The sequence below is a fragment of the Copidosoma floridanum genome, unplaced genomic scaffold (genome assembly GCF_036245765.1).
Source record: "Copidosoma floridanum isolate Cflo_tuat_1 unplaced genomic scaffold, Cflo_Japanese_pri ptg000016l, whole genome shotgun sequence".
Taxonomy (NCBI): Eukaryota; Metazoa; Arthropoda; class Insecta; order Hymenoptera; family Encyrtidae; genus Copidosoma; species Copidosoma floridanum.
The window spans coordinates 14,125,166-15,278,598 of record NW_028321893.1 but is presented as its reverse complement, the minus strand read 5'-3'; the positions used below and the strand labels follow the sequence as shown (position 1 = coordinate 15,278,598).

General features: G+C 33.0%; 3 protein-coding genes and 1 pseudogene across 14 annotated transcripts; 2 read left to right on the top strand and 2 right to left on the bottom strand.

Moving 5' to 3' along the window:
- The first annotated feature begins 148,976 nt into the window (after window positions 1-148,976).
- Window positions 148,977-149,158, top strand: LOC111643787 (U2 spliceosomal RNA; annotated as a pseudogene).
- Window positions 149,159-349,945: 200,787 nt separating this feature from the next.
- Window positions 349,946-710,301, bottom strand: Smox (Smad on X). Of its 5 annotated transcripts, none has more exons than XM_089592307.1 (4): window positions 709,678-710,301; window positions 509,186-509,409; window positions 417,598-417,911; window positions 349,946-350,972 (listed from the first exon to the last, which is right to left on the bottom strand). In XM_089592307.1, exons 2-4 carry the CDS (start codon window positions 509,404-509,406, stop codon window positions 350,704-350,706), a joined length of 804 nt encoding a protein of 267 aa, XP_089448433.1. In that variant the 5' UTR covers window positions 509,407-509,409; window positions 709,678-710,301; the 3' UTR covers window positions 349,946-350,703. The 5 variants fall into 5 exon arrangements, with proteins under 5 accessions (XP_089448433.1, XP_089448437.1, XP_089448436.1 ...); XM_089592311.1 differs by lacking the exon at window positions 709,678-710,301 and adding an exon at window positions 668,263-668,291; XM_089592310.1 differs by lacking the exon at window positions 709,678-710,301 and adding an exon at window positions 658,380-658,410.
- Window positions 710,302-720,253: 9,952 nt separating this feature from the next.
- Window positions 720,254-724,132, bottom strand: LOC106639268 (condensin complex subunit 2). Of its 8 annotated transcripts, none has more exons than XM_089592366.1 (3): window positions 724,112-724,132; window positions 723,373-723,518; window positions 720,254-722,975 (listed from the first exon to the last, which is right to left on the bottom strand). In XM_089592366.1, the coding sequence occupies exon 3, from the start codon at window positions 722,957-722,959 to the stop codon at window positions 720,932-720,934; it is 2,028 nt and encodes a 675-aa protein (XP_089448492.1). In that variant the 5' UTR covers window positions 722,960-722,975; window positions 723,373-723,518; window positions 724,112-724,132; the 3' UTR covers window positions 720,254-720,931. The 8 variants fall into 8 exon arrangements, with proteins under 8 accessions (XP_089448492.1, XP_089448491.1, XP_089448487.1 ...); XM_089592365.1 differs by lacking the exon at window positions 724,112-724,132 and adding an exon at window positions 724,049-724,107; XM_089592361.1 differs by lacking the exon at window positions 724,112-724,132 and adding an exon at window positions 723,763-724,042.
- Window positions 724,133-734,304: 10,172 nt separating this feature from the next.
- On the top strand, window positions 734,305-1,082,385 carry Suv3 (Suv3 RNA helicase). Its single transcript, XM_089592298.1, has 14 exons — window positions 734,305-734,903; window positions 803,708-803,934; window positions 804,006-804,228; window positions 804,368-804,536; window positions 851,598-851,709; window positions 851,783-851,913; window positions 904,586-904,899; window positions 904,956-905,097; window positions 965,776-965,934; window positions 965,999-966,327; window positions 1,021,585-1,021,706; window positions 1,021,780-1,021,857; window positions 1,021,961-1,022,067; window positions 1,081,974-1,082,385. The coding sequence occupies exons 1-14, from the start codon at window positions 734,830-734,832 to the stop codon at window positions 1,082,034-1,082,036; spliced, it is 2,250 nt and encodes a 749-aa protein (XP_089448424.1). The 5' UTR covers window positions 734,305-734,829; the 3' UTR covers window positions 1,082,037-1,082,385.
- Window positions 1,082,386-1,153,433: the final 71,048 nt, after the last annotated feature.

The window sequence follows — 1,153,433 nt, the reverse complement described above, 5'->3', positions numbered from 1 at the left end:
ACTTTGGGAGTGCCATTGACGTTGATCTTGTAATCAAGGTCTACAATTCGTTCAATGACTTTAAATGGGCCACTGTAAGGTCTTTCCAGAGTTTTGGCTGCTGGAGAGCGACGAAAAACGTAAAAATAAGAGCGGAGATTCTTGAAGAAGAACGGTCCAGGTTTATGACGATGTTCCACAGGAACCGGCTTAAGCTGTCTAATATGCCCTCTATAGTCTTCAATAAATATTTGAGTTTTCTCTGACAACCGATGAACGAGAAATATGCGTTAAAGAGAGAGAACTCAAATAGGGAGCCTTGTGCTGTCGTGATGGATCTCGGAGCACCATAACGAGCGACCCAGTTCTCTTCAAACGCACGAAATACAGTGGAGGCTTGAATATCCCTAAGAGGAACAGCCTCAGCCCATTAGGAGAAACGATCAAGAATTGTTAACAAATAAGAGAAACCTTCACAGTTTTTAAGAGGGCCAATTATATCCATGTGGATGTGGCGGAATCTATTATCAGGCGCAACAAAATGGCTGGGCTCATTTTTGACGTGACAAGATATTTTAGATTGCTGACAGTCTAGGCAACCCTGGCATCAAGACTAATGTCACGGTGCATATTAGGCCACACGTATTTTTTACGTATCAACTGGTCAGTAACTTTGGGTCCAGGATGCGACAAGGAGGGAGCTAAGTCAAAGATGCGCTTGCGCAATGATTTTGAAATGAATGGTCTTAGAATTTTACTAGTAAGATTGCAGAAGAGGCTCATCTTGTGTGATCAATCATGACACTCTTGAGATTAAGTGAGCAGTTAGACGATTTGAGAGTCGATTCAAGCTCTGCGTAAGTTTGCTGATCTTGAGCAAGCTCCGACATTTCAAGCTCAGTAGGAAGTCGAATCATATCGATGCGAGAAAGAGAGTCTGCCACTACATTGAGAGTGCCGGAGAGATGTTCGATGGAAGTCGTGAACTGAGAGATAAAGCAGAGTTGTCGTCGCTGACGAGGAGAAGCCTTGTCTGCTTTTTAGTTGAAAGCGAAGATCAAGGACTTGTGATCAGTAACGATTTTGAAAGTTCTGTCTTCCAAAAAATAATTGAAGTGTTTGATTGCCTCATAGATTGCTGTGAGCTCCTTGCCGTAAACAACATAGTTCAACTGAGCCTTGGAAAATTTTTAGAGGAAAAAGGCTTTCAGCTGCCAGGAGTTGTCGAGGAATTGTTCGAGCGCAGCGTCCATAGCGAATTTAGAAGCGTCAGTGATGAGACGACTTGGAGCATCTATAGCTAGATGAATTAAGAGTGCGGCATTGCTGATATTGGTTTTGGTCTTTTCAAAGGCTTGCTCTGCTTGAGGAGACCAAGAGATCGGAGTCTGGTCGTTTTTCTTGGTGCCAAAAGTGTAGGCATAGAGAGTCATTAAGAATTTTACAGAAATTAGATTCCGATTCAAAGAGGCTGATGGCAGGAGAGGTGACGCATCTAAGGGAGCCAATAGTAAATGTGTTCGAATGAGGGTCTATAATTCTGCGACGTGAGACGTCGACTATGAGCCCGAAGAAGTGAAGGAAGTCCACACCCAAGATGGGGCTTGGGACTTCCGCACGAAAAAACGTCCAAGGGAATCGACGTTTAAGGCGAAGATTTAAATTCAGACGTTCTTCACCAAATGTCCTGATGACCAAGTTGTTGGTCACAAAGAGTTTGAAGGTGGTCGGCTTGGCAACAGAGTTTGTGTTGAGGAGTGAAGAAATTTTAGCTCCGATGTCTACTAGAAAGGTCAGGCCAGACTGTGAGTCACGAATATGGAAGCATTTAGACTTGCTCCCCGTACTTGAAGCTTCCACTTGAGGGGAAGAATTTAGTTTTGTTGAGAATTCTGTGAAGAGGCCGTCCATGAGCAGTTGGCCCTGCAGCGGTGTGCTTTGTCACCATACTTTGCATGCAGGTAACAACGTTAATTGTTATTGTTTTAGGAGCTTTTACTTTTGCTACGGTTACGATTGGAATTGTTACGACTGCGTAAACGAGGACGAGAGCGGTTAATAAGGGGTGTATTATTACCCATTAATTCGTCTAGAGACTTCTTCAAATCGTCCACGTTAAAAGAAAGCCGTTCAAGCGTCCCGAAGGCTCTGTCATCCATGAACGAGATCTGAGCTTTGACTGAAAAGATCTTAGTCTGAATAGCCGAGACACGGGAGTCAACAGAAGATGTATTCGAGTTAACAGAAAAGACGTGATAAGTTTTGGCCGGTAAGCAATCATAGAAGCGGTCCGCAGCATCGGCCAACCGAGAGAGAACTTCAATTCTGTGAATAAAGAGAGCCACGTGACATGTGGGGGATAATTGTTCTAAAAAAATAACCTGAAGGATCTCATGGCCACAACCAGTCTGCAGAGCACGCATCTGATTTAAAATTAAAGAAGGTTTACCTTCTAGCGAGACCTGATTACGCAAGAGTTGTTGGAGGTGCTCCTCTGACGAACCACCAAACACATCCAAAATTCGCTTTTTTACTAACTCGTAGAGGTTAGCTGGTCTGGGTGTTTGGTTAAGCAGTTCAAGGACGAATAAGATTTCATCACCCTCTAGTTTTTCAGCAATGTAGTCTGCTTGTGTTATCGGGTTAGTGATTATCGCATTACGCAGCGCGACTTCAGCGTGAGCAACCCAACCATGTGGGGCTTACTTGATTGAACACAGAGATTTTTGAAGCATAGTAAGCTGCTACTTGAGGCCCAGGATTCGCGAAGGCATTTGAGGTTGCTGCCTAAGACGAGGCTTTAAGAGCACTAATTTTTGCCGTCACGGCCAGTAGCGCCGCTTCAAGGTTAGTAATTTTGTCGTCAGTGGAAGACATGCATAAGTGTTAATATTAACCGTTGCAAAGAATGCACTTTTAAGAGCACTGCAAAAAAACTAACACTGTAATAAAAAATCCGCAACAAGGTTTTAGTTTGTACAAGCTTGTCTAGAAAAGAAATAGAACGCAAGTTACTAAAAATAAATGTAAACAGAAATTAAAAACTCAAGATAAAAATTAAAGATAATTTTCAAAACGTTTGAACTGCGACCAGGTTGATGTCTGGGTCGAAAAGCACGCGGCCATGGAACTATAAATGGGCGCACGTGCCGTTAGTGACGGGGCCGATAAGGTGAGAGCCCGCACGTGCAGAAAAAAAAAACGCCAAGAGTGCAATGGACCAGGCCAAGAAAAAAAGAGCACGAGGTGTACTTGCCTGTTACAGTGCTCTTGATAGTGGTTGCCTGGCGATTGCTGCTTTACTCGTGTGGCACGAGAAGTCCCTTTTTGTCACCGATGTGCCGAGAAAATCTAAGAAGTAATTGTGGGGGTCACCAATGTGGGAAGTTTGAGATGTCGAAGGCTTGTCCTTGAAGCTGGTTGCTGGGCAGCCCCACTGCTACCGTGTTCATGTAAAGGTCAAGGATTTAAAAGGACGAAATCTTGCTTCAGAATAATAATAAGTTTTTATTCTAGGTTAAAGCAAATTAAAAGGTGCCTTGCAGGGCACAACGTCTAGCAGCATCGGTAGACGAAAAGGAACTGCGCGACTGTGCGAGCTAACGTGTGTGTGGCGCAACGGTCAAGAAGAGGAAGAAAGAGAAAAGACGCAGTATAGGAAAGAGAAATCCCCACAATAGTAACACAAAAAGGTTGAATGCACTGTACACTGTATACGAATCAATGAATTAAAATAACTTAATGATTATAATATAACAGTATTTAATATGTGATTCATCGATATTATTACTTTAATAAATATTAATTTTGGATTTTGTCAATATTTATTAAATCCATTTGTTTGCCTCTTTGGTAGCGTAGAAAAATAAGTAAAAATAATTATCTCGCAAATAAAATATAAATAAATATACATTAAAAATTGGAATGATTGATACTTCGTATGTGAGGCAACAGAAAAATAGTTTGGGAAAAGCTGTAGGGGGTTTAAGGAAAAAATTAGAAACGTTAAAGGAATAGTAAGAACGGTAAAATTATAGCTCACATGTAAGCGGGCTGTAAAGGTTATGGGGGTATGGTGGTTTATGTGTAATGCCTTACACAAACTACTATACAACATAGTGGTATGTATATAAATATTTACGTATACATGTAGATATATGTACGTACATTATAATGTATAATTACATAATATTTACAGTACATAATAATAGTAAAATTTTGTTAAAAAATAGATATAATGTACACACATTAGGACACATACCCATGATTATATATTTATACTTATACACATGTTTGAAGTACATTTATATATCTTCCTATATTATATAGTTAACTCAGTGGGGCATTCCACACAAACTCCTCACCGCCCCCATTTGCCTCCCACCACGCCCGCACTAACCACCCACAAAATAAGGTAAAAATCCGTTATTTTCTTGCTAATTTTGACATCTCGTAGTTTTTCTCAAAACCCCCCACAGCCCACCACCAGCCCCCCACAACCCCCCCACCGACCCAATGAACAATTTTTCATGACCCCCCACAGCCCCCCCCACCGATCCCCCACAAAATATTATATGAATAGTATAGAAGTATGGTATAAGTCTTTATTCAAGCCAGGGGGCTCAACCACGTATGGCTTAATGGAATAATAACAGTGTATGTTTGAATATTTAATAAAATAGTTACAGATTACTGCACAATACTATAATCAGCTAAACTAAAATACAATCAATTGTATTTCGATTTACTGGATCCCTTGGTTTCTTTGTGAGCATAAAGTTTTTGGTGAGCTGACTTTTTTTGGTAGCATTTTGTAACGTTGCATTTTACCAGCCCTGTCAATGTGTTCAAGTCTATTACCACATTCCTACCAAATCACATGGAAATATTGTATAGTATTTTTTCTCAAAACATCCCACATTCCCCTACCTACCCCTATGGCCCTCCCAGTGACCCCCACAAATTTTTCCATGGCCCCTACCGCCTCCCCACACCACTTTTTTGGAAGAAATTTGAAGTCATAAAGTGATTCATAGGAAGTTGTTGCGCAAAATATCATTATTCATACAACTTAGTACGTTTGAAAACAAATTTATATGGAGTTAACAATATTTTGAAACAAATCATATATACACATACATTTGTGCGCATAGTTACTATATCAACATCACTTATTCAGTCCTTTGTTACACAATTCTTTTTTTTACGTACATGAACTCAAGTTAAATTTAGACTATCATTAATATAAACAATAAAAGTTTCGCATCACTTTATGAGTCATCTTATGAAGCCTGATGAAACCACGAAGACTTACGTCCATTTCTATTTTGTTTTAAATTAATGCTAAAGTTGGTACAATAGATGAACACGATATACATTCATGATATGTATTATTGATGAATAAATTTTACGTATACATAAAAAAATAATAATTAAATCATGTTATGAATATAAGATACATTATTATATTCAAAAATTTCTTTCCAAACTATATTTTCAATCTCTAAACTGTTTTCTCTATCGAAATGAACGAAAATTCTATTTTTATTTTTGCATCTTGATAAAGCCACGTATAATTGACCATGAGAAAATAAAGGTTTTTTTAAGTATAATCCCATATTATCAAAACTTTGACCTTAAGACTTATTTATAGTCATAGCAAATGCTACAACTAATGGGAATTGTTTTCTATATAAAATAAAAGGTAATGATAAAGAATTTCCAGTATTTAATGCTATTCTTGAAATAAAAATTTTATTACTAATTTTTTCCCCCTAACTATTTTGCCTTCTACGTTATATTTCAACAAATTAGTAATTTGCAATCGTGTAACGTTACATAATCCGTCTGATATACTCAAATTTCGAATTAACATTACTGTTGTACCTATTTTTAATTCAAGTTCATGAGGTGGCAAGCCTTTACGAATATTGTTTAACATTTCTATGAAAAAATTGATATAAATATTATCATCTAATTTATCAACACCTTTATATTTTGCAGTATCGATGCTGTAATAAGTTTTAGTTTCCCCATGTAATTTACTTAAAATCTTATTGTTCAAAAAAAAAGTTTATTTATCATGTGAAGTTAGTATCACGTTATTGTCAAAACAGTCGCTGTAATTACCAAATATTTTGGTACAGACATCATCTGTTATCCAGGTTTTAAGAGTGTTGAATGTTTCTATGTCCCCTTCTCCAATTCTTAACAATAATTTCAAAAATTCGTTATTACTACAACGGATATCATTTCGTAATCTTAAAATTTTAAAGATGTTCCATAAAAATGATGATTTAATAGTTTCTTCTATTATTATAGTTCTATAAGCGTTTTTTATAACTAGAGGGATTTGTCGAAAATCTCCTCCTAATACCACTAATTTATTATGAAAGCAAAGTTTTGTATTACACAAGTCTCTCAACGTTCTATCAACGATTTCTAGAGCTTTTTTTGAAATCACAGAAGCCTCGTCCCATATTGTTAAATCAACTTCCCTTAATTTTTCTTTCCAGTTTTAAATTCTAAAAATACACTATCAATATTATCTTAGTCTGGAGGTGAACGAAAAGTTTTATGACTGGTCATATCTTTTGGTAGTAATACAAATGCAATTTCTGTCCAAGCCATTGACAAAATATTTTTACCTCTAGAAATAAAGTAATAAATGAGTGTCTTATATAAGTAGGTTCCTCCGGATCCACCAGGACCATCTATGAGATATACTCTTTCATCTTGTTCACAAATAGTTTTAAAAATTTTTCTTTGATCTTTATTTAAATTTGTGTACATTACATCGAAACATTTTTTTACTGAAAGATATTTCCTCAATATTGCAATTATTTATGTAGTTACTAATGGTTGGTGTCGGTAAACTAAAGGACTCACATGATTAACCTTCCGATACCAAAATTTGATTAATATGTAGAAGAGCACAATTATTATTATCATTATCGAAGTCTTCCGTAAAATATTTTTTATATTTATTCCTTATTTTATCTCCTTAAATGTTTTCTGAAATCAAAAACCAAGCAAAAAATTGTCTTAACTGGTATGGAAACATAATTGTAATGGCTTCTTTAAAACTATTGCCGATTTTAGAATCATGTTCTATTAAACCCATTGCAATTGCAGTATCCCTGAAAGTTTTATATATTATTCCATTATGTTTTTTAACGTCTTTTAACGATGTAGCCCTATGTAATTTATTTAAAATAAGTTTCAAAAAAAAAGCCTTCATGATATTTTGAAGATACTATGTTTAATCTACCTATAGCAATATTTTTCAGTGTAACTTTCCTTTTTTTCCAAATTTTAAGTTTATTGTCAAAAATGTAATGTTCTGGAATGATAACATTTTTTAGTGATTTTGCAAAATCATCTACTTTATTCAATTCAAACTAAGCTGTAAGGGTTGTTTGATAATTTTTTATTACATTTCTGATATCATTTTCTTCAAATATGGGTTCTTGTTTATTTTTAAGATGAACAGCTAGATTTACAACTGTATGACTTCTACCACAAATTAGATATTCTTGAAGTCTCCAAGCTGCTTCCATTGGACTTACATATCTAGCATCAACATAACTACTAATTTCATCTACTATTTCTTCATTTAATTCGTTTGATTTTTCTATTTTAATGTATGTTTTATATCATTTATTACCGTGAATAGAATATTGGATTTTATTAAAAATTTACGTGTTTTTTTATTCCAGATAATAACTTGAATGTTTCAAGATAACTTGATGTATCAGGAATCACAAATTCCTACTAAAAATTTGACGTGGTGACTTCAAATTTATCGTATTCCAACATATATCATTTTCCAACAATTACTTTACTGTGTAACTGAAAAAGTTAAGAATAAATAAGAATAAATACACACAAATTGTAAAAATGTATTTTTTATAAAATATTCGGAGGTTGGGGGGTTGGCGCGCAGTGCGCGCAGGGGGGCGTAAGCCCCACTAATATATTCATATATATATCTTTCTATAGTAAACAGTTGTTTTACTATACCCTACGATTAGCTCTCCCCTTTCGCTTCATTATTTTATACATTACAGGCATATCTGAAATAACAAAATTTTAGTAACACGTTAAACATTTCTTTTTATTTTAAGACAATATTTTAAGCCAGTGGACAATAGATGCTTAGGTACCTAAGTAAAAAGTTACACTTTTACAAAATTACAGGGCAGATAATATAATTATACATATCAGTATACCATGTATGAAACAACATTGTAAACAAAAGTGGTGCAAATATCGTTGAAATGTGTATATCTACTATAGCTAGGTGTGGGCTTAACAAATACTTTAACAACTAATAACTTGACAATTATAATCAACATGTATAGTGGCATAATACAATATAAACAATATGAAGGCTGGCCAGTATGAGGCAATGCAGTTTCATGATTTTCCGATGATTTAAGAACAACTTTCTACAGCCTATGCTGATCACATCTCTAACGTCACGCTTAAATCTGCCACTTACACCCACACTCTCATTTCTACATAATATTGAATACCTTAAATATAATTGTATCTCTAAAATTAAGACAAATCATCATGTAGTAGCACTTCCTTCAGTAGCATAGTAGTACAAGTCAGTGTATATCCCTTCAGGACATTTATCAGACATATGTTTTTTTGACAAATATTATTCAAGCATTAAAAGTATACTGAAAATAGCATAAAAAATACCTAAAGACATGGCAGATCGTTCAACTGTTCTTTTTTTCACATGCTCAATTTTTAAAAATTGCAAGTTATGATGCAACCTTATGGGAAAATCACTTAAAATTGCATTTATAAAATCTGTGTGGACCATCAAATTTTTGTTTGTATGAAATATTACTTTTAAATAAACCTGTTTTAGTTGCAAATAGATCAATATTTTTTTTTTTTTTTTTTTTTTTTAATAACACAACTTTTCCTCCACTAACTATATGATAAAAGTCTTTAAGTCAAAAAATCACCTCAATCACAAATGAAAAATTGTGAAAGGAAGAAAGGCAATTAAAATCAATTTTTGTATTTATGCAGTACATAGGATTTTTTTTTAATTATAACAATTTTTGAAAAAATGTAAAAACTGTATACACAATTATTTATATATTTTAAAAGTAACAAATTAATGATAAGTGAATAAATGTTTATTAATGCAAATAATAACTGCTGTGCTAAGATGTACTAATTTCTTAGTTTTCAAAATAAACGTGTAACTAAAAAAATTAGTTCATTTAAGAAATCACTTATTGATCACTGTCATTTATAGTCAAGCGAAAATACTTACTAAACATTAAATTTAAATTTATATTAGAAATAGGGGATGAACCACACCATAAGAAGAAATGATCAAAGTTTTTATATGAGGACCCCTTACAGCAGAGTGGGTAAGGGTCTCGGCTGGTATGCACGAGGTCGTAGGTTAAATTCCACTAAAGAACTATTTTTCTTTTTTTTTAGAAATCAGTTGAAAAAAATAAGCGACATTCATGACACTAAGGACAAGTGGTATGGTGAAGTGGTCTTGTGTGGTGTGGAGTGGACCAAAAGTACGTCGAGAGGGTTTTTTTTTTTTTCGTGGAGGGAGGGAAAATGCATTAAAGCACACCGCAGGGACAGCGGTAGTGTGGGACTTGGTGGATTTTCTTATTAAACTACCCATTCCCACTAAACCCCCCCCATGCCGCGTGGCTTTTAATCCACGCCAAAACCACGTGAGCATTACTTCAGGGTGGAGCCACCAAGGAGACCATCGCGTCTCACAGCATTAACAAGCTTACTCGCCACCATTTGCTAGAGGTGCTGATCCTCTTGAGTCCTGAATATGACTCGGGGTCCCTAAGGACCAGCACCCTGTTTAGCGCTTTATAGTAGGCCGCTGACCTAGCTGACTAATTGGGCCTTCCTTCTGGCCTCTTCTAGGGCTCTTCAAAATAAAGGGCAGTTTCCACTGCCTGCTTGGTGCTTGTTGTCCGCTGTTGAGCAGAGAAAGCACCGTGCTGGGCCTGGACAGTCTTTTTCCGGTGGTTTGAGCTTTCACACCAGAAGCAAAGCTTGGATCTGTTTTCTTTCTTACAGTTGCCTGAGACGTGTCCATACCCCAGGGATTTGTAGCATCTTGTAACTTCAATTTTTCTTCGAATTCGGCAGCTTATGAAGCCAACTCGTAACCTGCCTTCCTCTTCTGCTTGTCTGGCAGTTTGGCAGTTGTTTCGACCACCTTTATCAACACCAGCCTCTGTCCTCTGGCATTTGGTTTTAAGATTCTGGCTCCTGGCTCCTATGTCCAAAAGTCCTAGCGAAAGCCTCTTTCACCTTATCTTCCTCTACAATAGCATCCAGGTCTCGGACATCTGATGTCACTTTTTTGTTGCTCATTTTGACAATACCCTACCGACTTCTCAATTTGCTGTGAAAATGCAATAGCATTCTTTTGCTAGCGTTCCTCGAGGCTGTCGAAAGGGCTCCTGTTTTTTTTACTTCGTTCTATTTCCTTTAGAGCAGTGTTCAGGATTTTTTTCTGTACATGCCGTCAGAAGTTATATCACCTTTGATCCCTCCACTTCAGGGATTCAAATGACACCTTCCAAGAGGTTGCGAACACTTCTTCTTCAGAGAGGAAGCCTTTTCTTATAACATCTGCCTCTTCAGGTGTTTAAGCACGACTTTGAGCCCATTCTTAACAGCGTTCGCTGTGTTACCATACATATGATTGATTGCTTGTAGCATCTCTGTAATATTTTTCGTTGCTGATTGGACTTTATCAGCCACTTGCTGTCGCTTCACTCTGAGCTTAGCACCATTTTCTCCTAAAGAGGCAATCTCCTCCTTGGTCTGGTGGTTAAATACTGACACGTTGCCGTCCTCGGTGTCGTTCGTGCCTATGCTCGGCAGGCTTCCTCTTCGTCCTTTTGTGAGAAAGGGCCATGGAACATTTAGTAATCGCTGTTGGCCATGAGACACGTTTTTGTGCTCCTTCCTTACCCTCAGAATCTGTGGGGCCTGCGACAGTCACCCGAGCTTTCACCGGATCGGAACTGCTGGCGGATTCCCTCAGAGAGGTTACCGCCTGGGGTACTTGTTTTACATCAACTTTTTTCATTTTAGCATCTTTTTAGTGTCGTACTGACCAGCGAAGGCCAGCACTACCCTTTTTTTCTAGAAATAAGTATTTGGAAAGGGTTAAAACCAAGGCGGCAGCCCTCTCTGTTACCAGAGAGAACCGCTACTTGCTCGAGCCGGCCGGGAGTCGTCACTCTCCCTCAGTCCCACCCACGGAGACTGCCCTGGCGTTGAGTAACAAGTGTAAGAATGGTGTTCGTGTGTAATGTATGTATTTATTGGTACACAACGGTCATCCCAGCGAGACGAACGGCAGGTTTACAGTCCCACAACCACGCAGACAACCCGACAAAACGAGCTGGCGTGAGGCACTAAGGTGCTGCCATACAGCCTTCTCAGTGGTAGTAAGCCTAGATTAGTCAGACCACCACGTCTTTTTTGCTTATGAGGCATACAGCAATATCAGATGTGGTTACCCAGACTTACTTGAGCCATATCGTCCAGCCTCACCCACTGCCAGGCCTTCAACGCAAGCTCGGGAAAGGACCCACCACAAGCAGCCTAGAACAATCTGTAAGTATCCCTGTGTTTGTTTAGTGAGAGAGTGATGCATGTATCTAAGAAGAATGTTATAACCGCCGCTTACTTCCATACACTATGGGTGCTAATTTTTGTTGGCCCGCATCAAGCAGTGAAGCGCCACCCGCGGCGGCAGCAGGAAGCGAAGAAGAAGAAGCACAAGCAGAGCCAGCCCATACATCCACGCCAATGAAAACAGAGGGCACGAGTCTCTCGTTCATACTGCTATAGACCCCACCTGGGATGTTAAGAGGGGTGGGGCAAAGGAGGGTGAATCAAGCAAAATCCACTTCCGTTACACTTTTTTTTAAGGCCACTTATCTGAAATCGTTTATTTACTCTATAGTGCAGAATACACCTATAAAAGTATAACTTTGAGACATAATATTCTACATTCTTCTGAACAATGTTATCAAAAAAAAGAACAGTGTATAATCCAATAAGTTCTTAAATAATACGGGTGTATTTATGTTTCAAAAGATTTTATTGTGGTAATTTAAAGTTATTCATTAAATTGTCAAAGTGTATTGCTTAAAAATTACTTATTAAATTTTTTTGTAAAGCATTTTTTCTTGAAAATCTTCTCCCACATTGAAGCAAATATTTTTGTTACTGACTTTTTCGTGCATTCGACATGTATGGATTCTTTTAAAATTTGTGTTCCTTCAAGTTTTTCGTTAAATTTTCTTTGTGTTTAATCATTTTTTTGCAAAAGTGAAATGTATAACTTTTTTTTGTATAAATTTTTACATGTTTAATTACTTAAGGGTAAACTTTGAATCTTAAAATGCAATGATTACATTTAAAATCTTAGTTTCTTAAAATCAAATAGCTTAAAATATTTTAACGCTATAATACATATTATAATGCTATTAAACGTTATATAAGAGATATTTTTATGTCAAAAGCACTTTTCAAAATTTATTCATCTTTGATATGAAGATATGATGACGACGACGGAATTGATCACGAATATTGTGACATTTCGAAAATCTCCTGCCAGACAATAGTTTTTACTTTTTATGTATTTTCAAAATTATTTTAGACACGGCCAAAATCAATGGAAACAGCTTCTTAGGTTAAATAAACGGTAAACGAAAATTATCCTTGGTATTTAAAGTGATTCTAATTATAAATACTATTTGTGGTTTTTTTACCTGTAACGATTTCAGCTTCAATACTATACTTAAATAATCTTGGTATACATAAATGAGTACCTTAACGTAACTTGTCAATTATACTTAGATTTCTTATCAACATTACTACTAAATTTATTTTTAATCCTAGGTCATAAGGTGATAAGCCTTCATTAATCACATTTAAAATTCCAACTTAAAAAATTGACTGTATATTTTCATTAGTTTCATCTGTTCCTTGTGCTGTTTCATAATCAATATTGTAGTAGAATGTAGAAAATTCGTCCGTACTGTGTAGTATTTTATTATTTTATAAATAAGTGTATTTAATATGTGATGTTAAAATAACTTCGTTTATGGAAAAATTATTTGAATATCAAAAATTTTACTGTAAAAGTCTTTCATTTTCCATGAATATGGTATTGTAAACAAATTAATTTTACCTTCTCCTAGAAAAAATGAAAATAAAGAATATTTCTTATTCTGTGATCTTTGATTTTTTTAAATTGAAAACATATTTAGGTGTTTTCATAAATAAAAGTACCTTATTGTTTGTCCTTTTATAGATAATTAAAAGTTCTTTCCCAAAATCGATAAAATTTTTCTAAAGTCTTTGCCCAATATTATAAGTTTTCCAAGCAGTTCATGTACTGGACCAAAATAATTTGTCAAGAAGTACTTAATTATGAGTCTTAAATTTTAACTTTGATAAGAAAAGATTTTGTTTCACATTCAATCTTGATAAGACGTTAAAAAAACTTGAAGATAGAATTATTAAGTAAAATTTGCTTATTAAATACAACTCAATCAACTACAAAAAAAACTTGTTCTAAACTATATTTTCTATTTCTAATTAATCACCACATCAATTCGAATGGATAATCTATTTTTACTTTTGCATCTTAATAAAGCAACGTACAATTGGCCATGCAGGAGTTATTTTTTAATTTAATTTTTTAATTTTATTAATGGTCATTGAAGATGCTGACCCTAAAGAAAATTGCATTTGATACAAAACGAGGGGTAATGACAATGTGTTTTCGGTATTTACAGTTATCTTTGGAATAAAAACTTTCAATCCTATTCTTTTACAAGGTATAATTTTAGCTGCAATGCTAAATTTAAATAATTACGTAATTTGTAATTTTGTGCCATTACATAAAACATCAGAAATTATTTAATTTCTGATCTGCATAATGATCGCTTCAATTTTCAAATTTAGCTCATGAGGTGGCAAACCTTCACAAATATTATTCTAAACTTCAACTACAAAATTTATGTAAATATTTTCGTCAGACTTATCAACCCCTTTATAAGTTCCATAATACATGCTATACAGTTAGTGTTCATTTCTCCTGGTGAATAAGTTAGAATTTTGTTGTTTAAAAATTGAGTGCATTAATGATGGAGAGTAAGAACAACATTATGAATTGAACAATTCTATATTTTTTCGAAAAAATTTCTAGCATGCATAATATGTTTTCTATGTTTTACAAAATTTAAATGATTTCATTTGTACTTCTCTGATTTCTAGCAATAATTATAAAAATTCTAAGTTGTTATAGCAGATATTTTTACCTTTCTCAATTAATTTTATCAAAATATGACCAACAATACGATAATTTAATACATTTAAATATAACCATAACTTTACTGATCTTTTTTAAAACTGTAAGAAGTCGACGAAAACCTCTACCTTAAATTATTAATTTATTTCCAAAATGTATATCTATAGAACAAAAATCACGCAAAGTTCTGTAAACTGTTTCTAATGCTTTTTTTAAGATCGTTGGAGCCTTATACTTAATTATTAAATCTACTTGCTAAAATTTTTTCCTTTCTAATTTCAATTCGAGAAATAAATATATTATAGAAATAGTATATTACGTACTTAGGCCAGAAAGTGGGGCTATTACTGACCGCGCTATATTATCGGCCGAGCCGAAGGCGAGGCCGGTAATGCGCGGTCAGATGTAGCCCCACTTTTTGGCCGTGGTACGTATACTTTTTTTCCTTACACCTCCGCCGAAAGTTCGTCACCACGGTTTTAGTTTTGTTAAAAATGATGGTTTAAAGATCCAGTCAAAGATTTAGTGCATTATGCATTATTGTTGATCGATCGGTCGCTCGAACAATACCACTTAAATGCACGTAGATGAGTGTACATGTGTATAGGTATATCTATATATATACGCTCGCCGAGACTGTAGTATATTATATAGAATCAAATTGGGCCGAGGATTTGTGCAGGTTGGTCGTGCTGGCAAAACGAGAGGAAGAGAAATCCGTTTAAATTCGAATCATGGATCCTATAAAGATCATTTTAAAAATCCTAATGTTTATATCCGTAAGTGCAAAATAAATCAGGTTATTATCAATAACTATTATAATTGTGATAAGCATAATTCGATTAAATAAAAGATTTCATAGTTTATTTTTGTAATATGACATGTATATACTACATTTATATACTAAATAAATTATTAAAGTGAAAGTAACTGATCAAAAAACATTAATTTGGTAGTTTTAATTTTGTGTTGTGTACTCTGTTCATATGAAATTAATAAATTTATATATACATGTAAATTGTGCAAAAAAAAAAATATATATATATATATCTAATAATTTATGTGAATAAATATCCAATAATTTTCTGTGTTGTATAAACTATAAAGGTAATAACTGCGTTAGCCGTATATATATGTGTAGTGTATAACTACTGCTGCTTCTCGGTGCTGAATATATAACTATATATATCTGCGCACTTCGTTCTGCGCACATATGGCAGGACTGATATGAGGCTTTTTCTAGCTCAAAATCGGGTCAGATGGAACGAACTTTCGGCGGAGGTGTAAGGAAAAATTATAATGACATTGTAGGTGCCAGGTGTAGAGATAACAGGAAAATTATGAATTTTCTGAAACACATGAGGCTTATCAATTAGAAAGAGATGCATGAAGTACTGTATAAGGAAAAAGCTCGTAAAATAATAATGAAAATAAAGTATCCTTACACAAACACAATATACATTAGTAACGTGATAAACAAGAAATAAACAATGCAGCTTTACTCTGACATATAAGATGATTTGAAAAATTCCGTTAGTCCATGACTGCGCACACATTGCTTCGTACATCGTATGGTACTAAAAAATTATAGAACAGTGTAAAAATGTGATAAATCCAGGTAGCAGCAAGAGTAGTTTTTTATGCGAGACGTTTCCATAAAATTTATCAAAAGTTGAAGCTCAAAGATTTAAATCTGTTTGTGGTGGAGTTTCGGGGATTCAAAAATTCATTACGTTATTAGAAAAGTTTCTAGACATGATTTTCTCGTTAAGACATACAAGAAAAAAGTTTTTTGCAGTGATTCATGAAGCTTGTGTTAATTTATTTAAGCAATTGTTGTTGAATAAATTAAAAAAAAACACTGATGTTTTGTTAAATGGTTCAGTTATCGGTTCACTTCTAAAATTGCGCTCTATAAAATCACTACGCAACCCTTAATTATTCTTGGGTACATTTTTCCGTATCAGTTACAATAAGACTCGTGGTCGTCCCTTGTCACAACCATTCCACTTTCTCCACTACTTAGACTAGAGTGTTAACTGAAGGAATTATATAGAAAACTGTAAAGTAAACAAAATTTATAAAAACTGGGAAGTAATCATAATATGACGCAAATTTTTTTATGTATGATCCTTAACATACAAGACATATGACAAAATCAAGCTGGGTAAAATCATTTTTATGAGTAATAATATAGGTTATAAAGAGTAGTTATACAAATACTAAAAATTTCTTTAAAATGTGTGAATATCTAAAAAATATATTTTAGCAACTTCTATTCTTTAATATACCTTCATTTTGCCCCGCTCTACAAGCTAACAAACTTCAACTTATAACATTTGGCAAACCTCAACCTTCAACAAACTAAACTTTTAACGACAACCAAAAATCACAAGAAAACTGATAACGAAAACCTCGAAAAAATTATCCTTTATCGACATGATAATATAAAATAGAGAATAAACGACTACCTTGAGTTACAACTGTGATCAGATTTAATACTCAACCTTCTTTGATAATTTGAAACCAGATCATTATTATTAGACTGACTTATCATTCATCAGAAAAATACTGATTTATCATCAAATTTTATAGTTAAAGCTAACATCTTTTTGTCTGATTTTAAAAGTGAGTCTTACAATTATATTACATTTTCAAAAAATTTTATTAATTCATAACTATTGTTCCGCATTCAGTATGCCTAAGAAAATACAACAAACCCCACAAGATGAAGTAAACTATAACATTCAGAGACGGTTGAGACATGCAGAAACAGCACGACTTTGTCAAGAAGCAATTTGTAATCGGATTTTTGATGATAGTAGAGATGGCGTAATCCAACCTGATTATTTAGGTAACATGGATGTATGATGCATGCATTGCAATGCCAAACATTTTGCTTTAAAAAAAGTCGCTAATAAAGTATTGTCTTTTAATGATTGCTGCAGTCACGGTACTGTTGCTTTAGACCCTACACCTTTATTTCCTAAAGACCTTGAATCAATGTTCAATGGAACTCATAGCCAATCAAGTAATTTTTTTTTTAAGTATTCGTTACTATAACAGCTCGCTTTCATTTGCATCTTTTAATGCAAACTTAACTATGCAATGGAAGAACAGGATCATGCAATAGAAGAAGCAACACCATGGATAGTGCCTCGAAGACTTCGGCAATTATTTGTTTGTATTTTAATACATTGCCAACCTGTGAAATCAGAAGAGTTATGGGATGAATATAAAAATGCACTGTTTGAAGATTTTTTTGATCGAACAATATTGATGTGTCATCAACTTGTATATGCTCATATTAGTGACATTTTAATTGATGAAGGCCAAGAGTTACCTGATTTTCCTTAAATGAAACAAACAATAGAATTCATTACAACTAATGAAATACGAAATCAGTCATTAATAGATGGCAAATGTTGGAGAACAGCAGTATTCAAAATTAAACAATCAACAAAAAGAAGCTGTTGGTACTGTTATGAAACCTATTAAAACCAACTTCATTGGAAATATTTGCATGTACACAAATGGCCCTAGAGGATCTGGAAAAACTTTCTTTTATACTACAATTTACAACTTATTGGAATCTAAAAATGTTTGTGTACGTAAAATGGCATTTACTGGGATTGCAGTCACTTTACTTCCAAGGGGTAAACAGTACACAAAACGATTGGCTTACCAGTTTCAATGTTTTATGATTTAACATCAAATATTAAAGCACAATCTAAAAAAGGTCTCTACCTCGAAGATACCAAAGTATTTATTTGTGATAAGGCTCCAATGGCTCCTAAATATGCTTTAGAAAACATGAACAGAACATTACAATATATAATGCATAATGATTTACCATTTGGCGGCAAAATTGTTGTTTTAGGTGGTGACTTTTGATAACTTTTTCATGTTAAAATAAAAGGAACTAGATCTGAAACCTGAAGTCTGTCTATTAAATACAGTGAAGTATGGAAACATTTTACTCAATATAATCTATCTACTAACATGCAAGTTTGGAGACGTGAAACTAATTTCGCCAAATTTTCACTGTCAGTTGATGATGGTACAATTAATGATTTCCAATATAACTTATATCTTCCTGAATATTGTACTCTTTAAAGAAATATTAATGAAGTTGACATATTTAGTTTGCTGATAGATGAAAGAAACCTTAAAGATATGAGTAAATGTGCGATTATGTCAGCAAAAAATGCGTACGTTGATGATATTAACAATTGATGATAAATTACAACAAGTTCTGTTACCAGAATATTTAAATTCTTTAAATCCGTTGAGTTTGCCTCCATACAAATTACGTTTAAAAAAAAACTGTACGGTAATGTTAATAGAAAATATCAGTATCAAAGAAGACTTATGCAATGGTACACGGTTAAGAGTAATAGATTTTTCTAGTCATTTGTTTAAATTTTTACTTTTGACAGGTGATAAAGCAAATGAAATCGTATTTTTTAATCGCGTTTCGTTATATTGTGAAAACGAGTACCCTTTTATTTTTAAAAGAAGGCAATTTCCTATTGAGTTATCTTTTGTAATGACAGTTAACAAATCTTAAGGTCAAACGTTTTATAAAATTGTCATTGGTTTACGGAAAAATGTTTTAAATCATGCTCAACTATATGTTGCTACGTCTAGAGTTCGGTCGTGGGATTCACCCAAAATTTTATGAAAAATCATCCACGAGAACATTACAAAATTAAAAATTATGTTTATAAAGAACTGTCGTCTAAACAATGACATAAAGAATAGATTTGAAAAGTCATAAAATTAGAATTTTATGTATTTGCCCTAAATGAGCAATATTCTGGAGTTATATTTTTAAATTCAATTCAAAAGTACCGTTTTTATAAGAATGTATATTTAATGTCTGCCATGCTCCTAGACTACGGAATATAAGTATGTATAAACATACGTGTATTAATAAATTCTATCATTATTATGGTAGGGCAGCTAATAAGCTCCCCCAAAGCCACTCTGATACCGCTAATGACATTTACAGCCACCTTCAAGCACTTTCCACAAAATAAGAACGAGTTTTTTATTTTACCTATTTTATTTATAGCCATAAAAATGTGGTTTAACCTCCTACAGCCACCCAACTATCTCGCTATTTTTGATTTGTTGTTTTTTCACTCTTAAATGAATTGCTGTTAAATAAAAACGTAATTACTTTTTTTCACTTAGAAAATAAGACCAATAAAGTTACTAAAGTAACAACAAAAATTTTTTAGCATTCATTCCACATGTCACTATACAGTAGCTTGAAAAAATAAAAATTTTTCTATATTTTTCTTAAACTCAAAATTAAAAAAAAAATTTTTTCTGTATTTTTCTTAAATATAAAGCTGTAAGTCCTACATTATCGTTAAGCATAATTTTACGCATATTAGAACAATTGACAATAAAGAACTTAATGCTGACCAGGATTTAGGAATTTCTGAGACAGCATGGTAAACAGAGTAACAGAATCACTAACCTTAACAGAAGTCAAAGAATTTTTCTGATGATAAGTAAAAATTTATGAGGTAAGCAGACTGAACAAAAGAGGTTCAATATTTACATTGAAAAATAGTAAGTGGATCTTTAACAAATCATTGCCAGGCACCTTTATCGGACAACATTTACTTCAAGAAGTTATCATCATGCACGTTAAAAGCAAAGTAAATCCATGCATACCAAAACCGATACAATGCTTCCCTTGCTTTTATTTTGGTCATATTATTGAAACATAGGATGTTAAATAAGAAAAGTGCATTATGTATGGTCAACTCGTGCATAAAGGAGAATGCAATGAAAATGTGCCAAATTGTGTTGATTGTAGACAAAATCACAAAAGTATTGAAATCAGTTACTGAATATTTCCAATAGACAAACAAGTCAACAAAATCATGGCTCCTGTTAACATACCCTACATCGATGCAAAAAAAAAACCGGTTTTGATAGGAAAATTATCTCCAAAAAACGAAGAAAAGTTATCTTACTCTTAATACCCGGACAGAAGTTAAGAAAATCCAATGAAAATCATCAAATTTTTTACTTGAACAAGAAAATATTGCTCTAAAGCAGCACAGAACACACTGTACAAAAATAAGGAGTCTTTAATTAAAAACAAAAAATGTATTTAAAAAATCTAAGGGAATTGATAACTATAATAAAACACACAATAAATTTTATGCAAAAACACCAGCTACTAGAACTGTCTGAAACAAACCCTAACTAATTAATAACTGTGAGCTGAGGAAAACATAATACTATCACAAAAATGAGAAACTTTGCAAGGGAGGCCTTTTTTCTACAGAACTTGTACAACGAGAACTCATCGGATTAAGAACATAATCAAGTTATAACTCACCCACAGCAAGAACTTGGTGACAGTATTCAAACTAAAATATCAATTGATGATTCAACTTGCTTTTGAAATTCTTAAGACAAAATGTCCAACATAAATCAAGGCTTGTACGGCCAGCATAGTGTGGTGTATCATGAAAAGGCAACTTTAAACATTACATCTATCCCAATTTTCTTCGTTTTTGTCAAATAAATTTTATGGTATTTAAATGTAACTAGCTAATAACTTAAGAATTTGATAGTTGAATGCCAGGCAAGTAAGGAATAAAAATAAAATACATGAACTTTCTAAGGATTCTGAAATTATTATCATCATAGAATCTTGGCTTAAGCCAAAAAATTATTTTCATACCAAAAACTTGAATTGCGTTAGATTTGCTAAGAAAAAAATTAAAGAGGGTAGGATCACTTTTTTTTATTTAACAAAGCAATCTCTTCAATAAAACAGATATAGGTATTGACCTGAGAAGTTCGAAAGTTATTATTATTAACACCACAGTTGGCCATATTATCTTAATTTGTTTTCATAAAATCCTTAAACATAAACACCATTTCACTACACAGCAATAATCCAACTTGAATACTTGTATTACTAACTGTAAAAATCTTATGTACAAAAGACATTTTGTACCCATAAACATCTATGATAATACTAATCAGTTTAAATTTATCAAAGGTCTTCCACAGGGTGTTACGTTTAGCCCAATTTTACATGCACTCTACACTGCAATATCAGACATTAGCTAAGTGGATTAGTAAACAGGCTTCAATTCGATAATAATAAGGTGCTCTGTATCTCCCTGGATAATATTCAATAATCCATTAACATCTTAGTATAGAATATATAATTGCATTCAAAATTAAAAAAAAAAAAAATCAAAATATTAAATTTTGATAATGTTAATTTATTATACTTAAATATAACATTGGCAGTCTTACACTCTTCTTCCTTATAATATGTGAAAATAAAATTTTACCCACGAAAAATATAATATTTTTAGAAACGCACTTACAATTAGATAATCACCTTAAATGGAACAAACATATGAAATACACAATACAAATTTACAACTAAAGTGATCAGTTATCTCAGAAAAACATGGTAAGGTGCAGATCCATCCTTACTCATGAGTTTATATAAATCGCTCAAATATGGTAGAATTCTCCTTTTGCCATGAGCAGAATTGTATCTCAAAGAACTATAATTTATCGAAAATAATTACATTAAAATCGCTTTAGGAGAACAAAAGGGTACCCCAACCAATAATTTAGCAGTTAAACCCAAAATTTTGTGATTAATCCTAATCTTTAACAATAAAATTCTTACTAAAAAAAATTCTGATACTCAAAGTCCTTTAATAGAAGTCCAAAAGAATGTTGATTTACTTGAATAAAAATATATTTAACCACAACTTCCAAGAATCCCTATGAGTTAATTGTTATTAACAGGTCAAATTGTTATCAACACTTTCAAATTGACATCATCCAAACCAACTCTTATTTAAAGTTTGATAACCCATTTTTAGATAGACATTAGACCTCCAAAAAAAAAAATATTTGAATTTTTTAACATTACCCTGAGATTAAAACATTAATTTCTAAATATAAAAATTAAAATGTTAACCGATGGATCCATCCACAATAACACGAATGGTACATTATATAGCTTTGCAGTCTGGTCTGCTAACTCTTTTTTCAGAGTTTTATATAAGATTTCTCAGTATGCTTCGATTTTTACAGCTTAATCATGAACATTTTCTTATGTCGACAAATTTTTACTAATTAGTAATAAGATAGGCTTCACACTGTAATTAAAAATGTTGAAGGAGTGAGCCTAGATTCACATCTAACATCTCAATCAAGAAGCAAGCCTTATTTAGTAGTTAACAAAGGTAAAAATATTAAAATAGCCTGGACTTCTTCACAACACGGAGTTACTGGAAATAAAAAGGCAGACACATCAGTCAAAGAATCTGTCAAAACGATACTCTACTGGAAAAGCTGATCCCTTTGTCTGATTAAAGTTTAAAAAAATACATGCTTGCATAAAAATGAAAAAAATTTCTAAGAATAAGCTGGTACTAAAAGAACGCACTAGTAAAACTTTATCATAATCAATACAAAAACCTTGCTACTAATAGCTAGATATTCCTAGAAGAACTATCGACTCTGTAAATAGAATCAGAAGTATTCGTATGTCCTTAAACACTAGTCTCATGAAATACAAAATTATTGATATTGATTAGTGCAATTGCGATAGTAGCTACTTAGAACAGTTAATCACATATTTTTGCTATATCAACTTTTTAGTCAAGATAGAAAAACCATGATTATAAATTCACTTCAACTACTAATCTAGCTTTGAATTTATTTTCATTTTATTTATAAAAAAAACCTGTTTGATATCCAAAACTTTTTTATTTTTTGGCTTTTTTGCCATTATCGAAGTAGTATTCAAAAAAATTAATTTTGTTTCATCGCATTTTTCCAACTAATAGACTCAAAACATTCTTTTGCTTTATTAAAACTTTGAGGGTTGTTTGCACTACAATAACTTGCATGAATAGTATTATACACATAATAATTATCAAATTAATCTAGACGATTTACGTTTTTCTTTGGTCTAATACTAACACTGTTCTCTTTTGGATATTCAAATTGATTTTTTATTTTGGTAATATCATTGGCGGCTTAATGCTTAGCATTTTTTAATTTTTTATAGTAAACAATAACCTTACTATAATTCAAAATTCGGTATCCTGCACTTTTATAACCTAAAAAAATTCCTTAATCTGCTTTCCTATCCTATTTTGACCTTCGTCTCTGTTTAAGCACATGTAAAAATACTCTCTTTTATACATTTTTTAGTGATTTATACTACGTTTGATATCAAAGAAAATATCTAAAGATGACTTTGATTTGGCAGTATTTTCAAGTATCCTGTTCTTTAAGTGAGCTACCACTTATATGACTTCCAGTTAAAACCTTTTATCTATTCTAGTTCCACTTAGCAACCAATTCACGATTTTCATTAGACTTTTATCGTACAACTCAGCAGTACCGTTTAACTCACTGTCGTAAGGTAAACATGTGCCCATAATTGTTTTTTTTCCTCTTACTCAATTCAGAATTATTTTATTCATTCACTCTTTGACTTTGTCACACCTTAAGTTAAAAATTTTTTTACTAATTAAATTTTCAAATTTTTCGATGCAAGAGACAAAACAATCACAAATTTTATTTTTTAATTTAATCAGATATATCCTAGCAATTTTACTGTACTTATTAACTAGCATTAGAAAATATATTTTTCCATGCAATCCAATTGTATTATGAGTGCCATTTAAATCAGTCTAAACAGTTTTGAAAATGTCTTTTGCCCTTTGTATATTATTTTTAAATAGTAATTAAGCATTTTATTTTCCATGCAAATAGTACATTCCATGAAATTGTTTTTAGTTTATCACGGTTAACCTTCAGCTGGCTTATTTTTATATAATACATTCAAATATTTTAAATTTTCATGCCTCAAAATATAGTGCTTGTTTTCCATTAAAATAATTGTATTATTATTCGCAGTACTTATAGTATCAACAATAATTATAGATTTAAATCTGTACTTTATCTCGCAATTAACTTTGCATTTAATAGAATTTCTCTATTTTATACGCTGTTGCTAAATGTGTCCCATCACTGTTATACATGTTAGCTGCATTATTTTGAGTAACTATTTTATTGACACTCATTACCTTAGAAAGATATCTAGCTCGTAGTCATATCTTTCAAATAGAATACATTCGACGAATCAATTAAATTATATTTATCAAATACTTAAAAATAACTTGAAATATTCCCTTAATATTCAAATTAATACATACAACAAAAATATCATTACTATTTACTACATGATCCATACATCAGCTATCTAAAAGCCAGTCTACAAAATTACCTTTTGTTTCACTATACATTGCAGTATATTCGACGACCGTCGCTAAGAACATTATAAGTGAGTGGTTGCCTTGTTTCCATGTATCTTGTTGCAATGCGTAGCCTCTGCCTCGTCACTCGCTCGAGTCTTTGCCTCTGCTTATACCTCTTAAAGTTTCGCGATGCGCACTATTTTTACAAAGCCATTGGTTTTGATCACTGTGTGTTCGACAGCAGTAGTAATCTTTTTCTCGTTTCTCTTGACATTCTAATTTCAACGCAAAAGCATTCAATTTTACGCTTTCACTAGCACTTTTTATTGTTTTTAAATATTTTTAGTTTAGTGACCATATAACTTACAGTCTGATCCTTTTGTTTTAATCTGTAAATTAAGTCACCAATATAACTACATAAATTTGTCAATGTCCTCAATAAATAATTGACCTTTTTTTGCAACACAGTGGAGCCTGCAGCTTTTAACTTGGTTACTGCTTTTTCAAATTCACTTACTAACGCTGATCACCCCTTATAATCTTTTAATAAGTTTCTTTTTGATTCGGTTCAAAATATTATCTGCAGCCCTGTCGATACCATTACGTACATTCCGTAGAACTTTTTCATAATCTTTAATGTGGTGTCCAAATCACTGTCAAGTCTCAGCGACTTATTTGGAATAGCACTGTGTATATAATTCATGGCTTTCAAATCATTCTCGAGCCACTCGTCTTCCTTGATTATCGATACTTTCTCTCTTACTAGCACTGTTGCACATTTCTCCAATTTAAAAAATATCATCTATTAATTCCAGTATATCTGTGATCATGTTTTTGAAAATTTTCTCAAACTTAAACGTGTTAGATTGACATACTTATTATCCGTAATCATTTGCATATAGTTCCTTGAGTTTTATAATTTTGAACAGCACACTTGAAAAATCATAGCATACTTTCACAAGAACTTTTACTCAATTTTCCAGTATTGGGATAGCACTTTTATCTTACGTTGTCATGGAGCAACTACCACACAAACGTACAACGAAATTGTTTCTCTCTATATATTAATAAAGAGCCAAGCCAGCTACTCTTGCCTAAGAATGGCACCACTTGTCTATCTCTCGCTTACATACGTATAAACTGCAACTATCTATGTATAAGCTGTAATAAATCAAAAAAATACTGGATAATTACAATCAATTTATTTGACTTTGATATTGGATCAGTTTTTCTTTAGGACCAAAGCAAGTTGAATGTACCTTTGTACAACATTTATTTAGTATTAGTTGTGTTGCTAAGGTGATAAATAATGTACTCGTAATGAGGAAATGAACATTTATCTCAGATGTACCTTGCAAAGACGTAAATTCTTTCTTAAGGGTCAAATCCACTATGGCCAAGTGGGTAACGCTTTTGACAAGGAATCTTCCAGATTAGGTTCCAATCCCCTTACTGGTAGTAAGGATGGCTTTTTTTGCACTTTTACTATTTATTCAAGCTATTTCAATAGCTTTTCAATGAAAAAAACTTTACAGTTCAAGGGATACTTGGTGTACGTTTTTTTTTTTTCAATTGCCGAAAATCTTACTTTATATAATGTAGGATATCATGTAGGCTATGATACAAAAATTTTAAACCATACACTATAAAATTTATTGAAGATAAAAATAACATAACGCACGAAATTTTTATTACAGATTTCCGTTTTCTAGTTCATTCTTTGATATTAGACCTGAAAAGTAAATTCTAAATACTATTATTCTTAGTGATCACATCTTTCATTTCAGGATATGAGAGATACATTCTTTCTTGTTGGAACTGTTAAATTTATACATACTTTCAAACGTTAATAACTGTCTACTGTTTGCTGCTGTGTTAAACATTCCTAAATTATTTAAATATGAGTGTTGCAGAAAGTTATCATAACTCTGTATAATCAAAATAAAATGTTCATAATATTACTTCACAAAAATCAGGCACTCATAAGCTGGGAGATGTGAGTTTAACATATTCGTTCAGTTGGATCAGTATAAATATACAGTAACTTTATTAAACTGATAGCTACGTACAAGTAGAATTAGAACAAAAATAAATAAAATTATATGACAGATATTTGTTATCACTAAGTATAAAGCGTTAAAATTATGTTGTTGTTAGAAATTCCGTAGGGCTTTCTTAAGTACCACGTAGTATTGAAAATACATGTGGTTCTGTAAGTCATGTGATTCTTAAAAAGCTAGGTAGAAGCTTATGTTTTACCACATTTAGTAAAAGTTATAGCGTACTTATAAGAGGAGTAGTCGTTAAGATAGCAGTAGTAGTAACATTAGTAGTAAAAGTAGTAGTATTTTTTGTGTGGATAAAAGGGAAATGCACTTATGCATACCACAAGGACAGCAGTAGTGTGACCCTTGTACTTTGACCCTCAACTTTGACCCTTGTACCAACCGCCTACACTTAGACCACATTACAACTGCTGATAGATTATCTCAATATTTTACAACCTGAGGTACTTGTCTTACATTAACATTTCTCATTTTTGAGTTTTTTTGTGACAAACATGCTACTAAATGTCAGCAATTCAAATCTTTTTCATTTGTTTATTCGCTACTTAAATTTATTTTACCTATCTAGTTCACAGTAATTTAAACTCAGCCTCTTTATGGATCATGGAGTTAACTTTCTTTTACATCTGGTTACTAAATACACTCATGTACCTCTTTTCACCAACGTTGCTTCTTGCACTTGGAAAGTCTTATATTCATCAAAAAGCCATGGAATATCAAAAATTTTCTGTCGACTATTGTTGACTATGAGCTGCATCTTTGTGATCCCCATCCGCAGAATTTATGAGGCCTGTGATAATTACTTAGTCTTTCACCAGATTGACACTGCTGGTAGATTTTTTCAGAGACGTTACCGTGCACTTACCTGCACTTACCAAATGCAGTAACCTCGCGTTATCCAGGACTCATCGTCTGGCATCACTTACCACCAGATCTCGCACACCAACCAGAAGAAGAAACCACAGCCTGATGTCTGACTGGTGGCTAGATCTTATCAGCCCAGATATTTAAATAGCCTGGTGCCTTTTAACTCTAAGGCAAAATGATGTATCCGATACTCGGAAGGCACTGAATATAGAAAAATTAGCAATCTAATTTTTCTGGAAATAGTCAAAGTAATAGTACTAGTAATAGTGGTAGTAGTAGTTTTTTTTGTGAAGTTACGTAGAATACCTTGATATACACTGCTAGGACTTAGTCGATTTTTTTTATAAGATCACTAATACTTACTAACCTCCCATGCCGTGTGGCTTAAGTTCCGCTTTGAAATCACATGAGTATAACTTCAAGATGGAGCCACTAAGGAAATCATCGTATCTCACAGCATTTGCAAGAAAACAAACTCACCACCAGTTTCTAGAGGTGAAAATTATCTCAGTCCTGAAAAGGAATCCTTTAAGAAGATTGGCCTCTTTACTTTTGCACCACTTGGGCCTTCACATTTCATGTCCCTTGTCTTGCAAAGCAAACACCGTGCTGCACTACTACAGTATTTTTTGCGGTGATTGCAGCTTCCGCATCTAAAGCATAGCTTCGATAGTCTTCTTCTTTGCAGTCATAGGATACATGTCAAGTATATCCATATCCTACATATTTGGAACATCTTACTAGAACGAGCCTTCTCTTTGCATGACAGGAGAAGAATTTAATCTTGACCTGGTCTGTGTGTTCAACTTCCTTGGTGACTGTTTCGTCAAGGGTTACTAACGCCATTATTTGTCCTCTATCATTTGCCTTAAGGATTTAAGAACTTGACTTCGATTTCCTATGATCTTTTCAAGGGATTTTTTAATTTCTTATTCTTTGACGATTCTCTCAAAATCTGCGATCTCAAGCATTACTTTTCGTGCAGTAATTACCACCATTCCTTGTCCAGCTGCTAACTCTTTCACATGTAGAGTGAATCTTGCGATGTTTTCAACTCCTTTGGCCTTTAACAGCAAATCTCCTTTCTGGGTAGCAACAACACTCTCGACCACAGCTTCCGTTTTTTCAAGGTTGAAGCCAGCCTCCATCGACTTGAGTACTCTGGCAAAGGTTTATCCTTCTCCAACCTTTACCAGGAGTTTTGTGTAAGGGCTCTTATTTTGGGCACTTCTACTACTAGGAGATACCTCTTTCCTCTTGCCACCACTTGTTCTCGTTTTCTTAGAGGTCACAACTCTTTGCAATTTTTCTGATGATCTCCTGTTTTATTTTATTCATGCTATTTCCTGAAGGGCAGAGATTTATCTGCACAAGCTGTCAAAACTTTTCTCTCTTACTTTCCCTGATATACAGAAATCCGAAACACTCCTTTCAACATCTGGTTAAGTTTTTTTCTTTGGAGAAGACAATCGCCTTAGCTGATCTTAGGTGTTAAATGCCACTTTTAACGACATTAGCAGTATTTCCATACTTCTAAATAATAAATCCAAGCATCCTATCAAGCTCACTTGTAGCAGACTGTACTTGCTCTGTCTGTTGATTTCACTTTGGTCTTAGCTGTGCATTATTACTTTCCATAGAGGCAAGCTTCTCTTGCGTCTGGTTGCTGAAGACAGGAACGTTGCTGTCCTCACTGACGTTACTGCCAATACTCGAGAGACTCGTTTGTCGTCCCTTATGTAAAAAAAATCATGGGACATTCAAAAGTCCCTGTTGGCAATGAGATACGTCTTTGTCCGTCCTCCCGTCCCCCCCAGAATCTGTGGGGCCTGCGGCAGCCACTTAGGCTAGCACTGGATCAGAACTACTGGTGGATTTCCTCTGAGAGGTTACCACCTGGAATACTTGTTTTTCATTGATATTCTTGATTTAAGATTTTTTTTCATACCCTGTTGACTATTAGAAGTTATCTCTATCCTTTTTTCTAGATAGAAGTTTTTGGAAACGATTAAAGCCAGCGCAACAGCCAGAGATAGGCGCTACTTGCTCAAGCCAGTGGGGAGTCACCACTTTTCTTCAGTCCTACCTGTGGAGGCTGCCCTGGCGTTGTGGCGTTGTGTATAACGTGTAAAAATTATGATTGCGTGTAGTTAGTGCTTATGTCGGCAAACCGCAAGTGCCCTAGGGAGATGAGAAACAGGCAAGCAAACTCATGATTAGAAGAGGGAACACGCCGAAACGGACTGGCGTTAACAATGAACTAAAAAGTGATACTATGTAGCCCTCTAAGTAGAAGCTAGCCATACCAGATTTAATTACCTGGTAAGTGTACTTAGCAAATCATGTATCCACATTAGCTGAAACTCCTTTAATAAGTTTAGCCACTTTACTTTCGCACCTATTGGGTCTTTCTCCTTGCTTTTTCTAACAATTTTCTAAAGCTTAGGCAGTTCCCTTATCAGCTTTGTGTTTCATGTACTCTTTCTTACAAAGGAACACCGTTTCGTACTATTCCAATCTTTTTTTCAGTGATAAGAGCTCCCTCATTAAAAAAATAGCTTTAATTGATTCTCATATTTGCAGTCGTGGGATACAAATCTATACTCCAGGCATTGAAAGCATCAACTTACTAATAGTCTCCTTCAAACATGGTATGAGGCGAGTCCAACTTTAATCCTGTCTATGTGGTCTTTTATTTTGGCTGCTATTTCGTTTAGTTCTACCAACACCATTACTTTCCCTTGAGCGTTTTCTCGAAGAACTTGTACCTTTTGTCTTTACTAAGTTTTTCAATAACCTTTTCATAGGATTCTTTAATTTTTCCTCCTTCAACAATGTGTAAGTCATAGACCTCGAGCATCGTTCTTTGTACTATTTAAATAAGTTTTTCTTGATCAGCTACTGTCTTTTCAACATGCTTGAAAAATTTTGTTTCATTTTTTACTCCTCTCTTTCTTAATAGCCAATCCCTATTTCAGTGGTGATAGTGCTCTCTACAACAGCTCCAGTCTCTTCAGGGTTAAAAACTGCCTTTCTTGACTTGAGTACCACTGAAATATTTTTTCTATTTTAATCAAAGCTACAAGTTTTGTCATCGTGTTGGAACTTTTCTTTTGGCCACTGATTACTGGAAAAGATCTTTTTTGGTTTGTTATCCCATGTTCTCTTCTTTTTGGAGATCAGCGATTTTTAACTCTTCTACGGGCAATTTGAAGAACTCCTGTAGTAGATAAGCTATAGTGGTTCTAGAACTTGATGGTTATCTCTACGGTGTACCCCTCGTTGCAAATAAATTAGGTTACCTTTGCGGCCTGTGGGTGAGCGGATTCTTCTTTTTTTTGCGTGCACTGCTTGAGTTTGCTTGCACCACCTACAGCTGCTTACGCTGTTCCAGCTAAGTTTGTTAGCACCTTCTGCAGCACTACCTCAGTTTGCATGTGCATAAATCATCTGCAGCGCTGGTTCACACACACTGCTTGAATGTGCAAAATATTGTGTAGCTTAATCACGTGATGGTCAAATGCATTCATAGTTTTTGATGTGAAACATCTATTGGCGCGCTTGGGGGTTCGACGCAATAAAGCGATCCATGCAATAGCACGATCTCCAGCTTAACTCAGCTTGGCTTGGCTTGGCTCAGCTCTCTGTCTCTTTCTTCACACGCTTACTGCCGCCCCTCTCTCATCTGTCACATTTAGTACCCGTATATATAGCTATGCACAAAAGAATATATCAAGTAAATATCATATATGTATTGTACATATAGCACAGACATAAAAAAAATTTTTAATTTTAGGGACTCCAGGAATCGAACCCAAATCGAGTTGATTGGTAGTCAAGGACGTTATTGATTGTGCTACGCAGCATACCGATCTAATCTCTGTTCTTATTACTTATAGATACCAACCGAAAAACTTCTGAATTAGAAAATTGATCTATGATAGAGCGTTTTTTATATCATATATATATTTATAAATATATATGTACTAGTGGGACTGAAGGCCCCCTGCACGCTCTGCGCGCCAACCCCTCACTAACAGATTGAGTAGAGAAAATAACAACATTACTTGTGTAATTATCAATGCAGGCTGAGAATGAGTTTACAGCAGAATACGTGACTCACAAAAGAGTTGATAAAACAGATGATAACATAAATATTAATTTCCCAATAAAATTTTTAAATAGTATCAGAGAAGGTCTTCCACCACACGAATTAAAGTTAAACATAAATGCTATAGTAATGCATTAAGTATATCAGACGGTCTTTGTAATGGCACAAGATTACAAATAATAAAATTATTCGAGTATAATATAGAAGCAGAAATAATAAGGGGAAAAAAAGGAGGTGAAGTTTGTATTTCTAGAATAACATTGAATACTGGCACCTCATCATCATGACCTTTTGTCTTATATAGAAAACAGTCTTCCTTTGTATAAGTATTTTGTATGACTATCAATAAATCACAATGATAGAGTTTTGATTTCTTAATATTGTATATTAAAAAACCCTTATTCTCTCACGGACAATTATACGTTGCTTTATTAAGATGTAAGAATCCAAAAAGAATTTTTATTAAAATTGAATCCGAGAATACATCAGAAATTAAAAATATTGTTTGGAAAGAAGTTTTTAGTAATTCAAAAAATATGTAACTTCAAAGATCGTCACATTTAAACAGAAATATGTTAGTTCATAAAAACCATGAAAAAAAAATATGTGAAAAGTGTGGAAAGGGTCTTAAAACAACAGATGGGTTAAAACGACATATGAAATGTCACAACATTAAATTAACAGAATGAATCATTATTTTAAAACTTAATTGTGTTTGTCTATTTAATTATACCTGCTCCTGAGTTCTGTCTTTTTGTAAATAAAGTCCTCAGTTAAACAAGAACTTCATAATTGGGTTAAGTACGCATGGACCAGAAAGAGATTCCAAACGTAAAAGTTCAATCAAGTTAAACAAATAATAGTCATTGAGAGACATATAGTGAGTAAGGGGGAGAGAATAGACAGAGGGAGACCTATGATCAGTGACTTGGAAAACCCTAAAAACGAAGTATGACTTGGGTACTAAATTACATATATTGTTTAACATTTCAGATAATAAAATGTTATACACATAAGTATTTTTTAGAGGAAGCGTAAAGGAGGAGGTAGAGGGGGAGCAAGGGGGAGCTAAGGAAGAGCAGAGAGGGGGCTGAGACCTACTTCTGTGAATACAACTATATAATATAGGGATTTTACAGCTATATACATGCCTGCTGATTTTAAAAGAAATAGTAATGATTATTTTTGAGAGGTCGAATAATATTAAAATTATAAAAAAATGTGTTTTAAAGTTCGTTTTACATATATCTTTTAACGGTTCCATATACAGAAAGAACAAGAACACCAGCGTGTAGGGCAAAAAATTTTCCATCAATAATCTTTTTAATTTTGTTTCGACAAGCGCAAAATGTTTAGAAAAAAATGAAAAAGGCATTTTGACAGTACGTATAAAAGTATATACTATAACTTATAGGTAAGATAGAGAAAGCCATTGATCGCCTGCTGTCACGCTTGCTCTTTCTCTCTCTCTCTCTCTCTATCTATCTATCTATCTATATCTATTGTACTCATACAGGTAGGTATTTTTATGGCTTTTTCTAATGTTTTGCGCATAAAGAAAATAATGAATTAATATTAGAATTAGTATAATTTTTTTACAATTCATAAAAAATTTCTTCTCTGTAAATAGGATTGTTTTAAAATATCAATATTTAACCATAATAAAAAGTTTTTCTGGAGACTTTTAATTGTGTTTATTCAAACTCCATTTTAATCTATTTTTAATAAAGAGCCAACGAAATTTGCGAACGGGCCCACCTACGCACAGTAAACAGGTATCTAAAAAGAGAAAAAGAGACAGAGAAAGCAATGCACTTACTCGTTTGTTAAACTAATGTATGTACCTATGTGAAGGTAGGTAGTATAGATATACTCTTTGCCGTGTATTATTATTTTTTCTTGTTCTCAATGTTTATATGTTAATGAACAAAAAAATGTACAAACATAATTTGCTTTTTCCTAATCTATAATATTTAAAGATAAAAATATCGCTTGTCATTAAGAAGACCACACACTGATTAGTAGGCTCCGTTATGATGAGCAAAAATAGTAACCAATTTTGAAATTTGGAACGAAACGATATAAAGTTTGTCATATCAGTGACTTTATAGCCAAATCTTTCAAACTACTTTTATTAATTGTAGATAATTTGATAAATAAATTTTATGAAAAGCTGGAATTATAACATAGAGCATGGGCTAGTTAAGCTTGAATTTTTAAAAAACCTAAGATCATATTTAGTAGTAGCATGATTTTAGAATATCCGTTTTTTGTCAGTAAGACTATCATCTTCTTCTTCAAGCTGATTTTATCACCAATTTTTATCAGGACGAAGAGATAGCCCATTTTTCATAAGGATCGTCAAAACAACATTACTGCTCTTGTCTAGCTCTATAGCATTTATTTCATATCTTATTTCTTAAAATAAGGAGTTGACATGTAATGTTGTTTATCAATGCAGTATTTTCATTTGCTTTGACTAATCCATAAATATGGAAAGAACTTCTAGATAGTAAGAAATACAGTTCTTAATGTTAAATCAAAATACAAATTTTATTGCTGTTGACACATGTTCGTCATACTTACGACTAAAATACATTAATCTCATAGTGCGCAATAGATTCGTCAGATAAGACTGGAGACTGAATATCACGAACTTTATCTATTTTGTATAAAGTAACAAGGGGTTCAAATTAGTTTCCACCAGGGCTTTTTATTTTTAGACTAAGAATTTTTACAAGCTGTATGTTTTGATAAGTTCTTTCGATGGGTCGGCTGTTGTCTTAATTGCCTCGACGCTTTAATAAACTTCTTTTCTCTGATGTCTTAACGCTTCGAATTGAGCTGCCTATATAATTTGTTTGATTACAAATGATACCCATTATGGAAAGGATTTTATGTACTTTTATAGTTATGACTACTCAACAAAAAATGACTAAATCACCATCCTGATCTACAATGCGTAGTGGTATCTGAACAATGATACGTCTAACCATCAGTAAATAAAATATTTGTAAGGAAACTTCAGTAGTTTAATATCCAAGTGGTACAGCTGATATTATCTTGTGGATCGTGTAAACTTCGTTGGTGTTTATGCTAGCTCCACTCGTGATATTATGCTTAACACTTAATACGTCCATCTGTAGAATAGCTATATATAGATAGCCTGTAAAAGTTTCAGATCTAAAATAAATCGTATGACTGCACTTGGTAACACTTTTAATCGTAATACTACATGGATTAACGTAAAGATTTATGTTGCAAGGTTGTGATACTTTGATTAATAGTAACCTAATATCTTTGATCTCATAACTATTTGTTAGTAATACAGTAACTGGATGGCCAACATAAAATTTATTACAACCTTAATTTATATTTGGAATTGAGTTAAATAATGAAAGTTTTACTAAGCCAAGAATAAAGCTGTATTTTATTGATAAATTAATTGGTGGAAAATGCTGTGCCCCTGAAATAAAAGAAATACATAAGAGGCAAGGTGTAAATGATTCTTCTATTGTTGTCAACGTGTAACTAAGTGGTTTATTCCTATAAAAAAAAGTTGTGTTTGTTTTAAAAGGAACTTTCAGCTCAAATGACCCCAGTTGTATAAGCTAAATTTTTGATATCGTCCATGATTATATTTCACCTAAATAACTCTTGGATACAACATTAAGCTAGGAGGTAGCTGCGGTTCTTAAAAAATCTTAGAGTACACAACATTATCACCGCGTTTACCATAAGTTACCCAGTGAGTTCTGGGATTATTCTGACTATAAAGACTTACTATAGCTGTTTCACAAAACCATGAACCGTCAGCAGGTAAATTATTCAACATAAACACCCCACTAAAAAAAAAATTTCTAAAATTTTAGAAAGTCTTATGACATCTACTATGTTTAAAGCTCGATCAAATAGTTTTATTTCACTAAACTTTTTGAAGCAAGACTTCTTAAGAAGCACCATATTTATGTAATCAACCCGTGAAAGGCGCGAGCGAACGCTGCCATGCACATAAGTGTCTATGTATATAATCTGTACGGATGCCAGCCAGCACTGACTGCAGTACAGGCAAGGGCAGGGGATCTGTTTATGCCTCTCTTCCTCTCTCTCCCTCCCTCTCACATGCGCACAATAGTACGCCATAGTTACTCCATCTATATATATATATATATATAAAAGTGGGGATAACGCCCCCCTACGTGCTCCACGCGCCAACCCCCTACTAACAGATTAAATAGACAAAATAACAACATGTAATTATAAATGCAGACTGAGAATAAGTTCACAATAGCATAATACGCGACTCATGAAGCAGTTGATGAAACAGATAAAAACATAAATATTAATTTTCCAATAGAATTTTTAAATAATATTAGAGAAGGTCTTCCACCACACGAATTAAAATTAAACATGAATGCTATAGTAATGTTAAAAAAAAATTTAAGTGTATAAGATGGTCTTTGTAATGGCACAAGATCAAAATTAACAAAATGATTAAAGTATAATATAAAAGCAAAAATAATAACGGAAGCAAAAAAAGGAAGCAAAGCTTATATTTCTAGAATAACATTGAATACTGGCACCTCATCATCATGACTTTTTGTCTTCTATAGAAAACAGTTTCCCTTTGTATTAGCATTTTCTATGTTTATCAACAAATTACAAGGAAAGAGCTTGATTTCTTAGGATTGTATATTAAAAAACCTTTATTCTCTCACGGACAATTATGCGTTGCTTTACTAAGATGTATTAATCTAAAAAGAATTCTGTCATTTTGGAAGTAAAGTCCTTAGTTAATCAAGAATTTCATATTTGGGTAAAGTACACATGGACCAGAAAGAGATTCTAAATGTAAAAGTTTAATTAAGTTGAATAAATAATGGTCCTTTAGAGACATATAGTAAGTAAGGGAGAGAGAATAGTCAGAGGGGGACCTATGATCAGTGACTTGGAAAACTCTAAAAACGAGATATAACTTGGGTACTAAAAAACATATATTTTTTAACATTTTAGATGGTTAAATACTTTATTAATAAGTATTTTTGGGGGGGGAAGGTAGAGGGGAAGCTGAGGGGGAGCTGAGGAGGAGCGGGAGAAGTGGGGAAGATTACTTAAGTATAACTTGAAAAAAAAAATGACGTAAAAACAATCAAATAACTATGTAAATCGAGGGGGAGCTGTCAGGAAGCTGGAGAGGAGCGGGGGGAGTGGGGGGGCTGAGACTCACTTTTGTCAATTTAACTATGTTATATAGAGGGATATATAAAAAAACGTGCATTAAGTATTAAATATGTATAATACAACAACGTAACCCTTAACGACAAAAAAAACCTGTGTTTTGAAAGGTAAGTTTAATTGGCTAAAAATAATAACTTTTACATGTTTTCCTACGGGAAACTATATGACAGACAAACAGAGAGGGGTTGGACTATTGACACAAATAACCTCAATTTCTACGTTTTTCGACTGTATCTTGAAGCGAACAAGTATAAAAACTTTTGTATTAAGTCTGGCATGTTTGAAAAAGTAATACAGACGTTGAAGAAATCTTTGAAAAGTTTTTGCTACAACACAACCTCTCAAAATTTAAAAACAGTGGTACCTCGAAAAGGTAGCCAGATAGGCTAAAAATAATGCCACGTATAGAAAATAAGTATTGAGGTACAACAGTGCTTGTTACACTGATTGATACAAACAATCGTAATAATTCTAAAAACAACAAAAGTCATATCTCAAAGGCAAAGCTACATCCTTCATATCCTACCTATAAATTATCTTTCAGTTCTCTATAACGTACTGTATACTATAAAAAAATTGTTACAAGACCAAAAGCTATATTCATATTATTAGTTATAAGATCAGCAGAAATTAGTTAAGCTCAGGTTAATTTGACTATTAAATTATACGTAATTATAGAAATTAAATTGAATAAAAAATTACATTTTTACAATGGAAAATACCTATATGTCTATTGTATTTCTTAATTTCAATAAGATATAGTGGATTATTTTACTTTTATGGGAGCCAAAATAAAAAAAATTTTCATTAGTCGGATACAAATATTCTAACAAGAAGTTATTGTACATATATGACGTCATATTAAATTCATGAATAGTAGTTTTCAAATAAAAGGAATTTTCGTCCCACGTAATAGAACAAAAGTACCTTCTTTTGGCCCGGTATAGTGGAAATTTTTTTTTCATTCTGCATCACATGACCAACAATTCGTACATACATTACATATATCATTGCAAACACGGAAGTACTTAAAATGTGCGATCCACGCGTAACATAAGCAGTATATTGGAGTATATTTATTCTATGCACGTGCGTGCTCAAATATGTAATAATATTAAATTTTTTACTATTTCAATATCGGATTCAAAATTATCTATCAAAATTAGGTACAGTCTAATATTTTTAGTTTCTATTATACGGAGTTTAATAACATTAGAGTTGGAAGTCTTACTTCTGCCAGGGGTCCCGATATCCACACCTGGTCTTTCATCTTCTCTTTAATAGCTTAGAAATTCAAACCGTGCATAAACTTTTTTGTTTTATTTTTTTTTCAACCTTTTTCAGCTTGTGACTCTTAATCCAGGTTATAGGATTTAAAGTAAACATTTTTTCCAAAAGCAATAGCTTCCATGGTTCGATTAAGTCTCTGACGGCCTGTTAGGAGCTTTAAAGCTGACTAAGCAGCATTAATGCTCTTCATAATTCCAATGATTTCTCAGCTATAGCACGGGTTGTACTCAAACTCGTAAAAAAGGCAATCAATAGTAAAGTTTTACCAATTGGACTTGGAACATATGATATACGCCAAACCGTTACATCTTTTTCACTTCCAGACTTCTCAACTGCACTAAAAGTATCTTTCAAAGTGCTACTAATGACTGCTTGCTCACTTTTGATTTTAGTATTCATGTCTTGCATGATATTTTTAATAGCTGCACTTAAATCACTTGTAACTTGAACAACATTTTTTGGTAAAGGACAAGGACAGACTTTGCTCATCTTAACCCGTTACCCCTTACCAACCACTTCATGTGCATGGTGAAGAGTTATATTAGAGTTGACCATTGAAGGGGGACGGGTAATAAGTGACGAGAATCAAGACAGTGTTAAGACAATAGGACCACTGACAGATCGAAGGACTACCCACGACATCACCTTCCTGTTGCCAGAGCAACTAACAAGTATGTCTATGGTGAAATTGATTGAGCGCTCGTTTGAGATCCTCAACAGAGTTGAATCTCATGAAGCGCCTGTATTTCACTCGATACCTGAAAGAAGCCAGGAAAATCCACAGATGTTTGTATTGGAGCAAACCTCTCAGGAGCAGGGAAGATTTATCGACCCCCCTCACCAGCCAGTAATACCCCGATTACAGGAAATCTGGGACAGCAAACTACAAGCCACTGGTGATCGGAACATGATCCAAGGTTGTGACAAGAGGACAATATCGTTTGATAGGGTAAGGCTATCACTAAAGCTGACAGCAACTGCTAATAGTAGCCATCCCAGGACTGGTTCAATACCGAGAACAGACCAGACGATAATTTCTCTGCTACCCCTGAGAGAGGAATCAGGTCATACGCCTACCAATAGTGACACGAGTTTGGATCCAGACTTGTTAGATTCATACTGGATTGGTGGCCTAAAGAAGGACCACAGCAGCTCGGGAGGGCCAATCAAGCAGAAGAAGGCTCATCGAGGTAAGCGCAAATGCAAGAAAAAAAGAGCCGAGGGTAAGCAGGACAAATAAGGACATCTAACTGCCACTGTCTGGAAGGATGACTGTGGATCTGGACATCTGACGAATTTGCGACACCCTTGGATGCACTCTCGAAACGTGCAAGAACTGCAAGAGATTAAGAAAGAAGATGGACAAGCTCGAGACGGAGATAGCACTTAATAATGCTGGACTACAAGAAAACCACCAGGAACTCAAAACAAACGAAAGGACAAGATGAGCAGCTGGAGACTACGACCAGGACCATTCTGGGGATTGGATGCTGATCAAGGACCAGATGAATGACACTAAGAAGACGTCACCGGATAACCACAGGACTACCATTCTGGAAAGGACAACGTAAGTACACCTCCTCCTATTTATTACTTTCTGAAGTACTGCGTCAGCAAAAGCATGCTGGCTTTCGAGCTGCCAGAGGTGCTTGAACCTAGGGAGGGAGGATTTCTAACGAGGCAAAATCGCCTCTATATTCCAAAATGCTCTCGCTGATGCAACGTGTATACAAAAAGCAGAAAGCCGAAGCTTCTCCCAATTTGTTTATTTTTCAGGAGCTGTATACATGCTGAGAGGAGGGAATGAGGACGCCAATGGACAAACAGTTGAGTTGCAGAGACGCAGCAGCACCAGCGAGAAAGGCCAAGAAAACATAAACACGACTACCAAGATACATAGCAGCTGCTATGTCAAGAGTGACTGCGAGAGGAGATACGTAGCAGCAGCGGCGGTGGCGGCTATTGCTCGAGCGAGAGATCAGTATGTGAGTCAGTCTGGAGTAGAGCCTCAAGCTGCACGCTCGAGCGCGAACAGTAAGAGCTTTGGTGATTTTGCGGGGCTTCGTAGCGAGAGTTAAGAGAAAGAGAGATGAGCGAGTTATCGAGAAGGTGCGTAGAGTGTTGAGAGAAGAGAGAGGAGTGTGCGTGCGAGTCTAGAAGCTGCTGTGTTCTCCCAGGACGACGAGGTCTCCAGGTCGAGGACTATGGCCACTGAGAGAAGAAAAAGAGGGTAAGAGAGAGAGAGAGAGAAGAGAAAGGGTGAGGCCGCAGGACGAACGATGCGCTCAAGGACACCAGACGACATCGCGCCGGGTTGGACTCACGGACATTTGACCAGGAGGTGAGACTAGAGAGAGAGAGTGCAGTGTAGACAGTACGAGAGAGAGAGAGAGAGAGAGAGAAATAGAGTTTGGGTTGACGAGACGAGGTGTACGAGAGACAGTGAGATGTATGCTTGGAAGCGCCACCATTGTTCGCGCATTTTGTCGTGTGTAAGGGTAGATAGCAGAGTTGAGAGAGAGAGGCATCATCGAGCAGAGAGGAAGAGAGAGAGAGTATAGTAGTGTGTGAGATTGGGGACGGAGTGTGAGTGTGTGCTTAGTAGTGTGGGTCTAGGGCGAGCAGGAGCCCATCCTAGTCCAGGACCAGCAGGACGTGGTGGACGAGCGCTCGTGGCTCATGGCAAGGCGAAGTCGCTGCAGCGCAGTCCAGAGGACGAGGTGAAGCATTGTGTAGTGTTGTGTACTGAGATACTAAGTATTAGTGTAAGTGATTAAATAAAGAAATAGTTGAAGTTATTTGTTGTGTGTTTAATTAATAGTTTTCCTCGTAGAATGGGAGAACTCTCGCGCCACTCCCCCTTTTTCAGGAGAAGAAGTCCAAGTGGTGAGAGAGACAAAGGTGACGAACGTGATCGGGATTTTCTTATGTTACGTCGGCACCTCTTTTCGTTTCAGGTTAAGAAGCAGTGTTACACACTACATTGATTTTTTTACAAAATACCCTTTCTTCTTTTTGTTAATACTCCGTTTCTGCTGTTGCTTCAATCCTACACCAAATTTACCATTAACCTTTAAACTACCGGTAGCCATGGTAACTGCTACTTTTTCACTAATACTTGAATCTTTTAGGATTTTAAATCTTGTCATCTTTTAGAGTACACTATATGATGCTCTACAAGTTTTGCTCAGCAGACTAAGTCAATAATCTTTTTTAGCTAGCCAGTTAGCAAGCTAAGTACCTGGACCACAATACTAATAGCTAGGTGAATAAGACTCTACTGGTAAAAAATAAATGACTGTATTAAAAAGACTGTATCTTCTTACGATGAACAATAATGATTAGTCTTCAGACGTTAGATCATAAAAGTGTTTCAAAAATAGTAATGTACATTAAAGAAATTTGTTGCAATAAGGAGCTCAAACTGTTCATAATTTAAATTATTTGATCCAAAAATTAGTTAAAACTTATTTTTCATACCGTAAGAACATATAGTTCAAAAAACTTACCATTAAATTACAAATTTCCAATTTAGCGATATTGTAGAACAAAAAAAGCGTTCTAATAAACACATAAAACTACTACTTAACATTATTAATGCTGTATTTTGCAGTCAATCTAATTAGAGTAGATTCAACAGCATCAAAGCTTGAGTCATGCAGCCCCATAAAGGTAAGCTTAAGAACTTGTACGTACATTTTAAATCGCTCTTCCAACGAAAGTTAGAGTTTTTAAAGAAACTTTTTTAGCACGCAGAGAAAAAAACTTAATTTTCTAAAAAAACAGAGCCGAGTCTTGCTCAATCATGCTGTACCAAACATGATGATATCGAAGCATTTTCTGCATATGTGAAACAAAAACGTTGACAGCTAGTACCATAGCATCTTGCAAGGAGTAGAGTGAGATATTTTGTTTTGTTTTGCCTAACGATAATAACAGTAATAATGATGACATAATTATTATAATGATAAAAATAATAATGTTTAAAACGATAGTAGAGATAATAATAAATTAATGGTAATGATAATAATGATGAAGATGATAATTAAAGTGATGATGATGACAATAATGATGAGAATGATGAGGATGATAAGATGATGACAATAATGCAGACGATGATAGTGATGATGATTATGATGATAACAGTAATCAAAATTATGATAATATAATTATAGTTATTATGATGATAATGATGATGATAATGGTGATTATAATAATTATGATGATTATTATAATCATGATGATTCTAATGATAATGATAATAAAAATTATGATAATGATCGTAATGATGATAATAATAGTGATTATTATGGTGAAGATAATGATAATGATAATGATAATGATTATGAAGAGAATCGAGATAATGATAATGATGCTGATAATGATGAAGATAATGATAATAATAACTGTAATAATGATAATGTTTGTACTACTAATAATAAATATGTCAATTATTTTTAGAGTAAGATTAATAATAATAATAATAATAAGTAGGTTGGTTAATCAATTAAATTAATAAAATAACACAAATGCAAGTCATTACACCACCCGGAGTGCTTATTAGTCACTTTGTTAATTAATAAAATCAATTAACTAACACAAGCATTTATCACAACATAACCTGGGGTGCATACTAGCCACTTTGTTTATTAATACTCCTAATAAAAAAACATAAGGACCAATCACCACACAACTCGGAGCAGTTACTAGTTACTTTGTTAATTAATAAAATAACAGAAACACCAATCTTCCTACAATCAAGGGTACTCACTAGTCGCTTTGTTAATTAATGAAATAAATAAAATAACACAAGCATCAATCACCACACAGCCCAGGGTACTTACTTTGGTAATAAATAAAATAATCCAAGCTTCATTCACCACACAACCTAGGGGGCTTATAATAATTATGATGGAGATAATGATGATGATGATAAAGATAATTAAAGCTTTTTTTTGGGGTTAACTGCAATTCAGTTATTATTAGTCACAAAGGTGAGAAAGAAATCAAAGCGCACGCTGATTGAAGTTGGTATAGCGTATGTTAAGGGCCTTAAGGAATGGACTATGGTTGTAAGGTATTTTATCTTGCAACGATGTTTTTCGATAGTGCCACCAAATAAAAAATATCTTATGCATTATAAAATTTTTACTTAAGTGTAATAAATAACTTACAAGAAAATTTATGTTATTGTACACGAGTTCTTTCTGACATTAGATGTCAATGAGAATGAAGTCCTGCTACTCTAAATATGATATAAGACAACGTTTTGAACATTGCCGCTTTTATTTTAATTTAGTATGTGATTTAAAGAGTAGTGACTAGGAAGTAATGAATGCACGGTCCTAAAAATTGTGATTTTTTAAAGGTTACATACGAAATTGTTAATTTTTAGAAATAAAAAAGTTAAAAATTCTATTATCGTTATAAAAATCAATTTTAATATTAATAGTTACAAAACGTTTTTATGGTTAAAAAATATTTACAGAGTTGATGTATTGCACTTAAACAAAAAATATTTAAAGTTTTATTTTAGGGTAAAGGAGAGGAAATAAAATTTGAAATTAGAAAAAAAACTGAATATTAGACTTAGTGAAACAGGGTAACAAAAAATAGAGATTGTAAATTTTAATTCATCTACTTCTAATAGTATTTTTGCCTGTTGACTGAAAAAGTAGAATTGTCTACTCTATTTTTACATCTTAAGTAAAATATGGAAAAGTAGGTAATTTGAAATCATTTTTGTATCCATAGTAAAATGAAGAAAAGTAAAACTCCTAACATTATTTCTACGTCTTAAGAGGAGTACAAAAAAATAGTTCTTAAAAAAATTTTTTTTTTTAATTTTAAGTATACCTTGAGTCTAATTGTTGATTTATGCATTTTACAACCTCGTTGTTAAAATCCTTTACTCTTAGAATAATTAGAATAGTATGGCTGTGGTACTTACGGACAGTGAAGCACATTTTCCACTGTACATTATTTAGAAGGGGAACATGAACGAATAGAAGAGAAAGGTTTATATGCTTACTAAGAGGGAAGAAATTTGCTTACTCATAGGCATACACACGTAGTTAATGAAGGTTAATTTATGAATTTTTTAAATATTTTCCTTGGCTTATGGTGGCTGATGCAGGTCAGGAGTGATTTTTAAGCAATTATAGACTTATCTTGATGTGTGCACATAAGGGACAGCGTTGTAAAAATTATGAGTATGTCTTTTTCCATTAGTTTGATATAAATATTTAGGTCCAAATAAGGTAGGAGAATGAGTTATAGCTCTTAAAGTAGAATTTTTAAAGTTTATGATAAGAGGGCTAGGTACTAAAATATTAAGTTTCGTGTAGTTATGGAAATGGCTTGTATACTTCAACCACATACATTCTACAGTAAACAAAAACTTATAGAAATGGAGAGATTCTAAATTATTTTGAACAGTTTTCTACGGAAAGAGGCCTCGAAGCACTGCGATTTTGGTTGCAGTTGGCCTGAAACTAGCCTCAAGTGCAGTTTGCGAGATCAATTCATGTGGGGATTGAAAAGTCCGGTCTTAAAGAAGAGACTTTAAGGAGAAAGAGATTTTTTGTTACAGCGAGCGGTAGAACTGGCTCTTCCTCTGGAGGCAGTCATCAGAAACACCGCGACGATGGAAACGCAACCAGAAGGGACCGTTAATTTTGTTAGGAACAAAAAGGGTTAAGGGAGCAAGAAAGATCAGACCAAGAGCAATAAAAATCCCTATTTTTGCTGTGGGCAGCCAAGCCACATATCTGTAGACTGCCATTTCAGATCGTACAAGTGCAACGCTTGTGGATGAACAGGTCATCTTTGAAACGCATACAGAGGAGATTCATCGGCATCTTCTCGAAATCAAGCGGCGGGGGGCAACAACAGCCCCAATCGGCAGCACTTCATTGAAGAAGAGGAATTGGGTGAGGCTTTCGAGAAACTATTCTCACTGAGTGGTACCGAATATGTAAACAACGTAAGCACTGCCCCTTTAGTTGTACAAGCGTCGATTGAAAACGAGTCGTGGGAATTTGAAATAGATACCGGGTCTTCAATCACGGCGATTTCAGAATACGTGTACCAAAAGAGGTTAAGACACCTTTAGCTACGTGAAACGCCACGCGGCTTCAAAACATTCATTTAGAAGATTCTTCAGTGGGAAGTTCTAGAAATCGAGGTTAGTCTTAAGGGAAAAAACAAATTGCTGGACTTGTGATGCCAGGCTGCAATAAAACAGCAATAATGGGGAGGAAGTGGTTGAACGCATTTGATATGATAACAACGAGTGATGAAATAGTGCTTTCGATTAATAACGTCACTGACTCTAACCTATCGATAAACGCTCTACTGGCGAAGTTTAATCATGTTTTTGAGGAGTAATTGGAGATGTATAAGGGGTCGAAATTCTCACTAAAATTAAAAAGAGGAGCAAAGCTCGTTTTTTGTAAAACACGCACGGTCGTCAAGTCATGTTTTAATTTGTTTGGAGAACGGAAATAACCCATCGAGATCTGTCTTACATACGTGGCAACGGGCACAAGAACCTAACCAGAGGCTTTGTATTGATTTTCGTGGCCCGATAAACAGTTTTATGTATTTAGTAATTCGTGACGCCTACTCTAAATGGGCGGACATACGGGAAATGACAAGCATAACTTTTGAAAATACCATAAAGATCTTAAAAGGATATTTTAGCCAGTGGGGTTTGCCAGAGTCTATCGTATCCGATAACGGTCTGTCAATCTTGTCAGAAAAATTTAATCAATTTTTGTCACAACTTAACGTCAAGCATATTTAATCGGCCTTATACCATCCAGCATCAAACGAAGCCTCTGAAAATGCTTTCAAGACCATTAAACTAAAGTTCAAATTGCTTACAAAATCAGTGTCGCGACACGATGCTCTACATTGTTACTAATTTTTTTTATCGCTCAACACCACACTGTACCACTGGCTGCACTCCAGGTGAGCTTCAATTAGGGCGCCGCATGTGAACAAGGCTAAGCACAATTGGTTCATCTGCACGCAAATTTGTTAACAAGAGCTAATTAAATCAAAAATACTATTTTAATGGTAATCGCAAAGTACAGTTTTAAAACAAGGCTCCGATAGTTGCAAAAGACTTAGCAACAAATCAGTGGCACAAAGCACAAATCATAGAAAAGCTCATCCCAGTAACGTACGAGGTTCTGACCATCAAAAAGAAGTTAAGGAAATGCCACATTGACCAATTACGCCCACGCGAAAAAGGAAAATACAACGATCTAGCCTTGTATAACAATCCAGCTATCGTAACAAACCCTGTTGCTCAAGAAGTTAGTGCAAAAATACCTATCTCAAACAAGCAAGATGCGTTTTCACTCGATTATAATTTTACTAACGGTACCCTTGACAATGACTCTGTAAGTGATGCAAATCCAGTCTTAAAAACAGTCACGACCAAAAAAATTCACTCACATCCACATGAACTCAGACGTTCCTCGCGTGCTCGCAAATGTCTTCAAAGGCTCGATTTGTAAAGTCAATTTAAGAGAGAGGAGTATCATGTAAGCAGCTCGTCTGTCTCGAGCAGTACAAGTACACTTATATATTAAGTGAGAGCGCCACTGCGTCAGCGCGATAGATATATGTACTATACCTCAGCACACAACGATATGGCGTAGCTAGCTATAGCGTCAGCGAGTTAGGTCATCTACAGCGTCACTACGACACAGTACAAGCTCAGCACTCTCCGCTCTGTATCAGCGTAACTTACCATTCAATAAACATCCAGTACTGTGTATCATTTACCGTTTCTGTTTCTTACCCTCGATCACCATTCCAAACATTACAGTACCAATCGTTGATCTAATGACATCATTATTAGTTAATAATAAGACATATAATTGATGTAACAACATTCCCATTAAATAATCATGAGACAGTAATTGATATATGATCAACATTAGCTTATGATATCCCATTACTCGAAATCGTACGTAAAGTAACATATATAAATAAAAGGGAACAAAAAAAACGACGGATGGTAAGAAAAACATGTCATTTTCTTAAATTTAGTTGAAGTTTTTTAAATTATAATTGTTTTTCAACAATAATGTGTTAACTATTTACCAACAAAATATATTGAAATAATGGTTTTCATAGTATGTAAGGTACGTTGTAAGAAATAAAATCTGTATTTATACAATAAATCAGCATTTTATATCTGTTACTATTTTTTTGTTATAATCAACAATATTATTTAATGAAGTGATAATTACTTAAAGGTAAGCAAGCTTAGTACGGATATAACAATCATATTAAGGCTCATGGGTTCAATTTCCGGAGAGCTGCTTCCATCGGAAAAAGTTCTTATAAAAGCTCAGAAGTTTCAGAGCGAATTTTTTCGTAAAATTCACTGTTAAAGTAATTCCAGGGATTTTTCTTGCCCCACGAGTCTTTAAGTGTTGTTAAATGCGAAACAGTATTAGGGCCATAGTAGGGTTTAGTGGATCTGATGCCCGGTGCCAGGCAGAGATCACTGGCTTTACCAGCAAGGACTGGGCTCTGAAACATGGGACTTCTCTGGGGATGCTAATTAACCTGGATCCAATGCTTCAGCAGAGAGCGCCAGCCTAACCAATGAGAAGTGAACGGTATAGTGACAGTAATAGTAATGAAAAAATATAGAGTCTTTTCCACAGAAAAGGCTCTACAGTGGAAAAAGGACCTGATGCACCGGTGGTGCAGAGAGTGTCAGCTTAATTTGGCAAGGCGTTTTACCAGATATATTCCCGCTGTGCTGACGGTATGATAAGTACGATATTAGTTGGATGATTGATACATGGGTGCGACAATATACCCTTCCATATAGGTAGTAAGTAGGTGGTCTGGGTGAATAGACCAATAATCTGTTACGGTAACGTGGTAAGAAAATTACCAAGCATAAAGGATCTTGGAAGCCCTGACAGAGGAAAGTTGCTTCATATACGTTGCAACAAAGCATTATCTAACATTAAGTTTACTAATAATGTGTGCATACACACAAACGCATGTACATGCCGAAGCACACACTCACCCACACACACATACATTCACACACACACATACATTCACACACACACATATATATATACGTGAATGGTTGTGGATGTGGAAGGTAATAGTATAAAATCTAGCTGTTTTGTACACAGTAAGACTGCAAGAACGCAGTTTTATTTTAAAAATTGAAGAATGGGTAATTGAACGTGGTGATTTTTAATTGTCTATAATAAATATGTATTTATTTTTATCACCCTAAATAATCTTTATACCATATTTTAAAATAAAAAAGATAATTTTTTTCGAATACATATTCTAATTAGTCAGTATAAGAGCTTAGAAATAAGCAAATATCAATTTATGTTTATGCTTTTTTATCATCAACATATCAAAGTTGTATCATAAATTGCAGTTACAGAAATAATAAAAATATTATTTGGAATTGATTGACCTTTTATCTGCATTAATACATTGCAGTTATATAAAAACAACAATACAGTGTTTTTTCATTTATTCGTTTTCATCACATTTAACGATTAAATCTGTAGTATCTTCTAATTTTTTTTAATCACCGTAAAAAACGACTTATTATGAAAAAGTATAAAATATACACAAGCAATTAAACTTTGACTAAAAATCTAGCAAATACTGCATTGATAGAAGAACCATATTTAGTCGTTGATTGTTTGGGATCTTTGATCATTATTAAATAAATTGTTTTCTCCAAATACAAAAAATATTTCTATATTTTAAAATAACCCTGTTTACAAAAAAATTTTTTGAAATAAAAAAGAATGCTAGCTCTTATACCAATTCATCATTTTCTACAAGAGCAAGATATGAAAAAAAGAAATGCAACTGGCCAACAGAACTACGACAGAGAGAGAAGTACGACAGCAGACTATCAATGGCTCTCTCTATTTCACATACTCTTACATGTACTGCCAAAATGCTTTCTTCGTTCTTTTTCTCAATATTTTGCGATCGTTGAAACAAAAATAAAAGTGTAAATAGATAATTTTGTAATTTACACACTGGTATTCTTATTTTCTCCGTATCTAGAACCATCAACTAGGTATAAGCAAAACGAAATTTAAAACACAATTTTAATATTATTTAATTGCTAGAAAATAATTATAACTGTTAGTACTTTAAATCAGCAGGCTTAATTACGTATTATTTAAAAAATGCCCAATTATTAATCAATTTTCTAGTGCAGTACTTTGTTAGTTGGTATCCACATAAGTATCAAAAACAGAGACCAGATCAGCGTACTGCGTAGCACAATCGATAAAGTCCCTGACTATGACATATTTGGTATATATAATGCACATTTATTTATGTTATATATATGCTATATACGCAAATGTAAGTTATATGCAAAAACAGATTTGTGTATATGTATTACACGTTAGTTATGAAAATAAAAATGTATATTGAATTACACTTTAACTGTATACGCATATATATATATATATATATATATATATATATATATATATATATATATATATATATATATTTATATATACATATATATATATATATATATATATATATATATATATATATATATATATATATATATCTTCCTATTTTATATAGTTATGAGAGTTAGAGCGAGGTTTTGCTCTCCCCCGCTCCCCACACCTTCCCCCCGCTCCCCCTCAGCTCCCACCAAATGAGGTAATTATTCTTTCATTTTCTTGCATTTTTCGAGTAATCCTACTTTTTTGCTAGCTCTCCCCCACTCCCCCCCAGCTCCCTACCCAACTCCCCCCAGCTCCCCCTCAGCTTCCCCATATATAATGTAAATATATTCGTAAAGCCTTATATATTAACTATTGCAAGTGATCTAATTTTCACATATAATTTTATTTGACCATAACAAAAAATTTTGTTACAATTATCTTACTTACGATATTTATTTTGATAACATACTCTGAAATGTCTTTTTAGGTGCTCTGCTCTTACATAACCATTTCCACAATTTTGACAAATAATTTTTTGAACGTTTTATTCATGAATTTTCAAATGTCTCTGTAAGTGATAATTTCTTTTTAAAATTTTTTTCGCATTAAATACACTTAAAATTTTTTTCAATATTTTGTGATTCCTTTGTGTGACACAAATAGTTTTTCTTGTCTAATATTATAATGCTACACAGATGACATACAAAAAATTTTTTTTTTGGAAATTTTTTCGTGCGATGATAGACACTCTTGATTTAAAAATTTTGAGTTACATTTGTCACACTGATAAAATTTTGCATCCATGATGGTGTATCTGAAAACATACTACAAAAAATGGATTGTTTATGATGACATAAATCTGGGTACTAGACGGTACTGAAATTTGCTTTTTTGATGGAAGATAAAATTTGCAAGAAAGTATAAAAATAGTGATGAACTATAGAATAGTTTTTTTGTTACTCTAAAATCTCATTCCAAACAATATTTTTAATTTCAAATTTGTTTTCTGATTCAATTGGAATAAAAATTTTTTTTGGTTTTAACATCTAGACAGTGCAACATATAATTGCCCATTAGAAAATAATGGTTTTCTAAAGTACAACCCTGAGGCATCGAAACTTTGACCTTAAGATTTATTGATAGCCATAGGAACAGTTAAGATAAATGGAAATCGTTTTCTGTACAATATAAATGGTAGTAAAAAAGAATTGTTTGTATTGAGTGTTATTCTTAGACTAAAGAATTTATTTCCTTTTTTTTTACTTGAGATTATTCCAGCTTCGATGTTGTATTTCAAATAATTTTGTAATTCGTAATCTTGTACCATTAAAAAGTCCTTTAGATATGTTTAAGTTTCGTATTAACATAACAATAGCGTTGATTTTTAAATCTGATTCGTGTAAAAAAAGACCTTCTTTACTACTATTTAAATATTCTGTAGAAAAATAAGTATAAATATTATCGTCTAATTTATCTACTTCTTTGTGAGTTGCTTTATCAATACTATAGTACGTTACTAATGTTCCTACCATATTATTTTAAATTTTTTTGTTTAAAAAGTGGTTGTATTCATTGTGAGATGTTAATATAGCTTTACTTATAAAAAAATCATCATCATTATTAAAAATTTAAGAACATATATCATTTGTTTTCCATGTCTGAGGAATTATAAAAGTTTTAATTTTGCCTTCTCCTATATGCAGTAGCAATGAAGAAAATTTTCTATCAGTTGAACGTATATTATTTTTTAGACAAAAAATATTAAATAAAGGCAATAAAGGCCAAAAGTTTAAAAATTTTATGGTTTTTTGAACAGTAGCAATTTTGCTTCCATTTTTTACTGCAGGGAGAATTTGACGAAAATCTCCACCTAAAATTATTATTTTATTTCCAAAAGGTTTATTATTACTAGATAAATTTGTTAAAGTCTTATTAACGATTTCTAATGCTTTTTTTTGGTATCATAGAAGCTTCATCCCAAATGATTACTTTTACATTACGTAATTTTTGTTTATCTGGCTCAGACTGGAAGAATGCACTTTCTATAGTGCTTAAGTCTAAAGGAAGTCTGAAAGTTCTGTAAGTGGTCATTCCCTTTGGAAGCAGAATAATAGCAATACCTGTCCAAGCCATTGTAAGAATTTTTTTTCAATTGATATGAAATAATAAATTAATCTTTTGTACAGAAAAGTTTTTCCAGATCCACCAGGACCATCGATAAAAATAATTTTTATTTTTTTATTTTATTATTTCTTGAAAAATTCGACGTTGATCATTACTGAGTTGTGAAAACATTTCATGGAATGTATGTTTACAAAATATTCTTTCATCATTGTCAGTATCAATATTTTTTTTTATCGTTTCTGTTGGTTCTGGTCAACTGAAATCTTTACAAGACATATTTTCAGAATTAAAAATTTCGTTTGGATGTAAAAGAGCTTTATTTTAATAATCTTTACAAACTTCAATGAAAAATTTTTTGTATTTATTCCAAATAATATTACCAAAAGATTTTCAGACATAATAAACCACGCGAAAAATTTTCGTAGTTAAAAAGGCAGCATAACGTTACATGTTTCTTCAAAAATTATATCGTTTTGAAAATCGTGTTCTACTAATCCCATAGAAATAGATGTTATTAGTCAGGGAAAATAAAAAGTGATTGTTAAAAATTCATGTTATTAGTTATGATCAATAAACATTTGTTACATATATAAATTTTAAGTAACAATGAATATAATTCGAGTTTTTTTCTATACTTTGTAAATCTAATTTGCAACTACGGGGGTCGTTGCGCAGAGCGCGCAGGGGGCATATATAGTTATAAAATCTTAGAAATGTCTATTGACACATACAGGATAGACAGCTTATTTAAGAAAGGGAGCCACTAGAAGAAATAATAAAGCTCACCAACAAAAAGTCAAGGGCACATCTCTCTGTCTATATAAATTTTACCACTTCTATTCAAATAAGCAGCTTGTTCTTCATATTTCCTTAAAAGCAGACCAGTAATTATTCCCCAGCGTAGAAAATTTATTCCCGAGTATTTACGAAAAATGCCACAGTCTTCCGAATTCTGTAAAATATACTTTAACATATTATTTCCACACTAACAATTAATTTTATCATTTTTTGAGGCTTTAAAAAATATTAATACAAACTTTATTTTGAAAAAATTACACTTATAACTCAACAAAAGGGGGGGCTGGCATACGGAGCGCGCAGGGGGGCATAGCCACGTGTATTAAGTTGTAGCAGCAGCAGCAGTAGCAGCTATGGGTACGTATGTAAACATTCCGTTACTGCCGTGACTAAGTGGAGTGGGTAAAGCATGTTGGTCGTTTTGAATCTGTCGTATTGTGCCAGCTCACTCTTGACTCTGAAACGGTGCATAAAAAGCTTCACTTAAAAAAATTTTTCAAAACATATATGTGGAGTTAAGCATATACAATAGTTAAAGAAACTTCTATTCTCAAAAATAATTTGATTTAATGTATCATTTATTAAAAATAATGCCAATTTTTTTAAATAAGCACCTCCAGCGTAAGGTTATTCTAAAATTTTTCTAACAAATGTGTACTTCTGTGAATAGAAAATAATCTTTTCATGTTGAGAAGCAAAATCCTGTTCAGCATTGTTGATCTGCAAATTAATCAGTCAACATATATGGGGGCTTTGAACTATAGATATAGAACCATAATTATTTGCCACAAAGTATGCAATTGGTATATTAATCATGCGTAGAAAAGAAAACTGTGCTGCAAACATTCAGCCATTCAAATTTATCCTAGAGAGAAAAATATGGAGTGACTGCTAAGCTTACTGAAATATAACTGTACACCAACGTCTTGGAGTACCTGATTCTCTTTTTTTAAAAGAACAGATTTCGTAAATAGAAGTGCATTAAAATGTAAAGTGGTGCTTTTTATCTATCAAACTTTTCAGGTATAGTCGTAGCTATTTGAATATAGTCAAAGTTCCTCGTGAGCTCGTGTATGCTCACAGTGGCTCAGGTGCTTGAACAGACAGAAAGCTGTATATCATACTCGTTCAAGGAAAAGAGGACTGTAGAGTTAAGGAGAAAGGAAGTTTCATCTCATACTCACTTACAAAGAGGGGGTAGTAAAAAATTTAAGTCTACTCAAGCAGCGCTGCAGGTGGGTAGATGTCACTAGCTCTGATAAAGACATACTATAAATGTTGGTTATCTAATATTAATTTTCCAGTCTTACTAAAGCGATACAAGTAGTAAAAGAAACGGTGAATAAAAGAAGCTCGTAAAATATGAAAGATGTTACGAACAAAAATTTAACCGTAAAATTTACAATTTGTAGATGCTTATTAAACGCATCATTATGTATTTCATCATTATTATTACCCATGGCTTTTCTAACAATGATAGATACTTTATACTGAAAGAAATCTCAATCAAGTCATTGTTAAGAAGTGTTAATAAGAGGACTCCAATAACAGTGAAAATGATACGAAGAGTTAATAAACTCCAAGGGCTTACTGTTCAGTCTTTTATTCAGTTAACAACGTTTCAACTGAACTAAAGGCAGTCCTTTTTAAGTCTCTGAGTTAAAATAATTATAATGAAAATAAATATTACAACAGCTACCATAAACTACAAGTGTAAGCAATTGAATAGAATAAATAAACTTACAAATTATGTAGAGCAACGTCCACTTAATATTAAATAATATATATATCTGCTCTAATATAACCGACTGGCTTTTAAGCTGTCTGAATATAATCTAAAGTAGGACTAGGTACATGTAAGTAACGACACACATGAATATCGAAAGATTGTATACATGTATAAAACGGCGTGAATTTAAACACACGATAAAACTCTAATTGTATTTTTAATTATTTTAAACAATGTTTGATATAATATTTAAGTACTGCATGTACTTTAATTATTTGTGTCAGTAATCTTATTTACAGTATTTAACTTAGTGATATATACCATTTCTCATATTAAACGTCTGTAATTATTGCATTACACCACTAGCATTACATGTGCATTACATCACTAGCGAGAAAATTGATTTCTAGATTGGGCATTTTACAATTTGAGCACTATGAAAAATACTTTTTTCATAAAATTAAACATTTTGTTACAACTTTTGAGTATGTGATAAAGAATAGATTTGATATATTATTTTACAGAAAATACAGAGTACATTACTTTACATCTAGAGATGATATTGATAGTGTAAAATTTTTTTCATACAATGCTAGAAAAGAAAAAATGAGATTATTGGTATTAAATCTAGTTGGATCCATAATCTCACAAATTTAGAGATCCCACCAGAAGTTGTTTTCATTTTCAACCTTGGCCGTAAATTTAATTTTTCTCCTAATTACAATAGTTTCAATAATAACAAAATATTTTTGGAGTTTTTTAGGAGTCTAAATAAACAATTTATGAAAGAGCTAGAAGATAATAATAAATTAAAAGTAGATATTTTGAATTTTGTAAAAAATAAGCTAAATGGTAGAGTTGTGGATCCAATGGATATTTATATAATAAACATGTTAAAAAAGTGCACCAATTTTTTGAAAAATAATGATAGTTTGATTATTACTAGAGCTGACAAGGGAGGTGCCTTTGTTCTACTACATAAGAATGATTATATCACAAAAAATGAAGATAGCCTAAGCAATAAAAATGTTCATGAAACTGTACGATCTAATCCTTTGAAAAGTCTTGCTTGTTGGTTAGATAATTTACATAATAGATTAAATTCATTTGATTTACTTCGAAATAGAAGAAAGGTGTTTCCTACTACTAAGGATGAGTGCAATCTAGCCAGATGTTATAGATTAGTTAAAATACATAAAGAAAATAAGCCGATTAGACTAATTGTATCTGCGATTAATTCACCAACTTATTTCATTTCAAAATGGTTAATAAATTTTTTAAAGACAAATTTATCACAATCAAAATTTAACATAAAAAATAGTTTTGTATTCATAAAAGAAATTTCTCAGTTTTAAGTTCGAAACGATTTTTGCCTAGTTAGCTTTGATGTAGTAGCCCTTTTTAACAATATACATTTTGAATCGCAGTTAAACAAGCAATAGAAAGACGTTGGCATATTTTAACTCTTAAAACTAATTTATCATTGATTGTATTCTTGGAGATCATTGAATTGATACTTAATAATAATTTTTTTGTCTTTAACAATAAATATTACAGACAGATTTTTGGTTCTGCCATGGGATCGCCTTGCAGTCCTATATTGGCAGAACTAGTCATGCACGATTTAATCAATGATTTACTTTTTACAAGCCCCATTCCAATTGCATATTTTAAAATTTACGTCGATGGTATTATAGCTTGTGTTCTCAAAAACAATACCAAGGATAATTTACAACTTCTAAACTCATTTGATGGTCACATTAATTTTACAATAGAAAAACCCAAGAATAATTCTATTAACTTTCTGGATACAACTTTACATTGGGATAGCTCAGGTAACATTAAAACGAATTGGTTTTAAAAAGATACACACGCAAACTCATATTTGAATTATTTTTCACATTCACCTGTATCTCAAAGAATAGGTGATGTCTTTTCCTTGGTTGACCGTGCCATTGAATTATCTGACGAATCTTTTCACAAACAAAATTTAATAAAAGTTTCTATTATTTTACAAGCTTACAACTATCTGATAGAATTTATTACTAAATACACAAAAGTTCGTTTGAAAAAAATTAAATTCCAATCTACGGGCGAGACCATATGTGATAATGTGAATTTCTTACCTAAAGATTTTGTAGTGTTACCATACATAAAAGACTGTGATAAAATTTTTAGAAAAGGTTTTAATAAGCTCAATACAAAAGCAATTTTCAGATCTGTTTGTAAATTTAATTTTTTAAATAATTTAGGAAAAGATAGCATTGACACCACCGACAAAGTGTGTTCCGTTTATGGTTTCAAGTGTAAAAGTTGTAATAAACATTATGTGGGACAAACTAGTAGAACTGTTGATACTCGAACGAAAAAACATGAACGCGATTCTATAAACAAGAAAGATTCGTCTGTAGTGTATACACATATGAGAGATTATGGCCACACTTTTGACTTCGATTCAGTACAAGTACTTAACCAAGAAATTTGTTATTACAGACGTTTAATATCAGAAATGGTATATATCACTAAGTTAAATACTGTAAATAAGATTACTGACACGAATAATTTAAGTACAGTACTTAAATATTATATCAAACATTGTTTAAAATAATTAAAAATACAATTAGAGTTTTATCGTGTGTTTGAATTCACGCCGTTTTATACATGTATACAATCTTTCGATATTCATGTGTGTCGTTACTTACATGTACCTAGTCCTACTTTAGATTATATTCAGACAGCTTAAAAGCCAGTCGGTTATATTAGAGCAGATATAGATATTATTTAATATTAAGTGGACGTTGCTCTACATAATTTGTAAGTTTATTTATTCTATTTAATTGTTGACACTTGTAGTTTATGGTAGCTGTTGTAGTATTCATTTTTATTATAATTATTTTAACTCAGAGACTTGAAAAGGACTGCCTTAAGTGCAGTCGAAACGTTGTCAACTGAATAAAAGACTGAACAGTAAGCCCTTGGAGTTTATTAATTCTTCGTTAAGAAATGTTATTGGACATTGTATAATTAGACTATCTTGCAATTTCAATGAATATGAGAAAGCATAATGATTACTAAACGCTGAAAGTCCACAGAGTCTAGTAGTTTGAGAATAATATCACATTAAATGACTTAAAGTATCATCTCATAACAATTGCAAAAAACCTTAAGAGACTTTATACGTATAAAACTTATGTGGCCCAGTTCATTCGTGCAATTTTCATACAAGAAGTTCGAGATTTGGTGAAAATATGTCACCCTTCCAAAAAAATCTCAAAGAAAAAGTCTCCTTTCCCGTATGCCTCACACACGCGCAAAACCATTTCGAAAATAGAAACTCATTTTGTGCCCTACATAAAGCATACTTATTAAAATAGTAGTTTATTGCTAGCAGATCAGTCAAGTCATGCAAGCTACACAGTGATTTATACTACGCAGCATATAAACCCAATAAACGACAAAAACAGCTACCTACGTAAACGAGTAGTGATGACATGGTTAGTTATGCAACATATAATAAAAAATATAGTCATGAAACAGCGTGCACAAATCAGCAGTGCAAATGACTTATGCATATTGCAGCGTATAAGCACTCGAACAATACTGCAGAAGGCTCATTCTCCTCACTTGCGTGACCACCTAAGCTTAGTAGACTAGATGTTTGTTCAAAATCCAGAGATGGCCATCGAAAAATTAACAGTCTAACTTGACAATGTAGAGCGTTTTCATGACCTTCCCTCACAATTAACACTTAAATAAAAATTCTGTATCCAAGAAAGATGCTCTAATCATCGCTCACTTCTATACATGACTGGTACTTATTTTTCTCAGCCCCAATCACGACAGAAGCAAAAACTCGAGAACTCACAAGGCACCAGCGGCGTTGGCCCCCACATAGACATCATTAAAAACAGAAAGAACAAGGCTTATGCCCTCTCAGACACAGACACACAAGATGATGCTGCTAACGCCATCCACTTTCCGCGTCCTACCTTTACTGCAAATAGTCCCCTGAACTGCTCTTTGTTCCTTCGATTTTGTAGTTTTTGGTGTAAAACATCTATTGGCGCGTTTGGGTGTTCAACCAACGCGATGAAGCGACCCGTGCGATCGCACGATTTCCGGTTAAACTCGGCTTGACTCAGCTCGGCTCTCCGTCTCTTCACGCACTTACTACCACCTCTCTCTCTCTCGTTTTTAAAGTGTACTACCCGTATATATAGCTATACAGAACAGTGTGTAATAATTATATATGTTATATATTGTATGTAATATATGTGTAAATAAAATTTTCACATTTTACTGACTCTAAGAATCGAGCGATATCCTTTGGATTGGTAGTCGGGGACCTTATTGATTGTACTACGAAGGTACGCAGCATACCAATTCAATCTTTGTTCTTATTATTTATGGATACCAACCAAGAAACTTCTGAATTAGAAAATTAATCGATAATTGGGCGTTTTTTTTATAATATATAATTGAGCCCACCGATTAAAAAAAATACTTTTTAAGTGGTCTAATAATGTTTAAATTATGTAAAATTGTGTTTGAAAGTTTATTTTGCATATATTTTTGAACGGTTTGATTTACAGAAAAAAATAAAAACACCAGGGTATAGGGCGAAGAATTTTCTATCAATAAGAACTTTTAATTTTGTTTCGAATGGCGCAAAACATTGAGAAAAAAACAAAAAAGGCATTTTGGCAGTACCTGTAAATGTAAGTGAGATAGAAAGAGAAATTGATCGTCTACTGTCGCGATCGCTCTCTCCCTCTCTCTGTTGTACTCACACAGGTAGGCCTTTTTCATGGCTTTTGTGAATATTTTGCGCTATCAGAAAATGGTGAATTAAAATCAGAATTAGCATCATTTCTTCATCATTTATTTGGAACTTTTTCTTTGTAAACAGGATTACTCTAAAATATAAATGTTTGACCATAATGCAAATATCTTTCGGGATCTGCCAATTGTATTTACTCAAACTCCATCTTAACCTGTCTTTAGTAAAGAGCCAACGTAATTTGCGCACGTGCGCAACTATGCACAGTAAACAGGTATCTGAAAAAAGACAAAAGACAAAGAAAGTGATACACACGAGCGTATTGTTAAACTAATTTATGTAGTTATGTGTAAATAGGTAGTATGGATACTCTTCAACGTGTGTTCTTGTTCTTTCTCGTTCTCTTTGTTCATATGTTAATGAACAAAAAAATAACTTGCTTAATATACACATAATTTGCTTTTTCCTAATCTATAATATGCATTGATAAAAATACATGTTCATAAACAAACTGTCTCTTAATATAAAAATAGGAAATAAAGATTATTAAGAGTCAAAAAACCAAATACTGTTTCTATCCCACGCATTTTTGAGAGACAGGTGTGCGCTCAGTAAAAAAAATAGGACTTGCCACATACACGACATTGCTCCACGGCTGCCTTACGTCCCTGGGGCCCTGTTTTGCAGGTCCCTCAGGCTGCACAATAGCCCTGGAGACAATGCCACTAATCTGATGAAAACTACTATTTTCATCATAGACAATCAAATAAAACCGAGTTCATTAACCTATTCCTTTATGTTTAACATCTGTCAGGAGTCCTGAGACCCACACCTGGTTCTTTTTTTTTTTTTGGTTTTTTTTTCGTGGATGGAGCGAAACTGCATTGAGGCATACCGCCGGGGCAGCGGTAGTGTAAGTCTTAGTGCATTTTTTTTATAAGATCACTAATACCCTCTCAACTCCCTATGCCACGTGGCTTTGCTTCCACCCTGGAACCACGTTAGCAGTACTTAAGGGTACAGCCACCAGGGAGATCATCATATCTCACAACATTAGCAAGCGAGCTCGCCACCAGTTGCTATCTCGCTGTAACGTGCAGTACTGTGCATCAGCAAATCCCGTCAGCTTGACTCCCGGAAAAATTTCAAGGTGCAGAAGTTTATCATAGACGAAGTTCCAGAGGTTGGATCCAAGGACAGATCCCTGCGTGACCTCAGACGTCAGACGCCTCTCTCTCGGTTCATCTTTTGCATTGTATCAGAGTACGTGGTCCTGGAGACCACTTCTTTTTTTTGGAGCAGTTATGTGCTACGTGGCCCCTTTCACCTCACTTGTAGCACACCCCAGTCCTGTCAGGTCCGCCACACTGCTTGGCAATGTGGCCGAAGCCCAGGTGTTTGAAACAACACTCAGCCTGGAATTTGGGCTGCATTCTCCAGTTTACCCAGCCCAGTCTTAAATGATCCGTCATATTTAGGATCGTAGCCACCGTCGCAGATGCCTTAACGTAGTCAACCTGATTTCTCTTGAGTGCTGGTCGATAGCCGTACGGCCATGTCAGTGTCCTTCTGTTACTCAAAGTAGTCCGTAAGTGCGGCCTGCACGTCCTGTTTGGTCATCGTAGGATTAACATCTCTGATCTCCTAGCTCGGGGCGAGGGTCCTTACGCCGCCAGTGCCTACCACAGCGTTTTTAAGCGCATTAGTGAACACATTGTAGCAGCTAGACATGGTGTTCTCAGCTCGATGAAAACACTACCTATTCTGGTCTTCCTGATTGACCCCACGCCCGCCCCGACCTCGGCCATATTGATCTTCTTCATCAATGCTAGGACCTTGCCATACTTTTTATCTTTTACTGGTTTAAAAATTATCACCTTGGGCTTGTCACTCCAACGTCTCTCCTCGGTGACTTTTGTAAGCTGAACTTTTAGCCCTTGGGGTTCATCTTCCTTAGCCTTTCTTGTCTTTTGTTTTTTTTTTCTTTTTTTTTTGGACCTCTATCTAATTTTTTTCACTAACCATGACGCCAGCCATATCTTCCTCCAGATGCAGCTGAAGGCTGCATGCCCTCTTGGTTTCTTTGGAGCCTTTTCTGGCATTAATTTTGGGCTAGGGATTTCTTCCCCTTTCGCCCTGACTTCGTTTTTGCTTTCTCTTTCTCGTTTAATAATTGGCCACTCATTCATGCCCCTTTCACTTCAAAAAAGAAGAAAGTAGTAGTTGTAGTCGCAGTAGTAGAAATAACTATGGTCAGAGTGGCACAAGCAGTAGTTGTAGCATTTGTCTGTCAAATTACAAATTTTTGTTGTCTGCTTACAAAATATTAAGCAGATTGTGTTTAAACAACTAAACATTACGCAAAAAAGTCGCAAGAATAACCAACCTTCATGGACTACAGAAAAATGAATGTCTGTCAAAGGGGTTATTGTGAAATTAAGTTTTCCATAGAATTTTTATTAAAATTTGGTACATATTTACTGTAATAACAGAAATAACATACTTAAATCTTAAGAAACTTACCATCATAGCTTATGAGAAAAAAAATTAAAATGTTTTTCACTTACTCACAGGCTCTTCTGTAAAGGTTCCCAGAAGTTTGTAGTTACCACCACATTTTTTATTTTTTGCTTTGTAAATTTTCTACAGATTTTGTTGAAAAAAGATTATGTTAAGGTTTATCATAGTAAGAACCATCATGCTAAACTTGAAATGTCAGTTTTAAAAATATGTTGACTCAAAGTCATGCTCTAACGTTATTTGTTAATCCATATGATGGTACATTTTTATAAGAAGTTCGAAACTGCTTCGTAATTTTAATTTTTTTTTTTTTTTTTCATTTTTTTGCTAATTACAACAAGTGTTAGGTAGAACATAGATTCACTTACTTTTTTTGCCAACAATAATCTTAATAAGTCTGATAGAAACCAAGAATTCACTTTTTAGGTTGACTGTATCATCAAAACCCCTCTTAAGTTCTGTCATATTACTATACAAGTCTGAAAAAAAATTCATGGGCTTGTGCAAAAAATATTTTCAAGTTGTAGTAGCTGTAGCAGAAAAAGCTGTCGTAGTAATCGTGAAGTTGTTGGTGATTGTTTTGTTACCGATTGACATGTGTACAATTTTACTGATAGTGGCTGTTACGCATTTAGAATGCGGTATTCTTCATTAGTTTCATTTGTTTTTTCGGTTTTTTTTTTTTTTTTTTTTTTTTTTTTTTTTTTTTAATCATGATGTCATGAAAAAATTGCCCAATTCAATAAAATTTCAAGCTAAGTAAGCTTTAAATGCTTGCAGCTCTAATTTGTTTATTATTGTCTTTCTATTTCCATAATGATATTTGTACTATCTTCTTCTGATACGGTTCTTTGCCTTCCGAATATTAAAAAAAAAAAAGTAATTGTAGTACGTCGATTAGGTCATGTGCTTTAGGGATTGCTAACATCGACTTGGGTGGTCTGTTGAGTCTGAGACCGCACGCCGTGGCTTGGTATACTAGAAAAATGTAAATCGACTACTATTTTTACCCTTGTCTGCTGTTTCACTGCTTATTCTTTTCGTATTTGCTACTGGTCCTCAAAATGAGTCACTTTTTTTTTAAAACGATATTTTTTGTAATAGTTGTACAATTCTTATTGCAAACATTTAGATCCATTGCTGTTTAATGTACTGCTTACCGTTATTGTTACAAAAAAGATAAATATTATGAATTTTTGTTTCACAAATAATTAGTTTTTATTTTAATGTTAATTCAGTTTTTTGAAACTTTTCAGATAAAATAAACCTTGTATTACTAAAATAAAAAAACCTGAATACAGCTAAGTTATTAATAAAATATCCGCAAAAATATACTATTTATGTGTATAAGTTGCAGTACAAAGAGCTTGTATTACATTACTACTGTACAACAGTAAAGAATACATTCTGAACTATGTGAGGCCATTTTATTTTTAAATAGAACTTTTAATGTAATTGATCTCTTATTTATCATAAAATTTTAATAAAGATAAAAAAATTTAACTTGTTATAACCTATAAGTCACACGGATTGATGGCTTACGTAAACCAATTTTTTCAGTTTCTTATCTATTTTTAAAGCTTTAAAGAGGTTCTTGTTGTGACATTCTCAGCTTGTATGACTAATTTTATCTAAATCTAAAACTCTTCTTTTGATAAATGAAGGTATTTATAGTTAGTCAATACCGTATATGTAGGTACTTTAAATAAAACTAGTTTGAGTTCAACGAATCAGAATTTTTACTAAATAATAGTTGTTTATTATTACTTTTTATTTTTGTACTATCTGCATAAATAAGACAACATATAACCAAAAAGCATTATAGGACAAGTTATTATAGACATGTGAGTAGCTCTTTTTTCTTACATTACTTACGTTATAAGTACATGCAGTACAATATTAGAATGAACTGTAATAAATCCACTAAGAGCTGGCTATCCAAATAAATACTATTCTGTTATACAAAATAATGTTTCTAAACATGACCACTTACTCTAAAAGAGCTGTTATTAGGAGGAAACCAAGCTGATATCCAAAATACAGATTTAGATTATAGTGTAAGTTATACCTTCGATTTTCATAAAGAAGATAAAGTAACTACAGTATTTAAGTAAAATAAAATTTTTTACTTATATATAACGAAATTTTGATTAAAGTATGCCAAGTCAACGTTTTACTAAAGCTTAAACAGTATAGTTTTCTTAATTTCTTGCAAGACAAGAATTTAGTCTTATCGGTAGAGAATGAAAAATTATCCTCTTATACAAAGAAATTACTGATTTTATACTTCTTATAGTCAGTAAGAAAAATTTTGAAGCTACCTAAAAAATAATCTTCGAGTGATCTTTTAAAGTTAGCTTTGTTAAATTTACGGTGGATTTTAATTGTTACATAGTTGTTCAAGATTCATTCTGTTTTGATGAGTTTTTAAAGTTATACTTATTAAGGCTCTGATGTTTACTACCAAGCTTCTCAACAGTATTGTATGCAACGATAGGAACTTTAAATAATTGATGTAAAATTAATTTATTGGTCATTTCATATAAGATACTACTATTCTTTAAATATTTATGGTGAAAAATTATACAGCGTGATAAACGTTGGTCAATTGAGTATTTTTAAAACGTTGATCGTAAAACTTATGCCTCATGAAAACGTATTTTTAAAATAAATTTACTTTTCAATTAAAGCAAAAATAATTTTAAAGATCGCTGATATTAATTCAAAAAAAAAATCAATAGAAAACATAGATAAGCCGATAAATATGTACAACCTTATGTTAGTGCTTGCGCTAGAAGATTTAGTAGTGCACAGCTGTGTGAGTACTAGGTTCATGTGATTAAATTAAAGATCATTAATTTCTTTCCTTAACACGACAATAATGTTTTTTTTTGAAGCAAGAACGTTTGAAATTAAAACATTTTTTATTCTTGAATAAATACGGTGGGTACGCTATCAATTACAGTTTTTGTAATACTACAAGTGAGTATAGAGACATTATCGGAAAACGATACATAAACTTTACAATAACTAATGTTTGAGATATTTAAACAAGTAAAATAATTGTTTATTTATCTCTATTTTGTTTGATTATCAGTCTTTAAGAATTTTATTTGTAAAGAAAATGACGTATATTTAATCTAAGAAGATATTTTTATGTACACTAAAAATTTAGTACCCTAAATTTAAATAATTCAATGAAAAACAAACACGAGCAACTAATTTGTAACACTTACTCAATCTGGTCGTAGCTTCCAAATACACTAACTATTTTTTATTTATAATTTCTTCTCATTTATTCTTTAATTATATATTTTTCAGTTTGTACGCACTATTATTCAAATATATGATCTTGTCATTGTAAAAAATGAAATAGTATGAAGAAAATAAGCAGATCAAACGTAATAGATTTAAAAGTATTAGTTACAGAAAAAATTCTGGATTAAATAGTAAATAATAACTTTCTTATGGTATATATATAAGGATAACGAGGCTATAAGTAGAAACCATCTTTGCCATAATCTAAAAAGCGTTGCAAGCCTGGGCATCACATAAAATCCTATTTTGTGACTACCTAATAGTTGAGGCATAAAAGTTATTTTGGATACAAGAAAATATATTTTAATTGTTTTGTAATATCATTTCATGACAATGGGAAAGACGGTTTTGTACTACTAACACATGTTTTTAAATTTTGAATACACGAATATAAGGAAACAGTTGAGTTTTTTTTACTTTCGATGAAAAAACTTTTTCTAGCAGTTGAATTAGAAAAACAGCGGAATATAACTTTTTTGCATCGTCAAGTTTAACATAATTTACTACTTTTGCATGCCTTGCACACCGAATCATAAGGTCCTAATTTTCCGAAAAAATGCTCTTACTCTGTTTTACCTTCTTCAAGACTTTGAAAATTCGTTGTTTAGAAGATAAGAGGTACAGGAGTAAAATCTGTGAAATAATTGTTAAGATACATTAATTAGGAAGCAATTGTATTTGTTGAGATTCAATTCATATGCATTAAAAATTACAAAAATTTTATTGATACTGTTCTATTACTAACGATGTAAGTTCTGTTTTTTATTTTTCTTCAATAGAGCTGTATGTTGATCATCATTAATCATGTAAATACAAGAACTAAAACACTTGCATCTCGACTAAAACACTTGCATCGTACTCAATAGCTTGATTTACTGTAAAAATATAACGATGGCTAATGTACATTAACTAAATTTAGTAAATTTTTATAAAACAAGTCCGTTTTCACAAAGATAATACTATTAGAGAAATTCTATAAAGTATATAAATACGTTAATAAAAATTTTAAAAACTTGGAAATTTTTTTTTCATTTTCTTATGTGGGCTTAAGTGAATGACAATATCTTCATAGAAAATGTTTATTGCATTTAGATTAAAAAAAGTCAAAGGTAAGTTTATATAAAATATATAAGTATAAAAAACTACCACAGTCAATAAGAGTAAATAGTTTTCATACTTTTCGTTGAAAAGTGGCTAAGCGTACACATAGAATCTTTGGAGCCAAAGTTTAATTTGAAAAATAATGATGTTTCCGGAAATAGAAAACTTATTTCAACATTGTAGGGACCTGCTCACGTTCTGAAATTATTTAACTTCTAACATTTTGAAGTTAAATAAATTACTTAAATATATTATTTTATAAAAAAAGTATCATCAATCAACTTCCATAATTCTCAAATTAAAACAGCTTCTTTTAAGCTTCATTAAGACTTGGAAAAGGATATGTAGGGGTAAACTTACTAATTACCGTACAGTTTTGCACCGACTTTTTTTGTATATATTACTGCATCATTGTTTACTGTCAAATATTGATTCAAAACGTTTTAAATCGTTATTTTGGGCTCCATGCACGTAAGAAAAATTTTTTTTTTTTACCGTACTATACCGTACAAAAATAATTTTATAACTCATCAATGATTTCAAAATCGTGCTCCTAATTATTGTACAGCTGATCCTATTACCGCACCCCATCTACCGGACGTGTTCCTATTACCGTACACCAATTACCGCTTAATGACTAATACGAGTATAACCTAAATTCTAGTTTTTTTTTACGTGTATATTTGATCTTATTTATTCTTATATTACAGATTTATTTATTATTACTAAAGTAAAAAGCTATTACACTAAACTTTTGTTTTTCTATTATAATAAAAAATATTTAACACTGATACGTTATCGTAGGCCTTTAATGAAACCTATTAAAGAACAAAACTTGGAAATAACTAACATGAAATAGTTATTTTACGCAATATGCGAAGAAGATTTAAACTTCAAACAATACAAAAAATAATGTGAACAACAAAATTTCGTAATACCTTGAAATATCACTCGACAAAAATAATTAATACAAAAAATTTAGAATCACAATTATACAACAGTCTTAGATATTTTTTATCATAATAGAGAAACAAAATTTTAGTGGAATAGCTTTTTAAACTTTAGTAATAATAAATAAATCTGTAATATAAGAATAAATAAGATCAAATATACACGTAAAAAAAAAAATAGAATTAAGGTTTTACTCGTATTAGTCATCAAGCGGTAATTGGTGTACGGTAATAGAAACATGTACGGTAGATGGGGTGCGGTAATAGGATCAGCTGTACGGTAATGAGGAGGACGATTTTAAAATCATTAATTAGTCATAAAATCATTTTCGTACGGTAGTATGGGGAAAAACAAATTTTCTTACGTGCAAGGAACCCAAAACAACGATTTAAAACGTTTTGAATCAATATTTGACTGTAAACAATGTTGTAGTAAAATATTCAAAATAAAGTCGGTGCAAAATGTACGGCAACGGGTACGTGTATCCCTAGGTCATAAAAGAAACTTTGTTGATACTTCTACAAAAATTTGTAAGCAATAAAAAAATTCTTGCAACTACTCGAAAAAAATGCTTTTGTTACTGTGCAAGCCATCTAGCATGTCAACTATTCTCTCTTTGACCTACGGAATTTAAAAATTTTACCTATGGCTACAATTTTAACTAAGGATTATTTGAATGGTTTTTTATTTAGGATTTTTTTTAAATTTCTTGTAAGAAAGAAGTGTAATAAATACTCTGAGTTTATTTGCATGTGTAATATTCTCTTACTTATCCACTTAACCCTCATTTTTCTCTTTTAAGAATCTATGATTGACGTCATAATACTTCTGAAATTAAATTTTTATATCATTTAAGTCCTTGTACACTCATTCCGCAATATCCTTATTTTAGATATTTGGTTAATGACATAATCTTAGTACTCTGATGCACCAACTCCATTTACATAATGTATTAATAAAAGTAATGCTGCTTATCTCTTAGTAACAACTTTATATAACGTGTATTTAATAATATTCCATATTCTGGTTGAGTCTCAAATTCCACCTATTTCATCGAATTATTTTTACTGTTAGCGTATTGCTTAAGAACCCCCAGTTGCAATATTTATTGAATGAGTTAGTCGTTACTTGTAGTGACTTGTTTCCTGTAGGTAAGAAGCTGTTATTTTTACATTTCTGATTTTAAAGCGTTTTGCAAAGCTTTAATATGTTTCAAAGCTGTATAAATATTTGTCAACAATTCAAATCAACTTCAATAAACTTACAGTTAACAGATTTAAGTCCGTTTATCTATAATCAAATTCAAATTCATTAAACAGTATGTTAGAAAGTTAAGTATGTTGACACATTCATCTACATAATGTCACCTGAACTTTGTCAAGTGCCTTAGTTTACCACCCCTGACTGTTTTCGTTGATGCTATGGCAGCTCTATTTTCATGTTTTCGATTCGGAGGAGTATATCGTTTATTAAATATTGAACAAAACATATTATTAAGGGCTGTAAGTTCCTGACAACTTTCTGACATACCAATGTTTTCAGTCTGATACGTAGATAAAGATACGTAGCTTTTTTTACGAGTCTTACACGCAATGCGATCTCCGAATGATTTAATTAGATAGTCGCATGTTGTTAGCGGATGTTTTCAGCCAGCAAAACGTGCATCTTAACAGGATTTTAAATGGTCAGTATGAGCTCTATAGTGCAAACCTTAGTTAATACTACCTCTAAGGTTCGTAAAAACTCTTTTAACCGTTTCCCAAACGTCTGTTGTAGGTTTTATTTGACGACGGGTCAAGACGTTAACAGAGCATGTAATGTCTGGGTGTGTGGTATTGTTTCAATATAAAACCCTATCAACAGCTTCTTGATAGGGAACTTTCAATTTCGATTTGGTGTTCCTCACGGTCATTTTATAGAATGTATTTTTACGATCACGTCAGAAGGTTGGTATATATTTCACTAAGTTTTAATTTTTTAAGGATCTTCAAAAGGAGTATCAGTAATTTTTCATTTTCTCTCCAGGTAAATGAGTATGGCTCTGAGAGATACCCAGACGGCACGGATAGTCCAAAAAAGTTTACATAAAATACTTGAAAGTATTCGTTTAGATTTTCGAAAACTGTTCCCAAAGTATACTTAAATCATCCTTTACGAATGAGGGCTATGTCACCTTTTTCAAGCTCCTAATAGTTCGTCAAGAGTACATTGTTCAGATTGTAACTTCAAAAGTATTCTAAAAGTATTATTTACGAATACAAATAATAGACATAATTGAAAAAAAAAGAATATAAGTAACCTCAATTTTTTTCGAAAAAACTGAGTAAGTTGGTCTCGAACCCCCGGTAGCCAAATGCTTACGTGTGCCACAAACATGCTAATCTACTCGGCTACAATGGACTCGGTTGAAGTGGATATGACTGGCTTACATAAGTATAAGTATCACGTTATCATTTTTTTTTCTGTCTTTCCCATCGTACATTTACATGAAAACAAATAAAATTGTTACTATAAAAATCTGATTAATTATTCAAATAAATAAAAGACTATTCCAGTTTGATAAGTCAGTCCTAATAAATATTTCAATGGAATATTAAGTAAGTACGTGCATAATTGTAAAATTAGAGTACCATTAAATATTAAAAAATTGTCGTAAATACATAAAAAATGTAAATCGTACTCTTAATAAAAGAGGTGGAAGAAATTAGTTAACAGGAACTGGTAAATATCTCAATCAACATATGGGATGTATTATTAACTATTAGAATAAGCTGTCATGGCATTGTGGTACAATTTTTTCTAATAAAATCATTAAATAAAATGTGTTTTGTAAGGATAAATATTTTTATCATTAGAAGTCAAATTAAAAAAAATAATTCTTACATACATATTTATCATTAAAATATCGTCTGATCCGGTAGTGTACAAATGGTATATGGGAAATAAATAGAAAACAAAATGTATGTCCTTATGTGTATAAATAATATTACTATTTTTAAAAAATAACATGATGCTAGCTAACATAGATCTATTATTTAATACAAACCTTAAAGGATATCCATAAACATATGCGACATGTAACTCATAGCTGCCAGCAGCTCTTATGGCATGATGGTAAAGCTTTTGTCTCCTAACCCAAGGATCGTGAGATCAAAACTCCATGACGAAATTTCTTTTTTTTTCTAATTTCCATCACAACATATTTTTCTTTTAATGATGTGTTCAGATAATGATAAAACAAATTTATACTTAAGTAAAGATATATTTTAAATCTTGTTAGACCCAGTAGTATATAAATGCCGTTCGAGTTCGAAAGGAATTAGGAAATAATTCGTTTGGGCTTTTTAAATAATCAAGTTCTGTCTAGTTTATTATAGTATTAACTAATAAAGAAATAATAATTACATAAAAATAATTATGATGATAATTATAATAATAATGCAGTAGCAAAGAACGAATGTTAGATAAGATACATCTATTATTTAATATAAACTGTTAAGGAAATCCATAAACATATGCAACATATAACTTACTGTAATAAGCACCTCTCGTAGCACGGTGGTAAAGCTTTTGCCTCCGAACCCAAAGGTCATGGGGTCGAACCTCTATGGCAAAGTTTTTTTTTTCTTTTTTTTATCATTTATGTTTATTTCGATAACACTCTAGAGAGCACATAATAATTTTAAATGCTTAACAAACACTTGCTATTAACTTAATGAGTAAGATGATAACCGATTTGTGTACAAATTGATAAAACAAAATGAATAATATACTATTTAATTCCTGCTCGTAAGTTTACATTTTTTTTTATCTGAACACGTTATAGTAAAAATAATATCTTGTGATGGAAACTAGAAAAAAAAATTTATCATAGAGATTCGACCCCACGACCTTTGGGTTCAGAGGCAAAAGCTTTACCACCGTGCTACGAGAGGTGCTTATTACACTAAGTTATATGTTGCATATGTTTATGGATTTCCTTAACAGTTTATATTAAATAATAGATGTATCTTATCTAACATTCGTTCTTTGCTACTGCATTATTATTATAATTATCATCATAATTATTTTTATGTAATTATTATTTCTTTATTAGTTAATACTATAATAAACTAGACATAACTTGATAATTTAAAAAGCCCAAACGAATTATTTCCTAATTCCTTTCGAACTCGAACGGCATTTATATACTACTGGGTCTAACAAGATTTAAAATATATCTTTACTTAAGTATAAATTTGTTTTATCATTATCTGAACACATCATTAAAAGAAAAACATGTTGTGATGGAAATTAGAAAAAAAAGAAATTTCATCATGGAGTTTTGATCTCACGATCCTTGGGTTAGGAGACAAAAGCTTTACCATCATGCCATAAGAGCTGCTGGCAGCTATGAGTTACATGTCGCATATGTTTATGGATATCCTTTAAGGTTTGTATTTAATAATAGATCTATGTTAGCTAGCATCATGTTATTTGTTAAAAATAGTAATATTATTTATACACATAAGGACATACATTTTGTTTTCTATTTATTTCCCATATACCATTTGTACACTACCGGATCAGACGAAATTTTAATAATAAATATATATGTAAGAATTATTTTTTTTAATTCGACTTCTAATGATAAAAATATTCATCCTTACAAAACACATTTTATTTAATGATTTTATTAGAAAAAATTGTACCACAATGCTATGACAGCTTATTCTAATAGTTAATAATACATCCCATTTGTTGATTGAGATACTTACCAGTTCCTGTTAACTAATTTCTTTCACCTCTTTTATTAAGAGTACGATTTACATTTTTTATGTATTTACGACAATTTTTTAATATTTAATAGTACTCTAATTTTACAATTATGCACGTACTTACTCAATATTCCATTAAAATATTTATTAGGACTGACTTATCAAACTTGAATAGTCTTTTATTTATTTGAATAATTAATCAGATTTATATAGTAACAACTTTATTTGTTTTCATGTAAATGTACGATGGGAAAGACAGAAAAAAAAATGATAACGTGATACTTATACTTATGTAAGCCAGTCATATCCACTTCAACCGAGTCCATTGTAGCCGAGTAGATTAGCATGTTTGTGGCACACGTAAGCATTTGGCTACCGGGGGTTCGAGACCAACTTACTCAGTTTTTTCGAAAAAAATTGAGGTTACTTATATTCTTTTTTTTTCAATTATGTCTATTATTTGTATTCGTAAATAATACTTTTAGAATACTTTTGAAGTTACAATCTGAACAATGTACTCTTAACGAACTATTTGGAGCTTGAAAAAGGTGACATAGCCCTCATTCGTAAAGGATGATTTAAGTATACTTTGGGAACAGTTTTCGAACATCTAAACGAATACTTTCAAGTATTTGATGTTAACTCTTTTGGACTATCCGTGCCGTCTGGCATGAGAAGTCAAACCAATTTTAATAGCATTTTCAGTAAAGCGCTCATTCTATCTTTTGGGACTCATCTTTAGCCCATACAAAGTATTTTGTAACTTTCACATCAATGTTTTCGAATTTTCGTGGAACAGTCTATCCCACCAGGAATTTCAGGATAAATTTTTTCCTTCAAGGTCCTTTTCAGAAAAGCAGTTTTAACATCAAGTTGTGATGTGTTCAAGTCGAATTCATTAATGATGGCTATTACTGCTTGAACCAATGTCAAGCAAGAAACTAGTGCATGTGTTTGTAAAAGATTATAAACATTTTTGTCCTAAAAACTATGAACAACTTATTGAGCTCAATATTTTTTGTTTTTATCTGTTTTAAATTGTTTCTTAACTACACATCTTAAGTCAATAATATTTGGAAACCTATAGGAGGCCTATTTACAAACTTTTAAGCTTCCTTTTTATACATAGACTTAAATCATTTTACAATAAATTCCTGCCATAATCAGCAGTCATTCAAAGCCATATATTCTGCATATAAAAAGGGATTCTCACTTTTTTTGTTCAACAAGGCATAATATGCCTCGTCAGGTTTAGAAAGAAATAAGTTTCCACGAACTAGATTTGTCATTCATGAACAGGATTCTACGAATCAAATTTAGTTAGATGCAAGCTGACATTTTTATTTTTTGTTATTATTCAGAAAGTAAACATGTGGTATTGAAAGTTTTATATGAGAAAGAGTTATTTGCAATTCTTAATTTATTTTGAGCCTCAAGTAATCAATGGTTAGTTCATTTGTTCTAAAATTTCCACCAAAATACAGATTTGTTTAAGTTTGTTTTAAATATACAAAGTTTTACAAACTTATGTAATATTCTATTTGAATTAGCTTGTTAAATATACAAGAAATTAAAAAATTTGTATTTGATTAAGCGTGACATTAGCTTTTTTTCGTTTGGATAGTCAGTATTGTGAGGTAAAAATTGGCTTGTATAAAGTGTACAAATATATAGAGTAAATGTATTATATTCATATGTATCTGCACATGCATGCAGTATACACTGAAAATAAAAAACGGCCAGAGTAGCTTGACTGTCCGGCTGTTCCAGCCTGTGTGACCCAAGTAACGATATATAGGCTAGACTTGCTTGGGAGCCAAGCAGAAACTGCTTGGGTGAGCCAGGCAAATGTGACCTGTCACTAACCAAGCAAATCTTGCTCCCTAAGCCAAGTCAAGATTGTCTATTTGGTCTCCTGCAGGCAGCGTGACGTGCGTGTGCGTTTTAATTAAAAGTGTTTAATTATATGCATACATAGTACGCTATTATCATAAATAAACTAATCGGACAAGTGGAGAGTCAGCCATTGACTTACTGTAATGGATGAGTTCGTCCAATCCTTGTTACGTCAGTGGAATTTAGACAAATTTATTGCCAGATTTGAAGGTAAGGTTATAAATTAACTTGTACGTAAGCTGTAGTAAATGTACGATTGTAAACAAAGAGTGCAGTTTCACATGTTTAAAATAAATAAGCTATTGTATTTAGTTATGATAAATAGTAAGTAGCGTAGAAAAATAAAAAAATTTTTTAGTAACAATGAATTAATATACATGAACATGTTATTATTTGAAACTGTTGCTTTTGATCAAAATCTTTATGCATATTTTGTAAAGCAAACAGTCATATGATTTGTTAAATATTTCAGATTTACCCAAAATTCACCCATGCACTTTTTTGGAAAACGGTGGAAATCAATTAATTATACCTAAGTATATTTTGTAATAAAATTTTTAAATAACTGTGTAGCGAAAAATTTTATAAGAAATATAATAAATAATAACTACTTGTAACCTCACATTGATTTTAAATATTTATCCCACCTTAATAAATTGTATTTGCTATAAAAAAATCATATGCTCATGAGGAAAACTGAAAAGACCGAGCGTACTCTTACATTATTTCAGATAGATGACTTGGTTTAGGGAGCAAGATTTGCTTGGTTAGTGACACGTCACATTTGCCTGGCTCACCCAAGCAGTTTCTGCTTGGCTTCCAAGCAAGTGTAGCCTATATATCGTTACTTGGGTCGCACAGGCTGGAACAGCCGGACAGTCAAGCTACTCTGGCCGGTTTTTATTTTCAGTGTATACGGGCAATGACAAAGAGAAAGAAAGAGCCTTTGTGTTCGAACGGTATGCTTATAGCTACACACACACACACACACACACACATACATATTGACGTAGAGGCTGAACGAATGTATATAGCTATTTTAATGTATGTACCAAATGCTGTAGCTTCACCGTGGATCATAAACACGCACGCAGGTAGTCGAGTCACAGCACGTGCACAACTTTCGTAATTCCTGCACGTGCTATGGTGAGTCGTCACTTGTTTGTTTTGTCAGTTGTCATTCATAGAGCTAGCGTGCCAATATAGACAACGAAAACAAAGCAAAGCCTATGTAGGTTAACTACATTTTATCTAATAATTCGAAATAAATACGTCCTATGGATATGTTGTCATGCAACAAATTCTACAAATTGAAAAAAAAACTTTTAATTGTAAATATAGTGATTGACATGCATGCAACCTGAATATTTAAACTAAATTAACCGTTTCGATAAATTTTGAATAAAATACAAATCACGCACCTTCATTTCAATTCACGCAATTTTTTTTCTATTTTTCATTGTAATATATAGACATCACTTACTTGAAGTGATCGTGGAGGAGTTAGCAAAATTGTCTGTCATCAACTCGTCACCCTTTTCACCATCTTTAAAAGCAGAATGCTCGTGCTTAGAACCACGTGCCTTGTGATCCGCAGTCATTTCAAGAACGTCTTAGAATTCACGAGACTAATCTCCCTTTACAATCACACCACTGGTATCCTGACGCATCTAACTGTTTTCACTATTCTGAAATTCATTCATTCTTCTAAATACACACGAATTTTGTTTTCCCGAAAAAGAGAGAAAAAGAAAAAGAAATAGACAGTTAAAAACGTTTTTCTGTCCCATTATCTCATGAGGTTTTTTTAATGGAACAAATAAAATATGGAGTAACTTGCTAGTCATATATAAACAAAAGTGTTTATTAAATTATAATAAATCGGAATAGAGAATAAAATTCCACAAAATGCTTTAATATACATATACTAGTAGGGCTCCAGCTTCCTACGCGCTACGCGTGCCACTCCTTACTACTTTAATTTAAACGAAAAGTCTTTCCATTAATTATATGAAATAGATACTGTGATGAGGTGCGTAAAAGATGCAAAATTAGGAGGTAGAATGGCTCGACCTCGACTGGGCTGGTGTTACCTGGGTACCCTCAGCAACACATCTTATAAAATGATGCACAAGTCTCATCTCTTGAAACGCTGCGCCACTGGGACCAGATATCGCAGCAACAGGCTTCATTGCTTCTTGTTACAATCTCCTTATGCTACATAAGGAATAAAACAGACACACTTTAGATAAACACTTGCGAGTATTATGTAAAGATCAAGTAATGTGTTGAAAAAAACCATAAAATAATATAATTGACTAATCGTGGGTGTGTGTGTATATGTGCATGTGCGTATATGCACATCGTGGGCAGATGCTCAGCGTGATAGCGTAGCAAAATTGCGACATCGACCCATGCACGTAGATCAAAGAGGGCCACTACTGCTTACAAAAGCTACCTACTGGCAAATCCTTACGGATGCTGTGAGACGCTATCTTTAGAAAGCTTTTTCTCCCGGTGGTTGAAGCGTTGTGAGAAAATACTAGCTCGAGTCAGCAGGCATTCCTGCTGACCACGACGCAGACTCTCACACGCTGCTCGTGACCCTGTCAAATGTACGTACGGTGTCACCTACCCTTCCAGCTGGACCAGGGAAAAAACAACAGCACTAAGTACTGCAATAGGACGTTGCACTGAGAAAAATGCCAGAGCCAGAAATACTCTTAGTTGCAACAAACAACAACAGAATCTCTTTTTCCTTGTTCTAGTGCGGTTCATAACTTATCGTTAACTTTGATATTCATTTTCTGTTTATGAATTAATTAGTTAATTATGCAATATATCAATGAATAACTTATTTAATGCATAAAAAATTTATTTTTATATAATAACATATTACTGTCTGAGACTTAAAAATAAACGTTTTTTATGTAATCTGATCCTTCCACGTGTTATAAATCAATTATGTATGAGCAATTGACGGTAAAACCGAATTCAGTTTCTAAGTTTTGATTGCAATACTATAAATCTTTAAACAATAGAATACCATAATAGGATTGGTATACTAAACTTTTTCATTGATAATTTTTTTTCAGCATAAATTGCTTATACCACTGAATTTCAGGAACGTGGTCTACCTAATGCATACATTTCAATATCACTACATTCTGTTGAAAAAATATTACACCCGCACAAATTCATACATTTATTTCTGCCGACATTTCTTCGGGTAATGTGGAACTAACAATATCAATAATTAAACACATGCTTTATGATCCTCTTACAAAACACAGTCCTGGTATGGTTCATTCTTATCAAAAGTATACAAGTAATATCTTAAAACCTTTTACAAATGTCCTACATTCTCAAATACATTCAAAACAAATGGATACCCACAATGTAGAGAAGCAAATAACATATCTGATATACATAGTTACGAAACTTGGACAAAAGCTAAAATTCTAGTAGATAATTGATTGGTTGTACCTTATAATTAATTTCTATTCATAAAATGTTAATGTTATATTAACGTTAGATAAATTGCATCAATTAAAAGCATAAAAAATGTTTATGATTACCTTTATAGAGGTACTAAAAGACCATACGTCTTACTAATTTATAAAGCAAAGTCGCTAAAACCGTTGTAATCGCTAACCACGAATACTACTGAACCGATTTTGCTTAGAGACTCCCAGGGTAAGAATCAAGCTACCCGTAGCCAGCTCTTCATCATCAGGAATAATAATAAAGAATAGCATGGAAGTTTCACCACTGGCGCTTTTTAGGGCCGTTATAAGTATTTACGTTCCCTACTTAACCATCAATTTCATCGGTTCTTTTTAGAGGCCACCTAAGTGTTAACTACCTTGCCAACAAATACATTTTTACTACAATTTCCGGAAGCGATTCGTCAACTAAAAGACTGTATTAACTAAAGACAGGCACTATTAAACCAAATCAGCCATTCACTGGCAGACGTCACCTGCGGAGTTGTTCTTCGCAAGGCTGGAAAATCCGGTGACCGACGACCCTATATTACCCTCTTGACTCTAAACATTCAACCAGGAATCACTGATCTTCTCCAAGGTTTGCGCTAGGCAAACCTATAACAGCTATGAAGGAAAAAAAACTTAAACCAACGGGACAGCCTGCACTGGACAAGTATTACTAATCCAATAACCAATAACCCCCAAAATTGCCCAGATTTTTGTAAGAACAACAACTAACATTTGCAACTTGATAACGCTCCTGCTAACACATCGTTGCCTGTACGCAAATTCTAAGTCTAATACAAAACAATAAATGACTACAACGTCCAATGGTGGTACTATCACATTTTGTATTTATTTTAAAAACAAAACAATGTTTCGGCCGTTTGGACAACATCCTGGCCCTCATCAGGTACAAAAATCTGTAAGTAATAAAAATTCTTTACAACACGAATTTTAAATAAATTACAATAAATGCAATTTAGTTCAGAGTATAACAGACCTCCGACTTTTACGAAAAAGACATGAAATCGTAATGTATTCAGAGTTTTAAGTTTAGCAACTTTTAAACTCTGCACATAAATAAATGACATAATACACGCACGCAATACAATTAAATGAGAGTTGCAAGCAGTTTCTTGTGAGAATCACATAAACAGCACATGTGTTCCTAATACTATAAATGAAAGAGGCTTCGCAAATCATGTACATCAAGTTAATCTTCTTTTCTGGTGGACTTAACTAGATACTTATAACAATTTCTCAATTTCTTTGTATATTGTTGTACATTCATATTATTCTTGACATACTTAACATTTCGGAAAAAAATGTTGTCTGCAATTGAATACGGTATTTTTTATGAAGTGAATCAGTTTGATAAAGCATTTATAAAAAAGGCTTATCTCAGTGTTTTGAACTTATAAAAATACATAAAAAAGACTTTTCTATCTGTCTCATTGTCGTGACATCAAGCTTAGCTACTCACAGTTTTTCTAAATTTCTTATTGAGTTTTTGATCAATAATATTCCGCTGGCAAAGTCACACATAAGAAATAGTAATGAGTTAAAAAATATATTAAAAAATGTCATTTTTTCACCTGGTTACACACTTATTAGTCTAGATGTAGTAAGCTTATTTACTAATACTAGTGAAACCCTTATTAAGTATAAACACAGTAAAACATTTTTGGAAATTCTTAAACCGTGAAATCGATGTATCTTTACATGAATTTTTTACAGGTGCTTCTTCAATTTCAAATTCAACTTTTTTTCAGTTCAAAAAAAAATATAATAAACAAGTTTTTGGCTGACCGATTGAAAGTCCGTGTAGTCCTGTACTGTGGAATTTCATGCTTAAAGAAGTTATGTTTTAATATTTCTATTGACTACACTTAAAACATTTTTAATAACTATTGTCCTAAATTCCAATTTACTGTTGACACATATAATACCAACGGCATTAGATTCCTAGATTTTAAAATTATTATTCACAAAAATAATACAGTACTGCCCAATTGGTACCACAAACCCACACACTCCAGCTAACACGTAAATTTATCCTTCCACCATCCAATTCAACACAAAATAATTATCATTCACACACTAGTAGAATTTTTCATTAAATAAGCAGACACTCAGTTTTATAACGATAACTGAAAATTGATTAGTAAATTTTTACTAGCCAACAATTTTTCTCAAAAACTAATTAATTTGTTTGTAAATAAGAAAATAATAAGCTTAAAAAACATGAATATGATTGACAATCGCAACGCAAATGACAATAATTATAAAGGAACTTTATTATTACCATATATTCCCTACGTGCACAGTCATATTAAGTATTATTGTAAAAAGCATCACATTCATCTCGTATACAGTTTAAATAGTAAATTAAATTCGATTTTTTCTATTAGAAAGGATGTAACTGAGCCACTCGATAAAAAAAAAGTTGTTTACCACATACCATGTAAAAATTGAAACTGCTGCTACGTTGGTCCGACATCGAGAGCTCTAAAATTAAAAATGGCTGAACGCAACAGAGACATGAGGAAAAAGAAAAAGACTGTACTATCACAACACATTATTGAATTCACAGGTAATTTCAATTTTGATGAAATAAAAGTTTTAGACATAGAGTAAAATTGCAGGAAACGCCTTTTTTCGAAACATTGAATATACATTACTTTAATTATAATATGAATAAAGAACAAGATACAGAGAAATTAAGAAATTGTTATAAGTATCTCGTAAAGTCAACTAGAAAAGAGGATTAACTTGAGGTACATGATTTGCAAAGCCTTTTTCATTTATAGTATTAGGAACACATGTACTGTTTATGTGCTTCTCACAAGAAACTGTTTGCGATTCTTTGATTGTATTGCGTGTGTGTATTATGTCATTTATATGTGTGCAGAGTTTGAAAGTTGCTAAACTTAAAACTCTGAATACATTACGATTTTATGTCTTTTTCGTTAGAGTCGGAGGTATTTTATACTCTGAACTAAATTGCATTTATTGTAATTTATTTAAAATTCATGTTGTAAAGAATTTTTATTGCTTATAGATTTTTGTACCTAATGAGGGCCAGTATGTTGTCCAAACGGCCGAAACATTGTTTTGTTTTTTAAATAAATACAAAATATGATTCTACCACCATTTAACATTGTTTTCAATCATTTACCAACTGTCATTGAACGTATCATTTAAATAATACAATAATGCTGCCTTATTCACAGTATTCTGCAGATTCAACCTGAAAAAGCATTTGCATAAGCGTATTACATTAGAAGAAAACAGTTTTTATGGAGAGAATAGATACGTATGAATAAATAAATAAGTACATATAAAGAAAATACAAAATTTACAACCATGTTCATATGATGATGTTCAACTTTTTTTTAACTACTAAGATGGTGAATAGGGAAACTTTACAAATACAAACTTGCTTATTGTATGTGACGCTTGATGAAATAGTCATAAATTGATTTATTCGTTTAATTTTAATTTGCTTATTAGTATATATCGACGCCCCGGGCGAAGACTATTCCCTAATTGGCCCTGGACGAAAACTATGCCCTTTCGACGTCCCGGGCGAAGACTATGCACTTTTCTCAAACCCGGACGAAAACTATGCCCTTTTTTTGGTCCCGGACGAAGACTATACCCTTTTTTTCGAGCCCGGGCGAAGACTATGCACTTTTCTCAAACCCGGACGAAAACTATGCCCTTTTTTTGGCCCCGGACGAAAACTATGCCCTTTTTTTGGTCCCGGACGAAGACTATACCCTTTTTTTCGAGTTCAGACGGAAACTAAGTTAAAAAACACCCCAATGTTAATTACTAACCCCTCTTGTGTTCTACTTTTCCTGAACAAAAAAAAACCCTCCAGATTTGCTGATTTATGCTTTTGGTGGGTGGGTAACAGCTACTAGTACGCTGGAAGAAGCTCACGAATACGAAGCTTTTGAAAACGATTAAACATTTTAAGATTTCGCGATACTTGTGTCAAAACGTTTGTTATAAGTATTATTTTCACATCGAGATTCACATGCACGTGAATCTACAGACGTCTTTGTAAAAAAACAACACGTAATGTAAATGTAAACAACAACCACTATATAAGTATATTTGACTATATATCTAATTACAAAAACAAATGTACGGTGAGTTTAAATGAATTGTACTTCATCCCGGCTCCAGAAAAAGTCAATATCTTCGTCCAGACTCGGAAAAAATGTAATAGTCTTTACACGGACTAGAAAAAACGGGTATAGTTTTCATCCGGACTCGAAAAAAGGGCATAGTTTTCGTCCGAGTGCGAGAAAAGGGCATAGTCTTCGTCCGAACTCCTGAAAAGGGCATAGTCTTCGTCCGGGACTACAAAAGGGCATAGTTTTCGTCCGAGCGCGAGAAAAGGGCATAGTCTTCGTCCGGGACTACAAAAGGGCATAGTCTTCGTCCGGGATCCTAAAAGGGCATAGTTTTCGTCTGGAACAGACAAAAGAGCATAGTTTTCGTCCAGACTTCAGAAAAGGGCATAGTCTTCGTCCAGGCTTCGAAGCAGGGAATAGTCTTCGCCTGGGGCGTCGATATTCTCTGGTGCACTACGGTGTATATCATTGATACGATTATAAAACCATGTATAAGACATGGAGACTAAAAGTTATACATAGACGCGAGGAATAAGTTAAGTGAAACTTCGATAGTAAGAAATCTTATCTCAGCAAAGAATAACTTCTAGCAGTATTTGTAATTTTTCAACTATTGATGTTATAATCATTCTGTTTTTGATGTAAGTCACGGTGGTAAGTGTTCTTCTATTAAGAATAGAAGAAAGGTGTACGCTCCGTGTGTTCTTTCTTCTAGTGGTACTCTTGGTTTCCGATGAGTAATAAAACGACATATCTAAGGAAAAAAACTACGTATTAAGTGATTTTATTGTACAGAATGAAAGATATTTTATGAGTGTTGTAGGTCACGTTATCAAACACTTCTTGCGTATAAAAAAAAGTTTATAACAGGCATACAAAAATTGTGTCTCATTATAATAACATAGTGTTACCAAAAAAGATACTTAATTATTCTATACAATCTACTGCTACTTTCTTTTGGGTATGTAAATGTAAAAAAAAGTAAAGGAAATTACAGAGATTTTTGAACTGATACATATGTTTCTGGTCAATGCAGAGCAAGTCGCCAGTTACATTCTGAAATGTAAATGTGATCCAGCTAACAAAATAAATGAAAAAAGTCACAGTTTAACTTGAGTGACGGTCACTCACAAAAGAACATTGATTGTTTATGATAATATTAGGAAATCATTAACCTCTAGTAAAGAAAGCTTAGACAATTTCCGTGTTAATTTGGGAGCATTACATAAATAAATGAGAAATATAACAAACGTTTTTAAGGTGGCATGCGGAAAAAAAACTCAATCCCAAAGAATTTTAAATCAGCATGTGTCACAAACAAGAAAAGCATAAAAAAATATGTATAACGTCGGTTTGCATGAATTTGACTGCAAAAAAACATCAAATAAAGAGCGATTGGGTTTAAAGTTTTTAGTTTTTAAAGTAACAGAATCAAAAAAGCATTGTCTCAATAGGGATACTAAGTTCTTAAGAGTTGGGGCTTGTATACTTGATCCCTACATTTTTTTACTGGGCACTTTTCGACTGTACTCAGCGTTGATTGAGAATTTGCCGTCATATCTTTTTTCAACTCTCGTAGAAGAGACTCTATGGAGATAAAAGTACCACATCCCACGAAACCCTACTCACCCAACTGTCCCCCCCCTCCCAAAGTACTCTTATGTCAGCTCTTACACTGCCTCCACACGATCTGTAACAAATAGATAGTTTTATAAAACGATGTTAAAAATTTGTATGAGTGAGTATAAAATTCTTAGAGCGTTTATTTTTTTTGTTAGTATTATTACATAACCATGTACCTTAATTTTTCACAGTTGTTATCTTATAGATACGATGAAAACTTAATCTTATCAAAATAACTTACTTTTTAAATAGTTTTATAGAAGCTTCCTGTGGTTTAGTTACACTAAATTATATTTGTAACTTAATTAATCAAGGTCGTTTAATAACTTCATTTTAGTATATTTTTTTTTTTTTTTTGTATCACCCGTTAATGCCAGTTCAATTTACAATTTTGCCTAAATTTGTTTAACTACATTATACAAAATCGAGTTTTTTAAAATAATCATCAAATAATTCGTACCAAACTTTTGGGATATCTTTCAAACTATAAGACACCATTTATAGTTTCTATACTTTATTTTCACTAGTTTTATAGTCTTGTGGTTCATAATTGTAAGCATTAGATTATGTTTTAAGACTGAAAAATGCTGATTCGACATTAATTTGTCCAAAAAACTAATAATTTGAGCAGCAATAACTTAATAAGATTTCGAATATGCGCATTGTACTGATTAGAGATTTTGCACATACTTCTTTTGTTAAAAACCTGATACAAATTTTACACAGCTATGTATAAATTATCTTAAAAATTTTATAAACCATTTTACATTAATTATTTTCCTTATATTGGACTTAAAACTGTCTAAGAGATTTTTTTAAAGACATTTAAATAACGCTTCTCTTTCTATAGCCTTTTGCCTTATTTTAATTTACTAGAATACAATACTTATTTATATACATACATTTGATACATTCACTTATGATTTATGTAAATGTTATCTGTTACTGGATTACCATATCTATTCACAGGGCTTTTTTTGAGTTCCTTTGTACTTTTAAATGTCTTGTTTCGTTGGTTATATTAACATTTAACTATTTTATTTTTAAATATTTTCACCTCGTTTACTTACGTTTGCATTCAACATGTTTAAAACTGTCAATTTCATCAGAACTTTGATTCTCTTTTAATAAAACTAATTTATTATTATCTTTGACTGCTTGTCCATGTCAAACATTTCTAACTTTGTTTTTTTACAAAATTTTATAGCTGTTCTCATACTAACCTATGAATATTTCAAATTTTGCTTTATTGACCACTTTCCATTTTTTTACGTCTGGTGTTCTTACAAAGACTTGACTTCCATGAATTTTTCAGTGTTTAATGTTCAGTTCAATTGCCTTTCATATTACTAAGAAAGTTATGTTTTCACTTGTATTAGCAACAGTTCTTTTTCTTAATATGCTACAGTTTTCATTATTAGAGGTCTACATTTTTTTTACATTCGCTTCTTTTATTAGGTATATGCCCATATCATAAATGTATTCATAAATATATCTAATTTAGTCCATCTTTTGTTAAACACTTCGATTTATATGCATCTAAAGAAAACTCTTTTAACGTTTTTTGCATAACAGATGAGTTTTTTTCTTGCTTTAAAAATAATCTTTAGATTATATAAGCGCATTTGAAAAAATCATTATCTTAAAAGACTTAAGATGGTCATATAACTTTACTCGAAGGCATAAAAATCTTATCTCACTAATATACACAGCAAAGTAACTAAAACCATTGTAATAGCTAACCGTGAAAGCTGTTGAATCGATCTGGCTAAAATTCTGGCTTACAACAGTAGTTGTCCCAACAGTATACCCATAGAGAAGGTATTCTCCAGACCCACGTTCCTGACTAATGATGAGCGGTTGGTTATCCGGGGAATGATCCGAAGACGAGATATTCTTTGGTGAGCGGCGTACCTCCCTCTGGCATAGTCTCCACACACAGAGACTCCGAGAGTAAGAGTCAAGCTACTCAAAGCCAGCTCTTTATCATTAAGAATAATAATAATAAAGAATTGCTGGAAGTTCCACCACTGGCCCTTTTCATGGCCACTATGAGTATTTACGTTCCCTACTCAACCATCAAAATCATCGGTTCTTTTAAGGGCCACCTAAGTTCATATAACCTCGCCAACAAGTACATGTTTACTACCATTTTCAGCAACGATTGATCGACTAAAATACCAAAGAAAGCCGGCCACTCTTAAACCAAGTCAGCTATTCACTAGCAGATGTTACGAGCAGAGTCGTTTGCCGCAAATTTGAGAACCCTGGAGACTGATAATCCTATATTACCCTCTGCAATCTATGCATTCAACCAAGAATCATCGTCTCCAAGGTCTGCACCGGAAGAACCTAACAGCTATGAAGGAAAAATAAGGAAAAAAGTGTTAACCATGCCAAAAGTCGTAAGAGGGCAAATTGGAAGGAAAACTTCAAATGCAGTTAACGAATGTGAGTTAAGAAACTGACGCACAAAATTTATCGAGATTAAAACAGCAGAGTTTAAATCGACACATAAAGAATCCATTGCGTGAAAGATCAGCTTTTCATTGTACCCTCATAGTAATTTCTTAAATTTTCCAAATTTTTAAATAGGTAGAATATGTATTTGTATTTTTGTGGCAATGAAAAATGTAGAGATTAAGCTTTAGGACTTTGTTGCTCTAATAATAAAGTTGTGAGATAAGAGAAACAATATTTTTCAATTATATATTTTTTGGTAATTCTCAATCTTTTAAATTTCAAGAAACAGCTCTTTTTGTAGATTATACGGGAGAAACTGCAAACCAACGGCCCTTAAGAGCCAACGATTATTTTATGACATAAGGAACGCATGGTACTTTTAAGCATGATTATATTTTTTCCATTTTTGACCAAATGAACTGTATCGATTCCAGACACATATGTTTTTAATAAAAAGATTTTTGTTTTAAGAAGTGTCAGGAACAGATGTAAGCTTTTTTTCTAACTGAAAATATTTCACAACACACGTCGACACACTACGATGTTCCATTTAGTGAGTCTTGTGCAAAGCCGACAGGGGGGGGGGGAACTAGTCTTTTATAAAACAAATAAATAGTTTTTAGATAAAAAACTTTTTAGCTAAATGTATATTTTCAGCATAATTCTGTACAATATAAAATAAAAAATAATGGAAAAAAAGTTATAACTTACAATATTGTGTTTTTTTTCTCCAAAGAGCTTATGATGAAGTTGTAGTATCAAAAAGTGGTCCTTATAAGGTTTTTGTACATTTAAGATTTGTAAAATGAATGACGACTAGTGGCTCTCTGTCTCAACTTTATTAGAATTTCACTGAGTGAAGCACCGTAGTGCGTAGACAAGTAATTCTAAAAAAAAAATTTTGCTGTCAATACAATACTTTATCATCAGAGCAACAAAGTCTTAAAGCTTCATCTCTCGCCACAGTAAATGAAAATACATTATTATTTCATTCATTTTAAAATTTGAAGAATTCAAGTGAATGAGGCCTGATATTCTTTAAATTTTTTCTCTTGTTTTTATAGACATTTTTAAATCTTTTGTAAGCCCTAAGAGCTGTTTTTAATCAACTATATTAAGTTGTAATACATTTGTTGGCAAGGTAATTCGATATTTGATCATCCTAAAAAAGACCAGTGACATAAACTGTTTTTTAACAAAAGATTCTAGAAAACTTGGCAGCCTGAATATATGTCTGGGTAGTCTTCTTTGGCCTGCTGTTTTAGCACCAGAGTGATAGTGAGAAAAATCACAACACTCTAAACAGTTGGAGCTAGTTGTAGTGCTCTTTTCCAACGTCTTTTGGTGTTACACCAGAGATATAAGGGTCTAAAGTACCGTCTTTTTTGCAGAGCCAGAATCGTTTGGGTGATCCAAGGTGAAAAAATTGGTTCATGACGCTTGCTTGTTAGAGACTGTCCCGTTTGATCAAGTTCATTTCTCGTGTATAGCTTCACGGTTAGGTTCGCGTAGCGTAAACCTTGGAGATGATCGATGATCTCTAGTTAAATGCTTAGAGTCAAGGGAGTAATACAGGGTCATCGATGATCAGAATTTTCAGCCTTACGACGAACAGCTCCGATTATGACGTCTGCCAGTAAATGACTGACTTGATTTAATAGTGGCTTGCTTTACATAGTCTTTTGGTGAACAAACCATTGTAGAAAACAGTTAAAATATATTTTTTGGCAAGATAGTTTAACGTTATATAGCCCTAAAAACAACCGATAAAATTGATGGTTAATTAGGGAACGTCAATACTTACAATACCCCTGAAAATAGTAGATTTAGGGTAATTCTTCTATTCATTTTCCATCACTATCTTTAATGACGAAAAGCCGTCTACTGGTAGCTTTGTTATCATGGGCTTGTTTAGAGTATGCTATTAGCCGTTTAATTTTAGTATTTTTCGTAGGTCTCCTAGAATTCATGTCGTCAGCTTTATTTGTTTTTTTTTTTTTTTATTGCAGTCTTTATTTAAATAATGTAAATGTAATTAGTTACCATATTTTTGTGTTCAAACAATTTAAAATAAATTATTCTTTCAAACAAAGTTTATTCAGGGCACTCTAACAACGTTAAGTATTAATTATTTCACTAATAACTAACTTACATCCATCATGATGGTTGTTACTGCTGCTTCAGAGTTCCCTAGTGATTCGTGCAATATTTTTTAGTGGTCCCTTCAACTACATGAATAAGTTTATGGCCGGAAAAAAGATGTTATGAATTCTGCTGTCTCTGCTATTTGCCAAAACTATTTTTGACGGGCCTCTTTCAGTGAACCGAGCTCCTTAGCGTTGTCTAAGACTATTGATGTCCTTGGAATACAACCAAGTTGCCACATCCGACAAGTAATTCCTTACGTATACAACGTACTCGCGGAACGTGGGAGTCAAAAATTGACAAAAACCTTAGAGGACACGTGGCAAACAGAAAAAGAGCGATTCTTCCTCTGGATGAAGTATTTGACAAAGTCACCCACTGAGCGGTATTCTCGCAAAACTGAGTTGACAGCCAAACATTACGCTTAGACTATAATCGTTTATGTTATGATTTTACGTAATAGGAAATAACAATCCAACAATCCCGATTTCATCTTTCTGAGAGATGTGATTAAGATCTTGGAATAGTGATGATGCAAATTTCCAACAGAAATAAAAGAAATGCCAAGTATACATTGTATCGCAGATATCGAGATCTTCCGTTTTTTCGACGAGATCTAGAAAGTTCAATTATTATTAGTACTAATTTCTACGTTGTCGCCTACATTTTCCATAAAGGGTGATTTCTCTTTGTCAATGACTAACAAATATGCACTTCATCAATAAAATGGTAAAAAAAAGGATGAAAACAATTATGTAATCAACAAATATTTTTTATTTAATTTTAGAACATTGTAGTAATTCGCGCTCAAATATGCATTTTTCGGCAATTAACAACATTGATAGCTAAGCATATCAAACCTTTACTCGTATAATAACTGTGCGGTTGATTTATTCTTCTTATATGCCAAGAGAAATCGTGTAAAAAGGGATAAAACAAAAATGCCACGTAAGACACTTGCAGAGGATACTTCGGTAGTAGCATCATTAACAAGTAGATGATTCAATAAAAAAACTTACAACTTAACTAAGGTCGGCAACTTAATTCCTAGCTATAATTAATGTCAGAAGATCGGTTGTACGTGGAATACTGCCTTAGTACTTTTCAGTGCAGGTAAATACGTGTGCCGCTTTAGATCACGTGCGAAAAGAAAAGAGTCGAGTTCGACGATCGGTTGACTGACGTGGTAATCTCACCTGTACAAGAAAGGAAGTTTAGCTTTCTCATCGCTCTTGATTAAGATGACTCGAGCTCATGAAGTCGAGGGTTTGGGTTCCACTTAGGGTAGTTGTTGGTTCTCATGACTATGAGTTTGGCAATAGTTTGTCGAAGCTCGTGGTGCTAGTGCACAAAATTAACAATAGTACAAAAAACACGCCTCCTTTGCAAAGTATTAACCGATATTGTTTTCGGGTTGTTGCACCGACTTAATCTTGTCACTCTTTGAGACATTACAAAGAAAAATGAATGGGAACGCCCAATACATCTACTCACAGCCCTTTTGCACATACCTTGTATCTGATGCTGATACACTTGGCGCTAACTCAATGGATTTGCCCTTTCTTTTTTAAGCGAACTGATACAAAAATGACGGCAAGATTACATTCATCAGGGATCTCCTAGTTATAGGCAACACAGGCTCAGCGTTTTTTCACGTTCTTCCCATACATCCAGTCTCGCAAAAACGGCTACAGGATCCCAAAACAAGATGGTGGTTGCTTGAGAGTCTACTCGTTATGCCTCTGACTTCTACCTTCAGTCTACTTGACTTCGTCCCACTAACTGCGCACACGCCCGTTCATCCTTTCCATTCACCCGCTCCCACACATACATATATCACCACCACCGCTCTCTGCGCAGCCTGCGTCACTTCCATCTCGCTGTCGAAACACACCACGTTTCTCTCTTACAATCCCTTTTTTTTCGTTTTTTTTCGACGAAACATACATTACATATATAAATATATATTAGCGGAGCTTCTTCTCCCTGAGCGTTGCGCTCACCTACCCCTGGCATAAAAAGTTAAATCTTTATTTAGGTAAATCTTTAACTACTTAAAATTTATGTAGATTACTTTAATTGCATTCATTTGGAGTCTTCAAAAACCGCAAATGTAAAAATTAATTTATTTTAGTACTCCTTACCAAGTATTAAAATGAATATTTAAAATTTTTTATGTACATACTATATTTTTATTGACATACTTAATAAGAAATTATAAAATCTGCTCATGGTATTATTTTTCTTCCAAATACACTTTACTCAATATTCTGAAGTAAATTATATTAACGTAATGTCGAAAAATGTAACTTACGGAACATGTTTGGATTTGATATTATGGAACAAGTTTTGAAATCAAAAGCTTCTCAGATTCATTTAATGTTCACGATATAGTTGTTTCCTTGGATAACGATATTCAAACATTTGAAAATTCGAATAGTAATCTCAAACAACATTGATTTGTTAATAAAAACATTGATTGTAGTCATTATAAAGTAGGGGATTTTGAAAATCTAACAAAAAATTTAATTGATGATAGTTTACAAAAATCATTCGGAAATTAAAAAAAAATCTGTACTAATAATAATAAAGGTATTGATAAAAAAAAAACTTTAACCAATTGCTCAACAATACAACATCTCCAAGACACGAGTTTAATAAAAAAAACTTCTAATAAATCATGTAATTTATTAAACGATTATTCAGAAAAAAATCTTTTTAAAAACGAAGAAATTTAAATCCTTAAAAAATAGAAATAAAACTCGAACAAAAAATGATAATTTAATAACTAATACATTAAACATAGAACAACAAAAAAAGATCTGATGATAACCTTATAGTTCTCTCAAACCTAAACAATTCAAAAACCCATTAGATAACAGTTTACATCAAAGATATGGGAATGGATTATTCAAAATTTTTCTTTTTTTTCGTATGATAAAGACTATTTTTATTCTAGAATAAGATGAATAATTGCAAAAAATATCGTAAAAAAATGAAACTTCTAAGTCAATTTGATTGTTGGAAGTAAATTTTTTTAAAATGTCAAAATTCTGAAAATTAGTATGAAATAAAGATTAATTCAGAAACTTATGGTACGTCAATTAAAATACAAAGTTTTGTAGATATAAAAAATCTTCTCATTACTATTGTTGCTCAAAATTCTATGAACGTGTTATATTTTAGTGATTGTTCAAATAATTGCACAACTCCACAAAAAAAAAAAATTGAGCTTCTGACGAGACCATTTAAGTCTTATATTTTTTATGTCGCGGAATTTGAATCCGAGGTCTATTTCATTCCCACACCCTAGGATTTTTCATAACTTAAAAAAAATCAGCCGAAAAATTCGGTAATTTCTTCTAAATTCAATCAATTTATTTTTTAATACAAAAACCATGTGTACTTAATCCCTAATCTCCTTGATCAAAGAAAACTCTTACCATTAACACTTGAACCCAAGAACTTTATAACCATGCAACCCTATAATCCCATAACTACTTAACACCATGACCCCACCCCCCAAAAAATGAACAAAATATTTTTTTGACCATGCCATGGTATTCTTATGTTTTTCGGGTCACTGAATTCAAATCTGAGATCTGTTCTACTCCATCATCTTAGGGTTTTTATATTTAATATTCAACCTACTCTTAGCCACACTCAGGAAAAACGATGTGGATGTAGTAGGCTTATGTTCCCTTTGGGGTGCTTGATTAGCATGAGTCCCCTTGCCTCTCACGTCTCGAGGTGCTTGATTAGCGTGAGTCTCCTTGCATCTTACATTGGTAGAATCACATCAACTTTTTTCTTCATTCTGTCTCTTACTATACCTTTGTCTATTGTCTTTAAGGCTTCTGCGTAATGGTTTCCTCTTGCACTTGTTTTCGGGAACCTCTACTTCTTGCTTTAAATTCCAGCAGAAATCTGCCAAAATATTTTCATCCCATCTTCCTTGATAGCGGCGTTCAATTTTTTTCAAATCCTGGTGGGAGCATTCACCTTGTTCCTCAGTATAGTCACCTAAATTTTCCGGGAACTCACTAAGGTGTAAATGTAAAAAATGCAGCTTAAAATTCATATTACAACCTAAATTACCAAAATTTTGACCATTTTATTCACTATTCTCTTGTAATCATCACTTTTATGGTTCCCTAAGAAATTTGTAGCAACATTTTTGAAACTAACCCACCCTAATTTTTCTGTGGCACTCATCTTACTTATGAATTCACTGTCGCAAAACATTTTGCGGATTAGGGGCCCATTAAAGATTCCTTTATTTAATTTGATAATCTGATACATTTGGAAATTTACTTTGAAAATGCACAAAACAATCTCCATTCTTATCCAAAGCCTTGACCAACTGTTTTATAAGGCCCAGCTTTATATGTAGTGGAGGAAGAAGAATCTTAGATGAATCAACTAAAGGTGCGTTGATGAAATTTGCAGATCCAGGATTAAAAGCTGTTCTTCTCGGCTATTTTTTTTTTTAAATGATTTTTTCTATTTCTACTGTCCCACAAACACAAGTAGCAGGGATATTTAGTAAGTCCACTTTAATGGCCAAGAATCATGGATAAAATCTTCAGATCATCACATACTTGCCACTTGTGTTTGGAGTGTTGTAATTTTTCTAAGACAATGCTAATGTAAGGGTATTCCTATTTTATGACAGTTGAATGGGCTACTGGGACTGCGGCAAATTTCTTCGTGTTATGAAGTAAAACTGCTTTTAGACTTTTCTTGGAAGAATTAATAAATAGTCTCCATTCTTGATTCCTGTATACGTTTTTTTTAATTCATTTATTAATCCATTTACATCACTACAGTAGAATAATGATGAACCAGCATTATGGGAAAAATATTTTCTAAAATTTTGTTCCCTGTTTCGATATGTTGTCACTTTCGTGTCAACTGTAAGATTTCTTCTTTTTAAATCAGAAGCTAAAAACTCCACAACTTCCTTTGACAAACCTAAATTTCTGACAAGATCGTTTAGTTCAGCTTCTGTATCTTTCTGTGTAACTATATTGTCTTTCTTTTTCTCTTTTATAAAGTCATTAGAATCACCATCTTCTACTTCTCTTTCTTCTTCTTCGTCCTCTTCGTCGATTTCTCCCAGCAATTATACATCGTGTAACAAGCTGAACAAATAAAGCTTGGTGTCGATTCTGTAATAATATCGGATATTTGAGTCTTAAAACATTTCACGTACATGCTCTTCACTTTGTCGTTTATTTTCCTACAATTTTTTTTAACTAAAAAATCAGCACAAACATAATAAAAAATAGTTGGGTCATTTTTACATTGAACACCATGCAAGTTTTTTGTAGTTTTAAACTCAATGCTAGCCAAGTTACCTACTATCGTTCAGCTACGGTTGCATGATGACGACGCCTGCGGGCCCGCTTTCCCACCCTGACCAGCCGCCGATACTAGGGTTCTGACTCCCTGCATTGTAATGCACTTTCTATGTGTGCCTGCCATGACGGCGTGAAATCTGCAATCCAGGGACTCTGCCAGATCACAGATTTACTCCGTTGCCCATCGTAACCACGTGGAGTCACCCTGGGCGCAGACACATGAAGAAAGTGAACAACTAATAAAACAATTGACTTTGCATTCAAAAACGAATGCGAACAATGATGCTACAACAATAACATCAGAAGAACATTAAAATATTTCTGATTCTCTTGAAATTTATTTTTAAAGGTTAGGCAGTTTTATTTAGACATCGAGCTGTAGGTGTCATCGAGTCAAGGGGTTTGAGAATTGGATATTTTATTGTTTTTTTGTATTGAAGAATCAGATTTCAGTTAGAAAAAGTTATTGGATGTTTAAGTTCATTTTTAAAGTTACAAAATACGCTAAAGCTATAGAGTTGAAAAGACCTTGGATTTAAATTCAGAGACCCAAAAAACATAAGAATACCATGGCATGGTCAAAAACATATTTTGTTCATTTTTCGGGGGGTGGGATCATAGGGTTAAGTAGTTATGGGGTTATAGGGTTACATAGCTATGAAGTTTTTGGGTTCAAGTGTTAAATGGTAAGAGTTTTCTTTGATCAAGGGGATTAGGGATTAAGTACACATGGTTTTTTGTATTAAAAAATGAGTAGATTGAATTTAGAAAAAATAACCGGATTTTTAGGCTAATTTTTTTAAGGTTATAAGAAATCTTAGGATGTAGGAGTAAAAAAGACCTTGGATTCGAGCTCCAAAAAATATAAGACTTACAAGGTCTGGTCAGAAGTTTAATTTTTTTTTTTTTTGTGGAGCTGTGTTTTTAACAAAATAGATTTAGTTCTCAGGAATGGTGGACTCAGGTATTTATAAATTATTGTGTAATCAAAATAGTAGTTAAATTGGAAGAGAACTACAAGATCTGTTATGTATTCAATCAAAAAAAAGAAAATCTGAATTTAAAAAAATGAATAATACATTAAATAACAAAAATTTAAACAAAATTTTGAATGGTACTCTGAATGAAAATAATAATTTATTAGTAAATCCTGCATTTAATGGTGAAATAAGTCATCAGTGTATGTATTGTTTAGCAGTAGTTTGGCCAGAACAAAGAAAAAAGTCAACGTGTTAAAGAAAAAATTCGTCTTAGTCCATTGAGTAAATATAAATTAGAATTAAAAGAACTTGTTCCTTATGATGAAAATTTTAGAATAATTATCAGGTACTACATTTTTAATAAGTAAAGAAAGAGAGCAAAAAGAAAAAGTTACGTAAAATATTAAAATCAAAGGACAAATTTTTCACGCTGTGCAAAACACATTGAGTTCTAATCCTAATGAAAAACTAAAAAATAGTCAAGTATATATATAGAATAATAATGAAATTGCTATTGATCTGAGGTCAAAATCTATAAATAATGGTAAGAATCTTGAAAAACATACCGAAACTTCGACAAAAATTATGAAGGAAATTCCAATAGCACAAAAGTACCAACATTTACATAAAATCGGAAACGTAAAAAAACTACCAAATTGTAAAATGATTTCTTGAAGAAAAACCAGCTAGCAAAATCATACATACAAAAAACCGTTGACTGCAGAATGTGGTGCTATTATAGTTTCAAACTCTGAATTTCAAGAAAGCTACGTTCTTCGTATGTACCCAAAAGAATCATCCAATAATTATCCTAAAGAAACGTTTTTGGATAAACTATCTCATTTTCTCAATACCACAATGTTTCTATTATTTTTTTCCCTTAGGAGATTCAGAATGGTTTTAAAAATCACTTAAATAAAAGAGAAATCTTACTATTACATCATTTCTACAGACTGTCTTACAGACCAAACTAAATACATTTCAATCCATTATTGTATGGGGGACAGCTGACACAACAATTTTTTTTTCATTCTTACATCGTGATTGAATATAACCGTCTTAATTATTTGAGATATAATTTAAAAACATTCAAGAATTAAATTTTATCGAGGTTTATCAGACGCAATTGTTAATAGAAGATCCAACATTTCTAAAAATTTCGAGAAAAAGTAAAACATTAGAAATCTTTTTACACTTCTATCTTCGTACATTGGAAGTCCAAGATATACGTAGAAGCATTATCAAGATGCAATGTCTATTATAAGAAAATGTGATAGACCAGATTTACTTGTATCACTTATATATAATCCTAAATGGAAAAAAAAGTAAATTTTATGAAAATTTCTAAGAATACGACACCAAATGATATTCCAAACACAACTTTAAGGCAATTTCACTTTAAATGAGTGTGAGATTTCGATGACATCATTAAAACAACATATTCGGTAAAGTATGAGCATACGTCTGTACGATCAAATTCTAAAAACGTGGTCTGCCTCATGCACACATTTTAATAACTTTGCATCCTGATAAAAAAATTATTTCACCTGAACAAATTGATGCAGTTATTTCAACTGATATTTCTTCTAATAATACAAAACTTACAAAATTAGCGATTAAACACATGCTTTATGCCCTTATACACAAAAAAATCATTGTATAATTGATAAAAAATTAACAAAAAATTTGTCAAAATCTTTTACAAACGTAACTTTATTTCAAACGAATGATTATCCTGAATATAAAAAAGAAAAAATAATACTTCCAAACAACATATTTATAAACTTTGGAGAAAAGATGAAATTTTAGTGAATGATATAATAGTTGTACCGTATAATAAATTTTTGTTGATGAAATATGTATGTCATATAAACGTCAAGCTCTGTGCATCTATTCAAAGCATAAAATATATTTATGACTACATACATAAAGGTAGTGACAGAGCATACATCAAAATTCAAAAATTAAAAGGCCGAGACCAAGAAATATTTTATGAAATTAATAGCTACGTTAATGCCAGATATTTAGGTCCAATAAAAGCAGCTTGGAGATTGCAAGAATTTCCAATTTGTGGTAGAAGTCATGCAAATGTTAATTTAGGTGTTCACCTTGAAAACAAACAAAAACTTGTAATTGAAGAAAATAATCTTAAAACTGTTATAGAAAACTACAAAACACAGTTAATAGATTGGCTTAAATTAAATGAACATGATGACTTTGCAAAATCCATAAAGTGTGTGAACATTTCAGAGTACTCCATTTTTAATAATAAATTAAAAATTTGGCAAAGAAGAAAGAATTTAATAAAAAATACTTCAATAGGTTGATTAAATACTATATTTCCAAAAGATCATGAAAGATTTTTTTCTTAACTTGTAATAATTAAAGTAACTGGTTCAACATCGTTCAAAGATATTAGAACATTATGTTAAGAAATAACATATAAGACTTTCAAAGATACTGCAGTGGCAATGGGTTTACTAGACAATGATAAAAAATAGATGACATTCTTAAATAAGGCATTGCTGTTATGTTTCCATATTAATTAAAACAATTTTTTTTTGGTTTAAAATTTCAGAAAACGTTTAAGGTAATAAAATACGAAGTGAATACAAATAATTTTTTAGGGAGTATTTGCCTGATAATAAAGATAATTTAGCTCTTTTACATATTCAACAAATTTTAATATCAGAAGATAAGTTATATTAATGCTTTAATTAAGCTACACTAAAAAAAATTGGAAAATGAAAAAGAAGACATAGATGAAGAAATACGTTTCAGTAACAAAATATTCAACTCGATGTATGAGAGTTTGAATAATAATCAGAAAAAAATATTTCATATTGTTTGCGGACAAAAAAATAATATTTTTTTTATAGATTGTCTGGAAGGCTTGAGGGAGCCTTGTTAATATAAAATGTTAACTTATTTTTTTGTGTCTCAAAATAAAAAAATTATGTTTATGGCATGGACTGGCATACGATCAATTTTGCTTCTAAAGGAAATGACAAGTGATAGAACTTTTAGACTTTCCTTAAACCTCAATAATATACAGAGTACCTTTTTAGAAATCGAATCAGATTTAAAAAAAATTAAGAAAAGCTGATTTAGTTATTTGGGATGAGGCTTCAATGATTTCAAAAAAAGCATTGGAAATAGTTGACAGAACGTTAATAGATTTATGCAATACTGAAAAATATTTTGAAAATAAATTAATTATTTCAGGAAAAGATTTTCGTCAGATTCTCCAAGTATTAAGAATCGGTAATAGAAAAATTGTAATTGAATAAACTCTTTATTATTATGAAACCCATTCCAAATTTTATAACTAGAAATCAATATTCGTTCTAATAATAAAGGATCTTTTTAATTATTATTGGAAATTGTGGAAGGAAAAATAAAAACTTTCGACATTCCTAAAAATTGGATGTGAAATAATGTAAGTTTTCAAATACTATCTAATATCTATACTTGTTCGACGAATAGTGTTATACTAACATCACATAACAAGTACACCCGTTATTAAAATAATAAAATTCTTAGAAAATAAACTGGAGAAATTGAAGCTCACTATAGTATGGATAATGCAATTTATAAAGAAATTGATTAATCGGGTGATAATATTTATTTAAATTTTCCGTTAAAAATGTTGAACAATATTCGTGAAGGATTACCATCCCATCAACTAAATCTAAGAATTGGTAGAATAGTGATGTTACTCAAAAATTTAAGTATATTAGATGGACTGTATCATGCAACAGGTTTACGAATTACGAAATTATTACAGTATAAAATAGAAAAATGAATAATAACTGAAAAAAAATTAGAAATAAAGTCTCTATTTCAAGAATAACTCTAGACACGGGAAGAACCTCAACGTTTACCTTTCATTCTGTATCGTAAGCAATGTCCAATTGTTGTGGCATTTGCTATGACAATAGACAAATCTTAAGTTCAAAGTTTCGATAGTGTAGGTTTGTGTTTAAAAACCCTTACTTCTTCATGGTCAATCAAATGTGGCTTTATCAAGAAGCAAAAATAAAAATAACTTATTTTTTTAAGTAGTAAGAGAAAAAAATGCAGAAATAGAAGACATTGTTTGGAAAGGGATGGTTACAAAAACAATTGACTTTACTTGATTATTTTTATAGATAAATCGGCAAAATTTATGGCAATAAATTTAAAGTTATTATATTTAAAAATATTTTATCATTCAGCCAGTAAACATGACATAATGTAATCTTTTCTTATAATAAAAGTTTTTTGTTAAAAAAATTTAATTTTAAATTTTTCATAGTAAAAATCTTTGATTTTTCTAATAAAATTTATTATAATATAAAAGCTTAGTATACATGTTATAAGAAAATTACTATACCTGTTTTTCAAAAACTGCGTAACTTTATCATTATTTACACTGTAAGCTGCAGTTATTAAACTAAATCTTTATTTATTGATGTGCAAAATTACAGTAGAACAATAATTCTTTAAGTTTATTATGTGTACATCAAGGAAATAGGTCAGAGATATACGGGTTCCTTATGCTGATATAAGAAATATACACATAATTTATTAATATATTCAAAAAATGTGTAAATCAATAGTGTACATAAAATAAGAATAAATATATATACATAAATATATCTTCCTATATAATATTGTCGTAGGAGTTAGAGCGAGGTTTTGCTCCCCCCGCTCCCCCCACCTCCCTCTCAGCTCCTCCCCCCCCCCAAATAAGGTAGTTATTCTAGTTAGTCGCTGGCAGTCGTCACGAGCGTAGTTGTTTTTTGCAAGGCTGGGAAACCCGGTGACCAACGATCCTATATTACCCTCTTGACTCTAAGCATACAACTAGGAATCACCGATCCTCTCCAAGGTCTGTGCTGGGCAAACCTATAACAGCTATGAAGAAAGAAAAACTTGAACCAACGGGACAGTCTCCACTGGACAAGTATCACTAACCAATCTCCCCATCTAAAATCACCAAAACAACTGAATCTGCAAATAAAAAAGGTACTTTAGACACCAACGTCCTCGACATTATACCGGAAGACGTTGGGAAAGAGCACAACAACTAGCCTCAAAGCTTCGGACTTCGTGATTTTTCTCCCGATCAGTCTGGGGCTTCAACAGCAGACTAGAGAAGATCATCCTGAGGTATCCAGACAGTCACAATTGCTGTTAACTTCAGTCAAGAAAGAGTATACTTAAAAAGCTCACCAGTCTTTTTTAGGGCGATTGGATGTCGAACTACCTTGCCAACAAATATATTAGAACTTAACAAAGTTGACAGAAAACAGCCTTTAGGGGTTACAAAAATTTTAAGCATGCCAAAAGGCGCAAGAGGGTGAATTGGAAGAAAAACTTCAAATGTATCTAATAAAAGCTATTTTTTTAAGCTGTTAAGATTTTAAACTCCTAAGAAATATATATTAAATAAAATGTTTTTTCTCTTATCTCACAACTTTATTACCAGAGCAAAAGAGTCCTGGACTTTAAACCCTACATTTTTTATTGCCACAAAAACACAAGTACATTTCCTACTTATTAAAAAATCTGAATTAGAATCTTTAAAAATTGCAAAAATTGCTGTGAGGGTACAATGTAAAGCTGATCTCTTGAGTAATGGATTCTTTAATTGTCCATTTTGACGCTGCTGTTCCAATCTCGATAGATTTTCTATGTCAGTTTTTTGACGCCTAAAAATGTATTTTCCGCCCTTGGGTGATTTTGGGAGGCTGGTACTTCCTCAGGCAAAAAAGCCATTTTCCGGAACTCGTTCGAAAAGTCTCCTTTACGAACCTTGTTACGGACCTCGCCTTCGGCTCGGGCCGCAAACTTCTCGGCTCGCAAACAGAGACTTTTCAAACTCGTAGGAAAACTACTATTTCCCCCTTTCGGGCGCAAAGTGAGTGCCCAAAGTACTTTCCGTAGCTGTGTCATGGGCTCAAAGAAGAACTTTTCCACTCCCAGTGCGCAAAGTACTTTGGGCGCGCGCGGGTGCAAAGTTCTTTGGGCACGCACGGGTGCAAAGTAATTGAAATATCAGTAAATTCCTCATATATCATTAACGTCAATTTATATGCGGGGCAGTGAGAGGGGCGAAGCCCTTAGATTTGGATGTTTTATTGATCGATCCGATCGTTGTTTGGCGGGGGGAAGAGCTGGTGAGGAGTAAGAGAGACTTCAGTCCTTGAATCCCACGTATCGTTCTCAGTATACTCTGTTCTTCATACCAGCACTTCACATTTTTCTTTAGCTGCTACGTATACATGAAGGCAGCTTAAGGGTTAGTTAATAGAAACATAGTATTTGGAGAAACGCAAAAATTTTTTTAAATGATCGACAGTCTCCGATGCTTGGCAGAGCGCAAAGTACTTTGCGCACTAGTGCCCAAAGTAGTCAGCGGGTGCAAAGTACGCCCACGGGTGCAAAATGCCACTTCGCACTCTAGTGGCGTAATGTACTATTTTCGTGAATTATACGGGAGGAACTGCAAATCAACGGCTCCTTATGGCCAACGATTATCTTATGGCATAAAGAACGCACGATACTTTTCAGCATAATTATATTTTTTTTTAATTTATACAGCTTATTATTCAACTAAATAAGCTATATATATTCCGAAAAAACATGTTTTTAATAAGAAGATTTTTGTTCTGAGATGTGTCAGGAATATGTGTAAAATTTCTAACTGAAAACGTTTCACATTACATGTCAACACACTACGGTGTTTTATTAAGTAAGTCTCGGGTGAAGCCGAGATGGGGGGCAGCTAGTATAACATATTTGACATAAATATATGGTACTATGTTAAACCTTTTGCGTTTATACGTTTATTTCATTTCATAGTCCATATATCAAAGTCTTAGTATTTTTCAGAATAGGGCATTATTGTTATATGGTTTTCTGAAAATTCATCAGTTTCTTAAGGGGGCTGATCAAAATCTTAAAAATTTTTTAGATTTGAAAGGTAGTGAGATAGGGCTTAGGTCAACGTAGAGAACTTATAATGTTTCGAGGGATGACATGACAAAATTAGCTTTAAATTTATATATTACTCATAGTTTCTGCTTTCTATACTAACTCGTAACTCATCAAAGATGCAAAACTAAAATAATTACAATAATATGTAATTAGGATTCTTAAATTTTTATTATAAAATAAAAGTCTTTCTCAGTTTTTGTCACATCCACTGTGAGGAGCTTAGACGAGTTTTTCCATAATGACAAGTCAAATTTTTCGTTCTCTTTAAAACACTGCTGAACAGTTATGATGTTGATAACTCATTTTACTATAGTGTGAAGGTTCTAAGACTAATTTTTTCTCTCTTTGAGTTAAAAATTAAAAGTAAAAAAAAATAACGAAAACAGAGAACAAAGCAATGTAATTTTTCTTTATCTTAGAAAGATGCAGAAGGGTAGTATAAAAGGCCCTGCCTTTACAACTACAAAATATAAAATTTTGTAATTTTTGTGCTTTTTTGTAAAATGAAATATTGATATACATACCATTTGAATACAGCACAAGCATATTTTATAAATTTTATACTTTCCAAAGATTAATTATGTATGATAACTCTCAAGAGTCTAACAATCTAATTTTTTTTTGCAGGACGAAGTAAGTACCAGGATAACTACATTAAAACATGACTGTAACTTGTGGAAACACACTTCAATTATCGTGAGCTTATTGATTAAATATTATTGGTTTAACTGTGACATAAAGTATTACACTATTTATTGATAAGAAGAGTACACTACAATGTTATACTAATCGCCATAATGCATAAAAAAAAAGTAACATAAAGTTGTCAAATTGAACACACTGTTTTTAATTAGAATAAGAAATTCCCTAGAGATCTGGGACATTTAGGAATTTAGTTCTGTTAAATAACTGTACCTGTCAAACAATATACACTATTTAATTTGCTAATATAGGTGTATATTCCTTTCAATACATATTTCAGTGCTTTCTAATAAGAACAATGATTTTTGAAATATAACATGAAATAACTGTACCTATCAAACAATATACTATATTTAATTTGCTAAAATATGTGTACACTTCTTTCAATACATATTTCAGTGCTTTCTAATAAGAACAATGATTCTTGAAAAATAACATGACTAACTGTACTCGTCAAACAATATACTATATTTAATTAGCTAAAATATGTGTACATTTCTTTTAATACATATTTTAGTGCTTTCTAATAAGAACAATGGTTTTTGAAAAATAACACTATATACTTTGTTCTTTTTTAAAAGTATATGTGATGTTTAAGTAAGTAATAACAAAGTGCTTTGCATAAAACTAGTTAGAAGTCTTAACGAACAGAAATCTTTCTCATCTCACAGATTACATGAAATTTAACATCTTAATAATTGATGATCCTTAATTTTTTTACATAATCTCATATTTTTTTCAGACTTAAAATTTTTATCCTACGAATAGCATTGTATGAGATATATAGATAGTTGTAGACACACATAACGCTATGATACTTAAACTATTGTAAGAACCGGACGGGATACGCACGCAACGTGAAAAGTACTTTGGTAATGCCTAAGCTGTTTGAAATAGCCCAACGACTGCATTTTTTCAATTAGCAATAGTAATATTATATGTATATTACACCTCATCAAGAGCTGGAGAAAATAACTAAATTAAACTCACTTAAGCTGAAGATATCAATACAAATAGTCAAAACTCAATTAGCTGAGGCGCACGTCTAAAATTAATTGAAACGTTGGTGCACTTGCAAAGTGTGGTTTGAATTTCAATCAGGTCTGCTCAGAAATTGAAAATTTCTTGAAATTTTTTTTAGCTTAAAGTAGTTCTCAAGCCTCACATTTGGTTCTGCTCTACAGATAGGGTCATGCCAGGTTACTGTGGGTACTTTGGGTATGGACAAAACTGTTTAAGGGTGGTGCAATAGTCTGGGATTTAAGTAAAAAGAAATGTTATGAAAGTATAAAATTGAAAATATGTGAAACTCATTTTTAATCAAATCACATTTATAATTGTGGTGCTCTACATGTTTCTTATATGTAAAACAAATTCCCAAGAAACGTTGTTATCACAAACCGTGGAAATCACTGAATAGATTTTACTAAAATTTTGAGCGCTGATTCCTGACAATTTCTAGATAATTTTTGCAAAATTTTTTTTTAAAAAAAAGTTAACTTCAAAAAAAATTAATAAGCTCACAGTTTTATAAAAGAATGTAGTGTCTTTCTACTGCAAATAAAGTCAGTGAGTCTGATGATAATATTTCCTGAGCAAAATGTCTACCACCATAGTCGTTTGCTGGCAGGTATCATAAATAAAGCTGCTCGTCACGAAGCTAAGTACTCCAGCTTCATCCTCACTGAAAGTTTTTAATAGGCAAGTGACTTATATTGATTTTCACCCTAGACCACTAAGATGACCAAGTGGTACGAAAAAAAGCATTCTGAATGCCAACGTCTGTGGTACAACACCAGGAGATGTTGAGTAAGAGCACAATCAGCTCCAATGATTCACATAGTTGCAGCCATGCTTTCGAAAAATCTGATACAACTGGAGCACCTCTTGATAACAAAATCGGCCAGAAAAAATTGCCCTGAGAAGTTCAGGCAGCCACGTCTACTGGAAACATCATCAGCCTTCTCCTTGATAGTTTGTTCCAACAGCAACTCCCCATGGAAGAAGTATTCTTCAGACCTGCGAACGGTTGGTCATGCAAAAAATCATCAAACGTTGCTTTCTTTAAATAGCAACGTACTTTTCTTTAGCACGCTTTTCGTACGCAGAGACTCCAAAAAAAAGTCAAGTTGCCGTGGGTCCAAAACTCAAAGCTCCATAATTTCCGTTGACTGAGCCATGTCAAGCAACAGATCTGCGTCGTTGATAAACTATAGCTCCGGTTAATTACGTCACCAGCCCACAGCCAGATCTTCGTTGTCGAACATAATAAGAACTAATTAAAAGTATTACTATTGGCCCTTTTCATGGTCATCATAAATCTTAACGTTTACTAAACTGCTTTCAATCACATAGGTACTTTGTACGGCCATCTCAAAAAGAATGAATATAAGTATATTGATAATAAATATATTGTTTGCAACTTTTTCCGGCAAATACTATGGCACATATTATAAAGTAAATTTCAACAACAATTTGTTTACAGACAGACTATTTAAAACCAGCAGCTTTTCAGTTAAGTCAGTTAGTCACTGGCAGACATTACGAGTAAAGCTATTTGTTGTAAGGCTAAGATCTCAGACACTATGGACCCTCCCACTCAACCAGAAATGACTAACCTTTTTTGAAGTCTGTGCTCAACAAACCTAATAATAAATCTTTAAAGGAGAATCGAGTGTAAGTATGCTACATGAAAATAAAGTGTTTTGAATACCATTGTCTCTGGTGTACCATCAAGAGACGTTGGGAAAGAGCACTATATCCTGCTCAAACGCTTCACAGCATCGTAGTTTTTTTCTGAATCAGTCTGGTGCTGCAACATTAGGCCAGAAAAGAGCACCCTAAAGAATCCAGGCAGTGAAGTTTGGTGAAAACTCTAGTTAAGAAAGTGCTTAGCGGACGGGTCCTTCTTACAACCAACAACTATTTTATAGCATAAAGAAGGGATGGTACTTTTCAGTATCATTACAGTTTGTTATTTGACCACAACTGCGTGGACTCCAGATGAAAACTGCTTTAATTAGAACTTGTTGTATTCACAAAAGTGTTTAGAATGGATGCAAAATTTTGACGATGGATAAACTGAAAACATTTTACGTCTCGTGATAACACACTAAGGTTTTCTACTGAGTAATTGTTGCGGAAAGTCTCTAGTTATTCATAATTAAAGTATTACGTTAATCATAAATATATTCCAATGAATTTTACATTCAGGTTAATCATTTCGGCTAGCTATTTTATTTTAAAGTGAAAATAAAGTAAATACAGAATAGTTATTTATTTATATGTTATAAACATCAAGTGTATTATAAGCATAAACTAACGTAATAATACAGCCCATGAAAAATACAGATGAGCCACAAAAATAATGTAATAGTGTAAGGGCAAGCAAAAATATTTGTGTTGTAGGTGATGAGACAGTGAGCCAACTATTGCGCCCCCACTCAACCTGTAGTTTAAATGTACTTTTTAGTACGGTTAAGAAATGAATCTTAGGTAAACACAATGTGATGATACATGAAATATTTAACTTTGTAATTTAATTTGGTAACACTAGAATGTTGAAAATAAACTGCATTGAAAACTACGTAGAATCCGTAAACTAGGACAATCCGTAGGATTAGGACAAGTTAGCTGTATTAAAGATACAAAAATGTAAAACCATGTAAAATGTGAAATAGATAAGACTTTGATTTAAATAGATTTTCGTAGAAAAAATAACTGTCATTGCTCAAGTGAAAACTTATTTTTAATGTCAAGCAGAATAATATCGACAAACAAACAGCAATTGACTCGATAAAACATTTTTAACACGGTTTACGCAATTCAGACATCAGTGACCATACTAAAAATTAAATAAGTTCAACAACAACTAATGCAATAACTAAAAATATACGTTCAAATAGTTAAATTTTATATGAAGACGAATTCTTGCAATAAAGATAAAAACAGCTTTAGTTTTTGTTAAAAATAGTCCTAACATTATTTCAACAAACTCTGATAAAAGTAGTAAGACTTTAATTATGCACAACAAAATACAATTAGAAAAATGCCAAAACTTTTTGAGGACCAAAATAAATGCAAACTAATGGAACAAATCCTATTATTAAATATGGATCGACTATTAAGCCCATTCTAAGAAAATTAGTACGTAATCATTTTTATCAGAAAGTTAAAAAGCCATTATCACAGTTCAAAAATCACTGTTATTATAATGAGGAACTTATTTCGTGGATCAGGAAATGAGCATACATTGATTGATAGAAAATATGTATTTAACAAGAACAAAAAATTGTACAAAGAGTGCAAAGCCGGCCCCTCTTACATGAACACAACCACATGCTTTTATGGACAGAAGAGATCTCTGTTGCACCTGCGTTCGAGAGCCAAACGTCTGCATATATCGTACAATTGTAATTTGCCAGAGTTGACACCCCTAATTTATCACTCATACATATACTTATACATGCGTTGGGATAAATATACAATATACTCAACACGTCTTGTTGCATTTATACCCATACAACTTATCCATTAAACCAAATTTAACATACTTCTAAACTCTTCAAATTTCAACCTTCCAAGAGATTTTGTAAAAATATCTGCAAAATCACTTTCTGATTTTACTTTTACTACATCAATAATTTTTTTTAAATTAATTTTATAAATACAATGATAATGCACCTCGATATATTTCTGATTTTTATGAAATTTCTCAATTTTGCAACGATTAAGGACGTCTACTAAATCTTTTATCAACTTTAATTCACTTACAGCCTTTGACAAAGCGACATACTCAGCTAAAGTTAAAGACTTTGTTACACTATTTTGTTTTCAAGTTTTCCAATCAACCACATTACCTTAGAATCTTATTACATAGCCCGATATGAATTTTCTATCAAGACTGTCACCTGCCCAGCTTGAATCAACAAAACAATCTACTTTATCTGCATAGTCATTTTGTTTGTACAATAGGTTCAAATCTCTTGTTAGATACTCGTGTTTCAAAATCCTCATCACATACGTAAAATGTGTTTCATCATAACAATTTTGAAATCGACTTAAATAATTAACGCTATAACTGATATTAGGTCTCGTTTCTGAACTATAATACAAAAGTTCACCAATCAGATTTTAATACTTCAAATTATTTCTAACTTTTTTTGGTTGTTCTAGCTTTAAATTAGTTTCCATTGATAAATCATACAATTAAGCATTTTCTAGTTTGTACTTATTTGCTAAAGATTTAATATAACCTTTCCAACTGTAAAACTTTACATCTTTTTTTTACATTATAATTAAAATTTATTCCCAAATAGTTATTTACTTTTCCAAAGTTCTTTAAGCAAAATCTTTTTGACAATTATTCCTTAGTCACATCAATAGTCTTTTGACTTTTACAAAAAATTAACAGGTTTTTGACAAATGAATTCATGTATGCTTTATCTTTTACATTACTGAAAGAATATAAACAATTGTCTACTTTACTATTTTCAAATTCTAAGTTTTTTATAAATTCATCAAAACGTTCCAACCAAGCTCTAGGGCTTACTCTTAAACCGTACGATGGTTTTTGAAATTTACATACTTTATTAGAATTATTGTCAAAACGTTGCGGTTGTTTAATATATACCTCTGATTTAACTTTCTCATTTAAAAACGCAGTTTCAACATTCATCTGATCAATAATCAATTTTTCATCGCAACAATGCGATAACAGAATTTTTTAAGTTTGCATCTTAGCTACAGGGAAATAAATATCTTCAATGATTTCCTTTTGTGGAGATCCTTTAACCAATAACCTAGCTTTAAATTTGTTTTCATCATTCTTTTAATAAACCTATTTTTACATCTAAAACTTCCTCATTCTTTGGAGTATCTACCATTATCCAAGTCTTATTTTTATCTGAACAATCAATCTCATTTTTCCAATTATCAGATTCAAAACTTTTTATCACTTCATCGAATCTTCTAGGATTTTCTGCACTACAATAATGAACATAAATAGTATTGTACACATAATTATCATCATATCTTTCTGGATGCTTAACATTTCTTTCTGGTATACTGTTAACATCGTCCTCCTATTGATTTTAACATTCATTTTCTCTCTTGGTAATATTATTGTTTTTTCAAACTTACCATCTTCAAACACGTGGCTTGACTCCGATTTGTCATCTACAATTTCATCTTCATTTTTCAATCCGTCATTGTCATTATTCTTTAATCCAATTAAATATTCTTTTTTTTTAATAACATTAACATGTCTAGGTACAATATTCCTGTTGTTTATAAATACTCTATACTCTACGTTCTCAGAACGTACAAGGATTCCTAAATCTCCTTGTCTATTCCATTTTGACCTCCTTCTTTGTTCACGTACATGTACAAATACCCTGCTTCCATACATTTTTAAATGTTTAACATCAGGTTTTACACTAAGGAACAACTTAAAAGAAGATGTTAAATCAGCACTATTTGCAAGTGTTCTGTTCTTTAAATATTTTGCCGCGCATCGGTCTATCTATTCTAGCTTCAAATAATAAACATCTAGCGATTTCTATAATGCTTCTATTTTATCTTTCAACAGTACTATTTAATTCATGTACATACGGTGGACATGCATCTAGACTTGTTCCTTTTTCTTGAACTAAATCAAGAACTCTTTTATTTACATATTTCATTTCATTATTACACCTTAATTTTTTAATTCCTTTTTTAGTAATGTTTTTCAGGGGACGCAGAATGAAATCCTGCTTTTGGCGATGCGTCGTGATTGAAGGCATGGTGGCCTGCGTTGCGTTATCTGCAGGAGGTGAATAGAGCGAAAAAGTAACCTTCTTTGGTATCGTCAGAAGGTTAAGTTCTGCAGACACTCGTAGCTTTAAAAACTGTAGTGATCAGTCTGTTACCACCATCTTAGCGTTTGCCAGAGATTCTTGAGATAGCGTCGCAGAAGATGGTTCCAGCTGGGTTGGAGTCGTCTGAATGTTGTTGGAGTCCCAGTATACCAGTTTTATGGCATTGATTAAAATCGTTTGCCAAGTGCCATTAAGGTTGATGACATATATCCTGTCATCAATATGGCAGATAATACGATACGGGCCTGAGTATAATAGTTAGAGAGGTTTTCCAATGAAATTAACTCTCTTGCAAACATGTGTGCATGTCCGCAAATCCTTGAAGAAGAGAGGTGTTTTGTCCAGACTGTGCCTGGATATTGGGACAGCCTTAATGCTTCATACGTAAGAGCGAAGCTCCTCAGTGAAAAAAGACAGGCAAACTTCTTCGTGACTCATAGTCATAAAAAAAAAAAAAAAAAAAAAAAAAAAAAAAAAAAAAAAAAAAAAAAAAAAAAAAAAAAAAAAAAAAAAAAAAAAAAAAAAAAAAAAAAAACATTTCCCAATAAGAGATTTGAACCCTCGACCTTCTGCATGTGAGTCCTGTACCTTACCCACTCTGCTACGAGCGCTGCCGGCTATGGTAATTCGATTTCTTGTACTCATCGTGTGGTTCGTAACTGTAACATTCCATTTTTAAATGTATTCACTGATAATACATTCAATTATGAATTTGTTTTATAAATTGTGTATTTGTTTTCTAAATAATTCATCTATATAAAAAAAAAAAAAAATTTAATTAGCATTAATATGGTTATGTAGATTAAATATAATAAGGCGCGTTATTACGCATTAAATATTTGTATTTTATGCATTTGATGCATAAAATACCGACCGATTGTCATTAAACCTTAGGTTTTTTTGGCATTACAGTAATGCTAATAATTACTGTTATAAATGAAAAAAAGTAATGAAATTAAGTATGAAAAAAAAAGAAACGAAATATAAAAAAATGAAATATGAAAAAAAATAATAATAAAATTAAATGAAATTTGAACAAATAAAATAATATATTAAAAAATAATGAAATGAAATATAAAAAAAGAAATGAAATAAAGGAAATACAAAAGAATGAATATAAATAGAAAAATATAAAAAAAAGAAATAAAGGAAATACAAAAGAATAAAAAAAAAGTAATGAAATTAAATATGAAGAAAAATAATGATATATGAAAAAAAAGGGAATGAAAAAAAAAAGATTAAGTATGATAATAAGAGAGAAATTAAATAAAGGAAATACATAAAAATGAAAAAAATGTAATAAAATGAAATATGAAAAAAAATAAAACAAGAAATGAAAAAGAAATAAATAAAACAAGAAATAAAGAAAAAAAATGAAAAAAAAAAAACAAGAAAAAAAAAAAAAATAAAACAAGGGATAAAGAAAAAAAAAAAAAAAAAACAACAAACCAGGGGGGATAAATGGGTCATGGGACCCACGGTAAGAACGAAGTTCTTTAAACATGAGATGAGTATAGACACATTTTCCCAGGTAACAAGGGGGTCGCCAGACCCACGGGAAGAACGAAGCTCTGTAAACGTTAGTACTGCATTCATGTTGTTTACTAAAACAAACACTTGAAAAACGAATAAAAAAAAAAAAAAAAAAAATAGTTTACGACTTACGATTGTTGAACTTCGTAAGAACGTCGTGCACAAATACAGTACTCACGAAGTTCAACCATCGTAAGTCGTAAACTATTTTTTTTTTTTTTTTTTTTATTCGTTTTTCAAGTGTTTGTTTTAGTAAACAACATGAATGCAGTACTAACGTTTACAGAGCTTCGTTCTTCCCGTGGGTCTGGCGACCCCCTTGTTACCTGGGAAAATGTGTCTATACTCATCTCATGTTTAAAGAACTTCGTTCTTACCGTGGGTCCCATGACCCATTTATCCCCCCTGGTTTGTTGTTTTTTTTTTTTTTTTTCTTTATTCCTTGTTTTATTTTTTTTTTTTTTCTTGTTTTTTTTTTTTTTTTTTTTTCTTTATTTCTTGTTTTATCTATTTTTTTTTCATTTCTTGTTTTATTTTCTTTCATATTTCATTTTATTACATTTTTTTCATTTTTTTGTATTTCCTTTATTTAATTTCTCTCTTATTATCATACTTAATCTTTTTTTTTTCATTCCCTTTTTTTTTCATATATCATAATTTTTTTTCATATTTAATTTCGTTACTTTTTTTTTCATTCTTTTGTATTTCCTTTATTTCTTTTTTTTATATTTTTCTATTTATATTCATTCTTTTGTATTTTCTTTATTTCATTTCTTTTTTTATATTTCATTTCATTATTTTTTAATATATTATTTTATTTGTTCAAATTTCATTTAATTTTATTATTATTTTTTTTCATATTTCATTTTTTTATATTTCGTTTCTTTTTTTTTCATACTTAATTTCATTACTTTTTTTCATTTATAACAGTAATTATTAGCATTACTGTAATGCCAAAAAAACCTAAGGTTTAATGACAATCGGTCGGTATTTTATGCATTAAATGCATAAAATACAAATATTTAATGCGTAATAACGCGCCTTATTATATTTAATCTACATAACCATATTAATGCTAATTAAATTTTTTTTTTTTTTTATATAGATGAATTATTTAGAAATCAAATACACAATTTATAAAACAAATTCATAATTGAATGTATTATCAGTGAATACGTTTAAAAATGGAATGTTATAGTTACGAACCACACGATGAGTACAAGAAATCGAATTACCATAGCCGGCAGCGCTCGTAGCAGAGTGGGTACGGTACAGGACTCACATGCAGAAGGTCGAGGGTTCAAATCTCTTATTGGGAAATGTTTTTTTTTTTTTTTTTTTTTTTTTTTTTTTTTTTTTTTTTTTTTTTAGAATTGTAAAAGAAAAAAAAATTTAAAGTGAAAGAAAAATTACTGTGGGAAAATGAAATTAAAATTTGTTAAAAAATTAATTGCTTGAGAGTGTGAGGGAGAGAATAGTGGGTAAAGATGTGCAGAAGAGTAACACGGCACGGTTGATAGATATACATATATAGTGACGAGAGGGGAAGTGTGTAGAGAACAGTTGGTGAGGGGGACGAGGTAAGGGGGAAAACTGGAGAGGAAAAGTAAACCACTTTCGTTTCAAAAAAAAAAAATCTGTCGGTTTTAAAATTCCAGCCCCCCGAGTAACGCGACATAAAGAACTTCGTTCTAAAAAATTGCCAGGAACCCCTTACAAAATATGTGTGCAAGCCAAGTAAGACTAGGGGAAGTTGGTCTAGCCAAAGACTCTTCAAGTCACACATAAGGGCCGCTTTGAGAGTGCAAAGAGTACGCTTCACCATACCGTTAGACTGGGAATTGTAGGGTGCAGTCCGCATCTTTGAGGTGCCAAGAAGCTTTGAGATTTCTAACAACAGTATGGACTCGAACTGCGCTCTTTGGTCCAAGGTGGTGGTCAAAGAAATAAATACCGTAGTGGCTGATCTAACAATCGATGAGAGCCTTAGCGATAGTCATTGCTTGCTGGTCTAGTAAAGGAATGGCTTCCACCTACCTGGTGAATCTATTAACGATAGTAAGGCAGTACTAAAGCTCTTTACACAGAGGCAGCCGAATTAGCTGTATTATGTCAACGTAAGTGTGCTCAAACCACCCCTCTGGTACGTCAAAATCTGATCGATTATGACGATACACCTTGGATCACTGGCAAGGTTTGCAGGCTCGAGTCCAGCAGCTAACTTGCTTATGCATGTCAGGGCAAAAAAACTTAGAGGCGATTAGCTGCACACTTGTGTTTACGCTAGGGTGAGCTAGATTATGGAGGATATGGAAGGCAGTTGGTCGTTTATTCGCTAGTAGGGCCTGAACGTGCTTAGAGAAGTATCCACAAAGACAGTGAAGCCGTTTATAGAAAGAGACTGCGGAATAAAGCTGGCTCCATCCGAAATGTTCTGCAGTTTCTCGTCCTGAATCTGAGCTGCAGCGATTACATGTGGGATGAAGACAGAGGTCATTGAGATGGTGATGACACGAGAAATAGCATCAGCCATCACGTTATTTTCTCCCTTGACATGGACGCTCCTTGTATTGAATTATAGAATGTAATTCAGATGACGAACCTACCTTGGAAAAGCCTTGTCCGAACGTTGAGTGGCCGAAAAAATGAGAGGCTTGTGGTCAGTGTAGGTGGTATAGCTTCTTTCCTCAAAGATACGCTAGAAAACGTAGACGGCGGCGTAAATGGCAAAGAGCTCTTCATCGTAGGCCACGTAATTTTTTTTCTATGACGGTCAGTTTTTTCTACAAAAAGGCTAGGGGTCTCCAAATGCTACTGTCATCTTACTGTTCAAGCACTGCACCAAGGCAGAGTCTGAACCATCAGCCTTCAGGACTAGTGGAGCGTGAACCTTTGAAAAAGGTAGTCATGGTGGCTTTGAAGACGGTGATTTGGCTGCGTGAAAAAGCTGCCTCTGCCTCTGAATTCCAAGTGATTCCAACGTTTTTTTTTCTTTGATGTAAGACTTTGATGAAGGTTATTGAGGGGTGCTACAATGTGAGCAGCCTTAGGAGTGCACTTTCGGTAGCAATAGAGTGGACCTTAGTAGCGACGAAGCTCTGTCAAGATCCACGGTTGTGAGAATTTAGAGATAGCCTGGATCTTAGAAGGTGAAAGCCGAAAACTGTTTGCCAAGATAGAGTACCCCAGATAGGTGACTTCTTCCTGTCACAAGAAGCACTTGTCGGGGTTGACGTGAAACTTGGCCTTATGAAAGATCTCAAATAGCCGTTTATACAGACTGAATGCAGCACCACGAGATGCAGCGGGCTCACCCGTTGACTTAAGGAAGGGTGGATGTGCTCTGGTTCAAAAGACCCTTGAACTTTTTCTTGGCTGCGGCCAAACGGGGACCAGAAAGACTTTGAGGACGCTCAGAATCAGAATGGCCTGTGGTGTGAATCTGGTGGTGAACAGAGATCAGGAAGCTTGGCTGCAGAACCGTCCGTGAGGGTTATGTCACTGAACTCCTGAAATAGACTGAGGTAACGTTGGCCTATGTCTCCAGGAGCGATGTTAATTGCGTTAACAATGGCGATGCTGCAAATGGGAGCCAAGGATACGTGGCCCTTAGACGTGAGCCCAGTCGAGCCATCGATGAGTTGCTTTTCTTGTAAGTCGATGAGGAGGTGTTAAAAAGAAAGAAAGTCGGCTCCCAAGATGGCTGTCCGGACGTCAGCAACTGTAAAAATCCATTAAAATACCCTGCGCAAGCATAAGTTAAGTTCTACATACTGGGTACCAAACGTTGTTATGGGGGATGAGTTGATCTGGCCAATTAATGCGAAGGATGTCGTCAGTAATGACTGTTCCAGCAGCGGATCTCATGTGACGCAACAGCTGAGAGGGCTTCCCATCTAGTTCAACCTCGTTAAGAAGCCTGTATATCTACTGGGTTTAGGGAGTCGGTGAAATGTAAGAGAATCGGTGGGTTATAGGAAATATCGGAAACCTCGGCGATAACGTCAGTGTCCAAGATGTTAATTACCAGGTGGTACTAACTGTTGTCAGGACAGACACGGTTTATAATAAAGGCTGCTTTGACCATTGCAAACGACAGATTGAAATCGTGCTTCCAAAAACTTAGTAGGCAATACGTTGTTATTTCGTTGATATGTTCATTATCATTAGCATTGTTGCTGACACCATCATTAGCCTAGTGGATGGCCACGTTCTGAAGATTCTCTGGAGGAGCCATGGTAGACGGATTAGGCATGTGCAGAGGAAAAAGGAAAGAACATGGCACGAAATTTTACTCTTTGTCACATGTTTATGTTTTCTCTGCGTCACTTCTCGCAAACTGGCGCTTGGCATGGGAGATAGTGAGAGAGGAAAATTGTAATATCTAATACTAAAAAAAAAAAATGGTGGCTACCAGGTGACAGCATGTCTGTGAATGCTAACTTTTTGTTTTGTTTTTGTTGGAAGCATTAAGTGAAAATCGAGGCAAGCATTGCCTAATTTCTACGCACTGGCACAGTACTGAAAACTATACATACCGAAAACAGGCGTAGATGCGCTCACTCACGTCGTTGTCAACAAGAAAATAAATAGCTTTTCGAGGTCATCACTTTAGTAAACAACGGCAAACTTTCCAAGCCCAAGGAAACTGAGAGGTGAGGGCAGGAAAGTACACAATGAAGAGGACCAAGGGGTGTAGTGTATAAAACAGAAAAACTTTATTTAACTACAAGATACTAAAATGTGCGAGAATTTTCGTTAAAATAAAGCGTTTATCACAGGATGTAGCGCGCGCTGTTGATGTGAGAGCCAGTGGTGTACTGTCGTATGCCACACTAGGTGGTGGCTTCCATCGGTCAAGTGAGTGATTCCAGTGGTGTCCAGGAGGAGGCAGCACTAGACGATCTTGCTGTAGCGAAAGCGGATTGAAATCCTGCTTTTTGCGATGTGTCGTGTTTGAAGGCGCGGTAGCCTGCGGTGCTATATATATATATTTATATATATATATATATATATATATATATATATATATATATATATATTGTAACGGTCCACTTTTGTTGAACGTGGTTCGAGGCTAAATAATGGCGGACAGAGGAGTTTAGGGTAAAGGCAACTGAATAATGTGAAAACTCAATGGGAATTTTAATTAACTTCGCAATATTTATTCAAACATAAACGAAAAACAAAATACACATCGTATTCTCAGCTTTAATGCTCGATTATTTATTTTAATAATCAAAACTCATTCCTGATGGTTTGTAGAACAATAATTAATGCAATACAAAATAAACTTCGTGTGTTTCAAGAATTAAAAAAAAAATTATACAAAAAAAATAAAATTCGTGTGTTTCAAGAATTAAAGAAAAAGTTACAGGAATAAAAATGAACTTTGTGGATTCACCAAATAAATTTATGAAATGTCATCGCAAGATCTAATCAAGGAATCAAAATTCACACTTAAAAAATTGTAACAAAGAATCGCACCACCTTGGATTACAAGGAAAATCTATAATCGATTTATGAACACTTTCGTGGAATCTTCCCTATATATCGCCGTTTGCCACTACGTAACCCTTCTCGGTCAAACTTGTTTTTCTCAAAGTTGGGCTTACAAACTATTCACTCACGAGAACTCAAAACACAATTCTATTATTAAAAAAACAAAAAATAATAAAGGGTAAGGTAATTATACGTTTAAAATTATTATTGATTAAAAAAACATCATCAAAATGCGCCGTGGCTCGTACTCTACAGTTTTGATATATGGAAACTGTATAATCAAAACAAAAGAAAAGTCCAGAAGCAGCGTACGCATACAACCCGTGCCACTGTGCAGACCACAACACGAGAGCGTCGTTTACCCAATCAAAAACTCATCAAGAAAAAAATAAAATTGATTCACAACAAACGAAAGTTCCCCAAGAATGATAAAAAAGCAGTCGGAAGGTCACCTCTTGGTTGACTAAACAGCCGGGGATTTCAACTGACCAACTAAATGGTCTCAATAAGTGAGATCAACGCTTATCATTCATTATTTAAAAAATAGAAAAGATACTCTGATCCTACCAACGACTCGAATAATAATTCCCAAAGAAGCGCAACGTCCGATAAAGAAAAACACAAGGAAACGCCGGGGATCTTCCTCAAAGCCAAACCACTGCGCACCGAGAACTTAACACACACAGAAAATAGCCCTCCTTTGTTACCAGTCGTTGACTCAGGACCATCACTTGGTTGAATTAATCAAGCAACCAGGCAGTTTTTCCGTCCCGAGTCTGAACTCATCAACAAAAGTTGATGAGAAGACGATCCCAGCAGACAAAGGGCACACTCACTATTTTTCGACCGTGCAGCAGTGTGTAGTGATGTTGTTAGCTTCTTTTTGGAGAGTTCCCGCGGCAAACGAGAAGTGCTGGCTGTCCCACACCGTGCCCTGGTTGATGGCTGTGTCATCTCCCCGACTTACCGACTCCAACTGCCTACCCGAGCTCTCTTTAGCGAGCTCCTCTCCAGCGAGGCTCCATTCCCGGACCGCTACCCAACGCCACCGTCATGATGCGCGTTCCTTACTAACTCAATTCTCGCGCAGTCCCCATGCTAAATTGTCCCCCAACGCTCTCGTGCACACACACATACACATAAGACGCATGTGTTCTCTCGATATATATATATGTGTGTGTGTGTGTGTGTGTGTGTTTCTGTGTGCGTGTTCGTGTGTGTGAGGTGACTTATGCAGACTTTATGTGCTTTTAGAATACATGCCAATAACATTTAAAAGTTATGAGGACCATCCACATAAGTATGATTTTGTCCCCTTACCTTTTCACATAAATATGTCCGCATAAGTCCCAAATTATGAAGTTATGTATATTTATATACGAAATTGTAGTTAAATAAACAAATGAGGCATCTATGAGCATTTACGTGACTCACGTACAGAGTTATTATTAAATTATATAAAACTCTCGTTGGTTATTTGATTCTAATAAAATAAATTGTGTAAGATATAAAATCCATCGTAAAATTGTATTTGATCGGTATTTATTGATCAAATTCCTACATCTGACTTAGATTCCCCTTTTACTTATTTGCACCACATTTCTTTTATTGACTGTATCTTAATCTGTTTGTTATGGTCTTGCTTGAGATTAAGAACAGTTACAAAATGGTGCCCACGTAGGGCCATGAATTTTTTATTTTGTACCTGCGAATTTCAGTAAAATGTATAGATGGGTCAATTATCAAGATACGTTTTGGAAGAATAAGTGGAAAAAACAATTTTGAAGAACGCAAAATAAAACTTCTTATACTAAACAAGGCTAAAAAGAAGAATACACTACATAAAACAAATTTAACCGCTGATAAAAGAAAACCAAGCAAAAATTTGAACAAAACAAAAGTGGCTGATAAATTAAATAATGTAATAAGATAGCAGGAAGAGAGAATGCAATGCCAGATAACTAAATCAAATTAGTTAAAGGCAGATTCGGCATAACAACAAAATGAAATTTAACAGGGTCACAAAATAACTGAAATACATAACATGGTGGACATGCAAATCAGAGAGACGTGCGATAGAATGAATGCGATGCATCGTGAGTTTGAAAGAGAGAGAAATGGCTCAGAGTAATGGCTTTTTAGCAGAACTTTGTACCACTATGGGACATATTTTAGCGAAAAATTTTCAGATGAGAGTCCCGGAGTTTGAAGATAAGGACAAGGTGAACCCGTTAGAATTTTTGGATAAGGTTGATTGATACTGCCGGATAAAAAGTATTGACAATAGAGGAAAGCTTAGCAAACTTTATGTTTTTTTGGTTGGAAGGGCTCGCGACTATCTTGGGCTTTAACATACTTTTAACAATTGTGATTATTTCTGTGACACGTTAACTAGAAAATTTTACTTAATTCTGGTCCAAGCAAAGCTAAAAATAAATGGAGCACGCGTAGATTTCTAGAACAACATTCCACATTACTAGCGTATTTTTTATAGCCAGTTAGAAGAAGCGTTCTATTAACGTTCAATATTGTCAAATTTTGAGAAAAATTATATGATTGTACACCATTTTCCCTAGAAAACAAGAAAGCCCTTGGCCATAATACATTTCGAAAATAAAGATGCTATAGCTTAGACTTTCATGAACTTAGACGCGATTTATAGCTAAAGGAAAAGGTTTTTTAAGGGTAAAAAGAACAGCCGAAAATTTCAGACAACAACAACAACAAGTGGGCGTGGATTATCAAAATAATGAACAATGTACATCCTTTTTTTCGAGTACAGTACAATGGGCTGTGGCAATACACGTATGTGTCAAGATAACAGCAAAGTAATAGAAAACTTAGATGAGATATTTTATGCAACAATGAGGACCATGGGAAAGATCACTTGGGTGGAATACCACTCTGGCCACATGTTTTGTGCCAAACCTTTAGCTGTAAAATTTAGTTGATGTGAGATAGTGGTAGCCAAATTACTGCTATATCGGAAAGTTTCATTTACAAATTGAGAAAAAATGGAATCTGTGTGAACTGTCAGTATCCAATATTGGTGACCGCGGCGATAGGGAAAAGCACGACGTTTATGAAGAAGTGAGTGTTAATGAAAGTAAAAATTGTGGAAGTTCATTTATCTGGCGTTTTTTTAGTCGTCCCGTTGTTTACAAGTAATATAATCTTGGGTAACAATTTACTAGTGACACATGAATTTGTTATTGATTACTGGTGCACAAAAATACTAATAAAGAATAGAGCTCTTCTTGACCTTTTGATATTATTTGAGAGCAGTAGCAAGGAAGAACTTGAATGAATTAATCACTATAAAAGCAACGTTAAAATTGACAAAAATGATAAGTATGATAAAAAAAAATAATCAAAATCAAACCATTGATAAAATTGAGTTACAGGCTTTAAAAGGTAATGAGAAGCATTGTTGTAAAATTAGCGAGAAAAATCATGAATTGATAGGGTATGGAACATTGACCAGTCATAAAGACGAATGTAATGTAGACAAGTCCTTTAAGCGCCTTCGAGTGATAGCCAGTAAGTCTTCAACACTGAGGGAATCAAGAAAAAGAGTTCTTTTGAATTTACCACATAAGTTTAGACCTTTGATTTCGGATAAGCCTGGTTGTACTTGCAAATGCGTGCATCATATACATCAGATTAAACAGAACCCAAAGAAAAATTAATCTGTTCGTTATTATCTTGCTTGAGATCAAGACCAATTACACCATCCTGTATCATTGAAGAGAAGCATTGTGATCAACTTAGTCGATAAAGCTATTCTCTTGTTCTATTTTAAGTATCATGACTAAAATTTGAACCTTGTAAAAAATTTACTTCTAAAAGTTTGTATACTCTTTAATTCTTTGAGAAATTAAAAAAAAAAAAATGTATGAGGGTCAATACTAATGACGCTTATATCAACAATATTATTAAAAAATAGTTGTCAAAGTCAAAAACGAACTTATGACTATGAGATCAAGAAATAATTTTAATTAATTTTAATACGGGGCTGTTTCTTTAAATGCATTTTCCAACAAACCACTGACTTGGAAAAAGTTGAAAAAAGAAATACTTAATTATTTGCAAAAAGACAAACCCATATTTATGAGTTTCTGGAATTGGAAGCTCCATGGACGTTCACTCTAACTCACAACATTGAAGCATACCTGGACCGTCAAAACATCTAATTAACTAGAAAAATCACGTTATGTTTTATTGGCTTTTTGAACACACTAAAAGAATCAGAGAACTGCTTACACTTACAACTTTGATCACTGTGACATGAGAAATATGATACTGTTTTTAAATTCACAATATTATCTTTAATGTAACGTACTCTTGATATTACGAACAATCAGTATGCACTGTTGTATAAGATGTATACTTATAGTCAGAGTTTGTGTAATATTGAAGATCCCATGTCTTTGTTAAACAGATATAATTTTCTTGAAGTTGCGTCTTTGATATATATGAATAAGAAGCTGACATTAGGCCATGGTGGGCATAAATGGTGGTGGGGGCAGTAGAGCTATAAAGGAGGGTAACATAGCAAGATACGTATCATAGTATATACTATGGAAAAAATTTTTTCAAAACGTATGCTTAATTCTAGAAAAGTGCATGTATTTGGCTTATCTAGGAAACTTATCAAGAAAAAAATGTCATCAAACTACCTTCTGCATGTGTGACTGGACTAAGTTGTAATGCAATATTTAAGTTATTTCAAAGTCATAATCTAGCTGAACTCATGTCACCATTGACTTATCTTTCAGTTATCTTGAAAGATAATTTAGATTATTCTTAAGCCATCTTTAAGATGTTTTTTATTCTTATTAGGTTTCAAGATTAAAATCAGCACATTTGTGTACACACTAACTGTGTATACTGTTCAGAGGCCATGCGTAACGATGTAGTAGTGTGCATAAAAACATCACTGTCAATAAAACAGTGCGCTACAATGCTACCGTCATTAAGCTTAAAAGAAAGAAGATTCTATTTAAAACTTACCCTAAGAAAAGTTCTCATTCAGATTTACCTTAAGAAAGGTTTGATTACAGCTGACCTGTAAAAAATGTCCCATTTCCAGGAATAGCCTATTTAGATCAAACGGTTATGATATATTTTATTATGTCACTGATTCATGCCAGATTATGAATAAGCTTTGCTTCAGCAAGTAGTGCATCTTTCTTAAAAAAATGACAAAAAATATATATATATCTTCCTATATTATATAATTAACTCAGTTAAGCATTCCAAACAACCCACCCCACCGCCCCCCATTTTCACCCCACAGCCCTCCCAACAACCCCCCACAAAATAAGGTAAAAATCCGTTATTTTCTTGCTTATTTTGACATATCGTAGTTTTTCTCAAACCCCCCCCCACCAACCCCCCACGCATTTTTTATGGCCCCCCACCGCCCCCCCCACCAACCCCCCACAAAATATTATATGTACAATATAGAAGTATAGTCTAAGTCTTTATTCAAGTCAGGGGGTTCAACAACGTATAGCTTCATGGGATAATAACAATGTATGTTTTAATATTTAATCAAATAGTTACAGATTAGTGCACAATACTATAATCAGCTAAACTTAAAGACAATTAATTGTATTTCAATTTATTGGATCCTTTGGTTTCTTTGTAAGCATAAAGTTTTTGATGGGCTGATTTTTTTTGTTAGCATTTTGTAACGTTGCATTTTGCCAGCCCTGTCAATGTGTTAAAGTCTATTACCACATTCCTACCAAATCACATGGAAATATTGTATAGTTTTTTTTCTCAAAACATCCCACATCCCCCTATCTACCCCCCACGGCCCTCCCACTGACCCCCACGAATTCTTTCATGGCATAATTATTATATCATCATCACGTATATAGTCCTTTAATACACAATTCTTCTTTTTACGTACATAAACTTAAGTTTAATTTAGAGTATCATTAATATAAAAAATAAAAGTTTCGCATCCTTTTATGAGTTATCTTATAAAGCCTGATTAAACCACGAAGACTAACGTCCATTTTTATTATGTTTTTAATTAATGCTAAAAATTGTTACAATAGATGAACACGATATACAATCATGTTATGTATTATTAATTATTGAATTTTATCTATACATAAAAAAAAAATAATTAAATCATGTTACGAATATTAAATACATTATTATATTCAAAAATTTTTTCTCAAACTTTATTTTCAATCTCTAAGCTGTTTTTCCTATCGACTTCAACAAAAATTTCATTTTCATTTTTGTATCTTGATAAAGCCACGTATAATTAACCATGAGAAAATAAAGGTTTTTTTAAGTATAATCCCACATTATCAAAACTTTGACCTTGAGACTTATTTATAGTCATAGCAAAGGCTACAACTGATGGGAATTGTTTTCTATATAAAATAAAAGGTAATGATGAAGTATTTCCAGTCTTTAATGTAATTCTTGGAATGAAAACTTTATTACCAATTTTTTCTCCCGTTACTATTTCGCCTTCTACGTTATACTTCAGTAATTTAGTAATTCGCAATCGTGTACCGTTACATAATTCGTCTGATATACTTAAATTTCGAATTAACATTACTATTGTACCTATTTTTAATTTAAGTTCATGAGGTGGCAAGCCTTCACGAATGTTGTTTAATATTTCTACGGGAAAATTTATGTAAATGTTATCATCTGATTTATCAACATCTCTATATGTTGCAGTATCGATGCTGTAATAAGTTTTAGTTTCCGCATATAATTTACTTAAAATCTAATTGTTAAAAAAAAAGTATATTTATTATTTAAAGTTAGTATCACGTTATTGTCAAAACCGTTGCTGTAATTACCAAATATTTTGGTACAGACATCATCTATTATACAGGATTTAGAAATGTTAAATGTTTCTATGTCCCCTTCTCCAATTCCTAACAATAATTTTGAAAATTTGTTATTACTAGAATGAATATTATTTTGTTATCTTAAAATTTTGAAGAAGTTTTATGAAATGATGATTTAATACTTTCTTCTATTATTATAGTTCTATAACCGTTTTTTACAACTGGAAGGATTTGTCGAAAATCTCCTACTAATACTAGTAATTTATCACCAAAGCAAAGTTTTGTATTACACAAGTCTTTCGACGTTCTATCAACGATTTCTACAGCTTTTTTTTGAAATTATAGAAGCATCGTCCCATATTATTAAATCAACTTTCCTGAACTTTTTTTTTCAGTTTAGAATTCTAAAAATACACTTTTAATATTATCTGAGTCTAGAGGTAAAAGAAAAGTTCTATGACTGGTCATACCTTCTGGTAGCAATACAGATGCAATTCCTGTCCAAGCCATTGACAAATTATTTTTACCTCTAGAAATAAAGTAATAAATGCGTGTCTTATATAAGTAGGTTTTTCCAGATCCACCGGGACCATCTATGAAGTATACTTTTTCATCTTGTTCACAAATAGTTTTAATAATTTTTCTTTGATCTTCATTCAAATTTGTACACATTATATCGAACATTTTTTTACTGAAAGATATTTTCTTAATATTGCAATTATTTATATAGTTGCTATTGGTTGGTGTCGGTAAACTAAAAGACTCACATGATTTACCTTCCGATACCAAAATTTGATTAATATGTAGAAGAGCACAATTATTATTATCATTATCGAAGTCTTTTGTAAAGTATTTTTTATATTCATTCCATATTTTATCTTCTTGAATGTTTTTTGAAATCAAAAACCAAGCAAAAAATTGTCTTAACTGGTATGGAAACACAATTGTTATGGCTTCTTCAAAAATATTGTCGATTTTAGAATCATGTTCCATTAAATTCATTGCAATTACAGTATCCCTGAAATTCTTATATGTTATTCCATTATGTTTTTTAACATCTCCAAACGATGTAGCCCCATGTAATTTATTTAAAATAAGTTTTTTAAATTTGAAAAATAAAAAAGTTAAGAATAACTAAAAATAAATACACAAAAATTGTAAAAATGTATTTCTCATAAAATGTTCAAAAGTTGGGGGGTTGGCGTGCAGTGCGCACAGGGGGGCGTGAGCCCTACTAGTATGTATATATAAATAATAACCATATCTTTTATTAAATGCATTTGTCCATTCAATACGCTGCGTACTCCATCACTTAGTTTACATTTAGTTTTTTTTTTGCTGAACGTCTTACTACATGACAAAAAAAGGTTTTTTTTTAATTAGGCATAAATCAGCGACACAGTGAATTATAAACGTCGGGGTAAAATTGGAGCTTTCCTGGAAAATGGCAAGAATATACTATTTATAAGGCTTTTTCTTTGGTCTTCATAAATTTGGCAGTCTCATAATATATGGTCTACATCCTGTAATTGGTGATCAAAATTGCATTCTTGCAAGCTAATGTAATTTTTGCTATATTAATTGGCAGCAAGGTTAAAGTGGTTTGACCAGAGTCTCTTCATTGTAGAAATGTAAAATCTTTGGAGATTTCTTTGTGAGAGTCAGATTTTTGAATTGGAATTTGGAAAGCTATTAAAGAAATGGTAACATTTCTAATGACTTCGGTCAATGATAAGTTTGTTGAAGGATTATTTTGTTTGTTAATTGATTGGTTCATGAAAATTGGTAAAATACAGGAAGAAAAACCATGTTGCTTCCTGTATCAATCGCATCTTTGGCTAAGAGGTCAACTATGCCGTTTTGGCCCAAACACTAATTTATGTCGTAAAATTAAGTTGGGTTACTTTTATTTGCCATGTTTATGAAACAGTTTACGATTATCAACTGCTAGTACTCTTGATACTAGTTTCAAGTATTTGGTATTAATATTCAATATAGTATAACATTCAATGTTAAATACAAAATATTTATTACTTTTGAACACATATTTCCGTTCTAGAATTACAAAAAGCGAATGCTCAGCCATCTTTAAACATCGAGCGAATATCTGCTTCTCCGATCGCATGACATATATCATACTTCTTTTGAAACAAGCTACTGCCGCAAAACTCAAATTATACGTACGACCTCCAAACAATTTTATAAAGTGCTTATCTTACAATATCGCACTACTACATACAAGAATTTAAACAATCAAAAACTTAAACATTCTTTACTCTAAATATGAACAAAAAATACCGTATACAATTTAGATAGCATCTTATAACGAATGTAAAATCCGAGAGATCAGCAGAGTCTTAAACATCCATCAGTGTATGATTATTGTGCTACAACTGTGCTCATGTCAATTAAGAGTAGTTTGGTACACCTCTGATTGGTCGTTTGGATCTTCAACCTGACGTGTCTTCATTAAATGCAAGAATATAAAAACTTCTTGTAGATACTAGTATTAACGTTTTCTCTACTATCAAGTGCGTTGAAGTAAATATGAGGGTTAAAGAGTGAGTTCAGTTGCGTCTTTTAAGAGAACGTAGGACTTAATTTGCTCGAAAAGCTCGAGCAAACCAGGCCACCATAGACTTGCCTAAAAAGTAAATCAAAGAGAAATAAAGAAATGACCGTTGACTTACGTTCCAACGTTAAAAGCAGCAGCCTAATAATCGTGTTCTCCACCAGTACTCTCATGTAGGATTAGAATCATCATTGCGGTCAAGCTTGGAAGATTTAGCAATTGCGCGTGGAAGCAGCAGCTCACCAACGTTTGTAGAAGTAAGTTAGGTTGAGAAAAACACATTTATAACGAAATTAGCTTTATACACTCATTCATCAGTCAAGGAGAATATAAAAAAACAAAAATATTTATAACAGCTAACTCTGCTTTCTGCAATTTTACGCTGCGCACTTTTCCAACAAGTTCTTGGTAGTAAAAAATGGCACATGACCACTAAGAAATCTAAGACAGTACGTATTTGGAGTGTCACAACTGTGTAAACTGTGACACTGTTAATGTGAACTTGAAAATTTATAACTCATATTATTCGTAAGAATCGATGATTTCCGGCTTCACCAAATTTTTTAAATTATCAGATAAGATATCACTTGATTGTTGATTAAATTTATTTTCTTAGCTCAAATATTTCAAAATTTTAAATTCCAATTGTTAGAAGTAAAATTTAAGCTCTAATGATAAAGTCTAATATTATGCAAAAATAAACATGTAATGAATGACGAAGACCTTTACAAGGACGTGAGATAAAGAGACAAATAGAATACGTTACTGCTGAATTGTAAATTCAAACAGTAGGTCAACGCCAGATTGTCCTACGACACATTAATACTGCTCCATACATACCATTCAGTAAATCCTAACACCACAATGCCTAGACAATGATTTAAATAAAAAGTATCCTACAATTTACAGCAAATAAGGCCCTTGGGCTGACATAACAGCTGGTTCTTGACAAACAACAATGAAATTTGTTTATTTGTAGAACGAATCTACGAGTTTCGCTTTTCACTAAGAAGTTCGGACGTAACAATAGTATATTAGTAAGAGGTCAACTATGCCGTTTTGTTGCATGTGTTTTTATGGCTTTAATAGTATTTAAAAAATCAGTACGTGTTGTTGTAGTGTTAATTTTTTGTATTTTAATCTGATTGATAGTTAAAAATATGCCCAGAGCTTTCGATAAGAAAATTGAAGCAAGGCTAGTTATTTTGTTGTGGAGATTTTTTTATATAAGAAGGTATTAGTTTCTGTTCTATAAAATGGTTTGTCTATCATTTTCGAGGCATTAACGAGTAATGTATATTCTTTTTTGACAGTGCACTTGTAAAGAAGTTGGAGTATCAGTGCTGGATTGTTATCATTTTTTATTTGGTTTCCCAAGTCAGTACGTATTAGAGTAGTGTACTATAGAATATGAAGGCTTGGATTAAATATTAAATGGTATCTTCAATGTAGTAGGAAGACTTGTATAAAGTTTAGAATTCGTTTTTATGACTTTAATAAAAGAAATTTTTTATAATGTTGTATGTGTTAAAACTATATAAATTAGCAAAGAGCTTCTCAATTCTTTAGTAAAGCACTGAGTTGTGCCAGGTTAGCATTTTGAGATCAAATATTTCAAATGAATGTTCAGGTTTTAGATGGAATTTTAAATAAAAAATTTTGCTCTCTGCTTGCAGAACATTTATTTAAGTAGAGCTACAGTATCCCACGGCTAGTCTTATTATTTGGTTCTCAGTGATTTTCAGTTTATTACGAAGGTTAAAGTCCAAAGTATCGAACAGGTTTTAATTCTATCCGATAGAGCTTGTTATAATTGTGATATAAATTTTGAGTAAAAAGTATGGCTGTCCATCCTACCATGTGCCTCCGATCATTTTAATGATGTTTAGGAGCTTACGAACTCTGTCAGTAATAATTTTGGTATGCTTGGAACCGAATAATTAGTAGTCTAGGATGAGGCCTAGATATTTTATAAAGTTGGTTGAAGGTAGATTGGTACTTTCAGAAATAAAGACGTAATTTTTAATTAAATTAAAGGCAGACTCAGAGAAAACAATAGATTATATTTTAATAGATAAAATAAAGAGATTTAGTTGTGCAAAAATGTATACATAGGTTAATATATAATGGTGGCATTTTCCAAAAACAGCGTGTCGAGCGATTTTTCCTGAATCGAACCTCGTTAGAATTAATTTTTTAGGGCAAATAGGTGATAAAAAAAAATCTCCAAATTACCCCTAAATGGAATTGGAAGGATATAACGCACCTGCATGAACACATGGCATCGCCACATCATCATTGAACTTCCTCAGTTAGCAGGATAACTACATACATGGGTAATATCCATGCGAACGCCAGACAATATGCTTATTGCTGGTAATTTCGAGGTTATAATACTTGTTTACACATCAAGTGAAGACTAGTATAAGATATGTATGTACACTCTTGCTGTACATAACTTTGATATGCATAATAACGACAAATACCACATTTCACCACAAGAGGCTGGTGAGCATTTTCTCGTCGTTCAAAGTAATTATAACTAATGTATCAATAACAGTCATACTGTTACATACATGTCACACCTCTGAATAGTATAATTAAAAGGATGGCTCAGAAAAGGATAGTGGAAGAGGAGTTATGATCTGGTTGTACACTTAAATTAGCGAAAGAAAATTATAAGCATACCTTTTGTTTGGCTTGTAAACTTTATGTGTCAAAGATTGTTTAACAACGTAATAAGAAGTTGATTGTGATTTTCTTGCAGAGTCTGCTGTTACTAATGAAATAGTGACAAAAGTAAATTGAATATTAAAAATGACAAGCAGTACAACAATAAAGGAGTTTTTAAATTATAAAGACTATAAGGCTAATAGAAAAAATTACCACTACCATAGATAATTATTTTACCATATTTTACATTGTGTTATTGATAATTAGGAAAAAGTAAATTATTGAAAACTTTTTGCAAATATCAATTGCAATAGTTAAAGAATATTACAGTTAATATTATTCATATGCCATGATATTATTTATTTATTATACAAACATACATGTTTTGAAATAATACGTTTAAAACTGCTCTTCATACTATCTAGTACTCCAAGTGCCTGAATAGTTCTTGGAAAGTACTTGCCAAGTGCCCTGGAAGTACCTGCCAAGTGCCTGAGAAGTACTCCCTAAGTGCCTGCCAAGCGCCAGAAAAGTATCTACTACATACCAAGAAAGTACCTTCCAAGTACTTGGGAAGTGAATGTTAAGTGCCGGTTAAGTGCCTAAAAAGTACCCGCCAAGTGCCTGGGAGATATCCACCAAGCGCCTGCTAAGAACACCGGAAGTACCCCTAAGTACCCGCTAAGCACCTGGAATGTACCCGCAGGATGCTTGAAAAGTACACACCAAGTACCAAGAACTTGAGAAGTATCTGACAAGTGTCTACCAAGTACCTGTCGAGAATTCGTAAAATGCACACCACCGACCCGAGAAGTTTCTGTTTATCAACTAGCTACGCTAAGAAAGTACACGACACCAAATGTTTACTACGAACCATTTAAGATAATAAAAAATAACTGTTAACCACTTGCCAAGATTCCAGAAAGAGCTTGTCAAGTTTCTGCTAAATTTCTAAGAAATTTCCGCCTAGTTGCAAGGAAATGCCCATGAAGTTCTTATCACAAGCTAGCCATATGCCCATCACTATATGTTTACCTTGTACATATTAAGTTCCTGCGAAGTATTTACCTGAAGCCCAGAAGAAGCCTGCCTAGTATTTACCAAACGCCTGAGGAGTTCAAGCAACGTAATCAGATAGTATTATTCAAGTTGCTGCTACGTTCTCACCAAGCACCTAGGTTTGATGTTTCAAATGTTATTTAGATGCTTTTTTTTGTGTTGTATTTATTTTTATTACTTCCTTAATTTAATTTCATTTATTTTTTGTCTTGTGTTACAGGATTTTATTCTCTCTGCGTCAATTTATACTAATGGTTATTGAGTAAATGCAGAAGTACAATAATTAACATTTTGTTACCGTGTTATTTCAAGTTATTATTTGATAGAGCGACAAGTATACGAATATTTTAAAGAGATAATTAATTATTTTTTTATAAAACAGTTAGATAATATCTAGAGCAGTTTTATATGCATTATTTTAAAGTGCATAAGTTTGTACGATAAATTAATGATTTCATGTGATATCAGCAATGTCAACTGTAATATTCTTTGCAAAAAGTTTTCAATAATTTACTTTATTTAAATCAACAATAACAAAACATAAAATTGGGTAAACTGGTCATTTACGGATGTGGTAGTTTTTTGTTCTAGCTTCACAGTCTTTATAATTTTTATACTCCTTTGTTGTTGCATTGCTTATTATTTTAAATAAAAAATGTATATTACTGTCACTATCTTATGAGCAACATCAGATCCTGCAGCTAAATTACGATCAACTTTTTATTACATTCTTAAACAATCTTTGTCTCATGAAGTTTACAAACTAAACAAAAGGTGTGCTCATTATTTCCTTTTAAATTTACTACTCCAAGTGTATAACCACCTCATACCTTCTCTTTCACTGTCCTCTCGTGAGCCATCCTTTTAATTAAACTGTTCAGAGGTGTGATACATAGGTAAACGTATGAATGTTATTCATTCACTGGTTATAATTACTTTGAACGACGAGCAAATGCACACTAGAATCTTGTAGTGAAATGCGGTATATTATCACTTTATTATGCATATTATACTTACGTACAGCAAGAGCGTACAACCATTATTTTTGCTGGTCATCGCTTGATGTGTAAGCAAGTATTATAATCTCAACATTACAAGCAGTAAGTAGACGCTCTTGCGTGCGCATAAATATATCCATGTATACAGTTCTCACTGCTTACTGACTAAGCTCAATAATAATATGACAACGATGTCTGCTCATGCAGGTGCGCCAAAACCGTATTTAGAGGTAGCTTGTAACATATTTTCAAGCACTTACCATTTAAAAGCTATTTGCCACAGAAATTTGATTTTAACAGGTAGTCAGGCAGAAATAAATAAAATTAATAACTAAAAATTTAGATTAAAGGTAGGTTTGTAGCCCTTAACATCCATGCCAAATTTCAGCTTCATTTGATTTAATATTCTTGCATACTGCAGCGATAACCAAAAAAAGGTCCTTAAAAAAACTGCTATGAAAAAGGTTGTAGCAAACTTATAAACACTTATGAAAATCACTTTTACTTGTCTAAAAGTAACTCTACCGCACGAAAAAATTTTCTGAAATTCAAATACGTGCAACTACCAAAACTGTTAATTACAAAAATATTAAGTTTCTGACGGCGGCGTGGCCTTGTGGCACCGCCTATTCGGCTGCTATAGGCCCAATTACTTAATTTTACTAACGTCAGCTCAAGAATTTTTTGAACTCTTTGTCGCCACCGTATTGAACGTAGGCCACGTTGGCTGCTCTCTTAAAAATCACGGAGTTTTGGAATTTTTGCATAACTTAATGAACAGATTGCGATTTCAAAAAAGTTATTTTTTTCATCTTTTTGTTATGATTTTTTGGTAAGAAACATTTTTTGCCGTCAGATACGTAGTTCTCTGGTTAAACGCAAGAAATCAGTTTTGACGGATTTTGGTATCATTTTTTACAGCCACGCTGCAACTCAAAAAATGTACAAAATTAATGTTTATACTACCACAAGGATCTATAAAAAAAGATTTTTTTATACATAACTATCAATGAACAAAGATTTTTTTAATTATTGGTATCAATTTTTCGGACGCAAAAGCTAAATCTGCTCAAACAGGGGCCCGCTACAGAAAAAATCGCTCTACACGCTGTTCACGGAAAATGCCACGGTTACATACCAGCCTGTATTAGGATTAAGGACGTTGATAGTATGTGTATTGACAAGTTAATATTGATATGTAAGTGGTAGATAACAGTATTATTTGCATACTGCACGATGCTGATTTCCGGAAAAAAAATCAAATTATTTCCCTAAACACGTATGTGTTAAAAAAAGGGATTAAAACACATTTCTGTGAGACAACTCTGTTTTTTTGAAACAGACCTGTTGAGTAATTACCAGTTTTGAAGATGAGATTTCGGTTAGATATTTAGTTAAAGACAAGAGATCTTGTTTTAATTGGAATTTCCATTTTTATAAAAATATTGTTAAGAGTAAGTGAGCAAACACAGTCAAGAACTAATTTAATGTCAAAAAATAACGAGCAGGTATAGTGTTCCGTGTTTAAAGATGGTAAACATCTAAAATCAATTGGGCTAGCATGTTGACATCATTTCCTTTTTCTGAATCCACATTGTGATTCGGGTAAGATATTTCGTTGTTCTATGTAGAGTTTAAGTCTGGAGTTAATGATGCAATCTATTGTTTTTGGAATTCAGAAAGCAAAAGCAGAAAGTTTCTGTAATGGGCAGGTAGTTTTAATTTGGTAAAAGTTATTTATACATTAAAGTGCATTAAAAGTGAAGAAAGCTTTTTGAAGCATTAGGACTGTTATTTGATCAACCTCTGAAAATGGTAGAAGTTTGCTAGCGTTAACAGCAAAAGTATGTTTGTTTATGAAAAACTGTGCAATTAAATACAAAATTTCAGGATCAGAGATAAAGTCTTATGCGGAAGACAAAGTATCTGAATTTGTATTGTGGTGATTCTGATTGAAAAAAATCTTAAATAAATTCTTACGAATTTTGTACTATTTATTTATCATAATTGAGTTAGGTTGCTTTTATTTAAAATGATTATAAAACAGTTAATGGTAATTCACAGTTTATAATTTTGGTATTAGGATCGATCTTGAGGCTTTCTTCAACGTATTTTTAGAATTACCCTTTCTTAATACCTCTAAATCTGTTTTTATTATATACTTTATTTTGGTTAAGGATGTACAGTGTAACATCAGTGTATCCACATTAATTTTTTTTCTTTGCTTTAAAACTTTCCGTGCCAATTTTAAAATACAAAATGCAGGGGCCAATTTGCATCTGCAAAGAGGTGAATCACCTACAAGATTGCTCGTAGCTAAGGTACTACGACCATACATGACTCACATACATGCACGCTGGCCCACGCTGACCGGAAAATGCAAAATAAAATATTTTTCTACAACCGTAGATACAAAAGTTTAACTGGGAACAGTTTAACTAAAATATTAAATGCAGATATAATGTTAGATAAACATAAGGTTAAACATTAGGATAGCTTAGAATTAACACATAGAAATAAGCGAAAATATTATTACAAGCCAGAATCGTCACAAACAACCAATACGTACTACACCACTAGCAAACAACTACATTACATATTAACTATAACAAATTTGGTACACAACATTAGTAACCTTCAAAGAACTACCCGATTTTTACCATTCAAGTTAGCAAACTCATAATTTACAGAGTAACCATTTTTTCATTGAATTAATAAATTCATAAACATACTGCAATAATCTAATTTGTAATCTAGTTGATTGCTAACACTTTTTCCCGAATGTAAAGGAAAAACGGAAAATAACCCTTTCCTTTTTCTTGACTCAGAGAGAGAGTCCATATGCCTGCCTTCAATAGGGAAAACAGAGTTCTGATTCCCCAGGGTACCACGAGACGACTCCCTCTCCAACGACTAGCAGCAGAAAAACATGTTTACTAAAATTATATCAAAATTCCGCATTATTTTCGTAACATTATAAACATTTAAACTACCGGTAAAACAAATTATGTTAACTCACAACAGGCAAAGCACTAGTATTTTAACAACTGCTATTCTTATTATCATTATTATGATTATTATTATTGCTATTAAACTTACTATTATTATTATTGTTATTATTATTATTATTTTTATTACTATTATTATAAATACCACCGCTAATTATAAGTTAGTACGGCCGCAGCTACCGTTTTGGCGCTTAAGTAGTAGTATAATACTAACTAATATGTATTAACTAACAACTCACCGATCGTTTGTTTACCCTAGCATCAACCGAATTGTTAAGCGATTTTCACCGCTCTTTTTGCAATGAGCTTAGCTAAACGAACAACCGATGTGTAGCATTAGTAAATATTAACAATACCTGGTCGTAATGTTAAGATTAAAATGTATTGAAATTCTGTCAATTTTTGATGTAAAAGAGAAAGGAAGGGCATGAGTAAGTGAATCACCTTTCCTTCTCTTGACGCACAGAGGAGAACAAGCCGGATGTGGGATGTACCAATTTCTGAGCGGCTAAACTAGAGCAGTTCTAGCCAATTAGATTTTCGGCTATTGTCTTTTCTTTAAAATTTTCCCCCAGCAAGTTTTCCTGTGTTTTTTGAGCCAGCGCGTGACCGAGGTCCGCTTCTCGCAACAAAAAGGCCTGTAGGCTCAGAGAAAAATCAGTTCGCAGTTCGCAGTTCGTAGTTCGGAGTTCGACTCAACTCGACTCGGCTCGACGATAGCCCTTCAAAGTGGATTGAGTAGTAAGAGTCCGCCTCTGCTACAATCCAGTCTACTGCGAAGCGAGGTACATTCAATTCAGTTCGGCACGCGAAATTCGACGATACCCTTTAAAGTAGACTGAGTAGTGAGAGCCCGACTCTGCTACAACCCAGTCTACTACGAAGCGAGGACACAGTCAACTTTCGTTATCACCCTCGAACGATTAACTGGTTACCAGAGTCCGCCTCTAATGCCACTTGATCTTCTTCGAGCGCGGTTTCTGTCTATGCTGGTTCAACGCCTGTAGCAACTTTCACTTTTGAATAAAAGTAAGTGACCAAGTATCATATTTCTAAGGATTCTTTCTTCTTATCAAGTGTTGCCTTTTGCGCGAATGCCATTACTCGCCAAAGTATTGGTACCCGTGGATCACCAGGAAGTATAAAGTGCTTTTGTTTGCGCGAACGCCATATTAGTACCCGCGGATCACCGGGAAGTATAAAGTGTTTTGTTTGCGCGAACGCCATTACTTGCTATAAGATTATTACCCGCGGATCACCGGGAAACATAAAGTGTTATTTTTTGCGCGAATGCCATTACTCGCCATAGTATTGGTACCTATAGATCACCGGGAAATATAGAGTGTTTTTCGCGAACGCCATTACTTGCCACAGTATTGGCACCCATCGGTCATCGGGAATAGCAAATTAACCACGCACATACCATTGCTCTCCGCGGTAATAATAAGGACCGATCGGATTAAGGCAAATACTCACCACGATATTAGTGTGTCAAAGTCAAATTACGTACGATACCCTTACTCGTGACAGTGTTAACAGTTTTTAGATCGTGAACGAGGTATACACCGCTCCTGGTAAAAGAAAGCCGCGAGCAAGTGCATCGGAATATTGCACAGCAGTCAGTCTTAGTCGCGTGAAAGCAGTCGTAGCCCTTTTTCGAGTACCGCGTCGTTAAGTTGAATTACCCCTTTAACCCCACGTCCCACCTACGCGCCCAGTGTGAGTCCCGAGCTATTGAGCGAAAGCTTAGGCTCGAATAATACGTTGCGCCAACGTAACAATAGCTTTTGATGTGACAGATTTTGTAGTAGATTTTTAGCAGCTGTGTTTCTATCCCAACATAATTTGGAAATTTCGTCGTCAAACCGTAGAGCTTTAGCGGGGTAAGATTTTAAATTTTGTGATGTTTTAGTATGAAATATTACAAATTTTAGTACCCCAATATCAATCAAGGGGGAGGGTCTTAGGATAGAGATGCTTTTAGTATTCATTTTGCTAACATCGTTGAAAGTGGGAGAAGTGTTGTGATAATTGTCAGGTGTGAGGATATTCTGGTATGTTGTTTAAATAAGTAACAGTTAAATAGAGTAGATAAACAAAAAGTACAGATTATCTTCACTAGTTAGATTTGAGATGTAGTTAGCATTTTTTTGAATAGAATTATCTCCAACTACATGTAATATTTAGCAATTTCTACATGTATGATTTAATCTGTGGGTACTGTTGAAAAGGATTCTTGCAATGATAAATTGAATGCAGTACTTGATAAATCAGTGATTGCTAAAAATGTTATTATCTAGTAGTGACCAGGAACAGTTGTAAGTTAAATTAATTTATAGGAGAGTTTACTTGATAGCCGATGTTTTATTTTGTGTCAAGTTTTTGTTATTGTTGTTACAAATTTGGGTTTGAGCAGATTAAATAATATGTATGGATGCCGTTGTTAAGTATAGCTAAATTATTATCAGAAAGCGAGCCGGTTAGTACATCAGTTGTAGGAAAAATGGGATTTTAGCCTCATTGGAAGAGATAGCAATCAAAGTATCTTCCTACTGGTGTACATTGAAATAAAGTAGTGGATTGAGTAGAGAGCTTCAGTTATTGTTCGAAGTCATACTTAAAAGGACTATATATAAGAAAACAATTAAAATTTGAGATGTATCATTGTTGTCACGAGTTAAGAGTTTACTTTCAACTAAAGTTTCTAGCATAAGCTGTTCTTAATATACATTGTTTACTGTTTAAAACGGAATGATTTTCTTAACTTTAATGGCAAAGCTAACGTGTTCTTTTAGGTTTCTGTCTTTTCTGATCAAATTACAACTTAAAAATTTTATTACATCAGTTTTGTATAGCCAAGTTTCAGACAAGAGTATGATTTCTATATGAACGATTTTTTATAAGAAAGTAATGTTTTCAGAAACTTTGACTGAAGAACTTTCAGACTCTTTCTATTTAGTTATTTTTTATTTTTTTTTTTTTTATTGTTGATAAAGCTTTTGATATTAATATTAGATTAAAATTATTTAATAACTAAAGGTTATCTTGGCTCATCTTAACGATGTTTAAGAATGTTCAGGAATATTTTACAATACTATTAGTATCTGTTGAAATATCGTTTACTTTAATATCATTAGATGCTGTCACAGAGACATTATCATAAGAAGGATAAACTTCATACATAGGTTTATTGTTAAGCCTAGAGATTGCACTATTAAAATTTTTTAGTGGTGAATCTGTTTAGATACAAGTAACTATTTTAAGGAATCAGAAAATTTTTATGTTTTTGAAAAAAAAACTGGATGTAGAATGTCATTGAGGGTTAGTTTTGCAGTTGCAATTTTCGTTAGCAAGACTAATGAGCATTTTAAAGAAACTTCAATCACGTTAGAGTAAAATTAGCCCTTTTTTATAACACTGGGAACGATAAAATCGTACTCATTAACTAGTTTATTGTGACCTAGTTTTAAAAAGCCACCAAATCTCATTTTTCTCTTGTCCTTTAAAATACTGTTATACTTTTGTCAAGCTCTTGGTGCAGTTATAAATGATTCAATAAAGTTATTGAGGATATTTTGTTCCAGTTTTTTGGCGCAACAATTTCTGTCAGTCAAAAGGTGTTCTTTTTTTTTCAGTAATTGTAAACGATTCTTTGATTACCTATAGAACAAATGTTCTTAGTACTTACAAGATTATTACATTTACATGTCGCATACAATTTGGTCAGAGTAATACTTAAGTAAAGTATTGATCTACTGTTAGTTAAGTTTCGTTAATAATTGCTTCTTTAAAAATCTTTTGGCCTTGTCAGTAGCCTGGTTAATCCAGTCAGTTTGTGTATAAGTTTACCATAAGCCTCAATAATCTTTTTGTTAAATCTCATTGGCTGATTTTAGTTTATAGTAAGAAATGAGTGAAATAATTGCTAAATATTCAGTGATAACTTTTATGTTGATCTCAAAATCAATGCTTTTCATTACACATTCATGATATACTATGAAAGTTAAAACATAAGCTTCAAGATTCTTGGATGGTGAAGCAATGTGAAGGTACTTTGGTTTGAATCACTACTATATAGTTTCTATCCAATAATCTTACTTTTTTTATTAATTTATCTCGTAGAAAAATAGTAATGCGTTTGAAAATCAATCAGAGTAAGATACCAAAAACAGCGAATGTTATAAAAAAATATACTAAATTTGAGAGAAATACTGTTTTATTAATTTCTTTTCCTTCACGATGTGTCAAACGTACGTTGATAGTCTTTTGGAGTCACTAATTTCATAAAAATAATCAAATTCTTATGCAACATCTGTCATATAAAATAACACTCTTAATTTATAAAAATAGAATTTATATCTTTCAAGCATACTATGGTACATTAAGTAAAGTGAACATAATATTGGTCAACATGTTTTCTTGCACGTAGTAATAAATTAAGTATGGGTATGACTAAGATCTAAGAAACAAAGAGAGATATTATATACTCAACAATTATGAAATGACAATTCTTGATCTTACGCTCGTACCAAATTAATGTCAAAGGTGTGATGGTCATTCTTAGTGAGAATATATACAGCTTAATCATAATTTATGTTTTTTCAATCTCTCACATATTCTTTGATTTAAGTGAAAAGTGTTGTTTTGGTTTGACCCACCTAGTATTAATCCTAGTTATTGCACTTAAAAGAAGATACTGAAAATACTCTTTCAAGATGATCAATTTTATTTTTCCCTGAGGTGTTTAATACTCTAAGGTAATGAAAAGATCAAAAAGTAACCTTAGAATAAATTCTATTACACCAATTTTTTAGTACTACATCACAAGCTTTTGCAGAAGGTAATACATAGGTCTTCAATGTTCAATGAACCTTGTCCAGTCTTTCTAAGCTAGTAGACTGGTACCTGATATTTTTTTAACTTATTCTGTATGTTTATTACTTCATTGTATTAGACATTTTTTGTAATTTTTTTTTGTATGTGCAGGCTTTGCAATGTGTGGTCTGGCGTTCTTATGCAACAATTTTACTAGATGTCATCCATGGCTAGTAAATGTACGTTTTTCGTTCAAAATTTAACTCCAATGCTTTTTTATTGTCAGTTACATTCCGCTGTTATGGTTTTCTTTGGTTGTAGCAGCTCATTATACAGAACTTCCTTTGTATTCCTACAAAGTCCTATATCTGTAGCAATTTCGCTTTTTAGGATTGACGTGAAGTGTTGTCTAGGAGAATTATTTCACTTTTTCGCTTCAGATTATTAAAATAAAATAAATTTTTATCTGCTATAATTTTCCACAAAAACAATTTTTTAAGATGTTTAGCAATGACAGAATGGAAAGTATGAATTAGTTCGTTTTATTTTTAACTTAACTGATGTGGAACCTATTTTTCTGCTTTGGCAATTTCTTTTATCGCTTTTAAAAGTCTGGCAATTTTTTTTCGATGAGCTTCAAGCACTTCAGCCAATTCTTATCAAGTCCAACATGGATTTAACAAGAGTTGGTTAAAGTGCATGACCACATCATCGTTTATGGTCATTCAAACTCAAATCATCATTTTTTAACCGTTTGTACTATTTGGTAACTGTTGGAAATATTACTGAATATTTACCAAGAACTTTAGTTAATGATTTAAAGTCATTTTTCGCCTTTCTCCCTTGTTGATATTTATAAAGAGCACAATGGTAAGGATGTTCCTCACTTAGTGACATTTTTATCCTCGTTTTTGTATACGTTCTAAAAATTCATGTAAAAATTCTGACAGCGTATTTTTAAAGTTGAAGTAGAACTGTATCACACCATACGAGGGCGGCATCTCTTTTCAGCATCTCAAAAAAAAGACACATTATTTTGGCACACTGCGAATAAAGTAACTAAAACTGTCTTTTAAACAATTTAGTATTAATTATTGAACAAACTCTATTATTTATAATATCTACAGTAATTACACTTCCTACCTGTAAAACAAGGAAACAAGATTTAATGTTATTTATTAACCGTTCTCTCTTGTACAGTTATATGGTTCCACAGTACATTAATTAATCTTACACTGAGTTTAATTGAAATACCTCAGATAATCGTACACCAAGTTTTCACAACATGACAACCAATCCAATTCAAGTTACTTTTATAATATAAGGCTAATAGTCCGTAGTTAAACGTAAAGACGTTAATTTTTGATAGGAATTCATTATTTGTATTCTTTACTTTAGGAAGACCCTTCGAAACGATTCACGTTGTCATCCTTATAAATAAGAGCGATCATTTGCACAATTTCTCATTAAAAAATAACTCACTATTTTGCCTTTTGACTAGGCTTTTAATAACGCTTCAAATTAAGTTTTAAATTCTTGTGTATTTAAAGAATTATTTTAAAAGTTAATTTGAAGCGTTATTGAAAGAGTAGTTGAACGGCGAGACAGTATATTATTTCTTGTTTTTAATTATTTTTTGGGTCTGTAAGTATTCAGTTTATAGAATGGATAAAAAATTTTATAAATAGTATGGTTTCTTTTTGTTTGTTGCCCCACTTAAATATTATCAACAGTGTACTTCAGTTTGTTTATATTGTTTGTTACCTGATGCGGAACCTTGGGTTCTACTCAACTCAATTCCGATCGAATTCAGTAATATTTATAATTTATTTGTATAAGTTTTTTGAACTATTTAATAAAACACGTGAATAAAGGTTTAATCGTTTTGTATCATTTATTACAATTCTTGACTCGTTTCCTTATTATACATGAAATTAACTCGTTAATTATAAACTAAGTTTTTTGAGTCCTCCATAAAAACAGGTAATTTTATATAAATTTTTGTAAGTTAATAATAATAATTACGTGTATTAACATTGAGTCACATCATACCCAACTGTGACCTACAGAAAAGACCCTTCAATACATAGCCTTAATTTTTATTTCCTGTTTTTTTATACACTGGAGATCCTTAAGAGGCAAAAGTACTATAAGATTCTTTAATAAATAATCAGTAGTTTTAGAAATTCCGTTATTTGTGATTCTAATTTTTTTTTGTCTTTTTTGATAGATTAAACAGGCCTTTTAGGACAATATTTATCTATTACTAAATTTATTCTTGCTTTATAATTTTGTATCGTTTCTGTATCTTACTTATCCTTTGCAAGTACTGTTTTATCGGTTTTAAGTAACTAACTATTTGTTTTGTTAAATGTTCGTTTAAGTAATTATTTAATAGATCAAATTAATCTGTATTTTTATTTTCATGAAATTAATTTTAAAATTTGTTTTTTCAATTTCGTTTTTTATTATTTGCATCTCTTGATTTATAAGTCCCTTTCTTCCAAATTTTTTTTGAATTTAGCTCAGTTAAAATGCCTTGGTCTGCCTTTAATCGCTCCAATTTTATATTATACAAAGAGAAATCTATGTTGTACACACTTGTATTAGCAGAGAGGGGAAATATGAATCATACTGAGGTAGAATATTTCCTTACACATATATGTTGGCACTCGGCCTGCCAACCCCCCAAATTTTAAATATCAGTGAATGCCAATGCTCTATCTCGAAATGAGAGTTGTATGATTCAATATAACTACTTAAGGACGTTTGGTACACATAGAACCCTGTGATGAATCTTTTTGAAATCTTAACTAGACGTTCTTATTGTTGTTACAATGAAGCTGTTAAAATTTCAAGAGGTTCGTTTATTTCGTTTCCAAGATATCGAATTTCAAAGTTCAATCATTTTAACACGGTCACTTAAGGGGAAACTTATGAAAACGCAGTTTTAAAAAAAATTGCGTAATGAATGTCTCTAATTTTTTTATGTGTCACAGATAATGTTATTAACTATATTTACACAAAGTTCCACGACGATCGTCTGATTAGTCTATGAATAAAAAAATTGAATAATAGTTTGACAAAAACGCAACGGCAACGTTGCTAGAAGCGGGAAATTCAAAATGTTCCAGGACGTAAATCAGTAAATGTTTGAATATTATGGTAGATATTTATGTATTTCTGTATAAAACATAAGCTTATATATGTGTAAGAGTGTACGTACATAGGTTCCACCCGTACCCATAACAAAACAATGTAGTATAATAACACACATTCTTTTTTTTAAATAAAATTTTTAATTTCTGATTATCATACCATACAATTTTTTTACACGAGATAACAAAATCAAGTGCTTGTAGTAATCGCAGAGACTAGAGTCTGTCCTAATTATTTAACATATCACTTTCAATGAGACTTTTCAAGTCACATAAAAATTCAAGAATTTTATTCACATTAGCTTCTCTTTTGATAAAAAGATTTTGTTCATTTAATAAAAACGATCTTAAACTAGCGTCACCTTCCATAAATTTATCAACAATTACTTCCGAGCGGAGAGTCGAAGCGAGCGGACACTGTACCTGCGCTGAGCACAACGGCTTTCTCCTCGGAGTCAACGGTTTGCTTTTCTTCGTCTCGACCACCAACGAGACGCCGTCGTGGGCTTCTTCCGTCAAACAACATTGTTACGGTTTAGCTGCAAAGGGGGCTATTCCTCAACACCTTTCGTCAACACTTCTCGCTCTTTCGCACGACGCCTCATTTGGTAAGCCGTTGTTATAATTTTCTTCACGAATCAAATTCAATTTAATTATCGCAAGTTATACATTGTCATCGCTCCGCACATTTCTTCGCAAGTGAAAACCTTGAACTATTCTTGTAAATATTTAGTTTTGGTTGACTCTTTAAATAAATCTTTATTGTTCAATACAAATTTAAGTGTTGCATTGTTGTTTATTTAACCAAGGTTGACGGGCTCTGGAAACTAGCACTGTGAAAATTTATGATTTACGGCTCAATATAATTGCTGCACGAGTAACTCCATTTACGCTCAGTAACGAGATCAACGTGAGCTGGTGACCTCGTTGCAGCCCTTACAATTTTACAGCTTCCACTGCGCACAAAGGCTACCATGCCCTAGCATCAACAAGGCTTCGAGGCATCATAATTTGGTACCAAAACCTCCGCTCGGAAGTTAAAATCTACTCTACGAATGAGAGCTATGAATATAATTGTATGTACATATATCTGTCACAAGTCTTTTTAATTATTTACTCATTTTCATTACATTGTTGTAACGAATAAAAATCAAATACTTACATCTTTAGCACAAATACATTACAAATATATTCATGCGCTGCTGTAACCGACGCAACAGACAGTGCAGACACTACAGAGTGCCTACCACCTGATGTGTGTTTATATGTGTGTGTACATAAACACTCACACATTGGAGGCCCGTGTAGCGATACCAAGTCTTCACTTATTGCTACTTCCCCCTGGCCCCGCAAGTGGTTCCCCCCCCCCCGCTATTTCTACCAAGCGTCCATAAATTTTGATTTTTAATCGTGAGTCATGTGATTGAATACTTTTAGAGGTAATGTATATTTTAGATAGATATTTTCATAAAAAATAATAAAATTTTTGGAACAGAAATTCGATTTAAAAAATTTAATAAAATTTCTTATACTGTTGTACCAATTAAATGCGAGAACTAAAACTTTTCTAGACTATTAAAAATAATTTGAGTTGTTTTAATTTAATACTTTTTTTCTTAGAATAACAGCAAACATTGTAACTTATTACGACATAATAATGACGGAATCAAGAAAAAATTAAAGTAAATTATAAACATCAAATACTGCAATTTAAAAAATAATTGCAAGATTCTATAATTATTTCAGTTTCTAATAAAAAGTTAAAATCTTGCAGTAACGCGAATGGGAAAAAAAAATAAAAAAATAATAGTTCAGGAAAACAATGTGCCAAAAAATTGTTCAAATACAAGTAAAAATCTTAGACACAACAAAAAAAATATTTAAAAACAAGCTATTTCAGTAAATGTTTTTCTTCAAAGGCAAATGCATCATATACATACATAATTGACTGTAAAAAAATTATCAGAATTGTTTATACTAAATTTAAGAGTCATGTGACAAACTTGACCTTTAATTTTTTAATGATTAACAGCTTTTTTTTCATTCATGACATTAGCACTAAATGATGCAAGAGTAAAAAAAAAATATTGTGATATCAAGTACAATATCCAAAATCATCACCATTTAGCAATAGTTACTTTGATTTGTTTTCATGCATACTTACGCAGGAAAAATATTTTTTCACGCTTACAACAACTATATTTTCATATTTCACTTCACAAAAATTATACAGAACAAAACTTGCTATGTTAACGTAACAGAATACTACTGTTTAAATTCAGTAACAAGGCCTTGGGTAAAACGGAAAAGAGTTCAAAATAATTCAACAATAGGTCAACTTAACATAGTGTCCCTTAAATATTCGAGGTGTTTTTTTTTTTTAACTGTTTTTGGATTGCATTAATGGAGCAGAACTTTTAAAAATTTTAAAAATAGTTAATGGAATAACTTATAGTACATTGCTTTAGGTTTAGTGGCACATGATTCTTAGATTGATGATATTTTTAAAGAATCACGTAACGTTACGCTGCCATGTAAATTAATGAAACTTTTTTGCATAACTTTCAATGTCTGAAAATGTGTGTGGCTAAAATGTATAGGAAAAACTTCACTAATTTTTTATTGAAAATTTAAAAAAAAGTAACCAAAAGAATGCTTTATTACAGCTAAATTTAATTTCCAAATTTAAAGAGAACTCTAAAGAGTTAAAAAGAAAGCCTTAAAAATATTTGAAAGATTATTACGTAATTTATGTAACACACATATCTATTTTAGTACTAAATAAATTTTTTTAGGAGCAGATCTTAGACAGATCCTTCCAGATTTAAAAAATAATAATAGATGCATAATTATGTCAGAATTTATCAAATCATCATATCTTTGGTCATTGTATCGTATTTTGAAACTTAGCATCAATATTTGTTTAATTGACGTAACATTTTTAAATCTGTTATTAAATATTAAAACGAAAAAAATTTAGTCATTGCAAGTGCCAAAAAAGTGGTAAGCAATTCATACGTGTTCCGATATTTGAAAGATAGATTTATACTTTTTAATTAATAATGTTATATTTACTTCTCATAACAAATATACTTACTTTTCAAACAGTAAAGTTCTAAATCATGTAAGAAAAGAAATGTAAACATACAGTGTAGATCATGCCACTTATGAGGGTGTTGATTAATTTAGTAGTAATATTTACATTAATTTTCCAATTGAATTTCTAAAACAATATTTATAAAGGCTCAATTCGTGTCAGCTTGATTTAGAAATTGTAGCATTTTTTATGTTGATACGAAATTTAGGTATAGTTAATGGCTTATGTAGCGGTATAACATTACAATGACAAAATTACTTATATACAATGTTAAAGCAAAAATTATAACCGAAGAAAAAATTTGAAAGAGTTTCCATATAAAAAATATCGTTGAATACTGAAAATATAGTCTTATTTTCGTTTCTTTTGATCAAAAAACAATTTCCCTTAGCCTTAACGTTTTCCATGAGCTTAAAAAAATCTCAAGGTCAAAGATTTGATAATATTAGATTATAATTCAAAAAACAACTGTTTTCACATAGTCAATCATACGTAGTACGTTATGCGAAGTAGATAAAAAAAAATTCATTCCTGTACATTAGCAAAAGCAAGAAATTTTACGTAACCTTATTGCAGAGTTTACTGAAATTATGAACAACTGTATAAGTTCAGCAAAACTATATACAACATCATATTCACTTCTTTTAGATTGTCGCTCGAAAGAAGCTGACAATTTTGAGAGAAATTGGAAACACAATTAGACTTATGTACATATGCCACCAAAGGCCGTTTTTATGTTAAGTTGGGGTAGAAAATTGAGTTTCTATATGAACATGAATAATTTAAATAATAATAAAATCTTTTTTGAAGTTTTCATTAGTTTTAACAGACAAATTGTTACTAACGTATATATGTTTATCCAGAGGGTACTTATGCGGACAATCATGTGTATGTAAGGGGAATTATAAGGATAAAAGTGAAATTATAAGAACGTCCGCATAATTCTACCATGTTACTATATATTTCAGAAGCACGTAAAGTCCACATAAGTCACTTTCTATCAACACATGTATGTATAAATATGGGTGATTCAGTCGTAATTTGCTCAGATTGTATTCGGTACTTGCACTCGCATGCCATAATGAAATCTAAGGAGTTTAGCTAAACATGTTAGAAAGAGATACAATTATTCAAAAATCGATGAAAACTGACTTTTATAAAATTTCGTATAACTTTTGACTAATTAATCTTGTAGCTGCATCCCTTCAGATATTTGCTACTGATGTTGTGTACAGTAAAAGTATGAAAAAAATTTTTTTCAACCATCTTCTTTATAAAAAATTTTTTAAGTCGATCTGAGCAAGTGACGACAGAATTACTCATATACATAACCCCGAAATACAAAAGATCTTGGAAAAATGTTTCTAGTTTGAAAAAAAAAAAAAAAAATAAAAAAATACAGTGGTAAAAATAAACAGACAAAAAAAGCATGTGTAATGTAACATAAGCCTGTTCATTTTGAAAAAACTATAAACAGGATGAACGAACAAAAATGTTTATGAAAAAGTCGTGAACAATCCCTTAACTAAGGTAGTACGTTAATTTATAAACAAAACTTTGGATCTACAATGGCTCTCAAGTAGCCTAATCTTAATCTTAACCTCCAGTTGAATCGATTATCAAGATACAAATTTTTAATAGAAGAGTACAAATAACACTACTACTAAATGTTATTAAAATGACACACATTTAAATCTTTACGTAAATTTTCTTTTTCATTCCCGTAAATTACAAAAAATTTGTGTAATTTTTTATTTAGGGACCGAGCTGTAAAATTGCTTATTTTTCTCATTATAAAGAGATTTAGTAAAGATGTCGGTGATTTTACAGGCAAATAATTATTTAGCACAATTAAATAACAAACATGAAGAATACGTTTAAAAAATATCGGGTATCAATTACTAATTAAGAAAGGTTGGACAAGGTTAATTTAACATCTTAGCCCTCCATACTATTACCCCATACAAAAGGCAGTAATGTTAATTTTTAAAATGGTTTGACATAATTTATAGTAAAATTACTCTTTAATCTCTTGATAAAAACAACTTAGGGAAAAAAGCAATGGATAACCTTAAAAAATAAATTTTGGTATATTCTTTTGAGTGTAATAACTGTGATAAATGCTATGTGGGCCAAACCAAAAGAAAACTTTTCATTTAAATCAAAGAACGTGTAAGAGTGTGCAAAAACATGTTATTATTAAGTATATATTCTCATTAAAAATAGCCGTCACACCTTTTAAATTGATTTGGTACGAGTGTTAGGTAAACAATCATTGTATCATAAATATTTTAAAAATTTTTTTCAAATTTATAAGATTATTAAATACTTCCCGGCACCTGTTGTAATTTTTTTAATATACATTCCTGCGTACTGATGTATCACTCTGTGTTTCTTTGATTCTAGTCATACCTATACCTAATTGATTACTACGTACAAGAAAATATGTTGACCAATATTATTTTGACTTTACTTCATGTACCATAGTATGCTTGTAAAATAAAAGTTCAATTTTAATAAATTGTTAGTGTTATTTTATATCACAGGTGTTGCATAAGAATCTAATTATTTTCATTAAGTATCGTGACTTGAAAGGACTATCGTTGTACAGTTGAAATATTGTCAATAAGAAAATAAATACAGACATGTTACTTTTAAAACCAGTATATTTATTTAGTAATAAGTTAAGAGATGGCCACTTGCTTGATTTTCACTGATTGGGTTTGATTTATATCAGTTCTTTGATGAGTTGTGAGTTGGATGAATAATTAATAGGATTCACGGACATCTTTAGGTCGTTACGTTAATTTAAGGAAAGGTTGAGAGTATAGGGCTGAGAGTTGGCTGTAGCATAATCGTCTATCGTCAGATTAGTGTTTGATTTATCAGATTTGGAATAAGGCTGAGTTTGGTCTTAAATGTTATTTTTATTGTTAGCCATACTTCAGGAATTACGATTCTCCATATCTACCTCTGATATTTTGTCAGCACCCTGAATTTACAGAATGTAATTTGGAGGGTAGCTTGAAGCTGTTTCCAAAATATGAACGTTATCCAATCATAAACGTATAAGGGATCTAATTGGTTGTGGCAAAAGAATTTATTCGGAGAACGAAGTTTTTCACCCCCACAAACCTTTTACGGAGTGTGAGCACTGGCATAAAATAAATACAGAAATGTGCCCTACTCATTTTATACATTATTACTTTTTATTTTGAACTTAATACGGAAATAGTTGCTTAAAAACGTTGTAGACCTTGAAAAGTTACACCGTTTTTGTATAAAACATTTTTTTTTTAAGATTTAGGGTAAACGATAGAAGTACGAGGACACTTAGAAATAAGTTTTTATAAGTAAAACATAGTTACCAAATTTTTGCTTAACGTTTAACTATAAATGTTAAATTCTCAAAATTCAAAAACACTTTTTTGTATGTAACATTTTTTCTAGCATGTTATGAGGGGCTGAGTACGTTATATTTTGTGGGCTCTAACGTAACGATGGTCATAGGTCATAGATGAAAGGTTCCTCTTTTATCATATAATTTGTAGGTTAGTTTATTTGTTCATACTTGTTTTAATATACAATAATACCTACTCTAAAATGTTTACTTCACGCAATTCAAATCATTTACTTCCAAATAATATATGTATTTGTTAAGATATGAAATATTTTAAAGCTATTTTACTTATTTTTGTTCATTTTCGTATTTTTTATGCTTTTATAGTTTACCTTACATACTAGAAAAATATGTTTGTTTCACCTCAGGTACGCCACATGTCGTTTTCTACTCATAACTCTCAAGAGTTTTATATTCATTGATGTACAGCAAAAAAAATCAAAATAGCAGTAGTTACAACAGTTTACTCTCGTTGTTTAATCAAAATAGACAATTCGCATGTCGCTTGTCTGCATGATTTCGTACCTTGTCATCGGGTGTACTGGTTAAGTAATTTGTGTTAACAATTAAGTATGTTTGTTAGTCATGCAACCTAATAGTTTGTTTGTTTACTTTACTCATGAACCACTTGAGACTTACAACTGTTATTTTCTTTAAGTACAAACATGCTTTGCATATTTAATATTGTGTATAGCACGTGCTAACTCTGGACTTGTTGATATAGGCTTTATAAAGAGGAACTTTCTTCATTTTTTACGTATTAAAAAATTAAGTGCCATTTTATTTTTAAAAAAAACACAACATTTTATTAGTTACGACTCAAGTATATTATCAATTTAAAAAATCAATATATTTAACCTGTCACTGTTTCAAGCATTTTATCTTACGCAACCTCGTTCTCCTCTACTTGTATCTGGGCTTACTTTATCTGATCGAAAGAGAAAAAAATACAGTTTATTCTCCTTTACAATTTTATAAAAAAATATTGTATTTTTTTATAAGCTCTGTAAAATTTTAATTTACGATTTTCTTGTAAATACTAAAAAAAATTATAATAGGTAGAACAGAGTTTTTTTCGTTAAAATACAAGCTTGAAGCCATCCTAGGCCAGCCATGCAAATTAGTAACCAAATATGCGTACAGTTGTTAAAAGTCTGCTTATGCTAAGCAAAGTAATAAGTAGCACCTAAAACTTTTATCGAAAATTGAGAAAACTGATAACTTCGATCATTATTTTTCAGTTTTCAACCACTTTATGCCGCCTGTTTCCTAACCTGTTTTGGCTTTTTTTGTTGAAAAGATATTCAAATTGCATTAATTAGTGTATACAACAAAGTTATGTGTCAGAGCTGACTTTTGAATTCAGTTATGCTCAAAAAAAGACTCAACCTCAAATGTTAGATTCTCACTGCTCAGTATTTAAATAGCTCATAAGAATTATAAAGTTGCTTCAGATCAAAATAAGCCAACAGTTACTTATAAACCTCCAACAAGTAATTTTTAATAATCAGTCAGTTGTCAATATTTCTAAATTTAAAAAATCGAAAATTAATATGCTTTACCAAATTATGAAGAGTATTTCAATCTATAAAAAAAAAGTGTAGTTAAAGGTTTTTAGGATCGATGATAAAGATATCGCCATTAATTTTGCAAAATTCTAAGTGGTGGAAATGAAAATGCTGGATTAAAAAGTTAAAAGTGTATGATGATCGCTTCTCGGCCTTTTGGCTAAGATCAAAGGATCTTGCCTGGGGGTCGGGGCGAAAGTCTGACGGTGAGCCGCCCGCTGCACCCCACCCATCCCCCCCGTTTTACACAAGCACGGTGCTTCGCACACAAGCTTCATATTATATCGCTATTGGTTAGGTTAGGTTAGCAATGGAGTGGGGGTGGTGGGCGGCTTATCGTTGAGCAAAAACATAATAAGATCTGTTCTTATCAGCTTGATATCTGATGCATCCCCCATTGGGGGACCAGAATATCGAACTGATTTTTGAAAGCAGGTGGGACGTCTGGGGCTTGCTCCGGTCCTGCCACGAATGAATCTGTAAAAAAAATCAAATTAGAGATTTCTTGAATTAGCAACTAAAAATTTACAATTGGATTCCACAAATTTATCATCGTCAATTGAATAGAACATACCAAATTTCCAACTGCACGAATCATTGTTAAAAAATATTACCATATGCTGCCAATGACTCCAAATGTAAAATTATTATTATTTCCGTACGATTTAAGTATATTAAATTTTATTGATATAAAAATAATTAACTATGTGACTTTAAACTATAATTGCAGCAAAAAAATGTTTTCATATGATAGATACTTTATATATTATTCTTAAAAGACTTAATAAATCAGCGATAGAATGTCTAAATATACTTTTAAAACTTTCATGAATCTCTGTATCGTATTACTTTATCTTAATGAAGAGTTGCCTGGCAACAATGTCAACCTTATGTTTTATGTATTTATTTTTATTTTGAATACGTAAGATACATGACTAAATCGATAACTTATAAAATAAGTCTGCGTTCATGTTTTTTCTGGCAAGTTTTCTAGTATTTAATTTTACGTAAAATTTACATCTTTATTACGTCCATTTTAAGCCTCTTCAATAAGAAGGCCAACCAGGGTAAGAATATGATGTTTTATCACTTGAAAACAAAGTATTTTATGTACTCAAGCAGGCAAATAATACCAGTAATAATTTTTTAAATATAATTAAATAGAAAAAGAGTATTCTTTAGTTATGTGACTCTAATGCTTGTCGATTAATTAGAAATTCATACGACCAATGGTATACAAGCGAATATCAATACACGTAAATCATTGTATTAAGAGGTGCACATGCATAGATGGCGGCACTTTCAATACAAGCAATATATCCTCAAAACGTGTCTTTTTTTTGAAGTATCCAATATACTTAAGACTCATAATGTCAAACCACATTAATTCTTCTTCAAGAAAATTTTCTTAAGAAATAAATAAGAATGAGAAAAGTATCCTCCCCGGGTGCGGATCGAATACCTCCTGTTTACTAGACAGTTGCTGTACCACTTGAGCTACTGAGGAGCTGTACATTCACTCGCACAGTAAGTTTAGATAAGTTTCTCATATGCACCTCTTGATATAATGATTTAGATGTATCAAAATTCGCTTGTATACCATTGGTCGTATGAATTTCTAATTTACCGACAAGCATTAGAGTCACATAACTACTTTATCAGGCTTTGGTGAAAGACAACTCTGAAAATTAAGAATGAGAAACTTATCCAAACTTATGGTGCAAGAGAATGTACAGCTCCTTGGTAGCTCAAGTGGTAGAGCAACTGTCTAGTAAACAGGAGGTTGTGTGTTCGATCCGCACCTGGGAAGGATATTTTTCTCATTCTTATTTATTTCTTAAAAAAATTTTCTTGAAGAAGAAACTCTGTGGTTTGGTATTATGCGTGTTAAGTATATTGAACATAGAAAAAAGGGTTTGTACGGAGGATACAGAGTGCTTGTATTGAAAGTGCTGACATCTATACATAGGCACCTCTTGATACAATGATTTAGATGTATTGACATTCGCTTGTATACCATTGGTCGTATGAATTTCTAAGAGTATTATTTTCATTTCCTTCAAACTCGTCAGTATTTGCTACGAAACCACATGAAATCACCCAAAATTAATGAACTGAACAAAAAATAAAGTAAGTAGCAATAAACACATTAGTATAAACGTAATAAATATATGTTACTACAAAATAAATAAGCTGAAGGAAAATTCTAAAGTAATCAATTAATTCAAGTCTACGCTTTTAATTTCAGTTTTGAACTAAAGGTACTGAAAAATTCTATGGGCTGTGTTGCTATCACCTAAATTATCGTAAATTTCATTCTTGGAATCTTCAAATAGATGTGTTGATTCAGATTTAGTAGCAAATATTTTATTTCCATATCTTAATTCATGTTTATCCGTCAAACCAATATAATATTCATCTTTTTCTGTAACAATAACGTATCTAGCTGCAATAACTTAATTATTTATCAAAATTCTGTATTCAACATTTTCATAATATACAAAAATTCCTAAATCAGCTTTCGTATTCCATTTTGACCTTTTTCATGTTTAGGTACACATACATAAGTTTTAAACTAATTCATGTTTGGTTTAAAACCGAAGAAAATTTCAGGAGCCTTTATTTTAGTAGTGTTTGTAAGTATCCTGTTTTTTAAGTAGGCTGCTGCTCATGTGACTCCTGGCCAAAACGGTCCATCTCCCTCGCTTAACTTAACAAACATCTACCATTTTATATTGTACTCTTATTATATATCTGAGTAGTACCATTTAATTAATGTACATAAGTTGAAAATGCACTTGAACTGATTCTTTTTTTTATTACTAAGTAAAAAATGATTTTATTTGAACACTTTGCCATTATTCTACCATAGTTTTTTAATTCTTTTTTTCTGATAAATCTTCGAGTTCATAAATATAAAAAACGATACAATTATGAGCTTCATTTCTTGCTTTTATTGAAAACACTCCAGTAATTTTAATTTAATTATCAATATACGTTAAAAATATTAAGCCCCATTGAAATCAATAGTATTCAAACCAGCACGAATTATTCTAAAATCTCTGTTGCCCGTTATCTGCTCTTTTTAAATAGTAAACCATGCATTTGATTTTTAATACCATCAGCACATTTTATATAATCACTTTTAATGTTCTTGAACGATGCTTTAGATAGTTTATTTTTACGTGAAATATTTGAAAAATTTTAACGTCCATGTCCTAAAATACGGTGCGGTTTTTTTAAAAAGTTATTTTCTTATCATTTCTTCCAAATCTCATACAATTCACGGTAATCTTAACATTATATTTAGTTTTACTTTGCGTTTAATACATTTTTGTATTCTGTATGATATTGCTGAATGTACCCCATCACCAGTACTTATCATTGCTGTATTATTCTCTGCAACTATTTTCACTTAATCTATTACCTTAAGAAACCTTAATAAATTCGCAGGCATATATTTAATAAAATATATTTTTAGCATGTTAATTTAAACTAATTCATTAGAAACTTTAAAATAACTTTGAACTTGTCTAAGTTTTGTCACTTTTAAACTTCTACCATGTTCAATAAATACATTTACGAAAATTTTTAGTTTAATGTTTTCTTGAAAATATCATCGCGATTTACGACATAATCAGTATAATCACTATCTTAAAGCCAGTGTATACGTTTACCTTGTGTTTGACTATGTATTACAGTGGACACGACAACCTTGTTGTCAAGGAATCATACGAGCCGCTAGCACTGCCTTACTACCACGTTTTTTGTTGAGACAAGTGGCATCTACCTTGTTGTCCACTCAAGCCTGTTTCTTGATGCACGCTGTTTTCATGGAACTGTTGGCATCTGCCTCTCTGGGATTGACCTGCATAGCCAGCTTTTCTTACATTTGGGCACTATTTCTAAGAATGTCTGATTTCACCACAGTTGTACCAGGCTTTTTTTTATTGTTTTTCGCTATCTTTTAATTTCAATACAAAGGCATCAGATTTAACATTTACACTTGCACTTTCACTGAATGTATTCTTTATTTCCAGAATTTTAATCATAGCAATCACATGATAAATAGTCTGACATGATGTCACTACATGGATCTAGAAATTTTCTCAACAAATAATTTAAATTTTTTTTCCCCATTACTGTGGCATCACCCCATACTTCTTTGAACTCGTTTACTGATTTTTCAAAGTTACTTATAAAAAATAATGATTCTTGATTATCTTTCAACCTGATAATTTCCAATTTTTTTTGCAAACGATCTGCAAGTCTGTAGATTCTTTTATTTTTTTTTTTGTAGATTTTTTAAATCTTAAGATTGCCATGATTTTTTTTGCAGTGTGCGTAATCTTGGCTATTAAACACAGGTATCAAAATTTCCACCATTTTAGAACTGCTCATTTGTACTTTTCAATCTTCTAGACTTTTTAGTTTTTTTTTCATCGTAAATATACTCTTTCAATACTAATAAATCTTTAGTTGCCTTTACAAAAACTTGTCAGAGTTAGATTGACTTTTTAATTGTCCGTGATCACTTGCATATAATCTCTTGGATTTTAAAATTGTGAATGGCACATGAAAAGAATAACGATTTACTTCCACTACAATGTTTCCTCAGTTTTCAAGTGTTACAATAATACTTTTATTACTTGTAACCACCAATCTGCTAAGATGTTAATATAATGAAAAATTATTTAGTGAATCGTGGGGGATACATGCAAACACAGACTTAAAACTGTAAATAAAATTGAATCAAAACTTAAGACTTTATATACAGAAAAAAAAAGTCTGTACTCTTACGTGTACACGACCGCATGCTGCAACGGACAGATGAGATCTAGATTGCGCCCATTGTTCGAGCACCAAGCATCTGCTTGGAGTTTCCTACAGATGAAAACGCTAGTTCATCTCTCGCTTACACATATATAACGCGACCACAGTAGCACTGTGATAAGGCTGCAGCTCTTGTAGCTTAGGAGCTTGGTAACACATGCTCACGAGTTAAAAACTCGGCCTTTTCTTACTTAGCTCACATTCCTGGGAAACTATTTTCTTAAGTTCACATTTTCAACTGTGGTCCAATGGTTTGGGAGCCATTTCAAATAAAGATGCCTCCGTTAGTGGGTTGCTGATTAATATTACAATGAAATCTGAGGCGATTTTTAATATGCCCATGACGATAGCATGCATACGCTAATTTACATAGAGATGTAGAGCTGTTGTGTACACAGTTCGTTAGAATACTATAATATATACATAGAAAGAAGAGTTTACGTTTTGTAAAAGAAAAATTTACATATATGTATCATCGTATTAATTGAAGAATTAATTGATTAATATTATTATCAAGACATAGCAGCGAAAAAGTTCGATATAAGTAATATTCAAGCAACGTAAGATTTTCTGCTCTTGTTAAAAATTTTGTGTATCGTATGTACTCCTTCCTACATCTGCGACTGGAAATAATAAAGGAAATACTCTGAGATTTACATGCTGTATTCGGCATACAGCATCAACAATGCAATCTTTAAAGGTGATGATAAATAAAATGATAATATTTATACAAATTTTCCTGTAGGAATGTTAAACAATATCATGAAGGCTTGCCACCTCATCAACTTAAATTTAAAATAGGTACAATAGTATCGCTAATTCAAAATTTTTGTACATCAGACGGCTTATGTAACGGTACACAATTGTGAATTACTAAATTGTTAAAGTATAAGGTAGAAGACAAAATTGTTATGGAAAAAATAAATTGGTGATAAAGTTTTTATTCCAAAAATTACATTAAATACCAAAAATACTTCATCATTACCTTTCATTTTATACAGAAAACAATCCCCATTAGTTGTAGCATTTTCTATGACTATAAACAAGTCTCAAGGTAAAAGTTTTGATAATGTAGGCTTATTCTTGAAAAAACCATTATTTTCTCATGGTGAATTGTACATGGCTTTATTGAGATGCAAGAATAAAAATAAAATTTTTGTTTGAATCGATAGAGAAAACGTTTTAAGTATTGAAAATATAATTTAAAATAAAATTTGTTATTATAAGTTATCTAATAACAACAACATGATTTGAATATTCCTATATGTATGGACAAAATTTATTACCTAATAATACATCCCATCAATGTATATTGTGTTCATCAAATATACTAATTTCAACATTGATTTTAAACAGAATAGGAAGTGACCTAAGTCTTTGTGATTTAATAGAGCTTCATCAGTTGACTCTTGAAATAAATCATCTTAATGCGAAACTTTCACGGTTTATTTTAATGATAAAATAAATGTAATTTAAATTTGTGTATAAACTGGTTTTTTATCGTAATCTTAGTTGTATAAATGAAATGGTTGATAATTATTCGTATGTATAAAGTCCATCTATTTGCCTTCTGAGCAATGTGAAAAAATAGATAAAAAAAAATTCATTGAAAAAAGAACTTTGTTCTTATTAGTTAACATTCTTTAGAAATGATAATTTTTACAGTACCAAAATATATATATGACATATGATTTTTATGATGTATTAAATTATCTTTTTGTTGAAAGACTCTAAGTGAGACACGAATGAATAAATAATCATTTAACTACCAATATAAATGGTTTTATGTGGTAAAACGTTGCTTGGAACACTAATGATACATTATTGTTATTGTAGTGAAAATAAAAAAGGGAAGGGAAATAAAGGGACACGTAACATAATGTAATAACTTTTTCAAAAGTATGGTTTTTTCTGAAAATTTTTTCAAGAGTTTCATCATATTCTACCAGCAAATTGCTAATACTTACAAATTGTTCCCTTTTTTATGTTACAATATTGCTTCATGGAGTACTTTCGATTTATATGTCATATTATTATAAATGTCATTTTTTACATAGGGCACATTTCCATAATTCTGTAAAAAAACTGATTGACAATGATCTTTACTGTTGTTATTGTTTTACCATAATATAAAATTTAACAGTAACACTCACGCAAATCATATCGTACAACCATTTACATATTAACAACAACAGTACGTAAATCATATTGTACAACCATTTACATAATAACAACAACAAAAAAATCAACGCAACTGTCTATTTGGCTCATGGGCGGTGTGAAAAAAATAGATAAAAAATACTAAATTAGATTAATGTTTCGATGAACCATTGACCAAGATTGTATTTAATAAATATCACATGCAAATAAAGCATATTTTGACTCCTTATGAGAGGGGGCTAAGGGGAAGGTTAAAAAGGCGTGAGAAGAGAATGAGGGGGGGGGGTGAGCCGGCGTTAAAACAAATTGAGTGGCAGTGAGGGGGGATTAGTGGGAGGTAATAAAAAATTTTATTGGATTAATTTCACATGAAAGTAAAAACTGCAAAAAAAATAATTGGCTTTTAGGGAGGGGAGCGAGGAGAGCTTAAGGGGGGCTAGAAAAGCGTAAAAAAGAATGAGGGGGAAACAATCACAAGAACAAATTGAGGGGCGGCGAGGGGGGCTAAGGGGGGAAATCACAAATTGCATTGGATTGATTTTACATTGAAATGACAACAATTTAGCCTTGTACTGAGGAGTGCTGAGGGGTGGCTGAGGAGGGGAAACACAAAATGCCCGAAGAGGGTTAAATCATGACATCGAGGGGCGATATTGGGTTAACTTTCCATTGAAATAAATACAATTTTCCCTTATTTTGAGAGGAGGCTGAGGGTGGAAAAAATATTAGTGAGGGGGCCAAGGAGGAGGGGTGTGGATAGCCCCTCATAAATAACTATATAATAAAGGGAGATGTATAAATATTACAGCTATTTTAAAAATACATATATAAAGCCAGCTGTGGGTCTTAGGATCTTTGGCAGAAGTGAAACTTTCGACTCGTACGTTATTACACTCGGTATAATAGAAACTGAGAAAATGAGAGTACACATATTTTCAATGGGTTTTAAGAAATCACGTACTATAATAGTAAAGATATTAATTTTATTACGTGTTCGAATATGTATGCTTTAATATACTGTACACGTCACACGTGATTCGCGTACTATATGTATGCTTCCATGTTTACTACTATACATAAATAAGTACAAGTACAAATTGCTGGTCATGTAATGACCAGAGTAATGATGCAGAGCGAAACGAAAAATTTCACCATACTGCCCCGAAAGAAGATACTTTTGTCCCACTATGCACGATAAAAGCTCCTTGTCTCGGTGCAGCATTGATGAAAAATCGTATCCACCCTACGAAATTGAGTACAGAAGCCTTAGATCTCACATTAGTTGTCACTCTTAGCTTTGCCTTGGGCGATTAAATTCGTGAGATCTGAGACTTACTATACTTTTGCTTCCTATACGTGTGTAATGTACTATTAGAACATTTGATATGACATCAAATATATACATACATTCCTAATCTCAAAATTGATAATATGAATGTAGGTTTCAGTGACAAGACAATTAATCTTATAATACATGACAGAAAAGAGAAGTAAATAAATTAATTTGTGTGTAGGATGTAGCCTTTCCTTTGAGATATAATTCTTATGATACTGAGAATTATTACGATCAACTGTATAAATCCATGTTAAACATATTTTGCATCTTAACACTTATTTTTTATACGTGGAACTATTTTCGGCCTATTTGGCTTCCCTTCTGAGATACGACGGTTTGTCTACTTTTAAGATATTATGTCGTAATAAAAATTTTTGAAGATTTTGTAATCGTCCGTATCAATTTTTCTAATATGCCGTACTAATTAAAAATTTTTTTTTTGACCAATTGTTTGCAAGATATAGTCGAAAACATAAAAATCAAGGTTATATTTGTGCAAAATCCAAACCCTCTATATTTGTGTGCCTTGATCATGTAGTTCCTCCTTAGGGAACCCGTCAAAACTGTTATTTTTAGCCAATTTTGATTCATCTTTGAGATACCGTGTTTTTTTAGTTTGCAAGGGTTAGGTTGTCATATTATACTTCTGTAATACCTTATGTAAGTTTTTTTACGTACATATTTAAATATAAAAGCATAGACAGAAAAAGGAAACAATTTTTACAAAGTTTTTTAAAGACTTTAAAGAGATAAAGCATAATACAGCCACTTTACGATTTCTACTATGCAGCAGTGCCCTCAGAGAAAAAAGCAGTAATCATTACAATCATTATTTGGTAACAGCTACTTCAGGACTTGTGAGGTGGTTGACTAACGGTGTGTAGCAGATTCAACTACACGCTGTAGTAAAAAGCGCGTAATACCGTGCGCGCGTAAAGCACAGTTGTATATATATATATATACATGTATGTATGTAGACGAGCCAAGGAAACGTTACTACATTAGCTCTGTCAATAAACACATGAAAAAATTCACAATTGGATCATTGTTGAATAATAACTGTATTAAATTTTTTCGATCGCAGCTCTATAGATTTTTTTTAATTCGTATAATACATCATAAGTGTTGGGCACAAAAAACAGGTACTTTTGAGTTTATAGGTTGTTTCAGCATTTTTTTTCATCTCCCGATGAAAAACGCAAAGAAATTTTGTTCATATTTTGATCCAAACGAAAGAGTAAATTTATATCTTTCATTTCATGTATATCAATGATACTATTAATTTGCTTTCAACGAAAAGTCAGCTATCCTATACTATGTAGTAGAAACTACTACACAGAGTTAGCTAACGTAACTCCAATCTTCTTACTATAATTATGTCACAGCAGCAACCGAAAATTTACGTAAACTGTCTAACATTTTTCTCTTAGTATAGGTGTAGAAAGAAGCTATAATATGTATGGATATAGTTACTGTGGCGTAATATTGTGAGCATGCAAGAGAGAAAGAGAGATGGAAAAACGTATCCTCTGTACTGCATTCAGTGCTGACTGATACGGAGATACTATCCATAGATATAAACACTCCAGCGTTGGCTCACATACTGGGTTCTTGTTCTACCGGTTAACTCCCCAAATGAGGCGCAGTTAAAATGGTGTCCCTTAAAAAAAAAATTACATACATCAGACTATAACTATATTTGCACTGGTATAAGTGTTTAATTTACTTCATAAGGAGTATTATTTTTCTAAATTCTAATTTAATGTAGGATTTTCTTAAAACTTTTTTCCGTTCAAAAACTGATTTTGCACTTTACTTCTCTTCAGCTAAGTGATACACTATTTTAAACCAAAAAGTATTTTATGTTAGCTGAGCAACTCAAAATACTCAAATTGTTTATTACTCTTGGTTATTTTACTACAAATACAAACATCTATACACAGCCTCTGATACCTTAAAGAAAAACTTAAGATGCTCATTCATAAGACTTTCATGAGACCATCACAAGGCTATTATACAAGTTGAATAAACTCAAGTTTAAAAATAATTTTTTTTTATTCAAAAGTTACATTCTCGGTTAAGCATTATTAATGTACAGGCTTAGGACATCTGAAAAAAAATAACACCTAAAATGCAGCAAGTATGTTACTCAAGATATAGCTCAAAATTCCTACACCAAGTTCTGGAAAAATTGTATTCATAACCTGCAGGTTATAAAATCTCTTTGCCTTCAATTATCACATTAGTCGTCATAAAGTTATCATACTGTAAGGACATCAAGTTTAAAAAGCCAACTGTAAACTTGCAAGTTTCAAACTATGACGCTGTCGTTGAACATAAAAATATTCTAATAAAGTCGGTTTATTATTATCGGTTATTACATTCGTCGGCTTATTATAAGTTGGCCTATCAATAACGTAGAATTCTTCGAATTTAGTGAGCATAAAACAGTAGTATTTCCAGTAGTATTAACTATTGAAGTTTGGAAAAGCCATATTGAAAAAAGTGCTCAATAAGGCCTTTGCACTTATAACTTATGCTCTTGAGGAAAAAATTACTTAAATAAGAACTAAAAAAACATTCTGTAATTAATAATGAAGCAAAGCCGCTACCTTTTGAATAAAAGGAAAATATATCGATGATAATACGATGTTTAAGTCTGCTATAAATAAAAAAAAATGGTGACGATGAAATAAATGTTAACATTTAAAATAAGCCTTATGACCCTAATAAAGTGCACTTACACATAGTTGATGAAAATCGAAGAGACTTATGAAATTTGATAAATGGGTTAAGAAAAGGAGATAGAATATACAAGCTTTGTTATTTGGCAATAAATTTGAAAACTTATTAAATTTAGATGGGTAAATTATACTTTTCAATAAATAATAAGAAAATAAATCTAGTTGTTAGAAAACATCCTGATACATCTTACATGACTAAAAATGACTTTAAAAAATATTATATGCTTTGGAATACTTCAGTTACGCACAGAAAATACAACAATTAAAATGGACCTGGTAAGACGCACAAAAGTTCTTCATTTATTTAAAGTAGTGTTAAAACGTTAGGTCGTAGTGCAAGCAAAAAAAGTTCACTATTTTGATATTACTTTTAAATAGCTAAAATATTGCAGCAACAGTGTGTATAATGTACTCTAGAACAATGCAAATAAGCTGGTCAATTACCTTCATCTACACATAGCAGAAAAATCTGTACAAAATTCTAGCCAATATCATAAGATATATCGAGATTAAAGAGGTGCGTGTAGTGGCGTATACATATCAAAACGTGCGAACATTAACGTTAGTGGAAAATTAAGCATCAACGGGTTGAGACGAAAATGTGAAGTTGATAGTCTAGGTCTTCCTAGTTCCTCAGATTTTAACTATTAAGGACTTTAAATGTACAATGTGATATTACTTATAAAACACTGAGAAATAATGCAGGAGCTATTAAACGAAATAATGCAGTGAATATTAACACTTCTGAAAGAAAAATAAACATTATAATTAAGACAAGTATTGCAGTATCAAGCAGGTCAGTAGTAATTTAAAACAAAAAATGTATCTACTTGCAAATTTATTCTCCATAATTATTTATTCATTGTAAAGCTATTCAGAACGGCAATAATCCTATATTTACTTTAGTATTAATGTTAATTAATATGCTGATAAGGATGACTGACAGTACCATTTTCTAAACTAGTATGCAAATTATGGCAGCATTCAGAGTATATGGATTGATACAAGTATAGACCGTGTTAATCTGTTGCTAAAGTGCTAGCATTACACACTAAGAAGATGCAGCAAATAATAAATGACAAAAAATTTGCTTTATTATTTTAACTGTTTTTTAGTTCAAAAGTACTTTAGCCTTTCTAATACTATCACTAGCTATAGTTGTAACAGAAAATGAAACTACCTTTAAAAAAAAAAAGTGTCAGCATGTGTTAGTATAATTTGACTACACACATATATACACAAAAATAAGTTACGAGCTTAGAGGTATCCGAAACATTCAATGTTTATATCAAAACACAAACCTAAAACCCGTAGTAAGAAATAAATATAAACGTGCAAAGTGAAAAACTAAGGAATTAAAAGAATGTGTGTTCCACGAAAATCGAAAATTTAGGCTAGATCCAGAAATAAACAAAATAATATCATGACAAATCTGTAATATTACGCATAAGAACAGTAAATTAAATATAAAAACCCCATAATCTACAGATTGAAATCTTGTTTAGGTGATAACCATCACTCAAAACTAATACTAAAAAAAAAAATGTTACTGTAACAGCTCCAAAAACGAGCAGTAGACAACTATCCAAAACATAAGTATGGTATCCAGAAATAAAAAAAAAACAAAGCAGAACTAACTTGCAGTCATAACACTATATAATTATAAGAACATAAGCCATATATGACTGGGAAAACAAAAATGCCAATTATAATACATCTGTTCCAAAAGTATGCAGTAGCAGACCTTCTAAAAAAACTGATTAAAAGTTATATTAATAATCAAATCAATGATACAAGAAAATAGAATTTAAAAAAATAAAAAACGATCGTACATGCAATAAATATACTAAAAATACAAAATAATAAGAAAGAAATCATAATGATAATGACTGTCATACTAGTCAGTAGTAATATTAACAATGAGAACTAAAATAATGCTGATAATAAGAATGATAATAATGACAAAAGTAAAGATTATGGTAAAAATAATAGTAATGATAAAAATAACCAGTAAGTACTGACGGTGATACTAAAGTTTCTGATCATAATAATATAAATACTAATAATGCTAATAATAATGATAATGATAGTAAGACCAATGATAATAGTACTAAACGAGAATAGCGAAAGTAAATATGCCAAAAAAAAATGATAAAAATAAAAATAATCACAACACAAACAATAGTGAAAATAGAAATAATACTGATAACAATAATAATAATAGAACGATGATAAAGATGAGAGTGCACATGACGATAAGAATGATGATGACGATGACGATAACGATGACAATGACGATGACAATGATGATGACAATGATGATGACAATGATGATGACAATACCGATGACGATGACAATGACGATCACAATGACGGTGACAATGACGATGACGATGACGATGACGATCACAATGACGATGACGATGACAATGACGATGACGATGACGATGATAATAACAATAACGATGATAATAATAATGGTCATGAATATAAGAATATTAATGATGATGATAATAATAATAATAAAAATGATAATAATGATGATCATAATGTTAATAATAATAATAATAATAATAATAATAATAATAATAATGATAAAGTTGAAGATAATGATTATGATTATGATGATGATGATGATAATATAAATGATAATGATGAGTTTAATGACAATTATAATGATGCTAATAATAATTATAATGATGATGATAATAATAATCATGATAATAATAATTATAATGATAATGATGATAGTAAAAGAGGTTATAATGACAAAAGTAACGATGATGATGACAATAATAGTAATAATAGAAATAACATGTAGGTACTGACGATAATACTAAAGTTTCTTAAAATAATAATCTGAATACTAATAATGCTAATGATAATGATGATAATGATAAGAAAAATAATAATAGTACTAAACGATAATGGTAAAAGTAAGAATGCGAAAGAAAAGTAATGAAAATAAAAATAATGTCGATACTGATAATAGTAATAATAAAAAAATAATGATATTAATAATAAGGGTACGATAATAAAGATGACAGTAAAGATGACGATAGCGATAATAATGACGATGACGATGACGATGACAATGACGATGACAATGACGATGACGATGATAATGACAATAACTACGACCATCACGATGACGATGACAATGGCGATGACGATGACAATGACGATGACGACGACGATGACAATAATAACAACAAAGATGATAATAATAGTCATCATGATGGTAATATTGATATTGATAATAATAATAATGGTGGCGATAATAATAGGTGTGACTATAATGGAAATAATAATAATAATAATGATAATAATAAATATTATGATTAAAATAATGATGATAAAGATGAAAATAATGATGCTAATGATAATAATAATGACTTACATGATAATAATCATAGTAATGATGATGATAATATTGATGAAGGTTAGAATAATAAGAATAATAATAGTAATAAAAATGAAAATCACAATGATAATAATTAATTAAAGGATAATGTTGGCGATGGTTATAATAACGATAGTGATTGAAAAGTTGATGAAAATAATGATTATGGTGATGATAAAGTTTATGAAAATGATAATAATAATAATTATAATGATAACGATAAGAATAATAATCATGGAAATAATGATAAGAATAATAATAATGATTATAATAATGACAATAATAATAATGATAATTATAATAATAATTTACGATAATAATAATCGAGACAGTAATGATGATACTAATATTAAAAATATTAAAAATAATAATTATGATAATGATCATAAGGATTTTAATAATAATGTTATTCACAATAAAACTAATAATGACAATAATGATCATAAAAATGAAAGATATAATTATAATAATAAAAATGATGGTAATGATGCTACTAATAAAATAACAATGATGATGATGATTATAATATAAATAATGATAATGATAATAATAATAAAAATTATAATAATCATTTTAATGACGATATCAAAACTAATGATAATAATAATAATATGACGATGATGCTAATCATAATGATAATAATAATGATTATGTCGATGGTAATAATAATGAAAATATTTATAATAATAATGATAATAATAAAAATAATAACGATAATGATAATAATAATAATAATTATATCAGTAATAATAATAATACAAATTAACATAATAATAGTGATAACGATGATGGCGATAATAATAGAAATATTGGAATTGAGAGTATTGATAATAATATGAATAGTGATTTTGTATATGACTATAATTATAAGACCATAATAATGACGATGATTATAATAATGATAATGATAATAATGACAATAATGATAACGATGATGGTAACAATGATGATGATAATGATGCAAAAACGATCATAATAATGATAAAAATGATAATAATTATCATGATGATGACAACTATGTTTATAAAGATAACGATAATAATAATGATAACCACGATAATTATAATGACAATGATGATGATAATAATAATCATGATGATAATAATGATAAGCATAATTGGGATAATGATGATGATAAGCGTAATAATGATGATGATACTAAGATAATAATAATAACGATAATGATGATGATAAAGATGACGATTATAATAATGATAATGATATTAATGATGATAAAGCTAGTAATAATGATAATGATAATAATAACGATGATAATAATAATGATAACGATAATAATGAAGATAATGAAAACGATGATAATAACGATGATGATTATAATGACAATGATAATAATGATAATAATCATGATGATAATAATGATAAGAATGATAAATATAATGATGATGATAATCATGATAATGGTGATAACAATGATAATGAGAAAAATGATGATAATAATAATTATCATTATGATGAAGACGCTGATAATAATGTAGATAATGATGATAATAAATATGATGATAATAATAATGAAGATGATGAAGATGATAACAATGAAAATCATAATGATAATGATAATGGAAATGTAGATATTAATAATGACAATGATAATGATGATAATAATGATGATAATAATAATAATCATAATGATAATGACGCTAATTATGATGTGGATCACACTGATGATAATCATAAAGATAACGATAATTTCGATAATAATGATGATGACGATGATAATGATAATAATATCGATAATAAAAATGAAGATGTTGATGAAGATGAAGATAATGATAATGATGATAATAGTTATAATAATAATGATGATCATAATAATGATAATGATGATAGTAATAATGATAATTATGATGACCATGATGATAATGATTATAATGATGATAATTATAATGATGATAATGATGATCATAATGATGATGACAATCATGATAATTATAATAATAATGTTAATGATGATAATAACGATAAGAATTATCATGAAGATGATGATTATGATGATAATAATAATAAGGATGATGATAATGATAATGATATTGATGATAATAATAATTATAATGATAATAATAATGATAATTTAAATAATAATGATAAGAATCATGATAATGATGATGATGATGATAATTATTATAATAATAATAGTTATGGAAATGATAATGATAATAATAATAATAATATTGATAACACTTATGCTAATGATGATGATAATGATAATTATAATTATTAAAATAATAAAGACGATAATAATGATTATGATAATGCTGATAATGATGACGATGATAATTATAATGATAAAAGTGATAATATTAATAATAATGATAATAATAATGATGATAATAATGATCATAATAAAGTTAATAATGTCGATGAGGTTAATGATTCTCATAATAATAATAAGAATGACGATAATGATAATGATAATAATAATGATAATAATTATAATCATGATGATAATAATAATGTTGATAATAATTATTGAAATAATAATGATGATGGTAATAATAACAATTATAATAATGATGATAATAATAAAAATCATATGAAAAATGTAACTAATAATGATAATGATATTAATGATGATAATGATAATGATGATGATGATGATGATGATGATGATAATGATGATGATGATGATAATGATGATGATGATTATGATGAAAGATAGAATTGTTATGAAAATCATGATAATAGTTAAGATAATAATAATAATGATAATGATAATGAAAATGTTATGATGATAATAATGATGATGATGGTAACAATCATAAAAATGACAATAATAATTATAAAAATGATAATAATAATGTTAGTAATAATAATGATAATAATAATGATGATAATGATAATCATAATGATAATGATGATGATGATGATAATGATGATGATATAAATGATAATGATGAGGATAATGATAAGGATGATTATGATGATGATGACGATAGTAAAGATAATGATGGCAATAATGATAATGATGATGTTATTAATAATGATGAGAATAATAACAATTATGATAATAATAATGATTATAATCATGATAATGATATTAATATTAAAAATGAAGATAATAAATATGGTGATAATGATAATGATGATGATAATGATGATGATAATGATGACGTTAATAGTAATAATTATAATTTTGATGATAATATTGATGATGACGATGATAGTGATATTGATAACGATGATGATAATCAAGATAATGATAATAATCATGCTCATAATAATATAAATGATGATGATGATGATGATAATGATGATAATGATGATGATGATAATGATGATATTAATTGTGACAATAATGATGATGATGATAATGACGACGATTATGATAATGATGATTATAATGTCTATGCTAATGTTAATGATGAGAATGATAATAATAATGATTATAATTATGATCATGATAATGATGATTATGTTAATATTGATAATGATGATGATAATAATAATAAAAATAATGATGATGATACTTACAATCATGATAATAATAATAATGTTAATGATAATAAAGATGAAGATGATGATGATAATGATGAAGATAATGATAATGATAATGATGACGGTGACAATAATAATAATAATGATGATGATGATTATGATGATTATGATAATGATGATGATGACAGTGTTGATATTGATGATAATGATTACGATGATGATGATGATGATGATAATGATGATGACAGTGTTGATAATAATGATAATGATAATGCTGAATATGATGATTATTATGATAATGATGATGATTATGATGTTAATCATAATGATAATTATAATTATAATCATGATGATTAAATTGATATTAATAATAATTTAATAATGATAATGAAGTTGTTGATGATAATTATGATGATAACAATGTGGATGTTGTTGATGTTTATTTGACAATTATGATGATAAGATAATAACGATGATAATGATAATCATTATGTTAAAGATGATAATAATAATTATGATGATAATAATAATAATTATAATATAAATTATAATAAAAGTTATGATAAAAATAATAATGATGATGATAATAATGCTATGAGGATAATAATGATGATGATGGTGATGATGATAATGATAATAATGATAATGATGATGATGATGATAAAAATGATAATAATAATAATAATGGTGACTTTAATAATGATGATGATGATGATGATGTTAATGATGATGATGATGATGATAATGATAATGATAATGTTATGATGATAAAAATGATGATGATAGTAACAATCATAAAAATAAAAATAATAATAATGAAAATTATAATAATGATGTTAGTAATAATGATGATAATAATGGTGATGATAAAAATAATAATAATAAAGATGATACTGATTATAATAATGATAATAATGCTGATGATAATAATGATAATAGAGATAATACTAATAATGATAACAATGCTAGTAATAACAATCATGGTTATTATGATGATAATGATGATAATAATGATAATAATAATGATAATAATATTCATGAAGATGATAATGATAATAATGACGATGATGATGATGATGACGATAACGACGATAATGTTGATGACAATGATGTAAATAATGATATAATTATAATTATAAAAATAATAATCATTATGATAACGATGACAATACTTATAATTATAATGATAATGATAATGTTAATGATGATGTCGATAATCATGATGATAACAATAATAATGAATGTAAAGAGGACGATGATGATGATAATGATGGTGTTAATAATGGTGATAATGATAATGATGATGATGATAATAATGATAATGATTATGATGATAATAAAAATGATGATGATGATTATTATGATAAGGATGATGATTATTATGATAATGATGATGATAATAATAATGATAATCATGACGGAGTTAATAATGATAATAAGCATGATAATGATAGTGATGATAATTATGTTTATGATAAAGATAATGATGGGAATGAAATTAATACTGATAATAATAATAAAAATAATTATGATGATAAAACTTATGATCATGATAACAATGATGATGTTAATGATAATTAAGATGAAGATGAAAATAACGATTAAGATGATGATAATGATAATGATGACAACAAAAATAATGATAATAATGATGATAATAATGATGATAATGATAATCATAATGATAATGATGATGATGATGATGATGATGATGATATAAATGATAATGATAAGGATAATGATAACAATAATTATGATCATGATGACGATAATAAAGATAATGATGATGATATTGATAATGATGACGTTGATAATAATAATGAGGATAATAACAATTAAGATGATGAAAATGATGATAATCATGATAATGAAATTAATAATCGAGATGGAGATAATAAATATGGTGATGATAATGATGATGATGATAATGATGATGATAATGATGATGATAATGATAATAATGATAATAATGACAATGATAGTGATGATGATGATTTAAATAACGATGATAGAGAGGATAATGATGATAATTACGATGATGATAATGATGATGATAATGATGATGATAATCATAATGATGATAATAAAGATAATGACGATAATAATTATGATTATAATAATGATAATGATAATGATGACGTTAATAGTAACAATAATAATTTTGATGATAATATTGATGATGACGATGAGAGTGATATTGAAAAGGATGATGATAATCAAGATGATGATGATTATCATGCTTATAATAATATAAATAATGATGATGATGATGATGATGATGATGATGATGATGATGATATTAATTGTGACAATTATGATGATGATGATAATAATGATGATAATGACGACGATATTAATAATAATTATTATGTTTATGCTGATGATAATGATGAGGATGTTAATGATAATGATTATAATTATGATTATGATAATGATGATAATGTTAATATTGATAATGAAGATAATAATAATGATAATAATAATGATGATGATACTTATAATCATGATAATAATAATGATGTTGATGATAATCAAGATAAAGATGATGATAATGATAAAGATAATGATAATGATAATGATGACGGTGAAGATAATAATAATAATGATGATGATGATGATGATGATTATGATAATGCTGATGATGACAGTATTGATATTGATGATTATGATTACGATGATGATGATGATGATAATAATGATGATGACAGTGTTGATAATGATGATAATGATAAGGATGAATATGATGATTATTATGATAATGATGATGATTATGATGTTAATAATAAATGATAATTATAATCATTATAATGATGATAATCATGATAATTAAATTAATATAAATAATAATTTAATGATGATAATAAAGTTGTTGATGATAATTATGATGATAACAATGTGGATGTGGTTGATGTTTATTTCGACAATTATGATGATAAGATGATAACGATGATAATGATAATCATAATGTTAAAGATAGAAATGATGATTATGATGATAATTACAATGATTAAAATATAAATTATGATAGAAGTTATGATAAAAATAATAATAATGATGATAATAATGCTATAAGGATAATAATGATGATGATGGTAATGATGATAATGATAATAATGATTATGATGATGATGATGATAAAAATAATGATAATTATAATAGTGATAACGTTAATGATGATGATGATGATGATGATGTTAATAATGATGATGATGATGATGATGATGATTATGATAATAATAATGGTGATCATAATGATGATAATGATCATAATAATAATGATAATATTAATGATGATAATAATGATAATGATAATGATGATAATATATCTAATAATAATGAAGATGATGACGATAATAATGATTATGCTTATAAGATATCAATGATAATAAGCGTAATGATAATGATATTGATTATGATCATAATGATGATGATGATAATGATGATAATAATGACGACGATAATAATGATGATGATGATTATGCTGATCATGATGATGATTATAATGATAATAATTACGATAATGATGATAATTATATCAATGATAATGATGATAAATATAATGATTATATTGATAACAAAAATAATGTCAATAAAGAAAATTAAGTTGTTAATTATGATCATGATGATATTAATGTAAATGTCGATGATATTTATTTTGACAATTATAATGATAAGCTGATGGTGATGATGATAATCATGATGATAATAAAGATAATGATGGTGATGATCATAAAGAAAATAATAATAATGATAAAAATTATAATAATGAAGTTGATAATAATAATGATAATGATAATAATGTTGATGATGATAATTATACAGTTGATACTAATAATAATAATGAAAAAAATGATGATTATAATTTTTATAAAGATGATAATGAGAATAATGACGATGATGATAATAATAATAATAATAACGACGATAATGTTGATGACAATAATGATAATAATGATAATAATTATAATAATTATAGTGATAATCTATGAGATTACGATAATGATACTTGTGATCATAATAATAATGATGATGTTAATGATAATAAAGAAAAGATGATGATAATTATAAAGTGAATGATGAAAATTATAATGACGGTGACGATAATAATGATGATAATGATGATGATGATAATGATAACAGTGTTGATAATGTAGATAATGATAATAATGATGATGGTAATGATAATAAAGATAAAGATGATAAAAATGATGAAGATGATGATACTAATAATAATGACGGTGACAATAATGATGATAATGATGATAATGATAATGATAATCATAATAATGATGATGATGATGATGACGGTGTTGGTAATGATGATAATGATGATGATGAGGATGATAATAATAGTTATAATGACAATGACGGTGTTGATAATAATGATAATGATGATGAGGATAATGATAATAATGATGATAATGATGATGATAATGATGATGATAATAATGACGGGATTGATAATGATAATAATAATAATGATAATGATGATAATGTTGATAATAATAAATATAACGTTGATAATCACTATAATGACGCTGATGATAATATCGATAATAATAATTACGATGATGATTATAATTATAATCATGATGATAATAAAGATGAAGATGACGATGTTATTAATGATAATAATGATATTAAAGATGGTAATAATGATACTGATTATGATGACGATGCTAAAAATAATAATAATAATAATAATAAAGATAATGTTGATAATGATAATGACGGTTACAATAATTTTGATAATGATAATACTGATTATGAGAAGGATAATGATAATATAGATGATGATGATGAGAACGTAAATAATAATAATGATGATGTTGATAATAATAATGATGATAATGATAATTATAATAATAATCATAATGGTAATAATGTTTATGATCATGATTATAATGATAATATTAATGATGATGATAATAATGATGACGGTGACGATAATAATGATAATGATGATGATGATAATGATGATAATAATGATGACGATTATGATGATAATGATGATGATGATTATGCCGATGCTGCTGCTGATGATGATGATGATGATAATGATGCTGATAATAATTATGATGATGATGATTATGATATTTATCGTGATGATAATGATAATAGTAATTATAATGATGATTATGAGAATGACGATAATGTTGATGTTAATGATTAATGATAATTTTGATTATGATAATGATAATGATGATGATGATGATGACGGTTACAATAATATTGATAATGATAATACTGATAATGAGAAAGATGATTATAATATAGATGATGATGATAATGTAAATAATAATGATAAAAATAATTATAATCATAATAATAATGATGATGTTGATGATAATAATGATGATAATAATGATTATCATACTAATAATAATGGTGATAATGTTTATGATCATAATAATAATGATGATGTAAATGATGATGATGATAATGATGACGGTGACGATAATGATGAGAATAATGATGAAAATAATGATGACGATTATGATGATGATGATGATAATGATTATTATATGCATCGTGCTGATAATTATAATAGTAATTATAATGATGATTATGAGAATGACGATAATGATGATGTTAATGACGGATGATAATTTCGATTATGATAATGATGATGATGATGATGATTATTTCATCAATAATTATGATCATGATTATGATAATGATGATGATTATCACATTAATAATTATGATCATGATCATGATGATCATATTGATAACATTGATAATGTTGATGATGATAATAAAGTTGTTAATGATGATTATGATGATAACATTGTGGATGTCAATGATGTTTATTTTGATAACTATAGTGATTATGATGATGATGATGATGATGATGATGATGATGATAAAAATGATTATAATAATGCTGATAATAATGATGATGATGATGATAACGATGATTATCATGATGATAATGATACTGATGATTATGATGATTATAATGATAATGATGATGATTATGATGTTTATAATGAATAATAATCATGATTATGATAATCATGATCATGATGATGATAATGAAGTAGTTGATAATGATTATGATGATAACAATATGGATGTCGATGATGTTTATTTTGATAAGTATGATAATTTTGATGATGGTGATGATGATGATGATAATGATGATGATAATTAAGATGATGATTATGATAATGATGATGATGATAATGATAGTTATGATCATGATATTGTCGATGATGATGATGACGATGATGATGATGATTATTAAGATCAATAAGATAATGACGATGATGATAATAATGATGATGATGATGATGATGATATAAATGATAATGATGAGGATAATAATAACGATAATTATAATTATGATGACGATAATAAAGATAATGATAATGATATTGATAATGATGACGTTATTAATAATAATGAGGATAATAACAATTATGATAATGATAATGATGAAAATAATGATAATGAAATCAATAATCAAAATAAAGATAATGAATATGGTTATGATAATGATAATGATGATAATAATGATGATAATGATGATGATAATGATAATAATGATAATAATGACAATAATAGTGATAATGATGATTTAAATAACGATGATAAAGAGGATAATAATGATAATTACGATGATGATAATAAAGATGATGATGATGATGATAATCATAATGATGATGAAAAAAGATAATGATGATGATAATTATGATAATAATAATGATAATGATAATGATGACGTTAATAGTAATAATAATAATTTTGATGATAATATTGATGATGACGGTGAGAGTGATATTGAAAAGGATGATGATAATCAAGATGATGATGATAATCATGCTTATAATAATATAAATAATGATGATGATGATGATGATGTTGATGATATTAATTGTGACAATGATGATGATGATAATAATAATAATGATAATGACGACGATTATAATAATAATAATTATGATGTCTATGCTGATGATAATGATGAGGATTTTAATGATAATGATTATAATTATGATCATGATAATAATGATAATGTTAATATTGATAATGGAGATAATAATAATGATAATAATAATGATGATGATGATACTCATAATCATAATAATAATAATAATGTTGATGATAATCAAGATGAAGATGATGATAATGATGAAGATAATGATAATAATAATGATGACGGTGACGTTAATAATAATAATGATGATGATGATAATGATGATTATGATAATGACGATGATGACAGTGTTGATATTGATGATTATAATTACGATGATGATGATAATGATGATAATAATGATGACAGTGTTAATAATGATGATAATAATAATGATGAATATGATGATTATTATGATAATGATGATGATTATAATGTAAATAATAAATGATAATTATAATTATTATAATGATGATAATCATAATGATTAAATTAATATCAATAATAATTTAATGATGATACTAAAGTTGTTGATGATAATTATGCTGATAACAATGTGGATGTTGTTGATGTTTATTTTAACAATTATGATGAGAAGATGATAACGATGATAATGATAATCATAATGTTAAAGATGATAATGGTAATTATGATGATAATTACAATAATTTTAATATAAATTATGATAAAAGTTATGATAAAAATAATAATAATAATGATAATAATGCTATGAGGATAAAAATGATGATGATGGTAATTATGATAATGATAATAATCATAATGATGATGATGATGATAAAAATGATGATAATAATAATAATGATAACGTTAATGATAATGATGATTGTGATGATGTTAATAATGATGATGATGATGATGATGATAATAATAATGGTGATTATAATGATAATAATGATCATAATAATAATGATAATATTAATGATGATAATAATGATAATGATAATGATGATAATATATATATATTAATGATGAAGATGATGACGATAATAATGATTATGCTTATAAGATATCAATGATAATAATGGTAATGATAATGATATTGATTATAATTATAATGATGATGATGATAATGATGATAATAATGACGACGATAATAATGATGATGATGATTATGCTGATCATGATGATGATGATTATAATGATAATAATTACGATGATGATGATAATTTTATCAATGATAATGACAATAAATATAATGATTATATTGATAACAATAATTATGTCAATAAAGAAAATTAAGTTGTTAATAATGATCATGATGATATTAATGTAAATGTCGATGATATTTATTTTGACAATTATAATGATAAGCTGATGGTGATGATGATCATTTTAATAATCATAAGGATGATAATGGTAATAATCATAAAGAGAATAATAATAATGATAAAAATTATAATAATGAAGTTGATAATAATGATACTAATGATAATAATGTTAATGATTATAATGATAAAGTTGATACTGATAATAATAATGAAAATAATGATGATTATAATTTTTATAAAGATGATAATGAGAATAATGACGATGATAATAATAATAATAACGACAATAATGTTGATGAAAATAATAATAAAAATAATAATAATTATGATAATTATAGTGATAATCTATAAGATTACGATAATGATACTTGTAATCATAATAATAATGATGATGTTAATGATAATAAAGCTGAAGATGATGATAATGATAAAGTTAATGATAATAATTATAATGACGTTGACGATAATAATAATGATAATGATGATGATGATGATGATAACAGTGTTGATAATGTAGATTATGATAATGATGATGATGATAATGATGATGATGATGCTGGTGACAATGTTTATAATGATGATAATGACAAAATTGATGATGATAATAATTTTAATGATGATGACGGTATTGATAATAATGATAATAATAATAATAATAATATTTATGATATTTATAATAATAATTATGAAGTTAAAGATGATGAAAATGGTGAAGATGATAATGATAAAAATGATGACGGTTACGATACTAATAATAATGAGAATACTGATTATGAGAAGGATGATAATAATAAAGATGATCATGATAATGACAATGTGAATAATAATGATGATGATAAATATAATCATAAGAATGATAATGATGTTAATGATTAAAATGATGATAATGATTATTATAATGATAATGATAATGTTGATGATGTTTATGATCATGATAGAAATGATGATGTTAATAATGTTGATGATGATAATCATGATAATAATATTCATGATAAAGATGGAAATAATAAATATGGTGATGATGATGATGATGATAATAATGATCATGATGATGATTATGCTTATAATGATATTAATGATGATGATGCTTATAATGATATTAATGATGATGATGATGATGATTATAATAATTATAATGATAATGATGATGATGATAATGATGATAATAATGACGACGATTATGATTATGATGACAATGATAATGTCTATGCTGATAATGATGATGATTATATATATATATCCATAATGATGATAATGATGTTAATGATGATTATAATGATAATGCTAATGTTGAAGATAATTATGATCATGATAATGATAATAATGTTAATAATGATAATAATAATAATGATAATAATAATATTTATGATTATACTAATTATCATAATAATAATGATGATGTTTATGATAATGAAGATGGAGATAATGAAAATGATAAAGATGATGATAATGATAATGATGACGGTGACGATAATGATGATAATAATAATGATGATCATGATTATGATTATGATGATGATGACGGTGTTGATAATAATGATAAAGATAATGATGATGATGGTAACAATGATGATGACGGTGTTAATTATAGTGATAATAATGATGATGATGTCAATAATGATGATAATAATGATGACAACGATGATGATTATGATAAAAATGATGATGGTGATGATAATGATAATGATAACGATGATAATGATGGTGATAATGATTATAATGTTGATAATGATAAAGATAAAATTGATAATCATAATAATGACAATGACGATGATATTGATAATGATAATTACGATGATGATTATGATAATAATTAAAATGATAATATATATGAAGATGACGATGTTATTAATAATAACAATAATATAGAAGATGGTAATAATTGTACTGATAATGATAATGATAGTAAAAATAATAATAATGATAATTATAATAATAATAATGATTTTGATGATAATAATGACGATAATAATGATGTTGTTGATTGTGACGATAATAATAATAACAATAATTATAGTTATGATAAAGGTATAAATAATAAGAATTATAATGAGAATTAAATTTATGATAATGATAATAATTATAATAATGATAATAAGTATGACGATAATGATAAAGATAACGACGTTTTAAATGATAATAAAGTGATAGGAGTTTGTAATAATAATAATGGTAATGATAATAATGGAAAGACTGATAATGTGGAGGATAATGATAATAAAGATGATAATGATAATGTGAACAATTATAATAATAGTAATTATAATTATAATAATGATAATGATGTTCATGATGATAATGATGATAATTTAAATGATAATAATGATGTTGATGTTTATGATCTTGATAATAATGACGATGTTCATGATGATAATGATGATTATTATTATAATGATAATTATAATGAAGTTGGACATGATAAATATGGTGAAGATAAAGGTGATGATAATAATAATGATGGTACCGATAAAAATAATAATGATAATACTAATAATAAAAAGGATGATGATAATATGAATGATAATGATCATAACGTAAATAATAATGATAGTAATAATTACATTCATGATAATAATGATGATTTTAATAATGATATTGAAGATAATGATAATTATAATAATAATAATAATAACAATTATGGTAATGATCATTATAATAATGATGATGTTAATAATGATTATAAAAATCATGATAATGATATTAATGATGGAGATAGGGATAACGAATATGGTGATGATGATGATAATGATGAAAATGATGACGGTGACGATAATGATGATAATGATGATGATAATGATAATGATAAAAATGATAAGGATAATGATAATGATGATGATTATGCTTATAATTATATCAATAATGATGATGATAATGATGATAATATTACTTACGATGGTAATGATAATGATGATAATGATGATAAGAATGACGACGATTATGATGATGATGATTATGAAAATGTCTATGCTGATGATGATAATGAGGATGATAAAGATGATAATTATCATTATGATAATGTTGATAATGTTATTGATAATAATGATTAAAATGATAATAATAATGATATTGATACTTATGATTATGATAATAATAATGATGGTAATGATGATAAAGATAGAGATGATGAAAATGATGAAGATGATGATACTGATAATAATGACGGTGACAATAATGATGATAATGATGATAATGATAATGATAGTTATAATAATGATGATGATGATGATGACGGTGTTGGTAATGATGATAATGATGATGATGAGGATGATAATAATAGTGATAATGATAATGACGGTGTTGATAATAATGATAATGATGATGAGGATAATGATAATAATGATGATAATGATGATGATAATGATGATGATGATAATGACGGGATTGATAATGATAATAATAATAATGATAATGATGATAATGTTGATGATAATGAATATAACGTTGATAATCACTATAATGACGCTAATGATAATATCGATAATAATAATGACGATGATGATTATAATTATAATCATGATGATAATAAAGATGAAGATGACGATGTTATTAATAATAATAATGATATTAAAGATGGTAATAATAATACTGATTATGATGACGATGATAAAAATGATAATAATAATAATAAAGATAATGTTGATAATGATGATGACGGTCACGATAATATTGATTATGATAATACTGATTATGAGTAGAATAATGATAATATAGATGATGATGATGAGAACGTAAATAATAATAATGAAAATAATTATAATCATGATAATAATGATGATGTTGATAATAATAATGATGATAATAATAATTATAATAATAATCATAATGGTAATAATGTTTATAATCATGATAATAATGATAATATTAATGATGATGATGATAATGATGACGGTGACGATAATGATGATAATGATGATGATGATAATTATGAGAATAATGATGACGATTATAATGATAATGATGATGATGATTATGCCGATGCTCCTGATGATGATGATGATGATGATAATAATGCTGATAATAATTATGATAATGATGATTATGATATTTATCGTGATGATATTATAATAGTAATAATAATGATGATTATGAGAATGACGATAATGTTGATGTTAATGATTAATGATAATTTTGATTATGATAATGATAATGATGATGATGATGATGATGACGGTTACAATAATATTGATAATGATAATACTGATAATGAGAAAGATGATGATAATATAGATGATGATGATAATGTAAATAATAATGATAAAAATAATTATAATCATAATAATAATGATGATGTTGATGATAATAATGATGATAATAATGATTATCATACTAATAATAATGGTGATAATGTTTATGATCATAATAATAATAATGATGTAAATGATGATGATGATAATGATGACGGTGACGATAATGATGAGAATAATGATGAAAATAATGATGACGATTATGATGGTGATGATGATGATGATTATTATATGCATCGTGCTGATAATTATAATAGTTATTATAATAATGATTATGAGAATGACGATAATGATGATGTTAATGACGGATGATAATTTCGATTATGATAATGATGATGATGATGATGATTATTTCATTAATAATTATGATCATGATCATGATAATGAAAATAATTATTACATTAATAATCATGATCATGATCATGATGATCATATTTATAACATTGATAATGTTGATGATGATAATAAAGTTGTTAATGATGATTATGATGATAACATTGTGGATGTCAATGATGTTCATTTTGATAATTATAGTGATTATGATAATGATGATGATGATGATGATGATGATGATGATGATGATGATGATAATGATTATAATAATGCTGATAATAATGATGATGATAATGATAACGATGATTATCATGATGATAATGATACTGATGATTATGATGATTATAATGATAATGATGATGATTATAATGTTTATAATGAATAATAATCATGATTATGATAATTATGATCATGATGATGATAATGAAGTAGTTGATGATGATTATGATGATAACAATATGGATGTCGATGATGTTTATTTTAATAAGTATGATAATTTTGATGATGGTGATGATGATGATGATAATGATGATGATAATTATGATGATGATTATGATAATGATGATGATGATAATGATAAATATGATTATGATATTGTCGATGATGATGATGACGATGATGATGATGATTATTAAGATTAATAAGATAATGACGATGATGATAATGATGATGATGATGATGATGATAATATAAATGATAATGATGAGGATAATGATAACGATAATTATAATTATGATGACGATAACAAAGATAATGATAATAATATTGATAATGATGACGTTATTAATAATAATGATAATAATAATAATGAAATTAATAATCAAAATGGAGATAATGAATATGGTTATTATAATGATGATGATGATAATAATGATGATAATAATGATGATAATGATAATAATGATATTAATGACAATAATAGTGATAATGATGATTTAAATAACGATGATAAAGAGGATAATAATGATAATTACGATGATGATAATGATGATGATGATGATGATGACGGTGTTGGTAATGATGATAATAATGATGATGAGGATAATAATAATAGTGATAATGATAATGACGGTGTTGATAATAATGATAATGATGATGAGGATAATGATAATAATGATGATAATGATGATGATAATGATGATGATAATAATGACGGGATTGATTATGATAATAATAATAATGATGATGATGATAATGTTGATGATAATAAAGATAACGTTGATAATCACTATAATGACGCTGATGATAATATCGATAATAAAAATGACGATGATGATTATAATTATAATCATGATGATAATAAAGATGAAGATGACGATGTTATTAATGATAATAATGATATTAAAGATGGTAATAATGATACTGATTATGATGACGATGATAAAAATAATAATAATAATAATAAAGATAATGTTGATAATGATGATGACGGTTACGATAATATTGATAATGATAATACTGATTAAGAGAAGAATAATGATAATATAGATGATGATGATGAGAACGTAAATAATAATAATGAAAATAATTATAATCATGATAATAATGATGATGTTGATAATAATAATGATGATAATAATAATTATAATAATAATCATAATGGTAATAATGTTTATAATCATGATAATAATGATAATATTAATGATGATGATGATAATGATGACGGTGACGATAATGATGATAATGATAATGATGATAATGATGATAATAATGATGACGATTATGATGATAATGATGATGATGATTATGACGATGCTGCTGATGATGATGATGATGATGATAATGATGCTGATAATAATTATGATGATGATAATTATGATATTTATCGTGATGATAATGATAATAGTAATTATAATGATAATTATGAGAATGACGATAATGTTGATGTTAATGATTAATGATAATTTCGATTATGATAATGATGATGATGATGATGATGATGATGACGGTTACAATAATATTGATAATGATAATACTGATAATGAGGAAGATGATGATAATGTAGATGATGATAATAATGTAAATAATAATGATAAAAATAATTATAATCATAATAATAATAATGATGTTGATGATAATAATGATGATTATAATGATTATCATTCTAATAATAATGGTGATAATGTTTATGATCATAATAATAATGATGATGTAAATGATGATGATGATGATGATGACGGTGACGATAATGATGAGAATAATGATGAAAATAATGATGACAATTATGATGATGATGATGATGATGATTATTATATCTATCGTGCTGATAATTATAATAGTAATTATAATGATAATTATGAGAATGACGATAATGATGATGTTAATGACGGATGATAATTTCGATTATGATAATGATGATGATGGTGATGATTATTTCATTAATAATTATGATCATGATCATGATAATGATAATGATTATTACATTAATAATTATGATCATGATCATGATGATCATATTGATAACATTGATAATGTTGATGATGATAATAAAGTTGTTAATGATGATTATTATGATAACATTGTGGATGTCAATGATGTTCATTTTGATAATTATAGTGATTATGATGATGATGATGATGATGATGATGATGATGATGATAATGATAATGATTATAATAATGCTGATAATAATGATGATGATAATGATAACGATGATTATCATGATGATAATGATACTGATGATTATGATGATTATAATGATAATGATGATGATTATGATGTTTATAATGAATAATAATCATGATTATGATAATTATGATCATGATGATGATAATGAAGTAGTTGATGATGATTATGATGATAACAATATGGATGTCGATGATGTTTATTTTAATAAGTATGATAATTTTGATGATGGTGATGATGATGATGATAATGATGATGATAATTATGATGATGATTATGATAATGATGATGATGATAATGATAGTTATGATCATGATACTGTCGATGATGATGATGATGATGATGATTATTAAGATTTATAAGATAATGACGATGATAATAATGATGATGATGATGATGATGATATAAATGATAATGATGAGGATAATGATAACGATAATTATAATTATGATGACGATAATAAAGATAATGATAATGATATTGATAATGATGACGTTATTAATAATAATGAGGATAATAACAATTATGATAATGATAATGATGATAATAATGATAATGAAATTAATAATCAAAATGGAGATAATGAATATGGTTATGATAATGATGATGATGATAATAATGATGATAATGATGATGATAATGATAATAATGATAATAATGACAATAATAGTGATAATGATGATATAATAACGATGATAAAGAGGATAATAATGATAATTACGATGATGATAATGTTGATGATGATGATGATGATAATCATAATGATGATGAAAAAAGATAATGACGATGATAATTATGATAATAATAATAATAATGATAATGATGACGTTAATAGTAATAATAATAATTTTGATAATAATATTGATAATGACGATGAGAGTGATATTGAAAAGGATGATGATAATCAAGATGATAATGATGATCATGCTTATAATAATATAAATAATGATGATGATGATGATGATGTTGATGATATTAATTGTGACAATTATGATGATGATAATAATAATGATGATAATGACGACGATTATAATAATAATAATTATTATGTCTATGCTGATGATAATGATGAGGATTTTAATGATAATGATTATAATAATGATCATGATAATAATGATAATTTTAATATTAATAATGAAGATAATAATAATGATAATAAAAATGATGATGATACTTATAATCATAATAATAATAATGATGTTGATGATAATCAAGATGAAGATGATGATAATGATGAAGATAATGATAATAATAATGATGACGGTGACGTTAATAATAATAATGATGATGATGATGATGATAATTATAATAATTACGATGATGACAGTGTTGATATTGATGATTATAATTACGATGATGATGATAATGATGATAATGATGATGACAGTGTTGATAATGATGATAATAATAATGATGAATATGATGATTATTATGATAATGATGATGATTATGATGTTAATAATAAATGATAATTATAATCATTATAATGATGATAATCATGATGATTAAATTAATATCAATAATAATTTAATGATGATACTAAAGTTGTTGATGATAATTATGCTGATAACAATGTGGATGTTGTTGATGTTCATTTTGACAATTATTATGAGAAGATGATAACGATGATAATAATAATCATAATGTTAAAGATGATAATGATAATTATGATGATAATTACAATAATTTTAATATAAATTATGATAAAAGTTATGATAAAAATAATAATAATAATGATAATAATGCTATGAGGATAATAATGATGATGATGGTAATGATGATAATGATAATAATTATAATGATGATGATGATAATGATGATAATAATGAAGACGATAATAATGATGATGATGATTATGCTGATCATGATGATGATGATTATAATGATAATAATTACGATGATGATAATAATTTTATCAATGATAATGATGATAAATATAATGATTATATTGATAACAATAATAATGTCAATAAAGAAAATTAAGTTGTTAATAATGATCATGATGATATTAATGTAAATGTCGATGATATTTATTTTGACAATTATAATGATAAGCTGATGGTGATGATGATCATTATAATAATCATAAGAATGATAATGGTAATAATCATAAAGAAAATAATAATAATGATAAAAATTATAATAATGAAGTTGATAATAATGATACTAATGATAATAATGTTAATGATGATAATGATAAAGTTGATACTAATAATAATAATAAAAATAATGATGATTATAACTTTTATAAAGATGATAATGAGAATAATGACGATAATAATAATGAAAATAACGACGATAATGTTGATGACAATAATAATAAAAATAATAATAATTATGATAATTATAGTGATAATCTATAAGATTACGATAATGATACTTGTGATCATAATAATAATGATGATGTAAATGATAATAAAGCTGAAGATGATGATAATGATAAAGTTAATGATAATAATTATAATGACGGTGACGATAATAATAATGATAATGATGATGATAATGATGATAACAGTGTTGATAATGTAGATAATGATAATGATGATGATGATAATGATGATGATGATGCTGGTGACAATGTTTATAATGATGATAATGACAAAATTGATGATGATGATAATTTTAATGATGATGACGGTGTTGATAATAATGATAATAATAATAATAATAATAATTATGATATTTATAATAATTATGAAGTTAAAGATGATGAAAATGGTGAAGATGATGATGATGATAATGATGACGGTTACGATACTAATAATAATGAGAATACTGATTATGAGAAGGATGATAATAATAATGATGATCATGATGATGACAATGTAAATAATGATAATGATGATAAATATAATCATAATAATGATAATGATGTTAGTGATAAAAATGATGATAATGATTATTATAATGATAATGATAATGTTGATGATGTTTATGATTATGATAGTAAAGATGATGTTAATAATGTTGATGATGATAATCATGATAATAATATTCATGATGAAGATGGAAATAATAAATATGGTGATGATGATGATGATGATAATAATGATGATGATGATGATTATGCTTATAATGATAATAATGATGATGATGATGATGATGATTATATTGATTATAATGATAATGATGATGATGATAATGATAATAATAATGACGACGATTATAATTATGATGACGATGATAATGTCTATGCTGATAATGATGATGATATATATAATCATAATGATGATAATGATGTTAATGATGATTATAATGATAATGCTAATGTTGAAGATAATTATGATCATGATAATGATGATAATGTTAATAATGAGAATAATAATAATAATAATAAAAATAATGATGATTATACTAATTACCATAATAATAATGATGATGTTTATGATGATGAAGATGGAGATAATAAAAATGATAAAGATGATGATAATGATAATGATGACGGTGACGATAATGATAATAATGATAATGATGATCATGATTATGATTATGACGATGATGACGGTGTTGATAATAATAATAAAGATAATAATGATGATGATGATAACAATGATGATGACGGTGTAAATTATAATGATAATAATGATGATAATGTCAATAATGATGATAATAATGATGACAACGATGATGATGATAAAAATGATGATGGTGATGATAGTGATAATAATAACGATGATAATGATGATGATAATGATTATAATGTTGATAAAGATAAAGTTGATAATTATAATAATGAAATGACGATGATATCGATAATGATAATGACGATGATGATTATGATGATAATTAAAATGATAATATATATGAAGATGACGATGTTATTAATAATAACAATAATATAGAAGATGGTAATAATTGTACTGATAATGATAATGATAATAAAAATAATAATAATAATAATTATAATAATAATGATTTTGATAATAATGATGACGATAATAATGATGTTGTTGATGATAACGATAGTAATAATAACAATAATTATGATTATGATGAAGGTATGAATGATGAGAATTATAATGAGAGTTAAATTCATGATAATGATAATAATTATAATAATGATAATAAGTATGACGATAATGATAAAGATAACGACGTTTTAAATGATAATAAAGTGATAGAAGTTTGTAATAATAATAATGGTAATGATTATAATGGTAAGACTGATAATGTGGAGGATAATGATAATAAAGATGATGATAATAATGTGAACAATTATAATAATAAAAATTATAATCATGATAATGATAATGATGTTCATGATGATAATGATGATAATTCAAATGATAATAATGATGTTGATGTTTATGATCTTGATAATAATGACGATGTTCATGATGATAATGATGATTATTATTATAATGATAATTATAATGAAGTTGGACATGATAAATATGGTAAAGATGAAGGTGATGATAATAATAATGACGGTACCGATAAAAATAATAATGATAATACTAATAATAAAAAGGATGATGATAATATGAATGATAATGATCATAACGTAAATAATAATGATAATAATAATTACAATTATGATAATAATGATGATGTTAATGATGATAATGATGATAATAATTATTATAATAATAATAATAATAATAATTATGGTAATGATCATTATAATAATGATGATGTTAATGATGATGATAATAATCATGATAATGATATTAATGATGGAGATAGAGATAACGAATATGGTGATGATGATGATAATGATAAAAATGATGACGGTGACGATAATGATGATAATGATGATGATAATGATAATGATGAAGATGATAACGATGATGATGATGATGATGATTATGCTTATAATGATATCAATGATGATGATGATGATAATAATATTACTTACGATGGTTATGATAATGATGATAATGATGATAAAAATGACGACGATTGTAATGATGATGATCATAAAAATGTCTATGCTGATGATGATAATGAGGACGATAAAGATGATAATTATCATTATGATAATGTTGATAATGTTATTGATAATAATAATTATAATGATAATAATAATGATATTGATACTTATGATTATGATAATAATAATGATGGTAATGATGATAAAGATAGAGATGATAAAAATGATGAAGATGATGATAATGATGATAATGACGGTGACAATAATGATGATTATGATAATAATGATTATGATGATGATGATGATGACAGTGTTGGTAATGATAATAATGATGATGATGGAGATGATGATGATAGTGATAATGATAATGACGGTGTTGATAATAATGATAATGATGATGAGGATGATGATAATAGTGATGATAATGATGATGATAATAATGACGTGATTGATAATGATAATAATAATATTGATGATGATGATAATGTTGATAATAATAAAGATAACGTTGATAATCACTATAATGACGCTGATGATAATATCGATAGTAATAATGTTGATAATAATTATGATTATAATCATGATGATAATAAAGATGAAGATGACGATGTTATTAATGATAATAATGATATTAAAGATGGTAATAATGATACTGATTATGATGACGATGATAAAAATAATAATAATAATAATAAAGATAATGTTGATAATGATGATGACGGTTACGATAATATTGATAATGATAATACTGATTATGAGAAGGATGATGATAATATAGATGAGGATGATGAGAACGTAAATAATAATAATGAAAATAATTATAATCATGATAATAATGTTGATGTTGATAATAATAATGATGATAATAATAATTATTATAATAATCATAATGGTAATAATGTTTATGATCATGATAATAATGATAATATAAATGATGATGATAATAATGATGACGGTGACGATAATGATGATAATGATGATGATGATAATGATGATAATAATGATGACGATTATGATGATGATGATGATGATGATTATGTCGATGCTGCTGATGATGATGATGATGATGATAATGATGCTGATTATAATTATGATGATGATGATTATAATATTTATCGTGATGATAATGATAATAGTAATTATAATGATGATTATGAGAATGACGATAATGATAATGTTTATGATTAATGATAATTCTGATTAAGATAATGATGATGATGATGATGATGATGACGGTTACAATAATATTGATAATGATAATATTGATAATGAGAGGGATGATAATAATATAGATGATGATGATAATGTAAATAATAATGATTAAAATAATTATAATCATGATAATAATGATGATGTTGATGATAATAATGATGATAATAATGATTAAAATAATAATAATAATGGTGATAATGTTCATGATCATGATAATAATGATAATGTTAATGATAATGATGATAATGATGACGGGACGATAATGATGATAATAATGATGAAAATAATGATGACGATTATGATGACGATGATGATGATGATTATGTCTATGCTGCTGATGATGATGATAATCATGATAATGTTGCTGATAATTATTATGATGATGATGATTATGATATGCATCGTGCTGATAATTATAATAGTAATTATGATGATTATGAGAATGACGATAATGATGATGTTAATGACGAATGATAATTTTGATTATGATAATGATGATGATGATGATGATGACGATGATGATGATGATTATTTCATTAATAATTATGATCATGATTATATGATTATATTGATAACATTGATAATGTTGATGATGATAATAAAGTTGTTAATGATGATCATGATGATAACATTGTGGATGTCAATGATGTTTATTTTGATAATTATAGTGATTATGATGATGATGATGATGATGATGATGATGATGATGATGATTTTAATAATGCTGATAATAATGATGATGATGATGATAACGATGATTATCATGATGATAATGATACTGATGATTATGATGATAATGATGATAATGATGATGATAATGATGTTTATAATGAATAATAATCATGATTATGATAATGATGATCATGATGATGATAATGAAGTTGTTGATGATGATTATGATGATAACAATATGGATGTCGATGATGTTTATTTTGATAAGTATGATAATTTTGATGATGGTGATGATGATGATGATGATGATGATGATAATTATGATGATGATTATGATAATGATGAAGATGATAATGATAATTATGTTTATGATATTGTTGATGATGATGATGACGATGACGATGATGATTATTAAGATTAATAAGATAATGACGATGATGATGATGATGATGATGATGATGATGATGATGATCATGATGAGAATGATGATGATCATGATGATCATATTGATAACAGCGATAATGTTGAGGATAATGTTGAAGTTGTTGATGATTATCATGATGATAACAATGGGGATGTTCATGATGTTGATTTTGATAATGATTATGATAGTGGTGATGGTGATGATAATGATAAAGACGATTATGATGGTGATAACAATAATGATGGTGATGATGATGATGATAATGATAATGATGATGTTGATAGTGCTAATTTTAAAAACGATGATTACGGTGATACCGCTTATATTAAGAAAGAACTTGGAAAAGTTTGCACAGTTTTAACAACTTATTTCTTTAGTTTTCAGTATGATAAATTTAATTTACGTTTAAAGTCTATTTGTTTTTTACCTTACATTGTTCTTTCATTAGTTCTGCATCAATCTTGGGTGCTTTTATGTACAGACAAAGCAATGGGGCTACTGTGGTCATGAAAAATTAGTTATTAAAACCCTTAGCTGAACAAATATTATAATGAGGGTTAGTAACGCTTATAGATTTGATCGTGAAAAATTTATTTGATTTCTGCGTATAACGGAGGCTGTTATTTTTCTTACGACTGTGCTACTACAACTAGTAAAACGGCTTTCACGAAAAGTTCTGGGAGCAGTTTACTTAGTACCTGTACTTGAGGAAAATGGTACATTGGGATTTGTATAACTTTTTTGTGGGTTATACTGAAATTGCACAAATCGGGCTTTTTTTTAAGTTGTGGTCTTGGGTTTGGGAAGTGGTAAGGTTTATCTTTCTCATGTCTTATGGTACGTGAATTCGGTACTTTATTTAAGCTTTTTCCTGTGGTTAGCTTTTTTTATTTCTTCTGTGATTTTGATGACTTCGTCCTACGAAAAGCAGCAGCTTAGTAAGTGGGTTTTAGACTGTGTAAAGCATACGTACTGACCACCTTTAAATTTATTGTTATATTTGATTTAAAAAAGTAGATAACCTTATTTTTTTTGATTGGTGGAGTCTTTAGTACAATCAGCTAGTCCTTTGAAGAAAACGATGTATATGTCGAAGTTGCAGTTAGTCCGAGGAAGGACGTTTCAGTAGGTACTACTCTTATTTTTATCTATATATTGACCTTAGATAGATGTTGTCCTTTAGTCCTTCCCAGTAATATTCCTGCCGTATATGTCCGAATGTCTTGGACACACCTTGGTGGCCTTCGATAGAAGACTTGAGGGCTTCGTAAAATATTCTGTCTCTATCATTGTTGTCAGCATATGCTGTGGTATTTTTACAAATTATAACCTTAACACCGCTATCTGAGAACTTGTCCTTCATCGCTATATGAAGGATCGCTCAAGTCAGGCTACGAAAAAGGTGGGACCTTTTTGGGGCGCCCTCGTTTTTTCTTTACCTTACCGTGCTCTATTGTTTGTTGGCCTGAGGCCTTTATTTGATCGGTAGTAGGTTTCTCATTGATTGTAGTTTTCTTAGGGCCCCCTCGCTTTTTAGGGATTCGCCTGCAGACTTCTTCCTTATCAGGTGGTATTATCGATTGATTAGGGTTATCGATGATCAAGGGCCTGTTATTATCGTCTTGTTGAGCCGCTTGTTATCTAGTTACAACATTAACTTGAGCGAGAAGTACGGGGTTCCTTAATAACGCGTCTGCGGGTGCGTTTTACTGAACAGGGTGATGAATTATTTCATAGTCATACTCAGAGAGTTTAAACCTCCTTTTTTGCACTCTTGTATTAAGATCCACGGTTTAGAACCATACTAAGGGTTGATAATCTGTTACTATCATAAATTTGCAGCAATTCAAATAGGGATGAAAAGTCTGCACCGAATGTGATACTGCAAGAGCTTCTTTTTCATAGGTGTCGTACCGGAGTTCCGGACCTTGTAAGACACGCGAAGTGTAGGCGATTGGTCGATCACTCCCAAGTTTTCCTTGGGAAAGTATACCACCTATGTCGTAACTAGACGCATCGCATGTTATTATAAATGGCTGATTTAAGTCCGGCGTCTTTGAGTTTCTGGAAAGCGTCTTCTTCTTCCTCATTCCAATGGAAGCTTTCATTGCTTTAAAGAAGCTTGCCTAATGGTTTGGCTTTCCTCGCAAAATCTTGAATTAAGCGTCTGTAAAATCCAGCAAATCCTAAAAAATTGTCTTACGTTCTTAAGATTTTTCGGGGTAGGGTGTAATTTTACTGCTTCTATTTTCTTGGGGTCAGGGTTTAATCCTTTTTTGCTCAATATGTGGCCTAAGTTTACTACTTTTTTTTGCATTAGTTTGCATTTGCTAGGTTTCAATTTCCAATTGACTTTGCTTAGTCTTACCATAACAAGGTCAAAGAGACGTTCGTGGTCTTCAAGGGTTTTTGCATAAATGACTATGTTGCCTATGTATATAACTACACCCTTGCCGATTAATCCATTAAGAGTTCTTGTCATAGTGGCCTCGTACTCTACTGCTGCATTACGTAAGCCAAAGGGCATCTGGACGAACGGGGTCGAGAACGTGGAAAATTTGGTGAAAGCCTGACTTACAATCAATAACTGTATAATATTTAGAGTCCCCAACTTGATCAAATATATCTGTTATGTTGGGGAGTGGGAAATTCATTGGTATGTTTTTTTTATTAAGCGGTCTAAAATCGAGTACTCCTCCCCATTTAGGGCCACCGTCCGCGCTCTTTTTGGGTACGATCCATAGAGCTGTATTGTAACCCAATCGAGATCGTCTTACTATGCCATTTTCAAGTAATTCCTGCATTTGGCACTCCATTTCTGCCTTTAATGCATGAGATAGCCTGTATTGCTTCGTAACTACCGGTACGTCGTCAATCGTGGGTATACGGTGGGTCACTATGTGAGTTACCGTCAGTTCGTCTCTTTCAAGGTGGAAATTTCTGTGGTATCGCTTAATCAGCCCCTAAGCTTGAACCATTTTACTGGCTTCAAGCGATGTTAGATTTATTAGATTTTTCAGCTGCCCAACCTTAGACTGGTAGTTGTTAGTATTACTGTTGGTGGTTTTTTAAAAAACGTAGATACCAGCTTCGCTGCCGCCCATTTTAGAGTTATCTCATTCGTCATACAGCTTATCGGTTGACTTGAGAAATGTCTTCCTTTCCCCGAAGCTGCAAAATTTGTCATCTAGACTTTCACAACCAAGGGAGTCATCAATCTCCGCATCATCGGGCATAGCATCGTCTAACATTATTTCATCGTCAGTAGGGGGTTGTATCTTTTCGTATCTTATACTAAGGGGAACTCTATTACCTTGTAAGGTCAACAATTTATTGCAAAAATTAATCCTAACTTTATTGCGAGTAAAGAACTCCGCGCCTAAGACTCCTTCAAAGGGTAGTTTAAGGTCATTTTGAACAACTTGAAATACGGTCTCTAGAGCTCCTAGGCTGAAGACTGTGTTTCTGATCATTTCCATTTGTTTTGCTCCAAAGCCACTTATTACTCTCTTATCGTTCGCGTTCACGTGGTAACCTTTCAGGGCTTGGCTATTTTTAATTATACTAATTTCTGAGCCGGTATTTATCAGAAGCTGTCTGGTTGGCTTGTATATATTAAAGTACAGAAAGTTTTCTAACGACTCATTTATGTTGGAGCAATCAGTTTCACATGGACCTCTATTTAGATTCTGTTTAAATTTCGTGACTCGACCAGGGAACTTTAATAATTGGTGCTCGAAGCTCATTTTGCACTTCGTGTCTAAGAGAAAACGTATTCCTGGTATACCTTCGTAGGGGATTTTAAATAGTTCTTCTACAACACGAAAAGTAACCACGAAGTTGAGAACCTTTAGTATTATTGTCCTGGTGGATGAGATCGTGTTGCCACCAATGCCATGAAATTTTATTATTTCATTTCTGCTGATACATACATTAGCTGGGACGCTCTCTCGTTTTATCAAAATTTTCTTGAGAGCCCGAATCAATCATTAAACCCATAGACTTGGTGCCTGACAGAAAATCTAGATAGGGCACATACTTCGGCTTAGGGCTTAACTCGAGAGAATTAATTCCTGCAGAATTTGATTCCTATTTACCGAGTGCGTTAATGCTTCGGGGGCGCTCAGATTCGCACTCATTACCCAAGCACCCGAGAGATTTTCCTGTTTCATGCGCTTATTATAATGTCATTTTCTGCATTCCAATATAGTGTGGCCACGGCAGGAGCAGTAGGCGCAGGTTTTACAGTCTGCTGCAAGGTGTCCTTTGTTCTGGCGGTGCGTACAACGTGGTTGGGTGTTGCATGGCGGCTGGTGCTATTTGCAGTTAATAGCTGTGTGCCCGACTAGGTTACATAATTGGCAAACTGCATTACTTATCGGGCAGTTACTCGTCATATGGCCCTGTCCTTTGAAAATAGAGCAAGTTATTTGATTTCCGCTCGTTTTTGCGCATCTTAAGGCGGTATGGCCTACGGTGTTGTAAAGCTGGCATGTTACTGGCTGCGCACCAACTTCTCCAGTATTTCTTTGCCCTAAGTATTTGAAGCACTTGGTTGCTATGTCACCTCGTTTTCCACATACTTGACAAATAACAGGGGTTTCTTTTGGCCACTGTTCAGAAAGGTTGGGGGTATTGTTACTGCTGAGTGTTGTAGAGGGTGGTTTGCACTTATCAGCGGTGTGACCTTCCTGCTTACATAATTGGCAAATGGTTCAAGATTCGCAGTCAGCGTCAATATGATCATTAGATTGACAGAATTGATAGTGTAGGGCTAGCACCGTTTTTCTGATTGCAAATTTACCCTTACCTGGCCTCTTAATGCTTGCCTCGTTTTTAGTGCCTTTTCTATCTTAATGGCTCTTTTTATTAGGTTGTTCAGGGTTTCATTGTCTAGTGTGTTTAATTTGACTTTAATTTCTGGGTTGAATCCGTTCTTGAAACACTCTATCGTCCCAGACTGTAAGGACTTGACGTACGTGGCTGGAACTATTCCATCGTCTTTTAGCCTTTTTACTTCCAGTATTTGCTGTTGTAAATCGCATATTCTGTTGGCGTAGTTAAACACTGGTTTCTCGGGTTTTTGGAACTCATTACCCATCTCACCAAGTAGTTGATGTATTGTTTTAGTGAGAGCATAAACGGCCTCGATATGGTTTTTTAATTCTTCGATGTTTTCGAAGATTACTCTTCTTATGGCAATTCGTGCTTCTCCTATTAACTAACATTCAATCAGTTTCGTAAGATTGGCTTCATCGGCCGCGTTTACCATGTTCTTTGCTTCATTGCAGCTTTCTAAAAATATACATCACGGTATGTTGTTGCTGCTAAACTCTGGGACTATCTTTTAAGAGCGTATTTTAAAGCGATTGCTTACGTCGTTATTGTTACTGACTCGTTCGTAGACAGGTTGCGCCGAAGAAAATCTGCTGTACAGTCTTGATTCAGATCGTCGGCACTGGGGGTAGAGGGCCTGGGTTGATGTGGTTTGATTAGATCTCCCTACCGATTTGTGCTGTCTTGAGCGGTATTTATTGTATTATCAATACCTGCTGTAGCCGTATCCTCGGGTTAGGCGAGATTGTTCAAGGGTGGCTCGTCGTCAGATGAGTGATCCGCCAGATTCGCTGGTTCGTTCTCAGCACCGTCTCGTTGGTTTTCATCGGTTTTTATTGGTGTCCTTGGAAGATTCCGTCGAGATAAGAAAGGGTTGGGTAATTTTAATTGTGTGTGGGGCGTGCTTGGGCCTTGTAAGGCTGCATGCCTGTTGACTTCCTCTCTTAACTCGCTGTTACACTGAGCCTGTTGGCGAGTAATGCGCCTATCGCTCATGGGGTGGGTAGAATGTAATACCTAATCACGCAAACTCAGGTTTGCAAATAGTGAAGTTAAATCATCTCTGATGACATTATTTTTAATGCAGAAACGCTCTACGACTGTGTGTAAAGTAGCGATGTAAGTTCAAAGGTTATGGACTTAGTTGCACAGTGATACGACTGTTGCCCAGCGATCTTCGTCGAACAGCTCTAAAGCATTAAGTCTATCGTAAACTCTAGAGAATATTAGTGTGTTGACATAGTGTAGCTAAATTACGTCGCGTTTTGGCTTCGACGTGCTCTGTGTGTATTTCGACCTCATAGATGTCATCTACTTCGAGTATGGTTACAACTGGAATATTCAAGAGCGTTACTGCTTGGTTGGCCAACACAGTTTCGGGGCCTCAACACGTTCTCTAACTACTTTAAAAGAATACTGTTCTTCGACACCAATGACATAGCATTCGTCTAGTTGTTTTTCGTATTCTTGCCGAGTCCACGAAAAGGGTTTTAGCAGTATTACTTCTGGTACGTCGGGTATGTACCGGTCAATTTGTTCGAAGTTAAGGTAGTAACCATGAGATTTTACTCAGGTAAATAGGCTGGGAAAAAACCACATAATCTCTAAGCTATATGGTGCCACTCTCAACCCTTTTCCAAAAACCTTGGGAATGGCGTCGAAAGTTACCAGAGTAATGCAGCCGCAATCTAGTTCAAAGTATCGTATCTTTTGGCCACAGCAATCAAATTATTTCTCTATTTTATTGGACTCCTTATGCCAAAAGTACATCTTAAAACTGTCACCTCGTATCTTCAGTGCTCTTGAGATGCGATCAGCTGATGCAAAGTGTAAATTTAATACTGCCTTTTCGAACTCATTAAATTTTGGGGGGCCACGTTTTGGCATGGCGTGTACTTGAGTTTTCGAAAATAGTGTTCAATGTTTTATTTAAAGGTAAAACAATTTTTTATTTAAAATTTACTATTGTTTATTTATTTTTTATCGATACAAATATATCTGGTACTATTTATTTGTTACATTTCACCCCTGTCTGATCTATAGGGGTCGCCATGATCACCGAGATCCCATAAGGCGTCTATTAGCTTTTGTTCTCGCTGTAACAATGTCTTGATCTGTCCCCTCAAGATTTTTAGACGGTCACGTATACCCACCCTTGCTGCTTTAATTCGCTAAACTGAGGCTGCTGTTCCTGCTGACAGTAACAGGGAAATTCCGAAATTCTGAGGGACTGCTGCTTCTGGTGGCGCAGAGCCCAGTTCCGCTGCCACGGGCGCGGCAGAAACTTTCGGTGCCTTCTTTTGGCTCCCCTCCCACCTTTGCTTTTGTTTTACCCACCGGAGTTCTTGTTGACCTCTTTCCTTTGAGATCACGGGCTTAATGCTTCGCTTTTTCACTTAAAAAAAATATTGCGTGCTTGGGTAATTTACTTTTAAATTACTTATAAACTAATTACTTATTTATTTGTTATTATTTTGTATACATGTGTGTGTACTTTTTTTATTATTATTATTTATTTATTTATTATTATTATTTATTTATTTATTATTATTATTATTTTTTTTTTAAATTAGACCGAGTTGCAATAGGTGATAAAAATACATGTTTGAGGTGGGGGAGAAAAAAATTAATTAATATTATTATTATTTTGTTTGGTGTGTATTTTAGGTTTGAAGTATGGGTACTGAATCGAACAGGGCTTTGACATGCCCTAACTTCTGAGCTCAAGGTGCCTCAAGCAGTTGCCGGCCCGTATATCATTTCCCTGGTGTGATCGGTAAGTCAGGTGCAGTCCGGGATAACTCACGAGGCGTTGGTGGCGGCAGCAGTAGAGGTGTGTTTTGCTGGTTTCACCACTACCCGGGTGGGTAGTAAAATATCACCAATGACGCTTGGTTTTATTGGCAATTTCCTGGCAGCCGTTGACACTGGTTTGGCTCTGCAGTAAGATGGAGGTACTTGTTCCGGTGCTGTACTCCAGTTAAAGTTTTTTCCCTACGGAGGCAAGTGATCCTCTATTAACTTGCGGAGGTAATTCTTGTAGTCTAGTTTTGCCCTGCGCTCCATATTAACCACGTTGCGCCAAGCTTTCCGGTAGTATTTCTCCAACTTCCTTCTACTGGTTTTGGATGTGGCTTCAGAGATCCACTTGTGCGCAACCTCTCTCAGACTCCCAAAATCTACTGAAAGGAGGGAGGGATTAAAACAAAGGTTTGAGACTTTAATTTCAAGGTAACAGGCACAGAAGATAGTAAAATCGTTGGCTACTTGTTCAGTTTATTAGAATGGAGGCCACAAGTTCCCTGAGGGCTGGGTCAAGGCGCTCTACCAGGGCTCTTTGGCAACTGGTGAGCTCATTGACAAGGGTCTCAGCTTCATCCAGAATAATTACCACGGGGGGGGGGCTTGGGTCACCTGTAAGATCTATTATTGGAGGCCTGTTGGTGACTACCACTGGTCTTTTGGCGGGTCGGACCACCTGGATAGGTCGTTCGAGGATGCTTGGATGGTACAACCTACTCCAAATAGCCCCTGACTTCGTGCGCTTTTGCACCCTCCCAGCTCGATGCCCTACCACAGGAAGGAAAAATTTGTATAATACGATTCCGTGTACCCAGAATGGTAAAATAGTGAATTGCTTGTAAAGAGCCGCTAGACTCGGTAGCAGCCTGTTCAGTCAACTCTCAACAAAATAATGCGATTCAGGGGCACTGTAAGGCGCTCTGACGCACGTATTTTATTAGAATGTCCTGGGTACGGTTCCGTGTACCGAGAATGGTAAAATAATGAATTATATTGTAAAGAACCGTTAGACTCGGTAGCTGACCGCTCAGTCGACTCTCAACAAATCAATGCGATTCAGGGGCACTGTAAGGCGCTTCGACGCACGTATTATGCTAGAGTGGCCTGGGTATGGTTCTGTGTACCGAGGATGGAAAAATAAAAAAGATAGAAACGTGAAAGGAAAAGATACTATCCCGATACCCGTGTAACACAACAAGACCAGTGATATCCCTCCGGAGCCTCCAAAATTTTTATGTTACGTCGGCATGACGTACTGTTCGAGTTTAAGCTTTCGCTTGATGACTCGTGACACACGCTGGGCACGATAATAGCACACGGAGCTTAAGGGGTAGTTCTAATTAACGATACGATATTTACAAAGAGGCTACGACTATTTCAACACAACTTGAAGCGACTATTATGCAAGGAATATCCCGATGCACTGAACTTGTTAGCGGAGCGCCTAAAGTTAGTCATTTTGTCCAGAGCAGCGTACCGATGGGTATCTCGTCCACGATCTAGAAGATACCGACACCATAAAGTTTTGTTTCTAGAGGTTACGTAGAGGTAAACGGTAATTTGCCTAGTGACCAGACTCAGATGCACTACTACCGTCGCGAATATTGATTTTCGCTTTAATTCTATTGGTTCTTGCTCCGATGGTACCATTACCGTGGCGGATAGTGGCGGGCACGAAAAACAACTTAACAATTTTCAAGGGTCTACGGATACCAATACCGTGGCGGATATTGGCGCTCGTGTAAACAACTTAGTTATGGACCCGGCCGAAAAAGATTAAAAATGGAAAAGAAGGAACACTACAAAATTATAAATTTCACACTTACTTTCATCTAAATATAACTGAAGTACACGGCAAACCAATACGAGCTGAGGTGAGTGAAGTATTTTTTGCTACGCGCTAGTGGAATACTGAGTGATAGTAGAGGCGGACTCTAACTATTCAGTCAACCGTTCGAGGGTGAAAAACAAAAATTATTTGGCTTTTCCGGGGCCTCCAGGCCTTTTTATAAGGAGTAGTGGACCCTGATCACGCACTGGTTCGATAACAACGTAGGAGAGGTTGCCGGGGGAAAATCTTGCAAAAATGACAATAGCCGAAAATCCCATTGGCTAGAACTGCTCTAGTTTAGCCACTCAGAAATTGGCACTTCCCACATCCGGTTCACTCTCCTCTTTGCGCTAAGAGAAGGGAAGGAGATTCACTTGCTCATGCCCTTCTTTTCTCTTTTATGTATCAAGTCAACAGGATTTCAATATAATTAAACCGTAACATTATGACAAAATATTATTAATATTTACTAATGTTAAACACCGATCGTTTGTTTAACTAAACTCGTTGCAAAAAAGCGGTGAAATCGCTTAACCATTCGATTGATGCTCAAGTGAACAAATTGGTGATTTATTAATTAATACTACTACTTAAACGCCAAAACAGTGGCTACTGCCGTAATAACTTATAATTATAATATTAGTGCTGGTAGTAAAAATAATAATAAAATAATAGTAATAATAGTAATAATAATAATTGTAATAATTATAACAATAATAGCAGTTGTTAGAGTAATGTGTGATTGAGCGGCGTTGTATGGCATTGTGTGGTGCGTAGGGTACCGGTTTGGGATACCTTGGCAGGGGAGTGTGGCAAAGATGGAAAAATTATGCACAATCTACTTTGGTAACACTTTTTCTCAAGGTCACTTATCCGAAGTTTTTGATTTATTTTTGCATACAACGTGCCTATAAAAAGATAACTTTAATAATCTTAATCTTAGAACTGTTAGTCTGGTGCAAATATCAGCATGCTATTCGTATCCTAATTGTTAATGATAACTTTTTCTCTTTCGTCTTTCTTTGAGCCTGTATAAAACAACGGCTTTTTTTGTGCTTGATATACTATGCACTTAGAAAGGCATACAGTAGTTGAGAGGCTATTCATAGTTTATTTTTATTTACTTAATTTACCCTAAACATGCAATCTAAAGCTTTTTTTGTGTCATGAAAGAAATTTTGAGTCATTTGATTATTTAATAAAACACAGTGAAGAGGGACAGGTTTTGTTTCAAACAATAATGCTATATGCTTAAAACACCCACTAAACAAGACCATAATTTATCATCCTTTTGTCAGGTTGTTTATACATGAATAATAAATCAGCATAGTTCTTGTTAGTGTAGAATTAATCAAATAACAAACACTAACCAGATACCTTATTTTGCACGTTTATATTGCAGAACAGATACATTAAGCTTAACCTCTAAGCCAGAGATAGCTTGTAAAAGGTTAAGAGGGCATACGAGAGCCATGGACCTGCAATTTTAATCAGTTAGAATACATGCCATGTCTTTTTTCTTGAATACCACCTACTTATGTTTACTTGAAGTTTGTAAAAAGGATTTGTCACTGAATTTAATGCCAGTCATCACATTAGTGTTCGTTGTTGTTTGAAACAAATACCAAAATACTGATTTTCATCCAAATAACCATATCAAAATAACTACCTGTGGGACGGCCTGTTCGTTACGCAGTTTTCAATGAATTGATTTTAGTCACTGTTAAAATTAATCAAGTATTTTCTTTAAAATAAAAAAAAAATTTTTGTTTGTAGATTAATGTCAAAATCCATGCATTCAATATATTATTTGTTTAGGATTGATTTTTTTTTAATTTTTTTTTAAAATTTTTTTTTTTTAATAAAACATATTAATAGAAACATACGATTGAATTTTAATGCCTCAGCAACTCCAGTTATCAATCGTTGACTAGAACAGAATAATTTATAATGGTATTGCTTCCTCTAGGGATCAATTTTATTACTTTATGTAAATTAAATACAAATAACACACAACGTACTCAAATACATATGTCAAGATTGATTAAAAAATCAACATTATATCTGTACAAGGAAAGTATTGTTGATTTGTACTATACATAGAAAATGATTAATTTTTGCTTACACTTTTAAATTACTAAATGACGAGATTTTAAATTTGAATTCCCGTGTGTAGTTAAAAAAATTAAAATACGTGTAATCAGCCAATAATACAACACAAGGTCAGTGTCACTCAGATCAAGTCAAATTAGTTTAGACAAATTGAGTTTGTCCTGACTATGTGTTATTTATTTGGGTCACAATGAAATCGTAAGCATTGCTTACAATCACTTTCTCAGGTTCCTTATGAGCTGCATAAGCGTATTCAAATATTTGAGAGGAACTCGTTTACTGGAGTGTACCTGGAAGTATTTCTCTCCCAGTAGACACCACAACAAAAATATTTACGTCAATACTAGTTTGACTCTATAATCATGACGACCTTAGTCTAGTATGGTTCACACTATGACTCAGTAGCAAACTGCTCGGTTGCTTGAACTCTGTGCTCAGCTTGCTAGCGTTCCATGTTCAGAGATCGTGGGCTCTCTTAACTTGGTGACACCAAATATTGGGTCCAAGATAAGAGGAAGACTGCTGCTTCAAGACCATTTAGGGCTCTTTATACCCTTGTCCTTTATTTTGGTGAAAGGTTGTCCCCTTTTTGGGTAAACACACTCACTTTCACCTAGCGTTCTTTATACGGATTACTCGCCAGAAGCATTCGACTTCAAATTTAAGATTATGAATAGTATAGTAACGTTTATTTAATGTAATAAAAATATAATATTAAAAAAAAAAAAGTTTATTTAAAAACATCCAGCCTTCTTCTGATCAAGTGATATTTTTACTAATGGAGCTTATCTTCTAACTCACATTCTTAACAAACTATATGAGAAACTTGAATAAAGTTTTTAAGAATAACATGTCTGTCAACACTTCCACATACACAGTAGTGGGTAAGTATATATATTCCTTTGACAGAGCCACGTCATGCTTACACTCTTACTCAAACCTATTTCTTTGCTTACGACGACACGATAATGTATGAAACTTCTTTTAATACTTTGTTTTTGCGACATTTACAGTGATTGAATAGAATTTATAATAGTTAATAGAACAAAATTGTATTTTTACTCATGCCAAATAGAATTGTTTTGATTCTACAAGGTCTTACTTTTTTTTTTTCTCATTTCGATAATCAGTGTATTTTAATAATGATTTTGAAGTAATTACGTGTCCTAGCTTTTCATGTTAACATTCATTACTGTTTCCTGTAATTTTAGAATTTTCATTTAAATTACAACCGAAACAGCCCTTAATGAGTACCAGTTATCAAGCCCCATATCACTGTTACCTTTTATCGTTCTGTCCAAAAGCCAACCTTATGAAAAAAGTAAGAAACTCTTTTTAGTATGCAAAGGAAAATTAAAAAAACGGAAAAGTAAAAAATAGGTACATTAAAGTCTGTAAACAGAAGACTTTACTTACTTTTAAAAGATATTTACAATCTACTGATACATGTCTAAGTCCTTATTTTTCATTTACATATGTTGTAGTCTGAATTCGTATCCCAAATGTTCATTAAAAAATGAGATGGTCTAATACTACAGCATGTTGAAGAATTTTCACTGTCATTTTGCAATTCTTATCATACTTATTCAATAAATCGTTAGCAAAACTTCCTGAGCAAAGTATTTTTCCCCCTTCACACCTTTTTTTCTGCTTGGTTTCCCACGAGAACTATGAACTGCTGTTTTATAGGTAACCGTGGCAACAAAATAGGAACAAAAAAAACTAGAAGATTTTTGGAAGATCCCAGACTACTTTATTTTGTTGTAGACTCTACACAAGTTGAAAAAACATCCTTTGTTCAAAGCCTTTGTAGAATTCTACTAGGCGTTTTAGCTTGTACTAGCATTAACGCACAGGTCTACCTATCTTTTTGTCTGCAACTACCTTCAATCCTACACGCACGTGTTTTGAAGGGTCGATAACATGCAGAAGTTGATGTAAGCCCCTAAAATTAATCTATTTTGTATGGTTTGATGCACCAAATAATGAACGTTTATCAATACAAAAAATTGATCTTGCTACTGACATAAACGATGATCGGTTAAGATTTTCTTATTTAAAAAAATAATAAAAATTTAGATAGTACTAATTTTCAGTAGAAAACGTCAATATTTTAACATCTTCTAATGCCTAAAAAGCATACTCAATAACTTTGACTTTACAAATCTCAACTCTAATGTTTCTTTCAAAATTACCTTTAACTGATTTCTGTTTGAAATGATGAAAAAAAAATTAAAGAAATGTTTATTAAGTGACAAAATTAACCTTCCCAAGTTTTCAAACTAGTGCACTACAGGAAAATGCAAAAAAAAAGGTTTGTTGAAAACTAAAGCTGCTACATGAATATACATAGTGAAGTATAACCACTACATCGTATGTTGTAAAATTTTTTTTATATAAAATATCTATTAATGAGTTGTTATTTGGGGCAAAAAAAAGTTTGTATATAAGTGAATTTAGCAGCTTGTTCTCCCAGAATTACAATCGACCGACGAGTTAAGGACAATGGAAGCGATAAAGATTAAAGCAAGATAGAAAATGGGTAGAGAAAACAATGAGGAAAACGCTTAACTTTGTTCAATTAAATAAGTTCTTGATAATGGTGACAGAAACTCTAATCCCCAGACACACAAGGGGGGAGCACTGGGTTAGATTTTATTAGTGGTCGGCTAAGAGATGAGCCTAACATTAGAAAATAGTATATCATTCATGCCTATACACAAAAAAAATTGCATTTAGTAATACAGCTATAGCTAAATAGTTCATTCTATAGTGGTAGTATAAAAACGTTTTAAATGATTTATTTATCAAAAGTAATAAATAGCATGTGCATGTTAGCAAGTTATAAAAAGCATATTATAATGAATGAGTAAAATAAGTAAGTCTTTACAAGTAATATTACGACAAACGCTTTTGGTAACACAGCTTACACTAGAATATCGGAATCAATCAGTCTGCCAGTCAGTAAGGAAGCGTATAATATATATCCATGCAATAATATTTAATAAGGCATAAAAAAGTACGATAGTGGTACACAATAAGATTATAAAAAACACGTAAGCGTAACAGCAGTACATGGGAAGTCACGTAAAAAAAATAGTAGTATATAATAAATTAATAAGTAAAAAATTTGATAATCAAAGTTCTTCATGACTAAAATAAGAATATAAAAAAAAATAGTTAAAAAAAGTAGATAAACTAAAAATTCAGTGGTACAGTACATAAATTACGAGACTGATGCTTACCGAAAACACCCTCATACATAAGTGCACATGCACTCTCGTTTTCGCATCAATAAACACATACATAAACAAGTGCTGCTCTAAAACATGTATCTCCATATATTATATAGTTCCATAAAAAAAAGTGGATCTTGACCCTCCTGCTTCCCCTCACCACCCCACTACTTCCCCTAAATTCACATAGTTCTTTGCTTATTTTAACGTAATTTCTGATCGAATAATATTTGAGCAAACTTCTGCCTCACTCCCTCACTTCCTTCCAGCTCTTCTATAGCTTCCACTCCACCACCCCCTCATTTAAGTAATTTCTTCCGAGTTGATCTCAACCGCTTCCAAAGATAAAATTTTTGATTTGCTGAGAACTCAGCAGAATTTTTAAATTCATATTATTTTATTGACCAAAACAATGAAGCTTTTAAAGCAAGAATTAGATGTACATCTACCTATATTATTTAGTAAAGGTAGTAATCAAGGGGGTTATTTAAAACATAACTATTGTTCGTTTCTTTCTCTTAGTAAAGGAAATTTTTTTTCGGTCCTTAAATAACTAATTTAGAATTCTAGCTTATTTCTAAAATTATAGCTTAAATTCATTGAAGTAAAAGATAAAACTATTGAATATTCATTTACTTTGGTATTAAGTACTGCAAATCATTATTTGTCAAACGTGACTCATGATGACGCCAGCTCCATCCCAATATTTATTAGAAAAATCAACCAAAAGATCAAGTATAGGAGAATGAAAAGTTTTTAAATATATTTAACATAAAGAAAAAGTATTTAAATATTTTATTGGGTTAGTATTTGTACAATATATAAACAATGTGCAGTTGTACTGGTTTTTTTAACAATGATCTATTTCTTTTAGCATATATTAGCATTGTTTTAATAGAACGATAGTTAATAATCTGACAATTTTTTTTGGATTTGTTGACTTTTTAATATTCAACCGTTTTATGATTTATGATGAAAAATATTCTTTCGAGTTTAAAAAAAACAATATCATAAATATATTCCATACAATAAGTGTCCAAGAATGATAAAAATCATTAAAAAAAAAAAAAACAAAAAACATTTATATGGAGCAATAAAATATTTTTCAAGTGTAATTAAGAAGCACAACACACTTTAATCGATATCTGGTATCCCATAAAAATAATCGTAACTTTACTTGTAAATATTCAGAGATTATCATCGTTATTACAGTTGTCATTATTATCATCACGATAATTATTGCTAGTATGTAAAAGTACTATACCTTTTTTAAATTATTAAACATTATTTATGCTAAGACAACCTTACACGTTTAATCATCAAAGTATTCCTTGTTATTGTCTGACATTTTCTGCCACCGAATCAATGGTTCATGGATCCCCTCATAAAAAAAACCTTAGCTTCAACGCTGAAAAATTATCAACTTACTTGTGCACTTCTTCAAATGTTTGTAAGTGTACACCTTGAAGGATGTTATTTATCTATCTAAAAAGGTGACAATTAGTATTAGTTTTAGAAAGTATTTTAGATGTCACAATACTTTTCAGGCAAGAAACATTAAAATTTTATGGACAGCTTTTACCATGTGTGGTCTGACATGATCATGCAGCATGTGCTGGATAACAAGGAGATTAATACGGAATAATATTTAAATTATAATAATTTCTTGTATCGCCCTCCATGATATCAAATACAACAAGATGAACATTAAAATTAATTAAAGTTATAATGATAGTTATAATTCACGCATAAAAATTTGTTGTCCAGCAGTTGAAATATTTACAGCTAATTTTAACTGACTCAGTGTTGGTAAGGATTAACTAGGTTATTTCAACCAAGGCCATTTTGTCAGTGTTTTACTGCAGAAGTTTTTTAATGTTGTGTTACGGAACAAGCTTCGAGGATTCTCGTGTAGATAGGGAGTGAATCATTTTGATTTATTAAATAAATGGATTAAATAGTCTGAAATATTGTAGTGAAATGCTCCACCAAAAAGGCGAAGCAGGGGTTTGAATCTGTCAACTAAAGACTCACGAAACTTTACGCTGACCACTCAGCCACGACCGCCACCGAGCGCAACTGTATTAATTGTGTTCTTACATGCACTCTATTGTGTCGTCAGTTGTACGCCAGTATGACAACACACACGTGCTGGCTTGACTGAACCAAGCCATGTCCGTGACACCTCCCTAGTTTATGGATCATCGTCTCCGATGACACCTCATGCTACGTCTCTTTCTGGGTATTGTTTCGCTAAATTCAACAACTGTTTATTAGTCCTTTTTCACATATGTTTTGGTGTCCCTCAATCGGCTACATCATATTTTTGTAGCATCGTCGTTCTGTCTTCTCACTTCAATATCGTTTCGTAACAAAGTAGCTTCATTCTTAGTCTACTGACCGACCAGGAGACGTAGTTTTTATTGGCCACCAGAGATAATGAAGATTTCTTCCGAGTTGGTGATGGATGGATCCGGCGCACTTTCAAGTTAATTTTTGCATAAATTACCAACTCGATCGCCTTAGGTGATATTCCAATTCTACATTCCACCGCTGTTACCAAATTACGCTTGTTGCGGAACAAGCTTCGGGGATTCTCGTGTAAACGAGAAGTAGGTATAAAATAAATGAATTAAAGAAACGAAAACATTGTAGTGAAATGCTTCGCCACAAAGGCGAAGCAGGGGCTCGGACCCGTTGACCAAGAACTCGCGAAACTTTATGCTGACCACTCAGCCACGACCGTCACCAGGCGCATCTGAATTAATTGCGCTCTTAGATGCACTCTATTGTATCGTCAGTTGTACGGCGGTGTGACAACACACGGGCGCTGGCTTGACTGAACCAAGCGACGTCCGTGACAGTTGTTACACGGCATTTTTGGTGGGACAATAATTTTTACAAAGGTTGCGGGTGCACAAATAGTAGTTGTCGTACCTGGTGGCACGTGATACCAAGGCAAGCACCAGGCCCGAGGGACTCCTTGTGCTTGCTTTGGTTAAAAACGCACTTAGTGCGAACCCTATTTTTCCTACCAAAGGTACATGACCCTTAAAAACACTCGAGGTAGAAAGTAGTATATTTCTTAACTAGGGAAAAAAGTACAACTTGCACTACAACAAGTGAATCAAGAAGAGTAACATTAACATTTGATGAGATTATAACAATAACTCACGTATCGAAATATTTTGAATTGCAGTGGAAGCATCTACAACTCATTTTAACTAACATGAGTATCTTATTTATTCACTCAGAAGGTTTTCAAAGGTTGTAAGTTGTCGTTTTCAAAGGTTATAATTTTTCTGAAAGTTGCAAGTTTGCAGTATTAACATAAAATATTTTTTTGATTACAGGTGGTAAATTTTTTAAATCAATTTGTTTCTATTTTTCTGGAGGATTCTTATATAAAAATAATAAAGACGAAACATAATTTTAAAAAAAGTAATTATAGTGATATTAACTGTTATTTCAGATTAATTATTATGAAATAATACAAAATTTTAGTTTAAACGAATCATAATCATATTGATTTTTCTAGCCCAGTTTAATACGCAAGAAAAAAATCATATTTATTTAAATTTCTATATTTATAAGCGCATAAGTGTGATTATTTTGCAAATAACAGTACACCAATATATACGTCCCAGAGTATTAATAAATATTCAAATCTCTATTTTTATTGATGGTTGCTATTTTAAGCGACCTAAGTTATGTTAGTAGTGTTAATATTGAAAATAGTTTTAATATAATAAAAATGATAATAATAAAACTACCATCATCTGAGGTATAGAACTTAAATAAGAAAAATTTTATTATTTGTTACAGTTATCTTCAATGCAATTTTGAATTATTAAGTACAATAAAAATGTGAAACAGTTTTTATTATAAGTTACAGTCATACTTCTTTTTTAAGCCTAATAGAATGCAAAAAACGTAATCAGATACTTTACTAAAATATCTCTGTGTAAAGAATAGATATGTATTGCTTTGCAGTAAAGATAGCAGTTGAATTACGTTAAAATTAAATAATGTAAGCCTCAGTATTTTCTGTATTCTATGTAATTAAATACGTGATGCCTCGCAAGTAAAAAAAGATGGAGAACTCTTTAATTTAATTACATAACAACAATAATTTACTCGTGGAAATGTTTTGCTTCACAGTTATTGTTGGATGTTGGTGCCCGAGTCACATATAATGTTTTTCTTACCGAGGGCGCAAAGTGAAATTTTGTGCCTGGTAAATCACTTTGGGCCCGGAGGGTGCAATAACCTTTTTTGCCCGTGGGCCCAAAGTGATTCCAAGGGCGCAAAGTGTGACTCGAGGGGGCAAAGCGGCAGTTGCACTTTGGGCCCATGGTAAGAAAATTTACTTTGGCGATGACTACTGTAATTTTATATCAGTTATGAAGCGGTAAAAAATGATTATTTTGATAATGCCAAAAAATGGCTTAATATTAAAAAATAGTAGTTTTCCTACGAGTTTGAAAAGTCTTTGTTTGCGAACCGAGAGGTTTGTGGCCCGAGCCAAAGGCGAGGTCCGTAACGAGGTTCGTAAAGGAGACTTTTCGAACGAGTATCGGAAAACTGCTTTTTTTCCCGAGGAAGTACCAGCCTCCCAAAACCACCCGAGGGCGGAAAAAATTTTTTTTATTACATAACGTGTAAGAACTTTTTCTACTTTTAAAATAATCCTCAATTGATAAAATTTCTACTTTTTTGCATACAATTTTGATATTTTACTCTAAAAATATTTTGTGTTGCTGTTTAAGTATTAATAACTTATGTTCTAAGAAACTCAAGGAAAATGAACTGAATACCTTCACTAAAATTTTTAATTCAAAACGTCTGTTAGTCTAAGTTATGCCATGATTCGATTAACTAAGTAACATAATTTAAGAGATTTTTGAAGATGGTGTTTTCAGTTATATTACACTTTTTGTTAGGGTCCCGAATTTGTGGTATAAACAATAATACTTTTTTTTGTTATTGGTCCAAAATTTTTTAGGTTATCTTCAAATAGTTCATTTTTGTCATAATAAAAGATTTCTATTAACGTTGGATGAAGAGTAAAAGGAAGTGTACAAGAAAGCAATGAATCTGTCAAAGTAGTACTTAAAATGCTAAAACTGTATTTAGGAAATATGTATTATTGGATAATGTTAAAAAGTTTTTTTTATAAGGCTTGAACAATTACCTATCAAAGTTCAATATAATGCGATCAACGTTGCCCTGTATTTTTCTCCAACTTCTTTAACTAATAACTTATTAAATTTTGTTTTGCAGTTACACTAATAGTAACTTGAACGTGAAAAAATATTGGAATATTTTGTTTATCAAAGAAAGTTTTAATTACTTTATAAATAGTTTATCTTAAAGTCAAATGAATTTTTCTCAAAGAGTAACAATCAATCACATATTCGAAAGCTCTGGTTTGAGTGTAAGTATAGCTATTATTTTGACTACTAGGAAAAATTTAATACATCACGTTTATGAGTTATGCTGACTTTAGTTATATTTTTTTCTTATAATTAACTTTTAGGGTACCGCCTTTTTCTAATGAACGAGGTTTACAGAAGCATTAATACTGTAAAAAAAATCCAATATGTCTTCGAAAATTGTATAAAAAACGAGATAAGGTTTTGTTGCTTGTCTCAGCGGTTTCTTATACTATTTTAAATTATATATTTTAAAGATGATTCAAGAATAGTTTTATACTTTATTTTATAATTACGTTTCTTTTGAAACCCTTACCAAATTTTAAAGCCTAGTCTAATACTTTTCTAAAACTTCTACTTTGAATAACGTTGAATTCTACTTATTTTGACATTTAAAACAACAGTAATCATACGTAAAAAATGAAATGTAAGTTTTAAGATTTTTTCTTAATTGAATGCATTTGCAATTGCATGTGCTCACAAGTAATAAGAGACAAAAAATTTTTAATCAATTTTACAAAATAACTACCATTAATTACGTAAAAGAATGATTTCCCATAAAGTTTAAGTAAAATCGTATTTTGAAGTTAACAAATTAAAAAAGTATTTAAATTGTATAAACAAAAAATACATGTATGGTAATTAAGGTTATACCAAAAATGAAAAAAAAAATGTGTTATTTGTGCCAGCAATGTTTATTGCAATTTCAGATTATTTTTTATTAAAATGAAATAAATAAGTTGGTTTTACAAGTTATTCTAGCACTAGTTTTCAAAGCTTGACAGAATTCGAAAAATAATGTCTTGTACATCTGTGTTATATATTTCTTAAATAAATGCTTCTAATCACCTATTAAAATGTTTATACACTGTTGTTGAAATAATAATAACTTATTTGTAAGAATTTCAAAAAAAAAAAATTTCAATCTTTCTTTTTGTATATTCAGATATGCAGTTTTTATTATAATGGCCATTAAGAAAATGTAGATAGAGGAGTATCAAAATTTTTACAGAATAAAAAATTATCACGTAAAAAAATGGTTGGTCATGCAGTTTTATTAATGCCAGCTTATGTGTCAAGGAAATAAGAAAAACATTTGAAGCAAACAAAAATAATTTAAAATTAAACGTCTATAAGTCTACCTCTCACTATGTAGTAATAGATTTATTGATTGAATTCATGAAAGTTCCAAGGAAGCGTTTGTAGTCAAATTATAATTTACGCTTAGGTCACAACTTGGCAATACAAAACTTAATGATATCTTTCTGTTATTTGGCTGACAATAGTTATTGTATTCTTTATAATTATATTTTATTCTTAATTGTTCTTATTAACATACATTGAAAGAGCATCTTTAAAAAAAATAGAACTTACGTATGGTCATAACAATAACAAAAGAAATAAAAAAATTTTTTGTCCTCTTTTTTAGTGATTTTCGTATCTTTTTGGATTATCCATCATAAAAATAATATAAAAGAGTTATTCTCTGAAGTGATCACCACAATACTGGCTTACATGTAATGTCAATCAAAAAGATTTAAATTTTTCAAAAATTCCATCCATTATTCACGTATAATAATGTAATGTTCTACGATTTTAATATTTCTGGGTTTTCTAATGACGAACACAAGGGAACTTGAAGATTGAACACAAAAATTTAAAATTAATAATGTATCAGTTTAACTGATGCCATTTTTTGACTAATTAACTGAGAAAATTCTCAAAGCTTGCAAGATGGCGTATTTAGTTGTTTTATGTGTAACGTCAGCAGCTGAATATTGGAAATTTTTAAAATTTCCTGACACACCCACTCTTTTGCACCGTCCTCGCTCTCTGCTACTCCTATCCATTCTCGTAAACAGCACCAAAAAGGAAAGGCATTTGTCGTTTCTTATCACCTCCGAGAAGGAGCTGTTTCAAAGAAGTCACATACTCATGTAGCACTTTTATTGCTCTACATAAGAATATCTGTGAGAACCCGGACGCTGCAAATACGCCAACTTATGGCAAAATTCCAAGATGAAACAAACACAAAATATTGTTTTTAGTCAAATAAAAACGAAGTCACACACCTCATCGGCCATTGGTGCCCTCCTTACTCCTGCACTGAAATAATAAACCCTATGCCACTATCACTGTGTATAACTAAGCAGCCTCTTCTTCCCCTTTCTTTTCCACTCTTAATAATATTAACAGGACGTTAAAAAGAACATAATTGTTCAGAAACACAAATAAACAACATAAGAATAACTACTGATAACATTTATACTTAGATTAATAAACACAGCTCACAAAATTACTATCATCAATACTTACATTGTTGCTATTACTATTACGTTTACTATTATTATTATTGTTATTATTATTACTAATACTAATATAATTGTTATTATCATTGTCACTTGTACGATTACTACTACAACTATTTTTATTATAACTACTTCCTCAACTAAAGCTGTTGTTATTATTACTACGATTATCATATTCGCTATTATTTTGTTATTATAAGTACTACCACAACTAAAACTATTCTTACTATTACTACGATTTTCATATTCGCAATCATTTCGTTATTACAACTACTACCACTACTGGAACTATAGTTATTATATTTGTTGTTATTTTTTTTATTGTTATTATAATCACTATTTGTATTACTTCAATTACTACTGTTATTATCATCATTACCAGTAAATTCACTTCTATTTATTTTCTTTAGTAATTCAGTGTGCTCGCTCTTTTATTAATAAACAGCACTACTTTAGCAATAATATTAGTTATAAGAAATGCCAGCTGTATAGAGAGATTCTCTTCGCATTCCCGGTTCGCACTCAGGACCTCTTCCCAATACCCCAACTTTGCGTGCACACAAGAACGGTATCCCCGAATTGACTCATGTGAAACCGTTTATAAGTCCTGAAGCCTCCTACACTAGCTAGTCTCAATCAATCGATCCTACCATCCTCAACTCTTTTTTGGTCGAGGTCCTCTGCTTGACTCGTCCTAATTAAGTTTCCTATACTGCTGCTCTCAATTGGCAGCACTCTTCTAAATCATCCTCGACTCCTTCAGTCAAAATATCGGTCAATTCGGGTTGCCTTTAGTATTGGCAGACAATAAAACAGTAAGTCAAAAAGATCTGCTCACGGGTACCTTTGCTCCGTCTCACGAGAGTAGCTGGCGTGGGGTTGTACCCTCCCTCACATACCTTACCACCTTGCATCGCGGCCTATCTTCGTCTATCTGACTGCCTGGACACACAAGCAAAAAGAATTCTGAGCAACAAACGAAAGCCTAGCACAAAACCCTATACGTTACGCCGACGTAACATATGGTTAACGCAAGTCACACGAGTTTGTAGTCTAAGCAACATCCACAATTTTTTTATTGGCCTGACAATACTAATTAACTCTCCTATAATTGGGACTTCTTTGTCAAAAGATATTTTAATGAATGTATGTTGAAGTAATATAAATCAAGTGCAAAAAAACTAACATGATTATAAAAACTGTACTAATCATAAGAAATAAACATTTTGTGATATTTTTTGGCAATTTTTTATGCAATTCTATATCATTTAATAGAATTAGTTGAAAAGGTTTATTGATGTTTTGTCCAGTACTAACGTTTTTAATGCAAATGCATTTTTAGTAATCCAAAAAGCAGTTGTTTTTAGGTACACTAAAACCTTTTTTTTTCACAGAGTCTCATAAAAAAATTGAACTTACCACCTTACTAACTATCCCTCTCCGGAAGTGGAGTAATCTTCTGACTTATTTGTAGATTATTAGTTGTTTGAAAATAGGTATGATTAAAATTAACTATGTAAAGTTGTTCTTTTAATTATATCGTTTTACACACAGATGAAGTTAGAGTTTAAAAATCGGTAACGGTCCAACACGAATTTTTATAAAAATCAATAAAAGTTTGTACGTTATGATGGGTATTTTTGTTAAGTAGATACTAGATAAACAAACACAAGCTATCGTAATGATTGTGTTATTGTATAACTGTTTATCCTTTGTTTATAATCACTGTAGCTGATCAATTTCTAATTTTTCCAAAGGTCAATCCTCTGTTTAAGTACTAATGCGTTGTTCTAAAAATCGTTTGAAGGGTCTACTCGAAAGCAAACACTGAGAGAACGTTAGTGACACCATAGTACCGACCAGAATGGCTAACATACCTTGCTTTGATTCCGCAGCGTCCTCACAGCTTTGAAGAGCTGCTTTCCCGTTTGGGACCGCAGTGCGTAGGGCAGCAACACTAACAGTACGTTAGGTTAGATACTTTACTAAATACAGACCAGCTGACGCACTTTTTGACGCATAAAAAACAACAACTGTCCACTTAAAGTTGGCGGATTTCCCATAGCAGAAATTTCATAGCTCATACGTCAGAGTGCATCAACACAGTAAATAAATAAATATATGTTAAATTTTCATTGATATGTAAATATAACATGTATTTTAATCGTACTGAAGTATTATAAGTTTATGATTTGATTGTTTTGTTTTTATAAAAAATACTTGTTTATTATCAATTAAAAATGTGTTAGGAGAATTCTAAGATGTCTCTCATAAAATATTTATATAAATAATTCTGACAAATTATGTGTACATAACATTTACGTTAAATTGTTTGTTGAACACGGATTTTAATATTATAGTAAATTTAATTTTTAAGTCAATAGTATAGTACGAAAAAGGAGTAAATTGTAAGATAGAAAAAATTTACTGTATACAATTAATTTTTTTCATTTGTATACAGTTTTAAATTTTACTATCGCACATAAAAAAGACAGGAATTTAAAAAAATTTTTTTTGAATTGTAATTTTTAAAAGCTTGTAGTATTTGACAAATTTCATATAATGTCACTAAGAAAGATTTTCAAAAATATTTAACGCGTAATGACCTAGATGCAGTTGTTTGTTACACCTTATGTTGAATTTTTTAAAGAGTAGAACAAGCTTTAAAAAAATTTAAATTAGACAAAGAACCAAAAAGAGTCCATTGACCAATTGAGAATTTCACTTAAATTTCATATAGTAAATTTCATGCAACCAATTTTTTTCTATCTTTACAAGTACCCGTATTTTATTTCAGATCTTAAAAATTTAGTTTACAAAAAAAATTGATTTTTAAAGAAGATGAAAAAAATCTATAAAAAAACTGTTTTTGCCCTGGTAGTGATAAGTATCTATAAAAAATACATTTTTGTAAAAAAACTGTTGAAGTTAAAATAAAAAAATTATATGAAAATAAAAATTTAGTACCATCAGTGCCAAGGATTTTATCAAAAAAAGCTGGGGTACATCGAAATCGGTCGTGTGAATCCTGAGACATGACTTATGACATATTTATACATACAGATGAACATTTTTGCCATATTTAATATATTACGTATACTTTGATTATGGATAAATTACACAAAGGACGTAATTTCACATGTTATTCAGGTATTACAAGGCTTTCTTTATGCAAAAGCAAAAAGTTATCAGGTAATTTAATTCATTTTAGCTGTATTACTTTCTTTTTAATTAATTATATAAGATTAAAGTCTGCTACATCTGAGACGTAGTGCGAATATTTTATCTAAATGTGGATGCATCATTGTTTCAAGAATTGGAAGCACTAGCACTAAGAAAGAAATATGAGTCCGTTATCTTATTCGGTGTAAGAACTGTGCGAACAAAAAGGTACAGGTCTTGATCGGCGTGTTGGTGCACATGCACTACCGTTTGGGAGCAGAGCGCTTCTAAAATTGGAGAAGCGTGCGTACCACGACGTTAGTATGTTAGTGGTACTAAAGTTGGCTCTTGAGTTTCACCAACATTCTCTCAGCATAAGTAATAAACATAAAAAAGTAATCACAAGTATTAGGGATAACCTTAAAACTCAGATAAAGTTATGTAAAACTATTATCTGATAGATCTATGGAGGCTCTACCATTATAACACAAGATAAGAATGATTTTATCTATTGGTACAGAAGATAAAAATAGGATAAAAAAGGAAATACCAACAGAATAGTTGACAAAAATAATTGTTGAGCCTATAAAATACAAGGAGATAGAGAAATAATCGCTTCTGGTAAAACATCAAACGAGAAATGGAGTTTTAAGTAATAAACTAATAAACTAATGATCACAATAGTAAGGTACCAATAGTAAGGTATTGTAAATGATTGATCAAGTTTTTCACGTTCACAAAAAAATTTTATTTTTTCATGACTGTGTGACATAGTACTAATACACACATAAATACGAAATTGTTTGAATTTATCTCCTATTTTTCTGACTGTTTCAGATCCTGAGATTCTTTCCTGATGGTATAAGGAGAATCCTCCAGCCCCATTATCCTCCACATTTAATGACATACTCGGAATTACGATTTTTCCCCCCTCGACAAAATTTCGATGGGGATGAGTGAGCTGTATTTAAATAAACCTGCTGCTTTAAACGTTATAGACATATTTACAAATTTTTAACTTCCAAAAAAAGACTTTTTAAACTTTTCAATACTCTCCATGAAATACAAATGATAATAAGACTTTCTTACGAACATGGATAAATGTAGCAGTACAATAAATATTATCAAATTACTTGACTGGTTCAGTAAGTTGACTAATAATAGTGGGCCTCCTTAATAGGGCAGTACTTTTGTAGTTTGTATAATAGTACAATTAAGTGTTATTTAACTTAATTTGAGTTGCAAGGTATTTTTTTTAATAATGCAGACACCTGTTGCTTGTAGGCAAAGTTGGCTTAGTACCACAGAGGATCTCGAAAATGGGGTTCAGTTTATTATAAAATCCAAGAGTTAAGTTTTAAGTTTTTAACAAAATAAAAAAAAAAATAAATCAACGAAATAATCAAAATATCAAAAATTCATGTGGTGTTGTCATGTGACAATTACTTCATTTAAAAATTGCAGTGAATATAACATAATTTTTATCCTAAGGTTATCTTATCGATTTCTTGTCTAATTAATTTATACCGACAGTTAAGCATAAGAATGTAAGTCGGCATAATGCACTGTAATTAAATTTAAATGTTCTTGTTTTTTAATTGTGGATTTATAAAATTTTGACTTCGTAGATTTCTACTACTTTTGCACTGTTATTAGAACAAAAAAAATCATTGTGGTCATCAGTCACGGCAATGACTTATTCAAACTAAATTATAAAAAAAAGTATGCATATTCGTAAGTACGTGTGTTAATTCACTTTTGCGAGCTATAGCCCAAGAGTTTTATACATTATTTTATTTTTGTGTTAGCCATACTACACAGTACATGTAACCTATACCTGACTCGGGGGGTACTATTAAAAACGATAAAGGTGTATAGATATTATGATATTCCTGAGAAATGCATGCTCATATACTATCATGACAAATAAAATTTATATTTAAAATGGTTAGAATCGGCATATGCATAAGCTTACTGTACACTTTTCCAAGGCCTTTTTAATCAACAATTTGTAATTCACGACGAACTAGCTTTTAACAAGTAATTCTAAATCTTCCCGATCCATCGGACTGATTTTTTTCTAACCATCCACAACTGTACCTAACACAAAATAAAATTTTAATGGAAATTTTGCAAAAAAACAACTGCTTCATTGTTTATACATACAGCAAACTTTTTTTATGACATTGATTTCTCTGCCACATTATCGATTCTTGTATATGGCGGAGTTGGTGACCAACCAATAATTTATTTATATTAATATAGAAAGATTAATATTGATCAGTGACAAATAATTCTAAGTGAGGGCCTAATATGTGTGAAATGAAGCATGCATGAGATCCTCAGAAAGGGTTAATAATAAGATTATAACGAGTTCTTAACTGTATTATAAGGGCATGTTAAGGATTAGTAACAAATTTTGAACACATTTAATATGAGTACTTAAACAGGCATTATAGAGGTCACTATGAATGACTCACTAACATACGGTTACACATAGGGGGCTTGGTACGTGTAGAAATAAGAAATCAAAGCTTCCCCACTTATAATTTAAAGTTATATAGGTAAAGCTTTGGGTACAATCCCCCTCTGCCTTGCAACAACGCAAAAACCCCTACATGATGACCTTACAGCCCCTCTCACAAAATAATTAAGGTAGAACTCGCTTTTTTTCTCCCTTATTTAGATAGGTTTAGCTTTTGAAGTGTAACTTTTTATATTGGACCATGAACAGCCGTGTGAGGGGAAATGCGTTATGAAAAAACGTAGCTACCCACCCTGCGGCCCAAGCTCTCTCCTCAATACACTCTCTTACACACTCCCTCCCGCTGCGTCTCTTTCTCTCGCATGTACGCTGTGCACTCCCTTCCCCTCACGCTGCTACTATACCTAGATACATACACATATTGTAGGTATGTGGTATGTATGTTTCTATGCTACTACTAAACAGATGCGCTTGCTGAAGCTGACGTATTTGTATGGAGAAAAAATAAAGGAAGAGAAGAACATACCTATGCAAGAAGCAAAGTATACGTATGTACATTGTATGCATGTATACGTGTTGCATGTCCTGATCATTTTAGACATGTTTATATGTATACATAATGTATGTAAGAAAACGTGCATTAAGTATTAAATATGTATAATACGACAAATTAACCAGTGAAAACGAGAAAAGAACGCTGTATCTTGAAAGGGAAGCAATATTGGCTATAAATAACAATTTTTACGGGCTTCCTAAGGTCGAGCTACACGATCAAGGTGTAAAAATATAGAGGGGTTGGACTATGCACAAACATAACTTTAACTACTTCTGTTTTCGACTGTATCTTAAAAAGAACAAGTAAAAAAAAATTTTTTTATTCAGTATGTTATGTTTGGAACGTTAGTACGGATGTTGACAAAATCTTTGAAAAATTTTGGTTACAACATAACCTCTCAAAATTAGAAAAACAGTCGTATCTCAAAAGAGAAGCTTAGAAAATAATTATTAAGGTGCAAAAATGTATGTTACATGGATTTATACAAACAATCGTAATAATTCTGAAAATAATAAGTCATCTGTCAAAGGCAAAGGTCTACATCTTACATATTTAATCAAAAAATTTATTTATTTTTTATTTCCTATAATAGGTTATAAAACTAACTGTCACGTGACCATAACGTACATTCTTATCATTAATTTAGAGATTAGTAGAAATTAGCTATTATAATGGGTGACCTTTAATATTCATTTATAAATAATGATAGAAAACAAATTGAATGACAAATTTCAACTTTACAATGGAAAATAGCTATGTGTACTTAGTTTTCCTTCATCTCAATCAGATGGAGTTAATTATTTTACTTTTATGGAATCCAAAATTTAAAAAAGTTTTAATTTATTGGATACAATGATTCCAACAAGATTGTACATGTGTAATGTCATATTAAACGTACAAATAGTAATTTTAAATAAAAACCAGTGGACAGTGGGTGCTTAGGTACCCACGTAAAAAGTTTTACTTCTATAAAATTATATGGCAGATAGTATAATTATAAATATAAATATATCTTCTATCGAACGATACTGTGTACAAAGGTGGTGCAATTATCGTTGAAACGAGTATACCTACGTTAGTGGGGTGTGGGTTTAGTAATTGTTTTCATATTTAATAACTTAACAATTATGAACAATATACTATAGCACAATACAATATAAACAATATGGAGGCCTGCCGGTACAAGACTGTGCACATTCATAGAATCTTCCGATGGTTTCAAAACAACTTTCTACTGTCTACTTTTATTAAACCTGCAACGTCACACGCACATTCATCACATTTTTATAACATTTTTTAGCACGTTCATGACACAATAGGTTTTTTTGATGGATATTATTTAAGCATCAAAAGCATACTAAAAATACCATAAGAAATTTAAAAAAAAATTGCAGATCACTCAACTGTAGCCTCTTTCACATGTTTAATTTTAAAAATTTGCAATTTAACATGTAACCTTATGGAAAAATCACGAAATTTCATTCGTAAGATCTGTATAAATCCCCCCAAGTTTTTTTTTGTATGAAAGATTACTTTTACATTAATCTGTTTAATTTTCAAACAGATCTATAGTTTTTTATTTTTTTTTTTTTTTATAACACTGAAATAAGGGGTCAAATATGCCTTGAAGCCTGTATGTAAGGTTATCCATTAGAGAAAAACAAGTTCAAGCGTTGATGCATATATTTGCACTTCTCCCAGCTTTCTTAATTTTGGGAAAGAAAAAAACGCAATAAAAATTAATTATGGTATTTGAACAGTAACAAACATTTTTTTTTTAGTTATGGAAATTACAAAAAAATGTAGAAAATTGTGTAACCAATTATTTATTTATTTTAAAAGTAACAAATTAATGATAAGTAAATAAATGTTTATTAATATGTATGAAAGCTGCTATGCTAAAATATACTCATTTTCAAATTTTTTAAAAAACGTGTACCAAAAAAAAATGTTTTATCAAATAAATTATTTATTTTGCGTTAATTAAATCAAAAGTTAACAAAAATGTATATTAAAAATATATAGCAAACTGTAAGATAACATGTAGTAATTATAATTCTTGTACTGGGCCTGTTCATAGCAGAGTGGGTAAGGGTCTCAGCCAGGTTGAGGAGTTAAAATCTCTTTGAAAACTGTTTTTTTTTTTTTTTTTTAGAAATTGGTTAAAAGAAAAAAAAAAGTAAAATTTATGATGTGTGCTGTACTTAGTGTGTTGTAGTGGCGTTGCATGGTGTAAGGGGACCAGAATTACGTCAAAAGGGGTGGGACGAAGGGGACTACTCAAGCAAAATCCACTTCCATTACACTTTTTCTCAAGGTCACCAAACTTAAATCGTTGACTTACTCTATAGGGCAGAACGCGCCTATAGAAGTATAACTTCAAAAATTTTTGTACCACGTAACTGAACAAAAGTACATTTTTTCAGGTAGTGTAGTAAAAATTTTTGTTTTGTTCTGCATCACATGGCCAACAATTGGTACATGTATTAGTACATACGTCATAGTAAACATGGAAGTACTTTAAATGCGCGAATCACCTGTAACATAAGTTGTAAGTATAAGTATATGTATGTTATGCACAAGAGTGCATGAATTCGTAATAATAATAAAATTTTTACTATTTTAATATCGGATTCTTAAAGATCTATTAAAACTAGATGTAATCTAATTTATTAATTACGGAGATTGTTTTAAAAATAAGTTCTAATGCCACTTTGAATCATATGGTTTTTAGTGCACTGACTAATTCTAGATTAATATTGTTGTATAAATGTGTTTAATTTGTATGTAGGTATCTAGTACCTCCTGTTATAATTATATTTAATGTGGAAATATTAATATTTTTAAGGAATTGTCACGTACGATATCATAGCTACACTTACGTGCGTCCCCTTTTTTTGGGGCCTTACTACAGATGATTTAAGTAAAGGAGAGCGGAGGCTTAAGCAGATAGGATGCTGAAGGGAGCTGGGCCTCTCTGGCTAGAACCAGCAAGGACGAAGGTCGTACACACGCGACGCGCTCTTCTCTCGTTTTTGCATAAAAAAAGACGTTGATACTAGTTTCTCGACTATTTAATTCATGTGCACCCAAGACCATAGAATCCTACGCAACAGTTTTGGTGTCAGAAGTGGGATGGCCGTCGCGATTAAATAAAAATAAAATTTTTTTTCGGTTTTTGTCGATGGTACAGTATCAACTCTCGCAATTTTTAGATAACACCCATAGTGCCGTGCCACAAAGTAAACAAGAAACTGCTACGAGAGGAATTGGTGAAACAAGAAGTTGCATGAAGGACGGAAACAAGCAGCTTCAAATCAAGGACCAAGGCGGAGGATACCTGGGACTACGATAGAAATCGAACAAACAAGGATGTTAAGGATCTTGGTTGCCATTGTTCTAGCCAGGAGCATATGGTAAGTACTTGAGATTTATAAATGAACAAATATACCTAACTATTCCAGGGGTTCTGTTATAAATGTTAGTGCGTTATAAATTCATTTTTGTTGTTACATTCATTTTGCGTTCGTTGTCCTCCTCATAATATCGGTAGTGCGGCACTAGAGTAATTTATCGTGTGTCAGAAAGATTTTGGACCGTAAAAAAAAGTTGATCAGGTTGAAAGCGAGAAAATAATACATAAATAAATAATAAATTAAACACCCGATGAATGTTAAAGTGAAGTGGGTTTGTCATAGTGAAATAGGAACGCAAGGAATCGTACAGAAATTTACTTGTAAGTGTTTAAGCGCTCCCATACAGGCAGGAAATAAAGAAAAACAAAAAGAGAATAATTAATAATCTACGATAAAAAACTTCGATGAAGCGCAAAGTGACGTAATGAGTGTTGGGGAGGACAAAATTCCCTCGTATCCGGAAAACGAGTCGGAGTCCGAAATACTGACCTTATTTTTAGAGCACAGCCCCAAAACTCAAATGGAATGGGGAAAAATGGGCAAGAAACAGCATGTGCTAATGTTAAAATTCTTTAAAAAAATAAAACCAGGAGTTATTAGGGAGAAAGTCTCGCAAACAACGTTATGCAGAATGGGGGTGGGTACAGAATATTCAAACACCGTACGAAACGATACGGCGAATATGTCACGCTTTAAAAATGCAGATTATACAGCCAAAAATGGGATGAGCAAAATTTCGAGGGACGTAAACTTGCACTCGAAAGATAGGTTTAACAGTAAGGATACACAGGATACGCTTCAACATGCGTTCAGACAACGAGAAAAACGAGCAGCACAGCAAACAGCACAGCACATTTTTCGGAGGAAATACTAACACACAATTGTAGGGAATTAGCACTTGGCCATAAAAACAATTGGGGCTTAACTTCAAGGACGTTGAAAGAGGTAAGAATGCATGGGGGGCAGCAAACGGGAATCCCAAGTTTTTCAGGCGCGAGAATGCATGATGCTGAAATCAGCTACGAACCTGCAGGCCCAAAAAATGAAAGGGTGAGAGGCCAACCGACAGCACCGTCATCTGACTGGCCGTTTTGGGATGATTACATGAACGGGATATACATTTTGTGAGAGCAGCAACATCAAGCGCAGCTAAATTCAACTTATATGAACTCCATCATGAGTTAACAACAAGCGGAAAACACATACCCTGTTAGCATGCACTATAGTGCGCTGTCCCATTTAAATAGCGTGGTGAGTGGCATCTCTATATTCAATGGAGACCCAATAAACTTTCCAGTCTTTGAACAGATGGTGAGAACAGCAAATCTAGCAGTCCCGCTGCAATACGAAAAATACTTCATAGGTATACTAGGCGATAAACTTCGGGGGATGGTGGCAGATCAATTTTGCATCCAGTTATTGCTGTTTAATACCGTAGACGCATTTTTACTCGCTCTATCACGGTGATTCAGGAGCATGGGAGGCATCGTTACACAGTTAGCCCATATAATAGGGATAACAATAGGCCAATCAAAGAGAATTTCAGTGATCAAAACAAGGAAAATAGTTATGCACAAGGAAATAATGATTATAACAATCATAATCGACGACAGAAAAATAATTATAATAATTATGGGCCCAATAACAACAATTATAATCAGCGACGGGAAAAAAGTTACAATAATAACGGGTTCAGGGGCAATAGTTATAACCTGTACAATCAGCGAGGAAACCAAAATACTCGATATAATCATGGAAAAAATACGAGAACAGACGGGTCCCGCGCAAAGGATTTGAACTCCCAGGATGCTCGATGCGCTTCCCAAGCGTCAGGCATCCCCCAGTAGATAAGAAAGTAATAAAGACACTCGGCAGCAGAGAAACGGCAAGCGTACAGGTAAGAGAGTAACTAGCAGCGAGTGTGAGCGTTGATATGATGACAAGGAGAGATAATTTGCCTCAAAGCAGCCCTCAAATGGAAAAAGGACGAAACGATAACGAAAACGAGCCTCATCGTGAAGCAAAAATGAATATATTTCTAGCAGGTAGGACACCCGCTTCCTAACTTATAACAAGCAATTAACTGAGAGGTGGGGAAGCAAAATTTTACGCGGATACAGGAGCTGAAATTTCCATTATAAAGGAAGACAGTATTCTTCCAAATGCATTCTTCGACGTGAGAAACCGAGTAAGAACTGTGGGTGTTACGCATGGAGAGCGTAGCACTTGAGGTGTAGTAGAAATACCACTTAATGGCCTTATGTTTAGGTTGCAAGTGGTCCTACACGACTTCCTGATAGATGGGGAAGGGATAATTGGATGGGACATTTTTAAATTATATCAAGGTCGTATAAGTGCTTCAGAAAAAATTTTTGAATTAGGAGGAATTAAAATAATTTAATAGAGCCAGAGATGCTCGAGATTCTTGCCAGGTCAAGGCAAGTTATATATGCCCGCATCAGGATAAATAGCGAAAAAATAAAAATAGAGTGGGTTCCTTTGTAAAGAATGAGAGAAGGAGTTTTATACAAAAATTTTATAGCCAAAAATAATGGTGGAAAAGCTTATAATGAGTGTGTAAACACACTAAATGAAACAATAAGCATACCTATACCGGAAATTGAGTTATTAGAATGCAAAGTGATGCGAGAGGCCGATCCATTTAGCGTCAAAGGGGACGACGCTCAGGGCATTAATGAGGAAATAATGGGACTTTTGGAGGCAAATGGCCAAGAAAGAAGAAAAATGAACAAAATTGAATATAGCGTTTCAAATAATCGTACAAGCTGCGGAAACAATGGTGATTTCAAGAGCACTGACAATTTAGATAGTTTGCCGGATGAAGAAAAAGTAGCGAGAATTGAAAAAATAATGTAGCTTATTGATGTTTCAAGCTGCAACAAAGAAGAAAAATCGTGCGTCTGGAAGCTCATAGAGTATAATCCATTTGTATTTAGCCTAGATGGAGAACTACTGAAAGCAACTCATATATTAAAAACACCGCACCATAACTACGATGGAAAAGCACGTGATGGCGAAGCGCTATAGGTACATACCAGCACTAAGAAAACAGATGAGAAAAGAGATAGAGAAATTGCTCGAGCAAAGAATCGTCGAGCCTTCGAAATCGCCGTACAATTCTAACATGTAGATTGTACCCAAGCATGCGGGGCTGGACGGGGAGAAGCGATGGCGCGTGGTAACTGATTTTAGGCAGCTCAACGAAATTACTGTAGGAAGCTGCCATCCCTTACCATTCTTAAGCGATATACTCGAGCATTTAGTGTCGGCTCGATATATAACAGTAGTCAATTTGAAACAGGGATTTTTCCAAATAGAAATTCACAAGGATGAGGAACACAAAACAGCGTTTACTGAGCCGGGCGGTCATTATCAATACAAGAGAATGCCAATGGGATGTACGGACTCGCTCAATAAATGTTTAAGAGTGATGTCACTCACTTTGGCGGGTCTACAAGGGCATGAAATCGAAGTGTATTTGGATGAATTTGCTCCAAACCTCGAAGAGCAAGGGAGGCATTTTGTTAGACTTTTAAAGCGGCTTTCGGAAGCAAACTTAACAGTTGAGCTGAAAAAATGCCAATTTTTTAAATGCGAGGCAAAAGTACTGGGACACGTAGTAGGTAACGGACAAATAAAAACAGATCCAAAAAAAAACCGAAGCAGCGAAGAAATACCAGAGACCTACGAATGCAAAAAAAATTAAACAATTATAGACAATGTATTCAGAATTATGCAAAATTTCTCAGTCGCTCTCCAAACTCTTGAGAAAAGGAACAGAGTTCAAACGGGAAGAGCAGCAGGAGCAAGCTTTTAAAACACTAGTTGACGCATTAAGTAGTGAGCCAGTACTTATTGCACCTGATTTAGACAAGCCTTTTATAGTTACAACGGACGCGTCAGGTTACGCAATAGGGGCAGTATTAAGCCAAGGCGAACTGGGGAAAGATAGGCCGTGTAAATATGCTTTACGATGCCTCCGATGGAGCGGATTACGCTACCCGATGTATGATAAGGAACTGCTGGCGATCGTGTTCGCAAAAGAACAGTTTTGGCCGTACTTTTTTGAGCGCAAATTTACAGTGGTCACAGATCATGAGCCACTAAAACATAATCATACGTCAAAGAAGCCTGACATAAGATTTATTAGACTGAAAGCGGAGCTACGAGGCTACGAGTTAGACGAAGTATATCGGCCAGGCATTTCAAACAAAGCACCTGACGCACTCTCTCGAAATCCAGCAATAGGAGAAGGAGAAATAAACACTGAGCGGCCACGCCAAGAACTGTATCAGCTGACGGACGAACAGGCAAATACAAAAGAAGGAAAAATTATTTACTCTGATTCAGAGGATTCAGATAAGAAAGTACAGAAAAAACAAAATTTTTATGGACGAAAAGGAAATAAATGTGACACAAAAATAGATAGTCAAGCTGAGGGTGAGGGAGATTCCAAGTCCGAGAAAAAAGAAAGAATAAACAAAAAGTTAAGCAAAAAAATAAGGAAAATATTGAGAAAATGAGGTCGCCCAAGGAAGGATATTATAGTTAGCAATTTAAAAATGAGAACGAACATGGAACGCAACGAGAATCCGTCAAAGGATATTATTGTTGCAAATTACGGAACACCAATAATTATGAATAGCGAATCAGGAAATCACAGTACGGGACTCAATGATTGAGGCTGGCAGCTGATACAAGCAAGCTTGGCAGCCGACGAGGTGAGGAAAGTGAAAGGCACCCGAGAGTTAACGGAAGCAAACGAGGTAGCAGAAGGTACCAAGATCTATGAAAAAGGTGTTTTCGAAGGCAGAGGTGTCTAAGCATTGGAGAGAGCCGATCAAACCCGAGATAGATCGAAGGAAGAGGAGAGTGAAGGAGAGCCACCACAGTACAAACATACAGTGAATGAGCCGCTTACTGACAGTACACTGTAAAAAATGCTGTAGTAAAATCACTATGCTCAGCACAAGTAAAGTTAAGACCTATGCTCAGCATAGGGATCTTACTATCGGTTCGTAAAATGTTTTTCCCGGATAGTAAAATTAAATGTCAAGATAGTAATTTTCAGTGAAGCCGAAATCTTTAGAAATTTTTTGCAATTGCGTAGTAATTTTACTATCTCAAGCATAAAAGTCATATCTTGGATATGAGAAGCACTATTGTACTGTTCAGAGTTCCATTTTCACCATTATATCTTTACACTACATATATATATGTATGTATATGTACACACGTAATACTTTTACATTTATATAAATATTTTTATGACTGTGTCTGAATAATATTTATAGTTCTGCCTAGGTTCATAGATATACTGATTTTTATTTTAAAATTTCAATAGAAACTTTATTTTAAATATTCAAGTAGCTTTTTACAAACGATATTTTTCTTAGCAAAAATTGTTTTATTAATACAACACTGAGCTACATAAATTTAAATGTTTGATACATAACCTGAAAAGTGTTTACTTTCCAAAATGCTTTCGATGTATGTAAAATATACCTAATACTTACTAATTACGAATTTGTTAGAGCACTGATGACAAATTTACTATTAATCCTTATCACAATTATTGATTATAGTGCAAGAGCGCGAAGCACAAACTGTAAATTAGGTAGAAATATACATGTACATTGATGTAGTCAATGCGAGATTCCCTTACCCCTATCAAGAGTGATAGCTGCATGTAACTTTAATACTAGATATTACTTTTACTGTCTTGGGTTATTTTGATCACTGTACTTTTACCATAGGAGCGCAATATTACTATCATCTCGTATTTTTCTGAGGGATGTTAAACGTATTTTCACTATCGGAACGTAGAATCTCCATTGTCTTGTAATTTTAATAGCCGATTGTATCTATCATGCAGCTAGTAAAATTGAAATGCTGAGCATAGGTCTCACTGTTACCTATGCTGAGCATATTAATTTTAATAGCGGATAGTAATATAAATACATTGCTAGTGAAATCACGATGCTAAAGACATAGTTTTCACTATCAGATATCATAACCACTGTGCTCAGGATAGTAAAAAAAGTTACTCTCTGCTAGTGATTTTACTACAGCATTTTTTACAGTATACTTATGAATGTCATAAAAGGGTGCAAGAGCAAATGTCAAATAGTACACTGGCACAAAATGCGGAAAAAAAATAACGTGTCAGCGAAGCCCTCAGGAAGCACAAAAACATACTTCACTCTAACAACAGAGGCAGACAAGAAACCGGATATATACAATTTGTTGGAGAGAAGATCAGACGAACTGCGGGCGCAAGTTATGATCGACGTAAGAAGGCAAGATGCAGAAGGAAGGCCCGGGAATGAGGATGAGTTTCCAAAATTAAAATGCTTCAGTGCTATTACTTAAGTTTAAGTTAATTTTCGTTAAAATGTATAAACTAAATGATAATCATGATCTATCTACAGATTCATGAATTAGACTTTCGTGAAGAAGATAACGTTTATCTTGTTATTAACAAAATCTTATACAAAATAACTTTCATACATTTTTTTTTGTAATTCATCGCCGTAAATGTTTCCTAAGATTGAGAGTCACGCAAAAAATTGTCGTAATTAAAAAAAAAACGTAATTGTGCTAGTCTTATTAAAAATTTCATGAATGCAAGTACTGTGATAAAAAAAATTTGCAGCATCTGCAGAACCTTACAGCATGTAACTTTAACTATTGTTATATATTTTTTAATTTTTAAATGATGTCCTTGTTTGCTTTTTGTTTTATAATAACTTAAAAAAAAAAATGGTGAATCTGCTATTGCAGAGCTTCTTATGCTTTCTTTCCAAATCTTAAAGTCATGATTAAATATACAGTTTTTTCAATTATGCACAAACAATATAATTTTTCAAAATCATCGATATCAAGACAACTGTTACAATAAAAAGGCACTAAAGAGGCAATAAACATACGTACATAAATATCACACGAAACATACATAAGCTAAGAACACGATAACAATAGCTTATTTCTCCAAACTTATGAGCAAGAAACGTCAAAAATTCTCTAAAAACAAACATAACAAAAGTTAAATTTCGTTAACTTAAAATTTACGTTCTAGTTCTACTTACAATAACAACGTGTACTAAGATATCATCACATGTATAAAGTAATGACAAAATTGTAAGGCACATTTTTTGTAGTGGAGAAGTGCCAAAATGGCACATGATTTGAACAGTGAAAAATATTTTTTAATACAGAAATATTACATAATATCTAAATATTCAAGTTATATAAACAGAAAAAAGTTATAGTTAAATTATGAAACTATCAAGGAAGTTATTTGGAAATTGAATTATTTATTCTTTTTAATTTTTGAATAAACGTATTTATTTATAAAATGCAAAGGAAAATTGTAAGCCATCAACACAGAGCCAATGTAGCACAAACTGGAATTCTAAAACCGTTTATCAGAAAGCTTAATATTTTTACGAACTAAAACATAAAAAATATTAATTTTCTGACAACAATTAAATATATACCTTGCAATGATAAAACAGTATTACTCTATGTCAAATTAATAGAATTAGGAATTAAAAAAGATTGCTAAAAAGCATGAAGTAAATGAAGTTTACAGGTTAACCAATGAGTGTAAGAACTTTGGCAACTTGTATACAGATAAAATAAATATGACTGAAAAATGTAATATTTTTTATGAGATACAATATGTAGGTGTTCCTTTTAGCTATTTGAGTCAAAGTAGTAGAACTTTAAAAACTAGAATGAACGAGCTTAAGAAAATGTATTAAAAAAGTAAAAAGTGCAATGCTAATAATTATTCTAAATTGTGCAAAAAAGAAAAAAGTGAAAAGTCAGCTTTATTGACCCATACTCTTCATGCAGAATTTTTTTTAAATTTTGATCGTAATTCAATGAAAATGTTAAATTAAGAAAATTTCTATCATAAACATTTAGTCTCAAATAGGATTTACATTAAAAAATGACAAAGTAACATTAACTGAACCAGAGGTTCATAAAATAATGTTCAATTTTCAAAAAATGCATTAATAGTTCGATAATTAAATTACCATTTCTTTCTGTTTTCATAACTTTAATATTAATATATTATGTAATATTTGTGTATTGATTTGTATGTATGTTGTGTATTGATATCGTGCTGGACTTACTCGCAATGCACCTAAAGGTTGTCAATACTACCAGGAGCGGTGTATAGAAGGTGTCCTATTTCGCGATCTAGAAGCTATCAATACCATCACGAGCAGATATTATTGTTATAGAGTTTAGAGCTCTAGCTTAGCCACTAAAAAATTGGCACTTGCCACACCCGGCTTACTCTTCTACATGCGTCAAGAAAAGGGGAGGTAATTTACTTACTCATACTCTTTCTTTCTCCTTTACATAAAAATGTTATAGATCTTCCTTGTGTCTAATAATATTTATATTAAGATAGAAAACTATAAATATTTGTTAATGCGACACGCTGTTCATTTATTTGATCAATTTTGTTGCAAAAAGAGTGGTGAAAATCGCTCAATATTTCGTTCAAGTTTTGATTAAACAAACGTTCGGTGCGTTAAGGTATCGACAATAATCTTAGTAGATGTAACTCTTAGACAGTAATAACTATAATACTTGCTAGGCTTGCCGTAGGTAACGACTGCATACGTATCCATTAATTATACAAATTAGTAACAATGAAAGATTGATTAGCAACAGTGGTATCTGTTGTTAAAACACTTATATCTATTTTGAAATAAATGAAGAACGAGTTTATAAGTCAATCTTTACAATTTATCAATAAATACGGGTGTTATAATTGCTTCGGTACATTTTACTTTCCTCAGACACAGAGGTTTCTAAGCTGAACTACATTTGGCTTTACAAATAATACCTATACATATCAGCATACCGTCAACTTATTCATACTGTACACGATCATACTCTTATTTCAAATTTAATAGAGATGAATCATCAACGTCCGCTGTCCCTGAAACTATTTATCTCAGCTGCTTCCAAAGACTTTAACAATTTGCCCTTATTAGCTGTATGTAAAACCTTAAATTCATGATTAAAATCGTGATTACATATAAACAGATAAGATGCATTATTTGACTTTTCTGTACCATTAACGAAGTCTTTAACATGTTCTTTTAAACGTTTAGCAAAAGTTCAACCAGTTTGTCCCATGTACTCTTTGTCACATGACCCACATTGCAAGCTATGTATGCCCTAGTTTTCAGACAGTACTGCTTTACTTTTATTATTTTTTATTAATACTTGTAGACTTTTCTGCGTTTTGAATAAAATATTTAGTCCATTTGACCTCAACTTCTTTTTCAAAAAATCAGATATCTTACCGAAAAATGTTCGAACATAAAATCAATTTTTATCTTTGTTTATTATAAGGTAAACATTTTGAATTGCGCTTTTATATTATACTTTATTAATAATTCCATCTATTAAATTTTGATCATATCCATTATTTTTAGCAAATTGCTTAATACTATTTCATTCTTTCGTATAATTATTCTGTGCTCGTGGTGCTTTGGGGAGTTGAAAGTATCGTTGCTCGTGTTGGTGGCAGCAGTACAGACTCTCTCTCAACATCTCTGAGTCAGAAAAAGGTGAAAGAGCTATAACTTTCCCGCTTTTCTTTACATTTGAAAAAGTAGAAAAATTTAACCAGATTATAAATTAGGCTATTGCAGTTAGTTTATAAAATCATAAGGATCTATAAAAAGAGGTTACTCAGTAAATCATGCGTCTGCGCACATAAACGGTAAACTCCGATAATCGGATAACCCCGTAAAAGTTATTAAGTTGCTCTGCTAGATTTACAGTAGTTAACACTTTTATATGTTGTCTATGACTGTTGCTTGCTAGTGTAGCATGTATGAGTTGTTTTGTGTTTTAACTAGATGTAATGATTCTAGCATTTAATATTGTTTTCGTTAGCTGTAAGTTATTCTAGCATTATATCTGAGTGCAGCTGTTTCCAGTTAAACTTTTGTGTCTATTGATTTTTGAAATGTTATTAGTTATTTGTATATAAATAAATACTTGTTTCTCATTTTCGGTCAGCATAAGCCAGCGTGTGTGTGCATGAATCATAGTTGGTCTCTATGCTGCAGTTACGAGCAAACTTGCAGATGATTCCATTTTGTTCAGATGCACTTTAGTCCTTGCTCAATATGCTTTCGAATCAACATATACGACACTATATAATTGAGTTATTATATTTAAATGCATCTTTACTTTCGTTGAAATTTAAGCTTAAAAAAAAAAAATAAATAAAAAAAAAATTAAATTACGCTGTTAAGAGTATCTGTTATTTTTGAAAGTAACGAAATTTTGTACGACAAAGTGAAGTAAAAATCGGAAAAACTCTTTTTCTATACCACTAGGGGATATATGTACTGTAGAAAATTATACGGCTGAATTGCAGTCAGCTTATTTGGCTAGGTTGACAATTATGGCGAATTAAAGAGTTTTTCTTTACGGTAAAAGCCATTTTGTCTTTTACTTTCATGGATACATTAAAAGTAGACAAAAAACAATTTTTGTGAGAGAAAAATATATGGAGCGATATTATTCATGCGAGTAAACCATATTAACAGCTCGATTTGAGGTCAATCAGGACGATAATTTTACGAAAAAAAATTGAAGTATACTTAAGAATATAATAAATTTAACAAATAAATAAAAAAATGTATAAAAAAAAGTTGCAAGTGGTAGATAAAGTGTCACTAAACGAAAAAGATTCCATTCAAAACTTGTGCCATACACAGTTAGAGGAAAAATATCTTTTGAAGAAATAAATACATTTAAAGCAAAATATGATCTAGAACCTGCCATACATATAGGCATAATTTATCGTGGCTTAGAACTTAATAAAACTTTTTAAGAAGCATTAACGGTAATGTTACCTTTTTTATTGAGAAAATTTTTCACCTAGTTTTAAATATAAGAAAACTTTCAAGATGTGATTCGTCATGAATTTAATCTATTTTATTAAAGTTTTTTCTTCTAAAACTGATGATTAAGCTTTATCATAGTCAAATAAAATTTATTGTCAAGATAGCTTATCACGTAAGATTTTAAGATAGCAAGAACCTTAAACTTTTTCAATCCAAATTTCTATATTCTAATAATACATACAATCGTTTCGTAATAAAATGTCTCAATTTTATTTGCGAGGACTTTTCGCTTCAAAAACTTCATTCCACAATGAATGCTATTGTAATGATGATTTGCAATTCATTTATTTCAGAAGAATTATCTAACAAAACAAGACTAAGGATAACAAAACTGTATAAATACAGTATTATGATCAAACTACGTGAAACTTTTACTCATCATTCTTTTTATTTGTATCAGTTTAAAAAAAGTTAATCTTTATGCAAATTAAAATCAATTTATTCTTGAAAGAAAATAATTTAGAGGCAAGGTAAAACTTCATGTTCGTACTTGTGATTTCCCCATTTTGTTACATAATAATGCAATAAATCAGTCAAGTATAGGATAGACAAGCCGAAAACGTAATTTTTCTATTTTTTTTTTTTTTTTTCTAAGATTTTTAATCAGTTTTTTTTCGCAATTTTTTTAATTCTCATCCTCCGCATTATGTTCTACTGATACCTATTCTTAAAACATTCGTATAGTTGGCTTAAATCATCAAGTAGCAGATGATGGCACATTTTTAACAGACATTTAACATAGACTTTTGCAGCTACTTACTTCCAACACAAGTGTCTGAAATTTTTTTACAATAACCTACGTTTACTAGAGAAAATCTAAATTATAAAAAAATTTTCTTTGAAATATATATATGTAAATTGGAAGAACATACTGTTACAATTGGATTACAGCCAATATTTAACGTCTCGAAGCATGGCTCTGTTAGTGAAGTGTTACTTTGAGTAAACTTTTGCATCGAAAGTCATAAAATTTTTTGTGATAATGGACACAAATATGGATGCCATTAAATTCATTGTACTTTTTTTTTAAACTACTTTTACTTCTGGAAAACTCGTGATCGAGCCTCCTTTTTGTTGAACTTTAGGGATACTTACTTTTAATTTCCTTGCCAACAAAATACTAAGCAGAATTAGAAAAAAGCCAAAAAATTATTAAAAAACAGATTAAATTATACTCAAAAAAATGACTAGATGAAAAGCCTTAAATAAGTTTTAAACCTGAACATTAAAGTTTTATTAGAATTTTAGGCTAACTTGGTCATATATTAGAATTAAAAAAAAAAAAAAAAAACAGTGATGCTAATTTGAATCATCAAAATCAACGATGGCTCACGTAATGAAACATGTTTAAAAATCTTCAAATATTTTCAGCTGAAAATTGGAGTTAAAATTTTTGCTGCTCATAAAAAATTACTAAAGCTCCACTTCTAAAGTAATACTAAATATATAAAAATTACCGCTATCATCTATCACCTTATGTTACAAACGAATCTCAATTGTTTTAGCGTCTACCGTTATCACTATCAAGCTCAGTTTTTATTAATTTTGTGTAGCTTATTTCTTTATTTGTCTTTCTAAAACATGACAGCAGAAGTGTGGCAGCACCTCATTAAAAAGAAATGCTTTTCTTGTCAATAAATAAAGCAACACATACTGGGAAGAAATGAAACAGGTGATGATTATTCTACTTTTAGCAAACAGTTTCCCACGTCCTGAAGAAATGTAGTGTTAATCTATTTTTTAGGTCGACGAACACAAATTTTCCATCGGAATTTCATATCAATTTCATAAGCAGCTAAAAAGAAATTTGTCAAAACCTACAAAAACTAATGTATAGAGTCAAATACGAATTTGGTAATAGAACTACTTACTTTATAATGATGAATCTTATATGGTGACTAAAAAATAAAGAAAATTATTAAATATCTACAAAAATTAGTATAAATTTATAAAAATTTTTTTTTATATAAAAGAACCTTATGTCAGTAAAATGTAATTTGGTCGTAAAATTATCGAATTAAAAATATTTTATCTAATAAGCAGGTGAAAATATATTTAAAAATCATTAAAAATTAGGAACTTTTGTATCACTGAACATTATTTAGATATCAGAATCACAAAAATAATTATAGTTGTAGAAACACGTTTCTTTTTTTTTTAGTTCGTATATTTTTTGATGTGTTTCGTCATTATGTGATGTAAAAAAAAAACTTACTACAACTCCTATTATCAAAAGTTATTCGATGTTGATACTTATCTAATTAGGACTACATAAATTAATAACCAAATATATATTTTGTTTGGTATTTAAAAGTATTTTGACTTCGTTATAAACACAACTCATTTACGGTATACGTTCTAATGGCTCAATGAATACTGCTATTTACATTGGGATTACACATGAGTCTTAGGTCGAAAAAACTATACTTTAGCCAGAAATACTACACCACTGACATTATTTTGATATTAAAATGTTTTTTTCTAAGAATAACACGATATAAAAACTTTGAACTTACATTTTCTATACGTACAATTAATAGTGTAGTACACAGCGATGAATACAACAGGGGATCTTAAATTATTTATTAGCTTAAACAGCTACAATTAGACAAGTTTTTTCAAATTTACCAAATTATTCCATTGTTCAAATGAATATTGCCTAATCAGCTGACAAAACTAAATTCAAAATTTATTACATTGTTCGAAGTTTATATAAGTAAGGTAAAGGCACTAGTTACTGGCCGCGACCAGTACCTGGCCACTTTAAAAAATAATTTTGAAAAAGTAGTGGCCTAGTACTAGAACACTTGTACATAAAATGTGTACATAACCTCACTTCTGCGAGCACTAGTAGCTGACCACCTCGATTTATGTACATTTAGCATGGGGTGGCCAGTTACTGGCTTTTAAATTTGGGCCACTAAAGCAACCTTTTTTTCAGTGCCCATGTACTAAAGCAGCTGACATCCTCAGATTATTATAAATTATTATTGTCTACGGTCGGATATACGACTTCTATTTATCGTATAGTTTAAAATACATTCATAGCTTTCAAATGATACCTAACAGAAGTTAAAATTTTAAAAGCTGTTTAAAATATATGATTTACTTTTGATAACAGCTACTGAGTGGCCAGTAACTAGTACTTTTACCTTACTTTAGTTTAAACGTTTTGAATTAGAAGTTCATCACATGTATTATTCTAAATAAGACTTATATTTGCAATAAATATCTTCCTACCGTTGTTCGTAACTTTAATACCTCCTTTTCTATGCTCTGTATCAGATTGACCATTGATATGATCGTTTTGCGCATATACATGACTGTGTTGAACGTGTCCTGCAATCTATATTTCCTACTTACTAGCTAATCATACATAATTTTTTTTTCTTCGATGATATTAATTCCACGACTCCTGAGTATTCTTAAAATAAACTGCATGTAGTTAATATCTTGGCATTTTTAAAATATCCCACTGATTTAACAAAAATAATAATAAACGAACAGTATTGTTGTATAGGTCGATTTGACTTTGATCGCATATAATCTTACGTTTTCTTTAACAATCGGCTATAATAATTTATTATGAACGGAATCATATACAACTTACATGAAGTTTGGTCAGCAAGTAAAAAGTAAACTGATAATTCCTAACGTTGCTAAAGAATATATATAAAAATTACTTTATATTGAGTTATGATCATCAAATCATTAGTAGAAGACATAAATCGTAACACTGCATTAATCTGACAATGAACTATTTCATTTAATTTATATAATATTTTACAGGTTTACAGTATTTTATATTAATAATTTTTATCAATATTGTTGATATTTATTGATAATTTCAGATATTGTGCAAATTAAGTGATGGCATTATTGAGTCTTAATCCTAATTTCTCGGTGGTGTAAACTACGAAGAGGCTTTGAATAATGCCTAAATAAACAAAGAAACTCCTTTAAGTGGCGTCTCAAGTTTTGATGAGATTTGGATATGTTTTGGAGGATCGAAATTATAGACATGCATTGTCCTTACAATTTCGTATTAGAACGGTGAAAATTATTTCCAAAGCTTGCACCCAAAACACTTTTATCCTTTAACATCGTGGTTTTAACTTGCATTATTTATGAGACACAATTAAGATTATCTTTTGTATAAAAGATATAATGTTACTACAAAAAAAATTTTACCACCCTCTTTTCTAGGGGTTAAAATCTCCTTCTTCATCATGCAATAAATAATCATAAAACCGTAAGACAATATTATTTTAACACATACAGTTTCGTATTTAAATTACTTTTATCTTAAACAACAACAAATCCATGCTTTAACTTGTCTCATTGCATACAAAATTTATGTACAGGGATCATTAAGAAGGTCGGTTATAAATCTATTGATAAATAGATGATCCATATAAATATACAAACACATATGCATACATTTGTACAGTACTGTTGTAACGAACCACACAAGACAGCCTGCATGGTGAGAGAGAAAAAAAAATTTACAGGCTGGGATCCAAAAAAAAATGGAACGCCAAAATATAGATGTTCACATTTTACACCTAAGCACGTTTACGCAGAAGCAACCCCCCAGCCCTCGCGGCACATTTTTTCAGTAGAACGCACTCTATTAAACTCTATTAAACTCACTCACAATCGATGGAAAATAGCTAGAAAAAAAAATTTAATGACATGAATCAATAGATTTTGACCTGCTCTTACTTATGGTAAAATTTGATTTTTCTGATAAAATTTTTTTAGTAGCGAAAATGAAGTTTCAAGTTTAGGTTAGTTTTTCTCAGAGTACGTAGTTTTTTTTATTACTATTTTTTTATACAGACCAATCAAAAGAGAAACTCATAAACTGCATCTCTTTAATTTTTTAGAGTTGGAAAGCTAAAAATGTAAAAATAGTATGTAAATAAAAACTACGGTGAGTAGCATCGCGGGCTGCCACACACACAGAGCGGATTAGCTGCTGCGGCTGCTGGGTGATACACTTTCTTGTGTTCGCTTATAACCAAAGGAAGAAAGCTAAAAAATGTTTAAAACATATAACCCTATAGATTTTGAGCTGTTATGTTCAATAGTTTGTTTGTTTTTTGCATTTAACTTTTTTTTTGAGAAGAAAATTAAATTGCAGTGGAAGGGTTATACTTTCTTCAATACCTTTTTTTAACTTTACCTATAATTAAAGAATAAAAACAAAAATTATGAAAGAATGATACTAAGTCACAAGTGAAATGAAAACTCAAAACTCTTTTATTTCTTTTGTTTTTACTTTTTTTACTGTTCTTACAACGAACAGATTTTTTTTTAACTTTAGATTTATTATTAAACGTATAATTTTTGTTCCTGATTTATCTTTAGCTGACCTCCTCACTTTTTTTTTAATGTTGGAAGCAAGAGTGATAATATTGAAACTGAAAATTCTTTTATTTCAAGCTCAATTCTTTCCTCCACTGGTATTGCTCTGTAAAATGACAGGGTACCTGGAATCGCAATCGCTGATTCAAATCTCTTTCTTAATTTTTCTTAAGTAATTACATATCTACTTTTAGACAAAAAAAACCCAGAAGTATTTAAAAATATTTGTCAGCCCAAGACAAGAGATCAAGAGGTATTAAAACACAGAAATCATACTCAAGCTGGCTAATCTTGCATTACTTTTAATAGTAGCGCCGATACCATCACATGAATTCTTACCGTAATCTGCCACATGAAAGTGCTATTCTGCTTTAACCAAAAAATCTTCATAATGTGAGCTCAAATTTATAAAATTATATGTATTTTTACTGTGCTAAGCAGCACTGTCGGTAAAGTAAATGACTTTTTTAACAACACTTGTAGCGGCTGACTATCTATAAGTATTTGAAAACGATAAGATTTGACGAACAATCTAGGGTGAACGCAATTATTTATGTAATAAAAGCTTGATGATACTTAGCAAAAGATGCTTGTGAAAATCTACTTGTACGTCTCAATTTGATGCACCTTTTTTGATCCGCTAATAATCGTATAGCAGATGAAAAAACAAACGTGTATTTGAGGACAAACTTTTTAAATTCGACAATAAACTAACAACCTTTGTTTCTACTAAAAAAAAAAGAAAGTAACAAAAACTAATCAAAATATCGAATATATCAACTAAAAATCTATAAGTTTAAATGTTTTCAACATTTTTTAGCTTGCTTTCTTCGATTATAAACGAGTATGAGAAAGTGTATCACCCAGCAGCTGCAGCAGCTAGTCCGCTCTGCATGCGCGGCAGCCGAGGCTACTTACCGTAGTTTTCATTTACATACTATTCTTACATTTTTAGCTTTCCAACTCTAAAAAATTAAAGAGATGCAGTTTATGAGTTGCTCTTTTGATTGGTCTATATAAAAAAAAAAACAATAAAAAAAAAATACGTACTTTGAGAAAAACTCACCTAAACTTGGAACTTGATTTTCACCACCAAAAAATTTTTTCAGAAAAATAAAATATTACCATAAGTAACAGTAGGTCAAAATTTATTGATTCGTGTCATTACACTTTTTTTCTAGCTATTTTCCATCGCTTGTGAGCAAGTTTAAAAGAGCACGTTCTACTAAAAAAACGTGTTGCGAGCGCCTGGTGGCTGGTTTCGCGTGGACGTACTCACATGTATTCTTGAGCTACCAGAGAGGTAAAGAAAAAGGTTAAAATGGTTATACCTACATGCACATGAAAGGAGTTAGAGATCGGTCTTTGGTATACTCTTTGGTAAGAGCGTTGCCTCCCCTCTCTTTTTCTTCTTTACTATGACACTCTGGTCTTTTTTCCCCAGAGAAGAGAGTTAGACCAGCCTCAACTTTGAACTTCTCTCAAACAAAAGCCAAGCATTCGTGTATAATCTATGTATATGCACTTTTAAAGCAAACGTTCGTAATACATTTATTTATTTAATTATCTATGTGTTGCAGAAGATCGCATCATGCTTCTCTCGTCACGCATGCCAAATATTTATTGTTATTTTTTATAAACACATGTTGATATGAGATCTCCCCCCCTCAAAAAAATTGTAGTGCATGTAAATAATTTGTGCATCAAGTAAAATAATGGTGGCTAAAGCCCTGTATTTCTTTCCAATAAATAAAATTTTTTCTCTTCCTTCATTGTTGAAGATTTATTACTGTTATGTACCCATTTCCTGATCGCAGAGTAGCGTAAGAACGTTAAATAATGATATTAGAGAACAATTAGAAACGAAATATATTTTGCGGATAGTCAATTTTCGATTAAACATTCGATGTCATGGCAAGTATATTCGACGACCAGCATTGTCTTCATAGCGCCCTGACGTCCTCATAACATCAGTCACTCGTCGCATTTCCTCCATTGTGATCTGCATGAAAAGCTAAGTATTTAAATTCGACCATTTTTACTTTGCACATACACATCATCTGTTAAAAATTTTGTTGATTTTCTTACCATTGATAAACGTACAATAGACAGTAAAAAAACGAAAGCAACTGCGTCATTCTCTGCCAATAGTATTCCATGTGTCTAATCGTTATTTTTTGTTATTATAGCACCACTCTTCGTTGTGCGTTTGGATCAATAAGTATCATAAAGACATCGATTTCTTTGATCAAGCATGCGCGCGTACAGGGGTTAGGCATGTTGTAGGTGATTATCTAGAAGTGGACAGGTGTGTGCAGCGTATTATAAAATAATAGTGGGCTTACACGCGCTCTTACAGTCTCCCATTTAGTTTTTGGTGAAATATATAGACATTAACTACAATATCATTAGCACATCATATTCTTGTATAAGTGTACCTATTTTTAGAGGCATATATATATATATATAGTGCAAGGGGGCACTTCTATCACCTAGAATTTATAATACACGCTTTACATTTATATTTATATTCTTCTATTTGTTATATTTTCTTGTAATAAAAAATCCGTCTAATAGATAATTCAACAGAACACAAATTTTTTTTATACGTATATTTCATTTCTATTTGAAACACGAAAATTGAAATTTAAACGCCGCGCGCGGGGAATGTGCATCTAGAACGTTAAGAAAACGCTAGAGCGCGTTCACCCAAAGAAGGGAAAACCTGCTACTCAAAAGGAAATAACGTTAGCATAAAAGGCCCCAGTGCGCAATGCAAAAGAGAGTTCCTCTTCCAGCGAGCCTGGGACGCGGTATATTCGTTGCTCACCCAGACCTGGAACTTTCCCGTGCACCGGTACAATACCGCGACGAGCACGAAGGGAGAGAAAGAGACGAAGTACAAAGGCCGATAGCTGAAAAGTAAGTGTGTACACCACCAACAAGGTAACACTTTCACTAACCGGTACCTACTTGGACTTTCGGTGCTCGACAGCTTTAAGCGTGGAGACGACGCATCCCCAAGTAGTCGAGGCACTAGGGTTAGCGATCACGTTCTTAGGCGAAGTTCCTGGGTTGACGACTTGAGCACTGCTCAAGACACCTAAGGGCCCTGAGAACGACCTAACCTTACGTGACTTGGTCGGATAGGTAGTTACCTAACACTAACTTTCCGCGGTTGTAATAAAAATTCGCATTAGTCTAACCTAACGTGTTTAAGCAGAGAAATTAAGGAGGGAAAATTCAAATTGTCATTTATGTAAAATTCTCTAAAAAGGGCGGATAAATTTTAAGTAAATTATCGAGTATATTATATATTTTTTTATTATTAACGTAAATAATTGCGATTACTCAAATACAATTAATACATGTAAAAATTGAAGATATAATTTCCTTAGAATCATATGATTGAATAAATATAAGATAATTAAAAATAAGTTGATTGTACTTATTTAAGCAAATCTTCCCCTCCACGTAAGATTGCGAGTTCCTTTTTATAGTTTAAGATAAAAACTAGAAAAATAGCTGTTAAGATTTAAAATCGTTTATATAAACTGAGAATATTATCTGGACCCCAAAAAGGGACGGAAATAAAATTAAAAAAAAATTTTAGATTAGAAAAATATTGAATAAGTTGAAAAAGATATTAAATTATTAAATTAATCAAATGAAGGGAATATTCAGGAGAATTCAATAAAGTAGTAATCAATAAACAATTGCTGTATATGGTGCAGGAATTAATTGATTATTCAACAGGTAAATTTTGAAACTTAATAATAATTATTTTTTAAGTATTGTATATAATCAGCAATCTGAGCAATTTCGCTCTTTTACACAGGGCAACGAACCCGCCCTCCGACATATAAACACAATCATTGTTTGAGTGTTGGTTCCTAATCTTAGAGTTTCCTCGGTACAGATAATATTCTTAGCCGATTGTTACCACCACCAATTAACCGGGGTTATACTCAAAGAAAGGGAAGTCGTAATAGGTTTCTATGTAGCTGCCTTTAGTATCTTGCCCATCCACGCGCGCGTATAGCGTATTACAGGCATAACAGACATTTTTTTAATTTGTTTTGTCCTGTAATTTCCATGGATACTTATGGTATGACGGTAGAGGTCATTTCAGTATTTAAGAGTATAATGTAATTCTTGCTTGTATGCATTCGTCGTTTTGTTTTCTTTTTTCGATATTCTCCTTTACATTCACTTTGATCATTTGATATTTAACGTGATAAGCGCATCGTAGTCTTATTAACGATGTCAGCAGAGAAAATTTTGGTCATTAATCAGAAGCATAGAATGCTTAGAGAACATTTAGAATACGTTGAGAGTCTGACTCGTAAAAAGAGCACACACGAGCCCCCCGTAAACAAACTAGTTGTCCGCATGAGAATCGTATGAAAAATATGAGCATCTCAACGACAGGCTTTTTATATTAATTACTGACATGTGCCGTATTGTTTCTAGATCTTGAGCTTAGGTACTCGTGTGTTCGCTATAAATATAAACAATACATGTTTTTACTGTGAAGAGGGTGAACATCCTTTATTTCAATGTAGTAAATTTCAGACCTTGAATTTCAAACAATGTTGAGAAAATGGTATCAGTGTGCAAAAATTGTCTCCATGCTCACCCTGACTGTAAATTTTCCAAATATAAATTTCGGAAATACAGTAAATACGGAAAGCCGCACAATTATCTTCTACTTGACAACAATTTAAAGTATATTCTCAAATCAGCCGATATCAAGAAAAATTAAACAGCCGCATGACTAGGCAGAGATAAACTAAAGCAGTCCGTCGTGATTCCATTAAATGATTTGATATTAACTGCCCAAATTCGTACGAAAAATAAAAAGGGAAAGTTTATCTCATATCAAAATCTTTTAGATACTTGTACGACCGTAAATTTTATTACTGAAAACTTGATCAAAAGGTTTAGATTAACTACTCGCTCTAGTATTGTTACTGTCAAATGGAATGGTTGAACGTGAGCTTAACGTCACAGGAAAAGATTTTAGTAAAAAATTAAGCTTTTCAATTATGCAAAAGGTAACTGATGCAGTTCCTAGTAACCCTTCTTGACGGAAAGATATCATGCTAAGTAATTAAGTTTTAGCTGACTAAAAAAAATCGTGATTTTTATGTGCTGAAAATTCTACATACGTTAATTGGTTTCAGAATAACTTTATCACTCTTATCAGTAGGATAAATTGACTTATTGGAACAAGGAAAGATATGATTTTGCAAAAAACGCGTCTAGGATCATCTGTAGCAGAAAGTTGGCAAGGGGGGATTATGAATCGAAAAAGTTTGTTTCGCTACCAATTTAAAAAATACGATTAAGAGATTTTGGAAAATAAACAATGAAGATTTAAGAAACACACACGAGCTTCAGCAGAATGATTGTAAAGACTACTCTAAAGAGACTACTACAAGAGACAAGTTAGGATGGTATATTGTAAGATTACCCTCCAAAGCTGATATTTTAAGTTTAAGAAACTCTTGTAAGTCCGCACGTAGACAGTTTTTGAATTTGGAGCGAAAATTTAATTATGATCCAAATTTAGAACGAGAGTATGAAAAAAACCAGGTGTGGGTGTCGGGACCCACGACAGATGTGAAACATTAAAAAATATGTTATTGAACTCAGTAGCATTTGATCGTCTATGATAAAAGTAGTAGTTTTCGTCAGATAAGTGCCGTTGTCTTCAGGGCTATTTTGCGGTCCAAGGGACCTGCGAAACAGGGCCCGAGAGACATAAGACAGCCACGGAGCAATGTCGCGTATGTGGCGCATCCTATTTTTTTTACCGAGCGCACACCTGCCTCTCAAAAACGTGCGAGATACGAAAAGCTTTTTTTTTACTCTAAATAATCTTCATTTCATATTTTTATATTAAAAAGACAGTTTATTGATAAGTATGTATTTTTATCAGTAAATATTATAGATTAGAGAAACGCTAATTCTGTTTATATTTTTTTTTTGTTCATTAACATATAAACAACGAGAATGATAAAGAACAATAATACACGGCAAAGAGTATATCTATACTACCTACCTACACATAGGTACACACATTAGTTTAACAAACGATCGGGTGCATTGCTTTCTGTCTTTTTTTCTCTTTTTGGATACTTGTTGACTGTGCGTAGTTGCGCACGTGCGTAAATTTCGTTGGCTCTTCATTAAAGACCGGTTAAAATGCTATATGTACAACACATGTATGATATTTACTTATTATATACTAGCTCTTCTACATAGCTGTATATACGGGTAGTACACACGTTACAAACGAGAGAGGGGATACAGTAAGCGTGTGGAGAAAGAGACAGAGAGCGAAGTCAAGCCGAGCCGAGCTGAGTTAAGCCGGAGATCGTGCCATAGCATGGGTCGCTTCATCGCGTCGGTCGAACCTCCAAGCGCTAATAGATGTGTCACATCAAAAATCATGGAGGATTAATTGAACAATGGTCAAATGATAAAAGTCTTGGATGCGTCTTATACAGGTTATTACTTTCTACATCGGGACCCTTTGAGAACCTTGAGCGCTACTACGAAAACGGTTGTTTTTGATGCGTCCACGCAGACAAACTCCGGTGCTTCTTTGACATCTTGATGGTAGCACCTGTAATTCAATGCAAACTATTTACACACTTGGTACAATTTCGCGCCCAAAAAGATGTAATTACGGCCGATATCGCTCAGATGTACCGAGAAATATGGGAGCATCCTAATGACTGAAGATTTCAATCGTATTCTGGGAGAAAGATGGTCGAAAAAAACCTATGCACTCAATACTGTCACATTTTGTACAGCCCTTACCTCTTTTTTGGCAATACAAACCATTTAACAATTGGCTAGAAATGAAAGTGAGAGCTTTCTTATCGGTGCTAGAGCAATTCAAAATGATTTTTATGTTAATAATTTCTTATCCAGCGCTGAGTTGGTGCAAAAATTTTTAGCAATCCCCGATGACACTATAAATATATTAAACCTTGGAGGATTGGAACTTCAAAAACGGGTATCCAACTGTCAATCTGCGTTATAGCATCTCAATAAAAGGCTAGGAAGCTTAGATTTCGTGATTGACGAGAGCACGGTCCATAAAACACTTGGTATAGCTTGGAATTTTATGAAAGATGAATTTCTTGTCTCAGCCGGTCCCATCTCTATGGGAAAGAAAATAACTGAATGTTACATTTTATCGGAAATTTCAAGAATTTTGAATCTCCTTGGTTGAATAGAACCTGTTAAAACGATATGGTCATGCAAAAATGTAGGAAAGACAAATTAAATTCGGATGAATCTATGCTTAAAAAACTCTATAATCTTTGGCTGTCCTTTGCAAATCAACTTCCAGAACTTGAATGATTAAAAATCAATCACCAGGTTACTATCGATGATTCAATAAACATAAAAGTCCACGGTTTTGCTAACACGAATAAGAAAGGGTATAGGGGTTATCTCTACGTCCGTTCCGAAGATAAGAAAAGAAATCTAATCGTTCACCTGTTATGCTCATAGGGTCAGGTGGTCCCCTTACAAGAAGAAACTATACTTAGGTTGGAGCTATGCGGAGCTTTTACTCTTGAAAAAGTGTAGGGCGAAATATTACTGACGTTAGCGTATTTGACGGACTCTAGCATCATAATGCAGTGGCTCAAGAAGCATTCTAGCACTCTAAAAGTATTTAAGTCCAATCATGTAGCAAACATTCAATCTGTATTGAAAAACGTTGAATGGAGGCACGTATGCTTTGAAGTTAACCTAGCTGACTCACTTTCACGCAGTTAATCACCTCGAGAATTTCCAAAAAATGATTCATGGTTTAAGAGCCCAGTCTTTTTGAAAGAGTCAAGGGTAAAATAGCCAATTTTTAATTTCAATTCAAGTAGCGATTTACCTGGTATAAAAAGTTTTTTCGTCTGACAGCGCAAGTTTACAAAGAGAATTTACTGAACTGCTTATTAGCCGTAACTTTGAACTATCGCCATTTGCACTTTGTCACAGCTAATTGTAAGCTACATATCGGCCGTCAACATCTTCAGGTTTTGAATCGAAAAAATGAAGTAGATGAATTGCACATTGACAATAACTCTGAACCAATATTAAAACAGCAGGATTGTATCTTGGTCAAGCAAATCAAGGCTACTGAACTGGCCGTGGTGCGAATTGTGCAGGAACTTATGTATCAGGGTGAATTGAATCGCCTTAAAGGCCTTAAAGTTGGTAAGGATGCCAACAATTAAAAAACAGGAGCATTAAATTCTTTTAATGACAAAAACGGAGTTTCACACGTAAGAGGTAAGATCCAGATATTGGGAAGTAGTTTTAATCAAAGGCATCAAATGATCTTGCCTTCTCATTACACTCAACGAATATGATTAAACGCTACTATCACAAAGTTCTTTATAATTCCAGTACGCAATTTTTCTGTTTCATACATGACATCACTACATGATAAAAATTTTGAATATCAGATGCAAAGGAGCCGATACGAAAAATCGGTAGAGGATGTGTGAGCTGCATACGCTTCCAACCGTTTCCTTTGGGATATAAAAAGATCTACCTAAAGCTTGCGTAACCGTTGCTCTTCCTTTTTTTAACATAGGAGTTCACTATTTTGGCCCATCACTCCTCTAAGAAAAGAAGCATTGGAATTAAAATATGATTAAGAAAAACGCTTGTATTTTCAAATGCATGGCAACTAAGGTGATGCACATCGAGATTGTGAGTTATCTTACAACTGAAACTTTCATCACTGCTTTAGTTCCTTTTGTACGTCAACGAGGGTTACCCAATAATATATATTCTGACAACAGAAGCAATTTAGTCGGTGCTCATAATAAATTGCGTGCATTACGAGCCTTTCTCATGGCTCAAGAGCGTAGTAAGAAGATATCCGAAAAAACATACATACGTTGGTATTTCAATCCATCATTGTCACCGCACCACGGAAAACTGTGGAAATCAGCTGTATAGTCATGAAAGTATGCCATGAAATGAGTCTCAGGAAATAAGTAATGTACCTTTGAAAAGATGAATACATTAACTATCAAAACTAAAGGGATTGTGAATTCCTGGCCATTATGACCTTTATCTAATGACCCAAGCAAACTGATGGCGATAAAGCCTAGACATTTTTTGATTTGTCGATCAATCAAATCTCTGCCCCAGTCTAATCTTCTTTCTGTTACGATAACCACCTATCAAGATGGGATTGCGTGAAAAAGATGAAGTAAAGGTTTTGAAAAAGGTGGAAAAACGAATACTTAACTGAATTTAAAAGAAGCAAAAACGGTCCAAAAATCTTAATAATTTAAAAAATGAATAAATCATAATATTGATGGTGTAGAATTTTTCTTGTAATACATAGAATTTGGGACGAGTAACTAAGTTGCATCCTAGAGACGATGGAGTAGTTTGAGTAGCGTCTGTAAAAATTACTCAAAGAACTTACAAAAGAAGCGCAAAAAATCTTTCTTTGCCTTTTATTAGATAAAAAATAAGACTTAAGTCTTATACTATGTTTTAATTGGTAAATATCCCGTATTCTAATTCAACTTGCTCCCCACTTGGGAGAAATATATATGTACATGTAAACATGTGGATAGTATTGTTGTAGTGAATCACATATGATATCCCACATGATAAGAGAGAAGGGAAAATTACAGTCTGGTCTCAAAAGAGAAAAAAGAAACGCTAACATTAAGGCTCTCAAATTTTATATCTATACTCTTGAGTTCCAAGAAAGGTATAAAAAAAAAGAAAATGGATAGATATACGTATACACATGTGCAAGGAGTTGGGAATCGTCGTTGTCGCCTTTAGCGAGAGCATCATCTTCCCTCTCCTTTCCGTCTTCGCTATGGCACTTAAGTCTCCTCTTCCTTAGAGAGGTGAGTTACACCAGCCAAATTTTAATGAAAAATAGTATAACAGGACTTTCTGAGATCACTGATTACAAATCCAATGTAACATTTGTTCAAAACACAATGGTGGACCAAATGTGGAAAAAAGAATGAACAATTCAATTTCAATGAAAATTTTTGTACAGAGATCTTTACGTCATGTATTACAAATGCCTGATTATTTTTTTAATAGTTTGATAAGTTAAATGATACATAAAATTTTATAAATAGAATACAATTGAAGGTACACTAAAAAGACATATGTTACCTATTATGTATATGTTTGTGTACGCATAAAATTTGTTTGAATTTTGAAACTATCGAGAGTAGTTCGTTCTTTAGGGGCTGCCGGCCATATGTTATTTTAAAGATATTATGTACTTTTGAGCATTTTCCCATATAATTCTAAAGTTCAGTTAAACTTTTTTGACATATCAACAAATAATGGTAATATTTGAGGTAAATGTGCCTGTAAGCGCTGAACGTATTTGCATTATAAGATACAACTTTTTAAGGGTAAAATGCACTTTTTACTTAAAGTTGACGTGGTTTTATCATATTAATCAGTTTGAACCATTTTTAAAATAGAAAATGGCTTTTAAAACTTATCTTAGTTTTTTTTTTAATTTGACACTTGAAAATACGAACCTATGTCAAACAAAGGAAATACAATGGTGTCAAGCACTAAGCAACCCTTTATTTGCAGATTTTTTTACACGATACAAATACATACTTTAAGGTGTACAATGGATACAGAATGTTTATAATCAACTCAATTTTTGTCACAAGCCCAAATAACTCTTCAACAAGCAAATACCTTTGATTTAAAATTTTAATATGTTAATGGAACATGTAGGTGAATAAACGAAGTAATCAGGAAGAGTAAGCTTTAACAAAGCTGTCAACCATTCTAATGGATGGAGGCTTACAAAAAAGAAGCACACTATTGCAGAGGCAAATAGAAAGTACATGTTTATTGTAATACCTAAGCAAGAAAAAAGTAATGTTGATAGACTCAAATCTGAAACTCAAAAAACAACAATGTTTAGTGCACTATGTGTTAATATACAGAATATTCTGTATCATGATGCTGAGACATTACAAAATATTAAAAATTCTTGTGAAAAGTCAAGTAGAAACTTGGTTCTCCTTGAGTCAATAAAAATAATAAAAACATATAAAATGTTAGATGAGGAACCCAAAAAGGATCTCACTAGACTTAATGAAAGTAGAATATGCAATAGCTCTAGAGGTGAGGTTGCTACCATAAAGACAAATGAAACTGAAAAAAACAGAAAATCCAAAAATAAAACTTGGCACAAACAAACGTTAAAAGTCCTTGAGTCAAAGGATTGTCATATCAAGTAAATATCACATTTAAAGTAAAGAATTTAATTTCTATCATTAAAAATCCAACAATTCTATAGAATGGAAAACTAAAAACTAAAGTAGAGAAAAGTACCCACAGAAAAATAAAAAAGTTTATATCTACCAAGATCAAAAAAGTTGGAAGCATACGAATTTTGAGTTCCAAATTCAATTCGAATAATGAAAAAATTGAAAACAAAAAATTTCGAATAATATTCCAAAAAAAAAAGAAAGAGTGCCAATCACCAGAAATAAGCTGTTCTATTGTACCATACAATTTAGACGTAGATATAAGTATAATAATAGATTAAACCAATATAAGGTACGCAATTTGTAAATAACTGTATATACACATAAGTAAAGGAACAAAAAATTATTACCTAGTTGCTGTCGTGGTCAGGGTTGAAAGCTTGTACATCATTACATGATGGGTATATATATAAACTAATACACAAATACTAAGCTCCTTGTCACCATCAGAGATTAGCGTGGCTAATTACATTAAAATGTTAAAGGAGTTGTTACTTAACAATCATGTAGTTATGATCCGAATAAGTCTTTGATGACAAGATACGAGATACCACCAACGGTCTATATTATTCAAAAATACGAAGAGGTACTCCGAATTTCAAACAACATGAATGTCATCACCAAGTATGCCCAGCAGGACATTTTTCAAGACATGGCTGAAGAAAAAGCATGGATGCAAGACAGTGAAGTGATAAAAAATAAATAAGTGATTTTTCTTTTTCTTTAAAAAAAAAAAGAGAGAGAGAGTAATTTTCATTGTAATGACCAAAATTATTTTTTAAGTGTTAACTCTTATATGTGTTTTTCTTTTGGTGCCTTCATATTTTGCGATTATGTTTTTCTTTGTAAATAATTTTCAAATACAATTTCTGCCTGTTTCTAAATTATTTATTTTAATAATTTTGATCTGAACGTCAAAAAGTTTCTTGATTATTATTATACATAAAGTGGTTTGGTGACGTAATAAATCATACTTATGTAAGGGTTAGTATGAAGACACCTTAATTAGAAAAACAGAATCAAGCAAGGAACACATAGGTACAAAGCTGGGTTCGTAATGCCCCCAACATGTAGCGTGAGGTACCTTACTGAGAGCATGTATGTGCACAGTTAGATTTGTATTGCCCCTCACAGGTAGTACATGACATTTTGGATTGGACATAGAATTTTTGGCTTTTAATAAAAAATAAAAGATTTAACTCTCTTCAAACACAATCGGGCATGATAGTTCCTCGATGTCTCGGGATAGTGTCAGTTCGTATTGCCTCGAAGATCCGCTGATTTACCGATTCCCTATCTAGATGATTCACCCTGGTTCTCAATGCCCTGGGGGTTGGCTCCTTACCCAATGATCCAAGAAAGTGAGCAATTGTGAGGGAAAGCTAAGAGACTGCACTAGCCTCATTACCGTCTCACGTATAGCTATGCTTTATTAAAACCAAGAGTGAAATAAAAAACAATACAAAGTTATAAGGAAATATATGTATACATAAATTTAATTGAATATTAAATATGTATACAACGCTTTGAAGAGCCACGCTCATATAAAGGATCGGACCCGCTGCGTAAGGCAGAAGCAGAGTGATCAGTTCATATCCCTACTTTTTTACCTAAGCGGAATATCGTGTATGTTAAGCTTACGAGTCGCAATATCACTCCAAAGCTCAAAATGTCAGTTCCGTTAGTTGTAAAAGTGTCTCTTTTACTATTTCATTCTTTCGTGCATCAGAGTTTTGTGAAACTTTTTTTCCAGTATTTTTGCGATAAAACATGAGATGCGTGTCTTGGCATTTGGTTTAACTGCTTAAACAAAGCTGTATCGGTTTACAAAAAATTTGTTGAATTTGATGCTACCAATTTAAAGTCATCGGGATTAATTAAAAAATTACGAATTTACGACAAAAATCCACGAAATCTGATTTTCAGCGATTTTCATAGCTCCTCCTTAAACCAGTGATGCCAGAGACTCAAGACTTTTTTTGGGTGCTCCCAGGTAGCCACGCAAGCTCAGAACAACTCTACTCTCTCCAAGCAGGTAGGCAAGGGTAGGGAAGACCCTCTCCCCGTCCTTTAACTCAAGCCTCACCCACTTCCCGCAATTTAAATACATTCTTCAATTCCCCTACAACATAGCTAACGATTGTCAAGTGGACTATGTCTTTTGGTCGCACTTCGAATCTGTTTAAAGACAATTCAATTCTGAGCCAATGTAATTATTGTTTTTTTTTTTCAATTGTAAAATTAATTGATATACTATTTCCACACCACCTAGCGGTAAGTATCTCGGCGCTTTTTTTTTTTTTTAGGAAAAATTAAGGAATACTAAAATTTGTATACTTATTAAAAATACGCCAGAATAAAATTACTTTAAAGTTTTGAAAGAGAAGAAGAAATTTGCGAAAATAAAGAATTAGAAAAGTATATAAATTATTCCTGCAATTTTCCCCTCTAGCGGTATCCCTAGTAGGCCTATTCCACTAATAAAATGTTGGAATCAATTTTTAAAAAAGTAAGCAAAGTAAACAGAAGTATTGTTATTATAGTACATCTGAAGGAGAATTTTTTTAATTCATGTGTTTTAATTGACAAAGGATGAATTATTGATTCAAACATTTCATCCCATGCAGTTTTAGTGTAATTTTCAAAATTAAACATTTATATTTTAAATGATCAAAAAGATAAACATTACTTAAATTTGTAAATTAGAGTCAAACTATGTTATGGAAAATTTATTTGTTTTATTAGATACTTCAACAAAAACTATTCAAAGTAACATATAATAATACAGTAACAAAACATACAAATAAATAACGAAATGTATTTTTTTTAAATACTTTATATAGTAGAAATATGATATTTACATTGCAATTTTTATCAAAGCAAACATTAATTATTAATTTAAATATTAAGTACACGTACTTAAATAAGTCTAATTTGTACGTTCAAGTAAGTATTATTAATTAAAGCTTTTTTTCTAATACACTTTATTATCAACTAACTAAATACAAATTTAAGCAGTCTTTTTGAAATCAAAAATTTTATTTTGACTTTAATTGAATAAAAAAAAATATTTATATTATAGTTTTACTTAAATAATAAAAATTCGAAACAACTGCGATTTTGAATAGTTTGCCTTAAATTTTATTTGGTTAATTTCCCATTGAAACAAACAATTTTTCCTTGTTTTGGAAGGGGGGGTGAAAGAGGTTAAATATAAAGGAGAGAAGCCGAGGAAGGGGGTATTAGCAGCCCCACCAAAAGCACTACTGTATCAATGCTCCTGTATAACTGACACTCGTTTGGTAGCGTTAGAAGTAATAAAGAAATTCCCATGGGTACCAACACTAAAGTTACTGAAAGCAGGTTACATACATATGTATACATCAATACAAATATATTGCATTAGCCCTAGCTACGTGACTTCGTATCTGAACATTAATTAATTCATTTTGCATTAAGTAACTATTTCTTTACCTCGGGACTTGTAGGGAATGCTGATACAACCTATTTTATTAACTTTAAGCCATTATCAATTAAAAACCGTGTGGCTAGATAGTAAACCTGAGCCAGTTGCTTCAAGCACGTATTGCACGGATTCTTTTATGTGCTGATGAAATTTAAAAATGAGTTAGATGTAAGTAATTTAAAAAAAATATTTATTAGTATCTTTCATAACTGGCCTTTACAATAAATTTCTTAAAATTTAGTTGTAAATGTTTATTCGAGTCATTCTGTTCAGTAATAAAATATAAGAAATCAGAACAATATTTATCATGGTTGCCTTTGTATGAATCCTGCTCGCATTCTTATGATGTCCCAATCTTACTTTTGACTGTAACGCTATCTCTGTAGGTGAATTGTCTACTATATCATCTATAAACTTTTTTCTAAATACATAAAATCTACAACATTTTCGTATACACAAAAATTAAGAATGAAAATATGTGTCAATTGAAGAGTATAAGATTTTTTACAGCTTTGGCTTATGTGTTTGTCTTGTTATGGTGTGAGATCAGAAAAGTGACCACCATATGGTATTAGGAAACACAACAGTGTAGTTTTTAAAGTGGTCTCCACTAGCACCGACATATCAGTTCTCATCATGGGACATTAGTATTTAATAAAAACTCTTGCTTGTGGATAAAAAAATAATCATACATAAAGAGGGACTCAATTAAACACCAATGTATCTTAACTGATAAAAACTTGTACTTAGGATTAGGTATGCTAATAGATACCTTAAATCATAACGTTGCATCGATTTAATCTAGATTCAAGGACCAGTGGGGTAAGAAAAATATCCACTATTAACATTAAGGGATAACTTCAAAAATCCACCCCGAAACAGCCTTAATTCATGGAAACTTTTTCCAAAAAACAGTTTTTTTTATTAAATTTGTACTTACCAAGAATGGATTCAATGACCTCTAGAAAAATATTGTGTTACTATCAAGCAAGCTCACCACTGAGTCAACATCGCTACTAAAACACTTTCCACGAGGCTTAAACTCACGCCCTCGTGCATACGAGCCAGGTACCGTATTTACTTAGCAACAAGCGATCTCTGACTCAAATATGCATTAAACAATGATTTTGGGGGTCATTTTACCCATGCTACCGCCCCCCTCTGCTCCAGGCCTCTCCAAAACTCTTGAGCTTCCTGCTTCCCCAACTCAAAACAAGGTAAAATTCATCATGCTCCTTCGTTGTTCGAGTTCGTTCAATATGTAATAGCTCCTCAGCATCCCTTTACCCCTCCCTAGATACCCTCATTATTTTACAAGGTAAAGTAAGTTCAGTCTGTCCACTCTGTAATGAGTTAAAATTTTTTTGAAACGGCCCTTGGCTACCCCCTCCCTTAACCATCACTTATTTTAACGATACCCTTGCTTCCCACTTACCTTACTTCTGTTTCATAATGATATAGCCTTCCTTACTTTTGCAATACCTATTCTTCCTTCTCAGCCCTCCTCAGCTTTACAATATACCCTTAGACCCCTTCAGCCCACTAAAACTTAGTTTAAACTGATTTAGTTGGGTCCTGATTTGTTCGAGTAAAATTTTCAAGGATACCCTTCAAGTCCCTATTTAGTCACCTTAACTATAAGATGAAACAACAACAACTGGTTCGTTCTCCGATCTTCTTAAGTCATCTATTTGATTCTCTTAGCCCCACAACTCCTTTTTTACTTCTTCTTTAATAAAGATAAGAAATAATTAGTTTTTTGTTTTTCCTCTATTGAACGGGTTGATTTTTCTATTTAGTATTAAGCTTAGGATTTTATAACAGTCTTAAAAAATGCTAAGACTTAAAAAAACTATTTTCTGTATCAACTCAAAGTTAATGAAGATGCAGATTTTTTGTATTTAAAGTCATTTCTAGTAAATGAACTTTCGTTATAAAACATTTATCGCTTATAGTTTTTGCGAGATTCAAGAAAAATTCGAAAATATTTATGTAAAATACGCGTAATAATATTCTTTTTAAAGGCGGTATATTCGTTCACTACCTTTTATACTACTATCAAAAATTTTTTCCTTCATTCGGAATTTTTTCACACTGATCTGTAAAACATTGTTTACATGGATTTACGTGCATCTAAAAGACGGTGAATCACCTGCAAGTTTACTTGTAGCTACTTTACTACGACCGAGCATGATTTACGTAAATGCACGCTGGCCCATGCTGACTGGAGATTAAAAGCAATAAAAATGCTTTTTAATATAAAGAAGTGAAATAACTTTAAGAAATTTATTGATGCAAAAGTTTATCACTGGAAACAGCTTTACTGATAAATAGAATTTAAGTTTTAAATAATTTAGAAATAAGATATGTACACCAACATAAAATTAACAGGTAGTTAAGTTAAAAAGTAATGCAAACACATACCGGCTAAAATGATGAGACCTATTGTAAGCAACAGCTATGCATAAAGGTACGTTAAATCGAGTAAAATAATATTTTTAATTTTTTCAGGAATCATCTAATTTTAATCATTCATTTCCGTAGATGCATGGTTGACTGAGTTATCTTCTGTGATTACACTACTGATTCTTAAACAGTGCACTATAGCCTAATTTTGTAATCTTAATAAATTTTACTACTTTCGTAACAGGTAAAGTAAAAAAAGTCAAGCCAGTTACAGCGCTTTCTCCTCTTTTTAACTGAGAGGTGTCCAAATAGAGTTTGTACTGTTGCCTCCAACACAGGTAATGAAATTTTTAAGTCCCTAGGGCACGATCAGCTAACTTCCTCTCTGACGACTGGCAGTGAAAAGTAAGTTTACCAAAGTGCAAATAACATTCCAAATTATTTTTGCAATAATATGATCAATCAAAATTACATGAAATTTTAACTATGTAAGCAATTTCGAAATGCCAAGGGTTTGAAATAGGAGCCACACTACTATTATTTATTTTATCATTATTAATAATGATATGATGATTATTATCATTTTTATTTTATGATTATAATTATTCTTGTTATTGTTAATTTTACAATTATTATTATTATCATTATTATTATAATCATTATTGTTATTTTTAATAATAATATTATTGTTACCGTTATTAAAACTATAAATATAGTAGTCACAGCCGCTTCTGTTGCTGTTTGGTTAACCCAATTAATTATTTTTAATTACTGTATTGTAACGCACTGACCATCTATTCAAATGAGCACTTAATCGTCATGTTAATATATCTTTATCTTTTAACAATAGCAACTCTGACCCAGTGGGAAAGAACCAGTAGCTGTATATGTCTGATTTATGCAATATACTCATACATTTTGGATATAAATTAATAATTTTAGGAGGAAATTTTCGTCAAGCACTTCCTGTAATAAAAAATAGTACAAATATGATTTTACCGGAAACTATTAAGTTATCATTCCGTGTAGAGTTTTTTTATATTTTAAAATAAAATACGAAAATGTATTCAGTTGATAAAAATTTTTCTAAATTACTTTTAAGGGTTAAAAAGGGAAAAATAAAATCAGTGAACATTTCTGAGAAATAAAAAGTCAATAATGTATGTTTAAAAATATTTTGTAAAAATAACAAATCTTTATTAAATGGTATAATTCTAACTTCTCTTAATCTACCAACAATTTTTTTAAATAACAAAATTTTGCATCTTATAAAGGAAAATTCGACAGCTTATTTTTAGCGTAGATCATGCTACTGTTACGTACGATATGCTGGGCATATCATACTGACTCACCCTAGTAACTACAGGTCTACGCTAGTAATGGACAACAATAGGGGAAACGAGCTTATATAAGGCCCTGCGAGACACGAATCGTGGCACTCGAGCGTCTTTTAGGCAAGAGACCGAACGATAAGTTGAAAACACCGCGCGAAACACACACGCCTCTGATTCTAAGAAGCTAATAAATAATTGACCAACGAGTTGAGTTCTTTTCGAGACGCACCTCCTTACCAGTTTCTTTATCCTACGTAACAGTTTTGGTGCTAAGTGTGGGGTACGGTAAGAGTCGGAATTTATTTTTCTCGCTTATTTTACTCGTTTCAAAAAAAATTCCGCCGAGAAGCACACATAGTGCAGTGCCACGAAAATCGAACTTGAGTACCGGAACGGACCCAAACAGGACAGAGGTAAACGAGTAGCTGTTCATACGAGCGATTCTCGACATTAACGATCGGGAAGTCTACAAACAGAAGGTCAAAGCAACTTCAGAAAAGACCAGCAAGAAGGTAGCAGTTTATTGCAGTCACATCCGTATTTCTGACGCTCAACGCCAAAAAGGGGAGTAGTAACCAGGGAAGGATGATATTCAGCACAATCATTCTGGCAATGGGAGTACTGTTGACTTGGTAAGTAAGTTGTTTAAATTTTTTTATCGTTTTTTACTTTTCCTGACTCCGGGACAAAATATATAAAATTTTGCGTAACAAACATAAAACAAAGGGGTCTTATTAGTGGGCTTGCACAGATATAGGAGATATTCGAAAATAATTACATAATAATAATAATCCGCTCCTATATAGATCACTATTTTCAATACTATAATTTTTATTAACAAAAACAGTCTACAGATATTCCCAGAAGAATATTTCGTCCTATTTATCACTAAATAAAGAGAGAGTACAAAATTAAAAGAAACGGTGTAAAAGACACACGCCGCTCCTTTGCTTTCTTGTCTCGCATCTTACTATTCTTTTCGCGCGATTATTATTAAGCCACTCTATACGTAATTAAACGTCTCCCCGTAATAAGCAAAATATACAAGCTTTGCAATAATCAAAAAAAAAAATACGGTTCGCGACACGTACATACAAAAGGAGGGAAAAAGTAGGAAAAAAAGATTCATCTTGGCGGCATTACCTATGAGTCAGGAATCGAGAACGAAGGCCTAGATAACACGATAATCGACACGTGCAGGCAAGACCCTAGTAATAAAAAGCAAAAGAAAAATATGGCGGAACAGATGTTAGAATTAGAACTCGAACCAGAAGGGTGCAAGAAACTAGACGCCCTCGATGAAGGAACGAAGGCAATAGTAATGGGCCTGTTTTCGAAAATTAGTGCAAAGCTTAAGAAGACAGAGGAAGTGGGCGTGCCATTCACAGCGACCGCAGGGCCCATCCGAAATTTGTCACCGAAAAATAGGGACTTCGACTACATACAGCGCGACGTAGGAGTAAGCATAGGACCTGCAAATAAAGAAGTGAGTCTTATCTCCGGCGAACGGTCCATTGGCGGCAATACAAGAAGGGCCGAAGAAACACGCAGAGCTTGAACGGATAGAGTAGATACCCTACCGATACAATGGGGCATGCTGGGGAAACCAAAATGGCCGATTTCCGGTGCATCACAGTACGAAAGCAATGAGTCAAGAAAAATCGGGGCAAGTGACTTACACAACCAACAGCTATGGGATAGAATAAAGGATACGAGCGAAGAACTCAAAAAAATGATGAAAGCCGCGTGTATGGCAACGACACCACCACCAACTAATTATGATACAGCTCGAATCGATTTTAACGCGAAAAAGGATAGACGACGGGGTGACATAATACCGACCATGACCCCATACATAGAAAAGGAGCAAGAGACACGCAATTACGATCACCTACGCAGACCGCAGTGTGCGCACCACAACATTCTGTCCATGCTCAGCAATATGACAAACAACATCTCGTTTTTCGATGGTGACCCGATCAACTTACCGCTGTTCGAAAGAATGGTACGTATGGTTGCACGTACAATAGGCCCGGAAAACGAACTATTTTTTTTTGGGCACCCTCGCAAATAGGCTAAAAAGGAAAGCAGCGGAACATTTTGCCCCGAGACTGACGCAGTTTAGTACAGTCGAAGAGTTCATCAAAGAGCTCTCAAACAGATACTGCAGTATTAATAATGCAGACTCGCTCATGGCAAAATTGAAAATAATAACGCAGCAAGATAGTGAAGCAATAGATGACTACGGGGGACGAGTACAACAATTATACAATATATTAACAATGTTGTACGATTCAAACCCATACTTTCCCCCAATTCAAAAACAGGCAATGAAGGTAAACCTAGAATTCGAGGCGGTAAAACAGTTTATTTACGGATTACTTCTAACTTTTAGTTGGAGGATGGCAAGGTTTAACCCAGAAACTCTAGGGGAAGCAATAATACAGGGGTTGAAAATTGAAAGTGACCTTAGTTTACGGCACGCAATACCGGTAAGCGCACTGCCAACATGCAATTGGACAACAACAGAGTGGGGACCACTCGTAAATCCAGCAAGAAAAGAAGAAAAAACAGCAGAAAACACTAAGGGAGTACAAGGAACAGCAGCAGTACAAGAAAAACACTGTATATACTGCGACGGCCGAACCGGGCATTCAGTTGAGGAATGCCGAAAGCTACTAGCGGTGATAAGTGATAGAAAAACTTCGAAAGAAAACGGAAGGGAACTGAGGGGCAATTGTAATTATTGTCAAAAACCAGGACACTATGCGAGAGACTGCTGCTCGTGCAAGCAAGACAGGGAGAAAGAAGAGAGACAGCGTAATGAGAGGCGTAACCAACCCGCAGATAATACTCCTACTGACAGTAATGCCTATAACTACAGGGGTAGGAATGATAACTATAACCACAATAATTATTATAATAATTACGATAGGGGTTATAACAATGGCCCAACGGAGCCATACAATGGTAACAACAATCACAGTTACAGGTATAATAATTATAACTCCAGAGGTTATAATTATTACGACAACCGTGGCAACGGTGACACGTACAATAATTATAGCAGGGGCACATTCAACCGCTATGGTAACGGCTACAGAAATCAGGACAGCAGGGATGGCTATAATAGGGATCTAGTTAGGCACGGGCCGCCACAGGAGAGGGGCCCACAGCAGCGAGAAAGCGGCGCATACACTCCGGATAACAGGAGAGACCCTCCCGTAGCTTTAAACTTGCAAGATGTTCGACGTGGTCCCCAAACGTCGAGCATCAACTAGAGAAAGAGATAGAGAAAAGTGTGTCCGGTGAGGAAGAATGTGAGAGAGAGAGGCCGCCAAAGACGGAGAAACAGATAGTAGAGAAAAAGACGCCCAAAAACAGTCCGAGTACTTACACAGTGCAAGAGAAAATAGAAAGTAATACGGCAGAGCAAGATGACACTCTGATACAACGGAGCGGAAAACGCACAAGAAAAGGCAGGAGAGCCCGCAAGAAGAGTAACAAAGGCGCTGGGCACACATGTAGATAATGATGAACCCAAGCTTTCAGAGCGCGACGAACAAATAGAGCAGCTTCCCACGATAACTATAAAACTCGCGAGGACAGGGCATATGCCACCATCGGTCCAGTTACAGGGACCACAGTTAAAGAATGGAAAGGCGACTTTTTATGCGGATACAGGCGCAGAGATTTCAATTGTAAAGGTTAATTTTCTGAGCACAGACATGCTAATAGACAGTAGGTATCGAGTAGCTATTGTCGGCGTGACTCACGGAGCACGCAAAACGTTGGGCACAGTACAGGCCCAGTTGCACGGATTAAAGTGCACATTACATGTAGTCCCCCATGACTTCCCAATTGAAGCGGAAGGAATCAAAGGGGGGGATATTTTTAAGCGATACCGGGACCAGATAAGCGCCGCCGAGAATAGGATTAAATTGGATAGCGTAGAGATACCACTGGTAAGACCGGAATGTTTTAAAATATCTGCGAGATCGAGGCAAATAATTTATGCGCGAATAAGAAAAAGCAAAAATAATTCAGAAAATGGCTGGATACCCCTCCAAGAATTGGAGGAAGAAATACTGTTCAGGAACTTTATAGCCAGGAGTGTTAATGGAAAAATAGTCGCAGAGTGCATTAATACAAGTAACGAAATAAAATATGTGCCTGTTCCGGAAGTAGAGCTGCTAGAATATGAGGAAATTTACCGGAAGAACGCAGAAAACGTCGAAGGGGACGACGTCGAAAGCTTGGGGGAAGCAATGATAAGATTATTTAATAAAGAAAAAAGAGATGACAAGAAAGAAATTAAAATTTTTACAAAAAACGAAAGGGAGCTAGAGAAACAAAAACGGGTGGACAAAATAATGCAACTCGTAGACACAGCTGGTTGCAAGAAGGAAGAAACAGAACATGTAAGGAATCTAATCGAGTCAAATAAACAAGGAGAGCCGAACATACATGATTTATTAGAGGGAAGGCCCGATGAATTACGGGCTCTAGTAATAATTGGCATGAAAATGCAAGATGTAGAGGGAAGGCCGGGGATGAGGATTGACTTGTGGGAGCCCAACGAAAAGCGCATAAGGCCCCCACCTGAACCACTACCCCTGCCAGATCCTTAAAGTAACGGTAAGCTATTGACTGAAGAGAATACAACGACGATAGTTATAACAATATTAATAATATTAATAATAATGATAGTAATATTAATAATAATAATGATGACAGAAGAAATACAGGATATAAGAAAAATAAAGCTAGTATACCGACATAGTATATTGTATAGGAAGACAGGATAAACAGAAACATACGTGTATAATACATATAAATAGCGACAAGCGTTAGTTTTCATGAATTCACGGCCCTCGGACGAGCCGCGAGTAAGCAACAAATCATACGGAAAGAAAATATGAAAGTAGTGATTACTGCGCAACCAACAGATATTCTGACAATTAACCCACCCCCTTGTGGAGATAGACTATTGTAAAAATACGTACAAAAATTTAGATTTCTAAAATTTTCGCGGCCCCCGGATGCAGAGCAAAAGTATGACAAAAAGAGTGGGATTAATTAGGTTTACGATAAAACTTTTTTCGCGGCCCCGGATGCGCCGCAAACTAGATATTCATATACGTTAGACTTAGATTTGCAAAAAAAAAAAAAAACAACAACTATAATGGAGAGGTACGCATGAACAAAGCATTAATAATATTAATCAATTGTAATTTGATGTAACGTGATTGAAAAAAAGCAAAGCGAATGAGGGGCGCGTGTGGCACTATCTAGTGAGTAGACGTACTTAATACGAGCAGAATTAACTCACAGGCCAAATGTAAAAATTATGGATGGTAAAGACAAATAAAAAGGAAAAAATAGACGTATAAGCTGACTTATACTTGTAAATTAAGATAATTTTATTCTTGATTACCCGATTGACTTCATTATTGCATAAAAAAAAAAATAAATAAAAATTTTAGTAATCATTGTTAGGTAGAGAGGAACATGGAGGAATGATAAAAAATAAATAAAACAATTTCAGGAAAAATAAAACTACTTTTGAAAAAGGCCCACGAGCTTACGTCGAGTATGAGAGATTAAACCTCCTCTTCTTCCTTCCTTCTATCGTTCTCCACTAGAAACAATCCCACTCCTACAATCATGATATACTGATAACCACAACACCTGAAACGTCACACAAAATTGTAACGGGATATAGAATTGACTGCCATGTCTAAATTAACGAATAGCTTGTTCGTCAAACCGTCCACCTCAAAGTTAGCATAATTTTGCAAAAACTACATGGACCAGTACTTAATCGTTCATGTAAGGGAGACTAAAAATAATGCACCCAGATCACTGCTCGACGATTGAAAGGAATAATCAACCACACCCAGTGTGCGGCAGTGTTTCTGAGAACTTGGCCATCGGGATGCATCCATAAGGATCACACACGGAGATTCTACTGGCACAAAAAGAAAAAAATCACGCTGTGACGCAAGTAGAGTTGAAGCTCAGCTTTGAGAACTCAGTCGCCACGCAAACATCTTAAAAATTACACTTTCTCTAGACATTAGAGAGGAATAATGAAAGCTTTGCTGTTGTAAAAAAAAAAAAAAAAAAAAAAAAACATCAAAAAAGCAGCGAACTAAGTCAGCAAATACGTCGACGGCATCGAGAGTGGTAGTTGACAAAAAAAAAATTACCTTATAAATCCTTTCCTAAATCTGACCACATAAGAAAAGAGATTGGAGGAGTATGAGGGAAACATTATATAAAAAAAATGTATGGATGAAAAATATTAGAAATATGTACGATACGGGTCAAAACTTCACTACCAGAAAATGATTTTTTTTATTTATACCTCCAAGCTTGTCTCGACCAAAAAAAATACTAGTAAAATGTAAGACAACCAATCGTCAAACTATCTGAATCTATAGTGTTCTTGAATATGTTATATGACCCCTCAGGCAAAATGAAGCGCATAATATTGTATCCGACTATTCACAAACTCAATAAGCGACTTAAATGCGCACGTAGAGCTGATACGAAATGAAAGATAACGTAATGAAACATATTTACGATGGAGAATTTTTTTAACTAAGAAAAAAATATCCACATTGAGTAAGACACTAAGATAAATTATAATAATTATACAAAAAAAGTACAGAAAGAGGATTAAAAGATATACGTTTATTATTATATACTTTATATGCGAGGAGAGAGCCACACTCGCAGCTCAACGCTAACCGAATAAAGGGGAAACATAAGAGAAAGGGTAAGGTACATAAGGTAATACATTTAAATAAATACCTATCGACGAAGTATAAATAGTGTTAGGACAAGTATTTACCACAGAAACCAGGGTTGGCAACTAATAGCTTACAGCTTTATATATTACAGGGTTAATACATTCTGCGTGGGGCTTCTTTTTCTTATGTATAAGTGCCTTCTCCATCGGGGGGGGGCCCTAGTACTGATATGTTATAGAATGTTCACAGGAAAACAAAAAGTTCAAGAAGGAGCTCGAGAATTGGCTTTAATTTAAACCACACCGACAGTAGAACTCAGAGGAGAAAGGCGACTGCAATCCTCTAGACGAATACTAGAATTGCCGGTGACCGTCATACAAAATGAGAATTCGTGAGCCTCGGGGATGAGCGCCGGGAGTCGCTCGACTATATCGGAGGGGGCAGTCCGAAGGATGAAACTATGAAACTATGAAAGAATTTTTTTTAAATATGTAGTGCCGAAAAAATCACTGTTAATCTAAAAAAAAAAAAAAAAAAAAAAAAAAAAAAAAAAAAAAAAAAAAAAAAAAAAAAAAAAAAAAAAAAAGAAAAAAAAAAAAAAACTGGTAGTTGTAGCGATAGTAATAATAATAATAATTATAATAATAATAATAATAATAATAACAATAATAATGATGATAGTAATATTATAAGAATAATAACCACAAATACCATTTTAATTTGAAAGAGAATGAGCGTCGGGAGTCGCTCGACTATATAGGAGGGCGCAGTCCGTAGGACGAGACAAAGAAAGAATTTTCTTTTCTCTAAAATATGTAATAACAAGAAAGATGTATTAAGTTTAATTATGTATGAAAAAAAAGAAAAAAAAAAATTTGTCGTTGATCATAATCTACAGTAATTGTCGTAATAATAATTATGATAATCATGATAAGAATAACAATAACAATCATGATAATAAGAGAACGAGAATGAGCGCCGGGAGCCGCTCGGCTAAATCGGAGGGCGCAGTCCGTAGGACAAGGATAAAGAATTTTTTTTTACAAAATGACAAGTAGTTTGGAAAATAGGTAAAGAAAAAAAAGAAAAATCTCCAATGATAGATACTTAGCGAACACGAACATGTAAAGTATAAATATATTGATTAAGTACGAAAAACATCATTAAATGTAAACTAGTAGTAATCAGATGACCAATTCACTAATTTTTTTTTTAAACAAAAATGTTACAAAAGGCAGAGCGCATACATAAACAGAATTGTCATACACAATTATACTCGAGTACAGAATGGAAAGGACGACTGAATGTAAAAATGTACAGAGAACGGCGGTTTTCTAAAAGAATGAGAGGATGAGTGAACCACCGTATGTGAGAAAAACAACACAAACAACATAACTCACGCATCACACACACAATCTTGGGTACAACGGCCACCAAACACAATTCAGCGTCGTCGAGGACGAACGACGTCGCGGCCTCGGACGTGTTACGTACGATATGCTGGGCATATCATACTGACTCACCTTAGTAACTACAGGTCTACGCTAGTAAAGGACACCAATAGGGGAAACGAGCTTATATAAGGCCCTGCGAGACACGAATCGTGGCACTCAAGCGTCTTTAAGGCAAGAGACCGAACGATAAGTTGAAAACACCGCGCGAAACACACACGCCTCTGCCTCTAAGAAGCTAATAAATCATTGACCAACGAGTTGAGTTCTTTTCGTGACGCACCTCCTTACCAGTTTCTTTATCCTACGTAACACTACATACAAATATGTCGACAAATTGGATAACATTTATATAAATTTTCGAATTAAATTAAAATACTCTACAATATTCGTGAAGGTTTACTACCCCATGAACTAAATTTGAGGGGTTTCTGTAACAGTTCACGAATAACTATTAAAAAATTATTTAAGTATAATATTTAAGCTGAAATAATAGCCGAAGAAAAACTTAGAAATAAAGTTTTCATACCAAAAATCACTTTAAATACAGGCAATACCTCGTCGTTACTTTTCATACTTTACAATAAGTAATTTTCCTTAATCTTAGCATTTGGTATAATACTTAACAAATCTTAAGGGTAAGGTTTTGATAGTGTAGATTTATACTTACAAAAGTCTTCGTTTTCTCATGGACAACTATACGTATCGTTATCAAGATACCAAAACTAAAGAAGGGATATTTCTGTAAATTAAACGTGAAAATAATTAAAAATTAGAATGTGTAATTATATCATGTCATGAGATTACACGTAATCATTAAAAACTCACTATATAGAAAGAAATAATGCTAACATGAAAAAGGTCAATGCACCTCAGATTTTAGACTTATTAAAATTTATATGGAGTAATAACTGTATTCAATGTTTTTTTGACTCGTTGTTAATAAGTATCAAATCAATTTATTTGCCTTCTGACTGATGTGGAAAACCCAGAAAATTATATACAGCTGATAGATCGTGTACTGTGAGTAGTAGAAGCTGCCGCTTGCGACTGCTGGCTACAGCTAGTTGTAGCTTATCACAGGAGACAGTAGCTATCCACAGCCTCATGTATAGTTTATGTATACAATAGCCTATAGATGTGTTATATACTGAGCTGTTGCTAGCTGCGGCAAATAACGGTAACAGTGTTTCGAATGTTATGAAGGGGCTGCGGGAGGGTGCGGGCGCGAAGGGGGTCACAAAAAAATAACAGAAATGGTTAAAGGGTAAATATAAAGGTCAAGTCAACGAAATGTTTCCTCACATTTCGGAGGGTGCGGAGGGCTGCGGGAATGTTATGGGAGCTTTAAAAAATATAAAGGGGGCTGCGGGGGCCAGTGAGATCCAGATACTATTTTATTGGGTCAAAATAACAATAATGGTAACCTAATTTTCTCCTATTTTGCGGGGAGCGTTGGTGGGGTAAAGAGTGTGACAGGAAGTACGGGGGATAGTGTAGAAAACCCTGGCATTATAACTATGTAATATGGAAAGATACATATGTTAAATTATTAATTTGTAAGACCAAATTTATCGTGACCCCCCCCTCGTGTTCCTCGTTGATAAACAAAAGTTAAAATTTTTTTTCTCAATCTTTCCTCAAAATAAGGAAAGAATCTCAATATTCTTCCTTATATTAACAATATAAGAAATATCGTGTTTTTTCAGATTCCTCTTCATCCCCTCCCTCAACCATCTACAGTACCCTTCATAAATTCGTGGTCCCCCGCTGATCCCTTTGCCAGTCACCTACTAAAATTTAATAGTATTAATTACATGTAACAAATCTCATTATATTTATTTAGTTTGAGTTATTTAGTTTTACACATATTTAACTAACATATTTAATGAGTGACATCAGATGTTATAATTATATATATAGAATAAAAAATAGTAATGAAAAAATTTTAGTTGGTAATTCAATGGTAGTATCATGCAATACATCAGTCATTCATCCTGCTGGATACTATTTACAGGGCACAGCAATTACCTGTAGCGCATCCTAGCTGTTATCAAGTTTTATGGAAGGATTTGTTCCAATAAACCATCGAACTCTCTGTACTGATTTTTGATAACCGACAGTAATTTTACCCCATGAGGGGGCCAGATGTTAGCTTTCCTGCAACAACGAAGCTCTTAGAGCTCCAGATATTGCCAGAAAATTTGAATATTTCTTTTTAAAATCGGATAAAAGATAAGTGATTTTTTGACATCCTAAGTGCTTATCCCATCAGAAAAGGCCGATAAAGAAACTCAATAATTTTTGATGGATTTCGAATTCACGACCCCTTGAGTATCTCCAGCTAGAAGACTACCACGCTTACCACTAAGCCATCGAAGCTTAGAAAAAATTCATGTAAAATTATAAATTACCAGAATCAAGTAAAATAATAACGTTGTAAGATATAAAGAAAAATAAAACTTTCATTCATTTAGAAACAAATTTCAAGGATCTTTCGTTAAACTGAATGGTAATGAAAAGAAAATTATAAATGAAATGGTTAATAGTGATACAAAATTATATGTTTTTGATTATCCAGTAGGTTCTAAAGAACTATTTCCATACAAAACATTAATTTCTCATTTTTTGTTAAAAAGAAAAAAGTTATCATTATAGCTTGGATGGGAATTGCATCAATTTTATAAACTAAAGAGATTAAAAGTTATAGAAAATTTGGATTTCTACTACATTTGAATATTATTAAAAGTTCTATTTTCGAATACGAAACGTATAAAAAAAAAAAAAAAAAGAGTAAATGTAAGTATTAAGGACGAAGCCCAAATGATCCCGAAAAAGGTTTGGAAATAGTGGATGAGAGTTTAATAGATTTATTTAATAATGACTTTCTATTCTATTGTACATTATTCCTTTTACAGGGCGATTTTATGGTGATACTTCCAATAATAAGGCATGTGTGTAAAAATTCTATCATTAACAAAACTTAAAGGAGCTCATTTTAATAAAAATACTCTAAAACTTTAAAATTAAAAAATAATATGTGGTGTACGGACTAACAATTTTTATCGTTATTAACGGACATTGAAGGCAGAACCATGTACTCTTTTGAAATTCTTCAAGGATGAAAAACTTATAACATTTGTAACCAAATTGTTTGGGGATAACATAAATAGCTGTCTCAACAAAGTCATTCTAACAACTCATAACAAACTTTTGTATATTTTAAATCATAAAATTTTAAATATTGTTAAAGAAAAAAAACGTTTTTTTATAACAAAAGAATCCTTTATAGAAAAATGTCAATCTCTGAATACTATAATTTTATGTATATGTTGTATAGAGCATGTAATAAAATAATGGTGAATGAAACTATATACTGTAAGTATATTTTAATTTTATGAAGATATTCGAAACATTATTGAAAAAAATAAAACAAACTGAATAACACTTGCTTGTTACACTCGATTACATAACGAACGAGCCCATTATTTTGTAGATATTAAGTGACTTAATTGTGAAATTTGGTCGATTAAATTGATTCTTTGGGAGTCGGTGCGCGGAGTGCGCTGGCAAAAAAACCTCACCAGTAAATACATACATAACGGGAGACTTATGCAAAAAAAGAATTATATCAATTCTTAATACATCGAACATACTGAAATACTGTTGACATTCCGTTATATTTTATTCCCACAGATAGTTTTATGGATATGTTAAAGCCACTACTAATTATTTCCTTAATTGTGCCTTCATTGCACTAATGTTGATGCACTCGTGGGCTGTATCAATAATCCTACAAATATTGCTTTTTCTTTTATTTGTTTTTTCATATCAGTAAATCTCACATACAATTTGTAAAAGAAGTCATCACTACTCTTAACAAAACTCACTGCTGGATCTGAACTACAAGTAAAACTTGCAAAAAAAAAAAAAAAAAAAAAAAAAAAAGAACAAAAACTTTATAAATCCATTTTCATTTAAAAACATTAAGTATGCTTAATTCAATGTAAAAATAAGTCATAATAAGTAAACAGATACACTTTACTAACTATTATGTTCAAGTACAACATAGTATGAGCATAACATTTGTGTTAATTTATTGTTATACAACTTGAACCCCTCACAGATTATCTCTTCTGAAAGTATTCAGAAAAATACTTAAGTCTTCTAAATCTGGTTGGATTCACTATACTATATTCTTTTGTCTACTTAACAATCAGAGTATTCTTCAAAGCTTAGTAAATAAAATAAGATTATATTAGGTTAGAGTTATACCGTACCTGTTAATGGGGGATTGGCACACAAGGTGCAGGGGGTAGAGACCTACTGGTATTTAAAGTATTAGTTTATTTATTCTGATATTATGTGGTTATTTATGTAAGCAGCATTAACGTGAATATATTATAACATAATTTAATTCCCTCACAGAATATTATGACCCCATAACTCTCTTTTTGTTTTGAATAGCAAGTTAATCTTTTCATCTTTATGGGATCTTTATACAGTGGACCTTACCAGTATCCTCATCCACCACGTGAAGACAAAAATCTCTTTTTTTTTATATTAAAATACGAGGGTTACTTTAATTGAGTTCAACCATTTGCCTTAAACTTTGGATAGTTGTCATGGAAAACGCTAAGACTAAAGCAAATAGTTTTTTGAATGAAATAAATGGTAATAGAGATGCATTTCTAGTATTTATAGCCATTTATAGTAAGAAAATGTTAGTTTCAATTTTTTTCTTTGTGTATAATTTTTAATACATTGGAAAAAATTGTATAAACAAAAGTTTAGAAATTATTTAAATTTAAAAAAGAGTTGAGGTTACCATAAATCTTAAAGTAAAATAAACATAATGACATTTTATTTTGGTAGAGGTTCGTTTATTTTTGTAATTTAATACCTAACTCAGTAGTTGAAGCTTATTTTAAAGGCGAAGGTTTATTTACTTTTTATAATTTAGAACAATCATTTACATATAAGCTTGTTTTTAAAGTATGTTGTAATGTAAGTAAATTGGTAAAGTCTGTTCAAAGCACACACACACACACACACGCGTAAATGACAACTACTAATTATACGCGCAGCACCAAACGATGCAAGCAGTTAAACCCTAGCTTTTATAGTAAGTAGTACCTCGTTAGTCATTAAGGTGTTGGTGCGATAAGTTCAAGACAATAAGTTCATCTTATAATACATACTATTATACCTTCACCACTACCTTTTATTATTCTTAAAAACGAAAAAACAAAAATTTAATTTCAAAATACAGGTATACAGCCAATGAAATAGTTTTCAAAAAGTTTTTTTATGACTATGCTTCTATACTTTTTTCAAATGTAAAGTATTTAACAAGAATCTTTCTCTTCAACTATTAAGTTGTTTCTTAAAAAAATTTTGATAAAATAGATGACGTAAAGTCTTGTCTTATATTTTTAAAGCTTTTATGTAAAATCAGACAAACTTCATCCATCTTTTTACCTCAGTTTTTCTATTCCAATCCTTTTGAAACAGTTAAACTATACGTAAAATCTGAAACTCAAAAGGAAGTTCTATTCTGGTGACACTTTTTAGAAGTTGCAAGGATGCAATGCTACTCCAAGCCATGGATACATATAATGGATACATATAATTCGTTGAAGAATATAGTAATGATTTTATGTTTTTATAAAAATATTTTTCCTGATTATCTCGGATCATCCATGATTAAAGTTTTTTCGTTATATAAAACAGAAATTTTGCTTCATTCATAAATTTTCATAGTCAAAGTTAAGTTAATTTTGATATTATTCACGAAAATATGGGAATTGTGTGATGTACTGAGAATATTGTAATTTAAATACAATTTCAATTGATACAACTAACTTTTATTTAACAGTTATTTATTACACTTAATTTTTATTTAGTAGTGGGAGTTGGCACGTAAAGCGTTCAGGGTGATAAGTACTTACACGTATACATATATTTGTCAGTAGTGGTTAGCGCACAGTACACAGAGATACGGAGATACAGTATTTACATAAGAATGAGTCGAATAATTAGTTAACTGCTAAAAAATAAGTGTGACAATATAGAAATTACATATAAAAATCTATTACTTGAAAGTTCATAAGATAACTGGGCACTTACGTTTAAAGCCCTAATGTGGGAAAAATTCCAATTGTAAAATATCTAACTTTAGAATTTGTTAATAAGTTTAAAAACTATTTCTTATAATAAAAGATTTTTCAAGACTTTTTTGTGTACCCTTTTGTTTCAAGAAGCTGTTAATGTGATGAATACAATAAGCACTTAAAGACGTTTTCTACTCTAATGTGTTATCTACATATCACAAAAGTACCAAATAAAAATAACAAACAGTGATGTTGTTAAAATTCATTAAATTTAATAAAAAAATTATGTTAGTTGAGAAAAATTGGCTTGTATTTAAGGTAAAGCTTAGGTCTTTTCAACTATCTGAAGATTAAATAATTTATGTCCATCCAGTTTATATATTAATCTATTATGATATTCTATAAGATATAAAAATAAGTAGTTTTAATTTATCATACTCACAAATCCATTCCTTTAATTCTTTATACATTTTGCTGAGGCGTTTAAAAAATAACTTGACTAGTTTCAAAATTTGTTTTAGGTCCTAGAACAAAACGACTAAAGCGATCAAGTGCGCAAGCATTTAATTTAATCACTGAAGAAAAGCGACCTCGTACATCATTCAGTGCAGACCAATTAACGAAATTAAGGCATGAGTTTGCAGTGAATAAATACTTAACAGAACAGCGCCGGCAAATGCTTTCAAAACAGTTAGGTCTCAATGAAGTACAAGTAAAGATATGGTTCCAAAATAAAAGAGCCAAAGTTAAAAAAGCAAGTGGACAAAAGAATCCCTTAGCTCTACAACTAATGGCTGAAGGTCTTTACAATCATTCGACAGTGCCCTTGTCAAAAGAGGAAATGGAACAAGCAGATGAACTTCAGGCAAAGTAAAAATTTTGGTGGTGAATGACATTGTAGCTGTTGTCTGAAAAACCAAAAAATAGAAATTCTACGTTATCTTCTTTATCATAATAAATTGTACTTTTTCTATTCTAGTGTCATATATAGAATAGTTTTTATATATATAAATCCAGAGTCAGCTATAAAAATTTTGGTAGTTGATCTGAACAACAGATTAAATACATTGAAAAATATAAAAAGATGAATATCAAAATTATCTCCCATTTACTTCTTTAAAACTTTAGTTAATTATATTCATAAGAGCAAGGATTTTTACTCGATGGCATCAATCAAATTTTTCTATTGATTTTACATTTGAAAGAATATAAATAAATATTACATTTGAGTTAAAAATTATTTAGTTAAAAAACAGTTTAAATCATTCTACATGGATTATGATAGCATCATAGTGAAGGTTGCTCAAAAGTTTCAAAATACTATTATTGTCTAACTGCTGACTATTGTGATAATATTAAAATGAGGGAAATTTTTATCATTTATTTTAAACACACGTAAAAAAAACCAGCAAATGAAAACTTTACACGTCTTTTAGTACAATTAAATAATGACTTTAAAAATGACATACAGCTAGTCAGCTAACACGCTCTTTTTTCATTTACTTTAAAAGACAACTGATTTTATCTCTTTTACAAATAATGTGAATATAAAAGTTTCACTATTAACGCATGAGCTGTCAATCATGAAAAAGTATAATTAAGACATAAAAACAAAAAAATAAAAAAACAACCAGGCACCAATCATAGTAAAAACGTAATTCTAATGTTCAACAGTATACTGAAGTACTAAAAAGTTCACTCAACGTTTTCAATATTATTTTGCCGTGTCTTATATTTCTAACATAATGTTCTTTATCAGATAAATAAAAAACCATCGTCTTTATTTGAGAACTATTTTTTATTTTCCTTTCTCTTAGACCGTGTACCAATTATCATGCTGCTGTTTCTTTCATTTCTGATAATTGAAAATGCCTATCTTATAAACTACTATCTCAAATATAAGTCTTAAGTATTTCAGCAAACCTATTTCCTTACTTTATTGCCCTTTCTACTATTAGAAATTATTTCATCGTGCTACACTACCATGGATCAGCAGGTAGAAAAGTGGCTGTAGAAAAAATAAGTCTCTTATGCGTACAAAAAACATAAAATATTGTAGACAATTTTGAGGCTTTTATACATACTTATAGACATTAACTCTTCCACATCTCATATAATCTTAGTTTTAAGTAAATGCACATAAATTTAGTCTGCTGTAAATTTCTGAAGTGAGAATAAGATACGTACTTTTGTTGTTGGATTTGATTTTAGATGCTTTACACGTACTTTACGGTAAAGATAAGTAGAAGTGTAAAAAACCTAGGAGTTTGTATTATATTGCAGGGAAATAAAAGAATTATAGTACGATAAAAAAAAAGAAACCACTCGCTTGCGCCCTGATTTGCAAATGAACTTTAAGAAATCCGTCTGAATGAAGGTTGCGATCACACAGGCTCACCGTCCAATTTAATTTTTATTTTATTTTAAAATTGTTATCAATTGTTTTTGTTTTGTTTCAATTATAATTATCACAACTAGTATTATCATAAAAATTCATCCATACCATCCTCTCCTGCTGATCGACAATATACTTTTCCTGAAAAGTAGACTCAAAAAATATCTGGATTAAGTAAATTTCTTCAAAAATCCAAAGAAAACAGTAGAAGAGGAACAAATTTCACTTTAAACGTAAACACACAAGCTCCAACGAGATACTTACTCTGTGAACGCAACTTCAGATAAAGAAGATACCTTGAACTGAAGTTTAACTTCAAAAGAGGTATAGCCTATCAAAAGCTTTAGTTCAAATAATAAAAAAGTTTCAATTAATATATACAGAATCTTTTGTTATTACTCCTAGACTAGAGGATGTAAAAATAATAAATAAGCAACTATTTCAATTGCTGATCGCTTATAACTTGGATTTTACAACCTTAAAATCTCAGTATTTGAATGATTTTATTAAAGCTTAGGATCAGCATATTCACTTCCAAAAATTAACAATCTGTGCACTAATGTATAAGATGGTTTGTTAAAAGAAAAAGATTAAATTAAATTTGCAAAAATAGTTGTAGTATTTTGTTAATTAGTGAGCAACAAGATAATAAAAGCATTTAAGTGCATAAGCATGCTTAAAGATCAAACAAGTTAAATTCTTGACGTTGATTCTTACTAATTTTTCAGCAATGAGAATAATTTGAAAACAACTAAATTTTGAAAGTAAAGGACAAATTTAAAATTAGTTTATAAACTGTAGTATCTAGTACATAAATTTTCTTAGAAGCGATTAATTCGAACATTTTAAGATCATAACTCATCTTGTCCTTGTTACTTTCGTCACAATCATCTTTTTAATTGAGTCTCCATTTCTTATGTTACTCTGAAACATTGATGATGTGCATTTTCTAGAACTATTTCTATCTTTTCGTATAAATGATTTACAATTCAATAAGTGTGAGTTGTATTCAATTTCCGAGCTTCTTTTTTTCATTCAATAATCGACAAATTCACTAACATTGTATTCATACCACTCAGAAATATCTCAATCAAGCTTCGATAAATCGATTAAAGTCTCAGCGGTAACTTTATTCTCATTATTTTGAAGCACTTCAAAGCTATCTGGTGTACCTTTCGATGGTTGCTGACGACTGTTGGCTTCCCTCTTGTTTCCCTTAAGTTTATTGTTCTCACTATCAAAGAGAACTTAGCTCTCTTGTTCCTTTCCTTTTCGATCGTTTCATTCACTCCTAGTTGGATCTTAAATTGTGTTTATTAAGTAAATAATTGTTTTAGGAAAACGATTGATGTAGAAAAGTTTGAAAAACCAAGCGTCACATTTTTTAAATAAATTAAACCACGAAATTGGCTCCATTTACGTTAATCCTTAGAAAAAACTCCATAAGAATGTTATAAAGGGCCTGTTTTAATTTAAAAACCAGTATATCACAATTAATTATAAACAGAATAAGCAACTCAGTAGAAATAATTAACCAGTTTTACCGTATTTATAATAAATTAGAAAAATCGTTGTTGACGGCAAAACGATATAACCGTAAGGTTGTTTAAAACTATTTTGAGGTAAATCCGTATTAATTCATGAAGTTAATTGATTTTTCAAAAAATTAAGACACCTTGTAACAAGTCCCTTGATTAATTATTTCATTCTCTTCTATTCACTTCGTCACGAGTTTAGCACTTCTTTCTTGAGTGGAAAAACTTGTCACTTCGGATGTTTGTAATATAATATCTTATTTTTATATTTTTTCAGTTTTTCTTCAACTTTTCGTGACCAGATTTGTATAAAAGTTGTGATTTATAACGATTAATCGATCGATGATTCTGATCTGATCATGATCAAACTCATGATTCTGTTGTTTTGTTTTGGCCGAATTTTAATTTGGAGCACTTAATAAGTATCATGATAAGTCCGGTCAAACCAAAAAAACTTTCACTAGTCAACTTAAGTCTTCACAAATAGAAGTATAACGTACTTGTTAATTAATTTATCATTGGAAATTCTAATTTCGACGATATTTTGGTTTAAACAACAAATTACTTTATTGTTAGACTTTTATGTGTAAAACCACATACTTTTTTCAGTTTCTCTAGTAATAAAACTTGTAACTTGTATACACAAAAATGAAACTTCTAACTTCTACAGCAATAAAATTTGTAGGGAGAACAAAAAAGACAGTAAATGTAAAAACTTCTGCAGATATCACTTTCTGATGCTATACTATAACATAAACAGCTTATCCTATGGATATGTTACCTGGGGTTAGTAAGGCAGTGATGAATTTTATTTAAAAAAGAATCGAATCATTCAATCGTTAATGTTTTATGGCACTGTTTTACATGAATTATTTAACAAAAAAATTTTATGACACATCACTTGTGTTTATTGACTTTGTAATAATATTTTTGATAAACATGAACAAAACTAATTAAATATAGTACATGCAGAACATAATTTTGAACAAAATACTCGCTTGTACTTTAAGATTCTTTAGGTTACTGCTAAGGTTCGTTTGCTCGCCTGTGGTTCAACTCTTAGTGATTGTTGAGGTTGGGTCGTTCGCTTGTGGTTATTTATAATGCTCTGGGTTACGTAGAGTTGAGTTTTATTATTATTTTTTTCTTATTTTTGTCCCACGCTTTTTTTATTATGTTTTAAGAAAAATCTTTTCTTTCGTCGTTGGTGGGGGCCTTTTATTGGTAGCGGCCAGTACTTGGCCTGTAGTATAATCCAGCACTACATCCCTACCTACTTACAGTAAGTTAATAGAAAAGGTTTGATGCAAAGACAACAAAAAATGGTAAATAAATGTCTTATTCATTAAAAATAAATGAAAATTTCGTGCAATACATATACAAACATATAATTTAATTGTGTTTTTGTGTCCTCTGCTCCTCTCTTTAAGTGCTCTCTTTGTTTCGCCTGTGCATTTTGTGGGAACAATTACAAAACTGAATCTATGGTAAAGGTGCATCAAATTTCCAACAATACTACTTTTAAATGGGATGATATTAAAATACTGGACAATGAGCCAAATTACAAGAAACGATTGATTCCTGAAACGCTCCATATAGTATCAGATGACAATAATATAATTAAGAAAAGGACATATGAACTTTGAGTCACACTTATAAAAGTTTTTTCAAAAATGTACGTTGCTGACCATGTGTAATGGTCTGATACATTGGCTCATGATGTATTTGTATAAATATGTGTGCTCTACTATAGATAGACAACTTTGCGAAATGTGGTTGCTTTTGCCCATTTGACTTGCGTGTGAACGAATATCGTTACGTCAAATCTTTTCCTTCAGTGTTTGTAACAAAGGTAATCGTACACTTGTATGTTATATCTATTATTTGTTGGTTTTGTACTAATTTGCTATTAAATTTGTTAATAAAGCCTGAGAGGTCAACACTCTAGTCAGCAAAACGTTGTTGTGGATAAAAAACGCGTTGTGTGTGTTTTTTATTTCAAAGTTTGCCCCATAAGATCAACTAAAAATGATTAAACTACATTAATATGGAAGGCGAGAAACATCATCAGTATATACAAAAATATTTGTTCTTTAAATTAAAGTATATACAAGAAAATATATTTCCATTAAATGTTTAACATCAAATTAGTATCACAAAATCTTAACTACATAGAATTTAAATATATTCGCACGCTAGCAATTAACTTTAGTATTTTGTAACCAATAGCGTGCGTACGATGGTCCTGTGTGACCACCAATCATAGCGCTCCACGTTTAAGTTACTTTGGCTGCTCACGACTGCTCGCCTGTGAGCATTTACTCAGTCCGCACCGATCGCTCGTCCAGTGAACCACAGTGCGGTCACTGTGTACACCTACCAAGTAGACATTTTCTCAAGTAAATCATTTTAAATAGAAAGAGAATATGTCTTGTGTAATTTACTCGCGTGACTCAAACAACATCATTTTTAGTTTATTTATATTAGTAAAATAACTGTTCTTCAACTTCGTTCAACATCCTTAAACTAGCGCACATAAAACGTAATTTTGTTATTTACCACAGTTTTTCAATTTTTTCTCATCAACTGTTGTAATTTCTGCTGTTAATATAGTTTGTGACGTGGCAAAGTTTGCTTCGCAATTTTGTTTGCCACGCCACAGTTGACGCCGCTCCTCTGAAGCTAGATAACCATGCTGATGTATACAGCCTTTTCCGTGTGCTCTGTTGTAGCGAATTTTCCATAAGGAGAAGAAAGGACAAGGCGCGAAGGGCCAATGGGTCAAGGTAGTATGAAGAGTGCGTGTGGAGATTTTTGTGAGTGCCGCGGCGGCAACACGAATGAGAGAGATCGGTGGATAAGGTAGGGACTGGGTAGGTAGGTCAAAAGATAGTTAGTTGACATACCGAGCGACGAGTTGGGGACGGACGCGACTGATGAGTTCAGTGGGTGTGAGACCACCGAGCGCGAAGGTAGGAGAGAGTACGTGGAGCAAGAGAGCCGAGTGTACAGCGAGTATTAAGTGCGAGAGAGAGAGAGCGAGTGAGAGAGTGAGCGGGAAGAAGGACCCGGAAAAATAAGGTAGGGTCCAGATAAACCGTTTGCGCACAAGTAGGTGATCGGACGAGGGACGAGGGGATACCGACCCAAGGGTCAGGGAGCAGAGCGCGAGACGAAAAGGGCGGAGGGAAAGGCAGTAGAGTTTCGAACATCGAGAGAGAGAGAGAGCTGTCGAGCGCGAAGAGAGTGTCTGCGCCATTTTCTTTGCTGTTTTGTCTTCGTGGCCGGGACTCGAGACAAGCATCTTGTTGGCGAATAATTTTTCCTGGGCGTACGCGGAGATCGGGAAAGGGGTCGAGCGGTACGACGGGAAAACGCGACGAGTGTGTGCAGGAGAGAAAGTGACGGCACCTGAGGTACAGTGAGAGCGAGCGAGAAGAGAGGAGAAATAGGGCTGATCCAAGCCTGCTTGGCCCTGAGCGCTGGTCGCCCCGCTGACAAGACGTCCTCCTCTGACAACCCTAGCCAAGCCGAGAAGTAGGGAGCTTTACGCAGCCGGGGAGCACAATCAAGGGACTCCGGAGCGTCAACTTCCCGGACTACCATCCACGACGACCCAGCCGGCTCGTTCACCTGCGAGAGACGAGTAGCACAAGTCAAGGTACTGTGAATAAGCTAGCGGGGACACAACAGGGGAGGAAAAAAAATCGAGAGTCCATAGCGAGGGCGAGAGCCACGAGCCGGGGATAGGGAGCGTGTCGAGTGCGCCCCGATCGGGCCTTCACCGAGACGCAGAGACGGGCACATCGTGCCAGCGGGTGTGAGCGAGAGAGAGAGAGAGAGAGGAAGAGAAGGGCGCATGAGACCGAGAGCGAGTGAGTAGTCGCATAGCCGTAGTGTAAGGGCGGGACCGTTCAAGAGCCGGCGTCGGGACGCCGTGAGTGGTAAGGCGTGTTAGTGATCGTCTCCGGTCGTGACGGCAATCCACGCCCGGGACCTATAGGGTACGCAGAGTGTAAGTGTGGGGGTGTAAAGGTACGGACAGGCTACCACGCCGAGGAGACCTGCTTCCATACCGAGAATAGTGTGAGAGGGGAAGGGGGTGTGAAGGCGCGTAAGTGTGTGTGCGTGTGAGCGGACTAGCGTGGCTCTCCGAGCGCTCCTCTGGCGTGTGGTGGCGATCGAGGGCCTGCGCTATAGCATCGGGACCGAGAAGAGGTACGTGAAGTGATTGTAGATAGCGGTTGTGGTTATTTTAAATAAATCTGTAAAAATAAAGTCAACATTGCCTTGTGTTCATTTGCCCAGACGCAAATCCCCTTTTGAGACAGGTCCAGTGAAGGGGCGAAGAAGGAGAGTGTTTCCGAGCAGAGACGTACGAGAGAGAATAATAACGGTATTTTCTCTCCCACGGTAAGTCACCTTGGGGAAGGTAAAAATCTACGTTATAAATGGCATCACTTGTGGGGAGAGCGCGTCTGGCAAGTGAAAACTAGTGTAGCGTAAATAGAGTACGAGTATAGGCAAATTGCGTTATTGTTGTCAGCCGTTTTGAGGTTAATAGAAATTTGTGAAAAGCTACAACTATTGGAACCTGTGAATAAGAATAGCGGGATAGCAAGATCTTCGTTATTCAGTGTCCAAGGGGCCCCAGTAGTTTTAATCAAACAAACTAAGGTCAACGGCGGGTTATAGCTTGACACGACGTGGCGCTGTATATATATACTAGCAGCCCCGTGTCTAGTAGCTGGTAAACAAGACGTACGTCGACACATTAGAAATTATTTTCTGACGAACTAAAGTACCTTTTTTTTTTTAAGCTTTGTAGTATTTTGGGACGTTTACTAGCTTCACTATAATTTTACTTGAAAGATGAACTTACTTACTACAAAGTATTTTGGGACTTTCTACAACTTATTTTTTTTTGGGGGGGGGGGGGCTAAATTATCTTCGTCAGATACTGTGGGACGAATTCCCGTAAGTGAGGACATCGGCTGTATAGTGTGAGTCTAGTGGGTTAGAACATCGTGAAGACGAGTGCAATACACCGTGTCAGTGCCTAAGTGGTGGGAACAGACGAGTGGGGACAATTTGGGACAACAGCTTGGAACATGAGGCCGCAAGTGAGTGAGGAGGCCATGCGCTTAGGGAAATTGGAACGAGAGTACCGAGCCGTAAAGAGGTCGGTAAATAAATTATCGGCAAGAGAAGTGGAAGAAGAACTTCAGGCGAGAAGTCTGAGTACTAGGGGGAGGAAGAAGTGATTCGGGATCGGTTGTTGCGTTTCTGCTTGATAGTGTGACGCCACTCAGCTTCAAGTATCAGCTTATGCATATTACACTATATATTGACATCGAAAGAAGGCCACTTTGAGGGTAGAGTATTAAGCTAGTGCAATACATTCAGATAATCTGTCCATAAGAAGATGGGATGTCAGTTCAACAAAACAACAGTCTAAGAAGTACTTAACAATTTTAGCAAGAAGCTGAGCTACAAAACTACAACCTTGGTATGCTTTATGATTTTATAGGGCTTACTCTAACCTTAGCCAGCTGTAAAGACAATTTGACTTTTCCATTTTGTACAATACATATTAACGACAGTGGCATAAGCTAACTTGAATGCAACAGCAAACCCATGAATTTCCAGTGACTTAAAATTGGGGAAAAAATTTTCATCAAATATAGTAGTTTTATTGAGCTGGGATACCTCATCTTACTACTTGACTATTGAGAGGCTACTAACGATGGAAAAGGATAATCTCATGATATTATAAGCAGCCACAGTAACTAAAAAAGAGTTCCACCAGGAATCAGAACAGATAAGAATCAACCAAACAAGTCAGAGATCTTGGGTAATTGGGTCATAAGTAACCGTGGTAAGTAAAAATGTTTTTACTGGCTCTGACGGTCCTAAGTGCCAAAGTGTAACCTGACAACCCTGATAATAACAATGAACGAGTATCTACCGAAATGTTTTTTTCAAATCAGTGGTGAATGCGAATTTAAAAAATTGCTATTTTAGGATAATTTCATAGAAATTATACAGAAAGTTTAGGCCTGAATGAAAACAGAGTTTAAACAAATCCTGTCTCAATTTTTGAACAAGCTATTTAATACAACCTGCAGCTTTGAAGTTTTACCATTGGTTTTCTAAACTTCATGATGTGGCTAAAAATATATGTCAATATCAGGCTCAGAACTTTTTCTCATGCACCCCAAAGCTAGGTTCTAAGGCATACATCTATTAAAAGCACTTAAAAATTCAGAGTCTCTTTTAAATCGTTACTCTAGTTATATGAGCATAGTCAATGCTGTCTGATACTAGACCATTCAAGCAGCCCTAAGGTCATCTACAGCAGTTTGAAAAGGCAAACGGATCAAAAAGCTACCATCAGATTGCCTGAAGTGAGTAATATCGAAATGATCAGGACTAAGCATGAGCTTTGATATGGGCTGCTCGATCAATCAAAACCTTTGTACAACTTCGAACAGACTGTAGTCTTCAGTAATATGAAAATTCACTAAGCATTTGAAGATGACAAAGCTGTAACTGAACCAGGAGAAAGCCAACAAAGTTCTCGATACTAGTTCTTGAAAAACAGACAGTTTATAGGAAGTGAGCCAAGTCACTACCTTCAACCCCAAAAATTTGACTCAAAGTGAGGTTTAATCACAAGTTAAACCTGTCATTTTGCGTTTATGATTTTATTGCCAGTACAATAAAACGGCATGTTAGTGCTATAATTGTTTGAATTTAATAGGTTACAAAAAGAGACTTAAAAATAGCAGGAGATTGTGAGTTTTAATCAATGGTTTGTCTTAACCTGAGACTTAAACCACTAAAACCAACTAGAAGGACTACAGCAGTTACAAAAAAAACTCGAGGTACTTTAAGGAAATTTAAATAGTGAGCAACACCAACATTAAGACACAAACTGTCCTGAGCATCCGAGGTCTCGTGGTTCTTATCGGCTTCCTTAGTTGTGTTCTCATCAGAATCAGATTTAAGACTGTGTATCAATATATTATGATATTTACAGCAAGTATATTTTGAAAAACAATTATTTAAGAGATATTACTCTTAGACCAATCATTTCATTGACTAATAGTCCAACTTACTTAATTTCAAAGATATTATATAACGACTTGAAAGTATGTATGCCAAAATCAAAGTTCCATATCCACAATAGTCAAGATCTTATACACAAAATTAAATCTTTTAAGATACCAGACGATTATGTGTTGGTATCCCTAGACGTTACTTCATTATTCACTAACGTATCGTTTGATTTGGTTTTGAAAAGCCTTGAGAGACGTGTAGATTATATTCGTCGTGCGTCAAAAATCCCTTTTATTGATATTACATATTTAACGAAGTTTCTATTTAAAAATACATATTTTACCTTTAATAAAAAGTTCGACGGATATTTGGTACCCCGATGGGGTCACCAATTTCTCCTTTTTTTGCGGACTTAGTACTTGAAGACTGTGAAAATGAATGTTGGAATATTTTAAAAAATAAACATAGTGTTGAGCCGCTCTTCTATTTTTCATACGTTGACGATTCAATCACTTGTATAAAAGAAAATCATATTGACCTTGTTACTAAAATCTTTAATAGTTATAACAAAAATTTAAAATTTACATATGAGATTGAAAAAGAGAACCAAATTAATTTCTTAGATGTGACTTTAATAAAGCGATGCAACAAAATTATCACAAATTGGTACCAAAAAAAATCATCTACCAATAGACTCTTACATTTTGAATCTCATTATACTGGGCAACAAAAGAAGAATATAATTTATAATTTAATAGACAGAGCCATAAGACTCTCTGACAGTTCATTCCATAATGAAAACGTTAAAATTGTAAGACAGATGCTGCTTGAGAATGGCTATCCTAAGCATTTTATTAATAAACATATGAAGAAAAGACTGTAAGATCAATAATGATGTTACAGAGAAAATTCCAGAGCAGTTACCTTTAAATATAATCATTATAAGATTACCATTTTTTCCAAATCATTTTGATAAGATACAACGTTTTTTAAAAAAATTCAATGTACAAGTAATTCCGAGAATAAACAAAAAATTGAATCATATTGTACAGTTGGAAAAAGATACTACTGATACTTTAGATAATACTAATATGGTGTATGAAATCTCATGCAGTGACTGTTCAGCAAAATATACAGATGAAACGAAGAGAGCTTTAAAAGAGAGAAAACGAGAACACCAAAACAACTTCAAACCGGAATCGATAGTTACTTTACACCAAATTTCTAATTACCAAAATTTTGAGTGGGACAATATAAAAATATTAGACAAAGAGCTGAATTATGGTAAACCTTTGATCTCTGAAATGTTACACATTACCTCCAACATTCATAATATAAATAAGAAAGAAGATGTTTACAATTTAAGTCGCACTTATCGAAGTTTTTTTAATTCTGTACGTTTTTAAAGACTATAAACGTTCTTAGAATTGTGTACTAATAATGTTAAATGTGAACTGAGGGCTCAGGTCATCACACTGCGAAACTTGTATATGTTCGTGTGTGTGTGTTTGTTATAAAAGCGGGATACGTTACGGTGTTGGGGCCTTTGCCAGTTTGACTTGCGTGTGAGCCATTTGCTTGATACGTTAAATAACTTGTCTTTCACGGTTTAAATTGAGGTAATTTATATGTCAGTTCTACATTATATGTATCTGTTGTTTATATTAGTCATTGTAATAATTCATTATTGTTAATAAAGCCTGAAGAGGTCCACACACCAGTCGACGAAACGTCGCTCAAACTAAGTGTTTTCATTTGCCCCAGAAGATCAACGAAATAAACTTATATTAATGACATATTAAGTTTGATCGCCGCTCCTCAAGGGGCAAGATGGTTAAAAAAAAAGATAAGAATCGTCAAAATTACATGTTTGCGATTTACGGAAAACTATGCATTCAAAAAATATTCTGTAATGGAATAAAAAGTGTGTAATAACCATACGAATCTGATAAGTTTTTTTAACTCTAATCGGTACAGTAGCTTCTTAGTAAATTCCAAAAACCCACTTTTTTGTGCCATTTTATCAAAATTCTACAACTTTTATCCTGCTGCATATGAAGACTTGAAACTTTGACAGAATACGTGTTTTATAGGCACTAATATCTATACAAAATTTTAGTAAGATGAATGTTTTATTGAGAAACTTTGGAAAAACTGAAAAACTGAAAAAAAGTCCTTTTGAAAAATGGCCATAAAAAAGGTTTGGGCCAACGTAGACCAATTTTTCAAACTTTTTTTTATTAATCGAGAGGTGCTCTACAGCACGCTGCAATGACGTACTATTATACCTTGCCAATTGATTATTATCTATTAAAATTAATTTCAAAAAAAGGAGTTTTCACAGTCCAGTGGTAGGAGGCCGCCGAGCTCGAAATGCAGCTATATAGAAAATTCCGCAAAATTTTGACTAAAATTTTATTTGATTTCCTTACGTTTTAAAACGAAAAAGGCCAATATAATAACGATATAATAGTACATTTACTTACAAATGAGCATATACCTCACATGCATACAAACTACAACAACAATAAGACTTTATTTTTGAACTTCAGCATCGTAGGAACTTCCAAATAAGTCAAAAACAAAGAATTATTCGCAATTTTGTTTTTATTACTAACACCTTTAGTTGAAGTGTGTAATTTAATATAAACGTATGTAAGGGTTACTTTTTTACAGAGTTGATCGGTCACGATTTTTTAATTATGAAAAAAATAATTTTCCAAAACCAGCATTAGGTGGGTTTAGTTTCAATGTGTAAATAGTTGTAAACCGTCTCAGGATTTCATATACTAACATCCATTTAGTTTACACAGCGATGTTATATACACACATCATCGCTCCGAATATAAGTACGTTGTACAGTGTACATTTATTCGTGGTAGTAGTGAAACGGTGGAAGGGATTTAGTTATGTTAGTCATTCTTGAGAGCATCTGCTCCCTTGATACTGTTGTGTGGAAATTTATAATAGTGGATATTGTTCAGACTCCAATGTTGTTGAATACAAAGCAGCATACTTTTACATAGGCGAGCTGCAGCTGTTGATGTGGAAATATAAGTACTGTATTATAGTTACTAATGAAATGTAACCTAATAACGGTATCGTGGCTGATACGTAATCGTTGTGTATTGATCACAATAATTTTTAAATAAAAAAAAGCAATACAATCTTTAGCAAGTTTATTATCGATTTCTTACAAAATATATTTTGTTGAAGTTATTCTTAGAGACTATCTCGACTTTTTAAATAAAATGTACAGCATGGCGCGTAGCTCGATATTATAAGGGTACGTATCTCGGTATATGATATACAGATGACTCGGTGGGAAAATATTATCTCCAACTACTTAACTGTGATATTAACGTGCCTTTATGATACAGTTATCAAGAGCGTACTTAAGTTGCCTTTACACTTTGAACTTCTTTATCATGTAGTAAATTATACATCGTAAATTCTTATTTCATACTTATAGCTTTCTGTTCTATAACTCACTCATTGCTTGTACAGATTTTTATCCCCCGATGGATGAAACGGTCGACTTTTGCTTAATCTGCGACAACTAAAACACAGATGCAGGTTGATTCGTCACAATATATGATAGAGCAAAACAGACTCTGGTGGAAGCTAGCTAAAAAAAGAGCAACAAGAAGTACTTGCAGTTTCGAGTACCAGATCCCTTTAAAGTACACAATGCTTGCAAAACCAAGTATTTTCACAAATCAAACATTAAATCGGCAAGAAAATGATCCAAATTGCTGAAGGAGAAAAGCACTAAGTTGTTTAACCACACTTACTTATGTGTTATCGGTACAAAAGGTGTATCAGCATCAGTAGGACATTTTGAAACATGTAAAAAGTAACATGTTACACGTTCTGCAGATAACTAACGAACAATTTGCGTTAAACATTAATAATATATTTGTTGAATGTCAAGAAACGAGTGACAGGACAAATTCATTGTTGAATAGAATTTTTGGTGTTGATTTAGTTGATGTAGGGGTTCGATATCATAAGAATTGCTCGCGAGAACAAATTTATACTTCAAGATATTAAATCGCAGTATTATGATACAACTACGTATCTGGCACCCACCAATTTTTTGAATGACTACATTGCAATTATTTTTGAACACATTTATTGTAGCTCCCAAAGAAGAAATTGTCACTGTGATCGAAATGTGGAAAAAAATATGTGTAACCCTTTTGCATTGTATTATATCGGCAGTGCGAGCACGTTTCTACATTTCATCGAATTTGTTGAAATTGTCAGCTTTTATGTATGAAAAATATGCTTCCAAAAATCTTATAGATATTCTGTCACATTTTGGACTTTATTCATCTTATAGTGATACTGTACGATTTTAAGTGTCAATATTATACGATCCGCAACAGTACAACTTCGACAACTCCCACATGAACTTCATTTTTGACAACACTGACCACAACGTGCGCACATTAGACGAAAAAAGCACCTTTCATACTATGGATAGTGTCATGTGTGTTACTCCAGCTGTATCTGTTCACTCCAGTCTACGGTGTGAGATTAGACAGGTGGTACGGTGTAAGATTAGCACTAAGTGCAATTTTTGTCTCTTTTGTACTATAATGCTGATGATGACGCGATCAAATATTTTTTGCTCTCGTTTAATAATAGTGTTTTCATGCAAACATGTTATATAATCATCAAAAGTTATTGTTGCCTTTACAATGAAACTTTGAACACCTTTTGCTTTCTTTACGGGGTTTTGATCTTGAATTTTCATACTATACATTTTGCTCCTTAGCCCCACGAATTCCAACATGAGTTTCTTATTGCATTCATCCTTCAATGAACCAACAATTTTTTTACTAACGAGTGGTATATTAAATCCATTATCCAAATGATAGTCAGAAGTATTGAATTCTTGAATATTTTTCCTCATTATATTATATATATTTTGGTTTGTTATTTCATACACAAGACTATCAGTATCTGTGTACAAAGGCTTGCAAAGGTCTTCCATTTTAGTTTTCATAAAGTTGTAATGGAATTGATACACAAAGGTCTTTGACAGGTCCAAGATACTTAATTTAACATCGATTGGTTTTTTTATATAAACATCCGTACGAAGTAATTGTATAGCCACAAGTTGCTTATAAAAAATATCACAGCTATGGAAATTCGGTCGTGCAATATATGTCTCTGCGCCATATCTCCCTTCCCACTTATTAATGAGTTTAATATCAACTCGTTTACGTTTATTTTCCATAGTCTTTCCATAAGCGGCATTACTAAATAATTTATATAACATCTTCTCGAAGTCATTCTTAGCATTTTGACGTTTTTCACTTTTCAAGTTAATGTATTTTTTTAGCCGAGACTGTTTAAACTGTAGAGTTCTATGAATTTTTTTTATACGGAGACCATGACTGAGAGCTTGCTTGAGTGCACGTTAGTGTATTACATATCGTTCTTTGTCATACAAGGTGATCGTTGGTTTTTTTTTTTTTTTAGATCCAGGAGGTGCCATATGCTCAGCACAGAATGTTAAATCTTTATACGCGTCGTGAAGGGTTTTAGGATACTCAAGATCTGTTTCAAGTATATAACCGATTTCAGCATCATCAGGCACGTTTAAAATACCCATTGAATTTGTATTTTTAATCTATTTAAAACCTGCATATGGTAACAGTTGGGTCATGGCCCATCCGTATAAGTTATTGACATCATAGTACATGAGGTATTTTTCATCTTTATCTTCTTGATAGTCTTCTTTCATGTAAGGATTATTAGCTTTTGCATATCAATTGCAACGTTGACTGATTCCACCTCGTATGCCGCGCTCGATAAACATGACAAAGTCAAGTCCGTTAACAATTCTGATTTCACCTATTATAAAACCAAGAACTTTAATCATAACTATGGTTGTACGCGTTCATGTGAAAAAAAAAATTTTACCTTCGTATACTTCAACATAGCATCCCAGGTTAAGCCAGGAGTTGTAAAATCATGATCTGGATCCAATTCATATGCCTCATGACAGCTATTCCGAAAATTTTCCAAAATTTCAGCGAGTAGAAGTACGTCAGTCTTTAAATATAAATCAGAATACACTCGAAGAGTTCCAATGTTAAAATTATTCCAAACATTTTCAGCGTGCTCATACTCTTTATCGGTTATGTAAGATTTGTAAAGACTGCTGTAGAAATCTTTTTTCGATGGCAGCTTATTTTTTTTAGTTTTTCAAATAAAGAAATGTAATCATATGGGAAAATACTTTTTTTTTATAAATTCATCTGATCGCAAGTATATTTTTCATCACTTGAGAGAATTGTTTCTAGAATTTTTAGTTCTTCTAAATATGAGGATAATTTGTCAAGAGATTAAGCAATAAATTTAAATGAATCGATAAATCGGAGATTGATTTCTGTTTCTTCAACGTATTTTGTAAACGAGATATATTTTTCTTTTGTTTGCGACAAAAGCTGAATTCTTCCTGGAAAACATGTAGCAAGTTCTTTGATAAGCAAGTGTCAATCGTAACCACTCAAGTTATGAAAAATTATGGGTATCATTCTCAAGTCTTGATAGTTAATGTTACACTTGTTGTGTGCAGGTCCGCGATATCTGTAAGAAAATCATGTATAGGTATTAATTGATTATTATTACTACTATTATTGTTATTATTACTGCTACTACTATTATTACTATTATGGAAAAAGTATACTTACTTTCCAGTAAGGTGACAGTGATCTCTAACTTTTTTATCAATTGAAGTAAATGGTTGGTTGCATATATGGCACAATGAAGCCTTGTTAAATTGAATTTGCTCGTTATTCGTCAGGTAAATCATTTTCAAAGGATTTTTATACAATTCTTCTAGTTTCAGGGCTAGAAAATATAGATCTTAAACAAACCACTGAGCAGGTGTTTTTTCATCATTGTCATACTGTCTATAACTTTTATACTCTGATTTACTCTCATCATACGAGCACTTGATAAAATAACCAATACTAAATGCTTTGTGACGTTGATATGCACGGTCACTTTCGACTGGTTCCAGTAAACATTCGAAGTCTGCATGTACAACGATAAGTACTCTTTTCTTATATGTAAAATTTTTGAATTCGAGTATATGCTCATTCTTTTTTTCTATCAGGTAGAGGAATTTTACACTTATTTAGATTTTTGCAACTAACTTCATGCATTTCTAACTTTTGTTTTGACCATAAATAGTTAAAGCAACGATTACATATAATTGCAGCAAGCTCATGTTCCGATAACTGTTTGCGTACCAAGCGAGATAAACTTTTAATCCAAACATAACAATATTTATGCTCTGACCTATTATTATTCTCTTTTTCTTCTTGTTCATCTATGTAAAAGCTCTCAACAAGTAAAAGATTTACATGGGTCTGTTTTTTATTTGCTGTCAAGTAACTTGGAAGAACAATGTAAGTACTACTCTTTTTTTTTTAAACATAAATTAATTGAAACATTGTTTTGTTTTTCAAATTTGTAAATTTTTTTAGGATTTACGGGGGTTTATGACATTTATACAGGCTTTTTTTCATGTAATCTGGCAAGTCTATGAAATTACTACCTCGCATAAAATGAAGCTTAATAATATTTACAAATAAATTTAAATTGAGTGCAGTGTCCAGCCAGATTCTTTATTTTGAAAATCATACATATTTTTCTCTATCGGCTGTCTTGTAGTTAGTTATCTGGTAAATAGTATGCGATTTCGTATTAAAATATTTAAATCCATATCCCTGACATTATCTTTTACTATCACATATTTAGCTGTCAACATCGTATTAACTTTGAGTGCTTTATAAACCTCTAAGGATTGTTAAATTCGTTGAATAAATTGCTGTTCAGCATCTTTAAGAACCTTTTTTGTATCTAAATGTTTAAATTCACAATTAAAACAGTTGTGATACGATTTTCAAATGCGCTATTCACATCATTCAAACTTACGGATGCATCATTTTCATCGTAAGGAGCTTGTATTGCAATACCCTCATTATTATTATTACATGTAGTGGTTTTAGTTTTACATGTCTCAACTGATGTTACAATATTTTTATTACTTTCTCGTACAAAAACTTCAGGCTCATTTTCAAATACCTCGACTATTGTTGCCACTTCTTGCTCACTGTCTGTCACCAAAACTTCCGGTCCATTCATAAATATTTGATTCGCTTCTACTACTTCTAAATGATCATATAGTAGTTGTATAACAGTTTTTATTAAAGCCTCAGCAAATTGGAATTTTTGTTTTTCTGATGTAATTAAATTACTTCATTGACTGAAAATATGAAAATCCTTTGCAATTGTAAGGCTGGTGTCTATCAGTCTTTGAATTTGAGATAATTTAGTATCACTATTGATCACTTGTTGATATGACTGCCATATACAATGTGTCACATCTTTAAAATATTGAACAGTAGCCATGGCTAACTTGAAACCAGAAGTTAAGTAAACGAACGATTTTGTAGAAGTAAGCGGTATTGGCGCTAGCAACTCTTTTAATATCCCAAGTTCGGCATATACGAGAGGAATGGAGAGGGGATGTAAACGCATGCATGTATGGGTGTTAAACTAAAATGTATATATTATAAACTACATTTAGCAGTAGAATTCATTCATTTGGTTACACTCGGTTAAGTAACATCAATCACATTTTTTTTACATAATGAAGTACATTGTAGATTTCGAAGGCTTTAAAAGCTTTGGTAACAACTTTATTTTCAAGGAAATTTCCTTTATTGACCTTGACATAGATACTATCCCGGTCGTCATTTTACTCAAACCATTGGAGGACTTATCAATAAAGTACCAAAAACAAAATAAATGGTTGAAAGCTAATTTTCATGGTATAAACTGGAATTCTGGTAATATTTTTTACAAAAGGGGAATAGAAAAATTTAAACGCATGCTGTTTGACGTTGGAACAGCTTACGTCATAGGTCATGAGAAGAAAAAATGGTTGCAAAACATACTATCATGCAAGTATGTATCATTAACTAAATAAAAATAACTTGAACATAATAATAATATACATTTTGTTGTAAATAATAAATATATATTTTTCAAAATTATTAATATTGAAAAGTATGGGTGCTCTGCTCTTGCAAATCTCATACAAGACTACGAGTCGTGCAAACATCATAGCTTTAATACTAATTCAATGTGTGCTGAGAATAATGTGCTAGCAATAAAAGATTGGATGGCAAGTCGTAAGAACAGTAAAATTCGAAAGATGACATAGTAAGCTATTAATTATTTAAATGAGAGTAAAATGAAATTTTTTTTTAATTAATGTTAAAATAAATAATATTTGTTGTAAATAAATGTAATCTTAATTTTTTTTAAATCATTTATAGTATTGTTGTTGCACGTAAGAAAAAATATTTCAAGTTCAATTTCTGTGTAATTAAGACAAAATAGACAGGATTTTTATTAAAAAGTAAAAAAATTTGTTACATCATAAAGTTATTTTTCTTTGACAAAAAAATTTAACATTCGTATTATATATTTTTTTACATACATACACTAAAAATTTAAACATATCAGTTAATAATTTTTGAGGTAAAGCATTCTTATGAAAATTTTTTTTTTGCATCTTTCTGTCTGAAATAAATCAGCTATCCACTTCTTCTCTATTGCCTTTTATTTTTGTTATTTTTTTAAGCCTCTTTTCTTTATAATTTTTTAATTATTTTTTCTTTCTCCTTTATCATTTTTTTCCAAACTATTGTTTTTATTTCTTCTTTTTTTAAAGACATGTGTACTCGTACCATAAGCGCACATTTATCTTCTTCAGACCACGTCTCAAAATTTTCAGACAGTGGACAGTTTATTGCGAGTGATTGTGGTGGAGATGACGTTGACGGAAGGGATATATTTTCTTCTTCGGTCGTAGTCAGAACAAATACAGACTTTGAAACTTCAATTTTGTCGTTACATACTGCTGTAGCATTAATTTCATTTCTTTTAATAATTTTGAAACAATGATCTAAAATTAAAAATAATCCTAACTTTCTTAAGTAAGCAAATCAGTATAACGTTGCTTTAATAATTTTTCTATCAACTATGTACTGCTTTGTATAGAAAATGCTCCAAACCTGTCAGGAAAAGAAGTTTCATTGGAAATTATTGATCTTCGGATTAGTCAGCATACGTAGGGGCTCTGAACTATACATGTAGAGCCATAATTATATGAGAGAAGGTATGCATTTGACATATAAATCATGTGAGGAAAAGAAAACTACACAAACATTAAGCTGTTTTAATTTATCACAGAGGAAAAAATTTCGAGCGACTCCTAAGCTTACTGGGATATAACTATACTTCATGTCTTAGGATTATCTACTTCTCTCTTTTGAAAGAACAACTCTTCTAAGCAAAAAGCATGAAAAAGTGAAGTGATGCTTTTAACTATACGACTGTTTAAGTATAGTCGCAGCTTTTTTTAGTACACTCACAGCTTCTTGCGAGCTCTGATATACTCGCAGCGGCTGAGACGCACGAAAAAAAGAGAAGCTGCATCTCATACTCACTGACAGAGAGGGGGTTGCAGAGATTTTACGCAAACTCAAGCAACGCTGCGGATGGGAAGATGTCGCTAGCTCTGGTAAAGAGAAGTTATAAATAAGGGTTGTATCGTATTATTTTCTCAGCTTCACTTATGCGACACAAGTAGTAACAGCAACAGCAAAAAGAGAAGCCAGTCAAATAGAGAAAACATTGAGAAAATAATTTTCAACTTCAAAATTCTTAATATATAGATACTCACAAAACGCATCATTATGGATTTTATCATCAGTATCAATGGCTTTCATAATGCTAATAGATACTTCATACCACAAAAATTTTCCATAGTTTCATTGCAAGGATGCGTTGTTAGACACTGGATAGTCACATCACTCTGAAATTTTAATGATTTACCGCTTGATATGAAAAAGTATAATATTTACCAGACACTGGAAGTCGATGGAATCGAATAGTTTCAAGGTAATAATTCATTAAATGACTTGAAGTATCGTCTCACTAATATTACTAAAAATCTTAAAAGAATTTATACATATGAAAGTGATGAAGCCCAATACATTAGATCAATTCTAACGCTGCAAGTTCACAATTTATCGCAAAGATTGCGCTCACAGTGAAGAAATTTACTGGCAGCCAAGAATACTGGTTCACTTAAACACAAAATAACCCTAGCACCATCTAGCATGATTTCGTGTTTCAAGAAAGTACCAAAGACTCTAGATTAGCTGAGCAAATCCAAAATCAGTGATTATTTGCAGCTTCAAATATCCTTAACTAGCATCGGATCCTATCGTGAAATCCGTTGCATCGGTATACCTTAGCTTTGCCCGGCAAACCGCTGTTGAGTAGACAAAGCACGTTGTTAAACTTTCTAGACAATTTAGGATTTTTACTAGCTCATCATGGAATACAGCACATACGATATCGATCACCCCCTGGACTACACACATACAACCAAGCAGGGCATGCCAACGTAGCTTGTGTAAGCCCCGAATATGGCACGCATATAACATGAAAGTCTTGGGCGATGCCTTACTTTACTTGTGACCGCACTTGTAAGCGACCCAATTCCTAGTAAGCAAAGTATAATCTGACAAAATTAAACGTATGACGACGCCACCGTTCCTTCCTTGAATTTTAATCTTATAATTATGCATATTGAATTGAATAGTTTTTTACTGGCTTTGATCGTTACATCAGGTGTGTTTTGGTGCCATCTAACGTGCTCCTGTGTATTATAGGCTATGCGTACCAAGACTACCTATCACGTTTTATCGTCTTGATCTATGACCAGTGATTTCAGCCCCACCTAGCTATATTTGATATTTATGTAGTTATCAGACATTCTCAAGTGGCATCCAATATGCCCCATGTGTGGTCCCGCGTATGAGACGTACCTTGGCACAACCGACAATATTCTTCAGCTATTCCACACGTGTGCAACGTTCGAGGGAGTACCAACTGATCAATTTTTTTTTACATGCAACCGTCTTCACGTTATACAAGCCCTAGTTCTACCTGACACGTTCGTGCGTCTTTGGCATATTACAGCATCACCTAAAGTTGTCCCCACACGTCCGTGAGTCTTTACTGTGCTTGAGTGCAACCTTGTTTGTCCCTCGCAGAAGGATGCGAGTGTTAGGCAGAACCTAGTGACCGTGTCTTCCACCGTAAGACCTTACATGCTCTGGCACCAGCTAGACAACTATTGGGTGTCTCTTACACTCTCGCGAATGCTTCCGATGAATACTAGTGTACACAAACGGTTATGAGGGTATGTCAGCGTAGGCAAACACGTCCGAGGAATACTAGTGTACACAAGCGAGTCCAAGGAATACTAGCGTTTGCAAGAATACGTGAACACAGCTGAAAAATACCAGCAAATGCAAGTGCATGCGAACACATACAAGGAATACTAGCTCATACGAGAGCATCCGAGGAATACTATATTTTATACGAGTACGTCTCAGAAATACGAACTTATACGAGTGCATCCAAGGAATACTAGCTTATACGAGTATTTCCCAGAAATACTAGCGTACACAAGCACATCTGAGGAACACTTGAATATGCGAGCGTACTCTAACGCATCCAAGAAATACTAGCGTACACAAGCCTGCCCGAATGCACTCTAGCGTATCTGAGCACACGCTAGCACAACCGAGCGAGCACTGGCGCATCCGAGGATTCCAAAGGCGTGCTAGCACAATCAATCGAGCGCTGGCGCATCCGAGGGCGCGTTAGCACAATTGAGCTAGCGCTGGTGCACACTACATATTTTAAATATTATGAATTTGATTTCCTTTGGTGTAACTTAATCATTAACAAAAAAAAAAAGTATCCAAACGGATTTGAACCCCTGTTCTTCTGCACTTTAGTTAAAGAACTTATTCACTGTGCTATGTGCTATCATATTTTGCGATCCATGCATTAGGAATTCGATTAGTACATCTTAAGGATTAAAACTAATATTTTATGTTTATTTTTACTTACTGAAAATCAATTTATTTTATTTGATAATAAATAAATGAATAAATAATTTATTCAATAAAATAATTTTTTTAGTTGAATGTTTTTTTTGGAAACTCAGAAAATTGTGTACTTTAGCATAACTAAGCTTCTATGTATCAATACATATTTATTTATTTATGATTTATTTGTTACCACTACAATAAATCTATAATTTTTTATAAAATATTTTCATATTTTGTCAATGTTGATACAATTTTAACTTCGGTACTCAATATGGACTACAGGAATAAGTAAGTGAGAGTATGTGACGAATATGAGTGTGACGTTAGAAATGTTTGTACAGTAAAAAACTTATTTATAATGTATAAAAATTTTTAAAATAATCAAATAATTGTATAAAGAATTATATATTTATGTTGATGGTAACAAATAAATCATTAATAAAGAGAAATGTATCAAAACATAGAAAAGCAGTTCTGCTAAAGTACACTAATTTCTAAGTTTTCAAAAAAAACATTCAACTAAGAAAATTATTTTATTAAATTAATTATTTATTTATTTAATTTATTATTAAATCAAATAAATTGACTCACAGTAAGTAAATATAAACATAAAAAATAAGTTTTAATGCTTAAAATAAGATGTACTAATCGAATTCCTAATGCATGGATCGCACATAGCACAGTGGATAAGTTCTTTGACTAGTGTACAGGTGGACGGGGGTTACAATCCGTTTAGATACATTTTTGTTTTATTTTTTAATAATTAATTGAAACAAAAGGAAATAAAATTCATAATATTTAAATTATGTGGTGTGCGCCATAACTTCCTCGATTGTGCTAGCGCACCCTCGGATGCACCAGCGCCCACTCCATTGTGCTAGCGCGCCCTTGGAATCCTCAAATAGGCCAGCGTTCACTCAAATATGCCAGTGGTGCTAGCGCTCTTTCAGTTGTACTAGCGCGCCCTCAGATACGCGAGAGTACATACGGTCAGGCTTGTGTACGCTAGTAATTCTCGGATGCGTTAGAGTACGCTCCCATATCCTAGTGTTCCTCAGATGTGCTTGTGTACGCTAGTATTTCTGGGAACTACTCGTGTAAGCTAGTATTCCTCAGAGTAAGGTCTTGCGGTGGAAGACACTGTCACTAGGTTCTGCCTAACACTTGCATCCTGCTGCGAGGGACAAACAAGGTTGCACTCAAGCACAGTAAAGGCTCACGAAAGTGTGGGGACAACTTTAGGTGATGCTATGATATGCCAAAAACGCGCGGACGTGTCAGGTAGCACTAGGACTTGTCTAACGTGAAGACGGTCGCATGTAAAAAAAAATTGATTAGTTGGTACTCCCTCGAACATTGCACACGTGCGGAATAGCTAGAGAATATTGTCGGTTGTGCTGAGGTGCGTCCGATATGCGGGGCCACGCATAGGGCATGTTAAATGCCACTGGAGAATGTCTGATAAGTGCATAAATACCAAATATAGCTAGGTGGGGCTGAAATCACTGCTTATAGATCAATACGATAAGACGTGATAGGTAGTCTCAGTACGCATAGCCTTCAATACACAGGGGCACGTTGGATGTCACCAAAACACACCTGATGTAACGTTCACAGCCAATAAAAAACTATTCAATTTAATATGCATAATTATAAGATTAAAATTCAAGGAAGCAACGGTAGCATCGTTATACGTTTAATTTCATTAGATTATACTTTGCTTACTAGGAATTGGGTCGCTTACAAGTGCATACGCAAGTAAAGTAAGGCATTGCCCAAGACTTCAATGTTTTATGCGTGCCATATTCGGGGTTTACACAAGCTTCGTTGGCATGCCCTGCTTGGTTGTATATGTGTAGTCCAGGGGGTGATCGATATCGTATGTGCTGCATTTCATGATGAGCTAGTAAAAATCTTAAATTGTCTAGAAAGTTTAACAATGTGCTTTATCTACTCAACAGTGGTTCGCCGGCCAAAGGTAAGGTATACCGATGCAACGGCTTTCACGATAGGATCCGATGCTAGTCAACGATAGTCGAGGCTGCAAATAATCACTGATTTTGGAAATGCTCAGCTAACCTAGAGTCATAGGAACTTTCTTGAAACACGAAATCATGCTAGATGGCGCTAGGGTCATTCGGCGTTCAAGGGTACCAGTATTCTCGGCTGCCAGAAAATCTTCTCAATGTGAAGGCAGCCAAAAATCTTGACTCTTCAAACACCTTAAAGATAAAAGTTCTTCTCCTGTACGCCTTACGCACGGGCAAAATCAGTTTAAAAAGAGAAAACTATTTTGTACGCTACATAAAGCGCACTTATTAAAACAATGGTTTATTACTAGCACATCAGTCAAGTCATCAAAGCAAGACAGAGATGCATACTTTGCAGCATGTGAACGTCTTAAAATGAAAAAACTGACGCCTACGTGGATGAGTGTTCACGACATGGTTGATTAAGTATAGCATATGGTGGAAGAAATAGTAATAAAATTTTTACTGTATATACTTTGCATTCCAAGAATAAGGTATTTAACAAATCATTTTGCAATTCTAGTTTTGTACATGTAAATTTTTTTATTTTTAAATAAACTGATAGATCAAAAATAAACAAAAATTTTAATAAGCCCAAAATACATTAATGGTAGATGCAGGAATACTATAAAAATGGCACGAGAATTACGACAATTCTTTATATGTGTCGGAATTTATGTATTTGTAACAGCTTTATTTGATTTGAATAAAGTCAATGACTCTTCAAAAAACATTCAGTACGTAAAATTTCTGGGGTATAAGTTTTCAATAACAAAGCAAAAAAAATGAAAAAAAAAAAACAAAAATTAAAAAAAATATGCCCAAGTGTCAATTGAGGTTTTTCGCATAACCAAAGGAATAAGAAACAGTATACGATCTTCACACGAGCAAAGCTTGAAAATGAGGAAATTGGTTTCGACTCCAAAATCAACGAGATGCTCTCAAACAATTATCTTGGTAAAAATACTTATCAATGTTGTATAGATTTTTAAAAAAATATGAAACCCCAACCGTATAGGAATATTTAAGTGTTGTATTAGAGTGTGACGCAAATTCGTTGTTTTTGTCTCTTTAGCACTCCTATATCAAGTATCTGTCAACCAAAGCTTGATGTATGATTACGTCTGGGTTAGTGAGGATGCCTATTTAGGGCCTGCCGCTTACCCCGTCTTTTTGTCTTAGTAGGCCCGCGTTATGTAAGTAGGTAACCTACTGAGGGCCTACCAGTTGCCATCCTACAACTTTCTGTTCAAGATGATGTATTTTTTAATTATGAAAAAAGGGGCTTTTGGTTTGAAAGATTTTAAAACACTTAGAAAGATTAACATAAAAGTTTCAAGAAAACTGCTAGTAGCATAAGTTTAATAGAGCCATTTTCAAACGATTTCAGTATTTACAGAAGCAGTAACTATTATTAGACTATTAATGACTACATTTTTCGAGTCAATTTTTTTTTTGAATATTCCAAGTAATAAAATTAGTGATTAATATGAACACTACTTTTCACAAAATTTTTCAATTCATTAGGAAATTGATGCACTTATTTAAATATGGTCATCAACTTAAAAAACAAAACATAAAATTTCACTTCATTCATACTTTTAAATAATGATGAACAAAGAAAAAATAACACAAGTAATGTTACTTACAATCAAAGAATAAAATAATTTACATATAAAATGAAATAATTATATGAATGTAGTTTGTCTACGACTGAAATAAATATCACGCCATACGGACGAGTTTTGTGGGTGGTCGACAATAAAACAAGCTTAGTTCCTTTCTCTTAACCCTTTTTTTCAGTTTTTTTTAATATACCCCGTAAGATCAATAATATTCTAACAACTTATGTATAGTACTATTGGATGTATAACATGACAAGATGTCATATTAAACACTAACTGCTTTCTGATTCTTATGCATATACATATTAATATTATGGGACTCCCCTATAGTACCCCTGTTTGATACGGCACCTACGTAATAAGTCCTCTGAAGAAAGAAGCATATTTTTATAAGCCTTTTTTACTATAATTTGTTGTAACTTTTTTTATACAGAAATATGTTAAAAATGCATCCCATTACGTTTATAACAAGACCTTCAATCTCTTTAACAAAATAAATATGCAAATAAACCTTCTAATAAAATGATTCGACTGTTATTGTTTGCTAAAAAAAAATTTTTCCAAATGCATGTATATAATTTTAAAACGATTTCAATATTAGTTTCACCTACAAAACTTTGAGTTTAAAAATCAAAATTAGATTAAAACTTGTTTCTCATACGAAAAAAAAAATTTTATCGAGTTCATGTATGACACGTATAAGCCAAAGACTTGAATGAGTAAAAGGCTGCCTTTCAGAATTAGATACATATAATAATATATGTATATGTTATTTTATTTTTAAATTTGTTATACACATAAATTGTTGTAAATTAAATTCAAAGACGGAATAAGGGTGCTCTTTCTCTCCACAGTTCATGCTCCGTAAGATGATATAATAAAATTAGCCACCTGATAGGACTATTCATTTATGGTTCTTACTACACCATACGTGACAACTCAAAAGTATGATAATAAGCTTTATCAAGTATTTTTTGGCTTTCATTTATAGTTGAAAAATGACAAAAACAATTATTCATTGCTCAATCACGGTAAGTGCTTTTTCATACTAGACGCTATCGATTAACTCTATAAGACTCTATAAGACAATAATATCGACCACCGCAACTATAGATCCCCCAGTAAATATTAAGCTTTATTACTAGCAGTTGAGAAATTCCAGGGGAAATTTTCCATTATAGAATAATGCTGTGATGCGATTTATGATAGTTAAAAATGGTAGGTGCACTAGACATAACCCTTTACTATGATCAGTCTGTAAATTGAATGCACTGTGTACATCTATTGACTGAACTGCATCGCCGGTCAAACCATCTACCACCAAAATCGGTGACTTAATTAATTATTCTCTCAAAAACTATCTATTTTCCAGACTTGCGCCTGTGGAAACTTTTATTCAGAAAGTCATGATCTATAACATATCAAAATTACTTATTAATAAAAATGTTTGTAACATGCTTTTATTCACGCTTATTGTAAGCATTGGGTTTACTGTTGAAAACAAAGCAAAGTAAGATCTTTCCACAAAGCATTTATGTGTAGAGCATCTAAAAAGACTTTAAAGACTCATGTTTCAAGTTAAAATAGTAGGGGGTTATCACGATGAGCATACAGGGGTCTCAGCCGTACTTTTAAATAATCATACGGAAGCAGTTTAGGAAGGAGAATATTCAGCTCGAACTGACATGATAATAAGGACACGATAACAGTTATATTGAGGGTCTTACGGCTTGATAATAAAACCAAAAAAAATTCCTATTTACTCTGTTATGACTGGACTTGTTTAGAGTATGGTCCTAACTGTTTTATTTTAGTGTCATTCAGGGGTCTCTCAGGGTTCAACTCATGAGCTTTTTTTGTTCTTTTGAGTTTGGTAAAAATCTTTACTTAACTGATATGAATAATTTTTATCATTGTTTTTCTTTATTAAAACAACACTTATTATTTTACTGCTGCTTCAGAGTTCTCTAATGCTTGTGCAGTAATTTTTAGTGGTTCGTTAGACACGTTCTTTTGTTCATGGCCAGTAAGATGTTGCGGTTTCTACTTTCTCTGCTGGTGCCGGAACCACCTTTAGCGGGCCTCCTTCGTTGTACCTCGCTGCATAACGTAGTCCGATACTATTGATGTTCTCCAAATACATCCACGTTACCTCAGCCAATATGTTATACCTTACGTGTGTAAGGTACTCGCAAGTCGCGGGAGTCAAGAGTAAACTAAGACTTTAGAGGACAGTTGACAGACATAAAAAGAGCAATTTTTTCTCTTGACGGTGTGTTTTTGTAGCGTCAAAGTGGGCAAAAGAGGCCTTTGGTTGAATGAGATCAACCAATGAGTGATGTTCTTGCAGACTGAAAAACAGTAGGCTTGTATAATGATGTTTCATGTTATGATTTCATCTGTTAGGAAATAACAATACGACAGTACCAATTGCATTTTTCTGAAGAGTGCAATTGAGATTTTTTGATCAGTTATGATAAAAGTTCACATCAGCAATAATACAAACACCAAACATAAGTTAAAGTGTGACGAATAAGCTTAAAAGTTTTGGACTTATTCTTTTTTGGGAATTTTACAATCAACTTAAATATAATGAAATAGGTTGTTGATAATAATTTTCAAATTGGAATACTCTATTGGGAATGAAAAATCAATGCACGAGTAAACTATTCGTTCATACATACAAAACGTGTATGCATTCATACATGTAACGTACTATTTCAATACATACATGCATTCTTAAAACGAGGTTGGTCGTATTATATGTCAGCGTATTATAAAATATTCATCTTACAGCTAATACACACATACGCATATGAGTGACGTATCAAAGCTCCACTGGTCATATGAGCTTGTGTATATACACAATTCGTCTTGTTTGAATTTTACGGGTGAATTGCGTTTTTACTTATATGATTCGTCTGTATTAACTCGGAATGTAACAACTCCATAGAAAATACTTATCATAATTTTTTTAATTGGAAAAATGAACTCTTACAGTAAATAAGGTAAATTATTGATATCGATTCAAATCACAATGAAATAATTGAGTATCATTTCGAATGTTACATAAATTTCCTGAAAGTTTTCTTAGACCGTCAATATTAGGGCCCGTCCGTGCAAAAATAAATAATTATTTGCATGTACTCCCCATTTTCATGACTTTCCCAGATCCAAGTATTCTTTTCGTGCTAGTATAAAAAGGATTTGACGATCTCATTCTCTTCCTACATTTCATGATAGATTCCATATAAAAATTTTTCTTCCTTTTAATACAATTCCAATGGGGATTAGTCAACTTCTTGAAATAAATCTCAGCCAGCATCCACAATTCTAAAAGAGTTCTTTATGAATTCAGTGACGAACTTGTTTTGGTATTCCCACAGTGTTTCTGAAGTATTCTTAAATAATTCTTATACTATCCCACTTATGTCTCCTTTTTTCAATTTTTTGAGAGTTCGCCAAAAGCTCTTTTTTCAACAATTTCAGTTCATAAAGAGTTCTAAAAGGATTCATTTTGATCTCACGGACCTGGAAAACAAAATTCAAATGAGAAACTACTTTGCTGAGACGTAGGTTTTTCCTTCTGTAATCAAACTAACTTTGACTTCCGATATACATTTATATCAGAAAAAAAGTCTGCAGTTAAGTGAAATCGTACCCAAGCTAGCTAGAACCCGCGTATGATGCACACTTCTCCACTCGACTATCGAAGATTCGGAAGTTCATAAAGATTTAACGCCTACATTAACTGTATACGAACACTATGATCTTTGTTCTTTATTTAGCTCATATGATAAAAAAATTATGTATCGAACCTCTCTGCTCTTCTCGCTCCTCAATAACGTTATTTTATAACTCTTTGTTACACGCTCACTCATTTGTACATATGATAGTAACGTCGTACTATCTGGATGATGCAGAATTGTGAATACATGATTAAACTACGCAAATTATAAAACAAAGTCTTGAAACATGTCATAAAAATTATTATAAATACAAATAAATACCAAATTAGGATTTCTAAATATGTAATAATTACAAAAAATGTAATAATTATAGCAAGCCTTGATATTTAGGACAAGCTTCGAAGCTTCACCATAAACATGATTAAATTTTGACAATAACATACACAGAGCTTTCGTAGTAAAAATTAGTACTTACAAATTTTTAGTAAGTGAGAACATAACTTAAAAGAAAGTAAACAAAAATACAGTGTTACTTAACATATATTAAATTAAAAATTCGTATAAATAAAAACTGAATAAAATAGAATTATAATGTAATGATATAATGTAGTAACAGGGTTAAATGTAAAGAGCAGAAGGGTAAGACAATAAAGATGTTTAGTTTGAAGTGCTCTGTTGGACGGAAATAAGAGTACGAAGATTTGATTTGAAGTGCAATATATTATTAGTTTTAGGTAAATGTTGAAATGTGGAATTAAAAGGTTTTCTTAGGCGGGGTATAGGTGAGCAGAATAAGTAATTATTCGTATATGTTTGTTCAGCAATAGTGCGGGCGATTCTTAGGTTGTGGTGGAGGTTTCTATATAAGAAGAGAATGGATAATTCAGAGTAATGTATATAATTATGTGTAAGTTTAAATGAAACTAAGCAGTCGTGGTATTTATGTAGAAGTTCTATGCATTGGAAGGAAAATTTGGTTAGAAGTGGCACGTAGTTATGGTCGAAATATGGTGTTGGACTATTTATTTCATAAGAGGCCAGGCGAAGAGCTCGGTGAAAGACTTTATTAAGTATAGAAAAACTGGTAAGATCGCGGGTAGATCGTTGGATAAATCCTTAAGTTTTTAGTGATTTGGCAACTATTTTGTTAATATGACTGTTAAAGTCTTGTGTAGATTCGAGAGTAACTCCTAGGTCAGATAATTATTCAACCCTATTGTTAGGTGCACCAGAAATTGTGCAGTTACAAGATATTATAGTTTTTGATTTGGTAACTGGTAGTATTTTGCATTTATTCTCATGGAACGAAAAACCATTATTTGTGCTTCAAATGGTAGCTCTAGAAAGATCTAACTAAAGGTTGACAGAATCTCTGACGTTACTGATTTTTCTAATAAGTTTGAATGAAAAGGGATTTAATTTCTGTTTTATTTCGGAACGAAACGAAGAAAATACGTTGTGGAAAAAATAATCATGTATTTACAGATATTTACATATATCTTTTCATAATCATTCACAATTCTAAATATAATACAATTCCTAATCTTCATCGCTATTTTCGTCGATTATTGGATGGGTGTCGTCGAAATCAAATAATTTTGTCAAAGCTTCAAAAGGCTTAAATGTTTTCGATAAATATCTACCGTGTGATAAATAATATATTATTGCAGCTACATGAGAGCAACATCCTATTGTCCGGTTACCATTAGCACAGTTACAACAATGACCTCTTATTCCATCAAGTCCAATTGAATCCGCTCTGTAACATGCGTAACATTTATAAATTTTACTGTTGATATGTCTTGATCTAACTTCAAACTTTAACACATCAGATTTTTCTTTAACATATCTCAATCTCATGGTACAATCATTTTGAATCATCTCCACTAAATAAGATACCGCCTGTTTCAACTGATAAGAACCCGTGAAAAAAATTTCCAACTCTTTGATAGTCATTTCTGGGAAATCTAGCAAATCATTCGATATTATTTCACAAAACGGTAAACTTTTTCTATTCCAATTTTTCTCTTCAACTTCAATTGCCAAATGATTTTGATCTGACTTTTTTCCCTCAATTCTTTGGAAAATTTCATCAACTTTTTCATTACCTGAATTCAATCTTTTGCCAAAAGTATTATATAAAAAACATGCAATTTGACAATATAAGGCTGCATTAGGTAACATGGTATTGTGTAGTTAATGATGCAATAATTAAAATTTTTGACCAATAATTCTATGCACAGCTTCAACCACCCATCGGATTTTCGTCACTAACCGAGACTCATTAGATTCTCTGGTTGATAGCTGAGTCCGTTTTCTGAATAACTGTGCGGTTTCCTGAATTTCTCAAAGAAGGCATCATATTTGAAGGGCATGAATATTTTCCCATGTAAAGCCTGTTGAAGATGTCAAATGTTCTTAAAAATAATTCGAAATTTCCAATTTGGTTAAAAACACGTGAATTCACTTGACTGAAGGTAACGAAGAATTTATCAATTTCAGTTAATTCAATGGAGCATTCATTCGAGAAAACTTTTATTTTATCCATTTTTTCTTTATAAAATCTAGATTTAATTAAATAGTCACAGCAAAATCTATTTCTATTCGGTATGAAAATTCGTCGTTCAGTAAAAACTTGTATCCTAGCATTGAAAGGGACATTTTGAAGATAATCTTTTGAATTGCAAATGAAACAATACATACGGGTGATAACTGATCTCTGAAAAGGCATATTGACTTTTTCTACTGTTTTTTCCACAGGTGGTATATAAATTGATGAGTTCGTTGACTGAGTGTTGGATGAAGTGAGAGATAATTGACTGAATCGTTCACTATTTAATTCGATTTCACTGTATTCTGATTCAATATCTGCAGGATCTTTCATTACTTGATGTTCGATGGCATCATTCAATAACGGTATTGCAGAGTTCTTTTCTGCTTCTAGTTTTTTCATATCACTTGCACTTCTTATAGAGTTACGTCTGCATTTATTACAAATTACATCACCAATTTGAACATAGCATTTATAAACTTCAGATATATGCGCAGCCTTATCTCGAGAGTCAATAAACATGGAATCACCGGTGGTTTTGCGAATATTTACATTGCAAGCGACGCACTTATCATCATTCGTTTTTCTCTTCTTAATATCATCATCTGATTCCATCATCTCACCTGTGAAATATTGATTTGTCATGAGCAGATTTAAAATTATTGAAAATATAATTTTAAGATCAGATTGCAAGTAGAATAAGATGCAAGCATAAGTAACAGAAAAAAAAAATTCAAATTCTTCATTTTTTTCAATCAAAATATTAAAAGGAGGGCGTTCCACAACTGGTATAAGTTAACACCTCTTATTGAACACAAAGAGCTCTAACTCAGCTAAAAAAGTTGAGGAGTCACATGAAAATGCAGAGATTAACTTCAAATTCAAAATAAAAGTAGATTGTAAAAAAGCATTGAATTATCGTCAATTGAATATAGTACCAACTCAAACCAGCTTTGGAAATACTATTTTCTTACATTTTGACATGAAAAAATGAAAAACATCACAAATTAGTTAATCCAGGAATTTTTACATTGCGACAAAAACTTCAGTTTTTCATTGTTATGTTGAATTTTCTTAAAAAATAGTTTTTTCAAATACTCTTATATGGTTTTCATCCTTTACAATTCTATTTGTTCTTGATGCTTGTGCAGTATTTTTTCAGTACATGAATGAAAATAAACTTTCATCAATCGCACGTACCTTGAATATTGTCATCAATTTCTGACTGTAATTCTTCATGCTGTAAAGGATTATTTTGAGCTTGAGATGTAGAAGGCTGTTGATACTCTTCGTTACTCAATTTTCCATCAAAACTTTGCTCAGAATTTATCGGTAACTTTTCATCTTTTACCTACTAAAAAAGTAAAAATATTTCAATAAAAAAATTTGCTAGATGTTGAATATGTACAAATATTAATCAAACGAAATATTGTATTGAAATAGTAAAAAAAATTTTATGAAGCTGTTAAGATAATAATTATCAAAAATACATTTATACTTTTTCAATTCTTATTATGATTATAGATTTACATTCCTTATTCCAATAGATTCAAACATAAACATCGAATATTAATGATCAAGGGGCCCGGTAGGGCTCTCTTGGCAAGTTCATGATACATTTTTTTTTTTCTATTCAAAAAACTAGTAGTTACTGAAAATTATAATTTAATACCTTGGTTATCTTGATCTTTGTTCTCATCCTTTGGATTTTTTTTTCCTGATTTTTTCTTATTTTGTGTCATTGTCTTATTCTGTAGCATTTGGAGCAAATCACATCATGAATATGAACATCAAGTTCAGAAAGCAAGGTCAATTGTGCTGCAGTTTCCAAATTATCAACTGTAAAAGATTTACCACCAGCTTTCCGGATTAATGCATGACACATAGAACACTTATCTAGTCCAGTCTTTTTCTTCGGCGGTTCTGCACTAGTTTTTATTATTCAACTTGATAAAAAGAGAATTATTTTAATACCAGTCATTACTCATGATAAAATATGTGAATCAAATAAATATTGTTAATGATTTTGAGAAATGAATTTTAAAATTATAAATTTTTATTTATCATAGTTTTTTAAACTAACTATTGCTTTGGTACTTAGCATGTAAATGAGATCAATACTGAGTCAAGGTGGAATTCATATTGAAAATTATAATTATGATAATAATAATTCAACTTAATAAAAAAATTGTGATAAAATTTTGAAAATGCTTAGGTAGCATCAAAGAAGTAGAAATAGACATGTAAATAAATGTAAATCATATTCAATATTCACTTTAAAAACAAAAATTGAGATTATAACTTTTATCGACCATTGATTTCATCATTTTTCTATTTTATTAACATATAGCTCATGAATTTACGTAATATAAACTCACAGCAATCTTTAAAATGATTATTAGGAAGAAATTGATAAAAATCTTGATAAATAAACATTATACTCGCAACTTTTTGTCTCCTCAAATGAGAACTTTTTAATATCAACATGCATAATATCAACGTACAGCTAAATTGAAATGATTAACATGTAACATACCACGTTCAGTATTATTTTTGAGAATCTGTAGTATGGATGTGAAAATTTATTTCAATAGAGTATTAGTTTTTCAATCTCTACATCGGTAACTTAAAACAAAAACTTCACCAACTTTTTTTTTTTCAAAAAGCGAAAAAAAAGGAATGCTGCTTCCTTTCTTGTGTTTTCTCAACGAACAAATTCAATGATGAATTAAATACGAAAAGTTTATACTTTCAAAAACCGAGATTCACACCCGAATAATCCAAATCAACAGATGCGTAACACTTGAAGGTCTTCGAACATAAAATAAGTTAAGAACTCCCAGTCAGTTTCTGACACAGAAAATCAATATCCACTCATTCGTGTTCCTTCTTCCCGTAAGTCTTGTCAAGCTCAGAGTAGAGTTGGTATAATACGTATCATACGTTCTGTGTTTATGTTTTCGTCAAATTGAATATACTGTAGTGATTTTAAACTTTGAATCCTACTGAAAAATCTCAGGTGAGATCGCAGCTGATTTCTCAGGTGAAATCTCAGCTTATTTCTCAGGTGAGAACTTGACTGAAATCTCTTGCCAAAATCTCAGCTGAGATTCCCAAAAAATAATTATTAAGGTAATTGATCTTATGCGCTAAGTATATTAAAATACTCCTAGTGGAATCAAAGTCTATTTTACTGTTTGACCTAAAGAGTAACGGATAAACCTTGAATATTCCTAACGATGTTAGCACTTGAAAAAAGTTTCACAAAATGAAGTAACGTACGAGCTAGCATATGGGGCAGCACGCTACTCACGCTGTCTGTTATCGCCTGCCTCGAGGGTGGTAGAAGTAAGTATGTTTCAACAATAATATCAGAATTATACTGAATTCCTCTTTTCATTCATTATTAAACTACTTGTGACGGCGTAGCAATAGCACTAATATCACGAATTATTCTAACATCTCGAATTCCAATCTAACTTGACTTGAAAAAAAATTGACGGTGTTAGCACTTTGAAAATTTTTTGCGAAAAAATAAAATGTGAACTAGCGCGTGGAGCAGCCAGCACGCAGTGGGCACTAGTTTGCACACGCTCGCTATATCTATATTTCTCTCTCTTATAATAGGATCGACATGAATATTCAAGGATAACCTATCACCCGGTTGGTCAAACAGTATAATAGACTTTGATTTAATTTTTTTCAATATACTTGAGGCAGATTTTTGATATACTTGAGTCATAATATCAAATCTCATGATAATTCCATTCTCAGACATTGCACGATACGCTGAAAAATCGAATAAAATTCGAGGGAATGTTTTTTCAGGTGATAAGATATTTTTGCAAGGATTTGAAATGCACCTTGTGAGGAAAAAAAAAGATAAAATCGAAAAAAAGCAATCTTGAAGGTTAGAATCGGTTTTCGGACATGGCGCACTACTTGGAAGAATCTGACAAAATTCATGGGTATGTATTTCGAGCCAAAAAAGCGTCTTCCGTTAAAATTAGAAGTGCACGTTGTACAGAAAAAAAGGTAAATGCGAAAAACAGCTATTTTGGAGGTTAGGATCGGTTTTCGGACATGGCGCACCACTTGGAAAAATCTGCCAAAATTAATGGGTATGTATTTTGAGCCAAAAAATCGTTTTCCGCGAGAACTAGAAGTGCACCTTATACAAAAAAAAAGATAAATGCGAAAAACAACTATTTTGGAGGTTAGGATCGGTTTTCAGACATGGCGCACCACTTGGAAAAATCTGCCAAAATTAATGGGTATGTATTTTGAGCTAAAAAAGCGTTTTTTGCAAAATCTAGACCCGCCATCTCTGAGGAAAAAAAGATAGAGCTAATTTAAAGTTTAAATTATTTTTTTAGGTTAGAAATATACATTTTTGAGGTTAGAAAGTATTTTTGATCTATTCAGCGGGTCGAAAATAACACGGCATGATATTTTTCAGTATGATTTTTAAGGTTAGGAAAGTTGAAAAAAAATAAAAACCAAAAATAGACGTCTTAGACAATGTAATATACATGGGGGTCGATATTGGATCTAAAAATATGACGAACCTTAGTTTTTGAGGGTTAGTAACCTATAAAAAAAAAAAAAAAAGTTTATTTTTGAAAAGTGGCATTTCGCCATTCTTAACCGGGGGGACCTTTAAGCTAAATGAAGTGGAACGAGCAGATGGGAAACTATTCATAACCAAGGAGAAGAGAAGTAGACCGATGTTAGAGCCTTGAAGGACACCAGAAAAGGCGGAAAATTCATCAGATGTTGACCCAGATAATGCTACCCCAAGATGAGGAATGATACGGTAATTATCGCTCATTTTACCGGAAAAAACGCTCTGTACTTTCGACGATACTACAAATAGCCAAACAAAAATTTATGGCAGCAAAAAAACTAACAGTGTTTTTGTACACTCCAAAATACAAAACAGTTAATTCTAAGTGTCTTAAAAGTAATTACTTGGCCAAATTAAATAATTTGTGGTGCACAATTTAAAAGTCTTAAAAGTAGGCTTCATAAATGAAATGTCCCGTACTCAAAAACAAACATTTTTTTTTCTTTCTTAACTATCAGACTAGATGCTTAAGACCTCAAATTTTTAGATACTACATTGTATAATAATTAAAAAATTAACGTCTAGTCACCAGAAGCCTTGAAAAATGAATTTTAAAATGCTTCGCGTTCCGGTAATGACATTTTGGCCTGTTTTTTTAACCGAACGGCCACGTAAAAAATTTATTTGCCACAATCTCAGAAAGGCACTGAGGAAAAATTGGTTTACGCTGTTTAAAAAAGTTCCAACTCAAAATAATTCGATCCGTCGAATTTAGTCCCTTTAACATAGGCTTCATGGGATGCCGCATTTTTTATGAAATGGCTCACGTATACATATATATATATTTTTTTTTATATATTATAGTGCTCTACGTCCGGCTCCTTTTAATAAGGGCACTACTATGGGCACTTAGCACTTTGGAGAAGGAAGGGAAGAGGGATGGGAGGCCTCCCATTACTGGGAGGGGGGTAGGGGGAAATTAGGCAATTATGCTGCGAGGAGGTCGCCTAAACCCTCCTCGAGGAGCATTGCGTAGTGAAAAAGCACATGTAAAAGACACGGAGGTACTTGCCCGAAAAGTCGCACTGGCCGGGAATCGAACCACGGTCTCCCGCGTGCTAATCCACGACCTAGCCGACCGAGCCACCGCGCGCTCTATATATATGTATGATGACTTCATTTCCGTAGAGAAACGTTAACAAGTATAGCTTATTGATGTAAGATTTGTTTTTTGCATGTAACATTTGTATTTATATCCGTTTTATTTTTTGACAAACTTTTTTTTCTAACTATTAATTTTTCAACCGTAAATTGTAATGTTTTTAATAACTTGCAACTTTTTTTTTCAATTCTAACAATTCTTTATTCATAATTTACTCTATTTTTCTCTTAATTCTGACATTACTATATTGTATGAAGTCATGATGACCACTGTCATTGTTGTTGTAATGTAAGTAAATTAGTACAGTCTAGTCCGAACACACATACACATGTAAATGACAACCACAAAGTGTACATGCATCGCCAAGTATTACAGTTAGTCAAGCCCTAGCTCTTTAGTCGTTAAGGTAACAATGTATATTAGGCAATAAGTTTATTTATCAACATATTACTATACTTAAACCACTGCCTTTCATTATTCCCAACATACTAGCCGAGTCCGTGGTTAGGACTACTTTTATTTTTTGATTTTTCACGTACTGCTTCGGCGATCCGTGAAAATCAACCAAGGACAAGGTCCAGGTAAAAGTGTAAGTCCAATACAAGAACATTGAAGCAATATATGCAAGTGATCACAGATAATAAAAGTGTCAATCCAGTGGTAAGGACAAAGTATGTAATAAAGTAACCAGTTATCCAGTGCTGAAATAAGTAAATGGCAAGTGAACAAGAAAAACTAAATGTGGTCAGAGACATACAATATTTGAGAAAAAGTTTTGTGAAAAAAAAAGAAAAGTTCTTATAATCAAGAAATTTTTAGAAGAGTCCAGCAAATACGTAGAAAACAAAATGGCCGACAGAGCGAAAATCGATGATGTAATAATTCCCGTATTCGACGGAGAAGAATTCAGCAGTTGGAAATTTAAATTGTTGATGTTACTAGAATATAAAGAATGTAAACAACAAGCTACCAGAGAGAAAACAAACGCAGACATAGAAGTCACATGGAATAAAAGTGACCTTAAAGCAATAGCGATTATCACAAGTACAGTGTCAAATAGGTAACTTAAATACATAAGAGAAAGCATGACAGCGTATGAAATGATAAAAGAATTTGAAAAATATATATGAGTAAATCCACAGCACTACAGATGATTAATTAAGAAAAAATAGAGCAAGTCAAGTTAAAAAACTTTGAAAAAGTAGAAGAATTTTTCGCTGAGTTTAAGTAAACAGTGCATGAATTCAAGGCTGCTGGAGGAGAAATAACCGAAGCCGAAAAAATGAGATGTATGTTAAAGGCATTGCCAGCAAGCTACAACTACATGGGAGACTACATAGATCTAATACCCGAAGAACAAAAAACTGTAGAATTCGTGAAATCGAAAATCAAAGAAAAAAATCGAACAAAGAGAAATGTATAAAGTAAAAGTAAAATTAAATCCAGTACATTCCTTACAAAAAAAAAGGACAGTGTTATAAATGTGAAAATTTTGGATATACGGCAAGAGAATGTAATTAAGGCCAATCCAACTATCAACAAGGTGCTCAAGCCAGAGACACGCAGTGAGGGAGAGGGAGACATAGAGGCAACAGCCGAGGCAGAGGTACATACAGAGGAAATAGCAGAGGCAAAGGAGATAGCAACATAACGAACGATGAATGTCAACAACAACAGAACTCGTCAGGAGCGTGGAATGTGCAAATCGAGTACGAAAAGAAAGAAATAAATAACAGTTGAACAGGTAACGAAATAAATTGGTTATTAGATAGTGGTAGTACCAACCATATTGTAAACACGGATAAATTCTTAAGTGAATATATAAATTTAAACAAACCGCTAGACGTCAGGTTGCCAGACGCAGACGGAGAAAAATTAAAGGTTACGAAAATAGGGAATATGAAAGTTTATTTTGATAACCATTCGTATGAGTCATGTATTGATTTAAATAATCAAAGATCGCGAAATTCAGCAAATTGTAGTGACTGATAATACAGCAAACATATATATAAAACCAAATAATGAGCTTACAGCGATTGCACAACTTAAAATGTCTTATACCATATAGAAAGTCATTTAAATGATTTTTATAAGAAATACGTTAATTGTACTGATAGAAACAACGATACTAAAAGAAACGATGATATATTAATTAACAAAGAAAAGTGGCACAGGGTATTAGGCCACATAAATTTTCAATATTTTAATAAATTGATTAAATACAAAATGATTGGTGGTGCGCCAGACAAATTAGAAAATATTGAAATGAAATGCACGAATTGTATTGAAAGTAAGATGACAAACAAAACATTTAAAAATTGTAAGAAAAAAGATACAGAAACCTTAGAAGTTATTCATACTAATTTTAATGGGCCGCATAATACGATTGGTAATAATGGAGAAAAATATTTTCTTACATTTATAGATAAATACAGCAAATGCGCAAAAATCTTTTGTTTAAAAAATAAGTCAGAAACAGCGGGATGCTTTATTGATTATGTAAATTTAGTAGAAAATTAATTTTACAGAAGTGTTAAAGGGGTAAAATGCGACAGTGAAAAAAAGTACTTAAACAAAGAAATTTTTAACTTTATTTAATTCAAAGGCGTCGAACTATTGCCATGCCCACCTTATGTACATGACTTAATGGTGTTGTTAAAAGATACAACAGATCAGCAATGGATGTGGGTGGGTGTAAAGTATATATAAATTTGAAATTTTAGCCCGAAGTAATGAAAACAGTAGCTTATTTGAAAAATGGAAAAATAGCGAACACAATTGAAAATAAAACACCGTACTTAATATTTTTTGGTATTAAGCCTAACATAAAACATTTAAAAATTTATGGAAGTAGGGTGTTTGTTCGTAAACCAGATGTTAAAGGAACAAATAAAAGCCTAGTTAGGGATATTAGTTGGGTATGCTGATTATGGTTATAGAGTACAAGTTAACAATGAAGTAATAGTAGCTAGACACGTTGAAGTAATCGAAGATAAAATTAAAGTAATTTGCTTAAGAGATAAAAAAAAGAGACAGAGTTTGATTAATCAAGCGAAATTAAATTATATTATGAAGAAAACAAAAGTACTGAAAATGAAAATTATGAAACTGTTGATGAAAATAATGAGGTGATAAATGAAAATAAAAAAGAAATTATGATTGAAAATGAATCGCAAAAATTAATTACTAGAAAATTGGAAAGGGAAAAGAATCCTCTTGAAAGATATGGTAATGCAGTTACACATGTAATATACGTTAATTACATTATTGCAAATGTACTAAATACATTTAAGGAAAGGCTAAGTTCGAAAGAAAGCAAAAAGTATCAAGAAGCCATGAATTTTAGAATAAAAAATCTTACCAAAAATGAAACGTGGAATATAGTTGAAAAGCCAAAAAATAAAAAAATTTTAGATGTGAAATAGATATTTAAAAGGAAAGATCGAAATACATTTAAAGCGAGATTACTAGTAAAAAATTTCAACAAACTGAGCACATAGAAAATATATTCATATGCCAGTACATTCACCTGCCAGTAAAATGCAAACATTAAAAATACTTTTATCTTATTGTTGTCAAAATAATTCATACATCGAACAAATAGATGTAGAAACAACGTTTTTAAATGGCCAAATAAAATCAGAAACATACATTAATCAGCCCAAGGCCTATGAAAGTGGTAAAAATAAAGTTTAGGTTTCTTTTAAGAGATCAAAATTTTTTTAGAAGTAATTACGATAATTGTTTAAATATAAAAAATAATAAATCAATTCCAGTGTATATATTAATTTTTGTTGATGATTTGTTAATATGCAGTAAAGATTTAAATTAAATAAAAGCAATAAAAGCGAAACTCATAAAAAAATCCATACTGAAAGATTTAGGTGAAGTTAAAAATTATATTGGAATTGAAATTGATTACAACATAGAAAAAAACACAATGAAGTTAAGTCAACAAAAGTATATAGAGTCACTAGCGATATAATGTAATGTAGAAAATGTAAGATTACTTGACACTTCTATGGAAACGAATTTAAAAATTAAGAAATCTGATAGTTGCGAGGAACAAATAAAATATAGAAATTCAATTGGAGAACTGTTATATGCAAGCGTAGGTACAAGACTAAATATAACATACGGTGTAAATTATCTTAGTAGATTTCATAATTGTTATAATGCAACTCACTCTAAGTATGCAATGAGAGTGTTACAATATTCAATAAAAACAAAAGATATAAAATTAATTTATAAGTATGATGGAAAGAATGAAGAACCAAACTGTATGGTAGATTCGGACTGGGTTGGTGATGATATTGACAGAAAATCAACAACAGCATATGTAATAAAAATGTACAATAATGTAATTTTTTGGAAAACTCGTAAACAAAAATGTAAGAAACTGTTCAAAATTTGCTGAGTATACAGCGTTGTCAAAGGCTGTTACTGAAATGTTGTTTACTAGAATACCCGAGACTTACTAAATGGAACACCGTAGTGTGTTAACATGTAATGTGAAACGTTTTCGGTTAGAAATTTTACATATAATCCTGACACTTCTCACAACAAAAATCTTCTTATCAAAAACATATGTGTTCGGAATCCATACAGTTTATTTGGTTAAATAAGTAGCTGTAAAAATGGAAAAAATTATAATTATGCTGAAAAGTACCGTGCATTCCTCATGCCAAAAAATAATCGTCAGCCCTGAAAGGCTGATGATTTGCCGTTTCTTCCGTATAATTAACGAAAAGGACTATTTTTTGAAACTGTAAGGATTTAAAGCTCACAAAAAATATATAATTAAAAAAAATTTTTTTCTCTCATCTCACAACTTTATTACCACAGCAACAAAGTCCTGGAGCTTAAACTTTACATTTTTTATTACCACAAAAACACAAATACATTTTCTACTTATTTAAAAATCTGAATTTAGATCTTCAAAGATTCGAGAGATTACTGTGAGGGTACAATGAAAAGCTAATCTCTCACGTAATGGATTTTTTATTTATCGATTTTGACACTGCTGTTCCAATCTCGATTAATTTTCTGCGTCAGTTTCTTGACGCCTGAAATTGTATTTATTAGATACATTTAAAGTTTTTCTCCCGATTCACCCTCTTGCGACTTTTGCCACAGTTAAGACTTTTGTGACCCCTGAAGACTGTTTTCTGTCAACTTTGTTAAGTTCTAATATATTTGTTGGCAAGGTAGTTCGACGTCCAATCGTCCTAAAAAAGACCGGTGAGCTTTTTAAGTATACTCTTTCTTGACTAAAGTTAACTGCAATTGTGACTGTCTAGATACCTCAGGGTGATCTTCCCTGGCCGGCTGTTAAAGCTCCAAACTGATCGGGAGAAAAATTACAAAGCCCGAAGCTTCAGAGCTAGTTTCCAACGTCTCCTGGTATAACGTCAAAGATGTTGGTGTCTAAAGCACCTTCTTTTTTTTGCAGACTCAGGACTCAGTTATTTTGGTGATCTAAGATGGGGAGATTGGTTCGTGATGCTTGCCCGTTGAAGACTGTCCTGTTGGCTTAAGTTTTTTTCCCTTTACAGCTGTTAGGTTCGCCCAGCGCAGACCTTGGGGAAGGTCGGTGATGTGATATCCCATGATGAATACACAGCTCCGTTAAAAACTTGTAAAAAGCGAATGCTCAGCGATTGTTAAACATTGAGCTGTATAGCTGTTTCTGTAATCTAGTGACATATAACTTACTTCCTTTGAAAAGAGCTGCCATCGCCAAACTCTTACTACGGGTGCAATTTCCAAATAATTTTATGTAGCGCTCATCTTACAAAAATCAATTTGCACTAAATGTCCAGAACAATGAAAACAATCAGCAGTTTCAACATTTATTACTGAGAATAATCCACAGCAAACGTCGTGAATAGTTTCAACATCAACTGTACCAAATGCAAAAACCGAGAGATCAGCGATTTTTACCATTGTTCGCGGTATAGTTGTTGCACCACGTTTATGCTTATGTAAATTGAGAGTAATGAGATTAAGCTCTGATTGGTCGTTCGGATCCCCAACTTGACGTGTCCTCTTTAAATGCAAGAGTATAAAAACTCCTTGCACATACCAATAATTGCCTTTTCTCTTTCATCAAGTGCTCTAAAGTAACTATAAAGGTTAGAGAGTAAGTTCTGTTGCGTCTTTTAAGCGGATGTAAGACTTAGTTCAGTGATTAAGCTACGTGTTAAAAGAGTGTATTTTAAGCGGATGTAAGACTTAGTTTGGTTATTAGGCTACATGTTAAAAGCGTGCAATTCAAGCAAATGTAAGACTTAGTTCGGTGACTAAGCTGTGTTAGAAAAGCTCGAGCAAACCAGGCCACTGTAAACTCGCCTAAAAAGTGAATCAAGGAGGAACAAGAAAGAAAGGACCGTCGACTAGGGTTCCGACGTTAAAAGCAGCAGCCTAATTATTTCCATCGCCACGAGTACTCTCGTGTAGGATTAAGATCATCGTTGCGGTTAACTTTGTAAGATCTTGCGACTGCGTGCGCGCAAGCAGTGGTTAACCAACGATCATAGAAGTAAATGAAGTTAAGAAAAATAAAAACTTGTTAAAATATTGTAAACGCTAATCTGAACCTTCATAATTTATATAATTTGTAAAAATAATTATTCTCAGCATCACTAAATTATAAAATCATCAGATAAGACATAACTTGGTTGTTGATTATATTTGTTTTCTTAATTAAAATACTCCAATTACTAAATTATATTAAGTATTCTAAGAATAAAAATTTTAATTGATAGAAATATAAAATTTACTTTGAGAAATAAATTATATACCAAGGAAAAATTAAATACATAACGGATGACAAAGACCTTACAAGGACTTAAGATAAAGAGACGAATAAAATACGCTACGACCGTATTACATCAGATAAATTTAAACAATAGGTCAACGCCAGCTCGGCGTACGATACACCAACACCTCTTTACACATACCATTCGTTGAAACCTAACACCACAACGCCGAGTCAACGATTTAAAAGAAAAGCGCACTGTAAGTAAGAGCAAATAAGGCCTTTGGGCCGACACGACGGCTGGTTTCTGACGAATAAAAATTAAATTAATTTGTTTGTAGGACGAATCTCCGAGTTCCGCCTTTCACTTTGAAGTTCAGACGTAACAGTGATTCCTGGTTGAATACTTAGAGTCGAGAGGGTAATATAGGGTTGTTGGTCACTTGGGTTCCAGCCTTGAAAAAAATAACTCCGCTCGTGACGACTGCCAGTGAATGACTGACTTGGTTTAGTAGTAGCCGTCTCTAGTCAACACAGTCTTTTAGTCGACGAATTGCTTCCGGAAATGGTAGTAAAAATGTATTTGTTGGCAAGGCAGTTTAAACTTAGGTGGCCCTTAAAAGAACCGACGAGATTGATGGTTAAGTAGGGAACGTTATCACTTATAATGGCCCTAAAAAGGGCCAATGGTGAAACTTCCATATATTCCTCACTATTATTCCTGATGATGAAGAGCTGGCTGCGGGTAGCTTGACTCTTACCCTCGAAGTCTCTATGTAGGGAGACTGTGATGGAGGGAGGTACGCCGCTGACCAAAGAATATTTCGTCCTTGGGTCGTTCCCTGGGTAACCAACCGCTCATCGTTAGTCGGAAAAATGACGGTATGCCGTTGGGGACAAAACCACTGAGAAGGCAGTCGTTGTGGCTGCCAGTGCTCCTCAGGAATATCTTCCCTGCTTTCATTTGTAGCCAAAAATTCTCTGACGACACCAGGTGAGATGGTGGAACGGCCACACAACTCTATAGTATTGAAGCAGGTTGTGCTCTGACTAGATACGTCTCCTAATATTCCGCCGAAGACGTTACGGGTTGGAATGTTTTTTATTGGTGGCACTCATCAGTCCTGGAGATTTTGGGTGGATGTAGAGCTAGGTCACTTGCCCCTTAAGAAAATGGGTCGTCGGTAACCGGGATACCCAGCTACACGACTGTCATCTACATTCACGATAAAGCTCGATGAACTGCCAGTAGACGACTGCAGTAATTTTTCGAGACGCTCCTGCCTATTATAACGACACTTATTTGATTCTGTTGCAGCTAGCCTCAATTTTCTATCAACACCACCTAGTGGATCCTACTGAACTAATGTAGAAAGCTGGTATACTTTTGCAAAACTTTGAGCTTATTTATTGCTATTGCAATTAAATTTTTCAAGATAAAAATTATACTAAAACCATCTAGGAAGTGTCAAGAGTCAGTGTGCAAAATTTCAGCAAAATCATTTTAGAAGTTTTTGTGGTTAGCGATAACAACGGTTTTAGCGACTTTGCTTTATATATTTGTAAGATAAAGTATGTGTTGAATGGAATTTTTAAAGTAAAAATTGAAAAACCAATCGATATCTATAAAGATAATTCAGGGGCAGTTGCGATTGCGAAGTATGAAAACTTAACGAAAAATTAAAAATACATAAGAGTATTACCATGTAAATGAAATCTATCAAAATGGAAATATAAATGTAGTAAAAATTAATTCAAAGAATAATATGGCTGATATGTCGACTAAGAGTTTAAATGAAGAAAAATTAAATTCAAATGAAAGAATGTTAAATTTAAAAGAATATTAAAAAAAGTTAATGGCAAAATTAAGTAAATCAACAAAAGGACAAGACTGTTTATTTAAGAAGATATGTTGAGATGTAAGTAATTTAGTACAGTCTAGTCCTAACGCACATACACATGTAAATAACGACGACAAAATGAACGCGCAGCGCCAAGTAATACAGTTAGCCAAGCTCTAGCTCTTGTCGTAAGCGGTCACTTTTTAGTCGTTAAGGTGACAATGTATGTTAGGCAATGAGTTCATTTCTTAATATATTACCATACTTAAACCACTGCCTTTTATTATGTCTAACAATTTTTACCAGAAAAAAATTTTTAAACTGTGACGAATTCATTTCTCTCTTTCCCGGCCGTGAGCACCAAAATGTGTTTAAAAGGGAAATATCATAAATGATTATCGTAGGACTCATTGCGACTCGGGTCTGGTCTGATATTTGTTTCATGTGTGAGAAATCGAAGAGAACATATAGCGCCGAAGAAAAACCAAAGAACGTATATAATAAGAGATGCGGAGCGTGTGTATACATATCCTGCATTGAAAAGATGCAAGAACTGTAAAACTGCGATTCTGTTCCTTGCGTGTAAAGATACACCTATACAATTATTGTATTAGTAAAAAAATTGTAATTACTATGCCTATTAGACTACTTTGAGTGTTGCTTTATCGATACCAAAGTTATATAAATATATTTGTATCAGCAGTTGGTACTATCAGTTGCGTTTAAGTGTGTGTGAGTGATGTCTTTTAATAAATTTAAAAGTGCAACTATGTGTATAGTGCGTCAACGCGCCAGGCTGCACTAATAGGTGGGCCTGACGCGTCACTTTTGAGGTAGCACAAACGAAAAATTAAGCTCCTCTCCCCCTTAAGTATTCCACGTACTAAGCCATTAAAAGAGAAAGTAAAAAAGAAATAGAGAGAAGAAAACCACCTCAACGAACTTTGTCACGAACGATCTCCACCTTTTTACCCACTTGTCGCATTCCAGGCCACTACCCATCGTCAGCCAAGTGCCAGGGCTTGAACATGACTGCTATCGAGCCAAGAGCAAAAACCAGCACCAAACTCACCGCCACTAAAATCTTTGCAGGGAAAGCTTGCACCAAGAATGGTAAGCCCAGAGGTTGGATAGTGCCAGGTAGAATCACCGTAAAATTAGTGCACATGCGTTGATGTAGGATAAGCTGTGCAAGACAGCCCACAATAGTCTAAAAAGCCCGAAAAATTCTAAAAATTCGTGCTTCCAATACCTTCCTAAAATCAATCATAGAAAAATTCATGTGGTTGACGGTAACTGATTCTCAAGGTGATTTTATTATAACATATGTATGTATATACATATTTATATATATGTATATGTATGTGTATATATAATATTAAAGCTCAACCCTCCTGTACGCTCCGGGCGCCAAGCCCCTAATTCTCTGTCTTAAAATAAGAGTTGTGTAATTTAATATAACTACTTTATTATGAATCCTTATTTATGTTATGTGATTTCATAGTTCAAAGAGTAACGTTAATTGCATATAAATATTATCATGGAAAAAATGGAGTTTTCGTAACAAAAGTTAAAATAGAGTTATGTTAAAATTTATGATATATTTTTAACAATCAAATATGTAAATTTAAATTTCACTCACAGTATTAAAATTAGTTTAAGTTAGCTTAATTTCATAACGTTGCGTTTTCTCGCCCTAAGACACTTAAGGTATCACGGTGAGGGCAGTCCCAAAGCGTAGCACAAAGACACTTATTTCGAACTCGACGATGACAACACTGTACCTGAAACGCAAAATTAATTCCTCACGCCCACGATTCTCGCTGCTCAGCTCCTGGAGGCTCACCCAGAGAAGGTCCCGCCGTACTGGTGGTAGCCCATCGGGAAACAAGCTACTTTCCTAGGGAGAAACAATTTATGCAACCTGTAAATGACGACGTTGAAAAGGTGGCATGCATAGAAAAAAAAACCAAGGGGGTGAAAATTATATACAATCAAAGAAAATCACTTTGTTTTCCATACAAAGGAACCCATACGTGGGCGTCTATGCCCGGAAATCTTGGCACGACTTGACACTGCGCACGTAGCACGATATGCAACGACCACAGTTTCTCTCGTTTCCTCGATTCCAGAGGTTGCACAGTGGTTCAGAAAGCCTGACAAATTCTTAAAATTCGTGCTTCCAATAAATTTTTACTTAAATTAAACGTTATTTGGCTCATGTTGTTCCTCAGAACTTAAGCTACAAGGATCTGAGTCCCTCGGACGTTTCACTATTTTTGATATATATGTATTTCAGGTACATATACAGCAATTTTCGACAGTCAAAATACTCTGGATACATAATGCATTGTTAAAGTTTACTGATTTGTACAAAAATTAGTGTAAGGGGGTTTTTGGGGTCGCTGATTACGAATCAAAGGTCAGACTTTTAAATTTCAAGATGTCGGATCCAAGATGGCAGACAAAAGTTTTAAAAATCAATCGATCTGTACAAAATTCAGTATACAATGGTTTTTGGGGTCACTGATTACGAGTCGAAGGTCAGAATTTAAAATTATAAGGTGGTGGATCCAAGATGGTGGACACATTTTTATAAATTATTCGTCTTTTGCTAACTTTAAGATGTAAATGTTTTGGGGTTTTCTGATTACGAATCTGAGGTCACATTTAATGATGTAAATACTACGTCGATCAGTTTTAAAGTTTGTTACAGTTAGTTGGTTACATCTTTTTTTTTGTTACCTGTTCAGTTAAATACGTGTTGCATTGCTGTATTTAACAATATCCATTGAAAATTATTACTTCGAAAGATTTAATTCTTTTATAAGAAAACAAGTGACATAATTATCGATTATATTTGTAGTTTTATAAGAGACAGTTACTATTTTTGAGCAATGACTACATGAGAAGATGTCAAGAAAAGTATGGTCATTTTGTTTCTGACATTGTTAAAGGTATTATATAGTTTTTTATAAATCGCAGTATAAAATCTTTGGTTGAGATATGAATCTCGGTCCTGGTAGTGGCCAATAACATTCTCCGATTTGCGAAGTCGATCAAACCTTATAATTTTACTGTGTATTTTAAACCGTGAACAGCCTTCTTCTGGTTTTGTTTGTGCTCATTTAGTGTTTGCTTGTATTGTGCGCATAGTATCCTCCTTATAATAACATCTCGGAGAGAGTGACAGTAATAGTTTTTTAACTGTACAAGAAAAAAATTCACATGTACATTTTTTTTATTAATGTTTACGCACAGTTCGTAGTTCATAACGTGTACTTTGAGTTTTAAAATAAAGCACATCTTGTTGCTATTAAGCAGTAAGAAAGGCTTATTGAGGGAAGAACAAAAAACTTGTGTTTTACAATACTTAATTACCCAGTGGAAAATTAAGGCAAGTAATGTCTTAAGAAAAAAGATTCAGAATTAATTACGGTATAAATTTTATAGCAATATAACAAAACAATTAAAAACAATGCCAAGAAATAAGAGAAGTTACATACATCTCATGGAGAATACTAAATTGTGAGCAGAAGGAGCGTGTAATATTCGTATTTAACAAAACACGGAGGACCTGAAAATTTTGTGTTCAAGTATGTACTACATTAAATGTGTTTTATAATGAGTTTTAATTTTTTACTTTGCAATAGGTATTTAAAAACTTTCAAAATCACAGATAGCTGACTTGTATTTGTTTAACCTTAAAAATGCTATCATACGATCTCCACAGTTTATGTCTACATACGTACGTATGTTATTAATTTACGATCGTTGTGAAATTTGTAAATATTCATAAGATACTGCAACTTCCAGACTATAGTATTACTCAAGGTGCTCCTTAACAAAATTAAATAAAATAAATAGGTAACAAAATTTTTTTTTTTTATTATTTCTATTTCATTTCAGGGTAATATTGTGATCGAAATGGAAAGAAAGCACTATGCCATTCTTGTTAACAGCGAAATTGAAAAAAAAATTTAAAAATCGGTAATTTTTTTATTTTTGACAACCATGCACTTTAACGGACACCATACTAGTAGACAATATCATTCCTGTTAATTCACGAAAAGCGATAGTCAAAATACTCTGGATACATAATGCATTGTTAAAGTTGACCGATTTGTTCAAAAATTGCTGTAAGGGGGTTTTTGGGGTTACTGTTTACGAATCAAAGGTCAGACTTTTTAATTTTAAGATGGCGAATCCAAGATGGCAGACAAAAGTTTTAAAAATCAACCGATTTGTACAAAATTTTGTACACAGGGGTTTTTGGAGTCACTAATTACGAATCGAAGCTCAGAATTTAAAATTTCAAGATGGCGGATCCAAGATGGTGGATACATTTTTAAAAATCATCCGTCTTCTTCTAACTTTGAGATGTAAATGTTTTGGGGTTTTCTGATTACAAATCTGAGGTCACATTTTCTGATACAAAGATGGCGGACTTAACTTAAGAAATATTGCTAGAAAATGCCTCACAATCCCTGCCTCTACTGAATTTTAACTGGATTGAGGTTTTTTTGGCTTACGTTACTTCTTAAATTGAAACCTACAATGATTCTATTTCCTTGGAGAAGTGATGTTAAATATATGCGTGTATACAGGGAAAATCTCAGTAATTTGTGAAATTGTGACGTTTGGATCAATTTTTAAACAAATTTCAGATATCCTTATGAACTTGTAAATGTTTATTATCGAAAGACAATAAATGTAAGGTTACTAAATAATATTTAGGATACAACATGGCAGCCGATACAAAATGGCGGATTCTCTTTTGTCTTACAACGCATGAGACATAGGGTTTACAGGGAAGGGTAACCCGAGTATAACATATGAATATAACGTAATTCGTTTATAATGTAATAATGCTATAAATAAATACTAATTAACCAACACAGTTAACCAACAAGTTATTCACATTTCTCTACAGAGTATTTATTTTTGCGATTAAGCAGAGATATCATTTCGTCTGTCAGATACATACTTTGTTTTTTAGGGGTCTCATGACGTAACAAAAAAATGGATCAGAGTCAATCATCAATCTCTGGAAAATATCTGTATTAGATATCACTTTAAAAAAAATTTTAAGTTCGGGTAACAACACATTTAAGATAGTACTAGTTATGCTTAGCATTGTTGGAGTTTTAAAAAATTGGTTGTTTTTTGAAATAATAAAGGTTGAAAAAATGATATTTCATAGTGAATGTTTTCTCGAAAACTTTCCACGAAAATATTTAACAATTTTGTGATTGCATTTCTTAGCTTCCTCGGAAAGCATACCAATTGGTACAAATAATTCCATTATCTTGTGGCCATGAATAAGAATCACACGTAGTGAGGGTGCCATCTTGTACTAAGAACAGTTGTCTACGTAAATTTCTGCTGTTCTTAAAGAATACACTCTGAATTCCTCGAAGTCGATTTATTCACCAGATGATACAGCAGCCAGAATAACCTTGAAACGTCTTAAAACTTCCGCATTAAACCCTGAAATTTAGTTGATTTGTCTATATTATACTACCGTGGAATATGAATTTAAAAAAAATTATTGGCAAGAAATAGCTTTAAACCCGTTACTTTAGATGCAGCATCGACATTTTTAAAAAATTTCCGAGCTGTATTGCCATTATTAGTATCACCCGCGCCTTGAGTTGGCGCATTGACTAATATTCCTAGTTCCTTCATGAGACCATATTGAATTAATTTTTTGCTTTTTTGCACAATTTCTTGACCTCCTTGATCCTCCTCTCCTTCTTAACTTCGATCATAAAAATTAATTGTACAACCTCGTGCTTTACTATAATAGGTGAGGAGGAGTAATTTTTGTAAAGTGATTGTCTTAAAGTCAATAAAGCCTATGTTTCTTCACATTAATTAAGAAGGTAAACAATCTTGTAATATTTAAGCACGTCTGATTGTGATGATAATTATGACATCTCTTGTACAATATATGCACTGTAAATTTTCGATTTTTAATAAATATTTATAAAACTAGCATTTCTCTCGACTTAGCTGTTATCAAAAGAATATAACTGTAAGTCTATAGAATTAGGAAATATGGAAATTAACTATTATACTAAAATATTCATGAATTATTGGTGAGTTTGCCCAAAATGAGCTAAAGAAATTAAAAACGGAAATTAATCTGCGTCACATATAATAGAGATAGAATAAAATAACATAAATTAGTAATGAAAAAACAGTTTTATTTATTTACATTATCGCACGTGCATATTGACTTTACTTTATTTACTTCAAATACACATGTTTCAACTTACAGCCCATACTTTTACGTCCAGACTGTACGAGATGTGCAGTACTAATTTATTTATGCAGATATGAGCGTGCAACGGAGAATCCATATTTCAGAGCGTTTTCATCGATCGTGACTTCAGACACTTTTTTAATGTTATTCAATTTCGATATCGTTTTCTTACATACAAAGCATCTCCGACTTGATGAATCGTTTAACGCATTACAGACCTATTTTCAGAAATTTTGAAGCTTTACTGAATCTGAGGTTTGATGCATAGTATTTTAATTATAACTAGTGCAATGTAATTATTATTATTTGCATATGTTTTTTTTATATTTTTTATATTTTTGTCTTACTAAAAAAGAAGATATGAATTCACAACTATACAGAAACGAAATTTTTCACAGTATACGATTACCTACATTGTATTTTCTTTTTCTGTTGGAACAACAAATTCAGGATATAGAACTACAAACCTAATTTGTAAAGACAAATAATTAGAAGACAGAGTCCTTAGTCATGTATTGCACAAGAGGGTACAACCGTGCAATATAATTATATTACAGAATATCATTCTATTGCTCACAAAGAAATTGAAATTAAGTTACAGAAGAATTAACGTAATCATACACAATGATTAAAACATTTGAAAATATATGAAAATGGGTATCGTAATAATAAATATACTAACCTTGCCATCAATTATGGTAAGAACCATCTTAACATTAACGGAAAATCCATTGACAGAAACTGTTTGCACAGTTCATCAGTTTCTTTTTCATATGTAATTATTATTGGACGGCAAAATCTAGTAGAAGATGGCTTAGGATTTTCTCAGTGTACAAAACTGTCCTTTTTATTGAAAAACTTTAAAGGAACAAGAGAAACGCAGAAGACGTGACACATATTTTGGATATCCAAATCTGTTTCTGCAGACTTTTGTCTGTAGCCGTTAACGTTGCTTCCATCAAGTCCGTATTTAAGCAGCAATGTAGCTTCCTCATTGTTCTCCGAGCTAAATTGTAGAAACTTAAACAATCTCTTAATGGTATGATCCAATAAGTTTTTCAAAGGAACCTTACAGTTCTGTTCTGTTACAGTAATATTCTCAGGGTATGATTCCTTCTTCGCTTCTACAATCTTGAAAAATCAATTAACGCTTATTGCATCATAGCACTTACATGCACAATATTTTTCATAGTACAAATTTGGTAGTAATATGTGACATACATAAATAAAATCAGCGATCTTACGAAAGTTTGGTGAAAGACATTAAAAACATAAACTATTTCGTAAACGTAATGAATTAAGAAGTATAAAAAATACACGTAATTAAATGTTTTTTAGAATTAAATGAAGATTAAAAAAAATTTCTTAAGCGGTTTTCTAGAAGCCATTAAGTTTAGATATAAAAAATTTTTTACATATGGCTTTAATGTTCCTGGAACAATTTTTATACAGAAAACCCTAATTTGTTATTTTATATCAACTTAAACAAGAATTGTATTACAAGATTTAATAGATACTATTTTATATTAGTCCCCCAAGGAATGATAGGACACGCCACTATGAAATCACCTTAGGATATGAATATTGTATTAAGTATATTTTTGAATTTGAATCAAATTTAGAAAACCTGTTCAATTTACGTTATGGTTAGGTAATAGGCGTCCATGATATTCAAAAAATCATTAAAAATTGTTGAGATAACTTTAGATACTTGTATAATATAATTAAGACTTTTGTGATAAAGTTAAGGACTGTACAATTTTAGTTTAGTCACATTTTGTTTTTGTTCGGAATGCAATAAAACCTTGTAATATGTAAAGAACTATTTAGTATTGTAATTATCTAAATAAATTTAACGTCTTAGTTTCACAGAAAATATTAGTTTGATTTATAATAACTATGATTCCTTACGCGCTAATACAATTAAAATACATATTAAAAAGAATTTTAAATACCGCATCAAACCCATTACATGCATTAACTATTTTATAATTGATATTAATGAAACATTTAATTCTTGTGTATAATAAATTACAGAAAAAATTAGCGATATTAAAAGACTTTGCTAGAGATCAGTTATGGTAATATACTTTTTGTTTGTCTACATACTGTCGATATACAGACACAATCAATGTAGGTCTCCATGATTATAATCATACTACAATATAAAAATTAATTTGTTTTAACCATTTATACTTGCATGCTACAATGTAATTGAATATGACCGGTTATTTGTTACAAACTTTGTATATAAAAATTTTATATGAAGGTTCTTTATAAAATAAGATTAATTTTCATTAAGGAAAAACTTATGATATCTAGAATTACGTATATTTTGTAGAAAAATCGTATTAACAGCAGGAAAATAGGTCAATATCCTCTAAATACCGTGTTATACTCGGGGTATATATCATGACCAACTTATATAATATATAAGTTATAAGGGTACATAATAATAAGGGTACATAACATGACTAAGAACATTTATTTTGCGAATTCGTCAAATTGAAAAACCATAGTTTACTTTTCAACAAAAACAAAATTTAAAAGGCCCCTTTACTTTTTTTACTGGCTAATGCAATATCACGTTAATAGTTGACAGATACAACCATGTACAAGCATGATGTTCTCATATCCAAATTGATACTGTCATGTATTATCACATTGCATTTTCTACATTTTGTTACATAATTTTTTATGCATACCATATGCTTTGCTTATGTGGCTGGATCCATAATGTTTTTAAACAATTAGCTCAAGTCCAGATGTTTTCTGTCTCGCTAATATTGGCAGACTATCCACTAAGTTATATTTTCTGTCTATCCAACGTAACCTTAAAACTGTATGCATTACGTGTATGTACGTTTCTATATAAATATATTGAACTCGTACTAATATTAAAATACTAATATTATACTATACTATAATAAATTATCATTATACTATAATAATAAATACTAATAGTACACGGTGCTTCTTAAATAAATTAAATATCCAAATTTAATCCAATATTAAATAAAATAAATAGGTAGTTGAAATTTTTTGGGATCGTTTCAATCTCATTTCAGGGTAATTTTTTGACGAAAATAAAAAAAAAAAACTAGGCGGTTTTTTTCTAACATCTAAATGAAAAAAAATTACAAAATCAATTTAATCTTGTAGGAAAGGGCCATTAAAACGTATAGTTTTTTTAACTGTTTCATTTTTTTAAGAAAAAGCTAAATTGAACAACGATGATTGTAGAGAAAATAATTCAAATTGGAAATTTTTTTAATAATATCGTTCCTTTATTTTGAAAGTAAAAATTTAAAAATTTCAACAATATTCTGGTCTACAAAGTTCGTAAGACTGGCGAGTTACATAATATAACAAGCATTGGAAATAAAAATTAGCTTCTTAATAATTATAATTATTTTTGCTCTCCACATATTGTTAACTGGCAAACTCTTAAGGTCCAAACAAAAAAAATTATCACTTCCGGAATATTTAAAGGAAGAGATAGTATTGACTGCACGCTTTTCGTGAATTAACAGGAATGATATTGTCTACTAGTATGGTGTCCGTTAAAGTGCATGGTTGTCAAAAATAAAAAAATTACCGATTTTTAAATTTTTTTTTCAATTTCGCTGTTAACAAGAATGGCATAGTGCTTTCTTTCCATTTCGATCACAATATTACCCTGAAATGAAATAGAAATAATAAAAAAAAAAAATTTTGTTACCTATTTATTTTATTTAATTTTGTTAAGGAGCACCTTGAGTAATACTATAGTCTGGAAGTTGCAGTATCTTATGAATATTTACAAATTTCACAACGATCGTAAATTAATAACATACGTACGTATGTAGACATAAACTGTGGAGATCGTATGATAGCATTTTTAAGGTTAAACAAATACAAGTCAGCTATCTGTGATTTTGAAAGTTTTTAAATACCTATTGCAAAGTAAAAAATTAAAACTCATTATAAAACACATTTAATGTAGTACATACTTGAACACAAAATTTTCAGGTCCTCCGTGTTTTGTTAAATACGAATATTACACGCTCCTTCTGCTCACAATTTAGTATTCTCCATGAGATGTATGTAACTTCTCTTATTTCTTGGCATTGTTTTTAATTGTTTTGTTATATTGCTATAAAATTTATACCGTAATTAATTCTGAATCTTTTTTCTTAAGACATTACTTGCCTTAATTTTCCACTGGGTAATTAAGTATTGTAAAACACAAGTTTTTTGTTCTTCCCTCAATAAGCCTTTCTTACTGCTTAATAGCAACAAGATGTGCTTTATTTTAAAACTCAAAGTACACGTTATGAACTACGAACTGTGCGTAAACATTAATAAAAAAAATGTACATGTGAATTTTTTTCTTGTACAGTTAAAAAACTATTACTGTCACTCTCTCCGAGATGTTATTATAAGGAGGATACTATGCGCACAATACAAGCAAACACTAAATGAGCACAAACAAAACCAGAAGAAGGCTGTTCACGGTTTAAAATACACAGTAAAATTATAAGGTTTGATCGACTTCGCAAATCGGAGAATGTTATTGGCCACTACCAGGACCGAGATTCATATCTCAACCAAAGATTTTATACTGCGATTTATAAAAAACTATATAATACCTTTAACAATGTCAGAAACAAAATGACCATACTTTTCTTGACATCTTCTCATGTAGTCATTGCTCAAAAATAGTAACTGTCTCTTATAAAACTACAAATATAATCGATAATTATGTCACTTGTTTTCTTATAAAAGAATTAAATCTTTCGAAGTAATAATTTTCAATGGATATTGTTAAATACAGCAATGCAACACGTATTTAACTGAACAGGTAACAAAAAAAAAGATGTAACCAACTAACTGTAACAAACTTTAAAACTGATCGACGTAGTATTTACATCATTAAATGTGACCTCAGATTCGTAATCAGAAAACCCCAAAACATTTACATCTTAAAGTTAGCAAAAGACGAATAATTTATAAAAATGTGTCCACCATCTTGGATCCACCACCTTATAATTTTAAATTCTGACCTTCGACTCGTAATCAGTGACCCCAAAAACCATTGTATACTGAATTTTGTACAGATCGATTGATTTTTAAAACTTTTGTCTGCCATCTTGGATCCGACATCTTGAAATTTAAAAGTCTGACCTTTGATTCGTAATCAGCGACCCCAAAAACCCCCTTACACTAATTTTTGTACAAATCAGTAAACTTTAACAATGCATTATGTATCCAGAGTATTTTGACTGTCGAAAATTGCTGTATATGTACCTGAAATACATATATATCAAAAATAGTGAAACGTCCGAGGGACTCAGATCCTTGTAGCTTAAGTTCTGAGGAACAACATGAGCCAAATAACGTTTAATTTAAGTAAAAATTTATTGGAAGCACGAATTTTAAGAATTTGTCAGGCTTTCTGAACCACTGTGCAACCTCTGGAATCGAGGAAACGAGAGAAACTGTGGTCGTTGCATATCGTGCTACGTGCGCAGTGTCAAGTCGTGCCAAGATTTCCGGGCATAGACGCCCACGTATGGGTTCCTTTGTATGGAAAACAAAGTGATTTTCTTTGATTGTATATAATTTTCACCCCCTTGGTTTTTTTTTCTATGCATGCCACCTTTTCAACGTCGTCATTTACAGGTTGCATAAATTGTTTCTCCCTAGGAAAGTAGCTTGTTTCCCGATGGGCTACCACCAGTACGGCGGGACCTTCTCTGGGTGAGCCTCCAGGAGCTGAGCAGCGAGAATCGTGGGCGTGAGGAATTAATTTTGCGTTTCAGGTACAGTGTTGTCATCGTCGAGTTCGAAATAAGTGTCTTTGTGCTACGCTTTGGGACTGCCCTCACCGTGATACCTTAAGTGTCTTAGGGCGAGAAAACGCAACGTTATGAAATTAAGCTAACTTAAACTAATTTTAATACTGTGAGTGAAATTTAAATTTACATATTTGATTGTTAAAAATATATCATAAATTTTAACATAACTCTATTTTAACTTTTGTTACGAAAACTCCATTTTTTCCATGATAATATTTATATGCAATTAACGTTACTCTTTGAACTATGAAATCACATAACATAAATAAGGATTCATAATAAAGTAGTTATATTAAATTACACAACTCTTATTTTAAGACAGAGAATTAGGGGCTTGGCGCCCGGAGCGTACAGGAGGGTGGAGCCCCAATATTATATATATATATATGTATGTATATAAATCACCTTGAGAATCAGCTACTGTTAACCAGATGAATTTTTCTATAATTGATTTCAGGAAGGTATGTACTAGCCAGTGGGGTATGGAAAATCTTAGAAATACGTGTAACTAAAATGCTGTAGTTTACTGTTTTAAAACTGTTCTATAGTTTAATATTTTACGTGAGATGTATGAGAAGAAATCAGATATTTTAAGTTCATAGGTATTTGTTTACAGTATATCTAATCAGAAATAGTCAACAACAAAAAATACAGCTCCTAAAAAATTGTACATAACATATGTGCGCAAAAATGTGCTTTTTTGTTGTTACAGTTCACGGAAATGATTTTTAATTTATAACATGAAAGCTGTAACTGGTGTTGTTAATATACACGTAAAAATTTCAGTGCAATTGTCTGCTACTCCACAATTGTAACTTAAAATAAAGTTCTTATAATTTAATAGGTAAAATAGTAACTTAAATAATATTTCAATTTTTGCATTGCTGCATGCTATGTTGATCAATATTAACACATGTTAATGTTTCAAATTTAATTTAGTTTTTAACAGTAAATACTACGTTTACAATAAGTATAAATCAAAATATGATCATCACACTGGCAATTTTCAAGTGTTTGCGGTCCTACACAGATACCTCAAAAGAAACACTGAGAGATAAACTATTATATCAACAAATCATAGTTACTTATTTAGGTATGTGTGATTTGTTATATTGGCTTTTCTTTTGATGAATCACAAACGTTAGATTTTTTAGTCCTCTGAGATATTAATACAATTATTGTGCTGCATTTACTTGCCATTAGTTTTTCGTTTATCTTCTTTTTTAGTCATATAGAAAATACATTTACTATTTTAATAATGAACATTTTTTTGTAATTAATAATGATTGTTAACAGTTTTTCGCTTTAAAATATTCTTTTTGGTTTTATTTAAAAAATTTAACATGATTTTAAAAATTTTTTTCTGTTTAAAAACATATCTTTTATTTAATTGCTGTTATACCATTATGAATGTGTAACTAACTTCTTGATCTGAATCTCTTGAGTAAAATTATTAATACGACTATCTTGAAATTGTTGTTTTAAACCATTAAATGCTTTTTTGCAACACATTCGTATTAAATAATAAAAAACCAAAGAATTTATTATGTAACTTAATAAATTGTCAAAGTTTTTTATCATAAAATAACGGCTGCTGAATGCATTTTTTGTATTAACCTAAAGGTAGTAATGTTATTTTACCTTTGTAACAGCAGTTATTTTTAAAATTTTTCTTGCTTATAATACTCTACTGAGCAATAAGAATATTAATACATTGTAGAATAAAACAAAAACATTTTTAATGTAGATTACTGAAATAACTCAGCTCCACCTTAATTCATCCACTTATTCGCTTATTTTCACGTCATTTTTGATAAAATTAGAATTGAGCAAGCTCTCCCCTACTTTCTTCGCTTTTCCTCAGCCTGTTCTTCACCTTCATTAAAGTAAATTAGGTAGTACTTCTTTATATACTTTGTACAAACAACACAGTAGAACAACAAAAATTATACTATCCAAGAATATCATTTTTATGGTTTTTCTGGTGGCTGATCACAAATACAAAATCCGGTTACCATTATTTCAACCTCCACTTTTTTTTCATTACTCTAACAGGTAAAATACTCTACAGCCTGATATGTAACGGTGGCATTTCCCGAGAACAGCGTGTAGAGCGATTTTTTTTGAAGCGAACCACGTTGGAATTAATTTTTTAGGGCAAATAACTTATTGTATAGTATAGGTACAACATGGCGATACCACAAAAATGTGGACTCGTGGGATACTTGTAGTTATTTCTCTTACAGACAAAGCTGTTTACTACTATCTTTTCTCTTTATACTCATTGATATTGTTCCAGCTTTGATATATCAAATCTAACTTTATAAGCTCTTCTTCGATATCTCCGTCTTTTACTGTAATTATTCATCATTCATATTATCTACTTACCCCAGGTAAAAAATAGAGTAAATCTCAGAAGCACAAAAAAGAGTGAGGACGAAGTAAATACTGGTGATGGCTTGATTTTTTTATTTTTAAACAGCGATAAACTGTCAAGTCTTCAGAAGTACGTGAGGGTACTTAGAGACATAATCTTAATTATACTTTAAGAACATTGGTTATTACATACGAGAAAGTAGTTCTGTGATTGTCACTAAAAAATTACAATTGCTTTATCTTTAAAATCATTTTGTCTCCTATCACATGTCTGACATTTGGCAATGGATAAACTGTAGTAAGTTTTCTTTAAATTTTTTATTTGTACCTCTATCTCCACTAACACAACATAATAACAGTTAGAATTTTGTAAAGAATTTTGTGTACTACAAATTACATCATTGGAACAAATAATACACTGGTTCTGATCAATTTGAAGATCGTCTGATTGCTGCTAGCTACCGCAGGTTTTTATGACACTACCTTTCGCAACTGCTGGAAAATTAACCACAGAATATGCGAGAGCACATGTGGTATTAACATGACGAGGCTCCTGCGCACTCAGCTCGACTTGTTATTGATACCCTTGACAAGATTTTTCCTGGACGTTGAATTGGCAGAGGAGGTTATTTATTGACTTATTTATCAAATATTATCAATATTTTCTTAAACTTCCCAAAAATATGCTTAACTATTCTAATATAAACTTTGCTTTTATTTGCCTAATTCGGAGTATTACAGTTTTTTTTCTTTTTTTTTTGTTTCTTCTTTACCAGGTTATCACGACAGCCTACTTGCCCAGTTACTGGAGCCAACCACTCACTACGTATGCGTGGGGGTGTATTACCACACCGATTTACCAATGACCTAGCTGCTATCATACCTATTATGCCTGGGCACAGTGGGAGTATCTTCGGTGAAAGCCTATTTAGTTACACCTTGAAAAAGAGATAGCATGGCTATTAGCTGCCTATAGATAGCTCTACTAGGTAAAGCATGTTTTTTCTCTAACAGTGACTTATATTTTGTCTTTCCAGTCCTGACGTCAGTAAACTTATTAAAATACTCAGTTTATTAGTATATGGTATGAACAATACAGGGCATATTAAGACAACGACATAGAATTAATAAGCTTCAAATTATTGTCTTATTGTTTTCACAACTAACAGTATAACTTACGAGTTAAATTTTTTTTGTGCCATGGAATTGACACTCTCGTGCCATCGCCATTAGTATTTTTTGATACGAATTCATCAGAACTAATAAGAATTTTCCAAAAATTCGTCAAATATAAAAAGCAAAATTCAAACATACGATGGACTATGTATCGTTTTGTATTAAGAGAGAGATAATATTCCTGTACACATCAAAAACAATAACGTAAATAGATTCCTGACCATTTTCGTCATGATCAGCGTCATCAATTTACCCTTCCTAAATATTAAAACCAGGTTTAATTTTTAGTTATTTTTCATTCTTTTTTTGTTTTGTTCTAATCTTATGCAAGAAATAGGTATTGCATCCTTTCTAAACCACTAATCCTATAATTACATTTATAACCATACATTTTCAGGTCTCATTACCTGGCCTCCCCACTCTTCTGACCTCAATCCTCTGGATTACTTCCTCTGGGGTATGATAAAAGATTCAGTCTACGGACATCTAGTCAACGATGCAGAAGATCTGGAAGACCGCCTAAGAGCTGTGTTCGCAAGCGTTACACCAGAAATGGTGGACAGAGCATTGGACAATTTTCTATGCAGACTGTAATGCTGCCTTGACCATAATGGTAAATATTTCGAGAAATAGTTATAGTTTTATAAGTTTACTTTTGTAGTACTTTATTTTTAATTTTTTAATTTTTATTTCATCCGTTTCGTTATATTTCCGTTATTTATAATCCAAGTTCACTTATATCTCTATATGAGAAAATAAATATAGTCTCCAAAGTAACTGATCGTCATAATTGATAACCTCATACCTTGCTATCCAAGGATTAAGCGTTTATTTGTAATGAGAATCAATGGTACTATGCTAACTGAGGATGTGTATTCCATTGTTACTTTTATGAAGCAAAAATAATCCTAGTTGATACCACCGATGTTTTGGTTTTTTCAATAAGAGTACGTGTTGGAATAATAAATAATACTAGACATTCTCTCCAATGAAATTATCATAGCGAATCAATTATGGCTTTCAGTATGTATACTGTTTATATTATTAAACTTAATGATTTTTGTTCATAGAACTACTGATCCTTCAGAACATAGCATAATAAGTTGAAAATGGTGATCGGAGAGCATCTCAGCTTATAATGCCTCAATATGCGCTACATGCAGTAGCACTGTTGTACAAAGTTTAGCGATTGTTGACTAATACAAGTACTTGATCAGCCAGGCTCCCTTCTAAGGCTAATTTATATATTTTTTATTTTTCACCTTGAACTTTTACTACATCCTAAATTTTACCCATGCGTGTATATAATCTATTAAATTTTAACATAAAATGAAACCATTTGATGCTACGTAGGAGTTCTAAAATTTACTCTCTATTTTTCTTGGGATTAGTAGACAGAATAAATGATGAATAATTACAGTAAAAAACAGAGATATCAAGGAAGAGCTAACGACATAAATAACGGCTTTGTCTGTAAGAGAAATAACTGCAAGTATCTCACGAGTCCACATTTTTGTGGGATCGCCATGTTGTACCTGTACTATACAATAAGCTATTTGCCCTAAGAAATTAGTTCCAGAAGGGGTTCACTTATGAAAAAATCGCTCTACATACTGTTCTTGAAAAATTTTACCGTTACATATCAGGCTGTATATGTGATTAAGTAGCCATGTCACACCTCATTTCTATGGTTTTTCAAGTTGCTGATTACAGCTTCTCTTTGTCTGCCACTGCAGCTCCCCACTACCATCTTACTATATTACCCTTAAATCATATGATTTATTTAAAGTTATTTAACTTGGTTACATTTAGATAATTTTTCTCCGATCCATGTCTCCTTCCCTAAAGATAAAAAAAAAAACTCTCAACACGATGCAGAAGTACCTCCGAAGCGGTATGAAAATTTACTGATAAAAGCATAACTATGTACTAATGCTTAACGATGCACATTAAAAAAGAGTTTTGTGTACTATGATTTTTTTTATTTTTACAGCAATATATTGAGTTAGTTTAAAAAATCTTATTTTCCAATCTTCAATCATATTTTAAAGAAATGGAGTAGCATTAAACAATTGAAGTCATAGGAGTGTCAATTTGGTGGAGCGGTTGCGGAGCAATTATCCGCGCTCCAATCCAGCCCCAACTAACAAATTATGCAATGAGTGTTATATTTTCTAAATAAGTTTTGTATACATTAAAAAAGTTCAAGTTTTTCGTACGTACAAAATTGTCCAAAATGTATAAAAGTAGTTCTAAACTTTTAACAATAAATATTTTAGCTAATTCAAGCGGCAATTTTATAAAAGGAGTTTGAGAATTTTAAATTTTATTGAGTCATTTTTCTAATCAGTAGTATCTAAATATGCAGTGTGCTAAATTTAAAACAATGGTTTTTTTTATTCTTTAGATATTAACTGCTAATTCGCCATTCAATTATACCTTTGCTGAAATATTAGATCTAAGTCTGATTGCTATTACATAAAGGTAAGAGTAGCAAGGGGTTGAAGAGCAGAGTGCGCAGAGGCCGGAGCCCCACTTATATATGTGCGATGAAAGTGACTTATGCATACGTTACGTCTATTTAACTGATATGGGTAATTCTGCCGTAAGGGGCTCAAAATGGTTTAAAGAATTCTGTAATAAAAAGTTAATTGAGAAATTTTTTATAGTAGTTGTATCTTTAATACTATCCACAAGAAATATCTAAAGCCATTCCACGATGAAGTTTTTGGGTCCTAAGATATACATTGTTTTCTTTAAGGCAATTTTAGTCAATTTTCGAACAACATACGTCTGCTTCTGATATGTGTACCTAAGCTGTTTGCTGGAGCTCTTCATTTTATATAATAAAATAAATATTGAATCGTTCAAATATTATACATAAAAAAAAAAAAAAAAAAAAAAAAAAAAAAAAAAAAAAAAAAAAAAAAAAAAAAAAAAAAACTGAGGGATTTGTATACCGACAATTTAAAAATATTGGTACGGCCTGTGCGTGTGTGGAAAGGGAAGAGGTGGTCGTCTATTTTCTGACGTCAACTACTTTCTTGTCCGTCTTCCTCCGACACTCACGTGTTTTTTTACTTTCTAATATCACTGCCAAAGGAAACAGACAGATAAAAAAAACCTCACTTACGTGTGTGTACATTTAGTTCGTGGGATCATAGCCAGCAGCTACTTACGTCCTAATATTTTGTTATTTTTTGTGTAAGTGTGAGCTATATTATGTCTCTGCATCACTTGTTATTTAAAAAGTCAAGTTCACTCTCTGGGACTTCTGTTACCAGGGCCCCGTACGGGTTTTAATAAGTACATTTTTATACCATTACGTGATCATTCGTACTGTGTGCGTTTCACGCGGCAAACTGACCTGCATTGCGTTTTTTTGCCTAAATCGTATATTGTATTGTATTTTATCTTGTATTCTTTCTGAGTTAGTAACTATTAATTTTAAGTTCCCTGTTAATAAATTGTTAACTTCAGGCTAAGAGCCCTTTTTATGTAAAAATATTTGAGTTTTGTTTATTGAAAGATTTTAAGAGAAACAAGCCTTAGTATAAAAACTATCAAAAAAATCTTAAAACACAGGAATTCTTGACCAAACACTGTTTGTATAGTTAAAGTGTACTCACCCAAATGTAATAAAAGCTAGAATTAAACTCTATCGATTGAAAAAAGATTTTGTCACATTAAGTGCCTGCGTTTAAACGTTAGCTGTTTAGAAAAGAACCATAAAATAGCTTTTAAAAAAGGTTTCGTAGATTTTTGCCCGAGAATTCATAATTATTAAAAAAATCCCTAGAACTTTTGATTGATTGTAAAAAATTCAACAATTTTTTCTTTACTAACTAGAGCTTTGATTCAGCAGTGATTTAAGCCTATTTTAAGTCACCTTAAATAGTATACTCCTCCGCTACTAATGATGGAAGTGAAACCGATATTCATCGATAAATCTCACAAAAAATGCTCAATGAGATCAAACGTCGAGATACCTGTCTTATGTTTTAGCCCAACAATGCGGGAGAAAAAGTTTGGTAAAGTTACAATGCACGAAAGTTAAGGAAAAAGACATTTTTACTATAGGAGTACGAAAGTATCAGGTACAGAAGTGACATATCTTTGGACTACTATTGCGGCTCGCAGACGTATCATAAATAGTGTTTCACTTACAAAACATCTGTCATCAATGAATTATATAAGAAAAAAAATTTTCTCACCTGTATGAGTAATAGAGTAGTAGGTCTAGGGGAGACGGCGTGGTGACCAGAATTTTTGTACACACAAAAATTAAAAATTAAAATATATATCAATCAAATAGATAAAATTTTTTGACATTTTTGGATTGTGCATTTGTCTTGTCATGAAGAGAGCTTCTCAAACTGACCATTTGAAAGTGTTACGAAATATAACAGTGTAGTTTTCAAAGTGATTCACACTATTACCGACATTTGAGGTCAAATCTTGGGATATTTAGTATTTTATGAAAACTCTTGCTTATAGATTAAAAATTAATGTAATTATTGCATGAATGTAACATAAGACGTTTATAGTTGATAATGTGTGTGTAAGAATATGGCAGATTAGCTTATTTTTTTCCTAGTACGAGCTTTGTGGTACGAAATTGCGATTGTGACAGGGTATGGATATGACATTTTGGCTATTTTTCTTGATCACGTTATTGAGGAGCTAAGATATCAGCTTGAAAGTTTTTTTTAAAGAAAGTTTAGCACTTTTAATATAACTTCATGTGATTAGAATATTCAGTTTAAGGTTCATGTAGTAGTATAAGCCCTAGACACGAAATGAGCCTCTTATGACAGAAGCACTCAGGATTTCAACAACAATTTTTTAAATAAAATAGTATAAGTGATAATGTTTTAACAGAAATTCTATAGACACAAAAAATGAATCATTAGTTAAAGAAAGAAGAATTTGTTTTGTAGTCCTTGGAGCGATATTATCATCCGTTAAAAATCCGTTTTTTCAACGGATGTTAGTGGTATAAAACCATGTATAGCTGTTCAATTTTGATATTATAATACCCAAGTACAATAATTTTGCGTTGGCTTCCAGAAGTTTATACATTATTTTTTAAATAGCCAATGCACCATGGTATTACCTTACAAGTAAAATGCATTCAGGAAATATATTTGTAATAAAGTATTATTATACTATTTTTGATCATATTTTACGATAAGGTGATGAGAAAATCTAGGAGTTTGATGGTTTTCAAAAATAATCAATTTTATTTAACTACGAGTAAGATACTAAGGTGTCTCGTAATAGAAGTTAGTAAGATAATCAGGAAGTAGAATGCATACTTTTTAAAAAACAAAGTAATAGTCTACATTTGAATGATCTGAAGCGGAGAAATGGGTTGGCACACAACTTACATATATATTTAAGTGTATGTTGAATATGTTTTTTTAAATATTATAGTGCTTTACGTCCGGCTCCTATAAAGGGCACTACTCAGGGCACTTAGCACTTGGGAGAAGAAAGGAAAGAGGGATGGGAAGCCTCCTTTTATTAGGAAGGGGTAGGAAGAAGTTAGGAAATTTTGCTGCAAGGAGGTCACCTATATCCCTCCTCGAGGACCATTGCGTGGCGAAAAAAAGCACATGCGAAAATTTACAAAGGTACTTGCCTGAAAAAGTTGCACTGACCGGAAATCAAACCGCGGTCTCCCACGTCCTGACCCACGACCTAACCGACTGAGCCCCCACGCGCACTGTATATATATATGAGTAAGAAAGACTGGAATTTTTAGAATGTGTACCAGGAATAAATAAATAGCGCCAAAACGCTAAAAAATATGTAGAAAGTGATTGGTGAGCATTGCTAGTTTAATACCCCATAAAATCCAATGAGTAGAGATAAGGTAGTTAACGTACGGGAGTTTTATGACAAGGTATCAGAATAGCTATTGTCTAACCAAATCGTCCTCATCACACAGTGGTATATCTATTATTTCCTTATTAACGGTTTCCATTATTCTAAGTGAACAAAATACTTAGCTGGTATCAGACGTTTGTGAAGTAGAGAAAAAGACAAAACTGTAGATAGTTGTAATTTTTTTTTTTGCGTTGTAAATCCACTTATGTATCTTTTGAGATAAGGAATCATATTTGTCTGTAACAATTTCGACATTGAGCCTTCTCGGTTCTTACACTGTAATTTCAAACATCTGGAACAGTTTCCACAAATTTTTTTTTGTCAATAACTTTTTTAGCACCAGCTACTTTAAAAAAGGCTTCATTTACAGCTAGCACAATTTTATGCAGATTCACTAGCAGTATGCATTATGAGTAAATCTGAAAAATTGATCTTTACGTTAACTTGAAAATTATGGTAAAGTATCAACTTTTTATGTGTATTATCAAAAGAATAAAATTAAGTTTTTCTTTCAAATATTGTAGCAATTTAAAATAAATTAAACGATCACTTTTTCAAAATCGATTCAAAAATGTTTTTTAATATTGGCTTGAAAATTTTAAAACATTTTTTTGCATGATATTTTTTTTTTTTATGGTTATGTTAGCGATAATAAAATATTAATGAAAATAGGTAAGTGATACATGTATATATGTAAGTGTGAGACTACTCAGTCGTCTCTGAGCGAGCTGATAGCAAGCATGCTGATATGCAGTAAACGTACTCACAGCTTTAGCTAATTATTAAAATTAATTGTAGCACAATGAATTATGTATATATTGTAAATTAAGTGTATAAATCAATTATAATTACTGAAAGCGTACTTGTAGTTGATTCAGGTAAGCTTGGTTTTTTGTATCCACGCATTACTCCATAATTATCTGCATTACCTTGTACATAGTATAAATATAATTACACTTATTACTAGCATCAACTTACAGTACTTATTTGTGTATTCCGATACCCAAAGTCATAAGACAAAAACCTTTGTCTCATATATATATCTTATATAAATGCACTAATTCTTGACAGCTTACCGTAAAAGATAATCCCCACTTACAGTTCTCTCAAACGTGGAGCCATTGGCTGACACCTGTGAAAAAACTTGACTATTAGAAAGCATGTTCGTGTTTATATAAGTTTGACTCATTCTGCAAAATTTTTTTTTCCATGGTAATAAGTGCTTTTTTACGGTGCTGTTTGTTGCCTACTGTGTCCTATACAGCTTGTACCTACTTTAAGTACACCCGTCAATTACCTTACATGCACATATACTTTCCGTAAAAATAAATTCATAAAGACCAACAATACGGTAAAAAAAGTACTTGTTTAAATATACAAAAAGTGAGGTACAAATAATAGCACAGAACTGCAAGGTTTTTTTTACTCTGTAGAGCCATGGTATTTTTATTTGATAAATCACGTCGACTAACAGCTCATGTATTAAGGCTTGCCAACTCTTTTGTACTGATCAGGCCCCGTCCAAACTCTGGCATTTGTGCAGATAATGTAATTCATCAAACAAAAGAAAATATGATTTTATTAATGATTAATAAATCTAAAAATATTAAAAGTATTTTTCTGAATAAGTTGTATACTAAGCTACAAAGGTCGTATGTACTTATGAAAATTGATGACGTCACATATACTTAACACATCTATCAAAAGAAAAATGATTCTATATTGAACTATTTATAATCGATAACACAATAAACTGTAAAGTATAATATTATTAAAAATGAGATATTCAATTTTGCAACATCCAAACTGTAATACAGGTAGAGATGCAACATGTCAATCAAGATTTTAAGTGCCTTTATTCTTTACCCATAGAATCTAAGTACATGTACAAGCTGCGTGTGCATTCCACATTATTTTTTAGACTAAAGATCACATCCTCGTGTCTGAAAAAACCTATAATAGTTTGTAAGTAAGCAGTAATTAGAACAAAAAATCATTTTAGAACACTAAGTTATGAATTCAATATATTCTTTAAAAAATCATTAGGATTAGAAAAAAATCAACGCTCATGAAATACGTAACACATGTTCCTTTCAGCTTTGCTGTCATTTTAATTTTTTTCACGAAATTATAACTTTTAACCATTTTTGAAGGTATGTTCACGGGCATGAAATTCTGAAATAGTTATAGTAAATTTTTACATTATATTTGCAAGCTATTGCTAAAAAAAATGGAAACACGAAACTTAACCTAAAAAGTACAATTTTAAGGTTAGCAGGCTGAACATCCAGAAGAATCGGTTTTTTACTCTCGAAAAAAAAGCATTAGTTTAATAGTAATACGTTTAGAGGTATTTTTCAGCATCTAAACTAGCTATATCTAATCTTCTGAACTTTTCGTTAGTTTGACAATGAAAGTGCATGATTGCACAGACAGATATTTGGGGAAAAATTCAGCTAGTGCATTAAATCTTGTTCATATTTTAGTGTGCGATATGCACCAAGCACATACTCTACTTTCTACGTGCATGTACACACACTTACTTTCCGGCTATTTTTATTTCTATGTCTTGCCAAAAATCGGGTAGACACTACTTCGTTCCATCGGTGTTACTCACCAGTGGAGCCTTCACAATGAGAGTATGCACCTACAGATGTTAACCTGCAAAAGTCTTGATAGGAATTAAATTTATTTCGATAGATACTTGTGAGGTAATGTAAAAATAAGATTTGGTTACAAAAGTTTACATTATAAACTTTAATACGAAGAAAACATTAATAAGTTACTTAAATAAACAAACTCTCACGACATTCTCTAAGAATAAGACTTATCTTTTTTGTTGTGTTTGGAAGTCCATTTTTTTTCATGTCTCTGTTACCCTTTCACATACCTGCAAAAAAAACTTTAAAATACACTGAAAATAAAAATGCTACACACACACAGTTACAAAACTAATCGTTCTTAGTAGTTTTTGTTTTAATGCACTTATTTTGTTCCACTGTTTTTTCTTATTTTCTAAAACTATTTCTAGACAACATAAATAGTTAACTTTTCCAAAATACTATACTATAATTTTATGTGTTTATAAGTGTAATACTTTCAAACTTCTTGTACTGCACAATCTTATACCACGTATTTAGTAAGTATGAGTATTTTTATTTGTTATGTTGCAAATACAAAGCATCCTAATGATAAAAGTTTTATTAAAATTTCTGTACCATTAATTATAGGTTTTGGTATAGAACGTATTTTTGGTACTTGTATTTTTAGTATAGAACGTTTGAAGTGTACATAAGGTACTTAAAGCTGCCTCTGGAATAAGAGTGAAGATATAGTAGTTTGGTTAGACGAGTAAAGTTACATCAGTGTGGCTGTATCAACGATCTTAGCCACAGACATAAATGTTGCAGAAATAAATTTTCGCGTATAATATGCATTCGCATACCATTGGCGTACGCAGGATGTTCAACAACATATTTACTTGTCACAAGTCTCTATCTAATCCAAGGCTTGAAGTGTACAAATTCTTTTTTTTAATAAAAACACCCTCTTTTGTATGTAAATAATGTTGGAACCGATAAAAAAGTGATTCATCTGGGTTGAGACAGAAAATCACATACAAAGGTATTGACTTTTATAAAGCTGTTTAATAGATACGTTCAAATTTTATGTCTGTAGCCAAAATCATTGACACAGCCACACTGATGAGCCCTGCTAACGATCTAAGACAGAACGCATTTAAATATCCTTTTTTTCTACTTTTTCTCTTAACCTTGCTGTATATACTATGTCAACGCAAATGTTCGAAGTATGCATGAAAGAATTGTTTTTCATAGAAAGTGTTAAGTATTTATTTTCTACTTTACCCTCTACTGATGACTGATTCACAATTTCTACAGAAATAATAGTAAAGGATATTTTGGATAAAAAAATTTTTAATTGAAACAAAAAACTTGTAAAACTGTCAATTGTAGTGACATGTTATTGAATATTTTAATTTACTTATTTAAAAAATTACTAATTTAGCAAAAAAAAAATTATCTTTGCACAGTATAACATTGACAAAATAATGTCACAAAATTATTAAAAATAGAAAAATTAGTTAAATTTTTACTGTACAAAGTAGAATTGTTTATAAACTCAAAATTTACTTTTTTTTCTTAAACTAGAAAAAGAAATATATATTTTTATTGAAAATTATTATGGCGTCTTTTCTTAAGTATAAAAATATATAAATCAATACTTTCAGCCTGCATTATTATGTTAATAGGTACCCAATATGTATATAATTTCTAAAGAAAATACTGTAAATTGTTACATAATATAGTAACAAAAGAGCATAGTAATATAATAATGAATACAAAAGAAATCTCAATTATCATCGGATTCAAGTGATAGCTGATGATAAATGTTGAAAATAATGACTCGAGTGGTAATGCTATCAAGTATTTGTTGAAATAAATAACATTTGACGTCTCGGCTCGTACAGTCATAAGGATAAAAAAGCCCATGAGGTACATATTTTAATCGTCACACAGGTGAATATGTGTAGTATGCAGGATGGTGAGGTGGCGAAAAGGTGAATAGGCGGCTGCTTACTTGATAGCATTACTACTCAAGTCATTATTTTCAACAAAAGAAATCTGCTTTTATGCTCTGCAAGAAAGAACTATTTAAGAAATTTAAAAAAATGGCTCCATCCAACAAAAGTCTAACACTGTTTATTTGCCACTAGAAATGATTAGTATCACAACAAATTTTCGAGCTGCTATTAGGATGACACCATAAAAACTTTCAGCTACGGATCATTGAAATTGGTCGACAATTTGCTGAGCTATGACTGATTACCCACACACACACACACACACACATGCAGACATGTATATACGCATAGAGAGAGTTGAGTTAAGTTGAGTTGAGTTTTTATTTGGCACTAAGGACTCAGGGATCCTGTATAGTGCTTGACAAGACAAACTATAATAAAACATTGTGGTACAAGTGACGAAAGTGTATGAGACAGCTCTCGTTGGTAAGGCTTCAAGAAAATATTATATAAAATAAAAATAAATAAAAATATTCATGATAACAATGCTAGTATAATAAGATCAAAATATAAGCCACAAAAAGTTAAGTAATTGTAATAAGTAAAATAAAATAAATAGAAATAAAGTAAACAAATTGACAAGCGAAATAAACAGACAACTGAATAGTTGAAAGTTAAAAATCATAGCTTTGAAAGGCACATTGTATATAAGACACTTGAATTGAAAGACACTTGTAAGGGTTTGTAAAGAGAGAGAGAATGAGAGAGGTAGACATACATGTTTCAAAAACGTTAAAGTTTTTACAAATTGATATCCACGAGGACTATATTATTAAATTGAATTTTAACAAAGTAACTTTCTTCTAATGATACTTTTCCATGTATATGATGGATTAAGATTTGCATTGATATTCTTATAGGTCTTACACATTGTCTAAAGTATCCAACGTTTTGTACTATGAAACCCCATTATGTACGTACATTATCTTCTATGGAGTTCATTTGTCTGTTTTTTTGTGTATTTTTACTCTGTAAAAAAAACGCAAGATTTCATGTTTTTATTGAACTATCTACGCGAACCTTTGTATACACGTAGTAATTGTATTAAGAAACTTAACTTTTTTATGTAAGTTATAGTGTTGTCTTAATATAATTCCATGGTGTAAGCTATATGCAAATATCATAGGTAAGCAGTATTTGATACAAATAGAATAAGGTCACTATACCTATGATTATTTAATTGTTTAAAATTGACTGAGAAGTCATTTTTTTAATCAATGTTGTTCAATTAATTCATTAGAATACTTTAAATTTTCATAAATATTAGGAATATAGTAACGATTTACACATGTATGTACGAATTCTGCATAAACATTAAAAAGTAATGTCTTTAAAAAAAATTAATCGCAGTGATAGTTAGTAAAACCCATATTGAGACCAAGTATCACATGTGGTGCCCCAGCTCGCGGCCAAAGTTGAAAACCTGGAAGGAAGCCCGTGACATCTTATTCACGTAATTCATGTCTTTGATATCTTAAAGGTCAAGCATTCTAATGGGTAAAGTTATAAGACAATTTATTACTAGTAACTGATTTTTTATTTTATGTAAGTCAAAACAGACGTTTTTATATTACAGTCATTGAAGAATGAAGAGCCTACTAAAGTATGATGTATAAAATTTATAGCGTACTCGAATAGCGCATCTGCTTGATGTTTCGCTCTCAGTGTTGCTCTGTGTGTATATGTGTGTGTGAGTGAGTGTGTATGTTATTAAGTAGACGCGATAAACAGTTAACAGTAAGCTTAAATTTTTGAAACCTTTGACAGCTACTATGCCAGACTGCCAGTCCCAATTCATATGAGATAGAAAAGAACTTACTACTAATTAAATTATAGCATGTTTAACTCTTTATGTACTATAATAGAGTGCTGACTTAAAAGATATTTATAAATCGCGTTAATTTCATATCACTGGCTTTCCCTAAGTTTCACATCATAGGCGCTGGTGTTTAGCGTTTGATTTCATTCAGACTATGCTCCGAACTAATACTCTACAGCTTATTAACAGTAGCAGTTTTAATCATTTTTAAGATTTTAAAATTTGTTATCAAGGGAAATTCGCAAACTTAAAAATGAATAGATTACAAGCTGAGATCCAATAACGGTTAATGTTACTATTGTTTTCATACATCAAGCTAAACAAAGAAAGTTTGTCATACAGTATACCATCAAAACATTGAACTTTGATAGCGATAAAGATGGTACATCCAGAGTTGATGCAGACGAACCGTACTATGAAAGCAAGCAAGATGTATTCGTCACATTCAAACAAGACGTTACTGTATACGTATAAAAGCTCACATAGAAAGTGGAGCTTTTGCGAGCACATTCACTCATACAACAAGTGACATGTACACTTGATTATTGTACATATAGGTATTACAGCGTCTTAACTATAAGTAAAAAGTTACGTTATATTACGCTGACATGCAATGCAGCTAGCATCATTGTTAGAATGCACGATGTACGTTCTATGTAAGTATGTATCCATAAATTTTTTTGGATGTATAAATCAGTAGGTTTGGTTGCGCGTTTATTGTAAAATAAAAATTATAAATACCACTTTGAACATTGCAACTAATTCAATATATGAGAAATTAGTGTGTAAATTTTCAGAACAAATAAATGAAATAATTTGTAAAATACTCTTTGATACTGTAAAAACGCTTTATTAAGAGTAAAAATCGCTTTTTTTACGCCTGTTACCTATCCTTTTTAGTTTAAGCCATTTCTTGATTCTCACAACCCACAAGTACATTGTACACATTAGATTTAACGTGTTAACTGAGGAAACTTGGGTGTAATTTATTGATGAAAAAAAATACACATGTTTGGCGACTATTCTATCAACTTCTACAGCTTTGAGGCCTCAGCAATGTACCCCTGTTGGTGCATACGGTACTTATAATGTTTTTATGGGTAAAATACAAGGAAACATTGGACTTAAACAGAGAGGACACAAAGAAGAATTAGCTCGCAAAGTTTAATTTTCAAACTTCTTATCGAGATTTTTTAAGAGTTATGAATTGTTCGGATTCAACTGCAGATTGTTGCTTACTTAAATGCTAAAAGTGATTGAAAGGAATTTTGCCAAAATATTATGTTAAAAATATTTGTATTCACCAATGGCTTACGACTAACAGGTAACGTTATTTTATCTACAAAATTTCTCAACGTCTTAATAATTTTTTCTGAAATTATTATTTTTGCAGATGTTAGTTACTTTATAAAATCAAAAATAATAATAAATTAATAAAAAAAAAAACTTTAGGATTGCCAGATGTATTAATACATTATTTTATTGCTGAAGCATAATCAAAATACTCAAATAATTCACAAGAATCACTAGGTCATAGAGAATTTTTAGTTACGCTTGATTTATCTTAAAAGTATTCTTCTATGTACAGAACACCATTCAGTCTTAACACTGGAGTAACGACCAAGCATCGTTGCACGTATACATAATTTGTTACAAAGCAAACAAAGCCGTAAACCATGTGAATTTCGTAGTTTTTTCGGAGTAATAAAATCATGATGCCACTAGAGCTTCCAAAATATTGGAAAGCAACCTGTCTCATCTGTTAGTACTCTAAAATTTTAGGTAACTACTTCAGATTAATAACTCACCCGAGATCTCAGTTGAGATTTCTCAAAAAGTATTCTTATTGAAAAAAAAAACAAAAAAAAAACGGGTTACGTCTCATGTGACGCACCGCAGAAGTGAGAACTTCAAAGACATGTAAATAGTTTTGTTTGATCCATTTATCTGCCTGTCCGCGATTTTGCGTTTTTAAAATTATTTTTAAGGTTATTGTTGGACAAAAAAACATATATCACTCTTATTTGTAATAATTTTGCAAATTTGCTATAATTTTTCCTAAAATTTTCCACCTTGATTTTATAGAGAAATATTAAAAATACTTGAATTTGAGCTTATGTCTTCATACAACTCAATACCTCTCTTTTTGTGTGCCACGATGTTTTTTTCCCCTTTAGGAAATCTGTAAAACTTGTTATTTTTGCTATTTCTTGCTTCCTTTTAAAGATAAAGGGTATCTTGTAATATTTAGAGGTTACATACCATATTATAAAAATTCGTTTAATCAATACTGGCTATCTGCATCGATCTGCCATACATGCAAAAATTATTTGTTAATGTACTTTATTAAAATAGTAATATTAACTAGAGTATAAAGTATTAATATTAAATACTATATTCTATACACATGCACGCAGGCAAACATGTACACAGTTACACAATTGCACAGTAAAAGTATAAAGTACACACACACACTCATCATACATGAACACTTTCATGGTTGCATCCATAATTCTGTTTCTGTAAACAAGTTACACACACATACATACGTGCATGTATACACTATACATTGTATACGCGGACATTGCACACAGTAATACACTACGGCACGGTATCACGGCAATAGGAATATGCATAACACCACATGCTGACTATATATATATATGTATGTATCGGGATCCAAAGGTGAACGATAAGATTCGAGCGCCACTGAGCTGCAGTATATTTATATATGTATGTACGTACGTTTCTAACGTGTTGGTCCACAACCGAAGCGCACCTAAAAAAGTTCTCACTTCAATAATAAAAAGTAATTCTACAGTATTTAAGGTTGCCTTATTGGTGTTACCGTTGGGATAGTACATTGAAAAACTAATCTTTAAGAACTTTTATTTTTTAAGAATAAATGAACGTTTTAAATTCACAGGTAAGATCTCATCTAATATCTCATCGGAGAAAGCACTTAAGATCTCATCTAAAAATCAAATAAATCAAGTTGTAGGAAAATGAAGTAGCAGTGAGTAGCGCTGTAAGAAGAGAAGTACTTCGCCAACTATAATATCTAGCTGTCAATACTGCAGACTATGTTGAGTCATAGTTATAGGCATTTCAAAAATTCGTTTTGTTATATTGCTAACAGGCATTCAATGACATTTGTTTTCACAAAACTATTTACCAGTTTGAAAGAAATAAAGAATCTGGAATTCAGGTAAAGAAATAATTTAAAATAAGTATTCTAAGTAAAAATGTTTTTTAGACTTATTTGCAAAACATATTTGGCATTACGATGTAGTCTTTAGATAATGATACATTCATAATGAATTTTTGCGCAAATCAGATTACATTTTTTGACACTTAACACATACATTTTCTTTTCTCTGGTTTTCTTCCTCACTCTGTTTAAGGTAAATTTATATTTAGTGTGTTTTCGATACTGTTTCAAACTTATATTTGCAACTTTATAAGGTATCATACTCATTAAAATAATCAACATACTAAAAAGTTTTAATGTAGTTAATTAGAATTTACACTTTTAACATAAATTATTTTCTGATACGGTCACGTTTGGAATAAAAAAATCATACTACTGTGTTGTCGTACTTATACCACTATAAGGATAAACATTTTAACGATTCTAAAGGACGTACGTTAATGCAACCTTATGCGTAAAACACTACAAGAGTGATACTATTTTACCTATAAAAAAATGATGTAAGACACATGCATGTGTCCAGTAGAATGAATAAAAATAGTAAAATCAAAGAAAAGTTAATTAATCGTAATGGATTACAATTTTTATAAATTATGAAATCAAATAACCCCCTAGTTTTACGAGAAAGATAGTATAAAAACATGTCTTCCAGTTGTGCACACCTAGTGCTTACATATCCTTATACTTGAGACAAAAAAACTGTTAGTGAGACAAAAAAGATTTTTTTTTAAACGTAAAAATTTTTTTTTCTCATGACATAGATGAACAAGGTAATCGAGGTGAACCCATTTGTGTGAGTACTCTATCTAACCATTGAAGGGGTCCATTTAGATGCAGCTCAATCCAACAGGGTGTAGAAGTTACGGTTTGTCTTCGATATTCAGCGCCCCATCCTTTGACAAAGCTCATTCGGATAGTGCACATTCGTGTTAATTGATATACAGCTTCAAAACCTTGTGATACTGATTGCGAAAGTAATGCTGCAAATTCTTGGTTGTTGAATATTTTTAAATTGCATCCTGAAAAAAAACTGTTTTAATATGAATTCAATATTTTAAATGATAGTAAATTTACGTTAAATGACAGATAGTGGTAAATTAATATGTACATTAAAGCTTTAACATCAAAATTTATTAAAGACTTAGACATCTAGTAAGAACTACAAATCGAAGTTCTGATGAGCATATTATGATTCTAAGATTTACCTAGAGTGTTGGTTTTAGAGGATAAATAAATAGCTTTGAAAAATAACAATTTTCCTTCTAATAATATTTTTCTTCGAGACAGTACGGACAGAAAAAAATTAAGGACTTAGAATTATAACCAAGAAGAAATAGTATACTACGCTACGTGAGAGAGAGGTAAGCTTTATCTCCCGTGTATGGATTGCCAACCAAGGCAAGCCGAGGGTGGCATATACGTAGAAGAGGAAGATTACTTCCCTCCCGAATTGCGTATACGATTTTCTTTCATATCTAGAGGAAAAGACGCACAACATACTTTTGAATAATATTTTTTAATTGAGAAAGTTCTTAAAACAAAAAAATGCTGTTACTCTTTCGCTCCGTCTTCTGCTAAGAGTGCACATGCGCGTCTATCGCATAGGTATTGGTAATACGTATAAAGACTGTATTATATATATATATATATATATATATAAACATATGATAAATTTCGTGCGCATGTCAATCAATTACTTTGTAACAAACGAACTCAGCCAGATACGAAAGGTTCGTTCATCACAAAAAGCTCGTTCAATACTGAAGGCCAAGACAATTCGTTATTCTGCACAAAACGAAGTTAACTAGATACCAAATAGGTCTCTTTTTTCCTAAAAAAAATAGGGAGAAAAGGCGTATGTTACTCTAGGGTATGAGAGAAAAGCAATTGCATCAAGTTGTAACAAAATAGGTACATAAACTTGTCTGCAGCCTAATTTTTTCTAGAAAAGAGGACTCAATACAAAACCTAAGAAACTGATTAGTTCAATTATAATATCAGGCTTAACAAAGTCTGAAAAATAGTTAATTGACCAAATTTCTATTTACAATAATTTTAGAACAATTATGCATAACAAAGCGGGTCACCTCGCGTGCGCTGGGCTATTTTCGTCCGAACATACTGTGTTCAACTCGCTCGTAATGGCTGGAAGATAGCTAAAAAAACAATTAAAAAATACAGATTTATTAATTTCGATCTGCTGTTTCCGATGGTATCATTTGTTGTTTTTTTCACAATCTTGTGCAGTTATTGCATGCGCCGCACCACCATGCAGCGTCACGCTGTTAATAACGAGTTTTATGTACATCGTCAGCTCGCCGCCATGCAACTTTCTTATGCCAACCTCTTAATTTAGTAATAATTTACGCATTTTTTTTAACCAAGGCGAGTTTCAGTAGAAACGTTTTGAAATTCTATCTCATTTTTCTCCATAAAAAAAAATTTTGAGAAAAAAAAAGTACCGTCAGAAATTCAGATACGAATCTGACGATTAGTATTTTTTAGCTATTTTTTATCTATCTCCCAGCTGTTACGAGCAAGTTAAGCACAACATGTTCAAGTAAAAAAAGTTGTAGTTTGTGTAGTAAAGTATTTGTATAGTTTTTATGCCTTACATCGTGAACTGTTTGTTTATTATCAAGACAAGTAGACAGTATGAAATAATTTAAAGGGAAGAGGAAACGAAAAAATTACTTAAACTTAATGACTAACTGAATAAAATTAAATCTATCAACAACTATAATGAAAAGTCTAAGCCAATGAGTCTTAATTGAGTATACAGTAGCTTGCTCGTACGCTGCCCAATCACGGAGTTACCAAGAGAGATACGCTTTCAAGGCAAGCCATATGTAGACTGATTGTATCATATGAACAGAGCAGCGAAAAATTTACAAAAGTTTATTTATAAAAATTTAGACCAACAGTGTATTAGGAATGTACAGTATTTTAACGTGTAAATTTAAGCTGCTACGCAAAGCAGTGATGAGTATTGTTTACTGATTTACAGAATAACAGAAAAGTAGAAAGCGAGTTTTAAGCAGAATAATATGAAAATACGTAACATGAAAACTTAGGTTTAGTAAAGATATCTTTAGTTTATGTTTTCATACTAGGATCTAGATGCAAGTTTAATCCCGAACACTATTGAAATTGGACTTTTAAAATTTTACCTGTAATTTTTACTACTAGTACTGAATCAATACTTATTTCTATTTGTTTTATTTTTAAATTAATTTAAATATTTAATAAGTTGAACTGATTCTCATCAGTAGGCATATGACTCAAATGCTTGTAGGTAAACTAGAAATTTGATACGACCAATAGGTATACAAGCACATGTTGATACATCTTAACCATTGTATCATGAGGTGCATATGTATAGATGCCGGCTTTTTTTAAACAAGCACTCTATATGCTTCATATATGCCCTTTTCTCGATATACTAAAGATTCATAATACTAAACTAAATAATTTCCTTTTTCAAAACATTTTTTTCAAGTAATAAGTAAGAATGAGAAAAATATCCTCCCTCGGTTCGGATCGAACACACAACCTCCTGTTTACCAGACAGTTGATCTACCATTTGAGCTACCGAGGAGCTGTACATTCACTCGCATTGTAAGTTTAGATAAGTTCTCATCCTTAAGTTTAAAGCTGCTCTACCAGAAACTGTCTAGTAAACAGGAGGTTGTGTGTTTGATCCACACCCAGGGATGATATTTTTTTAATTCTTATTTATTACTTAAGGAAAATTTCTTGAAAAAAGAAATTATGTGGTTAAGTAGTTTGAACTTTTAGTATATTGGAAATTGAGAGAAGGACATGTATGGAGAATATAGAGTACTTGTTTAAAAAGTGTCGCCATCTATATATATGCACCTTATGATACAATGGTTAAGATGAATTAACATTCGCTTGTATACCTATTGGTTGTATCGAATTTCTGATTCATTATTAGTTTATTTATGATAAGGAATATAGTTCTCATAAACTCTGTTCTACTAAACTTGTGTTGTACCAAACTACATCAAGAACACCAGCTGTAATGACTACTTATAGTATTTGTGAGGTTTCAATCCTGATGACTGTGCAGCCAAATATATAGAAGAAGGATTGATTGTTAACAAAAAATTAATGCATAAATTGACATAGTTTGGGCAACGCATCAAAACTAAATTGTCAACAACTCATTTTTCCAGAGCATGTGAGGGTATTTTATAGCACAGTTATAGTACAATACTATAATTTTTTGTATTATTATTATTTCTTGGTATTATTGTACAACAAATTTTTATTATTCTTTAGTTGCTATAAATGGAAATCCTAACTTTGAAAAGCCAACAAAGGATACTTTTTATCATGCGATGATAATGGTCCTTAGAAGTTTAAAACAGTGTTTTCTGTACCAACTTAACATTTTTCAGCAGCCACAAAATTAATCTTTTTCAAGGAAACAGACAAAGACGAATGTTTTGGATGTTAACAATAATGATAATAATTATCAATTACATGGTAATTTTTGCTTATTTCTCAGGTTTTGTTTCGACAAGTATTTGTAATACACAATAATATAAATTATAAGTTTTGAAACAGTTTGTTAGTCAAATATTAATGAGGCATTTTCAACCAGCAGAAGACCGTTACTTTTTAACTTTAGAAATTTAATATATATGTTTTTAATATGAATACTAACAGACAATATTAAACAAGATACCGCCAACGAAGAAGACGAAGATTTAAATGCGGAAGAGACTGTAGAACTAGAAAGTGATCCTGATATGAATTCTTAAACGAGCTTTTAAGACATTATAATTCATAAATAGAAGAACCAGATTAGTTTCACGTAACAACTTGAGAGTATAACTTAAGCATGCGTTAATCACTTACCATGCTTAATAATTTAAATAAATATTTTATTTCTTATACTTTAAAAATATTTTACATTTATTAATGAGAATGTAATACAAATTTGCATGTACATATATATATATATATGCTAGTGGGGCTAACGCCCCCCTGCGCGCACTGCGCGCCAACCCCCCGACTTCCGAAAAATTTATAAGAAATACATTTTTACAATTTTTGTATATTTATTCTTATTTATTTTTAACTTTTTCAGTTACACAGTAAAGTAATTGTTGGAAAATAATATATGTTGCAATACGATAAAAATGAAGTCACCACGTCAAATTTTTAGTGGAAATTTGTGATTCCTGATACATCAAGTTATCTTAAAACATTTAAGTGATTATCTGAAATGAAAAAACCCGTAAATTTTTAATAAAATCCAATATTCTATTCATGTTAATTAATGATATTAAACATACAATTAAACAGGGAAATAAAACGAATTAAATGAAGAAATAGTAGATGAAATTAGTAGTTATGTAGATGCTAAATATGTAAGACTAATAGAAGCAGCTTGAAGACTTCAAGAATATCTAATTTGTGGTAGAATTCATAAAGTTGCAAATCTAGCTGTTCATCTTTAAAATAAACAGAAACTTATATTTGAAGAAAGTAATATCAAAAATTTAATAAAAAATTATCAAACACCACTTACAGCTTAGTTTAAATTAAATAAAGTAGATAATTTTGCAAAATCACTAAAATATGTTAACATTCCAGAACATTACATTTTTGACTATAAACTTAAAATTTGAAAAAAAAAAAAACTTACACTAAAAAATATTGCTATAGGTAGATTAAACATAGTATCTCCAAAAGATCATGAATGCTTTTTTTTCAAACTTATTTTAAATAAATTATATGGGGCTACATTGTTTGAAGACATTAAAAAAATAATGGAATAACATATAAAAATTTCAGGGATACTGCGATTGCAATAGGTTTAATAGAACATAATTCTGAAATCGATAATATTTTTAAAAAAGCCATAACAATTATGTTTCCATACCAGTTAAGAAAATTTTTTGCTTGGTTTTTGATGTCAAAAACATTCAAGGAGATCATATATGAAATAAATATAAAAAGTATTTTACGGAAGACTTCGATAATGATAATAATAATTGTGCTCTTCTACATATTAATCAAATTTTGGTATCGAAAAGTAAATCATGAAAGTCTTTTAGTTTACCGACACCAATTATTAAAAACTATATAAATAATTGCAAAATTAAGGAAATATCTTTCAGTAAAAAAATGTTCGATGTAATGTACACAAAATCAAATGAAGATTAAAGAAAAATTTTTGAAACTATTTGTGAACAAGATGAAAAAGTATACTTCATAGATGGTCCTGGTGGATCCGGAAAAACCTACTTATATAAGACACGCATTTATTACCTTATTTCTAGAGGTGAAAATAATTTGTCAATGGCTTGGACAGGAATTGCATCTGTATTGCTACCAGAAGGTATGACCAGTCATAGAACTTTTCGTTTACCTCTAGACTCAGATAATATTAAAAGTGTATTTTTAGAATTCTAAATTAAAAAAAAAAAGTTAAGGCAAGTTGATTTAATAATATAAGACTAGGCTTCTATAATTTCAAAAAAAGCTTTAGAAATCGTTGATAGAACGTTGAGAGACTTGTGTAATACAAAACTTTGCTTTGGTGATAAATTAATAGTTTAAGAAGGAGATTTTCGACAAATCCTTCCAGTTATAAAGAACGGTAATAGAACTATAATAATAGAAAAAACTATTAAATCATCATTTTTATGGAACTTCTTTGAAATTTTAAGAATACAAAATAATATCCGTTCTAGTTATAACGAATTTTCAAAATTATTGTTAAGATTTGAAGAAGGGGACATATAAACATTTAATATTCCTAAATCCTGGATAACAGATAATGTCGGTACCAACATTTCTTGTAATTACAGCAACTGTTTTGACAATAACGTCATACTAACTTCACATAATATATATACTTTTTTTTTTAACAATAAGATTTTAAGTAAATAACATGGGGAAACTAAAACTTATTACAGCTTCGATACTGCAACATATAAAATTGTCGATAAATCAGATGATAATATGTATATAAATTTTCCCGTAGAAATGTTAAACAACATTCGTGAAGGCTTGCCACCTCATGAACTTAAATTAAAAATAGGTACAATAGTAATGTTAATTCGAAATTTGAGTTTATCAGACGGATTATGTAACGGTACACGATTGCGAATTACTAAATTACTGAAGTATAAAGTAGAAGGCAAAATAGTAACGGGAGAAAAAATTAGTAATAAGGTTTTCATTCCAAGAATTGCATTAAATACTGAAAATACTTGATCATTACGTTTTATTTTATATAGAAAACAATTCCCACTAATTGTAGCGTTTGCTATAACTATAAATAAGTCTCAAAGTCAAAGTTCTGATAATGTGGGATTATACTTGAAAAAACCTTTATTTTCTCATGGTCAATTATACGTGGCTTTATTAAGATGCAAAAATAAAAATGAAATTTTTGTTCAAGTCGATAGAGAAAACAGTTTAGAGATTGAAAATATAGTTTGGAAGAAAATTTTTGAATATAATAATGTATCTAATATTCATAACATGATTTAATTATTATTTCTCTATGTATAGGTAAAATTTATTAATTAATAATACATGTCATAAATGTATATCGTGTTTATCTATTGTACCAATTTTAGCATTAATTTTGAAACAAAATAGAAATGGACGTAAGTCTTCGTGGTTTCATCAGGCTTTATAAGATGACTCATGAAGTGATGCGAAACTAAGTTTATGTACGTAAAAAGAAGAATTGTGTTATAAAGGACTATATAAGTGATGATGATATAATAATTATGCACACCAATATATGTGTATATATTATTTAGTTTCAAAATATTGTTAACTCCATATAAATTGGTTTGTAAACGTACTTAGTTGTATAAATAATGATGTTTTGCGCAAAAACCCCCTATTAATCAGTTTATGACTTTAAATTTCTTCTTGACGATGAAATAAATCATGGCAATAAGACAGTTTTGTCTAAAGATAGGTAAAGACGGTATGATCACGGTCAGGTTCTAAAAAAGTGGTGGAGGGGGGCCGTGGGGGCTATGAAAAAATTCGTGGGGGTCAGTGGGAGGGCCATAGGGGGTAGGTGAGGAAATGTGGGATGTTTTGAGAAAAAATACTATACAATATTTCCATGTGATTTGGTAGGAATGTGGTAATAGACTTTAACACATTGACAGGGCTGGCAAAATACAACGTTACAAAATGCTAACGAAAAAAGTCAGCCCACCAAAAACTTTATGCTTACAAAGAAACTAAGGGATCCAGTAAATCGAAATACAATTAATTGTATTCAAGTTTCGCTGATTATAGTATTGTGCAGTAATCTGTAACTATTTGATTAAATATTAAAACATACATTGTTATTATCCCATGAAGCCATACGTGGTTGAACCCCCTGGCCTGAATAAAGACTCATACCGTACTTCTATACTGTTCATATAATATTTTGTGGGGGGTCGGTGGGGGCCATGAAAAATTGTGCGGGGGGTCGGTGGGGGGCTGTGGGGGGTTTTGATAAAAACTACGATATGTCAAAATAAGCGAGAAAATAACGGATTTTTACCTTACTTTGTTGGGGGTTGGTTAGGGGGCGGTGGGGGGCAAATGGGGGGCGGTGGGGGGTTTGTGTGGAATGCCACACTGAGTTTACTATATAATATAGGAAGATATAGGGTAAAAGCACCTATGTATTTCGCATGGTGCCACAATGGCCACAAAAGAAAGAGCACAATGCATGCATTTTGCCACCACACCTTGCCGTCACGCTTTGACAGCATAATAACTACCGTATGCGGACCCACTGTAACGTCTAAGAGATAACATGTTAATACGCACATGGCCATATTGTGTCAACATTGTGCCATCACAGTGTTTGTTGAAAAATAGCGGTCGGTATAGAAAAGACTTTGACAATTTCACTATTAACATAACACGTATGTAGCAGACTGTGTATACTCTACAATAAGACGTTACAACGTTAACATGTATAAGCAAGTAGAATACGTTCTTAGTCAGCTAGTGAAAGCAAGAGAAGCAGTAAAACAGTATAGATTATAAAAAATTTCAAAAAGATAAGATAAAAAAGGTCTTTAATGAAACTTTTAAGCTAATCACAAATGCTCTTGAAGAAATTGTTATTAAAACGAAAAAAAAAAAACCATTCTGAGATTTTAGATCATTTCAAGAAACTATATAAAAATAATAAGCTACCAGTAAAAAGAATGATTAAGTCTGCTGTGAGTCAAAGTGATGATGATAATAAAACAAATAATACCATCTAAAATCAGATAGATGATGGTGAACTCAATGAGACTGCATCTAACAACACATGTTTACAGATAGTTGATCAAAATCAAAACAACTTGTTAGATTTATTTTATAAGCTTCGAAAAGAAGATAAAATGTGCATGCTCAGTGATTTACCAGTATATTTTGAGAATAACCAAATCGAAACGGATGAGTTAAAATTTCCAACATTCATAGGATTGATAGTGATGATTGTAAAAAAACATCTAGCAATACTATAGATGATTTGGAGAAATGTTTTATTTTTTAATACTTCAAATGCACACCGAAAGATATGCAGTAAAAATGGAGCTATCAGACATCATAATACAACAGTATATATCATCATAATCAATTCAATAAATCATCAATCCAATGTTTATTATTATTGGAAGTAAAACAAATAGAGAGGATCATCGTTACATCACTATAAAATTGGTCCAACAATGAATAACATGCTGTAGCAAGTAGATTATATGCACTGGGATGATCTGAATATTTAAGTTAGTATTAACATTAGAATTAACGTTTTTGGACGTTAGCTGAGTCAGACTGAATGCAGCAATTAAGGTCCTCTTGGTATCAGATTTAAAATCACTGCAGACGGACCGTATGGTTTAGAAAACGAAAGGTTGTGCAATATTACAGCAGCTACTGAGTCTAATGATGCTATGTATAATAATTATTGTATAGAAAAGATTTTCAAAGAAAAGAAAGTGGTTATGGATGAGCTAGATAAAATGAATCTCATGTTTGATCATTCTCAATTACTGCAAAAATAGTCAACTTGGAAAAAGAAATAAATATTATGAAAGAGGTATTGTCTTAGACCTTAGATATTATTTCAGAAGACTAAATCGAGAAAAAGATGTTATCAAATATCTCTAAGAATATTTATTCGCCAATTAGACGTTAATAAAGATGGATCATAAAAACAAATTGTAGTAGAAGAGCTCCATAAACCAGCTCCATGTAATCACCCACGTCGAAAGTATGATCTACGAGGGCTGGAAAAACATGGCAGGCTAATCTCATTGAAATTATAGTTTATAATCAAGAAAGTAAACGTTAAAGAAACATGCTCACTGTATTTGATACGTTTTCAAATTATGCATGGACTGTACCAATCAATCATTAAACGGGTAATGCTGTCATTGCTGCGATAAAATCTATACTTCTTCAACATCGTGAAGTGAATCTAAGAATTTGCATACTGATAGAAGTAAAGAATTTTATGATGAACCTTTTACAAATTTTCTTGAGAAGTATAAAAGAAATCCTTATTCTACTAAATTTAAGGCATCTATACATGAAATGTTTAATCGTACTCTAAAGAAAAAAATGTGGGTTGTGTTTAGCCCAAGCAGTTATGTATCATAAGTGGTTTGACATATGACATAGTTTAATTAAAGAGTATACTAATAGAAAACATCGAAGAAGTAGTATGAAACCAAAAAACATTACATTAGCTAACGAAGAACACTTATAAAAAAATTTCGCTCACGTTGTAGTTAATCTACAAAAAAGCTAAAATTTTAAGAAAATGATAAAGTACGCATAAGTAAAGTAAAAAAAGTATTTGAAGAAAGGTATACACCAAATAGGTCTATTGAGATATTCACAATCAACAAAATATCTTACACAACACCTTTTACTTACTATTCGAAAGATTACAAAAATCAATCTGTTGCTTGTGGATTTTGCGAACAAGAGCTCTTGAAAGTTTAATATTCAGATGTGTATCTTACAGAAAAAGTTATGAAAAAATGTAGAAACAAAGTTTATGTTAAGTGGTTAAGATTTAGATTCACATAATAGTTAAACAAAAAAAGTCAGAGATTTAATTAATAACAATTAAAGAGAAGTATTAAAAGCTTCAAACACCGCACACCGCTCTTATCTGTGTGGTTCAACCACCATATTAACACTCCGTACGTCTCTTTATTAATTCATTAAATATTCATTTACACTTTTACGAACAAATTTATTTATAAATACTTTTGTAACATTTACAAGTACATTTGTAAACCTCACTATGAGAACTCAAATTTACCAGCACCTAAATATTCAATTAATGAACTTAGTTTATTAACCATCTTGCATAGTACATTAAATAACTTACTATCATTTACGAGAGCTTTTGCGACTTTATTAAGTAGGAAGATTAGAAGCTCTTAGTTGATGGTTATGGTTACCTTGTGATCATACATTGTAATTACACGCTCAACATCAGTCACTGTGTACATCCTTTTAACCTCTAGCTCTGACAGCTTCTTCGTTGGTAGATAGGTATTGCCTGCAATACGGTTAAGTGATGTAAAAAACATTTTTCCTAGATGGTAATTATACATTAGTTTATACATATAACATGAGGTAGTAAGCATAATACTTACAACGAGAAGAGCGATTTTTAAAGTTTTGTGTGATTGCAGAGAGACTGTCCCTAAGCTTACTGGACAATTGAATGATCTTTGAAACTTAGCTGAGCTGCTTATATACTCATTTGAATCTTTTCTCCACTTCTTTATTTTCTTTTTACTTTTCTTACCATTTTACCCTCTCTATGATCTACCCTTTCCTCATTGCCTTTTGTCACTTTTTCCTCTTCCTCATTGCCTTTTATTACTTTATCCCCTTTCCCATTGAATTTTCCCACTTTTTTCTTTTTTATTGAAATATAAAGCATAGCTACGTCATCATCCATAAAATTATTCCTTTATGGTAGGGTATCTGCAGTACTCGGAAGTAGATGATGCTTGTCAAGCAATAAAATAAACTCGGCTGGAAGATGTAGCTTTTCTTTCTCTTTTTTCTCTTCTCTCTTATCAGTTTTTTCTATTTTTATCCCACCACGTTTCCCTTTATTTTATTTCCAACCTCACTATCTAGAGAGATATAGCCGCACAATAGCGTATCCATATTATCTATAAGTAACTGTTATCTGTCACATTTGTTTTCATGGGAACTAAAAGCTGTTTTCCGCTGTTGCTCTGTACGGACGATGTGCAACTTGAAGCGAATATTATTTTGCTGACACATACGTGTAGACTTACTCAAGTGATGTTTTCAGTAATTTTTAAAGCCTTTTGCGGTATTCACAACAACTGTTTTGACACTCTTTATCTTTTTTATCAGCTTCTCATTTTCCACACGGATGCAATACATCGTACCTCGTAATCCGATGAATTCCGTCATGATGTTGCCGCAGCATTCATCCATCATCAGTCCAATGACTTTTTTTTCGCACGTTATACCGGGTGTGGTGTAGTAATGCGTAGGATCTAACTCGTATGCTGCCATGCAAGTTGAGCAGAAGTTTGCAAAGATATTTGTCAAGAGCAAAACATCAGTCTTCAACTACAGATCAGAGTACTTTTCTAGCGTTTAAAAACCAAATGGTTTCCAAACGTTTTACACATGCTCATAGTCTGCATCGGAAATTTTTCTATCATTCAACTTGCTGTGAAACTCCCCTTTAGACGGCAGCACTCATGCTCTTATCTCTTCCAAAGAACTAATATAGTCGTAAGGAAATACGACCTTTCTGAACAAAAGGCTTGTCTTCTCCTCACTTTGTAAACGCAAAAATTTACTGCTAGTAATCTTACAATCAACCAAATACGATGTCGATTTTTCCAAGGACAAGAGCATAAATAGGAACTTATCAAAAAATCGGAAATTTATTTTACTATCCTTTATGTCCTTCGTGAATGAAGTTAATTTCTCCTTGTCCTTGTTCTGAGCAATAAGGTTGACTCTTCCCTCGAAACCTTTACTTTGGGCCAACTCTTTAATTATAAGGTGTAAGTCGTAGCCTATTAGGTTGAAAAAAATATAACTGGTATGAATCTTGATTCTTGGTAGCTGATATTGCAACTTTCATGTGTATTACCTATGAATTTTCCGGATGGATGACAATGATCTCCTACTTTTTTTTTAATTTTCTTTAAATAAATCACCACAAATGTCTGAAATTATTCTTTTCTGTTTGAGTCAAGTTTATTGGCTTTGAAATCTCATATAGCTGTAGCATATATTCAGCAATAACCCTGATTTCTTAAGTAAATCACTCTGCTGGGATCTCCGTATCATCATCCATATCTTCTTGTCGATGACTCTTATAAACTGATTGGCTCTTGTCGAAGCTGCATTTCATGTAACAGTCCATACTATAGGCTTGATACTTCTGAATTGCGATTTCGTAATTCTTCACAGGATAAAGTAAACACTCAAAGTTAGCATAGATGACTTGAGGAACTTGTGAAATAGAATTTAAATTTTTCAACTTGAGAACGTTGTAACTTTTATTTGATAATTTAATCTGACAATTGTTAACGTTCACACAATCGCATTCGTGAGTCTCCAGCTTACTTTCACTAAATAATGTAAGCATCTATCTAATACCCAACACTTTTCTTTGTGTTTTATTGAATGATTCGCTATTAATCTTAACAGATTCTTAATCCAAACATAGTGGTGTTTTAGTTCTAGAACAGTCTGATTTTTTTTCTCTTCCTGGACTCCGTCATTGTAGAAATTTTGCTCAAAAAAAATTGACATGACTATCTTTCTCCATAGAAGTAATGTTACAGAGTGAAACTGAGTGCTTATTATCATACTTTTTCTGCATGTACATGAACAGAGAGAGAATTTTATTTCTTAGATTTTCTGGTTTGTTTTAGGGAAATTAGAAGCTCTATTGCATTAAAATGAATATTTAAAAGACATAAGTCAATAAACTCTTTGATGCATGAGAAATTCTTTGCCACTTCCTTTAGTGAAGCTGATCACAAAAATTTGTAGCTGTACTTGACAAGTTGACAATGTGAGGTATGAGTGAAAAGGCTTATTTAAACAGCTTCTCTGTGAAATATGATTTAGTACACATACACGCATATGCATATGTACGCACACGAAATTCATAACAGTAAAGATGCTACTAATGTGCAGTAGCAACACATGCTTTTAGTATGCAAGAAAACTTCTAAATGATGTAATTATTCATATTGTATGGCATACGGCAATAATACTTTTGTAACATTGTATGTTTGCTAGCACCATGAGCACCAGTATGTTGGCCTTTTGCGTTACTAGTTTTAGTTTGTACTACGAAAGCAATAAAGCAACACGCCTTTATACCCGTTAACGTGTGCCTCCTTATTTTTACGTGCTATTTCTGATTTTATCATAACATCAGGTTTTGGGCCAAGGAAAAGCAAGCGAGCTGATAAGAAATTCTCTGGTAAAAGTGAGCCTCGAGAGCAATTTTTTGAGTGCATACTGAACAGTTTTTTTTTCGTCTAATCAAGCTAGGCTTGGTTAGAGATAACCATTAATGGCGGGCAAAAGCACGTATCAGTCGATCGAGCGACTGAGTGGTAGAGAAAATTACCACACGTGGGCGATTGCCATGAAGGCGTATCTTCGTCTCAATGATCTCTGGGATACAGTTGAAGCCCCAGTAAACGGCCAGTTAAGTTCGGACGATAAGAAAATCGTCAAAGCACACTCAAGGTTAATTCTAGCTGTTGAGCCACACCTATACACACATGTACAGAACGCCGAAACAGCCCATGATGTTTGGAAGAAACTCAAGGACACGTTTGCCGATGACGGTGTTATGAGGCACGTAGGTCTATTCAAAGAATTTAGTTCTACTAAGTTAGAAAATTTTACATCTGTAGAAAAGTATGTAGACAAACTCATGACTTGTGCTAATAAACTTCAAAATGCCGAAACGGTTATTCCGGATGAATGGCTCACAATTATTATGCTAGCTGATTTACCAGAATAATATAAGCCCATGGTTATGGCTCTTAAGAGTTGCGGCAAGAAATTAACCTCTGATTTAGTTAAGTCTAAAACACTTCAAGAACTTAAGACTGACAGTGTGTCAAACCAAGGTGACTCACACACTTTTGTCAGTATGCATCAAGACCAAAGAAGAACCCTTGTTAACAAAAAGAAGAATTTTAATTTTTCACAAAATAAAAAGGCTCCAGTTAAATGCTTTAACTATAATAAAATTGGTCACGTTGCAAAAGATTGCAAGATGCCAAACAAGCGTACAGGACAAGCATGCAACGCAAAAGAAGCATCAGATTTTGATACTGATGAAGAAGGAATAAGCATGAATGCGTATCAAATAAGTGTGTGCCAAGAATTCAAAAACGGATGGCTCATTGATTCTAGAGCATCAAAGTACATGTGTAATGATAAATCAATATTTAAAAATCTCCAACAAATCTCTACAAGAAAAATAGGTGTAGCAAACATGACAAAAATGATTGCTTGTGGCATTGGTTCGGTTCAGCTGACCTTAGAGACCAACCGTAAACACAAGATGTTGAATCTCAATGATGTTTTGTATGTGCCCCAAGCTGCTTCATATTTTATCTCAGTTGGAATTTGAACTAACAAAGGCTTTGATGTAAAGTTCTTCAAAGACAAGTGCTGTGTTTACTCAAGGGAGGGTGAATTGATCATTATTGGTGTGAAGTTAAGAAATAATATAAAAATTTTACAAACTTGCAAAAGTGATATTCAATGAAATCAAACTTGTGATTCTTGTTGATGGCGAATTCTTACAAGTTAAGTATTGTTTTGTGGCACCACAGACTAAAACATTTAAATTTGAGCTATTTGAAAATTTTGAAGAATAAAGCAGCCACAGGGATAAATTTTCAAAATAAAGTCACAGTGGAAAACTGTATGGGCTACATCGAAGGAAAATCAGTAAGAAAATCCTTCTCACTAAATTCAATAACTGCAAAAGAAAAACTTGCATTAGTGCACAGTGATCTGTGTCAAGTTCACAAACGTCCATTGGTGGAAGCAAATATTTTTTTATCTTTTTAAACAATTTTTCTTGTCATGTATTTGTTTATTTATTGAAAGCAAAGACTGACGTACAAAATCAAACAGGTATCACGATTAAGGTCTTGAGGACGGATAACGGTACAGAGTATACCAACGACAAGGTCACCTCTTTCTTGTCATCCAAGGATATTGTGTATCAAACAAGTATCCCTCACAATCAGCAACAGAATGGTCGTTCAGAACGAATGAACAGGATATTGCTCAAAAAGGCAAGAGCCATGCTTTCTCACTCAGGCCTAAGTGAAGGTTTTTGGTCTGAAGCAGTATCGACTGTGAGTTATATCCATAATAGGACGCCAAAAAGGTCCCTACAAGGTATTACTCCTTATGAAAAACGGAATGGAGTTAAGCCAGATCTGTTTCATCTAAGAGTGTTCGGATGTACTGTATATGCTCTCTTACCTGAGCAACAACGCAGTAAGATCCAGGAAAAAACAACTAAATATATCTTCGTAGGTTACGCACACAACCAAATAGGCTTACAGATTATGGAATCAGGCCTCGAAAAAAAAAAATTTAGCTTGAGATGTGAAATTCATTGAGGAGCCAGTAGGTAAGCCTAAACCCAAACAAATTTTTCTATCCCCGAATTCTCATATGCAATCTCAACAGCAATCGTCGGTTCAAAATGAGAGAATGGATGGTGATAATCAAAAAGTTCAGCAAGACATAGCTGATGAGTTTTAAGAAGATCTTCAACCATCTAGTAAACCTCGTACATCAAGAGTACCCAAACGTCCAAAATATCTGGATGACTATGTATGCTATTCAAGTGCTCTTGATATAATTGAGCCTTCAATTTACATGGAGGCGACGTCTAGCCCCGAAAAACATCAGTGGCATACGGCTATGCTCAATGGATTCCTGTCCATTCAAAAAAATAAGACTTGGACTCTCGTTGACCCACCAACAGGTCGAAAACCCATTGGAGTAAAGTGGATATACAAAAAAAAGGTCGACTCAGAGAATAAGATTATCTACAAGGCCAAGTTAGTTGCCCAAGGTTTTAGTCAAATCAAAGGACAGGATTATGAGCATACCAATGCACCTGTAGTACGTTTTTCTACAATACGTCTTTTAATAGCAGCAGCATGAAGAAGTCCGAATATATTGATTCACCATTTGGATGTTGAAATGGCATTTTTCTACGGAGGATTAACCGAAGAGCTCTACCTACATCAGCCAAAAGATTTTCAAGATCAAAATCAGCCTAATCAGGTTTGTAAACTGCATAAAGCCTTATACGGTTTGAAACAAGGGAGCAGAGTATAGAATTCTAAATTACATACTATGTTTTAAACATTAAGCCTAATTCAATCAAAAAATGATACCTGTATTTATTATTATTTGTTTAAACATTTTGTTTTATTGTAACTGCTATCTTTGTGAACGATATGTTGATTTTTACAAACAATCAGAATTATCTAGTCAAATTTGAAACATTCTTGAAGTGACTTTTTACAGTTAAGGATCTAGGCCAAGTCAAAAAGTTTTTGGGCGTAATCATCACAATTTGTCATGCAAAAAATTCCACAAGTTTAGATCAAGCAAATTATATACTCTCCATTCTCAAGAAAATCAACATAGACCAAGCAAATCCATCACATACCCCTTTACCCACTGCCCATATTTTAAATAAATCAAGTGCACGTAATTTAGATATATCTCAAGAAAAATTGCAGATTTTAAAACAGATTCCATATCAAAATGCAATAGGTTGTTTACTGGACCTTAGTCAATGTACAAGACCAGATATCTCATTTACAGTCGGACTTTTAATCAAATTTAATTCTTCCTATTCTCAAAATCACTAGAATGCAGTAAAGCATATTTTTAGATACCTAATCTGTACAACTAATTTCACATTAATATACAGAGAAAAATCAAATAGAAGTATCCAGGCTTACTGCGATGCAAGTTGGGCAACTGACTCAGGTGATCCTTGTTCAACTACGGGTTACATATTTTTGCTTCAGGGAGCAGCAATAACCTGGAACAGCAGGAAGCAAAACACGATAGCCCTATCGAGCACAAAAGCAGAGTATCTCTCCTTGTTGACTGCAGCGCAGAAGGCCTTATAGTTTTTAAAACTAGTTCTTGAATTAAAAATTCAATCAAATACATCAATAGATATTTATTGAAACAACAAGGAAGCAATAAATCTTGGCCAAAATGCAAACTTTAATACAAGAACTAAACCCATATCCGTCAGGCACCACTTTCTCAAGGAAAAGATCAACAATAAGGAAACAAACATCATCTTCAGTTCTTCAAATCAAATGCTGGCTGATTCCCTTACAAAAATAGTTAACGGAAATTTGATTAAATGTTTTTGCAATAATATTGGTTTAAAGTAAAATGTACATATTTTGTATCGTCAAATGTTTATTATGTTTATTAATAATTTGGTTTTTTTAAATTTAACTATTAAAAACTCCAAAAATTTTATTGAGATAGCATGATGTAATTATTCATATTCTATGGCATATGGGGATAATACTTTTGTACCGTTGTCCGTCTGCTAGCGCCGTAAGCACCAGCGTGTTGGCATCTTGCGCTACTAGTTAAAGTTCGTGCTACGAAAGCATTAAAACAACACGCCATTATACACGTTAACCTGTGCCTCCTTATTTCTCCGTGCTGTTCCTGCCATTATCATAACATCACTAAACGTAATACATGCTTTTCCCATACTTTTTGTTTCGATTTAAAATATTATTTAAAAGAAAAAAGTATTGGTAATTTGTAATATTATCCGTGCAATACTTAAAAGATAAAATTCAATAGACTACTTCATAGCATCAGAAATTTAATCTTATTGCTGTTATCCCATACTTCCTTGAGTATAGCTGATAACAAACACTTGTTGATGTACTTGACAAGATGATAACGTAAAGTATAACTGTGCGCACTTCTGTAAACATTTTCCTTGTGGTGTATCGTTCCTTATATACACATACATATGTATGTGTATATATATATATATTTATATATACTAGTGAGGCTTACCCCCCCCTGCGCGCACTGCGCGCCAACCCCACAACTTCGAAATATTTTATAAGAAATACCTTTTTACAATTTGTGTGTATTTATTCTTATTTATTCTTAACTTTTTCAGTTACACAGTAAAGTAATTGTTGAAAAATGATATATGTTGGAATACGATAAATATGAAGTCACCACGTCAAATTTTTAGTGGAAATTTGTGATTCCTGATACATCAAGTTATCTTAAAACATCTAAGCGACTATCTGAAATAAAAAAACCCATAAAATTTTAATAAAATTCAATATTCTATTCATGTTAATTAATGATATTAAACATACATTTAAATAGGGAAATCAAACGAATTAAATGAAAAAATAGTAGATGAAATTAGTAGTTATGTAGATGCTAAATATGTAAGTCTAATGAAAGCAGCTTGGAGACTTCAAGAATATCTAATTTGTGGTAGAAGTCATACAGTTGTAAATCTAGCTGTTCATCTTGAAAATAAACAAAAACTCATATTTGAAGAAAGTAATATCAAAAATGTAATAAAAAATTATCAAACACCTCTTACAGCTTAGATTAAATTAAATAAAGTAGATGATTTTTCAAAACCACTAAAACATGTTAACATTCCGAAACAATACATTTGTGACAATCAACTTAAAATTTGGAAAAAAAGAAAAGTTACACTAAAAAATGTTGCTATAGGTAGATTAAACATAGTATCTCCAAAAGATCATAAAGGCTTTTTTTTAAAACTTATTTTAAATAAATAACATCGTTTAAAGAAGTTAAAAAACATAATGAAATAACATATAAAACTTTTACAGATACTGCAATTGCAATGGGTTTAAAAGAACATAATTCTGAAATCAACAATAGTTTTAAAGAAGCCATTACAATTGTGTTTCCATACCAGTTCAGACAATTTTTTGCTTGGTTTTTGATGTCAAAAACATTCAAGGAGATCATATATGAAATAAATATAAAAAGTATTTTACGGAAGACTTCGATAATGATAATAATAATTGTGCTCTTCTACATATTAATCAAATTTTGGTATCGAAAAGTAAATCATGAAAGTCTTTTAGTTTACCGACACCAATTATTAAAAACTATATAAATAATTGCAATACTGAGGAAATATCTTTCAGTAAAAAAATGTTCGATGTAATGTACACAAAATCACTTGAAGATTAAAGAAAAATTTTTAAAACTATTTGTGAACAAGATGAAAAAGTATACTTCATAGATGGTCCTGGTGGATCCGGAAAAACCTACTTATATAAGACACGCATTTATTACTTTATTTCTAGAGGTAAAAATAATTTGTCAATGGCTTGGACAGGAATTGCATCTGTATTGCTACCAGAAGGTATGACCAGTCATAGAACTTTTCGTTTACCTCTAGACTCAGATAATATTAAAAGTGTATTTTTAGAATTCTAAACTGAAAAAAAAAAGTTAAGGAAACTTGATTTAATAATATGGGACGAGGCTTCTATAATTTCGAAAAAAGCTTTAGAAATCGTTAATAGAACGTTGAGAGACTTGTGTAATACGAAACTTTGCTTTGGTAATGAATTAATAGTTTTAGAAATAGATTTTCGACAAATCCTTCAAGTTATAAAGAACGGTAATAGAACTATAATATTAGAAGAAACTATTAAAAGATCATTTTTATGGAACTTCTTTAAAATTTTTAGAATACAAAATAATATCCGTCCTAGTTATAACGAATTTTAAAAATAATTGTTAAAATTTGGAGAAGGGGACATAGAAACATTTAATATTCCTAAATCCTGGATAACAGATGATGTCTGTACCAACATTTCTTGTAATTACGGCAACTGTTTTGACAATAACGTTATACTAACTTCTCATAATAAATATACTTTTTTTTTAAACAATAAGATTTTAAGTAAATAACATGGGGAAACTAAAACTTGTTACAGCTTCGATACTGCAACATATAAAATTGTCGATGAATCAGATGATAATATATATACAAATTTTCCCGTAGAAATGTTAAACAACATTCGTGAAGGCTTGCCACCTCATGAACTTAAATTAAAAATAGGTACAATAGTAATGTTCATTCAAAATTTGAGTATATCAGACGGATTATGTAACGGTACACGATTGCGAATTACTAAATTACTGAAGTATGAAGTAGAAGGCGAAATAGTAACGGGAGAAAAAATTGGTAATAAGGTTTTCATTCCAAGAATTGCATTAAATACTGAAAATACTTGATCATTACCTTTTATTTTATATAGAAAACAATTCCCACTAGATGCAGCATTCGCTATGACTATAAATAAGTCTCAAGATCAAAGTTTTGATAATGTGGGATTATACTTAAAAAAACCTCTATTTTCTCATGGTCAATTATACGTGGCTTTATCAAGATGCAAAAATAAAAATGTAACTTTTGTTTAAGTCGATAGAGAAAACAGTTCAGAAATTAAAAATGTAGTTTGGAAAGAAATTTTTGAATATAATTATGTATCTTATATTCATAGCATGATTCAATTATTATTTTTTTATGCATAGGTAAAATTTATTAATTAATAATACATATCATGAATGTATATCGTGTTCATCTATTGTACCAATTTCAACATTAATTTAAAACAAAATAGAAATGGACGTAAGTCTTCGTGGTTTTATTAGGCTTTATAAGATAACTCATAAAGTGAAGCGAAACTTTCATTGTTTATAATAATGATAGTCTAAATTTAACTTAAGTTTATGTACGTTAAAAAAAAGAATTGTGTAATAAAGGACCAAATAAGTGATGATGATATAATCATTATGCGCACCAATATATGTGTATATATGATTTGGTTTCAAAACATTGTTAACTCTATACAAATTGGTTTTCAAACGTACTTAGTTGTATAAATAATGATGTTTTGCGCAACAACCTCCTATGAATCAATTCATGACTTTAAATTTCTTCTAGACAATAAAATAAATCATGGCAATAAAACAGTTTTGTCTAAAGATAGGTAAAGACGGTGGGATCACGGTCATGTTCTAAAAAAGTGCTGTGGGAAGGCGGTAGGGGCCATAAAAAAATTTGTGGGGGTCAGTGGGAGGGCCATAGGGGGTAGGTGGGGGAATGTGGTATGTTTTGAGAGAAAATACTATACAATATTTCCATGTGATTTGGTAGGAATGTGGTAATAGTCGACTTTAACACATTGACAGGGCTGGCAAAATGCAACGTTACAAAATGCTGACAAAAAAAGTCAGCCCATCAAAAACTTCATGCTTACAAAGAAACCAAGGGATCTAGTAAATCGAAATACAATTGATTGTATTTTAGTTTAGCTGATTATAGTATTTTGCAGTAATCTGTAACTATTTGATTAAATTTTCAAACATACATTGTTATTATCCTATCAAGCCATACGTGGTTGAGCCCCCTGGCTTGAATAAAGACTTATACCACACTTTTATACTATTCATATAATGTTTTGTGGGGGGGGCTGTGGGGGGCCATGAAAAATTGTGCGGGGGGTCGGTGGAGGGCTGTGGGGGGGTTTCGAGAAAAACTACGATATGTCAAAATAAGCAAGAAAATAACGGATTTTTACCTTATTTTGTGGGGGGTCCTTGGGGGGCGGTGGGGGGCAAACGGGAGACGGTATGGGGTTTGTGTGGAATTCCCCACTGAGTTAACTATATAATATAGGAAGATATATACATATATATTTGTGTCTTTCTACATTATACACTGATTTTGATTTTAGCAACCCACAGCCAGCCCTCTAAAATAAATCAAATATGTATTATTCCCTACACACACACGCACACTTACCTACTCATCCCTACACACACACGCGCGCACGCGCCTCACGATCACCCTCTATATGAGGTAGAATTTTGTTTTTACCTTATTTTAAGTAGAATAAATTTTCTTCAGTCCCCCACCAACCCTCAGCCCCTCCACTCAATTTTTAAGGGTCCCCTCAACCTCGTCAATCGTACCTCAGTCTTCTACTTAATAAGGTAAAATTTTATTGGGTATTACCTTATTTTAATTAAGGTAAATTTTTGTTTTGCCCTTCTTCGTTCCACTCACTGTTTAAACTTAATAACGAGGTAACTCAGTAAGCTTCCTTTAGTATTTAAAAAAAATTCCTGCAGTTTCTCTTTAGCTGCATCTCTAAATGAGGTAAAATTACGTAAGTTATAATGTATTTTTTGGTAAAACTACTTTTTGCACCCCACTCCCCTTTACCATCAGATTTCCTGACACTGTTAAAGAAACCTACCTTAGCCTACTCGCAATGTTTAAGCACATTGTCTGAGCGACGATTCAATATTTATTCTAGCCCTTTTTAAACATTTTCCACCACTCTTTTAATCATTATTTTATCCATATAATTTGTTAACACATTTTTACACCACCCTTAAGGTGCCCCTATGGCGCACTGGTTTATTTTATCTTTAAATTTCGAAAAGTTCATTAACTACATTATTTTGTATCAACATAACAATTGTTCTAATTTTTAAAGGAAGTTCATGCGAAGTTAAGCCTTCACAAATATTGTTTAGAAGTTTAATTTAAAATTTATATAAATATTAGTATCACATCAATCATCCCCTTTGTAAGTAGCATGATCGATGCTGTAATATAATCTCATTTCTCCTTTCACATAATTTATATTTTTATAATTTTAAAAGTATGTATACTTCTTATGAGTAGTAGGTAAAACGTTATTCATTAACAAATTAAAATCTTTTCTAAAAATATCAGAACAGACATCAGTTATTTTCCATTAATTTGGGACTTGCAATAATTCAATTTTTTTTCTCCAATATCCATCAATAACATTAAAAATGTTTTGTCAATCAAATGTATCTTTGAGAATTTTTAAAACGTTTTCATCAAATGTGAAAATTAAATTTAGCTGTAAAAAAGCATTATGTTTTTTTCCTTTTTCAAAATTTTTATTAAAAATTGTTTTAATTTTTTTCATAAATTTTTGCCTCAAATATCTTTAGACATTACAAACCACGCAAAAAAATTTCTCAATTATCATGGAAGTATGCTTCTTTAAAAGTATTGTGCATTTGGAAATCATATTAAACTTAACCTAAAGCAATAGCAGTATCTTTAAATTTACTAGAAAGAATTTTATCAACTGTTTTTTAATATTTTAAAAGATTTCGCTTCATTAATGGGATTTAAAATTAGTTTAAATACAAAACACTCCAAGTTTTTAGGCAAAACTATGTTAAGTTGACCTATTGTTAAATTAGTTTGAACTCTTTTCCAATTTACCTAACTTTTTCCAACTGAAATAAAACAGTTGTATTCTTAAATCTTGACATAGAAAAGTTTGTTGTGCAAAACTCTGACAAAGATATCTGAGTGACAAAAATTCCATTGTTGTAAACGGGGAAGAATATTTTTACCTGCTTTAAGTCTGTATGATAATAATTTAAAACAATTATCAAAACAATGACAACTTTTAGATATTTTATTCGATATTACAATGAAACTTTTTCTTTTGCATTATTAAGTGCCAATGTCATAAGTAAAGAAAGAAAGATATTTTTTATTCGAAAATTCAAGTTCAAGATTGCCACACGACACCTTAGTCCCTCATTAAAAATTCTGATTCTTCTAATCCTTTTTACAGTAAGTTATATGTATGTATTATGACTGCATTTTTGTAAAAAATGTTTGCCATTAAAGCTTGTTTTCATAACCTTTTGTTTTGTATCTATAACATTTTTTTATGAATCTCTTTCATTTGTTGACGTGATTTTTTTCCAACACATTACTCTTGGATTTTATATTACTATAAGTGACGCTACAATTTGTTGTTTTTTTATTAGAAATTCAAATTTTATGTTATCTTGCGACTGTCTTTTTTCAAATTATAAAAACTTTTATCCATCATTTCCTTTAGTTTTCCTTAATTCTGACATTATCATGTTGCAAAAAATTATAACACCCACTATCATTACTACTAGAAAAAAGTATTGAATTTGAATTACTAGAACTAGCCAATTTAAATTGAGTTATACTATGAGTGAAATGGAGATTTTTATGTTTGATTGTAACAAAAATGTCATGAGTATCGATAAAACCTTTCAATTGACCTTCTATTCCAAAAACTTTATTTAATTTCATAAAAATATTTATAATCAATCTAAGTTACTTTTTAAATTATGAAATGACGTGGCTCATCATTTAGGACTAAAAATAAAGTAGTTCTATTAAATCACACAATTCTTAATTGAAAAAGAGTATAAAATTTTGAGTAAAACCTTTTGCTTCTAACTTCATAGGCTGTGTGAAAGATTATAATTCATTAAAAGCATAGTCTGAGCAACGCTTCAATATTTGTTCTAGCCTCTTTAGACATTCTTCACCATACCTTTGATAATTATTTTATCTATGTAATTACTTATCACATTTTCACACCACCTTTGGAGTAGTGCTATACCTCGCTGGTTTTTTGTTCTTTTAAATTTTTAATATGTTTAATTATTGTATTTTTGACTATGTATGAAATCATGACATGATTTTTATTTTACTTAATCAAAGATCAACGAATAATTTTAAATAATATTGAAACTGTGGACCTCACTGGTAGCTCTATTTACAGCAAAAATGTTAAAATGTTCTATACTTTTTCATAAAAATATGTTTAAATTTTTTGATAAAGTTTTAAATTTTATCTTCAACCAAAATGATGTGCAAACATTCAAAACATAAAAAGTAATGTGCAATAATAACTTAATTTATTGTTTTTATGTTACAAATTTAATTTTTGAAACTACATCAGTCATTTATGTATGTATATAGTAGTTCGGCTTTGCTCGCCTGCGCACTTCGGGCGCTAAACCCTTAATTTTTAAATATCAGTTAAATGCTTTATTTTTTCATTTTGCGTTTTAAAGTTGAATAGGTACATAATCGAGTACTTTTATATCCAAATACAATTTTTAAATTAAAAGATAATCGTGTAAAAATTTAAATTTACTTACACCAGTATAACCAGTATAGCAAAAATTTGGGTAAAAAAACAGAACAAAAAAAAAAGTTTTTGTACTAAAAGGTTTAATTCAATGTATAATGAATTGAACAAAGATAAAACCACGATTTTTTAAGTAACGTGGAGTTGAAAAGATAATTTTTTTTTTGATGGCCTAGGAGGGTCAGGAAAAAAATTTCTATACAGGACGTTAATTTATTATTTTATTTTTCGTAAGAACAAAAACTTTTCTCTGAAAAAAAATAGTACAGCATCAATATTTATTTCAAAAAAATCAACACTTATGGATTATTTCGTTTACTAATAGACCTTAACATTATAGAAAGTTAGTTTTTGGAATTTAAAATTAAAAAAGAAATAGAGAGAAGTAGATTTATTTTATACGGGAAGGGGCTTTTATGATCCCAAAAAAGCATTAGAAATTGTTCAATCGCCATAATGTGATTTATGTAATAGAAATATCTATTTTTGAAATGAATTAATTGTTTTACGAGGAGATTTTAGATAAATTTTTTCAGTTTAAAAAAAAAAGTAATAAAAGCATGATTTTACAAGAAAGTATTAAAGTAATATGCTTTTAAACATTGTTTTGTATTCTGGAACGTTATATTAATATTAGTTTCATTGACAAAAAATTTTCTGAATACTCATCGTTACCTTTTATTTCATGCAGAAAACAACTTTTTTAGTCTTAGCGTTCTCCACGAATATAAATAAATCTTAAGGTCAAAGATTCATTAATATTGGATTATAATCGAGAAAATCACTGTTTTCGCATGGTCAATTATACGTCGCATTATCAAGATCAAGGTGCAAAAATTAAAATGGAATTAGTATGCAAATAATACAAAATAATAATTTTGAAATAAAAAATATTGTTCAGACTAAAATTTTTGACGTTAACCAATTTTAAGTAAATACAAAAATTAAATGTTTATATTTGCAAAAGTTTAAAATTTTACGTTGTATTATTTTACAGCTCATTTAACCAATAGATACATGTATAAAATTAATAAAATTATTATTCAAGTATTGTTTTATGACATAATGAGGTAAAATTAAATAATTATTATATACTATTTAAATTTGTAAAAAAAAAAAAATAATTATTCTGTATCTTAATACGTGAATATTTAGTTGTGTTTAAATAAGGTTCTTAATGCACATAAATTATTATTTTTCTTTGAAACGTTGCTTATCAGCTAGGTTTGAAACAAAACAGTAAACTTTATTAAAATATTTAACATATTTTTATTATGAGAAACATAAGATTTTTTCCTTTTTGTGGTGAACAGGGCTACAAGGGAGGTCAAATATTCTATGAGATCATTTGTTGTTTTTTTAATTTAGTGTAAAAATATCATTCCATGCTTTTATACATATTTAATAATGTAATTCTAAACGTATTAAAAATCGAAGACAGTAAAAACTAGCGCAGTATGGCGCTACCTCAAAGGTGGTGTGAAAATGCGTTAATAAATTATGTAGATAAAATAATTATTAAGGGAGCGATGGAAAATGTCTCAAGAGGGCTAAAACAAATATTACAGCGTTGCTTAGGCTATGGTTTAACAAATAAAAATTCTTTACATAGACTATGAAATTGGAGGCAAAAGGTTTTACTCAAAAACCAATACTTTATCTGAAAATAAGAGTTGTTTGATTTAGTGTAAGTACTTTATTTTAAGTCTTAAATTATGAGTCACGTAATTTCATACTGTAAAAATGAACGTATTAGCATATAAATATTTTTATGAAAAGAAATAGAACTTTTCGAACAGAAATTCTATTAAAAAGATTATTTAAAATTCATGATATTTTTGTAATAGTTATATATATAGATCTAAATTTTAGTCATGGATAATTAGATAGATATAAAATAAACGCAATAAAAATAAGGCAAAAACCAATGGAACTTTAATTCAAAAAAAGGGTACTGGGGGTTGGCAATGGGGCTGAGTGGGGGTTCAATTTAAGTGGGGCGGCTGAGGGAGTAGAGCGGCTGAATAAAAATTTTACCCAATGGAACAAAAATAAAAATCAATGGAATGTTACTTTGTTTGAAGGTGCGCTGAGGAGGGCTAAGGGGGTGGCGGGGGGTTGTGTAGAATAATCTTTCAAAATTACTATACAATGTAGGAAGATATTGCAGAAGTGCAGCTGCTGCTAATGTACAATAGCAGCACCCACGCATGGTTAGTATAATGCACTAAGCGGGGTATTGTCTAGACGTTTGAATAAAGAGGCTAATAGGCCACGATCTAATTCTTTGCTAGAAGCAAAATGAGTCGTAAAAAATGTTTCATTAGATGTCCGTTTAGAATTTTAATCTCATAGAAATTTTCCAAACAATACATTAGCCTGTTGCTTAGTTCTACAAGAACGAATTATCCAGTACTGTTCGGTGTGTGGGCATGTCAAAACAAATTGATGTAGAAAGTAGTGATAAACGTACCCATTATTATACCGTCTTACATCGACTTTTTCTGTATATTTTAATCCATCATGGTTCACTTTTAAATTGCTGTTTTGGATTCCTTGCACGTAAAAAAATTTTTTTTTATCTTAGTAATGTACCAAAATAATCTTATACCAAATTAATTATTTAGAAGTCGTGTTTCTTATTACCGTGCAGCTGAGCGTATGACTATATCCTATCTACCGTACGTGTTCCCAATATAGCATACCAATTACCACCTGATGACGACTACAAGTTTAACCTTAATTTTAGCTTATAACTGCATTTATACTTGATCGTTTCTGTTTTTGTTTTTATTACGATAAAAGAATCAATAAAAAGAGAAAACAGAAAATCTAAGGCTAAAAAAAACCGAAAACGCAAGTGTGTGATTCTCAAGTGACAAAGAAAAAACCATAATGAATTGCTCTAAAAAAATGTCTCAGAAGCTTTAAATGAGATTAAGCGAGGAGTAGAGACTATTGCGAAATATAGAATTCCATTAACGACTCTTGGGACAAAATGGAGACAAGGTATTTAGACAATATGCCTGAAGTCACTGCTATCTTTACTTATAAACAAGAAAATGATTTGAAAGACTGGATTCTTGATGCAGTCACGAAAAAATTTCCTGCTAATAAGTTAGGTTGATTGAAACTGTCAGAAAAGTTTGTGTAAATCTCCGTAAAGAAAATATATTCCTTAATAACACACCTGGCAAGAAATGATACAAATTATTTATAAAAAGATATCCGAGAACTGTCACACGGGTGTCTGAAACAGTAACTCTCAATAAAGCTTACGTGACTGAAGAAAGTTTATAGAATTGGTTTTCTCTGATAAGGCGGTATTTAAGCAAAGAAAATCTGTTGCATGTTAGAGGAGACCATATTTTTAATACTGATGAAGCAGTTAAAAGTATGACAAGCAAACATGAGTAAAATCATTCGATGGGAGGTGTCTTTCTTCATAACAAATTTAATATGTAGCTGTATCTTTAATTTTTAGGAGTATAACTAAACCCACATCTACTTTCTGTGCTAGCACCAAAGGGTTGAAAAACCTGTACAAAGTAGTCGACAACGATGAGAAAGAAAATATCAAAGTACTGATTACAGCAAGTGCTGCTAGTAAAATAGCTTCACCATTCATAATTTTTAAAGGTAAATCATTACCAGAAAGTGCCTTACAATTTAAACCAGATAATCAAACTTTTGGATACAGTGATACTGGGTACATGACAGCTCAACATTTTTTTGAATCGATGGCAAACATTTTAAGCCATGGTTGACTAAGATAGAAAAAAAAGACTACTTATTATGTTTGTTGATGGTAAAAAGTCTCAAATGACCTTTGAACTCAGTTCATTTTGTTCGTCACATCAAATTTTTCTAATTACTCTACATCCAAACACAACTACTATCACCCAACCATAAGATGTTGCTTTTTTTCGACCATTCAAGGTCTTGTGGAAAAAAGTGCATAACAAATTCTTCTTGGATTTTTCAAGTGTTGGGATTTGCAAAAATCAATTTTCCTCTGTTCTACAGGCAACACTTGATCAAATTGACACACAGTCCATTTTACCTAATCATTTCCGGAAATGTGGACTAAAACTTTAATGTTGAAGCAGTATATAGTATAAAGATCCTGGTACTGAAGAACCCAGTACTGAAAAATCTTAAAGAAATGTTAATTCTTAAGTATTTTCACTGGGTCTTCAAAAAATAACTCCAAAAGATGTTTTAGATACATTAAGACTGAATGGTAGCTCTGACTGGAAAGGTGTCAAAAGTCACAGGGGTTTTTACAACGTCTGGTTCAAATTATTTTACCCAAACGGACTTTTAAGCAATGAAAAACAGGCAGAGGTAAAATACTACGTAAAGTTATACGTAAAAGATACGAGTAAGACTATATAATTTTCAATCGTCATTAGATACAAAATATAAATTTTCTTAAATGGAAATTTGAAAAAAAGTTAACTGTTGAAAATAAGTCATGACGTTATAGTTTTTTAAGAAACAAATTTTTTTAAGATCATCGCAATCATTCAAGATCATTGAAATTTTTTTAGCCTTCAAACAAATTGTCATCGATGGTTTGTTGTACCTGACCATGCATAAGTTTGATTTTTTCTTTCTCATGAGGAATACTAATTCGAATTGAAAATTGATGATAGTGTAAATAAAAATTTTATTAATTCTTTGAATGAAAAAAAATAACTCTTAAGAAATTCAATACATCTCTATCTTATTAAAAAAGTATAATTGTCAATCTAGGTAGTTTACTGATAACTGGAACTACTGTCAAGGTAATCAATGAAATAAAAGATTAATGTCAGAGTGCCATTGGAAATGAGTCAGCAACAGTCGAAGATTCAATTAATTTAAAAAAAATCTTAACTACTCAAAATTTTAGCTATACACCAAATGAAAATCGGATACTGATTACAAAAAACCATACGAATTTTCAAAATACACACAGTAGCACTGTCTGTACTCCATAACCTGGACAGAAAAAATGTAACACTATAGTGCCTTATCCTTTGTTCTATCTGATTTCTGAAATCGAATGTGCATTTGACGAACCTCATTTAAATTTAGAATTGAATTTCAATGCTAAAACCTCTTGGATGCTCAGCAATTCTGGTAAAAAAACTTATCAGTCGCCTTCGGAGCAATTAAATAAACATCACCAACCAACCCATACTTTGAAGGATATTACAGCTTGTTTATGTAATACCCAAGTAAATTCTATCAAAAAACTTATTCAATATCCAAGCATGGATTTAACAAAGAAGAGCAGTAACAAGAAAACAAAAGAAGATGTTACAAATTATCAACAGGCAAGGAATGGTTAGAGCAAGAAAAAAATAGAGTAAAAAAAATATTATTCAATAATTAGAAAAAAAATTAAATTAGACAAGCAAGAAGGAACAAAAGTAAAGGAATAAACAGATGTAATAATTAAAAAACCTGTGGATAGTGGGTGCTTAGACATCCAATGGTTAAGTTATACTCATATGGAATTATGGAGACTAATATAATTATGAGTATAAAAATACCTTTTATGAAACAATTTTGTTTACAAAGGGGGTGCAATTATAGTACATCGTACGTGGTTAGGTCCAAAAGTTTATAGGCTGAACTATAAAATAATGGAAAAATTTCGAACGACTTATATTATTTTTTAACATAATCACCCTTTATTTCATTACATTTTTCACGGCCCTTAATTAACATTTTTATACCTTTGAAAAAATCGTTTGAATTTTTCACATGAAAATGTGACAAAACCTCTGACTTCACTTCTTTATCAGTGTTAAATTTTTTTCCTCGTGAGTCCGATTTCAATTTTGAAAATAAATAATAGTCACTTAGAGCCAAGTCAGGACTATACGGTGGATGATCAAGCTCAGCGAAACCACATTTTTTAATGGCAGCCTTTGAAACATCTGATATGTGAACCGGCACGTTGTCATGAAGCAACAAAATCCCTCGTAACAGTTTTCCTCAACGTTTTTTTTAAATAGCACCTCGCAACTGATGCAACAATAATGCATAGTATTCATCCATCACAACTATGTTGCATTCTTCAAAATCTACCAATAAAATTCCTTCGCAATCCTAAAATATTATAGTCATTATTTTTTTTTCGATTGAGTCATCTTTTCCCTTCGATCGATTCCCTTTTTGACAGAGAATGATAAAGAACCATGGTTTAATATCCTGTAACAACAGGATTCAAAATTCAGGCCGACAGAATTCAAAACTTCTTTGTGTCAGCCTTCACAAAGGAATAAAAACTGAGCACAGCACTTTACACGTTCTCATTTTTGAACAGCAGGAAGAAGTTTTGGGACCCACCTTGCACTGACCTAATTCATACCCAAATGTTCGTGTAGGATTCTAAGCACAGTTGTTTTTGAAAGTCCCGCCATAGCTGCCAATTCTTTAGTCTTAAGCCGTCTGTCTTCCAGTACTTTCTGCTCTACGAATTCCATGTTTTCATCATTAATGGCCTCAGATGGGCGTCCTGAACAAGGTTTATCTTCAATTGATTGTCTTCCCAAAAGGAATTGTTTTACCTATTCTTTGACGATGGAATACAAAGGAAAAGATTTCCCGTATGCAGCATGCAAACGATGTTTGATTTCGGCAGGCGCGTTGCCTTCTTTTGCTAAGAATTTGATCACAGCTTGATACTCTATCTTATCCTCTTAAAATTTTTAATCTATAATCTGACTTTAAAATGCTTTATTTTTCTAATGAAAAAAAATTACTTAATATATTTTATTGTGGGTGGGTAACTAAAAAACTAGTAATTTAATGATAAGTTAGTTTTAGACCTTACTACGTATGAATGAGTATACCTACGTTGATTGGGTATGGATTCAATTAATGTTTTGATATTTCGTAACTGAACAATTATAAACAATACATTATGGCACAATACAATATAAACAATATGTAGGCTGACTAGTACTAGACTGTGTGCTTTCATCCTATGTACGCTTTCATCCTATATATATGCGCTTTAAACATATATTCGAAATAGTATAATAAAGACCCCCAAAAATACAGATCTTTTAACTGTGCTCTTTTTTAAATGTTTGATTTTAAAAAATCGCAATTTAAAATGTAACCTTATCGAAAAATCATTTAAAATAACAATTGTATGATCTGCAAAAATTTCCCAATTTTTCTGGTATAAAAGATTACTTTTAAACAAATGTAATAAATTTTTGAATAGATCTGCAAGTTCATTTTTAAATATATTTTGTAAAAGGGGATCAAGTATGCATCAAAGTATGTGAGTATATCCACATAAGAAAAACAATTGCCATTTTTGCTACACATACTAATTTGCGTTACTTTTACTACTCTAAACTTTTCCCCCAGTGACTATGTGAAGAATGTCCTTAAGTCAAAAAATAACTTTAATCACAAATGGTAGTATGGTAAACGAATCGAATACAATAAGAATCAATTACTATATTTGTAGAGTACAAAATTTTTTTATAATTTTTGGAAATTTTTTTATAAATATGAAAAAATTGTATAGTTAATCATTTATTTATTGTTAAAATAACAAACCAATGGTAAGTAAATAAATATTTATTAATATATAAAAAAGCTGCTCTACTAAAATATACTAATTTTTAGTTTTAGAAAAAAACATGCAGTGATCGAATTTCTTATGTCAGAAGCACTCGTAACAGAGTGAGTAAGGACCTTGGCTAGTGTGCAGAAGGTAGGGAGAGAGGGTCAAAATCTATTTGAAAACGGTTTTTTTTTAAAATTAGGTAATAGGAAAAGAAAAAAAATTAACAAAATTCAAAATTTACGCTGTGTTTTGATGTGGAGACGTTGTGTGGTGTAGTGTGGAGAAGATCAGAAGTAAGGCAAGGGGGTGGGGCGAATAGTCAATTTATAGTGGGGATGTATCAATGATTACTTAAAAAATCCCCCAGTATGTCTTCAATGGCACGTATAAAATGGGGTTAGAGTAGACCGGCTCACAGTTCGTTTTCTCCCAAAAACGGGAATTGCACTTCGTTTGACTGTGTAGGAGTATCCCAGCTTGGGCTACTACATGACAGCGGTGCTAAGCCAAAGCGTCGGCCGATACGTAGTGTAAGATGTAAAACACAGAACGGCTTCGTCACCGTATGTGCGTTCACTGTACAGACGCTACTATAACAGCAAGTTATTCGTAACTGCAGTGGAGTGAACGTGTTGTATACGTTCTCTTACTCTAATTAGTAGTAGCAGTAGCAGCCGAAGTAATAGCAGTGGTGGCAACGGTAGCGACAAAAACAAAAAGAGTTTACCGTAGCGATGCAGCTTATCAAAAAAAAAAAAATGCACAAACTTTGTGCATCTTTCTCTCTCTCTCTCTCTTTCTCTCTTTCACGACCAAGTCATACCTTGACGCTTCAGCAACATCGTGAAACGTCTTTACAACTGCTTCCGATCGTTTATGGTCTGCGCAGTTGCGCACAACTACTTGCGAGCACTAGTGTCACGTAGTGTATGCTCTCATATGTGTACGACTGCTCGCAAGCGCTTGCATCTCGCAGCTTGCACAGCGCGACTACTTGCAAGCACTCGCGTCGTTAGCATATGCTCGCAAGCGCTCGCATCTTGCAGCCTGCAGCGCCCAAATAACATATGAGCGCCAGCGTATGCTGTCCCATACTCAGAATGTCCCCACTCTGCCTGCACAGTATACATTTTGTGCATAGCTTTTTATGACTTGTAAGACATCCAACGTGCCCCCACGTTCTCCTTGCACGCGCTTTCTCACGCTTCGGCACGAAACATTCGAGAAAGGAGCTGCGCCACAGATGGCAGCCCTTTCATTAGATTTGTTTGATTAAAAGGTTCTAAGCACTCGGAGTGTTCCTAACACCTCTAGCTTGAGCCCACGTTTTTGCTCCAAGCGTTCCAAACGCACCAACTGCGAGCTCATAACCAGGTAACCCAAAAACGCCGTAAGAGAGCCAGCTATGAATTATCTTATAATATGATAATATAAATTATCTACCCTTTTACCTTTAGATAATTTAGGTCTGTGGAGCGCTCTAAGTACTCGTGGTTTAGGTTATCCAAAAAAATCCGTAGAAGTGCCTGATTAACTTTTCATCTAGTATTAGTAAATTATCTACAGATAAGAGGGTGGATAATTTATATTATCATATTACAAGATAATTTATATTTGGCCTTCTTACGGCTTTTTTGGATTACCTGGTTACGAGCTTGCAGTTGGTGCGTTTGGAGCGCTTGGAGCAAAAACGCGGGCTCAGGCTAAAGGTGTTAGGAACACTCCGAGCACTCAGAATCTTTAAATCGAACAAATCTAATAAAAGGTCTGCCATCTGTGGTGCAGCTCCTTTCTCGAACGTTTCGTGCCGAAGCACGAGAAAGCGCGTGCAAGGAGAACGCGGGGGCACGCTAGGCATCTCACAAGTCAGAAGAAGCTATACACAAAATGTATACTGTGCAGGTGGGGACATTTTAAGTATGGGGCAGCATATTCTGGCACTCACATGTTAGTTGGGTACTGCAGGCTGCAAGATGCGAGCGCTTGCAAGCAGTCGTACACATATGAGAGCATACACTACGCGACACTAGCGCTCGCAAGTAGTTGTGCGCAACTGCGCAGACCATGAACGATCGCAAGCAGTTGTAAAGACATTTCACGATGTTACTGAAAGCGTCAAGGTATGATTTGGTCGTGAAAGAGAGTAAAAGAGAGAGAGAGAGAGAGAGAGAAAGATGCGCAAAGTTTGTGCATTTTTTTTTTGATAAGCTGCATCGCTACGGTAAACACTTTTTGTTTTTGTCGCTACCGTTGCCACCACTGCTATTACTTTGGCTGCTACTGCTACTACTAATTAGAGTATGAAAACGTATACAACACGTTCACTCCACTGCAGTTACGAATAACTCGCTGTTATAGTAGCGTCTGTACAGTGAACGCACATACGGTGACGAAGCCGTTCTGTGTTATACATCTAACACTACGTATCGGCCGACGCTTTGGCTTGGCACCGCTGTCATGTAGTAGCCCAAGCTGAGATACTCCTACACAGTCAAACGAAGTACCCATTGATACATCCCCACTATAAATTGACTAGAAGGGACAGGAACGTGCAAAATCCACTTGCGTCTTACTTTTTTTCAAGGTCACTATTTTTAAATCGTTAATTTACTCTTACGCATAACGCACCCATAGAAATATTACTTTTAAAAAAACGTTTGCAAATATAACAGCAACGATTAATTTAATACAGAAAAAAGAACGAATGAATTTACAGAACAGATTGAAGAACTTTAGAGGAAATAAAGAGAATTAAAGCAAATTATAATTACAAAGTAAAAATTCTTCTGGGAAAATTGAGTTTAAAATTGATTGTATTAACCATTTTTGGCAAGCAATATTTAAAACTATTACAAAATTTTATTGTTTACATTATTTTTTAAATAGTTTCCAGTTACAAGCTTTGCATACTGCGTTGAATAACTTTTTCACGTAAGTTATTGGTTAAGTTTTCGTCTTTTATAAATTTAATGGAAGGTCTCTGATAGTGTATCAGTGTTAAAATTTTTTTATTATTACTAGAGGAATAAAAATTCAGTGGAATCGCTTTTTACTCAAGTAGTAATAATAATTAAATCTGTAATACAAAAATAATTGAGATCAAATAATCACGAAAAAAAAAAGAGGTTATACTCCTATTTGTCAGCAGGCGGTAATTGATGTGCGGTACTGCGAACACGTACGGTAGATGAGGTGTGGTAATAGGGTATGCTTTACGTAATTAGGAGTACGATTTGTAAATCATTCATTTGTTATAAAATCATTTTGATACGGTAGCATGGTATAAAAAAAATGTTCTTACTTGCAAGGAATCCAGAACAATGATTTTAAATGTTTTGAATCAGTATTTGGCAGTAAACGATTAGATAGTAAAATTCACAGAAAAAAGTGGGTGCAGAACTGTACGGTAATGGGTACACTTAGCTCTAGTGGAGGAAAAAATCTGTAAGTAATGTAATCTAAATAATCTAAAATCAACTCTAGATTCAACCCAGCTCTTAAAAATTATAGGTTGAAAAACTCCTACATTAGAAAAGCGAGAACAAACATGGTTTTAAATAAAATAATAGATATAATACTTTCGGTAGCCTTTTTGAGTTTAAATCATCTAAATAGTTCGACAAAAGACTGTAGGTAATGAAGCGTATGTTCCAAAACCATATTAAGGTTATGTTACCAATCACAAACAATTTTTTTCAATTTTTGTGGTATAGTTATTAACACAGCTCGTCGCGCAATGAACGAAAAACAGGAAAATTCTTCAAAACAAGTATACGGCTAAGTAAAAAAACGGAACCGTGAAAATGTTGAGGCTAGACACTCTCTTTCCCCAGTTCTGGACAATTATTATTATATAATGCAGAGATTGAGACCTAAACAATCAATTTAGGTGTATATTTTATTGTAGACGTGTTACTTATAATTAATCAAGAAGTAATAGATTAACAAAAAGGTATATCGGAAAGTTTGTAGGTTATGTAAAATTTCGTTTTCGTGTAATGAGATTATGTTGACATAAGTTTTTATAGATTTAACTAGTGTTGTTGTCACTGAAAGACTGTCACGCATTTAACGCATTGCAAATTGATTTTTCCCGATATTAACCGTATAGTTCAAAAATGAAACTTAATCATGGTGATTTTGCAGGTTAGAAACTTGTTTTTCTGTTTCTTGAGTATGTTCGCCATTTATATAACAAATGTTGACTATTATAGTTCAATAAAATAAAAAACGTGTTATTAGATTCCATTTTACGATGTAGTAACATAAAATTTGGTTATGTAAGAGAATATTCTGAGGTTATGTCGATAATTCTTGTCGAAGAAGACTTTTGCCTCTTAAAACTACCGAATATAAATGAAAACTCAGATAATGACAGTCTAAATTGTTAAATGTTGTTATTATGTGATATTGTATTACATCGTCGCTCGATTTATAAAAAATTTGAGTTTTTACGAGTTTTTCTGAGAAGAAAAATTTTTTTAACACAATTTTTATATTTTTCACTATTTTCTGTTCAACTATCTACAAGTAAAAAGAAAAATAGAGTTATCTTGTTTCCTTCAAAAGTTGTTGATTTTGAAACGAAAAATGACGAAATCCAACACTGTGCGGCGCTCCGAAGCATCGGATCAAGGCTAATTAGCATCCCTGGAGAAGCCCCATATTTTCAGAGACCACTTCTTACCGGTAAGATTAGCGATCCCTGCCTGAAATGGGGTCCGCTAGTCCCTACCTATAGCCTTAACACTGTTTCGCATTTACCCAGTCCCGAAGACTTGTAAGGCAAGCAAACAATTTTTGAGCTATTCTGAAGGAAAATTCCACGGAAAACCCCGCCCTAAAACAGCCGGGGTTACATAGGAACTTTTTCCGTCGACAAAAGTTTTTAAAAAAATCTGCACTCACCGGGAATCAAACCTACGACCCCTAGAACGACGTTGTTTTAGTAACAAGCACGCTTACCATAGAGCCAACACTGCTCCTATGTATGTACGTATATGTATATATCTTTCTCCATTATATAGTTATCTTAGTGGGGCATTCCACACAACCCCCCACATACTCCCGTTTACCCTACACCCCCCCTTCACAAAGCAAGGTAAAAACCCATCGTTTTTCCCCTGATTCTAACTTATTGCAGTTTTTTTCAAAACCTCCGGCAGCCCCCACACATTTTTTTGTGATCTCCTACCCCCCACACTACTTTTGGGAAACCTGACAGGGATCATACCGTTTTTCTTGGACCTTAATATGTATACAGACGTGTACCTGTCGTGTATGGATTAATCTATTGATTTTTATCTGCTTCATTCATAAATTAATTTAAGACAAAACTGTCTTATCGCCATGATTTATCTCATTGTCAATAAGAAATATAAAGTCATAATTGATTTATAGGAGGTCCTTGCGCTAAGTGGCATTATTATTATTATTATATATTACATTATAATGTTAACTGTTATATTATATGGTTAACTAGGTGGGGCATTCCAAGCAACGTTCTTCTATTTAAAACCATTGATATTGGTAGTTAAAAGATTATTTATTCATTTATGTTTTACTGAACGTATTTCAATAAAAACATAATTTTATATATTATATAAAAAATATGTCTTATATATTTTTGTACTGTTAAAATGTTCATTTGTCAAAAATTTTAAGTAATAAAAACATGTTTTTCTTACAATACATGTTTTCAAATCTATTTTTCCACACCGCCCAGGAGGCAAATATACGGACTTTATAAATAAAAATAATTAATAACCATTTCAATTATTCAACTAAGTAGGACTTGAAACAAATTTCTATCAATTTTACTTTCACTTTTATGTAAGTATAAAGTTCTTGAAGTGCTAAGCTTTTTTTGTTAGCATTTATGATAAACTATGTGTGAAATTTTTATGTGTATGAATTATATAATTTTGTACACGAGTTAATAATACCAATACTTACATCAATTCAAATAACATTCAATTTATAATTACTGCAAACCGTGGAAGATTTGCATTAGGATGGCTCATTTTATGAGTCAACTTATAAAGTCCTATCAAAGCACGAAGATTTACGTATATTCCTGTTCTGTTCTGAATTAATGTTAAAATCGGTACAACAAATAAACACAATATACATTCATAGGATGTATAATTAAGTTATGAATTTTGACCATTTATATATATATATATATATATATCAAAATATTCAGATTATGTTGTTATTATCAGATACATTATAACTTACAATCGAAAATTTTTTTCCAAACGACGTTTTTAATATCTCAAATATTTTTTCTATCGATTTGAACAAAAATTACATTAAAATTGATGAGAAAATAATGTTTTTCCAAATATAATCCCACATTATCAAAATTTTGACCTGAAGACTTGTTTATAGTCATAGCAAATGCTACATCTAATCTAAATTGTTTTCTATATTATATAAAAGGTAATAATGATGTACTTCGAGTATTTTGCGTCATTCTTGGAATGAAAAATTTATTACCAAATTATTCTTCCGTAATTATTTTGTTTTCTACGTTAAACTTCAACAATTTAGTATTTCACAATCATTTACCATTACATAATCTGTCTAATATACTCAAATTTTGAATTAACATTACTATTGTACCTATATTTGAATAAAGTTTATTTCAAAAAAGTATATTTTATAGGTCCTGGAGGATCCAAGATGGTCCTGGAGGATCCGAAAAAATCTACTCACATAAGACACTTATTCATTACTTTCTTTCTACAGGTAAAAATATTTTGCCAATGGCGTGGACTGGAATTGCATCTGTATTACTACAAAAAGGTATGACCAGTCATAGAACTTTCTGTTTACTTCTAGACTTAGATGATATTGAGAGTGTATTTTAAGAATTTGAAACTAAAAAAAAACAATTTAAGAAAGTTAATGTAATTATATGATACGAGGCTTCTATGATTTCGAAAAAAGCTCTAGAAATCGTTGATAGAACGTTGAGAGACTTGTGTAATACAAAACTTTCCTTTCGTGTTGAATTAATAGTATTAGGAGGAGATTTCCAACAAATCCTTCCAGTTATAAAAAAAGGTAATAGAACTACAATAATAGAAGAAACTATTAAATCATCAATTTTATGGAACTTCTTCAAAATTTTAAGATTACAAAATAATATCCGTTCTAGTAATAACGAATTTTCAAAATTATTGTTAAGAATTGGAGAAGGGGACATAAAAACATTCAACATTCCTACATTCTGGATAACAGATAATGTCTCTACCAAAATATTTGGTAATTACAGCAACTGTTTTGGTTATAACGTATTACTAACTCAACATAATGAATATACTTTTTTTTATAACTATAAGATTAAAAGAAAATAAATGGAGAAACCAAACCTTATTGCAACATCGATACTGCAACCTATAAAGGTGTTAAGAAATCAGATGATAATATTTCCCATCCTATCATAAGATGATAATAAAGTTTTCCATAGAAATGTCAAATATATTTACATTATAATAATGTTTATAAGAGTACCCTGTAAACTGAAAATTTTAGGCTACGGTTACGTACAACGGTAGTATCCAGAGTCTCGGCAGGAAACAAAAGTCCCCACACCTCCATTTCAATAAAAATACATGTTCATGCTTTGACTTCCGTTACCGGGTGGGAAAGAAGTGTTAAGTAGTGTTTAGGTGTAACGTACAATGGGGGAGAGTCAAAAAACTAATCACCAGAGGGTAACAAGTGTTTGTGAAGTATTATATCTTATTGCTGGCATATTTATATTCCATACGACGCCATGAAACGACTTGAAATTAAATTAAATTATAGCACACTGGATGAAAGATAACACACCTGTTGGTTGTTTAAGTTATTGATGTCACAATTAAATCTGACAAGGTTTTCCAATATGCTAATGACAATAGCATATACTTGCATAGTAACACAGAAATTCAGAGCCTTTATACGTACTGTTTGTCAGAATGGTTGGAAAATGTAAAAAAAATTATCTTATTTTCCACTTTACTTCTAGTAAGTAGATTAGTTTTAACATTTCAATTTAGCCTTCCTCAGCCACTGTCTGCTACTCCTAAGCTGCACCGTATGATTCACTAATAGTGAAGTATTTGATCGATTCACAAAAGTTTAAGGTTGGCACGTGGAGCGCGCAAAAGGTGGAGCCTTACTAGTGTTATATATATACATATCCCTATATTATTTAGTTGTATTAACGAAAGTGCGTCTAAGCCCCCCACTCCTCCTCGCTCCACCTCAGGTCCCCCACAGCTCCCCCTCGATTCACTCAGTTATTTGCTTGTTTTTACTTAATTTTTGATCAAATTTATTTAAGTTACATCTACTTCACTCCCCACGCTCCTCCTCAGCTCCCCTTTCACCTCCTCCTCCACCTCCTCGCAAAAAAATAATTATTTATAGCATATTTTACCATCTAAAGTATTAAAAAATCTATGTAATTAAGTACCCAAGTCATACCTCGTTTTTAGGGTTTTTGAAGTCACTAACCATAGATCCCCCTCTGTCTATTCTCTCGCCCTTACTCACTATATGTCTCTGAATGGCCATTACTTGTTCAACTTAATTGAACTTTAACAAAATATCAACTATGCTTCCTTTTTTTACTTCCATTATTATTTCTGCTTCTACATTATACTTACATAATTCTGTTATTTTTAATCTTGTGCCATTACACATACCGTCAGATGCACTTAAATTTCTTATTAACTTTACTATAGCTTTTATTTTTAATTTTGATTCGCGAGGTAAAAGACCTTTTCTAATATTATTTAAAAATTCTGTTGGAAAATTTATATTCATGTTATCATCCGTTTTATCGAGTCTTTTGTGAGTCACGAATTCTGCTAATGTGAACTCATTCATAGCCTGCATTGATAATGACACGAGTAATGTCGTTATTTTGTCTACTCAATTCGTTGGTGGGGGGTTAGCGCGCGCAGCGAGCAAGAGGGTGTCGGCCCTACTAGTATATATATATATATATATATATATATATATATATATATATATATACTAGTGGGGATTACGCCCCCCTGCGCGCACTGCGCGCAAACCCCCCAACTTCCGAATATTTTATAAGAAATACATATTTTACAATTTGTGAGTATTTATTCTTATTTATTTTTAACTTTTTCAGTTACACAGTAAAGTAATTGTTGGAAAATGGTATATGTTGAAAAACGATAAATTTGAAGTCACCACGTCAAATTTTTAGTGGGAATTTATGATTCCTGATACATCAAGTTATCTGGAAACATTTAAGTGATTATCTGAAATAAAAAAACACGTGAATCTTAAATAAAATTCAATATTCTATTTATGTAAATTAATGACATGAAACATACTTATAAATAGAAGAATCAAACGAATTAAATGAAAAAATAGTAGATGAAATTAACAGTTATGTAGATGCTAGATATGTAAGTCCAATAGAAGCAGCTTGGAGACTTTAAGAATATCTAATTTGTGGTAGAAGTCATACAGTTGTAATTCTAGCTGTTCATCTTAAAAATAAACAAAAACTCTTATTTGAAGAAAATAATATCAAAAATGTAATGAAACATTATCAAACACCTCTTACAGCTTAGTTTAAATTAATTAAAGTAAATGATTTTGCAGAATCACTAAAATATGTTACATTCCAGAACATTACATTTTTGACAATAAACTTAAAATTTGAAAAAAAGTTACACTAAAAAATGTTGCTATAGGTAAATTAAACATAGTATCTCCAAAAAATCATGAAGGCTTTTTTTTAAAACTTATTTTAAATGAATTACATGGGGCTACATCGTTTAAAGACATTAAAAAACATAATGGATTAATGTATAAACATTTTAGGGATACTGCAATTGCGATGGGTTTGATAGAACATAATTCTTAAATCGACCATATTTTTTAAAGAAGCCATTACAATTATGTTTCTATACCAGTTAAGACAATTTTTTGCTTGATTTTTGATTTCAGAAAACATTCAAGGATATAAAATAAGGAATAAATATAAAAAATATTTTACGAAAGACTTCGATAATGATAATAATTATTGTGCTCTTCTACATATTAATCAAATTTAAGTATCGGAACGTAAATCATGTGAGTCTTTTAGTTTACCGACACCAATCAATAGCAACTATATAAATAATTGCAAAATTGAGAAAATATCTTTTAGTAAAAAAATGTTCGAAGTAATGTACACAAATTTAAATAAATATCAAAGAAAAGTATTTAAAACTATTTGTAAACAAGATAAAAGAGTATATTTTATAGATGGTTCTGGTGGATCCGGAGGAAGCTATTTATATAAGACACTCATTGATTACTTCATTTCTAGAGGTAAAAATGTTTTGTCAATGGCTTGGACAAAAATTGCATCTGTTTTACTACCAAAAGATATGACCAGTCATAAAACTTTTTGTTTACCTCTAGACTTAGATAATATTGAAAGTGTATTTTTAGAGTTAGAAACTGAAAAAAAAAACTTTAAGAAAAGTTGATTTAATAATATGGGACGAGGCTTCTGTGATTTAAAAAAAGCTCTAGAAATCGTTGATAGAACGTCGAGAGACTTGTGTAATACAAAGCTTTTCTTCTGTGTTAAATTAATAGTATTAGGAGGAGATTTCCGACAAATCCTTCTAGTTATGAAAAACGGTTATAGAACTACAATGATAAAAGAAACTATTAAATCATCATTTTTATGGAACTTCTTCGAAATTTTAAGATTACAAAATAATATTCGTTCTAGTAATAACGAAATTTTTAAATTTTTGTTAAGAATTGGAGAAGAGGACATAGAAACATTTAACATTCCTAAATCCTGGATAACAGATGATGTCTGTACCAAAATATTTGGTAATTACAGCAACTGTTTTCAATAAAACGTTATAATAACTTTACATAATAAATATACTTTTTTTTTAAACAATAAGATTTTAAGTAAATTACATGGGGAAACTAAAACTTTTCCAGCATCGATACTGCAACATATAAAGGTGTTAATAAATCAGGTGATAATATTTATATAAATTTTTCCGTAGAAATGTTAAACAACATTCGTGAAGGCTTGCTACCTCATAAACTTAAATTAAAAATAAGTACAATAGTAATGTTAATTCGAAATTTGAGTATATCAGACGGATTATGTAACGGTACACGATTTCAAATTACTAAATTACTGAAGTATAACGTAGAAGGCGAAATAATAACGGGAGAAAAAATTGGTAATAAAGTTTTCATTCCATGAATTACATTAAATACTGGAATTATTTTATCATTACCTTTTATTTGATATTGAAAACAATTCCCATTAGTTGTAGCATTTTCTATGACTATAAATAAGACTCAAGGTCAAAGTTTTGATAATGTGGGATTATATTTAAAAAAAACCTCATTTTCTCATGTTCAATTATACGTGGCTTTATCAATATGCAAAAATAAAAATGGTATTTTTGTTCAAGTCTATAGACACAACAGTTCAGAGATTAAAAATAAAGTTTAAAAAGAAATTTTCAAATATAGTTATGTATCCTATATTCATAGCATGATTTAATTATTATTTTTTTATGTATATGTAAAATTTATTAATTAATAAGTCATATCATGAATGTATATCGTGTTTATCTATTGTACCTATTTCAGCATTAATTCATAACAAAATAGAAATGGACGTAAGTCTTTGTGGTTTCATCAGGCTTTATAAGATGACTTATAAAGTGGAGCGAAACTATCATTGTATATATTAATGATAGTCTAAATTTAACTTAAGTTTATGTACGTAAAAAAAAAAATTGTGTAATAAAGGACTATATAAGAGATGATGATATAATAATCATGCGCACCAATATATGCGTATATAAAATTTGGTCTCAAAATATTTTTAACTCCATATAAATTTTTTTTTAAACGATTTTAGTTGTATAAATAATAATGTTTTGAGCGACAACCTCCTATGAATTAATTTATGACTTTAAATTTCTTCTTGACGATGAAATAAATCATGGCAATAAGATAGTTTCGTCCAAAGATAGGTAAAGACGGTATGATCACGGTCAGGTTCTAAAAAAGTGGTGTGGAGCGGTGGTAGGGGCCATGAAATAATTCGTGGGGGTCAGTGGGAGGGCCGTAGGGGGTAGGTGGGGGAATGTGGGATGTTTTAAGAAAAAATACTATACAATATTTTTATGTGATTTGATAGGATTGTGGTAATAGTAGACTTTAACACATTGACAGGGCTGGCAAAATGCAACGTTACAAAATGCTAACAAAAAAAGTCAGCCGACCAAAAACTTTATGCTTACAAGGAAACCAAGGGATCTAGTGAATCGAAATACAATTAATTGTATTTTAGTTTAGCTGATTATAGTATTGCGCAGTAATTTGTAACTATTTGATTAAATATTTAAACATACATTGTTATTATCCCATCAAGCCATACGTGGTTGAGCCCCCTGGCTTGAATCAAGACTTATACTATACTTCTATACTATTTATTTAATATTTTGTGGGGGAGCGGTAGGGGGTCATGAAAAATTGTGCGGGGGGTCGGTGGGGGGGGGTAAAGGGGGTCGGTGAGGGGCTGTGAGTGGGATTTGAAAAAAACTACGATATGTCAAAATAAGCAAGAAAATAACGGATTTTCACCTTATTTTGTGGGGGTCGATGGGGGGCCAATGGGGGGCGTTGGGGGGTTTGTGTGGAATGCTCTAAAGAGTTATCTATATAATATAGGAAGATATATATATATATATATATATATATATATATATATATATATATATATATATGACTTCCTATATTATATAGCTACCTCAGTGGGGCATTCCACACAACCCCCCAACACCCCCGTTCTTCCCCAACCTCCCCCCCACAAAATAAGGTAAAAATCCGTTATTTTCTCGCTTAATTTGACATATCGTAGTTGTTCTTAAAACCCCCTACAGCCCTCACCAACCCCCCACGCATTTTTTTATGGCCTTCCACCGCCCCTTTACAAAATATTATATGTATAGTATAGACGTATAATACAAATCTTAGTTGAAGCCAGGGGATTTAACCACGTATGGCTCTATGGGATATTAACAAAGTATGTTTTAATATTTAATCAAATAGTTACAGATTAACTCACAATACTTTAATCAGCTAAACTTAAGAACAACTAATTGTATTTTAATTTATTGAATCCCTTGGTTTCTTCGTAAGCATAAAGTTTTTTGTGGGCTGACTTTTTTTGTTAGCATTTTGTAACGTTGCATTTTGCCAGCCCTGTCAACGTGTTAAAGTCTATTATTACATTTTTACCAAATCGTATGGAAATATTGTATAGTATTTTTTCTCAAAACATTTCACATCCCCCCACCTACTTCCTACGGCCCTTCCACCAACCCCTACAAATTCTTTCATGGCATAATTATTATATAGTCATCACTTATATAATCCTTTAATACACAATTCTTCTTTTTGCGTACATAAACTGAAATTAAATTTAGAGTATCATTAATATAAACAATGAAAGTTTCGCATCACTTTATAAGTCATCTTACAAGCCTGATTAAACCACAAAGACTTAGGTCCATTTCTATTTTGTTTTTAATTAATTCTGAAATTGGTACAATAGATGAACACGATACACATGTATGATATGTATTATTAATTAATAATTATTACCTATACAAAAAAAAATAAATAAAAAGGAATGTTAAATGTTTTCATGTCCCCTTCACCAATTCTTAACAATAATTTTAAAATTTCGTTACTACTAGAACGAATATTATTTTGTAATCTTAAAATTTCGAAGAAGTTCCATAAAAATGATGATTTAATAGTTTCTTTTATTATTGTAGTTCTCTAACCGTTTTTTATAACTAAAAGGATTTGTCGGAAATCTCCTCCTAATACTATTAATTTAACACAGAAGAGAAGCTTTGTATTACACAAGTCTCTCGACGTTCTATTAACAATTTCTAGGGCTTTTTTTAAATCACAGAAGCCTCGTCCCATATTATTAAATCAACTTATCTTAAAGTTTTTTTTTTTAGTTTCTAACTCTAAAAATACACTTTCAATATTATTTAAGTCTAGAGGTAAACGAAAAGTTTCATGACTGGTCATATCTTTTGGTAGTAATACAAATGCAATTCTTGTCCAAGCCATTGACAAAACATTTTTACCTCTAGAAATGAAGTAATCAATGAGTGTCTTATATAAATAGCTTCCTCCGGATCCACCAGGATCAACTATAAAATATACTCTTTCATCTTGTTTACAAATAGTTTTAAATACTTTTCTTTGATATTTATTTAAATTTGGGTACATTACTTTGGACATTTTTTTACTGAAAGATATTTTCTCAATTTTGCAATTATTTATATAGTTGCTATTGGTTGGTGTCGGTAAACTAGAAGACTCACATGATTTACGTTCCGATACTTAAATTTGATTAATATGTAGAAGAGCACAATTATTATTATCATTATCGAAGTCTTCCGTAAAATATTTTTTATATTCATTACATATATAATCTTCTTGAATGTTTTCTGACATTAAAAACCAAGCAAAAAATTTTCTTAACTGGTATAGAAACATAATTGTAATGGCTTCTTTAAAAAATATGGTCGATTGTAGAATTATGTTCTATCAAACCCATTGCAATTGCAGTATCCCTAAAATGTTTATACATTATTCCATTATGTTTTTTTTTGTCTTTAAACGATGTAGCCCCATGTAATTCATTTAAAATAAGTTTTAAAAAAAAGCCTTCATGATTTTTTGGAGATACTATGTTTAATTTACCTATAGCAACATTTTTCAGTGTAACTTTTTTTCAAATTTTAAGTTTATTGTCAAAAATGTAATGTTCTGGAATGTAACATATTTTAGTGATTCTGCAAAATCATTTACTTTAATTAATTTAAACTAAGCTGTAAGAGGTGTTTGATAATGTTTCATTACATTTTTGATATTATTTTCTTCGAATAAGAGTTTTTGTTTATTTTTAAGATGAACAGCTAGATTAACAACTGTATGACTTCTACCACAAATTAGATATTCTTGAAGTCTCCAAGCTGCTTCAATTGGACTTACATATCTAGCATCTACATAACTATTAATTTCATCTACTATTTCTTCATTTAATTCGTTTGATTTTACTATTTATAAGTATGTTTAATATTATTAATTAACATGAATAGAATATTGAATTTTATTAAAATTTTAGGTGTTTTTTTATTTCAGATAATTACTTAAATGTTTCCAGATGACTTGATGTATCAGGAATCACAAATTCCCACTAAAAATTTGACGTGGTGACTTCAACTTTATCGTTTTCCAACATATACCATTTTCCAACTATTACTTTACTGTGTAACTAAAAAAGTTAAAAATAAATAAGAATAAATACTCACAAATTGTAAAATATGTATTTCTTATAAAATATTCAGAAGTCGGGGGTTTTCGCGCAGTGCGCGCAGGGGGGCGTAGGCCCCACTCGTATATATATATATATATGACTTCCTATATTATATAGTTAACTCAGTGGGGCATTCCACACAACCCCATAACACCCCCGTTCTCCCCCAACCGCCCCTCCACAAAATAAGGTAAAAATCCGTTATTTTCTCGCTTAATTTGACATATCGTAGTTGTTCTTAAAACCCCCTACAGCCCTCACCAACCCCCACGCATTTTTTTATGGCCTCCCACCGACCCCCCACAAAATATTATATGTATAGTATAGACGTATAGTACAAGTCTTAATTGAAGCCAGGGGATTTAACCACGTATGGCTCCATGGGATATTAACAAAGTATGTTTTAATATTTAATCAAATAGTTACAGATTAACTCACAATACTTTAATCAGCTAAACTTAAAAACAACTAATTGTATTTTAATTTATTGAATCCCTTGGTTTCTTTGTAAGCATAAAGTTTTTGGTGGGCTGACTTTTTTTGTTAGCATTTTGTAACGTTGCATTTTGCCAGCCCTGTCAACGTGTTAAAGTCTACTATTACATTTTTACCAAATCGTATGGAAATATTGTATAGTATTTTTTCTCAAAACATTTCACATCCCCCCACCTACCCCCTACGGCCCTTTCACCAACCCCTACAAATTCTTTCATGGCATAATTATTATATCATCATCACATGTCCTTATATATAGTCCTTTAATACACAATTCTTCTTTTTGCGTACATGAACTGAAATTAAATTTAGAGTATCATTAATATAAACAATGAAAGTTTCGCATCACTTTATAAGTCATCTTATAAAGCCTGATTAAACCACAAAGACTTAGGTCCATTTCTATTCTGTTTTTAATTAATTCTGAAATTGGTACAATAGATGAACACGATACACATTTATAATATGTTTTATTAATTAATAATTTTTACCTATACAAAAAAAAATAAATAAAAAGGAATGTTAAATGCTTCTATGTCCCCTTCTTCAGTTCTTAACAATAATTTTGAAAATTTGTTATTACTAGAACAGATATTATTTTTTAATCTTAAAATTTTGAAGAAGTTTTATAAAAATAATGATTTAATAGTTTCTTATATTATTATAGTTTTATTACCGTTTTGTATAACTGAAAGGATTTGTCGAAAATCTTCTCCTCATACTATTAATTTATCACCAAGCAATGTTTTATATTACACAAGTCTCTCAACGTTCTATCAACGATTTCTAGAGCTTTCTTCGAAATTATAGAAGCCCTGTCTCATAATATTAAATCAACTTTCCTTAATTTTTTTTCTTTAGTTTTAAATTCTAAAAAAACTCTTTCAATATTATCTAAGTGTAGAGGTTAACGAAAAATTCTATAACTGGTCAGTCAAATTGCATCCGTATTTGTACGAGGCGTATGCGTTAGCACACACTAGGCTCGGATAGGGTGATTGGGAAAACACAATAAAACACAATAAAATTAAACAGCATAAAAATAACAACTTTTAATGTCACTCACAGGCCAAGAAAACACAGTTAATATACACAAAAATTGTAAAGGTCAAATTTATACCGGAGAAAATAAATACTGTCTATACTCTTAAAGCAACGTACTATTGGAATATATAAAGGTGAAGAATGTAGAAAGAAAAGAGTCAAGTTCAATAACACGATATGTAAACACGCACTGGCCTTGAGCTTGCAAGAGATTTTGAAAGTTACTCGAAATAAATGTGAAACTGAAAGCACTGATAGAGTATAACTGATTAAAATATTGAATAACTATAAACCACTGTCTGTAAAAAATGCACAATTACTGTCTGTGAAAATACACAAGAGTTTCACTGAGTCTTGCTGTTGATAATCACTGGTAGTTCGATGAGATTAACTATTTGAGCTGGTCTGCAAATTATGCAATGAGCAACTTAAACAAAGCACTAAGTGCACTGCACTGCACAACTGAGTTTTGTCCACTGTATAGCGAGAGTTAATCAGAAGATTTACACTAGCATTTAAGGTGATGTATGCACCTTTAAATGCTAGAGTTTGGCAACGTAAATTAAGAGAGTCTATCTTCGACGAGAGCTGAATATAATCTGGCGCTTACAGTATACAAAGCTTGCCACGTGAATACGCACACACACCTGTAGCGTGCCAAGTCGACCAAGCGCACACGCACAGAGCGTTGAGCCGACAGAGACTACAAGTGTACACGGTGTACACAAAAGCCGGGCCTACTGTCGGTCGCTCTCATTTCCAACATTTCGCCCGCCGTCAGTCAACGGCTGACAACAGCTGTAGATCGGCAGTGGCACCAACTTGTGAATTGGTCTCTTGAGAGCGCCCACTGAGGTCTTGAGAGTCACTACTCTAACCAAGCCATCCTTGCCCGGGTGGGCGTCGACGACTCTGGCCAGCGGCCACTTTCCTGGTGGTAGAGTCTCACTAGTTATAAGCACCAATGAGCCTGTCTTGATGTCATGAGCTGGAGTATGCCACTTGGAGATTGAGTTTAATCTAAGCAAGTACTGTGTAGACCACTGCTTCCAAAACCTTTGTTTTTGAGCTTGGATTAGCTGCCAGCGAGTGAGCCTTGCTGGAGGTGAATCCAACAAGCACGGTTCTGGTGGTGAGTTTAGCGCCGATCCTACTAAGAAGTATCCTGGAGTGAGCGTTTCTAAATCCTCTGGATCATTGGTAAGTGGTTCTAGTGGTCTAGAGTTAAGTATTGCTTTGATTTGAGTGAGTAACGTAGTGATCTCTTCAAGCGTGTTAAGAGTCTCTCCCATAGTCCGATGGAGATGGTTTTTCATCGACTTCACTACTGCCTCCCATTTTCCTCCCATGTGAGGAGCAGCTGGAGGGTTGAAGTGCCATGACGTTTCATCTTGGGCGAGCATTGCTGATAGATGAGAATTTTGACTGATTGCTTCTGAGTATAACTGTTGAAGAGCCCTGTCTGCACCAACGAAGTTCGTCCCACAATCAGAATACAACTTAAATGGACGTTCTCGACGTGAGACAAATCGCTAATACGCTGACAAGAATCCTTCGGTAGAGTAATCTGTCTCTGCTTCGAGATACACAGCAGAGGTCCAAAAACACACGAACACACATATCCAACCCTTGTATGTCTTCGACCCTCTGCCGCGCCAAGATTTAAGATGTATCGGACCTGCGTAGTCGATACCTGTGTGAGCAAACGGTCTGGAGGGAGTCACCCTGACCTCGGGTAACTGTCCCATGAGTTGTTGTGCTCTTTGTGCCCGGTACCTGGCACATTTGACACAGTAGAGGATTCTGGATCGGATGGGGGCCCTTCCACTGATTATCCAAAACTCTTGACGAGTTTTTCTAAGAGTGAGCTGAGTTCCTTCGTGTAAAGTTTGTCGATGAGCCTGATCGATAACCAAACTGGTGAATTGAGCTTGACGAGGAAGTAGGGCAGGATGTTTTGCATCAGGTCTGAGCTTGGCATTCATGAGTCTGCCTCCCACACGCAGTATGCCAGCATCATCAGTATATGCCATCAACCGGTGGAAAACATGGCCCTTTGGGAGAGAACCTGATTTGAGCATCTTGATTTCCTCCTTGAAATATTCCTGTTGAGTTGATCTGATGAGTAAGAGCTTAGCTTGAGTGATGAGTTCTGCAGTGACAGCTACGGATGATTCCTGGTGTGTGAGTAAGGTTTTGAACTTGGCACAAGCAAGTAAGAGGGTGGCTGTGATACAATAGAGTTTGTGCAATGTGGAGCTGGACTGAGTGAGCCTGTGTAGGAACTCCGAGTCTGAGACTGATCACACCAATGCTGACACCCGACGCGCCTCTGTCTCATTCTCCACCTTGACGTCTTTCGGCTGCAGAGGCCAACCATCCTGGGGTTGTATCATCCACTCTAGTCCATGCCACCAGAGCCTATGCTCAATCAATTGTGAAGTGAGAATCCCTCTAGAGGCACAGTCAGCAGGATTCCCCTTTCCAGGGACATGTCTCCAATGTGCTGCAGGGACCAGATCCTGAATTGCTGCAACTCGATTCCTGATGAAATCCTTCCACTTATTTGGATGAGAAGAAATCCAATAGAGTGTGACTGACGAATCTGTCCATAAGTGAATGTTGCTGATATTGAGTGTGAGTTGGTCGGTGACATACTTAGTGAGTTTAGCCAGGATGAGAGCTGCTGTCAACTCCAACCTTGGTATTGACATCCTCTTCAGTGGTGATACTTTCGTCTTGGAGCAGACGAATGAGCTTGACGTGGCTGAGTCTGACTTTATCACCAGGTAAATTACAGCACCCATAGCATCCTGAGACGCATCAGCAAAGCCATGGAGTTCCACTGCAGAAGAAGGATGGGCTCCAAGCCATCTAGGAACCGTCACTCCGGAGAGTTTGGCTAGATCATCTCGTATTTGTAGCCACCTCTGAGCGAGAGCATCTGGTATGGGTGTATCCCATGTAATTTTGAGTAGCCACAATTTCTGAGTGATGAGTTTGGCTGCAACAATCATTGGAGCAACTATTCCAAGAGGATCAAAGATTTGAGATATTTCTGAAAGAATTGTTCTCTTCGTTGGAGTTTGACTGAGAGGCTTGAGTGTGCACTGAAAGGTGAGATTGTCTGAAAGTGGTTTCCAAACCATTCCGAGTACCTTAGCATCGCAGTCATCGAGAAAGAGTGCTGATTATTCACTGGAGTTTGAGTAACTGAATCCTGGCGAGTTTGAGTGCCACTTAGTTAGGGGCAATCCGCCCGCCATGCACAGTTCCTTCAGTTGGAGGGCCTGCTCGTTCAACTCATCTGGAGTCTCCGCTCCACCAAAAATGTCGTCCACATATCTGCCACCGGTGAGAATCCGGGCCGCCTGGGGGTAACGGTGCCCTTCATCCTTCACCAGCTGCAGCAGTGAGCGTGTGGCCAGAAATGGAGCAGGCCTCATCCCGTAGGTCACTGTGGTGAGCTGGAAGTTAGCTTCCTCGTGAGTTTGGCTATGCCAGATGATTCGCTAAAGATCCCAATCGTCTGGATGAACCTTGATCTGACGATACATCTTGGAGATGTCCGCAGAGAAAGTCCATTTGAATGTGCGTAACCAGAAGAGTATATCTGTTATGTTGGGCAGTAGATTAGGTCCCATGTGAGTTATGCTGTTGAGTGAATGTCCAAAGGAAGTGAGGGCTGATCCATTGAAAACCACCCTGATTTTGGCGTTGTCTCCATCTTCCTTCAATACGCCGTGATGAGGCAGATAAAAATGAGGCTTGATGATGAGCTCATCTGCAAGCACCGGTCGCATATGGCCAAGACTCAAATATTCATTCATGAAATCTGTATAGAGCTTGTCGTACTTGTCGTCTGTTTTGAGCCTGGCCACCGTGTGATCGAAGCATTTACGAGCACGGTTGACTGAGTTGCCCAGCAGAGATGGAGATTGCTTCAGAGGAAGCTTCACCACGTATCTTCCGGTGCTATCCCGAGAGTGAGTTCGCACGAAGTGGTCCTCACACTCCTGTTCCTCTGGTGTAAGCTGCGAGCTTGACTTTGAAGGGACCTCTTTTTGAATCCAGAAGTTGATGAGTAATTCCTGAAGTTTATCTTCTATTTTTGAAACGATATGGTGAGTGTGACGAGTAATCTTTGTAACAGGCTGGTTAACGCAACCCGATAAAATCCAACCAAACAGTGTACGTTGAGCGATAGGTTCTGATAGAGAACCTCTGAGCAGATCTGAGGTGATTATAGCTAAATAGTAGTCAGTGCCAAGTAGCAAGTCTATGTCTCGTGGCAGATAGAAATGGGGGTCAGCTAACTCCAGAAACTCCGTATGCAGCCACGATCTTGTCTTACATTGAAAAGATGGTAGTGGAGCTGTTACTCTAGGCAAGACGTGGAGCACCACATCGACGCTGGAGTCAAAATATAATGAAAACAATCTGAGTTCTACTTTACCAAGTGCTTTACTGACTACGTTGCCTCCAATGCCCAGGATACAGATGTTGGACTTCGTGCGCGTCAGTTGCAGACGCTTCACAGCATCTTCCGAAATATATGAAAATTCTGAACGTTGGTCGATCAGAAGCCTGAGATGATAATGTGCAGCTGGAGTACGTATCTAGGCTACTGCTGTTGGCAACAAGATAGATGAATGACTAGATGTTTGGTTGGACGATGTGATCCTTGTTGAGTTTGACTTGATGTTGACTCTGGGATGAGTATTACTAGATGTGGAGTTTCGACGATGAGTGTGTCTGATGACTGCGCTGATTTCCTATTCTTGATGTTGAGTCGGCTGAGACGCCAACCTGCTGATCGGTTGCAACAACCGAGCGCCGGGAATCATGGTATGGTGAGCCTTACCACAGGTTTGGCACCTCTTCGTGTTCATACACTTAGCAGCAGCATGGCGGCCCAAACAGTTGAAGCACAAAGGCTTTTCATCCACGAACTGGTATCGTTGGTCAATGGAGAGGGCCGCGAATGCCGGACAGCGAGCAATAAAATGTTGCTGGTTGCAGTACGTGCACGGGAACACTGAAGAAGCCGGTCTATCATCCTGCGACCGAGCCTAACTCCCAACCCAATTCTGCTGAGCGTTGCTGCCCGGTTGAGTGTTGCCGAGCGGATGAGTTTGACCTGTATGAGCGTGCTGAGCTTTGCTCGGTTTGGATTGAGTCTTACTAGATGTGGATGAGTTATCTTGTCTCTTGGTTGACTGAGCATTAACCATCTCCAAGGCTTGGACCCGCTCGATCAAAAACTCCTCCAAGGCTTCGCACGCCAGGAAGTCGGCTCTTGCAGGTGTCGATGTTTCCCACGCCTCTTTGGTAGGTCAATCCAACGCTCAGAGCAGCTCATCCACGATCAAGGCATCCAGCACCTCTTAAGCAGAGCCAAGGCCAGAAATAAGCCTGCAGAGCTTTCGACTCTCCGTTGCCAAATCCATCAGCGACTCAACGCTGCCAACACGCATCGGTGGAATGCGTCTCTTGGCCTGCAGCAGCTGTGCATGCACAAACCGCTTATTTTCATATCCCTCGAGCAGAGCATCCCAAGCGATCTTGAAGGATTCAGCAGTGAGAGGGAGTCCCTCGATGAGCTTTTCTGGCTGGCCCGAGAGCGACGCTCGCAGGTAGTAAAGGCGCTCCAAATCGGTGAGCCTCTCGTCTTCCTTAATACTTAAGAAAAGATCTCGGAAACTCACCCATTCTGCGTAGTTGCCAGAGAATTGCGGAAGTTTAATCTCCGGGAGCTTGCCTCGTTGAGTGTGACTGACGGTAGTTGATGCCACTGATGAGTTTGCCTGTGGATCCGGATGGGCAGCAAGCAGCCGGGTTATGAATCTCATTGACCTCGAATGTGCCTGCTGCACGGCTCCCGACGCACTCTGACTAAAATACTCATTTCTGAGCAACACCGCCGGGCACGCATTTTCAATGAGAGCATGCTCACATTTGAACTCCTCATGGAGCGCGACGCAGTCCTCTCTGAGCTGCATGGCCTCAGCGTGACTGCACTCCGCAGTTGCCTCCTCAGCAGCTTTGCCACACTGGCTCAGGCCAATTATGCGCGCTCTCTGTGACTCGATTTTTGCGAGGAACCCGGCCGGAATCACATTTCCCGTCGAGCGCGTGCCACGCCCCGGCAAGCCGTCAGTCACAGAAACCCGCTGGCCATCGATGATGGTAGTCCCAGCGACATCGTTACTCGCAGCCGCGGCTGCTGCATCGGCCCTCTCCATTGCGCACTTCGTTTGGATCACTCCCCAATCACCCCGATCCGGCTCGAAGGACCAAAATGTACGAGGCGTATGCGTTAGCACCTACTAGGCTCGGATAGGGTGATTGGGAAAACACAATAAAACACAATAAAATTAAACAGCATAAGAATAACAACTTTTAATGTCACTCACAGGCCAAGAAAACACAGTTAATATACACAAAAATTGTAAAGGTCAAATTTATACCGGAGAAAATAAATACTGTCTATATTCTTAAAGCAACGAACTATTGGAATATATAAAGGTGAAGAATGTAGTAAGAAAAGAGTCAAGTTAAATAACACGATATGTAAACACGCACTGGCCTTGAGCTCGCAAGAGATTTTGAAAGTTACTCGAAATAAATGTGTAACTAAAAGCACTGATAGAGTATAACTGATTGAAATATTGAATAACTATAAACCACTGTCTGTAAAAAATGCACAATTACTGTCTGTAAAAATACACAAGAGTTTCACTGAGTCTTGCTGTTGATAATCACTGGTAGTTCGATGAGATTAACTATTTGAACTGGTCTGCAAATTATGCAATGAGCAACTTAAACAAAGCACTAAGTGCACTGCACTGCACAACTGAGTTTTGTCCACTGTATAGCGAGAGTTAATCAGAAGATTTACACTAGCATTTAAGGTGATGTATGCACCTTTGAATGCTAGAGTTTGGCAACGTAACTTAAGAGAGTCTTTCTTCGACGAGAGCTGAGTATAATCTGGCGCTAACAGTATACAAAGCTTGCCACGTGAATACGCACACACACACCTGCAGCGCGCCAAGTCGACCAAGCGCACACGCACAGAGCGTTGAGCCGACAGAGACTACAAGAGTACACAGTGTACACAAAAGCCGGGCCTACTTTCGGTCACTCTCATTTCCAACAGTATTACTACCTTTTCGTAGTAATACAGATGAAATTCCCGTCCAAGCCATTGACAAAATATTTTTATTTCTAGAAATAAAGTAATATATGAGTGTCTTATATAAGTAGGTTTTTCCGGATCTACCAGGACCATCTATAAAATATACTTTTTCATCTTGTTTACAAATAGTTTTAAAAGTTTTTCTTTGATCTTCATTTAAATTTGTGTACATTACATCGAACATTTTTTAACTGAAAGATATTTCCTCAATATTGCAATTATTTATATAGTTGCTAATAGTTGGTGTCGGTAATCTAAAAGACTCTTATGATTTACCTTCCGATAACAAAATTTGATTAATATGTAGAAGAGCACAATTATTATTATCATTATCGAAGTCTTCCGTAAAATATTTTTTATATTTATTCCTTATTTTATCTCCTTAAATGTTTTCTGAAATCAAAAACCAAGCAAAAAATTGTCTGAACTGGTATGGAAACATAATTGTTATGGCTTCTTCAAAAATATCGTCGATTTCAGAATTATGTTCTATCAAACCCATTGCAATTGCAGTATCCCTGAAAGTTTTATATATTAATCCATTATGTTTTTTAACGTTTTTAAACAATATAGCCCCGTGTAATTTATTTAAAATAAGTTTTTTAAATTTGAAACATAAAAAAGTTAAGAATAAATAAGAATAAATACACAAAAATTGTAAAAATGTATTTCTCATAAAATATTCAAAAGTTGGGGGGTTGGCGCGCAGTGCGCACAGGGGGGCGTGAGCCCCGCTAATATATATATATATATATACCTGGAGCGCGCGGTGGCTCAGTTGGCTAGGTCGTGGATCGGCACGCGAGAGACCGTCGTCGTTCGATTTCCGGCCAGTGCGAATTTTTGGGGCAAGTACCCCTGTGATTTTTCAAACGTGCTTATTCACCACGCATTGCTCCTCGTGAAGGGATAGGGCAACCTTTACGCAGAAAATTTGCTTATTTCTCCCTACTCTACTCCTGTAATGGGAGGCTTTCCTATCCATCTTTCCTTCCCTCTCCCAAGTGTTGAGTGCCCTAAGTAGTGCCCTTATCAAGAGCTGTACGTATGACACTATAACACAAATATATATATATATATATATATATATATATATATATATATTTTTATATTGTGAGCGACTAGGTATACGTACAGGTGTCTATCGCCAATTTAAATTAAATGATACCCCTTAACACTGTCTATCCAATTTACTAGAATGTGAATACATAAAATGTAATAGCGCCTGTTACATGACGATGTGAAATACTTATGAAAATATCGAAACACACAATAGTTTCAAATTGCGGTGAAATATGCAAGTCATTTGAGCCACCTAATCAAAGCCGCCGACGCCGCTGCTTCTTTGAGGGTATAAAAGGCCCATGCAAGACCATGTTAATCACTCTTTTGCCATCAGCAACGAGTCCAGTGCTTTGACTAAGGAGCTCTGCTTTTCAAAGCACTGTTGTACTTTCATATATCGCAATAAATAGCTAATTCATACATATATTTGTCTACTTCTTATTATATTATATTATTCATTTTGAATACTGCTCTGGCTACACGGGCGACGAAGAGGCTATTACAGTCTCCAAGTTTTTCCCGCACACCAGTGAATCCTCCTTTTTGTTCCTCGGGTGAGGAGCGGATCTCCAGGACAGTACGAACCGGAGCTATCCTCTAGGTAAAGGAGTTGATGTACCTACGAATCTTCAGAGCAGTACAAACTGCAGAGACTCTGGAGCATCAGTGACTTACCGCACCCAACAGGAGCAAAAGAGAGCTAATCCTTCTGGTTAAGTAGAATCGCAAGACCTCGGGGCATGGTGTATCACGGGTCAGGGGCATTACGAATCTGATTACGTCCCTGCACCTCCCCTTTGAAGTATCTCATAATACGATTTGGGGGCAATACGAATCTAACTTCGTACCTACGGGTCCTTATTGCTTCCCATCCCTCTTAATGACGTCACGTTCAAGAACTTGAAAGCAATGTTGATTCAATAAACAGTAAAAAAATCTCTATTTAATTACGATCCTGACAATATATGTATATATATGTATATATAATCTTAAGAAATGTGAAAACCAAACAGAAAACAAGTCTAAATATTTTTTAAATTTCAATAAAAAAGCAATACTTAATTTTTTTAATGAAGTAAAAATAAATGGCTCACCTAAAATACATCTCAAAGGCTTTTTCTTACTATGAGCCCAAAGTGAAACTCACGGGCAGAAAAGTTTCTGCGCCCTTTGGGTCCAAATTGATTCCCTGGGCGGAAAGTGTGCCCATAAGTGCAAAATTGCACTTTGCGCCCTCGCACAGTGGTCCCAAACAGTCTTTTTTTGTCTAAAGTAACCTAGAGACCACACTTCATCCGATCTTAAAATTTTTTTTTTTAAACTAAAGCTAAGAAGATTTAGAAAAGATCTCTGGAAGCCGATTGTTGATTTTCTTACTTAAATTAGTTGTACATAACCTGAAAACTCGAAAAATGAGAGAGCCTGATGAATAAAACACTATAAATCAATTATTGGGTGACTTATTAGGCTCTACAACTGCAAGATATCAGAGGTATCATATAAACACTTGATTTTCATGGCAGTAAGTATAGTACAATAAATAAATCCAAAATGGCGAATCAAATATGGTGGACCAAAACTCAAAAATTTCTCAAATCGCGACGAAAATCACTACTCAGGGCAAGGGTTTGTGAGGTCACAGATTACAAATATGTTATCTTCATTTTCAATTCGACTATGGTGGATTTCTTACAGCAAACACAAACACATTACCTGATCACTCGCTAAAATCTTGATACAAATTTTGATTCAGGGTTTTTTAGGATCACTGATTACAAATTAATTATCATCATTCGTATATGGCAGACCTAGTACGATGACCTATCCTAAGCGCTATGGTTGTTGGCTTATCACAGGTGGAGGTCTAGGGAAAAGTACTATGGATTTCTTACTTAATTGTACAATAATTTATTGGTGCGGGTATTTAAAATATATGTATATATTTTTCTTGTATCACAATTTAAAACATCAATTTTCGAGCTCCTATACTTCAAAATAAGAGAGAGCTCAAAATATCGCGCTTGCAGTTAAAAGTATTTTGCAGTGATAAGCCAAGAAACTAAATTAAAAAACATTGTACTTGTGCAAATATAAGCGTGCATATCTTTGCCATTATCTCATTCTCTCTTACCAAGTGGATAAGATGTTCGCCTGTGGATCAAAAGGTTTTAGGTTTGCGTCCCAGCATTAGCAGTTTTTTTTTTTATTTTTTTTATTTTTATATTATTGTAGTGTTTACTTTTGGACACAAAATTGGGCATTAAAAACTACATCCAACAAAATTCTCTTTTTCGTTTGATACGTTTTAGAAACGTTTCGGTAATACTAGAGGACGTTTGAAAAACGTTTCCGTATGGTCTCTTCAAGTTACTGACGGCTAAAGTTATATGTTCCAAAATAAACATTCCATCTATACATAGAGGTGTAAGTGTAATAGACCATTCAGAGTAAATTACCATCCATTTTGGATTTATTTATTTTACTATACTTACTATCATGAAAATCAAGTGTTTATATAATACATCTGATATCTTGCAGTTCTAGAGCCTAATAAGTCACCCAATAATTGATTTAGGTGTTTTATTCATCAGGCTCTCTCATTTTTCGAGTTTTCAGGTTATGTACAACTAATTTAAGCAAGAAAATCAACAATCAGCTTCCAGAGATCTTTTCTAAATCTTCTTAGCCAATTTAAATAAATTTCAAGATCGGACAAAAGGTGAGGTCTCTAAGTTATGTAAAACAAAAAAATCCCGTTTGAGCCCAGAGCGCGCCATATTGAATCAGCCATCTTAAAAATACAAATTGCAATGAAAGATTCGTAATCAGCGACCTCAAAAACCCCTGAGTAGTGATTTTCATCGTGATTTGAGAAATTTGAGTTTTGGTCCACCATATTGGATTCGCCATTTTGGATTTATTTGTAGTACTATTCTTACTGTAATGAAAATTAAGCGTTTATATCATACCTCTGATATCTTGTAGTTTTAGAGCCTAATAAGTTACCCAATAATTGATTTACAGTGTTTTATTCAGCAGGCTCTCTTATTTTTCAAGTTTTGAGGTTATGTAAAACTAATTTAAAAAAGAAAATTAAAAGTCGGCTTCCAGATATCTATTCTAAATCTAAAAAAAAGACCGTTCGGGACCACTGTGCCTCGGTAAGAAAAGTATTCGCGACTCAGACAACAACATATAATTTGTACTTCGTGCCTTAGTGACGTAATGTACTATTTTTTCAAATTTTTAAAGAAGAGAAAAATGACTTTTTCTAAGAAAATATTTTTAATTTATTTATACTCACAGTAACTGTTTTTATTTGTACATGTCTTTTTTTAATGTGAAAAAACTGTTTATTTAATGCCTGAGGGGATTACATTAACTTGTAAGAAGGTGTTGATATTAAACGATTTCCAAATAATCAAGGAAGACTGAACGAACAACAGAATTAGGATTATTAAGAAATTCTTCTTCATTTTTAGATATCCAAAAGAGGCTCCATAAGCATTACGGGCTTATGCCTTACTTAAAATTTTACACTTTTGACAGTACCACATAAAACCAAAATGCAGTTTCACGGCATGAAATCTCAAAATTAATAAAGTAAACAACATATTTAAGCGATCTATGCTAGTAGTTGGCATGCTAGCCTCCTAGCTACTAGCTACAGAAACTTAAGAAGTTGTGGGTTCAAATCTCATCAAAAATCATTGAGATTTTTTCCTTGGGTTTATTCGATGAGATAAATACCCAGGACGCCGAAACCCCACTTACCTAGTTTTTAGAAACAAATTGTGGACTCTTTGGTGATGGTTGAACCTCTAGAAGTTTTCTTCTTAAAGAAAAACCAAAACTTAGCTCATCGGGTCAAGTCACTATCAGGTTTAAAAAACATCGCTACAGCAAGTTAGATGGTTTACGGAAAAAGATCCTTCCATTAAGCTTTATAATAACTGGGGTTTGTTTAAGACAATCGTTACGTCTTGTAAATAGTACCAACAAGGATGGCTAACCAAGCCTTCTGAGGGGATCTATGCAACAAGCCTGCTCAAAAGACTCGCATACGTGGTAAAAAGGAGGGTAAACTACGGAAAAAAAGAAAGGTAAAGATTATGGATGTAGCATACGTAAAAATCTTGCAGTAGATGTACGTAGAATTATAATATCATTTCATCATAAAATCTGAGACATTTAATATTCCCTCGGAAAATGCTCTATCAAAATCATGCAATAGTATTTTGGCGTTTCAGTGCAGAAATTATGTATTCTACGATGGTTGAGGACGCTGCACAAGTTTTTTCTATTTTCTAGAATAATAAGTCAGTGCTACAGGCTTGAAAATTCACAAATTCTATCTTTTCAAAATAAAAATAAAGTTATAATAGTACTAAAAAGTGTTACATCACTTGCAAGGGATTCATTTGTTGATACGATTCACAAATGCGATATTTTCGTAGTCATTTATTTTAACTCTAAACAAATCAGAAAACTAAACAATTGTCACGGCTTCACCCAAAACACACTAACTAGAACACCGTAGTGTGTTGACAAGTGATGTATAATGTTTTCAGTGAAAAATTTTATACCTTTTCTTGATACTTCTCACCACTAAAGACTTCTTATTAAAAATATTTTTTTTCGGACTCCATGCAGTTTATATGGTCAAATAACAAGCTATAAGAAGTAAAAAAAATATAGTAATGCTGAACCGTACCATGCGTTCATTACGCTGTAAAATAATTGTTGGTTTTTTATTAACATAAAATTAAAAAATTACTGTTTTCAATTTCACAACTTTATTATCAGAGCAACAAAGTCCTCAAGCTTAATGTCTCTATTTTTTAGTGCAACAATAAATACAAATCAACTTTTATTGGCATATTTAAAAAGGGTTAAAATAAAAAGCTAATCTCTCACTAAACGAATTCTTTATTTGTAGATTTTGATACCACTATTTCAACTTCGATAAATATTTTGCGTCAGTTTCTTGATACCTAAAATTGTATACATTTAAATTATTTGAAGTTATCGTTCCAAATCGTCATTTTGCGACTATAGGTACAATTAAAACTTTTGTGGGCCGTTATGGCTGTTTTTCGTCAATTTTGTTAAGTTGTCATATTTGTTGGCAAGGTAGTTCACCGTCCAATGACTTAAAAAAGAACTAGTGAGCTGAATTCTTTCTTGACTAAGGTTGACAGAAATTGGGACTGCCTGGATACCTCAGGGTGATCTTCTCGCTGAAGCGCCAGACACAGTTGTAGAGCTCTTTTCTAACGTCTCCCGGTGTTACGCCAGATACGTAAATCTCTAAGGCTTCTTTTTTTTTGTAGAGCTCAGCCATCTTGATGATCTAAGGTAAAAGGATTGGTTCATGATGCTTATCAGTTGGAGACTGTCATATTTGCGAAAGTTTATTTTTCTTTTACAGCTTCACTGTTAGGTTCAACCAGTGCAGACCCAGTAAGACGATCGTGACGTCTGCTAGTAAATGACTGATGTAGTTTCATAGTGGCCGTCTCTATATTGTTTTTTAGTGGACAAATCATTGCCAAAAATGGTTGTAAAAATGTATTTGTTAGCAAGGTACTTTAAACTAGATAGCCCTCAAAAAAATCGATGAAATTGATGGTTAATTAGGGAACGTGCGTATTTATGTTGGCCCTAAAAAGGGACAATGACGATACTTATAGTAATTTCTGATTATTATTCTTTATAATTGAGAGCTGGCTGCAGCTAGCTTGACCCTTATCCTTAGAGTCTCTGTGTACGGAGACCATGCTGGAGAGAGGTACGCCACTGATAAGAGAATATCTCGTCTTTAAGTCGTTCCCCAGATAACCAACCGCTCATCGATGGTCGGGAAAGTGGGCCTGGAGAATACCTTCTCTGTAGGTATCCCGTTGAGACGACTACTAAGAAGGCCGTTGTGGCTGCCCGTACTCTTCAGGGCTGTCTTCTTTGGCTTGCATTTGAAGTAAAAAATTCTCTGACAGCATCAAGCCAGATGGTTGAATGGCCACAAAACTCTGAAGTGTTAGATCAGATTGTCCTCTGGCTAGACATGTCTCCTGGTATTTCGCCGGAGACGTTAACGTTCCGAACGCCTGTTTTTCCGTTGGCAATCCGGGATAAAAACCGATTTATTTTGTTTGCCCAAGAAAAAACAGTATCGTCAGTATCCCAGATGCCCAGCGGCACCACTAGCAACTATGTTCTTGGTGTACTGCCGATGAATGATTACGATAATGGACAACTTGATGTGACATCTTATAACCACTCTTCACTATCTTTGATTGCGGGTGGCTTTAATTTTACCTCGACTCCACCTTGCAGATCCTACTGAACTAAAGCGCAAAGCTAGTTTATTTTAGCAAAACTTTGAGCTTATATACGCTATTGCTATTAACTTTTTCAAGAAAAAAACTATGCTATAACGATCTCGGAATTATCAAGAATAAGTATGCAAAATTTTAGCAAAATCAGTTTAGTAGTTTTCACGGTGAAGGATTGCAACGATTTTAGCCATTTAGCTTTATTTATTAGTAAGATAATATAAAACATATGTGTGTATTGAAATTTAAGACTGCACGTTGATAGTGTGTGCCTAGTTCACTTAGCAAACACTTGAGTGCAAACGTAGGAAATGAGATCAGTTTTCTACAGAAACCGTGTCACATCAGTGTAAAGCAACATGAAAAATTGTTAAAAACAGTCAGAGAAGAGGGGCAGACTCGACATATATGTTGGAAGCGAACTTAGTTTTAAGTAATTGACTAGCCAGTTTTAAAAAAAAGTGGATTGTTGAAGATAATGAAAAGCATGTAAATACACAAGTAAAATCTCACCAACAGCAACTCTAGCATTTAAGTCATATACCGTCGGTACAACGTGTACACGAGCAAAGTTAATGCATCACAAACTCTATTACGGAATAAAGCTTATGTGCATCAAATGAAGAATCTTGGAAAAGCTTTAAGTCATTCTGGAGACTTCAAGCATGCTAAGTACGACCTATATCATACTTGAAATATTATTTTAGTGTAATCACTAACTTCCTCTACAAATGCTACTAGTTTTTTTCTTATCTCAAGGTGCATGCTAGCCGATAATTCCCTAAAGAAGGATTCCATCCAATGAGTTTTGTATTACCAAGTATCCGTAAGATTTAAACTATTGATAAAAATTTATTTCACAGTTAATCGAATTAAGATTCCTTCTTAGATAAGGAAAAATTTTGTGTTTATCAACAGTTATCTTATCCCCTTTTATTAAACGTACGTTGGTTATGAATAGTGTACTGTATTTATTTCCAATTGAGTATCATTCATGAATAATAATTTATACAATGTAACAGTTTAAAAATGGTATAATATCGACAAAAAAACTCAAGCTTATTTTTTTTTTAAATTTGGTATTGATTTGTAAATCATTTGACAAAAAAATTGTTCATTAGTATGGAAAATTAAGTTAATAAATAAGGACATACGAAAATTCTTTGATAAATGGCAACATTGGCAGCATGGTATTAATGTACTGGGGTTTAAACTGATCCAACGATACGTAGTTTCTTCTGAAGGCTTGCAAATTTTAAAGACAAAGAATTTTAAAAACGTAGCCTATAGCATACGGTATAAAAGTCAAAGAGGGACATTGCATTGAAATAATAATCTTCGCAAGGTGTTGGATTATGGACTTAGAAAGTGATGGATTTTCATGGAATTATCTTGTATATTTAGCTGTTACATACATATTATAATATAAGTGCGGAAGTAAGGTCTATTTTTTGTTTAGTGAGTCAATCTCAATTTTATAACAATTTTATAAGAGCCCATAACACTCGTTTTGCTAACAGCTCATAATGCTATTGAATGTCATACACCTTTGTGAAGCATTTAGTTATTGACTTGGGAAGTGATGAATTAGAATTAAGCTGTTACGCACATGATTGAAGTGCAAGAGCAGAGTTTAGTTTTCGTTTGGTGCATTACAGAATCAATTTTTTAATGATTTTACAAGAGCTCATCATTTTCCTTTTGCTAAAAAAGGCAATAACGCTATCCTGTTACGATACAAAACGCATTGTATCTGTATTAAATGTTGGATTACTGACTCGAAAAGTAACTTGTACAAATGTGAATGTAAGTGTACTGATGTAAATGTAAGGATTAAGTCATCATTTTATTGACCGAGCACTTATCTTGATTATTAGAAGATTCTATATAAGCCTGTAACACTCGCCATTGTGAAAATTGTACTCGTGCAAATTTAGCAGGACCCGTTAATTTTAGCTTGTTTAGGTCACAGATAATACAAAAAATTTATATGAAAAATTGAACACATGTTTTAAGAGTTTGTTCGACCCTTAAAATGTGCTGTTTTTATAGACTGGCCCACGTGTACGGTTTCCAGGGTAACCTTCATCTATTTTAATACTTAAATACAAAAATTATGATCGAACTATTTAAATGTACAATAAGTTGTATGGTCTACATATTTAAGGTATTACAAATAAATAGTGATTACCGTTATAAATAAACGTTATCCACACATTAATCATATGTTACATTAACTGTTATAAAAAAAAACATGTTCTTGCAATTCCGAGGGAAATAAATCCTAATTGGAATGTAACAAATACATAATATTCACGTATATTACTTACCAGGTGGTATTTTGCACACCGTTGCTGGATGCCAGCCATAGCGTTGATTACAGTTAGGGCTTTGAACAAAAATACTAGAATCTGAGAGACACTCTGCAAAAACTTCTCCTCCAATATAATATAATCTTACTCCTTTTCCAATATGTCTCCGAGTTTGTTCTACTACGGTATTACGATTAACATTTGATAAAAGACCTAAACAAAATCGTTCAGAGTTACTGGGGTCTGTGAATCCATCTACAGTTATACTTGGTTGTGAAGCATGAAACGTTTCTCCAACCCTTGTATTTAATTCATAGTAACTAATAGAACACCTGCAAAAAAATAATTTTGATATGAGATATCATAACTATTAGAGCCGTAGAACATCAACGTCAAAATACTAAATGGAGTTACTACTAGTTTTTTTATAAGAAACAAAAAGTTCATGATTCTATTCAACACAACTTTAGTGACGATTATTATTTACTATTGAGTGTAGTAAACTGTATTGTGGGGGTGGCTGGCTTGAATTTTAATGGCTTGGGACAGTGATTTAGATATAGTCTGTTAATAATTGCCCTTCATAAAGCCAAGAAAATACGAAACAGCAGTAACAAGAAGATATGGACTTTTATTGAGATAAGAAAGAAGCAAGCTATTTATTTACAGACTATTTTACGAATGTACAGCTCAATATAAAAGACGTCGAGCGTCAAACCTCCCTATACATTAGGGCAAATCAACGCCTCAGACGAAGACAATCACAACGTGACGTCACCCCGTGTTATTGCAAATAGGGTGACGTCACGTTATGATTGTCTTCATCTGAGGCGTCGATTAATGTGTACAGTAATTTGTCTTAGCCATAAGCACTGTAGGCAAACTGATCCAAAATTATTTTGCAAAGGAGCGCACAATCAGATATATATATATATATATATATATATATATATATATATATATATATATATATGTGTGTGTGTGTGTGTGTTTATCCAGAGGGTACGTATGCGGACAATCACATGTATGTAAGGGGAATTATGAGGACAAAACTGGAATTGTTCGCACGCTCACATTACATTACCATGTTATTGATATATATTCTAGAAGCACGTGAAGTCCACATAAGTCACTTTTTATAAACACACACACACGCGCACACGCGCTCGCGTACACACACACATAGTCAGAGACTTTGTAGTGTAAAAAAAGTACTGTGAGACTAAGAAAAGTAAATATAAATATACTTATGCAAGTGGGGCTCCACCTTCTGCACCCTCTCTGCAGCAACTCCCAAATTTTGGAGATTGGTTTATACCTATTCTCTATCTCAGATAAAGAGTTGTTTGATTTAATAAAACAACTTTATTTTTAGTCTCAAATTATGAGTCATGTGATTTTATACTGTAAAAATTAACCTATACAGAACATAAACATTTTTATAAAAAGAAATAGAGTTTCGCGAATTAAAAAAAATTTGTTAAAATTTACGATATTTTTCGAACAACTACATACAAAAATTAAAATTTCACTCAGAACATGAGAAATAATTCAAGTAATTTAAATTACCCACTTTTTTCTGGTAATAAAAACAGTAGCTATTGTGTCTTATTTTAACAAAACAATGTCGCTATTAAAAAAAATCTAAGAAAAATTAGGGACAAAAACTATTATTATTTAAAAAAAAAAGTTGCAAGATAATATCAACATTACAATTTCTAATTAAAAACAAAAAAATTGTAGTGTCACACATAGTAAAATAGAATCAAAAAATAGAAGTTTAAGACAACAAAAAGTCAACAAATTAAACAGGTACAAATAAAAATATTATACATAGAAAACAAGAATTTATAAAAACAAGATATTTAAGCAAACATTTTTCTACAGAAGTAAAGTCATTATGTATATAACTGACGGTAAAAAAAGCATTAGGATTGTTTATAACACCTTTTTTTTCCTCACTCGCGACATTGGTACTAACGATGCAAAAATGAAGAGGCTATTGTAATATCGAATGAAATATCTAAAATTATCATCGTTTAACAATAGTTACTCTGACTTATTATCATACAGACTTAAAGAATATAAAAACATTTTTCTACGTTTACAGTTCAATTTTCATTTTTCACTTCGCCAAAATTTTGCAGAACAAATTTTGCTATGTTAATATTTTAAAATACCACTGTTTTAATTCAGTAGCAAAAACTTGGGTAAAACAGAAAAAGTTCATAATAATTAAAGAATAGGTGAGCTTAACGTAGTGTCCCTTAAAAACTCAAAGCGTTTTTGTATTAAACTAATTTTCAATCGTAATAATCAATGGAGCAGGATGTTTTGAATTGCAAAGAACAGATAACGAAATACTTAATAGTAAGTTTAAAAAATGTTGTTACTGTTTTACGTTTAGTGTAACACGACTTCCAAATTCATAATATTTTTAAAGAAGCATGTAACGTTCTGCTGTCATAGCAGTGGAGAAAATTTTTTACAAGTCTTTGAATGTCTGAAGATATTTGTAGTAAAAATTTATGGAAAAAATTAAAACAATTTTATATTAAAGATTTAAAAAACAATAAAGAAAATAATGCCTAAGAACAAATAAACTGAATTTCTAAATTTAGAGAAAACTTCAAAAAATTAAAAAAAAGCCTGAGAAATAGTTAAAAGAACATGACGTGATTTATGTGATACAAGTATCAATTTTTGTGACAAATTCATTGTTTTTTGAAGTGATTTTAGATGGATTCTTTCAGATTTTAGAAACAGTCATAGGTGCGTGATTTTACAAAAAAGTATTAAATCATCATATCTTTGGTCATTATTTCTTATTCTGAAACTTAATATTAGCATTCGTTCAACTGACAAAACATTTTCAAAATTATGATTAGATACGGGAGATGGAAGAATTATATTATTGCAAGTGCCAAGTGAATAAAAACCAACTAGTATTTGTTTCAATATTTTTGGAAAAGATTTTAATTTTTCAATTAATAACGTTATACTCACTGCTCATAAAAAATATACTTACTTTTTAAATAATAAAATTCTAAATCATGTGAAAGGAGGAATAAAAACAAATTACAGTGTAGATTAGGATACTAACACGAATTTTGATGACGCTTATAGTGTTCTTTATACAAACTTTTCAATTGAATTTCTCAAAAATATTCGTAAAAGCTAACCTCCACGCGTTGCATGATTTTAATTTAAAAATTAGAACAATCGTTATGTTGATACTAAATTTAAGTGTTGTGGATGACTTATGTAACAGTAAAAGATTACAAATTACAAAATTACTCAAATACGATATTGAATTGAACATAATAACTGTAAAAAAATTAAATAGAGTTTTTATGCTAAAAATAACTTTAAATATAGAATATTTATCGTCGTAACTTTCTATTCGATACAGAAAATAATTTTCTTAGCTTAGCGTTTTCCATAACCGTAAATAGATGTGACAGTTAAAATTTTCATAATAACGAATTATATTTGAAAAAATCACTGTTTTCGTATGGTTAATTATACGTCACGTTTTAAAAATGTAAAAGTAAAAATTTATTTTGAAAAATAATGTAATGATAATTTAAAAGTAGAAAATATTGTTCGGAAACAATGGCTTGAAAGTTTCATGGACTATAATGACAGTCATCCAGTTGAGTTTTTAATATTTTTAATATTTTCTAACTACCAGAGACTACTGTGGTTGTTTACGACTTTAAAATGGCGTGTAAGATCCTAAAAGCAATAAATAAAGCGATAGATTCAGAAAAGAGAGGAAAAGAGTGAAGAGGGGGGGGGGGAAGATAAATATAATTGAGTAATTCAATATCGAAATTCGGCGAGCCAAAGTGTATTATAGGTCATATAAGTATAAGATGTATGTTCAGAAGTAAGTCTGACCGCGATCATAAGAATGTAAGGTTATGCGAGTACCTGTCAACAAGAGATGTAAAAGTTACCAAAGCTTATAGAGTTAAGTGTTATTAGTACTTAAGGATATGCAATGTAAAGGTATGGCGACTAGGATAGCAAAGTATGAGTAGCAATGCAGTTTGTAGTCTTAAGATGATTTTGTAAAATTTGGTATTGTAATTATTTCACAGATATGTATGCAAGTTCCTTTTCTGGGCCTAACTAAATGCTGAAAACTAATAAATGAATAATAATAATAATAATAATGAAGATTGTAAATCCCTACTCCACATATTATTTTTTAATTTATAAATTTTGGAGTGTTTCTATAGAAGTTAATAATTTATAGTCTTTCACATCATAGTAATTTTACACTTATGTTTTATTTCTGAAAGTATTTGTCTCAAATTGCTCCCTAAAATGAATAACTTTCTTCCGAATGAAGAGTTAATATTACAGAAATCCTCTAAAGTTTCATCTACTATCCCCACAGCTTTTTAAGGTATTATTCAAGCTTTGTCTCAAATAATTACGTTTACTTTTTGTTTTTTCTTTCCAGCTTCTTTTTCGTAGAAAGAATCTGAAATCTTATTTAAATCTCATGGTAATCGAAATATTTTAGGACTTGTCATCCCTTTCATAAAATAAAAGTTATTTCCGTCTAAGCCATAGTATAGCTTTTGTCTTTTTTGACAAAAAATAAATAATTATTATTATTCACAATAATTGTTTCTCAGTACCTATTGGATCATCAGGGAAGTATGACTTTTTATCACTAGTAATAATTTCATTTAAAGTTTTTTTTATTACTATGGGCTTTAATAAGTACATTCCTGAAATTTCTAAATCGATGATAGTTTCATTTTCCTCAATATGTTTAGAAATTATGCTTCTATTTGTTTTTGGTAATTCATAATCTTTACATGATTTTTCTCTTCATTAAAAGATTTTCTTCAAAAGTAAAAAAGCATGATTTTTCTCATCATCTTTTAACTCTTTCACGCTGAGTCTTAATATTTCAAAATCACTATTTTTTGCTTTACTCGTGTAAGTCTGTTTTTTAAAAATTTTATCAATAAAACTGACAATTGATATAAAGTATGATTAAATATGTGAAACAACTTTTTTCTCACATGGCTGAATGCTAACTAAATATAAAAAATACGAACGCAGATTTATCATCAATTTTTAACCGTGAATTCAAAAAGTGTGTTGGTGAAAATAAAATGTCCTTCTTTTTTTGCATTTTCACCCAAGCTTCCACCTTTTCTGTAAGACATTTTTTCGAAATGATTGTAACAAAAAAAAGGACCACAACGAAATTTTGGCACAACGAAATGTTTTATTAATACATTGATACACTGCTAGGTCTTTTACATTAGCAACGATTGTTTCAAATTTAAAAGAAAAAGATGTATCTTCTTTTCTCAATCTCAAGTTATTCTCAACTAGATTTAAATTTGTAACTGTATTTTAAAACTAAATAAGTATAATGAGATGTTACGTTTTGTGTGTGTGTGTGTAAGTGTAGAGAGTGTGTCTGTGTGAAAGAGTTTGAACGAAGTAAGAGTTTCACTGAATGTACACTTCTTGAATAATATAACACTTAGTTACAACACCGTTGCAACAATGGTACAAATTAAATATAACTGTTTCACATTGAGCCTTATCCACTGTATTATGAGTCATTCTGTGATTGATAGGTTATGTTCACCTCACAACACGTGTTTTACTCAAACAGTTTTTGTATGAAACTTACTGTATGAACATATCAACTTAAATAGTATGTTATTGATACTGATTTGATATATCTGATGATTAACGAGCTTGAAATAATAATTGGGATGATTTTGAATATTAACTGTTTGATGACTATTAAAAAAACAGACTTGAGTTTAACTTACTGAGAGCTAGTTACTAACTAAAAATTATGAGTACATATAACGGTAGGTGATGAAAAAACGCGTGAACAGCAAAAGCAGACTAATCACATACGCCAGAGTGTAAGAAAAGGGCGTGCAACTAGAAAACATTGAAATTTAGTCACGCTTGTAATTCGAGAGTCGTGCAGTACTGCCATTACATCTATGGGGCAAAATTGTGCGTAATTCGAAGAAACACTGCTGTTTTTAAGATTCTGAACATTAGCCGTTTGAATTGTTGAAATAAAATTATTAAAGTCTACATTCAATGTTTACAAAACGTTTTAAAAATTTTAGTTCGTATGTTTGAAGCATTTATTTCTCAATATACATTTCTCATTAATATCTGCTCAATACAGTGTCCGAGCAACCCTACAATACTTGTTTAAGCCCTCTTCAGCCACTTTCCAACTCTCCGATAACGATTATACTATCTATACAATTTTTTCGCACATTTCCACACCACCTTAGAGGCAGTATTATGGCACGCTTGTTGATTTTTTTTTTTATTTCTCAGTAAGTTTATTCTTTGCCATATTGAATACAAGGCCCCCCCCTCGTCTTGGAGTCGCCGGAGACTCACTAAATGGAACACCATAGTGTGTTGGACATCTAATGTGAAACGTTTTCAATTAGAATTTTTTCATCTATTTCAGACACTTCTCTGAACAAAAATCTTTTTATTAAAAACATATATGTTCCGAATCCACACAGTTTATTTGGTCAAGTAAAAAGCAGTAAAAAGTGAAAAAATTTAACTATGCTAAAAAGCACCGGGTATTCCTTATGCCATAAAATAATCGGTGGCCTTAAAAGGCCATTGATTTGCAGTTTTTTCCGTATAATCTATGAACAGGGCTTTTGTTTACAGCTGTAAGGATTTAAATCTTTAAAAAAATTTATATCTAACAAATTTTGTTCTCTTATCTCACAACTATATTACCAGAGCAACAAAGTCCTGGAGCTTAATCTCAACGTTTTTTATCGCAACAAAAGTACAAATAAATATTCTACCTATTTAAAAATTTGGAAGATTCAAAAGATAACTATGAGGGTTATAGTAAAAAGCTGATCTCTCACTTAATAAATTCTTTATTTATCGATTTTGATGCTGCTTTAATCTGGATGAATGTAAATGTGAATGTGAATGCGTCATTTTCTTGACGCCTAAGGTTGTATTTATTAGATACATTTGAAGTTTTCCTTCCAATTCAACTTCTTGTGACTTTTGGCAGAGTTGAGACTCTTGTGAGCTCTAAAGGCTAGTTTTTTCAACTTTGTTAGGCTGTAATATATTTGTTGGCAAGGTAGTTCGACGTCTGATGACCCTGAAAAGGACCAGTGAGCTTCTTAAGTGAACTCTTTTTTGACTAAATTTCCCAGCAAACGTGATTACCTTTATACCTCAGGGTGATCTTCTCTGGCCTATTATTGCAGCACCACACTGATCAGGAGGAAAATTACATTAGTTAAAGCTGTGGAGCTAGTTGTAGAGCTCTTTTCTAACATCTCCTGGTATAACTTCGAAGGCGCTGGTATCTAAAGCACCTTCTTATTTTGCAGACTCAGTTGTTTTTGTGATTAAAGGTAGAGAAGTTGGTTCGTGATGCTAGCCCGTTGGAGGCAGTCTCGTTGGCTTACGTCTATTATTCTTTCTTTATAGCTATTTGGTTCTTCCAGCGCAGGCCTTGGAGAATATCGATGATTCCTGGTTGAATGCTTAAAGTCAAAAGGGTAATATAGGGTCGTCAGTCACTGGGGTTCCCAGCCTTGTAACGAAAAACTCTGCTTGTAACATCTGCCAGTGAATGACTGACTTCGTTTCATAGTGGCCAGCTATATATAGTTTTTTAAGTTGACGAATCGTTGCCGGAAATAGTAGTAAAAATGTATTTGTTGGCAAGGTAGTTTAAACTTAGGTGGCTCTTAAAAGAACCGATGGGATTGATGGTTAAGTAGGGAACGTCAATACTTATAATAGCCCTGAAAAAGGCCAGTGGTGAAACTTGCAAATATTCCTCATTATTATTCTTGATAATGGAGAGTGAGCTGCGGGTAGCTCGACTCTTATTCTTTGAGTCTCTGTGTACGGAGACCGTGAAGGAGGGAGGTACACCGCTGACCAAAGAATACCTCGTCTACAGGTCATTCCCTGGATAACCAAGCGTTTATCGTTAGTCAGGAAAGTCATACCTGGAGAATACCTTCTCTGTAGTTATGCCCTTGGAACGACTACTAAGAAAGAGGCCATTTTGGCTGCCCGTACTCTTCAGGGCTGTCTTCCCTGGCTTGTATTTGAAGTAGAAAATTCTCTGACGGCACCAGGCCAGATGGTTGAACAGCTGCAAAGCTCTAAAGTGTTAGATCAGGTTGTCCTCTGGATAGACACGTCTCCTAATATTCCACCAGAGACGTTGACGTTCCGAACGCCTGTTTTTTGTGGTACTTAGTTATCTTAGCAATCCAGGGTAAAATCCGATTTATTTCGCTTGCCTATGAAATACGAGTGTCATCGGTAGCCGGGATGCCCAGCTGCACGACTAACAACTCTGTTCTTGGTGCACTGCCGATGAACGACTACGATAATCGTCAAGTCGATGTGGCATTTTATAACCAGTCTTCACTATCTTTGATTGCGGGAGGCTTTAATTTTACCTCGACGCCACCTTGGGGATCCTACTAAAGTGCCAAGATAGCTTATTTTAGCAAAACTTTGAGCCTATTTATGGCTATTGTTATCAACTTTTTCGAGAAAAAAACTATGCGAAAATCATCTCGGAATCATCAAGAATCAGTATGCAAAATTTCGGCAAAACCAGTTTAGTAGTTTTCGCGGTTAGCAATTACAACAGTTTTAGCGACTATGATTTACATATTAAGTGAGCTATATAAGAAAAAGACATGATATTTTCATAATAGGGTACATAGTATTTTGATGCATTTACATTTTTGTTCTAATTAAGTGTTTTAATATAACTTAAATTGAGCATCTGCAATCAGTGATTTATTTTAGAAAATCGTATAAGTTTAGGATACTAAACAAAACTTAAAATGATTTAAATTATAAAAATTCAATTTTTTTATCATCTTTAGATTAGTTAACGTAAGAAATTTATTTTTGAACAATATTTTCTATCTTTAAATTATTAGCACGTGAATATAAATTAAATTTTTATTTTTGCATTTGGATAATATAACGTATGATTAATTATGCAAAAACAGAGAAATTTACAAGTATAATTGAATATTATTACAATTGTGACCTTCAAATTTATGTATAGTCATAAAAAACGCTAAGACTAAAGGAAACTGTTTTCTGTATAAAAAAAAAAAAAATAAAGATAAATATCCTGTATTTGAAGTTATTTTTGGTATAAAAACTCTCCATTCAATTTTCTACTTAGTTATAATTTTTAATTTAAGATTGTTATACAGTAAATACATTAATTCATAATCTTCTGCCATTAAGTCATGAGTCATCAACTACACTTGAATTTCGTATTAAAATATTAATTGTTCTGATTTTTCAACTTAGCTCATATGGAGTCAAGCCTTAATGGATTTATAAATATATGTATATATATATATATATATATATATATATATATATATATATATATATATATATATATATATATATATCACTATCAGATTTATCAACACAAGTATAAGTAGCATGATCTACGCAGTAGTATGTTTTCATTATTTTTTTTACACAATTTAGAATTTTGTTATTCAAAAACTTACTGTATCAGTTATGAGAAATAAGTACAATGCTCTTTATCGAAAAGTTAAAACCTGTACCTAAAATATCGGAACAAACATTAATAGTTTTTTAATCCATTTGGCACTTGCAATGATATAACTTTTTCTCCTACAATATCTTACAAGAAATTTAAAAATGTTTTGTCAATTAAGCGAACATTGATATCAAGTTTTACAATACGAAACAATGACTCAAGATACAATAATTTAATTCTTTCTTGTATAATCATGCTTCTATTAAAAATTTTTTTTCTTCTAAAAGAATCTATCTGAAATCTCCTCCTAAGACAATTCATTCAATTCAAGAATGAATACTTGCACCAAATACCTCACGTAATGCTCTTTCATCTGTTTCTAAGGAATTTTTTTAATTTTTTAGAGTTTTCTTCAAATTTGAAAATTTGATTTGGCCGTTACAAGGCACTCATTTCTTAATTTTTTTCAAAATCTTCAATAAAAAATTATTTGACTTTTTCCCATAAACGTTTGCTACAAATTTCTTTAGTCATTATAAACCACGCAAAAATCATCTGAATCGACATGGCAGCGTAACGTTATATGTTTATTTAAAAATTTTGAAAATTTGGGAATCGTGTTCCACTAAACCTCAAGCAATAGCAGCATCTTTAAATGCATCGTTAAGTATTCAGATAGTCGTTCCCAATCTTTTCCCTTTTGCTTGATGTAGTGCCAATGTCGTGAGAGAAGAAAAAAATGCCATAAGTAATTCAAAATTTTGAGGTTGAGTTTGTAACGTGAAACCCAATTCTATTATAAACAATCATGATAATTTTTTTACAGTCAACTATATATGTACGACGATTTCACATCTGTAGAAAAACTTTTGCCAAAACTGTTTTCATAAACTTTTGTTTTCTGTTTTCTGCGTATAACATTTTAATTTGCGTTTGTTCCATTTGTTGACACATTATTTTTTTATCTTATTTTACTATTCGTGGCACTACAAATTTTTCGTTTTTAATTAAATTTTGTAATATTTGTAATGTCTTGCAACTTTCTTTTTTTTTAATTAAAATACTTTTTGTTCCTAATCTTCTTCAGTTTTTCCTTAATTTTGGCAATGTTATGTTGTAATAAGTCATATTGCCGTTCATTATTAAATAACTGTAATTTGGAATGTTTGAATTCTATCGATGCATAACAAAGATAATGATAAAAGCTAGTTAAATGAATGACACATTTGGGATTTTTGATGCGTATAATTTATAAGTATTTTGTCCAAAAATTTTTTTAGAAAGAGTAATTCAATTTGTGTTATTGGCTTCAAAAAAAAATTAATAAGAATCATACGATAAAGTACTTAAATCAAAGAAAAAAAAAATCATGATTGATACAAATCCTGAAACCATATTTAAAAAAAAAGTTATTTTGTCCAGTTGATTTATAAACTGTTTGTACAAATCAACCTCTGCAATCATTTTTATACTCAAAACATCTTCATCTGAAAAACTTCAAGTGAAAATTTAGTAGGACTATTATAGATCAACATAGTAATGTTGTACAGACTGCGTTCCTATCCAGTACTTTCTAATATGAACGATACCTGAAGTAACTAAGTTTTTTTATACAAATATTTAAAAATGGTATTTTCCTGAAAAGTTATGAGATCCTAATAAAAACACCTCTTAACAGAATAAAAAGGTTAGGTAAGTTTGATGTGTTGGTGAATATTTTGTAAGGAACTTCTTAAGCCTTTATACCCTTGCAATGAATAGAATTCTTCCTAAAGCATCTGTAGCCTTAAAAAGTTCTGAAATCAAAATATAAAAACGGTCAAGTTTTTTTTTGGCACAACATACATTCCATATGCCACTTGTAGTATAATACTGTGTAATACTCGTACTTGAATAAAATCAAACTAAGTAACATTGACTTTTGATAGGTATTGTATACAAGTTTTACATCAACACATACATTTAAATAATGCCCTACCATGTCTATTGACTGACGACATAGCCAAGCATCAATGAATATAATGTCAAATTAGCATGAAGTAGCAGTCAAAAGTCAATATTACTGAGTTTGATTTTGTTAAAGTACAAATATTAGACAGTATTTAGGTAAATGTACCAATGCTGGAACGATTTTTTGGTGAAATTTTGTTTTAAAATTCATACAAAATTACATGTGGAAGATAACATGAGCATTTAAACTTTTGTTGATATATTTTGCTGCCTACTTATTAAATACATTTTTTGATGAATTTTATCTTAACAAGAAATAACTTTAATTTAATAGAAACTTACTATGCCATGTTGTACCTAAAGTGAAACACCATTGAGAATGCATGTCCCAATAGTGGTACGTAATGTCCCAATCGTGAAACGTACATGTTATTTCAATAGAATCTATGTGTTTCACCAACGGGACATCCAAAATTTGAGGTTATGTTGTGAATTGTACGTATAATGAAACAGTCATTTCAATAAACTTTTTATTTTATTGTAATGCAATTAAAGATAGATGATAAGTTTTGTGGATATGATAAGACACCAGTTTAGAGATCTATGATGAATTTTTTTAAGATAAAGTTCTCAAACGTTTATTAGTTATTGCCTGTTCCACCATTGGGACAGAATTAAAAAGTGTGTTCCAGCGTTGGTACTTTTACCTTATACTACAAGTGTTATACGAAATGCATGTTGCGCCAAAAAAACTTGACCGTTTTCATATTACGATTTCAAAACTTTTTAAGGCTATAGATTTATTAGGAAGAATACTATGCATTGACAGTGTATAAAGGCTTAAGGAATTTTTTACAAAATATTCATTTAACACATTAAACTAACCTAACCTTTTTGTTATATTAAAAGGTATTTTTATGAAGATTAAAATAACTTAAATTTTTTTCAATACTCTGAATGAAATTTTGATTTTCATGTTTAATCGTTACAAGAATATAATCAATTTAAAAAATTTTTTACTTATTTCTGCCTCAAAAATTTCATTTGTTTTTATGAAAATATTTATACGCAATAAACGTTTCTATATAAAGTATAAAATCAAATGACTCATAATTTAAGACTAAAATAAGGTAGTGTTAATAAATTATTGAACTCTTATTATGAGATAAAGTATAGGTATTAAAGGATATTGAAAAATTGTCCACTGTCCAGACCCCCCCCTCTTATATCCTCCTTACTACCCCTTAGCCAACTCTTAAATTAAGGTAAGATTACTTATATTTTTTTGTTGAGTTAACCTAGTTAAATGTTAAATTTCCCCCTCACGCCTTTCACCACCTTTTATCATAACTAAAATTTTTGGTGCTTTTTCATTACTCCTATAAAAAAGACAGAATTATATTAAGGACGTTCGGTAGTGTTAGCGGGGGGAAACATTTGCGCGGTGAGGGGAAACCAGCAATGAATGAAGATTTGGCAACGTCGTACAGGTCTTAAATGTGTGAGTGTTCATGTACACGCATCAGGTGTCTCTGCACACTCTACACTGTCTGCTCGTCTGCTGCGTGCTGCGTCGGTTACGACAGCGTTCGTGTATCAATGTTTTTGTGATAAAGCTGTAAGTATTTGTTACTGATTTATTATAAAAGTGTAGTGAAAATGAATAAATGAGTAATTAGAAAGACTTGTAATAAATGGGCAAAGCCCTTTAATCAAAAGAGCTACCAGTGTAAATAAAATACTTGAATTTTTAAATGACTTGACAAGTCTCATACAGCATGGGATGTCAGATAAGTAGGATGATTTCTAAGATGAGTGATTCAAACTATGAGCATGTGATTTTGTAATGTGCAAAAAAATTGTATCTTAAGAAGAAATAATAAATTTGAAATTAGAAAAAAAAAAAAAAAGCGTGTTATTAACATTTATTGTTTTTTATGGGAAGGGGTGGGCGTTCTGTACATACACTCACGCACACACGTAAGCTTGTATTTTATGCGTGAATGCATAAATATCTACAATAATATTGAGATATTTACTGATCAACATCCTGGAACATTTTGAATTTCCCGCCACTTGCAACGTTGCCGTTGCGTTTCGGTCGAGCTTTTATTTAATTTTTTATTTATAAACGAATCAGACGATCGTCGCAAAACTTGGTATACATCAAATTAATAACATTATCTGTAACATATAAAAAAATTGGCCAAATTCACTGGCCCAATTTGCTTAAAACTGTGATTTAGTCAGTTCTCCCATAAGCGACAGTGTTAAAATGACTTAACTTTGAAATTCAATATCTCGAAAACGAAACAGAGGAACCTCTTTAAATTTTGACTGGTTTATTGTAACAACAATAAAAACGTCTGGTCAAAATTTCAGAAAAATTCGTTGGAAAATTCAATCACTACCAAACGTCCTTAATTTGTTTCCCCCTACTTCGTGACTTACCTCATATTTTTTGTGCCTCACCTTTCTCACCACCTCTTAAAAAAAAATTTGTATCTGTCATCATCACATTTTAAGAAAACACGCGTTAAAATCGTACATAAAGCGAATAGCTAATGCGAAAAGTGCTATCCATCGATAATTGTTGGTTTGGTTCCACTAATGTTAATGCACTCTTAGGCTGTATTGATAATTATACAAGTAGTAATGTTACATTTCTCTGTTTTTTTATATAAGTAAAACCTAGCTACAATTCGACAGAAGCATCACCACTCTTGACAAAAAAACACACTGCTGGATCCATTTTAAAACACAAAAATTAAAACTATAAATAAGATTTTTTTAAAATAAAATAAAAAGTGCAATTAAAACTTTCTGAATACACTCTTATTTTAAAACATGAATAATGTTTAACACAATGTTATAATAAGTAATAATACATTTACAGATAGATTTTTCAGAATTGTATTTATGTGTACAACATACGATAACGTAGCATTTATGATAATTTGTTACGTAACATATTTTGATCTCCTTTCAGAATTTTTTAGCCCCACAACTTTTTTTCATTTTTTTGTACAGGTTCTCTATCACTCTATCTTTTTGAAATATCAAAACAAAATCTTATTCTCTTTTGCAGTTCTTTAATAGCTATACGGTTTTTTGGTAAATTTTATTTAATTTTAATGTACAAATAATTTATAAAACTATTTTGTGTATAATTTGTTAGCAGATTTTTGACCTAACATTTATGTAGTGCTAAGGAATGCTGATATCTTTTTTCTGATTTCAGTATCCTTATTTACCACATAAAGATACAATTTCTTTTTTATTCTTTGTTGAAGCCTTTGTCTTTAACTTTAGATTCGTCAGTTGATGTGGAAAACGCTAAAATTTAAATAAAATTAATTTTCTGTATAAAATAAATGATAATAAAGGCGGAATTCCTGTATTTATAATTATTTATGGTTAAAAACTTGAAACTAATTTTTGTTCTTTTTTTTTATAAATTAAAAAAAATGAAATAGTATAATCAAAGAGTAAAAAATTATTTGAGTTTAAAAAAACATAGCAGTTCGTAAAAATCATTAGGTAAACTAAACGTAATGTTTTTTTTTTTTTTTTTTGTAGAGGTTCGTTTATTTCAGTTGTTCAGTACTTAAGAGTCGTAGCTCATCTTGAAAATTACAGTTAACTAATTTTTTTTTTATTAAGAACAATAATTTTTTAAGTTAGCTTATTTTTAAAGCAAATATAATAATTTAGTTTTAAACTACAGAAATGAAACCATTGAAATGGTCTTAAGAATGTTCCTTTCATGATTGTGGTTTGATTATTTCTTTCCAAAACGATAAATATTAAAAAGCTCTCTCATTTTAACTATCAAGTTATTTCTTCAAAAAATTTGCGTAGAAATTACTTAAGGAGTCTTGTCTTACATTTTTAAAGCTTTTCCGTAAAATCATACAAGCCTCTTTCATACTACTCAATCCACTTCTTCTTACTTTTTTTTTAATTTTAATCTTTTTAAAACGGTTATACTATTTGTTAAATCTTAAGTTAAATAAAAAGTACTCCTCTGGTAATGGTAGTCCAAACTATGAATACATTTATTTTTCTTGAAAAATAAAATAATGTCAAGTATTTATAAAAAAATTTTTGCTCGACACTATATTCAAATAAATCTATTGTAAGTCATTCTTAATATGTTTTTATGTTACTACAAAACGTGTATTTTAGCTATCAATACGTTAAATTAGTAACAAAGTTTATCTTCTCAGTTGAGAATTTTATATAACAATAGCATATACAATACAAATTCATATTATTTTACTGATTTCAAAATCTAAAAGATTTAAGTGATAACTGTCAGAGTTGTGATAAAAACCTGATCTCTTACTTACTAAATTTTTTATTTGTCAATTTTTACTCTGTTATTTTACTCTCAATGAATATTCTGCGTCAGTTTCTTGATGTCTGAAAATGTATACATTAAAAGCATTCGAAGTTTTCTTTCTAACTCACCCTTTTGCGACTATAGGCATTGTTAAGACTTTTGTGAACCCTCAGCGCTCTTTTACAACAAAGATAAAACTTAAACGGTGAAAATGGTAAAAGGAAACGAGAGTCAAGATGATGCAAATGTGACAGTAGCTGAAGTGCTGATGAGTCTTTTGACGACAACGTCTCGTTTCAAAATGCAATAAAATTTGTTTTTATATTTGATGTGAAAAATATTCCGTTCAAGCACTAAATTTTAGATGTTAGGAACGGAGAAAGTTGGGTCAGAGACGATCAAAAAGATTTATGTAAGAGAGAAAGCAGTGTTGCAAAATCTGCGAGATGCCACATGGATAGAAGGTGCTGTACTAATAGAAACGGTATGCGAGGGGAAGAACTGTCGCTCATTATTAAACTGAGTTGCAAAAAGTGCGTCGACAACAAGGCCAATCAATGGGCCAATATTATGAATTATAATTATGTGAACATACAGTTGGACGGTGCTGAAAAGACTCTGGTGAAAGATAAGAGTAATATGTACAACGCACATATCATGACACCAACGAGAAATATGGCGTTAGACATGTTCATAGAAGAACGAACACCTATAATATGCCAGCAGGTAGATGAGAAAGAACTTGCTGCTCTATCAGATGCTTTTCATTATTGACTTTAGTGATTGACATCGACATAATCAATTACATACGTATAACAATCATCGATTTGAACAGGATAAATAAGGGAAAATTAATAATATAATCAATTAATAGATAATTTTAATTATCACTTTAACTTTCATCATAGACAATTGAACAATAATCTAACTTTCGCGAAAATATTGGGAACAATAAAAAAAGTCAATATCATGGAAATCAACAAAACGGTCATAATTATGGTCAAAATAATTTAAATCAGTATAGTAATAAAAATTTTAAAAGTTGTTACGCACAACAAAATTCGAGTTTTAATTTTGGAAGTAACTAATCTTATAGAGGCAAGACAAATAATTATAAAAGATACCCCAAAAACAACTATAATAATCATAACTAACAAAATTTAAGTTCTAATAACCAAAGGAAATTTTTTTTCAAATTATCAACAGCCAAGAGGCAATTATTTGCCACGTTATTTAAACTTTTGGGTGGCTCACCCCAGATGTCATTCAGAAATGAGCTCCCAGTGTTTCAATCAAAACAAAACGCCGAGTACTTAAGTGATGAATATTGCAATTAAATTAATTGATTTGACAGGAATAAGATCTTACCCCATTTAGATAAAAAGTATAGTTATTATAACAATACGAAGAAAACCTACGATTTTTCATACTGTCTTAAATAATATTACTGTTGAAAATGGAGGACTACTCTGTCAAAAATTTTGTAAGGACCAACAGGCCACATTATCAAACTATCTCGATACGGACGCTATCATGTAAGATGATGATAATGTAATAAACCTCATTTCATTGTAAAAGACACAAAGAATACAACACTATAAAAAAGAAGAAAAAAATTAGATCACTCAAAAACTTAAAAAACAAGCTTAAGAAAACAAAATCTAAGTCCCTACGTTTGATCCAAATAAAAAGTTATAAGGATATTTATAAAGACAATAAATAAAGAAAAATTTTTTAACTTGTAAATTTATGAAGGCAATCATAACAAAGTCCTTATTATAAATATATAGCAGGGCCACTAAAAAAATGAGATGTAACAAGATACAAGAAATTCAGTGGTATATTGGCGGATGTATAGTTCCAAGATGAGTGTAATAAATTAATTTTGACTGGAAAAGGAGAGAATCCTTAGACTATTATTTGCCCCGATATGGAAAATAACGAGAACAATCAGTGTAAATATATAAACTTACTTTACAACAAGTCTCAATGTAACTTAATAGATGAAATTCTTTACTGCAATAACAAGATAAAACGACAAGATCTTCCTAAAAACAACAAGTTAACGATAAATCACTTAAACACACTTTCAAAGTCTACATACGTCAAGTTGTATCAATCAAACACTTAATCAAATGAAGGTTATTTACCGCAAACCGATGTAGAAAATAATAATGTATACTTAGGTGAAGAAATAGTGCGCAATAAAAACAACTACTGTACTATTATGGCAATTATTGGCAGCGGAGGACATATCGTAATTAATGTAGACCCAAAAGAGATTTTACCTTTCAAGTACATCACACTAGAATTTAACCCTAATATTAATAGCGAAGCAAAAATTTATTTAATTAAGAATAATCTTAAACGAATAAAAACACTCAAGAAACTCATGTATATATGTCTCTTACATTTAGAATAACGAGATAGAATTTATAGTTTTATAATAGAATATCACGACATTGGATTACTACCAGGGAAGTCCCTACGTTGTACAAATTTTGTTCCCTGTGATGTCCCAACAGGAAATAACATTTTAATTACCACTGAGCAATAAATTCCCCCACCAGAACATAAAAGAATCTTAGAAGGACATCTAACTAAGACACTCAGAGATGGAATAATAAAACCTTTGTCATTACAATATAATTCACCTCTCTGGATTGTTCTAAACAAACCTGTCAGCAACGGAAATCTAAGAAGGAAGGTAGTAATCGATTCCCGAGAACTTAATAAAAAAACCATTGTTCATGCATATCCATTTCCTAAAATCATAGATACAATGGACCAGTTTGAAGGATCAGTATATTTTTCATTAGTTGATTTGGCAAGTGGATTTTAACAAATTCCTATGGATGAACAGGATAAGTATAAAACAGCATTTACCAACGGATCTCATATTAAGAGGTTTATTAAATGTAGAAATGTTAGTGTATTTAGATGACATTATTGTTTGTGCGAAAGACCAAGCAGATTACAACCGTAAAATTAGGTTACTTTTCGACTAGTTAGAATCAGTGAACATCGTGCTTCAGCCAGATAAAGTTGAATTTTTGCGAAAAGAGGTCATCATTTTTGGACACATTGTCAGTCAACAAGGAACTAAACCAGATCCCAATAAGATACAAGTCATTCAAGAATTCCCCCAACCAAAAAGTTTGAAAAATATAATACAATTCTTAGGGTTAGCAAGGTACTATAGACATTTTCCTGAAGACGTTTCGAAAACAGCAAAGCCACTGTCAGATTCATGGAAAAAGGGAAAAAATTTGAATAGACTAAAGTACAAAAAAAGAATTTTCTAAATATTAAAAGACCATCGATGTCACGAGCCTGACTACGCTATTGGAGCAGTATTAAATTGAGAAGAAGAAGGGTTTGACGATTATGTTGCCTATTTTTCAACAATTCTGAATAAAACCAAACCATTCTACAACTGAAACGGAATGCTGGGCTGCACTAAGCAATTTACGCACATGAAAGGGGTACAACGAGATCAGGAGCAGATTTACCTAAATTAGCCAGGGGCCTCGAACAATCCCTTCGTTAAAAAAAAAAAAAATTAAGAACATCCAAAATTGTATAATAGTGTGATTGCTTGAAAGATTCGAATTAAAACATTTTCACAGCCACAGACTTTATTAGCATCTCGACCAAGTATATAAAGAAACGCCACTAAAAATACATCAAACGATTTTAGATAATTAAAAGTAAGTTTTTCTGAATCAGAAGCCTTGACATTATAAACTAGGGATACAAATTTAAAAATTACCAGAATAACATTACATAACGCAGAAATCAAGAAATGCCACAATTACTAGTCAGAGATATAATTATATCGATGCATCATTAAGGACCAGTACATTTTCTGAGAATGACCGGAGCACCACTGAAAAATCTTAAGAGAAAATATACAACTACCAGTGTATGTCTCCTGGAGAAGCGTATCATGACACAGAGTCTGACACAAAAGACACGGACATGGATGTTGTAGTGACACCTATTTTAGTAAGTGAAGATATAGATGATGTATTTTACGATGAGACTAACAGAAATGAAAATGAAAATCATAAAGGAAAGAATAAAATTACCAACCAAAGAGTACATAATCTAACAGAAAGACTCAATAAAAGTCTACTAGAAATATTAAGTAAGACTAAAGAAGATAGCAAATCAGAATAAACAAATCAGGACTTTCTTTCTACATCCGAATTCTCTGATAGATATCACTCAGACTCTGAAAATAATAATATACTAAATTAAATAGTTACTTATAATCCTGATAGTTTTGACATTTTTATAGATAGTACAATTTCTTAATTGTTAAAACATACTACAGATTTTGGAACTCCATTCGGCGAACACGAAATTTTCCAAAAATATACCACACACAAAAAAGTATCAATCACTCCACGTATTCCAAAAGGACGCCCCTTAAGCTCGAGTACACTGATACATACGATTACCGATAAGTGATCCAAAGTACCTGAGTTATAACAGACAACTACAGAACTCTCGGAGAACTTGGATGAAGATAACACAAGTTTGATGAACCACAAAAAAAGTAAATGAATAAATCGAAGTACTGCACCTGACTTACATCTGCTTTAAGATTTATACCCTTTTTGACCAATAAATCTATACGAAAAAGAATATAAAAAACTGTACGTAAGTCCCAGTGATAGTAGCAGAAATACAGTTAATTTTTAAAAGTCGGCCAAAGCTAATAAATAACGTGATCACTAGCAGACATTGTCTTACGTGTAAAAGAGACAATATCGTATATTTTATTAGTAAGGAGTGATAGCCAGTCACTTTTGTCTTAAGACTGTTGAGAGCGATAGGTGCACTTGCCTTTTTTAATTTAAAATTTAAAAAACCAAAAGTAGGTCAAACACTTGTGACACCATACCACAATATATTGCCAATAATCATTAGTCAAGCCTTAACTGATCTGATAACAGCAATTTTTTAAAGCTTTTAATGCTTTTAAAAAGATATTCATGAGACGAAGTGTAAAAACATTTAGTATTTCAAGAAGTAATGACTTCATAGAAAAGTAAGAACCTGGATTAATAATATCTAAAATATTACGAAAAGCACTTAAGAAAACACTTATTCAAATTACCGTCTGTTACGGGAAGGTTGATTTTCCAAATATTTATGAGCAAACTTAAATAATACAAACATTACACGACAGCTCTGTTGGAAGACATAATGGAATAAATCAAATATTATTATTTACGTAAATTTAGCAAATGTCATAAGAAAAAAAATTGAACGAATCAAAAACAAGAGAATCCCTGGTGCTTACATATTTACCTATTGTGGCCTGTAATGAAGTTTCGATTGGTACCGTTGGTAAATTGAGAACGACACTAAATGAGAATTTCCACTAGCAAACAATACAGTTTAATTTGACTGAGTTCATCACATTGTCCCTAAACCAGATTTGATCAAGCACGCTTACCGATGCACTCGTACAAAATCTAATATTAGTTTGCGGTGCGCTTTGATCAATTTTATCGAATAGACATGCCACATTTATGTTTAATTTACTGGAACATTTTATGAGAACCTTAAGATTCAATCACCCAACTACATTAGCAAATCATCCTCAAACAAGTAGATCACTAGAACGAAGTCATGCCTCCCTAGCTAAATTAACAAGACTTATTATGACTGAGAAAATTTGGCCAAATTTGCAGCTGTTACACATGACACGAGTGTACACAGCATTAAATACTTTGCATACATGGCAATAAATTTTACACCCTACCAATTAATATTCAGCAAAGTAGCAAGATTGCCTCTAAAGATACCTAAAGATAAAAAAAATAAGAACTTATTCACTATATTTACAAGATTTAATTAGATTACTTCAAGTGCAAACTAAAGCAGGAATTCAATAACTAGAAATAAAAATGCAAGCAAAAACAAGATATGATAATAAACAAAATAAAGACTTTCAATGTTAAGCCAGGAGATGACGTGTAGTAGAGAAGAAAGTGCATGCCCACAAATAGGGTGTAACTGCGTCTAACGCGTGCATGCGATTGAAAAGTCTAAAAACAACACTATTAAATATAATAAATACTGTGGGAACCCATGTGGAAGATAACGTTATTCTACTTCCCAGCATTTGAATGAAAAGATTGCCGCTATTTGTAATTCTTGAAAGTACTGCTAAAAGACTCTCCAGCTTAGTCACAGAAGACAAAATCAATCTTATGAACACTAACATTAACTATTTTAATGACAATCACAAAAAAAATGTCAAATTCTATGAACAAAAAAGCTATATTTTGTCAGTTGCATTCAAAGAACTATATAACACTAAGAAACGCCACGAGTATATTTTAATACAAGTTGCTGATATACTGACTTCAGGACAAGATTTTACTCTCGACAGATATCTGATACATTTTTCAACTCACTTTAGAAGAACTGAGGCTACCTAAGATCATATTATTCATTCCCATAAAAATCTGATTTCTGACAATACTGTAATCTTTTTGTAGACATTTCTGAAATCTGACATCTTGCATAATTTACAAAAAGGTTAAGCACATTCAAAGTTATTTAGAATTATAGCCCAGGATGTAAAGAACCTAGCGGGGAACTTACGAATTGTAGCACCAACAAAGAATGTTTATGCTAGAGAAACAAGAACTCTAAGCAAATTAGATGTGCATTAAGAAAATAGAACCATGGTAATACCACATTTGCCACTGATAGGTCAAACCCCTAACAATCTTTCTAGACTTCATTTAGTTAAAATACCTTAACCTGGACAAAATGGATCTGCTATCATAAAACCGTCGTAACATTACTTAGCAATAGCAGCTGACCATAATTCGTATTTACAATTTAACGAAATTTAATCAATGTGATAAAACAGTACATGGTTATAAATACTTGGCTCTAAAACTATTAGAAGAACAATATTATATGAAAAAATGTGGAGGTCTTAAAGGCACTAATGCCTTCCATGATACTATAAAATCAATTCGAGAATGAAACTTTCAATAAACAAGAGGGACAAATTAAGAAGTAAATGTACGTAAAATGTAAACCAAGTGAAAAAAATACGAATCCACAAGCTGGAAAAAAAAACTTCTTCTTTATTTTAATACGTCATGTTATTGAAGCAAGTATTATTACCATTGTAATAGTGATAATTATCAACCAAGCCAAAAATTGTACAAGAAAACTATGAAACGTAGCATCTCAGAAAACGTTAATGACTTATTTATCAAAGAATCTCTTGAAACACTTGATGAAGGAAAATAAATTCAGATCTTTTCTGCATTTAAGATAAAATTAACTATTGGTCAAGCAAAAAAAAAATTTCTTTATTAACATCACCAAAATGTGATGAAAATGATATACCAAATCTTGACCCAAAAAGACTTATGTACCATGATATATAGAAGGGAAGAAAAGGGAAAAAGACTTCTTTCATCATTTTTCGCGATTTGGAACCCTAGAATATTGCTACGCTATTATTTTATAAAATACATTACCGTAGAAGTCCTCTTTTGGCATCGTAAAATGATGAGCTCAAGTATTGCACGTAATACGCCGAACCTATTAAAAAATAACCACAAAATACAAAATACGAAGCTGGTTCATTCTTCTTGTTAACAACAAGCTGCGTTCACGACATATTAAAGACATGATATTACATTCAGAAGACAACGATGCGTACGGGTTTCAGAAATGAGGCCAGCTTTTGATAAAACAATTGATTTACAAAAAAAATTATCAATATCAGAAAGTCAACCTATCAACAGAGTTCTACCATTCAATAAGCTACATTCTATATTAATAAAATATATTACTGAGTGTTAAGATTTATTTTCTAAGCTTTATAAAAATAAGAAGAAAATTCATATTTAATATAATCATTAGCAACACGTATTAAAATTGTATTCACAGATACGGACATTACGTAACCCCCTTTTCTTGTTGCACTTTGTTGTATTTTATTATAGCTACACGTTACTTGATTGTAAAATGTTTCTAATAGTAAGTTTTATTATGTACTAAAATGAATTATTCCTCTGCATTGTGAATCTACATAATTACGACATAGAATAAGTAATGATTGTATCTATCTATGTATTCCTTGGATGTTATGCAACGGACTCATAAATATAATTTTATTTTTATTTAACATTTTTATTTTCATATTTATATACTTACATATATATATATATATATATATATATATATATATATATATATATATATATATATATGTTTTTACGCTACCACTAAACCGATGCGCTTGCTCAAGCTGATTGAGGTGCAAAAATATATGTTACACGGATTTATACAAACAATTGTAATAATTCTCAAACTAATAAGTCATATCTCAAAGACAAAGCTACATTCTACACATCCTACCTATGAATTTACTCTTTTTCTATTCTCTATTATGCATTAAAAGAATAATTGTTACGTGACTGAAACATATATTCTTATTATTAATTTTGAGATTACTAGAAATTAGTTATAAGCACGGGTAAATTTTAAAATTAAATTATAAATAATCAAAGGAAACGAATTGAATGAAAAATTACAACTTTACAATGAAAAATAGCTATATGTCTATTGTTTTCTTTAATATCAATCAGATAGATTGGATTATTTTACTTTTATGGTAGCTAAAAGTGAACAAAATTTGTATTTATCAGATACAGTGCTTCCAACAGAAATTGATTGTACATATATGATGCCATATCAAATGCACGAATAGTAATTACCTCTTTCGGGGCAATATGGTAAAAATTTTCGTGTGGCTACGCATGACATAACCAACAATAAGTACATGTATTAATTCATTTATCATAGCAAACATGGAAGTACTTAGAATGCGCAAATCTTGTGTAACACAAGTAGTATGTGTATGTATTTTATGTCCGCGTGTGCTCTTATACGTAATAATAATAAGATTTTTGCTATACTTTAATACTAGATTCTTAAAGACCTATTTAAATTAGGTGTGATCTTATATTCTTAGTTTCTGTTATACCGAGTTTAATAACATTTGATTTGGAAGTTTCACTTCTGCCAAGGGTCTCGAGATCCTCACATGTTTTTTAATTATCATTCAATGTAGTATCTAAACATTTGAGGTGTTAAGCATCTTGTCTGATAGTTTGGAAAGAAAAACAAAATTTTTGTTTTCGAGTACGGGATATTTTATTTGTAAAGCCTCCTTTTGACACTTTTGAATTGCGCATCACAAATGTTTTAATTTGGCCAAGTGATTACTTTTCAGAAACTTTAACTGTTTTGTACTCTGGAGTGTACGAAGACACTGTCAGTTTCAGTTTTTTTGGAGCCCAAAATTTTTATTTGGCTATTTGTAGTATCGTCAAACGTACAGAGCGTTTTTCTGGTAAAATAAGCGGTCATTACCGTAACGCCTCTAATCTCGGAGGGATTTAAATTCACTGATTAGATGACTATAGTGTATGAAGGGGTATAGGGTGCAGATGTGACAAATAAAATTTTGTTGAAAAATTTCACCTTGGGGCTTCACAATCGCAAAAATGTACTGTTCAGGTAATAACAGGTCTACCATTATATATGTATATATATATATATATATATATATATATATATATAATTAATGAACACAAATTTACTAACTGTTCTTTTTGGTTACCAAGTTAAATACATCAATCTATTAGAGCGTGTGGTGGCTCGGTCGGCTAGGTCGTGGATTGGCACGCGGGAGAAGACCGTGGTTCAATTCCCGGCCAGTGCGACTTTTCGGGCAAGTACCTCTGTGATTTTTCATATGTGCTTTTTCACCACGCAATGCTCCTCGAGGAGGGTTTAGGCGACCTCCTCGCAGCAAAATTTCCTAATTTCCCCACCTACCCTACACCCCTCCCAATAATGGGAGGCCTTCCATACCTTTCCTTGTCCCTTTCTCAAGTGCTAAGTGCCCATAGTAGTGCCCTTTATAAAGGAGCCGGACGTAGAGCACTATAATGAAAAAAAAAAAAAAAAAAAAACATCAATCTATTAAGGTTGCAATTACAATAAATCTTAGATGACCTGGACACAAATTGACTATGGTAAATACAAGGAAAAAATTTTTAATATATCAAGATTGCAAGTATATCAAATACATCAAGATTCAAATTTCAAGTAATTATTCTTTTCACATGAAAGTTAAGTAACGCCTTCACTCTCATTTTCGAGTGTAAATAGGTAAACATACAGCTTATATATATGTATATGTACACGTGTGTGCGAATATATGTGTATGTTTTTGAACTCTAAGAGGTATACATGCATACGGATACACAGCCACGTCTTGCCACGCCACTCTATTTTTTCATATTTTTCATATTTATATATTTTTTACATGTTGTAAGCTGTATATGGTTATACGCCTTAAAACAGCGTTTGAGGGAGGAACTAGCCTTTATAAATTAAATCTGTATATTTCCCGTATATAAAATTATAACTTAAATATTCAGAGTCGGCTTAGGTTCTCTGCTAAACAAAACTTAAAAATCAAAATTATTTGCTGTATCTAGACACTTTGGACTGCAAGCAACTCCGTACACGTAATTTCGAGTGTTAATACTTTCAAACATCAAAACTCAAGACTGACTACGTAAAACATTATTATTGTACTGTCGTAAGTCTTTTTGAATTAGTAGCTAGTGTTTAAAAATTAAGTTATTGATGAGCGTTTCTCGGAGTAATTTCTTAAAAAGTAAGTGCATAAATATTAATTTTTTATAATGTAATTATTTTTAATGTGATAAAAAAGAAATGCTGTATATTCCAAAAGAGTTAGTTTAAATTCATTGTCAGAAAAATGTGTGTAAAAAATATAATATTTCACAAAGTAATATTACAGAGCAAATAGATAATAAACTACGACAAACTTACTTGTTAAAGGTAAGTACGTTTATTTATTTATTTTAGAATTCAAAGCCGCTTCAAGTGCAATTGTATAAAATGACGTAATATTGTACATTAAATCACAAACACATTCTTTTGTTAAATGTTTGCAGTTCGTCATATCTATAGACACAACTTTTTCATTCGCACTCTTTAAATCTGCATCATTCATACCTCTTACAATTTTCTTTACAATATCAGGTCTATAAGAATCGATTTGCGCTTCATATATATTACAACCTTTTTTTGATATATAATCTACGGATTTCTACACAACAGTAGACATCAAATCCGAAAAATCACTTAATACAATTACAATCAAAAAATTTGACAATAAATTCAATTATATGATCAAAGGTCACCTTTTTTAGAACTAAACTATGACGTAGCTGCTTCGCAACACTACCACTCAAACCTTGTTTTCGTTTTCCTTCAAGCTCAGTGCGCTTATCATTATAACACACAGTAAACTTTAGGAACCAGTTGGAGCCATCAATTTTGATGTCCTGCAAAATACCGTCGTCCGTGATAAAATACTTCTCAATGTCTGTAAGCTCTAATTTGAATTCGTTCAAGTGCGAAATTTTGAAAGGAATCCCGTCCAAATCTGTACTTAATAGACGAACTTGTTACCATCCGAGGCATTATTTTATTAATTATCGTATATTAAAATAATCATTTTGCTTAAATTAGATCGTTTCTACATAAATTTGAATTTTGAAATTTCGCGCGCAGCACCAACTTCCAACTACTACTTGATAGTACCACCTATCGCTCACCAGGTGGCGACCAAAATCGCAAGTAAGAAAGCGATGTAAAGTATATAAGAAGGACTGTGTGACGACTGATAGATATCGATTCGAGTTATGCAAATACGTGTAATGCATACCTCCTAAGCCACTCAAATTGCTTAAAGTACATGTTCAATAAATGTCACGGTACCAATATGAGACAATTTTTTACAACTTCTTTTTCCTCCAAAAGCCTTTTCCTAATTCCTATCTTCGGTTCTGGGTGCTCATGACCTCCCCCCCTGTAACTCAGGGAGTGGAGACAGTTGACCCCAGGCCAACAAACCGACGACTGTATCACCCAGGGATATGCAGTTGTCACCTCCATTGAGTTCCAACCCAGGAAGGCAACTCGAGTCGTGGCGATCCAGTTCCCGGAAGATTTCTTTGAAGGTATAACCCTTCCTTCCACCGGTCAGCAGAGAAGTGAACCCACCCAGAGGATTCGGACCATCCCGCTAAAGCCAAGCACCTTTGTTCCTCGACGACCAACTCCACCCAGTACACCCTCGCCTGCTACAAGCCCAGAGGTGGTGGCGGATTCCAAACCACTTATCCGGAGTGTCGTCCAGGTATTACCCCTACTCTAAAATCCCGAGACCTCTCGATCTAGAGACGATCATCGAGGCGAGTCCAAGAGACCTCGGCGAGGGTAGGAGAGATGGTGACAGGTTATATGTTAAATTTTTAATATAGAAAAAAAAAAAAAAAAAAAAAACACCCATTGGTCAACCTAGCGACCAACCCATCGAGGCCTCTACGCATCACTGCTCAAACGCCACATCTCTCCGATGGGTCAGATTCCGAGGAATTAAACGGAGCCACAACGCCAACAACATCGGACATAGTACCACTATCGTTGTTTAACCTAAAGGAAAGGCTTGAGACACTTGAGAGTGACTCCGATCTCTTCCCACCACACTTCCCTACACAAGGTCGTCCAACCCCATCGGCCACTTCTAACAAACTATATATATAGGTTCCCAATTATTGTCAAGTAATTTCTTATATTCGAGACCAACTACGGCTTTTTTGCTATATGATTTATGCAACTCATAAAGCATGCAAAAAATCGGTGCAGGTGACTGATGATACTGCTTTACACTTGAGAAATATATTGCTACCGACTCCCCAACCCTTTTTTTCTGGAACTTCATTTTTCTGTTAAATTGTATTGACAGTATGACGATCAGTCAGAGACTAACGACTAATCCGACTTTTTTATACAAGTCATAGCTCGACAGAGACAGTGTAAAAGACGTTTGGAGATGATAAGTGACGCTGTAGCATGAAAAATTACAAATATTAATGGATACACTTATATCAAAGACATTTTACTGCAACTTTTTTTAAATACTTTACCAGTTAATTGCTACCGCCCAACACCGAGCTTCTCAAAATTTTTTGTTACACCTTAATGAAATGAAACTTTTGGTGATTTCGTCATTCCTTTTCTAATCAGCGGAGAAATTGTCGAGAAATGTTTAAAAACCCGAACCGTTGCTCATGTAAAATAAAAACATCAAACAAAACTGACCACATACGTTTGAAGATATACTTTGTAACTATTTGACATTCCAACGCAGTTTCTGACAATTTTTACAAAATCGATTAATGTGCTGCAGTACATAAGGTTGAATGCCATAGCTATCGAAATATAAATCATTAGAATGTGCATCAACGTATATAGCAACCTACTGCGTGACTGGTTTTGCGTGATCATCAGTAGTGATGACGAATGCTGTCGGTTTCGTTCACACCCGTGGGATCTGATCGGCTGGGAACACACCAGTGGTATGCGTAGTGATTTGTGATAGGATTTGCAGTATCTGTAGGCTGTCTAATAAATTCGCAGAGACAAGATTTCAACTTATGAGCGTTATTTAAGGCACACCGATATTTTTAATGATTTGGTTTAATTTTGTTTGATACAAATAGTATCGCTTTTCGCAACACCAAACGTTAATTTTTCGATCACTTTTTTCAATATACGTTAAAAGATTTGAAAATTGATTTCAAACGTGCTTTACCCTTAAAGGAATCAAGTCTTTGATAATGTCGGGACAACCAAATATTTTTTTGTTGCGCCTCCTTACTCAATTTTTGCAAGCGATAAGGCGGTGTCACTACCCAATGTGCGGAAGTCATTGTTCAAAGCAATGATGGCAACTTCTTTCTGCACTGTTACGTCTTTTTTCATCTTAAAACACTAAATGTCGACTACGAGGTCGACTGCGATTTATGAATGGCTGAGCGTACTAACAGAAACTAAACTAAGGGACGATTATCCTGTCCAAGCCGTTATTGTGAGTATATGTAGTTAGTGGCTCCATCTAGCCGCGGAAGTCGACCATGATTTTACGTAACGCATCGATTTCCAAAATATTCTAGTATTCGGCATACTCTATACAGTTAACAATCAAAACGAGAGGGTCAGCAAATTGAGCGTTAAATCAAATGCTAATGTGTTTAATCAGGTTCTAATGAGAACATTAGTTAGCTGATAAATTTGGTGTTAAATCTAAAGCAAAAAGGCAGTAACCATTGGGATAAGATTCGCGATCAATCTGATTTTCTTCATTGAAAAAGTGAACGCCAGTACCCGAAAACAAGGTATGATAAGCATCTTAAATTATTCGTTAATGATGTATCAAGTTTGGAAGGAATTTAAACGCCATCATTGTACAAACAAAAGAAAATTAATATTCAAATGATGAAAATTAAACAGATTCATAGGCGTTCGCCATGATAATTTTGGTAATTAATGGAAGCGATAATTATTCGCTTAGGTAACTAGCCCAAAATAATATTACCTAAAGTTTTATCCACAATACCACTATGCACCGTCACAGCTTTCACTTTGACACGCGTAAGCGGATATTTTGCAGTACTTTTTGGCAGAGCTTTCGAATGGGCTAATAAAACAGATAGGCTTACTTAAACGTGTCTCACTAAAAGGTTTGCTTTTTCGATACGAACCGAAACCAAGTTCGCAGTGTCTATGAAACAAAATGCATCGCGAAATCTGGTTAATCGCATTCTCACCTTGACGCCATTGATGAGTAATTTTTCCTGATTGCATACATCGCAATGAAGATGACCAATCAGATCAATCGATTTCTTTGCTGGTAAAAATGTACGTCGCTTGATAAGTCCCATGTTGGCATCCAACACATCATCCATTTTTATCGCCGTATCGTTGCACCATAGTGCGCTCGTTAAGTAGGATAATTCTGCCGCAGGTCCGTAATTCAATAAAGTTTTCAAATACGCTCTGTAAATGTACATGCTGTTAGGAGCCAATACAGATTTCTAAATAAAAATCACATCGACTTTGTTGAACAACGAATGCATTAAATTGTTTATCGACCCCACCTTTGTGATTTAAGATGCTAAGTCAGTATTCACTTCTTCATCTTCACTGACGGCCAACTTGACGCGAAGACTGAGCATCGTGTGGACGAGATCAATGTATTTGTCACTATAAACTCATACGACAAATTCGACCGGTGGATCATCCGTGAGCGGTAATATTACTCGATAGTTGTTTGAATAGGCGAATCATCAAACAAAAGAAGCTCAGACTTTAAGCACTCGCACAAGTGACTGTGTAAAAAAAACATTTTCTAAAAATTTAACTTTCAAAAATATCTTTCATAGTTCTCTGTCCCTCTTTCTTTTTTCTTTTTATTGTTCTATTTTTCTTTTTTTTACATTGCTTTCACGTTCTAATAATTTTTTTCTTTTCACTCTTAAGCCGATCACGCTTTGACTGCACAGTTCTACGAAGCAATTGCAACTGAAATGGTTCGTCTAGTCGTCCAACTTTATATCCCGAACCTTCAATAAGCGTGTCAAATTTTTCCTCAGCTTTTTTCTTTAGCTTATAACCAGACTCTATCACACGAATGCGAAATCTCTCTTTGAAAAGTACATTTCTAGTGGTGACGTCAGATATAATGTTTATATCTTCATGAACATCTTATTTACCGACAGCTTTGGCACCTCGTTTGATGAGTGATAAATTCATTCGTTTAAAGCAAAGCGTTACCATCAGGTTCCAAAGTCGAATGGTATGGGGGCACCAATCTTTGTCAAGTCCATTATATCGATTTCGATGTTGTGAAATGAGTTAAACAATAATAGTATATACATTTTCTTTTTAGACTAAGGTCCAATGGCTTTCTTAATGTGCGGAAAAAACTTTTCAAATGTAATCTTGCTACACATGCAGCATAGTGTGAATAAAGCGACTGTTCACTCATCCACCAGTGTTTCTCCGGCAAGCATACGTGAAAAAGCAAATGCAGCCAACGCCCGGTCGGCTTTTGAATATTGACTCTTCTTCTCCGTAGTGTAGGAAAAATTGTGCTGGCTACACGCTTCGTCCAAGGGATATCTACCCCCACCACCATGCTCTATAATAAATAAAATCCTTAATATAAATAAATAAGTAAAATCCTTAATAATAATAGAAGTGTCTATCACTCAAGACCCGAGGCACTTACGGGCCACTCCATTGATTAGTAAATTGTTAATTAATAACACAAGTGCCTTTTCTCGCGTCATCGGATGATTGATTCTTGTGTTATTAATTAACAACCTAATAATCAATTGAGTAGCCAGTAAGCGCCCTGGGTCCCGGGTCATCGGGTGATAGATGCTTTTATATTAACATCATTTGTATACATCAGCGATAGTTCACAGCTTGGCCGGTGGTGGCGCTAATAAAGAAGGACTCTGAAGGTTGCGGTCAGCAGCAACCTTCTGACCATCGCGGCTAACACTGAAGACGATCTAAAGCTCTCAAAATGGCGAAGTGTTTTTGACCAAACAGGGAACGTGACTTTGATGCCATTACAACAATGCAATTGGAACTTGGTTGGCCATGTTGCTTCCTTTTATCTGTTCTTTAGCCAATACGCTTCTTGCAAGAACCGAGGATTTTCCAGACACACTTGTCTCAAAAGATATTGTATTTGTGCGCGATCTCGTAAAATTCTAAAGATGACAATGTATTTCGAGTTTAGTGATACATCGCGTTGACCCGTACCTTGATAAATATATTTTGCGTGATGAAAATTACGCTCAAATTGTTACGACGACTACTATTAGTAAATAAGTCGACAATACCGCTAGTACCAGACAGTTCGGGCATCGAATCACCAGTTTTGATCTATGGTCACCCGCCTATTTGCTATTTTGTGGTGATCTTTCGAGAAACTCAATATTACTCCCAAGATCGTGGTTACCAGACTGCTACTCACCGTAACAAAAAATGACTAGCTCGAAATAAGTACTATTCATACGGTCAATGTGTCGTAAAAATCATCTGACAAACACGTTCTTGCCGCAACCTGTAGGTCCACTCAGTGTACGTGTCCACGGGTATTGCCATCGTGTATAAATACTGCCAAACTCTGTCAAAAAGCTGATTGATCGCTGCAGGGGCCTCCACAGGCCGCTCGCAAAATCGCTAGCGCTTTTAGAAGGCTAGCGCAAGGCGGTTTGCGCGACCAACCAGCTCGTTTCGTCAGATTCGACCACAAATCAAGCTCTTTATGCCACCGCCACTGCCACATCCACCATAGCTCATGAATGGCTAGCGCGATCAGTCGGCTTGTAACGTCACGGCGGTTGGAGCCCCTATTGCGCGTGATCAAGATTACCTTATTAGAAAGTTACCTCCTCATTCGTGGCAGTTTTGAAGTTAAAATCACACGAGTTATTGACATTAAGATGATTTTTTTTTTAAAGGTTAAAGATTTGTGGTAAAGAATGAGCTAATGTCACAGTTTTCGAAAAGTGTTTTAAATTCTATTAAACATTTGTTGCAACGGTTTCAATAATGTAGTAAAAAATATTCTGATGTCATCTTTCTTGGATTATGTATCGAATTTCATTAAACATCCGTCGCAACACCGACACGAGTCTCAGTTAATCAATTACATGTTTAATTAGAAGAAATGAGTAATGTGTTGGTCCTGAAAAGGACCAATTTTTTCAATTAGATTAAAAAATTTTTCTGACTTTGTATCCATTATTTTCAGATTCAGAAAAGTATTTTAGGAAACGTTTTTCTTATTTTTTTCCATATGATTTTTTTATACGTAGTTTTCGACAATCATCATCATCGTTCCTAGAGCGAGTCGATGTAGCGTTTGATTTGCTATGTTTCGAACCCATCTTGTCGTTTACTTGTTGATGCATCGGCTGTGAAAAGGGAAATGATCAAACTGACAGCTTTGTCATATCTCAACCAAGTGACTCTTTTCTCCTACTCCCATGTATTATATCCCTTCTCCTGCTACATCACATTTGTAACTATACGGATAACTCGTGCTCATGCTGTCAAAATATCTTTTACTATAGACTGGTTGACATGTTTTTATTTCCGGTTGAGTCACTACATTGTGAATTATTGTGCAACGAATGGAAAAATTCGACAATGTTACTTCCGTAATATTAATCATGACAAGCTCACGAATAGTATCGAAATTTATCTTCACACTATTGCTGTAATTAAATTTGATACCTTTCACTTTGCAAACATAATCTTTACTACCGTCAGGTTTTTTAATCATAGTATGAGTAAAACTTGGATCCACCGGATAAAAACGAAGAAATGTATGTGCCAACTCCTTCACCGGCCAATTCGTCAGTGAGACTGCCTAGCGTCGTGCTAATGGGTAAATCGTCCAGTCCTTCTCGGGAAACATAAAAAACGGAATCTGTGTCGTAATAGAGAGCACGTTCTCCTAGAAAATGCAGATACTCAAAAAGCTTTAAGCATGCTTGTGTTGTCACGAAAGCGGCAATTCCATTATTCTTTTTGGGACCATCATCACCACAGTCTTTGTCAAATTTTTACGTTGGCTAAATTTACCCCACAAGAAAAAGAGTAATAATTTTGCGACAGACTTTAAGCCAGCATTAAGGTTTATTTCTTTTTTTTCAAGATTTATTCCTTTATTCTACGAATTCCATCGATATAGGAATCCGTTTGCTCATTAGATATAAAGGTAGCTGGTGTTTTTGGTTTAAAAAATTCGTTAATATAGTGATAAAAAAAGCATACGTAAACGTATTAAATTTTTTCTCCAATCCAACAATCATACATTTTTACAGTGTTTCATGTTCAAAAACCGAAAAATGTATCTCGTGGATTGTTTAATGGTTTTCTACTCAAATAATTTTCATTTTTATGGATAAAATTTGAAAGTTCTTTGTTTTCACGAATTTCTCGGTTAAAGTCGCATTTCCATTTTTTCATCAACTAATAATTGGACAATGTTATTTTTTTGTTAATCGTGCAAATTTTCTCATATCTATCATCCATTGTATCTCCGGTCGTCAAAATAGTACCTCGGTTGATTTGGTAACACCATGGGCAGCCATGCCAAAAGCAACCTTGGGATTGTAATACGATTCTGCGATGATTGTGCAAACAATCTAGAGGATTACAGTATCAATCAACGAGGATGCCTTCTTGTATACGTCTCTCTTGGGAGTGTCCAACGTGTTCGATAAATCACTAGAGAACGTGTTTTTTCATCGAATAAATCCATTTTACAGCTATTTCAGATTAATTATTAGCCATCTTGTAACCTTTTTGTGGTATTACACCAATTTGATTTTTTTTCAGAAATTTTTTTCCATACACATGCATGCTGGTTAAAGCGATCGTTGTGCATTCCCCAAAAGGGTCCACCTTAAATTTTTCAAAGATTTTTCGAAAAGCTAAGCAAGCTAATTTTAAAACTTTTACGTTCTCTTAACAGTGTTTTATAATTTGATTTTTAAAGAAAAATACATAATTTTTTTCAACTTGTTCATTATACCATGTTAAAAACTGATCTCGATCTTTCGTATGCATGCTATCGGGTGAATATACGTCGAGCGGTGGTAGAGGATCTATGTACGATCAATTTTCGGATTAGTTAAAAAAATGTGGAAAAATAACTTTTTTAATTTCCCACAGACCGTATGACTTGGGTAAGCTGCTTAAAGGCATATGAAAGTAATTAAGACTACCGATAAGTTTTATTTTCATAAATCTTATCAATTTTGTTTTTTATCCGTTCATGATAACCGATGGTACTACGCGTTCACCGTGTTTTTCAACTATATATTTAAGAATGAATTGAACATCGAATCTTTGTGCAGTGTGAGCTATGCAAATGACCTTGTCAAAATATTTTTGGTGATCCGAAGCAAGATATACCAACTGCTTGATTGGATTAGTTTAAAAATGTGTTCTCGAATGCCGCAGTCACCGCAGCTTATCGAAATATCCTGTACATTTCTACAAGCATTACAAACTTGTTGAACGACACACAGATTAACTTCGTAAATTTTTTTTCCTGATCACCCGGGTGTTGTCTGTTGCGTTTCAATATCATTGAATAATTTAAAAAATTTAGGTTTTTTGCTGTTCAATTTTAATGGTTCAATGAAACATTGATGATTTACTGGCAAATACTCTTTACAATTGCAACACAAAGAAATACTGCATTGATGCTTATGTTTCTTGTTCGATATTCACACAGTTTTGTAACGTAACGGGGAAATTTTTTTTTTTTCGCAAACGGTGAAAGATTTATTATACAAACCTTTTTTTAAATAATTATCAAAATACACTAAGTTCAAAAATAACCTGTGGCACGAATCACACTTTTTTGATGGACCCGTCACATCGCAAAAAGGAGATAGCATACACTTGTAGCATTTGTTTGAGCATCTGAGATCCTCGATACGCCAATAACTTTTATCGCATGGTATACACTACAACTACCGCTTGCATCCATTAAATTCAGTATAGGCTTGTAATGCTCAGCGTTTTCATAGCACATTATTTGTATTGTATGAACGATGTATCCTTGAGACTCTAAAACTAAACGAGTAATAATTTTTAAACATCCGAAACTATAAAGAGAAAATTATAATTATTTTAATGAAGCCACGGAGGCAAATATTTTTAGGCATCAAATACGAAATATTTAAAATAATCTGTATCTTTGTTTATTTCAAGTTATACCAAAAACATTGTAGCTATCGCTGAATATATCACAGTTTGTTAAAATAAAACGGAAATTTTTGAATAAGGGAATCATTGTGGATGAAGGATCATGTTACGTGCAGATACCAAATTTAATGGACGATTTCTCAAAAGGCTGATTATTTTGCTTGAAAATTTTCCCGAAAATTGTGACTCAAAGTTACAATACGAATTTAGATTCGATGGTACATACACAAATTTTCACAAACAACCTTGAGAAGGCAGTTGCACTGATAGTAAAGAATTAATTTTTTGCTCATCATCAGTTCCACTGCAGTTATTTAATAAAACAACCAATAAAGTTTTCTTGTCAAAGCCTTAGCCATCGCCAACTAGATTTTTCACTCCTTCACGCGTAAACTTTATTAAGGAAACGAAAGAAATGTGCAAGAATAAATAAATATACATAAGAAATAAAATTGCAAATTTAAAACGAAGTAGGGTTGGGACGCTTAAAACTAATGACTAATTTTTTTTTTGACAATAATCGAGGGAACATTAAGTTTAAAAAAAATGATTATTACTTGAGATCGAGAAAATTCAAAAACGTGATAAAAGCTTTACGATGATTCAATTTTTAATTCTTATGATTTTAACTCTATTTCTAAAATTCGTTAGATGCATTTTCCTCAGTGTCTTAACTTGACATTTAAGATTAGCATCGTTACCGAAAAAAAAAAATGTACTTCGCATCTAGTTTTACCCTATTAGACATAATGAATTATATACCAATGCTGTATTCCAACCACTGATGATCGTGTATCTCACAAAAAACGTTAAATATTAATAGATATATTATTTTTGCTGAAACTCGTTGTAATTATCATTAAAAAAATTTCCGTTTAGTAAATAATAATATATTGTAAGTGACATAATTACTGAAAGAAACCGTATAATTAACGTCTTATTTTAATCTCAAACGATTTGGCAAACGATTTTCAAAGATAAATCATAAATTAATCTAACTTCATTTATGTCAAATAATTTTAAAACAAAACTTTTTGTGCATGTTATCACAATACAAATTTATTCCAATTCATCTTAATAGTTTAAATCTTACATTCTTTTTATTTTCATAAAATATTTTTTTTTGCTAAAAAGTTTGAGAAAGATTTGTTACAGCAACTTAATATTATCATGACAGTAATATCCTTGAGGAAAAATTAACCCATGTAAATTGAAAGATTGCTTTCTTTAGACAGCTACAGCCCTAGTCCGTGCGGACTCAAGGTACAACTTGCCAACATCTATTTACATACTACTATTACATGGCTATCAAAAACTGCAAAAATTAGATATGCTGGAATGTGCCAAAGAAAGTAGAAATAAACTTATTGAAAGTTTTAGGGGACATCATTCAAGAAAATGCAGCAGGTAGTTAAAACAATTGATTATAACATTACGGCTATGCAATACATAAATCAATTAATTCATATATTAAATAATGGAATTCAAAAAGATTATTCAATTCCATAAGTATTCTCAGATGATATAAGGATCTTGTGAGTATTATGAAAGTGTGTTTATTCACCACCAAATTATTAAAAAAAGATTTGTTTAAATACGCATTTAAATATAAAAGATGAAAGCCAACAAGAAAAGAAAGAAAGAGAGTGTGGCAGATAGGCGAAGGATTACTGTATAAAAAAAAGTTGGATTGTACGAAAAACTGGATAGAATACAGAGTGTCAAAATTTCTATAAAACTTTTTTAAGTGCACTACAGATTGTGCACTACAGCTGCTGTTGTAAAACTTTATTCCTTAAAGTCTAGAGTCATGTTTTACTGTTAGTTAACAATGTTAATTATACTTTCGTTTTTTATTAAAGCGTTACAAAGTTATGAGAAATTATTTATCTATCTAACTACTTAGTATCTTTAACAAAACAATTAAAAGACCCTGCACCAATCAGATAGGATTTTGTAGGATAGGATAAAGGTATGGCTCAAAGTATGGCACGATATCTGGCTAAAAGTATAGTTTAATGTATGGCTAAATGTCTGGATTAAAATATGGCCTAATCGGTAGGTAAAAGTATGGCTTCAAATATGGCTCAAAACATGGCTATAAAAGTAAGGTTATAAGTATGGCTAAAGGTACAGCTCCAAGTATAGAACTATGTGTAGCTGAATGTAGTGCACAGGCGAAACTTAAAGTATCACTGAAAGTATGACTACACGTGTGGCTCGAGGTTTGGCTTAAAGTACGGCTCAAAGTATGGCTCAAAGTGTAACTAAAATTATGCTTAAACGTATGACTCAAAGTATGGCTTGAAGTATGGCTCAAAGTATGGCTCAAAGTATGGCTAAACGTATGGTTTGAAGTATGGCACAATGTACGGCTCAAAGTATGGCTAAAAGTATGGCTAAAAGTTATAATGCTTTATGCATCATTTGACATGCTTACAATAGAAAAACAGTTTTTAAAATAAAGTTGAATCATAAACAACGAAAATAAATGAGAATAGTTTTATTAGTTTCAGAAATTTTCACAAAATTCAAAGAATTTATACGTAAAAAAGTAGGGTCAGCATATCTATTTGTATAAGAATAGTTGTGACAATTCATATAAACGATCCTGATAGAGTATTTCTCAGCTAGTTATAGTTAAATAGTAATAATAAAACTACTTATTCATCGGTTAACTACGATAAGCGTTTTTTCATACTAAAGGCTATCGATTTCTCGTAGAAGACAATAATGCAAATGATCTACACTACTATTGATTAAACTAGAACTATTTTATATTGCGCTTAACGATAGTCAAGACTGGTAGATACATTCGACATAACCATTTTCGATCACTTCTCTGTACATCGAACGAGTTATGTTTATTGGCTATACTGCGTTGCCTGTTAAACTAACCTTTGCAGAATCGGCAACTTGAATAATTACTTACTCAAAAACTGTTTATTTTCGGGACTTACGCCTGAGGAAACTTGTATTCAGAAGATTATAATCTACTACATATATTAACTTCAGCCAATTGAAGCGGGACCCAAAATCCCTTCTGATTGGTGCAGGGTCCTTTTAATGTTTGACTTGGAAAATATAGTTAGTATTTTAATACTTTAAAAATGTCTATAAGATAATTTTTATTTATTTTTTACATTAAACATACGCAATTTTATATTTGTTTTTAAACAAGATTATTGTATAAAAGTTATCAACACTTAAAAATATAATAACAATTGAAACAATGTATTAGATACTGTTATGAATATTTTGACATTATTAGTAACTGGTAAGGCATATTTTATTAAAATAAAATAGAGTTTGCTACAAAATTTTTACAATAAGTATTACGTAGCTATTAAAAAAAATACATACAAATTATTCGATCAATATACATATATATTTAGACTTGTTATGAACATGGACATGTTTTCTAGATTACTAACATCGTCAGATGAGTCGTTTGCATTAAAAAAAATTGAGAAAAGGCAAATCCAAAGAACTTACTGCCGATATAATCGAGCTCTTAATTTTAAGAAGTGATTAATTAAACAACCTACGTTCAGTACAAACTAATAGTACACTATATTAGATTCCACGTACATCCGTATCTGGATTTTTATGTATCTAATCCCATCTTTACCCCTATATTTTTCAACTCGTATTAGTTTTACTTCTTAGGAATTGAGGTAAGTAAGCTCATCAAATGTTTTAAATAAGTAGAAAAAGCAAAGTTCAAATTACAGTTTTTATAAGTAATTATCGATAAATAGTGCATTCAATTAAGATACAAACTGGCTTTTTCATGAAATACGGAATTTTTACCTAGAGGGTTAATGAAAAGAGTAGATAATTAAAATATTACCAAAATGATATCTGATTCGTGATCAGTGGCTCGGAAAATCATGGAAATAAGGTATGACTTAGCTACTAAGTCACAGAAAGATTATTTTACTCTGGAGGATTAAAAAAAGCAGTGGGGGTAGAAATAATGCCAATCTGATGTCGAATTCGTGATTGGCAACCCGAAAAATTATAAAAATAATCTGAATCTTGGATAGCTAATTTTTTTTATCCTTCCACTTTGTTAATATTGAGTTTTTCAGTAAAAAATTCTAACTGTGAGCCTTGCATTTACCAACAAAAATTTTTTTTATTCATCAGTGGCCTAGTTAATGACTACTGACTTCAAAAATATTGAAAAATCTTTTTGGTTGTATTATATTTCAAATCCATGTGACACACAATTTTTGAAAAAACATTGTTGGATCGGGAACACTGTGAGCCGGTCTTATAGAAACTAAGATTAAGAAACTAAAACTTTGCGTTGGATGCATCTATTTGCACGGCATTTTATTTCGTAGCTCTGCACCACAGAAATAGTATTTTTTCGTAAAGTACCAGCGGCAGCGCTGGCATGGCACAGCACTGCAAGGAAGAGGGCGTGACCTAAATCGGCGGTGCGTCGAAGCCCACGCCACCGCTTGTACTTTGCGAAAAAACACTATTCTTTGATACATTTTTAGGATACTTACGAAAAAGTTAGGGACACGAAAATTTAATCAGTATTAGATTAATATCTTATTAAAAGAAAATATTTTGAAAAATGGCCTAGTGTGGATTTTTATTCAATAGGGGTAATTTTTATCTAGTTTGCTCACACTAAGAAGAAGAGGCCAGCAGACGATGGATTAAAATCACAGAGTGTTAGTGATATACAAACTGGAATAAAGGAAGACAAACCAGGTATTTTTTATGTTATTAAACACATATTACCATAATAAACAAAGGATGCGAATATCGAGCGTTTGCTGGCTCTATGGCCTATATGAGAGTAAGCGGCATCATTTATAATACAAACAACGTTAAATAATTATTAACAATTACTTTTTAATCAAGTTATAATAAAGCATATTTGAACATGAAAAACGGTATTCTAAACAGCTTCAGTTTGTTAATAATGATAGAAACGAATAAAAAAATAAACAATTATATGCATTACACGAAACGCATTGCAAGGCACTTTAGACCCTTTATTCCTGATGAAAAATAGTATAAATTAGTGAACAAGCTTATTATAACAAATTATTTTATTTCTCAATCTAACCCTTTATTTACAGAACAAAATCGACGTATGCACATGATAAATAAAATTCATGAAGCTCTCATAACTGCGTACCACAATAAATAATATGATACAAGTCTGCATAAGCTTACAAGTAAATATAGAGCGTATTTGAGATGTTTATACTAAAAAAACCGTATGAATAATATATTCCAAATATTTTGAAACAAAATCTAAATGCATGCTTTAGAAAACAATAACTTCAATAATTAGTCAACTGCATGCTTACGGCGTTTATCACCTCACAAATTACTAATTTTTATGGTTTAAATATTTACCATTCTATATTCTATTCTATATACCTATTCTATAACACAGTGAGGTATATGCATAAGACTCTAAACTTTAATACCCTCTTAACAACATGCTTTAAACTTCAACAACCTTACATTTTAGAACGCTTCATACTTAAAACTCTCACCCTCACAATCCAGTAACAAGTAAGGTTTAGAATAGTAAAATCTTTAACCATATAGCTTACTGAGGTTTGGAGCTATGAATGTTTAAATCACATAACTATTTAAATTTATGGGTTCTAAATGCTTGAAACGAAGAATTTGTAGTGAATTGAGATTATAAATAAGGTATACAAATGAGGCAAATGGAATAACTTTTATAGTTTATAAACGTTATGACTTTATGTAATGAAAAAATTATAAGATTTTGAAATATTAATAAAAATGTGGTATTCATCGCCAGTATTTTTACAAACTACTAATTTTTTGAGTTCTCTGTACGCAAATTAAAATAGAACAATAAAAATTTATATTTATTAATTTTTTTTTGTTCATATCTTTGTTTTAATACTTTTTATTGCTCATAAGTAAATAATAAATATTTTTTATTTATGTCATGATTGCAAATGTCTTTCCACAGAACATTGTATATTTCACAATCATTATAACTTCAATTCGTAATAATATACCATTTTTAGTTTTGCATCGTGTTAACGCTACATACAAAAGTCAGTGGGCAAATAAAGGTTTTTTTGAATAAAAACTAACACTGTCAAAACTTTGTTCTTGCAATTTATAAATTATCATAAAAAATGCTAGAACTAAAGAAAATTGCTTTCTGTACACTATAAACGGTAACGATGAATAATAACCTGTATTGAAAGTTAGTTTTAGTAAAAAAACTCTTCTTCCTAACTTTGCTTTAGTTATTATTTCTGCTTCAATATTATACTGAAATAATTTTGGAATTTATAATCATGTACTTTTGCACAAACCATGGCATATACTTAAATTTCTAATTAACATAACTATTGCTCCAATTTTTAAATTAAGTATATGGGGTGAGAGACGTCCCCGAATACTATTTGAAAATTCAATTAGAAAATTTATATAAATGTTACTGTTAGAATTATTAAAACTAAGTGTATTCATTACGAAAAATTAGTATAACTTTATAAATCGAACGCTTATAACTCTTATCAAATATTTTTAATAAATATATATTATTGGTTTTCTAATATCAGGAGACTTTAAACGTCTGATAGTGGTACCGTCGTATTTTTGTATTTATTCAAAAATAAAAATAACGTTTCAGCCGTTTGGACAATGCCCCAATCCTCATCAGGTACAAAAAGTTTTGACTCTTACGAAAGGAATGTAAAATAGCAGTGTGAACGTCTTATTTGAAAATTTATTTCGATCGAACAAATATTTATAATTCTTTTTAAAGTACAAAAAAATTTCTATAAAAATGATGATTTAATAGTTTTAAAATTACAATGGACCCATAACTGTTTTTCATCACAGGAGGAGTTTCTTTTTTTAGACTTCATCTCTAAGAATACACTCTATATATTGTCAAAATTCCAAAGGAAAACAAAAGGTTTTGTGACTGATCATTCCTTTTGAAAACAATATTGGTGCAATGCCAGTCCAAGCCATTGATAAAGTTTTTTACGTTGACAAATGAAGTTGCACATTCATGTTTTGTACAAAAACATTATTCCTGATCCTCCAAGACCAGTATAAAAAAATTTTATCAGTTTGCTTACACATAGATTAAAAATTTTTTTTAACTATCATTTAATTGGAAAAATATTGAATTAACATGGGTTTCCAAAATGCAATTTTTATTTTTTAGCATTTTTTTTTAACTTGAGTTTTAAAACTATTATCGAAAATAAGATTTTCAAAAAGAAAAGTTTATTGTCAAGTAAACCATATAAATTGTTGAATATTATTTTCAAAAAAATAAAATCAATAGTGCGTAGTTACGTTTATTACAATGAAATAATACGTGATACACAATGAAATAATAATTTTAACAAAATAAAATTATTACATAATGCCTCTTTAAGCCTAAAGTTAAATTAATTAGAAACAATATGAAAAATGAGGAAAAATTAAAATCACGGAGACAAAACAAATTCATAACTAACACTCAACGCAATTTTTCTCTTTTAGCGATAGTAGATAATGCCGTCAATAACTATATTAAGTTCGACGCTCCTTACACTTACATTCTTCATCTTACGGTTCGCTAGAAATCATTCATCAATGTTCGCTTTATTAATTTTATATGTATACATTATCAACTGTGCTACTTATATATTCAGTATACTAGATTATTTTATTGTGATTTCGATCAATATCATTAGCTTACCTTAGTTACTGTCAGTGTACATTTTTCTGAATTAAAATAATAATTAGGAACGTTTTTTTAACAAATAAATGAAAAATTTTTTTATTTTTGCTCTACTATTAAGCCCCAAGAACATCGCCTGCGTGGCGCAACCACGCTACTTGATACGCTAAATCGCCATTTAACAATATACTTACGATTAAAGACTGTTTCATCAACTACGACTGATATTAATTGCAGGATTGAAAATAATAAAGCAGTGGAAGCTACTTTGAGAACTTAACGAAACATATTTAATTTTGATATAAAAAAAATATTTATAGATATTGACAGAGTTATTTGCGGAGGGCTTAAAACAATGACTGTAGGTTGCAATCTAGTCGCGGTGGGTGGAAAGATATCCGGAAAAAATAATATAAAATTTGCTTTTAAGAGTCTGAGTAAAAAATAATTGGTAAGAGCCTTTAGGAGCCAGACAGGGCATTCCTCCAACAGATACAAGCCAAAATAAGTCGATTCAAGAGAAGAGACCAATCCTATAAAATGCATTGCTTTGGCCCGATTTAAAGGTATAAACGTTTGAACAAGAGACCTAGAGAGACGTTTACGGCTCGCAGGACGGCGGGCGAAGAAGGATTTTTCCATACAGTCACCAACGGAAACCTGGCAGTTGTCAGCCCCAAGTAGAGAAGGGGGAGTGGCTGACGTTAGCTCCTGCCACAAGAGAGTAACTCAAAAGCTAAAAACAGTACTATTCGTCAGCCTCAAACCCTAAAAGACAAGAGCCAGCCCTGACACGCGGAAAACTCAATTATAACTTTAACAAAGACATTCTTTATATCACCTCCCTTGTTGTGGTACATACGATTGTATTATACCTTGGCTGGGAAATCAAGGCGTGATGAGAATTAATTTCATGATTATATGAGGAAGTTTTGATGAAGAGTAACACTCAATTGTATATAAAATTTAGCAAAATGTTTATTACAAAAGTAAGTGCATACATACGTTGTATAAAAAATTTTCTTACGTACATTTTTACAAATGTGTTTATTATAAAACTAAGTGTATACATTCGTTGCATGAAAAAATTTTTTATTTGCATTATTAGAAATAAAATGTTATCATGAGCATTTAACATCGTATTTTGTCAAAACATAAGACTCGCTCCCTTTTGTGGTCCACAAACATGGTCCGATTCTATGCGCATCTCCAGAGTTGCACAAAAATCTATTGTTTTCATTAATAGATACTCAATATGCGTAGTAGTTAAAATTAAAATTAATGTTGATAATCTCACAAACTAAAAAAAAATACTGTACTCGTGAAAAATTTTGAAAATTTAACTGAATTGTGGCCCGTCATCTTGAACAAAGGTTGCTATTACACACCCTGGGAAATATATTTTTCCTAAAATTTCTATGAACTTATAGGTTCGACAATTATTTACAGATGGTAAATATATTTTAATATCTGGGTCATGCTCATTTTCAATATTTCTTAAAATGATTTTTGATGACGTGGCATTCATTTCTTTTAAGTAACACTGTTGAAATTGATACTTTAGACAAACCGTTAAAGGAATATTGGTGTGAGAAATCGTGTTTGTCGCGAATTCTTTTGGTCTCTAATTTACTCGGTCAAGAGCGATACTCCAATAGTGAATCGCAGGACCTTTCTGTCTTATTATTTTCGGTGGATGAATTCAAAAATGTATTTTAGGTTTAAGGTAACTAAAGTATTCTACGTATAATTTGTTATGCTCAATTATTAATAATTGACAAATTTTTATTTGAGCACTAACAATAACAAGAGATGGAACTATTCCAATAATTTTACGCAAAATAAGATACAATTTAAAATATTTATTGCCATTGGGTACTAAGTCACCAATAATAGAACACAAATTTCTAGCTAAACGAAGTATTTCTGCAGAGGATTGATTGATTTTTATTTTAGTTTGTATTTTATCAAGTAAACTTTTTCAAGTTCTTTAGTTAGTGGATGAGGTTTACTTGACGATTGATTTCCATAGGCAAACTTTTTAATACGCTCATTTAATTCATTTAAGGAAAACAATTTGTCGACATAGATGAGACAAGTCAAGACTTTAGAAATTGTGTATACTTAAACATCTTTGCATAAGTCGTGCATTATATCCCTACTTTTATTACGTGTAATATGAAAATATAGCAAGTTGTTAAATGCACAAGACTCTTTTATACAAGTAGATACGAATTTTTGTTTTATATCTTCCTGATGATTAGTAACATTTCTTGGGAGCGGCGTTGGCCCAGTGGTAAGCGTGCTTGTTACTGATACAACGCAGTTCTAGGGGTCGTGGGTTCGATTCCCAGTGAATGCAGATTTTTTCAAAAACTGTTTTCATCGGAAAAAGTTCCTTTGTAACCCTTGCTGTTTCGGGGCGGGTTTTTCCGTAGAATTTTCCTTCAGAGTAATTCCAGGGTTTTTTCCTTGCCCCACAGGTTTTCGGGCCTGGGTGAATGCGAAACAGTCTTAGGACTATAGGTAGGGATTAGCGGTCCCGATGCCAGACGTCGGGCAGGGATCGCCAGCCTTACCAGCGAGGAGTGATCCCTGAAAACATGGAACTTTTTCGGGGATGCTAATTAGCCTGGATCCGATGCTTCGGCAGAGAGCGCCGGCTTAACCGGCGAGGAGTGGATGTCCTGGAATATGGAGTCTTCTCCGGGGAAAGGCTACACAGTGGCGAGTGGACCCGATGTACCATTGGTGTAGAGAGTGTCAGCTTAACTGGCAAGGTGTTCCACCGGAGATACTCGCACTGTGCCCATGGTTTCAGGCGGGATATGAGGAAAAAGGTTTGGAAATGGGTGTTGGCAATACACCCACACACATAGGTGGTGAGTGGGTGGCCCCTGCGACTAGGCCAGTAGGCTGTCTTGGTAACCCAGTAGAGAAAAAAAAAAAAAAAAAAAAAAAAATTATTAGCGTTTCTTAGAAGCCTTTGATCTTCTTAAACCATAACTTTACCCTCATTCAATATTGCTCTACACGTTCTACAATATTGGTGAGCAGAAACATATTGTACTACGTACTTTTTTTACATTAGTGGGTATATATACACTCTATAATTGTCAACAAAAAGGATCACACATACACTCATAGCTCGAACTTGAGTGTTTACAGCTCGACTATTGTAGCACATGCGTTCAAGAAGGCTTGAGCTCTCAGCCTTCGCAGTTGGGCACTTTTTTGCCCATTGTCGAAGAGTTACGCTTCGATCTTAACTCAGCCTGCGCTCGAAGTTCTTTCGAAGTCACATACTTCTAATTTTGGGAGACTGGGTTTCTATTTTCTAAATAAAACACCTCAATCTATTCCGAAAAATAGATGATCGGAATTTAAGTTCATATGCACTGAAATTGGGGCTTTTTACCTTCGATGAATTCTCGAGAGCCTCCAGTTCATAAGTTTTGAAGCGCGAGGCTTCGCAATTTCTCCTTGTGTAAGAAATGTTTTATTGAGCCTACTTAAGGATATATTTTTTCATGTTTGTTCCCTAAATCTTAGGTTTCTTAAAAAAAAAGAAACTCTCACATTTACGTACTTTTTTTGAGTCTTAAATTTTGAACGAAGATGTATTGAATGATTTCAAACAGCATGAGCATGAGGAAAAGTGCGTCGGAGATGTCACTCTAATGGAACTGTTTTTAGCATGGAAGAAGATGAAAGCACTTGGTGGTGTGTATTTTTTTTTTTTTTTTACTGAGTCAAACGTACTGATAAGTGTATTTTCTTTTTATTTCAACGATGAAAATAAAATTTGGATCTAAATAATAATAATTTCTTTTTTCAAATATATAAAAGTTTACTGTATTACATTCACCTACAGATAACAATAAAAAAACCATAAATAACTTAGCAACAAAACCAATCAAAGATAATAATCATCAGACTAATCATAAGAAGCCCTCTATAATTAGTATTATTAATATACCAAAAGAACAAGCTCTTAGTTATAATGATACAGTGTTAAGTGAATCCTGAAAAGTATCTCTTAAGTGCCAACTCTAACGATCCATCTGATAACGAGCCAACTCCAGATTCTCCAGATTCTATTGATAGCGATGGTACTAATCAATTTAGTGTTTATTTTAAAAATAGTGATCCACACGTTTTGGATGCTTTCAGTATCTTTCCTAACTCAATAAGTACCATCCAGATAGAGGACACTGTGAAACTATACTTATAATTGATGCCTCGACCATACCTGACTTTCACACATCAGCTATTTTTAACTCGAACTTTGTGATACAACTGTGGAACAAAACATAGTTGACAGCATTGAGAAAAAGGTAGTTAAAAGTATTGAAAAAAATGTAGATAGAAGTATTGAATTCAATCCTGAATCTTTTAATCAAACGCAGAATAATGCAAATTCCGATAATATCCAAAGCAGTATCAGTAATGATACAAGTATTTAAGAGAGTAAGCTTGTCATCTTTTTTTTATTTTAATTCTATTTCATATCACAATTATTTTATTTTTTTGCAGAGAAGAGTAGTCGTATAGACAAAACTATTTATGTTTTAAGGAATGTTCTAGCTGTACTCCAGCTTTACACAAACTAAAATAAGTCCAACAAAGCCAAGTCTCCCGTAGCTGTAGTTGACGATTTACTTGCATTTATAGAAAAACAGGAGGAAGCTTAAAAAATTTAAAGAAGAATCTTTGATTGTGAAACAAAAAAAAGAAAAAAATAAAAAAATTGAAGAGAAATAGTTAGTTTTTAATAAAGAATTGCAAGACGCCAAAAATAAATTATTGAAAAAAAAGAAGTAAAATTTAAAAATTAGAACTTTAAAGAAAGATATAAAAACTAAAACTAAAAAAAAAAAAGAAAAGAAAGTACCACTAAATTTAGCAAAACTAGTTTCTGAATTAAAAAATCCTTAAAAGGCAATTAATGTTAATGAAATTGAGTTGCTACAAAGTGAAATAAAATAAAAAAGAAAAGGTTTAGTTGTACCTACATTGATGGAAATAAAAAAAAATTTGATGATTTTTTCAAGTTCTATTTGTGCCTTGTTTTCTACTGTCCAACTACTGACTCCGACTGTGTTCGATTATACCCGCCACACTTAATGAATATGTTCGAGTACACCTACACTTGAGACATTTTTATTAACTTAATAAATAAAAACACAAACAAAAAAATATGTGTAGTTTTTTTTAAATCGATGAAAAAAAGTCAATTTAGAAGGTAAAACAATTTTTACACCTTCTAAGCACTATACTTCTTCTTAAAGTACAGTATAATATTTGCACTTATCAAAAGTGTCCAGATATACCCTCCTCTACCTTATGTCTGCCATTATTTTTACTGTGTTTCCAATTCTATTTTCTTTATATGTGGCTAGATTAATCACCTAGTGACTTTCCCAAGCAACTGCAATATCTTGCATTGTCCGTACTGTTTCCATCAGAATTAAGTCTCTACATTTTACATAGTGTTTAATTTCTCCGAGAATTTAATTTTCAGAATTATTTACTTTTTAAATTTCCACAAATGTTCTATCACTGCCTTTATAAATGTATTCATATATATATATATGTATATATATGTAGATCCACGATATTTAGACTTTAAGTGACATTCATGTTTTATTAAAAAAAAATTTGCTATAGAGTACAACAATTGAATTATCAAATATAGTTTTATGTTTATTTTTAGTTTTATAATAATGATTGTTTAAAGTATCAAGGCTATGCAAAATATGTCAATAAACTAATTCCACAAGATGTTTATTGTTTGAAGGTATTTTGGGTGATGCCATTTTATCAATGTGTTCAGGGAAAGTTATTATATTGTTCGGATATAATGTTGTAAGAAAACATGCATGTGGTAGACCACATTTCTCAAGTTCCATATAGTAAACGTTAGCTAATACATTACCATAACTGTGTTTTGAGAGTAAAATCATTAAAAAAAATTGTAATTTAGTTTAAAAGAATGTAACAGTTATGTTTAAAATATTACTTGGTGTTAGTGATTTATTGTAACTATGTTTTTGTTGATTGTTTTAACAAGTCGAATTAGAAGGAAAACTTCAAATGCATCTTATGAATACAATTGTAGGCGTCAAGAAAATGACGAAAGAATTTATCAAGTGAGAGATCAGCTTTCCACTATAACCCTCATAATAATCTCTTGAATCTTTTAGATTTTTAAATAGGTAGAATATGTATTTGTATTTTTGTTGCGATAAATAACGTAGGGATTAAGCTCCAGATCTTTGTTGCTCTGGTAATAAAGTTGTGAGATCAGAGAAAAAAATTTTTTAATGATAAATTTGCTTGTAACCTTTGAATTAAGTCAAGCGATGCGCAAGTGTGCCTTTTGTTTTGCCGAACAAAGGCATTTGGCAACATATTTTACAGTTTTGAGTCAAGAGCCCAGACCAGTTCCCTCTCTTCCTCCTTTGCATTAGCCCTTTTAACGAGGATTCGTGCGCCGTCGACTTTTATTTATTTTTCTTTTAATTCCATGCTCCATGAACGAGATTTTCTCCCAAAAACGTTGAGAAAATGCTTGCATTGAAAATTGTCGGCAATCGCGTATGGAGGAAGAAAAAAAAATCCTTCGTCGTAGAGCCCAGACGCGAAAAAAAGATGCTATCGTCCATTTGTCTTGCATAGAAAATGAATGCAAGCCATACATGTAAAGGTGGATCCCATGGGTAAGCAGCAGGTGTGTTATTTCGCAAATTGCTCGCTTCACCCCCTTAAGTTGTGTTGTGGGTGTCCTGCGTGCATGTATATTTACATACACCTACACAAACACGAGACGAGCCCATGTCCTGATGGGCGTCCCATTCGAGACTTAACCAATGTTAACTCGGTAAATACAGTTCAGATGTTTTATATATATACGACTGTTTAATAAATGTATATATATATACAACACAGTGCACCGGCTATATTTGTTGTATTGATTTGAAAAACAGCGTGCTAGTGAGCCGGCCCTCATCGTGTCCATATATATACTCTTTCGTGGCGGCATATCATTACGCCCTATCTCTCTCGTATCTGCGCACTCCAGAGGCCCCTTTTCTGCCCTCCTCTCCCCTTAGATTGAGATCGCCCGGGCACAGGTACAATCTGAGGTTATGTTTTCCAATAAGTAAATAACTCTTTATATAAGCACCACACTGTTCTATGTTTTAGAAAACCTGTAATAATAGTTTGATCTTGCTTCTTTTTTAAGATATGGATATTTTTATTAATTTTTTCGAGGTTATGTGCACACACGACTATGGAAAATTGTTTCTGTATTATTGTAATTATATAAAAATAATTTACTGTTTGGAAATTCGTAAAAATTGTTATTTTTGTTCAATCTGACTTCTTTTTTAACATATAGCTTATTTTTTATTATTTAGATGTTACGTTATATTATAAAAACCCGTCTATTCAAAATTGGCTGTTAGTATTGAACTACCATTCAAAGAAATTTTTTTTGTAATTTATTATATTACAATAATAATATCAACTAGTCTAATGATGTATTATGTACACACATGCACACACATACAGTAGACAGTGTACACACACTCATTCTTGTACACTTCTATACGCAAGAACACAAGTTACACACACATACATACGTGTGTGCTTGTATGTGCACTGTCTAGTGTGCACACACTACGTATACAGCAATATGCATACATGATACTATTTACTGACTCTCTCTCTCTGTGTGTGTGTGTGTGTGTGTGAAGCGGAGCCCGAACACTAATGGTGAGACTCGTATTGGATTAACTACTTTTTTTACCAAACGAATTCCTCTGGTACTTAATATACTGGTACCCTTATCGATTTATCAATTGCAAGGTCTCGATTAAAGATATGTACCAGAAACATTGTACTCGTACATATTATGGTGCATTTATCTTGTTTAAATGTGGAAAAGCAATTTCCGGAGTAAATTCAACGCGGGTGGCTCAGAGCAAAGTCTGTACATGAATGTTTTGTACAATATAGTTTTGGGGGATTAAGTCACGAAATTCAATTATCTGGGGGTATCGAGGTGATGAGTCAGATAAGATGAACGTTAAAGGCAGTTTTTAATCACGAGATGGAACAAGAATGTTTTTGGAGTTGTCTAAGGAGCTTTGGAGCCTTTTCATATCCACGTTTCATCACCTGTGTTGAGTGTGAGTAATTTTCTCGTCTGAGCCACGAAGCTGTTTAACTCGTTCTCGAGTTAATCAAAGCGAGAGGGCGTGAAACTTCAGTTGTTTAATATACCAACTGTTCGGTGGCCCAAGTGCCAGCTAAGTGGTACAAACGGAGTTTCTTATTTTTAAATATGCTTGATGAAATTGTATTTTACTATTTTCTCCTGAACTTGGGCCCTTTTTACATGCGGACATTTTCATCCGTTTTTCTTTTTGCGCTTCACCTCTGTATTTTTTCTCCGGAAGTCTGATTTTTTAGTTTGAGTTAAATTTTTTCGACTGAACAAAGATCGGCCGTGATCAACAAGTTTTGTTATTAATAACTAAGTCGAAATATTTTTCCTTTTGTTTAAAACGCCAAGTGTGAATTATTAGAAATTAATGTGTTCAATTCAACTTAGAAGGTGCTAATTCTTAATAAGTGACTTTGTTGAAGTGAAGTTTAATTTTAGTCATAAGTAGCTTATTTGCGAGTGGAGCACATAACCATCATGTTGTGTAATCGAATTGATATGAGTTGTCTCCTGCGGAGAAGTTTCAGTGCGATACAGATAGCGATATTTGTATTTCCGAAAACTTTGTCTCAAGGAAATAATTTTATCAAATAATAAAGTAGATTAACTTGTTCGTAAGATTAATTTTGCTTTTGTACATTTCATACTACAGCGATTCTCGTTTAATTTTGTTGATTGTAAAACATTCAAGTAACTAATAAGCTACGGTTTTTTTTACCTGCTACTTCACATTAAATACTTGCGTCAATTTTATTACGTTCCAATTAAAAAATTACATATATGTATGTATACCCTTGGTTACAAGATTCGAGAGCAGACTGTCTCGCGGTAGCGAATAGGAATACCAAGTTCCAGGTATCGGCCCCACCTCCTTTTCTCGTTACAAATACGAGAAGTTGCACAATACATCGACAAAGCTTTCTGCACATGTATGTATACTAGCGTCATCGTGTACTACCAATTCATACGTGGCTTTATTCACAGACTAGCCACTAACGCTGAAGGGAATAAAAGAAAAAGTTATATGAGCACTTCTGTGGACTGAAATTCAGGTCTTGAAACTGTGTGCGCGCAAGCAGAGGTTAACCAATAATCATAGAAGTAAGTTAAAAAAAATTGAATCTTGTCAAAACATTGGAAATGCAAACTTAAAAATGTATAATTAATATTTTTTGAAGTACAAATATTGTCACCTTAACTAAATTTATAAAATTATCAGATAAGACATAAGTTTTTGTTACTCAAATTCCATTTCTAAACTTAATTATTTCAATATTTAAAATTTCAACTGATAAAAACAAAATTTTGGCTTTAATTATTTTAATATGTGAGAATAAAAGACGAATTGAAATACACAACTACTGCATTACATTAGACATAAATTTAAACAGTGGATCAACGTCAGCTTGGTGAATATCACACCAATACCACTCCATTCGTATCACTTGATGAAACACTACAACGCTGAGTCCATTGTTTAAAAGGAAAGCATACTGTAAATAAGATAGAAAAATGCTTTTGGGTCAACGCTAACGGCTGGTTCCTAAAGAACAACAATTAAATTTATTTGTTTGTAGAACGAATTGACTAGTTTCACCCTTTACTTAGAAGTTCGGACGTAACAGTACATGATGAGTACAGGACGTAATAGTTTTATCATTAGCTTGAAAAACTCGTACTCACCTGGAAATCAATTACTCAAGAGTGATTGTATCCAACATTACTTAAACTAAAATGTGTCAGAAGATCTTGCAGAAAAGTTCTACTCTTGTATAAGACAAACAAACGGGTTAAATATCAATTTCACAATGACTCAGTACTTATCAGTGGTTAAAAGGTATCTAATAAGCTTGATGTTAACGTATCTTTATCAGCAAACTATACACTTCTGAGTCACACGTTAATTTTATCCACATAAAATCTTGAATACTAGAAGACATCACGAGCAGAGTTGCTTGTCACAAGGCTAAAAACCTTAGTCACTGATAACCCAGCGTTACCCTTCTGACTATAATTATTCTACCAGGAATCATCGATACTCACCGAGATCTGCGCTTGGCGAACTTTTAAAGGAGAAACAAACTAGAGCAGTCTTTAACAAATAAGAGATACGAACTAATCTCCACTCTGGGTCATCAAAACGACTTATTGTTAGAACCACGAAAAAAGGTTCTTAAAATGCCAATGTCTCTAGTGTAACACCAGAAAATGTTGGGAAAAGAGCCCTACAACAAGCTCCATCACTTAAGAGCATGGTATTTTTCCTTTCAATCAGTCTGGTGCTACATCAGTAGGGCAGAAAAGACCACTCCGGAGTATCTAGACAGATACATTTGCAGGGATACTATAGGCAAGAAAGAGATTAGATCACTAGTCCTTTTTAAGTCAAACAACCTTGCCAGCAAATATATTACAAAAGAATTAAGTTGGCAAAAAACATATAGAGCTCACAAAAGTTTTTAAAAATACCTTCAAATGTATATTAAGCGCCAAGAAACTGACGCAGAACATTTATTGAGATTGGAACAGCAGTGTTAAAATCGATGAACAAATATTCTAATACGTTACTAAACAGCTTTTTATTATAACTTTGCATTGATTACTCTAATCTTCTAGTTATTCAAATAGGTACAATAATATATAAGTATTTATCGAGGCACTTAAAAATGAATACATGAGGCTCAAAAACTTTATCACTTTTAAGCCTTTACAGCTTTCATAGCCCTTTTTACCTATTAAAACGTAATTAACTACAAATTACGACCCGGTTTTAGGGCTCACAACTGTTATATGGTGTAAGCAACGCATGGTACTTTTTAGCATTATTACATTTTTTTTTACTTTCTTACCGCTAATTATTTGACCAAAACTGCAAAATTTAATCAGAATTTTTGTATTTCGATAAGTGTCAAGAATAGAGGAAAAATTCTATAATATTATTAAACTGAAACTATTCTACATTCCGTGTCAACATACTAAGGTGCTTCCCTACGTAAATCTCTGGCAAAGCTGAGACGGGGCCACTTGTTTAAGTGATACAGTTTTTTTTAATCCATTTGTTCAGAAAACTGTCATTTATATTATTTTAATAATGTTAACTAATGTTAAAATTTAATTATCTTACAATTTCGTTGAAAATCCTTCAAAATGAAACTTTAGTTTTCGTAAGAAGTAATATCACTTTTTCAAGTGAAACTATTCTTCCAATTTTTTTTAGTAAAATCGGTTTATTTTTGTGATAACTTTGCATAAAAAACAGTAGAATATATTTTGTATGCCAAACAATAAACGTATTAAAAAATAATAATTTAAAAAAAGCAAACATTAAGAGTACACTAAAAATATTATCCAACGAAAATTGTTGTTGTATGTGATAATGAACTTTCTGTGTTACATACTTGTTTTTCAGTACGTAAGTAGTTGTTGCAACACTGGGGCCGATCAAAACAAGCCCCCCACCACCTAAGTAGCAGCCTGCTTTAACGGAGCCAAAGTGTTGCATGTGAGTATTCGTGATACAGTACGACGGATGGGGGAGTATGTAAAATCTTGTCGAGCAAAGAGAAAAACATGCAAAATCTTAGAGTCGTGAAGAGGGAAAAAGAGAGTGAGAGAGAGACAGATAGAGAGAGAATCTACCCTGCCCGTAGTACTAAGCATGTGCTTGCTTTGACAAGGCCAAAGTATTTTTAAGGTGGTATGACGAGTAGAAATAACATGAAAAATCTTTAAGTAGTGAAGAGAGAAAGGTCTCCCAGACTGTAGTACCGCATCTCTCGCTCTCTCTATCTTCTACTATTGGTACGTACACCTTAAATCCCATGATAAACAAGGTAGAAAAAGCTACGATGTCACGTAACAGTGGTTTGGGCAATTCTTGTACCTCGAAGACAAAATAATATATACTCACAAGTTTAAGGCCAAGTTCTTACTCGTTTGGTTTACAACTCTAAGAAACTGATTTTCTATGTCCGTACTTCGAACAAAAAAACTATAGCCTGATAAGAGCTACGATGTAATAGCTGCTACATGCATAAGAACATACTATTTCTACTATGATTAGTCATTTACACATACTTAGCTATGCGTGAGCCATGTTCATGTTTTGTAAGAGTGATTCTAATCCACAGTAAAGATGTAGCTCCAACAGTAGAACGTACGGAGTGTCATGCGTAGCACTACCCTTCAATCAAACACAGATGATAATGGCTATATCTGTTCCCCACAGTTTTTTACTGTCGTACGATCCATAACCACATCATTGCGCTACCTTTTTTCGAAAACGATTGATTACGTTATCACGAAAAAATTGGATGAGCAATACAATACTACGAGTTACAGGAACCGAATATTCTAACAATGAGTAAAGTAGTAGAGGACCAAAAAAACAACAAACGGCAGGAGGCGTCTATTCTAGTTCAAGGAGACGTGATGCTAGTTCAAGATCGGAATGTGGTTCAACCAGTGGAAAGTACGATATGTCGTGCGTAGTGATGCATCTTTGTACCAGCTCCCCAAAAGTGATTGTACCCTCGCAAACGATACACGGAGACTCTACCACAGTAATTCAGCTTCATTATTCGGTTACCTCATTTTTTGTAGTGTAATGTAAAATTTCATCTATGATAATGCATAGAAAATTTGATCAATGGTACAATAATAAGACAAACAGGGACCGTACGTTCTAGTAATGGGTAAAGCGGTAGAGACAGCACGTAGTAGTGAAGCGCTGAAAATACTATGGCTCAGTAGAATTTATTACATTTAAAAACATACATTGCCACGATGAGTAATTCTAGCCCATAGCGAGTATATGGCTTGACCAGTAAAACATACTATGCGTCATACTTCTGCTATAGTCCATAGTTTTTTCACTGCAGCGGTAAACCATTTTACAATCAATGCATGGAATGCCAAAGAAAACTGATTGGCCGTTCTATAATACCGCTACGCCAAAGCACTATCTTTCCAAAACCACTTACAGTCACGTAAGTCGTGCGTATATCACCAAAATTCGCCGAAAGCACATGGACTCTACTGCAGACGTTTATTTTTAAGAACTAATCAACTTATGTCAGCATATTCTTTATAGCGTTGCGACAAATGCTTTATTTTTAGAGTCAGCATGAATGTGGAAAGCTTTCTTTGAGTAGTAATTGTATCTGTGACTCGAAATACAGAACTGAAAACAAATTCTTACGACCTACTTACTTTCAAAAACTCATAGCATCGTATTATTCATACTCATATCGTTATACTATTGTATTCATGCATGGCAGTGTCCATCAGAGGAAAAAGAGATAGAATTTTCGTTCGTGTGTGTCAGTTTGCTCATATGTAAACGGTGCAAGACACTAAATACTAGTAAACACATGAAAACAGAGAGAGACTGATTCATAACTGTATACTTTAATGAGAACTAAGTAGTACAAAAAAAAAGATGTGCTCAGCATTTTATGACACTAAACAAGTTAAGCAAGAAATGAATAGTACGAATTACATCGGCGTAGCAAAGATAATTTAGGATAACTTTCGCAAATTATTTATTCAATGAATGATAAATAACTAAAGAAAAAAAAAGTTTTGACTTACGGAAATGATAGCGAAATTAGTGTGCATGGTTCAGCACAAGAAAAAGATCCATACCGTAAGCATTTCGTATTACATTAGTGGGATCGGAAACGTTTGCCTTATTATGTAAACATTTTTATTTCATACATGTGTACGACATGAAAAATTATAAAAGAAACATGTTGATGTTTATAAAATTAACTTATTCATCAAGATAATCATTATGGCTACAATAAATTTTGATGATTTAAAAAAATAAAGACCAAACAAATTTTATCTATGCTCACAACGTACCTATTCAATCACAAAAAAAAAACTGTTAAATGTGGCTGTCATTCTTGCATGCATTTAGTAAAACGAAATTATTTAGAAAACTAGAATAATAAGAAGCAGAGACGTATTTTAATACTCAAGAAATTTGACAAGTAGTACAATACTACGACGTACAAGAAGCCAATATTATAGCATTGGGTAAAGTAGGGTAAGAAATACCAAAAAAAACTATGAAAAGGTAGCAAGTATCACATGTAAGATACTGTAATACTAAGAGTGATTCTAAGCTAAGGTGAAGATGTGGCTCAATTTGTAGAGCGTACTTTGTCTCATGCGTGGCACTGCCTCTCAACCAAAAATATACGAGAAAACCATAGCTGATGCTAAAGTCCATAGTTTTCTCGCTAAAGTGACTAATCCACCTCATTTTTCACGCGAACTGTCGTTGCGCTAAATCTCCGAAGACACTTACAGATTTGTAAGCAATGTACGAATTGCCAAAATAAACTAATTGGTGGTACAAACCCCTGCCACGCCACTGTACTATCTCTCCAAAAACACTTACGGTCACGTAGCTGGCATACGGATTGCCGAAACAAACTACTTGGTCGTGCAATTTGTCTCGTTGTACTAACACACCAAAAGCAACCGCGGTCTCGGGATAAGTACACGGAGATCGCCTCGTGGTCATTCGAAAATTTATTAAATTTTTTGAGATCTATATAACTACAATTTATTAACGAGTATTATAACTGATAAGAATAATTTTACATAGTTTTATTTACTCATATGTCTACGGTTCACGTATAGAGTACTATTTGGCTATATATGACTAGCACCCCCCCTCTCGCGGCTTCGACTGAGACTCATTGAATGGAACACTGTAGTATGTTGAGATGTAATGTGAAACGTTTTCAGTTAAACATTTTATATCTATTCCTGACACTTCTCAGAAACAAAATCAAATTACTAAAAACATATCGATTCTGAATTCATACAGTTTATTTAATGAAATAAAAGGCTGTAAAAAGTTTTGAAAAATGTAACTATGCTAAAAAATACGTATAATCTACGAAAATAAATATTTTTAATAGCTGTAGAGATTTAAAAACCACAAAAAAAATATAATTAAGGAATTTTTGTTCTCCTATCTCACAACTTTTTTACCAAACAAAGACCTGGAGCTTTATCTCTACATTTTTTATCGCCACAAAAATACAAATACATCTTCTACCTATTTCAAAATCTAGAAAATTTAAGAGATTACTGTAAATGTTACAGGGAAAAACTAATCTCTCACTTAAAAAATTCTTTATTTGCCAATTCTGATGCTGCTGCTTTAATCTCGATAAATGTTATGCGTCAGTTTCTTAACACCTAAAATTGCGTACAATGGATGCGATTGAAGTTTTCTGTCCAATTGGCCCTCTTACAACTTTTGGCATGGTTAAAACTATTATGAGCCCTTAAGGGTGTTCTTTGTCAACTTTGTTGACTTCTAATATATTTGAAGGTAAGGTAGTTCATCATCCGATGGTCCAAAAAAGTTCCGGTGAGCTTCTTAAGTAAACTCTTTCTTGACTCAAGTTTCCAGCAAACGTAACTGCCTCTATACCTCAGGATGAATTTCTGTGGCCTGTTATTGTAGCACCAGACTGATCGGTAGGAAAACTGAAACGTCTAAAGCGTTGGAGCTAGTGGTAGATCTCTTTCCCAACGTCTCCTGGTATTACGCAGAAGACGTTGGTGTCTAAAGCACCTTCTTTTCTTGCAGACTCAGTTATTTTGGTGATCGAAGGTAGAGAGATTGGTTCGTGATGCTTTCCAATAGGAGACTGTCCGGTTTGCTAAACTGTATTTTTCCTCTATAGCTATTGAGTCAACCCAGCGCAGACCTTGGGAAGAATCGGTGATTCCTGGTTAAGTGCTTTAAATCGAAAGGGTAATATAGATACGTCGGTCACCGGGGTTCCCAGTCTTACAACGAACAACTCTGCTCGTGACGTCCGCCAGTGAATAACTGACTTGGTTTAATAGTGGCCGGCTTTATATAGTTTTTTAAGTCGACAAATCGTTGCCGGAAATAGTAGTAAAAATGTATTTGTTGGCAAGGTAGTTTAACCTTAGGTGGCCCTTAAAAGAACCGATGAGATTGATGATTAAGTAAGGAACGTCAATACTTATAATGGCCCTAAAAAGGGCCAGTGGTGAAACTTTCAGCTAATCCTTATTATTATTCTCGATAATGAGGAGCTGACTGGGGATAGCTTGACTCTTACCCTCAGAGTCTCTGTGCACGGAGACCGTGCTGGAAGGAGGTACGCCGCTGATCAAAGAATATCTTGTGTTCGGGTCGTTAATAACGAACCGCGTTCATCGTCAGTCAGGAAAGTAGGCGTGGAGAATACCTTCTCTTTGGGTATGCCGTTGGGATAACCACCGACAATGAAGCCGTTGTGGCTGTTCAAACTCCTAAGGGTTATTTCTCCTGGCTAGCTGTTGTAGTAAAATCTGCTCTGGTAGCCCGAAGACGGTTGGAAGAATGGCCATAATGTCACAAAATGCTAGAGCAGATTGTGCTCTGGACACGTCTCCTGGTATTTCACTGGAAACGTTAGCACTTAGAACACCTTTTTATTGGTGGCACTCGTCAATCTTGGTGGTTTGGGATGGAGTTCGAAGTAAATCGCTTGTCCATTAGAGAACAGTGTTGCCCGTAGCTGAGATACCAAGCTGCACGACTCTCAGCTCTACGCTTTATGCACTGCCGAAGACCGACTGTGGTATTTCGTATCTTGCTCAGGGATATTATAAGCAGACTTACTTGGTTCTATCACAGGTAGCTTTGATTTTACTTTTACGCCACCTAGCGGATCCTACTGAACTAAAGTAAAAAGGTATCGTATTTCTCCAAAACTTTTAACTTATTTATTTCTATTGTCATAAATTTTTTCAAGATAAAAACTTTATGAAAACTATCCAGAAAATGTCAAGAATCTGTATGCAAAATTTCAGCAAGTCTGGTTAGTAGTTTTCACGGTTATTTATATTATATTTTAATATTTATTTACATGTATGTTAGTCCCTAATATGTTAATAAAAGTAATATTGTACCAAGATCGTTATCGTTACTATCAGGGCTACATCCTATCGTTCCCAAATTTGCAAAGAATGTGGCTCAGGGAACTGATATACAATAATAAAACTGCTGCAACCAGATATCGTTGTAACTCTTGTTTGTGATTTGTTTATTTTGAAAAAAATTGTTGAACAAATATTTATTTCACAGTATTAGAATATTAAGAAAATATTGCTGACCATAGATTGGAGCTGTAGTATAAATGTAGAAAATAGTTAACGTTGACTGCAATGTGAAAAAAAATAAAAACATCAGGATCAACAAACAAATAATACTGCATGTAATGAGACACACGCTCAAATCAATTCATCTTGTAGCACACACTTGGATAACAAATAATAATAATTTTTAATGATATGCCTAGTACTAAGCAAAATTTATTCATCATTTTTAAAGTGAGTGATTAAAATTTTTGTGAACTGACGTATGAGTATAAGTTGCTGGCTTACTCAATGTGTTTGACTAATTGTCACAGACCATACAGTGTTATGTGTTCAAATTATATTCGAAACTGCAAAGTGAATAAAAATGTATAAAGAACAGTTAAATTATCGAATTATTATCTAAATTTGTAATGTATGATGTTCAATATACAAGACATATAATGCAATAAAACTGTATAGAATTATTCTTATAACTAACAATACTTAATAATAAATTGTAGACATACAAATTAAAAAAAATTTTATGGAATTTTAAATGTCCACGGTGTGACCCCCGTGTACTCATCTCGAGACCACGATTTCTTTCAGTGTGCTCGTACAAAGAGGCAAATCGCGCGATCGATTCATTTGTTTCGGTGATCCACAAGCCAGCCACGTGACTGCAAGTATTGTTAGAGAGCTCGTGCAGTAGTGTGGCAAGGGTTTGTATGGCCAGTTAGTTTATTTTGGCAATCCGTACATCGCTTACAAATCTGTAAGTATCTTCGGAAAGTTAGCGAAAAGATGATTTACGTGAAAAATGAAGTTAATTTACCACTGTAGCAAAAAAACTATGGACTATTGTATTAGCTATGACTCTCACGTCCATGCTTGGTCAAGAGGCCGCGCTACGCATAACACAAAGTATGTTCTACAAATCAAGCCACATCTTCATCGCATCCCAAAATCACTCTTAAAAAACGTGAACATGTGTTACACGTGGTTATGTGCATTTGACTTATCATTGTAAAGTGGATATGTTCTTTCATGCGGTAGTTGCTACTACCTGGATGATTGAGTAAATACTGGGGATAACATTTATAGTCACGTTTACGCTGACGCTAAACATAAAAATTTGTCACGACGCTTTGAAGAATATGCTGAAGTAAAAGTTATTGTCTGCAGTGAAGTCTCCGTATTTCTGTCGTCTAATTGATCGGTTCGTTTGCACAATGCGTGCGTCACACACGTAACTACGAGCAATTTTGGAAAGCTAACGCAATGGTGTGGAGGAAGATAATACGACCAATGAGCCACAACATTAATGTCCTGGCCCTTTCTGAGACTTGGCTCATACCTTTGCAATATTCGTACTTATTTCACATACCCAGTTGTAAATTACTGCGCAATGATAGTGGCCTTACGGCGATTACAGGACGGCACCGGTTTGTTCAGGGTGGTGGCGTAGCGTGCTAAGTGCGGGAGGACCTCACATGTAGCATCGTGGCGTCACCAAAGATCCTTAGATTAAACGAGACTGAATATTTGATGTTGATCTAAGGATTAATGATTGTTATCGTATGCTATTGGCCACTGTCTACCAGCGCCCAAAAGGTGATGTCCTTGCTGAACTCTTTATTGCACTACAACAGGCCGTGGCGCGTTTCTCTGGCGTTAGGTAGTAGCTGGTAACCTAAATTCGGATCTCCTTGCACGGGACCACTACTTGAATCATCTTCGAAGTTTGATTCTTGACAATTCTCTTTATTTGATACCCTTTGAGGCAACACACCATCATGACGCCTCGCACATTCGGCTAGATGTGGTCTCGACGGACTCTAGTGAGCGGGCCCTGATGTCACGGTCGTCCAATGCACCTTATTTAAATGGTCACGATTACGTAATTATTGATTACAATGTTACTGTGTGATTTCTGTTGTTTCTCTGCCACTGAATTTAGTAGAGATGTATGGACTGACCATCAATGGCATGTGGAGCGGAGGGGTGGTGTGGAGGCTTGGGGCGTCAATGCGTGTCTTGACGAATTTCAAGAAATTCTGATAGGTGTATTTGACTCTCATGCGCCCATGAGAACGCGTCCCAAGCGCCACCGCCCAACGGCACCATGGTTTGACCGGAAATTAAAAGCTAGGTGCAAGGAGCGTGACCGCTTGTATGGTTTAGCGAGGAGGAGTGGCGATGTGGCGCTTCTCGCTTGGTATTGTGAGGTGCGTGTAAAGTTGCGAAGGGGTATTCATTTGGCCCGCGACGAGTATCTGGAAAAGGCCATAGACGATTAGGCGAACTTAGCTCAGTGTTGTCAAGTTTTACGAAGATAGGGTCTTCTTGGGAGAAATCGTGAGTCTCCCTTGTGTCACTTCTCTGCCGATGCCGTCGGGGTACTTTTCCTCCACGGTGCCACAGTGGGCTGAAAAGCCCAAAAAATGCTCAAAATTCGTGCTTCCAATGGATATTCACTTAAATCAAACGATTTTGAGCTTATTTCATTCGTGAGATGATATCCTACAATGATTCGAGTCCCTCAGACGTGTAACGACTTTTTATATAAATGTTTTTTAGGTATATATAGAGCAAATTTTGATAGTCAAAATACTCTAGATATATAAAACGTTGTTAAAGTAGACCAAATTGTACAAATATGGGTATGCAGGGGTTTTTGGGTTGGCTGATCACGAATCTGATGTCAGAATGGCCAATTTCAACATGGCGGATCCAATATGGCAGCGAAAATTATCAAAAATCAACCGATTGGTACCAAATTTGGTATTTAGGGGTTTTTCGGGTCGCTGATCACGAATTTGGGGTCGTTAGCCAAATTCAAGATGGCGGATCCAAGGTGGCGGCAAAATTCATCAAAAATCAACCGATTTGTGTCAAGTTTGGTTTACAAGGTGATTATGGATCGCTGAATACGAATCCGTTGTCCAATTAGCCAAGTTCGAAACGTTGGATCCAAGATGGCAGCGAATATTATAAAAAATTAACCAATTTGTACAAATTGCAGTAAGATTCAATTTACTTCATTCTAGAAAGCCCAAAAACGGCTGAAAATTCCTACTTTTTACGAATTCTCACTCCATCCCCCTAATTTTGGGCTTATTTTGTTCCTAAGATAATAGACTTCAAAGATCCAACTCTCAGGGTTAAAAAAATCTGTTCGCCTCCATCTTAAATCCAACGTTTCGAACTTGGCTAATTGGACCACGGATTCGTAATCAGCGATCCATAATTATCTTGTAAACCAAACTTGACACAAATCGGTTGATTTTTGATGAATTTTGCCGCCACCTTGGATCCGCCATCTTGAATTTGGCTAACTTGACCCCAAATTCGTGATCACCGACCCGAAAAACCCTTAAATACCAAATTTGGTACAAATTGGCTGATTTTTGATAAAATTTTCGCTGCCATATTGGATCCGCCATGTTGAAATTGGCCATTCTGACATCAGATTCGTGATCAGCGAACCCAAAAACCCCTGCATACCCATATTTGTACAATTTGGTCTACTTTAACAACGTTTTATATATCTAGAGTATTTTTACTATCTAAATTTGCTTTATATATACCTAAAAAACATTTATATAAAAAAAAAAGTCGTTACACGTCTGAGGGACTCGGATCATTGTAGGATATCATCTCACAAATGAAATAAGCCCAAAATCGTTTGATTTGAGTGAATATCCATTGGAAGCACGAATTTTGAGCATTTTTTGGGCTTTTCAGCCCACTGGCAGCGTGTGTTCACTCTCCTTGCAGTGATTCTGCGTTGAAACGAATTCTTCAGGGGTTGCCAGATGAAGTTACTGGGTTTTCATTTATCGCTTGAAACAAGGATCTTGATGGCTCGGCAAAAGACAGTGCCAATTCAGATACTTGGTAAGAAAGGAGCCAACTCAAAATTTGGGTTGAAAAAGCAGTCAACTCAGATTTGGCTTGAAAAAGGAGCCAACCCAGGTTCGGGTTGAAGAAGCAGCCAACTCGGGAGCAATTTTTTCTCATCAGGTTTTGTCATGGTAGCCCTGACATTCACAATATAGGTACGCCTATGTAAGCAAACAAAGATTATTCAATAATTCAACCTTTCAGAAAAATAATTTGTTATTGTTATAGAGCGTATTATACTTATTAAACAATGTGCTTCATAAGTCTGCTGCAATTAGACGTGATTCTATGATTATACTGAGGACGTCACTTATTTTAAACGATATTTAAAAAATTGTTAACGAATTTTTTTGTTTTGAAGCATCGTTTTCAAAAAGCAACTTATTCAGACTTCAAATGATTTTTTTTTTGTAATTTTAGTTTAAATAGCTATTATATTTTTAAAATTTTTCCTAATTATCACATACATAAGTTCTATATTAACGCGGCGTACTATTTATTTTATACTTTTATAAAAACTGAGATATTCTTGTACAACAGTGATAAGGTATCATGCACAAAAATTGCATACTTTTGGAAGTATATTTGTTTATATGTACATTCGCATACAATTTTATAGTCATATTTGTTTAACGTTTTCTCTTTTTCCTATGATCACAACGGAACAGTAAAGAACATAATTAAATAAACATAGTACACTCTGCTACAATAACATTAATTATTTTTCTAAAGCATTGGATTGTTGAAAAATCTTTGCTTGTTTATAAAGGTATACATATATTGTAAATGTTAGTGCTACCACGACAAAACTTAATGAAAAAAATTACTCCTGAGTTGACTGCTTTTTCAACCCGAATCTGAGTTGGCTTCTTTTTCAAGCCAAATCTGAATTGACTGCTTTTTCAACCCAAATTTCAAATTGGCTCTTTTTTCACCAAGTATCTGAGTTGGCTCTGTCTTTTACCAAGCCATCGATCCATCCAAAGGCTTGAAGAAAATCGGTGATTGTGTCAACCGCTAAAGGGTCACAACCTAGACCCGTCAGATGCCCGTCCTGTGGTTAACAACACTCACTTGGCTAAGGTGTTGGATGTCCTAATTGTTTAGAGGATTAACAATTATTTAGAGATCAATGATTTGCTTTCGCCTATGCAGTCAGGCTTCCGGAGGGGCTACAGCACGCTGACAGCTTTATTAAAAATCACTGATGACATACGCCTGGATATGGAGCGGGGTTGGTGACGGTATTGGTCTTGTTGGATTTTTGCCGGGCATTTGACTTAATCAACCATGAGTGTTTATTGCACGTGATGGGTGGAATGAGGTTTTTGGCCGAGTTTCTAAAGTGGTTCCACTTTTATTTATCGGGTACCTTTCCGGTAGTGCTTACGCTTGAAGGGGGAGCACTGAATTTTTGCCAACAACTTCCGGCGTACCTCAGGGTACTTCCATTGGCCCCATTGTTTTCTTAATTTTCATCACCTCCATTTTTTCATTTCTTTTCTATAGTACAGGTTTACTTTTCACAGATGATCTTCAAATATACATTCAATGCAAACCGTGCAACCTTCCCAGTACGATTGGCCTCCTGAATGAGGACATTGCGCATGTCGTGCTATGATCTCAAAAGTATGGCCTGGGAGTGCATCTTGGCAAGTTGTTGGCGACCTTATTTTGTACGTGCCAGCAACTGATGAGGGTGGACCAAACTAAGCTGCCTCCAGTGATGGCTGATGGTGTTGTGGATCCTCTGATCAATAGAATTCAGGATCTAGGTGTTACGATCTCGAGTGATTTGACTTGGAATTCCTACGTGTCTGTTATCTGCTTTCAGGTCTACGGCGTATTATACATACCGCGATATAGGGGCCACCTCTTATCAAGTTCATTAAAAACGAAGCTAGCATCCTGCCTAGTTAGGCCGCACTTTGATTATGCCTGTCTTGTATACATGAGACTCTCCGGGAATCTTGCGCTGAAATTGAATCGACTTTGCAATAGAGTTATACCTTACATCTTTGGTCTCTGTCATAACGCACAGTGGGGCAGAATTCCAAAAAGTTGGCAAAAATTCACGAAAATTTTTTTTTTCGATAGGTTCTTATATTCTTACGTTGGCTTGAGAACACCCATACTAGTAAGAAATCAGTCACGAAAGGTTAGGTTTACTTTTATGGCTTGTGAAATATAATTTGTAACTTTACTTTTACTTGTTGTGAAAAATTTATATTGAAATTTCTGCGCATGTCTCTGGTTATTGAAAAAAAAATCAATTTTTAAGTTATTGCAGTCAGAAAAAATGGAATTAACTTTAGAAGGTATGTAGAGCGCAAAAATATTTTTTAATGTTCTAAAAAATAATGTATACAATATCAACAATGCAGCATATTCAGAAAACTTATACAAAAAAAAAAATGCAAAAATGCGATACGTTTTTAACAAAAAGTAATATTGCGCATCTCTGCCTGGCAAAAGAACCTGCTGGATGTTATAAGTAAAGGTATTATGTTTTACATAAAAAAAAATTGTCTACCCTAACCTACCCCTCCATATTAAAAAAAAAAAAAAAAAATCGTCAAAAAATTACTGCAAACAGCCATTGAAGGAAATAACGTGTATTGTTGCTTAGTATTGTATCAATCAAATCGTGTACACATACATATACATGTGTGTATAGTGTATACTGCCTTATGAGTCTGGTCAAATTAAACTTCACTTGAAAACTAAGTCTAAATATAAATCAAAACCATATTTATACATTTGTGTGCTCATGTATGTTTATGTATTCATGTTAGTATATATGTACATGCATACGTACATATGTTTTTGCATGCGCGTGCATGTGTTAATACATAAGTATTAGGTCAATAGGTAGCATTTAATAGTCAACTATAATATGATTCACGACTATAAAAATTTCCAGACAACAGCAGCCCTGTTGGTGAAGCCATAAAAAGAAAATGAGTGTACGAAGCTGTAAAACATAATTTTAGTGATTTATTATTATGAGAAGAACATTTTTCAACATAAAAGAAAGATGTACTGCAAGCAATAGAACGGAATTACAATTTTTACATAATAATGCAGAATGATTGAATGGATGTATTGCATTTCAAACATCAGAAAAGGTTATCGAAAACTTTGGCGCAGGCAAACCTTCTTCAAGCTTTGAGTCTTTATCCGACAAAAGTAAGCACCAAAAGATTGAAATACTGCGTACACGATCATCTACGTCAGAACTTGCATACGCAACTCAAATGAAATTACGTACTGAAGGAAAAGTAGATGCTGCAAAAGTTATACAAGTTATAACAACAAGAAATCCTACAAAAGCAAAAATTTGTCGCAAATCTATGGAGGTGTCTGAATGTATGGATGTATTCACAGCTGATAGAGCACTGTCTTTACTTATTAAACTAAAACTGTCTAAAAATCAATATTAATCATTGCGTAATGCTTTCGTGAAAAAAAAGTTTTTCTATCGTACATGGAAATGTTAGTAGCAAAAGAAAAATTCTATCCTTCATGTTTTATAGAAATAAATAAACCCAAAGTTAAAGTGTCAGTCAAACCTCTGCTTAATCAGAAAGCTAATAAACTTTTTCTCTCAGTTCGCTTTTATGTAACAGTAAAAGCAGGATGAATGTTAAAATTCAACTTTAATTTTTAAGTAGGGATATGATGGTAATCAGGTCACAGCGTGTGTAAACAAGAACTTTCCAAAAAAAATACGTCTGACGAAAATATTTTTACTTTAATCGTTCCCTTGCAGTAAGTAAATAAAAAAAATGGGCATACGTTTGTTGTGTGAGAAAATCCTAGACCATCTTCTTCACGATATTGCAGACCGATAAAAATCGAGTTTGTTCACAAAAATTCTGAAGTTATTTATAAATTAGTAGATAACGTATCAAAGCAAATGTGTAAACTAGTTCTGTCTGGTATAGCACTTGATGGCAAGAAAATAATTGTTAAATATGAAAATGTTTTATGTATGATAGATAGAAAAGTATGCAACGCGATAACAGGCACGGCTTCTGCACAACGTTATTATTTGTGCCAAGCAACGTCGAAAGAGTTCAATAATATTGATTGGATTTTGAGTAAGCAGATTGATGTAAGAAATTTAAATTTCTGTTTGTCTTTTTTGAATGTTTGATAAGATGTTTTGAATGTTGCAACCACCCTGATTATAAACTAGCCCTCAATAAATGGCAGGCTCGCAGTCAATAAGAAATAAAAACGGTCAAGTTAAGAAAAGAAAATATTTAGGAAGGTTTTAAATCAAAGTTGGGTTCAATAGTTGATAAGTCGAAACCTAGATATGGAAGTACAAATAATGAAAACACCGCTAGAAGGTTTTTCAAAAATACCGCAACTTCTGCCACCATAACTGGAGTTGACGAAAATCTGATAAATCGATTCTACATTATATTACAATCACTATCATCTGGTTTTAATATAAATGCCAAAAAATTCCATCAATATTCATTGGATACAGCAAAATAGTTTATGCAGCTTTACGGCTAGTATTATATCCCGACAACAGTTCATAAACTGTTGATTCATGGTCTTACAATAACAGCACACTCCCTATTACCGATCGGTCAGATGTCTTAAGATGCTCGAAAATTTAAAAAAAAATTGATAAAACTATTTCCTGAAAACTTTGCACAAAAATCATCTCGAACTAAAACAATACATGATGTACTTAAGTCATTCTTTTACAAACCGAACAGATTTTGTTAAAAATTAGTCGTCACCTCTCCGACTCAGCTTAAAATGTTTTTCCAGTTTCTATATTGAAAAATAAGAGATACGTGTTCGAGAAAATTTTTTTTATCGCTCATTTTCGATTTTAAAAGTTATAACAAATTTCACAATAGTGGTTATAGACTCGTTTTAAACAATGTATAGCTCTGAACCGTTAAGGGCTACAAAATTTTCACCGATGGCACTTTTGTAGCTAAAGAGTTAAACTTTAAGAAAAAAAATTGAAAAAAAAAAATATCATCAAATAAATATTGTTATTAACAATTTAATTGTTTTAATCGATTTTTAACAATTGCCCTGAACATAAAACCAGTTTTTACTATCACCATCGTATTCTTCGTCAAATTTTACATAAAAATCATGTTTTTAAAATATGAAGACTTTTCAGTTGTTATTGTTAAAATTTTAATTTATGTAGCGCGTAATGGTAAAAAAACTGTTTTTAAGTATAAAATGATATCCGTACCTCGTATCAAAAATAGTTGAACGTGAAAGTTGTAGATAATTAAAAGATCTACAACTTTTGTATTTACCATTTGTCAGTATAAACTCAAAATTTTGTATTTCCATGCAAAAAAGCGAGAAATTACCATTTTATCATTTATTAAGAGAATTTTTTACTTGTAAAATGGAGATTAGCAATAATTACAAAAGAAATTATATTTTATTGAATTAATAAAAATGTGTAATAAACAACCAAGCAAACGTTATGATTACTTAATATTTATTTATAGATGTAACAAAATTTTCATGTACAAGTAAAACTTTTTTTACAGTTTTATAATAAAATTATGTCTCTTGAAAATTTTCTCAATATTTGTTTTTTCGTGCAAAGAAAACAGCCTCGCTTCTCATTCTTGACGAGGTAGTGGAACCATGCTATGATATTTTAGCGTTCCCTTAATCGTTGTTGCTGTCAAAAATCCCTCTGACACTAATTTTCTATCTTCTTCATAATCATTATTTGTAGAATAACAAGTAATATTTGGTAGTGCTTCTGGGGCCCAATCAAAAAGTTCTCGCGGCGTTTGAATGGGATTGTTAATTCTCAGAAGACTTGCTCTGGCAGATAGTCGTTTTACAGTCCTGCCTATTCCGTCGCATGGCCCATTTACATGTGAAGTGGGGAAAAAATGCCACTTTGCTGTTATTTTAAAGTCTTTAAAGTGATAAGTGAGATAAATAAAGTTCTTTTTATTTGTATACTGTCCACTCACACTGCCAGCCATGTATATAATTTTATCAACACACGGTGAATTTACTTTAATAAATTTAATCAACTGCTTTTGATATAGATGTACGGCATTTGTCTCGTGATGTAGGCATTCAGAAATGAAAACAAAACTTGAAATTTTTCATTTATTCAAGTCATTCCTATAACAAATTAAAAATGGGTGTACGGTTGCCTGATCAATGTTCCAATGTATACCCTGAACCGAATTTTGAATTATGAAAGCATAATTTTTTGAGAAGTCGCAAATTACGATGCAGTCTTTTTCTCTCATTTTATTTTTCATCTCTTTAAAAAATTCCTTTGTTTGATAACTAAAAATTAATGAATCAACAGTTTTAGCAAACCTTCACCTAACTTCTGTAAAAATTCATTAACTAGAGATATTAGGCTTTGCAATAAGGTTCTTTCAACCGTAACCCATTGTTTGTAGGTAACAATTTCAATACATTTTTCTTCAAAAATTTCCTCCAGTTGCTCAATAACATTCGTCACGCCTGGGGACTTCTTACAAAAATTGAAATAACAATCAGTCGTTTTATTTTTTATACTATACGATCCAAACAATCCTTATAACTGATCAAAGGCAACTCAGAACCGGAAGTGAGTGATTTAAAGTTGGCACCACCCACTAATAAACTAACATTTTTATGTATAGCACATACACAAACAGAGTGAGTACCAGAAGCACCTGAAAAAAAAACACAACATTTCGGCTTTAAGCTCGCAAACTGTGAGAAACTACATTTTTTAGTTAGATACGTACTAGTAAAAATTTTATATAATTCTTTTAAATTATTTAATACTAGTCTTTTTTAACTAGGTAACGATTTGCCGTCTACTTTTATCAGAACGTAGTCTTTTTTTCCAGGCATATATTATATAAGTGTAGTCGTCAGACTGGTACAAGCTAACAATTGTATCGATAACATTATCATCTACAGATGGATGTTGTTTTGGGTTTGGATCCCCAATTAATCTCTTATCTCGAGCAACATTTTTTGCTATGCCTATTATGTGACGAGTTGCGGAAGGAAATGCGTCCCCAATTTTTTTATAAGACCACGATCGAAAAATAGTCAAAATTTTAATTTTATGAACGCGGTCAGCCAAAGTATTGAAACTTTCTTGCAAAGCACTTCTTATCGAGGACTTGTCGTCATCTGCTTCAAGATCATCTGGATCATCTCGGCTCAAATTAAAAATTTTTTTAATAATTACGGACGATATTTGTTTTCATTTTTCTTCCAAATACCTTTTCGATGATAGTTTTTGTTTTTTGACGGGCGAAGATCCGAAGAAGCGTAATCTTTTGTTGAAAAAATCCACTCGTTTACTTTGCAAAGATGGATTATCTTTCAAAAAAACAGATGTACCGTCACTGCTCCCAACTTTTATATCAGATTCTTCACTTGAAGATTCCTCCTTTTGTAGCGTCTAAAAAAAATTAGACTAAAACATCGACATAAAATTCTACGAGAGGTTAAATATGTCTGAACTCAATATAATAATCAAATTACTGTACGTACCAATTCTGGTAGTTTATTTTCACTCTCTTTTGTATCTTCTTTTTTCAACTTTGATAACTTTAAGCGGCAAGAGGAACGAATTTTTTTTTGTAATACATCTGACGAAATTACCTAGTCCAGTTTCAAAATTTGGTTTTTATTTACTGTCCTCAAATCGAAACAAGTGTTTGTTGTCGGATGTTTAAGATTAAAAGGATGAAAACATCTGTCTGATCGATAAATAGTATTTTGCATTTTACGTGCCTCTTTCCGTGGCATTGTTACAAAGTAAAAATTATTTACCTTTAAATTACAACGAGTGAGAATATGTCTTGGTAGCTGACCAAAATAAACGCACAACTGATCCAAAAGCCGACGAACTTGTAGTACGGGAAATGTACGCAAGTAGCGTGGGTAACACTTTGAATCATAGATGGTACTGTAGGCAGGCTTCCCCACGAAATTTTAAAATTCCAAAAAATCAAAGAGATGAAAAATCTATTTTTTATATAAAAGCAGACAATTCATAAAACAATAAAAAACAAAGTAGCAATAAAAAAATTTGAAGAACAAAAAACAGTTTTCACGTTGATGTTACGTCGATCATTGTTATTGTTTTTTTTTTTCTAGTGGTTGATAATTTTTTTTTTTCTTCAATGAAAACTCGTTTTTCATCATTCAGGAGATGAGATTGGAAAACAAATCACTCATGTTTTAATTTTAATGAAAATTTATACTAAATACATGATAAAATGGTGATTTCTTGCTTTTTTGCATAATACAAAATTTTTAGTTTATACTGACAAATGGTAAATACAAAATTTATAGATCTTTCAATTACCTACAACTTTTACATTTAACTATTTTTGATACGAGGTACAGATATCATTTTATACTTAAAAAACAGTTTTTTTACCATGACGCGCTACATAAATTAATATTTTAACAATAACAACTGAAAAGTCTCTATATTTTAAGAACATGATTTTTAGAACCTCATTGCCGTTAGTGAAATTGAGAAGGCATAAGATACACGAGTAGCATGCGGGATTTGTAGATCAGTCTGCACCCGGCTTGTTGGTCTGCGAGGGTCATAAGAAACCGGTGAAAATAAATCAGACAAGTAGTTATTGTGCATTAAACTGCGACTTATTGGCTGTGTATTAGGATTTATTCTATACTTTTTCTCAATTTAATTTATATATGATTGTTAATTATGTGTTATAAATTGTAAATGTATTAAAATTACTCTTGCCGTAAGGACTACGAGTCATTGGCATAATAAACGTGTTTTAAGTCAAGTCAACTCCCTCTCTACAACTTTAAGATTTCACATGTTCTCCCCTACGCTTGACAAAATTTTTCATACTCCTCCCTTTGTACCACCTCACGCATACTCACATGCAACACTTTGGCCTCGTCAAAGCAAGCTCCTACTCGAGGGTGAGGGTTGTTTTTTATGGGCCAAAGTGTTGCAACAACTACTTACGTATACATAAAAAAGTATAAGTTGAAGACAGACGGGGTTTTCAAGAAAAGATAAGACTATGAGCAAATACATCAAGTCGCGCAGGAGCGCGACGAGGCAAGTTAGAATTAACTTTAAATAAACTATTAAGCTTGAAGAAAATTATAATAATTCAATAGATTACTATGTTGATCGGTTGTTACTATTTTTCTTTTTTAATTTAGGTATAAGGGTGTTTCGTCTCTTCGTAGTTTAGTACAGCTTCTGGCCACGACTACCACGATATTTTTCCATTTCTTTACTTATTGAGTTTTAATAATTATTGATGATTACATCACGTCGAAGGACTGCACGTAAGTACTTAAACATTTACGTATAAAAAATACAGAAATAGGTTAAGCATCTCAGATTTAATACTTACCAAAGTTGATGTGGTGTAATGTACATAGTTAAAAGAATCAACAGCTGTACATAGCTAAGAATAAAAGTGGTTTTAAATATATAATAAAGGATAAAGTATGACAACATGCAGGAAAATTTTATTAGATTTACAACGGACACATCTGTTGAAGTTTTCCCAAAATTGTGACAACTCTGGAACGGTAGAATGTGTTTTGAGCACACATTGAGAGGTGTGGTAAGATATTGGAGGGGTTGCAGGGGGCACTAAAAAGTGTGCAAATATGGCTGCAGAGTCACAAAAAATAAGTTACTGGGTTAAAGAATGGATAAATTTAGGAAATTTTTCTTTATTTTTTTTTTTTTGGGGGGGAGGTGGGCACGGAAAAGTTGTAGTGGGCTCTTGAAATTGCGTAGAAAGCCCGTGGGCTTGGGGGGCCTTCATATATTATTTTATGTAGCTAAAACAACAGCGACAGTAATCAAGTTTTGCTTTTTTCAGAGGGCGTAGGGAAAAAGACGGTGTCTCAGGGGAAGTGTGGGGGGAGGGTTATGGGGCGGAGTAATGAAAGGCCCACTTTAAAAACTATTGAATTTAAGAAAAATATTCTACAACTTTCTCCTTAAGTCTATTTTTGATATGTTTGAAATGTCTAATTCTCCTTTGTAAAAATCCTAAACATAAGTCTCATGTTGCCTATTTAACGATCTAAAAAGTTTAAAAAAATTTATTGATTGATATTAATTTCATTTATTAATAAAATTGAATCCTGTGCCTAAACTTAATATATAAATAATTTCTAAGAAGATATGTACAGTTATGCAAGGAAATAAATTAATGATTTTAGAATCGTCACTCTCAAAAAAATGTAGCACAATTAATTTTTTTGTTTATTTCCGAAAAACCCGGAAATAGAAAAAAATAAGTATTACAGGTTAATTTTTAATTCATTCCCCAATTCAATTTCTAAAAAAAACAGCACTTTTTACGGGGTTCAAACTTATATTCTATACATATGAGTTGATTACCGTATCCACTTAGTCACAAGCGATCTTTTAAGGATGATTTTCTCTCAATACATTTAAATTGTAGTTCATAACTTACTTTAAAATAAAATATTTTTAACTAGTTTGTATTTACTCATGGTATTTATCAATAAATTATTTAATAAATTAATTAGCTTTTTTTTACTTTTAAACAAAACTTTACAGTAAAAGCTCTTAAATATAATAATAAATGATGTAATTCCTATTTATTTGTAGTGTTTAAAACAAATTAATAACCAAACATTTAATTTTTTAATTTTTTTTTAAAACATTCGCACACAAAGTTTGAAATCTTTTTTATATGTTTTTATTATTGGTTCATTCGTATGAGATTCTACGCATGAACTTTTTAATTTTTATTGCATCATACCTTTTACAATTTTTTTATTTGTGATTATGGTGATTTTTTAAGTCAAGATACATTTGCTAATATATCATTCTACCCCATTTAAAACAAAGTGGTACTCCAACATGTTTTTTAAGCCATCCTTTAGATATAAATAATGGTTATTTTACACGTAAGTAAGAATGAATGTGTTCGCGTATGTGACAGGTGCAAGTGCGACTTTTAAGATTTCATCAGCGCAAAACGTTGCATTGAAATAGCAACTGTCTAGTTAACAAGAGGTTATGTGTTTAATATAAACCTAAAACTAGCTGCCAGAGTTAGCGGACAGCCAGGTGGTGTCAAGCGGCCCCGTGGTTTAACAAAATAACGAACATAAAAGCAACATAAAATAAGTATTAAAACTTCAATCAATGCTAGTATATGGCCAATAAAATAACTATAAACAAATTCAAGAATAAAAAATATTACTTTGATATGTAAAATCATTTATAACTCAGCCCAGCATTCTTTCAGACACTTAAAATTGCACACACATAATGTTTTATTGGTATGTTATAAGAACATATTAATGCCAACACGAGTGAAAATTTATTTTAAAAGTTTTAAACAAATTATAAATCCAGGCACTTGAAGTTAGACATGCGTACTGTATATTTAGTATATTATCAGCATATACTTTTGCTAACATGGGTGAAAAGTCATTTAAAAAGTTATAAACAAATTTAATTGGCAAAATGTTGATTTTAAGTGAAAAATCGACTATAACTTGGCCCAGCATGATCCCCGACACTTGAAAGTAAACATACGTACTCTTTCATTAGTGTATTAATAGTACATATTCTTGCCAACATTAGTGAAAAGTTATGTAAAAAGTTAGAAGTAAACTGAACAGGTTTAATATCAATTTTCTATAAAAAAATAAATATAACTTGGCCTAGCATGATCCCAAACATTTCAAACTAAGTATATAGGTTCTAACAACAGTAGATCGTTAGCATATAATATTGCCAACAAGAGTAAAAAGTTATTTTAAAAGTTTTAAACAAATTAAAAATGCGAAATACCGATTTCTGTAAAAAATCCACTATAACTTTATGATGTTGTTAGAAAACAAGAAAATCGGTAGGCTCATAAAAGCTAAATGCAATAGAAAATATTATATTAAAATGTCTTAGGCTCAGAAGTAAGATATATAGTATTCTTGTTGAAACTAAAAATGTAATTAAGAAAGCAAAGAGCATTATGAGTAACATTGTAAAAGCAAATATCAATTTCAATGACTTCTCAGACATAAACATCAATCGAGAGCAAATTAATATAAGATCACATCATCATAAGCTCTTTACAAGGCAAAATAAAATTGCTCTTAATTCCAGAAATGTACTATTCAAAATTTTAAATAATAGAAAAGTAATGAGCTAGAGAATATGTAGAAAATTGTAGCAGACTAGCAGTCAATATAGAAGGAGACATTTCCTCATTAGTGGGAGAGTCCCTATATCTTGAGCAACATCATCCAGCACAGCTTAGCCAAAAGTGAAGTGAGCAGCTGAAAGTATCAAATACTTAATCATCCAACTCAGGCAGCTTAGGTTAACACTAAGTTCTCAAAAAAACAGATTCAGAGTTAAACAATACTTACAAAAACAAGCAGATCTGTTTTAGATAGCTGATTTAGCAGCATTTAGTCAAATGGCCTGTAGAAGATTCTTTTCAACAAAAAAAAGCAACGAAATGGCCAAGGGACGAAGTCATGTGGTCATCAAGCTGAAAAAAACTAACACTAAATTCAGCACGAAAGCTATCGTTGAACTAGACGACCACTTCCAGATATTTTTACCTAATTGAGTACCTAAATATCTTGTAAGTGATAAGCTACCACACAATAATGTGTTTGAATTTATTGATAAAAAAAAGCTGTGCAATTCTCTCCAACATTAATAGTGTTGAAATTTTTAACCCTTAAATGTTCAATTATATAAATACAAAAAAAATTATTTTAGTCAAACTTGTTTAACGTGTGAAAAATAAATGGTACGATCTATTACATAATTGGAGTTTTAATTTATCTAAGTAAAGTTTGTGTAAGATATAAGAATTGCATGTATAATAAAATTTTTTTTGCACACAAAATTGATATCATTAGGAGACAATAACAAATTTTCGTACAAATTTTTACATCATAATAATATTATAATCATTAAAGTACACATTGTTTTCATTCTTTGTTATTATTAATCCAACTGTTATAGGTATTATGAAAGCCCAACCACTTGACAAATAATTGATTTCCTCGTTGACGAAGAAATTTTTCAACAAAATAAGTATCAGAATACTTGGTTTTTTGCAGTTCCTGTTTATAGAAGCGTCTAGAAATTGGCTGATTTTGGTAATCTTTGAAAAGATAGGTTGGTGGATTGGATGGAGCTACTCGTGCTACAGCAAATACCTCAGTCAACCAGTTAGGTGTGTCTCTTTTTTCAAATACTTGCTACGCATTACTTAGTCGCACTTTATCTCGCACTTAAAATTTTAGTTGTTTCCTTATATCCATGGTTCTTGATAAAAATTAAATAAAAAATTTTTTTTAGCAGCCAACACATTCTTCAGTTTCATAACTATCGGCCAACGTTTTCGATTACCATAGGCCGTCAGTAGCTTAAGTAAGATGTCAATCTACTTATAGTTGCAATGAAGCTGAACTTTTTCTACATATCGTGCTTCTGTGTATAATTGAATCGCATGTATACATACACTTTGAGGTTACTGTACGTGAAGTACAAGTTAATTTTGTTCTTTTGCATGAAACTTTGGAAATTTGCTTTGTAAGACTCTTTACCACGATCTATTAGCAAATTAGATAAAACTCTTCTTTCTGTTAATATCGTCTTCATTACTGCATAAGATATCATCTCTACAAGATAAGCTTGACATATTTTATCGGAGCCCTGAGCATCAAACTTTCGGCAAAGGTAATTGCGTCTTGCAGGTTTACGTAGCTCTTCCACGACTGCTTTTATCTCTTTTAACTGTCTTCTGGAGTCATATTAAATATGTATGCTACAATCTCCTTAACTGTATCTGTATCACGTAAAAAATTTAGTATTGTTTCTGAGAATACACCACTTACAATTGTTTAATAGTAGACTTATTTTTTCTTGTTCAACCAAAACAAAACTTTTTTTATTTCGGTAAAGTAGTGAGATACTCAACATTGTGAGGTTAAGTAGCTGATGCAACATTGCACGATTTGTGGTGAGCTTACAACCGATTCCTCGAAGACTTTGACTACCACATTTCAACTGAACTAATCCACGTCTGAATACGTCCATGCTCATTTTGATACGGAAGTAAAATTAATAACAAAGCTTAACATATAATATCACCTTTACAAAGCTCCTTGATAATAGAGTTTATTTCATTAGCATGACTAGGATAGATGGCCGATTTTTCTGCTACTAGTAATCTGAGTTGATTGACCAGTTTGTGAGGATCGTCCCAGTTAACGTAGTTTATTTGGGTGATTAGTCTAGTCATTTTAAATAAAAGTGTGGACATACTTTTCTTGTGTTTATTTGTGTGAAATTTGATAATAGGATAATATCAATATTGAATTTATTGTACGGACAAATCCGCTCATTTTTGACAAATTTTCTTTTATGCGCACTTGAAGTTTCCAAGATTTGTTTGTACTTGGCAAAATTATCTAGTTTTTAATTTTGTCAGTGTTACATCCCGAGTTCATACGAATTATATTGTAACTAAAATCTATCCATGCGTCAAATTCAAATAAGACGTATTTTGAATATAAAGCAAGCACATATGACAAGAAGAGCTTGTACGTCACTTACGTGTGAGCGTGTGTGTATTAGCTTTAAGGTGAATGCTTCATAATATGCTGACATAGAATACGGCCAGCTTCGTTGTAAAAATGCATGTATGTATAAATTAATAGTTACTTGCTCATTAATTGTTTAATTCTGATAATGTACACTAATTTAAAATTTGAAATTCACACATTACTTTATTATATTCAAAATTAAGGAAATTTAAATGAAAAAACTTGGAATCTTGGAGCATGGCTATTTTTTTCATATATTAGTTGGACAATGTGATCCAATATTTCGGAGTCATCCTGACTCCCTCTTCAGGGAACTATGCAGATGCGAACATGAAAATGCCAAACGCAGCATGACTGATAAAGACTAGTCAGTCATAACCATGGCAATGGAGTACTAATAATTAAATAAACTTAATATTATAAAATTTACCAGTCAAAATGTATATACAGTTAAGTTATCTACATCCTGAATGTGACTTATATTGTAGATAACTTAACTGTATATACATTTTGACTGGTAAAGTTTATAATATTAAGTTTATTTAATTATTAGTACTCCATTGCCATGGTTATGACTGACTAGTCTTTATCAGTCATGCTGCGTTTGACATTTTCATGTTCGCATCTGCATAGTTCCCTGAAGAGGGAGTCAAATTGTATACTCAAAATTGATTGTAAAATCCTCAGAACAATTAATTTCAAAATTCGTAAACTTACTGTCACAATTGAACTTGTATTTGGCGTTCTTATATTGCTGATACGAGCTTTCATCATCACTGACCCAAAAACTTAATCGCACTTGTCAGAAAATGCGATTGGTACGGTTGTATTGTTATTTCCTAATATGTAAAATCATAACATGTAACATCATCGTGCAACTGTCAACGCAGTCTGCAAGAACATCGCTCATTGGTTGATCTAATTCAACCAGAGGTCTCTTTTACTCGCTCTGATGCTATAAAAACGCACCATTAAGAGGAAAAATTGCTCTCTTTACGTATGTTACCTGTTCTCTAAAATTTTAGTCAACTCTTGACTCTCGCGACTCGTGAGTACTTTATACACGTAAGGCATAACGCGTTGGCTGAGGCAACTCGAGTGCGTATCGAGAACATCAATAGTATCAGACTACGCTAAGGAGCGAGGTACAGCAAAGGAGGCCTGCTGAAAGTGGTTCAGGCGATAGCAGAGAAAGTAGAAATTACAACATCCTACTGGCCACGAACTCATTTTTTTATTTTAAGGAAACACTGAAGATTATCGCACAAAGCATTAGGGAATTCCGAAGCAGCAGTAACAACAATCAGTGATAGATGTAAGTTATTCATCAGTAATAAAATTAACGCTGAACCTTGTTACAGTGACCCAAGTAAATTGTATTTAAAAGAACAAATTATTATTAAATTGCTTTAATAAAGAAATATATTGATTAAAATTACGCATATTATTTAAATGAAGATTATTATTCACTACAAAAAAAAACAAAGCTCACGAGCTGAATCCTAAGAGACCCACGAATGACACTTAAATAAAACAGTTAAGACAGTTATACTCTAAACAAGTCCGGTTATAACATTAGTACCCTCCGATGAATTTATTAATTAAAAGTGCTCAGTGATTCGTTGGGGGTGAGGTGTCAGAAATGAATAAATACAAGGTGTATTTATATTTCTTCTTATGTTGGTTTATAATTGCAACGATGGACTGATGATCAGTCTATCGTTCGACCTGTGACGAGTGAGTCAAATTACTTACGAATTCTCGCGTAACTGTGCCTGATGAGGCTGGCACAAACGGTCAGCGAAACGTTGCAACAATAAACCAACATAAGAAAAAATATAAATACACCTTGTATTTATTCATTGCGAACACCTCACTTCCAACGGATCACTGAACACTTTCAGTTTATAAATTATCTAATGTTTCAAATTATTATACATTGACCTCTTTCCATCTAAATTGGGATATGTATATTTTTTATAGAAACGTCGCGCTTATTTTTAGAGTGACAATCGCTGGAGTGCGAAAAACTTTGTGAATTAAAAATTACAAAGCAGTGAAAAAGTTATCCGCTTCGGCCAGGAGTCGAACCTGGGCCTCCTTCTTGCCGGGAAGGTGCGTTAACCAACTTCGCCACCGAACCCTCGGCAGACACCCTGCATAAGCAGAGCAGTGGAGAAGGAGGTTATTATTTAGAGGTAAGTGACGTTATGTTATTTTCTACGTGTCATCGATAATTTTATGAAGTGGATCAGTAGTAGGCTTGAAAGTCTCCCCCACTGGTTTTCAAAATTTTCTCTCCCTGACTAACAATCAATGTTTACGTCCAATAGCTTCTTTAGCTTTTTCAATTTGCCGAAGAACTTAAATTTTCTTACGAAAAGCGTTCACCCTAACTGATTTGTACTTCATAGTCATGAATAATATTTGTAGCAAAGGAATCAAATTCTTTTTTTTACCTACCATTATCGACATATGTTTCCTTGTCTATTACGACAAATCCATATTTTCTAACTCTCCAACAGTTTACACATAATTTGTTGAATTTATTATACGTCATAGTAGTATTAATGTGATTGTTATGGATAGGCTTCGAATTCATATCATCTTGTCGAAATATTAATAAGTGGTTTACATTATTTCTGACTAAATGTTTTGGAACTCGAGCATAGGATTGGCATTAATACAAGCAGTCAACGCTTTTGTTAAGTGTTATGACAAAAAAAGGCTTCCACATTATCTTGCTTTTTACAGGCAATGTCCTCGAATATCGTTATGAAGTTGGGTAGTAACTTGTTTGAAGAAATAACTAATTCACAGTTGCTGAATAAAAAATATCGTACTTGGTAGCAAATCACCATGGCGTTTGATTCTTTTATCTTGCTTAATGATTTTGTCAAAACTCACGACAGAAAGTTTTACATTTTGTTCTACTAAGCTCATGTTTATTGCATGCTGACTAAACTGAAACCAAAATATAATACTGTAAAAAGTTTGCTTAAATACTCTTAAACTCATCGATCATCACGTTTTCTAATTTTGCTAATCATTTTTTTGTTGAGATAATGACAAGAAGTTTAATAGTATGTCTATGAAGTTTATGTTAACTGTATGCTGACTCAGCTAAGACTGACACATGATACTGTAAATAGTGTGCCTCTTTTTTTTCAAGCTCATTTATCATCATATTTTAATGTTGCTCATCAGTTTGTTACAATTTATGACAGAAAGTCAAGTATTCTGTTCTCTGAAGTTTGTGTTGACTGTATTCTAAAATATGCCTCAAGTATTGCCTATCTTGCAGAAAACTAGAGGATTTCTACCATATCCTATTGCTACATTTGCTGGCTCAAGTGTTATAAGTGCTACTACTAATGGTGTAACTAAAGTTGTCAAAGCTATTAATGACGCTTAAGTTATTCAAAAACAGCTACAGAAAAATGAGAAGCATAAAAATAAATAATTAAATGTAACCACTTTGACTTGCAAACGGGCTATTTTTGAAACCATATATGAATGGCTTAGGTTTCCATTCAAAGCCTGGAAACGGCTTAAAAGGGAAAAAAAAATTTTTTCACGTTAAACTGCCTTACCAAGCTTTCATAGACTATGACCTCACTAAACCTGCAAAAAATTTTGAAAGTACAATGGACTTTTGTGGAGTTTTCATAAGAAATGCTTTGCCCGCCGATGGCCAACGTTATTCCAAATCAGCAACAGTCAATCTCAATGATAAGCATGGTCGTGGTACTTACTAGGTTGCTTACAGAATGCAACGCAATAACATGACGCATTATGATAGTTTTGATGATCTACAGCCACCAATTGATCTAATGCTATGTCTTGGTGTCAATTATGCGAAATATACTTATGAAAGATTCCAAGATTTTGGTACGCACAACTGCGGCTGTCTTTGCTTCAAGTTTTTTGTAAAAAACTCTATCATCATATTCATATAAAAGTATTTCAATACTCAAGTAACATTAGTCATTGACAAACCGTCATTGAAGAATCATTGACGTTAAGTTTATCAGGAACATTCTATGTTCTCGAAGTACAATATTTTCCACCTATTAGGTTGGAACCAGTACATGACTACATTCTTGGTCTTATCAAACTCGTTACTTTCAATTTAATTCCAAATTTATGTAAGCGATACCATGGTTGTTACTCCTACCAGCAGCTACGAAATTCAAGATATCGAGTTTTTCTGATAACCGTATTACAACCCAACAAAACAACTATTAGCATCAAACAAAACTATAATACTCGTCACAGTGTAATAAGGTGTAGTCATACTATTAACTTCAGACCAAAAGATTCTATAGGCCGTGTTTTAGGCTTATAGGATATGCTATTTGGTATTCTCAAGGTTTACACATTAAGAATTGAGTGTAATGTAACTAGTTAAGCCTACGTAAGCGGAGAAAAAGTTCATACCATCCATGAATTTTTTTCCGCTGTACCATCGGGATGCAAGATTGTCAAACTTCTATCACTAATAATCTATTTACCTGTTCATTAGGAAGGTAACTTGATCGACTTTCGTGTCAAAGTTATAAGACTACACTTGAAACAACTCAACTGAAATGGGCATAGTGTGTAACAAGGGTAAAATTGGACAAGGCTATGAAAATTAATTACAGAGGGTGAGCACTATTAGTTATCCAAGAGACGACAAAATTGGAAGAAACTATAGTTAACTAAGATGAATTAGACGGATCAGTCGTCGACTAATGCCTGAAGCATTAACATGTCAAAACGTGCAATTCATACAAAAACTTGGGCCTAAAAGTAAAAGCTTTTGGTGGCAAATAACTAGTGCTTTTTTCCTGCCTCTGAACAAAAAAAAGACATAATGAAAGAGATTCCTAGGATTTCGTCGTGTGACGTATTTGATGAGTCGGTTGCGACTACGAAATTCATGCACATTGATTTTACATTCTGTCAGTATGTAATAGCAGTCATGTAATTTGCATCTTAATTCAACATTAAGATTTATGTCTCTAACCCTTTCAAAACTCGTTAATAACGTCATGTGAAATCTATTTGAAGAAATGCGATATAAACTAAATGATATTAAAATTGACAAGTGTAAAAATGTTGGATTGACAACTTCAATAAAAAAATAGATAGATACTTTTCTCTCTAAGTCATAGTTTCATACTAGAAAGGGTTGGTTGGACATACATTGGAGAGAAAAAATCTATTATCAATGATCCCTCTTATTTTTCGTGTCAATACGTTTGAATACGATACTCGGTTTCACTGAGGACTGTCGCAAAATTGTGGTTGGTGCAAAACATGAATTAATTTTCACAAGCACTCATGCCTTACATAACTGCATTAGACAGACGGAAAATTCGTTTGCTCGATGTTATTGCAAAAGTAAAGCCTATAAGCTTTTGCAATTGGGAGTTGTATAAGTATCCTCTACTATCAAAAACTTCTAGGCATGTGTGGACTGTCTAAATTTCTAATCAGTTGGAAAAGCCCCGTTTTGTTGTTTTGGGCTTTTAGAAAAATCGAAAAAATGAGCATGGTTCCAATGCCAGTCTCTTTTATCATTGTCATATAAAAAATGTAAAGCATTTCTTAAGCTTACACTACTATCCTTATGAAAATCTTAATCTTGATTAATAGTATAAAGTTTTTTGAGTGATACGATACGTATAAGAATTTTCAAGCATATTACTATGACAAGGAATTGAAACCTATGTGGGATAAAAAAAGATTTAATCGTATACATACCTCTCATTGTGATTGACTGCTATAAGCAAAATGAAACTCTGAAAAGCACACCAGTGAACGTATGCTTAGGGTTTGGAGCATGAGAGAATTTTCCGGAAAATGTATGTGCCTACTTTTTCATTCTTAAAGATTCCATTGTAGAGTACAATCCTATCAGAGATGTCATGAGAAAACTTGTTTAAGCACGCACATAAGATAAAAAAAAGTAAAGTCACTCTTTATCATGATGGAGTCTATAGTGGACATGTGGGGCTTTAAGAATTCTGGAAACGATTATGTGCTTAAAGAGTTGGCAATCCCTTCACTCCATGGAGATGATGAGCCTTAAGTATTTCTCTTTAAGCCCCCATTTTCTTTGTGAAAACTAAATGATAAATACATGGCTTGAGCTAAACTACCACGAATGAGATTGGCAATCAGGTGATGTTGATTACAGAGAAATTAGTAATGTTCTTCGAAAAAATCTTAATGATGCTGAGAAGATTTTTGTTATTGGGAAATACGAAAAAAAAAGCTCGACAGGTTTAATCTTTAGTTATATATCCTAACCATAACTGTGCGCACAGCTCTATATGTTCCACCTACAATTCATACGAATGAAAAAATTTTATTTTCATGTGGAGTGGGAAGATGTCGCTGATTCCGAAGAAGATGTATGCTAAGAAACTTAATTAAACTGTAGTTTTCAAAATCATGTCATAAATCTAATGAATTATATTATTATTGCTTATATAGCCTTTCTCTCAAAGCGAGCTTAAGATTAAAATATTCAGAACCAATAACTTATTCTAGTGAAATATACATACATGCACACTTGTACAGAGGAGGCTGCTCATAAACGAATTTAAGTGCTGAATGCTGCTTAGTTTATCACGCAGCATCAAACGTGACGGACGCGCGTTCCTGTCATAGCTAGTACGACGTTTTTTCTATGTATATCAATATGATAAATGTTGATAAAAATTACTATCAATTCCGAAAATTGCTTCCGTTCACAAATATAAATCTCCCTTCAGCGAATTTCCTACCAAAAATTTTATCATCGACTGATGATAAAATTTTGTCTCCAATATTAACATAATATTTACCGAATTTCGATTATAATTACACTAAGAAAAAATATAAAGAATCACAATAACCCGTGTTTCAAGTCATAACAATCATTCAACTTTATTTAATACTGAATCAACACGCGTATTAAATAATGATCAGAAGCAAAATAAAAGATATTTGTCTGTACAACAAAAAAAAATGATTTACTTTTAGATTCAACTATTTAATGGATCGGCAATGCACACTGTCTCAATTACCGCTAGAATGAATAAAACATGAATAATCACATCACCAAAAAACCTAAAAGGAAAAGTTAGATTTTTTTTCAGCGATACCAAACCTCGTTTTTAGTCTCAATTACGAATCATACAAGACTCAAAAACAGTAACACACATACAAATTTGGTCTTAACGAGAACAGAGAAGGAAGTCCATCACCAACATTTAGGCAGCAAATTCTATCCCTTCAAGATCGAGCTGGAGTACAACCACCTTGAGGTTAATAATTGTTAATAATTATAATTAAACAACCAAGGAATTTTCATTGTGATCTTTAAAGGTCAAAAAACTTATGGATTTGCTCTTTACAGGGGAAAACTTACTCCAATCAAGTGAGCTTGGGGAAGAACATCTCAGTTCTTATCCCCGACGAGAACTGCCCTTTACTTCTTACCTCTGCTAGCATAATACTTCGGTTTTCTCCTTGTTTCTACAAATGTACGACATTTAATAGCGCAAATAAGATTAACGGGAACTTTGCGCAGGTATGCTTCTTGTACGACAATTTTCGCGTAATACAGGGCTTAATACAGAAATAATTGACCTTCCTCTCTTATTCCTAGGATTTTAGAATTATTTACATATGGAAGAGTTTCATGAACCTAAACAATTCTCATTTAGATCCGTTGCACAATATTTTTTTTCATGCAGCAAGACATTCTATTTAAACAGCATCTAAATTTTTTAAAATTTAACAAAACTTATTACTTTTTTCAATGTTTACCACGAGATTCATATAGATATTCAAAGTTAGAATGAAAGAAGTGTTAGTCAGACCTCGTATACGTATGTCAGGTAAGACAAATACTAGTGATTCCATTATTTTTATTGGAAATGGACGTTTGATACGTGTCAAATTTAGATATAAGAAATTATAGAGTTATAAATAAAAGTGGAAAAGACTACCTCTACGGTTGCTACGTATAAGAGAGTGAAATTTTAGTGTTTTTCGTTTTTTTTTCTACTAACTCAAAAAGTTAAAATTTTCAACAGTTAAATTATTTATTATTGACTGTATTCAGATAAATCTTAATTATACGAATACAACACCTTCATAGCACATTTGCAGTAAGAGTATATATTACAGAACTCTGGTTTTTTATGGAATGGGATTATGAGAGTATAAAATTTTATACAATCTTTAGGGGCAAGGTTTGAAAAGACCAAAAACACTTTCTTTTATTACAACGTTTTATGAGCAGGTGCGTCGATCTTTTCAAGCTTCATAAAAAAAATAAACAGTATATTAAAAATCATTACCAAACTCTTAGTATTATGCATAGTAAAAAAACAACGGCATACTACTTTACTTGAACGATGAAAAGAATTTTGACGTATTAAGCAATTTACTCATACAAAAGTAGGCAAATGAGTCAGCATCATGTAGTGTCGCACGTTTGTAGTCAAGCACACGCACATTTACACATCTCAAATGCAGTACAATAATTCAAAAACCCCAGAATACATTTAAAAGTATGATACGTATTAGTTAAATTTAAAAAATTCTGTGAGCGACTTTCAGTCGATGTCTTAGGGTTGTCTCAAATTGTACCACATATTTCCTACCTTCTACTAAATCAATCTCCTAGTTTTAAGCCAAAAATATTGATTACCACTATACTTATTGCCTGTTCCGTAAAATATGTATTTTTTGTAAAACTTTCTGTTATAGATCTAATAATAACAAAAAAACTGTTTTTTAATCATATATGCACTTAAAATTTCCCACTATTTTAAATGGCATCAACTGTTTTGTTCCATCAGCACAGCTACTGTAAAAGAATTAATTTTTTTGAAAAAAATGCATTTTTAAGTATTATCTTATTATGTTAGCCAAAAGCCGAGTTCATCATCAGAAAAAACGAGAAATTTTGCGACAAAAACCGTAATAAGAAGTGGTAATTTGCATTGAGACACAGGTGAAAAAATGAAATTTTAAATATTGAGTAAACGTAGTAATTAAACTTTTTTGATCGGAACCAAATCTTTATTTCAAATTTTTTCCACACAAAAACTACTTAGCATTTTTATTTTACACCGACCGAAAGGACTATTTTCTATCATACTTTATAGTCTATTATAAGACTCAAAAGAGTATCAATTATAATTAGGTCTTGATAGTTAAAAATAAGAGTTTTTTTCTTTACATTACAATTTTATTAGTTTAATCTGAGTTTAAAATGGTTTTGACAACAATATTTTTTATTGTTTTAACCAGGTATAAACGCATGATAGCTTAAAGTACTATTTAATAGACTTTAGATATAAGAATCTTGTTTCAAGAAAATTAGAGAACGTCAAGTACTCGTCTTGTGGCACAAAAATAATTTTAACATTTTTCATCGTATCTTTAGCCCACTAAAATAAGGATTGAACATATAAAATGGTTTGATTTAAGCTATCTTTTAATGAATTGCACTTGATTGTTGCTCTTACTCTGTTGGAAAACTTTTTTCCATGCGTAGTTACAAAAAAGTGCCACTCTGCAAAGATACTAAAATCTTCATGATGCAATGATAAGTTTTTAAACGTTTTACGAAATTGATTCAAAGATCTTTTACGAGACAGCATAATGCCAGAGTAATTTGTAAAGATAACCCCTTTTTAAAATCAAATATCACTTTTTCTACTATCGAAATTAGGATTTAGAGAGGAGTAAACATCAAAGTCGCTTGTCACAACACCTGCTTGGTGACGTGTGTTATGAGTCTGGAGAAAAAAGAAATCAAGAGGTAAGAGAGCCACCTGCTATCAGTAAAGAGTACTACGAAAAGAACGCGTTATTTTTTAATTTAAAAAATGTACAAGTTTCACTTTTCAGTTATTAATGAACTTTAAGAGATACAGTTTATTTTCAGAGAATCTATTTGTAAATAATCTTTTAAGTAGGTGTAAGATAATAATGCTATATAGTTGTGTGCGGAAAATTCGAAATAAAAATTTAGTTTCTATCTAAAAACTTGAATACTACGTTTACTCTACGTTTGAAATTCACTTTTTTCACTTGAGTCCCCTTGCGAATTCTCATATTTTTTATGTTGTTTTTCGTGAAATTCACCTTTGTTTGAGAAAGTGATTGTGACCAACATGATGGGATAATATTAAGAAACGCTTTTTTTTCACAGTAGCTGTGCAGATAAAACGTAACAGTTATTTCCATAAAAAAAAAAAAACTAAAAACTTCACGTGGGTATGTGATTAATAAAAATTTTTCTTAATATTATTAGATCTATAATAAAAAGTTTTGAAAAAATGCATATTGTACCAAACAACCCATAACTATGGCGATACTTGATATTTGTGGCTGAAAATTGGTGGATTTACTTAGTAGAAGGTAGGGAATATATAGTCAAATTTTAAGCCAATTCTGAGACACTGACTTAAAATAACTCACAGAATTTTTTTATTTTACCGGTATACAAGTAACCTATAAAGCGACTTATTCATGCCTAAGTTGAATCAACAAGAGCGTCAACATTGTGCGCTGTTGTCAAGAGATCATCAAGTATGTACATACGCACACGCACACATTTTGGCCACAGTATAATGAACCGTATTTAACTACACTTATAATAACATGCCCGTAACTGCAGATGTAAACATTAAAAAAACTTTTTGTATCTATAGCTTAAGCCCTAAATGTCTTCTCTTTTATGCTGATGGAAACTATATGTGGCATTTCAGATATTATCTGTTCTTATAATCTTACTATTTTATCTATATAATTTGATTCTTCATCAAGAATTTTGATGTCATCCCACTTAGAATAATAATTATTGTTCATTTGGAGCATAGATACGACAGAATCACTTTTTTAATTATTATTGTGCTTTCTTGTTTTTACCATCAGTGCTCTCTTTGTCTTTCCTGTACTTTATAGGGTAGTCAACACACAAGATTTCGTACACTACATTAGTATGACTAAATTTCTGTGGCGTGGCTTTTCCTAATTTTATTTCTCTTAGTTTCCTAATTTCCTAATATTGAACTTAAAAAGTCTCAACAATTCATTTACTTTTTAAATGAAGTCTGAAGAAGACGACGCACCTATTAACAAAGCATTGCAATAGGAGCAAGTGTTTTTTTCATTTAAACCTCACCTTTAAAGATCAAGAAAATAATAAGATACCAATTAATTAATCAGGCTGAAATAGGGTAATTTTGAATAGTCGGTTTTATCGATTTTATAATTTAACTTACAAGGGGATAATTATTTTACAGTAAGAAAAAATAGACATTAGAATGACAATTATTCAATAGTGTAATTAACTATAAATGCATGTTAAGAAAATTTACATACCAGAACGCTGGCTCACAATACATTACTGGCTGTGCATCTACCGGACTGGGTGACATACGTGACATTGACATATTATCATTATGGTCCATATTATCGCCATCTTCACTTATGTAGCCAGGTGGTGGCGTATCAGCGGGAGGATCCATTGAACTAGTAGCAGGATGAGGTGACCCTTGAACGCTACTAATGCTACTAACGCTGGCTGGACTTGTAGTTTGCATACTCTACAAAAAAGTTGATTCATGTTAAACTATAAGAGTTTCAGTCTCAAAAATTATTAAAATAAAGAATTTTTAATTGCAAGTTAACTTTTAAATACAAACAAAAAAATTTTTTAAGTGAATTGTATAAAGGATCGGTGCTGACTCAGTGGTTAGCGTGATGAGTACTGATACAATACGATACGCCATTATAGGGGTCGTGGGTTAGATTCCCAGTGAACGCAGATTTTTTCGAAATTGCTTTCATCGGAAAAAAATCCTACGAAACACCAGCTGTTTTGGCGCGGGTTTTCCTGTACAATTTTTCTTTAGAGTGACTCCAGAATTTTTTTTTGCCCCACAGGTCTTTAGGTCTGGGTAAATGCGAAACGGTGTTGAGGTTATAGGTAGGCATTATCGGATTCGATGCCACAGGCCTGGCAGGAATCGCTGGCCTTACCGGCGAAACGTGGTCCTTGAAACTTGGGGCCTCTAGATCCAATGTTTCGGAGAGAGCGCTGGCTCAATCATCGAGAAGTGAACGGCCCTAAGATATAGAGTTTTCTCTGGGGAAAGGCTACACAGTGGCGAGTGGACCTGATTCACCATTGGTGCAGATAATGCCAGCTTAACTGGCAATGTGTTTTACCAAAAATGTTTTTACTATGCCCATGGTATGATCGATGTAATATCAGCTAGGTGATTGAAAAAATAAGTACGATAGTACACTTCCAAACATAGATAGGTGAGTTTGTAGCCCCAGCAACTAGACCAGTAGGCTGTCGTCGGATAGTTTGTTAGTAACGTGTTGCAACGTAAAATATTTGTAAGAAATTTAACAAAATTTTGAAATAGTACATATTATATCATTTTTTGATTGGATCCAAAGCACTTTTGGAAAAGTGATCTCTTACTCTTAACTTTTGGGTACTCAAATGCTACTGAAACTTGATTAAAGTGTAATGAAGATAATCAAACTTACTTGACATTGTATTATACGTTGAAAAACATTGTATGGATACAAAAAATAAAAAAGATTAAAAAACCTAAGATAAAGGCTACTGTGATTAAAAAATAAATATTTTCTTTAGCATGGCCTTTTTAATACAATGTTCTTATCCTTAAATATGTTAAATGACATTCTAGAATGTGTGTTTGATTCTAAAGGCCAAATTGTTCTAAAGGCCAACAGTAAAATACGATTTTGCTACATAAGATTATTGCAACGATTGTAAAAAGAGACGTCATAACTTTAGCAGAATATTCTCAAAGAACCCATCGAGTAGCAAGCAGTGCTTTATTTTCTTGTTAGTAATAAAATCAAGAATTGTCAGTCGACCATGCTATCCAATAAAACGAATAACTTTAAATGAAAGATCCATAGGACTTAAATAATATTCCTTTTTAACAGTTTTAGCCAAAAGAAAAAATGTTCAGTGCACCATGCAATAGTGATTATATGTATTAAAGAAATAAATCAAATTCAGAAAAAAAAAATTTGTGTTTTTAAATCTATTTTGCAAAAACATCGTGAGAAACAAGATATTAGAAAAATGTCAACTGCAGCATTAAAAAAAACAACTTCGAAAATAATAAAAAAGATATTTTATCTATTTTTTACGGGCATTTTCCCTTTTCCCGTTAATTAGTCCCAAGGATAAAAATACGTCCAGTGTTTTAGCAAAAACCAATATTATTTTTCTTCTAACGCTAACAAAAATGTGCAAGAAAGTGACCAAAAATAGGAAAAAAATTATTGAAGAATGGCTGGAAATTTAAATTGTCAATAATATAACAATGTTTTGATTGAACACTATAGAATACTGTATACAGAACCTTGCGCATAAAACATATGCTCAACGAAATATAGACTTACGTGTTGTTGCTCCTTACTATTTGTTATCTTTTATATATATATATATATATATATATATCTTCCTATATTATATAGTCGTAAGAGTTAGAGCAAGGTTTTGCTCCCCCACCTCCCCGCCAGCTCCTTCCAGCTCCCCCCCAAATAAGGTAGTTATTCTTTCATTTTCTTGCATTTTTCGAGTAATCCTACTTTTTTGAAAGCTCCCCCCCGCTCCCCCCACCTCCCTCCCACTCCCCCTCAGCTCCCCTCCAGCTCCCCCCCATTTTCCCCATATATAATGTAAATATATTAGTAAAGCCTTGTATATTAACCGTTACAAGTGGTCAAATTTTCACATATAATTTTATTTGACCATAACAACAAATTTTGTTACAATTATCTTACTTACGATGTTTATTTGGATTACATACTCTAAAATGTCTTTTTAGGTGCTCTGCTTTTAGGGGTAAACGCACCATCTACCGTACACCCGTAAATTCACTTTATTTTGTTACCATGATTGTAAGACAGTTTGATACTAAATATTGACTCAGTAAATTTTAAATTGTTGTTTAGGATCTCAAGAGAGTACCGAAATTCTTTTGGGGTGTTAAAGCTTGTTAAAATGATTTTATAATAAAAATAAAAAATCAAGTTAACCCTACATAACCTTTTCCACAATTTTGACAAATATTTTTTTGAACGTTTTTTTCATGACTTTTCAAATGTCTCTTTAAATGATAATTTCTTTTGAAACATTTCCGACATTTGATACACTTCAAATTTTTCTGAATGTTTTGGCATTCCGTTGTGTGACGTAAATAGTTTTTCTTCTCTAATGTTATAATGCTACATATGTCACATACAAAAAATTTTTTTTTGTGAATTTTTTCGTGCAAGAATAGACACTCTTGAATTGAAAATTTTAAAATGCATTTATCACACTGATGAAATTTTTCATCCATGATGGTGTATCTGAAAACATGTAACAAAAAACGGATTAATTATGATTATATAAATCTGAGTACTAGACGGTACTAAAATTTGCTTTTTTGATGAAAGATAAAATTTGCAAGAGAGTATGAAAATAGTAATGAACTATAGAATAGTTTTTTTGTTACTCTAAAATTTCATTCCAAACAATATTTTCAATTTCAAATTTGTTTTCTGATTCAATTGGAATAAAAATTTTTTTTTGGTTCCAACATCTAGACAGTGCAACATATAATTGCCCATTAGAAAATAATGGTTTTCTAAAGTACAACCCTAAGGCATCAAAACTTTGACCTTAAGATTTATTGATAGCCATAGGAAGAGTTAGGATAAATGGAAATCGTTTTCTGTACAATATAAATGGTAGTGAAGAAGAATTGTTTGTATTGAGTGTTATACTTAGACTACAGACTTTATTTCCTTTTTTTTTACCTGAGATTATTCCAGCTTTGATGTTGTATGTAAATAATTTTGTAATTCATAATCTTGTACCATTACAAAGTCCTTTAGATATGTTTAAGTTTCGGATTAACATAACAATAGCGTTGATTTTTAAATCTTATTCGTGTGAAAAAGGCTTTTTTTACTACTATTTAAATATTCTGTAGAGAAATTAGTATAAATACTATCGTCTACTTTATCTACTCCTTTGTGATTTGCTTCATCAATACTATAGTACGTTACTAATATTCCTACCATATTATTTTGAATTTTTTTGTTTAAAAAGTGAGTGTATTTATTGTGAGATGTTAATATAGCTTTACTTATAAAAGAATCATCATCATTATTAAAAATTTAAGAACATATATCATTTGTTTTCAATGTCTGAGGAATTATACAAGTTTTAATTTTGCCTTCTCCTATATCCAGTAGCAATGAAGACAATTTTTTATCAATTGAACGTATATTATTTTTTAAATAGAAAATATTAAATAAAGGCCAAAAATTAAAAATTTTATGGTTTTTTGAACAATAGTAATTTTGCTTCCGTTTTTTACTACTGGGAGAATTTGACAAAAGTCTCCACCTAAAATTATTACATTATTTCCAAAAGGTTTATTACCACTAGATGAATCTGTTAAAGTCCTATCAGCGATTTCTAACGATTTTTTCGGTACCATAGAAGCTTTATCCCAACTAATTACTTTTACATTACGTAATTTTTGTTTATCTGTCTCTAACTGGAAGAATGCACTTTCTATAGTGCTTAATTCCAAAGGAAGTCTGAGAGTTCTGTAAGTGGTAATTCTTTTTGAAAGCAGAATAGAAGCAATACCTGTCCAAGCCATTGTAAGAATTTTTTTTCAATTTATATGAAATAATAAATGAATCTTTTGTATAGAAAAGTTTTTCTAGATCCACCAGGACCATCGATAAAAAAAAATTTTTTTTTTAATTTTATTATTTCTTGAAAAATTCGACATTGATCATGATTGTGTTGTAAAAACATTTCATGGAATTTATATTTACAAAAAATTCTTTCATCATTGTTAGTATCAATATTTTTTTTTATCGTTTCTGTTGGTTCTGGTAAACTGAAATCTTTACAAGACATGTTTTAAGAATTAAAAATTTCGTTTCAATGTAAAAGAACTTTAATTTGATCATCTTTACCATTTTCAATCAAAAATTTTTTGTATTTGTTCCAAATAATATTACCAAAAAAATTTTTAGACATAATAAACCATGCGAAAAATTTTCGTAGTTGAAAAGGCAGCATAACGTTACATGCTTCTTCAAAAATTATATTGTTTTGAAAATCGTGTTCTACTAATCCCATAGAAATAGCTCTTATTAGTGAGGGAAAATAAAAAGTGATGGTTAAAAATTCATGTAAATAATTATGATCAATATACATTTATTACATATATAAATTTTAGGTAACAATTGACATGATTCGGATATTTTTCCATACTTCGTAAATCTAATTTGCAATTACGGGGGTTGGTGCGCAGAGCGCGCAGGGGGCATATATAGTTATAAGAGCTTACAAATATCTATTGACACATACAGGATAGACAGCTCATTAAAAAAAGGGAGCCACTAGAAGAAATAATAAAGATTACCAACAAAAATTCAAGGGCACATATCTCTGTCTATGTAAACTTTACCACTTTTATTCGAAATTAGCAGCTTGTTCTTTATCTTTCTTTAAAAACAGACCAGTAATCATACACCAGCGTAGAAAATTTATTCACGAGTTTTTTCGAAAAATGCCATAGTCTTCCAAATTCCGCAAAATATACTTCAACATATTATTTTTATACTAACAATTAATTTTATCATTTTTTAAGGCCTTAAAAAATATTATTACAAACCTTATTTCAAAAAAATTACACTTATAATACAATAAAAGGGGGGGTTGGCGGGCAGAGCGCGCAGGGGGGCGGAGCGCCACTAGTATATATATATATATATATATATATATATATATATATATATATATACACACATTTATACATACACTAACTCATTGATGCAGCTACATCCAACTCGACGCGCGCACACACACACAAAGACGCACATAAATGTCTTCTTATATTATATAATTAAACGTATAGCATTCCACATAACTCTCCCTGCCCCACACAACCTCCTGAAAGACCGTCGACCGTCTCTCCACTGCCCCTCCACAGCCCCCCAGAAATTAACATATAATTTATCTCATCCCTACGCTATTTTAACCCATTAAATATTGGGTCATGTCCCCAACTCCACCCCACCACCCCTTTACTGCCATCCCTTTTTCCCTCCACACGATTTTTTTACCACCTACCATATTGCTACTGTCCTCCTCCCCCACAACTGCCCCCCCCCCCCATACGATTTTTCTACTGTTTCAATGCACTTCTACTGTCGACGTATAATGGATAAAAAAGATAGATAATAAACAAGCCTGTACTAAACATACATACAAGAGATAGTTTTACAGTAACAATACAGTGGCCCTCTCTGTAAAGAGATTATTCAGTAAAAATTTTTTCTTATAATGTACAATATCGAGCAAAAAAAATCTAAAATTTCAGCTATTTAATTAATAATTTCAGGTTAATAACTTACTAAAGATTGAATGTATACATATATATGTATGCATATGTAAGTATGCATTGTAACGCATTAGCCGGGGATTGCAACTAACATGTATGATAATTACTTTTGTGTACCAAGGAACTTTTTAACGTGATCTCTTTTGGGAAGGGATCGGGTTATTATATGTAAGGTGCAGCGCTGGATGCAGCAACAGGTAGTATCGTATAGCTAGCAGATCTGATTAGCCCTTATTTATGTATCAGGAAGTATTCCCTAATACTACACACACTGAGGCACTATCCTGTAGCATCTGCACTCAGCGCTACACAAAACAAATTGAAACACAAGACTATGCATGAATAATAAATGTTTATGTATCTACATCCATAACAGCTACTTTAATAACAACTTTGACGCTGCACACCACAAAGGCAACGGTTCGCGCGTCATGACGTGCTGTATTGATACGCTACACTTGGCGTTTTACTTTAATGCTGTAATTACAATAGGGGACTCGGACTGACTCTGTAGTTGCTAGGGTAGGGTTATTAGGACGACAACTTCCACGCACTTATACTCATAGCACAAACACTATATATTTTCACATACCAGGATTGGCTCCAGCGGAATGCTTATTGATGCCTCCAGCAATGTTACCAGTGTCGAGGGCACCGGGGAACCTGGGTGACCGTGTAAGGGCTGGCTCGTGTGTGGCACTAGGATCCAGCTTCACTTCGTCGCAGTAACTCGGTAGGCGAGAGTCTGCTGGGGCCACGCAACGCTGCTCTGGGGCTAACCTCGCAAAGAGCTCAAGTGTCTCTGTTGTCCCACCCCGCAGGGGCACCGTGTGCTATGCGGCCCACCACACACTATTGACCAACGCACAGTGAGACCAAATGTAAAAAAGCTGGCCAAAATGGAAAAAAAAGTTACTGGATAGGGCTTTTTTGGGGAAGGAGGTGGCTCTAAGACACCTCTAATAGCAAGGAATCAGTCGGAAAAGGTTAGATTTGTTTCTACAGTCTGCAAAATTTTCGGTTGCTGTTGACCTTGGTTCGTTTGCTGTTAAACCCAAACACTTCATCAAAAAAGTGTGCGTAGTCGAAGCGGTACAAAAAGTTCACTAATCAAGAAATTGAAGTCGGTCCAAATGCAATCATCTGCAGAAGGTATGTTAAGTGTATTAAAATTTTTCTATGTATTTATCAAGCAAGTACAAAGTGTGTAGTAAGCATCTACTATATGCAATTTTTACGGATAAAGATTAAAAGAATGCAATATATTTTGAAAAAAAAGTAATATTGCACCCCTATGCACCCCTCCGAAACTTATTAGGCATTGCTAAGAGATCTCTACTGAGAAATATAATTTACCACTTCCAAAAAAAAATTCTGCCCAACTGCCCTTCCGTGTTTTAATGGGTTTTTCGTAAAAAAAATCGAAACATCGAGTAAATAACTGCATTAATAATTAATTGCAGAGTCTTTTATGACGTAATTTTATTTTAATCTAACCTACAAAAACGCATGTACGTGTGCCACCGTGTGTGTGTAGTACATATATGTCTTCCTATATTATATAGTCAACTCAGTGGGGCATTCAACACAAACCACCCACTGCACCCTCTTAGCCTTCCACCGCCCCCCCACCGACCCCCCACAAAATAAGGTAAAAATCCGTTATTTTCTTGCTTATTTTGACATATCGTAGTTTTTCTCAAAACCCCCCGCAGCCCCCCACCAACCCCCCACGCATTTTTCATGCCCCCCCACCACCCCCCCCCACCGACCCCTCACAAAATATTATATGTATAGTATAGAAGTATAGTAAAAGTCTTTATTCAAGACAGGGGGTTCAACCACGTATGGCTTCATGGGATAATAACAATGTATGTTTTATTATTTAATCAAATAGTTACAGATTAGTGCATAATACTATAATCAGCCAAACTTAAATACGATCAATTGTATTTCAATTTACTGGATCCCTTGGATTCCTTGTAAGCATAAAGTTTTTAGTAGACTGACTTTTTTTGTTAGCATTTTGTAACGTTGCATTTTGCCAGCCCTGTCAATGTGTTAAAGTCTATTACCACATTCCTACCAAATCACATGGAAATATTGTATAGTATTTTTTCTCAAAATATCCCACATCCCCCCACCTACCCCCTACGGCCCTCTCTCCAACCCCTACAACTTTTTTCAAGGCATAATTATTATATCATCATCACTTATATAGTATTTTAACACAAAATACTTCTTTTAACGTACATAAACTGTTTTCCCTATCGACTTGAACCAAAATTCCATTTTTATTTTTGCATCTTGATAGCCACGTATACTTACCCATGAGGAAATATAGGTTTTTTAAAGTATAATCCAACATTATCAAAACTTTGAACTTGAGACTTATTTATAGTTAAAGCAAATGCTACAACTAATGGGAATTGTTTTCTACATAAAATAAAAGGTAATGATGAAGTATTTCAGTATTAAATGTAATTCTTGGAATAAAAACTTTATTACCAATTTTTTCTCTCGTTACTATTTTGCCTTCTACGTTATACTTGAGTAATTTAGTAATTATCAATCGTGTACCGTTACATAATCCGTCTGATATACTCAAATTTTAAATTAACATTACTATTGTACCTATTTTTTATTTAAGTTAATAAAGTGGCAAGCCTTTACAAATGTTGTTTCACATTTCTACGGAAAAATTTATATAAATATTATCATCTGATTTATCAACACCTTTGTATGTTGCAGTATCGATGCTGTAATAAGTTTTAGTTTCCCCATGTAATTTACCCAAAATCTAATCGTTTAAAAAAAAAGTATATTCATTATGTAAAGTAAGTATCACGTTATTGTCAAAACAGTTGCTGTAATTACCAAATATTTTGGTACAGACATCATCTATTATCCAGGATTTAATAATGTTTAATGTTTCTATGTCCCTTTCTTTAATTCTTAACAAAAGTTTTGAAAATTCGTTGTTACTAGAACGGATATTATTTTGTAATCTTAAAATTTTAAAGATGTTCCATAAAAATGATGATTTAATAGATTCTTCTATTATTATAGTTCTGTAATCGTTTTTTATAACTGAAAAAATTTGTTGAAAATCTCCTCCTAATACTATTCATTCATCACCAAAGCAAAGTTTTGTATTACAAAAGTCTCTCAACGTTCTATAAACGATTTTTAATCATTATCGAAGTCTTCCGTTAAATATTTTTTATATTCATTCCATATTTGGGGCTACATCGTTTGAAAACGTGAAAAAACATAATGGAATAACATATAAAAATTTCAGGGATACTGCAATTGCAATGGGTTTAATAGAACTTAATTCTGAAATTGACAATATTTTTAAAGAAGCCATAAAAATTTGGTTCCATACCAGTTAAGACAATTTTTTTGCTTGGTTTTTGATTTCAGAAAACATTCAACGAGATAAAATATGGAATGATGATAAAAAATATTTTACGGAAGACTTCGATAATGATAATAATAAGTGTGCTCTTCTACATACTAATCAAATTTTGTTACCGACACAAACAATTAGCAACTATGTAAATAATTGCAATATCGAGGAAATATCTTTCAGTAAAAAGATGTTTCATATAATGTACACAAATTTAAATGAAGATCAAAAAAAAACTTTTAAAACTATTTGTAAACAAGATGAAAAAGTATATTTCATAAATGGTCCTGGTGGATCCGAAAAAACCTACTAATATAAGACACTCATTTATTACTTTATTTCTAGAGGTAAAAATATTTTGTCAATGGCTTGGACAGGAATTGCATCTGTATTACTACCAAAAGGTATGACCAGTCATAGAACTTTTCGTTTACCTCTAGACTTAGATAATATTAAAAGTGTATTTTTAGAATTTGAAACTGAAAAAAAAATATTAAGAAAAGTTGATTGAATAATATGAGACGAGGCTTCTATGATTCCAAAAAAAGCTTTAAAAATCAATGATAGAACGTTGAAAGACTTGTGTAATACAAAACTTTGCTTTGGTGATAAATTAATAGTATTAGGAGGAGATTTTCGACAAATCATTCCAGTTATAAAAAACGGTAATAGAACTATAATAATAGAAGAAACTATAAAATTATCATTTTTATGGAACTTTTTCAAAATTTTAAGATTACAAAAAAATATCCGTTCTAGTAACAACGAATTTTCAAAACTATTGTTAAGAATTAAAGAAAGGGACATAGAAACATTAAACATTTCTAAATCCTGGATAATAGATGATGTCTGTACCAAAATATTTGGTAATTACAGCAACTGTTTTGACAATAACGTGATACTTACTTAACATAATGAATATACTTTTTTTTTAAACAATAAGATTTTAAGTAAATTACATGAGGAAACTAAGACTTATTACAGCATCGATACTGCATTATATAAAGGTGTTGATAAATCAGAAAATAATATTTTTATAAATGTTTCCGTAGAAATGTTAAACAACATTCGTGAAGGCTTCCCACCTTATGAACTCAAATAAAAAATAGGTACAATAGTAATGTTGATTCAAAATTTGAGTGTATCAGACGGATTATGAAACGGTACACGATTGCGAATGATTAAATTACTGAAGTATAACGTAGAAGGCGAAAAAGTAACGGGAGATAAAATTGGTAATAAAGTTTTCATTACAAGAATTACATAGAATACTGAAAATACTAAATCATTACCTTTTATTTTATATAGAAAACAATTCCCACTAGTTGTAGCATTTGCTATGACTATAAATAAGTCTTAAGATCAAAGTTTTGATAATGTGGAATTATACTTAAAAAAACCTTTATTTTCTCATGGTCAATTATACGTGGCTTTATCAAGATGCAAAAATAAAAATGTAATTTTTGTTCAAGTCGATAGAGGAAACAGTTTAGAAATTGAAAACATAGTTTGGAAAGAAATTTTTAAAAATAACAATGTATCTAATATTCATAACATGATTTAATTATTATTTTTTTATGTATAGGTAAAATTTATTAATTAATAATACATATTATGAATGTATATTGTGTTCATCTATTTTACCAATTTCTTCATTAATTTAAAAAAAAATAAAAATGGACGTAAGTCTTCGTGGTTTCATAAGGCTTTATAAGATGACTCATAAAAAGATGTTAAACTTTCATTGTTTATAGTAATGATACTCTAAATTTAACTTAAGTTTATGTACGTAAGAAAAAGAATTGTGTCATAAAGGACTATGTAAGTGATGATAATGTAATAATTATGCGCACTAATATATGTGTATACATTATTTGGTTTCAAAATATTGTTAACTCCATATAAATTGGTTTTGAAACGAACTTAGTTGTATAAATAATGATGTTTTGCACAACAACTCCTTATGAATCAATTTTTAACTTTTAATTTCTTCTTGATGATGAAATAAATGATGGCAATAAGACAGTTTTGTCCAAAGATAGGTAAAGACGGTTTGATCACGGTCAGGTTCCAAAAAAGTGGTGTGGGGAGGCGGTGGGGGCCATGAAAAAATTTGTGGGGGTCAGTGGGAGGGCCATAGGGGGTAGGTGGGGGAATGTGGGATGTTTTGAGAAAAAATACTATACAATATTTCAACGTTATTTGGTAGGAATGTGGTTATAAACTTTAACACATTGACAGGGCTGGCAAAATGCAACGTCACAAAATGCTAACAAAAAAAGTCAGCTCACTAAAAACTTTATGCTTACAAAGAAACCAAGGGATCCAGTAAATTGAAATACAATTAATTGTATTTAAGTTTAGTTAATTATAGTATTTTGCAGTAATCTGTAACTATTTGATTAAATATTAAAACATACATTGTTATTATCCCATGAAGCCATACGTGGTTGAACCCCCTGGCTTGAATAAAGACTTATACCATACTTCTATACTATTCATATAATATTTTGTGGGGGGGCGGTGGGGGGCCATGAAAAAATTTTTGGGGTCAGTGGAGGGTCGGTGGGGGGTTTTGAGAAAAACTACAATATATCAAAATAAGCAAGAAAATAAAGGATTTTTACCTTATTTTGTGGGGGGTTAGTGGGGCGGCGGTGGGGGGCAAATGGGGGGCTGTGGGGAGTTTGTGTGGAATGCCCTACTGAGTTAAATATATAATATAGGAAGATATATACACACCAATAATAATGTACAGTGAGCAGTAGCTGTGCAGTACTTTTGAGTGGGAACCCGATTCCTGCAAAATTAAAAAATACAAAAAAAATTTATCGTATGAATTAAAAAAAATTACAATTAATTTTACAAGTATAATTAAAATTTTTATAATTTTTTAGACGACAGCCATTCTGATTTTCTTTATGGTTTAACTAAAACAGCGTTTTTTGAAGCTGTCAAGCACAGTTTACAAGCAGATATATCTGAAGTATATTCGATTGTTGAAAACTTGATGTCCAGTAAGCTGCAATTATTGTATATATTTCATGAGACGCCAATAAAAGTACTGTTAGAAAAATTTTATCTCAGATTAAAGAAAGGTGGAATAAATGTAAAAGAACGGAGTCAAGATTTTTGGAAAGTAATAGAGAATGGTCGAATGGAACTAATAAACTACAAGCAACAGAAGAGCAAAATATAAAATCAAGTACAGGCATACTTTCTTCCAGTTTTGCACTTCGTCTGATAGAAATAAGCGTCGAAAAACATAAATACTACGTGCAGAAGTTAGTACGGAGGAGATTGCTTATGCGGCTCAAATGAAATTACGTGCTGAGGGAAAGACAGATGCTGCAAAGGTTGTACAAGAGGTCATGACAGGAAGTCCAACAAAAGCAAACATCTGCTGTAAATCTATGAGAACATTTGAGGCTAAAAATGTATCTACAGGCGACGAAGCACTTTCTTTGATAATTGAATTGAAATTATCTAAAAACCAATATCTTCAGCTGCGTAATGATTGCTTTAAAAAAATGTCAAACTCTTTTCATCGTATAAAATAATAACAGCTGCAAAACAAAAATGTTATCCAAACTGTTCTATGGAAATGTCTGAATCAAACGTTGAAGTGACAGTCCAGCCATCACTACATCATACAGCTGAACGAATTTTACAATCTCAGATTGAAGTTCTAAAAATGATGAATGAGGATAAATACAAGAATTTAAATTTAATTTCTTAATAGGTTTGTGATGGGAGTTCAGGGCACACACAGTACATACAAACAAAAGTTTTCCGATGAAACATTATCAGATGAAAGTGTATTTTTTACTTCAATTGTTCCAGTACAACTTTAACATGTACATAAAATGACCAGAAATACCGTTGTTATATGGAAAAATCCTCGACCGTCTTCTCCAAAATATTCTAGACCTATTGAAATTGAATTAGTTCATGAAAATACAGAAATTATTAAGAAAACAGTAGATAATATATCGAAGCAAATCAATGAACTCGTTCCTTATGATACTGTCATAGATGGCAAGCAAGTAATTGTATACTATGATACGGTTTTATGTATTAGAGATGGTAAAGTTTGCAACGCTGTAACAGATTGATTACAATGTAGAAAGTTCGTTCTTGGAATCTAAATCTGGAAAAAAAAATTAGAAAAAGTAGATTTTTTTACATGGAACAAGGCTTCTACGGTCCCAAAAAAGCCTTACAAATAGTTGAAAGAACATTACGTGATTTGTCTGATACAATTATCCATTTTGGTAATAAAATAATTGTTTTAGGAGGCGATTTTAAGAGACAGATTTTTCCATTTTTTTAAAATAGTACTAGAAGCATGATTATACAAAAAAGTATTAAATTATTATATCCTTGGTCGTTGTTTCGTATTCTAAAACTTGATATCAATATTTGTTCAATTGACAAAACATTTTCAAAATTATCATTAGAGAAGAAAAAACTGAATCATCTTAACTACTAAATAAATGGAAAACAACTGATGTTTGTTCCGATATTTTTGGTAAAGATATTAACTTTTCAATAAATAGCGTTATACTTACTTTTCATAACGAGTATACTTACTTTAAAAATTAAATTCTAACTCATGTAGAAATAAAAACATAACAGCATAGATCATGCTACTTACAAGGGTGCTGACATATTTGATAATATTTATGGAAATTTTTCAATTGAATTTTCAAACAATATTCGTGAAGGCTTACCACTGCATGAACTTAATTTACAAATGAAAGAAATTGTTATGTTTATAAGAAATCTAAGTATAGTTAATGATTTATGTAACGGTACAAGATTACAAATTAAAAAATTACTTAAATACAATATTCAAGTAAAAATTATAACGGACGAAAACATTGGAAAGAGAGTTTTTATACCAAAAATAACTCTTATACAGCAGATTCATCATCGTTACTTTTTATTTTGGACAGAAAACAATTTCCTTTAGTCTTAGCAATTTCGATGACTATTAATAAATCTCAAGGTCAAAGTTTTATAAATATTGTATTATATTTTTAAAAAACCACTGTTGTTGCATGGTCAATTATACATCGTGTTATCAAGATGCAAAAATTAAAGTGGGATTTATATTTAAATAGAACGAGATAATAATTTAGAAATAGAAAATATTGTTTGGAAAGAAATTTTTGCTGTTAATTATTGTAAAGTAGATAAGAAAAAATTTAATTTCTTTACATTAGCCAAAGTGTGAAATTGTACGTAATATTCTCGCAAAGTTCATTTAAATAATAAATAAATGTATTAAATCAATGAAATTATTATTGAAATGTTGTTCAATGACGATGCACATTATTTGACGTATTTAAATGAATATGATTTCTATCTTTTCGTGGTAAAAAGGGCTATGAGAAAGGTTCACGGTTAAAATATTCCATAAGTTTATTCGTTCTTATGGATTAAGTATAGAAATATAATATGTTCTTATAAATATTCAAAAATGAAATTCATAAGATTTAAAAAAATTTTAATTAAGGGCTTTCTTCATCGTGTAAGAAGAGCTGAGACAGAAGATGCAAATCGTCATATAACTGAAAATGACATGAAAACCGATATAAATTTACCTCATTTAGAGATGTGGCTGAAGGATGACTAGAGAGAGTTCTTTCAAATTGTGTTGGATTATCCAGTTATTGGGTAATAAAGTTGAAAGGGGGAGGCGGGGGCGGAAAGGGACTAAAGGAAAATTCAACCTCATAAAAATTGAGTAAAAACTGATAGTATGGAAATGTGCTAACAAATTATACAGCTAAAAAAATTATTACTTTCGAATAAGAAATAATAACTTGGAGCTAAGGCGTGGTTAAAAGTGACTATTCAGAAATTGTGAGAGGGCTGAGAGAGTGTCTCAAAAAAATTAAGGAGAGCTTAGAGTGGGGGTAAAAAAGTAATTAAACTAAAAACGACAGGATTACTGATATAATTTCACTTAACATAGAGGTGCTACTAATGAATGGCTGAAGGGAGTTCTATTAAATTGTAAAGGAAGCTTGTTGGGTTAATCAGTTTTTGGCTTGTTACATTATAAGGGTGGGGGGGGCAGAGAAGGGGGCCGAGAAAAAAATTAACCCAATAATAATACAGTTAAAACTAATAGAATTTTACGTTATTCAGAGGGGGGATAAAGGAGGGTGGAGGAGGGGCTGATCGGGGGACTTATAAAAATCAAACGGGGGCTGAAGGGGGTTTAGAAGAGATGAGGGGGCTTACGAAAAATATAACCTAATAAAAACTTTGTAAGAACTTAAAATTTAACCTTATTTAGAAGGAAGCTAAGGGTGCCGAGGAGTAAAGGAGGGTAGTGCATGGTGGTTGTGTGAAATGACCCTTTAAAATCACTTAATAAAAAATATATATATGGGACAAAACGCGTCAACTGGATCACTGGTGCCTTCAAAATTCTATTTTACCGTTAAACAGTTTCGTGGTCTTAAATTGAAGGTTAACAAGTATACTTCATTTTGCCGTGTGCGCTTTTAAAAAAATCCAAAATGGCGTATCAGTATGGTGGCAATAATTTGTGTAAGCTACCATGACAAATGATTTTATAATTATTCAAGTGCTCAAATCATCGTAACATGTAGAAAAATAGATTATTTCAACATCTGCCCTATTTCTAGGTCGAAATATAAGCTACTTTTTCTTTTTGTGAGCAGAAGTACGTCTATAACCTTGAAAAACTGTAGAAAAGTTGATTTTTTGGTTTATAGTAGCTGAAAATGCTTGAAAATTAAGATGTACGGCTTATTACTGATGATTATTTGTTGTTTTATGCAAATACGTCCTGTTCTGTATGCATGTACACACCAGCATACTCCTAACCTTGAAAAAACTATATAATCAAGAGAGACAAACTATTATTTAGCACTAGCATCGTATATTTAAAAAAGTCTTCGAATAAAAGATAAGTAATTAATGATATAATAAAAATAACTTTACCCTACTGGTAGTTATAAGCCATTACACTTTTGTTTTAAATAAGTCAATTGTGAACCGTTATAAATAAATGAGAAATAAATTTTTAATAAATAAATAATTTTTTTTTCAGTACTAGAAAACATGAGCTTTTTATCTTATGCCATGATTTTTTGCTGCCACAAGTTACCGTATGTTATTTATAATTTATTTACAAAGAAGTTTCTTTAAATTGAAGATTCAAAACTGTGTTCTTGGGCAAAGTTAGGTGACACTTGTATCCGTAGACCTGTAAAACGTTCAAATAAATTCATTCTTTCTTTCTTAAGATCTCTTGGTGACTACAAAACTACATTAAATTGATTCTTTGGATTTTTTTGAGGTGAGGAGTATGCTAATACGTACATGCATACAGAGCAGGACGTATTTGCACAGAAAAACAAATAATCATTAGTAATAAGCCGTACACAAAGATTTTAAAACGTTTTCAGCTTCTATACACCAAAAAAATCGACTTTTTTACAGTTTTTAAGGTTATAGACGTACTTCTGCTCACAAAAAAAACGGTAGTTTATGTTTGTACCTAGAAATAGAGCAGTTGTTTAAACAATGTCTTTTTCTTAATGTACCGATGAGTTGAGCACTTAAATAATTATGAAATCAATTAGTCATGGTGGCTTACACAAATTATTTCCACCATACTGATCCGCCATTTTGGATTTTTTAAGAAGCGCACACAAAAAAATGAAGTATACTTGTTAATCCTCAATTTAAGACCACAAAAGTGTTTAAAAGTAAAAAGGAATTTTGAGGGCACCAGAGATCCGGTTAACGCGTTTTGTCCCATATATATCTTCCTATATTATATAGTTAACTCAGTGGGACATTCCAAACAAACCCCCCACCGCCCCCCATTTTCCCCCACCGACCCCCCACAAAATAAGAAAGAAATCCGTTATTTTCTTGCTTATTTTGACATATTGTAGTTTTTCTCAAAACCCCCCACAGCCCCCCACCGACCCCCCACAAAATATTATATAAATAGTATAGAAGTACGGTATGAGTCTTTATTCAGGCCAGGGGGTTCAACCACGTATGGCTTCATGGGATAATAACAATGTATGTTTTAATATTTAATCAAATAGTTACAGATTACTGCACAATACTATAATCAGCGAAACTTAAATACAATCAATTGTATTTCGATTTACTGGATCCCTTGGTTTCTTTGTAAGCATATAATTTTTGATGGGCTGACTTTTTTTATTAGCATTTTGTAACGTTGCATTTTGCCAGCCCTGTCAATGTGTTAAAGTCTATTACCACATTTCTACCAAATCACATGGAAATATTGTATAGTATTTTTTCTTAAAACATCCCACATTTCCCCACCTACCTCCTATGGCCCTCCCACTGACCCCCATGAATTTTTTCATGGCCCCCACTGCCTTCCCACACCACTTTTTTGGAACCTGACCGTGATCATACCGTCTTTACCTATCTTTGGACAAAACTGTCTTATTGCCATGATTTATTTCATCGTCAAGAAGAAATTAAAAGCAATAAATTAATTTTAGGGGGTTGTTGCGCAAAACATCATTATTTATACAACTAAGTAAATTTGATAACAAATTTATATGGAGTTAACAATATTTTGAAACCAAATAATATATACACATATATTGGTGCGCACAATTACTAAATTATCATCACTTATATAGTCCTTTATGACACAATTCTTCTTTTTACGTACATAAACTTAAGTTAAATTTAGAGTATCATTAATATAAAAAATGAAAGTTTCGCATCACTTTATGAGTCATCTTATAAAGCCTTATGAAACCACGAAGACTTACGTCCATTTTTATTTTGTTTTAAATTAATAAAGAAATTGGTACAATAGATGAACACAATATACATTCATCATATGTATTATTAATTAATAAATTTTACCTATAAATAAAAAAATAATAATTAAATCATGTTATGAATATAAGATACATTGTTATTTTTAAAAATTTCTTTCCAAACTATATTTTCAATTTCTAAACTGTTTTCTCTATGAATTCGAACAAAAATTACATTTTTATTTTTGCATCTTGATAAAGCCACGTATAATTGACTATGAGAAAATAGAGGTTTTTTTAAGTATAATCCCCCATTATCAAAACTTTGACCTTGAGACTTATTTATAGTCATAGCAAATGCTACAACTAATGGGAATTGTTTTCTATATAAAATAAAAGGTAATGATGAAGTACTTCCAGTATTTAAGGTAATTCTTGGAATAAAAACTTTATTACTAATTTTTTCTCCCGTTACTATTTCACCTTCTACGTTATACTTCAGTAATTAAGTAATTCACAATCGTGTACCGTTACATAATCCATCTGATATACTTAAATTTCGAATTAACATTACTATTCTACCTATTTTAAATTTAAGTTCATGAGGTGGCAAGCCTTCACGAATGTTGTTTAACATTTCTACGGGAAAATTTATATAAATATTATCATCTGATTTATCAACACCTTTGTATGTTGCAGTATCGATGCTGTAATGAGTTTTAGTTTCCCCATGTAATTTACTTAAAATCTTATTGTTTAAAAAAAAAGTATATTCATTATGTAAAGTTAGTACCATATTATTGTCAAAACAGTTGCTGTAATTACCAAATATTTTGGTACAGTCATCATCTGTTATACAGGATTTAGGAATGTTAAATGTTTCTATGTCCCCTTCTCCAATTCTTAACAATAATTTTAAAAATTCGTTATTACTAAAACGGATGTTATTTTGTAATCTAAAAATTTTGAAGAAGTTCCATAAAAATAATGATTTAATAGTTTCTTCTATTATTATAGTTTTATTACCGTTTTTTATAACTGGAAGAAGGATGTGTCGAAAATCTCCTCCTAATACTATTAATTCATCACCAAAGCAAAGTTTTGTATTACACAAGTCTCTCAACGTTCTATCAACGATTTTTAGAGCTTTTTTTGCAAGCGTAGAAGCCTTGTCCCATATTATTAAATCAACTCCTCTTAATTTTTTTTTTTCAGTTTCAAATTCTGAAAATGCACTTTTAATATTATCTAAGTCTAGAGGTAAACGAAAAGTTCTATGACCGGTCATACCTTTTGGTAGTAATACAGATGCAATTTCTGTTCAAGCCATTGACAAAATATTTTTACCTTTAGAAATAAAGTAATAAATGAGTGTCTTATATAAGTAGGTTTTTTCGGATCCATCAGGACCATCTATAAAACATACTTTTTCATCTTGTTCACAAATAGTTTTAAAAATTTTTCTTTGATTTTTATTTAAATTTGTGTACATTATATCGAACATTTTTTTACTGAAAGATATTTCCTCAATATTGCAATTATTTATATATTTGCTAATTGTTGGTGTCGGTAAACTATAAGACTCACATAATTTACCTTCCGATACCAAAATTTGATTAATATGTAGAAGAGCACAATTATTATTATCATTATCGAAGTCTTCCGTAAAATATTTTTTATATTAATTCCATATTTTATCTCCTTGAATGTTTTCTGAAATTAAAAACCAAGCAAAAAATTTTCTTAACTGGTATGAAAACATAATTGCTATGGCTTCTTTAAAAATATTGTCGATTTCAGAATCATGTTCTATTAAACACATTGTAATTGCAGTATCCCTGACATTTTTATATGTTATTCCATTATTTTTTTTAACGTCTTTAAACGATGTAGCCCGATGTAATTTATTTAAAATAAGTTTTAAAAAAAAGCGTTCATGATCTTTTGGAGATACTATGTTTAATCTACCAATAGCAATATTTCCCAGTGTAACTTTCCTTTTTTTCCAAATTTTAAGTTTATTGTTAAAAATGTAATGTTCTGGAATGTTCACATATTTTAGCGATTTTGCAAAATCATCTACTTTATTTAATTCAAACCAAGCTGTAAGGCGTGTTTAATAATTTTTTATTACATTTTTTATATTATTTTCTTTAAATATGAGTTTTTGTTTATTTTCAAGATAAACAGCTAGATTTACAACCGTATGACTTCTACCACAAATTGGATATTCTTGAAGTCTCCATGCTGCTTCCATTGGACTTACATATCTAGCATCTACGAAACTACTAATTGTACTTTATATTGATACTGCTTTGTATTGATGCACAATATTCGGAAGTTGGGGGGTTGGCACGCAGTGCGCGTAGGGGGGCGTGAACTAATATCACAGTTAAAGTGTACGTTTAGCAGTAGCAGACAAGAGGAGAGGCGGTACAATGCTTACTAACCATACCTCATTTAAGGCTTATGTACCTGCATCAATCCTTACAATGTGCGGCACGGGGAACATTCAATCGTGTGCAACAGTTGGTGTGTGTGCGAACCAATACGTACAGGTAGCAAAGGCACCGAGGCAGCACTCAATCGGTGAGCCAGCAGGAGGAACCCTCTCGCTCTTGTCTGCTTACCGTCGTGACGCGTATTCTGAGGCGACAATATATCTCGCAGGCATGTGCTTTTTTGGGTGTGTAAAAAGATATATAACGTTGTGCAGCACCAAGCGGCAGCAGGAGGCGCAACAACAACTACCTATTGACGTCGCGGGCTGCGATAACAAATTACACACACGCGCTGCCAGGGACTGGTGTGTCCAAATGCCGATGCCTGCCTATCAGATCTCCTGGTGCCCGCATTCAGTGCAACAGTTGACACCCCTGCAGCAGTAAAAACGGTAGGGCTACTTCCTTACATCCCGTTCCTACCACGTAAGCATTGCGCCAAGCAGCAACCGCCGAACCTGCACCAGTAGGGCTAAGGCTGCATTGAATTAGGCAAGGTCAGATAGTTAGGCAGTGTAATTCTTTATGTCGGAGTTGTTTGAGAATATAGATAACAACTGTATGTTGAAACGTTGGTGTCTTCTATCAATACACATTTAAGTGCCAACTATCCATCTCATACCTTTAGTTCTGTAAAGAAAATACCTACATGACGTACCTTGCCACTTACAGACAAGTGAGTGGCGTACGACATGTTACAATATATATATATATATATATATATTGCCGTGAGTTGCTGTGACTATAACAACACAGCAATCACAAAATATGCAGGCAGCAGCACTAGTGCAATGGCGCACTGTTGTACGACTATCCGATTCTACTTCGCATCAAGAATTTTGGCAACTCGCTTTCTGTGCGATGTGGGTACGCCACGCACCTAGAGCAGGGAAGCAGCAGTACAATACGTATAAGCACGCCACTATGGGTATTTTTAGTGATACAGCAGGCTCATTTTTTTCAATTTACTAGATATTTAATTAGAGTATTTTAAGCTCTGAGTTACTAATACATCTGTAAATGTAGATTTACTTAAAACTTTTTTTAAAATAATTTAGTTTTTTATGCTATCTTTAAATATAAAAAGTTTAAGCTATTATAATGTTCTAACTTAAGTATAAACTTAATGCCAAGTTATGGATGCACCTGTAAAAGAAAATTTTAGTATAATTTCGAAAAAAAATTCTTATTTTCTAGTTCGTGAAATTAAGCTGCTTGTAAAAAGGTAGTATTCTTATACGGAGAAATGAAAGCCAAGAATAATCCCTATCGACTAAGGAATTGAGAATTTCATTTGATTCAATGCCACCAATCGAAAGTTACAGTAGTTAAAAGATGAGTAGTAACAATTGCTATAAATGAAAAATTATTAAAAATTCTCTGAAAATTCGTTACTTATTTTAAAACTACTATAACTTACGAGTATACCAATTGTTCTATACTTAATAAAGTGGTTCACCAAGCTCTCCACCTGGCCTCATATGAAACCAATAATCCAATGCCACATTTCAACCGTAACTACTTTCCACTTCTAACCAAATTTTCCTCAGAATCCATAGAACTTTTACATAAATACCACGACTGCTTACTTTTGTTTAAACTTGCACATAATTATATACACTGTCCAGAATTTTTGCTCTATTCTTAACTAGGGACATCCACCACAACCTAGGAAATTCCCGGACCATTGCTGAACAAACCTATACAAATAATTACTCTCACCTATATCCCACCTAAGAAGACTTTTCCATTCCACATTTCAACATTCACCTGAAACTGATAATATATTGCATTTGATATCAAACCTTCGTACTCTTATTTCTGCCCAACTTAGCACTTCAACATAAACATCTTGATTGTCTTACCCTTCTTTTCTTTATATTTAACCCTGAAACTACATTATTTTAGTACATTATGATTTTGTTTCATTTGGTTTTTATTTATATTAAACTTTCATTTATTTTATGTTAAGTTACATTGTATCTTTATTTACTTTATTTCAAATTATATTTTTACTTATTTTAAATTTTTTTTGTTATGCGTCCAGCGATTACTTACATGCCAATATGTAAGCATTTGTAATTGAGTCTCTGGCCTATTAGTTAAGTAAATAATTAAATAAATAAATGTATTTACATTTATACACAGACACACACATACAGTTATTCGTAATTTTATGCTTATAACACTAAGATTTACATTTTTTGGTAATACTATGCTGGAAAATCGTATTTTTTATGAAATTAAATGAATCTGCTAAGTTAAACAGAAAAAGAGCACGTAATTTCCCTCTCAAATTAAAACTATAAAAATTAGGAGAAGATAGTGTGCATCTAATTAATAATGTACTTCTTACAAAATAATCACTTATAATTTTTACACTTTTAAATTAATGAACTTGATAATTTTTTTTATTTTACTTCTTCTTAAGTAGTATACTTACTATTGTCAGAAGCGTAAGGACCAAACTATTTTGGCATCAGTACTTTTGACAAATTACACTTTCAAAAAATGTATTGCCTAATGTACTTTTTTTCCAAAATACTAAAAATGCAATTTGCTGTTTTTAAATAATGGCAATGAAGAAACTACACTTTTTAAAAGGATATTTATGAGTTTTTTTTTTACGAAGCATACAATTTTCATTACATGTTTGTGAAAACAAAACATGAATATAACCATTGAATAACATTTTATTGCTTACATTTTTGTTATACTTTGAGTGCTCTAGCTACTAATAAGTCAAGTGCTTAATGCACTTTTGTAAAAATACATTAGCACACACTGGTTTTTACTACAGCTTATAATTCTTTGTATAAATAATAATCTGATTTTTAATACATATGTCCCAAGAGTGTCGTTTCAATCTTCTTAAAAAAAAATTCAAGGTGCGTAATTTGAAATGTCACTGGGGACATCTGTATTAAAAATCAGATTATTATTCATACAATAGTTATTTACGTAACAAGTGCGGAAAAGAGAATTTCCCGCACGAGTCGTGATTGACTCGCACGAGAGGCCGGAGTTGAGGGGAACAAGTACCCGTTGAGCACACGAGTGCGTAGCACGAGTGTGATCGCACGGCACGAATAACCGTCACCGGCCACGAGTGCGAGTCTATCACACGAGTGCGGGAAATCATCCCGCACGAGTTGCGTACAAGTTTTTTCGCAATAAATATGCAGAAAATACCTATTTTCCGCACACTATTGCGAAAAGAATTATTAACTACAGTAGAAACCTATGAATGCGAATGCATTTTTACAAAAGTGCGTCAAGCAGTATTCTAGAAAGTTGTTCTAGAAAGCAAGGACATTAAGCAATGCATTTTTTAAAACTTGAATTCGTCAAATCTACTTATGTCAAAGTAGCGAAATTCAGTTTTTACGTTTCTGAAAGTAGTAAATCTACTACTTTGGTTGTAGTAACATGTACGAATTCTCACATTTATTGATGTAAAAGTGTAAGATAATAAGTGAGTATTTTGTAAGGAGTAAATCATTAATTAGATACATGCTGTCTTCTTCAAATTTTGACAATATTGGCTGTTGTCTACAAAATGCTAATATTCACACCTTTATTGCATTTATAACATATCACAATGTATAAAACAGTTTTAATTACAAAATGAAAAAAAGTATGAGCTTTTATGAACATACTATCATGTTACAGGTCTAGATAGTTATAAAATGATCAGATTTGTACGGAATTATATTTAATGCTCACTATATTTTTGGTACACAATTTACGATGAAAATTGATATTTCATTTAACATGATGAAAGCAATCTATGTAAGAAATCTTTAATAATGATAAGAAAAATTCTAACGTTTTTAACGATAAGCATTTTACAGTTGTTAGTTTTAATGATTTTTTTTGGCTTCTGCTTTGCGTTTTTGATCATTATCTCTACTAATTTACTAATTTTAAATACTTTTAATCTCAACAAAATTTTTAAATCTTAAGCCCGATGTTCATAACATGCATTATTTTTATCAAACCGCTCAGAAAAATATTCACTTGTAATTTTGTCTACTACTTCAGCTAAAGAAACAACTAGTTTTCTTTGATGCCAAAGACTCGTGTGATGTTGTTGAAATACTCGTGACTGACAAGATATTATTTTTGAAAAAAGTTCCGTAGGTTTTGCTGAATACGTTATTTTTGATACTGTTTCATCAGTGGGTTCGTATTATCTACATTTTGTATGAAGTTCATCATCCATGACTTGTTGATCTTAATTTTTCTTAAAAACTTTCTCTCAATCACGACGTTTGCTTTTTTTTAAAGCACTTTTAGCCGTGTAACCACTTGGGTAGGTAATAGCATTTCTCTGATACAAACGTTTGTTTTTAAAGTTAACTATTTCCGCTGAATTTGTAGGTGTAAATATTTTAATCCCTTCAGCTGCCTGCAAACTCTCTTTTATTTCTGGCATTTCTACTAATTCAAATATATCAGGTTAACTGTTTGCAGTAGCAGCCAATGAATCCACATCTTCATTATGTGAGTTATTCTTGTTCGATTGACTTAGGAATGAGCTTCTTCTATCTTAACGTTACCATGTTGACGCGTATCATTAAAATCAGTAGAGATAATATGTCTGAAAGTAAGACGGTACATTCGACAAATTGGATTTGGATTGAAGCCACCCTTTCCTCGACATCTCAAATTAGTATGCTCAACACTATCTTGGTGGCAAAGACCAGTGGCTCATTCAAAGTCCGGATCATTTATTTCGTTTTTAATGTCAGCAAACAGCTGTAAAAAATAATTAGTAGTCAAAGACAAACCAATAAAACACGGTGGTCTACTTACTCGAAAATTTTCCGCATTTACTCACACGTAACTTATGTACTGTTCATTTTGTGGACCATTTCACAAAACTTTTCAGGCATTCTTGAATTTCTGGGTTACATCGTTATAGTGGCCACTTTTATTTCTCAACATTGCGTAGTCTGCATTAATTACATGCATCAGTTACAGTGTCCGTTTTTCGGACAAACTCAACTGATTGCTCTCACTTATCAGATATCAACCCATTTTTATCCCTTTTTTTAATAGGTTTACCAACTAATTTAATAGCCGCAACCATTCGTCTACTTAAAAGTTGGAAAGCTCAACTGACTGTCATACGTCTTAAGTTATTTGGATTAAAGTAAGTATCTCTTAATAATGTTAATGAATTTGATGTATGATTTGTATAATTTACTTGATAAATTTGTAACAAGTCACCGAAAGACATTATAACTTTGCTGTGGATAAAAATATATATATGCGTTCTCAACTGATAAAGCAATCGTTTGATGAGATGAGGCTAATCAATAGCGGCCAAAATTTTTTTTACTTTATGCTCAAAAAATTGACTGTCAATGCTAACTTTTAAAATTTTATTAAGCAACATCTGATTATTAGGTCCTTAGTCACAAACAATAATTTTATCAATATCCTCAATTTTAAATAAAGCGGTCAATATTTTACGTATAAGTTGATGCAATTGTTCTGTACTGGCTCTATTTTCGTTAAGTCCAAAACAAAGAAGTTGACACCAGGGGTTTTTGACATTAATGCTGTCTACACAGAATAAAAGAGCCTGTTTTGCAATATTCGAATTCCTAAAATAAGACCCATATCTTGCAAGACTTTTGATTTCATCATATTTCGTATAGTATACTTCCATACTATTGATGCTCATCTCATTAAATTTCAGTGCGCCTGTACGCACATTCACAGGTAGTTTACTTGAATTTTGACTGATTTTTCAAGAACATTATCATTTAATCCTGGCTTAACATCTAATTGGGCTATCCAGCTTCTAACAGTAGATTCCCCAGCTAATCTTATCTCTAATTTTAACAACTGATTGTACCTTTCAGCCGAATGATAATACATAATTTTACGTAAATTTTGCTCTATCAGTGTAAACTTTTGTCGATTCATTGGTTTGGATTGCACTAATGAAAAAGTTTTCTACGATTCACTGAAATCCGTATATTTTATTAAATTTGTAATTGTGTCTATTAACTTGACCTTTTTGGAATGAATAAATTGTTTTATTTCAAAATTTTGCTGTCTGAAATTTTTTCTAGTTTTTTTGGAAAATTCCAACTTTTTCTACAGTAATTTTATCCAACACTCAAAAGATCTCGTGTACTGTTTACACGGGACTGAACAAAATTTCCTATTGGAAATATTTTGCTGGATACTTGTGCATTTTAACTGGTATTGCATGCATACACTTTTGTTTGCCCTACTTCATTGATCATTATATATCTCATGTTATTATTTTCATTCTAATCTACTTAATAATCGAAATAAACTGTATGAATTTTAACTTTATCAATATCAAAAAAAATTGTTGTTATAAAAAATAATTATAATGAGTCATTAAAGGGTTTTATAACATTAAACTTATTACCATTTTCTATTACATTTTCTCCATCAAATTTTGTTCTACAGGCACTTGGTATGGTATACTACTACCTAGAATTTTTTGCTATTCTTCACCATCGATTTCCATATGTTCTTTCGGCACATCTGCATCACGCAATCTTTCTTGATTTTGGTCTGACTGCAGTGAACGGTCTGCTACACGATCCTTTTCACATAGTTAAGGAATTTCCTAAGGTGCTTGTTGCACAGCTTCAGGTTTAATCGATCGCCAATCAACGGGCAAAGCATTCGCCTTTAAGCACCGTTTTCCGTTGGTTGATTTTATTACGTCACTTGTCACAAAATGTTTTCCACAAAGACTAGGAGTTCGTAGTGAAGATACCCTCCATAGTTGAAGATTGATGTTGCCTACCCACAAAAACATTGTCCTATAACTTTATTTTCAAAGAACAAGTGATATGCAAAAAATTTATATAATTCGATGCTTTATATAGATGTTTAGTAAAAATACGATTGCTTAAGGACACATTCTACAAGTTCAGTATTCCAATGTAACGTACTAAGTTTTGAGATTTGAAAAATTAATAGAAATGCATAATCGTATTCTTCAGTATAGTAATTAACGACAAAATTGTGAAATAAAATACACTGTTTTTTTTAATAGCCAAAAAAAAAAATTTTCATACTTCGTTTACAACATTTTTCCTTTTAATTATATTAAAAAAACCATGAAATGTTATAAATTCAATACTTACATTTTTCCACTAATCCTTTAACTTCATAATTGAATTTTTGCAACGTACCTAAGTGTATTTTCCATACATCATGACATTCTTTTTATGTTTTTTCATCTGAAAAATCAGAAAAGCTGAGCACCAGACATCTTTGATTCTGTACAGCTTTTGTACTAACAAAAATCAGAAGTCCTTGTCACCGGCATTTCTATTGATAGGCATACGAAGATTATATACATGCAAAGCATAATGGACAATAAAATTTGAAAATTCTTATTAAAACAAGCCCAACTTGCCAGGTTTTGATGAATATGATCTATACTAACCACGTTCAGACAATCATCAGACAGTGTGCGTATTTTACCAAACGAATTAAAGTACGTTATAGGGCAAGCTTGAAGGGGCTCCACGTTAAATTGGTTAATGTTTTTGGCCAAATCTATCAGGAATTTTTCAAATTCATTACTCGTTTCTATGATAAATACTAGAGTAATGAAATTCAATCAGCAGTTCGTCGTGAGTTAGAGTTTGGATATTATCGCGCAGAAGCTTATTTGTCAAGGAGTGAATACGTGATACACTTATATAATAAAGTACGACAGTTAACTCTGGCTCCATTAGAAGAGAAAGTAACTCGGTAGTTTGTGCATCATTTCGATGTTCAGGTTCAGCAAATTATGCTTATGCGTGACATCAGGTCGATAAAGGGTTTGATACAAGTATTGGATTCCATAGACATGATGGGGGGGCTAAACTCGCCGTATGAAAATTAATCGACTATACGCACTCGTGTCAACGCCTGTGATACATCTACGCCGGTCCGAAATAATCTGACAATTATAAATCATCCAGGACCGCGATATGAAAATAATCGAGGTAACATGCCGCATAATTCCCCACGGATCAACAACAATAATAATCTTCAAGCGACACCCAATAATAACAGTGCCGTAGAAAGAGACAATTGATGCCATCGCCCACAGATACATAAAATTGATCTAACGCCGTCGAAAAAATAAACGACGTTGTGAATTTGGTGTCCCCAGGAATTACAGTACTAGATAACGGGAATAATCAGGGCAGGACCAAGAATAATAGCGTAGAGGCAGAGGTAGGCCAAGTCTGTGTTAGGCCTACAAGCATACACTCGATAAACTTGGCCTCGCGTGAGGAATTATTGGACGAGGAGAACTACATCGGTCACCCCGTCATACATACTCATAATTCCGCACACTGCCCAGAAATCCTAATCTTCATACGAAGAGTAGAAATCACCGCATTAACCGATACAGGTAGCAGAATCACGTGTGTGTCAAGTAGTTTCTTTGAACAGCATCGCGAAAAATTTGACGAGTGCCTGTCTTTTCCAACGATTGGCCTGCAAGCAACGGGTTTCATAGGGGGAAAATCGGTTCGAGTTAAGCAATTCCGAAGTTCAGTTCATATTGGCCAAGGTCATTTCGAATTCGATTTTTTAGTAATACTGAATCTCGTTCGGGACTGTATAATTGGTATCGATAGCCAAAGAAAAATGAGATTAAAAATCGATCTTAGTTCGAACACAATCTTTTTTCCTGTTGGGGAAGAACAAGAAATGGTTACGTACAAGTTTATTAAGCCTACTACGGGTCTCGCCGATTCTGTTTACGAGATAAACGCGTCGAACTTCGTCGAAACTAACAAGGGCGTATAAAGTCAAGAAATCAATGAATAAGTTAACAGTCTACCTGACTTGAATCCGGTACGAAATAATTACTGAAAAATTTAATTCAAAATTATAGGGTGATCTTTAGTAGTTTGCCAGGATGTTTTCGAAATTATGAACATAAGCTTGTATTAATTAATCCTGAGCCTTACTGTGTAAGAAACTATCCAGTACCGATGCACTTTCGCGAAAAGGTTAATGATGAGGTTGATCGAAAGTTAAGTCTTGGTAGTATCGAAAAGTCGTCTAGCCTTTTTATTAACCCCCTCCAGCTAGTAACCAAGTCAGACGAAAGCGTCCGATTATGTTTGAATGCAAGGGAGTTAAACAAAAATTTGCAAAATAATCACGACGGAGCTCTAGATATTGACGATTTATTTCGTCGATGCCAAAACGTAGAGTATATGACCAGTGTTGATCTGACAACCAGCTTTTGGCAGATTCGTTTGACGGAGGAATCCAAGAAATATACCGCATTTTTGAATCGAAGGAAAACCTACTAACACTGTCGTGTCTCATTCGGTATTAAAATTAGTGATACGGCATTATCACGTGCATCTAAGCCTGTGTTCAGAACGGTTTCTAATTTTGTATACGATTTTGTGGACGACTAAGTCTATATTTCACTAACTTTTGAAAAATACCTAATTCATCTAGACGCTATCAAGTGGTTTCCGGTACCAACTAATCTTATTAATTTTTGTTCGAAGTATTCAGTTGAGTTAACTGATCGTTTTGAGCCATTATTGAAATTGCTGCGAACAGGACAAATATGGAGAGGGGCGTAGCGGAAAATGAAGCGTTTCAAAAAATTAAAGATCTTTTTACAACTGAAATGGTTTTAGCACACCCACACCCTTAGGATTTCATTATTTCACTACGGAATTGGAGCTGTCAATAATTGCATGGGCATTGGAGAAATTTCGTTCATTTTTGTTCGGAACTCGAGTCGTTGTCAAAACAGATCACCATGCGTTGTCTTGTTTATTATCGTGTCAAAATTTAACGGGAAGACTGGAACGATGGATGCTTGATAAAAAACTACGATATTAAAATTACTTACATCAACGGAACTAACAATAAGGCTGGCTGCGGATGCATTAAGTAGACAATTCAGGGCTTTGCATAAAGATGTGAGCGAAAAATTCAGTATTTACATTTTAATGACGAAAGATATTAACCCAAAATTAAAAAAGAATCTCAGAACCTTGAATATAATAGAAAAAAAAAATATGGGAATTAATAAATTGAGGGATAAAAATACGAATAAAAGGAGTCACGATGGGTATAAATTAATCAAATTCGTTCTATATAAAATGGTTAATTACATTTGGAAAGCGGTAATCCCATCAGAGTTCTTGAGAGAGTTAGTTCTAGAAGTACACAAGGTATACGGTCACATTGGAAACAAAAAATGTATGCATATGCTAAAAGGATGCTTTATTTGTCCAGGATTAAAGAAAATAATCACTTAACATGTCCGTGGCTGTTTATTGGGTCAGAAAACTAAGACATACACCGCCGCTACGCATTTTGAGACACGACTTATTTTACTCGACGGCCCGCGAGATCTTCTTTCTATCGATTGTTATGGCCCACTGCTACCTTCAAAGGGTGAAGTCTGATATGTATTGGTGTTAGTGGACGTTTTCTCAAAATTTACGGTATTATACGGTTTGAAAAAGGCAACAACTGCAATGACCATCAATTGGATTCTACGTTACTATGTTCCCAATCATGGAAACCCCAAAAGAATTTAGAGCGATAACGGTACCCAATTTACGTCTAAAAATTGGATAAACACCCTTAAAAATGAATGCATTCAACCGGTCTATTCGGCGATATTGTCATCCCCAAAGCAATTATGCCGAGCGCGTCATTAAGGAATTAGGTAGCTTCTTTAGGGAATTAGTTGTAAAAAAATATAATAGTTGAGTTACACACCTTCCGACGATCCAGTTAATTATGAACGAAACGTATCATGACACTATTAAAAGCACTCCTGGTGAAGTACACATTGGGACAGAGCCAACTTACTCTTGGGAGCGATATATTCCACCTCAAATAAGGCCCCCAGCTGATTACAAGCAATTACTCGTATTCGCGGGCTAAAGAATTAGGAAAAAGAGAATCGCGCGTGCGAATCGATATAATTATAGTCGACGTTTACGAACATATAAGTTGGGAGATAAAGCTTTTGTCAAAACCTGTAATTATTCGGTAGCGAATGCATGCATTACGGCAAAATTCTTACACCTTTATGAAGGTCCTTCTAAAATTACGCGCATTACTCTAATAACGCTACCAACAATATTTCAGAACATCTCACCCAAAGCATTCGTGGAGTGTACCACGGTTAAAAACTCTGGCCTTTTTTCGAGCGGGATGGAGGGCAGTTGCAAGAAACGACAGAGACTCAACAGAAAAATCAAACGCATGGGGTTGCAACTGAATCGTATCCAGGAGCGTCTGGGAGTCATGCAAAATCAATTGATCAACACAAATAGTGAGCTGGTTCCCAGTGTCACTAAGCATGATTATGACGACGACGTTCTGATTCTGGAGTTTAATGAACGTTGGAAGGAACTCGACGAGTTTGAGCAGCATCCGTAACACGCAAAATCTCCAGATCATTTTATTGTTGGTGCATGCAGCTGATTTTGGCACATTATGACAGCAGGTGATGTGTCTCATTTTAACAAACATAGTATTACGAACAATTAATAAACTCCACGGGCTTACTGTTCAGTCTTTTATTCACTTGACAACGTTTTGACTGCACTTAAGGCAGTCCTTTTCAAGTCTCTAAGTTAAAATAATTATAATCAAAATAAATATTACAACAGCTACCATAAACTACAAGTGTAAACAATTAAATAGAATAAATGAACTTAGAAATTATGTAGAGCGACGTCGACTTAATATTAAATAATATCTATATCTGCTCTAATATAACCGACTGGCTTTTAAGCTGTCTAAATATAATTTAATATAGGACTAGGTACATGTAAGTAACGACACACATGAATATCGAAAGATTGTATACATGTATAAAACGGCGTGAATTCAAACACACGATAAAACTTTATTAGTATTTTTAATTATTTTAAACAATGTTTGATATAATATTCAAGAACTGAACTTGAATTATTTGTGTCAGTGATCTTATTTACAGTATTTAACTTAGTGATATATACCATTTCTGATATTAAACGTCTGTAATAACAAATTTCTTGGTCGAGTACTTCTACTGAATCGAAGTCGAAAGTGTGGCCATAATCTCTCATATGTGTATAAACTACAGACGAATCTTTCTCGTTTATACAATCACGTTCATGTTCTTTCGTTCGAGTATCAATAGTTCTACTTGTTTGTCCCACATAATGTTTATCACAATTTTTACTCTTAAAACCATAAACACACTTTGTCGTTGGTGTCAACGCTATCTATTCCTAAATTATTTAAAAGATTAAATTTACAAACAGATCTGAAAATTATTTTTATATTGAACTTATCAAAACCTTTTCTAAACATTTCATCACAGTCTTTTATGTATGGTAACACTACAAAAATTTTAGGTAAGAAGTTCACATTATCACATATGGTCTCGCCCGTAGATTGGAATTCGATTTTTTTCAAACGAACTTTTGTGTATTTAGTAATAAATTCTATCGGATAGTTATTAGCCTGTAAAATAAATAAAACTTTTTTTAAATTTTGTTTGTGAAAAGATTCATCAGATAATTTAATGGCACGGTCAACCAAGGAAAAGACGACACCTATTTTTTGAGATACAGGTGAATGTAAAAAATAATTCAAACATGAGTTTGCGTGAGTATCTTTTTAAAACCAATTTGTTTTAATGTTACCTAAGCTATTCTAATGTAAAGTTGTATCTACAAACTTAATAGAATTATTCTTGGGTTCTTCTATTGTAAAATTAATGTGACCATCAAATGAGTTTAGAAGTTGTAAAATATCCTTGGTATTGTTTTTTGGAACACAAGCTACAATATCATCGACGAAAATTTTAAAATATGATACAAAATTAGTTTCAAAAAGATACACGCAAACTCATATTTAAATTATTTTTCACATTAACCTGTATCTCAAAAAATAGGTGTCGTCTTTTCCTTGGTTGACCGTGCCATTAAATTATCTGATGAATCTTTTCACAAACAAAATTTAAAAAAAGTTTCATTTATTTTACAGGCTAACAACTATCCGATAGAATTTATTACTAAATACACAAGTTTGTTTGAAAAAAATTAAATTCCAATCTACGGGCGAGACCATATGTGATAATGTGAATTTCTTACCTAAAGATTTTGTAGTGTTACCATACATAAAAGACTGTGATGAAATTTTTAGAAAAGGTTTTAATAAGTTCAATATAAAAGTAATTTTCAGATGTGTTTGTAAACTTGATTTTTTTAATAATTCAGGAAAAGATAGCGTTGACACCACCGACAAAGTGTGTTCCGTTTATGGTTTTAAGTGTAAAAATTGTGATAAACATTATGTCGGACAAACTAGTAGAACTATAGATACTCGAACGAAAGAACATGAACGCGATTGTATAAACGAGAAAGATTCGTCTGTAGTTTATACACATATAAGAGATTATGGCCACACTTTCGACTTCGATTTAGTACAAGTACTCGACCAAGAAATTTGTTATTACAGACGTTTAATATCAGAAATGGTACATATCACTAAGTTAAATACTGTAAATAAGATTACTGACACAAATAATTTAAGTACAGTTCTTAAATATTATATCAATCATTGTTTAAAATAATTAAAAATACTAATAGAGTTTTATCGTATGTTTGAATTCGCGCCGTTTTATATAGCTTTTAGTTTTTACAGAATAGCAAATTTTCCTTGGTCACAGGAGGCATTGAAAATCTTGTTAATGGTACAGCAATAATCAAATATTCGAAAGACTAGTGTCTAAATAAGATATTTACATTAGACGAATCAAAGCGAATGCCTGCGGAAACGTAAGAAATGCAGGGTACGATGCACTGACTGTCTCACATAGCTAACGTGCTAAGATTACATGAGTGACGACTCCAACTATACCCCTAAATCTATGACCACAGTGAAGTAACGCAGCACGACCTTACCAACCATGACCTCGAAAGAGCCGCCAAGTCCAGAGATTACGGCCCTATTTACCGCATATCAAGCCAGCAATACATTTCGCTCATTTCGAAATAGGAATGGGCTGGGATGAATCTAGAAACGAAAAAATTTGTTGCATGTTCTTTGCTACACGGTTTTACTTATACGTATTTTTTTGCTGATCCTGGAGGGGCCTAAAATCAAAAAGGGCTTTTTTACCATACATTAAGCCTGCAGCGTTACTCACGTATCTTAAAATAGGAATGAGCTGGAATAAATTTTGTATATGGGAAAATTCGTTGTCCGTTTGTTGCTGAAAGGTTTGCTACCACACATTTTGTTGCTGATCGTAAAAGGGCCTAAAATCTTATGGGAAAACAAAGTCAGAGCGGAAACGTTTCGGTAAAGGGCAAGGCTTTTAGACGAAATACGATTCAAACATGTTGTCAAAAAGCAAAAAAAAAACGGGGTTTGTCACATGTGACAAGAGAAGAACGAACTCCGAATATAGTTAAAAAATATATATATTAAAAGCAGAGCAAAGGTTTGTAAGCGAAAAGAAACGGGTCTACAATCATTGATGCATTGGTACGTTAAAAAAAAATCTCATCATAAAATTCAATGCATTTATCAAAAACATGTTCATTGATATATGTTTCAGAAACTGTATAGTACTTGTGCGTTAGTCATAACGATTCAGTACTATAATAAGTGCACTGACATAATGCTCATTGCAAAAAAAGGTTATAATTAAATAACACACACACTCATATGTGAACACATAAAAACTCGTAGATACTCATGGTACATACTCTAGACTACCTTATTTATAACGACACCCCCACGAAGACAAGTTCTGTTTATTTAAATACCATGTTATTTCTAATACAATATTCTGAATGATGCTAGGGGAGTTGATGAATAACCACACCGCTACACTTTTAGAACTCCAGCATAGTGTATGTACAAAATACCTAATGAATGAAATAACCCAAGAGGTGGTAAAGAAATATTTTTATAATAACTTTAGCACATGCGCAGCAGTTTTATAAGCAAACAATGATTTTCATCCAAAGTCAAAGGTATTTTATATTCGCAGTAACAACTCTCTTTACTCATACACAGTGGTTGTACCCTCTACTAGAAAATCCATAAAAATTGTTGTTATTAGTCTATCTTACCTTTCAAGATTCTACGTTTAAAAAAAATACTTTTAATGGTAATTCGAAGGTTCTATTTTGGCGGAAAAATGAAAAATAGATTCTACACATTTGTACTAATTTTGTAAACACGCTATAATTTTTCCCAAAATTTTACCCCTTGATTTGATAAAGATACTTCTAAAACACTCAAGCTTAAAATTGTTTACATGTTACTCAAGGTTGTATAGGACATCCTTTTTACGCTAGAGTGCACGTTTTAAACAAAATTTTTATCATGTCTTCTAAATACTTAACGATAACATTACTAATAAATTATAAATATATAAAGGGACTGAATTAAAAAAAAAATTTTGTTTAAACAAATCGCTTAATTATTTAAAGGAATATAGCCATAAAAAAATCTAATTATTGCTTGTTAACTTATATAATTTATTTCCGATTTCGATCCAAAATCTCTCATCCTCTTAAGAAATTAATTATCTACAATCGTAACTTTTTTTGATTGTGAAATATTGATCATTCATGTCTAAGAAATTACATTGTAAGAAAATCACTACATACAATTACTTTTTTATCATGAATAATCAATATTTTACAATCAAAAAAAGTTACGATTTTGAATAGTTAATATCTCAAGAGACTGAGAGGTTTTGGATCGAAATCAGAAAACAATTATAAAAGTTAAGTAGATTTTTTTTAATGGCTATATTGTTGTCAATATTTGTGCAATTTGTTCAAAAAATTTTTTTTTGTTCAAGCCACACTACATTTTTATAATTTGTTAACAATGTTATCGTTAAGTATTTAGAAGACTTGATAAAAAATTTTGTTTGAAATGCGCACTCTGGCGTAAAAGAGGTGTCATATACAACCTTAACATTTTATTTAGGTGCATTCAAAAAAAAAAAATAAAACAAAAGGCAGAGTTAAGATTTAAACTGTGTATTTTTTCATAAAATCGTCTAAGTAATAATAATTATTATTTATAATTTTCAGACATAAATACTTCGTTAATATTTCAAGTGAAACTTTTAATATATATTATTTTAATAGTAACGAAATATGTAAATCACAGGCTTTTTGCACGTAGTGTGTAGTATCAGGTGTGACATACGTACATTTATTACTATATAAGATTTAAACAGATTCAAGTGTCTAGCGTAAGGTATATTATCAATAGGTACATGATGACAACACGACACCCTTTGGCAACACACAAAACGTTCATCATGCTTGTAAGGCCTAGTTCAAATGGAGCGTCAATAGAGCGTCAATGGCACAGGAGAATATTAGCCAATCGAAGCCAATGCAGCTAATGCAGACTGCTCTGGTTGACTGATATTTTGCTGTGTCATGCTATTGCCGCTCCATCTGAACGCTGTCTAATGTAAAAGTATTTTTTTATGTGTGCGCATTGATGTTTTTTGCTGCTTGACCAAGCTGGAGGAAGAAAGTTTGGGACTTGTCAAAAATATCCGATGTAAGGCGAGTTGACGAGGTGCTCAGCAAACATGCGGGCTTGCTCGTGATGGCACTTCGTTTGCAAAACTCGCTGTAATCGTTCGCTGCTTTTTTTCTAACAGTATAGAAAGTATTCTGGTTTACTTGAAATCAAGGTATTTTCATATAAGCTTTTTGTCTTTTGATAAACTGTATTCAGCTTTTTGACAAAATTTGTCGTTAGTGATGAATGTATTGACATCATTTTTCGCCATCTCCACTACAAGATTACTCGCGCAACTGCATTGAATTTTCGTCACCAATCAAGTTGACTTGGTATAAAGTGGCTAAGGAGATTTTTTCGAAATTTATTTGGACTACAACACTGGAACGTCATTAAAAAGTGAGTTTATGATTATTCACACTAGCAACGACCATTACTGCTGTTTTGAAATTTTTTACATATTTAAAGTACTTTTTGTGCTATAAATCAGTAAATTTGTATTATTTGTAATCTTGAATGGATTGAATCCTCGTAAGTCCCAAAATTAGACACTATTCCTCCGATTATTAGTTTTAATACACTTGCACTCACCAAATACGAGTATATGGTGCAACGTCAATATAATGAATATTTTCTCATTAAGCCGCAAAGATGGAAGAAATTTAAGAACATTAAGAAACAAATGGTATGTTGACAATTGTTCTGTGTTCTTATATATATTTTGATACTTGTTTATTAGCGTTTAAAACTATCCATGAAAAATAAAGTAGTATAGCGATAATGCAGATTACGAAGACAAAGGTACTCGGAAAGAGACTACATCATACTACGAAATCAATCAATGATGATCTTTGCAAAGCTCCCACGCCCAACGCCATCACCGAGCCGTCGAAAAACAGAGGTCTACTGTACACGCAAGGCACAACAACGCCAGATTCTAACTCTAGATTCTCTGCCTAGCAGGTCGAAAGTACCTCGCTTTTCGGATTTCTAGACTGATCTCAAAATTTGTACCACTGGCCTATAGCGACGTGCTTGGTGGGGCATTGTGTCTGATCCTTTTGCGTCTGCATTACACTAGTTTTTTTATTCTTTTATAATCATTATCACGAATTGAAATCATTCTTCTATAAATCTTTGTAGCTAATTTTCAATTATATTACTTATTGAAATAGTCATAATTCAAATTTGGACGATTATTAAGATATTGTTATGAAAATTCTTATACGTTCTACGTTTTTTTCATAAGATCATAATACTATATTACAATCAGGTTATTTGTAGGTTTGTGGGTAAGGGATCCTATCACCTTTTCTTGGACTGTTGGATATACTCGTAATATATTGAGTATTGACAGGCACCCAAACTTTCCCTAGTTCCTACCTATTCACTTCTACATGGGATATTAGAAATGCGGGAGCTTATTCTCAAATTTATTTTAGTGTGTTAAGTAGAATGTTATGGTCTAGGTAAGTATCGTGATCTCACAACTTCATTATAGTCAACAACGCGACTCTCTTCTCGGCAATTAGCCACAAATAATAAACGAGAATGTCAATATATATATATTTACAGTAGCTGGGAAGATATTTGCTTCGCACGTTGAGTGTCAGAAGTTAATATAATCATAGGTGTCTTAACCTAACCTTATTTGCTTTAACACACGCAGAAACACTCGAGGCGCGGAGACGCTGCTTACCACTAAAAGAAAGTCGTTATACCAAACACCTCACTAGTAGTAATATCACGCGTGCACTTGATTAGCAGCAGCAAAATCCGCTTTATCAAGGGTTAACTCCTAATATGAGAATCGCCTCTGGAAGTTTGACTTCAAAACTTTAATATTTAGTTTTAACGTAGCACAAGAAGTTTAAAAAAAAATTAAAATGTATTTCCTATCTTTTCCACTTAAAAATATAAGCGTATCGGAGGAAAATTCTATACTTTTCAAGCTTGGTGGAATTTCACGGCTTGGAAAACTTATAGGGCTTGTGTAAGGATAAAATAGAAATTTATTCTATTAATATCCAACATGGTATAGAATCTAAAAAAAAAGTTATACATTTTTAATCAACTTTCTTGGTACACGCATGTATGCGTGCATGCGTAAATCTCTTTTTTTTCCAAGCTTGTCAGACTTTCACGGCTTAGAAAACCCAGAAGAATTGTGTTTAGATATAATAAAAGTGTATTCTTTTTATTTCCATTGTGTTACGAGGGCTCAAAAAAAAGGTATAAATTTTTTTCCACCTTTTCTGTATACGCGTATATGTGTGTATCTACGGAGAACTCTTGATTAAAAAGTTACTTCCACGAGAACGAGTAAACTTTATCGATGTATTTTTTCCCGTAGAATCCGAATCTGAAATCGTTTTTTTGCAGAGTTGTTCAAAAAATTTTTATTAATACTATACATGTTTATAACGCTATAAAAAACAGCAGAGAAAATGTTGAAACAAATTATTTTAAAAAGTTAATGATTAAACTTATTAGAAATAAGCCCGATCCAGAATTCCTATCTTAAAAAAGTGATAGATCACGTGATAAAGCCTGTTTATTCATTATGTGATTAGCTGAGACTGATCAACTGCGGGTGGACTTGAAAATGGATTTTGAAAAATCAGTGAAAAGCCATTTAAATTTGTAAGTTAATAAAGATTTTAACATAACGTGTTAGAACAAAGGTATAATTATTGTATTATTCTTTAGATAGATAAAAAATAAGTGTTTGATTAAATTTTGAGGGCTGGCACGCAGAGCATGCACCCTCCTAGTTTAAAAAAATTTGAATTTAAGTCCGAGATATTGCAAATTTGTGCCAAAATATTGAAAAACAGTAGTTTTTCTAAACTTTTTTGCTCATAACTAGACTTGTCATAAATGTAGTGCTTTAACATCCCTAATTTTAAAGCTATAGGTCTGAGATTTTAGAACAGTTGTGATAGGATACCCAAACAATTTTTAAACAAATGCTTTTTTACTTTTAAGTTACATTTTTGCATGAAAACCAACTTAGTACTTTGTTTATGAGAATTTAAACTATAGATACATAAAAAATATCAGTATAATTGTACTTAACAGTTTCAGTACAGTTAAAAACAAGTATTTTGTGACTTGAAGAACGTAATTAAGCTAAATTTTTTTAGAGATAGGACAATTTTTAGAGGCACGTATGGTAAGTACTTAATTGCTGCTCTGCGCACTGATAGAATCAAGAGGACGGCTGGCTAAAAATGTCTCCGATTCTTTTTTAAGACTTTATATTATGAGTTCAATGGCCAAACACATAAGCATGAACAAAAAATCTGTACTGTGGTAATAAAAAAATTAATAACTCTGTATAGTAATTGTACATTTTTAAAAAATTTTTCCTACATTATTTATTTATTTATATATATCATTTACTATTTTACTAAATTATTGTGATTAGGTATGAATAAAATTGGAGTAAACATAATTTTTTTTTAACTATTTTAGTATACACGTGTGTACCTATCTATGAAAAACTGTGTATTTTTTAGGTAAGGCAACCTTTGTTGGTCCTAAAAACGTAAACAAGTATTCAGGGTATTTCGATGCATTGATATACATTGTTTTTAAGCTGAATTCAGCCAAAAAATGGCATCCAACGTTGTAAACAACTTTTTTTTTAAGCCGTTTTGCCAAAGTACTTTTTTTTGCATTTAGCTGCGGATTGAAAAAACTATACATCCGATCTTGCTAAAATTTGGTGTGGTTATTAAAGAATACTAAAGCTACAACTCTGCCAAATTTCAGCTCTTAATGAAAAAAAGAGTTAATAATTTTTGAAAATTGGCCCAAAAGAACGATGTTTTTTGCATTTTGCGGAGGAACCACTGGACCCATTGGGATCGACCGGAGCTTATTTTGTTCGTTTTTTTCCACGCATACTTCTACATTTTTTTTTTTTTTTAATTTTTTTTTAAGGCTTATTGTTGTTTTCCGACGCTAGAAACCATGTCTTACCATTTTTGCCATTTTTTTTAAGCCTTAGTGGAAAATATGTTTTGTTCAATTGGCATCGTTTAACTCTCTACAACATATTTTTTTCCCGCTACAGACACTTTAGTTAATTTGATCACACTATTAAGGCCTAATTTATCCGTGGTAAGGCTAGTTTGGCATGGGGCTAATTACAACTCTATATCACTTCTTGTTTTTAGTTTATCAGTTAATAATTTTTAATTACAGCTCCTTACAAAAAACAAGATGTACAAAGAGAGCGTATAGCACTGTTGCACGAAATGTTAACTTTCGCACTTGCTTCCACACATTAACACGTGAAATAAGTAATAGTGCTAAGTGGTAATCAAAAAGAACGCGTCGAAGCTGACATGCAATGTAACGAGAGCCACGCGTCCCCACATGTTACATAAGCAAATGCGAATAGTTTTTTGTATTTGTCGCGAGATGGCACGTTAGTAGCATACTTGATAATGTAGATATCGTCATAGTTTTTTTTTTAATTTTATTGCAGTGTCATACATTTTTTTTTGCAGCACTTAATACCTTTAGGGTTTTTGTAAGTAATAGATAATAATCGATGAAGCTGGCATGCAAGCTGATTTGGGGTTTCTTTGATTAAGAATAATTTATAGTTTTCCCAGTTAATATACAGTTAATTTACGGTTAATTATTAAGTATTTTATTAGTTTGCATAGTACATGTGCCATGTTAACTTCAAAGAGGTTCAAAAATTGAATAATTGAATTAAGTACTGGAGATAAATCTGGATGACTCGCATTTTAATACTGTTAAAAATTAAATAAAATATTTGGCGTTTTAACTAAGAACGCATAAACCAAGGATAATTATTTATTTTTTAAACACGAACTATCCAGGTTCTTTTCCAAATTTAATCTGACTTATTTGGAAATAGAAGGGTGTTTAATCAATTTTGAAATTTATGTACGACGAAATTCACAAAAAATATCCTGTTTTTGGCCCCCAATTGAATAAAAAAAAATTTTTGCGGCATATCTTTAAGATACGGCTTATTTTACTTGTAATGTCATGCACTATGAGAAAAAAGTTTTGAACACAGATTTCCATGAGGGTAACACCCTCTTCCCACGATTCACATGTTAAGTTATATCTATATATATGATTGCTATACACATAAATTTTGACACGTCAATCGCGGAAAAAAGGGTGTTACGCTCACTGAAACCCGTATTCAAAATTTTTTTCTCAAAGTACAAGACATTATGAGTAAAATGAGCCCTATTTCGAAGGTGTGCCTCAAAAAATTTTTTTTCACTAAAATGGGGGACAAAAACGGGATATTTTTGTGGGTTTCCTCATATATGTATGTATATTATCAAGCCAATATAATATAGTTCGCTATGTCCGCACCAACCTCAGTGAAACTAAAGGCTAACATACAAAACACTATAGGCAGGACAAACAAAGCTAATTGCTGAGTAGAATGCATTGTGCTCGTAGTATTTTTATTATTTATACGAAAAATTATTAAGATTTCATAACAATGTACGAATAAATATTATGTAGGATTTGATGAAATTGTGAAATATATTGGCCATGGTGTTAGGCCGTATTAAGAAGGTCAGCGAGTGTATAAGGCAAGGCATGTGATTTACTGTGGTACCAGCAAAGAAGCCCCTGATGGTTTGATTGAGTTTTTTTGCATCGTGCTTACAAAGAACTGTATTTAATGATACTCCACACGAATTACAAATAGAATTTCAAAAATACGAGGTCATTATATGTAAGTTCTCATGTAAAGTACTTTAGGGAAATTCAAACACTGTTTGGCCATGTTGATTTATTTTGACAAGTAAGTAAAAATAAATACTTTATATTTAATTGATACAGTAATGATAATAAATTTTTTTCTTGTACCTAGAATTCTATCATATATGTTTAAAGTATCATTTTGTACTAACACCAAGCAACTTAGGAGGAAGCTCAAAAATATCGCAAAATAACGGTACGAGGCTGTGCCTTTTGTCATATTAAAAAAATAAAGTAAATATCTTCTTCGTGTGAAGGCAAAGAAAAATTGTTTGATAGAAACATTGACCCAAGGTTGGTTGTGATGTGATCATAATTGAGTTTAATTATTTGGCATAAACATGTCCTTAAAATAGTTTTTATTTTTTAAAGATTTCAATCATATCTTAGAGTTAGAAAAAGATTATGCTGAAATGTAAGAATACTTATAATCCAATAAAAGTTAATTTAGATACTGGTACTCTACAGGAAATCTTATTAAAAATTATTAGTTTAAAGTTCTTCAAGCTCCGTATACAATAATATTGAATGACAGTGATAAGAAATTTAAGTTTCATAGTAAGAAGTAGCAATTTGTGTGACAGAGTCTTGCAAGCTGTGCTTCGACCCTCGCTTTTAAAACGACTATTAGTGGAAGTTACGGATAAGAAAAAGAATAACTTGTAGCAATGGATTTAAATATTTTACCTATTCAAAAAATGCAACCCCCAAATTAAATTAGAAACTCGCTAAATCTGTTGAAAGTACTTTCCATGGCAATGACGATACCTACCATGGATTATTCATGGAAGTAAAAGCTAAGCAGCTATACGAAAATTCTTATAAGTGCAAAGTAGTTTGAATGGATCTTATAGTCAATCCAAAAATCCCTTGGCTAGTTTACAGCCCTGGTGGGATTGTCTTTGATAAATGCACGATCGAAATGAAAATCCCCAAAGTCAGGAAAAGTGTGACAGAGGAAAAGGCTGCACGGGAGTTATATTTTTTCAAGGAAAAAGAGGAAGCATTAATGCACAACAGTCAAGCACAAACATTACTGTCAATTTTAGTAAGATATGTATCTGACTAGACAACGACTTTAATTTCATTATTTACTCTTCCTTCGATGATTCTATATTTATATTATAAGTGCTTCACAATGAAAACACAGTTTAACATGCGTACATATCAGCATCATGAAGAGTTTATTTTACTTATATTTTAAATTACTTAATGTCGGCTGATAAAGAAAATATGTGAAAATTTTGTACAATACCATCTGTGATCGTAATACAAGTTACTATTGAAACATTATAGTGAACTTTGTGCGAAGAACTTCGGAACTCTATTATTTAATGTAGTATTTACGTGACTGTTTCCAAAAGTATCACAATAGTATATGTTAAAGTTTCGTACCAAAGGAGACATTAGACTACAAACTACAGATCAAAAAAATACAAGTGTACAATAAAAAAAATAAAATATATTTTAACACAACATTTTTTAATTGATTCAATAGGTTACAATCGAAACCATTAGTATCTCTTATCAGACAGAATTGGTGCACTTAAATTAACAATTCCACGTATCATTTTTCCAATTTCTCTAATGTGAGGTGTAACCTTTACAGAAGTCTCACTCTTGGATATATTAAAAAATTTTATTCTTTGAATTGCTCGTTCCACCTAAGCTCAAGCTAAAGATATTTTAACAGTAGCAACGACGATGTACTTTGCTAATTGCTTATTTTTTCCCAGCTTACGAGACATAAACCACGTAATGCGTGCTTGTGCACACTCTTTCTGAATCGCAAACCCTTTGTCCACCATGATAGCGTCTCTGATTGGTTCAAGTTTTTCAATGATCTTTGGTTTATTGAAAATATCCGTGTCCAATACCCTATCCCCAAACGGTTTATTGAGATACATAATTAATCCTGATGAAGAAACTCCTACCATAAATTTGATTGTCTCACAGCCTTTGTAGCAAGAATATAAACGTAAACGACAGTTTAAACATAGTGGACGTTCCACAGGTATTTCTGTACAGTCCAGCAATAAGTACGTTTGCTGATACTTTTGAAAGCATTCTAGCACACTGTGCAGAATTTCAAGCTTTGGTGGCCAATATATTACATCTCCCAAAACATATGCAAGGGAATGCAAAATTCATCATTTTTTAAATTTAAATAATAAAAATAGTCAAAAATTTACACTCACTTGGATAAAAATCTTCTTTTTCAAAACTAGATGCACATGCTTTCATTCCAAAGGTATGGTAATTTCAATTTTCAAGACAGTAGCCTAATTTCTCCTTTGTTTTTCATCGCTTGAGAACTGGAATAAGGAGTCACCTCGTATGTACTTACATTGAGGTACTGAATACCTCTTATTATTTTAACCTTTAAACCTTTTTTTATTTCAACAGAAGACGTCATACCTCTACTATTGACATACAAATTTACTTTGTTTATCCTGCCTTTAGAGTTTCGTACTTTAGCCACTAGCAACGCTGAGGTTGGTGCGGATTTAGCGGATATTTTATGACAGAAGGAATAACATAATTTATGAGAAATAAATATGAAACATAATATTCTTCATACAATTTTTGATGTATAAAAGATGATTTCCCTAAAAGTAAAGCATAATAATATTGGTGTAAGAAGTGAAAAGAATAATTCAGCTCTGGCACTGCGAAAAAAAGGTACTATCTCAGTTAAGTGGGAAATAGTATTACCTGGGAGAAACGTAAAAAAATGACTGTATCTTGTATCAGTAATTTAATAACTTGCTAATTTTCGCATACTGACAAGTAAACGTATCCAAAAGTGACAGCTCCAATTTGATTAAACTTGGTATACGAGTAGTTAAAAATATTAGACACGTGTTCTGGTGAAAAGTACTTGAATAATCTACTTTTTCTCGTAAATCAAAATTCTTTTCTTTGAAAGCCGAAATCGAGTCCAAGATACAGCCAAATATATGTGGCTCTGACATAGTGCCTTTTTTGCAGTACCGAGGCAGAACCTGTCTAAGCGCAAAAACAAGTTATTACCTTTTTCAGAGCCAAATCTTGACAAATCCACTGTAGTTAATTCAGGGTTTTATAAATAAAAAATTCAATTCAATTGTTGATTTCAGAAAACGTCAATCAAAAATTTGATTTTAATTAGTTGTTATTGCTTAGGTAAGACATTAAATATCACAATAGTTAACTTGGGACTATCCATTACTAGTCCTGATAATTGTGAAAAAGATTTTCAGGGTTAAATCATTCGTATTACTTTTTAAGAATAACATTGCTTTAGTGCGAAAGTGTTTAATTTTTTCGAAAATATAAAAAAAATATAATTTGAAGGAAGCAAAATTGTCTAAAAACAATTTCAATGCAATTTTTTTTAATCTGTATTCATTTTGTATACACTTTTATTCGACTTGCTCTCCATTTGTTCGACCTAGTCAGTCTGTCTGCCTTTCTGTACAGCGCGCGAACTGGCAAAATCTCGTGATCAATTTTCCAACCACTTCTTAAATAGCAAAAAAAAATTTCTTACTCGCTGTGAGAATGAAGACCAGCAGCACTCAAGTGGATTTTTTTAAAGACCTGAACGTGTCGTGAGCAGATTGTTGTGCCGTGATACATACGGACTCGGTGACATGAATTTTAATTGCAATTAATTGAGAGCTCGTGGTACTCTGCACTAATAATACATCAAAGTTTGTGTAATGAGTTATCCATAAAAAATTTTTTAACCTATCACAGTGCTGTGTATCACCAACAAATATGAAGGGCGATGATGCGGATGACACAAAACATGTGTATATACGTGTGTGTCTCTGTGTGTGGTTGTCGACTTCAGCTGCTGTGCCGACGACGGCGACGATTGTAACGTATATCAACGTAGCACATCCACTCGCGAACCCCATGATAAGAACTTATAGGGAATTTGTAGCTAATTTGTAGTAAATTTGTAGTGCGAGAATTGATTTTGAAGGGCCTAAATAACGCCCCATACGCTCGGATGTGCCAACTCGATATCAAGCTACCACATCTTACCGCGATGCGGGGCATTCAGGGGGATGGAAAAAACGATATATTTTGTAGCTAATATGTAGCTTTCAGATGCATATCACAGATCTAGTCTAGAAAGCACCCTTGCGATAATAGGGGGTGTCACTGAACTTTGAGATCAGCCAAATGTCGCCAGTGTTCTATTGTATATTATTTCTAGACGTCGAGTGTTTAAGATCTTTAATTTCGAGATTTTTTACGTATTAGTGTATAGATACACCTGTATGCGAAGCAAGTACTCATAAAATTTGGATACACTGTGCATGTAACAGAATGTATACTTTGTTATTATATATTTACTGATGTAAGTGTAAACTGAAAGAGTTATAATAACTAACGACAGTTAAAAGTAAATTGAATAAAATACAGTAAATGAATAAGAAAATAGAAAAACTATATTTTTTTTACATATAGTAACAGCCGTGGCACAACTTTGTAATTACGCGCTCGAAAACTCGACGATTTTTTAAAATCATCTACCTCCATCCAAGAGGTATTTCCATGACGGTAAATGTATGACACATAATGATTGGTCGTACAGTTATCATTACTACGGCGTCTTAATCCTCCAATTCCTTTAAAACCGACAACACCAACAAGAAAAATTTCTTCTTTTCCGTTTAAGGGGTTTTTTATACATTTATACAGTTGGTCTAGTGTAACTGCATGGTTCTCCTCTTCTTGGTTGAATACATCAAAGACGATAAAGTCTCCTTAAACAAACATGTATTGTATGAATAATACTAGTTTTGTCAATTACTGTTATTATTTCTGTATTAATTCAATACTTTAATTTTCATTGAATGTAAATATCTTCAATGAATTACACCGTGTAGTATATGTTGTGTAGTGTTCCCCTGAGACAATTCTTCCTGCCATGTTTCTTTACGTAATAATAAGAAAATAGTAGGAAGCGGGTATACATGTTTTGGATCAAATCGGCACCTTAGACAAAGAAAGCGTTAACAAAAAAATTGACTTAAAAAAAGTTATTTTTTATTCTTGGATTGAAGAGCAATATATATTTTGTACAAAAAACATGTAAGAAATAATAGTCATAAGTGATCGTGTGAAAGCTCACTAAATTCTAAAGATAATAGCTTTTAAGGGCCATTTCAAGAACTGCAAAATTGATGAGATGATTCAAACTCTAAGCCTTTTCAATCTTTATTACGAAATAAATCTCTCTGAGCGCCTTCCCTAACCCTATTTTTAGTTAGCATTTTCTTTCAGGCAATTTTAAGTTAGCTATTTTTTGGAGTAAATTTTTAGTGAGCGCTTCTTTCCAGGTAATTTTGAATTAGCACTTTCTTTGACCGAGGCGTTAGAGTCAGTTTGTCAGAAGATATTAAAAAAAAAACCTAAAAAATTCGAGAAACCGTTATTTGTTTTTTTTTTTTTTAATAATACTCTAAAAAAAAATTGAAAAAAAATTTTAAAAAGTATAACTTTAAAAATAAAATAAGTTTTGCTGAATCACAGTCCATTATTATCTATTGTCTATACAATATAGATATTATCTCTTACATATAATATACTAGCAGCCCCCGTCTCGGCTTCGCCCGAGACTTACTAAATAAAACACCGTAGTGTGTTGACATGTAATGTGAAACATTTTCAGTTAGAAATTTTACACATATTCCTGATACATCTAAGAACAAACATCTTCTTATTAAGAACATATTTTTTCGGAATCCATATAGTTTATTTGGTTAAATAATGAGGTGTAAAAATTCAAAAAAATTATTATGCTAAAAAGTACCGTGCGTTCTTTATGCCATAAAATAATCGGTGGCCATAAGAAGCCGTTGATTTACAGTTTCTCCCGTGTAATTCACGAAAACGGCAATTTTTTTAAGCTAATAAGATTTTAAATCCCCAAAAAATTTATATTAAAAAAAAATTTTTTTTCTCATATCTCACAACTTTAGTACCAGAGCAACAAAGTCCTGGACCTTAAACCCTACAGTTTTATTGCCACAAAAACACAAAAACATTTTCTACTTATTTAAAAATCTGAAGTAGGATCTTTAAAGATTTTAGAGATTGCTGTGAGGGTACAATGAAAAGCTGATCTCTCACGTAATGGACTCTTAAGTTGTCGATTTTGACGCTGCTGTTTCAATCTCGATAAATTTTCTCCGTCAGTTTCTTGACGCCTAAGTAAAATTGTATTTATTAGATACACTTGAAGTTTTTCTTCCGATTCACCCTCTTGCGACTTTTGGCATGCTTAAAATTTGTGTGACCCCTAAAGGCTGTTTTCTGTCAACTTTGATAAGTTCTAATATATTTGTTGGCAAGGTAGTTCAACGTCCGATGGCCCTAAAAAAGACCGGTGAGCTTCTTAAGTTAACTCTTTCTTGACTGCAGTTAACAGCAATTGTGACTGCCTGGATACCTCAGGGTGATCTTCTCTGGCCTGCTGTTGAAAACCCAGACTGATCGGGAGAAAAATTACAAAGTCCGATGCTTTGGGGCTAGTTGTAGTGCTCTTTCCCAACGTCTCCCGGTATAATGTCGAAGACGTTGGTGTCTAAAGCACCTTTTTTATTTGCAGATTCAGTTGTTTTGGTGATCTTAGATGGGGAGATTGGTTAGTAATACTTGTCTAGTGGAGGCTGTCCCGTTGGCTCAATTTTTTTTTCCTTCATAGCTGTTATAGGTTTGCCCAACGCAGACTTTGGAGAGGATCAGTGATTCCTGGTTGAATTCTTAGAGTCGAGAGGGTAATATAGGGTTGTCGGTCACCGGGTTTTCCAGCCTTGCGAAGAACAACTCCGCAGGTGACGTCTGCTAGTGAATGGCTGACTTGGTTTAATAGTGCCCGTCTTTAGTTAATATAGTCTTTTAGTCGACGAATCGCTTCCAGAAATGGTAATAAAAATGTATTTGTTGGCAAGGTAGTTTACACTTAGGTGGATGCTAAAAAGAACCGATGAAATTGATGGTTAAGTAGGAAATTTAAATACTTACAATGGCCCTAAAAAGCGCCAGTGGTGAAACTTCCAGGCTATTCTGATTCCTGATGATGAAGAGCTGGCTACGGTTGCATGATTCTTACCCTAGGAGTCTCGATATACGGAGACTGTGATAGAGGGAGATACGCTGCTGACCAAAGAATATCTCGTCTTGCGTCGTTCCCTGGATAACCAACCGCTCATCGTTAGACGGGAACATGTGGGTAAGCGCATTGGGGACGCGACGACCAAGAAGGTAGCCGTTGTGGCTGCCCATGCCCCTCAGAGCTCAGAGCTGTTTTCTTCCCTTGCTTACATTTGTAGCCACAAATTCTCTAACTGCACCAAGTAGGATGGTGGAACTCCCTCACAACTCTGATGAGTTGGAGCAGATTGTGCTCTGGCTAGATATATCACCTGGTATTGTGGCAGAGACGGCATCGGTTGGAATTAATTTTTTTTTTTATCGCACTCGTCGAGATTCAGGGTGAATGGACACTTAGGTCCCTTCCCCCTTCGAGAAGAGTGTCGTCCGTAACCGGGATACCCAGCTGCAAGACTATTATCAGCATTCTTAATACAGTTCGTTGAGTTGTCGAAGCTCGACTACAACACTATGGAGACGCTCCAGCGTATTATAACCACACTTATTTAATTATGTTGCAGGTAGCTTCGATTTTATGTCGACGCCACCTAGCAGATTTTACTGAACGAAAGTGAAAAGCTGGCATATTTTTGGAAAACTTTGAGCTCATTTATTGCTAATGTTATTAAATTTGTTAAGATAAAAACTATACTAAAACCATCTAGGAAGTATCATGAATCAGTGTGCAAAATTTCAACAAAATCGGTTCAGTAGTTTTCGCGGTTAGCGATTACAACGGTTTTAGCGCTTCTGCTTTATATATTAGTAAGATACCGACGCCCCAGACAAAGATTGTGCCCTTCTTCGAAGCCTGGACGAAGACGATGTCTTTTTACTAGGCCCAGACAAAAACTATGCCTTTTACTCTATAGTTTGGACGAAGACTACGCCTTTTTTTCGGAGTTCGAACGAATACTAGCATGATTCACGAAGAGTTACCATAATAAAATAGCTGTTAGTAGCTCAGCTTACCTTGCATTTAGGTTTGTAATTAGAATACTTTAAATTATCGCAAAATATTTGAGTAATCGTTTTGGAACAGAAAAAATAATTCATACCAAGAAAAAAAAATATAATCATCGTCGAAGCTAAAAAAAGACCACATATTTCGTCAGAACACGAGAAAATGGCATAGTTGTCGCCTGGATTCGAAAAAAAGGCATAGTTTTCGTCCAGGACCAAAAAAAAGGTATAGTTTTCGTATAAACTAGAAAAACGGGCTTAGTTTCCGTCAGGGCTCGAGAAAAAGGCATAGTATTCGTCCGTCTGGGACCAAAAAGAGCATAGTTTTCGTCGAGACTACGAAAAAGAGCATAGTCTTTGCCTGGGACGACGAAACGGCACAGTCTTCATCTGGAGCATCGACATTGTATAATCGACTATTATATAAAATTTTTTTACGGGAAGCCTTGATTTCTACTATTTTCCTCATTACTTTCGTGTTAAGAAACCTGCCAGAAAGAAATTTCCTGATATTGAGGTTTGTGCGCTGTCAAAAATAAATCGAATTTTGGAATAAAGAAAACTGTAATTGAAGGCCTTAAAATAAAAAAGGGACTTAGTGTACAATCCGAATCTAATTATTCGAGCAAATTAAAAAAAAATTGTTCATACTTTTTCTGCCATGTCGCGCTATTTTCTCTCTTTCTGTTTTAAGGCCTTTGTTTTTGCCTTTAGTTTTATTTAAGAAGACAACTTAAAGCTGCTCAGGACAATTACTGGCATATTTATATATACATTTCAATACTACTAAAATGCCGTGAGCGCTTTATTCAAAGTTCTCGAATAAATCTCTTAACTGCCCAACAATTAAAATATTTGTGACGCGATGAATCTGTAGTTTTTAACATCATCTTGCATAAAAAGCAATGTTCCCAATAAAAAAAATCTATATGGATCGAAATCAATTTTGTTTCATGACTCTACATCCGCGTAAAAGTATATCTATGTAAATCGTACATATAGATAAGTTTTTTTTTTATTGGGTTGGATCCTCTCTATTGCTTTTTATCATAGTTAATCTTTTATATCATAAAGTAATTCGGTAATACTTGTTCAGATATTCACATACAGCAACTGATACTGAATATTTTTTAAGCTAATTTACTGATCGTTATTTGATACATCGTCTCGTATCATGATGTTTTTCTTGGTCATCCTCACCACCCTTCCTTATACAAATTTCCAGCCAATTAAAGCACATCTGTTTCATTGCCGTGTGAATAAATAAAACTTCAAAGTATAGTAATATAATCATAAAGTATGTATAAAATATTGAACTATTAAAAAAGTCGAAAATTTCATTACGAATATAAATGTTGCATTTAAATTGCAATTTAAAATACCTTTAATAATCCGCAAATGATCTAGTTAAAAAAATTTCACTGAAGAATTAGTGAAAAATCCACTGATTTTTTAAGGCCTTATTCATCCCACTGAAAAACTAGTGGAAACGTTACTGATTTAAGCAGTGAGTTTAAACTTATAAGTTTACATGAGGCTTGCAGGATAACATGTATTACAGGAGACATGTGTATACTAACAGTAGATGAATTTAACCACAAAAATCATTTTAAAAAGTTATGTTGTCTTAATTGATTGGATTCATCAGACCTTGTATTTAAATTCGTTCTGGCACGGTAAGTTTACGTTTTTTGTATTTTTGAGACCCTAGTCTTATGGCCAAAGTGCTGAGACATCTGACTCGAGTGCCGCAAGTTGGGGGCTCAATTACCTGGTGTGCCAAAACTTTTTAGAAGTACTTTTCTATTATAAATCATATTTGTAAGTAAATTTGTATTGATTACTATGTTTCAATTATTCAACAATATGTTATACAATATAAATTATTATTCATTCATATTCGAATAAGTATTCTGAAATACATTTTTTTTAAATATTGCGTGTAATTACTATTGAATTTTCAATATTATTTTTAGGAAAAGATTCATGGATTTCTCACTGTTGATTCAGTAAAAATTTACACTGTTCATTCAGTAAGTCATCGGTGAAAGTTCTACTGAATTGAAATAGTGAATATTTCACTACTTGAATCAGTGAAATTTCACTGAACTCTAGTGGAATGATTTTCACTACCCCATTTCGGTGGAATTTCACTGGATGATATTTAGAGAGTACCCTTGTCCTTTATTCATAAAATTTTAATTAGAGATCCAATTTTGTTCTGAATTTTAAATTTAAGTATTTGTTTATTCATATAATTAGAAAAAAATTTACTGTGTTAATCTAACTGTATACAAATCGCTTTCTTATTAAACTACTGTTCCGTTAGCTAGACCAATCAGGACTTGGCTAGAGAGAGATAGAATGCACTTCTACTGGCCGCTCCTGATCAGCTTTCTTAACAACAAGGAAGTACTTTTGGAGGGCTCTAAAGTAGTAGCTTAAATATGCTAAATAAAATATAGATAGGTATACAAAAGCATGGCGTGTTAAATTGGCTCCCATAGAATTAAACACCACTCACTCCTTGTGGTTTCCCCGATTTGATGTGCACCAGGTGCGAACTCTATTTTTCTTACTCAGGACGCAGTAAACGTCTTAAGTAGTAACCTTTGAGCTCTATTCTGTGTAAATCAACTAATTTGTTTTTTTTTAAGTACACATTTTAAAACAATATGTGCATAGTCCAATCTGTTCACCTGCAAATTTATTGTTTGTTCTAGTCGTTAGTAAAGATACACGTATACGAATGTGAATGAAAAAACTAGTATTTTCAAGCCAACTTGATTTAAATTAACTCTTGCTAAACAAATTCACTACAAATCAGCTACCGATCTAGATCGCTCGATACTGCACTGGCAAAATTTGGCCGATCTCAGAGTTCAGTGACACCCCCTATTATCGCAAGGGTGCTTTCTAGACTAGATCTGTGATATACATCGGAAAGCTACAAATTAGCTACAAAGTATATCGTTTTTTCCATCCCCCTGAATGCCCCGCATCGCGGTAAGATGTGGTAGCTTGATATCGAGTTGGCACATCCGAGCGTATGGGGCGTTATTTAGGCCCTTCCAAATCAATTCTCGCACTACAAATTTACTACAAATTAGCTACTAATTATAGACCGATCTAGATCGCTCGATACTGCACTGGCAAAATTTGGCCGATCTCAGAGTTCAGTGACACCCCCTATTATCGCAAGGGTGCTTTCTAGACTAGATCTGTGATATGCATCTGAAAGCTACAAATTAGCTACAAAATATATCGTTTTTTCCATCTCCCTGAATGCCCCGCATCGCGGTAAGATGTGGTAGCTTGATATCGAGTTGGCACATCCGAGCGTATGGGGCGTTATTTAGGCCCTACAAAATCAATTCTCGCACTACAAATTTACTACAAATTAGCTACAAATTCCCTATAAGTTCTTATTATGGGGTTCGCGAGTGGATGTGCTACGTTGATATACGTACGATTGTACACAGTGTACACGTTGCTTTTTGTAACTAAAGCAAAGACATACTAGAGTTACCGTGAGCCAGTTATTAAATTTTTATGAATAACTTATTGCACTTATTTTCATCTAGTAAAAGTGCAGAGTGTCACGAGCTCTTAATTTATTGCAATAAATATTTATGTCGCTAAGTCCGTACGTATCACGGCACAACAATTGGCTCCCAACACGTTCAGGTCTTGGAAAAAATCCGCTGGAGCGCAGCTGGTCTTCATCCTTACAGCGAATAGAAATACTTGATTTCGATGACAATGAAATAAAGTATAAGTGTAATTGATGTGTATATAATCGTACATAACAACATACACGGTGTTGTCGACTCCTATTTTTATACAATAGATATACGTACAAAAAAATTATTTTCTTACTTTTAGTTCATTGATCAAAGCGTATATTTACAAATTAACAAGAAAAATTTCTATTGCAGACATGTTGATGCAACCTCATAATCACGATAAGTAATATTTAATTAAGTATTTCTAATAACAGTTTAAAAATGATGCAGTATTAAAAAGATTTTTTATTCTGTATACAAAAAGTGACGGACAGATTGTGATCTCTAAAAGATCTATTTTTTTCTTTTCCAAGGTGCTACGTAATTCTACTTGTTGTTTTTCTCTGAAGTATTTCTTTTAAAGAAAAAGTTACAAATAATAGGTTTTATAGACATGAATTTTCAACATGGTTTCCGGTATACTTTTCTTTGTAGTATCAGATTACACTTTTTTTAATTCAATTCAAAAATGGGGAGACCAGCGTTATTTGTTGAAGGAGAAATAATTAAAAGAGTCTCTAAGAATTCAGCACACATTTGTTTTGAAAACGATAAGATTTTAGTCGTTCCGAAAAGCAATCCAATATAGGAAATAATCTCGACAGAATTCGGTGAAAAGATTAAACCATTTACTGTGTACTTTATGGTCATTAACAATCTTCATACACTATCGTACAGTTTGAGAAAAATCGCACCAAAGATACTTTGAACATTGAAAACATATTCAAGAATGATGGTCAGTCTGATAACGAAGAAACTGATGTGGATGTGAACAACAAAACATTACTAAATTTTGAAGTAACGATTCCCAAAACAAATTTAATGATTAACTGGAGATGAATACAAGAAAAGGAGCGAACTCGAAGCGTCAGTACATAGGATTCAAAAGTGGAATTCGGCAGCAGTATTTCAATGAAAAGTTATCAACAAAACAAAAAATTATCTACGGCTGTAATTATCAATTCCATGGAATATCGATTGACTGGACCTTAAGAATAGTTAGAGAGAAGAGTTGTGAGGCTTTTTTAAATAAATACTCATCACTGCCAAAATAACCATGTCATTACCGTTTTTAAGATATTATGTCATGTAACTTCTTAGATAATCTGAAAAAGTAAAATTATTTTTTCCTTACTTCTAATACGCTATGTTTTATCCTCGTAATTTTCTAATTAATTGAGAAACAGCTTCAATATGTTTATTCAAAGTATCTGGTAGAATTAATAGTGTTTCTGTGCAAACTGTAAAATCTCAAGTTTTTTGCAAAAAAATTATTTATGATAGTAGTTGTAATATACTTGAGTAAAATTATTTTTTGATAATTGAAATTTATGTATAGGTACGACTGTTTTTGTACTCAATTATGAATAAAAATTATTCATTGAGTTTGTAATCCGACGGTAACAATTGTTCTAAAATACTCGTATGCTAATTTAAGTACTTATCTAATGACAAAAAAAAAAAATCGGTGCTTTTTGTAGCTACTTTGCACGTCTTCATAGCTATAAGTGTGGTAATTTTTAACCACTAGGTGGTAGTGCCCGGTTACACAATGTCGGACACTATGAAAGTCACTAAAACACTTAATTTTGATTAATTATATGCACTATGGCTGAATCCAAATTTATTTCTTATGCTGAAAAATAATTAAAAAATTTTTAATTTATTTTTAAAAGCGAATCTTCATGATTTTTTTGTTATTTTTTTTATATTAAAAACCCATTAAATAGTACGTACAAATCAATTTAGGAATAGGTGTTGCAATATGAAAGAGGTAATGCAAAATTTAGAAAAACCTACCTTGGGCTATTTTTAGAGACTGATACACCCTTAGTAGGAAAAAGATTCATCATGTACATCTGGCCAGAATGATAACAATATAGTCCCTGCGTTAGCACCCACGGGCCCAGTAACTACTCTCGAAATATGCACATTATTAATAAAAACGATTTTTACTAATTTGCTTTTCCACGTACATGAATGAGTGTTTATATGGCTTATTACATTTTTGTGTAAGCATAAGTCACAAGTAACTTTTGACGCCATAGTTTATAAGAATTCATTGCGATAACTTTGTATAAGATTGTTCAAGAAATAAAAAAAAAGCTTTGCGAAATTAGGATCGAATAAACAGCAAGTCTTGCACACATATCCTGTAAAAGTTGTTCTACAATTAAAAATGCAGACTAATTTGAAATAATAGTCAATAAAAAAAGTTTGTTTACGACATAAAGTAAGCCTCTTTTGTAAATACTTTCACATTATCTCTCCACAACATCTTAAAAAATTTCTTTACTAGTAATTGCAGATAAGACGTATATTTTTTGTTAAGAGCTACCATAGAATTTTAATTCAAGAAGGTTTAATTTGATTAAGACGAAAAGTGTACATCATACGAAATTGAAGATTAATTGTTAATGATATTTGCAGTCAATGTTATTCACAAGGCAAAATACGAATAAAAACTTCTATTTTTATTAGATCACCAAGGTAAATAATCGAAAAATGTAAGACCCGTATTTTTTTCTACGTTAACGAAATGTTCGTGACGATCCATTTTTTTTTTTTTTTTGAGTGTTGTTTAGAAGATAATAAAATTATTATCAATTATGAATCAATATTTCCTGGATTACTTACATATTAATGAAACTTATCTCATCTAGCATACTACCGATGTGCAACCAATGTGGCTTCTCGTTCAATTTGCAGAAAACACAGACGTTACGGTTACTTTCGAATTGACTCGTGGTACAGGCAGAGCTTGTGGATGGAACTACTTACGCGGTGCTGCTCCAGAAAAAGTTTGTGAGAGAGAGAAACAGCAAGTGGGCGCATCTGTATAAAAATAGGTCCATAGAGATGAATACAGTTGGCAGAAAGCCAGAGTGTATGTATATGTGTGTGCATGCACATAGGTTCGCTCTCCGTAGGTTAATTGGTAGTATTTAATGGTAGGGGTAACGCATGGACTTCACTACTACAGCCTCTCTCCGTAATAAGGGTACATAAACTGCGTGTCTACGTTGCTAGTAACTTCTGACATTTCAAAAAAGTATGAAATACATTTACGTTTTTCCCTTTATCCTTTTTTTATTTGTTTAGAAAGCAGTAGCTTTAGAGTCAAGGCATTTACAAGGTGTTTTTAATTAAATTTTCGAGAATACAAATATGAACATAGAAACATTTGAGTTCCTGGTGAAATCATCTCTTTAGTCATTAAAAATTTAATTGTATGTAATACGTTTAGAAAGTGTAAATAAAATACGAATCAACAATAAAAATTGTATTAAAAATAATTTCATTTGAGAAATATGTGAAGTATATTTCAGATAACCTTCAACTCGAAATTGTCGTCAATTGTCATTGGTAGTGAGCATAGTGTAAAAAATACATAAGGTGAGTTCTTTAGCCACCGAACCGATCAGAAAATCAGAAAGCTTGGAACAAGCAACCTTCCATATTGGATGTTACACCAATGAACATAGAGAGCGCGTTGTTCAACTACTGCTACACATGAGAGTACAGGGTAAAAAATTTCCTCGATAAATAATATGTTTAAAATTTGTTAGCTGCACTCATAGACATGTAGAAATAGACTGCTCGGTCTTATATACGGCACTGAAGCACAAGTAGAAAGAGACACAACATTGAACAAGTATATATGTCTCTCTCGCACATTAGCAACGTCTCTTTCTACTTCTGCTTCAGCGCCGTACATAAGAACGAGCAGTCTATATTTTGTATATGGCTATGGGTGCACTGTTTTATGTATAAATATGATTCTGTATAATCATCTGATTATTTGTAAAATATATAATGAAGACATTTTATTAAACATTTTAATAAACAAATTTTACAATTTTTTTTTCTTTTTATTTAACAGAGAAATTTAACATGAGAAGTCAGTTTTTTTGTTCATCTCTGGCAATATCTAATTTACGTTATCGTACGTACGAAGCTTTTAATTTAATACTGCTTTTCGAGGTAAGTTGTATTTATTTTCAGCAATGAAGTAAGTGTAAGTAGTTAAACAACACACTCTCAACGCTCATTGGTGGAAAATCTAATATGGAAGGTCACTTGTTCCAAGCCTCTTGATTGAATTTCAAATAATTTCTGGATTTTACATTGAAATATTTATAGAAAATTTTTAAACTATTGTTAAATGACTACTACTATAATTTGACCTTGCCTTTCATTAAAAACTGAAAGTTATGGATTGCAGTGTCACACTCCTTCAAAGACTGTGGGACCAGCAGATAGTCCAACTTAACATTAAGTATTTATTTCGCTCCATGGAGATCAACAAAGTCCAAATAATTCATCTATTTAGATTTAGGGCAAAAAGATTACACTATAAGTATCATATATCATCGAATCTATGATCTAGATATGGCTCAGTAATATACATTTGTTTTTGAAAAGAGGACAGATAGTTTTAAGAGTGCTCATATGAAAGTGCCACCATCTACATATGTGCCGATTCAATGATTAATGCATTAATATTGCTTGGACACCTTTTAGAATAATATTAAATTTCTTACTCATCCGCGAGTATTAGAATCATTTTGTAATATACCTATTAAACATCGAGTAGGAGGTAAAAACAGCTCAAATTAAAAATGAAGACTTATCCAAACCTACGATATAAGTGAATGTATGGCTCCTCGGTAGCTTAAGTGGTAGAGAAATTGTATAGTAAACAGGAGGTTATGCGTTTGATCCGCAGAGGATATTTTTCTCGTTCTTACTTAACAACAAGTTTTTATTTCGGCCTGTAAGATCAGCAAAGTCCAAAGAATTCAGATAGTCCAACTATTTGGTAATTTACTAGTTAAAAAAGATAAAAGAGCGACAGAGAGCGAGAGAGACAAAGACAATGTATGTATTTAAGTGTTAGGGAATATTAAATTAATTCACAGTATTTTTCTTTTCTAGTTTTATTATTCAGATTGTAATTTTTTCTATCTTTCCTTGCAATGCTGTTACTGTTATTATCCTTGTTTCTTTTGTTCGTTTGTATTTTATTACTATCACATCGAATGCAATCTTGCTACTATTTCCTAAAATTTAATCGTTATTCTCTTCACATTTATTTAGCCTTCATTACATTTGTAGTGATATTATTAGGAAAATATCAGGCTATTTATAAAAAAAATTGTAAAAGTGGCAGAATTAATCAACTAGTCCACACTTAATGAGGAGTGAAAAGCTACTGACTGAAACACCGCGCAACGAAATGCCCCTCCCGCGAAGTTTTAATCAAAACTTCTTTGTCTTACATACTATAAGGCCGCCACTAGCTGACTTTATGTATATACGCTTAGCGGTTTGCTTCAGTTGTCACTTATCACTTCCAACCACCACAAAGTACACAGGCAGCTTCGTTAGGGAACGAGTTTTGTTAAGAATGACTCTTTTAAGAGCCTTAAAACTTTATTATTGAAAAAGAGAAAAAATAATTATGCAATCCATCACTTAACAGTCTCCTATTTTTAATATCACCGTGTATAGTGAATATATAGATAAATATTGAAGCAATCTGAGTTATGGTAAGAAGTTGATCATGGTAAATGAAATACTTCAACATGTTTTTTCAAAAAGTTTCCACTTTTTACTCTTCCTTTTTTAAAACTCTCGTAACCTTATAAGTAAAAATTTTTTGCAAGTTATCTTAAACATACATATTATAATAATTATATTATTATTATTTTTTTTTTTACACACTTAAAATTGTGCATTAGATTGTTACTGTAAAGTGGATAATTTAACGTTATATAATAAAGTAAATGATAATCAATCTATTAAATTAATTCATATGTTTAGAATTGTGCAAAAGAAAAGGAAGATAGCGAAAAGGAGTATGCGATATGTGAGGTAAAATTAATATTTAAAATGTAACTTACAAATCTAATAAATTTATTTTACGTCTATTTGCAAAATAAACTATCAAGATTTGTTTTTTTTAGTCATCAATGGCAGTACTAAGTGAACTTAAACTTCAAGCTAAGTACTTAAACCTTATGTTCCATATCAAGTAATGTAAGATCTGTTATTTTAACTTCACTTTTTTTTTTGTCACGAATTTGAATTCAGCACTTTGAATTTTGATGTGGTGGACCACTGTTTATTGCATTTCTTCGGCTTTATCTTCGTTTTCACAGTGTTTGTGGACAAGTAATATGTTATTATTGATTTGTTTGTTACTCAAAAAGTAAATGCCTTCAACCGCAAATCTGCTTTGGAAAAACTTATTCACATTATTTTTGTTAAATGCTTTTTTCAATAACACAAGTACTATCTTACGATCATGGTGAACTTTGAGAAAGCGTACTAAAAAGGAAAGCACGTTTTTCCTGGTACCTTTGTAACTGGGATGATTGGTTTGTAGACGTTGGAACTCTTCTAGTTTTCTGTATGAAAGTCAGTCAATCTTTTGAAGGTATATATTCGTTTTTTAGGGCCACCTCCACTGATTTAACTCTTGACATAACTCTTTTTTCAAAGGTAGCATAGGGACAAAATTATTTAGGATCATCCCTATTTGAATTTCATTGATTAGCCCTTTAATCATTATATCCATTTGACGTCCATTCTACGAGATATAATGAATTCTGGTGACTTCTTTGTTTGTTAGGAACGCGGATGCCGTTGCAACCTCTAAGAGTTAATAAGAGACGGCTTCGTAGCTGACGTTTAGTGCAGATCAGAGCTGTTCTTCTTAGGCCTGAACTATTCCGTATTGTTGCAATAACAGCTTCAATTCTAGTTTATTCTTAGATCCTTTGATCAAGAGGGTTAGGCGACATCCACTGACGATGGTGTCCAGTATTTTTGTCATTTTATGTAATCTGTAAACGTAAATATGATAGGTGTTGTGATGATTATGGATTTATACAGGGATATGTATAAGTCATGTTATAGTATACTTCATGCTGTTAATAGTTATAAATATTTGTAGATTACTGATAAATCATATTAATAAAAGGGATGCAGAAAGGATTGCGTATACAGATACTTAGCATTTTTTTATATGATTTATTTTTAATTCAATCATTCATTTGAATACTTGAAATAGTTGTAACGAAATTAATACTTCAAAATACTGTAAATCTAAATATGTGATGACAGACTTTTTCTATCTTCATTTTTTTTTCTTTTTTTTAATTCGTGATGCTAACAATTGCACTAAACATAAATTCGCTCATTGTATATTTAAAGCTTAAAATTAAAACTTGAAACTGAGTAATGAATTCTCTTGACGTAGGAAGTAGCATGTGGACTGTTGGGATTCTATCACTAGGTTCATCTTTTCCTACTGTTAATTTTTTCTCGTAAATCGATGATTCTAAAAAAAGTCGGCTTTCATTCTGAAATTCGTGTGCAGCGTTGTCTTTTGCATGTAATGTTATGTCTTCAATATATCAATAACTGAAGTTGTTGTTTACATAGACAGTGAGTCAATTTCGTGTTTACCTTATATTTTGTGCTCTTTTTAATCAGTTCAGCGTATGTCGTGCGATATTTGGGCTTATCGTTCTACAATACTAAAATAACGCTTTTACGATCCTCGTATTCTATATATCCTTGGGATTGTCTTCCTCGTCGATCTTTAACAGCATAACAATATTCGAGATTTCCAAATCGAGAGAAATGCTTTAAGAAGTCTCCTTTTTCTTTTCTTCGATATACCATGGCAGAAGACAAATAAGTCTTTTTAGATTGATTTTTGGTATATCATTCCGATCATTTTTTGGTAATGTTGATAAGGAAATCCTTTTTTGCTTGACGTCTAGTGAAATTCATCTTAAAAGAAAAGATTGTCTAAATTTTTTTTTTTCAATTAGTATTAAATCAAGCTTTTTTAATAAATGTATCAATAACGTAAATAGCGGTTAGAGTTCGATGTGTATAACTATGTGAATCAGAAAGAACGTGCATTTCATTGATGTTTCCTTTATACTCTACTTGTTCAATAACTTTATGTGAAGCATGATCTATGTTGACTTTAGTCTTTATTGTTATTTCATTGTGAGAGTTCATCACATTAGAAATGGCGTGGAAAGAAAACAATATAAAAATACTATTGATTAATGAGTCTATTTCCAACTTTCGGGGTGTATGACATAAGAGTATCAAACTCCGTGTCTTCATTAAAAATCAAGTTTGGAAAGATTTAGGTATTTATGGTTTCTCCTCGACTTTGACATGGAGTTTAGATGGTTCATGTTATTTTAGTTCTTGTTTAATAGTTACTCGAGGTTCTGTGTTCAATAGACTGACGAAGCGTTTTATATATTTTTCCAAGACACTACGTTTTATAGTATTTTTTAAAAAATTTCTTGCTTTGTTAATAATTTTTTCTACTATAATTATAATGATAGTAGCTTGAATGACATTACGTACTAAAAAAAAAGAAAAGTTTGTTATTCCTCTAACTTGCGGGTTCGTATTTTCTTCATTTGGTTTAATATGTTTTGTACACTTAGTTTTTCATCTGTCCATACATGTTTATTAAAATTCAAATCTCAAATTGATTTTACAGGGTCATGGAAGGCATGAGTGTCCTTTCAGGTTTCATGTGATACTAGTTAAGGATAGTTTATGTGTTCTTTCAACACACCCATCAGTCATTCGTAAAAAATCCATACCTTTTACTCTTTCTTGTCAATCCGTTTTATAGGGATAGATAATGCTGAATTGTTTTTCATCAGGTGTAGAGAGTAACTATGAATTATGAGCTGGTAAGTAAAATCTATTGACTTTCTGTTTTCAATGTAAAGATATTTTCAAAGTGTTTAAATACCTCAGCTCCAGGTCGTGATAACAAAAGAATTTTACCTTCGTTCATAAAATAGAGTTCTGTAAACGGTTCCATTGCAGGGCAAATAAACCATATACTGTTTTATCACACTGATTAAATGTAACTTCGTTTAATCGTTAATAAGAATTATGGTCTGCTGCTACTGCTGAGTAAGAGTACGACGGTTTTATGTAGGCAGATCCATTTTGTCTATTTTAAGGTATCATGCTTGGATGTTGTCTAGAAAAATTATAATAGGTTTAATCTACGAGTGGCAATGTAATATTACTATGGTTGTATAATCTTGATGCAAGACATCTAACTTGCTTAGAGTGCTAATTTCGCTAGCACAAAGATTTTCTATCGGTGCAAAAATTTTAGGTTCCCTGCTAGGTTTTCTACATCCTAGACTACGGTTCTAAATATCTTTAGAGAAAATAACTTAAAATGTGCTTGATCTCTTTGTTAATTATGCAAGATGCTAGTGAGATCTTTGTTCGCTATGCGCCTATGTCAGGTGGTGCCGTCGAGTAAGAGAAACTGTCCCTCATTAAGATCGCCAGAATTCATAGAGCCTTGTAGGAAATTTTTTTAATCAATTTAAAAAAAAGTTATTAAGAGTGGATTGACTAAATGAATCAGTGATTTGAGTGTGTATTATGTTAGTGTACAGAAATAAATTTTATTTGGTGTTGTCATGTATACTACAAAATTGGAAATATAAAAACATGGATTGCGACTGTGATGACATAATATATGTAAGTGTTACACATGGTTGCACTTGTATGCTGTTTGAAAATCACAAGTAGTGCTTACATTTATCCATTTCTCACGACACAGTGTTCAATAAAAGTAAATACTAATGACAGGTTAGGTTAACTTTTACACATTTATTTTACGTTTCCGTGGATTACTTGTGTCCTTTAAGGGCATTCCGTATATCATCTAAAATTTCTACTTTACCGACTTTTAATAATATGAGATTATTGTTGATAACTAATTATATAACTATTTAAACCCAAAATGATGAGAAGAGCCCCCAAACTGGTACTTTGAAAAATTAATCAAGCCTAAATTCATTACAATTTGTTGCGAACTAAGAGAGAAAAGTTACATTTTACTGTTGTGTACACTGACCCACTCTTTTATGATCACGAAATGTAACTTTTCTCTCTTAGTTCGCAACAAATTGGATTGAATTTAGGCTTGATTGATTCTTCAAAGTACCAGCTTGGGGGCTCTTCTCGTCATTTAGGGTTTAAATAGTTATATAATTAGTTATTAACAATAATTTTTTATCACAGGTAAGTCAGTAAGGTAGAAATTTTAGATGATATACTGAATGCCCTTAAGCTGTACACAAGTGTAAGCATGTATATGCACTTAAATATGCTGTGTTATCCAAGTCGCAATCCATGTTTTTATTTTTTCCAGTCTTGTAGTACACATGACAACACCAAACAAAACTAATTACTGTACACTACCACAATACACACACAAATCACTGATTTATTTGGTCAATTCACTCTTAATAAGCTTTTTTAAAATTTATTAAAAAACTTTCCTATAAGGCTCCATGCATTCTGGCGATCTTAGCGAGGGACAATTTCTCTCACTCGACGGCGCCACCTGACATAGGCGCATAGCGAATAGGAACGAATGATATGATCTAAGATAGCCTTAGTTCTTTCAAGGTAAGTTGATAAATGTATGAGATATCTTTCGAGAGTAAAATTTTGATCTGAAATTAATATATCAGCAGCTTCATACAAAATATACTCGTGGCGTTTCGTAGTGTGATATAGGTCTTCAAATACATCTGCAAAATTATTGCTATTTTATTCATACAATTTAACAAATTCTTCTTGATCGGCATGCAAATTGTTGATTTTAGTATTCATAATATTGAATCATCTTCTGTGACTAAGCCAAAGAGTCCTTTAGAAATACTTTCAACCATTACAAAAGGTGCCAATCTTTTTGTTCGTATGCTGGGAGGTGAAATAACGTTATCGCCCGCATGGGTTCCGAAAGTATTTATTAAGTTCAATAGTGTTGCTTTCAAATTTTTTAAAAAGATTTTCCTTAAATTTAAAAGATTAATTTTCATATAATTAGTACAATTAGAATAACCAAATTGTGCAGTACAATACCAAAAGGTTTTATTTAATCCTTGAACAAGTATGTGTTTTTATATCAATTCATCAATATTAAGACATATCACTATCTTCCAATCAGCTCTTTGAATTTTTGTAATACCGATCTATTCATGGTACATTCTAGGGTTTTTTCCAATGATTATATGCTATATGTTCTTTTTTAAACATGTAGAATATGATCCTTGCAAGGATACTATCATTGGTCAACTAGTTTTAATTTGTCTGTGTGTTTTCGTATTAATTTTACCACTGTTTTTCTCAAGTAATACACTTTTTTCTTTTAAAATGGTTTTTACTTTTAAAATATTTAACAAGGTCTTGTAAATATAATGGATAAGTTCGTCAACTTTTACCTTTAGGTATCTTTGAAGGCAACCTTGCTCCTCTCCCAGATAATAGTCCATAAGGAGCAAAGTTTGTTGCTGCATATCTCGTTTTATGTGTTACAGCTGCAAACTTGGCCAAACTTTCGTCATTATAAGTACCAGAGTAATGATAAATTCGTTTGAGGATGATATACTGATGTGAATAGATAATTGGTTCTTAGAATTGTCACAAGTTGTTCCAATACATTGGACATAAATGTAGCATATCTGACTCATGAAATTGTTCGAAGCGCACCGTAAACTAACGTTAGATTTTGTAAGAGCGCATCGCAAAGCATATTTGATCTCAAATCTGATACAGGAACTAATATGATGTACTTTGTCAAAGAACACTGTATTATTAGTGAGTGGAAATTACCATTTGGAGTGATTTATTTTCAAATTATGTGCAATACTTCGATTAAATTGCTGTTTGTTTGATGTTCTTTACTTAATGCTATCCAGGATTTCTTCTGTTATTTGTCCTAAGGCATGTGCTTAAGATCGTCTGTTTTTCACAGCATCAATAGTACTGATTTGCGTCGTGGACTAGAACTTAAGGATGTATTTTCCTGAATACATGGAATAATGGATGATTTTTCACTTATTTACTTTCTTCAAATTTTATCCTCATCAAATTGGAGTTCAAACTCTGTTGTAAGTCTCAACATATATGCAATTTTTTAATCTAACACAGAATTATCAAAATTATCAGAATTATACGTGTCCATTTTGTATATGCATTCGGGATCTAGCTTACCTCCATCAGAAAATCTAGATACTGATGAAATGTCCGTATCAGCTTGTCCAGGTTCATCGCCAGTATAAGTCTTGTTTAAATTTTCTTGGAGACTTCGATTAAATTTCTTTGTTAACTTTTCTATTTCTTGATAAGTAACTTTGTTAATATTACTTGTTGTAGATTTATGTTGGTCTTAAAAAACGTCCTCATTTGAGTCTACTTCTGTTTCAGTTAGTTGTTGTTGTAATCTACTTTGTCTAGGATCATACACTGGTGGTTGTGTATCTTCTCTTGACAAATGTTCAGTATCACTAGGGTCATTTTTAGAAAACATGCTTGTCCTTGATGATGCACTAAGTCATTATATCTCTGACTGCTAATTATAATATTTCTTCATTTTCAGAGCTCTTGGGTTTAGTTTTAGTGATTTCTGTATTCGTATTACAAGCATGTGATGTTGAGGCTACTGATTCTGAAAAATTAATAAAATGAGCTAGAATATTTTGATGTATTCTCAGTGACATTTCATAATATACTTGATCAAGATGCAGATGATATCTGTGGCTGTGAAAATGTTTTCGTTCAGTCCTTTGTAGGACCAATTTTTGTTGGTCAATATTTTTCCCAAGACACTCTGTTTCTTTCTTGGTATTCAGGGCCAAAATTTGATTTTCCTGCGCTTGTTTTTTAAGTTCGATTTTCACCTGTTCTTTTGTATTTCTTTCTAATTGCTTTATTTCTTTAAGTTTTTTAAAAAGGAATGGACTCATCACGTCATTATCTAATACTAGAGCATCATGATAATACGATAATGTGGCTCGTCGTTCTTTACATTAGTTTCGACTTAACAGACCGCCATCTTTGATGGCAAAATCGTTAGGGATAACATGAAAAATTGTAGGTTTTTTGTGTATAGTTATTTACATTGTTTCTTTATTTAAAATTGGGTGGAGTCTTATTCACGTGAAATCGATAATTTTACTAGTCTCTACACGTGAATCTGGGTGCAACTAGTCTTATTTAATTAAGTTTTTGGCAGTGCCATTATCAAGCATGAGTATAATAAAGCGATTTTTCCCTTCTGGGACAAACAACTATGCTTGTAGGCTCATCATCAATGTCACGCTTCTGGCATGGATCGATATGGAAGGCTTCGATTCTTAGGCTATTTTTATTATCTACACTGAAACATTCAATGTAGGGGTTAAATTTTGTCTTTGGGGGCTTACCTCTGAGCAATGATTGGAGTGAGCAGCTGGCAAGTTTAAATGATGTGGCAAGCGATCATCTCCTGGTTGATACTGATTTAAAGAATTCTGATATTGATAATTACGTTTAAAACTATTATTTTGGGAATATCTATTATAATTTTAACCTCTGTTCCAATATTCTTGATTCTTCCTAAGATTACAATCAGCATTTCTTTGAGTATAATAATTACGGTTTTTGTTATCATATCGGCCAAAATTATTGTAATTATAATTAGAGTTCCTCGACTGATTTTGAAAATTTTGATATCTTCCCTTATTCTCATAATTTCGAAACTACTTCTGTCCATTGCAGATTGTTGATTTGATGTTTATTAACTTCTCCCATATGATGAGAAGACAATGGCTGATCAGGATACCTATTCTGCTGTTGATGTGAATTATTTAAATTATTTCTTAAATCACTGCAAGATAGTCCTTGGTGTCGTGCGTTCGGGATTATACCCGATTTCATTTGGCTATCTAATCTCAATCTCAACTGAAAATTTGACAGTTTTTATCTTTAAATCGAGATTTCTCATTTTTTCTTGAAACTTCCCACAGCCCCCAAAACCCTTCCACAGCCACCCACACATTTTTTCTTGCCAACACTATTTTTCTTGTTTCCCAAAGCCTTTTCACACCATTTTTCTTGTCTTCTTACAACTTTTTTCATTAAGTATAAATTACCTTTATTAACAATAAATATTAATTTTACTTAGTTTTAAAAATTATTATTTTCATCCATTTTTCCACACCACCAAGGAGGCAAATAGATGGAATTTATACATTTAGATAAAACATAAAATCCATGTTCAAACATGTAATAATGTTAATAAATAATTTATTAAAAATCGTAATATAATGATTATCTAATTGTTTAAATTCATTGATAAGTATAAAGTTCTCAGTGCATTTAACTTTTTTTGTGTAACTATTATTTTAAAACACTGTAACATTCACTATTTCTTATATGTACATATATGATATGATACAACTACATATACAAATTAAAACGTTACATTATTATTAAATAATAACCGTGGAAGTATCACCTAACTTAATAAGGTTAAGTGAATAACTTATTACATTTAGCTCTATCATAACCACGAAGAGACAGAACTCCCTACACCCAATCGTAAATTCAGATAATATTTATAATGATACACATGTATACTTGTTTTGTCTATATTATAAATTTATACATGTTTTAAATGTATCAATATTTTATACGTATATTTATATATATTATCTCAATTTAAAGACTGTTAATGATAATGAAGTTAACTAAATTTTTTGAAAATAGCTACAATAGGAAAATTTAAATAAATAATATCGTCCAATTTATCAACCCCTTTATAAGTTGCGTTATCTATGCTATCGTAAGTTTTAAATTCTCTAGTTGATTTTTTGAGAATTTTATCATTTAAATAAGAGGTGTACTCGTTATGCGATGTAAGTATAACACTATTCATTGAACAATTGTTGATATTAGAAAATATTTGAGAACATACATTGTTTGCGATCCAATTTTTAGAAATGTTAAAGGTTTTTCTTTCTTCTTTCCCAATTTCTAATAATAATTTTCAAAATTCTTTATCGTTAAAACAAATATTAATGTCTAATTTTCAAATTTGGAATGAGTTCTATCAAAATGAAGGTTTAATAGTTTGTTTAATCATAATTTTTCTATTACCGTTTTTTATCACTGGGAGAATCTGACGAAAATCACCTCCTAAAGTAATTAATTTATTTCTGAAATATATCCAGTATTACATAAATCTCTTAACGTTCTGTCTACTATTTTCAATGCTCTTTTTGGAATCATTAAAGCCTCATCCCAAATAATTAAATCAACTTCTCTTACTTTTTTTTTATCTGACTCAAATTCTAAAAGCGCACTCTCTATATTATGAAGATCTAAAAGAAGTCTAAAAGTTCTATGACTGGTCATCCCCTTTGAAAGCAAAATTGATGCTATGCTAGTCCATGTCATTGACATGATTTTCTTATTTTGAGAAATAAAAAAATTAATTAACGTTTCATATAAGTAAGTGTTTCCCGACCCTCCGGGATCATCTATAAAGAAAATATTATTTTTTTGTTCACAAACAGTATGAAGTATATTTTTCTGGTCATTATTCAAACTTTTATGCATCGAGTTAAACATTTCTTTATTGAAACGTATTTCATCATCTATATATTCTTTTTTACTCTCCATTTTTTTGGTGTAGGTAAATTAAAGCATTTACATGATTTATCTTCTGATTCTAAAATTTGGTTTATATGTAAAAGAGCTAAATTATTTTTATCATTAGTCAAACCCTTCGTAAAAAATTCTTTTTATTTATTCAATATTTTATTACCTTGAACGTTTTCTGAAATTAAAAACCAGGAAAAAAATAGTCTTAATTCATAGGGAAACATAACAGCAATTGTTTCTTTAAAATTATCATTGATTTTTTCATCATTATCTAATCAACCCATTGCAATTGTAGTATCTTTAAAAGCTTCTTAAGTTATTACTTTATATGTTATCATATCTTTGAACGATGTCGAACCAGTAACTTTATTTAATACAAGTTAAAAAAAAAATCTTTCATGATCTTTTGGAGATACAATGTTTAATCTACCTATTATAATATTTTTTATTACATTTTTTCTTCTTCGCCAAATTATTACTTTATTATTAAAAATATAGTATTCTGGAATGTTGACATACTTTATAGATTTTTCTAAGTCATCATGTTCATTTAATTTGAACCAAACTGTTAACTGTATCTTGTAGTTTTCTATAACAGTTTCAATATTATTTTCTTCCAATACCAGTTTTTGTTTGTTTTCAAGGTAAACAGCTAAATTTACAACTGTATGACTTCTACCGCAAATTAGGAATTCTTGTAATCTCTAAGCTCCTTCTATTGGACGTATATATCTAGCATCAACGTAACTATTAATTTTATCAAATATTTCTTTATCTTAGTCTTTAAATTTTTGATTTTTAATGTGTGTTTTGTCACTACCGTTATGTATGTAGTCATAAATATATTTTATGCTTTGAATAGATGCACAAAATTCGACGTTAATATGACATTTATATTTCATTGACAAAAATTCATTATACGGTACGACCATTGAATTACCCACTAAACTTAGAAATGTTGGATGCACTATTAATACCTTGACAACATTCTATTCTTAAATTTTTTTTATTGTATCTTAAATAATTTAAAACGGTTACATTTAATCATAATGTAAGAATAAGTAAAAAATTGTTGTGTCAGCCATCCCCCGTATAATAATAGATTAAAATTTATTTCATTTGTTCTGTAAGGCAGTCTGAAGGAATAATGTTGTAACATAGTTAGTTTTTCGCTCTTATTTAAGTACTTTTAAAATAACGTATACTCCATCCTTAATCTCCTAAGGGAAATAATAATAAAAATACCATGGGATCGATAAAATAAGACAGTTTATTTAAAAATTTTTTTTAGGATAATTGTCGGGTAATTCTTTCAGGTATATACAAAGGTCGAAACTTTCTAGTACTCCAGAGTCTGAAACTATAATGGCACCGCATTCTGCTGTCAATGGTTTATTGTATGTTTATTTTTTCTGGCTGATTTTTCTTAAAAAAAATCATTTAATGATTTAGTAGTTCTTCTACAATCGTGATTTGATGTAAATGTTTGTACTTTTTTGCTATTGGATTTTCTTTCATAATTTTTGTCAAAGTTTCAACATGTTTTTTTAAGAATTTTACTATTATTTATAGATTTCAACCTTAGATCAATAACAATTTTATTATCATTTAAATACAGGTGACTATTTTTGGTTTTTCATTAAGATCAGAATTAAATGTGTTTTGGGCAACATGAAAAATTTGTCCTTGAATTTTAATATTATATATACCTTTTCCTTTTTGATCTTTTTCTCTGATTATCAAAGATGCAAGACTTAACATATTATTTCAGTACCTGATAAGTATTCTAAAATTATCATCATAAAGTATAAGTTCTTTTAATTCTGAATTATATTTACTCAACAGACTAAGACTAACTTTTCCCTTATGACAACACGTTAATTTTTTTTTCCTTCTGGCCAAAATACTGCGAACAATACATGCACTTATAACTCATTTCACCATACAACGCAGGATTTACTAATATATCATCATTTTTCTTACGAGTACTACTCAAAAATTGATTTAAATTTTCAGTAATACATATATTATTACTTTTTTTTATATTCAGTTTTCTTTTTTTTTTATTTCTTTTTTTTTAATTCAATTAATGTAAGATTTCGTAGTTTTCTTCTGATGTCAGTATTTTGATAACATAATAACTTAAATGTATCTGAATCCACACTTCTTGAGAAATGAATGTTCAATTTCAAATCATTAGAACAATCACCGAAATATAACACGTTCATAGAGTTCTGAATAACAATTGTAATGTGTAGATTTATTATATCCACAAAACTTTGAACATTAATTGACGTACCATAAGTCCTTGAGTTATTCATGATTTCAAAATAATTTTCTGAATTCTTTACATTTTTGAAATATTTATTTCCAACAATTAAATCAACATGAAAGTTTCCTTTTTTCATTACATTTTCAACTATCAATAATCTCGTTCTAGAATAAGAAACACTTTTTCACGGATATAATAAATTTATCAAGTCGTGTACTTAATTAAATTTTAAAATTATTGAATTTCTGCTAAACGTCACTTTTTGAATTGTAAAAATTATTTTTTCTGAAGCGTACATACTACTTTTGTTTCAAATTTATTATTTTTTAATAAATTAGTATTTGGCTTATAAAAATTATAGTAATTTTGAAGCTGGGTATTAATAGGATCTAATTTTTTTCCAGAAAAATTTTCTTAGCTGTTTTTTTAAGTAATGTTTTTTGACATTTCTTTAGTTTTTCTTATAATCCGTTCACGTTGAAGAATTTATGTAATGGTATTGTTTGTATTTCAAATTTTTACTCATATATTTTTTATACATTTACTGTGTTATTAGGTTTTTGTACATCAGGAAACGGTCAGTCTAATAAGCAGATCGTGGATTTGGAAAATTCGCTATTTAAGCAGGACTAAGAAAACAAATCGCTTTGATTAGCAGATTCAAGGTAAGAGTTGATGGAACACTTTAGTTAGAAGATCCGATGTTGAGGTGTATATCCGTATGGTCAGTATAAGAGATTACTAATTTTCATTTTTCTACTATTATTAAATACATAATATTATCTTACTTTTTTTATTCTTATGACAGTTAACTTTTCTCGTGTATTTTATCGTTTATTTATTAATATATCATAATTTTTCTAATCTATTCATTTCGTTTTTTAACTTGTAACCGCACATATAATGCTCTCCGCAAAGGCACAGCATGTACACGTCCGCACATACTGCACAATATGGGATGTTACACGTCAATTATTAACATGCTCCTTTAAATGATGTTTATTTTTTCTTTAAAAATAATAATAAATAAACAAACGATGGGTAGATACCATAATCACGCTCTGCTATCATTTTTGTTAAATGACTTCTACTATCATCTAACTTTCACTTCAATTTGGAACTCAAGATTGTTCGTTATCGTCGATGCCGAGCATTGACATGCGACAACAGTAAGCAATGTGCAGTGGAAGCTGTGAATTTTATGTTGTCTATGTGTTGTTTAAGACTGTTGGCTCAAAAAACTTGGAGACGTTAGTGAGCACTATACGACATATCTCGCGCAGCATTTGATTAGAGCCCTGTATTAAACTCTCTTACTGAGCTAATTTCTAGAGCAACTTTAATCAATTCTGCTATTATGAAACAATGATTGATGCGCAACTTAAACGAGAACAACTTTATTTGTTTCACAAGCAACCAAAGAAATATTTACAATAAAACTGTAAGTTATCGCTAGCGAGGAAATTGCAAGGTACAATACCAAATAGTCTACGATCGTATTCTGAACGATAAATCTTTACTCTTTGAAAATTATGATAATGAAATTAATAAACGGCTGCGGCTTACCAAGTACGTAATCGAACAAAGATACCGAGAAACCAACTAACGAACCCCTTGGAAGAACAGCTTTCCGGGATTTCGTAGAGCGTCGAAAAGGCTTTAAGCATAAACAAAATGTTGACTCACTATTGAAGCCGAGATCGACAGGAGTAGAGCGGTGCACCAGCAGAGAAAACAGCGTTCTGCTTAGGACCTGTAGTGCAGGGAGATTATACTAGCAGCTGCGACTTCTCCAATCGAAGTGAACGATGCTCAGCTTCTCGAACGTGCCTAAGCGCTGGAGAAGAGAATGAGAGGAGACGCACCGTACATAGATATTCTCAATGCTTACGAGTATACTCGACTTACATGGTGAAGGATTTAACGCTCTTCGCTCCCTTCTCTATACTTAATACATGTACACGCGTTATCTTTCTCCCTCCGTCTCTTTGATTCGATCACGCACAGGATAAAGGTCACTTTCAAGTGACCAGTAGTAGATTGCAGTCTTGCGCTCCTTAGGAGACTACGGGGCCAGCAAACAGTCCAACGATCTTTCCTTGCAATGTAATTACTGTTATTCTTGTTTCTTGTAAATTGTTATTTTATAACAAATCCGTTGGACGCAATCTTGCAACTATTTTATACAATTTCACCTTTATTTATTTGCATTCATTTACCCTTCGTTACATTTTTATCAGTGTTATTAAAACCATATCAGGCTATGTATACTAAAATTATACAAGTTGAAAAGTTAATCGACTCGTCCACACTCGATTAGCAGTAGAAAGCTACTGACTAAAACGCCGCGCGAAGAAAAGCACCTTGCGCGAAATTTGAATTAAAACTTCTCGGCCTTACATACTATGAGGCCGACACTAGCTGACTTCATGTATTTAGGCTTAGCAGCTTGCTTCAGTTGACACTTGACACATTCAAAAGCCAGAAAGTACACAGCCAACTGTGTTAGGGAATGAGTTTTGTTAAGAATGACTCTTCTAAGAGCCTTAAAATTTTATCATTCAGAAAGAGAAAAAAAATTGTGCAAATCGTAACTTAACATGCTCAGAAATTTTATGTTTACTACTTTTTTTTAACCTCATCAACGTCAGTTTTAAAGTCGTAATAAAAAATAGTATTTTGTTTTCATCTCATTTTTGGGATCCAACATTTAAAATTAATAATAACAACAAGTGAAGCTGACGGGGATGACGGAAGAAGACCACTTTGAAAAGACATATTTAATTGAAATCATCGATGTCTAGAAAATAACTATTAAAAATGAAACAAGAAGAAACTACAAATAGAAAATAACGTCTTTATCTACAAATGCTTTAATTTACTCCTAAGGAAACAGGAGAGATGAAAATACGAACAGCTCAACAGAAACGGGAATATAGAGCTCGTTAAAAAGTGTCAGTACTGTCCATACAACTTTTTTTCACAACCTATTACGTCTTCTGATCAATCTTGACTCCTTAGAGCTAGAAAAATAGCTAAAAGACAAGAAAACATAGATATTCATCGTCCTCTGCTTGCTGACATATCTGACAATTTCTTACGTTCCCAGACATCTACAGAACAAGGAGAAAATAAAGACAAGAATCTAAGCATGAGTACAGTGTTATTCTATACTTTATATGAAATACTATCGATGAAAATCAATATTTTCATTTATTTATTATTAAATATTTCTTTTATCACCAGCTACACCTTCAAAACTGAATATTCTAACCAATTCACTGCAATTTAGAGTTGTCTTAACGTTGGATAGCACTTCGTGTAAATAATTAAGCTGAAGTGACTCAACAAACACAAGGAGAATTCACACTCGACAGCAAGCTTGTGCAGCCTCTGGTGAGAAAGTAGGTAAGCCACTCATCGGTGGTGCGAACAGCTGATCCATTTATAATTCAACGGTGGCTAAACATTTATGCAAAATACCTGTTATTAAGGCTTTGTTGTGTCTAGAAAAGGAACAGGATAAATTAATTAGGATCTTAGCTAAGTATTCATCATCAATTGGATGATTGTACATGAAAAGTAAGGTGAATTTTGGCGTGAAGAAAGTGTGTTGTCGTTCAATGCGCTGTGGTTAGTTTATCTATATATATTACTCTACGTACGAATACGCGCAAATAAGTTCACGACCGTTCTTGAAAAGGCTTTCATGTAACTACATACTTGAAAACGAAGCGTAAAAATGGGGAAAACAAAAAAAGTGTGTTCGATATTTACGTGTAAAAGAGTTCCCAAGGATCTCATATCTTTTCATGAATTTCCAAAAAAGCAAAAATTGCGTGCAAAATGGATCACTTTATGCAAATTGAATCCAAAAAAAAAAATGCCAAAACGAGCAGGTTTATGTAGTAAACACTTTGTGGAATATGACTTTTTCCCTCGTAAGTACTTTAATTTCTTAACTAAATTAATCGTAAGTATCAATATGTAGTTTAATTATGTAAATAATTTACTTGTGGATGTTAAAAAGCGCAGACGTCTGAAACCAAATGCTTTTCCGACTGTAAATTTACCGAACCGTTTCTATTTACCCTTCAGTAATCCACAAACAATTCAGAGAAACAGGGAAAGATTAGATCGTGCAAAAAAAAGAAACAGATGGGTTGTAAATGTCGCAAAAGAAGAAATCAAAAGTCAGGAGGAACCAACTGCTACATTAGATGTGCAAGAAATAATATCAGCAAACAATAATTTTGCTCCTAAAATAATAACTGCGGCTACACTGCAGGGTACCATAACTGACGGTGCTGATGAATTATTAGTCAACTTTGAATCTGGCATAGGTAATACACGTGACAAGCAGAATTTGACCAACCAGATGATTTGAGAGTGAAAAAACTGCATGTGACAAGCAGAATTTGGGTGACCATACTCTAGATGATTTGAGAGTTAAAGAAACAATAGCAGTTATGGCTCTTACAGAGTTAAAAGATATCAGTGATAACAAAAAATAAACTATTTTTAATGAAGGAGAGAAAGTGTGCTCTAGTATTTTTTCAGCCCAAAGAGTTTCGCTTATTTACATGATACAAGCAGATAAACAAATGATCGCTATTGCAAGTGTATCCTTGCAATTATTTAAAAACTTAGAAAATGTTATAAAATTACATAAAGGTATAACGAAAAATAAGACAACTGTTGGTGAAAGAATTTTACTGAGTTTATGTAAAATTCGCCTAAACATATCTTTTGCGTGTTTAGCAGTATTGTTCAACATAAGTGAAAAAAAATCCTCCAGAATCTTCGCCGATATGATTAGTCAACTGTCTTATGTTTTAAAACACGCTCTTTATTGGCCAGATAAAGAGGAGATCGTTGCTAATCTTCCGAAATATTTTAAATCGTTTCAAAATACAAGAGTAGTTTTAGACTGCACCGCAATTCTCGTCTAAAGACCAGACTGTTTAAAGTGTAGGCTAAAACTCTACTCGCACTATAAAGGTATGGAGACAGTCAAAATTTTGATTGGCGTAAGTCTCGCAGGTCAAATAATTTTTATTAGTAAGGTGTTTGGTGGGAGAGCTTCGGACAAAGCTATTTTTAACGAAAGTGGTGTTATAAAACGGCTTTTACCAGGAAGCAACGCCATAATGACTGATAAAGGCTTTGAAATAGAGGAAGAGTGCTTTTGAAATTGAATTTGAAGAATTTGTTAAAATAAAAAACGTCGCGGCTGCAAGGGTACACGTTGAACGTGTTATTCTACGAATCAAACTGTACAAAATATGTCAATGTAAAATTATGTGGAAATTTAATTCCTTACATTGATGATATTCTTACGGTTATATGTGGCATTGTTAATCTTAGTCCCGTTGTTTTAAGTGAAGACAAATTTTTATAGAAGATATTCATGGTATTTGAAGTATAATTGAAATAAAGTACAGTAACAAAATTTTTTAATAAAGTATTGTAACACAACATACATTCATTCGACCTTTGACAAATCTTCAGCTTACGTGAATTGGTATTTATATGTGTATTTATTGAACTTCATTCTGGTTAGGTGTTTCAGATTCACTTACATAAGGAAGTATTTTTTTAAAATAAACATAACGCAGTTTACACAAGTAATTATTCATCAATTGAAAGTCAAATTTAATGGTAAAAACCGCAATACTTTTGTTTATGGAAAAATGAATTATGAAATCGGCCAAGCGCAGTCCGGTAATAAACATACCCACCATTATTTGACAGTAGTAGGTATGATTGCGTTTTAAAAAATATTTCCCCTTCGTTTTTTTTATACACAGTAGTTTATCTAAACATTCGTAACCAGACAATTTTTTTCCTAACACCAGACTCTTTACTTCGATAAGTCTATCTCCAGATACTATCCCATCGGGGCTGAACCCGCTCCACGGAATGTTTGGATTAACGATAAAACCAATTTTATCAACTTTTTTTTTGGTTCGCTTTTTAAACGTGGCGATTGCTTCTTTTTCACATCTCAAACTATAACACGTGTTAGAATTTCCTTTGAAGGTTTGATTAATATGATTATGAACTTTTGTCTTCGAATTAGTCTTATTTCTGGAATTAACAGCTGTGACGAAAGCATAAGCAGTGCTGCCTGTTATCCGTTTTTGCCTTTCACACTTCCACAAGTTGTTACTTTGAGAAATTGTGCTTAAACATAATTCAACTGATTGTGCACGTGTTAAACGTACGTGCGCTTCATAATAACTTTTCACATTCGTAGGCAAATCTTCGTAGTAAATATTAATATCTGTACTAGACGAGTATAAAATGTATAATACGGAAAAGTTTTCTAAGGGATAACTTATTTCTACGCTGATTATGCTTTCGATTGATCTCTTCTGTTCATTTCTTTGAATTTCAATTTCGTTCACTGCATTTTTAGTGAATAGCAGTTTTTTATTCAATCTTATTTTAGCAAAACTCACCGGGCAGTTTTGTAAATCTGAAAACGAAATTCATTAATTTTCGTGAATATTAAAAAAAAATTTTATTATAGGTGTATCAGTTGCATATAAACTATATTTATCATGTATACTTACTATGACATATTGGATTAAAATTCTCCTTCTATTCCTCAAGTCGTTTTATTTTTTTTCAGCAAGATGACAAAATTCAGCTAGGGGGGTTGGTTTATACATATCACCCACAGTTCCCTTCATTTTCCCCCATTGTTGCTTCAGGACAGTGCAACTTAAATTTTTCAACGCATCTTCAGATATTCTACAGTATATTTACAAAATAATGTAGTTGTAACAGTTTTAATTAATCATAAAGAAAAAAAAAGCCAAAATCACCGGTGTAAAAATGAAAGCAAGGCAACACCGTGCTTACATTTGCCCTCGATACCAGCAACACACGAGCAAAACACTTTTATTAAATTACTTTTTTTTGTAATCTCCACATTCAATTCGTGAGGTTCATCTTTCAATCTACTTGTTCTTTAAGCATAGAGCAAATACTTTAATGTAATCCTTGTTTTTATCTGTTGTCCCGCATAAAATAATGTTTGGCATTTAATACTCGTTCGCCTTCATTATACACTCGTTCACCTTTGCCAATGTATTTAAAAATTGTAGTTTAATTGACTATACTTTCCATTTTTTTTATAATTTCACCTAGTGTCCTGGGTTTGTTTACATTTTTCTATTCCCTGCATAACGTACACGTATAAAAATATATTATAAGCAGATAAAATGATGCACGCAGAAATACTAGACAAAGTTTGTTTTCCCCATTTTTGAGCTTCGTTTTCAAGTATGTAGTTACATAAAAGCCTTTTCGAGAACGGTCGTGAACTCATTTGAGCGTATTCGTACGTAATATATATTCGTAGAGTAATATATATAGATACACTAACCACAGCACATTAAACGACAACACACTTTCTTCACGCCAAATTTCACCTTACTTTTCATATCCAATCATCCAATTGATGATGAATACTCAGCTAAGACCCTAATTAATCTATCCTATTCCTTTTTTGGACACAACAAAGCCTTAATAACAGGTACTTTGCATAAATGTTTAGCCACCGTTGAATTATAAATGGATCAGCTGTTTGCATCACCGATGAGTGGCTTACCTACTTTCTCACCAGAGGCCGCCCAAGCTTGCTGTCAAGTGCAAATATTCAGATGATTCTAGTGATAGGGACAACGAATGGATAACTGAGCATGAATCAAACAGCGATAATGAGGCACAGAGTGATACGGAATCCGAAAGATAAGCTAAAAGTAGAGCTAGACAGTCTGAATGAGTCAGAGATATGGCATCAAACGTTCGTATTCGTCGTAGAACTTTTATTAAAGATAACTTTAATGACGTTCCATAAGGTGATAGATATAATGATTATCTGAGGAACAAATCAGCTTATTTTCAGTTCCATAAAAAATTCCAGTCAAATCCATTCGGTATTGCATTCTCCATTTGTGATGGCTTGTCATTTCAATCAGACGTAAAGCCACCAAAAAGTCAACACGAAACTATTGTAAAATCAATAAGTATTAATCTTTATAATATTAAAGAACTCGCTACATACTCTACATGCAAAAGGGCTATGGACGAAAAAAAATTTCTACTTTGGCTACATTGAATGGTTTTAAATATACTTTAATGCCAACATATTTACCACCATTAGACTTATCAGAAAGATTTGTTTTTTTATTGTATCCCATTCATGCAAATTAGAAGACTTAGATACATTCATGGACAGTTTGGAATTTGTGGACAAATTATAAATACCCTTAAGCTATCAATAATATAATTCATATTACCTTTTAATACTAACGACAATAATTGCATTATTATTTAATTAAAAAACTGCTTCATATATATTTCAATATCACTGTCGATGAATTTTTCTTCAAAGATGAAGAAGATATTCCGTAAATTCAAATCGTTGATCTGAGTGAGAAAGTATTCATGAAAGCTTAAACAGCACTACAACAAAGATTTTTTTTGAATGCTGAAAAATTTTTATGTATTGCACCGGAAAAAAACCAATCTTTTTTAAGTAAAATTATTTATGAATATGCTAAGGAATTATAATTTGCATCGATTTATCTGGGTAAATTTAGAAAATTTAGCAAAAATATTTAAATAACTTCTTATACAATGGCAACTAGTGAGTTAAGACGTTCAGATCAACGGGGTGTTGCTCCTAATCATTTATTATTGTTACGTACGATATGCTAGGCATATCATGCTAACTCCCCCTGGTGACCACGAAGCTACCTTATCAAGAGGGTACCGACGGGAGGGGAACGAGGTAATAAAAGGCCCGGCAAGCTTCAAAATCGAAAGAACGAAGGGAATACTCGGACAGACAGGCAGAACGAAGGGAACACTCGGGCAGACAGGGAGAACGAAGAGAACACTCGGAGAGATCGGGCAATTAATCGAGAACACACACGCGTCTTTGCCTTATAATTAAGTATCTTGAATAAAGGTCTATAACGTTCCAAGGTTTTGATCGTTCTCGCGAAGCACCTCCTTACCTTTCGGTTTTCCCACGTAACAGTTTTGGTGCTAAGTGTGGGGTTTGGTAAGAGTCAAAATTTTTTTTTTTGCACGCCGAGAAGCACACATAGTGCAGTGCCGCGAGAATACAACAATTAAAAATCGAGGAGCCAAGAAGCCGATCAAAAAGGACAGGAGCAGTCATATTCTGCAAGCGACGGTGACATCAACCCGCAGGAAAACAGGACTAGGACACCAACTGCCGATAATCACAGGATCAAGGATCAAGAAGACAAGCGGCGAGCGCTAAAAAGAGATGATTTTCAGAATCTTATTTCTACTGGTGTGCATATCAACGAGAACGTAAGTCCATTTATAATAAAATTAATTTTATACCTTACTCCCCGGGAAAAAGAGGGAAGGCACTTATTAGGCGAAAATAACGTCGTAGAAAATTTTTGTTGCTGGATTTATATTTATAACCACGTCCGCTCCCCGTGTTTGGCATTTTTTTTTTCTCTCACTCTTAGAACCCGAAGAGAAATCGTGCGAGACAACAGACTTAAACAAACAGCAGATTAGGAAAATTTGGGCATATCAAACATAAAACAGAGGGAATTTATAAGTAGGCTTCCACAGATATAGGAAATATCTGAAAATAATAATATAATAATAATAACCGGCACCCATATACACCACTAATTTCATTATTATAATTCTTATTAACAAAACAGACCGCAGATATTCCCAAAATAATATTTCTTCCTAGTTATCACTAAACAAAGAAAGGGCCAAAATTAAAGAGAGCTAGTAAAAGACGAACGCTGCTCTTTTATTTTCTTATCTCACCTGTCACTACTCTTTCCACCCGATTATTGTTAAGCTGTGATACAGGTAATTTAATGCAGCCCCGTTGCTAGCAAAATAAATACACTTTATCAGAACCAAAAAGGAGGATACAACACATAGAAATACATATATAAAAGAGGAAAAAAAAAGAAAAATAAAATAAAAGGAAAAAAAAATAGTTCATCCACGCGACACTATCCATGAGTCAGAGAGTGATAGCGAAGGCCCAAGTAATAATATGACGGCAGACTTGTACAGGCCAGAGCCCAATAGTAAACAAAAAAAGGAAAATATGACAAAACGATTGTTGGAATTGGAGCTGGAACCCGAGGGGTGCGAGGAACTAGACGCCCTGGACGAAGAAACAAAAGCGATAGTCATGAGTTTATTTTCAAAGATAAAAGGAAAACTAAAAAGAGCAGAGGAAGTGAACGTGCCACATGTGTCAAACACTGAGACCAGCCGAAATCTGTCACCGACGATAAGGGATCAAAGAGACATATTGTGTGACACAAACGCAAACACAGGACGTATAAATAAAAAAATGGACCCTCTTTCTGGCGACCGAGTCTTCGGGCGAAGCTTAAGAGAAACTGAAGAAATACGTGGAACTCGAAAAAATAAAAAAAATATGTTGTCAACACAATGGAGCATGCCAGAGAAACAAGAGCGGCCGATTCACGTTACACTCCGTTACGAATATCAAGGCACAAGAAACTCCGGGACGAGAGACTCACATGCTCAACAGCTGTGGGACGGATTAAGGGATATGAACAAAGAACCTGAAAAAATAAAGGAATTCGTGTCTATGGTAGCAGAACCACCATTGACTAATAGTTACACAAACTGGACCGAGTTTAATGAACATAGGGATAGGGACAATATAGCACCAACCATGGGCCTATATACAAAAAATATGCAAGCTACGGGTAATCATAACCATCCACGCAGACCGCAGAATTTACAACAAAACATTCTGCCCACGCTCAGCCACATGGCAAATAGCATCCCGTTCTTCGACGGCGACCCAATCAATCTGCCGCTATTCGAAAGAATGGTAAGAATGACTGCTCAAATGATCGGTCCAAATTATGAATTATTTTTCCTTGGAACCATTGCAAGTAGACTAAAGAGAAAAGCAGCTGAGCATTTCGCGCCTAGATTGGCTTTATTCGGCACGGTCCAGGAATTTCTTCGGGAACTTTCGAACAGATATGGGAGTATAAATAATTCGGACACCTTAATGGCACAATTGAAGATAATCAGACAGCAAAATCGGGAATCGATAGAAGATTACGGCGGAATGGTACAACGATTATATAACAGGCTCACGATGCTGCACGATTCGAATCCAAGCTTACTGCCGATTCAAAAGCAGGTCCTAAAGAAAGGCGTGGAGGCAGAAGCAGTCAAACAATTTACATATGGGTTGCACCCAACATACAGGTGCAAAATCACAAGCTTAAATCCGAGGACTCTCTGTGAAGCAATCATAGAGGCATTAAAAATAGAGAGTGACCTCAGTCTACGGCACGCATTACCAGTAAGTGCACTGCCTGCATACAATAAGGCAACAACCGAGCGAGGGCCACTAGTAAACCTAGCAAGTAAAGAGGATAACACAACAGAAATCACTAACGGGGCACAAGGGACCGCAGAAAAAGTAAAACGCTGTATATATTGCGACGGCCGAACCGGGCATTCAGTCGAGGAATGCCGAAAATTACTAAAAGTAATCAATGACAGAAAAACTTCGCGAGACAACGGAAGAGAGTTAAAAAAAAATTGCAGTTATTGTCAGAGACCAGGGCACTACGCGAGAGACTGTCGTTTACGTATGCAAGACATAGAGGAAGAGGAAAGACGGCGAAACGAGGGAAATAACCAACCCATGAATAATACCCATACCCACAGAAATGCCTATGATTATAGGGGTAAAAATGATAACTTTAATAACAATAATTACAATAATTACAACAGGGGCTATAATAATGGCCCAGCGGAACAATATAACAGGAATAATAATTACAATTATAGGAATAATAACTACAATAATAGAAATAACGATTACAATAAAAGAAATAACAACTACTATGAGAGGAATTCTTACAATAACAGGTATAATAACTACAACCCTACAGGAAGCAATTATTACCCCAACCGCGGCTACAGTGACCAGTATAATAACAACAACAGGGAATCATTCAACCGTTATGGGAACAACTATAAAAATCAAGACAGTAGGGACGGCTATATTAGGGACCCAATTAGGCAAGAGCCGCCACGGGATAGGGGCCCAAAGCATCGAGAAAACAACGCATACGGCCATGACAATAGGAGGGACGTAACGGCAGCTTTAAACTCACAAGATGTTCGGCGTGCTCCCCAAACGTCGGGCATTAACTAGAGAAAGAGATAGAGAAAAGTGTGTCCAGTGAGAAAGAATGTGTGAGAGAGAGACCGCAAAAGACGGAGAAAGAGATAGTAGAGAAAAAGACGCACAACGACAGTCCAAGTACTTACACAGTGCAAGAAAAAATAGAAAGTAATACGGCACAGCAGGATACCACTCCGATAAAACGGAGCGGAAAACTCACAAGAAAAGGCAGGAGAGCCCGCAAGAAAAGTAATCGGACAAAGGCGCCGGACACACATGTAGATAATGATGAACCCAAGCTTTCAGAGCGCGACGAAGAAATAGAGCAGCTTCCCAAGATAACTATAAAACTCGCGAGAACAGGGCACAGGCCACCATCGGTCCAGTTACAGGGACCACAGTTAAAGAATGGAAAGGCGACTTTTTATGCGGATACAGGCGCAGAGATTTCGATTGTAAAGGTTAATTTTCTAAGCACAGACATGCTAATAGACAGTAGGTATCGAGTAGCTATTATCGGCGTGACTCACGGAGCACGCAAAACGTTGGGCACAGTACAGGCCCAGTTGCACGGATTAGAGTGCACATTACATGTAGTCCCCCATGACTTCCCAATTGACACGGCAGGAATCATAGGGTGGGATATTTTTAAGCCATACCGGGGCCAGATAAGCGCCGCCGAGAATACGATTAAATTGGATAGCGTAGAGATACCACTGGTAAGGCCGGAGTGTTTTAAAATACCTGCGAGATCGAGGCAAGTAATTTATGCGCGAATAAGAAAAAGCAAAAATAATTCAGAAAATGGCTGGATACCCCTCCAAGAAATGGAGGAAAGAATACTGTTCGGGAACTTTATAGCCAGGAGTGTTAATGGAAAAATAGTCGCAGAGTGCATTAATACAAGTAACGAAATAAAATATGTGCCTGTTCCGGAAGTAGAGCTGCTAGAATATGAGGAAATTTACCGGAAGCGCGCAGAAGACGTCGAAGGAGACGACGTCGAAAGCTTGGGGGAAGCAATGATAAGATTATTTGATAAAGAAAAAAGAGATGACGAGGAAAAAATTGAAACTTTTACAAAAAACGAAGGGGAGCTAGAGAAACAAAAACGGGTAGACAAAATAATGCAACTCGTAGACACAGCTGGTTGCAACAAGGAAGAAATAGAACATGTAAGAAAACTGATCGAGTCCAACCCTTATGTATTTGGCCTCGACGGTAAGCCTCTCAAGGCAACACACCTGATAAAACACCGAATTATAACGACGTCGGATAAACCCATCGTAGCGAAAAGATTCAGATATCCACCAGCAAGAAGGGATCAAATGAAAGTCGAAATTAAAAAAATGCTTGAACAAGGGATAATTGAACCCTCCACCTCCCCGTATAACTCAAATACATGGATAGTGGCAAAACAACTGGGGCCAAACAATGAAAAAAGAGTAAGAGGAGTCACAGACTTTCGACTACTAAACGAAGTCACAGTAGGGTCATGTTACCCGCTACCGTTTCAGAGTGACATTTTAGAGAATCTAGCATCAGCACGTTACATCACGGTAGTGGACCTCAAATCAGGATTTTTTCAGGTAAAAATACACGAAGATGATGCACCTAAGACCGCATTTTTGGGCCCAGACGGGCACTACAAATACAAAAGGATGCCTATGGGGTGCAAGGACTCACCAAACACATTTCTAAGGGCTATTGCACTAGCACTAGCAGGATTACAAGGCCATGAAATAGAAGTTTATCTCGACGACATAATGGTATTTGCCCCTGACCTTGAGGAACACGGGAAACGATTTACGAAATTGCTAAAACGGCTCGCAGCCGCCAACCTCACGATAGAGCCCAAGAAATGTCAATTCTTAAAAAGAAAGGCGAAAGTGCTCGGTCATATTGTAGGCGAAGGGCAGATAATGACTGACCCAAAGAAACTTGAAGCGGCCAGAAGTTACCCTCGACCGACAAACGCAAAGAAAATAAAACAATTTTGAGGATTCGTAGGCTACTACAGGCGGTTCATTAAAAACTATGCACAAATCGCCCAACCTCTTTTAAGACTTTTAAAAGCGGACACCGCATTTAAATGGGGAGAGGAGGAGGAACAGGCGTTCAATACCCTCGTGGATACACTGTGCAGTGGACCTGTACTCATCGCCCCGGATGTAGAAAAACCCTTTATCGTTACAACAGACGCATCAGATTACGCAATCGGAGCGATCCTTAGTCAGGGAGAAATCGGAAAAGATAGACAGTGCGAGTACGAGTCCCGCTGCCTTAAAGGGAGCGAACTCCGCTACCCGACATACGATAAGGAATTATTGGCGATCGTATTTGCAAAACAGCAATTTAGACCATATCTATATGGACGCAAGTTTACGGTGGTCACAGACCACGAGCCACTCAAACACTTTCACTCGTCTAAGAAACCAGACATTCGTTTCAACAGGCTCAAAGCGGAACTGAGAGGATATGAGTTTGAAGTTATATACCGTCCGGGCATAAACAACAGACCACACCATGCATTATCACGTAACCCAATACTACAGAAGGGAGAAGAGAATCCTGAACGACCACGCCAAGAGCTATATCAACTGGCAGAAGAACAAGAGAAAGAAGGACTGGCTGATAGCGATGGACCTCCGGCGCGCATCTTTAAGACACGGGCGACACGTAGTAAGCGCATTCAAGGGAACACAAAAAAAAGGAAAATAACCTATGCGGATTCAGAAGATTCAGATGAAAAAGTACAGAAACAGAAACAAAATTTCAGTGGATGGGATGGAAATATGCGCGATATAAGAACAGACGGCCAAGCCGACGGCGACGGAGACTCCGAATCCGAGGGAAAAGTGGGAAGAAGCGAAAAATTAAGCAAGATGAGGAGAACCGTGAAAAAACGGGGTCGCCCAAGGAAGAACATTATATTTAGCGATTTAAAAACGGAAACAGACACGGAAGCAACAGACAAAATTATTTCGCAAGGGCCGATAAACGACAAATTAGCCTATATGCGAAGGGAGGACCGAATGCAACAAGGAATAAAATCGACGAGCACACCGGCAATCGAGAAAAACGAAATTGGACCAAAAGAACGAAAAACTCGTAAGCGTCAAATAGACACACTTACGAGGAAGCAAGCACCATTCTCTATCACAGAACACAACGAAAGTCCGTCAGGAGATATTATAATTGCAAACTGCGGGACACCAATAATAACAAATGATAATTCAGAAAACCATGGTCCAAAACTTGATGATTGGGGCCGGCAGCTGATACAAGCAAGCCTAGCAGTCGGAGCGGCAGAGAAAAAGAGAGGCAAAGAAGAAGCAAGCGATATCCGAAAGCTGACGGAAATAGACGAAACAGCAGAAAAGACCGAGATCACGGAGAAAGGCATTTTCAAAAGCAAGGAGGTCGAAGTGATGGAGAGAGCCGACCAAGCACGAAGCGAACCAAAGGAAAAAGAGAGCGAAGAGGAGCTAGCACGAGACGAGCATACGATGAATAGCCCGCTCACCAACGGCACCAACATATATAATAATACTAAACGTATAAACGGCGCAATCCGACACGACGCACACCTTTACGACCTAATAGACGGCCTTGGTGGCGGATTTCGGGCAAAAGTCCTAATTGACGTTAAAAAACGAGCGGTCGAAGGTAAACAAGGATTAAGAATAGACCTATGGAAAGACGAAAATGACCGAGTAGAAAAATTAGAAAGTTCAATGGACAGTAAAAACCAAAAAGGAAATAAGAACACGAGAATTAGGAACGATTCACCACCAACAAATGAGTTAAGGGAAAATTATGCAATGTCGGTCGAAATGAGCGAAGGAGAAGATAGGGAGACTCGTGAATGTGGAGATTCTTGCGCAGAGCCGAATAAGTAAACATAAAGTAAACATATGCATCCATTTTCAATTATCAAGAGAAAGAACAATCTTTTAACATTTTATAGGGAAAAAAGGGGAAACATTTAAACACATACGCCTCAAGAATGATCATTATCAGGCTTTGATAGAATACGATGAAGGCAGCCATCTGACAACAGACCACGAAGAAAATAGTGAAAAGGGCTCAGCTGGCAGGAAAGATTCGAACGATACTAGAGTCAGCACCAGTGAGCAGGGCAATTGCGAAGAAGGACACGAAACAGGAGATAGTGATGTAAGACGCATGAGCAACGGGGAGAGCTCCAATGATGAGTCAGGAAAAGGAGAGAGACAGACGAGCACTGAAAATTTCGCACAAAAAGAGGGAGAGAGCGCAACAGAGAAGGTGCACGAGGACAGGGATACACCACCACCCGACCCTCCACCACCACCTGATTCCGACAGCACATCGACAATAGCCTCGAAAAACGAAGAAGAGAGCAGGGGACTCAACCAAGCTCTAGTCGAGGGAAGCGAAAGCGATTCAAAGGAGGGGAGTAATCTCAAGAACTTCGGCGCGCTAGATAAATATAGGGTATGCAGAACTCGACTACCGCGTGATAAGCCACCATGGGTCCCAGGCGATAGATCAGACCCCCCTCCATTTCAAAAAGTAAAGAAAGTAGAAGATCACCCCTTCAGATACCTAGACAACCTAGCCTTCTCTACAGTAGTGGAAAACGTCCCGGATACAGAGACAATTGACGCGCTCTACGAGCGGGGATACATTGATCCAATAGTGATAAATCACGAAGTTAGGGCGGTCGGAAACGCCATGCTTTCTAGAAAAAGGAAAGTATCGGTCATACGCATGTACGTGAAAAAACACTTCGATGACAGGGCGTTACGGACAGACATCAAGATATGCTTAAAATCACTCCAGGGATTAGTGAAAAGCAATAGTCTACAAAACATTGGAATAATAAGGGAACTCGCGATTCTAGACATAAACCAATGGATGTATTTGATCGAGCAGCTAGAAGAAATTTTCAAGGAAATGAATATTATAATTACTTTGTACACAAACACGCTTGTTGTGCCACCGGTAGATCAACGATTTAAAGTTATTAAAGAGTACCATGAGTCAACGGTGGGAGGACATAGAGGGATTAACAAAACTTATAATAGGATAGCAAAGGATTTTTACTGGAGAAACATGAGACCTGAAGTTAGGCAATTTGTGGCGGGATGCGAATCGTGCCAAACGAAAAAACTGGTAAGAGTAAAAACCAAACAGGCGATGCTTATTACTGACACACCGAGCAGACAATTTAAGAAAATTTCAATAGATTTTTATGGACCAATAAATAAGCCTTCAGACCATGGTAATACGCATATATTGTCAATCCAGGACTGGCTGACAAAATACATAGTATTAGCGCCAGTACAGCGAGCAACGGCGCAAGAAACGGTAAAAGCTCTCTTAAACTACTTTATGGCATATTTTGGAGCCCCAGAAAAATTATTATCAGACAGGGGGACACACTTTATAAACAGAACAATGGAAGAGTTCGCAAGATTGTTCAAAATCGATAAAATCGGCAGCACAGCATTCCACCCACAGAGTAATGGAGCAATAGAAAGAATGCACCATGTGCTATGCGAGTCTCTCAAGGCGTACGTCGACAAAAACGAAAAATGGGATGAATTAATACCTTTATGCATGCTCGCATATAATACATCCGAGCATGAGAGCACGGGGTACACTCCGTACGAGTTACTCTTTAGACAGAGAGCACGTATCCCTTCGAGCTTTAAAAGGGTAGAAACAGAGCAAACGTATAGCAAATACTTTGAGCAAATCACAGATACACTCACACAAATGCGAACAATAGCAGCACTGAAATAGGTACAAAGCAAGTATAGATCCAAATATTACTACGACAGGAAACTCAACACCAAATTTTTTATGGAAGGAGAAATGGCGTACATTAAAAGAGCCATCGAAAGGCAAATATAATTCGCTATACGAGGGCCCGTATGAAATTACAGGTATCAATTACATTAACAAAAACGTAAAATTACAGAGAGGTGACGAAATAAGAGTATCGCATGTAGATAAGATCAAAAAAGCATGCATGGTAAAGGCACCGCCAGAAAATGCGAACAGGGTGAAGAACACGGAAGTTCGGAATTAAACATTTGACTTCACTTAAATTTTCGCGGCCCCCGGACGCAGCGCGAAAATATTTCAGGGAAATTTTTTCGCGGCCCCGGACGCGCCGCAAACTAGATATTCACATACGTTAGACTTAGATTTGCAAAAAAAAAGCCACAACTATAATGGATAGGTACGCATGAACAAAGCATTAATAATATTAATTAATTGTAATTTGATGTAATGTGAATGAAAAAAAAGCAAAGCGAATGAGGAGCGCGTGTGGCACTCTCTAGTGAGTAGACGTACTCAATAGGAGTAGAATTAACTCACAGGCCAAATGTACAAATTACGCATGGTAAAGACAAATGAAAAGGAAAAAACAGACGTATAAGCTGACATATACTTGTGAATTAAAATAATTTTATTCTTGATTACCCGATTGACTTCATTATTGTAAAAAAAAAAAAAAATTTTCAGCAATTATTGTTAGGTAGAGAGGAGCATGGAGGAATGATAAAAAAAATAAATAAAACAATTTCAGAAAAAATAAAACTATTTTTTAAAAAAGGCCCACGAGCCCACGTCGAGTATGAGAGATTAAACCTCCTTTTCTTACTTCCTGCTATCGTTCTCCATTAGAAACAATCCCACTCCTACCATCATGATATACTGATAACCACAACACCTGAAACGCCACACATAATCGTAACGGGATATAGAATTGACTACCATGTCTAAATTAACGAATAGCCCGTTCGTCAAACTGTCCACTTCAAAGTTAGCATAATTTTGCAAAAAACTACATGGACCAGTACTTAATCGTTCTTGTAAGGGAGACTAAAAATAATGCACCCAGATCACTGCTCGACGATCGAGAGGAATAATCGACCACACCCAGTGTGCGGCAGTGTTTCTGAGAACTTGGCCATTGAAGGACAACGTTACTAGGCCATCCTCATTCAAACAGGGTCGTCGATATTGGAGAGAAGGCATACGAATCTACAACCCACATGCTTAACTGAAAAAAAATAAAAGACGCTTGCAATCACATAAGCTGTCACATACATAACAACATTGCGCAGCAGTGTACATGAGCTGCTCCTGCTTTTGCAAGAAAGAAAAAAATTAAATTGCATCCATAAGGACTACACACGGAGATTCTACTGGCACAAAAAAAAAAAAAAAAAAAAAAAAAAAAAATCACGCTGTGACGCAAGTAGAGTTGAAGCTCAGCTTTGAGAATTTAGTCGCCACGCAAACATCTTAAAAAGTACACTTTCTCTAGACATTAGAGAGGAAAAGTGAAAGCTTTGTTGTTGTGCGAAAAAAAAAAAAAAAGAAAAGAATATCGAAAAAGCAGCGAACTAACTCAGCAAATACGTCCACGGCGTCAAGAGTGGTTGTTGACAAAAAAAATACCCTTATAAATCCTTTCCTAAATCTGACCACATAAGAAAAGAGATTAGAGGAGTATGAGGGAAACATTATATAAAAAAATGTATGGGTGAAAAGTATTAGAAATATGTACGATACGGGTCAAAACTTCACTGCCAGAAAATGACTTTTTTTTAATTCATACCTCCAAGCTTGTCTTGACCAAAAAAATATACTAGTGAAATGTAAGGCAACCAATCGTCAAACTATTTGACTCTACAGTGTTCTTGAATATGTTATATGACCCCTCAGGAAAAATGGAGCGCATTATATTATATCCGACTATTCACAAACTCAATAAGCGACTTATATGCGCACGTAGAGCCGATGCGAAATAAAAGATAACGTAATGAAACATATTTACGATGGAGAGTTTTTTTCACTAGGAGAAAAATACCCACATTGACAAAGACACTAAAATAAATTACAATAATTGTACAAAAAAAGTAAAGAAAGAGAATTAGAAGATGTACGTTTATTATTATATACTATATATGTGAGGAGAGAGCCACACTCGCAGCTCAACGCTAACCAAATAAAGGGGAAACATAAGAGAAAGGGTAAGGTACATACGGTAATACATTTAAATAAATACCTATAGATGAAGTATAAGTAGTGTTAGGACAAGTATTTACCACAGAAATAAGGGTTGGTAACTAATAGCTAACAGCTTTATATATTACAGGATTAATGAATTCGGCATGGGGCTTCTTTTTCTTATGTATAAGTGCCTTCTTCATCGGGGGGGCCCTACTACTGATATGTTATAGAATGTTCACAGGAAAACAAAAGGTTCAAGAAGAAGCACGAGAATTGGCAGTAATTCAAACCACACCGACAGTAGAACTCAGAGCAGAAAGGTGACTGCGATCCTCTAGACGGATACTAGAATCGTTGGTGACCAAAATTAGAATTCGTGAGCCTCGGGGATGAGCGCCGGGAGTCGCTCGACTATATCGGAGGGCGCAGTCCGAAGGATGAAACTATTAAACTAGGAAAGAATTTTTTTTTAAGTATGTAGTGTCGAAAAAATCACTGTAAGTAAAAAAAAAAAAAAAAAAAAAAAACTACATTATAAAACCACACTTAATGTAAAGTAGTCGTAAACAGAAGCCCGCTTCGCGGAAATTTCATATATAATTGTAATGTAAGGCAAAGCGCATACAAAAACAATATTGTTATACACTTAGCACACGATGAGAGGAGACTGAATGATTGTGAGAGAAAAAATATTAATGTAAAGGGAACAGCGGTTCTCTAAAAGAATGGAAGAATGAGTGTAGGATACTAAACTACATTAACAACACAAACAACAGAATACAATACAGCACACACACGCACACTCGCAACAAATCCACAGGCTCAGTACCGTCAACATCGGAAAGCCAGCGTCGTCGAGGGCGACGACGTCGCGGCCTCGGACGTGTTACGTACGATATGTTAGGCATATCATACTAACTCCCCCTGGTGACCACGAAGCTACCTTATCAAGAGGGTACCGACGGGAGGGGAACGAGGTAATAAAAGGCCCGGCAAGCTTCAAAACCGAAAGAACGAAGGGAATACTCGGACAGACAGGCAGAACGAAGGGAACACTCGGGCAGACAGGGAGAACGAAGAGAACACTCGGAGAGATCGGGCAATTAATCGGGAACACACACACGCGTCTTTGCCTTATAATTAGGTATCTTGAATAAAGGTTTTTAAGGTTCCAAGGTTTTGATCGTTCTCGCGAAGCACCTCCTTACCTAACAATAAAAATCATGAGAATAAGAGTTTGTAATTCTTTAACAGTAACTTTTATATTCGTCGGAAGAAATACCTGTATTACTTGACAACACATCAATTCTGTTATAAAGTTACATTCACAATGGTATTAAAAGAAATTAAGCTTTTTTAAAATTCATTTTTAATTCTGCAGCTTATTGAAAAGATCGAAAAAATTATCTGTTTGCTATGATAAGCCATTTAGGTAAGCCAATAGTTTTCATGACATTCAGTACTACAGAAATTGGATGGACGAGTTTACCAAAAGTCGTTGATACATTTAAGAATGAAGAAGCAAATATCTTATCAAATGACAACACTGCATTAAAATTCATTCAAAAAAATACGCTTATAAATGAAAATACCGTGAAGTGCGCTATTTATTTCAATTAAGTGGTAAATGTTCTGATAAATGTTTTAGAAAAAAAAGTAACTGTCCGTTTCAAAAGTATAAAATACTACAATAGTTTAAACAAATCGAATTTCAACCTAGAGGCAGTCCTCATACTCATATTTTAGCTTGATTTGATAATGCTCCAGACTATAAAGTAATTGATTTAGTTGACGCTTTGAAAACAGTTTCATCGTCAGAAGCATCAGCAAACATAACGTCACAAACTCATAAGCAGACGTTTACTTGCTACAAGATAATTTTTAGCTAGCGAAAAGCCAATTTGTAGATTCGAAGCACTGTTCATGCTATCTCTACGAACTCAAATATTAGTACCTATTAGTCAGGTAAAATTAGCAAATCCTGTACATAAAACTACGACATTCAATTAAAAAATTTTTTTTGTTACTTAATGACAGTACAAATAGCATATTAAGTTTGAACGCCAATCCCTACAGGGCAAAATGGATAGAAAACATGGTAAAAATCGTCAAAGTTGCTTTTTTACAATTTATAGAAAACTATGAGTTTAACAAATGAAGTGTTATACAATAAAAAATAAGTAATGAAAATACATGTCGAAAAAGTTTTTGAGCTCAGATCGTTCCAGTAGTTTTTTAGTAAGTTGCAAAAAAATTACTTTTTTGAGCCATTTTTTTCAAAATGTCACAATTTCCGTTTTGTTGCACATGAAGACTTGGAACTTTGGCAGAACATGTATTTCATAAGCCTTGCTATCCACACAGAATTTTAGTCCTTTCGAAAAATGGCCTTAAATAAGTTGTGGGCCAACATAGACAAATTTTTTAAACATACTTTTGTTAATTGAGAGTTGCTCTATAACATTCTGTAATACCGTTCCAAAGTATAAAAGAAATTGACTATGAACAAGGGAGCTTCTGTGGTAAAGTAGTGGGGTGCCACCGAGCTCAAAATGTAGCTATTGGGAGAGCTCCGCAAAATTTTGACTGAACTTTTTTTTACGTTTTAAAACCAAAATGGCAATCATAATGATAATGTAACAATGTATTTAGTTAAATATGTGCTAACATCTCACATGCATACAAGCGACAACGTTAATAAGACATTATTTTTTAAATGAAGAATTATAGGAAGTTTGAAATTAATCAGAAGTAAACGAAGAATAATATGTAATGTTGACTTTATTTTTAACACCTTTAGTAAAAGTATGTAATATTATGTAAAAGTAAGTAAATGTTACTTTCTTACAACGTTGATCCATCGCCATTTATCAATACATTAAAAAAGTAACTCTCCAAAACCGGCATTTGGAGGCCTCAGTTTCAATGTACAAACAGTTTTAAATCTTCATAGAATTTCGTATACCAATAGCCATCCAGTTTACAGAGTGATGTCATATATATCATATATACACACCATCGCTCTAAATATAAGTACACTAGGATCTTTCACAGTATACATCATTTGTTCATTGTAGTACAACAATGTAGTAGAACAATGAAAAAAATTTCAGTCAAAATTTGGCGGAGTTCTCCCTATAGTCGCATTTCGAGCTCAACGGCACGCCACTACCGGACCACGGAAGCTCCCTTTCTCATAATCAATTTTTTTCACACTTTAGCTAGGTATTTAGGTACGGCATTACAGAATGTTATAGAACAACTCTCGATGAAGAAAAGCACGTTTGAAAAATTGGTCCACGATGGCCCACAACTTATTTAAGGCCATTTTTCAGTTTTTCCAAGTTCCTCAAAAAGTATAACATTGATCTTGCTAACATTTTGTGTGGATATTGAGGCCTATGAAGCACATGTTCTGCTAAAGTTTTGAGCCTTCGTATGCAACAAAACGGAAATTATGGTATTAAAAAAAAATGGCTCAAAAAGTGGTTTTTTTTGCGACTTACTAATAAACTACTGGACCAATCTGAGCTCAAAAACTCATTCAACTTGTATTTTTATTGCGTAATTTTTATTGTATTACCCTTCATTTGTCAAACTCACAGTTTTTTCAAAAATTGGAAAAAAGCAACTTTGACGATTTTCACTATTTTTTCTAACCATTTTGCCCTATTGGAATGGGTGTTTAAACTTCATCCATTATTTGTATTATTGTTTTCTAACAAAAAAAATTTTAAAGTAAAGTTCGCAATTTTATGTTTTTTTAGGTCACGAATTAGCTAATTTTGCATGACCATCATGGAAGAAAAGATCCCTGACGAACTAACTATAAAAAACGATGTACAAGTATCTGGATCAATTGCGGAAATAATAATATAACAATCATAATAATAATAATAATAATAATAATAATAATAATATTAATAATAACAATAATAATTATAATTGTAGTAATAATAATAACAATAATAATAATAAGAATAATAATGATAATAATAACAATAATAATAATAATAATAATTATAATAATAATAATAATACAGATATACATTTATGTTACCTAAAAAATGGAAAAAGCAATAGTGAAGAATAGTTTGATGTATTGCGAGCTGGAATAAAACGGCCAAGAGTTTTCATTAAACAAGAATTATGTGAAAATTGCCATTATCAATTTTATCTCTTTATATGCCGTACACTTGGTTCTAATAGCGATTTTTAAATTATTTAAAGAATAGTTTTGATCGCAATGTGTCATTAATTAAGTAAATAAAACAAACAGAGAAGTTAGTAATTTGCAGTGTGCGATAAATGATATTACGGATAAGCATCCGGAATGTGACATAGTGAAAATGACTAAAAAAATCGGTATAGACATTCTAAATAACGTTGAGCTCATAAGTCGAGAAGCAGCTTGGTATTTAATACGTGAGCTCATGTCGGAAACATCGACTGTCGTTATTTATATTCCAACTGTTCGGGTTTAAGAACGCCAAAGAATAAAATAAATTCAAAAACAATTGTAGCAAATGAATGTTGATGTAGATTTTACAGATATTTAGAAAGGAAATTACTTTGATCAGTATTAAAGGAGACCAAAAAATTAACAAAACGTTTCCCTCTTTGGGTTTGTATCCAAGTATCGTCAAAATTAAAAAAAAAAATATCTCTCAAAAAAATAGCCACGAATAATTACGTAAAGAAATGATGGACACAAGACTATAACGAATACAGGCAACAGATAGTTCTGTTACATTTACCATTTAGGAATGAAGATAACGTTATTTTGGCAGACAGCAAATATATTTATTTGTACGAAGATAATGAAGCAATTATTCTAGAGCAACGTCTACGACTTGAATTTAATTAAAATATTAACAAAAAAGTTAATATTCGTAGTCAATTATGTTATGTTAATTATAGTCATGTGATAATGATACTCAAAATGTGGCCAATTTACAAAATAAAATTCTAAATGCTTTTTAATGCACTTATGACAGTCTTTATTGTAGAGTTTATGCAGATATTCGTAATGCTACGCTTAATAAACTTTGTGCCATTGCAAAAAAAATCTAATCACAATCATGTATTTTATAATTTAAAGAGGAAAGCTAAAAAATAAAGAAATCTTTACTTCTTTGTGTTGTTCCTCGTCTTCGCAGATTCATCACCTCTAAAGATTTTATTCACTGGACCAGCTGGATGTGGTAAGACTTTTATTATTAAACTTCTCATAGAAATGGACAATAGATTTACGAACAATAATGGTTTTTGTAACACTTACCTAACATGTGCTTCAATTGATCAAGCTGCAGTAGCTTTTGATAGCACTACTGTACATAAAGTCTTAAAAATTACGCTACCTTCATTATCGACGAAAGTACTTGAACTATACAGAACTCTTTTTAAATATGTTCGCGTTAGAATAGTTTATGAAGTCAGAATTGTGAGCGCTGAATTATTAAAAAAGATTGATTGTAGATTAAAACAAATTACTGGCAATTGCAATGAACCATTAGAAGGATTAGATATTATTTTGATTGGTGATTTAAGGGAGTTACCGTGATATTCGATTTTCTATAGAATTTTCGAAACAAGTTGTGAGATACTTATCTTATCACTATACATAACATATTAAAATTTTAGAGGAACTAGCTTTGTAGTTTTAGAGGAAAAAAATCTTAAAGTTTTTCTGTTGTACACGGGCTTATACGGAGAAATTGTCACAAGCGCTCTACCCAAGATAAGTATTTTCATACAACTCGCTTAATTTTCTATATCGAAGCTGACTATATTAAAAAGCACTGTCCCAAATTTCAGAAGGCTTAGCTTTATAGTTTATAAAATATTGTCATGTAAAGTAGTACATTTTGCCAAAAATTGGACAAAAACGAAGCACACAGATGACAAGACCCGAACTGCACATGCGCGAGTACGTTCACTCATCAAAATTTATCGTTACGGAAAGAGTAGGGTGTACAGTCAGCTCAGATGTCAACACACCAAACTTTTAACGCATATTATATCACGATAACTCCCTTAAGGCAATTATTAATTACTTTCAGTAAGAGCGACTCCAATTTATAAGTCAGTCAAACAACAAATCGCTGGCCAATATTGTGGCGTGAAATTTAGTTTTATGAATTTACTGATGTAATGAGACAGTCTTAGCAAATGTTTTCATCTTTATTGACTAAGATTAGAAATAGCAAGGTACTAGATGAACATAAGTTCACTTTAATCGAATCTCGATTTTACACGAAAGAAGAAACTGATAGGCTTCGTCCAAATGGAATTCGTTTATTTCTCGAGAACAAAAAAGTAGACGATTAGAATAATTCAGTTCTAAAAAATAACGAGAATAAGGTTAGTATTGCAGCTGAAGGTGAATTTATTGATTATCATACTACTGAGCAATTTACTAACGTTACACAAAAGTTCCATAAAATGTCTGTTATTGGTACAAGTGGATTACTTTATTACATAACTTTTGTATAAGGCAAACCTTACATAATAACTTCTATCATTGGTGTATCAGATGGATTAGCTACTGGAGATGTAGAATCCTTAAATAGTATTGAATACGATAGTTATTGACAAATCATTCGTGTTGGCTGCTTTTTCACAGGTCTTTAAAAACCGGTGAAAAAATAAGAAAAAACTCTGCATTTTACGCTCGAAAACTTAATATAAGCCAAAAAGCAGTACCAATAATTATTCGTTGTGTTTTTTAACTGTTAAAGTATGTGTAAACATTACAAAGACTTAACTGATGAGGTTATTTTAAATTTTAATATTATTTTTCTTTCTGAAAAATAGGAGAAAAATGATAGAATAATTGTGATACCGAATGTTAATCACTTTGTTCAATTTAAACGACTCGGCAACAGAAGTGGAGAAGCTACTATTTATCAAAATACTAATAAAACAAATATTATTTCTCCTTGTATGGGTATAAATGCTCGTCAAATGGGACAAATGATTCACAGCCGATCTAAAATTGGTGATAAGTGTTAATCAGGAACCAGCCAAAAGGCCTTATTTGCTTTTACTTACAGTGTACTTTTCTTTTAAATCGTTGACTCAGCGTTGTGGTGTTAGATTCTACTAAATGATGTATGTGAAGTAATGTTAGTGTGTCACAAGTAAGCTGGCATTGACCTACTGTCTCAATTTGTATCTTATGTAATGAAATAGTAACGTATCTTAGTCATCATTTTATCTCACGTCCTTGTAAAAGTCTTGTCATACGTTGTCTATTTAAATGTTCCTTGACATTCAATTTATTCATCAAGGCAAATTATGTGTAAATCGATTGGAATTGGGAATCTTGGAATGTTTTATATATTTAGTAATTAGAATATTTTTGAATTAAAAAAGTAAATTTAATCAACAACCTAATTATGTCTTATCTAATGATTTAATGAATTATCAAAATCTTGAAATAGTTTATTTTACAAATACTATAAATTATGAAGTTCAGATTTGCATTTACAATGTTCATACAATTTATAGTTTTTCTCAACTTAACTTACTTTTATGATCGTTGGTTAGCCGCTACTTGCGCGCACGCAGTCGCAGGATCTTACAAGATTGACCGCAACGATGATCCTAATCCTACACGAGAGTGCTCGTGGCGATGACACTAGTTAGGCTGCTGCTTTTAACGTAGGAACCCAAGTCGACATTTCTATCTTTCTTGTTTCTCCTTGATTTACTTTTTAGGCGAGTTTACAGTGGCCTGGTATGCTCGAGCTTTTCTTACACAGCTTAGTCACAAAACTAAGTCTTACATTTGCTTAAAATGCACGCTTGTAACATGTAGCTTAATCATCAAACTAAGTCTTACATCCGTAAAAGATGCAACAGAACTCTCCAGCCTTTATAGTTACTTTGGAGCACTTGATGAAAGAGATAAGGCGAATATTGTTATGTGCGAGAAATTTTTACACTCTTGCACTTAAGGAGGACGCGTCAGGTTGGGGATCCGAACGACCAATCACAGCTGAAGGGGGTAGTGTCACAATGTATAGTCAACATGTGTTATGAAATACATTCTGTGTTCCAAAATAGACAAGTGAAAATAAATGTGGCAACGCCACATGAGGCGAAAACTCTCTGTATATCTATACGTATGAGTATAGGTACGTTCGGAGGTTATATTGTACGTCACATTGAGTTGATGGTGAAATCTCCGTTGCAGCATTTTCACGGATCTCTAACTACACACTTTTACTTTGTTATAGCTAAACAATGGTAAAGCTACTGTTGCTGTTCTTAAAACATGATGTTCAAAACATACTATTTTACATTATATTTCAATTTCAGCAGTCTGAAAATTTTTTTAACCACTAGCTGTTAAATACTCTTTTTGCGATAAGAGTACGTGTTAATAGATAATTTATTTCTTGAAAACGTTGAAGCTAGAGTGTCTGAAATTTTAATGTGTTATTCTACAAATAATTGTATTTATACAAATTTTTTCAAGGAATTCCTAAATTTTTTTATTTTGTGACACTACCCCTTTAACTTAATTACTCTCGAATGACACGAGCAGTCATGGTGCAATAATTACACAGTAATTGATGATTAAAACTGCTGATCTTCCAGATTGTAGCTTGTTTTAAAAGAAGTAAGTTATACGTCACGCGATTGCAGAAGCAGGTGTACTGCTCGATATTCGAAGATCGCTGAGCTTTTGCCTTTTGTAATTTAAAAACAATACTCTGTGTACCGAAGTAATAAATATTAGGTATATGACATGGGATGTCACAAACTTATTACATTTAAACGTCACTCGATCCATGCTTTTTTTTATTTCAAACAAGCATCCACACGAATATCTGTCAATTTACTACTGCTGAGCGTATTGGAGAACGACAAGACTAGAGATATACGTCTTTGTGCAAGCTCTTTTCGTCTGGACTTTCACCACAACAAAAAGATTTTACTGATGCGTTAAGAACATCACAAAATGCGGCTGTCCAGACATTCACAAATCTAACAATACCGATGATTATGCTAGCAAATCACCAGACAGCAAAAAAAATAGGCGTATTTGTCAAGACATGGCACATTTTATACGTTTATGCAGTAAAATTCTTACAAATGCAAAAAAATCTGTGAAATCTTTTTATATGGCAGCAATCGGGAAGCTTGTTGTTGCAACAGATACGTATAACACTGAAGATATCGTAATAACGTTATTTTTAATAACCAACTACGAGAAAAAAAGTAACAATAAGAATGGAGAAAAAACTTAAAGTTTCCAGAGTAAAGAGTTTATACAAGAATCAATTATAGGTACGTTAAATATTTAAAGTATTTCAAGACAAAAACATAATGTATTAAAAATATTATAAGATGAAAATTATTTGTGAAAACTTCAGTATAGACAAAATTGAATTATATACACATAAACTTATTAGAACATACATTACATATTTCAAAAATAGAAAAACCAATTTTTTAAATAATAAAAATATATTTTGTATAAAGTAATACTTATTTATCGATTTACTCATGATGTGAAATATTGTCATTTTTGTAATAACGTGAGCTTATAAATATAATAACTAAAACATTTTCTGTGAAATTTTATAATATTTACTACTTTTTGAGGTATAAAAGAATATGTAACTATGACGGCATACCTTTCGAACGAATTTTTTTTTTACTGTCAGAGATCTGTTATACTTTAAAAAAACCATGATTACGTGATTTGATCTAAGCATAAAATTTTTTATTGTTTTTTTTATTGCATGTACCAAATTTAAATCGTTCTAATTTCCCTTTAATATAATAACTTTGCATGACAAAGCTGTTAAGAAATTATCTAAAAAGGAAAAAAAAAGGCTAAAAACACTAAGTTTTGTTTGGCAAATGAAAATTAAATGGGTAAAAAAAGAGCTTTTCCAACGTCTGGCATTTTCCAGGATTCAAGAATATTTGCTTAATCCTCCCCAGGTAAACAAAATATCGTTCGTGATGGGTACTCATCTGGCCTAGGTGATACCGTACCGTTAACAAAATTCACAACTTTTGTTTAGTCAAGACCAAAATCGAGATATAAACTAAATGACTTGAAAACAATAATCTTTGTACAGTTTCAGCCCTTTGTCAGCATTTCATTTATTAGAGAAAATACATGTATACATATAACAACTACTTTTTTGCTGAATTTTTAAAATATGAAATGCTTAATCTCAAGTCTTGAGCACACTTTTAACAAAATATTTTTACTGAGCAAAAAAAAATTTTTTAAGCCAGTAAAAAAGTCTTGACAAACACACGCTGTGAGAATACAGAACTAGTCGTACTCGCAAAATTCATGACTGTTTTTTTATTTACTTTATAGGAATACCATGAAAAGTTTTAATAATTTAATAAAACAGTTTCAGGCCCTTACGAATTACATCGCTATGTTAGATTGTAAGCTAATCATTGTTCGGCTAATTTATACCTAATTCAAAACTGGAGGAAAAGCTACACAAGCTGTGATTTTGTTTTTTCTTTCTAAAGTGTACTATTTCTGTTATTACACAAACAGCGAATTAAATGTTACCTGTTATATAGTACATGGAATCAGTATGGAAAATTTAACATTCATTATGGGGATTTAAAAGAAATTATTGTTTACTGTATTACTTGGACAGAATTCCCTTTTTTTATACATTACATGTTACATTTATAAAATTCTTCATTTTTATTACAGTGATGGTAATAAATACAAAGTGAATAAAGTAAAAGTAAAAAAAACACGCAGTATACGTAACATATACATTGAAACTGTAACTGCAAATTTTATTAATCAAATTGTTGGTTAATTTTTTGTATTACGTAATATCATACAAAAATTTTATCGTAAACTAACAGGCAATTGTTTCGTAAAAATTCTACATAAAAGATAAAGTTACATTTTAGAAAAGTTGTTTTCTTTTTTCTTCTACTGGTGCCGTTTGAATTATAGTCATGTAATCGTCTTCAGCCAATCACATAACAAATTTAACTGTAAAGAAATAAAACCGTTCAATTTTGTTTTCTCATAAATTTATATAATGATGTCTTTGAAATTATCGAGATATATCACTTTACAGTGTAAACTCTTAAATTTTTACTTAATAATTTCAAAAAAAACATGTCAAGGTTAAAGAGATTGTGAATTTAACGACGAAGTGGTACCTATCGATGATGAAAATGTGGTACACAACATAACTTACATACTTTTAAAAAAGAAGATAATGAAAGAGAGATTGAAAGGACGAATAATGATCGGAATTGTTGGGAACATTGAGAATCACCTTTGTACAAAAGCGTTGAACTTTTTTTTTAATACGTGGGGGAATGCTCTAAATGCTTACTATTTATACAACATACAATTTTCTAAATTATTGCTTAAGAATTAAGAGTTGATCCTTGTTTGGAAAAATATTTTTTGTATACTAAATATTAATATAATTTCGGTAGATCTCTGTATCATCTGCATCAGTGGAAAACGAGATTAATAAAATTAAAATAAAATTTAGTAAATCTTTTCGCAGTACGTGTAGAGTTGATAAATTTGTCGAGGATGCTATCAATTATAACTGCGGCTGCACCTTACTTGATACCTCTAAAATTTTTGATGTACAAGAAAACAGTTATAAAGTTATGTACACAGTGTGTCAAAATAGCATACAAACCAAAATTCAGTTACGTGTTCCATTTGTGTCGAACAAATACACAAAAATCAATATAGTAACTTAGTTAATGAATAGTCCATTTGGCGAAACTGTCTAAGCATAGATTTACATCCATCTAGTTTAGCTAGACAAGAAGTTGGAGATTGGATGTTAAGGAGATTCTTTAAAGACAAACTCCGCAACTTTAAGTCCGCAACAACAGCTGGAGATGTTTTGAGATGCATTGCATGTGCGAATGGTGATTTACCTACTGGTGCACTCAAGTGTATTTTTTTACCGTGGACTGCATTTATTTCCTGGTTGCTCGGAAACAATAAGAGATAAAAAAGAAGGATATGGACGAAAGCAAATTTGTCTCAAATGCCCAGAAAAAAAAAAAAAAACAATAGACAGTGAGTGCTTAGGCATACACAAAGGTATGAAGTTACACTTCTATAAAATTATATAGCAAACAGTATAATTAATAGTATAAAAATATCTTCTATAAAACAATACCGTGTACGAAGGTGGTGTAATTATCGTATTAATGAGTATACCTACGTTGATTAGGTAAAGTTTCAATTAATATGTAATACGTTAATGAAGAGGTATGAGTAAAGGGGTTGCGCGAAATAAAAACAAGTATTTTATAAAAAGACAAAACGTTTATTTAATTTAACTGCCGACCGACGTAAAACACAACTGACTTAATAAAGTTTACAGACTTACTACTGGCAAAACTGACAAAGACAATAAAGAGAGCTGACGAGAGGTGTAGAAGGCACGGTAGCTTGCACTGTACTGACTGTAGGGCCAGCAAGTATCACCTTGCTGTGGCGCTGTCTTACACACTATATATACTGCCTATTAAAAAGTCGTACATGCCAACACTTCCTCCTTCACTCAAGATAGCTAAGTATATTAAACAAAAATTATAATTAAAAATAGATACAAAGAACAATTGTTTTTTTTTTTTTTTTTTTTTTTTTCATAAAATAAATAAATGTGTGTTCTTGACTCGGCTCCACGGCTCTGGGAATGCACCCAAGTAGTCCATGAGTCGGTCCGTGGCTCCTTTATCGCTTATCTGAAACAAAGACAACTTATTAGTTACCAGTCAGAGTCGCAGAAGCTGTTCGCGATTCTGCTAGCAAATTTTTCATGGAGCTCAATCGGTAGAGGTTTTGTGAATATACCGGCCATCTGTTCTTTAGTATTCAGCCATCTGACGTTTACTTTACCATAATTTACACATTCTTTAACATAATGCTCATGAATTTCTGTCATACGTCTTAATTTACCACTGCCTATAATTTTAGCATTTTGCTCAGCTGCCTTATTGTCGCACCATAGATCTGCCAGACACAAAGTATTATTCAGTATGATTTTAATCGAATTATTAACTGCCATCAGTTCTCTACATGCTTCACTCAGTGACACATACTCTGCCTGACATGTTGACAAAGACACATACGTTTGTTTGTGAGTTTTCCATGCCACTGAGTCTCCAAAGATTTTAATCATGTAACCACTTTTGGTTAGAGACCCTTTACAGTTGCCAAAACTGGCATCGGAGAATGCTTCCAGCCCGTGCTGCCTTCCACAATATCTTAGACCACAAGATTTGGTCCCTGCCAGATACCGAAACACTCTTTTAACCATATTCCAGTCTTCGCTAGTCGGACTTATTTGATGCCTGCTCAGCACATTCACTGCATAGCTTATATCCGGACGTACAGTATTGGCAGCATACAATAAGCTTCCAACAGCCTCCCGGTAGGGAACGCTTTCAGTCGATCTGGACTCATTCTAGTCAATCTGCCTTTCTGATTGCTCTCTTTGTTTTCTTTGTTGATTTAACACGTGACCTGTGACCATAGGAGTTTTCACTGGCTCAGAATCGTTAAACACAAACTTTTTAAGTATCTTATTTATGTAATTGGTCTGAGTTAAAGTTAGAACTTGGTTTTCTCTGTCTCTTCTGACTTCAATGCCCAAAAACGATTTAACTTCTCCTAGGTCAGTCATTTCAAACTCACTTTGCAGTCTTTTCTTCACATACTTCAATTTGCCAGTATCGTTACTTGCTATAAGCATGTCATCAACATAAAGAACCAACATCAGAATTTTATCTGCCTCATGCCAAGTAACCAGGCAAGGTTCCAAGATGTAAGATCTTAGACCTATTTTCGTTGCAGCCTCCGAGAATCTTTCATGCCATTTTTTCGGACTGACTTTAAGGCCGTAGAGAGCTCCCTTAAGCTTGCACACCTTGCTCTGTTTTTCCAGATCGGAACAGACCAAACCTTCTGGTAACTCCATATATATCTCGTCGTCAAGAGTACCATTTAAAAATGCTGTTTTAACGTCAAGCTGACATGTATCCAAATTTAATTTATTGATTACAGCCAAAGCAGTTCTTATTAAAGTCAGTCTTGACACCAGGGCGTAAGTCACCGTAAGATCATACTCATTTTTATCTTTAAAACCCGTATTACCAGCCGTGCTTTGTGTTTCTCACATCCTTGAGCTTCAACCTTTTTCTTAAGAACCCATCGGGAATCGATGATATTCGGACGTTTACCATTTACAAGTCCTGCAGGTCTGTTTACCAACTTCCAGACTTGATTCTTTGCCATTAAGTCAAGCTCTTCTTGGATGGCTTGATTCCAGCCTTCTTTATCCACAGCCTTCATTGCTTCTTTATATGAAGCTGGATCTTTATTTATTTCTGCCAGCAATGAGTGGTAAACTAGATTTTCCGCATAAATGGTATTATCTTCTGACGTTTCAGTATCACCGTTCTTAAAAATAAGGTCTTTTGTTACTTCTTCCCGAGAGCTAAGCCCGCAAAGCTGACGTCTTTTACATTACTTTCTTGGACCAAGTTGGCCTCCATTGTTTCTATTAGTTTTTTCGGCCTTCCTCTTTTCCGTTGTACCACCGGGGGCGCTTCCTCCAATGACACTGTCTCTTCTCTTTCCTTTTCGAATTTTAAAAACCACTCGTCTAACTTAATATCTACAGTCACATTTTCCCAGTTTTTAATTCAATTTTTACCAAAAAATGTCTCCATACACAAAACGCTCGTTAAATCTGACGTCCAGACTTTCATAAAACTTTCCTTCGTCCAGACAAAGCAAACGATACCCTGTCGGCGTGTATCCTACTATAACTGCTCGTTTCCCTTTTGCTTGGAATTTAGTTTCGGTGTTTCTCTGAACTCTCAAATACGCGAAGCAGCCGAATCTTTTCATCTGACTTAGGTCTGTCTTTTTATTCGGAGCCAGCTTCATTAAAAGGATTTCCATGTTAGTTGAGCGATGCGAAGTACGATTGAACGCAAATACAGCTGCGTTTAGTGCCAAGTCCCACATGTTTTCCGGGAGTCCCGAATCACATATCAGAGTTTGGACTTTCATTTAAATTGTTTTGTTCAGCCTTTCTGACGTACCATTATGTTCAGGGGTATCCGGACAACTCAGTTGGAGTTCAGCTCCAAGGTCATTTAATATTTTTTGCACGGAGCCTCCCGTGTACTCGGTACCCTGATCAGACCTTAGATAACACACTTTAGCTTCAAACCCGAGAAGATTTCTACAGCCTTTAACAAAATTATCTAAGCATTCACCCGTATCACTTTTGTTTTTCATAGGGTAAGCAATTGCAAACTTGGAATAATCATCAATAAATACCGAAATAAATCTGTATCTTTTTGGGTAAGAGGGCGAACTAATAATTCTCAATGTATCTGAATGAATTATTTGCAGGGGTTGGGAAGCTCGTTCGCGTACTAAAGGGAAAGGCAGTTTTTGGAATTTTGTTCTTAAACACACATCACGTCTCAATCACATCATCAAATACGGCTTCTTTCAGATTTTTTACTTCCGGACAGTTTTTCTTAAGATCCCTTAGATACCCCAACAAAGCATGGCTCAGTCTGACATGCCATAGCATGGCCCCGTTGTTATTTAAATTTTTTTATAATTTTCGCTAAGCGGACTTTGAATGTCTTTTATTTTTTCGGTCAGGACTTTCCCGACTTCATGAAATTTTCTGTCATTTATTAAAAATACATCTTCAAAACTGTCATTATTCAACTTATTGACCGAGCTCTCTGAATTTTCCGACTTACTATTCAATTTTATATCTGCTGTTGAATTTTCAGGAATAGTGTGTGCTTTTGACTCAGCCGTCAAGACTTTCATTCTTCTGTTGTCCGACTTAACAAATTCAACCATCCAATAGGGTTTTTCATATATTCCTGATATCCATACATTTTCAGTATTAGGATCGAAAATACTAATCTCCTTGTCATCTAAATAGATCGACAAGCCCATATCAGCAAATTTCCGTAGCGACAATAAATTCTCGATCAAGTCGCAAGCACACACTACTCCCTTCAACTCAACGTCGTTATTACAATTTTTAAGCAGCAAATTTCTCACTCCCTCCGTTTTCAAGTCTGCGGATGAGTCTGAGTTTGCACATTTTATTTTACCAATTTTGTTTCTGTCAATATTTGTAAAGAATTTTTCTGACTTTGCAAAGTGATCAGTCGCTCCCGAATCAGCGACAAATTTAATCTGATTTTCTTCATCCAATTTTGAATTATTTACCCAACCTACAGAGTTTGAAAACAGAGTATTGGGGGGCTCGATCAACGTCAGAGACTCACCTTTATTTGACCCTGAAGCATTTTGTTTTTCCTTCGTCTCCCAGTCCTGGTCAGAAACTTTCTGCCTTTTGGAATCTTTTTCGTCCCTGACGTTGCTAGAGTCCCTTTTCTGCCCAAAGTTTCGGGAATTAGAGCGGCCACGGCCACTGCTACGGCCACCACCACGGCCACCTCGATTCTCTCGACTTCCACGGCTCTGCCTTTTAAAATTCCATGAATCAGACTTATTTTGCTCACCACATCTCGAGCTGCATCTCTTGTGAGCTGGGATGTCATGCACGAACGTGCCACACGTATAGCACTTCCTGAGTCCGGTACCTGCCTTCGGACACTTGTCAGCCATTTGGTCCCAGTCATCACAGTTGAAGCAGCGGAGGCGGTCCTGGGGCCAAGATGCAGTCAAAGCTGCCCTCGTGGGGCGACCTCCAGTGGCTTCTGCTAGGCCTTCTGACTCAACCTTTAACATGTACGATATGAGGTTTTCATATGTCATACCCTTTCCATCTCTGCTTTGCATTTTAAGCGTGAAGTCTGTCACCTGCACGCTAGGTACCGCTCCGATTACGGCAGTATAAAAGGCATCTCACTTTTCTTCTTCAGAAAAAGGACCAGACGCACTTATAGTCTCATAATTTCTGACCAGTTCCTCAAATTTTTCTATGAATTTGGCAACCAATTCTTGCCCTTTGTAAAATTTAATTTCATGCAATTTTTTACGAATCGCGGCCATTGTAAGGGGCGTCTCCCCCTTCTTAAGTTCTTTCAGACTTTCCAATATTGTAACCGGATCTTGCAGACGAAAAGTTCTTAAATAATATTTTTCCGTTACTCTACTTAATAAAATATCTCTGACTTTAAATTAGTATTCTTTGATCATGTCTTTGTTGATTAATTCCGTATTTTTAATCGAAGGATCAATAACATATAGTAATCCTTTAGACCGGAGTTCAGACTTAAATTTATCGAGGAAAACTTCGAACTTCATATCTTTAGACAGATGATAATTGTATGTGTATTGAGTATCACGGCCGAATTTAAGTATTTGATTGATGGTTGTCGCGAGAAGTTCCGCGCTGCCTTTAGATAAATTTTTATTTTTGTGTCATTCAAGAACGTTTTTAATTTGTCTTGTAGACTCACCCGTGTTCTGTCGTTGCGAGGAGTTGATGACTGCAGGGGTGCCCCGGTTGACGATTGGGCCTCGGATGATTCAACTCTGTTCACCATCTCGCCCCACCGGGACAACCTCTGGTCAAAATTGCGCATGACCAGAATTATCTCCTCCCTTGTTCTCTCAACCTCCTGCCTTTCTTCCTGTGCCTTCCTTGCCCATTTTTCCTGTGTCTTCCTTGCCTCCTCATTTGCTTTCTCCTGTCTTTCGATCATCTGACTAATCGCGGCCATCATCGAGTCGAACCTAGCCAGCATGATCTTTTCTGAAAAATTTTTATTTTTCTGTTTATCTGCCATATGCAACTTCGTTTTGCTAACGTTTATCCATTTATATTTGTTTTCAATGGTTAGCACTTTCTTTACTTCAAGTTGGGTATTTTCCGGTGTGCGCGACGGGGAAGAGGGGGCTGCTTCGTGTACAGACTCATTTCCGCCTAATTTCTGCCAAAGATTTTCACTGTCTACATTTATCTCATCAAAGTTTCGGACTTCTGACATTTCGGACTTTTTCTCATCTGACATTTTAAACACATCGACCGACTTTTCAAATAACCCAGGTTTTTAACACGAGCAGGTTCCTCGCTTTCCCCGTTTTCCCTGAATAGATTTTCTGGCAACGTCACTTTGCCTCCCTTTTTACACAGAAATTCAACGATGTATTTGTAATCATCACCGATCAGGTAATCTAAAACAAAAGACGGACATTGTTTTCAGGGAGTCAACTAGAAATCGACCGAACGCAAGCTGAATCTAGTCAACGTGGCCCGAAGAGTGTTCTCGTGCTCGAACACAAAGCATGATTGCACACTGAGCACTCCCACAGCCGCGCACGACCGAACACAAGTCTAACGTGACTATGCGAGTCACACGAAAAATAATTTCATCTACACACCTTTGGCGGGAATATCCCTTTGCCTGACACATGCCATTATTCCCTTTTTATCCACCAACAAGATGGCAGCTTGTTGTCGCCCCTCTGACTTGACTTGGGATGAAATTCCCTGACATATTCTCGACAGAGCATCGATAGTTTGCTCATCTAAAAAAAAATGTAAGCTTTTAAAATATCAGCCTTTTCTCACTAAATCTGAAAACCACCTTGAATATTTATTGCCTAGAGTTCAATTAATTAAAAGCACCGGGAAAGGACATACATAATTTTCTGCCGACACACGTTCAAACTTTTCCAGTTCAGACATTTATATTGTAACGCGCACGCAACAGTCGAGGCGACAAGAACAAGAGATGCGAGAAAACACGAAAACAAAACATAAACGGCCTCGTAATATATTTTCAGTCAAAAAGCCTCGCGTCAACACAAAAGGGAGAGAGAGAGACCGAACTTTCTCCTCAGCCGCAAACTGTTGTCCCCTCTCGATCCGCCCCGCTCTTGCATGTCGACAACGCCTGGTCGACAACGGACTCGGCGTGGTCACCAGGGGTCACGCTCTCGGTCGCTTCCTTGATCAGACTCTCTTGTCTAACCTTTGCTGTCTCAGCTCTTTCCACCATCCTCCCTTTTGTCACACTCACCCACACAAAAAAAATAAAGAATAGATCTCGTGCGGTGATGCGAGTCTGAGGCCCGTAACCTAAAGAGGTGTGAGTAAAGGGGGTGCGCGAAATAAAAACAAGTATTTTATAAAAAGACAAAACGTTTATTTAATTCAACTGCCGACCGACGTAAAACACAACTGGCTTAATACAGTTTACAGACTTACTACTGACAAAACTGACAAAGACGAATAAAGAGTAAAGAGAGCTGACGAGAGGTGTAGAAGGCACGGTAGCTTACACTGTACTGATTGTAGGGCCCACAAGTATCACCTTGCCTGTGGCACTGTCTTACACACTATATATACTGCCTATTGAAAAGTCGTACATGCCAACAGTTAACGATTATAAGCAATATATTACGGCAAAATACAATAAAAGTAATATAAAGGCTACCCAGTACCAGACAGTATGCTTACATTGAATTTTGTGATGGTTTCAAAATAACTTCCTACTGTCTACGCTGATTATATACGTAACGTCAAGCTCACATTCATCACATAAGCTCACACACTTATTTTAAGTCCATACTTAATACCTAAAATATAATTGTATCTAGAAAATTAAGACAAACTATCCTGTAGTATCGTTTTTTTCAATAGCATAATTGTACATGCCAGTGAATGTACTTTCAGGACATTTATCACACATAGATTTTTTTTACAGATATTATTCAAATCTTAAAAGTATACTATAAATAGCATAAAAAATACCCACAAAATGTTTGACTGTACTATTATTTTATACATGTTTAATTTAAAAAAATCGTAATTAATGTGTAATCTAATAAAAAAATTCTGTAAATGGCATTTGTATGATCTGCGGAAACCTCCCAATTTTTTTTGGTATGACCGATTACTTTTAGATAAATCTATCAAATTTTCAGATAGATCTACAAGTTGGTTTTTAAATGAATTTAAAAAGAGGGAAGCAACCATGCGTAAAAGCATATACGTGAGTATATCCGCAAGAGAAACACAATTTCTAGCTTTGCTGCACACATTAGCGTTCCTCTCACTTCTCTAAACTTTTCCCATATCTCCCGGTAACTATGTGAAGAACGTCCTTAAGTCAAAAAATTACTTAGAATCATGAATGAGAAAATTTTGACAAAACAAAAGTCAATAATAATCAACTATTGTATTTATATGGTACAAAAAAATTTTTTTTTTAATTTTTGAAACTTTTGAAAAAATATAAAAAAATTCTATAAACAATTTTTTGTTCATTTTTACAGTAACAAACTATTTATATAGTAATAAATATTCAATAGTACATGAGAAAGCTGCACTGCTAAAATATACTAATTTGTGAAATTTCGAAAAAAACCTTAATTAAAAAAATTAGTTTATAATATAATATGTATTATATAAGTTAGTTTATTATAGTTTATTTATTAATGTAATGAATAACTAAACCAAATTAATATACAGTTAATACAAATTTACATTAAAAATTAGTTACTAACTACACGATAAGATGCAGGAATTAAATTTTTAATTCCTTACGACTAGTGTACAGAAGGTCGAGGGTTCGAATATCTTTAGAAACTGTTTTTTTTAGGGTTGGTAAAAAGAAAAACAATTTATAAAATTTAAAATGTGTGATGTGGTGGCGTAATATGGTGTAGAGGGGACCAAAAGTACGTTACGGGGGAGTGGCAAAATCTACTTCCGTCATACTTTTTCTCAAAGGCACCTATCTGAAATCGATGATTTGCCAAAAAAACCAAGTGTGAGGCGTCTAGGGACCCCTGACAGAAGCGAAGCTGCCTCACATACGTGTTAGCGAATTATTATCCGACAATAATTTTACTAATAATGTGTGTAGATACACACATGCATATACATGCCAAAGCATAGTTATGCACCCACACACATATATACACACGCAGATATATATACATACACATGGGTCATTTAACCAAAAAGAGTGTATTTCCTGTCCCAGTCGATTACAACGTCATGTAAGGAGATATCGATCTGAAAACAGAATTCAGATCATTAAAAAGTATTCACTTAGTTCAAAAGTTTAAAAAGGGATGAATTAGCATTTCAAACTTCTGTCTCACTTAAAAATTTACGTTTTAGCGACACTTGGAAGCAAGATACAGATTTTTAAATTTTTTCTAAGACATAGACTTTCAAAGTTATGAACATAAGCAACCTTTTCTCACAATTTAGAAAATCAAAAAAAATTGTATCCAAGACTTGGATAGTATTGAAGATGCGGGAACGAAATCTAATCAAACATTTCAACGGAAAATGTCCTCACAAACGCACACAGTAAATTTGGGCGTTCTAATTTGAATGTTTTGTATGTTATAATATTTTATGGAGGTCAACAATAGCGCAGGATTTTTTCCTTATTTGTCCATCTCGATAAGTCAGTTTCATAGGCTTGTGGATTTGTATATTCGATCTTCCTAAAATAAAAACTTTAAATCCGTGACGCTAAAGAATGTTATGTATTACTTCGAAGCGTTCGGTTATTAACTCGAAAGATGGTGGGTTAAAAAACAGCTGTTTTTGTATGATACAAGTACAGTGGCCAGTTTGATTTATATTTTATGCATCACAATATGGATTTTTCGAATTTTTATTGATAGCGCCGTTATCTCGATTAAAATGTGATTTCATTTGAGCTCATAATGCTCCTATTTTTTTTAAATAAAACAAAAAAGCTGTCGTAGAAATTTTTTTTGTGCAGATCTATTAGGGACCAAAAAAATTCTTTATTTTTTACAGACAATGCAAAAATCTCACTAAAACAATTAAAAATATATCGTAAACATTAGTTTGTTCCAGCCCTTAAAATATACCGGATTTCGTAGAATAGCCCATATATATTTCTGGTATAAATATTAAATAATTTATTGTCAAATATGTGACATGCATATTGTACTGTAAGAAAGTAATTAAAATTTTAAAAAAGTACAGCTGATAGGAGATACACAAAGAGAAATCTGTACAGAAGACGTTCAGTATGTGCAGTAAGAAGCAACCACTGTATGTATATGGGTGATTCTGCCGTAACTTGCTCAGATTGTGTCCGGTACTCGCACTCACATGCTTTAATGAAATCCAAAACTTTAAATTGTGTTAAATGTTGTCAACTTCACTCAACATATTGTCTAATACCGATATATTAATTTCTTCATTGAGATCATCGATCATTTAGGGTCGAATTTTCCCTTCGAACTCAAGTCTATTTCTCAATTTCACTCATAAAAAATCTCACCGGTAAAAAATAAGGCTTATCAGCCACTTGGGTGTATAAGCATTATATACTTTAGCTATTAGGGATAGGATTTGTACCTTAGCCCCACCAAAAATTGACAAACACGAGTTTATTTTCACTGCATTCATTTTGTTCGCATATTTACACCATAATAACGGTTTTAACAAAAATCAGTTTAAACTAGTAATTTTTTGGATTAGAAATGCTAACCAATGGTCACTTTTTAAAGTATAGGATTAAAATTAACAAATTCTTACGACAGGAGTATCAGAAGTTGTTACGTCTCGAATAGCCAAGCTCTTATATTTGCGTATTTCATGCGTACAAACATTTTATTCCATTCCAACCTCCCATAGAAAAACCACTCAGTGTACGTGTGCAGGTACGCAAGCTACAGTTTCTTATTGCATTTGAGGCTAGTAAATGAAGTATGGGTGGACAAATCATTGTAATACGTCTATGAGTCATACGAGCACTACAAACATTGAAAATTCCATTCCGAACTTTTCCACTCCGATCCTACCTCACCTCGAAGTGGCGTTTTTTTTTTCGTTTTAGAGCAATCAATCCCAGCCAAGTTTTTTTTTTCATCACTGTTGGGCTAAAAGACGAGACACGTGTCTTGGGGTCTCGTCCAATTGGTCTCTTTTCGCTACATAAACGCAAAAACGGTGGTGCTACTTCCAACGTTGGTAGCCAAGTGTTGCACTACATTAGGTTGCCTTATATGGGCTTGAATGAAAGCAAAAACATAGTCGTAATAATTAAAACACAAATCTTTGAATTTTATGCCCCGAATAAAAAGTTATAGTGATTTTATAAAAAATACTGAATTTTAGCCAAAATCACATTATTATCGATATTTACGCTCTAACTGAAACTGCTGTAACTTTTAAATGGAGACACAAAATCGAACAAAATTTTTTTTTAATCGATGGATCTTGACTCCAACTTTTATTTAAGCTCAATAAGAACACTTGAACTATTGAAGGAGCTTAGCTACACGTGTCAGAAAGAGATACAATTATTCAAAAATCGATGAAAACTGATTTTTATAAAATATTGTATAACTTTTGACTAGTTAATTTTGTAATTGCATCCCTTTAGATATTTGTTACTGATGTTGTGTACCGTAGAAATACCATGAATAAATTATTTTTTTAACCAACTTCTTTTTGAACAATTTTTGAAGTTCATCTGAGCAAGTTACAACAGAATTACTCATATATAGGAGTATAGCTGAGCCAAGCTCCGTCTGCTCCCGCGCGATCGAGCAGACGCTGTATGGCGACGTATACTATTATGCAGGTACTACGGATACATTTACATGTGATTATCCATGCATGCACGCGTCTGACGACGCATCAGGATATGTCATTTCATATATTTTATTTTTCCGACAAATTTCTCTCCGTGTAGGTATAGACTTGTTACTAGTAAGAATAAGTAATAGCTGCAGTAAATGCACTGTTGCTGAATGCATGTGTATACATGTATGCACGCGTCGACTGCATTATGAATGCTAGTGTATTGTATATATATATATATATATATATATATATATATATATATATATATATATATATATATATATATATATATATATATATATATATATATATATATATATATATATATATATATATACATATATATAGGGCAGCTCGGTGAGCTGCTCACCGCAGCTAGCAGCAGCAGTGCTGTACTGTATATGTATAGGTACAATTCACAGCCACTGGAAGTAGAAGAAAGAGATCACGTAACCATGTTGCAAAATTGTGTCAGTTTTTAGAAAGTCACTCACAAACCGGCATCCCGAACGTTCTATAAAAAGCTTTACTTCAAAATAACAAAAATCCAGCAAAATATCGAGGGGAAATACCAAATGATATTAGAAATTCAATTGTGAGGACAAAAAATAATTTCAGTAATATTACTAGCTGTTAGTGACTATCCAGAGCTGTGTGAGAGCGTAAGTAAACATACATGTTCAAATTTCCTTATTTCGCATCTTTACGCTAAAAAAAAAAAAGAAAGCTAATCGTGTATGTAATCTTCATAATAAATCTTTCAAATTATAACTTAAAAAAAATACAAACAAAAATATTTAAAAAATACTGCTATGAAAATTATCTGAAAATTAAGTTGGAAATATAAAAAATACTTATATTCTTCGTACTACTAGATGATAAAATTCAACATTGAACATTTTCATTTACTTCGTAAAACAGTTCTTTTAAATGCTCTCAACTTTTACGTTAACGAAATGTCGCAACTTTCTTTACTTACCTAGTTTTGAAATCGATTGGAGGTCAAATTAGAACAACTGTTGAAGATTGCATAAAAATTTCCTTACTATTGTAGGAATTATGTATTGTAAATAAAAACTGATAAATTCAGTGAGTAGCATAAATCAAAAGATATAATCAATTTTTTGCAACTACAAAAGCTAAAGGGGAATTTATAAATTATGTAAGGCGCTTGAGCAGTGGGGGTAGGAGAGGTAAGGCTGAACAACACTAAATGCACGTAACGAGAGAGAGTGGGTTTTCGGAAAACGTTTGTTTTTGTTATTCCTTTTATATTTAATTATATAGAGATACCAATAAATAGTACTTCTTGACAAACAAAATATAATTAAATATATAATAAAACTTTTGAACAATATTCGAAGTAAAATTACATAATTGGCATTATTGCACCTTCAGCTAACATGATTTCGATTGTACTCGTATACTCTTTATGCAAATTTATTAGATTTACTGTTTTAAATCAGGTTAATAAAATTTTAAAACCATACAAATACCTGTTACTCAGAAGAACTATTAACCATATTTATGAGCATTGGCAATTTTTGTGAAAAAATACTTGTAGAGAATATATTTAGTATAAAAAAAAGAGCTACAAAATTTTTTTAATTTTTCGACGTCCAAATGTTTATTAGGGGTTTAAAAAAAACATTTGTTGATGTACATGCATTCCACCAAAAATTTTGTATTTATTTATATAATTTGAGGGTCTTACAAAAGTAATAGCAAAAGTTTTTATAGAGAAATCCTGTTAAGCAAAATATATATGCTTAAATGAAATAAGAATTGTTTTACAACAAAAATGTACCTTTTTATACCACCGTCAGTAAATTATTTAATGAGAAAAAATGTAATCTCTGATATAGGTAACCCAATTTTGTATACTCTTAAAAGTGTATAAAAATAAATAGGATCCCTCTTTTTGCGTACCCTGATACATTTTTTTTTTAAATTAGGATTTTGAAAGCACAGTGGAATTACTTATGCATCTGCTCACTACTCATAATTATATTCTAACAATTGCACCCTTGGCCAAGCATGAATGTAAGAATAATCAAAGTCATTTTATGTAAAGTTTTAACATTTGTCTTATATCTTGAAATGTCTATTTTATCGACACAATCAAATTAAATACTATGTATTACCATGTGAACCTTGTTAATTGAAAATATTTATTATTTACTTTACATGCTAAAAAACTGATGAACCAATAAAATGAAGTACTTAATTTAAAAATAGTGAAGATTAAGGCTTTGAGTATAAACACAGCGTTTTAAAAATCTCTTGTGAGATTTAAAGGAAGATTGGAGTTCCATTATATCTTACCATATTTTATTAAGGGTAGGGGTGAGGTCTAAAATTTTAAAAAATACCTCACGCGCTAAAAAAAAAAAAAAAAAAAAAAAAAACAATAATACTGTGATTCAAACACAAAGTTTTTTTCAGATTCAAACTTGGGGTGAAAAATTTTTCGTCATGATTTTTAGAACATTTTCAAAAGAATTAAGATCGCATACATAAGCACAAAGAGCTAAAACATTACTGAATATCCACGGCACAAAAGAAACGCAAATACATCGTCATTAATTCTAAATTCTGTTGCACATATTTCTTGGATTATAAGTCAGATTTTTAAATATCATTTAAGTATCAAGGAAGATTCCTCATGTGAGAACAGTGAGAATCACAAAGTCATAAATCGCACAAATATTGTTATAGAAGATAGAGAACTGAAAATTTTTGAAGAGTTTTACTTCATTGAACAAGCTTGTTATTTAAAAAATTGATTGTTCGTTGTGAAAGTCAACTCTCAGTGTAAAGCACGAGATTGCAGGAATAGGTATGACATTATCAAAACTTTTTTTTGCTGTATAGATATGTGTTTGACTTTATGTGACTTTTTGAGACTGACTTTTATGTTATTCGATAAACATTTTAACGTGTACAACAGTACAATAACGTGAATTGTATGCTAGCTTATGTCATATGGTATTAATGCTGTAGTGCGTAGATAAATCTCTAGGAGCCATGAGTGTCCTTTCGACGTACTGTCTTAGCACCTCCATGTTGCTAAATCCTGAAGGGGCTGTCGGTATGTTGGCGAAATCTTGATTTTATATAGATATTATTTGAATAAACAGTCACGCTTTAAAATACCAAGTTTTTAGTCAACATTCATTATTCACAACGTCAAAGGAGCAAGTGAAAGGAGTCTGCAAAAGCTACTTATAAGTCCAAAAAAATAAGAATACTCATAACTAATACATGTCTTCTATCACAAGTAAAGTTGTCATCTTTAAAATCGGCAACAAAAGTGACGAGAATTATAAAATTTCGCTTGCAAGCTTTTCAAATTAGTTGATAATCCGATAAATTCGAAAAAATCAACTTCTCCTTAGAACTGTTGCATATGACGGTCCCAGGCGACTTGCAACAAGAAAAACATGTAGTGAAGTTGTCGATCATTACAAAAGTCATATTTACCGTCGAAGTAACAATGTATGGATTCTTTATGATAATGTAATCAATCAAACACTTCTAGATTCGTAAAAGAGAACGAAAAAATCGTACCTTGCTTATTAATTAATTTAAATCGAACAAAATCATTGTGTTAATAATTTTCAGAGAACTTCACTGTAAAGTATGGTTGTGAAACCATACCAAGTCAAAAACCTTGTTGGACGGTTTCATAAGAATCAAAAAATAAACTTAATATTTGAAAAAAATTTTTTTGTTAAAACTCAATCAAAAGTTGCATTTTTTTTATGTATTCGAGATTTTTTCGACTATAAAAATATAACTAACATCTTCAATGTCAGTTATAAAAGAGTCATGATTGTTGTGATTACTGCCAGTTAAAATTCTGTTCAAAGAAAAACAATTTTTATTGATTTTAAAATTTAATGATAAACAATTTTTTAAGAAACTTTAAATTCTCTAAAAGTTGTTCTTTAGCCGTATGACCAAAGTTAAGACCAAAGTCAAGACTAGCCTAAAAATAAGTAATTGTATGTAATCTAAGAGTTTGTTAAATACTTTATCATCGTGCACCTAAAACTTATTTTACTCAAAAGAAAAGTGACTTTTTACAAACCTTCTTCGGAAATTCTAAGTGATATTTTTGTCTCGAGACAGTTTCGAACTAACCTAACGAGACATTTTATACAGGACTGAAAAAACAACCATACTTATCAAATCCATCAATTATTTTTTGACTTTATACTATTTAATTCGTAAAAAATTTGTTTAAATTATGTAAATTTTGACAAATTACTATTCTACTTTGAACATACAATAGATACACTTTAAATCTTTAAATCTCGTGGACCCTCTTAACATACACTTTATTGCTTTCGCTGTAAGTTTCTCTAAACACGATTTGAGAAAAAAAACTTATTGAAGTATGATTTTTGGTGTTGTCCCAAACACCACTAACATATGACAATTCAAAACATAAAGAAAATGAATGCTCTTCTTTTACGATAAAAAAAGTAGGACTTAAACAACACTAAAAATATTTAATCATGATATCTTCGGAAAGTTATTACGATACTTAAGGTGGTTTTTCACCCATGTATATTATTAAATTTGTAATCATTAATATAAGATATAGTCAAAATCGAATAACAAAGAAGCTTATTCCGTACGAAAAAATAATATTTCAAGTGTTACCGAAAATTAGTTTTTTAAATTTTGCTTGTTGCATGTTCAGATAATTTTAACCATAAAGATTAACTCAATCAATCTAGAAATTTTGTTTTTCATCAGATTTTAATTGCCCAAAGCTTGCTCTATTCCTCAAAAGATGTCAAATAAAGTTACCGAAGAAATTTAAAAAAATAGTTAATCCGTCAAAAGTTATGTACTGCTCATTATAAATTTTTTACGATTATTTATAAAGAATAGTACAAAATGTTTTACTCATCAAATATTTAAAAAAAAATTTTTAGGTTACTTTATTTAAAATTTTTTTAGGATCAGAACAAGTTTTGAAAAATTAAGGCCTGAAGAAAAACAAAAAAAATTGTTGAGATTTAATGAGTTGATCTCTATGGTTAACATTACCTAAACGTGCAATATGGAAAATTCAGAAAATAAATTTTTATTAATACTTTAAATACTCTTTTTACCCTGCTATATATAAGGAAAGAACTACCTTAGTACATAACTGCAAGAAAGCCGTATAAGATGCATGTTATGGCCCAAATATCAATCAATTAAATGACGAGAAGCAAGTATTCAGCAATTCTCTTACATCATCTTGCAATTTATTGAGGATAACTTAAAAAATCCTTTTTTGTCAAGCTTGCCAGGTAGAGCCTTCGCATTATTAGTTATGAAGATATCGGGGTAAGATATAAATTATGGGTAAACAGCCAAATTTTGGCGTATGGTTCGTCACTGCACATACAAATTTTAGATACAAGGTTCGCCAGCTGACTATTTAGACGCTCAAAACTCGTAAATAGTTAGCTATTTAAGTACAACAACTGAAAGTGTACTGTACTGACAAATCTGAGAAATTAAAAATCACAACTCTAGATTTCTCATGAAGAGGTAAAACATTGCGAATCTTATCGAGATTTATTTCTTGTTTCCATCAAAAAAATTGAACGAACTAAGCGCTCTCTTATATTATAGGAGCTGTACTACATTATTAAAGCTTCAGCTACTTATTTGAAGTAATGCACGTCCTGAAGTTAAAAAGAGTCGCTCCATGTGCACAGTCTAAAACTCCTTAAATAACAGTAAGGCACATGCTCAGTGCTCAGTGCCCAGTTTACTCAGTCCTAAATATAGAACGGTATATGCTCTAAATAGCCTAACGCTGCTCCAAATATAAGGGCAACATCTCAGCGTTTGGATTGGAAAAGAAACGTAAAAGGGAGCTCAGTTTCTGGAATTATGTTCAGTGTGAATTTATTTTAAAGCTGTCAGAAAACCTATACCATCTCTAATTTAAGCTCTTCTAGGGTTAGCAATAAAATATATAACAAAACCTGTCAGCAAAAAACGAGCAACAAATTTTTTCGTTTGCCGATTAAGCCTATTGATATGCAGTAAAAGATCCCTTTCGATTTTAGGCCCCTCTAAAGTCGAAAAAAAATAGTTTAAAAAACTAAGAAACACGCTTTTAGCTCGCACTAAAAATTACAAAATGATTCTGATATTTAGTTTGATGACTCAAGAGTTTTCTCTTTGCCAAATCTTCATTAGATCGCAGGTAAACATAAACAATTTCAGTACGTGATAAACGATAAATGATTACCTATGCAAAATGGTTATAAGTAGGTAATTATCTTTTTTAAATGATTTGTCTAAAAAGAGTAAAAATTACATAAATGCTCCACGCTTTCTTTCTTAATAAATCATAGTAAATATTTAATTTCTGAAATTGTTTATGTTTACCTGCGATCTAATGAAGATTTGGCAACGGGAAAACTTTTGAGTCATCAAACCAAATATTCGAATTATTTTTTAATTTTTAGTGCGTGTTAAAAGCATGTTTTTTAGATTTGGAAACTACTATTTTTATTTTATACTTTTTAGTCTTATAGGCGGTCGATCCCCCCAGAGGTCCATGTAGGGGGGCAAGGCTTACAATTGGGTTGTGCCCGGTGCCCTAAGGTGACGCTAGCGGCTTGATATTTTTCACCACCCTCATACCGTTCAGCCCTCGGCGCGTACCCTACCTTGGCTTATGTGGGGTCTCATAGACTCAAAGTCCAATCTTTAAATTCGTCTTGTCAAACCTTATTGATTGATACCCATGACATAATTTCGTAAGAAAATGTCATTTCACATTATTTTCAGCAAACCCTTTTATTTTATACCTAAATCATAGGGCTGCACTTCAAATAGCTAATCCAACACCTTGAGACGGCCGCCATATTGGATTTAAGTCACGTGACTTTTTTTCGTATTTCTGACAGTAAACCTTTTCATTTGATATCCATATCATGGGGGTGGATTTTAAACATCCAGTGTGCCATCTTGGGGAAGCCGCCATATGAGATTTGTAATGACGTTTTTTAGCTAGTCATGTATTGTCATCAGAACTCAGAGCGTGTGCAAAATTTTATCCTATTTGAAGACCGGGAAGTGGGTCAAATTAAGATTCGAAAATTTTCTTACATATGTAGTTAGTTACAAGTGAAGTTAATAAAGCGTGGTAAAATAGGTTAAAGCAAAACCTATTATAAGCAAAATACGAGCAGTAAATTTTCTCGTTTGTAGATTCAGTCACGTTTATTCCTTTCTCAACATATGCGAAGTGCGCTACTGGCTTGGTATCCGGTAAAACGGCTCTTTTAATTTTAGGCCCCTTTAGAACAAGCAACAAAAATTTTCAAGTAGAATACTTTTATGCACCATTTTTTTTTTTTTTTTTTAATTATTTAGAAAAATTAATAGTAGAAGTAAACTAAACTTTTTTTTAGAAAAAATAACCCTACGTTTTATTTGCAGGTGACTAATATGTAATAAACTAGTGGACAGTGGGTGCGTGGGTACCCAAGTAAGAAGTTGCACTTCTATAAAATTATACGGCAAATGTATAAATTGTAAATATAAGTATACCTCGTATGAAACGATATCATGTACAAAGGTGGTGCAATTATCGATGGAATGAGTATACTTACGTTAGTTGGGTGTGATTTTAATAAATATTTTAATATCTTACAACAGAACAATTATAAACAATATTTTATGGCACAATACAAAATAAACAATATGGCAGCTGGCCAGTACAAGACTGTGCTTTTCATCGAATCTTCCGATGGTTTTAAAAAAACTTCCTCAGAAAATAAGAAATACCCTTACAAAATATCAGATCGTTCAACTGCACCCTTTTCCACATGTTTAATTTAAGGAATTTTTAATTTAACATGTAACTTTATGGAAAAATTACTTTAAATTAGATTTATAAGATCTATATAAAGCTGTCATTTTTTTTGTTTATATGAAAAATTACTATTTAATAAACCTGTTACATTTTCAAATAGATCTATAATTTTTTTTTTTTCTTTTATCAACACAAAAAGGGACCAAGCATGTTCATTTTGAAAGTAACAAATTAATGACAAATAAGTTAATGTTCCAAATTAAAAATAAAGTAAAAATCGTGTAGCAAAAAAATATATATCATTAAATAACTTGTTTATTTAATGTAAAATAAAACCAAATGAATGAACCCACAATAAATAAAAATTTACAATTAAAATAAGTTACGAATTGTAAGACAAAATGAAGTAATTGGTTTTCCTCTGTCGGGCCCGCTCATAGCAGGGTGGGTTAAGGGTTTGCCTAGTGTGCAAGAGGACGGGGGTTCAAATCTATTTGGAAACTGTTTTTCTGTCTTTTTTTTCCCAATAGAAATTGGTGAAAAGAAAAAAATAAGTAAATTAAAAATGTGTGGTAAAGGTGCGGTGCGATGACGTTGGATGTTGCGTTGTGTAGGGGGACCGGAAGTAAGTCGAGAGGGTTGGGGTGAAGGGGGAGAATCAAGCCAAATCCACTTCCGTTACACTTTTTCTCAAGATCACCAATCTGAAATCGTCGATTTACTCCGTAGGGCAGAACGCGCCTATAGAAGTATAACTTCAATAAAAAAATCTTTTCTCTTAACACCGATAGGCGACAAATACAAACGTTAACAGTCGTCAAAGATAAAATTTGTATAAAACTATAATAATTTAACAAGCTTAGAGAGATTAAAAGCTTTTTTGATAAAAAGTATACATGTATATGTTTTATCATGTATTCAAAAAAACTATTATGTACTGCTACTAAAGTTGTAATGTAATTGTTATAACTAAACAAAAGAACGTCAGAAATTGTAAATTAAAGGAAATACCTGAGGTTCTCAAAATACTTATTTTTTAAATACGTTTTAACACAAAAATTTTGAATATCATTAAATGCCAAATAAAGAACTCAATAATAAAACGTACGTACAAACAAATAAGAAGTTGTTTTCAAATATTTGTGTCAACCAAATATACAGATATACAATACTGAGGTTACGTTGGGTGTAGCAGATGATTTTATGTATCAACCTATACTCAATAAATAAAAGGGAATGTCTATGCGTACACATATACATACGTAAAGATATACATTTATCTACTTACATACAGCCTGTAATCAGCTGACAATGCGACGTTACCACATACTTGAAAATTACTTAATTAACTTCCAAAACCAAATGAAGAGCACTATACTTACATTAGTGTTGCTAGAAATTTCGTACCTTTTTTCATACTTTTGATTTAGGAAACAACTACCTTCACTAATTCAAGAGAAAATGTCAAATAGTAGTAATATTTACAACAAACCCATTTGTGAGATTACAGTTACTCATAACTTAGAGATTAGGAATAAAAAAGCACGACATAAGTATTTTCTTACCTCTAAAAGGCCAAGTTTAAAATCTTGTGAAAAAAATCTACCATATGCAATAATCCGTTGAAAAAAGCTTTCAAACACAGTTTTACGCATCTAATACAAATTGGTTTTTTCAAATTCACATGGACAAATCTGCGTCAGTTTAATATCAACAAAAATTTTATAAGAATCACGCAAATGGTAAAATATGTTTATACTAAAAACAAAATTAATACTAAAGTATTGCATGTTGGTGCTAGTTTCCATTGCAAAAGTGTCATCACCTCCAGGGCTATTTTGCAACTCGAGTCTTGTGACTGGAGCATACTGGACCAGAGTACACTGGAAAAACCAGTATCCTACATTCTGATACAGGAAGTAAGTTCTGAAGAATAAGTTATTTTACTATTTAGTAGTCAGTTGAATATTAATACAAAATTTTAATACAATATAACAAAAATTGATTGGAAAACAGATTTTCTCATTATTTTCTTGAGTCCGGGTATATAAATCCTAAAGTATGTTATCTCTCTGATATTTTTGTCCAAATGGCCTCTTGAAACATTCGCAATAGTTAGCCAAGTTCCGTTTACTGATCTTATGCCACCACGCTGTTCAGTTGAGCAGGATGTAAGATAATGCTCCTAAAAGAACTCAGACGTTAAGACCCTCACTAACCCAACAGTCATCCAGGCAATGTAGGAAGTCCTCAAGATCTTCCCCACGCTCATCATTAGTGTAACGTAAGCCTTAACTCTGAAGAGCTTTGACTGACTTGGCTTAGGTGGCCTTTTTCTCTCTCTGGTCATTTTGCGTCCACCCTATCTCCCAGTTAGTGTCGTGAGCACAAGATGTTTGTCCATCTGAACTGCCAAAGTCCAAGGGCACATTTGTCCCCCAAACCTGCATTCCCTCATCCGTTGCATCTTTCCAAGACACCTTAGATGATCTGGCCAATACAGCAGAGTTTTGTGTTGATGAAGAGGTCTGGTTAGCTATACTCTAATTCCAGGCCAGTTTCAATTGTTTCCAGTTCAACTCTTTGCATCGGTACTTTAGGGTGGGGTCAGTTATGGGAGTTGGGGCACAATTTACTTAATGATGATAACGTTTAAAAAAAATAAATATTGTAAAGAAATATTGTATGAATGTTGTCACGAAATTCGAACACAATCGCGTCGACAGATTTTGAGAAAAAAATTCACGAAGTTTCTCTTTTTCGTCGGCTTTAACATGGGCTCAAGTGTAAGTTGTCAAAAAAGTTGTAGAAAAATAACTATCACGCTTCACGTAGCCATGATAATGTTTTGAAAAACTCATGTGTTATTTATGACAAGTTATTAATACACTTGCAAAGTTTCAACAAAATCGCATCTGCAGTTATGGAGATATTCGCACTAACGTAAACTAATAATTTCGACAGCTTTTCACAATATCACTTCTAGAAGCCGTTTTACTAAACATTATGATCTTAAACTTGGTACATGCCTTAATGAGACTTTGTACTTTAATGCTATTTCATGAAAATCTTTAATTTCGAAGCTTATAGCACACTTTTATCGGTAGAAGATCAGATTGACTATGCCGTTTACTCCTTTTGTTGTATCTTTCATACAAAAAGTATTAGTGCTGTTTAATTTATTCTATAAGTAACTAGATACCTTAGAGAATATTCTTTAATTTATTTGAAGTGTTTTATTGATACATTAATGAGTACGGGAGAGTTTAACACAAATGCATTTTTCATAATCAAGAAAGAGCGGAAGTTTTTGGGCTACGTTAGTACAGCAGACTTCATAACGACACCTTATACACATACGCGTGCTCCCATTTACCTCCCCACGGGAGCGACCCAATTCTCTTAAGCTGGAGGGCCTTTTTCGATTTTATACATTCACCATACAGCGCGACGCTGGGAAGGGCGTACTCAGCTTGTCTTTGTACATCCGAAATTCTGTCACTCTGGAAGACATGTTAGAGTTTTCCCAAACAGTACTGGCAGGTTCAACATGAATGCAGCACTATTAGAATATAACGAGATCTACACTTTGAACTGGAGATCTATACGTTCAGGCACTCCAAATCCTGCATCACTGTTTTTAGGTACTGTTTGGAATAATATTTCAAGTAAGAAGGTAAGCAACCAGGGATTTGATTAATTTGTGGCACTCTCTTATCCAACATCACAGAGCTGATCTACTCAGTACGACTTCGTTTCCTTGATAGTCCTTTAGAATTCCATCTCGTCCTTCAAGGTCCAATTGGGCTGTCAGGGCTTATAGAAGTTCCTTCGCTTAAGATGTCATCTTGAAGTGTTTTAAAGTAGCTTGCATAATATTAACCGAAAAATTTGTTGGTAACTATTTTTCAAGTACAATGCAGCAAGTTCAGCTACCGTAACTATTAGAGCCTACAGTGTTTTAAAGACAATGGAGGTTTGTAAGCGGTCAAAATGCAAAGATTACTGGGCAGACTTTGTACATTTGTTTCAACTAAGGGGCTTAGTACTTGCACTTGCTCTATCCCAATACACCCATAATTAAGGAAATTACGGTCTTACGATAGTTGATCTAAAATACCTTTTTCTTCAGAATCTACCTTTAATATGCAGATGATTAATGGTAAGTGTTTTTCGAATATTAACAATACTTACCAAGTACAGCTAATGTATTGATTTCAGAACAGACTTTGATATTACAGGAATGGGTTCGACTGGTTGATACATCACACTATTTTTTACAATCATCACACTGTATAGTGAAAGTTCTGTGGAGACCGCGTCGTTGTTCCTTCATTGCTTTTTTTAAATCAAATAAATGATTGCGCTGGTGATCCTCACCTCTAACATCTAAAATCCTTTGCTAATTTATTCATATCAACGATTTTACAGCCTTCTAAGACTTTATAAAAAAATTTTTTTTGCAGCGTTCATGGCATAGAACTTTTTGATCTTTGTTTTCACATTTTTTTTTACAGCAAATTTACCTCAATATTTATATGGCTTTTTTGCGGTTTCGACATTTTACTAATAATCATAACAAACGAACATAACCCTAAACAATCAAAAGTTACGGATCGCGAACGTTTGTTTACAGCAAGCACTCTGCAGTCTGCAGTTACATTGAGCTTATTTGAGCTACGCTGCCAAGTCTTCGGGCTCGCTCACGTATACATGTAGTCGTGTTCGTGTACACATCACTATTCATATGTGTACATCAGTGGTACTCAAATTTTTTGTGCTGCGTCACTTGCGCTTACATACGAACCGCCACATTGAGAAAATAAGAACCACTCAGTTGGATCAACTACCTTAAGTAGTTATTTTTACCCAATCACGCATGTTTAAACTATTTTATACAAGTTGTTAGTAATCTGTTTTACTATTATTGTAATTCCAGGGATGAGCAGTAATTGAGTTTAATGTCATGATTGAATCGTAAAGTTCTGGTGTCATTTTCTTTTTTCAGGGCACTTACCTATTTACCCAGCATTGAAGAAAGACGGTTGTAACACAGTTATTTGATATTGTTGACATAAATATTAATTCAATAACTGAAAAGAAGCATCTGTGATGAGAGACGTTTTACGTGCCAACTACAAGCTAGTCACGACTTCAAGATATTTGAATAAAAATGTTTTTTATTTGGAGAGCACAAATTTTGAAAGACTTTTTCTTTTTATTGCAATTTATGAATGCAATGAAAAAGATTCTTACCGTGTTTCTCCAGTAACTTGTAATTTGGCCAACTTAGAGAAGGCATGTCTGGATGCTACAATCTTCGTGTCGTCAATAACGATGCTATCCAGTACGTGTATATGCTTCATATCTATAAATCTATAATGTAAAAATTATGGTCTCAAGCTGCATATCTCCAAACCAGTATGTATTTATGTTTTAAGATTTTTTAATAACCTTTATTACATTTACTCGTTCCATTTCTAAAAAAAAGTTTTAACTTGACAGTATTAGTTTTTTTTAATTTGATAATAAAACTACTGTCTTCTTGCTCCTTTGCCATAATCATGGAAATTTAAATGAAAAACTTGGAATCTTGGAGCATGGCTATTTAAATCAGAAAGTTCAAATAGTAGAGTCCAATTTTATTATTTTTCTTTTGAAGAATTAATTTTTAATACAATCCAAACAAACAGACTTGGAAAAAAAATTCACCCTTCATCACAGATAACTCAAGAGTTCAATTAATTGATAGCTGATTATAAAAATTTAAAGTAAACGAACATAAGTGTTAGAAAAGTCATTACTGTCAATATCCAAGACGAAATATTGAGGTGACGAATAAAAAGTATTTGTGTGCATGTTAACATAAATTAAGTTTTTTAAATTATTTTTAAATAAATATTTCAGATTAATGACAGTATCAGAAGAGCTTCTTAAATTACTCTGACACAGAATTCATGGCTAATGTTAGCGTCACCTACCTCCAAAACCAACACAAAAAAAAATTTACCATGATTTATTGTCGCATGATTATGCTTAATAACAGAAAATATGAAGAAAAAAAAAGAAATTCCATTCTTACTATTTTATTTACATACATTGTAAAAAAGTTTTTTTTTGTAACATTACCAATGGTTTGTAAAAATTTACTACGCCAATACTCGTACAAGTAAAAAATATTTTACTGTACAAAAGTTTAAATTCAAGTCTTAATTTTTAAATTAAGTTGTCAGTGCAAATACAAATTACAGAGTATACGCACAATAAGTTCAAATAATACTATTTGTTTTTTGTAAATTTTTTGTATAACTATTAAACGTTGTATTTAAATCAACTATTTCACAGACATTGTTTTACTACCACCTCTTGTCTTACTTAAATTTTTTAGACAGTTGAACTATTTGCTTTTAAATAAAGATTAATGTCGTTGACTTAATCGTATCTACATAAGTAGTAGACAGAACATAAGTGAGCCTCCAGTCGATTCGTTGTGATTTAACCCAAGCATGAATGACGTCACCATCAATGTATGTGAAAAAAACTAAAGTTTTAAATTCGGTTAAAAATAAGAGAATTTGATAATTACGACGAAAAGTACTATCAACATATCTCTTACTTGCCATAGGATTCAATGCTCTTTCTTGAAATCTTCCGATAGTATCAGAATGTAAATGACGATAAAAGTAATGAGTCTACAGCAGTCTGATCTACAGCAATATCATCTACATTTGGTCTCTGAACTACGGGTCCTATTTCAGATAAATAAGAAGATTTTTTTACAGCATAACTATCAATATCATATGATTAAAATAACTACCAACGTATAATAATGCCATTTTTCTCATTATAGTATCTCACTTTTTTAATAATCTTTTCAGTACCTGCCAACTTATAAACCCTTGCGTTAAAACATAACTCAATTTCTTTTTCCTTTTTTTTATGGAACTAAGGTATAAACATTATCATAAAAACTTCGTATTGTAACTATAATGTTATATTTTAAACCATATATTTCATTGACAATCATGGTATCTAAGAAATTCGGAAATTGTAAAAAGCAAGAAGTATGAAGTCTTGTGTTAAATTTTTCTTTTGATTTTCTCATTTGATGAATTTTATTTATTTCTAACAATTTTTTAGTGTTATTTATTTTTATTCTAAATAAAAGATTAGTACCTCAATTTATCCAAGTGACACTTGAGAAAATAAATGATAAAAATACACTCGTCAAAGATTCTAATCTAAAAACCGGAAGGATACTAAAAATTAAAAATCCCTGAATATAATTAAGATTAAACAATAATTGAAAAATAAATAATGTAAAATTAACACTGAATCATTAAATATCAAGAATTATCGAAATCGAACTATTTTTAAGTCTAGTACTATTTTTAAGTACTAATCTTATTTGTAATGTTCTTTAAGCTAGAAAAAAAATGAATACCTTCCCTCCCCTAGAAAATAAGCAATAATGACGTTTTTTCTTTGCGTACCTAAGGTTTTACAAACTCACTTAATAACATAATGTAAGAGACTTCAGAAACAATCAAGATTTTCAAATGTACTATAACTAAAAAAGAATAAAAAACTAAAGTGTGGGACACGGAGTCCCCCGGTAAGAACGAAGTTCTCTCATGCATGTAGAAATCACATATATACTGTAAAATACAAGAATCGTAAATGCATGTAAGTTCAACATGTATTTTTTTTCGCGGGTACGGCGGTATATTTATGTCTTCCCTATACATTTGTCATGTATGAAAGGCTCGGGAATTGAAAAAAATATTTTTTAAGGTTATTGTTCGGCAAAAAACCACCAACGTATCTTACATATTTGTAATAATTTTGCAAAAGTGCTATAATTTTTCCACAAATTTCCCACCTTGATTTTATATAAAATATTAAAAATACTAAAATTTAATGTTATGTCTTCACATAACTAAGCACCTCTCTTTTTGTGTGCCACGATATTTTTTTACCCTTTAGGAAGCCTGTAAAACTTGTTATTTTTTTTATATCTTGCTTTCTTTTGAAGATATGGCATGTTTTTAATATTTAAACGTTGTGTGCACGCATGACTGTGGATAACAATTTCTGCATTATTATTATCCTGTACTAAACGTAATATAACTTTTCAATGATTTTCCCTCTTCATTTCATAAAAGTACATTAAAAACATCATAAATTGAGGTAATGTTTTTTCTTAACTCAAGGCCTCTGTTTTTGTGCTCAAAAACTATATTTTGATTTCCTTTAGAAGACCCGTAAAATTCGTTACTTTTGCTCTATCTTTTTTCCTTTTAAAGATATGATGTACTTTGCAATATTTGAGAAACATACCCCTTTAAATCAAAACTGGGTATCTGCATCGATCTTCTATGCATGCAAAAATTATTTTTCCGCCCTCGGGTGGTTTTGGAAGGCTGGCATTTCCTCGGGAAAAAAAGCAGTTTTCCGATACTCGTTCGAAAAGTCTCCTTTACGAACCTCGTTACGGACTTCACATTCGGCTCGGGCCGCAAACCTCTTGGTTCGCAAACAAAGACTTTTCAAACTCGTAGGAAAACTACTATTTTAATGTACTTTATTAAAATAATAATATTTACTAGTGTATATAGTATTGATATTAACTACTACATACTATACACATGCACGCAGGCAAATATGTACACAGCTGCACAGTGAAAGTATAAAGTCCACACACACACACACACACACGCACACACACCTTATACATGCACACTTTCATGGTTGCATCCATAATTATGTAAACAAGTTATACAAGGATACTGCACACAGTAACACACCACAACACAGCAATAAGAATATGCATAATACTGCACTTACTAATTTTAATATCCATATTTGCCACCAATTTCCTACTGCTTATGTGATTATGGCGTCTGAGCTTAGATGGGTGTGAGAGTCGTTTGTATGCATGTCGACTAAAACAGTGCTCCCATTTATTTTAATAACATACGTTTGCAAAACTTCTTTGTGCATTCGATTCGTAACTCCTCCCTACAAGTACACGCTTTTTCCTTACGCTTTCTGGCTGATGGGTCCCTGCGCTGGCTGGTTGGCTCTCTCTCTCTCTCTCTCTCTCTCTCTCTCTCTCTTTCGGTGTCACGACTACTGCTCTGTCTTTCCCCTCCCTACAAGCGCACGCTTTTTTCTTATGCTTTCTGGCTGATGGGTCCCTGCGCTGGCTGGCTGGCTCTCTCTCTCGCTGTGTCACCACTGCTGCTCTGTATCCCCCCCCCCCTAAAAGTGCACGCTTTTTTCTTACACTTTTTGGCTGATGTGTCCCCGATCCCAACCGTCCTTGTACACAGGAAATACAGAGGGAGTATATATCCCATAGTAATCCACGATAAATAACATCGTTCTAAAAACAGACAACAATAAGAGCCAATTAAAAAGTAAGCATTTTTTCTAGAAGTATAAGAGAATGTTAAGTTAAAGTAAGAATTACGTAGGTTGTCTGTGATAATCATTTTTTTAAACTTGAGTATTTTAAAGCAAGTATGAATTCTTACACCTAAAACGTATCTATACAGATACCATTTTGTTGATTAAATTTGTCAGCTTGATAAAATTTTATAAAAAATTTTTTCCTTCGAAGACCTCAAAGTAATAAAATCAAAACATGCCGAAAAACAAAAATGTAATACTAAGTCATCATAATACACTTTCTACCACTTTATCACAAGCTTTGATGGATTAAAACTAAGGATATACATAATCTCACGATCCTTACAACAATGGACTTAATCATCTTATTATATACTAGATAAATCTAAGCCTGAAGAAATTGAGCTTATGGCAATGATATTTGACAGAGTGGATCACACCTAATTTCAATAGGTCTTAAAGAATCCGATATTGAAATAGTAAAAATTATATTATTACGTATTCGAGCACGCGAAGGCATAAAATACATATACTTATGTTACATGTGATTCGCGAGTTTTAAGTACTTCCATGTTTGCTATTATATATGTATTAACATGTGTACGGATTGTTGGTCATGTAATGCAGAACAAAACAAAAATTTTTTCCATAACGCCCTGAAAAAAGGTACTTTTGTCCAGTTACGCGGGAAAAAAGTCCCTTTCAGTCCCCTATCGTATTCACAACGTAAAAGTAAAACGCCAAGTGTAGCGTATCAATATAGCAAGTCACGTTGCACGGACCGTTGCCTTTGTGGTGTGCTGTGTTGAGGTTGTAATCAAAGTGACTGTTGCTCGAGAAGATACATAAACTTTTACAATTCATATATTGTCTTGTGTTTCAATTCGTTCTGTGTAGCGCTGAGTGCAACTGCAACAGGAAAGTGCCTCAGTGTATGTAGTATTAGGGAATACTTTCTGATACATAAAAAAGGGCTATTCAAATCTGCTAGCTATACGATACTACCTGTTGCTGCATTTAGCGCTGCACCTTACATATAATAACCTAATCCCCTCCCGAATAACATCACGGTTAAATTCCCTTAATAAACAAAGGTAATAATTATACACATTACTCGTAATCCCCGGCTAACGTGTTACAATGTGTACATGTATAGGTATAGTACCAGTGTGAGGGAAAGGGAGCAAGCAGCGTACATGCGAGAGAAAGAGAGACAGAACGGTAGACAGTAGGCGCGCGCTGCGAAAGAGAGAGACGGAGCGAGAGGGAGAGTGTGTAAGAGAGGAGATTGAGGAGAGGGCTTGGGCCGCAGGGGAGGTAAAAAATTTTATCAAAATTCTATCAAACCAAATTGACGTTTTACTCCATGATAAAATTGGCAACTTATCTATTTTAGAAGAACATCTTACAGCTTTTACCAGACATTCGTGGGATGCAGTTCTAATGTTAGAAAGTTTGTTACCTTTAAAAAGTTCTTGTAATAGAAGCATTGTTTAAGCTCTATTGAAATTGAGGTTCAGTAATTCAAATGCATTAATATCTGTAGTTCTAGAGGTTACTGAAAAAGTCGTTGAAAATTCCATTACATATGTTTTAATATCTCTTAAACAAGATGAACTTCCTTAGAATTTCGGTGTTCAAGCTCGTTATGGAAATTTTTATGTAGAGTGACAGTTCAAAACTGCGGAATTATTTATATGAGCTTAATAATACATTATTTATCATTTGTGATAGTACTTACTCACGAAAAGAGCGCAAAACATTGTTCACCAACGATACTCATTTTTAGGACAAAAAAAGTTTCTTTGTGTAAGTCTTTTTCAATTCGCAATACAAATGGATTCATTTATTGACGTTGCAGGACAATTTAGAAGAACTTTTAATGGCACTGGAGTTCTAAAACATGTACCACAAAATTAAACTGGACTTATGAGTATTTTTTTCAAAAAAAGATGTTTTTATTTCAGACCATGGATTTCAAGATGTAAACTTTTTAGAAAAGAACAGTTTTTTGAATTTTAGATTCTTAGACCAATTAAAAAATTATGGAAAAATTCTTTTGTTTAATTAGATGGAAAAATCGTTCAGAAATCAACGAGAAACATTAAAAACGATAGTTTTTTAATTGTAAGGCTATGTTATACTAGTCAATAAGATTTCAAAAAACATTTTCTAACTTTTTCCGTTCTATACGGTGCAATAATAAAATTTTATGTAGTGCTTGAACAAAATAGTCGAAACAGTATTTAAAAAATGAGGAAATTATTTTTTAGTTTATGCTTACCTCAATCTTATGACAAAAAAATTTTTTTAAAACCTTACCTTTTAAAGTTCGCTAGTAAAATTTTTGAAGAAAATAGGGTTACAGAAGAGTAAAAAAAATAAACTTAACAGGCTTAATTACTATTATTCCAATTTTTTAAAACCTTTTATATATACTTTTGTTGCAAAAAAAAAAAGAAAAAAAACTGAGGGCATTTTACTATCAAAAACTAAGGATACCGATCAAACGATTTCTGAAATTTGTCTTTTCTTATCCATACTTACTCGAAACTCTTACAGGCATGGCATTACAGTTTAGTGTGCATAAAAATTTGAGTGCGGATGCAGCAATATTAGAAAAAATTAGTTTCTTGTCTATTCTTTTAGTGTTTAGAATAGTTCATTATGTTTTAACCTCCTTTGTGTTTTTCTCATCATCAGAAAAAATTTATTTTAGTAATGATCTTCCTTAGCAGTAATGGCACATTTTATACTTTCTGACTTAAGTCCACGAAATTTAAAAAAGGATATTTCATCATTAAGATCATGATTTTCATAAAAAGTTGAGCTTAGTCCCTTACTAGGTTAAATATATCTTAAATGCATCAAAATTTTATTTTTTTTATCCAATTTTTTGTTAACTGTATACAAAATTCTTCAATGCATCTTTGGCAAACTCAAGGTAATCCTTTTTTGTCCTTATCATCAATTGTATCATGATATTTAAAATGTAACAACACCTACATTTTTAAAGCAACATCAATATCATTTTAATTTTTAAAATGTTTGGAATCGATTCTATCAATCTCTTCCAGTTGCTTACTGACTACATTTTCCAAAGTTATATGCAAAAAATACTTGTAGTGTGAGAAGGATTGTATGACAGCTAAAGTGTAAATGTTGCCTTCAATATGATTAGTTTATCTAAATACAATTGACTTCGACACATAGACCACGTATGAATTTTTTTTAACTTCCAGGTACGTAGTTATATACAGCACTTACGACTTCATTGCTCGGCATAAAATTGGATGCATGCTGAGCACAAGAGTGTTCAATATGTCAACTACATTTTATGATACTAATTCATGGTAAAATTTCTTGGATCTTTTTGGTTACTGAGTTAACTGTACCTAGCATAACATTGCAATTATCTGCACAGTAAGCAATGAAATTCCCTAAAGGTACATCATTCTTATCAAAAGATGTCTTAATACATTGAAATAGTGTATCAGCATTGTCAGAACTTGTCTACTCACCATTATATAATCCTACTAAATCCCATAACGACTCGCAGATTTCACCATTTTCTTAATCAAAATATATCACCACTATGCAGAGTGCGTGTTGTGTACTGATACTGGTGGCTTGGTCGACAAGAATACGAACAATCTGATTTTTGAAAAACTTAAATAATCGTCATTGTTGAGCTGATTCGATAAAAAAGTAAAATTATGAAAGAAATAAAATCACTTCATAAGCAAATTCTAATTGCAATTGCATTTAAAAATAGCTGCAGCGATTTTTAGTGGAGCAAGAGTATCTGATTCATCGATGTTTTGAAAATTTTTTATGTGAGTTATACTATTTTGGTGTTAAGTTAACATATGTCTTTCTGCTGTAAGGCTTACTTTGCATTGTGCACATCTTGCAAAGTCTACATTATTTTTACAAGGCTCAGCTAACTGTTGGAACTTGCGAAACAATTTCGAGTATTTCAACTTTTCTTAATTAAATTATGTACAAGACGTTTTTACTCAAATTTATACGTTTGAGCTCTGTTAAAGCGACTCAATTATCAATTGTAGAATCGTTTATATTTCCTAAGGTAATTGAACTAACTAGAAGTAAGTCAAACGCATCAGTACACTGCAAACTCCTGTTCAAATTGGTTCGAAATAATGTCAGTAGTTTCAAATTCATTTACAGCGACAGTATTTAGTGTAGTTTCTGGTATCCTGTCAGTAATACATACATACTTTATCTTAGCAATATTCATACTTCATTAATTACATGTGCTTTCTGTAAAATTGTTAGTATTACAATTTTCTATTAAATTTAAATGATTTATTTTTGGCTCGAAAGGTGTTTGTGATTTTTTTTTAATAATATCGGTTTTAACATGATTGTGTAATGCTGGCCTATGCTATTTTATCAATGTTTTGCATGCAGTGCATTGAATAAATTAATTAGATTAGTAACTGTCCTTAAATTTTAAAATTCAGGTAACACTAGTGTTTTACTCAAATTGTTAGCAATGGCAAAAGTGTTTTAAATATTATTAGGACGAAATCACAAGAACTAATAATTACCAACGTAAAAAAAATACGATAAAAATTCGTTGTTTTTTAATTTGCATGTTATGTGCTTGTACGATAAAAAAATAAATGGCAAAAAGAATAGATCTACCTAGAAAATAATAGAAATATAGTCTTACTAATATATAAAGCAAAATCGCAAAACCTGTTGTAATCGCTAACTGCAAAAACTACTCAACAGATCTTGCTGAAATTTTTCATACTGATTCTTGACACTTTTAAGATAGTTTTAGTGCAGTTAGAATCTTGAAAAAATTATTAACAATAGCAATACATAAATTAAAAGTTTTGAAAAAATACACCAGCTTCTCACTTTGGTAGAATCTACTAGATATCGTAGAACTAAAATCGAGGCTACCTGCAATAAAATTAAGTAAGTCTGATTATAATATCCTCGAGCAAAATACCGGATATCACAGTCGTTCACCAGCAGTACATGAAGCATAGGGCTAGGAGTTGTGTAGCTGCGTATCTCGGCTATCGCCAACACCGTCCTCTAATGAATAAGCCACTCACGTTAAACTCAATCCTAAACCACCATGATTGACGAGTGCCACAAAACAAAAGCGTTCTGAACGCTAATGTCTCCAGCGAAATACCGAGAGCTTTGGGATCTCATGGTTATTTTTTCAACCAACTTGGTGCTACCAGAGCAGATTTTGCTACAATAGCAAGCCAGGGAAAACAACACTAGGTTCGGGTAGCCACAACGGCCTTCTCAGTGGTTTGTCCCAACAGCATACCCACATAAAAGGTATCCTCTAAGCCCACTTTTCCGACTAACGATGAGCCGTTGGTTTTCCGGATAATGACCCGAACACGACATATTTTTCTGGTCAGTGGCGTACCTTCCTCCAGCACGGTCTCCATACACAGAGACTCCGGGGGTAAGAGTCAAGCTACCTGCAGGTGGCTTTCCATGATCGAAAATAATAAAAAAGAATGAGTGGAAGTATCACCACTGGCCATTTTCAGGGCCATGATAAGTATTTGCGTTTCCTAATTAACCATTTATCTCATCGGTTCTTTTCAGGGCCATCTAATATTAAACTACCTCGCCAACAAATACATTTTTACAACCATTATTGGCCATTATTTCACCAAGTAAATCATTTACTAACAGATGTCATTAGCGGAGTTTTTTGCTGTGAGGCTGGATACTCCAACTACCAACAATCCTGCATTATCCTATCAACTCTCCTATCAACTCTAAGCATTGAACCAGGAATCACCGATCCTCTCCATGGTCTGCGCTGGGCAAACCTAACAGTGAAGAAATAAACTTGAACAAACAGGGCAGTCTGCAACAGGCAAACGTCACGAACCAATCACCCCACTACGAATTACCAAGACGACGGAGTTCTGTAGAAAAAGAAGGTACTTTAGACATCAACATCTCCAGCGTAACACCAGAAGACGGAGGGAAAGAGCTCTACAACTAGCTCTAACGTTTCAGACGTTGCAGTTTCTTCTCGATCGGTCAGGTGCTACAACAGCAAGTCAGAGAAGATCACTCTGAGATATCCAGGCAGTCACGTTTCTTGGAAAGTTCAGTCAAGAAAGAGTTTAACTCATCAGTCTTTTTTAGGGTCATTGAACGTTTAAATACTTTAATAACAAATATATTACGACTTGACAAAGTTGACAAAAAAAGCCTTTAGAGCTCACAAAAGTTTTAATTATGCCTCTAGTCGCAAGAGGTAGAATTAGAAGGAAAACTTTAAATTCTTCAAATGTATGCAATTTCAGGCATCCAGAAACTGACGCGGAACATTTATCGAGATTGAAACAGCAGCGTCAAAATTGACGAATAAAGAATCCATTAGAGATCAGCTTCCCATTATAACCGTGATCGTAATTACTGAAATCTTTCAGATTTTCAAATAGATAGAATAATGTGTACTTACGTACGTATGAATTGTGGCAATAAAAAATGGAGATATTAAGCACCAGGACTTAGTTGCTTTGGTAACGAAGTTGATTGGAAAAAAATAATCTAGTTGGGTATTCCTTGATTTTTTTTAAATACAAAAATTCACGCTTTGATAAACAGTAATTTTAATAATTTAACTGTTTTATAGTCATAGATAACAAAGTTATTTATCCGACAAAATTGTGCAATGTAGCTTGTGAGTGATTAATCAGATTTAGATAAAGTTTGATTATGCCTATGCTTAACATTTTTACGCACATAAAGCTATTACAGTTACTAATAATTTAAGATAATGGTACTATAAACAAGCCATTATAGTATCATTGTCAGTGCAAAAATGATATAGAAGACAAATTTTTTTTTTGAAAAATCGGCAATTTATATTGATAACTGGAAGAATAAAAAATGTTGGTAATTAAAGCTCTCTCTTATTTAACTAACACAAGATTTTTTCAAATTTGGTTCACAATGTGTATCGATTTAAATTCTTAAGTGTGATGTTTATCTATTTAGTAATCATGAGTTGAAGAAAACTTTAAAATTGATCCATTAATTATGTATACGATCTGCAGAGAATTCTATTATTGTGCCTTACTAATATTTTGTAATATTTGGAAATATGTTATGTATCGAGTGATGAAAATAGTGTTCACTACTGATGCGTGTTCAGCAACGGTAATCACGACAACCCAGTGTTTGTCTTGGGGAATATAGTATGTTTAAGCCCAAGGTGTAAACGCTGTTTTTCTTTCTAAAGGCGCAAAGCAATGCCAGCTTTTAGCTATAATTGAAGCCGAATAATAAATATAGATTAATTATAATTAAACTGTAAAAAATAGACTTAGGATAGATTTTCGTGGAAAAGATAGAAAAATTAAATAGGTTTTAAGTAATTTTATTACAACATTTTTTTCTGTTTACTTTAATTTTGCAAAATCACTAATGAAGCTATTAAAATCTAGTTACTAAAGTAATTGAGAAAAAAAAAAATTACCATAAAGCTACCCTAAAAATTATAATGAAAATTCGTCAATCACAACATAACCATTAATTCTACGATAAATGTTTATGTAAATTAAACAGTGTAAATAAATTTGTACTATAAACAATGTGCCATTTAAAAACTTTTAAAATTTTCAACAAGTTTTATAAGTTAGCACTTACCATTAATAAAAATCTATTAAGATAATACTCAAACTTAACAAAACCCCTTATAATCAAGGCCCAGGACTATATAATAAACCCTCCAAGCCCACCTAAGGCCATCACTGACGCAACGTCGTACTTTTCACCTATGCAGTACGAGACTACGCATTCAATAACAAAAATTTCTTTCACACCTGACATACATGCAACCAAGAAAACAATAAGTCCCTCAGACCTGGTGCTTCACTTGGTGACATAGGCTATCGGATGCTAATAGAACATTTTTTCTAATATAATTAAAAGGTTAATTGTTACAGTTTTACGTGTTTAGCCTAATCATCATTTATTTGAGATCCTCATCTTTCCTCCACCCCCGACAAACGTTCAATTGCTTTGTTCTATAATTCAAATAAAATTTGTTTTTCTAAATTTTTTAGGTATTGTCAGCCACCTCTTAAAAACATTTATTTTTTCCGAATTCACTTCGCCCCTTTGGACAACTTAGATAACCTTTATTCTTTTATTAGCCCCTTGCAGAAACTTGTAGCTTTTTTTACTTGTATATAAAACAGCTTATTTTTACTATAAAGTAAATCGCACTATTTTTATTTAAATTAAAAGTTTTCTTAATTATCTAATATCATTCATCGTCTTTTATAATGAAATTAATACTTAAACTTTATCAAAAAAAATTTTTTTAAACATTATTTCTGATACTTATGTTACTATACTGCACGAGTAGAATCCTGCAAGTAACTGTTCATAATATATTGAAAAACTATTTTATTCCAAGCATAAGCTCAAGATTTCTTTATATTTATTGCAAGTACTTATGTCATAGGAAAATGTGTCATATGAAAAATATGAGCGCACCACCTCGAAGACGTCAACTAAAGTGTCAAGGAATATCCGAATTTAGTATTTGGGCAACATGAGGAGAGCTGAGGGTAAATATAAATGCACTGCCTCGGGGACGCCGACTGGCGTGTCTAGGAGTTTAGTAGTTCGGCAACATAAAGGGGGCTAAAGGCAAATATGAGTGCGCTGCTTCAAGGACGTAGACTAGCGTGTCCAAGAGTATCCGAGTTTATTAGCTGGGCAAGACAGGAGACATTGTGGGTACATAAGAGTGCACTGCTTCGAGAACGTCAATTAGCATGTTCCGAAGTGTTCGAAATTAGAAGTTGAGCTACACAAGGGGTGTAGAGGGTACATATTAGTGCGCTGCCTGGGGAATGTCGACTAACATATCTAAAAGTATCCGACTATGGTAGGCGAGCAACACAAAGGGCGCTTTCTATATTGTATAGTGATTTTAAAGAGTATTTAACACAACCCCCTGCCACCCATCTCCAACTACTCAGCCGTTTCTCGGCCCACACGCTAGATAAGGTGAAATTACAAGGGTTTTTACCTCATTTTGAATAGAATAAATTTTTGTTAAGCCCCCCTCCAACTCTTTTTCATAAGCCTTAGCCCTTCTGCTCAATTTTTACAAGCCCCCCTCAGCCCCTCCACCATCCCCACAGCCCCCTCTCAATAAGGTAAACCTCTATTGAGATTTAAATCATTTTTATTGGGTTAAATTTTTGTTTAACCTCTTCCACCCCTCTCCCCGTCATCAACCCGTCACTGTTACATAACCCTAAAACTAGATAACCTAATAGGCTTCCCTCACTATTTTGAAGAATTCCCTACAGCAACCCTTTAGCTGCATTACTAAGTGATTTAACCAAATAAAAATGAGATAAAAGAATGTGGGATATCATGATATTTTGAATTGGATTACTTTTCGCACCCACCCTTTTAGCTTTCCTTACACATTTTAAGAAACCCACCTCTGCCCCCTTACAATTTCAAGACACATTGTCTAAGTAACGCTCCAATAAATGTTCTACGCTTCTTTCGCCACTTTCCACCACTTTTAATAACTATTATTTTATCTACATAATTTTTCAACACATTTCCACAACACCCTTAAACTAGTGCTATAGCACGCTGGTTTATTGTATCTTTAATTCTTAATGCGTTTACTAATTGCATTATATTGTATCAACATAGCAATTGTTCCAACTTTTAAATTAAGATTATGCGGAAATAAGCCTTCACAACTACTGTCCAGAAATTTAATTGGAAAATTTATGTAAGTATAACCATCAGATTTATTAACACCTTTGTGAAAAAAAAATGTTCTATGCAATCATATGTTTTCAGTTCACCTACAACAGAATTTCGCATTATATTATTTAAAAAATAAGCATATTTGTTATGAGAAGTAAGTATAACGTTATTTATTAAAAAGTTATTACCTTTGCCAAAAATATTAAATCAAACTTCAGTTTTTTTTCATTTATTCGGGACTTGCAATGATTTAATTTTTTCTTCTCGATCATCTAATAATAAGTTAAAAAATGTACTGTTAATAAAAACCTTTTTTAGGAACTTTTTAGAGTTTGCTTCAAATTAAAAAATTGAATGTAGCTGTAAAAGAGCATTATGACATTTTTGTTTCTCGAAATTTTCAATTTAAATAATTTTAATTTTTTCCATTAATGTTTGCCTTCAAACATTTTCAGACACTAGGGTTTTGCTAAAAATTTTCTTACTTGGCATGGCAACATAATGTTACATGCTTCTTCAAAAATATTATGAATTTAAAAATTGTTTTCCACTTAATCTAAAGCAATCACAGCATCTTAAAATGTACTTCAAAAATTCGTCAACTAACTTTAGCATTTCAAAAGATTCTGCTCTATTAATACAATGTAAAATTAGTTACTACTTTTTTTAAGTATAAAATAACTTGACTCAAAATTTAGGACTTTAAATCAAGTATTAATGTTAAATTACATAATTTTCACTTTAAGATAGAGTATTAGATTTTGAGTAAAACATTTTTCCTCCTACCTCAAAGGATACGTGAAAGATAAAAATTCATTAATAGCGTAGTCTGAGCAATGATCCAATACTCGTTCTAGCCCTCTTTAGACATTTTCTACCACTCCGTAAATAATGATTTTATCTATATAATATGTTAACACTTTTCCACACCACTTTTAAGGTAGTACTAATACCCCGCGGGTTTTCATTCTCTTAAATTATTACATTATTAATATGTATAAAAGCATGGTACAATATTTGTATACTAAATCATAAAACAACAAACAATCTTATGAAATTTTTAAACCGTGGACCTCACTGGTAGCCATATTAACCACAAAAAGGTAGAAATCGTATGTTTCTCCTCATAAAAATATGTTTAATACTTCAATAAAGTGAACTATTTTGTCTCCAATCCAGATGCTGCACAACGTTTAGGAGAAGAAAAGAAATGTACAATAAAAACTTCATATTATTTGAAAATTTGAGGTACATATTATTTTAATACATATGCATTGATGTTCTAATTTAACGTTTTAACGCTAAAAATTTGATTTCCAAAAATAAATCAATCCAATCCAATCAATTCCAAAGAAATTTTTTTAAAATTAAAGATATATAATAAAACTAAGCAGTTCAAGTAAAAATAATATTTACTTACAACAATACAGTAGAATCTTGTTTTTCATAAAAGTAAACAGTATAAAATATTTATAAAAATTTATCTCACTATGATGACATAGTGACTACATAAGAACTACATAAAAACTACATTAATAATAACTTTTATAATTTTATTCATTTCATACAGTTATTTTTTTATTTGAATGAACTGTGCAATAGTATTACGTACAATTTCTTACTTTTTCAAATGTATAAAAATTAAATTTTTATATTTAATTCAAATAGGTTAACAAAGAATTTTTGCCAGATAATATTATTTGTTTCCAAATTATCATCTCGTTCTAATTGGATATGAATTTAATTTTATTTTTGCATCTTGATAACGCGACGTATAATTGAGCATGCAAAAACAGTGGTTTTCTCAAATATAATCCAATATTAGTAAAACTTTGATCTTTTGATCCATTTATAGTCGTGGAAAATGCTAAGACTAAAGAAAATCGTTTTCTGTAAACAATAAAAGGTAAGGATGATGAATTAGAAAATGATTTAATACTTAAATTTAACGAATATGGATATTACGTTTTAGAATACGAAACAATGGTCAAAGACATGATGATTTAATCCTTTCTTGTGCAATCATGCTTCTATTACTTTTCTTTATAACTGGAAAAAACTGTCTAAAATTGCTTCTTAAAACAATTAATTTATCACTAAATCAGATATTTGTATTACATAAAACACGTTATGTTTTTCAACTATTTCTAAGGCTTTTTTTGGGATCATGGAAGCCTCCTCTCATATCTTTAAATCTAGTTCTCTAAATATTTTTTTCTCAGATTTAAATTCCACTGCGGGGTTCAAACACTCATATACGGTACCTCGTAGAGGCAGAGACGCTGAATAAAGCGAGGAATCATATGTCCCAATGTAAGGGGGAATTGCGCAGTTGGGGAAAGGTGCCGTGGATGGGCTTTTGGAAGCGAGACGCGTATCGAAATCGGAAAAAGTTTTAGTTTTCCCTGGGACTCTCACGGTGAGAACATCGAGGGTCAAGAAGTCACGCTCAACTTGCTGTCGAGGGCCGCAATATTAAAGCCACGAGACAGAGTCAGGGCAGCGTTTCTTTTTTTTCATTTCATCGTCGTTAATCTCTTGCTTCAATTATTTTTTTTAAATTGTTCATAAGTAATACGAAGTCGTAGCATTCGGATTTTGAGATTTTGGCTCGCGAACTGCTTGAAAAAGTGGTTCCTCGTCACCGAGACAATAAAACCCTCGTGGTGGTCTCAACGACGTGCCTCAACTCAATTAATGATATCTCGATTTGCTTCCAATATTTATACGTTTCATTTTGCCTTTCGTGAATCTGGTGGTCGGCGTATTTCCGGACGTATCTCTTGGGTTCCCACATAATCAGTGATATTTTGCCCCCCATCTCTTTCTCGAACAAGGGAAGCACCGGAAGGGTTATTTACGTTATATTTGAGAATTTTTTTAAGTTACACTCGATTGAATATTTATTTTTGATGTAAAGAGACAATTTGTAAAGAGCAATGTTATTAAAGTTTTATTTTATTTCCTTGCGTACGTAAATCAAATGTAGAATATATGATTTCTTAAAAAGAGTGAGACCGTTTCAATATAATTTGCGTATTAGCCATATTTTCTATTACCGCAAGAGTTAATACGAGATCTTGACTGATCCACATATTTCTTTGATTTATTGTTTCTATCTTTTCAAGTATGCGCTATTGTAATTAATTATGAGGCAGATCAATCACTCTATTTTAATTTGATTTTAGACGTTCATATTAAGGATTACATATTCGGCAGCATAGTTTGATATTCATTCGGTCATAATTTGTTTTTGAGGATTTTGTATATACGAAATAAACATTTAAAACACAAAAGGTGAAATTACCATTTCTTTCATCGTTCTATGCTATGACAATAAGATTACCTTTTTTACTTCTGTGCGATTCAAAATTGCTGTTATAAATTACAATTTACAAAAATAACCCAAGAATCGTTACACAATCTTTATCGTCATCATTCAACAACATGTACCTCTCCCCTAACTCCACACAACCTTGTACCACGAACTTTCTACACTGTTCAAGTCTAATGGTAAGCAAAATAATTTATCACTGATCATTTTTTTGACAGTAATATTGGTGCTATACCAGTTTATACTAGAAATAAAATTGTTTTTCTTCGAAAAATGAAATAATGAGTTAACGTTCTACATAGAAATCTTTTTCCTTAACTTTCTGGGCCATCAATAGAAAAATTTTATCTTTTTAATCGCATGTCATTTTGAAAATCGTGATTGAATCTTTATTTTAACATTCAAGTACAAAGAAAAAATTTTTTTATGGTACTGTTTTACTTTATATTAGTTTTTGTTGGTGTAATGTGGGTAAAGTAAAATTTTTACGTGATTTGTTTCCTAATTGTGAAATTTCATTTATATATAAAAGTGCACGATTTTGATTACTGTCCATAAAATCTTCCATGATTTTTGTATGTTTTGTATGCTCTCCAAATTTTATTTCCTTAAATATTTTCTAATATTAGAAATCAGGCAAAAAATTGTCGTAACTGATATGGTAACATAACAACACTGGCTTCTTTAAAAATATCGTTTAAAATCTTAATGTATAGCTTTATTTCTCTTGTTAAATAAATGTTATTGATGGTGTGGACTTGTGTTGCCTCAATGTTACGTCCTAAAGGAATGACTAGTCATAGAACCTTTCGTTTACTATTAGATTTTAATAATGTTGACAAATCGAAATCAGAAAAAAAGTAAGTAGATTCAATAATTTAGGATGAGGATTTAATAATCTTAAAAAAAGCATTAGAAATAATACAACACAACTTTGCGTGATTTTTATAACACATTCATACAATTTTGAAACAAATTAATAATTTTAGGAGAAAAATTCCGTCAAATTCTGACAGCTTTCAAAAAATGTATTAAAAGTAAGATTGTATCCGAAAGTATTAAATCATCGTTGTTTTGGTCATACTAGATTTAATAAGCATGCTACGCGCGCTGAATATACGATGTTGTATAAATTGTTAAGCAATGTTGTATTAAATTTATGAACCTATCATTATTAGAAAACAACGCAGAATAATGTTCCAGAAATTGATTGTTTGTGGAGACGCGCTATCTGCATGATTTAAACAATATGCCAATTTATTTGTATTGAGATAAAAATGTAAATCATTTCTTGATAAAAAGATATCTTAAAAAATCTCGGTAAGTACGTCATGAGATAGATCTGAACTATTAAAATCTCTTGCAAATCCTCCAAACAATTTGATACTCATTATAAAAATTAGTGTAAATGTCTTTCCTATTATTTAAAAAAATTATAAATCTGTGATAGAGAGAATTACTTAATCAAGTATGATACAGGATAATTTTTATTCAGTAAGTCTACTTTAAAATTTGTTTGTTTTAGTAAGTTTGTCAAATAAAAATAATGAAAAAAATATTGTGAAATGAGTTTGATGAGGTTTTGGCAAAAAATAAAAAATGTTTATAACGCCAACAAAAAATTACGTTATCTTTGAGAATACTAAACGTACGTGTAAATTTTTTAAATATTTCTTTTCAGACGTATTTTTGAAAAAAAATTGTTCAACTCCACAATTTAGTATGGGCTTTTATGAAGGTCAGTAATTGAATTTTATAAAATAGAACTTTTTTGATTAAATTTTTTGTTGTTTATTTATATTTATTGAATAGACAGCTGTTTTAAAATTATTTAGGAAAACTTTTCAAGTGCTTTTGAAAAGATTTAATCCATTAGCATGGTAGTCTTAATACATTTTAATTATTTAATCCCGTAAAAGACTGTGTTTTTCTCGAAAATATGTCTAGAAAACAATTATCTTACATTGTTCTATTTTTTTCCGGAACCTCCTCAAGATGAATGTTTTCTAATATTAATAATTAAAATAATACATTTTGGTAAATATATTTAGTGAATTCACCATAAATAAATATTACTGATATAGTTCTTTGTAAACGTAATTTTTCACATACATACTTTGTCTTTGGAATCCAAGATAAATTATTAGAGAGTACCACAATCTTACCCCAGACATAGCTAAATATAATTGTCTACGATTATATACATCTCTTCTGAGATCAATCCCTATTCTCTTAAACGTTTGTCCTTGAGATTTGTTTGTAGTCATAGCAAAAGCTAATTCAACTAGGAATTGCCTTTCTTTAAAAGTAAATAGTTATTCATCCTCACTGAAAAGGGTAATACGATTTAAAAATACAATATTGTTACGTTTACCTCCTGTCCAAACATTACATTCCAATACATAATTTTGAAAATCATTAACCTGAAGTCTTGTGCGATTTCATAAGCCTTCATTGATACTTTTATTTTTAATTATAATAATAATGCAATTTTTCCTTAAACGTAATGTATAAGGAGGCACTAATGGTGGATTTTAAGTATTGAGGTATTCTGGTAAATGGAGATCAGTAAGCTCAAAATTATTGCAATTTTTAGTACTATCAATCACTGTATAAATACGTTTAGTAGATTTTTCTAATAAATTAACAACTTAATCATTAATGTCATCGACATTTCTCGCAGATAAAGTAGCACACTTAATCATTTCTCCAAAAATTTTCTTCGTTTATAAGTTTTCCAAATACTTCTTGAACAATACACCTTTTCAATAGTAGTATATCACGATGGGGGAGTTAAATATTGTCATTCAAGTAATTTAAGGTACCATTGCCTACATCTAATGAGAACTGAGCAAATTCAATTTCTTGCGGTAAAACCCTTATATTTGTTTTCTATTAAAATTTCCAAAAATTATGCCACAATGAACTATATTTCAAAGATAAATTTAATATTTTACTTCAAGTTCTGTCATTTTCAATAGGGAGAAGTTGTCTAAAGTTTCCACCTAAAAGCATAATTTTTCCCCCAAAAGGCAAAGTGCTATTCATTATACTTCTTAAGGTACGATCTGCTACTTCTAAAGCATATCTTGGTGAAATTAGTGCTTCTTCCTAGATAAAAACTTTAGTATCTTTCAATAATTTACCCTCTTTTGACTGTGCCTTAATATGTGACGATAAATTATGAAATATAGGAACTGGTAAACCAAAAGTTTTATAAACAGTTTTACCAATTATTAGTGAAATTGCGGCGATTCCAGTCAAGGCCATCGAACAAGTATTAATGTTTTTTACAACTAGTCTATTGTTAATAGTAGTGTATACAAAAGTTTTTCCAAATCATCCTTGTCCATCTAAATAAAAACAAGTAGAACCGTTGTAATTTTCATCCTGGGTAGCTTTAAGTATGGTATTCACTATTTTTTTTTGTTCAGCATCAAACTGGTTGTATTGACGTTCATTTTCCTCAAATAAGTGATCTGATAATATGGGACAGTTATGATATGTGTTCATTACAGATTGTTCAAGTGTAGGAAAATCAACTAAGCTTCGACTCTCATTCTGTAATAATTTGTTCATTTCAGAATAACCCATTTAATAACTTGCTTTACGTTCGCTTGTTCGCAAAAAATCTTCAGACATTGAATGTTTATATGTTTCCTACAATTCTTCAGGGTGAATTGACTGACAGTGTATAAGTATATGAACAAATAAAAGACAAAGTCTTTGAGGCATCATCCAAAGCGTTGCTTCTTCCATTGCTTTAATTTGTTTTTCATCATCCTCCAAAAGTCCAAGTGCTAAGCAAGTTGCCGAAAAAAATGGGTGTAAGATATTATTTGCTATTTTTAGATTTGTGTAACTTTTGGTACCTTTAACATGAAGTAATAGCAGTTTTAAAAAAAACAATTCTGTTTGAATTGGGCTGACAGAAAATATCCAACCTATACAATTTTATTGTTTTTTCAAATATTCCAAGAAGTTGCGATTTTATTGATTTTTGTTTTCTTGAGCGTAAAATAACTTAAAATTTCTGTACAAAAAAAATTGTCTCACTTCCTCACAAGTTTCATTTAATTTGAAATAATCAAGTTATATACTACTTAAAGTATTTAAGTTATTAATAACAGTTCCGTCTTCAGCAGCATCTGAAATTATAACGCATTGTTTAGTTGGTAAATATGTTGGTAATCTAATAATATCATGACTTTTATCTCGCAATGTTTCATTTAATACACGATAACACGCTTCTACTAGACCAACTGTACAAGTTTCAATAAAATTATGAATTTCATCGTGATTAATTGTATTGCTTTCGTCACTTTTCTCTTATAATTTCAGTGGCAGTATCATGGCCTTCATGAATATACTTATGTAAATATTTAACTTAAAAAATGCTAGAAACAACTTCGACATTCATATGACAATTGAAAATTTGTATTAGTTTTAGACAATAGGGAACAGCAACCCATTTATAATCTACTAAATGATTTCCTGGCAGTTCATACGTTATACCAGTGTTTTTCCTGCGGTACTTAAGATATCCGTTTTTATCAGACGTACTTTTATTTTGAAATTGCTTAGGAAACTTTTGAGAGCACTTATTACTGACAGTACATTAATCACCACATGGACCACATATCATGTTTTTCATAACTATTTAATGTGATGTAGGATTATAAGTTTGGTCAGGAATTTGAGCAGATATAAATTTATCAACTATGTCAGATGTAGTAATTTTGTAACCACGTTCTGATGTAATTAATAAATACATGTGAGGTAAGCCTCGCTTTTGGAATTTAACAACATATACGAAAACGATCTATTTTCAAATGAAATACTCGTTCAACGACATCTAATCTATCAGAATTTTGCTGACCCGGTAAGAGATTTTCTTCAATTTCGTGACAGTTTCGATTACATGTCATTGTAAGAAAAATATCTGGTTTACCAATTCTATTAAAAATTGCCATGGCATCTTGGTAACATTGTTGCATACGGCGAGAAGATCCATTAAATAAGGAAGGAAGAATCATCGTTTTACCCACGTTAGCCGATACGTCTCAAGCTGACGTACGTGTAAAATCATGTAAGCCTTTGTACGTATCAGCCTTTAGTTGTTTTTGGTGATCTTTGCAATATTGAATTCTATCTTTTTCTATTTTAACATAATGGTCAACTACCCATCGCTGATACAATCTACGACCCATTATAAAAGGATTGAATTCGTTAGATCTAAATCTCCATTCGATATCTCGTGTAAGCCACTCGAGTCATACGTCGATGATCATGATTGTTTTGAATCATATTTCGGTACCAACCTTGTATACCATAGGGATAACACAAAGGATACATCCATGGTTCAATATTCAGATCCATAGAACTTACAAACTCTAATTATTTTGTATTCTTGCTCCACACAGTAATATAAGATTCTGGAATTTCTCTATCAGCTGTTTTATTGAAGATAGCTGCAACTTCATTAACTCCTTGAGAGTGATATCTTCGTATGTATTGACCTGGTTTCAATGAAAATAACAAGTGTAACTCAGGCTGTTGCGTATTGCTATTCCACAGATGTTGAGCATCTATTTCTTGCGTCATTATTTTATAGGATTTAGCAAAGATATTATTATTACGAATAATATAATCTAACATAAATACAAGTTCGCAATCCAAAACACGATTCACAATCATCCTATAACGCACAGCTTTTTCTGGGTTGATGATAAAAAGTTGTCCATTAGTTGGAGAGTCAGGCAAAGAAGCATTAATTTGATAATGTATTTGGCTTCGGATTTTAAAATAATATGGTCCAGGGCGACGAGATTAAAAATTCACTAAGTTAGCGTTGGAAGAAGCAAAAGATAAAGAATTATTGTAGTAACAAACACGCTCAAAAAAAATAGTGGACTTATCACTTGCTCCTTTGAATAATTTTAATAAATCCTAAAAAAAATCTGGTAACGGACTTAAAGTAACAGAACTGTGACTTCAACAATCACTAAAAGGTAATTCTCTATTTGAAATTTTTTCATTTTTAAAGTTTTTAGCATTACAATGTAAACAAAGAACATCCATGAGATCTAAGTAATCTTCTGTCACACAAGTACTATTAATAACAAACTGTCGAGCAGATTGTCTTCGTTGACGCTGATTTTCTGCACGGCGATTTTACCTTTCTCTTAGAAACTCTAATTATTGTCCTTGTGTGCGATTTGATAAACGTGGCATATTGATTTTAGTATTTGAAGGTATTGAAAACTTATCGTATTATAATGACATGTATTAAATAGTAACCCTGTAACTATTGCTATTGTGTATTGTTTGAAATAGAAATACGGTTTTTTGTATATTTTTTTCTTTACACGGTTGATTTATCAAATAAAATGTAATTAAAGAGGAAAAAATAAATTAATGAGTTAAGGCAGTAACAACCGAAGTATGTTAATAAATGTAAAATTATTTGTAAAAGCTTGTAATTAATTCAATTCTAATTATAAATTTTGTGTAATAAAAACTTAAAGAAAAAAAAAAAGTAATATAATTCAGTTATTGTGGTGATTTCGATTATGCTTATGATTTCAATTAAAGCAATAATTAAGGTTAAGATTATGGTAGTTAGGGTTTTTAATTCAGTTGTTGTTGCTACTTTTGTTTTTGATATATAGGTTCTGGCTATATTTATAATTTAATTGTTGAATGTTAAAACAATATTAGTTTGTAAATTTTGTTAAGGTTTCAGATTGCAGTCAAGTTTGGTAAGAGTTTGGTAAAAAATTAGTAAAAGTTCGGTGAAATTTTGGTAAAAGTTAGGTAAACGTTTTCTTCAATTGTTATGAGATTGTGCAAAAAATGATAAGAAAAATGAGCTAAAATAAGAAAAACAGTAACAGCAGCCTGAAAAGGCACATGATTTGGACATTGAGAGAGTATACAAAATAAAAAGATTATAATTTTCAACTTACAAATGAAAATATTCAACCTTTTGGAACACAAACACAAAAAATATGATTTGCTGATGTTATCATTTTATCATTATTGTATATAGTTTCCAAAATAACGTGTTTGTTTATTACAACTTAAGCCAGTTGTATGTGTAATTACGATAAGACACTTATGGCTAAGCTATCATAATTAAAAACTTAATAAGTTTCAGAACTAACAACGATAGACTACTGGTAAGGTAAAGGGCCCATCTATGAGACGATGTCCCATCATATGAAACAGTAATGAAAATATATATTTTTAGAATAAATAACGTTATGTGAAGGTGTAAAAAAACTATTTTTCTTCTTTTTGTTAACAATACGTAACTAAAAAATTAATGTTCAACGTATCTAAAGAGTAGTTCATAAGTATATATGATAATTAGTACTTCGAGTCTGAGGATCGATCAATATTTCTCTACTATCAGCGTTTAAGCAGTACATGTACGAGTTTAACTTTTTGGATAGAATATTAAAATTAACTTAAATTAAAACAAAAAAAATAGTCAAGTCACCTTCCAAAAGATGTTAAATAATGTCTAATAATTTTTCATTGAATTATATACTAGCTCTTTTTTTAAATATTGCTGTCTCATCGTACGTACATTTCAGCGAGTCATGTCCCTACCTATGGTACAGTAAGTAGTCTGTCCCATGAGTGGGGTACATGTTGTACGTTGTTATGAGACACACGCGTGGGTGTAATAAATATTATCGTTTTAACGTTTAAATAAACAAAATCAGTTGGTCACAATCGTCTTGAACGCAGCTCTGAAGCGCGTTGAATAAAGTTTATTTATTGTATCTCAAAAACAATAAGGTAATTAAATGTTATTTATTGTAACGTATAATATAACCTAAAAAGTTCAGTGTTTTTTGTTTAGTATAGCATATTTATTAAGTTTTATTGAAATATTTAATTATTTTAGGTGATTTTCGAAATAAAAATGAAAACTAAGCGTAGTAACAAGTCAAAAGGTACAGATAATAAATTTAAAAAAAAGAATACTGCTAAAAAAACCAGTAAATCAAAATGTTAAAATTAAATCAAAAGTTATTCGTAGTAACACAGCTAAAACAAAGTTAAAAAGAAAACAGTATACTGAATTAAATTTAAAAAATGCTTTATCAGCTGTAAAATCAGGTGTATCACTTAGAAAAGCTTCTCATGCTTTTGGTGTCCCATCATCAACACTTTCCAGAAAAAACAATTCAAAAATACAACAGTCAACTAAACCATATGCTGGACCAGGTACTGTTTTATCAGAAGCAGAAGAATTGAAAATTTTTAACTGTATTATAACCAAAGCAAGGCTAGGACACCCTGTAAGCAAAACCGAACTTCTAGACTGTGTGCAAAATTATGTGGTAAAAGAAAAAAAGGAGAACCCCTTTACTGATAACAGACCGGGAAGACATTGGTATGAGTCTTTTAGAAAAAGACATTCAGCACTTACAATAAGAACTGCTCAGCAGTTAAGTCATACCAGAGCTGCGGTGACTCAAGAAGTGTTACAGGAGTGGTTTAGTGAACAACAAGTTATTTGGAGTCAAAAGCTTTGCTTCACATTTCTCCAACCAGAATTTTCAACTGTGATGAATCAAGTCTTTTGTTGTCTCCTGATGGAGAAAAAGTACTGACAGAGAAAGGGAGTAAATCAGTTTATCAGATTAGCGATGCTGGTAAAGAGTGTCAGACAGTGTTGTTTATGTACAGTGCTGCTGGTGCTCGAGCCCCACCCCTGTTGATGTATGCTTACAAAAGTAGTCTCCCAAAAGATATCATTCACAATGTGCCTCAGGGCTGGGGTATTGGCATCTCGGACAATGGCTGGATGACAGCTGAAAGTTTCTATGAATATCTAACAAATTTTTTTTACCCCTGGTTGCTAGAAAGTAAAATTAAATTTCCTATTATCATTTATATGGATAATCATTCCTCGCACTTTACTATTCCAGTTGTGCAGTTTTGTAGAGATAGACAAATAGAAGTAATAGGACTTCCACCAAATTCTAGCCACATAACCCAGCCCTTGGACGTTTCTTTCTTCCACCCATTTAAAGAAAACTGGAAAAAAGTTGTGCCTCAATTTAAAAACGAAAATCAAGTTCAAAAAATTAAAAAAGACACTTTTCCCCTAGTTTTGAAAAAAACCTTGGATTCAATGAAGAATGAAAAGGAAATAGTTCAAAGTGGGTTTAAAAAATGTGGATTAGTTCCTTGGAATCCCCAAGAAGTCGATTATAATGTTCTGCAGAAAACGAAGAAAGATGATAAAACTTCAGATGATATAAGAATGCAGGCAGAATCAAAGGATAATTGTTTTTTAAACGACAAAGATAGTACTCATTTGCAAAATTTTGAAAAAAATTTGGATTCTAAAATTCTACAAAAATTTCAGGATTCTCTTTTTGACAAGTCAACAATAATAAACCAAGAAGATTTGTCATTATACAAGTATTGGCTTAAAATCAAGGGATATCCCATTGGTAACTTTTAATATAAATGTAAAAAACACATATTTTAAAGACTAACTTTTTATTGACTAGATTTTTAAATGACTAAACTTAAATAATGACTAGATTTTTCTTTTAGATATTTTTAATAATAACTGATTTACTTATGTAAAATCTGTTTTTTTTTTTTTTTACTTTTATAGATGATGCTACGCATAATGATTCTATCATTAAGATTTCTAAAAATTCATTAGATTTAAACTTAGAAGTAGTTAATCCTAATAGTCAATCATCCCTTCCTCAAACAATCCCAACTTCATTAGTTGAAGAAGTGGGCCAACCTGAAACTCAAGAAAATGTACTACTTGAACTTGTATCAGATGCAAGTCACAGTGATGATGGAACTAGTGTACAAAATTTTCATATCATAGCATCAAGTAATGGTAAAATTAGTATTAAAGATAATTCAGTATTTGAAATTGGTTCTTCTCAAGTTTCTCTCTCAAAAACTAGTATTGCTGACAACTTTTTAAATTCACTAGATACTAATTCGATTGATTATGGTATGTATACAATAATACAATCAATTCTTATGTAAAATTTAATAATCAATGTCAATAGTTTAATGTTAAAATATGTGATTATAATACTTTCAGCTAGTGACTCAAATAAATCAAGCACACTTGATGCTAGTGACTCGAATAAATCAAGCACACTTGATGCTAGTGACTCGAATAAATCAAGCACACTTGATGTTACTCGAAGCTCCACTCCAATTGATAATTACAAAGAAAGCTGTAATGAGAAAGAAAGTGACCAAGAAAATAAATCTACTGAAGGTATCTAGTCTTGAATAATGATAACATTTACTACTTTAAAACTGTTAACATAACATAATCAAAATATTTACTTAAATACAAATAGATTCAAGTACATTCGACCATGTGTTTACAATGCCCGTTAAGTATTTATCAAAAAAGAAAAAAGCCCAAATAGAAAAATCTGGGAAAATGAAAAAACCATCAGCAGGAACTTCGGATAAGTGGTGGGCTCAAGAGATAGCTAAGCAAAAAGAAAAGCAACAAAAGGAAGAAAAAATTGAGAAAGCTAAACCACTTAGAGAAAAGAAGAAAAAATTAGCTGAAGAGAAAAAGAAATTACAAGAGCAAATGGATGCTATACAAAAACAAATGAAACAAGAATCCATGAGTGCTGTACAAAAAAAAAATTAAACAAGAAGCTTTGTCATGATATGTCATTTCAATTGCATGATTTACTTTTCAAGATTAGCGAATTTTTTTTTTTTCACATATTTTATGTAATTTATTATAAACAATTGTTTATTTATAAAACTGTAATAAATATGATATTTTTATATTAACAGTGTTAAATAAATTTAAAAAAACCTTTTAAATTCATTGAATCTTGAGTTTCTACAGCTGTCCCATAAGGGGGGACATGAAGTATGAGACATTGGTACATGGGATAAATTCTGTGTCTCATAGTACGGACATGTAGATAACTTCAATTTTTTATCATATATTTTTTAATTTTACGCTTACAGTAATAAAAAAAAAATATTTTCAAAGTAAAAACCCTAAATTAGTGGATAATATAAAAAAATTATTTACAAACACCTTCATATATTTATAAATTAATTCAAATAATAAGGCACCACTCGTAAGCTGTCTCATAGATGGGCCCTTTACCTTACTATCTTACTAACATATTATAGCTTGTTATTTAAATTAACGTTATCATCCTCGTGGGTGTCAAGTGAGCAAATAAAGAGAAATGGCCCATATTGTAAATGTCACAGTGAGAGTAAACTTATTAGATGCCATTTGAAGATGATTTTGCACGAAAAATATCAAATGGCATGAGCTTACTGTTTCTATCATAATAGTAATATTCGACTTGAAACTATTACCATTAAAAACTTGGAAAGTTGCAAAACTGACATTGACAGATTGATTTTGCCCTGTGTATACAATAAAATTCGTTCTCTGATAATATTTCAACATCCTTATGGATGTTAAGCCACCAAGTGAAAAGAGAGAGCCTAAGCTTCAAATCTCACAGTAAATTTATTATAAGTATTTCATTATGATATATTGTTTAAAAGTTCTATTAAAGTAAAATTTATGATTTTGAAATGAAACTTTGATTTTAGAAACACACTTTAAGTACCTTGTCAATCAAGACATCATAAATGAAGTATTGCATTTTACTTTGTTCATAAAAAAAGTAAGAACCCTTTTTTAATATTCTTTAGTAATGAAGCATTGGAAATTGAGTTATCATTTTACAATCAAAAAAAAGAATTTTGAAAATTTTTATGACGATTGTTTTTGTATACACACTAAATTTTATCAATATCATCATGGATGTCAAGCTAGATAACGAAGAAGACAAGTAAAAACATGTATGATGCTGTTTAACGGTAATATATTTCATGAAAAACATAATTAAGTTCTTCCAACTAGCATGAAAGCATACCGGTACTACCACTCATACCTAGGTTATGTTTATTGAAATTATAATTATTTTTACCTTTAATTATATTGGTTTTCGACGTCAACACGAAGTACTCGTTGTTCATGTATGATTTCCAAGTTATCGGATTTTTCTCTTAAATTAAAGTCTTTCTACACAAACAATTTAAGTCATGCAGCCTTTTTATTGCTAGCTGATACCTTCGTAGGTTATATCTCTAAACCAGTCTATTTTTATCTTCTGATAGTAACGCGTATCAAATAGGACTCGTCCTGGTGAATGCAGAACAGTTGTAGGATAAGGTTGTTAGCCACCTCGTACCCCCTCTAATTCCTCTTTCCTCTGTTTCTCATAGAGTCAGGGCCAATATTTAAAAAACTATCTTTTTACATACGGTTGAATTTGGTGTCCAGTTTAAATGATGCATTAGAGCTCATCGAAAGAGAGAAAAAGTTGTGTACGCATACATCCCACTCACTTATATAGGCTGAAATCAACGTCACTGCCCTTACGGTTGTTTCTTTTTTTTGTCTCATTGACTGTACGATTAACATAAATAAAAAAATCAAATTACTTCAGATAATTCTTTTATTTAAATATAAAAGGAGCTAAACTCGGAAAATAAAAGATAACATTTTAAAGTATAATGTAATTAAATTACTTTTTTTATTTTAATCATCATTATACACATATTATTATTATGATTATCAACAAACACGCATTAAGTTTAGTCAATCTTCCTACTGTTATACGTATTAATCAAAATCAACGTGCTTCTATCTTAATATAATTTTCTTTGCACAGAAAATAAGTAAAAACCTAGAACATTCAAAGAATAAGTAGTGAAGTTATTTTAATCCGTTAAAAAACTAAATTTATCAATAAAAATCATGAGAAAAAACTTTCGATAAAAATAATGTTAAGTTTTCATGTAAAAAGAGTTAAATTATACAAAAAAATTACTTAAATTATTAGAATTCGCGAATCCTTCTTTTAGGAGTCCTTATCCCTTTAAGCACGTTCGTTTCGGAAACATCTTAAACAGAATCATCCTATACTACTCCCGAAGAATCTTTGCACATGATAGCAATTGGTGCGTCTGAAAGTATTTAAACAATGGGTTATAAAAATAGAATGTTGTCGAGTACAAATTACAGTAAATTTACCTGTATTTATAGTACCAATAACACAAATGTACTTTCCCTTTCGAAAATTAAGAGGTAAATAATTAGTTATGTTGATTGTAAGCTTGTGAACCAGATCTGTTATCGCTCCTGACCCATACGTTGAATTGCCAAAGCGACTTGGGACAGCTTCAAACGTAGTTCAAACAAAGCCTTTAATGCCTGACAACATTTACACACATACACACATACATATATATAAATTAGTTACAAATGAAAATAAAGTGAAGTATTATGCATTCTCAAAAATTGAATGTTTGTGTGACTTTGAATTAATAATTCGAATGAGACTAATTCTTGCGCAGAATATGAAGACTTAGTTTCTTTGGTGTATCCACATTTAATGTGGATTATCTGTTAATGGAAACAAAACATTGGACGATACGTATGATAATGATTATCTATCAGTAGTGCATATTGTAAGAATTAAACTTTATTTTTACCTTACAAACAGTGATCTTATCTTTCTACTTTGAAATAAGTTCGTCACCCCACATTAAACATTAAATTTTTTTGCCAGTTCCGTTACCAACAATGAATTTCATTAGTTTCCATTTTTTTATTGTACCAACTTTATATGGAGCTGTCACTTCGTCAATGTACGCGATAATCTCGCGGTAATGAAAAATAATATAAAAACCAATAAAATATCTAAATCAAAATATTATTGAAAACTTTTTTTTAAATTAACTTACGCATTTGTGTCCTTGTCAGATAACTTAGCAAAAAATTTGTTTGGAGAAAACGAGATAGCCATACCGTTTCCTTCAGAATAACCTGCGAGATAAAACAAATAAAAAAATTGTAAGAAAATGTCATGAAAAAATCGATGTTGAAGCACTTTCACCAAATAATCTCAACATTCGTGAAAAAATACATTGATACACAAACACATGATGCACACATCGACTTAATGACTGATGCTTTGGTGTACGTGGATTGACGTACGTACAATATATCGACTGAGTGATGCAAGAAACAGCTGCCATGCATGCACACTATTGGAACCACGTGCTCTCATCTTTAACATACATATACACATGCACCCACACAAACTAACGCATAATACAAACGCCTTCTCCTCGAACATACTTTTATACGCACCAGATTGCATACACGATTATTTTACCGACTTGAAAGGCATGAGCCTTTACCTCCAGTACGTTTTTTTACTTCCTAACATCAACGCACACACCGTCCGTAAACAAACTAATATTGTGGTACAAATGAAAAACTGTCAGGGTGCTTGTACATGGACACGTCTTGAATCTGCAGATTTAAGTCGGAATATTAATACGAGAAAGATAACATATACGTGCTTCTCTCTTGCACTTATATTCTGAACTGCACCTGCAAGACGCGCCCATGTACAGGCAACCTTATACGCACCAACCAACGTATGCATTTCCTTTGAACACATTTACAATTAATAACCGATTAAAACTAACACTCAAGCCTTCTTCTCAAAACTGACTAATAAACTTACGAACATTTTTCGACTTCAGGTCAAACATATCCCTTGCCCCAAACCATACAAAGATCACGTCACAGCCTTCATACGATTACAACCTACAATACCGCATCCGTTGTAGACTCATATGCTCAATCAATTCTCGCAATTTATTTAGTAAAATAATAAAAAACCTTACTTGCATTCGATTCTCCAGTTGAGATGTAGCAGTACCGCAATAACGAAGCACGTGGATGGTTGCTAGTTGCTGTAAGCTAATGAAACGACTTGACGTCAAATTAAAAAACCAAATTCAAAAATAGCGCTTTTTAAGACATGATATTGAACCAGTTTAATGTATCAAATTCAAAAACAAAGCGCTTCTGAGGCAATGGCCAAACGCTCATCGACCACGTCTTCGATTCAGCCAATGCTATTGAGGCTTCACTTTTAGGCCATCAAAATTTTAAGATAGGATTCTGATACAATAAAATAAGGTATTAATATTTACTGTAATGACCCAGAATTACTATAAATATTGTTAAAAATCATATAAGAAAGAATGAAATCATTAAAAATTGATTAAGCATGTAAAACTGATGATTTATACTTGCCAATTTAAAAAAAAATATAAACTGTTCAAAACATAATGTTATTCTCACTTTTTTCCATAATAAATACACTCAATTTTCTAACAACAAAATTCTTAATTATTTACCAAAAAAAATGAACAATAACTATAGCACAAATCATGTGATTTCCAAAGGAGTTGATAAGTCTGTCGATGATATCTTACTCGTATACAGAGCAAAGTCACAAAAAGCGTTGTTATCTCTCCACAAAAACTACTCAGCCGATTGTGGTTAAGTTTAACATACTTGTTCTTAGCACTTCCTACATACTTTTAGTAAAATTTTTATCTTAAAAAAATTAATAACAATAGCAATAAATAAGCTCATTAATTTGCAAAAATACGCTAGCATTTAAATTTACTTCCGTAGAATCCACTAGGTGGAATCAAAGTAAAATCAAAGATACTTGCAGCAGGAGTAAGTGGATCTGATTTTAATATCCCCAAGCAAATTATTAAATACCATAAACGTTTACCAGCATTGCATCATGACTAGAGTTGTGAGTCTACCAGCTGGGTATCCCCGCTACCAATGACACTTTTCTACAATAGATAAGTGCCATCCCAAATATCGAAGTTTAAGGAGGTTTGGGAGAAAAGTTCGAAATGTAGAATCGTGCCAAAAAAATGTATGCTTTATTTGAGCATATCAGAAGTGCATATAAATTTTTCAGATTTTTTACCAGAGAAATTTTCGAAAAAAAATTATGAAATACAGTCAGTTTAACGAGGTCTCTTATTCGAAAACAAGGTAAGGTAACCTTTTAAATAAAAATTACGGTACATTATAAACGTGTTAGATTTTAAAAAAAGTTTGTATAGATACCTTAGTACAAAAGGAAGATGCTCAACAAAAGAAATCACGACTCACCAGGCATTTTCCAAAATTATAACCAATTACAGCAGTACAGATTCAAGATTGTAGAGTGCAAGTGGAGGTGCACGGTAAAGGGGGTACATCTGCACGGGCCGGGGGAACTCCCCGTTCCTCGCCTCTCTGAATCTAAACCTCTTTAACAAGTGCCACGAATAAAAGACGTTCTGAACGCCACTGTTTCCGGCGTAATACCAAGAGACGTCTAGCCAAAGCACAGTCTGCTCTAATATTGTGGGGTTAAGTGGCCGTTCTTGTAACCGATCAGGTGCTACAAGAGTGATTTTTGCTACAACAGCAAGTCAGGAGAAGTAACCCTGAGGATTTTAGGCAGCCAAATCTGCTAAGAATTAATTCAGCCCCTCTTTATTGGTTTATCCGAACAGCATACTCACCGACGTATATTCTTCAGGCCCACTTTTCCATCCAACGGGGAGCTGTTAGTTATTCGGGGAGCAACCCGACGACGAGATATTCTTTGGCCATCGGTGTACCTCTCTTTAGCATGGTCTCCATACGCAGAGATCCTACGATAAGAGTCAAGCTACCCACAGCCAGCTCTTCATCATCAAGTATAATGATATGGAATGACTGGGAGTATCACAACTGGCCCTTTTTTAGGTCTATCATAAGTTTGTACATTCCCTAATTAACCATAAATCTTATCGATTCATTTTAGGGTTATCTAACGTTAAACTACCTTGCCAGCAAATACATTTCTATTACCATTTCCGGCGATGATTCAACCACTAAAATACCATACAAAGCCAACCACAATTAAACCAAGTCAGTCATTCACTGGCAGACATCACGAGCAGAGTTTCTCGTCACGAGACTAAGAACCCTGGCCACCAAAACCCTACGTTACGCTTTCGACTCTAAGCATTAAAACAAGAATCACTGATACTTTCCAAGCTCCACGCTAGGCGAACCATACAGTAAAGCTATGAAGGAAAAATAAGCTTGAGCAAGCGGGATATTCTACAACGAGCAAGCATCACGAACTGATCACTCCACCTTAGATTACCACAAGGACTGAGCTATGCCAAAAAAAGGTGCTTTAGACCCCAACGTAACACAAAGTGTACGTTGAGAAAGAGCACTACAACTAGCTTTAACGCTTTAGACATTGTAGTTTTCCTCTCGATTAGTCTGATACTACAAAAGCAAGCCAGAGAAGATCAACCTGAGGTGTCCAGGTTTGCTGAAAACTTCAGTCAAAAAAGAGTTTAGCTCACCGGCCCTTTTAAGGCTATCGGACGTCAAACTACCTTGACAGAAAATATATTACAACTCAACAAAGTTGAAAAAAAACAGCCTTTAGGACTCACAAAAGTTTTAACTATGCCTATACTCACAATAGGGCTAATTGGAAAGAAAACTTTAAATGTTTCAAATGTATACAAGTCAAGAAACTGACTTAAAATATTTATTGAGTTTGAAACATCAGCGTCTAAATTAATGAATGAAAAATCCATTACGAAAAATATCAACTTTCCATTATAACCCTGACGGTAATCACTTAAATCTTTCAGTTTTTTGAATAGGAAGACAAGTACGTATTTGTAATAACTATGGCGATAACAATTAGAGAGATCATGCTCCAGGACTTAGTCAGTCTGGTAACAAAGCTGTAAGATTGGAGAAAACAATTTTTCAACTATATTTTTTGTCAATTTCGAATCCTTACAGTTTTCACAAATATTCTATTTCATTTATTGTAACGTGAGGAAGTTCAATTCACGGCCCTTTAGGGCCAACAATTATTTAATAGTGTAAGAACTGCACGGTAATTTTCAACATCCTTTCTAACAGCTCATTATTTGACCAAATAAACTGCATAGATTCCATAAAACAATGTTTTTAATAAGAAAATTAGTTGTTCCGTGAAAAGTCAAGAATTGATGTAAGAATTCAAACTGTAAACGTTTTACATTATGTGTCAACACACTACGGTGCTCCATTCAGTGAGTCTCGGGCGAAGCCAAGATGAGGGAGCCACTAGTATTCACATAAATTTTCCAGTGATAGTTTCAAATGATATTCGTGGAGGTTTGCCACCTCATTAGATAAATTTGAGATTAAAGCAATCATAATGCTGATAACTGGTAAAAAAACTTTTAAAAAGTTTTCATTCCAAACATAACTTCAAATTCTGCAAATATATCTTCATTACCCTTCGGTCTGTAGCAAATTCGATTTTCTGTAGTAATAAAATTTTCTGAATGATAAATAAAAAATAGGAAATATTGTTTTAGAAAAACTTCTTTTTTTATAAAATTATAATTAATAAAAAAATTCTACGAAATAATTTTATCTTCAAGTTTTTCTAACAATATTTTGAAGAAGCAAACGTAAAATAAAAAACTTCCTTTTCATAGTACAAATTTTAAACTCACAATTAAGTAGTATATGACAGATTTTTTGGTCCAGTATATGAACTGCTTGGGAAAAACAAAAGAAACGAAATAATTCAGTAAACTTTACTGAATCATTTAAAAACCCATTTCATAAAAAATAGGATTAACGGCAAGAACCAGGATTTGGATATTCAAATAGTTTATTAATTGCATATGGCATTGGTATAATTTTTTTATGTAATAGAACGGTACTTTCTCAATAATAGGATTAATATAATTTTTTTTAAATCTAATAAAAAACCACTAGCACGACATTAGCATTACCACATAGGTGGTATGGAAGTTTGCTAAATATTTCGCTTATGTAAATCGTACATGATCATTTTATATAAAATAATGGAGAAACGAAACAAACTTTTTAACGAAAGTTTATACCTATTGTGTAGGCCATTAGAAGGTTTTTTAAAATTAATACCTTATTATAATAAGGTAAATTATTGTCTGATTATGTAGAGGGTCGATCGGAGCTTATGGATGCCTGTTTCTAAGAGTTCAGCAAGGCAGTGGGAAGCCTGTGGATTTTCAGAAAGTTCTGGTGCTCAGTGAGGGCCTTCGGAATTTTTTTGAGAACTATGGGGGGTCCATGGGGAATTTTTCTATTTTGTTACCAAGACGTATGACAAGTCCCATAATTTTTAGACAACCTTTAGATTAAACTAACAATCAAATAGCGTATTTGGAACATGAATACGACAAAAAAAATTAAAAGAAGTCAATATCATAATATGGAATGAAGCGTCAATGATTCCAAAGAAAGCTTTAATAATAGTAGATTAAATAGTGAAATCAACATTAAAAGATTTTTGTGATAATGATTAACATTTTTGAGAGAAAACAATAATATTAGGCGGAAAATTCAGCCAAATTTTTCCAATTTTAAAACATAACTTCAAATCAGCTTTTATAAAAGAAATAACAAGGTATTTTCACTCATGGAAACTCTGTAATATTTTTAAATAAGAAAAAATCGAATATCATGAATGAAGCGTCAAAGATTGTAAAAAAAGCTTTAGTTATAGTTGATTAAATAGTGAATTTAAAACAGTGGATTAAGCAGTGAAAGATTTTGGTGATAATGATTTACATTTTGGAGAAAAATAATAATATTAGGCGGAGATTTCAGACACATTTTGCCAGTTTTAAAAAATAACTTTAAATCAGCTTTTATAGAAAAAACAATATTATTTCTTTTATTTATGGAAGCTCTTTAATATTTCTGAACAAAAAAAAAATCAGATATCACCGAATAAAAAATTGTTTTCATTTTCATTAGATTTAGAAAAAGGTAAAATAAAATTCGTTAAGAATACCATATGAATGGAAAACGAAAGACTTTTGCAGTAAAATTTTTGATAAACAAATATTTCTTTCATACATTGAGACATTTTAACATCACGTAACGAATACACTTAATTATTTAACAATATAGTACTAAACACTATTGAAGGAACAGCTACATCCTACTATAGTACTTAGTATGCAATAGCACAAGGAACAGATAAATCTGACGAAAATAAAAAGTTAATTTTTCAAGCTTAAGTTTTAATCGCAATTTATGGAGGCTTACCACATCATAAGATAAAATTTAAAAAAAATTTAGCAGTAATGTTGATAAGAAATTGAAGTATAATGGACGAATTATGTAATGAAATTCGTTTACACATAACAAAATTATGTAAGTATAGCATTAAAACTGAAATTATTACAGGTAAAAACAAAGGGCAAACATGATTTACATCTAGAATTACTAAATACCGTGGATCATTCTTGTTTACTATTTATTTTACATAGAAAACATTTTTCATTTATTTTGGCTTTTTCTATGATGATAAATAGATCACAGGGCAAACGTTTGGATTGTATAAGATTACATTTAAAAAAACCTTTATTTTCTCATGGCAAATTATATGTAGCTTTATCCTGATGCACAAATCCATAAAAATTTTTTATTTTAAACGATTCTAAACACGAATCAAAGATAAAACTATTGTCTGGCAGAAAATTTTTCAAGTCTAACAATATTTGTAATGAATACCGATGTAGTCATCATATTATTTTATCGAACATCGATGTATTCAAAGAAGTATTATTGGCATAAAAATATCTTATATAAAAAGAATTATAGATATATATAGGTTTAAGATATTACAGCTATTTTATTTTCAGATATAAAGATTTTAAATGTAAGTATTGTATATTAAGATTTAAAGATTACTCTGTAGTAACAGAATATATGAAAATTCATACAAAAAACACATTATACATGTCACCTTTTTGAAAAAATAACGAAACGTAAAAAAAAATTTAACGGAACACTCGAAGGACCACAAATTTAAAAAAATCTATACTTGTGACACCTCCAAAAACAAAAGAGTTTATTATTAAAAAAGGCACAGCCTAACACGCGAAAAAGTCATCAACAACTATATATACTAGGGGGCTGCGCCCTCTGCGCGCTTTGCCCGCCAACCCCTGAAATTTAATCACATTTATTTTCTAAATACAAATGGCTTTTTACTGATTTTTCAAAATCTTATTTTTTAAATTTACCCACGCTTGATCAGTCTCAGCCAATCACACAACGAATAACCAGGCTTCATCACGTGACCCACCATTTTTTTAAGATAGGATTAACAACGTGGAAGAGGATTTTGTAGAAAAGTTGCTGTTAAGACATTTAAATTTACAAAAAATTAAAGAGGTAATTTTCAAACAGTATATTTTGTCAATTTATTGAATGCCTTTAAGTAAATGCATCAAAGTGTCTTGAAATATAAATATACATTAACCATTTAAAAACTCACTGGTTTATATGCTATTTTATTTCCAGACAACATTGTTTATTGGGCAAGGGGGAAATGGTGGGGCAGCGAGGGTTAGGGATGAGAAAGGAGTGGGGCAGCTTGAGGAAGGGTGGGGAAGAAAATCCGAGAGTAGAGTGAAAACAACTGTACAATATAGGAAGATGTATATATATATACACACAACAATCATTTCAAAAACATGGCTACTACGCGTGCAAATTAAATAATTTCTATAACTTCTTTAACTGTTTACAGTTTTCTGTAGAAGAAAGTGGATTTTCATTGTGTTCCAATGCGATGCATATAGTTACGTGCGTTACAAATCATTTAAATACTTTTTACTTGACGTACAACTTCTAGGCGTAATTTCTACTCCATCTCATTTTTAGGTGTTTTACTTTTGTACCTTATTGCAATGGACATATGAACAAATACCCACATATAATTATTTATTACGTTTCAGCGCTCCTTGGAGTTAAAAGAGAAATTAAAATATCTTGTCGTCAAAACTGCAATTGTTTCTGTGCAATTGCAAAATCGCTAACAAAGTATAAACAAACAGTTTTTCAGCTCACTCACTGTATATTTTAAAATCTTTTCGAATGTTTTTGTATGAAACCAATTTATGAATTATAATTATTTCAGTGAATTTTATTTATCACATAACAAATAATCAATATCCAAATATACAAGTTAATAAAAGAGTCATTGGTTAAGCAATCCTATTAAAAGTATACTAAAAATTTATGTATTCATAATATAATAAATTATATTCTTGATTATTAGAATATAATGTATCTATAACAGTGTTTATAAAATTAAAGAAAAATAGTCTGCACTTTTGGTTCTTTATAATGCAGAACTAAATATTCTTAAAGCAGTTACTTTTCCTTTAATGCAGAAAGAATGTTGCCATAAATTGGTGTCTTGTTGTACCCAAGATATCATGGAACGCTTTGAAGTGAAACATTTGATGTTTTACGAGACAACCTGACAAATGTTACTCCATAGAATTGTAAGAAAATTCATAGTTTTTGCAATCCGAAAGTATTACGGAACGTATATGCAAATACAAAAAAAAAATAATTCAGTATCAATCTATTAAATCGTGTTGTAAGATCCTCAGTTAACCTACATTAGTATTAAAATAAAATGTTTTTAATACTTCATAAATTCCAGAATGAAACGTTCACTGTCGATAGATGCGTGAAATAGTGTTAGGTTTTGATTATACTACGTACTTTACAAAAATAATCTAATATGGCAAATAATAAGAATGACATTTTATAATTTTATCATGCTTATATACAAGATATTAGTTTGAAAAAACGATGTTAAGGAGGCTCCCTTATGTAGAGTCGCCAACTTACCCCTTAGGCCATAAAGTTGCTCGTAAACTCGGGTATAACTGGCATCACTGACACAAGGGAACATAGGCTAATCTATGGATATAAAATGACTCAACCCATTTTTAAAAGAATATCTCGAAATTTTCTAGGGTAACACTTCCCTTGACAGGTGTCATTTGAAAGAAGAGGATTTTTTCTATAAGACATGTGCACTCTTACTACGGAAACCGTTGATTTATTCAAGTTATTAGTTTACTTTTATCGATTATGCGAGCTCTGCCATAAGAATACGTGTTAAAAAGCGTTTAACAAAATTAATAATATCTTGAAATTTTGCAGGGTGAGCGATATAAATAATCATACCATTGAATTCAGTAAATTTTCAACCATTAAATTAATCTAGTCTAGGTTTGGGAACCATCACGAAGAGGCTTCCTTAATAAAAAAAAATAAGCTCTCTGGGAGTGCAGGCAGTAGTGAAAACTTGAACTTATGGCGCGTTGGGCACTTTTTTGGGTGAGCATTTTTAGGTGCGCTCGCGACATCAGAAATTGTACATAAAAAATCAAGGTTATCAAAGCAATGTGGGCACTTTTTGAATGGACATGAAGTATAATAATATAGAAACTATATTCGAAGGAAGTGGTTTTATTTAAATGAGTAAATATTAGTAAATAGTAAATACAAAATTCCTGTAACTGTTGGTAAAACAGGAAGTTGTCTCCGTAGCCGAAGAAAGAGACAGCTGATATGCGTATACTAATAATATTGTACACTATTGTAAACATATATGTACCACACGTGTTTCTCATTTTTTAGATAATTTTATTTAATAACGTGTTAAATTTGTTTATGTACGTATCATGTACGTAACAAAATTTACCAAGTAAAATAATAATTTACTTACGTGATGACGAGCAGCAGTTGTAATAATGTATACAAAATATAGTAACACTATAGTATACGAAAGCACTACAACAATGTTTTTAATAATTCTATTAACACTTTAGATTTGTTTTTTTTTTTTAACACAATACCATAGTAGCAACACAAGTCAAATGAAATATTTAAATAGAAAAATTTTCCGTTTAATATTCATTTATAAAATAAATATAAAAACTCTCAATCTCGTCTGTCGCGAGGGCACGAACAAATGCCCATGCAAAGACTGCGTATCAGCGTTGGTCTGAGCATTATTCCACGCTCACAGTTCATGCTTGATCACACATGGCACCGCTTGATGGATCCCACCGAGAACTACTTCGCGCAAGAATTCGAATTCAAAATCATATGATTTTTTCAACAGACAGTAGGCGCGGAATTTCCAATTCGAAAGAATTCGTGGTATACTATTTATGTATGTAATCATACAACATTATCCAATATTTTTAGGCATTAATTAGCCAATACATACAAAGATTTCTTTCGAATTGGAATTTCTGCGCCTACTGTCTGCTGAAAAAATCATACGATTTTGAATTTGAATTCTCGCGCCAAGTAGTTCGCGGTGAGATCCAGACAGCGGCGCTATGTGCGATCAAGCCAGCGATGGCACAGAAAATTTCAACATGGCAGAAAAGTGGGCCCCCCACCACTCTTACAACAGAACAAGAGAAGTGGGGGGCCTACTTTTTCCCGAAGCTAACTTCAGAGCCTGTAGTTGATGCCAACAGTACCGTAGCGTCGTCTGCTACGACAACGGTTCTCAAATTGCGCATTGCATGAGTGTCACCGCGTCTCTCGGGTATAACTCGGCCGTCGACATACGGTGTTTGTATTTTGTCAGCTGATCGTTGTATTAGTGTCCAGTCCTGTCCTGTGCCGGTGCTGATAACGAAGAAGTCTGGACCTTTTTTCTACATCGCGATCAAGCTGACAAGTCTGGCCTTTATCACCATGTCAAACGATGAGGTGAGCAAAAATACTGCTGTGAGTGCTAGCAGTTTGAAGCAGATCTGACAAGTAAACTGCATATTTCAGTTATAAGCCCAACAGCGTTTGGTGTGTTGAAGTGCTTGTTTTTTTATTATCTTTTTGTATAGTTTTTTGTCTCTCTTAACTTTGTACATAAATCAAGCAGGACTTTAAAGTGAGATTTCTGACAAATGAGTAATTCCCACAAGTTTCCGGTCACAAAGTTGTGATTTACTTTTCCTGCAATCAAATCAACCAAAACAAAAAAAAATTCAAAAATTCACTTCCATACTCTGTTTTTCTTTTTTCTTTTTTCAAACACAAGAATTTTTGATTTTGTATCACTTAAGTTCATTTTCTTCTTTTCAATATTTGAAAAAAAATCTTTTTATCATTTCCTGTAACTCCTCTTTCCTGTCAGCTATCAGCACAACGTCTTCTGCATACGAGAAGTACCACACTTTTTTATTTACTATACTACATCCTCCTACTTGCTCATTTTTCAGCTCTTCCTCCAGATCTGCCAGGTATACGTTGAATAAGGTTAAGCTCAAGGGACATCCCTGTCTCACTCTGTTTTCAGTCCAAAGTTTCTCTAATATTCCTTTCACTGCTTTAATTATATTTCATGTTCCTTTATAAATATGCATGATTCTGTTCCTGAATTTTTCTATTAACTCCATCTTTACTAGTCTTTCTCTTATTACATCCCTATAGACCCGGTCAAAAGCTTTTTCAAGATCTATAAATCATGCAAAAATCTTTTTTTTTGGTTTGCTCAGCCTTTCTTCTACTATATGATTTAGAGTGTAAATTACTTTTATTACCCCTCTCCCTTTCCTAAACTCGAACTGACTCTCTGGTAACTTCTTTTCAATTTCTTTCTTTAACAATCCGTTAAGAATACTAGTGTATATCTTATATGCCGTACAAATTTGTGTTACTCCTTTGTAATTGTCGGGCTTATCCTTATCTCCTTTCTTATATATTGGACAAATTAATCCAGTTTTCCATTGTTCCAACATTTCCTTTCTTCCCATACTTTTTTCATCAACTCCCATACGGCTGTCTCTAACTCTTTTGGCATGTATTTCCAGATCTCATTTTCCAGTTTATATACTCCTGGTGCTTTCCTCAGTTAAATCTTGTTGATCCTTATTCTAAAATCTTCTTGATTAAATTCTTCTTGCTCTTCTGTGCTTCCATTTAAATTCCTCTCTTCTTTTCATGGTTCTTTTAGTACTAGTACTCCTTCATTCTTCCCATCCAATTTTTCTATAAAATGAGATCCCCAATCCTGCATTTTTATCTTCTTATTTATACCTTCTTACCTATTTCTGAATCTCTTTATATACTTTCATACATCTTCCGATGTTGCTTTTCTCAATCTTTCCTCTTCATTTTTTTGCAACCTTTTTGCTTCGCACCGATTTCTGTATTCTCTTTTTTTGCTTATGAAGAATGATCTTTCCACTTTCTGTTTCCTCCATAGTTTCATTGTCATCCGTAACTCTTTTTTCTTAGCTTTCCATTCTTTGTCATACTATCTTGTTTCTCCCAGTTTCCATGTTTAAATCTGTTTTTTAATTTTAGGCACTGATATTCCGTTTATCTTCCAATCCTTGCATCTTTCTTGACACTGATCAATCAGTTCTTGAGACCATTCTATCGGTGCTTCTCTTTCTTCATTTTTCTCCTCTTCTATCGTTTCTATTTCTTCCTCTAAATATACTTTCATCGGTAAGTGATCTGACTCCGTTCTTTGTCCGGTTTTCGTCAATTTAATTTGATCAAAAGCCTCTTGATATCCTATAACATAATTAATTACAGTTTTGCCTCTGCTGCCAACATATGTAAAATATCCTTCTTCCCCTTTTTGTTCATTTACTATTCCCCATCCTTCTTTTGTAATTTCTATAATCAACCTTTTTTCTTCCTCATTTATTGTTTCATCCTTGGATTTCCTTATTTCTACTTCTTTACTTTCCCAGACTGTTTCGTTAATACATCCTCCTTTTCTTCCTGTTCTCGCGTTTTAATCTCCTCTTAAAAATACATTTCCAGCTCTTCGCTCTCATATTTTTTCTTTTATGATTTTCATCGTTTCTGTTACCTTTTGACTACATACTCTAATAATTTACCACTCCTGTTCCTTATAATTAATCTCTTAAATTATTATGTTTTCATTCCATACTTCGAATTTCTTGCTTTCCATCTTTTTGTTAAGTCTTGTATTTATTCCTCCTTTTACTCACCCTTTCTTATGTTTTCTTACCGCAGATACGAAATTCCATTCAATTTTTCTTGACATCTTACTTTCTATATCTGTCCATTCATCCTTTTCCAACCACGTTTCCACCAACACTATCATATACGAAGACATTTAGATATTTCCACACCTCACGGTCTTTATTTAATACACCTGCCATATTCTAAACACAGACACTTATATTACATCTACTTCTTCCCTCCACCTGTTTTTCTTCTTGCACCCATCATTTTTGTGACTTTTTCGCTTCCTTTTCTTGAATCTTCTTCCTATCTTCCGTAAATTTACCGCTCCACTCGTTATATCTGAACCATTGCTCATTGATCATTATTTTCATGTAACCCACTTTTGTGATTTTTCCATTGCTTCTCTCCTCTTTAGATTTATCCAGTATCAATTTCTGAATTTCCCTTTCTTTTTCAGTCAGATCATTTTCAATTTATATCCCCTTCTCCAGCTTCTTCTTGTTCGCCATAACGCTATCCTTTATTTCCTTGTTTTCTAGTTCTACTATCACTCATTTCCTCTCTCCACTTCCATTATTAATAACTATTTCATTAGCCTTATCTACCTTAACCTTGACATTTATTTTCTGTGCAATATATTCTTCTACTTTCTTCTCTAAATTGACTTTTCCAATAGATGCCCCTTTAATCACAATATTCTTTTTTCTTTTCTCTCTTTCACCTTTTTCTTTTTTCCATTCTAGTCTACTGACTCCCTCTTCTAGAGACTTTCTCTGTTCCGCCAATTCCTGTTTCTCTTTATCCCATTTGGTTCTCTCTTCTTTCTATTTTTCTTCTCTTTTTTCTAATCTAAATAACACTTCGAGTATGCTTTCTAATCTTTTTTTCAATATGCTCATCCTGTCATTCTCTTTACCTTTGCCGTCTTTCTGAAAATTCAGGGTAGCCTGAGCATTACTTCTCGTGTTTACACCTATTCCCACCTTTGTTGATATATAAGTATTGTCTGTTGTGTCAGTAATGTATAAAATCTCATACATCGACACTACTGTTGATAAAGCAGCGTTATATTTACCGTTTTCTAATATTTCAGGTATCTTCCCTACCAACTGTCTACACCAACGAGATCTACTTTATATATATATATATATATATATGTGTGTGTGTGTGTGTGTGTGTGTGTATTTCTGAGGTTATCCCATTTGTTACACGTTCCTCTCCATTATCTATTTCTTTTACACTCATTTATCTTATAAATTATCCACTGTTTTTCACGTAGAGGTCTTCCTTATCCACCGCACACTTTCTTTATTTACTTATCTTGGAGACTTGACCTTTCTTCTTCTTTCTCTTTTTTTTAACCTCACTTTTTCACTTTTTCACCTGTTCACTACTTTCTCGGTTTTTTACTTTCAGTCACTTTTTCACGTTATTACTTCTTACTTATTTGCAGTTTTTTAAAGGCAAATGTTTTTTTTTTTACTGCCTCACTGCGCGCGTTTTCAAACACTTCTACTCTAACTTTCGATTACTAGTCTCACATTATCCATTTACTTTACTTCAACTTCTCTTCAATTTTCCACTTACACTACTCTCGCTTACTTTCTACAACTCTATGCACCTTAATTTTACTACTTAACACTTATTTTTTATTATTAACTTTTCTTAGCCGCTCTAGCACGGACACATCCTGTCTCCTACGCGTACGAAACGAAAGACGACTGCAAAATGTAATCATTATGTACAAAGAATGGAGAAAAAGATGAAAAATTTAACTATTGTCAAGCAGTTTATAATTTAAAATGAAAATTTTTATTATTTATTAAATCAACAAATATTTTTCAATAAAATAATGAATGGACGCACACTGCTAGTGCTAGTACAATTTTAAAAATCCCAAATATATAGTAAACAAATATCTTAATTTGCAGCTGATTGCAACAAGTCTGGGTTTAATTTATCCTTCAGAGTATAAGCTCTGCACGTCTTCTCATTGTTCCTTACTAAAATGAGCATACAATTAATTATTGATAAAAATTAATCAAAGTGAAGTAGATGGTAAGGTGAAAAATTCCAATGATATACTGAATGATCTTAAGGAGCTTCAGGCATTATTTAAAAATGCTTTTTACTCTCAGAAAAAATATATATGACTTGTTAACACATCAGAAACCTACATGAATTTTTTAAATATTTTTTACCAGGAATTTTTTTGAGAAAAAAATTATGGAAATGTGCGAATATGTCATAGCTTCTTATGGGAAAAGCCATTCTGGAAATTTTGATCACGTACGTAGGTGAAAATGCTTTTCGACGTACTAAAAAAGTTTGTACCAAACGTTCAAGTCTTAAGAAGACACTCGTATAGAAAAATATGCACCTCATCAGGCATTTGGAAGAAATATCTGTGTTAACGTAAACAAGATCACGAGCGGGTCCTCTGCTAAGTACATGGGAGATAATCGAGCATCATCTGTAGCCAGCTAGTCTTCTTATACGAAGCAAGTCGTCATTAAAAAATTGCGTCTAAAATTTGTTTAACTTGAAATTATGATCTAAAACTTGGCACAGCTCTTCTCAAGACTTCAAACTATAATTCTGTGCAAAGAAAAGTTTGTTTTTCAAAAATTTATAACACACATTTGTTGACAAAAACTGAGCCTTCTCCTACTTTTTTTAGGTTATTTTTTATGATGCAAAGATGTTTTCACGTTTTTTTACGAAAACTGTCAGAAACTATCTGCTTTCAAGTATGTACCGTAATTTTTTTATAACATTTAATGGTTTACCTTTGAGCACTGACGAGTTAAACACAAATAAATTAATCGTGATGCAGTGGATGGACGTTTTTATGAACAGTTAGTACAATTCACTTCAACACGTTGTTTGATGGTAGCCCCCACATATCTGCGCACCCCTTCCCGAACAGTGCCCGAACCTTCTTAATAGACCAGTAGAATTAGACGTTGGAATGTTCATTATGACCAAAATGTCCCAAAACTTTTTTTTAATCCTTCTCATGTAGATAGGGAGCAGGCAATTCCGATTTATTAAATATATGGATTAAAGAGTCCAAAATATTGTAGTGAGTAACTCCACCAAAAAAGTGAAGCTGGGACTCGAACCCGATCAACTAAGGATACGCGAAACTTTACGCTGACCGCTCAGCCACGACCGCCGCCGAGAGCGGCTGTATAAATTGCACTCTTAGGTGCACTATTGTGTCATCAGTTAAACGCCGTTGTGCCAACATACGGGCGCTGGAACAAGCTACGTCCGTGACAGTACTATTACTCCTTTATCTGATGTAAAGTAATCCAATAGTGTGTGCGGCCATCAACAAAACGCCATGCTACATACACTTAAGCTTTTGTTACCACCTAGTTACTAGTTATTAAATTTACGTTCGTATCAAGTAAAGTGTCGACTTTTTATTGCTCATGTGAATATTCGTTCTCCTGTGTTTTCTCCTCATCTCGCTCTTTATATTCAAGCCTTTTTCACCAATCTATAAAATAATGTGTATTTGTATTCATTATGGCGCCAAAAAATGGAGAGATAAGGCTCTAGGACATGGTTACTCTGGTTGTAAAAATTTTTGATTGAAAAAAAAAAAAACTTTTACTACATATTTTTTATTAGTTATGATTCTTTACAGCATTAAGGAACAGGTCTTTTTATGTTATAACGTGAGAAAGTGCAAATTAACACCTCTTTGTAGGGCCAACGACTGTGTTTTAGCATGAGGAACGTACAGTACTTTTCAATACCATAATAATACCAATACCATAATGTTTTATTTACTTTTTTTACAGCTTATTGTTTGACGAAAAATTGCATCGATTCAAGCAAAAAAAAATTTTGATTTTTCTTCTTTTATTTCAAGTGTCAAAAATAGATTCAAAATTTTAAAGTGTTAATTAACGGAAAATATGTTAAATTACTTGTCAACTCAAGACGGTGCTCCACTCAGTGAATCTCGGACGAAGCCGAGATGAAGCCGCTAGTTTGAATATATTTGTCAATTTTACGATTGATAAAAATTCCATCTGACATCGATTTAGCGATTTGTACAACTTCATTTGATTAATATATTCCTTCACACCAATTTGACACACTAAAAAGTGCGCATTTTTCTCTTTTGGCAGTATGATTTGCTACTTCCACCTGGTCGCCTTATCATAATGAGACGCGACTACAAGCGCCGAAGAGTTCTTACAAAAGTAAATGAAATGGCTCAAAATAAAACTATAACATCTACCATTTTACGTGTTCAAAAGAAAACCGTAAAAATTTAGCGCTATTCTACAATGTAAAAAAGCATTATGCGGCAATAACTGGAACTAAAATCTCTCCCACGCATCTCATGACGAATCACCATTACGACGTTTCATGATCGACAGTGACTTTATCATTTTAATGAGTGTCATATTTTCGACTTTTATGGAATATTATTAATTATAAATAAGACGACATTTAATGCATTAAAATTTGGAATTTTCTAACTTCACTGCTTGTTTGGATAATGAAAAAATTTCTTTATTTTCAATAATACGACTTCATTTTTATAGAGAATTATAGCCAAAATGACTTACTCATTACGAATTCTATTTACAAGCTACAGTTTTTAAGTAACTTAAAAAAAATAAAAAATTTGTTCCTAAAGTAGCGTTATACATAATGACCATAACGTGTAACCATCGTGTTGTGCTTTCTTAAACAGGTGGTTTTTCGCTATGAGCCTATGTCAGGTGGTGCTGTCGAGTGAGAGAAATTGTCCCTTGCTAAGATTGCCAAAATGCATACAGCCTTCTAGAAAAATTTTTTTGATAAATTTAAAAAAAAGTTATCAAGAGTGGATTGACGAAATAAATGAGTGTTTTGAGCGTGTAGTATGTTAGTGTACAGTAATAAACTTTGTTTGGTATTGTCATGTTTACAACAAGATTGAAAAAGTAAAAATATCCATTGCGACTGTGATAACACAACATATATAAGTTATACTTGTGGATTACTTGTGTCCTTTAAGCTTTACACAAGTGGAAGCATGTATATGCACTCAAATATGCTGTGTTATTACAGTCGAAATCCGTTTTTATTTTTACCATTCTTGTGGTACACATGACAACACTAAACAAAATTTGTTACTGTACAATAACGTAATACACACTTGAATAACTAATTCATTTGGCCAATTCACTTTCATTAACCTTTTTTTTAATATATTAAAAAATTTTCCCGTAAGGTTCCATAAATTCTGGCGATCTTAGCGAGGGACAATTTCTATGACTGTGAAGTTTTCATCATTGTTCTCCAACGAAAATCGAAAAAAAAAATTTTTTTTTAAAACACGATACGAAAGTACTGAAAGCTAAAAGAAAGCCAAAAACAACCCCTAGCTATTTTTAGCCCTGCAGGGTAATAAATAGGGACACAATGAGCAAAAAGAGGATATTATAGATTTCGTCATCCAGCATCACTTTTAAATAAACAAAAACACTATCTCATACTAACCTGTGATTAGAATAAGGTACTTACTAATTTTTAGAGCCCGAAAATATAATCTTGACATTGTATAGGGGCATAATAGTGTAAAAATGACCCAAATAAGTTGAAAATTTCGAAATAAATCACTTTTTCTGCCTGGGAGCTGAATTAAATCTTTTGTAACGACAAAGTTCACCCCCTGTATCGAGATAGAGTCGTCAATTTAGATTTATAGCCCAGAAACCGAAATTCGACGTTGTATGCGGGGCAAAAAAATGCAAAAATGACCCAAATGGGTTGAAAAATTCGAAAAAAATAATTTTTTCTGCCTAAGATCACAATTAAATTTCTTGTGCCGACGTAGCTTACTACCTTGTATCAAGATATAATCGACTAATAAAATTTATAGCCCGGAACTGTAAATTCACCGTTACATAGGGGTCAGAATAGTACAAAAATGGCCCAAGTGTGTTGAAAAATTCGAAAAAATTATTTTTTTTTGCGTAGGAGCACTTTTAAACATCAAGTATTGACGTAGCTTACTTTTTCGTTTCGAGATAGAGTTGCCTACCAATATTTATTGTCCCAAAAAACAAATGGGACGTTACAGGGGGGACAGAATCGGGCAAAAATGGCCCAAGTGAGTAAAACATTTGGTAAAAATGATCGAAAGTGCCAAAATGACCCAAAAGGGTTAAAAAATTCGAAAAAAATAATTTTTTCTGCCTGAGAGCACAATTAAATTTCTTGTACCGACGTAGCTTGCTTTTTTGTATCAAGATATAGTCGACTGCAAAAATTTATAGCTTTGAACAGTAAATTTAACGCTATGTAGGGGGCAGAATAGGGCAAAAATGACCCAAATAGGTTGAAAAATTCAAAAAAAATAATTTTTTTTACCTGGAAGCACAATTAAATTTTTTGTAACAACAAAGCCCACTCCCTTGCATCTATATAGAGTTGCCTAGTCACATTTATAGTCCGGAAATCGAAATTCCATGTTGTATCCGGGGCAAAATGATGCATTAATGATCTTCATGGATTAAAAAATTCGAAAAAAATCATTTTTTCTGCCGAAGATCACAATTAAATTTCTTGTGTCGACGTAGCTTACTAACTTGTATGAAGATATAGTCGACTGCAAAAATTTGTAGTCTGGAACTGTAAATTCAATAGTATATAAGGGGCATAATAGCGGAAAATTAATACAAATGCAGTGAAAAATTTGGAAAAATGGACACTTTTGTCTCGGAGCACTTTAAAATTTTTTTTTAACGCCGTAGCCTACTCACCTTGTGCCTAGATGACGTCACCTCAAAAATTCGAAATAGACGTTTTATGGGGGCCAGAATGATGCAAAAATGACCAGAGAGCGTAGGAAAATTGAGTACAATATTATTATTTGTTCTAGGAAGCAGTTTTCAGTTGCTTAAAATATTAAAGCTTTTCTACTCTGTACAAAGACCAGGTACCTACTAATTTTCAGAGCTCGGAAGTGTAACCCTGACATTTCCTGGAGACAGAACAATGTGTAAATTACTGGTGTGCGTTGGAAAATTCGAAAATAATGGTTATTGTGGGCTGGAAGCACTTTTAAATTTATTTTCAAAACATCTTCTTTCATGAAATACTAACATAGGTTTTGCTTGATTCTCAATGTTCTTTTCAACGTTATGGTAAACTTTTTCTGACTTATTTGTGCGTAATGATGCAAACATGCTTTTTTTTTTAAATCTCCTTCAGAAGAGACTAAGTCGGTAAAACTTTTTTTTTATTTCGTTTATTTTACCTATTAATAGAATAATTGTTTACGAGTTATGTGTACGTATTTGTACATTGACACATTCATACAATTAATCTACGTTATATCAATTGATAAAAAAGTAATTGTACATATAGACTCCTTACAAAATTAATGAACATTTTTTTTTAGATTCGAAATACAGGACTCCGGTAACAATCACCGTCTATGTAAGTGTGTATGTAATCAGTTAGGTCTTACGATTCACTTGACCGATTGATATCTAACACAGTTTTCTTAAAGATCATTGTCAATGCTAAAAAACTTATAGTTTAGGTGTACAAATTTTTTTTATTATCTTGTTTGAATTGATTTTCAAAAGTCGATTTATTGGAAAAAGTAAATTTCTTTTTATAATGATGTACTTTGGTATTTTAAGTTAAATTTTGAAAATCAAAAAATTTTTTGCGACGTAACGTATCAACATAAAATAAATGTGTTGGTTAACATATACAATTTATGACAATTTTTTTTTCAGTGGTTTTTTTTCTTCTTAATTTTTTTACATTCATCCATGTTTCAGAGTTTTTATAGTAAAAAGAAAACAATGATCTTACAATTTATTACAAAGTTACTTTTTATCTACTACCTATGTAAGCTTTCTTGATTATAAGCAATTTTTAAAAATAAAATTTAATCAAGTACATGCGAAATTATTTTATAACTTTAATACACTAAGATTATTGAGAAATATGTTTCAGGAAGCTATGTGCCAATAAATTGGTAGTGATATTTAATTGTCTTTATTTTGTTAAACATTGATAAATATTTTTGTCGATAGTGAATTGAGCTTCTTTGTACTTTACACATTTTATCTTTTAAATACTAATTTTAATGATGACTCACATTTACATAGTACTGGGGAAAGAAGACTTATAAAGTTATTCGATAAATTTTTAATATTTTTATTTGTTTTGCATAATTTACATAATACGATTTTTAAAGTATGACTGCATTCTATTGTGATTTCGTAAATCGCTTAAAATCATTTGCAATATTGCCTCCAAGAACTGTACTTTCATATTTTTACAGTATTATTCACACTTTTTTTCTCACTATCTATGTTAATAACTATTATAATGCAAAAATACAGAAAATTAATATTTTTAATTTAAAAAAATAAATACTAAAACTTCATTTTTTTTCTAAAAAACTTGCGAATAAAACGATCATCACTACGGTTTTTTTTATAATCTGTTCTGTTGACACAGCCTACACGTGAATGGTTCATTTGTATCTTTTTCTTTTTTACTTATATCAGTACGCTTATAAGATGTTTTTTTCTTTTTTCTGATCGATGGAAGTACTGACCATTCCTCGTCATCTGTAACTTTAGGCAGACAAACATTATGGCATAATTTATCACAATCGTGGCATTTCTTACAATCAAAAGTTGTTTTCCGAAAGCAAACTAAGCATATATCAAACATATTATCAGGCTTTCGAAGTAGCGTATTTGCAACATCCAAACGAAAACTTAGTGGATCAAAATCAGATTCAAATTTTGTTTGCAGTCCAAACTGCTGCATATAGAACATCACGTAAACTCCACAGTTATTTTTATCGTCCAGTGCTTGAGTAGGCCTCTGAGGTGGCGATATTGAACTCTATTTCGCACTTCGATAAGCTTTAAATGATGAGTCAGTCAAGTTGATAAATCCATCGAATGCCTCTAATGCTCGTTTTTTTTCGTTTTCATCCCCATAGGTATTTAAAAACGTTAAAAGTTTTTCTTCCGTATTAAATATTAACAAACACCAGTGACCACCAAGTACATATGGCATGAAGACCCATTTTTTTGTGGAAAATTGGGCCTCATTAATTTTACGAGCCTTGCCAACTCTAACATTGCTCCGTACACCCACTATGTAAGCACTGTCATCAGTGGATGTACATGTAACGTCTTTCCACTCGTGAAGGTGAGCTGCCGCGTACGCATCTAAAATGTGTCCGTTGATCCAGGACGCAGCACGTAAAGTGATAAAATGTTTTGCTGATAACTCGACCGTATTTCCTAGCACGCAATCTGCAGCGTGGTACATTCCAATCGCTACGTTTGCAGACGAAAATTTGAAATAATAATTAGGGTCTTTCATTAGCCCATTATACAATTTTTGCATGAATTTTAATGGACGAATTGTTGTAGCACTTTTCGTAATTCCAGAATCATCGATTTTCTTGTCAACAGAAAGGAAAACTTCTGATTTACTTAAAAGGTCTGTCATGTCATCGTTTGCTGATATTTCAACAAATATACCGCATACATCGTCATCATTGCTTCTGACATTATTGTCATTTGACGAGTCAGCATTTGTTTCTTCGCATTTTTTCGACTTTATAACTGTTTCGATGGATTCGTCGACGTAATCTTTCTCTCTTTAAAGTTACTTTTTCTCTTCCTATTTTTTAAATTTTTGTTCCATTCCTCTTTCATAGACGGATTCGAAATCGTTTCAGGGTACAATGCTTTACTTTTGTTTTTGGTACCTTTTACGTGTATCCCCGATTTTAAAATACCCATGGTTTTTGTCGATTTGTGCAAAATCTTCGTACTGCATCACCAATTGAAGAATTAGTGATTTTCTCAAACAAGTCCTCTTTAACAGTTTTATTCAAAGCTTCTACGTAAGCATTACTAACACGTCATATTTGTGGATCCATAAGATCTAAGTCCAGTGCGAATTTATCAAATTTTTTACAAAACTTGGCGCATGCAAAGGATTCAAATCCTCTTCAGTATTATCGTCATTGTCGTTGATTTCTTCAACGATTAGTTCCAAAATGTGATTGTATCCATCATAAAATTTTATACGTCGATACATTGGACCATTTCCTTTAGTATTGGCGTAGATATTGTATTTTTTATCGTCATCACTGTCATCTGAATCATTATTAAATGCTTCTTTAGTTAAGTCGTTTAATTCATTCGATCGAGATTTCATTACCACCAACAAAGCTACTTTTGCGAATTTTCAGAGCAATATTTTGCACACATACTCAAAGACAGAGTCTAAATCTTTGATTATACGACATAACAGCAATCGACCCGTTAGTTCGGTAAGTTTTTCTCTTATCTCTTTCTGCAATGTCTTGGTACCAGATAGCTTTTTCACAAAATCTAAGTAATGCTTTTCTATTGATTTGGAAACCATTCTCATAAAATGAGCATAACAAAACTTTAATTTTACCAAACCTTTTGGTATTGGAATTCCATCAACGCAGTAGTCATACATTATATTTACATAATTCACTAGAGTAATATTATTCCATTCTTCGAGAATCGCATGCATAAATGGCATGCATCACAACCACTTGAGCGATTAGCCAAGTGGATGCTTCATCCATCGCAAAATATTTATATTCTCTTAGCCATTTTCCAATCGATGAAGCTCCATGTTCTGATGTTATCACATAAATTAGAGGAAGAATCTCCTCTTTCAGCTTTACCATGGCAGGGTATATTCTGACAATCTACGTTTCGTGGCTTTTGGATTAGTTTTCCCGTCGCATCAATGGAATGATTGTACGTTTATTGTTTGTAACTGCCAGTAGATCCTCGCTAGTATACATTATCGCAGGGTGCCCAACGGATCTTAAAAATATACACGACTCGTATAAATCTGATAAATCATTGGATTCTGATTTCAAACGCTGTGAAGTATTATCTTCTGATTTACATTTATATATCACATGAGCTCTCCGAATGTCTTGTGGATGTCCGTCAGCAATCATTTCTGAATCCGCATCAAGAATTTTGTCATTTAAGAAGCCTTGAACACTGCGATGTTTCAGCTCATTTTTATACTCTTTACGGTCACCACCATGCAGTGGTTCATGCTTAAGGGTTTCGTGTGTAACTTTAATGTGACTATTGCTAATGATGAGTGTATTAGCTCTATCTTTAAATACATCAACTATTTTGAATTTGAAATCTTGATTACGTGTATCATGCGCACAATGTGCGTAGTATATTATATTACCGTGCACCGGATTAACACAAATGGTGCCATAAAAACTCAACGAGCACGTACTCTCTAAAACCATCCGCAAAAATTTTTTTGTCTTCTAATTAGATCATAAGATATTTTTCCTGTCTTATTGTTAGTCTTAATATCTGTGGAATCAAACGCTATTTTTGCCAAATTTACAGTGAATCTATTTACTCATTTTCTTTTGTTTTTCAATTTTTCTGTTTCTTCCTGTATCTTTTTACATTCTTTTATGAAATCCGCATTTTCCATAAATGGAAGACGATACTCTGGATCCGAGATTGAAGAACATTTGTCGGCATTATCACTGTCACTGCTATTATCTACGTTAATCGATTTATATATTATTTTAATTTTTCGATCACTTTTTGTGGAATATGAATTATCGATCAGCTTTGATTCTATTTCATCATTCTTAAAACTAGGTACTGGTTTACCGTAAGAATAATCATCAGTATCGAGTTTGGCGTCATAATCAAAATTATTGACAGATATATTACTCTTATACGAGGAATGAATCGTTGAGATATTGTCAGTGTCAGTGTAGCGTGTATAATTTGATTGATTAACATTCTCAGTACTAAATGATACACCGTTAACATCATCTGACACACTCACAAAAAATGGAAGCGCATTACTTATAACCTCATCATTATTCGTTACAAAATCAGAAGGTTTTTCTAGTACTTTATTACTTGATGTCAGCTTTGAAATTTGTTCAAGTTGTTTTTTATCTGTATTCACATTTGCAACTTCCTTATCATCCTCAGTTATTTTCAAAGATTTTACAATACTACTTTAAGTATCCTGAACCTCATCTAATACGACCGAATGTCCATTATCAGGTTTACCAATTATTAATACGTACAAATACTATGTCATTGGAATTGAACGTCATTTTTTCCCTTAATACCGATAGGTTGAAACATTCAGCTTAGCTTTTTATTTTACTGTTAAATGTATTGTCATGCATATTTTAATTTACGATTGTAGGCTTTTAAAAATGTTTGTTTTTTTAACTCACGTTAGTGCTATTCACTGCTTCACAACGTTTATTATTTTCAGGGGGCATACAAGCGATTTTAATCGAGTTAGTTGATATATTAGGAATAGTATTTATACTTGATAAATTCTCTAGAACATCATTTGAGTGATAATTAAACTTCTCAAGCTCGATTTGACTAGTGGGTATTTCTTGACCATCGTTTGAGTACTGATCGAACTTTTTAAGATCGATTTGATTAGTATTTCTAGAAGATTATTTGAGTAATGATCGTACTTCTTAAACTCGATTTGAGGAGTAGCAGGTATTTCAGCATTTTTCTGTGTAACACTTTGGTTACCTTTTTATGATGTTCACCATAGCAGGTAGATGTACTTTTTTTGCTTGTTTTATTTTGTAATGCTTCGATGACCCAATCAAGAAAAGCTTGTTTAGAAAACAGTTTTCCCAATTTAAGACGGAAGGATCGGCTATTAGCTTGTTTTAGTTTCTCCGCTACCTACAAAATAAGAAATGATAATAGTAATGTAAACGAACACTTTCAGAAATCGAGAAAACAATATATATTAAACCTGGAATTCATAGTTGCCAAGCTGATCTCAATACCTATGAATTCCAACATTAACATCGTGTGTTGTGGCTCTAAAGATCTACATTTACACACGAAACTCACAGCTCGTGTGAGTGTGTACGTCGAGGTCTTTATAGAGCCACAACAGATTGCTTAAAATCACATGTGAGAGGTTACGCGAATGACATCTGACAAACACGTACCGTCAATCGCTTTCCCCTCACACTAGTATTGCCATATAGTATATTTCAATCTCTAAATTCGTTCAAGTGCAATAAGTCATTTATTTTTTTTATGGCAGTACAAATCCGTAGAAATCTTAAAGAGGAAATAAGTTTCTAGTAGTTAAGTATGAAGTTATAATATTATTAACAAGTACTTTAACAAATCCCATTAATGTGTGAGACGACGAAGTTATTAAAATGCCTTTTTTTTAAATACTTTTATTTAAAAGATAATTATAACAAATATTATTCTACACGGTTTGCAAGTCAAGATAAAATGTGTATAAAAAAAATATATTTTCTGCGAATTTAATTTAACAATTTTTGGTTAATCTTTTGGGGCAAACTTCCAAATAAAAACCCAGAACACATTCTTTGTGTAGCAACATTTCATGGACAATGCTTTTGCATGTTTGACAAATGTGCAAACGAATGTCGTTACGTTAAATAATTCTCTTAAGCGTGTGTAATAAAGCCTGAAGAGGTTGACGCTCCAGTCAACAAAACGTCGCTATACAAAAAACGTGTTTTGTTTTTTATTTGGAAGTTTGCCACAAAAGATCAACCAAAAATTATCAAATTATATTAATATGGAGGGCTAGAAACATTATTACTTTTCTTCGAATTCCTTGAATAATTTTTTTTTCTGAGCTGCTTTACATCAAGAGAAAGTTCTGGGGAAAGTCCTAATAATGACTTATATAATTTCTTGTAAAGAGTACAGTAAAATGATCCAGGTACAAATCGTGTTGACTGCTGATCGAGGATGTGCCACTGTATGCTTTGAGTAAAATAAATTCTCTGAGAGCAGCTTGCAAAGATTCTGGTATGGTGTACTTCTTAATCTTGTGAATTTTTCATCAGAAATGGTTGGACTACCAAAACTAAAAGTAAAATAAGAAAGGTGCAAATTAATATTTTTAGATTGCTATGAAAAATATCATTTAACAGCAATAATGCATTTTGTTGTATTACACTTCATGCTTTGAGTGTGTTCAGTAGTGTAGATAGAAAAACCGTATTGATAATTGATTAAAAATGTTATTAGAAAGTCTGGATCTTACGAGTAAAGATTTACCAAACATTAAAAAAAGATTGTGGGATTGTAAAATTCTCAAAAAAATTGATGTCATTTGGGGTCAAAGAACTACTTTCATAACGTAAGTGCATGATTGTTGTACGTTTGTAGTTGGCTAAAGGCATTTTTGTTACCGAAATTGCAAAGTGATTATGAAAGGCTTAAAAGCGTTTCTATACCAAAAGTTGAGTCAAAAGTTATATAAATTAAATTCATTTATTGCCAGGTCCAAGGGCCACAGACAAATAATATTCGCACTTTACAGAAACAAGTATACATGCTTTTTCTTAACAAGACAAAAAAATAATGTCAGTAATATTTTTAATTAATTACTATACTATGATTGCTTTTTAACTTGACACTTGTTTGACTTATAAAATGTAAAATTTTTTTTTTTTTTTTTAATTATACGTTATAAATAGTATTCATAACAAGCTGTGAGCTTACTTTGTATTATAGATTTATAACAAACTTCGTAATACATTTCCAATACCTTCGACGTTAAGAGTAAACTAGGACTAATATTGTATGCACTAATGTTTTATTAATACGCTACAATTAACGATGTTTTAGAGTATTATCGTTATAATTTTTTAGATTGTGTAGAAAAAATAAGTTTTCAACCTCGGGCAAAAATTGCGGCAAAGCTTGGAATGCACTTTGTACCCCCTAATCACTTTCTACCCACTGGTAGGAAGTTATTTGCGGTCATAAAGTGCACCCACAAAACAAAAAACAATATTGTCAAGTTGGGTACAAATATACAACAACCACGTATTTTCTGCCATAGTGACTAAATGTATTATTTACTTATTTTTGTGAGATCTACAATTTTGTCCAACTATATGGTGACTTGGTACCTCCCATGTCAACTTATAAAGTTACATGCAATCCGTAGAACTAAAATTTTATTTGTCAAATTAAACATATATCTTATGACCCTACTCGATGTAAGTCTATAGAATAGAATAACAAAATTTAAATTTTATTGAGTTAATATATATTTTTTGAAGAGTTGGAATTATTATGTGTCTTAAGTTACGAGCACTCACCCAAGTGATTTTCTAAAGTTAATGTTCCCACACCCATTTTTTGAAAACTTTTTTTTTAAGAATTTTCATTTGATTTTTTTTATAGTTAGGCATATCCCCCCCCCCCCGAACTCTGCATATTCTTTATTGCGAATAGTAAATAACTAGTTATATAAATTATACCATTTATGTACAATTGTTCAATATTGAGGTCCTAAGATTTAAGTTTACGCGCTTGATTAAATCTACGAACCAGTCACTAGTACGCCAAGTTTCCAGACAACCAATCGCAATGCGCCGCGTCTCTTTAGTTAGTCAATAGCTTTGTAAAGTAAGCAGCGGCTTGCTTTTTAGATGTAGCTGCGCGATGTAATAGCCAGTTCGTACTCGGTCGTTGAGCAAGGTGCACACACCTTTGCACGAGCACACACATACGCCTCTTTTCAAAGTTTTACACGCGCACTTTAACGATCAATTTACTGCCGTTCTTTATAACTCGATTACTCCTATTACTTCTCGTTTCGATTGTTCCGAATCTTTACCTCAGAAAAGTAAAGTGTTTGTATCAAAATTATTAATTTGGTGCTTCTATTCAATAAATACGTTTAAGAGTGTTAAATACAAAATTAATCTCATTTACTTAACATAGAAGCACACTCCCGCTCCGATACTAGACAACAATGAATACGTAACAAATCAATTATTTATTACATACAAGTGTGCACGAATGTATTCGTATACAACTATATTCGTCATAAAAAACGAGATACTAATTATTAAAGTAACAATAACTTATTAGACGTATTCCAGACATAAACTCATTTCCCTTACATACTATTCGTTTACTATAAGAAGTTTGGGATCCACGAAAAAAATAACGAAATTGTGACCGTCACTAATGCCCTCGGTGCGGGTCAAAAAATCTGAAAAATTAACGTATTGTACTCTCATGAAGTTATTAACCTATTCCCAATTTTTTTTTTTTTTTTCGTCACTCGAGTGCGGTGCTTTCCGCCTTCAGTACAAAAAATGTCGTTATCACCTCGGGCACAAGCATACAACAACCGCGCCCTTCGGACGAGCAAATTATACTCTCCACCCTTAGCAAGAAATACCCAATTTTTGTCCGGTCTCCCTTCATGTGTGTGTGTGTGTGTGTGTGTGTGTGTGTGCGCGCGCGCACGTGTATGTGCGTGCGCGAGCGCATGTGTGTGTGTGTAAAACTATTAAACATAAATCTGCGCAGATGTATTATATTGTACTTTAAAAGTATAAGAAATTTCTATTTGTTAGTCTGATAATTTTCTACAATTTATGGAGCACTTCATATAGTACGTAGGCTAAGTTCGCTAGCTAGCTTCAGGTTAATATCTTTTTTACGCTTCGTGCAGTACGACTTCATAAAGAAGTAACGTGTGGTAACATAAGTCAAGAGGATTGATGGTAAATGAAAAAACAAGCAAACTAGCGGTTACCGTTATTGTAATCCGACAACTATGACAAAAGGTAGACGCAACAGTCTAAAAAAAGAAAAAAATTTCATATTATTTATTTAATAATAATTGAGCCTAACGCTTAGATTACACAAAATGTTTTTTTGTATAATCAAGTCATCTTCTACACCAATTCCAATAGGTTAACAGTGATTGAAATACATTATTTGTATGAATTTTTATATTGATAATATACTTAAGAACTTTGCTCGTATACAGATATGCGGAAGATACTATAATTAGTATACTAATGTATTCGCACTTTCAAGCACAGTTAGCACCATCCTGTGGATTATAACTCGAACTATGTTAAAGGTGAAACAAACATCTTACATACGAAAAAAATGTAAATAGTGCGTGAATTAAGTCATATATTATTATTATTGATAGGCTTACGTTTTTTCTTAAATTTGTAAAGGAAGCCAATTTGAGGTATGCAGCTATGTGATTATGAAAAATTTGTGTTTCGCGAGAGCGTTTTTGTTTAGTTAGCCGAGTAAGCGTCTTGTCTATATCTATCATTGGTCACCCTGCGATTACATAGTATCGATAAGCTCGTACATAGGCAAAATTCATAATTTGTTTCATAATTTGTGGCAAAGCACTTTTTTTTGGTAAATCATAAAGTTACTGCTGACACTGTTATATTTGACCAGCTGATTTCTGACCCCGGTGAGTAGCTTCGGGCTATGGTTACTAGAGGCGTTGAAAGTATGTACGGGGTACGGATCCTCTAAAAAAAATTACTTCTCAGTACGTGGAACGCTCACAAATAATTTTTTCGTGGTGCGAATACATGATGCGCTATATTCAACAACAGTAGCATACAACAGTTTCAAGTGCCACTAAAAAAATGTAACGGAAGAAATTTTTGAAGCAAGGCTTCCAATGTATTTGTGGTTTTAAATGCACAACAACACTGTACAAAACTGTTAGAAGTACATAAATTTGAAAGTAGATGATGTTGACAGGTGCTCAAAATATTGTGACGTACCCTTTTTTCAAATTCGAGGCGCAAAACGATGAAGTTGAAGGCTTGAAATTTCCAACAATAAGTATACACAGAGCTCTCACACTCATAATTGGGGAGCTGAGCGTCGCAATTGTATATCATATTAAGCTATAGCGTATACGCAACCTCGAAATTTGGACGCTCATCCACTGTCTTGCGCCTCGTATTTTAAAATAAGGCACGTCATAAACTTTTTAACACTTGACAATCTAATTGTGAATATATATCGGTGGTATTTGAAAGTACAGTTAAATTTTTTTTTTTTTGTGATAAATTTTTACGTTACAGCGTTCAATATACAGGTACGACCGGGTTGTCGTCACCACGGTACGACTTTCCCGAACACCCGCAACTCTTGTTCTGCGCGCACGCGAACAATAATGCACCCATGCGACACACGCTGGTTTTATTTCCAAGACGTAATTGCAATGCAGCAAAATCAAGAATGAACGAAGCGATGGTGATATAAACGGAAAAACTTAGAGCGTCAGCAACACTTACCTATACTCAGCACAAGGCAAGAACAAACTGCGGGAGCCTAGCAGCGGACCTGCAAGTCCAGCGGACTCGCTGCAGTTTTCGCCCCTTTCCTTCCGAACGGACATGCTCGAAAACAAGAACAATTCCAAAAGGATCGGTGAGCGAAAAATCAAGCACGTGCGAGCAAACGTTCTCGGCTTGAAAAGAAAATAAGTACATTTCTATATTATAGCGTATATAGACGCAACAACAGGTGTGTGTGTGTGTATATGTATTTTTATAGTATAACATCATGCATGCCCTTTTCTTTCGTGGCACTCGATACTTGGGATTGGGAAAATAAGAAGGATGAATGAGGTAGGAGGAAGGCGGCGGGGTACCTGAGTTCTGATCGGAAGTCTAAGTATAAACACCTAGACTAACTCCTGTTGTCAAGGTAGAAGAGAAACAGCTAATCGATCAAAGAAATCAGACACGAAGGCGAAAGGCGAGACAAGACCAGTCACTCATCCAAGTACTTACTCTACCAAATTTTACTTAACTTCACTAATCACCGAAACTACAGCTCTGCCGCTATGCCACTGTGATAGAATATACACACACGCACACACAAACAAAATGATAGCTTAACCTTGATTTGCAAAAATTGTAGAAGTAGGGTATAATACTAGTTCTTGTACTACCACAATAATTATAAATATTAATATTACATTTATGTACTGTATGGTTCTTACTCACCAGTTTGGTAATTTTAGGTTTGGTTTCCGATGCATTCAACATATCAATGCTGCAGATATTATCTACTGTCACAGTAACGCATTTGCTCTCAAAATTTGTCGGTGTAGCTTTTTCAGCCATTGTTAAATACATATAACCAAATAATTGAATAAACTGTAAACAGTTTATGCTGCTCTAGTCTTCGCAAACAAAAAGCCTCTTGATTGCACTAATCTTGTTTCACGTGAGCTAAACAATACATAAAATTTCCGATGAAATCATAGCGCGTGGTACTTAGTGCTAAGTTGACGCAACTAAACATGCAGCGTCCTCACTCTAGTAATTCTTGGAAATTAATGACTTCGAAAAAATCTTGAGCGTTGCCTGTATAAACCAGATATTAGAAGGGAAATTGCCTGTGCCTATGGCAGAGTGTGGCGCTTTTTTTCACTGATTTGAGTGCCCCATCGTATCAAACACACAGAACTCAACGCACGTTTAAGCGAGAGGAAGACCAGAATGTGCACACGAAGGTACCTAGTAGAGGGGGAGTATGAGCATGTGCATGGCTACAAACATATACAGCTACAATGAATATAGAGGCAGAGTGAAAGCGTATATACGCAACGGACAAGTTAGGCATATGGAAGGGGAAGCGCTGCATCTCTACTGTAGGTGCTGCTCTTCACCCTCAGACAGCGTGCACTTGAGCACCTTACCAACCGATGCTCATGCTCTTGAGCTCCGCTATTCACTCCGTGCAGCAATTTGAAACAGCGCCGCCAGCATGGATAATAACGGTGGTATTTACTGATAAGAGTAGCGTAGCCTCTTATGGGCCATAACGCCTCATACATTTTTTGAGGCATTAACAGATCTCTTATAACTAAACTGAGATTTTTTACGTGATGTGTATAAGTACCTGCGTTGTTTACAAAGTGTGAATTACTGTAAGTATGTCAGGTAATTTAATAAAATATATTGAAGGCTCTTCAAACAATACAATTTCAATTATGCGTACAATATTTGTAATAAACATACATTGATCGGAAGTGCATGGCTACCATAATGAGCTAAGCAGAATAAAAACTTAATAAATGAATGAACGCAGGTACTTATACATATCACGACGAGCGAGGGTTACATACAGCATGCATATAGATATTTGACGGCAAGAGGTGTATCTATATATGTATGCACTGTACCGAGTAGACCCGAGGAGATAGAAAGTTTCTGTCTCTCTCTAATTTGGATCGGGGAAAATCAGATGCACCGTTTATATAGCGAAGCTTAAGGGGGCTCCAGCGAGCACTGGTACCAACCCGAAAATAATTGGGTTAGTTGGTATTACTGCTGTAAATATATATATATATATATATATACGAGTAGGCGAGCACCATAATCTATATATATGTGTGTAACTGTATGGTAAACAAACAGCAGCTGCTGTCACGTACAGAACGTATTATTTAGAATTAGTTTTTTTTGTTATAACAAATGAAAGAAAGTGCCAATGAAAATGAAAAAACGTGGAGGAATACTTCTCGAATTTCGATTGGGCTTCGCAAAGGCCAGTTTAAGAAGAAATCCATCGCAAAAAAAAACAGAGAGGTTAAAAAAAGACTATGCGAGGTATATACTTTTAATAATTAGTCTAAAAAACAAAAAGAGAAAAACGATTTTTATATAAGTGCTTTACATTGTTTATCATAGGAAAAGGGTAGAGAGAGAGACAAGAATGATTTTTTGACTGGAAGAGAGTTGCACGAGCCGAGTGTTTTAGCTGATGAAATGTGGTGTCCAGATTGTTGTATTCCTCTATCTTTTCAATTCACAAAAATGAAAAAACAGCAAGGCTTGGGCTTCATTTACGACATTCAGTGCTTCAAGTGACCAAGAATTATGACTGTTAGAACTGGTAAACTTTTCCGACAACAGAACAAAGGTTTAACCTTTGCGATGAATGCAAAAGCAGCTGTTGGTAAATATTGAAAGCAGTGAATTAGTCTTCACAAAAATGCATTAATTAATAATGATAAATAAATATTTTTCATAGGTATTATTGACTCTGGCATAGGTGAAACTTAGTTCAATATCTTGTTATCAGCAATGAATGTCCCTCCAGTTTCAGACACTTTGCTGAAACGTAATGAAAGGACAGTAGGAGCTCTGATTGAAGAAGTTGCGATGAAATCCTGTAGTAGCAGTTTGGAAGAGGAAAAACGTTTGACCCTGCAGGCTAATGACATAATACCGGATGAGCACGTTGTAGGAGGATCTTTGTAACTATTGGCTTTTATTATACAGCTTCCCTCCTTGTATTTACTATACGTATGATACGTATTAGTAACAAATATGTACCACGTCATTCGACAAATTATCAGGAAAAGACGGATGAAAAATTCTCCCTTTTTTTATACAAATATATTTTTATAGAGTTGATCATATGAGTTGCATACACATGGTGGTCGCTATTTACAATTTTTACTTAATTTTTTTTTTACTAAATTTTTTATACTCTTTTGAGTTGAAGTATTGTGTGTTGTCGAAATGAACCCTCTACATTCATCAATCGATATTTAGGACAAGTACTTTTTTTTACATACCAGTAATTTATAATGAAGTTTAATTTTTTATTTATACACCAAAATGTTATTTTTAAATCCAAATCATCAATTTATTTCTTTGTAGCATTGCAAATAATTTCTCAATCTGTACCTAATGACGTTTGTAAGCTTTGTACTTCTTCGCAAAGTTTTAATAACAATAATATTGAAGAGTGGCATAGAATTATTGACAGACTGTATGTGTATGTAAAAAGTATCATTAATAAAGATTGTATCACAGATAAATTATTGTCGATCTATTTATTACCCACTGCAATGTAAATCTAAATGTGTATTTACAGATTGGGACAAGGCAAAGATGGACTGACCTTCAGTTTTGACGTCGGGTGGCAAAAACGAGGAACGGGTAGAGCGTATAACAGTTTGTCAGGTAATAATGAGTGATAAAAATGTTAGAGTCTAGGCATTAATTATTTTCAACTAAGAAAAAAACTGTACTGCCCGTGGGTTCACAGTGATGTCAAAATGCAAAGGGCTTGCCGCACTGTGCGCCCTTGCCTAAAAAAATTTCTTTACAAATACTAACAACATGGATCATGACTATTCCCATTTATTATTGTTGTTTGTATAGGGCATGGAGTTTTGATGGGCCATTATTCCAAAAAAATCTGTTCTTATGGAATTCGATGCAAGAGCTGTCGAAAATGCATGTCTGGCGACGGTAAAACTCTCCATGATTGCAGATTAAACTACGAAGGCTCTGCAAAGGGGATGGAAGCTGATATAGCAATTGAGTTGTACACCAAAAATAAGTTGTTTGACGAGCAAAATGTTTTTGGCGCTAGATTGATAATGGACAACGATTCTAGTACCATTGCAGGATTGCGTCGAGTGTCTCCACGTAGCATTCAATTATGGGCTGACAAAAATCACTCCATCAAAGCATTTTCTAATGCACTGTATGGATTATCTTTACCGAAAGCTACTATCGAGTATTTCACAAGTACTCTTAGTAGCGTTATTGCTGAAAGTAAAGGTCAACCCACTGTTTTGAAAGCAAAGATGGAAGCAATAATCCCCCATGCTTTTGGGGATCATAGTCTTTGTACTTTTCACGATGACAAAGAGAATTACGTGTACACAAGAATACCGGGTAAAAAACCGCTAGAAAATCAAAGTCTTATAATACCTTTGAAAGAAATTATGGGTCGTTATTTGAATAACGTCGAAAAAATAGCTCCAGCAGCCTCTACACAAGCAAATGAATCGTTCAACCACGTCGTTGCCTCGAAATGCCCTAAATCTAAGCACTTGTCTGGATCAGAATCTCTATGTTATCGCGTTGCAGCAGCAGTTAGTCAAAAAAACATAGGGCATAATTACATACAAAAGGTTTATAAGAAAATAGATTTAAGTCCAGTTACAGTGGGATCTCGATTCCGAGAAGTAAAACATGAGAAGATGTTGAAAAAAAAATTATTTGCTACTAGTCTTGCAGGAAAAATTCGTAAAAAAAAGCTAAAAATGGCTCGGTCTTCTAAAACAAACAACATTCAAAGGAGAGAGGGAGTAACTTATGCTAGTGACATAGGTCTTAGCGGAATCTTGGATATTCCAATTAATTATGTTGAACCTTTGAGTATTCCATCGGTAGTGAGTAACACAAGTACAAGTAAGCCTACTAGCGTCAAAATTATATTCGTAGATACAGAAACCACAGGCTTCAGTATTGAGAACGATCAAATATGCCAGGTACAATCACATTTACTCACCCGAATCAGTTTTTTGTTCAAATTTATAATTTTCCTGACTAGATTGCAGCTTTCGACGGAGAAACTTTTTTCAACGCTCATATAGTTCCAACGGTTCCAATAAAACCAGCAGCATCAATGATAACTGGGTTGACCGTGAAAAAAGGCGAATTATTTCATAGGGGAAAAAAATTAGTAACAGTATCGAGAGAATCAGCGATATTAGGTTTTGTGGAATATATCGAAAATTATTCGAAACAAAATGTGACTAATGTAGTTTTAGTGGGACATAATGTTATAAAGTAATTAATGTTCAATTTAATAACTCATGCGCACGTGTAGTTACATATGTAGATATAACTTAATCCATTTTTTTTTCTTGTAGATTCGACGCTGTGCGGATAAAAAAATTGACTAATCAATTTCAGTTGCATGATAGATTTATGAAATCAGTCTTTGGGTATTCAGACACGTTAGCAATTTTCAAGAAAAAATTACCAGAGAGGGTGAAAGCTAAGCTGTCTTTTTCTGCAGAAGCTTTAGCCAAAGATTATTTACATGCAGAAAGCGCAGAAAATTTACACGATGCTTTGCAAGATGTAAAAACTTTGAAAGCTCTAGTCTTACGCGTCTCTGAAGAAGAAATCATACATCACTGCAAGAGTCACCAAGACTTGCAGGATGCTGACATGATTTTACAACAACAAAAAAAAAAATAAAAAAATAATTAATGATAACAAACAAAAATTAAGTGTATTAAAAGGTGTTATTAATGATAAGATAATTTATAAAATGGCCAAAGAATCGATATCAACAGAAGTATTAGTAGATGCATATAAAAAAGATCCTACAAATGGTATCAACTTATTATTGTCAATGAGTGTAAATAATAAAGTTAGAGTTACTTCGAATGTTAAAATTATTGACGCAATTTGTGATAAAATAAAAAATAATTGCAGTTAATATTTTTCAATCTTTTCTTTTATTTCCCAAAAAATCAAGTGCAAGTAATCCATATGAAAACACGATTAAAAAAGAGTTACAGATAACATACGATTCCTATGTAAGTACTTGCAGTGTTACTCTGAAATATTCAAAAGCGCGCGCCTTACGTCTCTACAAAACAAAAATGGTGTCTCGCCATGACCCTGCTAAAACAATGACTTGATCAATACTTTTCGAAATATCTCAACTGTTTCCACGGTTACATATATTTTTTAAGGTGCCATCTGAAAGCTGAGATTATTGTCTATAAAATGCTTACTGTCCCGATTCTTAACTCCTCGGTTACGGTTAGAAATTGGCGATGTTTTCACGTGACTCCATAAGAGGTTGTGTATAATGTGCGAACTTTGAGAGCAAATATCTCCAAATTTTCCACGGTTAGAGGGGTAAATGAGGACACCGTTGGAATCAGCGGGTTTTAATTTATCAAAAAAATTACTTATGACCTCTGAACTCCTCCCGCTGGAGCCCCCTTAAGAGCATCGCTAGGCAAGGTGCTCGGGTGCACGCTGCCTGGCGGTAAGGAAAAGCACCTACAGTAGAGGTGCAGCACTTCCACCTTCACATGCTTGACTTGTCCGTAACGAATATAAACAAGTTCTATTTGTGTATATCATCTGCCGTACTGAGATCTTGCCACGGCGCTTGCAACTCACAGGCTCACAGCACGTATAAAGCTGTAATATATACAACCTTTTATAATGTGTAGATGTTTCAGTACTGTGCTTTTCCCGCAGCAGCAGTTTTGAGTGTTAAATATAATTAGTATGTTTAGTCCAAAATATTATTCGGTAGAAGCTATTTTATGATTATGAATAATACTTAGTATTAAATTTTTTCTTTCAGAGAATAACAAAACAAGAATTAACAACAATATTAAATCAAACATCAAGAACTCTCTAACTTTAAAATTGTTCATTTTAGATATTAACAAAGTAGCAGTTACCAAGGTCGTTATTGCGTTGTATTAGGTCGTTTTTTTCGAATTTTCAACACACTTAGGCCATTTTTGTACTATTCTGACCCCTACATAACGGTGAATTTACAGTTTCGGGCTATAAATTTTTGCAGTCGACTATAACTTGATACAAGTTAGTAAGTTACGTCGGCACAAGAAATGGAATTGTGATTTTAGACAGAAAAAAATTGTTTTTTTCCAATTTTTTAATCAATTTAGATCATTATTGCATCATTTTGAGCCGCATACAATGTCGAATTTTGATTTCCGGGCTATAAATGTAACTAGGCAACTCTATCTAGATACAATGGAGTAAACTTTGTCGTTACAAAAGATGTAATTGTGCTCCTAGGCAGTAAAAATTATTTTTTTCGAAATTTTCAACCCATAAGAGTCATTTTTGAATCGTTTTGCCCCGCATACGTCGAGTTGCGGTTTCTGGGCTATAAATCTAAATTGACGACATCCCAATACAAGGAAGTGAAATTTGTCGTTATAAAAGATTTAATTGTGCTCCTAGGCAGAAAAAATATACTTTATTAAATAAGTACCTTATTCTAGTCACAGGTTCGAATGAGATAGTGTTTTTGTTTACTTTAAAGTGATTCCTGATAAAGAAATCTGTAATTTCCTCTTTTTGCTCATTTTGCCCCTATTTATTACCCTACAGGGCTGAAAATCGCTAGGGGTTATTTTTTGGCTTTCTTTTAGCTTTTAATACCATTGTTACATACTTGAAAAATGAATTTTTTTCTCGATTTTCGTTCGAGAACGATGAGAACTTCTCAGTCATACTTCTGTAGCAACAAATTTTTCTCTTATGCATTTTTCATTTTCAACAACTCTATTTCCACAAGTTAAAGTTCATTCATACTTAGTACTATGCATATATTTAGATTTAGTTAAATTGACTGATTTCAATTATTTTCACCATTAGATTTGTAATAATAATTGCAAGACCTCAAAAAAAAATCATACAGGTATACCAAGTCTTAACACATTCAGTAAATACTGCTTAAACAAGAAAATACTCTTTTCTTAAAATTGTTTATTGGTCGTGTTCTACTTTTCAAGTATAAAAAAACCCTTCATAAAGTTTTAACTTCAGAAACTGAATAAGAAAAGTTGACTTTTTTCTGAGTAAAAACTTTGTATAGTGTTTTCTTTTTAAGAAACTTTATAAGTTGCAAACTGATATTTTAATATCAAAATGAATTTGAAAAAAGAAATTGATGTGTAGTTTAGACACTTTCTTTGCTGAGGTGAAAACATAAAAGGCACTCTTGCAAAGCAGCCGTGCCTGAAAAACTAAACAATAGACAGTGTAAATATGACAGAGATTCAATTTAATCTAATTAATTAATTAATTAAGTTATGAGTTTGGTAGCCTACTAGCGATTAAGTCTTGGCAGTAAGCTTATTATTAGTAAGTAGTTTCACTGACCTGAGTAGTATGATGCACTTAGCACTAGAATCTTCAAGACTTTTAAATGTCATTAAAGCCTGCTTATTGCTCTAACTTCGTAACTGAACGTTTAAATTCATTTTTGCTTGATCTTTTGACCCTCTGCTTTTAACCAACTCAATGGAATTTTAAAAGATAGTAATTCAAGCTGAGCAGCAAATGCATCCTTCTTTGTGCCTACACAGTGAGTAACAGTATTGAGTGGCAATGTACCGGCATGAAAAACGATGTAAATTGTATACAAAAATCTACAGCTGCTCGCAGTCAGAAAACTTGATACTCTCGTGCACTATGACTTCATTAAAGACATGTTCTAATTAGATTTGATAACCAAATTTTCAGTGAAAAAACTGATAAATTAACTAAAACCACTTTTGACTAAGTCAGCATTATTACTGTAATAAATTAATAACAATAGCAACAAGCATACTTGGAACCAAACTCATATCTTCCTCTTCTGCTTTAAATTACTATTTGCCGGGTATAATCTAGTAACAACTTTAAGCACGACGTACAATCCACCTTACAACGTATCTGTTTTAAAACGCTAAGGGTGTGGTTTTTTGACGTTCGGACGGTCGGTCGGTTTTTTTTTTAAGTATTACTTCTACATATACGGTAAATATGAATATGCGGCCCCCCCCCCCCGACCCAGAAAAGGGAAAACAAACGAAAACCGCGCAAGCAGCTTTTAGCAGCGTTGGGTTAGGCAGATTCAATAACGGAACTTTTTCCCTAGATCGTATATATAGCTATGCGATCTAGGGATAATGTTCCGTCGAGCAGACAGCACAGCAGTGAAGGGGTATTGCCAAAGACCCGCGGAAATTCAAAATTGTAATATTAATAACACTAGTGCCTATCACCCAATGACCCGGGGCGCTAGTTAACCACTCTGTTAAATAAATAATTATTAATAACACAAGCGCCTATCACCCAATGACCCGGGGCGCTAACTGGCAACTCTGTTAAATAAATAATTTTTTAATACACAAGCACCTATCACCCAATGACCCAGGGCGCTTACTGGCCACTTTTTTAGATGAATAATTATTAATATAACACAAGCGCCTATCACCCATTGAACCAGGGCGCTAACTGGCCACTCTGTTAAATAAATAATTATTAAAATAACACAAGCGCCTATCCCCTAATGACTCGGGAAGCTAACTGGATACTCTGTTAAATAAATAATTATTAAAATAACACAAGCGCCTATCACCTTATGACCCGGGGCACTTACTTGCTACTATTGAATAATAAATTATCAAGGAATAACAAGTGCGCCATTTAAAAAGATCTTTGTCGTACTAGATAGGCAATCAAAATTATGATATGTTTACATATGTCATCGATCAACTTTTTATTATTTGATAGTGTTGAAAATAAGTGTCCTGGAACATCAGGAAAAAGGTGCTGGACATATATATTAATAATTATTTATTTATTAGATTTGCAATTAGTGCCCCAGGTTATACGGTGATAAGTGCTTTTGTTCTTAATAAGTCTTGCCAGTATTTAACAGTATGGCCAGTTAGCGTCCCAGGTCATTGGGTGATACGCACTTGTGTTATTAATATTACAATTTTGAATTTCCGCGTGTCTTCGGCAATGCCCCTTCACTCCTGCGCTGTCTGCTCGACGGAACATTATCCCTAGATCGTATAGCTATATATACGATCTAGGGAAAAAGTTCCGATATTGAATCCGCCCAGTGTTGGGGGCAGGATAATTTGTCTAGCCCTCAGTGACTAACTTCAGCTCGCCCAATACCAGTTTTCGTAAAAACTGTCGTCAGCTACGTTGAAGCAGTGCTCTCAAATGTGACTGGCAAACTTGCGGGAAATTCAAATTGGCTATATGGAGCAAGACGCAAAACCCCAGATAACTCGACAATATTTCATAAACCATAACTTGATAAATTAATCCTAAGCTATTTAACCCAATAACCCAACGCGCTTAAAAGCAGTATCACAAGCTTTATTAATTAATAAAATACATTAAACAATAACGCAAGCGCCAATCCCCGCTTAACCCGGAGCGCTTACTAGCCGCTTCGTTTATTAATTGAATAAATAAAAAAACACAAGCGCCAATCCCTACACAACCTAAAGCGCTTACTGGCCGCTTTGATTTTAAATATAATAAATAAAATAACACAAGCGCCAATCACCACACAACCCAGGGCGCTTACTAGCCACTTTGTTTATTAATTGAATAAATAAAATAACACAAGCACCAATCCCCACAAAATCCGGGGCGCTTACTGGCCGCTTTAATAATTAAAATGATAAATAAAATAACACAAGCGCCAATCCCCACAAAACCCAAGGCGCTTACTGGCCGCTTTGTTTTTTAATATAATAAATAAAATAAAACAAGCGCCAATCTCCACACAACCCGGGATGCTTACTGGCCGCTTTGTTTTTTAATATAATAAATAAAATAACACAAGCGCCAATCCCCGCACAACTCGGAGCGCTTACTAGCCGCTTCGTTTATTAATATAATAAATAAAATAACACAAGCGCCAATCCCTACACAACCTGGGGCGCTTACTGGCCGCTTTGTTTTTTAATATAATAAATAAAATAACACAAGCACTAATCATCACACAACCCAGGGCGCTTACTAGCCACTTTGTTTATTAATTGAATAAATAAAATAACACAAGCGCCAATCCCCACAAAACCCAGGGCGCTTACTGGCCGCTTCGTTTATTAATTGAATAAATAAAATAACACAAGCGCCAATCACCACACAACCCGGGACGCTTACTGGCCCCTTTGTTTATTAATTTAATAAATAAAAAAACACAAGCGCCAATCCCTACACAACCTGGGGCGCTTACTGGCCGCTTTGTTTTTTAATATAATAAATAAAATAAAACAAGCGCCAATCTCCACACAACCCGGGATGCTTACTGGCCGCTTTGTTTTTTAATATAATAAATAAAATAACACAAGCGCCAATGCCCGCACAACTCGGAGCGCTTACTAGCCGCTTCGTTTATTAATTTAATAAATAAAAAAACACAAGCGCCAATCCCTACACAACCTGGGGCGCTTACTGGCCGCTTTGTTTTTTAATATAATAAATAAAATAAAACAAGCGCCAATCTCCACACAACCCGGGGTGCTTACTGGCCGCTTTGTTTTTTAATATAATAAATAAAATAACACAAGCGCCAATCCCCGCACAACTCGGAGCGCTTACTAGCCGCTTCGTTTATTAATTAAATAAATAAAAAAACACAAGCGCCAATCCCTACACAACCTGGGGCGCTTACTGGCCGCTTTGTTTTTTAATATAATAAATAAAATAAAACAAGCGCCAATCTCCACACAACCCGGGGTGCTTACTGGCCGCTTTGTTTTTTAATATAATAAATAAAATAACACAAGCGCCAATCCCCACACAACTCGGAGCGCTTACTAGCCGCTTCGTTTATTAATTTAATAAATAAAAAAACACAAGCGCCAATCCCTACACAACCTGGGGCGCTTACTAGCCGCTTTGTTTTTTAATATAATAAATAAAATAAAACAAGCGCCAATCTCCACACAATCCGGGGTGCTTACTGGCCACTTTGTTTTTTAATATAATAAATAAAATAACACAAGCACCAATCACCACACAACCCGGGACGCTTACTGGCCACTTTGTTTATTAATTTAATAAATAAAAAAACACAAGCGCCAATCCCTACACAACCTGGGGCGCTTACTGGCCGCTTTGTTTTTTAATATGATAAATAAAATAAAACAAGCGCCAATCTCCACACAACCCGGGGTGCTTACTGGCCGCTTTGTTTTTTAATATAATAAATAAAATAACACAAGCGCCAATCCCCGCACAACTCGGAGTGCTTACTGGCCGCTTTGTTTTTTAATATAATAAATAAAATAACACAAGCGCCAATCCCTACACAACCCGGGACACTTACTGGCCACTTCGTTTATTAATTTAATAAATAAAAAAACACAAGCACCAATCATCACACAACCCAGGGCGCTTACTAGCCACTTTGTTTATTAATTGAATAAATAAAATAAAACAAGCGCCAATCTCCACACAACCCGGGGTGCTTACTGGCCGCTTTGTTTTTTAATATAATAAATAAAATAACACAAGCGCCAATCCCCGCACAACTCGGAGCGCTTACTAGCCGCTTCGTTCATTAATTTAATAAATAAAAAAACACAAGCGCCAATCCCTACATAACCTGGGGCGCTTACTGGCCGCTTTGTTTTTTAATATAATAAATAAAATAAAACAAGCGCCAATCTCCACACAACCCGGGGTGCTTACTGGCCACTTTGTTTATTAATTGAATAAATAAAATAACACAAGCGCCAATCCCCACACAACCCGGGGCGCTTACTGGCCGCTTTAATAATTAAAATGATAAATAAAATAACAAAAGCACTAATCACCCCACAACTCGGGGCGCTTACTAGCCACTTTGTTTATTAATATAATAAATAAAATAACACAAGCGCCAATCCCCACACAATCCGGAGTTCTTACTGGCCGCTTTGTTTTTTAATATAATAAATAAAATAAAACAAGCGCCAATCTCTACACAACCCGGGGTGCTTACTGGCCGCTTTGTTTTTTAATATAATAAATAAAATAACACAAGCGCCAATCCCTACACAACCTGGGGCGCTTACTGGCTGCTTTGTTTTTTAATATAATAAATAAATTAACACAAGCGCCAATCACCACACAACTCGGGGCGCTTACTAGCCACTTTGTTTATTAATTGAATAAATAAAATAACACAAGCGCCAATCCCTACACGACCCGGGGCGCTTACTGGCCACTCTGTTTATTAATTAAAAAAATAGTTAACGCAAGTGCCAATCACCACACATTCCGGAGCGCTAGATGATGATTTTGAAAATTAATAAAATTTATAAAGTAATAACACGAATGCCCATCACCAAACTATAAAGAGCACTTTCTTGTTGCGATTGACTTTTTTTATCATTTAATGCTTTCTTTTAACAAATAATGCAACCAGTAAGCACCCCGGGTTGCGTAGGGATTGGCGCTTGGGTGATTTTATTTAGTCAATTAATAAACAAAGTGGCCAGTAAGCGCCCCGGGTTGTGTGGTGATTGGCGCTTGTGTTATTTTATTTATCATTTTTATTATTAAAGCGGCCAGTAAGCGCCCCGCGTTGTGTGGGGATTGGCGCTTGTGTTATTTTATTTTTCATTTTTATTATCAAAGTGGCCAGTAAGCGCCCCGGGTTGTGTGGGGATTGGCGCCTGTGTTATTTTATTTATTATATTAAAAAACAAAGCAGCCAGTAAGCGCCACAGGTTGTGTAGGGATTGGCGCTTGTGTTTTTTTATTTATTCAATTAATAAACGAAGTGGCTAGTAAGCGCTCCGGGTTGTGCGGGGATTGGCGCTTGCGTTATTGTTTAATGTATTTTATTAATTAATAAAGCTCATGATACTGCTTTTAGGCGCGTTGGGTTATTGGGTTAAATAGTTTAGGATTAATTTATTAAGTTATGGTGTATGTAATATTGTCGAGTTATCTGGGGTTTTGCGTTCTCTGTGGGGGTCAGTAAACTAAAGGCACCTGTTAAGACCCATCCGCCAATGGCAACGTGCAAGAGAGACAGATACCCACGTTTGATGTTCTGTATCTTTCTACTTGTGCTTCGATCAGCGCCGTACGTAATAACGATCAGTCTATTTTTCATATGTCTACGGTCTGTGTTGACGACGAAACGAGAGAGACAGGAACAAATCAAACAAAGGAGAAAACAGGAATAAAATATTGTTGGCTTTATTTCAATAAAGTACAAAAAGGGCTAAGCGCCGACACCTACCTAATCTCTCTGCGATTCACACAATACTGCCTGTTCCCCTCGCACGCCGCGAGCTCCCTCGTCGCACCACCGCGACCCTATGCTCACACTCTCTCTCTCTTTCTCATACGGTTACACCTATAGGTACATAAATGATCTCCTGAGTGTCGGCGCCAGCGTTTATTAATTATACGCATACACTTGAAATACGCATAATGCGAACAACTGACTGTGATCAGTGTTGGTATCCGAAATTATCCTTTATTCATTGATAATTTATACTGCTGAGGCAGAGCACCTATCGCCTGAACGGCATAGGTCGTCTTTGACGTTCCTACCCAGGTATTTTAATCCTCATCAAAGTCAAGCCACTTTAGGGCATGGGATTACATAATTACACTTTGGTTGGCTTGACAGCAAGTAACGACTTTACGATACTCTGAAAGCGGCTCTCCGCCTCAACATTTACACAAATGCTCGCCCTATTCAGCCCCGCCACTGATCCCTAGTCGCTTGTTCGCGAACAGATAATTTCGCGGTCCGCTCACTCTCCGAACAGGGTTCCTGTTCGTAACAGTCTGTATTATATAACTTTTCTTTACCTTGCGGGCCTCTGTTATAACATAGCCTTGCGAAGCGGAAAAAGTTATACGGTACGGGTACGGCTCCAAAGATGAGTAGAGAGATTGCTAACGCCAAACGCCCAGTGTTAGGTGAGCATTTTGTCACTAGGATTTACACATAGCTACAGATCCTAGTGAGAAAAATGCAAAAGCTTCATAGGGGGAGGGAAAAAGCCAGTGGTTTTCCCCAAACGTAACTGGTAAACTTGCGGAAAATTCAAATTGACTATATGGAGCAAGACAAAAATCCCAAAATAACTCGACACAGTTTTATGCACAATAACTTAATAAACTAATCCCAAGCTATTTAACCCAATAACCCGACGCGACAATAAGCAGCCTAATGAGTTTAAATAAACAATAAAATTTATTAATTAACACAACGCCAGCGCCAATCCCCATACAACCCGGGGCACTTACTGATCGCTTTGATTATCTATAATTAATAGAATAATAACGCAAGCGCCAATTCTCACAACCGTGTGCGGTTACTGGCTGCTTTAATTATTGATAAAATAAATATCATAACGCAAGCGCCAATCCCTACACAACCCCGGGCACTTACTGGTCGCTTACGTAATTTGTATTAAATAAAATAATAACGCAAGCACTCATCACCTCACAACCCGGGGCATTTACAGCCCAGACGGCACACATAATCGGGAAATATTATTAAAGAATTCGCCGCTTGTACTCGTTAAGAATTCTGAAAAAGAATTCAAATATGATACTGTAAGAGTTCGTTGCCGTTCCATGTATTCAAGATAAATGTAAAATGTTTTCTAAAAGTATTCGTAAACCATTCGTCAATAATTCTTTAATTACTCAGGCTATGTCACATAAAATATATTCTTTTTGAGTGTCGTGACGTATTCGTTATCTCTTTTTATACATTCAATAAGAATGTCAATCAAACTTTAATGACATACGTTATGTATACGTTGTGAGTTCGAAAATTGTTCAGTGACAGAGGTTGAAATCGTATGATGTATCTATATTTAGTTAAGGTTAGTTTTAGTTATATAAGTATCTGAGTTTGATCATTCCGATTTGGCTTAAGGAGGCTTGGGCGTTTGGTGTCGTATCTATTGAGGGGCCCCTGTGGGGTACTTGTCATACAAATGATTCTTTGTAATATTTTTTTTATAATCATTTTGATTATACACATGTGTGAATAAAATAGCAATAATACGCGGAAAAGTCATTGGGAAAATCGATATTAAAAAATTTATTAGTTTTCCCGAGGTACCTTGTGTAAAGACGACGGCCCTGCCACGATAAAGCTGACAACACTGTACTCTCTTGCTCTCATCTGCTATTATATACCTATACTTGTGTTTGACTTAAATTTTCATGCTTGTATGTTTATGAATGTACAGCGCATGCGCACTTACAGTATCTGAACAAAACAATTCTCATGTTCGATGTTTTCCTCGCTATTTTCTCAAAATTTAACGTGTTGATCCTATTCTTTTTTTTAAATAATAGATTCTTTATACTTTCAAGTACATGTACCAATTTAATGTGTGGGCCCACAGCTTTTTAATGCGGTACGGTAGTCTATTGAATTTCGGGTTCCGTAAGGTTGCGTGTTAAAATGACGAATTTTCACAAGCGATTTTCTCGAAAATGAATGTGTCGAACTACCTATTTGTTTGTCATAAAAAAATCTGGCGTACTTTATTTACGTTATCTCTGAATTTCAGAGCTAGCCAACATTTTATTCAAAATCGCCCAAGCCTCCTTAACATTTCTGCTAACAGAGGGCACACGAGGTTAGTGTTGGATGCAAATTGCAATTTGATGCATACCAGCATACCACAAAGTTCTCTCTCTCTCTCTCTCTTGCTCTCTGCCCTTATTTTCAAGTGAATTGCCGAGTCCTGTCGAGTTGTGCCTGCTCGTGCTCAGTTAACCGTATCTGCCGAGTATTGTGCTTGTTACTTAGTCGTTTTGCAATTAAGACAGTTTGATCATCGCTGAAACAAAGGATTGGGTAAAAGTGTAGTTTACGACTCCCTCTGAGAAGTGAGCCGCGATTGTAACAGTGCTGCCAACTAGGCAACTAAGCATAGCGCGCTAAATTTCAAAAGTAAGTGGCGGGATATTTGAATTTGTAGAACCTGTAGTATTACGTTTGAATTATTTGATTAGTCCTGAAAAGGACTGATTGAAAAAACTCGCACACTAGGCGTAAAAGGACTCAGGAATGAGTGGAGTAGATCGTAGCAACATCATTTAAAAAGGCATCAAAGATACACGAAGCCTCCGCTCGCAATCGAAGGTACATAAATACTGCCAAGTACGAATCAAAATGATTTTTACTTCTATTTGCCGCTGGAAAAGTACGTTTAACAGCAGTCCACATACCCTCGATGGTGTTCGTGCAAGCTTCAGTTTCGGGATCTTTGAATGTTACAGAGTGATTTACAGTCAAGTGTTTGTAGCCCTCTTCGTCCAAACAATCGTAAGCTTTCCAGCAATCGCTTATAATTGTTGTACCAGGCTTGACAAACTTTTTAATAAGAGGCACGAGAGTAGCTGACGATCTATCGTCCACGGAAAATAAAAAACACCTGTTACTATCACGTTCTACTCCACCAAAAACCCATTGCCCTTCCACTCGTTTTCCGCGATTATACTTTCGCTTGCCAAACTAAGACTCGTCAATTTCGACAATTTTATCAGCACCTCCGATTTGTTGATCAGCCGTGAGAAAAGCAACAATTTCTATACAGATTTCTCTGCAGAAATTGCACCAATCCACAAATGTTTTGTTGGAAATCTCTAATTCCCTCATTATATGCTGTTGAGAGAACTGATAAGACCACATGTACGTCAACTGAAGTATTTTATACATAGATAAGTGTGAACCATCAAACCAGGGCCCTTTACGGACTGATCTCAAGGTCTTACACTTTCTGCACCTCCATGTATACTTGTCTGTCAGATCAGTTTTCTCACCCAAGTGCATTTCAACTTGACACTTGGAACAAATCGCAGTTTCTCTAAGTAATCCGCGACTCTGAAAATCTGTTATAGTTTGCAGAGGTGACATCGAACCCTCAAGTGCAAACAAATCACGTAATCTCACCATTTTATTAAAAAAAACACGAATTTTGGCACACGAAGTAGTCTCGACACAAACGTTAGCACAACGAACAAACAACGAATGACAAGTTGAAACTTGAAAGCTCAACAGCGGTGAATAGCAAATAGAACACATGATCGCGACAGTATTTCGCGGGATATTCAAAATTAAAAAAAAAAAGAACTTGAAATTTTCCACAGTAATGGCTCGCTCGCTCGCTTCGCTCGCTCCCTCGCGCTGAAAATAATAACCATCCCTATACAGTACCCACAGTATAATTACTGACCGCATAAGTGTAAAATTTAAAAGTAAATAATAAATAAAATTATCCACAGTAATGGCTCACTCGCTCGCTTCGCTCGCTCCCTCGCGCTGAAAAAAATAACCATCCCTATACAGTACCCACAGTATAATTACTGACCGCATATGTATCGGAAACATTGAACAAAATTTCAAATTTTGAATTACCCGCCATCCATACATAGTATGATTGTAAATATTTTTTCTAAATGTAAGGTTGGTACTATAGTTATAGTGGTTCACTCGGAGCCAACTTCTCAGGGGGAGTCGTAAACTACACATCCGCCGAGAACGTCATTGCAACATTTACATTTTCACCAATAACTCGGAAAATATTTTTACAAATCTTTTAAAAAAGTAGTAATTTATTGTGAATAACAACTAGAGTAACATATCCAAATTTAAGATAGCCTGCCGTCATGGTTTGAGAAACACTTCAGTTAAAAATTTTAACGTTTGGTATATCTATTTACAGCAGATGACAAATAAAACATTGCGTATACATTCAGTTTTGAAGTATGAATTTTTCATTTTCTAACTCTTTAGTCATCTTATGCTGTACGATATGCAATAGCTCGCAGAAACTCCGACTAATTTAATGTCATAAGGATATTAATACTTAGATTTCTGAGATCATTTGTAATAAAAAAAAATTTGGTTTGGATTTGTTTAAAATGTAAATTCACGAATAAATATTAGTTTTTGGTTTCCAGTAAATTTATTTCGAAAACTGCGTAAGATAGTTCATGACATGTTACAGAAAGAAATTATTGTAATGAAAAAAATTGTGCTTACTTTACAGAATTGCCAAGGTATTTACCATACACGAACATTATTACGGTAATTTTTCGCTGGGTACTAGGCCGATTTGTTTTTCGTTATGATTTATTGCACACTTTTTGGAAAAGTAATATAAAAATCATTGAAAATTAAATTTTTTGATACAACAGTTCAAAATCATTTAAAATAAAATTTTTATAATCATGAAAGTTATTTCACAGACCAAAGTTCTGTATAAAGTGTTACAGATAATAGAAGTCAGGCTGTATAATTTCAGTATTCTAACATTCAACAATTTTGCAAATGTCTATGTTTTTTTAATGATAAAAAAATATTATAGCAAACAGCTTAAGAAGTGATTTTATTTATTTAAATAACACAAGTGAAGTATTAATTTCAATGTTATTGCAGAAACAATTATTTTAAAATTGAGAATTTCGAGTTAAGAATAAAACAAAACTTATTTTTTCACATCAACATTTCTCGTGACATTCGTTTTCAGTCAACATATTTTGAAATAAGCAGTTTTCGTAAGTTTTGTTTGTAATTTTAACCCGTATAAACACAAATATGAATGTCTTAGAAAACAGTAATATTAAAGGGTAATTACAAATTATTAACTTCACTTTTGATTATTAAATCTGATAATTCAAGATTTCTCTCAATGAAAAAATTTTTTTCATTAGCTAAATGTAGAAGAGTTACAAATGCAATGGAAGGGCTTAATGACTCAGTGTTCTGTTTTGACAGCATCCTTGGCAGTTTCATGTATGTGTCACTGAATGGCTGAGATTCAAAATCTTTATTGCTCTCAGATTCTGTTTGGGTGATATTGTAGTTTTCTTTTTCTGTTTCTTTAGACATTTTTCTTAAATTTCTCCACATTGCTTTTTTTAGCTGTCTCATATCTATTTTCTTAGCTCTTTGAGAGTATGGAATAAATATCTTATCAGTTAATTTAGGAATAGAAACTAAATTTTCACCAACAAACCCTCCATAACCTTGGGATAATATGCTTTCCTGAGTAAAACCACGAATTTGATGATGCGCAATTCTGTCTTCTTCATTACCATCTGTAACATGGTTGATCTCGCTAGTACCATTAGCAACATCGCAATCATTAGAAAATTCTTCATTGTCATCAAGCTCATCTCTGTTAGCATCAGAAAGTTTCAAGCGCTCAGTTGGCTTCTTAAAAAAAATATAATAACGTTTTAAATCATAGTGTACATCTTGAGGAAAAGTAACTTTATCTTCTGACCAGACTAGTTTGGTAGTTTTTGCTGATAACCTTGTCTGCCGATTGATATGTCCAAATTTTACTTTACCCTCATCTTTTGAATCAGGTGTAAATACTAGTTCAATATCTTTTTTTTTTTTTGCAGCGTTTTGTTTGCACGTTTCCACAACTCTACTGCCTACTAAATTCTTATTTAATGTAATTTTCCAATGTGAAGGCCCAGCCCATTGAATTCGGTAATTTTTTTGTATGTATGAATATTCATATGTTGCATCAGGATTAGGATTATTAACTATGATATCTTGAAAGTCTACTATGTTCTCGTAAGGTTGATAAGTTTTGGCTAACCTATCACAGCATTCTTCATAAGCATCTCCACAATCCATTAGAATATGATCATTTTCATTAGCATCATTAACAGCAGCATCCAAGTCAAAGTGATATTCACCATTAAGATCATCTGGACTTTTCATTTCGTCTCGTTCATCATTTGGCGACCAATGTAGAAACTTAAAAGCTGTATATGACGGGCAAATTTTACTCTTTCTACTAGCAAAGTTGTTGATGAAAGACGGAAAAAAATTATTCGAGTTATTAACCAATGGTATCTTGTCAAGTACAACATCATTATGGAGATTTAAAGCGACTCCTTGATTTGCATGCTGAGGGAGACCAGCTTGAAAAAGCATGTCTGATGTTTGTGTATCTCTTTGACATCTTATCAAGGACAGTGGATCATAAATTTCAACGTTTCCTTTTAAAGTATCTGCAGTTGATATAATATGTTGACGGCTCCTTTTTTTCTTTTTCTTTTTTTCGTTTTTATTTTGGATTTGATCAATATCATGAAAAACATTTTCTTCTTGTTGATCTCTTTTATCTTGTTTAGCCATACCAATTATTTTTAAAAGATCAGAATGTACTTTATCAACTCTAAAACCATATATTTTGGCACTAGCATCTAAAGATGCGCTAGCCATTTGTAAATTGGTCATATTTGGATCTTGCTTTTTGAGTGCATATACAAGAAAATCGATCATTTTTAATTGAAATGCATTTTTATCATTAATCTTATTTTCAGCATTGAGTTTTATACACTGCGCAATCTGATTACTCATTTCAGCTGCAGACAAATTTGATATGGCAGACAAACCAAATGCTGACTGACGTCTATCAGCTGCAGATAACGATGATGATGCAGGACTTCCATTATCATTTTTTTCTCGTCTAGCTAATCTTTCAGCTTCATCATCATTTTCTTCAATATTTGTTCCAACAACTTTTTGAGTTGCTATTGAACGACGTTTGCGAGATGGTGATGCTATTAAAGGAGAAACTTCAGCTGTCTCCATTCTTCCTGCTATGAGGCTCGTTCTGCTCAATCCAGACATCATAGATATTTATAATCTACTGAAAAACAAAAAAATTAATTCGAGTATTTTTTAATTTTTTAAATAAAAAAGGTTAGCTTTTTCGTTGCTTTTTTTGCTCTTTATATTTCTAAAATTACAAATTCTTTAGAGTAAAAATTTAGTGAGTTGAGTAAATACCTTATTCTTAGGTAGGAGAGATAAAGCTGAAACTAGCATACAAATTGCAGCAGTAATACACAGCGTCAAATAACAAATTTTACCATGAGTACCCTCAAAACTAAGACAGGTAGCCACTTATTTTAATAAACTACGAAGGTACGTGGTCTGGTTTTAAGGGTAGCCCTTGTAAAACGTATTGTCCAATGGTGTCGTTGCTGCAATTGGTCTGCTAGTTTTAATTTTATTTAGGAGAATAATTAAAGTGTTAATATTACCTCTTGAAATTTTCTTGTTCACTTAATAAAATGTAATAGTTTCTTTCTGTTTCTTTAATATCAGCTCTAATTAGGTGGATCAAAGCATAGAGATCTTTAATTTGTTTGTAAATTTGTTTTATAACTTCCAATTCTTCTTCAATATTCTAAAAACAATAGTGTAATGCAAATTAGGATTTTTTTTACAAGACAACACAAGAAGTACTATCTAATGGTTAAATAGTTAATGTACTCTCATTGCCCAAGAGAAATAGTAGTGATGCTAACTAGTAACTACAGAAAAAAGAAAAATTTGAAAGAGACTGTTTCCAACAAACGTAACCTTGCTTAATAAAGTTAAATCGGTTTTCATTTTTCAGTTCCCACTCATTACTGATTTAATATACTAACCAATGCCACGTCGGGAAGCTAATATCAGTAAGACCGCACAAAAACTTGTTTCGTTTGTTAGTTAACAATCTCAATAATAAAATAAATATATTTTGTACATTGTCCATTAGACCACGATAGAGATATCAGAATGTAGAGTATGGGTCATAGAGATACTTTTATCTCTACTATATACAGTAGTTAATTGACGACGCCAGGGGACAGTGACGTGCAAATAACGGACGCAAATCAATCGGTTTTATGGTTGTAATTTGTAATTTGGCTGTATTCCGCAACCTGTACTAACTGTCGAGTGTCGATGGGTTCCGCATTTCAACAAACTTCGATATTTTTTACTAGATTCGTTCACCTTACAATCCAGGGACGGTCGGGGACAGTGTGGGCGAGTCGGAGACGGAAGTGAACTCCCCGATCGTCCCTGACCGTACGCGATGCGCAGTTGTACACGTTAGGTTAGGTTATTGCAAAAAGTAAACAAACTTTTTTGTATTTGCACTTCTTTATTTACAAACTATTGTTCACATTTTACATACAGCATTAACCTAACCTAACGTGTACAACTGCGCATCGCGTACGGTCAGGGACGATCAGGAACGATCGGAGAAGAGCACTTGCACTTGTTCACTTTCGTCTCCGACTCGCCCACACTGTTCCCGACCGTCCCTGAATTGTAAGGTGAACGAATCTACTGTTTTCGCTCCCATGCCATCCGATATTTCGGAGTTTGTTGACATGCGGAGCCCACCGACAGTTAGTACAGGTTGACGCTAGTTTGAGCGCGCGGTGGCTCAGTCGGCTAGGTCTTGGATTGGCACGCGGGAGACGGTGGTTCAATTCCTGGCCAGTGCGACTTTTTCGGGCAAGTACCTCTGTGATTTTTCACATGTGCTTTTTCACCACGCAATGCTCCTCGAGGAGGGTTTAGGCGACCTTCTTGCAGCAAAATTGCCTAATTTCCCCCTACCCCCCTCCCAGTAATTGGGAGGCCTCCCATCCCTCTTCCCTTCATTCTCCAAAGTGCTAAGTGCCCATAGTAGTGCCCTTATTAATGGAGCCGGACGTAAAGCGTAAAGCACTCTAATATATATATAAAAAAAAAAAAAAAAGGTTGACGCTAGCGCCGCCCGACCATGCGGTGTTACCACGACCTACGTAACTTAGCTGCTGGCAGCATTTGCGAAATACAGCCTTTATAAACTACATATATAAAAGAAAATTTTTAAGACTCGATCACGACGAAATTCACGGTGCAAGATAAGACAGGTGGTATAAAGTACTAGACGACTCGCTCAAGCTCTGAATTAGAAATTTGTTGTTCAAGAGGGCATTTTATGTTTTTCAACGTATTTTTTTACGCTGATTACAGGAAAAATAATTAAAAAATTTTAAAATAATCGAATCAGTGTGAAAATCGCGTCTGAAGTTTATTTTACTCATATCTCTTTAACGGTAACAGATACGACAAAAATAAAAATACCAGCGTGTAGGGCGAAAAATTTTCTATCAATTTGATCCGTTGCATATCTGCAGACAAGCGCAAAAGCACTGTGGCTGTATTGGGATTATGCCTCTACCACGTGACCTCAGTATATATATGACTAATATAGATGCGAAATAACACAGGTCTTATGGGAGGAATCTTGTTTTTATTTTTTTTCGCACTTAAAAAGATATTGAGTTTAAGAAGATTGTTAATTCCATGTTACCGACTTAATGAGAGTTGCGTAGTTATTTTTTTCCTTTGGTGAATTCGTTCATGAAGGTTGAAAAAGCGTTTAAACCGTATGCGGAGTGCCGTTAACCCTACTTTGAGCTGTTTGTTTACCTCTGAGCATCAGCAGCAGTGGCGCAGCAGCAGCAACAGCTGAAACAAACAGCTCAAAGTAGGGTAAAACGGCACTCCGCATACGTTCAAAACGCTGTTTCAACCTTCATGAACAAATTCACCAAAGGAAAAAAATAACTACGCAACTCTCATTATGTCAGTAGCATGGAATTAACAATCTTTTTAAGCTCAATATCTTTTTAAGTGCAAAAAAAATAAAAACAAGATTTCTCCCATAAGACCTGTGTTATTTCGCATCTATATTAGTCATATATATACTGAGGTCGCGTGGAAGAGGCATAATCCCAAGACGTATTCGCTACGTGCACAGCGTTGGGTTAGGCGGATTCAATATCGGAACTTTTTCCCTAGATCGTATTTATAGCTATACGATCTAGGGAGAATGTTCCGTCGAGCAGACAACTCAGCAGTGAAGGGGCATTGCCGAAGACACGCGAAAATTTAAAATTGTAATATTAATAACACAAGTGCCTATCACCCAATGACCCGGGGCGCTAACTGGCCACTCTGTTAAAGAAATAATTATTAAAATAACACAAGCGCCTACCACCTCATGACACGGGGCGCTTACTAGTCACTCTGTTAAATAAATAATTATTATTAACACAAGCGCCTATCACCCAATGACCCGGGGCGCTTACTGGCCACTCTTTTAAATAAATAATTATTAAAATAACACAAGCACCTATCACCCAATGACCCGGGGCGCTTACTGGCCACTCTGTTAAAGAAATAATTGTTAAAATAACACAAGCGCCTATCACCTCATAACACAGGGCGCTTACTAGTCACTCTGTTAAATAAATAATTATTAAAATAACACAAGCGCCTATCACTCAGTGACTTCGAGCGCTTACTGGCAACTCTGTTAAAAAAATAATTATTAATAACACAAGCGCCTATCACCCAATGACCCGGGGCGCTTACTGGCCACTCTTTTAAATAAATAATTATTAAAATAACACAAGCACCTATCACCCAATGACCCGGGGCGCTTACTGGCCACTCTGTTAAAGAAATAATTGTTAAAATAACACAAGCGCCTATCACCTCATAACACAGGGCGCTTACTAGTCACTCTGTTAAATAAATAATTATTAAAATAACACAAGCGCCTATCACTCAGTGACTTCGAGCGCTTACTGGCAACTCTGTTAAAAAAATAATTATTAATAACACAAGCGCCTATCACCCAATGACCCGGGGCGCTTACTGGCCACTCTTTTAAATAAATAATTATTAAAATAACACAAGCACCTATCACCTCATGACCCGGGGCGCTTACTGGCCACTCTGTTAAAGAAATAATTATTAAAATAACACAAGCGCCTATCACCTCATGACACGGGGCGCTTACTAGTCACTCTGTTAAAAAAATAATTATTAAAATAACACAAGCGCCTATCACTCAGTGACTTCGAGCGCTTACTGGCAACTCTGTTAAATGAATAATTATTAAAATAACACAAGCGCCTATCACCCAATGACCCGGGGCGCTTACTGGCCACTCTTTTAAATAAATAGTTATTAAAATAACACAAGCGCCTATCACCTCATGACACGGGGCGCTTACTGGCCACTCTTTTAAATAAATAATTATTAAAATAACACAAGCACCTATCACCTTATGACCCGGGGCGCTTACTAGCCACTCTTTTAAATAAATGATTATTAAAATAACACAAGCGCCTATCACTCAGTGACTTCGAGCGCTTACTGGCAACTCTTAAAAAAATAATTATTAATAACACAAGCGCCTATCACCCAATGACCCGGGGCGCTTACTGGCCACTCTTTTAAATAAATAATTATTAAAATAACACAAGCACCTATCACCTCATGACCCGGGGCGATTACTGGCCACTCTGTTAAAGAAATAATTATTAAAATAACGCAAGCGCCTATCACCTCATGACACGGGGCGCTTACTAGTCACTCTAATAAAAAATAATTATTAAAATAACACAAGCGCCTATCACTCAGTGACTTCGAGCGCTTACTGGCAACTCTGTTAAATAAATAATTATTAAAATAACACAAGCGCCTATCACCCAATGACCCGGGGCGCTTACTGGCCACTCTTTTAAATAAATAGTTATTAAAATAACACAAGCGCCTATCACCTCATGACACGGGGCGCTTACTGGCCACTCTTTTAAATAAATAATTATTAAAATAACACAAGCACCTATCACCTCATGACCCGGGGCGCTTACTAGCCACTCTTTTAAATAAATGATTATTAAAATAACACAAGCTCCTATCACTCAGTGACTTCGAGCGCTTACTGGCAACTCTGTTAAATAAATAATTATTTAAATAACACAAGCGCCTATCACCCAATGACCCGGGGCGCTTACTGGCCACTCTTTTAAATAAATAATTATTAAAATAACACAAGCACCTATCACACAATGACCCGGGGCGCTTACTGGCCACTCTGTTAAAGAAATAATTGTTAAAATAACACAAGCGCCTATCACCTCATGACACGGGGCGCTTACTAGTCACTCTGTTAAATAAATAATTATTAAAATAACACAAGCGCCTATCACTCAGTGACTTCGAGCGCTTACTGGCAACTCTGTTAAATAAATAATTATTAAAATAACACAAGCGCCTATCACTCAGTGACTTCGAGCGCTTACTGGCAACTCTGTTAAAAAAATAATTATTAATAACACAAGCGCCTATCACCCAATGACCCGGGGCGCTTACTGGCGTCTCTTTTAAATAAATAATTATTAAAATAACACAAGCACCTATCACCTCATGACCCGGGGCGCTTACTGGCCGCTCTGTTAAAAAAATAATTATTAAAATAACACAAGCGCCTATCACTCAGTGACTTCGAGCGCTTACTTGCAACTCTGTTAAATAAATAATTATTAAAATAACACAAGCGCCTATCACCCAATGACCCGGGGCGCTTACTGGCCACTCTTTTAAATAAATAATTATTAAAACAACACAAGCGCCTATCACCTCATGACACGGGGCGCTTACTGGCCACTCTTTTAAATAAATAATTATTAAAATAACACAAGCACCTATCACCTCACGACCCGGGGCGCTTACTAGCCACTCTTTTAAATAAATAATTATTAAAATAACACAAGCGCCTATCACCTCATGACACGGGGCGCTTACTAGCCACTCTTTTAAATAAATGATTATTAAAATAACACAAGCGCCTATCACTCAGTGACTTCGAGCGCTTACTGGCAACTCTGTTAAATAAATAATTATTAAAATAACACAAGCGCCTATCACCCAATGACCCGGGGTGCTTACTGGCCACTCCTTTAAATAAATAATTATTAAAATAACACAAGCGCCTATCACCTTATGACCCAGGGCGCTTACTGGCTACTATTGAATAATAAATTATCAAGAAATTATAAGAGCGCCATTTGAAAAGATCTTTGTCGTACTAGATAGGCAATCAAAATTGTGATATGTTTACATATGTTATCGATCAACTATTTATTATTTAATAGTGTTGCAAATAAGTGTCCTGGATCATCAGGAAAAAGGTGCTTGACATATTTATAAATAATTATTTATTTACTAGATTTGCAATTAGCGCCCCAGGTTATACTGTGATAGGCGCTTGTGTTATTTATTAATAATTATTTATTTAACAGAGTTGCCAGTAAGCGCTCGAAGTCACTGAGTGATAGGCGCTTGTGTTATTTTAATAATTATTTATTTAACAGAGTGACCAGTAAGCGCCCCGTGTCATGAGGTGATAGGCGCTTGTGGTATTTTAATAATTATTCCTTTAACAGAGTGGCCAGTTAGCGCCCCGGGTTATTGGGTGATAGGCACTTGTGTTATTAATATTACAATTTTGAATTTTCGCGTGTCTTTGGCAATGCCCCTTCACTGCTGAGTCGTCTGCTCGACGGAACATTCTCCCTAGATCGTATAGCTATATATACGATCTAGGGAAAAAGTTCCGATATTAAATCCGCCTGACCCAACGCTGTACGTGCACAATTTTGAAACAGCGCCACCGAAGAAAAAACGAGAACTATTGATTGGGCACGGAAGAAGGCAATATTCGCGATATGCGCTTGAAACCTATTTGAACACAGCCATAGAGATATCGTAGATAGAGTAGGCAAGCCACCGAATCTTCTGTAAGTGGCGGCGTTAACACGATAAAAAGAGATGTAACATTGAGCTGCCTTTCTATGTCTCTCTGTGCTCGCTGCTGATTGGCTGATGTTTTACGTATATGTGGGCATAGGCAATCAGTAGCGACCACAGAGAGAGATAGAAAGGTAGCTCGATGTGGCATGTCTTTTTAACGTGTCAACGCTTGCACTTCCAGGCTTGCCAATTCTATCTATAATATCTCTATGAACACAGCACCTCGGGTGTAATCCGCAATCGCCGCCAGCAGTTACATGTGTACGACGTGACAACGTTGCGTGGTTGGGGGCGCTACTGTCGATTTACTGGTGATGTGATCCGCAATCTCACCAGCAGTAAAGCAGACGACGTCTGTCTACTTGCTCTTTTTCGTGACATTTTTCGACATTCTGTCGTCTGCTTTGCTTTGTTTACAATCAGAAAATGTCACGAAAAAGAGCTAGTAGACCGACGTCGTCTGCTTTACTGCCGGTGAGATTGCGGATCACATCACCAGTAAATCGACAGTAGCGCCCCCAACCACGCAACGTTGTCACGTCGTACATATGTAACTGCTGGCGGCGATTGCGGATTACACCCCTCGATAGATACACGAAAGGTTCTGTGTTTATTATACCACGAATTAATACAATGTCTCAAGTGGTACAATCCTACGTGAATAACTAAAGACAAAATTTGTATTACAAGCACTAAAAGCGATTGAGTATTATTTTATTACAAGTCCGTGTACTGTGTGATACGTGATAACGTGATGCGTTTTATTAGTTTGCAATGTTGTCAACACAGACCTTCTCTGACCAATCAGAGAGCTCCATTAGCCCTATACTGGCGTGTTCACAGAGTATGTACACACGTTCACACGATACGTGTAAAATGAAAGATTATAAAATTACTCTTAGGCTAATACACTAAGTATGAAACCAATGTATGTAAAGCTTAATGAGAAATAAAGATCAATGGAAACTAATATTAAATTGATTAATTAAAAATTATCAATAAAAGTGGACCACCAACGATAGAATTTGTCAACATCTGAATAGCTACATAAATAATCTCTTCAAACGAGGCGATGAAATATAATAAATGATCAAACAAACTTACCTGTAAGTGAAGTTCGATCACAATTATATGAAGAGTCTCGTTCGAAGATATTATACACCCACCCGGATCCCACCACCGGCTCAGAACAAATTTTAAATTCAGCTAAAATATGACGAAGACGCGAGCGAGCGCGCAGGAGCACAGCGGCGGGTTCCGCTGTTGGGCTTGCGCACGCGGGAAAAAAAAAAAAAAAAAAAAAAAAAAAAAAAAGTCTGCGACTTACTCTAAAAATTGTGCAATCTAGCGGAGAAAGGCGGTACTACATAAATAATTTTTTCGAACGAGGCTCTTCATATAATTGTGATCGAACTTCACTTACAGGTAAGTTCGTTTGATCATTAATTATTAAATTGTTCAATTTTGAATAATTCTTGGGACGCAGGCGTCGAAGCCCCACTCGTTTATTTCTATGTACATATACAATAGTACTAACAAAATATAGTGCACTATCCCCACATTACCTTGTACCGTCATGATGTCTTAAGTTCAAAAAAGACCGCTGCCGAAAGACCCCACTTTATACATGGGTGCGTTCCGTAAGCCCCAGCAGTTAATCTCGGTATCCTAGATGATATTCAAGTGTAAAGGGAAAAGTATGGCATGTTATCTTTCTCACACTAATAAGTTACCTACACATTATCTAAATACTTAGAATAAACGGCCAGTGCTTACGGAACGCATCCCATGTTAACCGGGGGCCCTTCGGCAGCTTTCTTTCTCGCACGTGGCGCATGATCGCACAGTACAGAGTTAGATGGGGATAGCTTACTCTATTTTTATGTTTCTATGATATATACATACACCAAGTTGTGTTTATCTTCTACTTGTCTACGATTCGGCTGCGTTTGTCATGCCATCTAGCGTGACTTGGTTATCTCAATAGCGTTGGCCGCGATGGTCAAAAGTTTGATGCCGACTGCAACAGTGCAACCTTCAGAGCGCTTCTTCAAGCTGTGAACTATCGCTGATTTACGCATATGTATATATCTAAATATAGTTTACAGCGATAGTTAACAGCTTGGCTGACAGTGGTGCTGATAAAGAAGCGCTCTGAAGGTTGCGGTCAATGACCGCAAGTCATCGGCATCAAACTTTTGACCATCGCGGCCAACGTTGCATCTGGATACATATTCAGTACAAAAACAATGTCTGCGTATGCCTCGCAAGAGTTTTGCTAAGTATAGCCTATACCCATGTACAACTATAATATTATATACGTATGCAAATAAATTTCGGAAGTTACTTGGGAACAGCCAGGCCAAGTCCTGTCCTGGCCAGCACACCTCTTTACTGCCAAGCTTGGACCAATATTAGGATCTTTCCGACTAGAATGTGATACTAAGCTTAATCCAAGGCCTGGCCAGGCAAGCTTTACATCGATGCCAGGATTGCCAGCCTGCCAGGGTGCCAGGGCTTGAGCAGGCTTAAATGTAGAGTTTATTATCGCACGGTATTACGAATTTAAGTTCAGGCTATGATTAGGGCCTGGCCAGGGCACATGTACATATGTACAAAAACATGTATCCACTACAGTGGGAACAGCAGTCAAGGGGCATTGCCATGCAAAGACACGCGGAAATTAAAAATTTTTATATTAATAACACAAGTGCCCATCACCCAATGACTCGGGGCGCTAACTAGCCTCTCTATTAAAAAATAAAGTATTAATTATTAACACAAGCGCCTATCACCCGATGACCTGGGGTGCTTACTGGCCACTCAATTAAATAATAAAATATTAATTATTAACACAAACGCCCATCACCTAGTGACCCGGGGCGCTTACTGGCCTCTCTATTAAATAATAAAGTATTAATAATTAACGCAAGCGCCTATCACCTGACATCCCGGGGCGCTTACTGGTCACATTATTAAATAACAAAGTATTAATTAATAGCACAAACGCCTATCACCCGATGTCCCGGGGCGCTTACTGGTCGATTTATTAAATAATAAAGTATTATTTATTAGCACAAGCGCCTATCACCCGATAACCCGGCGTGCTTACTGGCCACTCTGTTAAATAATAAAGTATTAATTATTAACACAAGCGCTTATCACCCGATGTCCCGGGGCGCTTACTGGTCGCTTTATTAAACGATATATATTATTAATTAATAGCACAATGGTCATGAGGTGATAGGTGCTTGTGCTATTAATTAATATTTTATTATTTAATAGAGAGGCCAGTAAACGCCCTGGGTCATCGGGTGACAGGCGCTTGAGTTAATAATTAATAACTTATTATTTAATAGAGAGGCCAGTTAGCGCCCCTGGTCATTGGGTGATAGGTGCTTGTGTTAATAATCAATACTTTATTATTTAATAGAGAGGCCAGTAAGCGCCCTGGCTTATCGGGTGATAGGCACTTGTGTTATAATATTACAATTTTCAATTTTCGCGCGTCTTTGGCAATGCCCCTTCAGTGCTGTGCTGTCTGCTCGACGGAACATTCTCCCTGGATCGTATAGCTATACATACGATCAAGGGAAAAAGTTTCGATATTGAATCCGCCTAACCCAACGCTGCGGCAGAACGGCACGAAAATGAGACCTTGGAACGCCAAACCTTGTATTTTTACATCATGGATATTAAGTTGAGTTGTTTTTAAAAAAGTCCTAGGGTGTCAAACAGCAAAATAGCCACGACCTGGTCTAATGGATAGAAGATTAAAAGTTGTCAGAAGCAAGAAAGAAAGTGTCATTGGCGGCCAAATTAGACTAACAGTACTAGCCAAAAATTGACCACTAAGCTTGGGCACACTCCGTACAAACGCCGAAACAGCCGCCACTTCGGCAAATTTTTTTCACAATAATAACGTTTCTTTACAATTGTTAAAAATTAAGTGGTGATGATTTTTGGCATATATATGTGGAGGGAAAAAATGAGCATATAGACACACCGTTTTGATAGACCATATACGATGTAAAGTATACATCGTACTCTCGCAGGCTCTTTATACTTTCAACAATTTTACTACGAGTACGCCTGCTTTGATTTAAATGGGATACAAAGGTACTTAGTTATAATTGAATTTCCAATAACTTTTACGCTTTATGTCTTACCATACAATTCTTAACATTTAAGATATTCAAAGACAAGTATCTATAAACGACGCGGATGTCGCGCTGTTCATGCCACTAGCGTCCCTTCGTGGTTTAGGAGCTATTCACATAGACATTTTTTGCTTATTCCATTGTGAACGTTCATATTGAAAAGGGGGTTCCACAAGTTCCACTGCTCCGCTAAACTCAAATTGAGTGAACAGACTGATCATACCTATACTGTGTTCTCTGTCTGGGTCCGTACCATATAACTTTTCTTTGCTTTCCGGGCTTATGTTAAAACATAGGCCCGCGAAGCGGAAAGAGTTATATGGTACGGCTCCAGTCAACATATTTGCGACCATAGGCCATAGGCTTTGTTGGCTGTGAATAGCTGCATAAGCACTGGCCAGGAGCTGAGGGCTGAGGGCACCCTTGCCAATCTTACAGCGAATAACGGGCCAAAGTTTTGTGCCATAGCCTTTAAATTTTACAAATATCGAAATATCTGACTTATTACGATGGTCATATTCGAACTTATTAAAAATGTATGAAAATGTTAATTAATATTAAATTGGAAATGCAAGCCTTATTAAAAGTGATAGTCTGAAATGACTTTTACATTGTAATGTGTAGATAAGTTCTCATTCACATACATGACTTACTGACGTAGAACGGTTAAGAATACAAGTAAAAGTTCAGAAACAAAGTTTTTGGAAATTGATTTTATTTTGTAATCAGATTACCTAATTAAAAAAATACTAACTTAATTATTAGTTTTCTGGATATGAATGAACTTTTGTAAAAATATTAAACTTGAATCATACATGGTGAGACCACAGTAAAGGGTTGGATTTAATGTACTATGTTGGATTAAATTAAGTATTTTAATAACGTAGTATTGCACAAAGAGATATGTTCCTTTCCAGAGCTAGATGTATTCGCACCTTTTGTCTGACAAATAAAATCTTTTTGTCCACCATCAATAAGTAAGTTTCACATTCTTTATGTAAAATCAGTCTGATATAAGAAGTTCTACTTTTTCTATGTTTATTTTAAAGCGATATTTAATACTGCCTCTAAAAACTTGATTTTTATTATGATATTTATTATTATTATTATAAATATGTAAACTTTAAAGGTTGATATAGCCTATTTCATACAGTCCATAACTTTTAGGGCTCCACAACAGTCGACTTAAGGTTTTCTGTGAGCTTGATTAAATTAAGACAAGTATTTACTACGATGCTGATAGACTAAGAGCTGAGCCCAAGTTATATTGTAATGCAAAAAGTGCGATCTGGTCAATACTAAATACCAGCTGCAACCTTGACCAATAGATATAAAGTTCCAAATTGTCACAAATAAGGGTCATTTGTGGCAGTGTTGAGACGATTGCTAGAACCTGGAAATGATCCATAAAAAAATGTACTCTGCCTATAAAGAAAAATTCATTTCGCAACTTTGCCCAATGTTTTTAAATGATAATTTGTGCATGAAGTTCCTGTAATTTTCTAACTCTAAAAAAGTTAAGAAAGAATTTTTTTCTTTGGGAAATTGGAATCTGCAACGCTGGTCTTTAAATAAAATGTTTGCTGAGTATCTATAAATACTCTATGATTACAGTTAAGGTATTGGCATTTGACCTGCCCGGAAATGTTAGTCCAGCCCCCATAGGGGCCGTAGGTACCCAGCTGGATCAGCTCTGGGATCCATCGCTGGAACGGCTTAGGCCGCGATTACATGGGGCGGAAATTGCCAGTGACAGCGGTACCGTTTGAGCCCATGAGAGTGAGAGAGAGGTATGTGACGTTATCTTGCTACAGACCTCTCTATCACTTTTGAGGGCCCAAATGTTTCCGCTGTGACGTTCCGCTTGCTAATTTCGCCCCATGTAACCGGAGCCTAAGGCCTTAGAATTAGTGGGATCAAATTAAGTTTTCGCTAATGGAAATTCAGACTAGCTCGAAAAAATATGCTGTAGAGATTTAAACAATGCCAATCGGTTGTAATAAAATCAAACAAAAAATATTTTCCGCTAAGGCTTCAAAAAAAGTGGCAAAAATGGTAAAACACTGTTCATAGCGTCGGAATTGAACAATAAGCTTTAAAATAAAAAATAAAAAATACTTAGGATGCGTGGAAATAAGACGAACAGAATGAGCTCCGGTCGATCCCAAATGGTCCTGTGGTTATTCCCCGCAAACTGTAAGAAACCTCGCTGTTTGAGCCAATTTTAAAAAGTTAATAATTTTCTTTTGCACAAACAGTAAGAGCTGAAATTTTGCAGAGTTGTAGCTTTAGAAATCTTCAATAAAAACTCTAAATTTCAGCAAGATCGGATCAATAGTTTTTGCAAACCGCAGCTAAATGCAGATAAAGGTACTTTGGCAAAAGGGCCTAAAAAAAGTTGTTTACAACGTTAGATGCAATTTTTTCGACGGATCATATTCTTGAGGACTTACTCTACAATTTACAAAAGTATCAAATTTTTTAACAGTGTCGAAGTTGGTTATATCGTTCCTAAGATATCGTTTTTTTTAAGAGCACTTGCAGTTCAACCGAACTCGGTCGATAACACTGGAGTCAAGCTTGAGACAGTGTACGTGGTTTATGCATCGGTGGCTACGGCTTGGCGGCTCATTGCCCCTCACGAGCCGTACCACCGTGCGCAAAAAATATCCATTAGGTTTATCATTTTTTAAGCTACTTCCACTCTGTAAAAAAATTTGATACTTGAGTAAATTGTAGAGTAAGTCTTCAAGAATATGATCCAGCGAAAAAAATTACATGTCATCTTGTAAACAACTTTTTTTAGGCCCTTTTGCCAAAGTACCTTTGCATTTAGCTTCGGTTGGCAAAAACTATTGATTCGATCTTGCTAAAATATGGTGTATTTGTTGAAGACTACTAAAGCTACAACTCAGACAACTTTCAGCTCTTAGTGTTTATGCGAAAGAGTTATTTATTTTTTAATATTGGCTCAAAGTACGAGGTTTTTTTGCATTTTGCGAGGAAAACACTGAATCAATTGGTATCAACTGGAGCTCATTTTGTTTGTCTTATTTCCACGCATACTCCTACATTTTTTGTTTTTTATTTCAAAGCTTATTGTCCAATTCCGACGTTAAAAACCGTGTTTTACCATTTTTGCCACTTTTTCTGAAGCCTTAGCAGAAAATATTTTTTGTTTGATTTTATTACAATCGATTGGCATTGTTTAATCCTCTACAACATATTTTTTCGAGCTAGTCTAAATTTCATGAAAAATTACCGACATGTCAGCTAATTCGATCCTACTAAATGTAATTTGGTCCCGGAGATATTTTTGGCTTGCGTCTTGAATACTGCGTTAGACTTGCGCACGCATGCGCAGTTATGGGCCAAGGGCAGATGCTAAGGAGTTTGTTTGATGTTTACAGCTATTTTTCTGTTGATAAATATGCTTATTGTAAGCCGATTAATATTGTTCGACTAATATAATACGTTTCACATTTACGCAAATTATAATTAAGATAACAGATATCTTTCTTTACTGAGTAAAAAAATAAGTACAAATCATACGTGAACTGTAAAAAAACGATTTAATATTAAATCTTAACCTATAAATTCTACAATTTTAGCTATAATCATTTAGAATACTGATTTTATAAAGATATAATAAGATTATAAAAAAAATTTACTAACGAAATAATGTAATCATTTACAGGAGTTCTAAATTAAATTCGAAATAAGTGAAAAATTTAGGTATAAAAAACAGTATTAAATATAACTATAAGTTTGTTAAAGAATAAATAAACTAAGTTTATTGAATATTTACTGATAACTTGTTTTAATCTTGAACGTTAAAAACATTATTAATATTTACAGTGCAGCGAAAACTGAAACTTAAATTTTTACAAATTCTATGAAAGTTAATGTTTGTTGCATAATCTACAATAAAATAATACAGAATACTTAACTTCAACAATAATAATGCTGCTTTTTCACTTGCAATGAATATTATATATATTATTTATTTGATGTTGTTCGGATAATTTTTGAATTATTGTATAAGTTTAAACTTAGTGCCAATTTGATCTGATTAAAGATAGAGGGCGCTACGTAACGGCGATTTGGAATCTTGTTTTACCGAACAGGCGGATGTGTGAGGCAGAGTGACTCGAGCAGGCATAGCGAGAGCATCTAAGTAGTAGCCTTTGAGACCGGACGTTATTGCATGGTTCAGAAGCAGAGGGTTTGATCGAGTGCCGTGCGTCCTTTTCACGATCGACCAACACAGACGTTTCATCAAGGAAGTAGAGATACTACCTAACGTATGAATGAGCATTTCACTGCGGGTGGGTACGTGTGTGAGTACACCAGAAACCGTGAACGTCTATTGCGAAATTGTACCGTTCTTTGAATGAAGAAAGAGTGGAATATCGTGACTTTATTTTATCTTGGTGACCTTATGTGAAGGTGCGAGGCATCACGTGCGTGTAGCGTGGTCATCCACCGTGACCTATGTTATTGATTTACCGGGCCTTAACCTAAACCTCCGTCGCTCGGGTTCCATAATCAGCGGTGTGTAGAAGTGACTAGAGTGATCTGAGATTGGGCTCGTTTTCTACAGCGTGGCGAGCTGATTGGGAAACGACGGTTGGTTGAGTTGGTACCTTCCTGCGACGTGTTCAGTTTATAACCGATGACTTGCGATATTTAAGGTAAGAGAGCTCTCTTGGCGCTAAACAAAAGGATCCTCGCGACGTCACGTGTGCGAAAGATACATGTAATATGTATGTAATTTTTATCTCTCTCTCTCTTTAAAATCACTATTTCACAATTTGTCTCTTATTAGAAGCACTTTCCTGTCTATGTACTATTACCTTTCCTTGAGCAAATAACTTGTCAAATTTCCCAGGCTTTCTCTCCAGTTCCGTGAAGCTTCTTATGCCTAGGCAAGCTTAGTCTTTTTTTCCCGCGAATAAGTGTGTATTTATTTCATATCACCAAATTCACTCATTCATCCTCCTGGTTATAAATTGGCATCACATGACTGTAGCGAACTCACTGAACTTATAAACAGACATTATAAACATATTAAAGCTATAAGTAGTATAATTATAATCTAGAACGTAATAAATCTATATATATATATATATATATATATATATATATATATATATATATATATATATATATATATGTAAACATATATGTACATGTATGTACGTATATCTCCCTATATTTTATAGTTGTGTTGACGAAAGTGAGTCTCAGCCTCCCCCGCTCCCCCGCAGCTCCCGCTCCACCTCCCCCCCATAAAATACTTATTTATCAAATGTTTTACCATCATTAATGTAAAAAAATATACGCAATTTAGTACCCAAGTTATACCTCGTTTTTAGGGTTTTTTAAGTCACTGATCATAGGTCTTCCTTTGTCTATTCGCTTCCCCTTACTCACTATATGTCTCTGAAGTACCATTATTTGTTTAACTTGATTAAACTTTTACATTTCAAATCTCTTTCTGGTCCATGTCTACTTTACCCAAATATAAAATTCTTGATTACCTGAGGACTTTATTAACAAAAAGACAGAATTCAGGAGGAGGTATAATTAAATAGACAAACACAATTAAGCTTTTGAAACAACAATTTATTCTGTTAGCTTAATGTTGTGACATTTCAAGTGTCGTTTTAACCCATCTGTTCTTTTAAAACTCTTTCCACATTTTTTACATATTTGTTTTTCATGGTTTTTATGAACTAACATATGTCTGTTTTTATGTGGCGATCTTCAAAGTTACATATTTTTGAATAACTGAAAAAATTCTAGCTAAACAATATTTTTAATTTTTGATTTATTCTTAGATGCAATTTGAATCAAAATTCTTTTTGGATTCTTACATCGTAATAAAGCAACGTATAATTGTCCGTAAGAAAATAAAGGTTTATTAATACATAATACTGAAGAATCAAAACTCTGTTTCTCTGATTTGTTAATAAATATAGAACATGCTAATACAAAGGGAAACTGTTTTCTGTAGAAGACAAAAGGTTATGATAAAAAGGTGCCAGAATTTAATGTTATTCTAGGAATATAAACTTTGCTTTTTTTTCTCCCATAATTATTTCTGCTTCTATATTATACTTAAATAATTTTGTTATTTTTAATCTTGTGCCTCTACAGAGACCGTCTGATATACTTAAAGTTCTTATGAACACTACTATAGCATTTATTTTTAATTTTAATTCATGTGGTGGAAGACCCTCTCAAATATTATTTCAAAATACTATTGGAAAATCAATATTTATGTTAATTTAATTATGTTAAGTTAATCATATGTTTTATCAACTCCTTTGTGAGTCACTTATTCTGCTGTTGTAAACTAATTTTCAGCCAACCCCCCACTAACAGATTGAGTAGACAAAATAACGACATTACTCGTGTATTTATCAATGCAGGCTGAATATTATATATATATATATATACCCTTCGGCACTCTTTTACGCTTCTACATGACATTTATCAACCGGTGAACCTTTGTCCCTCCCAACTCTGGCTCGCATTACATCCACTCCGGTATCCACATCGTTTCCAGAGCCGATAAGCCGGGAAACAGCTTTGAGCCAGCTCTAGCGCAGTCTTTAATTTTCGAGTGGATATAGACTAGATCAGATAAGCGTTGTTGTTAGGTAATGTTGTCACATTTATTTTTCTTGCAGAGAGGGTACAGTTGGGGGGCGGGGAGGGACTATTTTCGGGCATTAAATAAGAGTCCCAATGCTACTACAAGTGATGCTTATTGAAAATTTCAAAATTTTTGTCTATTGGTATAACTTGCAGCTGTACATAGTATCCGTTATGTTTAACCACCTGTGCTGCCGGCTTTGTGGCCACCTGCGGAAGTGACTTGATGTTTGTAAACAGAGCCAAATCGTACTGCAGAGGTAGGATCAAAATCGTTAAATTAAAATTAATTATTGTGTATTTATATACGAGCGATTAAATTGATATTATTATATAGAGGATTGTATGATCTCTGAAAAATAAGTATAGTTTTGTTTCATCGTATCTTACAATGAAAATGAAATTATCTAAACGATGTAAGAAATGTCAAGAAATGACTCCTTGCATCTGCGAAAAAAATTTTTTTACATTACTATGTTAATCGACATCGTACTCGGCTGATCACTGAAAGCAAACAATTCGACGCTTTGGATGAAAACAAGCCCAGTTCAGATTTTCCCATTTAAAATAACATTAAAAAATCTGAACTGGACTTGTTTTCGTCTGAGGTGCCGCATAATACTTCTTTACCATTGAACATTCAATTTCCGTTACAGTAATATCAATTTAATCACTCTTATATAAATATACAATAATAAATTTTATTTAAATGATTTTGCTTTTACCTCTGTAATACGATTTGTCTTTGTTGTATGAAAAGATGAAGTCATTTCTTAGGGGGGGATCTGAAATAATCACAGTTCACTTAAATTTTGTAGTAAAACTTAAGGGTGGTATTGGATACTTATTTTCAGTTCAAAAACCTATGTTACACCATAAGCTCAGGTATTAAGAAAACAGTATGCAATACTGCTTCTTAAGCTAACAAGAATGTTAATTTTTTTTTTATGTAGCCCCAAATTTGAATTTAGCTATTCCTAGTGTAGTCTCAAAGCAGAGGCTAAAATAAGAAGTTATTGACACACTAAAACGTCACTCGACTTTCACGACCTAAAAAGGGGATATTTATTGGTGTCTTCTGTAACTGTCCAGTAAGTTGGAGATCACGTGATTTTACTGAAATAATCAGCTGTTAGCTATAAGAACGATATACCAGAATACAGGGCACATGGTCCTCGACCCTTGGTGTAAGAAAGATAGGCGACAACCTCTGCAAAGTGACAATGTTGGAGCAGTACCAAGTTCCTCACCAGGTGGATTAGTGTAAAAAAAATTGTATATGTATAATAAAAAGTTATATAAATATGTAGATGCATATGCATATATATAACCTTTACAACGTATACATACAACCTCTTTGACACGAATCTTTAGATTGGCCAGCAGAGACACTACATAATTGTCGCTCAACCAGACCGTGTAGAGAGGTGGATCTTCGCTTGGAACTTCATTTCCATAGAGATATAAACATACAGTGAACAAGAGCTTCGATCTCGCTATATTGGCAAAGAGAGAGATAGAGGGAACTATCGGGCTCATAAAGTAAGTAGATAAAGTGTTTGACAGTGCAAATTTCCGATGAGTCCGAGTTTCTCCAACAGCGTGCCTCATCGGCACATCGTCCATACTGGAATTTAAAAAACCAAGCGTAATGGGTCTCGGGACCCCTAACAAAAGTTAAGCTTCCTTATTATTTTTGACAAATTGACATTATTGTTCCAACAATGTACAGCTGATATAAGGTATACGGAACGAAATCTGTGTAGCAAACGTTCAGTATGTGCAGTAAGAAGTAACCGCTGTATATGTATATCGACGCCTCGTACGAAGTCCAGCCTTATTCACATTTTCTCATTTAAATTAACATTGGAAAATCTGAACAAGGGTTTACTTCATACGAGGCGTCGATATAGTAGTATAGCTGCTTTAATAAGTATACTTTAGTTGTATTTGAATTAATAAATAAATTTTGTTTAATTGTGATTGTTCTCATTTAGTTATTAAAATATAAGTAACCCTCTATGCATCAATGAAATCCATGCAACATCTTATCTTACTAATACATATAAAGCATAGCCGCAAAAACCGTTGTAATCGCTAACCGCTAAAACTACTCAATCGATTTTGCTAAAATTTTGCATACTGATTCTTTTTATTTCTTCCTCGATAGTTTTCATATAGTTTTTATCTTAAAAAAATTAATAATAATAACCATGAATAAGCTCATAGTTTTGCCAAAATATGCTAGCTTTTCACATTAGTTAGTAGGATCTGCTTGTTGGCGTCGAAGTAAAATGGAAACTACCTGCAATAGAATTAAGTAGGTCTAGTTATAATATCCCCGAGCAAATTGCCAAATACCACAGTGGTTCACTGGCAGTGCATGAATTATACAGGTGTAAGCCGTGCAGCTGGGTATCCTGGCTGTCGATGACACTCTTCTCTAATGGACAAACAACTTACGTCGAATTCCAACTCGAATCATCAAGATTAACCAGTGCCACCAATAAAAAGGCGTTCTGAACTCTAACATATCCAGCGTAATACTAGGAAACGACTAACCAAAACACAATCTGGTCTATCTCTTTAGGGTTCGCTGACTATTCTACCAACCAACCTAGTGCTTCTAGAGCAGATTTTGCTACGATACCAAGCCATGGAAAATAACCCTTAGAAGTTCGGGCAGCTACAATAGCCTCCTCTTCAGTGGTTCGTCCCAATACCATATCCACAGAGACGGTATTCTTCAGGCCCACTTTCTCGACCAATGGTAAACGGTTAGTTGTACGGGGAACGACTCGAAGACAAGATAGTCTTCAGCCAGTGGCGTACCTCCCTCCAGTACGGTCTCCATACGCAAAGACTCCGAGGGTACGAGTTAAGGTGGCTCCAGTGGCCTCAATGTTAAAATTATAAGTAACCCAACCGAGGTTAATAAAATTGAATTATATTCTTTGAATTCTCATCTTTCTATTCGTATGAAAAAAATTAAGGTTGACGATGAAAATTGTAATAAATCATGCTTACAAAATCGTAGTTTTAAGACGGGTTGGATAGGAAATGCAAGCTTACGCGATATAGGGGTAAACGGTACAGTTGTTGACCCCCCGATAGAGATTGACCGCCACATTCATTTTTAAATGGAGCCTTTATATATAGATATACAAATTATACAGGGGTCAATCACTACCTTAAGGTGTCAATAACTGTACCGTTTACCCCTACAACCTACTGCTGCACTTATATAAATAACCCGTAAGGTGTAAAAAATATACTATCTTGTATATATTATTACGTAGTTTTCGATGACATGAGAAAAGTGTCTTGTTATCGAACAAAATCTTTAAATAATCGGAGACTAAGTATACAGTTGCCAGTGCAAGTCAGCTCTCAGCTGTCTGCATTCTGCAGAGTACATATATATATATAGTTATGACTACAGCTGAGCAATGTTGCCACATTCTTGAACTTAGGAGCGTACCGTAACAGTTCATCAATTAGGGCAGCATAAAACTTTTTTGTTTTTTTATATTTACTCACTAAAGTAACAGATAAAATGTAGAATATGGCTTACAATAGTCTCTACGATAATTTTATACCATATTTTAAAGAAAATAATGATTAATTTTTAGTCTCCCCATTTTGATACGGCACTAGGCGCTGGAGCCACCTTAAGCTACCCGCAGCCAGCTCTCCCTCATGGAGAATAATAATCAGAAATGATTTAGAGCCCTACGAAAATACGAAAGAAAAATTTTTCGTTTTGGTTGTTAATAACTTAATAAAACAAAGGCAAAAGGTGTATAATATCGTGAAAATATGTAAATATCGAGCGTGTAACAAGTTTAAATACTAATAATATCGATCAGAGTGACGTACGTGAAAAAATAAAATTTAGCATCAAAGCTTACAGTAAAATTCAGCAACTGAAGGTAAGTGACTTAATAGTTTTTTTTTTATATATGTTATCGTACAACGTTTATTTAGTAATTTCTAGCTGTAGAAAACGTAACCTCAAACAGGAATAAACTCCTAAAGTTGAAAAAATTTAAAAATAAGACGTTTTGTTAGTAACATAAATGCATTAGGTGCTGTTATTGCTGCAAAGCATAGATAAATACATTGAAGTTACTCAAACATACTACCTCAATTTTTTTGAAAATTAGGAAACCTAACGTCGTCCCGCAATAGTACAATCAGAGATAAGTAGGGAGATTGCCAGTGCCTATGTTAAAGAGTGTGCCGATGTTTCGGCGCTGACTCAAGTAACCCTATTGTATTGATCCATGTTTCGCAGCATTAACAGCACCTTGTAGATAATTGTTCCTAAGAAACGTTTTATTTTTAACTTTATTTTAACTTAAAGAGTACATAACTAACTAAGGTTATGTTTCCAAGAGCTAGATAACACTGAATAGATGAAGTATGATACAAAAACTTTTAAAAAATTTATTGGGATCATCTACGGCCACCTTAAGGCATAATATTAATGAAAATGTTATAAAAAACACAATTTTTCTGTAGTCATTGTACCAGAGATAAGTAGGGAGATTGCCAGTGCCTATGTTAAAGAGTGTGCCGATGTTTCGGCGCTGACTTGAGCGCCAATCCATCGTGGCCAGCAGAGGAACCGTGCACATGTTTTCTATTGGCTGGCGGCTTGTAGGCTCGGCTCGCGGGGAGAGGTAAGGGGAGATCAGTGAGGGAGACCTGGGAGACATGAGAATCCAAATGTGTGCATCGGTGATGGAGATGGAGATGGAGGAGAAGCTAAACCTATATGTATACAACGGGCTATATATCTATAGCTGTAGTTGTACACTGCTAATACGGAAAAGAGCTGCGCGTATTACTTTTCTCGCTTTTTCTCCCTGAAAGAAAGATAAGCTTTTTAAATGCAGTTGATCATTCGTTCAACTATAATAAACAAAAACATAATTGTCAGGTTATTAGCAATTTTTTTTTTTCATTTTTTAAAAAATGACAAGCTCAACGCAATTAACATATTATTATGCTTTATTAATAAACGAACGCCTTTATCCAAATAATGCGGTGCGCTCAATTGTTCTTCACTTTTACGATAAGTGAAATTATTGAATAATAAATGAAGGCATTCACCACAACGACACTGTACGCTCAAATATTTTTTGTGCTCAGTAATATTATTTACTAATATACTGAACGCATTCATCCAAACGCCCCATTGCGCTATCTTTATTATTTAATTAATTTTTTCTTTTTCACCATTAATACATAATAGCTTAACGGCAGTAATGCGATAAAGTTTAAATTAAATCTTAAGCTTCGAAACTTTACGATAAACATATGTAACTTTTAGTCTCTTCTGACCGTGAGCTTCGATAGCTCAGGTGGCTAGAGCTGCGTGAGCGTACAATTTCGTTTTGCGGCAGCGGGTTCTAATCTCACTCGGAGCAAAATTTTTTTTTTTTATTATTACAACATTACTAAAAAGGTTTAACACTTCTTTTTCATGATAACTTACGTATTTTGTTTGACCAGTGACCAAAAACATTTTTTAATTTTTTTTTAATATTAGTATACGATCCAAGAAAATTCTTTTCCATTCTCGGCTAAAAAAATCATTTGACTTATGAGTACAAGATTTTTAAGTGCAGTTGATCATTCATTGAATTATAAAAAGAAAAACACAATTGTCCAGTTATTCAAATTAGTAATATTTAATATTATATTGCACTATTCAACACTTTTTTAATTCTGCATATAATTTAAGTTTCTAGAAAATAAATTAGCATTATCAGTTATTTCATCATTCTGGCATCTTATTTTTCAAATAATTTGTGACAAAATATTTGAGGTTTAATGTCGGTTTTAAGATTAAAAACATTGATAATTTGATTTTTTGTAATTCAATGCTCAAGGTAACCTTTGGGTGACGTTTTTAATAGATATAGTTATAATGTTAAATAATTTTGTTAAATTACATATATTAAATTCTATTACTAGTGCTAAATAAAGTAAACGTACTGTATTTTATTTTAGAAGAATCGTACAGCAAAATTTCTTATTTTAGTTTGCATTACAATTAATGACGTTAATGAATTCTTGATTTGCTCGAAAGTATTCTAAAAAGTAGTTTTAAACTTTTTTTAAAAATTATGAACACAATACTTTTTTTTTCATCTATTGTACATTAAAAATGATTGATTAGTATGTCTTAGAAAGTCATGTAGAAAGAATTTCTTGTTGTAGTGCCAAAGAATGTAGATTGTTTTTGTGTTGTACATAACATTTAGTAGAAATTATTATTATTATTTTTTTCTTTTACTATTATTATTATTAATATTAGCTGTAATAAATGTAAATAATTTCTCGCTTTAAATAGGATACAAACGAGATAGGATGCGCTGCTGTGTGTGATAGGAGTCACGAATTTAAATTTCTGTAAAAATTTTGTTCACTACACGATATTTATTATTTTCATAATTATGTACATAATGAATGCGTCACTGAGAATTGTATTATATCTTTAAATTCGAGTCGTAAGATAATCGCTTGATGAAATATATATAGTGCTTTCGGAAAACAATTCAACTTACAAATCAGTACTTCAAATTATAAGAGTTACAAAAATTCGCAGTTTTTATTAATTCGTTCTATTACTTAATCAGTAGTTTTCATTGTTTAATTTGTCTTAGAAAAGTATTGTCAATAAATTTGTCGAGCACTCAACAAATTATAAAAAATAAATTAAAAAAAACGCGCGCGTAATGTGGCCACATTTAGTGTGCCGGTCTCAAGCCCGGAAAAACTACAGAGAGAGCGTACATTTTTTTATAATAAATCATTACAGGTATTACCACAAACAAAGCTATAATAACTTTATTTTTTTATAATTACTTTTTCATGAAAAGTAATTTAAAAAAATGTTTTTGGTCACTGGTCAAACAAAATACGTAAGTTATCATGAAAAAGAAGTGTTAAACCTTTTTAGTAATGTTGTAATAATAAAAAAAAAAAATTTTGCTCCGAGTGAGATTAGAACCCGCTGCCGCAAAACGAAATTGTACGCTCACGCAGCTCTAGCCACCTGAGCTATCGAAGCTCACGGTCAGAAGAGACTAAAAGTTACATATGTTTATCGTAAAGTTTCGAAGCCTAAGATTTAATTTAAACTTTATCGCATTACTGCCGTTAAGCTATTATGTATTAATGGTGAAAAAGAAAAAATTAATTAAATAATAAAGATAGCGCAATGGGGCGTTTGGATGAATGCGTTCAGTATATTAGTAAATAATATTACTGAGCACAAAAAATATTTGAGCGTACAGTGTCGTTGTGGTGAATGCCTTCATTTATTATTCAATAATTTCACTTATCGTAAAAGTGAAGAACAATTGAGCGCACCGCATTATTTGGATAAAGGCGTTCGTTTATTAATAAAGCATAATAATATGTTAATTGCGTTAAGCTTGTCATTTTTTAAAAAATGAAAAAAAAAAATTGCTAATAACCTGACAATTATGTTTTTGTTTATTATAGTTGAACGAATGATCAACTGCATTTAAAAAGCTTATCTTTCTTTCAGGGAGAAAAAGCGAGAAAAGTAATACGCGCAGCTCTTTTCCGTATTAGCAGTGTACAACTACAGCTATAGATATATAGCCCGTTGTATACATATAGGTTTAGCTTCTCCTCCATCTCCATCTCCATCACCGATGCACACATTTGGATTCTCATGTCTCCCAGGTCTCCCTCACTGATCTCCCCTTACCTCTCCCCGCGAGCCGAGCCTACAAGCCGCCAGCCAATAGAAAACATGTGCACGGTTCCTCTGCTGGCCACGATGGATTGGCGCTCAAGTCAGCGCCGAAACATCGGCACACTCTTTAACATAGGCACTGGCAATCTCCCTACTTATCTCTGGTACAATGACTACAGAAAAATTGTGTTTTTTATAACATTTTCATTAATATTATGCCTTAAGGTGGCCGTAGATGATCCCAATAAATTTTTTAAAAGTTTTTGTATCATACTTCATCTATTCAGTGTTATCTAGCTCTTGGAAACATAACCTTAGTTAGTTATGTACTCTTTAAGTTAAAATAAAGTTAAAAATAAAACGTTTCTTAGGAACAATTATCTACAAGGTGCTGTTAATGCTGCGAAACATGGATCAATACAATAGGGTTACTTGAACATACGACTTGAATTTCTTTCAGAATTAGGAAACCTTACCTTGCACAGTAACTTCAAAGAAATTGCCTATTTTCTAACATTTTCATCAAGGGGGTTAGAGCAAAAAACAGATTTCTTCTGACAGTCTTCAAAAAATTATAACATGCTTGTTTTCATTATGCTAACAACATAATAATAATAATACAGGAATCTTAACATAACAGTTTTTGAGAAAAAAAATAGCAAACGTAGGATCTTATACACTGGCTGTTATGAGAACGTCATTGCAACATTTACATTTTCACCAATAACTCGGAAAATATTTTTACAAATCTTTTAAAAAAGTAGTAATTTATTGTGAATAACAACTAGAGTAACATATCCAAATTTAAGAAAGCCTGCCGTCATGGTTTGAGAAACACTTCAGTTAAAAATTTTAACGTTTGGTATATCTATTTACAGCAGATGACAAATAAAACATTGCGTATACATTCAGTTTTGAAGTATGAATTTTTCATTTTCTAACTCTTTAGTCATCTTATGCTGTACGATATGCAATAGCTCGCATGATTCATCAAGAATAATTATAAAATACACTCATTTTTAACTTAAGGTGGCTCCTCACTATAAATCCCACAAGAAGAGTAAGCATACTGCAACACAGCTTTTCATTGGCTGTGGAGGTTCTTGACTAAAAATGGATAGGTACCTATAGTCCCTTCAAAAAAAGTTTAGTCACATCTACACCGTTGACCTATATCGTACAATACAGTGACTCGAGCAGACGTATATATACAAATCTGACAACATAACCCTTGTATGTAAATAATAATAAGCTGACGATAAGTACCTAATAATAAGCCACGGGTGACCAAAGACAAAAAAACTTTAGAAAAAATCTAAAAGTTATTTATTAGTGACGAGTAAATACAACCGTGTCCTAACTTTATCGTGATATATTCTATTAATTTTATCTATTAGTCAAAAAAGTACATAAGTCAGCCCCGCATTAAATTATTTTCTTAGTTCAGCGTCTCATTTATTTTTATTATAATTACGATTCCCCACAACTCCTATTCATTTTACGTACAACTTTCTGACCAATTCAAACTACGCGGGCTACCGCTCTTCGGTGTAGCAGACGCCCTACACTTTTCATCTGTTCCGTGACTTGCACAGTTATCTACTATTGTCACAAAATATCCTGTAACACCCATGGTAATGTCCAAGTACCTAAATGTCGTTGGAAAGATTCTGATTTTTTCTATCTGCTACATAGTTTTTTATTAAGAACTACAGTATCTTTGCTGAGATATTATACAACCTGCGCCACCAATTTGACGACCCTCCATAAGAGGCTATGTTACAGAGTCTATTTTCCAGTTAGTTTTTTTCAACAATTTTGGTGGTGACGAAGTATAAAATTTTGGGAAAAGACTCCTTGCACCTTCAAGAATCATCCTTTAAAATATCATTTAATACTCCAGTGTTTTGATTTAGTGAAGAGCCACCTTAAACCAACTTTTGAGGATAACGGTACCGCTCTCAGCTCCTTATTAGTAAGCCATTAGGTGGCCGTGGATAGTCCCATAAATTTTTCTAAAGTTTTTGTATCACACTTATTCTATTCAGTGATTTCTTGCTTTCAGAAACATAACCTTAATTTCTTACGTACTGTGTGAGTTAAAAAAAGTTAGAAATAAGACGTTTTATCGTAAATCAATTTCAATGGGTGACATTCTTTCTTTAAATTGGAGTTTATTTTTTTATAGTTGAGCCTCTCGATCACTCTACCTTGATTTTTTTAGACTTTGGAAACTCATCCTTAACCCGTAATATGAACATCACTCCAAACGAATTGCCTGGATTCTGATATTTCTTTACATATATAGCCATTAGATAACAATAGAAGATTCTAATAATTATTTTATAATTTCTGTATCACACGTATTTCTCAGTAATTAAAGGCTCTAAGAATTATGACCTTAAGGTAGTCTATCGCCCCCAAGCCTATCTACAATGCATCTTCTGTTAGTGCATTTAAAATACGCATAACGCTTAAATGTAGAAAAGGCTCATTATTATGTTCTGCTGAGATATGGTAACAGTGTCAATCAGCTCGTCATAGTCGCCATACATTTGCTATTAGTCAGGGCGCCAGAGCAAAAGAAGTCGAAAAAAGTGGTGGTCCTTCATAACAATACGATATTTAGCTTAAAATTCGAAGCAAACTACGTTACACAACACCCTAAATCGTCGACTTCGACGGAGATACACGTCATTGGTTTTGATCGCAAAATAACTTTAACAAAGGCTTTTTTTTAGTTTTTATTCAATGTCTCGAAAAGTTTTGGTTTTGGAGCAAAATTTTTAAACGAAAGTTGTTAACCTGATGATTTTACATAAGGAATAAGTGTTAAAAAAAATTAGAAAATTTTTTCTATGGTTTAAACAAGCGAGAAAGCCAAAAAACGCAAAAAACTTAAAAAGCATGAAAATATATGTTGCAATATTCAAAATTGAATGAAAAATAAAAGCTTAATAGACAATAGTTGTTTATTATTGTACGCCAAGTTCAATCGCAAAACTTCGAAATGGTGGCCTATTGGACAGTTGTTAATTAAAAAGCAAGCCCATCGGGTTGCTGGGTATGAGCTGCTTGACATTTTGTTTATTTATTAAATACACGAAAGTGCAGACAGTGGAGCGTATTGGGTAGCTTACAATAAATTGCTTTAAATGTAGATTAATAAGTATATTTCAAAACATCCAGACCGAGTTTATTAGGTTACTGAAGTAAGGTTTTTATTTCTGCACGTATTTCTGTAGTTAATAGTCTATAAATTAATATTTAAATATTCTTCAACGTCAAATAAAAAAAAAAAACGACCGTAGGTCTTGAACCCATAATCTTTGGGTCCAAAACAGAGTGTGTAAACAACTAAGCTAACATGCGGTTTGTTATAATGTACTGAGAATTTACATATCGTGGTACATACCAAAGCTTAACCTTTACTTGAATGTTATTCCGTTGATTAAATTTGAATTTTTATTTTACATAAATTGTAACTACTTGGATATTCTAATTTTCCTTGATTTTTTAATAAAAGCTTTTTTGCATGGACTTGCAAGTGCGTCAAGACTCAAAAAATTAGCTTGTTGAGTTTTTTGTGTACGTTAAAATTAATGATGAATCTAGGTATGTGATTGAATTGGGTAACTGAGGATCAGCTGCTTGTGATTTTGTTAACTTAGGTAATAAACAACAGCATGAACAAGCGAGCGCGTTGGATCGTTAAGGATTAGTGGTTTGGGATTTTGTTTGCTTATCAAATAAATAAATACTGGAAATTTGATCTTTGAAAAAATGGATCCATGGTCTATTTTCAAGTAGAAGATAAATTTTAATCTTGCCGCAAATGGCACTTACTGGACCAACCTTCTTTTTTTTATTTATTGGTTAAAGCTCAGGTTAGTTTATAAAATTGGCTAACTGGCACTACTTCAATTACTTCATAACGTATTACAATGAAGTTATATGTAAAAATATTTTCTATAAATATAAAACAATTTATGTTATGGTATTTCAATTCCTCTATAAATTGCTTTAACGAAGCTACTCCAAATAAGAGCCGAGACATTCCGAGAACCATTGAACTGACATAGCACCGACGTTAGGCATCTCAGACGCCCAACTCCGAGCTTAGTTGGCTTAGCTTAGTTAGCTTATTGCCTCAAAATTATATTAATTTATAAAAAAATTTTGAAAATCAGATTATTACGCTCCTAAAAATCCAGGAGAAATCTGGGAATTCTAAGTTATGAAATTCGTAGGGACCCTGCAAAGCTTCTCTATCCAAGACTCTTTTCCATAGGCTCCATTTTATCTCTGTTACAATGTATTAACTGTCCGATGATTGACTACAGACTGACAGTTGCTTTTTGTTAAAGCGCAAGTGTGTGCTACATTCGAATGAGTGGGGGTATTAAAGACGATTGGAGATGGTAAATTATTTTTGAACTTGTCAAAACTGTACCACCAAGCATTTTGGATGGTATTACTTAAAAAACAAGTATAAACGTGAAGTATAAAAATGTCGACTGTGACTTTTACAGAACATTCAGAGGTAGTCTTGAAAAATTCTGACATTTTTATTTCTTTAAATTTACAACAGTCCGTAGCTACATTTTTTGGAATGTGCAGACTACAAATTATAAACACATAATTACAATGATACAGAATAAATCTTAAAGTTAAATTTTATATCAACGATATATTACTACTACTACTTTGTAAGCATTTTATTGGAGATCCACCACTACCGATACATAGTTTACATTTCTTTTGTTACATCTTAATGAAACCAAACGTCTCGCGATTTCGTCCTTTTTTTTCAAATTATCGAAAAAATTGTCAAGTAATTTCCTGAATCTTAATCCATGACTCATGTAAAACAGAAACATTGAACAAAATTGACCGCATACATTTGAGGATAGGCTTTGTAGCTGTTTGAAATTCCAATCCAGTTTTTTACAATTTTTTCGTAAGCGATTAATATGATCCGGTATATACGGTTGTACACCATAGTTATCAAAATAAAAGGCATTACCTTGTACATCAGCATACATAGCAACCCAATCAGTACCTGGCTTTGTATAATTGTCAGTGTTTATGACATGCATTGTCGGTTTCACACCCGTGGGATCTGATCTTCCAGGAATACACCCACAGTGTGCAAAGGGATTTACGAGAGGTGTTGCAGTATCAGCAGACTGTCCATGGTTAATTTCTGTTGTTTTTTATAATTTCTTGTCAAAATTGTGTTTACAGAGCCAAGACTTTAATTTGTAAGCATTACTCAAGGCACATCGATATTTTTGATAATCTGGCTACAATGCATAATGCATGCAATATTCCTCCACTGATAAGGCCTTTGAAGGTGGGCAGTCGATCTCATATTTCAAATTCATTACTTCATAATTCTTAGTTTTGTACATATCGTACCACTTTTCACAACCTCTGACTTAAATTTCGCATGTGTTTCTTTCAATATTTCTACTTTCTACACTCAAAGGAATCAAGTCCATGATGATGTCAGAACCAGCAGATATTTTGTTTCTGCGCCTCCTTACTTAATTTTTGCAAGTGACAACAAAGCGTTACTGCCCAATGTGCGGAACAGTCATTGTTCAAAGCAACGATGGTAATTTTTTTTGTCACCATACGTCTTTTTTCACGTTGAGATATTGAATATCTACTACGAGGTCCATTGTGTATTTATAGATGGTTGAGCGTACCAATAGAAACAAAGACAATCGACGTGCCTGAGCAGTGAACGTTTAAGTTTTAAGTAGATATTTATTGGCTTATGTAATTTATATATCGTCATTTACACATGTTGGAGCAGTGATTGTAAGTGTATGTAGTTAGTGGTGCCATCTAGGCACTAAAGTTGACCATAGTTTGACGTGACGCATCAATTTCGAGAATATTCTTGTACGCGACATATACTATACAGTTAACAATTTAAATCATACGTCCAATATAACGACACCACGGTTAATCAGATTCCTATGAAAACATTCGTTGGCCGATAAATCACGTGTTGAATCGAAAGCAAAGAAATAGCAACTGTTGTGATAAGATTCGCGATCGATGTGATTTTCTTTATTTAGAAAGTGAACACCAGTATCCGAAAACAAGGTATCATAAGTATCTACGCATAAATCATTCGTTTGAAAGGCTAACTGTAATGGTTCAATGGTTCAGAAGGAACTTTAACGCCGTCAACGTACAAGCAAGGAAAATTACTACTGAAATGATGAAAATTTAATAGATTCATAGTGTGATCACCATGACAAGCTTGATTTTGAACGAAACTAATGATTATTCGCTTTATTTGCTTAGGTAACAGACCAAAAATAATTTTATCCAAAGTCTTGCCAGGAATTCTGCTGTGCATCGTTACAGCTTTTACTTCGATACATGAGTCGATAATTTTCTGTGCTCTCAGACAGAGCTTTGATATGGGCTAACAAAACAGATGGACTTATTTTAACGCGTCTCACTAAGAGGTATACTTTTTCGATGTGAACGGAAACCAAGTTCGAATTGTCTAAGAGACAAAAAGCATCGTAATATCTTACTAATAGCATTTTCACCTCGATGTCATTAAAGAGCAATTTTTCCTGATTTTATTCATCATGATAAAGATGATTAATCAAATTAATCAATTTCTTTACGAGCCCCGCGTTGGCATCTGACACATCGTCGATCTTTGTCGCCGTATCGTCGCATCATAAGGCACTCGTTAAGTGGAATGGTTTTTTCGCAGGTCCTTAATTTAATGCAGTTTCTAAATACGCTCTGTAAGTGCACCCACACATTGTTAAGAGGTAATGCTCGTTTCTGATTAAAATACACATTTACTTGATTGAAAAACAATTGCATAAAATTATTTATTGGCCCTGCTTTTGTGATTTAAGACTCTATTTCAACATTTAACTCTTTGTCTTCATTAACGGTTAACTTGACACGAAGAGTGAGCATCGTGTGTGTGAGATCAATGTATTCATCACCATTACCCGGTACGACAAATTCGATCGATGAATCATTCGTCAGCGATGATATCGGCTTGTATTGTTTGCACGTTTCATCTTGTTAGCACGTTTTCTTTTTTTTTTCTTTCTACTTTTACGAATTCCATGCCTTGACTGTACAGTTGCAACAAAATGGCTTGTCGATTCAGCCAACTTTATATCCCGAACCTTTCATAAGTTTGTTGAATTTCTCCTCGGCTTTTCTTTTTAGCGTATTACCAAATTTTATTATGTGCATGCAAAATGTCTCTTTGAAAAGTATATTTTTCATGGTGACGTCAGACATATTACTCATACGGACATGAATAGCTTCTTTGTCAACAGCTTTGGCACCTCGTTTAATAAGTGGTATAACTCGTCGAAATACTCCAGCAAGAAACGATTTGATACCTCCGTGTCCTCGTTGATAGGGGAATCCTATGAAAATACGTCTAACATCTTCTCTGTTTCCATGATTTGTGGTCAGATTTTCACCACCACCGCCGCTTTTTTCTGATAAAGTATTATATATTTTTCCAAGTGTGTATTTGTCTTCAAACCACGCCCCTCGTCTATTTGTCTCTTCTTACTTTAATATATGTACCTTTAGTCAGTCTGGTACTATACTTGCTGTAGTCAAGTACAAAGAAAGAAATTACAAGTTAGAATAAAACGTTTATATATCTTTGCAGTGCTAATTATTGTTTAATGTCAAATCACCTCTCATGCATGAGATCTATCATTAAGAACAACCATACGTTGAACATAAAAAATTATTTTAATAACAATGGTATACATGTAGGAGGTGTGAAAATTTTATTTTCGACACAGCTCTACGCGTAACCTTGGAGGTCTAATGACACGGCTCTCAACAATCGCAATTAAACGTCTTCTACGATGTATGGTTCGCAGATGTCACTGAAAATCTGGAGCATTGACGGTAGAGCGTTGGCGAGATTTGGTGTATGAACAGATCGAATTTTGCTATTTTCTAAGAAAAGACTTGTTGCATCTTCAAAGTTCAACATCTTACGTAATTTTTTGGGTAATAGTAAATGATACATGTATTTACTGCGCGCTGGTTTGCATTCTCTGACTTAAAACTTGTGCTGCCAAGAACATCTTCATTTTCTCGTTCTGGAATTCAATATGACTGTATGATATTTTACCTGCACAATGCATTTTCTCAGAATATTGTGTTAAAAGTCTATTAATTTTTTCACGTGATCGATGCCATTGAACACATTCGTTGTTTTTATGAATTATTAGACTCTGCTGCAAAATTAATTCAGATTAGTTTAAGCATGTGGCAAGGGTCAAATAACCGTAAACATCGTAACCAGTAGTATGGCGTTGAAAAAAATGGCCTAAAATTTTGCTTGTCATCGTAATCAAAGTCATCGCCATGAAAAGTTACACTAACAACTTTAATTACATATTTATCAAGTTCTATTAGCGAGTCTTTTAAAAAAATACACTTATCTAAACCTGATAACGAGTTGGTAAGATAGTACGCCACAGACATTTTCAAATCTCCATTAATGTTTACAAACATGCCTGAGTAGAAATTATCCTCAGTGTAGGATCCATTTCAGATCCGGACCCAGACGTACTAGATCTGAGCTGGATCCATTTACTTGACCTCGGGGTAATGGATCTTACATGGATCCAGTTCAGATCAAGCATACGATATTTGAGGTTAAAGTTAATAGAAAAGTCGTGGGTGCTGATTAGGTGTTCTATAATTATTTATGTTTTAAAAGTAAATTTCAGTGGAAAAAACGGACGGGCCTGTAATATTTTATTAACGTACACACATGTAGCTTATTTAATGTGTAGCTTAGAGATGAACAATACAATGATACTGACAGTTATTTATAAATTTCCATTAGACAAGAATTTTTAAGCAAACATGTAACTATTATAAGGCATTCGATTGCAACGATTCATAATTTAGTATGTTTCTGTTTGCTTAGTTAATATAATGTTTAAAAAATAAATGTATATGTAATTGTTATTTGAAATAAAATAAGAAACAATAAATTGTAAAAAAAATATTGATCATTATTAGTAGTCAAGTCATAAACAACGCATAGTTATAATCAGTTACGTAGTAACGCTTTACGGTGTAATATATAATGTTCGGTGTTGAGATGATAAAGAGCTTTCAAAATGGTGACATATTTTCGACCAAATGGGGAATGTGACTTTGACGCAATTACAACGATATGATTAGAACTTTGTTTGCCGTGCCGCTTCCTTTCATTTGTCTTTTAGCCAAGTATACGTACAGATACTTGACATATGGGAAAATTTAAGTTTGAAATCGACAATTCTCCGGTCTATTTTGTTTTAGATTAAAGAAAAGGTAACCAAATGATTCCGAAATAGCGTCCTAATACGCTTTTTGCAAAAACCGACGATTTTCCGGACACACTTGCCTCGATGTTGTATTTGTGCGCGATCTCGCGAATGTCTAAAGATGACAATGTGTTGCAATTTAAGCGATACATCGCACTGGCTCTTTATGTTAGTTCAGTTTTTTAATTAAGGTAACAATATGTTATATTGTCAATTTATCATTTATTATGTACAAGTTGATGTATCTTGAAGAGGCCTCCTTGAAAGGCGAAACTTTGACACTTTTCTATTAAAATAAAGACATTCACTTCACATATGCCTTTTTAATTGTTTTCCAAGTTTATGTTTTAGCTTGCGTTATCATATCACAAAAAGCTGTTCGCTGTATAGCGATATTTAACAAGGTAGTTTTTGATACATCCGATGTAATCGGTTTGTGAATTGTGCCAAATTTATCTTCTAACTGTTGATATAATTTAATCTAATACCCTTAACCTTGTAAACGTACTCTTCATAGACATTAGGTTTTTCATATTTGTACGCGTAAAACTTTGGTCCACTGGATATAAACGATGTTATCTATGTACCAATATTTTTATCGGACAATTCGTCTGTAAGACAGCCAAGTGTTGTACGGAGAGGTAAATTGGGTTCTTCTTCTGGACTCACGTAAAAAACAGAAGCAGTATGATTTATTTTCGATTGTGTTGGAAAATTTGGGTAAACGCCCCTTGCTACATTAGTCATATCTTACGCTTTGAGTTAGACTACTCAAAGGCATGTAAAAAAAATAAGACTATCAATAAATGTTATCTTCACGGATTCCATTAGAATAATTTAAGATCCATTCATAATGACAAATAGTGTCACCTACTCGCTGTGTGTATCAACGATGTACTTAAAAGTAAATTATTCTTCGAATCCTTGAGCGTTGTGGGCAATTCGGACAAATTGCTAAAAATGTTTTTGATGAACAAGTATGAGATCTATTCATTGTTTTATCGGATGAATTCAAAAAATGTGTACGTACCAATATTGCTGCTGCTAATAATGTCAGTGCTGCTGTTGCTACTAGTACTATTACCGCTACTGCTACTGTGAGTACTGGTAGTGGAATAATTACTATTTTTTTTTTTTCTAAAAAGTAAATACGTAAAAAAATATTGGGAATATGATTATTAGATGAAATATATGAGTAATTTTGTTATTTACCATCATCTCTGACGTCTTCATGTACAGTTTTGTTGACTATCCTCGTCAACGGTTTTTGTTCATCCACTAAAAATTAACTCGAGTGACGATCAATTATTGGTTGAATAAAATACATCGTATACTCTATTTACCTTCTTCTCTCGTAGCTGCATTGATGCATTGCATTATTAGCTCATCTCTGGATGTATCGTCATGCGTACGTCTAAGTACTGTAAGAAGTACTATTATACAAAAAAAAAAAAAAAAAAACAAAAGCGATTTTTTAACCAATGACATATTTACTAAGGATTGGATTTACATTTTATACATTCGATGAAAAAAGAAAAAATGCAGATTTTGTATTCTGTACAAATAATCAAATGTCTTACATGGCAATCAAGCACAGTGTGTGCCATACAGGCGCACACGCGCTTATAAGTAACTTGATATTCCTCGAGCGCATTTAACATCACACAATATTTATATAAAAGTAAACTACAACTTTTGCAAGTTTTTGTAATGTATTCGAACAGTTGACTGTTTTACTCGATGGAATTGTCCATCCCTACGCGAACAGGATCTCTTATTACTTTCATCCATGTATACTTGCACAGTGTACATTGTCTAGTCGTGGGCACGCGCGTGCACGCGTATGTAACTTGAGACGCCTGGAACCTTGAACAGACTGTTTCGATGAAAGAATCTTGTACGACACGATTATTATTGAAAGGAAAATACAATTTTAGCAATTTTTGCATTTCATACCTCACGATAGAATACTTTTTTGTGATGATTATGTTGGAAAGATCGTATGTCACCCGAATTGTATCAACAAAGAAAGTCGGCAACGGTATCCATTTCCACGTGAAAGACTCAATAAGCTGATAACAGTTTTTTGATTTCTACGATGTGATCACCACGCTCTCAGTGGAGATTCCTTTCCTCATGTCGCATGGCATTTTTGCACAGTATGCATTATACATACTTACGAGTGCCGGTATGTAGCAGTATTTGAACTTGAAAATAAATGAAGAGTTGAAAAAAAATTTCTTGTCTATAAAATAGATTTAGTATGTATATATCAACATGATTATTAGGTAGTTACAATCATCCTCTTTCCAATAACATTAAGAAAATGCAAAATTGCTTCGTAAAAATAAAAAAATTTTACGCGTTGAAAGTCCAAAACAGAGTTAAAATCAACACGTAACAAAGTAGATTCATATCTATAGGTATAAACATCGAACTTGCTAGTCAATGTTTTCAGAATTTTATAGAAAAAAAAGTGTCCATTTAATAGGCGCATTCTGCGCTACAGAGTAATCCAACGATTTTTAATTGGTGACGGTATGAAAATGTGTAATAGAAGTGAATTCGCCCCAACCCCACATTTCTACACTACATCACACCAGCGATTTTTTGAACATAAGCCGACTACCCTATTCACGCTGCTACGAGTGATCTTAATTATGAGACTTCTTTCTTATTTTTATAGTGTAGTTCATAACTTATTCTTAATTTGGAAATTCATTTACTATTTATTCATGGATTTAGTTGAAATATACACAATATTGATTTAGAAGTTATTAATTCAATTTAATAATTTATTTTAATATAATAAGACAATTTTTTACTAAAACAGCGTAAGAAATACTTTTTAATAGTTGCTTTTTTATAAACTAATAAGTATTTATTTAGTTATTATTAATTTGTGTAGTTAAAAAAAAGGAATTACCATAAGTTAAAACGAGTTTATAAGTCAATTCATACAATTTATTACCAATGTACGTTATATCCAGTGTTACAACAGTTTTGGTGCACTGTACATTTCTCAGACACAGAGGTTTATAAACTAAAATGTATTAGGCGTTACAACATATTATACCAATACATATCAGTACATCGTTAACCTACCAATACTATTCACGAACGTAACTATCACTTCAAATTCAACAATGGTGTCATTTAAATCTAGCTTACAGATAAGTAAACAGTTTGTGTTCTTTAGATTAATTATCTCAGCTGTTTTGAAAGAATCTCATTTAGGGGTTGTATGAAAAACTTTAAAATCATGATTATATTTTCATAGATGAAATGCGTAATTTGATTTTTCTGTACCACCAACACAGGCCTTATTATGTTCTTTTAAACATTTAGCAAAAAAAAAGTTGCTTTGTCTTATGTACATTCTGTCGCATGACCCACATTGCAAGCTATGCACACCAAAATTTTCAGGCTGTAGCGCTTGACTTTTATTATATTTTGTTACTAATTTTTGTAAGCTCTCATGTGTTTCAAATAAAATATTTAATATATGCGGTTTCAGCTTCTTTGTCAAAACATTATATACCTTCAAAAAAAATGTACTATCATAACGAGAAATTTTTTTTGTAAATTTACTATTGAATAAAAATTTTAAATTTCAATTTTTGTTTTACTTTGTTGAGAACTCCATCTTTGGAAGTTTGATCATATCTATTATTTTTAGCTAATTGTTAAATAATACTTAATTCTTTCTCAAAATTATTTTGTGACATTGAAACCGACATCAATATATATACAGAGCTATAAAATGCAGCTATTTTGTGCGAATAGGGATGACGTGACTTGTTATGAGTCAAAATATCTGTATGTGTTAGTTTATAAAAATTACTAAACTTTAAGTGGCTATTAATTCTATTATTTTCAAAATCTAAAAAAATTAGTAAATTATCTTGTTTCATTTCTATGGTAAATTTAATACTTTTGTGTAATTTATTAACAGAATTTAAAAATAACTGTACTTGTTGTTACATTATCTCTATGATTCTTTAAAAATACAAAACGCGTTATTTACACATCCATACAAATACATAATATTTACACTTAACAAACTCAACATGATTCAATTTTCCAAATAATTCACAAAAATCTAGACTAGTAAAGGGCTAAGCGAACTACCCATTATCGTGGAACACATGTAGAGTGGTAGATTTAGCTTTTCCGTCCAGGAAATTCTGGTTAAAAAAAAAATAGAACTCTCTAGGAAATTGTATTCAAAAAAGATTGCAATACTTTTTAACAGCTGAAAATGTCAAAAAAGGCCTCAAAAAATGGTAAAAATGGCAAAAGCAGGTTCTCGCGTCTCGATAAAAAACTAAAGACCTTGCAAAAAAGAGTTTTAAATAAAAAAAAATGCGCAACTTTAAGACCAAAAAAATTCAACCCGCAAAATAAAAATCGGTTAAGCCGTTTTTTTGCAATTTGTAAAAAAACGTCATTTTTTGAAATTTTTTCGAAATTCAATAACTCCTGTTCTAATGAATATTAGAAGCTGAAATTTAGAGAAGGTAGGAACCATAGCTCCTAACACGCACACTAAATTTCAGAAAGATCGGTGGTAAACTTTTTCCAAACCGCTAAAAAAAGTAAAAAAGGTCGTTTCGAAAAATGACCACAAAAAATTTTTCTGCCTTCTAACCTAAAAATAGCACCTTCGCCGCTTGATTTTGAATTCTCAGGTGGAAAAATACTATACGAAACTCGTTCGAAAAGGCTTTTTTACTAACCTCTTTACAGCCCTCGCCCTCGGCTCGTGCCGTAAACCTCTTGGTTCGTAAATCGAAGCCTTTGCAAACTCGTACATAATATACCCTTTAGGCCATTTTACATAAATTTAACAAAAAGGACTTTGTTCTTCTAGACTTATTCTACATTATGCTGAAATGCCGTTTCATAAAACCTCCAGTAAGTCTTAGAGAAATCACTTTAAAAAAATAGCATTTTCCAACTGGGGAGTAGTGGGGCGAGCTGCCGTAAAGCGCCGCTGGAGGCCACGCTCACTCTCCAAAGCAAGGCTTCGGTGATTATGAGCGAGCGCCGTCAAAATGAAAAATGCTATTTTCTTCAACCGATTTCTCTAATACTTACTGGAGGTTTTATGAAACGGCATTCCAGCATAATGTAGAATAAGTCAAAAGGGACCAAGGTCTATTGTAAAACTTACGTAAAATGGCCCAAAACTTTTTTACTTTTCTTAGTAGTTTGGAAAAAGTTTACCACCGATCTTTTTGAAATTTGGTGTACATAGTGTAAAATAAATCTGGAAAAATTTATGAGCATTCAGTCTTATATTACTTTGACATAGAATTTTTTTTTAATTATTGGAGTTGAACGTAACCTCGAAAAAAATTGTTTTAACTTAAAAACGCTATTTTTGCCAGGTTCTATTATACGTGTATAAAATTTTATTCTCTTATCTTGAAGAGCGGCGAATAATAAGTTAAAAACGTACTTTTTGAGATATCTTTCAGTGGTGCGCCATGTTAAAAAATGCAAAAAACCGTTGTTTTGACTCCAACAGAGTTAAAACATACCACTTTCTCACGTCTTATTTTTTTCTCGCTTTCTAACCTTAAAAAAAATCTGAAAAAATTTGTGAGTATACAGTGCTTACAGTGTAGCATCACTATTCAAAAGAATTTTTTTTTTTTTTAATTGTTGGAGTTGAAAATAACCTCAAAAAAATCGTTTCAACTTGAAAACGCTATTTTGGCCAGTTTTTGTTACACTTGCATAAAATTTTATTCTTATTTCTTGTAGAGCGTCGAAAAATAAGTCGACAATAGGTTTTTTGAGATTTTTTCAGTAGTGCGCCATGTTCAAGAATGCAAAAAACCATTATTTACTTAACTTTGATTTTTTGCAACCTACATCCCATCTTTAATAATATTAACATATCTGTTTGATACAAAAATAAATAAGTTGAGGTTTCGCAAGAAATAACAGTAAACAACTATACGGTAGTATAGATACTCTGTGACGATCTTGCTGAAACATCCAGTTTAATGTTTTGATATTTTTTGATAGTGACGCGGTGTGCTGTTTGTCTCTGATATTTGTAGCACCTCCCAGTACTTTTCAGCAATGCAGATATACCGTTCTTTCACTTTATAGTAACGATATAGGCATGGTACAAGTACACAAAGTAGGTCCATGCGCACGTTTACTTTAATCGTCCAATCAGACGAGGAGCCCGTATAACGTCACATACAATCAGATGTCGAGCCTGTTTGACGAGACCCAACATTCCAATGTGATTGCAATGATATTTTGTCTTCTTGTACCATGGATATAGGTATAGAAGTAATAGAACTGCATGTGGTGGGAGGTGCTATAAATGGTGGAGCAAATCAGCACCACGTGACCCTATCCACCGCACTGTCCCTCGACCTACTGTATTACATGCGAGTGCTCCGCAAACTCCGCCAGCAGTAAATGTCGTGTGTTTGTTGACTGTTGACCACCTATTGGCCGAAAAAGGCCTCTTTTTCATCTTACGTCATTTGCTTACTGCTGTCGTGGCTTGCGGAACACTCGCCAGTAAACTACACCAACGCCCTCAAATCATACAACGTTGCCAGATCGCATACTATTTAGTGCTGGCGGGGATGGTGAAAAGAGTTGATTCTTCTTCCAAGAGCGCTTGCTATTACATAGGGGGTAAGCGTACATTTTGTATATCTGTGTTTATCTTCTGCGCGTGCATTATACGTATATAAATATACAGAATACATGCTTGCCCCCTATGTGATGACAACCGCTGAAGACGGAAGGCAAAGGACTGGTGGATTATGATAAGGAACTAAAGGACTGAATCGAAACTGGACTGGCAATATGCCCACGCACCTATACTGACCCTCGCCTTGGGCTGGGTTATAACAGGTTATACGCTGAGTATATTTAATAATTTATTGTACAATAAATATAGCGTATTTCACCATTTTTCATTCCCTAACAGTACAGAGTGCCTAAAAACGTTTTTAAGACGTTTTTAAAACTTTTTAAAGACCTGAAAATGTTTTTAGAACGTTTTAAAAACCTTGTGTGCTATTGAGGATTCCCATACACCTTCGTCTTTGGGAATAAATTTTCAAACGATTGGTTGCTGTTCCAACCCTCCAGGCAATACTTCAAGCAAGACTATCGTTTAATTAAATTTTTGCAGACTGCCTGTTTTTTAGTCTTTTTATTAAGAAATTAAGCTCTTAGCAATTTTTTGCGATTCAATAGCAAAATCTGTAAACAAATTTTAAGTATTTTTTATTTAGTGCTACGTGCAAGTTGTTCACACAGTTCGCGGAGCTCTAATATGCGCATGTGCCAGGGACCCGCTTGGAATAAGTATATGATTGGCTTGGCGGCTCGGCCCCCATCGATGCCCTGGCACATGCGTGCGTAATGGGCATAATTTATTGCTGAATTAACACAGTTCAATAATATACTTCCGAATACACCCATATATATACTCAATGGGCAGAAAATTCCAATGTTAATTTAAATGAGACAAATGTGAATAAGGCTAGACTTCGTACGAGGCGTCAATACATGCTTCACTAAATGATAATAATTGTGCGCGCATGCGCCAGGGAACCAATGGGGGCTGATCCGCTTAGAATCAGTATATATTTGGCTAAGTGGCTTGGCCCGTGTCGACGCACGATGCCCTGGCACATGCGCGCGTAATCAACATAATTTAGTGCTGAATTAACACAGTTATATGATGTACTTCTGAATACACCCATATATATACTCAATGGGCAGAAAATTCGTATACTTATGTTATTTACGGTGCTGAAAACGAAAATAAGGTGAAAAAAAACTTCATCTAGCCATATTATTTATTAATTTGGAAATGGTAAAAATTTTATTTTATTTTTATTTATTATCACTTTCTGATTAATTAACACAGATCAAAGTACATATTATCTATCCTTATCAGCTTAGTGGCTGATACGCTCTTCATTTTAGGGTTTTATTGTATTAAATACTATTCAATTATTAATCGATATCTCGAAGTCCAACCGAGGTATCGATTTCTAAACTTGACCAGTATGTTCCGCGTCCTCAATTTGCTCTATATACACTCTTATTTCAACTTGAAAGCTTTTGTAGTTAGTATAAAGCTGCGACCACCGAAACTAAACTCTCCCCTAAGTAAATGATAAATATATTCACTGTATTAAGGTTTTGTAAATATTTTTATGAAACAATTACTTTACTTACCTTTTTTTTCATTAACATCAACTGTCTTATCAAAAGAGCAATTAAAATGGTTATGAAGCATTAGAAGAGCAGATGGAAAAATTAAGATATTTTTAAAACTTTTGAAACTTTTAACGTGACCGTGCCTTTGCGCCATGTAGCATATGGCAAGTAACTGATGCAGGAGGAATCAAATGTTGTATATACAACTTGTATGACTTGTGTCATGTTGTCGTGCATTAGACTTAAAGTGATTATTTTTCATCGCAATTGACTCCAATTGATTTTTGGTTTATCGAAGAAAAAACACACGTTTTTTGTAAACTCTTCTACAGACATTACTTTTGTATTTGTACATTGTAATGTCATAGTATGCATAAATATATAAGGAAAAAACTTTTTTTAGTATAAAGGAAGTTATTTTAATCTGATTTTCAGTTAATATTTTGTACTTTTAAAATTAGTTTGAATAAAAACATTTTTTTTTTAACATCGTCAAGTGTTTAATCACGATAATCTTCTTATACAAAACCATCGATAACAATGTTGTGAAATCATTAATATATTGGCAAGATTTTACTCTTGATAAATTTCATTTATTGGTACAATTCTAATTTCTGTGACGCCACAAAATAACTATAGGATCTTGTAGTATAACGAAATACAAGAACTTTTTACTGTAGACTCAATACGTCTATCTTGCTTAGTTTTTGAGATATCGCGTCTTGAAAGTTGAATGTGACGTACAGTATCTAGAACCTTTGTAAGTTCGCCCCCAAGACTCACCTCTCACGGCGCATGAGCAGCGGATACAGAGTATGATGATCACCTTTCGGTGGCGGGCCCGAGCGTTATCAGCTCTCCCGCGCTCTCTCTCTCCGATCAGCCTCCGAATCTAACGCCACGCACGCGACTGCTCTCGCTTTGAGACTCTAATAAACGAACATATACTTTCTTTCACGTGTATTCAATCCCCTTACACCCCGAAACTCCACAATTCCCACGTAACAGGAGGTTGTAGATAACCCGACCCCCAATTTTTGGCGCTCGACGTGTGGCGAGTTGTGTACGACAAAGTGATAGAAAATTTTTTTTGGTTTTCTTTCGTCGTCGGGAAGCACCCACAGTGCAGTGTAAGTGAAAAAAAAAGAATTATCGTGAAAAGAAAAGTGAAATAAAAAAAAAAAAAAAAAAAGAATTTAAAGAAGAAACAGTGAATAATAACAAGAAAAGAAAAAAAATACAGTGTTAAGAAGACACACGCAGCGAGATACGTGAGAAACGAGCAGGTGTCAAGTACCAGCGTGGGCGCTCAGCAGCCATCCAGGAGGCCGGCACCGTCAGGAAATAAAACAAGGGAGAGCCAAAACACGTTACTACATCACACCACGCACCCTCTGGTAGCAATATTTTTCTTTGGACACTTTGTTTACGGACACGGAAATGCTTTGGATCATACTGCTTACAATACTATTCAGGTAAATAAAATTTATATAAACGGTAAATAATATTACTGCTAAGCGATAAGTTTTATCAAATTGGCCCATAACAAACAAATACAACCAAACAAACAAAAAAAAACACAAAAAAAAAATAACCAAGCAAATAAAATAAAATGCAGTCGGGAAAAATTGATAACGTTGTAGGTGGGGTGGTGGATTGCTTAGCAGACGTGGAGGTCGTAACAGACGACAGTTTATGGTTACAATTTTGCCACGATCCCGAGGCGGTCAAAGAGTTAGAAAAGTCGAACAAAAAAACAAAAGACTTAATTGGAAAAATTTTTAAGGGCATGAAGACGGTCGTGCTAAGAGATAAGAAAAAAGAGGGCCCTAAGCAAATAATTGGAAGAAACGAAGCCTCAGAATCATATATAGAGCCGCTGCGTAGTGATGATAGTGGAGAGGAAGGGGATGAGTCAGATAGGGGGCCCGCTAGGAATCAGCTTGGCAATTGGAGAAGGGAGACAGAGTTGTTCCAGAGATCGCCAGAAAGAGAGGGGGGAGAAAATAAAAGAGAATTCCACAACAGAGATAGAAGGAAAGCTAGACTAGGAGAGCTAGAATTTTAAAAATAATCAGGAGAGGTGGGAGCAAACAACAGGTGGATCTATATACAGATCGCCGCATCACCGGGAGTATGAAAGGAATATAAATTACTCAATTAAAGAATTGAGCACAATAATTCCAACAATACCAATATTTACAGGGGACCCAATAAATTTGTCGACGTTCACAAGGGTAGTAAGGGCAATAGGCCGGCAGGTGGATGACAGAGACGTCCTATATTTTTTGGCAACGCTATCCAGCAGGCTAAAAGGTCGAGCGGCAGCACATTTAAATGATAGAATCACACAGTTTAAGTCTATTGAAGAATTTCTCTAGGAGGTTACGGAAAGGTACGGGGCCATCAGTAGCACAGAGACAGTTATGGCAAAAATTAGGTCGGAACGACAAAGGGATAGGGAATCTGTAGAAGAATACTCAGATCGCATGCAAAAGTTGTTTAACAGGGCCATGGGGCTTCAAGAAGCAAACCTTTAAGTTTCTGAAATGTTAAGGTAGGAATTTAAGAAAAATATTAAAAAAGAAGTAGTGACCCAATATATATTAAGCCTTAATCCCCCGTACAACCATGAAGTTTCTATGCATTGGCCCATAACGCTAACAAAGGCCATTACATTGGCATTGAAAGTCGAGGATATGATGGCTATGAAATCATCTCGAGTAGACAGCAATAAATATGAGAGATGAGAAAAAGAATTTAACAAAAAAGAAGATGAGGTAAACAAGTGTAACTATTGTGGCCGAATTGGGCACAAAGCAGAAGAGTGTCGTTCATTGTGGCACGACATGGAAAAGGGGCTGCTAGTGAAGAAAGATCGCGGTGAGAAGACCAGAACACCATACTATACAAGGTACCAGGATAGGGGTGAAGAAAGAAGAGGTGGAAGATCATATAATGATAGTGGAAGAAGACCCGGAGACTACAGACATAATAATATGGCTCAGGCAGAGAATAAATAAAACTACAGCAGATATGGGAGAGATTTTGAAAGAGGGTATGCTTATCGCGAAAACAATAACAACAATAATAATAGTAATAATAGATATTATGAGCCGAATGGCAGAAATTACGGCCAAAGAGAAAGTGGCAGGGATGATAGCCAAAATAATTATGATTGGAAAAGTAACGAGCGTTATGAGCCTAGACACACAAACGGGACACAAGACGCAAGGGAGGCTGAACCTAGACGGGGTGATATCTCTAGCAAACAGAAGCGGAATTTTTAGAACGATGCTTGAAGTACTCCCCCAACATCGAGCATCGGGAAAAAGTGGCTACGTATTTTAAAGGACTAAAAGTAAACGATGTATAAATTAGAGAAAAAGAAGAAAAATCCATTCAGTCGGAGGTGTGGGGAAAGGAGGTAAACGTAAACAAAATTAATACTCGTCAACAAATCGAACCAAATTTTAAAAAAAATCTAAAAGATAAAAATATATCGATGGGAAAAGAAGACAAGAAAGAAGTCACAACGGTACTAATTAACTATGCAGCAGTAGGACGCAGATCGCCAACAGTAACGCTGGAGAGTGAAGATTTTCGAAATAAAAGATTAGATTTCTATGCTGACACGGGTGCTGAGATCTCGATACTAAAAGAAGATTATATAAAAGAAAATTCGCCATTGGATAAGAATGTAAAAGTAAAAATAATTGGAGTAACTCATGGAGAACGTGAAACAAAGGGCACGGTGGACACAATGATCCATGGTATAAAGTGCACTTTCCATGTAGTCCCGCAGGATTTTCTGATCGAAGTAGACGGAATCCTTGGATGGGATATGTTTAAAAAATACAATGGCGAGGTGAGCGCAAAAACAAATACACTTAGCCTAGGTGGTGTAGAAACCCCACTGAAGACGGCAGAATATTTCGAGATAGCAGCGAGATCCAAGCAGGTTATATATGCAAGAGTCAAAAAAGAATTCGGAAAGATTCAAGTTGGATTTGTGCCACTTCAAGATGTGGGAGAACATGTGCATTTTGGAGACTTTTACGGCACTAATAATAAAGGTAAAATATATGCAGAATGCGTGAATTTTTCAATCAAAAAAAGGAGAATTACAGTACCGGAAGTGGATCTGATAGAGTGCGAAGAAGTTAAGAAAATGGAAATAACTGGCAACGTGGGGGACGGCTCCAGAGAAGAAAAGACTGCATTTGTAGGCTTGCTCGAGGAAGTAAAATTGGAAGATAAAGAAATAGAAAAAAAAATACAGATTGAGATATAAAAGCGTAGATGGAGATAAAGAAATCAACACGTACGTGGAAAAAGACTGTGATGTAAAAAGTGTCGAAGAAAGAATTAAAAAAAATTATGACACTGATCGATACTGAGGGCTGTAACGAAGAAGAGTTACAGCACGTAAGAAAATTGATATCGATGAATCCGTTTGTGTTTGGGTTGGACGGAGAACCGTTAAAAACAACTCATTTAATTAAACACAAAACAGAGACTACAACAAATAAGCCAGTAGTGGTCAGAAGATATAGATACCCGCCCGCGGTGAAGGAAAACATCAGGAGAGAAATTCAAAAATTGATGGATTTGGATATAATAGAACCGTCAACGTCCCTATATAACTCAAATATATGGATAGTGCCTAAACCGCCAGGATAAAACGGCGAGAAAAGGTGGCGACTGGTCACAGATTTCAAACAGCTGAACGAAATAACTGTTGGAAGCTGTTACCCACTACCCTTTTAAAGCGACATATTGGAGCACTTAGCGGCCGCTAAGTACATCACAGTAGTTGATTTGAAGAGTGGATTCCACCAGATTAAAATTCAAGAAGAGGATGCGCATAAAACTGCATTCTCGGGACCCGACGGGCACTATCGATATAAACGTATGCCAATAGTGTGCTCAGAGTCACCAAATACATTCCTGAGGGCGATAACGTTAGCTCTAACCAATCTACAAGGGCGAGAAATTGAAGTATACATAAATGACATCATGGTGTTCGCAGCAACTCTCGAAGAACATGAAAAACGCTTCAAAAAATTGATAGAAAGACTGGCAAAAGCAAACATGACCATAGAGCCAAAAAAATGTCAATTTTTGAAGAAGGAAGCAAAAGTCCTTGGTCACGTGGTTGGAAATGGTTAGATAAAGACGGACCCGAAGAAGATCGAAGCCGCAAAAGAATATCCAAGACCGTTAAACACAAGGAAAATTAAGCAGTTTCTTGGATTCGCGGGATATTACAGGAAATTCATAAAAGATTATGCAAAGATAGCGCGACCACTCTCTACAATAACAAAGAAGAATACGGAGTTTGAATGGGGCGAAAAAGAGGAGGAGGCCTTTAAAAAACTAGTGGACGCGCTATGTTCGGAACCTGTATTAACAGCACCGGACTTAAGTAAACCGTTCATTGTTATAACAGATGCGTCGAATTATGCCATTGGAGCAATCCTTAGTCAGGGAGAGATAGGTAAGGATAGACCATGTGAATATGCGTCACGGTGCCTCAAGGGTAGTGAACTTAGATATCCAACGTATGATAAGGAGTTGCTAGCAGTAGTTTTTGCAAAGGAACAGTTTAGACCTTATCTGTATGGCAGGAAGTTCACGGTAGTTAAGGATCACGAGCCGTTAAAACATTTTAACACGTCCAAAAAACCCGACATTCGGTTCAACAGATCAAAGGCAGAGTTGCGTGGTTACGATTTCGATATAATTTATCGCCCAGGTATCTCAAACAACGCACCAGATGCTCTTTCAAGAAATCCAGTCGTAAAAGAGGGCGAAAAGAACCCAGAACTACCACGAATAGAACTGTATTGAATGGCAGATGAACAAGAGAAGGAAGAGGGTGTAGTAAGTGATGGCCCACCAGCGCGTATGTTCAAAATTAGGGCAAAATCAAAAATACGGATTGACGGTAAGTCAAAGAAGGTAGTAGTGGAATCAGACTCAGATTCATCACATCAAAAACCCAGGAAGAAAAAGACTGAAGTGGAATTGTGTTCGGAAGAAGAAGTTGAGAAAAAACAACAAACTGAAGAGAAAATCTTATCGCAGGGGCCACTAAAGAATAAATTAGAGCACATGAAGAAAGAGAAGGGCTGGATAAAAGGGGTACAAAAAACAAGCACACCTTATGTCGTCATAGACCACCAAACAAGGCAAAAGCAAAGGAAGAAAAGACAAAGGCAGCTCGACACTCTAAACAGAATTAGACAGAATTTTTCTGTCACTCCTGTAAAAAACACACAGACTGAAGAAAATATAATAGTGAATTGGGAAAAAAGACCAGAAATTAAACACAATAATTTGGAGGAAATTGACATAGGCTTGAACGGATCAGAGCATGGGAAAGAGAGATACGATAGTAGGGAGAGAAGCTCAAAAAGTCGTAGCACTTCGGAGGATCGAACGTCCAGGGAAGAAAAAAAATTAGAAAATCCACGACGAGAAAGGCAAAAAGAGTCTAACTATTTTGCAAAAAAGGATCTAAAAAAACTTAACGACCTTACCAGCATGTTACAAGAAAAGACAGATGGACTCAAAAACAAAGTTTTTGTCGACATCAGAGAAAGAGAGGTAGAGGGAAAACCAGGAGTCAGAATAGATGTATGGGAGGTAGAAGATAGCAGCAGGGATTCAAGTAAAAAAGGTGATCAAAACAAAGAAAAAGAGGGAACCTTAAGTACGGAAGATAAAAGTGAGGAAGAGAAAAGTGAAGGCAAGACCAGCAGTGAAGGAGCAAATCTTTCGTAGGATAATCAGAGAGAAACGCTATCCTTAAATCATGGTGAGACGTCTGGGGCGTTCGATAATTTGAATGATGAAGAATCAAGCAAAAACAACTAATTGATTTCAAACGATGCACTTAATGAGCAAAAACGTGGATCAGACGGAAATTGTGCAGAGCCATGGAAAGAGTGGGATTTAGTAGATGTAAAGGGCGATGGTGATTGCTTGTTTTATAGTCTTATTGTACTGTTCGATCTGAACTTAACAGCAAAGCAGCTAAGAAAAATCTTACTGCATTCTGAACATATTAAAAACTGGGTCGACCCGGAAAACACTAAGAGAATTTTGAGGAAGGATTACGAGTTTGGGGATGGAGAGTGCATTTTTGTCTTTTTTCAGGAGTTCAAAAAGAACGTATGTGTGCACTACGTAAATGGAGATGGACCTCCAATGTGTCATCACTACACAGGAATAAAAGGAGATGAATATGAGCACATGCGGTATGAGCCGGAGCACTATCAGGTGCTCTGCGAAAAAGGACAAAAACGCTATAAATCAATCGATGAATTATATAAAAATTTAAGTGATGAAGACAGTAAGAAAGTACTAGGGGCGAAACGAGCAACATTGAGGAAAAGGAATGAAAACAAGTTCCCATATACGAGACAGAAAATCAAGGGTAGAGTTAATAAGAAAACAAAGGAAGACAACAAAACAGATCACGAGACGAGTGATGAGTCAGATTCTGGATCAAAAGAAAAACGAATACCAAAGAAGCGCGATTCGCCACCACCTCCACCGTAACCACTGGATGAGCCTAGCCCAATAGTGGAACAAGAAACACCCAAAATATCAGATGACGACGTAAACAACGAAAGTCACGAAAAAGAAATTAGCGATAATGAAAATGGAAAGGAGTTACTCAATGCGAACATGGTGGCAGATGATAATGCCGAAAGCACAGATGATGGTGAAATCAATATAAGTATACCAGGTTTAGATAGGTTCAGAGCTTGCCGGACACGACTACCAGTACAAAAACCACCCTGGAAGCCAGAGGAAGATAAGGATGTACCACCATTCCAAAGGCTTAAGAAAATAAATGAACACCCATTTAGATACATTGACAACTTAGCCTTCTGTACAATAACAGAAAATACACCGGACACAGAAGCCATAGACGCGCTTCACGAGAGAGGTTATATAAATCCAACAGCCATAAACAAAGAAAATAGGAGGGTTGGAGAGGTCTTCCTATCTAGAGCAAGAAAAGTATTAGTAATGCAGTTATACGTGAAAGAGCACTTTGACAGTGCGGGATTAAAATCGGATATTAAGAAATGCATATTGTCTTTAAAACAGCTCATGTTGTTTAACAAGTTGATGTCAGTAGGTATTATACGAGATCTAGCAATACTAAGCGTATCACAGTGGGACTATTTCGCAGAGCAATTTGAAAACACCTTCGAAAACACAAAAATATCGGCAGTGTTGTACTTGAATAATTTAGTAGTACCACCAGTGGAGCAACGATTTGATGTACTCAAAGAATACCACGAGTCATCGGTAGGAGGCCACAGAGGTATGAACCAGACTTACAACAAAATTGCGAAAGACTATTACTGGCGAAATATGCGACCGGACGTACGTCAGTTTGTGTTAGGTTGTGAATCATGCCAATCTAAGAAACTTGTTAGAGTAAGAACAAAACAGGCTTTAGTCGTAACAGATACACCAGCTAGGCCATTTGAAAAAATATCAATTGATTTTTATGGCCCGATAAACAAACCATCGGCTCATGGCAATAGTCACATATTGTCAATTCAGGACTGGCTCACGAAATATATAATTCTTGTACCAGTAAAGAGAGCTACGGCGTTAGAAACAGCAAAAGCACTTTAAAACAGAGTAATTGCATACTTTGGCGCCCCAGAGAAAATGCTGTCAGACAGAGGGGCACATTTCCAAAACAAACTGTTGGAAGAGTTCGCAAGGGTATTTAAAATAGACAAAATGCGAACAACAGCCTTCCATCCACAGAGTAACGGCGCAATAGAACGAATGCATCATACATTAACGGAATATTTAAAGGTGTACGTAAATGAAGATGACTTTTGGGACGATCATTGGGGCATGTGCATGTGCGCTTACAATTCGACAAAACACTCAGCAACGGGGATAGCGCCTCAAGAAGTATTGCTGGGCCACCCAGCTAGAATTCCATCTAGCTTCAAGAAAACAATGAATGAACAAACGTATGATGAATATGTAGAAGACGTAATAAAAACAATGACGCGGCTAAGGACAATAGCAGCCATGAATCAAGTTCAGGCGAAGTACAGGTCCAAATATTATTACGACAAAAAATTGAACACAAGATTTTTCATGAAAGGGGAAATGGTCTATGTTCTTAAAGAGCCGAGAAAGAAATATGAGGATCACTACGAAGGACCATACAAAATCGTAGGAATAAATTACAAAAACCACAATATAAAACTAAAACGTGGCAATGAAACAAGAATTACAAACGTGGACAAAATCAAGAAAGCATGCGTTATAAAAACCCAATTGTTAGATAATAGGGAACTCTGGGAATAAAGCAGGATAACAAAAACAAATCGCATAAGAGTAAGGAACAAAAAAAAAAAAAAAAAAAAAAAAAAAAAAAAAAAAAAAAAAAAAAAAAAAAAAACGAGATATCAGAAACAACAAGACCAAAATAGTATACTTCTCTCGTAAGCGTGGCCTTCGGACGACTTACGAGATCAGCAATCAAAACGGTATGGACAAAAAAATACAAATCTTATGTTTCAGGGCTGGAACCATGCTGGTGACACAGCAACCTGGAGAAATAGAGGAAATTTAAAGAAACCCTGGAATATTGATGGAGAGCTTGGGCCCAGTCCAAGCAGTCGCATCAACTTGGAAAATGATATTGTATGTAGATTGGAATGACGTTGTCGAGGAGGTAAATTCGTTTTTGGACGCGAAAAAGCAAGCAAAATGGAAGTGCAGGGTGACGATAAAAAAGGAACACGAATGTATAGAACAAGTAGAGTACACGGCAGGAAAAGTCCTAAGGGCCTTGGATAGGGTAAAAGAGGCATATAGAACAGTAGTAGGCCAAAAGATCGATGATCAAAGCAAGACGGTGCAGGCGCTGCAGGGGGGTGTGACTGACGCGGAAAAAGAGAAAATACAAAAGCTAGTAGAGGCGATCCCGACTAACACAATGGAAACAACTAAGTACTTAACGGAACAAATTAGAGTCATAACATATGGAAACCATAAAAGATACCTTCAAGATATAAAAACGTTTAAAGATAAAGCTGGAAGAATAACGGAGGAAGGTTTGAAAATGTTTGCAGAGTACTACGGAAATTATGACAGAGTTACAGAAATGGTGGGCGAATTTGAACACTTAGCCGAGAAACTCATAACAAAATTTGGAACAACGGTGGACATAATATACTTGGCGAGTCGGGGAACGACACATATACCAGATGTGGCATTGAGAGCGATTTTGGAAGCAAAAATTTTGGCAGAGCAGCTGAGACCAGATCTACAGTTCCCAGTAAGCGAAAATATAACTACAGAAGAAGAAATTAAAGAAATCTCAGAAATAACGACCATGGCATTTAACGGCAGAATAATATATTACATACGGATACCACTGGTTACGAAAGAAAAATTGGACCTTCTTAGGATATCATTATTGCCAGTGGAACAAAAAGGCTTAAATACTACGGATTTAGTGGCATATTTGCAGCCAACATACGAATACATAGCGAGCATTGTTAGTGAGAAAAGATTTACGCCAATTCCGCAAGAGGTGATAAGACTACGTAAATGACTAGGAAAAACACGAATATGCACACAAATGGAGCCAACACAGGAAGTCGAAGAGGACCACCCCTGTGAGATACGTATCATATTAGGGATCGCAGTGAAGAAACCAGAAGAATGTCCGATAATATTAGCCAAGTTAAAGGGCACATTTTGGACACGTCTCCATGCTAAAAACCAACATGCCTTTAACACCACGAGAAAGGACAAAGTCCACATACAGTGCGAACACACCGAACACAAGACACTGAAGGTGATGGATTCTGGGGTAGTCAGCTTAGCAAGAGACTTTATAGCTCAAACATCGGATACAAGACTGGATCCAGGACAAGAGGAAGGTGAAAATCGCATAATGAAGCTTAAAAGCACAAATCTAAACTTGAAGGATATAGTACAAAAGGTGAAAGGGACTGAAGGAGGTATGTTATTGGAATTAATGGAAGCAGTGATAAAAAGAGACGGACTACAGGAACTCGATAACCAGGAGCACGGACTTGACGATAGGATAAAAACAGGTACTAAGCTAGCGGATGTACTCCAACGGGCACACGAGTTAGTACAAACAAAGGAGGAATTCTCAAATTGGAAGGAATACGCTTTGTTGGCAGCAGAAATAGCACTAGCAGTGTCAGCCGGATCTTTTGGATTTTTAAAATGGGGGGGGGTCCAATAATACTTAAAGGTTTGAGGTCGATTACAGGCGGACGGGAGAGGAACCGCGGAAACACCAACTTAGTACTACAAGACTTGTCAACCCAGAGGGCCATGGTTAATGCACGAAAGGTACAAGTGCTACTTGGCGAGCGGATAGGATCAGAAGGCAGAAGACTACCAGCTCAGTTAACAACCAATCCGCGATGATCACTGAGATCGACGATGTAATAAAAAGGGTTATACATAAGGTGTGTACAGATTAAAAAAAAAAATGTATAAATAAATAAATAAATAAAAAAATAAAAATAAAAATAAAAAGAATAATTAAGTAAATAATAAATATACGAAGAATATAATTATACAAAAATAATGTAAAGAGAGCAGCGCAAACAAGAACAATTATGTATACACAAATAATTCACAGACAACATAACACAAATATTCTCGCACACACGAACAGTATGGCCATCGAGGACGATGACCGCGTGGCCTCGGACGTGTGACGTACAGTATCTAGAACCTTTGTAAGTTCGCGCCCAAGACTCACCTCTCACGGCGCATGAGCAGCGGATACAGAGTATGATGATCACCTTTCGGTGGCGGGCCCGAGCGTTATCAGCTCTCCCGCGCTCTCTCTCTCCGATCAGCCTTCGAATCTAACGCCACGCACGCGACTGCTCTCGCTTTGAGACTCTTATAAACGAACATATACTTTCTTTCACGTGTATTCAATCCCCTTACACCCCGAAACTCCAAAATTCCCACGTAACATGAACTTTTAGCCTGCCACATTTTGATTCACTTTTTAAATACTACGAACAATTTGTTTTTACTATGAGTTTTTTTGGATGCTGATCACATATTGTATGGTCAAGAAAATTAGCGTAAACATTGTTAAGTGTCAGATAGTTACTATTATGGCAACTTAAAGACGTATAAGACACTCAATGATTTGTTTAATCTTGTTAAATATAAATTTTAATGAACCTGTGACTTTAATTGAGTTTTCATTAGACTCCCATTTATCTCAATGTATCATACATCGACGCCTCGTACGAAGTCCATCCATATTCAGATTTTTCAATGTTAATTTTAATGAGTAAATGTGAATAAAGCTAGACTTCGTACGAGGCGTCGATACATGCTTCGCTAAATGATAATAATTGTGCGCGCATGTGCCAGGGAACCAATGGGGGCCGATCCGCTTGGAATCAGTATATAATTGGTTCGGTGGCTTGGCCCCTTTCGACGCGCAACGCCCTGGCACATGCGCGTGCAATTAACATAATTCAGCTCTGAATTAACACAGTCAAATGATATACTTCCGAATACACCCATATATGTATATACTTAATAGGCAGAAAATTCGTATACTTATGTTGTTTGCGGTGCTCAACACGAATATGAGGTAAAAAAAACTTCATATAGCCATATTGTTTATTAATTTGGAAATGGTAAGAATTTTATTTTATTTTTATTTATTATCGCTTTCTGACCAATTGACGCAGATCTAAGTATATTTTATCTATTGTTATCAGCTTGGTAGCTGATACGCTATTCATGTAAGCGTTATTAGGTTATTGACAAAATGACTAGTTTCGATCCCCTATGGAATATATTGTTTCTATTTTTTTATTTTTATTTTAATCATCAGTATTTATTTACTATCTACAATCATTTTACTATTAGTAGTGTTTGTGTAGGTAAATACACATATATTTACGTATGTACGTATTTGTATTTTTTTTTTAACTCTTTATCAAATAATTAAATATTATTTTTAATATAATACGTATTCAGACCACAAAGCATTTTTATCTTTAGGCAGTTTTTTTTTTTTTTGTAACAACACTGCTTCCCTTTACTTTTAAGGGATAAAGTAGAGGTATTTACAACTGTTACAGGTGCAATATCAATGGACGATTAGCTAGTGGCTTTATTTGCTCAAAGACGTCACGGATTACAAAATAATTTTTTATAGCAGGTTTAAAAAAAAGTATATCTTACAAAATAAATATTTATATCTATGTAAGGTAAAAGTCCCTATTATAAAATTTTTATAGCATTTTCAATTACAATTTATTTTAAGTCCAATTAAATATTTTTCGAATTTAATTTATACTTGAAATGACAATTTTATGAATAAATGGATATCATTTCGTAAAGACTTATAATGGAAAAGTTTAGCGGTTTGACCTTGACAGCGTGACAGAATCTTCTTGAAAATCAGGAGTCAAAAAGCTAATTCTATTACTCTAATGTATGTGCATGAAGCGCTGTGATGAAGTTAGCTGTACTAACAGAGCCCAAGAACGTCTGCTCTCTGCCAGTACTTATTAGTGTTCAAATAATATGCTGAAGAAAATTACAGAGTATTCTTATTTTCTTATAATATAAATTAAATAGCATACGTACATAATTTTTCAAGGGAAATGAAAAATAAGGAGTAATTGACATAGTCAATTTCTTTTTTTCCGATAAAAGAGTGCTATGAATTTTTGAAATAAAAGATTTTAAAAATACAACATTAAAGAACAAAGTCTCATGAAAGGTTATACCAAGTTTTAAATCAAAATTTTAAGTAGAATGGCTTCTTGATGTAATTTTGTGAAAAGCCATCGTACCACATAAATAGTCGAGCTGATGGCAGACAATGTACTTCGTGCATCTTTGTCTTCCGAATAAATGTATCTATACGAGCTGGAAACAAATTTGTTTACATTTGTGCAAATATCTTCATAACTGCAGACGCGATTTTGTTAAAACATTGCACGTGTATCAATGAAGTTGTCACAGATAACATATTAGTTTTTTAAAACATTCTCATCGCTACGTCAAGCGTTATAGATATTGTTCTAAAACTTTTTTAAGAACGTATATTTAAGCTTATGTTAAAGAGGACAGAAAAGGGGATCTTCATGAATTTTTTTCTCGAAATCTGTGGACGCGATTTTGTTCAAATTTTGTGACCACATCCATGCAGCGTTTCTTTACAATATTCATTTTTGAAACATTTTTATCGTTGAGTGAATTGCGCTTCAACTCCCTTACAGACGTTCATCACAGTTAGCGGAGTATAGTTCAGAGAGGTAAGAGGAGCACAAATATTCAGCGACGCTGGAAATTACTTTGCTCATATGGATGTATACCTATATATACTTTTTTATGCATACTCGCTCCCTTACTTCTTATTTTATTAAAAAACAGCTTGTTGGTTCATTTGACAATTTAATAGGTTTATCTAACAATTATCTATTATACGAAAATGTTCGTAAATTTCTACAGATCATTTCCTTATAAATGCAATTTTATCTGATTCTTCCGCAAAGTTTCATGTCGAGTTGTAAGTTTCTTAAATTAAATATAGAATACTGTACAGCCAACCAATCCAAAATTTTCTAAGGGTATTTCTTATGCTACAATGAATATACGTTAGATATTTTAATAATATCCATCAAAAAAACCTACAAGTGAAGAACGTTATCAAGCGACATTTACTGTCATGTAATTTTACCTTATTAAAGATAAAGCAGTACTGCAGGATGTTTTCAAATAAAATGGGGTTAATTGCTAATTTTCTCAATAAGTTTTGAAATTTCTGTCCTCAAAATTTTATTTTTAAATCTGTATAAGGTATGATAAAATTTAAGAAAATATTTTTTAAATGTTACTGCGTTTGCGGAATATTCATTAAATTAGTGTTTCATTGAAATTTTTTCATTTCTTTCAATGACTTTTAAATGCTGTGCCCTAACGAAATTTTTGCTAATTGATTTTAAAAATTAGAAATGAAACAAAGCCAATTAGTTGTGTGTGTGTTAAGCAAGATTTTCAAACAATTTAGGTAGGAACTGATTTTTAGGCTGTGGTTTAATTTTCTGCCATCTTTATTTTATACACCTTATTACGGTTGTATGCATACGATGAGAAGAATGAGATATCGAATTAAAGTGTTCTTTGAGTAAAACAGTCACTTCCCATATCTGCTACTAAACATAATGACATCAATTAATTGAATCAAGAACAAATGAATTTACTTCCGTCATTTCCTTAAAATTCAGTCTCTCCTACTACAGTGAACGGCTGGATCGATAAAACGATGAACAAATTTCTTGCAAACAGAAATGCAGTAAGAGCAAATCCCATTGAATTTAACAAAAGCTCTTCTACCTTTAATAAATTACGAAATTTTAACGATGAGCTGTACAGAAGAAGGTAATCACCTACTAAAAAAAGTTATAATGAAGATACAAATTACAACCCATCTTATTCGGAAAACTTAGAAAATAAAACTATCTACGTCACGAAAAATACATATATTTTACTGCAATTAAACTCTGCAGCAGCATTAGAACTAATAAAGTGAAATTGTCGTAGTGAAACTCAGTTTTTAGTGAAAAGGTGATGAAAGAAATATGCCTTTTCGGAAATCCATCTGATGTAATTTATTAAACAATTAAATTCACATTTTTGAGTACCCACGAAAATTTAATTTATACTAAGGATAATTTTATTCACTCTATTTTGGAAAATGTAGATCTAAAATCAATAAACAATAAATTACTGTCCGGCATAGGGGTTATTTTTAAAGAACAACTATTAGATGTACAGCAAAAATTAGGAGATGTTATCACGACCTAAAACCGTAAGTGCTACATATTTTGACTAGGTGCAACTTATAACCTTAATGACAACATAAAACCTAGCATTTCATGAATGTATTTCGAAAATCTTGCCAATGCCATCTGAGTGAAGGGAGTCACCACAGTACATGTTTCTAAAAAAAGTGAAAGAAGTCCCAAGAGAACGAATGCAATCTATTTTATAGGAAGAAATATGTCATCTTCCTTCAACAACAACAATTGGTTATTGCTCTTATTTATATCTAGAAGGCAGAAAAGAAAAACTCATGGAATGTCACACTAGTTTGCTCGCAGGTCGTAGAGGAGTAATAAAATTTAATAGATGAGTTAGAGAAAAGTGTTATTAGATAGGAATGCACACGTACAGTAGGCCTCTTTTCTTAAACTACATCTGGAAATAAGCACAACTTAACGATGCAATGTTAACTTACTAAATTTTTTATTGCAGTTCCTGTTCCTAATGTACAAGCAATAACTACTGACAATGTTTTGTCAAAATATTTTATTGCAAACTTTTAATATTCTGAGAATTATTCTCTGTGGCAGATCAAAAAGTTTTATTAACGTAGTATTAACAAAAGAATCAATATTTTTTTTCGTTTTCGTTTACCGCTCACTAGTGCACACCACTTACAATCACATTATTCGTTTCAAATGCTAGTAAACTTGCCCGTCGTTTACGTTTAATTCAAAAAATGGCTCGTGCTAAACATTAAATATCAAAATAGAATGCAAATTACTTAACGATAATAAGTCGAAACCACAGAACTTGTAAGCTAAAATGACAGTCTTTGTATTTAAAAAAGTCTGGAAAAGAAAGTAAGATTGAATTTATAACAGAATTGATAAAATTAAAGAAATACATAACAATAATAACGTCATAAAAAAATCAGACAGTGAAAATGTAATTAACAAACTTATCGACAGAGTTAAATGCTACTATTCATTAAAAGCAAAAGAAAAATTATTTGTAAAAACCATTCACACAATCAGTATATATGTACATTATTAATAATATGTCGAATTTTCAAGACAACTTTAAATATTAAGTCTACAACTAGGAAAACCTACAAGAAACTTAACAACGATTTTCACCATCTCTTTTTTTTCTTTCTTCTCTTGATAAAAACTTAATCACTTTGTTCTTTATCTCTTATTTTAATTTTTCTTCAGTAGTGCATATACCACAGTTCTGCAGTATCAGCAAAAGTTATTACCATACGGATTTATTCACTTCATGCCCCTCAAAACAAGATTCTAACAACACCGTAGGATTAAATCTTAAACCACCAAACTAAAAAAAAAAAAAAAAAAAATTATATTAATAAAAAAAAATTTTACCAAAAGTGATGGAACGTATAACATAATTAATGTCGAATACACGCGTTTTAATGTACAGCTGTATACCTGTATACGATTATCTGTCTATACCGCTTGACGATTAAACACAGAAGTGTTGAATGATTAATCAATCATTTTTCCCAAAAAAAAAAAAATTTTTTTACGACACAACATTTAAACCAAACATTATTTACTTGAGAGATCACATCCAGAATAATCTTGTATTGATTCGTCTCATCAACTTGTACGAATTCTCGTTTCATTTTTTGTTGGTAAGAACAAATTTGTAGTTGGCGGCAGTAATCTAAGGAGGGAGGTGTTACATCCCGAGTTAATACAGATAAGTCGTACTGTAAATACAAACGAAGTTTATTCGTCACATCTAGACGAGGTGTAAAGTGCGTATACACAAGCTCATATGGCAAGTATTGATTATATGTGAAGCTCTCTATATATGTGTCTATTAGCTTCAGGGGCATCTTTTACATACACGTTCGCTCATACATCCAGTGACTTGTATACTTCATAATCGTATATATAAATATAACAACCCCTCTACTGAAAGTATTAAGTTGCATCATATTATGGCTCCCACGTTTCGCGAGTACATTATACACGTAAGGCATAACGTGTTGGCTAAAGCGACTCGCCAGTATTCCACGGACAACAATAGTTTTAGACTACGCTTAAAAGCATACTACAGCGAAAAAATTTAGATATTATGACTAATATAATAAAACATTGTTGGTTTGACTCAATGAATTATGTTTAAACGAATAAATAGTTTAAATTTGTCTAAATAAAGAAATAAAATAATTCATTTTGTCTATATCATTTAAAGTAAAACCTTTCATTTTAATAAATAGGAAAACTTAAGTTCACTAGCTAAATTCTAAACTTCTCTGACTTATATACGAAATTATATAAAACGGTTGAGACCATACTCTAAACAAGTCCAGTGAAAACACTGTAATAGTTTCTGCTTCAATGTTGTATATAAAAAATTTCAAAGTTGTTAGTCTTGTTACAGTACACAAATTACAGAATTATACTTTCTGTGCCGGGTTACTCGATCGTAAAGTTTTTTCACCTGCTTCCTCGTAAAATTTAATCAACGGGTTGGTGCGTGGAGCACGCAGGAAGGCAAAATCCTCCTTATTCATATATATGTATTATAGTTATCCGTATGGGGCATTTCACAAACTCATTTACATTCACCCCTTGTTACTTCCCTCCTGCTCTCGCAAAATAAAATATAATTCTCTTTTCTTCTCCATTATTATAATAAGATACTATTTTTATCCAACACCTCTACCGCCCCTTACAGCCAACAGCAGACTCCCCCCCCCTACACGCCCAGAAAACCTCTACTGTCTCAACACACATTTTTTTCTTGACCGCATCACTGTATCCCCACTACACATACACCATTTTTGGTGAACCTCACTGTGCCCCTACCATGCTCACGAGCCCTGACACCACGCATATGTATACATTTTATTTTATTTTTAAATTAATTTTATTATCAAACTACAATGATACATAACTTCTTCGTCGCTATTTTGAATAATACTTTTTTTATTAAATTTATTTGCAAATTTTGAGAATGAGTAAACAAAATAATTATAATTATTCTTGTTAAACATAAAACCATCGCTCAGTAATAGTCAACGGTTTATTTGTTCATTTATTTTATAAACTAAATTAGTTAAGTTTCTAGATAAAAATATAATATTGTATATCTTCAATACTCTATGCCTATTTATTTTTTTATACGGTACATCTGACATACTTATGTATTTACATACATATTTATTTTTAAAAAATTAATAATAACATGCTTCTTTTCTCAGGAGGTTCGTACAAAGTAACCGTATTAAGTAGGGGCACTACTTAGAAATTTTACAAATTTGAGATTTATGATACATACAAGAATAAATGTGGCGTGAGCTGATGTAATCAGCAGCGTGAAGGAAATACGGAAATTTTTAGTCTTCTTTTTCATCATTTCGACTTACACAATTTTTATCAAGACACCTAACTGACTCTAACCAACCTTATACATATTTATTTATTTTATTTTTACGATTCACTTTTAAATACTTATGTTCATCTATTTTTCACACTGCCCACGAGGCGAATAATTGAATTTCTACGTAGGAAAAATGAATAATTGTAGCATTTATGCAACTGCGAGTAAGATCATAAATCAATTCAAATCAATTGTTTTTGAGTACTTGTTAAGTAAAAGTAGGGTAAATAGAGTCTTACCAATAATGTGTAAGTCAAAATTTCAGAGAATTAAGGGAGATATATAGTATAAGGAGTAAAATTTTCCATCAAACTGTCATGTGTTTGCTTCGTGAAGCAGATGTGGGGCAAGGTTTCGTGTAGAGGGCTGTTCAGATGCTTCTAAAAATTGTGTGAGGGAAGACAGTGTGTGTCACATCGAAAAAGTATCATGTTGAAATAACAGGGAAATTAAACGAATTCTGTTATTTTTTGGGAAAGCGATCGAGTAGGGGAGAGGCAAACTGGTTGGAAAAGGGTGGTTGTGACCTGCCTAACTGAAAGAATTGTTGACTATAGGTATATATATATGTATATACTAGTGGGGCTCCGCCCCCCTGCGCGCTCCGCGCGCCAACCCCCCCTTTTATTGTGTTATAAGTGTAATTTTTTCAAAATAAGGTTTGTATTGATATTTTTTAAGGCCTTAAAAAATGATAATTTTAATTGTTAGTATGAAAATAATACGTTGAAGTATATTTTACAGAATTCGGAAGACTATGGCATTTTTCGAAAATACTCGGGAATAAATTTTCTACGCTGGGGTATGATTACTGGTCTGTTTTTAAAGAAATATGAAGAACAAGCTGCTAATTTCAAATAAAAGTGGTAAAGTTTATATAGACAGAGAGATGTGCCCTTGAATTTTTGTTGGTGAGCTTTATTATTTCTTCTAGTGGCTCCCTTTTTTAAATGAGCTGTCTATCCTGTATGTGTCAATAGATATTTCTAAGCTCTTATACCTTTATATGCCCACTGCGCGCTCTGCGCACCAACCCCCGTAATTGCAAATTAGATTTACGAAGTATGGAGAAATACCCGAATTATATTAATTACTACTTAAAATTTATATATGTAATAAATGTATATTGATCATAATTAATTACATGAATTTTTAACAATCACTTTTTATTTTCCCTCACTAATAACAGCTATTTCTATGGGATTAGTAGAACACGATTTTCAAAACAATATAATTTTTGAAGAAGCATGTAACGTTATGCTGCCTTTTCGACTACGAAAATATTTCGCATGGTTTATTATGTCTGAAAATTTTTTTAGGTAGAGCCTTTCGTCAAATTCTCCCAGTAGTTTAAAACGGAAGCAAAATTACTATTGTTCAAAAAACCATAAAATTTTCCAAATTTTGGCCTTTATTTAAAATTTTCTGTTTAAAAAATAATATACGTTCAATTGATAATAAATTGTCTTCATTGCTACTGGACATAGAAGAAGGCAAAATTAAAACTTTTATAATTCCTCAGACATTGAAAACAAATGATACATGTTCTTAAATTTTTAATAATGATGATGATTCTTTTATAAGTAAAGCTATATTAACATCTTACAATAAATACACTCACTTTTTTAACAAAAAAATTTAAAATAATATGGTAGCAATATTAGTAACGTTCTATAGTATTGATAAAGCAACTGACAAAGAAGTAGATAAATTAGACGATAATATTTATACTAATTTCTCTACAGAATATTTAAATAGTAGTAAAGAAAGTCTTTTTTCACACGAATTAGATTTAAAAATCAACGCTATTGTTATGTTAATACGAAATTTAAACATATCTAAAGTACTTTGCAATGGTACAAGATTATGAATTACAAAATTATTTAAATACAACATCGAAGCTGGAATAATCTCAGGTAAAAAAAAAAAAAAAGGAAATAAAGTCTTTAGTCTAAGTATAACACTCAATACAAACAATTCTTCTTCACTAGCATTTATATTGTACAGAAAACGATTTCCATTTATCTTAACTCTTCCTATGGCTATCAATAAATCTTAAGGTCAAAGTTTCGATGCCTTAGGGTTGTACTTTAGGAAACTATTATTTTCTAATGGGCAATTATATGTTGCACTGTCTAGATGTTGAAACCAAAAAAAAATTTTTATCCTAATTGAATCAGAAAACAAATTTAAAATTAAAAATATTGTTTGGAATGAAATTTTAGAGTAACAAAAAAACTATTCTATAGTTCATTACTATTTTTATACTCTCTTGCAAATTTTATCTCTTATCAAAAAAGCAAATTCCAGTACCGTCTAGTACCCAGATTTATGTAATCATTAACAACCCGTTTTTTGTTACATGTTTTCAGATACACTATCATGGATGCAAAATCTTATCTGTGTGATAAATGTAACTCAAAATTTTCAAATCAAGAGTGTCTATCATCGCACGAAAAAATTCACAAAAAAAAATTTTTTGTATGTGATCTGTGTAGCATTATAATATTAAACAAGAAAAACTATTTGCGTCACACAAAGGAATGCCAAAACATTGAAAAAGTTTTTAAGAGTATTGAATGCGAAAAAAGTTTAAAAAGAAATCATCACTTACAGAGACATTTGAAAAGTCATGAAAAAAACGTTCAAAAAAATATTTGTCAAAATTGTGGAAAATTAGGTAGGGTTAACTTAATTTATTATTTTTTTTATAAAATTATTTTAACACGCTCTAACACCTCAAAAAAAATTTCGGTGCTCTCTTGAGATCTTAAATAACAATTTAAAATTTACTGAGTCAATATTAGTATCAAACTGTCTTACAATCATGGTAACAAAATAAAGTGAATTTATGGGTGTACGGTAGATGGTGTGCTTACCCCTAAAAGCAGAGCACCTAAAAAGACATTTAAGAGTATGTAATCAAAATAAACATCGTAAGTAAGATAATTGTAACAAAATTTGTTGTTATGGTCAAATAAAATTATATGTGATAATTAGATCACTTGTAACAGTTAATATACAAAGCTTTACTAATATATTTACATTACATATGGGGAAAATGGGGGGGAGCTGAGGGGGAGCGGGGGGGATCTATCAAAAAAGTAGGATTACTCGAAAAATGAAAGAAAATGAAAGAATAACTACCTTATTTGGGGGGGAGTGGCGGGGAGGTGGGGGGGGGAAGCGGGGGAGCAAAACCTCGCTCTAACTCTTACGACTATATAATATAGGAAGATATATATATATATATATATATATATATATATACATGAATGTAAAAATATAAATATTTCAATGTTAAATCAGGGAATTTTTTTGTTTTTTCCTTTAATGCAATTTTTTCGTTGTTTTGATTTTGCTGTGGTTTTTCTTTATTTATTCATTTATTTATTTATTTATGGACTAATTTAATGAATCAGATCATTAGCGTTTAGGTCTTTGGCTAACATGTAAGAGTACACGATTCTCTTTATCATCAGCAAAATCTTATCTCATAAGTAATATAGCAGTCATAGTTTCTTTAAAAATATCAATAATTTTTTAGTCTAACAGACAAATTATTTTTATCTGCATTAAACGATATAAGGTAATTAAGCTCTATGTGTTATTGCAAGTCATTAAGCTTACTTAAAATTTAAAACGTGAAGAAAAGTTAGTTATCCATTTCATGTTATGTGTATTGTTCTAGGGAGTTCAATCAAAAATCAACATGATTTTTGTTTAGAACAAAACTTAGAAAATAAAGAAGTATTTTCCACCGAACCACTGACAGAGTTAGAGAAACACTTAATAATAGTATTAAATTTTATACACAGTGTAATGCTATCATAAATTTATATAAATTGAGTAACATAATGTGATAATTAATTTTGATTAATCTTACACTAAACTATCTATGTTTGAGAAATTTCTGAATTTATTTTAAATATAAATTTAAGATCTTTACATCCAAATAAAGCAGTCTATGTTTGTCCATAAGAAAAAACAAAAGTTTTCTTAAATACGAACCTAATTTATTGAAACTTTGACATGGTGACTTAATAAAATTTATAGAAAACGCTAACTGTAAAGAAAATTATTTTCTGATTAATATAAAAGATAAAGATGATAAACATCCTGTGTTTGACATTATTCTAGGAACGAAATATTTATGCACTATTTCCATACCAGTAATTATTTAAGTTCTAATGTTATACTTTAGTAATTTTCTGATTTTTAGTTTTTCTGCCATAAAACAGATCTTCTGAAGTAGATAAATCTTTAATTAATATAGCAATGGTACCAATATCTTAATTTAGTTTGTGAGTTGTTATAAATTTTCCAATGGAATTTAAACATTCGATAGCTCGTAATTATCTTTTCTACTTAACAGACAGCAATTTCCTCTAGTTTAAGTATTTGCCATGACAATTAACAAATCTCAAAGGCAAAGTTTTGATTAAGTAGGATATACTTAAAAAAGCCTTCATTTTTTCATGTATAGTTATACGTATCCTTATCAAGATGCAAAACTGAAAAAGGGATGTGTATAAAAATTGAATTTTAAAAGAGTTAATCAGTAGAAATCAGGATTCGTACAGATTTTGAAAACTTGGAAATCCTTAAAAACTCCTAACATTTAATTTTACCTCCTGAAATCCCTGAAAACTCCTGGAATTTTTCTTTTGATTCTGAAAATTATTTAAAGTTTTCGATGTGCCTAATTATATACACTTTTTGATCCAACCAAAATTTAATTTCCAGCGAAGTCGTTTAAAGGGAACATAAGAAGATTCGATAATGGCTGGGTAGAATGTTCTTTACGTTGTCCACTGTAAAATCACAATTAATTATAAAAATATATCATGTTCTCGTAAGTACTCATAGTTACAATGACTGTTTTTACGTATAAGTGTTCGTTTACACTTTAATGTGTACATATGATTGTAAGAGCCCATGTCCATTACAGTTAGGTTTTGCTAATAGGTGTCCGTGATCAATTAAGATCTGTGAAAATACTTTTTTTTATTTTATGTATTTCAATCCCCTGATACAGTAAACAAAGGTGTTTTACTCAATTTATTGTTAATTGATTGTTAATAACAATTTCTATTAACAAGTTGAATAAATGTTTGCTTAAAAAATTATTTCGATATTCCTTGGCATATTTAGAATAAGAAAACGAATTGGACTGTATACAACTAAAGCCTTCAGTTTTTTTTACTAAAAAACTCCTAAAGTTTAAAGAAATCTTTTTTTATTGAATTAAAACTTCTTTAGGCATGCGTTATATGGGGAGTTAACCCGTGAAACGAGTGAGCAAGCAAGCGAGCGAGCGATCGTGGCCGTGCACATATGTGTGTGTATATCCATCTCCCCCCCAAAAAATACTTATTTATAGAAAATTTTACCATCTGAAATGTTAGAAAATATATGTAATTTAGTACCCAAGTCATACCTCGTTTTTAGGGTTTTTCAAGTCACTGATCGTAGGTCCCCCTCTGTCTATTCTCTCCCCCTTACTCACTATATGTCTCGGAAGGACCAAGGACCATTATTTGCTCAACTTGATCGAACTTTGACATTTGGAATCTCTTTCTGGTCCATGTGTACTTTACCCAAACAAAAAATTATTAATTAACTGAGGACTGTATTTACAAAAAGACTGAATACAGGAGCAGATATAATTAAATAGACAAACACAATCAAGCTTTTAAAAAAATAATTCATTCTGTTAATTTAATGTTATGACATTTTATGTGTCGTTTTAACCCATCTGTTCTTTTAAACCCTTTCCACATTTTCACATATTTTTTTTTCATGGTTTTTATGAATTAACATATGTCAGTTAAAATGTGACGATCTTTGAAGTTACATATTTTCTAATTACTGAAAAATTTCTTTCCAAACAATATTTTCAATTTCTGATTTATTCTCAGATTCAATTTGAATAAAAATTCTTTTTGGATTCTTACATCTTGATGAAGCAACGTATAATTGTCCGTGAGAGAATAAAGATTTTTTAATATACAATTCTAAGGAATCAAAACTCTGTTCTTGTCATTTATTGATAGTCATACAAAATACTAATACAAAGGGAAACTGTTTTGTATATAAGACAAAAAGTAATGATGATAAGGTGCCAGTTTTCAATGTTATTCTAGGAATATAATCTTTGCTTCTTTTTTTTTCTTCTGTTATTATTTCTGCTTCTATATTATACTTAAATAATTTTGTTATTTTTAATCTTGTGCCATTACAAAGACCGTCTGATATACTTAAATTTCTTATTAATATTACTATATCATTTATTTTTAATTTTAATTCATATGATAGAAAACCTTCTTTGATATTACTAAAAACTTCTATTGGAAAATTAATATTTATGTTATCATCTGTTTTATTAACTCCTTTGAGAGTCGCGTATTCTGCTGATGTGAACTCATTCTCAGCCTGCATTGATAATTGTACGAGTAATGTTGTTATTTTGTCTACTCAATCTGTTAGTGGGAGGTTGGCGCGTGGAGCGCACAGGGGGGTGTCAGCCTCACTAGTATATATATATATATATATATATATATATATATATATATATATATATATATAAATATTATCTGTACGTATACCAGCGCTGACTGCGCCACAGGCACAGGATCTCTGTTTGTTTGTCTCCCTTCCTCTCTCTCCCTCACTCTCATATGTGCACAATAGTGTGCCTCAATTACTGTATCTATATGTATGATATAGCTTCTCTCCACCTCTATATGTAAAGAAGACTGTCAATTAATCCGAAAAATCACCAGCGCAAGCGAACGGAATAATAGTCGAGCGGTCACCCATTAGACTATCAACTGCGGCCAACTCTGCTTAACTTTCCAGATCGACAAGACTGCAACTTTACCGCTGCGTCACCATGTCGGTAGTAAGTATACCTACTGCTGCATGGTGAAAATCGTAACGTGGCTGTAATACAAGCTACACTAGGCCTCTGTTACAGCTAAGGTGCTGTCAGGTAAATAATGTCTGACACAAAACATCGATTGATCTTTTTGAAGTCTTCGAAAAACATAGTAAAAATCGTTCTTTATTCTTATTTATCTTTTTGTACGTATATATGTACGTAAAAATATTACATAAAACATTAAATATGTATAATGTGACAACTTAACTTTTGAAAACAAGAAAAATTACTGTATCTTGAAAGGGAAGCAAAATTGGCTAAAAATCACAATTTCTACGAATTTCCTACTGTAGAGATCTACATGATTTAGGTGCACAAATAGAGAGGGGTCGACTATGAACAAACATAACCTCAATTTCTTGATTTTTCGAGTGCATCTAAAAAGAACTAGTCAAAAAGACTTTTTTATTTAGTATGTCATGTTTAAAAAATTAATACGGATGTTGACAAAATCTTCGAAAAATTTTTGTTACAACATAATCTCCCAAAATTAAAAAAATAGTCGTATCTCGAAAAGGAAGCCAGATAAGCCAAAAATAACTCCACATATAGAAAATAATTATGAAGGTTCAAAAATATGTTACGCGGATTCATACAAATGATCGTAATTATTCTGAGAATAATGTTAAATCTCAAAGGCAAAGCTAAAACCGTAATATCCTACCTATAAATTTATTTATTTTCTGTTCTCTATATTGTATTATAAGAAAAATTGTCACTTGACCAAAATCTATATACTTTTTATTAATTTTGGGATTGTTAGAATACAAGTAAATTTGAAACTATGCACTCGACTCTGGAATGCTAAGCACTGAGCATGCGTAGGAGTTCTCGATTCGCGTGATTAATACATGTTTGATGATGATGCGTACATTTAGTGTATAGATAACTGTTTCTGAGGCAAGGTGCCTTACGTTGGATATAAAATGTTAATTATTATTATTTTTTTTTTTTTTTTTTTTTTTTTTTTTTTTTTTTTTTTTTTTTTTTTTTTTTTTTTTTTTTATATCGGGTTACCGTGACAGCCTATTGGCCCAGTCGCCGGGGCCACCCACTCACCACCTATGTGTGGGGGTGTATTGCCACACCCATTAAATCCTTTCTTTTTAATTGATACCATACAAATCATACCATGGGCACAGTGGAAGTATCTCCGGTGTAACACACCTTGTCAGTTAAGCTGACACTCTCTGCACCGGGATAAAATGTTAATTATAATAAAGTATAGTATAGAAAATATGTTTAAAGTATCTATTTTTCCAGGCTCATTTATTTTTAACATGGTAGCAGAGCGTGATTTGAGTTGCCTGTTTCGTTCTTTTTTTGATATTTCACACGTCTCTTTGGAGGCGCGTGACGATTACTTGAGAGTAAGGCTAAAATTAAAAATGGATAAAAAATATGTGAAGTATTAAAAAGATTAGTATATAATGTGTGCAGTGATATGATCCACAAGTATTTCAGTGCAAAATTTATTGAGATGCAAGAGGATTAAAAAGTTCTATGAAAGTGGAAGTTCGGCACGTGTTTAGTGGAAAGAAGTGTAAAGGCAACGTTTGAGTATAGGTAAATGGAAAATATACAAGGAAGAAAAAGAACTCATCAGATTCACAATGAGAAAATCTTAAAATAGATAAACAGTGCAAATTTTGAGTTAAAAAAGAAGACAGAGATTATGTGAGAAGGAGTGTTTTGACAATTTTAAAAAACGTACTGTGTATATTAAAAGTAGTCGAAACTGAAAAAGAAGAAGACAAAATAGCGGACGATATTGAATTTATGTTATCAATTTTTGATGGTAGTAATTATAATTTGTGAAAAAAGAGAATATCAATGTATTTGAGGTTGAGAAAATGTGAAGATGTAATTGATCAAAAAACTAGAAATCGAAACGAAACAGAATTAGCTTTGAGAGAAAAAGATTTGAAAAAGATTAATTACATTTGTAGTGCATTAACTGTAGATCAATTTTAATTGATACATGAGGAAACAAACTTGCATAAGATTATTAAAAAATAAGATAAGTCATAGTTATGAGAATCAACAGCATTGCAGATATGTGTGAGAAATAAATTAGATAAAATTATGTTGAGTGATTTTTTTAATGAATTTGAAAAGATAATAATTGAATTGAAAATTCTGAAGCAACGGTTAATGAAAAGGAAAAGATTAATTATTTACTAAGAACATTATCTCCCGCATTGAAACATATTGGTGATTTAATAGACGTTTTGAACAAAGAGGAACAAACAGTCAAATATGTTCAAAACAAAATTAAAATGTACGAGATACAAGATCAAACATAAAAAATTAAATAGAATAGTGGAAATTCAAGTGTATTTAAAGTGGAAAAAATAATAAGGAAAACTGTTATAAGTGTGGTAAACCTGGACATTTTCAAAGTCAATGTTATAATAATAACTACAATCAACGACAAAACACATCAAGAGGATCGTGGACTGAAATTTTAAACGTAAACAGAGGAAGAAGTAATCAACAGTGAGGAGGCGGACGAGGTCAGTTTGGCAACCAACAGCAGCAAAACTTTCACAACAATAAAAGAAGCCATGGCAGAGCACAGCGTGGTCGTGGTAGATATCAATAGTGGCAGAATCAACATTGGAAACAACAACATTATTAAGATAACAGTGCCAATAATGGTAGAAGCGATAGCGAAAATCAAACTACTAACAAAGACTTATTTTGTTCAATTTTAGATAGCAATGTAATTATTAAAAATAATCAAACTCTTGCCAATTGCGAAGCAAATAATTATAGTAATGAAATTGAATGGATTTTAGAGAGTGGTTGTACTGATCATATTATGAATAACTTAAATTATTTTTCTGAATCTATAAATCTACAAAATCCAGTCATAGTTAAAACAGGCGATAAAAAAACTTTAAAAGCTACAAAAATAAGAAATATAAATCTATTATTCAAACTAAATGATAAGATTAAAAAAGTCCGAATGAAACACGTTTACTATGTTGAAAAATTGAATAAAAATCTAATAAGTGTTGGTAAAATAACAAATAATAATAATATTATGATAAAAAATAATGCTGCAATAATATTTAACAAAAAGAATGAATTGCTTACAACAGCAAATAAAATGAATGATGTATACGAGATTTTCAGCATAGTAGATAAAAAACTGGCATACGATGTAACATGTAATATGAGTCAAAAAGAAAAATATCATAGAATGCTAGGCCACGTTACTATTGATTATTTAAATATTTCGTGTAGAGAAAAGTTAGTTGAAGGTCTGCCTAATAATTTAGAGAATGATTATTTAAAATGTGGCACTTGTATTCAAAATAAAATGCATAATATTAAATTTCATAACGATAGACGTAGAGCAAATGATATCTTACAAATCTTACATGTGGATTTAAATGGGCCTCATAGAAATAGTTATCATGGAGATTAATATTTTTTAATTATTGTTGACAATTACAGTAAAATTTCTTAAGTATACATAATGAAGTTTAAGAATGAAACTTATGATTTTTTAGTATATTGTATACATAAATTAGAAAACATGACAGGGAAAACAGTAAAAAAGTTAAGATGTGATAATGAAAAAGAAGCCTTAAACAAAAGTATTTATGAATTTATAAAACAGAAAGGTATTATGATAGATCCCTGCCCTCCATATGTGCATGAGTTAAATGGAACTGCAAAAAGATACAATCGGACAGTAATAGATGCAGCAAGGTGTCTATTAGGGGAGACCGGGGCGGAATGGGTGAAGAATTTTTAAAACGACTAAAACCTTTGCATTTATGAAAATTTTCCGTATCTTAAAGTTGGATAACATTTAACGAAGTCTCAAAAATTTCGTGTATAGTCGTTCAAATCGTAAGAACATATAATTTATTAAAAAAACCATTGGAAGCGTGACTTATCCAGTATACCCATACCACCCCATGACTGGGGTGGTACGGGTGCAGCACTGAGGCGGAATGGGCTCATACATTTTAAATGGGAGCTAGTTTTTTCTTGCAGAAGTGATTTGTAGCGCACAGTATGAATTAAATACATAAAAAAATTTTATCTATGTTATTAGGAGTCAATCTTATATATTTTTAACTTTTTATTCAGCAATATATTACTTATACATTTTAAAATGTAAATTGCACGTGAGCCTTTAGTCTTAAATCACATTCATCTTACAACTTTAAATAATAAATAATTTACCTACAAAGAGAGTAAAAATACCATCACAGTGGTTTTACAAATCAGTTGAAAAGTAAGTAAAGAAACGTAGGCATCTTTTTTTTTGTACTTTAGCAATCAAGGCAAACAATAATACTGACCGTCCCTGTTGAAAACTGACTGTAACTGTAACGTCTGAATCATAGGATTTGCTTGACGGGGAACAATTTCATCAAACTGTATTTAGTAATATCTTGTCCAATTTTTCGTTTTTTTGGTCCAGGTTTCAAATTGCAACTACCAGCTTTTCGTTTATTTTTACTAACGCTGAGTTGGTTCTCATATTCTACAGATGTTACGATAGCAGTTTTACCTCTGGTAGATGTTTTTCGAGGTGCCTTCGATAGTCCACGACTGTCTGTTAGTAACCTTTTTGTAGTTACGTATCATTTCAATTTATTACTACCTACTTATCCTAAAAAATATCTAATAGGTACGTATACAACACTCAACAATTTTGTTTGTTATTATTTCAACGCACCTGCACGTAGGCAACCACTACTGCACTGACTTGCTCATCTCGCCTCATGAAAATCCACCCATTCCGCCCCTGTGGTCATTTTAATTTTAAATCATAATAATTACTTTATTTCTTAAGGTTTAATCAAAAATAGCTTACTATTCCAAAGTAGAATAGTTACACGTTCGGTAAGAATAATTTTCAGCTTTAAAAATACTATTGTTAATAATTTTTTTGTTGATTGAAAATCCTTAAAATTATACCTTTTACGACCTTAACTTTTCTTTCTACCATATCTTAGTAAATAATTACTTTAGATCAAAGCTTTTTATTAACAAAAACTGCGACTGTTTTTAAGATACAATAATATAAAAATAAGCGCCATTCAAGTCACTATTACCGCAATATTGTAAAAACCCATATTCCCCAGATACCCATTTCGCCCTGGTCTCCCCTATCTGACGCAAAATTAGATGTAAAATTTTGGCCAATAATAGTAAAAACGGCAGTTTACGTAAAAAACAGAACCTTAGCAAATACTTTTAAAATGAAAAATCCCTATGAAATTATGATGGGAGTTGAGCCAAAAGTTAAATAATATAATATTGTATGGAAGTTATATATTTGTAAGAGTGCCAGAGGTTAAAAGAAATAATAAATGGGATGAAAAAGCAGAAGTACAAATATTACTAGGGTATGAAAGTGTTGGTTATACAGTACTTATTAATAATAAAATACATTTCTAGACATGTTGATATTGTAGAGGATGTTAAATTAGTAGGTTTTAATGGTGAAGAAAATGAAAATTTTTACAGTAAAGAAAGTGATAATAATGATAGTAGCGATAATAATTCGGTATTTGATGAAAATGTTAAAACTATAAAGAGTAGTGAAACTACAAATAAAAATAATAGTACCATAAAAAGGTCTAGTAAAACGTGTAAAGAACCTAAAAAGGTATAAACCAGAAAATTATGTAACATGCATTTACGTACAGTATGTTAGTGCAAATAGTCCATAAAATTATAATGAAGCAATAAGCGATGAAGAGTGTGTCAATTAGAAAGAAGCTATGGACAAGGAAATAAATTGCATTATCAAAAATAAAACTCATAAATTAGTAGACAGACCAAAAAATAAGAAAATTATTGATTTAAAATGAGTGTATACGAAGAAATCAGACAATAGATATAAAGCTAGATAAGTTGTAAGAAGTTTTCAACAAGAAGAAAAAATTGACGACACATTCACCTGTAGCAAAAACATAAACTTTTAAAATTTTGTTGGCTTATTGGTTACAAAATAATTTAATTATTAATTAAATGGACGCGGAATCAGCTTTTTTGAATGGGAATGTAAAATCTGAAGTGTATGCTAAACAACCAGAAGGTTATAATGATAGAACAGGCATAGTATGCAGGTTAAAAAAGCATTATATGGTTTGAGGAAGAGCCCTAGAGCATGGTATGAGTGTTCGGATACATATTTGCAAACTTTGAATTTTAAAAGAAGCGAGAATGATTATTGTTTGTATTATATACATGAAGGATATAATGCGATTTATGTAATTATCTTTGTGGATGGTTTTTCTAATATGTAGGAAAAGTAAAAATAAAATAAACGAAACTAAAAGGTTGTTAACAAATAAATTTAAGATAAAAGACATAGGTGATGTTAATACATATCTTGGTATAAATATTGATTACGATCGTAAAAGTGGTATATTGACATTAGATCAGGAAAGATATATAGAATCTTTAGCAGAAAAGTATGATGTAATAAACGCCAAATTATATGAAACTCCAATGGAGCAAAACTTTAAATGTGAGCCCGTACGGTCAGCATCTGAATTTAAAAACTACAGACATTTGATAGGAGCACTTCTATATACAAGCGCAGGAACAAGACCAGATATCAGTTATAGCGTAAACTATTTAAGTAGATTTCAAAACTGTTCAAATCAAACTCATTAAAAATATGCAATAAGAATTTTAAAATCTTTGTATTGAACAAAATATATCAAGTTAACGTATGAAAGAAATTTCGAAGTAGATATCTTGACTTGCTTTGTGGATGCAGACTGGGCAGGTGATGCAGTTGATAGAAATCCAACTACTGGTTACGTTATACAGCTCTTTAACAATGTAATACATAGGAAATCTAAGAAACAAGGAAGTATAACACAATCTTTGACAGCAGCTGAGTATCTGGCGTTATCTGAAAGCGTAAGCAAAATCTTATGGATAAGAGAAGTATTAAAAGATTTCTCAATTATTTTTAATAAACCAATAAATATTTTCAAAGATAACTCTTGTGCGAGTAGTATTGCTAAATTTGATAATTATACGAAAAACTTGAAATATATCGAAACACATTTTCACTTTGTAAACGCGAATTGTTCAAACGGTATAATTAATATTGTTAAAGTAAACTGAGAAAATGATGAAGCAGACGTTTTGCTGAGACATTAGGGAGAATTAAATTTGTTAAGTTTAGAAAGGATTTAAGATTGATTTAAAATAAAAACATGATTAGTTAAAATTTGTAACATGATAAAATTTCAAATTTAAGGAAGCGTGTTAAAATATAAGTAAATTTAAAATTACGCGCGCGACGTTGGGATCCTAGGCATTGAGCATGTGTAGGAGCTCTCGATTTGCGTGATTGTTATATGTGTTGAACGATCTTTTATTTAAGCAGATTTTTATTTGAGTTCGGTCAGTTTTCTGAATGGCAGGCTAAGGATTTTTATATATTTTTCTAATTATTAATTTAATGAAACAAATATTAATAATTCTTGTTTTAAGTGAGATCTTACCCATTTAAACACTGCGACGTGAATGCCCGTTCTGTTAGAGTCCTCGTTCTCCCCGACTTTCATAGTTGCTCGCAATTATACACATACTCAAGCTCTTAGCCTAAGTTTCGGTTACAAATAAATTAACAACTTAACACGTCCATCCATGCGAGTGGATTGACCACGACTCCGCTGTATAAATACCGTAGTATTTTTCGCATTCATCTCGGCCTTTCCTAAATTTTGCTATGCGTATTATTTTTGTTCTCACTTATTGACTCACCTTCATCTTCTTACTGATCGTCATAAAGGTCACATTGAGGTTGCCAAACACGCATTTGAGTAATACGGGCAGTAGTTGTGTAACGCTTCTTGGCCTAACTATCCAAACATACAATTCGAGTATCGCTCGGTAGTACTTCAGTTACAACTGAAGGCCCTTTCCTTTTATTTTGAAGTTTTGTTGATTCCCTAGTCGTGACAGTACTATTTTTAAAATAAACTAAGTCTCCGATTTGTAGTTTGATATTTTGAGCTCGGTTTATGTTATAACGCGTTCGCATACGCTCCTGCTCTTGAATAATTTTTTTGTCAACTTCCTCGTGTCTTACGTTATGATTCGAATCGTACTGCTCATTATCTGTTATTAATTCCCTCAACCAGCCCTCATCATGACTAGGCGTGTACCGGTACAATGACTTAAAAGGACTTTTTTTGTAGTTGCGCTTTGAATTTCGTTTACATCTCTTCGTACGAATTTCAACAAGAGGTCCCAGTCCTTAAAATTGTCGCGTTCGATACTTGCCTGTAACATAGGCACTAGCACTGCATTTATTCTTTCAACCTGACCGTTTGCCTGTGCATGATGCGGTGATGTTAAAATATGTTTAATACCGTGCTTCAAGCAAAAATCATTAAACGACTTTGAAACAAAACAAGAGCCTTTATCAGAAATTACGCGTTCTGGTGCTCCAAACTCGCATACAAGATCGCTTATCGCTTTAATAGCATTCGCTGTCTTAGTGTCTCGCATTGTTTCAACAATTACATCCTTGGTTAAGTTATCGATCATTACCACTACAAACTTGTTACTTTAACTTGACCGTACAAAGGGTCCTACGTGATCATTATGTGTAGTATGAGTTGGCCAACGATGTAGTAAACACATACTTTTTAAATTTTTTATCTACTCCTTGGCATAAATAGATGGTTTATTTCCCGAGAACTTATTTATATTTCGCGACAAATCTGGCATTACCTGGAAATTTTGCATAGACCCTAGATTTCCAACATTATCGGATAAGTTCTGATTTGAGCAATCTATTCTTCGAATTAGAGTTTGTATCAGCGTCATGTTTTGTTGGTCTCTTCGACGGCTTTCTTCCATCATGAGCATGACTGCTTTTTCCAGAAGATTCCAGATAGGTTGGGTATTTTAAGCTGTGCTCGATGCCGTGTTAAAATTTTTATCGATATTTCCATTTGGTGGTCGGTTCGGTTAAGTCCATGCTCGAATTGCTGCCTGAATGACTCATTTGACTAGGAGAATGATTCCGAGGAATCTCTCCACTTTTAGGCTCCATTCTTCTCAATCCCCTTCCCACACCAGTTGTTCATAGAGCTTGATCACCGCCTATTTGATTTTCTCTCATAGTCTCGGGATTAAATATGGTTGATCTCACTTCTTGATTAATCATTAATTGGTGTCAAAAATAATCAAACGTATTTTCGCTTATTCTAAAATTTGATAAAACATTATCGTTATGGCTCGCCATTTACAATTCAGTTATTCACTCTCACACACGTAACGCAACAATTCATAGTACTTTATTTTGTTTGACATTAAATAACTCACACCTTCAGTCAATTTAAATACTCAACCTGCACTATCCCACTGCTGAAATGTTAAACGATTTTTTATTCAAGCAGATTTTTGTTTGAGTTCGGTCAGTTTTCTGACTGGCGAGCTAAGGATTTTTATATTTTTCTTATTATCAATTTAATAAAACAAATAACGACTATTGCATCGAACCTTATTGGTTTTCATAATGGTTATTTTATACACTTCATACACATAGTTCTTGTTTTGAGGAGATTCGGGAGTAACAATAAAATGCAGAGATCACAATAGTATGGAGTTTTCTTGGTAGTCTAGAATACGTAGAACTTACATAAATTTTTTAAATATTTGTTATAGGTCATTTTTAAAGGAATTATACAAACAAAAATCATGTGATTAACATAGGCTCTTGTGGAGAGTAACCTCTTTGTCTCGCTTAGATGGACAAAACTTTTTGAAAAATGCAAAGGTATTGAAAAAAATCTACCTACGATTAATTTTTGTTTAATTATTCAGTAAGCAAAATTTAGAGACATGTTATAGTGCATTTTAAACAATGTAAACGTTAAACGTAAGGAAAATATTGAGTTCGTGGGGTGCAAGAGAGGGTGCGCGGTAAAGGGGGCCAAGCTACGTGGGCAGAGGGGACTCTCCCTTCCTCGGCCCTTTAAATGATACTCCCGAACCTCCTTAAGTGATATCTTGCCCGTTTCAACACTGCAATGCGAATGCCCATGCTGCCGGAGTCCCAGTTCCCCTCGACTCTCATACTTGCTCGCAATCATACACATAATCAAGCTCTTAGCCTAAGTTTCGGTTACAAATAAATTTACAATTTAACACATAATTGATGACGATACGTATATTCAGTGTATAGATAACTGTTGCTGAGGCAAGATGCCTTATGTTGGATATGAAGTGTTAATTATAATAAGTTCAAGTATATCGTAAAAGATATGTTTGAAGTATCTATTTTCCCAGGCTAATTCATTTTCAACAGGGATAAGTAGAAACTAGCTAAGCACGGGTGAATTTCAATATTAAATTATATGTTATAATAGAAAATGAATAAAATGAAAAATTACAATTTTACAATGGATAATAGCCATATGTTTGTGGTTTTCTTTAATCTCAATAAGATATAGTGGATTATTTTACTTTTGTGGTAGCCAAAATAAAAAAAAGTTTTTATTTGTTGGATACAAAGATACCAACGAGAATTAATTGTACACATATGAAGTCATGTAAAATGCACGAATATTAATTTTAAATAAAAGCAATTTTTGTCCCGCGTAATAGGACAAAAGTCCCTTCTTTCGGCGCAGTATAGTAAAAATTTTTGTTTCATTCTGCATTACATGACCAACAATTTTCACATGTATTACATATATCATAGCAAACATGGAAGTACTTAAAATGCTCGAATCATAACATAAGAAGCGTATTAAGGTATATGTATTATATGCACGTGCGTGCTCGAATATGTAATAATAAAATTTTCTCTGTTTTAATATGTGATTCTTATGGATCTATTTAAATTAAGGGTGCTCTAATTTTCTCAGTTTTTTATACCGATTTTAATAACATTTGAGTTAGAAGTTTTACTTCTGCCGGAGATCCTAAGACCCACACCTGGTTTTGTCTCAACTATGTATTACTTAGCTGTCATTGTACTGGCGTAAAGTAATTACAAAGGTGATAAGTGCAGTCTGAGGCTAAAAAGCGGCTCTTACACTTTATTCACTAATTAATGTGCAGTGACGTAATACACTACATTAGTTAACGTTTTTTATTTTGCTTTTGTCCGGCTTAACTTCTTATTGTGCAGCACTGTACTGTTAAAGTTGTTATTATCTATTCTATCATTTATCAAATGCTTGTTTTTTTTAGTCAAAGGGCCAGTATTTTTGAGTAGGTTATTGTCAACGGTGGTATTTCAAACTACGAATTAGGTGTATGAATTGGTTGGTAACCATTGGTCCCAAAGTAAATTGTAATGCAACAATTGTGTTTAGGGCTTTAGAACTTCTAGAAAAAAGTTGCACTTTAGTAATGGCACAACTATATTTTTTTCACTTTTTAAAAAACTCTGTTTAAATAAGCATAGGTTTTCAAAAAATGACAGCCAAGTCTCTAGCTGGCTTAATCCTTACAATTTATAGAAAAAACGTAAATTCAGACGATTTCATTTCACCCTAAACTATTACATTTTTATGAAATGATCTATGGACATTGTTACAGTTAATTTGTCTCTTTTAGGCACATCAGAATCATTACAAGTCAGCCTAATCGAGGGAAAAAAAGTGACTGTACTCAAAATATTTCATTATTGTTTCAACCAGTGCTTGTCAAACCAACTCCAGATGATATTAATGTTGGCGCTGAGCTTACAACTACTTTACGTAAAACTGATTTGCTAAAATTATTAAATAGCTTTATTCAAGTAAAGGAAGTTATAAAATTGTCAACTGAATATGGTCTTGATAGTACGTAGCTCTAAGTAATGTACTATTTTTATTTTGAATCGTAATCAAATAAATTATTATATTATGACTAGATTATTTGCGCAAAGAAGCATTCAATAGTTTTCGTCGGTACTGTGTTGAAATAGAATCACTACCTGTTGATCTTCATGTTGTTATTAGTGATATACTTCAAGGAGCAGGAAATATAACTGATATCTTTCCATATTTTATGAAGCATGCTAAAGATATTTTTCCTCATTTAGAGTGCTTGGATGATTTAAAAAAAATAAGTGATTTACGGACACCAGCTAATTGGTAAGATTGTAATCTACTTTACACAACAACAAGCAATAAAAATGAATGTAATTGAGACTATTTAAAAAAAAAATTGTTATAGTTTTTTTTTATAAATAGAGTCATCTTTGTGTTTTTAAATCTTCTAATTGATGAATAGGTATCCTGTAGCTAGGACGATCACAAGAAAAATAATTTTTCATGCTGGACCAACAAACAGTGGTAAAACTTACCATGCTCTAGAGCGTTTTATGGTAGCTAAAAGTGGAGTATATTGTGGCCCTTTGAAACTGTTAGCTGCTGAAGTATTCAATAAATGTAATTCATACGTAAGTAAATAATTTTCTCAGTCCTCTTAAAATAAATTTTTTATCAATCTAACTTGAAAACTGTTCCCTTTATTCAAAAATGTACTTTGTTGTCCCTCTATTTTAATGTAATCACCTTAATATAAAACTCTTTATACTACTACAAATAATACAACTTTTCATGAAGTAGATAATTTTATTGGTTAAGGGTACATTACTGGGGAAAGTAATTTAATCAATATTAACGCTAATAACTTGATAATACAATTCATGTGTGATACACGTACACTATGTCACTTCTGAGAGCGTACAGTCTTGGTGCTATACATAAATCAGGATTGCACTTCAATGTCCGACATTGTGTTCTTTGTTCATACTATTACTCCACTGATTCGAGTGATCCGTCGTAGTTAACTAAGTGTACTAGGCTCATGATTTCAGTAGTGGAGGAGAAGACCAAACCTGGTGCCCAAAGATACACAGTAAAGAAAGAAAAAATATGTGCATCTGTACCGCTATAGTTATATCTCTGCACATATGTATATGTAAATATCTAGATATAGTGGACATTGACTACATAAGCCCTTGCAGCTCATATATATCACGTATCGTCTTTTTCTGTACTGTTACCTTAAACGCAATTTTGTATGCCACGCAGTTTTTTATGCTTGATGAGAAATATTATTTATTACATGAGTATTATGCATCAATTCAACTAAATACTCAGTAAAATGACAAACTAAGTAATAATAATGTGAGCCTTAAAATCTAATCGTTAACTTTTAAACCTTTCCACGACATTATTTTTATGATTTTGATCATTCGTTCTCTTACACTTGATGCAAGAAATGTGGTAAAGTCTCAAGCTTCTTTCAACAAATTATGGTAAGCTTTGGCTTCCTTTTCGTATTTGGATACCGACCACCGTTAAATTTATGTTGAATTGAATATCGTATTTTATTTTTATGCATTTTAATCATTACGTGAATATAAATTAGCAACAATAACAGGGCTGGACTTTATTATCTAAGTAAACTTTAATATTATTATTTTACAACTAACAATTGCTACGTTTTTTTAGGATAATTAATAGAATTGTAGAATAAAACATTTAAAAGATCGAGTATATAAATAAAAAGTTTTGTACTGTTGAATTAATAGTAGTTTTTTCATTGACGAAGTACGATTTGTTTTAAGTACCCCACATCTTACTAGCCTGAAACTTTATTTAGATGAAAAATTTATCGCAATAAAGAAAAATTATAGAGATAGTGAATATTTTCCGATGTATCGCTTACTGAAATAAGCTCCCGCTTTCACTTATTTAGAGTAAAAATTGCTCGAAATGCACGTTTTACAAGTTTCTATTTCTTTCTAGTAAATAATGTATTTTTTTTAATTTGAGTAGAGTATGTAGGCGCATATTACTCGCATGCCTCATACAATAAAGAACAAAAAGATGATGACTATGGAAAAATAAATATTGTGCTCTTGGTAAATGAATGAGACAAGCAAATGCGATGACTAATAAATGTAATACATAATTGAAAGGAAAAGTTAAGAAAATAAAGGTTGGCAGTATAGTTTAATATTTATGTCTTTGAAGTGAAATCGTCCTCAATAAACTAAAGTCTTGGCTACAAATGCATATATACATCTTAGTGACTCTTAGGTCACTTGCAGTGCTTTGAACACCTTAATTAAACAAACCTGATATATGATTGTCATAGAAAGGGGATCCGGACGACTAGATAGTGAAAACGACCTCAGCTGCGATCACACGTTTGCAGAAATTCTTTAAAAGATTTGAATGTATAGCGATCATTCAATTAGGGGTCCAATTTGTGGATGCTTTTTTGTAACGGAATATTGCAACTGTATGAACTGTAGTTATACCCTGTCTATCACCATAAGGTATGATCTCACCCGAAACCTTAGCTGAGATTCGCAAAAAGTATAGGAGTAAATGAGTTAATTACTGCTCAGGCACCAACTACTGCGCACTTGATGGTAATACAGAATAAGAAAAACAGACTCGAAAATTCCAATGCTCCAGACATTGTAACACGTTTGAACATTAAAAACGTTCAATCCAAAATCATACTTTACATCATAACATTCAGCAGTACTTGAGTCATTTATCTACATCCTTACTATGAAAAAAAATTAAAAATTAATGTCACAGTATTCAAAGCTGTTCTGTTAGAGATGCCATTGAAATGGTATATCTCTAGAAAATAAAATTAGTTGAAATTTTTTTATTTTAGTAAGGATACTTTAAAAGAGTTCTCAGCTGAGAAATCAGGTAAGTTTTGGCATGAGATAATTACCTGAGTTTTTATATGAGATGTCATCTAATGGTCGTAGATGGGGCGGACTCATATCTTACTCGACAATTTACAACTTAAAAACGCCTAGAACTGGGATACTGATTTTTTTTATTTTTGTGTAGCATAAAATACTAAGGTTATTAACGTAAACAACATTTATATGCATTTGAAGTGACTTAAAAAAAATTACATCACATGCTTTAATGGTGTTCAAGTTGCGGGACCGAAATGTAATTTTATATTTCCATTGTTTTTGTAATTACTTTGTATTTTACGGAGATTGAGAATGTTGTATGAATTTTTTCCGAATTTTTAATTACAATATGTCAGTACTACAGGCTCGTGAATTTAAAAAGTCAGTCTCCCCAAAATAAAAACTGAGTGTCCTTAACTCTAAAGAATATCATGTATTGTTGCAAAGTGTTAAGTTACCGATTATGAAAGTGATATGGGTTAACAAACTACTGTTGTATACATGACAAAAATAAGATGGCTATACTAAGTTTAGTTTTCATTTGTTGCAGTATAGTATCAACTGTTTGATCATTTTATGAAAGCTTGTAAGAACGCATCTTGTGCTATGAGCCCGTAACCTGTAAAACCAAGAAATGTCATGTATCTTCGCGAGGTGTTAGATTATTGACTTGGAAGGTAATTGGTAATAATATAGCTTTTTTGTTTATGATACAAGTGCAAAGGTAAAGTTTAATTTTCATTTGTAGTATCACAATCTCGATTTGTCGACGCAATCATAAAAGCCCGTAACGCTCCTTTTTTCACGTAAGTGCGTAAAATTGGTTAATCATCTCGAGTTAAATAAAATTCTGCTATGGATTGGTAAGGTAGGAAACTGATTCGTCTAAAATAAACTCTTCAGAAATATTGAAATAAGGTAATGTTCCCGATCAAAAATTTTGTTTTAGCAACGGTTGGGGCTCCTTTGCTAAATATCATTACTCTAAGATAAAAAAATTCTAGATGACACGTCACGTGATATGTCAGCTAATATGTTAGCTGATATGTCACGTGCCATGCCATGTAAATTTTTTTTAAAATCTTAAATAATAAACATCAATCCCTTCAAGCTTCAGTAGGTGTGTTTTTCGATGTATCATGTGGATAATACAACCGAATAATGCTAGTAGATAGACGTAAATTGCATAACGTAACAGTTTGTTATTAGTTTTGATGTTTTCAGTTAAGTTAAATATTGACACGACATATCAGCTGAGATGTCAGAAGAAATCTCAGATGACATATTAGCGACACTGGAAAAAAAGTGGGCTGGCAGTGCCACCAAAAGTACCTATAGCGGTGTACTCAGACTCATGATGCTGCTGCGCGTCTGCTCTGGGCGTGCGGCGCGCCCACATCGTACGGAGTGCGGGCTGCCAAAAATTTTGATGCGCAGTAGATGCAGATAGTTGTATGGCGGTTCGCCTTCGCATTAGTGCTACTGTTTGCATGTTACGAGAGTGCTGTGCCGAGAGTGTCCAGCAATATACAAACCCACCGCGTAATTATAGCGAAATTTAATATGTGTATGAATGTTAACAGTTATAATTGCTTTATTGATTCGATGCAGTTATTAATAGGTAAGGTCAATAAAAAAATTTTAAAAACATTAATTTAGGACATATCGTTTTATGAATATTTAAGAAAATTACAAATAATTTGGAGCAACAACAAATAAATCTCCATTCGATTGAGTATTAAAGGTACAAGACGCTATGTACGGTATGTCAGAGTGTTTAATTAGGAGATTTTTTTTTGTATTTCGAACCAAAAAAGCATGAACGTGTTCACAGAACGTTATCTCCTTAAAAGTATCAACGAAAAAGTAAATTGTGTTACACAATTTAAATATTTTAATAATTGTACCGGATTATTTTTCAGTATTCATCATATTTATTAAAATAGTCTTTCCTATCGCATATTTAATGCCATCTATATCAACATGACTGTAAGCTATCGATTGTTGTACAAAGTTATGGATATCAGAGCAGACAATTGGTATTTTTAATTTCGATTTATCAACTGAACCGACAGCGAGTGCTTCGTTGAATCGAATATTATTAAAAATTTGGCATATGTTAAGCACTTGTTTTGTTGCAATGGTAACCAATAAATTTTAACTTCCGCTCGTGGAACAAGCATTAGCTTTTACTGGTCGATTAAACGACTCAAACCTCATGGTCCAGTAATTAATACAAGGACCATTTTTTTCTAAAATAGATGGGTAATGGATCAGTATGTAGAACTTTGGTTTAAGAGGACCAACAAGTTCAACATACTTACTATTGAACAGGTGGATTAACTCTCATAACTGTGAAATATCAGATGAAATAATGCGTGGAGATAACATAATATCGATAATTTTACGAAGTATTTGAAACATCTCCCAATACTCGTTGTCTTCGGGAATCATGGTACCTATAATCAGTCCTTATAAAACGTACTAGATTGAGCATTTCTGCAACTGACATTTTCAAGCTTAGTTTACCTCTTAATCTATTGATTTATATAATTGGTGGCTTGTTTGCATTAATGCCGAAGTTAAATGTTTGAATTCTCGCGTTCAACATATCCAACGAATACAGTTTATCTACAAAAATGTGACGATAAAAAATAGCTTGAAGGACATATTTACAAACGCCGCACAAGACGTCGTGCATCATGTCTATGCTGACGTTGTCAAAGATATTAAAATCAATTATATCGTGAAACGCGCAACTTTCTTTTATCCCAGTGTCAGATGAATTATTTTTTTGCAGGTCTTCTGTATAATTAATAATATTCCTCATTTTGGAGTTATCTTCAAGCGTTTGTACTGCAGCTTCTTTTGATGTAACTTTACAGATAGGGCAAAATGAATTTGATTTAAAGGACTCGGTAAATCCAAATATACTGTTGAGGCCAAGGTTATCACCTAGTATCAAAGTCAGTTGAAATTTGACGCTTTTTTTTAACCCATTGATATTAATCTGTAAGCCCTCTAAATTCAAAAAATTAATTTCTTCAATTACTTTTTTAAAAACAGAAGCATTATTACATTTTTTTTTTATCTTTGACAGAAACTAAGCTGGCAAATATAATGCTATTTAGACGAGACGCTACGTGCGGTGGAAGACATGCTAAAAAAGCATAAATAACGCCAAATTTATTGACCCCTGCATGTAATCCTAAAGCGTTGCCTACCTCCAAATCGTCATTGTAAATGTACAATGGTAAAACAATATCATTTTGAAATTTTTTACTGTATTTTTCAACCCATAATTTACCTTGCATTATGTTTGATATCACGAATTTTTCTTTTTTCAATGTACAGATGTAATTTTCAATTTGATTCATTAAATTAGAAATTTCTAAAAAAAACTTTAGGGAATCCCGAAGAGGCACATGTACTGCTTGTAAATTTTCCAGTACATATGTCATGCAGTTATTAACGCATTTTAATGTAAATGATTTACCAATGTCAAATACTTCGAAATTTAGTAAGCCATAATTTTTCAGAAGATTAAATCGTTTTGACTCAGTATTTATTTCTTCAAAAACACTTTCATAATGCAATATACAAGAATGGATTTCATCAATCACATTATTTTGGACATTGTGTTTTTTTTTAATATTAACAACTTCAACTGAAATGGACGGTAAGAGAGCCTTTTTTGAGAAAATATAAATATGCTCCACCACTGTTTGCACAAGCTTTCGTGGATAGCTAGGCTCACCATATAGATCTAAAATAAATGTAACGAGGTATTGAAGTATAAGTGTGCTTCCCATTTTTTATAAAAATGTTAATTTAATGACAAGCTACAGGTACATATGAACTCTACTTTAACTTTTCTTAGATTTTGACGATTGCCTTACATCAATAATTTTAAATTTTTTTTATCGCAGATTTCAAATTTATAACCGCAGAGAAATTTTTAAAAGGCTTATCGATTTCATATACTACGCTTTGTATAAATGAATATACGTAATCACATAAACCTGGCCAGCTGCGTAACGCTGTCAAAGACTTGTACGTTAGTTCTACAGCTTTGACGACAGTTTTGCAAATATATTTTTCTCCATTATTTACCACATAAATATCTGTTATATTATTTACGGAGCCACAAATCACTGTATAAGGTAACACAGCATATTTGTGATTATTCAAATACTCTTCTAAAGCTTTCCGTGCTACATCTGCATCTTCAATTTTCTAAAAAAATAATAATAATGACTTTTTATCCACTTAATAATATTATATATCTTGTAGAATAAAAATAATTCGAATTCATGTCTTACCTCAACATGTAGAATGAAACATATACTGAGCTGACTTTTAGGGATACTTTCATTATTAAATTTTCTTATCACAGTTATGCACAACGGTAACAACAACCGAGCTGAGGTTTCGTTGGGCTTACCTATCAAAATAAATGGCTTTTTATAAAAATTTTTGCCATAAAGTTTATGAAATAAAGTAGGAGGCTCAGTTTAACTGTGTATGTAATAACAAGAGTAGAACTACGTACCAGCTGTGATTAAATCCTTGTTTTCTTTAAAAAACAATTGAACTTCTGCAATTTTCGATTTCTCAAAAATTTTTAAAATTTTTGGGGCCATGAGTGGCCACGTTGAACTGAACAATGACGGATATAGCTTTGCAATTTTTTCTTGAATAACCTTATTTTGCAGCAGTACAGCTGTTTGTGCATCAAAATCTAGTTGGAGCTGAAAAAAAAAATTGTTAAATACATGATTGCGACTTAATTCAATTTTTTAAATTACAATGTTTATACTACTGTTAAATTTCATACCAGAGTAGCTCCAAGTGGTGGAGTTAAACAAGGAAAACTACGGAAATATGTTTGCAACGAATCGATGTCATCTTTTTTACTTTGTAAAAGAGCCAAACGTTCCGCTAAACTACTTTTCCATTGGCTTATTATTGCTTCAGGATTTGTTAAACTTTCACTTGCATCAGATAAACAATCGTGTAATGGAAATTGGCTATCTAAAAATGGTTTTTTTGAAAAAAAAAAAAAAAAGTCAATAAATAAGAAAATAAATAAATAAATAAAAACAAATAAATACGAAAAATATATCATAAGTCACAAGCAAAAGAATGTTGAGATCACATTTTTCCTATTTTTACCTGTTCTCTGGAGTTGAGAATCTTCACTCTCAAGAGTCACTAAGCCTGCTTCGTGTAGATATTTGCGCCAATACTTATAGCCTGAGTACAGTAAGCCTCTGGCCCCAACGGCTTGTTTTTGGTCATTTACGTAGTACGGCTCATAATAATAATCTTTACTTCTCCCCACGGAAAACAGGTTTACAATTTGGTCTCTCAGATTCATAAAATCATTTGCCCCCAATCTATACAAAAAAAGTATGAGTGTAGTAAAATTAATAAATACAAATAAACATCGTATACGTGATACGTGTATTTTTTAAAAACACTGTAGGTCGCCATTAGGTTAACTAAATACGTTCTTGAGAACGTCCAAAGAATTTTGAATATTAATTGTAATCAAACATCGGCCTGGATTAAGGGGTTAGGGCTTAGGGTAAACTTTAAACCACTTTAAAAGTTTTGAAATTCTATAATCAAATTCAAACTAAAATCAAATTATTTATTAATGCGTAAGTTTGTTATCCATTAAAATATTTTTTGTCTGTTGCCCACAATCTCTACAAATCTTTGTAATTATAATACGATTGTCTTAGATACCATTGATTTATTGTATGGGAAAAAATTTTTTTTATAAGTACCTTAGGGCCCCGTACGTCCTTAATCCACTCCTAATCAGGAAATTTGCTAAAATGATAAATTTACTTTTAATAGTTGACGCATACATTGCAGACAATAAATTAAAAATCCCTTGGGGAATATCACATTAATTAAACAAACTCTTTTTCCAAAAAACGAGCACTTTAAGATTTTTTGCAGTATAAAGTCATGATATTTTTTTGAGTATTTGAATGTTATACGATAACAAAAATAACTTCCTTACTTTTAAGACTTTGCTTCTTGAAATTTAAAAATCATACATTGATCCTTCAGACGAGCCTCATCGATTTTTTTAGTACACTTATATCTTTGTAGTAAAACCATGCCCACAAAATTACCTGGTGCACTTAGGTACTTGTATAAATCATTGGATATAAATTTAATGCTACTTACAGAAAATAATTAACTAAGTTGTACAAGTGCACAGTTGTAAAATTAAATAATTTTTCATTTTAAATATAAAGTATGCAAATAAAAAATATTTCTTTATTTTTTCCATAGTCACTGAAGTGAGAACATCGTCAAATTAAAAAAATTAACTGACTCGTCTGATCGCATGATGAAAAAGTGTTACAATTGTTATCAGAGCTAGATGTGGAAGGATCTGGAGTTGCTCTTTCATATGCATGATTGAAATTCATGGATGGACTTGTGGGTGTTACGACACGTGGAGTAAAAAGTGATGAAACTGATGGTACATGAGAATCAGTAGGTGTACTTTCGCACACAGATGTTACACAGGTTTTAAAACCCATCTCATTAACATTGCTCTCAAAACTGTCATACATTTCGTGGTCACTTTCAACAAATGTGTTTTCATAATTATTATCATGACTTACACAATCATCATCAACTTGGACTACTATACTCTCTCCCATGATTTTTTCTTTTTCGAAATTATAACAGCAAATAAACTCTAAAGTGACTTGGATAATAAATTTCATATTCAACAAGTTCAATAATTTACTATTATCTATAGCATAGAAATTCTCGTCTGATACGTTTTGACCTAAATAAAACATCGATGACAACTCCCAAAAACACAGTTTGCATGCAATATAAAGATTAATTTTTGGCTAGGTATACTCACATTTTAAGAATGTCTGAATATCAGGATACGAATAACGTTTGAAGAAGTCATTCATTGCGGAGTGATGCCTATTCACCAGCACATATCGTAAACGCATACGCAGTAGTAAACCGTTGGTCTTATTATCACACAATACATAAACTTAAACAATGACAATTTTACTGCTAATTTCACGGGGACGGGGTTACGAACCTCACGGTTCACGTGGCGCAGCACTCTCATAACATGCAAACAGTAGCACTAATGCAAAGGCGAACCGCCATACAACTATCTGCATCTACTGCGCATCAACATTTTTGGCAGCCCGCACTCCGTACGATGTGGACGCGCCGCACGCCCAGAACAGACGCCTAACAGCATCATGAGTCTGATTACACCGCTATAGGTACTTTTGGTGGAACTGCCAGCCCACTTTTTTTCCAGTGTAATGCTTATTAAGAGGGTAAACTTGCTTTTTAATTTTGGCAAACTTTTGTACTGGTACACAATAACAACCTTATATTAGAAACAACCCTCTAAATGATGCTCTAATCAGACTAGTGAGCTCAAAAGAATGATTCTTCGTTACCGAACATACCTGACTTTTACAGTTCTTTTAGATTTTGAGATTTTCGAGATTCGATTGGCTACAGTAAAACTCTGCATGATAGAATACATTAAATTGGATTTTTACGTAAGAATACATCATTTAATGAGCTTTATACTTTCTTTAATACAAGACAGTGTTATTAGTTACCAAAATTTACTTCAATGATTTTTTTTTACAAATCAAGTGTAATAATCGTTATGGTCAAGAAATTTATTTTCCAAATAAAAAAATGATAATCAATTGAAGCGTCAATTGACAAAAGTTCTGACAGACACATAGTGAGAACCTTGCGATAAGGATGATGGCATTCCGTGTATCAGTCAGAGTTTCTACCTTATCGATTACCTCACTTTGGTAAATTTCTATTATAAACTTACTAAACGATTGTTTTCACGTGAACTCACAAGAAAACGTGTCAAAATGGTACTTCTAGGTATCGATAGTACCCAAATTTATTGCATTTTATAGCGAATTAAATAGAAAAAGTTACGTCTTACAACCATGAAAGAGTATTAAGATACTAATATTATAAAATGCAACTTTTTTCAAAAAATAATGCATTGAATGACCTAGAGTTGCAATATGACTTATAAAATAACGAAACAAAAGCGGGTCTTCTAATAGTTTTTATAAGTATTTATTTTGAAAACCAAAGTTTTCTCTTTACTAGTAATACTTGACCTGTAAATTCGTATATGTTTAGTAAGTTTATTTTTCAAATTGAATGTTCTCGGAAACTATGAGAAGGCCCGCTTTTGTTTTACTTTTTATAAGTTCTATTGAAATTTCTGATCATTTAATGTATTACTTTTAGAGAAAGTTACATTTCACATAGTAAGTATCATAGTACTCAATTAAGATTGCAGGATATAACTTTTTCTTGCAATTTGCAATTGATTGCAACAAATTTGGGCTCAATTCGTGAGAAGTATCAGTATGGTAAGCCTTCTCGTTATTTGACGTCAGCATAGCTATAAAACAATGAATTGATAATGAACCATCAAAGTGAAGTAGTCAGTAAGGCAGAAATTCTCGGGTGTATACTCAATGCCTCTAAACGGATTGATGGTATGTACAAGCTTAACAGTCACAATTTTTGCTGAGTTCGGTAGGAATGATGTTCGCGCTTTACAGTATCGTGATTTTTTTTTTTTTTTCTCTTTTCTTGAGGTATTACATGGAATGGTGATGCACTGTAACCGGAGCATAAAATAAGGTTGGTAATATCTTTTATCTGGAACGAACTATGACGAATTATTTGCTGGGTGTGTTGATAGAAGTCGTAAAAGAGTTTTCGGTTACTTTACTTCTTGATTGCAGTTTTAATCGGTAGTGTTATGCAGTAGGCGTAAATGCTTTGCATTTCACAAAGTATAAAAATGACGTTGATGTTTTATGCGACATTTCTGCAGGATCAGTGATGCTTTATTGACCTTGCTCCATTGCTCCATTGAAATCAAGTGAGAGGAGGCACTACAGTGTTGCTGTCACGCCTTTATTATATCGTTTTTAATCTTGCATAAAATTGTGTTGTAACACTATCAGGTTTATTTTTATTGATGTCTTATACGTTTGAAAAGCTTTTTGCGAACTATAAGACATTAATCTCACTGTAGATTTTTGTCGCAACTTAACAATGCACTAGTGTTAAACTAAATGTTGTTGAAGTTCAGTCGTTGGAAATACATCTTCAAAATGTGAAAGCTTGCGTTGATGGTTTTGCACGTGCACATAATTTGTTTTATGTTTACATGTTGTATGTAATACAATAAAAGAGTATAATTATAACCAATAGTATACGTTAACTCGTAAAAAAAGTTTTGTGAAATTTTATTTGATTATAAAAACTCTTGTTTTTTGTTTTTTCTTTTTTTTTTAGGGCTTAAACATTTCAGTACCATTGGTACTAAATTTCGGACGTTGCTTACATTTAACTATTGTGGAAAAAATTTCAGTTTGAAAACCAATTAACTGAAATTGAGTTATGTATATTTTAACTACTGAAATTATTTCCTTACAAAATTGTTAAGTTTTAATCTTATTATTGATCTAATTTCTAATTAGTCATATATTATAAACTTATGAACAAATGTAAATTTTTAACGGAGTTCGCAACAAAGTAACAAATATTAGTTAGTTGTATTGGCAAAACTTGGCTGTTAATTTAGAAAAGAATTGTATGAAAATAACTCTTCATGTACGAGTACTGATTTGCAAGTGTTAAAAGAAAGAAATTTTTATTTTAGTCTTATGCATACTTAAATTGGAGGAAGTCTCTTTAGGGAAGTCTTATTCATAACAACGCTTTACTTTATCTCAATGTTTGATAATTACTTTCCATTCTCTGCTTTAAGTGTTAAGTTGTTATGATATTTATTTATATTGGTGATTTCAAAAATTTCGTTGTAATATTTATCTTATTTTCCTCTCCGAGGTTCTTTTATTGCGTAAACTTTCATACCAACTTCTAAATTCTGAGGTCTAGCATGCTTATCATAATTTTGTTTACTTTTAAATTTACATTTGACGAGCTCATATGAGCTTTTTCATGCATGTCTCTTAAACAACAAATCAAATCAATAAGATAATTATTATAAGACTGTAATTGATTTTCGGTTGGATATGGATTTGGTGGACGTACTTCTTTGCCGTATACCAATTTATATCGTGTAAATCCAGTAGCTGTATGCAGTGATGTATTTTCAGAGTTTGAAGAATTTTCAGTCATCGAAATAGTCTAGTGCAATATTAGATGAAGTTTTTAAATTTTGAAAATTTGTTTCGGTTGACTCTGGTTTGTTATTTCCTGTCGTTCCTGACGGTATGTAATAATTCCAATATAAAGATGGGTTAGCAAAATTTGAATTTTCAAACTATTAGTTAAAGGATATTGTTTATCATCATTCTCATCCTAACTGCTTTCCAAAGCATCTTCATGCGTTTATCTGTGAGCGGTAGATTGCCGCTTTGGATTTTGCTTTATTTGAGCAACCATTTCATCTTCTGATGTACTTGATGAGTCAGTTTCAATCTTAAATCCCACTGATTTTCGAGGTGCAGTTTCGATTTTTTTTGTTGTAGAAGTCGTAGAAGTTGATGGTTGTGCTAAAGGGTTAAATATTTCTTCCAAGTCACTGGCTCCAGTAATAGCTTCTTATTGTGACTCATTATCTATTCTGATTAAAGTGGATGATGAATCTGGTTTAGTGTTCAAGAGACTAGGAAGTAGAGACTTATCTCTTTGTGGTATCCGTGCTTGCTGGTTGTCTTCATCTTCCGATGTATCTAGAATTTCTGTATCATCAAAGTTTGAAGTTGCTGTTGGTCTGTCAGGAGGAGGGGAACTTTGTTTTTCTTGAGCTTGGTGCTTAAGTAACCTTTGAGCTATTGATGGTGCAGTGAGTTCTCCTTACTCTCCTTCCATTCCTGGCGGTATAATGAAAAGAGAATTTTTAGAACCTTTTTTTCTTCCTCTCGTTGCTTGCTTCGATGTAGTAGTGGGTTCGAGCTTACTTGAGCTTTGATTGTGTATATCACTGGCTCTATTAGCACGTGCAATAGATGTTTTTGATCGTCGAGGGATTTTTAAAATAGGTTTCAATGGTAACATATGGGACTGTAATGTTTTATAATTACTAGACTCGCTGTCAGAGCTCGAACTGTTAGAGCGACTACTGCTTCTGTTACTGCTGGATGTTGAAATTTTTCTGACCCTTTCACGCCTTTTCTTAAAATCCATATGATCTTTTATGGTATTAATTTTATAAGAATCTGCAAGGTTACGCGATAAAGCGTCAGCATTTGAATTCAAACGTCCGGGTTTGTACTTATAGGTGTAGTTGTACCAGCGAAGTTTTGCTCTCCATCGATTAAGGCGACTCATGGGGTCTTTATTGATTTGATCAATGTCAAAGGTTTGTGTTCGCCGTAAACTGTAAATTTTCGTTCGTATAAGTAGTGTCGAAAATGTTGTACGGCGGCTATTACTGCTAAACACTCTTTTTCAGTAGTGGAGTAATTTCTTTTGCATTTATTAAGAGTGCGAGACATGTAGGCTACAGGATGGTCTTCTCCTAGTTCTCTTTGACTTGAAACAGCACCAAGAGCTAAGCTAATGGTTCCTTGTAATAATTTATCGATCTTATCTCTAACTTTCTTGTATAGAGCAGGAGGGTATCTATATTGTTTAGTAAAATCAGGTTTATCGTCAGTTGTTGGTATATTATGTTGTAGATACGACGTACGTGGAGCAGCATCACCTTTGATATAAAATAGATGTGAATACTCTTTTACTATTCGACAAAGCTGTTTATAGCTTGTCTTATCATGACGATGCTGGCAAAGTTCTTTCGTGATATATTTATGTCTTCCCTTGTTATGTTGAGAATATCACTAAAATCTGAGTTAAGAAAATTTTCTGACTAATCTAGATCAAAACGTACGAGATTTTGCGGAAAAGTCTCGATGTCTACTGGCTCTTCTCTAGTGTTTACTGCCATCGTGAAAGGGCGGTCCTTATCGTATGTTACTGCTGCTTCGCCTATGAATATACCAGGAGTAGTTTTTATCAAGCGCAAGTATGCTTGCCCGTGGCTGTTAGTTTGCGTTGCAGAAATCTCTATGGGAACTCTCATTTTGGCTGGTATTTTATTTACACGATTTTGACCAAAGGTTACTCCTGTAGGTTTAAAATGTTTAGAAGTTGTGAGAGATTCCGAATTTCCTTCATTTATAATAACATTATCTTTTATTACGTGAAAGTTACTTTTATTACTTATACATTCTGTGGTTGTATTATTGAAAAACAATTCAAGTCCACGTTTTTTGTCACTTATTGTTACAATTCTTTTTATAAATGGAATAGAACTTATAGGTCTTCTTTTTAGTATCAAGGCTATTGTGTCATAACAAAGCCTGGCCCGTTCTTCGGCTAGGAATAAATTTCCTAATAGTCCTGTCTCACTGAGGGCTGTTTCTTATGCTAAGACGTGAAAAACGTGATTTTTATCAAATATGTTCAACGTTACTGTTCCTAATGTTATGATATTTTGAGAAGTTAATTTAATAAGAGCAATTTTTGTATCAGTGTTTATAATAACATTTGGTAGTAATGAAAATATTTTAATAGCATTGACGTCCGCTTCTGTATCTATGATGAAAGTGTCTTCACTTTCATTTAATTGTGAAATTTTTAGTCTTACTGTCGGTGTATTACCAATGTTCCTTGCGACGGACACTCGGGCGATTGCACAAATTGGTTCGTCAGTGGACGCTGATTTAGGTCTTTGCTCACTGCTGCGTCTGGGCGACGAGCCCCGTTCCCGTTCAAAAAATGGCCTGGTTTAGGAGAACTGGGTCTGAGATTTTGCTGATTATTAAAAGAGTTCGACCTTGAGCGAAAGCTAGTGTCGTTTCGCGATTCACGTGGTATCTGAACAATTTTACTAGTGCAGGGGTAATTTACCATTGGAGAATCAGACGAGTTACTAAATACACACTGCAGTAAGCTTGTATGAAAGGGGCAATTCAAATAGGCTCATAATTGGTTTTGATGTTGTGTTGGTTGTGTGGGGCCAAAATTTCGATGATTTTTCCACGAATCGTTCAAAGGCTTGTAAGATTGCGTTTCATTTGATTTTCGCAACAATTTTACAGGTTGATCATTTAAGTCGGTATTTCGATATTGAAGACCTGGGTGTAATACTATTCTTGCGTTGGAATTAAGCGTAGTAAGGTAAATTTTTGTGTCATTAGGGTTATAATAATAAGATATCTTATCGCGATTGTACATGTTGATATCGTTATGGTCAACTTGTTGTAAATTGTTTTGATTGGGGTGAAAGTATGCAAAATTTTCTGGTCTGTTTTGTTGGTGTACTGATAGATTTTGTCTTGCCGTAAAGTGTAACTGCCGAGCAAGGTACATATGTGAATTCTGATGGTACATGGTAGTTTGAGTATTGGGGTATAATATTTTTCTAGCTTCTTCTGCTTTTAAAGCTACTCATAAAGCACCGGCAAACGTTTTTGGTACGTTTGACATAATGTTGGCCTTGAATCCATCGTGTAGGCCTCGCATGAATGCTTCACGGCCAACCATTTCTAGATATAACTTGAAATCAGGCTGTTGGTTTTCAGGAATGTTGTTGGAAACGGCCTCTATTTTAGCTGCCCTAGCGCCTTGATTAATGAGTTGTAAGATTCTCTCGTGAAAACCGCGAACAGTTTCTCCCTGTTTCATTTGAGAATTATTGATGTCGGTGATGTATTGAGCGTAAGTTTTAGAAGGAGCTAAGTGTGGCTTTAAATGATTTATTAGATTGCCTAATGTATTTATTGTTAATCCATCGAGATAACTTCTTGCTCTACCCTTTAGCCAGGAAATAACTGTTCCTCAAAACATAGGCTCTTCCGCATTTCAGATAATAGACCTACCATTTTCAACATCTTGCAAGAAATCTTTGAAAGGTGTATTTTGACCTCTATATCTTGGTATGTGTAAGACAGCTTAACTTATACGTAAAGCTGAATTGTTTAGGGCTACGTTATGTGATAATATTCAAGTGATTTTTCGGCTTTCCTTGCCCTATGGTATCTTTCGAGTAACTGTACCCTTATAGCTACACCTGCTACCTTGCTTATATTCTCAAGTGTCTGATCCATGAAAAAAAATTTTTTTTTTTTATAAATAAAGACAATGAAAAAAATTAAGAGAAAAAGAATAAAATGATAAAAATTTTGATTTGGTTAAAGCATACTCCATGTAAGACAAAAAGCTTCGTTCCCCACCGTGATGCCGATTTTCTATGTCCGAACTTCTATAAGTAAAGGGCGAAATTCGTAGATTTGTTTTACAAACAAATGAATTTTATTTTTGTTCATCTGGACCCAGTCATCAGCCCAAAGGCCGTATTTGCTTTTACTTGTAGTAAACTTTTCTTTGAAACTGTTGATTCGGCGTTGTGGTGTTAGGTTTTACCGAGCGATATGTATTGAGTGGTGTACGCTGAGCTGGTGTTGACTTACTGTTAGACTGTTAGAGATTATGTCTTATTTCATACGGTAGTAACGTATTTTATTCGTCCTTTTATCTCACGTCCTTAGAAAGGTCTTTGTCATACAGAGTCTATTTTATTTTCCCTTGATATTCAATGTATTCATTAAGGTAAGAATTACGTGTCAATCAATTAGAATTATCAGATCTTGGAATGTTTCATATAATTTAGTAATTGGAATGTTTTTAAATTAAGGAAATCATTTTAATCAACAACCATGTTATTTCTTTTCTGATGATTTAATAAATTTAGAAAAGCCAGAAATAGTTAATTTTTCAAATAGTATACATAATAAAGTTTCAGATTCGCATTTACAATGTTATACAATTTATAGTTTACTTAACTTAACTTTCTTCTATGATCGTTGGTTAGCTTCTGCTTGCGCGCATGCAGTGGCAAGATCTTACAAGGTTGACCGCAATGATGTTCCTAACCCTACACGAGAGCACTCGTGGTGATGACAATAATTAGGCTTCTGCTATTTACGTCGAAACCCAAGTCGATGGTCCTTTTTTTCTTGTTCCTCCTTGATTTACTTTTAAGGCGAGTTAAGAGTGGCCTGGTTTGCTCGAGCTTTTCTTACACAGCTTAGTCACAAAACTAAGTCTTACATTTGCTTAAAATGCACGCTTGTTACACGTAGCTTAATGACCGAACTAAGTTTTACATCCGCTTAAAAGACGCAACAGAACTCACTCTCCAATCTTTATAGTTACTTTGGAGCAGTTGATAAAAGAGATAAGGTGACTATTTTTATGTGCGAGGAATTTTTATACTCTTGCGTTTAAGGAGGATGCGTTAGGTTGGGTATCCGAACGACTAATCAGAGCTTAACCTAATTACCCTCGACTGACACGAGCACAGTCGTGGTGCAATAATTTCACACAGTAATTGACGGTTAAAGTTGTTGATCTCTCGGATTATGCATCAAGTACAAGTTGCTGTCGAATTTGTGTATGATATTTTTTGTGTACATCCGCAGTAAAAAATGTTGAAATTGTTGATTAGTTACATTATTTCTGTACTTGTGCGAATTCATTTTGTAAAATGAGCATTTTATAAGATTGTTTAAGGTTGCACGCGTAGTTCGAGTTTTGCGACGGTAGCTTGTTTTCAAAGAAGTAAGGAATATGTCACGCGATTGGAGAAGCAGGTGCCGCTCGATGGTTCGAGATCTCTGAGCTTTTGCTTTTTGTAATTTTAAAACGAAACTCTGTATTTTGAAGTAATAAATATCAAGTACATGACATGGGATGTCACACACACACAACTCTCATTTCGTGTACCCATGTAATTTTCTTACTCCGAAATTATTTATAAAAACTAAATACTTAAAAAATAATATGCTTTAAAATTTATAGAAAATTTGCTTGGATTTGTTGTATAATTTAGTATAGTCAGCTGTAACGTACGGTATGATAGCTACACGTACATGGCATCTCTCTTATTTGGGCATACTGAAGACAATTGTAGTGAGAGAGAGCAGGTAGATAAGTAGATAGGATGCTGAAGGAAGCTCCCTCTCTCTGGTTCGAACTGGCAAGGACGAAGGTCTTACACAAGCAACGCGCTGTTCTCTTGTTTTGGAAAAATAGAGAAGTTGATACTAGTTTCTCGACCATTTACTTCGTGCGCACCCTAAGACTATAGAATCCTACGTAACAGTTTTGGTGTAAGAAGTGGGATGGTCATCGTGATTTGATGAAATAAAAGTCAATTTTTTTTTCGGTCTTTGTCAACGGTAAAGTATTGACTCTCGTGATTTTAAGGAAACACACATTGCATCGTGCCATGAAGTAAATAAGTAACTGCTATAAGAGGGATCGGCGAATCAAGGAGTTGCCGTCGTACGGAGAAGCAACGTCAATTCAAAGACCAAGACTAAAGAATACCTGGGACTAAAACAGAAGATCGAGCAAACAAGGATGTTAAGGGTTTTGGTTGCCATGGTTCTAGCCGGGAGCACACGGTAAGTATTTAAGATTATAAATTCATGAATATATTGATACTGTCCCTGGGGTTCTGTTAAAACTTTTAGTGGGATACAAATTTATTTTTGTTGTTATATACATTTTATGTTCGATATTCTGCTCATGACATCGGTGGTGCGTCACTAGAGTAATTTATCGTGTGTCAGAAATATTTTGGATCGAAAAGAAAATTGATCAGATTGAAAGCAAGAAAGTAATAAATGAATAAATGATAGTAAAATTAGACACGCGGTAACAGTTAAAACAAAGTGGTCTCACCATCGTAGAGTAACGCAAGGAATCGTACAGAAATTTATAAGTGTTTAAGCGCTCTCATGCAGGCAGGAAATGAAGGATAACGAAAAAGAATATTAGAGTACCTACAAATGGAAAATTTCGACGAAGTGTGAAGTGACGGTGTTAGGGAGGACGAAATTTTCTCGTATCCGGAAAACAAGTCAGAGTCAGAAATGTTGACCTTATTTTTGGAACATAGCTTGGAATCCCAAAAAGATTGGGAAAAAATGAATAAAAAACAGCGCTTTTTAATGCTAATATTTTTGAAAAAAATGAAACCAAGTATTGCGAAAGAAAAAGTTGGCTGAACGACTGTACAAACAGCAGGGCCAAGTTCGGAAAATTTTAATACAGGTATTACCGTAAGAGGTGAGTCACTCTCGAAAGACACGGAAAGATAATAAGCGCCTATACAAGGGACGGGGCAGTACAAGCGAGAAACACACTCAGAAATTTTAATATTCAACGAAAAGCATAATAAAACTCACTGCAGATTCCCGAAGAGTTTCTGGCACAAGGATACGGGGGATTGGCACATGCCCAATAATTAGATATTTCGGGATCTGTTGATGAACTGACAAACGTACGAAGCTAAAGTGCAGGATACCAAAAAAGGGCACCATTATTTGAGTTTCCCTTGCCGAGCAATAATACAAATGGAAAATTCCTTCCACACGAACAACATCCGGTTAAACCAGGTATGATACATGCCAGCCCCATAGCACACCAGCAAGTCCATTACATGCAACCCTTGAATGCACACAACGTACTAGGTCATGTAAATAGTGCATCGGAAGGCATCCCAATATTTAACGGAGATCCAATTAACTTCCCGCTATTTAAAGAGATGGTACAGATAGCGAAAACAACAATTCCATGGCCATTTAAAAAACATTTTATAGGGACATTAGGGAATAAGTTAAAAGGTATAGCTGCAGACCAGTTTTTGAGCACGGCTTTTACTATTTAATATGGTAAATGGGTTTTTACTAGCACTCTCATGACGATTTGGAAGCATGGGGGGCGTCGAGACGCTGTTAGCAAAATTAAGAATGTTAACGTAGTACCCAAGTAAGTTGATTGCACAATACTGCAGTCGAGCAAAAAGACTATGTTATAGAATCATAATGAGTTATGATTTAAATCCACAACTTGAGGAAATAGAGAAGACAACACTAAAACAAATTTAGATAGAAAAGCGGCTAAACAATTTATGTACGGTTTAAGGGCACTATGGAGTTGGAATATAGCTGGACTTAGGCCAGCAACTATAGAGGAAGCTATAGAAGCAGCCACAAGCGTAAACAACGAAATAGGCTTTCGTAACACGTGACAAAGACCGTTCAATTCCTATGCAATACCGGAAAAATATCACAGAAACAAGAGGTAATTTTAAATAGGTGCATTAGCAACCAATAATGCCACAATGGAAAGCACAAATACAGAGTACGTAGTGAGTTGGTTTGACGAAGACGATGAATCGTGTTCATATTGTAAGGGACACTACAGACACTCTAGTAAGAAATACAAAAAGCTGTATGAAGATGCACTTACTGGAAAATTATCACACCCCGATAAACCATTCGACGAACCGTACGAGGAATCTGCCGTAGGAGAAAATAAGAGCGGAACTGCGTATAATAACTTATCTTATGTTACGCGGTAAAATGTTCTCAACTTCAATGGTAATAATTATTATCAACAGCTAAAAAATATGAGGACGGTGGCTACAGGTGCCTGAATAGTAATAACTTTAATAATAACAGTAACTATTATAATAGTAACTATAATAACAACAATAATAACCACCCTTACATCAGCAATTGGCCACAAAATGGTTATGCAGGTAATTATAAAATGCCGAATAAAGTCAGACAAAATTTTAATAATAGAAACAGATGTAATGGTACAAATGGGGTAATAATGGTTATAGAGGGCAGTATCAATATCGAACGGGTTGTAATAACGAGGAAACGAGGTCACCACGCATTTCAGAAAGAAGTCGCAAGACGCAAGAATTAGCGCGAGCAATTTAAACTCCAACGATGCTCAATGCGCTCCCCAAATACTAAGCATTTAGCAGTAGGCAATAAGATGATAAACGCGCTCAGTGGTAGAGGGGCAGCAGGTATACGAGTAGATAACAAAACGTATGATGGTGCATACACATGTCAGGTAGAGACACAGGAGCTCAATAACAGTATTCCAAGCTTAACACAGCCCGTAAGAGAACTTGTTAGTGAGTTATGTGAGGTCAATATTCAGGTAAAAGAACCACTGACTACGAGCACGTACGTCGATAGGATAACGAGCAAAAATAATTCGCTTTAAAATAGCCCACACCCACGAACGGAAGAGAAATACCGAGGAGATAGTAGATACAAACCCTCTTGTAAAACTATAAATATATTTAAAGCAGGTAAGACCCCCTCTCAATATGTATGAAAATCTCCCGGCTACGAAATGGTAAAGTAAAATTCTACGCCGATACAGTCGCAGAGATATTAATAGTAAAAGAAGATAGCCTCGATCCAGACATTTTCGTTGACAAAGAAACTTAAGTTGAAATTGTTAGAGTTACGCACGGCAGGCGTAGCACGTTGGGTATAGTAGAAATACTACTAAAGGCTTCGTTTGTACATTACATGTGGTCCTACTCGACTTCCCGATAGATGTGGAAGGTATTATTGATTGGGATATTTTTCAAAAGTATAATGGCCATATATGTGCTGAGAAAAATGTTTTGCAGCTGGGAGGCATGAAAATAAAATTATAGCCTGAGTTGTTCGAAATTTCCGCCAGAACAAGGCAAGTAGTATGCGCTCGTGTAAGTAAAACAAGCGCAAATGTTAATATTGGTTAGGTCCCTTTGCAGAAAATAGATAAAGAAGGCGTACTATTTGTAAATTTCGTAGCCACACAGAATGAAGGAAAGGTCTATGCAGAGTGCATCAATACAAGAGATAAAACGGTCAAAATATCAATACTCGAGATAGATTTATTAGAGTGCGGGGTAATGCAAGAGGCTGAACCGTTCAGCGTTGAAAGGGACAACGCGAAGGGCTTGAATGAAGCAATGATGAGGATGTTTGAAACACAAGGAAAAAAGAAAAATCTGATCATAATTTTGAGGGTGAGTTGAATGAACAAAAAATTGCGAGAGTAGAAAAAATAATGAAACTCGTAGACGTGTCAAGCTGTAACGAAGAGGAAAAATTACATGTCAGAAAACTTACAGAGCATAATCCCTTTGTGTTTGGTCTGGATGGAGAGCCGTTAAAAGCCACTAACATTTTGAAGCATCGGATCAAGACTACACCAGATAAGTCCGTGACAGCTAAGCGCTATAGGTACCCGCCAGCACTAAGGGAGCAAATGAAGAACGAAATAAAAAAATTTCTTGAACAAGGTATAGTCGAATCATTAAAATCGCCATCCAACTCTAACATGTAGATTGTACCCAAGCATGAGGGACCGGACGAAGAGAAGTGTCAGCACCGTAGTAACTGATTTTAGACAGCTTAACGAAATTACCGTAGGAAGCTGCCATTCCCTACCATTGCAAAGCGACATACTCGGACATTTATTGTCAGCTCGATATGTAACGGTAATCGATGTAAAACAAGAGTTTTTTCAGATCGAAATTAACTAAGAGGACGCACATAAAACGGCAGTCTCTGGGTCGGACAGGCATTATCAGCATAAGAGAATGCCAATAGGATGTACCGACTCGCTCAGTACATTTTTAAGAGCGATGTTACTCGCTTTGGCAGGTCTACAAGGGCACGCAATAGAGATGTACTTCGATAACATAATGGTGTTTGCCGAGAACCTTCAGGAACACGGAAGACGCTTTATTAGACTTCTAAACCGCCTGGCAGAGACTAACTTGACCGTCGAACCTAAGAAGTGCCAATTGCTCAGCTGCTCTCTAAGCACTTAAAAAAAAATCAAAGTTTAAATGAGAAGAGCAGCAGGAGCAAGCCTTTACGACACTTGTAGAAGCATTATGTAGTGAGCTGGTACTTGTTGCACCTAATCTGGACGAATCTGGACAACCTCGCGGCCCCGTTAGCTCCCCGTCAAAAAAGGTAGTTATTTTGTAGTTTTTTTTGTTAATTTTAACAAAATTACATTACACTATTTCAACCGTCACCCAATCTAACTCCTTAACGCAACCTTTCGCTTCCCCACAGCTTCTCCTCAGCCTTGTTTTTACAATTTTGCAGCCATTGTACTAACTTCTCATAATAAACCACCTAATAACGTTAATAAACACGTATTTACGATACATTCTCGATCAGAATCTAAAAACGTCTAAAAAATATGATTCGTCCATAATGTGCTATATGCATAAAATAAAAGGCAGTGGTCATGTCCTCCCGGCGCCGAGAGTTATACTTTATCTGACATATCCTTATAATGGAGAAGAATGTTCAAATTTATTCTTAAGCTAAACGAATATTTTAAGTTAATCCTAAAACATTAGATTAGTTCCGAAGAAACTAAAAGTTAATAGTAGGAAAAGCTTTGATCCTGTGGGGCTTAACCTGTCAGCGCTGAAATAACGTTAAAATTTAAAAGTTTATAAAAATATAAGCAGGCTCGACTCATACATTGTGTTAATAAGCTTTAAGGAGGTTTGGGAGAAAAGTTAAAAATGGAGAAACGTGCCAAAAGAATGTATATTACATTTGAGCACATTAGACGTGCACATGAATTTTTTGAGATTTTTCATCAGGGAAAATTTTCGAGAAAAAAATCATGAAATATTGACAGTTTAACACGGTCTCTTATAAGAGCAAGGTTAAAGTTGCCTCTTAATTAAAATTAAGGCGTGTTCTAAATGTGTTGGAAAAAAAAAACGTTTTTATAGATACCTTGGTACAAAAAAAAATGCTTGACAAAACATCAAGCCTTGCCAGGCATTTTTCAAAAATATAAGCAGTTACAGTCGTACAGTTTCAAGTTTGTAGAGTGCAAGAGGAGGTGCGCGGTAAAGGAGTCCCAGCTGCGCGGGCAGGGGGAGCTCCCCGTTCCTCGCCTCTTTGAATGATAGCTCCAAACCCCCCTTAAATGAGCTCTGAACTTACAAGACACCGTGATAACAGACACATCCACTTTATTTCACTGTTTACGTAAAGATTATGTATATTATAACTGTCATTGAGTTTGCAATAGTTGTAGTCTCTCTTTTCAATAAATTGCCTACCTAACTTTTCCATTAGGTCAAAAGTAATACTTTTATGCAAGTAAAAATTAATTTTACATAAAGTTAAAATTACTCCCAGATACGCACATGTGGCCAGCTAGTTTGATATGCTGATCGGCAGAAATCGCTTTTTCGCTCGTTTTATGATCGGCAACAAAATCAGCAATAGGCTGATCTTTCAGCGACAAATTATCGCGCAAATCCCCTAGAGCCATGTTTCTCCTAGTCGGAGATATGTACGTGTGTTAAGCTAGTTTGATATGCTGATCGGCAGAAATCGCGTTTTCGCTCGTTTTAAAATCGACAACAAAATCGGCAATAGGCTGATCTATCAGCGAAAAATTAGCGACAAAATATCGCTTGAATCCCGTGGAGATATCTGCCTCCTAGTCAGAAAGACGCACGTGTAGCCAGCTAGCTTGATATGCTGATCGGCAGAAATTGCGTTTTCGCTCGTTTCAAGATCGACAAAAAAATCAGCAATAGGCTAATTTTTCAGCTACTAATTAGCGACAAATTATTGCGCGAATTTCATGGAGCTATTTGCCTCCTAGTTGGAGTTACGTACGTACGTCAAGCTAGTTTGAAATGTTGATCGGCAAAAATTGCGTTTTCACTCTTTTTAAGATTGCCAACAAAATCGGCAATAGGCTGATTTTTCAGCAACAAATGAGCGACAATTCATTTGGTGAATCCCGAGATGCAAAAATAAAAATGAAAATTTTGTTATAATTGATAGAGAAAACATTTTAGATGTTGTAAATGTAGTTTGAAAAGACATTTTTGATAATAAGTAAAAATGCATCAAACAATAACAACATGATTTCAATATTCTTATATGCATAGACAAAATTTATTACCTAATTATACATTCTATGAATATACATTGTGTTCATTTATTATACCGATTCCAACATTAATTTAAAACAAAAAAGGAATAGACTGTTTGTGTTCATAATAAACTAAACGCAATTTCAATTTATGTGTGTATTGGTATTATTAACACTTATACAAAATAATATAATACATGCACATAAAAATTGACATTTTGCACAAAGTTTATCATACATGCCAACAAGAAAATGCTTAGTACACCAAGAACTTTTTACTTGAAAATCGATTGAAATACAATTGATATAGATTGATTTCTGATCGTACTCTTAGTTGTATAAATGGAATGGTTATTGATTATTTGTATCTATAAAGTCCATAAATTTGCCTTCTAGGCGGTGGGGAAAAATAGTTTTAAAAAAAGTTAATTGTAAGAAAAGAAACATGTTTTTATTAGTTAGTATTCTTCTAAAATTAACATTTTTACAATACGAAAATATGTATGAAATTATTTTTATAATGTATTAAATAATATTTTTCTTAAAAGATTTTGAGTAAAATATGCATAAACAAATAATCTTTTAACTACAAAGATAATTTGTGTTGTATAATAAAAGGTTGCTTAAAGTACCCCACACAGTTAACTATATAATTTAATATTTCACTGAATAATTTGATACATAATCAAAATAACGCTTTGCGCAACGACCCTCTATAAATCACTTATGACTTAAAATTTGTTCTTGACGAAAAAATAAATCATAGCAATAAGAAAGTTTTGTCCTAAAGAAATTTAATAACAAAGCTAGTTAAAAATAATAGATTCTTACGTATACGACACGCACACGTCTGTATACACATCAAAGTCCGAGAAATACGGTATAATCACTGTCAACTTTCATGAAAGTAGTGGGGGGCAGTGCTCTGATATCAAACTGAGAACTTGCGTAAACTTCTGTGCACAAGGTCTCTCATTGGCCGAGCACTTACGCTTCGTTCAAATACCTTAAACTTAACAACCCAGCGTGCACAGCCCGAAAACATCAACCCAAGTACATGAAACCCAGTGAACCGGCGCACTTACTCTCAGTGCTCTTAATTTTTCAAATAAATCATTAACTTGAGCAGCAAAACTCAATGACCCAGCGTGCTTACTGCCATCGCGCAAGTTTATTTAGAAAAATAATAACTCAAGCAGCTTAAGCCAATTATCCGGTGCGCCTACTGCAAGCGCGCTGGTTTATTTGAATAACTAACTCAAGCAGCTTAATTCAATGACCGAGTGCCCCTACTACAAACGTGCTAGTTTATTTAAATAAATAATTACTCGAGCAGCTTAACCCCGTGATCCGGCACGCTTACTTCCAGCGTGCTTAGTTTTCTACATAAATGATTAACTCCAGCAGCAAAACTCGATGACCCAGCGCGCTTACTGCCAGTCTGCTAATTTATTGAAATAAATAACAACTCAAGTAGCTTAACCCAATTACCCAGCATGCTTAATGCCTGCGCAGTTGTTTATTTAAATAAATAATTACTCGAGCAGCTAAACCCAATGTTCTAGCGCGCTTTCTGCCAGCGTGCTAGTTTATTTATATGAATAATACCTTGAGCAGCCTATCCCAATGACCCACTGCGCCTATTGCCAGTGCGCTAGTTTATCTGAGTTAATAATAACTTGAGAAGTTTTACCCGATTTACCGGAGCGCTTGCTGCCAGCGCGCTTGGGTTTTCATATTAATCATTAACGCAAGCAGCAGAACTCAATAACATGGCGTACTTAGTGCCAGCGCGCTAGTTTATTTGAATATATTACAACTGAATCATTTTAACCCTATGATCCGGCATGCTTACTGCCAACGCGCTAGTTTATTTAAATAAGTAGAAACTCGAGTAAATTAACCTAATGCTCTGGCATGCTTACTGCCAGCACGCTAGTTTATTTATATAAAAGATAACTCCAGCAGCCTAACCCAATTACCTGTTGCGCTTTCTGCCAGCGCGCTTGTTTATTTAAATAAATAGTAAAATAGGCTTCTTACCCCAATGACTTAGTGCTTCTACTGTTAACGTGCTACTTTTTTTAAATAAAAAATAACTTAAGCAGCCTAACCCCATGATCTGGCGTGCTCACTGCCAGTGTGCTTAGTTTTCTACATAAGACATTATCTCGAAAAGCAAAAATCGATGTCCCAGCACGATTACTGCCAGCGTGCTAGTTTAATCTAGTAAATAATAACTTGAGCAGCTCAACCGTATGATCCAGCAAGCTTACGGCCAGTGTGCTAGTTTATTTAGATAAATAATAACTCGAGCAGCTTCACCTAATGACCCGGGGTGTTTGCTGCCAGCGCGTCAGTTTATCTGAAACAATAATATCTTGAACGGCTTAAGCAGAGACTAGGCGCGCTTACTGCCAGCGCGCTAGTTTATTTAGATAGATACTAACTGGAACAGCTTTACCCAATGACCTGGCGCACTTTCTGCTGGGGGTTAGTTTTGTAAATAAATAATTTACTCGTGCAGCAAATTCAGTTAACTGGCGTGGTTACTGCTAGCGCGCTCTGTTTTTTAACTGAATCATTAACTTGAGCAGCTTAACCGAATGTTATGCTGCTTACTGGTAGTGTGCTTGGTTTCCTAAATGAATTATTAACTTGAGCAGCAAACACAATGATCTGGCGTGATTACTGCTAACGCACTAGTATATTGAAATAAATAAGAACTTGAGTAGCTTAACCCAATGACTCCGTGTTCTTATTGCCAGTGCGCTTCATTATTTAAATAAATAATAACTAGAGCAGCTTAACCCAACGTTTTGTGGCGCTTACTGCCAGCGTGCTTGGTTTTCTGAGTAAATCGTTAACTCAAACAGAAAAATTCAAGGACCCGGGTTGCTTACTGCCAGCGTGCTAGATTATTTAAGTAAATAATAACTCGAGGAGCTTAACTGACTGTTTCGGCGCGCTTACTTCCAGCTTGTTTGGTTTTTCGAATGAATCATTAACTTTAACAGCAATTTTAAATGATCCGACGCGCTCATTGCCAGCTTGCTAGTTTGGTTAAATAAATAATAACTCGAGAACCTCTCCTTAATGTTTTGGCGCGCTTACTGCCAGCGTGATTTATTTTTAAATAAATCATTGACTTAAGCAGCAAAACTCAATGTCCCGTGTTGCTTACTGCCAGTGCACTTGTTCATATGAATAAATAATATCTTGAACATCTAAGCCTAATGATCAGACGTGCTTACTGCCAGCGTGCCTCATTTTGTAAATAAGTATCAACTTGAGCAGCAAAACTCAATAACCCAGCGCGCTTACTGTCAGCGTGCTTGGTTTTTTAAATGAATTATTAACTTGGGCAGCTTAACCTAATGGCCTGGCCCGCTTACTGCTAGCGCGCTTGTTTTTCTAGAGAAATCATTACTTTGAGTAGAAAAACTCAATGATCTGGCGCCCTTACTGCTAGTACGCTAGTTTATTCAAATGAATAATAACTGGAGCAGCTTAATTCAATTACCTGGTGTGCTCACAGTTAGCGTGCTTGTTTAATTAAATAAATAATAACTCGAGCAGCTTTATCTAATGACCCGGTGCGCTCACTGCCAGCGCGTCAGTTTATTTAAAAAAATAACGTCTCGAGCGGCCTAACCAGAGAATGGGTGCGCTTACTGCCAGCGTGCTAGTTTATTTAATTAAATAATAACTCGAGTGGAAAAACTTAATGACCTGGCGCTCTTACTGTCAGCGCGCTTGGTTTATATCAATAATTAACTCGAGCAGCAAGACTGAGTGATTTAGCGCGCTTGGTTTCTTAAATAAATTATTAACTCGTACAGCAAAACTTAATGGCCTGGCGCGACAACTGCCAGTGCGCTAGTTTATGTAAATAAATAATAACTCAAGCAGCTTAACCCAATGACCTGGAGCTTTTTCTGCTAGTGTGGTTGGTTTTGTGAATTAATAATCAACGAGAGCAGCAAATTTAATAAACTGTTGCGCTTACTGCCATCTTGCTTGGTTTTTGAAATGAATCATTTATTGTATTGTAACTTTATTGAGGCCTTGAGGGTGAAACCATGTTTGGCCCTTAGAAAATAGTACAGTAAATATATTTATCATATGCATAATAAAAAGAGTTTAACAAAATGTTGCTTACGAGAAAGTATAAGAGTAGGTACAATAAGGATGGTGACAAATAATCGCATTACCATTAATCACATTTACAGTTAATATAAAGAAGAAATGAATTATACTTTTTAGAAACGCACTAAAATTGAATTGAATAAAATAGTTCTGTAATATTACTATAATAGAACAATATTATACAAAATAGATAAAATAGCATCGCAAGGAGTTCGAATATTTTAATCAACTGAAACAATAGCTAAAATTGAAGAAGAATCTTGTATTACTGTATTGTTCGCTATATTATTAAAAACTATGATTGTTTATAACTATATAGATGACTATTTAAATTTATATATTAAAATAAAAATGAAAAATAAAAATAAAAATAAAAATAAATAATATTGACTTAAAACTAGTTTACAACAATCAAAAAGCAATCGGTTCCAAACCCGAGTTGGCTCTTTCTTTATTTAATAATGAATACCAAAGTGTACTTTTAAAGAGTTTATGAATACAGGATCGAAAGTAAGGAAACCGAGCTGGTTTAGTAGGTAGGTTGACTGGATCAAGAAAGACCTACGATAAGTCTCAGTTTTGAGAACTGGACAGAGCAAGCAATTAGGTAAAATTCTAACTAATCTGCGCAGTACCTCACAGTCACTTACTTGAATGAAATGTCTTGAAATATACAATGGTCGATTTCGTGATATTACAGAAAAAGCGAAAGATCCGAGGAAACAATTACGTCTGCTGTCAACATCAAGTCATCCTAAGGCCTAGTGATATTGGGTAATGCGCTCGACACGAGGTGTATTTTTATAGACAAGCCGTACACAAGCATTTAATGCCCTATGCAATTTAGCATTTGATGGAGAATCAATCGCATGATAAGCCGGAGACATATAGTCAAATATAGGAAAAACAAGACTTTCAATCAAATTCTTTCTTAAATTAAATAAAAGGGTATGCTTAAAAAGCTTAATCGAATATAAAGCTCTGAAAACGTGGCCAGAGATATAAGTAGCATGTTGACCCCAGTGTAAAGAAGGAGTGATCCAGAAGCTGAGCGTTTTGATCTGAAAGATGAACTTACTATTTTGACCGTGAAGCATTAGATTGGGTAAGTACCGAAAATCAAATCTAGGTAGAAAACTCACACTTCCCAAGAGCATCGCTTTAGTCTTGTTTTGATTTATGGCCAGTCCATTTGCAATCGGCTAATTTAATATAGCATTAATATCATCCTGAATTTGTTCAAAAGCAGTATTTATATCGTTGACATTAGAATAATGGTAGATTTGCAGATCATCAGCAAATAGTTGATAGCTGCAATGGGTCAGGACACCTGGCAGGTTATTTATGAATCTAAGGAAAAGAAGTGGCCCCAATATACTCTCTTGTGGAACACCAGAAGTTGGTGATAGCCAGTCAGATAGGACATCACCATCAATGTGGATAGCGTGTTTACGATCTGTTAAGTAGTCATAGAATCAGCGCGCTGTAGCGCATCGTCATATCATCACAGTTGAATTATCGTAGTTTTTTTTAAAGTAGGATGTGAGGCACCGTGTCAAAAGCTTTTGAATAATAGAATAATATCAAAGTAGTAAATTTTTTAATATCTATTGCATATTTAATGTTATCTATTACATGAAGCATAGCAGACTGGGTGCTATACCTCTTGCGAAAGCCGGATTGATTTTGACAAAACAAGTTATGATTTTCAATAAAAGTATACAGTTAATTGTGCACAAGCCTCTCGACAATTTTGGATAATTCTGGAAACTTAGATATAGGTCTAGTATCAGATGATGTAATAGGCGATTTAATCTTGGAAAGTGGGGTTTTTATTTAAGTTGAGCAGCTTGACCCAATATTTTGGTGCTTACTGCTAACGTGCTTGGTTTTCTAAGTGAATCATTAACTTCAGAAGCAAAACCTAATGACTTATCGCGCTTACTGCCAAGGTGCTTAATTTTGTTGATAAATAATAACTCGAGCAGCAAATTCAATAACCCGGTGCCCATACCGCAACCGCGCATGATTTTTCAATGAATTATCATCTCGAGAAACTTAACCTAATGACTTAGCGCACTTGATGCCATTATTTATTTAAATAAATAATATTTAAAACAGCTTAACCCAATGACTGGGCGCGCTTACTGCCAGCGCGTTTTGTTTTCTAACCATATCATCAACCTGAGCATTAAAACTTAATGACCTGGCGGGCTTACTGCCTGCGTGCTCAGATTTTTAATAAATTATTAATTTGAGCATAAAAATTTAATGATCTGGCGTGCTTTTTGCCTGCACGCTTTGTTTTTTAACCAAATCGTTAACTTGAGTAGCGAATTCAATGACCTGTCGTGCTTACTGCCAGCGTGCTTGGTTTTGTACATAAATTATAAACTTAAGCAGCAAAACTTAAGGACCCGGCGCGCTTACTGACTGTGCGCTTGGTTTTTTGAATAAATTATTAATTCCAGCAGCAAAACTCAATGACCTGGCGTGCTAAATGCGAATGCGCTAGTTTATTAATAACGTAAGCAGCTTAACCTTATGATCCGGCGTGCCTACTGCAACCGTGCTAAATTATTTAAATACATCCTGAAAGAATGACTATCACTTGACTGTTGACAGAATACATCGTGATCTAATCGGTTGTAATTGACGAAAGGCCGTACATTTAAATGTACATCTGAGATTAAGCAGACAAGCGCTGATTACATGCAGTGCTTTCAAAGACTATTTGAAGTCGTTTCATCGCTTAGAATTATTTTTAAAATTTAATTATTTTATTAAAATTAAATTACCATTCAGAATATGTTTAATGAAACAAGTTTGGGGGTTGGCGTGCAGAGCGCGCAGAGGGCGGCGCGGCGCACCCTAGTAAATAATAACTCGAGCAGCTTAACCCAATGACCCAGTGCGCCTAATGCCAGAACGCTTGGTTCTTTAAATAAATTATTAATTTGAGCAGCAAAACTTAATGACCCCCCGCGCTTACTGCAAGCGCGCTTGGTTTTCTTAATAAATTATTAACTCGAGCAGCTAAACCTAATGACTGAGTGCCCTTACTGCCAGCGTGCTTGGTTCTTGAAATAAATGATTAACTTGCGCAGCCTAACTCAATGACCTGGCTCGCTTACCGCTAGCTCTCTTGGTTATCTAAATAAATCATTAACCCGAGCAGCGAAACTCAATGATCCCGCAAGCTTACTTCCAGTGCGCTTAGTTTTGTAAATGAGTTATTAACTCGAGCAGCAAATGTTTTGACGTGGCTCGCCTACTGCCAGCGAACTTGGTTTTTGATTAAATTATGGACTTGAAGAGCCAAACCAACGACTCGGCTCGCTGACTGCCAGCGCGCTAGTTTACTTCCATGAATGATAATTAAAGCAGCTGATCCCAATCCCTGACTGCGTGCTTGAGTTTGTAAATAAATCATCAACTCGAGCTGCAAAACTAAATGATTCGTTGCGCTTACTGCTAGTGGGCTGGGTTTTCTTAATAAATCATAAACTCAAGCACCAAAACTTAATGATCTGGCGTGCTTACTGCCAGCGTGCTAGTTTATTTACATAAATAGTAACTTAAGCAGCTCAACCCTATGATTCGGCGTGCTCACTTCTAGCGTTCTTGGTTTTCTAAGTAAATCATTAACTTGAGTAGCGAAGCCTAATGACCTGGCGCGCTTTCTGCCAGCGTACCTTATTTTGAGAATGAGTATTAACTCAAGCAGCAAAACTTAATGACGCAGAACGCTTACTGCTAGCGTGCTGGGTTGTTTATAAATTGTCAACTTGGGCAGCTAAACTTGATAACCTGGCCTGCTGACTGCCAGCGCGCTTGGTTTTTTAAGTGAATTAGTAACATGAGCAGCACAACTTAATGACCCGGTGTACTTAGTGCCAGCGCGCTTGATTTTTTAAATACGCTATTAACTCGAGCAGCACAACTCAATGATCTGGCCTGCTTCTTTCTAGCGTGCTTGTTTATTCAAATAAATAATAACTCGAGCAGCTTAACCTAATGACTGGGTGCGCTTACTGCCAGCGTCCTTGGTTTTTTCAATAAATCATTAACTGGAGATGCAAAACTTACTGATCTAGCGCGCTTACTGCCAGCGTGCTTGTTTATTTAAATAAATAATAACTCAAGCAGCTCAACCCAATGACTTGGTGCGCTTACTGCCAACGCGATTGGTTTTTTAAATAATTTTTATTAATTTGGGTTTTAAATAAATCATTCAATCGAGGAGCAAAACTCGATGACATATCGTGGCCACTTTCAGCGTGCTAATTTTTTCGAATAAATAATTACTCGGGCAGCTTAACCCAACGACCCAGTGGGCTTATTGCTAGCGCGCTAGTTTATTTAAACACATTATAAGCCAAGCAGCTCAACCCAATGACCCGACGTGCTTACTGTCAGCGCTCTCGGTTTTTCAATTAATTATTAACTTGAGCAGCCCAACCTAATGACTCGGCGCGCTCACTGCCAGCGCGCTTGGTTTTTGAAATAAATCATTAACTTGAGCAGAAAAACTGAATGACTTGTCGCGCTTACTGTGAGCGCGCTTGGTTTTTTTAATAAATCATTAACTCGTGCAGCTTAACTCAATGGCCTGGTGCTGTTACTGCGAGTGCGCTTGCTTTTTTAAATAAATTATTAACTCGAGCAGCAAAACTTAATGACCCAGCGCGCTTACTGGCATCGTGCTTGGATTTTTAGATAGTTTCTTAACTAGGGCAGCTTAACTCAATGACACGGATCGCTTACTGCCAGCGCGCTTGTTTTTTTTTAATGAGTTTACATTACGAGCAGCTATTAAAATAATTTTATCAGCTGCTTATTACCTATAATTTGACTCGCTCTTGAATAGGTTTTTATTTACGTCACTGTGCGTATTGTCCACGACACTCTGCCTATTGCCCACGTATATGACTGTATATTCGTTGTATAGCATGAGCTGCCGTATTCTGTGAGATTGTATGGGTGTGTTATTCAACAGGTCACGGATATAAAATTTCTATGCATGGATTTGAGGGATAAATCCTTTTTTGTATATAAAAAACATTACTGTGATTAGACTGTGCTGTTTGTCATTTCTCTTTTTTTGTCCATTTGTACAATGCGTGCGAAAACAAACAAATGCTTGTGCACAAACTTAGTGGCGTTAACAGGTGTGCCTAGCAGACAGCTATGTATATACCTCTTGCTGTCAGCGAAGTCCTTGGGAAACGTGCTGTCTTTCCGTACATCGTGGATTTTTATGAGTTAAGTAGTTTTTTTTTTTTTTTTTTTTTGCTTAAAAAAGTGTTTGGCACGTTTGAACTAAGAGTAGCTACTATACATTTTTGTTTTTCTTCGTATTTTAGCGTTGGTAGGTTATTATACTGTTAATACATTGTTTTGGTATCGGTCGTAGGGAGCGTCAGTGGTTTGTTTACATTATGTTCGGAGAATTTTCAAAAATGGTCTTGGCGTTAATTATTTTTTCATAATTTGTACCGTTTATCTAGCCATCGTGATCTTTTTTAGTGCATCAATTTTTAACCTTGATAGCCCACCTCAAAACTAGAAACGACCGAACAGCAGTTTGAATCCCAGTGAAATAAAAAAGCATTTGGCTATCTCTTTTAAGAGGATTGGTTGCGCGATCTGGTGTTAAAAGATTGGCTAGCAAAGCACGTTACTGGTAACCTGAAAGCTTATTGTAAAGCTTACAAAAAAAGACTTAGAATTTCTGGGTAAAAGTAATTCAGTATGTCATGGTTCCAGTGCTACTCATAGACATGTAAGAAATAAAGACTGTTCGTTCTTATGTACGGCGCTGAAGCACAAGTAGAAGGAGATACAACATTGAACGTGGGTATCTGTCTCTTTTGCACATTTCCACGTTTGGCAATGTACGAGAAAAACAGATACTCACGTTCGATGTTGTGTCTTCTTCTACTTTTGCTTCAGCGCCGTACACAAGAACGAGCAGTCTACATTTTTATATGTCTATGGTGCTACTCATAATGATAATTTTAGTGCTGCGATCGATCTAGGTTCTTTTGTTATCGTGTTAAATGAAAGTCTGTCATTTTAAGAGAGAACTCATGTAGTTGAAATGCGTACGAGCTTGTTTGTCGCACAAAATAATTCTAAAAAAATTAAAAATGTTTAATACCTTTACGAGCTTTCAAAGCTTAGAGAAATTCTGAACGGTATATTTTTTTTAATTATAGTAGATGAGAGCACAGACATAAGTAACAATAAATTTTTTTGTATTTGTGTTCAGTATTATTTGCATAAAAAAAAGTCTGTTGTGTAACATCTTTTGTAATTGTTAGAAATTGATGCAAGATACGGTAGTGCTCAGGACTTATTTAACGCTTTGAAGAAATTCTTTAACGACAACTCAATTATTATGAAAAATATGGTAGCTCTATTTTGCGATACCGCCAGTGTAATGATCGGGGAAAAAGGAGGTTTCAAAAATACGTTCGTAAAATAGTTCCAAACTTACTTCTTTCAAATTGCGTTTTCCAGACTGCCGCAAATCACAAAAAATTGTTATACTTTAATCCCAAAAAAAACGGAAGATCTTGCTCGCAGCGTTTGTTCTTATCTTTCGTGTAGTCTAAGGCGAAGCAAGGAACTTGTGGTAAATTTAGAGTATTTAGTTTTGCTTGATAATAAAACCCTAAAGTTGTCCGAAACAAGATTGCTTGAAGCTTACACTCTTAACCAAAAGTAGGAAAATGAACGCTCAAAAGTAATAATTATACAAAACAAAAGTAGAAAACCGTAAAATCCTACTTTTTAACAGTAGGAACGTTTCTTTCCTTCTTTAAAAAGAATTAATCAAGTCATTTCATCTTGAAAAAAGTAGAAATTATGTCTTTCACACTTTCCAAAAGTTTACATCAAAATTTGTTTCTTTTAATAGTATAATATTATTAAATTAAACTTTTCAAAAGTATGATTTTACAATTTATACTTTTCAAAAGTATAATATGTAGTATACACTGGGAATAACTACAACAACGTTGAGATAACCTGTTCATCCTTGTTCCAGTCACAAGGCATCTATATACTTTTTACTTGACAGTTTTGTTACTTTTTTATTTTAATGAAGTGAAGTAAATTAAAAAATGTCGTTAGAGCCGCAACTAACTAAGGTAAATACTCACTTTTAACGAATTTCATTGTCTGTATAGATGTAATAGAGAACTTCTGGAATGTAGAAAGTATTCGTTTGTACTTTTCAAAAGTAGAAATAACAAAATTTTTACTTTTAAAAGTAGAAAATACGATATTTATACTTTTGAAAAGTAGAGTTTTTGATATTATTCTTTTAAAAGATCAAATTTTATGTTTTACACTTTCAAAAACTTGAATTGCACGTATTCTTCTTTTGAGCGTTCATTTTCCTACTTTTGGTTAAGGGTGTACAGATGCTTTGATTGCCTTTTGATCGCGCTTATAGATTTTTTTACTGTAGAAGTTTTTGAGAAAACAAGCTCATAAAAAGTGGAGAGAAACCAGAATCGAACGCAGAAAAAATATTAAATTTATTGCAAGATCCTACGGTTAAAGCTTACTCGTATTTTCTTAAATTTAATCTTAATTTATTTTAGTACATTTAATGCAAAATTTCAAAGTAAAAATTTTAAAACTGATCAAATCAAAATATCAGTGCAGAACTTGTTGAAAAATATTTCTATGAATTTTATTAATACACAATCCCTTGAAAACATTTTTTTGCCTTGTTTCGACGGTCATGAAAATCTATTGCCTTTAAATGAAATGTACTTTGGACCCGCATGTCTCGAAATTGACGAATGAACAAATTAAGGAAGTTTTAATTGATTGTCAGAAATTTTACGTATCCGTATTCACAGATATCAGTAAACGTTTACTTTAGACCGATAACTTTTTTATGAATTAAGAATTTCTCGATCCCCTTATAGCTTTAGATGAATTGAGCAAAAAACAATTTTCAGAATTAAACACTTTTATGAAAAAATACTTTCCATTTTTGAATTCCGATTAAATAGCTTTTAAGTGGCACACATTTTGACGCAAATGAAAAAAAAAAAATTTAATTAATCACTTTACATAGCAGTTTTAGAGAAAAATAATGGACTTGAGAAATAAGGCAGGAGAAAGTTTTTTTCCCGCTTAAACATTCTTAATTGAGAGAATTTTTTCTGTACCTCACTCGAATGCGGAACCAGAAAGAGTTTTTTCCGTGGTAAATGAACTAAAAGATGCAAAGGCTAATGGTACGGGTATTTTGTTATCAAATGCAAAATGTTTTTTAAGATTAAACGGTAAAGTATACGATATAAATTGTAGCAACATAGATATTACCAAAGAACATTTAAAAAGCTTTAATAGTAGCATGAACAAAGAATAAATTATTTATTTAGTATTAAAGTAATTATTTAATTTTTCACAGATCTATGTCAGTCAAGCTAGTCATTGTATTATTATAAAGTAAGTAGGATCGTGAAGTAAATTTTTTGTGATATTTATGGCTTTAAGGCTTCTTGGATTAAAAAATTCCTTACATTTTAAATTCAGATTTAGCCTACGCTTCAGCTCCTCGAAAAGGAAATTTTATTGTTATTACTGTAAAATAAAAAAAATTAGCTGCTACAGCCTCGTAGCGATGAGTATCCACTATTAAAACTATTGAAATAAACATACTATGAGTAACTTATAAATAAAAAAAAAATTCTGCATGTAGAATATCACTACGAAGATAATAAACATCATTTTTTGTAAATTGAAACAACTAAAATTCAATAGTTTAAAATAAACCCAACGCGCCATGCATAGTACTTCAGTAGTAGTGTAGAAATTTGGCTACTATATGATAATAAATGAATTTTCATTATTAATATTACGAAAACGATGGCAGCTCATCAGGATTTTAATTTACTGAAAAAACTAAGCGTACCGGCAGTAAGCGCGCTGGGTCATTGAGTTTTGCTGCTTGAATTAATGATTTATTTAAAAAACCAAGCGCGCTGGCAGTAAGCGCGCCAGGTCATTGGGTTACGCTGCTCGAGTTATTACTCTATTAAGTAAACTCGGGCGGTAGCAGTAAGCGCGTCGGGTCATTAGGTTAAGCTGCTCGAGTTATTATTTATTTAAATAAACTAGCGCACTGGCAGTAAGCGCACTGGTTTATTGGGTTTTGAGGTATTTTAACGAGTCCGAATACACTTATTTTTACATATTTTCTATCGCCCAGAAGGCAAATAGGTGGACTTTGTATGTAGTAACTTCTTTATGAAATGTAATACTCCATAATAATGAATGGTTTTATAATTATTTGATTTTGATTTATTCTGAAGAATATAACTACCGGTGTGCTAAAAATTTTTGAATCGATATAATTGTTAAACTATGTTAAATATTCTATCTTTTCTATGTAATTCTATGTCATAATACGTTTATTAATTCACGTAATTCTTTTTATAATAGAATTCATGGAAGTATTGACACATCATTTTTATAAGTTCCCTTTCAGGGCCCTATAAAACTAAGAAGAGAGAGAACTCACCTATCACTCCATTTACCAAGTTTTACAATATTTAATACGTGTATAAGTTTCAACTATTAATCAACATTAAGATTTATTTTTATGTTTATCTTATTCCGGAAGCCAGTCTCTTTTTTAACTCATCGGCTATTATATAACATGTCAAAAAAAACTCTTTATATTTATTTTGGTACAATAAATAAAATATTACAATTTTAATTAAGTTTGTTGAGAGTGGCGCTGGCTCAGTGATAAGCGTTCTTGTTACTGATACAACGTCGTTCTAGGGGTCGTTGTTTCGATTCCCGGTAAGTGCAGATTTTTTCAAAGACTGTTATCGCCGGAAAAAGTTCCTATGTAACCCCGGTTGTTTCGGGGTGGGTTTTTTCGTGTAATTTTTCTTTCGAGTAATTTCAAGGTTTTTTTCTAGCTCCACAGTTCTTGGGGCCTGAGTAAATACGAAACAGTGTTAGGTCTATACGTAGGGATCAACAGATTCGATATCAGGCAGGGATTGCCAGCCTTACAGGCATGAGCGGAAGAAAAAGTAATTTGGTTTTCGTGTGTAACATTTTGTTAGTATATATTTATGGTTTTTTATTAATATATATGTTACATTAAATCTTTGTGGACTATTGTTTTGGCGTGTTTAAGTGATAGTTGTACGAAATATTTTATTCGGTTACATAGGTTGTGTTTACATTTTTAATATCGAATTTCGCAGCCTTTAGTCTTAAAATTCTTGACGATGTCCTTAGTGATGTTTGTATTTTATATTTTCGGTTTCATCTGTTTGGAATGACTTTGTGCGAATAATCTTTTTTATAATATTTCTCAATTTTTGTTTCTATGAATGGATTCATTTTTACCTAAAAATTAAATACAGCAAATATTAGCAGATATTTCGCAATAATTATTATCCTTATGAATAAACTTTACATTACTAAAATTGCCATGAAACTTCTCTAATACAAAATTTCCAGAATGGTTATTTACTAACTTGGCAGTTACCTATAAATTTAAAAATCAAAATCCAAACAAAACTTATTAACATAACCCATTAAGTGGAATAAAATATTTTGTATAACTGTTACTCAAATACGCTAAAACAATAGTTCATGAAGATTTAATGTGACTTACATATCGATGGAAAACAATTAACTTATACTTAGAATGAGTTGCTCACGAAAACCAATTACTTTTTTTTCTGTTCATGCACTGCTTTGCCTTAGCATAGCAGCACCGGTCGACCAGTGCGGTGTGCACTTTCATGAAAACGTGCACGCTTGCACCTGTGTATGTGTATGGCGTATAGGTGCTTCTGTACGTTTCACCAGAGATACTACTGTGCCCATGGCATGACATACGTGCGGTATTAGAGATTGGTGTAATGGGTGCATCAATACACCCCCACAAATAGGTGGTGTGTGGGCGGCCCCAGCGACTAGGGCTAATAAACTGTCGTGGTAACCCGGAAAAAAAAGTAATAGTAATGATAAATAAAAGTTTTTTTTTTTTTATTTATTTCAAGAAATAAACCAAAGATTTTTGAATAAAAATGAAACCTTATGCATATTAAATTAATTTTTGTTATTATTTTAATCAAAACAAAATAAGAAAAAAAAAATTTAGACTTATAAAAACGTGTTATTTTTTTTAGGAGGCTTTTTACTAGGGCTCCATATTTAGAAGAAGCAACTTGGGCATTTTCTTTTAATTTAAGATTTATAATATACATAGGGGAAAATGAGCAGTTAGTGCCCAATACTATGTTTTATTTCTCATACATAAGCGAAAAACCTTGGCAGACAATGTTATTGGGAAAATTTTCTGTATAAATATATTTCTATCTTTTAAATTCGATTGACCAACGGTAATCATTTTAATAGCAAGGTGTACTTGTGGAGGAGGAGAGCCATAGAAGCTAGATGACTGTATCTTTGCTTACATGGATGACTCATGCATTAAAGCCTTATTGTTATCCATGTTCCCTTTCACCTGGCTTGTAAGAGTAAATGTGTGTATCGTCCCCACCAAAAGAACTTTTCTGGCAAGTGGGGCCCACGCGTGAGCTGTTCACGGGTGCTACGTGTGTTGCCTAATTCTCTCTGCGGAAGCCCGTTGCGTATACAGTCAAGTCAAGCAATTTCTATTTTTTGAGAATTTTGGTCGATTTCGCTTCGTTGGCTTTCTTCTCAAATCTGGTAAGCCTTAATTGCTCTTAGATTCTGTATTCTTCGGTTAAGCGTTTTTTTTGGACGCTTCCTCGCTATTTTTTTTCTGAAGTTAAAGACCACACTGAATTAGAATTTCGTTATTTCCGTTTTGAATCATATTTTACTTTGTTATTTAACGCAACCAAAATCCTTCACTGCTTGTACTTTCTTGTACTATTCAACTTCCAGATCAACTTCGAAGCTTACAAAACATCGATGTTTGTTTATTTTGCTGCATCGAGAAGAGCTTTTTGGCTTGGTAACTTTCTTCATAATTATCGAGTGAGAACTTCGTTGCTATTGTAAACAAACAGCTTAAGCTTTTAATACTTTGTATCCTTTTTTTTTCGATATAACCTTCGACTTCCAAAATTTCGTTAGAAAGTAAACTATTTCAACTGTATACCTTCAGTTTTCGTCACATGTGATGCAAAATTAGCCGAAAAAAGCCACAACTTTTCATACAGAATAAAAAATGGCTTATAAGACCTATGTAGAAATTTTAAGTTGTAATAAGTTCTTATTCATGATAATAAGCATTGTGTCTTGATATTATAACTTTTTGTTCGTTTGGTCTTATTTTACTATGTATTTCAACTCTTATGCAATAACTTGGCTTTCATAATGGTGATAGAACTTTTTATTAAACTAGATGACGGAGAATTATAAATTATTAGATAGTATTTTTTTGTGTGTCTTTTGAGGTGCTTTGTTCTATTTTTAAATTTTCTTTCAAACTAAATAGATTTATTTTATCAAAAAAAGATAATTCCTTCAGGAAAATAGTATGATACAGAACATAACGCAAACTAATTTAACCCATAATACATAATATTTATATAGTACAAACACTAACTTATTATATAATTGCATGACAATAATTCTTTATTTTCTGTACATGCAGAATATTTCTCTTCCTCATTTATTTTTTTGTAGAAACTAATTTTTCTTAAATCTTGGGTGTTATTTTTGGTATAACCAACTGCAGATATGATACTACTTATATACTTACAATAATTATTCATGAAATCACTGATAATAATGCATTTTTACATACTCAACGTACTTTTTTCTAGAGTATAACATAATTTTACTTATTTTATTTAACGTTTTAAGTGAAACTATAGGAAAAAACATTACAAGTGCATACATAGCCATAAAGCAAAAGAATTGTGTACAATTACTATGAATTCATTTTACTTGCATGAAAGTTAATATTAACATTTTCTTATTGGACCCTAGGGGCTGGCACGCCAAGCACGCAGGAAGACGGAGCTTCACAAGTATACACATAAGTATACACATTTAAAAATTCACTCTTACTATTATCATTATTTCTTTTTGTAGGAGATAAGTTTTTCGAACTACACTCTTGTTGTTGCATGATTTTGTAGCTAATTATCACTGAGCCAACGCTGCTCTTAACAAACTTAGTTAGAATTTTAATGGTTTATTAGTTGTACTAAAATAAATATAAAGAGTTTTTTTGGACATGTTATAGCCGATGAGTTAAAAAAGAGACTGGCTTCCGGAATAAGATGAACGTAAAAATAAATCTTTATGTTGATTAATAGTTGAAACTTATACACGTATTAAATATTGCAAAACTTAGTAAATGATGTGATAGGTGAGTTCTCTCTCATCTTGGTTTTATAGGGCCCTGAAAGGGAACTTATAAAAATGATGTGTCAATACTTCCATGAATTCTATTATAAAAAGAATTACGTGAATTAATAAACGTATTATGACATAGAATTACATAGAAAAGATAAAATTTTTAACATAGTTTAACAATTACAACGATTCAAAAATTTTTAGCGCACCAGTAGTTATAGTCTTAAGAATGAATCAAAATCAAATAATTATAAAACCATTCATTATTATTTCATGGAGTATTACATATAATAAAGAAGTTACTACATACAAAGTCCACCTATTTCCATTCTGGGCGATAGAGAAGAGGTAAAAATGAGTGTATACGTAAAAGTTATATAATAAGCATAGCAAATTCAATTCTTTTTTTATAAATATGTATTTATTTATTAATGTCTTGTATCCCCTTCGGAATTATTTTGATACAAAATAATCTAATCACGCCGATTTTTATTTCTAATTTTCAAAGCACTTTAAAAAATTCTTCCGGTATTATTTTATTTGTGCTTTTTCTGATGTTCTTATTTCTTTTATCGGGGCTTAGCGTCATCCTTTCATGGGCCTCTCAAATTTAGGAACAGGAAACGTTTACAAAGAGTCAGATCTACTAAGTACGGTGCCTGCGGCATCATTACTGTATTCTTTTTGGCCGCTTATAAATTTATAAATTAATGTATCACGGCATTATAAATTATTACGTACAATAAACCTTTTTTTACCTCAATTTTTCGGTATTTTGTGAGCGGTTAGGAGGGGGTAACTGGACATTTGAGCTGGGTCGTGGGGCTATGGAAGGGGGTTTGTGTTGAATGCTCTACATAAGGAACGGTAAAGTATGGGAAGATATATACTAGTTGCAATTACAAGGTTAAAGTTTTCACACCGTTGGTTTCTAGTTCAAGAAAACCTATGTTTTATAATGGTTAGCTATATATGTAGCATTGTCAAAATGCAAAAGTTGAATAATATTTATTTAAACGAAAAAAAGTGGTATGAATATTTAAAAAATTGTCTACAAAAAAAATTCTTCAACCATAAATATTTATGAGTCAATTAACTTACAATTTTCCTGTATACATAAAAGTGTCAAGTTATATAAAGTTATCATGTTAACCAATAATTTATTATTTAATGATTGTACATAAAATAATGTTTAATTTTTTTATGATTAGAACAATTTGTAAGGAACATAACCCAAAATAATACTACGCAGAAATATTCAATTTTTTTTCGCTAGAGCATAATTTTAATATGACTCCTCGGTATACACATCATACAACAATACTAAAGTGTTTAAACATTCTTTTCATGACATGCTTTACGTCATATAACGTAAGATCGACTGTTGTTTGAATTATAAAATGGCCTTTTTTTTAAGAAAAAAATACTGATTAACGTCAATTCAACAGAAAAAAAGAACAAACCGAAATCGTTATTCAGACTATTAGAAGCGAAAAATTAGTATATTTCTTACCTAGGGTAGAAAGTACAACTTGCGTGCCTGAAGGCCGTGATTGTTGTAAGTTTCTGCCCAGGGTGGGAACGACACTTTTTGCATCGAGGGCAGAAAGTGCAACTTTGCCCTCGTGTACACACTTTCCGCCCACCAATTACATTCCGCTCTAGGGCAGGAACAAACTTTGGGCCTGACAGACCCAGAATGTTCCTTGCAAGGCACTTCACCCAATGGAAAAAATACAATTTTATTCACTTCCAAAAAAATATCATTACTAAATTTCTATAAGTCAGCAAATAAATTTGATATCCCTATCAATAATTTAATGGTTACATAATGTGACAAATGTCTTAAAGGAAGTTAGTAATTGTACTACATTATGATTTTCAATGATTCGAATATTTCGATCGTGAGGATATAATTTTCGTAGTACTGTCGTATTCTACGTATAAAAAACACATTCTATAGTTTTTAATATATTTTTATGTGTGAATGTTTTCTAGTTTTTATCTCATAATATTGTTTGAAAGTCGGTTTAATAAACATAAAAATTAAATCGTTAACCGTCTTTTTTTATGCCATCTTTTTTACAATATTATGCTACAGTTCGAACTTATTCATTACATTTTAACGTATTTTGTAATAGCCAATAAATATATTCAAAACATACTAAAAAAAAATATTAATATCTTTTTCCATTCTTACAATCAATTCAATAATGCAATTTACATGCAATAATAAAAAAAAGTGAAATTCGCTAAAATCTGATTTCTGTATTCATATCCCACTGCATTAAGATAGTACAAACATTGCAACAATAATAAACTGTCGTTGACAACAATTATCTACTTCAACCCCATTGATTTCTCTTTTTTTATGCTTAGTGGATAATAATGATAGAGTAAGAAGAATATTTAACATGTCTTTTGTTCTAATTCTACCAATTTTTATTGAAAAGTGAACTGTAAATTTAATTTAATCCATGGAAATACGTAAATTTCCATAGGCTTTTGTGTTTACCCTACAACACTAAAAGTGTCCATTATTTTTTTCTGATGTGGTGTAGCCTTATAAAATTGTAACTGCATCGTTATTAATTGTATTTTTTTAATCAGAACTCTGGTTTAAGTATAGATACTACTACTTCAAAGTATTTAAGCCCTTGTGATCTAATGTTAATGTGTACAACAAAATATTAATACTTATGAGCCATGGGAGTTATGAATTCAATATAGCATTACAGTTGAATAAAATTAAAAAAAAAAAATTTCTTTAATAATTTATGTATATATATATATATATATATATATATATATATATATATATATATATATATAAAGAATCATGGAATTACAAATAATTGTGGGAGTCGGTGCATGAAGCCCCATAACCTGTACAAATATACACATTTAGTGGTGTATAATTGATTCAAGGAGTGTATGAGTGTGTGAGAAAAACAGACGTGTGTTTGTTGAGTACTTTCAGAAATTGAATTAGTTGTAGCGTCATACATGGATTAGAATAGTCAACTATCTTTCTCAAAATTCATTTATATTGCCGTGAACTATGGTTGTTGTAGAGTCGACAAAACTTGTTCAGATAGCTGTCTTAAAATTAGCGTATTGATCATCTGCTGGTGAGCTCGTTAGAGCATTACTGAGTTGTAATATTGCTGGATCCTCTAAGGCAGTTACTATAGTGGGTATTTGTTAAGATTAAAGGTTAAGTCTAAGGTTTTACAAATTGCCTTGATTTTTACGAAACATTTGGATGGAGACTTTGCCCCGGAGGTAACTGATTCTCAACGATGGCCATGCTGCTTACTTGTCAGAACACTTCCTCAAAGGGTGGCTGTTGTGACTTTTGATCAAAAATCAAAGCTTGATTTTTGTCTGTGAGATATAAAATAGTACTTTCCTAAATAATGGTCACAGACAATTTTCAGTTATGACCTCAAATTTTTTTTTTTTTTTTTTCTCCAAAAGTTGAGATATCACACTTGAGTAAGGATTGATGAGTTTTCCAGCTTTTGTTAAATAGAGATATTGTATGAATAAATATTTAAAACAGCATACATTCCACTCCTTATTTAATTTGATCCTAATAAAAATAATACATTTTATGGACGTACTTTGTAAAATAAATCTAAGCCTTTTATCAATACAAATTTGAAATTGATTTAAAAAAATTAACATGTAGGAAAGTATCTAGTTGAGCCTAGATGTAGACCAAGATGCCGTTACCAGTGACATGCTAAATATCTTTATGTATTTAATGTTTTTCATACTTACAAATTAAATTCGTCAAGTAGGAAATTATCGGCTAACTAATGTAGTAGAATGCAAAAATTTCATAGAACATTATTATTTAGTAACTGCAGTTAGTCGATCGATGTATTTTGTATAATAGTTATAACACTTACATAATGATTTGTACTCATAGAAAATTAGTCAACATTTATGAGATATAATAAGAATTTTAGGGTATTCAGGATAGGTTGATTATTTTTTTAAAATGGTAGACGCTCCCAAACTTTTTATCATTACTAGAAATTTATGTACAAGAATTTTATGATGGAAGTGCGTAGTCTAACAGAAAAGTTTATTTCTCTGCCAAAGGTTGGTTAGTGGTACTAAAAATACAAATTCTTTTTTTTTTTTTTACACTTGAAAGCCCTGAAATTTTCAGATTGTTTCTTGTTGAGTGTTTTGAAGCTATGCTTAAGGTACAATTTAATTGTTTTTGCAAAACTCAAATTTCATACATCCAACTAACATAATATTTTTTAAATGTATTTTTGCGACGTATCACTTATTAACTGTATACTCTGATTTTGTGACAACGTCAAAAAAAAAAAATAATAAAATGAAATAAAAACGAATTGTAACGTGAGAGTTTCGAATTTTTTTTTTCAGGGCACACCTTGCGATCTTATCACAGGAGAGGAAAGGAAGTATGCCACGTCTGACAAGAATTTTTCCAAACACATTTCTTGTACTGTAGAAATGATGGCGTTAAATGTTCCATGTAGCACTTATTATTGTATTACTACACACATACATGAAGGTACACGATCTCAAATGTATAAACTTTGTTATAGGTGAAGTTGCAGTAATAGATGAAATTCAATCCATTAAAGATTTTCAACGTGGTTGGGCATGGACAAGAGCTCTATTAGGAGTCCCAGCAAATGAAGTTCACTTATGTGGAGAGGCAGCAGCCATTGATTTAGTAAGAGTTTAAAATATAGTTTGACCAATTCATTAATATCCAGCAATGTAGTACAAGTAAGCAGTAGAGATTAATTGGCGTTTATGTTACTACACCTTATGCGACTTGAGATTCAGGCCCGTTGCGAAATTTATTTTGCTTAGGGCATTTTTAGCTGAAACTTTTATACAAAGTTCGTCATTTTTTTCATGAAACAAAATTATTTTTGAGACATTTTGTTACCACAGTCGGTCTGGAGAAAATATTGTTTTACAAATTCGTTTGTACACGTTATTGTAGGTTCATACATCAGAAAATGAGTAGTGTAATCATAGTTTTATTAATAATTAACATTAATATATTAGAGAATTTTGTATTTTTGCTATAACTATCTAAATTTGCCTTCGTAAAGAAAATGCATGTACCAATTTTCTAATGATTTTTATGTTTCGCTATCAATGAAAATAATCGCTATGGTTGTGGTGACAAAATCGGTCAACGTAACCCTACTTTAAGTGGTGCAGCTAGCTTATTCAGCCAATAAAAATTGTGTCGTGAATGTAAAATCCATCCCATTCCATTTCTCAATCGTACGTACTATTTCTCCTCTCTCCCAATCAAATCCTACCAGTGAGCAGTCCTAAGGTAGTTGGGTTTAGTTTTAACATACTTATAGTATCGTATTTTGTGCATGGTACAGTGTTCGTAAGAAAAGCGGAGAAAGACTGTTTGCTCATACGTCTATGAGTAATCATAAAAACACAGGAGTATATAGTGTAAGACACGAGGAAAGGGAGGGGAATAACGGTAGAGATGGGAAAAATGTAACAGGTAATTTCAGAGAAAGCGCTGAGAAAAAATGGGGCACTTATAAACGATAAATTTATTACCAGTAGAGAATACTGGCCAAAAAATCGAGAACTTCTCACAGTAAATGAGTTAAAATACAAAGTTTAAGTACAAATTAATAGAGAGACAAAACCAGTGGTCAGTGAGTGCTTAGGTATTCAAGTATGAAGTTATATTTCTATGGAAGACAATACAAGAATGGGAATATACCTTCTATGAAACGATTTTTAAGTAACCCACTGTTTTGCATTACAGATGGTGCAATTACCGTTTAAATGAGGGTAAATGATAATTAAGTGTGGTTTTAATAAATGCTTCCATATTCTTAAAATAAATAATTAGAAACGATAACTCACGTAGATAGGAAAATTTCAAAGTAAAGCCATAGCACAACGTGCATGTAATATAAACATGTGGGTGTATACAATACCCACTATTTTCATTCAAAAGCCTGAGAAAAAACATTCTTTAGTATCGCTTTATCTTGAATAGAGCAATATTATATGCCAATCAACGTAGTTTAACATTCAAAAAATCACCTTATTCACAAATAAAGAAGTTTTTAAGAATAAGATGCAATAAGAAAGGAATTACCGGATTTGTCATAGAATCTAGTATGAATAAATTTATAATGAAAAATGATAAAAACTTTTTGAAATCAAACAAAAATATTTATTTGAAAATTAAAATTGTAAATTAAAATTAAATAATTACTTCTTAATACACGAATAGCTCTAACTAAAAAGGTTTGTAAACTTACAAAAAAATTATTTAATCAAATGAATAATTTAATATTAGTAGTAGTATTAAGAAGATTTAGAAGAAAAGTTTAAAATGTAGAATCGTGCCAAAAAAATTGTACGTTAAATTTGAGCATATGAAAAGTGCTCATAAATTTTTTTAGATATTTTACTAGGGAAATTTTCGAGAAAAAAAATTATTAATTAATGACAGTTTAATAAGGTCTCTTATAACCAAACAAGGTTAGGTTGCCTTTCAGTGGAAATTAGGGTACAATGTTAATGTGTTAAAGTAAAAAAAAATGTTTTTATAGATACCTCAGGCTTGACAAAACAAATAAAACCTTGTCAGGCATTTTTCAAAAATAGAATTAATTACAGTCGCACCATTTATAGTTTGTAGAGTGCCAGAGAAGGTGCGTGGTAATGGGAGTAAATTTTCGCTGGCCGGGGGAACCTTTTCTGTTCGTTTTTTCCGTAACTGCCCTCTTTTTCCTCAAGTATGCGACCCCTTGCACAGTTCCCCTCAGACGACTTGGTTATCTATCCTACTGGGTACTATTCACAGAGCGCAGCAATTGTCTCAAGCAAACCTCAGCCATTATTAAGTTTAATGAAAAGATAACGAATAAACCATTTAAACCGCTGCACCGACTTGTTTTTTAAATCAATAGTGACTAGCCGGTGAGCTGACCAGGTGTTGGCTTTCCTTTGAAAACGAAGCCCGTTGAGGGGTACACATTTCATCGAAAAAGCCCTAGAAAAAAATCTCGATAGTTTTTGATGGGATTCGAACCCACGATCATTCAACTTTCTCCGGTTAGGAGGCTTGAACGCTAACCACTAAGCGATCAAAGCTCTTTATGAATAATTTAATAATGAGCATTATGTTCAATTGAACCAAATGAGTTAATAAATAGAAAATAATTGTATGAATTCAAAAAAGTTATGAACCACAACATAAGAAATAAGAGGTTTCTGTACATTGAGGTAGATGATGGTATAGTGAATACGGGTACATGGTTAGCGTGCAGAAGGTCGCAGGTTTCAATCTCGTTAAAAGTGTTTTTTTTTTTTTTTTGGAAGCGACGATTACTACAGTAAGAATTAAAATTCAAAATTCACTTTCTTCACAATTATGCTTTCAAATCGACGCCTTGGACGAAGACTTTGCCCTGTTTCAAAGCCTGGACGGAGAATATGCCCTTTTCCTAAGCTCAGACGAAAACTATGCCTTTTACCCTAGCTTGAACGAAGACTATGCCCTTTTCCAGAGTTCGGACAAAAACTATGCCCTTTTATCTGGTCTGGACAAAAACTATGCCCTTTTGGGATCCCGGACGAAGATTATGCCCTTTTCCGGAGTTTGGACGAAAACTATGCCCTTTTATCTGGTCTGGACGAAAACTATGCCCTTTTTTTCTAGTCCGTATGAAGACTATTCGATTTTTTCCGAGTCTGGATAAAGATGTTAAACTTTTTTGGAGCTCGGATGAAGTTCAATTCATTTAAGCTCACCTTACATTTGTGTTTGTCAGTAGATAAGCTATGGCGATTCCAGCACAGCCCCCCTCCCCTCGGTAGCCCCTCTCGCGGTGTGCCCCTCCTTATGGTGGTGGCCCCCTCTCGCGGCGTGCCCCTCCCCGCGGCAGCCCCTCTTCGTTGATGAGTTGGACTCCCCTTGCAGCCAATGGGCGAGCGGGTCTGGCAGGCTTAAGTTTGCGTGCGCTTCGATGCGCATTTTTCGCCTACAGCGCTTGAGATTGCGCGCGCTGTTTGAATATCTTGTGCAGATTGAGCACGCGTTGGGTATATGTATTTTTTTTGTAAACGAGTGCGTTGCACGATGATGTAGGACGTGAAGGGGTAGGAGAATAATTGTTTAACATTTTTATTTTTTATTTTGGTTAATCTGTTTATTTTAAATTAAAAAAATTTATACTTACAAAACTAGACTTGCAAAATGCTCAGATTTGGAAAATGATTTGAAGAACATCTTACTCTCTAAGTACAATACATTTTTACAGATTCTTATGACTATTGTTGTCGTCATCAACATCAACCTATTCCATATTAAAATAAATCTTTTTCATTCATTTGACATTATGAAGAGCACAAATGGATTTGTAGGTTTTATTGTGATGAGCACAAGTAGTTACTAATCTTGGAAGTTCAAACGGTTGATAGTCTGTCATATCAGTAACTTTAAAGCCAAATCTTTCAAGCCACTTCTATTTCAGGTCTCCAATAACGAATATCTTAGTAGCATTTTCAAGATTCTCCCGTAAAATATTCCATATCTTCGTGTACTCAATTTTTTCCGAGTCCCAGCTTGGTCCATGATAATAAAGTTCAAGGTATATATTTGTATGTTTATATTTTGGTGGCGATTTTCGCCAGCTGAAGGGTGCTTTAAAAAGAAATACTTGTGCTTCTGCATCGGTGAGACTAAGTGGAAGGATAGCCAATTCGTTGAGCACATAATCATTACCTGGTTTCTTGAAACCTTGCATGTCCGCAAAATACTCCATTTTCTTCGCTATTATGACATTAGTTTTGTTTTTTATCTTTTCATAACCTTCATTTCTAGGACAAGATCCTTTGTTGGTTAAATACTTATCAATAAAGTTTTTCAGCCAAGATTTCTTGTTTTTATCATCATCGTCCTTAGTTAAAAGTTATTGATACTTAACATTAGTAGTAAAATTGCTTGTACTCGGTTTATGCGACATATTGATTGAAGTCTTATTAAACAAATTGATTTTTTAAACAATTACACAGTCTTTATCTTTCAATTCCCCCTCTTATTTTGTTTTTTCAACCTGTGTGTCTTTCTTTTCGTTTCTCTTTATAAGTTTTTTCCACTCTTCTTGTCACCGTTTATTTTCTGCTTCTTTCCTCCAGCTGTTACTCTGGCCTTTATCCATGATGGCTGAGAATAAACTAATGCTTGCAGAGCCCATGAATCGGGTTTATATAGCTTTACATGAGTTTCTTGACATCCCCACTCATTGGACTATACTGAATGATACGATCATGTAAAATTAAGCAGTAAGCTGATGTATTGGCAGGAAAATTGTTATGCGACTCAAATTCTAGCCTCACATCGACTGGAGCATTTTTTAATGTCTCGTTTTGTTTGGAACAATCAAGGACGATTAAAGGTATCCGATTAAGAAAGTGATGTTTGCCTGAAGAAGGTGTTTTTTTTGGCCATAATATGAATTTTGAAAATGAGCATACATATTATATAGCAATGCATACTGATTACGTGTTATATCGAGATAAAGATCACCGTAAGGATAATATTGTGAATTTAAATAGAGTTTCACATTTCTTATATTGCAGTGATCAAACATACTAGTGCCTACATTTTTCTGATTTTTTCGGTTTGTTTGAAAAGCTAAAATAACATAACGTGGTTTTTCCAACTGATTAGATGTCTTAACTGCCAAATATGTTTTGATGTGCTAGGTAAGAGGGGATACTCATATAATTCCCAAGTTCAAAAACTCATAGATACAAACTTATCTTTTTGCAGCTAATTTAATAAACGAATTTTATGAGAATCTGACATTAGCCCATAAGGCATAAGCCATTCAAGCTTCAATGTTACTATTTTAAAGTCTTCTCAAGTTGCTGTGGCGGCCAGATCAGCAACATTGAGCAGAGTTTGCAACACAGCATTTATATCATTTCTTGATCTTGTAAGTATAAGCTCATGTTTTACATTAACAACTATCTTACGATAGTCTTCAGTAAAACCTAAAATCATATTGAGTGGAAGTATAATATCAAAGTAGCCGTTATTATTAGTAAGACTATCATATTCTTCTTCTCCAACGCCAAGCCAACCAGCATTTATCATAGATTTTTTTTATCAGGACAAAGCGATAGCCAATTTTTCATCAGGCTTGTTAGTCCAACATTTTTGCACTTGCATCATAGCATTTATCTCATATCGTATGTCTTCAAGTAAGTGACAGATGGTGTTATTTATTAATGCGGTGTTTGTTATGGCTGTATTTTTATCTGCTTTGACCAATCTTCCGTTAACATGTAAAGAACTTCTGGATGGTAAAAAACACAAGTCTTAATGTTAAATTGAAATAGGGATTTTATCGCTCTTACCATATGTTGATAAAGCACACAGCTGATGAGTATAAATCTCATAGTGCGCAATAGAGTCGTCAAATGCGACTAGAGACTGAATATTTAGAATCTCGTCCATTTGTATACAACAAAAAAGTATCCAATTAAGTTTCCACCAGGGATTTTTATTTTTAGACCGAGACTTTTTATAAACTGAATGTTTTGATGTGTCAATCGTTTTCTTGGATGTCTCGATGCTTTGAAGGACTTTTTTTTTCTTTGAGGTCTCAACGCTTTGAGAGCTCGTTGTTGACTGAGTGGTGGAGTGCATATTGATCTGCCTATATGATTTCTCTGATTATAAATGATACCCATTATGGAGAGGGTTTTATGTGCAATCTTATAGTTGGGACTTCTCCACGAAAATTAACTAAATCACCATCCTGATCTACATTGCGTAGTTGTATATGATCAATGATACGTCCAATGACCGGTAAATAAATTATTTGTGAAGGAACTTCAATAATCTTATATCCGGGTGGTACAGCGGGAAAAGATTCATGAATCGTGTGTACTTTGTGACTGTTTATGTAAGCTCCACTAGTGATGTTACATTCAATTCTTTATGCGTTTATTTTTAGAATAGCTACAGGTAAGTCTGAAACATGAGTGGTATTATTTTTTTGAACTCTCTGAGTAAAACCTAATAGATGGCCTATAGAATCTTTAGGTCTAAAATCAATAGTATGACTGCACTTAATAACACTTCGAAGCGTATTACTGTTTGGCTTGATATCGAGAGTTATGTTGCGAGGTTGTAATACCTCAATCAAAAATGATCTAACATCTTTAATCTCATAACTGCCTGTTGGTAATACAATAAATTGATTGCCGACATAAAATGTATTACAATTTTCATCAATATTTGGGATGGAGTTAAATGAGAAAAGTTCTTCTTAGCCAAGAACGTAGTTGTGTTTTGGTGATAATTCAATTGGTAGAAAGTACTGTGCTTCTAAAACAGAAGAAGTACCAGAAAGGCTAAGTGTTAATGTTTCTTCCATGGTTGTTAAAGTGTAACTAAATGGTTTCTCTCCATGTAAGAAAGTTATATTTGTTTTAAAAGAAACTTTAAGCACAAATGACCGTAGTTGTAGGAGTTAAATTCTTTATTTCCCTTATAATTATATTTCACTTTACTAACTTTTAGATACAACATTAAGTCAGTAGGTGGCTGCAGATCTCAAAAACTGTAAAAGTACACAACATGATTACCACGTTTTCGATAAGCCACCCAGTGAGTTCCAGGTCCATTCTTATCATCAAGATTTACTATTGCTGTTTCACAAAACCATGGACCGTCAGCAGGTAAACTGTTTCTCATGAATACTCCACGAAAACGAGGAATTTTTAAGATTTTAGAATATTTCATCAAATCAATGTTGGTCAGAGCTCGATCAGATAATTTTATTTCTTTGAACCTTTCTTTTGAAGTTTTTTATTTTTTTTCAACCTTTTCCAGCGTAAGGCTTTAAATATACTCCTAATCCAGTTTTATGCGGTTTGAAATAAAGACCTTTTCCAAGGGCGATAGCTTCCATGGTTTGATTATGTCTCTGACTTTCTGCTAGCTGCTTTTTAGCTGACTTAGCAGCATTTGTGTTCTTCATAATACCAGCTATTCCATTGGCCATAGCACCGGTTGCACTCAAACTAGCAAACAAGGGAATCAAAGGTAAAGTTCTACCAATCTGAGTAGGAAGGCGTAAGATGCGTGGAATCGTAACATACTTTTTACCTCCCGACTTTTTAACTGCACTACGAGCACCTTTCAAATCACTACTAATGACATCTCGAGTACTTTTGCTTTTAGTATTAATGTCTTGCGAGGCAGCCTTAATAACTGCGTTTAAAGCACTACATTGTTTTTCCTTTGACCTACCCATCTTTCTTTTCCTTTTTTTTTAATACTCTGTTTTTTCCCTTGCTCTAACCCCACACCAAATTTACTTTTAACCTTCATAGCGCCATTTACTAGGGCAGCTGCTGCTCTTTCACCAATACTTGAATCTAAAGCTTTAACTCTTTGCCAAGCCTTTTCAACTAAAATTTTATCTGCTTAATGTCTGGCTTTCAAATCTTGTCGATTTTTTGAGTACCCTATATCATGCTCTTTGCACGCTGCGTCCAGCGGATTTACCCCTGGATTGCCTCTAGCAAGACGCTTAGCAAGCTTAGTACCTGGACCGCAGTACTGATAGCCTGGCAAATGAAGCTCTACTGGTAAAGGATTTATGACTTTATTTACAAGACCGTGTCCTCTTTTACGACGCGTAATGATGATGATGATGATTAGTCTTCAGAGGTTGGATTATGACTAAGCGTTCGAGAGAATGAATAATGTATTTATAGTAGACAAATTCATTGACAAATTAAGAGCTCAAACTATATAAGCGTTGTACTATTTCATTAAAAGATTAGTTTGAACTGATTATTTATACAGTATCGACATGGAGTTTGAAAAGCAATCCATAAAATTACAAGTTTCTAATTTTGACGCTATTGTAAAACAAGAAAAGCGTTCAAATCGACATGGCAAACTTCTCCCCGACAGTATTCGCGCATTATTTTGCGGTCCATCTAATTGCGGTAAAACTAATAGCTTATTAGCTTTAATCGAGCATCCCAATGGAGTTAAGTTTGAAAATGTGTACGTGTATTCAAAATCACTACATCAATCAAAGTACAAGTTTTTAAAAGAACTACTGGAGCATATAGAGGGTGTGAAATACTTACCTTTCAGTGAACACGAAACTGTAGTCTCACCAGATGATGTTTTACCGAATTCTATAATGATTTTTGATGATATAGCCTGTGAACAACAAGATAATGTAACGGTCTTTTTCTGCATGGGTAGACACAAAAATTTTGACTGCTTCTATCTTTGCCAGTCATATGCTCAAGTGCCAAAGCATCTTGTAAGGGATAATGTTAACTTTTTAGTTTTATTTCGTCAAGATAAAGTTAATTTGAAGCATGTGTATGATAATTGTGTAAACTCAGACATGCCATATATTCAATATAAAAATTTATGCTCTAATTACTGGAATGATGATAAACATGGATTCGTCATTTTAAACAAGGATAGGCAAATAAATAATGGTCGCTACAGAAAAGGCTTTGATAATTTTGCCATACATTTAGGACATCCCTAGCGCAATCATTACAGTCTGTTGCAAGACATTGGATTATCATGATGTATCAATAAGAGAAAGACGTTCTACATCAGTTAGTGAAGGCGCGAGAGGCGGTTCAAAAAAAGTACAGATGTTGAAGCTTGAAAAAAATGAGGCTGAAAAAGTACTTAGTGAAACTTTCAAACCAATAACAGACCCTTTAATGGAAATTGTCGCCGAAACAAAAAAAAACACAAAAATAATTCTGTTACTCACAATTATTTTTATAATAAAAACGATGAAAAAAGTAATAAAGTTGATACAGGGAATCAACAAAAAAAAACAGAAAAATTCAGTGATCATGATATAACATTCGAGTCAGCCATTAGTGAAAGTGATGATGATGATACCGATTTAAATAATACTATTCAACATTAATCTCGTGATTCTGTTCAAGTCAGTAAAAATTTATCAAATAATTTTTATTTACAAATACTTGATCAGAATCAGAAAGATTTATTAGATTTAAAGTATGGAGTGCGAAAAGAAAATGAGTTGTGCAAACTTGGCAATTTACGAATAGAATTTGAAAATAATTACATTAAAATAGATGATTTAAAATATCCAATGACTCCGGGATTAATGGAGCTACTCATCAAAAAGCATCCTAATGAATCTCTGTTGACACAGGAGGATTTTGAAAAATACTACGTATTATTAAAAATGTCAAATGTTCACAGAAAAGGGTTTAAAAAAACGGAGCTATGCGAACCCATAATAGTAATAAGTTTATTAAAATAAATGCTCCAATGTTCGATTTCACGGTTCGTAAAAAAGGTGGATCGTTGCTACCTCATTATAAAACTGCTCGGATGATGCAACAAGTAGATTATACACACTGGTATGATCCTAGAGAGTTAGTAGATCGTTTACGTTCATTAATAGCTGAAAAGTCGGCAGGAAATACAAGTCATGACAATGAAATTATGTCAATTATCGAAGAGTTTCGCGAGGGAGGATATATTTATATACATTTATATTGATGCATGTAATCATTGCTTTAGTATCAAAATAAGTGTCGATGTATTCAGTCGAAAATTGGGTAGGATCGAAGGTGGTAGCCGAGGTCCTCCCGGTGTTGGATACAAGCTTACCGCAGATAGACAGTATGACTTAAATAACAAAAGACTGTGCAATGTTGGAACACCAAAACAGCCTCAAGATGCTGTAAATTATGCTTACTTGATTAAAGTAATTAAAAGACTTGGAAAAAAATAGATAAATTTCAAATTTTTGTATATAACTTGCAAAAAAAATTCCCATTTATTCAAGCTGATTCAAAAAACTTGAATCTAGACAATTAATACATGGAGCAAATCGTTGAGGAACTTTATAAGGCATCCAGGCGTAACAATCCTCGCCGAAAATTCAACATACGTGGTTTAGACGAAATTTGGCAAGCAGACCTTGTAGAGATGCAGCCTTACGCTCGTGAAAACAAAGGTTATCGGTATATGCTCACTGTAATAGATGTTTTCTCCAAGTACGCATGGGCTGTACCTGTCAAGAAAAAAACCGGTGAAGAAGTAACTGCAGCAACGCATTCAATATTGAAAAAAGTACAGGTGCCCGTGAACATGCAAACTGATCGTGGGAAAGAATTCTATAATGCAAACTCCCAAAATCTCATGCAGAAATATAAAATAAATTTATACTCAACGTACAGCAATCTGAAAGCGTCTAAAGATGTTGTGGCTGAAAATGAAGTACAAAATTGGTGATAAAGTACGAGTGAGCAAAACCAAACAAACATTTAAAAAGGATATACGCCAAATTGGTTGACGGAAATATTTACCATGACACGAGTAGCAGCAACAAATCCAATAACGTATCACCTCAAAAATTACCAAGATCAACCTATTTCTGGAGGTTTCTACGAACAAAAACTGCAGAAAACAAAGCATCCTGATGTATACTCATAGAGAAGGTTTTTCGAAGACGTGGCCATCAAGTTTTTGTTAAATGGTTGGATTTCGACAGTACTCACAACAGTTGGACGAATAAATAAGATTTTTTCTAAAATTACGTTAATTAAAAAAATTATTAGATTTTTATATGTATCATGTAATAATGAAAATATTACGTAGTAAGAATATTTTAAATAAATACTCAAATTTTTGGAAAAAAATTGTAATTTATTTTTTCACCTTTTTTACATTATGCATAAGAAAATATGATGTGTTTTTCGTTGTACACTATAAATAATTTAAATTTATTTACAGCCTCCAACAATTCATCATAAAATTCTTCGTTTTTAAATAGAGCTGAGCTTATTTTCGTCTGCAGAAAAATTTGAAATTCATCGTCAAGTTCTGCAACTATCTTAGATCCAAATTTAGTATACACTTTTCTTAGTTTTGACAACATGAAGTTTTGATTAGGTATCAATTCGGAAAGTTTCTTCGTAGGAAGAAAATCACTGTCAGCGATTTTGTTGAGTGCTGCAAGATCCATCTTTAACAAAATAAAAAAAACATGGAACTTGGCATAAAATATTCATACATTACATATGCTGAGTAAATATGCACAAATATTTACTATAAAAAAAATATATCACCTTGACTGCATTTAGATTTTTTACTCGATGATTCACTTGAAGGTGATGTCAGCTTCTGTTGATTAAGTTCAACCTTACTGAAACCTCTGCTGGAGTGTAGAATGAGCTTGCCTGGTTGAGACAACTCCTTATATAGCACCACCCCTCCACTGTAGGCTCATCTGCTAGTGTTCAGTCTATTTTTAGGGGATCCAATACAGTAAAAGCCCTTGCAGCTTCTGCTACCTGATTAGCTACCCCCTCTATCGATCCTTCCCTCTTATTGGATGATTCTTCTCCCACTATGCTGTAACGACCCTATGGTAGGGTATCTGTACAACCAGGTTGCAAAAATCGTTTGTCATCATGAGCACTTAGTGCAATTTTCGTCTGCTTTTCAGTAAAAAGCTGATGATGATACGATCTTATATTTTTTTACTCTCGTTTCATACTATAGTGTTTTCACACAAACATGTTATATAATCGTCAAAAGTTATTGTAGTCTTCACAACCGAACTTTTAACACCTTTGGCCTTCTTTAATGGATTTTGATCTTGAATTTTTACACTGTACATTTTGCTTTGTAGTCCTACAAATTCCAACATGATTTTTCCATTACATTTATCCTTATTTAAACCAACAATTTTTTTATTAACCAGAGGCAAATGAAACTCATTATTCAAATGATAGTCTGAAGTATCAAATTTCTCAATATTTTTACACATTATATTATAAATATTTTGATTTGTTATTTCATACACAAGACTATCAGTGTCTGTGTACAAAAGTTTGCATCGGTCTTCTATTTTATTTTTCATAAAATCGTAACGAAATTCGTACACAAATGTTTTTGATAAATCTAAGACACTCAACCCAACATATATTGGTTTTTTTATACAGACATCTGTACGAAGTAGTTGTATAGCTACAAGCTGCTCATCAAATATGTCACAGCTGTGGAAATTCAGTCGTGCGATGTACGTCTCTGCACCATATCGCCCCTCCCACTTGTTGATGAGTTTAACATCAATTCGTTTGCGTTTATTTTCCATAGTCTTTCTATAAACAGCATTATTTAATAACTTACATAACATTTTCTCAAAATCAGTCTGTGCATTTTAACGCTTTTCACTATTTAAGTCAATGAATTCTCTAGCCATGAATTTTGGTTAAACTGTAGAGTTCTATGTATTTTTTTTATATGAAGACCATGACTTACAGCTTGTTTAAGTGAACGATAGTGTCGCTTTTTGTCATACAAAGTAGTCATTAGTTCATTTTGTTTGGATCCTGGAGGCGTCATATGCTCAGCACAGAATGGTTAATCTTTATGAGCATTGTGAAGAATTTCAGGATATTCAAGGTCTACTTCGAGTATGTAACCAATTTCAGCATCGTCAGCAACATTCAAAATACCTAAGGAACTTATATTTTGAATCCATTTAAAACCTGAATAAGGTAATAGTTGAGTCATCGTCCAGCCATACAAGTTATTTACGTCATAATACATTAAATATTTTTCATCTATATCATCTTCATAGCCGTTTTTCATGTATAAGTTGTTGGCTTTTGCATATCGATTACAACATGGAGATATGCCTCCACGAATGCCTCGCTCAATAAACATAACCATGTAAATATCAGTTAACAATTCTAGTTTTACCTGCAATTATAAAATTTTTCAAATTTTAAAAATTAACAAAAAATTATAAAAAAGTCTAACCTTTGTATACTCCAACATAGCATCCCAGTTTAAGCCAAGTGTTGTATAGTAATGAGCTGGATCCAATCCATAGGCTTCAAGACAATTGTTCCGAAAATTTTCAAAAACTTCAGTAAGCAGCAGAACGTCAGTCTTTAAGTATAAATCTGAATATTCTTCAAGTGTTTGAATATGAAATGTGTTCCAGATGTTTTTAGCATGTATATAATCATCATCAGTTATATGAGCTTCGTATAAGCTGCTATAAAAATCTTGTTTTGACGGTAACATCTTTTCACCAAGATTTTTAAAAGAAGAAGTATAATCACAAGGAAATAAGCCTTTCCTTTTTAATAAATTTATTTGGTCGATGGTATATTTATCATCATTTGTGAACACTGTTTTTAATATTTTAAATTCGTTTAAATATGATGATAATTTGTCTAGTGATAAAGCCATGAATTTAAAGGAATCAATAAATCGTAGATTTATATCAGTACCCTCTACATAATTCGTAAATGAAATATATTTTTCTTTGATCTGCGGTAAAAGTTGAATTCTTCCTGGAAAGCACTTTGCAAGTTCTTTTATAAATAAATGCGAATCAGAACCACTTAGGTTATGGCAAACTACAGGTATCGTTCTTGAGTCTTGATAATTAATATTACACTTATTGTGTGCTGGACCACAATATATAAAAAAAAAATTTTTTTAAACAAATCATGATTATTAAAAAAAAAAAAAAATTTTCTTAAGGTTAATAAAATGATGCTTACTTTCTAGTAAGATGACAGTGATTTCTGACTTTAATATCATTTGAACTAAAAGGTTGGTTGCAAATATGACATAGAATGGCTTTGTCAAATTTAATTTGTTCTTCGGATGTCAAGTAGATCATTTTAAGAGGATTTTTGTACAAATGTTCTAATTTTATTGCTAAAGAATGGAGAGCCTTAACAAACCTTTAAGCAGGTGTTTCATCATCATTTTCTTCACTTTGTCTAAAACTTTTATACTCTGATTTTCTATCATCATAACAACATTTGAGAAAATAACCAATGCTATATGCTTTATGTCTTTGATAGACGCAAACATCATTAACAGGTACCAACAAACATTCGAAGTCTGCATATACAACAAAAGGTACACGGTTCTTGAACGTAAAATTTTTTTAATTCAAGTATATGCTCATTTTTCTCCCTATCAGGCAGTGTAATTTTATACTTATTTTAATGTTTGCAATTAACTTCATGAGCTTCTAGCTTTTGCTTGGACCAAAAATGGTGAAAGCAACGATCACATATATTTGCTGCATGTTGATGCTCAGATAACTGTTTTCGTATTAAACGCGATGAATTTTTTATCCGCACATGATGACATTTGTACTATACGACAGAGTCGCATTTATTATTGTTATATTCTTCATCATCTGTATCGAAGTTTTTGACAAGTAAAGCATTCACATGTTTTTCTTTTTTACTTGTAGTCAAATGATTAGGGAAAATATCAAATGTATGACCTTTTTTTTCAAAAAAATATAAATTGATTGTTTTGATTCTCAAACCTTACGATTTTCTTCGGGAAAACTGGAAACTAAATACCATCAAAATTTAACTCATTTTCATATTTAATATAGTTAAAGACACGATTTGGATTTCTAATTACTGGATGAAGAGCTGATAAAACAGCCCATTTAAAGCATTAGTCGTCTTTGTTTACTACATTTACACAAGCATTTTTTTTTATGTAGTCTGGTAAGTATATGAAGGAACTGCCTTGCATAGGATTTAGTTTATTAATATTAACTACCAAATTTAAAATCGAGTGCAGAGACCAGCCAGATTCCTTATCTTGAAAATCATCCATTTTTTTCCCAATTAAGTGTCGTACGTTTATGTCAAACCACTGTTGTATATCAGTGGTCTGGTAAATGGGCTGTGATTTTGTATTTAAGTATTTTAAATCAATACCCTTGATGTTATCTTTAATTATGACATATTCAGCAGTCAATATGGTATTTACTTTTAATGCAGTATGTTTTTCAAGAGATCGTTGGATTCGTTGAATAAATTTTTGTGCAGCATCTTTGAGAAACTTTTTCAGATCCAAGTGCTTAAAATTAACTATTAAAGTTGTCGTAACGATTTTCAAATGCGCTGTTAACATTATCAAGACTAACTGCAGCAGCATTTTTATCATTTGAAGCTGTTGCTACACCTTCACCTTGAACACATACAATATCTTCATTTCTAAATGTCTTGTCTAAATCTGACACATCTTCTTGACCACTTTCAGATGCGAAAACTTTAGGCTTTTGTTCACTATCTGATTCAAAAACAACGGGTTCATTCAAAAATATTTTTTTCGACTCTGTTACCTCCAAATAGTCTTAAAGCAGTAGTAAAACAGTTTTTAATAATGCAGCTGCAGATATTAATTTTTGTTTTTCCGATGTTGTCAAATTATTCCTTGAACTAAAAATATCGCTATCCTTAATAGTTGTAAGACATGTGTCTATCAGTCTTTGAATGTGAATCGCATCGACTTCGCTATTAATCGTTTGTTGAAACGATTGCCATATGCAGTGAGCCACATCATTAAAATATTGAACCGAAGCCATGGCTAGCAAGAAGTTAACTACTCAAGCAACAGCACAAAAGTGAGCTGCTTCGGTGATTTCTACCCCTAAATATCCTTTGAAATCAGCCCATGATGATTTTTAATTTATAAATAACAAGTTCAATTTTTTTGAACATGTATTAAATTATTTTAATCATTAAAAAATGTTTTAAAAAAAATCTAGTTAACCTTATACTAAAAATTATAGGTTCCAATTTCTACAAAAACATAAAAAAAGTATTTTTTATAAGTAAGTTTTATTCGATTACAAAAATTTTTTTAGAGTACATGTCATTCAATAGTTATACATTTTTGTGGTATTGAATTTTTTCGTCTATTTATTTTTTTTCTTTTTTTTGAGTAAAAGTCTAATAAATCTGTATTTATTTTTTTTTTTTCAATTACCTTCATTTTTTTTTTGCCAAAGCCTGCTGCTTCTGTATTTTTTCAATCTTTTTTTTTCTTTCACGAATCATTTTTTTTCGTTCTCTGTCTAGAAGTTTTATTTCTTTTTTTTTCAATGACATACGAACTCGCATAAGTATATTTTGATCTTCTTCAGATCATACCTCATGATTTTCAGGCAACGGCAGTGGTGATGAAATCTGCTACTGCTGTTGTTGTTGTGGTAGTGGCGGTTACATTGACGCAAGTGGTATAGGTCTTGCATTTTCAACAACTACACTTGCTGCTGCTGTCGGAAGTGAGGGTGATGGAGGTCTACGAAAATCACTGTTTTCGACCAAGTCAATTAATCTACTCCAATCTTGCTGAGAGAGCCACCATGATGTTGATAGTGAAAGTTGCAATTGATTATCGAATTGCATTGGTATATGTAAAACAATTAAGTACAAAATAAGTTAATTTCATGTATTACAACATGTTGAGAAACAGAAAAAAATAATGAAAAAAGTACCTGTTACTTCTGTGGATGTTGATATGTTGAACATTTCAACTTCTGTTGGTATTTCTGCTGCAATAGGTTGCTCTGTTGACACTACTACTACTTCTGAAAGAGGATCCTTGAGTAGTGTGGAAGGTAGCTCTGGAAGAGGATCCATGATTACAGCTGGGGAATGTTCTGGTGGTGCTACTACTTCTAGAAAATCATCATCTACGAGCTGCCTTTCTAAATTTTCTACGTTGTGTCCTAAGGCACGAAATATCAGACGTTCTTGATATCTTCTGATATCACCCTTTCGTGTTTTTTTCACCATGTTAATGCTGAAAAAAATTTTTTTTTGTAAATGCTTTAGAAAATACTAGAAAAAAATAAAAGTGCAAAATAAAAAGAAGTTAACTAATTAAGGGAAATAAATAACTCATGACATCATTTCTGCGTCTGGATATCATTTCTGCGTCTAAACATCATTTCTGCGTCTAGACATCATTTCTGCGTCTTGAGTCAAATAGCTTGCAACCACATTGTTGTAGAAAAAGGAGGAGAATAGAAACTTTAAAGATTTAATTAAATTGCTATTTATAGAAAAGTGAGAAACTTTTAAAAAATTTTGAATTAATGACGTTATTAATAGGTCTTGAGTAAAAAAATTACATATTCCATTTAAAAAAAAAAAAACATTTTTAGGATTTTACAAAATACCTTTACACTTGAGAGCGTTGGTTGATGCGTTGTACGAAGTATCTTGAAGTGTAACTTCTTTTTCTCCTCGGCTGCTGTCGCTGATGTTGAAAATATAACTGAAGCACGTGGCGAAGGTCAAGGGATTGCTCTTTAAGACTATGGTGGAAGAGGAAAAGGAAAGCCACTTTCCATAAGTTGAAGATTTTGCATAAGATGGAATGAGTAGGAGAAAATATTTGTCTTTTTCTAATTTTCCTATTGGTTTAAAGTACTTGATGCTATAGAGAGGGGATACTTCTTCCCAACCACAGACCTTTGATGTGCATATAGAAAGGGGAAGGCATAACTATGTCCTTTTCCAGTTCTCTCATTGGCTTACTATAAGATACGAATTTCCATCTCCAAGGATATTGAATTCTCATACAGCGTGGGTGAAAATTTAGGGGAGGGGGGTTCGGCAAGTTTCCACCACTCTAGTTTGAGTTTTTCATACTGCGCATGAGAAAATAAATGGAGAAGGGGTAAATCGTCGGAGTAGCAGTACCGGAGTCTTTAAAAAGGAAGTTGTGCTTCAAAATAGTTAGTCGAAAACAGTTAGTTGAAAATATCAGTCACACTCTAATTAAACAGAAGATATCTTGTCTGTTGAAATGGCTGCTGTGAATCAAGAATTTTCAAGTGACATTGAAGTGCTAGAGTGGAAAAATTTGGAGGATTTAGTGTCCGAGGAATTTGTGCAGGACTTGGAGAATGAAGTGGATCAACCTCCAGCATACGAAATATTCGAGCAGAATTTGGAGGATTTAAATGAGGTATTTGAACGAGGCTTCAACGATAATTTAGATACATCACCATCATCGCCCTCAGTCCTATACATAGAAGAATGTAATATGCGTGCTCATATTGAAAGACCGGCTCAGTCATCTACATTGCCATTACGAGAAATCACGTTTTTTGGTAAGTTTATTTATTACAATAAGATCTTAGATTTAAAGATGTAATGAAAATTTTTAACATGAATGAAAATGTAAATTTTTTTTTGTTTCAGACTTAGAGGGTAACTTTTTAACATGCTCTCCACACCTAAATAACATCGTTTCGGTAGAAGAAGCACTTCTTAATGAGGACACATTGCCAGAAGCAAGACAGCTTACAGAGCTAAGTATGTTTGGACGATTGGAAACACCATTAGATGATGAATTGTTATAACCATCGTTACACGCCTCCTTTTTCGGTAAGTAGTTCAAAGGATTAAATTAGAATATTTACTTTGATAAAAAATTTAATTTTGTTTCAATTTTTAAAATTTATTTATTTGTTCGTCTTCAGACGATGCTGAAGAATTTTTTTGTACCGACACATGTCTTCAAGCATCTTTTTCGATGCTTGAAGAACATAACCGTACATCATCAACACGTGTCTATAGGCCTACACCTGATATAGATCTCATGTGGTCACCAATATTCGAGGTAGACGTTACAAGATCACCGACACTCGAGGCGAACCTCACAAGACCAGTGATGCATGAAGTGGATCTTGCAAGATCACCGCAACCGATATCCGTGGTTGATCTCGCGAGATCCCCACAACCGATTCCAGAAGTTGACCTCACGGAATCGCCACAAACTATACCATTAGTTGACCTCTCGGGAACACCTCACGTTATTATTGACTTATTGTCTTCACTAGCTGCATGACATGAGTACGGTGAAAAAAAAAAGAAAATCTTCAGAGGACGAAATAGACAGTCCTGATAAAAAAAGCACTGTCGTAGACTTTCATTTTAATTTTAACAATTGTAAAGTTTTTAATATTTGTAAATTTATTTGGACGATAAGTTACATTAATTTTTTGAATGAAATTTTGTATTTTTATATAATTTTCATTAAAAATACACTAGGCAAAAATAAATAAAGTCTTGTACAATTATTTCCCTTTGATTCCTCATTCTATATTATAACACAATGCGCATAATCCTACAAAATATACTTTTGTGTAAGTATCGTATGTGCAAAATATTTCAATATCTAAGAAGACGCACTAACTCAACCAACGCTACAGGTAATGCACGCATACTGCACCGTGAACTTAAGCAGTGTTGCACATGGTGCGAAAAAGTGAAAGGGAGCTGTTAAAGTCGCTCGCCCATCAGCTGCATTAAAACTCAAGCAGTGTTACACATGGCACGCGCAAACTCCGACAACGCTACAGGTGGTGCACACGATTGAAAGGGGGTAGGAGCCTTTGCGCATGCTCAATGCGCACTTATCCGTTTAGCTAAAACGTACCTATTATGAACCACATCAAGTTTTCGAATTCATTCACTATATCACACTAAACCAAGTAGTATCGGTTACTTTTTCCATTGAAAATGGAGTACATTGTAGACGTTCAGGGCTTTAAAAGCCTCGTCAACTATTTTATTTTTAAAGAAATTTCATTTGTTGACCTTAACAAAGATACTTTGCCAGTTTTTATTGTGCTTAACCCACCTTTTCCATTTGAGCATCTACCAAAAAAATATAAAAAACATAATAAATGGCTAGAAGCTAATTTCTATGGTCTAAGTTGGGATTTTGGTGATATTTCTTACATGGAAGGAATAAACAATTTTAAGCGCATGCTGATTGATGCTGGAACAGTTTATGTTAAAGGTTTTGAGAAGAAAAAATGGTTACAAAACATACTACCATGCGAGTATGTATTTAATACATTATGAGCTTCATAAAAATACCTTGAAAAAAAAAAAAAAAATTTTTCTTATGAATAATACAAACTTTTTTTTCAGAGTTACTAATATTAAAGAGTATGGGTATCCTGCTCTTAAAAATCTCGTACAAGACTATGAGCCATGCAAACATCACAGCTTTCATACTGATCCAGTATGTGCAGTGAAAAATGCTTTGACTATGAAAGATTGGATGCAAAGTCGGGAAAAGTATGAAATTGAAAGAATCACATACTTGACCATTCATTCCTGTAAACCCAAATCAAAAAAAAAATTCTTTATAATTATTGTTAGAAAAAATAAAATTTGAAAATATTTTGTAAGTCTAGTTTTGTAGATATAAATTTTTAAAATTTAAAATAAACAGATTAACCAAAATAAACAGCAAAAATGTTAAACAATTATTTTCCTACCCCTTCACGTCCTACATCATCGTGCAACGCACTCACTTACAAAAAAAATACATATACCCAACGCGTGCACAATCTGCACAAGATGTTCAAACAGCGCGCGCAATCTCAAGCGCTGTAGGCGAAAAATGCGCATCGCAGCGCACGCAAACTCAAGCCTGCCAGACCCGCTCGCCCATTGGCTGCAAGGGGAGTCCAACTCATCGATGAAGAGAGGATGCCGCGGGGAGGGGCACGCCGCGAAAGGAGGCCACCGCCATTAGGAGGGGCACACCGCGGGAGGGGCTACTGAGGGAAGGGGGGCTGTGCTGGAATCGCCATAGCTTATCTACTTTTGTCATTAGATATATAGTCAAATATTTTTACTTAGTGATTGTTGTTTACATTTATATAAATAATTGTTAATAATAATACACCATTACAAAATAATAATACTAACTCAGGAATATTTTTATCAGCATGGTAAATTGCAATGAATAAATGACAAGAAATGAACAATGATATGAAAGATTCTTTTATGTTCTACTTAAAAATTTTTTGAAGACTTTAATAAATTTTGAAGGAATTAACGTTTTCTTTATCATTGTCTGAAGATCTGCTTTCTTTCTTGTATCGAGGAGGATCGGTTCATTGTAAGCAGATTTTAATTTTAAAGAACGAATGTCATTTAACGTAAATTTTTTTTTTAATCCGTTAATTTTTTGGGGTTCATCAAAAAAATCGTATTTAACAGAAACGTACGGATTGTTAAGAACTACTTTAATTTCTTGAATACTAGCAATTTTACATTGTTTTCAATTTAATTTATCTGCTAACTCATCAAAACTAATATACTTTTTTGTTGAATTTGTTCCACATTATATTTCTCGTTGTTAACTTTAGCTTCTTTTATTAATGTAGCCCATTAGGTTTGAGTATCCACAGACTTATGTTTAGTATACTTTTCTATTACAGTATGCATACTGTCAACTTCAGACTGCGTGTGGCCACTTCTAAAAAACTAATTTTTAAACTTCATTATCTAGGTGTTATAGTTTTTGCGAATCATCATTCCATACAACACAAATAGTTGAAAAAATAATTAATTTTACAGTAAAATACTTTATATTGGTATTAAGAAAAAAATTATACTAGCATTAAAAATATCAAGAAAATTTAACAGATTATGACGGATGTATTTTTAACACACATTGATTTTTAATACTCATAACACCACTTACTTAATGAAATATCAAAATCTTGTTGTGAAAAAAAATTTTAATTCGATTTTCTCGAACTGTGGTTATTGTCTCACATAAGGGCTCGTTGTAATAAGTATTAATTTCTCATGTGATGCGTTGAAAGTCAGGAAAACCCCCATACATCCTTATTTTGAACCATAAAACGACTAATTATTGTAAAAACAAAATTAAAATTAAGGGATTAGTGTTCAATCTATTGGAAAAGCTATGCTATTTTTTAATATTTATTGAAAAACAGACTACAAATCAAAGACGGTATCACACACAATTGATAATAGAAATATTTATTACAAGATGAAGTTTAAAATTCATGTTATGAACATGCTAAGAACAACGTGAAAAGTTATTGCGCTGAATAAGTAATATATTTTCGAAGGAACAATTTTTTAAGTTGTCGTATTTACTCTAAATTTTTAAAATTATAAATAATTTATTAATGGTACCTAATATTGGATTTTGATGATTTCAAGTCTGTTCTTAAGTATTTTTTATACAACAATTACATTAATAGTTAAATAACTTGTAAGGATCATCAAATTAACGTAATTTAAGTAATAATTTCAGTTCGGGAAACGCTTATTTAAGTCGAAAAATAATCGATAAAATTTACATAAAATTGTGTGGAAAATTGTTCAAAATAGATTAAATTTTTTTTGTATGGATGAGGGTTATGTTATGGCTACTAGACGAACTTAATTGCGTAAACTTTTTTCAAATTATTATAATAATGTGAAAAAATTAGCAGTACAGTACCGATGTTATTGACTGTATGAGCACTCGTTCATACGTTCGTTCTCACTTAAGCAAGTTTACGTACTTGTAATATATGGGAGATGAAAGTAGTTGTGAAAACAGGAACTATAGTTGAAATAAGAGTAGACATCTGAGGATGATTAATCACAAAAATTTGAATGTCTATGCGTACCAAGTGTGTCGAGAAACATCTTCCTGCAAACTTGTACGGGTCCATTTTCTGTTGGTAAATGAAACTCCCTGTAATATTCAGTTGTTTTGTTATTCAACCCATGTGCTACTTTTGACTCGACATCACTTTTTTTATCAGTTATCCAATTATTCAAGCATTCTCACTGTTTATTCAAATCGCTTAAGCCCCAATCATCATGAAATGCTTTTTGCCTATCAACTACAGATATTTTACTACTACAACGACGTCGGCACGTATTTGTACAACCTTCTTTTATGGCTTTTGCTTTTATAATTCCATTTCTACGGACACCTTCTATTCCCTCGGCACGAGCTGCTTTCGCCTTGACATGTATCCAGTCGGATTCTCGTTCAAGACGTTTATAAATGTGATAATACTTTTAGAACAATTTTTATTCTTTTTGGCAATCGTTTTCTAAACTTTCCATCTGCTGACAGTAATGATAGTTTAGGATTTTCATTTTCTGATGAACTGCTGTTATTCTGATTACATGTAAGTAATAATAAAAAAATAAGAATAATAGTTTATGACTAAAAATAAGTTTTGAACGTATTAAAAATAGTTTTTCTACTAAATAATTGTACAAGTTACCATTAAACTTTGACATAATTGCGATCAATATAGTGACATAACGCGTGCTTAAGGTATATGTGTGTGCTTGCGTGTTTTATATAAAATAGTCACAATTTAATAAAAAATTTCACCTTGACTATTAAGCACACCAACATTAACTTCATGTACAGCTTCAGAAGTCTGGGCCACGTCAACGGCCATACCTGTTGGACCAGGATCTATTGTTAGTGGAGATTTGGCTTGGAATGTTACATTGTCTAACGTAATACTGTTGGAATAAGTTACGGCACCGGTGCCTTTATCTAAAAAAATAAATATTATTTTAATAAGTCAACATACTTGCATATTTTTTCACATATAAATTATGTTCCGTAATTTGTATAAATAATAGTTACCTAACATCGAAATTGAAGAGTCATAAAAATTTGAATATACATTAATACTATTATAAGTAAAATCATTGCCTTGACTATAACAACTTGAAGCTTTGTTTGTATGGTTCGTAAAATAATCTGCACTTCTTGAACTTACACTTTTCTGTAAGCTTGAATTTGTTCTTCTGTGATTACTACTATTCAAATCACAGTTAATGGAATCATGATTATGTACGTATAGATTAGAATATCTTCCAAAAGATGAACCTTAATAAAGTAAGCTATGTTTTAGCAGTTGTGTAAAAAATTGATAATTTACTCATAAAATATTTAAATAGTTGCACGGTAAATAAATTTTACTTAACATGGTAAATAGCAATAAGAATAAATTAGTACAAAAAATTTAGTACAATCAATTTTAATATTTTTTTATGTTACAAGTGCACTAAAGATAAATTCGCACACGAGTGACGATCGACTCGCACAAGTGGCTGAAGTTGCCGGGAACAAGTGCCAGTTGAGAAAACGAGTGTCATTACGCAGCATGAGTTATCGGCATCGGCCACAAGTGGGAAGCAATCAAGAAAGGATGTGAATTATACTGCACAAGTTGCGTACAATATTTTTTTAATAATATGTGTTAGAAAAATGAATTACGTGGGAAATCAGGTAACAGTGTGCGGCATATACCGCACACCATTTTCACTTACTATATGGCAAAACCTATACGCCAAAATCGATTTTGCGCTTCGTTTCATTATTCTGCACATTAAAATACAGTTCAAATTGATTTTAATGTCTCCAAAGGAACTGCTCTGATTACTAAATAAATACACACAACTACGTAAGAAATGACAAAAAAATCTTTTTTTTAATATACCTCAGTTTAGATCCAAAAAATTATGGTAAATATGGATATTAAGTGTTTAAAAAATAAAATTCTTAATAACGAGAAAAAGTCAAGTTTAATTGAAAAATGCTATTGTTCATTACTTATAAAAAATCTAAAGTAATGATATTTATGGATAACTCACAATTTAAAGTTATAACTAAAGTGTTGAAAACCAAACTGTACAAGTTGTTATTAGGGTCATCACTCATCTGTAGTGGTCCATTGAATATGATTCGATTATTTTCATTCTGCCACCACCGCAAATCTAGAAACGAATACTAAGTAGTTTAAAACCTAAATTAGAAATTGATTTTGTTTCTATTATTTATAGCTCTATTTCAAAAGATAAACAGTATATCGTTGCTCTTAACGCAAAGTTGGATCCAACTGACAATGAAAACATGTACAATTTGAAGTTGCCACGAAAAAAAAAGAAAACGATTTAATCTCAATGCAAAAATAAAATTCAATTTGATTCTGGAAAAAATAGATGAAAAAACGTTTCTTTCGTTGTACACTTTAAATAATCAAAGAATGCAATTTAAAAAGACAAAATTTATATTGAAGCTCAACGCATTTAATTCTTTATAAGTCTTGCTCCTGTATTGTGTTATTATAACGCTCGAATCAATTTTTTTCGTAGCCAAGTAGAAGATGTACCTACACATTTTATTTTATCTAGAGATAAGTAGAATGAATTTTTTTTTTTTTTAGTAAAAGATAACAAACTGCTGACATTTAAAAAAAATAAGTAACTGTGAGAAAAATAATGTTATCACTTATATAGTAAAATCTGCGATATCTGACAAAACAATTTTAGTGCATTTGACATTAATATACACGTATTGTCGTCTTGCTACATAATACAGATAAAAGGTTTTTTTCTTTAAAATTTTTTTTAATTAAACATTTTATTAAAACAACGTAACGTGGCAGCAATATATAACTTATTCGGTATAAGCAAATGGTAATTTTATTCCCTTCGTCAAATACTAAAAAAAATCACAAAAACTATTAAACTTTTATCTCGATTACTACCACTTTTCTGAAAAATATAGATCAAAATAAATTACTTACAGTCTTCGTCGTCTTCCACTCTCTCGTTCGCGACTCTGCTCGTGGGACGTTGTTTGGTGTTGCTCCGTGTATTTTTGTCCTGTGCGATTGGTTTCTCGCACTTGTGCCCCTTGCGGGCAATTTTTGCGTGTTCTTCGCTGTGGACCGTCGCTAGCCGCGCTTTTTTTGCTCTGTTTGTCGCTCGGACCTTGTGATTTGCACTTCTTGTAGTACTGCAGCAGGATTTTTGGGCCTTCGCCTGTGTGGTTCTTGTTTTTATGGATGGTGTTTACTTTTACTTTAGCCTCATATTATCTGTGTATTGTGTGTATTGTTGTGGCAGTGCGCTATGACCATGCGCGCGTTAAAGCGACAACGCGGGGAAGGTGACGAGGACGAATATGAAAACGACGATGTCACCAGCATTGCTAATAAGATCGGTAAACATCGTGATACTCTGCTTGAGCTCTTCCGTATAGAGAATAAAGCACCAAGATACAAGAAACTACAAGAGGCGTTAAAGGGAATCGATGAAGCTCTCCAGCGCTTGTCAAATTTTTATGCTCAACATTTGACAGTTGTTTAATTGAACTGCTTAGCTCACTCGAAACTTATTGAAGAAAGTCTCGAGTAGAGAGCGTGAGCAGGATTACGATTTAATTAGTATTGTGGTATGAATTGTTATCCAAAGGGAAGCAATGGCGAAATAAGAAGTCAGATGCGTATCTAAAATCAACAAACAACTATAATTTTAGCAAAAGAATTCAACTACATTTATCCAAAAGAAATACGATTTACATTGCTTTAATATTGTCAAGTTGCGTGGAGGAAAGAACATTAATGTTTAAGTACAACTAGAAAACGCTGATTTTTGATTTAAAGAGGAAGGAACTGTCTTGAATGTAAAACTAGGCTCACCAAGCTGAGGACGAGAATAATTACATCCCAAGCAGAAAAAGTAGAGAGGCAGCACATAATTATTGAATAGCATGACGTGCTTGAAAAACTGTCCCGACTCAGCAGCAAAATACAGGCTCTCCCGCAGGTGTTACTCGCACACCGGTCAGTAGGCGAAGAGAGCAATCGCGGGGCCTCGTTGCATTGAGAAGCCCGAGCGCTCGAGGAGCCGGGACGGGGATACCCTCGTGAGAGCATGTGTGTTTGGACTGTGGAACTTGGGAATAGAAACTCAAACCACTACATTCGTATCACCCACGAGAGCTCCCCACCGCCGCTCCATGGGTGGAGGAATGTAATAGCGCCGCTGCTTGGGCTCACTGTCGGCTTGGTGTTACAATCCTATTCTCACGTGACCATAGCCGCCCGCCTTGACGCCGCTTGCGTTAAAAACGAGAGGAATTAACTTAAAAGAAGCAAACTTGCTTATAAGAAAAAAAAAGAAAATTATCTAGATTTTGCGTAAACTTAATAGTTGAAAAGTCCTTTGCCAGGCAAAAATACTAAAGGTTAGCTATCGCAAATAGAAATAATGGGTCAAATTTGAATCTTTAAATGTAAAAAAAAAATGTTTAATCCAGAATGATTAAGGGAAGAGTTACGAATAACATCTAATTAGTAGAAAACACTAACGGTCAGAATCATGAAAAACAAAGTAAACTATAGAACTTTTAGTATGTCAACTGTTAGTGTCACCTTCACTGCACTTATTCACTAGCTTGGTTCTTGAAGTGATATTGATAACAACGTTGAAGCTCCGATTCAGTGGGTAGTTTTACCAATTTGACCACTGGTCGCTTAAAGGTGGATATGGCCGTCTGTACAGTTACTGCACGTACCAAATTGTCATCCCCTTTGTGAGTTATCGTTACCCGACCCAATGGCCAATGGCTTGGCGGAATATTGTCCTCCTTCAAGAGAACGATGCCACCGATCTGTAGATTTGGCTGGGGCTTCAGCCACTTGTTGCGAAACTGCATGTGATGCAGCACCTCCTTTTTCCACCTGGCCCAAAAGGAGTCTTTAAAGTTAGTCAGTAGTCTCCAACGGCTGACTCTGTTTGACGAAGTTGGCTTCTCACAGTAGGGCTCAGGCTAGGCCAGTAGCAAAGAACCCACTAAAAAATGCGCTGGAGTCAGAGCAACAGCTGAAGCTTCGTCGGAGCTGAGGGGACAAAGAGGGCGTGAGTTCAAACAGGTTTCTATCTTGGCACATAAAGTTGCCAATTCTTCAAAGGTGAAGGTTTATGTTCCGACCACCCTCTTGAAGTGGTGCTTGAAAGACTTGACTGCTGACTCCCATGTGCCGCCAAAGTGCGGCGCTCGAGGAGGTGTGAATGTCCACTTTGTCCCTCTCATGGAAAGCTGGCTGTTGACGCCCTCGACAAATGCAGATGACTCGTTGAACAATTTGTTGAGCTCTGAGGCAGCTCCCTTGAATGTTGAGGTGTTATCTGAAATTAAAGTCGAGCAAGTACCTCTGCGTGCACAAAAACGGCTAAACGCTGCCAAGAAAGCGTCAACGGTCAAATCTGATACCACCTTAATATGTATGGCCTTAACCACCATACATATAAAGATTACCACGTAACCTTTAGTACTTTTAGCCCCTCTGCCTTTAGAGAACAGGATTGACAGGGGGCCCGCGTAGTCAAGCCCTGTAACTGTGAAAGGCCGAGTTGGGGTTAGACGATACGCTGGAAGTTGTCCCATTAGTTGGCTTGCATTCTTGGCTTGGTGTCGTGCGCAAGAGACACACTAGTGAAAAACTGCCGTGATGACTCTTGTACCCCGAATGATCCAGAACGTCGAGTTAAGAACCGAGAGCATCAACTGAGGGCCCCCATGAATGGTTCAACTATGAGCTTCCTGAACGAGTCTTTTGGTCAGCAAACAGCCTCCTGAGAGTATGATTGGGTGCTTTTCTCCGTAGGTTAGAGTAGAGTGATCAAGTCGACCTTCAACTCGGATCAAGCCTTGCTCACAGATAAACGGGTGTGAACGTCTTAAACTGCTCCGTTTAGTCAGATCTTTGACCTCGAGTAAGCAACGTCTATCGTCGGCAAAGTGACATATTTGAGCCTCTCTGAAGCAAAAAATTCTTGCTGCGTTGATCGAATCCACCGTCGGTGGTTCGTGATTTCTCTGGCCATGAGAAAGTTTGGCATTGATTTGCCAACGTTTGATGTAGGCAAGAATTCGTAGAATTTTTAAGAAACTAGTGGTTTGCTTAAATGAGGGTAAGCAAAAAGATTCGAGTGGTCTACAAGGTTCGTGAGTGTCCACCAGTTCCTTGGCGAGGAGAGCATGAACTTCTTGCTCGTCCATTCGAGAGCGTGGCCACTCTAACTTGGGTGATGTGAGCCACGCAGGACCATTCCACCAAAGATCAGAGTTTGAGATTTCTGATGTTGTGAATCCCCGAGTTGCGCAGTCCGCTGGATTCTGGGCCGATCTTACATGCCTCCGAAGGGCGTCTGGAAACGAGGAGATGATCTCGCTTGCCCTATTTGCGATGAAAGTTGGCTACTTGGAAGGCTGACCCTTCAGCCACTCCAAGACGATTTGAGAGTTGGTCTAAAAATTAACAGTCATTGGTGGTCGACGTAGACTTGCCAGAAGCTGTGCAGCAAGCCTGGTGAGAAGTAAGCCTCCACACAACTCTAACCTTGGCAGCGAAACTACTCTTAGTAGGGCCACCTTCGACTTCGCTATGAGCAGGGTCGCCTTATTCCCAGGTAGCACAACCTAGAGGCAAGCTGCATAATCTTGTTTGGATGCGTTGGTGAACCCATGAAGATGCCACTCACTAGAGGTAGTTGAGCCGGTCCACCATGGTATAGCGATTTCAGCCACTTGAGCTAGATCGCCGCAAAAATGCAGCCAGCGCTAAAGCAATGGATCGGGTAGTGATTCATCCCAGTCCAATTTGTGAAGCCAAAGTTCCTGTAACAGTATTTTCGCGACGACAAGGACTGGGGATAACAAACCTAGAGGGTCAAACAACCTTGCGATTTCAGAAAGCATTGTACGCTTTGTAGATTCAGTTGCATGTTTGGGCGCTGACACCCAAAAATTGAAATGATCTGTTTTTGTGTTCCAAAACAACCCAAGAGTAAATATCACCTCGTTCAATTTCACCTCCACATTCGATGTGTTGCTTGACAGGAGTCCATCGAGTACGTAGGGCTAATTGGACGCCCACTTGCTTAGTTTCATACCCGCAGACGCAAGTAGGAAGATGAGCTGATCCCTTATATGACGAGCTCCCTCCCTCACCCGAGCCAGCAAAGATATCATTAACGTAGAGCTGATACTGAAGAATGGCTGCGGCTTCTGGGTGTGTCTTTTCTCCCTCTAGTGCAAGCTGCCTCATAACTCGCAGAGCTAGAAAAGGAGCAGATGCCGTCCCATACGTCACTGTCGTAGTCCTGAACTCCTGAACTGGCTGTGAATCTTCAGCTCGCCAGAGGATGGTCTACCACTTGGTGTCGTCTTGATGGACCTTGATCTGTTGAAACATTTGGACTACGTTTGTAGTAAAAGCATTTCTGTACAAACGCCATTGAGTTAAGACAGCCGAAATTTCAGTTTGTAACTTGGGATCTGGCAATAGGACATCATTGAACTAGAGCCCAGTTGAATCCTTCTGGGATGCGTTAAATACAACGCGAATTTTTTTTGAATCGTCTCGCTTGACGATGGCATGGTGAGGCATGAAATAACCCTCATGAGATCTGGCATTTGGTAATACAAATTCCATGTGATTAGAATCCGAATAGTCGAGCATGAAGGCCTTGTAGGCGTCCGAAAGGCTCTCATTGTGCGCTAACCGTTTCTTTAGACGCAGAAGACAAGCGTGAGCGATTTCTCGAGAGCCGGTGAATCTGGATATTTGCGAGAAGAGAAGACGCACTACAAACCTACCCTGCTCATCACGATAGTCAGTATCAACGAAATGTTGCTCACAGAATTCTTCTTCTGGAGATAGAATCTTTTGGCACCGAATCTCTTCTATCTCCCAGAATTTTGTAAGAAGACTTGAGATCAACGGTTCCGTGTAGGTATAGAAAACCTGAATTTAACTATTTCTTTCAGATAATACTTTCGAATAGGCCTGACCCGTGAGCAGCCACCCAAAAACTGATTGTTGCGCAACAGGTATCCCAATCGGTCCTACCTTCAGACCATCCTTAATGATTGATGCATAAATGTCCGCGCCTAAGACACAATCAACCCTGCCTGGTTTAGAGAACTGAGGTTCAGCCAAAGAAAGTCCTCGAATGTGAGACTAGAGCTGAACCATAGATCTTCTCGAGGGAATGAGTTTCGTCAACTCATCCAAGACTAAAAGCGCGACGTTTAAGCTGAACTGTGAATCGACTTTGGATTTCACTGACAGGTGCACTTCAGCTTGTGACTTCGACGTGACAGCGCCACCAAGCCCAACAACTGAAATAGCCACCCTAGTAGGTTTTAAAGAGAGTTTCTCAACAACTCGTTTGGAAACGAACGATCGCTATGAGCCAGGATCGATCAAAGCACGAACGGAAACTGAGTTCCCCTTGGAGTCGACTAGCATTACTTGAGCAGTAGCTAGTAAAACCATACTCTCCACAGAAGTTGAGTTAGCTATGATGGATGAGATCGTGGCAGAACACGACGTCATAGCTTGCTGTATCGAGTCATTGTGTTCTGAAGAAGAAGTGCAACCAGTCACAGGTTTTGAAGAACAACCTGATCTTGTGACGTTAGCACCTGGGTTATCTGGATGAAGCCTAGTATGATGTTTTCCTTGACATATAAAACACCGTTTGGCTGAAGAACATTTATCGGCAAAATGGGAAGCCTGAAGACAGTTCAGACAGAGCTTCTCCTTTTTGCAAAACTGAACCCTTTGTTGAATTGACATGTCTTTGAACTTTTTGCACCCAAAGAGCCAGTGCGTACCAGAGCGCAACACGCAAAACGGGTTTGACTTGTTAGGTGTAGAATCAACAGTTTGGGCTGTATGGACAGCCGCTTGTTTTTTACCGACTGACTGAAAACCTGAACGAGCATCGGATTTTTCTGACGTTGTACTCGACTGCTCCAAACTTTGAATTCTACGTTCGAGAAATTTAATTAGATCCTTATATGAAGAGAATCCCTGTTTTCCCTCTTGTGAAATCTCCCAGTTTTCTCGCGAGAAAGGATCTAACTTCCAAATAATACAATGAGCAATAAAAGAATCAGCATGAGTGACCTCACACTCTAAATCTAATAAAGTTCGTACTGTTTCCTCGACTTGATCTAAGAGATCGTTCAGGTCTTGTGCGTTCCGTGCACGGACGTTAGGAAGCTGGATAAGTTTTTCCATATTGTTATAATGCCTGAGTCTTATATTGTCGTACCGACGAATAAGCTTTCCCCAAGCAATGGTATAATTCGCATCAGTGATTTATAAACCCTTCAACCTGTGTGCGGCTTTTCTCTGTACTGAAGCTAACAGGTGTGATAGTTTCGTGACATTTGAGGGGTTAGTTTTGTTATGAACTAGCGAAGTAAAGCGTTGTTTAAAGGATTCCCACTTTTCGTGATTACCGGAGAAAGTAGGTTACGAGAGTGCAGGAAGAGAAATCTGATCAACTACCGCAGGATTAGGCGTAGGGTCAATAGTTGGCCGTGGGACCGGCGAGAGATCTTTGATTCGCTTACAAATGACAGATTTGGCCTCGGTGTACCTATCTTCCGCTTTTAAGTAACAATTTGATTTGAAATAAGCGTGTTCTGCTAAGCTTACCTCGTCAAGATCGTCATGAGATTTAAAAAACTGAGACCAGTATTTTTCAAGCATATCCAAACGGGTCTCAAAATTTTCTAAGGTTTGTCTCTCAACACCTACTTTAGAGGTGGAGTTTTCTAGAAAGTTAACTATGTTGTTGAACAGCTTAACCTGCTTCTTTATTAATTTGTTCATGACGAACAACAAAAAACCAACAAAGGTTAACTTAAACAACTGAACAATATGTATTTACGATAACAACGAAGATAACCACTGTTTAACAAGACAACAAGCAAAAACATAATAACAAGCCTGAAGGCGTCTAAGATTTCGAAAATATAAGGAAAAAGCACTACTGGAATGTGAGAGCGAGAGAAAGAGAGAACGTGTGTATACTTACAGTACCTTTCTGCACAGAGCATCTCCCCTTCCTGAAGCTCACTTGAAACTTATTGAAGAAAGTCTCGAGTAGAGAGCGTGAGCAGGATTACGATTTAATTAGTATTGTGGTATGAATTGTTATCCAAAGGGAAGCAATGGCGAAATAAGAAGTCAGATGCGTATCTAAAATCAACAAACAACTATAATTTTAGCAAAAGAATTCAACTACATTTATCCAAAAGAAATACGATTTACATTGCTTTAATATTGTCAAGTTGCGTGGAGGAAAGAACATTAATGTTTAAGTACAACTAGAAAACGCTGATTTTCGATTTAAAGAGGAAGGAACTGTCTTGAATGTAAAACTAGGCTCACCAAGCCGAGGACGAGAATAATTACATCCCAAGCAGAAAAAGTAGAGAGGCAGCACATAATTATTGAATAGCATGATGTGCTTGAAAAACTGTCCCGACTCAGCAGCAAAATACAGGCTCTCCCGCAGGTGTTACTCGCACACCGGTCAGTAGGCGAAGAGAGGGACGGGGATACCCTCGTGAGAGCATGTGTGTTTGGACTGTGGAACTTGGGAATAGAAACTCAAACCACTACATTCGTATCACCCACGAGAGCTCCCCACCGCCGCTCCATGGGTGGAGGAATGTAATAGCGCCGCTGCTTGGGCTCACCGTCGGCTTGGTGTTACAATCCTATTCTCACGTGACCAACAGTTGCTAACACTGGCAGACATTAGGAGGCGATTCTTAACAGTGCATGTGAAGCTGTAGGCGAGGCTGTTTCAGCGCTTGGTAATTCTGCACGGAAAGATAACTCGCGAGGCTCTTATGCCTCTGTCGTGGCGGGTATGCCGCAGTGGGACCGCCTGGTGCATAAGGTTTTGCTTGGTGGTGGCAGGGCTATGCCTATAGCGTGGGAGAAACGTATTCTCGTTGGGCCTTCGAGGGTAGCCGTGGATATGCTTACCTCATCTGCCGCTACTAAGCAAACATTGCTGAGTTTAGAGCGGCCGGCGCAGCTGAAACTCAATATTAAGCGCATCGAGTATGGCCCCCGAAACTCCATGATCTTGGAGGGTGGTGGCCTGACTGCTCAGGCTTTCTCGCAATGTCCTGAATTTTTGCAAGCTGGACTTGTGGTAAGGCCTGACAAAAAATTGTGTCCGCGTCTTATCGTGCACGACATCCCCGTTGAACTAGAGAAGGAAGAGATCTCCGCGTGTATTGCTATGCAAAATCTTAGTGGGGCGACTGTTAATGATGTCAGACCTGTCTACCTGTATCCGGCGGCTAAGAGACTGCGCTCATGTGTGGTCAAGGCCCAGCCGGAACATAGGCTGGAGTTGCTGCGACAGCAAAGAGTCAGCATCAATTGGACAAGATGCCGTGTCAAGGACCATATTAACATCATGCAATGCTTTAAGTGTGCGGGATATAGTCACATTGCTGATAAATGCCCAAATGAGCCATGCTGCGGTTATTGTGCAGGCAAACATACCAGCAGTTAGTGTGCAGTGAGAAATAAAGACAACTTCAAATGCTGCAATTGCATGGCATCCGGTGAGAACGTACTTTCTCACTGAGCATATGGCAAGGCTGAATGTCCGTTCTTGCGAAAAAGGGTTGAGCGAAGAATCAGACTCATCGATTATGGTTCTACGTGAAAACACCGCATTTCATATTGGCCACGTCAACGCACAGTCACATAATGCACACTTTACGGACATCCTAGATATTATTTCAGAGCACTGACTTCATTTGCTGGAAATTACCGAGTCCTGGCTTGAACCTGATGGATCATCTGCTCGATTTTTTGTGAATAATTTCAAACTCCTCCGCATGGATCGCCTCGGCAAGATAGTTGGTGGCGTGGTGCTCTACGTGCACGAGTCGATACTATGCAGAGTTATCTGTCGGTCGGGCGGTTCCGGTGCGTACTCTAAGAGGCCTGAATACCTGTTTGTGGCACTGCAGTTTAATCGCACTAGGGTTCTCCTTGGAGTTGTATACTTCCCTCCAAAGGCTGGCTACTGGTCAGACGTTGAGGAGGCACTGATAAATTGCAGTATCGCTTACGATTTTGACATCCTGCTTTGCGATTTTTACATAGATTGGGCAGTGAGCTTGACTAATCGCCGTATACTCCAGTCCTCATTGAAAATTTGCTGGCTGGAGCCGCTTCCGTTTCTGCCAACGCATCATGCAGATACCTTCAAATCAGCAATAGATTATATTTGTGTAAGTGATGCACAGCGTGTTTGCAGACATTCACCGAGGTTAAACCCTGCTGTCGCCAAGCATAATTTATTTATGGCGTCATTGTCGTTTGAGGTTCCTGTGCATAAGGGGCGCGAGATTTTGTGCCGTTCGCTTAGGAACTTCAATCCGGATGAGTTTGACAGTGACTTGCGTCGCATCGATTGGAGCGATATGCATTTGCTGAGAGACGTTAGCGGTAAGGATGAGTTTTTCACAGAGAAGCTCAACCAGCTGTATGATTGCCATGCGCCTCTTCGTTCGTTCATTCCAAGAAGAAAGACCTCGCTGTTACGTTCAAGCAAAAAATGCTTGACGAACGCGGGGATCTTAATATCGATTGTTCGGGAATTACTGAGGATCAATAAACTGTTAAGTGGTAGTAGTTTAAATAGCGTATGTATTTATAATAGCGGTTAGTGGAGCTCAGAGCGCAATTGATGTTGGCTCTTTGCTTGTTGAGACGTATCTGATTTATTACAATAATAGCGGAGAGAATAACTAAAGTTAACTATACAAATATACACTGTAGTCGTTATATGAGTCAGAGTAGAAAAAGAGATATAAGATAAGAAAATATAAGTTCTGAAATTAAAGTATGTATAAATATAAAGTGAAAGTTATAAGATTGATAAGTGTTACTTTTAGATGATAAAGCAAAGATAAAGCTATTACAATTCCAGGAAATATAACTATTGCATTTGTATTAACGTGTTGTGCTAAAGAAAATTAGAAAATGAAGAGAGAAAATCAAAAGTTCACGATTTGCGTGAACACTCGCCTTAGCTCACAGGTGAACTGCGGTACCTAATTGGAGAACGTAACAGGGCATGGAGGATCTACAGGCAATATAGAAGAGTGACTGATCACTCGACATACAAACACCTACGGGAGCAGGTGAAGACTCAGACACGTCGTGCAATGTCCACCTATTATGCGGTGAGGCTGGCTAACTCTAAAAGTGCAGCCGAAACGTGGAGGTGGGTCAGTGAGATGGGTGTCTCTTCGAGAAGCAGGGAGCTGTCTGTTCTCCCAGCCACCTATGACGAGATCAACCAATACTTAGTCGGACAGGACCGTGCAGATATGCTGCAGGATTTGCGCCCCACCGTGCGGGTTTCGCTGGATAGCCGCTTTTATTTTTCTCTCGTCACCCTGGAAAGCGTGGTGAGGGTGGTTTGCTCGACCAAGTCTAACGTGATCGGGCCCGAGAGGATTCCGGTCAGCTATATCAAGGAATGCCTTCCAATGATACTTCCGGTACTTCTGCACATTTTTGCAGTTCTCCGATAACATTCGACTCGCTGATCTGATCGATCCTTTCCAGTCGGGCTTCAGGAAGCGTCACAGTGCTCACACCGCTTTAGTGCAGATGGTTGACGACATCCGCGGGGCTGCGGATGATCAGATGATTACATTGCTGGTTGCCGTTGACTTTACTCAGGGGTCCGACCGAGTTAACGTCGGCCTTGTTGTTGAGAAGCTCGAGAGCATGGCATTTTCTAACTTATTGTGTGCCTGGATTCGATCCTATTTTTCTGGCTGTCGGCAGGTCGTCGCGGATGGCGGGGGCGGCAGGTCTTCTCCGTTAGTTCGATTCTCGAGTGTTCCGCAGGGTAGTGTTCTTGGCCCACTTATTTTTTCCCTGAATATAAACGACGCGCCTTCGGTTCTCAAACATTGTAGGCACCACATCCACGCGGATGACTTTACTGTCTACATACATGGACCCTACAAGGATATATTTAGACTGGTTCAGGGACTGAACGAGGACCTCGATAGGCTTCACCAATGGGCTCTGGCAAATGGTTTGATGATCCGCCCGGGAAAGACCCAAGTGGCATTGTTTGGCTCTTGTGGCTATATCTGCCGCATTCGGGAGTTGGAGTTGCCAAGAGTGCGCATCGCTGAAAACGACATTCAGTATGGCGAGTGTGTAAAGATTCTCGGCGTCATACTGGACGATGCACTGACTTGAACTCAGAAAACGATTGAGACTTCGAGGAGGAATTTTGCGGCCCTTTCGCGGCTCCGGCGGTGTGGTGACTCTCTGGTGCCTCGTGTCCGTCTACTTCTGATTAAGTCACTTGTGTTCCCATATTATGACTACGGCGCGGGATTGTTTCTTGGTTTGTCATCAGAGTTGCGGTTGAGAACTCAGTGCAGCATGAACGCTGCGGTCCGATTCGCCACGGGCCTTAGGAAATTTGAGCACATTACACTGACATTCGAGCGCCTGGGACTTATGCCCTGCAGTGTCCGTTGGGAGTATATCTGCGTCCTCCTGCTCAGTTCCATCATGGCATCGGGCGAGTCATTGTATTTGGCTAAAAAGTTTACCTTCCGTCCATGTGATGCTGCGCGGTCCAATAAGAGCCATTGCTCCGTAGTTGCTTCACGTCCCTCAGGCCCTGTTATGCAGGTCCTTTGGGCTGCAAAATGGCCCTGGAAACTATGACATTTATCTGATGAAAACTATTATTTTTATCATAGACAATCAAATACTACCGAGTTCAATAACATATTCTTAAATGTTTCACATCTGTCGTGGATTCTGAGACCAACTCCTGTTTTCTTCATTTTCTGTATCGAGTGTTACGTGCTCTTTGGAGTCGTTAGGTGCAGCAGTTCCTTTTATTGTAAAGTGAGAGTAATACCTAGTAAAATAATAAGAATTACAGAAATTTATTTTTAACTTTTATATCTAATATAACACGAAGAAGCGATCCGCTTCTCTGTCCTTACCAGTAGACAGGCAGAGGTGAAAAATTTTTTATTCTGCTATTTTAAAAAATTTTTGCAGGTACCACACGATCTAGCTGAATTAACATTTAACACTTCTCTAGATGTGAAATTTATTGGCTTTGGATCCTTATACGTTGCGTTGAATTCACTAGTGAGAGCTTTTAGCTTATTTGTGAACTTCTCTGTCGAAGTTTTTACTTAACCCATCTTTTTATCTTGGTTGGTACGAGAAATTGAGTGAGCTAATAAAATCAATCAGAAGTTGTAGCTGAAGTATTAAGGAGAAAACAAAACATGGTCGTCTGAAAAACACTTTTATATGAATTGTAAGTATTTTATTGATGTTTCAGGTGAATGTATTAACAGTTTTAATTCGGAGAATATTTATTAGAGTTAGAGTAGTGAGCTCTAGCCAACACTGTCTCTTGTGTTAAAAACTGCATGTTTTTCTTTGTTTTAAATTATTTTTCTGTAACTATTACTTGTTTGACAAGAAGTATAAATATGTATCAAAATTTTAATGATTAAAATCTTAAAATATTTGTCAAAGTCATGTCTGTTTACAGTACCTTAGAAAGATTTATCAATCTTATTTTAACGCTCTCTATCCCTTTGAAATGTAAGCATGGGATCAGGCAAAAAAGGTAATATATAAAAGGTTATCTCCCTGCGTGCTTCCCGAGCTAACCCTGCAATACTTTATCTCAAAATAATAGTCGTATGATTTAATACATCAAAAAAAGATGTATACAGCATACAACTTTTTCGTATTATAACGTAAATTTATCTTCTACTTTACGAATCTATATGAATTTACATCAAGAGTGTTATGAGGCAAGAACTTTTAAAAATTTTTGGTCTTTTAATAATAAATAAGTGTGTAATAAAATTACATTAGGTTCCCGAATAAATTTTAAATGTAACTTTCATATCATTATAATCTTAAAATTTTACTTATCAAACGCTGGGCAACTCCCGTATTAATAATCATACCCATACCTCTATACCTCTGACAACACTGCTTATCCTGGCATGCCATACTCTTACTGCTGCTGGCTGCTGACACCTGTTAATGTTGACTTTTTTTTATTATTTATTTTTCAAATTTGTCTTTTTCATTGTTTCAACTTCCAATACCATATTACCTATTTGTTTTGTATGTTTCTCTGCTTATTCTGCTTCACATATTTGTATTTTTCAAGGTTAATTCACTTCCTTGCAATAATCGGCTTTTCATTCTTTTATGTAACTCTCCTGCAACCATGCGCTTTTGTTTTAACGTATCTCTTATTGTTTCAAGCTCACAATCTATGCTTAACTTCTATAGTTGTATGATGTACCCATTAATTGTTTTTCCTTTATGTTGGTTTCTTGTGAAAAAGATATGAGGGCTGACACACCTGTGTGTCTCGTTGATAACTAACATTGCTACACAGCCCCTATGCTATGGACTCATGTCTTAAGATTAGTACACACTTACATTAATGACAGTAACACTTTAATCTTATACACAATTAGAGTTTCACATAGTTATTGGGTGTATTCAATTATCATCGTCACTCGTTCAGTTCGTTGATTTCGTTTGTTTCTTCCGTACAGTTCGTTCCCATTCGTTCACTGATTTCAGTCGTTTCGTATTCGTTTGCTTGCCTTTTAGATATAACCTCTAAGATAGTAGTAGTTATTTTAGTTTATACCTGCTTGCATGTGGTGGAGCATGGAAGGGGTATGGCTTGCAGTAGCCGCTCGCTCCTTCTGACTTACTCTCACAGTAGAAGCCAAAATCATCTTCGTGACTTTTTCTTACTATTACATGTGTGCCAAAATCTTGCAAAAGAGCTTAATCGATAGTAAATGTTTTACCCTACACGCTGATGCTTTTATTTTTAGCATATCTATTAACGTTTACTAGATACAGGGAGAAAAAACATTTAAAAACTTTTTTTTAGTACGACGCTGTGCGTTTTAAGTAATGTTGTTATTTTTTACCGTTTTCTAAGAGACTGATTTACAAAATATCAAAAAATTTTCACTGGAAATCAACTTTCCAATTAAGAGGCTTAATAAGTCCCTCTTTACCTATGCCTTACGCTTACCCCTTTTCTCTCTTTTCCCGAAATTACCTAGCCAATCTGAAGTAACCCAAAGGTGTCTTACGGTTACAACATATAAGTAAGACTTCACAATTAGAAGACAAGTTACAAATCATCTCAACAACACGATATTTTCTATCAACACAAACTTATTATTTCAAAGCATACGCTAATAGGTAATAATAACGAATAACAGGCAATAGACACAAACCTCATTCTAGTTTGACCTTCCATCATTTCCATTAGGTTTATTTGATGATCAAGGACTTATAAAAAATATGAAAAATATAAAAAATACGAAATCCGAACTATACAAAATCATGTTGCCGAGGATCCAGTCAATAGCAATATTAGAAAATTTCAAATATATTGCTGACGGCGAATAGTTACTACATAAAGTAGTTTGTACATAACTTATTTGTATATACACTTGATATGATAATGCAGATCTTATTTTATACTAAAACATAGCAAAAGGTCAATGTTAGTGGTCGTCACCTTATTACGCATTAAAGATAAAATAAATTAGAAAAAAGTTTTTTAAAAAGCATTCACTTCACTTAGAAAACACATAACTTTTAAATAGTATTGTTGCTTGTATTTTTTTATATGCTGCATAAACCAATAATTTTTATTATTACTACGCGAAATTATTATACTTTTCGTAGCTAACGTCAGTACTATAAGAATATTTTGAATATCACTACAGGCTTTTTATTATTATTCATTATTATTTTACCGATATAACAGCTATGAATATAGATGTCTACAAAAGGCAACTTAAGTATTAAGTATTTTATATACATGCCTTTCACTGGGTTAGTTCTTTTTACTGTAATTATACTAAGATATAAATTATTTATTAATAAACATATTCTCGTGAATTCAAGAGCAATGATAAAGTAAGAGCAAAAATAATTTGCATATGTTAACATGGCAACATAACCTTAATAATTTAAAATAATTTAGACAGATTCATACCCAATTCATTAGATATAAATGCGTAGTTTTACTTTCAACTGCTAATAATCAATGTGATTATCAACACAGTATAATCTTTTTTTAATCTATCATTTAACATGGTAATAAAGAAAGTGATTTTTTTCATTGAACTAAAGCAGTTTCCAAAAAGTCCTACAAAAAATTTACATTACGAATATTTTAATTGAAATTAACTTACTATCTTATCTTTTCATACTTGAAAAGGTAATTTCTTATTTACTATACAGACTTTACCAGATGAAGTACGATTTTCGCAATTTATTTAAATTTAAAAACGACTATGCGTTTGTTGAGATCCTAATACATTGTAATTCCAATGCTGTAGCTTTCAGTTGAATTCAGCATGAGGACACATAAAACACTTAACTCGTGGGCTCCATGCGCTTTTCCCGTGTTCGTCACAAGTAGAAGCTAAAGCAGACTACTGTACTCGTCTTGGTGCATTTCATACAATTTACACATGAAATACAAGCGTTGCACATGTGACTCAAGAGTTATACTAACGCACTATAGATTCTCATGCTTGAACTGCTTGATTTTTCTTTCCGTGTAGTTAATTTATACGTAATTGTGTACTAATATTAAACTTCATAGAAAGCATTGTATTATACATAGGGGCTTTAACTGTTTAGTACAGATTGAAAAAGGATCAAATCCGTTCTTTGAAAGCCGAAACAGCTAAAAGCTTAGGTAAAAAAAAAAGACAATTTTTTATTTTGAAACGGTCCTTCAAGAACGCTGCTTGTGAGCATGAAGAAGAGGAAAGCTACAAAAATTTTGTATGCTCCAATGAAGTTTTTGAATTCGTGAGCACAAACACAACACCAGTTCCTACAGTTACGAAAATCGATTTGAAAAACTGTAAAATCGTCATTTATTATTTAAAAACATCTAGCTCATCTATAATTGATAAAATATTGCAGAAAAAACGTGTTCTCATTTTGATAGTAAAATTACTTAAGTTTTTATATATTATCATTACTATCGTTGACTATGATTATTATTATCGTTATTATTATAATTATCATAATTATTATTATTGTTATTGTTGTTATGATGATGATGATGATTATTATTATTATTATTATTATCATTATTAAAATTATAATGACTGTTGTTATTGTTATTACTTTTTTTTTTCTCCATCCGAGGTCGTCCAGAATGCTTAATGCAGCTCAGGTCTGCAATAATTATCTAGCTTCAATCCTCTAAAACTCTATCTGCGTCCAGTAGGCATTTTACTTTTGGCCTGTTTTAGTTCCTTTCTGAATGCTGGGAAGCTGCTGCTACCTGCTCCGTGCTTAGTACCTTCTGTTCCACAAGCGAAACATCGGGCCTCCTCCTTGCAATCTTTCTTACGACAATTTCAGCTGTCACATCGAAAGCATAGCTTCAACAGGTCCTCCTTGTTGCAGTTCCGGGCTATGTGTCCATATCCCAGACATCGGTAGTATCTGAGGGCTTCAACCCGTCTTCTTACTTGGCAGCTTGTGAAGCTTATTAGCAGCCTCTTCGTTTCTTCTATACATCTGGCATCAGTCTCTCCAGTATTCACTAAAGCTACCTTTTGCCCTCGTCTATTTGCTCCTAGTAGCGTTACTATTATCATCTGTGGTGAGCAACCAGGGATTCCACTCAATGCACGTTCGACATCAGCCTTCTCAGTAATCGGATCCGGATCCCGGATTTTGAGCGTTATTTCTTTCTTGTCTTTTTTTTACGGATACTAGCCCTTTAACGGTCTTAGCTTTACTGTTAACCAGTGCCTGTCTGTTCTTTACTCATTTTACTTGAAGAAAAATGTCTTCCTTTTTAGTAGTCGTGACTCCTTTGCCTGTGATCTCGTCCTCTTCCGGCTTAAAACCAGTCCTCATCTTCTTTATGACTTTGACAAAGCTTTGCCCTTCCGCTACCTTAACGAAAATTTTCTCCTCCTATTTTCTGGCATTACCACGTTTGCCACCGTCACTACCATTAATTCTTATCTTGGAGGTAAGTTATGGAGGTAAGGTGGTGATTTTTCTGGGTCTTTTTCCTTTGTTTAGCCAGGAAGTAACGACCCTTGGGGCAAAGCATACCAGATAGTGATGGGGAGATGAAGAAGACTGGCACCAACTGCAAACAAAGATGCGGATACCATGACGCATATCGTGGATACGCTATTTTTGCCGCATCCAGAACTCGAGGATCGAGCAGACTTGGAGCTCATAGAAGATTTACCTTAATTTACCCAAAAGAAACTGGAGCTAGCAGCAGGATTGCTTGAAAACGGAAAAGCTCCTTAACCAGATGTTGTACTGGCAGACGTCATTATGACAGTAGTTGCAAACTTCCTGAAAAAACACACGGCTGGCACTGATGGATAAAGGCAGGGGTGAGTCCAACTCCCCCCGTCTTCATTTAGGCCAGTATACATCCTAGGCACGTCTGGAAAGTTGTATGAAAATCCGCTCAAAGCCGTCTTCTACAGACTTTACAAAACGCAAGAGACTCACCAGACAGGCAGTATGTATCTGAAAAAGGAAGATCTGTTAAAGGAGCAGTAGAGAAAGTAGTAAAAGTGGTTTGTGACACTGGAGGCATATGCCATGGAGCAAGATTCATCGTTCTCCTGGTGATCCTTTACATAAAGAAAGCTTTTAAAATTTAAGAACGTAAGATGAAAGAAGATGCTTCATAGTCTCAAACATACATTCAGAACACCAGACTGACTCTTAAGAGTATTGAGAGATTATCCGAAGGACCGCTTCTTGATGTATACAACAACAGAAAGAGAAATAAAGAAGAAAATCACTGCAGAGACGTTCCAGTGATCCATACTTAGACCTGATGTCTGAAACGTATTATACGATGGACTGCTCCGACAGAAAATGCCAGAGGGTAACTTCTTGGTTGGATACGCGTAAGATGCTGCTATAGTGATCGTTTAATTTACAATGGAACTTGTCTAGATACGAGTCAACCCGGTTATGCGGAGAGTATTCCTATGGATTAGAACCGTGGGCTCGAAGTCGCAATAAGGAAGACCAAGATGGTACTTTTGACAAATAAATAGATGGATACCATCATTTCCCTCAAGGTACAAAAAGAAGAAATAATGACCAAGGACGCCGTAAAATATCGAGGGTTGACACTGTATAGAAAACTCACGTCTTGGAGCCACCCGTTGCAAGCAGCAGACAAGGTGGTGGCAAGGGTAGCGGCCTTGAGCGGAGTCATGCCGAACGTTAGAAGCCCAAAACCTGCAAAGTGCAGGTTCCTCATGTCTCCTGCCCAGTTTATTATGTTATACGGGGCTGAGATATGGAGAGAAAATTAATGTCAAAAGAAAGAGAGTGAGAATTACCCAAGTTCAAAGAATAGGAGCCTTAAGGATGGCCTGCACCTATCTCACAGTCTCGGAGCCTGCGATAATTGTAATGGCAAGCTTAATCCTCATCGATCTTCTGGCAAGAGAACCACAATTAAAGCACCTTACAAAGAAGGATTTAGAAAAAATTGAGGCCAGAGACAAAGCCTGGGGAAGGACTTGGGATTGCTAGCAATATGGATGGCAAGAAGATACTAGAGATAGATGGACGGTACGGCTGATAAAAAATCTCAAGAAGTGTACTGAGCAGAAATACTGGAAAGGAGATTTCTATGTGACCCAATTCCTCTTAAATCACGGGTATTTTTGCTCTTACCTAAATAAAATGCGGAATACACAGACGGCTGCTTGCAAGTACGATAAGGATGACTCGGAATATTTATTCTTTGTCTGTGCCAAGTGGCAAGCCGGACAAAATGAGCTGCAAGAAAGGATCGGAATGCTTTATCTTGTTAACGTAATAGATAAAAAGCTATTAAATAGGAAAGGTAGTTTGCAGTTGCTTAATATAGTTCTCCATGCCAAAAAGGATGACAGTTTTCTGGACGACTGTGTGGAACCGGTAGATATTCTGTGGTGTGCGCGCGGGGCTGATGCCTTCGTCCGGGGCGTTGGCTGGTGCCCCTGCTTCGTAACTCGTAAAGTTTGGCGGTGTGGGGGCGGGGCTTCTGGAAAAAGCCCGTACCAAGGGCTGAGTCTCCGTGGCCCCTGCTGGAAGTATTAATGCGAAAGCGTATTCCGAGACGTTTGTCCCGGGAGATAAGTCTTACCAGTTTAGCGGGTATTCAGTCATTATTGTGAAGAACACTGTAGCGAGTAATAAGCACTTGAATGTTAACAGTGAGTCCAACACAGGGAAGAGATTCGTACCCCCTTTTATCGTGCATTAAGATATTCTGGACAACTTCGGATGAAGAAAAAAAAACAATAGCAATAATAATGATGATAATAATAATAGTAATGTTTATAATTATAATAAAGATAATAATTATAATAATTATAAGTATAATAGTAATAATGATTACAGTAATAATGATAATGATAATGATAATGATTAAATTAATGATAATGATAATGACCATGACAGTGACGACGACAATGACAGTAACAGTGACAATGTACAAACAATTGAATAAGTCTTCCAAATTAGTTTGTATTAAATTATTTCAGTACTGCAAATTATGAACGTCTTTTTCTTTCCTTACTTCACTATGTACAAAAATTCTTATTGTTTAGCAGTTTATTACAGTGAAAAATGTAATTGTTGTCGCAGAGGTAAAAAGATTTTATCAACAATTTTGGCATGAAAGATTTCAAAAAATAATTAAGTTAAATTATAGAAAGATATCAAAAGATAAGCCAATGAATATTTCAAGTCACACATACTTGTACAAGTTATCATGATTCGTAGACCCAGTAGTATACCTGATATTCCTTCTGAAATGTTTAGGTAGGACCACAAACACTTGAGGATTATAAGTGTAGTAAACATTCTGATTTGTACTAATTATAAGCATTGTACTTACTATTAAAAACTTAACAAACTTTGAACTACGAACATACATGTATATCGATGTATAAAGCATATATTAATACAAAAATTCAAATGTTACATAAGTTACTATTTTATGTATTAAATTTCAAGATTCTTATCTTAAGTAAGAGTAGGGGGTTGGTGCAAGAAGCGCTTCAAATACCAATGCCTACAATTATTTGTTATTTCGTGTTTTTCCAGGTAATAAGGAATCTTTTTACGTAGAAAATGTATTTGTTCCCTATAAGACAGTTCTTCCTTGGTACGGTAGATAACCCTATTATCGAAGATCTAAGCTGTAGTAACTGAAATATCAATAAGAGGTTAATGATATTTTAATTAATTTTAAATATTGTGTGTCTTATTAAATTAATGTACACGCATAAATTTTTTTTTCTATAAGTTTACCAGATAATGTAGACTACGATACTCTTTAAACTTAAATCACTGACACTTTATTGTAATTAACGCGTAAAAAGAGAGGTTGCATTAATAAACTACAATGTTTGTATAATCTTTTACCAGAAATCACAATAAAATGCATATTTTAGTATCTTATAAAAAATTCACTGCCTTGATTACATACATTGCATGAATGTTACGGCAATTTTGTAATACTTTTCATACGTTATAAAAACTTTTTGCAAAATTTCCTTTTCGTCATTTTTTATTAACTAAGTTAATGATAGGTGCACTAACTGTGTCGTGTCCCTGAAATCAATACTCTCGATTAGAAATACTGGGCAGCGTATCAAACCTCAATCTCTCCTTCAATGAGATTTATTACTTTGAAGTAAACTTATTAACACCATCAATATTATTCAAATTATTGAACAGGTTCTGTAAGTTGACATCCTCAATACGGCAATACTCCCGTGGTTTGTATTATTGCACAATTAAGTGTTACTTTAATCTACGTATATATTAGTATCATGCCATACATCGACCAATAAAAAAAGTAAAAGTTGTACACAGTTCATTACCAAGACTACTGAAAAAAACTTAGTGCACCAAGAACTTTATACTTATAAATAAGAATAGAATTCATATAAATTTATTTATAATCGTACCCATAGTTATATAAATAAATCAATTATTCATTATTTGTGTACATACAGACCATTTATTTGCGACTTGGGCAGTGTAAAAATGTATGTAAAATGTGTATTAAAAGTTACTATTTGAGTATATTTGATGTTGGTGGAAAGGTGGTGTCTTATTGAAAAAAAATATTAGTCACTATAATAGAACGACGTCTCAATATATTTGCAACGTCATTAATATGCACAATACCAGCAAATAATTTCCACCCATATGTATTTAAGTATTTATTAGTTCATTTAGAATGTCCTATCGTATTTTTCTAATAAAATAAATTTAAAAATTAAATAATATGTATACATATATGCGTATAGGTAGATGTTAGGGACCATGATTTTTAGTTTTAGTTAAATTTTACAAAAATAGTGTAGGGGGCTACAGGAAAGTCAAGAAAAATTCTGTGGTAGCTATGTGAGGGCCACTAGAAGGTGGTGGTAGATTGGAACAAATAGTAAGGTAAGGCAAAATGATGAAGAAAACGGCAGAATTTCATCTTATTTTGTAAAAGGGTAATGGCAGCGCGCGGTGGTAGGGAGTCCAAGGGGGTATGTAAGGATTTATGGGGGCTGTAAAGAGTTTTCGGGGTTTGTGTGAAATGCTCTACACAAACTAGTATACAATATAGGTGTATACATATGTATTACAGGAACTTTTCTTAAGATGTTAGAAGGTGTGCTATGTACTTAAAAGACGACAACATATAAAAGATCTAGGAAAAGAGAGGAGTACTTAATGTTTATGCATGCATGTATATAAATACAATTTGAATTGGATAAAAACCATAAAATAATATTTATATACAAATATTTGAGTATACAATATTTACTGATAGAAAATAAATAATGAAATGAAAAATATTTGCCTATCAAGTATTAGTTGTATTAAACAAGCGTAATAAGAACTGGTTGACTGCACTGTTTACACACACGCACGCGCGCTCGCACGCACCCACAAATACATACTATGTTTACGGACCATGCAGCTGCATTAGTATAATATAAGACGTTGTAGTATATTAAGTCAACGATAGGTCTTCGAGATGGCAAAACTCGACTGCTTCCAAACTCATACTACTTGCTCTGAATACTACAGTAGCAACAGTAGTAGCACTAGCAGCTATACAACTGATTGGAGTGGGGGACGCATGTCAGTCGTTTTAAATCTGACACTTTCTTCTAGCTTACTTCTGGCCCTATAACAGTGCATAAAAAGCTTTGCTTGAATAAATAAAAAAAAAAAAAAAAGAAAGAAAAGCGAAAAAAAATCAACTTAAATGCATATATTAAAACGTGAAAAATTAGGGTGGAAATTAATTTGACTTGTTGTGTAATTTGCATCGTACATCGCATTAATGGCATATTCATGTTAAGGTAAAGTACGTATTCTTATTAAATGTTAAACTCAAATGTTTTTTTGGATAGAATAGTTATTCTAATTATTACTCCCACTAGTGTTTGATAGGGCCCAGTAAAAATCATACCTAACATCTATCCTTCATTTTCTATATTCTTGATCTATCTAAATGATCTAATAAAAGGCCTGTTATTATTCCTAATTGGCTGCAAATTAAAAAGCAACTGTAATAGTCAGCTAGTAGGGCTTGGTGATAACAATATACGAAAAACAAGTTTAATTTTCATGGTTTTTAAATTTTTTATGATGCTAAAGAGTAGTCAATAATATAATTTTTAATCGTCAATTCTTATAAAAAGTAAGACAGTAGTATCTGCTTTGAAACAAAACTTAAAAGAATCTGCATTTTGTATTGCAGTGGTCTCCTGTTAAGAAGTGATATGAGTAAAATTCTTAGATGCTGACAATCATTCATTTAGACTACTTCTTGACAGTCTGGTCAGTTAAGACGTTGAAGCTGGAAAATTTACCCGTGGACATTTTTATGATTCTGAGTGCTATTTGAAATTGCTACCATAACAACAAGACAGTTATTTTTTGATTTCTATTTTCTCAGACTTTAATACACTTGTTTGCTTGGACTTAGATTTTCCTACCTGCTATAGATTTATGCTTAAATCAAAATAAATACTCTGGAAACTATGCCACATTTATATTCAAACGATCTATTCTAAGACTGTTATCAGTTGAATTTTATATTTTAATCTCGAACTTTCGCATAAAATGACATACGATGTATGGATTTCTCTGCATAGTTTTATTTCACTTTAGCTGGAACATATGTTTTGACGTACGTATCTGATCCTTAACTCCAAATTAGAATAAGTCTGACCTACTAGGACCCTACGAAAAATTCATAAAGGTCTTTCATATTAAAGAAGCTATACTGATTTTGTATGGATTAAGATAATTTCTTAAAAAAACTTCCTGATATTGATTCCCAGATGTTGGGTGGTGTTAGTACAATGAGTGACTTGTTTATTAAAGCAATAAAAGATATAGTAAGTAAGATCGACGTGAAATACAAACCCATAGTTTGTGGTAACCCTGATTACCAAAGACAGAATCTGAAATTGTAAAGACTGATATGTAGAAAAAAAAAAAAAAACAATTACAACAAAATTGACGTAGTACTTACTGACTATGTATAGAAAACAGTAATCAGATTGATTCCAAAAATTTCTAGCTAGCTTTGAAAAAAAAAATTATCTGTAAAAAAATTATATTATGATGAGACTTTACTCTTGTGTATGTTGCACTTGAGATCTTGAGCAATATAGTTGCAACCGATCCCAGTGACAAGAGTGCTTTTCTTTCATTGTGATATGTAAGTTTTAAAAAGGCAGATTTTTAAATTGCAACATATTTACTCTTTTAGTTGAAGTAGTAGCCGTACTTTTAACCAAAAGCGGAATTAATGAGAAATTTTTATGGAAAAAATAGCATTGGGGCTTGGCAATTATAAGAACTTTTGTTAAAACTAAAACCTTTGGGAGTATCATTCAGATAGGTGAGGAACGGAGAGTCCCCTTGGCCCGCGCAGATGTACCCTCTTTACCGCGCACCTCCTCTTGCACTCTACAAACTTGAATCTGTACGACTGTAATTGATTATTTTTTTTTTAAAAAAAGCCTGGCGAGTCTTGATTTTTTTTGTTGAGCATCTTCCTTTTGTACTAAGGTATCTACAAAAATGTTTTTTTTTAGTCCAACACATTTATAATATTCCCTCATTTTAATGAAAAGGCAACTTAACCTTGTTTTCTCATAAAATACCACGTTAAACTGACAATATTTCATAATTTTTTTCCCGAAAATTTGCCTGGTGAAAAATCTAAAAAAATTCATGTGTACTCCTAATAAGTTCAAATATAGCATACACTTTTTTGGCACGATTCTACATTTTAAACTTTTCTCCGCAACCTCTTTCAAAATAATTCCCTTACTGCTAAATTAAAGTCAGTTGAGAACAAGAATAAGGTTTATGAGAGCCTCTTTTACTGACAGTTTGTGAATAAATTGATTTGTTTGTGAAAAAGAGAGTCATGTGTAGCATGATAAATAAATAAATTTAATCCTTTTTTTATATAAATCTAGTATTACACCTGAGAAAATACTACAAATTTCAACAAAAAACTAAATACTCTACACCACTGACAAAAACTCTAGTTGATTGAAAATGAAAACATAACTAAAATTAAAATTACGCTGAGACTCACTTTTTATATCACTGACTGTAGTCTTAATACTTGAATAACTTTTTTATTTGAGTAACCAAGGACTCTTTTAAAATTGAGACTGCACAAAAGTGTACCTCTTCATGATAAGTAATTCTCAAGAACCTCGATAGCTTAATAGTTTGTATGCTAGCCTCTTAGTCGGAGAAACTCAAAAAGTTATCGGGGGTTCGAATCCTGTCAAAAATATCAAGATTTTTTTCCTGGCCTTTTTCGACGGAATGAGTATCCAGGATGCTAATAAATTACTTATTTGATCCAGAAAAAAAAAAAAAGTAGAGTTTTCTGGTGATGTCAGAGGCTTTTTTTCTAAGGAAAGCCAACACTTGGACAGCTCATCAATGAAGTCACTATCAGTTTTAAAAGGTTGGTACAGCGAGTTTAGTTGTTTATTGAAAGATACCCTTTCATTAAACTTGATACTATTATGAGCGTACTTGAGACAATCATTGTAATTTGTTAATAGTACTGACCCGACTGGATAACTGAGTTGTCTAAGGGGAACTTAAAAAAGGGCCCACATAAAAGACTTGAATACTTGGAAAAAAAGTAATTAAAATGAAAAATACTCTAGGATAGTTAGAAGTTACGGATATCTAAATACGGAAATAATCTGCAAATAGGTGTACGTGGAATCTCAATTATATGATATACTACTCTATAAGTAATGCTGAACTTGGTAAATAAACATTCTTACTTTAATTTGGATTCTTTCTAAATTAAGTAAAATAAAATTTTGACTATTAAAAATTTAACTTTGTTAAGTGAAAACAACGTCCAATGGTATTTTTGTATTCATGATGAAAAAAAAAAAAAAAAAAAAAAAAAAAGTTTTGCCTGTTTAGACAACGTATCAGCCTTTCTCAAGTACAAAAAGCTCTGACTTACAAAATGGATGTAAAATCGTAAAGTTGTTTTTGTTTTTTTAATAAATACAATAATGTGACAGTACCACCACTGGACGTTGTTTTCAATTATTTACCAACTGTCATTGGACGTCTTATTTGATTAATCATATTAAGTATGTAGCGTTATATTTTTTGTATTATACGGCTTTTGTTTCTGGTCTAAGCTATTTTAAAGCTTACTATTATCATGTACTTGAATTCTACTGTACGTGTCATTTCCTTCAAGTTTTTATTTAATACGACTGCAATCAATTTTTTCTGATCTTTTTTTTTTTAATTAGTAAAAATCAAATAATCTTAAAAAATGAATCCAGTCTTAATAACCTAAATACACACGTATTTTTTTGTCAAAACTTGATCATACATTTGCAAATACTCACATGCACGCGTGTAAGCGTAGACAAACCTGTTTGCGTAAATTGCCAGTTCAGCAAAAACTTTTTTTCACAGATACTGTGCTGATGCAAAACGGAGTTTATTGGGTATTGAGTAAAAGAATTTGTTTGAGAATCGGCTTACCTGTTTCGATTGTAATTTATCATTTGCTTGAATAATTTTGACTTTAGTTAGTATGTGTGTGTTAAATAGTGTTAATTATTATTTGAAATTAAAACCAAGCAAATTTTACGAGTGATTTTTCAACTTTAAGCATAAGTAATCTGCAATAAAATTTTGTGTACAATTTGCATGAATGAGGCCATTTTAGTTAATTAGCATATCTCAACTGTTTAAGGAAGTTGACTACCTTAAGCAATTGACAGTCAGTTTTTTATCTAAAATTTGTGCAGAGCTTTAAACATTTATAAAAAAAGTTTATGTGAAGTTTTAACAACTCTGGATGCTTATTAAACGAGAAATTAATGAAACAAATTTTTTAAATTTTACATGCGGTCTAATAGGAGATCGTCAAAAGTGACTCTTACAATAAAGAATTTTAATACAATCAACAGTCAGATTTGAACATAACTGTAGTGAACAGTAAATTAACATCGGCCTTTTTATTATGTAAAACAATCATGTTGATTAGGTCTTTGTAAAAACAGTTATTAATGAATAATCTGGAGTAGAAATACAACTCAATATTAAATTACGGGACATGCGCACGCATTTCTAACCTAAAAAAGGCACAAAATCAGATCTCTCTTTCGCACCCCCTCCAAACTCCTTCTACCCCAAAGGTAGTTAACGTCCTTAACAGAACAATCTTCTAAATCACTCAGTAGCATATTTTGAATCAGTGGTGTATTTTAATTTATTTTTTGGTTGATAAATTTTAACACATTTACCACCATGCATTTGATAATTTCTTAGTGACATGATTTCCTAAATATTCTTGTGTAGGTTAAGTCATTATGTTTGACAACTGGCGAAAGTGTTGAAGTTCGGAAATATAATCGGCTTACAGAGCTAGAAGTACAAAACACTGCTCTTAGATCGTTAAATCATATTCAGCGTGGTGACTGCATAGTATGTTTTAGTAAAAATGATATTTACACAGTATCAAGAAATCTGGAAGAAAAAAACATTGAAGTTGCCGTCATTTATGGAAGTTTACCTCCAGGAACAAAGCTTGCCCAAGCTGCTAAATTTAATGACATACACCATCCGTGTAAAGTATTGGTTGCAACTGATGCAATAGGAATGGGCTTAAACTTGTAAGTAATTTTTTATATCAAATTAAAATGTTTGGTAACTGATATTGTATTCTTAGGCACATCCGGAGAATTATTTTTTATTCTTTGATTAAACCAGCAGTAAATGACAGAGGTGAGAGAGAAATGAATACTATTTCAGTATCTTCAGCACTACAAATTGCAGGACGAGCTGGGCGGTACGGAACACAATGGGGAAAGGTAAGATTTTATTTTTTCTTTTGTACTGGAAATTTTATTCAGTAAATTTTTTCCCTTTTCTTGTACAGAAAAGCTTAAAAAATTTTTGTTTAATATGCTGGCTTATACTGTAACCCTGTGTTACAGTAGTCAAAAAAGAGGTATTATCTGTAAATGCTGTAGGAGATCGAGAAAAAATCAGGTGATTTAGAATGAGACTCGATAAAAAAATATAGGTAATTCCATAACAGTTAGCTTTTTATTTATTTGCTATCCAAACCACGAAACTTGAGTCTTGCATTTCAGCCGAGAGAGTGTCCTATCTCGTAAGCTCCTTCTCAATCGCAGCTGCCACACGAGCCGGCCGCCCCACTATGTACTTAAGTAAGTAGATTTGTACGAAATAAAATATCTCACGACCCATTGGACAAATTTCAACTTTTTTCTTCTTTAGATGAAGGTTATTTGATAGGGTATGCAGGAAAATTATCAAGATTGGTGTTAAAATTTACGTTAATAAACAAATTCACGGTTGATAGCGAATACCGTGGATACGGTATTGTTGGTTCGAAAGGCATTAATGATATACTGGAATATTAACTTTCTCTGCTATTATTTAGGATTTTTACAATTTGTCTTCACCCCTGACTAACAAATTAAAAAGTGATTGTTTATATAATAACAATAAAAAATTTAAACAAAATTTATTTTTTTACTTAAATACGATAGTATGTTTTTTTCTAATGTAAATTTTGTTGCAACAGTTAATAAGTGTAGGTATACATTTTATAAAAAATCAAAAAAGTGCCACACATATATATGCACATACATACATGAGAATATAAAAGTACGCATTTCTAAGATTCAAAAATCTATCCAATTTTTTTAGGCGAACACAGTAAATTGCATTTATTTTTAATATTAGTTCGAATCGACTACTCATTGTTAATTCTTAAAAAAAACTGCAATAACAAAAGTAAATAAAAAAGAAAGTTGAACAAATTCAAGACGTTTGAGATACATTTAAGATCAAGAAGATGTTCAAGTTAAATTGTGCTTTATCTTCCGCGATAACATAAAGATTTTTTTTTTTTTTTTGCGTAAACAGTATTCATTGACTCTATTTCCCTTAAAGAACATTTAGGTTTAAAAAGACTTTTTTTCATTGACTGCACTCACATTTTATAAAGTACTTTGCTGGTCCATGCTGAAAAAAAGACCAAAAAGGATGATCCCCCTCAAACTCACTTGATTCTTATTAATTTTATTGCTATCATTAATTAGTGCACAAGGAAATATTAGAAAACTTATTTTCATCAACGTTTCTTTTTTTTTGTCATTTTTTGCAGTTATCGATGAACTGAAAACATGACGAGCCTGTACTCTCACACTGGTACTCACCTCCTATTGATTAATGCACATAAATAAATGAGACCGCTCCCCTTTCTCTGGTATTTTCTTTTTGGATTGTTATTCTTGTTGATTGAGGTACATAAAGTATGAGAATATTTGCCTCTCTCGACTATGCCCACTTCTTATCAGCTGTTTTGATGTGTCGATGAGACTGAAAACACAAAAATATGTATTTCTCTTAACGTGCCTCGATTAATATCTATTTTTTTTAGATTACTGTACATTAAAGATACTCAGAAAACAAATGTAAGCAAACTCTCTTTTTTTTTTTTGCTTTGTCATTGTGCAATCTTTCGTTGAGTATTTGTATAATATAAATTTAAACTTGAACAAAATTATTCCCTGCATTATTATTTGGTTAAAGCACATTCACATGTATAAAATACGTATCGAAACAAAATTCATACAAAGTTAAGGTTTGACATATTTTTTTACATTTATATCTTGGTTTCGACCACAAATAACTAATAATTCGTACTACTAGAAATAATATCTACAATACTCAATAAAATATTGAAAGATACCCTAAAAAAATCCACGAAAAATTTCTTATGACTAATATCCTTGGCAATGAAACTGATATACCATACTTAAAAAATATAAAAGAATTTATAAAATACACAAGAAAATCGGGTAGAACAGTAAAAAAAAGAATCAAACGAGATATTGCATACATTCACGTTTGCTCATGTTCATGAGACTATAACCATTCAGTTCATTGGGACAAAACGCATCCAATGTGATAGATACATTTAACAATAAAAAATCAACGCCCATGCTTTTGGGGATGAATAAATATGTCGATCGTGTACTAGATCACCTTCCACGAGTTTATATCTTGGCATTAAAGTTCTAACGCACACTAGTAGTATGTGACTAGTATGGATATCGTTCCGAGCCGAGCCAAAAATTTATTGATCGTTGACTTGGTTGGCGCGAGATGGAGCTTGAATTTTGCTTCGGCTTGAGTCATCGCTGCAAAATAATAAAAATTCTTTTTTATTCACATTCTATAGTTGTCTCATAATAAGATTTATCACAATATATAAGCGTCCAATTGCTACAGAGTTGTAAAAGAGTCTAGGCCAAAAACCAAGGACGGACAGCTTGAACTTTTCTAGCTTGAGGTTTGATTTGAAATTGTCCGTGCAGATTCGTGCTAATATAACAAAAATGATTTAGAATTTATTATTTCTTACACATTAAAGTGCTTCTTTAGACATTTAGATTTTAAATTTTAATACACTAAGACGAATAATTTGAACTCGACTTAGGTTCTGACTTCAAGCTTCTCAGTTCTTATACGTCCCTGGTTTGTGGGTGATGATCACGCAACAAGCGAGACTATGTTGGTAAGATGACACATGATCCTACGCCAAGTCTTGGCCAAAAGAGTGAAGTCGAAATTTCAGTGAATAAAGTAAATTTTTACTTTTTAGATGCCTTTAGTTTTCTTGCCGTATCTTTTTTCTGAGTTGGAAAAGAAGGTATCCCGCGGAGCAAACCGTATTCTTTGTTCCAAGACAAAGAAAATGATTGTCTGCAGTGCCAACATTTTTGCGTTGTCGGAGGGCGATAAGAAAAAATGTAGGGATGTTTTTACCATGAAAACTGCGGATTTCTTTGAGATTTCGACATATGCAAGCTATGTTTTGATAAAATGTCCCTTTTTTTAAAAATACATACATTACTTATGAATGTACAAAAAAAATTCTTTGCAAAATTTATCTCCCGACAAATTCTAAGAGTTCTACACGAGCTTAGATTATTTTGCTGTCGATACGAAACACATGTGATTTTCTCGTTGCAACAGCACATAATATATGAATCACCGAGGGTACAAAGCAAGTAATTTTAGTCGAAGTGCGAGGTTTTTTATATGAGCGTAGTAAGGATGTAAATAATACGAGAATTGCTTTGCACCCAACATACATACCTTTGTCTTTGTCTTAGTAGGCCCAAAGTACTGGCTCTTTCGGGCGAAAGTTAAGCTGTGCACCCAGAACGATTATTAACTGCAGGGGATAATACACCTGAAATCTAGGGCCTTCTGTATTTCTTCTCCGTAGCTGCATGACAAAATATTCTACCATACCTCGGCTAAAAGTACAGTGCTCTTCCCTGACTTGAAAAAATAAATTAAAGTTAAGTCCGGTCAAGTACAGCGGTCTTTACCTGCAAGCTCATTTTTGAAATAAGATTCTGCTAGCACAAGCCTTTTTTTTCTACCTTTCCCCATGTACGTAAAGTGCGTACAAAAAGGGTGACCAGTTCCCGTATCCTCTAGTAACGGACATATTTTTTACAACTTAATATATCGGGTGTTCGATGGACAATGTAACATGAGTTGTACCATACGTGGTAGAAGAAAAAAGATCCAATATTCTGTATTGAAATTTAGGTACGCTCGTCAATATGCTCATTGATTTGAAATAGATAAGTCTTTCTATTTTTTTTTTAACAAACTTAAAATAAAGATAAGGGTGAGGTATATCTGTATACAAGACTATAAGTCTTATAGATCAAGCAAAAAAATAAAAAGCAGGTGAACTTACAAACAAAAAGCAATATTTTTTGTTTCAGTTGTATTAAAACAAAAATTTATGAGAACAGAATAAATTTTGGGGTTAAAACGAATATTGTAAAGCGTATAAAAAATGAAGGAAAAGCCTTTTAGGCAAAACTTATTGGTATTTTCATGGACTTCGTGACTACATACATTCGTTTATTTATTGCAGTCCAACATAACATTCATAACATTATATTCTAATTTCCAAACCAAACACTCGAGTTTTATATTGGTTGGCATGATGTATGTAACAGTAGTCTCGTTGGAGAAGACACATTGTAAAAATCCTAAATAATAGCAGAGAAAGTTAATATTCTAGTATATCATTAATGCCTTTCGAACCAACAATACAGTATCCACGATATTTACTATCAACCGTGAATTTGTTTATTAACGTAAATTTAGCACCAATCTTGGTAACTTTCCTGTATACCCTATCAAATAACCTTCATTAAAAAAAAAAGGTGAAATTTGTCCAATGGGTCGTGAGATATTTTATTTCGTACAAATCGACTTACTTTAGTACATGGTGCACTCCTAGTAGCGGTAGTGGTAGAGATGAGAGGCGAGGCGACTAAGGCGCAGAGAAACGAAGTCATATATGTATCTATAAGAAATATATATATTTCTTCCGTTCATGCAAGCCTAAAGGAGTTACAATTTTCTTCTTTATTCGATCACTCACAAATTTCATTTAATGTAGTCAAAAATTTTAATCTAGTAGAACAAAAAAATTTTAATTAAAAAATGTTTTTTTTAATTTTACAAAGAATGCGTAGGTATTAATTACTAGTAGATACATATGGAGTGATATGGTTGGGAGAGACTACGCCCACGTAAGGCATCTGAGTAATTCGGAAGTCCTCCATGTTGCTGACTACGTAACGATCGTGATCTAATACTTCCTTGACCTCGTACGGTCCTTTGCGTTTGGGTATCAGTTGTTTGAGTCCCGCAGACGTATGGCATTTTTTATCATCACATAGTAGCCGGCACCGTACACATGGTATTTCTTCTGTTGCAAATTATTACACTTTTTATTGTACGATTGTCCCTCTTGTATTTTATCTGTAGCTTCCTTAAGCAAGGCTTCTAAAGCTGTCTTGGGTCCAGGTGATCTCTCTAATGCAAGTCGCATACAATCATAAGGCTTGACCGCTTGATCTACCACAAACAAGAAACAGCTTGGTGTCTTGTCCGTGGAACAGCAATCGATATTTGTTAATCGTGAACTCGACGTTATATAAAACTGCATCTAATTTTTTCGGACTTTCAGCAGGCTTTGTAAAAGCAGGTGTGATAAAATGGTTCAAACGCTCAACTTATCTATTGGCCCTTGTAGTATTGACAGGTGTGAGTATGTGCTTGATTTTTCTGTCATTTAAAAATTCTTTTAATTCGTGCGATGTCAACACTTTTCTACGATCGCTCATCAGCTGCTTTGGTTGGCTATAATGACAAAGGTAATCTTTCAGTTCTTTTAATTACTTTTTGGGATTTTGTTGATTTGCACGCGTTGAGTTTTATGAATTTCGTCAATCCGCCAATAACAATCAAAATATACGCATGCCCTTGAGTTGTCTTTTCCAACGGACCGAGGTGATTGATATAAATGACAGAACAGGATACTTTGTCCTTTAGGATGCTGTTCAAGAATCCCTCTCGTTTTCCGCTAGGAGTCGAGAATTCAATACACTTCAGACAGTTTTAAATATGCTGCACCTGTTTCTGGAGTAAAATTGCAGTAAATCCTGACGCGCTTGCGCAACAGTTCAGTTTTTGATTTCGGAGAACGAATAGCCAGAATTGGTATGCTCACTAACCGTTTTTTTAATGTTTCGAATGCCTTGAGCTCTTCAGTCCCAAAAGTAAAAATAGTTTGTTTTTTTTTTTTTTATCAAGTCATATACAAGCTTTGCTATCGTCGAAAAATCTCGTATGAACTTTCGAAAGTAGCTGGTAAGCAAAACAAAACGTAGCACTCCTCGTGCGTTGTGAGGTACCGTTACTCGGCTGGATGCCACAACAGTTTACTCGGTTTCCCAAACAATTAATTTCTTGCATCATACAATAACATTAACTTCAACTCTAAATGATGACGTCTGGGTTAGTCAAATAGTTCTCTCAATATACTCAAATGTTCTACTATGGTTTCCGTTGCAATGAAAATGTCGTCGTAAAACAGTAGTACCTCATCTAGCTGTGTCAAAGTAGCAAGTACCCCTTTCAAAAATCGACTAAACGCTCTTAGTGCATTTGTCAATCCAAACGGATATCGTAAATATTCAAGTTGTCCTAAAGGCGTTAAAAAAAAAGTAAATTGAACAGATTTATCAGCAATTTTTACGTGGAAAAATCCGCCTTTTAAATCTAACGTGGAAAAATGATTTCTATTTTTTAGTTAGTTGATGTTGTCGTTAATACAATCAGTCGAAAAGTTGCTGCAAAATGTGATTTTATTTAAATTTTTGAAGTCAACTTACATTCGCAGTTTACCTGTTTTTTTACGGTGCATAAGAATCGAACTAGAATGCGGTGAATCGATTGATCAAATTGTTTTTCTATTTAACAAATTATCCAGTGAAATAGGCAGCTTTTCTTTATCTGCATAAAAAAGTCACTGAGGTCGAAAAGTGATTGGCTGCTCGTGTTTAAGCAAAATTGTTATTTCGTAGTCTGGCTCTACTTTATCATGCTTGAAGTTTTTCTGGTGAAAATTTTTGTATAAGTTCACAATTTTGTCACGTATGAGAAATGTTTGTATTTGTATTCAGTTCATCGTAACGCTTGGTACGCTCCACGCACTCTTTCGACTAAATTTGCCTCTCCGCTTCTCGAAACTTAGCTTTAGCTGCCGGTCTGTCACGCTGACAAACAACTCGGTCGTTGAGTGTAACTCATATAATCGGGTTTCGTGTAAAATTGCGTCTAAGTAACGCCTACATAAGATACAGCGCTATCAGGGACAATATAAAGTCATAACAAAATCTTGAATCGTTTAACGGTCACACAGCGATCCATTACCCCAAAGATCTCGAGACGTGAGTAGTTTATGCCAGATCACTAGCTGATATCACATGGCATTAGCTGATGTAAAATGAGTGGCACAACACTACTTTTTACCAAACTAGCAGGCGATCCAGAGTTTAAAACAGTCTCGATTTCATGTTGATTTACCTCTTTGCCGTCGTTCACCGCTGTACAGACAAGCACTTGGCGTCGATAACATGACACTTAAAACACGCTCAGACCGGCCGATGTGGCTTCGTTCCATTACTTGAAATGTGCCCAGTTTTAGAACAGTTTCAGAGTATCTGAAACTGTTTTCAGAATATCTCACTCAAGAGAGAATCAAGCACTGGTCTCAGAGTATCTCTTATTTTCCATGGTATGGCTGCTAACATTTGTACGTGCGCGCTCGTTCAGCTTCTTTACGTCCAACGTTATTTTTTTGAAAGCTTTGAGCAGATCTCCTTTCGGTAAAATTTATTATTCTTGTTTGGTTGTGAAGTAAATTGTCTGGAATACCATCCACTAAATAATTGACCATCTCGAATCTTCTACTGGCACGTGATTCGTGAGAATGACTTTGTCGTATTATTACTCCCTGAAAGTTTTTTTACGTAGCCATGTTTGAGATTTGAAATCAAGACGCAGAATAATTTTTTTAGGACTATCAAAATCTGTCAACTTCTGCATTTTTATTTATTTTTTTTTTTTTTTGCTTGTCTTGGATTATAAGCAAGTTTTAAAACAGTATCTTACCCGGCACTCACCGAGATATGTGCTAGTCAGCGCTAGACTGCACGCCGCTATCTTTAAGTACATGTTATTTGTAAAACTTTATAGGTCCCAACTTAAAAATTTACATGTTTATAATTCAAAAGTTAAGCTTTCAACTAATACAAGTTTAAAAATGAAAAAATAATAACGTGCTTTAAGAAAAAATAGCCTCAACTTGAAAATCTATTTAAGCAAGACAAAAAATTTTTTTTGTAAAAACTAACTGCACTACTTAAAAGAGCAGGTCAAAATCCATCGATTCATGTCTTTACCTTTTTAGAACAAAGTTCTTTATGTTGCGTACTCGGGAGGCTGGAATTTTAAAACCGACAGATTTTTTTTTTTGAAACGAAAGTGGTTTACCCGAAGTCTCTTCCTCTCAAGTTTCCCCCATTACCGCGTCCCCCTCACCTACTGTTCTCTACACACTTCCCCTCTCCCTACTACATATGTATGTCTGCCAACCGTGCCGTGATACTCTTCTGCACACCTTTGCCCACCATTCCCCCTCACACTCCCAAGCAATTAATTTGTAAACAAATTTTAATTTCATTTTCCCACAACAATTTTTATTTGACTTAGAATTTTTTTTTTTTACAATTCTTTAAAAAAAAAAAAAAAAAAAAAAAAAAAAACTTTCCAATAAAAAGATTTGAACACTTGACCTCATGCTTATGAGTCGGGTATCTTGCCCACTCTGCTACGAGCGCTGCCGACTATAGAAACTAGGTTTCTTGTACTTATCGTGTGGTTCGTAACTATAATATTCCATTTTTACATGCATTCACTGATAATACATTCAATTCATGATAAATTATGTATTTGTTTTCTAAATAATACATCTAAAAAAATAAAAAAATAAAAAATAAATAAAAAAAAAAGTAAAAATGTAGAATAGAGTTGAAAAACGTATTAATGGTTTTTAAAGGCGCTTATTTCGAATTCGACAAACAAATTATGTTACAATATCACATAATTACATAAATAAAGTAATTCATTAAATCAATCATAAATGAATTATGTAAGATCATTATATAAATATATTTCGAGTTTCATATCATTTTAATGGTTTTTAAGGGCACTTATTTTAAATTTGATAAACAAATAATGGCACAATGTCATTGAGTAATTATATAAAAATAAAACAAAAATTGTGTTAATGGGCTATGAAATCGCAAAAAAATTAGTGAAAAAAAAAAATTAATTAAATGTAATATGAAAATAAAATAAAATAAAATTACAAAAGACAAAAATAAATACAATGGAATGAATAAAAATGAAAAAAAAGGGAATGAAAAAAAAAAAAAAAAAAATATGAAAGTAAAAAAAAAAATTAAACAAAAGAAATACAAAAAAATGATAAAAAATGTAACTAACGAAATACGAAAAAAAAAAAAAAAAAAAATTCAACAAGAAATAAAGAAAAAAATAAAACAAGAAATTAAAAAAAAAAAAACAAATGAAAAAATTATAAAGATAATTAAAACAAGAAACCAGGGGGTATTAATGGGTCATGGGACCCACGGTAAGAACGAAGTTCTTTAAACATGAGACGAGTAAAGACACAATTTCTCAGGTAACAAGGGGGTCGCCAGACCCACAGGAAGAACGAAGCTCTGTAAACGTTAGTACTGCATTCATGTTGTTTACTAAAACAAAGACTTGAAAAACGAATAAAAAAAAAACAGTTTAGTACTCACGATGGTTGAACTTCGTGAGAACGTCGTGCATAAATACAGTTCTCACGAAATTCAACCATCGTGAGTACTAAACTATTGTTTTTTTTTTTTTATTCGTTTTTCAAGTTTTTGTTTTAGTAAACAACATGAATGCAGTACTAACGTTTACAGAGCTTCGTTTTTTCTGTGGGTCTGGCGACCCCCTCGTTACCTGAGAAATTGTGTCTATACTCATCTCATGTTTAAAGTCATGTTCAGAGTTCTTACCGTGGGTCCCATGACCCATTAATACCCCCTGGTTTGTTGTTTTAATTTCCTTTATAATTTTTTTTTTCTAACTCCTTTCGTATACTATACGTCACTGGTCAGTTACTCACCAGTTCCAGCGACAACTCGAATCTCTGTAGGAGCAGCTGTCTCACCTTGCCCAGAGCCTTTAACCCAGCGTTCTTATCGTTGATCGATCTTTACAACTGATCTGACATCCTCAAAGACGACTCTCGCAAACTCCAACCTGTCCTCCACGTTGTTCGGAGCTGCCTACCCTAACAGGCTGGTTTTAATATTTTAAAATCCAAGTTTTTTTTATCGTTTTAAGCTCTACGATTTAATAAACTCGTCTTGCTGACAAAAAAATAAAAAACTACCGTTAGTTAGGAAAAAATTTTTCTAAATTTATGTAGAAAAACTTTACTCTAAACTAAAATGTAACATTTCAAAGTTGTCTTGATCATGAAGGATAATCTACATAAAGAGTAGTAAGTAAGAGACAATAGTTAAAGATGTTTCATCAAAAGGTCTTTTTATTTAGACTTTATATGCATATCTATTTGCCTTTTGTTACTTTCAGCTTATTTTATGGTTTTTTTAATGGTTTGAGGCTTTTAGTATTTGTCTCTAGAATATCTATGTCTATAAATTTATAGTTATACTTAAATTTTGTGTTGTGGTACCAGAAAAAATGTATCATACTGCCAAAAACTGACAACTTCAAAAAAAATTCTGTACGTGATTTTTTTTAGTCTAATCCATTCACAGGCGATAAATTTTTTGCTAATTATAGACTGTTGTCGGAGACATAATTAGAATGAATGAAAATTTTAGACAAATCTAATAGAATTGATTTTTTCACATAATTTTCTAAAAAATTCAGAAAAAATAGTTTTAAATTACACAGACTTTGATTTCATTTATTTACCAAACAACGTATTGGGAAAGTCAAACTTTTTCTTTAGTTTTCTGCATTTTTCTCTGCTTCCAGATGCAGAATTAAGGTAAATCGGAAATTATTTATCCTAAAATTATCTACTAAATGCAATATTTTTTATTTCCAAAATCAATTTTTTATAACAGAGAAATTGCAAAAATATTGACCAGCATTTATATAACACAAGTTAACATGTTAACAATCTGACAGTAATGACTGCATGAATTTATTGTTTTTTTTTTTTTTTTTTTTTTTTTTTTTTTTTTTTTTTTTTCTGTTGTTTTGTTTTTTTTTGACAATTATCTCAATTTTTAGTCCGCTTACCCATAATTCTTACGACAGAATTTGAAAGACAAAATTAAAATCTACAATATCAGTGTACCTAAAATACCTGACACTTTTAATAAGAGTGAAAAGCGTTAATCTTAATACATCCGCCATTACCGCTTTTGTTGAAAGAGCAACTTGAAGCATGAATTTTTCAAGACTTTATCTAGTAAAGTGTATTAATAAAGGTATTATTAGATTTCGCTTAATCTAATCTTTTTAATGATATATCTTATTTGGTGACACTAGGGCAAGAAAATCTCCTGAAGTAGAAGTTATTTCCAGAAACTGTGGCTTTGGCTAAACATAATATATAGTTTCTTTTTCAATTATGCATATAGAACTGTAATACTTGAGTGCAAACAGCTTTTTTTCTGTTATAACAATTTTGCAACTTAAAGAATACAGACATTTGAACTGATTGTTATTTAAATTAAATGCTTAAAATGCATTTGGGACCGCAGTGAAAAAATACGAATGAAAAAAAAAAAAAATACGCCTGATTAATTGGGAATCAAGACAGAAAACGTACATTCATTTTTACGATAAACTATTTGCCTATTATTTTGTTTTCAAAGTTTAACAGGTTTAAATAAGTGACTCTTTGTAATTATTAAAAAGTCGCATAACTCTATTGTTTATGGTTTTTTGTAAACAAATTTTTAGGAAACTTACGATCTTTAATGTAGGTTGAGTGGATACCTGGCTTTATGCTCTCGTTATGTAAGCATGCTAGTGTCTTAGGGTCCAAATTTAAGGCTGTCGTAAGACGGATAAAGTTTTCTACCTTATCGACAAAGTAATTGTAATTGCATGAATTCATAACCTTATTTATGAAACAACTATCTGTTGTTTTTTTTTTTTTAATAAGAACTGGAGAGGCATATTCTTGATAATTAAGGGAATACGTCAAACTTAAATTAAGGAAATTAAATCAAGAATTTAAAGTGGATCGTAAAAAATCTGATTTTACACTCTGATTATTGACTTTTCCTCTTCATCTTTTACTGGATCTCAATAAAACCAAGTTATATTTCTTTTTAGTAGGTTAACTGGTATGTGACAATTCCTTCTCTATTCAAGAAGTTGTGTAAATATGTTACTGACCCAAATAACATCATTAAAAAAAAATTAGGCATGAAATTTTTATCTGATTAAATTATATTTCTTCTCTACTGATTAAAAGCTACTATGCTTCGCTTTCGTTCAACGATTATTTTGGAATATTTACGTATTATATGCAGTAAGTACTTTATATTATGTCTTGTTCATTATGCATAAGAAAAAAACTTCGAAAAACTAGGTTATTAAGAAAATTGGCTTTGCACCTTTTTACCCCTAAAATAATATTAACGTACGTCTTGGACATTCAAAACTTTTTATCTTTGTTTTTTCGGCATTTTTCAAGTTTTTGTTACATGTGGTGTAGAATTAGCCAAAAAAACTACAACTGACGCTAAAAAATACTGTAGATTCATTAAGTTACGAATTTCAACCTAAATGCAATGGCTTAGCCTTTGTGCATTTTTACTAATCTTATGCAGTTTTTTTATGTACAATATATTCCTATTTATTTTATTTAACGTTGAAGTAGAACAATTTAATAATACTACTTTTTTGTCTGTGTATTCAGGATATTTTCTACACATACATGCACACACGCGCGCGCGCGCACATGCACACCCACTCACATATCTCCATCCCTCTATGCGCTTCATAAGCTCTTCCCACCCCAATAAAAATCTCGATGCATAAATAAATGTTTTATGTGAATATGCGTTGTTTTTATTTATCTTCTGATCGTATTCGTTTCTATTTTTATACTAGAAAACGTTACCTAAAATATATAAAAATATATTGGAGTTGGGTTGCCGCGGTCGCATGGGTAGCACGCTCGTGCTCTGCATGGAGCACAAAATAGCTGGCACGCAGGTCGAAAGTGATTAAAAAGTGTAAAAAAAAAAGAAAAATAGATAAATTGAGACCCGGTGATCGATTAGAAAGTATTAGCCCAAATAGTGAGCGTGGAACCCACAGAAAAGGAGAAAAAATCTTAGGTGTAAGACAGTGGGGTTAGAATACCGCAAGAAGATTGGCAAGAGCAACAAGGAAAAGGGAGGAGGAGGAGAAAAACACACCTAGAGACAAAGAGAGACACGAAAAGAAAAGCAGGGGACGACCAAAGAAAGTGAAAGATACAGGTGAGGAGCAGGAAAAGAAAGTAAAGGAATCAGACGGAACAAGCATGGAAAGGTTTTTTAAGTGCGGAAGTATCGGCTTTGAGTTGGCAGTGAACAAAAGGAGAAAGGTAGAACATTCACCGGTAAAGAAGGTGATCAGTCAAAATCTAGGGGTAGACAAAGGAGATGATACAGAGAAACTGGCAGTGGGAAAGTCAAAGGAAGTAGAGATAAGCAGGGGTGAAGAAGAAGCAGCGGAAGAAAGGGTGCAGACGGGAGAGACAGAGAGAAGGAAGGACGGGAGAAAGATAAGGAAGGAGGCGGCAGGCATCGACCGGGACTCGATAACAACGGCAAACCAGCTGAGTACCTCCGGAAATCGGCAGATGGCAGCAGACGAGGCAATTGCGACGGACTTGAAGGCGTTGGGATAAGCCTTGGGAAGAGAGGGGAAGGCGGACAAACCGGCATCGAAAGGAGAGCAGCAGCAGTCCAAAGGTAAACAAGACAGCGGTGGGGAAGATGAAATGAGTAAGGTACGTACAATAAAAATTAATAAATTAGAAGCTAGGCTAGAAAAAGAGTGTTATGATAGAAAGGCTATGAGCGAGGAATTAAAAGCTGTAAAATGTAGTATAGCTAAGGAAGAAGCTGAACGGGAAAAAGTTGAGAAAGAGTTAATAAGGGTTAACATAAAACGGAAGACGGACGAGGCGATAATAGCTAGATTTAAGTTAGAGTTGGACACGTTGAGCAAAGAGGTAGGGTACAGGGGATGAATGGGGGGGAGGAAACGGCGGGACGGGGGGCAATGGAGGGTAACACAGAACAGATAGAAGGCTTAGCAGAAGTAAGTAGTACTAACTTGAGAGGCTATAGCAAGTGACAATGAGGGAAGCGACAATTGAAAAAAACCAGAAGTTATGTTGGCGGGAGAAATGTTGTATGAGATGGAGGAGAGAACTAGGAGAAAAAACAATATTTTTATACGGAGGATCCGTACGGTAGGGAAAGGGATAGACAGAGAAATAAAAGAAATTATATTGTATATTTTAAAGATTGAAACACATATACAAAGAATTAGAGTGATAGGGGGAGGATTAGTTGTAACTCTGCGCTCATTGAAAAATAAAACGAAAATAATAAAAAATGTAGAAAAACTTAAAGAAATCGGAATATGAATAGTCGATAACTATACAGAGAGATAAAAAGGGATTATGAATTGGTTAATAGCAGTAACAGAAGACGAGAGAAGGAAGGGGCGATCAGTACAAGTAGGGTACTTGAAAATAAAAATACGGGGGATCTGGCATAAGTGAAACGAGGAAAAAGAGGGGTTGGAACAAAAACAAAATGAAAAAAGACAGACATTTCGCGAATAAAACAGGAGACAGTCAACAACCGAGCATTACAATAATATCATGGAATATAGCAGGTATAAAAAAGATTAAATCGGCTAAAAAATATTTATACAAATTTAACATTATAGTTCTACAATAAACCTGGCTGAAAAAAAAATAAGGAAGGGGAGTGGCTTGGGCAACTTGATAGAAAAAAATATGATTAGAGGGCGTTAGCAGCATCAAGAGAAAATAAAAGAGGAAGGGCAAAGAGAGGAGTCCTGGTAGGGATTTAAAAAAGTATTGTAAAAAAGAGGATAAGGGAATGGGAATATAGTATAAGTATCTCAGGGATACAACTAGGAAAGAGTAAAAGACTGACTATAATTAGCACATATAACAATGTAAAAATAGGTAGCGTTATAGATAAAATCAATATAATTGCGGAAGAGGTGATAGCAAAAGGCGAAAAGATATTAATAGCGGGTGACTTGAATGCAAGAATAGGCGAATGGCAGATAAATGCAAAAGGGGTAAGGGAAGAGTCCAGAAACTCATGTGATAAAGTAACAAACAGAGAAGGGCACAAATTGCTAAAAATGTGTGAGGAGCTAGGTTTAACTATAAGAAATGGATGCACCAAAGGAGATTGGGAAGGGAAGGTGACTTTTATAGGGGATGGGGGCAGCTTGGTTCTTGACCTGGTACTCGAACTAGAAAGCGAACAAGGCAGCTTAATCCAAGAGCTGCAGGTGGGAATAAAAATGAATTCAGATCACCTACCATAAAAAATAAGTACACAAGGAAAAGGCTATGAGGAAGAAATATAGGATCGGGAGGCAGACGGGGATACAAGAACCCTAAAATGGAACGCTCATAAAAAGAGTAAGTACGAGAAAGAAATAAGGATTAGAGAGGACGCATGTGATATTGAGGGAAGAAATGCACAAGAAGCATAGGAATCACTAGTCAAGAAAAAATGGGAGGTAGGGGACAAATTGGGTATGGTGAGAAAAGGTAGGAATAAGAATGAGGAAGGTGGAATAAAAGGGTGTTAAAAAATCAAAGAACAAAAAAGAAAGTTGTGGGCAGTGCTTAAAAAATGGATTAAGTCCAAAAATGACAGGGACAGACAAAAACTGAAAGACGAAAGGGCACTAGTAAGAATAATAAGAGCGAGATTGATAGAGAAGGATGAACAGAGAAAGTGGAACCAAGTAGAGCAAAGTAAAACTATGGAGGGTTTTTGGAAAGCAATAGCGTGGTTTAGGCCAAGGAAAAAACAAAAAGGTGCAGCAATTTGTAAAATAAGAGGGTATCACACTTTAAAAATATACTGGGAGTAGACGTTCGAAGGGAGAAGTCAATCAGTCAGGGCTTGGAAGTTACAGAGACAGGGAAATGGGAGGAACTGGATGAAGAAATAAGAGGAGAAAAGGTTGTAGGAGCTCTGAGAAAAATGAAAAATGGCAAGGCAGCAAGAGAAGATGGACTAGTAGCTGAATTTTTCAAAGAGCTCCCACTAGTTTGGATTAGGAAGCTAACATTAATAATAAATAAAATGTTTGATGGGGCACAAATAATGAAGGCATGGGAGGTTGCAAAGATTTGTCCAATATACAAGGCGGGTGACGAAAATAAAAGGGAAAACTATCGGAGAGTATCTCTATTAGATGTAGGCTACAAACTACTGAAGATTATTATGTCACACAGGTTGAGAAAAAGCCTAGAAAAGAGGAAAAGGCTCAGCGAAAGCCAAGCAGGATTCAGAGAGAAAAAAAGCACGAGGTATCATATTTTGTATTAAACAGCATAATAAATAATAAAATAAATAGGGAAAAGGGAGAATTATTGAGAAGAGAACGTTAGTGTCAGAGTTGGCACGGTGCATTAACCCGATCAAATCAGAGGTCACGCGGTGCTGACACCTAGTAAGCCATGATCACAGCTGACAGCAAGAATTGCTTTTGCAATCACCTACCGGCTGCTGTGCTTCGGCCAATCTCTCTCTCTTGTACTGATCCTCGAGCTACTCGGTTGTCTCCAAAAGTTTTCCTTCTTTCTTCACGTGCAACAGTTTATCAACTTTGCGTTTTAGTTTACTTTGTTTTCATTAAAGTCTTTATTGTATTGTATTTAATAATAATAAGTTAGATAGAAAACTAGAATTTAATGGTTTGTATAAGCTAGAGAAAGCTAGTAAATAAAAGGTGTTGACATAATTAAATAGTGCTGAGTGTTTTTATTAATAAGGATCCCACATCTTCCCTTGCGGCTTAGATAGAGAAATAAAACTCTTGCAGGTTATGGGCCCAGCTTGCTTCCACTGCGCCCTATAGACGACGCACGTGGGAGCGTGCTGCACGCCGCGGGCGGACGCGAGGCTCCGGGTGTCAGTGAACGACACCTAAGCTAGTTTCTGTTATAAGAAAAGCTAGCATGAAGTTAAAGAGAGTGTCGTGAGTGTGTCGGTGGCAAAAGGGTTCGAGAGAGAGGAAGATGGTCGCGCGGTCCCAACAGACTACCAAGTTTGCGTTTGAGCCAAGGACGAGAGGTAGGTCCAGTTTACAATACTAAAATAAAGTGCGCGAGTTCATAGCATGGTGGTTAGGTGTTACATTTCTTTCTTCTTTTGTATCGACTCGCGCGAGGAATCGTTGGACGCGTGATGGCGTGTGTATGTGAATATTTATATACACGAGGAGAAAAAGCGAGGCTTCGCGAAAGCGACCGCCATATTGGAGGACGTGTAGCATTTCGATAAAGTGCACGCGTATGTCGAGAGAAAGGGGTGCATGTTTCATGGTATGCTTAGAAATAGGTGATTTTATACATATGCCCTCTCTCTCTCTCTTTTCTGTGTAACCCCGTGTATAGTTAGAAAATGACGACTGATTTTTTTTTCTCGATGCAGCTAAATAAAAAATAAATAGCGTGTGTTTTATGCTAGATCAAAGAATGCTCCAGCTATTTTTACTGACCCAAGACGAGACTCTGTGTATTTCTGAGTGCCATCTTGACGAGCTGTTCTATCCCGTCTTTTAAGGAGAAACATTGTGTATCATAACAAGCGGAGGCATGATATATGAAATTGGTAAAGTTAGAAAAACTGTTAAGTTAGTTTCGTTTGATAAAACTTTTGAGTCTTATAGCTAGCTGGTTACACTTTTTGGTTGTTGTTCGCCAGAAGGTGCCGGCAAAGCAAAAAGGACCAGTACTGCCCTCCTGGTTGATGTTTACTGTAAAGAGCGGCTGCATTTCTCTAAAAGGTGTTTTTACTTTAGTTGTTGTACGCTGGGTAAACAACCTTTAGATTGTACTGGGTTTGCACTCTTTCGTTGATGTTCGCCAAGAGTAGTGGATCCATACTATATTTCATATACTCAAACATACACACATAAATTTTTTTAGATAAGGACTCAATTTCGGATGAAACCTTGAGAGTCGTCAAAGACTCGATTAAGGAACAAATGTCCAAGAGTCCAAGTGCACTATCAGAGAAGACCATTGACCCGATCAGTGACGCGTTCACTCTTGACCAAGCACAGTTAGATAAAGAGAAGTTAGAAGATATGCTAGATACAAGCGAGCTTGCATGAAGTGCACAATTAATTAACCGCAAATACGACATGCTGGAGAGAAAAATGAAAGGTACAAATATAAAAATTTTACAGCATGAAAAGACAGATTTAAACTTAAATCGATTCAAATTTTATAATAACACACCCAATAAGATGACTAAAGTAAATTCGAACAAAATTAATTCATCTGCAGATTTAGAGGATAGGATTGCTAGAATAAAAGAAAAGCTAGACAAGTTGGAGGAAGAAACTACAGCCCAGAGGACTCAAGTGTTTAAAAAGTTAGATGAGGCAGTTGGAACAATTGTACAAAATGCCAACGAGTTAAAGGAAAAGCTAGAGAGAATTGAGACCCAAGTGCAAACGTGGAAAAGACAGGAGAAGTTAGAAGACCAATATCAGCTAGAACAGGTAGAAATTAATAAAACAAAATTACCCTCATCCAGTCCCAAGGGTGCAGGAAATAACATAGATACGGATATTGCATTTGATATGAACAATCGGAATCCAAACAAAGCTTTACTTAGTCAAACTATTCGTGAAGAATTGTCAAAGTACAACCTAAATGAATCCGGCTTGCAAAATAAAATCCAAGTAGAAGTAGTAAACCGCGAGATCGCTAATAGACGCGATTTTTAATTAATCTCAAGATTAAGCATAAACGCATTTTTTGATTACTTGAACTCAGAACTGCTAGTTGGAAATCTGCTATACGCAATTGATGAAAAAATTCAACCCAGTAAACAGTTAGATGAAGAAACGTTAGAAAAAGATAAAGCTAGGGTAAGAGACACAATAATTAATAGAATTGATCCGACCTATCATACTAAAGTAGCACACATCCGCGATCCGAAAGAACTCTTAAGTAAAATAAAATAATTAAAAAATAGTGAGGAGTTACTATCCTCCGCAGGACTTAGACGGAAACTGTACAACATTAAATACAATCCCAGTAAAAAAACAGCTTTCACATTTTGGGATAAGTTCGATAAAATAGTTAAAACATATAACAATCTACCCGATATTACAGAATTGTCCAAAATTGAAGTTTGAGATGCATTTTTCGAAGCAATAATTAATAGTTTATTCATCAAATATTCGAGATATTCAGTTCATAAATAAAAATTTGACCGGTAAGGAATTAACAATTGATCAATTCAAAACACATATTGTACAGCAGGAGGCATCTAGAAGAGATAGGGCAGAAAATACCCAAACTCAGACAGCACCAACAGAAGTTTTCACTGCGACAGCTAGAAGGCAAGGAATTTGTAGAGCGTGTGGTAACAAAGGGCATCAACTGGACCAATGCTCAAGAACGACTGCTATATGCTACCGGTGCAGACGATATGAGGGTCATATCAGCACCACCTGCCCGTACACAGACAAGCAAGTCAAGCAGATGACGGGAAAGCCGGTGGCAGCTAGAACTGGGTATGTAAACAACTCAAATAATGTCTATAATAAGGGCAGAGGTAATAAGAAAGCGAGGAAATTCCAACGCAAAGCCCCAAAGCTCGTCAGATCCCAAAAAGCCAAAGTTAGATTATATTCGAGGTCGTGGTAGAAGTCGTGCCGTCGTGGTCGTGGTAGAGGATCCCAAAATCCAAATCAGGGAAGCAATACTAACAACAAAGGTGAGTTTAAAGTACTCCACGCTAGTAATAATTTAGAAAACCTGACAAACAACAGTAGTGACAAGTTAGTTAAATTTTTGGCTGACTCAGGCGCCACAGAACACATGAGTAATATTTTTAAAACCCTAGATGAGACAAAACAATTGGTCATAAATTGTGCCAACAATAGTGAGGACACAATAATGAGATCGGAGGGAGTTGGACAGGTTACCGGGATATTAGGCAATAACAATTCTCTTAAGTTAGACAATGTAATTTATGCTAGTTCACTATCAGAAAATTTGCTATCCTTGAGAAACTTTGTAAAGAAAGGATTAAGTATCTATTTAGATGAAACAATGATTGACATTTTTGACCCCGTATCCAATAAAACACTCGTATCAGGAATATACAAATCTCCCTATTAGGTAATCGAACTACAGTTAGATAGCTCTGATGGAAGGATAGCTAGAAATATAAATAACAGTAAAGTAGTAGCTTATGTAGCAGCAAACGAGCATAAGTATAATACTAGAAGCTCAGCTGCAATTCAATAAATTGACGAAACAATGCAAACTGACACAAATCCAGAATCAGAACTTAACGAGCTTAGCTCTGAGTATTCTGATCTTCATGAAACATTATGTGACAGAAAAATAAATAATATAACTGATTTAGAATGTAAAGACTTAGAATCAGAATCAGACGTCACCAGTTCTTATACTTTAATTTATGTAAATAAAGGAATGCTTTGGCATGTTAGACAAGGTCATGCATCACTTCAGTACTTAAAAGAATGTCAGAAGAAATTCCCCCTGATTAAAGATTTGCAAGACACTAAATTTGATGAATTAATTAAGGATTGCAAAGTTTGTATTGTTTCAAAGTTCGACAAATTACCGTTTAAACAAGTTAGACGTAGAGCAGCAAGACCATTACAGATAGTACATTCAGATTTGATGGGACCTATAAGTCCAGCAAGTCACCCCAAAGGCCATAGGTTTATGTCAGTATTTGTGGATGATTACTTCTGTGTAGCCATGGCATATCCAATGAAAAATAAATCAGAAACTGGTAAATGTTTAGAGGCGTTTATTAGAAGTGTTAGAAATTTGATAGAAACAGATGAAAAAATGTGTTATCTAAAATGCGATCAAGGTACAGAATTTACAGGTGGTTATACGTTAGAAGTTCTAGAAAAGTTAGGAGCCGAATTACAGCTAGGAAGCCCTGACACACCAGAGCACAACGGAGTAGCCGAAAGATGGAATCAAAATATACAAAGAAAAGTCAGATCACTCATGTACGATACCAAACTGCCCGAGACTATGTGGGATCTTGCTTTAAGTGTGGCAGTGTATCTATACAATAGAACACCACACATCTCAAACGATATGATACCTCCTCTTTGGAAATTGAAACCGAACTCAGAGACTAATGTAGATAGAATAAAGCGTTTTGGTTGCTTGGCTTACATCAAAGTTCAAAGAAGAACAGGGCCTAAGTTTAATCCGCTAGGCAAACAAGTTATCCTTGCTGGTTACAAACTAACAGGATACCTGTTCGTGAAGCCAGAGGATAGAAAATTTTATGAAAGTAGAGATGTTAGATTTAACGAAAAATTAGTATATGGAGATAAATATAATAAAAACAGCATTTAAGATTGGGCAAACCCACTGCATGAGATAGATAGAAAATCTTGGTTCACTATTTTTGAAAAGGAAAGTGAACAGCCCTTATTAGAAACGAAGGGAGCAAAACGAAAAAGAGGGAGACCAAAGAAGCTTGACAGAAATCCACAAACGCTAGAAAAGACAGAAAAGATAGAAGAGAAGTTGCTAGATACTGAAACTAGTAGAGCATTCCTGATCGATACCCAAACAGACCCGCAAATATATAAAGAAGCCATGAATTCAAAAGATTGAATTGAATGGCAGAGAGCCATAGATGAAGAGTTAGAATCAATAAATAGAAACAACGTCTGGACATTAGTGGACAGACCAAAGACAGCTGGAAGAGATAAACCCAACATAATTGACTCAAAATGAGTATTTAAAAGAAAAATTGGAAATGCCGGCAAAGTCAGATTCAAAGCTTGACTCGTAATACGAGGATTCAAAGATAGAAATGAATATCAACTGAGTGAAACTAACTCGCCTGTCTCGCGTATGCAGATCATGAGATCTGCATTGGACATCACAAATAAGTTCGATGTACACGCCTGCCAGTTAGATGTAAAAACGGCGTTCCTGAATGGAAAGATAGACTACAAGGTTTACATGGAAATCCCTGAAGGGTACGAAAGCTCGATAGAAACCAAGAAAGATAGAGTATGCAAAATAAAACGTGCCCTGTGCTTAAAAATCAGCCCAAAATGTTGGAATGAGAAATTCAGGGAAGTAGCAGTGAAACTTGGTTTAAAATCCCACGAGCTTGAACCTTGTCTGTTTGCGTGGAGAGAAAACGACAGCTTTTTAATTTAGCTCCTACTGTATGTCGATGACATACTTATTGTCAGTAATAATGTTAGTAAGTTGGATGAAATGAAATCAATGTTAAAGTTAGAATATAAAATAACTGACATGGGTGAACCTAAAACATTCTTAGGAATGAATATAAAGTGAGACAGATGCAATCACACTTCAACACTCACTCTAGAGGAGTACATTGATAAAACGTTGAAGCGCTTCGGTTATAGTGAGATGCATCCACAAAAGACACCTATGATTACGAATCAGGTGAGAAACAAAGAAAGGCGAGATAGAGAAGAGCTAGATGATGAAACAAAAGAGCAAGCTAGCAAGCAGTTAGATATAAATCCAAACAACAAAGATCCGTACAGAGAGTTAGTGGGATCTCTCTTGTACTTGGCCAACACGGTTCGTCCCGACATAACATATGCAGTAAATGTTTTGAGTCGACACCAAGTCAGTCCCACAGAAAATGAATGGAAAATGGCAAAACGAGTTTGTAGGTATCTCAAACATACAAGGAATCTAGGAATCACGTTCAGAGGGAAGTTACAGATTCACAGGGATTTTCCGATGCTAGCTTTGCTGATTGCAGAGGATCCCTAACGACAAGTGGATTCATAGTTAGTCTGTATGGCGACCCAGTTGCCTGGAAAACACACAAACAGTCATACGTAGCTTTATCAACATGTCAGGCAGAATATGTAAATATGCAATGAGTGAGGCTTGTCAAGAAATGGTCTCCTTACAAAACTCATTATCATTGATTCTCCCAAGTTCCTTTTCGCCCATGACTCTGTGGTGCAACAATAAAGCAGCTGAAGCTAGTAGTCAAGTTAGTAATGGTAATAAGCTTAGGCATATGACTGATGTTAAAGAACACTATATAAGAGAATGTGTAGCTAGAAACCCAGTTAGAATAAGTTGGATAGAATCAAAGGAGCAAATTTCAGATATTATGACCATACCTCTGCCCTTTTGAAACTCATGCTAGACTTACTAATATGATTATAAATAATTTTTGATTATGTTCATAGAAACAAGTAACTGAGTGGAGAAAATCAAGTTGTCTTCCGTAGGAGGGAGTGTCAGAGTTGGCACGGTGCATCAACCCGATTAAATCAGAGGTCGTGCGGTGGTGACACCTAGTAAGCCATGATCACAGCTGACAGCAAGAATTGCTTTTGCAATCACCTACCGGCTGCTGTGCTTCAGCCGATCTTTCTCTTTTGTACTGATCCTCGAGCTACTCGGTTGTCTCCAAAAGTTTTCTTTCTTTCTTCACGTGCAACAGTTTATCAACTTTGCGTTTTAGTTTACTTTGTTTTCATTAAAGTCTTTATTGTATTGTATTTAATAATAATAAGTTAGATAGACAACAAGAATTAAACGGTTTGTATAAGCTAGAGAAAGCTAGTAAATAAAAGGTGTTGATATAATTAAATAGTGCTGAGTGTTTTTATTAATAAGGAGCCCGCATCTTCCCTCGTGGTTTATATAGAGAAAAATAAAACTCTAGCATGTAGATTTTAAAATGGCTTATTATAAAGTAGATCGGGAAATATTATGGGATGAAATGAATAAACTAGGGATCAAGGGAAAATTTTTGGAAATGATAAGAAGAATGTACAGAAAAACCGATAATGAGATTATAACAAGCGAGGAGGTATCGGAAAGATTTACAACAATAAACAAGGTCAGACAGGGGTGTCCCTTAAGTCCAACTGTTTAATATATACATCGAGGACATGGAGCAGGTATGGAGAGCAAAAGAGGAAGGGGGAACGGTGGTAGGAGGAGTAAAGATTTATAGTCTGAAATTTGCGGATGATGTAGTATTGGTAGTGGATTCGGAAGAGGGCCTACAGAGTATATTGAACAGTTAAAGAAAGTACTGCGATAAAAACAAGTTAACTATAAACAAAAAAAAGACAAAGATTATGATTAGCGAAAGGGGTGGGGGAAAGAGGAAAAGCGAAAAATTGAGTTTTAAAAATTAGAATATTGAAGTGGTCAGGGAATACAAATACTTGGGATTCTGGTTCTCTACTAAGAACGCACGGAGAACACATGTCAAAAAGGCAGCCAATGGAATAAGAAAAGCAATAAACACAGTATGGGGAGTGTGGAAAAGGGTGACATTAGGTGATTTGAAAGGGAGACTATACCTTTTGGACACGATAATTAAGGCAGGTTGCTTATACGGAGCAGAAATATGGGGATTGGAAAGATGAGAGAAAATCGAAAAGGTGCAAGGAAAATTCGTCAAAATGGCAATGAGAATAAATGTTAACACGCCAGCATACATCCGGAAAAGAGAGGCGAATAGACACTGCTTGGAAAAAGAAATAAAAAGAAGAGCGGGCAACTACGTTAGGGAAATAGAGAAAGTGGAGGACGATACGTGGCCGAAAATCTGTCTGAAGGAAGAGATAAGAGGAATCAGGAACAAAAATGCTACAAAGTGGGGCTAAAATATAGAGGAGGCATTCAAAAAAATGGGGGATGAGGAGGGAATATCTGGACTGTTTGAAGATCAAGGGACACTGCAATTTATGGAAAAGATAAAGAGGGGATTAAAAATTAAAGCAGTTTAGGAAACACCAATGGACTGGAACAGAATTGACAGATCAAAATACTGTAACTACTACAAATATATAAGAGAGGGATTAGGCATCGAGAGTTACTGGGATGATAGCGAGTTTAAAGGGGAAATTTAAAAGCAATGGGCAAGGTAGAGATGCGGGAACATAGGTAAGGCAGGTGATAAAGGGTTCCAAAACATGGACTGTAGGGTTTGCGGTATAGAAGAAGAGACACTGGAACATATTTTTATTTGCAAAACAGGAAGAAAAGAAATAAAGAAAGAACTGACAAGCGAGGTTGAAAATTTAGGACTAGGAAATCAGGAGGAAATAGTTAGGCAAAGCCTTATTACGCTGTTAAAGGGGGAGCTGAAGGAGGGGATGTGTAAATATAGCAGAAAATTTGAAAGACTGGCCAGATCAAGAGCAGGGAAAGGACAGGAGAAATAAAAATCGATATTTAATGGGACAATGTTTAGTTTTGTTTCGTAAAATAGCAATGTAAGTTATAAATTCTTATCTCATAAGTTAGAAAAAGCGATTGTTTGTAACACACCAGACTGTCGTGTGGGGGAATGATACATGTTAAAAGATTGTAAAATTTATACATGGAAATAAAGCTATACTACTATTATGTATCAGCAATAAAACTCTACTACTATAAAAATATATTGAACGTGGAAAAAAATTTGCTGTAGTATTGAAAAATAGTTATAAATGGGTAATGACCACATGTAAAGAGCTCTGATTCCATGGTAGTGTGCGTATCTGTATACTACTGGAGTACAGTGCGTCACATACTACAGTAGTGCCCGTGGAACGCAACGGTAGCATTGAGAGCTTGCTACGGTAGCATCATGACCTACATACAACTGTAGATCGTAAAACGCACTGTTATAGCTTCTACTTTATACTACAGTGGCATCTTTGAGGCGCTGCAGAAGTATCGAATCTCACGTACTAAGTTAGCTCGGGACTCATACCAAACTGGTATGGCTTAGGAGCAAACGTAGTATATACGTAAAATATACGTCGTCTGTACTACGCCACTATACCGTTAATAGTAGGTTTGCAAGTTATTGTTATAACTTTAGGATCATTAAAACAATGCCTATGCTGATGAGTTTTATTTAACGGAACGTATTAGAAAATATTTTTTTGTTAGCAAAATTAACCTATACGATAATTAATAGACTCGTATCATTGTATTTTTTTTTCCTTGAGTAAACTATTAAGCACGAATCTTATCTTTGATGAAGATATTTCGTAAGTTTGTTATAGTAACACAGCACGTCGACTCTAAAAACTGTTACATATTTTTATACCGATACCTACCGCCATTATTCCATCGAAATGCTTATGTTAATGTATCTTAAAAAATTTATGAGATTTAAAAGTATGCAAACAAAAGATCTTAGTTACTTTAAATAGCTTAGTTATCATTTTTATATGGGGTTTATAAGACTTCTTTATGGTAACAAAACTAGGAGGAGCGCGAGTATATGCTGCAACGCTGGAAATTATGCATAAAAAAATTATTGATCTTTTCGAAAATCAAACAGGTTTATCTTATAGTAATCTTTCATACCAACAAAAAATGGGAGCTTCATATAGATATTATAAATCCAATTTAAAGTAATTTTTTTACAAGGTTACATGTTAAATTTCAAATTTTTTAAATTAAACATGTGAAAAAAGGTAAAGTTGAGCGATCTGCTATTTTATAAGGGTATTTCTTATTTTCTTAGGAAGTTGTTTTGAAACCATTGGAAGATTCGATAAAAGGGCACAGTCGCTGCCATATTGTTCATATTCTATAGTGCCATAAAATACTGTTTGTAATTGTTTTGTTATTAGATATTTAAATATTTATTAAAACCACACCTAAAAATCATAGTTATACTCATTCCCACGATAATTGTACCACCTTTGTACATAATATCGTTTCATACGAGGTATACTTACATTTATAATTATATTATTTGCCACATAATTTTATAGAAGTATAACTTCTTACTTGGACACCCAAGCACATACTGTCCACTAGTTATTCTTTTCTTATATTAATAGTCATGCTTTTTTTATCTAAGATGGTTACATTATTGATATCAAATCGGGGACCCAATTAAAATATGAGAGTATTGATCACGAAATTTTTAATTATTGAAGTAGTATCAAAGACATTACTACCATAAGGAATGAAATTGAGTTCTATATGGTTAGGATAAGGTTGAGGTGAAGGATTAATTTTGGACGAATCTTTTTGACTGATTAAATTAATACTTTTTTTTATGTAATGCTGTGTTAACTTTTCAAGAAATCCATTACTATCAAGAATATTTTCAATCATCGTCAAACTGGAAATAATTGTCAGTCATAAGTTTGTCAACGGCTTCTAAGAGCTTTTTAAGTAGACTGTTGTGAAATATAATGCTATTGTGGTATCTTCTCTTAGTACAATTTTTTTAAAGTTCAATTGCTTGTGCAAGATGGACAGGACGTAATATTAAGCCTTTTTATTTGTACATATTTTATACATTTAAATCTTTATCAATATAATTTACATAAATTAAAACTTTTTTTGTTGTAATATATTTCAATTCATATTATATAAAGTTATATTGAAAATACATCAAAAAATATTTTTATATGAACATCTAAAATCTGAGGCACGTATATAGGTAAAATGATTCGTATACTACTTTACTTACAAAGTATATTTCAAAATGAAGTAAGAAAAACATTTGTATGTCTATATTACTTACCAGAAGTTTTTTTTCAACACGTACAAGCCGAAGAATGAAAAAAAAGTGAGCATTATACTTTTATACATGTAGTAATAATGTATAAGTTAAATTATTATGAATTTTTAAGGTAAGAAAGATTTCATGATTTTAAATTAAACAAGTGACTGGACTTTTATCTCTTCGTGGTTTGATAGGACTCTTTAACTTCACTTATAATTATAAGCTGACTTATTAGTTGATTCTATTATAAAACTAGTTAGAATAATTTAAAATCACATATGTATGAGTAGCATGTCATATAAAAAGATAAACTTTTACATAGTTTGACAATAATGTTAACAAAAAAACTTCAGCTAACAATAATACTAATAGGTATTCCAAACCATACAAAGATTATAAGATATTTTTATTGCACCAAAGTAATCGCTAAAATCTTAAAGATAATGACAGTTACTTTATCTTTTGACGTACTCAATTAAATTTTATAATAATGCTTCAGTATTTAAATTATACTGTATTACAAGAAATTGATTATTTGAAATTATTGGATTAGGGGAAAAGTAATTTTGTTTTTTTTTGTGTTTTGCAAAGCGAATTCATTTAATTAAATTTCAAACACCAATCAACCATTCATGTGTCGTTTTGATAAATAATCTTTTGCCACTTTTCTGGTAGAACCAGAATTTTGTTACTATAGAACATTTGATGTTTTTGAGCTAAAAACTGAATAAAGTGATTTTAAACTTTAGACTACTAAGAGAGTTCTGCAGAGATTTAAACAAATTGAAATCGGGTGAGGCCAGGTCCGAGGTCGGTGGACATATTAAAACTTTCCAGCCGAGAACTTTCAATTTTTGCTAAGTCATTAAAGATACGTCTGGTCTAACGTTGTCGTAATGGAAGACAATACCTGGCCGATTGACTAACTCTGGCCATTTTTTTCATCGCCTGTTGCAATCGCATTAGTTGTTGACAGTAAAGAGTTAAATGAATTGTTTTACCGAGTTCCAGCAGCTCATGATGAACAATTGGTTTTCAGTCACACCGAAAACTCAGCATCACCTTTCTTGGCATCAATACAGGCTTTGCAACAATCTGTGAAGCTTCTCTGGGCTTCGAGCACGGTCTTTTTTGCACAAGAATGTTGTACATGACCCACTTTTTATCACTCGTAATTATTCGTTTCAAAAATGGTTTGAGTTCATTTCGTTTAAGCAGCGCTTTAAAAATGAAAACTTGGTCCATTTAATTTTACTCTGTTAATTTATGTGGAACCTAAGTATCTAGCTTTTTTTGGTATCCAGCCTTATGTAAATGATTAAATACTGTGTTATCGACGATTTTTAGTTTCATAGCTGTGTCGTGAGATCAAATACGTCGATCTACCTACCTCGATTTTCTTAAGAATTTCTTCAAGTTTTTCAACAAATGGCCAAACGAGGGTGAGGTTCATCTCTTACATTGAAATTTCCTGAACGAAAATGATCAAACAAATTCTGACGCCGGCATTCACTCAAGCATTCAGTACCCCAAACACTACATAGTTTTGATAAGCCTGCGCTGTATTTTTTAGTTTTTAGTAGTAAAAGAGCAAAATAAGACGAAAATGACCTTCTGGAATCTCCATTGTCAAAGCGCAATAACCTTATAACTTTTTTCTCAGCACACATCTGGTGCTAATTTTATATGTATAATGTTTTATGGAAAACCCAAAATTACTTTTTACTAATCTCATATATTTACGATGGTAATATGCTTATTTTGCACTAAGAGAATCGTCAAAATCTGAAAGATCTTTATTTTGATTTTGTTTGCAACATAATAAAACAATTCGCATAGTTATCCTCTAATCCTACAAGTATTTTTAAGTACAATAAAACAGAAATTATAATAATTTCAATTAAAAATGTTATTACCGGATTTGTTTATAATATGGTCTTAACGTTTTATTTTAGTGTCGTTTGTGAGTTTCCTATAATTCAGTTCGTAAGCTCTATTTGTTCCTTTAATTTAAACGTCTTTATTTGAATGATACAGATAATTTTAATCAATGTATTCTTTTTGTAACAACATAAAAAATAATTCATTCCTGTAAATACAATTTATTCGGGACACTCTAACAAAGGTTAGTATTAATTATGTTACTGATAAGTAACTTACATCTATCACTGATAGTTATTACTGCTGCTCCGGAGCTCCCTAATGTTTCGTGCAGTATTTCTCAGTGGTCTTTTAAGCTACACGAATAAGTTCGTGGCTGGCAAGATGTTGCGGTTCTTGATTTCTCTGCCATCGTTGGAACTGCTTTAGGCAGGCCTCCTTCGCTGTCTCTCGCTCCTTAGCGTTGTTCAAAACTGTTGATGTTTTTAAAATGTACCCGAGTTGCCTCAGTCAAGAGTTATCTCAAACTTTAGAGGACGTAAAAAGAGAAATTTTTTCTGTTGATGGTGCGTTTCTACAGCGTCAGAGGTAGTAAAAGGGGCCTTTGGTTGGATCAGGTCAACCAATGAGCAAAATTTTTGCAAACAGCGTGGACAGTAAAACAGTAGGCTTGCAAGATGGTGTTTCACGTTATGATTTCATGGATTAGAAAGTAACAGTACAACAGTACCAATCGCATTTTTCTGACAAGCGCGATTGAATTTTTTGGATCGGTGATAATGAAAGCTCGCATCAGCAATAAAAGAACGCCAAATACAAATTCAAGTGTGACAGCAAAATTACAAATTTTGCAATTAATCCTTTTGAAAATTTTACAATTAATTTTGAATATAATAAAAAAAACTACAATTTAAAAACTGGTTTACAGTATTAGAAATCGACAAATAATGCACAAATAAACTATTTATTTACACATACAATACAATTTATTCATACGTACATATAACGTACAATTTCAATACATACATGCATTCTTACAACAAGGCTGGTCGCGTTATATGTCAGCATATTATGAAAGGTGCACCTTAAATCTAATACACATACATTCATATAAGTAACGTATAAGCTCCACTTGTCATAATATGAGCTAGTGTATGTATGTAAGTATGATTCGTCTGTATCAACTCGGAATACAACAGTAATTTAAAAAAAAAAATATTTTATGACCTTTTTCTTTACGCAGTTTCTTGTCCGTTGTGTTAGGTAAAGTTTGATGGCAGATGAGTAAAATTGACTGGAAAATCATAGTTTTAATATTTTATATAGAGGGATGGAATTATCTAGACAATTTAGGCTTTAGTATAGTAGTGTGACCACATCACAAGGCACTAGAGCTACCACTGTGGGGAAAACCAGTGTCCAAAAAAAAAAATGCGCGTAGCCTTACTCATAGATGCTAGAATTACATAAGCTTAGATACTGAAAACAGCATATTTCGAGGGTCGGAATGGACAAATACTTGAAACGAGTTTTAAATTATTTAAAAAAAATTTTTATATTGCCCGTGACCAAAATAAGCTAAAATTTTTTAGGCCCTGCTAAATCTGCATGAGAAAATTTGTTACCCCGATTTTCTTTTTTTATTTAAGAAAAAAAGGAGCGTTACAGGTTCGTAAAATCATTTTAAAATTATGGTTATACTACTCATAGTGAAAATTTAACTTTATAATTGCCCTTGTCTGATGTACTGTATCTACATTATTACATACAACACTATCTGAGTTAATAGTAAAACACTATACAAAGATATAATGCCATTTGTTCAAAAAAAAAAAAAAAAAACGCTACGGGTTTGTAAAATCATTTCAAAATCATGATTATATCACTCACAGTGAAAATTTAACTTAATAATTGCACTTGAACGATGTGCTGTGTCCATCCTATTGTATACTTTACTATCTCAGCCAATAAACTAACACTCAGTGAAGATACAATGCCTTTTGTATAGTTACGGGATAGCGTAACGGGCCCTTAGCAAAAAAAGGAGCGTTACGGGCTCTTATAAAATAGTCGAAAAATAGAGATTGTAATGCACCAAACAAAAATTAAACTTTGCCACTGCACTTATATTATATATAAAACAGCTAAATTTTAACCCGCCCCTCCGAGCCGATAATCGAACGCTTCAAAAAAAACATAACAATTCTTAGCGTTACGGGCTCTTAGTTTTTATTTTAGGCTGACAGAATCTTCAAATTCGTGAGCCTGTATAACTGTCTTATTAGGATGGAAAAATCGGAAAAAATTCCTGCAACATCCTTGACATTTGTAGAATAAAAGATGCCCTAATTAAAATGCACAAACTTAATTGCGTGTGACTGTGAGAGTATTTTTTGTTAACGTTTTAAAATAAGATTTTGATACCACAACTTTAACGGTATGCAACTCTTATATAGTTTTAGATACAGTTTTTTTTAGCTGGCCAAAATGCGTTTATTTTCATAATTCCAGGAATCGTGAAAACTACAAATTTTTGAATGAGACATGAGCCCGTCACGCTGATTCAGACCCTTTTTTGCATTTCTAATGAAAGGAATGCTCTTTTATGTTCTGAATTCTATTTTACCTTTAGCAGTAAACATCCCTTGAATAATTAAAAAAATTTCCAGATCGAAACCTTCTTCAACGACTATGTAATTGACTGGAACATTGAATATGTCATTTTGAGTAGAATCACCCATATATATATTAGTAGTGTTTGCCCACTTGTGCTACTTTGTTTTAACCTCCACAATTGTTTGTTATTCCATGCTTCATTTAGTGACAAGAAATGTACTTTCATAAAAATTGTATTTGCGCAATATAATACATTTATTACTCGGAATACGTGTCATAATAAGACAATTTTGCGTGTATCTCCCATTTTTTTTAATTTTCCAGACCTTGACACTCTTTCTGTGATAGCGTAAAGAGCATGCTTCCATCCCATTATCTGCCTACATTTAAAGATATACTTAGTATGACGAATTCTCTTTCCTTGATGAAATTCCGATGGGGATCAGCAAACAGTTTTGTAACTAACCTACTGCTTTAAGCTTTATAAACACGTTTTTAATTTCCTAACCTTTAAGAGAGCAAAACTGTTTTTATTTTATCATATTCTACGTGAAATGCAAGTAATTACAAAACTTTTTTTAAACATGTATAAATTGAACAACGCAATAAATATTAATTTAATTACTTTACTGATTCTATATGTTGGCTCATAACAATAAGCCTCTCTAATACGGCAATACTTTCGTGGTTTGTATAATTGTTTTAATGAGTGTTATTTGAATTTATGTATGCATCAGTATGATGTCATACAAAGAAAAATAAAAAGTTAAAAATTTTCACGTAATTCATTAGCAACATTAAAAAAAAGTTTAGCACGCCAAGAACCATAAAATTCTTCATTAATTTAAATAGAATTGATATAAATTTGTTTATGATCTTATTCTTTGTTACATAAATGACTAAATTCCTAATGATTTGCGTGTACAAAGTCTATTTATTTGCGTACTGGGTGGTGCAGATGAATATACATATATAGAAGTATGTAACTGAAAGTAGATATTCAAGTACTTATGAAATCAGTGGAGACCAGTGGGGTATTTTGATAGAAAATAATACAAGATAGAATAACTACAACGACATCCACATACTTTTACCTCGTTATTAATATACGGGTGATTCTGCCGTAAGTGGCTCAAAATACCTTAAAGAATCATTTAGATAAAAGTTGTTTAAAATAATTATTTTTCATAATAGTTCTACCTTTATTACCATCCACAACGAATATCTAAAGCTATTCTACTACAAAAAGTTTGGATCAAAAGATATATGATATTTTGTATAAGTCAATTTTAATTTGAAATCCCTATAACTTTTGATTGGTAACACGATATTTAACAAATTTGGATTATTTAAAATATTCTACTCTTTTGCTGCTCGTGTGGAAAGTGGATTCGATATTTATCGATGTACCTTGCGAAAAAAGCCAATTAGACTAAATGGTGAGACACATATCTTGCGTTGTAGCTCAACACTACTGGAAAAAAAGTTTCGACAAGTTCCGATGTATGGAAGCTAGAAAGAGAGTCATTTTTACTATTGAAGAGTATGGAACTCACAGGTACGAAAGTGTCATTTTGAGCTTTGGAGTACTGTTGTGGCTCTTAGACCTAATATAAACGATTTTCCGCTTACAAAACATATGTCATTAATAAATAGTACAAGAAAAAATTTTTTTTCTTATAGGTATGAGTAACAAAGTGCTAGATCCAGGAGTCAACATGAGTGACTAAAATTTTTGTACTCACGAACATTGAAAATCAAAGTAAGTATTGTTTAAAGACATTTAAATTTGTGACAACTTTGACTTGTGCGTTTGTCTTGTTATGATGTGAAATTACGAAAGTGATCTTTAAAAGGTATGACAAAATGCAGCTGTGTGGTTTTCAAAGTGATTTTCGGTACGACTGACATTTCAGTTTAAGTCATGGAACATTTAGTATTTGGTTGAAATAGATTTCTCTTGCTTATAGATTAGAAATTTAAAAATTGATTTTATTATGGCCTAAATGTATCATATGACGTCTATACTTGACAATGTATGTTTATGAACATGACAGAAAAGCTTTTTTTTACGTATGAGCTTTTGGGTGTAGAATTGAGATTAGGACAGGGTACGGAAATGATATTCTGACTAAATTTTGTGAATATTCTCATTGAGGAGAGAATATATCAGATTAAACGGTTTCTTAAAGAAAATTTATCACTTTAAACATAATTTTACGTCATTTGCACATTCAATTTTAATTTTCTGTAGTAGCGTGAGCTCTGAACATGACATTGGTCACTTACAGCACAATCATCCATATGTAGTTCTAGCAAGTAATGACTACTAATACGTATATATTTATGTATTATTTTGTTATTAAAGTGAATGCCCCACAACAGTTTGCTTATATCATAAATTTTAGTAGTTATTTACGTTACAAGTGCGAAAAAGACGATTTCCCGCAAGAGTGGTGATTGACACGGACTAGTGCGTTACGCAGAAAAACCTTTGCCACACAACTTTCCGCACACTATGCGGGAAAATCGGTTTTCCACACTAAAAATAGTAAGGGAAACACCTATTTTCTGCACACTATTGCGAAAAATAACAGAATATGCGTACATGTATGTATGTGGGTAGGTGCCAGGATCCGTGATGATTAGTAGGGTATCAGTAAGATTCGTAAAAAATAGTGCAGGGGTGGTTGGGAGTCAAGAAAAATTTAGTGGAGAGCGTAGGGGGTATGTGGGGGCTATTGAGGATTATAGGTGCTGTGAGAGGTGGTGAGGATCTGAAAAAAAGTAATTTGAATCGAAATAAGGGAAAAAACCACGAAATTTTATCTTAATTTGTTAGGGGTGATAAGAGGCCGAATGGGGTCTGTGGGGGTTGCGGTAAGTTGTAGGAGTTTTTCGTGGAATGCCCCTCACAAATAACGATCTACCTTTATTGTATAGTCACATGGTGTTGAGGCAAAACCAGCTCCACCTGTTTCCCCCCCCCCTAAACAAGGTATCTTCCTTTTATTTCACCCCTTAATGTAGTTGATCAACGTTTGCTCTTCTCACTTTCCTCGACTCTACCCTAAATAAGGTAATTTTATATGGTGTGGCCTTGTATTGTGTGTCTTCATATGTAGTTTTATGATTTTAAGGCAATGTTAAGCCCTCCCTCTAAGTAAGGTAGTTTTTCTCTTTTTCACTGGTAATATTTAACTTATTTTAAATAGAGATGATGAACCCCTACATTATTAAGTAGTGATAATTACAACTCTACAAAACTTGATGCTGGTATCGTATTAAATTTTAATAATAGAATAAAAACTACAAGTAAGACCTTAAAAAAATACACATACTGTAATTATAATTTTGTAAATACATTCTAATGCTTCAACATTAACACAAAATTAATGATGTTAGATGTAAAAGTAAATAGTGTAACATACACAAATGCACGTTATGAAATTTCATCCCCATGTCCTACGTACACTATGGCTGCAATCGTGCTAAAATTTTGTAACGTAGTTTAACTCATGGACAGCAGAAAATAATGGTTAAAAGAAAACGAGGTGTGCTTACTTAATAAACTTATTTTAGGCATGTTCATATACATTTACAAAACAGACTACTTATTATCAGCAGAGTCCCTGGCATGAAAGCTCATATTAAAAGATGGGTGAGTTAACCTTTCCTATAAAGGTTATGGTTTGGTAAAGCTGCTTGAAAAAAAAAAAACTATTTTGACAGATGTGGCACGATTAAAAGTGACTTAGACAAATGCTACGTGCGTTTGAGTACTTCAAGTTGTACAGAAAAGATGTCAAAAATATACCTATCAAGACGCACAATAAAAAAATTGAAGAAAATTATAGCTCTAATGTTCAATCTTATTGCTAGAAAAGAGGGTAGATCGCTGTTACCTTACTCAAAAATTTGTATAGCACTGGATTAGTAGCAAGTAGATTAAGTGCACTGGAGCGATCTAAATGAGTTGATCGATCGCCTTCGATTATTCATAACAGAGAGATCTGCAAAAAATTTTAGCTATGACAACGAGATAATATTAATTTCCGAAGAGTTGCGGGTAGCTGGGTATACATACTGAATTGTGCAAGCATTTACGTTAGTAGCAAAATGAGCATTGACGTGTTCACACGTAAGAGTGAAAGCGATAGCTAAGATCCCTTGGTCCTTCAGGTTTTGGCTATAATCTCACTACAGATACACAACATGGTATTACATGTTGAAGACCATGTAATGTTGCAGCAGATATTCACCAAACTGATACGTTGAATCTTGAAGTTTTTCTTTGAAAGAAATGAAAATTATTATTTACGAGCAAAGTAAAAAGCTAAGCAAGTAGCTAAAAAAATTTCAAACTAAGAGCGGTAAATAAATATGATTAAAGAGGCATAATTTTGGATCTCTGATACTCTAGAAAACAATTAAAATGAATATAAAACCAATGGTCTGATCATTTGAGTCTCATTTACAAACCTGCCGTCGATAGGAATGGTCTGTAAATGGTCACTATCCACGATGAATACATGATGTCCGAGGTTTGGATAAAACTTGGCATGCCAATCTTGTTGAAGTAATACCAAATTTTTATATGAACATTAGTTACAGGTACATGCTTACTGTAATTGATGTATTATTTATTATAGTATACATGGGCCGTAACTGCTAAGAGACAAACTAGAGAACATGTTGTTACAGCAGCCATAAAATATGTATTACAAATCGGTCTACTATCGAGAATTATTCTTTAATGAAAGTTATCTAGACATTGAAAAAAAACATTAATCTCAAGGCATCTATACATATTACAATACCTATCATACAGGCTATTCACTGAACTCGTCAAATTAAATATTTACAGTTCATAAAGTATTAAGACTTAATCCAGTTACTTTTCATTAAAAAGATAATAAGTTTAGCCGGTCTGTAGTGGCTTTTACAAACAAGAGCATCTAAAATATAAATTTCTAAACACGTGTTTGGTAAAAAAGTTTGTTTGATGGCGTGAAAATTAAGTTTTTGTCAAGTGGTGAAGCAAAATTCATAGCAAATTCAAATTGGCAAATTATTTGAATTAAATAAAGAATGTGCGAAAATTTTATTGTATCATAGATTTTCGTGGATTGTAAATAAATACTTATGATTTGTTGCAATAAGTTCATCTATGTTTTAATTTAGTATTTTCATCATCATCATATATATGTATATACATCTATTTACAGTATTGAGGCACACAAAATTTAAGTTCATCGTATTCACGCTTAACAAACAGCTTCATTTTATTAAGCGTACCTAATAACGATTTGAAAAAAGTTTCATCACTTTTTGAAGCTTTTGTTAATCTAGTAGGAGGAACATTTGAAATTCATCATCAATCCCGATAGTGACTTTTAGACCATACTTCTTGATTTAGTACATTTTCGTCGCCATATAGACTTGATCTTTACGTAACTTTCTTATTTTTTAGTGGGTAGAAATTCACCACGAGCAATCCCGTTTAGTTCATTGAGATCCATCTGTAACAAAAAGTATTGGTGCAACTACCTCAATTATGTTTTATGATATATCCGATCATAAGATATTTATCATGACCTATACAATCATAAAGCGATTGTACCAATTTTTAATCAAACCTTGTTTTCTGAGAAGGTACTACTGCACTGAAAGAGAGCTCTTTAGCCCTGCTCGTTTCTATTTGATCCTAAGCGAGTAATGGGCTCTGTTGCTTGGTATGGCTTCTGGGAAGCAGTACCCCCACGTCTGCGACTTTCAGTGGCTCGATCTTACAATCAGATACCGCTATCATTTCTCCTTCTACCTCTATGACTATTTCCTCTCTGATTGACTTTTCCTTCCCCAGTATGGTATAATGCCTCCATGGCAAGGGGCATGGTGTCGGTGGTATTGAGTAGAAGACAGCGCTTGTGATCATTGGCACCAAAAGCTGCATTTATTTGCTTCTCAATGTAAAGCTAATAATGACGAGAGCATATATTTTGTGCTCTCTTAGAAGCAATGTACTCTCTTGGAGACAGTTAAGGTAGCCTTCGAAGAAGATATTTGGCATGACAATAAAGTTTTTCACACCTTTTCCCTTCTTTCTGGGCTTACTGTCTTGTACATGATGACTATGCATTATGCTCTGGAGACTGAGAAACTTGAGCATAACCTTGTTATTACATTCGTCCCTTATGAGATCCACAACTTTCCTGTTTTATTTCATAGAGGTGGATTTCATGACAGTCTGACGTTTCCAATTTTTTTTAATTACCTCATATACACTTCTTTATTACTCACTGCAAACATGAGACCGCCAGTGCTGGTGTACATTAGCTTACATTTCTCAGACACTATTTGTTTAAGCATGAAATCGTAATAAAAGCGATGTACTAGTGTTTTAGACGAATTCGAAACGCAGAGTCCAACACATCGGCTTTCTACTGACAACTTCAATCCTCATGATTTAAATGGCCATGACTAACTTGTCAAAAACATCACAACTAAGGAAGTTTGGACGAGCAATCGTAGCTTAAGCACCATAAAAATCATTCCAATAATCCTTCATATCAACCTTAACGTGTTTTCTATCGTTCTCCATTGTCTTTCCATGTGTAGCGTAAGTGAAAAGTTTGAACAGCATTTTCTCAAACTCACTTGTAGCATTTTTCTATTTCATGCTATTCAAGTCAATGCAGTCTTGGAGCCATAGTTTCTGGTCGAATTTGAATGACCTATGTATTTCGGTCAACTTAATACCATACTGTAAAGCTTTTTCAAGAACTGTGTAGTTGTTTTTTTTTTTTTTTTTTTTTTTTTTTTTTTTTTGTAGAGGAAGGAGAAATGCATTGAGGCACACCACAGGGACAGCAGTAGTCTAGGACTTGGTAAATTTTTTTTTATTAGACTACCCCACCCATACCCACTAAACCCCCCCCTTGCCGCGTGGCTTTTGTTCCACCCCGGAAGCGCGTCAGCATTACTTTAGGGTGGAGCCACCAAGAAGACCATCGCGTCTTACAGAATTAACGAGTTAACTCGTCACCATTTGCTAGAGGTGCCAATCCTCCTGAGTCCTGAAAAGGACTCGGGGTCCCTGAAGACCAGCACTCTGTATAGCGCTCCATAGTAGGCCGCTGATCTAGCAAGCACCACTATAAGATTTATGATTTTCCTTGCTGATAGGTAAAAGTACCCAGAGCAGCGTAGTGGACCTTCCAACTCAAGGCCCCTTTGCCTTATTTTCGTCCTGATTAGGCCTTTCTCCTGGCCTCTTCTAGCACTTTTTTGAATAAAGGGCAGCTCCCACTGCCTGCTTCGTGCTTGTTGTCTGTCGTTGGGCAAAGAAAGCACCGTTCTGGGCCTGGACACTCTTTTCTCCGGTGGTTTGAGCTTCCACTCCAGAAGCAAAGCTTCGATCTGTTTTCTTCTCTGCAGTTGCCTGAGACGTGTCCATATCTCAGGCATTTGTAACATCTTGTTACTTCAATTCTTCTTCGAATTCGGCAGCTTATGAAGCCAACTCGTAACCTGCCTTCCTCTTCTACTTGTCTGGCAGTTGTTTCATCCATTGTTATCAACGCCAGCCTCTGTTCTCTTCCATTTGGTTTTAAGAGAGCTACTTCTGGCTCCTGGCTCCTAAGTCCAAAAGTCCTAGTGAAAGCCTCTTTCACCTCATCTTCCTCTACAATAGCATCCAAGTCTCGGACCTCTAGCGTCACTTTTTTGTTGCTCATTTTAACAGTATTCTGTCTGACTACCGACTTTTCAATTCGCTGTGAGAATGCAATAGCATTCTCTTCACCTTTGGCCTTAATGTTATGTCTCCTTTTTTTTGTAGTGACAACACTCTGGACTGCCACATTAGCCTTATCAGGGTCAAGAAAAAGTAATTGTTGTTCATTAATCACTAGAATAGCTCTTTGTCCGATTCCTCCAAATCTTTGTTTTTAAAAAGTAACATAACCTTTAAAGTAGAAAAATCATTTTCTGTGCTAATAATTAGACGATCTTATCATTTAAAAATTCGAATAAAGTTAAAAATGATAGAAATGGTATTCGTAACCAATGTTAGTAATAGACTTAGTTGATAAAAAAAATTTTGTTTTGGTATTTTGAGGTTATATCACATAAAATGTCTGCGAATTTTAGTAATGTCTGATATTTAATAGAGCTCTACAAATCTTAATTATATATAAATTGTTTTTCATACCTCACAACGATTGCTTTTAGCCCTTTTTCTCATAATCCTTTTCCATAAAAAGTGACATAACCTTTAAGGTTGAATCATTATATTTTAAATTAAGAAGTTTTTGTACAAATTGGTATAAAAATCTTAGTAACAAATTTGAATTGGAGTCATAGTAAGAAGAATGTTTCTCGATGTTTGTAGGTTATAATATGTGAAATAATTGGTAATTTGAGTAATGTTAGCTATTCGATAGAGCTCCAATGATCTTTAAAATGTTTATCCAGCCTCTTTTGCAATTTGCCCAATTCCCTAAATTTTAATAATTTTCAAAGTAATCTAACCTTTTAATTAAAAAAACTATATTTTGTAGTAATAACACCCCGTTGCCGAATTGTACGTGCAATCCACGTAGATTCCACATGGTCTTTATTCTTATTCTATGTAGATTCCTCGTTCATTCCATGTGAACCTGTCCACGTTGACAACAAGAAAAATTTTAAGTGAATTTGATCAAATTAGAAAAATTCCCACGGACACGTTCATGTAGATTCCACGTAGGATTGGCCAATTGAGAAAAATACTTTGTATATAAAACTATACAGCTAGTATTGTATGCCGTCTTCTGTTCATAAACTCCTCTTTCACAGTGCCCACATAATAGAATATTTTTCTCTGATCTTCACAGGCCAACTGTCAGATGAGTCTCAAAAAGCTCGAAATAAAAATCTTAAACAGTACAGAAAATTTCATGCTCGAAAGTGTAGTAGAATCGCCACTAACACTGATTTAATACAAAAAATGTTACTAAGCTCTGATCCTTATATCTCAAGCTTATGATATAAAATAAAAAATATAAAGTTAACCTTATAGTCTAGGTGCCCGTCGGGAAAAAATTATACTTATACATATCCTGTTAAAACTTTTTGTATGACTTAACTGTGCGTAGTCTACTACCTTGCCCCATTCGCGAAGTCACGTAACCACGGCCTTCTCCCACGTATTCGAGGCAAAGTCGCGCATTTTTGTGCTTGGAAAAGCACTTGGTGTACTTGATGAAAAGCATGGACAGAATATTGTTGGACTAATATTTTGGAGCGTTTTCGGAGTCTACTGTCTGAAACTCGTGAAAATTACGGCTCCAAAATGTTTATTGATTATCAGCTAATTTTTTGTTTATTGCTTAAGAAAAATATGTACAATTTAATGATATTTTTTTCCGACAAAAAATAGATGATTATTTTTTTGTCCAACGTTAATAATCGGCCAGATTCATGACGTTATTTAATTTATTAATATTTGTCGGACTAAAACGGGAAATGTTTTTAAAATCATTTTATAACATACGGTTTAACTGGCGGACAAAAATATTGTGGCAGTTTTTTTGTCGGATAAAAAAACGAGTTGAGTAAGTGGATATACATTACCGTTTCGCAATATATCGAAGCCTCGTAACCAACATAGTATAATTGATTAGAAGCAACAAATTATTTCTATTTTTAAAATAAGTATGATCCTATACGTAAATGTTACTAAATAAATAAATATGTTAAAAAAATGATTTTAATTGTAAACATGAAAATTATTTTTTACTGTAAAAAAACTGAGGAATGTCGAAAATTGTCGATCTTTTTCATTGTTTTATTAACATAACTATGATTATTCTTCGTCCTTATCACTAGAAATTTCTAGTTCAGATCTAAGGATGTTATCGTCTGCGTCATCATCATTTGCAGTATCGCGGGCATAATTAGGATCTAACAATTTCATAAATAGTATTAATAGTCAATATTGTTAATAAATGGGGAATGTAACATGTATTGTGCCGTACCTGTTGTATCCAACATTATTTCTTCAAGTAATGGACTTACGAGTCCATCAAACCAATAAAAGTGGTATTCATCATCAATAAGTGTCTATCAGCATTTCTCTGGCTGTAAAGTGGTTGGAGATCGCATTTATACTTGCAGAGTGAAACCAACTTATATTTAAGTCATATGATCCAAAGACGTTGCACTACTTATGTTCGAGTTTGAATTTGAGGAATTGGGTAAATGGAAAAAAAAACTCAATAAATATTTTAAAGGTTATTAGAGCTCTATCGAATAGCTTACATTACTCAAATTACTAATTATTTCATATATCGTAACCTACAAACATCGAGAAACATTCTTCTTACTATGACTCCAATTCAGATTTATTACGAAGATTATCATTCCAATTTGTTCTAAAATTTTTTAATTTAAAATATAATTATTTAACCTTAGAACATATGTTACTTTTTATAGAACAGGATTATGAGGAAAAGGGCTGAGAGCAATCTTTGTAAGGTATGAAAAAAAATGTATATTTATTTAAAATTTGTTGAACTCTATTAAACATCGGACATTACTGAAATTTGCAGACATTTCATGTGACATAACCTCATAATACCAAAACAAAATTTTTCAACCAAGACTATTACTTACATTGGTTACGAATACTATTTTTATCGATTATAATTTTTTTCGAATTTTTAAATGATTTTTCTGCTTAAGAGGTTATGTTACTTTTTAAAAACAAAGATTTGAAGGAATCAGACAAAGAGATATTCTAGTGAGGTATGAAAAACAATTACTTTTTTTTGTGTTCATATCAAATATTATGCAATACTTAAACTATTTCATTTGACATGACCTCAAAATACTAGAAAGCATTTTTTTAAATTATATTATTACTGGCATTGCTTACAAACATCTTTAACGTTATTAATACATTTTTTTTAATTTTTAATTTAACATTGCAGTCATAATTGTAGCACAGAATGGAATTCTTCTACTTTAGAGGTAAGGTAACTAAATTGTAAATTTGAAAATGAAAAAGCGGGCAAAGAGCGATTATTGCAAATTATCTGAAGATTACGTTAAATAAAGAAAATCAAAAATCGGTTTATAATTAAGGGCTGTAGGTGGTTTTGAACGTTTTTTTTTCGTTTGGCCCCACTGTGCGGTAACCATTGTCCCTCACGCACCGTACTGCTGTATGCAAAATATACTTCTGTAGTTTATCACTTTTTAACGAACTTTAACTCTGCAAGACATTTGATACTTTGGACAGTTATAGAGTAAGTATTCAAGAATATGATCCCACACATTGAATTTAACGTTATAAACAACTCTATTAGGCTGTTTTGCCAAAGTACCTTTTTTTTATTGAGCTGCGGTTTACAAAAACTATCCATTTTGTCTTGCTGAAGTTTTATGCCAAATTTCAGCCCGTAATGTTTATGCAAAACCGAATTATTAATTTGTGAAAATTGGCTCATAAAACGAGATTTTTTGCATTTTACGACAAAATCACCGGACCAATGGGGATAAACTGGAACTTATTTTGTTCGTCTTTTTGCGTAGCATACTTTTCCCTATACTTTTTCATATTACCTCACCACATCGTCAAAGAGCATGCGCGAAGAAAGTGAATTGTTGTTTCTATTGAATTTCAATTCTTTATTCTACAATAAATTCAAAAATTTTATTCCATTAAAATTTATTGACTCGTTACTAAAGTGATATTTTTTGTTCATGACAGTTAGCAAAATAAAAGTTCAGAAGATAAGAAGAGTGGAAGTATGCAGCAACGCTGGCAACTATTTTGCTCATATGCATACACCTACATACGCTCCTATGCATACTTAATCTCTTCTTTTTATTACATCGAAAGTGACAACTTGTTGTTCCATTTAAACATTAAATATGTGGGTCTTGTAGTTATTTATCATACAAAAACTGAAAAATTTCTATAAATCATTATCTTATAAACGCCATTTTATATGGATTTTTTTATAAAGTTGAATTTTAAATTAAGATTTTTTCAAACTAGATATAGAAAAAATGGTACACTTAACTAGTCCGCAATTTTTTTTTAGTATTCTTATGGTACAATAAGTATACGTTGGATTTTTTAATACTATAAATCACAAACAACCTATGTGTCTATGTCTAATAAACATTCTCTAGCGACATTCACTGGCATGTAATACTATACTCTATTAAAGATAAAAGGGTACAATAGAAAGTTTTTTCTTACTCTTCTAGACATATATTGTGGGTATTAAAAACGTGACTAGGAATGAGTGTGTGAGCGTTTACGATAGATAAGAGCGTAAAGTTAGAGATGTAATCGGTGTAGGTGGTAGGAAGTTATTTTAAATTTAATTATTTTGAAAAGCTACATACGATTGACCACATAAAAATAAAGATTTTTCAAAATACAACCCTACAGAATCAAAACTTTGGCTCTGTTATCTATGTATTGTCAAAGTAAAAGCCAAAATTAGTATAAATTATTTTCTATATAAAATAAACAGTAAACAAAAATGATCTCTGGTATTTAAAGTGATTATAGGTAAAAATACTTATTTTCCTTTGTTTTCACCTGTAATAATTTCAGCTTTTATATTATACTTGGATAATTTAGTTATGTGTAAACGAGTTCCATTGCATAATTCGTCTATTATACTTAAATTTGTTATCAAAATTACTACTTAATTTATTTTTAATTTTATTTTCGTTAGATTCATCTGGTCCTTTTGCTGTATCGTAATCAATACTGTAGCAGGGTGTAGCAGTTTCTTCTAGACTATTAAGTATTTTATTGTTTGATAGTTGAGTATATTCGTTATGTGATGTTAAAATAACTTGGTTTATGGAACAAATATTTGTTTACCTAAAGTTTTACTGAAAAAATCTTTCGTTTTTCATTTACATGATGTTGTAAACGTATGAATTTGCCCCTTTTCTGTATCTAATAAAAACAAAGAAGAAAGTTTTTTAATCCGTGATCTTTGATTTTTGTTAAGTTTAAAAATATTAAAGTGTTTTCATAAATAGCACTATTGTTTCTTCTGTAACAGCTAATTTAATGTTATTTTTCGAAACTGGTAAAATTTGTCTTAAATCTCTGTCTTTTATTAGTGTTTTTTCTCCAAAATGGAAATAATTATCACACAAATCTCTTAAAGTTCAATCTACTATTTCTAAAGCTTCCTTTGGAATCATTGACGCTTCATCTCATATTACAATGTCTACTTCTCTTAATTTTTTTTGTCATGATCACGCTCTAAAAATTAACCTTTAATGTTATTTGAATCTAAAGGTAGTCTCAAAGTTCTGTGACTTGTTTTACCTCTCCGTAATAAAATAGAAGCAATTCTCTACTGACCCCTCACAATTTGTGGAAAAACCTTGGAGACCCCCACTGACCACCACAGTTTTTTTAAAAATCCACCGGCTCCCCACTGCCTTGTACAATTTTTAGAAAAATCCATCCATTGGCTCCCCACCGAGCCTCTACATAATCAGATAATATTCTTCCTCATTATAATAAGGTCTTATTTTTAAAAACCTTTCAATGCCCTACACAATAGGTTCAATCTTTTGTTTTGAGGTTCGTTCAATTTCTCCGTTATCTAAAATTAAATGGTCATGTTCAGTTCACATAAATAAAATATTTAGCAAATTTTCACACTACCTATGGGATATTACTAATGGCGTGCGAGTTACTTTTTATTAGATTTTTAATAAGTACACTAATTGTATTATTGAGAAAGGATAATTCTACTATATGATAAAATTATACTTATGCAAAATGCAATTAATAAACTATTTAAATATCTAAATCGCGGGTCTCACCGTTAGTCCTACTTTTCATGAAAAGGGAATTTAAATGATTCAGTAAAGTTTACTAAATTATTTTGTTTCCTTCGTTTTTTTTTAAGCAGGTTATGTACCGGAACAAAAAAATTTGTCATAAGTTACTTAATTATAAGTCTAAAATGTTTACTTCAAAAACGAAATTTTTTGTTTTACATTTCCATCTTGATAATATTGTTAGAAAAACTTGAAATCAAAATTGTTCAGCAAAATTTGTTTAATAAATACAATTAAACTTGATGAAAAGAAAATCTTCCAAAACCATATTTTCTTCTTTTAATTTATTATCACGATCAATTTAAATGGATAACCCATTTTTACTTTTGCATTTTGATGAAGCAACATACAATTGACCATGCGATAGTGAATTTTTCTTTAATTTAAATCAATTTTATTAAGACTCTGGCCTTGAGATTGAGATTTATCAATTTATTATTCGTGGTCATTCTTTTGGAAAGTAATAATAAGGCGACATGAGTCTTTGTCATTGATAAAATTTATGTAACAAATTTATGTAAGGCAATATATTAAGGTTTTGTGTAGGAATGTATTACCTGAACCTTCAGGGCTATGAATGAAAATGATTTTGTTTATTTCTTCACATATATTTTTGAGAATTTCATTTGATCTGGTTTTTATTTACCGTACATTTATTTTAATATTTTTGTACAAAATGCAATTCCTAAAGATAATCATGTTCCTTTGATTAAATATTCACAGGAATCGGTAAACTAAACCATTGAAAAAATTTATCTTCTGATCCAAAAATTTGATTTATGTGTACAAAAGCACGATTATGTTTAATATCGATAAAATCTTTATTACAATGATCTTAGTGTTTCTTGAAATTTTATCACCTTGTATATTCTGTGAAATAAAGAACTAAGCTAAAAATGTCAAGAATTTATATGGTAACATGACAGTACTAGCTTTTTAACATATATTGTCAATTTCTGAACTATAATTGATTAATCCCATAGCTTATAAATTAAATTGAAGATAAGATTCATTGGTCTTTTGTTTCTTCTGGGGGGTTGACGCGTAAAGCGCACAGGGGGGGGTAGGCTCACGAGTGTATACATTCAATAATTTTTTTATTTATTAAATATCAAAGTAGTTATTAATAATACCTGACTATCAAATATCTTAATTTAAATGGTAACTGTACTTTCTTTGATATATTGCAGTGGGTTATTTGAAATATCGTTCTATAAAAGGTATTTCCATGCATTTATTGTTTGTCGTTAAAGTAGAACTTTTTACTTGGGTATCAAAGTACCCACTGATTACTGGTTTTTTTTTAATGCAATCATTATTCTTCATTTAATATTTCAATAAGACGACGGTTCTTTTTATTTATTCTGGTTACTCTCCCTCCTCAGTCTTTAAAATTTGGGAAACTATTCTAAGAGCAGTCAGAAATAGTGTTCTATCACTTTTGAAGCCAGAAGATGTACCACATAAGTGTATAAAAGCATCCAAAAAATTTGTAAATGTAAAGATTTTTATTATTTAAGAGTTACATATATTCGTCTTTTCGTCGTTAGCGTCATGCAATAGCATATTACTGTGCACACTTCTTTGACTCTGTAGCTCGTTGAGATCCTTCTGTTACATTAGCTGTTCAGACTCTACTTTGATAAGAAATAAATATAAAGTATGAGAAATTTGAGCAATATTTAAAAAAGGCAGTGTATAAAAGCACTGAAAACCCTGCAACCGTATCTATATTATTCTAAGGCAAAAGACACGGGGCTGACACACAAGATACACGGGTTGTTATTAGTTACTACTCGGAGTTATATACTACTGATCGGAGACACTTTACCCTGGCAAATGAAATAGCTACTGTTATATTCTTTGAAAGGATAATTTATTGTTATTTAAAGTTATTTAACTTTAGATTAACTTTCAATTTATTTCGTTTATTTAAAGTTATTTAAAAATAATTTTTTTAAGGACGTGGATTGTACAATAGAGTTTTGTTGATGTCAAAATAAAAATTTATAAAGCGTTCAGAAATTGAATTCAAATATAAAAAATGTAAGTATAAATGTTACTCAGAGTGTAAAAGTAACGCTTGAAATTAAAAATGAAATAAACCATTTAAAAGATTTTTTAAGGAAATATTCAATATTTGCTAATAAAAAAATTGATATTGGTACGGTTAAAAATGTTAAAGCAACAATAAAATTAACTAAAAACAAGTACAATATAAAGAAACCGTATAAATACTTTACTTTAGACAAGTTAGGAATATAAACTCAAAAAAACTATTCGATGCAGAACTCGTTGAAGAGTCGTGCAATCCATGTACTGCGCCAGTCACTCTAATTGACAAAAAGGATGGGACGAAAAAAGTACGTGTGTATGGATAATCATTAATTTAATGAAATAATTATGTCCAAAGTACAATCATTTGGTCTTACTAGTATATTCCCTTACGGAATGAAGATAAATATAAAGTGGCTTTTGTAACTCACCATGATTTTTTTTTATTTTTTATATCGGGTTACCGTGACAGCCTATTGGCCCAGTCGCCGGGGCCACCCACTCACCACCTATGTGTGGGGGTGTATTGCCACACCCATTAAATCTTCTCTTTAACTGATACCATACAAATCATACCATGGGCACAGTGGAAGTATCTCCGGTGTAACACACCTTGTCAGTTAAGCTGACACTCTCTGCACCGGAGGGAAGTGCATCGGGTCAACTCGCCACTGTGTAGCCTGGGTCCAAAGCATCGGATCCAGGCTAATTAGCATCCCCAGAGAAGCCCCATGTTTCAGGGGCCACTTCTCGCCGGTAAGGCCAGCGATCCCTGCCTGGCGTCGGGCCCACTAATCCCTACCTATTAGGCCCTAACACTGTTTCGCATTCACCCAGGCCCGAAGACATGTGGAGCAAGGAAAAAACCCTGGAATTACTCTCAAGGAAAATTCCACGGAAAAACCCGCCCCGAAACAGCCAGGGTTACATAGGAACTTTTCCCGATGAAAACAGTTTTTGAAAAAATCTGCACTCACCGGGAATCGAACCCACGACCCCTAGAACAGCGTTGTATCAGTAGCAAGCACGCTTACCACTGAGCCAACGCCGTTCTTCGTAACTCACCATGATCACTGGCAATAAAAATATTTACAGCTTGAAATTAGCCCCAGCTACATTTTAACGAATTTTTTAAGTATAATTAAAAACAATTATTTGGATCTCTTCGCTATCAATTATATAGATAATATTTTAATTTTGTTATAAACTGTTCAGATCATACAAAACTCACTTACAAAACTCTTCACGTTTTAAAAATAAATAGTTTAAAATTATTCTATGAACATGTAGTTTTGCACAAAAAAAGTGTCATACCATGGACTTTTTTTCCACAAGATTTTTTCACGCTAAAAACATGAAAACAAATCAGATAAGTTTAAGGTCAAAATTATTTTCTATTTAACGTACATTCCAATGTCAGGGATGACATTAAAACCCTTGCATAATTTTCTATATAATATTATTAATTTTTACGGTCAAGTAAATGTGAATAAAGTTTCAAGAAAACAAAACAGTACCTATGGGTATCACCAATTTTAGTGATATTCAATTAAGATAAGCCAATATAAATTCACACAAATGCTAGTTTCGAAAAAGTAGGTGCAATATTAAAACAACCTTAAGAAAATGAATCTACTGCGCGGTGGTACTCTATTTTTCGTAAAATCTCACGACATCTGGGAAAACAAAAAAAAATATATTTTACATTTTTCGGGAATAAGAAAGGCCATTTTCTGTCAGCAACATTATCTAATAAGTCAAAAATTTTTAATATATATGGATCACGGACCTTTAGGAAATTCAAATATAAAGAATTTTGAAGACACAGAACTATTACATATTGTAAACTGTATTTTACGACTTAAATTTGATATTCAGTTTAATCTGTACAGAAACACTTCAGAGGCTGATTTAAAAGTCCAGAAATATGTGAAAAAAACAAAAGTAATGATTCGAAAATAAAGAAAGTGAATTTTGTGTCATTAAAAAATATTTCGAATGATTAAGAACCTCGAATTTGTGATGAATATTACTTTATGAAATAAGGTAAAGTACCCTCTATTCGGACACATAATTTTAGGTAATCCACTATTTCTAAATTCACAAAGAAATAAGCTGTTTTTGCGAAAAAGGTGGTTGACATATAGATAATGAACTAATTTTTCTGTCACTTATAAAAAAAAAAAGAGTTCTTTGTGACCGTGTGATCATTGTTTGAAATAATTATAAAGATTCAATCTCAAAACCCCTATATTCGGACAATGCATTTCTAAATAGTCCGAATATAGGTTCCGTTACGACGTAGGGACCATAATCCGGACAGTCGTGAACATTAAGAAAATGAGGTTATGGCAGACCTTTATATACAGTTATGTTTTACTTTAATGGCTTTAATTTGCTAAACAAATGCAAAAATCAAATTATTATTGTATTTTACTTCATAGTATAACCATTTCTTTGCACTTGTAAGCAAGTGAATTGCTGGATTATGTGTGTCCGAATATGGAGTACAGTTTGAACCGTAGTATCTAATTTCCGGACAGCAGCCAAACACAAAAAACCTCGATTTGCAAGCAAAAACATTTCTTTTGATGAATTATCAAATTAATTCGACGTATGTTGTAAACTATCCTAAATCAATTCGATATTGTAGATTACAAATAAATTTTTTCATTCAGAAAGTGTAAAAAAGTTATGTAAATATCGCTGCTGTCCGGATATAGGTCCGAGCAACACTTTTGTCCGAATACAGGGTACTTTACCTTATGCATTGTATACAAACCTTAAATAAGAAAGAAAAACTGAATTGAACAAAAAAATTTCATGTAAACTTACTTAAACAACTACACAATTCACAAGTTAATACTTATGTTAAACCAATGTCATTAATGATTACATCCAATCTCTTACTTAAAAAATATGCATAAATAAATAAAAGTTATTCGCAGAACCGGCGAAACATAAGTAAAAACAAAACGAGATAAAAAAAATTTAAAGCTCTGTTATCACAGTTAGATTTAGCATAAAAATCGTTAGAAATAACATTGCTTGATACAATAGGAGGTTTAAGTAAATATAGATCCCCAAAAAAGTATTTACTCTTGATGGTGGATCAATTAACTTGATACGTATTTATTCCTACATCAAAAACGCAGATAGCACGAAGTTTTATTCCATTTCACGGATCACTATCCTGAAATAATCACCACAGAATTTTAAAATTATTTAAAACCAAAAAAACATTTAAACAACTTTTAAAGCAGGAGACTGCATTTTCCAATAGACACAATAAAAGAATCAACCAAATGTTGGTAAACAGGATCCATTGTAAAATATATAAAAACAAGAATAAAGCAACATCGATTATTACAGAATAATATATTCGCGAATATAACAAGACGATTCTTAGCTTGGCGGGTTTTTCACCGAATTATTTATAAACAAAAAAGAATATCTTAATAATGGCAAAAGAATTTAACGAAAATATGAATAATAAACTAGACTTTAACAGTGGGTTATAGATTTCATCGATTATTATTTATATTTCTATAGATCGCAAAAATTCTAACATATTGCATAAAAATCTGTATCATAATAAACGTTCATAAAAAATATAATGTCAACCAAATAATATTATTTAAATTCAGAGGTAAGGTAAATAAAAAGCACTTGGATCGTGTTCTGACAGGTCCTTTTAAAAAAGTGAAAAAAGCATCAGAATCTACGTACGAAATGATTTGTATTTTTCTTTACAATTATTATTGTTATTAGAATCAAAGTTATTTTTTCTACATCAAATAAACTATGATTTTTAAGTTACTCAACACAACTCTTTAACATCCAAACTTTCAAGTTAAGAGAAAACGCTAAACCTATAAATCAACTCTTACCATTTCTCATGAATTTTAAATTAATTATTTTGTAAACCTAGAACCCTGATATTTACCATAATTTTTTTCCCCAAAAATTTTTGATAACATTTTTATTACAAGAATAGTTGTTGAAGATGCAGTAAATTAAATTGTATTCCGTGGAACCCAAAACGCTTTCTATTGGTCAAAACTTTCATGACATCATGAATACATAAACAGCTTTGCCTTAATTTGGAGATGGCTTAAATAGTATAATTTTTTACTATTTTCATTGTATTTTTAGAATATTTTACGTTGAAAAAAGATCATGAGTCTAAAATATGTATCAGGTGTAGATCAATTTTTTTGATAAGTTGGCACTAAGTGTGAAGAGCAAGATCGTACAGTTGCTTGAGGGATAGCTTATTATGTATTCGTAACGTCAGAAATGTCCTGACCAATATGAAGCGTTTTGAGGTTCACGGCGAACAATTCAATTTTTCGCACCATTAACAATTACACAGGCCCACAAAAAAATTTTTCTTCGCACCATTATGCTATAACCCTATTCCTTTGTATTTTTTTGCCGCTGAATCTGATTCCATAGCTAATTTAACCCGTAGACATCAGGATTTTTCCCTAACCTCAAAAAACACCTTAGATTTCACCGAAATAATTAAACAACATTTCACAGCACCACAACAAACAGATTCTGACCTGAAGGTCTAATAATAATTACTATACGTTTTTGCAGTTGCTAAATTTGAATTGAAGGTCTAAATAGCCTCATCTGGACTGCATTTATCCATAACCTCTAAAACATCCAGTATAGGCTGGAAAAAGCGTTAGAAAATGTTCTCTCTGGTCAGAGGAGAAAAGTAGGTGCACTATATGTTTTTGGGGTTGCTACATTTAGATCTGAGGTGTAAATGGCTGCTCCGTCTGATCTGTATTCATCCAGAACCTCAATCAACCTACTAGTATAGACTTTTATGTGTAAGCGTCAAAAAAGTTTTGCTTTGGTCTGAGAAAAAAATACGTATACTGTATGTTTTTAGGGTCTCTGGTTCCCTTGCCCCCATAAATCCTGTAATTATGTAACTCCTTAATGCTACAATTCCAAAACTCAATAATCTTAAAACCCTAATTATTGGGAAGACTTTATACGAGAAAATAAAAAAATTGTATGTATATTTCAATAAGCCAATACAACCTACTTTTCTCCGCAGCTTTACACCAACAAAAAAAAGCCTAATGACGGTCTGCTTTTTCGATCTCTTTTATCCTCGAATGATTTGTGAAGTAGATTACATTTACGTTTCTTAGCATTGTCAGTACTCTCTCTTTTCAAAGTCCAACAGTAGTCAACCATTATATTTACATAGCATACACCCTGATAACGTATTTCCGTTTACTTCATATCTTGATAAAAACGTTTCCCTGGCTCTTCGCTGGCATCCCCCTGATTTTACGGAAAGTCGTCAAGATGTGAGTCAAGAAAGTGTACGAGGTCCGTCCGGAAAGTATCGGGCCTACCTCTACAACCCTGTGCCGTATTGTCGAGCGACCTCTGTGGTGCATAAACGTTAACAATAACCGCTTACAAACTTAGCGGTTGCTCGTTGATACCTTTCCGACGCATAGTTTATGTGCAGCGCAACTTTGTTTACAAAGTTTTTTTTTAAGTTTGGTGGATTTCGTGATTGTTTAAAATGACTAAAAAGCAAGTCAACGAATTTGCATTAAATTTTGCTTTCAGCTCAGAAAAACGAATGCTGAAGCTATTCAGAGGATGAAAAAAGCTTTTGGGAATAAGTGTATGAGCCAAACAGAAATAAAAAAGTTGTTTAACCGTTTTAAAGAAGGCTGTACTTCTGTTTATAGTCGAAACAATGTTCAGTCAATGTTAATTTTTTTTTTTAGGAAGGTGTTATGCACCACGAATATGCACGAACAGGTCAGACAATTAATAAAGAATTTGACGTTGAAGTTTTGCAACGTTTGCGTGAAGCAGTGAGAAGAAAACGCCTTAGCTTTTGGTCAAATGGTGACTGGTTCTTTCATCATAATAATGCGCCAGCGCATTTATCGACTATTGTGCAACAGTTTTTGACTACACACTTTATCGCATTACTGTGACAACCTTCGTACAGTTCTGACATAGTCTTCTCTGAGTGTTGGATGTTTCCAAAAACCACTGAAAGGACAGCTATTTGATGACAAAACGACAATTAAGAATAATTCGATGACAGAAATCAAGGCCATCCCTAAAAGTGAGTTCCAAGACTGTTTTGAGAAGTGAAAACATCGCTGAAACCTTGTTGTTCAATGAAATGGGGATTACTTTGAAGGATGCCATACACCGGATGATAAAAAATAACGCCTGTGCAGAGTTATAGAGGTAGGCCCAACATTTTCTGGACAGACCTCGTACTTTGTCACTTATTAAGCAGCCTAGTGTTTCGTAGTTTTTTAGAAGATTAGCCTCTCATTCTCTATATTTTTTGCTTATGTGGTTTTTTAAAAAGTTTTTAACCTCGTTCCTAGAGCTTAGCTATGCAGCTCTTTTGCTCTTATTCATAGAATCAACAAATGATTTATCTCTCAAGAACTTACGAATTTAAGGGCCATTAAAGATACCTTTTTTTATTTTTGCACTACATAAAGCTGGAAATTGTTTGGCCAAATAAGCACAACATTGTCCTTCCTTGTCCAATGCTTTTTCAAATTGTTTCATCAACCCGAGTTCAATGTGCAAACGAGGAAGTAAAATTTTTTATGGCTTAACTTATGGTTTACACATGACGTTGTGAGATCCAGTTTTCATTGAAATTCAAGCTGGCCAATCTTTTTTGTCGTAATCATGAGCACGATCCTGACTGTCCCACAAGCATAGAAGGCATGAAAATTTTGTAAAACCAGATTGATGGCCCAGAATCATTGTGAGGATCTTGAGATCACCCCATATCTGCCAAGTGTGTTTAGCTTAATTAATCTTCTCCCAAATTATTTTGATATTTTCATAGTTTTCTTTAAGTGTTACTGAATGGGCTATAAGTACTGGTGCATGTATATTTGTATTATGTAACAACACCGTTTTGAGGCTTCGTTTCGAGGAATCCACGCCACCTCAAAGTAGGCCTAGTGGCACCATCTATTGGTCAGGCCGGAAACTTATCAATCCACCCTCGTATATTTTTTTTCATTTCATTCACTATGCCATAAACATCATCACAGTACATCAAGTCTTCTTTCCTGCTGAAGTACTTCCGGAATGCTTATTCTCTGTTACGATAAAATGTAACTCTTGTTTCTCTGGATATCATATTCCTTTTTTTCAGTCTCGAAGCTAATAATTCCGCTTTATTTTTCGGCAATCCAATCTTGCCGTGCTAATCATTATACCAAAAAGATTGGCCAGCTTAGGATTCAATGAAAACTGGGTCTCACAAAGTCATTTGTAAACTATAAGTTAAGCCATCAAAGATTTTACTTCTTGGTCTGCACATTAAACACGGACTGATTTAATAATTTGAAAAAGCATTCGACAAGGAAGGACAATGTTTTGCTTATTTGGTCAAACAATTTCCAGCTTCATCTAGTGCAAAAATAAAAGCAGGTATCTTTGATAGGCATCAAATTCGTAAGATTTGTTAAGAGATACATTATTTGTGAATTCTATGAATAAGAAAAAAGGAGCTGCATGGCTCAGCTTTAAGAACGTGGTTAAAAACTTTTGGGGAAACCACAAAGCGAAAACTGTAGAGAATCAGTGGCTGATTTCTAGAAAAACTACAAAACACTAAGCTGCTTGATAAGTTAGAAAGTACACTTTCTTGATTCACATCTTGACGACTTTCCGCAAAATCAGGGGGATGACAGCGATGAGCAAGGGAAACGTTTTTATCAAGATATCAAGTAAACGGAAATACGTTATCAGGGTGTATGCAATGTAAATATAATGGTTGACTACTGTTGGAATTTGAAAAGAGAGGTGAAATCTGAGGTGTTTTTTGAGGTTCGGAGAAAATCCTGATGTCTACGGGTTGAACGGGCTATGGATTCAGATTTAGTGGCTTAAACTACAAAGGAATAAGGTTATAAAATTAAAGGCAACGAAAAAAGTTTTTTTTTGTAGGCCTGTGTTATTGCAATGAAAATGGCATCAAAGAATTCGGGAGAAAAAAATTGTAATGAAAATCAGGGTTTAGATGTAGAAAATAATTAATTCAAAATTTAAGAGAAATGTTAGTTATGGTCGGTAAAGTCAAATTTAACTTTTTTATATCTTTGGAAGCTCAGAATAACAAAATCATTGTGGCAAAACTGAAGATTATTTGAATTATGAATGAACCTTTGGAACTGATGAAACTGTCCATGATTCTAGGAGAAGATGGCCTAAATCAGGTATGATAACATTTAGGGCCTAGAAAATTTAGTGTTTTTATGATGACAAATCAATTTTTTTATAGAAGATGTATTGAACTTTGAAATAAATAAGAAATATTGTGTGGTGGTCAATTAATTTATGATTTATATTTGAAAATCAAAAAATAATTTTGCCCTAGGGGTTAAAGAGTGTAATCCGTTTGAGGCAACGTGAATAGGCATTACAATGAAGGGAAACGTGCTTTATTTAATCATTTAATTTATTATTGTTATCTAATTTAATTAATCTGCAACTGCTGAAAAGCCGTGCTTGTAAAAATATAGCTATCCTTAAATCTAAATGACTACTGAATTTTTTACTCGAAAACTTGAAAATAGAGACACCAAGAGTAAAAATAATTTGTTACATTGCAGTAAAATTTCTCTGAAGTCATCCATTCTGTCTCGTTTTTGCCAATGATACAATGATCAGGAAATATTTCTGCAGATAAATTTCTTTGATTATTGAACATAACCATGGTTGATAGTAGATCACTAGCTGCATTATCGCCTACCAAAGCCGTGTACACTTTTCGGGTAAACTCTTTTCTCTCCTTTTTTAACAAAAATTTTGTTGCATTTGAAATTTAATAGAGAAGCTAATTTATCCATGTTAAAAACTGTTTCTGGTCTAATATCATTTAATTAAAAATTTTTTGATACTCATACACTGTATTGAACCAATCTTTTTATTTTTCCTCAGTAATGCTACCTCCCGTAGCGCTTAAATTTTTTTCTGACAGTTTTGGATTTTTATAAAGAAAATATATGTAACAGTGTTTTCCTGGCCTATCATTAGTAAAGGGTGTTTTTTTGTTTTTTGTTTTTTCACAATCATTTAACACAGTATGCAATAGATTCTCTTTAGTAATGAGAAAACCACGCTTATTCGAGGTAAAAATCTATTCAACTAGTTGCTTTTCCTCTTCAGCACTTAAAAAACTATTTGATCCATGTGAATGTTTGGAAGGAATCTATTGTTTAACCCTTAAATGGAGAGTAGTATACGGTACATTATTTGCTTTGCTTGCAGCTAAGATATACATCCCTTGATCAAAAAGTTGCCTAGCTTTTTTAGTACCAGAAACACTGTAAGGTTTGATTTTAATGTTTTTTTTTTCTGAAAACAAAAATTCATAAAAGCGTTAGTATATAGGTACAAGATAACTATATTAGTTATTTTATAGTCCAGACATTTAAACAATTATTCATAACTTTATTAACACTGTAAGTAGCACTATACTGCTCCAGATTAAGTGTATGGTCTGTCCGGGTCTATGAAATGACCTTAATATCAAAACCATTCACTTAATTGTACTTCATTTATTTTCAATTAAATGCCACAGTAAGTATGATTAACAAGTTTTGATAATTGTGAAAATTGATTATCAAGCACCTTTAACCAAGTAACCCTATATTTTATTAATTAATAACATAATACCAGATGACCTGGAGCGTTTACTGTCCACTACATTGTTAATAAAAATAAACGAATAAAAACACATGCCCCTATCACTTGATAACCCGAGGCGCTTACTGGCCACTTAATTATTAATAAAAATAAATAAGTGATAATATAATGATCTATTACCAAGTGACTTGGAGCGTTGAGTGGACACTTTATTATTAACAGAAAAAATAATGAATGACGCTAGCACCTATCGCCAGATAATCCGAGGTGTTAACTGTACACTTAGATATTAATAAAAATAAATGATTATAAACACACGTACTTATCACTAAATGACCTGGGGTGTTTACTGGACAGTTTTTCTATTTTATCTATTAGTTGTCTTCTAGTAGTTATGATTACGGTAAAATCGTAACAGCAGCGTGAGATATAAGAAACTGGTCATTGGCTTACACGAATGATGGTCTTCTTAACTGATGTTATCCTGATTTCTTGCTATAATTAGTACTACACAAAAACAAATGTCATAATTATTTAATGATAAAAAGTCATGAGAAAAGGTATCTGAGTGAAAAAGTCACTGTGTACTTGTTTGGATGGAAATTGAGAAATGTGTATATAAAAAAACTAGCTTATATCAAAGCTTATGAAGACCGGTAGTCATACTTAGACAACATTTATCACATTTTATTTACTCACCTTCAAGTAAACCTAACTAATAAAACTAAACAAATTTTGAAAATACCTAAGGAGGCCATTTGCAAACAAGTACTCTAGAGTTCTTATAGCTATTAGGCAGCTTCTTGTTAATTAGATTATATTTTTTCCAGATCAAGGATGAGAAAAAAATGACTTAAATCACAACAAAATAAACGAAATCGATTTTTTTTCTCAACCTTCATTGGTAATTAGGAACTCATGCCCTAGAACACAAAATAGCTGCAGTTATATCTTACAGATATTTAAGTCTGAAAAAAAAGAAAATAATACAGGCAAAAAGTATCACGTTACCAGGGTAAAGTTCCTAAAAATAAACAACTATTTTTCCTTATCTGACAAAAGGTTCTTTGCTGGCATTAAACAAGGTAATATTTGCTAACTACCTTTAAAGCAATGATAAGATATTATTAAAAATGACAACTCTTGATAATATACATGGAATGCAGCTTTCAATAGAGAAGTATATTCATTCACTTAGTAGTAGCTACAGTGTCATTCTTTTTGCTGTAGACCTAGTGTGTCATCACTTTTCAATGTACCAATATCACCAACGTTGACGATTGCTCCGATTCCAGAACGTTACAAGCAAAAACACTAGCAGACGACGCAACACTTAATGAATTCTTTGTCTCTCTCTCTCTCTCTTCCTGCTTCTATAGCAAAAAGCTGGTTACCCTTGAGACCCCAACGCCATCTCTGATCAATCAAGAGGAAATAATATTCGACGTTGCCATTTAGAGTCACTGCCTGGAAAGGATTACTTACACTTAAGACGCACTACGTCGCTATTGTTTTTAAAAATCACCCTGCAGTGTAAGTTTATTTCTTTAAGTTTGGATCGTCAATGTTAATCAGCATTTCGGGATAAAAGTTTTAAATGCGATTTTTAAGGAATACAAGTTTTTAGTATGATTTTTCCAATACAATTCTAGCTGAACTCTAAATTTAGAGAGTCGTTTTAAATCAACTGAAAATTATTCAACAGTACCCAGCGCTTTTACTTAGCATGTAAATAATGAGTATCAAACAGAAAAGTCGTAACCATGAAGAAGTTTGATACAAATAATAATGTGTATTGTAATCCAATTTTTCAATCTAAGCGTACGTAAAAAAGGTGAACCTTACACGCTGAAACATAGTCATTTTTATAACTAAGTTGACTTGTATTTTTTTTTATTCATGGATTTTATTGTTCAATTTTTTTAAATTTGGTTGATAACTATGTTTTTATAATCCTTTTTTTTTTTAATAGAGTTAAAACACTTTTTTTAATTATTACAAAAGAAATAAACTTCTTAAAGAATTCGTGGATGGGAAACTAAATGATAGTAATAAATAAAATCCAAGCAATTATTATTAACATGTAAAAAAAATAGCTCTAAAAAATCCAATTTAAAAAAATATCATGACTGTATGTTTAAATCAAAATTACTCGTATAATTTAAAGAATTGACCCATAAAAAAAAAAAAAATTCACATTTGATGGAAATTGAAGTGAGCCACAGTCTTGCAGAAGTACGTTTAACCCACGCGGCTACTAACTCGCACGGTAAAAAATAATCAGTTGTCATATTTACGTTGAAGTAGTGGGTTCTTGCTAAAAATACTGAGATATCGGGTTCTTGCTTAAAATACTGAGATCGTGGGTTCTTGCATAAGTCCGACGATAATAGAACTTTTATCTAACTTATATCATTCTCTGTTTGTTTTTTAATGTCCAATATGGCGATCGACACATTGACCACTTTTTGACAACCAGTCATACTATAATTTTAGTCAGACATCAGTATGTATTGCATAGTAATTCTATATCAAAAATAAAAAAAATATTATGAGGATATTGTCAATAGGAAGGCCCAATAACTGATACGCACTGACACTACTAATCATACCTACAAAAAATTATACAACAAATGTTACATAAAATATAAAAATTGTCTTAATCATGTTAACGATTTGAGTGAGCCTCTAGTATAATGCTTGTAAGTTTTTAAATATGGTTGCTTTTTAAGCTATCTATAAAACATTTTGACTTCGCACAATATTTAGAATATTGCTGTTGCATTTTTTCTTCATTTTCTCATCAGTAATCTAAAGTCGTTTGAAAAATTTCATAAGAAATTTTTCGTCAATTAAAAGAAGAAAGATAGGGTCTACAGGTATGAAATTAAAGTTAAATAAATCATGAGTTGTACCTTATTACGCTATTATTCTCATTTTGATTATCATAATTGTCATAACTATTGCCATTTTTACTGTTATTATTACTGTTTTTAGTTCTTAGTACAGGTAAATGTATACTAATTTAATATGATACTTACATAGGTTTAATAGTTTTCATCCAATATTCTGAAATTCCAGGGCTACGTCACAACATTTAAGCCAGAAGATTTATTAACGTTGAAAAATTTATTAAGCAAAACACCAGATATTATTTCTCAAGCTGGATTACACCCCACTGCTGATCAAATCGAATTATATGCTTATCACTTACCAAAAACTCCATTGTCAAATCTAATGGTATTAGACTTAATTAATTTTGTACGCAGTACATTCAGTGTTTACATTAATATTGTCTTTTTAGGATATATTTGTATCTCTCTGCACAGTTGACGATTCTATGTATTTTATATGCAATGTCGATGATCTCAAGTTTCTTGCTGATATGATTGAACATGTTCCATTACCAATCAGAGACAGATATATTTTTTGTTGTGCGCCTATAAATAGAAAAATTCCATTAATTTGCACAACATTCCTGAGATTTGCAAGACAGTATAGTAAAAATGAAGCAATAACGTTTGATTGGATTTGTCTACACATTAATTGGCCCTTATCACCACCGAAGACCCTTATTGATCTTATCCAAAGGGAGGCAGTATTTGATGTTTTGGATCTTTATTTATGGTTAAGGTATTTAAATTTCATTAGTTACATTCAACACAAATTTTGTTTTCCGGAGTCCTTTTTTTACTAAACTAATGTTGCTTTGAATCCAAATAATTCTAGAAGGAAAATATCTCGCAATAATGATGTACACAATGTCTATTTTGTTCTCAGTAGATTTATACATTCATATAAACGTTTATTCATTCATCAAGATAGGCTTCGTCACATGTTAATGCATTATGAGATGGAATTCGTGCTCGCCATGCTTATGACATAAAAAAACTCAGTGGTGTTAAAAATGCGACTGTTCGTCGAACCAACCAACTAACTCAGTATATAATAATTTCCCTTCTTAGATTATTCCTGTCCCTGGTAATAATAATCTAGTCAATATATGTACGCAACGTGATGTGGTGTACATTGAGATTCATGAGAATTAGAAAAATACGAAATAGAATTCCCTTTTATCTTTTCCTTGAGAAAAGTCAATACCTGACCAGCTCCTAAATAAAGTTACTATTCGTTTTAAATGGCTGGTACGGTGACTTAAATGCCTAATAGACTATATTCTTTTATGAAATTCGATAACATTTGTGTATAGTTAAGACAATTGCTGCATCTTGATAACAGTCAATATTTATATCACTACTAACTGATTAATTAACACTGAATTTGGTATTTTCTATTTTTCAACTGATTTTGCAATTGTCAAAAAAAAAAAAAAAAAAAAAAAAACTAATAAAGCTTTTTCGTAAAAAAAAGAGGTATACTTACTATGTAGCCATATACTAAAGTAAAAAATGGAGTTATAGAGCGATTTTTCATGAGTTCTTGGAGTATGAACACATAAACACACTAACTCTTTAAGGAGGTTCGGTAGTGATAATTTTTTATAATGAAAATTTTTGAAATTTCGATATGTTGTTTGGGATAAAAGTATGAAATTACAGCTTAATTTTTGAAGGGTTTAACCACACCGTTTTCAAGATATATTGACCTGAAAAAACAATATTTTAACATGTAGGCTAATGGAGAAATTACTTGAATTTCACATTAAAAAAAAACGGCTAAATGAACTTGCTTTTTTTTTTTAAATGAAAGAATACTGTCAAAATAGTATTTTGTCAAAGTTTGAGAGAGCCCTACCACAAATTTCTCTTAAAAAACAGCAAAAAATGTGCTCGCAGCAGACGACTTGGCAACGCTGCTTTTGGCGCTCGCTTTGAAATGTAATGAATAGTAAAAACTCCTTTTGTAATTGAAAATTTGTATTGGAAATATTATAATTATTAATACATTGCAACATTTGAATCTGAAAATTCAATACTTTTATAGTAATTATATTAATTATTACTTTACAAAATAATGACTTAGTATTCATTTATCACAGTCTTTTTTTTGTATTGTCTTTATAAGTTTGAGATCTGTTTTAACATTACTTAGCATTATATAACTTTTGATTGAATAGATAGTTTACTTATATTTTATCTTAGATAATATTTTCTAAAGTAAGGCAGAATTCTGTAATGGTATGCACTATACTGAATTTTTTTATCAAGGGACTACCCCCACTCATCAATAGCTCCTGTAATTTATCAGTTCCTTCGAAATATTTATCAATTATGTTTTTATATGCAATCCCACTTTGACTTAGTTTTTTTATAAGGGAAGCTGATATCACAGATTTCATGGGTGCATAGCTTGGTTTCAATTGTTTTTCATTCGTAGACGTGTATATTTTTTTAAGTACGTCATTAACGGTTAATGTACTATTCAAAATATCTGACCAACAAATATACTGAGCTGTCAACTTTTCCAAAATAACAATATCAACTGCAGCATCATGCGCATTTTCAGTTGACAGCTGCAATAAATTATTACCGAGATATGATACCTTATGACACTGAATATCTGGAAATTGTTTTCGAAACGAAGCCAATGTATCGACAAATCCAAGAATTATATCTTTGAAAGACTGTAACATAGATAAACTTTCAACTAATCGAATGAAGCGGTTGGAATCGAATTCGCAGTTGTGTGCAATCAAAACAACTATTTCATTGAAACTCTTAAAAAATTCTAATATTTTAGTAACAGCAACTCTCCGAGAAACTGTTAGTACTTGTGTACCATGTAAAAAAAGTTGTCTACCGCTTTTTGTCAAGCCTGTGACTGCACTTGCCTTCGCATCTATACTTTCACATGGTGTAATATACACGGATAAAAAACTTTTTTCGCTTTTCAAAGTGACTTGAAGAACATCTTTGTCGAAAGAAAACCCTCCCGTTTCAATATCAAAAAAAATGTATGCAACATCTTTAGTATTATAAATTAAATCACAGTCAACTTCTTTAATTAGATTTTCAGGCTGAACAGAAATATCTTACAACATCATGTTGGAACTGTACGTATCTTTTGCCTGCCTTTCTTTTTGATTTCGTAGTTGCTCTTTTTTAATACTGTTGAATTTTCTCAAAGTCTTAAAATGAGGTGTACTCGCTACTATCAGTTTTTTGATTGCCTTTTTTTTAGCGTAGTTACAATAGTGAACCAGTTTCTTTCTACTCGTTAAATTCAATTTCTCAAATACTTTTGAAATATAATCACTGCCTAAATTTTTGTGCGCTACTGCACAAGCATACCTGTAGTCTGCAGACTCACTAGTGCTGAATGAATAAGATTTCAATAACTTGCCATGGTATTATTTAAACTTTCATTAGCTTGTGATGAACCAACAAGAACGAATTTATGCGCGTTGCTAGCTAAATCAGAAAAAAATTTTCTCATGTGTTCGAAAAGAGTTGGATTAGTCATGTGACGACTGTTGTCATAGTTTTTTTTTTTCAATTTCATGTTTACAATAACTGCCACAATTGTCGTGAATGTCAAAAACATGATAAGCTAAATTTTTCAAATCTTCCTCTATTTTTTGTTTGTTTGTTGTTTTTTTCAATGACTGTTGCGAAAGTGTTCTTCAAGTAAGCTATAATATCATGGAATAATTCTTTATCAACGTCAATATTTTTATTGTCTCTCAACTTGTATAAGAAATTGCCTACTCCTTTCTTACTATGATTGATGTCGGACTGCTTGACTATCGTATAATCAACCAATTCCTGTATAGTATGAATACTAGAGCTGTCATTGTCTCCAATGAATACTCCTACTTGATCGTTCAAATCTTTAAGAATTTTGCTATTCACGATCAAGTCAACTGCCCCTTCGGCCTCCATGGATTTGGCAGTGCCATGGTGATTCAATTGACAGTCGTGGACCTTCTTTGTTTTCGTTTTTAAATTAATTTCACAAATGCGACATTTCCTGTTTTTAGTGCAGAAATCGAGAGCTTTGCCAGTGTTGTAGCCAATTATGCTACCAAACCCGTTCAAGCTATCATATTTATATCCTGTAGATCTTTGACTCCAACCCATGTCGTAACTTACCAACAGCCTAGTGATTTTTCGGGGGGGTTCTTCAGTAGTAGTCTAAGAAAGAAAATTTTCTTGAAGTTCTGGCGGCCTGAAAATTCGCCAAAAAGGTAGGAAATAACTTTTCAGACAATTTTTTTCTTTTAAAAAATCATTTACTTTTTCTGTTACAATAATAAATTAATATTGTGTAGGTACAATAAGAAAAAAAAAAAAATTTATCGGTTAAGTACATCATGATTGCTTCTGCTCATTGGTAAAAAAATCAAATAAAAAACAAATGTAGATAATAAAATAGATTGTGTAAATACTTTTCTATAACGACCGTTTTTAAGTTCATTTGCAAATATGTATAGTATAAAGGTCGAATATTGTAAAATCATAATGTGTACATAATTAAAAAAAAAAAAAAAAAACACTTTCTTATCCCTAATTTACTGTTTACATAAAAAACACTTTAAAGGTTACTATGAATAACTACATTTTTTTTTTTGATTAAAACTTACAGACAACTCGTCGATTTTTTTCTCCGTGAGTTCTTTTTCTTCAAGGACTGCCTGTACGCATGATTCCCTCGCCACTTGCTCGACCACGGGTCCTACGAGTCTTTCATGGCACTTGAATGATTTATCATTGAGACCAGGAAGACCAATGACTTTTAAAAATTTATTAGCTTTCGTTGCTCCCAACCCAGAGTTCAGCGCTCCGACAAAAATTATATACATGCTCAGCAGCTGCAATAGTTCAGAGCTTATATCAATAAAGAAGAAAACAATTAATAAAACTCACCTAAGGCTACTTTGCTGTTAATTGCAAATAGTTTCACGCCTTTTGCAGGGTCTAAATATTTTTCACTTGATTTAACATTGTTTACATGTGAATATTTTCCACATTTTACATGCAAAATGGATCCCAATCCCTAAACACATTCATCTGTAATGTCACTTAAATGTAATTTGTGATTACATATCTTGCAAAACATTCTCTTGGCAATATAATTGATGTTAAGAACTCTTTCACGATCAACAAGAACATCAACTTTTCTTATTTCATCTAGAGAATTTTCAACTCTTTAAGCTTTTTTCTCATTTCACTCAACCTTTTGCCTCCTTAATGTCTATCAACTTTAGATTTTTTAACAAACTTTCCGTTCAAACGAATTCTTCCATTGTCAGCAGCATCTGTTGTAATTTTGAGGTTATTCGTTTTTCTTTTCACTTTGCCCATTTGAACACCAATGTCACACCATACCAACATGTACATTCAATAAACAAATAATTTATTTTTATCAGTCTGCCTTTAAATTTTAAATTGATTAGTTATAAAAAATTCAACCGAATAAATAAGTACACTGTTATCAGTAGACGACGACAACAGCAGTAGACGACAACAACAGTAGACGACGTGCAAGCAGCCGAAAAAATTCACAACGTTGCCAGACGCTCTCCATCCCCTTGCCTCTCTGAGATTTTCCCCGCCAACACTACCGTACCTCCTTAATATACATGCGCACACGTATATTTACTAAGCCTATCTCTCTTTTATCATTATTATATTAGCTTAGGGTTTACATCAACAATAAATCGCCACTTGGTTTTTCTTGAGCAAAAATTTTTTATTTATATACTTGTCAATACTTAGTCTCATCATGGAGACCTTTTCATGAATGGCATGGTGACCTGAGGAATATACAGCATGATATGTAACGGTGGCATTTCCCGAGAACCGCGTGTAGAGCGATTTTTTCTGACGCGAACCCCGTTGGAATTAATTTTTTAGGGCAAATAGCTTTTAAATGGGAGTCGATTGAAAATACGTTCCAAACTACCCCTAAATGGGGTTGGAAAGCTATAGCGCGCCCGCATGAACTCGCAACGTCGCCATATTGTTATTGGAGCTTAGTCCGTAAGCAGTGAGAACTATATCCATGTGCGCACGCAAGAGCGTCAGCTACTGCTGGTAACTTGAAGGTTGAATATAAAAATTTTTATACCTTAAGGTAAATATTGTCTGCTCCTTATGTTGTCAGTTGTTTATCCACGCGCTTACTGTCTTTCTCACTCTCATGTAGGACAAAAACATCTTTAAATTTTTATACTTAAGTAATGTTACCTCGAATAAAAGTAAAAAACCATATCAGTAGGGATTTTTTCACTCTACACGACAGTATTTTTGCAAAAATAGTCGACCTCTCGGTCAAAAATATTGTTGTTAGGTATGTCTTGCTTACGTTCCCGGGTATGTCGTCTGTACACGATTTAGAACGAGTCTATTCATAAATTGCAATAATCAAGTACCCGGGAAGTACCTGGCAAGTACCCGCCAAGTGCCCGGGAAGTACCCAAGAAAGTGCCCGGGAAGTACCCGCCAAGTACCCGGGAAGTACCCGCCAAGTATCCGGGAAGTACCGGCCAAGTGCCCGGGAAGTACCCGAGGAAGTGCCCGGGAAGTACCCAAGTAAGTGCCCGGGAAGTACCCGAGGAAGTGCCCGGGAAGTACCCGGTAAGTGCCCGGGAAGTGCCCGAGAAGTACCCGCCAAGTATTCGGGAAGTACCCGCCAAGTGCCCGGGAAGTATCCAAGGAAGTGCCCGCCAAGTCCCCGGTAAGTACCCGCCAAGTACCCGAGAAGTACCCGAGGAAGTGCCCGGGAAGTACCCACTACCCGCCAAGTGCCTGGGAAGTTACCCACAAAGTACCCGGGAAGTACCCGCCAAGTACCTGGGAAGTACCCGCAAAGTGCCTGAGAAATTACCCACCAAGTGCCTGGGAAGTACCCGCCAAGTGCCCGGGAAGTACCCGCCAAGTGCCCGAGAATTACCCGCCAAGTACCTGGGAAGTACCTGAGGAAGAGCCCGGGAAGTGCCCGGGAAATTACCCGCCAAGTGCCCGGGAAGTACGGGACTTAGTTCGATTAAATTTATTTTCTATATGCTGTAAACTATTTTTTATTCTCATTGTGTCAGTTTATATTGATGGTTAAGTTTGAACTGAATAAAGATGTACATCAAACAAACATTTCATTAATGTGACATTTTTAAATTATTATTCAATACACTGTAAAGTTTATGATTTTTTTGAATAGATGTTATATAATTTTTGTTGAAATAATTAGTATTTTAAAGTAACTAAATTTATATGATAAATAAATGATTTTTATGAGCAATATTAACAGTAATATACTTTGATTATTGCAATTTATGAATGGACTCGTTTTAAATCGTGTACAGACAGCATACACGGGAACGTAAGCAAGACATAACAATATCTTTGACCGAGAGGTCGACTATTTTTGGATCTTTATTTATGGTTAAGGTATTTAAATTTCATTAGTTACATTCAACACAAATTTTGTTTTCCGGAGTCCTTTTTTTACTAAACTAATGTTGCTTTGAATCCAAATAATTCTAGAAGGAAAATATCTCGCAATAATGATGTACACAATGTCTATTTTGTTCTCAGTAGATTTATACATTCATATAAACGTTTATTCATTCATCAAGATAGGCTTCGTCACATGTTAATGCATTATGAGATGGAATTCGTGCTCGCCATGCTTATGACATAAAAAAACTCAGTGGTGTTAAAAATGCGACTGTTCGTCGAACCAACCAACCAACTCAGTATATAATAATTTCCCTTCTTAGATTATTCCTGTCCCTGGTAATAATAATCTAGTCAATATATGTACGCAACGTGATGTGGTGTACATTGAGATTCATGAGAATTAGAAAAATACGAAATAGAATTCCCTTTTATCTTTTCCTTGAGAAAAGTCAATACCTGACCAGCTCCTAAATAAAGTTACTATTCGTTTTAAATGGCTGGTACGGTGACTTAAATGCCTAATAGACTATATTCTTTTATGAAATTCGATAACATTTGTGTATAGTTAAGACAATTGCTGCATCTTGATAACAGTCAATATTAATATCACTACTAACTGATTAATTAACACTGAATTTGGTATTTTCTATTTTTCAACTGATTTTGCAATTGTCAAAAAAAAAAAAAAAAAAAAAAAAACTAATAAAGCTTTTTCGTAAAAAAAAGAGGTATACTTACTATGTAGCCATATACTAAAGTAAAAAATGGAGTTATAGAGCGATTTTTCATGAGTTCTTGGAGTATGAACACATAAACACACTAACTCTTTAAGGAGGTTCGGTAGTGATAATTTTTTATGATGAAAATTTTTGAAATTTCGATATGTTGTTTGGGATAAAAGTATGAAATTACAGCTTAATTTTTGAAGGGTTTAACCACACCGTTTTCAAGATATATTGACCTGAAAAAACAATATTTTAACATGTAGGCTAATGGAGAAATTACTTGAATTTCACATTAAAAAAAAACGGCTAAATGAACTTGCTTTTTTTTTTTAAATGAAAGAATACTGTCAAAATAGTATTTTGTCAAAGTTTGAGAGAGCCCTACCACAAATTTCTCTTAAAAAACAGCAAAAAATGTGCTCGCAGCAGACGACTTGGCAACGCTGCTTTTGGCGCTCGCTTTGAAATGTAATGAATAGTAAAAACTCCTTTTGTAATTGAAAATTTGTATTGGAAATATTATAATTATTAATACATTGCAACATTTGAATCTGAAAATTCAATACTTTTATAGTAATTATATTAATTATTACTTTACAAAATAATGACTTAGTATTCATTTATCACAGTCTTTTTTTTGTATTGTCTTTATAAGTTTGAGATCTGTTTTAACATTACTTAGCATTATATAACTTTTGATTGAATAGATAGTTTACTTATATTTTATCTTAGATAATATTTTCTAAAGTAAGGCAGAATTCTGTAATGGTATGCACTATACTGAATTTTTTTATCAAGGGACTACCCCCACTCATCAATAGCTCCTGTAATTTATCAGTTCCTTCGAAATATTTATCAATTATGTTTTTATATGCAATCCCACTTTGACTTAGTTTTTTTATAAGGGAAGCTGATATCACAGATTTCATGGGTGCATAGCTTGGTTTCAATTGTTTTTCATTCGTAGACGTGTATATTTTTTTAAGTACGTCATTAACGGTTAATGTACTATTCAAAATATCTGACCAACAAATATACTGAGCTGTCAACTTTTCCAAAATAACAATATCAACTGCAGCATCATGCGCATTTTCAGTTGACAGCTGCAATAAATTATTACCGAGATATGATACCTTATGACACTGAATATCTGGAAATTGTTTTCGAAACGAAGCCAATGTATCGACAAATCCAAGAATTATATCTTTGAAAGACTGTAACATAGATAAACTTTCAACTAATCGAATGAAGCGGTTGGAATCGAATTCGCAGTTGTGTGCAATCAAAACAACTATTTCATTGAAACTCTTAAAAAATTCTAATATTTTAGTAACAGCAACTCTCCGAGAAACTGTTAGTACTTGTGTACCATGTAAAAAAAGTTGTCTACCGCTTTTTGTCAAGCCTGTGACTGCACTTGCCTTCGCATCTATACTTTCACATGGTGTAATATACACGGATAAAAAACTTTTTTCGCTTTTCAAAGTGACTTGAAGAACATCTTTGTCGAAAGAAAACCCTCCCGTTTCAATATCAAAAAAAATGTATGCAACATCTTTAGTATTATAAATTAAATCACAGTCAACTTCTTTAATTAGATTTTCAGGCTGAACAGAAATATCTTACAACATCATGTTGGAACTGTACGTATCTTTTGCCTGCCTTTCTTTTTGATTTCGTAGTTGCTCTTTTTTAATACTGTTGAATTTTCTCAGTCTTAAAATGAGGTGTACTCGCTACTATCAGTTTTTTGATTGCCTTTTTTTTAGCGTAGTTACAATAGTGAACCAGTTTCTTTCTACTCGTTAAATTCAATTTCTCAAATACTTTTGAAATATAATCACTGCCTAAATTTTTGTGCGCTACTGCACAAGCATACCTGTAGTCTGCAGACTCACTAGTGCTGAATGAATAAGATTTCAATAACTTGCCATGGTATTATTTAAACTTTCATTAGCTTGTGATGAACCAACAAGAACGAATTTATGCGCGTTGCTAGCTAAATCAGAAAAAAATTTTCTCATGTGTTCGAAAAGAGTTGGATTAGTCATGTGACGACTGTTGTCATAGTTTTTTTTTTTCAATTTCATGTTTACAATAACTGCCACAATTGTCGTGAATGTCAAAAACATGATAAGCTAAATTTTTCAAATCTTCCTCTATTTTTTGTTTGTTTGTTGTTTTTTTCAATGACTGTTGCGAAAGTGTTCTTCAAGTAAGCTATAATATCATGGGATAATTCTTTATCAACGTCAATATTTTTATTGTCTCTCAACTTGTATAAGAAATTGCCTACTCCTTTCTTACTATGATTGATGTCGGACTGCTTGACTATCGTATAATCAACCAATTCCTGTATAGTATGAATACTAGAGCTGTCATTGTCTCCAATGAATACTCCTACTTGATCGTTCAAATCTTTAAGAATTTTGCTATTCACGATCAAGTCAACTGCCCCTTCGGCCTCCATGGATTTGGCAGTGCCATGGTGATTCAATTGACAGTCGTGGACCTTCTTTGTTTTCGTTTTTAAATTAATTTCACAAATGCGACATTTCCTGTTTTTAGTGCAGAAATCGAGAGCTTTGCCAGTGTTGTAGCCAATTATGCTACCAAACCCGTTCAAGCTATCATATTTATATCCTGTAGATCTTTGACTCCAACCCATGTCGTAACTTACCAACAGCCTAGTGATTTTTCGGGGGGGTTCTTCAGTAGTAGTCTAAGAAAGAAAATTTTCTTGAAGTTCTGGCGGCCTGAAAATTCGCCAAAAAGGTAGGAAATAACTTTTCAGACAATTTTTTTCTTTTAAAAAATCATTTACTTTTTCTGTTACAATAATAAATTAATATTGTGTAGGTACAATAAGAAAAAAAAAAAAATTTATCGGTTAAGTACATCATGATTGCTTCTGCTCATTGGTAAAAAAATCAAATAAAAAACAAATGTAGATAATAAAATAGATTGTGTAAATACTTTTCTATAACGACCGTTTTTAAGTTCATTTGCAAATATGTATAGTATAAAGGTCGAATATTGTAAAATCATAATGTGTACATAATTAAAAAAAAAAAAAAAAAACACTTTCTTATCCCTAATTTACTGTTTACATAAAAAACACTTTAAAGGTTACTATGAATAACTACATTTTTTTTTTTGATTAAAACTTACAGACAACTCGTCGATTTTTTTCTCCGTGAGTTCTTTTTCTTCAAGGACTGCCTGTACGCATGATTCCCTCGCCACTTGCTCGACCACGGGTCCTACGAGTCTTTCATGGCACTTGAATGATTTATCATTGAGACCAGGAAGACCAATGACTTTTAAAAATTTATTAGCTTTCGTTGCTCCCAACCCAGAGTTCAGCGCTCCGACAAAAATTATATACATGCTCAGCAGCTGCAATAGTTCAGAGCTTATATCAATAAAGAAGAAAACAATTAATAAAACTCACCTAAGGCTACTTTGCTGTTAATTGCAAATAGTTTCACGCCTTTTGCAGGGTCTAAATATTTTTCACTTGATTTAACATTGTTTACATGTGAATATTTTCCACATTTTACATGCAAAATGGATCCCAATCCCTAAACACATTCATCTGTAATGTCACTTAAATGTAATTTGTGATTACATATCTTGCAAAACATTCTCTTGGCAATATAATTGATGTTAAGAACTCTTTCACGATCAACAAGAACATCAACTTTTCTTATTTCATCTAGAGAATTTTCAACTCTTTAAGCTTTTTTCTCATTTCACTCAACCTTTTGCCTCCTTAATGTCTATCAACTTTAGATTTTTTAACAAACTTTCCGTTCAAACGAATTCTTCCATTGTCAGCAGCATCTGTTGTAATTTTGAGGTTATTCGTTTTTCTTTTCACTTTGCCCATTTGAACACCAATGTCACACCATACCAACATGTACATTCAATAAACAAATAATTTATTTTTATCAGTCTGCCTTTAAATTTTAAATTGATTAGTTATAAAAAATTCAACCGAATAAATAAGTACACTGTTATCAGTAGACGACGACAACAGCAGTAGACGACAACAACAGTAGACGACGTGCAAGCAGCCGAAAAAATTCACAACGTTGCCAGACGCTCTCCATCCCCTTGCCTCTCTGAGATTTTCCCCGCCAACACTACCGTACCTCCTTAATATACATGCGCACACGTATATTTACTAAGCCTATCTCTCTTTTATCATTATTATATTAGCTTAGGGTTTACATCAACAATAAATCGCCACTTGGTTTTTCTTGAGCAAAAATTTTTTATTTATATACTTGTCAATACTTAGTCTCATCATGGAGACCTTTTCATGAATGGCATGGTGACCTGAGGAATATACAGCATGATATGTAACGGTGGCATTTCCCGAGAACCGCGTGTAGAGCGATTTTTTCTGACGCGAACCCCGTTGGAATTAATTTTTTAGGGCAAATAGCTTTTAAATGGGAGTCGATTGAAAATACGTTCCAAACTACCCCTAAATGGGGTTGGAAAGCTATAGCGCGCCCGCATGAACTCGCAACGTCGCCATATTGTTATTGGAGCTTAGTCGGTAAGCAGTGAGAACTATATCCATGTGCGCACGCAAGAGCGTCAGCTACTGCTGGTAACTTGAAGGTTGAATATAAAAATTTTTATACCTTAAGGTAAATATTGTCTGCTCCTTATGTTGTCAGTTGTTTATCCACGCGCTTACTGTCTTTCTCACTCTCATGTAGGACAAAAACATCTTTAAATTTTTATACTTAAGTAATGTTACCTCGAATAAAAGTAAAAAACCATATCAGTAGGGATTTTTTCACTCTACACGACAGTATTTTTGCAAAAATAGTCGACCTCTCGGTCAAAAATATTGTTGTTAGGTATGTCTTGCTTACGTTCCCGGGTATGTCGTCTGTACACGATTTAGAACGAGTCTATTCATAAATTGCAATAATCAAGTACCCGGGAAGTACCTGGCAAGTACCCGCCAAGTGCCCGGGAAGTACCCAAGAAAGTGCCCGGGAAGTACCCGCCAAGTACCCGGGAAGTACCCGCCAAGTATCCGGGAAGTACCGGCCAAGTGCCCGGGAAGTACCCGAGGAAGTGCCCGGGAAGTACCCAAGTAAGTGCCCGGGAAGTACCCGAGGAAGTGCCCGGGAAGTACCCGGTAAGTGCCCGGGAAGTGCCCGAGAAGTACCCGCCAAGTATTCGGGAAGTACCCGCCAAGTGCCCGGGAAGTATCCAAGGAAGTGCCCGCCAAGTCCCCGGTAAGTACCCGCCAAGTACCCGAGAAGTACCCGAGGAAGTGCCCGGGAAGTACCCACTACCCGCCAAGTGCCTGGGAAGTTACCCACAAAGTACCCGGGAAGTACCCGCCAAGTACCTGGGAAGTACCCGCAAAGTGCCTGAGAAATTACCCACCAAGTGCCTGGGAAGTACCCGCCAAGTGCCCGGGAAGTACCCGCCAAGTGCCCGAGAATTACCCGCCAAGTACCTGGGAAGTACCTGAGGAAGAGCCCGGGAAGTGCCCGGGAAATTACCCGCCAAGTGCCCGGGAAGTACGGGACTTAGTTCGATTAAATTTATTTTCTATATGCTGTAAACTATTTTTTATTCTCATTGTGTCAGTTTATATTGATGGTTAAGTTTGAACTGAATAAAGATGTACATCAAACAAACATTTCATTAATGTGACATTTTTAAATTATTATTCAATACACTGTAAAGTTTATGATTTTTTTGAATAGATGTTATATAATTTTTGTTGAAATAATTAGTATTTTAAAGTAACTAAATTTATATGATAAATAAATGATTTTTATGAGCAATATTAACAGTAATATACTTTGATTATTGCAATTTATGAATGGACTCGTTTTAAATCGTGTACAGACAGCATACACGGGAACGTAAGCAAGACATAACAATATCTTTGACCGAGAGGTCGACTATTTTTGCAAAAATACTATCGTGTAAAGTGGAAAAATCCCTACTGATATGGTCTTTTATTTTCCCTCCAATTTAAGGTAACATTACTTATAAGTATTAAAATTTAAAGATGTTTTTGTCCAACATAAGAGTGAGAAAGACAGTAAGCGCGTGGACAAACAAGTGACAACATACGGAGCAGACAATAATTACCTTTTTACATCCAATCTTCAAGTTACCAGCAGTAGCTGACGCTCTTGCGTGCGCACATGGATATAGTTTTCACTGCTTACCGACTAAGCTCCAATAACAATGTGGCAACGTCGCGAGTTTATGCGGGCGCGTAGAGCCTTCCAACCCCATTTAGGGGTAGTTTGGAACTTATTTTAAATCGGCTCCCATTTAAGAGCTATTTGCCCTGAAAAATTAATTCTAACGGGGTTTGCGTCAGAAAAAATCGCTCTACACGTGGTTCTCGGGAAATGCCACCGTTACATATCACACTGTATATATATATTTGTATTCCTTTACAGTGAATGACAGAAAAGATTGTAGTTAAGATTGACAAAATATGTGTATGTGTATACATACGGATCATTCTACTGAAAATGGTATATTTAGAGAGCCAGAATGGACAAACACTTAAAACGGCTTTTTAATTTTTCTAAAAAAAAATTTGTATTGTCCGTAACTAAGATAAGCTAAAATATTTTGGGCCCTGCTGGATTTGCACGAAAAAAATTTTTAAGATTTTGTTTACTGTATTTTTCAGAAATAGTAGAGTTAAGGGTTGAAAAAATCATCTTAAGATCATGATTATATCACTCACGGTGAAAATTTAACTGTATCCTTGAACTTGTTTGATGTTCTAAGTCCCTACTACTGTATACTATACTATTGGAGTCGATGATGAAACACTGCACCAAAATATGACGCGATTCGTTCAGTAGCGTTACGGATTCGAAAACTCATGTTAAAACCACATCATGAGTATACCACTGACAGTGAAAATTCAACTTGATTCTTGCGCTTCTACGATGTACTGAGTCCCTACTATTTTATACTACACTATTTTAGACAATAAGTTAACATTTAGTGAAGATACAATGCGTTTTGTATCGTTACGGGATAGCGTTACGGGCTTTTAGCAAAAAAATGGATCATTACGGACTCTTATAAAATCGTTGAAAAATCGAGATTGTAACGGATCAAACGCAAATTTAACTTTGCCACTGCACTTATGTTATATATAAAATAGCTAAATTTTAACAAGCTACCTTCCGAGTTGATAACCGAATGCTTCAAAAATTTACATTACATTTCTGAGTGTTACGGGCTCTTAGTTTTTATTTTAGGCAGACAGAATCTTTAAATTTTTGAGCCTGTAGAACTGGCTTATTGGAATGGAAAATTTGAAAAAAATTTCTGCAACATCCATGACCTTTGTGGAATACAAAACGCCCTATTTGGAATGCCTAAATTCAATTGGGTACGTTTGTGACAGTATTTTTCGTTACAATGTTAAATTTACAAGATTTTTGTCCCACAACTTTAACAGGAGCCAATTCTAGGATACAATTTTTTTTGGCTACCTTAAATACGTGTAAATGTTATTTGTGTTAAGAAGTTTAAGATTCTATACCGTAGAAAATTTAAAAACTTCGGGTTTTGATTCCAGGCGTCGTCAAAACCGCAAGTTTTCAAATAAGACATGAGCCCGTAACACCAATTTAGCCTCTTTTTTTCGTCTCTAACTAAAGAAGTACTCTTTTATGGTCTGAAATTCTGTTGTACCTTCAGCAGTAAATATCCCTTGAATAATTAAAAAAGTTTCTAGATCGATATCTCCCTAAACGACTTTGTATTCGAGTGGGACATACAGTAAGCCGTTTTCAGTAGAATGACCCATATATGTTTCTGTATGTTTAAAAACGACAAGAAGAATCTCATAAGTGAGCCGAAGTATAAAATTTTCTCTACCTGGAACACATCTATATTTATTATGCTTATTATATTTTACAGTTTGTTTATGTGGAGTATTTTACACGACCTTAACAGACCACCAACTACCCCCCCCCTCGCATGAAATAAAAAAAAATTCTTTTTTTCTTTTTATTATTTTGACTTATTACATTTTTTATTCAGAATCCATACCAACCCCTAGTGAATTGAAAAGATTCCAACAATAGCGATGAAATGTTAAAACAATAATAAATAATTGAAAGGCTGTTTAAATTTTTTTATTTTCTTTGAGCACTGACAACATTTTGACAGCACATTAAGAGTCATTTTCAAGTCAAAAGTAGAAAAATAATATGTCACCGAGAAAATTCAGAAATTTTAAATGTAAGTTACATATTTTCTTGCTCGTTGTACTAACGAATTCTTGTTGTTGATACGATGATGTTTATCGAACAAACTGGGAGAAAACTCCAATTACGCGTGCATGAACACAATCGTAGTATATAGTTTAGCTATCATAAATAATATCGATAAGTCTACTGTAACACTGCATGCGAATCAAAATACGCGTACAATCGATTTTGAGAATTTAAATATTATAGATTATGAAATGCACCTATTAAAAAGAACATTTTCTAAAATGTTAAAATGTTACATATTTATTGTATAGATAACTATAATTGCCGACGAACTGATACTTAATACCTTAAGACGATGTACAAAGATTCAGTTAGTGCAATTGAAAAGTTCATTGGCACTTGCAAATTCAAACCAGTATTGAATTAACGTCGACTATGCGTGGGAACGTCTCTAGCATCTACTGTTTCCATTGGTTAGCTTGACTTGTACCTTACTTCTACTTCTGTTTTCAAATTTTGCCACCACATTCTTCTCGTTATTTGTTTTACTGACCCCTACGCAGATGTAAAATCTCTCATTGTTCGTCCTGACACAAAAGTATAATATCCGGGGTACACAAATAACTCTTTTACTTTTAAGATGAAATTAACATCTACGTAATTTCTTACAAAATTTATAATTTAAAAATGCATTATTTTCATTGTTCTATATTTATTTTTACAGTTTTCTGCTTAATTTTCATTTTTTTAATAGTTTCCAATTTGCAAATGTTAGAAAAATGTTTAATGCAAAAAACAGACACAGCGTTGTTGACGCAGGCTTTGACGATATTTTTAACTGTACTCTAACGAAATTTTTAGCGTTTTGTAGTGAAATTATTTATATTTTTCATGTGTAACACTATTTGTTCACGTTAATTACTAAATTTAGTGCACATTTGTAGCTTTAAAAGAAGAGTTCGTTATACTCTCGAAATGTTGCAGTTTCTAAATAAATTTTTAGCTCGAAAGGATCCGTGGTGTTCACTGATTTTATCTTTTCACTAACCTATATCTTCTATTATTTAACTACCAAGCTGTTCTAAAAAGCAATATTCTTATTAAAATGAATACCATTTGTAAGAAAATAAAAACCACGTGTGGGTCTTGGAACCCCGAGTACAAGTGAAACTCCTAACTAGTGAGTTATTGAACTTGGTATTTTAGAAGTCGTATAGAGTTAGGTACAGTTCTTATAAAAATTTATGATTTTAATAGTATAAATTAAAAAAAAAATCCTGACAAGTTGGTCTGTTTCATTTATTTAATTTATTTTATACATTGTCACTCTATCATAATTACAGTTGTTAGGACCTGACCGCGAGAAATTTAAATTTGAAACATAAATGTGCCGTGGTGCAGCAATTTACTTTATCATTATATGATTTTTACTTGGGTTTTAATGTTATAAAATAATATAGATTTAAATTTTGCGGTTTACGAATAAAGCCACGGCGTGCATACCTTGACATCCTTTTAGTATCATTGCCATTACAAAAAAAAAAAAAGACATTTTGAATGAATCATTGTGCCACGCTCTCATTCCCTGCCAATGAGGAATACACTTAACATATTTGTTAAGTAAAGATATTTTTAACATAACTTTTTATCATAGGTTCCTATTTTATTTATACTTATTACATACAAACATACAACTGAATTTTTAATGACAAAAGCTATGCTCTTTTTAGGTATTTCTGAACTCACGTATTTTACCTTTGTATGCATATTTTGAAATAAAAATTAAATTAAAAAATATTTTAACAATACCTGAATTTCCAAGCCATTAGATTTATTACAAACAAAAAAAGAAATAATTTCTTATTCTGGATTACAAAGTACGTATTTTTCCAAGAGCTGCTTTACATTTTTTTTATAGTTATTTTTTACAATTTCTGCTGATTTTATTTCCATTTATTACACATAGTTTTATTTACGGTGATAAGAGCTATGCTTTCACCAAGTATTTTGCAACTCGTGTGTTTTTACGTTCGTATTTTTATTTCAAAAAATTTAACAGAAAACACCGTGTAAATTTGTTAACTCTGGATCTACTGCTTTCTTTACGAATGAAAAAAGAATGAAGGAAAAAATGTAAATATATAACTTTTTTCTTTACTAGATTTTTGAACTTAATAATTAAATTTATTATTTACAATTTGTGTGACATTTAATTTTATTAATTTATGCACCTTCGTAATCTGCAAGTGAGAAGGAATCGAATCGTATAGGTAAAATTAAATTTTAATCTTGAATAGTACTTAAAACTAAGGTTGTTATACTTCAGCGCCATGACTTTCTTCTCCGACTTTTTATTTTACAAATATCTCGCAAACTATCGATCCTCAAATAAAAATTCAAGTGGAGAATAAATTTGCAAGTAAGGACGAACCGTTAAAGCTCTGAATGGTTGCAAAATAATAATATTTAATATTTACAGGCTCCAGCTTTACCAGTCTCCTATACAGAGAGAGTTTCTACGTGTATGCTCACATACATACACACGCTCCGGCTTTCTGCTATATAATATATTGGTTTCTTAATAAGTATACACCTATTTTTTTAGATGCGTGTGCTTGCTCTTCTTCTCTCTTTCTTTCTTTCTCCCTGTCACAAATTTACTCTGATGCGTGTGCGCGTTACTCCCATATATGCCCCGCTCCCAGCTCTCCCCTCGCCACCAAGAACCAGATAAACACTTTTACGTTGCATCAACCAGTTTTACTTACCACTAGCTTTTCAATACTTGGCTATAGAAAGCGCTAGTGAAACATGTATTTAATTTAATACATTCTCAGCTATATAATAAAGGAAAGAATATTGTAAAATTTACATATTAAAACGTTTATAAATTTATTTTATGAATGATTCTGGACAATCAGGAGAAACCTTTTTGAATTAAATGTTTATGTATTACTTTAGTCACTGACAATAAGCTTGACGCATTTTACGTGCGTATGAAACCACCAAAACTGGATAACAACAGGTAAGACCGTAAAAGGAGACTTCGTACATGTAGCAAGGCAGTTAAGTTCACGGCAGATCAGTAAGGGGGGGGGGGTTGATGGAGTTAGTCAGGAGTATCTGGTAGTACAGCAGGCTTTACGTTGCAGTTGCGTGGCAGTTACGCTGCAAAGAGAGAATGGGATCCGTGAGACAGAAAAATACCCGTTATCTTCCTAACAGATAAGGAATTCTAATAAAGTTACATCTACCATAGTATGCGCCTTGATTAAATAAATCACCGAAGAATTTACGTAACACTCCAAGTAACAAAGAAAATAGCCTACACTAGCATTATTTTAGTACCACTTAAGAAAGGAATTACAAGTTATATACCTTTCCGTTTACTTTTAGATTTCAATAGTATCGAGAGAACATTTTTTGAATTCGAAGTAGACTTAAATTTTTGTTACTAAAAACAGTTTTTAAAAGTATAGTTATGCCAGAAATTACAAAGTCATCATTTGTTATCAGGTCTTGTAATATTCAAAATATAAAAACAAACATTTGTTTAGTTGATAAAAATTTTCTTAAATTACGGGTAAAAGTTGGAAACAGACAGGCCCTTGGAATGAGTAAGAGACGTATAATAATAGATACATGTTTTAATTGGTATAATTTGCACATCAATTTTATATTGTTTGTCGAATTTTTTGAATTTCAGGAAGAAATAGAAAAGTTATATCTCCTTGTATTTCTATGAGGCTTTGTTAGCTGACTTATGGTGGTACTGACACTATTATTACACAATTTGTAACATTTGGGGAGTATTGATTTCCTACACTAAAAGGCCTATAACTATCCCAGTTATTTATTGTATTTTTAATTATAGATTTCCTCACTATCATGTGTTCACTTTGACTATCATACAAAAACAAGCAAAGCATCTAAACAAACAATTTACATCACCTATAATATTTATGACATTAATTTCTATTTTCGATAGTTATAAAAACCATGCCCATTATAGTACCTTTATAATTTTTCTTTTTTTTAAAAAAAATACGTTCTATTATAAGAATTCAAATACATTCTATTTTTCAAACTAAAACAAAAACTAAAAAATAAAAAATGTAACTGATTGTTACGTATGATATACTAGGCATGTCATACTCACTCCCCCTGATGACCACGAAGCTACCTTATCAAGAGGGTACCGACGGGAGGGGAACGAGGTAATATAAGGCCCGGCAAGCTTCAAAATCGGCAGAACGAAGGGAGTACTCGGGCAGACAGAGAGGAGAACGAAGGGAATACTCGGGCAGACAGAGAGGAGAACGAAGAGAAAACTCGGAGAGATCGGGCAATTAATCGGGAACACACACGCGTCTTTGCCTTATAAATAAGTATCTTAAATAAAAGTCTTCAAGATTCCAAGGTTTTGATCGTTCTCGCGAAGCACCTCCTTACCTTTCGGTTTTCCCACGTAACAGTTTTGGTCCTAGGTGTGGGGTTTAGTAAGAGTCAAAATTTTTTTTTGCACGCCGAGAAGCACACATAGTACTGTGCCGCGAGAATACAACGATTAAAAATCGAGGAGCCGAGAAGCCGATCAAAAAGGACAGGAGCAGTCATATTCTGCAAGCGACGGTGACATCAACCCGCAGGAAAACAGGACTAGGACACCAACTGCCGATAATCACAGGATCAAGGATCAAGGAGACAAGCGGCGAGAAAAGAGATGATTTTCAAAATCTTATTTCTACTGATGTGCATATCAACGAGAACGTAAGTCCATTTATAATAAAATTAATTTTATACCTTACTCCCCGGGAAAAAGAGGAAAGGCACTTATTAGGCGAAAATAAGGTCGTAGAAAACTTTTGTTTCTGGATTTATACTTATTATCACGTCCGCTTTCCGTGTTTGGCGTTTTTTTTTCTTACTCTTAGAATCCGAAGAGAAATCGTGCGAGACAACAGACTTAAACAAACAGCAGATTAGGAAAATTTGGGCATATCAAACATAAAACAGAGGGAATTTCTAAGTAGGCTTCCACAGATATAGGAAATATCCGCAAATAATAATATTATAATAATAACCGGCACCCATATACATCACTAATTTCATTATTATAATTCTTATTAACAAAACAGACCGCAGATATTCCCAAAATAATATTTCTTCCTAGTTGTCACTAAACAAAGAAAGGACCAAAATTAAAAAGAGCTAGTAAAAGACGAACGCTGCTCTTTTATTTTTTTTATCTCGCCTGTCACTACTCTTTCCACCCGATTATTCTTAAGCTGTGACACAGGTAATTAAACGCAACCCCGTTGCTAGGAGAATAAATACACCTTATCAGAACCAAAAAGGAGGATACGACACATAGAAATACATATATATAAGAGGAAAAAAAAGAAAAATAAAATAAAAAGAAAAATAAAATAAGAAGAAAAATAAAATAAAAAGAAAAAAAAATGATTCATTTACGTGACAATATCCATGAGTCAGAGAGTGATAGCGAAGGCCCAAGTAATAATATGACGGCAGACTTGTACAGGCCAGAGCCCAATAGTAAACAAAAAAAGGAAAATATGACGGAAAGAATGTTGGAATTGGAGATGGAACCCGAGGGGTGCGAGAAACTAGATGCCCTGGACGAAGAAACAAAAGCGATAGTAATGAGTTTATTTTCAAAGATAAAAGCAAAACTAAAAAAAGCAGAGGAAGTGAACGTTCCACATGAGCCAAACACTGAGACCAGCCAAAATCCGTCACCGACGATAAGGGATCAAAGGGATACATTGTGTGACGCAAACGCAAACACAGGACGTATAAATAAAGAAATGGACCCTCTTTCTGGCGAACAAGACATCGAGCAAAGCTTAAGAGAAATTAAAGAAATACGTGGAACTCGAAAAAATAAAACAAATATGTTATCAACACAATGGAGCATGCCAGAGAGACAAGAGCGGCCAAGTCACGTTACACCCCGTTACGAATATCAAGGCACAAGAAACCCCGGGACGAGAGACTTACATGCTCAACAGCTGTGGGACGGATTAGGAGATATGAACAAAGAACCTGGAAAAATGAAGGGATTCGTGTCTATGGCAGCAGAACCACCGTTGACTGATAATTACACATACTGGACCGATTTTAATGATCATAGGGATAGGGACAATATAGCACCAACCATGGGCCTATATACAAAAAATATGCAAGCTACGGGTAATCATAACCATCCACGCAGACCGCAGAATTTACAACAAAACATTCTGCCCACGCTCAGCCACATGGCAAGTAGCATCCCGTTCTTCGACGGCGACCCTATCAATCTGCCGCTATTCGAAAAAAATGGTAAGAATTACTGCTTAAATGATCGTCCAGAATATGAATTATTTTTCCTTGGAACCATTGCAAGCAGACTAAAAGGAATGGCAGCTGAGCATTTCGCGCCTAGATTTGCTTTATTCGGCACGGTCCAGGAATTTATTCGGGAACTTTCGAACAGATATGGGAGTATAAATAATTCTGACACTGTAATGGCACAATTGAAGATAATCAGACAGCAAAATCGGGAATCGATAGAAGATTACGGCGGAAGGGTACAACGATTATATAACAGGCTCACGATGCTGCACGATTCGAATCCAAGCTTACTGCCGATTCAAAAGCAGGTCCTAAAGGAAGGTGTGGAGGCAGAAGCAGTTAAACAATTTACAAATGGGTTGCACCTAACATACAGGTGCAAAATCACAAGCTCAAATCCGAGGACTCTCTGTGAAGCAATCATAGAAGCATTAAAAATAGAGAGTGACCTCAGTCTACGGCACGCAATACCAGTAAGTGCACTGCCTGCATACAATAAGGCAACAACCGAGCGAGGGCAACTATTAAACCTAGCAAGTAAAGAAGATAACACAACAGAAACCACTAACGGGGCACAAGGGATGGCAGCAAACGTAAAACGCTGTATATATTGCGACGGCCGAACTGGGCATTCAGTCGAGGAATGCCGAAAATTACTAGCAGTAATCAATGACAGAAAAACTTCGCGAGACAACGGAAGAGAGTTAAAAGGAAATTGCAGTTATTGTCAGAGACCAGGACACTATGCGAGAGACTGTCGTTTACGTATGCAAGATATAGAGGAAGAAGAAAGACGGCGTAACGAGGGAAATAACCAACCCGTGAATAATACCCATACCAACAGAAATGCCTATGATTATAGGGGTAAAAATGATAACTTCAATAACAATAATCACAATAACTACAACAGGGGCTATAATAATGGCCCAGTGGAACAATATAACAGAAATAATAATTACAATTATAGGAATAATAACTACAATAACAGAAATAACAATTACAATAATAGAAATAACAACTACTATGACAGGAATGATTACAATAATAGGTATAATAACTACAACCCTACAGGGAGCAGTTATTACGCCAACCGCGGCTACAGTGACCAGTATAATAACAACAACAGGGAATCATTCAACCGTTATGGAAATGACTGTAAAAATCAAGACAGTAGGGACGGCTATAATAGGGACCCAATTAGGCAAAAGCCGCCACGGGATAGGGGCCCACAGCATCGAGAAAACAACGCATACGGCCCTGACAATAGGAGGGACGTATCGGCAGCTTTAAACTCGCAAGATGTTCGGCGTGCTCCCCAAACGTCGGGCATCAACTAGAGAAAGAGATAGAGAAAAGTGTGTCCGGTGAGGAAGAATGTGTGAGAGAGAGGCCGCAAACGGCGGAGAAAGAGATAGTAGAGAAGAAGATGCACAACGACAGTCCGAGTACTTACACAGTGCAAGAAAAAATAGAAAGTAATACGGCAGAGCAGGACAACACTCCGATACAACGGAGCGGTAAACGCACAAGAAAAGGCAGGAGAGCCCGCAAGAAGAGTAATCGGACAAAGGCGCCGGATACACATGTATATAATGATAAACTCAAGCTTTCAGAGCGCGACGAAGAAATGGAGAAGCTTCCCAAGATAACTATGAAACTCGCGAGAACAGGGCATAGGCCACCATCGGTCCAGTTACAGGGACCACAGTTAAAGAATGGAAAGGCGACTTTTTATGCGGATACAGGCGCAGAGATTTCGATTGTAAAGGTTAATTTTCTAAGCACAAACATGCTAATAGACAGTGGGTATCGAGTATCTATTATCGGCGTGACTCACGGAGCACTCAAAACGTTGGGCACAGTACAGGCTCAGTTGCATGGATTAGAGTGCACATTACATGTAGTCCCCCATGACTTCTTAATTGACGCGGAAGGAATCATAGGGTGGGATATTCTTAAGCGATACTGGGGCCAAATAAGCGCCGCCGAGAATACGATTAAATTGGATAGCGTAGAGATACCACTGGTAAGGCCGGAGTGTTTTAAAATACCTGCGGGATCGAGGCAAGTAATTTATGCGCGAATAAGAAAAAGCAAAAATAATTCAGAAAATGGCTGGATACCCCTCCAAGAAATGGAGGAAGGAATATTGTTCGGGAACTTTATAGCCAGGAATGTTAATGGTAAAATAGTCGCAGAGTGCATTAATACAAGTAACGAAATGAAATACGTGCCTGTTCCGGAAGTAGAGCTGCTAGAATATGGGAAAATTTACCGGAAGCGCGCAGAAGACGTCAAAGGGGACGACGTCGAAAGCTTGGGGGAAGCAATGATAAGATTATTTAATAAAGAAAAAAGAGATGACGAGGAAAAAATTGAAATTTTTACAAAAAACGAAGGGGAGCTAGAGAAACAAAAACGGGTAGACAAAATAATGCAACTCGTAGACACAGCTGGTTGCAACAAGGAAGAATTAGAACATGTGAGAAGACTGATCGAGTCAAACCCTTATTTATTTGGCCTCGACAGTGAGCCTCTCAAGGCAACACACCTAATAAAACACTGAATTATAACGACGTCGGATAAACCCATCGTAGCGAAAAGATTCAGATATCCACCAACAATAAGGGATCAAATGAAAGTCAAAATTAAAAAAATGCTTGAACAAGGGATAATTGAACCCTCCACCTCACCGTATAACTCAAATACATGGATAGTGGCAAAACAACCGGGGCCAAACAATGAAAAAAGTGTAAGAGTAGTCACAGACTTTCGACTCCTAAACGAAGTTACAATAGGGTCATGTTTTCCGCTACCGTTTCAGAGTGACATTTTAGAGAATCTAGCATCAGCACGTTACATCACGGAAGTGGAACTCAAATCAGGATTTTTTCAGGTAAAAATACACGAATATGATGCACGTAAAATCGCATTTTCGGGCCCAGACGGGCACTACCAATACAAAAGGATGCCTATGGGGTGCAAGGACTCATCAAACACATTTCCAAGGGCTATCGCACTAGCACTAGCAGGATTACAAGGCCATGAAATAGAAGTTTATCTCGACGACATAATGGTATTTGTCCCTGACCTTGAGGAACACGGGAAACGATTTACGAAATTACTAAAACGGCTCGCAGCCGCCAACCTTACGATAGAGCCCAAGAAATGTCAATTCTTAAAAAGAGAGGCGAAAGTGCTCGGTCATATTGTAGGCAATGGACAGATAATGACTGACCCAAAGAAACTTGAGGCAGCTAGAAATTACCCTCAACCAACAAATGCAAAAAAGATAAAACAATTTCTAGGATTCGTAGGCTATTACAGACGATTCATCAAGAATTATGCACGAATTGCCCAACCCCTATCAAATCTCCTAAAAACGGGCACGAAATTCGAATGGGGCGATCAGCAGGAGCAGGCATTTAAAACTCTTGTGGATACATTGTGCAGCGGACCTGTACTCATCGCCCCGGATTTAGAAAAACCTTTTAGCGTTACGACGGATGCATCGGATTACGCGATTGGAGCAATTTCGAGTCAAGGAGGGATTGGAAAAGATAGACCGTGTGAGTACGCGTCTCGCTGTCTCAAAGGGAGCGAACTCCGCTACCCGACGTACGACAAAGAACTTTTGGCAATTGTATTCGCAAAAGAGCAATTTAGGCCATACCTATACGGACGGAAATTTACGGTAGTTACAGACCACGAGCCGCTTAAACACTTTTATTCATCTAAAAAACCAGACATTCGTTTCAATAGGCTCAAAGCGGAATGAAGAGGGTATGAGTTCGAAGTCATATACCGCCCAGGCATTAACAACAGACCACCCGACGCATTATCAAGAAACCCAATATTACAAGAAGGGGAAGTGAATCCTGAATGGCCACGCCAAGAGCTATATCAGCTAGCGGACGAACAAGAGAATGAAGAACTGGCTGATAGCAGCGGACCACCGGCGCGCATATATAAAATACGGGCAACTCTTAAGAAAAAAATTCAAGGTAATCCGAAAAAAATAAAAATCCGCTGCACCGACTCAGAAAACTCGAACATCGTAATACAGAAAAAGAAACGATATCAGGGTGAAAATATTGAAAAAAATTCAGATATGGGAACAGAAGGTCAAGAAAACGGCGATGTGGACTCCGAATCAGAGGAGCCTAGCAAAATGTATTCGCCGCTGCTGCAAGCACTACGGAATCAAAACGAGTTGAAAATACGCGATGTTACAGAAAAAAGAGAATTTATTTCAGAAGGGCCAGCAGACGAAAAATTGGGCTACATTAAGAAAGAACCGGGCTTTCGAAAAGAGATAACTGCTACAAGCCCACCAGCAATCGAGAAAAACGAAATCGGACCAAAAGAACGGAAAACTCGTAAGCGTCAATTAGACACACTTACGAGGAAGCAAGCACCATTCTCTATCACAGAACACAACGAAAGTCCATCAGGAGATATTATAATTGCAAACTGCGGGACACCAATAATAACAAATGATGATTCAGAAAACCATAGTCCAAAACTTGATGATTGGGGTCGGCAGCTGATACAAGCAAGCCTAGCAGCCGAAGCGGCGGAAAAAAAGAGAGACAAAGAAGAAGCAAGCGATATCCGAAAGCTGACGGAAATAGACGAAACAGCAGAAAAGACCGAGATCACGGAGAAAGGCGTTTTCAAAAGCAAGGAGGTCGAAGTGATGGAGAGAGCCGACCAAGCACGAAGCGAACCAAAGGAAAAAGAGAGCGAAGAGGAGCTAGCACGGGACGATCATACGATGAATAGCCCGCTCACCAACGGCACCAACATATATAATAATACTGAACGTATAAGCGGCGCAATCCGACACGACGCACACCTTTACGACCTAATAGACGGCCTTGGTGGCGGATTTTGGGGCAAAATTCCTAATTGACGTTAAAAAACGAGCGGTTGAAGGTAAACAAGGATTAAGAATGGACCTATGGAACGATGAAAATGACATAGTAGAAAAATTAGAAAGTTCAATGGACAGCAAAAACCAAAAAGGAAATGAGAACACGAGAATTAGGAACAATCCGCCACCAACAAATGAGTTAAGGGAAAATTATGCAACATCGGTCTAAATGAGCGAAGGAGAAGATAGGGAGACTCGTGAATGTGGAGATTCTTGCGCAGAGCCGAATAAGAGGCTCACGTTAGTCGATGCACCCCGGGATGGAAGCTGTCTCTTTCATTGCCTCATACTTTTATATGGATTGGAAATGTCACAGGATAGACTGAGAAAAACGCTCCTTAGCTCGGAATGGATAAATAAATGCAAAGACCCAGAGGGCACAAAAAATATCTTTAAGGAGAGCCACGCGTTTGGGGACGGAGAATGTGCCTTTGTATTTTCTCAAATACATAAAGTAAACATATGCATCCACTTTTAACTATCAAGAGAAAGAACAATCTTTCAACATTTTATAGGGAAAAAAGGGGAAACATTTAAACACAAACGCCTCAAGAATGATCATTATCAGGCTTTGATAGAATACGATGAAGGCAGCCATCTGACAACAGACCACGAAGAAAATTGTGAAAAAGGCTCAGCTGGCGGGAAAGATTTGAACGATACTAGAGTCAGCACTAGTGAGCAGGGCAATTGCGAAGAAGGACACGAAACAGAAGATAGTGATGTAAGACGTATGAGCAACGGGGAGAGCTCCAATGATGAGTCAGGAAAAGGAGAGAGACAGACGAGCACTGAAAATTTCGCACAAAAAGAGGGAGAGAGCGCAACAGAGAAGGTGCACGAGGACAGGGATACACCACCACCCGACCCTTCACCACCACCTGATTCCGATAGCACATCGACAATAGCCTCGGGAAGCGAAAAAGAGAGCAGGGGACTCAACCAAGCTCTAGTCGAAGAAAGCTAAAGCGATCAAAAGGACGGGAGTGATCTCAAGAACTTAAGCGCGCTAGATAAATATAGGGTATGCAAAACCCGACTACCGCGTGATAAGCCACCATGGGTCCCAGGCAATGGATCAGACCCCCCTCCATTTCAAAAAGTCAAGAAAGTAGAAGATCACCTCTTCAGATACCTAGACAATCTAGCCTTCTGTACAGTAGTGGAAAACGTCCCGGATACAGAGACAATTGACGCGCTCTACGAGCGGGGATACATTGATCTAATAATGGTGAATCACGAAGTGAGGGCGGTCGGAAATGCCATGCTTTCTAGAAAAAGGAAAGTATCGGTCATACGCATGTACGTGAAAAAACACTTCGATGACAGGGCGTTACGGACAGACATCAAGATATGCTTAAAATCACTCCAGGGATTAGTGAAAAGCAATAGTCTAAAAAACATTGGAATAATAAGGGACCTCGCGATTCTAGACATCAACCAATGGATGTATTTGATCGAGCAGCTAGAAGAAATTTTCAAGGAAATGAATATTATAATTACTTTGTACACAAACACGCTTGTTGTGCCACCGGTAGATCAACGATTCAAAGTTATTGAAGAGTACCATGAGTCAACGGTGGGAGGACATAGAGGGATCAACAAAACTTATAATAGGATAGCAAAGGATTTTTACTGGAGAAACATGAGACCCGAAGTTAGGCAATTTGTGGCGGGATGCGAATCGTGCCAAACGAAAGAACTGGTAAGAGTAAAAACCAAACAGGCGATGCTTATTACTGACACACCGAGCAGACAATTTGAGAAAATTTCAATAGATTTTCATGGACAAATAAATAAGCCTTCAGACCATGGTAATACGCATATATTGTCAATCCAGGACTGGCTGACAAAATACATAGTATTAGCGCCGGTACAGCGAGCAACGGCGCAAGAGATGGTAAAAGCTCTCTTAAACTACTTTATGGCATATTTTGGAGCCCCAGAAAAATTATTATCAGACAGGGGGACACACTTTATGAACAGAACAATGGAAGAGTTTGCAAGATAATTCAAAATCGATAAAATCGGCAGCACAGCATTCCACCCACAGAGTAATGGAGCAATAGAAAGAATGCACCATGTGCTATGCGAGTCTCTCAAGGCGTACGTCGACAAAAACGAAAAATGGGATGAATTAATACCTTTATGCATGCTCGCATGTAATACATCCGAGCATGAGAGCACGGGGTACACTCCGTACGAGTTACTCTTTAGACAGAGAGCACGTATCCCTTCGAGCTTTAAAAGGGTAGAAACAGATCAAACGTATAGCAAATACTTTGAGCAAATCACAGATACACTCACACAAATGCGAACAATAGCAGCACTGAAATAGGTACAAAGCAAGTATAGATCCAAATATTACTACTACAGGAAACTCAACACCAAATTTTTTATGGAAAGAGAAATGGCGTACATATTAAAAGAGCCATCGAAAGGCAAATATAATTCGCTATACGAGGGCTCGTATGAAATTACAGGTATCAATTACATTAACAAAAACGTAAAATTACAGAGAGGTGACGAAATAAGAGTATCGCATGTAGGTAAGAGCAAAAAAGCATGCATGGTAAAGGCACCGCCAGAAAAGTGAACAGGGTGAAAAACACGGAAGTTCGGAATTAAACATTTGACTTCACTTAAATTTTCGCGGCTCCCGGACGCGGCGCGAAAATATTTCAGGGAAAAAGGGATCAAGTAGGCTTACGATAAAGTTTTAGCGGCCTTTAAACGCGTGCAAAAATATAAGTGGGAAATAAGAAAGAGAAGGAAAGTAAAAAAAAAAAAAAAAAAAAAAACAAGGGAAAGGTAGGGGTTAGATCAACAAATATACAGGCAATGATACAAGCAATACCATTAAGGAATCAATAAACAGATAGTGTAGGGCATCAGTATGCCTAAATATGCAAGCTGAACAAAAGTAGAGCGTATGGCGCTACCTCATAAAAATAATTCGTTAATCACGAAAAAAACCGATGTCTTAATGTAACAAATACGGAGAGAGTAAAAAAAAAAAAAAAAAATGAAATAAAATAAAATATGTAGAAGCAAAAAAAAACAAATTGTATCAAACTAAAGCGAGTATTTAAATAAAATAATGAACGGAATTTTTTTTACCAATTATGCACGCTATTGCAAATCGAATGCATAAGACATATAGAGATGTATGAATATAAAAACTTGTACATCATGAATGATGAAGTATGCTAACAAACTAATGTGCGTGTTTCGTTAAAATTAAGGTATGAATCATTACGAACCAAAAATGAAAACAAAACTGAATTTTTTTTCAAAACTAAAAGAAATGTTGTATCACAGAACGACGTCAAAAAAAAACAGATTGGCAATACAATAAAACTCTGTGGCCATTGGTTCAAATAAACCTTTAATTTTCTTACTTTCTATTTCATTTTATTTTTATTTCATTTTCTTTTGACGGAACCATTCAAGCATCCCCCCGTCTCCGTCCCCGCCCACGGGACCGACGCGGTAGAGCTATTGGATTTGCGGGTCCCGGCGTCAGCACTGCACCGAGAATGCCGCGGCAGCTCGCGCAAGAAGGGGGTGCCACAGCCTCCCTACTTACAACAAAGAGCCCACCGTCAGCAGGCTGGACCTATAAAAAAAAAAAAAAAAAAAAAAAAAAAAAAAAAAAAAAAAAAAAAAAAAAAAAAAAAAAGTCAATGTATGCCGATAAGAAATCAACAATTAATAACATACAAGAAGACAACACTCACGCGTATGCAGGGCCGCCCTTCCAGGGGAAATCCCCCGGGATCGTCCATCGTCTGCCACCACATCAATAACCAACGCGAGGAATGTCCCATGGCACGGACAAGCCAGGGCCGTGGCATAAGACGCCCCTGACTCCAGGACGTCACAGCGGGTACGGACTATTCGACCGGGGGTAAGCAAAAGCGAACCTCGGGGGCAGTCCTGGAAAATTGCGACGAACAATTGCCCGGACGGACAGTAGACGTCGCAACAGACGACTCCCCCAAGATACTTGTACCTCTGCACTGGCAGAGGTACAGCGTTGGTCGGCTACCCAGACTGACGCAAAGGACGAGGGACGCCGAAGAACTCGAAGGGGTCCACGACCAGCCGCATCCCCAACTGCAATACAAAAATGAGAGAAAATCAGGAAGATCACAAGACGAACTCAAAAAAAAAAAAAGAAAAAATAAAGAAGAAAGAGAAATAAACAATGAGTTATATCAAACAGGATACTTACCGCCCCGTGGGTTGGGCCATTGCAAACGCAGTTTGCCCCTTAACCACCACGAGTTGGGCCCTGTGGACGCACCCGACGGACGGCACCCGTCGGCAAATATACAACACCACGCACTAAAGGATAAAAACAAGGAAGTTACATACGGTCACGCACAAGGTAATTGGACCAAAAGAAAAAAAAGAGACACTTACATGATTACACTGGAGGCACATCAACGCCTCCTCCAATGTGGCCCCATCCAGGATGGCACACATACTCCCATCGGTAGCCTTAAACCCGGGCTGGCGCAAACTATCGCGATTCAAACTCGCAAAATCCCGAAGCCGGCTCATAAAACCCGTCAAATCGCAAAAAAAAGACGACATTATAGATAAGAAAGAATGAGTCGAATGAAATAAGCAAAAATTGAAACCGGCGGACGACGAGGACTTTTCGGGCGAAAGATCCAGAGAGCACTGAGGAAAAGTCCAGAGGACTCAATGCAATATGGGCGTCTTTCTGTTATAAACAACACACAGAGTCATATAATACGACTGAGCGAACAGGGCACAATAATCGGCTCGTGTCAACTATAGATGCCAATACATGCTTTCTCTCGCTCCGAACACGTGTGCAGCAATGTTGCACAGTTCACTTTCTTTAGGAAAGGACGTCTAGGCTTGTATTTTATGAGTTTACTAAGAATTGCAGCTATTTAATATTAAGAAAGAAGTGTTCAAAATGTTTCAATGAACCAAAAAAAAAAAAATAACCTTTTTTCCCCTTTTTTTTAGCAAAAGTATTGTAAAAATGTTGGGACAAACAGCCTCATATAACCCGAATTAACGAATACTTGTTTACCGTTCCCAACCGTATAACAATGTAATAATCACTTCGCTATGTAGTACGTATTTTATTTTTATTTTTTATTTTTCAAGCTGCGCAAACACACCACGATATGTAAAGGTAGAGCTATACTCCCAACTTGACCCGCAATATACAACTCGTTCACGTAATAAGATTATAGCTTAGGCTTTTGTCATTGCCTGTACAAAACGTTATGCTTCACAAGGGAAATTAGGAACCACATACGGGTGCCACTCATAACTAAACTCTTTTTAGTAATACAAAAAAAGGAGGAATCACAAGAACCAAAAAAGAGAAGTACCCACCCTTTTTTTGTTTTAGGGCGGAAGCCGCACAAGGAAAAAGACAAATAGGAGAAGTAGAATTAATAAAAAAAAATCCAGGAATAATAGTGGAAAACCTGGGTTCAGTCCAGTCGGCCACAGCAACGTGGAAAGTTATATGGTACGTAGATTGGAGCCAGCTGATCGAGGAGGCGAGACAATTTTTACGAGCGCAGAGGCAGGCCAGCTGGAAACGCACAGTAACATTAAGAAAGAAGGACGAATGTACGGAGCAAATAAATCGGGCCACTGAGGAAGTTCTGCAAACAAGGGAAAAAGTGCAAGAAGCCTACAGAGCAGTAGTGGGCCAAGGAATATATAGTCACACCACAGATGTGCAAATAATTCAAGGACGATTAACAGGTGCAGAAAAGGAGAAAATACAAGAATTAATAATTTCAAAACCTCTTACTACAATAGACACAAACAAATATTTAACGGAACATATAACGATCTCAACGTTTGGGGATCACGAAGAAGAAATACAGAAAATGAGAAAATTCGAAGAAGAAGCAGGGAAAATAAAGGAAGAAGGACTAACAATAGTCGCAGACTGGATAACAGGAATGGACAAAGTATCAAACATGGTAAAAGAATTTGAAGAAATAGCAAAGAACTCGCAACAAAATTTAAAAAGGCAGCTGATATAGTATATTTAGCGAGCCGTGGCGTAATACACCTACCGGAGGAAACATTAATAGCCATATCGGAGGCCAAAATTTTGGCAGGGCAGTTAAGATTGGACCTCAAGTTTCTGGGGGAGGAAAGCGCTACAACAGAGGGAGAAATCGGGGAAACTGTGGAGGCACCAACCATAGCATTTAACGGAAAAATTATATATTATATAGAGATACCCTTGGTGACAAAAGAGGATTTCGATCTCCTCAGAACATCTCCGTTACCGGTGGAACATGAGTGGTTTAATGCAACAGACATCGTGGCATACTTACAGCCAACATACGAATACGTGGCAATCAGCACAAGCGCAAAGAGTTTCGCACCAGTGTCGCCAGAAACTGTTCAAAAATGCAAAAAAATAGGACGAGAACGCATTTGCACACTGTTGGAACCGGCACATGAGATAGAAGAAGACCACCCGTGCGAAAAAAAATTAATCCTGGATTATCCAATAAAATATCCAGAGGAATGCCCGATAATGTTGGCCAAATTAAGAGGTACTTATTGGACACGCCTACATGCGAAGAACCAGCATGCTTTCAGCACTACGGGAGAAGAGAAAATACATGTGCAATGCAAGCATACGGAACATAAAACGTTAAAAGTTACAGACGCAGGAGTGATAAATTTATCAGAGGATTGCACGGCTCAAGCATCAGAAACAAGACTAAGTCCGGGATCAGAAGAAGGCAAGAGCCAAATAATGAAGTTTAATGACTCGAACTTGAATATAGGGAAAATAATACAGGGTATAAAAGGGATAAAAAGGGGCAAGTTACGGGAGCTAATAAGTATAATAATAAAAAGGGATGGGTTACAGGACCTTGGCAATCAAGAGCACGGGGCTGAGGAAAACTTAAAAACTGGCACAAAATTAATGGATATAGTCCAACGCGTGCGCGAACTCTTGCAGACACAAAGCGAATTATCCGATTGGAAGGAGTACGCGTAAGCGGCAGCAGAAATAACTTTAGGCTTAGCGGCACGGTCATTCGGACTCCAAAAATGGGGGGGCCCCTTGATATTAAATCTGGCTAGAATGTTCGCAGGTAGACAACGCAGAGACAACGCAGAAAGGGAAGGGACTGCAGCGACGAGTCCCTCAGCGCCTCAGCCGACATCCCTCGAAATGCAGAAGAGGACACCGAGACACCTAGCTAACATCCCGGTAACCATCACGGGAGCATCCTCCACGGGTCTTGGGTCCACATAAAACATACAACGTAACAAGTGATCCCTACTAACAAAAAAAAGAGAGAAAATAATAAAATTAAGGGACACGAAATACCAAGTAAAATATAGGGAAAAATCATTGTAATAGTAATAATAACAATAATAACTAAAATTATGTAATAATAATACAGTATAGTTATATAGACATTAAGGTGAAAGTAATATAAAAAAAAAAAAAAAAAAAATACCATTTTAACAATGAAAAAATGAGAATGAGCGCCGGAAGCAACTCGGCTACACCGAGGGGCGCAGTCCGTAGGACAATAAAATTTTTTTTTCCTTCTAATGATAAGGTTGTACGGAATGATTATACTTTTTTTTCTCTTTTTTTAATAAATAAGCGCAAGTAAAAGTATAAAAAAAAAAAAAAAAAAAAAAAGAAAAAAAAAAACCACATTGTAAAACCACACTTAATGTAAAGTAGTCGTAAGCAGAAGCCCGCTTCGCGGCAATTTCATATATAATTGTCATGTAAGGCCAAGCGCATACAAAAACAATATTGTTATACACTCAGCACACGATGAGAAGAGACTGAATGATTGTGAGCGCAAAAATATTAATGTAAAGGGAACAGCGGTTCTCCAAAAGAATAAAAAAATGAGTGTAGGATACTAAACTACATAAACAACACAAACAACAGAATACAATACAGCACACACACGCACACTCGCAACAAATTCACAGGCTCAGTACCGTAAACATCAGAAAGTCAGCGTCATCGAGGGCGACGACGTCGCGGCCTCGGACGTGTTACGTACGATATACTAGGCATACTAACTTCCCCTGGTGACCACGAAGCTACCTTATCAAGAGGGTACCGACGGAAGTGGAACGAGGTAATATAAGGCCTGGCAAGCTTCAAAATCGGCAGAACGAAGGGAGTACTCGGGCAGACAGAGAGGAGAACGAAGGGAATACTCGGGCAGACAGAGAGGAGAACGAAGAGAACACTCGGAGAGATCGGGCAATTAATCGGGAACACACACGCGTCTTTGCCTTATAAATAAGTATCTTAAATAAAAGTCTTCAAGATTCCAAGGTTTTAATCGTTCTCGCGAAGCACCTCCTTACCTTTCGGTTTTCCCACGTAACATTATATTTAAATATTTGTGGGTTGGCGCGTGGAGTGCGCAGAGAGGCGTGATCCCCACTAGTATATATATGTTTATGCAGAGGTGACTTATGCAGACAATCACATGTGTGCGAAGGTAATTATAAGGACAAAAGAGAAATTATGTGGACGTCTACATAATTCCACCATGTTATTAATATATAAGTTAAAAGCACCTGTAGTCTGCATAAGTCACTTTCTATAAACACACACACACACACACACACACACACACATATATATATATATAAGTAGGGCTCCACCCTCCTGCGCGCTCCGCGCGCCAACCCCCCCTTTAATTGCGTTATAAGTGTAATTTTTTAAAATAAGGTTTGTATTAATATTTTTTAAAGCCTTGAAAAATAATAAAATTAATTGTTAGTGTGAAAATAATACGTTGAAGTATATTTTACAGAATTCGGAAGACCATGGCATTTTTCGAAAATACTTGGGAATAAATTTTTTACGCTGGGAAATGATAACTGGTCTGCTTTCAAGGAAATATGAAGAACAAGCTGCTAATTTCAAATAAAAGTTGTAAAGTTTATATAGACAGAGAGATGTGCCCTTGACTTTTTGTTAGTGAGCTTTATTATTTCTTCTAGTGGCTCTCTTTTTTAAATGAGCTGTCTATCCTGTATAAGTCAATAGATATTTCTAAGCTCTTATAACTATATATGCCCCCTGCGTGCTCTGCGCACCAACCCCCGTAATTGCAAATTAAATTTACGAAGTATGGAAAAAAACCTGAACTATATTAATTGTTACTTAGAATTTACATACGTAGAAAATGTATATTGATCAAAATTAATTGCATAGATTTTTAACAATCACTTTTTATTTTCCCTGACTAATAACAGCTATTTCTATGGGATAAGTAGAACACGATTTTCAAAACGATATAATTTTTGAAGAAGCATCTAACGTTATGCTGCCTTTTTAACTGCAAAAATTTTTCGCATGGTTTATTATGTCAAGAAATTTTTTTGGTAATATTATTTGGAACAAATACAAAAAATTTTGTATTAAAGATTGTAAAGATGATCAAAATAGAGATCTTTTACAATCAAACGAAATTTTTAATTCTAAAAATATGTCTTGTAAAGATTTCTGTTTACCAGAACTAACAGAAACGAAGAAAAAAAAATCGATACTGACAATGATAAAAGAATAATTTTTATGAAATGTTTTCACAACTCAGTCATGGTCAACATGTTATTTTTTAAGAAATAATAAAATTTGGGAGACATATTTTATTTTCTCGATGGTCCTAGTGGATCTGGAAAAACTTTTACATACAAAACATTAATTTATTATTTTATATCAATTGAAAAAAAAATTCTTACAATGGCTTGAACGGGTATTACTTCTATTCTGCTTCCAAAAGGAATGACGACTTACAGAACTTTCAGACTTCCTTTAGACTTAAGCACTATAGAAAGTGCATTCTTACAGTTTAAGACAGATAAACAAAAATTACGTAATGTAGAACTAATTATTTGGGATGAAGCTTTTATGATACCGAAAAAAGCGTTAGAAATCGTTGATAGGACTTTAAAAGATTTATCTAGTAGTAATAAACCTTTTGGAAATCAAATAATAATTTTTGGTGGAGATTTCGTTAAATTCTCCCAGTGGTAAAAAATAGAAGCAAAATTACTATTGTTTAAGAAACCATGAAATTTTCTAATTTTTTGCCTATGTTTAATATTTCTTATTTAAAAAATAATATACGTTTAATTAATCAAAATTTTTTTTCATCGCTACTAGATATAGAAGAAGGCGATATTAAAAGTTTTAGAATTACTTAGACATGGAAAACAAATGATACATGTTCTAAAAATTTTTTGATGATCTTTTTATACATTAAGCTACATTAACGTCTCACAATGAATCAACATTTTTTAAACAAAAAAATTTTGAATAATATTGTAGAAAAATTTGTATCGTATTAAAGTTTTGATAAATCAACTCACAAAAGAGTAAATAAATCAGACGATAGTATTTATATTCATTTCCCTACAGAATATTCGAAGAGTATTAAAGAAGCTCTTCCTCCACACGAATTAAATTTAAAAAGTAACGCTATTGTTATGTTAGTACGAAACTCAATCGTATCTGGAGGACTTTGCAATGGTACAAGATTACGAATTACAAAATTATTTAAATACAATATCAAAGCTGAAATAATCACAGGTCAAAAAAAGAAATAAGGTCTTTATTCCGGGAATAACACTTAATTCAAGCAATTCTTCTTCACTGTCATTTATATTGTACAAAAAACAATTTTCATTTACCTTAGCTTTTCCTATTACTATCGATAAATCTTAAGGTCAAAGTTTTGGTGCCTTAGGATTACACCTTCGAAAGTCTTTATTTTCTCATAAGCAATTATATGTTGCATTGTCTGGATGTAGAAACCCAAAAAAAGTTTTTATCTAAATTGAATCAGAAAACAAATTTAAAATTGAAAATATTGTTTGGAATGAAATTTTAGAGTAACAAATACTATTCCATAATTTATTACTATTTTTATAGTTTCTTGCAAATTTTTTCTTCCATCAAAAAAGCAAATTTCAGTACCGTCTCGTACCCAGATTTATGTTATCATAAACAATCCGTTTTTTGTAATATGTTTTGAGATACACCATCATGGATGCAAAATTTTATCAGAGTGACAAATGTAACTCAAAATTTTTGAATCAAGAGTGTCTATCATCGCACGAAAAAATTCACAAAAAAAAATTTTTTGTATGTGATCTGTGTAGCATTATATTACTAGACAAGAAAAACTATTTGCGTCACACAAAGGAATGCCAAAACATTGAAAAAAATTTAAAGTGTATTAAATGCGAAAAAAGTTTTAAAAGAAATTATTACTTACAGAGACATTTGAAAAGTCATAAAAAAAACGTTCAAAAAAATATTTGTCAAAATTGTGGAAAAGGTTATGTAATAGCAGAGCACCTAAAAAGACATTTTAGAGTATGTAATCAAAATAAACATCAAAGTAAGATAATTATAACAAAATTTTTTGTTATGGTCAAATAAAATTACATGTGAAAATTAGACCACTTGTAACAGTTCATACATAACGCTTTACGAATATATAATATATTTACATCATATTTGGGGAAGCTGGGGGGGAGCTGGGGGGAGTCGGGAGGGGAGCGGGGGGGAGCTAGCAAAAATGTAGGATTACTCGAAAAATGCAAGAAAATGAAAGAATAACTACCTTATTTGGTGGGGAGCTGAGGGGGAGCGGGGGGGAGCAAAACCTCGCTCTAACTCTTACTACTATATAATATAGGAATATATATATATATATATATACATATATATATATAATCCAAGTAATAAGTACGTGAGCGTTACATAATGAACAAAACCGATAATCTCAAAATATTTAAAACCATCTAACTTTCCCGAATCACCTTGATCACATCAATCGTCATTGTCTTGAAGACTCGGATGCTCATGCAATGAGTAAACAATCGAAGCGCTTATGTACGTATTTATCGGACGACAGATTAAGACAAAGTCGGCTATGTGGGGTAGGCAGACCGATACAATTCAAAAACTGACCATTATTTAAAAATCATACAAATAAAAATTTAAATACTATGTTGCAATCTTATGACGAATATCGAAATTCTTGCTCCTTAAATAATTTTTTTATGTGAAGCGTGGATTCATATTTTTGTGCGTAATTACAGAACTGACAAAATTCTTACTCAATAAACTTAAATTTGGCGCAATTTTGTCGTGAACCCGATTTCAGAGTGTCTTGAATTTTTACCTTATTACGAAATAAAAAATATAATTTTGCCGATTACTTGCATTTACTTGACTTTAAGATGAATCCCTTGAGCCATGTGTGACAAATGACGGCGCTTAAATCATAGCAAGATTTCTGAATTACTGGGCAATTCCTTTCTTCTTGCAATAAAATAAAAATTAAAGAGCAAAACTTCAATATAACCTCAAAAGCAGTAGGCTGAGGGAAATATATTATCACAATCCGCAACAGTAAAACTTATGATACTAATCGCAAAATGCTGCAAGTGAACAAACTCAAAAATAAAATTAATAATCACCACCGCTGAAGAGGGAAGGATCGGGACCACAAAAACCAACATGCTAAGCGATCGAATCAATAAACAGAAACATGATGGAAATACGGACGAGACTTTGAGAACTGCTGCGAGCGAATGTCCCCAAGTTACCTGATGGGTGGAGTAGGGACCACCCTTTAATTGGTGTATTAAACAACCGATAGCTTTGTGTCCTAACTCTTAAGAATCTTGCGACTTGTGCCCCTTTAAGCCATGAAGAAAATTGCCCCCTAAATTCCCTTTTCAGTCTTTTTTTTCCTCCCGAAATCAAAAATTGCCTACCTTCCTTTTTTTTCTCGCAGCACACTTCGGCTTTTTTTCTTGATCTCCAGCCCTCACCCGCGCTACCGTGATTGCCGATTCCGCCGTGATACGCAACCAATCACATATCAATAGAGAAGTCGGCGACATAGCTGCGCCTCCTCCCCAGATACCATTGAACCTTGATGGAATTCCTCATGCAATGGCATGACTCAAAACAACTTTATTTAGAGACCCTTCCAGGGTGGTTAGTACTGGAGCACCGTTTGCGCTTGCCTAGACTGCGTGAGAAAGAAAGGCCAGAAAAAGAGGGGGCGCCATAATGTGGACGCGACAGTGAGGGAGAAAGAAGAGACAAGTTCTTGGCTACAAGGCCAAAAGACATTAGGTTTAGGTAGAAGACACACGTGCAAGTGATTTGTGTAATGTTAAATGCAACAGCTTTTCTATAATCAATCATGTAAATGTTATCAAATTGATAAAGCAGATAACTTCATTTGTTTTTGAACTGCCCTTGATGAAAAGCCGTAGATCAAAGTTAATTTAACAACCTGGGTCATCAACAATTATATTTTTGGTTTGTTTAAATTTTATCAGTGCCCTCCGAAGAAATTGGAAATTCAAGGTGACCAGCGATCCGTTGGGGGCGAGATGTGAGAAATAAATGAACACAACTAGAGTGTATTTAAATTTTTCCCTTACTTTGTTTTATTAATGCGCAACGTTTCGCTGACATATGTGTCAGCCCTATCAGGCTACAAAATTAAAAATTAAAAATTATACAATAAGCGATTTGGTAGACTCATACACAAAAACACAATAAATTCACAATATAAATTATTACCGCAGGCACGCGAGAATTCGTAAGTGTATTGACTTACTCGTCACCTGTCGAACTATTGACTGACAATTAATTGTACAACACGCCAGCGCTTATATAGGCGACGGTAAAGGGCGATGAACTCGATCGGGACATTTAAACTTTCTTAGTAAAGGAAGGTACGCTCGATTAAAGGAAAGCACTTCTTCCTTTCTATTAATGTTATGTTTGTCCAGTTTAATATAAAGCATTTCAGAAATAGTTCTTTTGTAATTAGCTTCTTTGTCAAGGATTTTGAAGTTATCCCAATCGAATTCGTGATTATAATTAAATTGATGTGCGCAAACGACTGAATCAGAATTTTTATTTTTTATCTATTAACTAATGCGGACTTTAGCATCTCGCTTTGTCTCACCCACGTATGACGCAGGACAATTTTTACAGTAAATTAGTATTTTAAAGTAAGTAATTTATATTGTGTTTTTGTGTATGAGTCTACCATATTGCCTATTGCATAATTTTTGATTTTTAATTTTGTAGCCTGATAAGGTTGACACATATGTCAGTGAAAAGTTGTGCTAATTAATAAAACAAAGTAAGGGAAAAATTTAACTACACTCTAGTTGTCTTTATTTATTTCTCACTTCTCGCCCTTAACGGATCGCTGGTCACCTTGAATTTCCAATTGTATTTTTAGAAGCAATAAGTTATTATTAAGTGTGAAAATTACGCAGAATAACGTAGTTATTTAATAAATGTCATCGGAAATATTTCAACTTAGTTAATCAAGAAAAATGATAATAAAAAGTAGCCGAGTAAACATAACATTAGGCTAGCTTAATGTGCTTTGTTACAAAATACCTTGATTTTTTGTTATCTTTGTTTTTAACAACCTACACGTGGTCAAAATTTTACAAAATGCCTAATATCGTTTTAAGAATATTCAGTCATATGTACGGTTTCAAATGACAGTTCTTATCTCTGCTATGTTAAACAATTGACTTTTATTACTTTATTTCAAAACTAAGCGTATTCCCTCCAGATAAATGTGTAGTTTCACAATTTATAAAATGTGATCTTACTAATATATAAAGCAAAGTCGCTAAAACCGTTGTAATCGCTAACCGCGAAAACTACTGAACCGATTTTGCTAAAATTTTGCACACTGATTCATAATACTTCCTAGATGGTTTTAGTATCGTTTTCATCTTAAAAAATTTAATAACAATAGCAATAAATGAGCTCAAAGTTTTGCAAAAAAACGCCAGCTTTTCACTTTAGTTCAGTAAAATCCGCTAGGTGGCGTCGATATAAAATCGAAGCTACCTGCAACATAATTAAATAAGTGTGGTTATAATAGGCCAGAGCGTCTCGATAGTGATGTAGTCGAGCTTCGGCAGTTAAACGAGCTGTATAGAAAATGCTAATGACAGTCTTTCAGCTGGGTATCCCGGTTACGGACGACACTCTTCTCTAAGGGGGAAGGGACCTAGGTGTCCATTAACCCTGAATCTCGACAAATGCGATCAACAGAAAAAAAAATTACTTCCAACCGATGACGTCTCTGCCACAATACCAGGAGACATATCTAGCTAGAGCATAATCTGCACCAACTCTTCAGAGTTGTGTGGCAGTCCCACCATCCCACCTAGTGCAGTTAGAGAATTCGTGGCTACAAATGTAAGCAAGGGAAGAAAACAGCTCTGAGGGGCACGGGCAGCCACAACGGCTACCTTCTTGGTCGTTGCGTCCCCAACGCGCTTACCCACATGTTCCCGTCTAACGATGAGCGGTTGGTTATCCGGGGAACGATCCGAGACGAGATGTTCTTTGGTCAGCGGCGTACCTCCCTCCATCACAGTCTCCGTATATCGAGACTCCTAGGGTAAGAATCAAGCTACCCCTAGCCAGCTCTTCATCATCAGGAATAATAATAAAGAATAGCCTAGGGTCCACCTAAATGTAAACTACCTTGCCAACAAATACATTTTTATTACCATTTCCGGAAGCAATTCGTCGACTAAATGACTATATTAACTGAAGACGGGCACTATTAAACCAAGTCAGCCATTCACTAGCAGACGTCACCTGCGGAGTTGTTCTTCGCAAGGCTGGGAAACCCGGTGACCGACGACCCTATACTACCCTCTCGACTCCAAGCATTCAACCAGGAATCACTGATCCTCTCCAAGGTCTGCGCGGGGCAAACCCATAACAGCTATGAAGGAAAAAAAACTTGAGCCAACGGGACAGCCTCCACTGGACAAGTATCACTAACCAATCTCCCCATCTAAGATCACCAAAACAACTGAATCTGCAAATAAAAAAGGTGCTTTAGACACCAACGTCTTCGACGTTATACCAAGAGACGTTGGGAAAGAGCACTACAACTAGCCCCAAAGCTTCTGACTTTGTAATTTTTCTCCCAATCAGTCTGGATCTCCAACAGCAAGCCAGAGAAGATCACCCTGAGGTATCCAGGCAGTCACCATTGCTGTTAACTGCAGTCAAAAAAGAGTTAACTTAAGAAGCTCACAGGTCTTTTTTAGGGCCATCGGATGTCGAACTACGTTGCCAACAAATATATTAAAACTTAACAAAGTTGACAGAAAATAGCCTTTAGGGGTCACAAAAGTCGCAAGAGGGTGAATTGGAAGGAAAACTTCAAATGTATCTAATAAATACAATTTTACTTAGGCGTCAAGAAACTGACGCAGAAAATTTATCGAGATTGAAACAGCAGCGTCAAAATCGACAAATAAAAATTCCATTACGTGAGAGATCAACTTTTCATTGTACCCTCACAGCAATCTCTGAAATCTTTAAAGATCCTACTTCAGATTTTTAAATACGTAGAAAATGTATTTGTGTTTTTGTGGCAATAAAAAAATGTAGGGTTTAAGGTCTAGAACTTTGTTGCTCTGGTAATAAAGTTGTGAGATGTGAGAAAAAAAATTTTTTTTTTTAATATAAATTTTTTGGGGGTTCAAAATCTTAACAGCTTTACAAAATAGCCCTTTTCGTGAATTACGCGGGAGAGACTGTAAATCAATGGCTTTTTATGGCCACTGATTATTTTATGGCATAAAGAACGCACGGTAAATTTCAGCATAATTATTTTTTTGAATTTTTACACCTTATTATTTAACCAAATAAACTATATGGATTCCGAAAAAATATGTTTTTAATAAAAAGATTTTTGTTCTGAGATGCGTCAGGAATATGTGTAAAATTTCTAACTGAAAACGTTTCACATTACATGTCAACACACTACGGTGTTTTATTTAGTAAGTCTCGGGCGAAGCCGAGACGGGGGGCTGCTAGTAATTACATTCACTAGATGACAAATCTTGTATAGGTAAGTAAACGATATTCATAAAAAAAATTAATACTCTTTAACTTTACACTTATAAAATGAAAAAATATTATTTAAAAAAAAACTAACGACGTAAATATTTACTCATTTTTAAAGATCAAAAAATATCTTACAATATTATGTAGCTATTTGTATGGGGCATTCAACACAAACCTCTCACATCCTGCTACAGTTCTCATCCACAATCCATCACTGACCCTTGTTGACCCACTTTTGCCCCTCACGATATGAGGTAAAATTGCGTCATTTTCTCGCTTATTTTGGATTAGCTTACTTTTTGTCCAGATTCCCCACAATGGAGCCAAATCCAAAAAACTTTGCTAAAACAAAAAAATTTAAGTAACACAATAAGTTGACTCCAAATTCTCTATTCGGGGGCTTTTAGGGTCATTAAACACGAATATCACAACAATAACCGCTTTTGAGGTACCTGGTGTCCAAGGTAAACTGATTCTATGTCTTTTCCTAGAGTTTTATGAAAATCTGTATCATAGACGACCAACACTTACCTATCGCCTAACTGCCACTGAGGCACCTATGGCCCAGGGTGCACAGTATCGACGTCCTCTTCTGAAATTTTATGGGCATAACTAAGTCAGAATATAAGTAAAAATAAAATTTTTCTTGATTCAATTCTTTTTATTTTGAAATTTATACATTAAAAATTCATAAAAAAAGACGAAACAAATTCAAGAAGAAAATTTTTTTCATAATCCGAATCAGCGTTCGACGCCTATGACTATCGTTATCAGTACTGCTATCTTATACTTCATCTAAAATACTTTCAAATCAGTAGATTACTCTTTTTTTAAAACCGCTTAAAAACATCTGCCATGATTGTTTCTTTAAAATTTTTGCACTCAAAACTTATCCGAAATTTTCGAAGTTATTTGTTGCAAGCCTCTTATGATTAATGACCATTCGGCAAAATAGAATTTCTAATTTTATCTTTTGTGTATACAGTATACATAATAGCCAGTACAGAAGTGGCATATAATATCATGAGTATAGCTCAACGTATTTGCGAGCTGTTTCTAAAGCATAATTATGGTGAGCCTCAACGTTAATTCTATAACCACATGATATCACCTGCAGTATAACATGGAAACGATCAATTAGATTTTTGTCGAAGCCAGCAATTTCCGCTTAAATTTGTAAATTTTGAAAAAAAAATTGCATCGCTTTCCACCATTTGAGTTTCTAGCTCCAGCTTTCGGCATATTAACGGTCAAGTATGATTTTTTCTTGAAACCAAGTTGTGTGTTTAACTTGGTACTTTCAAACATTTTTTTTATTTCTTCATCTTTTCTTGCAGTTTAAAACTCCTGATGTTGAATTCATAAGAGATATCCAGTAGGCATTTAAATCACCTAATCCAAGCATAAATAGTTAAAAGTTCGAAATTACGCCTTAGACACGCGTTTGCAGTAAAAATTTAATTTAAAGGACGGGGCAGCTAGGAGCAGCTGCATTTTGGATATTTTATCTAGAATGCATTAAACTACAGTTCCCTGTCAATTTTAAGGTGTCACAATGTGTTACTTGTTTGTTTTTACTTTGAAATATTTTTTTTGTTGGCGGGAAATTTTAGATGAAAAATGATGCATATAACTTTGTAACCTGTAATTTTATATTTGATTGTCATACTGTCATGCATTAATAGATTTTGACCTGTTATTTCAAATAGTGTAGTCAGTTTTTTACGTAGAATAATGTTTTTCTTGCTTGAATCGATTTTCAACTTTAGGCTGTTTTTTCTCTAAGTGCTTACTTTTTTTTTTAAATTAAATTAGAAAAAGCTTCACTCTTTAACTACAGATATACAAATTTTCAAGTTGGGACCTATAAAGCTTCACAAACGACATGCACTTGAAGACAGCGGAGTGTACCGGCGCGCACGTATCTCGGTGAGTGCCAGGTGAAATACTGTTTTACAACTTGCTCATAGTCCAAGACAAGTAGCTATAAAAGTAAATAAAAATGCACAATATGACAGACTTTAATGTGTTCTTTCTTTTACACAGTGAATTTTTTATTAAAAAACTTTATAGAGGATATTTTAATCATAAGCTCAAGAAGTGTTACTTTGAAATTAATCTATTTTTCTATTTCAAAAAATTAAAATGGAGTATACTTATTTTTCATATTTTTTAAATTTACAAAATCATAGTCTTATCTTATCCATTAAAGTACAAATAAATAATAACAATCCCTTGTATTATATTTAAAAAAATTTTAATGTTTGCGGTAAAAATTATGAAAATCGCAGCGTGGGTAGGGGACAAAACGAGGTGAGCAAGATCCGTTGTTTTAGCAGATGGCACTGTTCTATCTGCCTTGTATACAACCTATGTCTCGCTATGTCTCTCATTTTTTATGAAAAAAATGTGATTTCGAAGGTAAGTTTGTACATAATTTCTTTATGCAATGTTATGAGTTATGACTTATATTTTTAGATAACCTAAGATGGAATTTACATCTCCGCTGAAAACTTGATAGCATTTGTTAACATCTCCCGTTATGAGTTATTACTGTATAATTATTTTCAAACTCTGTTTAACTCCTTATAAAGATAATTTGAAGCATTCTCCAAATCTGTGGAAAATACTAACAAACGTGAAACAGCTTTTTCCTACAGTATTAGATGATAATTACATTTTTGACTCTTGCAAAAAAAAAGTTTTGGAAGATGAGCTGCCCATTCATGATTATTTTTAAATAGTGAAAAACCTTAAAAAGACATTGCACGGTAAAAGAACATCATGTAGTTATAAACTGCTGCTTAATCAGTTACTGCCCAAAACTTGGACTGTGCAATAAATTACTTATATATAAAAAGGATTCTACAGTAGTGGCTGAATTTCACAATTGTATATCTAGAGTAGTAATCGAAAAAGTAAAACTGTTTTATGAAAACGATGATAACAGTTGGATACTTTCTGGAATGAGAGACACTCAATGCATTCACTAGAATGGTGAAAAAACGTTGGTCGCAAAACTTCTTGTACTGTATAACTTGAAGGAACTTTACCCTAAATTTAAAAATTATAATCCGGACGTTAAAATAGGTTTCAGTAAGTTTGCAGAGTTTCAACCAAAGTATTGTGTTCTTGCTTGAGCAAGCGGTACTCACTGTTTGTGTTGATGTCTACTACAAAAATTTCAAGCTCATGATTAGTGGCCTAAAAATTTCTCAAATGACACTAGGTAAAGTTAATGATTATAAGAAATGCTTTTTAGAGATAGTTTATCGAGAGCCAGAGCCAGAATGTTCCTGAAATAAATGTGCAAATTGTCCAAAAGTTGATGAATTTAAATCATCATTACTTGACCTTTAAGAAAACGCTCGTATCAAAGAAGTCAAGTATTAAACGTGACACGCAACATACCAATCTACATTAACGACCTTGTGGATCACTCCGGATTACGATTTCCCTTTCTTTGAGTATAACCCCGGTTAATTAGTGGTGGTAACAATCAGCTAAGAATATTATCTGTACCAAGGAAACTCTAAGATTAGGAACCAACACATAAACAATGTTAGTGTTTATATGTCGGAGGGCGGGTTCGTTGCCCTGGTTAAAAAAGCGCAGTAGCTCGGATTGCCGATTATATAAAATATTTGAAATGATTATTAGCAAGTTTCAGAATTCATCTGTTGAATAATCAATTGATTCCTGCACAATACACAGCAATTGTTTTTTGATGATTACTTTATCGAATTCTCATCGTTCCCTGAATATTCCCTTGAGTTAATTAATTTAATGTCTTTTTTAACTTATTTAATATCTTTCTAAATCTAATATCTTTTTTAATTTATTCCTGCCCTTTTTTGTGTACAGACAATATTTTCAGTTCATGTAAACAATTTCATAAATATCTTAATAGCTATTATTCTAGTTTTTATCTTAAACTGTACAAAAGGAACTCGCAATCATACGTGGAGGGAAAGGTTTACTTAAATAAGTACAATCAATTTATTTTTAATTATCTTATATCTATTCAATCATATAATTCTAAGGAAATCGATCTTCAATTTCTATCTGTATTAATTATATTTGAGTAATCGCGATTCTTTACGTTAATGATGCAAAAAGAAAATATACAATTTACTCGATAATCTAAAATTTACTTAGAATTTATCCGCATCCATTAAACAGAAAATTTTACATAAACGACAATTCAAATTTGAATTTTCCCTCCTTAATATGTCTGCTTAAACACATTAGGTTAGACTAGACCGAATTTTGAGTACAACCACGGAAGGTTAATTCTAGGTAATTACCTATCCTACCAAGTCACGTAGGGTGAGGTCGTTCTCAGGACCCTTGGGTGTCTTGAGCACTGCTCAAGTCGTCGACTCAGGAACTTCACCTAAGAACGTGATCGCTAACCCTAGTGCCTTGACTACTTGGGGATGCATCGTCTCCACGCTTAAAGCGGTCGAGCACCGAAAGTCTAAGTAGGAACTGACAGTACACAATAAGTCTACTTTTTCATTTAATTTTAATAGGATTCGGTTAGTGAAAGGGTTACCTATAGGTGGTGTGCAAACTTACTTTTCAGCTTTTGGCCTTCGTACTTGGTCTCCTTCTCTCACCTTGTGCTCGTCGCGGTAATGTACCGGTGCACGAGAGAATTCCAGGTCTAGGTGACCGCGGATCTCCGCGTCCCAGGTTCGCTGGAAGAGGAATCCTTTACATTGCGTGCCAGCACCTTTTATGCCTGCGTTGTTTCCTTTTTAGTAGCAGGTTTTCCCTTTTTTCGGTGAACGCGCTCTAGCGTTTTCTAAACGTACTAGACGCACATTCCCCGCGCGCGGTGTTCAAATTTGAATTTACGTGTTTCAAATAGGAATTTTTTATAAAATGAAAGATATGTATATATGAAAAAAAAATGTGTACCCTTGCATTGTCTATTAGACGAATTTTTTATTACAAGAAAATATAATAAATAAAAGAATATAAATATAAATGTAAAGCGTATATTATAAATTTTAGGTGATAGGAGTGCCCCCTTGCAGGATAGTTTATTAAAAATTTGTTATCTTCTTTAACTGAACTCAAAACTTACTCATTCATTGCAAAGCAACAATTTTTACACTTAGATCATTTAAAAAATTCATTACCTAGTGGTGAGTTCTTAGAATCGATGGATTTTTATAAAAATCATGCTTTTGTCGTTTAAAACGCAGCTCAGTCTTTTTATTATGATATGTGTACAGAAATTGTGTACAGAAAAAAATTATTGGTATTGAAAAACAAGAAATTTAGCTCTGTTAAAAAAAAGTGTATTTTAGTGATGGCATGGCATAGCATTTTAAAAGAAAATACAATTTTCAAATTACGCTTAGCCATTTTGATTATTTTATAGAGTGGCGTGGCACTATTATGCCACAGCTCATGGTAAAACTGCATGTGATGGCATTGGCGCATCAGTTAAAGCTAATGCATGTCGTGCGAGTTTGAGAACTACTGTAAAAAATATCTTGACGCCTAAGAATTTTTTTGATTGGGCATAAGTTTACGTTAAAAATATAGTATGTATCTACACTACTAAAGAAGATTACTTTGCCGTAAAAGAAGATCTAAAAAAAACGATTCAAATCAGCAATTATCGTTCCAGATACATTATCGTATCATTGTATAAAGCGTGTAGATACCACTCATTTAATGTTGAAAGAATTTTTCGCAGTTATATCGTCTCATTTATTTATAGATGTAAAGAAAACGTTGAAAAGATCATCAAAATCAAAAGACATTACTCAAATAAAAAAGATAAAAAAATGTTTAAAAAAAATTTTTTTTAAAAGTCTTAGTTAGAACACAAGTAATTATTTATGAATATGTTTGAAAAAGACATCTGTTTGCGGCTACATCAACTTCTTGAAAGATTTGCTCATTTTTTATTACTAAATCTAACTTTTAATCAGAAATTTCCTGTGGAATAAAAAAGAACTCATTAAAATCTGTCAATTCGTGCATTTTTTATTTATTTTTTTAGCTACTTATCTTGGATTATGAACGAGTTGTGATACAGTATCTTACCTGGCACTCACCGAGATACGTATGCGCCAGCGCTAGACTATACTTCACTATCTTCAAGTGCATGCCATTTGTGAAACTTTTTAGGTTCTTACTAAAAAATTTGTATGTCTGTAATAGAAGAGTTAAGCTTTTATTTAGTGCAAGTTAAAAAAAAAGTAGGTCCTTTAAAAAAAACAGCCTAAACTTAAAAATCGATTCAAGTAAAAAAAAAAAATTTTTAACGTAAAAACTGACTGTAGTATCTGAAAGAGCAGTTCAAAATCTATCGATTTATATCTTTACCTTTTTTTCTAACTATTTTCCATTCGATGCAAAAAAGGGTGCTGCGCATGCAGCGTGTTCCATTTGGCTTGGATGCTTCTATACATACATCTAAATGGCACTTGATTATACACGAATACAATTCACGGAGATATCACTCTATGAGAAAGGTAAACTTACAAAACCTGCCAAGTGATTTATATAATATTTGTTGTGCTGTCACATCTATACATGTTTATGAGAAAGTCTTATAATTATTTGTGTTTGACTTAGAGTAATATAAAGTTAAAATAGTCTTTTCTTTTAATTGTTAAAAAATTAAAAACATGTATATAAAGCTTAAAGCAGTAGGTTTGTTAAAAAACAATTGGCTACCTGTTGGAAACTTGTCGAGGAGGAGAAAATTTTCCATATATCACTAAATGTGGGAGGAGAATGGGATTGAAAAATGCTTTTTATACTATCATAGAAGTTATGTCAGGACTTGGAGAAGCTATGAAAGTGGAAGATACATGCAAACAGTTCCTAATTATTGTATAGAGGAATAGATGGCCCTATTATTATTGACAGTCCAAACAAAACTTTCAGGCATCTCATGAAATATAAGTATAAATTATAACGAATTTTTTATTATGATTTGAATCAATATTAATAGTTCCCTATTTTCTGTAAGTGTACATTTTTTTCAATTGAAAAATCAATGATGGTTTTTTTTACAGATTGAATGAAAATTTTTTTATTTGGCTCTATTATCGAACCCCAAGACTGTAAATATTTCTATTATCAAGTCCTCATACCTGACTGTGTTTGAGTTGGATGTTTACTTACTTAAACTGTTTCTACATAAAGTTGTGTGCATATTTATGAAAATTGATAAGTTTTCTTCAAAGTAGTAAATATGTACATCAAAAAATATTACGATACATCCATAACATTTATGCAATGTATGTAATCAAGGCTGCGAGTTTTTCATATGATAGTGTAATAATAACATTTCCTTATTATTATTGGCAAGAGGTTACACGAATACTTAGTTTTATGATGCAACCTCACTTTTTACTTGTTAACTACATCAAAGTGGTAGTAATTTAGACCTTCATAGCTTCGTAGGCTATATTATCCAATAAACTCATAGACAAAACAACAGTTTATGCATGTACATTAACTTCTTATTACTATTTCTGTAATTATAGCTCATTCCCTCGATCATTAAGCCAAACTCGATATTTTTTTCCAAGCAAGAAATGTCTTATATTACACAAATACATTTTATATGTAAACATTTTTTTATTACCTGAAAAAGCATATAATAACAAAGAATTGTGGGGGTTGGTATGCAAAGCACTTAAAGAGGTGAAGCCCCACTCGTATAAATATATATATGCATTACTAAGGCTCCATCCCATGCCTGCTAAACGCACCAACCCCCAATTGCCTACATAAAAATCTTTACATTAGCTATTATGCAACTAAAATTTATTCAGAATACCTATACATAGTTTCTTCGCTTTTTTACTATTGATCAACTTGTCATGTTCTTTTATATTGTTCTGCTTGAAACGTTGTTATAAATAACACACAAGAGTTTCAATCGATTTGCTCATGGTGTGTTGATGACTATGTTTTAAAAAGATTTTTGCACTGTTGTTCTTATACAATTTTTAACAAAAATATTTTGAAACTATTCTGTATTTCATAATTCAGTTATAATGTATAAACTATAGGAAATAAATTAACTGCCTGATCGACGTGCTATCCTAGCACCAACATGATGTTTGTTATCTTGAAGAGGCCATCTATGGAATGGCAAAATATTAATTTATAAAAGTTTTACTTAATAAGTAGTCATGGTTCAACAACCTAGTGTTCTTCTATCAGTAAATTCTTAATAAAATATGCTCAAATGATAGAAAATAAATGCTTAGACAAATAATTAGAAACTTATTTACAAATCAAAATTGGCTTTGCATTAGACAAAGACTACCTTTTTACAAAATCTTGAAAGTCTAAGGTTGTTTAGCTAAAAAATAAAAAGAGAGTATTAAAAATTCAATCCGTAGATTGATTTCATTAGAGAAGTGATAAGATGGTCAATTTTTGCAGTTACCTAGTTTATTCCAAGTTTTTTGCTCATGCATGATCAACAAGGAATCGTAGTAAGCACTAACTGTTGTTATAGCTGTAAAAATTTATTAAATTTATGGGAATCACCCACAGTGACCTTGTTTAACATGGCACCTTTATGTGAAGGAATTGTTGAGAAATAAACGTGTTTTTATAAGTTAAACCTTTCTACCTGTTCTAATTTGTTTTAATGTGCATCATACGAAAATGTATTAAAGTACGTAAATGTTATTTTATCGGGAAATTAATTTGTTTTCTGAATACAATAAATAAATAAATCTTTGATTTAAATCATGTGATTGTTGTACTTTAGGCTAAGCTTTTGTAAATAAAATGTGAATGTCACGCAGTTATTAAATTTTCAACATTTATACACATTCTGAAATGACATTGACAAATGACAATTCACACAGTGAAAATGATATGCTGGTTAGGTACTCGGTTAGTACCTACTTTGATCCCGATTAAGCTAACCACCCGAGTGTTTGCATATGCAAACAAAAGATAATTAGCTGATCAATGGTATAAGATTCAAAAAGGACTTCAAGGCGCTCAAAACGTGCCAAAATGTAATCAGCTAATTAACTTTTGTTTACATGTGTAAACACACGGTCGGTTAATACGGTCGGGTCAGGGGTCGGTATTATCCTGATACGTAACCAACATAACAGAGCCATAGAACAAATTCGTTTAAAGAACTTATGTGAAATAAAGTTTTTAAAACATTGATCATTTAAAACTTTTCATACTCTTAATAACAAAATTAAAATTTGTGAAAAAAAAATTTGTTAAAGATTGCTTGTCTTAAAAATTACAAGTACTTGTTTTTTAAACTGATACGAAATGAAAAAAAGTGCGATTATTAAAAAGTTAAAAAACGTATGGTATTATAACTTACAAGATATTCGAGAAAATTTCCATAGGTTTTGTACTTCAACTTTTGGTTTTACAGCAAAATTGTGACCAAAAAACTTTATTCTGTTAAAATTTATTTAAGATATTCATTTGGTTAAATAATGGTTAAACAAATATTAGAAATGTAAAACGTTAACACAAAAATATTTCAAAGATGATTCAGAAAAATTGCATAAAACTTTATTCTGTTAATCATTGGCTTATTAAAAAAAAATATAATTTTTATAAATGGTGTGGACTCGCATCGTACTCATGTTGCTTCCCAAATAAATAACTAGTCAAAGACATGTCCTTTACTTCCAGATTCTAAATGTATTAAAAACGTAATTTTAGAATACAATTCTTAAAAAATTAAAGTAATTAGATCTAATTACTTAGGGGATACCCTCCATAACTTCTAAGAAAGTATTACAAATACTAGAAAAAACAGTGCCAGACTTATGTTAGACAATGATTATTTTGGAAAGTCAAGTAAATGTTTTTATAGAAAACGTATATCAAATAACTCCTGTTTCAAAAATTGGTAATACGATTATCATCATCGATGAAACCATAAAATCATTAAGTAAAAGTATGAAACCATCAATCTGTAGTCAGATTCTTACACCTTAAAATTAAATATCAATAAACGTCTTGTAGATTGAAATCATTCAAAGTCATCCTTAAAAATTAAAAAATAGACAATAAAATTTATAACATTTTAAGAAGTTTAAGAAAAGTGTATGTTTTTAAGTGTTTGGTGAGGAAGCAAATTTTTCATCAAGTAGCGTATCTTTAGTACTTACAGTGACTAGTCCTATTCTCTCTCTCGTTTAAGTATTTACCATATTAATAATTTGTAAAAGTCGTTGTAGATACTGTAATAATATTTAAAAAGTTCTATTCAAATAATTAAAGTATTAAGAGAGCCTGTGGGGAAGATGTGGGGATCCATGATAACAGTAAGGGAGTTTGGAGGTATGTACAAGTCTGTAGGAAGGTTGTGGAAAAGGGTTGTAGAACCTTTTTCAGGACTGGAAAAAAATTATGAAGTACAGAAAAAAATTTAAATTTTATTTCATTTCGTTGGTGGCCTACAGAAAGTTAGCGAGTAGCTGTGGGTCTCGTGGTGATTGTTAGGGGCTGGTCAGGGTATGTTACCCACCCCATTAAAATGTAAATTTTTAAAATATGTAATGAGCTATTCACGTATAATCATAAAAAATTTTAATATCTGAATGTCCTAATTTTGAGGAATTTTATGATGTATTTGATTTGTTTTGTATTATCATAATAACTTTCTTTCGTAAGTTATAAATAAGTTTTATACATGACTCCGTACTGCGGTATCGTTGTACTGCTTCGCGGATATCACGTATGAACATTAGTAGTTTAGTTAAGAAGTGTAGTTTTAACCATAATATTTTTTTTTATTACTTTTTCTCTTTTTTGTACCAAGCTCACATTATCCTAATTATGTTATAACTTTATCTCAGTTTTTAAAGTGTACGTCATTTAAAACAATAAGCTAATAACATATGGCTAGCTGTGTCTCACTCGCTGTCAAGGTTTTTGCACAGCAAGAAATAGGAACTTCTTATGTTATCCTAACCTTAAGTACCTAAACTATTTTTACATTTACTAAGAATGTAGAATATAAAAAATTAGTTGTTAACATCCCAAACTATTTATTTTTCTATTAAAAATTTAAAAATTAAGTACACATATTCATATAAATATATAATGTAACTATTTGACTTGAGTCAATCGAAGTTATAAAGCATTAAAATATTTACTTTGTCATAGTTGTCTTACAACTCAATGAATTTTTATTTCCGGCTTACTTTATTGATTTTAATATAAACATAAAATTTGCTGCATAATAATAATGAAGAATTTTGAGGAGTTCTATTTATTTTTGTAAACTACGTTTCAGTTACCGGTTTCCTGACTTATTTCCTGATACGAAGTTAGTTCAAGAAATGCAAGTTGAACTGGACGCACTCATCCAAGAAAGCATATATTACCTTATGAAACTTTTAAAGACATCGGAACCTGGTATGTTAAAATGTAGTTAGAACCTTAATTAAATTTTATTTCTAAATACCAACTTTCTTGTTATTCAAAACAGGTATGAGCAGCTCAGCATTGGCTGCCATCAATGAAAGCGATTTGGAAATTTATACTCAAAATAATAAATACTCACGAGGTAAAATAGTTATATGTAACAGTTTATTTAAGAAACCTTTTTTAATTTTATTTAAGTAATACTATTATTTTACTAAAAATTTAAAACATAATATAATTGTTAGGTAACAATACTCAGATTGCCCATAAGGGTAAGCTTACTGAGAAATTACTTTCCCAAGGATTGTTAACACCAAGTATGCTGCAAGAATTACAAAAAGAATGGACTCAGGTAAGTTAAACATTTATTTTAAAAAGGGATTTAAAAATACGTTTTAAATTTACGTTTTTTTACTGTAATTGTTAAAAATCTATTGAAATTTTGTAAAAAGAATGGAAATGCGTCAGAGTACACACAATGCATAATGTAAGTATGGTGTAAGGGGTTACAACTATTCTTGAACGTGCTAAAATTGTATGAAAAATTAATTTTATAACTAAGTGAACTAAGCGTATGTTTGTTTGAATCATGTACACTCGTTTGGAGAAAAAATGACGTAAGAGGGTAGAAACAGTCCTTTAAAAATATTTAAATATGAAATTAGAATAATAATTTGCTATTTTTAAGTATAGCTTTCATTGACAAATATCAAAAATAAAATTCGAAAAATTTCGTTTGGTTATCCATGTGGAGTCAACGTAAATATTTTTAAATTACGTTTAGAGTATTTAAAATATGATGACGGGGTACAAACAATCTCTCACATTGATAAAAGTGAGAACACTTTTTTCTCATTTAAATATTGTTTCTATGATTCTGAAGAATCGGGAGCAAAAATTAATTTGTTGGTCTAAGCCATATATCTATATTATTACATAATATGCAGAATTTATAATAAAACAAAGACATGAGGGAAGATAATAACCATTGAAGGTTTTAAAAGGCCTGAATTTTGAATCTATATTTAAGTGTATTGTTTTAATCTCAAGGAATTACTATTTTCTTCGAAAAAAGTAGGTATTATATTTTTGTACACAGAATATTCATTCAGTACATCCCAGCAGATTTAACTAATACAGGAAAAATCAAAAGTAAAAAAATTAAAAAGATACATTCATAAGTAACCATCTGTTTCACAAATACTTTAACTACATGTAAAATAAAAATAAAAAATTTATAAAATTTGTTGACGTCAAACAGCCATTAAATATATCAAAAACTTGAAAGTTAATAATTCATCAATTTTCGATTTTTGTATACGTACCAACTACACTGGAAAATGGTCTGAAAATTAAAGATTCAAGTGGTTTTTTTTTATAATTTGCCAAAAAGTAAATTAGGTCTCATTTTTCTAAACAGTATAAGAGTTGTTAAAGTTAAAACTCTGATAGAAGTCAGAAAAATAAATTATTCTATTAGAAAGTTTTCATGATACAAACTTTTTTGGTGTGAATTTTTTTTAATAAATAGATTAGCCAAATAAGTGATACTAATGAAGAATTAGCTTCTTATGTTTTAAAGTTATGGGATGAAACGTGTTTTTAAAGTACACAGTTATATGTATTATATCTTATTTATTCGTAAAAAATTGTAAAACATATTTTTAGGATCATTCATCATCATTGCTAACAGAGTCAACTTCTGACTCAAACCAGCTACTATCTTCGTCCACGCTTTCGTCAGAAACGTCCTCACCCTTTCTTTCTTCTTCAGCGATATTCATAAACTTATCATTCATTACAGATCTGCAAAAAAAATTTACAAAAATATACACATTTTGTTCGTATTTTCCTATTTAAAGCATGTTTTTTCAATCGTATTTGATACTTTAATCACTTGTGTCTCTTATAGCAAATTGCAAGATTTATCTAAATGAATTTGGCGACAGATTAACCATAATGTTTGTTGGCTAAAACTGCCTTATCACCAAACTTCATACCTTTTTCATTAAGTAAAAAATATATGTTGTGTAAATGTTAGATTGCGTGATATAAAAATTAACAGTATTTACTTCATAATCCTTTTACAATGTACGTCTAACAATCATCAATTGTAAAGCAATATAAATAATGATGTAGTTGCATTTGGGCATGATAAAGTTTATTCAAATTATAAATACTGTTCCAGACACTAATGACGATGTTTTTGTAGGCGATTATATAATGTTCAATAAATATTAATAAAAAAATCAATTATTAAAGCAACTTATCAAAAACTGTCATCGAACATAAATTTTTTAATGTCATAATGATAATGAAGAAGGGTATTTTTCAGCCGTACTTACTTATTTCTGAAGTAATTTTCAGCATCTTTGCTCAATTGTTTGGTCTTATGCTGCTTGATACGATCGCTTATGCAGTACAAAGATAATTTGGGGTCACTCATACTTAGTGCTCTATTAAATGTATCCTGCAGCTTCGCCTTTCGGCTATTGTAGTATAGAATTTTTTCGATAAATTTTGTGCCAATCTTCTTGGGCATCCTCAGAAAAATAAAGTAATGGCAAAGGTAATTTTTTTGCAACTTCACAGCCGTGCATTAATAACTTGTGAACACTTGGGCTCATACGAACCCTTCATATTTATCATTGTGTAATTTGTATGTATCTTGGCATAGCTTATTTAACTTCTCTAGATCCACTTCATTTTTTGAATCAAACAACGATAAAATTAGTGTAACGTTTTCAAGTAATTATTCGTCTATCTCTTGTGATTTTGCAAAATTCTTTGGGTCATTAAAACATGTTCGTGCTGAATTCCCAGTATTAGTGGTTCCAGAACCTTACTTCACTTGATCAACACGAACACCAAAGCGTTTGTATATTCGTTCTTCAATCACCTTCTTTTTTTTTTAAATTCTTCTACAAAAAAGCAATTATTATAATACAGAAATTCATATTAACGAAATTATTTATAATTTTTTTTCTATGTACGTATGTATGCTACTTGAATATTTAATAGTTATACTGGAAATGATTCTAAGCCAGCCATACTATATAATTTAACGAAATCATACTTTTATATCGTATTGCGATTATAGCTGAGTAAAATTATGGAATGTAATTAATTTTATGTATTTTCTAGTCAATTCACGAGAATGAAAATGAATACTATATACAAATTTCCATAGTACACTTTAATGATTGAAGTTTCACTTTTTTATTTCTGACAGCACAGAGAGAAAATAGATTTATTAAGTATAATATACCATGGCAGGATATCTCGTTCTTTCATTTCAGACAAAAAACTACGACTTGGCTTAGAAAAGGTGTTTTGACTTATACTCAATCCATGTAAATTTGTTATAAGCCATAGTAATATGAAACAATTTTTTTATCCTCATTTTAATTCAAAAAGCAACTTTTAGTGTAGTGAATAATGACCGTTGTAACAACAAACTTAGGTTTAAAATGGTTTCTTTTATTTATCTGATAATTCATTCGTACCTAAAGTTTTACCTTGGAAACCATTCTGTTTTTTAATAAAAAAAACTTTTTATAAAATCTTCCATGTGTGCTATCAGAAAATGCTGTGGGTAGTTGTACTAAAATTGGATTTTGATAGAAAATTTTTTTAATCTCACACCGAATAGTTTACTTTTTTAACAACTGTACTATGCACAGAAAATGCTGATTCTAACAATATATACTGCACAATAATACAAACCTTTATTAGAGGATCTAACATCTCACGTAGATGGTGTGATCGTACTTCTGTAGGCTATATGTACTAAATGTTCAAAACACTTGATCTTACAATGCTGCAAGCCGATCCCGTACTCTGACGCTACGGTCTTTGGTAGAAACTTATTTGTTGTATCTACAAACTGATGGCTCGAGTACAAACAAATGGGACATCTACTTGTTGCTGGATTTCCAACGATCGCATTAAGGCATTTTCCATCAAACATTGTCAAAAATACTTCAAACTTTGCTGAGACCTTTTTCTTGTTCAATATAGTAAAGGAGTGTGTTTAAAGATTTGAAATTTCGTTTTTAATCTTTGAAATTCTTTGATAATTGTCTCTTCACTCTCTTTTTCTATAATGATTCGAAGCGTCTGACAAAATCTAACACTTTGTGGTGTAGGATTCAGCCACAAATTTCTATCTGCGAAAGTATTGATCAACATCGTCTTTCAAGCATAAAAATGAACAATAACTTTTTAATACTTAAAAGTCAGTGTTAAAAGTTTGATTAGCATTAGCAGTTCACTTTATATTTGTGTTGCTTTAAAAAAATTTTTTGTAGCTACATCGACAAACGATTTTTTAAATCTTATAACATTAAAATATACTAAATAAAAAATATAAAATAAAAATGAATCGTACCACTGGAACCACAGTCTAGCCTTAACAACAATATATTTGTTACAAACAATGACAATTCGCTGTTGTATATTTCATTTTCAGGGTTATTGCACTTCTGATGTGCATTAGTATGGTTAGCAGAGCTGTCAAATCCTCTGATTACAAATAACACTAATTTGTCCAGATCCTATTCCTCACAATCAAGTGCAACAATCTCACACAGACGCTCAACAGTCCTGTTGAGTAAACTTTGCAAAGGAACTACAGCTTCATTCTCAGACACAGTGCTATCTTCAGGCAAACATTTAAGCATCTCTTGACGGATTTCAACGTACGGCGGATAAATGGGAACGTTTCGTGATGTTGTATCTTTACGTAAATTTTGATATTTTTTTTTACTGTAATCGTTTTCAAGGTAAAATGCTGAAGCAGATTCATTTAAATGTTTGACAAGAAAATTTTGTGAAACACTATTACTTAGGCTAACTGTTTCTTGCAAGTTACTCTGCTTTTTACATAATTGTAAAGATAGTTTCAATAAATTGATATCACTCTTTGCTAGTTTAATAATTTCATGGGCTCGCTCATATAAAACTGTTTTAGAGGCATCAAATACTGCAATACGGCTTCTGCCATCTTTGGTGCTGTGCAGCCTTTTCAATTTTTTGGGTTGACCACTTTGTACTCTTGAAACCCCTTTTTTTTCCTTGGAGTCCTGGGCATTCTATAAATTTAAACACATTAAAAATACGGTTGTGAAAAGTCTTGATAGAAAAAATTATTCGTAACATTATAAATTCAACTATTTTTTAACAAAATATGTCTTTTTTTAACAAAACTCATGTTTTATCCATTGCTGACCTAAAAATCAAATTATTATCAGTGCTCTCATTAGTCAATTAAAAAACGATCGGTATGGAATTATATATGCCTTTAGCAATGATGCCTCCCTGTACGCAATGGTCAAGCCTCAAAAGTTGTCCTTGTATCAATGAATTTTTGTCTCATTTTTATGTGAGTTGATTATTCTGATGTTACCCGCTGTGGGCGCAGTTATAAAGATAAAAAGTGTATTTATATAAAAAGAAACACTCTAAGGATCAAAGAGAAGGTTTCTGGGGACTACTTTAAAGCAAGTGGTGAGTAGTAGGCAATCATAATTGAGCAACAGTAATGATATCACCAGATGACTTCGTCTCAGAAACATTTCATACCTGTGCGAAAATGTTATTCACATTAAGAGACTCTACAAATAAGTGTATATTATACATACACCGTAAAAGTGTCAAGGGGTGCACTTGGTAGCCGACTTATTTGAGAACTTTTTTTTTTAACCTTGTCGAGAAATCAGCACAATCGGAATGATTCTAACGTGTCTATGTTAGTATTTAACTGAAAAACTAGCTCTCCTTGTTTTGCCTTTTGTCACGCAGACTTACATTCACAAAGTAAACAATTTACTTACTTATAATTAAAATTAACTTGAAATTACGTCAAATCAGAGCGGATGTACGAATCTTGAAATCAATGTAAGGATGAAGGTGATTCGGAGGTAAGAAACGACAATCCCACGCTTATTTCTGGCTTTGTAAATATGAAGGCCATTATACGCCTTTTTAGTCTGCATACTACTACGGCTTGTACACAAGGATGGCAATACACTTTGGAAAAGTATACTACAACAACACTAATACCTGATGGTGTACTTACCTAGGTACATACGCTTTCAAACAACGTGTACTTGCTAGATCTGTGTTTAGACATCATACAAACCCTTAACAACATATATACGCATACATACACACGATATCCAAGTATGTTAGATGTACACTGTGCTATTGAGCCTTATCCGCAATCGATATCATTATAGTTTACTCTTTAACAGAAGCCGTTGTTATCAACTGATGCGTGGTCTCTAAAAAACATAAGTTGTACGGACAATTCACATTAACATTGATGTATAATCTATAATACTCTTATTAAACTAACTACTTTATACTTAATATATAGTTAATACTGTGTCTTCGAAGAATATACATAAAATAAACTCTGAAATTTGTAACTAGTTAGTAGAGCTTGACACATAAAAAAAAGATTTATATAAATTAAAATTAATGAGACATAATTTAATGAATTTTTTAGCTAGGACGTGCATTTTAAAAATAAAATAGCAATTAAAGCATCTTATTAAACTACTAATCCTAAAGCGTAAATATATATACATCAAAAATTCTATACCACCGAAAGAAAGGATTTATAATAGCATTTCTTCTTTCACAATTTTATATGTATGATCGGTGCATCTCAGGGTTGCCGGTTTCGGAATTAGTAAAATCTAAAGTCCAAATTCCGACTCGAACTGCGAAATTCGCTGAATTAAATTCCGAATTTCACTCTGAAATGTCAACTTTGAATGAAATATTTTAAATTTTATCAATTCTAAGGGTTGTTCTACCTCCTAAAATATACCTACACCATTCATTTCGGGTACCGTAATATACTTTTTGTCACTTTAATGAACTTCTATAGATTTTCAACGATTATAGTTAAAATCATCAATTTTAAATGAAATATTTCAAATTTTATTAACTCTAAGAATTTTTTTAACCCCCTAAAACATACTCACACTATCCGTTATGTGTCCCGTACCACACTTCTTTTCTCTTTAATAAATTTCTGGAGATTTATAACAATTATAGTAAACAATGTCAATTTTGAATAATTTTTTTTAATTTTATTAATTTTAACAGTTGTTTTAACACACTACATCATACTTACACTACCTGTTGAGTTCCAGTATGACATTTATTGTCTCTTTAATAAGTTTCTGGATATCTATAACAATTACAGAAATAAATGTCAATTTTAAATAATTTTTTTGGTATTTTGTCAACTTTGAAGATTGTTTTCACCCTCTTGAAAGGGATGTTTGGAATTCGGACCATTTTTCCTATATTCTGTGTTAAATAAGCTGTTAGATAAAAAAAGACCATTAAGATTGGTGCATTCGTTTTGGAGATATTTTATTTTCGGAAAAAAAACCGGTTTCATCCCACTGTGCGGTGATGATGATGATGATGACGACGGCAACCCATGAAAATAAGCCGTTATTAAAAGAAAGCAAGTGTTTCCAAACTGTAAAAAGCAGAAGACTATTAGAAATGAGTTGGGCGACAGCACACCTACCTTAAGAAAAAAGAAGAAGCTAGAAAATGATTTTATAAAGCGAAGGAAGGTAAAGGATAGAAATGAGGCCATCCTCATAATACCATCAGAAGGCATTTAGCATCCTTGTCAACTAACAGAACTATGTTTAAGTGAGAGTTTCTTAAAGCTCTAAAGACGTAGAGAAGCTGACAAAAGACATTTTACAATATGTTGGAATGGCAAAAAAGGTACAATCAATAACGCCTAGAGTGACCTTAGAACTACTGGACTTAGAAGCACTGACAAACAAAAAGAAAGTCGCAGCAGCCATTAAAGAGGTGACTAAAACCATAGAAGAAGAACTTGACGGGCTGCATGTATCTTTACTACCGCTAAACCAATTTTAAGAGATAATGGTACTGGTTAAAACCATGAGGCTGATGCTTTGTCACTCTTGAAGAAAATGACAATCGTAGTTGGCTGGATTCAGTATTAGCTGAAGCACAAGGTCATTGTCCAGTGTTGCTACTTATGACTAGGCTTTGGGCACAGAAAACACAAAAGTAAAGGCCCACATCGATCGAGCCTAAGCTGGAGGAGTGGCAAGAACGAATGCAAGACAAATGACTGCAAGGCTGACCTCAAATGTGAGCTATACAGAGAATGTGTGTATGAAGGAAATAACAGCAGGGTCTTTAGACAAGTCTTAAACGAAAGAGTAAAACCAGTCATAATGCCTAGAATTTTCTAAGGGAAAAAACAGGATAGTTAACGCAGATACCTTTCTATCGCAAGTATAATGCGAAAAAAGAATGGACATAGTGCTTATGAGCGAGCAGTGCAGGAACTAAAAGTCACCTACGTAATTGAACGATATGGCAAGCATATCGGCAGTTTCAGTTCCTAGATTATATAAAATTTGCCAAAAATACAACGGCAAAAGGCAGAATTAAGAAAGAAATCACTGCGGGGGCATTCTAGGGATCTATACTTGGATCCAATCTCTGAAACGTGGCAGACAACAGACTGCTTCACTAGAATTTGCCAGAAGGGATGTTTTTAGTTGGGTACGTGGACGATGCTGCTGTCGTGGCAGTCAAACGTCCAAAAAAACGTATGCAGATAGGCCTAAATTATGTAGTGCGCAGAGCAGTCCCACGGATGGAGAATCATAGACGCGAAGTAGCAAAAAGCAAAACAGAGATGGTACTATAAACAACAATGGAGATCGATACCATAATCTCCGGGACGAAAAATAATGATGAAGAATACCTTGAAATGTCTAGGAATGACATTGAATAGAAACCTCACGTTCTAAAATCACCTCAGCCAAGCAGTGAACAAGGTTGTAGCAAGAGTAGCGGCTCTAAGCCGAATTATGTCAAGCGTCAAAGGCTCGAAATCTGCAAAGCACAGACTTTTCATGTCTACTGCCCCGTATATTATCTTGAACGTGGTTGAGATATGGGAGTACGAAAAGAACGTTGAAAAAAAGGGTATACAGATTTCCAAATTTCGAACAACAGAAGCTTTGAAGATAGCCTGTGTCCATCGCATAGTTTCTGCAGCTGCGATAATGGTAATAGACAGTTTCATCCCCATCGATTTTTTTACAATGGAACGGTGACTCAATTATCTTGTAGAGCAGGAGATAGGAAGAAAAAAAGCAGGTCAAAGAAAACGCTGAGAATCTAAAAACGTTGGCAACATTGATAGCAAGAGCATACTAGAGATAGGTGGATAATATACCTGCTAAAAGACACCAAAAAACGGACTCAGCGAAAATGCGGGGTAATAGACTTCTAATTCACCTCATGCCTCTTCAACCACGGATACATTCGTTCACAGAATTGTTCTTTGACTTTGCCAAGTAGCAAGTCGAATGAAATGTCATGCAAAGAGAAATTAGAACGTTTGATTCTGACAATTGTAATTGACAAAATACTACTCAACGAAGAAAGATAGATTGCAACAGCTCAATACATTTACGCAGTTCTCCAGGTAAAAAAGGAACATGTTTTCTTGGATGAATGAGGAAAATTCTTAGGTTCTGCAAAAAGTGCGTAGGACCTTTGCCTTGTGAAGGGCGTGAGGTAACGGTCCTTCTGCGGTGCTCGTGAGTGTGCTGCCATTCTTAATGCTGCTATTTATTTATGGGCTTTAAATCTCGGTAGAGGCTATTTTTTTGCAAGATTTCGTTTTTGAAAAGAGCAAGCACCGAAGGATATAATGGCTCTTTTGTTCGGTTGTACTCGAGTATACACGTAAAACTTGACTCGACATACAACGTATTAGTTTCTCCCTGCTCCCCGCATCACGCGCCATTATACAGATTGCACTTTCTGTGAAAGTAGCTGTTTAGTCCATTGCCCGGAGACAAAAAAATACGATTCAATCTTATGTTTTACAGTAGAAAAAAAATTGGTCATTTCCCTACAGAGTTTCCCCAGAAATACGGTAAAAATAGTTGTGTCCAGATAAAAAGATGACTTCATTCATTTCTTTGACAATTCATGGACAGTTGCCAATTTTTTATTTAGTTTTTTAGACACAGTCACAATCTACCAAAAAACGAATGGAACTTAATTTCCACCGCGAGTCTGTAGACCCCACACTGCTAGTTTAAAAAATTTTTTTGTTTAACGTCACCGTATAAGCCCACAGCGATCTCCTTCCTTAACATAAATGGGGGACATATGTTCAAAAAAATTATGGGAAAATGCCTTAGCAGACGTGCGAAGCTGGAAAACGTGCTAATAACAAAAATCTGGAGGAACCCCATTTCGAGAGCTGAGTTTTAGAGGCCCTGGCTTAAAATTGGAATGAAAAAGCGTATCTTGAGCCAGGTGTTCTAAGAGATAGATCTTGACAGTTAAGTACTCACTGCGTATTCAGTATGTATCGCTACGTATTCAGTATGTATCAAATCCAAACATCTTGCTCCTTTGTCATAATCAATAAAATAAATTACACGTAATATACTTGTGGTATAGAGCATGACTTTATTAACAATATCATGCTCTATGCATTTATTATTAAAGTCATGCTCTATATCACAAGTATATTACGTGTAATTTGTTTTATTAAAAATAGTTTAGTTCGTGTCAAACCTTGTGTTAAATAATCATGATTCTTATTTAACCCTGCCTCCAATTTAAAAACTAAAGGTTGTGGACTGCAGTCTCATGCTCCTTTACAGGCTGTGGGACCAGCAGACAGTCCAACTACTTATTTGGTCATAGAAAATAAAAGAAAGAAAGTTTTGAGTTTTATAAAATATGCGTATTGACGATTTTTTTTTTCTCTTAGCAGCTTTGGGTAAAATAGTTGAATAGTTTAAATCGCTTTTATTTTATTCGACTTGTTTTTAATTTATTCATTTCTATTTGGTTTGGATACAAATTAATTGTACAAAGAGACAAAGAAAAGACAAGAACAGTAAGTCACTTTTCAACAAGTTACTTGTGTAATTGAATACTAAACTTGATGAGCGGCAGTGGGTTACTGAGAAAAACGCCGTGTAAGGAAATATTATGAGGCTGGCAACACTTACTGACTTCATGTGTTTAGTACGGAAGCCCGGTGGTGTCACCATGCGTCTCACACAGTATATCACATCAAGGGGGCACTCGTGCAGTGTTCCGTGACACACTGCATCAATTTTTTGTTTGTTTTTTTTTCACTGCCTTTAAATAGCTCGCTGTTGCATATGTAAGCACAACGAATTTTCGAACGTGGAAACATTTTAAAATGAACAAAAAGGAAATAACCATGTTCTTCAGGCAAGAAAGTATCAATATTCTTTGGTGTCAAAATAGGAATGTTGATCTACTCCTGATAAAAACTTACTGCACTAGGATTAAACTACAAAGACTCAGACAATATTAGACATGCTTTGGATGTTATTGGAAACAAGATTATTTTTAATCCTAGCATTAGTACGATGTGCATACACGTACGTAATATAATTTAATAATATTCGCATGTGTGATCAGCTGTATATGTGTATAGAACCATTTTACGTATGTAAATATGTATGTATGAATGTATTTTTAATTTACAGATAAATTCTTCAAAAAAGCCCATAAAAATTCATTACATGGATTAGTCATCAAATATTTTAAGTATAGTTACACTTACAGTGAAATAGTTGAAATTCTGAAGACTTCTCATGATATTTACATCTTTTTGCGCCTGTTAAAGAGAGTAATTAAATCTTAAGGATTGCGAAGAAAAATTATTACTGAGAATTCAGAAAAAACAATCACAGTTGTGAATTTTGAATTTAAAGGAAGTGGATCTTGTCTGGGTTATAAAAGTTTATGGCGACGTTTAAAGAAAAACGGTATTAATATTAAAAGAGATAGTGTACTGGATATACTTCGTATACTTCATTCTGATGGACTGTCAGAAAGATTGAAGTATAGACTGAAAAGACGAATGTACAAAGTACCAGGACCTAACTTTATTTGGGATACAAATGGATATGATAAAATAAAATCTTTTGGTTTTGCTATCCATAGATGTATCGATGGGTATTCTAGAAAGATTTTGTGGTTAAATTTCGCTACTTTTAATAACAAACCCGAAATTTTTACTTATTATTATTTACAAATCATTAAAAAATTCAACTTTTTACCAAAATTAGTTCGTTCTGACAATGGCACAGAGACTTCTTTAATTAAAACAATCCATCAGGCTCTGCGTTTTGAACATGAAGACAAACTTGCTGGGATCAACAGTTTTTTACGAGGTGAAAGTACAGCTACTCAAAGAATTGAATTTTTTTGGGTCCAGTTACGCAGGCAGTGTATAGATTTTTATATAACTTTTTTTTAAGTATAAGGAGATCAAAATTTGTTTAATAATGCTGATGAAATACATGTTCAGTGTTTGAAATACTGTTTTGCACACCTGATTCAAAGTGACTTAGATAAATTTAAAAAAGAGTAGAATCATTATAAAATAAGAAATTAAAAAAAAAGAGAACAAGTATTTGGGAAACCTAATTTACTGTTTTACGTGCCAGAAACATACGATGCTGTAAACTGTAAAGTTTCAGTTAATCAAATAGACATTAACATGTGTTTAACTATGTATGGTGAAAAACCACATTTGTATGATGATCGCATCGAAGAAATAGTTGAGCTTATTCTGCCCAACCACACAGCCCCCACAACAATTGAAGAATCTTGTGAGATATACCATTACATTGTTGAAGAAATTCAAGATATATGCAACTAAGTCGGATGAAAAAATTTTTTTATTTTTCATTATTAATGAGCAACAGATAAAACTTTTATGCTTTTAAAGTAAAGTTGTACATAGATGTAAGTAAAGATTTTAATTTTATTACAACAAAATGTTCAAGTCTGAATTTATATTTGATTACCATTAATGCTATTACAAAATAAAATTAATAACACTTATTTACTACTAGTCAATGTTTTTTTTCATAAAAGTTATTTTATTGAAAAAGTTGAAAAATACAAAACTTATTTTCTCATATTTTGTCAAGTTACCTTTAATACAAAAACTTATTCTCCATAAGAGTGTAACTTCTATTTTACATACTCTTTTTATACGTAAACAGTTTTAATACATTTTAAATTATTAATACATTTTTATGGATTCATGATCACATACATTAATAAATAATAGCATGCATAACAGGAAAACTTTTATATATATTAATTATATATTTATAGTACTATTCTATACTCTGAATTGTTTGTAACATATCTGTAGCTTGAGGCCTGCCTCCAGGATTTGACGAAAAGCATTTTTTAATAATATCTTGTAGATGAATCGGTATTGCACTCATATCTAGACAAAAATCCTCTAACAAACCATGTAAGTCAGACACAGATGTAACGTTTTCCAAAACTGAAGACTCTAAATATAGTTCGTATAATGTACAGCCAAGAGACCATATGTCTGAATGTGTCGTAGCCCCCTCCTTTCTTACAATGACTTCTGGAGCCATATAAACTGGAGTATCTTTTATAGTTCCACATGCCGTCGACAGAGCTTTGTATGCTTTAGAGAGTTTACGAAGACTTAAATCACATAATTTCACTACACATGAGTTATTAACTAAAATATTGTCTGGTTTTATGTCCTAATGGATTATTGGAACATCTAGATTGTGTAAGTAGCACACAGCTTATACTACCTGAATGGCTATCAAGTTTTTTTTATAATTATTTAACTGAAATTCATCTTTAACGTCATCGTCACATATTATTTTGCAAAGAGTGGAGGTTTCGAACAATTCTATAACCAAACGTACTTTTTTTTTATCCATACAAACCCCTATGGACTGTATTATGTTAAGATGTCTAACAATTTCTATAACATCCAATTCGTTTTGAATATTTTTCATTCCTACGTTAATTAGGTTTAGAGTTTTCACGGCAACTTTTTCACCCAAAAATACTCTTTTTTTTTCTTCTGCTTGAGCTCCAGAGCCCAAAACAGTTTTGGATACAAATGGTTGCTCTTGTTTTATTACTGGCAAAGATTTTTTTTTTTTAAAGTAACTTCTTTTGAAGAGCTTCCATTGATGTTACTTTTGGGCTGATCAGGATCCTTGGACTTATCTTGCACTTCATGATTCTGACTCATAAATTTGCAAGTCACATTACAACGCCAGTCGTTTTTACCAGATGAAGGAATTGGTATCCAGAATAAATATTCCCCAAATCTGTGAATCTCGTTATTTTTTTACCATGTAAACAAAGGTTTACATTCATTGGTACAGGATGGAATGATACCGACACCAAATTTATCCCCACATATTCCGTACAAGTCTATGGAATCCATGACAATACTGTGAGGAACAATAACTCTTTCGTGGGATGGGTATAAATATTTAGATATCCTATCTACTAAGGTAATTTCAAGCAATGAAGATCCATCTTTAACGATTTTGCAAATCTGAAATCCATGATCTAAAGGATCAAATTCACTGTACTGGCAAAATAGTGACTAATGCACTATTAAATAATCATACAGTTCTTTTTTTCCACGCTATTTATTACTAATTCTTTGAAATATTTTAATTTTATAATCAGCTCATAAAATAATTCATAAAAATGCAATCACAAAAATTAATTTAAAAATACAAAATTATACGTCAACTTGAACATATACTTGAACAAAAACGTTCATATATAATCTTTCTGTTTTATAATCGACTAAACTCATGAATAACTATTCGGGCTCACTACTTCACTGACTACGTTATTGCGTGTACGAGAAATCTCAGTGAACACAGTCGTTGGCACGAAAAATCCAAGTGAACATAGACGAGCGCGCAGTAGTAGGGTGCATACATGAGAAATCTCAGTGAACACACACGGGCGCGCAGTAGTAGGGCGCATGCACGAGAAATCTCAGTGTACGCTGGACATTCACTCTATTTCGTGAGGACGGCACGCCATCTGTAGGTGTACGAATTTCGTTCACTGTATACTTACAGGAAACCAACTCTCTGTGTAGATTTTTACCTAAACCATTTTTACGGGTACAATTGATGCGAAATGCCTCATATACATGTAGAGTAACACAGCAATTCAGAGCCCATTGGGCATAGTTCTGAGAAATGGCTGTAAAATATATGTAAAAAATGTTAAAAAAGAAAAATAAGAAAATGAATAAAGCACACTCTATAGCTGAGTGCCAGACCTTACAAAAATGGATTTATTTATGTTACATCCAGTTATAACACCTTAACTTTTAATCACTAAGAAGCCGCAGAATTTATTCGCCGTATTCCCTGCCGTAATATTCCGTTCTGCTTCGGCTGAGCTATGGAGGTCTGCGTGCTGTACGCAGGCAGCCTATTTCATTCCATGCGTGACTCTATCATTCTCTTTGCTTGCTTTAAAATTTTGGGATACCGTTCCGCGATTTGGACGCCATAAGATCTCCTTTAATAGCTTCAAAGCCGATCTCTATTAATACTTGCTTGTGCAATCATCTACTTAGTTTAAAAATTGTAAATTTTACATAAATTACTGAGAAAAAATCTTATTCACGTACTGTTGCTTATTTATTAACTTTTACTTATTGTTATTTATATGTGTATGCACTTCTTTGATAGCCTAGTAAATATGCCGGAAAATCTGGAAAAGTGGTGGAACAGCTCCGATTTCAAAAACTCTTTTTTCCTTGATTCCTTAGACCCTAAGGAACATTCATCACCACTAACCTCGGCCTCACTCCGAAAATTGAATAAAGGGTGGTGGTTTTAACCCTCTCAAAAGCACCCCCAGTGAAACAGTGGAAAAAATTTTTTGTAAATAAGAATTTTGCCTTAAAAATCGTCTCTCGGGGGTTTTCGAAGTCGCTGATTCCGAATCCGAGGTCTCATTTCAAGTAAGGATAGTTTCAACCTCTCAAAACCACCCCCGACGTGATAGTAATGAAATAAATAGTGCAATGATAAAAATGTTGTAATAATGACATTTATTATTGTTATTTCAGTTATTTATTTAAAAAATTATAGTATACATATAACTATTCCATCATTGTACTGTGTATTATTCGTAGTCAGAATCATTTTCGAGTATTGCTGCTGCAGGATTGGTTGGTCCTTCTTCAAATAAGTTATTTTCTACATTTTCATCAACACGACCAAATTTAACCTCTGCAATACTACGTGTTTCATGGGGCTCGCAATTATTGCAGTTCATTTCGTAGCAAAACTTCCATGTAGCTGAGCAGTACATACTGTTTTTTCGGCAACCACAAGCTGTCCTACATCCGGATTTGCACCCACACATGATCGCATCCATAATACTTTTTGGTGCAGGCGGTTCTGTCATTCGTACGGGATGTAAGATGCCGTCAATTAATTTCCAACCCCAATCTGTTGGGCTCAATACTGCTGTGCTATCAGTATCCACTATCAAGCCTATCCAAGAGTGCACTTGATAGTAAACTCTTTTTAAATGCTCCCGGAAACTGTTGACTGATGGAGGCAAAGTAGCAAAGTTGACTGTATTTTTTTTGCTGATTTTATATTCTGAGTATTAAAAAAAAAAAACATATGATATCTTGCTCTACGCAACTTCTCTGTAGCAGTCAATCTCTCGAACAATTTATTGGTTTTGTAGTTGTACAGCTCTAATAAACACTCGATCCCACCGTCTAATAATTGATCGATGTTGTCAACTTGTTTATGAATGAATCCGCAATACTACGTAATTTAATTGACTCTGGAGTATTTTTATTCAAAAGATCAAAAAATGTTTTTTTTCCCCGACTAAAAAAAGCTGACGTTGTATCGCAACCGGTGGATGCATGAGCAAAAAGAATATGTTGTTTTGCGTTTTTATATTCTTTATCTAAACTTTTTGTAGAAAATACTCTTTGGTCGACGGTTGCACTGCTGCTTCGTAGTTTTACAAAAAAAATCTCCTGCTCATCTGCTAATGCTGTCAAAATTACCAAAATATCTATGTCCTCCGAGACAACCACAGCTTTTTTATTTTTGTAGCCGTTAGTAGTAATTGCTTCAGCAGCAATAGTCTGGTCGGCATCACCCTTACAAATAATGGATTTAAAATTTTTTTCTAATAATTTGTTATGAAGCAAGGTTATGAAATTCTTTTTATTTTTTGTATTTGAAATGAATTTTCCTTTTTCAATAGCCAGTTTAGTGTTTTTATCGAATCGATATTCAATGGAAATATATCTTTTTACTCTTCAATCTCGTTCTGATTCTTTAATTGTAACATCATCACAAGCGTCGAAAATAACAGTTATATAGTCACCCCATTTATTCGTTAAATATTCTGTGTAACTAGACGTTATTGTATCCAACGTAGTACCTGTTTTCCGCGGTGTTTTATGTAATAACATTCCTCCATCAATGATATAATAATAATTCAATTTATTGAAAGAAATCGAATACTCTTCAAAATAATTGTATAAATCGGATTTTGTATTTTTTCTCATGCCTTTTGCATCGAATAATGATAAAAGATAAGTTGCTAACTCGAAGGAAATTAACTCTTCGAATTCTCCGGTTGAACTAGAATTATTCATATAAACGATGCATGCTCTTAGAAATATTAAATCAGTGCTTATTGGTTTTACTCCTTCATCCATCAATACGGTTTTATTTACTTTATCCAACGATATTATAGCGTTTTTCCTTGATAACTGTAGATCTTTAAAGTTTAGTCCTTCAATATTAAAAAGAGTATTCACGCCTTTCTCAAACGCTTTGTAACAATCGACGTTATTATCTGCAATGATTCCTGTAGAAATTGACACTAACCCTTTAATATCGTTACTAAAAGGATTATGTGAGTCGAAGAATTTTCGCAGGGAACAAACTGCTTTCGCGTCTGTATTTTTTCGAGCGTCATGCGAATCTTTGTGCTAAAAGGATTTGTCAAACTTGATGCCAGAAAATTTTTCGACAGCCTCTATTATATCTTTCGTACACAGAGAAATATTTAGCCACTTGTGTACTACACTTTCTGCTGCACCACGACGAAAGGGACCACCCTCAACACTCAGAGAATTCATCAATGTTTGTTCGATAGTCTGATCTGCAAAAATACCGCTCCAAAACATATCTTTGCGACGAATCGTCCAGTACCCTCCCTTTGTAAAAGTATCGTATTCAAGTGGATCTATATTATTCTGCAGCTCGTGCATGTCTTGCAAATACAATTGCCCAGATTTGGCATAAGACATGTGACCGGCCGAGTGAAAGAACGGAATCATCGTAGCAAAAGTTTAAAAATGCGCTGACCAATCACCGGATTTTTCGGCTGCTATGACATCTTTAACGATTAAAACCATTCGAATATCCAGAACCCATAACTTTTTTACTTCTGCTTTGTAATGTCTGCGATTCTTCTTCGAATACTTTGACGATATCGTCCAATACGTTGTTTTTTAAAATGTCCTCAGTTTCGCGCGCTTCGCCATTAAAAAACATGTCAGATACCTCATCCAGCTCATACATTTGTAGAAAATTACTATTTTTACTTTTCAATTCGTCAAATATCATTTCCACCAATGTGAGCTGTATTAGAGTATGGGCCTGGACAACACGAGCGTATGCATGCTCTGAAAGAATATGTTTGACAGTTCCTTCCGCATAGATCTCGCACAGTAATTCTCTTAGCCCCGAACCAGCCATAATTTTTCCATTGCAGCCCAGATATAATATTAGCATATGAAAGTCACCCAACCGAACTATAACATTTATATCCACGAAATCCGTTGCTCCAATAATGTCTCTTGTTTTATAATACAAAAGTTGATCGTACGTAATAAAACACGTTTTCATATTATGCTGTTTAGCTGTTGAAGCAGACTTGACCGCTGCTGTGTATAGAGTATCGATGTCACTCGGTGAGTTGTACACAAAATCAACAAAATTTATGGCTGATAATTTATGCTTATACATCATAATTCCTTTTTAATTTTGTCAAACTTTCAAGAAAACCATTACAACCAATGGCTAGATTAGAATTTTTGTACTGTAAAAACATCCAGAAAAGTGTTAGTTTACTAAAATCTGATGGTATAAGGGACAACTCTCGATTGAAAATTTTGACAGTTACTTTTTTCAATCCTAATTTTTTTGCATGCGGATAACGTAATAATTGTATTTCACCATCATCAATGAAAGAATCTACAGTTGGCAATGCATGTAAGCGAGGAACTGATCTTTTGTCTTCGATTGAATTAGCCGGAGTAATAATTTCAATCCTACCCAAATTGTGGAAAGTATTCTTGCCATCAATAGTGTTTGTATCAAAATCAGCATTGTCATGAACATATTGAACGAATGCCCCACTTTTAAGTCTTGAATCGTTAAATTTTGCGACAGATGCTTCGTAAAGTATTGCCTCGTGATACGATGAGCAGAATCCGTGAGAATAAAAAATGTCTATTATATTTTTCTTTCCAAATTTTCTGTGCAATGTCACAGACAAACCAAGAAGAATGGGGGATACGAAGGAGTGAGGCCGAATAGCACTAACAATGCTGTGAGCGATTGAAATAACGCGCCTATTTCTATTTTCTGTCTGCTCTTTCACATGATCATCTTTTAGCAATGTCGTTAAAAAAAAGTTTAAGCTTTCCGGAATCATTTCGTTCATTTTCTGCTTTTTGCAAAAATTTGTCACTCGCTGGATAGTACTCGCTGTCATACAAAACACTTTTTGTGTGTCTTTTTAAAATTTTCGCGGCTTCTTCGAGTATTTTTTTTCTTTGCCCGCAGAATCTACATTTTTATCATCAAAATTAATTTTTACAACGTCACACAACGAAGCTTTAAATATAATGTAAGTATTTTTGTAATCTTTAGTTTCAATAATGATATTGTCACCGTACTCTTTTTTTAATTTATTTATAATTGTACGATCTACTGGGTCGTTTTCGTTTGTTTTGGCAATTTCTTTTAATTGATTTAAAGTCCACTGACAGTCAGTGTCTTCCTCGATGTATTTAAAAATTTTTGCCATGTATGTGTCAACTTTCAAAAATTTATTACTTTTATGCCCATCATGATTGTACTGTTTATAACGCTTCAAAAATTTCTTGAAACAATGTCGATGATATTTGTCATCCTTAAGCTGCAGATCTACATTTTTAATTAAATTTTGTACAGTCGATAATTCTAATTGCGTATCATCGACATCTTCAATCAGTGACATGATGGTACTATTAACGCTAGGTCCAGTGACAGACGACCACTCTCTATACTTTTCTGGAGTTCACGAGGCTCCTGACCGACATTGTATACTTTTTGAACATATGAAACACTTACTTGAAAAATCAAACTCCGTGACCAAAACGTTTGCAAATTATGCAAAATGGGATTGTTTTGTCTATGTTTACAAATCTGTAAAGAAAATTGTTGCTATTTAATCATAACAGAAAATTTTTAAACATATGGAAAAAATAGTAGGTGAAAGGTTGGTTCGGAAGGAAGAATAAATATATTTTGTCCAATGATTTAATGGCGTTTATCAATAAATAATAATAATATTTCTGTAATGAAAACGATTTATAAATGCCAAATATCATTCAAATTTCTTGATAATCAACAAAAAATTTGAAAAAACGCATATTTTAAATCAAATCTGGCGCGCAAACATGCGATGATTTTCGGCCATGTAAACGCACACTAATGCTTCGTATTTTCATTTTACTTCGTTATTACTAAAACGTTTTTTCTGCCACTCAAAAGAAAATACATGCAAGACTACAGTTAAGTAAACAAGCAATACAATAAAAAGCATTCCATCAATGAGCTGAATAAATTGTTCTCTTACCTTTTACAATTGCGTATATAGCTAGCTTTTCAAAACATGCACGCTTTGTATTCATGAATACTTAATAGAAACTTTTCAGCAATGTAAGTATACGAACACTAATATATCTGTCGATTTTCACGTATTATTTCCTGTAACAGTGTAATTAAATTATTATGAATTATAATTTATATTAATGACAAGTAAACAGTAACCTACTGCAAAAAGTAAACAACGTTCTTAATGCAGGACGTGCCAAGTAGCTTGTATGGGAGGTGAGTAATGGAGTTTAAAAGATACATAAAACCATGACCTCGATAGGAGAGAGGGAGAGAGAAAACTTATAAGTAGAGATTATATGTATAAAACGACCCCTTTCGTCACAAAAATGAAGGTTAGCAGATGTAGAGCGAATTTCAAAACATGAGTATACACTTCGTACGTCAAAAACTCACACAAGATTCTTAGAAATTTCTGTTTCGCCTAAGGGTAATTTTAAGGGGTTGTAAATACCCTTACTTGAAATCAGACCTCGGATTCAGAATCAGCGACCTCGAAAACCCCCGAGAGACGATTATTAAGGCAAAATTCTTATTTACAAAAAATTTTTTCCACTGTTTCACTGGGGGTGCTTTTAAGAGGGTTAAAACCACCACCCTTTATTCAATTTTCGGAGTGAGGCCGAGGTTGGTGGTGATAAATGTTCCTTGGGGTCTAAGGAATCAAGGAAAAAAAGAATTTTTGAAATCGGAGCTGTTCCACCACTTTTCCAGATTTTACAGAATTCTCCGGCTTATTTACTGGGCTATGACTCACAAAATACGACTATTATTGAATTTCTTACTAGATTAATATAGCCTATGCCTGTTGACTATAGTACTTATTTATTTACTGCACGTTTTGTTAAATTTTTGTTACTTTTTCATTGTAAGCGCATATTTTTGTGTTTTAATTTTGCACACTGCAAAATTTTATATACATTTCCATTTGGATTCTATGTCCTAAGCATAAATAAATACCGTTTCTTATTTTATGGCAGCAAACATGTGAAGTTCGACAATATCTAGTGAAAATTACGTACAGCTTTTTATATTATGTGTATGTGAGGCATTTTCATAACCCTCCACTACTCTTTCCTTATTAAAGAAAAATTTGTATTATTCCTCTGTTATGATAACTCAATGAATATTGAACTAAGCCTCTTACCGATCCCCCACTGTCCCTCTTATGCCCTACACACGGTTTTTCGTGCAATAACACCGTCAATCTAGTGTCTGCCACACAATTTTTTTTATCTGTCCATGTTCTTCCGGTGTTCACATAAGCTCTTTAGAAGAAAACTACATAATATTTCCTCCACCTCCTTTAATCATTGAGAAAACATTTGTACACAGTTTTTCATAAAAATTTTGCTACTAAGAACAAATTTTTTTAGCATGCTACAATTAATTAATAATTAAGAAAAATGTATGGACTTACAACACACTAATATTATATAAAGAAATATATGATGACTAATCTCTAATATGTCTCACTATTATATAAAGAGAGTGCGTTGGTTTGTATGTTCACAAAAAAAAAGCTATTAAACCAATAATTCTCAAATTTTAAGAGAAGATTTATTACAAGTTTTTATGTGTTATCGGCTGTTTAAATTTAACTTCAATATCAGAGTTTTTATACTACTTTGGAAAACTTAGTATCTAACACACTGTGTTTTGCTTTTCAGCCGTTAAGAGTGGTTACGTTTTTCAATGTTACTTTTCGTCGAGTAAGCCGCACCTGCAATCAATTTCATAATTTTACGTTCATAAGTAAAAGTTGATAGACTGATTATTTTGATGCATGACATGTGCATTACCATTAATTAAATGTAAAGTAGTCTCAGACTTCAATGAATTTCGATAATGTTTTTGTGATCGTTGGATGAACTTGAAGAAATTTCTATTACACCATGATATTAAAAGAGCAAATTTTGCTGTACGTTCGCAGGAATTTTACAAATTAATGTTCCAGTCTTTTCCTGATTTAACAGAAAATGAATTACAATATTGAAATTTTCTCATGTGTTATGAAATATGATTATGAAATATGATATAATAGCTAGAAATAACGTGATAATATCTGGAAGTGCATTAAATTAGAGGGTACAATCTAACCGATCTGATTTATCAACACTTGATAGTTGTATTGATCTATGCATTAATAGAAGTGAACTTTTCTTTGAATCTTTGAGAAATATTTAATGTTTCAATTCCTGCTACTCTAATTTTTAATGATAAAGTTTATTGCCCATTTAAAAATATTTGGTTGTTGTAGTAATTTAAGGCGATTACACCTTTCCGCTCTCGTATAATATTTTTAATAAGACTATTTAGCTGGTTTACACAAATATTTTTAATGAAGACACTTTACAGATTTACTATTTTTATACTTATTCAATGATATAATGCTAATAAGTTCTATGTGTTAGTGTAAGTCATTAAGCGTATGCTGTGCATTAAATATTATGTATTGTTGAAGGTGGTTCTATTAAAAATCATCGTCACTTTCGATCAGAACAAAAATTAGCAAGAAATGTAACACCCTTTATTAAACTGATTTAAAAATCATAGACACCAAACAACAATATTCTTAAAATTTTTCTTTGTTACCATGCATTTAAAACAGAAGTGATGAAAACATTTTATTAATCGATCGCTCATTGCTTTCTAATTTAAAAAATCATATGCAAAGACCAGAGAATCATCACCCAAAATAATTTTGTCACCGTATCATTTGTTAGTAATGGATGAGTATTTCAATGTACCATAAACAATTACTAATGCTTATTGTATTATTGATGCTTCATCCTAAATATAATATTAGTCTCGTGTTATTTTTTGAATCCGATTTTCAATTTGAAATTTAGTGGATTTTAGCGATTTAAAAAATACTGAGTACCCTGAAACTAAGTTGTATTAGTCATAAGCTCAAGCTTTATTTATATTATTCAGAAAGCTACATATGTACGTATAACATATTATTTTGTGACCAGTATGTCGGTCACTATTTTTTTAAATATTTTACTTTTAACATTCTCATAAGTACTAGAAACATAAAGTTTGTTGGTGTGCTTCTTTATAGAAGTAACAGAGAGTTCCGTGCAAAGTACGCTGGTGGCTAAGTCCCATTAGTGTACAACAGGAATTGGGTGAGATAGAAATCTACTTCCTCGTGTTTTTCCTCTGTCCATTTCTTGTCGTTTCTTATCGGGCCTGATACCTACCTACCTCTCGTATCTTCTTGCCATCCATGTTACCAACATTTCCAGGTCCTTTTCCGAGCTTTTTCTCTAGCCTATATATCTCCTACACCACCCAAAATCCAACATCATCGCACCACACAAAAAACAAAACAGTTTTCAAAAAGATTTAAACCCCCGTCCTCTTGCACACTGGGTGAGCCCCTTATCTACTCTGCTATAAGCGGGCCTGACAATGGAAAACCGATTACTTCATTTTATCTTACAACTCGTAACTTATTTACAATATGAATTTATAATTATTGCAAAGTCTAAACTAACAAGTAAGGGAGAACTTATTCAAAAGTCAAATGATTTTGTAAGTCAAATAAAATCAGAAATGTCCATAGTGTATCCAAGCCATACATATAACTCTGATCAACCTGGATTCTTTTAAGAAATGCATGCAAAACAAACTTTGTCATATATTGGTACCCTTCAAGTAGAACTATTAGCTCAATCACTTTATTCTTTAACTCACAGTTACACGATTCAGCCGTTTGTATCCGCAAAAGGTCTTTTAGTCTTTTGAAGTCACCTCTATCGATAGTCATGCAAGAAAAGAATAAAGAGTTTGGTCCTATTGTTAAAAAAACTTTATTTAGAGCTCCTAACATTACAGTGTTTTCCTCAACATGTGGTAAGCTTACAGCAGATTTAACAATAAAGTGGTTCAAAAAGATATTTTTACCAAACATTGGGTCTGCTTCTACGGTTACGTAGGTAGTCTACTTAAGGTTTAGTAGAGGTGGTTTTTAGGGGTTAGGTGAGTTAAGGCATAGGTAATGACGTGGATAAGCTGGCATTAGGTGTAAAGTTTAATCATTTTAAGAAAAATAAGCCACTAAACTCCTTGTTCTCCGGGTGAGGTGAGTTAGCCTGTGGCTCCGTAGGGGTGGTTTTGTAAGGGTAGTTTATAGCCTTGAAAGTGAGCCAGGGTCGCTAAAAAAATACGTGTCTTATATTTTCCAATGTTCTGTTCGTATACCAAGCTTTATCTGATTTAAACTGTCGCACTTGGGTAGGTTTACTTGTAAGTGAAAAGTATGTGGTGTCAAAATCTAAATAATAAAACATTAATTATTTACATTATAAAAAAGAACATATTAATGATAAATTCCTTAAATATCATTGATGTTCAAAATCGTTTAAGAGACAAACACGTTTACGTCGTCATATATTTATTCACAATCTAGAAAATATTACATTTATTCAGAACGTAGAAGTAAACTTTTGCGAAATGATTTATTAAAAAACATGAAGTTAATGTACTTAAAAAAATAAGCATATTAAAGAACTATTATTATGTAAACATTTTAAGTAATGCAGTTTTCTAAAAATTATTAATAAAGCGATTAGAATTTTTTTTAATGTAGACACATAATCAATAAGACAAGTTAATTTTAATGTAAACTATGGATAATATTATGAAAACGTTGAGAAATATTTCTCGAAGAATTAAGTGAACATTAAGTGATAACGCTTTATTTAACAAAGTAAAATAAAATAATAAAGAAAAATGTTTTTCTAAACCTTTCTGGAAAAGTGTTTAACTTAGAGTTACAATCCATTTATAGGGGATCGGCGCGTGGAGCGCTCTATACACTGGTATATAACAGTTGTGCTTTGCCTTCTGCGCGCATCGTGCACGAACCCACTCCTAACTACTTTAGCTCAATACAGTTGTTTTTCAATTTAATACATCAAACAGTTGTGTGTGTACAAATTGAATTTTGTCATATTACAATCTACTTATTTATTCTACAGGGCATGATATTGAGAGATTAAATTTCGGTTAGTTTTTGACGAGAAAGATAATGCTTACATATATTAAATCCATTTTATTGTTAACAATTATTTTTAAATACAAAGCAACATTTTTTACGTGTAATACATAAAAAAAGGTGTGTATGTAATTTTTTCTGAAAAATTAACAAAAAAAATTTGATTCTCATACGACATTTTCTATTCGCAAGTCATTTTACTACTTCATCTGTATGAAAAAGTTGTTTGAGTTCTTACAACTAGAAAAAAAACATCAAAGTGTCCATGTCTAAGTGAAAGTTTTCTGTGAAGAAAAAAGAAAAATAATGTAAAAAATGTTCAATTTACTTATAATGAAATTTTACGCTATAATACTTTATAACTTTTGAACAGTCATTAGTTTTTTCTTTACTACTTTTTTTTTAATTTTGTTATTTGAACTTTTATTATATTACATAGCCTCCTTTGTACTTAAACTTTTAATTAACAGTTTTAAATAATATTTAAAACTTTTGTTGACAAACCATAGATTTACAAATGTTTTATGTGTGGCTTTATCCATACTGAAGTAAGTGATAGTTGTCACTTGAAAAAAATTTGAAAATTTACTATCCATGAAGTATGTGTATTTATTATGTGTCATGAATTATACACCATTATTATTTAAATTTGATTTTACCATGTATTTTGTGACATAAACTATCTATTTTTTATTTTCTCGGGATGACAAATAATTAAAAATTTATCTTGCTTATTTTTTAAATAATTTAAAAAATTAAGCGTTATTTAAACTAAGACTATACTTGTTTTCAAAAGGTTTATTATTACTACAAAATTTTGTAATGTTTGATTAACTATTTCTAAAGTTTTTTCTCATATCATATAAATTGTTGTTTAAAGAATGCACTTAAAATGAGTATGTCCCATTTTTGAACTTGAAAATTTGACTAACTGAATGAGTGAGTTATTTTCTTAATGACTGTAAAAGTCTTTTGAAAATGTTTTTGTACGTTTATTTTAGAATATATCACCTTTAACATTTTCTGGAAGTTGAGGCCACACAAAAAAAATTTGGCATTAAAATGGTCTCACAACAGTACCTATTTTCTTAAAAATTTTGTTAACTTGGAAATCAAGTTCTATTGAATCTATGCTAATAGCAGTCCCTCCAAGAATTATATGATAATCTTTTATTGTTCTTGGAAAACACAAAACACTTTTTTTTTAATATTTGATCTACCTGTAGTAATATTTTTTCTCATAACGTATTATTGTCCATCCCATTTTTCTATTTTGTTCTCAAAAATGTATTCAGAAATGTTTACACATTAAACATTTTTAAAAAAATTGTTGACATTTTTTATTTTAACCGAACTGTTAAAGAATTTTTCCACTTGTTCATGGACTCTTGAGTTAAGTCACTTAGAAAATAATATTTTTTCTATTTTCAAGATAAACTGGTAGATTAGTAAGTTCATGACTTCTACTTCATATTGAAAATTCTGGTAATTTCTATTCGATTTTGATTTAACTTGAATATCTACCATAAATGTATTATGTAAATTTATCATAAGTAACCTCGCTTGTGTTTTCTTTCTCGAATTTACAAAGTGCTTTATCACGTCCTTCATTTGTACAACAAAAATATATTTTATGCTTTCCATTGATGCACAGCACCCATATTTTAGATAGTACTTATATCTAGCTTATAAAAAGTATACAGCTGAATTATTTATCTACTATTATTTTTGTTTATAGTGTTTTATTCAGTATGGAATATTATTTGAGATACTTTTAAACCTCGTATATTCGAGATAACCATTTTCTTAAAAGACAGCTTGAGTTACTAATACTTTTCAATATTTTTATTTAAAAAGTTTTTAAGTTGTCTCTAAGTGCAGATTATTTTTGATATGAGGATCATGTAACATGTATTTAGTAACTTATTTTTTTGCAAATTCTTATCACCTTAACGTATTTTGACAGATGTAATCTCATCAATAGTTTTTTAATTAAATAGTTTTTTTATCAGAGTGTAAGTTTATTCATAGATGATCATATGATAAACCACTTTTTAAAATTTTTTTCTTATATATATATATATATATACACATATGTTTGCATGTACAAAATAACTACTGAAACAACTATTTATCTTAAATCAACTTTAATTTTGCACGATATAATTTATCAGTAATATTTGGTATGTCATTTGGTGTCGACTTTATTTCCAATATTTTTAAATTAATTTTATATTGGATTGCATGACACAGTTATAAATAAACCTGGCTCACCACATTTCCTCATTATTGTCATTGCATGCTGATGTATCTCTAGGTAACGTAATCCACTACCGCAAGTTGCAGCAAGCTGTAGTGTTTTCCAATTCAATCAATTTTTTTTTCGAGTAACTTTAAGAATAAAATTTCATTAGGGATTGTTAAATCATAACATGAATGCTACTTCTAATATTTAATATTTTTTGATTATTTCTAAAAAAATTTATACGATTATTTTGTTGTATGAACTTAAAAAACATTTTGCGTCAATCTTCTAGCATACAGCAACGGACTGAAATTTTTAATCTCAGGTCCAAAATACAATCTATAAGATTAATAATGCATAATTGAAATATTTTCCTAACCCTAAGAACTTTCAGTATTTATGGTTTAATCTAGATATCCCAATGAAAACAATGAGTAAAATACCATTGGATTTATAAATCATAATAACTTACTTGAGAATGTGTGATTTAGAATAATGTTTTCCTTTTTTCTTACATAAATACACATATTAAAATTTTTAATGATCTCAGAGTTCAATTCTATTATCGCGCTGCATTCAGCTTTCATAAGCTTATTTTTTGTAAATCTCTTTTTATTCTTTGTACGTAGTAAATACATTTTGTAGTTTAGTAATTCTTTTCGCTTGACATTTAATATAAATGTATATAATTTTTTCTTGTCAAATTTTGTTTGAAAATTTATTTTGATATTTCACTTTAATTTTTCAACAACCGTTTGTTGATGTTTATTTTTTCTTTGTGGTTGTAATATTATGGATATATTTTTATTGAATGTTGCAAAACAAAAACAATTATAAATAAAACCAAGTACAAGTAGCACTCCGAGAGTGCAGGCAGAAGTAAAAACTTGAACTTATGGCGCGTTGGGCATTTTTGTGGGTGAGCATTTTTCGGTGCGCTCGCGACATGAGAAATTGTACATAAAAAATCAAGTTTATCAAAGCAATGTGGGCACTTTTTGAATGGACATGAAGTATAATAATATAGAAACTATATTCGAAGGAAGTGGTTTTATTTAAATGAGTTAATATTAGTAAATAGTAAATATAAAATTTATCAATTTTTTTAACACAATACCATAGCGGCAACACAAGTCAAATGAAATATTTAAATACATAAATTTTCCGTTTAACATTCATTTATAAAATAAATATAAAAAACTCTCAATCTCGTTTGTCGCGAGGACACGAACGAATGCCCATGCAAAGACTGCGTATCAGCGTTGGTCTGAGCATTATTCCACGCTCACAGTTCATGTTTGATCGCACATAGCGCCGCTGACTGGATCCCACCGAGAACTACTTCGCGCGAGAATTTGAATTCAAAATCGTATGATTTTTTCAACAGACAGTAGGCGTGGAAATTCAAATTCAAAAGAATTCTTGGTATACTATTTATGTATGTAATCATACAACATTATCCAATATTTTTAGGCATTAATTAGCCAATACATACAAAGATTTCTTTCGAATTTGAATTTCTGCACCTACTGTCTGCTGAAAAAATCATACGATTTTGAATTTGAATTCTCGCGCCAAGTAGTTCGCGTTGAGATCCAGGCAGCGGCGCTATGTGCGATCAAGCATGAACTGTGAGTGTGGAATAATTCTCAAACCAATGATGCTCTTAGCAATCTTAGCATGCAGCGCTCTCGCATACCTATACACTCTGAGTATACATATAGGTATGTAATCTCGTCTGTCGCGAGAGCACGAACGAATGCCCATGCAAAGAGCGCGTATAGTATACATATATTATAAAAATACACGCGGAGTATATCTGTGTAAAATCTCGTCTGTCGCGAGAACGGCTGAAAATGCTCACCCGCAAAAGTGCCCAACGCGCCATAAGAAGTTTTCACTTCAAAAGTAACTAAATCAGTTATTTTTTGCTATATAACTAATTTGTACAGCGTATTTATAAAACTAGAATTTGAACTGTATTCTCCCGAAGATCTCATATTTCTTACGCTCTCTTATGGCTTGAATCTTTATTAATACTTGTTTAAATAATATTCGATCAACAATAGTTATGAAACACTTGAAAAATATTAAAAAGGATCATTAAAAAAAAAAAAAGCTATACCTATTAAAGCAACAACGAACTTGCGACCTTTTCTAAAAGATCAAGTCCCTCCGAGATTACATTAATCGTAAGATTTATGGATAATAATTCCGTTTTGTCAGTTATCAAATTGAAAAAAAAGATCTTGCAATATTTCGAGTATCAAAATTATTAAACTAAAATTTTTTTAACAGTAATCTGAATACAAGCGGGAAAAAAATAAACAACGCTAAATTCTGGAGTATTAATAATTAAAAAGTTGATACAAATAATTCTACATGTGTCAATTAATAAAACTTTACTGTAATTATCTTATTCAACAATAGTTGACTATAATTTTATCTGATCTAAGAAAAAATGCAAACGTTAAGACTAGCAGGCCAAAAAATTTCAGCACTTTTTCTTATTCTTGTTAGCAATCGAGAGCTTAGAACTTATCGTGTAATGTTATTGTGCGTGAAACTGACTGTAATTTTGTAACAATGAATTCTCATGCTAATGAAGTATTTAACATTTTCAAGAAATTTCGTAATCGTTCGCGATAACTGGTCCGAGTTAGGTTATGTTTTAAGGTGTATATTTGTAATTCATCCTGGTTTGCTATAACATTGAAGAAATATCGACAAAAAGCACATTTTTCTGTTTTCCAATCTTTAGATATTTAGTATCAGACTGTGCTTTTTACGTAAATACTGTTATTCAGGTTGTGTTTAACTGTAGAGAAATTAGTAAAAGCTTGCTTAAAATGAATTATGATGTGAAAGAGACAAAAAGATCTTCTTAAGTATGTTTTGATATAAATAAGTAACTTTTTATAATAGTTATACATAACTTCTGAAAAACTACGTAGTGTTCATAAAATTTAAAATTAGGTTACATTATTAGAAATGGAGCTTATTTTATTCCCTTAAACCTATTACATTACCTACACATAAAAAAATTGCAGGATTCTGTCATTTTCCAATTTTGAGATATTTAATTTCTGATATAATACATCACGCTGGTACTAATATGTAGGTATGAACCTTAAAAAGTTAATAAATTCTTGCTGATAATAAACTACCATGTACGAAACACAAAAAATTTTTTTGTATCGCTATTTGAAACCATTGAGTAACTTAAAAGCAGCAGTAATAATAACCTTTTAATCCAAAAAACACACCTTGCAAGCAATTCAGATCAATTTTGTTTCACTTGTACATAATATGAACCACCCAAGTATTAGAAAAACATGACCGAAAAAATTTGGAATATATATACGAAATACTTTGAAGTCAAATTTAAAGAGCACAACGAAAGCTGGATTCCACATATCATTTGCTCCGCTTTTTTATGTAATGTTGTATAAATGTGAGGAGAAGGGTAACAATGATGAATTGAAATTCACTCTACCAGCAATTTTGAAAGAACCACGAGATAAAAAAGATTGTTACTTCTGCATAAATGACGGTAAAAAGCTAGGAGTTTTTAGCAAAAAATCGAATTCTTGTACAAAAGTGTCTTTGACAGTACTACCACATTTAAAAAAAAGATGTTTAGATTTTAGTAGAGGCTGGCTTTTGTTCTAATTCTAAAAAAATGAAATCCGTGCCTGAGAAAAAAAGAGGTCTATGCGATAGTGAAGATTCCAGGACTGAATATGAAGAAGTTGATGATGAATACACTTTATGTAACGAAATAGTGAAACGGTCAGGGACGTGGACTCAAGATGAATTAAATAACTTGTTTCAAGACTTGAGGTTACCTAAGGATAGTGCTGAACACCTTGCTGCAAGTTTTAAAAAAAGGCAATTTAGCAAAAGGAACGAAGTCCAGTTTTAATCGAAACAGAGAAGAATGTTTTCGAAAATACTTCCATTTTGATCGAGAACTGTCTTTAGTCTATTGCACGGATATAAATGAACTGATGGATGAGTTTAAGTCAGGAATTTACAAAGCTCATGAATGGAGGTTGTTCATAGATTCTTCTAAACGTAGCCTGAAAGCGGTCCTATTACACAACACAAACGTTTTTACCTCAGTCCCAATAGCTCATTCAACAAAATTTAAAGAAGATCACAAAAATATGAAAACTGCCCTGAAAAAAATAAAGTATGAAAAACATTAATGGCCAATTTGCGGAGATTTTAAAGTTCTCACAATACTTCTGGGGCAGCAATCAGGTAATACGAAGTACCCATGTTTTTTGTGCTTATGGGATAGCCAAGATCGTGCAAATCATTATAAGAAAAAGATTTGGCCAAAAAAATTGTTACTGGAACCAAGATCAGAAAACGTCATCAATCACCCATTAGTGAAGCCATCAAAAGTTCTCTTTTTACCTCTCCATATCAAGCTAGGTTTAATGAAACAATTTGTGGAAGCATTAGATGAAGAGGGACAGCGTTTTGAGTATATAGCGTCTCAGTTGCCTCTAAGTGTCCGATGCAAAATTAAAGGAAGAAATATTTGATGGTCCTCAAATTTGGCATCTATTGAATGACGGTGCATTTATGACTCATGAGAAAAAAGCATAGCTTGACTTTAAAAATGTTGCTGAACAGTTCCTTGGCAATGTGAAAAGTCCGGAATGGAAAAAAATGTATTGAGAATGGTCAACAGTTTCAAAAAGCTGAATTGTTTCATGAGTTTAAACTTAAATTTCCTTGATTCTCACGTTAAATACTTTCCTGAAAATCTTGGAGACTACAGTGAAGAACAGCGTGAAAGATTCCACTAAGATTCCAAAGTGATAAAACAACGATATGAAGGACGATGGGATGAAAATATGATGGCAGATTACTGTTGGACATTAAAAAGGGGTATGCCTGAGATAATTGTGGAAAACAAAGAAAGCCACTACGAAGGTTTTTTGAATGCCAGAGAGCACGTTGTGATAAGAAAAAATGATAGCTTTATTGAACAGTTGTGGGTACCAACACTGATTTAAAATAAGTATTGGATTTATTATGGCATTAAAAAAATGCTTATATTCGATTTGTTTTAGTTTAAAGTTATACCTTTAATCCTAAAATCATATGAATCAGTAGTAAGGTTCAGATTTTTAATATTTTTTCTGTTGTCTTTTTCTCTTTTTTAGGTTTTCATTTCCAACGTGTTTCTGTGTAAGTATACCTGCCTACTCTTATATGTACAACTACAGAGTTAACATTGGGTATGTCAAGTAGCGTACAAAAGACAGTTAATATCCTCTCAAGTATACGATTCATTTCTCATTAGCTGAAGGATATGAAAAACGTGTGCCTGACTAATAAGTAATTGTTCAGAAAATAATGTACTTTTATAGCATTTTGATTTTCTTAAAAATCATATCATATATTTTTAAATACAATTAACGGTCTTTTGATAACTCGTCACTTAATGAATTTTCTATTAAATTAAAAGAAATATGATTTGTCCACCTTAATGAGATTCAACGCAAGACTACTTATAGTATATCAAAAAGTAAAAAAATCTGATTTTTTTTTTTTTTGTAATAAGATAGGTCTTTCCAAAAAACTATCTTTCAAAGTTGTGATTTTGTATTGTTTCTTAGCTGAAACTATTTATGAATATTTCAAAGAAAAGAAATTAACGGTTTACACCTTTGTAAAAAATTTGAATTTCTGTTTTAAGTGTGTGTGTGTGTGTGTGTGTGTGTGTGTGTGTGTGTGTGTGTGTGTGTGTGTGTGTGCGCGTGTAAATAGAGTTAGAATCGTTTATTAAAAATGAAACAGAGAGAAAGAAAAAGTGAGATTATGACCGAAAGATGGTGTGCAGTATTTAAATTTTTTCAAAATTTATTTTTGTAATAACCTCTAAAGATTGGTACCAAATCTTCTAATCCCCCTTTGTTCAAAATTGAGCTGATAAAAGCATGTGCCATCTTATGTTGCATTTGCCATTAAATTGAAGATTGCACATAACTCAATAGCAACAGCATCGAACTGGAAGAATATCATTTAACTTATCACTTATAACGTCACATGAAAAAAAAAGATAAACTACAAGTATTCTTACTCTGAATTATAGAGCTACTGTTAGTATTGCCTTTAAGTGAATCAAAAGCACGTAAAAAATACTCATCTTACACTAGTTTGTTAACTTTTCTTGCTCGAGTAACAACACTTCCTTAAAGCAATGCTGTCCTTCAAAATAAAGTAATTAACAGCATGCATCTATCCATGTACGCACATATGTACGTATGATTTTCTCAGTGAAGGTTAAACACTCGTACGGCCCGTCGAGTGCATTCACTCAGATTTGTGAGTAAACAAAATTCGTTTATCTAAAAGCTGAGTGAGCCGTTGGCACTCACTCAGCTAGTTAGGTATCGACACGCCACCACACGGCTGAACGCCAAACGTACACTATGCACGTAAATAGAAAGTATGTCAGAGTATGTGTCTCTTAAGAAGCACCGCAACTTTTTTTTGTGGTGCTGTGAATTAAAAATTTCTGTGAATAGTTATAACTTTTAAAAGCAGCACTGATGCAATACCTGTCCAAGCCGTTAAAAAAATTTTTTACCTTGAAAAATAACATAGAAAATCGATGTTTTGTATGTATAAGCTTAGAAAGTTCAGTAACAATCACAAGAAATTGTTATAAGAATAAGAGTGCATCAAATTTCATACTGTATTTCATTGCTCATAATAATTATTTTATTGGTATAAGAAGTTATAAAAATTTCTTGTTGATAAACCTTTATATTTTTTGAAGTAAAACTTCTTCTGGCACTTTGTAAATTTTTTCGAGTGACACGAAATTTCTGAGCCCCCCACCACTCCAGCCGCTCTCTCTCTCTCTCTCCGCGTCTCCTTTGCCACCAAATGCTATACTATCAGTGCATCCCTACCACTCCAACCGCTCTCTCTCTCTCTCTCTCTGCCGCGTCCCCCTTGCCACCACATGCTATACTAACAGGCATCCCTACTACTCCAACTCCAACCGCTCTCTCTCTCTCTCTCTGCCTCGTCCCCCTTGCCACCAGAGCAGTGCATATACGCGTAGAGTGGGACGTGAGACGGCATTTCATAAAATAAGAAAAATCGTCATATCTTGACGGAGAAGCAAAATAGGCTAAAAATACCGATTTCTTACGGGTATCCTAAAGGGGAAATAAAATATTGAGAAGCACGTTTTGAGGTGTCATTTTTTATGATTTCATAACCTCAAATTCGTATTTGCGGTCTATCTTTATGAAATTGGAGTTATAAATTACGAAAAAATTGCAGTATACTTTAAACATCAATGCAGATGTGCGCGAAGAAATTAAAAATGTTTTTATGACAACACAACCTAAAAAAATTAGAAAAAACATCACATCTCAAAGGAGAAGCAACATAAGTCAAAAATACCAATTTTCATGGGATTACTAAAGGGAAAAAACAATCAAAGCGTATAATTCGGTTTGATGGAAACATGATTTTCAGCCATTTCAAATACGAAATTTTTTTTACTTGTTTAATGTTATTGAAAGAAATTTACTTATTTAACTCGTAGCAATAACACATATGATTGCTTCTCATATAATTTTCTGTATAAAATGAGTTTAATATTTAATACTTGAAGTTTCACTTCTATCGTGTGTCCCACGACCCATTTTTTTAAATTAAAGTAACGTCCAATGGTGATACTGTCAAATTTTGTATTTATTAAAAAACAAAACGACGTTTCGGCCGTTTGGACAATGTCCCGTCCCTCATCAGGTGCAAAAATCTATGAGTAATAAAAAAATTTTTACAATACAAATTTTGATAAATACGATAAACGCAAATTAAGTAAAGTGTATAATATACCTCTGACTTTTACGAAGGGGATGTAAAATCGTAATGCACTCAGAGTTTCAAGTTTTGTTGCTTTTCTACTCTGCACATATACAAATGACACAATATACGCACACAATACAATAAAATAAGAATCGCAAGTAGTTCCTTGTGAGACATACGTAAACAGATCATGTTTTCCTAATACCATAAATGAAAGGGGCCCACAAATCATGTACCTAGAGTTAGCCTCCTTTCTTTTTGATTTAACGAGAGACTTGTAACAATCTTTTAATTTTTCTGTATCTTGTTAAAACGTTAAATATACATTATTTCAATAATAATATTAATAGACAATAATATAAAAAATAACATTAATAGAATATCGTTAGTACAATAGTGGTTTACTTAAAAAAATCTAGAATTATACCTTGTTAAAGATTTTTTTATTTTATAGTTTACGTTAGACATTGTAATTTCGTAAAAAAAATTATGCGGTATAGGAGAAGAGCTGCAGCAGCAGACTATGCAGCAGCACGTGCGTCTTTAATTTTTCATAAATTCATTGTAGGACGTCCATCGACTTTTTTACTTTTTTGTTAACATATCAGAAAGTATACTGTAGATTCCTTCGTTTTAAATTTTTACAGCTTTATAACTTAAAAAGCTTTGATGAAAAATTTTTTTTATATTTAGTTCTTATCACTTACAAAAAAAATTTAATATGTTTGTTATACAATTTTTTATATGTCTTGTAAGAGGCTACGTTATAAAGTAAAATTAGACTTTGGCTTTTTAAAAATGAAAAACTTTGTATATTTATCTGAAATTTTTGTACGATAATTATGACATTGTACGAAAAGTAAGGGTATTCACAATAGACTTGACCTTATTTAAGGTAATAATTTTGTGGAAAAAGGCTTATAAACATAGTTTAGAAAAAATACAACCACGGAAAAAGACAAAGCACTGCTGCAAACGGTGCGTCTTTGTCTTTAGCATACTTTTTATGTAGTGCGAATTACGAAATTCCTTTTTTTCTATTCGAAATTTCATTTCTCTCGTCAGAGCATTTTTTAAATAACGTGAATTTGACTGTTATCTGGTTTCTATAAAAATATTATCCTCGAGATTTTGGATACAATTTTCTTTAATAATTTATTTCTCAAGTTTTCAATACTTTTCATCGTATGAGAGAATGAAATTACTATGAAATAATTTATAACTCATTTATTAATTTTTTTCGTGAACTATTCCTAGTAAGCTTTTTCTATTTCTGAATTTTTTGCAAGTTATATTATATATATGTATAGTCTGGTACCTAAACCTGCAACTCTGTAGATCGTTCGTAGTATGGAATACCGTGAACCTTTAGTAAGACTGTAAGTTTTGATCGTAAAAAACATTTAGCTACTACAAAAATTCAAAGTAAAAGGGTAATTTCTGTGTATGTTGGAAAACATGATAAATCTTTGTTGAACAAAATTTTATTTATGCAGATCTAGAAAGTAACATAACGGTTTCTGTTACTCCATAACTAAATACGATTTTTTTTTAAATTATGTATCTATCGGTATTGTGCCATAGAAATACATCGATTTGTACAAGTTAACCTATTTGTTTCCTTAGAAGTGTGAAAAAATACATAAAATTTATTATGTATGTAGGTGTGTCGAGGCTTAGTGAGAAGCAACAATCTGGAAAAATTACGTTTAACCTAAATTGAGGGGCTATAAGGGGGCTGTGGGAGGAAGGGTTGAGTGAAATTCACCATACAACTAACTATATAAACTATATAAAGTATATATTTTTCCATAAACATAAACAGTCGTAATAGGGGCACCAAGGTGTGGCACAATGTTCTAAAATGCTGAAAACTGAAGTAACTTTATCAGAAATCAAATATCTCCAGTAGAGAAAAATATGTAACTATAACTTTTTTTATTTTGTAAGTAGTAAAATTGCGAGTCAGGACAACGGAAAAACAAAACTTTAAAAACTTTGCTAATTTGTAATATACAGAAAACTCCACAATTTATAGAAAACTCAGTACAACTGTTGCAATGAATTAATCATTGGTTCAAAAAGCAACTTTCTTATGCTATTTTCGTAAAGCTAAATTATTAGCAAGACTTTGCCTGATTTTTTTCAGTGCATACATAACCTTAATATCAAAATTGACATGATATACTGTTACAAGCGGCTTATTGGGGTGGGTGGCTTAAAACAACAAAGGGGAGTCAGGGTGGACGAGAATCCTCTTCCTGGGAGTCAAATTAGCCGTAGAGATGAATCCACGGAGAGAACCCTGGATTGGAGACTCCAGGCGTAGTAAGGCAGTGCTTCTGCTGGATTCCAATACCACTGCAGAAGTTGGTGTCACTGATGGGTAGTTTGGCAGTCAGAATCGAGCAGCAGTAAACACCCTGTGCTGGAGACTACAGGCGTGAAGAGGTAGTGCTTCTGCTGAATTTCAATGCCGCCGCTAGAGCTAGTGTCGCTGATGGATTGTTGAGCAGTGACTCTCAGCGGTCGAGACAAATCAGTAGCCAGTATATTACATGAGATGCATTTACTAGCTCAAAAGAGCCTCAATTGTTTATCCAATTCTTCCAGTAGTTCGACAACAGTGCCTCGTAGTGTGGATAATAATGGCAAGAGTGCGTAAAGTAAGAGTCAATACATCGAGTTTAACGTGGCATTGAACTTAGATATTTTATTCAAATTAATTGGTGTTCTAGCCACTGCCATAGCGTAGGTCTCGTCGAGTGAGTGAGAACCTAGGATTGGCTTAGATCGTGTCTATTTATAAATTGATCCGAAAGGATGATTTTGAAAAGTCACGAAGCCCTTCTTATGTACTATAACAAACTTTCTTACTTGCGATGTTTGCCAGAAATAAGTAGTTGACATATAGCGGACAGTAGGTGGTACTATCAAGCGAAAAATTTTGAAATCGGTGATACGCGCGACATCTAAAAATCAAAAATTTATGTGAAATGAATGAATCTAAAGAATAATAATTATTTTACTAATCATTAATTAATAAAACAATAACCCGAACGGTAACAATACTTTGTCAGAAATCAAATACTTCTAGATAAAAAAAAAATAAAAGTATGCATTTTTTTCTAGTTTGTAGTTAATTAAAGAACAAGGCAGAAAATAGGAAAGCCAAATTACTGCAAACATTATCTAACTTTCAATTTTAAGAAACGTCCGTAAATTTTTAAAGGTTATTATTACTGCTGCTTTTAAGTTACTCAATGGTTTCAAATAGCGATACAAAAAAATTTTATGTGTTTTATACATGGTAGTTCATTATCAGCAAGAATTTATTAACTTTTTAAGGTTCATACCTACATATTAGTACCAGCGTGATGTATTATATCAGAAATTAAATATCTCAAAATTGGAAAATGACAGAATCCTGCAATTTTTTTACGTGTACGTAATGTAATAGGTTTAAGGAAATAAAATAAGCTCCATTTCTAATAATGTAACCTAATTTTAAATTTTAAGGACACTACGTAGTTTTTCAGAAGTTATGTATAACTATTATAAAAAGTTACTTATTTATATCAAAACATACTTAAGAAGATCTTTTTGTCTCTTTCACATCATAATTCATTGTAAGCAAGCTTTTACTAATTTCTCTACAGTTAAACACAACCTGAATAACAGTATTTACGTAAAAAGCACAGTCTGATACTAAATATCTAAAGATTGGAAAACAGAAAAATGTGCTTTTTGTCGATATTTCTTTAATGTTATAGCAAACCAGGATGAATTACAAATACATACCTTAAAACATAACCTAACTCGGACAGTTATCGCGAACGATTACGAAATTTCTTGAAAATGTTAAATACTTCATTAGCATGAGAATTCATTGTTACAAAATTACAGTCAGTTTCACGCACAATAACATTACACGATAAGTTCTAAGCTCTCGATTGCTAACAAGAATAAGAAAAAGTGCTGAAATTTTTTGGCCCGCTAGTCTTAACGTTTGCATTTTTTCTTAGATCAGATAAAATTATAGTCAACTATTGTTGAATAAGATAATTACAGTAAAGTTTTATTAATTGACACATGTAGAATTATTTGTATCAACTTTTTAATTATTAATACTCCAGAATTTAGCGTTGTTTATTTTTTTCCCGCTTGTATTCAGATTACTGTTAAAAAAATTTGGCAAGACAGTAGGTGCAGAAATTCAAATTCGAAAGAAATCTTTGTATGTATTGGCTAATTAATGCCTAAAAATATTGGATAATGTTGTATGATTACATACATAAATAGTATACCAAGAATTCTTTTGAATTTGAATTTCCACGCCTACTGTCTGTTGAAAAAATCATACGATTTTGAATTCAAATTCTCGCGCGAAGTAGTTCTCGGTGGGATCCAGTCAGCGGCGCTATGTGCGATCAAACATGAACTGTGAGCGTGGAATAATGCTCAGACCAACGCTGATACGCAGTCTTTGCATGGGCATTCGTTCGTGTCCTCGCGACAGACGAGATTGAGAGTTTTTTATATTTATTTTATAAATGAATGTTAAACGGAAAATTTATGTATTTAAATATTTCATTTGACTTGTGTTGCTGCTATGGTATTGTCTTAAAAAAATTGATAAATTTTGTATTTACTATTTACTAATATTTACTCATTTAAATAAAACCACTTCCTTCGAATATAGTTTCTATATTATTATACTTCATGTCCATTCAAAAAGTGCCCACATTGCTTTGATAAACTTGATTTTTTATGTACAATTTCTCATGTCGCGAGCGCACCGAAAAATGCTCACCCACAAAAATGCCCAACGCGCCATAAGTTCAAGTTTTTACTTCTGCCTGCACTCTCGGAGTGCTACTTGTACTTGGTTTTATTTATAATTGTTTTTGTTTTGCAACATTCAATAAAAATATATCCATAATATTACAACCACAAAGAAAAAATAAACATCAACAAACGGTTGTTGAAAAATTAAAGTGAAATATCAAAATAAATTTTCAAACAAAATTTGACAAGAAAAAATTATATACATTTATATTAAATGTCAAGCGAAAAGAATTACTAAACTACAAAATGTATTTACTACGTACAAAGAATAAAAAGAGATTTACAAAAAATAAGCTTATGAAAGCTGAATGCAGCGCGATAATAGAATTGAACTCTGAGATCATTAAAAATTTTAATATGTGTATTTATGTAAGAAAAAAGGAAAACATTATTCTAAATCACACATTCTCAAGTAAGTTATTATGATTTATAAATCCAATGGTATTTTACTCATTGTTTTCATTGGGATATCTAGATTAAACCATAAATACTGAAAGTTCTTAGGGTTAGGAAAATATTTCAATTATGCATTATTAATCTTATAGATTGTATTTTGGACCTGAGATTAAAAATTTCAGTCCGTTGCTGTATGCTAGAAGATTGACGCAAAATGTTTTTTAAGTTCATACAACAAAATAATCGTATAAATTTTTTTAGAAATAATCAAAAAATATTAAATATTAGAAGTAGCATTCATGTTATGATTTAACAATCCCTAATGAAATTTTATTCTTAAAGTTACTCGAAAAAAAAATTGATTGAATTGGAAAACACTACAGCTTGCTGCAACTTGCGGTAGTGGATTACGTTACCTAGAGATACATCAGCATGCAATGACAATAATGAGGAAATGTGGTGAGCCAGGTTTATTTATAACTGTGTCATGCAATCCAATATAAAATTAATTTAAAAATATTGGAAATAAAGTCGACACCAAATGACATACCAAATATTACTGATAAATTATATCGTGCAAAATTAAAGTTGATTTAAGATAAATAGTTGTTTCAGTAGTTATTTTGTACATGCAAACATATGTGTATATATATATATATATATATAAGAAAAAAATTTTAAAAAGTGGTTTATCATATGATCATCTATGAATAAACTTACACTCTGATAAAAAAACTATTTAATTAAAAAACTATTGATGAGATTACATCTGTCAAAATACGTTAAGGTGATAAGAATTTGCAAAAAAATAAGTTACTAAATACATGTTACATGATCCTCATATCAAAAATAATCTGCACTTAGAGACAACTTAAAAACTTTTTAAATAAAAATATTGAAAAGTATTAGTAACTCAAGCTGTCTTTTAAGAAAATGGTTATCTCGAATATACGAGGTTTAAAAGTATCTCAAATAATATTCCATACTGAATAAAACACTATAAACAAAAATAATAGTAGATAAATAATTCAGCTGTATACTTTTTATAAGCTAGATATAAGTACTATCTAAAATATGGGTGCTGTGCATCAATGGAAAGCATAAAATATATTTTTGTTGTACAAATGAAGGACGTGATAAAGCACTTTGTAAATTCGAGAAAGAAAACACAAGCGAGGTTACTTATGATAAATTTACATAATACATTTATGGTAGATATTCAAGTTAAATCAAAATCGAATAGAAATTACCAGAATTTTCAATATGAAGTAGAAGTCATGAACTTACTAATCTACCAGTTTATCTTGAAAATAGAAAAAATATTATTTTCTAAGTGACTTAACTCAAGAGTCCATGAACAAGTGGAAAAATTCTTTAACAGTTCGGTTAAAATAAAAAATGTCAACAATTTTTTTAAAAATGTTTAATGTGTAAACATTTCTGAATACATTTTTGAGAACAAAATAGAAAAATGGGATGGACAATAATACGTTATGAGAAAAAATATTACTACAGGTAGATCAAATATTAAAAAAAAAGTGTTTTGTGTTTTCCAAGAACAATAAAAGATTATCATATAATTCTTGGAGGGACTGCTATTAGCATAGATTCAATAGAACTTGATTTCCAAGTTAACAAAATTTTTAAGAAAATAGGTACTGTTGTGAGACCATTTTAATGCCAAATTTTTTTTGTGTGGCCTCAACTTCCAGAAAATGTTAAAGGTGATATATTCTAAAATAAACGTACAAAAACATTTTCAAAAGACTTTTACAGTCATTAAGAAAATAACTCACTCATTCAGTTAGTCAAATTTTCAAGTTCAAAAATGGGACATACTCATTTTAAGTGCATTCTTTAAACAACAATTTATATGATATGAGAAAAAACTTTAGAAATAGTTAATCAAACATTACAAAATTTTGTAGTAATAATAAACCTTTTGAAAACAAGTATAGTCTTAGTTTAAATAACGCTTAATTTTTTAAATTATTTAAAAAATAAGCAAGATAAATTTTTAATTATTTGTCATCCCGAGAAAATAAAAAATAGATAGTTTATGTCACAAAATACATGGTAAAATCAAATTTAAATAATAATGGTGTATAATTCATGACACATAATAAATACACATACTTCATGGATAGTAAATTTTCAAATTTTTTTCAAGTGACAACTATCACTTACTTCAGTATGGATAAAGCCACACATAAAACATTTGTAAATCTATGGTTTGTCAACAAAAGTTTTAAATATTATTTAAAACTGTTAATTAAAAGTTTAAGTACAAAGGAGGCTATGTAATATAATAAAAGTTCAAATAACAAAATTAAAAAAAAAGTAGTAAAGAAAAAACTAATGACTGTTCAAAAGTTATAAAGTATTATAGCGTAAAATTTCATTATAAGTAAATTGAACATTTTTTACATTATTTTTCTTTTTTCTTCACAGAAAACTTTCACTTAGACATGGACACTTTGATGTTTTTTTTCTAGTTGTAAGAACTCAAACAACTTTTTCATACAGATGAAGTAGTAAAATGACTTGCGAATAGAAAATGTCGTATGAGAATCAAATTTTTTTTGTTAATTTTTCAGAAAAAATTACATACACACCTTTTTTTATGTATTACACGTAAAAAATGTTGCTTTGTATTTAAAAATAATTGTTAACAATAAAATGGATTTAATATATGTAAGCATTATCTTTCTCGTCAAAAACTAACCGAAATTTAATCTCTCAATATCATGCCCTGTAGAATAAATAAGTAGATTGTAATATGACAAAATTCAATTTGTACACACACAACTGTTTGATGTATTAAATTGAAAAACAACTGTATTGAGCTAAAGTAGTTAGGAGTGGGTTCGTGCACGATGCGCGCAGAAGGCAAAGCACAACTGTTATATACCAGTGTATAGAGCGCTCCACGCGCCGATCCCCTATAAATGGATTGTAACTCTAAGTTAAACACTTTTCCAGAAAGGTTTAGAAAAACATTTTTCTTTATTATTTTATTTTACTTTGTTAAATAAAGCGTTATCACTTAATGTTCACTTAATTCTTCGAGAAATATTTCTCAACGTTTTCATAATATTATCCATAGTTTACATTAAAATTAACTTGTCTTATTGATTATGTGTCTACATTAAAAAAAATTCTAATCGCTTTATTAATAATTTTTAGAAAACTGCATTACTTAAAATGTTTACATAATAATAGTTCTTTAATATGCTTATTTTTTTAAGTACATTAACTTCATGTTTTTTAATAAATCATTTCGCAAAAGTTTACTTCTACGTTCTGAATAAATGTAATATTTTCTAGATTGTGAATAAATATATGACGACGTAAACGTGTTTGTCTCTTAAACGATTTTGAACATCAATGATATTTAAGGAATTTATCATTAATATGTTCTTTTTTATAATGTAAATAATTAATGTTTTATTATTTAGATTTTGACACCACATACTTTTCACTTACAAGTAAACCTACCCAAGTGCGACAGTTTAAATCAGATAAAGCTTGGTATACGAACAGAACATTGGAAAATATAAGACACGTATTTTTTTAGCGACCCTGGCTCACTTTCAAGGCTATAAACTACCCTTACAAATTCACCCCTACGGAGCCACAGGCTAACTCACCTCACCCGGAGAACAAGGAGTTTAGTGGCTTATTTTTCTTAAAATGATTAAATTTTACACCTAATGCCAGCTTATCCACCTCATTACCTATGCCTTAACTCACCTAACCCCTAAAAACCACCTTTACTAAACCTTAAGTAGACTACCTACGTAACCGTAGAAGCAGACTAAATGTTTGGTAAAAATATCTTTTTGAACCACTTTATTGTTAAATCTGCTGTAAGCTTACCACATGTTGAGGAAAACACTATAATGTTAGGAGCTCTAAACAAAGTTTTGTTAATCTAAAGATAGATAAAGGTAAAAATTGTTCTAATGAAAGGAACAACAATAAAAGAGGTACAGATGGTTTCTTATACATAACATTTACTTACAGTGACAAACAAAATCTGAACAGTGTTAAAGGAAACAATGCTAAAAGACCGAGGAATGATTCTGGAAGTAAAAGGGGATAAAAGAATAAAAATAATCCAAAAATATTCAATCAAAGGGAGCAACAGTAATAATAATTAGCAAGGTAACAACGAACCAGACAAATGTAATACTACTTTCTTAGATAACGTAACTTGTACCTCGTTCTCAACATCTTCAAAGCTGTTGGATAATATCTACATTTGTTTTGGATTAAAAAAATTTATGTGAAAAATAGAATAACAGTAAAATAGAATGACATTTAGTATCTAAAATTTCAAGTACTGAAATATGTACCTAATGAACGAAAGCATGATCCACAAAGGTAACGCCTGAACTGCGGAACAGTGCTGTAACTAAAAGTACAAGTACAACCAAAACCCCAATGCACAAACTTTTTCCTTAGTTTATACCTCAGTACTAGTAACACATAAAAAACGTTTGCTATACATCTTAGCTCCTAGTTTACACATTTAAAAAGTAGTTAGTATGTACACTTAAGTTTATGTCCTACATATAAGCGTTTACAGCTGCAGTTATTGCTCTATTGTAAAACTCCTACCTATAACCCAAGCCAATCAAAAAATTTTTAATACACGCTTCGATCTGACTCTTTTTCACAAAAATCTAATCATTACGACATAACTTTTAAGAATGGACAATTTAAGACTAGGATTATTTCTGTATTATTCAAGTCTGTAAAATTTGTATATTTAGTTATGTTGTTGAGTGTCCAGCGTAAGTTTGGTCATCTGTTGAGTTTTATTTGAAAAAATTTTATTATCAAACGTACATCAGGTACTGCAAATAAGTTAATGATGTATACAGTTTTACAATAAGTTAACAACTTAGTAGATAGATAATGATATGATATTTTGTTATAAAAAAGAATCATAAATTTTCTCGAACTTAGTTAGTACTCAAGTAAAGTAAATTTTCAGGTTGCTGTAAGTCATATATACATAGCACTCTTAAGAAAATGTTGATGAAGCGTTCCAGAGTATTAAAGTTTAAGGAACTTATGTCCATAGAATTCTCTGAAGTGTGAAAGATATGAGACTTGAATAAATTTGGTATTAAAGAAAATTAAAGGGAAAGAAGTTGATACTTATAAAGTGGCCCAAAGAGAAAAAGGCGAGAAACTTAAATTTTCAAGTATTCTACAGAAATGTAAGGATGACATGTTTACATTAATATTACCAAAAACTGCAAAACCATAGATTCAAAAGAAAAACAAGAAACGTTTGTGCTATTACGAAGTTACGAACGAAGGATCATATTTTGATGCCCTTGGACTTAATTTCACTTCGTTTTCCGTTCATATTTAATAATGCCATCTTTATGCTTTATGTGTTTTTTTTTTTTTTTTATCGATGACATTATTTTACAATTAGAGGTATAATGTGCATTATTAATGGACTAAATTTTATTATTATAGTCCTTGTATATCTTTCAAAATTTCTTGGATAGCCATTTTGCATTATTTGTGACAAACGTGAAAAATGAGAATTTTTGTGCTTGCTGTATTTTAACTTAGAATGAATGATGAGTTGCTTGCAGTGCTCGCAAAATAATAAGCTCTACTGATCTTAATCCCTAAGGTAATTTACAAAATCGTTGTGTAAATGCATGTATACGGGTAAATCTCAAAAAATTTTGTTATGAAGATGAACAAGCAAATATCTAAATTACACGTCCGATGCACTTCTAAACATTCTTAGGAGTAAAATAATTTATTATGTTGGTATAGATACTACATACATGTCTCCCTCTGATATTATATACTATACTAAATATTATCAACAAAATTAGATCAAAGCTCTCCTAGCTCCTCCCCGCTCCCCCGCAACTCCCCCTCCTCCTCCCCACAATATGAGTGTTTTCCTTTCCATTTTTACCATTTCCGAAGATGAAACTTTTAATTTACAGAATTTTTAAAATAATGTTATTCAAGTAAAAAAAACAATGAAGCTTGTAAAACAAGAATCATATATAGACATGTATATATTTAGAAAAAATGACTTGTGCGGACAATCATGTGCATGGAGGGTGGCTAATTATGCGGATAGATTAGGAATGATGCGGATGTCTGCATAATTCTACTGTGTTATTAACACATGCCTGTAAATCACGTAGAGTCTGCATAAGTCACATTTTCTAAACACGTACATGTATATATATACATATCTTTCTATATCGTATAGTTGTTTTCAGAGTACCCTAATATTTTCTTCTCCACGCTTCCGCACCCTTCCCTTCCTTTTCTCACGATTAACGTTATTGCTCTTTTATTTTTGACCTTGATCTGAAAACTTCCCTACGCTGACCAACCTTGCCCCATGCTGCCCAATCCTTTCTCCGCCGCTTCTCTACCTTATTCATTACACGCTTATCTGTAATAATAAAATTTTTGTAATACGTTATGAATTTTCGTTAACTTTAAAATAATATTTTAAAATAATAATAGTAAACATCCTTCTAGAGCGTCGTTTGCTCAGTGGTAAGCGTGCTTGTTACTGATACAACCCTGTCCTAGGAGTCGTAGGTTCGATTCCCGGTGAATGCAGATTTTTTTAATAACTGTTTTCATCGGGAAGAGTTCCTATGTAACCCTGGCTGTTTTGGGGTGGGTTTTCCATGGAATTTTCCTTTAGAGTAATTCCAGGATTTTTTCCTTGCCCCACAGGTCTTCGGGCCTGGGTGAATGTGAAACAGTGTTAGGGCTATAGGTAGGGATTATCGGATCCGATGCGCCTGGCAGAGATCGTCGGCCTTACCAGTGAGGAGTAGTCCCTGAAACATGGGACGTTTCCGGGGATGCTAATTAGCCTAGATCTAATGCTTCGGCAGAGAGCGCTGGCTTAACCGGTGAGGAGTGGAAGTCCTGAAATATAGAGTCCTCTCCGGGGAAACGCTACACAGTGGCGAGTGGACCTGATGTACCATTGGTGCAGAGAGTGTCAGCTTAACTGGCAAGGTGTTGCACCGGAGATACTCACAATGTGCTCATAGATTGGATTATGTAAATCAGTAAAAAGGTTGGAAATGGGTGCGGCAATACACCCCCACATATACGTGGTGAGTGGGTGGCCCTGGCGACTTCGCCGAAGAGCTGTTGTGGCAACCCGAAGAAAAAAAAAATTAATAAATAAACATCCTTCTGAATGTATTGTTTAGAAATAACTTATCTGATTTTGGGTAAGTTCAAATGTCTTTGTAGAGGATTTTTTTTTTTAATTCTTTTCCACATTATCGACAAAAATTTTCTAAGGGATAAACTCTTAGGTAACTGCTGTTGTAGGTGTTACTTGTATAGATTTTTTTAAATTTGTGCTTCTTTAAATTTTTTGTTAAATTTTCCTTGTGATTAATTATTTTTCCGGAATGGTGACGTGTATAATTCTCTTTTGTATAAATTTTTGCATGTTCGGTTACTAAAGTGTAATCTTTAAATCTTAGAATGTAATAATTACATTTGAAATCTCAATTTCTAAAAATAAAGTAGCTTTTAGTATTTGAAAGCTTTAATGTAATTTATTGTAGGTATTCTTATGCCAATTATATTTCGAATACATTGATGTTTAATGCAATGATACAATAATAACGTCAAAATTCATCACGAATATTGATAGGTTTAAAAAACTTCTTGCTAGACAATATTTTTTACATTTTATTTATCTTTAGAGTCATTGTGCATGAAAAACATTTTTTTGATTTGTGCATCGAGATAATCTACATATAATTGGCCATAAAACGTGAAGGTTTTTTTTAAATACAATCCTACAGAATCAAAACTTTGGCTCTGTGATCGATTCATCGTTATAGAAAAAGCCAAAGTCAATGTAAGTTGTTTTCTATGCAAAATAAATAGTGATTGAATAAGTTTATTGATAAATTAAAGTGATTTGAAGTATAAACACTATTTATACAATGTTTTCACCTAAAATGATTTCTGCTTTAATCTTTGTACTTAAATAATGTTATTGTGTGTAAACAAGTTCCATTACATAGTTAGTCAACTATACTTAAATTTCTTATCAACATTACTACTTAATTTTTTTTAATTTTATCTCATATACTGGTAAAAATCCATAAATTGCATTTAAAACTTTAACTTAAAAAATTAACTTTATATTATTGTCAGATTCATCTGTCCCTTTTGTTGTAGCAAAATCGATACTGTAGTAGGTTGTAGCAGTTTTTCCATACTGTTTAGTAATTGAGTGTATTTATTATGTGATGTTAAAATAACTTGGTTTATGGAATAAATATTTGTTTATCAAAAGTTTCACTGCAAAGATATTTCGCTTTCCATTTATATGGAATTTTATCCTCTCCTGTATCTAATAAAAACAAAGAAAGTTATTTATTCAGTGATTCTAAAGTTTGATCTACAACTTCTACAGCTTTCTTTGGAATCATTGACGCTTAGTCTCATATTATAATATCTACTTCTCCTAATTTTTTTTATCGGATTCACGTTCTAAAAATGCTGTTTCAGTGCTATGTAGATCTAAAGGTAGTCTGAAAATTCTGTAACTTGTCTTACCTCTTGATAACAAAATAGAAGCAGTTCCCCATTGCCCTCCACAATTTTTAGAAAAATCGTGGAGGCCTCCACTGACCACCACAATTTTCCGAAAAACGCACTAGCCCCTTACTGCCTTGCACAATTTTTAGAAAAATCCATTGATAGCCCCCACCCCACCCACCAAGCTTCTTCATAATCAGATAATATTTTTTCTTATTTTAATTAGATCTTATTTCTTTCAAACCCGCAATGCCCTATTCAGTGGGTAAAAGCTTGCGTTAAAAAGTTCGTTACGTTCCTCCGTTATCTTAAGTACAATGATCATGTCTAATTCACATAAATAAAATGTTTAGCAAATTTTTAGACCACCTATGGAATATTGCTAATGACGCGCTGCTTACTTTGAATTGTATTTTCAATAAGTTTATGTGCTTATTAAATACAATTGAATTAAGTAAAGAAAAATTCTTCCAAAACTATATTTTCTATTTCTCATTTATTATTACAATAAATTCGAATGAAAAATCCATTTTTACTTTTGAATATTAATAGAGCAACATACAATTGACCGTGCAAGAATAAAGTTTTTTAAAACATAAACCAACTTTGATAAAACTTTGGACTTGAGATTGATTAATTTATTATCAATGGTCGTTCAATAGGCTAATACTAAAGGAAACTGTATTTAGTAGAGAACCAAAGGCAATGAAGATGTATTTCCAGTATTCAAAGTGACTTTTTTTCAACGCTATATTTCAAAAATTTTGTAATTTATAATCTTGTTTCTTTACATAACCTGTCAGTAATTCTTAAATTACTGATCAACATTAGTATCGCTCTGATTTTTAGAATTAGCTCCCGAGGTGGTAAACCTCCACGAATACTATTTGTGACTTCAGTAAAAAAAGTAATTTAAATATCGTCGTCAGACTTATCAACCCCTTAATAAATTTCATGATCCATCTTATAATAATGGTTTATTTCTTTTAGTAAGTCATTTAGAGTTATATTTTTCAAAAATTGAGTGTATTTATCATGGAAAGTAAGATTAACATCATTTTACAAGTATTAAATCATTATTTTTTGGTCATATTTCGATACAATAAAATATGGTAGTAATATTTGATTTAATGACCTAGAATTACTATAATTATTGTTATGAATACAAGAAGAAAAAATGAAATCATTACAAAGTGATGAAACGTGTAAAACTGATTATGTACGCTTGACAATCTTTAAAATAAATATAAATTGTTCAAAACATTATGTTAATCTCACTTCTCATAATGAATACACTCAACTTTTAAACAACAAAGTTCCTAATCATTTACCAAGAAAAATTGACACTAACTATACCATATATCATGGAACTTATAAAGGAGTTGGTAAGTATGACGATGATATCTTACTAATATAAAAAGCAAAGTCGTCAAAACCGTTATTATCTCTATCTACTAAAACTACTCAGCCGATCGTGCTGAAATTTAGGATACTGATTCTTAGCTCTTTATACATAATTTTAGTATGGTTTTTATCTTGAAAAAATTAATAACAGTATCATCAAATAAGCTTACAAATTTGTAAAAATACGCTAGATTTTTACGTTAGCTCCGTAGGATCCGCTAGGTGGCGTTAAAATAAAATCAAAGCTACCTGGAACAGAAATTAGTGGATCTGGTTATAGTATCTCTCAGCATACAATTGAATACCATAAACTTTTACCAGCATTGCATCATGAATAGAGTTGTGAGTTTAGCAGCTGGGTTCCTGGCTACCGAATACACTGTTTTACAATGGAAAAGGGACTTACATTAAATTCCATCCCGAATCTCGAAGTTTAACAAGTGCTACGAATTAAAGGCGTTCTGAACGCCAAAGTTTCCAGCGTAATACCACGAGACGTCTAGCCAGAGCAAAATCTGCTCTAACTGTGAGGGGCTTAGTGATCGTTCTTGCAACCGATAAGGTGCTACAAAAGCGGATTTTGCTACAACAGCAAGTCAGGAAAAACAACTCTTAGGATTGTAGGCAGCCACATCGGCTCCAATTTTAATCAGCCTTCTCCTAAGTGGTTTATCCCACTAGCATACTATCAGAGGTATATTTACCAGGCCCACTTCTCCAACTAATAGTGAGCTGGTAGTTATTCGGGGAATGACCCGAAGACGAGGTATTCTTTGGCCAGTAGTGTACTTATTTCAGTATGGTCTCTATATGCAGAGATCCTAAGATAAGAGTCAAGCTACGCACAGCTGGCTGTCAATCATCAAGTATAATAATATGGAATGACAGGAAGTATCACCAATTGCCCCTTTTTGGGCTACCATGAGTTTTTACGTTCCCTATGTAACCATAAATCTCAACGGTTCCTTTTAGGGTCATCTAACGTTAAACTACCTTGCCAACAAATACATTTTTACTACCATTTCCGGCGATGACTCGTGCTTTTAAAAACTACATAGCCGGCCACTTAAACCAAGTCATTCATTCACTAGCAGACGTCACGAGCAGAGCTGTTCGTCGTGAGGCTGGGAACCTTAGCCACCGATGACTCTACGTTACCCTCTCGACTCTAAGCTTTTAACCAAGAATCACTGATCCTTTTCGAGGTCTACGCTGGGTGAACCCAACAGTAAAGCCGTAAAGAAAAAATAAGCTTGAGAAAACGGAACTTTCTCAAACGGGCAAAAAAAAAGGCGCGTTAGACACCAACGTAATACAAGGAGACGCTAGGAAAAATCACTGCAACTAGCTTTAATGCTTCAGATGTTGTGGCTGTCCTCTTAATCAGTCTGGTACTATAACAGCAAGCCAGAGAAAATCACCCTGAGGTATCCAGGCAGTAACGTTGACTGAAAACTTTAGTCGAAAAATAATTTAACTCACCAGTCCTTTTAAGGGCTATCGGACGTCGAATTATCTTACCAACAAATATATGACAATTCAACAAGATTGACAAAAAACAGTCTTTAAAGCTCACAAAAAATTTAACCATGCCTATAGTCATAAAAGGGCAAATTGGAAGGAAAACTTTGAATGCTTTAAATGTATACAATTTTAGGCATCAAGAAACTCATGCAGAATATTTATCGAGTTTAAAACAGCAGCTTCAAAATCGAAAAATAATGAATCGATTACGTAAAATATCAGCTTCCATTACAACCCTGACAGTAATCGATAAAATAATGGCACAAGATTACAAATGACAAAATGATTTAAATATAGCATTGCAGCTGAAATTATAACTGGTAAAAAAATTGAGAAAAAGTTCTTATTCCAAAGATAATTCTACATACATAAAATAAATCTTCATTACCCTTCGTTCTGTAGAAAATTCGATTTTCTGTAGTAATAGAATTTTCTGAATGATAAATAAAAAATAGGATGTAGTGTTTTAGAAAAACTAATTTTTTTGATAAAATTATAATTAAAAAAAAAAATTCTACTAAATAATTTTATTTTCAAGTTTTTCTAACAATATAAGCTAACGTAAAACAAAAAAATTCCTTTTCATAGTACAAATTGTAAACTCATAATGAAGTAGTGTATGACAGATTTTTTGATCCAGTATATGAACTGCTTGGGAAAAACAAAGGAAACGGAATAATTCAGTTAACTTTACTGAATTATTTAAGAAGCCTTTTCGTAAAAAGAAGAACTAAAGGCGAGAACCAGGGTTTTGATATTCAAATAGTTTATTAATTGCCTATTTCATTAGTATAATTTTTTCATGTAGTAGAACGGTACTTTCTCAATAATATGATTAATATACTTTTTCAAAAACTAATAAAAAGTCACTAGCAGGACATTAGCATTACCCCATAGGTAATATGGAAATTTGTCAAATATTTTATTCATGTGCATTGTACATGATCATTGTATTTAAGATAATGGAGCAACGTAATACATTTTTTATCGAAAGTTTATACCTATTGTGTAGGGCATTAGAAAGTTTTTAAAAATTAAGACCTTAGTTTAATAAGAGAAAATAATATCTGATTATGAAGGGGGTCAGTAGAAATTTATAAATGGTTTTTTCTAAAGGTTCAGCAAGGCAGTGGAAAGCCTGTCAATTTTTTGGAAAGTTATGGTGCTTGGTGAAGGCCTTCGGAGTTTTTCGATAAACTGTAGGGGGTCAATGGGGTATTACTTTTATTTTTTTTACCAAGACGTATAACAAATCCCATAGTTTTTATACGTCCTTTAGATTAAATTAACAATTGTATAGCATTTTTAGAACGTGAATCCGACAAAAAAATTAAGAGAAGTAGATATCATAATACGGAAGAAAGATTCAATAATTCCAAAGAAAGCTTGAGGAATAGTGGATTGAACATTAAAATATTTTTGAAATAATAATTTACATTTTGAAGGAAAAACTATAATATTAGGCAGAGATTTCAGACAAATTTAACTGGTTTCAAAAAATACCTTCAAATCAGTTTTTACAGAAGAAACAATAAAGTACTGTTATTAATGGAAACTCTTTATATTTTTAAATTAAAAAAAAATCAAATATCGAATAAAAAATTTTTTTCATTTTCATTAGATATAGAAGATAAAATTGATTCATTTACGATATCATATAAATGAAAAATGGAGAACTTTTACAGTAAAATTTTTAAGAAATAAAAATTTTTTTCATTACTTGAGTCATTTTAACATCACATAACGAATACACTTACTTATTAAACAACAAATGATTAAACACTATTAAAGGAACTGCTACATTCTGCTACAGTATTAATTATGCGACAGCACAAGGAACAGATGAATCTGACAAAAATATGAAAATAATTTTTCAAGCTTATGTTTTAATCGCAATTTATAGATGCTTACAACCTCATAAGATAAAATTTAAAAAAAGTTGGTAGTAATGTTAGTAAGAAATTTAATTGTAAGAGACGAATTATGTAATAAAAGTAAAGCTGAGATCATTACAAGTAAAAACGAAAAACAAGTAGCACTTATACCTAAAATCACTAATTACCGGGGATCATTCTTGTTTACCATTTATTTTTTATAGAAAACAGTTTCCATTGATTGTGGCTTTTTCTACGACAGTAAATAGATCACAGAGTTAACATTTAGATTCTATAGGATTGAATTTAAAAAATCTTCATTTTTCCCTGGACAATTATACGTAGCTTTATCCTGGTGCACAAATCCCAAAACTATTTTTATTTAAATTTATTCTGAACATACTAATAACCCAATAACCCTTTTTGAAAATATAATTAAACATAAAACAAAATTTAACGGAACACTTAAACGAGGACAAATTAAAAAAATCTATTTATGTGACACCTGCAGCAACAGTTACAAAAGAGTTTCTTACTCAAAAGGGCACCACCTAACACACGAAAAAGTCGTCAACAAATTTTTCGACAATGTAGAAGAGGATTTTCTTGAAAAGTTGCTCTACAAAGACATTTGAATTTATAAAAAATTAAATAAGTTTTTTTTAATAATATAGTATGTTAATTTAAAGTATGCGATTAAATGAGTGCATAAAACTGTTTTGAAATATAAATATACATGTAAAAACTCAATTAAAATCTCATTGGTTTATTTGCTATTTTATTTCTAGACAACAATGTTCATTGGGCAAGGGGGCAAGTGTGGGGCAGCATGGGGAAGAGGTGTGGCAGCGTGAAGAAGGGGCGAAGCAGCATGGGAAAAAGTGGGGAAGTGTTGGGATGGGTGGGGCAGCTCGGGGAAGTTTCAAACTGTCAGATAAAGCTCAAAATTGAAAAAAAATAATGTAAATCGTGGAAAAGGGCGAGGAAGGGTAGTGCAGCGTGGGGAAGGGTGGAGCAGCAGGTGGAAGAGTGGGGCAGGGTGGGGAAGCAAATCTTAGGGTAGAGAGGAAACAACTACATAACATAAGAGCGCGCAGTGGCTCAGTCGGCTAGGTCGTGGATTGGCACGCGGGTGACCGTGGTTCGATTGCCGGCCAGTGCGACATTTGCGGGCAAGTACCTCTGTGATTTTTCATATGGGCTTTTTCACCACGCAATGCTCCTCGAGGAGGGTTTAGGCGACCTTCTCGCAGCAAAATTACCTAATTTCCCCTACCCCCCTCCCAGTACTGGGAGGCCTCCCTTCTCTCTTCCCTTCCTTCTCCAAAGTGCTAAGTGCCCTGTGTAGTTCCCTTTATAGGAGCCGGACGTAAAGCACTATAATATATAAAAAAAAAAAAAAACTATATAACATAAGAAGATTTATATATGCTGACCTGGGGTGACTCATGCGAGCGTTATGAATATAAAAATCTTCTTATAATCTAGCTTATTGAAAACGGCAAGGTATTTTGTTGAGTTATCTAGAACTATTTCATAATTAAGCTGACACGTTTTTGAGTTAGATAAGATTTTCTTTATTTTTAATTTAATTTTAATAAAACAGTTTATGAAAACTTGAAAAATGACCCTTTGGTTGCATTCTATACAAGTTTTGACTTTGTAAGAAGTATCGTCGTTTGTACACAAAATAATCATGAATTCATTTACTTCTGCCCTTGAAAATATGACTTTTTATAAAGTATCATAAGTGTTTATGACGTATTACTTGGATGTTCGCATTCTTATGCCTTGAAAAAGAGTTTTTTAAGATTTTTCTATTTTTATATATTCAGGATTGAACTTATTATACTTATACATATTGTTTTATTTCATTTAGTTTTACTTTGCATTTTAATAGTCAAGGCATTTGCTAGTGAATTAGTTTTTATTATATTTATAGTATAATTCTTTTTCAAGCCGTAATTTCTGCACTAAACTTTATAATACGGAAAGACGTGTTCTTGTGTTTAAGAAATCTTGAGTATTTATTTGCCTGATAATAACATTTCTTTTGCAGAGATTAACTGTTACCTGAAATTCTATCTGTATGTTTTGCTTTCTTCTTTATGTTATATCATTACCTTTATCTGACTCTGTAACCGTTTTGCGATTTTTACGTACTACTTATGCTATTAATGTAAACATTGTACTTTTTCTCATCTACCCTGCTGGGTGGCATATGAATATTATAATTTTAGTCCACGCACAACTAGCTTTGCGAACGCTTTTCCCTCTGCTTACTACTGAAGTACACTTGCAGTATATTGCTTTGCTCCTGTTCAGAGACATTGCTCAACTTAAATTATATCGCGTATATTAATTAAATTTTTGTTTATTACTTATTAAAAAGCTGAGTAATTCTCATTACTTTCCCCATGTCCTGATTTGTGTTTCGACGCAAGTGACTCCGCTCACCCAATGCTGCCTACGTTTCAGATATAGTTCACTCAATATCCAACAACATGCACTTACATACTAAGCATTTAGAGGAGTGTTTAAGAGACACATATCAGTGTAACTAATTATTTTGCAAACATGGAAAGTTAACATCTATTTATTTTTATAAAAAATTCAGAAAAACACGTACATTTTAAGCTTTTCAAAACACAAAACAGGGAACTTAAAAAATGTATTACATGTCCAGAGTATTTTAACTTTCAGAACTTTCTCTATGTATACCTAAAAAGCATCATATTTAGAGAGTCGTAACACGTCTGAAGGACTCAGATCATTGTAGACAGTTATTACACAACCAGAATTAGCTTGAAGTAATTCATTTTTGTTGAAAATTTAGTGAACGCACGTATTTTGACACTGTTTCTTTGGCACCACTCTTTATAATCCTACCTACAAGCCTTGTACAACAAATTGTTTTATTTATTTCTTGACAAATACGTGGTTTCATTCCTGCAAACCATACAAAGAGTGAATTTTCTATCGCAAACCTTTAATCTTAATATAATTTTGGACTAAAGCTCAATATCAAATTATTTAAAGGTAAGTGATTTGAAGTCCGTAGCATTAACGTTTTCTCTCACTTATGCAGAGAGGGACTGAAAGTTTTATTTTCAACACCGGTTTCTGAAAATTTCTTACGTAACAATAGATTAAAAGCTAGGAAACGTGAATGTATTGTACTATGTGGAGCTAAAATTATTCTAAAGGATAAAAGAGGTATGGCTTGGAAAATATTGACTTATCTGTCAGTAGATAAGCTCGATTCATGGATGAAAACCTTGTATTACAAACGTTTCATTTGTTTTTTATAAAGGTATAAAAAATAAAAAACTTGTTGATGTAATGAAGGAAAAAAATATTGTTTTTACACTATTGCAGCAATAAAAAAATGATCATTCATTTTTCTATTATCACTTAGCCTGACTGTTATGATCGTTAATAATTATAACCTGACCGTTCATATAACATCATGGGTTATATATTTCTTTATGTACATATATTTTTTAATTCGTTGTATAAAATTTTTAATGGTAAACTAACGAAAAAATTTACATCCCTCTGTTATTGTGACTTGTAACGCCGACTTAAAAACATCAATCATTCTAAGATTAATTTCAAATGAAAAATAAGATTTTTTGATATGGCGTTAAATTGACTGATGCTCTTAAACTAGGTGGTTTGTCTGTCTACACAGAGAGTTGGTTTCCTGTAAGTATACAGTGAACGAAATTCGTACACCTACAGATGGCGTGCCGTCCTCACGAAATAGAGTGAATGTCCAGCGTACACTAAGATTTCTCGTGCATGCGCCCTACTACTGCGCGCTCGTCTGTGTTCACTGAGATTCCTCATGCATGCACCCTACTACTGCGCGCTCGTCTATGTTCACTTGGATTTTTCGTGCCAACGACTGTGTTCACTGAGATTTCTCGTAAACGCTGTGAAATACTGTTGGCACGTATCATCGTTTTTTGTAAATCTTACGTATCTCGTATTTTCATTCGTTTGCACTATAAAATATAAAAAAATTATGGGCTATAGTTACGAATAAAATTCATAAAAATGCAATCACAAAAATTAATTTAAAAATACAAAATTATACGTTAACTTGAACATATACTTGAACAAAAACATTCATATATAATCTTTCTGTTTTATGATCGACTAAACTCATGAATAACTATTCGGGCTCACTACTTCACTGACTACGTCATTGTGTGTACGAGAAATCTCAGTGAACACAGTCGTTGGCACGAAAAATCCGAGTGAACACAGAAGAGAGCCCAGTAGTAGGGTGCATGCATGAGGAATATCAGTGAACACAGACGAGCGCGCAGTAGTAGGGCGCATGCACGAGAAATCTCAGTGTACGCTGGACATTCACTCTATTTCGTGAGGACGGCACGCCATCTGTAGGTGTACGAATTTCGTTTACTGTATACTTACAGGAAACCAACTCTCTGTGTAGTTAGTCTTCTCAGACAAGGGCTGGTGCAGATCTCCCAGAGCCTTCTTTGCGTTCTCTCTACCTCTACTTCTCCCTCCGCCCAAAACACCAATCTGCAACAGCATTCTCCAGGTCGGTAATCTTCCTTAATTTCTGTTACCAAGAGACGATGGTTATTTTATCTCTTTTACGCGTGTTACCACTACAAAGCTCAACAATTCCTTCCACTTCCACTTTTGATTAGTATGTTACTTTATTTTGTTGGCGTGTTACCTTTCCAGTATAGTTTAAAATAATAAGAAATCTCTTTTACTTACCAGAAATTACGTTGAAAGTGATCTTTATTTGCCTGAAGGCAGGAGCGTCGGTTGAAGTGTGATCAAAAATTTAAGAAGCAAATTTTTCTACCTCACACTATTTATCTGTCTCGGAAAAAGTTTACCATTGAGCTAAATTTCTAAATGTAAAGGGCATAAAAAATAACAGCGCGATTTCAAACTGTAAATCAGCATATTCAAAAACTTAATAATGGTGAGCCCCAAAATATCGATCTACTGAACTTCACATAAATTCATTTGAACATTTCATTATTGGAGCTTCTGAACTGATTTTACAGTTTAAAGTGTGAGAAATTATAAACAACATAATATGACAAGGCTGCTAGGTCAACCAACTATTTTAACAATCACTGCTAAAAAATTTTTTTGCATTATACTAGGATATAAAACTGTTTTTTTAGAACTCATGATACCATATTCTCCTAAAAACTTTTGGTTCTTCGATAATTCGTAGCAGATTTTGATAGATTGTATCAACAATGTTTTCTACTGTTTGAGCTTTAAATTTTCCCTACAATAAAAGAAGCTTTAATCAAGTTCTGACAAAAATTATGAGAAGTCAAATGATCTATGGTGTTTTTTCTTTTTGTTATTACTTACTAACAGTTGAACATGCTAGTAGAACATAAACTTCATGAATACTTGGAATCGCAAGCCGAAGTAAAAGTCTAATTAGTTAACTGTATTTCTTATAACTATTCTTAAAGAGTCGTAGATTATTAAATTATAGTAACTTTTTATTAATATAATGTGTACAGATGCATAGTGTATTCTATAAGCTTAAATTTTATTAATTTGAGTCTAAATAAATAATTGATGTGACAAAAACTAATTGTAAACTATTTCGTATTTTTTTAGAAAAGTAAAGACAACTATGATGAGAGACCAGTAAGACGAAAATTTACAAGAAAACCTAAATAACAGCCGTATCAAAACTATATTGATCATTTAGTTAGGCAAGTATCCAAAAGTTGAGCTCCACATCTGGTCATCACAAGATAGTTTTAGTTTTGAACCACACAACATGAAAGCTGAATTGAAAATTTAGATTTCGAAAGTTATATACTTCTATGATGTGCAAAGCATTTTATGATGAAAACATATTTTTCATTAGATTTATTGAAAATAGCTTAACTGAAATAAATCTCAATATCAGTTAACACAACAGTGCCTTGGAAGAAAAAAACATGGCTGTATCGTATCAGACGGAACTAAAGCTCTATGTTTAATGCAATTTGTACATTATGTAATCTTTTATTTTCAGACTAATAAACAGTTATTTTTAAAATGTATACTATCGGATTTTTAAGTTTTATCATTATTTCAAGTCAACCAATAAGGTAAGAAAGGGCAAATCTGGACACTTCAACATTGGAGGGTACAGATGGACAGTTGTAAGGTTAAGGTCAATCCACAATAATTTAGATAAGTTACAGTAGACAAAAATATACTTTAACTTAGCAGATCAATATTTGAGTAAATAATCAAAATTTTTAAAGTAAAACTTAAGTATTATTAAATAAATAAATTTGGTATGTTGCTCTTCCTCATTTAAATTTCTGGACCATTCGAGATTACCCTCCATTGAATAACATTAAAATTTGTATTAGGCAGTAGTTAGACATGCTAAAAATACAAAATGCCCAGGTCTTTTACAGAATTATGCCATAAAAAGTACTTAAACTGCATTAGAAGAGATCACAATACTTAACTTTTGCAATGATTGCAGTAGTCATTTGATTAATCAAGTTACAAGCAGCGTAACTATCTTTAAAGCATACATAACCATAACATAGTGATATCCCCATTTGATTAACATTACTGCTCTAGTAATGCTTCTCCGTGTCCGAATACTATCATGGCTCTGAAGTTAGCAACATTGCGTGCAACGAAAATGAAAATAAAATTTTTTTTTTTTAATTGAAATGGTTTAAATGCTTCAACAAGTAAAAAGGAAGGCTCACAGCAATTTTTAGATCATAAAAATAAGCCCTTCTCGAGATATAAGAGTTTGAAGATTTATTCGAGTGTATAGGAGTAGAAAATGCGTTTTGACCCTTAAAACTATTGAAGTGAGATTCATGTAGTGAATATAAATCAAGGTAAGTCTTTGTCTACGCAATAACTCATAAAGACCATAAAAAAAAGAGTTCCTCTTTATGATACCGTCACGATATAGCAATGACTCGTATAACCCAACAAAGTTAAAATAAACTGTATATGCATGTACAAATGACTTAAAAAATGAAAAATCATCCGTACAGAAACTATATTCTTCGTACTCGTTCAATAAAATAACTGATAATGTATATTTCCAGTCCTCAAAAACTTAATATGTTTATTATTTCATTGTACAAATATGCGGCAACACCAAAAATTTAAGATATTCTAATTAAAAAGGCTGTACAACGACGGAGATAGCAGGAGACAAAGAATAATAAATGAAAACGTACAACAAATGAAGCACTTTTCGTCTTCAAAAACTTGTTAATTATAAGGTTTATCATTGAAAAAAGACCAAAAAATACCTACATTTCAAAGAAATCTGATATCACAAGCTGCACGCCACATAAAATGCTTAAACTTACAGTAATATTTAAGCTACATATAAAATAATAAGTTCCAATAACTTTCTTCTTCCGAAATTTTTAATTTCATGTGTTATAACACAAAAATAACCAAAAAATACAAAAATTTAGAAAAAATTCATTATCACAGGCTGTACGCACCTATAATACATAGAAATATATTAATATTACTTGTTACATATTAGAGTAATAAGTTTTGATAACTTTTGTCTTCCGGAGTTATGAATCACAAGTGTTAAATCGCAGAATTGACCGTGAAATATAGTTTAGGCGCCAGGTAGGGTCCCGTGGCCTTTTCAATTAGAACGGACCCACCAAAGTTTTTTAAATGTATTTTTGCCTGCTGAACACGATTATCGATGGTGGGTCGCGATCCGGATGGACAATTTTTTTTTATCAACAAATTTTATAAACAAATAAAAATTATTCATTTTTTTGGAAAAAAAAATTTTTTTCCTATTCTTTAGCTCATTTTGAACAAAAAATTTTACACACACTATATGCCTAAACCCAATACTTTTCCCGTAAAAAATTCGACAACTTTCAAAAAATGCGTTTTTTGCTATTTTCAATAACTTGCTACTTGAAGCCCGATTAATATTTTTTAACTCAACACCTCTCAAATTGTGAGCCAAACATAGTATTTGATGAATACGTAAAGACCAATTGATTTTATTTGGTTGTTCTTATCCAGCGAGCTTGACGGTCTGTGCCTTTTTAATGTGACCGTACGGCCTCGGCGCAATACAATATATTCTGGCATTAAATGTTTGTTATCTGAACAGCCATACATAGATTGTTTTTTATGTATTTTTGCCTGCTGAACATAATTATTGATGGTGGGTCGTAATATCGAAGGTGATCAATGTTTTTTTATTAACAAATTTTATAAACAAATTGCAAAAATGTAATTTTTTCTAAAAATAAAGTTTCTTCCGCTTCTCGAGCTTATTATAAACAAAAAGTTTTGCATAATGTTCATCTGTTAAGCCATTACTATTTCCGCAAAAAAACGTGAACTGTAAAAAATTCACTTTTTCCGTTTTTCACACAGCTGCAACGTGGGGCTTTTATTATTATTTTTTAATGAAAAGTTTCTAATTCTCCAGTTCATGCTGGGGTTTAAGAATGTCTTATAGTTGATAAATTTTATTCGTTTGTTATTTTTGTTCAGTGAACTTAGCAGCTTCATGCTTTTTAACTCTAAGTAGAAAAATGTAAGACAACCCAACGTCTTTAATACTATTCCCTTCTTTTGTCTAACTTTTTGTCTTACAAAAATCGTTCGAAAACAATTTATTTGTGTTACGTATACAATCAATTAGTAAAGTAAATTGATCAATGTGTCCCTTGACTCGATAGCAAAGTAAAATTTTAATTGCAATGCAATTTTTGGGACATTAAAATTTTGAATTTTCGTTGTTTTTCCGCGAAACGATGGGAAGTCTACTTACTTAGAATTTGTTCTTAAATGTTTGTTCTTGAATTTGTTCTTTGGAAATGTTACTTAGAATTTATGAGAATTATGAGTTATAGCAATTTTCGTTTTCCGAAATTATTAATTTTAAGTATTATATCGCAAAAATGACCGAAAAAAACGGAAATTAAGGGAACCTTCATTATCGCAGGCTGTACGCCACTGATAAAGCATATAAATTAAATAATACTACTTAGTCTTTATAAGCATTATGAGTTTCAGCAATTTTTGACTTCCAAAATTATTAATTATAAGTATTATATCGTTAAAATGACCGAAATCACAGAAATTTAGAAAAAATTCAGTTTCACATGCTGTCTGCCACTGATAATACATAGAAATATATTAATAGTACTTGTAACATGTAAAAGTAATAAGTTTTAATAATTTTTGTCTTCTGGCAAGTACAAGTGTTATGTCTCAAAAATAAACGAAAAATACGAAAATTTAGAAAAATTCATTATGACAGGCTGTACAACACTAAAAATACACAAGAATATACTGATAGTACATGTTACGTATAGAAGTAATAAGTTTTAATATTTTTGATCTTCCGAAATTATAAATCACAAGTATTATATCTCAAAACTGACAAAAAGTACGGAAATTTAGGAAAAATTCATGATCACAGGCTGTACGCCATTGATGATGTATGAAAATTTAATAACATCGCTTATTTCTTATAAAAAATATGAGTTTCGGCAATTTTTGTCTTCCGGAATTTGTAGTTATTACTATTATATTGTAAAAATAACCGAAAAATACGAAAATTTAGAAAAAATATCATTTCACAAGCTGTAGGTGAGCGACAATGCATAAAAAGTGATAAATATTACCAAGTACGGATGAGAGTTATGAGTTCTAACAATTTTCGTCTTTCGAATTTATTAATGATAAGTGTTGAATTGCAAAAATAACCCAAAAATACGTGAATTTCGGGAAAAATTATTATCACAGGCTGTAAACCCCTAATAATACATGGAAATTTTTTAAATATAACTTGTTCTATACAAAAGTAATAAGTTCTCATATTTTTCTCCTTTCGAAATCTTCAATTCCAAGTGTTAAATCGCAAAAATGACCCACAAATACGGAAATTTCGGAAAAGTTTATTAACACAGGCTCTACGCCACTGATAGACCATGGTAATTAATAAATATTGCTTGTAACATATAGAAGTAATAAGTTCTCATATTTTTTTTCTGCCGTTATCTCCAATTTCAAAGGTTATATCGCAAGAATGAGCAAAAAGTACGGAAATTTATACAAAATTTATTATCACAGGCTGTACGCCACTGATAATGCATAAAAATTGATAAATATCACTTTGTACTTACAAAAATTATAAGTTACAACTGTTAACGTCTTCTAAAATTGATGATTCCAAGTATTTTATCACAAAAGTGACTGTAAAGTACGAAAATTCAGGAAAAGTTCTATATCACAGGCTGTACATCCCTGATAATAGATAAAAATTCATAAATATTGCTTGTTACATTCTAAAGTCATAAGTTCTTATACTTTTCGTCTTCCAAGATTATTGAGTTCAAGTGTTATGTCGCAAAAATGACCGAAAACTACGGAAATTAAGAAAAAATTCATTATCTCAGGCTGTAGGCCACCGATATACATGAAAATTAATTGATATTACTTGTCACATATAAGAGTAATAAGTTTTAATAATTTTTGTCTTCTGGAATTATGAAGCACAACTAATCAATCGCAAAATTGACCGAAAAGTACGAAAATTACGAAAAATTCATTATCACCGGTCGTACGCTACTGATGATGCATAGAAATTAGGGAACATTACTTAGTACTACTAAAAATTATAAGTTTAAACAATTCTTCCGAAATCATTAGTTTCAAGTATAACATCGCAAAATGACCAAAAAATTCAGTAATTCAGGTAATCTTTTCTTATACAGGATATACGCTACTGATAATGCAGTGAAATTGTTCAATATCACTGAGTACTTATGAAGCTTGGAAAATTTAACAATTAAATCGTCCGGATACATTGATTTCAAGTGTTTTAACGCAAAAAATGACAGAAAAATACGGAAATTTAGAAATAGTTTATTTTTACAGACTGTACGCCTCTAGTAGTGCATAGAAATTGATAAGCAATACTTAGTTTGTATAAGAGTTACAAGTTTCAATCATTTTCGTCTTCCGAAATTATTAATTTTAAGTATTATATCGCAAAAATGACCGAAAAAAACGGAAATTAAGGAAACCTTCATTATCGCAGGCTGTACGCCACTGATAAGGCATAGGACTTAATCATTTTTACTTAGAACTTATGAGGGTTATAAAGTTTAACCATATAGTCTTTCGGAATTATTGATTTCAAGTATTATATCGCAAACATGACCGAAAAATACGGAAATTAAGGAAAAATTCATCATCACAGGCTGTGCCACGGATAATGCATTAAAATTAAATAATCTTACTCAGTCCTTATGAGAATTATAATTTCCAGATATTACTTGTTACATATAAGAGTAATAAGTTTTAATAACTTTTGTTTTCCAGAATTATGAATCACAAGTGTTAAATCGCAAAATTGACTGTGAAATACGGAAATTAGGAAAAATTTATTATCACAGGCTGTACGCCACTGATAATGCATAGAAATTAGTTAATAATACTTAGTACTAATTAAAATTATGAGTTTCAACAATCTTTGTCTTCCGAAATCATTCATTTTAAGTATAACATCGCAAAAATTACCGAAAATTTCGATAATTCAGGTAATCTTTACTTACACAGGATATACGCTACTGATAATGCAGGGAAGTTGTTTAACATAACTAAGTACTTGTAAAGCTTAAAAAATTAAACAATTAAGTCTTCCGGATATATTGATTTCAAGTATTATATCGCGAAAAATGACTGAAAAATACGGAAATTAAGAGAACCTTCATCATCGCAGGCTGTACGCCACTGATAAAGCATTAAAATCTAACAACGTTACTTAGTATTTATGATAATTATGAGATCTAGCAATTTTCGTCTTCTGAAATTATTAATTTTAAGTATTATATCGCGAAAATGACCGAAAAACAAGGAAATTTAGAAAAAATTTAGTTTCACAAGCTGTAAGATACTGATAATACATAGAAATATATTAATATTACTCGGTACGTATTGAAGTAATAAGTTTAAATAATTTTTGTCTTCTGGTAGAATTAAGTACAAGTGTTATGTGTCAAAAATGAACGAAAATTAGGAAAATTTATGGAAAACTCATTATCACAGGCTGTACGCCACTGTCAATACATAATAATATACTGATAGTACTTGTTACGTATAGCAGTAAAAAGGTTTTATGTTTTTGATCTTTTTAAATTATAAATAACAAGTGTTGAATCGCAAAAATGATCAAAACATACGGAAATTTAGGAAAATTTATCATCACAGGCTGTACGCTTCTGATAGGGCATAGGACCTAATAATTTCTACTAAGTACTTACAAGGGTTATAAGGTTAATCAATATAGTCTTACGAATATATTAATTTTAAGTATTATGTCGCAAAAATGACCGAAAAATACGGAAATTAAGGAAACCTTCATTATCGCAGGCTGTACGCCACTAATAATACATGAAAGTTTATCAATACTACTTGTTACGTATAATAGTAATAAGTTTTAATAACTGTTTTCATCCGGAATCATCAATTTCAAGTGGTATATCGCAAAAACAACCAAAGAACACGGAAATTTAGGGAAAATTTATTGTCACAGGCTGTACGCCACTATTAATACATGGAAATTCATAAATATAACTTGTTTTATATAAAAGTAATAAGTTTTTATCTTTTTCTTCTTCCGAAATTTTTAATTCCAAGTATTATATCGCAAAAATGACCGAAAAATACAGGAGTTTAAGAAAAATTTATTAATACTACTTGTTACATATGAAAGTAATAAGTTTTGATACCTGTTTTTTTGCAAAATTATCAATTTCAAGTGTTATATCGCAAAAATAACCAAAGAACACGGAAATTCAGGGAAAATTTATTATCACAGGCTGTACGCCAATGATAATGCATAAAAATTCCATAATATTTCTTAGTTCTTATAAGAGTTTTAAGTTTTAATAGTTTTTGCGTCTGGAATTATTAATTATAAGCATTATATCGGAAAAATGACCGGATAGTACGGAAATTTAGAAAAACTATATTTTTACTAGCTGTAAGCCACTGATGATGCACAGAAATTTATATATATTGCTAAGAACCCATTATAGTTATGAGTTTTAACAATTAACGTCTTCTGAAATTTTTAATTACAAGTATTAAATTTAAAAATGACCCTAAAATACGGAAATTTCGAAAAACTTTATTATCACAGGCTGTACGCCACTGATAGAACATAGTGATTAACAAATGTTGCGTGTTACATATAGAAGTAATAAGTTCTCATATTTTTCTTTCTGCCGTAATCTCCAGTTTCAAGTGTTGTATGCCAAAAATGACCAAAAAGCAAGGAAATTTTAGAAGAATTTATTATCACAGGCTATACGCAATTGATAATGCATAGAAATTATTAAATTTTACTCAGTACTCATAAAGATTATAAGAATCAACAATTAAGACTTCTGGATGTATTGATTTCAAGTGTTATATTGCAAAAATGACCGAAAAGTACGGAAATTTAGGGAAAATTTATTATCACAGGCTTTAAAACACTGATGATGCATAAAAATTCACCAGTATCACTTGATACACATAAAAGTAATAAGTTATAATAATTTTCGTCTTCCGGGTTTATTGACTTCAAGTGTTTTGTCGCAGAAACTACCGAGATATACGGAAATTTAGGGAAAATTCATTATCACAGGCTGTCCGCCACTAAAAATACATAAAAATCTATTGATTTTACGTGTTACACGTAGGAGTAATGAGTTTTTATAAATTTTGTGTTCCGGAATCATTAATTTTAAATATTACATCGCAAAAATGACTGATAAATACGGAAGTTCAGGAAAAATTTTTTTTTACAGGCTGTACGCCTTTAATATTGCATAGGAATTGATTCATATAATTTAGTCCTTATAAAGGTTATAAGGTTTAATGATTTAGTCATCTAAATGTATTGATTTTAAGTATTATATCGCAAAAAATGACCGCAAAATATGGATATTCAGGAAAAATTCGTTATCACAGTCTGTACGCCACTAATAATGCAAAGGAATTGATTAATATTATCTAGTTTTTATAAGGGTTATAAGTTTCAACAATTTTTGTCCTTCGGATTTAATAATTTAATGTATTATATAGAAAAAATAGCAGAAAAATACGGAAATTTAGAGAACATTGATTGTCACAGGCTTTACGCTACTTCTAATGCATAGAAATTTATTGATATTTCTCGCCTTATATAGAAGTAATAAGTTTCAATATCTTTCGTTTTTCGGAATGATTGATTTCAAGTATTATATCGCAAAAATGACCGAAAATTACAGAAATTTAGGAAAAATTGATTATCACTGACTGCAAGCCACTGATAATAAATAGAAATTCATTAATGCTTCCTAGTTTTTATGAAATCTTTAAGTTTCAATAATTTTTAAGTTCTGGAATTAATAATTTTAAATATTATATCGCAAAAATGACCGAAAATTACGGAAATTTAGAAAAAATTTATTATCACATTCTGTACGCCACTTATACTGCATAGAAATTTATTGACATTCTTTGCTACATACAGAAAAAATAAGTTTTAATAATATCCGTCTTTCGGAATGATTAATTTCAAGTATTATATCGCAAAAATGACGGAAAATCACGGAAATTTAGGAAACATTCATCGTCACAGTCTGTACACCACTGTTATTGCATAGAAATTTATTAGAAAATTATATAAAAGTCAATGTGTGCAGCTGATTTTCCTGAACTTATTCCTATGCTTAATTTATGTTACAAGTAGTATTTTGGATGTGTTTTCCAGTCAGCGTTACGATGACGAGGGTATTTTTGCGAAATAAGATTTATTTAAGGAATTTAATTAACTAGTGGACAGTTGGGGTTTGGGTCCTCAAGAAAGAAGTTATACTTCTATAAAATTATTTGGCAGATAATAATATTATAAATATAATTATACTGCCTATGAAACAATATTGTGTATAAAGGTAGTGCAATTATCGTTGAGGAAAGAGTATACCTACGTTAGTTGGGTGTGGTTTAAGAAATATTTTTTTATCTAATAACAAAACTAATATAAACAGTGTTTCTTGGCACAATACAAGATAACAATATGGCAGCTAGCCAGTACAAGACTGTACATTTTTATCGAATCTTCCGAGTGTTTCAAATCGATTTCCTAAGAAATCAAGAAGTATCCTTAAAAAATTGTAGATCGTTTAACTGTACCCTTTTTTACACGTTTAATTTAAGAAATTTGTAATTCATCATGTAACCTTGAGGCAAAATCACTTAAATTGTCATTTATTAGATCTCCATAAACCTCTCAATTTTTGTTTGTATGAAAGATTTTTATCAGATAAAGCCGTTTTATTTTCAAATAGATCTATAATTTTTTTCATTAACACAAAAAAAGGGGCCAGTTATGCGTAAAAGCGTGTTTGTAAGCACACCAATGTAACAAAATATTATTTATTTATACATAGTTGTTTTAATAGTTGTTGTGTGCGTAATAATTCATTGTATTGTGGCATTTTTATATTAACGTGATGTTGAGTATAGAATGTTCAAAATTCCGAAATATTTCAAGCTGTGCATCTTTTAAAATTCTATATAAATATACCAGTTCTACCTGTTTCGAATTGTTTTCATTCTCAGTTACGTTTCATAAGTTTTCTTTTAAAAAGATACCTTTGTCCATTCAAACCTAATCTGCAATTTTCAAAATAGTATGTTGTCAATAAAAACAGTTAATAATAAAAAAAATGGATTTTCATTTTAAAAATTTTCATACTGAGCTTATGCTTCATCGGCAGGATATCATCAAAAACATAAAAACAAAATCCAAAGAAGGTTTTTTTTTTTTTTTTTTTTTTTCATTAATTAGGTAAAAAAAATAAGTGAAATTCAAAGTATATGGTGCGTTAATGTTGCGTGGTGTGGTGTGGTGGGATGATTCCAGGTGGTGGAAGGGGATTGGATGTACGTCAAGAGAGGCGGGGTAAAGGGGGGGAATCAAGCAAAATTCACTTCCGTTACACTTTTTCTCAAGGTCATCATTCTTAAATAGTTGATTTACTCTGTGGGGCAGAATGCGCCTATAGAAGTGACACTTCAAAAATACCTTTCTGCTTACCACGTCTTCATTTATACATACATCACCAACACGATGGCTCAGTGGTAGAGTTGCAGTCCCGTTGATCACCGAGGTTAAGCAGCATTTGGCGCGGTTAGTACTTGGATGGATGACTGTTTAAGTCTTGCCATTTGGCCTCTGTTGTTTGCTTTGTTAATGAATTGACTGTTTCTCTTCCCTGTAACATCGTGAGCGGGAGGTGTTCCGAATTTCTGCCCCGTTGTCTAAGCTACAGAAATAAGGCAGATACAGCGGGGTGCTCCAGATCAGGTTTTTTCTACGGGAGATTTCCCGAAGTTTTCCTAATTCACATGACAAACTTCATAGGTGAATGCGGGACAGTTGTTAGAGACCTTCCCCATTCTAATACCATCCTGATTCCTTCCCAATTCAAATCCAAGTGGTAAGAGCCCTTACTAGTGCATCGACAAGAGAGCCGGACGTAGAGCACTACAATAAATGATAAAAAAAGTTATACATACACACACACACATATATATATATACATATGCACATATGGTGCACCGTTAAAACAAAGCTTAGCACTCTTAGCAGTTGGCAATAAAAACCAGTGAGTATCTATATAACAAATAAAATAGATTTAAAAAATATTTAACTATAGTCATTAATACGACGCTCTTTTGAAAAAAAATCTACCAAAAAATTTGTGTCTGAGCAATTACATTATCGGACTAAATTCCATATTGCTAAATAAGTAAGATCAGTGCAATTTTGAGTAATCTAAATAAATAGATACTGACGTTAGGGTACACTAATCGTCATCTTGATTAGTTAAGAAACAGAAAAGTTCTACAGACACTGTTGTTTCAATTATATTTATTATTAATCTGACTAAACACCCTGATTATTATATTGTTGTTCATATCGTAGATGGTTAAATGATAACATTGATTAACGCAAAATGTACTTCCATTGCAAAAAATTCTAGAGATTTTTTTAGTTTTCCGTAATACATGTATGATGTTTACTAGTGTACTAGTATTTAAATACTATATTCTTGTATTGTGCGTGCTGAAAACTAATGTTTTATTTTTTTAAATTTACTATAAGGCGAGTTGACCAACCAATTAGACTGTTTTCAGTAATAAGAAAAAAAAAAAATTCCTCACTTCAGACTATTACCAACAGATGGGAAATTCTGCCAAACGAAAAAAAGCCTTGTCCCTCGAAGACCTTTTTTTTATACCTTTAAAAGTTTAATTTGGACTTAAACAAAATCTTGAGCACTGCCCTTAAGCTGAAAAACAAAATTCCGATCCAGCCCTGCCTCCTCAGCTGATGTCTCTCCTCTTGCCTCTCTCCCCGCACCACTTCATATACTCTGGCTACCTGTTCTCATGTGGTAGAGCATGGAGGGGGTATAGCTTGGCTTCGAAGCCATGCACAGCTCACAGTGACCGCTCTCCTCTTCTCACTTTGACTCTTACAGTAAATGCTAAAAATGCCTTTGTTAATTATTTTCACAAAACTTTGTGCATATCGTAAAAGACCTAATTGATAGAAAATTTTAAACCGTACACGCTTGTATTTTCATTTTTTTTCTGTCTTTGCTACAAATTCCGAGGTACTAATAAGATAAACTTTTAAGTTCAACTTTAACATTAACCCACCAATTAAAATTTTTTTTTTTTATTTTTCCAGTTATCAGTGTACTAATCCTCCAACAAAATAACGTTTTTAACGTAACCGTTTGGATACAGTATGACTTAAGATCTTTCAGATCCTCTAAACAGTCTAAACGTGCGAATAATGCGGTGTGCTTTTACGCATATGCACCGACCAATCTGAGAAGCCGTCAGCCGTTTCTGCACATCATAGTTACTATTGCCAACTGCTTGGAGTGCTAAGTTTTGTTTTAATGGTGCACAATACGTGTGTGTGTGTGTGTGTGAATATATAATTTTTTATTCTTCATTACAGTGCTCTACGTCCGGCTCTCTTGTCAATACACTAGTAAGGGCACTTGGCATTATCAGTGGCATGCAGCCTGTAATGATAAATTTTCCCTAAATTTCCGTATTTTTCAGTCATTCTTGCAAGACAATACTTAAAATTAATAATTCTGGAACACGGAAATTGTTGGAACTTATAACCCTTATAAGTACTAAGTAATATTAATTAATCTCTATACATATATATCAGTAGCGTACAGCCTGTGACAATACATTCTCCCTAAACTTTCGTTTTTTTCAGTCATTATTAAGATATAATACTTAAAATTAATAATTCCAGAAGACAAAAATTATTAGAACTCATCAGCTCTATACGTAACAAGTGATGTCAATAAATAACCATGCATTATCAGAGGTGTACAGCCTTAGATAATAAATTGTCCCTAAACTTCTGTATTTATCAGTCATTTTTGCAATATAATACTTGCATTAATAATTCCAGAAACACAAATTATTAGGGCTTATCATTTCTATATGTAAAAAGTAATATCAATGAATTACAATTCATTATCAGTGGCGTACAGCCTAAGATACTAAACTGTCCCTAGATTTCCGTATTTTTAGGTCATTTTTGCGACATAACACTTGAACTTAATGATTCCGGAAGAAAAAAAGTGTTAAGACTTATAAGTTTCATAAGTTCTCAGTCATAAGTTTTATTTATCATAAATTACTATACATTTCTAGAGGTGTACAGCCTGTGATGATAAATTTTTTCTAAATTTCCGTATTTTCCAGTCACTTTTTCGTTATAATACTTGAAATTTTTAATTCTAGAGGACGAAGATTGTTGGAACGTATAATCTTTATAAAAACTAGGATATATCAATCAATTTATTTGCATTTTTAGTGGCTTACGCCCTGTGATAATAAAATTTTCTCAAATTTCCGTATTTTTCAATCATTTTTGCGAGTAACACTTGTAAATAATAAATCCAGAAGACAAAAGTTATTAGAACTAAGTAGTTTTATATGTAACAAGTTATATCAATAAACTCTCATGTATAATCAGTGGCGTAGAGCCTGTGATAATAAATTTTCCCTAAATATCCGATTTTTTCGATCAATTTTGCGACATAACACTTAAACTTGTAAATTCTGTAAGACAAAAATTATTAAAACTTATAACTTCTATATGTAACAAGTAATATGAGTAAGTTTCTGTGCATTGTCAGTGGCACACAGCCTGTGATATTAAATTTTTCTTAAATTTCTGTATTTTTTGGTCATTTTTGCAATAGAACTTTTAAACTTAATAATTCTGGATGACGAAAATCATAAGAACTTTCACTTTTATATGTTACAAGTAATATTAATTAACATTTATGAATTATCAGTGGAGCACAGCCTGTAATGATGAATTTTTGTTTAATTTCTGTGTTTTTCAGTCATTTTTGCAACATAACACTTGAACTTAATGATTCCGTAAGACGAAAAATAATTAAAATTATTACTTACATATGTTTCCAGTAATACCAATAAGTTTTTATGTATTATTAGATGCGTATACAGACTGTGATAATGGATATTTCCTAAATTTGCGTATTTTTTTGGTCATTTTTGCGAGTTAACACTTGTAAATATTAATTTCGGAAGACAAAAATTATTGGAACATATGACTTTTATGTGTAACAAGTAATATTAATTTCAATTAAAGTCATCTGCATCTAAAATACCCAAGAAAAAAAAATTACGAAAAAAAAAAGTTAAAGGGAGAAAACTGTATATAATAAATGTATATGAGTGAAAAAGTTGTAATTTATTGTAGGAAAATAGTTTTGACGTTTAATAATATTAATTTTAAATATCCAATGAAGTCAAATAGTAGGTGTGCTCCACCAGCAAACGAAGTGGACTGCACGGTGCCCTGCAGCACCGCATTAGGCCGCGCACCGCGTGTTTGTCGCTTTGTGTGTCATAAACTATTGATCCATCACACCGTGAAAAACATCCTACCCGACGTAAGCAACCTAATCTTTTGATTGGGATTAGAAAAAAAAAAAATTAAAAATACTCTTTTTGAGATATAAGACGTTTTGTATTTTTTTTAGGTTAAGCAGCCATATTTTTGCAAAACAAATAAGATTATCAGAAAGCTGAAAAAAAACCACGTCCATTTTGTGTTTTCATTATTTTTTTACAATTCATTAAGAGGTTGCCATCGTGAGCTAAAAGAGTATTTTAGCGCTCGCGCGCCACTCTGGGACATCTATCGTGAAATTTCCTGTATGCGAGTTCGATGTGGTGTCTCTTTCTACTTGTGTTTTAGCGCTGTACGTAATAACAAGCAGCCTATTTCTTATATGTCTATGGCGCACAGTGGGCAAAAACGGGTTTTTTCGTTCCAAAATCGTAGAACTCGCGAACGGAAATAGATAGATTGATAATTCTTTTTGGATGTTGTAGTTCACTTAATGCAGAATATAGAAAAATTATAGGGGAGTATAACATACATTGTTCTAGTCCGATTCTTGGTTATTTTCCAGAAAAATCAAGAAACAGGCTCAAAAAAAAAGTAACAACTGAAAAACATGTAGAAGTAAATACATTAATGCCATTATACCCGAATATTAATTTTATACTGATTTTATTTCTTATACTGACTCAACATAACCTCAATACACGCATGAAATAAAAATATGCTACTTTGTTTATAAAATCATTGTAAATTGTCCTGAAAAAATTAACATATGAATTATTTTTCCAGATACAAACATAAATCCCAGAACAAACTACTGTAGAATCGGAATTTGTATTATTTTCCTGTTTTATAACCTCAAAAATGATTAAAAAACAGATTATTGATTATCTAGTTGTCCAGCGTTTTTATTATATACACACTTCATCATCACTCTCATCACACTCGTTAAATGATTCTAATTTATCAACGTCACTTTCACTATTGTTGTGGATATAGTTCTCTTCTGTGCTGCTTAAATAGGTATTGTTTAACACAAATTTTTTTACAGTAAGGCAATATTTTTAAATATAAAAGAAAATTTTCTTTTTTTTCTAACATCAGTTTTAATAATTTTTGAGGTTATAAAACAGGAAAATAATATAAATTCCAATTCTACAGTGGTTTGTTCTGGGATTTATGTTTGTAACTGGAAAAATAATTCATATGTTAATTTTTTTAGGACGATTTACAATGATTTTTTAAACAAAGTAGCATATTTTCATTTCATGCGTGTATTGAGGTTATGTTGAGTCAGTATAAGAAATAAAATCAGTATAAAATTAATATTCGGGTATAATGGCATCAATGTACTTACTTTTACATGTTTTTCAGTTGTTACTTTTTTTTTTTGAACCTGTTTCTTAATTTTTCTGGAAAATAACCAAGAATCGGACTTTTTTTGAGGTAAGAACAATGTATGTTATACTTCCCTATAATTTTCCTATATTCTGCATTAAGTGAACTACAACCATAGAGATATAAGGATACAGTGCGCTAATTATACTAATGTACGTAAGAGGGAGCGATACGGTAAAAGAAAGAGATGGTCGCCGAGTGTCCTCTCCATCTCTTTTTAGCTGAGCGCTGTGATTGGCTGCTGCTCAAGGGGGTATTCTGGCCGTCAGCGGCAGTTACTGACATAGGTTATTTCCTCTTGAGCATCAGCCAATCACAGCGCTCGGATAGAAAGAGACAGAGAGGACACTCGGCAACCATCTCTTTCTTTTACCGTATCGCTGTATTCGGCCTCTAGCGCACTCTATCCTTATATCTCTATGACTACAACATCCAAAAAGAATTATCAATCTATCTATTTCTGTTCGCAAGTTCTACGATATTGGAACGAAAAAACCCGTTTTTGCCCACTGTCACAGTGACTGTGTGGCGGAAGGAGCCAACGGAACGTCACTGCGTCAGAAAAAAAAGTTCCCGCACCATTGTTTTAGCAAGTGACGCTTTTGTTTCCGTTAGACATAAAGTGCATTATGCACATGGACGCGGTACGCTGTGTCAGAGTAGCAGCCAATGGTCATGAAGAGTTTAAGCGAGAGTAGTTTGATATTGTGTATTTAATAAAAAATTATTATTGAATGACTGTTATTTCTTACAATTTTCTGACAGCTAACACTGCTGTAAGTACAACCACACGTGAAAGCATAAAAAAAGTGTTGTAATTATTATGTTAAATTGTTATTTCGTTGTCTTTCGTCGATACGTTACATCGAGTTCCACATCCATGTGCACGATGCACTTTTTGTCTAACGGAAACGGAAGCGTTAGTTGCTAAAGCGATGGTGGGGGAACCTTTTTTTCTGACGCAGTGACGTTCCGTTGGTTACTTACACAGCCATGTAACTGCAGCCTAAGGCAACGGTTAAATGAGGTGAAAATAGCCAGCGGAACGTCACAGCAGAAAGATAAGAGAGCACCCTGACTGCTGCTTCTTTACAGAGTAACGTGTTCCGCTGTAAAAACTGTCCATTGTGCACATGGAGCAAAACAGAGAGGCCGCGTCATGACAGCAGCCAATGAAGACATAGCTTTCCAGCGGCAAACGTTCGATGTTATGCATTTTAGGTAAATTATTAACGCTTACCTATGATACATTACAATAGAAACATGAATATCACAACCATAATGATGCTTACACATCTAAAAATTTTAATAACGATATAAGAAGAAAGTTATACCATCATCATTATTTAACCAACTTCTGCCATTTCGCTCCACTGTATTCCGCTCCATTTGCATGATGCACACTTTTCATGACAGAGAAACGCAAGAGCGTAACAAATAAAACTGGTAGTAGGGGAGCTTCTGTTTCTAACGCTGTGACGTTCCGCTGGCTCATTCCGCCCCATGTAACGGCAGCCTAAAGCCTAATGCCCCGGTTACATGGGGAGCGTAACGCGTACCGCGTAACGTTATGAACATATAAGAGTTAGAGAGAGGTTCGCGTATTTTATCTCTCCTTCACTCTTACGGACTCAAACGGTTGCCCGGTACGCGTTACGCTCTCCATGTGACCGCGGCCTTAGGTTCCGTATGCAGAGCTTCGCCATAGACATATGAAGAATAGAGCACTTACAAGCTGCTGGAGCAGTGAAGCTAGCGTTGAAAGAGAGGGGAGACGAGGGCAGTCAGTCTTTTTCTCTCGCACACTCACGGAGTGGGGACCGAAAGCAGCATGGCTATTACGTGATGGCATAAGAGAAAAAAAATTGTTTGATATTTCGTCCCAGAAGCACGCCAGGACTCATCGGTAAGGCTGATGACGTGCTCCCTGCCTTAGACATCTATATCGGTGGGGATACCTGAGCTTATCGTGAACGCCTTTATTAGGTAATACATATGAAATCTGGACACATGCGAGAAAGTCAATTTCAATGGTTAGCCAGCTAGCAGATGCATGATGTGAAAATATAAGGTGTGGCGTTGCCAGTGGTGGGAAAACGACGTAAATGAGAGATTTCTTACTCTACGTGTAAGTTATCTGTAAGATACCTAAAAATAAATTGTCAGAAACCTATGCGCATGCGCGTGCAAGCGTCGGACCACTTGGACCGTCCGACTCGGACTCAGCAATGGGATATAGTTCCGGCCAGATTTGGAAATTCTCTAGGACCCAACCTCTCTGACGTGGGAAATCACTAGATCAAAAAAAAATTAGTACTAAAGGTGACGCGCGAAATTCAAATAAGGTCCAATAACACAAGCATCCATCACCTGATGACCCGGGGCGCCTACTGGCCACTCTTTTAAATAAATAATTATTAATAACACAAGCGCCTATCACCCAATGACCCGGGGCGCTTACTGGCCACTCTGTTAAATAAATAATTATTAGTAAATAACACAAGCGCCTATCACCCAATGACCCGGGGCGCTTACTGGCAACTTTGTTACATAAATAATTATTAGTAAATAACACAAGCGTCTATCACCTGATGACCCGGGGCGCTTACTGGCCACTCTTTTAAATAAATAATTATTAATAACACAAGCGATTATCACCTAAATACCCGGGGCGCTTACTGGCCACTCTGTTAAATAAATAATTATTAATAAATAACACAAGCGCCTATCACCTGATGACCCAGGGCGCTTTCTGGCAAAACTGTTAAATAAATAATTATTAATAAATAACACAAGCGCCTATCACCGTATTACCTGGGGCGCTAATTGCAAATCTAGTAAATAAATAATTATTCATAAGTATGTCAAGCACCTTCTTCCTGAGGAACCAGGACACTTGTTTGCAACACTATTAAATGATAAAAAGTTGATCGATAACATATTAATTATATCACAATTTTGATTGCCTATCTAGTACGACAAAGATCTTTTTAATTAGCGCTCTTGTAATTACTTGATAATTTATTATTCAATAGTAGCTAGTAAGCGCCCCGGGTCATGAGGTGATAGGCGCTTGTGTTATTATTAATTGATTATTTAACAGAGTGGCCAGTAAGCGCCCCGGGTCATTGGGTTATAGGCGCTTGTGTTATTTATTAATAATTGTTTATTTAAAAGAGTGGCCAGTAAGCGCCCCGGGTCATCAGGTGATAGGCGCTTGTGTTACTAATAATTATTTATTTAAAAGAGTGGCCAGTAAGCACCCCGGGTTATTAGGTGATAGGCGCTTGTGTTATTTACTAATAATTATTTATTTAACAGAGTGGCCAGTAAGCGCCCCGGGTCATTGGGTGATAGGCGCTTGTGTTATTTACTAATAATTATTTATTTAAAAGAGTGGCCAGTAAGCGCCCCGGGTCATCAGGTGATAGGCGCTTGTGTTATTTATTAATAATTGTTTATTTAAAAGAGTGGCCAGTAAGCGCCCCGGGTCATCAGGTGATAGGCGCTTGTGTTACTAATAATTATTTATTTAAAAGAGTGGCCAGCAAGCTCCCCGGGTTATTAGGTGATAGGCGCTTGTGTTATTTACTAATAATAATTTATTTAACAGAGTTGCCAGTAAGCGCCTCGGGTCAAAAGGTGATAGGCGCTGGTGTTATTAATAATTATTTATTTAAAAGAGTGGCTAGTAGGCGCCCCGGGTCAATAGGTAATAGGCGCTTGTGTTATTTATTAATAATTATTTATTTAAAAGAGTGGCCAGTAAGCGCCCTGGGTCATCAGATGATGGATGCTTGTATTATTGGACCTTATTTGAATCTCGCGCGTCACCTTCGGTACTAATTTTTTTTTGATCTAGTGATTTTCCACGTCAGAGAGGTTGGGTCCTAGAGAATTCCCAAATCTGGCCGGAACTATATTTCATCGCTGCTCGGACTGTCGGACTCGTCAGAGTTTTGGACGGAGGTCGTACTGATTACAACCAGTGAGCCCAAAGGTAGCAATAAATTCAAAAGCACCAAACGTAAACAATAACTTCAAATAAGGTCTACCAATACAAACGCCTATCACTCCAAAACCCGGGATGCTTACTGGCCACTCTGTTAAATAACAAAATTATTAATTAATAACACAAGCGCATATCACCCGATGACCCAGAGTGCTTACTGGCCAGTCTGTTAAATAATAAATTAACAATAAACAACACAAGTGCCTATCACCCGATGACCCAGGGCGCTAACCGGCGACTCTGTTAAATATGTAAATTATTAATGAATAACACAAGCGCCTCTCACCCTAAGACCCTGGGCGCTCACTGGCCACTCGTATAAATAATAAATTATCAAACACAAGGACGTATCACCCGATGATCTAGGGTGCTTATTGGCCACACTATTAAATAATTACTAATTATTTACTAATTAATAAGACAAGTGCCTATCACCTGATCACCCGGGGTGCTTACTGGCCACTACGTTATTTATGGGTCATTATGTGATAGGTGCTTGTGTTATTATTTAACACTTCAACATTTATTACGGTGGCCAGTAAGCGCCCTCGGTCATCGGGTGATAGGCGTCTGTATTATTATTCAACATTTTATTATTTATTGAAGCGGCCAGTAAGCGCCCCAGGTTACTCGGTGATAGGCACTTGTGTTATTAATTAACAATTTATTGTTTATATGAGTGGCCAGTCAGCACTCAGGGTCATTGGGTGATAGGCCCTTGTGTTGTTAGACTTGATTTGAATTTCGCGCTTTACGTTGGGTACTACTTTTTGGGACACTGGTGAGCTTGTAACTAAAGCAGTACATTTTTGTTTAAAAACACAGATGTTTGTATTGATATTACTAAAATCAACTCATGAATTTTTATTATAAATTATCTTACGTAAATGTACGTACAAATGAAGTTACTTTTGCAATGCACAACATGGGCAATATAGGGGCAGCTGTTTTTTTACAAAACGAATTTTAATGTCAGAAACTGATCCAGGTAATTAACAGGTATTTCACTTCTAAGAAACTAAGTAAATTACAGAAGGTAACTTACCTACCCACCACTGGGCGTTGCGCATCCATTTTGATAGACCAATCAGGAACGTTTCCATCGCGCCACCATGCCTGTCTGTGAATTTGAAAAGCTTTTAAAAAATAAGGCATATTAACGTCAAGAAACTCGTAAAACAATATCAATTTTTATTTCAATATTTTCATTCCAGTTGTTTCAGTGAGCAAACGCACAATTCATGAATATTTACACAGAAAAACTGAGTAGGTAATTATTCATCAATTGACGTACATGACGTATATTCATACGTTTGTCCATATCTATATATATATATATGTCTCACTTCGAGGTGGATGCGGGGGAGAGGTTTTAGTTTCAACTTTGGTCACTTCGTTTCATTCTATAGGCTCTTCGGCGCTGTAGTAGTCACATCTCCCTCAAATATGGCACCGTGATGGAAGGCGCAGAACGGCACGGAAATGAGACATTGGAACGCTACACCTTTTATTTTTACATCATGAGCACATAGTTGGAGAAGAACGAAAAGCTGTAGTGTACATGTGTGTATCAGAGGGTCCCCACAACAGCATTCGAAATAGCGCAAACTTCGCGAACTGGCTATGTAGAGCAAGTCGCTAAAAACCCAAATAACTTAACAGAATTTTATACCTAATGAATTATTCATCAACCCAGAGCTATTTAATGGGCGCTTATGGCTGCTATAATTATTAATAAAATTAATTTAATAACGCTAGCGTTAATCACCACACAACCTGGGGTACTTTCTTGCTACTTAACCCAGTGATGTGGAAAGCCTACTAAACACTTTAACATTTAATAATCCTTTAAATGATTACAAAAGCACCAATCACAACATAACCCGAAGCGCTTACTGGTAGATTTGTTAATTATAACAATAACTAAAATAACACAAGTGCCAATCACTAAGAAACCCAGTGCGCTTACTGGTCACTATATTGATTATTACAATGAATAAAATAACGCAACTCTCCTGACAAATCTCACCCGAGATCTCATGCCCAATTCTCATCTGAGAACTCAGGTGAGATTTCTGAAAGAAAAATAAATAAAAAAATTTTGTGCAACGATTATAATTTATACATTAATAAAATAATTACCTAAAATATCAATAGTTATAAGAAAAAAAAAAAAAATTCGGCTAATGTGGGACACGACATCAAGCACACAGTTTGTCAGGCAAGCATCTTACCGCTTGGCCAGAGGGGATGAGATACGAGTCCGACAATTTACGTCTATATAAAGTGTAATTATCATGTGTTATTGTTTTTCTTATTCACAACTGAATCATGCAATTATTAATAGATATAATTTTTCCCAATCTTAATTCTGATAACCAACTAGATGATATTCAGGAACATTATTTTCTTCACAAACAATATTTTCTCTCTTAAAGTTACTCTTGAGGGGGCTTTATATCCAAGTAAGGCATACGTTTTTAATAATTATTATAAATGCTTATTTAAATGTAATAATAAAAAGAAACTACAATGTAAAACAGGGGGACTTGATGTGTTGTGAATAAATTATTTCTAAAAAATCCAAATTGCTTGCGTGTACATTATCTTATTTTGAAAAAATACAAACAAAAGTTGGAAATCCTCAAAGCTATTCATGTTATTCCAACTTTTCAAAGCTTATTATACTCCATTAATAATTACAGATGAAATCTTCACTGGAAATTTGTTGATACAATTTATGTTTAGTGAGTTAAATGTAATTGTTTTCCGCAAACGTAAGAAACGAGTATAAACCTACAGTTTCGTATGAACAATTGCACCTAACTCATTACCCATGTACTGTGTCAAAAAATTTACATCAATTACTCTATCTGAAATTCTTCAAAGAGTATAATAAGTTTAAAAAGTTGGAATAGCATGAATAGCTTTACGAATTTCCAACTTTTATAAGTGTTTTTTCAAAATAAGATAACGTACACGCAAGCAATTTGGATTTTTTTTAAATAATTTATTCACAACACATCAAGTCCCCCTGTTAAACATTGTAGTTTTTCTTGATTATTACATTTAAATAAACATTTACAATAATTATTAAAAACTTATGCCTTACTTGGATATAAAGCCCCCTCAAGAGTAACTTTAAGAGAGAAAATATTGTTTGTGAAGAAAATATAATGTTCCTCTATATTACCTAGTTGGTTATCAGAATTAAGATTGGGAAAAATTATATCTATTAATAATTGTATGATTCAGTTGTGAATAAGAAAAAACAATAACACATGATACTATACACTTTATATAGACGTAAATTGTCGGACTCGTATCTCATCCCCTCTGGTCAAGCGGTAAGATGCTTGCCTGACAAACTGGGTGCTTGATGTCGTGTCCCACATTGGCCGAATTTTTTTTTTCCTATAACTGTTGATATTTTAGGTAATTATTTTATTAATGTATAGATTATAATCGTTGCACAAAATTTTTTTATTTATTTTTCTTCCAGAAATCTCACCTGAGTTCTCAGGTGAGAATTTGGCATGAGATCTCGGGTGAGATTTGTCAGGAGGGAACCCCATAAATTATCAGGAACATTGCAATCTCCTAAGCTGTTCTATTCCATAACGAACTGATCGGTATTACTTTTTGACCATTTCTCAAAATATTTTATTTAGTCAAGAAAAATGCTCTTATTTTTTGCCTTAAGGAGGCTTGGGCGATTTTGAATTAAATGCTGGCTAGCTGGTCTGAAATTCAGAGATTATATAGATAAAGTTTGCTAGATTTTTTTAAGGAAAACAAAATAGGTAGGTCAACACATTTATTTTCGAGATAATCGCTTGTAAAAATTCGTCATTTTAACACGCAACCTTACGGAACCCGAAATTCAATAGACTACCGTACCGCAATAAAAAGATGTGGGCCCACACATTAAATTGGTACATGTACTTGAAAGTATAAAGAATCTATTATTTAAAAAAAAAGAATAGGATCAACACGTTAAATTTTGAGAAAATAGCGAGGAAAACATCGAACATGAGAATTGTTTTGTTCAGGTACTGTAAGTGCGCATGCGCTGTACATTCATAAACATACAAGCATGAAAATTTAAGTCTAACACAAGTATAGGTATATAATAGCAGATGAGAGCAAGAGAGTACAGTGTTGTCAGCTTTATCGTGGCAGGGCCGTCATCTTTACACAAGGTACCTCGGGAAAACTAAAAAATTTTTTAATATCGATTTTCCCAATGACTTTTCCGCGTATTATTGCTATTTTGTTCACACATGTGCATAATCAAAATGATTATAAAAAAAATATTACAAAGAATCATTTGTATGACAAGTACCCCACAGGGGCCCCTCAATCGATACGACACCAAACGCCCAAGCCTCCTTAAACTCCTTACACATAGCATTTTTTGGCTGAATACATCTTGCAAATTGTAAAATTGGGTTTCTAAAATTTTAAAATTTTGTGTTCTCGTCTAAACATAGCACAATTATACAATTTAACCAGTGCGTCTTACTTTGTTGTAACAATTTATGCTAGGGAATACTGTCAGTTTGTAATAGTGAAAAATCATGTAATTTGTTGGAACTTTTCCTTATTTTTAAAATGGACTTCATCACTGGCAGAATTTGATTTGACAACTGTTTCACAGCATATATCACACAAAAATGTCTGCTATGTGCAGAACATTGTACAAAAATTATTCCTGGAATTATTTCATTTAATCGCACTTTCAATCCACTTTTTTCCCCACCATAGTAGAACAGCCGTTAAAACAAAATGCTACAATATTATTTATCAGAATTTTGTGAGTTTCAAACGAGTTAACAATACACACCGCAGTAGACGCTCAGCATTACTCGACGCTTTCTGCCCTTTTTCAAACACTGGTGTTAAATCCCACGTATTGCATTTAACTTCTCCGTCTGCAGTATATCTAACCACGATAGCCAAACATTTCGTCTTTGTTAAGTTGGTGGATTCATCGACGGATATTGAAAAAGGGTTTTTTCTTAACGTTTCAGTTAACAGCTGCTTGAGTACTCGATCGAGTGCTATCGTTTCCACTGTCGAGTACTCTGCTTTTGTCCTATTCATGCGACAGTTCTTCCACACGCCACAATCTTTAGACAGGATTGTCTTCAGTGTGTTACCCATAAGTACTTTTAAATGATATATTGTTTTATTGTAAGCCGTGCAGAAAGCTCTTTGTGTGCATTGAGCTAGTTTTTCTAGCCGATCTTAAAACGCTTTAACTTGCAGCCATTCTTCCTGATATCTATCTATTGAAAGCTGTCTAGTTCGCTTCTTCATCGTCATCTTAAGTATCGCCATGCTCTATAAAGAAACCATATTGTATTCTTCATTATTATTTACTTAATTTCACCAACCAAAATACATAGAGGATTTCTTAGCAGTTTGTCCTTACTGCAAGGTGTCAGGCTCTAATTTTAATCGAATGTGATGTAAAAGAAAACTTCCTAATGAATTGTCGAGGAAGCCTATACGCCTAATAATGGATTAAACCAGTTATTGGTGTTAGTAAAAAGGTGCGTATGGAAATAAGATAACATATTTACAGTAACACTCCAGTTTCCTGATATTTTATCTGTTTATCTGTATAATCGTTATTTTTTCACATAAATGTAGATTACAAATTTTGTCTAATTCTAATTAACGTTCTTGAAAGTTCACTGTGTCCTTAAGAAATAACACTTTTATCGTATCGTTTATTAAACATGCACACTCATTAAAAAAAACATAATATAAAATCGGAATGTAACTCATTTTCATAATAACTCATCATATCAATATCGTAATAGGCAAGGAAGCACTTTCAAAAAAAATATGATCAAAATATTACAGATGTACCTGTGAACTTCTTGGAAAATGGACAAATGAATAATATGTTATTTTTTAAGACTGCTGTTGATTTTTGCACTACTGGGATATACATTAAAAAATTGTCAGTTTGTTAGTCAGGACAGCTTTGAACGAATTTTTGGACGTGAATACAATGCTTTACATCAGAAAGAGGGAGGGGATGCATGGTTGCACGATGTTGTTGTTCATGCCATGTCTTCAATACTAGCTTGGGATGTGCCCGAAAACGTATTTTTTGTATCGACAAAAATTTCTTTATTCATTTTTGGTAATTTTTCTGAGAAAATGATTGCAAACGTATAGACTACAGATACTCTAGGAGCGCAAAATAACATTATTCATGCCTTTTTTATGTGATCGACATTGGTAGATGTGTGTGGTGGACGAAGGCCACAAGTTAACCTTTTGTATAGATCTTTATGGAATCAGAGGTAGTTATTAAATCGATATAAAATTGTTAAGCTTTCCAAGGAAAACCAGAGCGAGCTGTGTAAACTGAAAACATGTATTGTAAAATAATCCACGACCACTACGAAAAGATATCCACAATTGTGGTATTAACGTTATTTACTAGTTATACTATTTGACGCGTGATATTTTGTCAGATTTACAATTTGACGTAAATATATAGCTATCGTGCAAAAGTGCAGCAAGTCTTGGTAAGAAGTAAAATGTTCAGAAGTATAAGAGAAGTGTAATTTCTGTTTTCGTAAACTTAAAGATGAACGTATACTGTGTTCAGTGTACAAACGTTTTACCTACTATGAAACTTGTTATAAAAAAGGAGGTGAGAATAGACAAAAAAGTGCTATAGTTTAATGAAAATTTCTTTTTGAACGATGTTAATTCGTTTTCTACAAAAATTTAAAGAATGAAGATTATTTATGATACGAATATTTCATTATATTTAATGAAAATAACTATACAAAATGAGTCAATAAAATGTCAGACGTAACTTAGACATTGTGCTTTTTTTTGAGTTTTTATTGGTATTATATAGTTCAACTACGAACTACTTTTTTGTTTTTATTCAAACCTTTTCTGATGTGACGCAAAAAAAGCCGTATAATTAAGCCTTTGCGTTACTTTAATTTGAAACTACAGGAACTTTAATAGATTATAGTGTAAGCCCTGCTGAAGAGTTGCCATCGCCTCCGGGGTTATTGTGCGACTCGAGGAACCTGTGAAGCAGGGCTCAAGGGATGTAAGGTAACGCCGGAGCGATGGCGCTTATGTGGCTAATCCTATTTTTCCTACCGAGGGCACACTCCACTCTCAAAAACGCCCGAGGTCGGAAAAAACAGTATATTATGATCCTGAGTTAATTCTTACGCGTTCTGAATTTAGTTTGCAACATTCTTATATTCTAATTGGAATCTGGATTACACGGGCAGAGCCCTTCTTTTCTATACATTATTTAGAAGTTGTAAGCTTACGTAAGTTGAGAGAAAGGAGTTTTTTGTTTATTGTGATACCAGTACCAAAAGTCTGGATTAAAATTGATTAAGAAATTGTGGAAAAATGAGGTTATTTTTGACAGTGCTGCTTTACTCTTAAACATGAAATGCGTCATGAAATTATTAGTAACGTGACAGTCATATGACGTTTAACGAATGTCATGGCGCGTCGTGTTGTATCCCTAATATAGTTTGTTGACCGACTATGCGTGGAGCTTATTTGGCACCACGGTGGTCAGATGCAGCTAAGACTTTTAGCATGCATAGCCAGCTGTATGTAGAGCAATAGTTCACTACAACATGAGCGTGAATGCTTTCATAGTTCTGTGGTGTCTTTTACAGTCCCTATAGTAGAAGAGAATTAGCTCAAAAGGGGGAAAATATCTTAAAAATTATAAACTTAGGTTTTTAATTTTTGTGTAATTGTTACGTAATAACGTAAAGTAGAAAATCTTTCATTTATACATGGCTACGTTGTCAGGAAGACTGTCCAAAAATTTTCCAAAAACTGTTAACAACGGTTTTTGATGTTTCATGAGAAAACGATGCATGTCACAAAAATAAGTTTAAAATGCGTAAAAAGATTACGAATTAAATGAGTTTTTTTGAGCTCCAATCGGTCCAGTAGTTTCTGGACAACTTGCAAGAAACCTCTTGAAGAAGACAAGTGCTTTTAGGAAATTAGTCTTAGTAGACTAAACATTTTTTTTATGGCCATTTTTCGAAAGGTTCTTTTTTTACTTTTGCAGTGATGCGCAAAAATCTAGCAACAGATTTTGCTACAATCTTGTAGGTATATTGGGGCTGTAAAACCCACATTCTGGCTAAATTTTAATTCTTAATTAAAACGCGAGTCATGACTTTTTAAAAAAATGGTCGTAAATTATGGTTTTTCGCAATTTGCACGAAAACTACTAAACCGATCGGAGCTTGAAGAACTAGTTTGATTCGTAATATTATTGCTCATTTTGAACGTCTTTTTTTTCGTCAGATATGCGCATCGATTTCTCCTAAAACGTCAACTGTTTTTGACAGTTGTTGACTATAATTTTGGCAGATTTTCTGACAACGCAGCCACGTCCAAATGTGATATGTTATTCTTCTCGTTATTGCCTAACAAATAAAAACTAAAACCAAAGTTTGCATCTAAAAATTCGAGTATACTAAATCTCCTCTACTAATACATTATTCACTGTGCACTTGACACGTATTGATTGTCGGCCTTGAATACTGATTAGATGGTCTCCAAATTGATTATTTGACTATCTAGTCTTACGCATTATCACGTATTGATTGTCAGCCTCGAATATCGATTAGATGGTCTGTGATTTGAGAATTCGACTAATCGTACGCATTCATTGGAGGATTCTTGTTATTTAAGAATGAGAATCAATATGTGTCGTGGGTACATACTTACATAGAAGGCTCTAATGTTATAAATTTCGATTCCAACAATAAATTTAATACGAAAAACGTAACATCATTAAAAAAAAGGTGTACGTTTACCTTGATAAAAAATGGTTTTCTACTTTCACAGTTAATTATTAGCTTTTTACCGGAGAATACACCTAAATTTCTAAATGTCGAACTCGGAATAACTAAAAATTTATTTTCATTGATAATTATTGATTTATGTTGTGAATAATGAGGAAATGCTTTCAAAATACTTAAATAATTATTCTCTTATTTCATATGATAATTGAAAGATGCTTGTAAAATTTAATAGCGACAAAAGAAAAACTATGTTTATTTATTTTTTCAATAATTAAGCTCGGACTTCTTTGGCTAGAACGCTTTTTATACTACATGTATTTTTATCGTTGATTATGTTTGTTCTATTTTATTCCCAACGGTTTGTATAAAAAATACCTGTAAACGCATCATCAGCATAAAAATAAAAGTAGAGAAGAAAAAAAAATAAGGATGGTCAATTCAACGGAAAATCTCACACTGTGTATACTTAAGGGATACAAAAAAAAAGAAGAAGGATAAAGTAGCTCGTCAAGCAAGAAGAAGAAATATCCCTTCATAGTTCATATCTCATAAAGTAAAAGGAAATGATGGTACAAAATTCAACAAATAATCTTAAAGTACGTATAAGGGATAAAAAAAATGTTTGAATATCTTGTTAAGAAAAATAAAAAGATCTGCTTACGTATAATTTTCAAATATCTGCTAGAGTATTCTTCGTGAAGTTCAAAGATATGTTTTATATCGTATACTAATATATTATTAAATGAAGAGAGATTTTTAATGTATTTATTATTGATCTCATTATAATTCATTGAAATAGGCAATAAATAGTTGATTAAATAAAAAAAATTTCGAGTTTTATTTTTTATTTTTTAAGTTGAAATTCTATATACTTCAAAAATACGACAATGATGGCAGTACTGTGTAATATATATCAACTCTCCCTTTTAAAATAATAAAAAAAAATCCACAAAATATATTTCCGATCAATAACAACGGCTAAAACAAAGAATAAGCTAGTAGGTAAGTAAACATTTTTTAACATTTCTCAGGTGATTCCTCAGGTGAGATCTCAGGTAAGGTGGTGAGGTCTCAGGTGATTTCTCAGGTGAGATCTCAGCTGATGTTTTGGCATGAGATCTTACCTGAGATCTCAGCTGACGTTGGAAGACAGGGTTATATGCCCTTACATTCATATTCCAAATTCCATCATTACATAAAGTGACCAGCAAATCCAGCAATACAGGGTAATCCGCCATCGCCACCAGCAGTTACATATGTAAGACGTGACAACGTTGCGTGGTTGGGGGCGCTACTGTCAATTTACTGGTGATGTGATCCGCAATCCCGCCAGCAGTAAAGCAGACGACGTCGGTCTACTTGCTCTTTTTCGTGACATTTTCTGATTGTAAACAAAGCATATTGTGCTAGACGTAAACAAACACGCAGACTAAAAAAAATAGTTTCAAGTGCCGAAAAGAAAAATGGTAATAACAGTTTTACTGCTGGTGGGATTGCGCAGGATCACAGCAAAAATATCACGAAAAAAAACAAGTAGACCGACGTTGTCTGCTTTACTGCTAGCGGGATTGCGGATCACATCACCAGTAAATCAACAGTAGCGCCCCCAACCACGCAACGTTGTCACGTCTTACATATGAAACTGCTGGCGGCGATTACGAATTACACCCACAAGTGTATACAGATATGAATGTAAATCGACAGCTGCACTCCTAAATGTAACTACGAAACTTGCGGGATTTTCAAATCTTACTAATATATAAAGCAAAGTCGCTAAAACCCTTGTAATCGCTAACCGCGAAAACTACTGAACCGATTTTGCTGAAATTTTGCACACTGATTCATGATACTTTCTAGATGGTTTTAGTATAGTTTTTATCTTAAAAAATTTAATAACAATAGCAATAAATGAGCTCAAAGTTTTGCAAAAATACGCCAGCTTTTCACTTTAGTTCAGTCAAATCCGCTAGGTGGCGTGAACATAAAATCGAGGCTACCTGCAACAGAATTAAATAAGTGTGGTTGTAATACGCTGGAGCGTCTCGATAGTGATACAATCGTGCTTCGTCAGTTCAACGAGCTGCATAGAGAATGCCAATGATAGTCTTGCAGCTGGGTATCCCGATTATGAACGACACTCTTCTGTAAGGGGTAAGGGACCTAGGTTTCCCTTCACCCTGAATCTCGACGAGTGCGGTCAAAAAAAATTCATTCCAACCGATGACGTCTCTGGCATAATACTAGGAGACGTATATAGCCAGAGCACAATCTGCACCAACTCTTCAGAGTTGTGTGGCGGTCCCACCATCCCACCTGGTGCAGTTCGAGAATTTTTGGCTACAAAAGTAAGCCAGAAAAACAGCTCTGAGGGGCATGGGCAGCCACAACGGCTACTTACCTTCTTAGTTGTCGCATCCCCAACGCGCTTACCCACATGTTCCCGACGAACGATGAGCGGTTGGTTATCTGGAGAACGACTCGAAGACCGAAGACGATATATTCTTTGGTCAGAGGCGTATCTCCCTTCATCACAGTCTCCGTACATCGAGACTCCCATGGTAAGAATCAAGCTACCCGTAGCCAGCTCTCCATCATCAAGAATAATAATAAGGAATAACTATAAGTTTTACCACTAGCCCTTTCCAGGGCCATTATAAGTATCTACGTTCCCTACTTAACCATCAATTTCATCGGTTCTTGTTAGGGGCCACCTAAGTGTAAACTACCTTGCCAACAAATACATTTTTACAACCATTTCCGGAAGCGATTCGTCGACTAAAAGACTATATTAACTAAAGACGGGCATTATTAAACTAAGTCAGCCATTAGCAGACGTCACCTGCGGAGTTGTTCTTCGCAAGGCTGGAAAACCCGGTGACCGACGACCCTATATTACCCTCTCGACTCTAAGCATTTAACCAGGAATCACTGATCCTATCCAAGGTCTGCGCTGGGCAAACCTACAACAGCTATGAAGGAAAAAAAACTTGAGCCAACAGGACAGCCTCCACTAGACAAGTATCACTAACCAATCTCCCCATCTAAGATCACCAAAACAACTGAATCTGTAAATAAAAAGGTGCTTCAGACACCAACGTCTTCGACGTTATACCGGGAGACGTTGGGAAAGAGCACTACAACTAGCCTCAAAGCTTCGAACTTTGTAATTTTTCTCCCGATCAGTCTGGGTTTTCAACAGCAGGCCAGAGAAGATCACCCTGAGGTATCTAGGCAGTCACAATTGCTGTTAACTGCAGTCAAGAAAGAGTTAACTTAAGAAGCTCACTGGTCTTTTTTAGGGCCATCGGACTTCAAACTACCTTGCCAACAAATATATAAGAACTTAACAAAGTTGACAGAAAACAGCTTTTAGGGGTCACTAAAATTTTCCTCATGCCAAAAGTCGCAAGAGGGTGAACTGGAAGAAAAACTTCAAATGTATCTAATAAATACAATTTTACTGAAGCGTCAAGAAACTGACGTAGAAAATTTATCGAGATTGAAACAGCAGCATCAAAATTGACAAATAAAGAATCCATTACGTGAGAGATCAGCCTTTCATTGTACTCTCACAGCAATCTCTGAAATCTTTAAAGATCCTGCTTCAGATTTTTAAATAAGTGGAAAATGTATTTGTGTTTTTGTGGCAATAAAAATGTAGGGTTCAAGGTCCAGGATTTTGTTGCTCTGGTAAAAAAGTTGTGAGATATGAGAAAAAAAATTTTTTTTCAATATAAATTTTTTGGGGGTTTAAAATCTTAACAGCTTTAAAAAATAGCCCTTTTCGTGAATTACACGGGAAAAACTGTAAATCAACGGCTTTTTATGGCCACCGATTATTTTATGGCATAACGAACGCACGGTACTTATCAGCATAATTATTTTTTTGAATTTTTACACCTTATTATTTGACCAAATAAACTATATGGATTCCGAAAAAATATGTTTTTAATAAAAAGATTTTTGTTCTGAGATGCGTCAGGAATATGTGTAAAATTTCTAACTGAAAACGTTTCACATTACATGTCAACACACTACGGTGTTTTATTTAAGTAAGTCTCGGGCGAAGCCGAGACGGGGGGCTGCTAGTTGGCTATATGGAGCAAGACGCAAAACCCTACGTAACTCCATAAAATTTCGTGCACAATAACTTAATAAATTAATCCCAAGTCATTTAAGCCAATAACCCGACATGCCGATTAGCAATTAAATCACAAGCTATAATAATTAGTAAAAGACGTTCAACAACGCAAAAGTGCTAATCACCTTGCTTACGACCAGGGATGCTTACTGGTCACAGTAATAATTAAAACTACTGATTAATTAATAACGTGAGTGCTAATCAACACGACACAAAGCACTTACTGGTCGCTTGACTTACTAATAAAATAATTGGAACAACGCAAGGGTCACTCACTACACAATCTAGAACGCTTACTGGTCGCTTTGTTCATTAATTAAATCAACGAAATAATGCAAGTGCCAAACACCACACAATATGAGACACTTACTGGTCATTTTAATAATTAATGAGATTAATTATATAATGACACAAATACCAATCACCACACGACCCAGGACGGCCACTCTCACCAAAATTGAGAAACCTTCTAAAATCTTGAAGTCGAAGCATAATATTGACTATTGGTAAAGTTTGTAGATAACATGAGGGAGTTTACACGGTCATATTTGACGAGAATGTATTCAGTTAAATTCAGTAGTTATAATTTCATACATGATCATTTATATAACCACGAAAACGCCTACAGGACTTTTAACTGATATGCGCTGCAGACGATAAAGAGAGAGCAACGTAATATTTTATTCGTTTTACTATATTATAATCACTCATAACATTACTATTATTGCAAATATTTTCATCAAATATAGATAAATGGATTCCTTATATCTTAATCTACAACTTTAACCCATGTAACAGGTCAAAATAGTGCCAAGTTTCAAGACCTATATGTTTTCGCCACCATGGGTGCTTTGATCGATCTTCCTCGATCGATATTTCATCCAAACCAATTTACATAGCGAATATACTAAAACACTCTTCTGTTTTATACAAAAACAGGTTGACTGTCTCCTAAAGTCGAACCTCGTAAATGATATTTTTTACGTAGTGTCTATTCGCACCAAAACGCACCGTATATCCACGTAATTACGTGGATATAGTGGATGTGGATACACATGCGCAGTGGATAACTTTACTGTCCGGTACTTATAGGGTCCAAGTTTATTTTTTTTTCCGAGCGAGCGAAGCGAGCGAGGCGTATGCCTGTACGTGGATATAAAGTGCGAATAGACACAGCGTATTTTTTATATTATACAATCGTAAGATATAAATAGTTAAAGTAATGATCAAAGCGTGGCCTTGATATTTTATATAGTTGAAAGAAACTTTAAATGACACTACTTAATGTAGATGATAAATAGTTTTCATAAAAGGCTAATCTCTGCCCAATGGTTCCAGGTTATGGTTACATAATTAAGGGCTGAACGAAATTTGCAAAGATTAATATCCAATGACAATTTTAGTCAGAATAACAAAGATATGCCTTACTCGAAGAATTTCTAGGAATAATATTATTTAATATCATATAGACATGGCACATAGTCTTAAATTAAAAATTCTTTTGAATTTACACGAATGTATACTCATATTATTCGTCTGATTTTGGGGAGGCGTGCTGCGCTTATTGTGCTGTTTCTACGTGTATGGATTTACACACGCAAAGACAGCAATTGACTTGAAAAGAAGGGTGTCATGAAATTCAAAAGCCTTGTGAGGTAGTCATTTCATACGTAAGTAAGTATGCAACCAATAAATGGATAAAATTATTCATAAATTGAAAGAGCGAGTTTTTACTGTCGGTCTATGGAATCACAGACACGGCGAGCTTTCCCGAGCCCGAGGAAAGCCGGAGGTAATGTCAGGTCGTGGGATAAGCACTCGAGAAATATGAGTATAATCTAGTTTATTGAAGTGAGTTACATAAAAGGAATTACGGCGAAAAGCGTGTAAACGAGAGCACTGTGCAGTGAGAGCTCGCGCCGTCTCGTGCATCGTGCTCGTCCGGAAGTGAAGCGTCGAGAACGCCACACTAGCTGGGAAGGTGGGTAGCTGGGCGCCGTGAGGTGAGTCCTAGGGCGCTGCTTGAGCCCTGAGATGGCGGCACTGTACGGGGACGTGTAGGGTTTAAGTCCTACTATATATATGTGTCGTCGTGGGAGAAGGTGCTGGAATGAACAGAGAGACTTCGTACATGAGTGTGTGCTTTATTTACAGAGATTACATGTGTGGCTCAGACTCGAGCTCAGCAAGGACTGAAGTCGTCAGTAAGCGGTTACACCGCACGACTAGTATAAGAGTGGGGGTAAGCCCCTACAGACGTCGCGAAGATCTGGCGTGGAACGATTTGCTGCTTGCGCTTGTGCATGGCTCGGTCTGTTGGTGGTTTGGCCTGGAACGCCACAGGTCTTTTGCAAGGATCAATGTCTGGTAAATCGAATATCGCATAGGTAGCGAGGAATATGCGTCAATGTATGGCTCTGTAAATTTAGAACCGGTGGTTTTTCGTCACACTAGACCTAACTCGTAGATAATGGTATTTATTATATTTATATATTTGTTTGGAAAATAATATATATATATATATATATATATATATATATATATATATATAATACAAAATAATAGTATACACAAAGGAATAATTAAATACAATGGGGAAAAAATCAAAATCTCTACTCCTACATGTACAAAAATGTCTCTTCACTCTAAATAACTACAATGTAATCTTGAGAACGAGGCGAATGAAATATACTTAATTGCATATTAAGCGAACTTACTTGTAAGCTATAAGTATAAGTGCAGTTTGATCGAAAATATATAAAGAGCATCGTTCGAAGAGATTACAGTCATAGAGATGGTATAAATAGAGTAGACAACACTGCTCCTGAAAGTGGCATCCAAAGTAGCGCAAAATTCGAATTGGCTATATGGAGCAAAACGCAAAAAACCACATAACTCAACAGAATTTCTAACATAATAAATGAATAAACCCCAAGCTATTAAACCCAATAACCTAATTCTATTTAACCCAGCAACCCGGAACGCCTACTGGCCACTTTAAAATTTATTGATTTAAATAATAACGAAAGCATCAATCACCACACAACCTGGTGCACTTACTGGCCACTTTGTTTATTAATATATAATAAATAAAATAACACTAAGGTCAATTACCAGGCAACTTGGGGCGCTAACTGGCCGCTTTGTTTATTAATAAAATAAACAAAATTACACAAGCGCTAATCACCACACAACCCAGTGCGCTTACTGGCCGCTTTGTTTATTAATATATAATAAATAAAATAACACAAAGGCCAGTTATCAGGAAACCCAGGGTGCTTACTGGCCACTTTATTTATTAAGCGCACCAGGCTGTGTGGCACTTTTGTTATTTTGTTTATTTTATTAATAAACAAAGCGGCTCGTAGGAGCCCCAGGTTGCCTGGTAATTGGCCTTTGTGTTATTTTATTTATTATATATTTATAAACTAAGCGGCCAGTAAGCGCCCCGGGTTGTGTGGTGATCGGCGCTTGTGTTGTTTTGTTTATTTTACTAATAAACAAAGCGGCCAGTAAGCGTACCGGATTGTGTGGTGATTGGTGCTTTTGTTATTATTTAAAGCATTAAATTTTAAAGAGGCCAGTAGGCGTTTCGGGTTGCTGGGTTAAATAGCATTGGGTTATTGGATTTAATAGCTTGGGGTTTTATTCATTTATTATGTTAGAAATTCTGTTGAGTTATGTGGGTTTTTGTGTTTTGCTCCATACAGCCAATTTGAATTTTACGCTACTTTGGATGCCACTTTTGGGAGCACTGAGCCGCATCCGTAAGCGTGACTAGTCTATCCTACATAACGTCTTTGGGCTAGGAAGCTCGCGTAGAAAGAGAGGGAAGACGAGGGCAGTCAGTCTTGCACACTCACGGAGTGAGGTCGTAGGGCGTAGGGGCCTAGGGGCACAGGCAGGAGTAGGCACCGGTGCTTCCTTTATTCTATCTGTGTCCCTACAACTCTACTCCGTGAGTGTGTGAAAGAAAAAGTCTTACTACCCTCGTCTTTCCTCTCTTCTTACGCAAGCTTCACTACCCCAGCTGCTAAAAAGTGGTGTATTCTTCACATGTCTAAGCTATCGCCCAGTAATCGCCTACTTTCGTTTGCAGATAAGTGAAACACGGTGTAAGATACACAGGTGGTATTATGATGTAAGAATACAAGGTGTGGCGTTCCCAGCGTTCGGTTAGGCGGATTCAATATCGGAACTTTTTTCCTAGATCGTATAGCTATATATACGACCACTTTACTGGCCACTTTACTGGCCACTTTAAAATTCAATGCTTTAAATAATAACACAAGTGCTAATCACCATTGAACCCGGAGTGCTTACTGGCTGCTCTGTTAATTAATTAAGTAAATTCAATGACTCAAGCGCCAATCACCGCACAACCCGGAGCGCATACTAACTTTGAATTCATTATATTAATCAACAAAGCGGCCAGTAAGCGCACTGGGTTGTGTGGTTGTAACGTATATGTGAGTGAGTCACACGCGTACAGTTCCGAGCGCCGATTATCTTAGTTGAGCACCGAATGTTCGGCAGTCTCTGTCCTGGTCTGTACACAAATACACGATATGTACTCTCTACTGTAATCGAATACATGAATATCTATATATATATATATACATTCTATTTAAGGTGCCTGCCTTCTTCTTGCTCCGGTTCCTCCTTCCCATACGCCCAACATCAATACATTACAGTGGTGATTGGCGCTTGTGTTATTTTATTTATTATATTAATTAACAAAGCGACCAGTAACCATCCCGGGTTGTGTGGTGATGGCGCTTGTGTTATTATTTTACTAATCATAAATAATTAAAGCAACCAGTAAGTGCCCCGGGTTGTGTGGGGATAGGTGCTTGTGTTATTATTTTATTAATCACAAATAATTAAAACGACCAGTAAGCACCTCGGGTTTGTGGGGATAGGCGCTTGCTTTGTTAATTATTAAATTTTATTATAATTCAAACTAATGAGGCTGCTTATTGGCCCATTGGGTTATTGGGTTAAATAGCTTGGGATTAGTTAATTAAGTTATTGTGCATAAAATTGTGTCGAGTTATCTGGGGATTTGCGTCTTACTCCATATAGCCAATTTGAATTTTTCGTAAGTTTGCCAGTCACATTTGGGGAGAACCACTGGCTTTCTTCCTCCTCCTATTCAGCTTTTGCATTTTTCTTACTAGGATCTGTAGCTATATATAGTAAGTCCTAGTGACAAAAATGCAAAATCATATTCTCTTTACCCAACACTGGTCATACTACTAGTGTTAGTGAACACCATCATATATAGTGTTAAGTGTTACTACTAGTGTTGGCAAAGACCATCATATGTAGTTATACTACTAGTGTTTGCGAATAGCACCATATATAGTTGTATTTTCTCTGTCCCTTACTCCCTTTGACATCGTGAGCGGGAGGTGTGCCAAATTTCTACCCTGCTGTCTAAGTCTGCAGCTTATAGACACCAGGTCAGAAATGATCCTGCTTACAACAATCGCGCGATCATCGCGCGATTTCCACACGATTGTCTTGCGATTATCACGGGATTGACTCACGATACTGGCGTAAGAAATTGTACAGATTTCTCAGGTAACAATTGCATGATAATCGCGCGATTTTGGCGAAATAATTGGAGCGAATAACATGCGAAGTTTTCACCACTTATCTGTGTATAATACTGTATATAGCGAATATAAGAGTTAATGCGTTCAATTGTAGATGTTGACTAAGACACTGCTCAATTGCTCAATTGGTGGACTGCAAGAATTTTAATGTATAGTTGCCAGAGCTGAATGAATACAGTTAATGTCTGTACAAAATTTCTGATTGCTGTGATTACGTAGTAGGCATATATTTACTGTGAAAGCTTATCTATGTGAGCTTATGTTTTATCAACTGGGGGACTATGATTTTATCAAGTTATTTATAATATTGTAATCTCAAATGATATAAAAAAAAAAAGTTTTTAATCTGGAAAATTGATCAATTTACAGTTAACTGTAATAAGTTGTGAATGACGGGTAGGAAATGATAATTTGTTTAGACAAATTAACGTAAGTACACGAACAAAGCACTTTTAAAGAAAACGAATTATTATTTGTCATGTCCCAAGAGCATCGTAATCTCTTGCTCCAAAATAAAAGTGTCTTGAAACTCGAAACTCTAAGGACTGTACTGCAACTCGAACTTGACTGGAACTGCCGCTCTCCGCAGGGCCTACTCCTTTTATACCTAATTGTAGTCCTTGTGTTTCATCAAGTTGATCTTGATATGCTTCTTGACTCTGAGAGGCGCTCCCGAAAAGCGGTGGCTGAGGCACCCATCTCTGAAAAGCAAGCGCTCAAGCCCGTTTCCGAAATACGGTAAGCTACTGAGTCGTCTGTCCTTGAATGCTGTAATTAAATCTGGAAAACAAAATTCTTCTCCCGAATTCTTGGAAAACATCTTATTATTTGGGAGTGCTTCACTATTTATTATTATTATCATCACCTTTATTATCACTACTTTTACCATTATTATTATTTTTATTATTACTACTGTTATTTTTGAGAAGTACTTAGGTAAAGGCACTAGTTACTGGCCGCGACTAGTACCTGGCCACCAACACCATTTCACGAATTATAAGAATTAACTTTAATACTAATTCGTGCCAGGATAACATTACTGTAAAAACTTATCAATAATTCATTTTAAAATGCAATGAAGATAGTTTTTTTAGTTCAAGACTTTAAAAAATCATTTTGAAAAAGTGGTGGCCTAGTACTAGAGCACTTGTACATTAAATGTGTACATAACCTCACTTCTGTGAGCACTAGTAGCCGACCACCTCGATTCATGTACATTTAGTATGAAGTGGCCAGTTACTGCCCTGTTGAAAATGTCTGTTTTAATCAGATAAAGAAAATATTGAACTATATTTAACTATGAATTCGCACCAGATATATCTCATAAAATCTCTTACGATATACCAGAAATTAATTAATCCTGAAAAGCACCTAAGGCAGGTAAACTAAAAGGAATTAATGAAATTTTATCAGATCCTTTCCTTTAGAATTAAAATAATTTCTGGTAAAATTATAATTTTATAAGAACGATTCAGAGTGATTTTGTTCAATGAGAATGTATTGGTCTACTTCAATTTAACAATTGTATGAGTTTTACTCAATTGTTACTTACGAGATTGTATGGGTGTTTTGTATTTTCTTCTCAAATATAAAACTAAATAAGATGCGAGTACTTATTTGAAAAAATTTGATTGAGATCGTGATAACAGGTTATACTCGCATTTTCTCACATTGTTTATTACATTTTTTGGATTTAATTACATGCGCAAACTAAAAAGAATTTATAAGTCTTTATCAGATCTGTTTCATTTACATTAAAAAAATTACTGGCATGAATATTATTTTATAAGAACCTTCCAGAACGATTTCGTTGAACTAGAATTTATTGATCAAAGTAGGTAAACCATGGCGGTTCTGGCATCCCCCCAGCTCCCCCCCTGATGTAGTGGTGGGGGGAAAGGCTCTAGCTATAGCTGTGGGTGGAGAAGAGGCGGTGGAGGAAAGGCCGTGGTGGGAGGAGAGGCTGATCGGGTGGTGGGAGGAGGGGCACGGGCGGTAGGGGCGGTGGGTGGTGCGGACTACTCGGATGGTAACGTCAGGGGAAGGGGGCCTCTTCCGGATGCTGTGACGTCGGATGGTACTGACAACTCCCTTCCTTTCCAACCGCGAATCAAACTCCGACGTCATCAGGATGGGTCCAAAAGGTGTAGGTGTGAAAAGCCCAACGTACAGCGCGAGAGGAAGATGATCAAGCATGAACGTGTATTTCTTCTCTATTGAAAATAACCACGTGGTTTTACCACGTGGTAAACCACATAGTTTTACCACGTGGTGAACCACATAGTTTTACCACGTGGTGAACCACATAGTTTTACCACGTGGTTTACCACGTAGTTTTTGTCTCAAAATGCCACATGGTTTTTAAAACCAGGCGGTTTTGTCATACCACGTGCTTTTTTCACCAAGAAGCTTAATAGTTTTCACAAATATTACCTTCTTCTTCCTAGTTCTATTGATAAATTTTTTTCTTGTCTTGTTATATACTACCCTAATAAATACTTTCACAAAAAATTTTTTGAGCGATTCCTGTTCCTCTATTGAAAAAAATCACGTGGTTTCACCACGTGGAAAAACTATGTGGTAATCCACGTGGTCTTAAATCATAAGTCACGTGGTTTTGTTTCAAATTAACACAGGGTTCTGAAAACCACGTGATTTTACTAAACCTATGGGGTTTTTTAAAAACCATGTGGTATTTTTAGACAAAACCACGTGATTTATGATATAAAACTACGTGATTTACCACATGGTTTTTCTACGTGGTATAACCACGTGTTTTTTTTCTATGGAATCCTTAACTTAAGATTCCACTCAAGAGGCATCAAGGAATGCTATTAGTCTAGATAATGACCTTTATATTTTTTCTGTACATTAATTGACTAAATAACTTACGAACGTACTAGAAAGCTACGTATACTTTCTTATTGTAGACTCCGATTATTGCGCAAGGATACGTTTTTTTAATCTACGTAATAGAATTATCAAGCGATTGTTTACGAAATGTTTGAGTACCAACTCTTCACAGTTTTTAATATCCGTCATTGTATGATCCACTGGAGGGTCTCTTTAGTTATACAACTTGATTTTATGGATCCTGTTCTCGCAATTTTATAATAGATGCTAAGGCATAAGAGTCTACACGACTATTGAGACATACTATTAACGTATGATTTATACTTTAATACGTATGTATAATAAAGGATAGAAAGAATAGTGTACAGTAAAAAATTCTGGATGGCAAAAAACATCAAAAGTATTATTTATTACATAAAACATGATTATGTCTCATCAATTACATTTTACAACAATTATACCTTGGAGATCATGATAATTATTATTTTAACAGTAATAATAAACACTAATAAATAATAATAATGTCTTATGTGAGAGAGTAAGCTTTTCAACTAACGTATGCCCAGGAAAAAATAATTTATAAGAACATATATAAGATCTTAAGTAAGATCTCATGTCAATTCTTAGATACAAACTTATATGAGCTTTTCTCTGTTATTAATAAAATGAAAAACAAATAAACACTTGGAAAAAACTAATGCCTTTTTACCAAAATCTTCAAAAGCAGAAGAAAAAGCCAGTTTATTAAAAGAATAACTGACTTAGACTGCCAAAAAAAACAATATAATTTAGTACATTTAATTAGTTAAAGCACCCTCCACTGTCATATGATACAGGAGTAGAGATAAGTGATCCGTTGGGGGTGAGGCGGGAAAATGACATATACGAAAGTATTTAACATTTTCCATGATAAAACTCGTTATGTAGAGCTCCTTTTGATGCATACGTCCAATAGGGGTAAGTGTACCTATCTCCGTGGCACGTACTGAAGTTCCAACTTAAATGCACCATAAAAAATGGTATACTAAAATTATTTGGAATATTTTTTTTTTAAATCTTACATAATCTCTTACGGAATATTTAAAAAAATTTTATGAAGCTAAAACTGTACTAGAATATTTTTAAAATTAATAAAAAGGGTATGCTGGTATTACCGTGGTTGTGTACCTATTACCGTGTACGTATTACCGCGGATGTCCCAATCACCGTGTCCGTATTACCGTGGGTGAAGAAAGTTGTATTTGCGGAATATAAAAAAAAATGCAAATTTCACCTACATTTTCTACATGACTTATTTATTGTTTTAAAAAAATATTACTTTTTTTGTACTTGCTTATTCATTTAGTAGGAATCTTATACATTTTTGAGCACTCAGCAATGGATTTTCCAGAATAGATACTTTTCAAAGCTAATTTTAATGTCTCTGGAGAGTAACACTTTTTGTTTTTCTTTATTTCGATCGATTTCTTGCCTTTTTTCCCTTTTTTAGTTTTCTTCATCTTGGTTACGTTAGATCGACGTGCATACCTACTAATTGATTACGCGTTAACTGTCGTGCGTTCTGTAAGTATAGGGTTATGTTTACGTATGCTCACCGCGGAAATAGGTACACAATCAGTTAATAAGCGCGTTGTACCGAATACCGTGGAAAATAATTATTTACTCAAAATACACACAAATATTTCTGTTTGAATTGCATCTACATCAACGTCATTTTAGATTATTAAAATTGAAAAATTATTTTATATGAAACATTTCTTATTTTGAGCAAGTAATCATCAGTTTTTCAAAATCCACGGTAATAGAGCAGAGCACGGAGATAGGTACACTTACTCCTAGTTGCATTATCCCAGTACACTGAGAAAGAACTCGCGCGTCTGCTGCTCCACAAGTACAGCCGTTGCGCGAATTAACCAAGCAGCCCTTGACTATATCAGTGGCGCATCAACTGCACCACTTGGGCCGACTGAGCGTCCAGTGTGGATCGTCATTACGTACTGTACATAGTGCAGCTACCAAATATGTATATAGTCCGTCAGCCAGTCAAACATACGGTACAGCACTTGATATATGGTACAGCAATCCGTATATAAATACTTACTCTTTTTATAACTGTTTCATGTAACGTATAATGCTTCAGTATTTATTGCGGATGTACGTTAAATGAAAGATGGACCACTTTTTTTAAAGATATACAGCATATTGCGATGACTTTATGAAGTGGTGTCATGATAAATGACCTTTTTTTTAACTCACATAACCTTATTTTTATTAGACAGTACATTTATATTAATATAATGTAAGTGGTATTCTTCTCTTGCCTTTATTTAAATGAAATAACGGAAATAAGTTTAATTTAAAAAAATTAACAACTTTCACTTATATTAACTATATTCATAAATCGTTTAGTATGTATTGCCGGGTTGACAGGGGATTTAAGATAAAGTGAAGTTTGTTTGAACAGTATACTGGCTACAAAAATAAGGAAAACATTTTATTTTTGTTATCAGTCACCGTATGCTGGAATATTTGTTTTTTCATGATAAAAGTGGTAGTATTTGTAAAAAATATTTTATTTAAAATTTTTGATGACAATGAACAAGTTCTTCAAAATGGAAAATGAAACAAAGTGGCTTTCTGAGTCATAATGCGTTTAAACTTATCGCATTTTGATCGACGAATAAATACAGATACGATTTTATTCTCATGCTTAACGTATGGTACACTGTATGATGCAATACTTGCGCTAGCCTAACAGCTCAACGCTCAAGCCAGTCTAGTGGTGCAGCTGACGCGCTAGTCTGGTGTCCCGTGCGTTCCAAACAAGCGGCAGCTCAACCACGCCACCTTAAGGACGGATCACGCGCTAGGTTTCTCTCAGTGTATACACAGCAAGGTTGGGTATAAGAGGAAAAAAGGAAAGGATTTGAACACGTTTCGTCCTATGCATCAAAAGGAGCTCTGCATATAGAGTTTTATTATGGAAAATGTTAAATACTTTCGTATACGTCATTTTTCCGCCTCACCCCCAACAGATCACTTATCTCTACTCCTATATCATATGACAGTGGAGGGTGCTTTAACTAATTGAATATAGTAATATTTAAGTCTTGGATCAGAGTTAGACTCGCGACATAAAATAATGTTGTACAACATCCTGCACTGTTCGTCCAGCCCTTCTGCTCTATCATACATACGCCCGTGGTGTGTGAATGCATATCATACGCAAAAATTCCATCCTGCGACACCAGCGTCTATGGTTAAGATCGTTGGCACAGCCACACTGATGAGTCCCGCCAACGATCTAGGACGAAACGTGTTCAAATCCTTTCCTTTTTTCCTCTTATACCCAACCTTGCTGTGTATACTGGGCCAATGCAACTATTGGACGTATGCATCAAAAAGAGCTCTGCATATAGAGTTTTATCATGGAAAATGTTAAATACTTTCGTATAGTCACTTTTCCGCCTCACTCCCAACAGATCACTTATCTCTACTCATATATAATATATAATTTAGTGATTGTCATAGTAATTATTGATTGCTACAATTTGTTCAATCATTCTTAATCTGTTCATATCTGTATATTTATCTTTTACAGCTTGAAGAACAAGAAGTGTTTTGTATAAATGATCATAATTTTGGAGATTATTATATTCAATACTAATCATTTATCAAAGATTAGAATAATATTGTCTTATATAATATATTTTAAACAAAATGTAGCTATTTGGCATGATTTCCGTACATTTCTTTGCTGTTTATGCTCGAAATTTATAGTATTATGATTATTTTTTAAAAAGTATTATTATATTTTTCTTGATGTGTACACCGTTAAAAACTTTTAGGCAAAACTTTATAAAATGTCATTAATTTGTATTACTGTATCATTAAACTTTTTATTAATTCTGTAGATTAAGTATATACCTATATATCGTAAGAGTTTATAAAATTTAATAAAATTCTTATTAAATTTAATAACTTTTTCAACAACGTACCTTTAATTCGTATTGCATTACAAGTATTTATATCAATCATATACGTTTCATTTGGTGCATCTTAATATTTTTGTTCTCCTGTAAGCACCACGTTTACAATACCTTTTCTAGATTATTTATTCATTTAATCATATACTTAAGGGACCGTAGGTGGACCTAATTACAGATCAAATGACAAAAGTTTGTTGCCAAGCGCAGCATGTACAACAGTGTCTACAATGAAGATGCATGCTTCAGTTAATTATAGATAAACTATGTATATATAATATGTATAGTATAAATAAAGATGTATATATAATAGTCTGTAACAATCATAACGTAAGTAAATGTTTGAAAGTGTATAAATAATTTATAGTTAAAAGCTCTGTGAAAATAATAAGATCAGTTGACTATCAATTATATAATGTACATTATCTACGTAGCTTTAGTCCTATTTTTTGGTTTATTTTGCTTTCCCTTCAAGATACGACGTGATTATTTTTAAGCTAAGTTTTGAAAAGTGTAAAAATTTTAAGCGATTCGTACATGAATGTTTCAAACATCTTTGACTAAAATTTTTCATTGTTTTACTATTGCATCTTATGACTTCAGCGTCTTAGTACACACATCTCCAATAGTTAATAATTAAGCATTAGCGTTGTTCGCATATGAGGCAAACTTTTTTCAAAGTATAATATCCTACTTACAAAAATCACGTGAATTGTCACGTAAGAAATCACGTAATTTATACTGTGATTAATCACACAATGCATCACATGATATTTTCGAGCAAAATGTCACGCTACACATCATGAAAAAGTCACGTGATGAAACACGTTGTTTTCGTTAAATTTAAGCAATAAAAAATATTATATTGTAACAAGTATTACAATTATCAAAATTATGATAATGATGAAGATAGAGATGATTACACTAGTGGTTATAGTTTTTATAAGGATTGTTATGATAATAATGAAAATTGGGTGATGTTTATGGTCGTGACAATTACAGTAACGAGTATGATAATTGAGATGACTATAATAACAATTAAGATGGTAGTGATTACGATCAGGATGAATTATTTAGGCTATTGATATGATTATAATAATAATTAAGAAAACAAATGCAATGACTGTCATATTAATAGCGATAAATAATTGTTGTGATAAAGATGATGTTAACTATGACGATAATTACGCCCAATAAAAAAAACCGTATGGATTGATATGGATTTTTAGTATCGGGCGATGATTATCATGGTGATTAGAACAATAATACTATTGATAATTTCTATAATTATAATTACAATCATCGCAATCATAAACATTATCATAGTCATTGTACGCCCGCGCGTGTACGTGTGTGCATTTCAGTCTTAATAAATATTGTAATAGACATAACATTTATTTCAATCATAAACACAATCATCATTATCATTGTGATTCGTTCAATTGCATTCATCTCATTCATTAGAATAACTATTATTACTATAAAAAAATCATAGTAATCAGTATCTTCATAATTGTATAATTATCATAATCGTTATTATCATTATCATACTCATTTCAATCATAAAAAGAATGAGCATGTTCATCATCATCATAACTTTTGTTACCACCGTCGTAACTGTAGAAATTATTATAATTATTATTCAAATAAAACGTCCAATGACAGTTGGTAAATAATTAAAAACAACGTCCAATGGTGGTACTGTCAAATTTTGAATTTATTAAAAAACAAAACGACGTTTCGGCCGTTTGGACAACGTCCCGGCCCTCATCAGGTACAAAAATCTCTGACTCTTACGAAAGGGATGTAAAATCGTAATGATTACGATTACGATTTTACATCCCTTTCGTAAGAGTCAGAGATTTTTGTACCTGATGAGGGCCGGGACGTTGTCCAAACGGCCGAAACGTCGTTTTGTTTTTTAATAAATTCAAAATTTGACAGTACCACCATTGGACGTTGTTTTTAATTATTATAATTATTATTATTATTATGATTATTATTTTGTTATTATAAATATTATTATCATCACAATAATTAAAAAATCAGAATAATCATAATTATCACATAATTATTTTAATGATGATTATAGTCTTAATTACGTACATGTATCTTAATAATCCTGGTTTTGAACGGTAATAATTGTAATTACAAGTAAAATCGTACTTATCTTAGTCATGATAATCATTATCATAATTTTGACAATTGTAATACTTATTACAATATAATATTTTTCTTACGTCAATTTAAAGAAAATCATGTGATTTTTTAAGTGACTTTTTGCTCGAAAATATCATGCTATGCATCGTGTGATTGATCACAGTTTAAATCACGAGATTTTTACGTGACAATTCACGTGATTTTCGTACCATATTAATTAATTATATAATTATCCTTAAAATAATGTAAGACGCTGTAATATATTATTTTTAAATATTATATATGAAAGTTAATTAACTTAAACTAATTATAACTTAAACTGAAGTGTATGATTATTTTGTACTTTTACATTTGTTATGACACAAAAACCCCAAAAAAGACACTCTGAAATATAGAAACATCATTCTTTAACATGTATTAATTAGATTTTTAAACTACACACAACATGTAATTCATAGTACATTATATTACAAGGGACAACTTCTCCGCTCCGGCGGTGAAGTTGCCCCCCGAGGCGAAGCCGCGGGGTAAACCGCCGGAACGCATTAAGTATTAAGTGACGTTCCGTGTAATGTATACTGTTTTTCCTGCAGCTTCGGCCGAAAATTTGTGGTTCATTAACAATCAGAAAATAATTAGCTTCAGTAGTGGTAGGTTATGTTTAGGGCAAAAGTAAAGAGCCTGTATCATCCAATAACATTTACGACCCAAGTGAAGCGAGGGTTGTTGGTTAGTGGATGTTAACAGGCCCGAAATGCGAAAAAGTCGGTCAAAACAATTTTATTTCATTAAAAATCTTTTAAATTTTATGAGTTACTAAATGATGTTGTATAAATATTATTTTTGCTAATCAACAGTATTCAATCATTTATACGCTAATATGATTATTTCTTCGACTCTCGGCATTGGTTGCTGCAAAAGTCAAGAGTTAGATTTTGATGAGATTTTTCAACAATCATCTTATGATTGTTTCTATATTCAGATTTAGGTTAGAAATTTACTACGTTACACATTACCGAAAGAGATAACATGTATTGCACGACAAATTTATGATCACACTCGAGTTCGACACGTGCTCCAAATTTTCTCACAGCTTGGAAAAAAATTAATAAACGCTGCGTAGGTAAATACTTAATACTAATGAACATTTGCACTGCTGCTCACTCTCTCTACCTCTCTCTCACGCAAAGAAAAGTAAGGAGCAGGGAGCTTTTCTCCCGACCCCTTTATGCGATATAAAATTTACAGCCACCGAAGCTCGAACTTTCGGGGGAGGTAGCAAGAAAAATATTTATTGTGATTGATGAACTGATTGCAGCTTCTAAATATAAAATAGAGATTACCTTATTTGCTATGTTTGTTTGTCTTATTTGATATTCTCAAAAATAGAAAAAAACCACGTGATATTACCACGTAGAAAAACCTTGTGGTAAACCACGTAGTTTAATATCATAAACCACGTAATTTTGTCTAAAAATACCACATGGTTTTTAAAAAACCACATAGTCGTAATAAAACCACGTGATTTTTAGAACCCTGTGTTAATTTGAAACAAAACCACGTGATTTATGATATAAAACCACGTGGCTTACCACATGGTTTTTCCACGTGGTGAAACTACGTGATTTTTTTCAATAGAGGAACAGAAATCGCTTAGAAAACTGTTTGTAAAAGTATTTATTACGATAGTACATAACAAGACAAGAAAACAATTTATCAATAGAACTAGAAAGAAGAAGGTTATATTTGTGAGAACTATTGAACTTCTTGGTGAAAAAACCACGTGGTATTACAAAACCACCTGGTTTTAAAAACCATGTGGCATTTTGAGTCAAAAACTACGTGGTAAACCACGTGGTAAAACTATGTGGTTTACCACGTGGTAAAACCACGTGGTTATTTTCAATAGAGTTATCAGTGGATGTAGTGGATCGCGTATCCCGTTTAGCTGCGACCAACGTTGGCTTACTCAACATGTATACCATTTCATAACCGAAAGCGTATCCCAACATTGCTTGGCTTACTCCTCTTCACCGCAGTACCTCGCCAACGAATAGAGTCAGTTAATACGATAAAGTAATTTTAATCGGCGCAGTAATAAGAAGGCGTGAATGAAAAAAATCGACATAGATTCATGAAGAACTAATTTATTGCATAAGTATTGTGTATCAGGTGTACATTAATTAAAAATATCGTTTTGTCGTTGCTGCTCTTTTAAAATCCATTTTTTTAAAGCTGTAGCATTCTTCACAGCACAATGAGCTGAATTAAATTGGTGATTAATGCATTCGATATCATCCATACTAATTTTTTTTAAAGCTGGACATTGCATAATATCATAAATGTACCTATAAAAATAATTATATTATGAAAATATTTAGTAAAGCGTATAATCATACTATGAGTAATGTACCTATTAAATAGCACACGGCGCAACCATTCGATTTTTTCAAGATCTTTTACGTAAATAACATCATCTTCTTTAATAATGGCTCGAAAGGTTGTAGCTAGATCCTCGTAGGGAACTTCTCCTGAGCTCCAACGAAGACCGTGGTAATTAAACTCCAACCATCGATTTTCACATTTGTTTTTAGGTAAGAGCTGTGCCCAAGAATATGGGGGCTTAAAGACAAAAACTGACGGTGTAGCATTTTCTTGTAGAGGTATAATAGCGACCTCTTTAAAAATAAATTCGTTGTGCATGGTTTTAAAGCCTTGAACATCAACCACGTACTTCGTCATCTTAACGTTGTGAAGATTATTAGTTAACTAAACCCTCTATCGATGTGTCATCTCTTTATATACAACTGCTAGTCACCGCTAGTTATCACTCGTATCGCTTTCGCAGAGGTAAATCAGTATAAAAGAAAAGTTTAAGCAGCTTGTCATTCATTTGAGTACCTTAACGCGAGCTGTAAGTATAATGGAGCAACTCTGCGAGAATTTTGCTAACGCCAACACCGTGGAGCGTTACGTAATTTTCTGTGAAATAGCGCGAATAGAATATCAACGCTTGCTGCATAGTGATAATATGACCAAGATACGAGATTTTATTGATGATAGTGAAATAGTGCTTAAAAGTATTTCCGACTATAAGCTGTCTGTAAAATTGTCATCGCCAGTGGAAAATAAGTTGTTGAATATTGAGTGTCTTTTATCAACGTTTTTAGCAGCATTTTATAAAATTCTAGAAGTGCAAGGGTCAGGGCTCGATGAAAAATTAGACAATCAAGATGATTATAATTTTGTGACATGGAAAGATCTTAATAGTGCTTTTAAAAATCGTATAAGAACGGCTGTTATAACAAATAGTAGGCATTTAGATATAATAAAATTTCTTAAGTCTGCGGAAAAAATATTCATTTTAAAAGTGCGAGAAATTCTCGACGAGCAAAATGCTTTAAAAATTAATACAGTATTAGTAGCAGAGTTTTTGACAGTAAAAAATGATACAGAGACTGTTGAAGTTAAATATTTTAATACTAAATCTGATTCCATTTTTCATACGACAGACCTACATGAACTGTTTAAAACGAATGTCCAGAAGCCTATTTCTACAGATATAGAAGAGTTTCAGGAGCGTGATTCTGGATGGACTTTACGCTCAATTTTAAATTTAGTAGTAAATGTAAATAAGTACAATGCAATGAGTGGTAGTTCTTACATAGAACTCCCTACAACTATCGAGACAAAAAAGCTTGCGTGAATGTACAGAACGCAGATCAGCAATGCTTTAAATGGGCCATTTTGTCAGCTTTACATCCAGTGAATAAAAATGCACAACGAGTGTTAAATTATACTCTATACGAGAACAGTTATAGTTTCGAGGGGATCACCTTTCCAGTGCAGCCCAAGTAAGTTACAAAATTTGAAAAACAGAATAATGTGTCTATTAACGTGTATTTTTTGGAGAAAAGTAAAAATAGTTATAAAATTTTACCCCTTTACTTGACAGCAGAAAAAAAGGATAAACATATTAATTTGCTGCTTATACAAAATTATTATATTGACACGTATAGAGAGGAAAAATCAAAGAAACAAAAAAATATTGACGGAGAACGTGATGATTTCGTTAATGCTGAGGCAATGGATGAAGATGAGGTAGAAGAAGATAGAGAAGAATATTTAGAAGGAATCCAAGATAGTGATAATAGTCTTGATAAAATATGTATTTGCGACCGCTGTCTTCATTACCTTACAACTGATGAAATGTTAAAAACACATACGGTGGAGTGCGTTAAAGTGAATAAGTGTAAAATAAGCTTGCTGAGGTATGATAATAAAATTTTAAAATTTGAAAATCACGTAAATAAAAATCGTGTACCATTTATAGTATACGCAGACTTTGAGTGTTTATTAAAACCTGTGCATCATAGTGAGTGAGCAATACAACACCATAAAGCATTAAGTGTACGTTGGATATTATGTAAACTGCAGTTTTGATAACGCGAAATCACGATACATTTTCTACAGAAAAAAAACCGAAAGCAGTGAGAATCCAGCTACCTGGTTTGTGAAAGAAATGCAAGATCTTGCCTTAGATTTACATAGAATGTACAACAATCCAGTGCCAATGAGATCATTAACTGAAGAAGAGGACTTTGATTTTTTCAATGCTGATATATGTCACATATATGTGAGAAGTCTATTAAAAATGATGAAAAAGTTTACGATCATTGCCATTTTACTGGAGAGTAAGTATTATATTTATGAGTTTGTAATTGAGAAAATTTTTCCCTTTAAACTAAAATTCGCTTTTTTTTACTCAGATATCGAGGCCCAGCTCACAATGTATGTAATCTCAAGTATCAGGACTCGCGAGCAGTACCAATAGTTTTCCATAATCTCAGCAATTATGATGCCCACTTATTTATACAAGAACTTGTAACTTGCGCTTTCCCGGAATAGTACAAGTTATCCCTCAAACTAAAGACAAATACATTTCTTTTACGAAGTACGTTAAAGGGACACGCATAAACTTACGCTTTATTGACTCGTATAGATTTTTGCCGTTGTCACTTGATAAGTTGGGATCTTACTTAGAGCAGTATGATACTCTAGAAAAGGTTTTCAGTCAAGATGAAAAATACTCTTTCGAGCTAATCAATATGCTGAAGAGGAAGGGAGTATTTCCATACGATTATATAGCATTATTCGAAAAACTTGAAAAATCAGGCTCCCATCTAAAGATGATTTTTATAGTAAATTATATAATGCACATATAAGTAGTGAAGATTATATACATGCTGAAACAGTATGGAAAACTTTTGATATTATAACTCTTAGACAGTATTCAGATCTTTACCTCAAAACTGATGTACTTCTGTTAACAGAAGTATTTAAAAACTTTAGAAATAATTGCCTCAAGGTTTGTAAAATTAGATCCTGCTCACTATTTCACTACTCCAGGCTTCACTTGGGATGCCATGTTGAAAAAAACGAAAGTAAGTATTACGTATCCAAATATAATGTCAATTTTGCTTTAGTTATTAATTGAGAATTTTTTTCAGATTTCACTAGAACTCATTACTGATATAAATATGTTTATGTTCATTGAAAAAGGCATACGAGGTGGAATAAGCCAGTGCTGTAACAGATATGCAGAAGCTAATAATCATTATATGGAAAATTATAAAAAAGATGAAACTGAAAGATATATAGCATACTTTGACGTAAATAATTTGTATGGTTGGGCAATGACTAAAAAACTTCCTTATGGTGGATTTCGGTGGGTCGAAAATGTTGAGCAACAGCCTCATGATTTTTATAATATTGGAAATGAAAGTGCTTACGGATATATTTTAGAAGTGGATTTGGAGTATACAGAGGAGCTCCACGATTCTCATAAGGATTTGCCATTTTGTTCCAAACACGTACATTTCAGCACCAGGTTCGAAGCAGCCTAAATTAATAACAACATTAAGTAACAAGCATAAATATGTACTTCATTATGAAGCCATTAAGCAAGCCACAAATTATGGATTACGACTGACAAAAATATATCGAGCCTCAAAATTCTGGCAAAGTGCATGGCTTAAAGAATATATTGATCTCAATAGCATTGAGAGAAAAAAGGCTAAGAATGAGTTTGAAAAAATGCTTTTCAAACTATTCAGTAATGCTATTTTTGGAAAAACGATGGAAAATGAGAGAAAGCGTATCGATGTCAAACTTCTCAACCATTGGGATGAACGCTATGGTGCGGCATTGAACATTGCAAAGCCAAATTTTCACAGCTGTGATATTTTTGATGAGAATTTTGTAGCCATACAGCTACAACGTGCAGAAGTGATGATGAAAAAGCCAATATACATTGGGCTCAGTGTCTTAGATTTATCGAAGACACTTGTGTATCGTTTTCACTACGATTATATGCTCTCCAAACTCAAAAATGATTGTAAACTCTTATACACTGATACAGACAGTCTGATATATGAGGTAACAAACCATGATATTTATAAAATGATGAAATTGGATATGAATGAATTTGACACATCAGATTATCCAGAAAATAATAAATTTACGATGCCGTTAAAAAATAAAAAAATTGTTGGACTCATGAAAGATGAGTGCAATGGAAATATTATATTGAAATTTATTGGGCTCAGAAATAAGATGTATAGTATTCTTCTTGAAAATGAAAATGTGATTAAAAAAGCAAAGGGTGTTAAGAGTAACGTCGTAAAAGCAACTATCGATTTCAACGACTATACTGAGTGCCTACGTGAGACCAAATTATAAACATTAATCAAGAGCAAATTAATATAAGATCACGTCATCATAAGCTCTACACTGAGAGGCAAAATAAAATTGCTCTTAGTTCCCGAGATGATAAACGATATATTTTATCAAACACTACAGATACGCTGCCTTGGGGCCATTTTAGGATTAAAATAATAGAAGAACAAAGAGCTGGAGAGTGTGTAGAAAATCATAGCAGACCAGCAGCCAATGTAGAGGGGGAGATTTCTCCAGTAGTGGGAGGGTCCCTATATCATCGGCAGCATCAACCAGCAGAGCTCAGTCAGAGCTGTAGTGAGCAGATAAAAGTATCGACTGCTTCATCATCCAACGCAAGCAGCTCAGGACAACAACAAGCTCTCCAAAGAACAAGTTTGAAGTTGAAAAATTTCTACAGAGATAAGCAGATCTGTTTGGAACAGCAAAGCTCAGAAATAAAGGTTTGTAACGCGTTTTCTTATTCATATATATTTTTTTTTTACTATTTATAAAACTCATATAATTTTCTTATGTTTCAGATGGCTGATTTAGCAGCACTTAATCGGCTGGCCTGTGAAAGATTCCTTCCAACAAAGAAGATCAACGAAATGGTCAAGGGGCAAAGTCATGTAGTGTTGAAGCTGAGAAAAGCTAACACTAAATTCGGCACGGAAGCTATCGCTGAACTAGACGATCACTTCCAAATATTTTTACCTAATCAAGTATCTGAGTATCTTGTGAGTAACGAACTATCATTTAATAGTTCGTTGGAATCTATTGATAGAAAGAAGCTGTCAATTCGCTACAATGGTGATAGTGTTGAATTTTTTAACCAATAAATGTTTAATTATGCAAATACAAGAAAAAAAAAGTTATTTTTGTGAAACTAGTTTAACGTGAGAAACAATAAATGATACAATCTATTACATGTTTAGAGTTTTTATTTATCTAAATGAATCTTATGTAAGATATAACATTACCATGTATGGTAAAAAAATTTCATTTGCACACATAATTGATAACATTAAAAGACTACAACAAGTTTTATACAAATTTTTTTACAACTTGTGAATTTTAATAATTTTTTAATGTACATATCACTTATTCTTTGTTATTATCAATCCAACTGTTATGGGCATTGTCAAAGCCCAACCACTTGACGAATATTTGATTTCCAAGTCGACGAAGAATTTTTTTAACAAGATAAGTATCAGGATACTTGGTTTTCTGCAGTTCCTGCTCGTAGAAGCCTCCAGAAATTGGCTGATTTTGGTAATCTTTCAAATAGTAAGTTGGTGGATTGGTTAGAGCTACTCGTGTTATAGTGAATACCTCAGTCGACCAGTTAGGTGTGTATCCTTTTTCAAATACTTGATTAGCATTACTTATTCGCACTTTATCTCCCACTTTAAATTTCGGATGTTTTCTCATCCTGATTGTTCTTCATGAAATTTTTTTCAAAATTTCATTTTCAGTAGCAGCTGACACATCCTTTGGTTTTATAGCTATTGTCCGATGTTTCCGATTATAGGCCATCAGTAACTTAGGTAAGATGTCAATCCACTTATATCTGCCACGCAAGCTGAAATTTTTCCACATATCATGCTTTAGTGTACGATTGAATCGCTCACATATAGATGCTTTACGGTTACTATAAGTCAAGTACAAGTTAATTTTGTTCTTTTGCATGAGACTTTGAAAATTCACAGTGTAAAACTCTTTGCCATGATCTGTTTTCAAATTAGTTGGAACTCTTCCCTCTATTAATATTGACTTCATAGCTGCAGTCACATCTTTACCGGTTTTATTCTTTACGGGCACAGCCCATGCATACTTGGAGAATACATCTATAACTGTAAGCAAATACCTATAACCTTTATTTTCAAGAGCATAAAGTATCATCTCCACAAGATCAGCTTGCCATGTTTCATCCAAGCCTCGAATATCAAACTTTCAGCGAAGGTAGTTGCGTCTCGCATGTTTATGAAGCTCTTCCACTACTGCTTCCATCTCTCTTAACTGTCTTCTGGAGTTGTACTAGATATATGTGCTACAATCTCCTTAAGTGTATTTATTTCACGCTGCAAATTTGGTATTGTTTCTGAGAATACATCACTTAAATAGCTCAATAGTAGATTTATTTTCTCTTGTTCATCCAAAATGAAACTTTTTTCTTTCTGTAAAGTAGTGAGATTTACAGCATCGTGAGGTTGAATAGCTGGTGCAACATTGCACAACCTTTTATTTTTCAAGTCAAATTGACCATCTGTGGTGAGATTATATCCAATTCCTCGAGGACCTCGACTACCACCTTTCGACTTAGCTGATCTACGTCCGAACACGTCGATGCTCATTTTTACACTGAAGTAGAATTAATAACGATTCTCAATATATGATATTAGCTTCACGAAGCTCCTCAACGATTGAATCCATTTCATTATTGTGACTAGGATTACCGGCTGATTTTTCTGCCACTAATAATCTTAGCCGATTGACCAGCTCGTTAGGATCGTCCCAGTAAACGTAGTCCATTTGCATGTTCAGCCTAGCAATGTTAAATGAAGGTTTGGACCCGCCTTTCTTCTTAATTTGAGTGAGATTAAATAATGGGGCAATAACATTATTGAATTTATTACTATTGTATGGATGAATCGTCTCATTTTTGTCAAATTTTCTTGTATGCGCACTTGACGTTTCCAAGATTTGTTTGTATTTAACTAAATTATCTGGTGTCATGTGCTTTTTATCAGGATGCTTTTTTATAAGTAACTCCATTAATCCATCAGTCATTGGATATCTTAGATCCTTTATTTGAATTTAATTATTTTTGAAATGTATAGGCGAATCACCAAGTATATGTTGTCCGTTTTTTTCCTTTCTTATCCCATAAATTCGATCCAGTTCTGACTCTTTTCTATCAAGTATTCGTAAGTATGGATTCATAGGTTCATTTTGATCGATGTAATGCGCTGAATCATCATCGTCACTTTTTTCAACAACGGTATCATAGTCTTTGATAGTATGATTCGACGAAAAAGTATCTTCTAAATCATCACTGTTACTATTAGCTGATTGGAACATTGATGCGTCGGTATTATTAATTTTTGACTTAAAAGGCTTGAAGCGTTTTTTAAGTAAATATTCAGAGCTAAGTGGCACGTTTTTGACTTTCTTTGTGTCATCGATAATTTTAAAAAGTGGATCAGTTATAGGCTTGAAAGTCTCTCCAATTTGCTTTTCAAAATTTTCTCTTACTGACTTTAACAATCGATGCTTACGTCGAACAGCTTCTCTAGCTTTTTGCCGAAGAACGTCTGATCTTTTTCCTCACGAAAAGTGTCCATGTTGATCGCTTGATGGTTAACAAGAGACTAATACGCACTTAATAAGCATGAGTAATATTTATAGCAAAAGAATCAAATCCTCTCCTATATCTACCATTATCAACATCTCTTTTCTTGTCTATTACGACAAATCCATGTTTTCCAACTCTCCAACAGTTTACACATAATTTTTTGAATTCATTGTACGTCATATCAGTATTAACATGATCATTATAGATATGCTTCAAATTCATGTCATCTTGTCGAAATATTACTAAAAGGTTTAAATTATCTCTGACTAAGTGCTTTGGAACTTGAGTATAGGATTGGCATAGATAGAAGCAGTGAACGCTTTTGTAACGTCCCATGCAGAAAAAGGCTTTCACATTATCTTGTTTTTTACAGGCAATGTCGTCAAATATCATAATGGAGTTGGGTAGTGCCTTATCAGGAGATATGACTGATTCATGATCGCTATATGAAAAATACTTTACACCATCTATGGGCTCCAACAGTTGTTCTAGAAACTTATACTTTGGCTGATTTAGCGACTTTGAGTATAGATAAACATTCTTAAATCTCAATCCGTTGGGGTGAGTAATTAAAGCCAGCAAGCTGTCTGTTTTTCCACAGTTTGACGGACCACAAAGAACAGCTCTTATCGTATCGGGTAGCAAATCACCATGGCGTTGGATTTTCTTATCTTGCTTAACGATTCCGTCGAAATTCACGACAGGAAGTTTTATATTCTGATCTATGAAGCTCATGTTTACTGTATGCTGACTCGACTGAGACTGAAACGTGATACTGTAAATGGTTTGCCTATATATTTTGAAACTCATGTGTCATCGAATTTCCTAATCTTGCTTATCAGTTTGTTGAAATTTATGACAGGAAGTTAAATATTCTGTTCCTTGGAGCTCGTGGTTACTGCATGCTGAAACATGAAACTATAAATAGTGCTCTACATATATTTTCGAGCTCATTCATCGTTAAGCACTTGGAAAGTAATGATCATTTATCATCGCAAAGGCTGTGGAATTTTAAACACACTTATCAATAAACTGCCTATAGAGCTGCACGTACCAGGATATCAATATTGTGGACCGGGCACTAAACTAGCCAAGAAATTTTCTCACGGAGATCCGGGTATCAATCCATTGGATCAGGCGTGCAAGCAACACAATATAGCCTATTCGCAGGATCAAAAAAATATTACAGCAAGAAACACCGCTGACAAAATTCTCGCTGAAAAGGCGTGGCAAAGATTCAAAGCCACAGACGCTAGTTTAGGAAAAAAGCTGCTGCTTTTACTATTACTAGTACCATGAAATTTAAATCCAAACTCGGCATGGGAGCATTCCCTAGTACGAATTCTAGTAAAGTGAGTAAGAACAAAATGAAGCCGAAGAAAGCTACTTTGAAAAGCTTGATTCGAAGTGCTTCAAAGTCCATGATTCCTAATCGTAGTGCTCGAAAGGCTATAAGTTCAGCGTTAAAGAGAGCTCAGGATGCTGTGAAAAAAGCTGGTGGTAGGAAAAATATTGTAATACCTCGAGTATTGCCTATCCCGCAGAAAACTGGAGGATTCCTACCATACCTTATTACTGCATTTGCTGGCCTAAGTGCTATAGGCACTATCACTAATGGTGTAACTGAAGTTGTCAAGGCTATTAATGATGCTAAAGTTGCTCGGAAACAGCTAAAAGAGAGTGAGAGGCATAATAAAGAAATGGAAGCACTAACTCTTACTTGGAAAGGGGCTGTTTTTAAAACCACATAAGAACGGCTTAGGTCTACATTTAAGGCTTGGAAAAGACTTAAAAGATGGAAAAAAAAAAAATTTCTACGTAAAACTGCCTTACCGAGCTCTCACAGACTATGACCTCATCAAGTATGCAAAAATTTTGAAAATACCGCATTTCCGTGGAGTTTTCATGAGAAATGCTTTGCCAGCCGATGGCCCACGTTTTTCCGGATCTGCAATAGTCAATCTCGATGATAAGGATGGTCCTGGTACTCACTGGGTTGCCTATAGAAAGCGAGGCAATAACGTGACGTATTTCGACAGTTTTTGTGACCTACAGCCACCGATTGATCTACTGCTATATCTTGGTGTTAGATGTGTCAAATATAATTATGAAAGGTTCCAAGATTTTGGTACATACAACTGCGGCCATCTTTGCTTAAGCTTTCTTTGTAAAAAACTTAATTATCAGCCAATATAAATGCATCCCAATACTCAAGTAACATTAGTCATTGACAAACCGTCATGGAAGAATCATTGACATTAAGTTTATCAAGAACATCATCTATTCTTGAAGCACAATATTTTCCACCTATCGAGTTATCACCAGCACATAACTACGTTATTGGTCTAGTAGAACTCCTAACTTTCAATTCAATTTCAAATATCGACGAAGGTAATAATAAATTTTACGTAGGCGATCAAGTGGTTGTTTTTTCAACTGGCAGCTACGAAATTCAAGATATTGAGTCATTTCTGATCGACGTGTTACAACCCGACGATATAGCTATTAGCATCAAACCAAATAATAGTACTCTTCGCAGTGTGATAACGTGTAGTCATACTATTGACTTCAGGCCAAAAGGTTCTATAGGCCGTCTTTAAGGCTTTACTGAACGAATTCTTAGAGATACTAGTACTCACATCTCAGATTTACCTGTTGCTATTCTCAAGGTTAACACATTAAGAGTTGAGTGTAATATCACTAGTGGAGCCTATGTAAACGGAGAAAAAGTTCCTACCATCCACGAGTTTTTCCCTGCTGTACCACCGGAATACAAGATTGTCGAAGTTCCATCGCAAATCATTTATTTACCCGTTGCTGGTAAAATTATAGATCTTCTTCAAGTACGCATTGTTGATCAGGAAGGTAACTTGATTAATTTTCGTGGAGAAGTTATAAATACAAGACTACACTTGAAACAACTCAACTGAAATGGGCATAGTGTACAACAATAGTAAAGTTGGACGAGGCTATGAAAACAAATTAACGAGGGTGAGGACGAATAGTCATCCACGAGACAACAAAATTGGACGAAGCTATAAGAATAAACCAAAATGGATGAGACGGATCAGTCGTCAACGAACGCTCAAAGCGTTAACACGTCACAACGTGCAGTTCTTAAAAAACCTAGGCCTAAAAGTAAGAGCTCTTGGTGGCAAATAACTTGTGCTTTTTTTTGCTGCCTGCGAACGAGAAAAAGTTGTGATGGAAGAGATACTTGGGATTCAGTCAGGTGTCGTGTTTGATGAGTCGGTTGCAACTACGAAATTCATGCACATCGACCCCACATTGCATCAGCATTTAATAGCAGTGATGAAATTCGCATTTTAATTCAACATCAAGATTTATGTCTTTTACCCTCTCAAAGTTCCCTACGTATTTCTGGACGTATAACAACTGGAGATGATAAATCTCTTGAGAAAACGAAACTAGTTAATAACGCCATCTGCCATCTGTTTAAAGAAATACGATATGAACTAAATGGTATAGAAATTGATAGATGTAAGAATGTTGGATTGACAACTTTAATGAAAGGATGGATATCTTTCTCTCCCAGTCAGAGTTTAATGCTTGAAAATGCTGGTTAGATAGACATTGAAGAAAAAAAATCTATTATCAATGATCATTCTTATTTTGAAGTGTCAATACCTTTGAGTATGATATTTGGTTTCGCTGAAGACTATCGCAAAGTTGTGGTTAATGCAAAACATGAATTAATTCTCACAAGATCAAGAGATGATGTTAGTGCCGTTATACAAGTCCCTGAAAATCAAATTTTCGAAAAGTATAAGCTTAAATTGACTCAGATTGAGTGGCTTGTGCCTTACATAACTGCATCAGACAGACGAAAAATTCGTTTGCTTCATGTTATTGCAAAAGACAAGCCTATTTCTATGAGTTTCTGCAATTGGGAGTTGTATGAGTATCCTCTTTTGCCAAAAACTTCTAGGCATGTGTGGACTGTCAAAACTTCCAATCAGTTGGAAAAGCCTTGTTTTGTTATTTTGGGCTTTCAGAATAAGCGAAAAAATGATCCTGCTTTTAATGCCAGTCTCTTTGATCACTGTAATATCAGCAATGTAAAGCTTTTCTTAAACTCACAGTACTATCCTTATGGAAATCTTAATCTTGATATTAATAAAAATCAGTTTTCAACATTATATGATATGTATAATAATTTTCCAGCCGCCTATTACGGGAAAGAACCAGAACCTATGCTGAATAAAAAAGATTTTATCACACGCATGCCTCTTATTGTAATTGACTGCTCTAAGCAGAATGAAGCTTTGAAAAGCGCGCCAGTGGACGTGCACTTGGAGTTTGAAGCACGAGAGAATTTCCCGGAAACTGTATCTGCTTACTGTCTCATTTTACACGATCGCATCGTAGAGTACAATCCCATTAGTGGTGACGTAAGAAAACTTGTTTAAGCACGTATATAAAATTAAAAAAAAAAAATACTAGCAGTGAAGTCAGTCTTTATCATGATGGAGTACATGGTGGACATGCAGGGCTTTAAGAAGCCTGGTAACGATTATGTGCTTAAAGAGTTGGCGATTCTTCCACTCCATGGAGATGATGAGCCTCAAGTATTTCTCTTCAAGCCACCATTTCCTTGGCGCAAACTAAATGATAAATACAAACGTGAAAATTTATGGCTTGAGCTATCCTATCATGGATTAGATTGGCAATCAGGTGTCATCGACTACACAGAAATTGGTAATGTTCTTCGGGAGAATATCAAAGATGCTAAGAAGATTTTTGTGATTGGAGAAGTTAAGAAAAGGTGGCTCGAAAGGTTAAATTTTCAAGTTAATGATATGGTTGATTATCCAGAGTTTGAACTCCCAACATTAGCTACTGCATGTCCTCACCATAATGGTGCGTATAGATCTATGTGTGCCACCCACAATGTCAAACGAATGAAAAAATTCTACTTTCATATGGAATGGGAAGATGTTACTGATTCTGAAGAAGATGTATAATAAAAAAACTCAATGAAACTGTATTTTTTTTGAAATTATGTCATAAATAAATGTATTAAATTACATTGTTGTTATTATTTATGTAGCCTTTCCCTCAAAACTAGTTTAAGATTAAAATATTAAGAACTGATGATTCATTCTGATAAAATACACACTTGCCCAGTGCCTACACTAACGTGTATATGAACTAATTTCGGTGCAGAGTGCTGCTTAGTTCATCACACAGCATCAAACACGATGGGTACGCGTTCATATCGCAGTTAGTACGACGCTTTTGAGCTGTAAAATAAAAATGGAGTTTTACGAGGATTATGTTATTGAGATTAGAGGTTTTCTGGACGCTTCTCGACAGTTTTTACCAAAAGAAGTGGCTGTGGTGTCGCTTATGAGACCAGCGATCAGTCATTGGATTGTGCGGCCCCCGGGCAATTTTTCCACCTTACCTATGGATGTGCGCCAAAACAACGACTTTCAGTCGAAGCGAGTGCATGGACTTCGCTGGTTCGAGGGTGATTGTTCCATTAGAAAGTTACAGCAACATTTGTACACCGTAGCAAAAAATGCACATCGAATTTACGTTTATGAAGATAATATAGCCACTTATCTGGAATCGACCATAGGGTGTACTGTGATTAACATTCAGCAGTACATGGTGCCATCGTGTCACATTCTTAATATGGGATATTCAACAAAGGCGTTAATGTGTGGTACTCATGATGTACAAAAAAGTCTACGTAGAAAGCAATATTGCGCACTTTGTAAAGCTCATCAAATAAAATTGTGGCTTTGCTCTTTGGTGGAAAGTAGCATTGAACCAGACTCAGAATGTTTTTTAGACGCGCTTAATAGTTATAAGAAGAAATTTTCTAAAACGCTTCCCATTTGGGATACTGTTGATGGAATTAATGCTAATGATACTGATACTGATACTGATAGTGACTCTGAAACTGATACTAATGTTGTCAAAAACGATGACTGTGTGTAGGCAAAAAAAAAAAGAGTAAAGTAAGCATAAAATTTAAGATCAAAAATTAAAGTACATCTTGCCGTGTGGTAGTACAAAGAAATTAGCGCCGTCTTATAAGCTGATGAGAATTTGCGTATTGCTTCAGTTATCCTGTGACGATAGATCAGGCAACATCAACAACATGGGTCCGATCTTTAGCAAACCAAAATATGAGAGCCTCAGTAAGAAGGAGGAGGAGGAAGATAAAAATAGCCGAAAACCTCTTTTAAAAAAGCACGTTGAGGCATCTCAACCAAAAGTGAAGGGAAATTATTATTCCGAAAATATTCGTTCTTATCCAAATAAAGATGAATATGATATATTAAAAAAAAAAATCAATAACCATGAAATTCTTGTGTATTTTTTTTTTTTAAGCTAGCAAATATATATGTGTATTAAATTTAAAGTCTTGTTATTATTGAAACCCATTTACATACTATCCTAAAAATCTTAAACTTAAATTCATAAGCTGGCTGAATTCCTTGGCAAGGTACTGCGTCGAGTAAGCCAACGTTGGTCGCAGCTAAACGGGATACGCGATCCGCTACATCCACATATGATGCTGGTACATTATACGCCTAAATAAGAAGCGAAGAGTTATCGGCCACGGCTTACACATACGTGTATCCTAGCATGACTCGTTGCACCCGCTCTTGCTAAGAAAAAAATATTACACTGGTACATTATACGCCTATAAATAAGAAGCGAAAAGTCATCGACCACGGCTAACACATCCGTATAGATAAGAAATAATTGCTCCATTACTTGGCAAAGTACTGCGTTGAGTAAGCCAAATTTAATCGCAGCTACACGGAAGATTGTTGTTACCAGAAAAACAGGTACTATATGTTAGTACAAGTATTTTCGATACTCTGTACAAGAAAAATGTGTACTGGTCCAGGTATATTTGGTACGGTAGTATACTTTAAAGTACCTTAGTGAGTATAGATAAACCTTATACTCAGTACGTCAAAATCCGATACGTGGTACGGGTTTTTCCTGTACCAGTACAGAAAGTAAGTCGGCCAGTGGGAACATTCAGAATGTCAGTATGTATATAAATGTATATATATATATCCAGCAGGCATTATTTATTCTAAATGAATTCATTTTGAATTCAGAATATTTTAATGCATTCTACAGGTTGTCATGATATAAGCTAAACAAATTCCTAGTGAATTCTTAATCTCATCAGGTTATGTCATGTGTCTTGAGTTCGCAAAGAATTCTTAAAGAATTTTTTTAAAGAAACTTTTTATTACTTTTGTGGAAAGAGCTGCTGAAAGACCATTAAAAAGAATTCATTTAAATTTCATTATGAATACATTGATCATTCTTCAGTAAATGTAATGAATTCATTTACTGTCCCGAAGGAATTCATTTAAAAAATTTTGGTACATACTTTTTATCAATTTGCTATACAGTAACAATAGAATAGAAAAAAATAATTTTTGCATCATATTTATTTTCTAATATTTTTTTAACATGTAACAAATGTTAGAATCTCTATGTTTAGAATATAATTATATTATATGACTACGAATAATAGTGTACCTTTAAACAAATCATAAATTTATAAAATAGCACTAATCGTTTTACTTATCTAATACGTTGTAAACATAAATCACATAAATTAGTTACAGCATTGACGGATATTTAAACTACAAACTACTCATAAATAAACAAATAACCACTACTTTCTTATAATGTAGTACGGCAACCACAAATCGTAAAGAATTCTTTATGAATTCACCAAGAAACTTGTTTCTGTATTCGCAATGTTATTCTTGTTTTTGTGTTCTTAGAGTATTTCTAAAGTATTCATTTTGATCCCACTGTACTTAACAATTAAATTTGAATGAAAAATTATTTCGTTAACGAGTCAGTTTTCTTCTGTACACACTTACTCACTCCGGCTTTGGATATACATTAATATCCGAAAAAAGGCTGCAGACAAGTGGAATCGAACCCAGGTAGCTAGAGCCCGCGTGTGACACAAACACGCTTCACCACTCGGCTATCGAGGATTCGGAAATTCCCTAACATTAAACGCCTACATTAACTATTTATAAAAGCTATGATTCTTTGTTATTTTAATTCCCTCTTATGAAGAATAAATTGTGTGAAAAATCTCTCTGCTCTTCTCGCTTATAGACAACGCTATCTCATAACTTTTTATTACACGCGCACTTATCTCTACATATTATAGTAACGTCGTACGATCTGGATTATGTATTATTGTAAGTACATGATCTTATAATGCAAATTATAAAATAAAGTCTTCGGACGTGTAATAAAAATTATTTTTAATACAAATATATACCAAATTGAGATTGCAAAAAAAATCGTATAATCATAGCGATCTTCCATATGTAGGACAAGCTTCGGAGCTTCACCATAAACATGATTAACTTTGAACCTTAAGACTCCCAGTGCTTTCGTAGCATAGGTGGCTCGCACGCGTGTCTATCGTTTTGTTTTTGCAATCTCTGGTTCGAATCTCAGTACGGAAGATAACTTTTTTTTTTGTTTCAGTGGTCTTACTGGTTATTCTGTATTTTTACTCGACAAATTCTTTTATTACTAATACTTATGCAGATATTTAAATTCAAATTAAATATTAAATACCTTAAAAAATTTTATTTTCACTGTCCAATAAGCTCCAGATTGTATTTTTGTATCTTATACATATTTCTTCATTTAACTCTTATTCGATTCATATAAATAAGTTTTTTGCTACTTCGAGAAAAAAATAATAAATAGGATATCGTATAAAAATTTTTCTTATGACTTAATAATAATTCTTCAGATTTATTTCGAATTTTAGCGATACCTTATTTCGTGTCGTTTTAGTTGTTAAAAAGTAAAGCAGTGTTAAAAAACAATAAAAAATTCATGCACAAACGAAAAAAGTCTCAAAATGATATCTAATTTAAGTTTCATTTATTTTTTGTAGCAACAGGCGAAAACCAATTAAGTAGTGCACCATAATAAACTTTTACCACCTTCTTAAATATTTAATTTTTACTTACGTGTCTACCTAATTAATAGTAATAGAAGACTTCAAGTAAAAGAAGTTAATAAATAATTAATAAGGCCTTCAAAGTGATTTTTTAAAAATCAGATCACATGGACGAAGAGTCGAGTTCAAGAATGCAAAAACGAAACGACGAACTTGCGTGCGAGCCATCTGCGTTAAGGGGAAGCTGTGTAAGCTACAGTCAAAAGTCACTTATATTCATAACAAAGCTCCAAAGCTTGTCCTAAACATCGCTGGGGCTTGTTGAAATTATTATATTTATTTTGCAATCTCAACTTGGTATGTGTTCGTATTAATAATAATTTCGATTACACGTGCAAAAACCTTAAATAATCATTTTCATCGTCACAAGAAAACTCTGTGAAATCACATCACCATAACTGCAACCTTTTTCCAGTACACACCTTAAATTTTTTTCCACCCTAACAAGAATTAAATAAAATTATATGAAATTGCGTACTTTACGATCACAGATGAGTAGAAAAATTTATTAATTTTACTCATTATAAGCTGTACGCCAAGCTCCGGATGTGGTAGATGAACATATGTGACTTCCAAACTATCATGACACAATGTCTCGATAGCTCAGACGGTTAAGGCTTATACCTATGGAGAGATTATTTTGCAATGCTGGGTTCGATCTTTCTAGTCATCATCATTTTTTTTTTTTTTTTTTTTTTTTTTTAAGTAATGGATTATTCTGTTTCAATTTCTTAGTATTACTTTTATTTAAATTTATGTACGTTGTCAACTCTTAGTGTAGAATACATCAAAATAAATAATTTTTCAATGCTGTGTTACGTGAGATTGAGAAGCTGGTAAGGAGGTGCGTCACAAAGAGAACTTAACTCGTTGGTCAATTATTTATTAGCTTCTTGAAGGCAAAGGCATGTGTGTGTCTCGCATGGTGTTCCCTCCTTATCGCCCGGCCTCTTGCCTGAAAGACGCTCGAGCAGCTTTACAGCAAGTAGCTTGACTTTTAAAACTTTTAAATATGGTGTAGTAATTTAAACAGTAGATAAGTAGGGAACACCACGCGAAACACACACACACGCGATCTTATACGACATCCTATTTATTATTTTTTTCTCGAAATAGCAAAAAACTTATTTATATGAATCGAATAAGAGTTAAATAAAGAAATATGTATAAGATACAAAAATACAATCTGGAGCTTATTGGACAATAAAAATAAAATTTTTTAAGATATTTATTATTTAATTGAAATTTGAATATCTGCATAAGTATTAATGATAAAAGAGTTTGTCGAGTAAAAAATATAGAATAACCAGTAAGACCACTGATACAAAAAAAAAGTCATCTTCCATACTGAGATTCGAACCCGAGAATGCAAAAACAAAACGATAGACACGCGTGCGAGCCACCTGTGCTACGAAAGCACTGGGAGTCTTAAGGTCGAAAGTTAATCATGTTTATGGTGAAGCTCCGAAGCTTGTCCTTAATATGGAAGCTCGCTATGATTATACGATTTTTTTTGCAATCTCAATTTGTTATTTATTTGTGTTAAAAATAACTTTTATTACACGTCCGAAGACTTTATTTCATAATTTGTATTATAAGATCATGTACTTACAATAATACATAATTCAGATCGTACGACGTTGCTATAATATGTCCAGATAAGTGCGCGTGTAATAAAAAGTTATAAGATAGCGTTGTCCATAAGCGAGAAGAGCAGAGAGATTTTTCACACATTTTTTGAATTATAAGAGGGAATTAAAATAACAAAGAATCATAGCTTTTATAAATAGTTAATGTAGGCGTTTAATGTTAGGGAATTTCCGAATCCTCGATAGCCGAGTGGTGAAGCGTGTTTGTGTCACACGCAGGCTCTAGCTACCTGGGTTCGATTCCACTTGTCTGCAGACTTTTTTCGGATATTAATGTTTATTCAAAACCGGAGTGAGGAAGTGTGTACAGAAGAAAACTGACTCGTTAACGAAATAATTTTTCATTCAAATTTAATTTTTTAAGTACAGTGGGATTAAAATGGGATACAAAAAAAAATTTTTCTAAATGATTATGAAACACATGTTAGTAACAACGCAATCTCTTAAATCAATTAACCCAGTAATAATTTTTAGGGTGCTTAGGTACGTCTCAAGAAAATACGATGGTCTAGGCTCTGACAATATATTATAATTACTACAAAAAAGTTGCATCGTATTTTACATACTAATATAAATTACTCTTAGCATCGACTGACTATTTAAAATAGACTAGCTTCGATCTTTTGTATCGAAACAAGCAGTGACTGACAAAAAGTAATGAATTTATTATGTAAATGTTAAATCTTGAAACTATTTCAATGTACTTCAATTAACATTTTTTAAGTACTTCTTAATTGAGTAAAAAATAATGATAAATATTATGTTGTTTTTTATAATCATACACAGTTAAATGTGAGGTTTCAAAAATCTGTATAATAATTTAAAGAACAGATTTGAAATGTATGTAAAAAAATTTGAAATAAATGGGTAAAAACGGGTTTCGTTTTAGAACGATAGTAAAACTTCCAAGTAACTACAATGAAAATACTTTTTGGAAGCATTAAACATCAAAACAAAGTAATGTTCTCAACTTAAAATAACAGGTTCAGAGCCAGCTTTGCGGCAGTAGTCTTCTTGGTTTTTTGTTTAAGCCTGTCAGAGGTATGTTGGAGCCAAGTCTTTACATGATGACTACATTTTTTTTTCGTATACTCTTTTGATGATTTTAGGATTCCATCTGAAATTCAATGTTTTCATTAGTTATAAACTCTTAAATACAGCCAGAAACGAGTCTAGGTACACGAGGGTGCTGATGACGATGTTCTTGTAATCGTCACCTAGAGCTTTTAATTAAACAAATTCAATTAGACTCTAACGAGAGTCTAGGGATACGGGGGCGCCGATGACGATGTCCTGGTGATCGGCACTGAGAGCTTTTAGTTATAAATATTTAAATAGACTCATAAACGAGTCCAGGTATACGAGGGTGCTGATGACGATGTCCTGGTGATCGGCACCGAGAGTTTTCAATTATAAACATCTAAATAGACTCATAAACAAGTTTACCGACCGACCGACTACTTAAAAAAACGCACCCAATGTACATACATACATACATTAGCCCGTTCCCCGACAAATTTAAACTCTTTTTATTAATTATAATAAAATACGATTAATTATCATAACCATATCGTAGTTGTAGATAAATGAAAGTCGTGGTGGAATTAACCTCGTTACAAACTGACATCAATTTATTTTGACGTTCAGGTTATTATTTGTAATTAAATAAATAAATCAATTGAATTTCGCTGGGAACGAATTAAGACATCAGGCTGATATATATATATATATGTGCGATAATCTCAGGCAGTCGATAAAGAAGATTTTTTACATGAAGACTAATGAATTCTTCAAGAACTCTTGTTGGGCTCATCTCACATGACATAATTTGATGAATTTATGAATTCTTAACGTGTACTTAACGACGTAAAATTATATTTAAAAAGAATTCATTAAGAATTCTTTTGAAGACATATAATCACATATTGAATACATATTGAATTCATTCTAATGAATTCTTTAAGAATTAAAAAAAAAGAATTTAATTACAATTCATATTGTGTTTCCGTGCCTGCTGGGATATATATACGTAGCTGTAAAAGTTCAAGAGGTTAGGATTTCAGTATATCTACCACAACACAATATAAAGTTCAATACATTGATACGAATCTAACAAGATGTAATGATAAGTGCAGTAGGCACTTGTAGTCACTTTTCTGTTGCGTATAATAATTGGTTTTCACTCGCAAAGAACAATTTACATATTGAGCCAAAATAACAATGACAATCCCATACAAGTATGCAAGTATGCATATATATGTACATACATATCTCCACTGTATATTATAAGCGCACGTACTATGCGCGGTAGACGGTACGGTAGAAAGCCATGCGCAGTATACAAATTTAATAGACTATCCATGGTACAGAAAAATCCTATGCCAAAGCTATTGAAAAACTTGTACCAGTATAGTTATAAAACCGACTAGTCACAGGTTTTTCGGTGATCCAGATAAGTATGTCAAAATGTGAGACTGGTTGCAGAAATCTCAAGAACTGTACGTTATTTTTCTATGCTCATCACTTTTGGTAAAGCTTATTCTTGTTACAACAATCTTCCGTGTAAACGGGATACGCGATCCGCTACATCCACTGATAAGAAATACACGTTCATGCTTGATCATCTTCCTCTTGCGCTGTACGTTGGGCTTGTCACACCTACACCTTTCGGACACCTACATGACACTGACAATCTTTTTTGGTCATTTAAAAATTTTCTTCTTGCTTTTGCACACTTTGCGCGTATCACGCTGGTAAAGATTCTCTTATTGTCTGTATTTTTAATGAACATACCTGGTTTGAACACGAGTGCTAGAAAAATAATTTATTATATAAATGTTACATATATTTGCAATTTCAACTTTTAATATACCTTTCATAGCAATAATTTTGGCAGGATTAAGAGGGGGTCTAATAACACAATCCTTATTTGCTGCGCATCCACGTCCACTCGCGCTTGAGTTTGCCATTTCATCGGTTGTAAACAGAGAATCCATGAGATCACTCACAAACTCCGAGACACCATTTTGTCTACAATTTCTTAGAACACTATTCGGGATGGTAAAGCTTTTAACTGGCCCTTTTTAGCCTCGGTAGCACTAGGGTGAACTATATCCTGAAAAACAATAGAATCATGCAATGCCACAATTAGGTGATTTTAGTAATATTATTACCTGAATTATTTCTTCCCTTTGATCAGCATCCAATTGCTCTACAGTATGACCTCCAGTAGTTTTATTGCTACCATCATTAGAATCTTCCAAATGCTACAAAATTTATCAATCTTCAATATTTACATTATTGATATATTAATTAAAGTAACG

What these genes read in the sequence shown, in the direction of transcription:
- Suv3 (XM_089592298.1), top strand. Translation starts at nt 734,830, where the DNA reads ATGTTCCTTTCCAGAGCTAGATGTATTCGCACCTTTTGTCTGACAAAT. An exon ending in GATGGCGTTAAATGTTCCAT is followed by an intron (nt 851,710 to 851,782) that starts GTAGCACTTATT and finishes ACTTTGTTATAG; the next exon opens with GTGAAGTTGCAGTAATAGAT. An exon ending in TACAAAAAGAATGGACTCAG is followed by an intron (nt 1,022,068 to 1,081,973) that starts GTAAGTTAAACA and finishes GTATTTTTTTAG; the next exon opens with AAAAGTAAAGACAACTATGA.
- LOC106639268 (XM_089592366.1), bottom strand. Translation starts at nt 722,959, where the DNA reads ATGATGTCTGGATTGAGCAGAACGAGCCTCATAGCAGGAAGAATGGAG.
- Smox (XM_089592307.1), bottom strand. Translation starts at nt 509,406, where the DNA reads ATGCAAACTACAAGTCCAGCCAGCGTTAGTAGCATTAGTAGCGTTCAA. An exon ending in TATTGTGAGCCAGCGTTCTG is followed by an intron (nt 417,912 to 509,185) that starts GTATGTAAATTT and finishes ATTTTTTTGCAG; the next exon opens with GTGTTCTATTAGTTACTATG. An exon ending in GGTGTGCAAAATACCACCTG is followed by an intron (nt 350,973 to 417,597) that starts GTAAGTAATATA and finishes GTTTTTTTTCAG; the next exon opens with GATGCAATTTAAAAATATTC.